The 1,153,142-nt window shown below is 41.4% G+C and overlaps 3 protein-coding genes and 4 pseudogenes across 8 annotated transcripts; 3 read left to right on the top strand and 4 right to left on the bottom strand.

Moving 5' to 3' along the window:
* The first annotated feature begins 21,158 nt into the window (after positions 1-21,158).
* FEZF2 (FEZ family zinc finger 2) lies at positions 21,159-24,605 on the top strand. Its single transcript, XM_044255249.1, has 4 exons — positions 21,159-22,013; positions 22,366-22,500; positions 22,700-22,832; positions 23,735-24,605. The coding sequence occupies exons 1-4, from the start codon at positions 21,159-21,161 to the stop codon at positions 23,992-23,994; spliced, it is 1,383 nt and encodes a 460-aa protein (XP_044111184.1). The 3' UTR covers positions 23,995-24,605.
* A 37,500-nt stretch (positions 24,606-62,105) lies between these two features.
* On the bottom strand, positions 62,106-77,864 carry C6H3orf14 (chromosome 6 C3orf14 homolog). Of its 4 annotated transcripts, none has more exons than XM_044253272.1 (6): positions 77,783-77,864; positions 77,029-77,134; positions 76,326-76,409; positions 74,804-74,927; positions 65,174-65,248; positions 62,106-63,240 (listed from the first exon to the last, which is right to left on the bottom strand). In XM_044253272.1, the coding sequence occupies exons 3-6, from the start codon at positions 76,376-76,378 to the stop codon at positions 63,109-63,111; spliced, it is 384 nt and encodes a 127-aa protein (XP_044109207.1). In that variant the 5' UTR covers positions 76,379-76,409; positions 77,029-77,134; positions 77,783-77,864; the 3' UTR covers positions 62,106-63,108. The 4 variants fall into 4 exon arrangements, with proteins under 4 accessions (XP_044109207.1, XP_044109206.1, XP_044109205.1 ...); XM_044253271.1 differs by having other exon boundaries at positions 76,326-76,406; positions 77,029-77,139; XM_044253270.1 differs by having other exon boundaries at positions 77,029-77,139.
* Positions 77,865-105,075: 27,211 nt separating this feature from the next.
* Positions 105,076-814,804, bottom strand: PTPRG (protein tyrosine phosphatase receptor type G). 3 transcript variants are annotated; one of them, XM_044253275.1, is made up of 30 exons: positions 814,603-814,804; positions 622,977-623,081; positions 399,006-399,185; positions 385,271-385,419; positions 315,497-315,592; positions 267,790-267,856; positions 245,101-245,258; positions 234,190-234,382; positions 212,016-212,200; positions 208,798-208,906; positions 202,571-202,620; positions 200,012-200,789; positions 186,386-186,515; positions 175,032-175,118; positions 162,129-162,220; positions 149,442-149,533; positions 142,362-142,458; positions 137,345-137,427; positions 137,023-137,157; positions 135,892-136,026; positions 133,815-133,987; positions 132,179-132,314; positions 131,315-131,461; positions 129,293-129,386; positions 128,303-128,379; positions 127,683-127,811; positions 124,324-124,470; positions 123,490-123,632; positions 106,513-106,648; positions 105,076-105,954 (listed from the first exon to the last, which is right to left on the bottom strand). In XM_044253275.1, exons 1-30 carry the CDS (start codon positions 814,685-814,687, stop codon positions 105,808-105,810), a joined length of 4,335 nt encoding a protein of 1,444 aa, XP_044109210.1. In that variant the 5' UTR covers positions 814,688-814,804; the 3' UTR covers positions 105,076-105,807. The 3 variants fall into 3 exon arrangements, with proteins under 3 accessions (XP_044109210.1, XP_044109209.1, XP_044109211.1); XM_044253274.1 differs by having other exon boundaries at positions 186,386-186,518; positions 814,603-814,803; XM_044253276.1 differs by lacking the exon at positions 175,032-175,118 and having other exon boundaries at positions 186,386-186,518; positions 814,603-814,803.
* LOC122911093 lies at positions 270,257-270,382 on the top strand (annotated as a pseudogene).
* On the top strand, positions 288,444-288,572 carry LOC122910888 (annotated as a pseudogene).
* A 65,873-nt stretch (positions 814,805-880,677) lies between the features above and the next one.
* On the bottom strand, positions 880,678-880,930 carry LOC122910645 (annotated as a pseudogene).
* Positions 880,931-989,642: 108,712 nt separating this feature from the next.
* On the bottom strand, positions 989,643-990,304 carry LOC122910646 (annotated as a pseudogene).
* Between the last annotated feature and the right edge of the window lie 162,838 nt (positions 990,305-1,153,142).

The raw sequence follows: 1,153,142 nt of genomic DNA on the forward strand, positions 1-1,153,142 counted from the left end.
GGTTAAGTTGGCACACGTCCCTCTGTCCATCAGAGACAAGTTGGCTTGTTTCCTGGGTGGTGAATACAATTGCAAATAATAAACAAGGCTTTGCTGAAATATCAAGTAGGAAACGTAATGGAAGAGAGTACGGATTTCAGAGAAAGTGCTGGAAATGTGGGGATGTACTTAGCAGGAAATCAGAGGCAACATGAGAAGGCAAATAGGGGTGGTATTTGATGCAAAGACAGCTACAGCTTACGTGGAAGCTGGGATGAGGTTTCAAATTTTCCTCTCACTACATTATGATAAACCGGATGGCTGAACTGTACCCCATCCCTCACCCCCCTCCCAGCTCAGACCTGTGAACACAACAGTTTCCTCCACGGCATTCCTCGGTGCTATTATTTTCGTTCTGAGCACAAAGTACCCTGCAAAAGAGTCAAACATAAAGAATTTTGACTCCAAAATTCTATGGAGCGAATTGACGTCACAGTGTATTTGGAAAGTTGAGCTTTGCCGAAGTCACTTTAATGAAATGCCAATCTCTATGCTGAACTCCTGTGACATGATTTTTGGCAGGATGAAGAGAACCCTTTGTCTCCAAAACTCAGAGAATAGTTATGATAAAATGATTCTGGACAGATTAATGTAGATGAGTGTTTTTCCAAATCAAGGGAATGGGTTTCCTTCTGCAATAACAGCAAGTAAAACCATCTCTGATCCATTTCTTATTCCCCTGTCGGTCTGCCATTCTGTTATCATATTTTAGGGAGTCTCAGACTAAGTTTTTTTCACTTTTAACATCTCCTGATGAAATTGGATTTCATTCTTCCACTGTAAGTAAACAAACTCACATTGAACCTACTCTCTGTCACCACCATCTACCCCTGCAGTGAGGCTGCTAGGCACACAGTATTGGGGTAATATTCCTGTGGAGAATACAAGGAATAGGGAGTACCTGTCGCAGAGAAGAGATATCCACACTGTGAACTGAGGGCAGGGGCAGAACCAGGGACTGACCAGGCAGGAGTGGATACGTAAGAAGTGTCCACTTCTCCCCAAAACATAAAAGAAAGGTAATCCTGGGATGGGGAGGGACAAAGATTTGATTGGGACAGAGGATATGAGCTCAGCGCCCCTCTCCACCGTTGATTGTTAAAGGTGAAAACTGGGGCCGCAGAAGTAGCCGGACAGAATAGGAGGTGGAGTCAAGGTTCTGGTCCCTTCCATACGGAAGGTTTCCAGCTAGGGTGGCTGAGGCTGGTCAAGCCTCTGAGCGAGACTTGGGCACCCCCTCTTCCCTCACACCCAGAGAAGGCAGACCCCACCCGGTGTCCCCCTTCACTGTGGTCTCTGAGGAGACCCCTTTCCCAGATATCTCTTCTCTGGGACAGGTTCCGCTGATTGTTGGCGGAACATTCAGCGTGAGAGTGAAAGGCCCGCCAGGAGCGGACAGGCATGGGCTCTGTGTAACAAATGCCTGCGGTCAGGGAGGATGACCAGCAGCCCCTTGAGCTTTCCAAAAGAGGTGCCACAGACTGATTTGATACCATAGATGTAAATAACCTCAAGAGCAAGGAAATAATAAAATATAGTCAAGGAAAAAAAAAAGAGAGTGGTTCTAGAGTCAGGCTGAATGTGGTCCAGATTTCAGACACTTGGTGGTAATCACTAAGCCATGTGACCTTGAGCAAATTACTGGGCCTCAATTTTCTCATCTGTAAAATAGAAATAACCAGAAGAATCCCCTAAGCATTACCTATGGTTTTAAGCTCACTGGGTTACCATCAAGATTCAATGTGTTAATACATGCAAAGTACTAAAAGCCCAGCATACATGCTAAGTGCTCAATAAATGTTAGCTAAGGGGCACCTGGGTGGCTCAGTGTGTTAAGCCTCTGCCTTCGGCTTAGGTCATGATCCCAGGGTCCTGGGATGGAGCCCTGCATCGGGCTCTCTGCTCAGCGGGAAGCCTGCTTCCCCCTCTCTCTCTGCCTGCCTCTCTGCCTACTTGAGATCTCTGTCAAATAAATAAAATCTTTTTAAAAAAAATAAATGTTAGCTAAGATTTTACTGTTCATTTCTTCAGCTCTTAAGAGCTTGCTGCATGTTTCAGGCTCTCCACAGATGACAGGTATGGCCAGGTCAGCGCCGTCGAGATGCTGGGTTCCGTACCTCCCTGTTCCGTGCGCACTCTTCCTAATGGAACCCCTCCCGACCAGCTGGGGATTGGACAGCAGTGCCTCGAACAAGGTATGCTTACTGCCCACTTGTCTTAGCATTTGCTTCTGTGTCTTGGAAAGGAAGAATTGGTCCCTCCTGTCTACATTTGCATTCTCCACTTCCCTCTGAGTGTGGACCTCAGTCAATAATGATTGAAGGAATTAATTAATGAGCCAATGAATTTCTCTCCCTGTCTCCCCTTCTCCATCACCACTGCTTTCATTTGGGTTTCCCTAGAAACAGACCCTGAGATAAGGATTCAAGTGCAATGGTTTATTGCGAGGTGATCCCAGGAAACGCTACTCGCCGGGATGGGGATGGGAGACTGGGAGGTGTCAGCCACTGAGGGGAGCTGGAGTTTGATCGGCCTGGAGAAGTCCAGGAGCCCCCGCCGAACAGATGCGTGAGAGTTACCCCGCTGAGGTGTGTGAGAGCCGGCTGAGGGCTGACAGCTCTGGTCCTTCTTGCCCTTGGCCCAGGGCAGCTGGGAGATGAGGAAGGGAAGGTATTTCTCCAGCCCTTCAGACAGGCAGGGCAGGCGGACAAAGACGACCCTGGTTATCCCCGAAAGCCCTCCGGCAAACAAATGCAAGAAAGGCAGTGGGAAATCAGGCCTGGTTGGGAGGAAGTGCTAAAGACTAGCGGGAGTGGGCAGGACACCAACATAGTCTGCTACAGAATCAGCCTTCTGCACCCCAGGCCAGAGACTGTAGTCAGTGTTGGCCTGAGGACAACGAGACAGAAACCACATTTCTCGTGCCAGGAACACAGCCTCACCAGGCTAGACTTGGAAGCCTCTCGTGAGCAGAGAAATAAATTCTTGCCTTCACTATGATGGAATACAATGGAACCAGGAAAAAGAATAAAGTAGGCTTTGTTTGTTTTTCATATAATAGTCACTATTGTTGCAGAGGTTTGTTTACTTTTGTTTTCCTTGCGTAGAGTTGACACACAGTGTTACATTAGTTTTAGGTGTACAACATACTGATTGGACTTCTCTCTACCTTATGCTGTGCTCGCCACAGTGTAGCTGCCATCTGTCCCCCTACAATGTTATTGCACAACCACTGGCTGTATTCTCTAGGCTGTACCTTTTATCCCCGTGAATTCTGAACTCCAAAACCTGAAGCCAGTATCTCCCGTTCTCCTGCCCCCATGTTGCCCATTCCCCACCCCTCCCCTCTGGCATCTGTCGGTTTGTTCTCTGTATTTATGGGTAGAAAAAAGTATGGGTATACGTGCTGATACTGCAGAATGCCCAAGATATATAGTTTGGTCTTTCTTTCTTTCTTTTTTTTTAAAGATTTTATTTATTTATTTGACAGACAGAGATCACAAGTAGGCAGAGAAGCAGGCAGAGACAGAGAGAAGGGGAAGCAGGTTTCTTGCTGAGCAGAGAGCCCGATGCAGGGCTCAATCCCAAGACCCTGGGATCATGACCTGAGCTGAAGGCAGAGGCTTTAACCCACTGAGCCACCCAGGAGCCCCTAGTTTGGTCTTTCAAAAAAAAAAAAAAAAGAAAGAAAGAAATCCACGAGCAGACCAGCACTTAAAAGAACTAAAAAGTCAGGACACCTGGTGCAATCGTTAAGCATCCAATTCCTGCTTTCACTTCAGGTCATGATCTTAGGCGCATGAGATTGAGCCCTCCCTCAGGCTCCATGCTCAGCACAGAGTCTGCTTAAGATTCTTTTTCCCCCTTTCCTACTGTTCCTCCCCCACCATACTCTCTCTCTCTCAAATAGATAAATCTTTTTAAAAAATAAAATCGAAAGACTTAAAAGGTAATAAGCAGATTTATCCATATGTGTGTATGTGTATTTATAAACACATATTTTCAAGAGAGTAAATGGACATTTGTCATTTTGGCCTCCCAGACTCCAAATCCAAAAATCCATAGAAGTTGGAGGGGATAGAATGTTCCCTCTGCATGACCATGGCTGTTGGTATGTGGCTAACAATGCTTTAGCTCAGAACTTTGACAATTAAGGAGGACCCAAAAGCACATCAGCACCAGAAGACTCCCAGTCTGGCTGCAGGATAGTTCCAGGTGCCTGATAATGGGACCCTGGATCCAGAAGCAAGTGCAGCCCACACAGAGCTGTCCCTGTGACTCTTCTGACTGTGCCTCACCTCAGGTGTCCCTTGGTTCCTCACTGAGCCCGTTTCCCCAGCCCTCTCTGAGCAATTCATCAACTCCTCTTCTGACATCAATTTCTGCTATTGGTGACCACTAGTGGAAACAGGAGGGCTTCAGAAGAAACTGGGAAGAGTGGTTACCACTGGGGAAGGGGATAGCCGATTTCGGACAGAAAGGAGACATTTTTCAGCATACAGTGTTTTATTTTGTTTGATTATTTTAACCATGTGTATTTATTTACTTTATTTTTTCAAAGTAATCTCTTTCTCCGTCATGGGTTCAAATGCATGACCCTGAGATCAAGAGTCACATGCTGGGGCGCCTGGGTGGCTCAGTGGGTTAAGCCGCTGCCTTCGGCTCAGGTCATGATCTCGGGGTCCTGGGATCGAGTCCCGCATCGGGCTCTCTGCTCAGCAGGGAGCCTGCTTCCTCCTCTCTCTCTCTCTGCCTGCCTCTCTGCCTACTTGTGATCTCTCTATGTCAAATAAATAAATAAAATCTTTAAAAAAAAAAAAAAAAAAGAGCCACATGCTCTCCTGACTGAGCCAGCCAGGTGCTCCTCAAATTAAAAATATGTTATTTTTAAATTTTTATTTATTTATTTTAGGGAGGGGGAGGGGAGTGAGAATCTTAAGTAGGCTCCACGCTGAGTGCAGAGCCTGATGCAGGGCTTGATCTCACAATCTTGAAACTGTGACCTGAGCAAAACTCAAGAGTTGGACAGTTAACTGACTGAGCTACCCAGGCACCCCTAAAATACTTTAAATGAATGTTTTGTTTTGTTTTTAATAAATTTACTTTTTAAAGTGTTCCCATAGAGCAGCATCTGGACAAGAAAAAACTGCTAGTAGCAGGCACAGGATAAAAGATTAACCAGTACCCTCTTTCTTCTGCTCAGGTCCTCTTGCCAGGGAGATGATCTTAACCTGGAGTGTTCATCTAGAACTCAGAAGGTCTGTGAACTTGAATGGGTGGGGAGGGAGGAGGCAGTAAACCACAGTAGCCTCTGCAGTATCCATGAATATTTCACCAGCAGAAAACTTAGAAATTTTCATATCACATTCTACTTACTATGATATCTCAAGATATCACTTATACTCATCCGTACTTCTAAATTACCTTAGGTATTATACCTGCCACTGATCTTATTTAATGCATTAAGAAAAAAAGCACATATATCACTATATCATACTTTCTATTTTTTCATTTTATTATTATTTTTTAAAGATTTTATTTATTTATTTGACAGAGATCACAAGTAGGCAGAGAGGCAGACAGAGAGAGAGAGAGGAGGAAGCAGGCTCCTTGCTAAGCAGAGAGCCCGATGCTGGGCTTGATCCCAAGACCCTGAGATCATGACCTGAGCTGAAGGCAGAGGCTTAACCTACTAAGCCACCCAGGTGCCCCTCTTCTTTTTTCTTTTAAATTGGTTACAGAGACTAAGGTTTTACTTATTTATTTTTTTCAGTAAACTCTACCCCCAAGGTGGGACTCAAATTCAGCACTCTGAGATCCAGAGTCACACGTTCTACTAATTGAGCCAGCCAGATGCCCCCCATTGTCTCTTTTCTTAATTCTCTTACCTATAAAATGTTAACAATATCCTACCCTTTTTCATACAAACCATGTAAGCGATATAATTTTAATTTCTTGAAAGAAAGTCAAACCACCAAACTGGCCCAAACAATTCAGCAAATGGTAGTCTACAGTTTACTGCTTGAGGAGATTAATAGGTCATATTTTTGTGCTTCTACATAAAGTGAGATCATGGCTAAGGGCAAGAAATCTGGGGTCCCACTCTGGCTAGCCAGGGGCTTTGGTTCTGCCACGCAACTAAATACGGAGCCTTAGACTAATTACTGACACTCACCAAGCCTGGTTTACTTTACAAGATAGGGATAACCAGTAGCCTTCTTTTACAGGCTCAGACTGGTGATAAAATGGTAACAATTGCTAATAACTGCTAGGTTCACAGTACCTGGCACATAGTCAGATATCAGGAACCGTAGATGCCCTCTGGGGAAAAAGACTAGATTTGGCCAAAGGGAGACTTGATTTCCACTATATTGTAGATAGTGTACTATATTATGTTGTTGCAACTCAGTAAGTGATCACAACTGTTACTATTGTGTCCAGTCAGCAAGTCAGTAAACATTAAATTCAGTTTACTAATAACCTCCTAGGTGATCAATATTAATTTATTTACTCCTTTAGGTTCTCTAGGTGAAAACTTGATCTAACCTGCAAACACGTGAAAAGGTAATACTTCCCATGCTGAACTATGTGAAGTAAGCATATGCTCCAATTTAATTTAACAAGAGGGATAGAGATTTACTTGCTAGGGCTCTTCTTTCATTCCCCAAGCAAGCTCTTATTTATAGAATGTTAAGTTTCTCTCGTACATAAATTTGTACCACCTCCACTCCTACCCCCAAGGAAACTATGGAGGTGTGGGAGGGAGAGAGAATGATCTAAAGGAAATCTTTATTCTGGAATTAAAATAAATATCTTCCCAATACCCAAGGAAAAGTCTGGGAAGGCTTCCTTTCGTTAAAAACTAGACATTTTTAAAAACATGAGTAAGGAGACTAAAAAGCACCACCATACATTCCAGAACCACAAAGGATGAAAAGTCAGTCTGCCTCGGAACTAGTCAGGAACGCAGAATCTTGATCTGAGCTGAGCCTCATTACAGGACAGTGGGGAGAACGTCTGTCTTTGTAAACCAACATGAGGCTGATCTTGTCCTTAAACACTAACCACATGTGGAAAAGAAATATATATGGGGCACCTGGGTGGTTCAGTGCATTAAGCCTCTGCTTTTGGCTTAGGTCATGATCTCAGGGTCCTGGGATCGAGCCCCATATCGGGCTCCCTGGTCGGTCGGGAGCCTGCTTCTCCCTCTCTCTCTGACTGCTGCTCCCCCTACTTGTGCTCATTCACTCTCTGTCAAATAAATAAATAATATCTTCCCCCCAAAATAAAGAAAGAAATACATGTAGTACAAAATGCAATGCTGCAAGGTGAGTTCAAGGGTGTACATGGCAGAGACATAAAGAAAAGAACGTAATTCTTCCAGTCATTTGTTTCATCCAACAAACCAAGGGTACCTGCTGTCCACTGGTAGCTGTGAGGCCGAGACGAAAGCCAAACAAGAGAGGCCCCTGCCTACCAGGAGGTCACAGGCCAGAAGGTTTCAACAGCAAAAATGTTCTCTCAAAAGAATGTTCAAGAAGGAGTGGCAGAAAGAAGGGCAGCATCTTAAGAAATGAGTTTTTTAAATTGCCAACACCACAAGGATGCTGTCAGCAAAATTCAGACTATGAAAACTACAGGACAAACAAAACAAAACAAAAAAAAAACACAAAAAATGTAAACAGAGGCTTACTTAAAATTATGACATTTAAAAGAAAACTGGAAATCAGAACACCGGGTATTTGATGGTGTTAGGGAATTACTGTTGATATTTTAGGTGATGGTACTTATGGGCGACCATATATTATGCCTGAGACTTGCTTTAGAATAATAGGAAGGCAGGAGCGCCTGGGTGGCTCAGTGGGTTAAAGCCTCTGCCTTCTGCTCAGGTCATGATCTCAGGGTCCTGGGATCGAGCCCCACATCAGGCTCTGTGCTCAGAAGGGAACCTGGTTCCTGCCCCCCGCCCCCACCTGTTTGTGATCTCTGTCAAATAAATAAGTGAAATCCTTTTTTTTTTTTTTTAAGATTTTACTTATTTATTTATTTGATATATATAGAGAGAGATCACAAGTAGACAGAGCAGCAGGCAGAGAGGGAGAGAGGAGGAAGCAGGCTCCCTGCTGAGCAGAGAGCCCTATGTGGGGCTCCATCCCAGGACCCTGAGTTCATGACCTGAGCTGAAAGCAGTGGCTTAACCTCCTGAGCCACCCAGGCGCCCCAATAAATGAAATCTTTTTAAACAATTTAAAAATTTTAAAAAAAGGGGGCGCCTGGGTGGCTCAGTGGGTTAAAGCCTCTGCTTTCGGCTCAGGTCATGATCCCAAGGTCCTGGGATCGAGCCCCACATCAGGCTCTCTGCTCAGCAGGGAGCCTGCTTCCTCCTCTCTCTCTGCCTGCCTCTCTGCCTACTTGTGATCTCTGTCTGTCAAATAAATAAATAAAAATCTTAAAAAAAATAAAAATAAAAATAAATAAATAAAAATTTTAAAAAAAGAATAATAGGAAGGTAGAGTAGATAGGGATGTAGAGGAATCAGGTTTGGTCTTGGACTGACTTTATTGGGGTTGGGTATATGGATTTGTTAAATATTCTTTTTTTTTTTTTTAAAGATTTTATTTATTTATTTGACAGAGAGAGATCACAAGTAGGCAGAGAGGCAGGCAGAGAGAGAGAGAGAGAGAGAGATGAGGAAGCAGGCTCCCTGCTGAGCAGAGAGCCCAACGCGGGACTTGATCCCAGGACCCCGAGATCATGACCTGAGCCGAAGGCAGCAGCTTAACCCACTGAGCCACCCAGGCACCCCGGATTTGTTAAATATTCTGTGCTCCCATTGAAAACCCCTCATACTAAGGTTCGGTTGTTTTTTTATTTAGCAGGGAAGATTTAACAGAAATCACAAAAGTAATGAAAAGCATGCAGTTTGCTGGCTAGGGAGAAGCCCAAACTGGACATGAAAATCTTGCTCTTGTGAGTAAATAACCTTCCAGTATGTTCCTTCTCTCTTATTTGTATGATATGGACTGGACCACTCTTCTCATTTTCTAGAACTTCCTTCCTCTGGCACTTCTGATTCTTTCTCTAGGCATGGTGAGAGATTTGCACCATTCCACCTGTTCTCAGGAGTGTCTCCTCTTCTGGCCAGCTACCTTCCTTTTACAAACATCTGTCCAAGGCCAGGGCACAATCCTTTGGGTGACTTTTGTGAGAGTTGCAGACCACCTTGGCTTCATTAGCCCGAGGCTCCCACTCATGTAGATGTAGGGGTGCTACATCTCCAGCTACAGGTCAGCACCCACATGCGGGACTTAAAGGGCAAGCTCACCCAAGAAGGGATAGAGGGCCTAGAAGACATGAAGGGGCCAGCAGCTTGCCTTTTTTTTTTTTTTTTAATTTTATTTGTTTATTTGACAGACAGAGATCACAGGTAGACAGAGAGGCAGGCTCCCCGCTGAGCAGAGAGCCTGATGCGGGACTCGATCCCAGGACCCTGAGATCATGACCCGAGCCGAAGGCAGCGGCTTAACCCACTGAGCCACCCAGGCGCCCCAGAAGCTTGCATTCTGACTGGGGATTTCTTTTCATTTTTTTTTTAAATTTATTTATAAATAAATAGTTTTATTTATTTGACAGGCAGAGATCACAAGCAGGCAGAGAGGCAGGCAGAGAGAGAGGGGGGAAGCAGACTCCCTGCTGAGCAGAGAGCCCGATGTGGGGCTCAATCCCAGGACGCTGGGATCATGACCTGAGCCAAAGGCATAGGCTTTAACCCACTGAGCCACCCAGGCGCCCCACTGACTGGGGATTTCTGAAGAGCAAGGGTTCTCAAGGAAATGTTCAAAACCTAAAGCAATCTGGAACCATTTAGATGCCACAAAATGTTTGACACTCATCTCCCCTTTCTCTGGAGGGTTCTCTCTCTGAGATAGCCTTTCCCATATTTCTTCATCTCTACTGTTACCCAGGTCTGTACCATCATTTTTATATTCCAAGTTCTCCATAGCTTGGTACCTGTGTCTGTCCTGGACGAGAACATATGGGCAGAAGTGGAAATGAGAGACCATTTGGGATCTATCCGATTTGTAAGGATTTTTCTTCAATGATAATGCCCAGCATTAGTTAAGGTGCTGGAAGAAGGCATTGTATCTCCTTCTGAAAGGCAATTTGTCAGTTGATATTTAAATCTTTTAAAATGTGCATATCATTTGCCATAATAATTCTGCTTCTGGGAATTTGTCCTATGGGAATTCGCTATGCACAAAATGTATGTATGGGAATGTTCCTGATGGGAGCTATTGCAAAAAAATGTGAACGACTTAAACATCCAATGATAAAGGACCGTTTAACTGAATTAAAGCCATTTCATGGAGTAGTACAGAGACATTAAAATTATGTCTTAGCAGCATATTTAAAATGGGAAAAAAGTCATGCTATATTAAGTGGCAAAGCAGATTATAAAACAGTACATATATGGGGCGCCTGTGTGGCTCAGTGGACTAAAGCCTCTGCTTTCAGCTCAGGTCATGATCCCAGGGTTCTGGGATCGAGCCCCCCATTGGGCTCTCTCTGCAGAGAGCCTGCTTCCTCCTCTCTCTCCTTTCCTGCCTCTCTTGCCTACTTGTAATCTCTGTTTGTCAAATAAATAAATAAAATCTTTAAAAAAAAAGTATGTATCTATGATATCAACCCTGTCAATTCACAGAATATATGCTAATGCACCTGTGATTTCTCCATAATAGAATTATGCATACTTTTAATATTCTTTGTAGTCCTCTGCTTTTCCCAAAATTTCTTAATTGATTACTTTTTAAATCAGAAAAAAACCCACAAAGTTTTTATGTACAAAAACAAGAAAGTAATTTTGGGGAGAGCGCCTGGCTGGCTCAGTTGTTGGAACATGCAACTCTTGATCTTGGGGTTGTGAGTTCGAGCCCCACCATGGGTGTAGAGATTACTTAAAAATAAAATCTTGGGGCACCTGGGTGGCTCAGTGGGTTAAGCCGCTGCCTTCGGCTCGGGTCATGATCTCAGGGTCCTGGGATCGAGTCCCACATCGGGCTCTCTGCTCAGCAGGGAGCCTGCTTCCTCCTCTCTCTCTCTCTGCCTGCCTCTCTGCCTACTTGTGATCTCTGTCTGTCAAATAAATAAATAAAATCTTTAAAAAAATAAAATAAAATAAAATAAAATCTTGAGGGGTGCCTGGGTGGCTCAGTGGGTTAAAGCCTCTGCTTTCGGCTCAGGTCATGATCCCGGGGTCCTGGGATCGAGCCCCACATTGGGCTCTTTGCTCAGCAGGGAGCCTGCTTCCTCTTCTCTCTCTGCCTCTCTGCCTTCTCTGCCTGTCAAGTAAATAAATAAAATCTTTAAAAAATAAAATAAAATAAAATAAAATCTTGAAAAAGAAAGTAATTTTTTTGCCTTCTTCCTCCTCCTCCAGGCAGACTGAAAGACCATGGTATGGATAACAATAGCTCTTGTAATAACAATAGCAAACACCCATGAAGTGCTTTCCTTGGCCAGAAACGAGGGCTTGAGCTCCATATTCATTTAGTTCTCATTTAGTCCCCGCCACCCGGTGCCCAAGAAGATGTCCATCTCCTGTCAAAGCTGGGCAACTCCAGCTTGCAGAGAGTTTTTCCAACCTGCCTGTGGATACACAGCTGACTGATAAGCCAGTCTTCGAACTGATTCTAGAACCCACAGAGCCACAAAGACAGCCCTACAAAACCCAGGACGGAGTTCTATATTACGCCATAATAGCGTGTTCCAGGGGGACCCAAGTGCACCCAGACCAGAATCCTATCTCTACAAAAATCACCAAGCAGCAAGCTGCCAGAGGAGGAATTCACCAACCCATCACAGATGCCTCCAGAAACCTATTCTTTATTAGTTCAGCGTGCCATCTCTGTTGGAATGAGAAGTTTCTTAAACTTTCTAACTTCCCTGTCAGGGAGTTCTTTTGGTTTGTTTGGTTTTTACTTTTTCCCTTATCTAACTGCCCTCTTTGAGTATCTTGGACCAGCCTAGCCACACCGATTAGCCATTCTCCATTTCCAGACACAAAGCCTGGTTTGCAGAAGGTAGTGACCCATGTCTATCGGCTGAATGAAGGAATGTAAGCTGCTTCTGGGCAGGGATCATGTCTATGTCGGTAAGCACTGTATCTGTGGCATCTAGATATGGTGCTCAATATAGAAAAATCTCAAGATAGTGTGCTGGCTAACTAATGAATTAATTATATCACCTTGGGTCTTCTATCTTCTCACTCTTTCAGGACCAGAGAACTATTTTTAGTCTATCTAAATTAGAGCTCCAGTTCTTACCTCCTCACTCCTCCCTTAATTGCTTTAGTTGTAGGCTCTGGGTATCTTTCTTAAAGTGCTGAGATCAGATTTGTAACCAGTCCCACTGGCAGAATTCACCAGAGATTTGCACAAAGGGATTGTCAAGTATTTGGTTTGGTTTCTGCATCCCAAGGCTTTTTCCTGCTAAAATAAACTTTGCCACCCTCTCCCAGAGCAAAACCGCTAGTTCTGCTAACTGGGTCACTTGCCAGAGAGCCAAGATTCTGTCTTTTTTTTCTCCTGGTCTTGTCTAGGGCCAAGACCCAGTGAGTTGAGCTCTAAAGACTTGCCAAGACTTTCTATTAATGCCAGTTCCTACCATCAGCCCATACCCCACGCTCCTGCCTTCAACCAGACCCTCCACTTCCCAAGGCCACTTGCCAAATTGTGTCTCTGGAAAGTTTGAGGCAGTTCCTGGCCTAACATTTTTCACCTGGTGCCCTGGCAAAGGGCACAGGTCCAAGGTCAAAGCTGCCATCCTTCCTCTGGCCACTCTGAGGTCTTGGGTGTGAAAAATGCTTTAAATGAAATCCCCTCATTGAGCCAAGCATTTCTGAGCCCATTGCAGGTTCCCTGGGAAGTTGGATCAATGGTCCAGGCTCCAAAGACAACTGTGTTAGGAATTTGGTAGCAGCTTGTTTTTAGAAGTCTATATGCGAGGCCAGTTTACTAATGGAATTGTCTGGTCTAGAGGAAGAAAGTCAAGGAGAATTCCTCAAAAGGCAGGTGAGCACTGTCTCTTTCGGGATCTGGGGAAGGGAAGCAAGTCAGACAACTTAATGCTAATTATTAACTTCTTTAACAGCTAATAGAGATATTATAATAGATATATAGAAAAGTGACCAAATAAGTATATTTATCAATTATATAAGAGTAGAACAAATACATAAAGATATTCAAATAAGTGTACACATCTTGATAAATATCCACAAATCAGAACCCTTACTAGCACCTCAGAACTGCCTACTGCTTTGTATCCCCCAATTTTGCCTATTTTTGAACTTTTAAAAATGGAATCATGCAATATGTAGTCTTTTGGATCTGCTTTTGTTCAATATTGTTTATGATATTCATTGGTGCTATTTAGTATAGCAGTGGTTTGTTGATTTTTATTGATGAATGTAGCGTTTCATTTCGTGAACATACCCTTATTTATTTATTTATGAGTTCCACGCTTGATGGTTATTCAATTTCCAGTTTAGGACTATTACCAATAGCACAGCTATGAACATTCTAGTCCACGTCTTTGAGTGAACATAGGAACACACTGCTGTTGAGTATATATTTAGGAGTGAAATTGCTGGATCCTAAGGAATGCAAATATTCAACTTTAGTAGCTACTGCCAACCAGGTTTTCAAAGTGTCCCAATTTACACTCGGCTAGTCGTTCAGGCTCGTTGTTTAGCTCTGTGTTTTTAGTATGGTGGTTAGGAACAAACCGGTTCTGAAAACAAACTCTTTCTGGTCATGTGACCTTGGACATGTTATCTAGCCTCCAAGAGCATCAATTTCTTCAAGTCTGTCTAATGGGCATATGACTATATACTTCACAGGAAAAAGTGAGAACTGAGTAGAGTGGGCATTAGCTTAGTACCATGTCTGGCATAGCATGGGCCCTCAGTAATAAGTCATCATCTAATGATTGCTACCTTAGCTTCATTCCCCAAAAAGAGAGGGTCTGTGTGTGAGGGAGACCTCAAGGGAAGCAACAAGAGGCTGATTCATTCTTGCTGGAACTCTACTCAGTGTCCTCGCTGTTGCCATTTTGTCTTTACCAAAGTTAATCTACAAACCACCAGTGGGGAGCACTTAAACGGAAATCTTGACCCAGGAGTGGAGAAGATGGGATTCAGCTGAATAGTGTAGACCTCAAGAAACCAGGCTTGGAAAGAACTTTTTGCCCTCACACCGGGGAAATGCCTGTCAAAGTCAAGCCAAGCCAAACCAAACCACCCACCAAAGGAGAGAATGGACAGACTGGCTTCAGAAGTGATCCTAGCATTTCAGGTTCTTCTCCAGTGGGCCAGCCAATGCAGACCTATGCTGCCTAGCAAATTTCCAGAAGTTTGGACAAATCTGAAGTCAGTTCCTCTCACCCCTTTGCCCCTTCCAGTCCTTCCTTTTCCCTGCCGGCTTAACTCCAGCTCTCAGCACTTAACGCTAATACCTTTGGGCAGGCTCCACCGGGGAGTTTAACTAGCTGCCAAGTTAAATAACGCGGAGGATCCTAAGCCGTCTTCCCAGGAAGTCAGAAATCTTCAGTACCCGAATTAGGCAAGGCCAGTTACTTACCAAAACTCATTTTCATTTTCTGTGTATGTGTGTATATATGCACACACAATATGTATATATCACACACCCATATATGTATGTATATATGCATATGGGTGTGTAATATATCCTTCTTCATAAATGATTGTTTCCTCTGGGTTGCACACCAAAACCACATCGCAAGAGGAAAACACTTTTGCACGAGGCGCGTGTTTTCCCCACTGCGTCTCGCAAAATGACACGTCCGCTGACAAACTGCTGCGTGAGGGTATTGGATCAGATTCCTAATTAAATGGCATTTCTAAGTGAAGGGTTGTCGATAGCAGTGAATATATATACATATACACATACGTATATACACAATGAGCATACATAACGCATATATAATATATATTTAAATATGTACACTTAATTACATACATATTTAAACGTGTATTTAATTTGTGATTATATATGCATCCAGTAGTCAGAGAGTAGAGCGCACTAAACTGGAATGGGTAGAGACTGCAGATCTGCTCTTGGGGGAGAATCCCCCTGGCCTAGGAGTGCGAATTTCCAGGTTTCCAAATACGTAGCTAATGTCCTCTGATGTGACTGCAGAGGGGGTTGGGAGGATTCTGGAAATCATGATAGGTTTGCACCACCGCCTGATTCTCCTCTTGGCTGCAAAGCCGGCCGCCCTTGGCTTATAGGCGCCTCTCGCGTTCAAGGGTGAAAACCAGTCTGTGGGTGCACTGAGATTTGCAAACTAGTCCCCAAATGCAACGGGTGCTGCAAAACCGCCGCCGGGTGCAGTGGGACGGGCACTCGGCCACCCTGGCTGTGGGCGCCGCAGCCTCCCTGAGGACTCGGGCAGATGCAGTCGGCTCTGGCCCATCTGTCCCTGGAGGCCCGGGCCCGAGACTGTGCTCGAGCGCTCTGTGCGGGGATCCGGAACCCGGGAGCTCTCCGGGCGCGCCCGGCCTCGTCTGGCCGGGGTATCTGGGGCTCTTTGTCTCTTGGCCGCACTAATCCTGCAAACCGCGCACCGAAGGCGGAGGCCCCTGAGCCTTGGACAAGCCCACTCCTGGCAAGCCGGTCCGAATGTTTTCAATAAAATGCTTCCTGGGGGGGTGGGGGGTTGGGAAAAAAAAAAAAAAAGGATCGCAGAAAATTTTCTCTGCAGAAGTTAATCTATTTTCAGCGGTTAAGCGTGGCACCATGTAAATCAGATCCTAAATATCCCTTTAGGAAGAAGTAAGAAAGGGAGGAAGGGAGGGAGGGAGAGTGCTTCAACCATGAAGTTTGATTTGGGGTTTTTGTTTTGTTTTCCAAACAAGTTACGGCTGAGCGGGGAGAAAACATCGAATCCGCCCGGTGGGTGTTTCCCCAAGCCCGGCAGCCTGGAGCACGCCGTCTGCCCCCAAGCTGCTCAGCTCCCTGGGGAGATAGCAGGAGGATGTATTAAGTATTGCAACCTAAGACTCAGGTGAGAAAATAATAATACTATTTAAAATAATAGTCCCTCTTGCCATCCAGAACCAACAGACAGATACGAGCGCCCAGAGCTGGAACTGCAACACCTTTTCTATGGTAGAAATGCTTGCCTTTCCCCTCGGTGATGCCGGCAGTGGTGTAAAGTGTGAGCTTTTGCTCAAGGAAGGGATTTTCCTCTGAGGCTGTCTACACCCCGGGAGGGCGTCTGCTAAGTAATTTGTCCTCAAGTGAGGGCGATTCCTGGCATTAAACAACAAAAAAATTGAAACAAAAGTCATCATTGCAGTGTTCGGGTTAGTGACCATAAAAAGGCCAGAGGGAGGGGGCAGGAGGAGAGGGGAGGCTCTAGCCGCGCCAGTCATATTTAATATGCTTCCCACAAGAGAAGCCCTTGCAGAATCAATAGACAGCCGCCAGCTGTGCTTAAACCTGCGATTTCAATTAAAACATTGCGCTCCAGTCCTTGGGGTTGAGCCTGGATCCCCAGTCAGTGGTGTGCGAGTGGCTTGGCACGGGTGCGGCGTCCCACAGCCGCAGATCCCCGAGGTCGCGGCGTGGGTCAGGCCCAGCCGAGCCGCAGAAGCGCCCGGCCTTGGCACCCTGCTCTGCAGCGTGGGAAGAGCACAGGCCGCCCAGGGGCGTCAGGCTCAACTCTGGCGGTGTTCCCCCACCGTGGTCGAGGTGTTGAGGACCAAGCGTGGGCCAGATGGGCCGAGGCAAAAGCATCTGGCTTTCAGCTGAGGCGCGGGAATGAGAGGGACCTGGGGCTGAGAGGCCTCGGGGCAGAGGAAGACCCCATGGCGGGACCAGGCCTGGCAGGCCTGGAGTAGTGGGCCGTGGTCCGCACCATCCAAGTGAGGCTGGCTGCAGCGGGCCTACGCGTAGGAGGGCAGCTCCAAATGTGGCCCCTGGGGCAGAGCGCTCAAGGCCTAGTGGGCCTCGCCTGGGCCAAGACCCAAGTGCCTCCAGGAGAGGTGGCTTGCTTGGTCCAGTTGCCCACGAAGGCACCTGACCTCCAAAGTGGAGATTTTGTACCAGTCTGGACTGGGGAGACAGATAGGACCTCTATCACCACAGTCTTAGTCCACTTTTAACCATTGCTTTGAAGGACAGGTCTTCTTTAGGGTGAGAAGCTTTGGAAAACTTTTCCGTAGAAGGATTCCCATCCCAGAAACATCTGCGTATCCCTGGAGCCTCCTATTGCCCTTCAGGTGGAGTTATTTTGGATACCCTCTCCCCAGTCACTAAAAATGTGTAGGTAGAAAAACAGCGACCCGTCATCTCACAGAACTCTGCCACCAACTTCATAAAATGGTCAAATTTTCATTCCCAAGGTTGTCCCTCTTTGTTTCAACATTTCAGCCTTAAAAAAAAAAAAAATGCTGCAAATGAGAATGAATTTGAAGGGTTGAGGGGCAGCAAAAGGAAATCTCAGCACTCTCTCCACCAAGCGCTACGTTTCCCGAGTCCTCTTTTATTCTGCCTGAAATCATCTCGTTTACAGAAAATATTTGTTTGCACTATTAGTTGGTACTGGAGTTAATTACTCAATGTGTTAACGTGAAGTAATATGTATAAAAGTAGGATCAGTGTTTATTGTGTGGGTGAGCTGTTGAGCGGTGCTTGAATAAACTGCAATTAGGGTTAGATAGAGATTAATTAACATGTGAGTGGCAAGGTGTAAAATAGTCTCCAACCCTCCACTTCAATATAATCTGCGGGCAAGGGAAGAAGTTTGTGGAAGCTAATTAAATACTTTTATAAAAGCCAGTGTATTCACCCAACATTTGGAAAGAGAGGCACATTAGGGGCAACTTGTTTTTACCCAAATGTTTTCTTTCTGTGGAGGTAGCACTCCTTTGTGATGCCGGGGAGAGCAGGATGGCTTATGCAGTTACAAAAAGCGCTAGGGATGGCCAGGCAGGTTCACGGAAAGCCTCTGGAAGCCTTTCAGCCTGATGGAGCTTTCAAACCAGCAGATCTTTCGTGCTGCCGAGATCAACAATTACCCAATTTGGAAAGGGGGTTGGGGTGCAGTGCCGGTGACTGAATGAGACACGCAGGGAAGTCGGGATAGAAATTCGGGTTTTCAGCCCCTGCGGGTGTATTGATATTATTTCAATGTCGGGGTGAGTTGTCGGTTTGTTTCATGTTTGGTGGGGGTGGGGTGTGTGTGTGTGTGTGTGTGTGTGTTGGGGGGGGAGTTTCGCTGTGTTGTTTTCACATTAACTTAGGGATGGGGGTACACTGGGTCTGGAATTCCGCCTCTCTGAACATCTAAATTCAGTGAGCTGTATATGGAAATATTTTTTCAGACGAGCAAGCTTCTTTCTAGCTTTGAAATCTCGAAGTTTGGGGAGAAGGGTTTTAGGGGGACAGAGACTTGTGCCTGCTGAATTTAGAGGCAGTAGAGGCAGTTTCCCAGCTTGGCAGTGTGAGAAAATCAACCCACTGATGTCACTCTCCAGGCCACTTTCCCTCGGAGACATCTCTTTGTTCCCTCCCCTTGCTTTCCAAGTACACTTTTCCTTTCCCTCACCTGCCAGGTCAATATCGGGTCTGAAATTGCATGTCAGAGGGAGAGCGGGTAGTAGAAAGAAGTTCTGAAGGGGAAAAGGAGCACTTTGCCTTCAGTTACAACTAGACCTTTCCCATCCTTTCCTTGATGGTTTTCTGGGATGTTTTGCAGCGGAGCAGCGGAGAGGCCTCGGGGCAGGATACTCAGTTTCTCAAGACCTGTTCCTGAGTGAAAAAGGAAAGGGTTTGCTTCCAGTAGCATTTTCTGGGGCTCCACAAGATCGTGTATCTTTGGAGATAAAATTCACTATCAAACCCTCAACCCTGTTTGCTCATATTATACCCACCGTAATCCTCTTAAACTGTGGTTGCGGCTACAAAGCTCGTGGTCTTGCAAAAGCCGGCTGGCAAGATATAATTGTCCCGCAAACAAAACCGTCCAAAAGTTTTAAAAAACCCCTGCACCACCTCCTCCTCCTCCCCAAACCTAATTCTCTCGCTCTCTCTCATGCTAGCCGTCCTCCCCACCCCCATAAGAACCCTCAGCCTCGACCACTTTTGTTGTCGCCAAGAGCACCCGGCCTGTTGAAAGTGCTGGAGCGTCTTTGAGCAGTTTGTTGTGATACGCAGGTGGAATGGTCTGCAAACAGATGAATTCAGCCCCTCCAAACCGAGCGTGGAGCGCGCTGCTTTTGTGCGCCCGGCACAAAACGCTGAATTCCTCCGAACTTACTTGGGGCCTGTCTAGAAAAGGGCCTTTTCTTCCCTCTGCTTGTACCTCTGGCCACACTAAGTCTCTGCCCGCCCCCCTTCAAGCCCCCTCCCTCTCCCCTCTGATAATCCTTCTCTTTATTTTAGAAAAACACAAAACCCGGTTCCACGCGGTGCTTTAGTGGCTAAAAGTGAAAGAGCTGCCTTGGCAGAATTCAGCTCTATGAATCACTTCGGAAAATTGGTTCGACTGAATGGCCTTAGGAGGAAAAACGTTTTAATAGGATCCAGGGGAGGTTCTGCTGTTTCAATCTGCTCCTTAAACAGGTGGAGATTGGACCTTCTCAATTATACAAACAGTAAGTACCCATCAGCAGGGAGAGCTGCCCTCCGAATCCTCCCCGTACGCAGCCCTAAACCAGCCTCGGAGCCGGGCTTTGCCTCCGAAACCGGATCACAAATCAGCGATTCTGATCGATTAGGATCTCAAACAGTACTCCAGCTTGCTGTGCAGTCTCCCCCAGCCGCAGGCGGGGAGTCGGCCAGAGAGGGGGAGGCGCACCCACCGGGAGCTGAGGCCCCCCGGGATCTGGGCGCGCGGCCTTGCTCTTCCGGACGCTACGGGGTCGTCCTTAGGCGGCGGGAGCTCTCTCCCGACCTCCGACGCCAGCCAAGGCGAGCTCGTTGTTTTTGCATAAATTAATATTTCCCCATTAACAAGTTCCCCCCTCCAAACGCGGCGCCCGCGTCCATGCGCCACATCCTAATGAGGTAATTATCATTTGCGCGTGTTCGGGGCTGGCGCCGGCTCCGTGGGTAAATGGCAGTTTATTAGCACGATGCCCAGCTCGGCTGCAGAGGGCTAAGGGATAGTTCAGCGACTAGACGGACACCCAGGGGCCCTTTGGGGCGGCGCGTGCAGGACCCTCTGCCCTCCCCGCGTCCCTCAAACCTATAGGCCCCCAAAGTTGTGAATCACGCACAGAACTCTGCCTGGGTTTGGGCTCCCCCCACCTTCTTTCCACCGGCAAAACCATCACGATTCCTCCCCCTCCCCCCTCCCGTCTCTTCCCTCCTTCCCGATTCGCAAACCGCTCGCACTTTCCCGAGGGGAGCGCGGGCGCCAGTTGCCTCCTTTTAAAGTTTGAGGGGCGGTGGCGGCGGCGGCCGGCAGGCGCGGGGGAACACAGGGGCCGCTACGGGAGCCGCGCCGCCGCCCATGTCATTCCACTTCAAGTGACTTCATGTGATGTCAGCTGAATGTAAAAGACAGTGATCTCACGCGGAGGGGAAGATGTTTGCCATCAAAATGTGACAGAGGAGACACGCTGCATGGCTCGGAACGCATCTCCTTGGCGGTGGGGGAAAGAGGTAAATGCGAGGTGGCTCTCCTGGTCCTCTTTAACTTTGCCCCTTCACTGTCCAGCTCCCCGCACGCGTGGCGGAGGCCAGGGTCCAAGGAACGGCTCAGGGGGGGTTAATTTGAGGCTCTTTTCTTTCTTTCTTTTTTTTTCTCTCTCTCCTTTTCCTTTGTAAACCCTCCCCCTTCTTCCCCCTTTCAAAGTCTCAGGGCAGGGGCTGGTGGGTTCCTTTGCGCGCCGGGTTAATGGGCGGTAATTTGGTACCCTTGGGTGCACTTTGTTCTGCCCCTGTTCATTTGAATGCAAATGGGTGACCTGGACCCGACAAGGTGCTTATTAAATTGCGGTTTCCCTCCCTGCCTTTTCCGGAATGCAGACTTAGAGAAGAGAGGCTGCGCCCCGGCCCAGTCCAGCACGGCAAGGCTCGGCTCGGCGCGCCATGGCCAGCTCGGCTTCCCTGGAGACCATGGTGCCCCCGGCCTGCCCGCGCGCTGGAGCGTCGCCGGCCACTTCCAAGACGCTGGCCTTCTCCATCGAGCGCATCATGGCTAAGACGTCGGAGCCCCGTGCGCCCTTTGAGCCCCGGCCGGGGACGCTGGAGGCAGACGGTGGCCAGGGCAAGAAATTGCTCAACCTCTGCTCGCCGCTGCCCTGTATGATCCCCCTCCAGCCCCTAGGCTACGAGGTGCCGTCCAAGACGCTGCTCAGTTACTCGGAGCTCTGGAAAAGCAGCCTCCGGGCGGGCGGCGGTGGAGGAGGAGGAGGAGGAGGAGGCGGCGGCGGTGGCGGGGGGGCCCCGGTGTGCGGCGCCAGCGGCTTGTGCAAAACCAACTGTGGCGTGTGCTGCAAGGCCGATCTGGGCCTGGCGCCGTCTGCGCTGCCGGCGGGCAGGGTCATCAAGCCGCAGGTCATCAACCAGGCGGTGGGGCTGCCGGCCAGCGGCTCCCTCTACTACTTCAACTACCTGGACTCTGCCGCGTACCCGCCGTCTGAGCTCCTCGGAGGCCACCTCTTCCCATCCGGCCTCCTCAATGCACAGGCCCCCGCTGCCCTAGCTGCGCACCCCAAGCTCTTTTTGCTGGAGAACGCCAAGTTGGCCGGCCTGGCCGCGGACAAGTTCCCCCATCCGTCCCCCTATACCCATAAGGAGCGCTTGCCCGCGCCGCTGGAGCAGGTGCTGAAGGAGAACTCGGCTCTGACCGCAGAGCGCGGCGGCGTGAAGGGCCACAGCAAGCTGCCCGGGGGCTCTGCGGACGGCAAGCCCAAAAACTTCACCTGCGAGGTGTGCGGCAAGGTGAGGCCCCGGGTCTGTGGGGGCTGGGAGGGATGAGCAGGGACAGCTGCTTCCCTGAGGGAGCCTGGACCGCCCCTTTCTCAAGTTCAGGAGCTTCCCAGTAGTTATCTACTACTCACATTGGGGGCCTAGTTGGGCCTCAGTTTCCTTCTCTGTAAAATGGGGATGTCGTTGTCAGCGGCTACACGGGACTGGCCTGGGCGCAGTGGGTCGGGAAGCGGTTTGCGAAATGAAAAGGGCTCTGGTTTCTGAAGGGAGTGTTGGTTGGGGGATGTAGGCTAAGGCCTCCCCAGTTTGATTCTACTCTCTCTCGGACGGACACACCACAAGGCCCCCTCGTGTCCTTCCATAGGTGTTTAATGCTCACTATAACCTCACCCGCCACATGCCGGTCCACACCGGAGCCAGACCGTTCGTGTGCAAAGTCTGCGGCAAAGGCTTCCGCCAGGCCAGCACGCTCTGCAGACACAAAATTATCCACACCCAGGTACGTGGCCCCCGGGTCCACTTCGGCCCGCGCGCAACACCCCGCGCCTGAGCGACGGTGTTGGGGAGAGGATGGCAAGGGTTCCCCTTACCCCTCCCGGGGGCCCCGTATCCCTTCAAGGTGCCCCTTCAAGGTGCCCCTGAGGTGGCTTCTCCTAGCCGGGGCCTTGGCCTCACTGTGCGCGCGCCCCTCTCCGCAGGAAAAGCCGCATAAATGCAACCAGTGCGGCAAAGCCTTCAACCGCAGTTCCACGCTCAACACGCACATCCGCATCCACGCGGGCTACAAGCCCTTCGTCTGCGAATTTTGCGGCAAAGGCTTTCACCAAAAAGGTAATGTGCAAGGCGAGGCCCTCTCTTCACCTCTCACCTCGGGACTCGGCGGGTCACTCGGAGCAGGAAGGCAAAGAAGGATCCGCAGAGAGGGAGCGTGAGAGCTGCCAGCTCGGGCGCAGCATTTCTTTGGAATCGGGTTGTGACCGGTTTGGGTGGAGGCTCTCCGGGCCGGGTTAGTAGACCTCGCTGGAGTCAGGCTGGTTGCATGGGGAGACTCCGAATTTGGGAGGTGGGAAGTAAAAAGGGGGCCGAGGGAAAGGAAGTAGGAGAAAGAGAGGCTATTGCCCTATAGAAAAAGCTTGCCTTTGTAGCCGGGACACCCCTTTCAGATGAAAAAAAAAAAAAAATCGAGGCAAACTCCACCTCCTGGGAATAACAAGACTGGGGGAAACCATTATTGTCCCCAAGACCTCCAGGCCCGGCGCCCGGCTTCGGTTTTCCAACGCACTTTTGGATCTCCAGGTGATAGCTGGGGGGAACAGAGGGAGTAACTTTTAAAATGAGAAGATAAACAGAAAATGAGGGACGAAGCCCGGGTTCGTGCGAATTTCTTCCAGCGAGGCAGCAGCCGGGAGAAGGACCCGGTGCGTCTCTGGGCTATGCAAAAGTTTGCCGGCCAGCCGAGCACAGCGGGAGGGACGCTGCGCGGGCCTGTGCCCCGGGCGGGGCAGGGGCGCAGGGCGGCTACGCCGGACTCGGCCCTCCATCCTGTCGTGAGAGCCTTCTGCTTGATGCAGACGAAGTTTGACAACTTCTTCACTCGGAGAGGTCGCGCCCGCCTAGCCAAGCGTCGCCGTCTTTGCGCGGGCAACTGAGCCAACCCCGGGACGCTCGCGGGCCACCCCCACCCCAATCCTACTTCATCCCTCCCCTCCTTTTTTGTTTTTGGTCTCCCGTAGGGAATTACAAGAACCACAAGCTGACCCACAGCGGCGAGAAGCAGTACAAATGCACCATCTGCAACAAGGCCTTCCACCAGGTCTACAACCTGACCTTCCACATGCACACCCACAACGACAAGAAGCCTTTCACGTGCGCCACTTGCGGCAAAGGGTTTTGCAGAAACTTTGACTTAAAGAAACACGTGCGCAAACTCCACGACAGCGTGGGGCCTGCTGCCCCCTCCACAAAGGACCTGACTCGGACAGTGCAGAGCTGAGAGCTACTGCCTCGCCCTCCCTTCCAGCCCCGTCCAGCCCCCAAACAGATCACACGTATAAACTTATTTCTAAAATTAAAAGAAAATTAAAAAAAAAAACTATAGCAGAGAGGCTAAAATCTATTTATCGAAACCAGCATATTTTTTGGAAAGCTAAACGTTTCCTCGATGACTGGCAGCAAACGCGTGGCTCCCACCTTTGTGTATTCGGGAAACTTATTTAAACCCAGTGCGCTGAAACGCATTTCCTCCCAGGCCTCCGCTTCTCGGGCGGCGGGTTTTCACCCCAGCCTGTCACGTGAACGCCCCGGAAGAGCGCGGCGCCCCCAGCCATCTTTATACAGCCATGTAAATCCTCCTGTTACAAGCGAACTCGGAATATATACATGTCTAACACAATAAACAGAATCACTAGTGCTCGTTTTCTTTCCCCCCCGCCTCCCCTCGCCGCCAGGTCAGCTCAGCAACCCCAGAGAAGGAGAAGGAAACAGGCGTTTATAGCATTTCCCTGCCCAAATGCGACTTCCTTTGGGGTGCTGGGACCAGGGTGAAGCCAAACCCGTGTTCCTGCGGCGCTTGCATGTTAAGAGCCACCACCACACACCCCCCCACCGCCCACCCCACCCCCCCGCCCCTACACACCGGGAGCGAGGGAGCAAAGGTCTACATCGGCCTACACGTGGTGCCAAGTTTTTCTCTGGTGACTCTTCCGACGCTTGGGATTCTGGGTGTTGCCTTATTTGGGTGAGAAATTTAAAAAAAAAAAAAAAAAAAAGGAGGGGTTAAAAGTGGATGGGTGTGGGAGAGCTGGGTTAGGTGCATCTATCTTTCAGCAAATCGCCTTTCCTCCAGAGGGCAAACGGCCGGGGCAGTGCCCTGCCTGGGAGCTTCTGGGCATGTTCCCTTTTCTGGGCGACCTCCAGGCGGGGGCGGGGAGACTCTTCCTCCCAGTTTTCCCTGGAGACAGGAGCTGGAGGCCAAGGGTCCCCAGCCCAGCCGGAACTCCGGGGCTCCCTGGCCGGTGCTGATGATCCTCCGGGTGCTGTGCGCCCTGCCGCGGGAGGGCGCCCCCGGACTCCGGGAGCTCGCAGCCGCCGCCTCCCGCGCCCTGATTACCGCGCAGTTAGCCCATTTTCTGAATAGCTATCTCCGCCGCCGAGCATGCTGATGAAATGATCTCACGCTTGCTTCCTAAGTAATGACCCAAATTAAGAGAGAAAACAGAGACCCTTCAAACAGCATTACATTAATCATCTAATCATTCCCAGGAGGGGGTCGGCCGCCGCCGCCCCGTTTGATCCGAATCTGGATAATCAAGAGCTCAGATTACTGGCTCGGCGCGCCGGACCTCCCCCCACTCCACACACACACTCTTAATATTCGCGCCGAGATTCAGCCCACGTCTTCTGGAACACTGTTCCCCGGCGTGGGGAGGAAATGCGGCGCCGGGCCGGGGAGCGCGCTCCACGCAGCCTTGCGATGGCAAGGGCTAGGGCGGCGGCAGCTGGGCGCCCATCCCACGCGGATTTCCACGGCAAGTGGAGGTTATTTGGAGGGAAAGATGGTTAATGCAAAAGGAAACTCTCTCGTAACTTTGAAAGTGACTTGAGTGTGGGTTATCCCAACACTCAGTATACAGTAGGAGCTCAGCTCTCCTCGCGCCAGGGGGCTTCCACGATCATAAAAGCTCACATTTTCCCCAGGGCTTGCTCCATTCCGGGCTCTCGACACACGTGCTTTCGAATGTTCACAGCAACCCTCAAGCTGGGGATGATTTACAGACGGACAAAGAAATTGAGGCAGAGATAAACCAAACGCCTAAGGTCACAGAACTGGGTAAGGCTGGGATTCGAAATCCGGGAGGCTTTTCGGGAACCCAAACTGCCTTCAGTTCTCGTGGGTGGGGGATGAATCTATAGTTTGGGACCCGCAGAAAGACGTTCGACTTCTGCGTGGAAGCTCTGTCCTGGTTACAGCCAAGGGTTGGGTCCCGACCCCCGCCCCATTTGCAGACCCATTGCGCAGGGAAGGAGAATTGTCGATTTTGTTTGCACAGAGGACGGCGACAGCTTCCTCAGGCTGTCGCGGGAGTATTTTTAGTACCTCCGATTCAGAAATAGGAACGTGTACATTAGAATTCCATTTCCTGAAAGGAGAGCGTCCTCGTTTTTGTAATCCCCCACCCCCCAAGTCTGGGAAGACGCAGTGAGGGGAGGGGGAACGAGGAAGCGAGGAGGAATTTAAATGTTAGCTTGTTCTGGCTGCAGTTCGCTGAGGGGAGATTGGGACCCAGAGGGATATGCAGATTTAACTCCGAAATCTCCATGGATGCCACAAACCCCAGGAAACCCCAGGATGGGCGAGGAGGACTTGGCGGCTAAGAATATGGAAATATCGCCTTGCTTTTTCCCAGACATCTATCCCCAGGGGGATTGCGGGCTGGTTTGAGGAGTCAGCTTCCCCCCCTACCCCCGTGCTCATACCAGGTTTTATTAGACCCTCCTTATACACAGACATAGACACACACACACACACACACACGCATGCACACACACACTCACACTCCCTCCCTCCCCCATTTCTGGGAGATCCGAAGCCCTGTGACCATCCTCTTAACCAAAATCTTTCTCTTCCTTCATTCCTGAAAGGACCCTTGGCAGATTCACTTCTTGGAGACCAGATAATGGCCAGGACAAGCCCACCTTCTTTTTAAATAGTTCCAGAACTTTGGGCAAGGGGCGGACACCACAAAAGTTGGTGCAAATCATTCACTTAGAGAATTGGGTTAAAAAGTTGGCCTGCGTGTGGAAATCGTGATCAAGTTCTCTTCTTTCCCTTTAAGAAGAAAAGATTTAAAAGAAAAAAATCAGATGGGGCACCCCCATCCGGAGAAACCACTTTCTAACCTCCAAGGGAGAAAACTTTGAGAAGTTCTTCTGTGCTAAGTTTTCACAGGAGAAAACCCAAAGAGGGTCACCCATCTCATGAAACCGGAGACATTTTGTTTCCAGGTGACAGTTCTGAAGATGGCGTGCTTGCAAACAAGACAGCAAATGAAATCCGAGAAATGGGTGGAGTAGGACGCATTTTGTCTCCTGGACTGCTCATCTCTGCAGTAACTGTGACTCTGAGGCTCACCTGAGCAGTGTCTGGCATGCTCCAGCCTCCTTGAGGTTGTTTCCGCATAACCTGATTGTTACTTAACCTTCACACCAGCTCCTGTCAATCGCTCTCACCTGAGGAGGTGTTATTTCACATCTGGTGGTAATTGCAGATAAACAGAGAGTTCTCCTGTATAGATAGGGCTTAGCTCTGCTTTCCACAGGTTTGGAGTCACTCCTCCTGGTTTATGATGTCTGCCTCAGGTGTGGGATTCAGGAAAAGGATTCCTTCACCTGCCAAGGAGGACCAAGAGAAAAGGAACCTTCTGCCTGAGCGACTAAACACCTTTCACAGCCAGCGAAGGTTCTGAAGCCAACATTAAGCCTTTCAGTAACCATCTCGACTAGGATCCTTCTTAGCTATTCACCATGCATCGGAATTGATGGGTGAAAGGCTCTGTTTTCTGATTTTTCCCCCCTCTTCATATTAAGCTGTTTGTGTGACTTGTAGTTTGTAATATTAATAAATGACTTAAACAAGGTAGCCATCAGCTGCATATTAATCTTCTAACCTTGATTAAATGGAAGAGGCCGCCCTTAAAAAATATTTTAAAAAAATCAAATTGCGGGGGAGGGGAATCCTGTCACAGACACAAAAAAGACTCCAATTATCTTTTCCCCTTCAAGATGTTTGTTCTGTCCATGACTGCTCACACTTCAGCAATCTTGCCAGCAAGACTCAAAAAAAAAAAAAAAAACCCTCCTTCTTCCAAAGCCACAGCCTTGTACATAACAGATTGTACAGTCCTATTGCCTTAGGCGGGTTAGAGGTTCCTCTCTGCAAAGAGTGACACAGAGAAGTTGCCAGCATCCAGACACATTTTGGGGGGTACTGTACTCGTTCTTGCCTTGGTTGCAGAAGTGGATCTATGTGGTCCCCATTTTGCTGTTTGGCTCACAAGAGGATAGGAGCTCCAAGCGGGGGAGAGTTACAGCAGCAAGGCATCCAGGTGTGCTGGAGGTGAAGGGGCTGGGGGCGGAGGAGGAGGGGGGAAGGAGGGGGGCTCAAGAGAGGACAGGAATCTTGAGAAAACGCTGGGAAATAAACAACCTCAAGGCAGCTGCGTTGCCCTTTTCCCTGCACTTCCCTCTCAAACGTCTGAGCAACCAGTTTGCTCCTAGAAACATGTTAATTGCCAACGGAGCTCATTAAGGCATGCACATGCAAAACACAGCAAGAAAGATTAAATGGACAAAAGCGCAATAATGAACTGTCAACAATCGGGCCCATCTACGACCAGGATCACTCAAGAATGAGGCATTTAGAGGCAACAAAGGATTGTCTGGGACAGGAAGAAAAGACGACCTAGACTTTTGTTTAGTCAACACAATTGATTACAAATGAGAGATTAACAGGATAGCTTCAGATTTTTTTAAAAAGAGGCAGAAAAGAAAAGTCCAATTAAGTCCACCGAATGTTAACTACATTGCGTTCCATGCCTAGCCCCAAAGAAATTCTCATTAAACCATCCCTGGCGATCCCTTTTGGAAAGTAATTTGTCTCCCTGATGGAGCAGAGAAAGAGAATCGTGTAAAAGAAAGCGTTAGTTCTTGGCACAATGAGCTTAGGAGACACACTAGAAAGAGCCAAAGGGGGAGTTAATGAGCATCTGACAAACTGCTTGGATTCAGGCCTAGAGAACAGCGATGAAAAGATGAAATTGGCCAACAACTATTCTTTATATCAAACATAAAAAGGCCAATCTGAAATGGGGCTGCTCAAAACTGGTGGAAAGTACATAGCCCTAGAAAAGGGAGCTGTGGCCAGACCCCTTGTTGGACACCGGACACAGAACTCAACGGGGCCGAGAGCTAGGAAATAGGCTGAAAAGTGGGCTCTCCATCGCAGAGGAAACTCCAGCCCCCCGCCCCAGGCTTTTAAGATGCTGATCCGAAGTTCTCCGTGCCCACCGCCCTGCCCCCTGGATGTTTCTTTCGTGAGTGAAAAATGTATCAGGCTGGCCTTAAAGGGTCCCCTAAAAGTTCTGGTAATCTGGTAATTAGTCCCTGGCATTCACCAAACCACTCCGCTCCCTTCTACAGTCATCGGCCCCCCAGGAGCACCACATGCCTCCCGTTCACATTCAGTGCTGCCACGCTCCCTCCTGCGGACCATTCGAAACCCTCCCCACCAGGTGATGGCTGTCCTAGGTTTGCCGAGGGCAAAGGTGGCCAAGAGAGGAAGACACTGATTCCCCAGGGCTCTATGGCACTGGTTAGGAAGTTTTAAAACTGTTTCTCATAGTGGTTCATCTGGCTTTAAGAAACCACTTCATTTTAATGTTTCCTTTTTTGAACAAAGTAGGTCAATGGTATGTGTCTATATGAGACATAGATTACATCTTAATTCAACAGAGGCGTCCAGACTTCCTAACAGCACAAGTGTTCGGATGTTCCTTTACACGCAGTGTCCAGAGCCAGGTAAACAGAATCTAGCAGTGAGACGGGGTTTTCAGTTCAGTCCACCAGCTAAGGAGCACAGAACAAATTTTGTGGGTGGTTTTTTTTTTTAATGCCTTATTTATTCCATCTTTGACGTGGGACCAGTGCCATCTCAGATACTAGAGTGCAGCATTTAAATCTTGATTCTAGGTTTTGTATTCTTACTCTCAAATCCTTGGTAACAGCTATCACATTTCTGAGGGCTTGGCTTGCACTTCAGGCTTTGCTCATGCTTCATGGAAAAAATATATTGGTGTCTAGAAGTAAAGAATGAAGAAGAAGAAGTATACCAATTCAAAATAAAAATAAAAACAGTCATCTAAGATTAAAGACTACTTCTGGCTTTCAAAGCACAGAGGTGTTATAAAATCGAGAGAGGTGCATTTCAGGCAAGGGGAGGAAAGGAGACTTCTGTTGCAGATGAAGCAGAGACTGAAATAATTAGTTTTTCACCAAGGCATGACCTGACACACCATTGTCATTGTTTGTCTTCTCTCTTCAGTGTTTTTCATCCCAAGCCTATATTTGGAGCTCCGTTTCCTCCAAGAGTTTCATTGTCCTCATTTTGCTCCCCACCCCCACCCCGAAAGTCGGTGGTGGTGGTGCATGCCCAGAGAATGATAATGTATTGTCTATAAGCAGAAAGTGGGAGTCAGTGGGGTCTGGCATTGAAGCCGCCGAGTTCAAATCCCAGCTAGCTTAGCCATTGATCAGGAAAAAATGACTCTGTCTCTGTTTACTCATCTGCAAAATAGGAATAATAGGGGAACCTATCACATCCGAAACAAATATAACATCGGATGTCAATTATACCTCCAAAAAGAGGAAGAGGGAGCAAGAGAAAGAGAGCGAGAACCTACCTCCCAGGGTAGACGTGAGGCTAATATCAGTTAACACATGTAACTAGAACTTAGATTAGCACCTGACACATACATGGTAAATATTCCAGAAGTTAGTGTTTCTGATTACAGAAACCCAAGTCGTGAGACTGGAATTCAGCACCTTACACAGGAACTTTGCCCATGTTACCTTGTTGATTCATTACATATGCATCAGGTAGGTTTTCTTAGTCCCATCTTAAAGATTTTATTTATTTATTTGTTTGACAGAGAGAGAGAGAGATCACAAGTAGGCAGAGAGGCAGGCAGAGAGAGAGAGAGGAGGAAGCAGGCTCCCCACCGAGCAGAAAGCACGATGCAGGACTCGATCCCAGGACCCTGAGGTCATGACCTGAGCCGAAGGCAGCGGCTTAACACACTGAGCCACCCAGGCGCCCCTTCTTAGTCCCATCTTAAAGAGGAGTAAAGGAAGTTGCTGAGAAGGTATGACTCCCCTTCATTCACACAGTAGGCCACAGTGGCCTGGGGACTCACTGAGGTGATTTTATGATGTTACGGTTGCCACAGGATGGTGCACGAGAATCACAAGTTTTTTTTTTTTTTTAAAGATTTTATTTATTTATTTGACAGACAGAGAGAGATCACAAGCAGGCAGAGAGGCAGGCAGAGAGAGAGGGGAAAGCACACTCCCCGCAGACCAGAGAACCCAAGGTGGGACTCGATCTCACGAACCCAGCGGAAGGCAGAGGTCCTAACCCACTGAGCCACCCAGGCGCCCCACAACAAGTTTTTGCTGAAAATGCACCTGAACTCCATTTACTGAGATGCTGAGTTAATAGATGTGCTCTGGGCCCAGGATTCTGTATTTTAACCTGAGGCAGTGGGTTTCCCAGACTACATTTTAAGAAACACTGTTAAGCCCCTGGGTTCTTCCCACCTCACCACGATGCTCTTCTTTTTAAATTTAAAAAAAAATTTTTTTTTAAATTTTATTTATTTATTTGTCAGAGAGAGAGAGAGAGAGAGAGGGATAGAGAGTGAGCACAGGCAGACAGAATGGCAGGCAGAGGCAGAGGGAGAAGCAGGCTCCCTGCTGAGCAAGGAGCCCGATGCGGGACTCGATCCCAGGACGCTGGGATCATGACCTGAGCCGAAGGCAGCTACTTAACCAACTGAGCCACCCAGGCGTCCCACCACGATGCTCTTTGAGGGAAGAAATAACACCATCAGCTGTTCATAAATTAATGAGTACATCTGATCATTCATTCCACGAATGTGACCTGAACACCTTCGATGTGTCCAAGCCTATGCGCTGTTCTGGAGTTACTAGAAAGAGAAGGGCAGAGACACTGTCCCAGAGTTTATGGTTTATTAAAGGGGAAAAATCACAGACAACAAAAATCCCCTTATGAAACTTGGTTATGAAGATGAAACTGGGCATTCAATGCAGCCTGGGTTTGGGTGTGTAGTGGACATCTGTTATTTTTGCCTGCTGATCATCATTTCCCCGTCTGGTAACAACATCCAACATTTCCTTTGGAGACGTCACCCCTCCCCCATTCTCAGTCCATATGGTTAAGGTGGGGGCTAGTCCGTCCCCCCACGGTGGGCATGTGACCTGGGCCCGGCCAATCAGAGCACAGCATCTCCCTGGCCGCAGTGAGTGGCTCAGGACTGGGCACCTGACCCAAATAGGGCCAATAAAAGTCCCGCTCAGGACTTTTGCCAAACCGGAAGCCTTTCCTCTGGGCTTCTTAGAAGGGTGGTCGCCAGTTTGGAGGTGTGTTGTAGGCGTATTTGCTACAAGGTTAGCAGAGCCCGTCGGGTACTGAGAGTGGTAAAGGGAGGAGGGAGAGGAATTAAGAGCCCGCCCTAAAGACCTCTTGGGACCCTGGTGTGACCGAATCCCGATGCACACCTGGACTTCGTGGTTCTTTGCTCTACTCCAGAGCCTCTACTCTCTCCCTAAGACTTCTGACTGATACCGGGCAGAAGAAAGGGAAGTCTGAGATGCCCCTGTAGGGAAAGTGGTGCTTGATTTGAGTCTTCGAAGACCAGGAGGTGCTGGCGATGGAGGGACGGAGGAAGAGCTCTCTCAGGCTGCCTAAGCGAAAGCCCAGAAGTTCAAGAACCGCGACTTGACGCAAGTAGGTGGTGTTTGGTATGGGGTTTGGAGATACGGTGTGGTTTAATGTCGCCGGGTGTGACTTTGAAACCCAGTTCTGGTTCTGAGCAGCTGTGGGACTCTGGGCTGGAGGCTGGCCCTCTCCAGGCCTCGGCTTTCTTCTCTGCTGTTAGGAGGCAATGCCTTGGGGCCAAACACCTGATTCTATTGCTGGCAGTCGGGAATGGCTGCTGTTATCCCAGGAAGCGGAGGCACCTGAAGAGGGAGTGACTAGTTGGCATTCGGAATTGCTGCATGGTTCAGTGGAGGGGTCTACCGGAGCTAGAGCTCTCTTGGGGCAGGAATTTCTACCCCAGTACTGCTGCTGAAGCCTTTCTGTTTCTGAGTGAAGCGGGTTAGGTACATGCTGTATTGGAGGCTTTGGAGTCACCTAGATCAGCCGCCACGCTCACCAGCTGTGTGTGACTGTGGGTGTTTCCGCTTAACACTGGGAGACTGAGCTGCCTCATCTTAAACGTTAACTTGGTTGTTAGAAGGATTTAAATGAGATAATATGTGTAAAGTGCCAGGCCCTTTGTAGCTGTTCGATCAATTATAGCTATTTACTCGTACTACGAATTACTACTATTAGAATCATCGTTGAAGTAATTTTGAGATCCTTGGTTTGAAAAGCAAGTAGGACGGCAGTATCTTTATTTTAATTCCAGTAGAGTTAACATACAGTGTTGTGTTAGTTTCAGGTGTACAGTAGAGTGTTTCAGCAGTTCCATACATCACCCGGTGCTCATCCAGGACTGCAGTATTCTTTAACAGTAAAGTGCTGCATGTGCTAAAAAGGCAAGGACTGTCTGCTTTGTTCACCGCTGTGCGCACAAAGCTTGGCACATAGTAGGTGTACACAATTAAAAGGTGGTTATCATTTCTTTCTCCTCCCCACGGGTTAGAAAGTTCCCTGCTCAGTCTAGGCAGACACTTGCACTCCATTGCATTCTGATTCAGTCGTAAAACAAATATTTATTGAAGGCTGTGTGCCAGGCATTGTGCTGGGGAAAGACCTGTAAACAAGATGAAGTTCACCCCAGTAGATCTTCATCCAGCGGTAGAAGACAGATGACGGATAAGCCAAGAGTTGGGAAATAATTTCAGATTATATAAACACCAGGAAGGAACTAAGAATGGGACATTAAAGTCCTTACGTGGGAGAAATCAGCATGACATAGGTGGTCGGCACCAGCAGCCGTGTGGGCACACCTCTCATACCCAGCAGCTACGAGAAGCATCCACAAAACTCAAGGTAGACCCTAGAATTAATCTATTTGTACAAAAAAAAAAAAAAAAAGCCTCTTTCCCACAGGTACATTGGTTGGTCCAGCTCAAATCTGCTTGGGACTCCAAAAAAGGGTTTTCCAGGGTATGCTGCAGAAAACAAAAAGTATCCCTGGGCAGTGTGCGCTATAGGCCATTGACCCACATACAATTTTTCCTACTGAATGGCATGGTAATTGATCAAAGTAAAAAAATTTATAGAAAGAGATACTGCTGCCATGTTTTTAAAGCCTGTGTTTCCCAGCCAAGTCTCCAGATGGAATCACCGAAGCAACACATCCTTGACTTAAATGTGACTGTTTAACAGTTATATTGGGTAGGCCATATTTTTCCACAAGGAGGTAGTTTCTTGTCTTAGGAACTTGAGACTCTTAACAGACTTTTGGGTGAGAGCTTTCCAGGATACCACTCTTTCTCTCACACTTCCTGAAGTCACAGGAGTCAGAGACCTAGCTGTAGTGTCAGGAGAGGGAACGCTAGAGTGAAGTGTGAGGCAGCTCATGGGATGATGAGGTTTATAGGATGCCTTGGTGCCAATCACTGCCACTACTGAACAGCTCATAAGCATAAAGATGGTTCATTTGTTTGTTTTCGCCTGACCGGCCTCCCCTTTTCCTTCTCTGGTTATCAGCATTCTGGTTTTGCTCTAAGGGAGCTTTCCTCATCCACTAAGCACAGAACGTTGTAACTATGAAGAAGGCTTCCCATGTCACATCCACTGGCCAAGGGACAGACATAGGGCAGAAACCAGGTCACAGAGATGATGTCTTTAGAATCTGATCCTTGAACAGAGGGATAAGATTACATGTCACTGATGGACCTCCATTCCAAGGAGACTGTGGATCAGCCTACTCCTTATACACATCTTGAGTTGCCCTTATCCCTGCCCTTCCAAACCTGGCATTACAACTCTGTTTTATTAGGTCCCACATAACATTCCAGTGGGTTAATTTTCTGCATAAATTGGCTACAGTTGTTTTCTGTGGCTTTCAACCAAAGACGCTGACTAGTAATCTCCCCACCCATGATTCACCTTCTTTTTCTAGCCCTTAGAAACAGAACATCTGAAGTTAAAGATGAGATCTTCTTGTCCAGCATTTTTATTGTCTGCCTGAATTTCATCCTTGAGTTTCAGGAATCTTCCAAGTAGATAGGGCTTACTTTACTACATGAAACACTTCTGGAGGAAGAAAACCCTACAACCCTACCTACACCCCATATTTCATATCCAGAATAAAAACGAGTGTTCAGGGTGAGGTGGGGCTGAGGTTGCTTTAAGCAATTCAAGGAAGAAAGAAGTTAAAAAATGCAGCACAACTGAGGTGAGATGGAGGGTTATTTTGCATAGAAAGTCCTCTTGCGGTAGGTGGGGGGAGAGTAGAGGGGAAGGGGAGATGGTTGTCAAAAGGTATAAGCTTCCACTTAGATAAATAAGCTCTGGGAATCTAATACACAGCATTGTGAATGTAGTTAATAATAGTGTATGTTATACTTGAAAGTTGCTAAGAAAATCGATTTTTAAATGTTCTCACCCTTCCCACCACACACACACACACACACAAACACACACACAGTGGTTCTTAAACGTGACTGGATGCGGGTGTTAGCTAAGACTGTGGTGGTAATCCTATAGCAAAATGGAAGTGTAGCAAACCGACACCTTATATGCAAAGTTACATGTCAATTATATCTCAGTAAAGCTGGGGAAATAAAAAACACCACCACCATCTCCCCCCCCCCCCTCGCTGCCCCGAAAAGGAAGGAAGAACACTCAGGATATGATCGGGTTCTTTTTTTCCAGCATTCCCGTAATGTAGGAACAATTTGTTGAGTGTAGTACACAGAAAAAAAGGATGTCTCTACATAGACTTTAGAAAGAAGGTGGGCTGAGGTCAAGTAGTGAGCTGGGAAGAAGGCTGGGTTTCATTTCGGGGCTCTGAGCCTAGAAGAACACGACTCCTAAAACGTAGCGCACCTCTGGGGCAAGAAGCATTATTATTTGTCTTTTTCCAAAAATGAATTAACATGATTTTATCCTAATCCCCATGTATTGAAGAAGGTGGTCAATATAAATGGAAAATCAAGGTAACAAATAGAAAAATGTGGGGCCTATAAGGGTTAGAGAGCAGACTGGCTTGGACAGACGCTGAGTCTTCTGGAAGCTGAGGCAAAAAGGGTTTTATGAGACAGTGGATTTTATGCTGCTGCCGTCTTCAAGGAGCACCAGAAAACAAATAGAAGAGCTTCCTTGACCAGATTTTCTCAGAGACTTTCCTTTTGAATCACCCCTTCAGTCTCGAATCTTGTGAAGTCTGCCCTCACAAACCCACATACTGATCAAGTCGTTAGAGGTTAGCATCGCTTGGGTTGTGACTGGAAGGCGCCAGCCAACTTCAATCATGGCACAGAGTTCATGGAAAAAGAAATGCAGGGAGCCAAAGCCCTCTGACTAGTGTGGCTGGTTCATGAAAATGCATGGCTTCTAGTAAAAGTGTCCTCTCGGCCAGACTTTTTCTCTCCTATAAATTTCTCCTATGTTAGACATCGATCGTAAAACTTGCACGTTTTCTCAGGGGAGGAGGGCAGAGCACAGTTGGATGCGTAGAGCGAGCCAGAGTAAATGTGGGATTTGACTGTAGAACTAAGATTAATTTGAAGACGACGCACAGGGTCTCTGCGGTTTTCTCTCAGGTCTATAAAATTGACATACGACCATTGACTATCTGCTGCAAAGGAATATTGTGTTGGAAAAAGAATGTACTGATGTTTGCAATTGCCTCCCCCGAGGGCTGCTTTGTAGGACACATGAGTGGTTCCTCTAAGCTTAAAGTACTCATCACATCACTTCTGGGGAGATCGTGGGAAGTCAAGAGCCTTGCAAGGCAGTGTTATACATTCCACCCTCTGGGAAAATAAATGCCACAGTCCTGTTAGAGAGGAGGGATTTGGGAGATTTTCATTTCCCCATGAGATGTATTTATGTATTTATTTAAAAATAGTGGCTCATTTGAGCTTCCCCACTTCTGGTATTCTGCACATGCTGTTCCCTGTAGTCAGCCCATGGAGTGGCCTCCTTCACCGTCCTCTATCTCTCTCTTCTTGTGGCCAGTTCCTTCTCATCCTCCTAGTATAGCTTATTTCAGAGAGGTCTCTTGGAAAGGACAGCATTCAATGACATTGACCGGGTACTAATGGTAGGGGCGGGTTTGGCCTACAAATGAGCCTCACCCTGGGAAAGAATCTATGTCTCCCCCTTTCCCCTCATTTTTTTTTTTTAAAAGATTTTATTTATTTATTTGACAGGCAGAGATCACAAGTAGGCAGAGAGGCAGGCAGAGAGAGGGGGTAAGCAGGCTCACTGCTGAGCAGAGTGCCTGATGCGGGGCTTGATCTCAGGACCCTGGGATCATGACCTCAGCCAAAGGCAGAGGCTTTAACCCACTGAGCCACCCAGGCTCCCTTCCCTTGTTCCCCTCATTAACTTAGATGTTCTTCCTCTGTTCTTCTCTGCTCACGCACCGCCTATTTCCTCCTTTCTTAGGAGTTGTGCAAATCCTGTATTTACTTATTCCTTTCTCGTTGGCTCCCAAGTACACTGGAAGGACCACGGTCATGTTGCTACATGTCCAGGGCCTGGCTCTATGCCTAGCATGTTGTAGGCACCAATCACGTCTCGGGGTGAAGAAGTTACCTCCTCCTTGAAAACATCGTGTGGAGAACGATGTACAAAGTTTGGATTGTGGTTGTCTCTGCTTGTATGCTCTCACTTGGAGTGGGGAGCAGAAATCCAACAGCATTTATATTCCACCATGAGAACTTGCATTTATTTGGCGTTTTCTGTGTACAGGGAATTTTATCAGCATTATTTATATTTCCTTCTAACCTGCAAGGCACATGTCCTATCACTTGGGGGAAAGGAGGTTCTGGAAGGCTCCAGTTTGGCCCCGCTTTTACTGGTTGAGTAAGCATTAGAAGCCACCTCCAGCTTTGCCCCTTCGAAGGAGCTCTCCTCCCTGCCTGGAAGGGGCTAAATTCTGTGTATCCTGAAGGTTTGGCTCAACACTACTTCCTTCTTCCAAATACCCCATGTGAGTTGTCTTTCTTAAACTCTCACAACTTTTTATCTATAGCTAATGATGCCTGTTTTCTACCTCGGGTCACCAGGTTCTAATTCAGACCACTTTGCCTGGACTTCCTCATCCAGCCTGGTCTGGTTCCAGCCTATGCCTATACTTGCTCTTGAGTAACTTTGTGCTTTGGAGGCTTGCTGTACTGGTTTCTTTCTGTCTTTGCAGCGGGTCACAACTTTTTCATTTCTTGGACCCATGAATGTGTGGTTCCCTCTCCTGTCATTCTTTCCTCCACCGTTCTATTTAGCTATCTCCTCTGCCTCCCCTAAGACTCTCCTCCAATATTGCCACCTCCAATAAGTCTTCCTTGATGCCCATACCGAAAAGAAGCCTCACAGTGCACTCCCTCACCTATCTATCAGTATGTAAGGTCCTTGATGTGGTTTTCAGCATTATTGCAACTGGCTGTGATTTCTGCAAGGCAGTTGACTTGCTTTTCTTTATTTCTAACTCCGATATAAGCTTCATGAGGGTGGGGACTCTGTCTGTCCTGTGTATCAGTATATGCCCAGCACCCAAGTAAATGGCCTAACACCATGCTTGGCTCACAGTAGGTGCTCAGTGGAATATTTTCTGAAAAACACTGGATCATGTCACTTTTCTGCTCCAAGTTCTCTAAGGGTTTGCCACTTACCACTCAGAGTAAAAAAAAGCCTTATTGTGAAATACAAATCTCCCCATATCCCCTTGAGTTGATGTCTCTGGGCTCCTCTGCCTTCTTCCCCTCACTTACTGCACACCTCCTAATTGTTTCTCATACATGCCAAGCAAGCTTCTGCCTCAGGACCCTTGCATTGGCTGTGCCTTCCTCTGGAACCCTCTTTGCTATGGATCATCCTTCTCTTCTTTCTGATCTTTGCTCAGATCTTGCTTTCTGAAGGAGACCTTCCTCTACCAATCTTTTTGGAATGTGAAACTTTCCCTTAGATGCCCACAGACACACTTACTGTCGCACATTCCTCCTGCCCCTTCTATGCTGTATTTATTGTCTATCTCCCCTGCCCCTCCCCCCAACTATAAAAACTCCCATTAGGATGGGATCTTTATATTCACTGACGCACCCTGGATCTCAGACTAGACCCCACCACATAGTAGGTGCTCAGTAAATGTGAAATGAATGGCTATCTTGCCTCTCCTGATCAGTCCTATTTTTCATTGCCCTTAGAGGAACAACAACCTTCATTGAGTCTCCCTTCAAAGAATGAATGACTGTCACTTAGATGCTAAATATGGTCCCTTCTACAGTGTACCAGATGAGCGCTTGCAAGACTTTCAAGAGAAATAGTACTGCAGTAACACTGCAAAGCCTTAGCTTTTTGCTTTCTGCTGCCCTTGGTGAGTCTGCCTAATTATTAATGAAACTATTAATGAAATGATTAATGAATGGCTGTATTGCCATCTTTTTTTTTTTTTTTTGTATTGCCATCTTTTGTCCCATCACTGCTGATGTTTCTCACGGCTTCCCCTCTGCAGACTCCTGTTTCTTTTCATGGTGGACCCTCTCTCTAAGGAGTTGTCTTTAAGGGTGGGGCAGTTCTAGTAGTCCTTGGGGTGTGTATCTAGACCTCTGGGTTTCTCTCTACTCTTAAGAGTGGAAACAAAAAAGCAATCAGAAGGAGCTGAAGATAATGGATTTATGATGCATTTTTCAACCCTATTCATCCAAAGCTGAATGTTGCTGTACAAGCATTACCTTAATTATTGTGGCTTCTTAAGAATGGCAGGTCCCAAGGTGTGGGATGGTACCTGCTTTTTGCCAGCTGGGCTGTGTGATTTCGCCATATTAGACAGAGTAGTCTGAGTTTTTGTTTTTGTTTTAAGAAGCAGCCCCTCCTTTGAGGCTTTTTTTTTTTTTTTTTAAGATTTTATTTATTTGACAGAGATCACAAGTAAGCAGAGAGGCGGGAAGAGAGAGGGAAGCAGGCTCCCTGCTGAGCAGAGAGCCCAATGAGTGCTCAATCCCAGGACCCTGGGACCATGACCTGAGCCGAAAGCAGAGGCTTTAACCCACTGAGCCTCCCAGGTGCCCCTCCTTTGAGTTTATTGAAACTTTTTGTTTTGCAGAGATTGCAGGGCACTTTGTGCCCACCCTCCCCCACAACCCCCCCAACACTCCCCCCCACCCCCATGCCCCCTGCCCCAGGGCTTTGTTTCTGCTCTGCCAGCCCGTACTAGCTCTCTGCAACAGCAGGTACCAGCCTCTGCCTCACTTGCTGGTCTCCTCCTCCTGCCCACAAGCTTCCTGGGCACATGGATAGTAGGGGTTCCAAAAAAGTTCATTGAAAAAACTAATGAATGAATATAATTTGCTCTCCCTTTCCCTTCTATGAGCAATTTGGTTTGCTAACTTTCATTTGACCCAAATGTGAACCACACTGGAGTTACTCTTCCTAGATAATTGGTAAAGATAAAAATGTCTCATTTCAATTTTTCAGGAAATTTAGTCCCAAATCTTTGCAGAATCTGTACTCACCTAGTCACCCTGTGTTTTTGTTTAATGTTTTGTTTTTTAAACAATTACAGGCTTAGAAGGAGGCCTGATTAAGAAATCCCTTCTTTAGCTTATTGTATAAAGTATAAAGCTAAAAGAAAAAAATTTAAGGATTAAAAAGCCATGAATTTCTGTCAATACTCACCTTTTGTTAGATACAATGCCTCTTAAGCCAGATAATTTCTAAATCCTGCTCCAGAATTTGCTTCTGTTCTGTCGCACTTAGACTGATCAATTTTCAGAAGTTGTAGGAGAGAAAATAAATTCTGTCTCCAAATGATGTTTATAATCTCAAATCTAAATTAAAACATGTCGATTCCACAGCAATAGTCACTATGGAAATAGAAACATATAGGCCTCGATTCTAAATCAAGAGAGTGTTTAGCTGGGTGGTATATATTTTCCATCATGTTTTTGAAAAATCTGTTACAGTGTATGCATTTTCAAAGGCTTAGATTTGATAAGCTTCTAAGAAATAGTACATGTGTGGGTCACATTAAAATTAAATGTACTTTGTGCGTGTTTGAGATGCAGTTCATAATGTCCTGCCCCTATCAATGAAAATCTTGTTAAGGTACTAGACTAGACTTATGGAATTTAAAAAAATAAACCAAAAACCTGTTTGAAATAAATCCATGGAAGCCTCCAGAGCAAGCAGATATGACTATATATTATCCCCATTCAAATTCTTCTAAAATTCAAATGTTATATTAAGAATACTAACAAGTATAGAATGGATTTGAAAGAGTTTAAATAGAATTGCCACTCACATCTCAATTTACACCTAATTATCAAGCTTCATTTAGTTTTAGAAACTGTTTAAAAATATATTTGCTAGTTTAAAAAATTGTCAGCTTTAAAAAAAAAACCCAAAGCTAATAATAGGAATAGTTTATTCTAAAGGTATATCATACAAAAAAGACGTTAAGCTTATTTAAAAGTTTTAAAACTTAAAAAAAGGTTTTCCCCTTCTATTCAGATGAATAAACAATATGCTTTCATCCTTTCAAACTCTTTTCTAGTAATTAGTCAACGAATGGTACTTCAGCCGGGTTCTGTGTGCCTACTACGTGCTAGGCAATGTTCTAAATTCGAATGCCACTTTTCAAATAATATAAAACAAACATATGCTGCGATCATTTTGCTTTAAATACCATAAGCCAAGCATATAACTCTTTTACATAAAATACATAATTATTCTTATTTTAAGATTACATAGTTCCTTTCTTTCAAGGAGCCCAAGTTTTTTATTTTATTTTTTTTCTTTTTAGAGTTAAAACCACTATCTTCATGTTACCCTCCTACAGTTAGTGGAAACCAAGCGCGACCTACCTTTTCTCGCACCAGGCATGCCTCTCTAAAAATTAAAAATGGAAAGGAGTGATGGTTCCCTTGCCCAGTAATCTCTCCTCAGTTGCAGAATGAGGGTGGCCTAGCCTCCCTCTCCCCACAAAAGGATCTGTTGTCAATATTCAGTCGATCTTCCTTTGTCCCCATCCCTCCTTCAGCAAGATGAGATCAGCATCTCTCCTTCTGCTGAAATTTGACCTCAGCCATCACCTGCTTCTATACCTTCTGCATCAGTATAACGTAACGAAATAGGTCAGCTCGTCTTGTGTCTGCTCAGAACTTTAGCCTTTTGGACATCTTTTTAAGTGTGCAGCTTGTCTCTAATTAGCCAGAATTCTAAGATCCTTGTCTAGCAGCTGACACCTAGAGTCCTGCCTCTAAACGTATTAGGGATAATGATGTGTGAAAGTCAGAAGTGTGAGAGTTCTTTTTTTTCCCTAGTTCTAATAGGGTTAACCGAGGCATCTTACCTACTTTTTTTTTTTTTTTTTTTTGCTTTATTTGACTTTACCCCATTTGCTAGAATACCCCTAGACTTAGAGAGTTGTGCCGTTGGGGTTTTTTCTTGGTACCATACCAACTCGTATACTTACCTTTTTTGTTTTGAGGTGAAGAGACCAGCTGTTTGGGAGTCCCGCAGGTCCGCTATTAGTTGAAGTTCACAGTCTGCTTAACCAAGGACAGATCCGATGTTTTTTTCTGGAATTTTAAAAAGCTAATGTATCGTTTAGAGCTCTTACCTGCAAGTTACATGCCAGCGCTTAACTGACAAGGAATCGATCATTTCATACTGTAAGAAAGTCAGGAGTAGGAGCCTCTGGTCTGTTGCTCTGTGATTTTTAGATTGGCCCTCTCCTGTGTGAAGTCTCCTTGGAGGCTGATGGAAAGATGCTGCAGGAGTCCCAGCCCCGTGGAAAGGCCAGATGATGTCCAAATAAACCATCTTCTGCCTCTTAGGAGCAGGAGAATATTTCCCAGAAGCCCTCCTGGCTGACTTGCTGTCCTGTCTCATTGGTCAGAATTTTATCACAGAGTTCATTCCTAAACCAGTCAATGACAAGAAGAAGGCAAGGATTAGCATAACTGGCTTAGATAAATTGGAGTATATCCCCTGAAACTACCTGTTGGGATGGGACACCTTCCCTGAAGTGTGTCACCTTGGAGAGATGAGATCTCTGAATAAAACTAAGTTGCAGGGGTGCCTGGGTGGCTCAGTGGGTTGAAGCCTCTGCCTTCCTCTCAGGTCATGATCCCAGGCTCATGGGATCGAGCCCCACATTGGCTTCTCTGCTTGGCAGCGGGGAGCCTGCTTCCCCCTCCCTCTCTGCTTCCCTCTCAGCCTGCTTGTGATCTCTGTCTGTCAAATAAATAAATAAAATCTTAAAAAAAAAAAATAACTAAGTTGCAGTCAAAAAGGAGGAAAGGGGGTTGGGGCACCTGGCTGGCTTAGTCTGTTAAGGGTCTGACTCTTGGTTTTGGTTCAGGTCATGCTCTCAGGGTCCTGGGATTGAGCCCAGGTCAGGCTCCTGGCCCAGGAGGAAGTCTGCTTGTCTCCTTCTCCCTCTGCCCCTCCCCTTGCATTCACTCTCTCGCTCTCTGTCTCTGTCTCCCCAACATCCCTTTCTGTCTCTCAAATAAATACATATTTTTTAAAAATGAAAATAAGGGGGCACGTGGGTGGCTCAGTCGGTTGAGCCTCTGCCTTTGGCTCAGGTCATGGTCTCAGGGTCCTGGGATCGAGCCCTGCATTGGGCTCTCTGCCTGCCTCTCTGCCTACTTGTGATCTCTCTCTCTGTCAAATAAATAAATAAAACTTAAAAAAAAAATGAAAATGAGGGGGTATAGGAAGCAGTGATAGGATGCTAGAAAGCCTGCCAACAATACCCACTACACCAAGCTTTGGGAAAGAAGATAAGAAAGAGCTTTACAGAGCCAGAGAGGCACTGAAGAAGCCACGGATAACTTCCTCGGGTTAGCAAAGGAAGGTGTGTGATATATATGTATATCTTTTGGATCATAGGGTTTTTTTTTTTTAATCCATCCTTTAGCACAATGAAAACACTGGGTATAGAAAGACATACTTAATGTTGGAAATTCCCACTTAGTATAGAAGTAGAATTAGTCTCTTTAAAAAAAAAATGAGCTTATACAATTCATTTGTTTTGTAAATTAGCAACTATAATTAACAACGGAAAGCACTGAATAACCTCCGCGTCCGAAGTTCAAAATATCACCAATGGAGATAATTAATTAGCTGAAGTCATCTGAAATACTTTTATAATTTGTTTTCCTCTCCATTTGATTTGACATTTATATTAAACCCAGATTTGGAAAAAAAATGTTTTTGATGCTACTTGGCATATCTTTGTACTACATTATGTGTTGCTGTAGAATTTACAAGATCAACATTTAGATGTCACCAGAGAGACATACATCCTTGTACTGTGATAGACATTATCAGGCACTCCCAAAGTAGCAGCAGCTATTTACATTGAACTTAAATAGACAACTATGGAAATGTCAAGAAGCATTACATTTTTAGAAGTTGGAAACATTGAGGAGAATTAGGCTTTTTGTTTTTAATTTGCATTCAAGTGACCAAAAAGTGTCTTCTGTGTGAGAATGATTCATATGCCCAGAGCAAAGACCAAGGTGGCCGACAGTCTCAGGCCGTGCCTCCCACACCTTTTAGTATATCATGAAATCAGTAGAGGGGTCATTACTAGCATTTCCCCCTGTCTATGGTTTAATTTAGAAATGAACAGAAAGTATCAAACAGCATTGTGCACAGTAGGGGAAAGAGTGGGGTGGGTTCATTTCATTTGAACCTAATGTTTTTATTATGAACAATTTCAAACACATGCAGAAAATATAGTAGAATAAACCCACGTATACCCATCACCCAGATCCAACAATTATTAAGATTTGTGCCATATCATCTTTTTTTTTTTCTGATATATTTTAAAGTAAATCCCAGGGCATTATTTCATTTCACTCCCATATATTTTAAGATGTACTTTAAAAAAATTGCAGACCTCTTCTTACATTATCACAATGTAATTGTCATTAATATTAATAAAATTAACAATTATTTAATATTATATAATATCCAGTCTTCAGAATATCAGAATATTCTACTTGATCTGAAGGACGCTTTTAAATTTTTTAAAAAATAATTCTTTTTATAGTTTATTTAAAACTTGAAACTTTTTTCTATGTGTCTGTATATCTGTGGTGAAATAGATTTCTTAATGTAGGTTATAGTTGAAAACACTCTGGGAAGTCATTGCTGACGACATTGACAAGTTTTTGTTGGAGACTCAGGAACAAACTTTTCTTCTTGTAGAAGTTTCTTTAGATGCTTAAAGATCCTATAAAAATTTCAGCAAGCAAGTGCTTGTTTGCTCTAAGCAAAGCTACGGAAGTGCTCTGTTTTTGCTTTTTTCCCTAGCTGAAGTATGAGTTTTTTTACTTTATGAATACCAGCCTTTCCTTCTAAAGAGGCTATTGATTTGACTATTTGTGGTACTTGATTGTGCAATTCAGACTCACATTTAAGAGTCTCTCCTCAAGCAAATAATGGATTTAGAAACTTGTTCTCTACTAAAAAAAAAAAAAAAAAAAAAAAAAAAGCATTATGTGGGGTATATGGCAATGTTTAGTTACGTGATATAAAATCCATCCTTCTTCGGGTTGACAAATTAGGGAATAGCATGGAACAGTCTCCTCAACAACCATGTTTTCAAAGGTCCACTGAAAGAGCTGCATCCTGCCTTTCCAGCTGCAAGACCTTTGCATATGCCATTTCATTTGTCAAGAAGAATTAACTTCTTGGGGCACCCGGGTGGCTCACTCAGTTAGACTCCTGCCTTCAGCTCTGGTCATAATCCCAGAGTCCTGGGATCTAGCTCCGCATCAGACTCTCTGCTCAACAGGGGGTCTGTTTCTCTCTCTCCCACTACCCCTGCTTGTGTTCCCTCTCTCACTGTTTCTCTCTCTCTGACAAAGAAAGAAATAAAAATATATTTTAAAAAAATTAACTTATTTACCCATTACTGCTTCTCCTGCTTTTTTTCTTTTCTTCCTTTAAATCTCCACCTCCCCTTCCCTAGCGAAGCCTTCTCTGAACTTCTTAAGTCCTATTCCACCTTTATGTGCTTAACCCACATTGGACCACTCCTTTCTAGAACTTACTAGTGTTGTGATTTTACATTTCTCTGTTGGGGCAGTTCATCTAGTATCTCTTTACTTGCCTCATCTGTGAGCTTCACGAGTGGGGACTTTACATGCTTATCTTTGTAGCCTTAGCACCTAACGCAGTTAACTCCACAGCAGTTTGGTGAATGAATGATGTGCCAAACGACGAGCTGAGTGCTCTCACCATAAGGCAGTTAAATATTCAGGCTGAAAACATCTTTATGGTTGAGCATCCGTGTCTTTTTTCTGACTTAAGAGTTTTCCTAGAGTTTCAGAAATGGGGGCATGGGCAATGTATCAGGTGCCGAAGTCCGTCTGTGTTGCCTTTTTAAAACATCTAAACTCCTATGATGATACTAGCCGGACAACTTCTATAAATTAGGAGAGGGGCTTATAGATAATGACTGTTTAACAAGGCTGTAAGAGAATGTAATGATTTACCATACGTTTGAAATGTGTAAGGTCAGTCCTGGTTATTGAGAAGTTTCCTGTCGTTCTCAAAGCTATGAATTACATTAGAAACATGGATAAATGGTGTGGAGAGTCATTAGATAAAGCCCGTGAGACTTAGTCTGGCCCGCAAGACTGGTCACCATTCACGCCAGGCAGCCTCTCTGGTTTCCATTTCCGCCACTTGTTGCTTCAGTCTTCGTGCGCCAACGATACAGGCTATTTGTTCTTCAGATACGCCTCTTTCGTGCTTTCTCGCTGTTAGCTCTTTTCTGAACACAACTCTGTTGCCCAATTCTCTCCGTTAATTTCCTTATACTTTAAAATACATCTTCGCATGGATTACCTGTGAAATATTGAAGTGTGACCTATAAAGATAAAGGTCCCCTTTGACAGTGGACTTGCTTCTGCGCCCTCGGGCGTACACATGCGTATTATCTCCTTGTGCAGTATGTAGTAGTAACTCTGTGTGCTCTTTTTTTTTTTTTTTTTTTTAAAGATTTTATTTATTTATTTGACAGACAGAGATCCCAGGTAGGCAGAGAGGCAGGCAGAGAGAGAGGAGGAAGAAGGCTTCCCGCTGAGCAGAGAGCCCAATGCGGGGCTCGATCCCAGGACCCTGGAATCATGATCCAAGCAGAAGGCAGAGGCTTTGACCCACTGAGCCACCCAGGAGCCCCTCTGTGTGCTCTTTTAAAAAAAAAAAAAAATTTTTTTAAAAATTATTTAGAGAGTGGGAGAGGGAGAGAAAGTACCAGCAGGGGGAAGGTACAGAGGGAGAGAGAGGCAGGCCCCTTACCCAGCAGGGAGCCCAACTTGGTGCTTAATCCCAGGACCCTGGGATCATGACCTGAGCTGAAGGCAGACACTTAACGGACTAAGCCACCCAAGCGCTCCTGGATGCTCCTATTTTTAATAGAAATGATATATTGAATAATTCTGCATTTTGCCTGTTTCACTTAATGTGTCTCTGAGAGGACTATGTACTATTATATGTAGATTTATCTCATGCTGGTTAAATAGTGTGTATTATTGTATGAATAGATAGTGGGGTTTTTATCCATTTCTCTACAAGGATATGCACATTGTTGTTAATTCTTTTAATGTTATTAACCAGGATTCAGCAAGCATTCTTCTCTTTGCCTCATTGTCCAGCTGTGTGAATGTTTCTCTAGAATATAAATGGAAATGTTGGGCCATAGGATGTGTGAATTGGGGGGATTAATAGATACTGTGAGGGGCGCCTGGGTGGCTCAGTGGGTTAAACCACTGCCTTCGGCTCAGGTCATGATCTCAGGGTCCTGGGATCGGGCCCCGCATTAGGCTCTCTGCTCAGCGGGGAGTCTGCTTCCTCCTCTCTCTCTGCCTGCCTCTCTGCCTGCTTGTGATCTCCGTCTGTCAAATAAATAAATAAAATCTTAAAAAAAAAAAAATAGATACTGTGAAATTGCCCTGCAACGTAGCTGCCCCAACTATGTTCCTCCCAGCCGCATATAACAGGACATTTCCCCCTTCTCTTTACCAGCCCTTAATCATATTAAACTTTGTTAATTTTTTTCTTCCTGATTTCCTGATCCTTGTTATTATTTCCTATTTCTACCCGATTTCGCTGACTGTTTTTGAGATTTAACATTGTTTCTTACCTTGAGTGACTCTTGTCATTTCCTTTTCTGTGACTGTCTTGCTTCTCGCGGCCCTCCCTGGTTGCTTCTTGTTTGGGTCCTGGTTCACTGCTTTGGCTCCTCTGCGCTCACGTCTGGGGACTCTTTGTTGGGTTTTCCTCCTGTTTGTTGTTGTTGTTTTTTTAATAGATTTTTATTTATTTGACAGAAAGAGAAATCACAAGTAGGCAGAAAGGCAGGCAGAGAGAGAGAGGGGGAAGCAGGCTTCCTGCTGAGCAGGGATCCCCATGCAGGGCTCCATCCCAGGACCCTGAGATCATGACCTAAGCTGAAAGCAGAGGCTTTAACCCACTGAGCCACCCAGGTGTCCCTAAGCTTATCTTCTTCCTGTTTTTTGAGCAGGACTGTATAGATACTAACTTCTTTCTCTTTTAATATATTCAAAATGTATTCTTCAAGTGCCTGGTGGCGGCCAGCTACCATGATAGGGGCCAATGGTGTGGTGATGACGAGACAGACTCTGCCATCATGGAGCTTGCATTTTAGTGGGAGAAATAGACAACATAGCAATAAATGGTTACATAGTACAATGCCATGTACTATGAAGACAACTCAAGTAAGATGGGGTAGAACTTAAGAGGCATAAGGAAGAGGGTGTGTTATTTTAGAGAAGGTGATCAGGGAAGTCACATGAGCCGTAGGCCTGCATGCAATGAGGGTGAGAAGAGACTTCCAAGGAGATGCCTTAGCAAGTGCGAAAGCATAGCGGTAAGAGGGAGGAATGGGAAGAAAATTGGTGTGGCTGGAGCTCAGAGGTCAAGGGGCAGAGTGTTAGGAACTGATGTTGAAAAGGCAGCCAAGATCCAGATCGCAAAGGACTTTGGTGGCCATGATAAAGATGATTATATTTCCAGGTTAATGGAAAGCTTTGGAGGTTTGTGGGCAGGAGAGAATTATTTAGATTATTCTAGTTGATCTCGAATGAAAAGAAGGACATGTGTCAAGCGGTTACTGCCATAGTCCAGGCAAGGGTATCCAGGATCAGGTTGATTGAGGTGGTGAGGAATAGGTGTGGGGTATATTTGGAAGGTGGAGCCAGAATGACTTGTTGGTTGAGGGAAGAGTTGGGTGATGCCAAGATTTTGACCTGCACTCCTAGAGGGGTAGTCATGGCCTTTATAAAGATGGAGGAGACTGGGTGGAGTACGCTTGAAGAAAGAAATTCAGAGTTCCATTTTGGACATGTTAAATTTGAGGTGTTGATTAGATATCCAAGTGTTGAGTGGGCATTCAGCTCAAGGGAAAAGTCAGAGCTGATGATATATGTTTGGGAGCTGTCGCCTTCAGGGATCATACTTAATACCATGGACTGCTTGATATTAATGAGGGAAGAGCTGGAGAGAGGAATAGGGTCAAAGACTGAACCAAGGGCCACCCAGTGTTGAGTCAGGGACCTAGGAAGAGGATATAGGCAGGAATTGTCAGGGCTCTGGAAACCAAGTGAAGAACCGTTTGAAGAGTGAGGGAGGGGTGCCTGGGTGGCTCAGTCTAAGGGACTACCTTCAGCTTAGGTCATGATTCCAGGGTCGTGGGATCGAGCCTCACATTGGGCTTCCCTACTCACTGTGGGGGGCGGGGGCTGCTTCTGCTTCTTCTGCTCCCCCAGCATGTGCTCTCCCGCTCTCTCTCTCTGTCAAGTAAATAAATAAAATCTTTAAAAAAAAAAAAAAAAGGGTGTGCCTCATTGTGTCAGATGCTACCAAAAGATGGGGGAAGATGCATGCTTAGAGGAAGCATTGGACGTAGTACGATAGAAGCGTTGGTAACCTCAACTGGAGTAGTCACTGTGGAGGGAGCTAGAGAGAGAATTGGAGGTGAGGAAGGGATTTGTGTACAAGAGAGGCGTACACTCGCATACGGCTACAGCCAGAGAACTGTCGGTCTCGCCTCTCTGGGATCTTGAAGTTGGAAGTCTCTTGGCTAATTTCTACTCCTCTATTAGAGATACTTAAAATGTAGTCCTGGTTTCTTTCTCTCTCCGAACCTCCTTACCTTTCCATGCTGTCCCTCCCCTGTCCCAGGCTGTGATAGATGCCCTCCCTTCCTCTTTCTACAACATTTTACTTTTATGTATAGCTGACGACCCAAATACAAGAGCCCTTCAGAAGCAGCCACATCCTTTAGCTCCTAATCCTTGGTCCCTTCTGGGAATAAATATTTGTTGAATTATATCTGACTTCCAATTCAATTCTACAAGGGAGCTAAGGGAGAAGGAAGCTTTGCCATAGTTAGAGGGGAGCCTGAATTTGATGTACACGTAGGAGAGTAAATGAAGAAAATGAATTCTACTAAATGAGAAAACTACTTAATTTATGCAGAAATAGCATTTCTCATGACATGGGTATTGCCAGTGAGAGCAGAGCAGAGCACTTCAAGGACCTGTGTGTGTGTGTGTGTGTGTTTTAAGTTAGTTTCGAAAGAAGGTTGACACAAAGGTCTGCTCGGAGCCTCTACCAGTGAGTGACAATGATGTTAATTCCATTTTGGACCCAGGCTATTAAGTTTATGAAGTTAAAATACATGCTTTATGAAAGCAGTGTTTCGTCTCAACCTAATTTTAACTGGTAATTGCTTCTCTCTGGTTCCTCTGGAGAACCTGTTGGCGTGGCCCTGGAAGCAGGGGAGAAGCAGAAACTGTGACTGCTGAGTGCCCAGGTGTAGGAGTGGATCCCCTGATGGGACTTTGACAGTCACTAATGTCACACTGCTTCCATTTCGCCATCTATAATTTGATGATTAATAGTATTTGTCTGTAATGTACTTTTCCCATCAAACATGCTTTGTTATCACCAAGTAGTAACATGGCCTCCGATGATTAGCAGGGTCCTCTGAGGAAAAACCAACCTTTGATTTCAGTATCCCACTTCTTTTTATCTTGTACTGTAAGAAAACCAATGCCAAATTATTTCATCTGGCTAGCAGCCTGATGCTGTTTCATCTTTAATTAATGTTCTCATCAAATGTGCTTAATTAAGAGTCTGGTCAAAATGCAAGTCTTCATTTTAATAGTCATTGAAAACTATTTATTGAGCATCTAATATCTCCTAGCCATTGTGCTTGGACTTGGGAGTTTTAAATGAATATACATCTTAATACAGTTCTGAAGACAAAACAATATTCTATTTGGCTCTTGTATTTTTTTTAAAGACTTTATTTATTTATTTGAGAGAGAAATAATGAGAGAGCGCGTGTGAGCATTAGAGTGGAGAGGTTAGAAGGAGAAGCAGACTCCCTGACGAGCAGGGAGCCCAATGTGGGAGTCGATCCCAGGATGGGATCATGACTTGAGCCAAAGGCAGTTGCTTAACCAACTGAGCAACCCAGGCACCCTCTACTTGGCTCTTGTAAAGTTTCATTTAACTTCTGAAGTGTTCTGTTGGGAGTGAAGTATGAAAACTACTTAACCTTAAAAATTTCCCTCCAATTCAGTAAATTATAGTCTTTGTTATTAAATATGAGAATAGATTTTTTAAAAATGCTTTTAGGGGTGCCTGGATGGCTCAGTTGGTTAAGATCTGACTTTGGCTCAGGTCAAGATCTCAGGGTCTTGGGATTGAGTGGGGAGTCTGCTTGTCTCTCTGCCCCCCGCCATGTATGTAGACTCTCAAATAATCTAAAAAATTGCTTATAAAGTTTCTGATTCAGGGAGGTGCTAGTGTTCCTGGAAATGTCTGGTTTAAAGCTGCTCAGTAAAATAGAGCAAGTTTCATATGCAATTAGAATTTTCTAGTAGCTACTTTAAAAAAAGTAGAAACAAGTGAAATTAATTTTAATAATATATTTAATTTTTCTGGAACACTGGAAAGAAATTAAAAAAATAAATAAAAATAAAAATTTACCTGGGGTGCTTGGGTGGCTCATTTGGTTAAGCATCTTTTGTCAGCTGAGGTCGTGGTCCCAGGGACCTTGGATTGAGCCCTGCATCAGGCTCCCTGCTTAACAGGAAGTCTGCTTCTCCCTCTCCATCTGCCTCTTCAGCTACTCATGATCTCTCTCACTCTCTTTCTGTCAAATAAATAAATAAAATCCTTAAAACATTAAAAAAATTTAATTCAGTATATTGAAAATATCATTTCAATATATGATCAGTACAGAAATTAAGGAGCTACCTTCTTTTGTTCCTACTGTCTTTAAAATCCAATGTATATTTTACCCTTGGAGCATATCTCCATTTGGAAGATATGGAAATACTTGATCTCTATTTAGATTTCATAAAACTTAGTTCTAAGAGTACATTCACATACCCAGCTTGTTCCAAACATACTTAAAACTTTTTCCAGCAATTGAAATTAGATAAAAATTAAGTTTCTCAGTTAAGCCAGCTCCATTTTAAGTGCTCTGTAGCCACATAGGCTAGTAGCTGCCATATTTAGGCAGTGCGGATTAAGAACATTTCCACCATCAGAAAAACATAGATCTCCTTCGGCCCACTGGAGTGGCAGTTAGTAGCAGACCTGGAACTAGACCCTTGTTTGTAAGGAGTTTCATAGGTATTAGATGATCTGGAATACTGACCTTTCCAAAGACAGGTGGTCAAATGAATTGAAATGCTTGGAGTATAATGCATTAACTGTTGATGGAGAAGTTTTCCAGGAGGAATGAACCTGCTTACATATGCTTGATGGTCACACGTAATGAGACTGAAATCAAAGAGATTATATTATGGAATTATTCAGGTTATGTTTAGTGAGGAATTTGTAAATTATGGCAACATATACATAAAATATACCATTTCAACCTTTAAGTGTACATTTCAGTGGCATTAAGCACATCCATATGGCCGTAAAACCCATCATCACCAGCCATCTCTGGAACTTGCTCATCTTCCAAAACTAAAACTCTGCTCGTTAAACTCTTAACTCCTTAGCCCCTGGCGGCCACCTTTCTACTGTATGTCTCTATGAATTTGATTACTCCAGGTGCCTCCTGTAAGTGGAATCATAAATACTTATTCTTTCCTGCCTGCCTTAATTCAGTTAGCATAATGTCTTCAAGGTTCATCCATGTTGTAGTATGTGTCAGAGTTTCTTTTTTTTAAATTTTTTAATTTTTTATAAACATATATTTTTATCCCCAGGGGTACAGGTCTGTGAATCGCCAAGTCAGAGTTTCTTTTTTAAGGCTGGATAAGATTTCATTGTTTGGGGGCGCCTGGGTGGCTCAGCGGGTTAAAGCCTCTGCCTTCAGCTCAGATCATGATCTCAGGGTCCCAGGATCAAGCCCCACGTCGGGCTCTCTGCTCAGCGGGGAGCCTGCTTCCCCCCCTCCTCTCTGTCTACTTGTGATCTCTGTAAAATAAATAAAATCTTAAAAAAAAAAGATTTCATTGTTTGTATATACCCCATATAACTTTGTGTAAGTTTAATGTGTATAATCTGTTGCTCTGATAAATTTATGTAGTATAATATGATTACCATCATAGCTTTCATACCTCTATCACATTACATAATTATCATTTCTCTTTCCTGTGAGAACATTTAAGATGTAGTCTCTTAGCGGTTTTTAAGATTTTTAAAATTTGTCCGAGAGAGAGAATGCACAAGTGGGAGTGGCAGGCAGAGGGAGAAGCAGGCTCCCTGCTGAGCAGGAACCCTAATAAGGGGCTCGATCCGGGGACCCTGGGACCATGACCTGAGCTGAAGGTAGATGCTTAACCAAACGACTGAGCCACCCAGGCGCCCCCTCTTAGCAGTTTTAAAGCATAGTATTGTAAACGCAGTTTTGTGTTTACACATAGTAAACACAGTATTGTTGACTACAATCACCATGGTGTGTATTACATCCCGGAACTTATCTTTCAGTTGAAGTTTGTAGTCTTTAACAATATCTCCCACTCCCCACCTCCTGCACCCCTATTATTTTTAGGAGCTTGCCTTTTTTTAAACACGATATCATACAATATTTGTCTTTCACTTACCTCACTGAGCATGATGCCCTCAAAGCCCATCTATGTTGTCGCAAACGAAAGAATTTCCTTCTTTCTTAGGGCTGAATAATATTTAATTGTATTTACGAATGTATTCACATATATACATATGTATTTATGTATACACATGTATGTGTGTATGTATGTATATACTTTTTCTTGATGCATTCATCTGTTGATGGACACTTGGGTTGTTTGAATGTCTTGGCTATTGTGAACAATGCTGCAGTGAACAATGGGAGTGCAGAAATCTTTTGGTAATCTTTTTCTATTATTTTCAGATTGCTGGATGGGAATTCCTTACTGTTTTCTGTAGTGGCTGAACCACCTTACATTCCCAGGAACAGTGTTTATACAAGGGCTACCTTTTCTCCACACCCTCCCCAATGCTTGTTATTGCTTGTCTTCTTAATGATAGCCTAACAGGTGTGAGGTAATACCTCACTGCAGGTTAGATTTGCATTTTCCTTTTGATCAGTGATGTTAAGCACTTTTTCACGCACCTGTTGGCCATATGGATGTCTTCTTTGGGAAAATGTCTATGCAATTCCTCTGCCCATTCTTAAGTCAGATTGCTGTGTTGTTGCTGTTGTTACTGTTATTCAGCTGTATGAATTCTTTATATATTGTGGAGATTAACCCCTTAACCAGTACATGGTTTGCAAATATTTTCTTCCATTTTGTGTGTTGCCTTTTCATGTTGTTGATCATTTCTGTTGCTGTGCAGAAGCTTTTTAGTTTAATGTGGCCCTACATGTTGATTTTTGCTTTTGTTTGTTTTGCTTTCGGTGTTCTATCTAAAAAAAATTGTTGCCAAGATGTGAGCTTTTTCTCTCTGTTTTATTCTACTTTTACCATGTGCAGTCTTAAATTTAACCCTTTAAAGGCGTACTCCATTTTGAGTAAATTTTTCTGAGGGGTGTACGAGCGAGGTCCAATTTCGTTTTTCTGCATATGGTTATTCAGTTTTCCCAGCACCATTTGTTGAAGAGACTATCCTCTCCTTAGTGAGTTTTCTTGGTTCCATTGTCAAATATTAGCTGACCATAAATTTGGAGGTTTATTGCTAGGCTGTCGATTCTGTCCTATTGGTCAATATGTCTGTTTTATACCAATACCATACTGTTTTAATTACTATAGGTTTGTAGTATAGTCTGAAATCAGGAAGTATGATACCTCTTTGGCTTTGTTCTTAGGATTGTGTCAGCTATTCATGGACTTTGTGGTTCCATTTAAATTTTAGGATTGTTTATTCTAGTTCTCAGAAAAATGACATTGGAATTTTGAAAGAGATTACTTTGAATCTGTAGATGGCTTGGGGTACTTTGGACTTTGTAACAATATTAGTTCTTCAAAACTAATCGTATATTAGACTATACAGATCTAACAGACATTTATAGAACATTCTAGCAAACTGCAGCAAAACTAACTAATATTGTAACAATATTAGTTCTTCAAAACTTCTTCAAAATCTTTCTATTTTTTGTGACTTCAATTTCTTCCATCAGCATCTTGCAGTTTTTATTGTTCAAATCTTTCATTTCTTTGGTTAAGTTTATTCCTGTTTGATTATTTTTGATGCTTTTATGAATAGGATAATTTTTTATTTCTTTTTTAGACATGTCATCGTTACTGTGTAGAAGTGCAACTGATTTCTGTATTTTGATTTGATATCCAGCTTCACTGAATTGATTTAGGTTTTTGTGGGTTTTTTTTCGCTGAGTCTTTAGGATTTTCTCCATGTAAGGTCATGTCATCTACAAATGACACTTTCACCTCTTCTTTTCTGATTTCGATACCTTTTGTTTCTTTCTCTTCCCTACTTGCTCTAGCTAGGATTTCTGAGAGTGGGCATCCTTGTCTTATTTGTGTTCTTAGAGGAAAAGCTTTCAATCTTTGTTGTCAAGTATGATGTTAGTTGTGGGTTTGTCCTATATGGCCTTTATTATGCTGAGTATGTTCTTCTGTACCCACTTTGTTGAGTTTTTTTTTTTTTTTTTAAAGATTTTATTTATTTATTTGACAGATAGAGATCACAAGCAGGTAGAGAGGCAGACAGAGAGAGAGGAGGAAGCAGGCTCCCCGCTGAGCAGAGAGCCCGATGCGGGGCTCGATCCCAGGACTCTGAGATCATGACCTGAGCCGAAGGCAGCGGCTTAACCCACTGAGCCACCCAGGCGCCCCTTGTTGAGTGTTTTTATCATGAAAGGATGTTTTATTTTGTAAAATGCCTTCTCTGCATTTAGTGAGATGATAATATGGTTTGTCTTTCATTCTGTTAATGTGGTGTATCACATTTTTTTTTTTTAAAGATTTTATTTATTCATTTGACAGAGAGAGATCACAAGTAGGCAGAGAGGCAGGCAGAGAGAGAGAGAGGAGGAAGCAGGCCCCCTGCTGAGCAGAGAGCCCGATGCGGGACTCGATCCCAGGATCCTGAGATCATGACCTGAGCCGAAGGCAGCGGCTTAACCCACTGAGCCACCCAGGCGCCCCGGTGTATCACATTTATTGATTCATGTGTATTGAACCGTACTTTCTGACCAGGGATAAGTTTCATTTTTTTTCATGATGTATGATAACTTTATTGTGTTGTTGCACACATTTATGTACACTTAGTACATAAGTGTATTTATCTATTTATCTACAGTTAGTACACTTTAATGTGTTGGGTTTCTGATATTTTGTTGAGAATTTTTATATCTGTATTCACCAGGGATAGTGGTCTGTATCTTCATCTGGCTTTGATATCAGGGTAATTCTGGACTTATAAAATAAATTTGGGAGAGTTCCCTTCTCTTAGATTTTTGAGAGGAGTTGGAGGAGGATTGATGTTAATTATTTTTTAACGTGTGATAGAATTTACCAGTGAAAAGATTTTTAGAATAATGATTTAATTTCCTTAGTGATTACTGATTAAGATTTTCTATTTCTTTGTGATTCAGTCTTGGTAGGTTATTATGTTTCTAGGAATTTATCCATTTCTTCCAGTTTATTTAGTTTATTGACATGTAATTATTCATAGTAATCTCTTATCTATTTCTGTAGTTATCAGTTATAATGTCTCCTCTTTAATTTCTGATTTAGAGTCTTCTCTCTTTTGTGTTCATCTAGCCAAAGTTTTGTCTATTTCATTTATCTGTTTAAAAAAAGCACTTATTTTCATTGATCTTTTCTATTTTTTTCTCATCTCTATTTCTGTTCTAATCTTTGTTATTTCCTTCCTTCTGCTGTCTTTGGGCTTAGTTTGTTTTCTTTCTAATTCTTGAGGTTAGATTGTTTACTTGAGATCTTTCTACTAATAGATGCACTCATCACTATAAATACCCCCTTAAGAACTGCTGATGCTGTATCCCATAGATTTGGCTCTGTTGTATTTCTGTTTTCATTTTTTTGAGATGTTTTTAAATTTGCCCTTTGACTTCTTCTTTGGCACACTGACTGGCCAGGAGTGTGTTGTTCAGTTTCCATGTGACTGTCAATTGTCTAGCTTTTTCTTACTGATTTCTAGTTTTGTCCCATTGTTGTCAGGAAAGATGCTTGATATGATTTTCAGTCTTAAATTTTTTAAGACTTGTTTTATGGCCTATCCTATGATCTATCCTGGAGAATGTTCAGTGTGCACTTCAGAAGAATGTGTATTCTGCTGCAGTTTGCTAGAATGTTCTATAAATGTCTGTTAGATCTGTATGGTCTAATATACGATTCAAGTGCAAGGTTTCCTTGCTAATTTTCTGCCTGGATGATCTGTCCGTTAGTGAAAGTGGAGTGTTGAAGTTCTTATTATTGTATTGTTGTCTGTTTCGCTCTTCAGATCAGTTATTGTGTGCTTAACATAGGTAGGCCCTGTGATGTTGGGTGCATATATATTTATATGATGTATTTTTTTGATGAATTGACCTCTTTATTATATAATGACCTTTTGGTCTCTTGGTACTATTTTTGGTGTCATCTATTTTGACTGATGGAAGAATAGCTATCTCCACTTTCTTTTGTAAACAAAAGAACATTTTGTTGTTGTGAACATTCATGTAAAAAATTATCTTCTGAAATAGTGAGGGTTTCATTCTTTATTACAAGTCTATCCATTAAATTTAGACAACGTCCAAATCAGTAGCAGCAAAAAAGTTTCTTCATTGGAAAACCCCAACTCGAGATCTTTGAATGGGGGGAAAAATGTCTTCTGGTCATATTTTCTTTTCTTTTTAAAGATTTTATTTATTTGACAGAGAGCGATCACAAGTAGGCAGACAGGCAGGCGGGGGTGGGGGGTCACGGGGTGGGAAGCAGGCTTCCTGCTGAGCAGAGAGCCCTATGCGGGGCTCAATCCCAGGACACCGAGACCATGACCTGAGCTGAAGGCAGAGGCTTTAACCCACTGAGTCACTCAGGTGTCCCATTCTGGTTATATTTTCGAAGAAACTATGAAATCTGCTTTGTTTTCTTGCTTTGAGAAGATATTTTATATGTTCATACTATATTAGATCTTATTACCATCTAATATATTATGTATTACTTGTTTGTTTTAATCTAACTTCAAACCTGTCCACCTTCCACCCTCTCCACAGTGTAAATTCCAGGAGGACATGGATTTGAGGGGCAATTTTGTGTCCTGCTATACTTCTGGCGTTTAGAACTGTGAATGCTACACAGTGGGCAATCAGTAAGATCTGTTGAAGGCATGAATGAATGGTGCTTAAATGTTACCCAGCTTTATGTTTTCCTGGATAGCATTTTAAAAGGTTCTACATTTAGCTTCTTTTGAACATCTCAGTGTTACTGGTTTTCCTGGGGTAGAGCATTCTAGTACAAAATGTCTGTGTTATATAGACCTTATAAGGGGTTGGAAACAAGGTACGGAGAAGGATTATGTTGTATTGGGAAAGGAAAGAAGATAGAGATGGATTAGAGAAATTATATACATCGAATTTTGTCCCCCTCTAATTTGACTATAGTGTCCCCAAAGTGAAAACATGCAGAACATCAGAGACCCTTGTACAATGATAACCCCGACTTACGAAGGAATAACAAAAAATCATTTGACCCTAACAGTGAAGGTTAAATGATCTATCATCAAAAACATAGAAACAAACTAAATCATCCCTTTCTTAAATGAGAACATGCCGCCGTTTCTGTTCCGTGCAACTATTTATTGATTCGTGCTAGTCAGTCGAGATACTGCTTTAGCAGTCTCAGGTTCTGTCTCTGAGATACAAATGAGAGGTTTTAAAATAGCAGGAACTTTGCAACATTACTGTAAGTAGGGAACCGGGTCCTTTTTCTCTTGTTAAGCAAGGAAACTTGACTCTGAGAGGTAAGGTGATGTCCGGAAGTATTTTTTAGCCTCTGTCTTTGTTGGCGTCCTTTTCCTTGTCTTGGATTTAGGTAAGGATATAATGTCAGTTCTAGTTAGAAAAAGGAGATCACAATGCCAGGTGTCAAATCCACATATCAATCCTCTCCTTAATTGCTGAAGTTTGACACGTCCCTGTGTTTGTCCCAGAAAACTCAAAACGTTCTTTTATTAGCAGTAGGGAATTAAATTTCCTATGTAGACAAATTAACTTCTAAATTATAAGAGAAACAAATAAAAACACCACGAGAAGGTGGGGAGGGCACTTCCTGCTTCAACCTAAAGCTTTCTCAAAGTAATTTCTTTTTCCCTTTTCCATATTTTCCGCAGCTTGCTTGCTTTTCCTCTTTTTCTTGCATTGGAACTCACTATCTAGTTAGTACCTTCTCTGAAGAGTAAAGTTTTAGTCAGAAACACTTAAAAAAAAAAAATCTTAGAATCCTAATTAAAGTGAAAGAGGTCAGCCAGACTGTTGAAATGAAAAGTGTTTTCAAGCCATGTAGCTATTATGGTTGGGCAATTCTTGAAACAGGGAGGGTAGAAACTCATCAGAAAGATTTAAGACTTTTTTTCAAAGTCTATTTTAAATATAAAATGTGAATTGGTTTAGAGTAATAAAGACAAATAGAATAAGGAAAGAAAAGAATATATTTTGTGGATTAACCAAACTCATAGCCTTGTGCACTAAATTTTATACTCTAAAACCTGACAGGGCCTTATTCTTGTGATTGCTAACCCTGGTTTTTCAAACCCCCCACCTCCACCCCCAGGCTTGTCTCAGGTTATTTTAGAAGTGACAAATAATCCCAAGTAAGCTTAATTTTGATACAAAAATACAGCCACATACCCATCTCTCTCTCTCTCTCTCTCTCTCTCTTTTTTTTTTTTTTTTTTTTGATGGAAAAGGGGATGAGGCAGAGACGACCAAATTGAGAAGAAAGGTAAAGATTATTACAGCCCTCTAGGTCTTCAGTTGACAAGTGAAAACTTGTATGTAATGCAAAGGAAAAACTGTCCATTTGACCTCATTTTCATTCACACTGCTCCCAACGCCCAGGAAAGACCAGATGTCTGGTTTCTAGAGTATTGGGCTTTTTCCTAGTAAAACTTATTTTTTGAAGTTTGGAGAAAAACGGCAGCTCCTTTTGACCTCATTATTTTATAGTTTAATAATTTCATGTGCTAAAAGTATTCCAGCATAAAATGAGCTTTGAATATTTACGCATTTGCAATAATCCAGGGAAGGCTGTTTAAAGAAAATCTTGAACTTTATTTTGAAAATCTTGTTATTATTAAAAAAAAAAACCCAAAAACAAATTCATAGTTTTCATGACTAGGAGGTACAATGTAGCATATGGTAAAGGTACTGAATTGGTGGGGTGGAGTGGGGGACAGGGAGGTAGTATGAGTAGATGACCTTTCTTTTTCCTTGTCTGATTTCTACTAAGAGCCATACAAAATATACATGAGCTATGGTATTTCTTCCCTCCTTACAGAAAACAATAGTTGGAAATTCCTATGTAAAGCTAATTTGCCTCAAAGAATATAAAGCCCTTTAATGGGGTATCTAGGTCCCTATGGAAATTTTTTTTTTAAACATACACCATGTGGTGCAATCTGTTACAGTCTACAAGGAGGGAAGGGGGGGAAGCTATGTGGGGGCCAGGAATAAAGTCACATGTGGGAGTTTTTGAGGTATTCACTAGTAACAGGGAAACAGTACAGCTAAAACCTAGAAGTAACATTGCTTCTGCCCTAAGTCGTAACCCAGGGTATATTAAATGTATGCTCTTTTTTAGAAACTATTTAGCAAGTTAGTCAATTTAGGAGGAAAAAAACCCACCTTTTCTGAGACGGTTAAATTGCTATTCATTTTGTATTTTAATCTAATCTACTGGTGATTTAATTTACAGAACTCAAAGGAAGTGTGCACTCAAATATTTGAGGATGTTAACGTATCAACCACTGTTTAATTTTGGAATGTGCCTACTTGCTTGACACAATATTTTACCATCTCAACAAATGTTTAGCCTTTTTTTCACTTGACTAAAGAGAAATAAGTTTCACATCGCTTCATTCACCTTCTTATGTGCATATGCTGGGAAAGATTGGATGTTAAAAAAAAAAAAAAATTCCTCATGTTCCTTTCTACTACATCTAAATCTGTTTACCAATTCAAAGCTGCTAAAAAGCCCTGTATTCTCCTGCTAAATCAACTGGATGGCTAGAAACCAAACTGTGATGTAACAGGAAAAAAAAATTACCAATTTATTTTCATGTCAGAACATTCTTGAGAAGGTATAAATTGTTCTGGTCTCTATGCCAGTTTTCTTTTTTCTTCCTTTCTCTCTCTCTCTCTCTCTCTTTTTTAAGGCTTTCAGCTTTTAAGCCGATACTTTTTATAGTTATATAACAGTTCTAATATTTTGTGACATTTTGTATTGTGACACTATAGATGAAATTGTCATCGGACTGACACTCTGTGCTGTTTATTCCTTAATTACAACTGTTAACACTGTAGAGAAGTGTGCTAATCTGCCAGCGCATATTATGAAAACAACATTATTGTTACCCACACCAACACCCACTCAACAGGATATTTCCAAGATGGTAGTTTAAAGGAACCGATCAGCACAATGGACATTTCAATATAGGTTTTATTTGTTTGTTTGTTTAAAGCTTGTCCTACTGTCTTCATGTAAAAACATACACCAGTTTGAAATTTTTATACTCTTGAATTGTAATGAGCATAGACTCCCCTTACTAGCAGGAGCTGCGTCTATAGTCAAAAAATTAAAAAAATTTTTCGAGCACTCTAGCAGTGGAGGACTGGGGAGCCGCAAAGCTTTCTGACAGTTGTTTAGGAAATAAAGAAAACAAAGGAGAGGGAAGGGCAAGTTTAAAGATGAAAAGATGAGAGGAGTTACTTGCATTCACAGAGTTGGTAGTCCTCAAATAACTAAGTCAAAATCCAATAACCATTTCCAGCTCTAATAGGTGACCTTTTTCTGAACCAAGTCTGAGCCCCGCTGAAACTGGCTACTTCTCAAATGCTTTGTAGTTTAGTTCTTTCCTCCGGAACCTTCAGAGGGCTGTTATCTATAAGGGACAAAATCCTATAAATCCATTGTCTAACATACTATATTGAAGCAGTTCAGTGCCTCTATTTTTTCCATTTGTTAAAGGAAACTGTAATGGCCAACAGCCACTTGGATTCTGTGCTGAACCCAATCCCCATAATAAAAAAGCCAAAATGATTCTAGAAAATGTAAAAGCAGAACAAGTATTCATTGTTGAGATGAGAATCATTATAAATGATTTTTTTTTTTTTTAAAAGAAGGACACATGTAACACTTACTTAGCAACTTATTTAATAAACAGCCCAGCTTTCAGTATTAGCTCTTAACACTTCCATGGGTTTGGCAGAAAGCAAATTCATGACCCTGAAGTAAGAGTAGTTCTCAAAGTGATAAAACCTGAGATTTGTCAGCTGATTCTCTTATCTTCATGTCATCGAGGAGGTAACAGGACAATATGAACATATTCGATTCCTAAGGCACCCGAAATGACCTGCGTATTCTTTAATACTCAGCTGTACTAAACAGGTTTTTTTTTTTTTGAAAAGAGTATGTGAAGAAGTTATCACTGTGCCTCATTCTGAACGGTATTTTCTGCTTCATTTTCATTTTCAACACCGATAGGATATGGTGCTCTTCCTAAAAGAAACTGTTCCCATTTGGGAATATATTCTTCTACTGATGCCCAGTAAAGAGTCTGGAAAAAAAACAACATCCAAAAGTAAAAAAGCATATCAAGCAATTGAACTTGGCTCTTCATAATAGTCTAAATGTTTATTCACTGAAGTGTGTGTGTGCGTGTACACACACACACATACACACATATACGTAGAATGCACTTCCTCTAGAGAATATTTTATGTTAATTTTAGAAAGAAATCTGGCTACTTACTAGTGTTAATTTTCAAATTTCTCAGTAAAACCGGAGCCTGGCAGAATTACAGGTTTGGGGATTTTATTGTGATTTTACACGCCCTCTTGTGGCCAACCGTGTGATTATTACCAGTGGCATAATTTATGGCTACAGTCATTAAATGTTTTTGTTTACTCTTCCAAATCCCATACCAAATGATTACCCATACTAAAAATATTACAATGAAATGATCAGACATGAACAACTGCTTTATAACTAATATAAAAAGATTTCACCTGGGGTGAGATCAGGAGCTGAAACCTAACTAGTGTGTAATAGTACAGGACTCAGATGAATTGACTCCTTAATTGTATGGGGGAAAACACTTAAAATATTCATCCACTGTATCTTTAAGAAGAGTACTCGATATGGTAAACTGTAATTTCTTCCCAGTTTCTTCCTTCCTTCCTTTCTTTTTCTTTTTGTATACTGAGAAAAATAATACCAGTATCATGTAACCATTTTTAATTCCAGTAACTTGGAAGTTGAGTATTATTGGCCTGAGTATAGCAAGTCTGTAAGCTATGAAAGCTCAGGCAAGATCACCATGTAATATCTACAAGCTTTGATGGTTCTTGGGTGACTGCCCTGAGGGGGCCAAAGAAAAGTATTCTGCCAAAAGCTCTGTATCATGGGAGGGCATTTTGGATGGGATCATCACTATCAATCTTATTTTGGGGAATTAAGCCGAAGAATTACTTAGCATTAAGAACACATAGTGATTCACTCTGCACATTAACAAGGTATAGGAGTTCTGAAAGTTGAAATTATGAGCAGTTTTGCATATCCACCCCTCTGTGCATGTGGTCTGAGAAATAGCCAGACATACTTAAAATGGAGGTCGTCCTGTTGTGCAAGACTAGCTAAGGAAAATACCAACCAGGGCCTGTGGTCGGGAGTTTCTCCACCATTCACGGCTGGATTAACCCCTATTGTGTGGGCCCCGTATAGGCCAGAGTAAGGTATTGGAGAATTCAACAAAGGAAAAGACATGCCCAGGGCACAACTTTGTACCACAGCTCTTTCTGTCCTTGATCACTGCCTTTTCTTATTACTCTAGATGACACAGAAAATTGAAGGGCAAATTCTCAGCCTTTAATTTTGAGTCTATTCACATCCCTGCTTAGGCAGCAAGCAAAACTGTATTTGAAAAAGGTCATTAGGAATATAAAATTAAACTATTCTATATGTAGTAAATTTCCTTTCATCACAGATATATTCATATACCAAATAGGGTTTATTTTTGCCAACAGTCTTCCCAATCTGTTCTTGAACTGAGCAAAATAAAACAGACAAAAGCCACACTATACTGCATGATAATATGCATTTAAATAGCTTTGGTTGAAATTTGGTGAAAGGACTGAACTGCTAACATTAGCCAACAGGAAAAGCACTTTGGTTAGGCATGCTGTCATCTTAGGATTTAGGGCATGCTGTCTACTGTCTGTTACGGTTTAACAGGATAGGTGTTTCTAGATGAAAAGATATAGGATCTTTATAAAATTGTCACTTGATAAATCTTTAAAAATCAAAATACTTACCAGTTCCTTACTGTGTACAAAGCACAGCACTGTGGACATGTAAGGAGCAATCAGACACATCTTATTTTACGGAATAAATAAATCTGGGAAATGGACACATCTAACCCCAGTGAATTTATAATGTACTACTAACAGAATGGGGTCTCTTTCTATACTTTTGTTCTTTAAGATTCTCACCTCAAGAGAAACCACCTCTGGTGATGGAATTGGGTGAATCCGGGTCTGCAGAGAATTTTCTGCGGCTTCTATATCCTATAATAGGTGTCAGTGTTTTAGAAACAAAATGTATTTATGTAACACATACAAATGGCACCTGTAATAGCAATGTCTGTACCCCAAATGTCAACTCTTCTCTGGATAAACCGTCTGAACTGAAGGAAGGGCACTGCAGTAGGAGGACTGATCATTACTTAATCAACCAGCTTCAAAGAGAAAAAGCAGCGTTTCTTGTTTTAAAATAAGAAGTGTCGGGGGTGGGACTTTCAAGGTCTTCCTTTTCATTTAAAATAGTAAATGCCAGTAATTCTGGCAAAAAGGACTTTCTTCCAAAACTGCTCAGGACACTAACATAGCTCTAAAACCATTAAAAACAGCCAGATGGATAAAATGGTCCAATATTCAGGTACCAAAAACAGTCAGAGAGTCAGCCCCACACTGAGCTAACCTTTCCAGTGAAGAGTTCTAGTCCAGATCATGCAAATGGTATATTAGGGTCACACATTTCATCTGTTCAGTATTCTGTTTTTTAATTTTATACTTATGCAAATCCTCCACGTATTCAAAAGAAAGTCAATGAGGTACCTCAGTACTTTGCAACAAGAGTCTTTTCAGAAGATTCTGGGTTCTTAGGACTCGATTTATGGGGCATTCTCATTGGCCGGCTTTATGGTGGTATCGTACATCATTCAGCTGATGACATGTAAGCCCTGTGCTTTAATCTGTCGTGTGACATGTGGGTGTGTGCGTTTTCTCTTGCGGTTGCAGAAGCGCAGGGGCAATTACATTTAACGCAGACCCGGGTGAAGATGTAACCTTGATATGTGGATGAAGTACAGGCCCAGAAATATAGGACTCTCCCACGTTGTCAGTGAAACACTGAGCTCTATTTCATGCTCCCCAAATTGGCACCTGTGTTGTCTTGTGCTTGCTTATGTTTGTCAAGTTCACAGAGGCCTTGGCTGTAGGCCGTGTCAATTTTGTCTCTCCTGTGAGCTCAGTGAGTTGATCGAAAAGAGAAAGTTCTCTGATCCATGTACAAGCATTGGAGCAATCTAAGTACAGGGCTGTTGGACAGACGGAGAGAGATGGAAAAGGACGTGGGAGTGGGGTGTGAAGAATCCAATGCTGAACAGGAGAAAAGAGCGAGCAGATGGCAGTGGCGGGAGCAAGGAATGGGTGTGAAATGTAAAAGGGAAAAACAGGAAATTCCCTAAAGGGACTCCCCAAAGTTGCACAACCATTAATGCACCTGCTGTCTCGAAGAAGGTGATTTGAAGGGGAAAACCATCAATTTAGGGATAAAAAGCCCATCTTATTAGCCACGTCTCTTCCCTACCAGAAGTTTAGGGCCAAGACGCACACTAAAGTGCTTCTGATGCCAGCGTTACAACAGACACCGAAGATTAACTCTTCTGTGATTGCAGGGAGATTTTTACAACGTCCTGGGAAAATTATTTTTTACTTTCATAAATCAAACAAACAATAGACTCACAACTCCACTGGCCCCATTATAAGAACAATTGTAAATTTATGGTTGGTGGTAGACCTAGGTGCCACTAGCACCTGTAGACAAGATGATAAACACTTCTCTTAAAGACCAGGAAATAAGGATATTGGCTCGCTCTCCTAGAAGAGCAGATCTGCAGTGGAAGAGTAGATATGAGCAGGGATCTGTGACCTGGTAAAACAGGCCTATGGTTAGTAACTTCACTGTCATCTCTGCAGCCTGTCGACAAGGGATTATCACCTCTCCAGAGAACTTCTTTTGTAAGTGAGATTTTACTTTCTTAGATGTTTTGCTTACCTCTCTGACTCCTACTTCTCTTTCTCCTAAGTTGGCGCCTTTTTCTCTTCTTAATCCTAAGTGTGGGCTTTCTAAGATTTGTGACATCTGTCCTCCTCTTTTTACTTTTTCTCTCTCCAAGACTGTCTCTTATCTAGCTTCAACTATTAATATAGAGGGATGGATAACTTTTCTTCCCAGCCCTTATTTCTCAACCTGCTGAAACCAAACTCCCCTTAATCCTACTTAGTGTACTGAATGTACAATAGTGGGAGTTCTTCTCCTGCAGATACCTATGCTGTATCTTCTACCTTCGACTGTTCTTATTCCCTGACATTTAAAAATTCAAAGGTCCATAGATGACTCCTGTAGGATGTCTCCCCTAGCCTGTCCATGCCATTTTCAGTGCTGTGTTCTTATTATCACACTTACTTGTTCAACAAATATGTATTCGGACCGTATCTCATTTTACTTTAACCACATATGGAATTGATTAGTTTTGCTAAAATTACTACTTTAAATATGTCTTTACACAGAAAAAAAAATAGAGACCCACTACACAGAGGATAAAGTATGAATTCCTTAGCCTGACTGAAAAATCTCTGCCTTCTGTAGCAAGTTATAGCCCATTACTTCCAATTAAGAACCTTCTGTTTGACTATATGCTGCCAGAAGGTACGGACTGTGCCTCATTCAACCTTTCAGCATCCGAGAATCTAACAAAGTGCAGGGTATGTACTAAACACTTAAATATTCATTATGTAAATAAATGACTAAGGTGTCAACAGTCTCCTGTGCATAAATAAAAAAACTTAAAAAAAAAAAAAAAGCAGATGAAGAGAGGCTAGACTCACCTGTCCAGACCTTGGTATCTTGCCTTATAGATCTGCCACTAGATCATTTAAAAACATATACAATTATAGAACAAATGAAAAAGCAGTCCCTAAAAATTGAAAACAAAAGGAAAGAAAGAATCTGTCATCTAATTGGTGGCATAACCACATTAAGAAAAAGTACCTCAGGTGGTCTTAGAACACAGTATTTTGGCTGAGCATCTGTAATGAGATATGCCCCACGAACAAAAAGGATAGTGAAAAGTGTCTGACTGAAAACCGTACTCCGTAATCATATTGTTGCTGGTAGTGCTGTCTACATTATGGGTTAAAGTAAATGAGTAGTTATGCTGGTACCGGAAAATTATTTAGGAACTGAGGTTTTTGGTTTGAGGGGGAAAAAAGTTAGAGGTAAAAGATGGATTTTAAGTTAAAAGTCTTACAATCATGTAATCAAAATGGAATTATTGATATGAGCTCTTGATGAATTTTATCTTCTAAAAAAAGTTATAATAAACATCCCTAGAGCCCAGATGAAGGGCTCTAAACATGTATTCTCATCAAAAGGATCCAGGGCTCCTTGGAGCAATGGTCAGTTCCAGGTCTAAGCGGCAAATGATGGCCTGGAAGATGCCAGAGTAGAAAGAAAGAAAACTATCAAAGACTGTTAAGATCACGTCAGAGGCATTCAGGAGATAACTTGGAGGCTCTCCCTTGGTAAAAATGGGATAATTTGAGCATCACTGGGAATACAAATTGAAGAGGGTCCAGACCTTTCAAATCACAGAGGTATTTAAGAGCATCAACATCTAATTGGTCACTTTTGGAGGATATTAGAGAACCAATCTATTTTTGAAAACTAAGTACAGAGAAAAAAACAAGAACTTATATACTTTTTCCTATATGAAGTGTACTTCAGTATAAGGCAATAATTGATGAGGGGACGTTTATCTTTGAATTTGAGTATCACTTTGCAACCCTTAGTGAACAGATCATGATCATCGGTGACTGCTAACATTTCAGAAAGAGAGATAGCCAGGCATTATGAAGTGTTCTTCCCCAAAACATTGACCCTGAATCTGATCAGGCCTCTAGATCTGCTCTTTTAATCCATTAGGCTTAGTGGCTGCTGAGCACTTGAAATGTGATGAGCCCGAATTGAGAAGCATTGTAAATGGAAACTACACACTGAATTTTGAAGGCTCAATGAGGAAAAAAAAACCCCATAAAATATTTACTAACTTCCAATATCAGTTACATTTGAAATATGAAATTAATACATTTCCTTTAATCTGTGCCTTTTAACTTTATTAAAAGTGGTTACTAGAGTGCTGCCTGGTTAGCTCAGTGGGGAAGAGCAGGGGATGCTTGATCTTAGGGTTATGAGTTTGAGTCCATGTTGGGTGTAGAGATTACTTAAATAGATAAAAGTCATTATTAGAAAATTTAAAATTATTTGCATTATCTTCCTGTAGCATAACATAACTTCTATCAGTTTATGGGAATTACAGGGAACAGAGGAACTTACTAAGTGATGCCTCAGCAATGTAATTAGCAGTATTCAGAGTTTGGGAAACTATAGGAGAAATGAGCCAATTCCTTCAACAAATAAAATTGGGTAAAAAAAAAAAAAGGCAGAGGGAACTTTTAGAGGTTTGAGAGACCTATCAATCAATTACGTACTAGACTTTATTTGGATCCAGATTCAAACAAATGTAAAAATACTTTAATCAGGGACATCTGAATCCTGACTGAATATTTGAGGAATTGTTGTTAATTTCTTAGATGGATCATGGTATTGTAATTGCACTTAAAATAGCCCTTATCTTTGAGTGATAATTACTGATGAAAAAGACGTGATATTTACAAATGAAACAATGTGATGTCTGAAGATTAGCTTCAACATAATTTGAGGGGTAGGACGTGAAGGTGATGAGTGTAGATGAAACAAAATTGGCTGTGTTTTGAAAATTATTGAATCTGGGGGACGCCTGGGTGGCTCAGTTGGTTGGGCAGCTGCCTTCGGCTCGGGTCATGATCTCGGTGTCCTGGGATCGAGTCCCACATCGGGCTCCTTGCTCGGCGGGGAGCCTGCTTCTCCCTCTGCCTCTGCCTGCCTCTCTGTCTGCCTGTGCTCGCTCTCTCTCCCTCTCTCTCTGACAAATAAGTGAATAAAATCTTTTAAAAAAAATTATTGAATCTGGGAGATAAGCACATGGAAGTATAAGCTTCTATTCCCTCTTACACATAGGTTTGAAATATTATGTAACAATTAAAAAACAAGTTTCTGGTATGGATGGTGGTATAAATATTACGCCATGACAGGATTCAGCAGCCTCTGTAAAGGAGTTGACTTGTGATTAGGAAAGATCAACTATGAGCACAAAGTCATTTACTGAGATTTCTTTCTTTCTTCTTGTCTAGACCTGTCCTTTCCTCCTAACCCAGCAATATCTATCTTCCTATAAGTATATACAGTGAAGCCAGCCAAAGCTGGACTGGGTTTAATCTTTTAATTAGCTGAAGGGGCAATTTCTAGGATTGAAAAAAGAAGATCCTAAAGCACGAGATACAGGGTCATTGGTACAAGGAACCCTTAAACATTTATCAAACTTGCTCTTCATTGAATTGGAGAAAAGGAGAAGTGTGAGGAGGAAAGAGGAGAGACCGTGTCCTCTAAGTCACTGGCCGTGGAGGGGGGGGAGTAGTTTGTTGAAGGCTGTAACTGCCAGCTGCCCCAAGAAGACCTCTAGGACCTGCCTTAAGGGAAGCACTCGTCGTATGTCTAATCTGCTGCTCCCATTCTTTCTCACCCTGGAATGTTGGTCCAACCTCCATGAGGTGATGCTCGCTACCTCAAAATTGCCCTTTTGGGATAAACTGAATTTTGTTGGTGGAGGTGGGGTGGGGAAAGAGGTGGAAGAGATGACTGTTTACATCATGGAAGTATTTATAGAAACAAAATTCTCTTTCTCTTCCAAATCTGTACCAATCATGTTTGTTTTTAAAAGGCAGACACATCTTATTTTACTCATAAGAGGGAAACTAGCAGAAACTAACAATCCACTATCATCTGTGATATTTCATTGACTAAACCCTCAATGTGAATTTCTTCACTACTTAAATTCATGTCCATTGTTTTACTATTATGTTTGGACCTTTGGGATTAGTCTTTTTGTTATTGTTCCCATTTTTAAATCATTCTTTTATTTTTTCCAAATATATTTAGAGAAATTTTGTTGGGTTCGATGCAGATTTTGGTGGGTTTATTTATTTATTTTTAAAGATTTTATTTATTTATTTGACAGATGGAGATCACAAGTAGGCAGAGAGGCAGGCAGAGAGAGGAGGAAGCAGGCTCCCCACCAAGCAGAGAGCCCGATGCGGGGCTCGATCCCAGGATCCTGGGATCATGACCTGAGCCGAAGGCAGAGGCTTTAACCCACTGAGCCACCCAGGCGCCCCTGGTGGGTTTATTTTTAAATATAAAAATAACACTGTGACTCCTGATTTAAAAAAAAAAAACTTGTTTCCCCATCAGGATTAAGGCCTATGTCTCCATTTAAATTTTAAATCTCCCATTGAAATGTAAGAATTTTTATACCAATCATGCATATCCCTTGTTAAAAGCATTCCCAAGTGTTTTTATAATTTCATTGTAATGTAAATGTCATTTCATATTTTCCATTTGTATATATAGGATTGAATGGTTATGTTGTATCTGTTAATTTTACTCAACTCACAATACACTAGTTTTTAAACAGCTTTGGCTTTTCTAAGTACATAGCTTTATCAATTAAAAATACTAGGGTTATATCTTACTTTCCAAAAATTAAAGCTCACTCTATGTTAATGTTTCTTATATTGGTCAGAGCATCTAAATAAGGTCAAATAATGGATGGTAATAGAGCTTATCCTTATTTTGTTAGTATCTTTAGAGGAATGTTTTCAAGTTTCAGTGGAACCATTTTTCAAATGTATTCTGTACTGAAGTACATATCCTTTTTTTTTTTTTTTTTAAGATTTTATTTACTTATTTGTCAGAGAGATCACAAGTAGGCAGAGAAGCAGGCAGAGAGAGAGGGAGAAGCAGGCTCACGACTGAGCAGAGAGCCTGATGCAGGGCTCCATCCCAGGATCCTGAGATCATGACCTGAGCTAAAGGCAGAGGCTTAACCCACTGAGCTACCCAGGCACCCTTGAAGTATATATCCTGATGTAACTGAACCTGTTCTTGAGAGGGTGTGGGTATTCGGAGTAGTTACTTCATGTTCTTCCTCTCTAAATTAGGAGATCAGTGCAGGTCAGTGGTTTTCATTACTCCTTAGAGCCACAGTAGAGCAGGCAAGGATGGGCCTTTGGCCAAAGCAGGTCCACTTTTACCCTTTCTAAATCTTTGAAAAAAATAGTTTTTATGCTAAAAAAAAAAATTAAAGCCTTAAGTGAAAATATAATCTATGTGCTTTTTAAAGTTTCTCCCACCTGAAAATTCTGTGATTAAGTCCTATTTAGGTCACTTTCATGATAACCTCTATGGTAGAGCCCTTAAAATTATTTCCAGAGTTGGGGCACCTGGGTGGCTCAGTTGGTTAAGTGGCTGCCTTTGGCTCAGGTCATGATCCCGGAGTCTCAGGATCGAGTCTTACATCGGGCTCCCAGCTCCACGGGGAGTCTGCTTCTCCCTGTGACCTTCTCTCCTCTCATGCTCTCTCTCTCAAATAAATAAATAAAATATTTAAAAAAATTATTTCCAGAGTTTAAAACAAAATAATAAGAGGGAAAGCAGGATAAAAAAATTACATATACAAGTATTCAAAATTATTTTTTAAAAAAAGTCAGGGAAGAGACTGCATGTCTAACAGCAAGCACTGTATCTGGAATATAAGAGCTCAGTTAAATGCTTATTAAAACACTAAAGGGAAATGTATAAAAACATTAATTTCAAGCTGGGTGGGATGATTTGGAAAGTATGCCATTTCATCTTCTTGGCTCTTTCCAGTTTTTTACAGCAAGAATATTTTACTTTTAGGGGCGACTGGGTGGCTCAGTGGGTTAAAGCCTCTGCCTTCGGCTCAGGTCATGATCCCAGGGTCTTAAGATCGAGCCCCACATCAGGCTCTCTGCTTGGCGGGAAGCCTGCCTCTCTGCTTATTTGTGATCTCTGTCTGTCAAATAAATTAAAAAAAAAAATTAAAAAGAAGAATATATTACTTTTATAATCGGGGGCTAAAACACCATCTAAACTTCCTTCTAATGACAATGAAACTAGGTTCATTATCTTCCTTCCAGATACAGCAATGATTTCTTAGCTATTCTCCTTAAATCTAATCTCTCCATTCTGCAAATCACATTGCATCTAAATAGGAAATGAATCTTTCTTAAATACCCATATGCTTCTTCCCTATTTTTCATTTGTTCAAACACTTTTAGTACTGTATTATCCCTACATATCAGGTCTCAGCTTCTTCAGTTGGTCTCACAAAACACATCCAACCTTGTTTCCCCTGACTTCACAAGCTAGTTAGCTCAGGGTCCCACGGACCTAACACGGCCACTCATTCTTCTGGTCATGGTTCTTCTGTAAGAATGCAATGGAATATCTTGCATTCTTCCTATTCAAACACAGCTCCAGCTTAGTTTCCCCTCTTAGACTTGTTAGAATATTCTAGCTTTTGATGATTTTTTTAATACGTACTCCTAAAGTGCTAAGGATTTCCTATAACTTAATGTTCAATTAACTAAGGTCTCTTAAGTTGTGTGTGATAACCTTATGTCATCAGTTAAGCCTGTTAGCTAGTTGATGTAAAGAACTCTGAATTATTTTGTTAACTCCACTCTCTGCTCAGAACTAGCTCAGTAGTAAGGCCCTTCTGGGAATTCACCAAATACTTGCTCACTAAAAGGAAGCTACTTGAAAAAATCCAAATAGTACCTGTACTTGTTGCAGGTAAATACTGATCAAGCCATCAAGCCTTCTAATTTAGTTTTTCTGACTTTTCACAGCAAATTCCAGATTATCCTATATATTTCCATTTAAAAATAAATATTGCAAACACCATTGGGCAAGTAAGACATATGGCAACATAGAATGCTTTGGTAGCACTATGGCTGTGACTTAAATTACTGTGGATCAAACTGCCAGAAGCTGAGAAGATAACTGAATTTTCCTCTTCCTTTATCCTCTAGTGACTACATAAGATAACTATATCATGCCTATCGATGAAAATATTTAACAATAAAAAACTGAAAACACTGCTTTATAACTTAAATAATATAGCCTTACTCCCAAATGTTTTAGTCATAGGATCTCTTGGAAGCTTGAATGGAAGCAAACTTTAGGGTTTTAATTATGGATGAAGCCATACAATTCTGGAAGCAAAGTATAGCAAGCAGCCAAAAATGTTACACATATGATTTTACTCCAAATGGGCACATTGGCCAAATGGTGGGGCCCTGCGCAATCACATACTTTGACCACCTCCTCCATCACTATCAAGAGAGATCTGGGAAATCTGTTATTTTAGATATGAATTCTACGTGCTGACTGTGGCCCTAGTAGGGCAAAATCAAATTTTTCTTATTTTGATGATGTTGAATAGTTTTGAGTTGGGTCTAAAAACCTTATAGGTAGTTCATGGGGTTTTAGGATCTCCCTATAAATAAAAGAAGATGGAAGATGGAAAGCTACATCTTGTATTTATTACTTCTTGCACAAAGGTGACCTCCAAATTTCTTCTATGGTCATTGGTTCCTCTGGTTGATTAAAAACACTTAGGTTAAACAAACTTCCTTTTTTTTCCCATTTAAAAAGGAATCCATATGCAATGTATCCAACTAACATGGGTTTTAAAAACTAGATAGTGCTTCATTAATTATATTTATTACTTAAAACAAAGTATATACATCACTTAAAATCTTTTTTTTTTGCAAAGGTGGGGAAAAAGTCTCTATACTCAAGTCATGGAAACTTACCATTAAAAGACTGAGGTTCCTTTTAAAAGCAGTCTCAGCTGCTTGCATCTGAGATGCCTTTCCCTTGTTTTCATCTATAAATTTATTCTCCATTTGTTGAAGTAACATTAATCTTTGTGATACTCTAGAAAAAAAAATTATATAAAGTTTTTTTTAAAGGGTACATTTTTTTGCTTGACAAACATAAAACATTTATTTAATTATATCTCACTTCAAGTTCATCCTATTTTGAAAACCAATTACTATGTCAATTAATAAGGCACTGGAAAACTTAGATAGTCCAGTCAGTCTTAAATCTGGGTAAAATCATTCTTATTTTCATCAACATATCTGTCGTAACTACATGCTTCTGTTTTTTTAGCCTCTATGGTCTTTGCAATTATTTTAGAGTGTTAAAAACATGTTTTAATTTTTGGTGAAAATGCAAACTGTAATACATATCCCTTTGTACACATACTTATATATACCTCCCCACACACATACATTGATATAACTTGCTATACGAAACCTTCTGCTTAACACTTCAATACCCCTGAATCTCATGTTACACATTTAGAATTGCGCTAAACTTCCATATGTTTGAAGAAGCAATAAAAATATTTTTTTCCTCTTTTTCCAAGAGAAAGATGATGGTTCCATATATGAATGAGAGGCTGTGTGTATGTATGCATACTCACAACAAGGTGAAACAGTAATTGAAGAAAGATGTAGAAAGTAGTAAGTAAATTTTCAAGCTACTTTGTTACATATATTTTAAAAATTTCTTATTGGTCAAATGCTCATTTTACAAGTTTTTTGGTCCTCTTAAATGATTGATTAAAAAAATGTCAGATGATAAAAAATACATGTGGTGTGTATATATATAACAGTCTAACTACTCTCCAGATAGTTGTGGAGGTTATTAAGAAATGCTGTGTTTCAGAGGGCTGTTCTTGAGGGTAGCATTGAAATTGAGTTATTTCAACATTTTGATAAGGGAAAAGATCTTAGAAAGCCAAGGAAGAGGGCCTGGTAATTAATTAAAGGAAAACATGAGAGCCCACAGAAAGAGGCAGAGAAGGTTATTATCAAGTATAAGTGCAGGACTGCTTATATAATTTGCAAGGCCTAATGCAAACTGAAAATGTGGGGCTCCTTTAAAAAACTATTAGGAATTTCAAGACAGCAACAGTAGAGCATTAAACCAAGTACAGGAACTGTGAGTACACAGGTCACATACTCATGAAGCCTGTCCTGGGTAAGAGGTGTACAGAAGTCCATTATATATATCAGTAAGGAAACTAGAAAGGTGAGAAGTGTGAATTTAACCAGATAATAGTAAGAATTGTAAGAAGAGAACATAATTATACCTTGTAATCTTTGTTATTCTTAAGAGACAGTGACATTCCCTAACACCAAAATCTCTCAAGTGTCATGAAACTTAAATGACACCTTCAGACTTCCTAAGTCTTCTGCACACAATATTTCCACTAACAAAGCCAGTATAGTTTATTAATTTAGTAAGCCTTTTAAAAAAACTTACATTTCTTCATGTCTCTTAGAAAGGCGAATTTCTTGAGCAAACAAGGAGGTCATGTTTAATCAAAGCTGCCTTATAAGCTTTCTGCTAAATAATAAAAACATTTAAAGTTACTTTAATGTCCTCAGCTTCATAGCAGCTGATTGTTTTATTACCTCAACCCATTGGTTCTCTCAGAAGAGAAAAATAAAAATTGAGATATAATGATGTACAAAATGAAAGAATGCATTTAAAACCATTTTTATTTACGATGCAGTTTTTTATATGCCAGACGCATCCAAAATCACCATGAATCAGGTAAACTCAACAGATTTTACATTTCCTCCTCTTACTTCCTCACACTTTAACCTTAATCTGAATTGAAAACAAACAAGCAGCTGGTACTAAGACTAGTAAACATTTTATTGAATCAACAGAAAGAAAAAAAATCCACTCTGTAAAATTCAACACAGGAATACCATCCCTTATGCATGTGCACACACACATAGAAAGGCAAACAAGTTATAAGAACCAACTGGAAACTCATGGTCTTTCCTTTATTGGAAGACTGCCCAGTTCTACCATCTCTTTTCCAAATAAGAAAGTATTTTTCATGTATAACTGCGGGGAAAAGCCCAACTGGTCTCTTCACCTTACCCTGGGTGCTCAGGACTCCCATTTGGGGAGTTTAGGAAAGCCCATTTTAATGGTACCTGAGCAAGCTCACCTTGACTGAAGGGCCTGGACCAATACAGATAAAGATCAAGTGAAGGGCTTTAAAGGCTCAGAGCCCGAAGGCGAATCATCTGGTTGCGTGCAAAAGCTGAAGGTGACTGTCCTAAGGGAGAAAAAACAGGAATGAAATTCTTTTCCTGGAGCGAAGCACTGGGTTTGCTAAATTTTATGATTTACACACTGTCGCTAATCTCTGAGTGTCCAGCGTTGATAGACTGAGCTGCTCCTTCAGTGCACATACATAGAAGCATATAGCACTGATCCCAGCCAAGGCAAGGAAACACTGCCTGCCTTCAATGGGTTTCCTTCTAAAGAAACCAATGTCTTGCGTTCAGCACCGCGGACAGCACTCGCCCGCCAGCCACAAGGATCGAGTTACACGTATCCTCTAAGATCACTACCGACCAATCGTCGCCGCCTTCCTCCCCCTTTCGAATGCAGCGTCAAGGAAATCTCGGAAAGTTAGTCCACGGTAACTTCTTTTCTGTAATGCCCGCCATCAGCACTCCAGACAAACCCCAAGATATATTCTGCCTTTCGAACCGAAGATCCGCGGGCTCTGAGTTCTTAACCCGGCAACCACTCCAACTTCCTGCTTATACTCAGAGGACTCACGACCTTTCCTCCTCCTCCCAGCTCTTCCCCCTTTAACGAGATGCTCCCCACCGGCCCTGCGAGCACCTGCGCTGTTCTCGGACAGTCAAGGCACCCACTGGCCGCCCGTAACGCTGTGGGACTTCACTCACCTAGTCCCACTCGGACCTTTTCTATAAAGGCGTCCGCTACCGTGCAGACGCTGGGTCTCAGGCCTGGGCGTGGTCACGCCACCGTCTTTGCGCACGCGCGACGAGGTGACGTGATCACGTTGCTATAAAAGGCGGGCCTCTGGCGCAAAAGGTGACGGCGCTGCCCTCAGGGAAGAGATTACCGAAGCGGTCCTTCTGAGCCTTTCAAAAACGTTTGACGGTAGCTCAAACGTTTCTAGGCCTTTTAAGATGAAACCTGAATATGTTTTAGAGAGGGAAGCTAGAATGTCAGAGAGTAGGGGAATGGGGGAAAATCCTTCAAAATACTCCAGCGTGTTTTGAATGGTCTGCAGAGTCAGTAAAAAAAGGTCTTTGCTTCAGAGAGCTTCTCCCTGTTCGTCAGGTGTAAAGCAGAGGAGTGGAGCCCCTGTCTGCACGAGGGACAGTAATACTGATCGTGGATGTTTTGAGGGGTTTGCGTGCGGGTCGCCGTGTTTAGGTGAAATTTTCTTAGCTCTTACCCTACAACGCCTGGTGATGTAGATACCATCGTCCTCATTCGACAGAGGAATAAATGAGGTTAGCTGTTTATTCAGGTTGGAGCTTGCAGTCAGTAGAGCCTTGAGGAAATTTCCCACAGCCCTCAGGTTACACACTTGGGAATAATCTCTTAGTGCTGTCAAGCGCGTTCTTAAGCCTTTTTTTCCCTTTGAAATAACTTGGTGAGACACGAGGCACTATCCTAAATTTCAGAGGTGAAACTGAGATTCAAGAGAGGTCAAGTTGCTTTCTTCACCTGAGTTGGTAAAGGGCAAAGTGCTAGGACTCCAATCCAAGTGTCTTTTATTTCTTAACTCCCAGAATATCTACATGAAACCCCTCTCCTGCTTAGGGACTACAGGCATTTCATGGTTCCTTTGCTTGGAAAAGTCCAGAAATCCACATAGACTTAGTGCCTCATCTTTCAAGGCTACTTTCTTGAAGAAGCAGCGTTCCCTGGACCTTCAGTATAAGATAGCAACTCCATTTTTTTATCTCTGTCCTCCTTCTCGTTTTTTCTCCAGAACACAGTGTTCCCCACATTTTACAATCACTTGTTTATGTGTTTATCAGTGCACTCCTACTAAAATTTGGACATCCTAAGAACAAGTATTTTTGATTACTTGCTGCTGTATCCTCAGGAACTAAAATGGCCTTGAAATAATCCCAGATGGAAATACCATAATTTGAGAGGTACTGTCTTCAGCTTATAGAATGTTTGTTTAGCTGTTACACAGCCTTACTTAGTAAAGATGAAAAACAGACCTTTGAATAGCCTTGTGTTCTAGGAACGAAATCGAACTTTTGCATGGTTACAAGGCATTCTTACCTTTTATGTAAATTTACAAAAAAAGGATTTTTGTTAAATTGGTAATGGGTTGCTTGAAATAGAGAACAAAGAAGCTGCACATTAGTATGTGTATGCTATTTAAAACAAACTTTGTTCCCCTCCCTGCCTTATGTAAGTTTGAATAGTGACACTTTTGGGACAAACCAGCCCTTTAAGCTTTGAATCTGTCTTTTCTCATTGTCTGCCCTAGGAGTGATTGAAGGAATACCTTGGAATTTTCTTGCAATTTTTAGGAGAATGGTAATCAGGAATACCTCACAGACACTTAGAGGTTGTCTAGACAGAGGGTGATAATATATCTTGTAGCATCCCCAAAAGTACTTTCTACTTAAAAATCTGCCGTCATAGCTCCCGTCTTCATGACAGCCCCCATCTGATCCTTGAGACACGTGACTGGAGAAGAAGCGTCTCTGGCAATTGCGCAGTCTATCAATATACGGCTTCTCTATTTATTAGGTAAGTTTGGGTACTTCCTGGAGTGAGGTATTCGTGGTCTACCATGCAGATTATTAGAACCTACTGAGTAATGCCTGGCTCATAATGGGGGATTCTGTAAGTGTGCAGTGAAGTTAATATTTCCTAACCCTGGTATAGTTCTGTCCACCAGCATGCTAAAATTGTCTCCTAAGCCTCATTATTTAGAAAGCCTTGTGCTCTTTTGTCATAAATTCTTTTTTTTTTTTAAGATTTTATTTATTTATTTGACAGAGAACACAAGTAGGCAGAGGCAGGCAGAGAGAGGAGGAAGCAGACTCCCCACCGAGCAGAGAGCCCGATGTGGGGCTCGATCCCAGGACCCTGAGATCATGACCTGAGCCGAAGGCAGAGGCTTAACCCACTGAGCCACCCAGGCGCCCCTGTCATAAATTCTTTAAAGATATACTTATTAAATATTTCTAAGGTGTAGCCCCTACCCCCAGGAGCCTAGAAGGCTCTTAAGGTATATACAAAAAGCTAGAGGAGGGGCGCCTGCGTAGCTCAGTGGGTTAAAGCCTCTGCCTTTGGCTCAGGTCATGATCTCAGGGTCCTGGGATCGAGCCCCACATCGGGCTCTCTGCTCGGTGGGGAGCCTGCTTCCCCCACCTCTGTCTCTCTCTGCCTGCCTCTCTGCCTACTTGTGATCTCTGTCTGTCAAATAAATAAATTTAAAAAAATTATTTTAAAAAAAAAAAAAAGCTAGAGGAGGGCCTGGGTGGCTCAGTAGGTTAAGCCTCTGCTTTCAGCTCAGGTCACAATCTCAGGGTCCTGGGATCGAGTCCCACATCGGGCTCTCTGCTCGGCAGGGAGTCTGCTTCCCCCCTCTCTGCCTGCCTCTCTGCCTACTTGTGATCTCTCTCTGTGCCGAATAAATAAATAAAATTTTTAAAAAGAATTAAAAAAAAAGCTAGAGGATTTTGGCTGGCAACATAAAAATGACTAATACTCCTGAAGTACTCATTCCGTGTTAGACGCTGTATTTGATTTACCTCAGCTAATCCTAACAACCCTGTAAGACAGCATTGCTTGCTAGTTTATGTACTGTCCCCATTTTTGTAGCTGAGAAAACTGAGGCTTAGAGACATGATTTAGGATCACACTGTAAGTAAATGAGCCTTGGCTTGTTTGATGTTAGTATTTTATGTAATTATATAGAGTATATTAAGAACTTGTGACTAAACAGTGTCCTGCAGATTATGAGGGTGCTAGAGAAGAAAGGAGAGGGCACCAAGAGCTGAAATAGTCTAGGTGACATTTGGAAGGCTGGGGTGAATTTGGAAAACTGGGTGGAATTTGGAGGTCAACTTTTCTAATTGGGTGTATCAGGTGGCAAGACAGACCGTGAAGTCTTCTAAGTGAAGGAGGTGTGTGTCTGTGCAGAAGTGTGTGCATGAAGGTATGTCTGGAGTGAGGGCCAGTGGGGAGGAAGCATCGAGAAGAATGTTTTCTCCTTATTTCCCCCAATTTTGAAGATTTCATTTCTGGTGTCAGAGACTCAGAAAACAAAAGTTTGGCAGTAATAATATGAAGGAGGTATTGGAGAAAGTGAGACTGATAGGTTAAGAATAGAAAGCCTTGAGGGTGAAAAAGGGACAAGCTTTAAAGAGTAAGAAACAAAAGAATCCCAGGATCTTTGACAGTATCAAAGACTTCAGACTACTAACAGTAAACTCTGTTATGGGTTATACAGAGGCCTTCTTTTTAGACTTCGTTTAGGTATATTCTGGGTAGACAAATAATAAGAAAATGAAGAAATCATGGCTGAAATGGAGTTTTTTTTTTCTCTCCTCGTTTCAGGATATCCCAGATGAAATGTGGCAAAGTGGGTGCAATTGCGTGTATTTCTGCTTTTCTTCACTTTGAAATAGTCTTTAGACTTTTATCTTTTTCTATAGTTATAGATTGTCCATGTCACTATGGAAAAATATTCTCTACTCATAATATCTCTAAAATACTTTAAATGGGCCCTGGATGGGTTTTGACCAAAGAGAATTTACAACCAGATACTTCTTTAGGATCTTTTGCCAATGAATCAGCTATCAGTCTAGGTCCAATCAGATAAAACTCAGCAATAGAGAAAATCACAGCTGGTGCCTGCATTATAGACATTCTTAGCTGAGAGAACAAGACTGCTGATAAAACTATGCTTATTCCATGAGATTTCCAGTAAGAATTTGCATAAGCTTTTTCTTTCTTGGGAGAGTAAATTAAAATCCTCACTAGTTCTAAAATTCACTTGAGAACGCATTAGAACTTTAAAAATTGGGAACAAAAATGATAATTCTTAGCAAATCATTTGTATGTTGTATACATAGTAAATAAATAAATATATATATATATATATATATATATTTCCTCCTTTCTAAATTTCAGTAATTTAAAGCTCACACAATCCTTTTGTCTTAAACTGATACCCTTCTAGCTGTGTATAATGTAAAAGGCTTTTTTTCTTTTCTTTTCTTTTTTTTTTTTTTAAATCCTGGTTCCTGGATTTCCCACTAGCTTTCAATTTACAAATTAGTCTCTCTCTAACTCTTTAGCTCAGGCTTTTCTTAAAGTAAGGATTTTCTGTTTCATAGACCTGCTGCCTGTTTATTTTCTCCATATTATCAACCCTCTTTGCTCCTAGGATCCTTTCACAACTTTATCAGTTGACTATTGAGTAAGTAATTAAGAACTTTTTTTAAAAAAAGATTTTATTATTTCTTAGAGATCACAAGTAGGTAGAGAGACAGATGGTGGTGGGTGGGTGGGTGGGAGAAGCAGGCTCCCTACTGAGCAGAGAGCCTGATGCGGGGCTCTGTCCCAGGACTCTGAGATCATGACCTGAGCTAAAGGCAGAGGCTTGACCCACTGAGCCACCCAGGCGCTCCAATTAATAACTTCTTAATGCATACTTGACTACTTAGAACATCGTATTCTGCAATTCCCATCTTATTGTGATACTCTGCCAACTGCATTTACTAAAAAAATTGGAGGCTCTTTGCGCCAGCCTGTTTGTCCATCCTTACTGTTTGCTGTATGCATCCACTTGAAAACCTATCTTTTGAAAGAACAAGGGTTGGAGATTTTCCACATTGCAACTTCTTTGCTTCAGGATCTAATGGTATGTGAAGATATTGTTAGAAAAGTCCATTCTGGATTAATGCATTTGAGACAGATAATTTAAAAAAAAATGCCCATAGCCTTCATCTGTATGAAAACAGCATGAAACAATGTTTTATCTAGTTTTTTTTAACATTTCATATGAATACCTTTCTTCTTTTGCTAGACATCAGATCTTACTTTGAAACCTGTTTTTTTTTTCTCTTAAGTATCCCTTTGGTATGGCTTTTCAGACTTTATTAAATTGAAAGCTGAGTTGATTATATTGATTGTTTGTTCTTACAAACCTCAAATTTGAATATGAATGTTACTTTTAACTTAAGAATATTGGAAACCTTAGTTAAATATACACTTGGGATTTGGCTGATTTTTATAATCATATTTTTCAGAGGTTAACAACATGAAAGAATTCCTGAATATCCTTATATATGGGTCTGCTTTCCTTGGGCTCTGAAAGAAATACAAGTAGGAAGCCACAGATAAAGATAGTAGATTAATTTTCTTCAAGTTTTTAGTGTAGTTCCCTAAGTCCAAATGTGTATTGGGTTAATTCCTAGGTTATACATTCAAAAAATGTTTTAATTAAATTAAATGTGAGCTTCAAGTTTTAGTCAACCTAAAATATTTGCAGCTGGTGGAAATATTAATGGTACTTTGAAAAATTTTATAAAGTTCTTTACAATTTTGTTCTCTGAAGAGTACTTGTTTGATATGAAATAGATTAAATGTGTTGGCTTATATGCCTAAAATTTTGAAGAAAAGTAGAAGGGAAAAGAAATGGATTCATTTTAACTCTAGATGGCAGTTAAACACAGCTAACAAAGACCAACTTGTTTGAAATACAGAAACACAAAAATAGTAAAACACACACACATTCTGTTCTACCATCCAGTTAATTATATTCTCAAAATGATGTCTTGGATTGATACTACTAAACAAACATGTATAAGATGTAATTACACACAAGTGAAATAAATAGTGTAGGCTTGTAATTGCAAGATTTTTTTTTTCAACTGGTAATATGGCATACACCTGTGCAATGGCTTATATTGCCTGTGTTTTATTTTGTCATTTTTACCAACATTTAATGCAGTGTAGTTTTATTTTATGTACAATTATTTACCAATATCAATTCAAACCATATGCCATTGGGAAAACTATTACATATTTAATGTCTTGAAATGTTAAAATATAAGTAAAGCCTATTTTTATGAGGAAATGTGTTCTATATTAGTCCATTCCAAAAGCTGGCATAGATATCCCTGCATGTACATTTGAGATTGCATTTTATTTTACTGTCCCTATTTTTACATGTAAGTATTTAATTCACATTAGCTTGTTGCTTGTGTGGGTACTAAATTATGTTTCTTATAGTAGTTATAAGAGAAAGGAAAAGCTTGGCAGATCGTATTTTGTTCTCTTCTCATGGTCTCAGCTCTTGAATAGATGGTATGTTCTATAAATCTGTGGAGCACAACTATCTCTGGCATATGATTATGTTGATATGGCGACTGGTGAAAAGAATAAAAAGGACTTAAAGTAGACCTAATTAGTCTCATCTGTCTTGTCAGGTTGCTTAGAAAAGGAAAAAATATGTTTTATTTTAAAATGTTATATTGCAGGTTTATACGAAGTAACAAATTCTTTTGAGAGGACTTATTTGATTGACTTTTGTTTCTTGTATTTAGTGATACGACTTGAGTCTATTTTCAAATAGTGGGTTATGGCATAGGTGGCATAGGATATACTTCCAAAACCTTGGAAGCCGTGCACTCAGAGAGGCAGGGGGAAGTGTCTCTCAGCCACAACAGTGTGGAGGTTCAGGGCAGCCTACTGGGAGAAGCTGGACTTTGAAAAACCTCACATCTTGGAATTAGCATTTGCCTTTTGAGTTAGTAGAATTAATGTTTAGTAGGCTCTTCAAGAGAGATGATCTCACTGTAAAGAGTACTTATGCCCTTGGAGTTTTTTCCTAGACTCCAAACTCCTATTAGCAGGTATTGGTTCCTAGTAGGGCCTTGATAAATGCTTGTCAAATATATTGAAGTTGACAAGGATAATTTTTAAAAATTATTTTTATTTTGTTTTTAAAAAATATTTATTTATCTGAGAGAGGGAGAGAGGGAAAGCACAAGTGGGGGGTAGCAGAAGAGGGAGAAAGAAAAGCAGACTCCCCACTGAGTGGGGCTCGATTTCAGGACCTTAGGATCATGACCTGAGCCAAAGGCAGCTGCCTAACAGATTGAGCCACCCAGGTGTCCCAGGGCCATTTTTTTTTTAAAGCAACATTAAAAAGTCCCATGTTACTAAAAAACAGATGGAAAAGAATTTATCTATTTATTTTAGGGAAGTTTCTACTAAAATTTTATAACAATGTAGTTGCTGCACATTATTGTCTTCCAAGGATACAGAGTTGCCAGAGCTTCTAATTTTTCAAGGGAAGATAGACATTTAGATTTCATGTGAAATCTTCTGATTTTTCAGTGTTAGCAACTATTTCATATAAAAAACAACCAAAAAATATAACAGCAGACCGATGGTTTACAATCTTCATTGTATACCACCCTCATTTTTTAGCTAATTAAAAAAAATTTGATTTACTTAAATAAAGAGGGAGAGGGAGAAGTAGACTCCCCACTGAGCAGGGAGCCTGACGCGGGGCTCCTATCTCAGGACCCTGAGATCATGACCTGAGCCAAAGGGAGATGCTTAATTGACTGAGCCACCCAGTTGCTCCTCATTTGTTGTTTTGTTTGTTTGTTTGTTTGTTTTCCATAACATACAAGATTGATTGGCTTAAGTATTTTAGTTATGGTACAGTCCAATCACACTTGTTTGAGGTTATACTAAGTTATCTTGAATACATTTTGGGATCTTTCTGGAAATCTTCAATTTCATGTCCACCATCAGACTTTTAAGTATTATCTATGGATAACTGCTCCCATTCTTGGCATTTTGATCCTCCTTAAGTTCATTCTCAAAGAGTAACCTTAAGTTTTGGGAGTGCTTTGCTGTAGTTACCATGTGCTGCCTGTTTTGGGTCCAAAACTGCAAGTACTGAAGAAATGTATGAGTGTCTCTTCATTAGTTTTACTTTTTCTACATTTTCCCTTTCTATAGTCTTCTCTACAGTCTGATTTTTTTTCCCCCAAAACATTAATGAGAACTTGTAACTCCCTTCCTCAAATCCTGTAGTGCCTTTCCATTACCCTTAGAGTAAAATCCACACTTCTTTGCATACACTTCAAGTTTCTGCTTGATCAGGCATTGCCTACATCTCTGACTTCCTTCTTTCCAGGTTCCCCCTCATTTGATTTGTTCTTGCTTTTGCACACCAAGCTCAGCCCTGTGTCAAGATGTGTTCATTCTACCTGGAACATCTTACACAGAGCTTTATAGGTTCTGTGAGTGTCACTCACCAAAAGAGTCCTTTTTTTGCCCACTTTGACAAAAATAATCCCTTTTGCCATCATTCTCTGTCCTCTTGCCTTGTCTTTTATTTTATTTTTTTAAAAATATTTTATTTATTTATTTGACAAAGAGAGATCACAAGTAGGCGGAGCAGCAGGCAGAGAGAGAGGGGGAAGCAGGCTCCCCGCTGAGCAGAGAACATGATACGGGGCTCTATCCCAAGACCCTGAGATCATGACCTGAGCAGAAGGCAGAAGCTTAAACCCACTGAGCCACCCAGGCGCCCCTCTTTTTATTTATTTATTTTTTTAATAGTTCTTACCTCTACCTGATACAAATTTCGGTGTGTGTGTGTATGTATCTGGTCAATTTGCTTACATGTTTGTTGTCTTCCACTCCCACTAGAATATAAATTTCACGAGGGCAGGAATCATCTTACTGACTGCTGTACCTTTAGTACCTAGAAGAGCATCCCCTCCTATTCTGTTTAATAGGATTGTATTAAAAAAAAAAAAAAGATCTAGGCAGCCACAGTAGTACTGAGTAGTAAAAGAGAAATGTGAAGTTTGGAAAGGGGTCCAGGGGCAAAGCTAGGAAGACACTGTATTATGACTCAGGAACCTCATGTGCTGTACTTGTAACATTATGTGTCCATCATTGTAACCCGTGGCCTCAGTAGCTTTTTTTCAGTTTTAGAAATTTGACTTTCTATATTGTGTGATAGAATTTAAAAATGGTATGCTAAGCATGCTTTGTAGAAGTACATTCATGTATGACTTACTAAATCATGGCATGATTTTTTGCATGTGGATTACTATACGAATACAAAATCTAGTAGAAAGTTATCCTTTCTGAATCTACACTGTAATGTTTGCATTTGAGGGTCACAATAAAATCCTGCGGATGTGTTTTGTGATATCTCAAATTGCTGTCAGAGAACTTAGGACTCAGAGAAATAAGATTAAGTAATTACTTATATGGTATTTTTCTTTGCATTATATCTACTTAGCATGTAGGAGTTCTTGATAGAGAGGTAATTCAACATAGACACAATAGAAAATATGTTAAATTTGGAAGTATTTTGGCACTGTTGAAATCAAGATTTTCTTTTATTTATTTATTTATTTGATAGACAGAGATCACAAGTAGTCAGAGAGGCAGGCAGAGAGAGATAGAGGAGGGAGCAGTCTCCCTGCTGAGCAGAGAGCCCGATGTGGGGCTCGATCCCAGGACCCTGAGACCATGCCTCGAGCCGAAGGCAAAGGCTTTAACTCACTGAGCCACCCAGGCGCCCCCAAATCAAGATTTTCTTGAGTAGTTTTTGTTATAATTTTGTTTTGCATATGAACTTTTAATCTATTTGTATGATTGTATGAGACAAGTTTCCTAAAACAGATTATTTGGGACATTAATAGTGGAACATTCATTTATGTTCTGTGTCCCAATTTTACTTATTTTCCAAAGCTATATAATTTTATGGCTCAAATGAATTTCTGACAGCTATGAATGCTTTCAAATTCCTTTTAAGACCACCATTTTTGTTTTCATTTATCATTTAAATATACTCTGTTCAGAGTACTTATGTGATTTCATGGAAAGTCCTGTGGGGGAAAATTCTCTTTATTTTGTATATTTATTTATTTTATATTTATTTTGTATGTATTTTTGTATTTATTTTGTATATTTATTTCTCTACACACTTTGTTATACATAAATACATCCATATAGAATTTCCATCCTCATTGTAAGTAGACCACCTTTTTAAAAAATTAACATATAATATATTATTTGCTTCAGGGGTACAGGCCTATGAATCATCAGTCTTATACAATTCACAGCACTTACCATAGCACATACCCTCCTCAGTGTCCACATCCCAGTCACACTACCCCGCCTCCCCAGCCCCCCAGCAATTCTCAGTTTGTTCCCTGAGATTAAGAGTCTCTTATGGTTTGTTTCCCTCCCCAGTTCCATCTTGTGTCATTTCTTCCCTCCCTTTCCCCCACAACCCCCCGCCCTGCCTCTCAAATTCCTCATATCAGAGAGATCATATGATAATTGTCTTTCTCTGATTGAGTTATTTCACTTAGCATAATACCCTCTAGTTCCATCCATGTCATTGCAAATGGCAAGATTTAATTTTCTATGGCTGCATAGTATTCCATTATATATATATATATATATATATATAAATATATATATATATACCATATCTTCTTTATCCATTCATCTGTTGATGGACATCTAGGTTCTTTCCATAGTTTTGCTACTGTGGACGTTGCTGCTACAAACATTCGGGTGCACATGCCCCTTCAGACTACATTTGTATCTTTAGGGTAAATACCCAATAGTGTGATTGCTGGGTCATAGAGTAGTTCTATTTTCAACTTTTTGAGGAACCTCCATACTGTTTTCCAGAGCAGCTGCACCAGCTTGCATTCCCACCAACAGTGTAGGAGGGGTCCCATTTCTCTGCATCCTCACCTGCATCTGTTGTTTCCTGACTTGTTAATTTTAGCCATTCTGACTGGTATAAGTTGGTATCTCATTGTCCTTTTGATTTGTATTTCACTGATGCCCACTCATTTTTTACTCATTTTTGCCCTTGCTTCCTTGCCTTTGGCGATGTTTCTAGGAAGAAGTTGCTGTGGGTGAGGTTGAAGAGGTTGCTGCCTGTGTTCTTCTCAAGATTTTGATACATTCCTGTCTCACACTGAGGTCTTTCATCAATTTTGAGTCTATTTCTGTGTGTGGTGTAAGGAAATTGCCCAGTTTCATTCTTCTGCATGGGGATGTTCAATTTTCCCAACACCATTTGTTGAAGAGACTGTCTTTTTTTCTATTGGACATTCTTTCCTGTATTGTCGAAGATTAGTTGACCATAGAGTTTAGGGTCTATTTTTGGGCTCTCTATTCTGTTACATTGATCTATGTGTCTGTTTTTGTGCCAGTACCATGCTGTCTCGATGATTACAGCTTTGTAATAGAGCTTGAAGTCTGGAATTGTGATGCTGCCAACTTTGGTTTTCTTTTTCAACATACCTCTGGCTATTCAAGGTCTTTTCTACTTCCATATAAACTTTAGGATTATTTGTTCCATTTATTTGAAAAAAAATTGATGGTGTTTTGGTAGGGATTGCATTAAATGTGTAGATTGTTTTAGGTAGAATAGACATTTTTACAATATTTGTTCTTCCAATCCATGAGTATGGAATGTTTTTCCATTTCTTTGTGTCTTCCTCGGTCTCTTTCATGAGTACTTTATAGTTTTTGAGTACAAATTCTTTTTCTCTTTGGTTAGGTTTATTCCTAGGTATCTTATGGTTTTGGGGTGCAATTGTAAATGGGATCAACTCCTTAATTTCTCTTTCTTCTGTCTTGCTGTTGGTGTATAGAAATGCAACCGATTTCTGAGCATTGATTTTATATCCTGACACTTAACTGAATTCCTGTATGAGTTCTATCAGTTTTGGAGTGGAGTCCTTTGGATTTTCCACATAAAGTATCATATCATCTGCAAAGAGTGAGAGTTTGACTTCTTTGCTGTTTCGGATGCCTTTTATTTCTTTTTGTTGTCTGTTGAGGCTAGGACTTCTAGTACTATGTTGAATAGCAGTGGTGATAGTGGACATCTCTGCCATGTTCCTGATCTTAGGGGAAAAACTGTCAGTTTTTCTCATTGAGAATTATATTCGCTGTGGTTTTTTCATAAATGGGTTTTATGATATTGAGGTGTGTACCCTCTATCCCTACACTGTGAAGAGCTTTGATCAAGAAAGGATGCTGTACTTTGTCAAATGCCTTTTCAGCATCTCTTGAGAGTATTCTATGGTTCTTGTTCTTTCTTTTATTAATGTATTGTCTTACATTGATTGATTTGCAGATGTTGAACCATCCTTGAACCCCAGGAATAAATCCCACTTGGTCATGGTAAATAATCCTTTTAATGTACTGTTGGATCCTATTGGTTAGTATTTTTGGTGAGAATTTTTACATCTGTGTTCATCAAGGATATTGGTCTGTAATTCTTCTTTTTGATGGGGTCTTTGTCTGGTTTTGGGATCAATGTAATGTTGTCCTCATAAAATGAGTTTGGAAGTTTTCCTTCCATTTCTGGTTTCTGGAGCAGTTTCAGGAGAGTAGGTATCAATTCTTCTTCAAATGTTTGGTAGAATTCCCCTGGGAAGCCTTCTGGCCCTGGGCTCTTGTTGGTTGGGAGATTTTTGATGACTGCTTCAGTCTCCTTACTGGTTATGGGTCTGTTCAGGTTTTCTTTTTCTTCCTGGTTCAATTTTGGTAGTTTATATGTCTTTGTCTCTAGGAATGTATCCATTTCTCTCAGATTGTCAAATTTTCTGGTGTAGAGTTGCTCATAATATGTTCTTATAATTGTGTGTATTTCTTTGGTTTTGGTTGTGATCTCTCCTCTTTTATTCATGATTTTATTAATTTGGGTCCTTTCTATTTCCTTTTTGATAAGTCTGGCCAGGGGTTTATCAATCTTATTAATTCTTATGATGAACCAGTTCCTAGTTTTATTGATTTCTTGTACTGTTCTTTTGGTTTCTTTTTCATTGATTTCTGCTCCAATCTTTATGATTTCTCTTCTCCTGCTGGGTTTAGGCTTTCTTTGCTATTCTTTTCCAGCTTCTTTAGGTGTAGGATTAGGCTGTGTACTTGAGACCTTTCTTGTTTCTTGAGAAAGTCTTGTATAGCTATATACTTTCCTCTCAGGACAACCTTTGCTGTGTCCCAAAGATTTTGAACAGTTGTGTTTTCATTTGTCTCAATGAATTTTTTCAATTCTTCTTTAATCTCCTGGTTGACCCATTCACTCTTTAGTAGGATGCTCTTTAGCCTCCATGTATTTGGGTTCTTTCCAACTTTCCTCTTGTGATTGAATTCTAGCTTCAGAGCACTGTGGTCTGAAAATATGAAGGGAATGATTCCAGTCTTTTGGTACCAGTTGAGACCTGTTTTGTGACCCAGGATATGATCTATTCTGGAGAATGTTCCATGTGCACTAGAGAAGAATGTGTACTCTGTTCTTTTGGCATGGAATGTTCTAAATATATCTGTGTCCTTCTGGTCCAGTGTGTCATTTAAAGCCTTTATTTCCTTGTTATGTTTTGCTTAGATGATCTGTCCCTTTCAGTGAGGGGGGTGTTAAAGCCCCCCATTATTATTCTATTATTGTTGATGTGTTTCTTTGATTTTGTTATTAATTGGCTTATATAATTGTCTGCTCCCATGTTAGGGGCATAGATATTTAAAATTATTAGATCTTCTTGTTGGACAGACCCTTTAAGTATGACATAGTATCCTTCCTTATCTCTTATTATAGTCTTTGGCTTAAAATCTAATTTATCTGATAGAAGGATTGCCACCCAAGTTTTCTTTTGATGTTCATTAGCATGGTAAATTGTTTTCCACCCCCTCACTTTAAATCTGGAGGTGTCGTTGGGTCTAAAATGAGTTTCTTGGGGCACCTGGCTGGCTCAGTGGGTTAAGTTTCTGCCTTCGGCTCAGGTCATGGTCTCAGGATCCTCAGATTGAGCCCCACTTCGGGCTCTCTGCTCAGCAGGGAGCCTGCTTCCCCCTCTCTCTCTCTGCCTCCCTCTCTGCCTACTTGTGATCTCTCTCTGTCAAATAAATAAATAAAATCTTGAAAAAAATAAAATGAGTTTCTTGCAGACAGCATATTGATGAGTCTTATTATTATTTTTTAACCATTCTGATACCCTGTGTCTTTTGATTGGGACATTTAGCCCATTTACATTCAGGGTAAGTATTGAAAGATATGAATTTAGTGCCACTGTATTGTCTATAAAGTGAATGTTACTGTATATTGTCTTTGTTCCTTTCTGGTCTGTTACTTTTAGGCTCTCTCTTTGCTTAGAGGACCCCTTTCAATATTTCCTGTAGGGCTGGTTTAGTGTTTGCAAATTCTTTTAATTTTTGTTTGTCCTGGAAGCTTTTTATCTTTCCTTCTATTTTCAATGACAGCCTAGCTGGATATAGTATTCTTGACTACATATTTTTCTCTTTTAGTGCTCTGAATATATCATGCCAGTCCTTTCTGGCCTGCCAGGTCTCTGTGGATAGGTCTGTTGCCAATCTAATATTTATACCATTGTATGTTATAGACCTCTTGTCCTGAGCTGCTTTCAGGATTTTCTCTTTTTCACTAAGAACTGTAAGTTTTACTATTAGATGACAGGGTGTTGACCTATTTTTATTGGTTTTGAGGGGGTTTCTCTGTGTCTCCTGTATTTTGATGCTTGTTCCCTTTGCCAAATTATGGAAATTCTCCACTATAATTTGTTCCAATATACCTTCTGCCCCTCTCTTTCTTCTTGTGGGATCCCAATTATGCTAATATTGTTTCATCTTATGGTATCACTTATCTCTCATTCTCCCCTTGTGGTCCAGTAGTTGTTTGTCTCTCTTTTGCTCAGCTTCTTTATTCTCCATCGTTTGGTCTTCTATATCACTAATTCTCTCTTTTGCTTCATTTATCCTAGCAGTAAGATCCTCCATTTTTTATTGCACCCCATTAATAGATTTTTTATTTAACCTTGGTTAGATTTTAGTTCTTTTATTTCTCCAGAAAGGGATTCTCTAACATCTTCAATGCCTTTTTCAAGCCCAGCTAGCACCTTGATAATAGTCATTCTGAACTCTAGTTCTGACATATTACCAATGTCTGTATTGATTAGGTCCCTAGCCATCAGTACTGCCTCTTGTTCTTTCTTTTGTGTTGAGTTTTTCTGCCTTGTCATTTTATCCAGGTCAGAATAGATGAATGAGAGAACAAAATACTAAAAGGGTAGCAATAGCCCCAGAAAAATATATACTAACCAAATTAGATGAGACCCAAAACCCAAGGGGAGAAGAAAAGGGGAAAAAAAGAAAAAATATACATATTAGACTGGTGAATAGAGCAGAGCCACACTTTTGATTTTGATCTTGGAAGAAACTGCTTCCCAAATTTTAAAGAAAGAAAAACTTACATATGCAAAAATAAGAGTAAACATGGTGAAGAGATGAAGTATGACTGTAAAGATGACAAATAAAATAGATTCTAAGAAAAGGAGTTGATAAAATAAGTTGGTTGGAAAAAGGAAAAAAAAGGAGAGAGAATGTGATCAGGCTGGAGCTAGATTTAGGGTATATTTTAATCTATTAGAAGAAATTATATCCCAAAATTTTATTTTATTTTATTTTTTATAAAGATTTTATTTATTTATTTGACACAGAGAGAGAGAGAGAGAGAGAGATATCACAAGTAGGCATAGAGGTGGGCAGAGAGAGAGAGGGAAGCAGGCTCCCTGCTAAGCAGAGAGCTCGATGTGGGGTTCGATCCCAGGACCCTGATACCATGACCTGATTCAAAGGCAGAGGCTTAACACACTGAGCCACCCAGGTGCCCCTATATTCTAAAGTTTTAAAGAAAAAACCTATATGTATATAAAAAATAAGGTTAAATACAATGAAGGCATAAAATTTGACTATAATGATGAAAATTTAGAAAGTTTTTTTTTTTTAGATTTAATTTATTTGACAGAAATCACAAGTAGGCAGAGAGGCAGGTGGGGAGGTGGGGAAGCAGGCTCCCTGCTGAACAGAGCCCGATGCGGGGCTCGATCCCAGGACCCTGAGATCATGACCTGAGCCGAAGGCAGAGGCTTAACCCATTGAGTCACCCAGGCGCCCTTAGAAAGATTTTTTTTTTAAAGTTATTGATAAGATAAAAATTAACGTTAAAAGAGGAAAGAGGAAAAGTTAAAAAAATACAATAAGGAAAAAATAAAATTAAAAAACTTTAACTTTGCACAACTAAAGGATCATGGGGAGAAAGCCATGAATTCTTTGTGCTGCTTTCCTCTAGCCCTGGAGATCTACAGTTCTCATTGATTGGTGAACTTGGTCTTGGCTGGATATTCTTCCTGATCTGGGGGAGCGGCCCATTTCAGTGATTCTCAAAAGTCTTTGCTCAAGGTGGAATTGCACTGCCCTTGCCAGGGCCAGGTTAAGTAATGTGCTCAGGGTTGCTCTCAGTAGCTTTTGTATTCCTGAACGCTTTCTGTAGAGCTTTGGAGGACGGGAATGAAGATGGCAGCCTCCCAATCTCTGGTTGGAGGAGAGAGAGCTTGGGACCCCACTACTCTGTGCAACCTCAGACTAAAGCAGTCAATCCCTCTCATCTCTGTGGTCTCCAGCTGCACTGCACGCGCACCCTTCCTGTGACTGAGCATTTCTATCTCTGGTGCACAGCCCTGTTTGGAGTCTCCAAACCCAGAAGATTCCTGTTGCGCTCACCCACGCCATTCCTCCAGAAGAAAGAGGGGGTCTCTCCAGATCTGCCACTCGTGGGGTCCCTGTTCGAAGAGTAGTGGCCCAACTGTGCCTTGGATCATGGTTTAAAGTAACCCCAAGCTGAGAGCCCCCGCCTCGGCTCTGTCTCTGCAGCTGGCTTCCCCACTCAGATACCTGGGAGCTCTGCCACATAGACACCCCCCATCTTTCTGTGATCCTGCGGGTCCTGACACCATACTGTCCCCGTGCAGGCTCCACCCCTGCTTAGCCTCTGGAGCGACGTTCTTCAGTGGAGCAAACTTCCAGAAGTTCTGTTTTTGTGCTCTGCTGCTCCACCACTTGGCGGGAGCTGGCCCCTTTCCCTGCTGTCTATCTTCCCATCCTTTGGATTCACTTCTCTGCACATCCTACCTACCAGAAAGTGGTCAATTTTCTCTTCCTAGAGTTGCTGTTCTTTTCCTCTTCTATCTCCTGTTGAGTTTGTAGGTGTTCAGAATGGTTTGATAACTAGCTAGCTGAACTCCTGGGACCTGATCTTATTTCAATTTCCTACTCCTCTGCCATCTTGCTCTCTTCAAAAGAATAACTTATTTACTAGATACAGAATTTGGAGTCGACAAATTTTTTTCTTTCATGACTTTAAATATGTCACTCCATTGTTTTATGGCTTGAATGGTTTTTTATAAGTCTGCTGTAATTCTTACTCTCCTGATGCATAGTGAGTGCTATGTAAATATTTGTTGAGTGCTGAAAGAAGAAAGTGGTGTGGTCGGTTGCTAAAAAATTAGTGGTGTTGAGGAGAAAGAACAAGGTATTTGGAGTATTTGGAGAATTAGAGTTGTGGGATGCTTCTGCTGGAATTCCAGTTTATACAGGTTGAGAGAATGGAAGAAAGGAATGGATCTTGTCACTACAGACAACTCTCAAGGAGTTCTATAATCAGAGAGAAATACCAAATGAGATGCTAGTCAAAGGATTCTTGGCATCAAGAAAGGTTTTTCTAAGGTGGTGATAATACAGTATATTTGTATGCCAATATGAATGATTCAGTAGAGAACGCAAGGTATCACGTGACCCAAGTTGATAGGAAAGCTAATGCAGAAATGAAGTCCTTGAGAGGACAAGGATGGGCCATTTACAAGTCATGGAAGATGGAAGGGCTGTCTTAGATAGGAGCAAGGACACCTTTTCTTCTGTAACAGGAGGGAGGTCAAGTTAAAGATCATGAGTTACAGATCTAGGGACATTGATAAGATTTTAGTTTACTTTTGCCTAAATTATTGGGATAAGGCATCCCTAAGTCCTTTAAGGTTTTTTTTTTTTTAATTGTAAACACGGTTATCAGTGAAGGTGTTATAGTATACCATAAAGTTCTAGAGACTGTATTTTTATTTGGACTGTCCTTGCAATAAACAAAACCATGCTTTCCACAGTGTTCATGTTTTATAAATAGAGAATATGATAGTGATATTTTATAAATAGAGAATATGATATCTCTTTAGAGATATGGATTACCTGTGAATCTAACCCAGAGAAATTTTACATCTATCAAAAGGGGAGCTCTTGAGGGAGAAGGTGATGGGGTCAGAGGCTTTAGTATTTTATGTTTTCTTAAGTACTTCTTAGAATTTTAGGGGATAATTAGGCCCAAATCACTTTTGAAAATAGCAAAATTCTCCATCATTTTTTATTTTTATTTTTTTAAAAGATTTTATTTATTTATGTGATAGACAGAGATTACAAGTAGGCAGAGAGGCAGGCAGAGAGAGAGGAAGGGAAGCAGGCTCCCTGCCCAGCAGAGAGCTCGATGCGGGGCTCGATCCCAGGACCCTGAGATCATGACCTGAGCCGAAGGCAGAGGCTTTAACCCACTGAGCCACCCAGGTGCCCGTCTCCATCATTTTTTAAAAACCGTGAGATAATTTTTAAAATCCAAGGGCTGGTTTTGGAACTACAGCCTGGATGCTCACATGCGTACACCTTCATGAGATACTTAAAAAATAAAGGCAAGGAGGCAAATTGGGTTTTCTTTTATCTAGTGGAGAATATTTGATGATTGCTATCATGAAAGCTTAAAAATAAAGAATCCCGGACCACCTGTTCAGGTATTCTGGCAAAAAAATCCAGTTCAAACATTGTTTCTTTTTATAATTTTATTTTAGAGAGCATGAATGGGGAGCAGGGGACGACAGAGGGAGGGAGAGAGGTTCCTAAGCAGGCTCCATGCTCAGCCTAGAGCCCTACACAGGGCCCAGTCTCAAGACCCTGAGATCACAACCCAAGCTGAAACCAAGAATTGGAGGCTCAACTGACTGAGCTACCCAGACACCCCTCTTTTTTTAAAAAAATATTTATTTTTCAAGTAATCTCTTGATTACCAATGTGGGGTTCAAACTTACAACCCCAAGATTAAGAGCTGTATTCTTTACCAACTAAGTTACCCAGGTGCCCCCAGTTTGAATATTCTTTTTTATTTATTTATTTATTTATTTGACAGAGAGAGATCACAAGTAGGCAGAGAGAGAGAGAGAGGAGGAAGCAGGCTCTCCACTGAGCAGAGAGCCCGATGTGGGACTCGATCCCAGAACCCCGAGATCATGACCTGAGCCGAAGACAGAGGCCCAGCCCATTGAGCCACCCAGGTGTCCCCAGGTGAATATTCTTAAGCAATGTGAGAATTTACTCTCAACAAGAGGTGTCTTAATAAATAGTGAGTATCAGTAAGTTGAGCTTAAGTTCACATGATTAATGTGCCGCTTTCCATGAAACATGTTTCATACCCAATGCAGGGCTTGATTTCATGACTCTGAGATCATGACCCCAGAGGAAACCAAGAGTTGGTTGCTTAACCTACTGCACCAACCATGCACACCGATCAGAATATATATTTTAATGTATTGTTAAGGTACCAAAATTTGTAATATTAAATAGTCATAATTCATCCTGATTGTTTCTTCCCTCTATAATCGACAAAGTTTTGGCAGAGGAAATAAATGATCTTATTTATGTAGGGTGATATTCTGAAATAATACTTGATAGGGTTTAAAAATCTGTTACAAAACCAGGAAAAGTCTCTAATTTATGGCCATTTCTTCACAGTAGACTACTGAGTGGCTAAAGAGGCCAACTCTGGCCTAGGGTTAGGGAAGATGGTGGTTGATAACGAGAGGTGATATATTGAAAGTAGTGAGAGCTATAAAAGATAAAAATTGGTTGAGGGAAAAGGAATGATCACCATTCATATTAGTTTATAGAGTTTGGGAGTTGAGATAGAGCATTGTAGCTAGTATAGAAATGTTTGTAATTTATCACAATGCTATGCAGTATTCTGCACTTGGGGTTTGACATTAACAAATATGTTTGACTTTTCTCAAACTATGGAGCTTTTTCTAAAAACAAGTTCTTAGAATGCACTGAGAGATTTAAACCACGAGTAGAGAAATAGTCAACATATGGGACACTGTGTATATGCATTCATTCCCAGCTTCTGGCATTTTTGTTTTGGGGTTCTAGGATACATGGGCTACTTCCATTGCTCACCTTCGTCTCCATCTACCTCCCTTGCATCCACTTTGATAAGGCGAGCTTCCTCATCAGTGAAGGAAGTTTTTCAGTGTTACTATCTAAATGGGTAAGCTCACATTGTTGACTTTTTGTTTCATGATTGACAAAAGGTCAGCTGAGCAATTAAGAAAAATAAAGCTAGGTTGATAGGATCGTTATAATGGTTAATATTAGTTTACTGTCCCAAGAGCTTTTGCAAGCATCTCATTCACTCCTTACAGTAGTCCCGGGGAGGTAAACCTTGATTTCTCTGTTTTACAATTGAGGAAAATGGCAATTAGGAGAAGTCAAGCAACTTGCCTCAAATGACTGTCAGTCAGTGGCAAACTTGACTGGACCCTTGGTTGTTTTGATTGTAGTCCTTATTCTTTTTTTAAAATTCAGTTTATTCATTTGACAAAGAGCACACAAGCAGGGGGAGCAGCAGGCAGAGGGAGAGGGAGAAGCAGGTGCCTTGATGAGCAGGGAGTCTGATGCAGGGACTGAATCCTGATTCCAGGACTCTGGGATCATGACCTGAGCCAAAGGCAGATATTTAGCCTGAGCTATCCAGGCGCCCTGTAGTCCTTACTCTTTTTTTTTTTTTTTTTTTTTTTTTTTGTAGTCCTTATTCTTTAACATTTTTGCCCCCTCTGTGGGATAATGCTTTCTAAGTTCCAGAGGCAAATTTAATATAAAATAGAGTTGTATGGAGGTTAAAGTCTCTGCCTTCAGCTCAGGTCATGATCCCAGGATTCTGGGATCATCCCTGCATTGGGCTCTCTGCTCAGCGGGGAGCCTGCTTCCTCCTCTCTCTCTCTGCCTGCCTCTCTGCCTACTTGTGATCTTTGTCTGTCAAATAAATAAATAAAATCTTTTAAGAAATAGAGTTGTGTGAGCCGTGTAGAAGTTAGGGAGCCTATGGTTACAGATTTTACTTCTTTGCTAACAGTGTTGCACAACTGTCTTTTGTACTCCATCTCTAAGACAGAGCTAAATAAGAATTTTTGAGTGAACTGAAGAATGAGTTTTTAGGATTAAGTTGTAACTTTTGCCTCATCTGACTTGAAATGCCTCTGCCAACAACTTTACATTCTGTACAGGGTGTAACTAACATGTGCCCTGTGATAGACATTAAGCAAATGCTTTTGGGACGAATTCTAACAGAATGCTAAATTTATCTATAATTTAGAATGTTCGCCTAAGCTTTGCAAGGCCCGCTGGTGCTTGCCACAAAGCCTGACTTTATGCCCTGCATAAGCAGAATGTGGGGAAGGGATGGAAGATAATTAGTTTATAGGCCAGTTAACTGTTGAAGTCGAATGGTTTTCAAATTACCATAAATCAGATAAAGTTAATTTCCTATTTTTCAATTTTTTGAGCAACATAATGTTATTGTTAGGTTCAGATAAACTGCTGGTCTAATTATCTTTCTTTTCTGATTATTTTTCTTGCCAGACTTCATGATCACAAAAGCCATTTTTCCCTTGCCAGTTCCCAGCTTCTAGTTATTTGCTAGTGCCTTTATGCTCTCTTACCAACACAGTCATAAATATTAAAGCCAATGTCCTTAATCCTGTCTCTGAATCTAGGCATAGTTCCTAGCAACTTGTTGCTAAATCTTGTAGTTCTTAACAATCTGAATGTTAACCTGTTAGAAATGGGAGTTTCTGCAGTAGCTTTTTGCACTCGTTTCTTTGCCCCATTCTCGGTAGTAGAAATGAGGCTTCCTTGTATATAGTTCTATTCTGGACAGTAAAAATCAGGCAGTAGAGAATTAATTTAATTATTTTGAGCAGTTATAACTGTTTCTGCACAGAGCCTTCTTGGGTGGACTTAGAGGCAATTAGGAATGTGGAAGCTCCCTTTCCTCATGCTGACTTCTTAGGATTTTAGTGATGGAAGATGATCTCAAAATTCTTGTGCAACTGCTTATAGAATCCAGGCAGGTTATTTAAGTGGCTGACAGGGGGCAGGCATAGGTCATGGGAGAGGTTGGGGAGACTCTGGTGAACTGGATAGTAGCAGCATCAAAAGGGGCAACTGTGACTCCCTCTCCAGCTTGTTAGTTCCATGTGAGCATGTGAGCCTGCTGTATTAACACTGCCCACATTTTTGAAAGGAGTTTGAAATCTGAATCTTCATGTGAAAGTTTCCATTTCTTAAGATGTGGGTTGGGAAAAAAAAAAAAAAAGATGTGGGTTGGTAGCTAGTGTGGATTTTTAAGATTACGGGCCATGGAGCCCCTGGCTCGCTCAGTTGGTAGAGCATCCAACTCTTGATCCCAGGGTCATGAGTGTGAGTTCCATGTTGGGCATAGAGTCTATTTAAACAAACAAACAAATAAAATTTAAAAATAGTTAAAATTAGGGTGTCTGGGTGGCTCAGTGGGTTAAGCCACTGCCTTCGGCTCAGGTCATGATCCCAGGGTCCTGGGATCGAGTCCCGCATCGGGCTCTCTGCTCAGCGGGGAGCCTGCTTCCTCCTCTCTCTCTCTGCCTGCCTCTCTGCCTACTTGTGATCTCTCTCTGTCAAATAAATAAATAAATTCTTTAAAAAAATAGTTAAAATTACAAATAACAGATATACATCTGTGGATGAATATGATCTATGGGACATCAGTTTGTGCCGTGCTCCGTGATACAGAGTATTAAGTCACTGTGGGTGTAATTTGGGGAAGACTAGGGTTTATCAACAGAGAGCCTCATTATTTCTTTTTGCTGTAATTGGTCTCAGAGATAGCAGTAGACTAGATGAGATTAATATTGTTTCTTAAATTCCCAGTTACTTAGGGAGAATGAAATGTAAGCTCCTCACCTCCGTGGGAAGAAAATTGGGGCCCTGGTAGTAAGAATTGAGCTCCTGCCCCACTGTAAGTTCACAGAGAACGATGGGCTCAAGCTGTCAAGTTTGAGACCTGTGCACTCCTCCCTGTTCAGAAATGTCAAAACTACTTATAAGTAGAAGCAATTTTACTGATTCTACATATATCTCATAGATTTTCCAATAGTCTTGGCAGGATACATCCTTTATCCAACATAGTAAATAATTAAGAGGGAGAAGTTGCTATAAATCTAGATAGACTGCTGAAAAATAGTAATTCTGCCTCTAACTTAGCAGGTTCAAAATGTGAGTAAGGTTTGATTCCATATGTAGGTAAAGCTGTCATTCTTCATTCTTTAAAGATAGAAGAACTCAGAAAAGACATTTATTTTTGATTTGCTGCTTATGTAAAGATACTCTTAACATTTATCTTATTACCATGAAAACTAAGATAAAGGGTTGGCAGGTATAAATGTGATCTGTTAAGGGAGACTAGTAACTTAATTTTATGGGCCATATTTTCAAAGAAATGCTCAGCACCAATGAATACATCAAAAACCATACTTTATTTTATGTATAGCAATACAATTTACATATTAAATAACACTATAATAGAATGATTTGATATATTTTTAAACAGAAGAAGAAAAAAGGGAAAATTTTCAGGTTACAAAATCCCTTCCCCCCTGAACAAATTAGAAAAAAAAAAAATCCCAAAACAAAACCAACCACTTTTTCCAAATGGGTCAATGCAACGAATGTATTCAGTGACTAATTATGTCTAATTCCTATTGCACAAATGGTCAATGGAATTAAGAAAGAAAACCCAATTTTCACAATCACTGCCTCAAAGAAATAACACAAGTTGGATCTTTTGGAATGCAAAGATGGTTCTTGCTACTTCAATACACAGAAAGTTGAATTCACATATCCACCACAAAAAAACCCCCAAAATAACCTCCCCCCCCAACAAAACAAAACAAAACAAAACAAAACAAAACAAAAAACTATGACGGAAGTGAAACTAGAAAAAAATTAGCTTTATATGAAAATATAAAATTCTATGATTATATACCATAGATACAAAGTTCCCAGAAGATGCTTATCCAAGCAACAAAATATTTACAGTTTTAATGATTTTAGCTATTTCAAAATGAAGTGAAAGAAACATGAATTAACATGAAGGCTGAGGTTTTTTTTTCTTTTTTCTTTTTTAGAAACAATGGCTGCTTGCTAGTTTCAAATGTCCTAACAAAAAAGGAGTCACTACCCCAAATGTTGGAGAGTTGCAACATTTTATAAAATCGGCTGTCTCCTTTTCTGGAGATGTTTATTTCTTAAAACTCAAGATATTTTTCTTGAAATTAATTATCCTCTGTAGAAAATGCTTCCCTTTGCAAATATTTAACAAAAATACTAAAAACAGTTTAACAGCTAAGACAAAGTAGAGGCCAAATACTATAACAATTCCTTCCTATTTTTAGCATGCCTTCTTTCTAGAGATAAGTAAAGCCAATATTGCATGTTAATGACAACTAAGGGAAAGCGCAAAGGGGTAAGTGAAATTACAGCTCTTTAAAAAAAAAAAAAAAGCAGGCATTTTCCCTTCATATAAAAATTCACTGGCACCATTTGAACATAAACTTCAGAACACAGGAGTTGAAAATGCATTTTCCAGTATAACTGCTAAATTCTTAAGACAAACTACATTTTGATTATTATTTCTTAAATTGTGATGAGTTTGGGTTTATTTTTTGCTTAGAATTAGTAATATGTATCTTTGGTAAATTGGTATCTATATCTTAATTTTTAAATATAGTATATATGTATTTAAGAAAAAATTCATAACAAGGCAGTTGTGCTGTGTCATTATAAAATAATTAAGGTTATTTGTTGATTTCAGTATGTCACTCTGGGCTAAAATTTCCAACAGCCAGACCTTGAACACCGTAACCTTCTCTGACCATGCTGGACTCTTCAACTCGAAATAGATTCTAAAAGCTCCAAGGCATACAAATTTAGGAAAACCAGTTCAATTAATCTTATTCTTGAGATTCAGAAGTAACTTTTTTTAACATACACACACACACACGTATAAAAGATGATGTGGCTTTTGGATGCGAGAGTTCTCCTGATGGCAATGTGGGTCTTCTCTGATGCCCAGCATGGCCCCTTGGTCTGATCAGTACAACTCAGTATCTTAGGATGTGTGCCTTCTGTTCACCTAGAGCTAAAGTCATACGCAGGAAGCTTATTTTATAAGCTAGCACACGTCAGTCTGCAATAGCTATTTCCTTTCCCCCTGAGTGAAGGTGATAATAACCTTGTTGTGTAGTTAAGCAGTGTGTTTATGTCTCAAAGAGAATACCGTCTTTGAAAAAAACTCTGCCTCTGGAAAGATGCAAGAACATTAACATTGATAACAAACAAAGACTAATATTCAGGATACACTCTCTGGGGAAAGTGAGGAACTGCTGAGTAGAACTGTCCTTACTGAAGTGTGTTTGGACCACTTTGGCAAGATGGGCAAACAGCAGTTGCTCAGATTTCAGTGCCCGGATTTGTGGACAGGTTCAGGCCCACTATGGTCACATATTTTCTCAGAGAACTTCAAACCACCCTTTGAAATGTTTCTATTTACTAGCTATCTTTCTTTCGACTATGATACCTGTGTAAGAAACAGTCACAGGACTGTTGGAACTTAGGCCTTTGCATGACTCGAGCCCTCTGTAAATAGCACAGAAGGAAACACTCCCTGCTTTCTAACCACTCTTCACTTGTATAAGAAAAAATTACCAGGGGACCGTGAGCCCCAACTTGAACATAACTTCCGAAAATCCAGTATGTGCCAACTACTAAAAAGAGTTCACTCCTGTCATTATAGATAGGAAGTGTAACCTGCTTAATTGACTGAAACGATCTAGCTCTTGCCATGATCTGAAACCTTGCCCTTCCTGATTCCTCTCAGCCTCTGGCAGTGGTGGTGTTCCTATGTTCAAGCTTTCTTCCTTAGGTGTTGGGTAGAACTTCCTGGTATTTTGCCTGTGATGGGAGCAGAGGGGCTGCAAAGGTGTTGCTTTCCTCTAACACATACCATTTAGCAAACTGCTCCGCTGTACACCTTTTCTTAAGCCTCACCTACACGGTTCATGAACAGTGGACTGTTTTCCATGTTGCAGAATTTCTGTGATGAAAATATGAGATTACCCCTGGCAGGTACATAGTTCACGAAAAATCTATCACCCTAGCCGGTGCATTGGAACTCCCAAACTTGGGCCTGTAGCGTCTCCTTAGCAGCTTTGACTCCACAGCACCGATTATCATTAATGTTATAGAGCCTATTCACATAGTATGATAGTAGCCAGTATGGGTTTTTTTTTTTTTTTTTTTTGGGGTCAAAGTTTATTGACATAAAAATTAACCAAAATCCTTTTTTCTTTGTGACAGGCCTTTTCTTTGTGGTGATGATTTCACTTCTAACAGAAGTTATTCCTCAAATGCAAATACAAAATACAAGAACAGATCTCAGTAGTAGCTTATTTTTCTAACTGAACTGAAATTTCTTATTAATGCTTCTAATTTCCCAATTATGTAGTTACTGCAGGGTAAATATGGCTCCAGAGGCTAGATCTCGTAACTTTCTTGGGTTCTGTGTAATGATTATCAGCCTCTTGTGAAGTGTGTCTGTTCTTGAGGATCCACAACACAAAAGCACACAAAGACACATCTCCTTCTTTTGAAATCTACTTGAGAATGTTGATCTCTCCTTCTGTTTAAGATTCTGATTTCTCTCTCTGAATCAGACCTATCGATGTGTGGGAATCTACGTAAGACTTGGGAATCTATCCCAGACTAGCTAATACAGTATTTTCACTTTCATCCTAAGTAGAAGAATGTATGTAATTATGGGATTTATTAGGAAACATTTGGCAAAGAAGGAAAGAAAAGAATGTTAACTATATAGGTAGTTTTTATTAGATAGCTATGAGTAATAGGGATACTTTAGAGGACTAATTTCAAAATTACACACCTGCAGAAATTTTCATTATATTACCTGCCATGAGGTGTGATATTAGAAACCAAGAAGCGTGAATGGAGAGTTACTAAAGGGATAGGTGAGATGTGTAAAATATTGCCATATCTCTATTGTAAAAGATAGCCCTCATTGTAGGGTATAGCTATTTCAGAGGGTCAAGATGGAAATAACACACACCGTCCACATAGCTACTGTGAAAATTGTAATACAGAGATATCCTTTATTTTGACACAGTTGGGCATTTTTTTTAGGCTATGAATATAACTTTAACTAATAAGTGATGTTCACATAAAGCTCTTAAAGCCTTCTAATTTCTTAATGGATACCTTCACCATCATAAGAAGAACTGTTTCAAGGCCATGAGGTTGATAGACTGTCTTAGTAGCTCCCAGGAACCTGCTATTCCTTAAAAGAAAACAATGCCCATTCACTCCATTAAAATACAGAAGGCAGACAGTACGGAGCAGTGCCTGAAAAAAATAGGAGAGGACTGAGGAAAAGTTCAGCATTGCCTGCTAGGAGGATGCAACTGCTTTAGCAATAACAATAATAATAATAATAATAAACATAAACCAAGATTCACTGTCATAACAAAGACCTTCACTGTACTGAACTAAAAAGTAGCATGTATGTTGTCATGGAATGTCACATCAGGGCTTTCGTATTAGATTATAGGCAGTAACACTGATCGTATAGTGCAAACTGGGGAAAACTGCGTTTCACTGTGTGAAATGAACAGAGGTGCAAATGCTCAGTAGGATACCATTAAGACATAAAATGGCAAAAAATAAATATCAAAACTTTTATCAGTGTAAAAAAGTAACTGGGTTATTGTATAACCTAGAGTCTGGCAAAAAAGGCCTCAAAAAAGTTCTCAGTCTTCAGAAGTTTTACAAATTCAGTGCCCTTCCGGGATTCCAATCACACTAGAGATTCCATGCTCTCAGCAGGGTCTGATTCATCCGCAATGAGAACAGCACCATTTTTGTCCACTGTCATGGGACCGTTTCCGTTTTCTTTAGTGCTGACCAGGCTGAGCATCGCTTTATAGACAAACTGGTATTGTTCCTGAAAAACAAGAGGAAGAGCGTTTGAGACAAAGAACAGCTGAATCATTTCATCTAAGGTAGCAAGATCAATTAAAAATCTAATTGTAAAAAACGAGAACATACATTTATGTTAAGAAACTTCAAAAAAAGGACTTGGAGCCTTTATAATCAAGGCCTATGCATTCTGCATGTCATTCTGATTGTTGCTAGTTTGGAACTAAATTCTGTTGACAGTGAGTTAAGATTATAACATGTCTTTATGTTGTGACTGGAGAGCAGCATACTCTAGAAAACCGAGTTTCTCCACCTCAGCACTACTGATGTTTCGAGGCAGGTAATTCTTTGTCGGAGAGATCTGTCTGCTGCACTGCAAGATGTTTAGCAGCATCTCTGGGTGGGTTCCAATGAGCACGTTCCTCCATCCCCAGCTGTGACAATGAAAAAGTGTCTGGACATTGCTGGACATCCCCTGGGGGGGCAAAACCATCCCCGGGTGACCACCAGTGCTCTAATTCAAGTGTGAGCCTGAGTTTCACCTGATGACAGAACAGGTTTCACAAAGAAACGAAGTACTTACAATGTCTGTGAATACTCCAGGCCTCATAAGATTAATCATTTTTGCAACCTGGAAAACATCCACAGCATTTTCATTCTCCAGTTGCTGGGACAGGGTGGTAAGGGCACACAACATTCCTGCTGAAACTGCTCCATACCTTGGAGAGGAGAAAAAAAAAAAAAAGCTATTTCAGATTTTCTAAGGGATTGAGTTTTTCGAAGGAAATTAATATCGTATTTTTGCATAGAGGCTAAGTAGACTGCATTGACATCTCTTTGTAATGAATGAAATGCTGGCCCGGGGGGAGAGGTAAGAAGCTAGCATCAAGGTGACGTTTGTTCACGAATGGGAGATCTCCCAAACTGGCTTACCAGGTACTCAGCTTAATATCCCAGATGAAATGAGAGGGTCAACAACAGACTGGGGATGGCTATCGAAGACATGATGTTGGGAATGAGGTGGGGGCCTTAATAGGAAAAAGAGTATGAGGAACCCAGCTACAGGCTTCTGGACGAGTAGAGGTGGTGAAAGGATCTGGAAAAATAAAATTTTTTTTTTAACCATCCCAAATGGTTAAATTGAACTTCCAGAATGTGACTTGAAATGGAACTATATGGCTCAAAGTGCAGTCCAAAATTTTTCAAAATGAATTTCATATTAGGTAATTATTTTTGGCACTGAAGTGGAACTTTGTCATTAGAGTACTCTCGAAAAGTCTTGGAAAAACATGGCACGCACTCTTTCTTACACACACACATCCACGCACACTTAGGAGGGTGGACTTCCCATCAGGCTGGACTGGCAACCCCATTTTTTCCAGGAACCTGTGGTGGCTTCTCAGTGATAAGGAAGCAGAGGATTAAATGAATTGTTCCAGGTGGTGATGCTGGTTGAAATGAAACTAGAGTTTTATACCCCGTGTTCACTATTTGGTTAAAAACTATTAGGTGTGCAGTTTTGAGCTTATTATTGTCAGATACAATTAGGCCATTACAGATGTTGCACATCTTTAATACAAAAAGACCAGAGTCCCCAGCGTTAAGAGGTAACCTATCTGGAGGTAAAACATGTTACACATTTAGGTCCAGCCGCCCAGGGTTTGGTGTATCAGTACATTTCAGTCCAGCTCGTGACTTCATGTGCTGTGTGCGTACCGGACATCCTCTTTTCCCTGCAGATGGCCATACCTGTTGTCTGTATCTCGTGTGCACCAGCAGAAGTACCGTGAGTAGAACTAGGTCACAGGAACGCCCATCTTTAGTTTTAAAGATGCTGTGATATTTCTCTCATAGTGGTTGTTACCTGTTCATACCTTTCCCAGGAGAATACGTGCTTCTCTTCATCATTTTATTTTTTTTTTAAAGATTTATTTATTTGAGAGAGAGAGAGGCAGAAGGGTAGAGGGAGAAGCAGATGCTTCACTAGGCCGGGAGCCTGACGCAGGGCTCAGTTCTGGAACCCTGAGATCATGATCTGAGCTGAAGGCAGATGCTCAATGGACTGAGCCACCCAAGTGCCCCTCTCTTCATCATTTTAAAGTTGACATGCTTCTGCGAATTTGATGCGTGAAAAATTCTATCTGTAGAATACAAGAATTAATTTGTATTTTCTCTATTATCAGGGAGGTGGAGAATCTTCTGGGTTTATGGTCCATCTATAGTTCCTCCTCTGAAATTGTTTAATAATATACTTTGGCCATTTTTCTTAGCTTTGTCTCTTTTATTTGTTGGATAGGTTGGAAATATTTCTTCCAGTCTCTGATTTCTCTTAACATTGTTTGTAGGCGTTTTTGTTAAACTGAAGTATAGTTTACCCATAATCAAATTGATCAGTCTTTTATTTTTGGCTTAATTGGAATCTTGAGAATGCTTTTTCTAACCCAGCATTTTGAGAACAATCTCTGACATTTTTCTATTTTTATTTTTTACATTTCATTGTTTAATTCATCTGAATCTCATTTAGATGGAAGGTAAAGGTCTGATTTTAGTTATTTTTCCCATGGATAACTACTTTTTAAAATTGGATAGTCTCATCTTTTCTCATTGACTTGAGCTTCCTTTATATAATATACTAAATCCTTATATATACAGGCCTGTTTCTGACCTCTCTGGCCCTTTAATATGTTTTTTTGTATTTCCTTGTATATGTTTTAATTCCCATAAGGTTTTGATAAGTCTCGGAATCTGAAAAAGCAAGTATCTACACTAGACCTGGTCACCTCTACATTCATTTTCATTTTTCTTTTGTGCTTCAAACATACTTCCATTTTCGTTTTTATACTCATTTCCAAATACCTCTATCCCTCCCCATCCTGTTTCATGTGAAACTGGATTGTCAAGAAATACAAGTTTTATTGGCATTTTGGTTAGCTTGTGCCGAACACACACACACACACACACACACACACACACACACACACGTTTGAGGAAATTAACATCTTTTTTGAGTTTTTCTGTTCATGAACACGAGGTCTTTTCTCCCTTTGTTCATGTCTTTTGTAGTTTTCAATTATATTTTATAGTTTTCTTTATTGTCTTTGGCACTTTCATTTTAGGGTAATTTCTCAAAGTTAGTGTTTGTTACTGCTAAGAATGGCCTCTCTTTATTACATTTTTCTTGGAAAATATAGGACAGTTACTGATTTTCACATGGTGAACTTGTATCCAGCCATGCAGTTAAGTTCCTAGTAATTTGTGGATTCTCTGGGAAGCCAGCAACATCTTTATCTACCAATAATATCAGGTTTGTTTCTTTTCAACTTTTCTATTTCTTTCATCTTTTGCTTTTATTGTACTGGCTAGAATCCTATAGTTCTGCATTCTAACCAGTATTTGCAAGGTGGTATCATATTGTTTTCTTTAATGGTAAAGCTTCTAAGTTTTTAGTATTAAATAACGATGTTTGCTTAGACTTCCAATAAATAATATTTATCAAGTTAAAGAAAAGGCTTTTGACTTTCAGTTTGCTAAGAGTGTTTTCTTTTGGGGAGGGCGATTATGAATGAATGATTTTATTCTGTACTTTCCAACATCTATTGACTTTTTTTTAGAAATTCCTTTGATTATGTCCTGCATTCACTTGAGAGAACAGTGGTAACATTTAACAACCTCTATAAGCCCTAGGGTAAATCTTACTTTTTCATCGTACAAAATTCTTTTAACTCAACACACTGAATTTTGACAGTATTTTACTTAGATTTTTACAGCCATAATCAAATAAGTAAGACTGGCCTATACTTTTCCATTCTGGTGCTAGGCTCCCCCCCCTTTTTAAATCATGGTTATATTAAATTTCCTTGTTACTGTTTCCTTGTTACTGTTCAAGGTAGCCTGGTGAGCACTTGGTGGATCTTAGCAGTTTGGGAACTCACCTGTTATTCAGCTCTTCAACATTTATTAGTATAAAGAATTTCAAGTGTTTATTTCCTTTAAAATATTTCTATTTTTAACCTTTTATTTTTAGAAAACATCAAACACATGCACAAGCTCAGTCACCTTCACATAGCAATTACTCAGTTCCAGTGGTCATGGGCTCATGGCCAAACTTGCTTCACATCTATTTCCTTTCTCATATACTTTGAAGCATATCCCAAACATTTTATTCATTAGTTATTTTCATGTAAGAATTAGGATTTGGGGGCGCCTGGGTGGCTCAGTGGATTAAGCCTCTATCTGCCTTAGGCTCAGGTCATGATCTCAGGGTCCTGGGAGCCCCGCCTGGGGCTCTCTGCTTAGCAGGGAGCCTGCTTCCCGTCCCCCTCTCTCTGCCTGCCTCTCTGCCTACTTGTGATCTCTCTCTGTCAAATAAATAAATAAAATCTTAAAAAAAAAAAGAATTAGGATATATATATATCCTAATATCTTTAAATATATCCTTTAAATATATATCCTAAAATCTTTAAAAATATATATATTTTTAAAGATTTTATTTATTTATTTGACAGGCAGATATCACAAGTAGGCAGAGAGGCAGAGAGAGAGGAGGAAGCAGGCTTCCTGCTGAGCAGAGAGCCCGATGCGGGGCTCGCCCTGGGATCATGACCTGAGCCAAAGGCAGAGGCTTAACCCCAAGAATTAGGATTTTTAACAATATGTAAACATGGTCAAGCCTAAGCAAATTAAGTTATCAAATATTTTAAAAAATTTCTTATAGGGGCACCTGGGTGGCTCAGTTGTTAAGCATCTGCCTTCAGCCCGGGTCATGATCCCGGAGTCCTGGGATCGAGCCCCATATCAGGCTCTCTGCTCCGAGGGGAGCCTGCTTCTCCCTCTCCCCCACCCCGCCTGCCACTCCCCTGTTTGTGCTCTCTCTATCAAATAAATCTTTAAAAAAATTTTTCTTATATATTAATATTTAATAAATGGTAGATTTTTCCTTCCCAGTGTAATTTTATTTTATTTTATTTATTTATTTTTAAAAGATTTTATTTTTATTTATTTGACAGACAGAGATCACAAGTAGGCAGAGAGGCAGGCAGAGAGAGAGGAGGAAGCAGGCTCCCCGCTGAGCAGAGAGCCTGATGCGGGACTCGATCCCAGGACCCTGAGATCATGACCTGAGCCGAAGGCAGCGGCTTAACCCACTGAGCCACCCAGGCGCCCCTCCCAGTGTAATTTTATAACTTCCTTAATTGTTTTCTTCATTGTTCTCCAAAATATTAAGTTTTATGAGACTTTACTCACCCTTTATTCATGTCTTAGAAAATCTCAGCCATTATTTCTTCTTCTTTAGTCTCTTTTCTCAACATGGATCACCTCTCAGACATATTTTAGAACTTACCTAGCTTCTGTAATGGAGTTTGATTTCACTTGTCTACTGCTAGACCATCTCTTGTTTTTCCTATTTCTTAGACTGTTTGTTCTTGCTTAATAACGTGTTTCTGATTAATGCCATAGTCTTCTGTTAGATCTCAGAGCATATCTTTAAAAAATCTCTTAAAACTATTATCTAATCTAATAAATGATTCACTGTATTTTGTTTGTTCCTGATTTGATCATGTTGGTTATCCTCATAATTTAAACCATCTGTACTTCTTTTTCTCAGTAGGATAAAATCTAACCTTTGCTTATTCTGTTCTCATGAAACTGTTAAGACTCAGGACCCTTCCCCCCATTTAATCTTTTTCTTAGAGCTATTCATAGCCATTCAGATAGGAAAGTCAGGTATTACATATTTCATTATTTTATCATGTAGTGTGTACTCCCTGTGGGAGTACTCTGGCCTTTCCTTAGACCGCCTTTCATAGATTTTGCCACTTTTAAAAAAAGTACCTAAATTAAAAGTACATACATAGTAAGATTTCAAGACTAAAAACTAACTCATATTAGTCAAATATACAGATAATTTAAGTATCTTCTGCATACCAAGCATTATAATGAAAGGATAAAGCCTGAAAAACTGAAGGCCATTCTCAGAAGTTTAGAGAAATTAAGTAGGATTAAAGGATGTTTGTCGAGTTTTATGGAGCTGCATTTCTTTTTTTTTTTTTTTAAAGATTTATTTATTTATTTATTTATTTGACAGGCAGAGATCACAAGGAGGCAGAGAGGCAGGCAGAGAGAGAGAGAGGGAAGCAGGCGCTCCCTGCTGAGCAGAGAGCCTGATGCGGGACTCGATCCCCCCGGACCCTGAGATCATGACCTGAGCCGAAGGTAGCGGCTTAACCCACTGAGCCACCCAGGCGCCCCGGGATCTGCACTTCTAACTAGAAGGACTTGGTGAAAAGGTGATACAAGTAGTTTATAACCTACATAAAACAAGTATAAATACATTGGCTTTGGTAGTTTGTTTGCCTTTCTCAAAGGGCCCAATGAGAGCAAAGTTTATTTATATTTCGCACAGTTAAGAAAAGAGCCAAATGTATTTTCATCTTTTCTTGACTGTGCCTCAAGGAAATAAAAATACATGAAGTTCCTGATGTAAGTAATGTTTTTAAATGTTCTCTATTAATTTTATTTTTTTTTAAATATTTTATTTATTTATTTGACAGGCAGAGATTACAAGTAGGCTGAGAGGCAGGCAGAGAGAGAGAAGGAGGAAGCAGGCTCCCCTCTGAGCAGAAAGCCCGATGTGGGGCTTGATCCCAGGACCCTGGGATCATGTCCTGAGCTGAAGGCAGAGGCTTTAACCCACTGAGCCACCCAGGCGCCCCTCTGTTAATTTTAAAATACACTGGTGTTCCTTGCATTGTCAGTGTATACACCTCTGCGCATTTAATGATACTTTTTACTGTTCCATATAATTATTTAATTATCCTACCTTTGCTTTTAAAAGGTTTTAAAAATCATAAACAAGAATGAAATTTAGGGCACCTGGGTGGCTCAGTGGGTTAAGCCTCTGCCTTCAGCTCAGGTCATGATCTCAGGGTCTTGGGATTGAGCTCCACGTCAGGCTCTCTGCTCAGTGGGGAGCGTGCTTCCCCCTCCCCCTCTGCCTGCCTCTCTGCCTGCTTGTGTTCTCTCTCTGTCAAATAAATAAAATCTTAAAAAAAAATGAAATTTAGAGTTATAACCCTTTTACTAGAAGAAAGTGAAGCTTCCCTTAGAAATCATTATGGCAGGAAGGAACACAGAATTAAAGCCGCAGTATCCATCAGTCTGGGGGAATAAAGGCAACACAAAAGCCCTCCACAGGACTTTAAGAAATTAAAACCTTGGATGTGAATGAGAAAATAAAGTAGGAAAAAAAGGTAGTCTGAAGCAATGAGGTGAGTGCAGGAGTACTTCCTGTGACAACCAGTGGGAGGCAGTGTGAAGCAGAATTCAATGACCGCTCTGGACCAGACTGCAGCCAGGGCCATATTCCTGGCTTCAGTCTGTGTGCTTGTGGAGAGTTCTGCACTTGGATGATCTCCTCAGAAGAGTCCTGCTCTTAGTTTAATGCTGTGCTGTTGCCATCTGTAAGTTATTTTTTTTACTGAGGTATAGTTGACAAACAATATATTAGTTTCACGTGGATAACCTAGTGATTTGACAAGCATACATATTTTGAAATATTCACCAAGATAAGCGTAGTGACCAAAGTTATTACAGTATTATTAACTATTTTCCCTATGCTGCACTTTTCATCCCTATGATTTACCTACAACTGGAAGTTTGTACCTACTAATTCCTTTCACCGGTTTTGCCCATCTCCTACTGCCCTCTGACAAACACAAGTTTACTCTGTATTTGAGTCTGTTTCTGTTTTTGTTTTTTAGATTCCATACAGATGTGAAATTATGTGGTATTTGTCTTCTAGGACTTATTTCACTTAGCCTAATACCCTCTAATTCCACCCATGTTGTTGTAAATGGGGAGTTCCTCCTTTTTATGGCTAAGTAATATTTCACTGTATGTACACACCACATCTTTATCCACTCATCCGTTTATGGAAACTTAAGGTTTCTTCCATATTGTGGCTATTGTAAATAATGCTGCAGTGAATCTAGGGATGCATGCATCTTTTTCAGTCTGTACTTTTGTTCTCTTTTGGTAAATGCCCAGAAGTGGAATTACTAGATCACATGGTATTTCTATTTTTACTTTTCTGAGGAACTGCTCTACACTTTTATACAGTAGCTTCACCGATTTATATTCCCACACACAGTGCACAAGGGTTCCCTTTTCTTTACATCCTCACCAATGCTTGTTACTTCCCCTTTTTATACAGCCATTCCGACTGGTGCTGGGTGACATATCACTATGGTTTTGAGTTGCTTCTCCCTGATGATTAGTGGTATTGAGCACCTTTTCATGTGTCTGTTGGCCATCTTTGGATATTTTCTTTGGACAAAGGTTGATTCAGGTCCTCTGCCCATTTTTAATCAGGTTATTATTATTTTTTTAAGTTTTATGAGTTCTTCATATATTTTGGGTATTAGCTTCATATCCAATATATTATTTGCCAATGTCTTCTCCCATTCGGGAAGCTGTCCTGTGTTCTGTTGGCTTCCTTCATTATGCAAAAGGTCTGTCGTTTAATATAGTCTCAACTGTTTATTTGTGCTTTTGTTTCCTTTACTGAGGACACAGATCCAGAAAAATAACGCTAAGGGCTGGTGTGCAAGAGATCACTGTAAGCGTTTTCTTTTAGGGCTTTTATGGTTTCACGTCTCACATTGAGGTCTTTAATCCATTTTGAGTTTATTTTTGTGTATGGTGTAAGAAAGTGGTCCAGTTTTCTTTTTCTTTTCTTTTCTTTTTTTTTTTTTGCATGTAACTGTCTAGTTTTCTCAGCACCACTTATTGAAAAGATGGTCTTTTCCCTTTTGTATATTATTGTCTTCTTTGTTGTAGATACTTGATCATATAAATGTGGGTTTATTTCTGGGCTTTTTATTCTGCTCTACTGATCCAGATGTCTGTCTTTGTATCAGTACCATAGTGGTTTGATTACCTCAGCTTTGTAGTGTAGTTTGAAATTAGGGACTGTGGTATCTCCAGCTTTGTTCTATTTCAAAATTGCTTTGGCTGTTAGCGGTTTTTGTGGTCCCATACAAATTTTAGGATTATTTGTTCTAGTTTTGTGGCAAGAATTGCATTGAATCTATAGGTTATTTTAGATAGTATGGACATTTTAATAACTGTTAAAATAAGAATGGTATGTCTTTCCACTTGTATTATCTTCAGTCTTTTTCATCAGCATCCTAAAGTTTTCAGAGTATAGCTCTTTCTTCTTCTTGGGTAGGTTTATGTCTAGTTACTCTGTTCTTTTTGATGTGATTATAAATGGATTGTGTTGTTTTCTGCAACTTCCTTATTATTGTATAGAAACACAACAGATTTCTGTATATTGATTTTGTATCCAGCAACTTTACTAAATTCATTCATTCTATAGTATCATTTGCAAATAGTGAGTTTTACCTCTTCCTTACCAATTTTTTTTAAAGATTTTATTTATTTATTTGGCACAGAGAGAGATCACAAGTAGGCAGAGAGGCAGGCACAGAAAGAGGGGGAAGCAGGCTCCCCACCAAGCAGAGCCTAATGTGGGGCTTGATCCCAAGACCCCAAGATCATGACCTGAGCCAAAGGCAGAGGCTTAACCCACTGAGCCACCCAGGCGCCCTCCTTACCAATTTTTATGCCTTTTTATTGCATTTTCTTGTCTGATTATTGTGGTTAAGACTTCTAGTACTTTGTTGAATAAAAATGGGGACAGTGGACATCCTTTTCTTTTTTTTTTTTTTAGATTTTATTTATTTATTTGATAGAGATCACAAGTAGATGGAGAGGCAGGCAGAGAGAGAGAGAGAGGGAAGCAGGCTCCCTGCCGAGCAGAGAGCCCGATGTGGGACTCGATCCCAGGACCCTGAGATCATGACCTGAGCCGAAGGCAGTGGCTTAACCCACTGAGCCACCCAGGTGCCCTGGACATCCTTTTCTTATTCCTGATCTTATTACCTATGTTGAGAATATTAGCTGTGTTTGTCATATATAGCCTTTGTTATGTTTAGATATGTTCCCTGTAAACCCCCTCTGTTGAGAGATTTTATCAAGAGTAGACTTTGAATTTTGTCAAATGCTTTTTCTGAATCTATTGCCATAATCATAATTTTTATCATTCATTTGGTTAAGGTAGTATATCATGTGATTAGTTTGTGGATACCAAACCATCCTTGCCATCCTCAAATAAATCCCATCTGATCTTGGAAATCAGAACTGAATTTAGTTTGCTAATATTCTGTAAAAGATTTTTCCATCCATGTTTGCCAGAGATATTGCCTGTAATTTTCTCTTTTTTGGTAGTATCTTTGGTTTTGGTAGCGGGGTAATGGTGGCTTCTTAGAATAAATTCCTTCCTCTTCTGGCTTTTTTTTTTTTTTTTTAAATAGTTTTGAGAAGGATATGTATTAACTCTATTTTAAATGTTTGGTAGAGGGGTACCTAGGTGGCTCAGTCAGTTAAGCATCCGACTCTTGATTTTGGATCAGGTCATGATTTCAGGGTCGTGGGATCAAGTCCATTGTTGGGCTTCATGCTCAGTGTGGAATCTGCTTGTCTCTCTCCCTCTGCTCCTCCCCCAACTCGCTCTTTCTCTCTCTCAAAGAAATAAATAAAATCCTTAAAAATATCTTTGGTAGAGTTCCTCTGTGTAGCCATCTGGTCTTGGACTTTTGTTTGTTAGGAAGTTTACATTACAGATTCAATTTTGTCACTAGTAATTGGTTTGCTCAGATTTTCTACATCTAATTCAGCCTTGGAAGTTTTTTCTAAGAATTTTTCTATGTCTTCTAGGTTTGTCTCATTTGCTAGCTTCTGATTTTTAGTAGTAGTCTACTATAATCTTTTCTATTTCTTTGGTGTTGGTTGTTACTTCTCTTTCATTTTTAATGTTATTAGAGTCTGCTTTCTTTCTTGAAGAGTCTGGTTAAAAATTTCTCAGTCTTGCTTATCTTTTCAAAGAACCAGGTCTTTGTTTCACTGATCTTTTCTATAGTTTCTTAAGTCTCCATTTATTTCTACTCTCATCTTTATTTCCTTCCTTCTAATAATTTTTGGCTTTGTTCTTTTTCTAGTTCCTTCAGGTTACTAAGGTTAGATTGTTTATTTTTTGTGTTTCTTGAGGTAGGCCTGTATTGCTATAAATTTTCTTCTTAAAACTGCTTTTGCTGCATCTCAAAATATTTTGAACCTGAAAGATTTTGTGCTCCCATTTTAATTTTCCTCCAGGTATTTTTTGACTTCCTTTTTGATTTCTTAACTCATCCTCCATATGTTTGTTTTTATTTCCAGTTTTTTTTTCTTATAATTTAGTTTCATACTGCTGTGGTCAGAAAAAATGTTTGATGTGATTTCATTCTTTTTAGATTTTTGGAGACTTGTTTTATGCCTAGTATGTGATCTATCCTGGAGAAATGTGTATTCTGCTGTTCCAGATGGAATGTTCCGTATGTATCTGTTAAATCCACCTGGTCTAATGTATTGTTCAAAGCCAATGTTTCTTTATTAATTTTCTGTCTGGATGACCTATTTTATTACTGTCAGTTTCCCCCTTTATGTCTGTTAATATTGTCATATGTTTAGGTGCTCCTACATTGGGTGCATAGATACTTAAAAGTGTATATCCTCTTATTGGATTGGTCCTTTTTATTTTTTAAAATTTTATTTGAGAGAGAGAGAGAGAGAGAGAGAATACAAGCAGAGGGAACAGCAGGTGGAGGGAGAAGGAGACTCCTCGCTGAGCAGGGAGCCCAACACAGGGCTCCATCCTAGGACCCTAAGATCATGACCTGAGCTGAAGGCAGATGCTTAACTGACTTGAGCCACCCAGGCACCCCTGATCCTTTCATTATTATGGAATTGTCTGGTCTCATTACATTCTTTGTTTTAACTATTTTGTTGGATATAAATACTGCTACCCCAGATTTTTTCATTTCCATTTGTATGGAGTTTCTTTTTCCATACCCTCAACTTCCAGTCTGTGTATGTGTTTGGGGCTGAAGTGAGTCTCTTGTAGGCAGCATCTGGACAGTGTTGTTGTTGTTGTTTTTTTTAATCCATTCAGTCACCCTGTCTTTTTTTTTTTTTTTTAAGATTTTATTTATTTGACAGACAGAGATCACAAGCAGGCAGAGAGGCAGGCAGAAAGAGAGAGAGGAAAGGAAGCAGGCTCCCTGCCGAGCAGAGAGCCCGATGTGGGGCTCGATCCCAGGACCCCGGGATCATGACCTGAGCCGAAAGCAGAGGCTTTAACCCACTAAGCCACCCAGGCGCCCCAGTCACCCTGTCTTTTGATTGACTATCTAAACTCCCTAAAATAATTATTGAGAGGTCTGTACTTATAGCCATTTTGTTTATTGTTTTCTGGTTATTTTTATAGTTCTGTGTTCCTTCTTCTTTTGCTCTTTTTACTGTGACTGATGACTTTCTCTAGTGTTATGTTTTGATTCCTTTCTCTTTATTTTTAATGTATCTGTTACAGGTTTTGGGCTTATGATTTCTGTAAGATTCTTATATACAACATCCTAAGTATGAAGCAGTCTATTTTAGGTTGGTGGTTGCTTAAGTTCCAACACATACTAAAAGCTACACTTTACTTTACCCCCTCTACATTTTATGTATATGATGCTGTATTATACATCTTTTTGTGAATCCCTTAACTAATTCTTTAGATATAATTAGTTTCACTGCTTTGGTCTTTTAACCTTTATACTAGCTTTATGATTGAGCTACTATCTTTACTATGTATTTGCTTTTATCAGTAAAACTTTTTTCTCTCGTAATTTTCTTCAACTTACAGCCTTTCCTTTTTTACCTAAAGGGCCATCTTCAGCATTTCTTCTAAGGCTGGATTAGTGGTGACGAACTCCTAATTTTTGTTTGGTAAACTATCTCTTCTTCAATTCTCTTTTATTTTAAAGATTAAAAAAAAATTTTATTTGACAGACAGAAATCACAAGTGGGCAGAGAGTGAGGGGGGAAGGCAGCCTCCCTGCTGAGCAGAGAGCCTGATGTGGGGCTCGATCCCAGGACCCTGGAATCATGACCTGAAGGCAGAGGCTTTAACCCACTGAGCCACCCAGGCACCCCTCTTCTTCAATTCTGAATGTTAACTGGTTATAGTATTCACAGCTGTGGGGTTTTTTTTTTCCTTTCTACACTTTGAATATATCATGCCACTCACTTCCGGCCTGCAAGTTTCTGCTGAAAAGTCAGCTGATAGCCTTATGGGGCTTCCCCTTTAAATAACTAGTGCTTTTCTGTTGATGCTTTTAAGATTTTTTATATTTGTAACTATTATGTGTCTTGCTGTGGACTGCCCTTGGCTCATCTTGTCTTGTTTGGGATGTTTGTTTCCTTCCTCAGGTTAGGGAAGTTTTCTGTCCCTTCCTCTCTCTCTTCTCCATCTGGGACCCCTGAAATGGAATGTTACTATACATTCCTTTAGTGTATTTTTCATTTTCAGTTATTGGTTCTTTTTTGTATTTTCTATTTCTTTGTTGAGGTTCTGAGTTCGTTCATTCTTCTCTCCAGTCTGGTGAGTATCTTTATGACTATTACTTTGAACTCTTCATCTGGAAAATCTTAATTTTTGAACAAAAGTTCCTGCATTTCCATTTTACATGGGACTCCACAAATTATGTTAGCTGGTCCTTGCTGACACTTACTATTTGTGTACAGAGGCCCTATTAGCTTCACACTGCTTATTATTGCATGTGAGAAGAGGGGATCTAAATAGAAAAGGAAAACCGTCCTTATTTGTGGGTATCTTTGCAGCAGTTGACAGAGAAAGCAGTCCAGATAGTTCTACATCTCCTACCTCTTCTCTCAGGATCAAATGAAAATAAAAGGTTATTGGTGATCCTCAAAGAGCTTTTGTTTATTTGGGCTTTATCTACCAATATTTACTCTATCAAAAATTGGAACTGAGGGCGCCTGGGTGGCTCAGTGGGTTAAGCCGCTGCCTTCGGCTCAGGTCATGATCTCGGGGTCCTGGGATCGAGGCCCGCATTGGGCTCTCTGCTCAGCAGGGAGCCTGCTTCTTCCTCTCTCTCTGCCTGCTTGTGATCTCTCTCTGTCAAATAAACAAATAAAATCTTTAAAAAAAAAAAATTGGAACTGAGAAAATGTTAGACACAAAACCACTCAAGCACACGGTATGGTAGCCATCAGAGTAAGAATGAACAAGGCAAATGGTATCTTTGCATTATTATGAAAATAGTTTTGAACTTTTGAATCTCCTGGAATGGCCTCCTTCCCAACCTGTAGTCCTCAGGACATACTTTGAGAATTGTTAATGGAATTAGTCTTCTAGGAGCTCTAACAGGGTGATAGATATAACATTAAATATTTGCACAAGAAACTGATCTGTGAGTCAATGTCTAATCTGTAGTCTCATGAGACTATAAAAACTGTGCTCATGTTCCAAACTTCTTCTGTAGGAATGTAGGCTCTTCTTAAAAAAATCTGACAGTAATGCTGATAGAGGAGTCTCTGAACAGAATGGTCTTGACTACAGGATGCTGTGAATAAAGCGGTTTGCCTTTAAGCTGTGCTTGTCTTCAAATAGAATCAGTTGACTTTGGGGTGTGGAATTTTATCCTTAGATCATTTATCTAGAAGTTTCATCCATCTGGCACACAGTTGAGAACCTGAGAGTTGGTATTAAGAGATGCCTGTGAAGACCCAATAAATATCAAGTCTGTCCGCTCAGAAGGCCAACTCTTTGACTTAAGTGCAAGTGGCCAGGCCTCCTCACCTCTCCTTTTGATAGAGTTCAAACATTTGTAAGGAGGGAAAATAATGATAAGCAAAAAGCAAGGCACAAGGCTCTCTGGGGAAAGTTCCTATTAAGGATACGGCCCATATCCTTATTTGGAAGGTCAGTTTGAAGCCCAGTACCCACTACGTGCCAGGCATTGGGCTTCACGCAGTGGAGACTGGGACAAATGAGTTACCTCTGCTGGTCTCCGTGGGGTAGGGGTGACAGTCCTGTGAACAAGTAGCTGCAGTAGGAAGCGGTACCCAAGAACAGCACTGGCAAGAACGGGGTGTCGTTAGTGCTGTTAAATGATTACCTCTTCAAAGACAGTGACTTTTACAGTGTCCATCCGCTGACTGAAAGGGCCCTCAAAGGAAATAGTATTTGCAGGGGCAAGGGGGCCTGTGGGAATTCAGTGGAGGACTGTTTCATGCAGACCGTAAAGGAATGCGGCAAGTGTGCTGCAGGAATGGGGGACATCAAGAAGACTCGTGGCCAGAGAGATATGAGGGCGGGGGGCACACCAGAAGGACTCTGGTAGGTTTCTGGTTTGCCCAACTCCGTGGCTGGGGCAGGTGAGTTTGGTTTTAGATAGGCGACATTTGAGAGGGTTGGAGGCCACCAGGAAAAGGGGTAGTTAGAGGCAGAAAAAGTAGGTAGGATGGAAACGGAAAGCTAACTGGTGTTCAGAACAGTGCACTATCAGTAGCAGCTGTTTAAAAATTTCAAATTTGCTTGGGTAACGTGGAAAAGTCACTTCTGTGGAATTGCTTATCTCCCAAAGAGTGGATGTACTAGAAAGAACATGTTTCTTCAGGTGGCTATTAATGCAGCTCACTTACATGCTTTGTGCTGACCTAGTTAGAACTCATTTGCTCTTTTCTTATGTAGGCCTAAGAACAAGCTGCATTTGATTAATTTCAGGGGTGACATTTTTAGCGCATGGCATACAATAAAAATCACTGAATAAGACAATATACCCCCCAAATTGAATATAAACAAATAAATTAAATGGTTTTTTAAATTGTTTAACAAACTGCTAGTTTTTTCCTTCCCACATTCCCTTACTGTGAAATAGAAGTTTAGCTGCTTTACTGAATTGAGCACAAAATAACAGCAAAATCAGTCACAGAATTGGGCAGCAGCATTAGAATTCAGTCTGAATGGGAAGAAGCTGGCAAAACCCAGAGGTATTTGAGAAGCTAATACAAATTAGTGGGGAAAAAAAAGCTACAGAAGCAGGCCTAATTTTACATACCCCAATTTTCATAGACCAGTAACAGCTGCCCAGTTATTTTGATGCTGGCTTCACTATTTAAACACTGCTGGCTGTTGTCACGTTTGTAGCCATCTCAGTATATTTAAAGCTCGACTATATTTCCCTCTTTCCCCGCCCCCCTCATCTTAACTCAATCTAATTAACAGTCAGGCCAACATTTTGAAATAGTCATTATTTCCTTAAAAATTTAAAAAAAAAAAAAGGCCACAAAAGTCTTTAGAAGCAGCCAATACTATGGCCATCTTCAAATACGAGGGAACCATGATTTGAGGTACAGGTGTTAACCTACGCTGAAAGTCTGTTCACTTCATGTTACAACATTTGTTTAGAAAAAATGAAAACTTCAGTCTTACTTTGAAATCGAAAGGTTAGCAGAGTAGTTGCTAATTTAATGGATACACTGAGAATTTGCTGAGAATTTCCAAAGGAGCTACCTTGGAAGTAAAACAGAAATGAGGATATAGGGGCGCCCGGCTGGCTCAATTGGTTGAGTGGCCGACTCTTGGTTTTGGCTGAGATCATGGTCTCATGGTCTCAGAATTGAGCCCTACTTGGACTCCACGTTCAGCAGGAGTCTGCTTCTCTCCCTCTGCTCTGCCCTGCTCTTCCTCCCCTAAAATAAATCATTTTTTTTCTTTTCAAGAAATGAGGATCTATAATTGGTGCCATATTAGCAAAAATGTTGTGAGCTTTTAAACAATCTGGGATGACACAACTGAAGCACAGGTCAATCCCAGCCACGAAGTTTGACTCCAAATATTCACATATCACAAGTTTCATCTATGATCCTTTCCCTCTGAATAAAGAGGAAAATGTTGTAGTTTAGATACCACATGGGTGCCTAGAAGCTCTGATACCAGGAGCAAATTATTTGTTCTCTTTGAGAGTCCTATTCTTGAAACTTCAAAACACATTGTAAGCTCTAAACTTATGATTTTTTTTAAAAAAGATTCTGTTTATTTATTAGAGAGATCACAAGTAGGCAGAGAGGCAAGCAGAGAGGCGAGGGGAACAGGCTTCCCACTGAGCAGAGATCCTGATGCGGGACTCGATCCCAGGACCCTGAGATCACGACCTGAGCTGAAGGCAGAGGCTTAACCCACTGAGCCACCCAGGCGCCCCTAAATTTATGATTAATAGTAACATTCTCACTCCTAATCAACTAAACCGTATTTAAAAAGCTTTCTTCTCTAGTAAGTGCTGAAATTCACTGTAAGGGTATAAAAATAAATGTAACTAATTAAGTTATTAAATAACTGTTTACATTATCTATTAGTGTTTGAAACATAAAACCTCAGAAAGCTTGCAAGACTATTTTTATAGGCTGGTATAGTGCTTTGACCTTCTAGAACATACAGACCAGGAATATCTGAAGCCTGGGGAGGGCCTGACACCTTAAAACGCAAACAGATCTACAACAGGCACCCGCCCACACTGGTAACACAGAAAGAAGGGTCAGGATCTTCCCTTTCCACTCCTAAAGCAAGTCAACAAGAAAAATGTTTGAATTTTAAAGTTAAGAAATAGATACATACTCATCATGAACAATGGTAGGGCCATCCCTTGTTAAGGCCTCTTCCTTGATGACATTGATAAGTTCGAAAGTACTGCTGATGGGGGCATCTGGGTTAGGCCATTTGGGACACTGGAAGTGCCGAACCTCTAGGACGTAGTCATCCTGTAACCAATACAACAAGTCATAGCCCATCCTTTATTTCCTGACACCTGTTTATGTGCGGACTAGAACTTGTTCCTGAGAAAGTACATATTAGAGATAACTGACGAGTGCCAAATAGTAGGGAGGACTGACTGCCTGCCCTTAAAAAAGGACCAGGTCATGATAGCACAATCTTATTTTTGTTCAGGGGATAATAAAATTTTAAGTGACCATAAATTATAAGAGATTTTACATAACCTATTTATCTATACATTTAAAGGAAGAAAAGACATCATCATTTAAGTTATTAATATCAGAGAGCGCCTGTCTTTTCCACCTCATAATAAGTTATTACATATCAAAATGTCATTTACTACTTAAAAAAAGTCTTACTATTATCACTTGTAACACATTGCAAGGTTTACATTTCTGGTGGCAAAGAGAATGTTGAGCTCTAGTATACTGTTTTCATAATTAGGTCAACAGACCTATTTGTATGCATGCTCAATCAGAGGAACAGTTACATTTCATCTACCCAGCTGCAAAAAGCAAATATTTGAAGGAAGGAAAAAGTGAAGTGTACATATTTAAAATTAAGTCATACTCAAATGCCTGGGCCTGTCTCGAGGGTGGCAAGTGACTTTATTACTACTTAGAAAGATGATGCTGGGCCCAGATATGACTGTTACGGAGAAATGGGGGTTTAAGTTACCTGTGTAGCTTCAAGGATAAAGTCATGGATGATAATTTGTTCTTCATTAGAGAGGCACAGTCTGTCTTTGCTGATAAGGGTGACGGTAAAGGCCTCACAGTTCATGGATTCTTCTCGACTTGGCCAGTATACAAATTCATCTTCTGCCTATGACCCCCCCCAAAGAAAAAATTCCTCTGCAGTGCTGTCAAACATTTGTTTTTTAATTATTCTTTCAAATTGATACATAATGTTTGCCATCTCCCGTACCTCCCGAGTCACCATTTAATCATGCCCGCTTCACCAAGTCCAGTGGTGATTGTAAAATACCCTCAGTAATAACCATTTCCTAGCAGTTCCCACTGAGGTCACTGTAACAACCAAAAATGCTCCCTCTAGAGGTGATATATTAAAATTAATTGACCTAGATCCCGTTTTTATTATTTTTTTCCACTATGATACATTATAGAACTAACTCACCTGGAGTTAGTATATTATTTCACAGTTGCTTAAGTAACTAAGACATCCTAGTTTTTACTTCCTATGGATTATGAAAACAGTTCTGCAGGTGATGAGCATTTTGCCCGGGAATTTCATCAATATTATATTATTTAATTTTTGCAACATATTAGAGAAGTAAAGGATTTTTATTATCTCTCTTTACAGAGGAGGACATCAAGACTCAGGGAAGCCCATACGTTGTCTGAAATCACACTACTGCTAAATGGTAAGCAACAGAACCTGTCTGGGGAGAGGTTATGCATCAATAAGCTTATGTTGGCATGGAGTACAAAGTGCTCTTTCAGAGACAAGTTATTCTATCCATGTTAGGCTTCAACTGGAGATTAACATAGAAAAAGTCTTTCAGCCTTGAATCAGGCAAGCTTTAAATGTTCATCTATTTTAGGATTAAAAAGAAATATTCAGGCGTGGTATTTGAATTCCATCCCTGAAAACTGTGGAGGCCCAAAAAAAAGTTACGGGGTGCACAGGTTGGAGATTTTGTGAGAGATACAGTGATTAGGATAAGACCCCTGTCTCCACTGCCATGTCTCTTTCTCTCACCAGTTCAAACGGCAAACTCTACTTTGCCTGGCATATCTGTATTTCAATGGGCATTTTCCTGAAAATGCTTAGATACTACTAGTAAAGTCAGAAATAATTCTGAATAATGTTCAAAACAAAGAAGGTTTTGTTTAATCTTACACTGTTGCATCAGAAATGAGCCAACAGTCCAATAAGACTTATCACCCTTTCAAGTTTCAATATAGCTTATTGCCAAGTACATTTTTATTTTTAAAGCTCAGCATAAGGGGAAACAGATTAGCAATTGGGTTTAGTCTATACAAAAGAAGTCTGTAACTGTCAGGGGTTTTAATACATTTTGTCCAAGGAAATGGAAATACCCTTTTAACAGATATTAAAGATGTAAGGTAATAATGGACAGGGCCTATACATTTAATCGATATGCACAGACTAAGCACAGAATTTAGGATTGGATGTGATCCTGAATAAATTAATCTGGGCCTTAATTTCCATATCTGAAAAGTGGGAATAACAACATTATGTACCTCCAAGAAGTTAACACGAATCATAAATTATCAAACTGGCCTAGTGACTGCCAAAGGGATTTTATTAATGGTAGAAGAAAGGCAAAAAACAAAAATAAAAACAACCCCCCCAAACCCTTCTGAGTACACATAGCAAACGAGGGAATAACTGATTATCTTCAAAGACTATAAAAAATACATGCTGCTTCTTAATTCAGCAGCAACTCCGGGCTCATGGTTATTTTGCTTATAAATATATTTGTAGATCAAAGATCCCTGTATTTTTAACAGTGCTTTCTGAGCTAGGAACTAGTGACTTCAGGTACTCATAGTATCATGGTCTTGTCAAGTTATAGCAGTGATAAATAATGAAGCCAACAAAGAGAATCTACATATTTAGGAAAAATGTGCACTAATAAATCTGACTTTCATCCCTGGAGCTGAGAATGCAGACATGCAGGATTCTAGCCAGGCCTCCCTCAGCCTGAGACACTGCGATCACCTGTTCTGGGGCAGGTCAAGGTCCTCACTGTCTGCAGAGCAGGCGGGGACTCAGGTGACCGAGGCTCCCCACAACAAATGAGCCTGTGTGATCAATGCTTTTGGTGACCGTCCTCTGGTAAGTGACAATAACAAAATACTGACTCATCCAACAAATGAACGTTTTAACAACCCTAAGTGCCTCCAATTTCCACATGCCAAACAGAATAGACCCCTATTGCCAGCTAATTTGAAAATTTACACTCCAGTTTTTAGCTTAAGATTCTCAATTTTGCTGCCATTCTATCATACAGAAGCAGTCTTGGTATTCTGAAGCTGGAGCAAAATGCGACAAAGTGAAGAAGTTCCTACTGCCTGGGCACACAGTCAAATGCATGTCAGCAAGACTAGGGGTTCAATCACAGGCTGTTCTTTCTTGATTAAAAAATTCACTAATCTGATCCTCATGGAAGCAGCTCCTCATTGTTTTTTGTTTTTGTTTTGTGGGCTTACATGTCTTCATAATAACTTCTGAACACCCAACTAATTCTGAGAGTTAAACTCATCTTGATAAATTTGTTTGCCCTTCTTTTATAGAATCCCGAAGCACAGCCGAGAAGGACTCAAGGGAGGAGAGAAAGGGGCTATGGAGCAGTCAAGGTCTTAAAGGCACCTTTAAATAGGAACAAAATAGCCTTTGTGTATCTCCTTCCCTGTAATGCATCTGCTCTGCCTATTGAATGGGGGGAGAAATGACGATAATTAATACTATTGATAGAAGTTTACTGGGGGAGGGCTGGGAAACCTTCCTCTAATGCGGGGTGGGACGAACAGAGCAAAAGGATTAAAAGACAGGTGACCCAGGTTCAAATCCTTCCTCCAGACATTTGTGTATATGCCCTTAGGCAAGTTACTTCCCTCCATTCTCTTAGCTGTTAAATGAACTAATAGTACCTGTGTCCTAAAGAGGTAGAGGATTGAGATTCAGCAAGCTAATACATGTAAACACAGTCACACACTCAAATGTTAGTTGTTACTTTGTTTTTCACAAGTGACATATAGCAACTGAGAAGTCAGGTTAAGGTCGTATGTTAAATGAGGTTACTCAAAGGCCCTTTTCCAAAACCTTCTACTGCCCTGCCAAGCACAGCATGAGAGAATCAAGTTATGGAGTGCATAGGGACAGTAACTGTGACAATACAAAAGGAATCTGATCAGACTTAAAGACGAGAGAAGTCTAGATGCCCTCCCTAGCACACGCACACAGTGAGCCCTGTGGTAAGGTACCAAAATGATTTATGCTTATGGCCTCACAGGCTCATTAATATACAGCAGATGTGCTTTGCTTACCAAGCTCTGGTTGTCTGGCAGCATGACGATGATCTGTGCATTATGATCCCAAATCATTCGCCAGAAATCTTTCGTAGTATGTGGCAGAGGATGCTGGGTTATAATAAATTCATTGCTCCTATAATAGCCCTTCAGTTAGGGAGACGGAAAATCAGCAGTTACAAACATTTTATTCTGATGTTGTGCTAGTAAAATACGTTCATGAAATAAGACAGCATTGTTCTGACCTCACTTGAACAATTGAAAAAGGCAGTCCGTAGATGTGGCTAATTTTTAGATGTATATGCTAACACGTGTAGATCATTTTCTCTACACGTACAATTCCCTTCTAGTACCCCTGCTGTTTTTACTTAACAGCAATTTCAGCATTTATTCAAACACTAGATGGGTGAAATTAACAAGAAAATTAATTCCTTAACAAACACTTTTCTTAAAGTATTTCTGTATCCCCGCTGATTAGCAGTCTTTTGTTAGAGGTCGCAAGATACAGAAATCTCTCTAATTTTTATTACACATCGAGAAATTATTTGAAAAATGAAATCAGCCACATAGGTGGTATCTGCTCTTTCCCACCTTTTTAGTTTAATTGAATTTATTTATAATTAACTGTTGACTCTCACCATGATATAAGAAGCATTAATGTAATCTGTTCCTTTCATTCCAGGCAACGGTGCAAGACCCACTCGGGCACGCTCAGCTATTGTATGGAAAACAAAACAAAACAAAACACCACATTTGCCTTGTTACACACACAGAACCAATAATGCTGAGATTCACTTGGTGAGTAATGAAAGCTCCCCTTTCATTTTAAAACTCACCTATATTTTTAACTAAGTGAAAGTGTCAGCTAAGGCAGAATGGAAATGGAATTCTGCAGTACATTCCCAGAAGGGAAGAGGCATTAGAGGAATAGAATCTTCCTGTGAAGAGAGGTTTTCACAGCACATCATGAAGAGAACACTCTGTGCAGACATGACAGAGGATGTCAGATAATTTTTTGGCCCTGGTTTGATATTCCTACAGTTACACCAACACATTGTACTTTTTGCTCTTTTGCCATTCCCTTACCCATATTTTTCTCCCCAAAATGCACTGAGAAAACCAGGGCCTTTGTTGGTAGAGAGAATCTGCCTCGTGATCACCTGCTTGTGTCTACAGCACACACAGTATCCTCTGCTGGGTCCTGAGTTATTCATACAAAGGTCCGCATCTACACACCCCCCCACCCGCCGTGCCTCGATCTCAGTAGCCAGAATCACGTATTGATGCATCCCAATTGTACAGATTAATCAGAGATTCTTAAGATTTCTAGGAGTATCAATGCCACCATGATCATGGCTTTGCCTTTTTTTTCTTTTTTTTTTTTAAGTTAAATTGGAGAAGTACCGTTAATTCTTGAGTTGTGAGGTCAATGGAAGCTAGACTTCATGTCACACTGAAGGAGCAGTTTGCTGGCCCGAACAGCCACCCCTGCCAGTTTGATCACACTGCCTCAATTTTCCTGGCATAACAATTCCCCTTGGTAGTCATGGCCTCTTTACATAATACATAAAATTCAAAGAAAAAATACTAACACACTCAACCAAGTCAAGCTGATTTTAAGATCTTACATGGCACGACTGAAGAGTTTCGGTTCTTTTCTTTGTTACACTCTTTCTGAGCACTAAAGCATTCCACATACTTGGCATTACATTGTGTAACCAGCTGAAAGAAAGGCAACATTTTAGTTTTCATTCATTAACCAACCTTATTGTGATAATCATTTTATAATACACGCAAGCCTCACGCAAGCCTCAGGTCATTACTTTCTACACTTTGTACAATGCCATGTATCAGTCATGTCTCAGTAAAGCTGGGAAACAACAAAACATAGTTACAGTTGATAGCATTTGCTCGATGATCTGGCGGACAAAGGACAGTCAGCAATTAGATTACTGAGGAGCCAAAACATTTTTCTATCCCAAAGACCATTTTTCTATCACTAGTGGTTACTTCTGTCCCATTACCGTGGCTATGTTTGTCTTGTTTCTACTGTCAGGCCACAGGCTTCTAATAACAGGTTCAAGATGGGCAGTAGATATTATTGCATTGATCTGGATTTTTCTGTTGAAAATGTCACGCTTTTTGGCATTTGTCTTCTGTCATTTCTCCTAGGCACATGAGATTCAGGTGGGTCTATGCTAGGAAAGACTGCTTTGTGGTCACAGGAGCGAATCATGTTTCTTGAACATAACTAACTAGGTTCTCGGTACATTTCTGTCGAACTAAACTAACATTGTTCTAATCCCAGTAGTTTGGTTATTCTTCTTGTTCTTCTATAACTTGGTTGAACACTACGTCAATCCTCTGTTTTGTTTTTTTTTTTTTAGCAGGGAGGGAGTCCATCTTAACATGAGGGAACAACCTCCTCCAAACACTTTTGTACTACTGTCCAGGGCCTGGGGGTAGCTTTCAAGTTTCTCACTCTTGTTTTTCCCCTTCTACTTAAGTTCTAAAGTGGTTAGTTCCTACCGAAGAACCAAGTACCTGGTCTTCAATGGAATGAAGAGATTTCTTTTAAAAAATTCATCAAAATATGTGGAAATAAATATTGCAGAAATAGAACTTAAGAAATATTGGTCCTTAAATTTTTTTAGGAATTAATTTTAAACATTTAAAATGGGATATAATGTCATTAATTACCTCAAATGGTTTTTCGAATAGTTAGGATGTTACAAAAGGAGAGCTAGAAATTTAAGATGCTATGGAATGAAAAATAGATTAAGTTCGCTCATTAATTTCCGTGGCAGTCTCACTGATTCAAATGATGGTTTCAGAATCTATGGAAAGTTTTACATGAAAAGTACGAGTGCACAGATTCACTCCATTTTTTCCACCTTGATACAGAATGAGAAATTACATCTGGAATAATGCCAAAAAAATTTAAAAGACTATGAGAGACTAATAAATAAGAAAGTACTTAGTAATTTGAGGGACAGTGTTGGAAGGTTAGAATAAAGGACTGAGCTCTTAATTAATGTCCTTATAGTATTGTTTTTTTGTGTGTTTGTTTTAACTTTTCCCTCAGTTACTTCCATACAAACCTCAACTGCCTTTGAACTTCTCCATGCCCTTATCCAAGTGAAAGAAGAATCCTTTGGGGAAAGTTAACCTCTTTCGGGTATTCCTTGGTAACTTCTTTTCAGTTTCTAAACTATCTGAGAGTCTTTCAAATAGATTATTTGTTGACATACTGTCCTAAAAATAAAACCTTCTTAAGGGTAAGATAAGTTAGTTCAGAAAAAATACAGTGACTCTTTTTCGGACTAGAGTGACCGACTCCAACTGTGAGGTCACTGTGGCCAGGGGCGGCTCTTTTTTGGACAACAGTGACCCACTCCAACCATTAGGTCACTGTGGCAGGGGGCTGCTGCTGTTTACGTTCAGATGAAACGCCAAGTGGCTCAGAAGGGAATACCGCACCGCGCCATCTGCTTGGATCCCAACAGTTCACCCGCAGGTGGAAACATTATTCTCTTCCTGCTACATTTGAAGAATACCAACGGTAATGCCTTTCAGTCTACACATTCATGCCAAAAAGCTATGACCCTCCCCAAACTCAAGTCATTTCTTTACTTCTTTCAGAACGCTACCTTGAATTGTTTCTCCAGCCGTGTCTTTCCTCCTACTCCCGGTATGAGGATGCTGTTAACATAGCTGTGCAGCTGATTCGAAGATACTTCGGTCTCCTTTCCTAGAATGGCTTCCAACAAGGCATCATGGATGAAAATGTACTGCTCCTAAAAGGGACAGAATGAGGAGAGCCGGTCAGGGGTAGCCACCTCTATCCAAGTCATGAAACTGACCTCACATCAACTCTGCTCCCAGGGACTGCCCCGTGAACTCCTTCAGGCATTTACAGCTAGGCGCCTAGGCTCCAATACTCCCCCGGTTTATCCCTCATAACTTATTTTTGGGTCAAGACTCTGTTTTTCCATACCACGTCCAATGCAGCAGCAAGCCATGGAGAAATGTGTGTCACGAAGGCCTTTAGAACCGTTCTACTTTTCAGGCCGGACAACATGTTTAATTCCCTATCACATCGGACACAGCACTAGATACAGCTGTGTCTGCCTTTTTCTTTTTTTTAAAAGATTTTATTTATTGGCCAGAGAGAGATCACAAGCAGACAGAGAGGCAGGCAGAGAGAGAGGGGGAGGGAGAAGCAGGCTCCCTGTTGAGCAGAGAGCCCGATGCGGGGCCGATCCCAGGACCCTGAGATCTTAACCCACGGAGCCACCCAGTGTTGGTGTAGTGACTGAGAAATCACATAGAAGATCCTCACAGAAAAGGATGAACGGGGAGTCAAAGAATAGTATCATGGTCTGCATAGCTTCCGCTACAAACCTGTGCATTCCTTCAGACCCTACCAGAATGAATCTTCTCCTCGGAACCATTCCACTTTGCTTTAAAGCACATGCTAGAATCTCTCGAGAGCCCCTGCAGCCGCTCCTCACCTCAGTCTGGACGAGGTAGTTACGCTGTGTCCTGATATGCTTCAGGAATCCCAGGACGTTAACTGTGCTTTTGTCTTTGATCTGCTGCAGCATGCTGTCTATTACGATATAGGTGCCAGTCCTGCCCACACCAGCGCTGGAAGAAAGGAAGACACTCAGCGGCTACCTTTTGCTCTACCGTGTCATGCATTAACTGTAGACTGAAAAAATGACTTTCAAAGCATCAAATGAGCTTAGAAATAACCTTGTTTAGATAACCTAGTAGAGAGTTGACAGATTATTCACTGTGGACAGCATCCAACAACTTCATGAGGACATTTCCCACGAGTCTTGATGCGGGGCAGATACAGTCTTATAAAAACCACAGAAGCTGCAGTGAAATGATGCACGTGTATTTGCTTTCTCAGCCTTGCTCGCTGCTCAAGCCAAGGACATAAATCGGTGATGCAAGGGATGGAGAGCAGCCCTTCCTGGCAGAGCTATCCCCCCACCAGAACCCTGTCTGCTGAGGACCCAGGTAAGGAGTTTGTGTCCCTGACGCCCAAGCTTGTGCCTGGTTCTGGAGCACCCATTATCCTCTCAGTAAGTGCCCTTTCTGCATACCTTCCTAGTCTGTTCAGTACTAGAAAGTTCCCATCTAAAGGGTGCCGCCTTCCTTTAGTCAGCCCGGTATGGAATCAGAACGGCATGCCTGCAAACTCTGGCCTCTTTTATCCATAGTTCCTCATTGTTAAATGGGAGTTCCACCGTACTGATTAACGGGCTGCTTTTGTCAGAGTCCCCCAGCAGGCTCCCCGCCTCCCAAGACCACCCATTGATACCCCAGCTCTTCGACACTTCCGTGTCTCTTTTAGCGACTCCTCAATGGGTCAGCAAAATAAATGTACTTTTCATGAGGCTTTAAAGAGGAGATGGGTTCCAACATATGCCAAGGACTTGCTTTGTGATCGCATGTTACGAACAGCAGCCCAGAAGAAATGCTCAGAAAATGCCATGCCTCTCTGCAACATAGCTCACAGAAGAGGCAGCATCTATTTGAATACCAAAGTTAAGAAAAAAAATTCCAAGAATGCAATCACAAATGAAAGATAATAAAAGTATTTTTAAACTACCTACACTAAAGTTGTTTAAGGTAGTTAAGGGAAAAAAGGCCTTCTCGGTGCTTTCAAAAAGGTCTTTTTTTAGAGCATGTATCAACTAAAAAATTAAAAATCTTTTCACTCCTACAATACCTTTTATTATTTAGAGGAACCCTACAGAGAAGCTGCTTACAAAATCTCAAACTCCCTAGTGTAGGAAGCCCTGAACTTGTGTTTAAGGTCAGATTTCTATGTAATAGGAGCAGCTTCAAGATTCCCTATAAACAATGGGGATTTTATTAATAATGGAGGTTATAAAAACTGGAAATGCATCCTCTAAGAGCAGATTTTGTTTTGGCCCCAGAAGTGGCAGGTGACTTCCGGATATTTTGAGAATACAGGGATTTTACAGACCCTAACAGGCTGTGCCGGTCCCAGTTTACAGTGGAAGACTCCCGTTTCTAAAAACACAGGGCCCCGGGGGTCCCCATCTTCCCACCCTGCCCACTTCAGATGTTGAAACCCAGGCGCAAGAAGGAGAAAGATGTTGGCCCCACCTGCAGTGCACCAACACAGGGCCCATTTCTGGTGTCCGGGCGGCCGAGGATCTCCTCACGAAGGTCAGGACCGGGAGTGCATACTCAGGAACTCCCATGTCAGGCCACTGAGTGTAGTGATACTGAATCACGACCCGTTCATTCTGACGACCCTTGGGATTTCCCTTCTGACCCTAGGAGAAAGGTGAAAAGAGAGGTCTGTAAGCAGACAGGTGGCATTCTGGATTAAAAAAATAATAATGATGACAGGATGTAGGAAATAGGACGTTGCATTTCATGTGCCCTAAGTACTGTTCCTAGCTAGGCACTTTCCCCTCGGCAGCTGTCTCGGGCCCGGAATGGAGATGCTACCTAGCTGGGTGTGAAGTAGCACACGTCTCTTGGGAGAGAAAATGGGGGAAGACTACCCCAGGAAGGAACACTGAATACCAGTTTTCTGGATGTGGAACCATCTGCAGCATCTGTAATTTGCTTACACAGCCTCCATGTTAACTTCCTGCCATGACTCCCGTCTTTCTCTGCGGTCTGGCTTGGACCATCAGGGTTCTGAGTGCTGGCCGCTGCTGTATGTCCTCCGGAAAGTGATTCTCAGTCTCCAGCGTCAATAATAAATTTACCTTTCGCTTTCATAAATGAATTTTTCAGAGCCGGTTTCCTTTAAGTGGCTGAACTTCTTACATTTTAACTATTTTGGATGAAAAATTTCCCCAAACAGGTAACTTGCTGCTATAGGTTTTTCTTACAGCCAATAACTGGATAAATGCCTGAAAATTTCCAGTTTTTTTTGAGGACTCAAGGTCATTAATCAGCCAGAGCATGTAAGGTCTTTGGCCCTGGGCTACAGAAGCCCAATGGCTTTGATTTCTGAAATCTTGTTAACCCTCATTTTCCTATCTTTCTCTTTCTCCTTTTTTCTCTTGCACAAAACACCCAAAGTTCCTATTTGACTTCCTCCGACCTGAGTGGTTTTAAAATAAGGGGGCAATGTTTAAATACCTGAAGGGTTTCCATGAGTCATGGGCTTTGGAAATGTAAGCTAGTTATTGGTTGGTTAGTTGAAGCCAGCTAACAGCTCTATTAGAACACAGATAAATATAGCGCTACTTGACTTTTATATACTTCTGCCATTCTAGGAACAAAAAACTAAACATAGAAAAAGGCTGTTAACCTTGGATCACAGATGGATTTTGGAGCCAATGAAATTATATATAAAAATTTGAATAAATGTGAATTCTTCTGGGGCAGGGGGCTGTAGTTTGAGCACATTCTCAAAGATGGCTAAGACTTTAAAAAAAAAAAAATCACATTGCTACAAACACGTGGCATTCCTAAGTCTTTCTACAGCAATTACTTTACATTTTCTTAATAAACATCCATCTAGAGTTCCTAGTAATGGGGTCATTGTCCATGAACCTTGATGGAACAGCAGATTTTGAACAAAAGAAATTGAGATAACTTGAAAGCAGCATTTTCCACAAAGTGTGGAACTTGGATGATAACAGTTACATTGGGAAGGGTTATGCTGAGTTGCCTTAGGAAATACTAGGCAAAAAAAAGTTAAAGAGGTTTCTTAACTAGCGCTCTGGCCACTTGTGTGCATTGTATGTATTTCTAAAGGGGATTGCATAGTATGTAGCATTCATTTTCCATATTTATTAAATAGCACGGTCTCCTTTTTGCAAACATCTTGCAGGGTAAGCATTCCTTGGAACACAGTTTGGGAAAATAATGCTTGAAAACTCTCAGAAGGTTGCTACTGAAAAGCTAAATCCACAAACAGATGCTGCTCTAGTTGCTGGTCACTGAGACCTAGAAGTTCATTTTTTTTTTTTTTTTTAAATGAAGCTCTCAAGAGGAGATTAAAGAATTTAATCAGGCCAGTTAAATTCTATTATGTGCTCTGCCAGTATCTTTCACAGCATACATTGATGTCAATCAAAGGAGTTGTGAAAAAATGTTTTTTAAAAATACTTTTTTAAAGCCAAGTTGGTTCTGAGAATTGGCCTTGGTTGTACAGTAATTTTCATACAAGTTTCAAGAGCGATGCCCTGGCAGCCCACCCATATTCCTTCAATACCTTTTTCACTTTTGTATTTCTGACTGAAAAACGACGAACAGTGTAGCAGGCATGTACTTTTGTGCTCTTCAGTGTGACAATAATGTTTCCATACTCCTCACTATTCTCTGTTGGCCAATACTGATCACATTTTCGCTGCAAAAAGGAAAAAGTTGTCAGTTCCAACTGCAATTGATGCCACATTTGTACTGTTGGTAATGTCATCTCCAGTGTCTTGAAAACAGGTAATATCACCATGTAGTTGACCCAAAAAAGGAACATATGGGCCCAATGGCTTAGAGGTAGACATACCTCTGAAGAGTTTAACCTTAGGACTACTTTGGGTAAGATAATTTGTGAAATGGGTCTCGTATATTCATGAACATCTTTTAACAGACAGTGTACTTTAAAGAGGGCCTCAGAAAGAAACCTGTGCTTGGCCTATAAGAAATACAGCTGGCTATGTTAGGATGCTGGGCTGCCTTCCAAGTTGCAAAAGAGTCTTGTAACAGTGAAAATCTTCATTTTACCAACTGGGTCACCAAAGGTGAAATGGGGTCTCCACAGTCAAGGTGAAGAAGTAGCAATCCTAAGTAACAGAATTTGAGGCTTAGCCTTTATTCCAGCCTAAGTCAGCACCATGTAAACTCTAAATATACCAACTCTAAAGTATTAACCATCTTATAAAAAGGTCTCTTAATGATGGTCAAGGTGTTTCAACAGGGTTTCCCCTCACGCTCCTCCAAACTCTCAGTAGTTCTCCCACGGTACTGTGTTTCTCCCAACTTCCCTGTTTGTTGTGCTTTCTGTCCTGTCTTTTAGAAGGTTCTTCTCTAACTCCTCCTCCCTCATTGTTCACAACTCACCTCACGTACTAGCTCCTTTACGAAATCTCCGTTCTAGAGGATGTATCCATCTTTTACAGCATCCCCATTCTAATACTCTGTTCATCCCTCCTGCCATGTTTAATGCCCTCTTGTAAGCATTCAGCTCTTTCCCACCAGACCACAAGCAAGTTAGGGGCAAGAGAAGATGCTTTTTCATCTCCTTAACTCTTTATACCTGGTCAAGTTCCTGCCCTACAGCAGGGGCTCCAAAAGGAGGTTTTGAATGAAGGCACATGATGAAGACATTAAACCAAGAGGCTCTTACCCTTCCTTTTTCCACAAGGTTTGTAATCATGATAATGATTCCAGTGTTTTGTTCCCAAATCATCCTCCAGAAATCTTCAAATGTAGACTTTAAAGGTCCCTGGGTGGCGATATAGGCCTTCGCTTTGTTGTAACCCTTCAAAGATGACACAACACCAAGTAAGATGAAAGCAGTATCACAGACCAGTTAATAATTCAGTGCCTTCCACATTGAATAGGCTGTGGTTTTAGGAAAAGCTCTGTGCAGTATTAAAACACATTCAACAGTCTCTTTGGCACTCTTCAATTATGAGAAACAGGTTTATAAAACATTTCTGACTTACATCGACATAGTTTGCATTAATGTAGTCGCTGTGCTTAGAGTCTTTTCCTGGTAAAGGTCTTAACTTCACCCTACTGTGATCATCTATAGAGGATAAAAAAAGCAAAAACAACATGTGTAATTCACAAACTACCGGCATTCTAAAGCAGAAAACAAGGCAAATAGGCAATGTGGCGTCTCTTAGAGCACCCCAAGAAAACTTTTGGCAGAGAAATAGCTAAAAATTTAAAGCTACAGCACTGAAACCCATCTTAAAAACACAGGGGCATTCCTCCATCATGTTCTGACCTGTGAGTGCCCAAGAAATGCAAACTGGGGGGCGGGGGGGGGTGCCTGGGTAGCTCAGGTCATGATCCCAGAGTCCTGGGATGGAGCCTCACATCGGGCTCCCTGCTCGGCGGGAAGCCTGCTTCTACCTCTCACACTCCCCCTGCTCGTGTTCCCTCTCTTGCTGTGTCTATCTCTATCAAATAAATAAGTAAAATCTTAAAAAAAAAAAAAGAAAGGCAAACCAAAGTCCTTGTTAGTTCAGGTAAAATGACTTCAAGTTTCAACCCTCCAAAGTATCCTTGTCCTGGATTTTAGAACCAAGGCCTTTGATGACCCATGGCCATGTCCCTTTTCCTTTAGCACATATGTGCAGAAGTGATTGTGATATTAAGTCCAAAACAAAATCTATTTGTTGAGCATCTATTTTCAGGAGACTCCTTTGCTAAAAATCTAGTTAGATTCCCCCCTACCCCAGTAGAACCTAAGTAACTGAGGAAACTAGAGCTGTCCTGAGAGTAATCTCATTGCAGCAATCTGGTCAATGATCAGAATTTAAGATTCCCTTAACCTCAGCTTATGAACATAAAAGTGGGGAGTGGGATATATGCCTCTTGTTGCCCAGGAAAGTGAGCTCGAATTTTTAGGAGAGCAAATAACATAAGAAGTCAAGGCCATAATTTCATTTTCTCTAGCTAGGAACAGGATGGGCAAAAGTAAATTAACATTTCTGGTTATAATTATAAAAGTCCAGTTCAAGAAGAAGTCCAATGAGTGGTTTAGCCTAGACATTAATAACCTCAGACTATTTATTGGGCACTTTTTGGAAGCCCTCTTCATTCTTGTGACTGTGAACTGCATTTGGTGTTCTGACAAACGCTCAGACTACACTTGCCATGCGGAAGGGCTGCCTACCAGACATAGGCTCCAAATGACAATTTACCCCCAAATTACCTGAACACAAACCACTGTGCCTTACTTAGCTCAGTAGCACGATATTGCATATTATTTTTCAGACTGACAAATAAGAATACATGTTCTTCAAGTTGCAAAATTCATATTTAATCTAAAAGAGAACAAGCTCTCTAAATAGGTCAATACAGGAGGTGGTACGGTATCACCCACATATACTTGGAAAGGTGTAATGGCTCTGAGAGAAGCCTTTTCACACATTTTGTTTCTTGCACAGTAAGTCGTTTCATGACACTTCCATCCTGGCTTCTGCTGTGCTAAGCCCTTAATATAGGGGTAGACCAAGATGACAGGTGATGTGCCCAGGATCTGACCAGGCCTCATGAACACCAGAGTCCAACTTTCTGAACTTAGGAAAAGAAAACTGCATCTAATCTGAATTTGTGAAAGTAAAACCATAAATGAACTGGTGAGAGTACAACCATATCAAACCACAGATGGTACACTTTCCAGGAAATACCATTACCCTTGGTTGTATCACACAGACACTGCTTTGATTTCCTCCCTCTATTTTGCCACATGCTTATCAGAAGTAAGGACTGCCATGGTAGAAAGAATGGTATGTGTGGATATACTCAAGGCACACATGTGTATGTATCCCTGCCTGAAATACATGGTTAGAAATGAGGTATATAGATAGACAAATCATAATCTCAGCAAGCTAAGCCTTGACTAGGCTGGCCAACAAATATACTCAGATTCCATCCATTCAAAGGCTGGAAAAAAAAAGCAAGGTTTGACTATTTCTTGTTCTCTTTGTTACCTCCTCATTCTCTCACATAAGTGGAACGATTACTCTTATTCCAAAATGACTTGTGGTTCTTTTGAGACTTTATGTAGAGTAAGAAGTAAAACTCTATTAATAGATGACATTATCTTATACATAAAAATTCCAAGGAATCCACAAAAAATCACTACTAGAATAAATGAGTTCAGCCAAGGTTGTAGGATATGTGATAAATGTTAAAAAACAGCAACTGTATTTCTATACACAATGAAAGATCTCAAAATTAAGTAAACAATTCCACTGACCATCGTGTCAAAAAGAATACTTAAATTCAATAAAAGTATAACACAATGCAAACTATAAAACATCATTGAAAGAAATAAAAGAGGACCTCAATAAATGGAAAGACATCACATCTTCATGGATGGAAGACAGTACTGTAAAAATTAATCCACAGATTCAATGCAATGCCTATCAAAATCTCAGCTACATCTTTTGCAGTAATAGAAAAGTTGATCCTAAAACTGATATGGAAACACAAAGGACCAGAATAACCAAAACAATCTTGAAAAAGAAGAACAAACTTGGAGCAGTCACAGTTTTCGAGTTCAAAATATACTACAAAGCTATAGTCTGTGATCAAGACGAAGTGGTACTGGCCTAAGGATAGACATGTAGATCAGTGGAAGAGAACTAAGAGTCTAGAAATAAACTCTTACATTTATAGACAGTTGATTTTCAATAAAGGCACTAAGACGATTCAGTAGGGGGGAGAGAAAAGTCTTTTCTACAAATAGTGCTAGGACAACTGGCTATCAACAGCAAAAGAATAAACTTAGACCCTACCTCATATACATAAGAGTTATTTGGATAAAAGACCTAAATGTAAGAGCTAAAACCATAAAACTCTGACAAAAACTAATGTGAAATCTTCATGATTTTGGACTAGGAAGTGGTTTCTTGGATATAACACCAAAAGTACAGGCAACAAAAGAAAAATTAAGTTTCACCCAAATTAAAATAATTTGTGCTTCTAAGGACACTATCAAGAAAGTGAAAAGACAATGCACAGAATGGAAGAAAATATTTGCCAACTATTTATCTATATAGGGGATTCATATCCAGAATGTATACAGAACTCCTACAACTCAGCAACAAAAAGACAAAGGGCAAAGAATTTGAATAGATATTTCCCCAAAGATGATCTATGAACAGCCAATAAATACATGAAAAGATACTCAACATTACTAATCATTAGGGAAATGCAAATTAAAATGACAGTGAGATACCACTTCACACCCGTTAGCATAGTTATTTTGTGTATCTATAGATGTATAGATATATCTATAGATACAGATATGTAAAAGCAACAAGTGTTGATGAGAATATGGACACTGGGACTCTCATATTGCTGGGGGCAATGTAAAATGGTACAGCCACTTTAGAAAACAGTATGGCAGATCTTCAAAATGTTAAACATAGAGTTACCATATGACCTAGCTATTCTACTCCTAAGTACATATCCAAGAGGACTGAAAATATATGTCTGCACAAATGTTCATAGCAGCATTATTCATAATAGCCAAAAAGCAGAAACAACCCAAATGTCCATCAAATGAATGAATAAACACAATGTGGCATTTCCACATCGTGGAGTATTTTTCAGCCATAAAAAGGAACAAAGTACCAATCTAAGCGACAACACGGATGAATTCTGAAAACACCCCGCTAACTGGAATAGACCCAGACAAAAAAGGCCACAGATTCTATGATTCCATTTATATGAAATGTCCAGAATTGGCAAATACATAGAAATAGAGAATAGGTAAGTGGCTTCTAGGGGTTAGGGAAAAGGAGGTATTGGGAACGACTATTAATGGGTATGGGGTTTCTTGTTGGGGTGCTGAAAATGTTCTAAAATTAGATAGTCGTGGGGCGCCTGGGTGGCTCAGTGGGTTAAGCCGCTGCCTTCGGCTCAGGTCATGATCTCAGGATCCTGGGATCGAGTCCCGCATCGGGCTCTCTGCTCAGCAGGGAGCCTCCTTTCCTTCCTCTCTCTCTGCCTGCCTCTCTGCTTACTTGTGATCTCTCTCTGTCAAATGAATAAAAAAAAAAAAAAAATCTAAAAAAAAAAAAATTAGATAGTCGTGATGGTCATACAACTGTGAATATACTAAAAACCACTGAAATTTAGTTTATATTTAAATCCCCATATAAATATAAATTAACTTTAAATGGATGAATTTCATATTATGGTATGTGATTTTTTAACTCAGTAAAGCATTGTAAAAAGCTTTATCTATAGTAGTGTTCAAATTTAAATGGTTCAATTTAATGCACTATAAAATCCTATGGAATGTGTTCCTTACCACAGTGTTTGTTAACCATAAACACGTGTGCTCCTGCCTTTGGTGTCAAGGCATCTAATATCACCCAGTGACCCAAACCCCCAATGTCTATGAGAAGTAGTATGGTAGCCACAGAAGTAGCCTGTTTCCTAGGGTATTCCCGTAAGGACCTGTAAGAAGAATGCTTATCTATTTGCATCCCTAACCACAAACTATGGCAGGAGGGATGAGATGCATGGGTCCCAAGGACTGGTGGTTCTATCCCTTAAGGTACAGACCACTGAAGGCATAGTACCTGGTCTCAGAAATTCAGCTTTTGATTCCATTTTCAGCAGTCCTTACTTGATTTGAAAACTTGGCTCTCCGCACCTAAAAACAATGTCTAGAGAGCCACAGGACATTCAGACTTTGGTTCCCAACATCTAGTATGAAATCACTTCATGAGAGAACCATAAAGCTCAGAATGTTTCTTTCAGTCACCTCATTCTTAAGCGGAGATCCGACAGCTTAATGAAAGACTCAGGGGGCTGTAAATGTCCCCACTTCTTCCTATCCCCTGTTGAAGATGGGCTAATGAGAGGTTAGCTGTCGAGTGTACATCATTCTTGGCATTCCTGATTTCTGATTGCTTGGCTTTCGGCTTATCCCCAGCATGAAGATTTAATTTCCTCACAGTTGAAGATAGTTTAAAGTTTATTACTTACATGCTAAAATGTTGATGTATCTGTTTTTGTGCTTGTTATCTGGATGATTGGAATGTTCTGCAGTGATGTTCATATCAGCCGTACAGCGCTGGACTTCCTGGTGAAAAAAAAAAAAACATCAAGATTTCAAAGATTTTAGACACACTTTTGGTGTCTCACAAGGATGTAGGGAAAAAAGGAACTATAGATCCAAAAACATGAATATTTACTCACTCCCTAGCTGCGGCCACCTATTACTTCCCCACACTCAACTTCAGAAATAACTGACATATTCATAACAAATGTATAAAAGATGTGAAGAAGATAAAAGGATTTCCTTTTTTACTAATTCATCAATCATCTACTTCATTCCAGATTGTGGCCTAGGCATGGGGATTACAAAACATCCTATCTCTTTCTGACGAAGTCATAGTCTGATGGGGTAGGAAAACATGCCACAAGATAATGCCAGTCCAATGTGGTTAATAGAAAGGAGGCCTCAAGAAATGATGGTGGGAGCACAGAGGAAGGCTTCAGGCAGAACATTCCTGAGTCTTCAAGGATGAACAAGAATTTTCCAGGCAGCGGTAGAATCTCCACCAGCATTTGCAGTACGAGTGTAGACCATATACCTCCTTTTATAACTATCAGAGCGCAAATGGACTACCCTCCGTCCTGAAGTGACGCTACTGTATTAGCCCAGTGACCTGTCCTGTGTGGCGCAAACAGATACAGATTTGGTTACTTGTGCACTCCTGTTTCATTTAAATTCTCCTTTTTCAGTTGGCAACTCTTCAGCTGACCTTTGGCACGACTGTAAACATCACCCATTAGCGTAATACAAGGTTGCTGTGAAGTCAAATTTTTCCACAGTGTCTTGTTCAAACCCAAGTATCGGCGTTAACTGATAAGGGAAGTCATCAGCAGAACACAGCTGCTACAAAGAGCAGGAGCAAGCGACAGAAAATCATCAGGAGAAATATTTTACACATAACAGATGTAACAGAGTCTAGGTGCATGCAGACTTTTATTTCCCTCTCCACAAAGGAGACGCACAGCAAGTATGGATGTCTTCCACAGCATTTACATCAGGCATAATGAAAACAAGGAACTGGCGGTCTTTTATATTCACAAAGCACTTCCCAGTGAGGGGTCCCTCTCTTCTCTCCACGGAGGAACGAATTCCCTGTCATCAAATAATCTAAAGTCTAAAAACAAAGGGTCACCACCCATGCAAAGAGAACACACTCATGAACTCCTGATTCTTGGAAGCAGTATGATCAATTTTTCAGAGTTGCAGACCTTCCCAGTTGTACATTAAAAAAAAAAAAAAAAAGTTCACAGGTATTAATTCAACACAACTCTTGGGGAAAATGTATGTTTCACAACAATTCTTACTCTTTCGTTACGTTTCCTAAATGTGATAAGCTCTGCTCTTTTCTCTTCTAAAATGGTTTATGACCTACGGTTTCACAAATGTTGGTTTAAAGGGGCCTCAGGCTGCCTTTGGTTCTTTTTTTTCTAGAATGAGATAAAGGGTAGACAGAAAGTGAGGAGTCTGATACCTTGACCTCTCCAAAACATAAGCAATGCCACCTCTACTCAAAGTACTTGGGGGGTACTGGCCTTTTAGAATCGGCTTGAATGCCTGAGGCATACTCTTTTCAGTAGTTTCAGGGGGCAGAGAACTTTTGAAAATAGATTTGTTTTCTGGAAGACATTGATTCAATCTATATATAAATTCCCGAAATTGATGACATCCTTTTGTTTCTGGATTTTGAAGGTCAGGCTTTTGGCATGGGCTGGGTTGCTAAAGCATCTTGTGTTAAGAGATGATAGCTTTTTGTCCTCTGGTTTGAGATTCACTTGGTTTATTGATTTTTTTTTTCCCCATTGTCTGGATCTGACCACCCTTAGCTATGGACTGAGCTCAGGCCTTTATTCTAATATAATGCAATTGACCAGGACTGCTCGGGAGCAGCTGTCTGCACTGTTTAGGGCAGTCATTCAATATGGCCAATCAAACTCTTCGTTATCTAAGACCCTGGGTCTGATCCGTGGCCTCTATTTCACTTTTCCAATTATGTGAATGACAGAAAACAAAGAATAGTCATAAATAATGTTAAATCTGATTTTATGAGAACCCGAGGGGTTTGCCTATGGCCTCCTGATTTTGTCTTGTGGATAATAATGTCATCTGTAATTCCTTGCAGAACTGTTTGGCTCATTTAGATGCTGATAATATCATCTGATCCTGGAGTGGCTTTTCTCCATCAGAAACTGGCATTTCAAAGTTAATGTGATTTTAATAGGTGTTAAAACCCTCTGAAGTGACACCAACTGATGGAGTGTGGATAGCAAAGTTACCTATTGGCAGTCTGACCAACAGTTCAAGATTTAAGCTTCTTTGTATTTTACTGTCCATATGACAGAGTTGGAGTTCTCAAAATTAGTATCAACAGGCAAAAAAACCACACACACACACACACGCACACGCCAAATGAAAACAAGAGGTGTAAAAATAAAGTAAAACTTGAACGAAAACACCGCAAGTTGATAGAATCACAATTCCTGGGAGAGCAAGTGGGGGAAATCGCCTGCTGCCTGGGGTCAATGAGGTGATAAGCTATGGAAAAGGCCCCTGGAGACCTACTGTCCTACCCTTGTGTGGCTCGATGTGCAATCGTGATGGAACAAAACACACCCGGAAACCTTTCAGGTTACTCAGTTTCCCCAAGGATGTTGAGAAGAACATACTCTGGGGACCAGGTGACCGACCACATGTTAGACTGAGTATTGAGAACATTCTCAGTGTGTGCTACTGAAGGTGATCTCTTTAGGTGATCACCGTGGCCTGCTGTTTGCCTTCTGGCTGACACAGAGCTAGCCTTGCTGGGTACCTGGGACAGGCCATCTTCCTGTTTCTGCTCAGGCTCCGAACTGCGGCCACACCGCACGTCTTCAAATGCTGCTGCTTTGACTCCAGAAACCTCTGGATGGAACTCAGATTCCTTAGCCAGGCTTTCAAGGTCCCATCCTACCTTCCGCCAGCTCCTTTCCCACTCCCAGACAGTTTTACCTCAGCGTTCTCTGAAAAGACCGTAGGATTTCCTGCAGCGGGTCTATAAAATACAATGACTTTTTGCACACTATTTGTAGGAATTTTGGCTCTGTCTCTCTCTTCACGTTTCATAAAAACCTCAACTATGGTTTTCTTCAGGCTAAGGGTTTAAAAATGTTAAGACATTTCAGACCCTAACTGGCATCTTGTCACAGAGACTCGAGTCCCTTTCTGCCATCTTGCAGGCTGCAGGCTCATGCAGCACGACCCGAGCCCTCCCCGCCCCCCCTTTCGGCAACATCCTATTATGTGTCACCAGCAACTTGGAACACTGGATCTTACATAATGTGATTGGGACCACTGATCCCTCGAGCGCATGGGCTCAGGTGGACAAAGCTTTGTTCTCCTGATTTAAGATGAACAACTGGCCCAAATATAGCTCAGCTAGAGTTAATTATAAGCCAGGCGATTCCCCCAAAGGATCTCGTCAAGGGATACTGGACCTCTGGCCTCGTCTCTGCCCTCAGCCTTCCAACTTGTGATGCTCCTGACTGCCGCCTGTTAATTCTGTCGACCCACACGGCCTCGGAGCTCTCTCCTTTCGAAAGATAGTGCTAGCACTGTTTGGAAACTCCTGCACGAAGGCTGTGGAGGCCAGGGAAGAGTGAGGTTCGAGTCAGCCCAGGTAGCCAAGGGAACAGTCATCGAACGCCATCCCGAGACAAGGATTGATGTTATTTCCAGTGACTGCAAAATCTGCTGGAGGTATAATGTTGCCAGCTCTTAACAGTCTCCAACATTTATCTGACAAGGACAGAACACTTGCTGCCTCACCTCTAGACAAAGACTCAAAATTACCAGTGAATCGTTTTTCTCATTCTCCTCCAAGCATCAAAGTTCTGAAAATAGGACAGCTATTCACCATTTTTTTCCAAGATTTTAAAACAAGATGGGGCAAATAGAAATTCTTCTTCTTTGACCTCCTCCGGAACTTTCTATCCATATTTAGCGTGTACTTTGCTTCGCCCACTCTGGTCTTCACCCTGACCCAACTGAAGTCCTCGAGGGCAAGGTCTCAAAACTCTGTACTTTGTATTATGTCCACAGAATAGCAGGTACTTGGTGACTTGCCTTCCTCTCCTTTTAATGGCCACACATCGATTGTTAAACAGTATTTTTAAGATTAAGGTGAAGTGATTAACTTTGCCTAACTTGAGGCCTGTATGCAGATGTTGTGTAAGATTTTTGTAAGTCAGATTCTCAACTCTCTGGAAGGCTCTAGGCTGTAAAGATCATGTAATGGGCTCCCAATATTTTTAGTGGGGTGGGGAGGCTGCTCCTTATTTCCTCTCCTGCCCTCCCCTCTCCCCACCTCTGGCATGTCAGCTGCATGATCAGTTTTAGACAATCACAGTCATCTCAGGTTTTTCCCTCTTCCTGAATCCGGGTCACTACAGGACACTGCTTTAATGAGAGTCTGGTGGGCCTCGAGGTCACACATGGGGGCTTGAGTCTGAGAGCCTAGGCTTAACACCTAACTTCTGCCATTTTAAAACTGAGCCACTCAAACCTCAGTTTTCCCATGGAGGAAGTTTCCTCCTCTGTAAAACGGGCACCATAGAACAGCACCCTGTTCTGAGGTAGTTCTGAGGTACAAATCAAACAATCCACGTGCAGGGCTGAGGAAATGCTGGCCACCGTTCTTCCACTTAAACAGATCTGGAAATCTGGGGTTGACTTCACTATTCTCCTGCTATAATGAATGTTCTGTTTTTCTATTTTTTTAAGATTTTCAATTATTTTTAAGTGATCTCTATACCCATTGTGGGACTCAAACCTACAACCCCCAAGATCAAAAGTCACACACTCCACCCACTGAGCGCCCAGGTGCCCCAGTTTTGTTTTTCTTTCAGTCACACAAAAATCTCTTTTCCTGACCTCCTTTTATAGCCTATTACTATCTCGTTTATAAAAGAGCCTTCATAATTTCTTAAATAGCCTGCTACCCATTGTCCTTTTCAGCAGAGTTGCCAAAAATAGATACCACTACTGTCATCAAATATTTCAAAATCTCCCTCAAAGAGAAGAGGCCAGTCTATTAAGGACTTGTTCTGTCTCATGCCTCCCTTTATGTTGCTGCCTTATTGTTCTTTTCAGAAGAGAGGATAGTCTTCCGTTCTGAATAGCGCTGATTTTCCACCTTCAGACCAGGAGGAACTGTGAGATCACAACAGCAGCAGCACAAGGCCTGCCTTGTCCCGGCCTCCCGCGCCCCTCCCTTCACCAACAGCTAATAAGACTTCAGCTATAAAGTTCAATATAGGAGACAAAAGCTCCTAGCCACAGTGTTGTTGTTTTTTTTTTTAAAGGGTAGAAATAGGGTGCAGATGCCCAGAATTTGTTAACAGGCTTGGTTTAGATGCAGCAAAGCCCATTTTAAGTCAGATCGAGTTTATAGAGGTATAGCTGATTATTTTGAATAATTAAATGGTGTCAAAACCAGCTGTGATGAATAGCACTGGGGTCTCAAATCATAAATAATTGAGAAACTGGAGTTGCATTTGGTCATCTTGATCAAATTCTGTTCTCCAGAGGATAAATGTTTGTCCTGAATACCATCAACATTGTTAAATGCCTCAATATTCTTGCTCAGTCATCCAGCCAACAGTCAATTGAACTAAATCACTTCAACAGCACACACATTTGCTGTCCTCATGAATACAAAATGTTTGACTTTAAACCATGTTCTCTGTACTTGAATAGGCACCTTTTTGGTAAGCATCTAACAGCCACATTAAATACTTGACATGCTTGTGTCTGTCCCATGATGCACAGGACTTTGGCAAACACATCAGCAGGTCCCTTTCGCTCTCCCACCTTTGGCTTCGGTTTTGCTCAGGGAAACAAACCAAAAACCAAGGAAAAGGCTTCCTTTAAAACCGGTTGTCAATACAATTGCCTTTACGATGGCCTCTGGGGACTCCAAAATTTGCAGAGACAGAGGCTTGCGGTCCCGTGTTCATTTCTCCTTGTGCCGCCTTTGCATGACATCACTTAATCCCCGAAACCCGGTTTGTGAAAAGAGGTGGGCAGTTTAGCAACATCCCCGTCATGTCATTTCCATTTTAAAGGATCCATTTTAAAGGAAGACTGAGCGAGAGAAAGGAACCAACTCACCCGCAAAGCTAGAAGACAGCTGAGCTGCCATGAAAACTTGGCCTCCTCGGCAGAACTCTTGCTGCCAGAGATGTGCCTTAGTTAAGCGCCTCAGTGAAGAAAAGGGCAGTCTGTTTAATAGCTCCTCATTGACACCCTGTCACTGCTGAACTGGCACGGAACCCGGAGCTGGCAGGGCCGTGCGTGCCGCGCTCTACCTTGTTTCCTGCACGACAGTTCTTAAAATCGCAGGGCTGTGTTCGCCCACGTCTTCCCTCCACGAATTAATAGCCGCCAAGCCCGCCACCATCCACCTCTGCAGGGGCTGAACAGGTCACCTGGCACCCTCAAAGACGGGCATCATTCACATTCCCCCAACTTCGGGATGTCAGGGACGTGGGCTCCATTTTTTCAAGCGAGGAAGCCGGGCCATCGGGGAGGCGGCGACGGGTCCGGGGGTAAGGAAGCGCACTGCTCTTAGGGAGCCAGCTCCCCGTTCCTCAGAGAGCAAACGTGCTGCCTCCTCCATACCTCGTGCAGCCCAGGGGAGACGAGGCCTACCCTTGCCATGAGGGCTGCTGTCCCAGGGAGGGTTACCAGGAAGACAAAACTTGGGGACTTGCCTCATTTCTCCCACTAAGTCTGTTCTTTTCTGGAAGCGCACGTGTAGGACCTGGGCAACCAACTCCCTCCCGCCTCTTCTTTTTGGGGTAAAAGAATGCCTGTCAGAAGGAGAAGTGTGAATTAAAAAAGAAAAAACCATCTCCCAACTTTTTCTCGTATTGTTTTTGTTATGCCCGAGTGGATTCATTTCAAGTTTATAAAAATCTTTATAGAATAAAAGTCAGGTTTCTAAAAAACTACTTTTCAATTTTGAAACATACCTCAAAATCCTCGGAGAACCCATGCTGGTTATTAGAATAGAGCTCACCAATGTGTTTAACAAACTGTTTGACAGGAATGGCTTCCATGTCATCTGTGGGGATAAAATGATATTCAGAGTCACACAGAATAAACTTCAATAGAACACGTAACACCGATAAGCGATTATTAAAGACAAACATTTGATTTGTGTGAGGAGTAGACAGAATTGCATCACCCGAAGCAGATGTCCTCAAGAAGTCTCAGAATGTATTTTACTTTTCTGTCTTACTAGGATTTGGAATGCCTAGAAGCTAGGTAAAGTACATTCTTTTTTTTTTTTTTTTTAAATATTCAAGGCAATTTACATCGTTAAATTACCACATCATACTCTTAACTGAAAGTCTGAACTTCCTAAGGGTACCTATTTGTCAAGAAATTTTATCACAGCCAAAGATTTTTATTTTTAAATTGCTCTTCAGTGGGGTCCAGCTTGAACTTGGAGCGATGAAGTTCCATTTCCGGTCTCTGAAGTCACAGCAATCTTTATACACAATTACAGAGAGATGCCATTGTACCAGCTGGCTTCGGGTACAATGCCATCTATGTTTAAGTGTTCAAAATTTTAGTTCAAGACAGCTGTGTCTACGCGATGCCAAATAATCAGTTTGACTGAATTAACTGGATTTTTTGGGTGTTGACAGACTAGGTATAGATTCAGGAAGACTCCCCATTCCAATTTCTTGTGTTGTCACTTCAAGAGGACATTTGCAGTTCATGAGCGCAAAGTATCCATCTTGAGCGCATTTCCCCCGGATCTGACCCGATATTGGAGGACTGGCCACAAAACTGCCACACCCCACTAACCGGAGCTCCCCAACCTCCTTCCCTCCACCCTCCCCCGCAAATATTTCTTTAAAAATACTCCGCTGAATTTGAGATAAACAACAGACATGACATTTACTTTATTCAGAGTGAAAGATCTTTGGCAAACGCACAAACATCTAAACTGCCACAGATGCTTTTCTTAGCAAAGGGTATGAAGATCTGTATGTGTAAATGAGGTCCTACTTTGGCAAGAATGTTATAGATCCAGGCCTGACAATCTGATTTCTCTTCATCTGGTGACAGCTAACATTGACTATGTCATTCCTTCTCTACTTTCTTTCGAGAGAGCAAAGCTCTAGGGTGGCTTTTTGCATCTATTGACATTTTCAAACTTGAATCATTCTTAAGCGGAAAATAGCATCTCTTATACTTTGTTTAAGGAAGGTGACTTATATGTTCATAATCCAAACTGCTTAGCGCAAAAATGTTACTGATCAAATAGATGGTGCTCCATGAGCACCCATTCTTTCCGTGTGACCAATTAAAGACCTAATCATTTTAATAGGCCACCTTATGAAAAAAAATTGCCAAGTTATTTACAAATATTTCAGGATTGGAGAGGTTCATGAATATGCAATCATTTTGCACGCCCAAGAATTCTATAGCTCCCATAATGATGTAACCAGCATTAACAAAGCGAGCGGAGCCAAAACGTTTCCCCAGAATATTGAGCAGAATGCACAGTTCAAGAAAAATTTCCAAAATTATCTGATCAACTTCGCCTAAAATGTTTAGAAGTAAGCAAATGCTACAGTACGGATCAAGTGGCAAAGAAACGATCTGAGGTTGAGAGAAGGATTAATATGTACAAAATTGGAGTCCTGAAAAGATTTCACCCAAAGAAACCCCTCTTTGGACAACAGGCACACTGAGTGAGAGAGAGATGGGACATAACCTAGCCCTGCGATCACTTTAGTATCGAGATGGTGGCATTTCCTCCCAACACATTTAGAACCAAAGATGACACTGTTTCCGAGGGGGACATTGTTACAGCGCAATAGGCCAAGGGCAGCATTTACCCCATGATTAACTTAGAAACTGTAAATTCCAATAAATTTATGGTGCACACGACTCTAGTTCAGAATAAGCAAACAGCTATCAGCTTCAGAGGTACTTTGCTCTGCAAAGTCAAAAACACGGCATTTTAGGGACGCCTGGGTGGCTCAGTTGGTTAAGCAGCTGCCTTCAGCTCAGGTCATGATCCCAGCGTCCTGGGATCGAGTCCCATATCGGGCTCCTTGCTCGGCAGGGAGCCTGCTTCTTCCTCTGCCTCTGCCTTCCACTCTGTCTGCCTGTGCTTACTCGCTCTCTCTCCCTCTATCTCTGACAAATAAATAAATAAAATCTTTAAAAAAAAACAAAAACACGGCATTTTAAAGGTCAAAGCCCACCTCTGGTCATTAAAGATTGTTTTCAGGGTAACAACTTATTTTTTCCTGCCAAGCACTCAAGTCTAATATCCAAGGTAATGCCATCCATGTCCAGAAATCAGTCTGCCTGCTCTTCTCCTGGCTAGATGCAGGAAAAACCCAGCAGAGCACAGCACGATAATCATGGAAATACATGACTCACTAGTCTCTCCAATTAGCTTCTTTACCCAGGGAAGTCTAACCACACCCCTCTGGGTTTCCAGGCACCACAGTAACATCTTAAAACTACCAGACAGACACAGACACGTGTGCACATGCGCACGCACACACATGCATGCGGTACTGACCACCACAGGCTACCCAGTTAACGCACAGCCTTTCAATCAAGATAAATGAAGCTGAGGGGTCACACATCTTTTTTCTCAGTATTAAGATGAATATAAGGCTATGACTAATGAGAAGTCCTCATAGTTATACTCTTACATAGTTCTATTAAATTACTCACAAAATGAGCCATTTAATTATAAAATTACCGTAACTAGCAGACGGCCAAGCAATTAGGACAGTGTTGTGGACCTGATCTCAGTTTTTGTCTGGAAAGACCCTGTGGTGTTAGGGGACATCCACCTGAAAGATGCTCTCATCTTTCTATCGTACAGAGACCATTAGCAGCCACTAACATGGGCCAGGCACTTTCCTATGCCCTTTAGATGGATTAGCATATACTCCAATCCTCCCAATAACCCTGGGGGATAAGTACTATTTCCCTACTCATCTCACAGTTGAGAAAATAAGCTCAGAAACATTAACTGAATCTGGACTATGGCGGAAGCTGGCCACCCACGGTCAAGGGAGAATGGCTGTGGTCTGGGTCAGAGTGAATGGGAAACCACCAGATGAGGCATTTACTGAGCACCCAGGACTCAGCCAGATTGTAGGGAGGTGGTCTCTGCCCCAGCGCACATTTGTGTTGGAGAAGCGATGGACATCAGCAGGAGTGAGCAAGAATTACTTGGTGCAGACTCCACCGGTCACGAAAAGGATGGATCAGAGGACTCAGGTGAGAACAAATGTTACCAACGTAGTGGTGATGGAGGAAAAAATAGGAGCTTGCATCAGAGGAAGAGGTTTTCACTAACTACAGGTTGGATGGGAGAGGGTGAGGATATATAATGCTCTCAGGAGAGACTCAAGAGAATGAGAATCACCTGTGCTAAAGGCTTTCCCTACATTTAGTGTCACCAGAACTAGGTGAAAGGGACACTGTTCTCCTCACGTTACACACAAGGAATTTGAAGCAACATGTCCAAAGTGACCAAAAACTCAACAAGCAGAGCTGGCATCTGACTCCTGGTGTACTGAACATGAAGCTTGTGCCCCCCCACACTGGGACACCCAATTTGTCTTCATTCTCCAGCACAACTTCCAGGAAGAACAAGGAATGAAACGGAGGATCTCGGTTAACTAAACAGAGTGTCTTGGATAAAACATTCCTGTGTCCTTTTTTTAAAAGATTTTATTTATTTATTTGACAGAGAGAAATCACAAGTAGACAGAGAGGCAGGCAGAGAGAGAGAGAGAGAGAGGGAAGCAGGCCCCCCGCTTAGCAGAGAGCCCGATGCGGGACTCGATCCCAGGACCCTGAGATCATGACCTGAGCCAAAGGCAGCGGCTTAACCCACTGAGCCACCCAGGCCCGCCTCCTGTGTCCTTTTGTGCCAATATTTTTAGTTACAGAATTTTCAGATATCAAAGATTTGAATTAGGCACAAATCAGAGTCCTGCTGTTATCCTTAAATTACCCCAGTATAAGATGTTTGGGTAAGTCCATTGAGAATCAGCACCTTTCAGAGTGAAATTGTTATCTGACATTATTAATTACACTTTCTCCAAGATTTCAGCTTTTGGTGGTTAGAATTAAACCTCACCTATAAGAGGCCTTTTATTTTAGTCAACCATCTTTATGTACCACTTCTGATGGAGTCTGAAATCAGTCTTTGGTTTGTACGCACCCCAAGAGGCGCATTCACAGAGAGTGACTATCTACTGAGGAGCACCAATGGGGACAGATTCCATGACGGTAAAAAAGAGCTCAAGATGATGAACGTTAAATAAAGCACTGTACAAAATAAAGAATGATGCACTGAAAATAGAGAAATACAAAACACTGAATAGAACATAGAAATACAATACAAGTAAAATACAATACAAGAAATACAATAGAAAACACTGAAAATAGAGAAAAGGTGTTTCCCGAATCTGGCTATGTCCCCATTGTACTTGCAATCTGGAGCCAGGTAGTGGGGAAATCCCCCCCTATATTGGTCTAGGGTTATAACCTCCTTGCACATGCTCACTTTGCTTTCTCTTCCTTTTCAGGAATAACAGATAAACAGAAAGGGCAAAACTTCACTTTATTGTTTTTTTTTTTTTTTTTTTTGCTGTTAGAAAGAAAAAAAAACAACAAATAAACTCAGCAGCTGAGGCTGTTCTTGAACCTAGGGAGGTGCCGCCGAGGGCTCAGCCCGTTGTACAGCTCCGTGGCCGCGTCTTCAGGCTGTCACTCAGTAAGGCTGTCTAGGTGTCATTCCCCCCACTCCCTAGCTGTCATTTTTGTTATCAATGGTGGAAAGAACCCTCTGTGCCGGGCACCTAGGGGCAATGGTGTACGTGGAGAAGCCAGAGCCAGACGGCCTGGTGGTGTGACTTCACCTCTCTGTAATTACCTTTCCTCATCTGTAAAATGGGAGTAATAATGACTTTTCACAGAGAGTTACAAAGAGTCAACAGATGACTGTAGTACTTTTAAGAGTGCTTAGCATTTTGTAAATGCTTGATAACTAGGATTTATTGTTGGGTGCTAATTGCTTTACCCGTGTGGCCCTAGGATTTGGGGCTGTGATTACCCATTTTATAGATGGGGAAACTGGCTAAAAGAGATCCAAGAGCTTGGCCAAGGTCCACTGTCTTTATCACGTGGTGGGGCCGGGCTGACTCCAAAGCCTTGTGTCTTCTACCTTATTTGACCTCTCTCTAGAGCTTAATTTGAATATATGTGGTTAGAGAGGGCAGAAAACCATAATAAATCTTAAAAAAGAAAAAAAAAGCATTACTTATTTGAGAGAGAGAGAGAGAGCACGCACCGAGGGAAAGGGAGAAGCAGACTCTGCATTGAGCAGAGAGGCCTAATGTGGGGTTCGATCCCAGGACCCTGAGATCATGACTTGAGCTGAAGACACTCAGCCAACTGAGCCACACAGGGGCCCTCAATCACGGTTTTTAAAGAAACTTCCTGACTTAAAAGGAATGAAATGATACACTTTGGCTTTAACTGTAAGTTTCAGTCAACCTGGAAAATTCACACTGGTATTCTGATCATGTTCATGATGCCAGGTAAAATGAAGTGTTAAAGTGTTTACCCTCCTGCCAAGATGCTTAATGCTGGGATTGACTGGCTTAACATATGTTTAAGATAATACCCATACCAGCAAGTGCGGGTACACATATAATTACCATTACCATTCCAGAGGGCCTTCCATCAACCACCCACTCTGCCACCCATCTCTGTGAAGTTCCTTTAACCCACAGTAGTTCCTGCAACCCTATGCCAATTCTGTCTCTCAGCAGGGGGATCCTATAACTCTCAACACAGTCCCTGGGTCAAGTCCCTCCTGCTCAGACCTTACCCCCCTGCACCCCCACATCCCACAACTGGGCTCTTTACCACCCTCTAGTGGACAGACCTGGATTTCAGGAACTCCGTCCCTTCTTGCCTATCTGCTCAGCTCCCAGAGGCCAAGTTCAGGCCTCTTTCTGCATTTGGTAATACCTCTGTGTTCGCTTAGGAAGATAAAGCAAACATGAAATTAAAGAACATTATTGGGATTTTAGTTTCCACGTTAGGGCACGACAAGCAGAGTTTTGTCTAAATCAGACTCTTTGGATGCAGGGAGTGTTGTGGAGATTGGAACATTTTATTTCCTGCCATAAAAAGAAATCTCTTTTCATTTATGACACAATGAAGTCAATAAAGAAAAGGTTTCATTATAGTCAAAAGACCAATGAATCTCCTTTGGAGATAATCTCTGTATAAATAAAATATGCCAACAAGGTTGGTTTAATCCCAAGGGTTTTAAACTGCATGTTTAAAACCCCTTTATATGCTGGCCTCCTGCTGAAGCCAGTGACCTTCAAATTATTAAGATGTATTTTAACTGCTGGAAAGGCATGAATCATTTCTGGATTTCCAAGCTACTGGTTAGCAGCAACATTTTGTTTTGTAATGCTTTTATTAGCAAGTTAGATCCTCTGATTTCCACAAAGAAAGCATTTCTAAGGACATCTGCGTCTGACAATATGCACATTTGGAAAAACCCATACAACATACTCATTAATCAGGTTAATTGCATGAGCTAAGTTTTGATTTTAAAAAACTATAATATAGTGAAAGTCTGAAAGAATACTATAATGCAGTGAAACCTATCTGTAAATGACATACGTATGTAACACTTCGGTAACTGCAATGAATGTATTATTGAAGTTTGTCCTTTAAAATGGGTATGTCCTGATCGAAAAGTCTAGATTTTTTTTTCCAAGATTTTATTTGACAGAGACACAACGAGAGAGGGGACACAAGCAGTGGAAGTGGGAGAGGGAGAAGCGGGCTTGCTGATGAGCAGGGAGCCGGGTGCGTGCTTGATCCCAGGACCACGGGATCACGACCGAGGTGAAGACAGACGCCTAACTAACTGAGCTACTCAGGTGCCCTGAAAAGTCTAAATTTTTAAAAGTACTTGCAGATGTTAAGAATAATGTGGATCTTAAAGGAACAGTTTTACCACCTCAGTATCTTAAAAATGTCACAGAATTAAGTATTACTTAGCATTATGAGGGGACTGATCCACTAAGTTATTGCATTCAATTATGCTTTACCTTCCCGGGTAACAATGGAGAATCTATAACCATGGAACATTGGATTCTGAAAAATTGTTAGTGAAAGATATTAAGAGTCAAAGCCCCTTTCATTCTCCTGAACAAGTCAGAGTTCAACTTATCTGGAAAACTAACCAACCAACTAACCACTGTTCCCATATATGCAGCAGGCACTGTAACTCCAAATTGTCCTGATGACAGAATTGATGTCACTTCTATGGTGACTGGAACCTAACTCCAAAAGCACTTCTTTAATTTCTTTCATGTTGGATAAATACTCTTGTATCTGAAAGAGTTATTTCTACTGTGGCTACCCGGCCTTAGCCATCGCATTCACATTCTCTAGCACTTCCGCATTTTACGTAAGTGTAGGTGAGATCAGGAAAAAAAATGTCCTCATTCTGACAAGACCGTCTTTGCTATGTTAAATCAGGAGAACACACTGAAGATTCTAAACTCCTGAATTTCAATTCAATTCAGGAAAATTAATAACTCAGAATTCCTCAAGAATTCCTATGAATGGCTATCTCCAAAGGCCGAGTGATCAATTAGCAAAGCTCTCTTTAATCATTTGCTTATTTGATAATACTTTTGAAAAAGTTAGCGTTAACTTACTGATTCTACTTGTGCTTTGGGATTTGAAGACCAGAGCTGTTTCTGCACTTCAACCACAGCAGAATCACCCAAAAGTTTCAATGTATTTATAAATTTCTCCCCATGTCATTTCAATCACATATTGAAATGTGCCTATTTTTGCATAGGGAAGGAAAGTATAGGTGGGTGGAGAGCCTTTTTCTTAGAAAGTAAGAGAACAAAAAGGACTAGGTAACAGAGGTAGAGAGGAGTTTTTGGTAAGGAGGAAACTTCAACAAAAGAATAATGAAACTATTCAGAGGCCTGTAAGAGAATTCAGCCGAGAGGCAAAAGGTCAGGGCTGGTGGAAGAACTGGGGGGGGGGGGACTACAGGGCATGCTCACATGTATTTGAAAGGCTTTGGTTTAATGAATCAATATCCAAATGAGGGGCTTGAAGGCTTGAGATAGCAGAACCTTCGGAAGAGCCGACCAAGGTGGTGTCAGAGCCATTTCCCAGGCATCTGTGCTTTGAAGCCATACAGAGGAATTCCAATGTTAGTTCCACCCTTCCCATCAGCTTGGGTGAATTAATAGGGTCTCCGAACCTCAGTTTCTGCGGCTGTAAGATGAGGCTATCCCCTGCACCTGTCTCTGTAGGACTGACTGTAGTGAAAATAATCCATGGCGTCAGTAAACACTCAGTATCTACTGTAGGATGATGTTTCCTAAAAACAAGGTTAAATGTAAAGGAAGTTCTCGGAACAGAGCTTATTACATAGTCCAGGGATGACCCAGAAGCTCTGTTTTGTAACAGTTTGGTGCCTGAATTCTCAAACTTGCCCTGATGCATCCGTAACTTTCTTAACCCGTATAATGGTTCAGAGTTCACTAGAGCAGTGGTCTGGAAGTCTCTCTTTTTTTTTTAAACAATCAGTTATAGGAAAGGAGTTCAAGTGATAAAAGTTGTTAAATCGCAGGCCCAGTAGTCCTGTTATTAGGTTTTGAAAAAGGATAAAATAACTCAGGTTGGGTGCCTGGGTGGCTCAGTTGGTTAAGCATCTGCCGCAGGCTCAGGTCATGATCCCACTTGCTCTCGCTCTCATAAATAAATAAAAATCTTAAAAAATGATAACGGAGCTCTAGCAGATAGAACAAATACTCCCTATGAAGTCTGTAAATATTGTATTTTTGGAAATAAGAACAATGAGATAATTCCTAGGGTAAATCATTCAGAAGAATCCCAAGGAGGTCTCCACTAAGGAAAAGGGTTGAAAACTTTACCAGAGTGAAAATAGCCCATGAATTTGTTAAAAAGTGTGTTTTTCTTGTACTGAATTTCTTCTGCATGACACAGTTGGATGCTAATAACCAGAAGAAACCAGAAGAATAAAGAGAGCACTGGATGGTTAGAGTGCATCATAAATGACAAAATATTTTACAAATGGGACTATTACCCAGGTCAGTGGGGGGTTGTTTCCGAGAAAGGGAGAGAATGGGATTAAACTGGAAAAAAAAAATTTTTTTTTAAAAAGATTTTATTTATTTGACAGAGATCACAAGTAGGCAGAGAGGCAGGCAGAGAGAGAGAGAGAGAGAGAGAGAGAGGGGGAAGCTGGTTCCCTGCTGAGCAGAGAGCCCGACATGGGGCTCAATCCCAGGACTCTGAGACCATGACCTGAGCCGAAGGCAGAGGCTTTAACCAACTGAGCCACCCAGGCGCCCCAAAACTGAAAAATCTTTAAAGAAAGGTCATGGAGAGCAACTTCTTCCCAGTTAAGGGTGAAATGAAATGAGTTGATTTGTCTTGGCATGTTCCCCCTAGTGAAGGCTGTGCCACCTGGGAAAACAGAAGAAGAGTGGCTTCATCTTGGTTCTCTAGTTCTTGACCCTCACACTGCATAAGGGATTCCAACTCCTTCACTTCCACAGCTGCTTAGAGCTCCTCGAGGCTGCACCATGTCCAGTGAGGCACAGCTGAACACCACGGATTTCTCAGTCAGTGGAGAGTCCGGAGCAGTTTTCTCTCCATACACTTACACTACCAGTGAGTATGGAATGAGGAAAAACTCACATTTCCAGAAATGCCTTTGGGTTGTGGGTACAGTAGTTCCCCCTCATCTGGGGCTTTAGTTACCTGCACCTGTAGTCCGGACGCAGGTGACCCTCCCCCTCCTCCCCATGTATGGTCAGAAGGACCACAGGAGCCCAGTGCCACGTCACAATGCCCATGTCATTCCCCTCACCGTGTCTCGTCCCATAGGCATTTTATCATCTCACACCATCACAAGAATGGTGAGGACAGCCCAATGAGATATTCTGAGACAGACACACGTACCTTTTATTACAATATATGGTTATAATTCTTCTCTTATATTACTAGTTATTATTGTGAATCTCTTACTGAGCCTGACACATAAATTCAACTTCCTCACAAGTATGTATGTAGAGAAGAAAACAGTATACACAGGGTTTGATAAGACCTCAAGTTCCAGGAATCCACTGGGGGTGGTGGAATATACGCCTCACGGAAAAAGGGGGGTGGGGTGGGGAGAACTACTGTATTTACGATGGTGATTGAACAGGTAGATGGGAAATGAGGCAGAAAACACTGAAAACACCTGTCCAGCGGTGTGGCACGGCAGGCACAATGGATTGGCAGTTTATGAGGATTTTAGTGAACTGAAAATCTTCAAGTCCAAGGCACAGAGCAAGGTGTGGTGGGCCACACCAACTAAATTTGGTTCAGTGTTTGGGACAATCTTAACCTGAGTACCAGGCAAATGCTCATTCTCCACAGCTACTGGGATGAACCATACTGTGATTTGGGAAGGAAAGCTTCAACAACGGACATTTCTGGGTTATGGTTTCCCAAATAGTTTTACACATAACACCTTACCTGAGTTTTAACACTGCCTCAAGTGTGGGGAGATCAAGCATCCTGTTTACAGATTCTGGAAACTAAGGCTCAGAGGGGTCAAGGCAGTGGCCAAAGCTTTCACAGCAGAGGCAGGGTGAGATCCTAGGTTTTCTGATTCCCCATCCAGTGGGAAAAGAAAAGAAAAATGGAAAGACAGCCCAAGAAGTATCTCACCATCTAACCTTTTAAAATGTATTTCAACTGCACAGGTACCCACCAGCTGTATCTGTCAGATGACTCAGGGCAGAGGAAAGAGAAGCCCCCGGGCATTTTCCAGAGGCCAACACATACTCTGGGTGTCGCAAGAGGAAAATGATTACACACATGTGCTAGTGCGTGACTCCTGAGCTTGGACAAAACTACTTATTCCGTGTAAGTGCAAGACTGAGGATCCCTGTCTGCTTCTTCACCTTTCAAAAGCAGGAGTGGGATTTCCTCCACCAAGACTCAAGGGTAAGGCTCAGCGAAGAAGAATGAAACAGAGCATAAAACCTACTCCATCTGTCTGGGGATGGATTAGCAGCCATGAAGTGATCCAGTAAGAACTCACCCAGAGGCTTTTCTGCTACCCCTCTTGTTTCTGTGTGACAAGCTTTGATGAGAGAAGGTGACCAGATTGGAGAAAACATGGCCAATTCCACCAATACCCAATGACTTCACATATACTGACACATAAAGGTCCAATTAACTTCCCAACCGTAACCGCACCTAGTGAAGTTTTGTTTTTTAAATATTTTATTTATTTGATAGAGAGGGCATGCTCACAAGCAGGAGGAGCGACAGGCAGAGGGACAGGGAGGAGCAGACTCCCCACTGAGCAGGGAGCCCGATGCAGGGCTCTATCCCAGGACCCTGAGATCCTGACCTGAGCCAAAGGCAGACGCTTAACCCACTGAGCCACCCAGGTGCCCCTCATGAAGGTTTTTCAACAACAGAAACATTCTGTGGCATGAAGAGAACGACTATACCTCTGAGCTTCATAGATATAGCCTTTGGGGAACCCGAATAATGCTTTGCTGACATGAATTCATTTATTCAGAGAATTAAAGAATGCTTACTATGTGCCGGGGACTAACTAGCACCAAGGAGACACCCACTGGCCTTTATGAAGCTCTTGTTGTAGGAGAAGAAGACAATAAACCAACAGCTACAATACATGGCATATCGGACGGGGAAGACCCTTCTGGAGAATGAGGGAAGCTGCGGGTGGGTGGGAGGCAGCGCTAGGGGAAAAGCAGTGCTTCTGGTTACCAAAAAAATAATGTCAGGAGGGTGGATGTCGGACATATTGAGAGATAGATATTTACCAGAACATAAAGAAACCCACAGGAAGAAAGTTCAGATTTGGCAAAAAAAGGCAGGGATGCCAAACGAACAAGCTGGGAGCCATCTTCAGTTCCCACATCCCATCTACCACAACGAACCAGCTGCCGAACTTCTCAGCGGCACCTGCCGGGATACATTACATCGTATTCCAACCAGTCCCGACCCCCAACACCAGCTGAGTGTTGCACCTTTTTTACCCAAGGACCCATGAAATGAGTCCTGGACCAAGAGTGTATCCCGAGACTTCCCCACAAGTTCCTAAGAAGCAAAACTTCCAATGCTAAGATAAAGTATTTGCAGAGGAAGGAATCTCAAGAGAAACCTCGAGAAAACCTTATCACAAATTGTGATTTAAAAAAAAAAAAAAATGTAAGCGCAAGTTGCCTATCAAAATGAAACCCGGTCCAAGAAGACTGCAAATGATCTTTGTTTTCCCTTTTGTCTGCTGGTACTTCCCCTCCCTGTCCGTGAGTCTCTCCTGTATTAACTCATAGCTATTTGTTCCTCTTAAAAAGAGGACTCCATCACAGTGCAGTTATGTAAAGGAGAAAAGATTTCATTAAATCCCCCTTAGGGAAGGATCTCTTAGGGCAAGCTTTCAAAGGCTAGGAAAATAATATTTTGTCATGGGTGTCACACAAAAGTACCAACAAAAGAGGAAAATGATTAGCCCGCTGGAAAGAAGAGTGTGTCTTACTTACCCGGAATAGGGATAATAGGGATACTTTCATTGGGGACGACCCGAGGTGAACTGCTATCTTCCACATAGAAATGAGCTGTCTGAAAACATTTCCTGTGCAGCAAAGAGAAAAACATGCAAACAGTGAGACCAGAGAAATACACTTGGAGTTCATTTTTTCCCATTCTTCCTCACAGATTTTACCAGCTTTAAATACCACACAGCACTGAGTGCAAGCCCATGGAAAAGTAACAAGATTTAAGAAGGACAATATTCCATCTATTGGAAGAATCCCCAATAGCCGAAGAATATATATATATATATATATATACACACACACACACACATGTATATATGTATTATATATTTTATTATACCATATCTCTCCTGAGAGTTGAAAGGAGAAAGCTTACTAGTGAACTGCTCTAATCCACCAAAACTTGGCATCCACAGAGCAAAATTGGCTCCACACACTGTTAGGATGGCCCCACAATAGTTCTAAATTTGACCCATTAAGAAGAGTCATTTGGTTTTCCCACACCTCCAGCCCCAAGTTCAAAACCACACCTCAAACCCTCCCAAATGCAGTCATCAAACAGCTCCAAGTACACAATAGCAGCACATTGTCAGTGCTCCGAAGGCCCCCAAAGCTACACACAGCTCTCTAAGAGGTCGGAGGGCTCGGAGGGGGCAAGCCCTCAGAATCCGGGGCCCTGGCCAGACAACAATGGGGAGAAGAACCTGGAGCTCACAGGTGTCCCCTGCCTGTTGTCTGTGTTATTTTACCTGGACTTCAGGCAAAGCAGGGAGCAAACACTGGTCATCACAGGACACGCAGTGCACAGAAAAGCCATCAGCAGCTCACTCAGCCTCTGCCTACTGATGCCGGCTGGCCCTCGGCTTTCCAGCATCCACGTCACTGCTCATTGCGGCCCTAATGAGCTGCCGGAAGCACAGGCTGAATATTTAATGAGGCTGCTCAGCGTGAACGGCTATTGTGACCAGAGAAGGGTCCCTGTTCATCTGGCCGAGGGGCTTCACAGTAGCTGCCCCTGCTGCTGGGGCTTTTAGCCAAGCAGGCGGCATCCTTCTGCTGCTCGGTGTCCCTGGGACCCAGCCCGCTCCTGGGGCGCCCCACACCAAGCCCGGATGACACACTCCAGCTCTGCTGTTCCCAGGGGCTGCATTCCAACCACTAGAGTAAGTCAACTTTTCTTCAGAGCTGTCTTTGCTCATTTAATCCAAAGTATCCTGCAATGATTCCGCTGGGCACGGCACTTTTCTTTCAGCAGCGCCTGTTTCCAGACGGAAAGCAGCTCTAACCGATTGTACATTTGGGCACTGTTCTAGAAGCAATCTGGACTGCTGCTCCATGCCATTAGGGGGTTCTGAACATAAGTCACTCCTACTCGGCACATGTCTTGCAGGACTGCTCTTGCAAATGATGTTCCCCCTCCCCCATGAATTGCCTGGCATTCATAATATAAATAATAAAACAAGTTTTCATCATTCATCGTTAGCTGTCTTTACCTAAATTTGGAAAGAACGTCAGTCAGTCTGACTTAAGCTACATGGATATGAAATGCACAAAATGTTTTAGGGCTCTGATAATAACCAGATCTTCTACTGAATGTGAAAATGATGGAAATCCATGTGGAAAAACACACACACACACACACACACACACACACCCATGATTTTGTCTGAGGGAATAGCTTCTTTCTGTTTCTAAATCAGTCATCAAATTTTCTAATCTCGGATTCCTCTCTCCCTCAAATTTGCATGGATTTCCAGAAAGTAGCATTCAAATAAAAACACAGGTGATGAACTCCACAAGTGAGGTACAACCTTAACCGCCCAGTGTCGTAGCTAGAGATGACCTGCCTTTGTTGAGATACTGGACCACTCAGAACTTCGTAGCCCAAAGAAGTGTTCTCCAACACCCAAACAAATGACATGCAATTCATCAGGTCAGACTTGAACTAGCTGAAAACAAACACACACACACACACACACACACACACACGCAAATAAGCCTCCTATTTTGGGACATAACTCCTACACCTGTTAAATTTCTAATATATAAAGCTATTAGTACATGGAACTGCTATTGGTCAAGGTAGTGCTCAAGTCAGGGGACTCTTGAAAGGATAAACTGTATCATCGATTCTTTTTCTGGAAGAAGGCAGGCACGCCATCCACTCACTGTTATGTGGGGAGCTAGCAGCTTTGCATTCTCTTTGGGGAAAAAGAAAAAGGGCAGCGTGTACCGAAGCACATCACACCCCAGTGCGCCATGTGCTGCTGTGTATAATGGATTTTCCCTGGAGCAAAATAAGCCTGTGATTGTCAGAGAAAAGTGCACTGCCGCAGATGAAGGTCAGAAATCTGGGAGACGCAGCTCTCCACATTGGCACCTCGGTGCAGGTCAAACCTACTTTCCTCCCACACAAGGACTCAAGTGGACAATGACCTGCAGAACTTTGGGGAAACACCTTCCCTCAGAATAAAGGTTTCGGGGGACTCAGCAAACATCAATCCAGCACCCCCCGCTCGGCACGGAGCAGGCAGGCAATGCCTTCTCCCTGCAACTGCCTAGAAGCTTTAAAGCTGCTTCCTTAAGCCCGGCCAAGCATTCAAATTGCATACATAATACATGATGTCAGCAGAAAAATTAGGAAATACAAAGGCACGAAAAGGAAAAGCAATCAATTAAAGTTACTCCAAATCGTCTACCTAGTGACCAACACTATCGGCATTTGAGGAGTATATCCTTCCACGCTCTTCCTCTTTTATTACTGTCCCTCAACATCTGCGATGAGGGGCCAGTGCAGTATGAACAAGACAGACAAGGCGCTTCTCTAGGTCAAGATCCGCCATAAACAAGTCAACAACCGATTTCACGTAGTCAAGGGACATGAAGAGAGTAAGACAGGCTGAGCCTGTCACCACAGCTGAGACCCAACTGAAGAGGATTAGCCAAGGGCAGGGTCGGGGAGGACAGATCCCGGCAGGTCAAAGAGCTCGTTCAAGAGCAGAGTGAGCTTGCGCGTTGCAGGAACGGAAAGGACGCCAGAGGTAAAGCAGGGAAGGGCGGCAGGAGGCAAGGGTGGAGGGGTGGCCAAGAGCCAGATCGTGGCAGCTCCAAAGCCACAAGTGTCGCTGGTATCTGCGGGAAATGGAAAGCTGACCAAGGGCTTCAGTCAGTGGGGGGCACAGTCAGACTCGTTTCCTTCCAAACGCTCATTTTGGCTGCTATCGGACGAGCAGGGAGGACAGGACAATAAAAATGGAGTGAGGACATGCATCGGGGGCTCCTGTTGTCATCTCACCCACACAGAGACACACGCACAGTTCTTTTCTGTTGTGTTTGTAACACAATTAAACCATACTGTACTAACTCCCTTACAACAAATAGGAACTGACACAGTCATTAATGCTGGCTTTCTCCCCCATTTTATGGCTGTGTCACATGGTCAGATATTTAGCCCTTTAATCATTAATTACCAGAGGTCTGCTTTTTTTTTTTTTTTTTAAAGATTTTATTTATTCACTTGAGAGAGTGGAGAGAAAGAAAAAAAAGAGCGAGCACACAAGCAGGGTGAGCAGGAGAGGGAGAAGCAGATGCCCTGCTGAGCAGGGAGCATGACACGGGACTCGATCCCAGGACTCTGGGATCATGACCTGAGCAGAAGGCAGAGGCTTACCCGACTGAAAGACCCAGGCGCCCCTGGCGGTCTGCTTTGACTGAGAGGCTGATCCAGATGCTGGTTTGGGGTCAACTTTTCACTACCACCGACCACACTGAGGTGAACTCTTCTGTGTGCAAAATAGACCCTGTGGGTTTAATACCTAAGAAAAGCAGCTGGTCCAAGGGTCCAAACATGACCCTGAGTCTGAACTCACTCCTTTCAGAGAAGTCCCACAAGAGATTGTTTTTGGCCTTCAGCAGTATCCAGGGATAAACAAGTAAAGGCAGGGATTTTGAAAATGAGGGAAAAGAAAACACAAGTTTTCATGCCTCTAAATGCTTCCACTGTGATGTGTTCGAAGAGGCAGGATTGTCTCTCATTTTGAGCTCAGGAGAATGGGGACAGAATTTCTGAAAATGTTCAAGGGGGTCACTGTGCATACAATTTCAAATTTCTGCCCGGGTCCGATTCGCTTTCAACTTATTCTAAAAATGCCCCTTGAACGAAACAGATTCTGGATCATAAAGGGCCATTTTTCTAAAATTATCACTTCTTTACAATGAACATTTACTTAGCAAATACCTTAAAAAAAGGAAAGAAAACAATGAAGTGCACCATGTTTGGAATGAAAAATACATTTACAAGTTAAATTACCAATTACAGTCTGTTGGGTCCCCACCATACATTTTATGTTCTTCCCTTTCCCCCTTTCTTTCATCCCTTCCTTATTGTCCCTCTACTCACCACCAATATGTCTCCCTTGGGAACTGAGAACAGTTAAATTTTTTCCAATGACTCTGAACAGCTTAGCAATGATCCAAATTAGGTTACTTCTGCTTCCCTTAATCTACCTTTGCAACAGATTCTGCTGATACTGAGTTTCCTAAATTAGGTACACCTTCATATTGGAGGGTCCTGAAGTCAGTCAGTCAGTCAGTCAGTCTCTCTCTCTCTCTCACACACATAAGCACACAAGTCAGTAAGGTTTCAGTCAAGCGGTGGTTATCAGTGAGCTACATATCTATCTCTTTGGTCTGGGGAGCTTTTAAAACGCCCATGCTAGATGAACCCACCCCTAGTGATTCTAGCTGAGCAGCTCCATGGTTGGGGAACAGGCCTGTGTCATCTGGAAAAACTCCCCCGAGGACAATGGTGTGTGCTGTCCCTGGTTAAGAAGCGCAGTGATACAGGCAGGGGAAATGGTTCCAGACTTTAAGAAAGCACCGAAGAAACAAAAGAGTCTCAGATGGCACATACCATGAAAGTGACCATAAAAGTAAGCATCTAGAATTTATAGGGTCCCAGATGGGATAAAAAACCATAGTTGAGAATTCAAGGACGTTAATGTAATCCTCTAAAATTCAGTAAAAAATAAACTGCATCTCATATACTTAAATAAGAATTTGAAAGGTCTTCTCCTCTGTTTCTGTTGGAACCTAAGTTCTCAGAAAGAGGATGGCATTTCCTGAAGTTGAAGCATCATCGTCTGCCACCCATACTGGAGAACTGTCTCCTCAGATCACAGACTTCGCAAGTGAAAGTTTTTCTTCCCAAAGCGACTCTTTAAGTCACCTTCGTGGACAGTTCTGCTTACCGACCAATTAAATTTTAGTTTCTGTCATGGAATTGAACTTGTATTTACTTGTTAAGTAACTCATGGATGTTCTGATGTCCTTATTCCAAGTGTCCTACCATGTGAACGGAACTGAAAAACACGGAGTTAGATGGCTCTCTCAAACTCATCCCCGTGAAGAAGTATCAAGATAGAGTTACAGCAAACATTCACTGAATGCTTCTAAATACAAACAATAAAGACACCCCGGTGGGCACAAGGTCATTCTCCTCAGTTCCAACTCAAGAGTTGTGGGGACCAGAAGGCAAACAAAAAGGGAGATGCGCATTTATCGGTCTCTGAGTTGGTGCACTCCTTACATGCCTTAGAAAACCTGCCTCTCAGTATTGAATGCCAGTCTATGTATTTAAATGTATACATTTTTTAACGGATACATTTTTCTTATAACACAGATCCTAAATCCAAGCCAAGGGTTTCTGGTGCTTGACCGAAGATGGCCAACCTATTAGATATAAGTGCATCTCATGAAAAGTTCTAAGTAGCAAAATGCAAACACACTTGCCGTATCACTCTCCATTCATCCATTTTTAGAAAACGAACGTGGGCTCTTAAATTTTAAGACTTCTAGGAAAGGCTTGACTGGAAGTCAAGAGGATAACGTGGGATACCTTCTCTAGCAGCTCATCAAACCGATACAGATTCTGGCCAGCAGTCCTTTGGTCTCAAGCCCAACCCCATGATCCGTGGTCCAGGCCCGTGTGGTGCTGGAGGTCTCGTGCACGGATGGATCAGTCAAACTTGCGTACAGCCCACGGACACATTAAGCGGGTACTCATGAAGTCATGATCGTTTGGTCCTGGACTAAAATTTCTACAAATAACCTCTTATTTCTTCAGTTAAGGGAGAGATTTTGAAGAGAGAGGTTTTTTCAAACACCAAGGAATCTGTGCTGGAGAGAAAGCAATAAATACAGTAGACATCCACCAGGATCCGCAAGCCCTCAGTGTCGGCTCTCCGAGCTCCCCACTAGAGTGTGCACGCACACAGCCAGCACGGGACAGGCCTGGGGTGCTTAACTGCTTCTCTGGATGAGAGAGACAGATAGACGGATGGACAAACGCTCCTCCACTGCACTGCAGCTGCTCTGACAGCATTTTATCAGCATCGGTAATTACTCAAGTTACAGAGACTAAAATGCAGCCAACGAGGAAGAGGAGGAAGAAATCTCTAGACCTGGACCTGCACTTCTCCCTCCCCATCTCCTTCCAGGAATCTGACACACCCTTAACCCAGAACCCCCAGAGTGACCAAAGTCCAACGGAAAGACTCATTTCTGTTGCTTCAGTTTCTTGCCCCAGATACTCACATCGATAAAACTTTGCTACCTTCATTCTTAATTACAAACCCTTCCTGTCCCTCTGGTAAGAATCTGGGAAATAGGTGACAGAGACTTTTCGAGAGTAAGCTGCTGATCTTGGGTCCGGGAAGGCTGAATATTGGAAATATTGGAATTCCACTTAGCACCACCGTGTATTGAAAAGGGTCCTGAAAAGGCAGCATGTCAGCCTTGCTTACAGGACCAGTTTCTGAGATGTACAGACATCTGGGTCAAAGCATACGTCCCTTCTGACAAGCGATGAGAGGTCCCATTGTTCTCATTCTGGGTCCCCGGCTTATTACCACACTGCCCTCCACCTCGCTGCCGCGGGGGCCCACGCAAGAGAAGACCACAAGACCGTTCCTAGAATCTTCCACAAACCTGGGATGACAAAATAATGGAACGGTGTGTAGGGGTCAGAAGCCCAGTCACTGTCTTCCAATTAAGCTCCACGGCTTTATCATCATATCAGGGTGACAAGGACTCTGTCATGCAGCGTGCAGCTCAAAATGCTAATGGCGGACTAGAACAGGCAGTTGGCTGAGCTGCAGCTGCATATTAATTAAGCAATCTTAACTGATTTATATACTGCCCTCATTTAAATTTACAGTGCCATGCCTGCTAATAATCCCATTTATTTTCATGCTGTTGACTACAGAAAGCACATTAATATTGACTTTTGTGAATGAGTCTGTTATAGTAAAACATGTATGAATAAGAGCCACTTATAAATAGAAAGTTGAGAACATTCACATGCCTTCAAGGAAGATGATTGCAGGCTGTGTTAAAAAGATGGGGATTGATTTATTAGGGCAAAATGTTTTTGGAAATTGAAGTAACAAAGACAACAATAGAAGGAAAAGCCTGTGGGCGTTGCTGGGCTTTTCCTCAAAGGGGAGAGTCTGCTTGCAGTAACTCCCGGGTCCCTCTTGGAAAAGAGCCCACTTTAAGTTCGGAGCTGACTTTTTTTTCGGCTGCCACCACTCACTTGCCGTTCAGTTCCCTTTACTGTATGTGAAAGGATTCTGTTTGTACAACTCCATTTATCCTTGTATTATCTTCCCAGGACGGAATCTTCTAGAAAGAAGAATTCAGAATTGCACTGCTCATTTTCATAGTCTCCAAACCGTAAAAGGCACATGTGATCTGACAAATATCAAAGTACTTTTGGGAATCATCAAATGACATACTTCACATCGGGGCAATTCTGGAAATCCTGGGACATATGGTTGTCATACCTTAGATAAGTACAGCCTGTCAGATGTGAGGAGGAGATGAAGGGAAGAAGGAAAGAGGAAAAGGGAACCAAAAACTATGAAGACAGATGAGGTGTGAGAGAGGATATGTGTATCAAACGAGAAGAGGTTTCAAAATATTTTAGACCTCACATGGTCAGGAGAGGTGGCCCATTCAACTCTTATTATAGCTGCAAGTGACAAAAATCTGATTTCTGCAGCAAGAATTTCACTGGAGGATACAAAGTGCTTGCAATTACCGACTGAGGAATGTGGGAGGAAATTAAATTATATGCACCTAAGTGGTCTCAGCACAATACACTTTCATGCTCAATATTAAGTTTGCCAACCAATCCTCAGTCCTAGGAATGACTGAAATTGTGCTAATGCTTTCCAGGAGATAAGACAGCAGAGGTCATTTCATAAACCACATTTTGACCAGACCGAGAACATGAACAGAGCAGTTTTTATGTCGTGACTGGCTTTCAGCAAGGGAGCTCTAACAGCACTGCCCAGTCCTCTGAGCTCTTACCCAGAAGAAGGCTTCAAGTTGGGAGCTTTGAGGTAGCTGTCCTGGAAGGTTCTCAATTTTTGGACTGAGGCTTAAGGGACTCTCCACCTCCCCTTGCCACTGTTTGAAGGCAGGGACACAATCCAGCATGGATGGAGGCGCTTAATGGGGACAGGATGGTCTGACTCCTTTTGGGCGGAGGTGGGAAATGAAAACTCACATTTTATTCCCTGCACATGATTTAACATCTGTAACATATAGTGTTCCGGTAAACACTTATTGGTGACTATCTCATGAACATGTTAAGTCAGTCATACTTCACCAGGAAGAGTGTTATTTTAAGGATTTAGCGAAGTATGACATGTCTTTTCACTAAAGAGTCCTATTTAGTACTTTCTAAATACTTGGGACCATCTGGGAAAGAGAAAAGTTGATCCAGACATCACACTATCAACCAGGTCAAATTCCAAATGATTTAAGAATTCAACATTAAACTTTGAAGCCGTAAGAGTACTAAAATAAGTCATCTCAGAATGGAGGAAGACTTTCTAATGCAGACACAAAATCTGGAAACCAACAAAGAAGTTTATGGGGAAATTTGAGTATATGGTGTCAAGGAAACAGCATGAATATAGTTCAGAGACAAACCACAGATGAGGAAAAAAAATATCTGCAACCCTGATTGCTGACCGTCATCTCTCTCGATTAGAAAAAGACCAACAATGCAAAGGAAAAATGAGCAAAAGACCTACAGTTTAGGGCAAAAGAAACACAAAGGACAGGAACACGAAAGGTACTCTGCCTCACTCATGATAAGAGAAAAAACAGTCCAACTATACTAACGCACCATTTCCCCCCCACCCATGAGGTTGGAAAAAGTCACCCCCCGTTTGACAACACACGGTACTGGGTAAGGTGCAGGGAAACGGGGACTCCTGTGTGTTGCTGACAGAAGCTGCGCTGCATGTGGCACCAAGGAGGGCAATTTGGCGCCATCCAACTAAATTACAAACGGCTATCGCTCCTGACACAGCCCATTTCCCGACTCTGTCCTACAGACAGACCCTCCACTTGCACAAGGACATCAAGTTATTCACCTTGACTGCTTGTAATAACAAAAGACTGGGAACAACCCAAATGACGGCCATACGGGATTGCTGAAATCAATCAGGACAACTATAGAGAGGAACAGTGTGCTTCCGTGAAAAAGAACGAGGAAACCACAGACACCTAGAGAAAAGTGCATTAAGTCAAACAAGCAAGGTGTACCAGCGTTCTACCATGTGAAAGGTCTGGGGATAGAGGTTCCTATTTGCTCACACAGCCTGCCCCCAATGTCTGGAAGAAGGAGGACAAACCAGCAGTCGAGGTTACCTATTTGCGGGAGTCAGCTGGGTGGGTGAACAGACGGGAGATGGGGGGGTATATAGAATATTAAGCTCTTTCATTTTCAAGTGCGTCAAGTATGACCTATGCATAATTTAAGTCAATCACTGTGTTATTGGAAAATTAAATACTTGGGTCTGATTTTTTTTTTTAAACATTTATTTATTTGACAGAGATCACAAATAGGCAGAGAAGCAGGCAGGGAGAGAGAAGGAAGCAGGCTCCCTCTGAGCAGAGAGCCCGATGCGGGGCTCGATCCCAGGACTCTGGGATCATGACCTGAGCCGAAGGCAGAGGCTTCAACCCACTGAGCCACCCAGGCACCCCATGATTTTTTTAAAAGATTTTATTTATTTATTTGACAGACAGAGATCACAAGTAGGCAGAGAGGCAGGCAGAGAGGGGGGGGGCGGGGCGGGGGAGGAGCAGGCTCCCTGCTGAGCAGAGAGCCCGATGCAGGGCTCGATCCCAGGACCCTGGGATCATGACCTGAGCTGAAGGCAGAAGCTTAACCCACTGAGCCACCCAGGCATCCCTGGGTCTGATTTTTAGTTATTTATTTTTTTCCTTTTCCGTTCTGGCGGGGGATAATCGGCTATCACTTCTTGCAGCCAGTGTCTGGCCTTCACGGGCTCTGTCCACGTGCAGACTACACAGGCATCCCCCTCCCACCGTGGGCGGGGACCGTTCAAGGCAAGTGAGGTCAGACCAAACAGGCATATGGCTATTACCCTGGGGTTTATGTGCATAGACTTCGCAACAGCTACTGTTAACTGTCTGGACGGTTGCTATTCAGGCAGCTTTTGGGGCTCTTCTCCTGATTCCTGCCACATTTTGGACAGGATGCAGACCAGGACAGGAAATGAGAGCGGATAAAAAGAGGCCATGGCAGGAGATGAGAGGCTGACGGCCCTGTTTCCCGGAAGCACCTGCAGCCTGGTAGAGGAGGGCAGGGCCCTTGTTCTCTGGGAGGCTTTTTATAGAGCAGCAGAGGATAGAACTGGGTCAGGAGGCTGCTGCCAAGGCTCCTGGGATAAAGAAGGAGGGAGGAGGGGGAGAGTGAGCTGGTGGTCTTCAGCACACACAGCCGTCAAGAGGAACGAGGAACTGTAGGCTCCGGAGGAACGGACAATGGCAGGGCAACCGCCTAAGGAATGGGGGTGATCTGAGCCCCTGGAGGACAGGACCTCTCCCTGGCCCACTCTTCATCATGGATTGATTAGCAAAGCCCATCCAGCAGTGAGGAGAAGGGGCGCCGCTCAGGACTCAGACTACCACGGGGCTGTCCCACCTCAGCCACCACAGCTATGGAGCCCAGACAAGTAACTTCTCAGAGTCTCTGTCGTCCCATCCTCTGGGTGGGGAAATATATTACAGGCACTAAGCACTTCACATGTACTCCATCATTTCCTCTCTGCAACAACCCCATGAAAAGGAACTATCACTGGACCTACCCTTAGATGATGACAACAAGGCTCAGAGGGCTTTGTTCAGTTGCTTAAGGTCCCACAGCTGGGAAGAGGTAGACCCACGGTGAGAACCTGTCTCTCTCTGAGCCAAGGTCTGTCTGTCTTTGCTACTACATGATCAACAAAGTAAAGTAAAACACGGGATTCATAATCAGTGGATTGTACAAACACTTAGAGCTTTCCAGGACAGTACTTAACTTCTAGGTCTAAATGAAAGTCATCATGCTCTCCCCAAGCTTCTGGCACTCAGAAGTGGAGAAGGAACCAGAGAGACTGGGCAGTGTGGGACAAAATACACCCTCCTAGGAACTAAAATACATCTGTAATAAGCCATTCCCGCATCTGGGGCTAGGAACATAAATCAGAGTTATGATTTATCAGGCCACCTAGCTGTGGCATCGTGTCTGAAGAGAACCTTGAATTAGATGGGCGTTATCTCTGTGGGGCCTGGGAGCTGAGCCACTCTGTACCGTGTTACAGTCAGAAACACATTATGACAGACTGGGCACGAATACTAGGCATTTACATGATGTTGAAGGTACTTTCTAAGACAAGAACTTGGGATTGAGCTAAAGCTATGCAGAGGGATTTCCTGTTTCACTTTTTACCACTGGAGTTTTGGAAACAGATTAGAACACTGAAATAAAAAGTAGAAAGATCTTAGAAAGAATAATTATATTACCAGTGTCTACAGTTACCCCTTTTCCCTGTAAGGTCAAAACCATACCATGTAGCTTAAAAGAGAATAGATCACAGAATTTCTCATTCATCTTCCATAGTTCTTGTACTCTACCTTCTCAGATCTCCTAAGTATACCTGATTACAGTCGATGGGTATCTAAAATTTTATCTCAATGATCTGACTTATCCTCAACCAAGGCAGATGAATCATTCCATGTAAAAACTCTAAGGCAAATACTATAAATTTGTTCACTGAAAGTAATAAGAAACTACTCACAACACAGTATTAGGGAATTATTGTAATTGGCAATATTAAAATATTAATTACCATATTAGAGTTTGTATAGATAAGCCTTATAAAAATATTATCAAGAGGCCCATGTGGGGTGATTAAGATCACATGATCAGGACTTCTAAAGGTTTGCTGTAAATCATTCCAGGACAATAATTTTCCCCAGTATTCAAGCCACCTAGAACGTGTGTGCTTTCATTTTTAAAAAATTTCACTCTTACGGAAAAACACGTCCTTTATCTCCATTAGCTCACTTCTCTCTTCCTTTCCTACTCTTCTTCCTTAGCTTATGTATACCTTTAGATTTCTAAAAGCTATTTTTCACTTGTAAGGCTAAATGCATGCATTTTTTTACAGCTCTGAAACATGCAAACATCTGAAATTTTGGAAAGATAATGGATGCAACTGACATACAGACACACCAACACAGAACATTCCAGTATGTCCCCTTCTAGAAAGAAACACCCCCCACCCCGAAACCACCAAATAAAGCAGAGCAAGCACACGCGGGACACACTTTCATTGCTACCAGCTACCCGCAAGCCATGTTGGTATTTCTAATTCTTACTTTTGGGAGTTGGGGTAAGACAGGTAAGTTGCAGTTTTGTGCTGTCTACAGGACTTTCATCCCCAGAGCAACAAAACAAAAATCCAGCAAGCCAGTCCCAGCCAAAGAGGCATCCCCCGCTTAAGCTTGACCGCCCCTCACCTGCTCCCCTTCTCTCCTCTCTCCCCAGAAGAAGGCACTTCACGGAAACGTCTGGGAAAGCCCTTGGACTTTACTTTGTTACACCCTCTAAACAGACAAAAAACAAAAGAGAACAGGTATAGAAGACAGTACTTTCAATCGACCACCAAGAGTTCCACATGAATGCCCTCCCTCCCACCTAACACAAACATACCCAGCATCAGTCCGAATTTGGGGCATTTTCAAAAGAGAAAGCTTAGACATAAAGGGGACTGGGTTTATCAAGATTTTTTTGCGGTTCCTTAAGGAATAGGAAAATGGGAACTTTGCTCTTTAAAGTGATGGTTACAGGTTGGAAACCTGTAGGACTCCCGGTGTTGATGGTAGGTAATGCTATCGCAAATCCAATCATGACTGGATTTTCCCATTCATACATTTAACCTTCGACCTTTGGGAAGATCCTTTGGCAAATGCGATCATTTAAAACACCATTAAAGTCAATAGAACTCAGCAAGAATGTCCTGGGGATCATCTGAACCTCCCCTCTGTCTGTGGCAAATGTACATGAATGTGGTGTCTTTAGACCAATCCGGGTCTTGTCTTCTCCCCAGGCATGCCTCTCCTCTCAGGACACTTCCCAGATTCACAAACCAGACGGGGAATTGGAGGGAAGCCGTCATCGAGTTACATCTATGTACCTGGTCTGACGTTCTGTTTCCCTGTAAAACTTAATAACGGCAGCATCTGAGTCTTGGTTTTAGCTCTTGCAAGATAAATTTTTTATTCCATAGTAACACTGGAAGGTGTTTGCTCAATTACATTTATTTCCCTAATAACCTAGACTATAGGGTTTCACACTGGAATGAGTCCTATTCTTTCCAAACTCTGTTGACAGAACAGCAAAGGCAGACTTGCTACAAAGTTCTCTTTCATTGGAAGTTCTGTTGAGCCCGACTCACAACTCTGAATTCAGGTGTGATTCCCAAGAACACTGGAGAGATTTTGATTCACCTGGTACTTTTTACTCTGGGATGAACATCCTTGAATTCTCACGGTTAGATTTCTCTTATCTTTTAATACTACCTTTCATTTATTTTGATAATCATTAGCCTCTATATTGGGTAAAAGTGCTTGGCACAGGAACCAAAATTTGGAGAAGCTGAAAGCTGGGGATAGGATGTAAAAAGCCTGTGTGGGTCAGGGTGGGGGGCAGGGAGCCCGCAGTAATTCAGAACTCCCTGTCTCCCTCTGTTGAGAACATTCCAGAACTACAACTGTCCTCCAAACATCACGAATGTACTTGGTGCAGCGATGAACATTAATCTGAAGAAATCACGAGCGTGTTGGAGTGTTTTTGCAAATCTTCATAGAAACTTGAAATTTGCAGCTTCCTAAAATATTTAGACTTCTTCTCAACCCTTAGCCTTACTCTGAATTCTGCCAGATTCACTCTTTCGGGAATTTTGGAGCTGAGCCGGCTATCTCCGCAGCTTTTCCTCACACACAATCACAGGCGCTTAAAACTACCACCCGTAAACTGACAACACGTCGCTGAGAAGCAAATGCCACAAAACCAATAACTAATATCTGGAATAATTGCGGGGGCCACCCAAGCAAGGCCACAGGCAGACACAAACGGTCCTTCGAGAGAGGACACTTCGTTGTGAGAAACCCGAAGACAGGTGTTGGTTATGTAGCAAGAGACTCAACACAGGAGCTTCCCTTTCCTGAAAAGTCAGTTTGCTTTTAAAAAACGTATCCATCCATTTCCTCCTTAACAGAACCAATCCCTTCTTTTCAGTGTCATGGAATATGTTTAAATGGCAACCTTCAGCAGTGAATCTCTCCCTGCTTTTGTCTAATGACTATGTGTTAGCCTGTTCCAAGAGCTTCGACTGGCATCTCAGGGCCAACTCGACAGCAGGGGGCCGGTTACTATAACAACTGACAGTTCTTGTGAATTCTGAAAGGCCCCCGAGTAGCCATTTGGGAAACGGTTATCGAGCAGAAAGTTGCCTGGGATCGGCAGCATTAGCTGACACGTGACCCAGATCCCCGGCATGCAGCTGCAGGGGCAAAGGAAAAGCAGTGCCCACCTCAAGGAACAGCTGGGGACCTCAGACGGCTCCCCACCCCCATGCCTTTTAGCGTCTCAGAGCAAAGACAGCTTAGCATCGCCATGTCATCAACCCAAGCCCTCCAAGGCAAGCCATGCTTTGCGATCATGCAAAGCACTTTAGCTCTCCCCACTGGCTTGACACATTGTCAGGATTTGATGGGTTGAATCATAAAAAATTATTCCTGATTAAAAAAAAATTCCTGAACTCTGGCCACAGATACAGGTTCCAGAAGGGGGTGAGGGACATGGGCAGTCACCAGTTTTAAAAGAAAAAGTGATGCCTGGAATACCAGGGGTACCTTGAGCAGTCTGTTTGCAGAAGAGATAAAGGTGATTGCACAAAGCCGCCACAAAGTGTGAGCTGGAAACCTGGATTTTTCTAGACCTGGTTAAAACATATAAACCTACTCTTTGTTCCCGTTCCCTTCCACACACAAGCCACCTAAGAGCACAATGGACTAACCCAGTGCCTTTGCACAGGCTGAATCCCCTAGCAAAGCATCTGATTCTACGCACAAAAGGAGAATTTATGGGGCGCCTGGGTGGCTCAATGGGTTAAAGCCTCTGCCTTCAGCTCAGGTCATGATCTCAGGGTCCTGGGATCGAGCCCCACATTGGGCTCTCCGCTCGGCAGGGAGCCTGCTTCCCTCTCTCCCTACTTGTGATCTCTCTGTCAAATAAATAAATAAAATCTTTAAAAAAAAAAAAAAAGCAGACTTTATTTTGCATGGACAAGGGGCCGTGTGACCACATCTCCCCTCTGGCAATACGGATCTTGCAAGGACCAAGTGCCTCGCTGTCAGCTCTGACACAGAGCTCTGCCAGAGCACTAGTGGCTGCTCTCTGTTCTGTGAAAATCACAGCTCAACATCCTCTCCTCCAAGGAGCCTTCCCTGGCTCGGTCTCATTCCCAACCTGCCCTTGCAGTGGTCAGAGCCCATCCCATTCTCCCTAAGTCACAACTGCAACTCAGGGGAACCCAAACGCAGGGGACAGCCAGGGGAGGGTAGAGACTGACAGGCTGGCCAGCGGGTGCCCCTCTCCCCCAAAGGGGATCCCCATGGTTAGCTCTATCCAGCCCACTAATGCCACAGGAGAAGGTGACAACATTGCCACCTCACCCAATTTATCAGGAGAACCCAGACACCTGGAGTTTTAAGTAACATTGTCCAATTTTCTAAACAATTCAGATTTTTGAAAACCATGGATCAGCTAAATAAAACAGGCCTAGGACCTGCATTTCAGATTACCTTCCTTTACCTGCTCATCGCCCCCATTAGCCTACAAGCTGCCTGAAGACAGGAACTTGGTCTTCTTGCTGAATCGCCTGTGCCTGGCACAAACCACATGCTTTAAAAACATCTCTGAATGAACAAGCAACTAAGGAAGGAATAAGCGGGCCAGCCATAAAGGGTCTCACGTCAACAAAACAAAACCCTAGATTTAAATACTTCTAAAACACGGGGCGCCTGGGTGGCTCAGTGGGTTAAGCCGCTGCCTTCGGCTCAGGTCATGATCCCAGGGTCCTGGGATGGAGCCCTGCATCGGGCTCTCTGCTCGGCAGGGAGCCTGCTTCCTCCTCTCTCTCTCTTCCTGCCTCTCTGCCTGCTTGTGATCTCTCTCTGTCAAATAAAAAATAAAATCTTAAAAATAAATAAATAAATAAATAAATACTTCTAAAACACACCAGCTCTGTGATCCTGGGCAAGTCATTCCCCTTCTGGACCCAGTTTCCTCCTTTGGGAAGAAGATGATGCAGTCCGGACCCCTTAGCTCCCACCCAGGTCTGCTAGGAGGATGAAATAGAACGTTTGCTTTGTACCGATTCCACAATTACTGGTTACCGTGATAGGTATTTACGGTCACGGTCACATGCATGGGAGACAGCACTCTTAATGGCATCTGTCTCCTTTGTGACTTCCCTGGGTTGGAGGGGGGCAAATGCGTAGACCGAGTGCAGTCATTGGGGTAAAGCTGGAAGCGCTGGCTGCTACAGCAGATGTGTGGAGAGCCTGGACTTGGGCTCAAGGCCGCTCTGTGGGAATCCAGGAGGGATCCCTGCTTCACAGGGGCACGTGTGCTGTCTCTCCGTGATCAGGAGAGGGGTATCACCACCTGCCTCCACTCAACATTCACATGCATCTGTTTTCTGGAGCCTCCATTATACCAGCATGACACCCCTCCCCCCGCCACAATTTGGGGGTCTGCATCCCCTCTGATTTATTATGCTGACTCCCACTGAACATCCAGGGAAGCAAAAAAAAAAAAATTTCAACATAAACAAAACTCACTTGCTTTCGTGAATGGCATTCTTAATGAGGAGGCATCAGCACATGGCAAAATTTCTCCCAGTGTAAAGGTGGGAGTAAAAGAGACCTTTTCCCCTCTGCCTGTGAGGCGAAACTGGTGTTGACTGATCTGCCACAGAATTTACAGATGGCTCAGTCATGTGCTGAAGGGGGACAAACATTTCTCAGATCAGATCATGAAACCTTCCTAATACCCACTAACAAACCTGGGTTGGAGGCTACAATAACGACTTAAGAGTTTCCAGTTTTCGGCTCCAGAGTCCATATGGTTAACTAAGTCCTATTTCAATCAGAGAATTAAAGCTACCCTATGGGGATGTTTGGGTGGCTCAGTTGGTTAAGCGTCTGCTTTCGGTTCTGGTCACAAACCCAGGGTCCTGGGGTTGAGTCCTGCATTGGGCTTCCTGCTCAGCGGGGAGTCTGCTTCTCCCTCTCCCTCTGCTGCTCCCCTGCTTATTGCTCTCTGTCAGATAAATAAAAATCTTTAAAAAAAAATAAAGCTGCTCTACATTTCTGGAAAGTTTTTCAAGCTAGAATTATGGTCAATGAGATGCCCAAACTTGACATCAAAGTAATATAGCACTGATCAGCTGGTATAAGAAAAAACACAATATCCCAACTTACCCCGCTTCTCAAACCCTTGAAATTATAGTTGGTCCTGTAAAGTTTTCTTCCACATGACTTGGCAAATGCAAACCACAGATTTTTTTTTTTTTTTTTAAACAAACGTTCTATCAAAACAGGCTGTGGAAAGAAGTAAATGCCTTTGGACATGCTACTCCTCATTTAGGCAAAATAAGCTCATGATTAAGAAAGTGGCTGGGCTGAAATCCAGGATCCACCAAAAATTAACACTGACTTGGGCATGTCACCTGATTTCACCAGTTCTTGGTTTTCTGAGCTGCAAAATGCAGGAATTCCTAGGATTTGAATGCTGATCAGGTGGCAACGTCATCCGCTAAGCACACACACAATATGGTGAAGATTCGAGAAAAGATTCTTGGCTATAAGGCCTTAAGAGATATGAACTCATTTTAGGTGTGCAATTCTGCTTAAAGAGAAAAAAGCTACCTTCAGAGCAATTTTCCTCAAGGTCACAGGAAAAACAAAATTCTAAATGACTTGTCCATACTCCCAGTTCTCCGTGGACACGAAGGGCTAAGCGATGCTACAAAGCAGGGTAATGAACAAGCTGTACCCCAAGCACAGTGTCTGGGCCGTCTGCACAGAGCTCTTCGCCCAGCCTCTACCTCAAGTTATGCAAATCAGAAAGAAACCTTCCAAAAACGTTCCTCTCCTTCCTGAGTGGCAGCAGCTGTGCATCTCCCTGTCTTTTCAGGAATGTCAGCACACTGGTGCCATGTAAACAGCTTGTCTTGCTAAGACAGGGGATCTGGAGCTCTTGGAATGAGTTTCTGACTGTAAGAAACTCAAAAGGTGCCTTTTGTTTTCATCCTGAGTAGTAAGGCCGAGATGGCAGACTTCAAAAACTACTCGATTTAGGGCTTCTTCCTCATTCCTATAGACTCTTACAGCTCTGAACCATTGCACGGTTACGGATTACAATATTTAAAAGGCACACTCCCGGCATCATTTGCAAAAGGACACAAACCGTGACTATTGATTTTATCTTTATCAGCTGCCCTACAACCCCAGCCTTTGCTCCAAAACATTTTGCATGCATTTCTTGCTAGCCTCACAGCGACTTCTGCATGGTTAGGGATTTTGGTCCCTACTGAAATTCAATGCAGATCCTCGGAAGGAGCACTTAAGAACTGTGACACACTACCTGTGACATCTGAGCTAACCAATGCTCAGAAATTAGGTTCTTCCCCAGACCCATGTTGCTACCTGTAAAGACACTGCTCAAATAGTCCCCAGGGGGCCTCTATGAATCTTCTAGTTGGGGAGGCGGTAAAGGAAACAGGTCCCTACCATATTTTCTAGTTTGGGCCAAAGGTGGAGTAATGAGACTCACCTAATGATTGACCTCCAAAGTTGTTCCTTCAAGGAAACTTACTCTTTGCTAAATGATGCTAGTGGGTCTGAATTATGAAGGATACTTCCGGCCACTCAAGCAACATCCATGTGCTCTCCACCTTAGCCTGTGTCCTTGGGGCTGGGTGACCCTCTCTGGCCCATGGTGAGCAAATGGAACTGTGGGATTCCAGTTCTGGGTCATGCGGTTGAAAACAAGGTGCCTCCTTGATTTTTCTACCCTGTGGCAGCCATTTGGGAAACCCATGTCCCAGGAAGAGAGGCTTCAGGTGGAAGAGGGCTGCGCAGCTCCATGAGACTACACACAGGTGACAAGGAAACTTTGAGTGGTGAGACCACGAGGGTGTTAGGTTACTTCTACGGAGGCTCATGCAGCCAATCCCGAGTGAAGTAGGCTGAGCATGGGGCTTCAAAGAGGGCGGGTGGTGGGTCAGTCATGCCTCTAACCTAGTCAATTAGGGATGGGCTCCTCCAGAATGGCCTCTAGGCCCATTGGGAGTGTCAAAGGAACCTGTTTCATTAAGCTTTCCTTTTTTGGTCCATAGTGGTTCTCCTCAGTTGGTTCACCTACATTTATACTATATTTAGCTCCAGACACGTGACTTTTAGCTATTTTTAGGATAAATACTTGGCACTACTGGTATTCAAAAGAATGAACTCTAGAAGGAACTTCCAAAAGCTATTTTCAAGCAATGCTTTGAGCAAGGACCCACTATCAGAAAGTGGACAACTACACACGGGTTATACTTAGGGGACAGCATTTGTTGAGGTCTGTCAATCTGAGGCTGTCAGAGAACAACTTTTTAGGCACACCAGGACCCAGAATTACGATCTAATTTCTCCCCGAAAGTCGGGGGAAACACAGCCACTGTGGCTTACTTGCCACCTGCCAGGTGCTGGGGTTACCCTCTCCCACAGTGAGCCCAAAGGGACACATTTCTTAATTGTTTTGCAGATGGAGAAGCTGAAGGTGGTAGAATCGTTTTGTCAAAAGACCCAGCTCCTCTGTCCTCTGTCCCCCCTTGGCCCCTCTCCTAGGGGGCCCTTTTCAAAGCTCTTATTTTAATTCCAGTGAATTAGCAGAATAGTATTCTATCCGTTTCAGGTGGACCGTGCGAAGATTCAACACCTCCACACACCAGCCTGTGCTCCTCCCAAGATGGGCACATCCTGAAGCAGACTGCTTCCTCATCACTGCCCTCCACTGGAATACACCAGGATATACACCAGGAACCTGCTGTATATCTGGGCACTATATACCTGAGCTCTTTCTCTCTATATATATACCTGAGCGCGCGCGCGCTCTCCCTCTCTCTCTCTCTCTCTCTCTCTCTATATATATATATATATATATAACATTATTTATTTGTTTTGAACCTCCTAAATACCCATTTTCACCCCTTTGGGAATAACTATACTCCTGCTAGTGACACCTACTCGGAGGCCATGGGTAGTGAACGCCGGAGTCGGCTCCAAATCCAGCCTGGGTGCCTCCAGGCCTGTGCTGCCCCCTCAGCCCTACATAGCATGGCTGCTTTCTCCTGTTGCCTTCCTGTCATGTGGTTCCCGCATGCCTTTCCAACCTGCTTCAGATAAGGTATGTATCCCTTCAGGTGGCACCCAGAACCGTCAGGGTAGATAGAATACTCACACTGCTTAGCCCATAGTGGGCCTTCCACAAACCTTAGTTCCTTTACCTTCCCTGGTCAAAGCTGGCAGGAGAGGCTCACAGGAAGGTGGTGGCACAACAGGCCCACTAATCCCACCTCCGGTTGTCTTTGCTGAATGTCGGTCATGCTCAGCTTTCACAGTATTTAGGTTGGAGACCAGCACCCCGATGCTTCAGTAAGGTTATGAATTCTAGAGTGAAGAGGACCTATGGTCAAAACCAGGGTCCACCACTTCCTACAGGGCCTCCAAGAGCTCCCAGCTCCTCATTCTTAAATGGGGATCATAGTAGTCCCTGCCCTAAGGTTTCCTTGAAGAATCACAGGACATGGTACCATCTGAGCACTGGGCATGGTTCCTGGCACATAAAAAGGGACCTGGGAAACATTAGCAAGCATGAACACCATAAGACAAGGGCACACTGGTAGAGAAAAAGAAATCAGAGAGCTCGGGTTTCATTTCTACTGTCTCATGAGCTCATTCGACTGCAGCATCAAGGACTCCAACACACTCAGGAACGTGCATAGTTGCAAAGGGTCAGCCCTTGGTTGTAGAAACGGCCACCACAGCGAGCTGGTTTGAAACCCCAGGTGCACACCTGCCACCAAGGACACAACCCAGAAGGCTTTCATCAGCCTCAATGCCCTACTTAGGTCACCTCTGTCTGGCAATCCTCCACTCTCGCTGTGCTTCAGAAGGCAGGGGAAGGGCACCACGGTCCTAGCTTCACACCTATGTCGCCAAAGGCAAATGCACTTAACCAGTTTTCTGTGTGAGCTCCCCAATGCCTCCTGCTTGCGCATTAATGAGAAACAAAAAAGTCGGACAGAAAAGAGGTCCTTGTCTCCTCTCGGCTGTTCTCGTGCTTGGCCAACTTATCCATCCTACTACTCATTCAATTTCACTTCCAACCATGAGAACATTCTCCTTCATATTCCCTTTTGTGGACTGGCAGGAAGAGTCTATGAACGCTTGTGTGCAGAGTCCACTGATATTGAAACTTCTGGTTACTAAAAATCAAGCTTGGGATATATCCAAACTGGTAAAATGTAGGAAAGAAATCATACATTTTATACAACCAGTATTCTTCAAAATATTTTCTGTTTAAACCGAATTTTTTGAAAAAATAGGCAGTTGTCATTTTCTAATGGGAAAACGCCTCTTGAATGTAAGGGTCTCAAAGTTCTCATTACTGTATCACACAGGCCCCTAATGCAGCTTGTATGGTCAGCGTGCGTGTTTTGGCTGGCCTGGTCTCCATGGATGCTCGGCCACATAGCCGCTGTTCACGGGGATCTGTTCCTGGGTGGGCACAGGACTGAGGTGGGCCTGTCAGAAACAGTCCTGAGGTTTTTGCTACAGCTGCTCAGGGCAGGAACTTGTTCACGTCAGGTCTGCTGAGCGACAGATAGTGCCCAGCCTGGGGGCAGCTGTGCATACGCTCTGCTCTGCTGTGTAGAGGGTCTACGATTAAAACCACATAACGGTACAGAGCAGAGCAAAGAGAGGAGCATGCAGACCTTTTCTCACTTCCATGTGCTCAGTTAAATCTATGTCATGCAGCTTCCCATTTACCAGTGGGCTCCAGACCAATGTCAGTTTGCAAACCACCTTGTTCTAGAGAAGGCACAATAGGGAGAGGAGTCTAGTGTTCCCAGGCTCACCCCCAAACACCAGGAAATTCATGATCTTGCTGGTCTGTTGTATTTATAGCGCTACAGCTGCCATCAGACACCTAGGGAAGCTGGGGATGAACCCTTCCTTATACCTGGTTCTACTGAATGGAGAATGGGCCCAGGGACAGAAGAGTCTGTCAATCCCACCTTCAAAAATGGTCTAAATCCAACGGTTTCCTACCACCTGCACTGCTACCCCCTCATCACCTCCTTCTGGACTTGTTTCCTCTTCCAGCTGGTCGCCCTGCTGCTGCCCCTGATCCTCTTCAGGCTTTTTGCAACACAGCAGCTAGGTCATCCAGAAGTCAGATCACAACACAATTCTATTGCAAACCCTACTTATCTCAGGGTGAAAGGCAGTGTATCACAATGTCCCACAAGGCTGTACATGACATGTCTCCCTTCTACCCAGTGTCTTCCTGACCCTCTCTCCTACCACTCTCCCCCATGCTCACTTGCTCCAGCCACACTGATCTCTCTTTGTTCTTCCTGAAATGCGCCGGGTACACTCCTGCCTCAGGGCCTTTGCACATGCGGTTTCTTTTGCTTGTTACCTGCCTCCAATGGAGCCCATCTGACTCCCTCTCACTTTAGGTCTTTGCTCAAATATCACTTGCCATTTAGGGAAGTGGAATACTCAACCCAACTCCCAGAAGGCCCCTCCCCTTTCCAGATTTAGTTTTCTCCATTACACACTACTATCACTTTAAGTATCACATATCTTATGTACTTTGCTTATTGCCTATCTCCAGTAAGCTCCAGGAGGTAAGTCTGTCTGGCACATAATAGGAGCTCAAAATTAACACAGTGAATGGCAAGAGGGGAAAAAAAGGATGGAAACAGGACACCTGTTTGTTACAGAGGACGCTCGTTCAAGGGCAGAAGTTTCCTACAGCAGTCGGAGAGGTGAGGCCCAACCAAGTGGGCCAGCCTGTCTCACTCAGTTAAGCTGCCTCAGACAATGTAGCTGGAAAACACAGAACTTTTAAAGAGAAGCTGCAAGCAGCCTTCCCAGGGCAACAGTGAGAACCAGTTCAAGGACAATGATAACTCAGGAAGGACTTAAAAATCAGCTGTTTTTATACTGTGGGTAATAAATGCCACATAATGTGCTCAGTGTTTCCCTATCACCTGATTTCCAGCAAATGGCTTTCACAAACATCTTAAAGTCAAGAAGGGTCATTATACAGATACAACAAAGTGAAACATAGCCCTGGAGAACCTGGAAATGCTAGGAAACTTAACTCATTTTCCAGGTTCAGGAACTAAAGCTTAAGGTGGAAATGGGGTTTGAATCCACCAAGTATCAAGGCTAGGGTCTGAATGTGGAGGTCCCTGATTCCCAGGCAAAATCTCCTTTGGCTTGTAGTCATAGCAGCTCTGCCTAAGGGCCTTGATCTCAATCGTGGCTCTAGCCCACCAGCAGCTTCCAGATAAAGCAGACCCCCCAGGTGGTGACCCTAGACACACTCCAGCTGCCTTGCCTTACTGAATGAGAGGCCCTGGGCTTCCCCACCCCATAGCCGACCCCACCCAGGGCAACGTGCTTATAGCAGAACCTAGCCCCCCCACATCCCCTCTGTAGGTACAGCCTGGCTTACTCACCTCCAGTAAACTAGCACAGCGATGAGAAGGATGAGGCACACGAAGGTCAAGGCTGATACCACAATCAGAGGGATGATCCACTCCATCCTCCCTGGAGAAGGACGGCTTATCATTCCAGAGGTGTTCTTTTCTGCTGCAAAGAGAAACCATGGCAGTCAGAGGACAGGAGCGAGGGGGAACGGGGAGCCAGAGTAAGACACAGAGCTCTGTTCCACTTTGGGGTGGCTTCCAGGGGACAGGGCTGCCTGTTTGGGCTGTCCCAGGACAAGAAGGGCAATCTGCAGCAGGCACCGTTTCCTACCAAGTCCCAGACCAAGCCGGGTTTTTTCTCTAATGGCCAGTGGGAAGGACTCGCAGACGGAGGCCAAGATGTACTCGCAGAGAGTTGCACAGGAGAGAGACATCCAGCTCCACTCCAAGAACATTACGACCCAGAGCGGCTTTTGGATACACTGAAGAAATGTGCTCTGTCCTGAACGCAGCATCACACTTCCCTCAGGAAAGGGGCTGGAGTGGTGGTGGGAGGTGGCTCGGAGCCTCTCAGGTTCCCTAGCGCCAAGGCTGGAGGCAGGACGGGTTTTGCTAAGATAACTGGCTTAACCACAATGGTTCTATTCTTTGCCTCCTTTGCACCCCTTGCTCCTTCCTCTAGTACCTGCCCCCGCTTCTGTTTGGGGAAAGCACCTCTCCCTAAAAGATAAAGTTGTAGTGGGCCAATCCTCCAAGCCTGTGGCTCCCAGGCTTCCAGGCAAGGGCAGGGGTGGCGTGCCGGCACGGGTAGGGCTGCCGCTCTCCCCCTGGGGTCCCAGCCAGCCACTTATAGACTCAATTACAGCACAGTCCACAGGGGGCACCAAAGACGCTTTCTGCCCAGCAGTCCCCACCCTCAGACCCCTGGAGAGCCTGGGTCTCCAGCTTTCCCTCCCCTCCCATTACTCCCCACCCCCACGCGTCTTAAAGTTCATAGACAACTGGAGACAGGAAGTCCGCTCTGCTCCGGTCTAGAGGTTCAAAGGCTGAAATGATCTGGGATTCTCTCTTGTCCGCAGATGACTCTTACCCAAGCAGCTCTTCCCTCTGGTTCTCACCGGCCCCGAGGATCTTCCCAAGTCCCCAGGAGCCTCCGGAAGGAACCTACTCTCCTTTATACTGGCGGGAAGCTGCCCGGAAAGCTCCAGGTGGCGCAAATGAGGCTGGGAAGGGCAGGGGGGCTCAAGGCTAATCATGGGAGGCAGGTGATGAGAAAGCAAAGTTCAGTGTGAGCAGGGGGGAGAAGTCCCGGGGAAAAATCTACAGCTGGCTGCAGGCTGACTTGTGCTCAGCCAGGATCCTCCTGCTCTGCAAAAATGAGGCCAGCGTTCAGCCAGCCCAGAGTGTCCCTCTGCAGGGTGGCTGCGGTGCGGGGCTAATCAGTCTGGGTTTCCAAGTCAGAAAAGGTGGGCTGCCCAGGAAAGAAATAATTGGATCTGAAAGCAGATTTATAAACAGGCAAGGCTCCTGAGTAATGAAGAAGCGTGTTACAGAGCTTTTCACTGGCTTCTTCTAGCTTCCTTTGATCACCTCCTTTGTTTCAAGCACAGCCCTGTGCATCACAAGGGGCCAGACGGAGGCCGGTTCACAGGGAAGGAGAGAGAGGCAGGCACGCTCTGATGACACACCGTAACACGGCACTTCACAGTTTATAACTGTGCCAGCCCATCACTCTTGACCCCTTGCTCCATGATTTCTCATTAGGTAGCTATTTGCGGAGTCTCCAGTCTGTACCCAACACGGTGGTGCTAGGGGATGGGGTTTCTGCGGGACATCAGGCAGGAACAACCCTGTGCTGCAGGGTGGGAGTCACCGAAAGGGGGAGAGGCAGAGGCAAGAACAAGGAATTAGGATAAGATGAATGGGACACCAGGGAGAGCCCAAGGGCTATGCACAGTGGGAAGAGCTATCCTAGCCTAAGGGTCCTAAAGATTCTGGAGGGGGCTTGTGACATGGATACCTGGAGGGTGAAGGGGAGTTCGCCAGGCTGAGTGCAGGGGAAGAAGAGTGTTCTGGACAGAGAGAATGAGAATGAAGGGGATCAAGATGGAGCAGTAGAGGCCACATCCGCCAGGGCCCTATAGGCTGAATTCAGGAGATGTTCTAGTTCCATCCAAGAGCACTGGAAGTTACTGCAGGGTTGTAAGCTGAGGCTTGTAAGATCAGGTGTGCAATCTCTCCCTTGGCCTGATGTTTGAATAGCAAAGCTCTGGTGATCGGCCAGAAGAACCAGTTAGGAACGAGAATAATTGTGCTGGGCTCCAGCAGGGGCAGCCCAGCCAGGTAACTATCTGGCTGATGGTCAGAAGCATCTTAAAGACGGGAAGGTCCTGTTAAAGGAAAACTATGGCAGGAGGACTGACATTATAGGTCACGTGTCCAGTGAATTCAGCATCCACCCTGGGAGAACTCCCGATGTCTTTTTTCTCTCCCGGTCCCTTGACAGAAAAGGATTCTTGCCTGGGCTACCAACGCATAGACAGGAAGGGAAGGGAGGCTGCATGCAAACTCCAGGTCTTACTCCCCATCAAGCACTGAAAAGGATCATTGGTTGGAAGAGGCCCTCACACCTATCTCTCTAAACAGTCACTGGAAACACCAGGTCCAGACTCTCTGCCATCCTTAACCCAGTAAACAGTGGCCACTGCAGGATTTCTGGGCCTTATGAGTCATGCTCTAGATGTGAGCGTCAAGGGCATAGTCCACGGTCCCATGTGCCAGCCGTTACGTCTGTCCCCCTCTCGTCCTCCACAAGCGAGGGTGCAGGTTCTCATCAGCTTCTCGGGGGAGCCTTCGGCCTCAGGAAAGACTTGCCAGAGGACAGCATGGTCTGCAGAGCAGGGGGTCCGGAAAGCACAGCTAGCCTCCAGTTGCACGACTGAGTCACTGCTCTAACATTTCACAGAGCTCGTGTGTGAATTTTGTTTTGAAGGAGGTAGAGGAGTGACCCTCAATCAGCAGCACTGGCAGCATGCCAGACCCAAGAAAATTCTGTTCTGCCAGCAGCTCCATGTGCCCAGGGCCTTAATCCTAGAGGCCACGCAAAAACACGAGCACTACTGGATGTCCATGTGGGGCCAAAGTCGATTTCATCGTCATATTCACTGTCCTGCTTTGCCTTCATGGTACCAGGAGCCTGATATTTTCATCACATCTGTACACAACCATGTGAACTCTGCTCCTGTCCCTCTGCTGATGAATTCCTTGCTGCTCTCAGGGACAGCAAGCCCTCCCCCCAATCCCCTACCCCCTGCCCCTCATTATCTCCTGCTGCTCCTTGCCCACCCCCTATTGTGTTCCAAGAACACCCATGCAACCGGTGACCTTGCTGGGCCACAGGGGGGTGGGGGGGGTCCCCCCTCTCTGCCTTCGTCCCTGTCATCCCACTTCTAGGAATGCCTTTTCCACCTTGCCCCCAGAAGGCCCCATCGATCACCCAATCCTGGCTCAGGTGCTACTTCCTCCATGAGGCCTCCCCAAGCCTTCAGGCTGTGTGATCTCTGGAGGGCCGAGTAGAGTTCAGATCACAGGTTCAAATCCAGGCTCTGCCATTCTATGTGACAACTAATAACTTGTATCAGTTTGGGCCTGAAGTTCTCCCTCTGTAAAAAACCCGCTCCACAGGAGGGGTGGCAAAATTCAAGGGGAAGATGTGTCTGGCGTGGAGCAGTGCTATGCACCTCTTCTCATCCTTGTCAACACCCTCACCACATACTTCCCTTACCGTACACGTCATACGCAATTATAACGGCTCTCCTATTCATTACCAGGGTTCCCCCAAGGAAGGGCTGACTCCCAACTGTACATGGAAGAACAGTAGTGAAGCCCTGTCTCCTGTCTCTGCAGCTCTGGGCAAGTTTCTTAACCTCTCTGTGCCTTCATTTCCTCCTCTGTAAATGAAGACGATCGTATTGCCCACCACCCTGTGGGGTGTGCGGCTTCAATGAACAAGTACACAGAAACCACATAGAACACTGCTTAGTAGCCGTTTGGCAGCTGGTTCAAGTTCTCAAACGGGATGATCACCATCACCAGCCCCCACATTCTCCCTCTGCAACACCCCAGCGGCACAAGGCAGATGCTGAGGGCGACTGCCCTGTGGTATCTGAGAGCATTAAGTGGCGATCACACAGAAGCTCCAGTGAGCTGGGCATTAGCATTCCGTAGGTGCAGGCCGAACCTCCCAGTTGGCCCAGAGACCAGCTCGCAACCCCTCGTCTTGCTGTCCTTCAGCAGGAACACCTGTTTCCACTGTGGCCTGGCAGGCCCTCAGAGGAGCAGGTGTAATAAAACGGTGAACCGCCAGAAACTACTAGGCACACGTGACAAGCTGCCTGGGCTGGGTATGTACTCTCCTGCTCCTGGACTTGTCCTCCAACGGTCCTCCCCATGCGAAGGCCCCCAGACACTGGAACAAACTATACACTATTCCGTACAACCAACATCGTGCACTTCAAAGTCAGGCAGACCCGATGACAAATTCTGGCTCAGGACCTTCTAGCTGTGTGACTTTGGGTGAGTGACCGCCCATCTCTGAGCCCCTGGTCCCTTCTCTTTCAAAGGGAGACATGAGGACGCTAACCTCTCAAAGGACTTATAAGAAGTAAACAAGATCATCCAATGTGAAGAAGATTGTGCAAATGATGGCCACGTAATTTACAGAGCCAGGTGAAAAATGATATCAAGGGGCCTGTTTGTAAGTTATTAAAGAGTTTCAAGATGGGACGGCCGAGCATGAGGCCAGCACAGGGCCTTCTGAGCACAGAGCCCATGCTCCTGAAGCTGGCTTGACCAGGCAGGCATGGAGCACAGGGCCTGATACTGAGGAGGCACCCAGAGAGTTCATTCTTCTCTTCTTTCCCATGGAATCAGGCAACAGGGCCACCAATGGGGTAAAATGAGACACTCCCAATTGTTGGGAGCAGCTCACTTTCATTCAGAGCCTCATTTGTAACCCAGCTGCCTCCTGAAAGAACTTGGCTGTCCAGTTCCTGGAGGGTGTGCTCCCCTCCCCAATGCCCAAATCCTGACACCAGGATAAGTGCAGGACCTTTGAGTTAACAGAGCTTTTCCTCCCCTCATCTCCATTTCTGATTTATCCAGATGGTCTGGTTTTCCCAGCAGAAATAGCCTTCGATTCCTGCCTGCTGTGGGTTGTGTGAACTGGCAGCCCACACGTGTGCCTGGCTTAGCACCCCTCCCCCACTAATTATTATTAGATTGAGAGGTAGCTGCCAACATTAACAGGCAACAGAGTTCACATAAACCAACAATGGAATTGCCTACCAGCAGTGTTTGAGGTTGGCAACACGGGCCTGAATTCCATCCGGAATGGCAAACATCAGCTGGAAACTGGCAGCACATTCTCTTTGGACAGGGCATGTCTCCCTAGTTTGCCACAGTCCTCGCTGCTCCCTAATGTCACACACCAGACCTGCATCCTCACCCCTGGCCCTGATGGCAGCTCACTCTAGGCCCTCTAATTCCAGTCTGCTGGGGGCCCTCTGACCCAAGTGATGCTGAAATCACTAACCTGACTCAAGAGAAGGCACTGCTCCTGGACAAGGCACCTTTCCTAATTGAATAACTAACTTCACCAAAGGGATTTTATTTTTCAACCAATTAGAAATTAACCAGGCTCTTGCTCCAACCATACCATGGGGGCTATTCCCCTCAATGAACTTGGTGGGACCTTTCTCATACTCTTTCCAGAGCTGCACCTTGCTGGTCTGCATGCACCAGGATGAAATGGAATGGGGGTAACAACCTCCACTCACTTCTCCCTCCATGCCTATGGCTGTGATAAAGGGATGCGGGGAAGGTAAGAAGAGGGAGGCCAGCCGGAGCTGGGACTCAGAAGAATGAGTCTCCTGAAATGTCTTCCAGATAAAACTTGGAGCAAGATGCTACCTAACCTGCTCTGAGCATTCGCAGGAGGGAGGCAAGGATGAATGACCTTCTCCACATCCCCTCTGCCTCCCAGCTTTTATTTCAGCATCCAAAAGAATCTGAGTAAAGTGCCTCCATTCTGCTTAAAAAAAAAAAAAAATTAAAAAAAAAAAAGAAAAGAAAAACAGTTTTCAGTGGCATATGTCATCACTGAATTAATGCTGTTTGCCTTTTACTGGCTTGGCTCTCATCCCAGTAGAAGCAAATAAAAACGGAGTACATTGTACTATAAATGCTACAGGCAGCGATGCATCAGATGGACGCATGTGGAACGCGCCTACCCCATGGTCAGGGCTCAGCTTCGGCGGCGGGACAACCACCCCTACGCCGTCAAGGCTAAAATGAGCTTGGATCCGAGAGACCACTCTCAGGAGTAGGCGAAAGCGGGATTCTTTCCCTTTTCAGCAAAGAGCAAGAGAAGGACACACTCCACACTCATAATACAGCCTGGTTTAACGGTGGGCAACTTGACTACATTTGTTCTGAGTAACACCGCTCATTAAAAACCACCCACATCCGCGAATTAAGACGGCTGCTTTAAAACACACACACACACACGCACACACGCACATGCCAAAAAACTGGTTAAAAACACACATAAAACTTACCATCTTAACCATTTCTAAGAGTGCGTTTCAGCCGTGTCCAGTGTATTCACACTGTTGGGCAACCCATCTCCAGAATCTGTCTCTCCTCAGCGAAACGGAAACCCCATACCCGTTAAACCCTAGCCCCCCCACCCCCAGCCTCTGCCAGCTACCTTCTCCCTCTGCCCCTATGACTCTGACGACCCTAGGCACCTCACATTCGTGGCGTCACAGACTCGTCTTTGTGCCACTGGCTTATTTCCCCGGCATCCTGTCCTCAAGGTTCACTCGTGCTGCAGCGCGAACCAGAACGTTCTTCCTTTCTGAGGCTGAATACCATTCCATTGTATGTGGAGACCACATTTAATTCATCCATGCATCTGTTTGGGTAACAACCCAAATGTGCCTCCCTCGGCGACTGTAAACAATACCACTGTGAACATGGATACACAGGGATCTCGTCAAGACCCTGCTTTCAGTTCCTTTGGGGAGCTACCCAGCAGTGGGATGGCTGGTTCATATGGCAGTTCTATTTTTAATTTTTTAAGGAACCACCATATTGTTCTCTACAGCGGCTGGACCGTTTTACATTCCCACCAACAGCGCACAAGCGTTCCAAATTCCCTCCATGTTCGCCAACGTTTGTTATTTTCTGTTTGGTTTTGTTGTTTGCACAGTAGCCCCCCAAGCAGGTGTGAAGTGAGAAGGTGGCTGGTTTTTTCCAGGGCCACAAAACGCGTCTTTATTTTTCTGGAGCCCTGGCATTGTCTAAACGACGGCAGCAGAGACACGACTGTCAGTTACAAACACACGTATCCTCCTGCAAGGGGCCCGGGCTCTGGACTCCCATTACTGTGCAGGAGCTGGATTAGAGCATCGTGTGTTTCCATCTGTATTACCACCCGAGGGGCGCCCGCAGGGCTCAGTGGTTTAAGCCTTTGCCTTCGGCTCAGGTCATGATCTCAGGGTCCTGGGATTGAGCTCCCGCATTGAGCTCTCTGCTCTGCAGGGAGCCTGCTTCCTCCTCTCTCTGCCTGCCTCTCTGTCTGCTTGTGATCTCTCTCTCTCCGTCAAATAAATAAATAAAATATTTTATATATATATATGGTTATATAACCAAACACACACACGCACGCACGCGTGCGCGCACACACACACACACACACACACAACCACCCGGAGTCCCTGTGAATAAGCACTCCTTGCCCCTTCACGGAGAGCTCCCTTCAACGCACGCAATCAAACAATAGTCTGTCATATCTCCTTCAGTCAGGCATTGGAAAACTAGAGGTCTTTGATAATCCCAATTACACTTTAAGTCCTATAAGTACTCTGGTCCTGACCTACCAAGCTGCCACCACAGACCCTTGGTGGCAACATCATGGGTCCCAAACATCAGCTGGGAAAGAGCTCATCCACAGTCTTGCATCAAACACATACGACAACCTGATTCCTGAGCCCAGCCTTCATGGAATGTCCTGCTTGTTCTCAGTGGGGTCTGGTTCCCCACCACCAAGAGATATAGACTCTGTCTTAGTTCAAAGATTAGTTCACGCAGGACAGAAACTTCCAAGGGGCCAGACGCTTTCTGGGAGGACACTAAACCATGTCGGCACTGAGCAACTCCTTCAGGCTGCTCCCAGCCGCTGCACGCTGGCCGTCCCGGGAAGATGACAGCTGAGAACAGGGACAGGCAGGATAATCTAGAAAACATCTTCAAAAAGAGGACCTGACCCACGAAACTAGCTCTGGCTGCCAAGTGCTTTGGAAGGTCCCTACAACAGCCTGCTTAATTTATTTTAGATAAAGCCTCCTACAGTTCCCTCCATGTCCACACAGTCGGGCTGAGCACTACATCCATGATTCCTGCCCTGTCTGCACAAACCTGTCTTAGCCCCGACTTCTGTCCTTAAAGAGTTCTTTCCTCAAAGTAACTTTGAGAAGGACACTGCATATGAACATGAAAAATCAGAGTTTCTTGAGCACAGCAGCGTTGGCGCTTGGACCAGGGAGGTCTTCGTTGTGGGGGGGCTGGTCTGTGCAGGGTTAGGGTTCTCAACAGCATCCCTGGTTTCTCCCCAACTAGATGCCAGGGGCAGCGCCCTCCCCAGGCACAACAACCAGACACGTTTCCAGATGTTGCCAAACGCCTTTGGGGAGTGTAGGGACAGAATCCTCCCTGGCTGAGAACCTCTGCCATAAATGGAAAACTGCTATTTTTCTCTAAAGCACACATTCAAATAGTCACTTAATAATTAACATGCCATCTGAAATCATCTCGTGTTGCCCACTCAGGGAAGGAGCCCAAAGCCAGAGGGAAAGCAGTGCTGTGTGAGGGGGACTTCCCTGGCCTGTGCTGGAGCTCTGTGTTGCCCGGACATGTTCCTTAGCCTTCTGTGCCTTAGTTCCCTCACTGGCCAAAGGCAACAAGGACAGCACCGCCCCCCCAGGGGTGCGATAGGACCACAAACACAGTCGGGCTTTTAGCACAGGCAACAGCAGCAAAGAACAAATGTCACCCAGTACTGTTACTGTTTCTAGAATCAGAGGTTTTCAAGGTGGGTTCCTCAGAGCTTGAGGGTTCTAAAGGGGTACCTCAGGGTTTGCCCAAAGGAGTGGGGTGTCTGGAGCTTGGCACCCACCCCTGTGGTTCAAAGCAGAACAGCAGGGGGTCATGAGTGGCTTGGTCAGTCCGTTAAACAACGGACTCCAGGTATAAGCTTGGGTCATGGGATCGAGTCCTGCATCCGGCTCTGCGTTGAGCTCAGAGTCCGCTTGTGACTCTCTCTCTCCTCTTGTCCCTCCCCCTTGCTCTCTCTCATTCTCTCTCTCTCTCCCTCTAAAATAAATAAATCTTAAAAAAAAGAAAGAAAGAAAAAAAAGAAAAAAAGAAGCAAGAGGCCCAACGAACTGACTCCGACCATTCTCAGCTCATATTTCAGACAGAAGGAGGCCGGGAGACTGGTAGGCTGACCCCAGAACCATGGTGGAAGCTGGAGACCCCCACGCCCCAGTCCTTTAAGCACCTGGCTCAGGACTGACCCAGAGAGGGGCGGCTGCAGGATTTCAGGGAACGAACATTTCTCTACTGGGGTTCTGAGCAGGATTCAGTCTGAGAAAGGACTTTCCCTGATTTGAGGAAACGAAGATGGAAAGCCCTAGCACTAAGTGATTGTTTTATAGACCACGCCCAACCTGAAATGCTTCTGCCAGGGCCTGCTGTCCTGCACACCACGCCAAGAACATCTTATGGTATCATTTGGCTACTGGGGGTGCCTGCACCACGTTCTGCCTGTGGCTCACAAGAGAGGGGCTGCCTCAGATTTCCACGCGGCACATGTCCCATCGAGGATTTCCCACTAGCAGAGGCCAGCACACAGACATAGCAGCTGCGCGGAAGCCTCTAATCCTTCCCATCGGCCTGCAGGGCAGCTGGAAATGGAGCTATCAGCTCTACAGCCGAGGCCAACGACAAGCAGTTCCTACCTCCCCAGTCCGGGGATCTGTTTCGTTGGCGTATGTGAAAACGAAAAATGAAAGGGAAGAAAAAGGGAAAATGTCTTAAAAATTGGAACTCATTTAAAAATTGAGAGATACTGTACAAAGATTTGGATTTCTGGCTTGCGAGGGATCTTCAGCGGCTATAATCAGAGGAACTGAGTAAGGCTGTCCTCTTTAGAAAACACACGTGCACTCTGGTTTGCTGTGGTCCTCTCCCCTCCCTAATGTCTGCTTCTCTCACTGACCCCACCTGTCTGCCTTCTGTCATTGTCTGAGTTTGCTGCTTCTCCCACAGAAGGACTCCTCTTCTCCTTCCTTGTGAATTCAGACCAAAGCCACTCCTCACAGGACTTACAAAGATGTTATCAGACATCATCAGCATTTAAAACAAGGCTTCTGGAGATGCTGGTCAAAATATAACACAGTTTGTAACTTTAAAGAATTAATGCTTGTTTCAAAGAGGCTAAATGTAGGGGCACCTGGGTGACTCCGTCGGTTAAGCGTCCGATGCTTGATTTTGGCTCAGGCCATGGTCTTGGGAGTCTTGGGATTGAGCCCTGTGTCGGGCTCTGCGCTCAGCAGGGAGTTTGTGTGAGGTCCTCTCTCCCCTCTGCCCCTCCACACCCTCCATCCCGCTCGCTCGCTCTCTCTCAAGAAAAAAAAAAAAAAGAAGAAGGCTAAATATTGATGAAAATAATTGTGTTTACTTACCGTGAAGAAAAACTAAGTGAGATTTAAAGAAATGTACATACAAAGTCTTTAAGTCACACCACTGACACGCAGGTGAGGGGCTTTATTTAATAAGTAAATGCCAAGCGGGGGGAGGCAGACGGGGAAAGAGTAAGGGGCTGGCAGGGAAGTGAGGAGGTGGGATCATGGACGGATGTGAGGGTGCGGGTTTTACCCTCGGGTCACTCATACCCTTCGTCAACCAACAAGCACACACGTATTTCTGCTTAAACCAGGGGTCGGAAAATGCCGCTGTGCAGGTCAATCCAGGCCCACTGTCTGGTTCCGTACACGGTGTTTTGTTGGAACTCAAGCACATCTGCTCACTTACATATTATTCTGGCTGCTTTTGTGCCACCTGGAGGGGCTGACAAGTTTCGACAGAGACCTACGGCCCACAAGGCTTTGAGATGTGAACCTTCCCCCTAGATGTATGTGGTGAGCGAGTGGCTCTGGTTTACCAGCCTGCGGAAAGAGCACAGTTCCTGAAGGTCATTCCGAATGCCAACTAACTGGGGACAAGTCTTGGCATGCTTCTTACTGTCCAGGGAGGATGACAAAACAAAGACCCATGAGGAGCCTCTTTATGGTTGCCATTGTGATTTCGTGGTCTTTGGGTTGCAACAGCGCCTCCTTACTTGTGATGGACCACAAGGGAGACTCCATTTATCTGCACTGAGAGCTCTTGTTATACCCATTTTACAGACAAGAACACCGAGCATAGAGACTGCCTGAGGAGTCGGCATGAGTCCGGGGCAGAGGCTACTGGGGTGACCTGACTCCAGAAGGAACTCCGCCGAGATGGCACATGGGATGCTTCATGGCAGAAGCTGGAGACCCACACGCCCCAGCCCCGGGGCTCCAGATCCTCAGGGTTCACTGAGTCTTTCCCTTTCCCTGGAATCAGACGCCAACCCCAATGACTCACTGCCTCCCCCAGGAACAGACACAGGTCCCCCGCTGCTCTCTAGTCTCACAAAGTATGAACATTCCCAACCTAAGTTCTCAACAGCCATCTTTGTCGGAAGTATGGGCCAAGCAGTGTTTAAGAGAACAGGCGGAGAAGACGACCTTGCCAGAGCCCTGAGCCCACAGGCAGAGTCACTCAGGATTGAAAATCTGGTATCGATTGAGATCGAGTCTCTGGTCTCGACAAGGTCTACCACTAGTCTATGGAGAAACTCCACTAGTCCAAGCCACCACTGCCCTCACCGCCTAACTGGGCTTCTTGCGTCTCTTCCTGCCTCCCCTGTATACCCTCCACAAAGAGGCCACAGGGATCTTTCAAAAATGTTAATCAGACGAGCCAGTCCCCCGCTGAAATCCACCACTGGTTTTCCATTTCAATTAGAATCAAGTCCTCAGCATGGACCATGAGGCCCCTCCTGTCTGAGCTCACCAGCCTGTGAACTCATCCCTTCTCCCTCCTCCTGACTCTCCAGGGTCCGCATGCACTGGCCCTGGGATCGCATCTCCACCACTCCAAATTCATCCCGACTTTGGGTCTCTGCACCTGTATTCCTCCAGCTCTCTGCATGGCTACCGCGTCACCATTGGGTCTCCCCTCAAATGTCATTCCTCGACCTCTTGATGCCCCCCTGCCCCCCGCCCCGACCCTAGCACTTGCCACTGTCTGATGTTACACACTCATTTATTGAAATATCCCCAAGCTTCCCCGCTAGAACAGAACGGAGAACAGAGGCCTGCCTTGATCTGGGTCCCATTCCCAATGCTTCATGCGGTGCCCAGTACACAGAGTGTACTCCGTAAGTATTTCTTTAATATCTTCAAATGTAAGAAATTTACTGTCTCACAGTAATTCCTAGAGGAAATGTCACCATTCGTGTCGGAATGGCTTCAAACGGCTTTGTAAGTGGCCCGCTATTTCCATCCCTCAACTCTACAGAAGGCTACTCTACACCTTTCCCGAAAACTGGGACAAACTGAGCAACACCCACAGGAAACCCAAACTTCAAAAAACGAGTCCATACCAGCTTTAAGGAGGAACGTAATTCAAAACATGAAAATTTATTCTAAGTTGTATCTTAACATACGAGATCTCAGCTTTAGATGAATTTTAATGTTTACAAGTGCAAAAGCAAATAAATATTTACCAGTTGCTTTTTTTTTTTTTTTTGCACTCTTATAACTCCACAACAGCTTAGATGCAAAAAAAATTGTTGCTAAACATCTTGTAGTCTGGCAAAAAGAAGAATTTCTTATTAAGAAAACCCCTCACAACAATCACAACCCCTCATGCACACGGCTGCCTCGCAGACTATCAGGATGGTTTGTTAGGATCTGAGCACAGGATAGAGCAAAGAAGCACCACGGGTCGGGGTGACCGGGGATCGCCAGCTCAGGGCGGGGGCCAGAGCAGCCACGGCCCGGTCTCACCATCAGCTGGGTACTGCATACGGCAAACGGGACTCTGGCAGAGAGAGCCCCACTGCTTGGGCGAGTACTGTGGGCTCCCCACTGAGCAGGGAGCCTGACATGTGCTCGATCCCAGGACCCTGGAATCATGACCTGAGCTGAAGGCAGATGCTTAACCGACTGAACCACTCAGGCGCCCCTCATTGTGTAGTTTAAATCCTCAGAGTTATTCTGCAGTAAGTAGATTTGTTAAGGGAACAAATATCACAGCAGGACTTATTCCAGCCACAATGAGAGAGGAAGTTATTCTTATTATAATAAAAAATACAGACAGACAGATAAATACACACACAAACATCTCTTACGCCAGGGACATATACGATCTCAGGAAGACTAAGCACTTTCTGGAGCTTTGTCTCCCATCCCATCCTCAGATGAGGACCGGGCCACTTACCTGGATTAACAGTGATAAATTTGCTGTCCTCAGAAAATCGGTCCCCTCGGGACATGGGCTTTTTCGATGGCATCTGGGGCCTCCTGGAATCGCTCCCTTGGAAATGCTCCTCTGTGACTGTGGGGGGCACTTGGGTGGAGGTGACCGAGCCAGAGTCCAGGCCAGGGCGGGCATCCCTCACGTCATCGGGCTGGTCTGTGGGGACGGCAGTGCGGTCCTGCCTGGGCCCGGGCAGAGTCTGATGTCCCCCCTCCTCGGCCGTCCTGTTGGCGGACGATGGTGTGGGGGTGGGCTCGTCCTGCCTTGGCTCCTGGGCAGCGTGGGTCACCCCGCTCTTCTTCTTCTCAGGGTCCTTCTCCCCCTCGTCCTCGTGCTCCCGTTCCCCGTCCTCGCTCTCACTTTTCTCATCCTTCTCCCCTTCTTCTGTGCCCTCGCTGTCCTTGCTCGGTGCCGAGTCGCCGTCGGGGCCTGGGGAAGCCAAGGCCTCCGTGGTGGCCAGGACGGGCCTGACGGCCTGCTTGCTGGCAGAGGCGGCCGTGGGCAGGCGTGTGGGCCACACCGTGCTGGGGAAGGAGGGGATGCCACCGCCGCTGAAGCCCAGGCCGGCCAGGAGCGTGCTGGTGACCACCGAGGCCACGGTGGCCTGGCTGCCGCTAGAGGACGGGCCCATCCCAGTCGCCATGGAGACAAATGAGAAGGGGATGCCGGAGGATGTCCAGGTGGAAGAGCCCGAGCTGATGGGGGCCATGTCGGCTGACGAGGCAGGAGACGCTGTGGGCTTCAAGGGGTCACACGGGGAGGGCAAGAGAGGGGAGAGAAGAGAGAGCAGAGCGGCGTGAGTCATCAGGATAGGGAAAGAGGCCCTGGTTATGGCCCTTAATGAGTTTTACTCATCTTTGATTCTCCTCACAGGGTTTCTCAAAGAGCAGTGCCAAAGGTGACACGAGGCGATCCGTGAACAACCATCTCTGGTCTTAATGGTTACACAGTTACTTGCAGTGCATTAAAAAACGTAACTAGCCTGTCACACCCAACTTTTCACTGCTATGGCTTAGGAGGAAGCCAGGTATCAAAAGAAGAGTAAGTACTATTAAAGTTGGTGGAAAAACAAATAACAACCAAGTAATAAACTGGCCACGTCAGATGTTTGAGTGATCCCAGTGTGACCCTGGAAGACACAGGCGCCCTTGCCTTTTCATACACCAGAGGCCCTTGCGGAGAGCACACAGCAATTAGGTCCAGAAAAGCCCTCTGGAGTGGCCACCCGAGTCAGCAGCAGCAGGGTTGGAAGAAGCCACACTCCACACTGCCCGCTTTGAGAACTGGCTGACAGCCGTGTGCCTTCAGGATGGGCCCTGCACGGCTGCCAGAAGTTCCAGAATCTCTGGGTCTACATGGTCTATCTATGTCCACGTATATGGCAACATGAGAAATTCCATTTAACAAGAACCCACTGTGTGCCAGGCCTTCACACCCTACCCTGAAGGCAAGCAGGTTCATCATCCCATTTTACAGGTCAGGAAACCGAGGCACAGAGATGCTGAGGGCTGGAGGGAGGGCTGCCTGTGTGTGAGCCTCAGCTTATTCTTCCTACCACACCAAACTGGTGCTTACGTGTGGGAGCCACATATGGTACCTCAAGGAAAACAAGAAATGTTGCTCTAAGTTATCCGTTTAATTTTAGTTTTTATAACCTGGTGTACAGAACCCAGATTTCCATCCCATCACTTCTATAGTTGAAAACAACACAGCCAGAACAACTTGGATTTCATACCATTATCACCATATTGTAGCTAGGAAACTTTGTAGTTTAAGGATGGCCGAGTTAGCAAATGTTAGGTTCTAAAGTTGGTTAATGAAATTCCAAATGCCACGTAAGATAAGGAGCCCAAAACAGAGAAGTCAGATGGTTTGGGCTTGAGTTGACAAGCCCCTGTCTGGGGGATGCTGAGTACGTTACTTTTAACTCATTGAGCCTCAATTTCCTCATCCGTAAAATGGGAACAATAGTAATATCAATCTCATGGGATGCAGCCAGGAGTAAATAAAATAATAAAATAATCTGTGTCTAAAACCCAGGAAACACCAGCAAATTTTAGACTGTCATCACCAACACTATCATTAATATCATGATTGTTATTCACACTAGAAATGACAAAGCTTAGATATTAATTGAAGCTCCAGAAATCTGCAAATCCACGTAATGCTGGGAAGTGAGAGCCTCTGAACTTTAGCATATGTCAGTGAAGAGCTTGGAAGAGACCTTTTCACTCCTTTTCAAGTACTCCTACATTGTATGATCTCACAGATGATAATTTAAAATCGAGACAGTTTTTATCTTGGTAAGAAATATACAGTATAACACAACTGCTTTAACTCGGTCGCAAAGCTTTTTTTCATAACACACTGAATTATGAACAGTGAAAAATGTAAGGGTTTCTTTATTTTCACCGCTTCGTGAGCAGTTTAACAACATCATACTGCCACCTCGTGGTGAAAGTTTTTACTGCATGTGAATGAACAACGGGCCAGACAAAGCAATTACCATCTGCTACTTACCACTCCTGTTTTAACAATTCTGGTCCCTTGGAATATTCGAGTAGTATTAGCTGAAACAAAGAAATTACATTGTGAATAATACACCTTTTTTGTTGTTCCAACAAAACTTTACTTAAGCTTTACATACAATTGCCACATGTCACTAAACACTATTTCTGCAGACTTTCTCCCAACTATTTAAAAATGTAAAACCCTTCTTAGCTTATGAATCATTTAAAAACTTTCAGAATGCTATACAGTTTCCTGGCTCTTAAGTTTAAGCTATTAGTTTCAGTTTTTTGAGTTTTTTAATTGCTTTCTGTTTTAAAGTATAGCTTACATAAGTAAACAAATAAATCTTAAGTGTATAGTTTAATTTTCTTTTCTTTTCTTCTTTTAAAGACTTTATTTACTTGACAGAGAGAGACCACAAGTAGGCAGAGAGACAGGCAGAGAGAATGGGAGAAGCAGGCTCCCTGCTGAGCAGAGAGGCCAATGTGGGGCTCGATCCTAGGACCCTGAGATCACGACCCAAACCTAAGGCAGAGGCTTAACCCACTGAGCCACCCAGGTGTCCCTATAGTCTAATTTTCTTTGTAAACACCTCTGTGACTACCACCTGTACTGAGACATAGATGTTCTCCAGGATCCAGCAGGTGTGTGTACGTCCCCACCTTTCCAAAAGGTAATACAATTCTGACCTCTGTCAGAGTTTGGTCTATTTTAGATCTTCACAGAAGTGGAATCATATTATTACTATTCCTTCCTCTTATCTATCTTTAAAATTTATTATTATTATTATTTTTTTAGTAATCTCTACATGCAACATGGGGCTTGAACTCACCACCCTGAGAACAAGAGTCCCATGCTCTTTTGACTGAGCCACCCCCCATTATTTTTTGTTTATAATGTCTTTTACTATCCATTCAGTCATTATAATATGAATCCTGAATTTACTATAGTATACCTTAAATCAGTATTTTACCACTTGCTAAAAACATAAGAACTGTACAATAATTTAATTCTATTTGCCTGCCTCACCTTTTGTGTATAGTCAAGTATTTTTTTCTACTTAAGTTTGGAAACCCAATAAGATATTGCCATGATTACATTTAGTGGTCAAATTCTTATATGATCTACACAATATTTATGCTGGTGTTCACTCCTTGTAGTTTTCTTTGACCATATGTTAGTATTATAAACAGGAGAACTGAAAAAGTTTAATTGTATAAAACGCACATAACATAAAGCTTACCATCTTAACTACTTTTAAGTTGTAGTTCAGTAGTGTTAAGTATATTTTCATTGTTGTGCAACTAATCTCCAGAATTTGTTCATCTTTCAAAATAGAAACTCTGTATCCATTAAATAATACCCATTTTTCCCTTTCCCCGACCCTTTCTATATGTTTCACTAGCTACTTCATGTAAGTGGAATCATATATATTTGTCTTTTTGTGACTGGCTTATTTCATTTTGCATAATGTCTTTAAGGTTCATACAATGCTGGACTGTGTGTCAGAATTTGTCCCCTTTTCAAGGCTGAATAATATTCCACTGTATGCATATAACACATTTTATTTATCTATTCATTGTTGGTAGACATTTGGGTTGCTTTGCTGTTGTGAGTAATGGGAACAGTATAATTAAAAAAAAACTGACTCTTCGTGATAACTCTCAAAAAAACAGTACTGTTATATAAACTAAAAAGTTTACTTCCTATATATACATGGCACTAAAAAAATCAGACCCCGGAAAAATGCCAAAATAAATAATATGTGTACCTGTTTTAAGTTTTTACCTAAGCCAGAAGTGGCAAATGACTGACATAGTTTTTCTTTGGCCTGCAAACTTTTCACAAAGGTATCTGTTGCAATAGTCTTCAAAAAATTCCCAATTTCCCGCTTTTCTGAAAAGTCACAATTCGGTAAAACTGAAGTCTCCTTCCTGCAAGGGCTGAGTGTCCCTCACTTCCTTTTGGTGGATGTAGGATCTCTGACTTCCCATGGATAATCCTCCCCTCCTCTGTACAGGCTCCCGTGCAGCCTCAGGGGTATGTGGGTCTGTAACCCCCGACCTAACCATACATCCCCGGTGCATAGTTGTGAAGTCCAGTGTGTGAAGAGACAGACGTGGAGAAGAGACCTATCTAGAATTCAGGACAACTAGGTCAAACACAGCAGCCTTGGAAGCAAACAGCTGGGAATAACTAACTGGTTTAAGCCAGGGTGACTAGGATGTTTCTTCAGGACCATTCAGGTCTGAAATGCTAAACTTGGTGCCCATGGGATCCAAGGACCGGGGATAAAAGGCATCTGACTTCCCATTAAGCTCTCACTGACATGTAAGGCTTCCTTCTACCATGAAAAGCAGGCAACAATTCTCAGCCACCCTAGTGGGACCAGAGACTTTGTCTCTGACCTAAGTCAGATGTTTTTATATTGCCTTATATATTTATCATAGCTAGTTTGCAGTATCATTTATGTTCATCACTACTCAGAAATCACAGCAGCCAACAGACCCTACTGATTGTCATTCAGTGTTTTAATAATAATAATAATAATAAAAGCATCTATGACTACATTTCAAATTTGTTTAAAATATTTTGACAACTATACTTGGTACTTGGATATAATTGGTTGTCTTTCTATGTATTTTGCTTATTTATTTTAAGCCATGCTGAGAGAGAATCCATTGGCTTCAGGTTGCCTGATGGGTCCATGGCTTGGAGAGAAAGCTACAGAACCATGATTTTCCATGACTGTTGAGAACTGCAGACAGGCTCTGAATACACAATCAATCTTTCCATCTGTTTGGTGAGTTACTGGGGGTACAGGGTAATATTTACTCTTTGGGGTGGTCTGTTGCTGTGTTTAAATGACTGGGTTTTGGAATAAGAAATTCAGACCCCGCTTAGTAGCCAAGTGATTTCTTTTGCAAGTTAGTTCACTGCCTAGGAAATCATTTCTCCATCTGTAAAATAACACACACGTTACAAGCTGCCACGGGTCAGATGGTGTAACTAATGGGAAAATGTTCTGTAACCGTGAACCATTCTGCGGATACCACTTGCTATACTGCTGTTATTATATTTACCCCACTAAGGCAAATAGGTAACATTTATTATGCTATACAGAACATAAATAGTGTGATATTTACCATAATGTAAAGAGTACATTGGCTACCTCATGCTCTCAAACCAGTTGTAAATTTCATCACTGGGAAACCCCATTATTCTGAGCAAGGCTTCTGTGAAATTCTCAACGCTTTTCCCCTTTCCCTTTCTTTCTTTTTTTTTTTTTTTTTTTTTTTAAGATTTTATTTATTTATTTGACGGAGATAACAAGTAGGTGGAGAGGCAAGCGTTGGGGGGGGTGGGGAAGCAGGCTCCCTGCTAAGCAGGGAGCCTGAATTTGGAGCTCGATCCCAGGACCCGGAGATCATGACCTGAGCTGAAGGCAGAGGCTTAACCCACTGAGCCACCCAGGTGCCGCTCTCCTTTCCCTTTCAAGACTTAAGTCCTACTCATTGCGCAGTGCTGTGTATGGGGCCCTACTGCTCAAAAATGCATATTTGGGGGCGCCTCGGTGGCTCAGTTGGTTAAGCATCTGCCTTCGGCTCAGGTCATAATCCCAGGGTCCTGGGATTGAGCCCCATGTCGAGCTCATTGCTCAGTGGAGAGCCTGCTTCTCCCTCTGCCTCTCCCTGCTGCTCGTGAACTCTCTCTCTCTCTCTCTCTCGCAAAAATAAATAAAATCTTTTAAAAATGCGTACATGGGGGGCGTCTGGGTGGCTCAATGATAAAATCCTCTACCTTCAGCGCAGCAGGGAGCCTGCTTTCTCCTCTCTCTCTCTGCCTGTCTCTCTGCCTACTTGTAATCTTTGTCTGTCAAATAAATAAATAAAATCTTTAAAAAAAAAATTTGTACATGACTCCTAACAAGAGGTGTATTAGCCTACCCAAAGGTCTAGTTGGTACACTGCCTTCCGGCTGCTGTAGGGAAGATGTGAAATCCATCTCGGGGAGGAGTGGAGGACCAGGGCCCTCTGTCTACACATAGGGACAAACACCAATATATAACACGCGTCAACTCACATCCACCTCTAAACAGACTGAGTCCGTACACAAAGGAGACACTGGCCATTGCCAACAAGTCTCTGTGATTAAACATTTTAAACACTCCATGCTTGGAACTTAGAGCTGACAAGGCCTTTTTGCATTACCTTACATTATAAACATTTAATTTTTCAAAGTCCACGCAGAAACGAGCAAGCTCGGGGGCCTATTAATCAGGAAAAGCATTCTGCAGAGCCCGGGTTCTCGGTCAGAGCACACCGGAGGCTTAATCATGATTTATGTGTCCCAAGTTCCAGGGCCCTGGCCTCAGCAAGCTCCCACTGTGGCCTCCCCTTCTCTCTTCCTTAGGCTGGCACAGGCCCAGCTTCAGCCTCCTGGACCCTCCTCCTGGACCATGGGCAGAGCCGCCAAGACACCTGGCATAGGTGGCCATGGCGAGCGTGATTTATGTGGGCAAAAACCCCAGCCTTGCTCATTTCAATTATTTTAAATGGAAGCAAGACGTAACATGAACCTGAGCAAACAGTTAAAGGCCGAACTGTAAAGCTAGGAGGGCTCCTTAGAGGGAATCAAAGGCTGGAAGGGTTTCCTGCCCAGGGTTCATCATTTCTTATTTTTTTAGACCAAACTGAATACTGAAGGGACATCTACAGTTGGTGCCAGGCGCTCTGCTAACTACGTAACGAGCTTCACTGCACGTCATTCTACGAGGCCCCTGTGACAGGGGTACTGTCACTATTACCCCTTTTCAGACTGTGACACTGTAGCTCTGAGAAACTTATCAATATTCTCTGAGTCCCACCAATGCTGAGCGGTAGCCAGACTCAAACCTGGGGCCCCCACTGCGGGACCAGCATGTCAGTCTTCACTGGGCAGGCCAGTAACCTGGGCCATCTGGCTAGAACTCACATTCCTGGCCTCACCCTCAGATTCTGATGCAATTGCTCTGGGAGGCTTTCAGATGCGTGCATTTCTCGGGGACTCCCAGATGATGCTGGTGCTGCTGGTCCACAGACGATGGGCTTCACGGGGCCCCTGAAGCTGGATGCAAAATTCTGGCATTTTCTACACACAAGGTCCAACGCCCTCATTAGATATGTGACTCCAAAAGAGTAAGACCCACTGGTTTGGCATGGAGGTTTCTCTGAAACTGGGGATCCCGGAAGGAAAGGACCCTATCAGAGAGGACCTTAGGCTGGCAGAGCAGGAGGCAAAACTCTAGTGTTCCCTCCATGCTGGTCTTGATGTATGTCATCAAACCAAGTCAGCAGACTATGGCCCACAGCCCAGCTGCCTATACTTGTCAATAAAGTTTCAGTGGAACCGGGGCTGGGATTAGGTTGGGACAAGTGAGACAGAGTGGATCCTATCTTTATTTAAAATTTGGGTATTTTGGGAGTGCCTAGGCGGCTTAGTCAGTTAAGTGTCTGCCTTTAGCTCAGGTCATGATCTTGAGGTCCTGGGATTGAGCCCCGAATCGGGCTCCTTGCTCAGTGGGGAGCCTGCCTCTCCCTCTGCCTGCTGCTCCCTCTGCTTGTGCTCACTCTCTGTCAAATAAATGAGTACAATCTTAACCAAAAAAAAAAAAAAAAAAAAGATTTGGGCATTTTGTCCACAAACTTTTTCTTTTTTTAACTGAAAAATATAATGTATCTGATGACTGAGTTTTTTGGTGCTCTTTTAAATTTTGCACCAAGGTTAATGCCTCTATTGCCTCACGTTAGTCCTGGCCCTGGAAATTTCTACAAGACCTTGTATCAGCAGGTAAAAGCCCGTGGGATCCTGTAAGTGGCTCATTTGTGTGGCTTGCAAGCCCAAGGAGTGGGCCGGATACTTGTGCTCTACTTCTTAAGAGAACAACTAACTGATTCAGGCTAGAAACCCAAACACATGACCAGGAGGTGATTTCACAATGACAGTGTTAGACAAATACTTGGTTCCCCACAGCTGGAAAACAGCAGTAGTAAAAAAAATAATCAACACTTTGCTCTTTTCCCCTGTCTTCTGGCCTATGAAACCCCTAACCTAAGAGGCAGATTTAAAACCCCACCCTGACTCTTAGGCCGGGTTTATTTTCTTTGGTCCAGGTCTCTTATTAGAAAGGCGAAGGCAGCGTAAAGTAGGAAGGGCGCAGGGCCACCGGGGCCCAGAAGGATGGGAATGAGCCTTACCTTGGAAGAGCATCGTCTGGCTGAAGTCACTGCGCATGTCATTCCGACATACCGCCTGGACCCGGAACAGGTAAAGGCTCTCAGGGGACACATGGCTAATGGTGGCTTTCTGCAGGGGAAGAAAGGAAAGGTAGTGACTTGGTTTTGAAGGCTGCTACATACTTTACCTTCTAGAGCAGAACCTAAAATCAGGAAAAGTAGTCCTTTTAAATTCCTGGGTCCCCTGACCAAGCCTGAGAGCCATGATGCTTCCCTATGGACCATAGGCTCACTTTGAAAGGGAAGGAAGTTCAAAAATAACTGGCTGGGAGTCTGTTTTCAACACTGACATGTGCAGGGTGACAGACGTAACAAAATCCATCTTGACTCGTTCTTGACTGTTGTTTGGAACACGTCCCCAGCCTTCTTTCCACTCACTAAACTTGGGCTTCTTCCGTAACGACCATACCTTTTGTGTAGTTACAGACTATCCTTATTGACCCTAAACAGACTCTAGAATTATCAAGTAGACTGACTTTTCAGAACCATGCAGAGATCTTAGTATCAGTAACAAAATCTTGGTGTGTAGGTTTCTTTGCAGTTCAAAGGCCTTGCTGTACCTTGACTGATGGATAATGTGGGGCACAATGCCAGGAGAGATCACCTGACTAGAAGCCAGATGTCACGAGATCTACCTTTGTCACATCACTCACTAGCGGCGTGATTCCAAGTCAGTTGCTCAGTGTCCTTTTGTTCTCTGCCAGCTTCAACTGTTACATGGAAAGAGTAGTGGCACCCTCCCAGAGTTCTTGTGAGTGCTCCATAACATAGACCATGCAAAGCTTGTTCACAGGTATCCCACACCACACAACAAAAAACACTCCTGGTCTAACACAGAGGTCAGCAAGCTACAGCCACAGGACGAATCTGGCCCACTATCTATTTTTACAAATAAAATTTTATTAGCACACAGTCAGATCCATTCATTTACATGTTGTCTGTGGCAGCTTGCACCCCACAATGGCCGAGTTGAGTAGCTGCCATGAAGACCTTATGACCTTGAAAGCCCCCAAATTTTGCTATCTGGTTCCTTCTAGGAAATGATTTGCCAACTCCTGGTCAGGTGTCACCAACCAAATCCAAATTCCCACTCTTCCAAGGCTTTATTATTCCAAGAGCCTCTGAAAAGGAGAAAACGGAAAACTCCTGAAAAGCAGGCAGCCCTTGCTTCCTCAAGCAACACACAATGAAATAAACGGATTCTCAAAGACTTCCTAATGGATGAAGTGTCCCGTCACTGAAACGTACATTTTGGGCCAAATACGAAAAGCAGTTCTCGGAGCTTAAATGCTGAGTGGTGAGTGAAATGCTCTGAGCAGGTGTGCCAGTACGACTCACGTCACCTGCTGCTGTGGCCTTGCGAATGGCTTCCTGGGGACGGCACTAGATTAGGGTCAAGTTATCTCACTGGAAGACTCATTTCTTTATTTTGGAAAAGGCAGGTAGTAACACCTGCCCCACCAGCAGCAAGGCCATGAAAGAAGGACTTGGGCTTTTAGGTTTCAGAGCCACTGCCACCGTAAGTTAGAGAACAGCTTTGTTGCCACTAACTCAGCACTCTTGACTTCTTGAGGAGTTAAGGAAATTCGTTTTGTGTGTCCCCAAAGAAAACATCCACCCTTAGAAAATTCTGTAAAAAAGAACCTGCTGTCAAAGCATGTTTTTCTCGCCATCTCTCCCTTTCTCTGAAACTAATTTCTGCCTCATTCTCGAAACCTCTGACCCCCGTTCAGTCTTCATGCAGAGCCAAATCTTTGCTCCATTTACGCAAGGGTTTATTAGAATTCACTACCAGCCCGTGTCTATTTATCTTTGTATGTTTATTTTCCACCTAGAACAGGAAACCGCATAAGCACCTGGACAGTTTCTGCTGATGAATGCAAGTCATCTTTCCTCCAGAAAGAGGAAAATCCCTTACGGACTTCCAGTGGTGACAAGACAAAGGTTAAAACATATCATAACCTTGGGTGCCTTTCAATAGATTTCTCTCTGATTTCGTGAAGCTCGTCATTCCTTAATGTGACCCAGATAACAATGTCTAGTGGGGAAATTGAAAATATAAATGGAAATGAAGTAAAGGAATCTTCATCTAAAAGAATATGAAAAGTATTATCCCATAACTGATTGAATGGGCCCTGAGGACTCTGTATTGGGAAGAAAAAAAAAAAGCGATAACCATCATTAAGAACCCCACTTGGTGTTCCTACATTTTTTGTGCGTACATACAATTACGCTTTCATTATGCCACAGCCTTTTTTTTGATCAACAATAAGTGCAAGGCTTTCAAACCCAAATGTGTCACTTTGAGTTTCCAGACAAAGACTTCGAGCCTCCTGCTTGTTGGAAGCATTTGCTTTTCCAGCCGAGAGGACAGCATCTGCAAACATCTGTTCTCAAGGGCCCCGCTGGGTGTTGGGCACTAAACACTGATGGGAATGTTCACATGAGAAGCAGAACTGGGCATGAACAGCTCAAAGTGAGGTCAGATTGTCTAGGGTCTGAGATCCTGAGAACAGTGACTAAAAATCACATGGTCCCAGGGATCCTCCGTGGAATGGTCATGTGTAAGGCTGACTGAACACAAAAGGAGTGGAGGGGAGGGTGGACAAATGCCTGGTCAAGGTGGCTGTAAGAGCAGGAGGTGGGGGGCGGGGGCGCGGGGAAAGAGGAGGAAGAATTCTAGGAATAATAGCCTGCCTTTATTGAGCACTCACTACGTGCTAGGACCTGCCGTGCGTTTGCATAGCTCATTTAATATTTACAATAACCATAACCACTAAAAAGTGCTTCACAGAAGCTCTGTGTTGCGGTTGGTGGTTTTTCCAATGAAAGAACAAGCAATCCGTTTAGAAGAGCCCGATTCCAGGGAAACGACCTCGGTTTTCCTGGCGGTGTAGTTAGGCAGCAGGGGCATGATGGACAGAGTCCTTGGGGGGGATCGGGCCACGCCCCCGCCAGCAGCTGCTGCACCACAGAGCACAGCCCCGGCTGGGGGCGCCCTCCGCGGGTGGAGGGAGCTGCGCTGACACAGAGAAGGTACCCCGCGCCCCGCCCCGGGCCCCACCCCATCCCCACCCCCACCCCTGACAGACACGCGGGGGGGGGCGGGTGGGGGACAGGGAGGTCTCTTGGAACTGCAAGTCAGTTCTGAACATTTGCGCACAACAGGGAGCTTTTACCAAGTCCTTGTCGCTGTCCTTCGTGAACGTCTTCTCCTTCTCATCCTCGTTCTTGGTCCAGCTGTAGGAGATCATGTAGTTCATGATGGGCGGGTGGTAGATGGTCTCAGGCTGGCTCCAGGACACCTGCAGCGCAGTCTGGTTCAGAGGCTGCACCTTCATGTGGACCGGCGGAGAGCTGCAAACTGAAGACAAGCACAGGCGCGCACTCAGGGCCTCCCCGCCCAGCGCACGCGTCCGTCCAGGACACAGCCGTCCTCCCTCCGCCCAGATTCACCTGCTGCTAACAGTCTGCACCTGTGTTCTCCCATGCTCCCCCTCCTCTCTCTCACACACATAATTGTTTTCCTGCAAAATCACGGGACACAGCTCGCAAACCTGCTGACACGTCACTCCCTCATACTTGGGCCATTCTCTCCTCTAACTGCATTGCCCTGCACACTTGCACCCTCTTCCCCAAATCCATATGCTGAAGCCTCACCTCTAAAGTCATGGTATTTGAAGGTGGGGTCTTGGGGAGGAAACTGAGTCACGAAGGTGGAGCCCTCATGATGAACGGGATGCATGCGCTCATAAAAGAGACCCCAGAGAACCATGCCACCCCTTCACACCGTGAGCACACAGCCATCTATGAACCAGGAAGCGGGCTCTCACCAGACAGAAAATCAGCCCGTGCCTTATCTTGCACTTGCTGGCCTCCAGGACCAGGAGGAAAAAGATTTGTTGTTTACAAACCACCCAAGCTACCGCAGTTTGTTGCAGCAGCCTGAGCTAAGACAATAACCATAATAAGGTTATCATACCTAAGAAAATAAACATTAATTCAATAACATGATCAGAGGGGCACCTAGGCGGCCCAGTAGCTTAAGCCTCGGACTCTCGGTTTTGGTTCAGGTCATGATCTCAGGGTCATGAGCTCAAACCCTGCGTTGTGCTCCCTGCTCAGCAGGGAATCTGATGGAGCTTTCTCTCCCTCTTCCTCTGCCCCTCCTGCTCCTGCTCTGTCTCTCAAGTAAATAAATAAATCTTTAAGAAAATAATATTATCTGATACCTAGGTCATATTCAAATGTCCCTGATGGTGTGCAATGATTATTTCTAGACATTTCCCCCCAATCTCATGCTGTATTTAGTTGTCATAACACCTAGACTCTTCAAATCTATTAGAGTCCCTGGCTTTTTTCCTTGGTGACTTGTTTGAAGAAGCCAGGCCATTTGACTGTGGAGTATTCCAACAAACTAAAATTGTAGATGAAATTTTGCTGTAGGGGCGCCTGGGTAGCTCAGTCCATTAAGCGTTTGCCTTTGGCTCAGGTCATGATCTTGGGGTCCTGGGACCGAGTCCCGCACTGGGCTCCTTGCTCAGCGGAAAGCCTGCTTCTCTCTCTCCCACTCTCCCTGCTTGTGTTCCCTCTCTCTCTGTCAAATAAATAAATAAAATCTTAAAAAAAATTGCTGTAAATAGTTCAGAGTATAAACACATATAATTTTAAAAGAGACTTTAGAGAATTTCAAAGCAAAGACACAAATGTGGATGATTTTCCTCTGGACGAGCAGCACCTCATGTGATTACCCTGCTGGAGGGCATGAGGAAAGCCAGGCAAATTCTCCTTCTCACTCCTGTGGCTGGCAGGTTTGAAAGGACAGGTGGTTCTCCGTCTCTTTACAGACAAGACCAGTCAAGGGTCGACACTATCAAGCTGGCCTTTAAAAGTGTGACATTTAGGCCCTCTGATGTGTTCCTTCCCAGTGGCCATCAACCTGCTTCCAGGGGACTTAGGGGCTACAGCAGGGATTCTGAGCCTCAGCATTACTGACCCTGGGCCAGACAAGTCTCCGTTCTTGGGGGTGGGGATGGGGTGGTGCTCCTCTGCCCGTGGGATGTTTGGCAGACGCCCTGCTCTATACCAAATAGATGCAAGGAACGCTCCCTGCCCAAGTTATGACAATGCAAAAGGTCCCTGGATAATGCCAGATGTCTCCTGGAAGACCAGTCGCCCCCAGCTGAAAACCACTGGTCTAAAGGGGGAGATGAGGGCGCCTGGGTGGCTCAGTGGGTTAAGCCGCTGCCTTCGGCTCAGGTCATGATCTCAGGGTCCTGGGATCGAGTCCCGCATCGGGCTCTCTGCTCAGCAGGGAGCCTGCTTCCCTCTCTCTCTCTCTCTGCCTGCCTCTCCATCTACTTGTGATTTCTCTCTGTCAAATAAATAAATAAAATCTTAAAAAAAAAATAAAGAGGGGAGATGAGGATTCAGCAAAGAATGACAGGTGCAGCTGGTATGACACACCTGGATGGAATGGATGGGCATGAGGAGAGGCACAAGGGGTTTTCCAAGCACACTAGGGGAGGATCTGACGCAGGCTTTGTGAACAACTCCCCTGAAGAAGGCACATCTGCCTGAGAGCCGACAGGTGAGTGGAGATGAAAGCGGTGGGAGCCAGGGGAGGACGAGAGGGCAGGTCAACGGACCACAGCAGGGAGAAGACCCGAGGGCCCAGAAGGAAGCCAGGAGGGCTGGATCCGGGCCCAGAGAACGATGTAAGAGGCAAAGAGTGCAGCTGGAGTGAGAGGCCTCACCCCAGATGCAAAGTCTGGTCTTTACCCTCTGAGCACAGCGAATTCTAGAGCAAACACTTAGAGGAAAACTGAGGCTGGGTGATGCACTGGATAGGAAGGATGTGAGGGAGAGGGGGGCAGTGAGGACCACGCTCAGGTCTGGGGTGTAGGAGGTGAGCCACACTGGAGCACGTGGGTCAGGGGACCATAGCTGGGTTCTGGCGTCTCCTAGAAGATCAATTACATCGTAAGCAGCCCACTGCAAGCCAGACTCCCACATTTTCTAACCAAGAACCCCAAGCCCAAGGCTGCCCAGCATAGCATGATGGCTTTCCTTGCCAGAGAAGCACGGGCCCAGCTTTAAGGACCTGGCTGCTGGAGACAAGCAGAGATTGATTTTGACAGGGGGGCATCCTTTTGCTCTTCAACTGCCAAATCATGCTTCAGCTGGAGAGATTCACTTTGTGTGACTGAGACAGGAAGGAAGGGATAAATTAATGAGGCATTCCCACTGCCCTGCAGAAACCCGGGAGGCATCGTGCCGCCTGCCTCGCAAATGCCACCACCACAGGAACATCAAACAAGAATCCAAAGGGAGGCTTCCAGGGAGACGCTGGGGATGCAGTGACAAGATAAGGACACTAGGTGGTGCTAATACACCGCTTTTAAATAGCCCAACTTACTAAGTGGCTGTAGTTTCTCAAGACGCAGCATGGCGGGGGGGACGTGGGGGAGACAAGAATCAGGGAAAGATCTACACCTGTCCTTCTAGAAGCCAATAATGAACCAAGCAGATTCAAGTATTGGAAAGCTTCCATCTCTCACTGATGACCGTGTCAGTGTCAGATTTCCCGATTTCTACCTCTCTTCTCACCTCCTACCATGTTCTTATTTGATCTCCTTTATTCTGAAGACATCACTCCTCTGCTCCAATTAGTGGTGAGCGGTATGGGGATGCATCTATCTCCAACAGTTAGATCATCACCACATAAATAATTCTATCACCCACATGCGGACGCAACCATTCTTTTTATTTATTCTTTGAAATTAAAATAGCTCAGTTTTCCTTTTGATTAAGATGATTCATGTTAATGTTTTTAAAAAGAAACCCAAGTGATACAAAAAAAGAAGTGAGCTTAAAAGAAAAAAAAAAAATTACCCCCAATCCCAAAATCTAGAGATAACCATTGTTCACTTTCTGGCGATCTCATATTCAGGCATCTCTTCATACACAAGGAAAAGCACACACATACAATTTGATGTAAATGGGATATGGTTTTATATTATAGTTGTTACATTGTTGTTGTGTTTTACGCAGTAAATGGTGAAAATATTTCCTTGTCAGTAAAGAGAGCCTGGCATCACTGTTTTGAATGAAGGTATACAGGTACAGAATTCCACTGTCTCAATGAACTAGAAAAAATATATATGTATTCAAAACTAGCACACCTTTTTAAATGCTGAGATTATCATTTTGGAGACTCTGTGGATCACATGATAACTAGGGAGAATCTCTGTCCCATAGGACCTTTGTAAAAAAAAAAAAATAAAAAAAGTTTTATTTTTATTTGAGAATTGAAAAACCATGCTACATTGTTTCAGGTATATAACAATGTACTAGAAAACAGTGAGTGAAGCTCACAAGAGGCAGGTCTGGCCTCTAAGGAGACCATCTATTCGGACAGAAATTCAGTAACTGAGGGGCGTCCCAAGGACCATGTCTGTCCCAGACTACGTACTCAGTCTTGGAGTACAAAACTAGCTCAGGCAATATGTAGAGGAATTAGCATGGACGCACACCCGTCAAACTTTATTCATGGACACTATGTTCCAGCTTATTATGATTTTCTTTTTTATGTTTACTCGGTATTTAGATACCAAGTCCTCTATATTAGTCATTTTTTATTCAATTTACTTAAACTTAAAAAAAATAGTTCCCACATGGATTTTCATGTGTTAGGAAATCTTTTGATTTTTTTTTCACCAGCTTAGAATAAAACCATTATTCCTGGCTCATAAGGGTACAAAATGTTGTGCTCAAGTTGGCCCATGGGTCAGTGGTCCGTGGATCCCTGATGGAAGATAAAGGGAGGCCAAAGGTTTATCTGAAGTGTGTTCACCACCTACATTTGTGTTCTTAGCACTGGATGCTGCCCCTCCGTACAGCCCGAGACTCACCCCTCCAAAGCTGAGACCCTTCCTAGCACCTGCCAGTGTGGAATTATATACCTGACTTCACTGATTACCTGTAATAAATAATCTACGTGCCCACTCGCATGGAGATCCACGAGGCTGCTGCGCTGTCTTGCCGGCCACATTATCCCCATGCTTACAACAGAGCGGGCCCTCAGTAAAGAGTGGCTGAAGGAATGGTACGGGGAGTGGGTGGACTACGTGCTTGAATCCCCCGGTGCACGGGTCCTGTGTGCCAGCACCCCTCCATCCCTCTCTCTGGCCAGCAAGCCCACCCCACCCTGACCCAGCCTCCTTGAAGGACTGGATTCAGCCTCACACTTCCCCTCTGATGTCTCTGGGCTCCCGGAGCTCCCCACCTCAACCTGCCTGTCACGCGTGTCCCCGTTAGCAGCCCACCTCTCCGTCTCTGTGACCCGGCTGGAGGCGCCTCCCGGGCAGAGACCACACTCGTCATCACTCGTGCCCTCGGCGGGGCCTCAAATTGCATTCACAGAACGAGGGAAGGTATTTAGCGCCTCAGTCAGGACCCCTGATAAAGTTCCTGTCTACAGAATTTTAGTGTCACACAATCCATCCCTGGGGTCACCTTCAGAAGCCTCAAGTTTGTGTGAAGATCCTGTCCCCCAGGCTTTAACTCACATCTCTGTCAAGGGGATGTCTGCCAATCAGAAAAAAAAATGTTGGGTCTACAGAGGGGACAGAACTGCCGGTACGCTCAGCAGCTGGGGGAGGCGAAGTGACCAGATGCCCTTCAAACAACAGGCACATGAGCAGACAGCACAGCCCTGTGCTCTGTATTTCCAAGTTCTGCTTGCTTTCTGGGAAAAAGTTTCCATCACTGTGATGCAACATATAAAACACAGCATTAAGGGATTTTATGGAACAGCCTGGAAAAGCTGGTCTGATAAAGCATGAGCTTTGGAGCCAGACTCCTACACAGCCTTGTGTTCTCATCTGTACAATGGGTGGCTGATATCTGGCAAAATCCTCCTCCCAGGGTTGGGGCAAAGATTATAAACAAGAGTGGGGCTGGACAAGAGTCTGGGAGGCTCAGGCCCAGTGGCAAATACAGGGAGAAGTCACCACGCGCACACAGTGTTTTTAAGAAACTGGCATATTTTACACATACAGCTGGATTTTTAAATTAGCGGCAGAGCAGCTTTCCCTTCAGAGCAAGGGTGGTGCTCACTTTTGCCACAGTTCCCACCACTCCCCATTGCCTCTGCCCAGCCCAAGTCACTCACAGCTGCCCAGCTCCTAAGGCCAGCTGACTTTTCTGCCGGTCTAAAATGAGCATCAGGAGCACTGTCCTAGGCACCCACCAGGTGCCCAGTACCCTTGAAAATGACCTCTGCAGCTGCGCCGAGCCCAGGGAGAGCGCCTGTCATCTTTTACACAAACCCAAAGCCTTTTAACCACGCGGGAGTGCCACAGCTGGCTCTCTAAACAAATCTTCCCCTGTGAGGTGTTCCTGCCATCAGCCTTCCCCTTCTCGGGGGCCTGATTACGTTCTCACTGGCGTCTGATTGCTTTACACAGGCATCTCAGACGATGCTCGGTGCCAGCTCTGAGAATTTCTGCCTTCCTTCTGAACCACCTTTAATTAGGAGCCCAGACTTCGTTAAATAATGAAGAGGCTTCTAGCAGCGCACCCAAAGTCCTCTGATTCTAAATCAATGTCAAGGATATTTTCTCAATGGTTCTTAGAAAAGGGTCGTTCCCCCTCCAGCCCCGCCCCTACCCCTCTTCCTTCTGGGTGGTAGATAAACTGATGGGACAGGCTCCGTTTCAAAGTCAGTGGTAACTCGCCTTCTACTACTGACGGTCTCCCCCCTGCACCTGCCACCCGAGTGCCACGGGGGAGGCAACAGGCTGATTCCTGATCCAGACTCCAGGGGCCAGCACAGTTCAAACATAGCAACTTGGCACAGAGTCATGATTTCACAATTCTTTCAACAGAAATCCCACTGTGCCTGGGCCAGGGGGCTGGGGAAGGGGGCATCTGTGACATCATCTACCACACAGGGTCATGTCCGAGGCAGACAGGGAGAGGGGACGGTAAGGAACCCTATCTCCTCTCAGAGTGGAAGGGATGCACTCAAGTGACCCAGAGCCACAGAGCCTTGCCTCAGACAGCTTAAATGCCTGTCACTTCTTTATCATCCGGCTCAGCTTAAGAACACTTGAACATGGAGTCCTGTAGGGGAAATTTCCAAAGAAATGGCCTCAGGGAAGGATTTTTCTTTTTGACGGGCTGAATCAAAGAGGCCTAGGTAAACACGAAATCCCCCAAAGCAGACCACGTAGGACTTTAAACCTGGAATCCCGGTGCTCTGAGGTGTCACCTCGCCCACCCCAAGTGAGCTCACAAAAAGGAAGCCGCACAGGGACTGAGCCAGAACCGGGAAGGAGGACATCAAAGCCAGGCAGCTCTGGCATGTTGGGTTTTTATGACATCCCAATAATGTCCGTTTGGAGCTGCCAAGCATGCTGAGGGCCAGGCTCCGTGCCCTCATCTCAGATGATCCATGCACACACAACTAAATCTGAGTGGTGGGTTCAATTCTCCCCATTAAAGATGACGAGGATCTGGGATTCAGGGAGCCCAAGTCACGGCACTGGGCCAGTGACGGAGAGGGAGGAGGGTTCTAAACTAGAACCCCGTCTGTTGCACTTAAAACCAGAGCAGGTGGTGGGTGAGCAGTGGGAAGGTCACGGGCTTTCTGTTCACACACGCCTCCCACGTTGGTTCGCTATCCGCAAGATGGCAATAAAAATGTCAGGAGTGTTACTCCGAGGTTTCAAAGGTGAAACCGGCCCCACACAGGTACTATGCATCACTACACAGCCTCCTTCTCCCCTCAGCCGTCCCCATCTGCTCTGTTCTCAATGACAGAGGAGAGTGTAAGGTGTCTAGACAGTTTCCACAGCAGCCTCCCACTCCTTTAAGGCTCTGGATGGATGGAGCTCTATCACCACTCTCCCTCTCAGAAATGCAGTCTAAGCTTATGGTCCCCCAATCCATCACAGGGATGCTGGAATTACATGGGGTGGTGCAGGGTGCCCCCTCCCAATGCCTTTACTCCCTGTCGTTCCATGCTGGCGCTGCAACAGTAACGAGTCCTATTTGGTGAGCCTGGCCCTGGGCCGAGTCAGTGCGCTTCAGAAACCGGGGCATGAAATCCTCTCTGTCATCCTCGGAGGCTCCCGGCTCCATTCTTACCCTGGTTTCGGAGTCAGAGATCCAAGAGGGTCATCCGTTCACTTCTCACTTTGGAGCAGACAAGCTGCTTTGGTTCTGGACACACCAGAAAGTTTTGGGTAAAACTTTCAGGGTAAATGAATGCAAGGCACAAACACATTCTGACTGACATACAGGAAGAGTGCTGTTGAGAGTTGCTATGGTTAAGTATTTATTGAGCACCTACTAGGTACCAGGATGTGGACTGGGAACTAGGGATAAAGGGGAACACAAACTGACACGGTCTGGGACCTCCTAGAGATTATAGCCCAGAGAGAGAAACACACCAACCACTCAATCCTCCTAAAACAGAGGTTTTTTTTGTTTTGTTTTGTTTTGTTTTTAAAGATTTTATTTATTTATTAGAGAGAGAGCAAGCACAGGCAGACAGAATAGCAAGCAAAGGGAGAGGGAGAAGCAGGCTCCCTGCCAAGCAAGGGGCCCGATGTGGGACTCGATCCCAGGACGCTGGGATCATGACCTGAGCCGAAGGCAGCTGCTTAACCAACTGAGCCACCCAGGCGTCCCCTAAAACAGAGTTCTTAATTCAGGGCTTCTTAGGGGCTCTAGAATGAATCCACAGACATCTGTGAACACGGATGGGTAAAAAAATACACTTTTGTTTTCACGGATCTCTCCCTAAAATTGAGCATTGCCTTACATTTCAAATGCTGGCAACAAAGTGCAGTAGCAGTAATTAGCAGGACCTATGAGACATCACCAAAGGAAATCACAGATATATTCCTGTTAGATTACAGTTGTTGCCAAGATCTCAAATTTTCCTTCATGTTCATTATTATTTCAAAATTACAACGGTTATTAGACCTGCTGTTAGATTTTATAATTTAATGCCTTCATCAAGAAGTGGATAAATTACTGTATTCCAATTAAATTTTTTTGGATAATATCTAAGGATAATTGGCTTCCTTGGTAATCTATTTTACTTTATTTTATGCATCTAAAAAACCACCAAAATGAAGTCTGTGGGATTCACCAGACAGCTGCTGGGGTTTGTGGCATCCAAAATGTTTAAATACTCCCAGCCCTAAGGATTATATAATTATAAAAATATTACATTTATTCTGTACAAAGGTTTTTTGTTTTTGTTTTTAAAGATTTTATTTATTTGAAAAAGTGTATGAGAGAGAGAGGGAGAGAGCACAAGTGGTGGGGAAGGGGCATGGGGAAAAAGCAGACTCCCTGCTGAGCCCAACGTGGGGGTTTATCCCAGCACCTGAGATCACGACCCGAGCTGAAGACAGGCACTTAACCGACTGAGCCACCCAGGCGCCCCTGTACAAAGGATTAATGAGGGACCTTGAGCCAGGTTTGGGGGGTTGGTTAGGAAAGATTTACTGACCAGAACGACGTCTGAACTGACATCTGAACAAGAATAAGTTTTATCAAGTGAACAGGAAGGAAGGAGGCTTAGATATGTCTGACAGAAAAAAAAAACCAAAAACCAAAAAACCAAAAACAAAAAACCAAAAAACACCCAGCTTGTATGAAGGCCCTGCAGCTGGAAACCTGGAAAAAAATCTAGAATGGCAGACAAGCACAGAATGAAGAGAAAGGGTCTAAGGCCTGTTATCGAAGTCAGTAGGTGTTGGAGCCAGAGTCCACCCAGGTGGGTCTTACTCAAGTCCAGCCTTTGCTGACAGTCACTTTCTCATGACGGGACAGACTCTGGTGCCCCACATTGTACCAAGCACAAGGACAACTGTTTTTAGGTTTTAAATCTATGGTGTTTACAGTAATGCAAATGGCATCCGGTTATGGGACAACAGAAAACATAAATGTTCATTCCTGCCCTGGTTCCTGGCACAGAGCTCCTAAAAGCCTTGCAATTGTCTGAGTGCTAAGAGCACTAGGGGAATCTCCTTTTCTACTGTTTGTTTCTGACCCCATCCCTGGCAGAGGGCTCCTGACACTCTTGTAAATCTCTATGTGATAACATGCTCCTAACTCCACAGGGAGAGAGGAAACTCCTACACTGGGGACCCTCCCAGACCTCGACCTACGTACTTCTTCACCTGCATCCTTTATCATTCGCTCTCGTGGACTGGTGAGCATAATTATGTTTCTCCAAGTGCGGCTCTCGAGCAGATTAATCAAACCTGAAGCGGGGGTTTTGGGAACTTGTGATTTGTAGCCAAGTTGGACAGAAGTTTTTGGTAACGTGGGGACCTACCACCTCTGACTGCCATCTGAAGTGGGGTGGGCAAAGTCTTTGGGGACTGAGCCCTTAATCTTAATAGAGCCCTTAATGGGGGCGCCTGGGTGGCTCAGTGGGTTAAGCCGCTGCCTTCGGCTCAGGTCATGATCTCAGGGTCCTGGGATCGAGTCCCACATCGGGCTCTCTGCTCAGCAGGGAGCCTGCTTCCCTCTCTCTCTCTCTGCCTGCCTCTCCATCTACTTGTGATTTCTCTCTGTCAAATAAATAAATAAAATCTTAAAAAAAAAAATAGAGCCCTTAATGCTCTATCTCCAGGGAGATAGTATCCAAACTGAGTTCAGTCTGTAGGACACCCAGCTGGTGGCAGAGAACTGCTTGCTGGGAGCCCTCCCCCACCAATTTGGTAACCAGAAGTGCTTAAAGTGAGTTTTCAGTGTAAAAGGGACACACGCACAGGAGGTGGAGAACTGGGGCTTTCCCTACGCAGGAGGAGAACTTTAAGTTTCTCTAACCCATCTGCAGATTTTTTTTTCTAACCACCCAATGGCAACCCCTCCATTCCCATGAACAAGAGATGGTGTGCAGTTTCCCGGTCAACAACTGAGGGTTAGAGGCTCTGTGTGGCCATTACCACAGAAGACAGCAAATTCTTATCCCACAGCTGTCTCTGCTGTGTATGTAACAGAGCCCCACGCTCAGAATACAGCAGCAGTGGTGGCAGCGGCGGCAGCCAGGGTCCAGGAAGGCTGAAGCAGAAATTCTGTTCTCCAGTCTTCCAAGCATGCGGTTCTGACTTTCCCACATTATGCTCTTCCTGATCTCTCCTACCTTCTTGGAGTCTTTTTTTTTTTCGTGAGAGCCTTCTTCCTTTGAGAACTAAAGGCCATGGGAGGTGTCCATGTCCTGTGCAGGAAGCAGCATTGTTCAGCCTGGCGCTCAGGGAGGTGGCGAAGTTCAGAATGAGGCATATTCCCAGCCCCACTTGACAACAGCTGCTTCTCGGACATTGGGTGGGAGACGGGACTCCCTGTACTGCAGGGCCGCCTTCTCTCCCTTTCAAGCTGAAGGCGCTGTGACTTCCTGCCAAAAGGGCAAAGTGGACCCATCCCACTCTAAGTGGGCACAGCATCCTCTCCAGACAGTCCTGCTGAATGAATGTCTACCTTCTCCCTCTGCCTTGCTCTGGGTACGGGATCCAAAGGGAGGTGTGTACCAGACACCGGGGTGCAGGCCTAGGGTGAACAGAGGCCCAGTGTCCCCGTGCTGGAGCTGGGTTTTCTCCGGCTAAGTCTCCTATCCCCACCACTGAAATGACGTTATGGCCTCGGGAATTACCAAGAAATGCCCGGGTCACCTAGAGTTATAGCTGCCCTCAGCAATGTGAGACTTTTGTCGAAACACCACCCAAGATCTAAGCTCCCATGAGCTGCCTCTATAAGTTGAGTCCAACAGCCATGTCAAGAGATCAACTAATGACCCACACTGATAGGTTTAGCCATTGATTCTAGATGATTATGATTCATTAGGTCAAGCTGCTCATATCTGTTTCAATTTGGTTCTTACGATAACTTTTCTCTTACAAAGAGGTATCTCCAAGGCTGGGTATCTATTAGGTTTGAAAGGGGTGTCCTTGCTCCTGCACAATGGTCACTTGTCAGCTTTAAATCTCTGCCTCTTGGGTGCCTGGGTTCAGGTCATGATTCCAGGGTCCTGGGATTGAGCCCCGGGCTTGAGGGGCGAGGGGAGTTCCTACTCAGCAGGAGGTCTGCTTCTCCCTCTCCCTCTTCCCTGCTTGTGTTCTCTCTCTCTCTCACTCTCTCAAATAAATAAAATCTTTAAAAAAAAAATTAAGTTTCTGACTCTCCCTTGGCATTTTCCTCTTACTTGATCTCAGTTGTGGCTCAGGGCATGAGCTCCACTGCTCAGATTTCAAGCTTGTTTCGACCCCTAGATGTGGCATCTGTACCAACTGGCCATTTGGTTAGGATGGCCCTCGATGGGATGGTTCCAGGGTCTCCTGTATGTGGGGAATGGCCTCGAGCAGCCAATCCTGGGGCTGATCAAGAGGACCCAAGAGGAGAACAGAAGTCAGCCCTGTGCAGGGAGACCAGACTATGAACAGGTAGCGCCCCTGGTGGACACCAGTGGCAATTATCTATTCAGCCCACAGGAGGACAAAGGCCCCTTGGTCTCTGGCTGCACCTGGCATGTAGATCCACAGGCCGTGAGGAGCCACATGGGTTTCTAGAAGCAGCAGTTTTAAGTGGTGAGGACGTTCCTGACTGAGAAGGCTCTTCTCTTCCGGGCAGGCTTGGCTGTCGCCAGCCCATGCGCACAGAAGCTGCAGGGCTCCTCACACTCCATGATACCTATTATGATTTAGTGTCAGACGCGTAGACAGCACCTTTCCAACACAGGCAGAGATTTGAAATAGGAGAGCCAAGATGCTCATTTCAAGCACTCAGACCATTGCTTTGCAATTGCAAAACCGTGTACGACAGGGTGCAGGAGTGAAGCCCAGAGCCAGGAGGACCGCTGGTTGTGCCAGGAAGGCAAGAGAAAAAGAGGCTTCCAGAGGACTCGACACTGGCTCCCACGACTGTGCCTTTACAGAGGGGTCTCTGATTATCAGACCCTAGGGATGGGGGAGGTTAGAGGTTTCTTGTGGCCTGAGAAAGCCAAGGGTTCTGCACACCTTCCTTGCACCTGAAGAAAAACAGCCTCAACTAAAGCCTGTTTGTTTGTGGAATAATCAGCAGGAAGATAAATAGTTTTGTCTCCCAGCTACATTCCTCCTGTGGCTCCACGGAGATGAGCGTGAACGTCTCGAAGCCTCATGCTTCATGGGCCGTGAATGCTAGCTAGCTAGGAAGAGGGGACGTCTGTCACTCTGGGACGAAGGATGCTGTTGGCTTTTATTAATTTCCAGGTTACTGTTCACCAGCTCCACAACGTCTATACAGACAAACCCGATGTCAGGGAAGGTTTTTCTAGAGAGCAAAGAAAAGCTGAAGCCATAGGAGGGTTGCTAAGTTGGCCCTGAAGATCGAACTCTGCCTATCTACCTGCAGACAGTGAGAATTAAGTAATTAGGTAATATTTATAAAGTATGACAACCACAGATGGCCCCTGGTGTCTGTTACTGATGTCAGCTCAACAGCTCTCAAGCCGTAACACAGCTCTGCCTAGAAGCATCCCGACACCAGTGCCTATCCCATGTTAAGTGGTCATTCTCTGCTTTTTGGTGTGGTGGGGTGGTTGTTCCTTGGGACAGAGAGGAAAGCCCTCTGTCCGTGGTTTTATGAGATGAACATTTCCATCTAAGTAGTTTATGGCCAAAGGAGAAGATGCCTTCCCAAATTTCAGGAGATGCTCTGATGTCGGGGACTGGGAGCCAAATGTCTATAGCTATTCTCCCCAAAGAGGACCTAGTTCTGGCCTAGATCATAAATGTCCCAACTGTGCCAATTCTGGTAGCAAGAATCCTTTGACTCCTGGCCACCTGGCTTGTATGGATTAGCTTAATCCATTCAACCACCCGTCCCTCTTTCCCACCCACCCATTCATCCATCCATCTTCCTATCCCTCCATCCACCTACCTCCCACTCCTCCTCCCATTCATCCATCCATCCATCCATCCATCCATCCATCCATTCATCCATCCGCCCTCCCATTCATCCACCCATATTCACTGAGGAGCCAACAGTGAGCACTATACCCTCTCCCCACCAAAAAGAAATATAAAGACAGTCTCACCCCTTATGGAGCTTATGGGGTGGTGGGAGACTTAGACATTAGGGGGAAAAACACACAACTGAACAGAAAATTCCAGCTGTGAGAAGTGATACCAGAGAAAGGTCCTGACACCCCAACACAGGCAGTTGGGCGAAACAGTCAGAAAACTTCTGTGGGGAAGATACCCTAGAATGGGGTTATGAAGGCTGAGGAGGGGTGGATGAGGCACAGAGGTGAGGCAATGGCCTTCTAGGTGGAAGACACAGCCTGTTTGAACTGGGGGTGCAGGTGAACTGATGTGCAGGATGCCTGGACGTGGGCACCAGGTAAGGACTGTGGATTTCACTGGAAAGGTTTTAAGAAATTCCAACAGTCTCAGTTTGCATTTCTACCAGGAAGAGAGCCTGGTCCCCGTATTCTGAAATATGTTGTCCAGTGATCATGTCACATGTTAACAGTTTGTCCTGAGCATACAAAGAAGCCACAGGGGACCTACAGACAAGAAGGCATAATTATTTGCAGAGAACTTCCCATGTCCCAGGCTCTGTACTCTTTGTTCCCTACATTGTTTCATTTTAAAGGCCAAAGCCAAGGAAGGACTTTTATTATTATTATTATTATTATTATTATTCGTATTTTACAGATAAAGAAGTAAGACTTGGGTATTAACTTGAGCAAGGAAGCACCAAAGTCAGTGGTTGGTCTGGAATTTGAGTTCAGGTTTACCTGACTCCAAAATCTGTATTTTTATCAATCACTTTTTACTGTTTCATCATTCATTCATTCATTCATTCATGAGCAAACAACGACTATATACCCACCATGTCCTAGGTGTCATGTCAGGCGCTGTTGATCCGAGGATGCACAAGACCCTCCCATGAGGAGGCCCGAGCATGCAGGTCAAGGGGTGCACTGGCCCTCCCAGGGAATGACCCCATGATCAAGACCTCAGTGGCCTGTGCCCTGAGCACCCAAGATAACCCTACAAATTTAGCCAAGCAGATAAAGACTGAGCCCAGTGATTTCTTTTCAGATGATAAACTCAGATCTTTAGGAATAATACCCAATCCCCACAAGTATGTTTATTTTTGAAGCTCTTTTGTTCAGAGAGGGGGTAATATGCTGTGTTGTTCAAGCCACCTAATGACATTGAAAACAAAGAGGCCACTGCTGGTAGATCCATATGGAAGCTAGAAAATAGAACGCTGCATTTGGACACAAGAATGCCTTGGTTCTCATCTCTGCCCTCCCACTTCCTCCTTGAGAGTCTCTGGACATTCCCTCGCTCTCTCTGAGCCTCAGAACCCTCCCATCTGTTAAAGAGAAACAGTAATGCTATGTTTCTCTTTTTGCTCACCCCCAACCAGCCTGTATCCAAATGACAAGTACAATCTCAGAGGCTCTATTCCAAACTCCATCCCTAATGGATCACTTCTGCCTCTACTGGGATCACCGTCATGCAACCACTATCATCCTGCAGGGACTATTTCTATCCCCCACGTCCTGGTCTTGCAAGTTCCACCCCAAGTCCCCCCTGGTACTTTAGGCATAACTTCTAGAGTCCACAAGTTCCCCAATGGCATTTGAAGATGTCTAACAGGTGAAACGAAATTCACGGACTACAAAACATGAAGCAGGAGTACTTAATGCTGCATTAAATGTCTACGAAATATCAACTTCATGTCAACCAATCCAAGGCAAGTTATACCAACTCTTAACATAGTCACATAAAGTTACAGTAATCATAGGATGCCTGAGCAGGTAAAAATGTTTGATACAGAATGGCATGACCTTCCGAAGAATGAGGACCTAGGATGCTGGAGAATCCTAAAAACAATGCTACTTTTTTGCCTTCTTTTTAAATCATTCGCAAGGTTAAAAAGTAATGGCTAATGACAGTTATTTTTAAAAGAAGGGGGTTAAAATCACTCCACGGGGGCTGTGTTAAAAGTGCTTTTTCTTAAAACTCTTCTGTGCTGAAAGTTTCTAAAAGCAACAAGATAAGTTTTTGGAAGTTTCTGAGAGGACAGCTGCCTACAAAGGAATTAGGTGCTCAAATCAGAGCTTCTTTTAATAAGATAAAGTAATTCAAGCTCATTAATCTGGTGAGTAGAAATGATTAAACTGAAAATAGAACAACATTAATATTTTCTCCCCAAATAGCAAAAAACCATGAATTTCAATGTCAAACTCTTTTTTAAAAAAATTTATTTGTGTCAAACTCTTTTTAAAAGCAATCATGGATTTACTTCTTTGTTTGCTAATTTGGGTGGGAAATGGGATGCTCTTTCTCAATGTGTTATGCTTTAAAATAGGCTAGTTACTTAGACATTCTCACACAGTGGTACATGTTCTTAAAAAACCACTTTTAGGGGCGCCTGGGTGGCTCAGTGGGTTAAGCCGCTGCCTTCGGCTCAGGTCATGATCTCAGGGTCCTGGGATCGAGTCCCGCGTCGGGCTCTCTGCTCAGCGGGGAGCCTGCTTCCCTCTCTCTCTCTCTGCCTACTTGTGATCTCTCTCTGTCAAATAAATAAATAAAATCTTTAAAAAAAACCACTTTTAACGAAAACAGGAAGCAATCTTTACCATTGAAAACGCAGCTAAAAAAGTGATTCCCTCCATCAGCAGAATCAAAGACCATCCTTCAAAAAACATGGCATGACTTAGGAGACTGGAGGGGGCACACAGGCAACCCAGTGTCCTCATGGTTTCCATTGCTTTTATTACATTATGCAGTGCCACTTTAATTAAGCCATCAAATCAAATTATCAGATCAAGTGGTTTTGATTCCACTGTGATTTGAACAGGTTTCGTTAAATTAATAAACCATATGTTTCATGTTGTTGGAAGGAAAGTTATTTTTCCTCCATTCATTGTTCCAAAAGTCTTCACAATAGACAGTATTTAGTACTTAATTGCCAAATGCTCTTCCATGTGCCTGGGACGTGTTGCAGAATAACTGAAACGACAGCCCATTAAATTCTAAAGTCTGTCCAAGTTATTTACCGACAAAGGGCAGAGTGGCAAATTAGATGTCCCTTGAACAATCCACCGAGCCTAAATATTGTTTCCATTTACTGGAACTGAAGCTTTATATTTTTTATGGATGACATCCATTATAAGTCTTTCTGTAGCAACAATACAGTATTAAGATGACTTTTCCCCCCTTTCCTTTGGTGTTGTACATGACCATGCATCTGGTGCTGGCACTGAAAGGCTGGATTCTGTTTTCTCTATTCCAGTATATCCAATCATCCTGACAGAAGGGCAAGATGGGGGCACATTAACTCAGGCATTCCTCACTGTGCAGCTCAATGAACACTAGTTAATGATCATGGCCAAGAGAACAAGGGAGGTGTGGGGCTGTAATCAGTCTGGGGAGTCTCTCCTTACACGTCTGCTGTGAAAGATGACCAGGGGTTAAGGTGAATTGGTAAGTGGTTGGTTACTGAGTTAATAAATATCCAACTGGTCCTAAGGTCTTGAGGTGGAATGGAGAAGTAGAAGGAACTGATGCTTCATGGTCATGGTCATCACCATCTTTAAGACAGAAAAAATTTACCTTAAACTGAGACTTTGATTGAGTTTCTCCACCTGACTATGAGCCATCCCCTAGAGCACCAGTAGAGTCTGGTCTGCTGCCTGTTTTTGTAAATAAGGTGTTTTTGGAACATAGTTTTCTACACGTATTCATTTGTGTATTATATGTCCATGACTGCCTTCATGCCAGAGTGGTAGAGCTGAGTGAGTAGTTCCCAAAGGAGACTAAGTACCAACGCGCCTAGGTGGCTCAGTCCTTAAGAGTCTGCCATTGGCTCGGGTCATGATCCCAGGGTTCTGGGATTGAGCCCCACATCAGGATCCCTGCACAGCAGGAAGTCTGCTTCTCCCTCTCCAACTCCCCCTGCTTGTGTTCCCTCTCTCCTGTGTCTCTGTCAAATCAATCAATCAATCAATCAATCTCTAAAAAAAAAAAAAGAGAGAGAGAGAGAGAGAGAGAGAGAAAGCAAGTTCTCACTCTCCGGTCCTTAACCAAGAAAGCTTACTGACTCTTGCCTTATGTAATTAATTTATTTTTCTTTCTTCTGTAACAATAGCACAATAAACGCACAGTTCTATGATCAACACTGCAGCTCTCTAGGCACTGAAAGTTTCCAACAATGATCAGATAGAGAATGCCAACCAGACAGGTTTCATTTGTTTGAATTACCGGAAGATTATAGGACACCTTCTCTCTCAAATCTTTTTTGTAGAAGACTAGAGAAGAGAAAGGAACTCTTCCTTTCTGTTGGGACTCTCCACTGCATTAAGGTCTAAGGCCAATCATCCATGCCCTCGAGGCTGCCTGCCTCCATTGGTATTTGCGACTGGCTTTTGGCCCATCATGCCATAGAACTACCTGACTCTTCCTGCGGGGAGGAAAAAAAAAAAAAGGAGGACCATTTGGTCATGCAGACCATGATTCCATGAAATGTACACTTAAAAACAAACAGGGACATCATCAGTCATTAGGGAAATGGAAATCACTACTACTTCGCTTCTACTGGGATGGCTACTTAAAAAAAGATATACAGCAAGAGTTGGTGACGTGGAGAAGTCCCACACACGGCTCCTGGGAACGCAAACTGGTACAAGGGCTCTGGCAAACAGGTGGGCAGTTCCTTGAAACCGGAGAGCTGGAATTACCAGGTGACTCAGCAATTCTACCTCCAGGTGTGCATCTGAGACAATTGAAAACCGATGTCCACACAGAAACTCGAACGCAAATGTTCACAGCAGTACTACTAACAACAGCCACAAGGTGGAAAAAACTCAAACACCTATCAGTTGTGAAAAGCAGAAAAACAAAACGTGGTATATCCATATATTACTTGGCCATCAAATGAAAAATCCTGAGATCTATTCCAGTATGGATAAACCTTGAAAATATTATGCCAAAATATTACACTGGAAGAAGCCAGAGACAAAAAGGCATAATTTGGGGGCAGCTGGGTGGCTCAGTCGTTAGACGTCTGCCTTTGGCTCGGGTCATGATCTCAGGTCCTGGAACTGAGCCCTGAATCAGGCTCCATGCTCAGTGGGGAAGCCTGCTTCTTCCCCCTCCCACTCCCCCTACTTGTGTTCCCTCTCTCACTGTGTCTCTATCAAATAAATAAATAAAATCTTAGAAAGAAAGTGAGGAAGAAGGAGTGAGTGATTGTTAATGGATGTGGACTCCTGGGGGGGCGATAAAACTGTTCTGGAAGTTTGTGAACGCACAACTTTGTGAAGAGTCAATTCCACTGAAGTGCACACTTTTTAAAAAAATGAACTTTACTGCACATGAATGAAATCTTGATAAAGCCATTATTAAAAAAGCAACAAACAGGAATGCTAGTGCACGATAAAAAGGGAGGAGCTACTGACAGATGCTACAACAGGGATCAATGATCAATCTTAAAATCCTAACGTCATGTGGCAGATACAAGCAGATTAGAGACTGTCTGCTATTGAGAATAGGAGGAAAAATTGAGGGAACTTTCTGGGGTGATGAAAATGTTCTGAAACAGGATTATATAAACAGAACTATAACTCTAAATTTATTAAAAATGATTAAAGTGTATATTCGTAATAGTTGTATTCTATGATACGTACGTTTTGCCATAAGACAACCAGAAACCCTGACCGACTGCTGGCAGAAGGAGAGCACGGTATATGCAGTCCCTCTGGAGAACTGCTGAGCAGTATCCAACCAAATCAGAACATGAATGTGCACTCCAGGCTGTTGCCACTGGACCCGTGGCATCATACCCAATAGAGATGTGTCCAGATGCTCATCAAAAAGCACGGTCAAGGATTCTCATCATTGCCAAAGTGTGGAAACCATGCATACGTTCACGGATACCAAAATGGATGAATAAATTCAGGTGGAGCCTCACGATGACATTCAGCAGTAAGAACAAACCACGTCTACAGGCAACAGCATAGATGACCCTCAGAACCAGCGTAGAGTGAAAAAAGCAAGACACAAAAAAGGACAGAGGGGATAATTCTATTTCTATGAAATTCAACAACAGGCAAAGCTAATTCATGCTCGTGGCTACCCTTGGGAATGGACTGTTCCTAGGAAGAAGGAGCTAGAGGTGCTCCTGGGAAGCTAGTGAGGTTTGTCTCTTGACCTGGGAGTTTGCTATTCAAGTCTATAGGGGGTGAGACGCATCAGGGGGTACATGTCCACTTTCCCGTATGTTATACTCCAGTAACATGCTTAAGACACAAATAGGACTGTACCTCCACCCTTCTCTGCTTCTAAAAAAGATCACAAAACATTTCAATAGTCACACATTTTAGGATTCAGATTCAGATTTGGGATTACATACACACACCATGATGACTACAACAAAACCTTGTACCATAAAGAACTCCTCTATTTAAGGAAGGGTCCACGGCTCGGCGCAAATTCAGAGAAAGCCCATCCAGTAGAAGATCTTACCCCCCTTTGACAATTTAATGCTACAGAAACCATTTTCTTTTCTATCTTTTTCGGGTAGTAAGAGCTATGCACTCCCTCTGCACAGCTGATGTATCGTATTCTCAGCCCGTTTTTTAGGGAGGAACTTTGCAACTGTCATAACCTCAGCAGTTCTGAGCTACCAGATCTTGTATTCACTTGTGATATAAATTCGTCATCCCCCATCGTCCTCTGCATTCACCTCTCACACAATACTCAATCCCTAAGAGATTCCTCTTTTCCCAAGCAAGTTCTCTTGGGAGAAAGCTTTGGAGCTTGGTCGTTTTCTTTATTTTTAGCTTGGTTGAAAAACAAAATTAGCCCAAGTGAGGTTTGCTATGCCAGCCAACCTAAGACATTTCCCAGGCTAGCGTGCTTCTTCACCCACCCATTGTTCCCAGCTGACAAATGACGCCCTTGACAAAGTGTCGGCTCCAAATTACTTGAATCTCAAGCGTTTCTGGGTGGCATCTGGCCAGACTAGCTTCTCTCACCGTCCTCAAACAAAATCACAGACAGGAAGGAAATGATCACATTCTTAAGTTCCTTTTCCTCTTCTATTAGCTTCTTTTCAGATATACGAGCCTGGAAAACGGGCTCATTCTTATCAAAGTGCACATCAACGCAGTTACTTGTGGAATACACTCGCATCCCCCCTGTTCTTACAAAGGTCATATGCTAGTAAATTAGTCCCTTTTATTGGGGGGGTGGGGCACTCTTAAAATGTCCCACTAAAAATACCAGTCTGTGTCCAGTGTTGATCAATGACACAAGCCCTTCCCATATGACCCAAGCTCACGATTTCAGAGAGCACACTGGTTCAGAAAAGAACCACCTCAAAAAAAAAAAAAAAGAACCATCTCTTCACACCCAAAGAGAATTCCTTCTTATTCCTTCCTCCCTTCCAAATACTGGAATTTTTTTGGTAATATTTTATTTATTTATTTGAGAGAGAGAGGAGAGAGAGAATGAGAAAGAGAGGGAGCCTGATGCGGGACTCGATCCCAGAACGGATTGAGTTGAGCCAAAGACAGATGCTTAACTGACTGAGCCACCGAGGTGCCCCTGCCAAGTACTGGAATTTTGATCAGCCTTACTCTCTAAGTGAGGACACACGCTGGGGCCTGAAGTAGAGCTTTGAGGATAGAATTCAACTTTCTAGTTTCCCGGAAGAGAAATTTATGTTCAATTCACATAAGAATGTAGAAATAGAAAAAGACTGAGATGCTTGAAAAGAATAAACTCAAGTTTATCGGCTATGGGAATCAAACCGTTACACAGTGGTTTAAAAAAGGCCACATGGTGTCAGGTAGGGGTGGAGAGCAGGAGGGGGAGGTCTTGACTGGTGCGGAGGTCGTCAGTAAGGAGGTAAGGGTGGGCTGCAGGGTGGAGTGCTGGGGGCCAAGTCAAAGGTGCTGGTGCCTGAGGTCAGAGACAGCGTCCTGATCCCAACCGAAGGGGGCTGAGGGGCAGGTACAAGGTAAGACACCCACAAGCTTCCCTCAGACATTCACTAGTCAGTGTTGATGTTATAAGGTAAAAATACCAACAGAATGACTGATATATTACTAGTCAAAAGGGCAACTCTGAACATATCTATTTAACTGAAATTTTTCCCACAACTGCTTCTATTTATCATCCAGACAAGTCTCTTTTAGCAGAGAAACATATGCTCTTAACGCGGAGTTCCAACTCTTGGCTGGTTTGGAACGCCTTTTAATTTAAAGTAATTTATGATAAGGAATCTTCCCCCGGGCAAGGGCACTTAATCCAACTATACCTTTAGAGGCTTCTGTCCCCAGTGGGTTTTCTAAGAAGTCTGTCATGTCGTGGTTCCAGGCGTCTCGGACCGCAGACTTGGACACCACCCTGCCGTTCAGCTCTTGCTGTGGTCGGAAGTTATTTCTCAGATACTCCACCGACTTGACGTGGTCTTGCTGCTCCGTGGTGAAAATGGAGTAAAAAGCCTCGAGCTAAACAGAGAACCAGAGAGGGAAGGGGGGAGAAAGAGACCAAGAATGAGAAAAGCGATGTGGGTGGGGGTGGGGGGTGGTGGGGGTAGGTGGTGGGGGGTGGGGTGGGGTGGGGGGAGCCAAGGACACAAAATGGTAGGACATGCCCCAAGCCGAGTGTGACAAACCCAGCAGGATGCAGGCTCCTTGCTGGAACCACTGCCCAGGGGCTTATCTGGCTGTGGTTTCTGTCCTGTCAGCGAACCAGGAGAACACTCCACTGGAGGAGGCTTGTACAGAACTCTTGGAGCCTGTTTCTCAGAAAAGAGTTCCAGTCTTTCTGCTCTGCCCCCTGGCAAGACTGTTCATGTTCTGGGAAGAGCACAAGGTGATGGTGCAACTGGCAGGTTCCGGAGCCCGGAGTACCTGGATGGAAAAGTCTAGCTCCACAGTTTACCCGCTCCGGGGCTCTAGGAAGTGGCTTCCCTGCTCTGAGCCTCAACTGTTCCTCAATAAAATGGTGCTAACAACAGCAGCATCGACCCCGGTAGGGTTTGTGCCAGTACTCAATGAGATAATCCACGTGCAGTGCTTAAAACAGTCCCTGGCACAGAAGGGCTCAGTGAAGACGAGTGATTCAGTTCTTACTAAGCGTCTTCTTCCGTATGTAATAGGGATTCAGTTCAGCAAAGTTGCTAAGGCAGAAAACTGATGGCTCGTGAGGTAAACTACTCAGTTTCAACACTTACCAGATGGGTAATCATAGTCAAACTATTCAAGCATCAGTAACTCAATACATATCAACATTTTATATATATATTATATAAGACAGATATAATACTAGCCACTATCTTATAAGATCATGGAATAAGCTTATAAAATAAGATTATTTTCATCTTAAAAAATTAAAATGTATATAAACCATTTAGCAGCCATTAAGTCCATGGTTAGGATTAGCTGCACTCATTATTATTCATATTATTAAAAAACACTTTCCAGAAGACTACAGACCCAACTTTTATGGAGATGCAAAGAAAAAAAAGATCAGGACTCAGGATCATATTTCCATTATTAAAAAGGATTCTTTGTGGTCCTCCATCTTCTCCTCATTAAAAAACAACAACAACAACAACAACAAAAAACAAACCTAAAAAAAACCCAAACCCAAACCCAAACCAAAACCACAACAAAAAAACCCCCAAAACCAGAACACCACAGTAATGCTTTGATAGAAGAGAAATGAAGCTGAGGCTGGGCCAGAGATCTGTTCTCAGTGGACCACAAAGTTATCCTGGTCACCAAAGAAATAAAATTAATCTAAAATGACCAGCCATGGAACACACTACTTCCTTGAAGTGGGGGATGAAAATGGAACGAAAAAGAGAGAAACTGAATAAATTCTTTCTGGCCCATTTGGCTCCTTCAATACCCAATCAGAATGCTTCCCAAGCAGCCACTGAGTGGCCGCCCTAGGCTGTCAGGGACCATGGCCAACACCAATGTTAAATATACAGGAACATTACGACAGTGTTTCTTTCTTTCTTTCTTTTTTTTAAACATTTTATTTATTTATTTGAGAGACTGAGATCACAAGTAGGCAGAGAAGCAGGCAGAGAGAGAAGAGGAAGCAGGCTCCCTGCTGAGCAGAGAGCCCAATGCCCCAGGACCCTGGGATCATGACCAGAGGCTTAAACCCACTGAGCCATCCAAGCGCCCCTCTTTCTTTCTTTTTTATAAGTAGGCTCCACGCTCAACGTGCAGCTTGAACTCAGGACCCTCAGATCAAGAGTTGGATGGTCACCAACTGAGCCCATCAGGAGCCTCCCAACCTGCATTTCCGGATGGTCATCTTGAAGCCTGGAACTAACCCCAGTGTTTCTCAAACAGCTTCAGACAATGTCACAAAAATTGATCTGCTTGATCTGAAACTCCCTCTCTTTGCATGAGAAAGCAATGAATGTGCATAGTGATCACAGCCAAGAAAAATCCTTTAACTACCTGGATTCACCTATCATTTCACCTCCCCCTGCAATTCTCCTGCAAATGTAAAGTGATAACAAACCAGGAAACCTTTTCTGCTTTTTCATCAAGGTAACAGATCCCGAATATCTCTCAACCCAGCCTAAAAGCAAAAGTAGTCTGGTCCTGTGGTGTTACTCCAGTTCTCCAGCAGTCTCGTACCTTCTAACAACTCCTGTGGTGGCTATCCAAAATTGTCTTTCTTCCCATTCTTCCTTGTGATGTTCCTTCTTTATTTATAGTGAAGAGAGAAAGGCCATAAGAGCAGAAAAATTAAGAAAATTGGACTGTTTACAATGCCAAATGTGACCCATTCAGATGAACATAATTGGAGATATTGAAGAAAATCCAGTCTCCTTAACCTGGCAATGTGTACTCACTCCAACTCGGAACTGAACACATCCACACATGAGAGAAGGTTTCAGTTTCCTGACAGAAAATAATTTCTTAAGATTACATGGAAGGAATTAACAAAGACTCTGGAGACCGTCTAGGGAAAGACCAACCAAAGTGATTACAGGGACAGAGGCTAAATCCCGTGTGGAAAGGTGAAGGGAAGTGGGAAGTGTTTAGCCTGAAGAAAAGGCAGGTTAGGAGTAATTTGATTAAAGGCCCCTGTATGTGGAACATGCTGACCAGCTCTTCTCCATGTCCAGAGAAGGCCAAAGAGAGGAAATTGGTTTAAATTAAAGCCTTAGAGACGTGAGTTGAATAGAAAGAATTCCTTAACTTTCAGGGTGATTTTTTTTTTTTTTTAAACGGCCAGGCTGCTATACATAGCAAGTTAGAACGGAAATATTCTGGAAGAGCAGCCATCTGTCCTGAAATAGTTTAATTTCTGAGATGCCAGAAAAGGATGGCCTTGGAGACGGTCTCGGCAATCCGACTCTAAGGTTTGTTTATTCTCTAGAAGACTTGCTTCTTTCACAGCTAGCATTTAGTTCTCCTAAAAAGTTTCATTTCTGATGCCTCAGGAAAGAATTAGTCATATAACTGTAAAAAGAGGCAGGTTCTGAATTTAACACAAAAATGCTTTTGCTTAAATTGCTCTTACAGCTTAATGACATGCTATGGCTTAAAAGCTCGGCTGCTTCCTTGTCATTAACTCAACTTGCCCAGAGATTTCCAAGGAAGTATGTGATGGTTTTCAGAGTGAACTGATGACCTGGACAATATTATATTGTCAACTGGATCATAGCTTCGCTTGACAGTCATACAAAAGAGGAAAAGGAGGTCAAGCTTAGCAGACTCATCAAATGTCCTTCAGTATGTTGGCAGTGTTCACTAAAACCCTGTCATTCCTCTAAGTTGAATGAAAATTGCCAGTGGTCTCTCTCGCTGGTGCCCTGCATGTCTGGCCATTGGGTAGAAACCACCATGATGCCTGGATTGGCCAAGGGAGTCTACGTTTGCACTCTGGCAGGTGAACAGTGATACTCTGGGTGAGAGAGCCGCTGATGGATCATTACATAGCTACTCCCCTTCTTCCCTTGATCCTTACCCTTTCCTTGTAACCACACTTGATAAAGGTTAATCCGATCACCACCCAGATCTCTACTTTTTGATTCCAAGGGATGGCATTTATAAAGACTACAGTGAGAAGGTGCCCCCTAGAGTTGTGCAGGTCTAGCAGTACTGCCTAACTCTGCAGCCACAGGACAAGCTGTCAACTCCTCTAGATCTGCTTAATAGCCTCACAGCTATTTTCTTAAAATGTACATGAGATGCCATCATGCCTCTGTTCAAAGACTTTCAAGGGCCTCCAATTCTACTGGTGGGGCCCTAAGGATCCAGCCTGTGCCCAGTTCTCCAACCTCGTAACATTTACTCTTGCTACCTGGGTTCAAAGCCCTGTTTCCAATCCCCACTTGCTAAGTGTGTAACCATGGTCAAAGTATTTGATGCTTCTGTGCTTTGGTTTTCTTACTTGTACAATAGCAATAACACCAATTGTGGTTTTTGCTACTATTAAATGAGATACTATACATAATGCATTTGGAATAATTTCTGGCACACAGTAGATATTCACTAAGTATTATTAACATTACTATTATTCTTCTTTTATGAGGAATGTGGTAACTGTGATTGGAACTGTAACAACTCTAAGATGCTCTCTCTGCTTCTCCCTCCTTTCCTCCTTGGAAAGTGTATTTATCAAACGCATTCTGTGACAGGTACTTTGTTATGGAATTCACAAACATTACTTTGGTTTCTCACTTGTTTTAGTTTAAAATAATAACATTAGAGTAAAAGTGTTAACACTATTATTATATCATTAACACCAACAGCTAATATTTACTGAGCGTTTATTCCAGGCATTGTGTTAAGAGTGTTAGGTGCTTTACTTCCTTACTTCCTCACAGAAGTCTCATAAAGTTGGTGGTATTATCATATCATTATTTGTGACTGAGGAGGAAACTGGGCTTAGAGACTTGACATGACCTGCCTAAGATCAAAGAGGAAACAAGAGTTGACGTGACTGGGTGCCTGGTTGAGCGTCCTACTCTTGGTTTCGGCTTGGGTCATGATTGTAAGGTCGTGGAATCAAGCCCCTCCATCAGGCTCCAAGCCCAGCTCAGAGTCTGCTCGGGATTCTCTCTCTTCCTTTCCCTCTACCCCTCCCCCTGCTCACGCATACTCTCCTCCAACCCTTTGAAGTGAGGATTAGAAACCTAGGTCTGTATGACTGTCATACTCTCAGCCACTTCATGTCACATGCATAATAGGCCTGCAGCATTATTCATGTAAAGAGTAACATCGCAGTGGAGTTACTGAATATGATAACAGAATTCTGCAAAGAGTTCCTCCTAGCTGACTCTGAAAGACCACTAATGCAGGGCACCCACCATTGGCAATATAAAACTATTTGCACTTTTCCGCACTCTGGACGGAAACAACTTATGGCTCAATGAAGAAGGAACTGGGAACCAGGAACAAGATGGCAGGCACAAGGAAGAAAAGCTATACACCACAAAAAGCCCACACTTTCTTACCTATTCTTTTCCAGAGGCAAATAATAAACACACTGGATTTATCTTTACTTTAACATAACTAATGAAGTCTTTATCATTTAGTAAAAATAAACGAAAGTTTTTATTTCTATAATATAAAATTGACTTTTTAACTTTTGAAGCGAACACGTAAAACACTTTTCTTTTATCCCTGCTTGGGGAGTTGTAATTGCATTTTAACTGGTGCTGTTTCAAGAACAATTTTAACCTTGAATTGCAAATGTGTTGGCTAGAAGTGTATATAAATCATTTCAACTTAGTTTTTATTATAAAAATATTACAGAGAATAATTAGTTTTTAATCTGTCAGTTCAAATCAAAGGAAAGTTGAAATCTATTCACGCTATTCGTGCACAGCAAGAGCTCTCGTCCAGGAGATGTGGGGAAGGGCCATCATGGCTGAAGGGGAAAAAGGAGAGAAAATCCGAAGTAATATAATTATGAACCATTAAAAGGCCGCTATGTACAATATGTTAGAGGATGGGCATATTACAGCCTTTATACAAAACCACAGTCCATTATAAACATAATAATAAACGCTGGAATAAGCATTAAGAATGGAAATGTCACATCTAAGGTCACGGAGACACTTCAACTTCACCACACATTTGAGGGGTGAAAGGGCAAGCCCTGGGGTGTTGCCTCATTATTAAACAAAAGTGATGGAATATTAAATTCCCAATAGCCCAGAGCGTCCAAAGTTTTACTGACTGAACCATGGCTGCAAAAATAAAATCCAAGAATAGCTAGCTAACTACAAGGACATGTCCCTACCGCAGCAACAGAGAGTTTTGCATGAAGACGATTATAAAAAAGCCTTCCACAGAAAGAAACGGATTTAACCATAATTGCCACCAAAGAAAGCTATCTGTTGGGATTAATAATGACACGTTTACCCCACCATTTTTTAAAAAAAAGATTTTATCTATCTATTTGACAGAGAGAGAGAGATCACAAGTAGGCAGAGAGGCAGGCAGAGAGAGAGGAGGAAGCAGGCTCCCTGCTGAGCAGAGAGCCCGATGTAGGACTCGATCCCAGCACCCCGGGATCATGACCTGAGCCGAAGGCAGAGGCTTTAACCCACTGAGCCATCCAGGTGCCCCTTACCCCACCATTTAAAAAACCCTCTCTATTCACATACACAGTGCATTATGCGGTCTTGGAATAGGAACTTTCTGAATTATGTGATTCCTTAGGTGTTGAGATAAAACGTGAAGGCTACAATAGCCATGAGCCCAAAGGAGCTGTTCCCCCAGAAATATGGTGAGCTCCCTTTGTTGGAAGGATAATAATTTGAATACACTGGTTTGAATCAAATATATTAAATGAGGTTCACCTGTTTCTCTTTACATTTTTTTAATGTGGTGACTAGAAAATTACGTATGTGCTGGACAATGCTGCCCCAGAGCCTTGGTGACAATTTAATAACAGCAACAACAACAACAAAAAATCCACCCAATATGTCTTGCACATGCCCTGTGGCGCTAGGCACTAGTTTAGGCATGCCACATGCATTCTATCATTTAATCTTTATAATGACTCCATGAAGTGGCTGTATTCTTATCATCCCCATTTTACAGAAGAAAACTGAGGCACAAAGTAAGCCGTGGAGTAACTCAACTCATGTGGCTGAAAAATGGAGCCAAGAATGAAACCCAGGCAGTTTGTCTCTGAACAGAGCATGGTCTTAATTCAATAGAGTTTCTCTGCTCTTTACGACAGAGGTAACACTGGTTAAAAAAAAAAAAAAAAAAGTATTGCAAATCAACCTTTCCTAACCACTCCAGCTTACTGTTAGAAAAAAAAATTAAATATCCAAAAGCAAACAAACTAGACAAACTAGACATCTTTATATTTATTTATTGCTTTTTTTTGATTGAACCTCCAAGAGGCACTTAAACAAAATTCATGAGAGGAAAAATTATAGGTAGTATCATATTTTAAAGTATAGGAAGCAGACAGTTCTGGAAACGGAAGGTTGGTATAGTTTCCAATGGCCAATGTGCCATCATATGAGAGCCATCATTCTAGAATAAAACACATCCCTGTCTACTGGCCTCAAATGATCATGTTCTCTGATTGATCATGAACACAAGAGAGGCACCATCTCAACATGCTAGCCTCGCTCCTTTGACCTGGTAAACCAGCACTGAGAGTGGCACCATTCTGTTGGGATGATCAAGTCACGACACAATGTTTGCCTACTATTTACAGAGACATTTAGTGGAACCAACCACCTAAGCCACACTGACTGCTAGCCAACCAAGCCAACACGTGATCCCATTAGCAACACTGTATTAGATCCAGATTATCACAGGGACCAAAGTCAGAGCTTACTGGCTATGGGGCTGGTTTCAGTGTCCAAGGAGACTCACAGAAGAGGCAAAATAAGGAGTTGTTCCTATCTGGAAGGCTTCAAAGAAATCCACGTCATACAAGCCACCATACAAGTGCTACCCACTGCATTATATGGTGAACACATTCTCATTTTCGTTGCTGACAGACACCCACACGGTGTAAGGGGGAACAGAGCAGAGGAAACAGTCTTTGGAGAAAGAGAAGAATGAGGAACTTCGAATGTTTCTTTCTGACAGCAGCAGACATAGGATTCTGTCTACTTGGTTTTCCGCACTGGCTGTCTGCCTTTCTGAAATGAACGTTCTGTGCTAACTTCCGAAAGAATGTTGGCAGGGTCAGGGAGGGAAGGTCTGAAGGGACAATACTTGGATGGTTAATGGTTTCCCTTCTGAGCGCTGACACCACTGTGACCTCCATCCAAGTGTGCCAGCAAGGATCCCGTTTGGCCACAGGAAAATGAGCTGTTTTTCCTCCCTTGGGGGAGAAAGAGAGAGAAAGAGGGATAAGGTGAAGCTGTGTCTGATGAAAGTACTGTCTAAGGATAGTTTATAGTAAAGAAACTGGGAAGCCAGTATGATTAATTGATCTCTTTACTATTTCCTTGAAACAGAACTACCTGCAGACAACATCATATATTCTAAGTCACAGAGAAAAACTCTTCTACTTCCTCTCTCTGAGTCTTTGAGCAGCAAGGAGTGAAGGGTACACAGATGTTAACTAAGCATTTCCTGGGCGCCTGGGTGGCTCAGTGGGTTAAACCTCTGCCTTCGGCTCGGGTCATGATCTCAGGGTCCTGGGATCGAGCCTCGCATCGGGCTCTCTGCTCGGCGGGGAGCCTGCTTCCTCCTCTCTCTCTGCTTGCCTCTCTGCCTACTTGTGATATCTACTTGTGACATGTGATATGTCAAATAAATAAATAAAATAAAAATCTTAAAAAAAATTAAAAAACAAAACAAAAAACCTAAGCATTTCCTAAGATGCCCAGTGACCCAATGTCAAAATGCTTCTAATTGACAAACACTTGACAAGACATCCAAGCCTATAGCTCTATCTTTTGTTCGGACCCACAAAATATTTGAAATTCTAATAAAACACAGTACTACACAATTATTACTCTTTGCCTCTCCCCTCCACAGAGTGTCCTACGAAAAAAGGGGCCAGACTCGTATTTCTTAGTCTCATTATCTCAAGCCCTTGTATCTCTGAAGACAAAAGCATCTATCTTAATGGACAAAAAGCATCTCTTTTCAAAGTCCCCTGCCCCAACCCTGGGGATATAAATATTTGGACTGCAATTTTACTTTATTCTAGTAAGACAATGCTGGCTTCACCATTAGGAAGAAAACTCGTTTCCTGTTTCATTATCTTCTTAAAGCTGGCAGATCCTGTTCAGCAACCAAATTGCTAGTACTTCTTTTGTCATCAGAGAAGAATTAAAGGAAAAAAAAATTCTTGAAGTAAAATGTCTGCCAACAGCAGTGAAGCCAAGTCTGTCTGGCCTAACTTTGTTATCGGGACAACATGTCTCTCCTGCACATAGCTCCTTCTAAACGACAAGCTCCGTTTATCCCCCGGGGCAGGGGGGCAACACTGGGTGTTTTAGGAAGCTACCTGGTCTGTCTGCTGATTTATTTAAGGATGGACCCATGACCAAGGCCAGCCAAGCTGCTGGCTGACCAACATCTATTCAGATGTATCTTCTTGAATACTGGAAGTAGGACCCTCACTATTGTCAGTTGGTAGCTGGCCCTTGAGTGGAAAGGTGAACTGGTATGAGAGCAACCATATTTGACCAGGTAACCAAAACAAAACCAACCGGGAGTGAGAAAAGCACGAGAATTTTGCAGAAGTCCAGAATCACAGAATCACAGAGCAGTGGCAGAAACTCCAAGATTTAAGAACCTGCGTGGCCCCTGAGAGAGGGCTTTGCTTCCCAGCCACAGTCCTGGTTATGACGGCTTCATCTCAGGGTGCCTCCACCACTGTTTCCTTAAAATAATCCCTTACCTGAGCTACCTTATGTGGGTTGCTGATTCTTAACTCCAAAACACACCTGACCAGGACACCCTCTAACCCTATTTCCCCCACCCCTTATTCCAAACTCTCTGCCTTTATTTGGAAAATCTTTGGACTCTTCCCCACTGCGGCCAAATCCCCATATCTTCACTTATATCACGGGTGCTGTCACATAATTCTAGAACTTCCCCTGGCCTACTACAACATTCCATATTCCTACCTGTCACACTCTAAAAAGGCATCTCTATGAGCAGCTCTGATAAGAACCTTCCATTTTTAAACAGTCCTGCTTAATGGCTCAAATCCCGTTTCTCACAATCCTACCCAATGTTGCTAGCTCTATTTTCTGAAACTATGGAGAAGAAAATACCCTTCTACTTTAGCGCATGCTGCGTTACGATGACTAATACATTCCCTCTAAGAATTTTCTCCTTCCATCTATTATCCCTCATGAGCTGATTTCAAGCCTCCCCACCCATTCCTACTCCCACCCGCCCTGTGGCTCCTCTTCCTCTGACACAGCCCTCAAACCCATCTCCATTTCACCAATTTCCATATCCACCTTCCTAGGAAATTAGCCCAGGCCACACTTAGAGAGAAGCAGTTCAGTGTAAAGGTCAGCCACAGGGGTTTTGGAATCAGACAAACCTGGGCTCAGTTTCCGGCCTCAACAGTCATTACCCATGAATTCTTGGCTATGTAATCCAATCTCTCCAGGCCACGATACCTTTACGTGCACCATCCTTGAGCAACAGCCATCTCTCCACAACGTTTGGCCACGAAACTGGCCATGTGTAAAGTGCTTAGTGCACAGAAAGAGCTCAATCAATGGTATCTTTCCTTCATTTTGTCATGTACACAAATCTCTCCCGCTTCTGAACTTCGGGTAGGCTTAGTGGCTCAGAGCATGACTTTTGGGATCAGACACTCTGGCTTAGTAACTGGTTGGGTGGCTTTCTGTATCTCTTCTCTATAAAAGGGTGGGGGGGGTAAAGAGGACTTCCATTTGTGAGAATTAAATAGGTGAGCACATATAAAGAGCTTGGAAGAGTTTCTGGCACAAGCTGGACAGCTGTTCTCTCCTCAAGATGGAATACTTACCTAATACCTGGTTTTATACCCTCAATTCTCCTCAACCAGTGGCTGAGAAACTGTGTTTTATATTTGACAATTCTTGGGTTCAGAAACACGGCTGTTAGAAAGACAGAAGGAATCGGGGCAGGGGAGAGGATCAAAAAACTGGTGTTTTTTTACTGGTGTTTTGTAGCCATGTTAAATGGTTACGTCAACGCAAAACAAGTGAACACTGAGGTCCCATTTGGGGCTGAATACCTACCTGATGGTAAGAGATGGGGACTGGCCTCCGGAAGACGATCCACTCCACGATTTCGCTACACGGTGGGGTGGTCAGAGAACCCGTGTACCGGTAATAGCTCCCCAGGGACGCAGGCAGGAGGTCCCGGAGGACGAAAGGATCCAGAAAGGTCTCCTTCTCTGTGTGGAGGAAGAAGGAAAAGAAAGGCACAATGATGTAAGTCATATTATGCTGCAGACATACAGTCGAAACCCTCGGCATGCTGGTGCCACATCACAAGCCTTCTGTTTGTTTACATCCCGAGAAGCACTAGCATTTGGTGGTGGGAGAACCACAGCAAACAAAACAGCGTTTCCCAGGATGTGTTCTGAGGCTCCACGGTGCACTGTATTTCACAAAAAACAGGTTCCATGACGAGTGCTGCTGGGCAACCTGCGGTCCTTTCTTCTCCCCACCCCAGGGAACAGACAAAACACTAGCACAATCAAGTCCCTGAGAAGTCCTGCAGAAAAGAAATGGACTTGATTTCATGTAACCCATCCCTTCCCAATCTTGCTTTGCCATTGAACCCTTCCCCATCCAATACTTAGGAACTGACAATCAGTGGCATAAACGCTGGGACACCCACGAAAGATTTAGTGTAAAAAGAAAACTGTCAGCCAACGGTAAAGTTCAATTCCAAAGCTGGTTACATCCGATTGTGGTTTCACCCAGCAACTCTCCAAATCCAAGTGCAATCTAACCAACCTACAGACCTGAGCTTATAAAATGGGGGCCCAGAAAACAGGCTTTTTCTTTTTACAAAAGCAGAGTGGTCTTTCCTTATGTGGGAGGAATATTTCAACAAAGACTGAAAAATGATACCTGACAATAACTCTATGAGAAAAACAAGGTGTGGAGGGGGTTAATGCCTGCCCAAGGTCACACAGCTCCTAAACTTCAAAGCTGGCATATGAACCCAGGCACTCTGACACCAGAGTGTGCACAGCTCTGACTCAGCTAACGAAGAAGCTGAAGCAACTTCAGTGAATATTGAAGGATAGGGGCAAAAGAGGAGAAGGGCATTTGGGGCTGCAGGAATAGCATGTTCAAAGGTCCCGAGGCAGGAAGAAACAGTGCAACAGTGTTTAGGGCACTGTATTATAGCTCTCCCAATCCGGCTCAGTAGATCATCCAGTTTCCTTCCCAATTCAGAGAAGGCTCTATTCTCTCTCTGGGTCTACAAAGGTCTAGCCCTGAATTTAAAGTCTGGGATTTCTTTCTTAGCCCTTTTTGGAATGTAATAAGGCTATTCTAATCCTGCTAATGGTTTGCCTTGGCTCCCTAGTGGCCTCCACCATGGGCTGAAGGATATTCTTGCGAGGACATTAGGGCTCCAGGTTACCTCCTGGACACATCTGGGCCTACAGTAGTCCTTCCAGGTTCACACCCCTCCTTCCTTTTCTTCAATGCAGAACGAGCAATACAGGTCTTTGTGCAAATGTGCATCCATGGACTTGAGAGAGCTCTGTGACTGGGGGTTATGCAAAAACCCCAACAGAAATCAACTCTTTAAAAATAAGCAAAATGGCAATTTTTTGGGGGGAGAGATTAATTGACTAAAACTTAACACTTATTTAATTTTATTACCATATGCCAGACACCATTCTGAGGGTTAAGCAGTAGTTGCTGGATGTGCCAGCCCTTGTTTTTAGTTTGATAAAGATTAATTTATTTCTTTCTTAAAAGAGCCCCATGATGTTGCCCTATTATTATCACTTATTTACAGGGCTTGGATGTACAACAGGTAGGTGAGTTTAGAATCCAGGCTTTCATTATTCTTAAACCATCACTATATGCTTTCAATTTACAATACTTGACTCAAATTTCACAGATGTGGAAATGAAGGCACAGAGAAGTTAAATGACTAAGCCCAAGATAACTAGGGATTGGGGAAAGAGAAGCCATTATTCATGAGACTCCAAAACCTTGGCTGATTCTCATACAGGTTTTCAAGTCTATGTTTTTAAGGAAAAATTAAATATTAAGTCATAAATGCCAAAGTCTCCAAATTAGAGGGTTCTATAACCAAAATGACAAAAGCGTGTTCTGTTTGGACAAAAGGCCGGAAATCACCAAACTGCCCCTCCGCCCACTGGCAAATGTGGGTTTTAATTTAAACCTGGTTACCGGCAACCCAATGACAGGGTAAATCTCTGCCAGCGTGCTTGGCTGCGACGGGGTTGGCTGGGAGCAGGACAAATGCTGGCCTTTGCTTGCTGCTCCTGCACTTCCCGAGCTACGTAAACAGACAAGGCAAGGCCCCAAGCAACAGAGGGAGCATAGGGCCTGGCATCACAAACCACAAAATCATCATCTTCATTTTTCCCTCACGTTGTAGGTGAACTTGGCGTTGCACCGCAGCACATGAATCAGCCTTAGGATCAAGGGCTTCAGGCTGAATGGCCAGAAAACCTGGAGAGTTTTCCCCTAGGAGCCTGATCCAATATTGGGGCTGCAGTTTAGCATGCTGTAGGCAGACTGCTAGTGACAGGACAGTGCTCACAAGCCAGCAGCGGCAAAGACCCCACCTAGAGCATCCACTGGAGGAAGAGGCCGAGGCTTTAAGGAATATAAAAAGATAAAGCAGGAACACCTGACCTCCCCCACCCCATCTGAGATGACTGGATCTCACCAAGGGCACATGGTTTTAGTAGGATCAGGAGTCTCCTGTAAGTTCTTGAATTTGGCAGGGACTGATGGAAACTGCAGGCATGACCATTGCTACAAAGGCAGAAGAGCTTTTTTTGTCCTTGACCAACCTAAGGGCTTCAGGGGCAGGTTCTGGCTTTAAATGATCAGCAGGTGCAATCAGATGGGAGGCAGGGAGGGTGGACATGATGAGGGGGACCAAGAAGGAGGCTTTGCTTCTCGTTGATCCCACCACAGTCACTGCTGTTGGGTCAGGATTCTGAGACCTGGAAGGGGCTTAGACCACCCTCATTCAGTGGCTTTGGGAGTCAAGGAACCCTTTATTCAAACAAAATCTTACACAGGAGGCAGCCAACTGAAACAGCTAAAATGCAGCCACCATGGTTAAAGCTGAGCTGGGAACCTAGGGACACTTTGGAAACCAACAACTTAGTCCAATTCTGAAATTTTACTGCGGGGAAAATGGAAGAGCAGACGAGAGGTAAAAAAACTCGAGAACACAGAAACTCAGATGGGATCCCTTCTTCAAGGAAGCCACTTAGGATCTGGAATGGTAAGCCTAGGACCAGAAGTGTCACCTAGCATCAGGAGCTGAAGACTGCAATCCAACCACTACTTTCATCAGCACCTCATTTCTCCATCCCTACAGAAGCTGGGGAAGAGAGCAGATTCTCAGCCACCAGGGTCCGAATCCCAACTCCTCTACCTGTAAGCTCTGTGATCTCCGTTACTGAAGCTTCCTCAGCTGAGAGTTTAAAATAGAGTAAGCATCTCATAAATGACAGATTTTTTTTAAAAAAAATTATTTATTTATTTGACAGAGAGAGAGAGAGAGCAAGAGGGAGAACACAAGTAGGGGGAGTGGGAGAGGGAGAAGCAGGCTCCCCACTGAGCAGGGAGCTGGATACAGGGCTCGATCCCCGGACCCTGGGATCATGACCTGAGCCGAAGTCAGATGTTTAATGAATGAGCTACCCAGATGCCCAATAAATATTATTCTTATTCTAATTCTTATTACTTATATTATTATCATTATTATTACTTTTCTGAACAACCATGGCCTAGCTACCTACACCTTACATAGCTATACACTTCCTCTAATGCTGGCACAGGTGTCTTTTTTTTTTTTATTTAAACCTTGATTACTAGTGCCTTAAAAGTGCCTCAAGTCTGACAAATTCTCCACCAACCTGAGCAACACAGGTTAGAATTTTCTTTGCCAAGGTTCTAGTAAGAGCTTTGGAACCAACTGATATTTAATAGCTGTGTGACTTTAGGGAAAGGTCTTAAGCTCTCTGGGCTACTTCCCTTATCTGTAAAATGGGAATTCAGAGGGTATTTACCCCTCAGGAAGGCTGTGAAAATTAAGCAAGCTCATAAACATAAAGGGCTTAGCAGAGTGCCTTGGGAGCCCTGATTTATCAAGGCAAGCACTTGGCTGAGAGCAGACCAGCTCATTTTGTGTTTTAAGCCAGGGATTGGCAAATGTTTTCTGTAAAGTGCCAGATAGTAAATATTTTAGGTTTTGCAGGCCAAGAGGCAAAATCAAAGATGTTATAGGAATACTTATATTAACAAACACATTCCCACAACCTTATTAACAATATTCAAAACGCTAATAACAATGGAGGACAATTTAAAATATATACATCTGCTATGAGAAGAACAGGATTCTTTTGGGGGGGGTAACATTTCACTTAATTAGGATTTGAATGTAAAAATCATTCTTAGGTCAAGGGTCATACAACAAGAGCCAGTGAAATGGATTTAGCCATCAGGCCACATTTTTCCCTGTCCTTTTTTTTTTTTTTTTTAAAGATTTATTTGCTTTTTTTTTTACAAAGAGAGCATGAGCAAGCAGAGGTTTGGGTGAGGCAGAGAAAGAATCTTGAAGCAGACCCCGCTGAGCTGGGCTCTATCCCAGGACCCTGAGATTATTACTTGAGCTGAAATCAAGAGTCGGCCACTTAACTAACTGAGCCACCCAGATGCCCTTTCCCTGCTGTTTTTTTAAAGCAACTGTTTGTGTGTTGCTGTGTGTGTCTGTGGGGGGGGGTGTACTGGTGTTAGAAAGTCACCATGAGGGGTGCCTGGGTGGCTCAGTCGGTTACGCATCTGCCTTTGGCTCAGGTCATGATCTCAGGGTCCTGGGATAGAGCCCTGTGTTGGGCTCCCTACTCAGCGGGGAACCTGCTTCTTCCTCTCCCTCTGCCCTCTGCCGCTCCCCCCTACTTCTGTGTGTGTGTTCTCTCTGACAAATAAATAAATAAAATCTTAAAAGATAACGTGGGGGTGCCTGGGTGACTCAATTGGTTTAATGTCTGCCTTCAGCTCAGATAATGATCCTGGGGTCCTGGGATCAAGCTCAGAGTTAGTCTTCCAGCTAGCAGGGAGCCTGCTTCTCCCTCTCCCTCTGCAGCTTCCCTTTGCTTTCGCACTGGTGTGTGCTTTCTTTCTCTCTCTCTCTCTCTCTCTCAAATAAATAAATAAAAAATCCTTGGTAACAAAAAAAGAGAGTCACCATGATAGCCAGAGACTGGGGTATGTTTGGGGTTAACATGTTCTGATGCCTCCACTACTGATGATCATTTCTGTTGTGAACATACATTACAGAATTAACTCTTGAGCTGTTTTCATTCCTCCTTGAGTTTTCTAGTTCAAAATGAACATCAATTTCTACTCATCTTTCTGAAAATTCCATTTCCTGCTCAGGCCCATAGGCAGTGCCCCCCTGACAAATGGGGTGCTCACAATGCTTAAGTGTAAATGAGAAATAATTTTAGAGATGGTAGCCCTCTACTTCTAGCACTGGCCACAGAGACCACATAAGCCACAGGCTGGACCCACGAAGGGGACCTTCCTGAGGACAGCCACTGTTAGAAGAAAAGAGGAATGCACTTTCCTGGTGAGAGCATAAACTTTCCCACAAAGAAAGTCTTAATAAATGTAGGTATTATAAAGCGGAGAAACGTTCTAGAGCTAGGGCCCTGGGATTTGAATCCTAACTGGTTTACTTAAAGGTCTCACCTGAGATAAGCTGTTGAACCTCTGCTGTAACTGTATCCTTGTCTGCAAAATGGGATTATAATAGTGTCAAGCTCCCTAAGCAAGTTCGATGAATAAATGAGTATTAAGTGAGTTAACATTGAGTTAAGGGCTTAGGAGAGTGTCTGGCACAGGATAAGTACATGTAAGTGCTCGTTAAATGGCTCTTGTTAGAAAAGGGCAGTTTGACTCCAAACCCATCCCCAATCAGGGCATGGTGCCTCCAACTTTTAACCAAATTAGTAATTTGAATTCAAAACATTCCTATCCCAGCCACTTACCTAGTTGAGAAAAATATTTGAAACATTCTATTTATACCACCATTCATTCCATTAAACCATAATAAGCAGGTTCTGTGCATTACCAGATAAAAGAATTGAAAGGGAATGAATCTCATATTCCACTTTCAAGGATCCCAGTGCTGTATGCAGACAATATTATATTTTAATAATTAATTGTTCATCAAAGAAAAAGATGAAGAACAGGGATGCTAAATTCAAAGTTATTCAAATTGCAAAAATGAATAATGTATGACTTTTATATTAAATACACACTGTATTAAGTAGTCTACATTTCACCCAACTCTGTCTTTCATTTTTAAGCATTTTGCACGTACAATATGAATAATCAGTTAGGGGAGGTTTATTTAGAAAAAGAAATACCCTATTTGAATGCAAACGGAATATATCCGGAGATGATTAAATTTTTCTTATCAATTAGGAAATTTTGTATGAGGGCTGTAAAGTCATGGTCACCATTAAACCCAGCGTGGCCCAGTTATCCTTGCAGTTTCCTTTCAACATTAAATTATATCTGGCTCAATTCTGTTCAATTCCTTATTTCTGATAGCAGTGCCAGGAGGCAATCTTTAATTAAAGAAAATTTGAAAGATTCAAACATGCATAATTGGATTAAAAATGTGATCATTAAAACATTAGATGATAATCATCTGATTGATTGCATTTTTCAGTGTGTTAATAACCTCATATTTTCAATGCTTTGGTTATATAGGAAGAGAGAAAGCCCTTTATAAGATACGATGAACAATCACAATCAAAATATCGATGAGACCTATGCAGTAACCAGGAATCATGGAATTATACTGAAAACACACACAAGCACACATACCCCCAATGAACAAAGTATTACACTGGAAGATATATAGGGAAGAATGTGCCAGCCCTCAAAAAGCAGTCAACCAATTTTAGAATAGTAGGTAAGATAAACAAATATAAGAAAGCCCAAGCTTCTGTTTTCAGCCCAGTGATTGTTTAGTTCCTTCAGGATTTCCCAAAACTTTATAAGGAAAAGCTATTACGTTTTCCTTAACCACTTCAAAGCACTGGTATGCTTTGTGTTGGGGAGGGTAGGGAGAGAGTAACATTGGAAAAAACTGGGTCATGGGTCACTCCAAATGGAGGAAGAAGATTCCTAACAGTACTTCTCAAAGTTAATGTTCACGCACATCACCTGGGGAACTTGTTAAAATGTAGATTCTGATCCCAAGAGTATGCATTTTTAATAATGCTGAGCATATCAGAGTAGCCAGTTTCTGTGAGCATTGTATAAACGGGCCCCCACACTGTCTGCAGCCTCATCCACCGCTACTTTCTGACTCTCAGGTATAGCCATCCTGGTCTCTTTGCTGTCCCGTGATCACATGACCCCAGGGCCTTTGCACTGGCTCTTCTTTATTCACTGCTCTCTATTCATGGCTGGTTTTAGATCAAATGTCTTTCAGCTGCTAACAAGTTAGTCATATTTGAATGACACATTTCTCAATGAAGTCTCCCCTGACTATTTTGAAAATGGCAATTTTAAAAGCAGGCTCATTGAGAAGGAAGCATCTGATGAAAAACCCAAAGGCAGAAGTGAGCCATGCAGCAACCTTGAGAGGACATTCCTAGAAGAGAGAAAAGCTAGTGCAAAGGGATTCTGCCTGGTGTGTGGCTGGGGTGAAGTGAGCAGGAGGGAAGATAGAAGGAGAAGTTCAACAGCCCAAAATCTGACGGGCTCTAGAAGGAAAAAAAAAAAAAAAGGATCAGCTGCTGGTTAAAGTACAATCTGGAATTTGGTTAAAAATTATGAAGATGCCAAAACACTAGAACACAGAGTCAGCAGCTCAGGGTTAAGTCCAGATGGGCCCTGAGTGTGCTGCATGATCCGGGAGGAGCTCTGGGTGTGACGAGCTCATGACTCAAGGGCCTGCTGACCACAGAAACAGAAAATGGAAGTCACGGTGGAAATAGAGAGCCTGAGGGTCAGAATCCAGAGAATTTAGGGATTCTAGGAGCCATCACAGAGGTCAGAAAGCATTAGTTTAAAATGAAGACAGTGAGAGAAGCCTCCCAGAAGGAGCCAAGGAATTAATTTTATGATCTAAATACAAGCAGTGGGGCGCCTGGGTGGCTCAGTGGGTTAAGCCTCTGCCTTCGGCTCGGGTCATGATCTCAGGGTCCTGGGATCGAGCCCCACATCGGGCTCTCTGCTCAGCGGGGAGCCTGCTTCCTCCTCTCTCTCTGCCTGCCTCTCTGCCTACTTGTGATCTCTGTCTGTCAAATATAAATAAGTAAATAAATAAATAAATAAATAAATAAATACAAGCAGTGAGGGGCACCTGGGTGGCTCAGTCAGTTTAGCGTCTGACTCTTGATTTTGGCTCTGATCATGATCTCAGGGTTGTGAGGTCGAGCCCTACATCAGTCTCTGTACCAGGCATGGACCTGCTTAAGATTCTCTCTCCCTCTATCCCTCATCCCCACCCTCTTTCTCACGCTCTCTCTCACGCTCTAAAAATACATACATTCGAACACACAAGCAGTGACATCTGCTTTATATAACTGGATGCTGGCTGTCAGGGAAAGATGGACCAAGCGGACGGGCCTGGACCATTTTCAAGGTGTAGCTACTTACAAGGCTTCATGATAGATGATTTTAAGGAACAAGCCTAAGGTTACAATGAGGGGATCCTGGGCAAAGTCTCCCAAGAATCACAAAGCACTGCAGGGTTCCAAAGAGTTACAGAGGATGTTAGTTCCACTTCATTTTACAAACAAGGAAAACGAAGTCCAAAGGGGAAAAGTGACTGGGTCAGGATCACACAGTGAGGTGGGAGTAAATCTGGGTCTCAGCCAGCACTGGGCTCTTTCTATCAGCCCATTCTCAGGTCCAGGGCACTGAGTCCCGACAACGTAAACACGAGGAGGTGAGAAAATTTCACAGAAGACTGAGAACTCTTCCAGCTTTTACAAGCATAAATCTAGCCCTGACACTGCCCAGCTCCAACCTCCCAGTGGCTTCTCACTTCATTCAAAATAAAATCCAAACTCCCACCACGGCTATGGGGCCCTGCATGATCTGTCTACCTCTGCAGCTCTCTGCTTCTGCTCTCACCCCTGCTGACCACCCACCTGTCTCCTCACCTTGCTGTTCCCTCTGCTTAGAATGCTTCTCTCCATCGCCACTCCATATGGGGGATTCCTTTTCATCCCAGGAGACTCAGCTCAAATGCCATCTCCTGAGACTCTACCCCGAACACCCCACCTTATACGTTCCTGATGCCATTAACTCTATCACACCCAGTTCATTTCCTTCCCAGGCTGTGTTTACTCACTTACTGTCCGTCTCCCTCAAGAGCCTGATTTCGCACAAGGGCAAAGACCTTGCCTTTCTCATTGACCCCATACACCCAGCAACTAAAACACTGCCTGGAACATAACTGCCAATAGTTACGTGAAAAGAGAATGAAGGAACAAACAAGCATGGTAGTTGGGGTATTTTAAATAACCAATAAATCCAAGATAGTATTTCTTTCATATCTAAGTCACTAACGACTATAAATAAGATGTATCATTATTTCAAATGCCACTACTAAAGGCAGCATATTACTAATTAGATAATGACATGATATCAGTGTAAGATGCACCCCGACTTTAGAGTTGTTAAACTACAAAGAAATGAAAAAAAATTCAACTATGTGTGACGAGGGATGTGATCATCTCACAATATATATAAATATCATACCATTATGTTGTATCCCTGAAACTAATGTAATGTCATGGCCTAAACACATGACAAAAAGCACATGAAGAAACGAGAGTCACAGAATTGAGGACATTAGGATATTGACATGACTGAGGTTCACCTCTTTTGACCGGTGCACGTTTATGGTATGTGAGCTCAGGGTCGGGTATGGCTGGTTTTCTCAAAACAAGGCCTCATACTTTGTGGAGTGGGTATCAGCATCCTGATGAGGGCTGATACCTTGCTCATGGTCATGGCTGTGCAGACCTCAGTCTCATTACAGGCCGTGTAACTGGTGAATAGTGATCTCCTCTCTAGAAGGCTGGAGGCTCCATGACAGCAAGACCGTAGCTCCTGACTATACCCCCAGGACACAACACAGGGCCTTAAAGGGTAGGTCCTTCATACATGGCTGAAAAACATGGACCGAACTAAGTCACTAAGTAATTCTACGTCAAAAGTGGCCCAGAGGCCAAATCTAGCCTAGTAGCTATTTTTCTAAATGAAGTTTTACTGGAACACACCCACGGCTATTTGTATACAAATGATCTATGCCTGCTTCCAGGTTACAACTGCACAATTGAGGCTGCAACAGAGTACATATGGGAGCAATGCCTAAAATATTGGCTATCGATCCCTTTATAGAGAAAGCTTGCTGACCCCTGTTCCTATAGAAGAAGTAGGACATTTAAAAGGGATGGCAACAAGCATCCCATTTGAGAATGAATGGGGCAAATTACATGGGGATGCGGAGGTATGGACCTTATTTCTACTTTGAAATATTTTCTACCAGTGGGCAGAGAATTAAATTCCTACCCTTTGGCTTTTATGACAGGCATAGTCCGGAGAAAATCCTACAGGCCCATATTATGATATGAACAGCTAGTGTTATTCCAGGTTCTGAGCAAGAGCAGCTTGATTAGGTGACAGCCTACCTGATTAAACATTCTTTTTATTTTTTTTTTTAGATTTTTAAAATTTATTTATTTGACAGAGAGATCACAAGCAGGCAGAGAGGCAGGCAGAGAGAGAGAGAGGGGAAAGCAGGCTCCCTGCCGAGCAGAGAGCCTGATGCGGGGCTCGATCCCAGGACCCTGGGATCATGACCCCAGCCAAAGGCAGAGGCTTAACCCACTGAGCCACCCAGGCACCCCCTGATTAAACATTCTTGAACTGAAGCACCCACAGAGGCACTCCAAGGTCATCAAACAGCCACTACACCCTGGTTCAAGGACATTTAAGCTCCTTGAGATTACCGGTCTCTTTAATTGGTCAAATGTGGCATTTAGTTTAAGGATTGACATCTGAATAAAGCTGCATTGTCATTAATACTTCCAAAGAAACACAAAGAGCAGGGTCTTGTCAATAATTAAGGAAATGAACATGACACATTATACAGACACATATAGTGAAAAAACTCAGTGTTGTCACCAAACAGTTCCATTGCTGCCTCTTCTCCTTACAGGGTGGCCATGACTGACAGGGTACGCAATCTTTTAGCCTCCTTCTGATGCTTGATCAATGACCCAACTCACAAAAGAAAAACTGAGGTTCATAAGAATGAGATGGTTTCGACAATAATTAGGATGTTAATCAATGCTGGAAACAGAACCTGGCCCAGCAGAGCTAGTAAGAGAATGGATTCAGAATCTAATACAATTGGGTTCAAATTACTGTCCCACTCCATGAGCTGGGACAGTTAACCAATCTCTCTGAATCTCAGTTTACCCTTCTCTAACACAGGATTAAGACTTTCTACCTATCTGTGGCTACTGGCTAGGATTAATTAAGATTATACACACAGAACATGCAGGCAGGGCTGGGTCCACAGCCCAATGGAGGAGAGGCTACTGCTTCTTCCTTTCCCACACTTTCTGACCCTGACCCTTTTCCCTGATCTCAAAGGGACTGGCTACTCCAAATCCTTGGTGACCATGGTCTTCCTCATTTCATTTTATTTTATGTGACTCAACTAACTCAAGCAACACACATTCTAGTCAGGTAGTGATGGATTCAAAACTATGCTCAGGGGTCCACAATCACTTCCTGTCCCCACCCGGCCTTCCCCAGACGCACGTCAACAAGTAACAACAGTAATGGGGAGGGTGGCGGTGAAAGTGGCAATGACAGTGGCTGACGCTGAGTGCTGACTATGTGCGAGGCACAGTCACTACCTCCTTGGGATAAACCAGTAACGTTGGCATTATTATTACCTCTGTATACAGTGAAGAAACTAAGCGATTTGTGCAGGCTGTACGACTAGTCCAAAGCAGAACCGGTATTCACCCCCAGAACCTGCGCCCTCTCCCTCGACCACAACACCACAGCGCCTCTCCCACACCAAGGTGGAATGGATACAGCAAGGTGAGAAAATCCCACAAAGTAGCTCCAGGCACTTTAACGAGCACCTTGCAGGAGATGACAGGAGACATGGTTTAATCTCTCTCTTGGCTCTCCACATCCCATGGAAATGACAAGGAGAAGCATTTCCTTGGGCTCCCATGATCCTGTTCAAACGATCAAATAGTGACAAAGAAGGCTGGCCAAATGACAATTGGCCTCAAACTCAAAGACGATCTGAAGGGAATCACTTTTGAAGTCTTTTTCTGTCTTAACATTATTGTTCACAACACTATGGGTGATAAAATAGAGGCCGCCCAGCATCCCATTTCCTGGCTTTGGCTAAAAGAAGAGACACAAATGGCTCACATCTATGGTCGTGGTTCTGACACACGGAAGTCCAGGAAACTGTGGAAGTGGCTTCAGTGTGACTGTTTCTCCAAGATTTTGAGATCAAAAGTTTTCAGATAAGCATCCGCCCTTCCTGGATCCCTCACAGATGGGAGCCAATTAGCCAAGACCAGGGTACTACATACTCATAGCACACTTCAGGAAAGTTCCATGTAATTCGACGCTGGGAACACAAACTTCAAAGGGGAAATTTTGTCACGTGTTAAGACATTCAAAACTATCAGTGGGCTGCTCAGTAATAAAGCAGAGGTATGGACTTTATTTCTAATTTGAAACATTTTCCACCATTCAAAAGGGAGAAAATTATTTGATTTCTTTCTCTGAGGTAAACATTAAAACACACCCCTCATTAATTCAGGTGAAACACATTCGGATTGGCTGGGGATTCTGGCAAGATCAAAAGTGAAGCTCCTCTAGGGGCTCCCAGGTGGCTCAGTCGGTTAAGCATCTGTCTTTGGCTCAGGTCATGATCCCTGGGGCCTGGGATCAACTCCCTCTCGCTCTGCCACTCCCCCTACTTGTGCTTGCTCTCTCCTCTCTCTCTCTCTCTCTCTCTCCCCCTGTGAAATAAATAAAATCCTAAAAAAAAAAAAGTGAAACCCATCTCTGTAAAGTCTACCAAATGGTAAGAAGTAATGGCCCGAATAGGTATTTACAATGTCTCCACGTGAACAGGGCACCAGGAGAAGGCAACTCTATTAGCAGAGCTACTGTAATTGCTACTGCTTAGGTAAGGCGGGGTTGACAAACCTTTTCTGTAAAGGGCCAGAAAGTAAGTGTTTAAGGCTTTGCAGGCCAGAGAGCATCTCTGTTACGGCTGCTCAACTCTGCTATTGTGGTACAGAGTCATAGGCAATAGGTCAACAGGTGAGTGTGACTGTGTTTCAATAAAACTTTATTTTCAAAAGTGGGCAGCAGGCCAGATTTGGATCACTGATTGTACTCGCTGGCTGCTGATGTACAGGAGAGTGGACACATGCTAGGTGTCCTTCCTTCTTGGTTCTTTCCCTATACTAATACATTTAGCATTAATACCTATGGGGCAGATTCTTTCCTTACCCCCATTTTACAAGGTGGAACCCCCAAAGGGACAGAGAGATGCCGCAATTTGTGCAGGATTCAAAACCAGGACAGTTGGAACTCTGAAGCACTGTTCAGAATCCTTGCAGAAACCAATGCTCCTAAGAATCACAATATAGGTGAAAAATAACAAATTCCAATTCTTTAGAAATATTCCTTAACACAGACTTTTCAAAAAACTCATTCCAAAGTTCTAATTGCTTATTCATGTGAACACATGAGATTACTTTGCAGGTGAAGAATATTAGTGTTTTTAATCTTCAGCAACAAGAATGGGAAGGACAGAAGAAAAAAAAAAAAAGGATTCTCATGATATTAAAATTTTCCTAAAGGCAAGGAAAAGCTTGCTCATCTTACTCAACACCTTACCTATCACTTCTTAGGCCCTCCATAGATGGGACAATGGTTAGACTGATTAAAGAAGCTTCAAGTTCACATATACAAAACAGGCAAGAACCTCTCAAGCCTTACAGTACATCTCTGGGCCATTTTCTTGCTGCCAGATTGTCATGACACAGACTATTTCTGCCTAAATAGTTTAATTTTCCCCAAAAGTCCCTTGTTCTGGGATTTGTCCTTTTCTTCCAAAGTTCACGCAAGATACTTTTCAGGAACTTGAGCCATTAAGCCTCAAACAGAGAGTTTATGTCCAGATCTCAGACCCCGGGGGTAATCTCAATAGTGCCAGAGTGATGATGACAGACTCTGGTCCTGTTAAGTATTTCTTCTTTTGCCCCTCCCACAGTCGATGCGATGAACCCCAATCAGAGGCAGATGGTGTGACCTTGGCAGAGAACAGAGTGGGAGATGGTCTGGGAGTCATAAGAGCCACTCTCAAGTCATGAAGACTTTACTTCAAGTCACTCAGCCAAGGCTTGCTTTGCACGCCCTTCTGTATAATGGGGGGCATGAGAGCTGTGTCTCAGAGGCTTTCTTGGGGATTCAGCAGTGCCTATCAAGGCCAATGAGACCCTTGCCTGGTGTGGAGCCAGCATGTACCCACACAGCAGCATGGGGAGCCTTTGTTTTTAGACCTGAGACCCGAGTCTCCATCCCCCTTGTTTCTGATTTCCTTCTTCTCAATTCCCAAAGGAGTTATTGGCTCTCAAAGTCATCTCTTAATGATAGAATCCCAAGGCAGCCGCAGTTCTTTCTTTGGCCTGCAATCAACTTGTAGATAAATAAACAGCCTGTCAGGGTGCTTACAGTGAAAAGTTCTTTTTTTTAAGATTTTATTTATTTATTTGACAGACAGAGATCACAAGTAGGCAGAGAGGCAGGCAGAGAGAGAGAGAGAGAGGAGGAAACAGGCTCCCCATGGAGCAGAGAGCCCGATGTGGGCTCGATCTCAGGACCCTGGGATCATGACCTGAGCTGAAGGCAGAGGCTTTAACCCACTGAGCCATCCAGGCGCCCCGAGTGAAAAGTTTTTTAAAAAGTGCTTCGAGGGACGCCTGGGTGGCTCAGTTGGTTAAGCAGCTGCCTTCGGCTCAGGTCATGATCTCAGCGTCCTGGGATCGAGTCCCACATCAGGCTCCTTGCTCGGCAGGGAGCCTGCTTCTCCCTCTGCCTCTGCCTGCCTCTCTGTCTGCCTGTGCTCGCTCTCTCTCCCTCTCTCTCTGACAAATAAATAAATAAAATCTTTAAAAAAAAAAAAAAAGTGCTGTTGATCCTCCTCTTTGCTTGCTGCAAAGCACCCTAGTACCTCATGTGTCCCAGAGGAAAGCACTGTCAGAGTCTCTTACTTTCTTTCTTTCTTTTTTTTTTTTAAAGATTTTATTTATTTGACAGAGATCACAAGTAGGCAGAGAGGCAGGCGTAGAGAGAGGAAAGGAAGCAGGCTCCCTGTTGAGCAGAGAGCCTGATTTGGGGCTCGATCCCAGGACCCTGGGATCATGACCCGAGCCAAAGGCAGAGGTTTTAACCCACTGAGCCACCCAGGCGCTGCCAGTATCTCTTACTTTCTAAAACTAGTGACTGTCTTTGATTGTGAAATTTAACACACCTTCAGCAAGATGCCTAAAACATAAATAGATAACGTAAATATACTAAAGTGAGCCCTGGAGTGACCAGAACAGGAGAAGCCCCGCCACCCTCCCTGGGCAGGTGCCTCATCACTTTCCGAACCTGCCTCTAGAAGTAATCACCATCTTCTTTTGGAAAGTAATCATGACTTTGCCTTTCCTTTACTGTTTTACCCTATGCACTCGTCAGCCTCTTGCTTCACTTTGTGGTTCTCAGATGCGCCCCAGTTTGGGGAGAGGCATAAGATTCCAACCCTTTCCATCAGGGTGAAATGTTCTCTTGCAGGCCTGCATTGGGTTTATCTAGCTTGCTGAAGACAGGCCTGTGAGGCATTTCTAGGAAAAACAATGCCACGAACATTTTTGTACGCATCTCGCGGTACACTTTTATCTGCGTTTTCCGGGGACATGCTTGGGAGCTGGAGTACTGAATCAGTGTGGCTAAATACCACCAAACTGCTTCCAGAAAAGTGTGAGAGTTCCCAGCATTCCCAGCCTTGCTTACACAGGACGCTGTCAGGATTTTTAACATTTGACTATGTGGTGCATGCTGCCAGATTCTGTTTGAGCTCCGTGCATGTATTATCTATGAGAAGTCACTGTGCAATATACATGGGCTACTCTTTCATTTACAAACAACTGAATGTATAAATCTAAGGGGACAGTCGGGTAAATTTGTATATTATTACCTATGTCATCATCCTCCTGGTCAAGATATGTAATATTTTTATCATCCAAGGAAATTCCCTTATGTTTCTTCTCCTTTACTATACACCCCTCTGCCTCAGTATTCTGGCTTTTATCGCCAAAGGTGAGTTTTGTCTGTTCTTGAACTTGACAGAAAGGGAAGTAGGTGGTATGTGCTCTTCTGTTTTCATGTAAATGAAAGAGCGCATTGTTTTTCTTTGCTGTATAATATTTCATGGCCTGCTTATTCTACAACTTGCATATGTAGGTGGACATCTGGGCTGGTTCCACTCTGGGGCCATTATAAACAAAGCCCCCATGGGCAAATCTTTCTGTGGACATCTCTCTTGGGTACATACCTACATGTGGACTTGCCAGCTCAGAGGATAAGGCAGAGGTGTGACATGGGCAGAAATGGCCACGTTGCTTTCCGAGAGGCTGGGCCATCTGCATCCCCACCGCAGCTGTCCTGAGGTCCCAAGGGTAGCATGTTCTGGCCTGTCTTCTTTTTAATTAGTGTCCGTGGTGAGTGATGTATCAGCTGCTGTGCAAGAGAAAGCCTAGCCACTGTTTTATAAGAAATTCAGACCACTCCAGGTCTGGATTCTCTTCCAGATTATTCTTGATTATAGGAACCTTAACCCTAGCAAGTGGAATATGGAAAAATAGAGCAGATCCAGCTGTATCAACTCCTACCGCCATGTGGAAAAGCTTGGCCAGGTTGTCACATACGTTCCCAAGTTTCCTTTATTTCTCCCCTTTCTGTCAAATGCCTGAATTGAACTCTAGCTATTCCATGACTTTGTCTGCAGATCTGGTGAGTGGATGAGTATCCCAGGATCCCAGGGCAGGGGAGAAAACGGATATGAACACCCCCAAAATGAACCCAAGTGAATAAAGAGTCAGTCAGGAAAGCTATTCTGCAAAGAGAGTTTTGATCCTGACACAGCCCCAACTTCCATCACTGTAAAGCTTGTGCCTTTCTTTAATTGCAGGGTGTTCTCAGGTGATCATTTATTTACTTGTACTTTCACTGACAGCCTTCTCGGAAGAACCTGGGGAGGGAGGACAAGGGGATGAGCTGTCTGGCTCTGGCCGGGGTCTGAGGCAATTTCTATCTGCCCCCCTCACATTTCCTCTGAAGGAGAAAGGCACTGTTCCTGCTCACTAAGGAAGATGATGGTGGGGGGATGGGAAAACACAGTCAGGGAGTCAAAGCTCAACATCCAAGCAGTTGCTACTAGCAAGTTTCCTTGCAAAAATACAAAAACAGCTGGGACGCCTGGGTGGCTCAGTGGGTTAAGCCTGTGCCTTTGGCTCAGGTCATGATCTCAGAGTCCTGGGATCGAGCTCCACATTGGGCTCTCTGCTCAGAGGGGAGCCTGCTTCCCCTCTCTCTGCCTACTTGTGATCTCTCTCTCTGTCAAATAAATAAATAAAATCTTTTAAAAAAATACAGGTCTTTTTTTTTTTTAAAAAAAAGGTCTCTCTTAGATGATGGACAAGAAGGAGTGGTTCAGGTTTTGATGCATTTTCACGATACTCTAGAATACATACACAAACAGCCTGCTAGATTTTCTTTGGGTGGATATTATAAAAAAAAGAAAGGAAAAGCAGGTAATCCAAAAATGTGAAAGTAAGAAAAAAAAATCAAAACTTTTTAATTGACATAGGATATAATGTGCATTTCTGAGCATCGGTCAATTAGGTAAAACTAGCTGTCAGGGATGGTTGTGTTTCTATACCAATGTACATACAAGTTGGGGTTTTTCCCCTTAAATGGGTTAAAAAAAAAAAGAGCTAGACTGTTTTTTGGAACCAGTATTTCTATTAGGTGTGACTTCTACTAAGTGCTGGTTGCTGAATACAAAAAGCACTGTAAATGACCAAGTCCATGCTATGACTAGGATTCACAGTTTCTCCCTAGATCTTTCCTCCACAGTGGGTCTTGGGAGTGTGTAAGCAAAACAGCCGACAACACACATTTTAGTGCTTCCATCTACATTCAATGGATAGATGGGACCAGAATCAATGGCAAATCACATCTCTCCATTCTATTTATATTTCTTCATGGCTCTCAAGTTTATAAAAATCACAATTTACATGGGAACAGGAACACATAAGAAACAACGTTTCATGTTTGCCAAAACGTTTCTAGATCTCTCTCGCCAGCAGCAGACGCCATGTTGCTGAGCGCAGAGCCTCAAACAAGCTCCATGCACTTCTACCACCAGAGACCTCCATCGACTATGGCGCTGCCTGAAAGCTTGACCTCTCACTTCTCCTGCATGGTCTCTATGCATTCTGGAGGTCTCAGTGGTCACTTTGCCTGAGGTGCCGCTTCCACACACCCCCCCCCCAGTCTGAGTTAAACCTGCTGTTCCCCACTCTTCATCACAATGGCAATGCTTAACTGTGTGTGTCCTCAGAGAATTTATAAATGCGAGGAGGGCAGCTCTAGGTCTGCTGTGTGCTCCATCTGCCTAGCTTCGTGGTCCGCCTTGATGAGGCACTTACTAAATATGCATGAGAAGACCAAGCACTGCTTCTAAGAATCTGTGAGCATTTTAAGAGTGAGGGGACCCAATAAAAACCTCTTTGGAAATGGGATTAGGAAGGAAGATAGGAACCTCCATGCCAGCCCAGGGAGGTAAATGCCCAAGATCTTCCTTCCAGAGACAAGCTGTCACGAGGAGCCAGGTTAGCAGCCAGCCGACAGCTTCTGCCCCTTCAAGGCTGAACACGGTTTTCTCATGGCGTCTGGTCTGGATGGGATGCTCTCGCGGGTGACTCCACATGGCAGGGGAACCCAACACAGGACACCTCTCACAGGCCGTCTTGGCCCTGAGGTGCTTCAGGGACCTGGCCAGGACATTCTGAGAGCTGCCTTCAGGCAGTCCTCCTAGATTCCTTCCCCATTCGGAGATATCAGATCTGTACTACGGTGCTGACCCTGTCCCCACGCGGCCCTGCTTCTTTCTTCTGCTCTTAGCCTTCTCTGCCAACAAATTCACCTGCACTGAAAACCCCACCCTGCTGTCTGCCTCATAGAGGCCCCTGATGACCACAAGCCAAGTACAACTGCAGGGATGACCAGATTTCTCATTGTCATTTCAGCTGAAAGAATGTGCAAGATTTTTCCTATTAATAATAAAAAAAAAAAGTTTGCTTAATGAGGAATTAATATTCTAAGATATGGCTCCCAGAGCTGACGAAATAAAACCAATTCTGAACTGTAACAGAAATCCATATTGATTTTTCCTTTTTACACATTTCTATCATCATTTCCACACCAGAGATTCCGTGAAGGGCACGATTATTTATGTCCCATCAAATTAACAGATCATTCAATTCCCTCACAGGACCTTCAACTTGACTATGCTTCTAGTTCCAACAAAAGTTGTTTTAGCCATTTCAAATGTTCACTCTCTGTTGGAAGAACAATGAAAGAGAGGACAGTTATCACAATGGAAGTCAGCAATAGCCCGAGAACTGGGGGCGGGGACAAAGTCAGGTTTCCAAGATGTTCTCATATTCCCTTCTCTTCCCTGTCAAAGCAAAACTCAAGTGGCCTTTGGTTTCTCCTCCTCTCCCAGTTTTGTATTTTCACTCGTTTGTTTGTAGGTTTATCTGACTCACTGACTTGGCTAACATTTACAGAGCGTCTGTCATTGGCCACACATGCAGGAGGTCTTGCCCTCATGAAGCTGGTGGTTTAGTAGGTAACAAATGAGTAAATAAAACACAGTTATTTCAGATACTTCTCAGGGGTTCGAAGAAAGTAACTTAGGATGACGTGACAGGGAACCATGGGAGTGGGGAGCGGGTGGGGCATTTGACAGGATAATAAAGAAAGAACCGTCTGAGGAGGCTCAAATCTGAACTGAGACCTAAAATGATAAAGGGAGACACCCTTGTGATGACCTGAGGCAAGAATCTCAGAAACAGCCACAGAAACAGCAAATGCAAAAGCTGGGAGCGACAGCACTCTAGGCGGGCTGGAGGAAAATAGAGGTGGCCCCTCACCTCACCTCACCTCCCTTCCAGACACCTCCCTGCGTCTCTCAATCACACACAGGGGGCCTGCCACTCTTTTTTGCTGTCTAAGTAAGTAAACTCCCTTTGGCAGGGAATTATTTCTGATAGGTCTCCTCTGACTTCTCCACTAGGAAGTAGTGTTGAAACCACATCCCAGGACATCTCTAACACCCTCCCCGTGCCAGTAAGCATAGAAGAGCATACACAGAACAGCCTTGCTCTGTGGATAATGAGCAAGGATAACACGATTATGCTAGCACAGAGCGCATGATGACCACCCAGTGAGTTTACAGAGATTTTGGGATCTGGGAGCTAGTAGAAGCTTCTGCTTAATTTTAATGTATGGGATTTCCTTCAATTATAATTGTGGAGATAAGAACACACAGATCTACTTAAATGCCATAGCTGGTGGAATGCTTCCTCGCAGACCAAAGGATTGGTACCTATTTCGAAGATTCTAGAACTCTCCATGGTGTGTTTGTTTTTATTATATATATATATATATATATTTTTTTTTTTTTTTTTTTTTTTAAGATTTTATTTATTTATTTGACAGAGAGAGATCACAAGTAGGCAGAGCAGCAGGCAGAGAGAGAGAGAGACACGGGAAGCAGGCTCCCTGCTCAGCAGAGAGCCCGGTGTGGGGCTTGATCCCAGGACCCTGAGATCATGACCTGAGCCGAAGGCAGAGGCTTAACCCACTAAGCCACCCAGCCGCCCCTGTTTTTATTATATTTTATAAAGATTTTATTCATTTGTCAGAAAAAGAGAGCACAAGCAGGCAGAGAGGCAGGCAGAGGAAGGGGGGAAGCAGACTCCCTGTTAAGCAAGGAGCCCGATGCGGGACTCGATCCAAGGACCCTAGGATCATGACCCGAGCTGAAGGCAGTGGCTTAACCAACTGAGCCAACCAGGCACCAGTGTGTTTGTTTTTGAACAGGACAAAAAGTTCGTGGGGAAGGAAGATCTATTCATCATTTACTACATTTCAAGCCCCCAAACTCAGTCTACATTATGAATTTCTGGAAGGAGTTTGACCGACTCGGTACCCAAGGGGATCTTCTGGGAAAGGAGCTCAGAATGCACAACACGTTGCCCCCATACCACCTTGCTTTGCACTTTCGAGGCCTCCCAGAGTACAAAGCGAATAAGCTTACTGTCCAAAACCACCCCCGCCCCCACCCCGGTCCTGTTACCAACAGCAATGCACAAACGTTCAGGCAGAAACAGTTTGGGTAAAGGTGCCCTGTTCTGTACCCACACAGCCTAATCCAGCTCTGTGTGAGGCCTTAGCTTCGAGACACAAACTGAAACTGAGAGGAAGCCATGGAAACCTGCCTCCCATGAAAACCTCTAGGTGGGGGTCTTTGGCCACACCATCTTCCCACTTTTACTTGCTATATTACTGTTACCTGCTGCATGACTGAATGTTTCTAAGAGCAGGACAATTACATCCCAAATCCTACTCACTTCCACTGCACGCTGACAATTGGTTTTAGCTTCCCTGAGAGAAATGGGGAAAGAGTTCTGGGAAGCTCTGCCGAGTCGGCTAATATGGAAAGACAATCCTCCCAGAAAGGTGTGAAGATGTTTTATCACAGCTGTGGAGATGAAGGGGAGATTTATTATGGTTACTAATGCTATTTCTGTCAATGTCTTTGGAATTCTAATTAGATGATTAAAACTTCGCAAATCATTACATTACCTCTAAGACTCCTCACCTCCCTGCATCAAGGGTACTTTTGAAATCAGAGGATCCTGATGTCATAGGTAATGATGCGTCACTGATAATAAAGTTGCAGGGAAATTCCTCCAATAAAAACCAGTTGGAAAAGACAGAACCCATTTATCTTACTTTATCTCCCAGTTTTATGCCTGGGGATAGGACGCCTGCTACACAGAACACGGCCTAGCTTTTCCCACGCTAGGAGCTGGTGATGCTAGCTCACATGCTGCCAAGTTTAATGACTTGTCGCAGCTACTTAAATTTTTTCCCCCCGAAATCTGAGAGGCAAATCAAGAAATTTATTAATGCAAAGATACACGAAAGAAGAATATTTTTAAGGGAGACATGAGACAGTGGCAGGTTTGGCGCATACCAATGGTGGCTCTTTGGGTGCTTTGATTAATAACATACGCATTGAAAGTGGTACCTGAAGAGAAACAAATTGCTTACTGTTAACCCAGATCCCTTTGCAGGTAATAAATGGGCGTGCTCTTTACCCATCAAATAATGGCTCTCATGCCCTTCAACATCGGTGGGTGAAGAATGGGTATCACCCTCTGTCCTCTACAAGATAACCCCATTCCTTTAGGTAAAGACCTTAGCTGTTCACATCCCAGTAAAAAGAAGCGTACGTGGCTTACTTACCATGATGTACGACGCCCTTCAACCCATGGATAATAGGATCCAGTGCGGAATTGTCCCTTGGACTGACCTACATGTAAAGGAAACATGATTGGTTAAATCTATTCTGGCATCAGACACAACAGCCTCAGTTTAATCTTGCGAAGAGAAGGGGGGGTGGAAATAGATGTTATCTAGAGGGCTGTGTAGGTCTTACATAGACCACGGCTCTCACCAAACACAAAAGATTTATGACATCATGAAATCAAGGGAGGAAGTCTAAATCAAAAGAAAGAAACTTCTCAGAATATATCAGAACAGGAGAGAAATACCACAGTCCTAGTAAAATCTTAAAAAGCAACTGTAAGACTTTTCTTTTGCTTTTGTTTTATTAAAAGTACACCCCTTTATTAAAAGTACATCTGCTAAAAAGTCATTGAAAGTCATCAAAGAGTAATCCATCATTGACTGAATATTTCAATACCTTCTTGTGATGTGTTTTTTTCCCTCTCCTTCTTAGAAAATGGATCTGTGCCCTGCCAGCCTCCTCTTCTTTCTAAGGTTCCCAGTCTCCTGTGCTTTACCTCATACTAAAAGAGAACTCTCTAAGAGTCAAAGCAAGAGAGGGGAGGACACGACAGGAGGGGAGCCTGAAGAGACAGTGTCTCCCAGCTTCATTTCTCCCTGGGGTTTTTAATTCCCCCAAAAGTCAAGCCTCTTACCTATTCTTTCCTTAACTTGCTAATATTACTCAGCACAAATTCTCATCCATGCCCCTTCTATAAGGCTACAGTTCCACCAGCATACTGTAATTTTGGTATTGAGGTACTTTCTTTCAGACACATTATTGAAGTATTTACAAATGAAATGGAATGATATCAAGATTTTAGTCCAAAATAATCCAGGAGTGGAGAGCCATACAGGAAGCAAGCAAGGCATAGATGCAGGGAGACTGACACTCATTCCATCATTTATGACCTTAAATGGTGCGTATCGAGTGGGTCTTGATATAATTTTCTCTACTTTTGTGGATGACTGACTCTTCCCAAATAGTTTTGCAAAATCCATTCTCTGTGGTCAGCATATCTCCTGACTTTTTTTTTTTTTCAGGAGTAGTGTTTCTATTTAATCCATTTTTAACAAAATGAAGTTGAGATATTGGTGAACCTTTTGGCACATAGCAAGACCCAACTTGGTATCTCCTGGTTAATTTAGGCCATCTTAGGTGAAAATTTGAAGGCAACTAAAAATTTCCATATTCCTTCTGCCCCGTACAAATGGTCCATTGGGTTCTGCTCCTAGTTTGTTCTCCGACAATACCCACACTTCATGCATTTCTTTCTCTTTTGCTTCAGCAACTACAAGTCAGAGTAGTGGTTCTCAACTGCAGATGGATTTTACCTATCTCCCACTCTCCACCTCCACCCACAGGACATCAGGCCATGACTGTAGACATTGTTGGCTGTCATAAGTAGGGTTGAAGGGGGAGGGGCTACTAGCATCACAAGGATAGAGGCAGGGCTGCTGCTAAAAATTTCATAATGTTCAGAATAGCCCCCCATGGCAAGAAATTATCTGGCCCAAGGTGTCAATGGGGCAGAAGTTGAGGTTAAGAAATTCGGTTTACGTGTTCTATGAGGTCATAGCGATTACCTATTAATGTCTGGAGCCCTGAGTTATGACTAAATTCCAACACAGGTTTGAATAAACATACATAGACACATTATGTATGGTGTTATGTTTACAGACTAATAAAGTGAGGTGGAATTTGGTACTACGTCGTAAACACCACAGTACTTTAAAAAGGGTAAGTGACTAGGAACTGTGTATGTATCAGATCGCCAAGGTGGAATTCTGGGAGCTGGCCTTGGCATACATCCAAATTGCCTGACAGAAAGTCCTAGCCAGGGCTTTAATGTATTGGAGGAGCACTAAACATTCCTCAAAGGCAAATAATCACAAAAAATACACCAAAATGAAACATTCGTATTTACCATAGCAAATACTTACCAACATGTTTATAAGCAAATACTTATAAACATGGTCAAAAATGGAATCACAACTTAAAAATGCAAGATAAGTGAGTCTACCAGTCAATGTGACCAAGTTTCCAAAGTGAAAGAATAAAGTAAGAGCTGAGAGAAATATCCCATATCACATTGAAGTCAGAGTCAAAAACGTGGTCTTCCTTCTCCAGATTCAGTCAGGCAGAGAAGTTTAGGCCAGTTCAACCACCTGTAGTTACTCTCACATCTGTGGGAAATGGCAAAAGGGCCACAGACTCCCGCCCTCCCTATCACACGTACCTCTTTGATTTGACTCAGCCACTCTTCCCACCAAGAATGTAGATCAGTGGCTCCCCTCTTTGAAACTGGGTTTGACCACATGACTTGCTTTGGCCTTGGGACATTAGCAAACACTATGTAGGGAGCAGCTTACAAAGGCCTGCCTAGCACAGGTTTATCCTCTCTTATTACTCTTTGAAATTCTGGTCTATGGCCATACCACCCTGAACGCGCCCGATCTCGTCTGATCTCGGAAGCTAAGCAGGGTCGGGCCTGGTTAGTACTTGGATGGGAGAAATTCTGACCCCACCCTGAGAGTCCCAGGCGAGCCTCCTGGAGGGGGAGATGACATGGAACAGACAGGCAGTCCGAGCTGAGGTCATTCCAGACTCACCCGCCTCAGAAGAACTACCCCAAGTTTGCAGAGACCACCCAAACTGGTCCCAATCAGAAGAACTGGCCATCGAACCTACAGTCATAAAGCAATAATTGTTAACTAATTTGGATCATTTGTTACAGCATAAAGTTTACCTGCAGAGTTTCTAGAATGTGTAGAAGTGGAAGACTGGGGACAGATTATGATGCCAATGATTTTTGCTTCTGATTTGTCATAACGGTTTCTCAGTGAGAGTCCACATACCAAGACACAGCATTTGCCATCAACCCAATTAATCATGTGTTTCGCAAAAACCATGTTACTCCTCCTCTACCATGGACGTATTTCACAGATACTTTAATTTCCAATCCCAATTGTGGATGTTTTCTAATCAGGGGGACCCTTTAATGTATTCAGTCTTATTTAATGATGAGAAAACTCAAAGAAAATGTTCCTAACCTCCCATGACTTATGCCCACCGATAACATGTGAGAGGAAAATAACCAGGCAAACTAATCCAGGTTTACTTTCTGACCACCTCTGGCTACAGTATCTCCATGTCTAATTCCTCAGGTCCAATCTCATTAAAGCTTAAGGGCCTGACCCCAGACTCTAAGCAAGTCCATACATGAAAACACCTTCTACAAAGCCCATTCACCTCCACAACCCCTATGGCTAGTTTCCATGGCTGGGATTGAGAAGATGTATCAGGAGAAGGGGAGAAAATAACAGAGATTATTGGCTGGTCCAAGTAACTCACTAATAATACTGAGCTTACTCTCCAGTCTGTGTCTTGGTTCCAAAACTCAGGGTGGGAATCCAAATAGCATGCTAATAAGTGGGTTTGTTCCAGTAAAGGCACAACCCTCACTGATAAATCCCTTCCATTTACTGTTTCAATCAATTTGTCACTTAAAAAAAAAAATCACGAACATAAGCTAAGCAATTTGGACAGCTTTGAAATATGCCTACAGTGAAGAAGGCTGTTTGAGCACAACCTGTATTTACATTCTGGTCTCCATCCAGAGTAAAGAGGGCCAAAGGGTGGGGGAAAAATGAAATTCTGAGTCAGGGACGCACCTTACAGCTTCAGTGTCCTCACCTGTAAAATGGGAACATGATTTCGCAATGCCATCCTGAGGATAACATGTGCAAATTTGGAGTGTCCTGCTGAATCCAAATGCAGCATTCAAGAGGGATGGAGGTGACTGGGCAACAACCTGACCCAAACAGTCACATTTCAATGAATGTCAAACAACAGCAACTTCATCCCTGAACTTCTCAATGTACTCGGCTCTAAACGTAATACCTACTTGAGCTCAAATTTCAAAAGATCCAAATTTATGTTTTATTATTGGACATCCACTCAATTTCATAATATGCTGCTCCTTTTAAACCCACACGAGGAGCTTTCCTGGCTCTTGAAATTTACCACCTTCCACTTTGAGATCAAAGGAGTTACACAGTAATACTGAGAAGGTGGCAATTGCACAAATGAGCTTAAAATGGCCTCGAAGAAATGGGAACCCCCTTCCCTCCCCCTGCGGTCTGTGCTATCGCAGCAAAACTTAGCTCCTGGCCCTTCCATTTCGGAGCAGCTTTCCTGGCATTAGTCATCTTCAAAAGGACAGCATGCCCGTGACAGAGGGCTCTGAATTAAAGCCTTTAAGTTGTCTTTAGATATAACAAACTACACAGAGACATTAGCAATACAGGAAACTGTGACACGTAGCTTTGGGCAAAAGGCCAGATTCATAGGAATGCCTGATGAAATCTAATCTTCCTAACATTCTCTTTCCAAAAAATAGACCATGTTAAGGACTGAACCAACTATCAGTTTCATAACTGCATTATTCATCATGTCTAGAGCTGTGTCTGGAATCCAGGCCCTTAGGAGGACCTGTGGTCTCTCCTGCTGGATGCAAATGAAATGGAAGCAGAGAGGCCCCGGCAGACTGTATGCGCCTGCATTCAGATATCTGCCTCCATCTACTTTTCCAGTCCACCGTGCCATTTGGCCCTTGACTTGGATCCTGATAATCTTCCATCTATCAAGTCCTGGCCATCTGCTAACTAGGATGGCCAAGACAACCTACTTGCCTTGAATCTGACATCGCCAGCTGCTCCTTTAGTCCTATAAACGTAACATCCAGCCAATATCCTCTTGTGGGAAAAAGGATTTATGCCTGATGGGAGTGAATGGCTACACCATTAAACCATGCCTGCGAAGGAAAGTGATGAACAGCAGGACCTGAGTCCCCACATGGCCTTCCTGAACTGCAGAGGCGATGATCCATCCCCTCTGAAGCTTAGTGGGTAACTGTGTCCTCTGATCAGGACAAGGGCAGGCACTTCTCAGGAGATCTGATTTCAGATCTGATTCTCCTCTTCTTCCCACGGCTCCTACCTACCTAAAGAGCCATGTAGCAAGGATGCCCCACCTTCTTTCATTCTGACCTCCACTCACCACATTTTGGTTCAAGCTGCCATCAAGAGCTTCCTGGCTCAAACCATTCATAACTTGGCTACGGTCACAAACTGCATTTCGGCTAGGCTTGACCCAGAGACAGAACACAGACCAGATTTCTTTATTAATAAATTAAACACTGACCAGTAATTTAGGAAATGTGTCTATGTTCAAGGAGACAAGCATAGCTTCAAACCACTAACACCTGATCCACAATGAGAACATCGTTCTTCTCCTGAGTTCCCGTAAGGAAAGTCCATACTCACAAACACTGTTTTTCTTCATGTACAGCCTACAGCCTCCATTTCCAATGGGAGAAATTTCTTTTTTTCTCTTCTGACATCCTACTGGTGTTTTCTGTTGTTTCCGGACGCTCTCATGGGATTACAAAAGGTCTTGGTGCATTTGGTACCTCCAAGTACATGGAATAAAGTCAGAGAGAAATCAAACACCCAATCCAGAATGGGGCATGGCAGAGGGAAAAGGAGCTCTGTGAAGCTATAGGGCCTTTCATGGAAGGAGGGATTTTAGTCTCCCCAGTCAGCTAAACGCAAGTCACCAAGGGTGGACTCCTGGCCAGAGGGCTTGGTTTAACTTGAGAAATAGGTTTCCAGAATCCTACTTTAAGCCTAATCTCACAGATATGTAGAATATCACAGATGCATCTCACAAGAGAGGCAAGAGCTCCTGTGTGTGTTGGGGGGGTGCAGGGGTAGGGAGAAAGGGTATGGCCCCGTATCATCATCAATCTTCTGGTACTTAACGGGAAACCCTCTTGGGACGGGTTTCCATCAACAGATGAGAAAAATCCCAATTCCTCAGCCATGGAAAGGGATTAATATGAAAAGGCAACACAATTATAAATCTTAATAGACTTCACCCTCCTCCTCTTCCCAATTGAGCTGGAGCATTGACACAGCTTACTTACTGTTAATTCATAATATTAGTGGAAACCAGTCCATTCTCGAGTTATTCATCTCTGGGGAACTGAGATGCATGGCCAGAGAAGGCCATGGAGGAAATGAATGTAATGCTCTTGGTCTTCTTAAACTGACCTTCTCTATCCCTCTGCCCCCACCAGTCCTACCCACCAGAGTATTTACCATTTAATTGTCAGACTTGGCTCAGAGGAGTCTACTACTGGGAAAACCAACCCAGCAGGGGGACAAGCGAGGCCCAGTAGCAAATCTGCACTACCGCGGATCTTGCCAGCCAGAAGCCTTGCCTATTGTCAATACAGGCAATTTCTCCTTTTCATGAGGATCAAACTGTCCTAGACTGAGGAGACAATGCAATCTCCTCTGGCTTTGGACTCACTGAAAAACTCAATTTCAAAGTCAAGGCAGGAGAGAGAGAGAAAGAAAACGGGCAGGCTGGGGCACCTGACAAATGAACTTCCACATGGTGATTTTTGTCCTTCTTTGTCTTTTTAATGCATTGTGTTTCAGAGCCAAGAAGGTAGTAGGGAAGCCTTTACAGAACTTACAGACAGAGACCCAGAACCTGCCTGTCCCACCCCTGCCAGCCTTCTCAAAGTAAAGATTGCTCTTGAACTGGGAAGAGGCAAAAAAGAAATACCAACCTAGCAAAGTAGGACCGGGAGTCTTAGGCTAGAGTGCAAACCATTTCACACAGATATTGTTATGATTTTTGAATTTAAGGGAAAAAAAAAAAAGCACGCAATCTGGGGAAGCCTGGGGCAAGAGAAGCTTATTTCGGGTTCAGTGACTTGCACGCAAGTTTCTCTCAATTCAGTGCGGCAGTGCGGGACAACTTGGCCTTTCTCTTGTTGATAATCCTGCCATGCACTGAAAACCCCCCAAAATATGAAAGTCTTGAGCAGACTGCTTCCACAGGGAGCAAGTGGCTTCAACCAAAGCACATTACATGTGAACTCTCACCCTTGCTTTCTTATTCCCCAGAAGCAGTAAGCTGCTCAGGGCGCTCCATTTACAAAAGGCTCCGAATCCAGAAAGCACTGTGTGGTGACTGCTTTAAATCCCTACCATGTGTGCAGCAAGAAAAATATAAAAGATGAGGCATATTGGATCAAAGGGGTCACCAGATGGATCCTTTTCTTGAAAACATTCTTCCTTAGAGGTAGGTAAGGTCATCTACATTGGAAATAAATGAAACATCCAGATAGCAGTATGAGGGATGGGGGAAGACTCTGTAAATATCATGTAGGTATTACATATAAAATATTAAAATGACCTTGCTCATCTTCTAGTTCCATAAAGATGTGATGGGGAAAATGGAAGGATGCCCTTGGCCTAAATGGAAAGAACCCAGGTCGTATACTCATCCGTTCAATAACTATGTTCTGTGTGCCAACTGCCTGCTGTAGTGGGTTGTCACTAAGATGGCCCTCAATGACCCCCAACTCCAGGTTTTTAGGCCCCTAAGTAATCTCCTCCCTTTGAGGCAAGCTGGATCTAGTGGCTTCCTTTTTTTTTTTTTTTTTTTTTAATTTATAACATATAATGTATTATTTGCTTCAGGGGTACAGGTATGTGAGTCATCAGTCTTACACACTTCACAATGCTCACCTTAGTACATACCCACTCCAGTGTCCATCACCCAGCCACCCTATCCCTACCCCCACCCCCTAGCAACCCACAGTTTGTTTCCTGAGATTAAGAGTGTCTTATGGTTTGTCTCCCTCCCAATACCATCTTGTTTCATTTTTTCCCTCCCTAACCCCCATAACCCCCACCCTGCCTCTGAAATTCCTCATATCAGAGAGATCATATGATAATTGTCTTTCTCTGATTGACTTATTTCACTTAGCATAATACCCTCTAGTTCCATCCACGTCATTGCAAATGGCAGGATTTCGTATCTTTTGACAGCTCCATAGTATTTTGTATATATACACCACATCGTCTTTATCCAATCATCCATAAGATGGACATCTAGGCTCTTCCATAGTTTTGCTATTGTGGACATTGCTGCTATAAACATTCGGGTGCATGTGCCCCTTTGGAGCACTACATTTGTATCTTTAGGATAAATACCCAGTAGTGCAATTGCTGGGTCGTAGGGTAGCTCTATTTTCAACTTTTTGAGGACCCTCCATGCCGTTTTCCAGAGTGGCTGCACCAGCTTGCAATCTTGCCCACAGTGTAGGAGGGTTCCCTTTTCTACACATCCTTGAGGCTTCCTTTTAACAGGTAGAATGTAGCAAGCCAAAGAGACACCCCTTCGATGATTAGGTTAGAAGAGATTCTAATCTCCATCTTGCTAGCAGATTTTTACTATTTTTTTTTTAAAAGATTTTATTTATTTATTTGACAGAGAGAAATCACAAGTAGATGGAGAGGCAGGCAGAGAGAGAGGGAAGCAGGCTCCCTGCTGAGCAGAGAGCCCGATGCGGGACTCGATCCCAGGACCCTGAGATCATGACCTGAGCCGAAGGCAGCGGCTTAACCCACTGAGCCACCCAGGCGCCCCAAGATTTTCACTATTGTTTACTTGGCCTGCACACTTTGGTGAAGTAAACAGCCAAGCTAAGAAGCCCATATGGTGAGAGACTGAAAGTGGTCCCTGGCCAACAGCCAGAGGGACACTGAGGCCCTCAGTCAAATGGCCCTTAAAGAAGTGACTCCTTCCCCAGCTGAACTTTCAGAAGAGACCTCAACACTGGCTGATAATTTGATTGCGGCCTGGTGAGAAACCATGAAGCAGGGGGCCCACAGAAACTATGAGACTGTAAACGTGTGTGGTTTCAGCTGCTAAACTCATGGTCATCCATTACACAGCAGTATAACCCCATGCCAAGAACTGGGGGCTGGGATATGGCACTAAACAAATCACAGACCTCCTCCTCACAGATCTGCCAGTCTAGTGCTCATTCCCACAGGAAGACGAGGGCATTGGCCTCCCTAAAAAAATCCACGAGCTACCATTTTCCTTCCATGGCTGTATCAGCTCTTCAAAGTAGCCCCCGCCCCTCCAAACGGGCTCTTGCTTCTCACAGACCTGAATACTATGTTACATCATAGCTTTTAGAGTTTGAAGGGAAGCAGTATGTTTAAAATCCAAGTTCCAACCTGGAAAATTTGGCAAAAATGGCGAGCAAACCCCAAATTGAGCAAACAGCCATCCATAATCAATTCTGGGACAAAGTGCTTTCAGTTGCTTTTATGTTTGAACAAACACAGGAAGCAAATAAATTGCAGCAGCAAACCCAAAGCTTTCTCAAAGAAAGATACCCCGGGCAAGGGGCACAGCAAAATGCACTGGTGTAAGCAGCTACTGTTTCTGATTCACAGCAACGAAGCTAAGTGTAGACTAATTATACACTCCACACCTTTCCTTTTGCTTTTGGAAGGGGCATTTCTACTCTGTGCCTCCTTTAGAGCCCTGATAACTACTCCCATAGTGTAGTCTCTGAGGATTGATTAAGTATCAATCCACTTTTCCCAACTAACAACTCACAGGGCATTGCCTATTCCAAACCACACATTTTATATGAAGGGTTTGGTGCCCGATATGGTAAGTGGGACTTTATGCCATCTCTGCCCTTGGAAATCAGTCCATTAACTCATCTAAACGTCCCATGTCAGGCGACTGGGTGGCTCAGTGGGTTGAAGCCTCTGCCTTCAGCTCAGGTCATGATCTCAGGGTCCTGGGATCAAGCCCAGCATGGGGCTTTCTGCTCAGCAGGGAGCCTGCTTCCTCTTCTCTCTCCACCTACTTGTAATCTCTTTCAAATAAATAAATAAAATCTTTAAACGTCCCATGTCATCTTACCAACAAACCTGTGAAAACTGTTTTCAGGATACTATCATTAAAGTTGGAGTATCTGATTTAAGAGCCTTACTTAAGCAGTGTTTTGGGGGGGGGTACAAAAAATTATTTAAGTGTACAAATGTTTTCAAACCTACAAATTAGAAGAATTCCTTTCAAGTACATGATAGTTTACAGGAGGGCCAGTCCCATCTCCAGGAGGACACAGATTAATGCTAACCGAGCACTTCAGCTTTGTACTGAAATGCACCTGAGTTCAACAGAGGATAAAATTAAATTGCAATGAGGAAAGACAAAATCTTTCCCAGTAGGCCTTGATTGATAGAACGTGTTATTTGTAGCAGAACAAAATGGAAAACCAGAAAGTTTGTTCCCAGTAATCATTGTCTCACTGGGCCAACTTTCTCTCCTTTGAGAAAACAATATGATTTCTTCATAGAGCATGTAGTCTACTTATTTAGGCAACAGTGCTCAGGATCTTCCAATTCCTCTAGAAGCTCACTTGAAAAAAATGGCCCCAGTAGGGTAGATACAGGTAATATTTAACCAGGAAGAGGCTTATCTTGTGAAAACTGTCATTGATAATGACCTGAGCATAAGTCACTTCTTAGAAAACAATGAGCATGCATCTCCTGTGATGAACTCATTGGAAACTTGCCTATATAAGACTAGCATAGGGGTTAAGTGGAATTTTTTAAATCAGGTTCATAGAACAAGGTTCAAAATCCTGCTCTTCCACTTGACAGCTGGTGATTGTGTCAAAGTTAACTACAATCTCACTATGCCTCAGTTTCCTCATCTGTGAAAAATTGATTATTGCCCCCTAACTCCACAGTGTTGTTCAAGAGGATTAAATGAATGTTCAGCACAGTGCCCAAAACACCCAGGATTCTATAAAACTAGGCATAGCCACTCTTTCCCCAAAGGGGCAGACATGCCCTTCTGGTACCCAGCCAGGCATACACAAACACACATAAAGACACAAGTACAATTACTTCTGGTTACAGACAGACCACTAGTATCAGGGTTCCAAGGTCAACCCAGCCAGGCACAAGCTCCCCACCCCCACCCTACCTTTCATTTCAGTAACATGGTAACATCTTTCCACTCAGTAGACCAGGAATTAATTTCCATCCAACCCAGGGATTATTTTCTTTCCATACCCATGTATGATTATATGAGAGAGTCCAGAAGATTCTCCCTCCTAAACAAACCTCAAATCCGAATTCATACACCTGCTCTCTTCAGCTCTTCCATTCTGCTGCCCAGTCCACCATTACTGAGCATAAACAACCTCCAGCACTTAACTGGCTTCCCTATTTTCTCTATTGTACCCTCCAAGCACTGGAATCACCTTTAATCAGCTTTAAAAGAACAAGAAAAACAAACAATAGCAATGACGAAATAAAGCTCTGATCAACCTGAGATGGGATCTGGGCATCTGGATGTTTGAGAGTTCCCTTGTGACTCCGACAGGGAGAACCCCTGGCTTAGCATGATCCTTCAAAAGCTAAATCTAATCACAACGCATGCCTGCTTAGCGGTTCTCCAGGATGTGGGCCAAGGCCCTCTGCAGATTCGTACTGCCATGATTCCCATGGTTCACTACAGTCCAGCTCTGCCGGCTTCCCTCCTTCTTCTTCCTCAGATACTCTTGGGTCCTTTCACTTTGGCCGGAGTCCTGACCCCTCTGTCTAGAATGTTCCTCCATCTGATCCTAGCAGGGTGGATTCTCCCTCTTCAGATCTCAGCTACAAGAGGCTCTCCTCCACCACCCCAACCAAACTGACCCATCCCAAATATTTGCTAACTCATCCATCTCTTGCTCCTCCCTAGCTAGCACCAGTCTCTGCCTGTCACTACCCAGAGCTCAGAGGGCAGGCCAGTTGGTTGGTCCACTGAGGAAATCCAGACTGGGGGTGGGGGGGTGGGGGAAGGTCCTCAAAGTTTAACCAAGTCACAGGTCTTCATCCCCTCCAGTGTCACCAAGTGCCACCTGTAAGGCATCCTCTATGACAGCACGACCTGCTTAAATACCTATCTCCCCAATGGGGCTGACAGCTTCCTGAAGGCAGGGATCCTTTATTTAATTTGATTTTCTATTCCCAGCTCCATCCAACTGAATGTTGGCAAAGAGCAAAAACTAAGAAATGCTTGCTTTCCAGAAAGAAGAACAGGTAGCTATAAAAGAGGCAAAAGGGGAACAGAAAAAGGAGAGGGGGGAAAAAGATAAGAGAAAATTTTAGCCAAGAAATCTGGGATTTATGTCCAAAGAATCTGATGCCAGTCCTGGCTGTGCATTGGGTGTGTGACCTGAGGTCCATGATTTCATGCCTCTTGGCAAGGGGACAATAATTCCCACCTCCAGGGGCGGGCCTGCAGGTGTAGAATGGAAGGATGTGAATGACAACAGCCATCACATTCCACAGCATACAGACCAGGGGACTATTACCATGAGGGGAGCTTTGGTTTTATTTCCTCCCAAACTCACAACTGAAAAGTAGTATGGTTGATAAAGGAAGACTTTGGAAGGAAAGAAAAAAGCAAAGCAAACAAACAAGTAAATAGAATAAAATAATTATTAATGAAGACTGCTAAAATAAGTCCCCCCCCCAATTGGTTAGTTCCTAATTGGTTAAATACATGGTCTTTAAAGTCACGTTGCCTTGGTTCAAGTCAAAGTTCCATCACTGATGAGGCGTGACAGGGGTCAGCAAACTATGGTCTTGAGAAGATTGCACCCACTAACTGTTTTGGTAAATAAAGTTTTACTGGAACACATCTAAGCCCATCGGTTTACATATTGTCTGTGGTTACTTTCTGGCTACAGTAAGAGTTGACCGGCAAAGCCAAAAATACTTACTATCTAACTTTCTAGAGAAAGTTTGCCCATTCCTGGATTCAGGTAAATATATTACCTCACTTCCCTAAGTCTCAGGGTCCTCATTCTATGCAGTGGAGATACTAACCATATATCCCTCATAGGGCTGTTAAGAAAGTAAAATTATATAATCCACATAAAATACTTAGCACAGTGCCAGGCATATATATGAAGCATTTGATGAGTTTTGAATAGTAAATATTTTTGTTAAATTATCAGTGCCCAACTAGCCCATCAACCAACCACCTGCCTGTTCATTAATTATAAAATCAACAAATATATAAAAATCAACAAATATTGGGGCATCTGCCTGGCTCAGTCAGTAGAGGCTGTGAATGTTGATCTCAGGGTCATGAGTTCAAGCCTCATGTTGGGTGCAGAGCCTACTTAAAATCAAATCAGCAAATATTCACAAAACTCTAAACAAGGGCCAACAATTGGAGTAGGATCAATGGGGCTGCACACATATCTATTAGATGAACAAAAGCAAATGAAACCCAAGACTATGAAGTTTTTCTGTCTATAATGTTCTCAAAGCCTATGAGCTTTGTTCCTCCATCTGATCCTAGCAACCAACAGTGACATGAGTACTTCAGTATTAGTACTGTGTCAATCAGACTTTGAGCTTTATTTTATTTGAAGGGGTATAATAGGAAGCCAGTGGCCTCTCCCACCTTAAGACTTCAAAAAAATCTTTGGGGAATGGCTGACTGATTGATGGTTGTTATGAAGAGTCCAACTACAGAGCGGGGAGGTTTCCAATAATGGCACAAAATCTGCCCACGTTTTAGTGCACAGGAAATGAACTGTGTCCATCTATAAACGTCACAGGAAAATCTCCTAAAATCTAGGAACAGCTTTTGGCAGGTGTTGTGCTATTCAGACCCGAGTATCACTGCAAAAGTAATTAAAAAAGGCTAACAGTGCACCGGGAAATGTGAGAGTTCCTTTGCAATGGTAAATCTGTGCAGTCCAACACTGCTCGCTCTATGAGGCGCAGAACTATCTGTTGGTTGAAGATTATAGCGGATGAGCTACATAAAGTGGTTGTCAGCTGATGGGGAGCATGCCCTTTTAGTTCTCAGACTTCCATATAATTCTGGATAAAACCTTTGTAAAATGTATGGCATGCTTTAATAAGAGGTTTCATGAAGTATTAATTCTAAGATGCAAATGTCCTTAGATTAAAATGGCCCTCCCATGGACACTGAGGCCCCAGATGAAATGTTTGCTGTGATTTACTTTTTATCTGGATTTTAAATTGAGATACAACATAAAACAATAAAGTATACACATCTTAGGTGTATAGCTGCAGGACTTTCCACAGATGTATACACCCGTGGCATCTCACTGCAGATGAAGACAAACATTTCCAGCATCCCAGCAGACTCCCTTATGATTCCCCCCACCAGTTGGCAACCTCCCATTTTCATCTCTTGTTTCACCTGCTTTTACTCATTGCAATATCAATGGGATTCATCCATGTCCCATGTAGCAATAGTTTTGTTCTTTTTTATTACTATAGAGAATACGACCATATGAATATGTCGTGATTTACTTATACAACATTTACTATTTTAGTGGAAAATGATGTCTCCTTCTGCCATATAAACCATGACCAATTTGATGGAGTTTATGGGAAGGTTTTCAGCCAATAAAGCAGCTAAGGGTGGGGAACAACGTCTTGGGGAAGGAGGCAGCACAGCTAAGACACTGAATTTGAACTGTATTCAAATGGCACCAAAAGGCATGGCCGATACTATGACAGACTAACTCCCTGTCCCAGGACCAGGGGAGTCAGCGGAGCATCATGGTCAAGTGCAAGGTGTCTGAGAGTTGGGTAAATCCTCAGGTTTCAGTTCTGGCTATCAGGATGACTTTGGGCAAGTCATTGAACCTAAATGTAATTCCACTCTCTCAACCTTGAAGTAAACACAGCTTTTATAACCTCTTATGGCTGTCATGAGAACTGATGCTCTAATCCACTTATGGAACAAGCACCCTCAAATACTATCATCACTGTACCACCGTATAGAAGAGATAAAATACATTTGGAAAAGTTGCTTACAATATATACCAACTTTGGCTAATTAAAAACATCATAGTAATAAACTGATTTTTGTAATAACCTTTCTACTTAACATTCTCTCCCACTATGAGAATGTGACTTGGATCAATCAGTATGGTGCTTGGTACAGTTACACTCTATAATCTAAGTTGAAATTCTTTGATATATCAAGAGAAATTAATAATACTTCAAGCAAATATGTAAGGGACATATGAATTCTCTTCTCCAGGCTTAGCTGTCAGTGAAGAGCAAACATGAGTTTCCGAGTTGTTCATCCATGATCAATCATTTTTCACAGAGCAGTAACCCACCTGCTTATACACCCAACCCCCCAGAAAATCTGTTGGTATAACTAAAGAATGCCATTTTAGTTGGAAGTCTGTGTCAGCAATAAACATCTTTTTTTTATCTCCTGAGGGAGAGGAAAAAATTTTCATTTGTGATTTTTAGTCATTTGCATTAGTGTTGGGAAGATAAACCTATAGGAAGTTTATGAATTTGAGATCCTCTGTATACCACCTCTCATGAAACCAAAAGGAGATTAAAATTCTGTCTGGTTGAAAGTCAGGCCACTGGGGTACAGAAAAGGCGGATGATAAGAGAAGAGACAAACGTGTTTGTGGCCTGGGAATCTATATTTTCCTGATGGCTTGAAAATCTATTAGCTTTGACTGTGCCTCTGTACAGCTAAAGCTTTTAGCTGGATCCCATTTTAGCAAGGCTATAGCTACTACTACGAGCCCAAGAGTATAAATTGCTGTATTTATTTTGGATTAAAAAATTGGTGACTTTTTAAAAATAGCTTCCAAACAATCTTTAGAGGTCAAGATTTTTTCTGTTGTTTCCTACTGACTTTCTTAAACGCTTTCAACAGTTGAAGTGGGTGAAGTCGTGAGGCTACTACAGATAGAAGGAGGAATGAGATTGAATAATAGCACAAAAGATTTGTATGTTAAAATAATGATGTCCACATCAAAAATGCCCCCAGGTTGTTGAGAAAGTTGTCAAGTAGGTACTGGCATACTTGGTTCGAGTAGTTATCCTCTGTGACAGCCTTCCAAAATTAATAGTTGGGCATACTTATCGACCTAGCAAATCGACTTCTAAGAATTTATATAAGGAAAAAAACTTGTACGGGTGGTAAGGGCACAGACAAGTGACTATAACACTTTGATACTGCTTATTATAGGGAAAATTGGAAACTAAAAAAAAATCTGTTAATAGCTAACAGTTAAATTATGACATCACCGTTCAGTATAACAATATAAAGTGGTTAAAACAGGACAAGGAAAATCTGTATTTACCAATATCAAGACATGGCTATGACACACTACTAGGGTCAAAACCACCGTATAGTAGAGTTTCGACACATATTTATAAATGCTTTTAAAACTCCTGACTGCTGGGACACCTGGGTGGCTCAGTCAGTTAAACATCTGCCTTTAGCTCAGGGTCCTTGGATTGAGCCTAGAGTTGGGCTCTCTGCTCAGTGGGGAGTCTGCTTCTCCCTCTGCCCCTCCTCCCAACTGTGGTCTCTCTCTAGCTCACTATCTCTCTCAAATAAATGAATAAATCATTAAAAAAAAAAAGTTAAAACTCCTGACTGCAGACAGAACAGACATTGGTAGCTCTCTTTGGAGGGTGGGATCAAGGGCATTCCAGTTTTCCTTTCTTCTTAATGGGCCCTGCCCTTGTGCTGTTTGAAATTTAGACAACATGGTAATTTTTAGAACGAGAAAAAAATTTATTTGCCTTTTGAGAAAATACTGCATTCAAAGGCTGATCTATCTGTATCAATTCACATGATAAATTAATTCATGATAAACAAATTAATTCATATACGCCATCTTAAAGCAAGTATTTTAGCAAAGATAACCCAGGGCCAATGACACCAACAGCTTCCAATGGGTTCCTGTCTTTCTGACACACTGTTGAGAGGCTGTAAAACCAGAGGCCTCATTCCTATACCATTTTTCTTGAATCCCCTCTTCCTCCTGTGGGGACCTGGATGAGGACAGAAAATGCCACTAAATGCACATCTCCAGGGACCCTCACAAGCCCCGCCTTACCCTGACCTGCACTAGGAAAACAAAGAAGTGTTTTGCTAAGCTAAGCCTAGGCAGCTCTTTTCCCAAACAGGTGCAGACTGGAATCCACTCAGAGACAAGAATTACGTTTTTTATCCTGTGAATTGTGAGGCTCGTGATTCTCTACACCGGGATCGGATTCCAAGGGACTTGCTCTGCACTGAAGGGCAGGTGCTTTGCACTGAGTGAAGCTGGAGGAACATAACAGCACAGGGGTGAGAAAGCAGACACGTGATGCCCAGCTCCTCCAGCAGCCTCTGTGTGAGTGGCTGGGTTTTGTTTGCATTCCTCAAGGACCCCTCCTTGCAGACATGAATGCACACACACACGTAAGGGGCATGGCAATGCTTCTGGCTTAACCTGGTATCAGGCAGGGTATCTTCCACTTGGCCAGGAGCACCTCTGCAAACCTTGTTCAAAATTTCCTGTGCCTCTAGCACAGTCAGGCACGCTCTGCAGAGGACCAACCCACAGGCTGGCCACCACTTATGCGCTCTCAAATAAATAACAGTGAGGGGAAAATGTGCATGTACTATACCACGCGCTTGATGTTCATTTTTTCACTTTGCCCACAGCAAACCTAAGAGGTAAGAACAAGTAATCATGCTCCCGTAACACATTTGGCAACTAAGGCTTTAAGACAAGTGGTTTGTCAAAGTTAGAGCTAGAAAATGGTAGCTCTCCAACTGAAGGCCATGGGCTTTCTGGCACAATCTAAGCCACTGCCTGAATCATCATAATTCCTATATCTCAAATGCATGGTTCCCCTTCCAGGCCCCATGACCCTTTATCCAGACCTTCTAATTCTTAGGGATGGCAGGAGACACCAAAAAACTTCTTTAAAAAGCCATACAGGTGTTCTCTCTCTCTCTCTCTCTCTCACACACACACACACACACAAATGGGTAAAGGCTTTGATGACAGCTATTCAAATACAACAGCCAGATTCCCTAATTAGTATAGAGAAATCAGTATTTTGGTGGGACAATCCATATTTAAAGGAAGAAAGGATCGAGCGTCGACAAAATTTCAGAATATCTTGTTAGAAAATGACAGGTTCCTTTTATTTTAGGACTTGTCAGCAAGCCTTTGCTATGCTAACCGGTACTGTCAGTGTGTAAGAGCAGGATATCTAGACTACAGAGCATTTCCCAGGACTCGACCGAGGTCAGCCCTCTTCCAGGATCACTGCTCCTCAAAGTATGCGCTAGCAAAGGCTGGGCTAGCACATTCCAGAGCACTGCCTTCCCCAGCTGCAGAGCTCCAGACACCAAGGTATTGCTTCTTAATGGGATCTAACGTCTTTGCATGAACCCCCCAGGGTACACGGTTCCACCTGAGGGACTCCCTAGAACAATGCTGAGATGAGAACATCTTCAGGACTGTTCTGTACAGGGCACATGTATAAAGAGACACCAGACTCTCGATCTGGCTCCAGGAGTCTTGCCTACATCGAGATTCCAAAACTTGAACCACCTCCCACGGAGCCCCACAATCTCCAAACCATTGACATTCCACAAAGCACTCCTGCTTCATCCTGCACAGCTGGCTTCCAGTAATTTATACAGTAAAAGAGATAACGCCTCAAGTCCCAAAGTGTGCATATTCAGACACCATTTCAAAGATCTGGTGTCATAAACTATTTTCATTGATTACGGAGGACCTACCAATTTGCAGCCTTTGAAATTCTTACCAGCAAGTATCGAGTATGTAGGGAGAATGGAAAACAATTGAAAAGACAAATGAACGCCCATGTGCTTAGAAATGTGAGCGGGTGATACAGAACAGAATACTGGTGTTCTGCAACATTACTTAGTCTGGAAATATGAAGCAATACAAATGCTAATGGGACTGTATGCTGCCTTGCAAACTTATTGCATTGTTGGTTAACTTCTCACACACACCCCGGGCCCGTCTCCCTGACAAGCCTGCAAGGCCAGGCTGGAGGCCCATTCCTTTTTTTAGCATCTCCTCCAGTGCCAAGCACGCCGACACTGCTGGATAAATCTCTTGCTGAGTGGATAAATGCCTTCATGCTATGGAGGCATAAAGGGTATTTACTTATTTCGTACTCAATGCAGTAATGCTGATGGGCATAGCCAGCACCTGATTATGGGCTGTCTGATGTAATCCATACTAAAATAAAATCAGTTATTAAGCACGTTGAGGAATACAGAGTGTTGGTCATGAGTTGGCAGTTCAGTGGCAATTAATTTGTTTCACAGGTGGCTTTTCTCTTGTCCCTTCTCTTTTGGTCAGGGTCCAGTTAGGAGACAGGAGCCTCATCAGTAATTTGAACAGGGAAAATTTAATACAAAGAATGGCTAATGAGTCAAAGTGGCTTACTACCAAAAAGCTTTTAAAAAGAAAAAGAAAAAAAGGTTCTAACAGTAATAGGAGAAGCAAATGCAAACCATCCCTTCTCTAGAACCTTCTGGCCTTAAATGCTTCTCTAGGCAAGTAAATGAACACATGTCCAAAGGCAAGTCAAATCACAGGAGGCTTTCTAGGGGCACCCAGGTGGCTCAGTCAGTTGGGTATCTGACTCCTGGTTTTGGCTCTGGTGGTGGGATCGAGCCCCACGTTGGGCTCTGCACCCAGCATGGAGTCTACTTGGGATTCCCCCTCTCTCCCTTCATCTCTCTTTAATATAAACAAACAAATAAATAAAATCTTAAAAAACAAAAACAAAGGACGCCTGGGTGGCTCCGTGGGTTAAGCCGCTGCCTTCGGCTCAGGTCATGATCTCAGGGTCCTGGGATAGTGTCCTGCATCAGGCTTTCTGCTCAGCTGGGAGCCTGCTTCTCTCTCTTTCTCTCTCTCTGCCTACTTGTGATCTCTCTCTCTGTCAAATAAATAAAATCTTAAACAAAAAAAAAAAACAAAGGATGCTTTTTTTTTTTTTTTTTTGCCCAACGGAGGCTTTCTGTATTGGGAAATCTGTGTCTGTATTAGGAAATCCTTGCTCTCCTGTGACACAGGAGTTTTATAGCTGTTGATTTTAGTTGTCCATATTAGAAATGCATCAGCAACAAGACAGTTAATGCCAATCTTGAATATCCTCAGATTTTACTTCCTGGGAAAAAAAGTCATGTCAAAGTCTAATAAAACTATGACAGTAATTAACCCAAATCACACCCCAGAACATTAATAAAGCTATTTGGCCACCACTGCTAATACAGATGCCCTACAAATACAATGAATTTTCCCACTGACAATGGCTAGAGCATGCTATTTGTCTTGGTGAAACTTCAGCCATAAATATCTGTGGGCAATTGTTTCTTCTCCCACCAATTGCACTGGAACAATGAAGTCCCTACATCTATTAATAAAAAATACTGGTGCTTGTAATGCCAAAGTGACCACACTTGTTGCACTGATATGTTTTCCACTGTTAATTGCAGAAATTTTAAAAATACTCAGGCACAGTGGGGAAAAAAAAAGAACAATCGAAATCAAAGTTCATTCTACTGTGCAGATGTAAACAATGTTAATGTTTCGGTGTGTAGACTTCTAGTCTTTATTCAATGCAATCTCCAATCATTGCTATCACTGACATTATTATAGGTCACATTTATCATGTGCCAAATATTAGGCTAAGGAGTTTATGTGAATGAGTCCACTGATTTTCACAACAACCCTATGTGATGGATAAACTGAAGGCGGATTCTCAGGTGCCCCCAACATTTTCCTGTTTCTCAAATGTGTGAAAAGTACATGTAGGAAAATAGCCTCATTTTTTCTGGTTATTAAATATTCTTCAGCTTTGCGCAGTGGCAGTATCGTAGCCAATGAGGTTTATCCGAGGCACGATTATTGCTAATTAAATATTCTTCAACAGCACTATTTTTTTTTTTTTTGAGAAAGCGAGGGAGAGTGTGTGTGTGCACAAGCAGAGGGAGGAGCAGAGGGGGAGGGAAGAGGGGAGGGGAAAGAATCTCAAGTACACTCCAGGAGGAACAAAGTCCAACATGAGGTCTGATCTTAGCACCCCGGGATCATGACCTAAGCTGAAACTGAGAGTCAGATGTTCAACTGACTGAGCCCCCAAGGTGCCCCCAACATCTCTTTTAGTGTCTGTTTTTGATTCCACTGCAGAACCACAATGTACGTAATGCATCTCACCATCGGAGAGAAATTATATTCAACTTTTCACTATCTTTTTTAAAGTTTGAATGAACATCTTGACAGTGATGTACATATGCATGTTAAGCTCCTTTTATAAACTTCTAGAAGTAGAATTGCCAGATTGTAGAAACCCGGGAAAACTACAATTTTGGACTCATGGTCAGATACGGCACTGCACACAGACAGTTCTCGATTTCACTCATACAGAGCAGGGGAGGGCCTTTCCCCGATGAAGTGTTTAAGTGGATTCTGTTCCCCACCTAAAGCAACCTAATGAGGAAAAAGAAATTATGCTCAAGTCCACTATTTTATATGGTCCTTAATACCAGAAACACAAACACCAGGACACATTTCTCCCCTGGGCACTGAAATGGCTAGGAGATAATCTAATAGTGTTTGGGGCATACCAGATACTTCATCCTCATTTACCAAGTGAACGAGTGACTGTACAAGTGAATAAAGCCAAAATCATTGCCAAGAGAAGGACAATTTCCAGATAACAAAGATGAGGAACTGAAAGCTCTTTGGGTTGAACGTCTAGATAATCATTTAGAGCTGCTACTTAATTTTGGCTATCAGAGAGGGATTCTGGAATATCCAAAGCCATAGGATTTCATCCCTAAAGTTCATTTTGGCTCACAAAATAAAATAAGACAGTAATTGCATGTCACAGAAGCAGTACAGGATACACATCAAACAATGCCCATATATTATCATTTTACCACGACACTGTTCCTGAGTCGATATGCTGGGTGGAACAGCACCAGAATCATGTCCTATGTCTTTCTTCCATTTGTTTAAAAAAAAAAAAAAATCCCTGGAAGGTTGCACACTAGTGTTGCCATAAAGTACATTTTGTGTTTGTACAGAAAGTAAAGCAAGTAGGGCTCCCTCCCACATGGTAGAAAGTGTGGGCTGTCACACAGTATGTGACCTGAAGCGGAGGACATCAGACGAGCCACAAAGCTTCATTTCAAAACCAGGCAGGGCTCATTCTCTGCTGATTTGGCCAGAGGATACCAGCCCTGATGAATCATTGTTAGCAGTTAGAGTTGGAAAGCTCTGCTCTAATGTGGGAATCTCAGAATGGACTGATGGTGACTTTCTAGAGACAGTAAGCAGCAAAGCTTATATGCAGATACAGACACGTATATCCATGCATTTCTCTCTCTCTTCCCTATCTCTCCATATGTCAGAACATAAACTATTAGGAGGCCAACAGGAAGACAGCTGATCGCAGAGAAAATGTAAGCATATTCCTCCTCTTTTGGCCTGCGTCAAAAAAGCCTATCGTGTCGTGAGGTCAAAACGATCAGTTCTTCCATTTCTGCAGTCCCCACCAGAATGTCAGCTTGGCAAGAAGTTGGGGGTAGATCTCTGCCAGTGGATCGCTTTAAGCTGGATAGTTCAGCTGACTTGAAAATGACATGCAGATTGGATAACAAGTCACCTAGGGAAATGATTCCAGCTTACTCTCTTTACCAAAGCATAGTTCTCAAGCAGTTACGCTGGAGAATAAAAAATGTATCTAATATTCTAGAACCTGAACTAACAACCTTGTTTAATCACAGGGGTGGTACAATGTTGACTGTGCTTTTATTTCATTGATACTTTTATTGCATAGAATCTGCACCTCATGGTGGGAAAGTCAAGCAAGAGAAAACACAAGTCAAGTTATCAACAGCTCCTGTGGAATGCCAGTTAGAAAAATTTGGGTCCAACTACAAAATCAAATGAGAACTGCATAAGCTCATGAGACCTCAGTACACTTGTTAGCTGGTGGGGCCTCCAGGTTGCCCACTTCCTCTGCCTTGTCCCTGGGCACTATCTCAGTCTGTATGCCTAGATTCTCCGGTGACAGGTGTCGTCAAAATGCAGACACAGATATCCTGCCACCTGGCCTGGGATTGCTGCTTTTATTCACCATCTGTCACCAAATGACACCAGAATGAAAAGGAGAAAGCATCATAGGCTTTGGTGGAATGAGGAACTGAGGGGATGGATCAAACAGGGGGCACTGGCGGGTGGGAAGGACAGGGAGGTAATCAAATATTTCTTTCTACAGTGGGCCTTTCTAGGTACATCTCAGACTGTGGGAACAGGGAAGATGCTTTTTAAAACAATAGGATTGGGATCTGAGGTATTTGAAATGGATGACTTACTTTAGAGGAATTACATGCACACATGTGGGAAGAGAAAGCAAAACTCTACTTAGCTCTCTAAGTGGAGGTGACCTGGTGAGGACTGAGTGACACAAAATATCATTAAGGCTGTGACGTACTGGACATCTACCAGGAGTAGTCAGAACCTAAAAGATTGGCTTCCTCAGGTTTTAAAAGAGTCCAGGCATGCCACGGGAAGATCAGACTCTTTGGATTCAGTGCTCAGAAGCTAGAAATACAAAGTAAAGGAAATTTGATGAGAAATAGCTGAAAAACAAGATTTATGAGAAAATCTCTGTGAAAAGGGATTTTCTAGAACCAAAAATCATGAGGGAGAGAAGGGGAGCAGGAAACGACAGAAGATGGGCTAGCAAGAAATAACATAAAATGATGTGCCTGGCTGGCTCAGTCGGTGAAGCATGCGACTCTCCATCTCGGGGTCGTGGGTTCAAGCCCTATGCTGGGTATAAGCCTTACACAAAAATAAAATCTTTTTAAAAAAAAACAGCCTCTGATTTATCTCTTCATTTTTAATACAAGATTGAAAAATGGGGAAAAAATGACACTAGGATAATCTAGAGCAACAAGCTAAAAAAAGTCTTCCCCAAATTTGTCAATCATACTAAGTCTTTAATTAGGCGATGGCATGGGTGCAAGAGAAATTACTGGTGAGTGTGATGTCACACAATCAATTTGCACATTTCAGCACAACACTGTTCCTTTTTGTACAAGATGCTACTGGTATGGAGAGCACAGTTTACAAATCAGAAGAGGAGTTGCTCACACATTATAGTCACCAGCTTCCCAGGACCCTCCAGGGTTTTCCTCTTGGAAGCACTGAATAAAAAAATAGGGTTTCTAACAACAATTATCATAGAAATTGCTACTCAAAATGGACACTATTGTATTCTATGCACATCTGAGTCCCTACCCTGCGTCAGACACCAGACCAGGGTCTGTGAATGCAGAAATGGGTCAGATGATGGGACCATCTCAGGAAACTGACATTTAAAAACAGAGGGGGAGCCTGTGTCCTGCTGTAAAATAATGCTATGAATGTGATTAAAATAAAAGACGGGCATTATGAACAAATACATTTTAAATGGAAAAACACTGAACAATAATGAAAATTTGGGGACTGGTCATCCTCCATGATAATTTTTTTAAAAAGGAAACTTTAGGGCCACCTGGGTGCCTTAGTCAGTTAAGCTTCTGACTCTTGGTTTCACCTCAGGGTCTGAGATCTAAGCCCTGGCAGAGGCTCTGCACTCAGTGGCCAGACTGCTTCTTTGCCTCTCTCTCCCTCCCTCTCTGCTCCTCTTCCCCAACCCCGCTGAATGTGCTCTCACTCTAAAATAAAAAAATAAATCTTTTTTAAAAAAATAAATAAATAAAAAGAATTGCCCTCTCCCCCATATCACTAGAGATTCTGAAAAATAATAACGCCCACTGCTTCTTTGTATATGGTGAAATGGGCACGGTTACATCATTGGTAGGAGCACACAGTGGCACAACTCGTTTAGAAGATGATCTGAAAATGAGTATCAAGAGATTTCAAAAAGCTCATTCTCTTGACCATATGGTTCCATTTCTAGGAAATGGTCTGTAGTCAAAGAAATCAATCTACAGGGTAGGTTTTGGCAAGACTAACACAGAGTTTACGCAAGAGTAACCAGAGGTCCACTGTCAAGTTCCAGGCACAGATCATGATGAAGGAAAAGTGCTACCAGTCTCCACGGAACAGGTAGGATGGCCCGGAGGGCTGAGAATCCGAAATCCAAGGGAACACTTCAGATACTTGCATTAAAGTTCAAGGGTGAGAGAGTAAGGGCTTCTAAAAGGCTCACAGCTCAAAAGCCACACTTAGCCACATCAAAACCAATTAATATGATTACTGTAAGATTAGCTGAGTTGAAAAAAAAAACAGTCAAATTATTCTTTGGCATGGTTAAACCTTGTATGCAAACAATGTGATAAGACTGTCAGAATTTTTCACATTTCAACTGCTTGTTTTGGCATTTTATAGACTAAAGTTCTATGTAAATTCCCTGAAAATTTCCCTTTCAAATGACATTTGTTGCATCTCATGATGCAATGGGACAACCAGGAGAGCAGTCAGGTGTCTGATTCATTTTCTTGATGACGACAATGTTTCGACACGAACAAAAGTTGAGAGAGTAATGAACTCCGAGGTGCCCATCACTCCGCCTTATGACCAATCTTCTTTCATCTGTATCCTTACATTCCTTCAGTCATGCTGAAGCAAATCTTTGACCAATGTTCTGCTGATAACCACCTTCATACGTATTTTTAAAAGAAAGGGACTCTTTCACGTGTCTTTCAAGGGATCCCTTTAGCATTTGGGGTATGACTCGATCATTGCAAATTATAGTTTATAAAGGCAAAATACTGAAAAAATGGGTTAGCAGAGAGGTGCCTGGGTGGCTCAGTCTGTTAAGCATCTGACTCTTGATTTCAGCTCAGGCCATGATCTCAGGGTTGAGGGACTGAGCTCCATGTGGGGCTCTGCAGGAGCATGGAGTCTGTTTGGGATTCTCTCTCTCTACCTCTGCCCCTCCCCTCTAGCTCACGCACCTGCATATTTGTTCTCTCATAAATAAATAAATAAATAAATAGGTTTAGAAGAAAGTCAAGGGAAAAAAACAAAAGAATACTGATTCTATTTTTTTCCAGCAAAAGAACAACAAAAAAGGGAGCTGTATCTGAAATAGCATAATCAACCCTTCTGTCCATAGTTCAAGGGAAACAGTGCACCATTTGAAAATGCTTCCCATTATTTATTCCATAAAGTCTTTACTAGTATTTGTTCCATGGCTAAACGGCCCAAGCATTTAGCCAAATCAACCAAAAATTACAAGATGGGATCTGAGGGATCCAGAACTCAGATCATATATTCTCCCGTGCCTCCTGGATTTTTGCATCTGATTGGAAAGCAGAAAAATGTCCAGGCGAATTTGGAATGTGTCCAAACCTACTCAAGCGATGCCAAATCATGGTGGAGGAAGCCTAGTTTGGAGATCACCAAACTAGATGGCACAGAAATGACAGCGTAGGGGTGGGTTTTCACTCAGTGACAGGAAATTCGGTTAAGTGTAAAGAAGGCTCCCCTTTATTCATTTATTTAAAATTGCATTATGTCCTAATAACAAAAACAGCACACATTCTTTAGAAGACACAACATGGGTAACCAATCCAAATTTCCACCATGCACGCCTTTCCAAATTTTCCATACACACATGCGGCAATATGGAGGAGATCATTTGTGACATTACACTGGGAAAAAGAACTAGAGTGGCTGAGTTCAGAGATTCAAATCCCCAATCCTCCACTTATTAGCTGTGTGATCCAACATCTGGACTCCAGTTTCCTCATCTAAAAAATGAGCTTACCAACAGCTCTTCCTTCCTAAATACCAGGAATACTGACCTTAATGTGATGTGATGTGTCAAGTGCTTAGTTGAGCTCCTCATAATATATCCTAGATGTGTGTTTGCTCTTCTTAATTGCTTGGTGTAGTCACAGGAATGATATTTTATCAATAATAGTATTATTTAATAATGTGACTTTTGTCACTTATGTCACTCAAAGACTCCATAAAGCGTAACTTTTAATGGCTACATAATATTCCAACTTCAGGATGGGCCTGATTTATATCATCATTCCTGAAATACTGGGCATATCGACTTCCTCACTATTATAAATAATGTTAACTACCATAAATGATAGTGTAATGAGTGCTTTTGTGTCCCAATCTTTTCTACCCTTGGAATGCCTTCCTCAGGATTATGTTTCAGGCCTAAAATACCATTTTGGAAGACTAATGTAAGTACGGATGGGAGGTAAAGAATAAAAAAAAAAGAAACAAAAACAAAGCAAAAAAATCCCCAAACAAACAGACTCCACACTGATGGTTTGTTTCAACCAAAAGCTGTGGTGAGGGACGCCTGGGTGGCTCAGTTGGTTAAGCAGCTGCCTTTGGCTCAGGTCATGATCCTAGCGTCCTGGGATCGAGTCCCACATCGGCTCCTTGCTCGGCGGGGAGCCTGCTTCTCCCTCTGCCTCTGCCTGCCATTCTGTCTGCCTGTGCTCGCTCTCTCTCCCTCTCTCTCTGACAAATAAATAAATAAAATCTTAAAAAAAAAAAAAAAGGCTGTGGTGAAAGCAGAGATGGTTTTGAAAACCCTACACAAATCCAACTGTGGATTCTAGTGCTTTGCTCCGAGTCCCAAGTAAAAGTAACTCCTCTTCGATAGTCACATCCCAGACAGGCATCCCGACTCTAGCACCATCAGTGAGAATTTTTAAATGTGGGTATTTCAGGAGTACCTCAGAAAACACAACTAAATGGCAGATGGCTGTCAGAAGCACTTCCTGCCTCAAACAACACCAATTTGAATATAAGATCTTCGTCTCAGAATTTGTCCATTGACAGTGGATATGCACTTTTGTTTCTAAGACATTCTGTGTGTTCAGTGTTTCCTCCCTACAGTAAGAATACACACTGTGGCTAGAATCTTTTCAGTGCATGGATTCCTCAGTCCTACGACCTGCTAATGAATGGTGAGGTCAAGGAAATAAAAGTTTAGAAACCACGAGACCTTGCTGCCTTCCTGAGCCTACATGTAAAATTACTTAGCATGCCTTTCAGAATATCCACTGAACCTGTCCACCCATGAAATTTTAGAGAAGGCCAACAGTTATAGATACATCAGCTTTCCCAGAAGGAAGTAAAGAATTCAAGCATAATTTCTAGTGCCAGCCAGCCAGTGCCAGTTTTTGTGCCAGCTTTGTGATCTAGGGAAAGTCACTTAGCCTCTGATTTTTCTTTCTCCGAGTCTGTTAGGAAAAATCACCAGAAAAGAAGGGAGGGCAGCCAGGATGGGAGGTGGGATGAAACCCAAAATGCCTTATTTGCCTACTTGTCTTAGGATCAAACAATGTAAATAAAGGCAGTTGATGAACTGTCAAGCCCTGTAGAAAGGTAAAATGACATTAAAATATTTGTTCTGGTTCTTTTACTAATTAGTTCTATAATCTCTCAAAAGTTTAGGACCCATAACACATATAATGTCTAATTAAGATTAGTAGATCTCTAAGATAGCAACCGTTCAAACCCGGTAAAGTATGCTGGTGGTAATTATTACTCTGAGATATTTATTGCCTGCTTTGATGATTAAAGATAATTTCCTAGCATTATACTTCGCTTTAAAGTTTTTTTTTTAACCGAAGGTACTTTTGAGAACACCAAATGCCTCCTTTTCCAGAGAGGGCTCTCTGAGATAATAATGTTTGGCCACGCCTGTCATTCTACTTAACAATATCTCTAAGAACATAAATCATATACTTCGTGTTCTTTATAAAATAATAGAAAATCGGAAGAGGATTGAGGAGGAAAATCAACACCATTTCTCTGTATTAAAAATACATAATTTAATTTAACCCATGTTTCAAAACAGAGTATATATAGCAGGATAGAAAATTCCATGAAAGAGATTCTTGAGAAAACAAAATCTAGTTTTGAAGTATTTTCTGACCATATTAGTTCATACTTATTCTTTATTAAATACAAAATTCTGTATCATTTTCCTTATTGTTTAATACACAAAACAATGAATTTAACTTTTGGACTATGGGGGGCTTCTTGAAAAGTCTATTTTCTGAGCATTCTGGATACAGAGGGTTCAAAGGTCTGAGTGAAGTTTATTTCATACCATCTAGAACTCTGTTTTCTGAACAGATCCCTTCTATGCTATGGGATTTTCTAATTTGGGGGAAGACTATAGAGGACTCCTCTTAAGCCCCTAAAAGAGGTGTGCCCCTAAACTCACATTCCTATACTAGTAACACGAGCATGGTCCAAAATGCCCCATTACTTCTGGGAGTGTTAATTTATTTATGTGGAAATGCTTGCTCAGACCAGGAGTCCTTTAAAGAACACTAGGTGCTGTTGTGGGGCTTATTTAGGTTTTCATTTGCTGGAACAGTCACAGGTCTGGAGTAATACCGCCTTTGGCAGAACATCCTGAACCACATTTTATAGGAGTCATACTCTCACTTTGCAGCAGGAAGATTACATGAGCAAGATCTAAAGGAATTGGGAAGGCCATCCTTTACTAGGTCTATTTTATATCGTTAGGTTTTACAACCAATATCTCCTTTATAGGACTAAGTGGAACACGGCAATCAGTTACAAAGAGAATCTGAGTTTGCCCTTTGCTTAAATGTACACTAATAGTAACGACTGGCTAAAGGCTTCTTTGTGCTTCTGACAGTGGCTCCTAATGGTGTCATCTTCAGCCAGCTCAGCCCCATAATTTCACTTTTCCGATGGATGGCTTTTTGCTTTGTATTTTGAAGATGAGCTGGTAAATGGTGTATGTTTAAAAATCCTTCTGTGCCATAAAAGAAACCTAAATGGAAGGTTTTTTAAACTGTACACTGTAACGGAGTGTGGCGTGATTGGCATTAAAGGTCCCTGCAGCGAGGGACGATCCACCTAATTTGGCCTTGTACTGTGATAATTACAATCAGGTTTCAGCCCGGTCATCAATCTGTCCTGAAACACAGAGGGTGGAGAGAGAATCTGGTTCTATGAATGATGAGTAGAATTTTTCTATGTTAGATATCTGAGAACTATTTGCAAAACACATGACTGAATGCCCCTGCTTTTAAAAAGTTCAGTCTGTGGGTTTCTGGGTTTTGCATCGTGGCTGCAAAATTAACTTGCACGGCAGAAAACAGTGGGCTGAATTTGCGATGACAGCACCCGGCAAAATGCACGAATGAACTCATAATCATTATCACAGCCCTGTCCAGTTCTCCAAAGTTAACATGGAAGCCGAAGGAGACAGAAGGCCCATTCAATACACTTGTACAATGCCCGTAAAACAAGTAAGGAAATAAACACAACAGGAGAAAACATCAAATGCAAAAAGCAGTGAAATTGCCAGTATCAAGACAACGATGAGGACGTTTCTACAAACCCGATCGTGAGCAGCATTTGTAAACCCTGCTGACCTGCTTCCTTACCCCAGAAGTGTTATTTTCATTAGTCACCAAGTTGCTTCAAATGCATGCTCCTAGAGCCTGAAACTAATTTTCTTCCTCCTCCAGAAGAACATAAAATTCCTACAATCTTGGTAATAGAAAGAGATCATTTTTCCCCAGGTTCCAGCTAGCACCATCTCTTTTCTTTATGACAAACGGATGACAGTGTAGCCTCCCAGGCTTCTCTCCAGCTTGAAGCTCTTGCCACAGCATTCCTGATCGTCTCCAAAATGCTAACCAAGTCGGTCCCCTTGCCTGGGCCAGTTTTACAATGGCTCCCAGATGCAAGTCCAGAGCTGATGGCCTTCACGGCTCCGTGGCGTCCAGCGCCAGCCCTGGCACCTGCCTGTATGTCCACAGGCATGCTGTCCTCCCACACTGGAGTCAACATGCATGTTTTCCCCTCAGAGTTGAAAACTTCTCGACCCCCATCATGTGCTCTCAAAGCTCTGACTACCTCTTTCCTTTGCTGGACTTAACCCAGGCTGAATCATGCATCCACTGGCACGTTTCTGTGATGAGTATCTATCCCTCCAACAGACTATGATTTCTACAAGGACAAAGACCCCATGGTTATGTCTTTACCAGGGTAGCCCCAGTGCCTATCAGAGAGGCTACAAGAAATCTTTAGGGGAAGGAACACTGAAAGGAGACAGTTAATTCTGTACACAGACACTGCAAGGACCTAGAAATTAACAGGGTTCTTTCGTGGAGGATGAAGACTGGTCCATGATCTGCTGTACTCATGGTATAGAGTCCACTACTGCCATTTGTAAGCAGAAGAGTCTTGGAAGTCCTCAGTTAGGTGTGATCCAAACCAAATCGTGAAAACCTTTTTGGACATCCTTCTCTGACTCACTGAAGGCCACAAGGGGCATGATGTAGCTTTGACATTTCAATGACCAATAGCATCACTGACTAACAGAGACTCCTCTGACACCAAGACCATCTCTGCTTTACAACTTGTGATGGTAAATACCACTTTCATTTTGCTTTATGGCCCAGGAATTTTTAAATGAAGATTTTACAACAAGGAGGTAATTGAATGCACAGTGCTTTGCTGCGTATCCGCACTGATTTTACACATTTGCCTGATAGAACAACACAGCCACATTTCATCATTTATAAAGCGAGAGGGGAGGAGATTATTACGCTGGGGCGCAGGCAGATAAAGGCATGGATGGCAGATTCTCATCTGGACCGGCAAAGTCAGCTTGTGGACAGAAGTGCTCCCCTGCAGTGGGTCACAACCTTCCTGATCCAGAAGCTTCAAAAAACACCTGGTGTTGGCAGAACACAGCTAAGATGCTTCTGGGCTTCTGAAAAGTTTCAGCAGCAGCGGAGAGGCTCATCAGCCAACGGAGAACCTCCCTCCATCCCCCAAAGCTTCCTCAGGCTCATGAGACCAAGATGTTTGCCTCCTGGCCCCGTGTGTTAGTGAGGCTCGACGTCGGCCCTGGATGGCCTCATCAGGGACACGGGGTTGTGGGAGGACTAGCTCTAGTACTGAGACGTCTACCTGGGGCTGCTGGAACGTGGAACTTCCCAGATCCAAAGCCTTTCACAGAAGCAATGGGACTGAGGGAGCTGCATGGCTCCCACCATAAAAATCCAATTTCGATGGGCTTGAAACTAGGTTCCATAGGTAGCTAATTAAAATCCTGTCCTTTGGAAGCAGGCTAGTGGAAAACACAAAGCTCTCAGCACCTTAGCACCATCCAAATTTTATAAGAGCTGCTGGCAGGAGAAGTGGTTCAAAAATACAGGTTTCCCCAAGGAAGACTTATCCTGAAAGTCCTAACTGGGTCAGGTCCTGAGAACCTGGGCATCTGCCACTAGGAATCTGCCCCAAGCCTACACTCCTGGGGAGGCAGAGGGGGGCTCTGGGGTTTACAGGATGGTGGGAAGCAGCACGCTCTTGAGATTGAGAAGAGAGGAAGAGCCTCTAGAGTATGGAAGCCAGGAGTTCAAACTCCACCATTTTCCAGTCCTGTGACTTTGGGTCAATCATCAAATATGGCTGTTTCTTGGTTGCCTCATTGTCAGGTAGGCACAGATGTTCCTACTGCACAAACTTGAGGCATCAAAGCAGGTAATAGGTAGAGACTGGCCAACAGGAACATAAAACTCTCCTCCTCAATATTATTTGTCACAGAAGGAACAGGAGAACAAAGATAGAAACATAAAAAAATGTTACTCTCTCTCTCCCACATTCCCTCCAGGGCTCACCAGACGTGGAAATCTGCATTGATTCACAAGTGCTGGGGAAGCTCTCTCCTTTCCTACCAGATTCCTACCCTCCATAACCTCCTCCCCAAGGGAAGGGCAGTCCTTCCTTCCCAATGCTGGGCCACTCCAAGAAAAGCAAGCACAGCTCTCTTCCCTGGGAGCGGTCCTCCCAATTCTCCAGCGATCCCCAAGCCAGAGGGGTTACCCTTGTTACTAGCCTCCAGGATGAAGCAAACCTAGCCGGCCAAGACAAGACCCCAGTCCTCACCTCTGGTTCCCAGGCTGTGACCCAGGTTGGCCTTACTCTGCTTATGTCTCCAGGAGCAGAAGCAGGAAGACTTATGGTAGCTCCAGTCCCTATCATATCGCTCAATCTACCTCATCACCAAACAGCTCCTACACTTGAGCTTCTTCTGGCCCAGACTAGGAGGAGGCACAAATAAACAGGCTCCTCTACACCTCTGAGAATGTTATGGCTTCAGATAAACACAACAAGGCAGGGTCAGAGGACAGCACTTCCTGAAACGTGAGAACACATTCCACCTGGGACTGGTGTTCCTGAGAAGCTGAGCAAGGGAAGCTCATCGGGGCCTCAGCGGTCTCTCAAGAAAATGAGACCCCCACCAAGGAGGGCCTAAAGGAATCATCACCTGCTAAGCAGAGCACCGGCTGGGCAGGAGTGGGGGGTGGAGAGCCCCGAGAGGCTGTAGTTCTCACAGCACTTTAGAATCACATGACAAGCTGTTACAGATACTGATGCTCAGGCCACCTCCCAGACCAATGACGTAGAAGTCCCATGAGAGGGACCCAAGCACAAGCGTTACTTAACGCTTGCTCAGAAATCCCACTGCACAGCCACTGTGAAGGACAACTGTCTACACCCTTTTAGTCCACCAGGTCTGGAGAGAGAGAGAGAAGAAAAAAAAAAAAAACGTAGATAACACGTCACAAACCCTGTTCAGGGGAGCACACCTCGCCTCTCCTACACATTGCTAGCCAACCACTCCACCGTCTACGTTCCTGTTATGCTGGGTGGCTAATTTTTAACCACTGCATAAACAACAGCATGTGCTATTGCTACAATGATCATGAAAGCTTAACAGATGGAGGACCTCCTATGCACTGGGCACACAGTCATTCCACCTGTGTGAACTACAACAATCCTTGAGACAAACCTCCAGGATAGGTCTCTTATTATTGGCTTCATTCTCCAGATGAGAAAACTGAGGGACAAGAAGGCTAAGTGACTCTGACTAAAGTTTACCGTTACTTATGGGCAGAACTGGGATTTAATCCAGCATCCGGACCTCAGAGTCCATTTCGTTTATCAAGCAGACTCTAAAGTGTTGTCTCTTGCTTTCACTCAGTATCTTTACGGTCAGCACTCAGACGATTAACACCAAACAAGCAGCGGTCCTTGTTTTAAGGAGCCTCAAGGTGTGTGGGTATGTCCATGCATCTGTGTGCACACACGTGTGTGTGTACATCCGTGTGCGTGCACGTGTGTACGTGTGTGTGTGTGTGTGTGTTGAAGGGGAGAGAGCATGGAGTAATGTCCTCAGCAACAGGGATGCTTTATTCAGTCCTCTGGAGACTGCGTGGACTGCTGTATGCAGGACACCGTCATGACTCCATGACTTTGCAAAGGGAATCAACAACGGAGCAAGAGAAGGGCCACAAGAAAGAAGCCAGGAAGGATATGTGTTCGGGATTATCTCATTCCCCTTCGATGAGGGGGGACACGGCCACACTTGCCAAAACGCAGAAGGGAACACACCTCCTACTCACAACCCTAATCTTCAGTGCGCATCAAATGCAAGGATGAATGAAATGAATTGCCACAACAGGCAATAATTCACATGCTGTGGTATTTAAAAATCTGTAACGATCACATCATTATTGCTGGCAGTGCCTCTAAGCAAGCAGACACTAATAAGGGATCGCATAAACGAGGATATATTTCCAGCACAAATAAGGCCACATAAAGGCTGCCTGGTTTACAACTTTGACACTGGAGAGAAACTCACTCCCAGGAATTAAGCAGTCACTGGGGGCCAGTGGAAAATCTGATGAGGCTCTTTTACTTCCAAACGGCCTCCCCGCCATCTGCGGGCACCCAGGCCCATGTCATATGTTGCTTGTCTCTCTCTCGGATGACTGACGGCTCCAATTAAATAACTATTTCACCAGCCAAGGTGTTACAACTAATTACTTTAGCTCCTCTTGAAAGTAGTAAGAGAGATGTGTCGATGCTCTTTGAGGAAATTTGAGTTCGGTTACCTCCTCCTGGATTAGTGAGTGACAGCACCAACAACCACCACTGAGAATTCAGAATCCTGTCTCCCAGCCAAGGCCGTCGGAGAACTGAAGCACCCTTCACCAAAACACAAGTGTGATGGCAGGTGGCACACGTCTGATGCCCCGAGAGCAACGTGCTTATGTGAACGTTACGGGTTCTGGGCCAGGCTTTGGGACATCCAAGACTAATGGTTCAAACTATTCCCTTTGATCTCTAGTTCTTACTAATTGCCACCATCCTCGTCACTATTTTAACACACGGTATGGAGTGCTTCAAAGTTCTGCACCCTGGTGCTCTCAGATACAGGATCTCATCTGACGTTCACAATGAACCCATCAGTTATCAGTATTTCCATCTGATGGACAGAAGGAATTGAGAGAGTGAGGGAATGAAGAAATAGTCCAGGGGAACATGCCGGAGAGTGGGAAGTCGGAATCGCAGCATAAAGCTTTTCACTCCAAAACCCCAACCCTCTTCAGCAGTTTTCCTAGACACTGATTTCATCATCAAAGGGAATCGAAGCATTTGGGGAAGGTTCTGGAATTGGAATCTCCTTCTCAGAGGGCTGTTAGGAGAACTGAGTGGCATAATGTACGTAGAATGCTTGACAGAATTGGCAGAGGGCCTGATACAGGACCAAAATCCATAACTATCACCTGTTTTAAAAAATCATTGTTTATATTTGAAGAGAATCAGAAACTGGAAATCTCTTTCTAGAAGACTTGTGATTTCACCTGCCGGAAGTGTTTTAGTGGGATGAGGACATCTATACAATGTAAAAGAGAGAAGAACCAAAGCTTTCGGCTGTTTGCCATTAAAAAAAGGGGAGGGCTAGTCAGCCTACCAAGTTCAGATGTGGCCCTAAATATTCATTTCCTTTCCTGAAAGATTTAGGAATTGGCTTTGTGTTAGTTAGCTGCTTCCATTTCTAAGACATCTGGCACTAAACCCTATAATTGGTTGTTTAAAGAAAAAAAAAGAACCAGTGCCTGGCAGCCACCTTTGGAGAGTGACTAAAAATAGAAATAATTCACTGAAACCTCATTAGAATGGTGCTCAAGAATGCCAAAATACTAGGGAAAACACTGCAGAAAGTCGAGTAAGAAGTTCTAAGAACTGAATTATCAAAGAGTAAGAATTGGGTATTCAGAGTATATAATTTTATCTCATGTGATGCAAACCAATTTCTGGTAGTGTGATTTTTTTTTTAAACAACTAGATTTTCATTTTAAAAAAAATTTTTTTTTCAAAGATTTTATTTATTTATTTGACAGAAGTAGTAGGCAGAGAGGCAGGCAGACAGAGAGGGGGAGGCAGGCTCCCTGCTGAGCAGAGAGCCCCATGTGGGACTCAATCCCAGGAAGGGATCATGACCTGAGCTGAAGGCAGAGGCTTTAACCCACTGAGCCACCCAGGCACCCCTGGTAGTATGATTTTTAAGAATACTCCTCATGAAACCCATTTATAATAAATCATATATAAAAGTTGTCCATTAGAACCGAAGGACTGATATCAAATAAATACTACAAAAAATTGGTTGATAATACTCAACTGATATACACAGATTAAGCAATTCTTCTCATTCAATGTTGTCTATAGGGCTTATGTGCTTAATTAACACCTTCGTCAGCATCAGTCTTGGCTTACCTCAACCTTGGAAAACCCAAATTCCAGGTAAGCAATCTCTAAATTAATTAGTGCTATCGTATTATTTTATATACAGTTACCTAGGAATTTGCATGCATATCAAAATCATGTAATTTCATACATATCCAGAAAATACAAAAGGCTAAGAAACAGAATCTGTTGTACAGATATGTCCAGATGAAGTCAAGATACAAGTAGGTCTCCCAGATCTCACAAAGAAAGCCCCAAACAGGAGGAGGATCCAATACGAATAATTTTCTCAAAAGACACATTGGCAGTCTTGACCAAGAAATGAGGTAAGCACCCACTACTGTGGCTTTTACTCAATCTCAGTTGGACATTTACTTGTTGCAAGTAAAACACAGGAAGGATAAGATATTTGTTTTGGAAGTTCTCCCCATTGTCTCTGTCTCCTAATCCCTCACAAACCTAAGGAGCTGCATTTCTAAAAAAATACCACAATTGGCCAAACAGTCTTGCCAAGATCAAGGTGAAGAGGAAAGAGGGCTACTGGCAAATCATACACAGTCTCACACCAAAAGATGAAACTCAGTTTCCTACTAGTTTATTATGACATCCTGTAAAAATAACTGAATGGATTTCCACTAAATAGGAAAGATCTATGCAAACTGGTCCGTCTTGAAACACCACGGAAATGGTACATGTGCTTTGAAAGTATGTGTCAGAGGCACCCTCCAGAAATAGGCTCTGGGCTTCAGATGGGTACAGACATACCATATATATCAAGATGCTATAGACAGAGAAAACAAACTGTTTCCATGTAGCCCCTCAATACAAAAGAATTTGTAAGCTGCTTCTCTTAGAGGCAAGCCTGTGTTACAGCACTGCAGGTGAGCCTCAGGATTAGTCTCAGGATAAAGACAGTTCATCATTCCTCTGGGACAATGCCTAGATGCACAGAGAATAACAAGATTTTCAGAAACAATAACAAACCTCTAAACTAAAACCAGCATTAATAGTTTTAGAATCCTGCCCTGGGAAATTACTTCTATGAAGCCATGGGACCAGGGTAGTGCTATGATTTGCAGAGACCAATCCTCCTATAACCTCCACAAGGGAGTTCCACTGATCTTTGAGGTTTTCAAACCGGCTCCTGCTGATTTCAAGTTCAAAGGCATTTGTACATGCTCTTACCTTTGTTTACTTTTCTGTGTCTGAAGGAATGTTTTATCAAATTGGTGCTCCTTTCACAAACCACTGTAGTATCTGGAAATAAATACCCATGAGGGCTCTTTAATTTAAAGGGGTTATAGGTGAGCCTGGAATATGTGGGCTGGTGTAAAACAGGGCCAATTTAAATATTTTGGCATGCAAAACTTCATACCTTGTCTTTAAATCCCTGGTGATTATACCTTATTTGGCCAGGGACTGGGGACTTCTCAGGCACAAAATTTTTAGTTATTCCTACGGCCGTCAATGAGCAGAATAATGCAAACAGCTCCCCCAACCTCTGAAATCAACACTTCACGTGTCCTCAAATACTTACTTGAGGGCCATGAAGCAGGATTTCTCAATCTCAACACTGACATTTTGGGCTGGATACTTTTCTGCTGGGAGGGGCTGTCCTGTGAATTGTGGGGCACTGGGTAAGTGTTTCTTATCTTTATCCATCACATGCCAGTAGCAATGACACCCCAGTAGGACAATGAAGTGTCTCCAGATATAGCCACAAGGCAAAACCCCCTGTCCTCTCCCTCCTCCCCTATAAGAACCACTGTCATTAAAAAAGTTAATAAGTGACTGTTTAAATCTTTACCCCATCCACTCACACTATTCTTAATCTAACCACACCATTCATTCAATACTCTTTATACCTTTTATAAAGAAGAGGAAGCAAAAAAAAAAAAAAAAAAAAGGCTGTCATCAAATGTATAAAATAATTACAGGCACAGAGCTTAAGAGAATTTAGAAGAGAATCAAAGGTTTGCATTCTGCACAGAAAGGATAAGAACACAGTTTTTAAGTCACAAGATAATAGCTCTTCAGGTACCAACAAAATTAACATAGGCCCTGAAGAACTTCTATCCACGTGATAATAATCAGAACCAATGATATCTACTTCTTTCTCTACCCTTTCAAACAGAATAGTAACTCCTCTAATTTGGTATTCCACTAAGAGCACAGACCGTGGAGATGAACTGTTGCTATTGAAATACTGGCTTTAACATCTATTGGTCTGTGTAGGCTTACAAAATTGACATTGAAAAGAAGCTCCATGCCTCAAGCTTCTGCAACTGTAAAAAGAGCGTAATAATTCCTTGAGGGGTCCCAGTAAAGGTTAAATAAGAGAATATTGAATATAGTCATTTTATTTTATTAGTATTTTCCATGAATTAAATCCATAATAGATACTAACTTTAATTCACAGTATTTATATTCTATTTATTTTAAAGATTTAGAGAGAGGGTGGAGGTATGCATATGCAGGAAGCAGGGGGAAGGGCAGGGAGACAGAGAGAATGTCAAGCAGACTCCTTGCTGAGTGTAGAGCCTGATATAGGCTCAATCTTAGAACCCTGAGATCATGACCTGAGCCAAAACCAAGAGTCTAGCACTTAAATGAATGAGCCACCCAAGTGCCAGATTCAACTAGGCCTGGGGGAGGGGAGAAGGAAGAAAAAGAACTGCTACTTGCTTCTTTACCTTGGATGCAAAGTGCTTTAACTGTTCTCCCAAAGTGTAGTCCACCAAATCATCTACTAGATCACACTCCAAGAAGAATAAGGCTAGGGGGAAACGAGAACTGGATCAGGAGTCAGGAAACTAGGCTTCTCTTGTCTTGTAGATGCCAAAGAGCAAGGGGATGATGGTCAACCTCTTAACCCCTCAGAGCTAGGTCTCTGAATTATCCTGTTTGGTGGGTCACCATGGAGTTCTTTGCATTTTCTCTGAGACTATGACAATCAGATTCTACGATTTCTATTAGAACAAATGGCCCAAAGAACTAAATTCTAAACTAAATGACAGATTCTAAACTATTTTCACTTAGTGAGATACAGAGGCAAAGTACTTGGTAACCATCCTTGAAGTGTAATGATTTAATTAAGGAAGATTTTCACACGGTCTTTTTCAAAGTCTCTTAATTATGTGATGCTTTGCCAATTATTAAATTGTCCTCCGTAATGTCTGCTAAGAGGAAATCTGAATTACAGGCCATTTGCAGACAAGAGATGTACTGAAAACACCTGATAGGCTATAAATTCAATGTTGTACATCCACAAATCTACTCCAAAATTGCATTTGAACATTAAAAATGACTCCAGCCTTCACTTAATGGTAAGTCCCATGAAATCAATTAGCTGTTAAAATAGTTTAATTGGAACATATGTATTTTAATTTTGTGTGTGTGTATAAAAAAAAAAGTCTTGCTAATCAACCCCAAACATTCTGAAATTACACTTCTAGGTAATGTAGTGAAAGAAGTGAACTTATAACTGGATAAAACCAAGGATGTGGAAAATGTGAGAAGGATGATATTCAAACAGCAGCAACCGGCAAGGAATAAATTAAGAATCCTATTAATGTACTGCAATTATCCTGAAAAGCAGTCTCAGAAGGAAGTTTTACAACTCACCATCACTCACTAACTCAAACTCACAAGTTCTCCCACTGAAGAACAGTTACTGGCTTTTGGGGTGGGTGTTGGTAGATAGGTATAGTTAGTAATTCCTTTTCTCTTTTAGTTCTTTCCTTCCCTCCCTCTCTTCTTGTCCTTCCTTCCTTCCTTCCTTTCCTTTTTTTCTATGTGGTAGGGGCCCTTGTTTCACATTTGCAATAGGAATGGTCAAAAGCTAAAAAAAAAAAAAATAGAACTAATCACAGCACTGATAGCAAATGTATTCTTCATTTAAAAAGGGAAAAAATTCCTAGGGAATGGTTAAAAAAAAATAGATTGATTTAGGTCACCATGCATAAAAGGGATGATTTATACTTCCACAGTGGTGTTTTGCTTTGAAGAAAGATGGAGGAAAGAAAAAAAAAAATGCAGAAAGGAGAGCCCAGTTCTAAAATTCACAAATAGAAACTTCATACTTTAAAAAGAAAATTTACCATTTTGAAAATGTACACGAGATATAATTGTATTTTTTCCTTGATAATTTCATCTCCCTTACTTGATCTTCCTTTCTTATTCCAGTAACAAAATGATGCTACCATTGAAGAGAGGATTCAGAGGACAACTCTTTTCAAAACCTCTAGTTCCCCATTACTTTGCAGGCAGGCTAGTATTCTGAGGATACACTGACAATTTTCATAGAGAAAGGCACAGAGAAGGTGCTTAATAAATATTGCAGAATGAACAAATGAGTTAGCAAATGAGTGCATGAATAAATGAGAAAATACTACATTTTGTTCAGTTAGAGAATCTGAAGGAGAAAAAGGGGGACAGAGGAAGAAAAACACAAACATGTAAAGAAGAGCAAGAGCAAGGAAAAGCAAAGAGACATACACAGAGGCGCCCTCAAACACACAGAAACTAAACCATCAACAACCCACAAAGAGACCCCAGAAGGATACAAATAAGAAGCAACCAGAGGCAAGCCAGAAAAAAAATACAGAAAAATAATCCCCAAAAGCCTCTCCATCCATCACCTACTGAGATAAAAGGATTCTGGTAAAAGACTTTATTTTTTATTATGTTTTAAAAGATCTACTTATTTATTTGAGGAAAAAAAAGAGAGAGAAAGAGAAAGTGAGTGCCCATGCCCCGCAGGGGGAGAGGCAGAGGGAGAGAGAGAATCTCAATCAGACTCCATGTGGAACATGAGTCCGACACGGGGTTGAACTCACAACCTTGCTATCATGACCTGGGCTGAAATCGAGTAGGACGCTCAACTGACTGAGCCACCCAGGTGCTCTAGTAAGAAACTTCAAAAAAAAAAACATTCTCCGATATTTATATCCTCGTATTCTTGGCACTGAAACACTCCTCTGAGGCCTCTGAATGTGCTACTACTTTAAGACTTGTAAAGCCCTGTTGCCTTTTCACAACCACAGGCATTTCTCCATTCATATGGAGAAACATTCCTTTGTTGGCATGTCAGACCCAATGGAGTCCTGCTACTACTGTCAGCAGACATAATAAAAATTTTATCTTTGTGTCTGATACCATCTTCAGTGAATCAATCCTGAGACTCATAGCCTTCACATTCATGTCCTTGACCATATCAAGAGATGGTCTTAAATTTCTGAATGACCACAGTCCCTTTTAGGTGAAGCTTACACAACCACTAGGCATGCTCTTCACAACACAGATGATTCAAGTTGTAGTAGGACCCCGAGAGGTTTCTGATAACTTAGCCCTACTCAATATCTATTTCCTGAATAGAAACTGAGGTCAAGCACTGATAGGAGGGCAGGGAAAGGTGGGCAGTGGGGTACAAACAGAAGAGGAACAAGACATGGACCTCAGCCTCAAAGAGTTTCTGTTGTTTTCGTCTCAGGTCCCTCACCTCCTGGGGCCAAAGGATCTACTAGATCACACTCTAAGAAGACCACCAAGAAGAACACTTGATACTCCCCAGCTGACGGGCTATCAGGTTGCTCCTCTCCATTCAAGACGACAGAGCCTAAGTCTGTCTCCCCTGAATTCAGTTAAATAATAGCACAACCAAGCCACAGTGTTAGTCACTTGCAAGAGATACACTGATAAGTAAGTGAAGACTCCCAGTCTTCACTGGGATCTCCCAGTACAAAGGCAGAAGCAAGCAAGTAAAGTAACAGCTTTAATGCACAATGGAATGCTCAGAGAACAGCGGGTTAAAGGAAGGACAAATCCCATCTACCTGCGTGGGGAAAGGGGGGAGGCGAAATGCAGGGAAGTGGAGAAAAAGCCTTCCTCGCCAGCCCTAGATAGATGAGTCATCAAGAACTCCTCCTGCCTTCTCAAGGTCTATAAATAATCCCAGGTGCTGCCATTTCATTTAATTACTAAGCCTCTCCAGATGGAGAAAAATAATTAAGCAGTCTGTACCACCGACATGATATAAAGAATGGGTTAGCAACTTGTGAAACATTTGAGTTTTGAAGTTTGCTTTAGACTCTGAAGGGAGGGCAGAGATGAAAAGGGGGGCAACCACTGAACCAGAGACGTTAAGAGGAAAACCAAGCGACCACAGTCATATTCTGGGCAGAAATTTAAACAGGAATAGGAAAAACAAAAACAAAAACAAAACAAAAAAACTGGAACAAGGGGGCTCAACATTGCCAGGAGGAGTGAAACTGAAACATTAAATGAAGAAACTTCACTGAAGATCAGTTGTCAAAAAGAAACACTTTAAGACAATCTATAAATAAATCAGGAACCAATTTATTTCTTCAATGTACAAGACAGACGCCATTGACTGGGCTGCTGGATGCAGACATAATAAAAATTTTACCTTTGTGTCTGATACTAAGATTCTGAAGAGACTCTACCCAGAAAGGTCTACCAAGGAGGCTGGTGAGAACAGCTTCTAATTGTAGCTGCTTTAAAAAAAAAAAATCATGCATTTATAATTCCATAGCCCAAGGGAATCAGGAAATATAAATAAAATTTAAGGCATTCCAACAATTACTACTAGGTAGTAAAACAAAGGAGATGCCCCCCTCATATGATAAATTCAACAATAATCATGTGCTTCTTGAAAAAAATACAATCATCAAACCCATAAACCCATAGTGATCACAACTGCAGAAAGTTTGGGGATACCAACTTTGTAGGAGCACCAGATGGAAAGCCAGTAAGATGTCTGCACAGATTGAAGCCGCGTCGATTCTGATGGAAAATGGAGGGAAGTGTTCAACAAGGAAGGAACAGTGAAGAAACAGTGAAAGAAAAAAAAAAAAAACAATTCAGATGGAGATGATGGAAGATTTCTTGGTCTAAAAACATCCAGGCTACCTAAGTAAGGTCATTCTAAGAACCTGGTATTCTCTAGTCATAAACTTAAGCCAGAGCCAATCAAATTCTTTTGTGTGTTGTTTTCAAAGCAAAGCATCCTTCCACAAATTACCTAATCATTCGCCTGTCATTTCAGCTGTCCTATCAACGTTAAGTTTTTCATATTTCTTTCTTTAAACAGATAAGCTAGGTAAAGTGTTATCAGAATAACAGAATATTTTTCAAGAGTATTTTAATGTCATTTGGTATTTTACATTTTTACAGGAATTCAAATCAGGCTAACAGCAAAGAAGAGTAGAGATTCTACTTTAACAACAGAAAACAATAATTTTAATTTCTGTACTTCTATAAATTAACTACACAGCACTTATTCTTTTTTTTAGTGGTTTAAAAGATATCTCCAGCCTTTGCCCATTCTTATTGTAATTATTTGTTTTAAACACCCTTTAAAATCAACCTCCCCCCTTAGCATTCCCTTAGATCTTCTAAAGGGTTTCTGATCCAAAGATGTGTGTGAATTAGAATAAAGGTGTTCTTTCCTCTAGACACATTACTCACCAGCGCCTATAAAGTGAGCAGACCTTCTAGAACTGTGTGGCCTCAAATGTGCATGAGCATATGTGGTTGCTGTGATTCATTATCCTCCCTACATGGAAGTGGTCCCTCCTTCCTGCAATGGTGCTCCTATGAAGCACCTGGGGGAGACCTGGCTTACCATCTTTCAGCATTGAGAATGACTTTCAACTCTGTAATCCAAAGATGTCAAGGATGCCTGGGTGGCTTGGTCGGCTAAGTGTCCTACTCTTTTAATTTCAGCTCAGGTTATGATCTCAGGCTCATGAGATCAAGCCTTGCATCAGCTCCATGAACCTGTTTAGGATTCTCTCTCTCCCTTTCCCTCTACCCCTATCGCTATCTCTTGCTCAGCCCCTGTCTCTCCCTCACCGTCCCCCCGCAACTTGTTTTTTCTCTTTTGCTCTCTCTAAAAAAAAAGGCATCAGTCACCATTTGAATTACTGGTGCTCAGGTTGGGAGTCATGATCTTAAGATCATGCTGACATGAAGGCATGAAGATAGTGCTGCGATGGAAATGTAGACTCCCTCTGCAGTCACAGACAGACCCTACTTGCATCTTGATCACTGCTACATCATCAGGACATTTTATATTTTCCACCTTCAACTGAAGAAGAGAACAGTAAATGCTACGTAGGTTCAACAAGCATGCCTGTGAGCTACAAGAGAACCACCTGCAGTGGTTCTAGGCGAGGCCAGCATACAGTTCATTGGTCAACCACATGCACAGCAGGCCTGGGCTTGTTTCAGTGCTTTGGAAATATTAAGAACTTTATAATATCCAATCACAGCAAAGGCAGCGGGAGAGCTGAAATCATGCAAAATAACGGGCACAAAATGAGGAAGAAAAGAGAAACAAAGATACTAAAAATTTGAAGGTGTTAAGAACATTATTCTAGGGTACAGAGTAAGTTAACATCAGGACAACAACATCTACATGGAACTCAGCCTTGCCTAGACATGCACCTGTCATTCACATCACGTCACTCTGGATAATTAATATGTGGGTTTATAAGCACCAAGTCCGCACACAGCCTCTTTACAAATATAAGGCTTTCTCCACTCACCTCTTGCTAGCCATTATCACATGCGACCCTGACAGTGAGGTCCTAGTGGGCAGGAGCTGTTTGCATTTATTTTACTTATGTAGCAACTACTGCTCTCCCTAGCACTGAATCAGTGCTAAGTAGATGATAAATACTTCCTCAATACCAAAATGCAAGATATCAGGTTTGAATTTGAAAATATATATGAAGATTTATCTGATTACTTGGGGGAAGAAATTTAACATTCTTATAGCAAACCACAAAGATCTCGAAGTATTGAATGTTATTAGACTGTTAAAATAACAGCAACACTATTTTCCTCTCCATTGCTTGAACAAAGATGTATAAATGCATATGTGGACTTATGAGGAAACAAAAGAAGCTGCTCAACACTGTTGGCATCTAAAAAAAAATTCTGTTCTATTTTACGTTATCTACCTTCTGTGTTGTGTACACAGGGCAGCAACCCAAAATTTTTAGAAGGATTTATCAAATGAAATATATCTTTGCATGTGAACTACTCATCATGCCCTAGAAATACTTTAAAAATTTAAAACCTGCATTTCACACTGAGGTGTTCTGCTGGTTTGTACACCAATGGGCTTTGCCTGCCTAACTGGTCTTACATTTCACAACAGTTTATAGAGCTGGAAAGCACAGAAATGTTCAGCATAGCACATATTATGAACTGGTTCCTCCAGGACTCACAGAAACATTTTTAAACTTTGTTTTCCTATAAGAAAGGTGACCTATACAGTAGGACCTGGTTGGGCTGGGCATGGGTGGGCAGGATAGGAGGAGGAGAGGGTTGATTTGATGGTGCAGCTATAGTAGAGGTAACGCTACAAGAAAATATATTGTCCAAGAGGACAATCACAGAAAACAAGGGATTAACCACAGAAGTGGGTATGGTTCAAGAATGGCTCAAGTGACCTCAGTATTGCATAAGGCAATCTGATCATGGTTTAGATGCAGAAGGGGTATAGATAGAACCCAAAGAACCTGCCCACAGGGCAGTGCCCAAAACAGCCCTCTGTTCATGCAAAGACACATATATGGCAGGCCTCCATCCCATAGAAAAAGAATTGCATGGATATGGATACAGACTTTATTTGGCATTAAAAATGTCTACTATGTGCCAGAACAAACGTTAGGGGCTTCATTTAATGACTACTTACAATCTTAATGGTGTAGACAGAAGTTGCTATTCCCATTTCACAGGTAAGAATACTGAGGCTGGAAAGTTTAAATTAACTCCATCACCATTATGCAGCTATTATGTAGAGACAGGACTCAAAAGCACATAGTTTTGATGCTAGTGAATGAGTTTTTAAAACATGATGCTCGGGGGTGCCTGGGTGGCTCAGTGGGTTAAAGCCTCTGCCTTCGGCTCAGGTCATGATCCCAGGGTCCTGGGATCGAGCCCCGCATCGGGCTCTCTGCTCAACAGGGAGGCTGCTTCCTCCTCTCTCTCTCTCTGCCTGCCTCTCTGCCTACTTGTCATCTCTGTCTGTCAAATAAATAAATAAAATTTAAAAATATATATTTAAAAACAAAAACAAAAACATGATGCTCAACTGATTTATGAAAGTAATCAGGGAAAAGACATGTGTGGAAGAACAATGGGGAGATCAACCAAATACATAAACAGAGAACTTACAAAATATCAGACCATGAGCTTTGGTAAGAAATATGTTTTGGAACATGACCAAGTTACATACCCACTATGCCTCTCCGTATAAAAGCAACTAAAAAAAGGTCCTACCAAAAAAAAAAAAATTTACCCTTACTATGAGTAATACACTCTGATATTTTCTGATTATTTTTTCTGCTCCATCGTTATTCTAAAAGTACTGGCAGGATTTACTAAAATTATTTCATGGCCCACTAGTAGGTCAGAACCCACAGTTTGAAAAACAGTGCCATAATCAATCCTAATGACCACCACTCTGTTTCTGGTATAGGTAGAATATTGGGTTTTTCAGTTTTCCATAAATAATCTTCCATTTGAACCTTTGTCCATGAAAGGAAAGGGGGAAATGTGGTTAAAAGGTAGTGAGAGCACTGGATAGAACTGTCTATCATATGTCATATGCTAAAAAGAGGGGTGAAATTAACATACTCCAAAGAAGAATGGGTCCATCTCAAAGACAAAGAAGCTTGCCCCAAAAGGCACAGGTTAAAGACCCATAGTGGAAAAGGTTCTGATGTCTTAAATATTCCATTGAGTTGTCAGAATAAAAAAGAGAAAGAAAGTATGGAAGTTCCTAAAGGTATTAGCTTGGAAATGGTCTCAGTGAAAACTTTTGTTACCATGGGGATTTCTGGGAGGGAAAGAAAAGGGGTCTCTTCAGAGAAGTGACTGATGCTATTTATTAATCTACTTGTAAGTAATGTCAAATTTTAAAGATGCTCCAAAGAAAATCACTTTTTTTTTTTGCATCAGCCTTTTAATATGCTGGAGGAACCTGTTCAAAACGCTTCAGCAGTGATGTAACTTAGATGATAAATGTGTTCTTCAATCTGTGCACCAGTCAAGTAGCAATAAAATCAGAATAATTCATGCAAAAATTTTCATTATGTTTCTCAACATACTTATTTACATTTTAAATCACACATTAGACAATATGAAATATCTTTCATTTAGACAGGTGTGAACTAGAAAACAGATGCATTCATTAGACACAGAACAATTCGGCAAATTAAAAAAAAAAATACTCAGAGAACTCTCTGGTTGAAGTACTTGAGCCACCATTAACTTACTTGAAAAAATATGGCCATGGCTCCGATTATTCTGTTTTCTGAAATTGCAGTTTGAAAGCTGTCAAAGTCGTCTGGATTATAAAAGAAAATCTGCATCTGTAAAAGAACAATTAAAATATGTATTAGGAAGATTTCAAGCCTAGACACAAATAGAATAGTAAGAGGGACCCAGATTGCTCACTTCCTCAGATTTGGCCAAATACATTCACCTATCCATATTTTTCCTTTGCTAAAGTATCTAAGAGCAAACCCCAGACACTGTATCATTTTCTCCTTACAAACCGCACAATCACACATTTTCTCACAGAAGTGCCCTCCTGCTACCCAAAAGAACGCTGACACCTGATTGCCTGATATTCGTGTCACGGTGAAAGTTCCCATAGTATTATGGAGCAAAATTTTAATGGAGTAAAACAACTTGAAATTAAAAAAAATAACTACGCCTATGAGATGCAGTTCACATTGCTTAAATTATAGATACTTAAATGGGCACATCTTTATAAGCAATGCTCTTTTGGAGGAATTTGAAGGGGTCATAGCCCAAATGGAGTCTTTCAGTGAATCCACAAGAAATTTCACAGTAATAATAATATTTCACATTTTCCAATTTGCAAAACTGTGCCATAGATTATTTTACTTAATTCATGTAACAATCCCTATAAAGAAAGGGCAGAAATGACTACCCTTAGTGATTTGAAGAAATCAGATGAAAACACAGTGCTTCAGAAAGTTGATGTTAACTTGGCTAAGGTTGAACATCGAGGAAAACTATAAAATCAAGGTGCTCTCATTGGAACCCTAAATACTTTCTCTTACATTTGGGTAGAGTTTCTTACTCAAAAAGCAGAATACAGACAAATCAACTTAAAATCATGATCTTAATGTGTGAAGAGTCTACTATTTAGTACACTGCGGAGAGCAAAAATGGACCACGGAATGTTCTCGAAAGAATACATATATAATAAGAAGAACAGCTTTGGGTTTTATTCTAGCTTCTTCATTTACTTGCCTGTAGACCTCACACAAACAAGTCGAAATCAAGGTATCAGCTTCCTCATGTATAGAATCAAGTATTTACCCTTGGTAGGATGGGTGTGGAGATCCAACAAGTCACTGTGGTATACGGTATGTAGAAGCATCATGCCTACACTTCATCTGTGTCAGCAAATCACTATCATCATCATCATCACCATCATCATCATCAACATATTTCAAGGTTAACATCTGGCAGACACTGTAAAATTTCTCATAAGACTGTGATTCCTCTGAATCTTCTGGAATGACCCTACTCCTTACAGAAAATCCAATCTCCTCTATCATTCATCAGGTTGTCCCTATTTTCCAAATAACGTGATGCTATTCTCCACAACAAACTGAACCACCACACCCCAGAGAGAATCTGCCAATAGGAAACTGAATGCTAAATTCCCAGAGGGGAAAGCTAAATCAGAAAAACTAGCTCAAGTATAGGTCAAAGGTTAAACAGAGCTTAATTACTTGAGACTGTTAAGAATAAAGTGACACTTCTTTTCTGAAGGCTAAAATCAGGTGGTCCAATCAGGACACTTTCTAGGAAAAGTCAGGCATCCAAGTGGATGAAAGAAAAATGGGTAGATTCCTTTTAAGGACTTTCCTTCTTACAGTGAATTATTTTTTTTACACTGTGGATTCTCACCAATTCTGGCAGCCTCTTACAAATGTGTTGCCTTTAGGTTTGGACAGCTTTAGACATCATGCATTTACACTGAGAAAACACCTTTCAATGAGGTGCAGATTAAAAGAGTTTAATACTTACGTGAATTGCTTTGGGTACAATGCTGCAAACGCAAGAAAGAAATGCTATACAAGTATATTCAGAAAATACACCTCAGTTTCCTTTTAAAACTCAGGCCCTCAAATTAAGTAAGTTCACAGAAGTTTTTCTTACTCTACAGCCCACAAGCAGCGGTGGCATTGTTTAATGCATCACCTGAATAGTGTGTGATAAAAAATACTTCAAGACCTCTTCAAGGGCATTTTCATTTATGACTCGGTGAGGAAATTCATTTTCAGAAAATGTCTTTGAGTCATGGCTCCACCCAGCAGAATAATAAAATGTCTCATAAAGAGAACAGTAGCAGAAGTCTGAAATAGCAATTTTCCTTGCTTTTTCTCTCAAGTTGTAGCCTGCCGAATTAGGTTAACTTTTGAAGCTATCTTAAATATGAAGAGTAAGGACTGGATAGAGTTTTGCTGAGTGAACTGGACTTTAAAATCGCTTTGTTGTTATTGCAGATGAGATAAATGGGGGCAGAAGCTGCAAACCTGTTTCCCAAAACCATCTCTGAAAGGTGTTGGGTTGGCTATAAAATATCATCAGGAGCGCACTGGCTTTCTGTATCTGACCTCAAAAGCCATACACAGAGTCCTCTCCCATCACAAGAGTGTTCTTCCTAATAAAGCGAATCTAAGTCATGTTTATCTGTATCAGCGTATCAGTCCTTCTCCTGAAAAATCACGGTACACAACAACTGAAGGAAAAGGCTGGGGAAGTCTGGCAACAGAATGGTCTATGAACTCTTCCATGCAGCCTTTACCAGGAACCCTGATTATTTATATTTTATCCCATTTGCATTCAATCTCTCTCTCTATCTCGTCTGCACATACAGATACACAATTTTTTTTTATGAATCACCGGGTAGTAAGTGGGAGGAAATATGCCCCTTTACTGCTAAATACTTAAGTGTATAATTTCTAAGAATTAGGACAGTCTCTTATATAAGCACAGTATAATTATTCAAATTAGCATATTTCACTTGATACAATACTATTATCTCATTCACAATCCATTTTGAATTTTGGCAAATGCCCAAATAAAGTCCATTACAGATCATTATTCTGATTCTTAGTTCAGGAATCCAATTTAGAATCAAACTGTGCATTTCGTTGTTACATCGCTTTATACTGACCGCTCCTGCCCCCACTCCCATCTGGGACAGTTACTTAGTCCTCCTTTATTTGAACAGTGTGAAGTGTGCAGGTCAGTTGTTAGGTACAATCAGGGTCTGTCTCATGGTTCTCCTGATTGAATTCAGGTGATGCATTCGGGGCAAGTTTCCACGGGACTGACATTGTCTTCATGACGCATCAGAACGGGAAGTACACCCTGTGGATTTCTCCCAATAGGAGGGGTGTTTAACCTCATTGTATAGTTAAGTTGATGTCTGGCAGCCTTCTCCACTATCAAGTCATTAATTTTCCTTTTATAATTAGACGCAGTTTTTAGGGAGCTACTTGAGTTTACATAAATACACTGTTCGTCATTGAACGTTCATCCGCTAGTCTCAGCATTCATTGATGACTTTTCCAGTGCACTACCCCCTCTATATGCATGAATGGGATTCTAGTGAAAGGAATAGCTTTCCCTTCTCCACAGTTTATTTATCCATTCATCCATTTACTTAAATCCACCTGAACTCACTTATTTTGTTTTATTCAGTGGGTTATAATACATTACCATTATTTATTTTAATGTACAAACTGTCTCAATAGGAGATCTTTTGCACAGTAGGAACCCTTCCAAATGGACTCCTGTCTTTCTGCTATGGTCCCATCATTTTATATTTTTTATATTTTATATTTTTTGTGTATTTATATTTTATATTTTTACATTTTATATTTTTTAGCATCTCCTTATTAGCTGACACAGACGTTCTAAACTGATCTTGTATTTTCCCTGTTCCAACACTAAAACTGGCCATAACTTGGGTGAGTTCTGGTTCCTTTTAGCAAGGAATGGTATTTAAAGGCATTATACCCTTACGTCAGTATTTTCCAAATATGTTTGCAATGAGAACATTTGGTCCTTCAAGAAAACTATATAGCTTAAGGCTCAGTGACTCTATTCCAACCAGGACCTTCCTTCCATGGGAAGGAGAGCTGGATCAACTCATATAAATGGGTGTTCATTCCACCATGCAGAGTGTCACGAGACCCATAAGTCTCCTTAGTCCCAGAAACAAACCATATTAAGATCAACTAAAAAGGGGTGCCTGGATGACTGAGCGGGTTAAAGCCTCTGCCTTCAGCTCAGGTCATGATCTCAGGATCCTGCGATTGAACCCTGCATAGGGCTCTTGGCTCAGCACGGAGCCTGCTCCCCCCACCCCCACTGCCTGCCTCTCTGCCTACTTGTGATTGTCAAATAAATAAATAAAATCTTAAAAAAAAAAAAAAGGTAAACTAAAAAGCCACTGGTAGACTATGTACCAGTGCACAGTCAAGGGACCAGTTCTTCAAAATCCTTCAAATTCTTGAACAAGCCTCACAGACCCAGATGGATCATTTGGTTCCACCTTGTAGAATGGCTGGACAGGAAAAATATTTCTCTGGCCAGGTCAGGGTGATAGAAGAAAACAGAGGATCACATAGTATGACCTGACATTTGTAAAATAAAATTTCACAAAGAGGAAAAGCCCTACCAGTGACCAGGAGGCTTATGCCAAAATATAGGTATGGAAAGTGCCTGAATGAATAGTAACACCTCTGAGTAATGGGAGGGGGATGAAATGGATAGTGTGAGCAGAAGTTTGACCAAGGTCAATGCTCCACTGTTGAAGGGTACTAGCATGATGCATAGAGAGTCACAACAAAATGCCCACTTAGCTTCTTCCCCTTTCTCTTGCTTTGAGCCATCCCCCCACCATAGTTAAAATGACTCTAGGTGCAATTTGCTATAAAAACTATCTTTATGCCTGGTTTCCAACATCACTAGTTGTGTTAAGCTGAATGAATGCAAAGCAACAAATCTGAAAACTAGATCCTTCTATATTTTTATTAATTCTGTTATGTTCTACACATTTAGGGAGTGCTTACTGTATGCCAGGGACTGTGCTATCATTTATGAATACTCACTGAGGCAGGTACCACCATGATTTTCACTTTATAGCCAAAGAAACGAAGGATTTCCAAAATTTAGAAAGCAGTTAAGGAAGAGGGATAGGGACTGTCATAGGAACTTAATCTTTCCAATCCTAGAGTTCAGGTCTTAATTACAGGGCTTCCTTATGAGGGACAAGTGTATTTGCTTACTACCCATTATGTATAAGGTACTATGACAGATGAAGACCCATTTTGTGCTTAGAAAGATTGAAATATCAATAATGAGGGGCGTCTTGGTGGCTCAGTTGGTTAAGCATTTGCCTTCCACTCAGGTTCTGATCCCGAGGTCCGGGGGATCAAACTCCACGTGGAATCAGGCTTCCTGCTCAGTGGAGAGTCTGTTTCTCTCTCTCCCTGCACCCCCCCAACCAACTCATGCTTTGTCTCTCTCAAATAAATAAATAAATAAAATCTTTTTTAAAAAAGAAATATCCATTTCTCTGTTGAAGGGCATCTTAGCTCTTTCCATAGTTTGGCAACTGTGGTCACTGCTGCTATGAACATTGGGGTAGAGACAGCCCTTCTTTTCACTACATCTGTATCTTTGGGGTAAATACCCAGTAGTGCAATTGCAGGGTCATAGGGTAGCTCTATTTTTAATTTCTTAAGGACTCTCCACACTGTTTTCCAAAGTGGCTGCACCAACTTGCATTCCCACCAACAGTGTAAGAGGGTTCCCCTTTCTCCATATCCTCTCCAATACATGTTGTTTACTGTCTCGTTAATTTTGGCCATTCTAACTGGTGTAAGGTGGTATCTCAATGTGGTTTTGATGTTGAATTTCCCTTGGAACATTGAAAAAATAAAATAAAGTTTTAAAAAAAGAAATATCAATAATGAAAGAAGGTTATCTTTATTTTTTTTTAAATGCCAAAGTTAGAATCATAGTTAAATGTATCACAAAAAAAGTAAGCCAATGAACGGCTCTTGGACAAGTGAGGCATGTAGTAAATGAATACTAATACAATGCGGGCAATGGGTTAGAGGGGACATTTCCTTTATGATGGACTTTCTACCTTCTAATGTTATAGCTGTGTGCATAAGTCAGCTCTCACACCTCCATGAAAATGGAGGCAAGAGGCAATGACCCCAACATGGGTGGAAAAATCCAACACTGACTTCTCCAGTGATTTAGAAAGCTCTACATTTTAATTTCAAACAACTGGCATTTCTACAACAGGCTTCCCACATACCTATGCGTCCAAGCAAAAAAAGAAAAAAAAAAAAAAGATAAATTAAGTAAGGAAAGAACATGCAGACAGTTCAGAGGAAAGGCAATCTATTGAAAGATTCCCTAGCCATTTCCAGATACTGTTGGGCACCTTCAATGGAGTAGAAGAAGAATACACATAGGAACAGCTACAGGAGAAAAATGGACAGAGATGACATGTAAATGGGACAAGACAAAGACAGTAACAAGAAAGGCAACAGCAACATTAAAAACCATACAGGAGGCAGTAGATAGCAGAACCAAAGAGGTGAGATGTAATTTTCTGATCATGCGTGGCATTGATCTGGAGTAAGCTAGCTGAGAACATAGCGGAGGGCTACAAACACATGCCCAAGTATAAAAATGTGCAGTAAAGGCAAAGCACAATTCCAAGCACGGTTAATGATCAGCTGGTTCCACCTGCTGGATCACTTGGCTAGGATGATGTCAGAATTGAAGTTTTTGCACAATAACTTCTTAGTCTAACTTGATTTGTAGACTGTGCTGCACCATAACTGCTATGAAGCCAAATCACAGACACCCAACACTGCACGTTCTACTTTAATTCTGCCACTGCCATCAGCCAGGAAGATCGATGCAGGCAGGAAGTACATCTGCCGAGTCAAAGCTAGGTCTTTTAGAGGACTGTTCCTTGTAAATAGTAGTAACTTATTTTTGGTGTGAATAACATGGTTGAGGGCTCTGTGTGGTAGGAAGCAAGGACAGACAACTGATAAATCCAAAAAGAATGTAATGAGTTTCTTCCTATATATAGGAATAAATAACTAAATGAATAGCAGGGACGGATCAGAATACTAAGAGAATGAATGGATTTAAACCACTGGAGAAAATGCTCAGGAAAGTGCAGACGCCAAAATCATGGGGGAAATGCGAGGTGGCTCCAGGTACTGTTCTGCTAAACACCGTAGATTATATTATTTTCTCCTCGATCTGTAAGAAATTCAAACCATTTTCTACCTAAGTAAGTAGGCTGAAATTTTGATCCTCTAACAAAAGAAAACCTAGTCATGCAAATTATGGAAAGCATGATAAAAACATGCTATATATAGCATATAGAAATAGATGACACAAACATTCTGAATTCAGAATCATTATACAGGCATTTTGTTTTATATCAATGAACAGTTTATAAACAGTTGTTTATATCAATGAACAGTTTTTACCCCTAGTTACTTTTTAAAAGCATCATTATTGTATTTTTAACCCTGTGATAGTTATTTTGTATGTCAATTGTCTAGGCCGTGCTGCCCAGTTGTTAGGTTAAACATTGTAGATGCTATTACAAAGGTATTTTTTAGATGTGATTAATATTTGAATCTGTAGATTCTAAGTCAAGCAGATTACCCTCCATAATGTGGTGGGTCTCATCCAATCAGGTGAAAGTGTAAAGTGTCCCTTTAGTAAAGTATACTTTACTTTACTAAATGTCCCTTTACTAAAGGGACACTTTACACTCTCACCTGAAAAAAGTGGAAGGAATTGTTTCTCCAGATTCTAACACAGAGATTCTGCCTGGGTTTCCAGCCATCAAACTTAAGACTACAACACCAACTCTTGTTGGGATTTCTAGGCTGCTCTGCAAATTTTGGACTTGACTGCCCCCACAACTGAATGAGACAAACACCCCCAAAGTTAGGACTGATTTTAAGCACCTATATACGATATATGTACGATATATGTACAAGTGACTGTGTATCACATTCCAAACCATTCTGCAAACCAGTTACTTTTTGAGCTTCCTTGAGCTCTGAGCTCTCACCTTCATTCAGTTCTTTCTAACAAGATTCTCCCTGGAGAATGTAGCCCCTGTTAAAACACAGTTCACACACTCTTGTGGCTTACAGCAAGGTGGCCATGAAGTTGGCTGACAACATGACCATGGGTGACATAAACAGAAATCGAAGAGCTTGGGCTAGCAAGTCAGACCTGATTCAAATACTTAAGACACCAAGGTTTAATTGTCCTTGGTGAGAGCTCCAAGGCTCAGTGTCCATTTCTGTCCAAAAGGGGTACTACTTAATGTCATCATATCCAATAAACACATGCTTTGGTAAAGTAAGAACAAATTAAGCAGCTCCCATGTTTTATTATTATGTATCTTTACTACCGTATGACCAGAAAGGATATATGAATTAAGGTGAAGATGAATTGTTTCCACAGGCCAGCCAACAACCCAGTGAGTCATGCCACAAAGTTCAGCAAAGAAACGTGTGTTTAGGCTTCACACAGCCCTCACTGGAAGACTATTTTTAGAAGACTGTGCTCCAAAGAATAGCAGGGATTCAGTACCTTTGTAGGCAAGGTAGCATTTAAATAAACATTCTGAAACATTTGCTTTATACAATATCATTAATCACGGAGTATGCTAATCCTTAATTATTTCCCTTTTTTTTTTTCTTTTTACTTTCCCTGTAACATGGAATTATCTTCTACTATTTTACAGCAGGAATCCAAATTTCCGCAGGAGAAGACTCCAAAGTGCACACTAGGACTATGACTCATACACAGTGAGGTGCTGGGATGATTTCTGGGATCCCTTTAAAAAGTCTCTGTGTGTTACTTGTTTGTGCCTTTCTAAGTCTATTTATCAGCTGATTTTTGGAATTTCTGGTTCGATGATGCATCTGATTAGTCACATAAATATTTAATCTTTGTATTTTTCCCTTGGTAAGGAATGATTCAGTCTCTTACTTACAGTATCAAATTGACTTTTTTAGGGATTTACTATGCCTGATTCATGAGTTCTTTCTCAGAGTTCAGCGTAAGTTCAGACACAAAGGAGGTAGGTTCAACATCCACCTGTATATTGGCCAGTTACCCTTTTCATGTCCTCAGGATAGGGAATGGTAAGCTATAGGTCTCCCATTAATTAGCTGTGTGACCCAGTTGAAATCAGTTGCCCTCTCTGAGTCTTAACATCCCCAGGAGTAAATGGAGGATAAGAAATGCACCACTGGGGGCGCCTGGGAGGCTCAGCAGGTTAAAATTTTATGCCTTCAGGAGGACATGAACACATATTTCTCCAAAGAAGACATCCAGATGGCCAAAAGACACATGAAAAAGTGCTCCACATCACTCGGCATCAGGGAAATACAAATCAAAACCACAATGAGATATCACCTCACACCAGTCAGAATGGCTAAAATTAACAAGTCAGGAAATGACAGATGCTAGTGAAGATGCAGAGAAAGGAGAATCTTCCTACACTGTTGGTGGGAATGCAAGCTGGTGCAGCCACTCTGGAAAACAGCATGGAGGGTCCTCAAAAAGTTGAAAACAGAGCTACCCTACAATCCAGCAATTGCACTATTGGGTATTTACCCTAAAGATACGAATGTAGTGATCTGAAGGGGCATGTGCACCCGAATGTTTATAGCAGCAATGTCCACAATAGCCAACTATGGGAAGAGCCTAGATGTCCATCAATAGATGAATGGATAAAGAAGATTACACACACACACACACACACACACACACACACACAATGGAATACTATGCAGCCATCAAAAGAAATGAAATGTTGCCATTTGCGACAATGTGGGTAGAACTAGAGGGTATTACGCTGAGCAAAATAAGTCAATCAGAGAAAGACAATTATCATATGACCTCTCTGATATGAGTAATTTGAAAGGCAAAGTGGGGGGCTTGTGGGGGAGGGAAGGACGAAATGAAAAAAGATGGGATTGGGAGGGAGACAGACTATAAGAGACTCTTAATCTCACAAAACAAACTGAGGCTTGCCATGGGGAGAATGATTGGGTTATGGACATTGGGCAAGATATGTGCTATGGTGAGTACAGGGAAGTGTGTAAGCCTGACGATTCACATACCTGTAACCCTGGGGCTAATAATACATTATATGTTAATTAAAAAAAAAAAAGCTGCCTTCAGCTCAGGTCATGATCTCAGGGTCCTGGGATCGAGCCCCGCATCAGGCTCTTTGCTCTGCTGGAAGCCTGCCTCGCCCTCCACCCCACGCCTACTTGTGATCTCTCTCTCTGTCAAATCAATAAATAAAATCTTTAAATTAAAAAAAAAAAAAGAAAGAAATGAGAAATGCACCACTGGGTCATAGTGAGCATTAAATAAAATAAGTCAAGGAAAGCACGTCCCACAATGTCTGCCATACCGTAGGCCCCCAAATGATTCACATGTCTTTAACAATTAATTAACAGGGAAAAAAAAAAGGGGAATAAGTTAATGAAAGGTTTCCAAACTGGAAACCAAACATTAATCATTAATGGAACTGATAAATTGTGAGAGTCACATGTAACAATACAGACAAACAATGCTGAGCCAAATAAGGCAGGTACCAAAAAAAGAAAAAAAGAAAAAAAAAAAGAATTAAAATTAGAAAAAAAAAAAGTTCACTGTGATCCTATTGAAATGAAGTACAAAGCCCAGGAATAACTCATGCAGTTAGAAGCCAAAACAGAGGTTACCTGTGGGAGCAGTGAGTGGAAAAGGGTTTCTGGGGGTGCTAAGAAGTGCTCTTTCTTGATATCAGGGCTGGTTACAAGAGTATGAAAATTCATTAACCTGTTTTATTATTATTTGTTCATTTTCCTCTTTGTATATAATATTTCAATATTAAATACAATTCACAAAATTCTATGCTTTTTAAACTGGGATAAACAAAAGTATAATGCCACCTAACAATAAGAGCAGGGAAGAGTTTGTATCCTTATGTGTGACCCATTCTATTTCATGGAAGCTACTCCAAATCTGAGGGTAAGGCTAGAGGTAATGTATCTGCTTGACAGAGCAAGTTAAGGGGACCGTGCCTTAAGTGTGTAGAATCAGGCCAGCCTCAGACCAATAACTGGAACAACCATCATTTCGCCCCCCTTTCCCTCAAGGTGAACATGGCCAAGAAAGCTCAGAGCTAGGGTGTCCATAAAACATTCCACAGAGCTGCTTAAATGTATCCAATCCTTATAATACTTTATATGAATTAATTCCTTTCATCCTCACCACTACTTTTTGTGGTACTAAGTCTTGTCTGAGCAGTAACAAAGCTGGGATTCAAACCCAGGCATTTGATTGCAGAACCCACACATTTAAAATCCTCTCTATAAAACATCCTGATCAGAATTCCCACTAGCAATGAGGAATACCTATTAGTTATCTCCAGGATCCTCACACAAAGTTTCCAGAGTAGTAGTTCCCCACTATGGGCGTCTTTGGACTCCAGAGGACCCTGGCCATGTCTAGAGTTATGCTGGGTTTCAGTACTAGAAGGGGTCTACAGGCATTTAGTAGACCAGGTAGAGGCCAGGTATGCTGCTAACCACCCTACAATGTGTAGGACAGCCCCCAAAAGCAAAGAATTATCCAACCCAAAATGTCAATAGTGTTGAGGTGTAGACACCTTTTCTATACTCACTGTCACAAGAAACCTAGCCAAGGGATTTGGTCAAGCATTTTGTTTTTCTTTCCCTCTTCCCACTACTACTGACCTCTAAAGGGGAGAAACAAGTTTATTATAATGGGCCCCAAGGACTGGGAGAGCAGTTTCCCCCTATGCATAAACCAGTAAGTTCAAACCACTTTTACTTATTCTTGGAGTTACTGTAATCACTTTCTTTTCTATTAAAACAAACTTTCCTTGCCTGTATAACTACATCACACATAAGGTTGATTCTGAAAGGCAGTGGAGCTTAACACCTTGGACACAGTGGAGGGGGAGGGGATCCGCAGGTGCATCTGGAACTCATTTGTATTTCAAAAACACGAAAATAACCACCGCAGTGTTTGTGCTCTTTGTAATATGAAACTTTTTAGAAATTGCTTTGTACTTGGTAGTAACAGCCACATGATTCACCATGAAATGAAGTCTGGAAAATCATTTTGGATAAATGGACCTATAAATTCAATAGAATTTCCATGACAACATAGACTGCAGCACTCAGCCACAAATAAAAGGTTATAAATCATTCAAAACCAACTAGGAATCAGCAATACGGCTCTCGTTTTGAAATATAAGAAACCTGAAATATAGTTTATTTGTTACTTACTCACCCAAACTTCCCATTATAGTTCTTTCCTCACTTCTGATATTATATTTTCTACCCCATAATAGGTGTTGGGAAAATGATGAAGCCAAGAACTTGCAATTAAGCTAAATAAAATTAACACAGGTACAGTGCTGGTGGTATTCCTCCCTCTCTCCTAGCCAGAACCCCACAAGAAAGCTTTTGCACAAATAAAAGTTATGCTGTTTTATCCAGAAAACTGCAATTTGCCTTACATAGCTACTTCTGCCAGATCAGGGTATCTGTAAGAAAAATGTTCATGCAAAACATTTCAGAGAACACACATGCAAGACAACCTGAATGTTTCCCAGTGCTTCTGAGTTCTATAAATCAAAATCAAATCCTCTACTGTCTTCAGGACAACCCCCACACTGAAGGATTTTTTAGATTAGCTGGGTCAACCCAACTAGAACATGTGTTTTATGGAACAGCTCTCTGTTCCTTGGGTCACCTGTTTAATTCTGGTGGAAATGCCCTTCTGATGGACTCTTTTGGATAAAGTATGCTGGGACCTCTCCCCGTGGGAGGTGCTGGTCCCAGGACCAAGCACACAGTAGGCACTCCTGCAATAACTGTGGGATAAAAGAAGGGACACCGGAGGAAATGCACTGCCCTGCTCCATTCACAGCCTCTCTGATTTTTGGCTCCCTAATAGCCAACGCCTTTGGGAAGATAACTGGCAGAGCAGGGAAAACAAATTTAGGAGCTAGGGCTTTGGTCTCTAGAAGGGCTGCCTGAAATGCGGCCAAAAGATGGATATGTGTGCACTGGACAGTGTCTTTCATTTTCTATCAGATGAACTCCTGTGGTTCCATCTACTACAATGTGCTGATAACTCTTCAAGATGCATTTTTCAGCCCTGCTCTCATATGGTCCATGGCTTTTGTCAAAATCTTCAAGGGCTCTGCAAGCCGGAAAGGTTAAGAATCAGGGATACAGGGGGAAAAAAAGTGAACATGCCCTCCAGGAGCACAAAATCCTTTTCCTAAGATAGATACCTAGAAGCAGTTCAAACCATCCTCTGAAAATTGTACACATTTTATATTCTAGTCAACAATGTCTGAGAATACCAATCTTCCTATACCATTGCTAACAGTGGATTTATGAATCCTTATTTTTTATACATTGGATGAACATATCTGTTCTTATTTTTAGTTTTCCCAACAACCAATAAGAGTAACGATCTTTACTCACTTTTTTCCTAATGATTTTCCTTTTTTCTTCACTTAGGAGGTCTTTTTAATAAGAAAAGTATGACTTTGCCAGAAGTGTTCCATATACAAAGGCAAACGTATTTGCCCCACCACTACTGGTATCGGGGAAAAAAACAGACATGCATAATAAATAGGAGAAGTGGTGAGATGAACCCTGGAGGGAAGATCAGAAGTTGACCAATAGGCGATGCCATTAAAAGTTCTCAAAGATATATTGCCAATAGAGAAAGTCAAGATGCATGATAAATACACACTTGACTTAAAAAATGCCATAAATCAAAATACTTTATTTGTTGTGGATGTATCTGCACAGAGATACAGAACTAAGAAAGCAGGTCGGGGGCAAGGCTCAGGAAAACAGGACAACTAACTGTGGTTTTCTCTAGGGAAGGGGCTCGGATTGGTTTGGGGCCAAGAAAGGTGGTTTGTTTCATCCCGACTGTTTAAAACACTTGGTGGCTCTAACTCATTGCACATCTAGGGGGAAAAGTCTTCTTTAAAATGAGAGAGAGAGGATAAAAAAGAAAAATCTAAAAGGAAAGGCACAAAACCAAAATCCCTACCACTCCTACAGAGAGAGAAGGTGAAGCTCATGTATCTGTTTGGGGATGGAACTCAGAAAACCAGCCTTATCAGCAAAGTGCTCCAGAAGAATGAATCCATCAGCCCCTAGTGACAGACAGCACAACATCACACAGGCTATGATCCTACTTTATCCCTGATATCACTTCGCCACAATTCACTTCTCATTTATATCTGCCTGCTATGAAACATACAACCCTTTAAGCTAATACTCTGAAGGGGGGGGTGGGGAATAAAAGAAAAATGGAGCTCCTGTTTGTGATCCACACAGACTATCCAACTAGTCACTCTCTTGAAAAATACATTTATGCAGATGAATAGTTTCCCACTTTTTTTTTTTTTTACTTAGCCCTAAAATTATAGTATACCCTTGGTAAACACAAAGTACTAATTCTCTCAGACCATATCTATGGTCAGAAAGACAGCAGCAAATTAGGGAGCAAAACAAGGTTGCCCAAACCAAGAAGAGCAGCAGCTTTGCCAATGTACTTACAGGGTACAACCTAGAAGGGATGATTTTGGGAGAGCTTTTTTATGGGGTGGGGGATGATTTTTGGGAGACATCAACATCCTTAGTGGTGAGGACAGAGCTCTGCCACCAACATCACTGTGATTATAGACCAAAATATTCTTGGCTGAGTGACCCTCCTTTCTATGAATTCCCCAGACCACAATTTTGGATGAGTCTGAAAAGAATACTGCTGTTAACACCCGTATATCAGCACCTAGATTCTACCATTAACATTTTTTTCCCCCAATTTATTTATTTTCAGAAAAACATTATTCATTATTTTTTCACCACACCCAGTGCTCCATGCAAGCTGTGCCCTCTATAATACCCACCACCTGGTACCCCAACCTCCCACCCCCCCGCCACTTCAAACCCCTCAGACTGTTTTTCAGAGTCCATTTTAACCCACTGAGCCACCCAGGCGCCCGTACCATTAACATTTTAATACACTCGCTTTATCAAGTCCATTCCTCTACCATCCATTCTGTCAGGTACTGAGTTTTCAAGGAAAAAACCCATCATCATTCTCCAACAGTCAGCCATTGTCGAACTGTAACCTCAACATGAAGAGAAAGCCAAGCAATACATTCCAAGCTTTGGGTCCAAGCCAGAGGATGCCTTGTTGGTTTGCGAGGGGGTTAATAATGCTATTAATGACAACATCTTGAGATTCTGATAGCTACATCTCAGCAGGGAACTGTTAATAATTAGGAATAAAGAGTTTAAGGGAGGGGATAAAAACAACACAATATCAAAGCCATGGTTTTATGAAGCCAAGAATCTGCAGGAGAGAGTGTCAGCCAATAATCATGTTATTGATTGGCTCCATTCATGTCCCTGATTAGCTAACACTAGAACACATCTAGACAGACTATACATTAAATAAAACTGTGCTCAAACACTTGTTTTACTTGTCTTGAAGTTGTAACATGTAATGAAACAGTGAGCACACTCAGAAGTCTACCCAAGAAACCAGGTTCATTATCTTCAGAGCCATCCTCACAAAAACCCTAGCCCAAAATCTTAATGAAGAAGGTGTTCTAAATCAAGAGCAGCTTAAGTCACTACCTTGTCTGGGATTTAAAGCAACATCACAGATGTTACAAGGGAGATGCACAGAGTTCATGAAGCATTATTTATGAAATCAAAATACTGTACATAAGTTCACTGTAAATCAGTAAGAGAATGACTCAATGAACTTGGATGCATCCATACTGTGGAATATTATGCAGCTGCTAAAACGAATGATGTCAAATCTGTATCTGATATGCAAGGTCACCCATGATATGTTATTAAGTTAAACAGGCAAGTTACGGTACATTGATTATCTCATTTTTGGACTAAAGGGAAAAAACACCAAAACATACACACGGATAGAAAAAAATCTTAGAACAATTTATGAGAAACTTAATTATAGTTACCTCTGAGAACTGAAAATGAAGATAAGTACAAAACAGCAGCTTCCATTTAGACTCTGTGTGTTCAATAAGATGTAAAGATTTGCCAATGAGAATTTCTTCCGTAGAAATAGTAAGTGAAAGACAACAACCACAAGGAAAGACTAAAGCTGAAACCAAACAGCATACGGATGACAAGATTGATCAAACTTGACAAAGTACTGATGTGCATGCAAAATAGGGCACACCGTAAGTGCACTTGTGGACGATCCTGACGAAGCTTCAGAGGAAGCACACCCACGTAAACCCTGGCCCTCCAGAAACCCTGTGTACTCCCATTGGGTCACCATCTTCAACCAAGAATAACCACCTCCTGACTTCCAAAGGCAGACAGTCATGTTCCTGAATTTCCTTTTAAGGGCATTCTATGCCTCAGATGTTATGATGCTTTAAAGTGAATCCTCTCAGATCAGGCAAAATCTGTGTTTTCACAAGGCTGACAGCTGTAAGATCAGGGAAAGTGCCTGTTTTACAGACGCTGGCAGTTTGGTGGTGAGCTAGCAGAGTTCTCAGAGGTAACTCTGAGACGTTATATGCTGGACGATTATTCCTTTGGTCCATCAAGAGTGGAGCCCCTTTGGTGCGATGATCACTCATGGCTAAAGGGCAAGACGCACCCAGCAGATGCCATAATAAAGTTTGGAGCAGGGATGAACCTTCGCCTTGAGATCAGAGCTCACTTTCAGAGAGTCCTATCACTGGGATTCTGCTTGCTTTCTTTAAGGACCCTGAACCTAGTTTGTCTTAATAACAGCTTGGGCTGAAACTCAAACTCTCTCCTGTCTGCTAGACACTGTTAGTGACTCTGAATTCAACCTGGTGACTACCTCCTACTAGGGTCACCCTCACGAACAGTCCCTGGGCATGGACTGCAGCCCAGGGCAGACCCACTGCACACAGACTCAGCACATAAACTTTCCAGAGCCATAAATGCAGGATGAGAACAAGGATGGGCAGAATCTACAGGAGTTCTTACTTGGATACTAAGAAAATGTGGGGGAGGGGGTAGGCTCTAGAATAAAAGAACAGCCACAATTAAACTGAACACCCAAACGTCACTGTGCGGTCAAGCTCCCTCCCCACCACAAGGCAACTTACGGTCACTTCCAAAGTTACTGGAGTAGAGGTCAGGAATGGAGTTGTTCTACACAGGGCACAGAAAGATGCATAGCTAATGGGAAGAATGAAAGCTGGGTAAGCACAATTTTCCATGCTGCTTTCTGAACGGCACAGAAAAAGGCTGGGCCAGTGAAGACCTGCATGCTAGGAGACACACACTGTCAGCTTTCCAAAGGGATCACAGGTAGCAGTTATGTTTTTAGTCCAAGTATTGCATCCCATCTTAATATAGCCCCGTGTCCTGGTCTAAAGGTTGGAGTATTGGGCTTTATTATTTCTTCAAACGCCTACACCTCAAGTATTTTTAACACGCTGGCTCAATAATTCCTTCCCACGGATCCCCCCACGTGACTGTCTATTTGTGCTCACAGAGAGGTCCCACTTTTCATTCCTAGTCTGGGAGCATGGGGTGGTGTGGAACATAGAGCTCTCTGAGTTTTCTGTGCCTTAAACAGCACATTAGGACCCCTCGGGAGTTCTCAGGCATTACCTTTCTGGAATATTAACCACAGAGCAGATGGGTTTGTTGTTTTTCAAAAGCATTCTACTGGGCTTTTCCAGGCCATCAACACAGTAGTTCTAGGAGTTGCAAACCTGTCCGGGTACCGCTTTGACGGAGCTATCTCTGTTAGTTGGCATTCCTTGCAGGAGAGCTCTGAGTTCATTTTCCAGTCTTGTGAGCTGTTACCAGGGTACACAACCATGGTAATGGCTGGGGCCAAGAGAAAATGCACCAGCTGACGTGGAGGCAAGATAACACCTTCGGGTGTGACGCCCAGCACATCTTGGGAAATGGCATCCTGTGGGTGTCTCAACCAAGTGACCCACAAGGAAGCATTTCTCTGAAAAGAAGAGCAATATTCCCTTTTCTTGAGAAGTAGAAAACAGTGTGGACCAGAGGTTGAAGGATATGGGTGAGCCTTAGTCAGAATTTCCTGATGATCTGCTCCAGTGTTCGGCTGAGAATGACCATGGCTCCTCCCCATAAAGATGAGGGTAAAAGACCTCACGAATGTCCCGCAGGTATAGCCACGGTAAACCACTCCCTTTCCCTAAGACAGAAGGCCCATTAAAACCCTGATCTCAATGGCAAGTATCTCCCCAAATCGCAAGTAAAAACACTAACTTCTGGTCTGCCATTAGAGTCATTTGCTTTTTTCTGGAAACATGGATAACCCCTTAATGTTAAAAAAAAAAGATCTTTCCTTTTATCTCACATGTATTCCAAAACCACTATCTTGCTTTGAAAAAAAAAAAGAAAAAAAGAAAAAGAAAGAAAAGAAATCATTGTTCAGAGAGCACACAATGTGCTTTGGGTCTTTAACTCTCTTTACTTCTATTGTCCTCCTGCCCACAGACGCAACCGGGCTTCAAGTAAGTTTAGCAAGGACGGCTTGTCTTCCTCTCTCTCTCCACTGGCAACCACCTAAATAAACATGAAGTCTAGGCAAAGCAAAGCAAGTGTCAGTCCACATGCTACTCCTCCCTCTCTAACCCAGTGATTCTCAACGGAGGTGATGTTGCTCCCCAGGAAACATTTGGCAATGTCTGTAGATATTTTTGGGTGTTGCAACTGTGATGGGGTGCCAACGGCATGTAGGTAGAGGCTTAGGATGCTCGTAAACACCCCACAATGCACAGGACACAAAAGAGAATTATCTGGCCCAAAATGTCATTGCCAAGGTTGAGATGCTCTGCTCTATTTAGTCTACAAGGCACTGTGACTCATTTGTTCTTTGCACACAAAATGAAGCACATAACTTGTATCTGAGTGGAGAGTAAAGCCCTCCACATTCATGACAGCTGGACTAACACTTCTTACCAGGACACATTCCCAGGTCAATCCTGTCTGGACAAGATGTCAATATCATGATGTGTGCTAACTGACTGCTGAACTGAAAAATGCACGATGTACTTGGATATGAATGCATTTCCCAAAGGTAGGAAGCACAGTTGCTATATCCTTGGGCTATGGAGTCATGTGGACTTGAACTTGAATTCTATCTCTTCTGCCTTTTAGCTGTGTGAGCTTACACAATGGTATGGTCTGAACCATGTCCCCTGAAAAAGATGCTGAGGTCCTAACCGGCAGGACCTGGGGAATGTGACCTGATTTGGAACTAGGGTCTCTGCAAATAATGAACTTAAGATGAATCCAATATGACTATGTCTTTATAAAAAAGGAGAAATTTGGGTACAAGACACACACAGTGGGAATGTCATACGTAAACGAAGGTAGATGTTGTGTCTACAAGCCAAAGAATGCCAGAGATTGCCTGCAAAGCACCAGAAGCAGAGACAGTAGCATGGAACAGACTCTCTTTCATAACTGTCAGAAGACACCAGCGTGGCCAGCATCTTGATCTGGACCTTTCTGCCTCCAGGGCTGAGCAACAGGAAATTTCTGTTGTTTTTAAGCTCTCTCTTGTTTATGGTACCTTGTTAGGGCAGCCCTAGGAAGCGAGCACAGGGGACTCCACAGGTCTCAGGTTTCTTTCTTTCTTTTTTTTTTTTAAGATTTTATTCATTTATTTGACAGAGATCACAAGGAGGCGGAGAGGCAGGCAGAGAGAGAGAAGAGGAAGCAGGCTCCCTGCTGAGCAGAGAGCCCGATGCGGGGCTCGATCCCAGGACGGGGCTCGATCCCATGACCCTGGGATCATGACCTGAGTTGAAGGCAGAGGCTTTAACCCACTGAGCCACCCAGATGCCCCAGGTCTCAGGTTTCTACAGCTGTTAAGTGGTACCCAGCAAAGTAGCTGCTACCCAGGGGAGCATGCCTCCCCCCCCACCCCCCCACTGGATGGACAAGAAGCAGCATCCGTGCTGTGAGCCTGGCTCACCTCAACGCCACCAGCCATGTTAGCTCTACTTCTGTTGCAACTTCATCTTTTTTTTCTTAACCACATTTTGCCATTCTAATCCAAAATTTAAAAATTAAGTATGGTGTCATTTTTAAACGGAGCATAATGCTATTATCATAGTCCTATATTAATTACTGTCTTAAGTCTTGCAATGCAGTAAAAGCACAGACTTGATCCCACTAAGACTTGAAGCATAATTGGGCCTTAATTACAATATTAACCACAACAGCCATCTGTGATGGGAGTTTATCAATTCAGAACAACCAGAAACAGGAAAGCCGGGACATAGAATTTTACATGCGAAACTCCCACTCATCATCTTCCAAGATTCAGATGAAGTGTTACTGCTCCATGAGGCTTTTCCTGACCAGGGAGCCATCGTTCTTCTCCCTGTTTCCTCAAAGAACTCCGGGGACAGGGATCATATTTTGCTCCCAATATAGGCTAACATTCGGCCTTTATAACTTGTCTATAAACTTATTTGGCAACATATATACATCTCCTGTGTAAGTGTCATATAGACAGAAACCACATCTTTTTCATCTCTGAATGCCATGTCGCAAGTTGCTACATACTTACTAAATGAAGGAGTACACAGCTCTATGAAGACTATGATGTATGATTTTGGGGGGAGCCTGGGTGGAGTAGTCGGTTGAGCGTCTGACTCTTGATATCAGTTTGGGTCATGACCTCAGGGTTCTGAGATGGAACCCCAATGGATTTCCTGCTCAGCGGGGAGTCTGATTGAGATCCTCTCTCTCCTTCTGCCCTTCTCCCTGCTTGTGTGCTTGCTTGTTCTCTCTCTCTAAAGATAAATATTTTTTTTAAAAAGACTATCATGGGGTGCCTGGTGGCTCAGTCATTAAGCGTCTGCCTTCGACTCGGGTCCTGGGATCAAGCCCCGCATTGGGCTCCCTGCTCAGTGGGAAGCCTGCTTCTCCCTCTCCCACTCCCCCCGCCTATATTCCCTCTCTTGCTGTGTCTCTCTGTCAAATAAAATCTTAAAAAAAAAAAAAAAAAAAAAGACTATCACATGATTTCCTAAAGGTACCTACATAATCTAAATGCCCATTTTTGTTTCCATTTTCTTAAATTTGGAAGAGTTCAAATATCCCAAAGAAACCCTTGATTAGACAGCTGCCCCAACCTTCACTGTCAACACTGGCTCTTCCTCCCTATACAGGTTTGCCTAGCAGACAAGAGAGATCAAGGGACACTCAGAAGAACCTCTGACTTTCTTGATTCTTTTCATCAAATTACCTGGCCCATGTTTCCCTCCTGGGAGGGCCATCCCACTGCCAAGGAAAAACAAGCCAATGGGATCCAGTGATCTTCACCCATGGGTTTGCAGATACTAACATCTTAACAAACAGGTGACCAGTATATTAAAGTCAACAGGAGAGAAAGAAGACCAAAGGAGGGATAAAACTATAATCCAAAATAGTAGCTAACTAATAATAGATGCTTGATTACTACAGAAGACCTACTGCAAATTCTGATAGAACTTTTGCCTGGCTCAGAGTTCTAGATGCCATAGAAGTACCCCAAGAATAATATTGTAATATTCTAAGAACTATGATATCAGCAGTGATTAACTTTGGTCATAAAGAGGCAACAGGGGACAGGAGAGGACCCAAGTCAGCAGAATGATAGTTTTGGGGTGAAGAGAGGTTCCTGAATGAGAAGGGGCCCCAGGGGGACATCAAGGGGGATAGAAATATTCCATTTCTTAATCTGGATGGGGGTTACATGGGTGTACACATCTGTAAAATCCATCAAGCTTTACACTTACCACCTAAAAACTTTACTGTAGGCATGTTATACTTAATAGAAAGTTTCAAAAATTCAGCAATGAATGAACAGCTGGCTTGGCAGAGCTAGGAATCCAAATTCCCTAACCACCAGTTTGAGCCTTCTGACCCTTTAAAAAGCCTTGGGAGGGAAGAAGAATCATAGAGAAAAGAGGTGTCTATATTTTCGTTTACATTTAGATGAGAAGAAATCTCAGAACAGAGACCATTCCCTGAAGACCCGGAGGGCCCTGAGTATAACTTACTGCATACTTTTCATCCCCAACACCACAGGTGGGAACCAGATGTCACGCTTATCTTTCCTACAGCAAACAAATTCATGCCTTCAGAATATTAAGCACCAGCTAGAGAAATTTCAAACATATTAAAAGCAAGGCAGTGAAGTTCAAAATACAGATAATCGCTTACAAATTACTGATTTCCTTTGGAGAGTAATTACATTTATAAATATGAATACAGTCTATATTAAACCAAGAAAATGACACTCAAATATCTGTCAAGAGTTTGATGTACCCTTAGGAAAAAAAAAAATTTTTTCTGAAGCCAGAGAATGCACACTAGCATATCCTTTTGTCAAACGGCATTGAAACTGGAAAAGCAAATGGATTTAAGAGACTCTGATCTGAAGAACAGTTTAAAAATTAATGTGTGGCCTGAGCTGAGCTCCCTGGCTACTCTGGGTATCTCCCTCTTTTCCATCAAAGCAATATGCATTGAATCTGATAGAGCGAAGGCAATTTATTAACATGTAAATACGGATGAGGTCCATTCCCTAATGGCTTAAATCTAACACTAAATGACAGTTTATTTTTTATTCTTCTCTTTTGTCTTTTTAGAGTCAACCTATAAGGAAGTGAAAGGCTAGCCAAATGCATCATCAGGATCGTCATTTATTATTATTATTATTTTTTTTTTTTACAGAGCACTGGTCTCTATATTTTTAAGATCATTTTTAAGATCCTCTCTCTCCTTCTGCCCCGCTCCCTGCCTACCCCACTAGTACAAATTTTCTGTGCACATGCATTCCCACTCTTTTTGTTCACCAATAATGATACACCTGTACTCCTGTACTAAATAATACAGAACATTCATTCTAAAACACACACAAAAGTAGAACTAAAAAAAGGAATGCGGGAGGATTGAAATAAACACTATTTCAAAATATAATGCTCATCTTCATATTACTGTTTGGTAAATTCACAAAGTGTAATTTTAGGTGAGACTGATGATGGTTAATGACAAGGGACATAAAAGCATGTATCAAATTATCTTGATAACCCATGGTTTCCTTGTCTGAGCCAATTAGAGCCTAATTAATTTTTACCCGGAAGATGGCTGACATAGAGTATGTTGATGAAGCCACTTATCTATTTTGGGAATGGCGGTTTAGTTACAAACATAATATTAACACATAGATTCACTTATACAGGGATACATAAAATGCAATTGACTGCAATATGCTGAAAGCAATTGAAAACTCATGCATTTTGGCACACCTTTCTTTCCACTGGATATCTGCCACAGAAGACATGACCACCTGGCACACAGACCACGTGAGGGCGCCAGCTGCCACGTATATATCAAATATTAATGCAGCTTTCTTTTTAAAAAACATAAAAAATAACCAGTCTAGCAAATACTCTTCCCTGAGCCCCAGTGGTTCAAGGTTATGCAGCTCACTTTGTAGAATAATTTTATCATGTATCAGAATTCCCCTGAGTAGCTTAAAGAAAACATAGATTGCAAAGCCGGAAATCAGAAATTTCATTAGGGGTCCTGGAATGTGAAGAGTTTAATTCCAAATCAGTGCTCTACACCCCTAGCTTTGAGAAACTCCAACTTGGTTTGCACATATGATAGAAAATAATCTGCAAATGACTAACAGACATTTTTCCGCACTTAGAACACTCTTTTCTAGCACAGTATCAGTTCCTCATCAGGAGGCCTGTTGAAAGAGCACATGTTTGGGCTCCTGTGCTAGAAATTCTGACCTAGTAAGTCCAGAGGGAGGTGTGCTAAAGGATTCCCATGGCAGCCAGCTTTGGACACGGGCACCCTAGTGCCTCTCCAATCCAAACTGGGATGAATTTGTTAGTGAAACTTGCTACCTTCTATACATTGCTCATAGATGACATGGAGTTAAGTGTTTGTAGGATTAATGGTCCCAATGGGAAGAACGACAGTCTGATGTCATAGAGTCAGGACACCCAGAGGTGAGCATGAGTTCTGCCCAGAAGTAGCCTTATGTAGGGCCTCAGGGACACCTGGAGGTTTGACCCTCATCTCTGACAACCAAGTTGTGACTTTCTTTGGATAGCAATTCCTTCCCCACTCTTAGAAGAAAAGCTTCCTATGAAGCTTTGGATTGATGGAAATGTGATCCATTCAGAAGAAGACAAAATTCAATGGAAAATTTCCTAGACATTTTCAAGGAAGAATTTTCTTTTCCACAGGATTTTAACCTAGGAAGATATTAGCTGCAGTTGCTTAGGCAACCCCAAGAAGACTGTTTGAGAAGAGGAGCCAGGCCATAGAGAGAGGTTCCTGACAATGTGTCTTTATGGTCATAAACCGACCCTACCCTGGACTTTGCACTTAAGCAAGATGCTAAATTCCCAGATTTTTCTTAAGGATTCTGAAATTCCCAATCAAAACAATGCTAACACAACTATGCCAGCTATTATCATCCTCATTCGTTAATTTTCGTCTGTAAAAAAATCAAAACCATTGGGTTGTCTCTCAAGCAACTTCCAAGACTGTATTTCTATTATTTTCTGAACAAGTTAAGAATCACTGTATCGAGATGCCTGGATGGCTCAGTTAGCTAAGTGGCTGCCTTCAGCTCAGGTCATGATCCCAGAGTCCTGGGATCGAGTCCCATATTGGGCTCCCTGCTCAGCGTGGAGCCTGCTTCTCCCTCTGCCTGCTGCTCCCCTTGCTTGTGTGCTCTCTCTCTCTGACAAATAAATAAATAAATAAATAAATAAAAACTTTAATAAAAAGAAGAATCACTGTATCATATTTTTCTTCAAATAATAGATTTATTGTGTTTTACCTGTTGTACCTCTTTTAACGATATCTCTATTTAGATATTATCCTTCTTCTGATAATACTGATATCCATTGAAACACGAACATACTTAATTTTGCAGTCCATTGACAGCTTTAAAAAAACAAAACTCCTTGGTGTCAATTTAATCACACATTCAATTATTTCTAATGTTTTCCTACTTTAACACCATTCTTGATTTTTTTTTAAACATCCAGGAGAAACAAGATAAATTCTACAGAAAGTCACATGAAAATTACTTCCCAACACCACTGTACTTCAGCCAACAAATTTTAGCTTTCCTCAGAATTTATCTTAAGAGCTCAGGAATATTTTTCTTCTCTGCTTTGAATTCCTTTTGACTTACCATGCAAGCTGAGTACTGCAGAGTTCATAAAGTGTTCTACATGTAAGTTTCCCTAGAAGTTTTCCCATCAACCTGTCATGGTATTGCGAACCCATGCAAGTTCAAATACAAATTACCTCCTGGCATCTTTTGCTACTTATCTAGCAAAGATAAGCAAAAATCTACAAATCCAGTTGATGATTTTAATGGGCACAAGACAGGGAAAATCCAGCATATCACTTAGAAACTTACTGAGTAAAGATGCATTTGATCACGTTAAGCATCGAGCATCTTCAAAGTAAGCTCATTAAACATGCACTGCCACGTAAATATTTCAAATGGGAAAGACATTTTTACCAGACTGAGACATTCAAAATTACTTCTAAACAACCTCTTCTCTACTCAGTATATCAGATGACTAAGCACCTCATTAATTTATTTGGAAATGGAGAAATTCTATAAACTAAAATTCACTTTCAAGACAAAAAAAAAAAAAAAAAAAAAGCATGCATGGGGCACCTGGGTGGCACGGTTGGATAGGTGTCCAGCTCTGGGCTTCAGCTCAGGTCATGATCTCAGGGTTGTGAGATCAGGTGGGTCGGACTCCACACTCAGTGTGGAGTTGGCTGGAGTTTCCCTCTCCCATTTCCTCTGCCCATCCCTCCCCTCCATGCTCTCTCCCCAAAATTTCAATAAATATTAAAAAAAAAAAGGCATGTATAATCTGGAGCATAACCTTATAAAAGTAAACATGCTGTTCACACAACAGTCTCCCCTCCTTATTCATGGTTTTGCTTTCCACGGTTTCAGTTGTCTGCGGGCAACCACGGTCCGCAGCAGAGGATCTTTGTTCTGATGTATCATCAGAAGGCGAGTAGTAGCCTAATGATACGTCACCACGCATATATCATTCATCTTACTTCATCTCATCCCACAGGCATTTTATCATCTAACATCAAGATACGAAGAAGAAAGAGTACAGTACCGTTAGATATTTTGAGAGAAACTACATTCACATAACTTTTATTACAGTATATTGTTATAATTGTTCCACTGTATTGTTGTGGTTAATCTTTCACTGCCCCTAGTTTATGAATTAACCTAGGCATGTATATATAGTAAAAAACTCAGTATATATAGTGTTTAGTACTATCCATGAGGGTCCTCAGGTATCCACTGAGGGTCTTGGAATGTATCCTCCAGGAATAAGGGGGGAGTTTTCTACATAAACCTGTAATGGATAGGAAGTCATTTGGTACTGAGTTAGTTGAAGGATACAGAAGAGGTGCAGTGAGATATTCTTCTTTTCCTAGATCCGTTAAAAAAAAAAAAATTTTTTTTTAGGATCTTTGCTTTTTCACACTGTTTTTCAAGGTTATCAACTTCAAATTTGTATCAAAGTCATTTCTCCTTTTTCTCTATTTCCTCATTCAGTTCATAACAATTCAGTTCTACATTGTATCCCTTCTGAAAAGGCCAGAGAGAAAGAGAAAAACAGGCAGTGGGCCACTTGTTCAAGCTTATCTCAAACTTCCTTTACTCAGAGACTTTAATTAAATGAAAGTTATGTGCCTTCACTGGACCAATTTTTGAATTATACATATTCTCTGGCTTTGTTCCTTGCAGGACGGGAAAAAGAACATGTTCACCTTTACAGATCAAATAAAATGTGATGACACAGCAATTCCGTAATGCTGGTAACTTGCATGATTGGAGATGGAAAATAAAGGACTACAACATTTTCCTTCAATTTAAGTCTGCAAGTGTTCCAGGGGCTTCCGGGGACTCAGAGAAACTAGGTGGTAAATTAAAAAGGTGATAAGAAGACATGCATTTACAAAAGTTGTCCTTCCTGTTGAAAACATTACAGTCTTTTCCTACCTCTCAACTTTATAAGAGGTGATTAAAAACTACTACAGTTTTCCATTGAACAGACAGGGATTTACTTCTAGCTATTATGTCTACACTTAGTGGTCAAAATTTAAACATCTTGGGAGATGTAGGGACATTCTACACTGTTCTGTCCCCCTAAGAGTCAAAAGCAGGTAGCAGTAACTTTATAGGTTGCCAAATGAGCAGGTTACAACACCCATTACCCACTTGCCCCTGAAAAGATTTGGGTTTTTCTCTGGCTTATGTGTAGACACTGCCTCATGTGGGTGTGTTTTCTCTAGTCCTGGGAAAGAGCAACATTCATTGTCACCTTCTTTTCTTTCTTTTTTAGAGCAGGCTTTTTTAACATCAGTATATAATTCACCCTCCATTCTCCATAAAACAACATTATTATGTTAACATGTTATATTAAATATGAAACACTCAGAGGCCGCTTGCAGAGGTAATTGTCTTACTTTCAGCAGGCTTCTAAGAAAAGCAAGTTTCGCTTCCCAATATGAAATATAGTAATTAATGGAGTGTCAGGTTACTAATGCACATTTACAAAAATATGAGTGAAATTAGCTATGCATCCCACTGTTTTAACTGCAGACTGGAGCTCAGTAACGTGCTGGCTTTTTTTTTCCCCCTCTTTTTTCTTTGCATTCGTGTAAGTCACAACCTGAAATCTGTTTTAAGAAGGCAGGGGAGAAAGTGGTAAGGGCAGGAAGAGTCAAGCTTACTGCACTGATGAATTGAAAGGCTTCTGCTGGAATGATTTCTATCTGGGACAAAGGGGTCCTACCATCCGGAGGCATGTGCTGCCTCTAAGGAAGTCAACATCGACATCCAGCATTAAACAGACAGGGGAAATGCATATTATAATATGGTGACAGCTGAATGGTGTAGAAAAAACTTGAACTTCATGCAAGTCTGAAACTGTGAGCAAGGCATTCAGGGATACTATGTAAATACAGGAAGTTGTGCGTGTGAAACAAGAAATCCAAATAAATCCCTGCATTCAGCACAAGGCAATGAGACAGAAGTCGGCGGGGTTGTGTCAGACAGTGTATTTTAAACAGAAAGACTAGGATTTAAATTCGAGATGAAGATGCAAATCCGGCAGATAGGGGTTTTAATTCTGGGCTCTATTTGGGGCTCTGGCACATATAAGCATGGTCAGATTATCCACTTCAAGCCCCGCTTAGATCGTCCATAATGCTAATGCTAATTTTACCTACTTAGATGCTAATATTACCTACTTAGCACATTTATGAGAATTAAATGTCATAATGTTCATAATTGGCTCAGAACACAATCCTGCACCCAGTAAGTGCGGAATAAAGGGTAGTGGTTATTATCAGCATGTTTTCCCAAAGCATACAGCAGCTCTACCACATCCTTTGAGGACGGATCAAAACAATCCACACAACCAACAAATATCTCCTGCTAAACTCAAAGATGATCTTCCCAAAATATTTTTTTATTCTTCCCCTGAATGAAATCACACAGAAGATTTTTTCCCCACTTTGGGGTGAAGTTGACATAGACAGAGACTTTTGGGAAATCTGTGACTAGTAGGAAATGTAACTAGTTCAGATTGAAGGTGATACATGAATTCTGAAAGTTTGATTTTTTTAAAAATTAGCACATAATGGGAAGAGACAGAAATCTCCCCCAGGCTGAATATGAGGAAGAAAGAGTTGCATTTGAATCAAAGATAGCAAAGAGGTTTAATGTAGCATGTGAGTACTGACTAATTGGTGGTGGCTGCTTGGCTCTAATCTTCCAGAAGGATTAGGAAATCCTATTAGACTCCGGGGAAAGGATTCTATGATCAGGTAGTGAGGTCTAGCATGGGCTCAGGAGCTACCCACACATAAGGCACTAAGTCATTTGGTACTGAGTTAGTTGAAGGATACAGAAGAGGTACAGTGAGATATTCTTTTCCTAGATCCTGTTTAAAAAAAAAAAAAAACTAATTACGTTCAACTAAGTCTCCCACTACATATAGCTGCTATCCTCGTGAAAGAGAAAAGGTCAGTGGAAGGTGGACAGTCCCATGGAAGAGAGAAAAACAGAAGGAGTCCTGCAGGGTACACCCCCGCGTGTACCTTCGAACCACAGATAGAGCAGAGTAGATGCAAATTGAACAAGGACATCTTTTGGATAAGGTGCAATAAAATGCAATTTTAAGTACTGCTCCAATACCATTCTTACCTAACAGGTTATAACTGACCTTCTACAGAAGGTCTGTCATGGTAGGTGCTCTGGTGAGGTAACCAGAGCATTCCACAGGTGACAGTTACGGCCTTCAATAACAACAGAGAGAAGCAAAGGCTGCTTTATACCACCATCTCAGGTAGGGAAGGTAAGGGAACAGAGCACTGCTCAGAGTCAACCACCTAATGGAGAACCCAAGACTGTGGTGGTACAGACAGAACACTGTCCTTGAGATGCTCTGACTGAACGTCACTCAGTCTTTGGCCCTATACCTTTGTCTCACTTCAGCCAACCAAATATAACTGAGTCTCATTTCAAAAATAATATCTACGACTAGGTACTTACCCAAAGGATACAAACATACTGATCTGAAAGGGCACCTGCACCTTAGTGTTTACAGCAATAATGCCCACAACAGCCAAATTATGGAAAGAGCCCAGACATCTATTGACAGATGAATGGATAAAGAAGATGAGGTAAATATATACAAGGGAATATTACTCAGTCAACAAAAAATTGAAATCTTACCATAGGCAACGATGTGGACAGAGCTAGAGAGCACTATGCTGAGTGAAATTAAGTCAATCAGAGAAAGACAATTATCATATGATTTCATCATATGTAGAATCTAAGAAACAAAACAGAGGATCATATGGGAAGGGAGGGAAAAATAAAAGGAGACAAAATTTGAGAGGGAGACAAGCCATAAGAGACTCTGAACTATAGGAAACAAACTGAGAATTTCTGGAGGGGAGGGAGGTGGGCGCCTGGGGTAACTGGGTGATGGGCATTAGGGAGGGCATGTGATGTAATGAGCACTGGGTGTTATACGCAATTGATGAATACGCAATCTACCTCTGAAATTAAAAACAGAGTTATTTAACTCTGTTACTTAACTGAATTTAAGTAACATAAAAATTTTTTTAAAAATGGTATCTATCAGGGGTGCCTGGGTGGCTTAGTCAGTTAAGCATCTGCCTTCGGCTTGGGTCATGATCTTGAGCTCCTAGGTTAAAGCCCCACATCAGGCTCTCCACTTGGTGGGGAGTCTGCTTCTCCCTCCCACTCTACCTTTGTGCTCTTGTTCTCTCTCAATTGTGCTCTCTCTTGAATAAATAAAAATAAAAATTAAAAAAAAATGACATCCATCAGGGCACCTGGGTAGCTCGTCAGTGTCCGACTCTTGATTCAGCTCAGGTCATGATATCAGGGTCATGAGATTGAGCCCCATGTCTGTGCTCAGGGGGCATCTGCTTGAGATTCGCCCTCTCTTTCTCTCCCTCTACCCACAACCCCCGCCCCCGGCTCCCTCTCTCTTTAAAATAAGTAAATCTTCTAAAAACTGGCATCTATGAACGAATGCATAGCTTGCCCTGTAAAAGGTAATGCTTAAGTACAATTTTCAGTGGAATTTCATCAGGTTTGGGAGTAGGAGGGAGCTCAGAACCATGGGTTATATAGGTCATGACCTACTGAGAGAAGACTTAACATATTTTATTCAAGATAAGGACTGGAGAACAATGGTTAAGGGTTGAGTGACTGTCCCCACTCTCCATGTACGTAGGTATTACAACTCCTGACTAAGGACACTTGACAGGGTAGAGAGAACAGCAGCCTTCAGGGGCACACAATCTACCTACAGGCACCATTTATATGCTTTCTGACTTGCAGAGATTCGTATCTAAAAACTGGACAAAACGAGGTTGGACACTACATAATTCTTGTCTTTTGAAGAATTAAAAGGAATAAAAAACTCCACTGAGGAGAGAAACGTATCAGTTTCCTTTTCTGTTTCTTGGCTAAGGGCTGTACAGCTAACCCGACACCAGCGTTGGAGCCTCCAAGCGGGTAAATTTAAATTTCCTTCAGATAAATGTTTTCCCAAATGAGAAAATGCTATTTTTAATGAAACCAAATAGCCTTAATTGGTTGTGATGGGAAGTAAACTCAGAGATAAACACTGCATAAATAATTCAAGGCTTTCCATCTGGGGAAACTTCTTCCTGAATTGGATAACGAATATTCGACCTAAGTCAGAGTTTGCATCATTTGAAAGCTAACATTCAAACACACAGCTAAGAATCAAGGTAGCATTCTGGGACAACTCTTGAGGGTTTCATGAAACGGCTGCCCTCACCCCCAACACCGCTCCCTCCCCATTCTTGCAATGAAAGCAAATTAAAACACTCATCCAGGTCATACTCTTTTATCCTCTCCTCTATCACCATGCTGTTTAATTTAAAATAAATTACTTTTCTCAGTCTTGATTAAAAGGATGGGTAAGAAATGATCCCAAGTTTCCAGGACATACATAATAAAATCCATTAAGTATTAAGGGCTATAATAAACATAAAGGAAAAAGTAAATAAGAATACAGAAGGGTATTTAATTCCAATGGGTGACAAGGGAAAGCTTAATGGAAGAGTTGGCATTTGGGATGTGCAGTCACATATCTGAGATTAGAAGGATATTAACAATAATAATAATATGGCTGTATAATATATGTTATTGATTATTTTTATGAATAGCCACAGTTAAGATTTCAGGAGTATTTACTGTGTGGCTGGCCCTGAACTACCTGTTGGCAATGTCACAGCTCACTTCATCCTACAATCATCTCCAGAGGACAGCATCACTATTAACTTTAAAGATGGGGAAACTGACCACAGAGAGGTTATGCGATTTGCTCCCTAAACTGCACAGCTACTAAGCAGCAAAAGTGAGTATCTGCATTCATAATGAGATTCTGGTCATCGTGCCTCTGAAAAGGAGCAGCATTTGAAATGTGATAGTCACTCTCACAGGTTGCAAAGAGAGAGCCAAAGAAAAGAAAGAGGGACTCATGGCTTGGGTAAGAGGGTGCTGGCCCCATTACCCCTGGGAATGGATTACTAGCCCCCGCAAATGTCTTACCCAAGAAAAGTGAAAATTTCCCATCTTAATCTTCCATGTTGCTTTTAGCTCTTTGTATACATTAACCATGTGCACACTAGCCCACTATGATTTTCGAAAGGCTGCCCTGTTTTCTGATGGGCTTTGACAGAGATTTCAAAACTGCATTTCACCGATAATTTTGTTTTCTCTTTCATGTACTTTCTAAATAAATCATATCACCCCTTAGATGGGAGTTGGGTCTTTTTTTTTTTTTTTCTTACTTTTTGGGAAACTACGAGAGGCTATCATGTTTCTGATAATAAAACTGGCAGAACTTTAGAAATAAAACTAAGCCCTGACGTAAGCTTGTTTTTCTACACTGAAATCAAGATGCCCTAAATTCTACACACATGAGAGTTCCCCAAGTTGCTGAATTTTCAACAGAGGGCCGAAAAAGACCTTTCAAAGCACAGGACAATCTTATCTGTCCTTTGAAAGTAAAATAAAACCATGTTTCTTCCCTGTTGTGTTTCTTTATTCTCTCCTGCAAAGGGTTCTGTAGTGATTGCATAAGAGGACGAATTCTAATTGCATTATCCTAAGGCAGATATAAAAATTCTTTAATAAAATAAACACCGCCACATTAAAATCATTCTGGAATAGACAGAAAAGTCATTTGGTGATAATTGAATGTTGATTTAAAAAGTCTTGATGTGTGCTGCTGGAGAGAGAAAATAGGATATGAAAATAAACAATATTGCATTTTGGAAGGCAAAATGCTGAAGGTGTACCTATAGCGTTGATTCTACAAAATAAATATAGAAGCCTAATGAAAAAACATAGTGGGCTTCCTTGTATTTGTCGAGATAATCTTATGTGATCAAATTAAACAGAGGAGGAAAATGAGTTTTGCCTTTCCATATGCCTTCTGTCTGCTAAAAATAAAAATTTCAAACTGATGAACTTATTACCCCCGTTACCCTAATAACCTCCTTGACACCTGTTACTCAATGACAAAAAAAGTATACCCTGAAGAATCCTGGAAATTTATTTTTACTATGTCTTGGTTAACTGTACTTGAGCAAGGAATTTGACCCTTTTACATTGTGGGCCTATGATAAAATGTCACAACGTTAACTCCTTATCCTAAGCTCCTTGATGTGGTTCAGAGATGCAAACATGGCGTGAATTCATTCAAGGTGACTAATACTTACCTAGCACCTTCCGTGTACCAAGGCAAACACTAAATGCTGAACACACAGGGATGAATGGGACCACAAGAGTTAACATCTCCAGGAAGCTCATGGGTCTCAAGAGAAAGACCAGGAGGAAACAAGCACCTTGTGACAGAGCCTATGTAAGAGAGAGGGTGACCCCGGAACACCTCGGAGAGGCACCTGAGAAGGTAGCTGGAGGTCTAAAGGTTTCTAGAATAAAGCAACTAAGTTGAGAGGCGGAGGAAAATTAATAGCAAAGATTGGCCACATGGGGTGGGAGAGCAGGGGGAAGAAAATTTCAGGCAAAGAAACCTCAGTCTTAGGGCCCAGGAATCTAGAAAGAGAGCATGAGGTCTGGAATAACTGTTAGATGATCAGAACGTTTAAATACGGCAAGAGTTTCAGCCCAGGAAGGCCGTATTGTAGAAATCACAGGTCTTTAAAGCATGGGCGGTGAAGCACCGTGGGACATGTGCTGAACGCATGTGGTCACTTGAATCCCACCTTCAAAGCAGCTAAGGCAGGTCTGAATTCTGACCTCTGGATTCACATGCCATTTCCTGGGTTAAAGTCCTGGATCAACTAAAATCTGCCCATTTAAGAGGGATGATGATAATAGGGAATTAAGAAGAGGGTTACATGAGGTAAGGAAGGGAAAGTACTTAGCCCTGAAGGCTGTCACATGGTTAACAGTAAACACAAGGGAGCTACTATCATCACCAAAGTCATCCTTAGGACCACCTCCATCATCATCACTCCCACCACTACTATGAACACCTAATATCTCTATCACCAAAATCACCGGCATCACCATCACCACCATGACCATATCTGGGCAAAAAGGTCTAGTGGAAGATTTTGCAGGCAGAAATGAGAAATCTTTTTTAGTTCACCACTTTAATCCAGAGAATCTCCTAGAATGGCAGATGTTGGGAGGAAAGGCCAATAGGTGATTTCTAAGCACAGTGGGAGAAATATGGATATTGCAAGTAAGGGGTCATAGGTTTTATCTGAAGGTTTATTTTGGAGAATCCCCTTGCATTACAAAGGGGAAGGAATCCAAGGACAACCTTATCGCTTTGTCAGTATCAGACTGAGAGTCCTATGTTTCTAGAACTCATGTATGGTATCATCTCAACTTTGACCACAACAGCTCACACACCAGGAAAATATGCTGGTGTTCGTCAAACGCTGTAAGAGAAGTAACAACCTTTTGTGTCCTGGACTTATCAAATCTGGCATCCCAGTAGGCTTCTAAGTCTCCAAGTCAATCCTTGGAGAAATAATGCTGCAGAGAAGGAACTCTGCTGTTCCTTGGCATGTGTGTGTGTGTGTGTGTGCGCGCGCACACACACACACAGAGCAGTAGTAAAGAGTTCAGGGATACCAAATATAGTGTGGATGCTGAGCAGGAAACTTCCATATACATTAGCTCATTAATTCACGAGACAATCACAAGAATCAGATATTACTATCTACATTTTATATAGGAAGAAAATGGTCTAATGAAAGGTTATGCATCTTGACCCAGACTGACTAAGCCAAGTGGGCAGGGCCGGCCTCAAAGATCACAGTGGTGCTGATCATCATCACCTCAGCCTAATCTCTCCATCTGTCCCTGCAGCGTGTCAACCCCAAAGCTTATCCTGAGCAACGCATGCGATCAGAGTCAGCAAGATTATCAAAGCTACTGCACATGCTGAGGGCACACGGTGGCTTTAGGAGAGAAAAACTCCAGAGGCCCAAGCTGGAGCTCTTTCACAACACAAATTGAGGTGTGGACTCATTCCTACCCAATGTCGCTGCCCAAGCTCTGAATTCCTGAACTTCGCTACCCTGTGTTCCACTTCAAAACTCCACTCCTGGGAACCACGTACAACTTCACATAAACTCAGAGAAGGCAAATTGACTTATCTGTAACGTCTCAGAGAGCTTCCATGGGAAACAAAATTATATGTCTTAATCATTACCCACAACACATTCCCCATCAGTGCTCAATGCTAGATAAATACATTTCTTCAATTGTGCCTTTGTGTCTGGTGTCTTCCAAGCCATTAAAACTGATATTTGGGGGGGAAATTGTCTCTAATTTGTGAAACTTGGAATCCACTTTGGTGTATGAAATATAAATACGCTCGAAAATGAAAACACTTTCTTCTTATGTTCATTAGGAGTCTTTCAAAATTTAGAGGCAATCCTCATGTTATGTTTTATACACGGATGCACCAAGCAGCTATAAAAGCAACTTTTTAAATATTAAACACTTGGAGCTGGTTGTCAGCTGGAAAAGTAACTACCTATAAAAAATACTTAACACTGAAAACCATCACAAACCAACAATTTCTTATTAAATCTATTTAATGTCAAGAGTGTCTCACTGAGTGGAATAACTTTTTAAAATATTTAACACATAGAGTCACTCGGAGTCTGAGAAGGTATTTTTTATTAAACATACTTAATGACTAGCACTGCTCTAATGCTGGGGGGGAAAGGCAAGTGCTACAATTGTTACAAAGCAAAGGCACCAAGTGTTTACAGCTGTGATGGGCGGACTCTGTATCAAGAACATTTAAGGATCACCAGCTGGAGAAGTCCCTACAAAGACCATCACCCCAAATAGATTCTGAAATCAATTTAACACATAGCCACATTTGTTTCTAGAATCCCTGAAATTTATTTCTTGGAATGGTAAATAATAGTTCCGTGCATAGACTCTCTTCAGATCTACTCCAAAATTGATCTGAAGATCAAATCTGTGTACCTGATTATGATTTGCCTTGAGAGAAGGAAAATGTGGGACAAACAGCAAAGTATTTGGAAAACCTTCTATGCTTTCACATGGCTATTACTCATCTTGTTTCCATGATTTCATTAAAGGAAAACAAATTTTTCCCCCCTATTGCATAAAAACACTGATTCTTTATGGCAAGGAACTTTCCAGAAGTTTCTTACTAGCTTAAAAAATTTTGTTTTACTTAAGTTGTACACATAAACACCTCTATTCTTAAAAAAAAAAAATAATAATATATATATATATATATATATATATATATATATCTAGATCTACCTATACCTATAGATAAATGTATCCCCATACATGTACTTTTGCCTCATTTCATCTGTGACAACTCCGGTGACCAAGTATTAAAGCATAATTATTCGCTGGGTAAATTATAACACATTTAACCAACTGCTCTACAGAGACTACACCACCCTACTACAAACTTCACTTTCAGTGTGTTTTTCCACCTTTGAAGATAGTCCTGTATCACCACCTAGGGTATGTGTGGTGAGACAGACTTGTGGAGAAAAAGAAAGAACAAAAATCTCTTTCCTTTTAAAAATTACACATTTGGGGACAGATTGGTTCTTTTAATCTCCAAACCAAACCAACGGAGTTTTATCTCTATTTAGCAAGTCAAGAAAGAGGCTAAGAAAGGTTAAGCTGGAAGGAGAGGAACTTTTGTCTTTTGACTTAACCCTCTCTATTGTTCCAACACATCAAGGCTCAGTGCTATAGACTGAAAGGCTGTGTCCCTTCAAAAATTCTTATGTCGAAGCCATAACTACCGCTGTGACAGTTTTTGGAGATGGAGCCTTTGGAGAATAATTAAGAGTATGGGGCCCTCATATGGGATTAGCACCCTTACACAAAAACAGCAGAGAGCTCTCTCTCCCTCCTAGGGCAGAAAGAAGGGAGCATAGGAACAAGAGCCAAACTCCACCGCAAGATGGCTGCAACCTACCAAACCAAGAGAAGAGGCCTCAACATGGAACCTACCTTCCCCACCCCTTAATCTTGGCCTTCCAGCCTCTGGAATGGTGAGAAATAAATTTCTGTTGTTGAACCCACTCAGTTACTGGTATTCTGTTACGCAGCCCAGGCTAACTAAATCATTCAGCCACAGCTGGGAAATGCTAGATGGATTGGAAATTTGACTAGAGATGAAGAGTCTGATTTGAGCGCATGAGAACAAGTCTATGTAATCTGAGCATCTAGCAGAGGTTCTCAAACGGAGGCCATCTTGCCCCGCAAAAAACATTTAGCAGTATCTGTCCAAAGGTGGAAGGAGGTACTCCTGGCATCTAATGAAGAGAGGTCAGAGATGCTCCTAAACATCCTACAAATCACAGCACAGCCCCCACAACACAGAATTACTTGGTCCAAAATTTGAGTAGTGCTGAGTTCGAGCATCCCTGTTCTGGAGCATATATTATGCCCTCAATAAATACTGTTGCTTGAGTATATGGATGAAGGCAAAATTACTTAGAGAGCATAGCACCTTCCCTGCCAAGCAGGCCAGTGGCTGTAATAAAAACCAAGCACTGTTCCTTCTACAGGTGTGTTCATATTCCTGAATTTCCCAGAAGCACCAAAGAAGTGGGAGGTAGGGGTGACTTACTTTATCAACAGGCATAAACTCTCCAGGTGAGAAAGAAGAAATCCAAGCACAAAGGGCATGTGGGCAAGGAGAGGCAGATTAAAGTCAAGACGTGAGTCTTTGAGATACTCCCTTACAATATCAAGAGCCAAACTCCATCAGCCCTATAACCTGGCACCAAACCAACATAAAGGATGCATTTGGATATAACTGGATATATTCTTGCATGAGCCCTGGGGTCAGAATGCCCGGGTGCCCATCCTGCCCGTTCATTTAACTGGCTGTGGGTTGACAGGCATTGCTAATTTAGCGACGCATGGCCTCCATTTCCACATCTGTAGAGTGAGGACCTAAAAAAGCACTTCCTTAATAAGGTTATTGTGAGATTAGATAATGCCCAGAAAGATTATTATCATTAAATAATTACCATTACTGGTGTCTGTACATGAGGGAATGCTACGTGTGTGGTACTGTGGGGGGAGGGGTGGCAATTAAGCATTGAGTTATCTGAGGTCACAGCTATGCCCATGCATGTGCCGTCCCACCGCCACAACAAGGAGGAATGGAGAGTGCCCCGGAGGCCCCGATGATTTGCTCATGGCCATTTAATCAGAGGATAGTACAAATTACCCAGCATTTGTCTTCTGCCTTGCTCTGCAGCACACTGCCTTAGCTACTGCTTTCCTTGCTGTTTATTTACACTGTTTCTTTTTGGACTAAAATCTCAGTAAAATTGCTCTGGGGACATTTTTATCTTTTCCCTTCCTATGAAGTTGCATATATAAGTGAGCCATTAGAACTGAATCAGGTCAGTGAATCACAGTGAATGCCAATAAAAGTGAGGCAAAAGCATGCCTGAAGCCAACACCCTCCATTTATTTAACTCTAGAATGGATCTCAGGACACAATGGAAGCATCATACACAAATGTCACATTCTGAGGTCTCCCGGTTTCATCCAATTCCCCTTGAAGTGAGAAGTGACAGGAGGGTTGGCCACTGTCCTCAAATATTGCCGGGGGCTTAGATAGAAGGAAAGAGGACTTAGAAATTGGTTAGACAAAAGGGGAAGGATTTTTAGGTTCCAGCAACCCAGGATTTAATATTCTCCAACATAAATCCCCCCCCCCGCCCCCCACCTAATCTGGAACTCCTTCCTGGGAGTGCTCTGAGATACCCCAGGACAGGCTCACCCCCTTCAAGGCTTTGCTTCAATGTCACTTTCTTCATGAGGCCTATGAAGTTGTCACTCCTGATCCCAAATAAATCCCTGGCCCAAATGATAATGCACACTCTTTTTCCCAGAGCACTTTTCAGCCCTCTAGCATATGATACTTTACCATGTTTTTCTGGTCTGCTTACTCCTTGTTAGAATGCAAGTATCTTGATGATAAGAATTCTTGTCTACTCACTGATAGATCCCAGGTATATACAGAGCACCTGGCGCATAGAAAGCATTTCATAACATGTGGGACATAGCACTGAATTAACCGAACATCGATTCTTCATCCCTAAAACCTAGAGTTAAAAGTTAACGGTGTTCCCATCAACGGTCAGACAGGCACCTATCGTGATGTGAGATGACACAGTTTCCAGTGCCGGAGAGAACGGCTACTCTTGGTGAGCACTGCATTTAGAATGAGGAATTTGCATGGGATGCACCCGCCAACTTTCCGCCTAGAAGCTTATAGCTCCTCCATTAGAGAATGATAAATGTCATTGTCATAATCAGAAATTTTCTGTGGTTTTCAATATGCTGGCTTTTTATGCTGAAAGCCAGAGCATTAAAGCAATGGAAGGGGTAGGATTAGAAGTCTATGAATGTCAGTGGCAAGGTTTCATATATGTCACTTTGTAGTAATAAAGGACTTCAGAGAGAGTGCCGGGGACTAGGCAGCATAGAAATACTTGCTTTTTTTTTTTTTTAAACAGAGGATAGTGAAGACAGGACCAAAAGCAAATATATGAGAAAAATGAGGGCAAACTCAATTAATCATTCCCCGACTGACATTTTAATGCATTATTGTTATAATTACTCTGAAATGTCCTGGAGGAAATCTACACCTTCTCACCCCACCCTGTCTATCTGTCAGGGCATGAAAGTCAAACTACAACCCTTTTGATTGGCTTTTATGTTTCAGGGAACTACCTCCCTGTTTCCAGGTACTGCAAAGGTTTTTTTTTTTCTTTTTTTGGGAAAGATCATCTTGACTGATGACCAGGGATTCATTTCACTCTCTTTTAGCTTTGACTTGTCAGTAGAAAACAGTCTTCAAAATGCAGGTCTGAATGCAGTGCCGTTTTCTGAATGCAGTGCCGTTTTCAAGCTCTAAGCAGAACTCTGATGTTCAGATTTCAACTTTCAATTTGCCCCTGGGGTTTTGCTGTTCTGATCTGGTGGCACTAACTTAGTCAGGGGCTGGGCACCTGCCTGGGAGGAGCCCACAACATGGAGTTCCCGCTCTGTATCGGAATGCTTAATATTCTCATCCATCACCCGAATCAATACGAAGCAGTCTTGGTCGCCAAAAAGGAGCTACGGATGAGGACAGCCACACAGACTAAGTTAATTTAAAAGTAATAGTCAGATTGCTCCCATTACATTTATCAAAACAGCATTTCCAGCAACAGGATGCTGTGGAGGCCAAGCCTACCACAGAAGATCATCGGGAAAACCCAGCAAAACCACAGCGGTGATTTTACATATTTGTAAATCATTCATTGTTTTCTTCTGCTGGGGGAGATACTTTTAAACTTTCTTTGTGGGGAGGGAGTGCTGATTAGCTGCTGCCAAAATGCCTTTCCCTGTATCCCTGGACTAGCCTGGTCACTATCAGAAGACAGAAACCTACACAAGCTGTTAAGAAGCTTAATGGATATCTAAACAAAAATATGTGTAACTGACAAACTAGGAAGTTCAGCCAAGAGAGGTCTGAAAGACATCCTAGCAGGAGACTCAGCACTCCGCTTTGAGCCGCTGCCTTTCAAGACTCCACATCCACCACTGAAGCTCCCAGAGGACATTGTCCAACTGGACAGCCAGTTCAGAGGCTGAACTGCATCCACACCACCCACTGCACTTACTAGCTGGGGGACCTGGGCTGGTGACTTAACCTCTCTGTAACTTAGTTTCTTCTTGTGATGTGCATGAAGACAGTGCTGACCTCAGAAGGTTCCTGTGAGAATTCAAACAATCCACATGCTCGGCACATAACAAGCCCTCAATAAACACTAGCTTGGGCCATCATTTTTTCTGGGAGAATCCTCCATTAACAAGAATGGTCACTGGAAATCTCAAGAGTGGTCAAAGTGGTGGTTTTCCCAAACTCTCTCCTTTCTTCTGTCCCTCCCTAATTTGCATTCACTCAAAAAAGTACAGGCAACAATAAGACTACAGAGCAGGGACCCTAGATCTCAGCAAGGAAGACTTCCTCCCTTCCTCAGCATGTGCGCTGAAACTATATAAAAAGAGAAGTCTGTTCAGAAGTAGGACAAGCCAAGAGAGTAGGTCTAAAAGTCCTGGGGCAGGAAAGACAAGGCCATTTAAAGGAAAAGGGTCACTGAAAGAAGTGGAGAAGGAAGGGGAAGAGTATTCCCAGTGGTGGCTGGGGGTGGGAGGCAGGAGTGGGGGTCATGCACACGTAATACTTTTATAGGATGTCTATGTGAGCATGTCACAGGCAAATTGAACATCCAATGTGAGATTAAAACAAGATGAACTCATCGTGTCTCTATCTTAGAACTAGGTCGGTCATTCAACCATTTCAATATTATCTTGCAGGAGCGAATTTATAGATAAGCCTGTGCAAATTCTGCCATCTGATTCCCTTTAGCATTAATAGTTCTGCCTGACAAAACCATCTGCACCGGCCTCACACTCCACTCTAAGTCTCTTATACATGAAGAGGCGTCATGATTTTTCACTGATCTGAAATTAAAATTTCCAGCCATAAAAAATATATTTAGATCCAAGGCTACATGTCACTTCTGAAATCTTGTCATTTAAATCACGATAGGCGTTGAATGAGATATAGGTGAAATTTAACTTTCACTGCATTTTAGTCTCGATCATGGCAAATTTATAACCCAGGAGTAAATCTTGCTGTCAAGGAAAATGTCTTCACTAAATCAGATTTGTTGCTTCCCTCCTTCCTTCAATACTTCTCTAAAATTGGAATGCTTTTCAATAAAATTCAGTTGTTCTGTTCCTTCCTGGCCACAAAGGGTCTATGGGCGCTGCTAGGTTAGCCACTGGAAACTTTGGAATCTCCTCTAACAGAGTATTCAGTATTCAGGTTTGTTCAGCAAATGGGGTGTTGAATATTTCTACTTAAGTCCATCTTGATTAAATCTAAGGCAACTGCTTTGGGAACGGTCACCAAGAAGTCTTCTTGTAGTTGAATTCCATCGCAGCCCTTATCCCCATGTGGCTCTGAAGGGAACACATGACACTCTTGGCTCCTCCTTCTTTTTTTGGTTTTTAATTGTGTTATTTTAGTCACCATACAGTACGTCATTAGTTTTTGACGTAGTGATCCAAGATTCATTGTTTACATATACACCCAGTGCTCCATGCAATATGTGCCTTCCTTAATTCCCCCCACCAGGCTCACCCCTCCCCCCCACCCTTCTCTCCTCTAAAACCCTCGGAATTTCTAAGAGTCCATAGTCTCTCATGGTTCATCTCCTCCTCCGCAAAACAAGTGTATCCCTGCCCTTGGGAACACAGGTTTCCCTTTGACTTCTGGGACTATTTCACCTTGATCTTCTTAGCAGAGCCCTCTTCCCCCAGGTGTCTCCTAAAGGCCAATGTCACTCACGGCTCATGATCACCCGTTTTCACTCAACGGTACTGGCCCTGCTCACTTCCATTTGCACTAAGGCATTAATTTGTGCAGGCATGTGAATGAACACTTCTTGAATCTTCATTTCCAGTTCTGACTTGTCCCCCCAGTGGTAGATCCATCTCACCAATCGGTTTCTGAGACATCTCCCCACCCCCCAACCCCCGCCCAGATATGCCCTTGTTTGTCTACAACAGAATGAATCTTAGGACCTTCCACAGGGCACACGGTCTTAGGGCAGAACGACCTTGGATCCAGTTGTGCAAACCAAAACCCTTCACATCATCTCTCTGACTGCTCTCCACAACCCACACCAAGCCTTATTAGTCTCATTTCCTAGCTATCCCTCAAAGTGGTTCACTTCTTTCCCTGGCTCTTGCCTCCAGTCAGATCTAGGTAAGTAACCATCATCACTTGCCTGTATTACTGTGGGAGCCTCCCAAGGTATCTCAGGCTGCAGGCTGCCTCAATCCATCCCCATCCTTATCACAGTCTCAGTCACTATCTAACAGAGAACTCCGGTCACCTTGCTCTCCTTCTTCAGGACACTTCAAGGGATTCTCATTTCCCTTAGGATAGAATACAAACTCACTACTGTCTCCAACTCCAGTCTCCTCTATTACACTTTCACTCTGTCTATTAGCTGTCCTGGACCTTTTTCCTCAAATGTGCCATTTGCTCCCTAGTCTCCGGGTCCTGACATGTTGTCCTCTTTGCCTGAAACACACGGTTCCCCAGGCTCCCCCATCCAACTCTTCCACATTCTTCAGGTTTCGGAGAGTCTGTAACTCCTCTCAGGAAGCCAGATAAATCACTCATCTTGCTTTTCTCCCCATAGCCTGTAGGTCACCTGTTGTCCTTTGACTGAAATTAGGGCCCTAGTTCCGCTTTGTTCACCTAGCACGGAGACTGGTATCGTCAGCGCTCTATACCCCTTTGTTGACTGTTACAGTGGCGGGGGGCAGGGGGGTCAGACTAAATTCCTACCCTAGTCCAGAGACGACTCAGCCTTCATCCCAAATGAAGTTAATGACAAGTTTCTATCTCGTTCAGGTTGTTGCACCACTAATCCCATTAGACACACTCACGTCATATCCTTGGATTTGTCTGCAACTCAACAGTTTTCATTTCGTACTATTTGCTGTTCATTAGCTGCTCCCGAGCACATCTTGCATCCCAAACTGGACTTTATGATTTATGAAACCCCCACCACTCTCAGATTCATGCCTTAGTACTCACTTGAAAGTCCACTGATGGATCAGTGATGCCATTTCCAGTAAAAGCCTGATTCCCTTTACCCGTAAGTACGAAACACACTGAAGCTGACTAATACCTGCTTACCACAATCATACAATAAATCCCTAGGCTGAAAGTTTTAATTTATAGAAATGTTGTACCCATCTATTAAAAAATACTAATTAGTCTTATGTATATTTTGTCTCCCTACCTGCCTTGAATTCCCTAAAGCACTCTTTCAATTAGATTATTTTTATGAGCAACTCATCTATGAGGATTTTGACAGTTTGACATCAGGTCACTACATAAATGTCAGTATCAACAAAAACATACTTTTAATAAACTAAACTTTTTTTTTGGGGGGGGTAATGTTCCAAAATAGATTTAGATAAAAGAAATGCAGAAGATGACTTAAAGAAGGGAAAATGTTTCCATTGTTTTAGAACTGTGTGTATACACAGCACGTGTTTCTGCACCCAAGTTAAACCTGTGTTCAGACGCACATGATTTCACTAAAAGCCTCAAGTAATTTAAAACTTGAATAACTCAGAATACACAAATGATAAAGGCAAATTGTAAACAATATATTTACGCATCTAACCCATATCCTCTAAGAGAACGTAAGGGTAATCTTGAAAGCAATTTATGAAGTCATTCAAGCAGAGCCAGAAAATGCAAGTTGGAAGATCAGATTGGACAATGCCTTGTGACAGGTGGAAGGGGGCCCGGCAAGAGGAAAGGCACCGTGTTATTTTAGGAACGTGACTCTTGCGTGGTATTCTTAACTCATATTTTCTCATCACTTATAATACAAAGTTTAAAGTAAATGCAAGGTCTTATGAAGGAAGACCTGATCTTACCAAACAAACAAGAACAGATATATCTGTGTGCATCCATTTTCCCTTTTTCTCCCCTCCTTCTGTGCCATCAGAATAGGAAATGCTGTCTGGGATAAGAGGCGGTTTGAAGGTCATCTACATTATAGTCAACTTGCCTTGGATTTTAATTTATGTGTTTTTTAAATGTGGACAGCATCCAGATGGTAAGTTTTCCAACGGAGATGGATAAATTAATAAATAAATAACCCAGGCCTCCCTTCAGAGGACATGCTGCTATTCTGACTTGTTCATAAATAATACTCAGTGTTTTAGCAGTTTTTAAGGGCGTGCTAGGAATGGGAATGGGAGCTAGGACACCCCTGGTCACCTTTTGATAATGAGCCAGACTTTCAATAATAGATACCTTTCTCTTCTGTTCTAGGAGACAAATTTGAAGCATGTGAAAATGGAGGAATGAAGTAATAAGTAGAGTTCCCAGATAAACTTTAACTCAGACCTGTGTCAGTCACACTGGCTAAGCTGTGTCTAGATGATACACAGATAGTTCTGCAACACCATTGCTCCAGATGTGATGCTGGCCCGGAGGCACAGAGTCTTTCAGAGGTAAAAAAAGAAAGTCCTTAGTGTGCAAGACAAGGGACATTTTAGGGACTCTGCAGGCCCCTTTTCTCTGGAAACATCCACACGGAGAATGACAGAACAGGTCCAGGCCTACAATCTTGTTCTTATTCCATGGGCATAGCCAACCGGACCAATCCTGTACCACTGGAGTCAACTTGACCAATCGGTTTATCTTTCCTGGGTCTTTGGTCTTAGGCCCAAGGAACTGTCAGAATGAATCCATAATCCACGGACTCAAGAAGGCTCAGGAACCATTATGTAACACAATAATTGAAAGAATCTATTTACATCAGAAGATACAAAGGAAAAAAATAGGAAGCCAAACAGAAATGGAGTATGAAAAATAAATAAGTAAATGAATGAATGAATGAATGGATTCTGTCTACTTTCTAGCTTCTTTCTTGCTACAGTTGTACTCTTGCATTCTATGAGACCAGCCTATAGGTCTCATTTATGATAAACTGTTCTTTTGTGTTTACACTGACCCAAGTGGATTTCTGTTTTGTGCGACCCATGAATGCAAACAAAGCCACAGCATATGACAACGTCCTGATTTCAAATTTGGACATGACTTTCTTTTTTGACGGTGACCAGGCAACATCACATAATATGGCGGCAGGTTTGACTACAAACAGTAAGGTCTGTGCATATTTGGAAATGCAATCATAATACCTCAGCACTCCTGGTCCTCTGTTTGAACTAAATAATTTTCTTCTGACTGAATTAACAACAGGATTTAACGAAACCACATATTTCATAATGTGGTTGGTCATGCATTTCAGTTTTGTTTGGAATCAGAATCACTTCTCTCCCAGAATATGACAGATTAAACTATTAAAAATGTATAGGCAGTAATTAGTGTATCACTGCCAGAAACACAAGAATATTTTCCAGTATAATGCGGATGTCATCAGAAAAAGATCACTTTGAAAGAACTCTTATATCAAAAAAAAAAAAAAAAAAAAAGCCTATCTTTCAACAGGATATTAAAAGGGTATCGTTAAAAGTGGCTCTCCTTTCTAGGGAGGACTCCTTTTCTCCCCTTTAGAACAAAGAACCAAGCAGATTCTGACTTCCAGTAAGCCACTGACTTATCCTTTCAGTAATTAATGGATGCTTTGATACTAAGGAATCCTAAAGAACATTTTTCAAGTCTTAAATGCAGGCTGAGCTGATTCACACATAGCACATCTAAAAAGATCTGGGGAATAAATAATCACGAGTTGCAAACACTTGCCCGGAGCATTTGGGCACCAACCAGATTTCCAACAAGGGATGTGATTTTTTATTATAACAAGGAAAATTACTTACTGAAACACAAAAACGTGCCTCTCTTCTAACCCCTGGCCTTGTCCTATAGACATACACACACATATTCCCTGGGCACTCATTTAGCAAATCTTTAAAAAAAAATAAATAAAAGAAATGTGACATTGGCTGTGGGGCACATTTTTTTGACAGATTTGGAAATCTGTGCTCACGGAAAAAGTTTATTTCTTTGGCTAGGTCTCTGACTATGTTAATATCAGATTAAGCTAGCCTACAGGTAAATTTTTGTCAGTTGCTTGGCTTAAAATATGAATTGGCACTTGAAAATATTTGGAGACATTAGATTTAGCACGGTAGAGCGGCTTTTTCAGGTAAGGAGCAAATTAGTCTTAAGCAGGCATTTGCTTTCAGCAAGGATCCTGAACATCTAAAGACTGTTGAATGGATGTCTGAGGAGCTGATTTACTCGGACACAAGCCCATTGGGTGAAAACCGCTCCTCCCAGGAGCTAGGGTCGGGAGGGGGGAAGGGGGAGGAAGGAAGGTGGCTGGCCGCAGGACAGTGTGGCTCTAAGGTGAGGTCAGCCACCTTCTACAACCAGAATCAGAATAAAGTATAGGCAGTGAAAGCCAGCTTAAGAGATCGCTCTAGGGACAGTCAGGGCCCCTGATGGTATACAGACAGATGTCCTCACCCTCACAAGGCTCTTCGAGCTGGGTCTGCCTAGAAGGCAGGTCTTTTCTGCTCTATTAATTAGTGATTGTTTAAAATCTTTTGCAGAAAACCCATTTTTGTTTTTGTTTTGTTTTTTTTTTAGAAAACCCATTTTGGATTAATACAATGAGCACCACCCCCAATTTACCCTATTAAATAGCTCTTGGGGTGGGGGAGGGGAAACACTACAATAATAGCAAAAAAAAAAAGAATTTAAATTTTCCCCAAGAGAATGCAATACCCATGCTGACTCTCAGTGATGGCTGTGCACAAGACTTGTTTCAACTCAGTAGTAGTAAGAAGAGCTGATAATAGTAACAGTCATTATCATGTATTTGTCTGTATGTTGGGCATGCTGCCAAGTACCATCACCACATACTTGTTCTGTTTTATACAGTAATCTTCTATGTACTTTCATTCCTATTTTTTAGATGAGAAAAAGGAGACTTGCAGAAGTCAAGTTATGTGTCCAGGTCATGCCGGCAGGAGCCAAGGGGCTGCCATTCCAAACCAGGTCCATGTCCAAGTTCAAATCTTTGGAGCTTATTCACATTGTTCTTTGTGTCTCTGAGGTGAGCGCAAAGGGTGTGCCAGTGGAAACCATAACTCTACTGAGTGACAGAAAAGATACCTGCAAGATAAGGACTTGTCTAGGAAGTAAGACGCACAGGTAAGCAGTTAATGTGAAAAAAAAATTTTATGTCAAAAATGACACGTTTTCAATCTTTTAAGTATGAGGTTTCCAAAACCTTCGTATCCAAGAAAGACTACAGCTAATCAAAGGCCAACGTTTAACACAGTCATCATCAAACACTTGTATGTGATAAAAGCTGCTTCAGCCTAACGGATCAATTCCATTATGGCTATTTATGCAGCGACGCTAGTAAATCCATGAGAAATAAACTGGCCTCACTTACACCATTGATTACTGAGTCTTAAGACAGATAGCATTGCATTCTTTAATGCATGGGTTGCAAAATCATTTTTTTCTTTAATAACATGTCCTATTGAAAAAGAAATCATTTAAGGATCATGACAATACAGCATTGCAATTCCTTTTAACCTTTCTGAAAAACCTGTGATTATAAATATATCAGTAATATATGAGAACGAATATAAAAACGGTTTTGCCTTTTAAAAGCCAATACTTAGGGAAGAGAATGCTTGAGGTTTTCACTTATAACTCGGATAAAAATTAATTAGGTTATCACCAAAGATTCTACAAAGCCTAATCCAACTATTCTTTTTCCAATCAGATTGGTTTTATTGTGCCTCTATGCTAAAACACTGGTAATTTTTACATTGTTCTAAAGAGGGTTGTTCTGAAACTTCATTTTTAAGGATGGGTAGATACTAAAGGGAAAAAAACATTAGAATAATTGAGGTCTTATGAAAAGAATTCAAAGGAGAAAGAAATTACCCCAGAACGGTTACATTTTACATTTGTCAGGAAAACAAAACTCTGGGCTCCCTTTTGAAGTCCTAGTAACTTAAAACCAGGTCATCTCAATTCAAATATAATAGATGAAAATTTGGTTACTGTAATACAGGAAAAATGTCCTCAAAAGAACTAGAAAAAAGTGGTTTTCCATCATACTGAATTGAGAAGTCCTAAAAAATAACTGCAGGTAGGAGCACACATACACACCCCACACAGTGAGACCACTTCCCCGCACTTCTGCCAGGGTCACACGACTAAACTCTCAAAGGCCTAAGCAAAAACGTGAAGCAGAGTTCCCCATGATAACATGAGTGCATCTGTATCCAGAATATGTGTGTTGCTATATATATGCATTCAGACCTATAATTTTTTTTCTTTTTTTTTTTACAATACACTCTTCTCTTAAATGCAGAGGTGGGTAGTGACAGCTAAGACACCACATATTAAAAATTTTTACTGCTGCATCCCACTCTCTGTTACAGCATCTAACTCTGGCATCACTGCCCACATACAAAAACCTTCTGGTCTAACTCCCAGATTCTTACACAAACATCTCCCTCCTAACTGGGGTCACAAGCATGACTTTCACACTCCAGGAAGATCACACTTGATCTAATAAACAATGAGAAAGTGCTCTAAGAGTAGGTCTTCATGACAAAGGTAGGAATCCACTCTTCAAGACCGATAGTACCGAAAACATGGTAAGTAATGGATACTGGCAAATAGGAAAATCTCCTATCAAAAACAAAAAACAAAAAACAAAAAACAAAAAAATACCGAAAATAACCCATCCAAAAACCAAACAAACAAAAAGAAACCCACAAAGCAAAGCCTAACTCACGATCCTAAGCGCAGTAATGAGAATTCAGGCCTAAATCATTTATCAGACACACTGAGTTTAAATTCATTCATTAATTGATCAACTTTTATCAGATAATGCAGAAGGGGCTCAAGACAACTTGCCTCCAAAAACATTTACTTTCTTTCTTCAAATACCCACTTTCTATAAAGGTAGCAAGCAGTGAAATGCCGAAAAGATTCCAGAGAACAGGGTAAAGTGGAAAATCCACACACAGCTAATGAAAGTCAGTTCAACTCTGATGTGAGTCCATGTCCCATTCCATCTGCTGAAATGCAGGTGGGGCAGGCTACCTCAGGAATGGGAAATCTGTTACTATGACAGTAACAGAACTGAATGTTCTTTCGAAGTTGCCTGGCATTCCAAAAGGTGTACGTCCTATAACTTTCTTCTAGCAAACACACCACAAAGATAAAGTAGTGGACATTATAGCTATTGCCAAAACAAATTACATCATGGAAAGATGGAGACACAGGGGATCGGTAACAGTGTCTTAAAAATATTTTTTTTTTAAAAAGACTTTATTTATATGCTACAGAGAGAGCACAAGAGAGTATAGGCAGGGGGAAGGGCAGCAGAAGGAGAAGCAGGCTCCCTGTTGAGCAAGAAGTTCCATGCAGGACTTGATCCCAGAACTCTGGGATCATGACCTGAGCTGAAGGCAGATGCTTAACCAACTGAGCCACTCAAGCATCCCAGTTACAGTGTCTTGATAAAAAAAGAAATTCATTCATTACTACCACTAGTTTCTGTTAAACCAAAGTACTAAATTAAGGTACAAAGCATTTGGAAAATGGTGAAAGTTAATACTTAGAAAGGATTGGTGGGTACCACTAAACAGTCTCTCTTATAACAACCTTATTTCATTTGTCTTTTCAATAATGACCACACTTAGACTTCTTTGAAGCTCTTCATGTCTGAAAAGACAATTATGATATGTCCTAAGATAAGTTTTACATTGAGGATTCAAGTATTCCCCAATAGTAATGACGTTAATAACACTGTCATTAAAGAATTATTGCCCAGTTTGTAATCTTTTTTTAAAGACTTATTTATTTATTTGAGAGAGAGAGAGAGAGAGCCCATGTCTGTATGGGGGAGGAGCAGAGGGAGAAAAAAATCTCAAGGAGACTCCAAACTGAGCGAGGAGCCCAACATGGCGCTCAGTCTCACAACCTTGAGATCACCAGCCAAGCCGAAACCAAGGGTGAGATGCTTAACCGACAGTGCCACTCAGGAGCCCACATTGTCTTATAAACTTGTCTGTATTTTCCAATAAACCTTGTATTTACTCAGGTTCTAATATGTTCTAAAACACACTAACCAGTGCCTTCCTTAATGTTTACCAAAGATCAGGAAAAAAGATTTTAACTTCTTCATATGCAAGACTTGGTATTGCCAAAGTTGGCCCTGGGATCTCAGAACAGTCCATCTCTCTGGGTTTCCATATCAGTTGAAAAGAGCAGATTTTCATGCGATCTAAAATTCAGAAATTTTAGTTATTTTTTAGTAACCATGCCTAGAAATGATTGTTTTTTGTTAACTGATTGTGTGTTTTTTGTGTATTTATCCAAGGATGATGGAGAGAGTAGAAAATAATACATATTCAAAAACAATACTTGCAGAAATGCATTAACACAACCAGAAACATTCCAAACCAGATGGAGCCCTTACTAATAACTAAAGAAAAATGGCTGAATATGGGGTACCCGGCTGGCTCAGTGGGAAAAGCATATGACTCTTAATCTTGGAGTAGTGAGTTCAAACCCAACATTGGAGGTAGAGATTACTAAAAAATAAAAATGATGTTTAAAAAGAAAAAAAGAAGAAGAAAAAGAAAAATGGCTGGAGAAATTCCATCAAGAAGATATAAAGAGAACTGGAAGAGACCAGGGTGGGGGAGGAGGGGGGTCTTTGGCTAAAATTTCCAAATGACTGCACACTGGGAAAATGTACATTTATATTAGTAGCACTAATGGACAGCTGAGGTGAATGTCATTGTAAATGACTTTGATCAATTCCATCCTTAGTATAGGAAAGTTCTGGTTTCCTGACGGAATATGAAGGCAAAAACCTTAACACCTGCCTATATATTCATATATATATGAATATATAAGAATATATTCTTATCTGAGACTGACTCAGGGTTGTGTGTAAATATAACATGGGGGTATAATTTACTAAATAGAAAACAGGCATTGTTATTGTTTTTTTCTGTTCTATTAAACTATTTAGAAAAGGTAATTTAACCACAAATGTGTAGCAGCAAAGTAAAGCTGCAGTCTTTTGAGGTCAAATTTAATTAATTAGTGGAGTATCTTCCCAAATAATGAGATTGTTTTGTTTTGAATTTACTTATCATATTATTTTAATAAACATACAATAAGGCTGAAGAACAGTCTTTTTTTTAAAAAAAAAGGACAGCCAAGAAAAATAAGAGGCTTCAGATAAACAATATATCACCAAGCAATCAATTGCCTATTTTTATGAACAAAAATAATAGCTTTTATTTCTGCAGAAATATTAGTTCCACAGAAAAGCCACTTACAGCTTCTGTGCGAAATGCCTTTGAAACGCTAGTGCCACTAGGTTTGTTATCTTAAGCAGTTGCTGGAGTGAATTTCAGACCCAAAAAGTGTATCATTTTAGCTCTTAGCAAATCGATTTACTAATCCACCCAAGACTCTATCAGTCCCAAAACCAATCTTTCTACCTATCACCAAGAACCAGGGTTCCATCCCCATTCATAAGATCATTAGACACGTCAAATAAATTGAAGGTCCTATTCAAATACCAGCTCCCTGCCAGTTTTCATCTCCACCTCCATCGTTCACACTGTAAGCTACTTAAATTGAACAAAGCCTGTTGGGTAAGACCTTCTGAACTTTCCACCCTCTCCTGAGCCAACAGAAGGTGACAAGCATTGTGCCTGCCAGTCAATATGTCAAAACAAAATGCCTATCAATACTGATTCTGGTATGCCACGGGCTGGCCGTGGGACAAGATCTCACTAAAAGAACATTTTATGAGCTAGTTCTTGGGAACCTGAGCTGGAGGCTCCTTATGTGTCTCACTTAACTAAGATAGAGAGTTGTGGATGCATTCCTTTATTTTACAAGAAACTAAAATAGGTCACCTGCAAAGTACAAGGTTCTGTGCCTGGCAGCGAGGTTATAGAAATTAAAAAGACAGTGATGGTCCATACCCATTGATACTGGTAGAATAGACACGACAGCCTTCGCTGTGAGCCTTCAGGACTCTAGAAAATTTATGAGACTAGTAATGAGGTTATGAATAAAATTTTATGTAAACTTTATATACTCTGTACATTAGAAAGTAGAAGACAAATTAGTCCTGTATGAACTAAAAATCTGTTCCTTTCTCTCCAGATTCTTTACTATTTTGGAGAGGCATTCAGGGGAGCACAGAATACAATACCAGAGTCTAAATGAAGCCCTAGATCTAAGAAAAAAAGAAAAATGAAAAGGAAAGAAAGGAAAAGACACCTAAACCTCAGGAAGTTTATTAGGGCCATATTAGGAACTTACATCCTGGTGGGGGAAAGTAATTATTACAGTTTCAAAATTAGTATAGAAAGCCAACAAATTATATTATCATATAATACCATACAGACTTCGTATAGCATGTTGAACTTTTTTTTTTTTTTTTTGAGATGGAGGGGTGGGGGAAGGGCAGAGGGGAAGGGAGAGAGAATCTTAAGCAGACTTCCTGCCCAGTGCGAACCCAGTGTGGGGTTGGATCTCAAGATCCTGAGATTATGACCTGAGCTGAAATCAAGAGTCAGACGCATAACCATAACCGACTGAGTCACCCAGTCACTTTGCATCTCTAACATTCTTACTGAATGGTAATGAAGGTAAAAGGCAGACACAGTGAGCTGTAACACAATAAACTTTAGCTCTGAGATTAAGTACCCTGGATATGAAACCCTAATTGATCACCAGTTCTAGCCCACCAGTAAATTGTGAAAGCCAAGATAGTTTATTTTATATAAAGGATGTAGTACACAGATGAATACAAATGGAGATTTCCAGCTTGTTTTGAAAAAAGCTGGAAGTTCTGACTAATATTGGTTTATATTCCCAAAGGTCAACAATCCAAAAAGCATTTTAGATAATTCCTACCTTTCACCTCATGTCATATGGCTGATCCCCAGAGAACCTCAGTTTATCCCAAATGCATGGTCTATAGAGCTGTGACAGTTAAAATAGGGAAAAATGGAAGCAGCCCAAATGTCCACTAATGAGACATTGCTAAAATAAATTATGTCATACCCACACCATACAGGCAAAAATTTATCAACCCACTATGTGATACTCAACTACGCACTTCATAAATATCATATTTTTAGGTCCTCCAAAAAGTCTCATGAAGTAGACGGTAGTATTAAATGTCAGTGTACAGATAAAGGAACAGGTTAAAGCCCAAAGTCACACAGCTCTTAAGTGTCAGTGATTAGAGTCGAACTCTGGTCAACCAGCTCAGACCCTCAGTGATGCAGCATTTAAATATCATGACGCAGACAGCTACTTACTGACAGTGGAAGACCTCCATCATCTAGTAAGTGGGGATGACCCTGCAAAACTACGTGCATACTGGCATTTCTAAAGAGGATTATGTAGTTGCAAGAGAAACATGCCCTGGGGCGCCTGGGTGGCTCAGTGGATTAAAGCCTCTGCCTTCCACTCAGATCATGATCCCAGGGTTCTGGGATTGAACCCCAGCATGGGGAAATCTCTGCTCAGCAGGGAGCCTGCTTCCCCCTCTCTCTCTGCCTGCCTCTCTGCCTACTTGTGATCTCTGTCAAATAAGTAAATAAAATCTTAAAAAAAAAAAAAAAGGGGGAGAGAGAAACATGTCCTTTCTTCTTAGCTCCTATGTTGTTTGAATTATTTTATAATGAACATATATTACTTCTATAATCAAAAGACTATGAAACTATTTGCAATTTGAGAAAAAAATTATTTTTTATGTTTTCATATGCTGCCTTTGTACCTGCTCCTGCTTAGAAAAAATGAGCTCTCTGAAATGACATTAAATTACTTGTTATTTTCTTCCCTGATCTTCAAGTAAAATCTGTTAATTCTGAAAAATTTGTAGACTATAGCAAGGTTCAAGTAAGAAAATTAGATTTTGTTTTTGAAGGAATGAAGAATCTTTCAAAATATGGAAAATATTCATAACATGTGAAGTGATGACAGGCTATGATTCACTTCAATAGTGACTATAGCTTTATTTCCTACCTCCTCCATCCTCTGCCAAACATTGAAAGAAAATAGTTCAACATGGTTAACAGGGATCATTCTGTGGTCACTTGAACATGGCACCTAATCTCAGACCACAAAACTCTTAAAATGCAGTGTTAGGCTCTGAGATTTCATTCACAATGACTCTCTTCGCTCAATTTTCTTATCTGAGAAGATTCCTAACCGCTGTTTTTATGGAAAGATGTTTCTAATATATGATGATTAAATGATGCCATGTTTACAGAAGTCTCTAAGTGGACACAGTGGGTACCCTTTGAAGAGCTACCTATCCTTATTTTCCCAGGAGTCGTTTTGATAGAACAACTATCAAAATGGGGGAACATGGGGTGCCTGGGTGGCTCAGTGGGTTAAAGCCTCTGCCTTTGGCTGGGGTCAGGATCCCAGGGTCCAGGGATTGAGCCCCAAATCAGGCTCTCTGCTTGGCAGGGAGCCTGCTTCCTCCCCTCTCTCAGCCTGCCTCTCTGCCTACTAGTGATCTCTGTCTGTTAAATAAATTAAAAAACAACAAAAAAAAAATTTTAATTAAAAAAAAGGAGGGGGGAACATCTTCTCCTTTTCCACACATAATGCAGGAGGTTCCCCAAGGGACTGGGGGAATATGATTTTGAAAATTTCTTCTGAATTATGTGGCCAGAGTGCTATGCCCCAGCTGTAACCAGTTTCTTCAGTAGAGTCTGTTTCTATAGGTCCTGGTTTCACTTTGCACCCCCAAAGACTAAGGGGATTCCTTCTTCCACAAGAACCCCTTTCAAAATTTCGAGACCCACAATCACGCTCTATCTACACACCATGGTTGGTGTTAATCATCTACTCTCCAGATGAGGCAGACTCGAGTACCAGCACAGATCAATCCAATGTGTCTTCAAGATCTGAAGGTTCCTCTCCACAGTCCACACCCTCATTTACACGGTATCTGGGGCCTCGTTCTTCCCTGGTTAGTGTCTCATCCAGCCTGCTGTGTCCCCTCAGAGTCTACTTCCCACCCAAATGAGAAGTGGATCTGATGAGTTTTATTAATGTGTTCAACAGAGATAAAATGCTCAGATTTTGTCCTTTCCCTTGTGTTACCATTTGAAGAGGCAACAGTATCTTAATTCAAATGTGGGAACTTCAGGCACATTTGACACTGACTTAGCCTCAATCATTTAAAAAGACTGGTCAATAGGAAAGAGGGAGCCACTTCCCAGAGACTACATATCATCTATTATTTGACTCCAAACCCAGTTCTTGCATAAATCATCAGATTCTAGCAAACGCTGCAACTCTGAGCACAGTGGAGAGTATGGTGTTCAAGTGAAGAGTACAGAACATTTTATCCAAATGTGGAAAAGTGGACTGATAATGAGTGTTTTTGTTTTGTTTTGTTTCCATCCACCAGTAATAAGGAATGAATGAGAACTATATAAATTTGATTTTAGAAAAAAATTTTAAATGCCTGCTCGATTTTGAAGTAACTTCTGTTTAAGATCCACCCTGGCGATGTCCACAATAGCCAAACTATGGAAAGAACCTAGATGTCCACCAACAGATGAATGGACAAAGAAGATGCAGGGTATATAAACAATGGAATACTATGCAGCCATCAAAAGAAATGAAATCTTGCCATTTGCAATGACCTGGATAGAACTAAAATGTACTATGCTGAGCGAAATAAGTCAATCAGAGAAAGATAACTATCCTATGATCTCTCCGATAGAAGGAATCTGAGAAGCAGTGTGGGGGGTCGTGGCAAGTATAGAGGGAAAAAAATGAAACAAGATGGGACTGGGAGGGAAACAAACCATAAGAGGCTCTTAATCTCACAAAACAAACTGAGGGTTGCTGGGGGTGGGGGGATAGGGATAGAGTGGCTGGGTGATGGACATTGAGGAGGGTATGCACTATGGTGAGTGCTGTGAATTGTGAAAGCCTGATGATTCACAGGCCTGTACCCCTGGGGCAAATAATACATTATTATGTTTAAAAAAAAAAAAAAAAAGATCCACTCTCCTGGTCTCTTGGGTGTCATGAAGTCAAGGACTTATTTGTCTTCTTCACTATGAAGTTCCCGAGTGCTTATCACAATGCATGGTTCTCAAGGACTACAGAGGCAGGCACTGGTCTGGGATGGGGTGAGACCAGGGCAGAGGACAGGAAACTGGCAACTTCATAAAATTTTATGTATAGGCATTAGAGAACCTTCTAGCGAACGAATCTGCAGAGAAATGCAGCACATAACTCTCAGGGCTCCTGCCTTAGCTCATGAATGAAACTGATAATCTCAATCTAAAATTCCCAAAGGCACGCCTTTTAACTCTGCTACAGTAATTGCTCATGTACATATTAACAGCTCTCAAAAACCTGGACCTCATTGACTAATTGGAACAATCTGTCTTGATATGTAGATGTAATGGTTGTTAATATAAGAGCTACCCTCTGGAAGAACAGACCTTAAAAAGATCATTTTTGTGAGCTGCACGACTAACCCTCAGCCTCACAGCATGAGGCAACAGGATGAATGGGTTTATTTGGGAGTAACTAATTTATTTGGGTCTTTCATGCCCTTAATACGAGAGGTAGTTTTAGGGGAGGATTTGCTTCCTTAAATGTCCTTTTTATGAATGAATTACAGATTTTTCTTCCCGGGATTTAGAGCTCCTTACCCTTTAAAGCCACTGAGACAAGATGAGGATACACTTCGAGAATGCTGGTTCCTTAATACGGATCACTGCTGACTCTTTTATAAGACTGTATCCATCAACAGCAAAGACTCAGCAGTGAACAAGACAGACAGGGCCCCCTCCCGTCCAGGAGCTGACATGCCATGCAGTGGGGGTAGGGGTGAGGGAGGCAAGTTAATAAACAAGTAAACAAATCAATAAGTAATTTCAAAAAGTGATGGGTGCTACGAAGAAAATGAAGCTGGGTAATAGGAAACAAAGCAGCTGAGTTAAGAGGAGAGAGCATGGGATGTCACCATGGGTAGGATTTAGAAAGGAATGAGCCACAAGAAGGGGTAATAGAGGAGAGAACATTCTAGACCCACTGAAAATGAGGTGGGGAGAAAGGGGTGGGAGGAGTAGGAGCCACATCTGGTAAGGCCTGGTAGGGTACAGTGGGATCTTTGGATTTATTCAACATGTGACTGGAAACCACTGGGAGATTTTTAAAAAACATAATGCGATTCAAGTGCTTTGAAGAACGCTGGTTACTAGATAAGGACTGGGTGGTGGGGCCAAGAGAGAGCGCTCTGGAATCTATAGCAATGGTCAAAGGGGGACATGGTGATTGGCCTGAACCAGGGTGAAAACTGTAGCAAAGAAAATAAATAGATGGACTGAGGATGTGTTTCCCAATTTAAGTAGAGGATCTGGACACAATACCAGCAGTTAACACTGAGCGAGCTCTTAGCCTGTTCCCAGTCCTGCGTGAAGCACTTACATCTATTAACTCCAAGCAAGACTTTAAAAAGGGGCTTTGTTTTATTACTGTTGTGTTTCATCAGTTCACTATGGGACATTCTTCTTCTTCTTCTTCTTTTTTTTTTTTTTTTAAGACTGACTGATTTATTTTAGACGTGGGGAGGGGCAGAAGGACAGAATCCTGAAGCATACTCCCATCTAAGCATGGAGCCCAACGCAGGGCTCCATCCCAGGACCCCTGATACCATGACCTGAGCCAAGAATCAGACTCTCAACCCACTGAGTCACCCATGTAATCAGAATGTAATCAGAACTGTAATGTAATCAGAACTGGTCTATAATCCACATGTAATCAGAACTGGTCTATAATCCACAACACTAAAATATTTGGGGTATTACATAATCAAGAATTTAAAAGAGTTTTTTTTAAGATTTTATTTATTTATTTGACAGAGAGAGAGAGATCACAAGTAGGCAGAGCAGCTGTTTTTATTTTATTTTTAATTTTTTAAAAAGATTTTATTTTATTATTTATTTATTTATTATTTATTTGACACACAGAGAAAAATCTCAAGTAGGCAGAGAAGCAGGCAGAGAAAAAGGGAAGCAGGCACCCTGCTGAGCAGAGAAACTGATGCGGGGCTTGATCCCAGGACCCTGAGATCATGACTTGAGCCGAAGGCAGAGGCTTAACCCACTGAGCTACCCAGGCGTCCCAACAATTTAGAAGAATTTTTTAAAAATGAAATGAAATGCTATAAAATATTACAGACTGGTCAACAATCCATGATTTTTTATCCTAAAATTGCCCTTTTTTTTTTTTTAACAGGAAATACAAACTTTATCACTAGGGAAAAGCATCCCTGTCTTATCTCTCTTGCTTAGCATGTCCCTCCCTCAAAATAATCTGAATTTGACCTTTTCTCCATATATCCATCTCTAGCACAGGCCACCATCATCCCTCTTGAAATATCATAATCACCTTCTGAATTCAGTGTCTGCGGGTGTTTGCTATGGTCAAGTGCAGCCAGAAGGATCCTTCTAAAATGTAAGGCAGGTAATGTCCACTCTCTGCTAAGGACATTCCAAGGGCTTTCCACCTCACTTGGAATAAAAGCCACAGAGCTGTCCATGGTCCCCCATGACTCATATCATCCGGACCACAACTGTTTTGCTGACTGCACTATAACTCCACCCTTTGGTCGTTCAAACATGCAGAGCATGCTTCTGCCTCAGGGCCTTAGCACTAACTGAAATAAAAGCTGCCTGAGGCCAGGGCATTCTTTGGCCTACACAGAGAAGGCTCTATTCATCAACTGAATGAATGCTGTTGATAATTTAGAAATGAATGAAGAGTGTAAGAATGTAATTTAAACATTATATATAGCATCAGGGCAAGGAAAAGAGCGCTCCCCACTGAACTATGTGGATGCAGGAAATTCTCCTTATCAATAGCCTCTCAGGAAATTACAATTAAAATAAAACAAAATAAAATAAACTCCATGGTCAACTGAGTTTGGGAGATTCCTGTTACATGCAAATTGAACAAGTTCCCTTGCTGGAGTTTTTGTTAATAATTTTACTATGCTAACCCATGATCAAGCTCCAAGAGAAAGATATAGTAGGCAGCATTTCCTAAATATATCTGACCACATATACTTTTTGTACAGAGCATTTAGACTAACTAATGCAATCCTGAAAATGTACCAGGGCTGCTATATGGTTCTGATGTTTACTCCACAATTACCCTGCTGATAAATAAATATGAATAAATAAAGTGATCAGAGGTAGAGTCAGAGACTTGAGCAAATTTAAAGGCAGAAACAGGCTGAGAAGTGGCAGGAAGTAGCGGGATGAGTTTTCTTTCACCGCTGGCCTTCTTTGATCAGGGACCAGTGGACACGGAGGCATACAGTAAGAAGATTCCGTGAAATACTGAACTTTATAAATGCAGTAAAGGTTTTAATAGGGAGATTCAGAAATCAAAGCTCTACCTAGTTAGAGGTGGGATTTAGGAGTCATTTCACTATTAACCCAAATATCTCTAAAGCCTGAGTTTTAAAGCCCTGTATTCTAAGACATCCTCAAACATTCAAGAGATGAAATTTTTAATTTTAAGTAAAATAAGGTTTTGGTGAATTTGCCCAGCTGGTCTCCCTATGTCATAGTAAATGTACCCAAAGCTATATCTACGCTCAACACAGTGCCAGGCCGTGCAACCAGGAAGGGAAGCTTCAGGAAGTTTCCTTTCCTTTCTATTAAAGGGTGGGGTTGGGGGCGAAATCTATGAAATTCTATGCTGGGGATTCAAAGGGGAAATAGACTTTCTTTCAATCCTGCCTTCTTTCTGTTCCTTATAAATCTTCCTCACTGTTTTTTCTGAGTGTCAGTGGCATTAAAGAACTTGCTAAAGGCTTTAGATTTAAGATGGCTTGAAATCTTCCGGCTCAAATTTTGACAGGACGGGGGAAAATAACAAAACAAGTGCAGGGGTGGGGGTGTGGAGGGGTGTCTCTGAGCCTTATGTCCATAAACCCTCCTGACCCTGAATTTACAATCTATCTGATCTAGCCGCCAGAGGTCTCTACCATTGGTGCACAAAGGTCTCCCTGAGCGGGTTTTATTTGAGTTTCTCAGCTTGGAAAATAGATTCTGAGAAAAAGTGTCCAAAGTCCTGGGAACAAATGTTCTTTTAAAAAAAAAAATAAATAAATGGGAAACTACTGAAAGCTTACACAGAAAAAAAACGCTGGCATCACATCTAGGTGAACACTTGCGCCAACCAGGTCAGATCACAACGCAAAGCTAAATGGTATCTATTGTTTGGTTGGGGAGGAAAAAAATACGTGAAAATTACTACAGATTCGGCATAAAAAGTCCTCCTAGAGAATTTTTGTCCGTCCTTTGGCTAGTTTATCATCTAAAGTCCATGAGTGGCCTGGAGCCCTCACATCTGCATGTTTCAGGTATGGTGTGTGGCACTGAGCATTTGAAAATTGGCCAGTCTAAATTAAGATGTGCTGTTAGTGTGTAATACACACCAGACTGCAAAGATAGTACAAAAATAAAGGAGTGCAGGGACGCCTGGGTGGCTCAGTTGGTTGGACGACTGCCTTCGGCTCAGGGCGTGATCCTGGAGTCCCGGGATCGAGTCCCACATCAGGCTCCCAGCTCCATGGGGAGTCTGCTTCGCTCTCTGACCTTCTCCTCGCTCATGCTCTCTCTCACTGTCTCTCTCTCTCAAATAAATTAAAAAAAAAAAAAAAAAAGGAGTGCAAAAAAATTAAAAAAAAAAAAAGGAATGAAAATAGCTCAGGGATAATTGTTTATTTGATTATGTGTTGAAACAGTAATATTTTGGTATATTAGGGCAACAATAATAGACTGTTAAAATCAACTGAAACTTAACTGATTTTGTAACAATTATATACCACAAATTGTATAAAATAGAATGAATTATTCAACTCAAGTAAAATCACTTGTTTCTTTTTACCTCTTTCTTTTTTTAAAGATTTTAATTATTTATTATTTTTGCACACATGTGTGCATGAGAGAGAGCAAGAGAGAGAGAAAATGAGAGCACACACAGGTGCATGAGTGTGACAGGGGACAGGGGGAGAAGCCCACTCCCCACTGAGCAGAAAGCCCAACACGGGACTCGATCCCAGGATCCTGTGATCATGACCTGAGCCAAAGGCAGACACCCAACCAACTGAGACACCCACGCACCTTCTTTTTACCTCTTTTAATGTGGCTGCCAAAAATTAAAAAGTACAACGAATGGCTCGATTATATTTTCTCTCAGTGTTGTTCTACGTGATTAAAAATAGACAGAAGTGGTCGATCCAGATAAAATGTGTAGAGTTTCCTACCATATCTCTAGACAGCATTTCCAGTTCCCCTCACCTTTCCTCACTGTATGTTTTACTACTGGTTCAGCTACTCTGAACATACGAAGTCCTTTGATCGTTTTTCCCCCGCCCCTGTTATCCAATAAATAGCAGTTACAATTCCAGCAGAATTATTTCTACTGCATCAGTGATTCTAAAAACAACCTAAGGCAATGACAAGAAAAACTAGGAAATGACTTATCCAATTAAAAAGAAAGCGGATTAAGATCTGGTACACACTGAAGCCTAGATTCTGAAGTCCTGACCCTGAACCTCAGCCAAGCCACTTACCTTCCCAGAAGCTCAGCTGTCCCATCCTTAGGGTACCCCTCTCATAAGGCAGGTGAGAAAATTAAATGAGGTAACATCTAGAACATTCCTGACTCAGGCAATGCTTATTAAATGGTGTCTACAGCATCATCATCACAATCTCAACCACCAGCACCACCTTCAACACCGTTATCATCACCTCTCTGCCTTCTTTTTGGTTGTCTGAGGGTTCCCCTGGGATCATCAAGTTTTTAGACCGAAATAATCTCCAATTTAACTGGGTTTTCTTTTCACACCGTCATCTGCTTTTCTGTGATTCTCAGTATAATCCAATCCAGTATCAACACACCACATGTCAGCAATACACCATCAAAACAGCCCCGAGCCAAGTTCACATCTAAGGAAGACTTTGTGTGATGGGTGCTGTGGGACATTATGGCGGCCAGGGGCCAAGGCTGTTTCTGCCTTGCCAAATCAGTTCCCTGGCTTCGTACAATGAGGCATTACTTCACCACTAAGCTTACGCTAAGTATTAGGGCCACTTCAAATGTTCCCCTTAATTAACCCAGCACATACACATAAAAGATCAGCCAGATGGAAAACAAGTATTTCACTAGCAAAGGATGAAACATTCTGCTCTAAAATGGGATCTTTATTTCAGTAAAGTCATTGATTATATTTCAGACAATTCCGTCACTATTTAATGGAAGTCACTACAAAGAAAAACACAACCGGCCCCACCACAAAGCAGCAAACACCAGATAACCAGGGACAGCGTCCTTGACACTTCCTGTGTTCATTAGGAGAGAGGACAAGGGAAACAAGCAGTGCCTTTAGCATAACCACAAAGGACTCTCCAGGAACAAAGCAATTTTTCAGAGAAACTGCAATAATTCCAGGAATTTCAGTCAAGTACAAGGCAGGGTGAAAGAAACAGCATGAGTGGCAAAACTTATTTTTAATAGAAAACGTCTCAATCTTCCTTTTTTTATTTTTGTAGTTTTATTTATTTAAATGATCTCTACACCCAATGTGGGGTTCAAACTCACAACTCTGAGATTAAGAGTCAGATGTTCTGCTGACTGAACCAGCCAGGCGCCCCTCAATTTCCCTTAATGACAGCTCTCTCCAATGACAGACAAAGCAAGACACTATTGAGTTTATAACGACAACTGCTTTGTGAACAAGGCGACTTAGTTTTATAATTTTCAAGATAAGTGAAATCAAAATCATCACTGGTGTCTTCTGGAAACATTTATTTGAACGGGATACCATTCTTTTTTTTTTTTTTTTAAGATTTATTTATTTTAGAGAGACAGAGAAAGAGAGAGAGAGAATGAACAGGATGGGCAGAGGGAGAGGGAGAGAGAATGCTAAGCAGACTTTGTGCCAAGAATGGAGCCCCATGTGGGACTTGATCTCACAACCCCAAGATCATGACCAGAGCCAGAACCAAGAGTCAAAAGCTTAACTGACTGCACCACTCAGACATCCCTCCATTTCTTACAAGGGATATGGACAGAATAGAGGACAGCAGAAAGTTATAAATCTCATTTCCAAAAGAGTGATACTGCCAACTTAAACTGAGAGGGGAGTGGGACACTGGGCTTATACCAGTCTGGGAAAAAACGGAGTTAAATAAAGGTAAACAGATTTCCTTAGTGGAAAACAAGCCTTTAAAATTGGCCAATATATAAAATACACCTTCAGAAAGGTGTTTTGTATCGAAATTTATTTCCAGCAGAAAAGGATGACTCCATAAAGGAGTGCCAGACAACCTGAACATTCAGTCCGTGCCCCACAATACCAGGCTACGGAAGTCAGGGGTCGCTATGGGAGCTCAGCCTCTGGTAGACTGGCCCATATCTGAGTTGAGTCACAGCCCACCATGCTTGCACGAAGAGTGGAGAGCGACAAGGCAGATGCAAATCACTGGGAACATAATCTAGGGGCCCAGTAGAAATATAAGTGTCTAAGCGGAGCGTAATAAATAGAAACACTCAAAGAAAAAAGATCCATCTCACAAAACGAAAGGTGATAACATTAGCCTGACTCTAGGCAGGAAGATGGGAGCTAGGCGGACAGGAGGGAAGACAGGAGCCGGTCAAAGTAACAGGCCCAAAGATGTGGATACTGAAGACAACTACAGGCTTAAGCAGAATGTTAAAATGAGAAAGAATCACAGAGCAAGGTCAGCCTAAAACAAGTATATGCTTACCCTCCCCCGAACAAAAATTAACTCTAAGAAGGCCGTACACTACCACCGGATATTTCCTGCACCTGCTGGACCCACTGGGGAGACAAATAATCCAGTGTGTTTGTGTCACAGTTGCAACTAACCCATGTTCTTAGGAACCTAAACCAGGGGAGCCGTGCTGTTTTTATAACACAGATCCATAAATTCTTCATCAGTGATGATGAAATCTCAAAAGCTTCTAAGACCAAAGGTGATATGTTATTATTGTTATTTATGAATTGAGGGCAAAAACTAATTTGGTGGCAAAACCTGATGGGAAGCCATTTAGAATACCGAGATTCCCCACTTAGCATGAATATTCATCTCTGTGTTGCAGGATTACTGATGCGTCCAAGGAGTAGAGTGCCAGACCCCACTATGTGTCCTCAGGAATATGTACAGCATATGCACCGTAATACCTTTCCAGAAAAAATACTGAATTCTGAAACTTCTGGCCTCATGAGTTTCAGCTAAGGGACTGCAGTCTTGTACCATATGGTAATGTGTACATGGTGTATTATTAGGAAAAATGCCTTTGCTTCTTTTCACTTGCTAGGATGCTCTAAGCAGAGCTGAAATGAACCAGCTGTGAGTTTCACTGGAAAGGGCACACACAATCAGTTTGGATCATTTAAGCTTATTGAAGACTTCAACTCATAAAGTAGCAATACATCTGATCAACAACTCCTGCAATCTCTTATTGTAATAAACAGGATTTTAATTACCTCAGACAACAAGTATGTAATGAACCTCCACTTTAATGGAGCTATCAGAGGTTTCATCCAGAGATTTCTCTTTGCATTAACTCCAGCTTCAGTTAGTAGTGAAAACACCGCATGATTCAATCCTATTAGTGTTACACAAACCTTTGTTTAGGTTACCAATCACAGAACAGGGAGTGAGCAGGGGCAGAGAGAAAACTTAGAATACAGTAGAAGCTGCCATACACAACTGTGGTCATAGAGGTAATACAAAATCAAATGGCCATGGAAGAACGGGAACAGGGCCTACCACTGTTTTAATCACTGGCATGTTCTGATCCTTTTCACTTTATGGTTACTTAATCATATCTAAAAAACCCCTTTTGCCATGTAAAGCAATACATATATTCACAGGATTCAGGGATGAGTGAGTGGACATTTTGAAGGGCCACTATCCTGCCTATCAAAACCCCCAATGATCCTTTACTCCTTCAACTTACCAAGTATCTCCTGCCCCAGGGCCTTTGCATGTCCCTGTTCTATGAGCAGGCTCCAACTCATGTCTTCCATCTTAATAAATATCACTTAATAAATACAGCTTAATAAATGCCTGTCTATAAGTCTTCCACATCTCATGACAAAACACCCTTCTTCAGAGACCGTATCACAACCGATATAACACAACTGTATGTGACTGCTTGCCCAATTTCTGTTTCATTACCAGAGTGCAAATACCTTAAACGTACTGCCTTTCTGGTTCACTTTTATAACCCAGAGCCTACATGACAGTAGGTACCTCAAGAAACATTTGTTGCTTGGCTAGAACTAAAGCCGCAGATAGGAGGGGAGGGCATCTGAGGATCCAAATTGGGTCTACATGCCTAGGCACGACATTGTAATTCGATTCTGAGTGTTTCTTAACTTAAATTGAGCTGTAAAGAAAGCCACTTTTGAAGGGCTCTTATTTTTCTATTAGATGGGATATTTTTAAGTGTACAAACTCTAAGAACAAGTCCAGGATCCCAGCCAGGAAAATGTGGGGAGGTCGAATCTCTGGATGTGTATGAAGTTGTTATAGGCGACCTCAGAGGAATTCCCAGGAAGCAGCAAAACTGACCACGTTGGGCTTGTTGCCACTGACCACCAGGGAGCAGGACCAGATTCTTGCAGGGCTATGCTTACAATTCAGCTTGCAGAGCTGGAGCACTGAGGCGTACCATACCCAGGGTCATGACTTAACCTCAAGTGGAACCTCAAGGAACCAGGACTAGCAATGTTCTCACCCATCAGGCCAGGTACATTTCCTCTCTGAAATCCATAAGAAGATGGAACAACCTCTCAAGCAGGGAGATCCAAGGATTCAAACATACTCAAAGTGATGCCACACAGGTAAAGGAAGGCTCGATTTCAACAAAACATACATGTTCTCTGCTCCAAAGTCTCACAGCAGTGACATTTTGCATAGGATAATTCTTTGTCTGGGGGCTGCCTTATGAACTGGAGGTTTACCCACATCCCTGGAGGTTTAACTGCATCTCTACTCACTAGATTCTAGGAGCATATCACTGCCCCCTATGAGTGACAACCAAACATGGCCCCTGAAAATGCATCATGTCCCCATGGACGGAGCATGCGGTCTCTCGCTGAGAACCAGTGCTGTGCTTTGGCAATCTCAGTGCAATCTTCAACCATGACTCTTCTCTGACTCTGTACACAAGACAGAAAAGAAGTGTCCCCAATGCTGATAAAGGACCCCATGATACATAACAATTTTTTTTACTTTCATTCTTTAAAAAGGTTTATTTTATTTTTTAGAGAGAGAGAGAGAGACTGAGAGACAGTGAGTGTGAGCTGGGGGAAGGGTAGTGGGAGAAGGCAGATAAAGAATCTCAAGCAGACTCTGTGTTCAGCATGGAGCCTGACTCGGGGCTTGATCCCATGACCCTGAGATCATAACCTGGGCCCAAATCAAGAGTCAGAGGTTCAATTGCCTGAACCACCCAGGCACCCCTTCTTACATTCATTTTAATTTCTTAGAAAGCAGCATAGTTATATAGAATGAAATAAACCAAGTCTGAGATGTTCAAACTCTAAGACCACCAGGGAGAGTTCCTATTGATAAAGAGCTCCAATAAAGCAAGTGAACACAAAATATTACAGACATGTTTTGGGCAAAAGTGAGCAACTTTTCCTTGCAGATTTTAAAGTTAAATTTGATCCCGTTACCTTTGGTCTCTGAAATTCCAAGTTCCTCAAATATACCCAGTAAGTAATTTAACAGGTTTATCACATTAAAAAAAAAAAAAAAGCTACAAACCAGATGGGCCTCGATGAGGAATCCAATTAATACAAGCAGCCTTACCATCTGACATTACTTAAAAGAAATAAATTCAAACAACTTGGCAGAACAATAAGTCTGTGCATTATAGCTGCCATTTCGAAATAGCTTCTGAATTTCAGGGCACTCTTTGAGTAAAAGAAAACTGAAATATTCACTTAAGGTAGTAACCTTTTAAAAGAATATGCATCTAGTCTATGCATTTTTCTAAATATGAATGGAATAAGAGGAGGAGACAGGCCCTTCACCACATTAAGGGATATAATTAAGAATGATGCAGAAGTTCCCAGGTCCCATCTCTAGAGCTCTTCGTATTTACCAAGGCAACTGCCAAAACAAGTTTTCAATCTTTCAAAGCACAGGTCTTTTGTTTGGACAACACTAGATGAAAAAATAGCAGCCTGATTCTGAGATAAAGAGGCTTTTGAGAAAAACTAGCTGGACGCCCACTGTCCCTTCAACTCGCACTGCCAATGGGAACTGGTCAGAAAGAACTGAGGGAAACCCGAAACTGTTAAAAAGATGATATAATTTTGCTTCTAGGAATCAAGTTTTCCAAGTACCAATAAAGCTAAGATTTCTAAGAAGTGATTCATTTAATACAAAAGGAGAAGGAGAGCCCGTTAGCAAAAACCCTTCTCAGGAGACCTTTAACTAGTGTAACGAGTACAAGAAGTCCCACAGACAGAAGAATCTTTTTTTTTTTTTTAAAGATTTTATTTATTTATTTGACAGTGAGAGATCACAAGCAGGCAGAGAGGCAGGCAGAGAGAGAGAGAGGAGGAAGCAGGCTCCCTGCTGAGCAGAGAGCCCGATGCGGGACTCGATCCCAGGACCCTGAGATCATGACCCAAGCCGAAGGCAGAAGCTTAACCCACTGAGCCACCCAGGCGCCCCGACAGAAGAATCTTAATACTGGGAAATTGTCAGTTGAAGGAGAAAAAAATCTGAAGCATTTTCTCAGAATAGTTATCTCTGCTTTCTCCATCAATCACAGATAAGAAACAAATTTATACGTGAGTAAAGGCATCTCTAGACAAAGAAATACTACTGATTTTCTCATCTTGTGAGGATTCTTCACTTAGGCTTCAAGGATGCCTAAAGGGTCCAAAATAGGCTTGAGGAACTAGGGTGAATGACGAAGCCCTATAAACCACGTGCAAATCTGTGTGTACATCCGTGTATTTTCCCTATATGGAGGGGATCTTAAGTATTCCTCAGATAATCAAAGTAGGTCATGACTTACTAGAAGTTATAACACACTAAGAGTTGCTGTTCCATATTTGAGTCCAATCATAGACTTGAAGGTACATCCATTTAGTTCTTCCTCAAATGTGTAAAGCTCACCACATAAGAGAAGCAAACCTAACAAATTCATGTGCACCAACAAAAGAATATCCCCATCCTGATGATGGTAAAAGGTAAAAACAAGATTAGCAATGGAAAAGGTGCACCGCCCCAACCAACACTAATGAAGGAATCTGGAGTCTTGCTCTCTCCCTCCCGACCTCACCAAAAAGATACAAACCGTCTCTTGTACCCACACCTTTCTTCTGTCTAGCAGCAAGGATATATGAGAAAACTGACACAGGAAAGGCAAAATGTCACCATTGATCCCAGCAATGTTAACTGAGAGTCATACCACCAATGGCCATAGCCTCTTTCTCGACAGCTGGAGGGAGCAAACAAACCTTACAACAGCTTCCCCACTGAGAGAAGGTTCTGAGATGCCTCTTCATTTATCAACTAACTTTTCTCTTTTCTAAAGGGCGAAAACAGTAACCTGAGTTTCATTCAGAATTTCACGTTTAGAAAGTGGGACTTCAGAAAAAACAGAGTAAAGAAATTGTGCCAGATGAAACAAACGGTTGAAAATCCTTGGCCAGGGGTGAGTCTACTCAAAACCACAAGGCTGCTGACTTCCCCACACTTCTCCAGTCAAACAAAGGTGAGAAGCTTGAGGAGGAATGTACACCTGTCACGCTGTATATAAACAGTTTCCAGAGACAAAGGTATGGACACTATGAGTTTCATTCGCAAAGTCACTGGGGGTAAAGACAAAGCATCTGACTAATATGAGGACCCAAAGTAAGGCTACACTTGACATCTCGATGCCTTCTCACCTCGACAGGAAAGCGCCTCCCGTTGATGCTGTGTTCTGAGCCCGCAGAGCCATTGCTGTGTCCCCAGTGAAATTCCACCTTCTCGGCTTTGAATCTGCCAGGCAGGCCAGCACCACTTACAAAATAGTCGTCCTTCAGAAGGATGGCAACTGCAAAAATATGGAAGGGAAGGGGAACAAAGTGAATCTCAAAAAAAAAAAAAAAAAAAAAACTTGAATGACTTCCTCCACTGCTTCCAGTAAAGTTCAGATTATATGATGTGAATTATTTCCTCACGTTCCTGTTGGAAAAACAAGTCAAAAACACTAGTTTGAATAAATTAGCACAATCTAGCTGTAGAATGTTCTCAAGCTCTGGTTCACTCTAAATCATGAAAACTCCCAGGGAATGATCTCAGAATTTCTTATCCATTTCACAGATGGGGGGGAAAAAGGAAGAAGAAGAAGAAGGAAAAAAAAAAAAATGGAGATAGTCACAGAGTAAGATACTCTGAATCAGGGTCTCCTTAGTCCGCTCAATGACCAAAACTCTCTGGGGAGGGAGAATTTTTCTTTTTGTAAGCACTGACTCCTGGGGCTACCCCTGGGTTCTCTGGAATGAGGTGGGAAAAACATATGATAAGCCAGATGTGAGAGGCAGGTTTCTTTGATTAGAAAGCTTAGACAAAGATATCAGGAAATAAAATTTGCAGGTTCTTTCCATTTTAAGGCAGTATCAGTGGACATATGGCAAAGGTAGGGGTTACATTCACGGTATTTGAAAACAGTGGTACTGAATACCCTGAAATTTTGAAATATTGAATACCATGAAAGCATGGTATTGAAAACAGTGCCCAGGAAAATGCTGGCAAAATTTTATATATTAAATCATTCAAATAACTGCAGATAACTAGATTTAATGTAATGCTTTTTAAAAAAAATTATTTCACATGTAGGAAAATTTTACTTAACCCATGCAAAAGAACACCTGAGAATTCCAAAACATAGGGAACCTTCGTCAATTTAAACCCTAACTTTCAAAAGGATCCTCCTCCTGAAACACAGGAAAGAGAAATTGAGAATAAATATCTTGGATTTATACTGGCATAAAAATTGTTTTCCCAAAAGGAATGTAGTATCCAGATGCATTAACAAACAGATTTTCTTTTATAAGTGATACACTCCCTTTGTTTGTTTGTTTTCTAAAGTGAATTCATGCATTCATTCAACAAACACTCACTGGCTGCTAAATATGGGTAAGATGTCAACCACTATACTTCATGGTTTGTGATCAACAGCCAAATTTGTAAACCACAGAAAAGATTTTGTATCATCACTGTCTCTTCTTCCTAAAGAGATCCCAGTTCGAGCTTTAGTGAGAAATCCTGCATGAAAATTAGGTCTCCGTAAAAGATTGGGACGAGGCTAATGACCCATCTCTAAAACAGTGCAATTAGTTTCAGTACTCCTCTATATAAAGGAAGCATTAAAAGCAAGTAAAGGAACCCTGCTCGTATAAATCCCTTTTTATTGCATTCAAAAGACAGTTTTTCTCCAATTTCTGAAAAAATATACAGTGAATGTTCAATTAGTGGGACAGCAAATTAAGAGATGAAATGAAGTCAAAGCAAGTGTTTCTTGCGCAGATTAAACACGCGATGGCTGTTTTACCTGTGCTGTGTGCTAGGCACATTTAACAGGGGTTGGCAAATGTTCTCAAGGGCAAGATCGTCTCTGTGGGCCCTGAGATCCCAGTTGCAACAACCCAACCTAGTCCTTGTAGCACAGAGGCAGCCAAGCACAACATGTAAATGACTGTTCCAATTGAACTTTATCCAAACTAAAATATGGATATAGTTTTCATGTGTCATGGAACCTTATTCTCCCTTTGATTTTTTTTTCCCACCATTAAGAATGCAGAAACAAGCAGGGGTTGTCATTTGGAGATCCCTAAAACACAGTATGCTATTTAATAAGATAAAACACAGTAAACCAATCACATGCCGTTAGTTCTAAAGCCAAAATACCTATGAATTAGGTCAGTAGTGTCTTAGATACTTTTGATTACTCTCATCCTGTGATAAATTCTATACGTAACATTTTGCATTCAAAGGATGAAGGCAAAGCATTTTGAGTGCATCTGTTACAATATACCCAGGGACTCAGCAGCATCTTATAAATATTTGATTTTACCTAAATCATTTATGTCTCTGTCAGGGGTCATTTTACTTGTTTTATATGAATAATTAAAAGCATAATTAGGGAACTGTACAATCTGAAACATTAATCTCATTTTTCATTTTACTGTTTTCCTCACTAGAGCACACAGCACGCTCCATGTTCCTACTCCCCCTCCTCAATGCAACTTTTATTTTTGTTTACCTATAAAACTGCGAAGGGAGAACTTTCTCTGCTATCACGTAACCATTTTCTGATGACCACTGAGGACACAGAGCTGTTTGAAAACAAAATCAAGATACTTCCTACAGAACACAGAATATATTAAGAGCTCAGAAGATGGACAGACCTGGGTCAGAATCCAGTTCTGCTTACTTTAGAGCAGATGACCTTGGGCCAAGTTACCTGGCTTCTTTGTGCCTCAGTCTCCACCACTGTTCCCATGGCACTAAAAGGGTCAACGGGGCAAGGCTGTTTTGATGCCTGAAGGAAATCACACAGGGAAAGGCCTTAACCAACCAGCCAGAAAGCCAACAAGTACACATTCAGTGGAGATTCCTGTCAGACTCCTCTGTGGAGGTATGGACAGAGCTCACGTGCAACAAAGAGGGGGGCCCACAAAGGTGTGACTCTCCTTTTTCAGATAGAGTTACATTAAAAGAAAAAAAAAGGTTTTATTTATTTATATGAGAGAGAGAGAGAGAGAGAGCATGCACAAGCAGGGGGAGGGGTTGGGGGAGGACAGAGAGAGGAGCAGATTCCTGCCAAGTAGGAAACCTGACAGACTTGAGGCTCTATCCCAGGACCCTGAGATCATGACCCGAGCTGAAGGCAGACGCTTAACTGACTGAGCCACCCAGGTACCCCTCAAGTTCCATTTTAAAGCAATACTGACTTCCTCACAAAATAAAGTGTCCTAGGACAGGAACCACAGCAAGACTTGACAGAGATTTTAAGTGCTGAATAGATGCTCTGAATTCATTACAACACAGAGTAAAAAAACGTATTTTTTCTTCTTGATTGTTTCTATGCTTTGTTCACATCAAAGGGAAAAAAATATCAATGTGGTGCTGATCTGCTCTCCACACTTCCCTGATACTCAACTCATTTCCCCCTTGGACCCAAAAGTAAGTATTATGCTCAATTTAGTAACTTTGGTAATTTGATTTATATCACAGGTCACAGGGATATATGCCTGTATTAGTCTCTCCAAGTCAAATAGAACAGGTCTTCCCATTAAGGTGTTGGTACCAAGTTTTCCTTTATAATCAATTTCTGCAATTAAAATAAAGAGAGCCAGTTGAAAGACAAACAGTAAGTAGATACTATTGTGATAATAATAAAGGGGCACTGGGTGGCTCAGTCAGTTGAGTGTCTGACTTCTGATCTCAGCTTACATCTTAGTCTCAGGGTTGTGAGTTCAAGCCCTGAGTTGGGCTCCATGCTGGGAGTAATGAATTTTAATTTCAACTTTAAAACAACAGAAGTAAGTTGAATCGGATTAGGTGACACGATGGTGTAACAGCTAACGGATAGAGACTGATAGGAAAGGAGGGGTAAACAGGAAAGGTACATGGGAGTGTAGAACAGGCCCTCTGGTTGTTGAACCACTACTGTGGACTGGGATGGAATCACAGCAGAACGACTAAGGGAGCAGAAGGAGCGGAGGCTTCAAATCTAGAGTTTCTGAACCTAGAGTTCATAGTCCACAGCAGGAGCCACCCACGGGCTTTGGGTCTACACCCTTCTGAGACAGGAAGTAAAATGCAGAGCACAAGCATAGAGACAAAGCCAGACTCTGGAGCCAGTTGAGTCTGAATTTGACTACTACCACCTGTCACATTCCACTTGTAGGAAAGGCATTACATTTCTTGGTGCTCTAGTTCCCATTCTTTAAAACTGGAATGCTACAACAGTAGCTTCACGGGTCTGCTGGGAGATCACAGGACTGACAAACGAGGATGCTTACAACAGTCATTGCTGTATGACATTACAGCATAAAGATGACATTGTATAATTGCATAAGCGTTGTTTATAAAGGTTATTATCCTAGGGAGACAAGCCATAGCTTTTACAGACTTCCCCTGTGTCTGAGGCTCCCCCAAATGTAATAATACCCCAGGCTGTGCGCAGGGGGAAGGAAAAGGTGGGAGTCACACGACAGATAAGGAAATGGTTTTCTCCTGAGCTCGAAGGGATAACTGAGTACCTGGCATTCATGGCAATGTTTGCAGGACATCCACCCACTGTTTATAAATTAGATTCAACATGTCTATATGATGCTGGGCTAAAGCAAATGTTCATACCAAAATCTGAGTAAACAGCAGTAGGTGCCAAAAGTTAAATAAAAATGGATGGCAGGGAAACTAGCTGCTTGCTATTTACTTCCACTATTCCCAACCAATTTTTAAAACCACAAAATGAGAAAAGACCACTATGATTGGATCTTGATGGTGGGACCCTTTCCCCCCACCCCCAGACCACCCAAAATGCAGGTGTCCACGAGGGGATGCTTAGGGCCCTTGGTAAAAGGGTAACGTTCTGGTCTAGCAGTCAAGAAACATGAGCTTATCTAACATTGGCATTTATTTCTTCAAATATTTACCAACTTATGACCAGAGAAGAAAAGGTTAGTGAATCAGGCATAGATCTTGGCTATGCTGGGGGAAAGACAGGTCCTGGCAACTAAACAACAGCAGAAGCAGCTCAGCAAGTGGGACAAGTGGTAAGAGGTGAGTCCAAGCCCAGACAGGAGAAGGGAAGTGGGTATCTTCAAGGACTGATGAAATTACATGAGTTGATAGTTAAAGGAGCAACCTTGGGAAGTACTGACAAGAGGGGAGCTTGCCCAGAAAAAAAGAAGCTGATGCAAAGGCCCTGCTGTAGTGAGAGTAAGTAAGACAAAGCCAGGTGGTTGGTGCCCAGACAGCAGGGTGTGACACAGAAGCTGGGGAATGAGGCAGGGACAGCGATCAATCTATCTTCATCCCCAAGAGAAACCGAAAGTCCTTGATATGGCTGAAAAGAAAGAACAAGAATGAAAGAGGGTGAGACAGAAAGACAGATATGATCAGATTTGGGAAATAAAATTATTCTGGCTACTAAATGAAGAAGGCATGGGAAGAAAGCAACACTAGTTGGTAGGAGCAAAAGGTGAGAATTTACTGTAGTCATCTGCTAAGGAGAGACTGGACATGTTAAGTTGGAGCAGCCTCAGACATCCAGGAGCTGTCAAGTCATGGGATTATCCCAAGTTTCAGTGAACTCACTGCTAAACTGAGCAAGATGAATAAAGTGGGTAAGTTGACCCTTGAATCATACAATGTATGACAGATATCAATCTAGCCGAGATAACTGTGCTCTAAAAAACAAAGACAGGCCTCAGACATGACCCCCAAAATTCAAAATTTACTTAAGTCTCCCTGTGTAAAACAGCACTGGTTTTCCCATTATCACTGGTTATGTAATTGGAATGTAATCCGTTTCCATCTACCCCAAAACTTCTTTCTACCACCATGGCACAAGGGCTGGGGCTGTGGGAGTCAGAGAAAAGAAATGGAGCTGAGCAGACATGAAACAGAGCTTGTAGCGTATCTAGCTAAAGACAGACCCAGTGAAACAGCTCTGACCTGAATTCCAGAGTTCAGACAAGACAAATGGAAAGAACCCAAGAATTTAGACCTCTGAAACAGGAAAAGTTTTATTTTTTTAAGTTTTTATCTTAATTTCAGTTAGTTAAGATACAGCAGTTTATTAATTTCATGTGATTCAACAATTCTATACAGGACTCACTGTTCAACATAAGTGTGTTCTTAAAGCCTATCACCTGTTTCACTCGCCCTCCCTCTGTAACCAACAGTTTGTTCTCCATAGTTGAGAGTCTGTTTCTTGATTTGTCTCTTTCTTGTTTATTTCTTTTGTTTCTTAAATTCTAAAAATGAGTGACCACATGGTATCTGTCTTTCTCTGACTTATCTTATTTAGCATTATACTCTCTAACTCCATCCAGATGGTTAAAATGATAAGATTTCGTTCTTTTTTACGGCTAAATAATATTCCATTGTATATCTATATAGCATCTCCTCTTTAACCGCTCATCTATCGATGGACACTTGGGCTGCTTCCATACTTTCTCTATTATAGTCTATCTTCTTTAATTAATTTAACAATGATTTCCTGAATCCATCGATGTCAGGCACTGTGGCAAATGCAGACAAGTAGGAAAGAATGTAGGCAAGGGAAAAAACACAGAGTAGACAAATATAAAATGGGAAAATGGAAGTAAATGAATGCATGATGACAAATGCCTTGACTATCTGTCCTTGGTGTGGGAGGAAAGAAAAAGTAGTGAACACCAAACACCAAAAGCTCTCCAAATAGTTAAAATTCACAGGAGCCCATGGGTTATTAACATACATCAGAAGCACCGTCTAAGTCTTAAATTCTGATCATTTAGCTAGAAGCTAATGCTAGGAATAGCAAGATTATCTTGAAATGTTCTTGATGAATGCATTATCTTTTCATTTTACAAAAATGAAAGAAAGGGAAATAACTTTAGATGAAATCAAATGAGAAGTGGCACAGTAGACAGTTATGGCTTCTCAGGAAGAAAAAGAGAGATGCTATCAGTCTTGTAAAGATATTTTAGACAACTTTCGAGAAGTGGGCTACGTACAACTAACTTGCTCTATTGATTATCCTGGATTGGATATATAGCCCTCTCAGGGGGTTAAGACAGATATGAACATTAAAACTGTTTTATGGGAAAGTTACTGTCTGTATGTAATAGGCTGCTTTAAATATTAACTTTCTATATTCATATTTTAATATCCCAAAGACAGTCTATTTTACAGATAAGTGACCTGTAAATTTCCATCACAAAAAATAAATACTCTCTACTGAACTTATTTTCAGGAAGAACAAAATTCACAAAAGGACTTTTGGAGAAAAAAAAAAACACATGTTGGTTAAAAATTAATGGAGAATGAAAAAGAAGTTTTTTCTTCATCTAGGTATCCAAGATAAATATAAAATGAAGAACCAGAACAAAGAAAGACCATGTGGCTTCTGTGGGGCTTTTTAAATTAACCTTTTAATTTTTCTGGTAATTATAGATTCACTTGCAGTTGTAAGAGATAATGCAGTGGTCTTATGTCCCCTTTGTCCAGTTCCTCAAAAGGGTAACATCTTGCAAAACCTTAGTTCAATGATATTGCGTTTTGTAAAAATGTTTTTGGAATGCCAACAGTTTACTCAGAAGCAAATGTTACACTTTAATAACAAAAAACAACCACACTGAAGCATTGTGTTTTTCCTCTATTATGTTAGCAAATACACAGAAGAGCAATTTAAAAAATGAATTTACTTCAAAGGCCAGGTTCTTACACCCACAAACACACACCTGTAATACTTGCCAAGGTTTTTCAAAAAGCACTTACATCCGGAGCTCACTTTTGGGGAAGGCTACAACAGTGGTCAGGACCTGGATTTTTTTTTTTTTTTTTTAAGATTTTAATTATGTATTTGACAGACAGAGATCACAAGTAGGCAGAGAGAGAGGGAGGAGGAAGCAGGCACCCCACCAAGCAGAGAGCCCGATGCAGGGCTCGATCCCAGGACCCTGAAATCATGACCTGAGCGGAAGGCAGAGGCTTTAACCCCCTGAGCCACCCAGGCACTGCAGGACCTGGATATTTTTAAAAAGCTCTTTAGGGAGTTTGGATGTTTCCTTCTGCTTGACGCTCTAACTTTAGGTCAACTGGGGAATGTTGAGTTTTCTGGGCCAGGCTTCTGAGGTATAGAAAGATTTCCTTGCAGATTTCCTAGAAATAGTGAAGAACTTGTCCTCTGAGTCTGTCATGGGTCTTTCTCCCCAATGAAGAATTTCATTCTTTCTCTGCTTCTTCTTTGATTCTTGACTTCTTTCCTGGGCCTTTACCTGGGGTCTTGGGCTCTGCAGCATTTGGGGTCCCCAAACCTGGGAAGGCCTTTCTTTTCCCATGAGCTATATTAGGACAGGGCTGAATTTTGGACACTTCCCTGTGGCACGTTTTTGCATGCCACTGGTATCAGCAGAGGGAATTCATCTTTGGACTTTTCTAGCACTTGGTGCATTTCCTCTACTGGTTACTTTCTCCTCACACTCTGAGGTCTCTTCCTTCCTAGTTCCAGATTCCTTTTCTGGAACACCACCAGCTGTAGGTCCACCTCAACTTCAGTTAGGGCTGAAGATAAATGGGTGTTTTTCTAGGTTACCTATCAATACTACTCACTGGGGATATTATCAATCCTCGCCCTTAATTTAGACACAACACCCTACATTGTCTGTACACTGTTTTTCAGTTGAATTTACATGATCCATGCATAATGGACAAAGCAACTGAATCTTCATTTCTCCAAAATACTTGAAAATTCATGAACTCCTTTAGCATTTTAAGAAGTACAGGATGAAAGAAGTTTCTAGGTTTGTGCTTATTAAAAAAAAAAAAAGAAGAAGATTTAAAAAACAAAGAAGATGAACAACACAGTGTGATTTTTGCACTCAAGTTTCTACACCACCATACACTGAAACTTAAGAGAACAGAAAAACAATTCCAGGTTCTTGTTCAAACTTGCATATACATGGTTGTTGTGTTTTATAAAACAGTCCTAGAGAATCATCTTAGATTATTTGAGATATAGTCTGTCTAGGATGATGTCATGAATTTACAGTAAGTACAGTCTGAAAAGTAAAGGGATTTATTTCTGCTTCTCAGAAAGGTGTGCTTCTTCTCAAACTCTAATATAGATGTGCTCACACTTGGATGGCTATGCTAGAAAACCAGGCACACACACAGACATGCAACAAGTTGTGGATCACTCCAGGAAGTCAGCATGGTGACAGAGATTGAAAATCAGCTCCTGGAAGACCAAGGTCATGAATCAACTTGCATTGAGTGAACCCCCCACTCATCTAAAACCTGTCATTGGAGATACCAAGCTGAAAGCTGTCACTGAAACCTGTTATCTTTGCAAAAGGCTGTCAAGCGTTGAAAGTCAAGTAGAAAACCACATCAGAGAGCCCAGCGAATTGCCTTTGGCAGCTTCTGGAATGTGGCACTGAGGTGGCACTCGGCTCTGAGGTCTGATTACACCCAGTAGGGCAACACTACGGTCCACCACATTCAGATTGTGGGGGTAGTCAATATTCCCATCCTGGTTCTCCAAAGGATGCTCACATTGGAAATATAAAGCAGGACCACTGGTAGAGAAATTCTGAATTGTAACAATAAATATACAATCTACATTAGGGAAGAGAGGGAGGGGTGAAAAAGTGTGTACAGATAACCTTATCAGTCCCACATTTTTCCTGAGCAGATAGACCCAGATGGATGACTTAAGGTACAGGAGAGGGTAGCCTGAGATGAGGCAAGGAGAACTGATCATGAGAACATTACAAAGAAGAGTCTGAAGTCAGGAATCATGGTGCTGACTGAGAAGCAATTCTATGAACACACCAGGCCAACCCAAAGCAATTAATCATGAATAATCTCAGACAAATGTTGATTTGGAGAAGGAAAATGGATCCCCCCAAAGTCGCCCATGTAGCCACTTAGGTCAAAAGAAAAGGCAATTCTGGGGCACCTGAGGGGGCACAGTTGGTTGAGCACTGACCCTTGGTGTCAGCTTGGGTCTAATCTCAGGGTTGTGAGATGGAGCCCCGGGTCCAGCTCCACACTCAAGTGGAGTCTGCTTGAGTTTCTCTCTCTCCTCTCTCTGTGTTCTCCTCCCTGGACTCTGGGGGCTATCACAAAGCAAAGGAAATACATAAAATTTTTAAACAGAAAGGAAAGAAGGAAGGATGGAAGGAAGGAGAAAAAAAGAAAAAGGCAAGTTTGTGCCCAACAATAAGAATGAAACCAAAGGGCTGACACTGAAGTTGTTATAGCCCAGTGTGGGGGCTGTGGCCAGCTAAGGCTGTTGAAAGGGATTACTTAGAGTGGTTTGTAGTGACACCCTTGGTTACAAAGGGATTATTTCAAAAAAGAGAGAGAGAAAGACAGTGAGCCTGTTTTAATGGATTAGAGTTTTAAGAGTCAAAAAATAAGATACAAAAAATATACTTAATACCAATAGAAACCCAGGTAGCACTAAGCAGAGACATAATATAACACCTCTGTGTTTATTTTCAGGTCAGACAGTGGAGCACAGCAAGGCATTCTCTAATTCCATGGACATCTGAAACTGATAATTGCACAATAGTGATTAAGAGGGAGGGAGCTCTTTGTAGTAGCAATGGGGAAAATATGAAGTTCTGTATTCATAAATTTCCAAAGACAAATTAGGGCGATGGGGATAATTAAAGGCAGGAGTATCAAGTTCCTGGCCTGATGATATAAAAGCACGAGAACATGTTCCTCTGTCCTCTAATGTAATAGGAAATATTAAAGCAAAACCTTGGGGTACCTGGGTGGCTCAGTCAGTTAAGCTGCTGCCTTTGGCTCAGGTCATAATCCCAGGGTCCTGGGATTGACCCTGGCATCAGACTCCAAGCTGAGCGGGAAGCCTGCTTCTCCCCTACCTACCATTTCCCGTGCCTGTGTATGCTCTCTCCCTCCCTCTCTCTGTGTGTCAAATAAATAAATAAATAAATAAAAATCTTAAAAAAAAAAAATTAAAAAAGCAAAAAACCAAAGAGGTAAGAATTTTACTTCCATTTGTGCATTTGGCACAGAGCTGTCCAACAGATCTTTTTGCAATGACAGAATGCGCTTGATCTTGCTGCCTCCCTACGGTAACTGCTGAACATATGTGGCTACCAAGCATTTCAAATAAGGCTGGTATAATACTACCCATGATCCACAAATTCAGTGCAATCGCTATCAAAAGTCTACAGGTATTTTTCATAGAAATAGTAAAAACAAACCTAAAATTTCTACAGAACCATAAAAGACCCTGAAGAGCCAAAGGAATTCTAAGAAAGAAGAATGAAGCTGGAGGCATTTCAAACTATGCTACAAAGCTACAGTAACCAAAAGAGTGTGATACTGGTGTAGCAACACACACAGACTAATGAACAGAATCTAGAGTCCAGAAACAAACCCAACATATACAATGTATAACCAACTAATATTTGACATGAGAGCCAAGAACACTCAAGGGGAAAGGATAGTCTGTCTCTTCTATAAATTGCATTGGAAAAACTAAGTATTCACATGCAAAAGTTAATGAACTTGGACTCCTACCTTACATTATTTACAATAATTAACTTGAAATGAATTAAATGTATGACCTGAAGCCATAAAACTCCTAAAAGAAAACATCAGGTAAAAGCGCCTAGACATTGGTTTTAGTGATGATTTTCTGGGCATACCACGAAAAGCACGAGCAACACAAACAAACCAAACAAGTGAGACCACATTGAACTGAAACCTTCTTTCTCCACAGCAAAAGAAACAATTTAAAAAAATAAAAAGGCAATCTATTGAATAGGAAAAAAAAATTTGCAAACTATACATGTGATAGAGATTTTAATACCCAATATACATAAAGAACTCATGCAACTTAGTAGCAAAAAACCCCAATAAAAACCCACTATAAAATATAAAAACAAAAACAAAACCAACTCAATAACCCTGGTTAAAAGTTGGCAAAAGATCCTAGGCATGTTCCCAAAGATACACAAAGGGCCAACAGGTACACGAAAAGTGCGCAATGACCATCAGGGAAATGTAAATCAAAACCACAATAACGGCGCCTGGGTGACTCAGTTGGTTGAGCAACTGCCCTCAGCTCAGGTCATGATCCCGGAGTCCGGGGATCAAGTCCCACATCAGGCTCCCAGCTCCTCAGGGAGTCTGCTTCTCTCTCTGACGTTCTCCCATCTCAAGTGTTTCTCTCTCTCTCTCTCTCTCTCTAGTAAATAAATAAATAAAATCTTCCAAAAAAGAAAAAAAAAAAAAAACACAAAAAACCCACAATAAGATAGCTCCTCATACCTGTAAGGATGGCTATTATCAAGAAGACAAGACATAAAAAGTATTGGTGAGGATGTGGAGAAAAGAGAACCCTTGTACACTGTTGGTGGGAACAGAAATTGGTGCAGATGCTACAAAAATGAATATGGCAGTTTCTCAAAACACTAAAAATACAACTACCAAATGATCCAACAATTTTACTTCTGGAAATTCTACTTCAGGAAATAAAATCACTATCCCAAAGAGATATCTGACCCCTGCATGTTCACTGTAGCATTATTCACAAGAGCCGACACATAGAAACAATGAGTATCCACAACTGATGACCAGACAAGTAAAATATACATTGGAGTATTACTCTGCCATAAGAAAGAAAGAAATCGTGCCATTTGTGACAACATGGGTAGACCTTAAGGGCATTATATTCAGTGAAGTAAGTCAAACAAAGACAAATGTACTATGGTCTCACCTATATATGTTATCTAAAAAAGCTGAAATCGGGGCGCCTGGGTGGCTCAGTGGGTTAAGCCGCTGCCTTCGGTTCAGATCATGATCTCGGGGTCCTGAGATCGAGTCCCACATTGGGCTCTTAGCTCAGCCAGGAGCCTGTTTCCCTCTCCCTCTCTCTTTGCCTGCCTCTCTGCCTACTTGTGATCTCTGTCAAATAAATAAATAACCTTTAAAAAAAAAAAAAAAGGCTGAAATCATAGAAAGAGAGAGTAGAATGGTGGTTGCCGGGGACTGAATGTGCGGTAAATGGAAAGATGTGATTAAAGGCTATAAAGATCCATTTTAAGAGAAGTAAGTTCTGGGGAAGTATAATCATGGGGACTATAGTCAACAATACCTTACTGCATACTTCGGAGCTGCTAAGAAAGTATGTCTTAAATGTTCTCACTAAAAGAAACAAAGGAAGGGAGGAAGGAAGGTGGGGGGAGGGAACTGAGGATGTGAAGTGATTAGAGTGTTAACTAACCAATTATGGTAATTACTTGGAAATATAAACATGTACCAAATCATCACATTATATATATATATATAAAAGTTATATCATGTTAAATAAAAGTCAGATCTTCCCCCCGCCCAAAAAAACTCCACAAAGATTTTAACGTGAATCCTCTGATTTCAAACGCTGCACATAAACAACCTAACAAAATTGGGGGGGGATATACAAAAAAAAAAAAAATGTGGCTATTATAACTGAGGGAGTGAACTTTAGTCTTACTTACTGACAGACTTAATAGTTAAATTTAAATAGCCACAGGTGGCTGGTGGCCACCATAAAGGTTAAAGCAGATTTCTGAAAGTCCATTTTATATACACTTTACCTATATGGATTCACTAAATCCTTACAACCTTATGAGGCTGATACTTTATTATGCACCTTTATTGTATTTCTAAAACCTGAGGCACAGAGTGGTTAAGTAATTTGCCCCAAAAAACACAGCTTGTAGAGCAAGTGGCTGGTTCTCGAACCAAGAGCTAACTCAAAGCTCTCACTCTATGTTCCTTATAGCAACACGCACTACTTAAGGAGCAAAAACCATGGGTAAGGTAAATATTAGAGCCATCTCAAACTATTTCCCATTGATTTGTTGACTAGTAAAAAAGTGAGGAGTCTACCTGTCTTCCCTGTGTTTTTCATCCAGGTTTTGTTAGAAGACTCATTGTCAAAGCCGTCCAGCTGCAGCTCCTGGTACTCTTCGCCGACCCGTGCATGCTGGTCTACAATGTCAATGGGAGACTGGAGACGGCCCCCGCAGCTGACACTAGATGTGACCCAGTGCTCAGGACCATAGGCACCTGTTAAAAGAGAACCACACTTCAGTCCTCATGACTCAAGGGTTAGGGATGAAATGAACAGGATGTAAAAAGTCAACCACTGTATCTCTGAAAGTACATCATACCCCCACACCCCTACCCCACCAATGTTCCCACCCAAAGATGTCAGTCGGTTGAAAACTATGGATCCAAGCCATTTGTTTGATAGGGCGATAAGATTAAAGAAAAGACATGTTCCTTAAGATGGCTTTGCTTCTTGATTTGTAATCAAACATTTGCTACTTTATCTGTAATCAGATTAAGGAAGCTGAGCAGAAGGGCTGTCAGAGTTGTTCGCATTTTTAAAAAATTCTAAGTAAGTCTTCCAAAATAAGCAAAGCATTTATTCACAAGAAACCACCTTCTTCTGTTTGGCATGTTTTGCTATTACCAACGGTATATCAAAAACCACAGCTCCTATGAGTCTGTGAACTGGAAAAAGGAAAAATTAAAGGCCACATAACACAGGATGAGAGTGATGACAAATAGTGGGGCAATGAGGCAGGATTATCTTTTGGTTAATCGGGGAAGATTTTTCAGTTTGGCCAGAAATTGTAAATTAGTGGATTCAGGCACTCACCTCTCCTTCTCAATCCCTCCCTGGCATAGGACATGGGGGTATAAAGGTGCACTCAGAATGAATGCAGCACTACATAAAGGCAGGCTTTTGGGGGGATACATGCAGCAGGAATGAAAATGCAACAGTGCAGAATCCTAGTGGGTAACAAGCAGGCATGGGCAGAGAAAATATACTGCACCCACCTGTCTGCACTACTTGGAAATGAAATAATCTGGGGGTGATGTCTATTAAGTTGATAACGGGCTCTGAGATTTTTCTGCACCCAGCCTTTAACCTTCTTGACATGACAAAGCAGGAGTGGCCCCTTGAAAGGAAACACCCTTTGCTAGAAAGATTAACATACATCTCTTTTTAAGAATAGGATATGAAATTAATCTAAATGTTACAATTTTTAGGTTTTCCAAACAATAAAGGATAATGTATATATATATATATAGAGAGAGAGAGAGAGAGAGAGAGAACGAGAGAGAGAGAGAGGGAGACCTAGGTTTCAGTTTTAAATTTCTTGACATATCAGATGAGGATGGAATGGCCAAAGTGATCTGAAGAGACCGACTCACCCAACCACCAGTACTTTCCTACCTCTCTCTAAACCTAGCGTCGTGGGATGGAGAAACAGAGACACCGTAAGTCTTCCTACTGCTGAATAAAAGCCTACACACTTGTGCCCAACACACTACCATGTTCACACAGGCCATCAATATCCCCACCCCCTAAGATGATACAACTCACAGTTGATGTAAACAATGGTCCCATGAAAAAAGAGACAATCACAGAACATCTTTTTAGTTATGGTAATGGTCAAGGCTGCAAGAGCAATCGATGTGACCCCCCCCCCACAAAATGATGCATTTCTTGCTACCTGGCCAATAACCTGGCTTCCTTCTACACCTGGGTCATTTTCCCTAATTCTCATCCGAAAGGAAGACGGAAAAGACTATCAGGAAGAACATGGCTCACTGCTTGGCAAAGGTTTAGCAACCTTGGGGCACTTTTCAGAATCATTTACAAGTGTCATAAGGCTTTCTAGAAAAAGTTAACATCACCATTTTCTTGACTATAAAGCTCCTTACTAAAAGAAGATGCATCAAGGGCTTTTCACTCATGTTTCCTCACCTCTTGGACAAATTCCCTAAGACTCTGATGAGTCATAAAGGAACAGAGTGTGCATCTGCATATATCCTAGCCCAAACTTTATTTTCATCTGCATCATTACATTTGAAGGAAAAAAGGAGGGGAAAAGGGACATAAGGAATAGCTCCAATTTCCTGTCCATTCTTTAAATTTTCTTCCAGAGGAATAAAGTGATTGTTGATGTGTCTCATGAGCCTATATGTTCAAATTATGGAAACTAATGTTTTATTTTTTTAAAAGATTTTATTTATTTGACAGTGGGGGGAAGGAGGGAGGGCACACACAAGCAGAGGGAGCTACAGGCAGAGGGGAAAGGAGATGCAGGCTCCCCATTAAATAGAGAGACCCAAGGCTGGGCTTGATCCCAGGATTCTGGGATCACGACCTGAGCCAAAGCCAGATGCTTACTGACTGCGCCACCATGGCATCCCTGGAAGCTATAGTTTTAATATCGTGTACGTGTGTGTGTGTAATGACATTTAGAAACTCACTAGTACGATAAAATTATACTCAATGAAAAAAATGCACAGTAAAATAAATCCAAACATGTTCGACTCCAAAGAAATAAGAATGCAAGCTGTCCTTAGGAGAAACACAGACACCTCGTAATTATCCTACTAATAAAGAAAAACTCTGAGAAGCATACTTTCCATTCATATTATTTCTCAAAACTTTCTAGACATGGGTGACATATAATTTAGCACTCTGTAAAAATATAATCAGGGTTCGTACCAGTGGGATTCATTTATTCACTGGTAACAATCTGAAGATTTAAGCCGACTACATGCTTGCTTTCACACTTCTACCCAATGTACATTCAAGTGCAATTTTAATTGAAACTGATCTTCCACTTCAGATTTTAAATTAATTTTTCTTTGGAGTGCTTCATGCTCCAGACACTCTTGCCTTGCAAAAACCCCTATGTCATTAGTGGAGGAAATAGAACGCTTTTCCAAGCTTGGGGGTATTGATTACCTATTCTCACATCGAAGTACCATCGCCATTCCACACTGTATAAATCTCTCCAGTGTTAAGACACTTTATAAAGCGCTGAGAATTATATCATTAATCATTTGCAGTTGTACAATCTCAGAGTATTGAATGCTTTGTTTTTCAGAAGTTTGAATAAATGCTTTTAAGTAAAAAACATGACACTAAATAAAGACCGTGGTTAACTTAAACCTAGTTTTGGGGAGAAAACCAATCAGCAAGAAGCCTTCCACCCTCAGATATGACATTCTCCATCTAAAATAACAAGGAAAAGTCATTTGCACTTCAGTTTCCCGTAACTGACTCTTTCTTAGAATGAGAAGGACATATGCAGTTGGCAACCAGACCCGTTTTCAATTGCTCACCAACTCCGACATAGCAACCTACTAGACAAGGCTATCTTCCCAAAAGGGCTGGACTGGGGGCATAGAAACTACAGGGTGGTTGGGCTGCCCAAAGTAATTTGCCATTCGCCTGTTGAGAGTCTTGTGGGAATGCAATCTTTATGAAGACATGCTGCCAACATATTTGCAGCCAGAGAATCTATATTAGCAGTAAAACCTCACTCAACCTGTGATGAAAGCTACTTTCTTTTTAGTGAATTCCATGAATGCATTTAAAATTCCTGCCCAAAGGTTTAATGTTATCGTCAATACACGCTGGTAGTTTCCATGAGGCATATGCACAAGGGCCATGTACCAACTTGGCAATGGATACCTGTGTTCTTTGGGACAGCCTATCACTCATGTAATTTGTTGTCCACTCCTTAATTTAATGTCTGTCTTCCTCATTAGTTCGTGTCTCTCAGAAGAGGTTCCTTCTCTGTGTTGTTTACCATTATTGCCATACGTAGAGCAGAGCCCTACCTACAAAGTGCTGCTAATACATATTTTTGCGCACAAATACATGAATTAGAAGATGACATTAAAGAGTTGCATAGTTGTGTCTCCTAATGACACTATGGTGCTATTTTAGTTTTAATTTTATACTTTTATCTGCTGACTTCTTTCTACTCTTCCTGACTCCCTTGGTTTCAAGAGTCAGGAGGTCAACCTCCTTCCTTTCATCACTAATAGGTTAAGTTAGTCTGAATGGGGGGAAGGTACAACAAGCAGTTTATGAAGCACAAGATGGAAGCTATGTGCAAATTTAACTAGCCCACTAAAGGCAATTACACTTTTTTTAAAGAAAGGAATGTGACAGAACTTTGCTTTCAACGCCTTTCCTGAAGCATGATTATTTTTAAGGCTCTCTTATTTTTTCTGTTCTTTAGCAGAGTTCTCTATTGAAAGAAGGTCAGTTAAAGACCAAAACCAGTCTTGTTCATCATTTCATCACTGTACACATTTAAATATGGACTTGACACCTGCTCTGTACCAGCCACAGTGCTACAAAATGGATGCCAGCAGGTGGAGCTGCCACAGTTCACCTGGGCTTACCCTGGACAACTGAAGCTGCCAGAGGCTCAGTCTGTTCATCTGTACAATGGGAAAAATTAGTGGTATCCAAGCCATAGGGTAGTTTTGAGGATTAAATGAGATAAGCAATGGAAAGTACTTTACGAAGTACCCAACAACGGGGCATATGGGTGGTTCCAGTGGTTAAGCATCTGCCTTCAGCTCAGATCATGATCCTGGAGTCCTGGGATCAAGGCCCATGTCAGGTTTGCTGCTCAGTGTGTGCGTGGGGGGGCGTCTGCTTCTCCCTTTCCCTCTCCCTCTGTTCTCTCTCTCAAATACACAAATGAAAGAAGAGCCCAACAATGAAAACTCCGTAAATAGTGGCTACTCCCACTGCCACTGCTATTGTTACAAAAACGTGTCCCAGGCCCTCAAGAACTTGACTGTCTAATGGAGAAAACAAGCATGCAGTCCAATCAAAGGCTTAGGCAGGTCGATACAAGCATCTTGCCATATACAAAGAGAGAAGAGAGGCCCTCACCTCCCCAAGGGCAGGACTTTAAAGGTGACATTTCAGGGGAGTCACTCCTTGAAACGCTGAAAAGTATACTGGGCCCTGGTGCTTCCCATTTTGGAGAACGCGAGTCAAAAAGTACCCTTGAACCTCTGGGAAGTGGAGCTTAAGCCCATCGACAGCTGGACTTAGTGCCTAGCTTTCAAAGAACAGAAAAAACAAGCTTCCCAGTGGAGAAGCCTGGTAATTCTACCTTAACCAGGTAGTGAAAGTTACCATCACCTGTGATGCTACACACCATCATGCACATCTTGACAGATGTGGTAAGAAGGGCATATCACCTCTGTAGGTTCTTTCTAAAAATCTATAGCCTCTGTCTAATCATGAGGAAAACACATCAAACAAACCCAAACTGAAGAACATTCTATGAAACACTTGGCTGATACTCCTCAAAAATGTCAAGGTCATGAACAACCAGGAAAGACTGAAAATTTGTCACAGAACAAAGAAGACTAAAGAGGGAAAGAAAACACACACACACACACACACACACACACAAACACACACCAAAAAACATTTGCATGGTGGTATTCTAGCTTGAGTAGCAAAACCAAACATGGAAATGAGTGGGAAAACTCATTAGCTCTGAATGAAGTTGAGTCAGTTAATACACCCTTGCTTGTTTCCTGGTTGTTCTTTGTCCATAGGGTCATTTTCCTGTGGTTACTCCAACGAGAAGAAATATTTATGAAACTGCTCAGAAGTCAAATAAAATCTAAGTTTTGTGAATATCTGTATTTTATTGGATTTACTGTTATATATTTGGGAGTAGGTCTATGGCCTAACAGATAAAAGTGATGGGCACTGGTTTATAGATAATGCTGAGATTGCTGTCCTCAGCTCTTTGCATGAATTTCCACTGAGCAAAACCAATGTAAGAGAGATTTGTTTGAAGAAAACACAGCAAGCGTGTGGGTGATATTTCACTATTTAACATTATATAAAAACATTATAAAGTTGGAGAAACTCACCTTTAAAAACTGTAGTTAAGGAAGAACATTATTAGCTTAATTTATGGCTCATTTGTGCATTAAAAGAACCACTTCTACCTCCCTGGTGTACCATTAACAAGCCACTGTATTTTTCTTGTTTTGAGATGCTACAGTTCAGCAGACGAGCATCAGGAAGACATATTTCTACAGTAATGTGAATAAATCATACAACTGGAGTTTAATTCCAACTGGCCTGTTTAAGACAGACAGAATTCCCCACGTGAAAATAATGGCAAATACTGTAAATCTGGGCTCATATAAGACCTACTTTAAATTCAGTATCTCTTTAAGGCAGATTTAACCAAAGAATTTGGTCAACATACATAAATTCTGTACCAAAACTAAGTTATTGAGTTCAAAGAAAATTCAAATAAAATCTGAGAGAAAAACCTAATTTTGACCCTCTACTTCCAGCAATATTATTTGACAAGTCCAATGTGAACAGATAAAAATATAGCAGTAAGACTTTTCAGCAATTTAAGTAAACAATCTCATTTAATTACAGTTCATTATTAAGATCTGACTTGAGAAAGAGATAAAATTGCTTTTTTAGAGCATATAAAATCATACTTTTATCTAAAAGTGAGGAATTTCAAATATCTATCTAGGATTTGTGTTCCAAACAATAATTTCTTTAAATACCTAAGAGATTCTTCACAGAAAATAAGCATACACCTTGAATTTATTTTACCATAATATATCCAAATAAAGGTTTCTGTTCACTAATGAAAAGCCATTAAAAATAATGAATTCTGTCTAAATCTAATTAAAAACAAAACTAATATACATGTTATGTGCTGTTTCTAGTCAAATATGCTTATTAATGCCTCCCTCAAGGAACTTATATTAAAAGTATTACCTGAATCCAGGCTTATTACCCTGCATCTTGTTGTCTACTTTTAACCAACAGCAACAATCCAAAAATATTAGTACTCATTTTTTTACCTAATATTATAATTAATAGTTTTTCTCCCAAATCTAAAACACATCTTAAAACTATTCCATTGTTTAATTAAAAAGCTTTATGGGATTTAGTTTGTGATTCTTTTGCATTCTCCACTATCGGGAAGTTAATTACCTTTTGTGCATTTCTTGCCATATGTATGAAAAAAGGAAAAAGTGCTAAAAAGCATTCATATTGCTAATCTCCAGTGTTTTCATCTTTTATGCATGTATAATTATGAAATTGTTCAATGTTATTCATAGGAATATTCTAATTTTTAAACCAGTTAAGAAAATGTAAATTTTCCTTCCAGGTAATAGAATAGGTCGGCAAATTTTTGTTTTTAAATTTTAGGTATAAAAACTTCATTCCTCCATTTTACATCAATGGTGGGTTTTTAAGGGAATATCGACAGCTAACCATAACACCAGAAATACTATCAGACGATAACACCAGACATGGGAATGCCTGTATACTTTTTTTTTTTTAAGATTTTATTTATTTATTTGACAGACAGAGATCACAAGTAGGCAGAGAGGCAGAAAGGGGGGGGCAGGCTCCCTGCTGAGCAGAGAGCCTGATGCGGGGCTCGACCTCAGGACCCTGGAATCACGACCTGAGCCGAAAGCAGAGGCTTTAACCCACTGAGCCACCCTGGGGCCCCTGTATACTTTTTTTAATACCAACTGTTATTCATTTTATTTCACAGTATCTCTGTCTTAGGACTAGATGTTAAAACTAGAAAACAGCACAAATCTATAAACCGAAGATCCCTGATTCTAATCTTGATGATTAAGATCTCTCTGAAGCCCATTATATTGTCCTTAATAATGAGAGTGTTGCAGGGCCCCTGCGAGGCTCAGTTAAGCCTCTGCCTTCAGTTCAAGTCACCATCCCAGGGTCCTGGGATTGAGCTGTCATTGGGCTCCCTGCTCAGCTGGTAGTTAACTTCTCCTCTCCTTTTGCTGCTCCCTCTACTTGTGTGCTCCCTCTCTCTCTAAATAAAATCTTAAAAAAAAAAAAAAAAGAGGGTATTGCATAGAGTAAGGATGCCAGTAATGACAACCTGGGAGTTCTGAGCTGCAAAACTCCTGCTGAGAGGGGGCTCAGAAGGATTGGGTGATTGATTAGTGATGTCTGTATGAGTATGTGGTATGGCAGCAGTAATGCAGGCACTATGCAGGCATGCAATTCACAGACTAGAGGATTCTCATCCTTTGAAGACAAAGTCTGTAACAATGTATATTTAGACATAGCTGGGATATAAAAAAAAATTTATCTTTCCCATGGAATCTATCCTCATCTAAACATGTAGTCAAAATTCTTACTAATAATTGAGATAGTTTATTCACTCAAAATCAAACAAGTATTTTTTAAAGTTGGGGCAACTTCATTTTTACTTCTTGTAGATACAAAAAGGAATGGGTTACAAAGAGCATCTGAGATATTAACAACAACAACAAGTCATAATTCTTACTGTCCAATGCCAAACATCTCAAGTGTTTACAAGCTATAAGTAAGTTTGCTCCAGACCTAAAGCTTCCTTTCTTTCTTTTGTTTTTTTTTACTTAAAGATTTTTCTTTACTTATTTGACAGAAAGAGACACAGCAAGAGTGGGAACACAAGCAGGGGGAATGGAAGAGGGAGAAGCAGGCTGAGCAGGGAAACCAATGTGGAGCTCAATCCTAGGATCCCAGGATCATGACCTGAGCCAAAGGCAGATGTTTAACTGACTGAGCCACCCAGGTGTCCCTGGAGCTGAAGGTTTCAATCAACACTCTTGAAGTGACAAAGATCTGTTCTTTTAGAATTCTAACTGCCTTCCACAAAACTTAATGTAACCATCCAACAATAAAAATGGCCATCTGGCACGGTGGAAAGAGGGCTGGGTAATGAGACTAGCCATCTGAGTTCTGGATCAAAGATGGGCAATAAGTTCTAATTCACACGTAGCTCCAAATGACTGTATAATTACTATCAGTGAAGAGCAGATCAGTTAGCTATGCCTGCCAGGAGCTGAGAGAGATAGGTGGTGACAGCCCTGCCACAAAATCGTTCTTTTCATCACTCTAGTCTCAACTCTGGAAGGTAGACTTGGATGTGGCTGCAATCAAATCTTATAATGATTCCGTTTCTTTATACACACAATACAAGATTATATTGGATTATTGCTAAAACTTATGTAAGAGTTCTAAATTCACAAGAACACTTTTTGTAACACCTAGAAGAATGAATTAGGCATGTAAAGTACTTGTTAATAGCCTAGCCAAAATTCACTCTCACTGACTACATTCCTACAAGTGATCACAGGGATGTGATGAGTATTAAATAAGTCATTACATATAGAGCATGTCCCATAGGACTTGGCACATAGTATCTGTTCAATAAACATGATTATGTATACTTTCTTCTGCAAATTACATTCAAACCCTAAAGTCTGGAAAGCCTGACCCTATTTGTAAAGCTCTGGAAATAAGGTCTGGTTGATACCTGGCCATCGGTCTAATTTCATCCTCCTTAACAAGTAATTGGCTTGGGAAAGGGTGTTAACCCAGGACTAAGCCAATTAGCATATGGGATTTCCCCAACTGGAGAGAATGTTTTAGGTTAGTGTGACTCAAAATAAGGCTCCAGATTTTTGCTCAGAGCCAGAGGGAAAATCTACCCTCCTCCTAGAACGTGAATGAACAAGAGGAAGGGAGTGGACTGAACTGTAACCAAAGAGGAATCAACCAGAAGCCAAAGCTGACAAGTACAAAGGCCAGAGGAAAAACAGAAAAAAGGGAGGAGAGGGTTGGGGAAGGGAAGCAAAGGGAAAGGAGGCAGGGAAGGAAAGGGAAGGGAGGCAAAGGGAAAGGAGGCAGGGAAGGGAAGGGAAGGGAGGAAGGGAGGAAAAAAGGGAAGGAGGAAGGAAACAAGCCTGATCAAACCATTCCTGAAATTTAGATTTCACCTCTAGACTTCTTGGTGGTTGTTTTTGTTTGTTTGTTTGTTTGTTTTTTTAATGTTTGTGGGTTTACAACAGCTTGAGTAGGCTTTCTGCTATTTGTGACCAAAAAATTACAAGATATAATCAGAATATTTGTTCAAAAAGACCAACAATTAAATTATTCAATGCTTTTTCTACATTCATCACTAAGACGAAAATGTCCAATTATTAAGATAAAAATCAGAAATACATGTTGGATGGACTACGCTAGCTATGCTCTAGAAGATAAACTTGAGTAAAGGTTTAAAGATCTCATTTAGACAAAAGGAAAGGGAACAAGCTCCGAAGTCCCTTGCTGTAAATTCTTACTCTTGGTAACAGAGAGGGTAGGAGTCAGGGGGAAGAATCCCTGAAAGCCTTCACTGGAATAGCTGCCTCTCACCGAAGACTTCTGCCTCAGACACAAGCCACAGTACAAGTCATTAGGTAGGGAAGACCCACCAGGATCGCAGCCACATCCCACCAGTGACACAAAACTGACAGTTGAGGTCTTGCTCAGACAAGGTGGGGATTTCCTGTCTTGGGCTAAAGGGCCTTTTTCTCACCATAACTCTCTAAGGCCAGCAACACGGCTCCACATGCTCAGGAGAAACCCCAGTCATGAGTAGGAAGAGGGAAAAATTCCCAGAGTTTGGTGTTTGGGCGGGCTAACAGTCTATGAAACAACCCACCAACATAAGGGCTGAGAGGAAAAGAACAAGAAATTAAAAACAGTTTTGTGAGGCACTCACTCAGCAGCTGAGGGGCCTGGTGTGGAGGGGGTGTGTGGGTTCGGGAGGCACTTCAGAGGGTGCAGACAGGATGATTAACATGCTTCCTGTGGCAACTATAAAAGGAGGAATGTAAGCTCTAAATGTATTAACTATTAAACACTATCTGGGAGAATGTCTAGACAAAGCGACATTTATGAGGTAAAGCCAAAACAACACGACAGATCATGTGTCTCTGTCCCACTATGAACAGTTCACTTTAACTTGTACTTTGCTCTATTTCAATAAATGTATAGTGTAAGTAACTTCAATGAAGGGGATCTAGAAGGAAAATTGGAGGGATTTAAAAGAAGTGACAGCGACAAAAAGAATATCAACAGCCCCACTTCCCCTAATCTGAGGACTCTTCCCTAACCTAGCCACCTGAAATAGCACTCCCATCTAATCCCATTTCCCTAACTTTGGTCACTTCTCTTCCTTGTATGTAGCCCATGAGAGAATAAGCTCCATGATGTCGGGTACTTGTCTACTTTGTTCATAAGGTACACAGAAGATGGTCAATAAATACATAAGGCAAAGCAGATAATCTTATTCTAGGATAAGTTCCAAATGGATCCAAGGTTTAAAACGCTTCAAGACATAAAAGCACAAGAACTAGTTGTGGAGAAATCTGGAGTAGCGAAAATATTTCCACATATCATGTATAAACCCAAAGTCAAAAAAGACTGATAAAGTCAAATATGTTAAAGAAACATTTAATTTTCTCATTCCAGAAAGCACCATATGAAACATCTAAAGATGAATAATCACCAAAACCATCTGCAATTCATACCACAAAAGGGAAAATTCTTTAATACATCCTTTTTTTAGAATACCAAGATTCAAGAAATCAATAGCCCCCAAACCCATATAAAAATGGGAAAGGCTATGAACCAATAGTTCCAAAAAAAGGGAAATGTAAATGGATCCTTAACGTAGGAAAAATTGCTGTGCCCCATTAATAATGAAAAAAACAAATTAAAATTTTATAGATGCATTCTTTCACCTACTAAATTAGTAAACATCAAGATGTTTGATTATACACTGTTAGCAAGGATGTAAACAAATAAGCACTTTCATTTATGGCTACTAAAAGATTGATACAATTTTTCTCCAAGAAAATCTGGCAATAACAATTAAAATAACAAATGTGCACTCCTTTGACCCTAGTGTTATTTCTACAGATATACTTGCATTGGTACAAGGTTAAGGTTAGTCATGGCAGAACTGCTGGTAATATCCAAGATTGGAAACAAGTTAAATGTCCATCACCAAAGGGCTAGTTAACTAAACTAAGGGAAATCGACAGTCATGAATAGTGTGGAATGGGACAAAACAAAGCAGAAAAAGAGAGCTCCTTAAGCTAAGATGGTAAAACTTCCAAGTTACCTTTTTTTTTTTTTTTTTTTAAAAAAAACCTGGGTGGCTCAGTGGGTTAAGCCGCTGCCTTCGGCTCAGGTCATGATCTCAGGATCCTGGGATCGAGTCCCACATCGGGCTCTCTGCTCGGCAGGGAGCCTGCTTCCTCCTCTCTCTCTCTGTCTGCCTCTCTGTCTACTTGTGATCTCTGTCAAATAAATAAATAAAATCTTTAAAAAAATATATATATAAACTCTATACCCAAGGAACTCAGGACCCCAGAGATCAGAAGTCGCATGTTTTACCAACTGGGCCAGCCAGGTGTCCTCCAAGTGACTTTTTTTTAAGTGGAAAAAAAAATTATAATCATTTTATGATTTTTATTTAAAAATGAAAAGTCCATATACATATTGTATGCACATAAAATGCCTTCAGAACCGTATTTAAGAAACAATAACATTTGTAAATGAAGAGAAAAAGGGATGGGAGATTTTTCACTTCTTACTCCTTCATGATCTAGGAAGATACTTATTTTGAGAATACATTTAGTACTTCTATAATTGACAACAACAACAAAAACATATTTTTAAAAATTTGGACATACACATCACCTTTTTCACATGATTGTTAAGCCAGATCCTTATTAAAGCAGATATCCTATCTTAACCTTAACACGAGGCAACTATAAAAAGAGCCAATATTATTGAGAAGTCATTTTGTTCCTCACTGTTGTTTGCAATGGCTATTCCAAGCCTTTAAGTTGTGATCTGAATAGTCTGTACAATTTTTCCATATTTTCACACTACCTGTTGCTTCTCTTCTATAACATACTTAATTTTCACCCATCATTCCCACCTCTCAGGAGCTGGGGAGATCCTGATTTTGACATCTAATCTCAGAACTGTGCCTCCCACCAGCATGCCACTCGCAAATTTAATAAATCCATTTCTTCTGTCAAGTTGTTGAAAAAATACTCAAAAGGCCAGAGCCAAAGATAGAACTTTCCATCATTACAGTGGTGCATTATCCAGAATTCCCTGGGAAGAGTTTTTCAATCTACTATGAATCCTTATTTCTCCATCTCAACTCTGAGAATATCAAGAGATATTCTGTCAAGACTCTCTCTGAAATCCAGATAACGCCGCTATTGGTTGTACCTGAAAATCTAGCAATATTTTCAACACACAGCAGAACTTAAAACAGGGAGTAACAAGGAACTCCCCTTCCAGAACATTAGAACATCTGAGGGCAGGACATACTTGCATTTCCTTGTCCTTGTTACCCACATCTGGCAGGATAGGCACTGGATAAATAAGGATTGCGTGACATAAAAAGAGTATACAAGGGGAATATCAAAAAGAGCAAATCAGGAAAAACACAGAAAAGGTCATCTCTCTTGTTTTTATTCTGTCAAAAATGTGTGATCAAAATAAACTGTTTAATGGGGAATTTCATAAATCATTAAGAATCACTCTTATATTTTAGGAATAAAACTGATCATTGACGAAGAATGAACAAATGTAATTGTGAGAGTTATAGATGCGACTTAACTATACTGTCAGCAAAGCCTGTGGTCACCATAAAAAAAAAAAAAAATCCTATAGAAAAATACCAACAATTTCATTTGTAAGTGAACTACAATTTCATCTCAGGATTTAAGTAGCAAGATGTGGCCGTCCACTGATAGCCATGGTGATGATGGAAACAGTGGTTCCAAATGATGAACCAAAGACAAATGTGGGGTTTGATGAACCGGAGAAGTTCAAGAAAAATAGAATTCACACTCCTGAGGCTCCAATAGCAGCACCTTCAAGATTGGGGGTGGGGGGTCAAAGAAAATGTGTTTTGAGAACAATGAAAACAGCCCCAAGCAGTCCTAAGACATGACATTCAGTACTGTTTCCAGACATTGTGCTATGTTCTTTACAAGAATCACCTCACCTAATTCTCAAATTCACCACAAGCTGTAAACTTTACTATTATCGTTATCATATAGGTGAGGCACACGAGGGTCACGGTGGTCCAAGACCACTTCCCTAGGAAGCAGCTCTTCACGCCCATTCTTTACATAGAGCTTCATATTTACATGTCACTGACAAAGGACCAAAGTCCCTGGATTATTTTATTCGTTCCTGGCAATACTATTCCCATCTTACAGATGAAGATACTATGCCTAGAGAGGTTACTTTGTTTGGTATTTAGATCACACCACTAAGCAAAAAGTAGAACCAGTATTCAAACTCAGGCACATGGCTCCCAAGGCTTCCCTCACCCTTTAAATATCCTGCTGTAGTAATATTTAAATGGGTAGGGACTTTTGTAAACCAAATCTGGAGGTCAATTTCAGCTTGGGTTGTATGGCTAGAGCCAGAAAGCTGCTCCACAAAAGGAATGAATGTCTCCATCAAGGTCATGTCTCCATCAAGGTCATTGACTAGGAAGAATAGCCTACTGGTAGCTTTGACCTTGGTTCCTCAAAATCAGCAAATAAAATATTTGTCAACATTAAAAGTATTAACTCTTCAATAACACCATGTGGTTGAAGTTGGAGCACAAAGTTAAATAGGCAGATAAAGGTAGATGAAGTGAGTAAGCAAGGGCTTTTGTCATCTGCAGACAGCCACACACAGGACAGAAGGTCCCATAATTACCATACTGAATACCACAAACATTGCAAAATTAAGATGGAAGGACAAGACTGATGGGAAAAATTACATGTACAACTAATTAAAATCATATATCCTTTCGTATGGAGAAGGTCTTCCCTACTTAAGGTAACAAAAGATTTAACTATATTTTAAAACAATATTAACCCACTTTAAAGAAAACAGTGGTGAAGTGTCACAGTAAATAGCTGTATTTCGATGAAAAGAAAAGCTTGGCTTGAAGTGGTATTGGTTCTGTAATTATTCCACTAGCTCATTAAGTATCAATACCATGAGATAGACTAGGTATGACATTAAGAGAACAAAGCACAATTTTACAGTTACATGGTGGGACTCCTATATCTGGGACTCTTCAAAGAAAAGAGAAGAAACTAAGCACTGTTTAAAAAATACAATGAAGAATCTTATTTGGCAAATGCAGAAATATGAATAAAAAGAAACTGAAGGAAGCACCCATCCCTTGTGACTTAGCAGGAGACAGACCCTACATTTTCCCTATGGTTCAAGAACCATAGCCCTGCACAAGGCAAGTACATGCCGATGCCTTTCCACCACACTGATGAACATAGCTGAATTGTTTTAGTTTAGGAACTCACATCCCAGAGAAAATGCTTAGTGATTTCCAAAACAGTAGGATCCCAGTTGTGAAAAGCAAGCTCTCTAATTAGCAAATTAGAAGTCCCTTCCTTGCAGATAAAACTGCTAATGCAGACAAAGCCTCAATATAAAATAATCATACTCAGAAGATGCTGGGCCAAGAGGGGGAAACACACTCTAATCAGCTTTCATTCTCTTTGCAGCCTTAGTGACCAACCATAGGACCACTCTTTACGGGGGAATTTAGACCTTCTGGGTATCGAGGTGAGAGGTTGTTTTCATTTATTAGCATTAAAAATTCTCCCCAAAGTGCTCCAGAAACACATAACTCCGAAAAACAAGGGGGAAAAGGTTTTGATTAGGAACAGACATTTCTTTAAGCAGTAGATTCTTAACCATGCTTACTGGGTCATATGAACGAACCTCTAAACCACCGTGATTCTGAGCAAACTTAAAAGTACTATACTTAATATTTAACTCTGAATTTCCTTTAAAATAGGTCAAACGAGGGCTGCCACCCTCTCTTTGGGTAAGATTCTAAAGAGAAGCAAGTTGGTAGGACATCAAGAGAAATCAATCCAACCACTCCCCTGGCTCATACTCCATCAAAATCAGGAGTGAGTAAAACTTAACACCCACATTGCTTTTGGCCTGAAATCCTCATTTCCCCAAAAAGTCCTGAGCCCCCAAGGGCACGTATGCTCCTTCTGAGACTAGGGGTAGATAAAGGAATCAGCCGTACCTTCAGCCTCACACTTCTCTGCAAGCTTGGAAGGCAGCTGTGGTGAGTGCAGATATTGATTCTGACCCCACAAGACAGGCTTGGGCAGAAGCTACAAGCCCCTAGGGACATGGGATCCCCAAACCCCAGTCTTGAATTCATCTGTCTACTCCACATCTTTACTAGTGATTAGTGAGCATCTCAGATTTCACATGTGCAAACCTGAAGCTCCAGATCTTTCTTCCATCCTCAACTTCACACAGGGTGGCCTTCACCATCTTACTGGCATCCTCCAAGTACTTAGGACAAAAATCTTGGTGTCAACCCTCACACCTTCTTTATGTTATTCCTCAGATACATGAGCAAATCCTAGGATGTACCTTCACAGCAGATCTGGAAGCCAGAGTCTTCCACCTGCTCCCACTCTGGGCCAAGCTCCCATCATCTCTCCTACGGATCACTGCCACTGTCTCCACCCAACTCCCTGACTCTTCCTCCTCACCTGTTATCAAAACAGTCTGTTATCAAAACAGCAGCCAGTGATCTTGTTAAAACACAATCCATCGACTTAAAAACCTCCAATAGCATCCTTCTTCATTTAGGGAAAAAGCCAAAGACCTGAAAAATTGTGTACAAGGCGTGACACATCTGCTTCCTGACCCCAATTACCTCCCTGATCACAGTTCCTACTTCTGTCTGCATTGATCTCACAATGGAAGCCAAACGGGTCTCCTTGCTGTCCCTGAACATGTCCAGCATTTTCCTGCTGTCCTCTCTGCCTATCCAGAGTAACAAGGAACCCCTCACCTTCCCGAGATTGTTCCTCACCTATCACTGTTTCAAGGAGACCTGCTCCACCACTCAAATTATCACCCCAGCTCAAGGTGCTTTCTTCCTTTAATTTTATCTCCAAAGCCCTCAGCTCCTAATATTTTAAATACTTGTTTTGTACATTGCCTGCTGTTGACTCACTGCCCCTCCACCAGAAGGCAAACTCTTTAAGGACAGGGGTCTGCCTATTACCTGCACTGCATATATACACAGACCAGGAAATAGTCTAGCAAACGTAAACAATAATGTGGCTTCAGTTTAAAATAGAGAGGGTCTTACACAGCTTTACTGACTTATAAGATGTATGCTTAAATTCAACCATTTCAAGCATACAATTCAAAGATTTTTAGTCAATTTATTGAGTCTTACAACCATCAACACATTCCAGTCTCAGAACACTTCCATTACATCAAATGATTTAGAGAAAAATCTGTAACTGTAAAGTACCTACATTACCTCTCCTCCATTGTGTTACAAGGCAATCAAACTTGTAGGAATACAGTTTTTAATAAAAGTAATTTGGTCATGGACTGCTGTTACTCATTATTTTATGATTTCCTTTTGTTTCAAGATGGAAGCTTTTTTTTTTTTTTTTTTAGTTTATACACAGTACCCAGCACTGTGAGATCAATGGAAATAACAGAAGAGTAGAATCTGAATTGTGTTCTTTTACCAGAAACACTGGGTAACATATGCAGGAAATCAATATACAAATATGGAGTTCCTGGCATTGTCTCTACCAAATATGGAAAAGATTTTCTCCTCTTGATACAGTACCAATGGGACCAGGTTCTTCCTCAATAGGCTCTCATTCAAGTACAACCTGGTATGTCCTTCCAAGATTGTGAACCGACAATTAGCAACCATCACTTTTGGAAACCAAGGGTTCCTTGAAACTACTACTCACTAATATTCAAACCACCCCAGTACATTAATAAACTAGCCATAGGAGAGAGAATAAATAAAAAGTTAATCAACATATAGTTACCCTAGGGTTTTAGGAATTCTGGCGAAAGTAGCAGGTTATAATTTCCCATACAGGAGCTAACTTGGGTCAAATGCATTTATTGGGGTTTTCCCCCCTAACCTAACATTGCAGACCTACCAAGTTCAAAGCCAAGATTTAAAAATCACTTTAAAATTCAGATTCAGATCCTAAGATTTTCGTTGAGGGTTCAAAATAAATTTCTGAATATCTAACTTAAAACATCACTATTAAGAGAGCACTAGTAATCTATACTTACCATTGATTGTAGCCAACAACCCCTTCCAATCCCGAAGGTGTTTTTCTCCTTGCATATTTATGAAAACATTTGTTACACATTAACAACTAGAATTTCAAAGCAAAACAGTGTGTCTATCCTTTCAAGTGTTACCTAATTTGCAAAAGCAGATGTTAAGTTAGCTTTTAAAAGCAGCAAACTTTGACAACAAATTTCAAAATAAGGAGACTGACCTCACTATATATTTCTGTTTTCTGCATTTCCTTGTTGGTAATTTTTATTTTTATTTTTATTTTTTTTTCCTTGTTGGTAATTTTTAAAAACATGGAAGAAAACACCTTAAATATGGTCTTCTTAATACAAAAATGCTGGCAGATGACAAAGGATCTAAAATCATTCTTTCCTTTCCCTCACAAGAAATGAGGTTTCTTAGCACCACCCAAAAGTCACCCAGATCCCCCAAACTGGCAAATCAAATTAACTTGAATTGACATGATAAACACAAACAACTGGAAGATACAGGTCACATGATTCAGAAACCTGGCTTTTCATTAACTTGCTTAGGAATATTTACAACTGGAGGGGCCCCTGGGTGGCTAAGTAGGTTAAGCATCTGCCTTTAGATCATGTCATGATCCTGGGGTCCTGGGACTAAGCTGGCATAGGCTCCATGCTCAATGGGGCGTCTGCTTCTCTCTCTCCCCCTCTCCCCGCTCCTGCGCTCTCTCTCTCTCTAATAAATAAGCAAAATATTTTTTAAAAAAAATATTTATGACTGGAGTCCCATGAACAATTATCCACACTGAAAAGAAATGATTGGAATATATGGTGAAGATAGGCTGACCTCAAAATAATCCCAAACTTCTCCCCATTGCAGCTTTCCAAGGGGAAAAACATTGTTTAACTTTCCTCCCCGACAAACCACGTGCAAGATGGAGGGAATGAAGGACACCCAGTCTGCGGGATATCTGTGGGAAAAAAATCATTCCAAACAGCATGGTGTGCAGAGCCCAGAGCCACTCTACCTCCTCATTTTATGCACTAATCACACTCCACTCACCCCCTTGCCCAAGTCCTACCCCTCTCCTTCCTCATCTTCTTCAGTACTATTGCTGAGCAAGAGAACTTGCCCTACACAATTCAGTACTGGACTACTCTGTCCCCAACTGTTATTTTCTATTTCATGTATTTAATTAAAAGTCCCCAAGGAGAAGAATTAATTCGCTTACCACATATCAATAACCATTTCTACTCTTATTCTGCACTCATTGATGCAAATATTCAGTCAAGGTTTTCTCCGAGGCTCACTTTTAACCAAGCTCTGCGTCCTGGGTATACTTGGAACACAGTTGAGGGTAAGATCCTGTGCCACAACGGAGAACACATTTCCTGCACACACAACTACCAGTTTTGCTGAGATCGTCACTACCTACCATTCGTGAACCACTCATTGAACCAGGCAATGGGCCTGTAATATTTCATCTCACTCCTCATCCTTCCCTGTGTCCAATATGGTATTACATTCCCATTACACAGATGTGAAAACTGATGCATGAAGGAGTTAAGTCACACAGAATGGAAATACAAATTCTGATGAATCTGAGACTCATCTGTACTCTTTTATCGTCATCATACCTTGAATAAAATGTGCAGAGAACAGACACCGTGTCTCAGAAGAATGTAAGAGCTTACATCAAAGTGAGCTGTAAGCATAACAACCCTACAAATATTCTTCAAGGTGGACCAGCTGTGTTACCATTTATTTTCTTTGTCTAATTCCCCGGAAAGAGCATTCTCCATCCCACCACAATTCATCCCACCACAATCATAATCCTTTACCTAACAGGTGAGGAAAGTAAAGTCGAGGGGGTTTACATGAAGAGCCCAAAGAGAACTCAGCAAAAGCAGCACCCTGACTTCACCATGTTCAGAATTTCTATCAGACAAATGTTCCCACACAAGAAACCACTAGGAATTTCCACCACCACAAGGGCAGAAGTACTCTCAGACAATGCTGGAAGCACTAGAGTATAGCACAAATATTTTGGGGAGAATTCTCACAATATGTATTAATGTCTTAACAAGTTTCAAACTGAAACCCACGGAGTCTATATGTGGGAACCTAAGGACTCAAGAAAACCCAGTTTAGTAAAGAAAGAGAGTGATGCGTACATATGCTTCCTATCCTTATTTGTAATGACAAAAAGGAAGAACCAATTGCCTATCCCCAAATGAGCCAGCATCCTTACCCGGTTGAATATAACAGAGCTCTGAAGCCGGGGGAATGATGATGACTAGGGAAACCATTATGACAAGGAGGAAGAGCAGGTTATGAAGTCAAATATCTACTAGGATTCTAACAGCAGCTACGACCATAAAGGTTTAACACAATAAAATTCCTTCCCTTTAAGGGTTCAGATCATTTAATAGCAAAATATAGTACTTGCTTATAATCAAAATGGTATCAGCCACTTAGCTCAAAGTCACAAGCAATTACTTCCTGGAAGAAGAAGATGTTAAGGGAATTTCTCCATGTTTGAACTCAACTTACAAAATAAAACAGACTTGAAATATTTTAACATGTATATTTCCCACTCCTAGTTCTCCATGGAAGACCATGATCTTGTATCTAAAGTTAGTCATACCATTTGTATTATTACTGGAATTACTTCATTTACATGTCTACTAGAGAACAACTAAAAGTCATTTGTATATACACAAATACATATGTATTCACAAAATGCATACAACGTTTAGTTTATACATACATCTTTAAAAACACCTATTCACTTTGACCCAAAAATCCCACTTCAAAGAATATTTTCCTACAACAACAGCCAGGAATACAGGAGCCTTTGTTTTGTTTTGTCATTAGGCTTTATACCCAATGTGGAGCTTGAACTCATGACCCCAAGATCAAGAGTCCCATGCTGCACCGACCGACCCCCTTCACAAGGCGTCTTAAATAACATGGAAAGCATTTGTTTAAATTAGCTAATTGTAATCAGTGTTTGGGGACAGTCATGTGCACGAAATCTGGAAGAATGTCACTCAGGTCTAATCAGGCCATGATGATCAAGTATTACGTCATTAGCTCTTTTTTGCCTTTAACTGTATACCTTTCCTTCCTAGTAAGGTAATGAATTTAGACATCTAAAATGCAGCTAATACAACACTGAGGGTTTGGATGCATCACTAACATTTGAAATGAGGCTTGAGACCATTCCTATGTTGGAATAATATTTCTTACTACTTCTGACAAGTAGAGCAGAGATTACGGAGTTGGAAAAGCTGAGATGAATTAAAAGTCTTGTGATAAAATGAGAAATAATACGATTTTTCTAATGGAGGTTTTTAACGCTCCATTCTGCCTCATTTGTTAGAAAGGATCTTTTAGAGTTCAATGTGAGAGACAATCAGCACCCCCCCCCACCTCCAACAACAAGCCCATCTCCCTACCAGGAATATGGATACATGTCAGCTCTGTCATACCTGTAACAGGCCTTGTGCCTAGTTAAATAATGACCCAGGTCAGGCCTAGGCTCAGGATCATGTATGAATTATGTATTCAAGGAATCCCTGCTTTGTCCCCCCTTCTAGGTCAGTCAACATTGTAAGAAGCTTTGGGAAACCACATTGTTTACCTTTGGTACCACTGATCTTAGTTTCATTCATTTACTTGGGAAAATCTGGGGCCTCTGGTATTTGTGACTATTTCCCACCAGAGCCAAGAAAATGTTTCATGGCATCGCCAAGAAATAGCTAGGAGAGAACACTGGCTGTGGACCTCCCCATCATCATGTAAATAAACATACAAGCTAAGTAAAGGCAAAGTGCTTGCTACACCAATGTTGCTGCAAGGCAAATCCTCCTGGCTCCAACTTCCGCCCACACTGTAGCGGCTGAATCTTATATAGAAACTGTAAAGCCACCTGTCCATTTTGCTCCCTGTTGCTCCCACTGAGAACAGCAGAAGTATCTGGCACACAACAGGCACCCAGGAAATCCTCCTTGAATGAAAAACTGAAAAACAAACTAACAAACGAATGGGAATTAACCCAGTGGCTCTAATCACCTTCATACAAATTGTTCATATGAAATTGATGTGAACTTATCAATACTGAATCCCAGGCCTATAACGCCACTGGTACCACGAGAAGTCAACCTCTCATCAGTGCACCTACTTAAAATAATGGTTTGGCTCACAGCATAGACATGCCATCAGAACAAGGCCATACGTAGCCCTCTTGACATTACCCATCCCCTACTCCTCAAGATGACTCATTAACAGCCCAGTTTCAGGTGTCTCAAGTAATGTCTCATCCTCCTATTGCTGGGGGCCGCCTGTTTGCAGCACTGCCTGCTGTGCACACAAGTAATTAACTTGCAATGCTCCACTGGCTCTGACACATTCCATGGCATTGAAAATTTCACCAGCAGGTAGTTAAGCATGCAAGCTGCTTCCCAAGTTAAACTCCATAACCAAATATCACATGTAAGTGTCAGTCAATACAGAAGACCTTGTTGACACGCAAGTCACATGTCAGGTGTGGAGTCACGGTACCTAGGGTTAAATCTCATTCCTTTGAACTCCATTAATTCGGATTCCATGGTCACGCAGACAGACTTAGAATAAAGACTAGCTTCTTGCTATGGGAAAGGTTTGCTTTGTGAGCCCTGAAATACAACTGTCTGGGTCCAGCTGCACTAAATGAGAAGTTCAATAAGGAAAGAAGATGTGCACAGCCTAGTGATAAAGACCAGGAATTTTAGAGCCAGACTACTACTTGGTGTAGAAGTGACCCTAGACAAGTCTCCTAAACTCTCTGCACTTCATTTTCCTTGTTTGTAAAATGGGATAATAACAGTATGTACCTCGTAGCACTAGAAGGAAGCAGAGTGCTTAAAATGGTGTCTTGCAAAGAGCGAGGATACTACCTACTCACTATCAGCTATTAATACCACAAGCATTATTATTACACCACACGGAACACACGGCAGGCCCATGAGATGACTGAGCATACCCAAATCTCTATTTTTTTTCCTTACAGGGAACCCAATTATAAACAGCTCGTACATTTTTATTCAGGAATATGGATCCCTCATAAAAGCTTTAACTTAGCATCCTAGTTATCCTGGACTCTTTACTAAAGACGCTATTATTTAATTTTAGCTGGATTTTTTTTTTTTTTAAGTCTGAAAAATTCAAACATGCCTAATCTAGACTACACTTTCTTCTAAAATTCTAGGTCAGTGAGATGGTAGGTGATCAGATGACAACAGCGTGGGCTGGAACTACCCAGCGACTCATCAAAAAGCTTTAAAAAAGCAGCGAGAACAAAGCATCAGGCTCAGGCTGAGCCTCGCGTGTAAAGCCGTGACACAACAAGGACGGACAAAGGAACTATAATAAAGACTGGCGAACGGGGGCCAAGGCAATAAAGACAAGAGGAGATTCACATGAATGGAGAATTATTGGCTTTATAGGCGCCTGGAGAAACACAGAGCAGGTCGTACCGCTTTCCTTGCAGTGAAGGGCAGTTTAGCAATTTGGAACTCAACAACCCTGGATAAGGGGTTTTGATCTCCAACTAACATTTTGGTATGACAGAGGCAGTGCGGATGGCTGGTCAACTTGTAACCCAAAAATAAATAAAGACACATGATAATACGGGCCAGGAATGGACACTGTGGGGAGAACAGCTCAAGAAACTCCTGGAATGTACAAGAGGGATCTTCCCCATGATGCTTCCCACCTCATTCACCATTTTATACCTCAGTGAAGATTACTGATTAATTTTATCGTCTCGAAGTCATGTTAGAAAGCCGTCCTGCCAATATCTTTGGGAAAATCTCCAAACCACTTCAGCGATTATAGGATAAAATGGTTCTCTCTGTCCCATCAACTTAGTTTTATATTCCTGAAAAGATAACACGTTAACCGCTGTGGTCTACACCTCCTGAAGCAGATTCCACGTGATAGGTGCAGTTCCATTTATACTAATAAAGTTTGCTTTCCAGCTATTTACACATTCCCTAGATGCATTCAGGGAGCCACTGTACTGTGACCAAAGTACTGTCTAGGATGCCATTTGCAAGAACAAGCAAAATCACAAAAACCATCTGTTCATATGCTTGCTCTATGTCTCTTCTCTTCTCTCCAAATTAGAAGATGGTGCCATAAGAGTAGGAACAGTCTGAATACTTCTGTGTTGTCCCAGTCTCTAGAAGAGGTCCTGACACATATCAAGCCCTCAAAAACCATGAACTGAAAGTGTGAGTCACACTGCATTTACGCTATGCACATAACAGATTAATGTATGAATTAATAAACATATGGTTTATTGATTAATCAATAAATAAGTTCACCAGTTTTGACTATACTTTTCAAAGTGTGTTTTCATTCTTCAGAAAAGCCAGATGCACTTGATTGCAAATGTACCTGAAACCTAAGGAGACAGTTCCTGTGTACGTATCACTTAACCCTCACCATTTCTCTCTGAGATGGGATGAATCAGACCCATTTCACAGATGAGGGAAGCTGTGCTCAGAGAGGTTGAAGATATTCACTCAAAACCATACAGTTTCAGGAGCAAAGCTGAGATTCTACAACGAGGTAAACCTGATTCTAAACTCCAGTTTTCTGGTGTATATAGAAAGAGTTGATTCCCTTAGGTCCTAAGGAATACAATTAATACATTCCTTTTAGATAGTCTGTTATCCTTGATCTTGTCTTGAGAGTCAACACAGCTGTCAACAGTCTTCCACAATGGTAAACATACTCTTCGAGACATATCCCTCTCACTGTGTATTTCTCCCTCAGATTTAGAGACACTTCGGGGACTTAAAAGCTTAAGGTGTCAGATCTGTTTGAGTCAGAACCTAAATCAACACACAGATACACCAACTCTAAAATTCATAGCAATCCCCAGACATAAATGCCTGTAGGTACCCGAAAGGTGGTTTAATGCAGAGAGCCGAGCCCAGTGCATGCTTACAAGGAAGGGTGGGGATTGTGGAGAACTTCAAAGCACAAGCTCACAGAGAGCTTCTCAGACACTCCATGAAAAAGGGTTTCACCCTTTTGGTGAAAGCAACACCAAAGGGCTTGAGAAATGTCACTGCACCCACCTCACAGTTTCTAACTTGGAAACTTCAGAGTAGGGTGCGTGCTTCTTAGACAATCCCAGGCGATGTTGATGCTGCTGGTCCAGAGACCACACTTTGAACAGCTGGTCTATAGGGCGGAGGGAAGCTCATCAGCAGGGCCAAGAGCTGAGAGCCTTGTGAGAACAACTGGTCTGAGGAGAGCAGCTTCACTCTCGACGCCATCGTTGAAATTAAGGAATGTAGATCCAGAGGAACCTTACGAATTTTTTAACAAGGCTGGATTTTTCCCATTCCATTTTTATTTTTAAAGTAGCAAGACAAGGGCGCCTGCGTGGCTCAGTGGGTTAAGCCTCTGCCTTCGGCTCAGGTCATGATCTCAGAGTTCTGGGATCGAGTCCCACATTGGGCTCTCTACTTGGCAGGGAGCTTGCTTCCTCCTCTCTCTTTCTGCCTGCCTCTCTGCTTACTTGTGATCTCTGTCAAATAAATTAATAAGATCTTTAAAAAAAATAAATAAAGTAGCAAGACTTTATTTGAACAAGACTTCAAGGTGAGCATGTCCAACCCTTGAAGAACAATGTGCTTAAACTTCATTATTTCGGGGCCGAAGCAAAGCATTAGGCCATATTTTCCCTGAGAAAACAGAACACACTCTGAGGTGGGGAACAAAGTGAAGTAAAGGGTTTTTTTTGTGCTTTGCTTTGTCAGGCCAGTTGCAGAATTTTAAGATGTCCATTTGCACCTAAGCCATAAGGTATTGCCACTGCTGAGGGAAAAACCACACACATGCCTGTCCCCACACTTGACCCCTAAAGATGTCATTTGGAAACAATAAGGAAAGCTCAATTCAAAGCATACAAATAATACAGGAATCCATGTTTATGGATGTTTCTCTCACTCAAAATACTGTTTGTGCCTAGACGTACCACATTTCCTCCTTCCTAGCCTCCCTCCAGGTAACATCTGTAGCACATTTTACTTTATTTTATTTTAAGATTTTATTCATTTATTTGACAGAGAGAGAGAGAGAGATCATAAGTAGGCAGAGGCAGGCAGAGAGAGAGGAGGAAGCAGGCTCCCCACTGAGCAGAGGTCCTGATGCAGGGCTTGATCCCAGGACCCTGAGATCATGACCTGAGCTGAAGGCAGAAGATTAACCCACTGAGCCACCCAGGCACCCCATTTGTAGCACATTTCAAAGGGCTCCCAGAGGCATGAAGACGAGGATGGTGATGACAATGTTTATAATACACTTTACTGTCTTTGTGTTGAGAACACACAGCATTTTTTTTTTTTTTTAGATTTTATATATTTATTTGACAGAAAGAGAGACAGGGGGAAGGGGAACACAAGCAGGGGGAGTGGGGGGGCAGGCTCCCCGCTGAGCAAGGAGCCCGATGTAGGGCTTGACCCAGGACTGTGGGATCATGACCTGAGCCAAAGGCAGATACTTGAGGACTGAGCCACCTAGGGGCACCCCCCCTTCTTTTTAAAGTAGGCTCTACACACAACGTGGGGCTTGAACTCACAACCTTGAGATTACTGCACCAGCCAGGCGCCCTGAGAACATAGAGCACCTTAATGAATCCTTCTTGGATCCCTGCTCAAGCAATAATACTATTACCCCTATTTTACAAATGAAAAACAGAGGCTAATGGATTACATAGCTTGTCCAAGATCACACAGCTGAGTAGTAAAAGGGCAGGAGCTCCTGTGTAGTACTCCAGGTGTGCAAGGTTTTACCCCTACCACTGGCAGCCCTTTAAATTCCTCACAGGAATTTTAGAAGCTGGGTACCTGAGTAGAGAAAACACTAGCTGCAACACAGGGATGGGCCATATCTCCCAAGCTCCACGGTGAAGCTGTGATTTCTTAATACCATAATTAGCAGGTCAAAACCCATCTTGCCCTCTAATCCAAAAGGGAGGAGAAGAAACAGAAACAAAACGCAAACACCTCTGTCACAGCTGGACAATTAGTCCTGTATCTGGGAAGCAAAAACAAAGGTTGTCAAGCAGAGTCTATTAACTTTCTGGTTGCTGAGACAGATCCCATTGATCTGTCTTACTTAGACTCAGTCTCGAGAGTTGACTTCATAACTTAAGTTTACGACTTGATCAAATGATGCAGAAAAACAACCCCAAAAGCTAAATGATTATATTATGCACATTATGGAGCGCTCTGTTCATGGCAGGGCAGCTGACTACACAAACAGGAAATTTATCTCCCTGATACAGATGGCCTCACGCGGGGTTCGGTTTTAGTTGTTGGAGAGGAGGCTCTGTTGCGTCTCAAGGAGATCTATGGCAGTGCAATGACTGCATGTTAAAGAGACATTTATGGGGCTCCTACTGGATACCCCAAGCACTGGGATCCAGGGTGCACAAGGCAGAAGCAGCATTCCAGGGGGTGAGAAGGGCAGTAAAGAAACAGAAAAGCACAAACATACTCAAATGCACCAAAGGAAAAGACTATGAAATAAGTGAACATGAAGTAAAACTTCTAGGGGGAACTCCTCGCAATACAGGTCCTCCGGAGCAGATGACATTTTAGCTGAGCCCTGATGAATACATACAGGGTTGGGGAAGGGCAGTCTGGGCACAGGGCTCAGTAGGAATGAAGCCTGCTGTGTAAAAGACACGGACAAGGAGCATGCAGGAAGCCGGGGAGCAGGGTAGGGCTCAGCCCAAGCACCTGCGAAATGAAGGGAATGGATAACTCTTTAAAAGCAATAATGAAAGGCAAGATCATTCTGGGCCCCAGTGGCTCAGGAAGAGAAAAAGGACACCTGTCTTGGGGGTCCAAGAAACACAACTACAGTCTCTAACAAATGTCTGCCTTTGCCTAAAGCAACTTTATGCAGATTTCCCTTCTTGCCGCCCAATAAACCTTGACCAATACAAGGAGGGTTCAGAGGGTAGTTAGTTAGTCTAGAAAATCTGACGATCTCCAGTTTAACAAGTAATTATCAAGTGCATATTCTGTGTTCTGCAAAGCGAAGCAAAAATGAGTAAGACTCTGTTCCTGTCTCAGAAGACTCTGCCATCCAGTATGAAGGCAATCATAAAGAAGTTAAGCAAGGCAGACTCATAAAGAACAGAACAAAGGAAAAACCTATAATTACAGAAGCATACAAAACAGGGTGATCCATTTAAACTAGGAGAAGCAAGGACGGCTTCACAGGAGGGGCTGCATTAACAACCCTTGACCCTCATCTGTCCTCAAATGCAAGCAATATCACTAAATTGCTATTATTTCAACTGAACCAAGAGAATTCCTTGTACAGTTAAAACCAGCCCACCAACATGCAGAAATTAATTAACTAATTAATTAATAATTAGGTCTACAATGGTTTGCTTGGGGTAATGGAATGGGTATCCAACAAACCAACAAAACACATAAGGTTCATTAAGGTAAATCCTCCAAGCCAGATGCAAAAAGGGAAGTACAAGAGTCACAGGTTATTAACTGGCTGCAGACATCTGCTTTCAGATTAAGAGAGGGGGGTGGCCAAACCACCCAAGTGCCATTGTTTCAACCCAAAGACCCTATCTAAGGCTTACAGGTGGGCTGACTCAATAGTGCAAAACTTAATGCTAAGAAGTCAATTAAAATGGAATTGCATGAAGATAGGGATATTCACACAGATGCAAAAAGAAAATACAAAACTGCTCGCAAAAGACAAAATAAAATTCTTTTGACCAGTCACTCCAGGAATCCATGGAATAAACTTCTTCCATCTCCCCATAGAGAAGCCACTGACACCTATGTGAAGAGAGAACACAAGGCATCCTGTTGCAAGCCTAATGATTACCTAACTGTTCTCAGGGATGGGAAAGAATTAGCAATTACCTATACCAGAAGACCTATGTTCAGTGATTACATGTTTGCACACTCTCGGTAAAAATGCTGCATCCAAGTCAATAAATCTGTGGAGAGCATTATACAGCACAACGCATCATTCACCTAGAACTGCACAGCCAAAGAAGCAGAGCAGATGGCAAGTGAGAAAGAAATATTGATCACCATGAATAATTTTTACTAAAAAGCATATAAAAACTGGATTTTAAAATATTTCAAAATAATTTATTCACTGTGGTCTCACTGTTTTACATTTCTGTTTATAAATATTTACAATGCACTACCTTCATAAAATAATTATTATTCAGTGTTCACAGTAAAGAGATGGCATCCGAGACTGACTGTTTGTGAGTATGACTACACTAATCTGTGTGACAATATTTTAATTTAGCATTAATTCTCAACTCTTCCCAGTTAAACATACACGGCTTTATTTGTTCTGTTTCAGGGGATATTTATAGACAAGCAACATGCATCAGAGTACAAGTTCTTATTTGTAGTGATTTAGTGACACGAGGGAGAGAGAGTTCAAGTTAATATTAATGTGGAATGCTAACAAGTTCTTGAACCAACTTCCTATATACCTTAAACCAGTCAACAGAATAAAAGAAGCAAATCAGAGAGATGGGTATGGATACAGAGCAATTTCATTAATTTTTAAACGGAGTAAGAAGCACACTGAGGTATGATTCCAGGGAAAAAGAGAGATGGTTAAATCATTAATGACTAAAAATCCCTCCTGAGTGTCACATAACCAGTCCAATCAGAAATGTCACAACAGGCGTGCCTAGGTGCTGGTTGGGTAAACGTCCCACTCAGGATTTTGGCTCAGGTCCTGATCTCAGGGTTGTGGGATGGAGCCCCATGTTGGGCTCCAAGTTCAGAGGGGAGTCTGCCTTAGATCCTCTGTCTCCCTCTGCCCTCCTCCAGCTCACACATTCTCCCTCTCTCTCAAATAAATAGATCGATCGATAGATCAACAGATAGATAAAATCCTTTTTAAAAAGTCTCTACATATTGCAATGGTTCTGAAAAGAAAGACAGGCCACCATACTCTCACTGCTGACCAGTAAAAATCTCACCATACAGATATAGAAGTTTTAGTATATTTCTCACTTGAATGTACCAGTAACAATGGTTTTTTGCCCTTTGGTTATTGGCTTTCAAGTTCCCTACAGTCAAGTGTCTGGTACATCTATGGAGTTGAATGTTGAGATGATTTTTAAAACAGGAATTGGTAAGTGAACAGTCTTTCCGGATTTCTCTAAACTAACCTACTCAATCCTCGTTAAATATTTTTGCAATGAAGAGCAGGGCAGAGGGGCAATGATACGTAGAAAGTCGCAATAAGACGACTCTGAGATGATTGTGCACACAGCTGGAATAGTAGTATCAATAATAGTACCTTCTTCTATTACTCTCCTTCCCTGTAGAACAAATGTGTGAGTATGCAGTAAGTGTGTGTGTGTGTGCGCGCATTGAATGTTATGGTGATATATGCAATGTAAATAATTAATGGGACAAAAATTAAAAATAATTCCTCATGGCACTGTTTGGAGGATGCGAATCCCATGTCATTTGAAAATAAAGACATACAAGACAATCTAAGACAGAAACTTCCACTTTTAATAAATACATTTCATTAGTTCACATGTTCTTTCATCTCCAGGTTAAACAAAGGGGTGACTATCTATTTCTTTCTCCAGAAATAATGAACATGGCAACTATCTCTGAAATTGAAATTCTGTTCTTTAATGAGCATAACATATTATGTCATGTTACCTATTTGGGGATTGAAGAAGTAAATAAGGATCCCGTGACACTCCACGGTGATATGAAACCAAGCATTTTTATTTTATTTCAGACAATATTAAAATCATCTATTGTTAAAGAGCTTCTCAAGTACATTTGTGTATACATATAGATACGCGTGGGCCTGTGAGTGCTAGGATTTCAACAGAACTAAAACACAATATACATCTTTAACTCCCCAGAGTAACCCAATATGATAATCACCAAGTACATTCCCTACAAAAGTAAATTTAAGACGAGGATATTTTTTTTTTTAAGATTTTATTTATTTATTTGACAGAGAGAGACCACAAGTAGGCAGAGAGGCAGGTAGAGAGAGAGAGGGAAGCAGGCTCCCTGCTGAGCAGAGAGCCCGATGCGGGACTCGATCCCAGGACCCTGAGATCATGACCTGAGCCGAAGGCAGTGGCTTAATCCACTGAGCCACAAGGATATTTTTAATAATGGGTAACTAATTGTGTGGAATTTGACATTCAGTTACAACGCAGCAGGCAGATTTCTAGCCAGATACCTATATGCTCAAGTTCTGAAAATACATATAAACAGACTTAAGCCATAGTTGTACTTTTAAGCCATTTTATTCCTATTGCCTAATTCACATACATTTATGTAGATGTTCATAAATTTTTCCTAAGTCCAAAGTGAGACAGCCTAGTATTGCAGATTATAAATATTATTTTAAAATTAAAAACAATCTGAACATTACCATCGTCATTAGCTAATGGTTTTTATCTTCCTCTGGGACAATAAAAGCATTAAAATTCAATTTATACAACATTTACTTCCCATAAAAAAATGGTCATTAACATCTCCCAGTTTTAAAACATCTAATATCTATCAGGTCACAAATAATAAAGACTTGGGTCTCACAGAGAAAGATCTGAAAAAGACTGAAGTTGGAAAATAATAATAAAATTCAACGATATGACATATACACACAGGCCCAGAACAGTCAGTAACTCTTATGCATCATGTTTTCAGCCGAAACCACAGCTTATATCCAAGAACTAAGATGGAGGTTAATGTTAGATTAATTGCTGAGTGATGCCAGTATGCATGGTTATTAGACTGAAATAATACTATAATTCTAACAGTGTATCACAAGCTGATTCAATTAGACTATTATTAGGGAAGTTTCTCAGGATATGTTGGTGTTGTTCAATCAAACTCTGCTGCCTGCATCCTTTGTACCTGAATTGATTTCTCTTCGAGCATCCCCTCTCCTACCTGATTTGTTAAGTCTTCTGCTCCACATCTTATTAAGATGTTGTCCCCTGTACATCTCCTCATCTTTCTACCTTATGCTGCAGAATTCCCATAATTTCACTGCAAAATATTTCCAGTGAATCACTACTATCACCTAGCTCAAGAAAAAGTAATAGATGTAGTTTGGGATTTCATAAGGGATAAAGACAAGTATCTTATGAGTGTCAGTATCTGAAAAATCATCTTAAATTCTCCCCCTTGCTTCTCTTGAGTCCAGTCTCCCCTCTCCAATCTTGCCTGCCCAACGTGTGCCATTTTTCAGGGTTATAAGGAACGTCTCCCCCATGAATCTCTGAAGGTCCCTATCGCTTACTTCATTAAATAGAAAAGCTCTGCAAGCCAACCTTGCCTTTATCTATCATTTTATCAAGGTGATGGGAACATATGGTATTTATAGCTTTTACCAGCCCTAAGAGTCAGGGATCCTGTAATTCAACACCCTTGCCTGACCAGCCTCTCCACACTGTGACAAACACGTGACAACTGAACACTGACGCTCTGCTCCACACATCATCATTACAGAACATATACCATGAGCCTCAAACAAGGGAAGTTCATCAGGGAACTACAGATGCATTCACATCTGGGCAGTGGACCAGAATATTTGGTGGGGGGCGGGAAGTTAGCATGGATGGGATTTAGGTGCTAAAGTCAGCACAAAAAGTGAAACCAAGTAGAATACTATCAAAATTACCCCCCAAAATCCTTTATGGAGACAACTGGAAGGCCAGTCAGCCAGTCCTTCACCCAGCATTCCAACCCATCTCTCTTTCTTTGTCTGGGGAGCACTCAATACAGTAATTGGCTTACAACTTGACCTTGGGCAGGAAGCAGACCTATCTTAAACTTCTGAATCATATGCAGTAAGTCACCATAGGAAGAGGCTGCAGCATCTGGGAGACCAGCAGAACTACACGAAGTATTTAAATGCATGAGTCTTTGTTTCTTTTCCCCTCCCCCTCAGTGTGGTTGAGTACTGTTAAGTTAGAAGAGTATACAGTACATCTCCACAGTCCTTCCACATTGGAGGAGAAAGTTCAGCAGTGAACCTTGGGGCTAAAAATTATGTTAATTAGAAGAGCAGCCGGGAAGGCACCCAGCCTGTGAGCAGAATCTCCCATCCCCCACAGAACCACCACAACAATCACGTTTATTACACTGCTTAATTGCCACTGCAATATCCAACATTAATTTACTAGGGAGCCCTTAGGTAAACCTTCAAAAGTGCTGCCTGGCATCCAGAAATGTTCCCCTTCCTACAGAAGCATGGATACATGGGTTCTTCGGTAGGTTTGGGTTTTAGAGCAATTTTAGGTTCACAGCAAAACTAGGAGAAAGATAAAGAGATTTCCTATATATCCCTGGTCCCCATGCATAGGCTCTCCCTTTCTCAACATCCTGTTCCAGAGGGGCACACTGGTTACAACTGATGCACCAACCTACACTGACGCATCATTATCACCCCGAAGTCCATGCTTTACCTGAGAGTTCACACTTGGTGTCGAAGAGTTAATGAGTTTGGGGTAAATTGGAAGGGGAGGTGAACCATGAGAGACTATGGACTCTGAAAAACAATCTGGCAGGGGGGTGGGAGGTTGGGGTACCAGGTACCAGGTGGTGGGTATTATAGAGGGCACGGCTTGCATGGAGCACTGGGTGTGGTGAAAAAATAATGAATACTGTTTTTCTGAAAATAAATAAATTGGAAAAAAAAAAGAGTTAATGAGTTTGGACAGAGGTATAATAGCAAGTACCCATCACTGTAGAATCACACAGAGTATTTTCATTGCCCTAAAAATCCTCTGTGTGCTGTCATTCACCCCTTCCTCCACCTGTCAGCCCCTGGCGACCCCTGATCAATACTATAATATTTGTTAAGATTTATTTATTTATTTACTTACTTAAGAGAGAGAGAGAGAGCATACAGAAGGTAGGGGCAGAGGGATACAAAGAATGTTAAGCAGGTTCTACGCTCGGCACGGAGCCCCATGTGGGGCTTGATCTCATGACCCTGAGGTCATGGCCTGAGCCCAAATCAACATTTAGACACTTAACAGACTGATCCACCCAGGCGCCCTGAGCTATACTATAATTTTAACTGTCTCCATAGTTTTGCCTTTTCCAGAATGTCACATAGATGGAATCACACAGTAGGTACCCTTCTCAGACCATGCCAGAGTTTTAAATACTAAAGCACAAGTTGTACAAGGTACACCAGAAAGGTGTACACTCAATTCATTTTCTAACCATTCCTTTCACCGGCATGCCTATGCCAGCACCTCCTTTCTCGCCCTCTCTTTTTTTCTCTCTCTCTCATACCCCTCACAAGTAATCCTTAACAGTCAGAATAAAGGTGGTGCAGGGCATGGGACGAAGGAGTAAGGCTCTGACCTACCTGGGGGTGGTGATGTTAGCTGAGTCCTGATGCAGGAGTTAAGAGTTTAACCTGCGACAGTGGAAAGGCAAAACTGGACATGTGGGCAGTGATGAAGGAGTTTCAAAGACACTGAGCTGTATGTGTGAGGCCTGCAGGCTAACTGTGGACTTGACATGGGCCACAGGACGTAGGCAGGGAGAGATCATGAAGAAAAGCTTTGCTGGGGGTGCCTGGGTGGCTCATTTAGTTGAGCATCTAACTCTTGATTTTGGCTCAGGTCACAATCTTAGGATCCTTGAATTGAACCCTGAGTCAGGCTCTGCACTCAGTGGGGAGTCTACTTGGGATTCTCTCAATTCCTCTGCCTCTGCATAGCAACCCCCCATAAATAAGTAATCATAAAAAGAAAAAAGGAAAAAAAAAAAAAAAAAAAAAAACAACAACCCAGAAAGAAAAGCCCTTGCTGGATCCTGGAAGGTATCCTCAGACTAATGGAAAGCCATCAAAAGGCAGTCAAGATAAAGGTGATATGGTCACATTTCCATTTTAAAGGATGCTCCAGATTTCTGTGCAAAACACAGTGCGGTTACAAGAAAGCAAACCTGGAGAGATGTCCAAAGGCTTCTACAGTCATTCAGGCCAGAGATTCTATTATAGAGTGCTAGCAATGAGGAAAACGGATTCCAGAGACATCCAGGGGTTAAAACTGTCATGCATTAGCTAATGCTTAATGAAGACAAAGGGAGAAAGGAAGCCCAGGTTTGAGGTTAATGCGAATGGACTTATGATTCCGCCATTCCTCAGGACAGGAAGGACTGGAAGGGAGCAGGCTGGAGGTAAAGAAGCAAAAGAGGGGCAAATAACAATCTCGGTTTTAAGGTGTCCTGAGGAAGAAGTAGGCTATACAGGCCTTAAGATCAAAGAGGAGATCTCAGCCAGAAATATCAATTTGAGAGTGCTCTTGGAATAAATGGTAATTTAAGCCATTATAAGCTTGCCTGGGGAGACAGAGCACAGACTGAGAAGAGAAAGGGCCTCCATCTGGATCCTTAGAGAAATTCCAACAGTTAAAGGAATTTAATGAATGACAATGATTCGACCCTTTTATCATTTAGATCCTTGATGTGGTTAAAATGATGGCTTGTCATTCCGAGATCACAAACTGCTGAAGAATTCCCCTTCATTGCTCAAAGCAAAACTGCCCACAGAAACTTGACAATCTTGGCTGACAAGCCAGATGCCAAGATGGCCCCCTGAGGTCAATGGTGGTTTCCTGGGGCCCTGGGGTTGCACTCCTTCCCAAGGCTGCTGAGCCTGACCTGCCTCTCCTTCTGAGGTCTAAGGAACCATCGGACTCTGATTCTACCAACTTTATTTTGGTCTGAGTTCATCCCTTAATACCAATCAGACAAGGAGGACTTCATGAACACCACTCTCTCAGCAGGAGAGCACATGCTCTCCACACTGAGTAAAAACCAGGACTTAGTAACCTGTTGCTAGAAGATAGCCCTGCCCATTCATTCCCCCACAAGCACTTTCTGTTGCCCGCCTCAGAACTGGTCAGTGAAAAGGGCATGCGAAAGGCACAGGGAAATTTGGTAAGTTCTCTGCTCTTGGGAAGAGACTAAACATGTGAAGAATTCCCACTACTAAACAAAAATGGAAGAATGTTTCTGAAAAGGCTGCCTGAAGAAAACGCAGAACCTTGATGTGATATCTAAAATACTAAATAAGAAGAGAGATTTCCAAAATATCACAGAGATGGAGTCTAAATAGGTTAAAGAAACACGTATGGCAAGCAAATTTTGAAAAGACAGAATTGTTAGGAAACCAAGAACACTAAAGGTAAAGAAGCAAGGTAAAGGTAAAGCTGGAGGAGCTCGCCTGCCCCAATAAGAACACTTCCTAAATCGTTAGAGACGAGGCCCTGTAGGAAACACTGGACAGCCTAGACTGGAACCGATGGTCACTTCTGTTTCTAGTAACTAGGGGAAAGAGCTTAAAGGAGAGAGGAGAAGACTCTTTTCCAATAGAAAAGATAAGATCATAACAGGCTGAAAAAGACTGAAGCATTCCTAAATTCCACGTGGTAAGCATTATCACATCTGACAACAATTACTGCCTTCAAGAACTCTGGAACAATCCACGGCCTCTTGCGCTATGAAAGAAAATGATTTTTTACCCAGTTCCAACTTCCTGTGATACAAGTTCTGTGCAGACAATGAGCTAGAAGGGAAAGATGGCATGGCTTGGAGACTCCTGGGTTCATCTCCACAAGGTGTATTTGTTCACACCACAGGTCAAAGGATTATTGCAAACCTACCTGATTCATCCCAGGACATTCTACCTTTCAACCTGAAAATGTTTTTGAATGTAGCATGCCATGTAGCACCTGAGCTCTTTTTCCGGTTTTGAGTCCGTATATTAATAATCTAAACCTACGGTGCTAAAAAAAACCCAATTTCACATTTCATGGGGCAGCACAAATATGGTGAATTATGAGGGCTGAATCAGCCAGTTCGGGTACAACAAGATTTCCTAGGTAAATGAAGACTTTCTCATCCAACCACCAGATGCGCAAGATAGCAAATTCAACCTGTCCCAAACACAGCCATAGCAAACAAACTTGGTCAATGATTTTTTTTTTAAAAGATTTTAATTTCTTGGGGGTGGGTGGGTGGGAAGGAGAGAACGAAGTGTAAGGGAAGAGCAGAGGGAGGAGATAACGCAGACTCCGAGCTGAGCCTGATCCCAGGACCCTGAGTTCATGACCCGAGCTGAAATCAAGTGTTGGACACTTAACCAACTGAGCCACCCAGGCACCCCTCAATGATTTTTCTTTAATATTAATAAAAACCATTTAAGGTATGATTGCTACTCCTAAAGATCTTCTTGAGGCTTTAATCTGACAAGAAACACCAAGAATTACTCATTTGCTCAAACCGACCATCTCCCCTTTTTTTGAGCATCAACTTCACTGAATATCTACTAAGCGAAGACAAAAAAAAACCAAGATACAATTTCTGTAAGACTGATACTCCCCAAAGCTCCTGCATGGGAAAACACCACGGGAGGCATAATTTCTATAATAGAGATATAAGCAAACTCACATGGGTACAACAAGTAACAAGATGGCAGAAGCTGCGGTGGTAGAGAGGTGGAGGAAAATGAATGTTGGGAAGGACAGAACAATTCAGAGTAGGTATGGAAACTATCTGCAGGAGCTGGTCCAGAAAGAACTTTGCAATCCATGCGATGTAACTGAAGACTGTATCTTAGTGACCTTGCAAAGCCATTCAGGGAATCCCTAGAGGCAGGGTCCTGCCCACCTTTGCAAAGGTTAACCAGATGAGTTGAGATATTCAAGGCAGTCCTTAAAAACCAAAGGCTTAGAAATGTCCTTGGTTTCACTGCCTGAGCTGCCATTTACCAGCTGTGGAAACTTGACTCACGTGTAAAATTAGGACACTGTTGGTTCCCAGGAAGGGTGAGCTGTGCAAATGCTAAGATATATGAGGCCCGTGGGAGGCGAGGGGCGCATGGTAAATGCTACACAAAGCCACACCTGAATCAGGGCTTCTCCCCCATCACACTCAGACCCTGGTTCTCCTCCACATACCTGATTTCTGACGCTACTATCCTTAATCATGACAGCCAGTGCCAGATCCTCTCCTTTATATTCTCCCTCAAAAAAGAGATTGCTAGAACCCTCATTCTGTTTCCATCAATAAGAAAAACCATATTATTTTTATTTTTCCATTTGTTCACTTAATCCCATTTTTCCCCTCCATTACAGAAAGCTGTATCACACCTGCTGTTGTCATTGTTTGTAAAGTCATCAGGTCATGCTCTAAACAACAGAGATCTTTGGGGGACAAAAATTAAGCCACTGGCGAGATCATCTGAGCATTGCCAAGTGCTCACGTGAGGAACAACTGGGGAACTCAGTTGGTTAAGGATCTGCCTTTAGCTCAGGTCATGATCCCAGAGTCCTGGGCTAGAGCCCCTCACTGGGCTCCCCCTCTCAGAGGGGAGTCTGCTAGTTCCTCTACCTCTCCCCTTTAGTGTGTGTATGCATGCTGTCTTTCTCTCCCACTCCAATAAATAAAATCTTTAAAAAAAAAAAATCCCAAACCCCCAAAACTCTACCACATGTTATAATCCTGAGGCATTATTTTGCTTATATTTTTCATTAAGTACCTTTGCTTCTTCTTTGGAGTGCTAGCAAGTTGAGCTCTGTTACTGAAAGTGAAGAAGAAATGCCTTTCTCGTTCCGTGACAGCTATATTCCCACTGTGACAAAGATAATCATAGACATTAACAGTGGTAACGAGCTATTAGATCATCAACTCAGTGCTTCTTCGAGGGCAGGCAAAGCATCTAAAATAACACAGTATCATGACTGCATCCTCAAAGGTAAATACATTAACTCTCAGTTCCAATTAATAAGAAGGCTCTTTACACACATATGCTAAATCCCTCTGTGCTTTATAAAATACTCCAGGTATCCTCAGTCTCCTCTTAAGAGGTATTCAAACCTCTCTCCATCCTTTCTCTCCTTTTCTCTAATACACCCAATCTCCAGTTACCTTGATTACTTGTGCCATTCTAGAACCAGTCAACCCTTCTGCTCTTCAGTGTATCTATAGCAACCATCACTCCAGGTCTGGAGAACATACTCCATTCTTGACCCCTCCAACAACAAACAGCATGAAAATGTAATAAGCTCCAAGAAGAAAGGGATTTGGGGAGGTTTCGTGCACTGCTGGAACTCTCAGCACCTAGAACCATCTCATAAGGGGTGCCCAAGAACTCTTTGTTAAAAACGTGAGTGAATGAATGAAGAATTAGACCACAATGTCCTTCCCGTTTGCTTGTAGACGAGATGTTATTCCTGCTGAGGCCGCATCAGTTCCTCTCCTGATGACACACTCAGATTTCCCTTGGGAGAACTAGCTCCTTGATCTATACTCCATCTTTCTGAAAAAGGCAAGCAAGCTGTCAGGACCTCCTTTGAAAAAAGAGGCTGGCAGAAATCCAGAACTAGCCATTAGACATATTTATCTCTCTGGTGCAGAGAGTGACTGGTCACAGGATAAGACCTTTGCAGGAAATGTTAGGGAAAGGCATTCTTGTTCCGTCAGCATTGCAAGCCATAGGATGTTTTAAGTCTGTGAAGGCAAGAGACCTTTTACAAGGAAAGGATCCATGTGCAAAGGAAGCCAACCCAGGCAGAGGCATACAGACCCCCCAGCCAAGCTGGAACCCAGAACGAGGACCAGACCCTTCAGTTACTTCTGTCTAAAAATTCCCATTTTGGTTTCCGTCCCATTTGTCTTGGAGTTTATTACAGGCTCCTGAACAAGTCCTCATGGATCCATGCACATCCTGACTTTCATCGAGGCAGCCCACCCATCAAGAAGATTCCCCAAACATCACTGGCACTTATCCCTTGAATACCTCCCCTGTTTGTTTCTGGCTTTCCCACATTGTTGAGCCACGGGTCTGAAACCACTGCTGCTTAAGTTAATCCACCCCTGTGTCATGTACGTAATATTCAGGTATGAATCAAGGACTGGCTGTTCCATTGTAAGGTAGCTTTGGTAATTGTGGTGGACTTTTCAAACAATCATTCTACATACTTTGAAGAGATGCTCACTTCACAGGCCAACCACAGAATTGACCTTAGTCCATAAAAGTTTATCTCCTTTCCAGGCCCACAAATTAGCATGGCATCAAAAGCCCAAATGTTGACATAATTAAGCTGTACTAATTACTAATTAAATCACCACTAATAAAAGCAATGTCACCCTGGTCAGTCCACTCTAGAGATTTTTAAAAGAAACCTGGGCCTTTTCTACAAAGGGCTAAAATCTATGCGGGAAGCCTCTGAAACCCTTCCTGACTTTATCAGAGCACACATCCCCCAAGAAGGGATTTGAGCAGAACCGTTTTCCCTGTATCAGGAGCTGTCATTTCTCATCATACCATGTCTAAATTTGTTCAAATGTTTTCACTAATTTTCACTAATTCAGTAAAAATGTTCTAGAAGACATAAGATACCGAAAGGAACTCTACTGTAAGAACAAGCTCATGTCCTACAAATTTAGCGTGCTTGGAAAGGTCTTTCAGAGTTGAAAGTAAACAGATGTCTTCAAATTTCTGCAACAGAAAAGAACAGTGCCAAAATAGCACATCGATGCAGTACGCGATACTAATTACTGAGCCCTGGTATTTTTGGCCTCTCATTTACAAAATCAAGACGGAGCTAATTCCATTCCCTGGCAGTGAAATGTACCGGCACTTGCCTTACCTGTGGATAAGCAATTCATCCGGATAAAACACGCACGCTACAATTCAAGCGGGAAAAGAGAACACCTCTGAAGGGGATAGGGGGTCCACTATCAAACAGTCCCAGAGAAAAGCGTAGGACTTCATTCTTCTTAATTATAACCTAAGTCTTTATGAAATCATCTCTAAATTAAAATCCTTCTCTGTTCCCATTCCAAACTTCTCAGGCAAGGCAGGAATTAACATTTTTATTTATCAACATTAAAAATAAATGTACGTTGGGGCGCCTGGGTGGCTCAGTCCTTTGGGCGTCTGCCTTTGGCTTGGGTCATGATCCCAGGGGTCCAGGGATGGAGCCCCAAGTGGGGGGGGGGGTCCATGCTCAGTGGGGAGTCTGCTTCTCCCCCTTCCTACTGCCTCTCCCCTTGCTTGTGCGCTCACTCTCTCTCTCTCTCTCCCCCGCCTTAAATGAATAAATAAAATCTTAAAAAAAATTTATCTTGTTCTTAGCTCCTGCTACTTGTGGTATTATTCTCAGTGCACAGCCTGGATCACATGTTTGATAGACCAATTTGAAATTTCTTATCCCGTCAGGCTTTTATTTCCTGCTCGTGAGGGTGGAGCAGAATTTGGGTTTGGATGAGGAAGACAGATAATACTCATCCCCAGTCCTGCCTTAAGAACCTTCCGGCAAAACAGATTTTTAATGTTGTGCTGTTTCAATATTCAAAACTGAATCACACATCCTGTGTTCTAGGTAACAGTTTATAGTTTGATACAAGGGGTAAGGCAATACTGAAAATACAATGAATGAACGAATTCAATCAATCAAAAAAACTTGGCGGGGCAGAGGAGAGCTTATTTTGGCAGTTACATTTAATGACCACACAGGTTGGGCAAGCCACTTCACATCTCTATGCTTCATTTCTCCCGCCTATGAGAAAGGAATAGCAATCACGTCTACTGCTGGGCCCACCTTCATGGTCACTGTCGGATTTTACATTCAGGGCTCTCAGGACAGTGTCTGGGTATGCACTGAGTGCTCGATGAATAGTAGCCACTGTTAGCTTTATTAATTCAGCAAAATGATTTGAACAGAGCAAAAAATGTGTTTCCAGCAAGAGGTAATCACTTCCTTGAGAAATCTGTAGATGAATCCTTAGTAGTTCAGGTAAATTCATGCAATCTCCTAGATCTGCCTCAATTTAAAGTTTTCCTTTTAGAACTTTCTTTCTCTCTCTTTTTTAAAAAAGATTTTATTCATTTGAGAGAGAGAGAGAGAGAATATGAGAGCAAGGGAGGGGGATGACAGGGGGAAGGTCAGAGGGAGAAGCAGACCCCTTGATGAGCAGGGAGCCTGATGCAGAACTTGATCCCAGGACTCCAAGATCATGACCTGAGCTGAAGGTAGTCGCTCCTTCTAGAGCTTTCTCTAGAGCTTTCTAGAACCTCCTTCTAGAGTTTTCAGGGTCAGCTGCATTCGATGTTTCAACAGACATTTGTCAAAGTATAAAAAAATTCGCAATTGTTGATAAAGACTGTGTACCTTAAAATATGAACGGATATTCTGTTCTATGCTGGGACTCAAACTCAGCTTTGCCTCTTGGCTATCCACTAAAGACACATTTCACAGAAGAGCCAGGAGAAGAAAAGACGAGAAACATATACACTCTGTGGAAGTCTTCAGGACATACCTTGTAGCTTAAATATAATTCCTTTCTTTTTCAGCAACCACTGCAGTCTGTAGGATAGATCTCAGGAAGCACTTCACAAAATACCTTTACAACCAAAGGGAATTTCTATTAAGGCAGAGGGTTGGGGTAAAGGGGACTCCTACTCCCATTGATGCCTTCTTGTCTGGTCCCAAAAGGTTTAAATTCAGCAGGTAAAATCATAGAGATAAATATTAATCATGTAAGTTAAAAAAAAAAACCAATTAACTAGTCTATTATTGGTAACAGTACATCTCAGAGAAAAAGACTGTGGGTTAAAACTGAAAATTTTTTTCCAGGATTATACTTTGGCAAGTTATCTCAAGCATTCCCTGATAAATTTAAAGGGCTTAAAATCAGATGATTTGATTATTGTGTAGAATGAAGTTGGCCCTTCTGAAAAGACTGAGGCTTCCCTAATGTCACAGAGCTCTTCAAATCGGGAGGCACTTACATTCACCTTAATCAGGTCTCCAGACTTGCACTGCAGCCAGCCTGTTGTGAGCTGAGAAGAGAGCAGGAGGAAATGATGCCTGAAGCGTCTGTTCATCTACGATCCAATGCCACCCACACACCAGGAAGACTCACTCCTGCAACTCCCGACTACAGGAGGTCATCTGTTGTAAAAAGCATCCCCATGACGGGGACACTAGTACAGAAAAACCACGCATTATAAACACTGTGGCTCTTGACCCAGGGTGTTTGGATCCCCAGCGGACATCTGGACCACGTCTAGAGAGATTTGATTGTCACTACTGTGAGGCGAAGCTCCTGACATCTCAAGGGTAGAGGCCAAGGATGCTTTTGAACCTCACAGAATACACAGGACAGCACCCACCAAATGTCACTAGCACTGGGTTTGAGAAACCCTGAGACTACTGATGAAATATGGCTATTTGGTTTGCTGCTGTTTCCCTGGCAAATAGCACTTGCTCAATATACATTAAATTAAAAGATAAAATGACTTTTAGTGTAAAGAAACTCAAGGAAGTATAAAGAGATAACCCTAGATTTGAGACTACCCCTGAAATTCCTGCTTCTCGATTTTCTCTGTGTCCACACTTGGGACTGGTGATGATCTCTACTCTTTCAGCTAACCATCATCTATCCCATCTTCTGAGAGCATGAGTCTGCTCATTTCATTCATGTTTTGTTTATAGGGACTCACTACAAGTGACCGGTATGAAAAATTCCCAAGTATCCCAGTAAGGAAATGAAATGTTTTAGGGTAATATGATGATGGTGGAAAGTCAATGACATGATTAAACACTACCCTTTGTTAAAAATTTAGTGGGGAACTTGATTGGCTCTGTTGGTACAGCATGCAATGCTTGATCTTGGGGTTGTGAGCGCAAGGCCCATGTTGGGTGTAGCCTACTTACAAAAAGAATCTTGGGGCGCCTGGGTGAGTCCGTTAGGTGTACAACTCCTGATTTCAGCTCATGTTACGATCTTGGGGTACTGGAATGAGGCCGGTGTCAGGCTCCCCACTCAGCATGAAGTCTGCTTGTCTCCCTCTCCCTCTTTTCCTCCCCTCCCAAAATAAATACATAAATCTTTAAAAAAATAAATTAAAAAAATTTATTAATGGCTCTGTGTTCTTCAGAATTGCACAGGTAATGTAAACTGAAAGGAAAACGATCATATGTGTTTTATTAGCATTCATATCTCTGTATTTTTAAAAAGCAAACTTAGAATAATAAGATGATATGGCCAAAGTCCCAGAATAGGACAAAGTTAAGCCAAAAATCCTGTAACTCCGTCCCCTAATTCAGTGCTCTTCACATTATGAATAATCATTTTTAGTATATCTTTTATTTACCTGGGGATTTTTCAGCATCTGGTGCCTCAACATCAGGAAAAAAACTTTAAATGAAAATACAATTGCTTACACACAAATCACTGCAACTTCGAAATGGTATGTCTGCATAGATAGAATATTCAATATTGCAAAGCAAAGTCAACATTCTGCAACTGGCCCACAGATCCGCTACCAGCTACATGACAAAAGTCTGTGCACAACACTTTCCACATTCCCAATTGTGGATACTGCCCTTTTTACTACTCCAAACACATTCTGGAAGTCTGAAGCGTCTGCTTGAAAAAAAAACTGCAGTTACTTCCTAGATCATTTATGCCTGGGAAGAAAGCTTACTCCAAGTCTTATTAAAAAAGTCACCCTTTTCGGGGCACCCAGGTGACTCAGTGAGTTAAGCCTCTGCCTTCAGCTCAGGTCATGATCTCAGGGTCCTGGGATGGAGCCCCCAGACTGGGCTCTCTGCTCAGTGGGGAGACTGCTTCCCTCCTTCTCTCTGCCTGCGTCTCTGCCCACTTGTGATCTCTCTGTTGAATAAATAAACAAAATCTTTGGAAAAAAAAAGTCACCCTTTTCTATACACTGAGACAGTATTAAAAAGGATATTTAACGGAGGGAGAAGTAATATTTTCTTGATTATTTTCAACATAATGATAATAAAGATGGACTATATCTTTGCTTCAAGATTTGGGGCAGATTTGGTGAAATGGGTAGAAATAACCAAGAACTGCCTAGGAGGGTGTGATGCCTAGCTCTTCTAATTAATAGCTCTGTTAGTTGAGACTAGTTCACAAACCCCTCTGAGTCTCAATTTCTTCATCTCTCTCTCTTTTTTTTTTCCAATTTATTTATTTTCAGAAAAACAGTATTCATTATTTTTTTTCACCACACCCAGTGCTCCATGCAAGCTGTGCCCTCTATAATACTCACCACCTGGTACCCCAACCTCCCACCCCCCCGCCACTTCAAACCCCTCAGATTGTTTTTCAGAGTCCATAGTCTTTCATGGTTCATCTCATCTCTCTCTTTTTTAAAGACTTTATTTACTTACTTGACAGAGAGAAAGAGATAGTAAGAGAGGGAACACAAGCAGGGGGAGAAGCAGGCTTCCTGCCAAGCAGGGAGCCCAGTGTGGGGCAGGTCCCAGGATCCTGGGATCATGACCTGAGCCAAAGGCAGACGCCCAATGATTGAGCCACCCAGGTGCCCCAATTTCTTCATCTATTAAAGAAAAGAAAAATAATGATAATAATCATTATCTAGCTCAAAGATTGGTTGGGAAGATATAATGAGATGTGAATATACCTAGCACAGTATTTAGCATAAAGCAGGCAATAAATATTTGTTAGGCTGAATTTTGGCCCATAGATAAAGTCTATAAACTGAAAAGGATTAAAGGGGCCAACAAGTAAACTTATTTGATTCCCTAGGGTCAAGGGAAATTCTGGCTGATCTTGGCCCAATTTTTGTTTTCCCTTATTTAATAGGTATAGGAAAGAAACAGGTACTTCACTTCTTAGTTCTGTCTGGAAAACAAAAGCACATGGGTGGGGTGACAAAGAGCAATGAATATTTGGCCTCTGCATTACATGGCAGTAGGGGCAGAGAGGGACCAAGGCTAATGCCAGAGCACACACTCAGGTAAAGAGAACAATGCCAACTTTGCTATGGCTAATTTTTGCCATAATGCAAAATGTTCTTAGTTTTTCAGAAAAAAAAAAATTGATGGTTTTATGTGCTAGATAGCATATCAAACATTTCTTTAAAAACAAAAGTGTAAATCAACAAAGTAGAAGCCAAACAGTAAGGACCATATACACCCAAAATGGGGCAATTGAAAAACTGTTGTAAAAGATAGAAAGAAGGACAAAGAACAAGAACTGGGGAGATATTGCAGGCTAAATTTAAGTGGTCAAGCCACCACTAAGTCATATTCTATGGTACCCAGAGTCACTGGCACCTTGATCATTTTGCCCCCATGAGAAAAACCCTCGAGAGAATCCTAAAGATGAGAGTCACATATGAATGAAGCACTGTGGGAGAGCAGAGGACAATGGCTCCTATAGAGACGTCACTGATTGTCATCTCTGACGTGCACAAGTTTGTGAAACAGGACTTTTCTTTCCCATTTTTAGAACACACAGTGCTGTCAATTAGCTTGCCGAAGAAGTACCAGTAGCTGGTGTTAGGATCACAAATGTCGATCTGTTCAACCTCAAGTAGTACTGCGTCCGTCACACCACATCGTTTAACCACCACACCATGAGCACCTGTGGAATCCACAGGACTCAGTAAAACCAAAATACAATTTATTTTTTTCCCAAAAAGAGAATGCAAAATCCTACTGACATAACAAAACCGGAAACAATCATGACATACATATAAGCATACACCAAATCAGATGCAGAAACAATCAGGACTGAAACCAGCAACTGATCAAGTTAGAAAAAGCGTCAAAACTCCTCTCAAATTATTGAGATTAGGGGTTCTGAAGTCCAGCATTAATCAAATTTCAGTCATGCATTCGTGTCATATACGACGCATGCTCTAACAACCCATCGCCTGCATGATTTTTTCCTCCCTATTTTGCTATCAAATGACTTGTTTAAAAGTTAAAGGAGGTACAGAGGAATTAAGTCACATAAGCACCTCAAAAACAATTTGGTGATGAAGACAAGATCTGAACCCAGTCCAGACTTCTTTTCATTCAATTCAAAAGCTCTCTAGCATTTTCTTTTGCTATACCTCCCCATGTCTCATGGGTAGACACACAGCAAATGCATTATGGTCAAGGGAGCAGCTCAGAGAGACTGCAGTCAGGATTCCAGGTGCAGAAGCTCTAGAGTTTTCTACTTAGCTTTCCAAAAATCGAGAATTATTATTCCCTAAATAATAAAAAGTCTGCGTTATCTGGGCCCCTGAATGAAGTTCAACATACCTCTCTCAAGGTTGCAAAGTGAGGTCAACATTCAGCATCTGGCCAGGCGATCTGCTACCAGCCCCACGAAAACAAACTTAAACATACCTCTCAAACCATTTCATGTACTATTAATAAAAACTAGAAGTCCATGACTTCAGAACCGGGAATATGGATTATTTAGTGGTGTGTTACTCCTTTCACATGCCTACACCTCCAAGAGAAAAACTCCTAGAAACTCTCAGGCCATTTCTCTGTGTCTGCCTGGCATTTTGCTATGACGATAGATTAAACAGTATATCTTCACCTTGCAATTTCACTAAGCATTGGCTTTTTCTTTAGGTTCCATCACTTAACGACTTTTTATGAGCTCTGCACATATTTACTCAATTTTGCTCTGTAAGCAACCTCTTCTTAAACTGATTGGAGGTAAGGAGCTTGTTTGACATCTGCTTAGAGCACCTGATAGCAAGTTATTCCACTAAGCTTTGTGATTGGAGCATGAGTAAATATAGAGCTGCTTTGCATCAGAAAACAGTGTTTTATTGTTAAAAGTTTCCTTAATTTGTGTAAAAATTACTCCCAAATGCACTGCAAGTGTGATGACCAGTTTGGTCTAACCTACGCAGCATCCAAACACCTGCCAAAATGGCGGGTGTGAACACTGCAGCTGTACCAGCTTCTGGGGTGCCAACAGCGTCAGTAGTCTCTCCAAGTTCTAACCAAAAGGACACATTTACACTCAACTTCAGCGGGCCTTTTCAAGTACTCATCATTGATGTCTGAGTTTACTTTTCATTCATACAAAGAGAACAGGGAAATAAAAGCCACTTATAAAAGTTTTCATGTCCAAAGCCATCATCTGGACACCAACAGCTGGGTCAAAATGTGAACCAATGCTAAAAGTTCTTTTCGTTCCAGAAAATCTACCTGGTTCTCTTCTTCAAGATAAATAGGCCAGGATAAAGAAATCGTCATTCCACATATGGAACTCCATTTTGTATAAATTACAGAGGAACAGCACTTATTTCATCTGACCACACCCCAAAGGACAAATTAGTAACAGCATTCAGGACCAAGCCCCTCTGAAGGGGCATCAGACAAATGTCACTAATGTAAGTAGAACACTTACACACTTCATATTATATTCATCACAGAGTGCCGAAGACTGGATTGATTTTCCTTCTCTACTGGTATTTACAGATAACCCCAAAACACCAAAAATAGAACTTAATTCATAATAAATTTCAATTTACATACAAGTCCAGAGAAATGTATGAGGCATTCTGAAATACCTTTTCATTTTAGAAAGTCTCTGATTTTCAGAATAAGATGAGGCAGATACTCTCTTAAAACAGGTTTTCAAAGTTTATGACCACACAAAAAAGTTTATACCCCATATCACATGGTTACTCAAGTGAATCTGGAAAATAATTAAAAAAAAAAAAAAAAGAACCGCACCCGGGTTATTCCATCTGTTGATCCTGTGCCTTTGGCTTAGGTCATGACACCAGAATCCTGGGATTGAGCCCCACATCAGGCTCCCTGCTCACTGGAGAGCTGCCCCTCACCCCGACTGTGTGCTCTCTCTCTCTCTTCCTCAATCTAGCAAATACATAAATAATCTTTAAAAAAAAAGAAAGTAAGTAAGAAAAAAGGGAAAAGGGAAAAGAGAGGAGGGAAAAGCTGCACAGGAGGACGGGGGAAATAAAAAAGGAAAAAGAAAAAAAACGCACTACATTAAAGCTTTGTTAAAACGAATCATTCAGATTTGGTTAACTACAGAGAAAAGAAATTTAGATTAAAAGGAACAGTATTTTTAAAACCTTTCCTAGGATAAGACAGATCACTTCAAATGCAGTCTTCGAACAGTGGGAAACCTTAAGTCCAGACAGAAGGAAAAGGTGGTACTATAGTTTTAAATTCCAATAAAAGTACTCATGGCAAAATTCTCTTCTAAGATAAATTCACAGAAGGGGGGAGACTAAGATCGAATGCAGGATTGTTTTTCCTTTTCATTTACAGCTTAAAAGCTTCTTGGCAGCACCAGTAATCTGTCAGAAAGGGTGAAAAACTGTGCTTAATAGATAATTTTAAGACTTTACTCAAAAAGATGTTAATAAATAGACAGGGGCTGGGACTTGGAAGTGGCACCAGCAGTTCGATGAGCACAATGTTCTCCTTTTGCCGTCACCTGGTATAAATCTAAAAATGTGATCACTCTGACTGCATGTTTCTTGCCCTAAAATAAGCAGGAAGCTGTGAAAATGTTTCCAAGTTTCCAGGCCTCAAAGAAGAGAACAGAGAGCCCATAAAGGGAAATTTCTTCAGCTGAGAGTTGCTTTTACATTTTTAAGCATTTGCTCTGAATAATAGAAATACGACCCGTTTAAAATCCTCCAGGACAAGAAGGGTATTTTTCAAATGGCTTCTACTGACTCTGATTCTGGCCATGGACTCTGGGTTTGGTTCACAGATAGAATGTCTGTGAGGTGAGAATGTGGCAGGCAAGCCTTGAGTCTGCACCCTCAGGATTCAAAAGGACGGCAAGCAACAATGCTGAGCCCAGGGTTAAAAATGGAATGGCTCAGGATTCTTCATCAAAAGGGACTGGCGGGAAGGCAAATCTGGTGGGCACAGTCAATCCCATACTTGCTGACTCCCAAGAATGCACTTCCTTTCACAGATCAGTTGTCCTCCAAAACCTGTGACTTTCAATTGAAGTCTTTTGCAACTGAAAATATCCAGAGTGCATTTTTTAAAAAATTGTACATCTCATCTAAACGAAAGGAGGCAACAATGCACTGTCTTTAGAGAAGGTTCCTATTTTAGTTCAGAACATGCTGAGAATTATCTAAAAAGAAAGCCTTAGACTGCCTGGCCACTTGATTCACAAGATACCTGTGAGGCTAAAAGCATGGATTTCTTAGGTATACCTCACTTTCCTGAACTTCTTCAAGGATCAAGTTTTGCTTCTACATCAAACATACCTTAGTGTGGCTTTTTTCAGGAGGTGCTTATACGGTTGTGTTTTTTTTATGAATTAAAATCATGGAAGGTATTCCCTCCCAATGATCACTTCTGGAAATTCTCTTCACACGTCAGCTATAAATAACACATGATCTCCACGTCCAGAACTCAAGGCTCTGAGATATAACTCTGAGCCCTCGCAGTGTTACAAAGAACTCAAATGTGGTTACCCCCGTTTTGTGGCAGACATGTAAAGGAAAAGCAAAACACCATGCTCTGAGTCACAGAGCTGCCATGGAAATCGGTCCTTCCCAACACACAGTTCTCCATTCCGGGCATCACCATACCTCCAACAGACTGGGCTCGGTTCTGTTTTGACTGGTGTGTATATGTGTGCAATCTTGTATGTGCACACTCATGTGTGTACATTGGGAGGGTGAAGGAAGTCTCTTGAGTGTTTTCTAACTTTCATTTATCAGTTTCTTAATGTATACCAAACTATTATGACAGCCATGGGAAACCATCAAGGTCACAAATGAATACAGTAGAGCTTAATGATTGCGCTCAGACCTCCTAATGCTGAATCTCATCTCTGAAAAGGAAAAGTGGGCAAGTTACTTGCCTCACTCAGTCGCAGCGGTCTTGAGGAGGATGCAAGGGTCCCTACTCCAAAGGGTTATCAAACATTTTAAATGAAGTGCTTAGAACAATGCTCCGGTCCAAACTAGGATTAGGTGAGGATGGCAAATATTAATATGATTTTAAGACATACATATTTAATATAAACAGCACCTCCTTGGATTTGAGACATCTTGCAAATATATAGAAGATGTAACATTTTTTCAAAAGGTAAAGGCATTGAGAATGAGGGTAGTGGCGGGGAGGGGGATGAAGTTAGCAGCTACCCAGAAGTCCAGCATCTAGAGAAGAATAAGGAAAGCTCATCCTTTCTACTTGCTATGAAATGTATTTAATGTGTATTTTTGGAGGGGCAGCATGTGTGGGAGGGTATATATGCACACGCATGTCTTGGGCACTCCTATGTCACAAAGAAAGAAGCTGCAGTCAAAAGTTTGGAGAAGAGAGGGTGTCCATCAAAAGCACATGAAGCAGAGTGCTTTCTGTCCATCTGTTACTTGCAAAACTGAGAAGCTGTGCTCCATTCTGTAGATCACACTTTTAAATGAGAAATGAGCAAAACTGGAATGTGCTTAGAGGTGAGAGACAAGTATGGGGGAAGGACCTCAGCTTACAAAAATGTGCAACAGTAAAAAGAAATGTGGGTGCTGGGCGTGGGAAAGAGGTTGGGGGGACACAGGGAGAACTACACTTGGCAGCTATCTTGAAACCAACTAAAGGCACATACATAGGATGAGGAATGGGGTTTTTCAGTAAACCCTTAGAATAGGAAAAAGAACAACAAAAGATTTATGGGGAACTCCACATTCAGGTTACAAAGATGAAATGGGCTCTATTCTGTCCATTCATTCAAGTAACACATGTCATGCATCAGGGACGTGTTAGCCACTGATCTGAGCACCAGGGACATGGCACTCAACAGGAGAAACAGGTTCCTCACAGTGAGAAGATTACAAATATATAGCAATGTCAACTCAATTGAAAGATATTAGTAAAAGGACCCCTAAGTATTGTGCAAACAAATAGCCACTCATACTGAAGACTACATTTCCCAGCTTTCCTTTGCAGCTACATGTGCCCATGGGAGTAAACTGTACCAAAAGGACTAGAACAGGAGCAGAACAGACAGTTCAAAGTATTTAAAAGGAAGAGGACACACCTTCCACTTCCCTTTCACACCTTCCTGGCCAGAGGACAGATAGGATGGCAAGAGCTGGGGTCCCCACCTAAGATCACCAGACATACTATGGACAGCAGAGTAACAAGAAAGAAGCAGCCTGGGTTCCTAACAGTGTCATCATATCAGGACTAAATTTCTTGAGTGCAAACTATCACTGAAGACCAGATTCACAGTATTGGTTAAGCCACAGTTACACGGGCCACTGTCAAAGCAGACGAATAGGACAATACAATATCTAGAAAATACAAACACACATGCCCAGAAAAGATACTTGGATTTTACGAATGGTAGACTACTAAAGGTATCCCTGCTTTTCATAAGTTCATGTTCCACCATGTCACATTTACAAAAGATCTACATTAGTACCTGCTTTTCCGAAATGATAATTAGAAGATTTTCCTTTTTACTAAAAAAGGTCAAAAGTGAAAATAGCATCTGAAGTTTGTGCTGTAGCAAGCCATTATAAAGGCAGCACACACCCCACACAGCCAGAGTGGCCCCACCAAGCTCTCCCTGAACTATATAGCCAGCCTCTCAGCATCAAACTGCCACAGCTCTGAATTGTGTCTGTGAGCATTTGTGCTTTACTTGATCTATTCTTTGCATCCGTTCACAAGATGTGTCGTAAGGTATCAGAGAAGACTCAAAGATATCACATCACACCAGTCAGAATAGCAAAAATTAACAAGTCAGGAAATGACAGGTGTTGGCAAAGATGTGGAGAAAGGGGAACCCTCCTACACTGTTGGTGGGAATGCAAGCTGGTGCTGTCACTCTGGAAAACAGTATGGAGTTTCCTCAAAAAGTTGAAAACAGAGCTACCCTATGACCCAGCAATCGTACTACTGGGTATTTACTGTAAAGATACAAAAGTAGTGATCCGAAGAGGCATGTGCACCCGAATGTTTATAGCAGCAATGTCCACAGTAGCCAAACTATGGGAAAAGCCTAAATGTCCATCAACAGATGAACAGATAAAGATGTGGTACATATATAAAATGGAATATTATGCAGCCATAAAAACCCCCAAAACCTTGCCATTTGCAACAACGTGGATGGAACTAGAGAGTACTATGCTGAGTACGCTCTCTCTGATATGAGGAATTTGAGAAACAAGACAGAGGATCATAGGGGAAGAGAAGAAAAAAATGAAACAAGATGAAACCATAGAGGGAACCAAACCATAAGAGACTCTTAATCTCAGGAAACAAACTGAGGGTCACTGGAGTGCAGTGGGGTAAGAGGGCTGGGGTGGCTGGGGAAGGCACCTGCTATGGCGAGCACTGTGAATTGTATAATACTGATGAATCACAGACCTGCACTCCTGAAACAAATAATATATTATATGTTCATAGAAGTAAAAAAGAAGGAAAAGCCTAAAAGGATACTTTGGGGGTCTGGGAATGTCCCCCAATTTTTCCATATAAATTAATGGCAATTACTCCTTCATCTTATGCCATTTTGGCTTACGAAAGCTTTCATAGGAACATCCTACTTTCAGAAAGCAGAGGAAGACTGTATTGGAAAATTCCAGTCGTAGGGCAAATGCAAGAATATAATCCACTCTAGATCCCTTATGCATCCACCTCCAAGGGGCCATTCTGACATATATCGGAATATGCAATGTCAGTGATTCTAATTCTCATTCATACATAAAACTACCTAAATATAGGGGCGCCTGGGTGGTTCAGTCGTTAGGTGTCTGCCTTCAGCTCAGGTCATGATCCTGGGATCCTGGAATCAAGCCATGCACGAGGCTCCCTGCTCAGAGGGAAGCCCGCTTCTCCCTCTCCCACTCGCCCTGTTTGTGTGACCTCTATCTCTGTCAAAGAAATAAATAAAATCTTTTAAAAAATAAATATACATAAGTACATACCCACACATCTACATACATGCTTATAGAGAACTTAGTATGATGAGAGCTGTGTTTAAGACTGAAACCTTACTTTTTACTCTAACTAAGATACATAACTTGGATATATTCCCCCCCACCACCACTAAGAATCAAAACACCCAGTAGAACAAGCTAAATGTTCTCACAAAGCGAGGTAATTATAACTGAATCCATAAAATATTCAGGCATGAAAACACAGGTGCAGGAATGAAAGATGAAGCCCCAGCCCAAGCCACATATGGTTCACTTGCAGAGAGGAAATTTGCTTTCCCTGGGCTTGATGGCACAGACATCTAATGGAGTGAATTTCTGCAGTGGAGACTATTTTCAAACTAGCTGATCTACTGATTACATGTTTGATGTGAATGCCCAAGAAAGAAAAGACTGGCATCATTGAGGAGACAAGGGGGAAATCTGCTGGATTATCTCATCATGTCCTTTTGCTACTGGAGAGATACAGAGTCTGAAAAACCCAGGAAATGTAGAGAAACAATAAGATTCAAAGAGCAGCAGAGGTCACTACTGTAAATGGGAATCATACTTTGATAATCTCAGATAATCTTTTCCAAAGTCTATTGCTACCAAGTTAAGCAAGGAGTGATGTGGCAGGAATCAACTAAATCAGTACGAGGAAACTATTGTTAACAACCAACATTTCAGTTATCACTTATATCATTTTATAATGATGCAAAGTGCACTTTGTGTAGAATCTTTTGGAGCTCCTCAAAAACCCGTGAACTGGCCATTGGTTATCATGGCCATTTTACAGATGCGGAAACTGAGGCCTACAGATTAGTCACAACAGAGTCAATGAGTGCCTACAGGATTCCCTGTACAATTACTAAGAACATAAAAGGGAGGGAAAAAAAAGCCTCTGCCTTCACAAAACACAAACTTGTATCCCAACAACATTTCAGAAAGCCATTAAGTTTTTTAAATTTTCTTAGTTACTCTTCTAACTTGAAAAAAGAATGCACCCTTCCAAACCCATTCAGGCTCCATCATTCTCTACTCTCTTATACCTTCCTTCTTTTACATATTAATAATCCCTGCCTGGCTTCCTGCAGATATTTGCTTTTGGGACCCCAAGCACAGAATAGTAGCAGAGGCTCTGCTCAAACAATTTTGCTTTTGTGACCACAAATTCTTGGCCATATGGGTTTCATAATTGGCAGTCCCCTCTCCAGACGGCCAGCATCATCATTCTGGACTTTTCACTCCTTTAGCTAAAAGTAAAGTACAAAGTGTGTGGAGGGGAGGTAATTGCTTTCCCCTAGCTCCCTTCTGAACTGAGTGAATCGTGGCTCTCAGGGATGGCTTGCCTCTCAGGGACAGCCTGCATTTCAAGAGATATTGAGGCATGTTATACCCAAAAAATCTGCAAGGGAAAGCCAAGAAAAAGTGAGACAAGTGAGTTGTTTCTAACTACATGACCAAGATTTCCACGGTGGTGGTGGTTTCACGTTTTGGGTTCAAAGCATGTGGGTTCAAAACCCAGCCCTTTCTCTTCCGTTGCAACTTTGCCAAGTCTCATGACCTCTCTGGGTCTCCTCAACTGTAGAATGAGAATGTAACACACCCAATGCTGAAGACTAGCTGTGACGAGGCAATTGAACAGTGCCTTGCACATGGTAAGAACTCATCAAATGATGGTATTAGATGTTTTTGTATTTGACCCTTTTAAAGTCTAATGCCAAAGGCACTTGGTCAGCTCATGCTGGGAAGCTCATAATACATTTTAGGATTCATATTTTCCCACATCTTCCTCCTAGCTAAGATGCCTGAGGCTGCCAGAAATAATCACACTATTTGTGATCCTATGTTTATGCAACAGAAATGAAATGGAATTTTATGGTCTGCTGTGTTCAACACCAATGTGCACATTGGGATAATTCCATGCAGTGCTGTGTAACAAGAATTTATGCAATATCCAACCAACGATATGCAAAGAATAGAGCTCCCAGGCCAACAAATCTTTAGCATACTATCAGCTTAAGAAGGAGGCAAGCCACCCTACATCTGTAGACCTCACATCACATGCTTTCAGTGGGAGCTACTGAATTGACCTGGAGAGTAAGCAAATACATTCTGGAGGGGGAAATACTTTCCATATGTTTCCATATGTTTCAAATCATAAAAAGGAAGTGAAAAAATGAATATACAAATGAAGAATAATTATAAATTGGGGGTAAAATAGTTTTGTTGGGTGATAAGAAAGGAAGACAGTAGGGGTGCCTGGGTGGCTCAGTGGGTTAAAGCCTCTGCCTTCGGCTCAGGCCATGATTTCAGGGTCCTGGAATTAAGCTCCACATTGGGCTCTCTGCTCAGCGGGGAACCTGCTTCTCCCCCGCCCCCAACCTCTGCCTGCTTCTCTGCCTACTTGTGATCTCTGTCTGTCAAATAAATAAAATCTTAAAAGAAAAGAAAAGAAAAGACAGCAAAGAAGAACAGCGTTTCAGGGGTAATCTTTAAAACTTTTGGCCCTAGAGGCTCACTATGGAGTGGAGAATGGGAGACCATTTTGTTCATAAAAATAAGAGTATACCATCCAACAACCCCCATGGATTGAACTCTGAAAAATGTTAAGAAGATCATCACTCTTGAACAGTGTACTGGCACTGTTTTAATTATTTAATCCTGAGCCACCCTGAGATGATGCTCAGGAAGACAACTGGCTTAGAACAACAAAACAAAACAAAACACCACAGGCTACTATACTTTCAGAGTATTGAGGTCTTCTGCTTGTCAAATAATGTTCAGTATTCCTCCTCCTTTTCTGCTTCTCTTTTGTCTCTAACCAACACATGAGGAAAACAGGTCTTAATAGTAAAAAAAAAGAGGTACCAAGGAAACTCCAGGCCCATACCCCAAAGGGAACCGATACAATGATCCTCCTTGGGCTGTGAACTTTTTAGCACATTCCTGAAGAGAGAGAGAGCAAGCCCACGTGAGAGAGCACAGCTCTAATCTTCAGAAAATCACCAAATGAAACTTGTTGGGATTAACTCTCTGGTGTCTCTGGGTGCCCCTTGAAAGTAAAAAGCAGCACAAGATACAGAAACCAATTTATATAAATATAGGTCTTTTATATTCACATCTTCCCAAAAAACACACACATATGCTACAGTCAAGATGGCTGTCACAATCCCATTTTGTATGTATGCCTGTATTTATAGATACAGTGTAGGTAGTAGCTCCATATCTTTCTCTATAAATACTTACACTGGCAATTGTCGACCTGATCATGAAGAATTAAAAGCAATTTGCAGGAGCAAAGAAATACCACATTCTCTGTTATTCTATCACTAAGTATGTCAATATCCAAGCTCCAAGCACACGAAAGGGCATTAGTGATAACTTTAATTAAAACTTGGTATTTCATTACTGACAATTCTGTGTCTTTTATTTAATAGAAATTATACACAAATATACACAAATCTGTATTCATAGGATACACACAAAGAAAACAAAAACCAAGAAGCGGAAACTATACACACAAAAACTTTTAATGCAGTTCAAGGTCAAAAGGATGTCACTTTGCAAAGAATCCACCCAGAACTCTCTCCACTCAAACACTGCAGGCTGAAGGGAAGAGCAGGTCTTAAATGTCTGTCCTGGGTCTGAGGTGTGGTGCTCAGTGTGTCTAATAAACAACCCAGTGTTTCATTTTCCAAGTGCATTTCTGTTCATCTCAGATCACAACTTAAATGAATCTAACAATTTCATTCATCAACTTTTGGGCACCGATCCACAATGAAAAACCTACATCGAGGACATTTGACTCAATTAATGGGCTCTTCTCAAAGGAAGTTCACAATCAAAAGCATACGGAACCAGAACGGCACATTCATTTTACAATTAAATGTTGAGTTCCAGTCTAGGAAAGGAATCTCAGGACTAAATATGGGATCATTCAAAAATCACTGAACTGAAAAAGAAAATCACTAAAGAAAAAGTCAGTCCTGTTAAGCAGTGCAGTTTTTAAAAACGTAAATGTAGTTCTTCAAAAAACTAGAATTTTATAATGTGAACGACTACTTCAGTCTTCATTCCCAAAGAGAGAAAAACCTCTAGGAAACAATTTGGCTTGGAAGGCTCACACTTGTTATTTTAAAACACAATGCTTTTTGCATGGGATAAATGGCTGATATATTTTTGACATGTTTTTGGTGATGTCTTAAATGTCACGTTAAATAACAAAAAGCTCGGGGGCAGAACATTTGGTTTTGGCTATGCTATTCTAAGGTTTCTCAACAGCAGCACTGCTGACATTTTTTTCACCAAATAATTCATTGATGTGGGATCTGTCCTATGCATTGTCGGATCGTTGGCAGCATCTCTGGCCTTCACCCACTAGATGCCAGCAGCGACATCCTTCCCTGTTGTGACAAGCACAAATGTCTCCACACATCACCAAATGTCACCCCCTATTGAGGGGCAGGAGGTGGGACAAAAATCACCTTTAGTTGGACACCACTGTTCAACTCTAATCTCCCTGCTTGATAGAGAAATGCCATTTTACTGTATCTAGAAACTGTCACAGTGTAGTTGATACCTTTACATAAACCTAACAAAGCCAGAAAAAAGACATTTTCAACCTCTTTATCACCAACACCTTTGCAATTTCAAAAATAAATCTAAAACTTTTAAAATAGAAGGAAGAACTAAAATGAAGAAAAAAAAAACCCTAAATCACCAGTGTCATGGTCTTCTCCAAGTCCCGTTATCACAGGGGTAGAAAAGCTTTTTACGGAGACTCCCAAAAAACACTCTATCATGTAAAATCTAATAAACTTCAACTTATTCTAGGAAACACTGATCCCATCCACGAAAGAGAAGTCAATTCCCTCTACGTGATGATTCCTATGATGTCTCTTTAGGTAAATTCATGTAATTTCATCTTCCCAAAAGACATTAAAAGATACAAAATGGACACGGAGGCAAAAGAACAAGTGTGATTTGGAAAATGTGATTGGGTTTCGGTCCTAATTCACTTGAGATGGAAAAAGGTTTCATTGTGTGAGGGTGACAAACATATTCATGTTGTCTCAGTGTCTCCTGAGATCTCGCCGTGAGGCCGCGTTCTTCAGGAGGCAAGAGTAGGTGTCTCCTGTGTTGTCATACTTTCAGGGTGTCCAGGGTGTGTTCCTAGGTCCAGAGTAGAGGGAAGAAGAACCATCAGGGGATGACTTTAACAATTAGATGTAAGCTATCACAGCACGCTCCAAAGGCCAGGAAGCTGTGCTTTGTCCCCGTCGCCCCCACCCCCCCCAGCTCCACTGTCAAATGATGTGACTGTGTGTCAGTGACTTAACCTCTCACTCCATACTCCTTATTAGCAGGAGAAGGATGACACGGTGGGTAATCTGTCATCCGGCTAATTTATCTTCCTCCACACTTCATGGAAAACTCTCCTTCACACACAGATAGATGGGTGGCCGACACCGACAAAACACCCAGGTACAGAGGCCTTCCTGACAACCCCTTTCCCAACAACCCGTGCCCATCACACCCCTCCCTCTTTGAGAAAAGTATACTTCACCTGGTGAGAGGGAAAACGTCCAACTTTACCTAACAAACACTTACGGAATCTTTACAAAGGAATCTTATCTCTAGTTTCTATTAAATATTAAGATACCACCGTTACAACAGAAAGATAATCCGATTTATAAACCACAGAAATGACACAACTTTAAAGGAGGCCTCAATTTTATAAAGCAAGAAAATCCTATAGTGAGCTTTTAAAGCTTACAGACAAACCACACCAAATACAGCCCCAGGGTTATTTTGTCCCGGTCATGCTTAAAAGGCATCATTTTGCAGACTCAGATGGTTAGCAGCAAACCACAGTGAGTTCCCAAATGAAATCATGCACTTCTCAGAACCCAGCCAGCATGGCCGCATAAATGGGATAGAGGGCTTCTGGCCGACACTCCTGGCCAAGTTCATCATGTTTCAACAGTACAGGATATAACTATCCTCCAAACAGCCAAGTGGGAGACCTGCCCAGCTGGCAGGAACAGTCTTCAATAGGCCTCTCCCCATATTTAGCTCACGACAGCACACCAGTTAATGAAATTCCAAGGGACAGTTAAGAGCCCTGCCTTAGAATGTGCTGCAAGTCTTACAAAGATGACCGCAGGCAAAGACCTGTTGGCGGGGGCCGAAAGATGTACCATGAGACCAGCCACAGTTCCAGTGAGTCAGGCTTTTATTTCCTGGGGAAGCCCTCAGTACTCTGAGCAGAATACAGCTGGAAGAAAAAACATTCTTCATGCTTTGGAAGCTAATGTGCCTACCAATGGAAAAGATCAAATGCACAAGAACAAAAAATAGAAACAGAATTCTGAAATGGAATTTGGTTGCTTAACTGTGGAGTTTCCTGTCTGTAGTCCAGAATAGAATCCAGACACTTGACAGTCATGGGCGCTCACGCAGTGGCCCATAATGAATGATGGAGAATTATAGGTCAAATAAAAACAAGAAGACACCTATATGCACTCCAGTATGGGTAAGAAAGAATATTGTGTTTTTGAAAGATTTATTACTTTATTTGAGAGAGAGAGTGCTTGTGCATGTGAGTGGGGGTACTTATGGAGGGAGAGGGAGAGAATCCCAAGCAAAGCCCCTGCTGAGCGGGAGCCTGAGGTGGGGTTCAATCCCATGACCTCTGTGATCATGACCTGAGCTGAAATCACGAGCTGGACATCTAATCGACCTAGCCACTCAGGCGCCTTGAAAGAACGCTGTTTAATAGACTGCTTTATTGCCAGGACTTTGTGTTCTGTTTTCTTTTGTTTCAATCTCCCAACACCATGAACACAGCTAGGACTTGCTGGGGGAGAAAGGAATGAGATGGGACCTCTAAATTACTGCGGTTTACCTGGAACACTCAACGCCCCAAGATGTACTAAGATTTTAAATGTGAAATATCATTACAAACTGCAGTTACAATGGTATTGCATGAACAGGAGTCGAGGTGGGGCCACCAACCATTCAGTACACTCTTTCTCCAGTATCAGTTTAAGCATTCTTCAAATGGCCTTTTAGAGCAGCACCTCCCAAATTTTAATGTCTCTACAGATCATCTGAGGATCCTGTTAAAATGCAGATTTGGATCTGATTCAGTGGTTCTGGGTAAGGTGTGAGGTTCTGCAATTCTAACAAGCTTCCAGGTGATGCAGTATCACAGGTCAGAGATCAAGCTGACAGTAGCCAGGATCTCGGTTCCTACGGAAACACGGCAGTCTACCTCACTATCAGCCTTCTCCTCCCTTCTCACTTAAAGAACCTTGATTTCACTGGAACAGCAATGCACTCAACCCCAGGGACGGGTCATGCTCAAGCCAGCCAGTGCTGGGAATCCCAGTCCTCTCGGCTAGATCCCAGCATAGGGGTGGGAAGACGATCCAACAGAGGCCAATGATTTGCAAGGGGATGTCAGTTAAACTTTTTGTGATGAAGAAGTTGTTTTCTGTCCTCCCTTAACTCCTGCTTTGGCCGCTACCATGAGGGGCTGGGCTCTAGGAGGCTGAGGGAGCCACCTTGAAATCACAGAATAAGAAAGACAAGGCTGAAGGACCACACACAGCAACAAAATGAAAACAGAAAAAAAGAGCCAAGATCTGGGGTCAGGAAGCCATGACCTATAGGCCAAGTCCAAACTGCTGTTTACATAAATAAAGTTATATCTGACACTACCATATCCATTTGTTCACTGACTGATTATGGTTGCTTCTGTGCTACCTTGGCAAAGATGAATATTTTGGAACACTGAAATTTAAAAAAAAAAAAAAATGTGTATTTGCTGACTCCTAAAGCCTGAATTATTTACTCTCTGGCCCTTCTCAGAAGAACTTTGCTGACCCACAGCCTACGTCATTAAAGCACCTATCCCTATACTTTATTTATCCTTCACTTCACCTTGACAGCACTTCTAGAACTAGTAATTACTGCTTCAATAGCTGTCTTCCCTGTCGGAAAGGGAACTCCTTCGCCATCTTGCTTATTAGCAGATGCCACTCCATAGCACAGTACCAGCATAGACAAGACACTCAACAGCTGATGCAAATTGGAATTAAGCCCATAGTTTTTAATCAAGATGTTTCCAAGTTTCCTTCCCCTCTCTGACTCTTCAATGTAAGGCATTAAGGATATGCTAAAAATCACAGTTCTTCATTTAGCCTCCTATTAATAACAATAACCTGTTCTTTGTCCTTTACAGGCTCCATTTCCTTCCTCTCAGACTGGTTACAGGCAGGACAGGATGGAGTTTCCAAATCTGGATGTGCCTTATCCAGAAGCAGGAGACCCCAAGACCTGGAAATCCAGGGCAGAATCTGTGTGACCCCCAGACCCGGGACAAATGCGTGGTAGATAGTCTGTTTTCCAGACAACTTAAATTCACAGCAGAGAGAACATGCAGGCAGCCTTTTGTAAAGCCAATAGGAAACATAAATTTTGAATAAAGGAAGTAAAGGAAAAAGAAGATAATCCAGAGATGATAAAAGCTCCAACTTCCTACTGCATACAACCTACTACAGGATATCTTAAAGAGACCTCTAAACGTTTCATAGAACGGTTTCATAGCAAAATAGCGTGATGGAAATAAATGCTTACTAGTTATTTTCAAAGACGAAGAATCTCTTTGATAAAACTAGTAGTCTATACATCCCCTCCAAGCTATTTCATAACATAACACAACGATGAAACAAAAAACATAGACCACAGCCACTGAACGTGGCTGGAATTCCTGCTGGGAGACACATATAAATCATTTTACCTTTTTTAAGATTCATTTATTTGTTTGAGAGAAAAGAGAGAGAGAGCATTTGTGCGTGCGTGCATGTGCCAAGAGGGGCAAAAGAAAAGAATCTCAAGCAAACTTCCGTTTAAGCATGGAGAATGACACAGGGTTCGAACCCAGGACCTGAGTCAAAATCAAGAATTGGATGCTCCGGGCACCTGGGTGGCTCAATCAATTAAGCGCCTTCCTTCCACTCAGGTCATGATCTCAGGGTCCTAGGATCAAGCCTCATACCAGGCTCCCTGCTCACTGGGGAGCCTGTTTCTCCCTCTGCCTCCATCTTCCAACTCACCCTGATTATGTTCTCTCTCTTCATCAAATAAATAAATAAAATCTTATTTAAAAACCTACACATGCACAGCTTGCATGGAGCACTGGGTGTGGTGAAAAAATAATGAATACTGTTTTTCTGAAAATAAATAAATTGGAAAAAAAAATAAAAATAAATAAAAATAAAAACCCACACATATATATACATACATACATATACATATGTATGGTTTTTCTTAGGATTTCATATATATATACAAATATGTATATGAATATGTGTGTGTGTATATATATATATAAAAATAAAAGAATTGCATGCTCAAAAAAAAAAAAAAAAAGAATTGCATGCTCAACCAGCTGAGCCACCTGAGTGCCCTTAATGTTACCTTTCTAAGCCTCAGCTTCTAATCCATAAAATAGGCATAATATTAATATCTCTCTTCCACATTTGTCAGGTGAATACTTAAATAGATAAGATACTCTTATTGCAGTTTCATTTTTAAAGCAAAAATATAGATAATCATCCAAATACACTACCTAACAATTTTACCCTTTTTAAAGTTTAACTGCCTTTCCCCACACACTTTTTCTTTTTTTTTTTTAAGTAATCTCTGTACCCACACACCATGGGGTTTGAACTCATGACCCTGAGATCGAGAGGCACATACATGCTCTACCTACTGAGCCAGCCAGGCGCCGCTCCTTATACACTATTTGGACACCACACCCCTTGTTCTCTATATTTGAACTTCCCCCATCTGGTATTATTTGCTTGTTTCTGAAAAAGATACTACAAGTAGTATACAAGCTGATCATTACCAATCTATTGCAAGCTGTGTCTGAATATTCCTCAAGGAAACATGAATGTAAGAAACAGAGTTGCAATATGAGGCCTCCCCTTTCAGGAAAACAGTGACGACTTCACTCTTTCATCGGGGAGAATAGCAAAAGTCCACTTTTAATACTATTCCAAAGCCATTATGGGGCTGAGGGCCTCCACCTACACACCTACAAAACAGAGGTTAGTTTTGTGATGAGTGGGGAAGAAAGACAGTAATTTAAAGGGCTCAAATTCACGAAAAACACTGACATGGTATGTAAGCATTAATGAACTTAACAAATTTTAATCAGTTCTTCCTAAGCTCTACACACTAGGAAAACAACAGGGTTCAAAGGGTTAAGTTCTTATGGAGGAATATGACAACAATGGCGGGCAGGATCATTTTTCTGAAGAAAATTAAAGGAAGGTGGGAGAAAGGAACAGAATGTGACAGAAGTGTTTTACAGAGGCTTGTACGAGGTCTCCCTGGGAAGCTGAAATTTGAAGAGAGACCAGAATGGAGTGAAGAATCAAGTTATGTGCACTGGTGGTGGGAGCAGAGGTGGACGGCAGAGAGGGAAACATGTTCCAGATGAGACACTTAAGGGCAAGCCCCCGAGTCTGTTCCAAAGGAGGACAATCCTTGGGTCCTGCAACAATCTCTCACACACACACACACACACACACACACACACACACTCACTCACAACAGGAGCATGTGATGAAAGATGTAAACATTTCTGGACACGCCTCCCACAGGCACAGTGTTGGAAAAACTCTGGAAAGCACATTTGACATGGGAGAAGTGGTTTGTTCTAGAACTAAGGTATACGGGCATGTCCAGACATACATCATCTCCTTATGGAGGGAAACCACTCTTCATCAGGGGAACATCTCCCTCTCTCATAACAATGATCATCACACCTCCCGAGACTACCCTCTGGCTGGAACACAGCTGAGTTGCACACTAACCAACCCTCCTGTTATAGGCGGGAATCAGGAGAATTTCCTAACAGGTGCCTGGGATGCCAGAAGCACCAGGTGACTCCTCACGGGTAACTATGGGATTAACAGACAGCAACTACTGGAGACTGCTCTTAAGGCAGGCCCGAGAAGACAACTGTGCCTCTGTGCTAAGGACAGACTGCAGAGGGGAAGAGGGATGGGTGAAGGGAAGAAGGGGTAACAACTCTTCACCCAATGTCTGAAGCACTTTTGTTTAAAAAAGGCGGCTTTTATATGCCAAGTGGATGGCTAGTGTGCAAATACCAACTAAGGCATGTTACAAATGTTAAAAGTGTATTTGAGCAGAAGTCCATTCAAACCAGAAGTGGTTATGAGCAATCCATTAACAGGAGCTGGAGAGAGACTTTTATAGAGAAGAGGAGGAAGGAAGGAAGGAAATTACTGATTGCCTATACTTCACAGCCTCGTCGGCTGCTTGTGACTGGTTGTTCTTTGGCGTCAATTTCATAACCTTGAAGCATTTATAGGCTTAAGATATGGTCTGTAGGGGCACCTGGGTGGCTCAGCTGGTTGATCAACTGCCTTCAGCTTAAGTCATGATCCTAGAGTTCTGGGATCAAGTCCCACATTGGGCTCCCTGCTCGACAGGGAGTCTGCTTCTTCCTCTGACCTCTACCCTCTCATGCTCTCTATCTCTCTCTCAAATAAATAAATAAAATCTTAAAAAAAAAAAAATAATATGGTCTGTAGGCCACCATGACAGAGAAGCCACCTCAGTCTAACAGCCTCCTTGTTTAATTAATTTAATAGTACGTTAGTGGACAACTAGGTCCATCGACAAATGAATGGCTTTTTATTTGCTTTCTATTTGTTGCAACATAAATAGAGAGTAACCCTTTGACTATTCTCTAGATGTTCTGTCACACTCTTAACTTTGGAGAGACCCAAAACACTCCCCCGTTCCACCAAGCACGATCAACCGCATTTGCGTCATCAGCGCTCCACACAGGACTTGGAACAGTGTGGGAGACAAGCAATTATCTGATGGCTACACTCCATGCAAAAGCAACACCCCCCCCCCTTGCAGCTGGAAAGCCGTGCTGACTGAGGACAGTGCTAAGTCTAGATCACGTGTGGGACTTCAAACGCAGGCAATCACAGGAATTTACAAGCACCAATGCCCTAACCTTTGGGAGCATTTTCGCCACTGGGAACCAAGTTAAACACCAGCTCACCTCCTACCCTGTGGGAGCCGACTACGGAGATTCCCTGGTTCCATTCCTACAACCACTGAATTCTCAAGAAGCCATTAACAGCATTTACAGATGGATAAAAGGATATTTACAGAACCAGGCTTTCCCCAGGAAATGAGGTAGCCTTTTTGACTCACAGTGTAAAAGAAATCAATGAGGATCAGTTGGCTAGCTATATAAAACGTATGTTAGACAAAAAGGAAGGAGAGGTAGAGGGAGACGGTTTAAATCACCACCATATTCAATGCATAGCAAGGGCATTTCCTGCCCCAGGCCCTCAATCCATTCATGGTGTCTAATTCAAATACAGTCCTTTCAAAACCTTAAAGGGGCAGAGGAAGCTGATCCAGGCATTTCTACACTTACAGCTGAAATAAACAGTCAACATTTATGGATTATACTAAATGCAAGGGGCATTTACATACTATCGCCTCCTCTCCTCTCTATTTGTATGGGGGATGACATTACACTCATTTACAGATGAACTTTGGAAAAATTAATCGGTGTATCTCTAGTTGATGTGTCACACAACTAGAAAATGATGCAGCTGAATGTCAAATCCAAGTCTGGAACGTAGTGCTATTTCCAGAGCACCATGAGGCATCTCAGAGTAATTAAAAATAAATTCCAAAAAATATATATGCATTCAATAATTGATTTTCCCCCCTAATTTACAAATCTGACCTGTCCATATGTATCTGTGTCCTTATGACATCAGTAAGGAACTCACTGTTTCTAAGTTAGTCCCCCCAAAATGTCCCACTTTCATATTCACATCAGAATTACTGCTCACAAAGCCACCCCACCACATCTAGAAACCATCATTCATCCTGGACTCAATGCAAGGACATTTTGTTCAGCATCTTTCTTGGATATCTCCACCATGTTGCCTTTGCCCCCTTTTCCTCCCTCTTCTCACTTATCATTGGCTGAGTTATGGGAGTGGCGGGGTGGGGGGCTTGCAAGAATCCCATAAACCACTTCCTATTGCAAAGTTCTATTTTACTGATCTCAACGGGGCGTGGTCTGTTCCTTGCAGGATGTTACCACCTCCTGCCTCAATGCCTGTTTGGGTTCTTAGCTTCGATATGAAAAGCAACCTTAACTCTACATCCCTTTTTAGCAGGACACGTAACCAAGATTTGAAGACCAGTGGATTGAGCTCTACAGAGTCTCCAAATCCTGACATCCCAAAGGAAAACCTGCATGAGACAGGGGTGTTCCTGAACTTCAACCATGGCTCACACCAAAGCAGGGCGTCATGTCGGCAAGACGTTAAGGACCTGCAAGATGATGAGTTAGACACGGAGCAACTGCCAGCAATGTGGCATGTTCATCGCTTAAACACTCCATTTCATTCCAAGGTACCAAAACGATAATAGACTTTATTCTAATTGGATTGTCTGCAATGAGCCAATTTAAGTGCTAAATGCTGCGAATTATTCAGCCTGACATAGCAATGCACTGATGTGAGCCGCTGCAGGGCAGGAGGTTTGTGGAAAGTGTGAGTTCCCTAAGCATAATGAGGAGCTGCGAGTCGAACTTGGCAGACCTCCACCACACAGACTCATATTGTCTCAACAGCTGCGGGGGACACAAAAAGCATTGGCTGCCACCTTGACCCAAAATGCATCTGCCATCAGCCAGTACAGCTGATTCTGTAGGATCCCATCTCCGGCGTCACTGGGATGCAGAAAGGTCAAAGGCGTAATAGGAGAACAGCTCAGAACACAAGAAAAAATTATTCACAAGAATGGGTATAATACACCATTGCTGTGGTCCCATTATTTGGGCATTTTCAGAATGTTGTAATGTTTAAACTTATAAAGGCACTGGCTAGAGTTTTATAAACATGATTAGAAGCTTGAGATCTGGAGTGGAAATGGACCTACCACATGCCACTAGTTAAATGACTCCAAGGCAGGTCATGTAATTTTCTTATACCCTACTTTCTTCACTTTAAAAATGGACATGGTATATGATCTCTCTGATATGAGGAATTTGAGAGGCAGGGTTGTGTGGGGTAGGGAAGGATAAAACAAAACAAGATGGGATCGGGACGGAGACAAACCATAAGAGACTCTTAATCTCACAAAACAAACTGAGGGTTGCTGGTAGGTGGGTGGTAGGGATAGGGTGGCTGGGTGATGGACATTGGGGAGGGTATGTGCTTTGTTGAGTGCTGTGAACTGTGTAAGCCTGATAATGCACAGACCTGTACCCCTGGGGCAAATAATACATTATATATCTATAAAAATAATTTTTAAAAAATAAATAAAATAAAAATGGGCATGATAACAGTAACCTAATTGTCACATGACTGGTATGAGGATTAAATATACATAGGAGTTTTGAACATGTATGGAGCCCAAGTTAAGTAATTAAAAATATATAATGATTAAAAATAAAAACAATGTGTACTTCTTTTTTTTCCCCCAGAACAGATTTAAGGAGAAACAAGTAAAAAAGCATTTATGAAGCCCCATCTTTTACCTTAATTGCCACTATCTCATATTAGACACAAAAAAGTGCCCTATTTGAAAGTGAGATTTGTTCTGCCATGGCTTCACCTCTAGACATCATTTAAAAAAACCCAGGAGGTCAGACAGTTGGTCTCTTGGGTGCCATCTAGCACTAAAATTAGGATTTTCAAAATTAATTTATGACTATGATAATCTTGTTACTGAAATAATTTTTAATAGTGCCCTATTTCTAAATTGAACTATATTTTCAATAAATACTATGGCTTTATAGATACAGCCAAAAATAAGTCTAGAATGCTGTGGAAAATTCAATTTACAAATGCCAACAAAGAAAAAAAAGAGCAACTTTTAATGGCTCAAGAGGAGAATGTTCCTTCAGCTTCCTGACTAAAGGGTAAATTAAAATTTCTTCCATGTCCCAGGTCAAATACAATGGACTCCATTTAGGCTGAAGGGTTAAAGGGTCGAAATATTCATGTCTGAGTTAATGGTGCTGAGTATATTTCCTATTCATAAGAATTAACAAGAGCTGAACCGTTTACTTGTTGACTCTACCCTCCTATGTGCTAAGTCACACAGGCCTGGACATATTAATTCCAGATCCGGCTGGAATTATTCATTCTGTTCAGCTAAGAGTTATAAATGCTACCTGAGCTGTCTTAAATTCAGTGTCACTATTTGGACTTTCTTCTATGATTCAGGTTCAGGTATTTGATGTTAAATCAAGTGATAACATGGTGCTTTGTAAACTCCAGTAATACTCCTTCCAATGGAGCACTTTTGCTGAAAAATTAATTTCCAGTTATATAGACTATCTGAAAACAAAACAAAACACTACTTGAACTACTAAGAAACAACAAAAAAGGTTCTTATACAGCCTCACTCAGCAAAGGCTCAACAGATAACTTCTGAAAGATCCACAAACTTTAAGTGATGTGTAGCAAGAGGCCAAAGAAGAATAAGATGATGACAAGTAAGACAGATTTCACAGCTCTACTTACAGAACAACAACACCTTCCTCCAAATGGAAGCCACCTCTTGCTAAAAACAGTAAAGAAACACGGATACTTCCACATTAATCAGGATTTTAGCTCAACTCCCCCGCCATGGCCATACTCAAGCCAAGACAAGAGAAGAGTGAGATGTCTTGAAATATTCAAAAATCACTGAATAATTTTTAAAGCAGTGTCCACTTAAATTATTTTGTAAGTAACAGATTCTCATTGTCAAAGACTCAAACAGTACAGTCATGTTTGGTGAAGCAAAATGCACCTTATCTCCGACCCAACCCACGTCCTCGTCTTCTTCAGAGTGCACAGAAATGATGTCTTAGGCTTATGTATACCTTGCCAGCTCTTTTTCTATAATGCATATACCCAGGGAATCAGGCCTGCTCTGTAGAATTGATCTTTTATTTCCTTGGTAATAAGTTAGGAAGCAGATTAAGCTAATGAAACGGGCAGAGATTTCACTCTAAAAAAGAAAAACTAATGTCATTTCAGAACACCAACTTCATCCACAAAGACAAAGACCGTTCGGACTTATTTAGGAAAAATACTTTCAGATGCTTAAATGTGGAACAGGAAAAAAAGGGGATGGGTAAATACCCACCTCCTACACCGCCGTCTTCATAGCAGGGGAAGATACATAGGCACTGATGACTACCAGATGCCAAGGAATTGTCACCTGTGGCTGAGAGTCTATAAAAATTTCTCTAAAAATGAGCAGAGAGCAGAAATTCAAAGTTCCCAAGAGGACACTGATTTAAAATGGAACGTAAAGATAAAGACTCACCTCCAAGAACATCAATGAACTTTACATCTTACACCAACATGGAATCACAAGAAGAAATGGTATGTCAAATGACATGAATCCTTTCCAACACAGGAAAAGTGGGTCAAAGAATTCAAAAAGCCAGAGGCCAATGCAATATTTATCATGACCTTCATGTTATTTGTGATCCTGAAGTCAATCATGGGAACATCAGCCCAAAGTCCTTTCCCACTCAAGATAGGTGCTAGAAGGGAGCTCTAAAGGAGAAGAAAAGAACACCATGACCCAAAGTTTCCATTCAGATGAGAAATAAAATGGATCCTTTGTGATTTCACGGAGAAATAAACTCAATTTAGGCTGAAAAAAGGGGGAAGTTCTTCTTCTGTTATAGTACAGACACAAAAGAAAACTCTTTAGTAAACTTCTACTAATCTCTGAGAGCCAAGTTCTTCTCTAAGAGCATGCTTCTCAGTTTACAGGGCTTTGAAAAACTAGACATTCCCACCGGTGAGAAGAAAGCGCCAGAAAGAACTAAAAACTAGGGAGTATTCCCTCAGGTTAGTAGCATAATGGCATATACTCATTGAACTTAAATGGACAGAGTAACGCTGATCCAGCCAAGGGTGCTGATTTATTGAGGAACATGCTATAAATGCGGGGGGGGGGGGAGAGATGCCCACAATACTGGATATCCCTTCACAAAGATAAAAAAAGCAAGATTATAAAGAAACAAAAGAAAAGAAACCCACATAGAAATACAAAACCTAGAAACCGCTTAGCAACTACCAAGCTCACACATCCATCATGGTGAAAAATGCAAATGTACCAGCAGAGATGGCTACCAGCTCATAGAGAGTGTCTGCCATTCGGGAGAAGGTACCCTAGGTCTGGAATGCAGCCACCCTGTGCTCTTGTCTAGCGCTCTGGCACAGTGAACATCCTGCTCAGCTGTCCACTGCAGCCCTTCCCATGAGAAAATACATGCTATTTTTAGCATGAAAAAAATCAGTGAAGAGAAAAGAAATTGGAACAAAAAGAAATATTTTTAAATAGTGAAAAAAAGCCCATCTAAACATCAAGCTAGGACTTGCTTCGAGGCCATGCAGTCTTTTTCCTCCCCATAAACCAAACTACCCTTATCAAACCACTCTTGAAATTCTAGACTCTGCATAATTTAAATGCTTTAGAAGAAACCCCTAACTGCACAGAGAATAAAGAAATGCCAGCCTCCCAATCTGAGCTCCCAATTGACAAGAATAAGGGGAATTAAATATCAAAACTATGCAGATTATTCAAGTATATCAAACAAAACGGCAAAGGATCAAAAAAAAAAAAAAAAGTCATGAAAGTTTTGGAAAAGATTGCCAGTCTTCTGTGCACAAGAATCAATCATAATGACAAATTCTGATGGATTTTTTTTCTTTGCCTTTTTTTTTGGGGGGGGGGAGGTACATTAAAGGGTAATTGAGTCACGCTTAAGTGAAGTTTTGCAGTTTGAGTTCAATAAGCAAAGCTTAATTCCAAATGATGCTGGGTCACCATGGAATATAAATCCATAAATAACTTTTAAATTTAAAAGGGAACCAAGAAAACACACTCTCCGTGCCATGCATGCCTCTCTTTTTGGTGGAATATTTCCCACCCACACGAAGAGAAGTGTTACTCTTTGCCTTGGTTTTAGTAGCGCTCAGGGGCCAAAACAACATTTAAATGGGAATTACTTATAAAGAAGGGGTAATTCTAAAGCTGACTCTATTTTGTTACTTATTTTCTTAAGAGTATTAAAGAATGTAGAAGCAAATCCTGTAAGGTTCAAAAACTACTCCCAAAAACAGTAAGAGGAAGGAAAGATCCTGACTACTTGCTCCATATGCCACTCACAAAAAGAAAAGATGTGACGACACTAGGAGGACATCGAAAGATGCACTCTGACAATTTAAGCAGAGAAAATGGAAAGTGAAAAATGCACATATTTACTCACAGAGAAAAAAACGCAAATTGAAACAACTTTAAAGTTACACTTCAGAGCTATTAAAATAAAATGAAATTGTAAAACTCAATTTTGGTGGAGCTCTAGATAAGCAGGTACACACTGCCTAGCAATGAAATCAACTTCAATCCTTCTAAACAATCTAGCAGCCTTTAATAAGAGCTGCTCAAAACCAGTAATTCCAAAGAAATTACTCGGGGAAAAATAGAAATTAATTTATACCAAGAAATATTATATTTCATTATAAAGTAATGAAATTGAAAACAACATAATGCTTCAAAATAAGGGAACAATTATACAAACCATGACATAGCAGCTCAGTATATAATAATATTTAAGCTAATAACATGCACACGCAACTCTATTAAAAATAAACCTGTAGACAATGTTAACAGAGAGAAGTGTATTTAAATACACCTATTCAATCACCAAGAACCATGCAATTAAATCCATTTATGCACTAAATGTAAATGGTAGAATCAAAGGTAGGTCCAGATCGACTAATCAATCCAAATGTTTAGCAAAACTGAGACGTAAAACCAAAGGGATAGAATCAGCATTTAACGTACATACACTTTTACCCTTCTGTCCATAAATACTAATGCTGCTTCTCTATCTCCAGTGCTAACCTAGATGCTCGAAATACAGTAAAGAAAAACAGAGACGTAGGTACTGACCTCATGGAGTTCGCAAGGGAAATGCTTCTGCCCCTCCCTTTTGCTTTTAAAACAAAAAAATTATTAAATACTGTAAGTAGAGCCAGAGTTTCAAAGAAGGAAGTAGAGGTGTCCATAGAGGCCATAAAGAGACCTAACCTAGTTTAAGGAAGATCAGGGAGCCTTTCCTGAAGATGTCATGAAAAGCTCCAGATAGAGGGCAGCCACAGGAGCAGAGGGGAACAAGCTGGGCTGAGGCAGAGCAGGCCCTGGAAAGGTGAGGAAGAAGTCTTCTGTGGCTGGAACACAGAGCACAAGGAAGGACCAGAGTGAAGGATGAAATCAAAGGCAGGCCTGGACACCCAGCAGATTCAAACCTTGATCTTAAAGCCAAGGGAAGCCACTGAAGATTTGAAGCAAAGCAATGACCAGAAACCGTTTGCTCTAGTTTGCTGGATTGGATTACAAGAAGGCAGGAGCTCAGGTGCAAACAACAGGCAGGGAACAACTGCACAGGGACAAACAAGTCTGGAGATTGTTAAAAGGTGAAAGGAAATGCAAGGAGTAACCTCACATGGCATCTCATAATCTCGGAGTCTGCTCCAAGTACAGCAGAATGACTTCATGCAAACTTCCCCAACATAGCTCAGAAAACACAGGGACCACCACAAGAAAAGAAAGGGAAATGCAATTTTCAAAACAGAAACTAGGAGCACCTGGGTGGCTCAGTCAGTTAAGTGTCTGCCTTTGGCTCAAGTCATGATCCCAGAGTCCCGGGATCCAACCATGCATTGGGCTTCCTGCTTATCAGAGAGTCTGCTTCTCCTTCTACCCCTCACCCTGCTCAGGCTCTTTCACTCTCTCTCTCTCAAATAAATAAAATCTTAAAAACAAAATTTTAAAAATACAATTAAATAAAAAATTTAAAAAAACAAAACAAAACTAAACAAAAAACCACCCAGAAATTGATTTGAATAGGCAATTTCCAGAAGGGAAAAATCGAATGGTTAGATATATAAGATGCTGCTTAACTTAAGTAGCAAGAAACAAATGACAAAATTAAAAGAGTTATTTACCATTTTATACCCACTGGATTGGCAAAGATTGGAATATCAGACAATGTGAGTTATCGATAAGATCAAGTGAAACCCAAACGCAAACACTGGTGATGTAAAATGGAACAGTCATTCTAGGAGGTGATGGAACAGACTTAGGTGAAAATTCACTATATTTGTAAACTTCAAGAAACCCATTTTGGATGGAGGAATGGAGAGATGAATACATATATACACATACAGAATCACCTTTATACATACATACACACACAGCTTTATATATCAAGATCCACAAAGCAACAGGCATGAATATGCTCACAGTAGCACTGTTGTGAAAGCAACAGGTTATAGACAACCAAGGTGTCCTTCCTTCTGGGAATAGGTAAGCTGAACTGGGAGGATGGGTTCATGGAATACTACACAGCAATCTAAACTAATGAACAAGATATACATTAAAAAATGTGGATAGACTTTCAAAGATGGTGTTGATTAAAATTACAATAATAGAATGAGTTCTATAGCACAAAAGGAGTTAAAATCACCACTAGTGAGAATCTTTGGGTGGGGGAAAAAAAAGAATGGAGTCAGGCTGAAGGAGGATAATAAGGAAGATGAAACAAAGCATCAAGGATGATAATATGCCGTAAATTAGATACCTTCTGAATTTTATGCCCAAATTTCAAAAATAAAATTTCTAAATGATTTTGATATTTTATGTTTTTTTAAAAAAGATCTTATTTATTTGACAGAGAGATCACAAGTAGGCAGAGAGGCAGGCAGAGAGAGGGGAAGTAGGACCCCACTGAGCAGAGAGCCCGATGTGGGGCTCAATCCCAGAGCCTGGGACCATGACCTGAGCTGAAGGCAGAGGCTTATCCCACTGAGCCACCAAGGTGCCCCTCTAAATGATTTTTTTCTTTTAAGACTTTATTTATTTGACAGAGATCACAAGTAGGCAGAGAGGTAGGCAGAGGGAGAGGAAGGGAAGCAGGCTCCCTGCTAAGCAGAGAGCCCGATGTGGGGCTTGATCCCAGGACTCTAGGATCATAAACTGAGCTGAAGGCAGAGGCTTTAACCCACTCAGCTACCCAGCCGCCCAACCTCTAAATGATTTTGAAACAAACTGTAATCTTTGTCAGTGATAAAAGCCTCACTTGATATTTTATCATATAAGAATATCATGACAGCAATATTAGCAATTACATTTTTCTAATACGTCTTATCAATTCTAGTTGTGTTACTGTCTGTTGTTATTTATTGTTGCTGTTAAGGATTGTACTACCTCCCTTTTAAACTGAACAGTCCTAAAGATCTAAAAACCTGAATTAACAGAGATTCATATTAGCAGGCTGGAAAAGGCACACTTAGCCTAAGAGACCAGCATCTCCATCTTCCAAGAAATACTTGGAAGCAGGTTGTATCATTTGCTTGACCCCTGGTAACAGAAAATCTGGAATCCTGGGTTACTGATCTCTGAATTTTCTACTGAGGAGAATGTGGACTCCCATGTGCTCAAAAAATTATCATGAAATTGGCCAAGAAACGAAGCCAAGAATAGCCTTGGTATTTAAAAGCACCTGGTTATCAAAGGAGGTGGGAAAATCCATTGTGTTTCTACTCTTAGGCAACACAAGAGTCTTTTTAGTCTTTCTGAGAAAAGGTGGCACTATTTAGTGAAAGAGCAAGTCAATGAAAGGAACACCAGGAAACTGTACTTGGGACAGGCAGGGCAATGTTTCAGACCTACATCAGCTTCCTCGTAATGTCCAACAAATTCAGAGACCTGAGACCCTTAAGTGTAAGGAGAAGCCCCTGAAATGATTTAAGTCTGCACTGAGAGCAACATAATTAATGCTCTTTTCTTAATATCAGTATTATTCATTTTTATGTAGATTGGTGGTAACTTCTGCCACACCAACAGATTCTCATTATGTCTGCTTAAGCACATAAAATCAAATTAATTCATGTTTGCATTCTTCCTATCTGCCCTTAATTCCTGCGGAGAAGAAACAGAAGCAGAAGGTTCCAGGGTTTATTACTGTGCTGAGTCACTAAATTATACAGGATTGAACTGTGGATCCTAAATTACTCAAAACTTTAACCATGTCCTCCAAAGTTTATGTGCGTCACGGGGGTCCAAGGCAGCCCTTCCAACACTGATTTCAAAAAAGTTGGTTCAAAACCGTACCTGGGTCTCTTTTCAAGATTTACAAAGGAAACAAGCCCTTCAGCTTTACCACAATTGAGAAACAAGTTCCACTGACAGTCTGACCTCTGATAAAACCAGAATAACTCGGGATCTTCCTGAGCATTTGTATACTTTTGACCATTTGTATACTTTTAATTACAGGAGTTTCCATGTGCATTTTGCAGATCCTCTACTATGGTGCTTCAGTTCTAGGATGCTATGGTGTTGGAGTAAACCTCCCAATCAGAAATATATACTCCTAGAATTAAAGAATTATTCTGCACCTCCCTTCAGCACTGTGGTTTGCCCATAAAAAGACCTTCAATATAGATACTCTCATTCAAAAATGACAAACAGATTTCATGTTGACAAGACTGATAGAGGCGGCTTGCAGAGAGAGATGTGTTAAAAAGACCCAGGGGGACGTAAGTGGGCTCTGCGAGGAAGACTGATCCGTTGACGATGTCTTCCCCGAGCTCGGTGAGAGATGAAGTGCCTGGAGACCCGGACTGAAGGTTTTCCAATCACTGAGTTTTAAACTAGTCTTAGGTTTAAGAGTCACCCTTAAGCTTTCTGTAGTAACAGTGCAAACCGGGCATACTCTATAATGAATATTTATTAGGAGACACCATTAATGTGAAAAAAAAGAGAGGGAAAACCAAGAGGGAGGCAGGAGCCCAGCATACGGTAGCAATGTTAGCCCCCAAAGACAACTGATCAAGGAAATGCTCTGTAATTTCAAACTTGATGTGCTTAAGTTGTCCAAATCAAAAGTGCAATAATTTCATTTATTGGTTCAAGTAATTCTGTTTTCTATTAAGGAAGAAAAAAATAGAGCTCTTTGCCAAAGACAAAGCTGAACGCTTTTCTTAATGTTTTAGCCAGGAGCAATGGCAGTCAGAACTTTAAAAACCTAATTCAAATATGTTAGCGTTCTACAACGGGAATACAAAACCATCATTTTTAAATACCAGGTCTTGAAATGTTTTCTTCAAATAGGCTTTCACATTCTCCACGGCAGGAAAAATCCTTCCAACTTTAATGAGGACACATGCAATTGTGGAACTAAATGAAAGCATAAAAAATAAGGCTAAATACGTTCACAGCTCTCTAAAATGAAACACGCTGATGAAAAAATTAGTATTTACATGATTCTTTCTGAAGAGCCTATTTTTGCCAAAATACAAAGGACCTTCCTCCTGAAGACACGACGAATGTGACGTGAGCGCTACAATATTAAATACCCTTCATGTTTTTCCAGAGGAGAAATATTTGGAAAGTCAACTGGACAGAGATGAAGAGTGAAGAAATACTTGGGCTCTTATTTCAACCTATATGACTTCAGATGAACGTTTCCTAGCATGGCCTCTATTTTGTTCCATCAGAGCGAGGCTGAATACCCTACGAAGCTGGACAAGCAACTGAATGTGCCTGGTTGCTTTCAGAAGCTCTGTCTTGAACGGGTGGGTCTTTCATTCAGATGCAAGCCCCAAAATGTGAAATGTTCTCAGAGAAGCATTTAAGAGACTTTCCGAGTCCCAGGGATTCCTGTTCAAACAAAGAAATGGATGGACTAGTAAACTATGCCAGCGAACAGTAAAAAGAGCAGCTACAACTGAGGAGGTGAAAGTTCAAATCAGAAAAAGAAGTTCTGGGGTGCCTGGGTGGCTCAGTGGGTTAAGCCTCTGCCTTTGGCTCAGGTCATGATCTCAGGGTCCTGGGATTGAGCCCTGCAACGGGCTCTGTGCTCAGCAGGGAGCCTGCTTCCCCCCAACCCCAACCCCCACCTGCCTCTCTGCCTGCTTGTGATCTCTGTCAAATACATAAATAAAATCTTTAAAAAAAAAAAAAAGAAAAGAAAAGAAAATTAAGTTCTGAGAGCAAAGAATTCTGAGGATTGACGGTCCTGGGATCAAAACCCATGTCAGGCTCTCTGCTGGGTGGGGAGCCGGCTTCTTTCTCTGCCTCTGCTTGCTGATTTCCCCTGCTTGTGCTTGCTCTCTCTCAAATAAAGGGGGAAAAAAAAAAAGAATTCTGAGGATTGAAGAAAAGTGTCAAACGTGGTAAGAGAAGTGATTCTCAAGGACTTAACCAGCCACTACATATGGTCTTCACAGATTCTAAGGTGACTGCTGAGAAGTGCGTGGCCCGACCACGGAAAAGGACGGGAAATGAAGCTTGGAGTCTTGGGTTCACCACGTCTTGGCTCTATGATCGTAAGCAGGCCTCCTACACCTCTCAAGAGCTCATTTACTCCCACGGAAGCCTGGGTGCCCTGCCTAGCTCTCATGGGAATCGCTAACATATACATGAGCGTAGTATCAACTGCTCAGGTCTGCACAGCCAGACGATCAGAACAACCTTCTAATTATTACATCTGGTTTTCAGTTATCGACAGTGTGGCAATCGTTAGAGCAGGGAGGAGCCTGTTCCTTAAAAAAGCAGTTCCTTTGAGGTCTTCTATGTGCGGATAAAAGCCCTTCCTTCATCAAAGTGCTGGAAAAGGCAGACAGCAGGAACCAAATGTACAATTTGCTATCCATTTTCAACTCTGCTCTTGAGCATCAAAAAGGAAGTCTTTCTGATTAAAATCAAAGATCACTTTATATTTCGGTCATATTTAACAATTTACTTTCCGGGTTTGAAAACCCAGTATAAAATTACTTGGTTGATTTGTGTCAGCTGAAGAAAGAATGTATGTGTGAAATGCCAATACACATATTTAAATGCCAACAACTGCTCATAGATAGATGCCTCTCATGGCTTTTACAGGCTGGATTTATACCTTTTTTAAGCCACCTAGGAAACGGCCTTTGTAAAAGACTACATTAAAATCTGAGTAACACTCTCAATGCAGGGAAAAACCCAGCTGTATGCTTGGGGATTATGTAAGAGTTAGAAAGCTGACCACAAAACTAGGTAGATAGGAGCCGGAAGCTTGTGGGCATCAGAGAGGGAAAGTTTTCCATCCTATAAAGGAGGTAGTCAGTAAAATACCGTATCACGGGAACTCTCAAAGGATCCTGGAAGGCTGCGTCAGCGCTACCCACATTTGTGTGGGGCCTGTAGGGAGATGGTTAGTCAAATGACATTTAAAAAAAAAAAAAAGAAAGAAAGAAAAGAAAAAGGAAAAAAAAAAAAACCCAGCAGCAGAAACCACTGGCCTTGCTTTAGAGACAGAAAAACAGAGAGTGTTTGCACTTCTTTCTCTTGGCACCAAATTCTTCCTTTTCATGAGACTTTCACAGTCTCTTGAGTCCCAAGGAGGGAGGGGAAAAAAAAAAAAACAACCCAGCTCCTTCTGGATGGAGACTTAGCATCACAGCAGGGCCCTGTTTCAAGTGGTGGGTACCGGCAAGTCTGAGGCAGATGAAGGGCCCCACAGCTGCACTTGGATATTGGAACGAGGGAGAACAGAATGAGGTTCTGCCAGAGCGGAGGCACAGAGCAGCACAGGCGGGATCTGTCCTGAGTATGGGTGGGGGGGTGGGGGTGGGGACACCAGAGCTCATCAGATTCTCTCAGCCCCAGCAGGAGAAACCGAGCACCCAGATGTGAAAAAAACTATTTATACAGAAGTGTCTCTTCCTGCCGATACCTGAATGACATCCATCTTTCTGGCTGACAAGTTTAAGTGGGTCCAGAAACGTGAGAAGGTAGAAGAGATACAAATGCAAAGGAAAGAGGTGGGGAGAGCCTTCCGATTTTCAAGACACACTTCCTGTTACCAAAAAATATACAAATAATTGAGTGAGTGCACGACTGCTGTGGGACCCAGCTAGAAGGCCCTGGGCTTAATGTATTTGAAACAGAGAATACCCACGTGAGGAATTCAGTTGGCAGGCTGACACGCCTTCATACAAGCATGTGCCTGGGGCCTGCAGTTCCCGTTCGCTGGGCTTCCTTCCGGAGCCTCCATCCCCATGGCTACATGACTGCTTTGGCCAAAGAACACAACGGAAGCGAACACCAAGGAGCGCTGCGGGGAAAGGTCTAAGAAGATGAATTCTTTTTCAGACGGAAGCACTAGAAGCAGCATGGGGAAAGAGTTAACTTCCAACTTGCCTGTTCATGGCTGAGGGAGGGAGATACCAGGTGGAGAGAACCACCAGCATGGGGAGACACAGGAGGTGAGGCATGGTAAGGTTTGAGAGGTCGGAGAAAAGCTGTCTGCTTAGCCAGCAGGCAAGGCACCCAGCAAAGGCTGGAGGGTAATGAAACAGTAAGGAGTCTGGCAGACCGTGTAGGTGTATGTGCTGCTGAGCCAGTCAACCCAGCGACATGGCCAAGAAAAGCGGGTCTCGCTGCTGGGAAAGAGAGCTCAGAGCTCGGGGCAACGCTGCTGGTTACTGAGGTGGCAGGTCCCTTATTATGTCTACAAGGTAGAGCACAAGCCCTCCCAGCACCAGGGTTTCTGTCTCCTTGTTCACGGATATGTCCCAGACCCAAAACACAAGGGCAAATATGGACCATGCGCTCAGAAGAGATTTGCCGACTGATAAGGAAGAAAACAGCACTGGAATGTCGGAGTAAGAGGAAGGGAAGTAAAAGTAAAAGTAAAGTAAGTAAAAAACTAAAAGTAAAAGGAAGAGAGCTAATGATTACGGAGTGCTCACTTCAGGTTCCGACACCATTCGCGCATATCACAGGTATTAACTGCTATGGTTCTCACATACGTATGCTGGATTGCTTCCGAATTTTACAGCTCACATCTTCATCTCTCAAAAATCAGGAGAGATCCTAGAATTGAAGGCATCTTTAGCAATATGTCACAGTTAAATTAGTAATGAGATTTATTCCTTAGGGGTACATAAAAGAGTAGTGAGTTTCATATACAATGGTGAGACAGAAGTGTCATTAATCACCTGCTTGATAAAATAAAAGTATTAGTCATCTCAAGATAAAGGTAATGGAGCCTAGGGATCCATGAAGTTAAGTTTGTCCTCTTGGGCCTAGAAGTACCTGTGTCTAAGCACGCTCCTATGCCTGATCCCACTCAGCTTGACAGACCTAACATCCACACCACACGCACTGGGTGTTCTCCTACCTAATCCTTTCCCCACAAATCTTTTCCCCACAAACTGGCAGAAAGACTCCCTGAAGCCACTCTGACAGCCATGCCATCTCTCTTCCATCTCAAGCCACGTAGGAGACAGAGAAGACAAAGGCTCTTGCTCTCTGCAGGCCTACAAAGCAAGCTAACCGGTCAACATGGGGTATACCACAGGGTAGGTAAGATAAAGTCGGTCCACAGTGGGTGATAAGCCATCAGTCTGTGTAGACTTAACATTCTCAATCTCCTCATACCGAAGTGGTAGGAAAATACCTTCTCAACCAATCTGTTTTTTATTGCCATGTTTCCTTACAAAATAAAAATCTTCATCGAGAAAAAGAGGGAGGGGGATAGCAACAGGCAATCATAACTATGAGTTAAAAGTATTTTAATATGTCTGCTTTGTTAAATAGATTCCTTTTGCTCTTTAATAGTGCAAGTATCTGGCAATGGTATCAATGTTTACAAAAATTGAAAGAAAAAGGCATTCTACAAAAAGGGAATCCTTGGGGGCACCTGGGTGGCTCAGTCAGTTAAGCATCTGACTCTTGATTTTGGCTCAGGTCATAATCTCAGGCTCCACACTGGTTGTGGAGCCTGCTTAAGCTTGTCTCTCCCCCTCCCTCTCTTTAAAAAAATAAAATAAAATTGAATCCTTAATCTGTCTAGAATAGGATGGCCCTTTCCCCAGGAGAAGGTGGTCACCCTAGGAGAGAACCTGGAAAATTGGCTGATCTCTGAGACAGTCTAGAAAGGCTCTCAGATTCCTGGACTGAAGATTCCGGGATGCTATTAACACTATTTTAGTCTCAACGGACAGTGCAAAAGGAAAACACTTCTCTGTGGGTTGAAAGAACTCCAGCTGAAGCTGGGGAGCATATAAATTGTGCTGATATGAGTTATAGTATCCACAGAGACTAGAGCACTACATTCAAAGGTTTTCTTATCTTATTTCCAACTCGACCTGATCTCATTGTATATCACCCAGAGTGAGCAACTGACAACACGATCCTATCATCAGCAGTCAATAGAGACATCCAGTAACATTTTGCAAAACAAAAAGTTTAAATGGAGGCAGCAGTCCAATTCAACTTTCTTTCCCATTACCTTATAAAAACACATTTAAAACCACATCATTCTGTGTGGTTTTAGGTAGCAAGAACTACAAACATTCACTGGAATGCTCACAAAATAAAATTTAAGAGAAAACCCCAGGAAAGGTAAGCAATACATACAGATATATTTATTGGTTTCTGGATTTAACAATGTTTAAATGCAGACTACTCTAACCTCTGAGATTCACATTCATTCACCTCATTTGCCTTCTATTTCTAAAAGGCACGACTGCCTTTATCAGCAGATATGAAACTCAACTGCATGGGACAGGACCCAGACTAAGAGTATGCTGACTTCCACTGAACTTTACAGCAACCCTATGAGATAATTGCTATTAGCATCCCCAGACTAAAGATAAGGTAACGGAGGGGAGCCTGGGTGCCTTAGTCAGTTAAGTAGCTGACTCATGATCTCAGCTCAGGTAAGGATCTCAGGTTTGTGGGATCAAGCATCACCTTGAGCTCCACACTCAACATGGATTCTGCTCGAGGTTCTCTTCCTCCCTCTGCCCCCCCATCCCGCCCCATGCTCGTGCCTATATGCTCTCTCTCTCTCAAATAAATAAATTAATTAAATAATAAGACAAGGTAACAGAGGCTAAATGAGAACAGGTCCCTTGCCTAAGGCCATAGCGGATCCAGGGCCTATACTTGGCCAGTCCAACTCTAGAACAATTATTCTATATGACCACCTACATCTTTTTTTTTTTTTTTAAACTACAAAACATGAATATGGTAACAATGGCCTAAACTAACATGCTCGGAATTCCCGTGGACTCTCCCCTTGAACCTGAATTTTGTTCCCATCTCAACAATGCTGCCACTGATTTCTGAGGAAGAAAAATGAGTTTATAATCCATAAATGCAAAACCTACATCATGTGCCTCTGCATTAAGGGTCCCACTTTTGTCTCAGCCCTGGAAAAAGGATGGTTTGGCAATCCCATGGTGGCAGATCTGAATGAGAGCAGACTCGAGAACTTCTGCATGGATGCCTGAGTAACAGGAGAGCACACTTTGTATCAGGGACGGGACTAAGGAGACTTTGCCAACTCTGCAGGTGTGTGCATCAATTCATGGACTTCTAACAGATCCACAGATGTGTCTGTGACAGGAGGAGCAAACCTCTAATCCAGAGACTGGGGGAGGGAGGATGAACAACACAGCAGCAATGGTAAAAGTCATTTATTTTTCTAATTAAAATCTCAAAGTAGTGGGAGTAGCCTATTAAGAACACAAAACAAATGTGGATTTTAGAGGTTAGCATCAGCATTATTTTTAAATGATGACACAGATAAAAAGAAGATATTACAACCTTGTGTTGTTTCCTTATGGCCTCCATCTTTGGGTTCTGAACATCATGATACCATGTCATCTGATACTTATAATTTGAGCTGATGCACTCAACAAGATGATTTGTGTTCAAAACTGTGTTAGAAAATTACATTTCTTTTAAAAAAGCATTTAGAGAGCAATTCCTATTTGCTAAGTGCTTTCCAGTTGTTTGTTTGTTTTTTCCAGTCATTCTTAACAACAACCATGTAAAGTGGGTCAGAGTTTTTATCCCTTATGCCTCCTCTTTTCTATTTTTTTTTTTTTTTAAATTAAGCTCTATGCCCAAAGCTGGGCTGAACCTCCTGACCCTGAGATCAAGAGTCACTTGCTTTGCTGATGGAGCCCCAAATGCTCCCTCTTCCAAACGGCTGAGTCAAGGAAGGTACAAAAAGGTTAAGTGCTTTACCGGGGGTTGCACACAAAATTCGGAGCAGAACCTGAAAAGCTACTACAGCTGTTGCACCTCAAGGGGTGACTCCATCTTGGCGGATCTCGTTCCCCTTTCAGCTCCATTTCAGAGTTTCCTGGGAACTTTGTCTAAAAGTTTAGACATACATACAGATACATACATACAGATTCCTGCGCCCTCCTCCAAAGCTACTGACTCAGAAACTACGAAACAGGTCCTGATAATCTATTCATGGAACAGTGCTCCCCAGATAAGTCTGCAGGGCCATCCAGTTTGGGATCTTCCACTGGTGGGTCTTCTGGAAGCATGCCCTGTCCCCAGAGCTCCCCGCAGGTAGGACTAGTACACCCCAAAACAGAAAATGGCCGCTCTCCTTCAGGAAGGTGCCTTTAACAACCCATTAGAGATCACTTTCAATTCACAGGTTTTCATCATGTTCACTTTCAAAAGCAACAGTGTCGGGCATTTTGGCCTTTTTCCTGGAAAAAAAACCCAAAAAAACAAAAAACAATCTCCCCTTCAGTTCCTTTTACCTGATAATAGTAGCAATTCCATTTCAACGTTCATTCTACAACCACCTTCTACTTTTCATTTTTCTTCCCTGCTAGAATTACCCACACATTCCACGTCCAAAACACCATGACCAGAACGAGCCACCACTGATGAAGAACTTAAAGTTTCCTAGAGACTAAGTAGTGGTTGACTTGTATTATTATTTCATTTTATCCATCTGAGAGAGATGTTCCCATTTAAAATATTTGAAAAAAAAACTTAAAAAATTACCCAGGGACCTACCATTACTAGTTCCCAGAACTCAGGTTTAAGCTAGATTAATCTAACCCCAGAATCAATACAATCATTTTCTATTTTTCACAGTCTTTTTTCAAGGTTCCTCTTTTGGCTCTCTATTTCCCTGTATTTAATCATTTTGCAGCACAAAACCATATAAAGTCCTTCCCCATAAACTTTGGCCAATCCAAAAGAGAATCCTTAAAAAAAAAATCATATCCTGAGGAGTGACAATACCTGCAAATAACAATGCAATGTGATTTGTCACATTTATTTCCATTGCCAAATCAGAAAAGCTATGCTTAAATATGAACTCAGATGATTCAAATGTATGAACAGTCCCTAATCCAACTTTTCTGGCCTGGACTATCTGAAGCATAATTTGTAGACCTATATAGAACAAGAAAAACAAAGATAAAGTCAGAACAAGAGGAAGACAGAGAAACAAAATGGAGGTGAGAACACACAATGAAGCAACTGTACCTCTGTGTGATGCATAAAAAGATATAAGATTCCTGACTCCTCCTAAACCCAATGTCATGAGAATAAAATGTGGAACTGAAGGATTAAAAAAAAAAAAGACACAAGAATATAATCCTCCATATGAACAAGCTATTTAAGGAAAATCATATGACCATATCAATTGCTATAGAAAAAGCACTTGACAAAATCCGATATTCATTCATGATCAAAATTCTCAGGAATTCCAAAATAGAAAAAAATTAAGCCAATGTGAAAAAAGCACCTACAGAAAAGCAACTACTGGGGCATGTAGGTGGCTCAGTCAGTGAAGTCTCTGCCTTCAGCTCAGATCCTGATCCCAAAGTCCTGGGATTTCGACCCTACTTGGGCTCCCAGCTCAGCAGGGAGTGTGCTTTTCCCTCTTCCTACCCTCCCTCTCCAGTGATGCACATGCATGTTCTCTCTCTCTCTCAAATAAATAAAATCCATTAAAGAAAAAAAAAATTTTTTTAAAGAAATAGCATCTACCAAAAACCTACATCATACTTATTGATTGAGGTCTGAATGTATTCTACTAAGAATGTATCTCATCACTCTTATTTAACATAGTACTAGAAGTTCTTGCCACTAAAATAAGGCATGAAAATGAAGTAAAGGCATACAGGAAACAAACATAAAAAAGAAATAGAACTTTTGTCTTTGCAGATGTCATGATTGTCTACACAGATAATCCCAAGGAATCTACAAAGAAATGATCTTAGAACTAAAAAGTGAGTTCAGCAAGGTGACAGAATAAAAGATGAGCACACACACAAAAAAGATCACATTTCTATATATAAAAATGAACAAACATAAATGAAAATGATACCATTTATAAATCTCTCCAAAGAAAATTAAATACTTAGGAATACACTAAACAAAACACGTACATGATCTGTGTGCTGAAAATTTCAAGGGAATTTCTTTTGTGACGCTAAAAGAAATCAAAGAAGACCTAAATAAACAGAGACACACTGTTCATGGGCTGTATGACACAACACAGTAAAAATGTCAGTGCTCCACAAACTGATCTATAGTGTTAATGAAATTCCTATAAAAATCCCAGCAAACTTTCTGTAGACATAAAATACCTTATTACAAAATTTATATGGAAAGGCAGAAGCCCTACAATAGCTAAAACAATCTTGACAAAGAAGAATAAAGGGGAATAATCACTCTGCTTGATATTAAGACTTAACTATGCTAGTCACAAAAATCAAGACAGTGTGGAGGGATAAACACATAAATCAATGGAATAGTAGGAAGAATCCAAAAGTAGACCCACAGAAATCTGCTCAACTCTTTTTAATGAAGGTTTAAAATTAATAAAGATAGGGTAGCCTTTTCAACAGGTGGTGCTGGAATAACTAGATATCCATAGGGAAAGAAAAATGAACATTGACCTAAACCTCATACAAAACTTAATTCAAAATGGATCATGGACTTAAATGTAAAATGCAAAACACCTAAGACTTTTCGGGGGGGGGGGGGCTAGGAACACAGGAAAAAAATCCTTGGGATCCAGGGCTAAGCATAGAGATTTTGGACTCGAAATGAAAAGCATCATCTCTATAGAGAAAGCTGATATATAGAAGCTAATCCAAACTTAAAACTTTTGCTCTGTGAAAGCCCATATGAAAAGGATAAAAAGACAAGTTACAGAGTGGGAATAACATTTGCAAATCAAATATCCAACAAAGGACTAGTATTTAGCATACATAAAGTACTCTCAAAATTCAGAAGTCAAAAGAAAAGAAGTCCAATTAGAAGAGAAAATGGCCAACAGACATGAAAAGATGCTGTACTGAAGAGAGTATACATATGGAAAATAAGCATATGAAAAGATATTGACATCATTAACCATCAGGAAAATGCAAATTAAAACCACAGTGAAATTATCTCTACATACCTACAAAAATGGGTAAGATAAAAAAGATTTTTTAAACAGTGACAATATAAAAACTATCAAGAATACAGAAAAAATAGATCACTCATATAATGCAGTGCCAATAAAAAATGCTATAGGGGTCTCTCTGGAAAACCATTTGCCAGTTTCTTATAAAACTACATATGCAACCACCACACAACCCAGCAATTATACTCTTGGACATTTATCCCAGGGAAATGAAAATTAGGTTCCCACAAAAAGCTGTATGTGAATGTTCACAGCAGTTTTATTTGTAATAGCCTAAACAGAATCAGCCCAGATACCCTTCAACAAGTGAAAGGATAAACTTTAGCACATACATACTTGGGCATATTATTTTATAGTAAGAAGAAACAGCCCACTGACACATACAGTTTAGATGAATCCCCTGAATTTACACTGAATGAAAAAAGTCAATCCCTAAAGATTACATACTATAAAATTCCATTTATAGAACATTTTTGAAGTGGCCATCTTTTTTAGAAACAGAGGGCAGATTAGGCATTTCCAGGAGTTAGGGATGGAAGTGAGAAAGAGGTGAGTATGTCATACATAAAAGGGAATCTTAACAGATCTTTCTGGTGTTTGAGCTGCTCAGTTCTCTGGACTGTGATGGTGGATACATAAATCCACAGAGCTGATGAAATTGTTTTATACAATTTCATCATATACATAATACATATATATAATACACACATATACATAATATACACACAGGAAAGTATACATTAACCTCTGGACATCTGAATGAGATCAATGGATTGTATCAATGTTAATAGAACCGTAACATACTAGAGTTTTATAAAATGTTGCAAACTGGGCAAAGTGAATAAGAGATTTCTCTGTATTATTTTATATAACTGTTATGTAAATTTAAAATCTCAATAAAAATTTAAATTAACGGGGGGGGGGGGGATAGGTTGCTGACCAGGACAGATACATTACTTAAGTGTGGGGATCCTAAAAGGTAAATGGTATCACTTTTAAATGTATCAAAGGCAAGCCTAAAATAGTGACGGTTTTTATTCTGTTTTGTTTTTCCAAAATAGCGTTTTGAAAAGCGAAGGACAACTTTTTATGTGAAGGATCGCCTTTCCAACTGAGAGTTTGATAGAATACACCAAATGCAGAATAAATACAGAGTATCAATAGAAATCACTTAGAGAACCAACTCCTGCTTATCTGCAGCAACAAGAGATAAGTAACACATAAAATCTAAATTACATCACTAAATCCCAAACTTCATTTTTATCAATTGTTTCAGCCCCTATTCATAATAAAACTTTGCCTTAAATTGCTACCATGAAGCCCTATAAACCGGTATTTGGGAACACAAAACTTGACTTCCTAAAATAAAATGACTTGCTGGTGATTGATATTTTCAAAGTCAAAAGGTGGCCTACCCTGTCTTAAGATATGTGGATAATTGCTCCTCAGTTTATAAGGTCAAAATCCTACACATTTATATGCACAACATGCGATTTTACAAGCTGGAAAACCTGAAGCAAATCATTAGCTGGACTGTAAACTTAATCACTGGCAAGATAGGCCAGCAGATCAAATGAAGATTAAAAGGACAGGGAGAAAAGCATTTAAATATCCTAAACTCTGTTGCTAAGTAGGAAGGAAGCATGGCTGGCTTGTAGAAAAGGATCCTCTCTCTGTGACCACTTCCTCTAAAGGATGTTCCAAGAACTAACACACATCAATAGCTTTGCAGATTCCTCAGCTCAGACCCAGACCTACTAAGACAGAGTATTTTAGAAAAAGAAAGAAAGAAAAAGAAAAGAAAAGAAAACTAGCTACTGTGAACAAAATATCAAGTGACCTTATACACACCAAAGACTCAGAAACCATGATGAAATCCTGCGATACTCGGGTCAGGCCCTGTAACACAGAATTATCCAGCCCAACACATCAGTCATGCTGAGGTCAAAGGTCACTCACATAGAGAAGACTAATAATAAGTTAAAAGGTCAAGTGAGAGGAATACTACATACTATAAAAACATGTGAGAATAAACGTAATAACTTAGAACACTTAAGGGGAACTGAATCCCTCCAAGGGCAAAGGATGATCTTAGTCCCTTTGTGCTCTTTAGTCTGATTCAACCCAAGTAAGATTTTTTGTGTGTGTGTGGTCACTATGCTTAAAGAGCGTCCATCCAGGAGCCACGGTCGAGGTTGGAATCCCAGTTTTGCCACTAATATCTCGGTGACATTTAACTAGGTAGTTACCTTTGGCAACTAGTTACCAAATTAGTTACCTAATTCTCGGTCTGTTATCTGTAAAGGGGGGGGGGTGCCTAACTGTCCTTCCCTCTAAAAGCTATTAGGAAAATGAAGATCCGTACGATGCAGCTGTCTGAGCACTCAGCATAGACCCCACACAAGAAATGTGTTTTGTCACTGTTAATGGACTCTCTCCCACTCTCACTCCCATCTATTATTTTTCAACTGCCAATGGAGTGAACCACTTCTGCTTCTACACCTTTCTGGGGTTGAATTTGGCTACTTTGCAACTGATCCCTTCCCCTGTGGCATGGGATAAGAGCTGGGCATTTCTCATTAGTTTGTACACTAGGTGGCAGTTGCTTTCTTTGTGGATAACCTCCCAGCATCTTCATGGGTCACTTCTCTCACTCCACAAATACTCATAGAAGGGAAGACTTAACTATGCAGAAACCACATTTCCCATGATCTAAGCAGTAGTTCACAAGACAGACGCCAAAGAAATGTATGGCAGATATATGCTGTTAAGAGTTGTCTGTATAAACAAAATGTTTCCCTGAGCCCCTAGTCACGCAAACCAGATACCTTAGCTTAGGAACCTAAGTCCAGCCAACAAATATTTATTGCACACATTGACAGCCTGGCTATGTTGGATACTAAAAAGATAATGGTGAATTCACAGACACGGCTCCTTTAAGGTTTAGAAGAAAATTTTTGCACCCAAAGACTCCAATAGGTAAATAAATAGATAAAGGAAAAGCTTTCTGTTAAGGGAATATTACTGAATCTGCAAATGAATCTTTCTAGGGGGGCATCAAATCACAGAGGCAGCTGAACAAAGCAGTCAAGAATCCAAACACTCACCATCAATATAACTGAAGCACTTTGGGTCTTAGCTGCTCAGAGCGTTAATAACAGATAAAACAGTATCTACCTCATGGGGTTCTCACGAAGATTAAATTAGTCATTACATACAATACAGTCCAACAGGACCTGGTGCTCAGCTAATAGTGCTATTATTATCCTCACTAGTAAAGGAATCTGAAGGTTACAACCTCATGTCTTATAGTACTTGATTCTTTAACGAGTCTAACCTTAGTATCTTTCAACAGCCTGCAGACTCACTCACTCTCTCCAAATATGCTACCTCCGAAAACTGTGACAAGTTCTTGTATTTCCCACACTCAGAGCACTCCAATTAGAGCTCCCTCCCCAATGGTACACGGCTCCCAGCAGCAGTCCTCTGACCTTCATCCATCAAGATAAAGGTCCAAATGCAATGACATCTGTTACATCCCTGTTAGAACCTGTGAGAAACTGGGAATGGAGGCTTTGAGCACATCAAGTTTGATACTCACTCTGTATTATACCTTCTCTTTCGTTGTTAGCCAGCCTAGACGCTTAAGGCCATCTTTTTAAAACTGAACAAAGAATGTCTGGTTATTTCAGTAACTGATACATGTAGATATTGATAACCCACTAGAGAAGTCCAGGTACCTGCCTCAGTGTTACAGTCACACCATCTGGGTTGGGAACCTAGTTTCTACTACTTGAACTTCAGCTGGATGGACTAGAGAGCGTCCCTCAAGCTGAGATATGCTTTCTCATCTATAAAATGGAGATTGACAATAATACTAATGACATCACAAAGCTCTGGAGAATCCTGACTGAAAATCACTTTTTTTAAAGATTTTATTTATTTATCTGATAGAGAGATCACAAGTAGGCAGGCAGAGAGAGAGAGGGAAGCAGGCTCCCCACCGAGCAGAGAGCTCGATGCGGGGCTCAATCCCAGGACCCTGAGGTTGTGACCTGAGCTGAAGGAAGAAGCTCAAACCACTGAACCAGGCGCCCCTGAAAATCATTTTTTAAAATAGCACAATGCCTAGCACATTGTCGGCACTCAGAAGAACTGGAGCTATGACTACTTTCATAGGGACAGCCATGAAATTATTTTAAAAATCAGCTAAATCCATTCACACTGAAAAAGGATTACCAGTTTGTGTTAACAACTGAGTAAAAGCATACAACTGTTCTTCAAAAAGTGCCAACTTCCAGAAGGGCTGACATTTGTGGGGGTGAACATCTAACATCAACTATTGTCTACAAAACAAGATAACGACCATAATAAGTTAAAAGGTCAAGTAAGTTATAGTAAATACATGATTTGTAACATGATGTGTAACCTAGGAAGGTCACACTGACCTTCCTAGAATCCTTTTAAGAACATAGATGATATACCCTTTTCCACAGGTTATCTCTACTGCTCTCAGTGACTCCATGTGCTTTCCAGAAGGTAAATGTCTACATAAGAGGGGCACCTGGGTGTCTCAGTGTGTTAAAGCCTGGGCCTTCGGCTCAGGTCATGATCCCAACATCCTGGGATCGAGCCCCACACCAGGCTCTCTGCTGAATGGGGAGCCTGCTTCCTCCTCTCTCTCTCTCTATCTCTGCCTACTTGTGATCTTCTTGTCAAATAAATAAATAAAATCTTTAAAAAAATAAATGTCTACATAAGAGTATTTTGTGACGGAGAATTTTATTCTCTGGATCATTTATCTGTTTCTCCACTATTGGGTGAACACCAGGTTGACTCACCAAAAAAAAAAAGGTTGATTGAAGGAATTTTTTTAAATCCGCTGAGGTATTTTTCCACTGGTATACAAAAATTAAATGGTTTGCACATTGATAACCTCCATAGAGACTCCTGTCATTCAGAGGATTCAGAAACAGGTCTCTCAGAGAGTAGATCTGAGCCTGCTGACCACGAATGCAGGGTGAGATGGAGGAGGTTTAAAATTTTTTAAAGAGATAAAGCAGACACCTGAAACCAACACTTCCTACCCATGAAAACACTGAATTTTCAAGAGCCAGTGTAATGATTTTAAACTAGTCAGGGTTTGTAAAAGTACATTCCTAATTCTAAAACAAAGAGCAATCTTTTGACACTGGTGAAAAGTAACAGGGTAAACACTGTGGGACAGATCCCATTTTCTCTCATATTGACATAAGCAAAGTCTTCTGTCAAAAACTCTGACTGTCAAAAGCCAATTTGTATACCAAATACCCCTTCTCAAACTTGAAAGCTGGAGAAGAAGACTTGGTTTCAACCTTCTGCATGTTTAAAACAAGGAGAGATGAAATGTAGTAACATCGCCTTCAAGGAACGCCTGTAATTTCATTGCTGCTAAAGCTTCCAGATGTCGTAGCTCGAAGACTAGAGTTATTGAGTTAGGACCTGGAAAGAAAATTGATAAAACCTGACTATGAAAGGGCAAGAAGAGGGGGAAGAAGGAGAAGAAGAAAAAGAGAAGGAGGGGGGAGGGGAGGAGAGAAGGAGAAGGAAAGGAAGAAGAAAGAAAAACTTAAATACCTATCAATAATTTCATCACCCATCACCTTGTGTGCGAAAATGCAGGGCTTGGTTAATACAAAAGACTAACATAGGTATTCACTGAGATGGGAGATAAGGGGAATCCAAAATCTGAAATGACAAGATCATTTGCTAAATTGTTCCTGTAGTTAAATCTGACAATCCAGGTCACCTTAAATATCAAGCTATGGATTATCTTCCACCAAATAAATACCTTCAGGATAATAATTGAGTCTGATTTTCAGTTTGATCTTCAGACTGCAAAATGAATCATACTCTGCTACTAAAAAGAATGCAACAGCTGTCCCCATATCCCCTGCAGAAAAGCTTAAGTGGGAAAAACTGAAAATATCTTTTCTCAATAAGTATGAGAACAGTTATGTGCAAAATCTCAAGATTTGGCCATCCCTTAGCAGAACACTTGCTAAATCAATTCCATGGGGTTCACAGAGAACCCTCCTGATCCTCCGTGTCTCTGACATGGATTTTTGTTTGCAGGTATGGCACTGTATTATAAGACTCCATTTTTAATTAAATCTAGATTATGAATATGGGCCTGCTGCCGAAGTGACAAGGGAAATAAGCTAAATATTAAAATAACAAGAAGGAAATACACATGAAATCACATCTGCAGTTCATTATGGAAATAGTTTAGCTGGGCATGGCTGATTTTTGGGGCAGAGCGTGATGCCATCCCCCTAAGAATCGTCCACTTATTGGAAAATTCCATTTTAAGATGATATTAATTAACTTTAAGTAGACCGTAATGTCTAAATCAGCTAACAATTCAAATATATACACCAGAAATAAGAACCATGGTCTTTTGTGTGAGCAACGTAAAAATACTGGTAGAACCAAGCAACCTTACAATGGTTAAAATTTTCACACACAGTGGGATATATAAATATTTCACTGTTATGTTAAAATTTAACTTTTCTAATCAAGTTAGATATAATAGGGACATGTTCAAATGATACAGGAATTAGCTTGAAGGGGTCCCACTAGCCAAATCTGGGATAATCAATCTAACACCAAAATAAGGATTTTAGCCATTGAACAAAAGCAAGGACAGATGAGTTCTCATGATAAACATCGAGTGAATAAACAATCAGGGGAAGAAAGAAAGTACGTCCTTCCAGTAGAATGCCAACTAATGTGGAGAAATCATTGTAAAGGAATCACAGAATTAGAAAAGCACCTTTTCTTAACTGTCACAGTATCATCAACAATCATCAATGCATGTTAAAACTAGTGGGTAAAGTTCTGATGAAAAAAGAGCAAATTTACCCAGATACACAGTATCATCCAACAAATCATTTATTAACAATAACCTGAGAATATAATAGCTTCATGGTTCAGAAATCTGGTGGATACCAGATTTAATCTTCAGTTTTAAAAAAATATCACTTGAGGGGACCCCTGGGTGGCTCAGTCAGTTATGCGTCTGACTTTGGCTCCCTTCGTCATGATCTCAGGGTCCTGGGATGGAGCCCTGTGTCTGGCTCTATGCTCACCATGAGTCTTCTTGTCCCACTGCTCGTCAACCCCCACCCCATTCATTCTCGCTCTCAAATAAATAAAATCTTTTAAAAAAAAAAAATTTATATATATATATATATATATATATATATATATATATATAAAACTCCCTTGACATCCAATGCTTCCCACTTTGATGCACTGAGAAAAACACAACACCACCTATGATTTTTCCAGCTGAAAATGCATGACCTAAATCTGACCATAAGGAAATATCAGAGAAACCTAATTTGAAGAACAGTGTGTAAAAAACAAAACAAAACAAAAGAAAAGCAAAAAAAACAGCCTCTTCTCAAGATGCAAAGACATACTGAGGAACTGTTGCAGATTAAAGGACACTAAAAGAACATTATAGCCAACTCAGTGCATGGTCCTGGATTGGAGAGAAAACTGCCATAAAGGATATAATAAAAACAAATGGTGACATCTGACTATGGAGTACGGATTTAGACAACAGTATCACACCAACATGGAATTTCCTGGTTCAGACAATTTATTTCTGCTATGTACCAAAATAACCTTTTTCTCAGGATATGGTGAAATATTTATTTATAAGTTATGGGGAATAATGTTTGAAACTTTATAAAACAAATATAGAGAAAAATGACTAAAAAATGGATGAGTTTGGATTAAAGACATAGTTTTGCACTATTTTTCCAACTGATCTTTGAAGTCTGAAATGATATAATAGATTTCCCAATGCACTAGTTAGAGTAAACATAGAGAGTTACCCAAAAAACTCAAAGGTAGAGAGAAAGACATGAATACTTTAACTCAGTCATGAAACCACATATTTGAGTATCATCTGTATCTCAAGCTCTGTTTTGTTTTTTTTGTTTTTTTTAAAAAACGTATCTCCCTTATTTGATATCACCTTAATTCACTTTGGTATTCTCCAGAACTCTCTGGGTGAATCTATAACATTGTTTCTGTGACAAATTAGATTGAGTAATGTTCCTCTAATATCTTTGCATTTCCAGGAATGATACTTCAGCAATATTCAGGTAAGTATTCTATTAATTCTTGTTTAAGAGTAAAGAATATATGCAAAGATACTCTGAGGTCCTCTTTTTGACCCTAAATAAATATGGATGATTTAACTGTCAGCTTTTTTTTCTCCACTTTTTTTCTTAGCTTACTGCAAGTCATTATCCATGATTAAAGTTTGTAATATATGGTTTAGAATTTGCACAACAGTAGTCCAACCATATAATGTGATTACTATCCAAAGCTACCACACAGCAAACAAACCGTTAAAACAGCAACTCACATCCAAAGTTCCAAGAATTTCATTAATTTGGTAAATAAGTTTCCCTTATGGCATGTGTGGGCTTATTTTTTCCTAGCCTTAAGAAATCTGAAAACACTTCAACACTGGGGACATGACTGTAACTAGTGCATTGGGAAATCTCTAAGTGAGAAAATCTTCAAAGTTTTGCTGGACTCTTTTTTCTTAGCATGGTTTTTTCACTGTGTCTAGAGGTCTTGTTAAAATTGGTTTAATGGCTGTTGCTTAGGGTGAAGAAATGACTGCTGGGGGGTTAGCAATCACAGCAGAGGCTCATCCCATAGATTTGTTTTCGACTTTCCTTTCTCTTCTCGGAAGGACTGAATTTGTTTTACCAGGCTGAAATGAGTATTTAATGATGGCACTTAAAAATATGATGCTAAGGTTATTTATATCTTAAAAATAGTATTTACAGATAATGTTTAAGTGGAAGACAATCAGAAAATTGGAACTGGAGAGTCTTTCCTCTTATTAGCAGAGCACACAAGATGCTTCATTGCTTTGCTTGATCGTCCATGAACACTGAACACTGTTTGACTTCATTCCTAATCAAAACTTCACTTTAAAAAAAAAAAGAGAGAGAGAGAAAAGTCCAGTTCTCTTGCTGATCAATTCCCCAAAAGCAGAAAAATGCCACAACACTCAGAGTCTGTGAAGCAAACATGTAATCAATTGTTTACACTCAATTAAGCAGAAAATAAAACCCGTCTATTTGGAAGAAGATTATCTATAAAACACAAATCTGCAAAGAAACGTAAAATGGAAGGATAGTTAAGGTAGCTCCAAATGATTGTGGGTCATAACTAACTAGGAAGCATTTTCCCCAGGAACATGTCTTGTGCTAAATAACCCTTCCCATCAACTTCCCCATTACCTGATTCAGGTGTTCTACCTTCCTCAGATGTCACCAGATGTCAATGTCCTTGAACACTAACCTAATTACTCCAAGTCACCCATCTTTGCAATGGTTTCTGTGTGATCTCAAATAAAAAAATATTCAACAAAACAAAAACACCATTCCCCATAACAAGGCAAAAAGAATACAGAAAAATAAGTGAACTATTAGGTAGTCATTCAACATAACATTAAGATTTGGAAATTCAAAGCGGTAATGCTTACTTTCATATGTATCCTCAAATGGCCTGGAAGGAAATAGTTCCATACTCTATCCCTTATAAAAGAGGAGTAATAATTAATCCATTTCAATTCCTTCATCCAGTTCTTTCCCACGGAAGGAGATGGGCTTTCTGATTTCGAACAACTGAAAAGAGGACCTAGTAGGTAGAGTGAAATATCTTAACAGGTTTTCTGGTGATAGCTTGTCTATAACAAGTCCTCTCTCTCTCTCTCTCTCTCTAACTGGTATGCAACCTCCACCTTCAGGGTAGTCTTCTAGCCATCTAACTGCTTTTGATCTACCTTGCATGCCCCATCTACCCATGGACAGGTCCCAAGACTTGGACTCAAGGAAAGAAGAATAAAGATGGTCCACTTGGAGATCTAAGAAGTGCTGTACAATTCAGCATTACCAATGATGAAATGGATAGCTTGATCTGACACTTGGTTTTTTCCTCCCAATTAATGGACATTCACTGGGGGACGGGGGAGAGGTAAAAACAAAGCAGGATAATAAAATCGCATATACACCAGAGCTTCTGCATAAAACAATTTGAACATGCACATACAGAAAAAGAAACTAGGAGAGAACATAGCAATAATACCTAGTTCTTTTTTTTTTTTTTAAAGATTTTATTTATTTATTTGACAGAGAGAGATTACAAGTAGGCAGAGAGGCAGGCAGAGAGAGAAGGAGGAGGAAGCAGGCTCCCTGCCGAGCAGAGAGCCCGATGCGGGACTCGATCCCAGGACCCCGAGATCATGACCTGAGCCAAAGGCAGCAGCTTAACCCACTGAGCCATCCAGGCGCCCAATAATACCTAGTTCTTGATGGTGGAGAATGGGCAGTAATTTTTGTTTCTGTAGGCTTAAGTATATTTTCCAAATAGCCCACAGTATTCAAAAGAAATCCACACAGGTGAGTTTTTATGAGTTCTTTTTTTTTTGGGGGGGGGGAGTGGTAGGGGTGGAAGGGTTTGAAACAGAACAGCAAAATTGAGATTTATAGGAAAAACTCAGAACAAATTTTGCCCAGTGTCTGATTCTAAGCAAAACTGTCACAGTTTACCCTGTTAGATGATCTATGAAATTCACAAATAGGTTGAAAAGACAGCAAAAACTCCACCTCTACACCTCATCTACTTGTATTTTCATAAAAGAGCATGGTTTTCAAATTGGCAGAGTAAAATAAATGACATTTTGCTCTAGCCAACAATGAAAGCAAACACTACATGTCAACATTATTTACTGACTACAAACGCAGGACAGATCTATATGCGGTTCTGGGCATAGGAGCAGGTATTCTGATTAAACTTGAAGCATCCCACTTTCCCTGGCTCTAACCATGTTCTTCCTCTGGGGCTTTCTTTTGCTAGGGGCATTTTAAATCTGTCAGGAATCAAATTTGAAGATCACTCCCCTAGAGTTTAGTAGAAGTGGCATGTGAAAACCTTTAAGCCCCATGTAGCCTTGTATAGGGACCTGCTTCTTTAAATCAAAAAGCGATGAGGATCTTCAAAGATAAAATGTTTATGCCTTTAAAGAGAATTCCAACTTTTCTATTAAAAACTCTTTCATTTTTATTCTAATAATAATTGGGCACTCCTCACATCTTCAAACCTATCAAAGTATTGTTAGTTCTAAAGCCTTGGGCAAACTATTCTCTCTGCCAACACCATCCTATCTCAACAACCAAGAAAATCTCAAGTCTTCACACCTTTTTGTGGTCCGGGTTAAATGAAATCCCGAGAAGACCTTCTGCAACCTCTACTCAAGCAGATCAACTGTCTCAACTTTCTTTCCTCCAGAGGACTTTACACAATTTCTAACCAGTGAATGAATATGTTTCTTACCTTTTGCAGACTACACTGCCCACGAGACTAGGCTCGAAGCTCCAGAAATGCAGCCCAATATCTCAGACAACCTCAGTACTCATTACAGCTCTCTGACACACTGTGTGTTTCATACAAAGTGAATGAGAACCACTTTAACTCAATTAATAAATCCCTATTCTGTCTCCTACGGCATTCGAGTGCAGTAACATAAATATCAGTTTCAGGACTATATAGGTAAGTCTCAAAAGGTAAATCAAGGGGCACCTGGCTGGCTCAGTGGGTTAAATCCTCTGCCTTTGGCTCAGGTCATGATCCCAGGGTCCTGAGATGGAGCCCCGCATCGGGCTCTCCGCTCAGCGGGGAGCCTGCTTCTCCCTCTCCCTCTGCCTGCCTCTCTGCCTACTTGTGATCTCTCTCTGTCAAATAAGTAAATAAAATCTTTAAAAAAAAAAAAAAAAAAAAAAAAAAAAAAAATATATATATATATATATATATATATATATATATTTAAGTCAAGAGGAAAAACAATGGGAAACTTCCAAAACAATGTATCAGAGATGACAGGACGGAAAAGGCTAAAATGTCCCAAAGATAGCACACTTTTTTTGTTGTCTTCCACCATTTTGTTTTTATTTTTTATTTTTTAAAAGACTTTATTTATTTATTTGAGCGGGGGTTGGGGGGAGGAAGCATGAGCAGGGGGAGGAGCAGAGGGAGAAGTAGCCTCCCCACTCAGTAGGGTGCCTGATGCTGGGCTCCATCCCAGGCCCCTGGGATCATGACCTGAGCCAAAGGCAGACACTTAACCAACTAAGCTACTCAGGCATCCCTGTCTTCCACTATTTTAATCACCAAAAACTTGTAAGTGAAGACAAGAATATAACTAAGGAGGGGGCGCCTGGATGGATCAGTTGGTTAAGAGTCTGCCTTTGGCCCGGGTCATGATCCCAGGGTCCTGGGATAGAGCCCTGCATCAGGCTCCCTGCTCAGAGGGCGTCTGCTTCTTCCTCTCCCTCTGCTGCTCCCCCTGCTTGTGCGTTCTCACTTGCTCTGTCAAATAAATAAATAAGATCTAAAAAAAAAAAAGAAAAAAAAAAAAAGAAAGAAAGAAATATTATTAAGGTGGAAGAATGTGGTCAAAAGGCAAAAATTTCCAGTTATAGGAGAAATAAGTCCTAGGGCCATCATGTACAACACTGCTGAGTACTATACAGGGAAGCTGTTAAGAGAATAGATCCTAAGTTCAAGGAAAATAATATATCTCTATATGGTTGTTTTTGGATCTGGATAAGATGATGGGTATTAACTAAACCTTATGTGGTAACCACTGCATGGTATGGGTAAGACAAATCATTATGCTGTACAACCTACTCTTAGAGCTGTTTGTCAATTTTATCTCATTAAAACTGGGAAATATATATACTGTGTGTGTGTGTGTGTGTGTATATATACACACACACACACATACTAAAATGCAAAGAAAAAAAAAGAAAAGAATATAACAAGAGAAGTACTTCAACCTATTAAAAACTATTCTAAAATTTATGATGTTCATTTTTATATTAATCTCACTCTGGCCATGTTTTAGATCCTAACCCTCAAAGTTTTTGTCCCCATAGATTTATTATAAACTCTTCCATTTCCCATGAGCTACCTTGGTTCTTTTTCTGGAACACTGGGAGTTTTGAATTACTAACTGAGAAATATCATTTTAGAAGTATTATAAAAGGACACTCTAGTAGGAGAGATCATACTGAAATCAGGAAAAGATTTCCAAATGACTAGACTTTTGTACTTTGTAGGCGTTGTGGAATGGGCTGGAGTGCCCCAGGTGAAGAACTACAGGGAAGGGCCGACAGGAACCAGGAACAAAAGGACCCTTGCCAATACATAAGAGAGACAAAGAACCTGATATAGGAATGAGCACAGAAACTGAAGGGTTGTTTGGTTAGAAGACAGGAATGTAGTTCAATGTGTCAATTTTATAACATTTTTCTTTTCTTCCCCAAGGTTTTATTACCTTGACAGTGAGAATCTTTTAAAAAATTTTAAATCCCCAAGAAGGATATATAACTTCATGGCCCAGCCTCAAACTCTGTCCATATAAATTGCCACAGCATTCAACTACAGGTGACCACCTACAGACACCAGCATACAGACACTGAATTTGAGAAACTCAGAACATTGGAGTTGAAGGTTAGAAAGTGATTTCTGTCTTCTAAAAAGAAGACTGGCATTAAGGTGACCATCAAGCAGGTCCCAGAATCGCCCAGCCAAGATGGCAGAGCCTCAAGAGGGCAACAGAGGAAATGCAAAAGGGAGGGTAAATACCGAGAGACTGTGGAGGAAGAACCACAGGAGACCGGGCCACTCATGTAATCAGCAAACATTTGCTGTGTGTCTACTTTCTTTAGGGACATGCATGATACAGAAATAGACAAAAGAAATAGACAAAATAGACAAAAAGCACCGAGGTGGCTCAGTCAATTAAGTGAACAACTCTTGATTTTTTTTTTTTTTTTTTTACAATTCTTGATTTTTGGCTCAGGGCATATCTCAGGGTTGTGAGATCGAAAGATGTACTCAGCAGGGAATCTCTCCCTCTCCCTCCCCTCCTACCCATGCTCATGATCTCTCTCTGTCTCTCTCTAAAATAAATAAATGAAATCTTTAAATAAATAAATAAATAGGGAGGGGGGAAAAAAGCAAGTATGAAAACTGGTGCTCAGGAGTACACAATCCTGCAGGAAAGACAGAGAAATGAACAGGTGATTGCAACACAGTCTAACAAGCGTTCTGAATCCAGAGAGGAACACTCTAAAAATTAGGATGTCAAGTAGCATGAGGCAGAAGATACCTAGAAGCATAAATCTATGACTTGTGAATTTTGACATTCATGGGAGTATGTGGGACTTCCAAACTTCTCTGGAAAAGTACAGGTAAGTGAAATTGCACACTCCTTAAGAACACTTCCTTAAAAATACCTCATACTGGCTGTGTCACCGAGATAGGACCAAGCCAAATCCTCATGACCAAGAGCAACAACCCGTCTATCCAATGCAATTAGGAGTAACTCCCCAGTAAGTGCATCAATGTAACTTCAAAGTATGTCATATCAGAACAGCACAGTTTCCAGGATATCCTAGTTATCCAAAGGGTATAAACCTATTTTAACAACCCAGTCATGCAGAAAGTAAATCCATCTGAGCAAGCCATTCAGTTCAGGGGAGACAGCTTTCCAACTAGTCACTAGTACTGTGTACACAGCCCATGTAGTTCACTGACCCCAATGTCTGAGTTATTCAGATACTCTTTAATTACGTTTCAAAATGCCAAATGATTTTTCCATTTGGAAAACTGTTCCCACCTTATGTTCTCAGGATATTGAAGATTTGGCAAGTACGTTACTGAGAAGGAAGGAAGGACATTCCCAGTCCTAAGGCGATGTAACAAAGGCCCAAACCACAAAGGTCTTACCCTCTGCGTGAGACTTCAAGAGGAAAGCAACAGGTCTGGTATATGTGTGTGTTCAGAGGTGCAGTGATTGAGGGTGGGGCCAGGAGGCCATAGGGAGGAGGTCACAAGAGCGCATACCATGAAAGGTGATTCACACTTTGAAATAAACATGTATTTCAAGGGAGTTATAGGAATGTTTAGAAATAGCTTGTACGAAACAATTTCAGAAATAAACACACTAACAAATAATCCAATCTATTGTGATGGTTATACCCTGTCTCTAAGTTCTATACTGCTACATACTTGGTGTGCATTTACTCTCATGAGAAAGGTTATAAATAAAATCCAATTTACAAATAAATCATGGAGGAGTTAAATACATAATTCCCTAAAGTAGATGCATCATCATGAAAACCTAGTAAATACTCCTAGATATGTACTGAAGACTAAAAAGATATAACCAAACTAAAGTAGAGTCAGTGGTTCTTGACCAGGGCCAGTTTTGACACCCCCGTAGTCCCCTGGACATTTCTAATGTCTAGGAACATTTTTGATTGTCACAACATGAGGAGGGAAGTGACAATGGCATCTGTTGTATAGAAACCGGAAATGCTGCTCAACATCCCACAACCATATAGGACGCTTCATACACACATCAGTGAATTACGTGGCCCAAAATGTTATGGTGCCAAATTTGTGAAACACTATTGTAGAAGAACGTGGATTTCCAATGACTATCAAAGCTAGTGTTTTTCCACATGTGTCCCATGGTCCTTAAGTGACCCTATTTAAGGAATGAAAAAGAAGCTACGAGGACAGGGGTGAAACTAAGATTATCACTTCATGTCTATATACTGAAGGTAGGGGATAAAGAGGCATGATATGAAACAGTATTTGAATGAAGTGTTCTGTACCTAAAAATAATAAATCCAGCCAACTCTGTATTTCTAAGAAAAACAACTAGAACTTTCTTTTGAATAAAGGAGCTATCACTTTTACTATCATTGATTTCTTCCCTGTTCTGCGAAAGAGCCAGAAAAATACCACTATAAAATGATATGACAAGGACACAAATGATATGATAAGGATGCCAAGAAGATAACATATGAATCAAACAGGCCAAATGAAGACATGAGGGAGTGGTAGGGACTGTGGCAAAGAAAGATAGCATGCTTTGTCAAAAGCAGTCGATGGCTACACAGTCTAACCTGTTAACATGAAAGAAACATCAACCCAGTGGAAATCTCTTGGTATAAAGAGACTGAAAATCACTCTTACTCCAACTCGCACCTTCTGGCCACTGCCTGGATGCTAACCAACACGTCACTGTGTCCTAAGGACAAGTAATAGCAACCATTAACATGTATGTTCCTTCTTTCTTCATTCATATACCAAGATTCTTGGCTAAGACATCATTCAATCACTCCTGATTCTTCTAGCTCTTCCTCACATTACATGGTTTCAGACCTTCTCACCATGCCACATGCCAGTCTCTGAATGCATCCGAAAACAGGAATTCTAGGAAAGGTGGTGGGGAGGAAATAAACAGTCTAAACAAATTTACATCTAACAATTTGATTGTTAATTTGTCTGCAAGCAACCAGACTCTCAGTTTCTTACAAACTGCTATTTCTCCAGAACATCCATTATGCCTGGTATTGGTGAGTACTCATTAAATACTTGGTGAATAAGTGATTGAAGTTACGCACGTGCCTGTTGTGACTATTTAATAGAGCCAAAGACTGTGGAGTTCTTTTTTACACTATGATGCAAGGAAGAGGCATAGAAAACAATCTGCCACTGGAACCATCACTGAGTTTTCATGTGACCACATAACAAGCCAAATTAAGAAAAAGGGTAGTATGCTGCAGTAGAAATGATCACTGGTTTAGTCTTCCCCATACTCAACTATAAAATGAATTTCAGTTTGTTTCATTACAATATAAAGGCTTACAAAGCACCAAGTAAGGTTATATACACAGTCCAAGAAGAAGAAATACACCTGAAAATACATTAAGAGGCCAAGGATGTCCACTCTCACTAGCTCCATTCAACACTGTACTGGAGGTTCTAGCCAAAGCAATTAGGCAAGAAAAAGAAAAGTCACCCAGATTGGAAATGAATAATTAAAGCTATCTCCAATTCCAGATGACATGATCTTATATATAAAAAATCCTAACGACAACCACCAAAAACTAAACAGATTAATGGAAGAATTTAGCAAACTTACAGGACTACAAGGCACAGATCAATAAATAGAACTCAGTGTTTTTCTATATACTAGCAATGAACAATCCAAAGGTAAAATTGAAGAAACGATTCCAGCTTAAACAACTTCAAAAAGAATAAGCACATGAAGATACCCCATTCTCCAACCCCAAAGCTGTCGAAAACTCCACTGTGTTTTACAAACATGGGGAAATGGCAAGTCACAAATTAAACGGGCATGCAAAGGAAGAAAACTGGTATTCACATTTTATATTTCCTGCCACGACTCAGCAATAAACAATTAGAAAAAATCCCAAACAAAAGATGAAGAAATTAAATCCTACTGATGCCCAACTCACTCAACAAAGAAGGCTCTGCAGGGCAAATGGGCTTGTCAGGTCTTCAGAAATTAATTTCTTTCCATGTGATTGGGCAAATTCCCCAATATTCATAAAAGGCTCCATCAATAAAACTGAAAATGTTAAGTGATTCAGTGAGTTTTGGTGATAAAGGCCAAAATATGAGGAACAATTCAGATACCCTGACAATTCTAGTGAAAATTATCTCCTACACAAAGCCCCAAATTTAACAACAGAGATCTCAGGAAGTACTTCTCTCACTTAATAAGCCTTGGCAGCATTTCAAATTAAATACTCTATTGTGCAAGGAGCTAATTATGTTAAGATTAAACCCAAAGAATGATAGGGACGTTTACTGTACTCTTGGTAATTATGCCAGCCTTCTATATCCGAGAACACAACTTGTTCTCCCTAATTCTGAAAGGTGTCACCACTAACACAATAAATTCCACAACATGAACAGCTTGTTTGGAGTTTAAATATTTGGGAATCAAAGAGATATTTTCCATACCCAGATGGTATTCACTTTAACTTTTCTCCCTGTTTTTACCATCATTTTCATTATATCAGTCCCAATGCCTCAGAAATGCCTATATGTAAACATATTAGCCTCCCACGCACACATTTCTGATGTGAATCTAAACCACTACTGCTTTTTCTACCAAGGCCTGCACACAACTCCTGAAGTTTATCCTCCTTAGTGTATTCTTATGAACTACTCAAATATGAAAAATTTTTGAGAACTGTTTACTCAGCTGTTTCCCCCTTTCTGGTCTCCTGATAAACTACAGAACAACCAAATCTAGGTACCTGTGTGGCTTCACTGTGGTTTACTTATTAACCCCCTGCTGGGAGCCTAAGCATTATAGCAGAGTTTAAAAACACAAAATTAACTTCTGAAGGCCAGGCCAGCATTTGCATACACTTCTCTCCTGCTGTACAGCATTCCGTCTACTCAGTACTTAGAAATAAATATCCAAACACAAAGTCACACTTCTAAGTTCCCTGCAGGTCCACACTGGTCTAAAAATTCAATAAAAGCTGGAAACCACAGATTTAAACATGACTTTGCTTCTTTGCAGATTAAATGTAAAACGTTATTATATTTGGACTCAGACATTTGGTGTCTAGGAAGTTACACTGTAGATACAAAATAATTAAAAAGGAAAGCAAAGATTGCACAAGGCAAAAAGACTCCATACTCTCTCTGGTACAAAAATATAGGCCTCAATTAAAAGCTACATAACTTTAAAAAAAAAAAAAAAAAGGAATGCAATGAGAGATGTTAACACTTGATGAATGAAATCTGGAAGACAGATGAAATTTCCATAAATAAGTAGATGAATGAATAAATCATAGAGAATCCAAAATAATAAAATTTTATAGCAGATAAGGCAGAAATACATGAATACATGTACTGAAGAAAGGCCTGAGTTACTATTAGATGGGGGAGGGAGTGTCAATTATCAAAGGGCTCATACAGCAGGATCCCATTCTGCTTAATACATATTCCACAAACTCAGGTACTGGGTGAACTAGAAATCCTGGAAATGTCTGCACCTAACTTTTCACAATAGAAGGTAGCACAGAGATAATGTCAGGGGAAGTGGAGAAAGCAATGGGGAAGAATACTCATCGCTGCTTTATATAATTTAAATGTTTACGGTAAGCCTAATTACTTTTTTTTTTTAAGATTTTATTTATTTATTTGACAGAGAGAAATCACAAGTAGGCAGAGAGGCAGGCAGAGAGAGAGAGAGAGGGAAGCAGGCTCCCTGCTGAGCAGAGAGCCCGATGCGGGACTCGATCCCAGGACTCTGAGATCATGACCTGAGCCGAAGGCAGCGGCTTAACCCACTGAGCCACCCAGGCGCCCCAAGCCTAATTACTTTTAAGATAGTTTTTAAAATGCCAAGTACTAACATGAAAAAGTTTAACGTATCCTCTCAATTTAAAAAATAAATTTGCTGGGCGCCTGGGTGGCTCAGTGGTCTGGGCCCACTGCCTACTTATGATTTCGCTCTCACTGTCAAATAAATAAATAAAATCTTTTTAAAACTAATTAATTAATTAATTTTCCAATTAATATTTGCAACTGATAGTTCCATGTTTTTGTAATTCATAACATACCCTTGTGGACTATTTATGGGAAGTGCTATTTAAATTGCTACCTCGTTGAGGGAACAACAGAAAATGTTTAACTTAGTTTGGTCACACATACTAATTACTGCTTCTTTAAAAAACAAATTTGTACTGAAAAAATTGCAGAATTACAAAAAAGTTCCAAAAATAGCACAGTTTCCATATACCCCACACTCAGCTTCGCTAAATGCTAACATCTTACATAACCATAATACAATGATCAAAACCAGGAAGTTAATATTGTTATAATACTATTATCTCAACAACAGACATTATTTCAATTGTACCAGGTTTTCCCTTAATATCTTCTTCTAGTTCCCAATACCATATTGAACTAATTCTCCTTAGCCTCCTCCCATCTGTGACAGTTTGTAAGTCTTCCCGGTCTTGACAAAAATGCCTTCATTAGTTACTATAGAAGGTTTGGGGTTTCTGATGTTATCCTAAGATTGGAATGAGATCGTGCACTTTTGGCAAGAAGACCAAATAAGCAATGTCTTATTAATAAGTGTTCTTCTTAATGACTGATTTTTTTTTTATTTTTTTTTTTTAAAGATTTTATTTATTTCTTTGACAGATCAGAAGTAGGCAGAGTCAGGCGGGGTGGGGGAGGGGAGGAGAAGCAGGCTCCCTGCTGAGCAGAGAGCCTGATGCAGGGCTCCATCCCAGGACTCTGGGATCATGACCTGAGCCAAAGGCAGAGGCTTTAACCCACTGAGCCACCCAGGCACCCCAAATGACTGATTTTAATGGTAAAAATATTTTATTGGCATAAGGTTAACAAAAACAAAAAATTTGGGGGAGCCTGGGTGGCTCAGTCACTTGAGTCTGAGTTAGTCAGACTCGGTTTTGGCTCAGATCATGATCTCTGGGTTGTGAGATCAAGTCCCACGACTAGGCTCTATGCCCAGTAGGGAATCTGGTACAGATTCTCTTTCTCCTTCTCCCTCTGCTCCTACCCGCACCCAAAGGCACTCTCTCACTCTCTCTCAAATAAATAAATTAAATTAAATAAATTTAAAAAGAATGAAAAATTTCAAGCATTACTTAAAATGCCCTTTTTTATTCATTAAAAAAATCTGCTTTTAGTTGAACAAGATTAAGACTTTTTAAAATAGGGATTGGATTTCAATTATAAGGTTTCCCCACTGCCAGTTATGTCTCTCACTGTAGGTTCTTATCAAAGTGGGTCAAGAATGAAATAGAATCTGGCCTATCCTTCATCTTGATTCTAGACAGAGGGTAGAAGTAAAAACCAATTCAACCATCTCTGCAAGGTCTGTCCTCCAGTTACATTGCTGTGAGAAACGATGGCACTTTTCAAAGTAAGAATAGAAGGTCCTCAGTGAAGGCATGAAGCCAGTCTATAAACTCTGGCATCTGTGTGTGTCCGTGTCCGTGTGCGCGTGTGCAGCGGAGGCACGGCTCCAAGCCGACAGCCCTCCATCTGATGGATGTCTGAATCACTCGCTATCCAAGTCCCAAAATATAAACAGAGAGCAAACAGCTCTTTCAAGCCACTAGGTAACCTCCACTTTAAACAATTCCTAGTTCCCCTTATCTAGAAAGACGAGTTTATAGATTCATCAGGTAGCCTGTATAATTAACATTAAAAACATTCTGATTCCTTTAAAAAGAGGATCCTCTTTCCCCCCAAAGCCTTCTGCCTTGCAGATGGGATTTAAGTGCTGTGGATACCTCCCCCCACAGTTCCAGGACCCTCCTGAAAAGGCTCCTAAATGGTATCAATAGGAAGTACTTCTTCGAGTGTCAAGCCAGAACGCAGCCCAAAGAAGGCTTCAGCCTCTGTTAACACTCAATATTCTAAGCAGGTCTGCGCCCTGACATATGATTTCTACCCTCTAAAAAGAGAAGAAAATGAGAAGAGGGATCAAAAGCCAGAGCAACAGATTTCTCAAGATCATTATCCACTCTGAATCTCCCTTTTCAGATAAGAGCACATGGCTGCGGGAGAAGAGGGAGAAGGATTTCTAAAGGAGGCAATTCTCTATTGGGGCTTATCCTGGACAGCTGTTGGGAGTCCAAAGCTGGGGGGGTGGGTGTTGATGAGGGGGTGTACTTAACAGGTTTGCTCCTCCCTTGGTCTGCTTTGTCTTTGGCTCTCCATCAGTCTTTGATGCCACATTTATTCCATGCCAAAACAACACTCATGCAATGAGGCCCAGAAATTTCCATTATGGAAAGTTTGGAGAGTTTACAACTCTCACTGGGCCAAGGACAGAGCTTTACAACCTCAGCCCAACTGAATTTGGGGCTGGAGAATTCTTTGTTGTGGGGCCTGTCCTGTGCAATGTAGGGTACACAGCAGGGGCAGCACCTGTGGCCTCTGTGCACAAGATGCAAATAGCACCCCCTGCCCCCACCTCAAGTCATAACAATCAGAACTATCTTCAGAAGCCTCGCCTGGGTGGCTCAGGAGGTGAAGCGTCTGCCTTCAGCTCAGGCCATGATCTCAGGGTCCTGGGTCAGCAGGGAACTTGCTTCTCCTTCTCCCTCTGCCCCTCTCCTCCCCTGTGCTCTATTTATTTATAAATAAATAAAATAAATAAAAATAATAAAATAAAATAAATAAAATCTCTTTCAAAAATTGTCTTCAGAGATTACCAAATGTCTACTAGGGGCACAACCAACCCTGGTGAAGGACTCTTGCAGACCAAGTCCTACAAACTTACAGGGAGCATGTCTACATGTGTTGCGTCACCAACACTGAAGACACCTGCACAGGCTAGATAGGAAACATATCTGATGAACCATGATCAAAGCTGATGGAATCTGGCAAAGGCTGCCAGGCCAACCCCAAATCCCAGGGCATGGAACAGACAGACACTCATTTCTTAGAGTGTCCCTGGTGAGCGGGGGCTGCAAAGACAAGCCGAGTCATGGGAAAGTGGTGAGATGGGTGCTATGGGCTCTGGATTCACAGGGCTGTGACACAGCCTGACGCAGAGCCTCTGTTGCTAAGGCCCTGACACCACATGGTGGAGTTCTCTTCCCACAGCAAACTGTAATAATAAAAACAGCGAACATTCATTCTCAAACACTGTCTAGCATTCGAATCAACAGAAATAACCCCATTCACTACTTACAACTCTTCCGGCCCTTGTTTTATAGAGAGGCGGCCGGGCGGAAGGCTGGCCCGTGTCCTCATACCCCACGACTGTTTGGAGCAGGAGCAAAGACAGACACCGAGGGCTGACTCAGCAACCTGCTAACTCAGCTCCTCATAGATGCTGCCTTCTGAACGGCCACTCACTTTTTCTCACACTGAAGAGTCAACATGGGAAAAAATGTCTTCATGGGGAGGAGACAATGAGGTTTAAAAAAAAATTTTAAAAACTCCCCTCAACACGAAAAATACCCACATTCACACAAGATGCTTAATTTGTGCCGCACATTACCACATTTCCTTCCAGAACTTTGCCTAGTGACCCCTACCATGGTCAGAGCAGAGCCAGGACTCAAATCCATGTCTATCTAACATGAATGTCCCTGCTTTCAACCCCTCAGGTCATCTTCCACCAGGCTTCCTTTTATAACATAAAGATAAATGCCAAAAGCAACCCATAAGTCATCTTATGACATCGATTCCGGTTTTTTCTACCAGCTTTCTAAAATTAAGAAACGTTTCAAATATACAGAAACAATGTGACTGACAGCCACCGAGCCAGCACCATTATTTAACAAGATGTAACACTTTGCCCTTCTTGCTTTAGATCTCCTTTAATATTAAAGATAGGAAATGTTGCAGGCTAAGGCTTAAAATGTGTCCACATTGATAAACTGTTCCTATTTATTCATTTTAGCAGCCGCACGGTCCCCCAAGGGATGAATAGACCACATATATTTACTCACTTCCTGGTGAAAATCATGTTAGGTTTGAGCCCATTTTTCCCGATCACAAACTGCGCTGTTATGAAGATTCTTGTACGTGTAGCACGGGTTACATGTATCATAAGTTTTTTTCTTAAACGACCAACAGAATTACCTGATCATAAAGCATATACATCTTCCACTTTACTGAACAGCCTCCCCAAATGGCCACATCAAATTTCTAAGGAAGGAGAGGGGGTGACGATCACATTTTGTAACTCCATTATTTCATTTTTGGACTCTTCATCATTCCAGTGATATAAGAGTCTGAACCAGTACCAACTCTCCAGATTTTCTAAAGATGGATCTCAAATGAGGAAGAGAATTTCAAGAAATGCGTCTTTCATCCTGGACCCGTTGTTTTGCCAGGTTATTATACTCCTGCTGTGACTTTTGGCCTCTTCTGGAAACACAGCCTGGCCATATAGAGGTCTCACATACAAACCGGCCCAGAGGCTGTTCACCTAACCTCTCCACAAGAGCACGCTGGTACCGCTCACTGAGGCAACCACTTGAAAGCCTCCCCAGGAGAAATTACTGGGATGCTTTCTCTGTGTGCGATGATCCACTTCACAGAGAGCCAAGGGTGGGGAAGAAATTGTGCTCATGCTCAGTGAGTCCTTACTAAGGGCCAGACAAAGCAAACACTGCCCGCATTATCAAGCCATCCCAGAACTAAGCGTGATCCCCATTTTACAGATGGAGACTCAGGTAAGTAATTTACCCAAGAGCACAAAGCTGCGAAGCCCAACACTGGAAAAGCAACTCACCCTACCTCTAGAACCAACAGTCTTCTTGCATTTCGAATAGCAGCTACGCTAAAGAGACTGCCCTTTACTCTAAGTGTATATGTTACTTTCACTGAAAATGTATTTATTTGGCCCAATCCTCTCCATAACAAGACATTTTAAAAGTGTTTCCCTTTACTGAAGTAGATACAGTAAAGGGAGTCTATGAGAAAAGCTCCGTTATCCTAGAATCAGCTGCTCCCATGTTGGCTGACTCGAGGAAGCGGGTATTTTCAGCTGAGAGCTTTGAGCTTGGCTTCTGAAATGTTGAGCAAGAACACCCAGCTTTAAAACACAGATCCCTGGATCCTTAATGCCTCTGGCCTTTAAAGTTAAACAGCCTTGCTGAGAGGCGGACAGAAAGAGAAAGAAAGAGAGAGAGAGCCATTTATCTCCTTCAAAAGAGAAGGCAAACAGGCACTGTTGCTGGGGAGCTGTGATTCCAAAAGGCCTCGGCTGATTTCTAGAACCCGCTGCCCTGATTACCAAAGCTACTACCCTCTGAATCAATGGAAAGTGGGACACAAGATGAATTCTAAAATAGAAGGCCAGTGAGAAACAAGTCTTTCTCCCATTCCCCTGTGCCAACTTGTCACTTTTAAGGTAACTAACCTGAAACCCAGTGGCTCTGAACATGACAGTCAGATCCTGGCAGAAGAGATAAAATAAATTTTTTAACACATCAACAAATCTTTCTTCTTTTCACGGAAGTTACTACAGATTCCATCAAACAATCCATCCCATGATCCAACTGCCCCCAGAGGAGAAATTTTTTCTATTAGAATCAAATACCCAGTGGAGAGTCAGCATTTTGATGCTTTTCAACAAAAAAGGGAATGTGGGTAAAGTGGAGAGTTGGAAGGACCCTTCAAGATACTCTACTTACTGCCCCTTCATTCTGGAAACAAGGAAACTGAAGCCCAGAGAGACTCGCAATCTAAACAAACTAAGAAAAAAAGAAGTAACCTCAGTTTTCCCCCATAAACCTTGATTTGCAACTTCATTTGCAACTATATTCCACTGCTCCGTTTTAGTTTTTTTTTGTTTTTTTTAAAAAAACAAATTTAAGAGTCATAATCGTTAGTGGAGCTCTAATTTACTTTCTAAATGGAAGCCTAACACAACCTAGTTATTACTGTTATGACTGCCTCTATTCTAACCAACATTTTAATGGAATATTGTGATTTATACATCACTTTTGCAGATTTGATATCAGATGATTCATCTGATACTCAAAATAAGGAGGTAAGAATCCTTTTTCTTACTTTACAACGGAAAATTTAGCATTAGCAGAGTCTTTTGTGGATAAAAACTATTTATATGTATTCCCATCAAAAGATAAGAAAACAATGATATTTATACAATAGCATAAACTCTTTTCTAAAATGATGGAAACAGTAACGCAGGGCGTTTTGTGTTTCACATGTATTCCTGCTCAGATGATTTTAAATCATAACAGTATATTTTAATTAACTAAGACAATATGCATCAACACTGTTTACACCCTCATTTAAAAAGACAGTTAAAATATTTTCAGAATTATGTCTTTAAGTATTTTTATCTTTAAAGCCGTAATACACACATATCTGGAATAAAAGTCCTTCATGATGACTCTTTGGCACTCTCAAATGTAAACATTCCAGTGTCCTCCAATGTCCCCTCATAAATAACACTTGCATATCGGAGAGAAATAAAAATATATATGTCCACAAAAACAGTATTGACCCTTAAGTTCACAGCAGTTTTATTCACCAGAGCCTCAAACCAGAAACAATCCAAATGCCCATCCACAGAAGAAGAGATAAACAAATGGTAATACAAACATACCATAACACAGAACGTGGCAAGACGAGGGAACAAATCACCAGCACATGTAAGAGCACAGACAAATCTCACAGACAGACAGACAGAAAAATTCAAGCACGTGGAAGTACCTACCATACGATTCCATTTATAGGAAGATGGAGAATAGGCGGCATTTATCAGCGGTCCCAGAAAGTAAGAACGGCGAATGCCTCTGGAAAGGGCAGTTTACAGATAAGGAAGATGTGGAAGGGAATCGTTATAAGGTGCTAGAAATATTCTTGGCATCCACGTGGGTAGTGGTTATATGCATTTCAGCATATGTCTTATTGAGCTGAACAGTGAAGGTGAGTGCACTGTACCCACACATGTGCTGCCCTGCCATTAAAAAAAAAAAGTAACAAAAGTAATTGGCAGAAGCACACAAAAAGTGGCGTATTATTTTTACATGACCCGATGGATCCCTTGGACAAAGGACAGGGTAACGAGTCTGAGCTCAGTGAAAGAATACACTCTGAAAAGCTAGAAAGATCTCTGTAAGTAGTGGAAACATTTATTGGATCAAAATTGGATCAAACAATTATTTGGATCCATCCTTGATGGATACAAAGGCTAATAAACAGGCACATCTGTGTTTTCTTCCTTACCATTAATACGTGAGAGTCTATCTGCTAATTGGCATTTCAATAATTACAAGTCAAAAGAAAAGGCAGATTTTAAGTTTTGTTTGATAGCTATCCATCTATCAAAGACCTATTTTGGTTCCTATGTAATATCATTATTCTTTTGAATAACAGAGCCTTTCCTATACCGTACTGTTATTTGGTTCTTAAAATAACCCTTAAAAAAAAGCTATCAGCCACATCTTCTTAGGAGAAAAGAGGAAGGCTCAAATGAGTTGATGAACGGGCCGGTACGTCTCTTGTGAAGTACACAGAGGTTGAACAAAGAGACTTTAGAATTGGGTAGTCAGGGTGGCTCAGTGGGTTAAGCCTCTGCCTTAAGCTCACGATCTCAGGGTCCTGGGATGGAGCCTCGCATTGGGCTCTCTGCTCGATGGGGAGCCAGCTTCTGCACCACCCCGCCCGCCTGCTCCTCTGCCTACTTGTGATCTCTGTCTGTCAAATAAATAAAAGAAATCTCAAAAAAAAAAAAAAAAAAATTGGATACTCAGCGTTCACATCTTACCCCCAGCATTCCTAGCTACATATTCTTGGATAAACAACTTCATCCCTCCAAGCCAGAAGTGAGCAAACTACAGTCTGCAAACCAAATACAGCCCCCCTCCCATTCACTTATGTATGTCTCATAGCTACATTTGTGCCATAGAAGCAGTGGAGAAGCTTCCTGAGGTCAGGAAGCCTGAAATATGGCCATGCACCCCCCTTATCCCTCAGGGATATGTTCCCATCACCTCACAAACGCCTGAAACCACAGACAATACGAACCCTGTATGTACTCTGCTTCTTTTTCCTACACATACATAATCTACGGTATAGCTGAATTTTAAAATGAGGCACAGTAAGAGATTCACAAGAATAATGATAAAATAGAACGATTATAATCATACACTATAATAACAGTTAGGTGAATGTGGTCTCTCACTTTATCTCTAAAAAGGATCTTAGTGTAGTGTATTCACCCTTCTTGTGAGGATGTGAGATGACAAAATGCCTACAGGATAAGATGATCTGAAACCAGAGAGGAGGGGGGACTCCTGTATTTGCCATCTGGCCCTTTCCAGGGAAGGTTGACTCACCCCTGCTCAGTAAGCAGGGGTGATGACAAGGAGGAGGGGTGGAAGACCGGGAGCAGGGTGAGGGTCATGGTGGCATGAGGGATAGAAAAGGAAAAGAGTGTCACAAGGGTGTTAAAGTGACAAAATCAAGCACTGGAGTACACCACAGATAACTCTGGAATGTTCGCAGGTCAACACATTAAAGAATCTACTGGCACACTCTGAAAAACACGCAGCCGCTTGACTGAAAAGCAAATGTTCGTTCGCGGCTTTGACATTTTTTTTTAGTAGTGCAGCCGAAATACTGAAACATGATTTAATTTCTCACCAAGATGCCTACTACAGACTGACCACAAGATGTTCATTTTGTTCTATGCCGTCTGCTCAGTAAGACTGCACCCAGGGATTTGTGCAAGGACACCCCTACGTCAAAATAGAAAATAAACTCTGAATTCCATGCAGATGCTTCCCAGTGCGAAAACTGTACATAGAGGGAGCTGAGTGCCGTCCATCATCCAAACCAAGTCCCTCATGGACAGCATCATCACTGGATGTGGAACTGGCAGTTAGGCTAAGACAACAGACCAAGCACAGATACTTCAGAGCAAAACTAAAATTTGGGGCAGGAGAGGCCATAGCAACTAGCAAGTGAAATCCCATCTTCTTCACCATCTGTCTGCAAAGCAAGGAGGCCACACAGGAGACCAGACTTGTTCTACCAAAGAAAAGACTTTGGACAGGTCTTGGTTACCAACCTAAAGTCCAGAGATCCCATGACGTTGCTGAAAAATTAAAAAAAAAAGCCTAAGTGAGTTATCAAATAAGACCTTGTTATAAATGTGCATGTTGAATTAAATATGAGGCTATTTCAGGTATGAAGAGTGATGCCCAAAGATATCCAAAATACCACATTTGAAAACTAGACAGCTTGGCCCTAGAAGTTCGAAAGCTTTAAGGAATAAGTATTTGACATTGACCCTGAGTTGTTTGCCTTACTTGTGCTTACTCAAACAAAAAATCCATCCTTTCACAAACAATGTTCTGTTACAAATTAGCCTCAGGGCAATTCTATAAGCCAAATGTGTTCACATTGCCCATCAGAACCTTCAACATCAAACTCGCACGAGAAACATTTAACAGTAGGAGGGGGACGTCTGAGATGGGGAGATGAGCAAGGAAAGACAGAGGGAGGCAAAAAAGGGCACAAGAGCCAAGCCAGGTGGGTAACCGTACAGCACACGAAGGACAGCAGAGAGGCTAGAGCACTGGGGCAGAGAGGTAGGAAATGAAGTCCAATAACCACAAGCAAGATTACATAAGGTCTTTCCTCTGAAACTCAGGGATTCTGGAACCTATTCTGAGAGGCAAGGAACCACAAGAGGATTTTGAACAAAGAAGGGACATAAAAGATGCCTCACCCTCTCTGATCCCAGGACTCTTTCACCATGAGATAAGATAAAACAGGATCCAGTGCACAGAGTTTTTATGAGGATGACAGGGCATAACATTTAAAAAAAATTTTTTAAAGATGTTCTTTATTTATCTAAGAGAGAGAGAGAAAGAGAGAGCGTACAAGCAGGAGTATGGGTTGGGGGGACAGAGGGAAGCAGAGAACAGACCCCAGAATCATGACCTGAGCCAAAGATAGATGTTTATCTGACTGAGCCACCCAGGTGCCCCAAGACATAACATTTTAAATGCCCAGTCCAGCGCTTGGCACAAACCCAGATCTCAAGACATGTCCTTTCTTCTCTTCTTTGTACTTCTTCACTTCATGAAGGGAGACATCATGGGCAAAGCGAGGAAAATGGAGTGAAACAGGAAACCTGATGCACACGGGCATTCCTAACTAACCCTACTTGTTAAGCCACATCTCCAGGACAGCCACAGAGGAAGGGAACCACGCCACTGTCTCATGTTCTGGGCTGCCTGGAGATAGGTACTCAGACCAGTGGCATCCCAAGTCCTCAGACTTTCTGCAGTGCTCAAACTTCCTATTTTTATAGGCCACAGGCTGAGGTGAGAGCTCACCACTAGGGTCCGCACAGCTCTGGGCTTCCCTCGTCTTATAAAAGGTGAAAAGCGTTTGTTCGTCCCCCAACAACTACATTTTCAGTTCCCTAAGGAAAGACCTATGCCCTTGACATCGGGAACTCTCTCACAACCCGGCCCAAGATGGGTACTCAGGAATCCCCAAGAAAGGGAGGGAAAGAGAGCTACAGAGAGAGACAGAGAAGCAGCACAGGGTGGAGTTGCAGAGAGCCTTCCCAGGCCCAGCTTCTGTCACCTACCAAGACGCATGAACTTGAACACGTCACTTTACTTCACTGGACCTCAAGTCCCCAATTTTTAAATATGAATTCAAGAGTCATGAAAAGATCAAACAAATACCGGGTGCAGAGAGCTCTATTTTTTATGAGCCATAAGCCATGAATTGCTAAAGCTATTACTATAAAACACAAAGAGGAGAAAGAAGAGAAGGGGAAAGACCAGAAACCTGGAAAGGTTACCAACTTCAGCAGCATTATAGACACAGGGCCCCTTAACTAACCAGCTACCCAGCAGGGACCCACTTCCCTTGGCTTTTTGCTTCCATTAATTACTCATTTAACCATTCTCCCTTCAGGCAACCACGGAGCTCAACAGGGGCCGCTGCTTTGCCTCCACATGCAGTCAGGCCTTGGCCATGGAGGAAGGCTGCAGGCTGTGGGAAGCAGGAGGTAGGAGGCCATGCCAGGCGCCCGGTGGGGGCGCCATCAACGCCTGCTGTTGCTGAATCACAGTGACAAGAAACCCCTGCTCAGCTCCAGAAGGAACTTCTGGGGCCAGGAGGCCATCTGGTAGAGCTTCCTTCCCAATCCTGGGCAACTGGAGGAGGGACTACTGCTGGCTCAGAGGCTGATACTCATCACAGCCAGTAAGAAGCCTTGACTCTCCTGTCGCCGGCACTAGCTCGCCAGTGGTATCTCTTCCATATAAACTCAGGTGTCCACCAAGATAAAGGAACAACCTGTCCAGAGGGTTAAACTCTGAATAAATGTCATTTTTACAGAAGGAACTATGCCCACTTCTCTCCCCCAACTCCCAGCCAGGGGCTTTAAAACGGGGACATGCTCCCCCTTTCTCCATCCGGTCCTCAGTCATAACCCCAACTTCACACCACCCTGGACAGGGGGTCGGAAGCCCTCCAGATCCTGACCGACGTCATCTTCTGCTCCTCTGTGAGGCCAGAGGTAAGGGTAATGATCACAGTGAAGTGTGAACAGAAGTGTGTGTTACCATGGGGAAAAGGAAGAGCATTTCTACAGGTGCATCAAAGGCTGGGGATAGGGAAATACAGGTGTTCCGCAATTAGAGGCAGTGTCCCTAAAGAGGGGACAGATAAAAGTCAGCCCATTTCCAGATGCAGCAAACCCGGCATTTGCAGGAATCACCTGGACCAGGGGAGTTTTCCTGTTTCATCTACAACCGACCCAATCTCTACACTAACCTTATGGTGGCCCATTCAAAAAGGCAGAAGATTATGCCCATAAACAAACCAGAGTGGCTCTGACCGGCAAAGGAAGGCTGTGTCCGCGCTGACCTAACCCTGAAGCCTTGTGATGGCAATAGCCTCCAGGATGATAATTAGACATCAGTGCCTTTTGAACAACTGCCGAATCTCGGCATTTCCCAGAAGAGTCCAGGATCAAGCCACAGAAAACAACCCGGCTCCAACAGCCCAGGCCTTCTGTGGCTGCCATGCTTATACGGCCCTCAGAGGAAATGCAATTTATCCTTGGGGTGGTGAGCCTGGAAATCTGGCTACACTGACGGAGGCATGCACATGCAGGAAGAAAGGACTCTATCACTGAGAAGGCAGGCGGGCTTCACCACACTCACGTTGCAGGAGCAGCTTGCTGCCACCTGCCCTGTCAGCATGGGGTGAGCCCAGGTCCAAAACAGGATGATTTTATTAGCTCAGGTATGAGGCCGTCTGTATGAGGACATCATTCCTACCCCTGCCTGCTCCACAGCGGAGAATGATAGTCAGGAAGGACCCACAGTCACTACAAACTCAAGTACAGGGTAGAGACAACCTGGGTTTGAATCCCGGCTTCACCGCTTACAAGACAGGTGCTTTGGATGGAGACCCCTAGCGCTCCATTTTCTCAGCTAGAAAATGGGGGGGGGGGTGTGGATAGTATTTTCCTATGGGAATTTTAGAGAATTAAATGAGATGATCCAACAGCGGAGCTCTCTCACTGGTAGCTACTATTCCTTTTATTGTCATCATCACTACTGTTGGGCAAGGACATGGTTGACATGGATAGAGTGGGGAACAGACACTGAATGGCAACTTTCAAACTGGCATCCTATCTGACCCCACAAATACTTCAGCCATAAACATAAAGCAATTCCCCAATCTCCCTCCACCATCATCCCCCCAATCAGCAAAAATGACCCCTGGTCTCTGAATACCCTGATGGAACCCAATGCTTGAGTATGAAGCAGAGCATGGAACAGAACAGAAAATGGTCTCGGGATGGGTGAACGAGGGAACAACTAGATGCGCCACTTTGACAGCAGCATGCTGACATGAAGGACCCTTCAAAGACATGGAAATCTCTGGACAGAGCTTCCGCAGAACCACTGAGCAGTAGTGGAATGATCTGGTAAAAAGAAGAAAGCAGTCGCTACACAGTACAGTACAGCTGGATCCTGCGGTCCTCCCTGCCTCCTTTTGAGTCATTTCCTAAATGATAGTCTCCTCTTAATTTCCAAACCACAGATGTTGAAGAGGAAACCTTAAAATGCCCAGGTTATTAAATGCTCCGGGTGGCTGGTGAACCAGTTTAAAGACGTCAATGGCAGCCAGAGGATTACGGCAACAAGGTGAATAATTAAGAGCTGAAACAAATTCTGTTCACCATGCAAAGCTGAGCTTGATAGTTTATTAGAGAAAGATCAAGTGACAAGCAACTGACTCGTTTCCTAATGCTCTCGGGATCTGCCTTAATTCTGCCAGAATTCTTGAGATGCTCGGCTTCACCTTCTGCTTGCAATTGGGTTGAGACCCTCTATACCCAGCAATCAGGGGTCAGGGGAGCACTATCTGCTTGCCAGTATGTTGGACAAAGATGGACATCTTTACAAATCAGTGTCCCAGGACGACGCCCCCATGTGTTTGTGAGAAGAACACCTTTGTCTCCTGGGGTTACTGAACGAAATTCTAGATAAATGAAAAAATAAAGGAGTGAATTAGGTGGCAAGAATTCTACCACCCCAGGGGGCAGGTTCAAAGGGATATTATAGGGATTATTTATTTTGTATTCATAAAAATCCCATGTGATAAGTAATTTTACAGACCCCGTTTTACAAATGAGAAGAACTGGGAATTCAGAGAAAGTAAATGACTTCCCTAAAGTTCCCTAACTTAGGAGAGGGTGAGATCTCAGATTCCAACCCAGAGCTTTCCAGCTCCACTGCTATCTTCCTTAACCAGCATAAACCCAACCTTGGGCAGCTTGTGCAGAGTTGGCACTGATAAATGAGTTCTGCCAAGTACACAAGGCAACTCTGAGGTTCCTTCTAACTGATTCTCTTAACCTTCTGAATTCTCCCTTAATGCAAGTGGGGAAAAGCTGAATTGTATACTCACTACACACACAAACCTGGCCTTTCCTTTTACTAATTTAAATGTTATGTTGAGAACTGAATGATGACCTGGGGGTGGGGAGGGGTGGGGATGACAGACTCCTGCAAGGCTTGCAGAGAACAGGAGGGCAGGAGGGAGGAGAGCCCTGTCCCCAGAACCAGGAGTCATGCTGCCCTAGATGTCACGGGGAGTCCAAGCCTCCAAGATGAAAAACTGGGATAAACTGCTTCACCCAACAAGCAAGCAGAGAAGGTAAAATGAAGATGGGGGGTATCCCTCACCCATTACAAATGCCTGCCCTGTAAACACTTGGCACTCCACAGGAATACCCTGAAACAGAACCTGAAAAGACCAGGAATTAAGTCTATACTGAAGGCACCTAACAGCTAAACACACACTCTGATTTGCCCCCAAAGTGTAAGCAATGAAATTCCCCCTTGATCTTTTTCCTATATGTTACAATGAAAAGGTTCAACAACACCGGAAGAATTTTCTAGTGAACACCTACACAACCACCACCTAAATTTTTGCACTGACATCATCGAGGCAAGCCTTACAGATGAGACAGGTGAAAGGTTCCTCACTCAAGGAGAGGGTGGAGGAAGGTGATTCCATGAGACCAGTCCACCGTTATCTCATTCCCCAGCTAGTGGGAAGCAACCCACCACCTGTGCCTTGCCTGGTCTTAAGCACCAGAAAACCAATGAGACTCACTTGCTCCATTCATTAAACAGGCAGTGCCTGCGTCTAGGCAAGAAGTTGTAAGTAACCCACTGTCTCGCCCATCTTGGATCAGATAAAGACAGCACGTCTTGTACTTTATACTCAACAGATTTTGTTGGCTGCTAAAACTGGAGGGGACTTTTAGGTCATCAAGTGAAAGCTAACCTTGGACTTTAGAGTGGCGACAATTAAGACCCTGAAGGTTCAATACCAGGCTCGTGGTTACATATTAGGAGAGACCTTAGACCTTTCCAGTAAACCACCTTGAGTCTTTGCAGAAATACGAACTGAGCTGAGGACAGGCAGAAACTAAGGAAATAGGAAGGGAATCCGAGGAAATAGATTTTTACAAGCAGGCCCAGAACATACAGCCCAGATAAGTAAAATATAACTGTAATCTGCCACTCTTTAAAGCCTGGAAAACACCCACATTCCCAATAACTCCAGTAATCAGTGTAAGACTCTAATTAGACCCTAATACAAGCTATGGTTCCTTGGCCAAAGTTCAAGGGAGACCATTACTTTTTTTTTGACAACACTAAAAAGTTTCAGTGCATTTATTACATGATGATACACTTTTAAAGGACATTTACCCCTTCAGCCTCTGCTTGTGTCCTATCTTTATTTTGCCCCTATTAAATTCTTCCCATGTAAATTCGCAACTCATACCACATGTCTCCAACAGCAGAGTACCCTACCATCAGGATACAAGGCAGAAAAGTTTCATAACAAAATAAAAGCCCCTGGCATCCATGTGCACTAACTGCCCTCAGAGGCAATGAGAGCAGAGGAGTGCCCCAGCCTCCAGAACTCCAACCTGATCCCATATGCCAACACAAGCCCTCCCTCTCCCATTCAGGGCTAATTAACACCACAGGAGGCCTTCCTATAAGGCTTCAGAAAACCACTGTGACTGATCTCAGCTCACCTGGAGCTGAAAATTACTTTGCCAATAGCAGAGAACAATACCTTCCCTCATAAACAACAACAAAGACAAGCCTCTTTGGTGGCCCCTGCATCATTTTCTTTTATGTGGAACATTTCTCCAAAGCTTTGAAGACAAAGGACAGGACTCTACTAACAGCCAACAATGGCAAGCCAGTAAAAGGAAGACAGCATTTTCTGCCCTCAAGGACTTTCTCCTACAATGATATCTTTGATCGGTGTCTTTGTGGGATTTTGTTTTCGGCCCCCAGTTTGACAAAAGCTTCAAGAAGAGACATCTGTGCTTTTTTTTTTTTTAGTTAAAAAAAAAAAAAGCCACTCAGTGGACACTCTGGAGAACAACACTTACAGCAAAAAAAACCTGCCTTTGACACCTTATGTCACTGAAACTACTATCATGAAAGCTTGCTTCCTAACGGATTGTCTTAAAACAGTCCATATTTTTTTAAAAACTGGCATTAAAAACAAGCCACTTATTGATACATTCAACAATCTGGAGGATTCACTAGAACATTAGACTCAGTACAAAAAAAGCCAAATCCCAAAATGTCACTGATTGTATGATTCCAATTCATACAGCATTTTGAAATGACAGAATCCTAGAAATGTAGTGGTTGCCGGGGTCAGGGGTTAGTTAAGGGCAGGGGTGGTAAGATGGAGGGAGGGTAGGCATGGATAAATGAGGGCAACATAAGGGATCCGTCTGGTTTGGGACCTGCTCACTTTGGAGATGGATACATGAACCTACACAGGTGGTAACACTGTATAGATCATAACATGAACACAAGCACATGGACACACACAAACACATACAAATGACTCCAAGAAATCTGAACCTGTGTAAGACAGGCACACTGTATTGATGTAAATAGCCTGGTTGTGACAGGACCCTACAGTTGTGCAAAAATGTTACCTACTAGAGGAAAGTTTCCCAGCTGCAACTACATGTGAAGCATCAGTTATTTGAAATATTTTTATTTTTAAAAATCAGCTATACTTCAATGCCGTAAGATGAAAAGCCATTTTCCCCACTAATTTCAGAGAAGAATCATCAGATTCAGTGACAGCTGAAAGGATAAGTCCAATTGTCAACAAGATGGGCTGTGATAATTGGGGGACACATTAAAATTTAGGGAAAGGATTTCCTTCTCAGTCAGCAAGCTTCGCGACTGTTTCAATTTCACCTCCTGCTCTGAGGCAGAATGTTTCATCTGAGATGTACACAGAGTATTTTCTCCTCTGTATTTCAACATTTTTAGTAACATGACAAAGCAATCATGCACGATTTTACAGGCCGATGTACAAACCAAAATCCTTTAGTGTTCCTTCCAGAGTTTACTAAATCTTAAAGGGAAATGCTAATTACAAATGATGTGTTCCATTCATCAGAACTGAAGACACAAGATAAGATAAATCATTTGGCTCAGGTCATTAGTTCTGCTTCTATTCAGTAGGCTTGTCATTCACCAGTCTGGACATTCTTAAAATCTTCTTGCTTATGAAAAACAAAACAAAACAAAACACAAAACAGAAGTCTTGACCAGTTTAGTGGGTGACAAATCAAGCTCCCCAGAGACTGGCCACTTTAAATATGGACTACCCTTCACAGCCTCAAGCAAGAAGCTGTCCTTTTGTCTGTTGTACATGGCGCTCCCATAGGATTTTACTTGAATCGAGTTTCCACACTAAAAGGAAGGAGGAAATTGGGGACAGAGGTGTGGGAAGAATTAAGATTTTATCCTTACCATTTGCAAAAGCATGGATGGACAGAGAATATACTCTGCTAAGTGAAAGAAGTTAGTTGGAGAAAGGTAAATACCATATGAAATTCAAAAAAAAAAAAAAAAAAAAAAAAAAAAACCCATCCGCCCCCCACCAAAAGGCAAAAAAACAGATGAACAAAAACAAAACCCAAAATGAGGTTGTCATAGAGCAGGTAGGTGGGAGGATGATTTAAACAGGCAGAGTGTAAACAGGTGCAAACTTTCAGTTATATAATAAGACATGAAGATGAAGAGTATAGCATAAGGAATATAGTCAATAACATTAAAATAACATAGTATAGTGACAAGTGGTAACTACGCTTACCATGGTGAGCATATCAGAATGTATTTAATTGTGAAATCACTATGTAATACAACTGAAACTAATATAATATTGTAGTATATATTGTAATATTGTAGTATATATATTACAATATAATATAATTCAATAAATAATAAAAAAAGAATCTTTAAAGATTGATGTATAGGTTTACTGGTGTTACCATCATCCACACATTCATTTAAAAGTTCCCTAAAAAATTTTCACCTAATGCTATAAACACAAACTGACAACTACTTAAAGCCACTGTTTCTTTCGGGGTCAGTAAATGGTGATTTTTTAACTTCATGATGATTCTCTTTTCCTTGCTGTGACATTCTATGATTTTCACATAAAGGGTAATTTAAAATCAGACCTGGGTTTGAATCTCAGCTCTGTGATTCAATAACATTGTGATATGAGTTACTTAATAATCCTCCCTCCGAGTCAACTTCCTCATTCCTACAATCCAAGCATCTTTAAATATTTTAAAACATTAATAGCAAAATGTATTCAAAATAGAATTATTTTAAAAAAGAATATCACTCTTTTTGAAGGTCTCCACTAAATTCATCTTCATCCCATTTAAAGTTTTTAAAACCCAACCACAAAACAAGTCAAAGGACACAATCATTAAAAAATGTAAATAGGGCACCTGGGTGGCTCAGTGGGTTAAAGCCTCTGCCTTCAGCTCAGGCTGTGATCCCAGGGTCCTGGGATCAAGCCCCGCATCAGACTCTCTGCTCAGTGGGAAGCCTGCTTCCCTTCCTCTCTCTCTGTCTGCCTCTCTGCCTTCTTGTGATATCTGTCTGTCAAATAAATAAATAAAATCTTTTAAAAAAAAAAGTGTAAATATTCATTCAGAGAATTTTATCTCCATATTCTAATTTACTCATTACAACCTGGACACAAAACACGGGAAGTAATGTTTACTAAAACAGAAAAAGGGCAGTATTTATTTTTAAATTTATTAGTGTGCAAGTTTATTAAAAAGAGCTTGTAATGAACTAGTTTATCATGCTCAATATAAGAACCATGGTTATAATCTTTAAAATTCAATGTATAGTCTTCTCCAATTATATACAAAGACACCATCATGAAAAGTTCAGGGTATTTTACTAGTAAAGTAGGCATTGGGCTCCCTTAATTTCAGCTTCCTGCAGCTGGCATCTGTTTTCAACAGAAACTATATCTAATAGTGAGCATCTTCATTAATGTATTAACAGAGAGTAAAAATTCATTAACAATTCACTTACCTATTAAAGAGACATGGAACACTAATATCCTAGGAAAAATAAAAAATGACTATTTCTGTACTGCACTGAGAAAATAATTGACACATCAAAGTTAATTTCATTTATTCCCATGATGATATGATCTTTCTATTATAAACACTAAAGCGATTACAGGTTTGTTTTTTTACACTAAGTGGCAAATTTGTCCTCGTTTTTATGAATAAAATTGGCTGGAGAAGCACTGTGACAGTAGAACATCCTTTCAAAAGAAGTAAGATAAAAGAAGTTGGCAATGTTGTTAATAAAAGTGGACTAAAATACATTCATTCATGAAAGGGCTTCCTCCATCGACATTCAGACGTAGCTTCTGGTAGTAGTGTGCCACCTATTGTTGCAAAATGAGCTTTTTATTTGTGGTTTTTTTCCTAGCCAGTTCTACAGTGAAGCAAAGTGTCCTACTGTCTTTCTCAAGATAATGAGTTTATTTTTCTTCATGTTTTCCTGTCATTTCCAACACCTGACATACAAATGGACCAGAGAAAATAAGCTTTTTAAAAAATTATTACAACCCAATTAAAGCATGCATGAGTTTAAGCCAGTGGATCTCCCACAGAGGTGATGTTGCCCTTGAGGTATCTGGCAATGCCTGGAGAAATTCAGTGGTAGAGACTGGGGTGTGGAGGGGTAGTTGTGGGGGAAGGGGGAAGACTCCTGGTTTCTAGAGAGTAGAGAGACTGGGGATAAACACCCTGCAAAGCACAGGACAAACCCTTATGACCAAGATTTATCCAGCCCCAGGGTCCATAGACTGAGGTTGAGACAGCTGTGTTTAACTACAACCAGTGTCATTTCTTCTAAAGGAAAAAGAAAGTCTTATTTGATTGCAGGAAAAAATAAATAAGCCAATTCCACAAGCATATCATTCAATAGTAATATACTAATTAAAAGTGGATGAAGTTAGGAACGACATCAGTCTTGCCAAGATGAGTAAAATGACACCAGTGACAGCACCAATTAGCAACTTACAATTCAACCATTTAAAAAAATTTAAAGCAAATATTGGCTAACTAATCTCAAAGGCTTGTAACACATTAAGAAATGAACCTGAGTTTGTGATTGGTCCCCAGGCTGACTCTTGCAACCCTTCAAGTATTATTAAGTCTCTAGTTAAACTCAAGAATTGTCACCAACAGCATGGGACTCTGGGAAACAGGCAAGACATGACAAAGGGACTGCCACCAGTCAGCCCTCCTCTTCTATTCATGGCAGATCCCATGAATGAATCCAAGTTTCAGTGCATGGAAATGGCCCGGAGATGTTGTCTATCTGGTATTCATGATAGAGTAGGATTTCAGGAAGGGTGGGTTCAAGGCTTGCCTTGGCCACTGGAGGGCTATTAAGCAAGTCACTTGACCTCTCTGAGTTTATCTGCTTCCTTCAGGTATATGACACACATTAGGGGATCTTACAGGGCGCTTTTAATTCTAACTCTAAGCATGCCACAATAGGAGATTTTGGAATAATGAGGTATTCGAAGCTCAACTAGAAACTGCCAAATGCTAAATGTCTGAGGCTCTGTAGTGGGAATGAAGTAGAGCTACTAGGCACACATAGGAATAGGAGAATAGGGTGAGAATTGACTAGAAAAAAGGAGGGGCCAACAAACAAAGGGCATTTTATCTTTAAAAATAAGGAAACAGCATGCAATAGCACAAAAAATCCACTGGAATTAAATCCTTAAGACCTCAAAGTAAGAGCATCGCAGAGCAATACTGTGTCCGACTTAAGATAAATGATCTAACCTCTCTCTGAGGGTCAGTGTCCTAATATACAAAAGGGGCTCATTCTACCTGCCTGGCCCTCCTCACGGGACTTCCTCTAGATTAATCACTACATCTTCAAAGGGCTCCCAAGAGTAGCATGACTGAGTAATTTATGGACTATCCACACTACAAAATACTACCGAGCTACAGAGTAACTCAGTCAAAGCTGTTTGCACCGATCTGGAGATATCCATAAAGTATGTTCAAAAGAGCCAGTTGCAGGGACGCCTGGGTGGCGCAGTTGGTTGAACGACTGCCTCCGGCTCAGGGCGTGATCCTGGAGTCCCGGGATCGAGTCCCACATCAGGCTCCCAGCTCCATGGGGAGTCTGCTTCGCTCTCTGACCTTCTCCTCGCTCATTCTCTCTCTCACTGTCTCTCTCTCTCAAATAAATAAAATAAAATCTTAAAAAAAAAAAAAATTAAAAAAAAAAGAGCCAGTTGCAGAGGAATGTGTTCAGTATAACCCCATATTCATAAAGAATAAGAAAATGAATCAAAGATATGTGAATATCTGTGTGCATGCAATGAGAAATAGTGGGGAAGGATACACCCAAAGATGTTTAGCACCGAGGCTGGGGTGGTAAAAAGAAGCATGAAATTGTGGGTTAGACTGTGGGCTGTGCTTCAACAGAACTCATTCTTTTGGCTTCTTCATATGCTTTCTATAGCTTGAAAAGTTAAATCTCATATTTGTAATATCCTGCAAAAATCCTTGGTCTGAGGAAGTAGATTAGAGGTTGCCAGAAACCGGGAAGTGGGAAGTTGAGAATGACTGCTTAATGGGTATGGAGTTTCCATTTGGGGTGATGAAAAAGTTCTGGAACTTGGTAATGGTGCTGACTGCATTATACTGTGAATGTACTAAATGTCACTGCACAGTACAATTTATGACAGTTAAAACAGCGAATTTTATGTTATGTGTATTTTACAATTAACATCATTCTTGGTTTTTAAAACTATTTATTTATTTATTTATTTATTTATTTATTTATGGGGGGGTTTGGGGGGCAGAAGGAAAAGAGAAGCAGTCTCCCTGTTGAGCAGGGAGCCCAATAGGGCTCGATCCCAGGAGCCCAGGATCATGATCTGAGCAAAGGCAGACACCTGACTTAGCCACCCAGGCACCCCAACATCATTCTTGGTCTCAATGTTCCATATGAGTAGAAGAGATTGAGACCAGCACACTTGACGGTGATCACTAACACCTCCACCAGTAGATTGGAGCAATAAAGGCAACAGTGGGAAGAAAGGAAAGGAACACTGTAAGTCCCTCCAGGGGTAGCAAGAGGTAGACCCAGGTGTGCTTAGAGGGGTTTATAGAAATTTGCTTCTCCCTAATTCATGGGATACCCAAACCCAGGTTCTACAACACCCCGATCTCCAGCAGGTGCTTCCCCCAAGCTTTCTTGGTTTAATGCCTATCAAACCCCCCCCCAAGGTTTTCCAGGACCCCCAGCAAGATCTGTTCATACAACCTAAGGCTCTCAACCACAGCAGGCTTCCTATTATGAAGCCTGAAGCACTATTCAAACTAAGAACATGAGTAATAAAAGAAATTATTATAATTATGTCTGTGCTTTACTTTAAAAGGTCTACCCTACCATTGTATTTTATATCCCTAAGTAAAACATTACAGAATTATGAATTCTACTTTAACATAAACTTTTTAAAGCTATTTCAAGTCTTCTTTCAAACTGAGTTTTGAAGTTTTACCCGGAAGACCAAAATATAGTAAGTAAAATTCTGTTAAGACTCCAAGAAGCCAGAGAATTCTAGAATATACTTGGAAAAACCACCAGACTTGGGCAAAGATCCTGTTCTTTTAGAAGGGGTATGACAGCATCTCTATCTAGACCATGAAAGCATAGAGGGGATTAATTACGGAAGACTTAACCTTGTAAACTATAATGAGAAGATCATAAAACCCATGGTTTTCAGAGAACCACATGGGAAAAAACTCCTACAGGAAATGAAAAAGGGCAGAGATGAACTGGAAGAGTACAGTTACCCAGCTGTGAAAGCTTTAAATGCTACTACGACAGTCACCCCCTACTTGATCATGCCTTCAGGTCAACAGCCGCCATGTTTAAGAGCTTAGTAATCTTTTAAGGGCCCTCAACACAAGTCTGGGCACAAAGCAGGCAAGGAAATGCTTGGCATCAAACATGAAAATTGTATAATAATTGTGCTCTTCTTCCAATGCAATGACAATAAGAAAGATCTAATTCACAGCCAGCTTCGACCTCTATAAACCAACGGTTTTCCAGCTTTCCTAGAAAAAAGTGCAAATATTTGACTCAGGGAGTTAAGGGAAAGAGAAGCCAAAACAGGTAAGAGTTTTGAATCTCAAGTTTAGAAGTGTAACATGCAGATGTACCTGTAGCATTATCTGGTAAGCCAGAAGTATAAAGTATCCCCCTGTATAGCATAGTCAACACACTCTCTACACACCTCACGTAACAGATTGCTGACACTGGCTTAACCCTCAGTTAAGTACTGCCCACTCAGATGGCTCATAGGTCAGAAAAAGACCTGTTCAAGTCTTACCAATGTCCCTCCACTAGCACAACTCTCGAAAAGCCTGCAAATTCCTATAGCTATACATACATTATTGTGCACTAGCAGAGTCTTCCCAATAAGGCAAGGTGAAAAAAAAAAGTATGCGTGCATATACACATATATACGTATATATGTACAGGTAAGATAGATAGTTCACATTTTCTTGTTTGTTTTTCCAGAGGCAGAGGCACAGATCTTAATTGGGAAAAAAAAAAAAAAAAAAAAAAAAAAAAGCCCTCCTTGTTTTGAAATGGAATGTATGTAGGGGTAAGGGAAATGGAATTAAACAGAAGAGACAGAGGAAGTGCCTACCTTCCCCTATTAATGTCTCAGGACAGACAGACTGAAGAAGGTAAATCAGACCCATTTTGTGAAGGAAGGAAGGAAGAAGCAACCCTAGCTAGAATCTTACTTTGGGACAAAATTTCCCTTTAACAATATACACAGTTTAGTATTTACACTCTAGATTTTTCCATGTGTTTTGTTTTACCTGCTGTATTATTAGCTCATGTGTGAGATGCCTTGTGTTAGACAACTTCCCACCCATCTCCCCTGCTGCCACACACAGTACTCAAAAAATACTTGCTCTGGAAGGTGGGTTTGGGAACCCAGGGCAGAGTCCTGCTCTTGGGTCAGAATCCTATGGAAGGATTTGAGTGATCAAACCTTTCCCCCTCCCACTGCCTGGACTGTATATTGCCTTCAGGTGCCAAATAAATGCTCATATTGGGGCACCTGGGTGGCTCAGTGGGTTAAAGCCTCAGCCTTCAGCTTGAGTCATGATGCCAGGATCCTGGGACTGAGCCCCAAGTCAGGCTCTCTGCTCAGCAGGGAGCCTGCTTCCCCCCTTTCTCTCTGCCTGCTTGTGATCTCTGTCTGTCAAATAAATAAATAAAATCTTTAATAAATAAATAAACAAATACTCATATTTATTTTTCAAAAAATCAGATCCATTTTATAGATGAGAAAACCAAGATGAAACAAAACCACCTCAAAGTGTCTTAAAGAAAACAAAACAAAGGGACAAAGGAGTTAATTGGCTCACATACCTGGAATGTCTAGGGGTATAGCTTGCGTCTACAGACATAGTGCTACTAAACACAGTATCCAAGTGCCTCATCGCAGAGTACTCCCTTCCCCTCTCCCTGCACTTTCAGCTCTGCTTTCCAATACTGGTTTTGATCTTAAGCAGGCCTTCCTTTCCTGATAAGCCACCCGTAGCTCCTAGCTTATGTTCCTATCAGCATAGAAAGGGTTTTTTGTCATGGCAGTTTGAAGAAAAGTATAGAACTGAGTCTCCTTAGATGGGCTTTGGCCACACATCCATCTCTAATCCAGTAAAAGCAATCATCAGATTCTGAATGCCCGTGCCCGGGTCCCATAGCCATGCCTAGAACCCAGGGAAGGGAAACAGCTCACCCCAGAACCCATTACCTGTCCCCAAAGTCCTTTTAGGTATGGGCTCTCTTGACACGCTACATTTGTTACCAAGTGCCCTATAGCAAAATCCCCCAAAATTCAGTAGCTTGAAACATCAATAAATGGTCATGACCTGTCACAGTCTCTACACATCAGTATTTAGCAAGGGCTTAGCTGGCTGCTTCTGGCTTGGGATTTCTAATGAGATAGCAGACAAGAAGTCAGTTGGACCTACAGTCCACCTGATGCTTAACTTCAACTGGAAGTCCTCTTCCGAGTCACATGGCCAGCAAAATGGTGCTGGTTGTTAGCGGGAAACCCACTTCTTCCCAGCACCTCATGACATCGTGGTCAGCTTGTTCCAAAGGAAACCATGAGGCCAAGGCAGAAGCCACAAAGCCTTTCGGGGCCCAGTCTTACAAGGGATAAAACAGTGAACAAACCTTTAAAACTCCCGACCTCTTCAGACTTACATTTTACTGTAAGATGTGGGCCATGAGTAAGGTAAACAAATACAATACTTTAAAAGGCATTGCATTCCAAGGAGAAAAAGTTAAAGCAGAAGTCAGAGAAAGCTGAAACTTTACATAAGGTATAAGACCTGCTACTTAATGCTGGATTCTGGTTTTTGAATTGTTATCCTAGGCACCAGGCCCATCTTACAATCACCGTACAACATGTGGAAAAAGAACCCACCATGATAGATTCTCAAGAAAGGTGAGTGGAATCCTCACTACAACTTCAGAACTGACCATAAAAAGAGAAAGTCAGGCCTCTTGGAAAAGCACAATGAACAACAAGCCAAGTACCTTCTTTTCAAAGATGATGTTTAGGGAAGGGTGGTGGCGGGGAGAGAAAACTAGGATCTAGTACTATCCTTAAAGATCCTAGCAAGAGGGCAAGCACAGGTGGTTCTGTTCAATTCTCTAAAATCGAATCCCCACATCACCAGAAATATATCCCTACCAACCAAAACTACAGGTCCAACTGTACTGATACTGCATTTGTTATCAGTTATTCCATAATAAATGACCTCAAAATCTAGTAACTTGAAGCTACTGACTCATTACATCCCAGTTTCTGCAGGTCAGCCATCTATAAAATCACAATCTAAAACATTAGAAAACGATGTAGCTCCAATTTAAAATGACTCCTTCTCCACCATACCTTCTCATTTTCTGACATTCAAAATTATGCTATTGAAGGTAAAAGAGAAAAGAACTGACTATGCTGGCTGTTTGAGAACCCCCATCAGGATATTTTTCTATTGTTATAAATAAGTAACCATGAACCCATCAAGAATAGTCTAATAATCCCAAGCCTCCCAATTCAGGCATTTGAAAATTCAAATGTGTTTTATGTATACTTCACCTTCTTCTAATTATTCTTTGAAAATGGATACTTCATTTTTTTTTTAAAGATTTTATTTATTTATTTGTCAGAGAGAGAGAGCACAGGCAGACAGAGAGGCAGGCAGAGGCAGAGGGAGAAGCAGGCTCCCCGCTGAGCAAGGAGCCCGACGCGGGACTCGATCCCAGGACGCTGGGATCATGACCCGAGCCGAAGGCAGCTGCTTTAACCAACTGAGCCACAAGATTTTACTTATTTATTTGACAGAGAGTGAGTGAGCACAGCAGGAAGAAAAGGCAGGCAGAGGGAGAGTGAGAAGCAGGCTCCCCACAGAGCAGTGGGAGCCCAATACTGGGCTCAATCCCAGGACCCTGGGATTATGACCTGAGCTAAAGGCAGTGGCTTAACCAACTGAGCCACCCAGGCACCTGAAAATGGATACTTTAATTCAAAAACCAGTTCCCCCACCATGGAAGTAAACAAGTTCTAGATGTGAAACCCAAACCTTGAAAATACTGGGTATTTGTAAAATTGGCTATGAAATATATTGGTACATTTACTCAATGGCAGCAGATACTGTGTGTCTTCTAATAGCAAAGCTCTGTGTTCCACCTTCTGGTAAAAGCAACTGGATTTCCTTTCACATTACTGTGTTTTTCCCCCACTAGATCTTTTCAAGCAAGGTATTCCCCTTACCCTAGAGTAGCCCCATGATACAACCAAGAGACTTTTAGACACAATAGGGAAAGTAAGCATGGAGCAATTTCACCTCTAAAGCTAATCTTTCTGAGCCAGAATTTTCAGTCTTCCCAGAGTGTTCCCAAGGTCCTCTCTCTCTCTGCAGTAAAGTCCATCTTTCCTTGAGCTTAGCCAGAGTAACCTTTTCTTGTTTGTGACACTGACACACACTGAGTTATTTTTTGTATTATTTGTGAATTCAGGGCTGGAACCATACAACCACGGCTCTACTACCAGTGAGCAGACAGAAAGAGGGGCAGTTGCTGTTAGCATTTTGACAAAACAAGCCCACCTAACGTGACAACAAGCTCGTCGGTGCAGTAAGCTCTCAGAAACGTAGTACAGTTGCCCCCCTATCCACAGTTTCAGCTACCCAAGGTCAAGTGCTGTCAGAAGCATATGATCCTGCTTCTGATGTACATCAGAAGGTCAGGGTGCCTGGGTGGCTCGGTCATTTGGGTGTCTGCCTTCAGCTCAGGTCATGACCCTGGGGTTCTAGGATCGGTTCCTGCTCAGGCTCCCTGCTCAGCAGGGCATCTGCTCGTCCCTCTCCCTCTGCCACAACCCCCCATCACTCCTGTTCTCTCTTACTATCTCATATAAATAAATAAAATCTTAAAAAAAAAAAAGGTCAACAGTAGCTACGTCACAATGCCTACATCATTCATTTCACTTCATGTCATCACATAGGCATTTTAACATCTTATCACTATGCAAGCAGAAGGGTGAGCATGTTACAGTAAGATATTTTGTGAGAGAGAGACTACATTCATGTAACTTTTTTTACAGGACGTTGTTATAACTCTTCTATTTTATTATTGTGGTTGCTTTGAATCTCTTACTATGCCTAAAATAGAAACATTTTATCATAGGTATGTATGTATGTAAGTATAGGAAAAAAAAGATAGTACTATCTGTGGTTTCAAGCATCCACTGGGGGTCTTAGGACTTATCCCTGCAGGTAAGACATTAAACAGGGAAGCAAAACTGAGATCTACCTTTAAATATATCCTTTTTCACATAAAGGCATGTTCTGCTTTGCAAAAAGCATCCCTAAAATTTGCTTTATGATGAGGTTTTCATTTTTGCACTATTAAAATTTTTAATATGCCTACCATAAACAATACCACAAATGTATAAAGAGGTATGTAGACATATATTCAGTCAAGCATATTTTCAACGTCAATAAAATATAACAAGCTAAAGATCTACTAATGGAAACACAAGTAAATATACACTTTGTGGACAACATATGCAAGATACTCCCACAAAACAGGGCAGGAGATGTGCAAAAGTGTAATATTTATGGGTACCTAGGTGGATCATTGGTTGAGTGTCCAACTCTTGGTTTCAGCTCAGGTCATGATCTTGGGGTCCTAGGATGGAGTCCCTCATCGGTCTTCATGCTTAGTGGGGAGTCTGGTTGAGGATTCTCTCCTTCTGTCCCTCCTCCTGCTCATGCTCTCTTTCTCACCCTCTCAAATAAATATTTAAAAACTAGATAGTTATACACACATATACACACAAACACTACCTAATATACTTAAAATTTTAAAAAGAACAAGGACATAAATATTTCCAAAGGGGATATCAAGATCCATATATATACACATTAAAAGTAGTTAGTATAGGGCACCTGGGTAGCTCAGTGGGTTAGGGCTCTACCTTTAGCTCAGGTCATGATCTCAGGGTCCTGGGATCAAACCCCACATCGGGCTCTCTGCTCAGCAGGAAGTCTGCTTCTCTCTTTCTCTGCCTGCCTCTCTGCCTACTTGTGATTTCTCTCTCTGTTAAATAAATAAATAAAATCTTTTTTTAAATAAGTTAGTATATTCACAAAACGAGTAATATCTTTTATTTGAGAGAAAGAAAGAAAAGGATCTGGTATTAGGGAACAAATGAGAGAATGACGCACAAAATATTTCCATTTTTTTCCCAGATAATGTAACCATGTATTGCTAATAATAATTTAAAATTCACCATAAAAATACAGTAGCTTAAAAAACCCCCATTTGGCTTGAGTCAATTCAGCTACCAGAACTTAGTGAAAACAGACCCAAAATATAAAAGGGCTTTCAATGGTTATAGAAGGAGGACTCCATGTCCAAGGACTGGGGTAATAAACTCGTTGAACACCCTCACCCTTTTGGATCCGCCATGGGTACACCTTGGATTTGTTCTATGAATAGTTTCAACTACTGTTCTTTGACAAGGAAAATACAATGTCTAAGTACATCCCTTTTTCATTACTGGGTAGACTTTTTTCACATATCATCCCCTATTTCATTAAGCTGGCTACATTCGTTCCTGTCACAATTAGCTGGACGCAGGCTTCAGGTAGCCACAGGAAATCCTGTCCTCATCACTTAACAGTGCAGTATCCTATTTGACTTCAAATCCATTTTCCAAGAAAGCTTTCAAATAGCTTCAATCATATAGTGCTCTTTTTCCTCAACGACACATATCTTTTTGATGCATCTCCAGTTTATAATATAAAGCCCTATAAAATTGTTCATGAATTTCCCATGCAGCAGGTTTCAGTAATTTATTCAGGTATAAAATGCGTAAATGAAACCATCCACCGTGATGCTGATTTGAAAGCACTAATTGTGGCAGTGGTTTTATAAAGAATGTTATCTATTTCCATCCTGTACAAATTTAGGAGAAACTGTGGTTTCCTGTTCCAGGGTGTTGTCCAAAAACGAGTCCACAGAAGTCTGTAAAAATAATCCTTGGCGTTTTTGTTTCAAGAGGAATACTTGGAGTGTTTCCCACTGAGAAAGGAAATGGGCTTGTCCTGACTGCAAAAGGCCCCGTGTGCTCCCAAGACTGCAAGAACAAACACAATTTTGGTTTTAACAATGTTTCATGAAATCACTCTTCCACACCCTCTCTGGGAGGAGGTCTGTACAGTGATGTCTGATAAGCTTCCACTGCTCTCCAGCAGTCATCTGTTTAGGAGATTTCCCTCAATCTCAGTTTCCTTGTCTTCATTACAAAATGAGGATTACACCTGCCTCTTTACTAAGATTTAGCATAAGGATGAAAATGAATGCACTGTGCTTAGTAGAATGCCTGGCACACAGTGGAGCACAGTAATAGTTTTTAGATTTATAACATACATGTAATTTACATGCATGTAAATGTATTTATAACATACATGTAAATATATTTATATTTATGACATACATGTAAATATAGTTTTTCCATAAAGAGTATTAGGATTAAGTATAAAACAACTCAAGAAACACTACCCTGAGCTATTTAAGGAGGAACAGTTCTTTATGTTCTATACTCGTTATTGCAATGACTTCAGCTTAACAAAACCCTAAATGAATAAAAATAGTCTGAAATAACAATTATAATATGAAAAGATAAGACTGCTTTCCAAAATCATATTAGTTGCTATAAAAGGTATATTAAAGATACTCTAAAGTACAACCCCACTCTTAAAAGAGCACCCTTAACTTAAAAAGGTTAAAAAAAAAAAAAGCCAATATTCCTCCAGCATTTCCCCTTCAGTGCTGACTTATGCAAGGCCACCTTTGCCAAAGTGGCCACTCCAAGATCAGGTGAACAAACTGTTTTCACTTGACCGAGGACCCGAAGAGCCTGACTAGTATCCAAGGTACAACCTCTTGAAAAGAGAACGAAGAGTGCAGAGAGGACGGTGACTTTGCCCTATCAGGGGTCTCTCCTGGGGCCAGCAAACTGCTGTCCCCATCCAGGAGGAGGGGCCTCCGCACCAGGGAGGTTTTAAGGTCTAGTCCAGGGCTGAGAGGCTTCCCCTTGCCAGCCGGGTCACCTAAGTCGCTCCTAGACAGGTTCTCCCCCTTCCGCACTCCAGCCAAAGGAAAGGGTACACAAGAGTTTCGTCACATGTCCTCGGCCACCACCAGGAACGGGAAAGGCTCTGCGACCCTTGCACATCACAAAGCAATTATAAAACCAGAATGGCAAGCCCTCAGCACCCTGTGTATTTACAGCTTGATGTGTGTGTGTGTTGGTGGTAAGGGGGTCAAGGAATCCTTGCAAACACCTTCATGGAGCCTGTTGAAGAAAACAAGGGGAAAAGACGGGGCTGGATACAAAGGGAAGCTCTATATATAGAATGTAATTATGTAAGAGTGTAACGGTGGAAGCAGAGGCAGAGATTCATCCTGCACATGAGACAAGGGTGTCTTGGCTTCTTTCTCCATCTGCGCCAGAACAGTAAGTCCTCCTGAATATTTGGCTGTGGGACCAGCACAGTTTAAGCAGAGCTTTCCCCTCCCCTCCCCTTTTAAATCCTTTATTGTTTTGCCTCGGATTTCAGGACAAAGAACATACTTCATAAAACTCATTCAACCTTTTGTACTTTGTTTTAAGCTTAAACTCAAAGGGCTGTGAGCAGTCTAGAATCTCCTGAGGAGTACTGTCCAACCGAACTTTCTGCAACAACAGCGATGTTCCCTATCTTCACCATCCAATACAGGAGCCACACCCCATGTGGGGCTATTTCTGCCTTTGAAACATGGCTAGGGAGACTTGGTACAGTCCTCTGCTAGGACTGTGTAACAAAGTGTCACAAACGAGGCCACCTAAGAAACTGAAATGTACTGACTCGGGATTCTGGAGACTACAAGTCCAGAGATCAAGCTGTGGGGGAGGGCAGGTTCCTTCTAAGGGCTGTGAAAAGAACCTGTCCCATGCCTCTCTCTCCCAGTGTCTGGTAGCTTGCCAGGCATCTCTGGCTTTCCTTGGCTTGTAAAAGCATTACCTGGGTCTCTGTATCCGCATCCACACGGCATTTCCCCCTGTGTGTGTACCTAGGTCCCAATTTCCCCTTTTCATAAGGACCCTCGTCACACTGGGTTAGGGGTTCATCTGGCTGTAGCACATTCTCACCTTAACTAATCATACCTCCAATGACCTTATTTCCAATTTGGATTCACAGGTAGTGGGGTTTAGGACTTCAACATAAAAATTCTGAGAGAATGTGGTTTAAACCAAAGAACTGAGGAACTTATTTTTAATCGTATTTCATCCTAATTAATTTGAATTTAAAAGGACACGAGTGGATAGCAGCTACTTTATTGGATGACATAGCCCCAAAATATTTTTTCTAAATTCAGAACAGCTAATTACTTGTACTTTTTTCAAGGTCAAAGAGCCTCTAAGTCAGGGTGAATCAGGATATGGAATATTTTTACTCCAAACCCTATGCCTCGAGCTGATCCAACAGCTGTTTCCATTACAACTGAACTTCTGTAACTCTCCTGGGACTTGCAACAGTCACATGGATGACTACTCCACTAGCTGCCTCTTCTGGGAAGACAATTCATCACTCAGATATTAATTGCTATTATAGGGATTAATTACTTGCTGTTGTAGCTTTAGGTCTTAACAATGTAACAATAATTACCTCTTAAATAGTACATGTGTAAATAATAGAATATAGCAATTCAAATTTTTATAGCATTTATCAGATATTACACACCGAAATGAGGGCTTTATACAGATATCCCCTAATCCTGGCATTAATTAATCTTATTATCCCTATTTCATAGATGAGCAAACTGAGGCTTTCAAAGGTTCAGCGACTGGCTTCAGGTTACAGAGCAAATGAATGGTTCTCAACTGACATCTTTCAGGATTCTAAAACTCTTCCTCCCTAAGCTACTCTGTCATTTGATTTCATATAACTTATTAACATATATGCTTCTGTGCCAATAATACAATGGAAAATACCATGCTATAGGATAGTAAGTTTCTCACAGCCTCCACAGGGGTTCACCTTGGAAAAAGCCCATGCCATGTGCCACGGAGAACCAAAACACTTTCTTTTCTACACACACTACACACCCTTTACAGGGAGTGTGTTCCTTGAAGATATTTCTGGTGAGGAAGGTTTAGCTCAAGTAACGGCTTTGCATGAGAGTTTAAGGATGAAGTATGTGATTTTAAAAAACGACATCATGGCTTTTCAAGGGGAAAATTGAAAACGTTATTTCAAGTCCCCAGATAATAAGATCAATAGACAACTTCCCAGCGGAGGCATTTGCCTTTGACTAACTAAAGCAACAGTCTCTGCAGTTTGCCTCAAGAGGCCACCCCACAGTTTAATCGTCCTCACTGTTAGGTTTTTTTGTCCTCATCTATAGCTTAAAATTCTTTCTGTTAAATTTCAACATGGTAACCACAAGCTGCTCTCCCAAATAATCGACCTCTCTCCGTGTTCTGCACCCACCCAAACCCCTTGATCAGTAACTGTTCATTCATGAAGCTCCTACCAGTTACCTCCAAGGTGCCTTTCAAATCTTTATTGCTTTGAAAACACAAAAAAAGAATATGAAACGATCTCCACCCACAAGATGCTTAAAATGGGCTGCCAGGGAATGTGTGACAAACCGAAAAGAAACAGAATGCCAAAATGAATGGATCAATTTCCCCTTTATTCCTAAACAATCATGTAAGAAATGGATATTGAGCACTTACTATGTGACAAGCACTATAACAAGATTAGGAACAGAGCAACAAATAAGTCAGACACAGCCTTACCCTAGTTTATAGAGACTTAAAAACCTTTCAACATCACCGTATTTATTGTAGTTTTATCTCCAAACTATCCTTTTCAAGTTACACAAATAATATAGCTCCAGAAACCAGGGTTACCAGATTCAGCAAATAAAATAAAGATGACCAGTTAAAATCTGAACCTCAGATAAGGGACAAATAATTTCTAGTGTAAAATATGTCCTATATTTCATCTGGCAAACCTAACATATTGTTTGGCCAGTAATATGAGGTTGCAAAATAAATATGAAATACAGATTTCTGCACCAGAGCTCTCATAATTAATAACTTCAGGCAAATGACCATGTAGCACTTCTCATCTTTGAGTGCGGACATGTGAAACATTACATGACAATTGTGAATGGCACCCTGTGGCTAAGCAAAAAAATGAAAGACCTAACTAAAATTTTGTTTATGAGGTTGTAGTTTCTGGTTTTATTTGATAAGTGCAGTTACAGTAAACAATGCAGTGTTGAAGGTGGGGGAGAGATAAGTAAGTCTATCTTTGAGTACGCTATCATACCCTGCTCCACATTTAATCCAAAAAAGTCAAGGTTAGAAATCTGTCCCTCCAAACATCTATCAGTACTGTGTACATCCATCACTCAGTAGCAGTACAATTTCTTACTGTTTCTGGAGAGAATCCACACTCTTAAAAAGCAGTGGATTAACTCTAACATGCACATGCATACCTAGACATAAACACACTCATACATTCTCTCACCAGCCTAGTGAGCAGCACTCCTGGGCTCAGATCTTCAATCTCGACCTTTGCACCAGAAATATCCCCAAGGCAGAATGATCCAAAACTACCTTCACTACATGTGGCCTTTGTATTCCATAGCCTGAGAGGAAAATTCTGAGGCCCCCGCTTAAGTGACCCAATGTATATTTAGCATGTTCAGAGCCCTAATACGCTGCAGCAGAGTCATCTTCTGCTACAGTGAAAATTGTTTCCTTTTTTTCCTGATGAGACATACAGTAAATTCCCGAAACTCTCTCACTGCACTATAGGAATGGACAAAAGAAATCATGTAACTCAATGGAATGTGGGCAGAAGTCAAGTGCATCACTCCTAGGACTAACCTGTAATATGTCCTCAAGCTTGATGGGTATGCAGAGCTACAAGACAGAAGGAGCCTGGGTCTGTGAATGACAACCTGGACCTGCATTCCTAACTGTACCTGAGTTAAAAGCAAACTTTCTTATTCCATTGAACCATGGAGATTTGAGAACGTATTAAATAACCACCAGCAATATTAATATATTTGCAATGCAAACAGAAATCCAAACTATATTTCATGAAATCTCTTCATAATTCTGTCACTCCCGCCTGAATTATAACACTTCTCTACTTTAGAGGAGGGAAAAAAAATCTCTTTTATTTCAGTTTCATATTGACTCATTCTGGGAAAAAAAAAAAATTCAGTTTTGCTACACAAATCAGATTTAAATTTTCATCACTCATGCTACCATCACTATTTGGAAGTTAAGTCTACAGTTCATCTGTAATAAGACTCACCAGAAAAAATTTGCGAGAAGGAAAATAAATATCAAGGATTTGCGTGATGAGAAAAAGCACACTCCACATTGTGGTGCTGCCAAACAATAGATGAAGCTAAATAAAATATGTATGAATGGCCTAAAAACAGACTCATGTACAAATGGAAATTAAGAGAGATATACAGAATATAGGATAGTATCTACCCTCAGAGAGAATCTGGAGACAACTCACAGGGGAAATTAACTAAAATGTTTAGGTGAAGAAGCTAAAATGCTGACTGAACTGATATGTAAGGCATCTTAATAATTTTGCCAGCTCCCAAATTCTTCAGTCCTTCCCAAATCCAAGAGGCACATCCCTGAGGCAATCTTCCTCCCATTTTTATTCCCATACCAAAAATATTTACTTTATTGGCAGGATTCCATTGACTAGTAAAGATTTTTCCTTTAAAATTCAAAATCTTAGCTCAAATCCTTCCCTAACACTGCTAAAATGAAATACGTTATTAGCTGATGCCAACACCTGATACCCAAGGTACTCCAGCAGAAAATCTCTTTAAAAAATTGAATGTTTCTTTAAAAAAATAAAGTTCCTCAAGTTATCAATTCCATTCAATGCGGCAAAACTCAGGCAAAGAAAAATAACACTGTGGTTTCTGTTCATGTCATAGATCAGTTAAGGAATTTATATTTATAATTACTAAGGAATATCTTTCCAAACCTTCCTTCAGGCATAACTTCAAAGAGGAAGGGAGGAGGTCTAACTACCTCTCATTTTTATTCTAAATCAACCTATATAATGTACAATTTACATAAAATAAGATCCACTCATTGCTAAGTGTACAATTTGACTATTTAACAAAATAATATAATTATATAACCAGCACCACAATCAATTTACGGAACACTTCCACAACCCCAGCATGAATCCTCATGCCCTTGTAGTCACTTTTCTCCCTGGTACCTGTAGACAATACATCTGATTTTCATCATTAGAATTTCTTGTCTTCTAGAATTTTGTAGAGCTGGAATCATACATGCCATCATCTTTTATATCTGGCTTCTCTGAGATTTCATCCATGTTGTTGCATGTATTCATGATACATTTCTCTCTGTATTTTTTCCTGAGTTGAATTTCCTATATATTGTTGAATTTCCACATATTATTGATCTACTCACCAGCTGATGGACATTTGAGTAGTTTCTACTTTCATACTTTTTGTATAAGGTTTTGGTGGAACTCAACTGTTTTGATTACTGTAGCTTTACAGTAAATCTTGAAATCAGCTAGTATCAGTCCTCTAACTCTTCTTTTTCAGATAATGTTAAACTATTTATGTCCTGTGTACTGCCAATAAATTTTAGAATCAGGTTGCCAATCTCTAAAGACATGGTGGTTATTTTGATTGGGCCTACCTAGAATCTGTACATCAATTTCTTACCATAATCATAAGAGATTCCAATGCGTAGGTTTCCCAGCTAGCCTGTCATCCATCTCATGTCTCTTGTTCACCCTAATAGTGTGCATTTACTTTTTTTTAAAGATTCTATTGATTTATTCGACAGAGATATATATAGAGAGAGAGAGCACAGGTAGGTAGAGAGGCAGGCAGAGGGAGAGGGAGAAGCAGGAGCTCTCTGAGCAGGGAGCCCGACATGGGGCTCAATCCTAGGACCCTGGGATCATGACCGGAGCTGAAGGCAGTCACTTAACTGACTGAGCCACCCACGTCCCCCGATAGTGTGCATTTAGACAGGGCTCACAAACCACCAGGCTGGCATAGAGTAAGTGTAGTTCTGGGCATTCCAGAAGGCTGGACCCTTCTTTTTCAGTTCTCACTGTGGGTCCAAGCCTTCCACAGAACTCCTGCATCTCCCCATCTACACAGCCTTTGCCTTTAACTTAGGTGGCAGCACACACTCCGTCCTTGGTTCCAGCAAAAACACTTGATTCATCCTGCAACTGCACCTCAGGAAGCTCCTTTAGGCTCTGGGTTCTCGGCCTCATGCACCTGTGAGTATCCTGCCAGGGAGATCATGCCACCTACCTCAGTCTTATGCTAAGGCACTGAACAGGACTATAAGGTCCTACCAAAGTGAGCCGCATTGACAACGTGGCACACCCACTTAGGGTCCTTTGTTCACCCAATTACCCGTAACAAGCAAATTCACCAATCCACAGTATTTTCTTTGTCTTTTACCTTTAGTTAATTTCACTTAATAATATGCCAGTACCTAATTCTTTTTTGGTGCCATTTCCTAAGCATGAAAACATTTCTTAGGGGAAACAGGGTGGGGAAGGAAGACTAAGTTTAATCACACCTTCTTTGACTTGACAGTCAAGGATGCAATAAAAAGGTTTAAAAAGAGTCCACCAATGCCCCATTAGTCCAAGTAATAACTTTATAACTACAGGACAAAGATTTTTTTCCCTTCTTTTAAAAGGAAAAAACAAACAAAGAAACAAACAAAAAAACAACCCTCACAAAACTAAAATCAGTATAAAGAAAGCAATAGGTTCTCAATTCCTCCATCTGGAGTGTACAATAAAATTCCTCACTTTAATTCATGTCTTTTCAACAACCATCTGAATTGGAAAGCCAAGTAAGCAGTATTTCCCCCCTCACTGTAAATACCTTAACTACATATAAAACATTTCTTTAACATTTTTTTGGTTTAACTTCTATAACAGTCACAATGTATAACTGATACTTTTTATTTTTTCCATTTGTATTGTACTTGGCAAAATAAGTAATGGATGGATAAAAGGTATTATGGGAAAACAGAGATACCTATCTGAAAGTAACTGTATCTTATATATTAGTTACGTCATATTATTGTCTGTCTCAACACTAATCTTCCCTCCTCCAATGAAACAAAACACATTCTCTGTCCCATTCACCAAAACCCAAAAAGTGGGTCCCCAGGATTAGCCACTCAAGGATTCTTTGATGAATAAAAGAATATGCATCCCATACTTAAATCAACATGACCAAAGCAAAAAAATACTTAACACAAGTCACACTTTGACATCATTTATAATAAACCCTAAATTGCTCATTACACACTTAACCACTTATTAAATCACTTACTTTAAGAGATGAAAAGTCTATTTTTTTGTTGCCTTAGAACAATATAACACATACTCCCAAATTGTAATTCAATATGTAAGATGTTCAATTTTTAGATAATTTAAGTGTAGAACCCTCAACACTCAAAATTCAAAGACTCAGTAACTAGAAGAATACAGATCAACATGGTTTCTGGATATTTAGAGGGAGAATTCACAAAGAATGTTCTTTTTTTTTTTTTTTTTTTTTTTTTTGACAGAGATCACAAGTAGACAGAGAGGCAGGCAGAGACAGAGGAGGAAGCAGGCTCCCTGAGGAGCAGAGAGCCTGATGTGGGGCTCCATCCTAGGACCCTGGGATCATGACCTGAGCCAAAGGCAGAAGCTTTAACCCACTGAGCCACCCAGGTGCCCCCACAGAGAATGCTCTGAAGAAAGTTAATTATATTTAGCCAAAAATTAAAAGCAACTAAATGACTACAACAAAATCATAACAATTAAGACACAATCTCACAAATTCACATGGGTTAGCCATCATATGTATCAAGATCTTCCTACTACTGTGGAATGCTTATGATATCAAGGGAAAAATGGAGGCATATATATATATATATATATATATATATATGCATATAAATTGTTAAGTGTATATATAAATATATGTGCACTATATTCCCCAAATTCTAAGACTCCATGAATTCTGAAATACACAGTCATTTTAATAGCAGCTTTTTTGGAAGAAAAAGAAATAGCACAACATAAAATACACACAGCTCTAAGATGCATTAGGATTTCAAAATAAACCAAATGTGTGAGGGGGGTGAGTTTTATTATGAAGAAAGTGCTGTGTATAGGTAGGGGTATGAGGGTGAGAGATGAGAGAGTACCCAGCCAGAGAACAGCATTGGAATAAAACCCACAAAATGTCAAAAGCGATTCTTTTTCCTAAATGCAATTAATTGTTATTTTTACTTCTAAGTTTTTCTTTATTTTCCAGCTTCTCTATATTGAGCACACACTGCCTCTCTAATTTTAAAAATAAACTTCATCAAAAGATATTTTTACAGCACTTTTTTCAATCCAGAAAGTCATGTTGCTAGGTAAAGTTGTTTTGGGCAAATTCCTATCTTTTCCTTTTAAGCCTCAAGTCTCTCAAGCTCGGTTTCAAACATCTCTGGCGGAAGCTCCTGGAGCTAGTACATCCCCGACCTTCCCCTCTTCTGGCAGCTGGAGAATATTTACTGTTATAGGTTAGTTTATTTCTACATTTATCTTCCTGGCTGACCTGGGTCTTCCAGGAGCTGGAAGACATATTTTTAAAGACACAGAACATTCTCATGTCCACTGTTGTCTGTGCACCTGAAATAATTTCCATTCTCCAGAGGCCAAACTCCAGATCTATACAACAGTAAAGTCATTTCAGATGTCATCAACTCAAGAGATATTTGAAGGTGTGAATGAATTAAATAAGTTTTTTCTGCCACCGATAAAAATGATAATTTCCTGTGAAACAAGCATCCTTATTCCTTTCCTCAGTGATGTTTCTTACTACAATTCAGCTTTTTTAAACCCATCAATGAAAGTTACTTATTATCTTAGAGGAGATTTGCCTTGTTAGGTTTAGATTTGCTTACAACATTATAAATTCTCTGGCAGTAACACAGACATCAGAAACCTACATACTTCTCTCAATCCTTGCAGAATTCCTAAAGCACTGGGTTCCCAGACGTTTTAATTAATATGTGCTAACTTCATACTATTGTTCATTTCCAGACCAGCCCATTAAGCACAAAAAGCTTAAGATTTTTACATAGTTCCTTTTTAAATGCAATCTCTCAGAATTCTGGAAACAAAGACACTAATAGCATGCTATCCATTTTATTTACAGAAACATGAGACAAGAACTAATTCCAAATGACAGTTTTAGCAGGAAGAAGCAAGTTGGGTGGGTGGGGGGGGCTCAGGGTGAACGGTTAGGATAAACTCTTTCTCACTTTTGACCAGTCATTTGATAATGAAGATTATGGTGTTACTGAAATAAAACCCAGTTGATGATTTTTTAAAAAGTTTTTCTAACTTGGTATTTGGTTCAAAAGGTTCAGGGCACAGCAGTAAACTGAAGTACATCGCTTACTTAAGGGATCATTTTTACTTAAGGGATATGTGTGTCCCTTAACAGCTATGAAGAGTTTTAAAGGAAAAGCCTGGTTTCAATCGCCATGACAGCCAGAATAACACATCCCCGGGACTCTGCGGTCTCATGGTAGACCAAGCCTACAAAGCAGTTGAACTGAATGAATCAAGAACATCGAAAACTCAAGGGTGTGCTAAAACTTACTAAGAGGTTAAATTTAGCAATGTTATTTTCTCATTAGGTCTAAAAGGGATCTAACAAAGAAAGAAAAAAAAAAGTAAATATACCTTGGTGGCTTAAGCTTACAGTCAGACCGAGCCTCTAGAATTAATCATTTAATACAAAGAACAAATCTTCTTCAATTGATCTGAGGTAGGCCACCCAACAGCACAAGCTTTCCAAGATAACTGCTTCTCACATACTAAGTTGAAGACAATCGTTTTGTTACCTTTACCATCCGTTGTGTGGCTTTCTGGCCTCTTGGCCCAGTTTACCAAAACTGCAGTTTCAGGCCAGTCATTTAACCTTCCCTGGTGATATGAACTGAACTGTACCCCCTCCAAAATTTTAATGTTGAAGGCCTAACTCCTAAAGTGATGGTATTTGGAGACACGAGATTTAAAGAGGAAATTAAGAATGAATTAGGTCATATGGGTGGAGCCCTAATCCAGCAGTACTAATGTCCCTAGAAGAGGACGGACACATAGAAGCAAGAACACAGGAGGACACAGAGAGTTGACGGCAGTCAGCAAGCCAAGGAGAGAAGCTTCAGGAGAAACCAAACCTGCCTTCCCCCCTAACTCTGAGAAAATAAAACCTATTGTTAAAGCCAACCAGCCTGTGGTATCTGGATTTCACAGCTCTAGCATGCTCATGTACCTGGCTGCAGTTTCTTCACCTATTTTTGATAATCCCTCAAAATCAAACCCTGAAACCATCTCCTCGTTGAAAACTGGAAAGACATTAAGTAAGGCATGTGGAAGATATTAAGAGCATAGTAAATAGCAGCTGCTATACTTAGTATCATTATCCCAAAATGAAGCTGGCAGGCAGGAGAGATGAAAACATAGTGGCCTGTTCTAGAATTGAGCCTACCACCCTTGCATACCAACACCAGGCCCCAGAATACTATAATCGCAAACCACATGCACTTCAGCCGTTTATATCCTAGCACTTACTATGAGCTAGATACTCAGAAAACATGGCAGAAAGTGAGGGGTGCCCATGCCAGAGAGGATGAAACAGACAAGAGGCACATACTTTAATAAAGGCATATACAAAAACAGTTTGAAAAGAAGTAAAGAGACCGGGAAGATCTCACTCACAAATTGTTCCCAGCCATAGCTCTAAGGACAATGCCTGAAAACACCCAAAGAACCATGAACTGGCAGTGGGGTCTGGGTATCTGTATTTTCATCAAATGCTCCACAGGAATCCTGATAGAGGGCAAGGTTTGCGAACCACTGTTAGAGACCTCAAGATGCCAAAAGGTCAGACTACCAAAGACTTGAATGGTGGCAATGACATGATCTAACGGAGAAAGGCAATTGACTCCATGGTGGAATACTAGAGGCAGGAAGGCCTGACCAGCATCTGATATTTTAACTTAAAACCTTTCTTCCAAGAGAACCCTGAGGTAGAGTCAGAGGAATATAACACCCATTAGCACAACAGCTGCCTCTCTCTGCCAAAGCAAGAGAAACCTGAAAACTATCAGCCTTGACAACATAATTCTGAATACAGGTGTAAATAATCTTGGAATGCCTGGGTAGTTCAGTCAGTTAGGCATGTGCTTTTAGGCATCTGCTTTATGCTCAGGTCATGATACCAGGGTCCTGGGATTAAGCCCCACATAGACTCCCCGATCAGGAGGGAAATCTGCTTTTCTCACTCTCTTTCTGCTGCTTCCGCTGCTTGTGTTCCCTCTCTTTCTCTCTCTCTCACTGTCAAATAAATAAATAAATAAAATCTTTAAAAATAAAAATAAAAATAGGGGCTCCTGGGTCTCAGTCGGTTAAGCATCTGCCCTCAGCTCAGGTCATGATTCTGGGATCCTGGGATCAAGCCCCACATTGGGCTCCCTATACAGGGAGCCTGCCGCTCCCTCTCCCTCTGCTTGCTGTTGCCCCTGATTGTGTCTTCTCTCTCTCTCTGACAAATAAATAAATAAGTAAATTCTTAAAAATAAATAAATAAAAAATAAAAACAAACTTTACACCTTCAGTCGTAATCTGACAATTATGATACTGGACCTCAGGTGTGTTTCTGTATTTAACTGGATTAAAGATGGAAAAGTATAGTCAAAAGGAATGTTGATGTAAAACAAAGCCCAGGGGCGCCTGGGTGGCTCAGTGGGTTAAGCCACTGCCTTCAGCTCAGGTCATGATCTCAGGGTCCTGGGATCGAGCCCCGCGTCGGGCTCTCTGCTCAGCGGGGAGCCTGCTTCCCCACCGTCTCTCTGCCTGCCTCTGCCTACTTGTGATCTCTCTCTCTCTGTCAAATAAATAAATAAAATCTTTAAAAAAAAAATAAAATTAAAAAAAAATAAAATTTAAAAAAAAAAGGCCAAAATACAAAAAAATAATAAGCCTAAAAGTTAAGCCTTAACATTGGCCTGGAATTACAAACTGAAATAAAATCCAAGTGTTTAAGCACTGAGCCCTGGATTCCTGAGAAGTCCATTCTGCAAACCTTTCAGGATGAGAAACCAAAAGTCAGCTTCACACATCAAAACTAGAATTTTAAATAATTTAAGCTCGATAGTAAAGCAAGCTCTGTACTATAAACTGTCCCCCTTACCAGGGAGAATTATTTGTGAGAAAGAAATGGTAAAGCTAAAAAGAAATCTTTATAAACAAACTTGACAATAAAAATATTCCAGATGATTCCAAGACCAATTTTTATCAAAGCTCATTCCAACTATTATAACTGCAGGAGATTTGGGGGGGAGGGTGTTAAGAAATGACTTGAGAGAAGAAACATGTCAAAAGCAGAGTCTATAACAAATAATTTCCTTTCAAGGCAAATGTCTTTTTTTGACAAACAAGCTAAAAGAAAGAATACAAAAATAAACTATCTGTAATGTTTACTTAGCAAAAAAATAAAGAATGCTTTCGGAAGTCCTAAAGCTGACCTTCATTAGCATATGAAGCCACTACACAGCATCTAACTAAAGTAGTAATATAGATGAGAAATAAAGAAAACCCATAACCTTGTGGATAATAACAACACTCAGAGCTCTTCTTTTATAGATATGCTTCCATGGAATACACCTCAACACTGAAGGAATGAGGAATTGGGGAAAAGAGGCAGGGGTTAAAGGGACACACTGGTTACACAGGTTCTGTGCAAGTTTGCAAGGTCTTTCTCTATGAGGTACAGGATATCTGCCAATATCATCTCAAGTGTAAAATCTAAATTTCTGAAATAAACTAGACTAAACCAGGAAAAGCTGGTAACAATCTCTTGTGGTTTCTTTTGCAAGTTTTTAAGTAGAATTGATCTATTAAAAGTATGCAGGCTTGGGCACCTGGGTGGCTCAGTGGATTAAGCCACTGCCTTTGGCTCAGGTCATGATCTCAGGGTCCTGGGATCGAGCCCCGCATCGGGGGTCTCTGCTCAGCAGGGAGCCTGCTTCCTCCTCTCTCTCTGCCTGCCTCTCTGCCTGCTTGTGATCGCTGTATGTCAAAAAAATAAATAAAATCTTTAAAAATAAATAAATAAATAAATAAAAATAAAAGTATGCAGGCTTAATTTTGATAGATGGGGCAAACTGCCCTGGAAAATGATGGGTATTAAAGTATACGCCCTGTAGAATATTTAGGGACCTGTGTGGAATTTATTTAAAACTTTCAATCAAATGATTCCACCTACATCTCAGCCAATTCCATTCCATCAGTCCAATGAAAAGAAGCATATAAATAAAGATAAGAATACCGGTTCTCCGGGGCACCTGGGTGGCTCAGTGGGTTAAAGCCTCTGCCTTCGGCTCAGGTCATGATCCCAGAGTCCTGGGATCGAGCCCCGCGTTGGGCTCTCTGCTGGGTGGGGAGCCTGCTTCCTCCCCTCTCTCTCTCTCTCTGCCTACCTCTCTGCCTACTTGTGATCTCTTGTCTGTCAAATAAATAAATTTAAAAAAAAAAAAAAAAGAATACCAGTGCTCTTGTCCCAGGGAATTAATCTGAGTTTCAGTTTTGCTAGCTGTGAAATGAAGGTTAACAATATACTCTTCTGTCCCTGCTATAAGAGCACGGGCAACCTAAGGTGAAGGGAGGGTCTGATACCCTGAAGACAGCACACCATGTGGTTAAGAGTGCCAGGAAGCCTGGATTCAAGTCCAGCCCAGTCTCCAACCAGCTGTATGAGACTGTGCCAAGCACTTCACCGCTCTATGCCTCAAGACTCCTGCCAAAAATGAGATTATCCTAATACCCTACCTCAGAGGATTGTTAGGAGAATCAAATGAGTTAGTACAGGCAAAGGATTTTGAGCAGGGCCTGCCTGGCACATAGAACATTTGAAAGGGGGGGGGGGGACAGTCATTATCTTTAGCAGCAAATTCAATATTCCAAACCCTATTTCTAAATCCAATAATTTTGAAAGTGGAGCTTCTATCACCATGTCAAAACTAAAAGCACAGCTGTGGAGAGAATATGCCTGCTACAGCTACGTGGAAATGTGAATGCATCTGCATGGAGTTGTGCATGCAAAACACCGCCTTCTTGTTAGGCTGAACAACATGATTGTACTTAATTCCGCCAGAAATAATTTCTTGATTGACTCTTTCTGGGATATCTGTTAAGATACAAATATATAAGTCAATGTATAAATGAAATTCTTCATCTGGAAATGCTTTGTAAAAAAAAAAATACTGAATGGGTTTTTTTTTGGGAAACAAATACACCACCTAGAATAGTTGTAAACAATTAAGATGGAAGTGTATCCTCTTTTCTCTCTCAATAATTAATTCCTTTGGTTGCTCTTCTGAAGCATTTAGAAAACTTAAGCATTTAGAAGACTTTCACCCCATCAATACTGGACATGGAGATGTATGTATACATATGCACAAGTGTATGTATATATACATATACATACTGCTGGAACCAACAATTCCTATGAAAATTAATCTCCTTTTCTCAATGGGGGAATAAAAGGTCTCAAAAATATCATCTCCCATAAAAGAAGTTAAGTCAAAAATACCCCAAATTTTGTAGCCCTTTGTTTTGGCTTCCATGACCATGGGCATTATGCCAACTCATCCATTCCTGAAATTCCCAAGTCATTAATGGGGGAAACACTTACACAGGGAGCAATCGGATTAGCATAGTAAAAGATAACAGATGGATGGAGCCATGGGAGAGAACTATGGTTTGGGTCCAATTCCATTCTCACTGGCATTGAGCATCGAGCCAGGAGAGTAATATGGGGAGAAAACCAGAGTCACCTAAAATAAAATTTAAAAAGGCTCCTTCTGTTCACGCTATATTTATAATAGGTAAGAATTATCCCAACAGTCCCAAAGCAAGCTATAGGAGTTACAATTGCTCACTTAACTGCTTTGTTTTTTAGCAGCTTATTTTTTCTCTTCAGCATCAGTGGTATTTGTTCTCTCATGAAGCGTGTGAGACAGAAGTTTATACTCATTATTAATGTGTTTCAACGGAAAGGTTGGCAACTATTAGCTAGGAATATTGTGAGCCATGTGCAGATTGAACCCTCCACAGAAATATCATAGATAAACATGTGGTGTTACCTCAGCGTTTAGTACATGAAATATAATTTAGTACATGAAATACAAGAAATATAATTTGTAGCTAAATACCCATCATGCTGCTAATTTGCCTCAAAACTTGAAAATACTAGACTATGTGAGGTAAGGCTTGAACCAGAATGATTGCTACTCATTCTCTTTAGGACCTAAAATGGAAAGAAAGCCACTATATAAAATAAAGAACAAATTTCACTTTGGCTTCCACAGATCATGATGTGCTGTTAGCTCATTGTGCAAACCTATATCAGCAAACCTAGAGACCCTTAAGTCAACTTTCCATCATTTGAAACACACACACACACACACACACACACACATTTAATATTAACATATGTTTTCTTTTCTAGTTTATGGCTGGAATAAAATCATGCAACTAAATTAAACATTACCAACCTGGAAGGCAATAGCATTACGAGAGAGTAACAGCTCACAACGTACAATTCCAAAGCATAGCAGTCTCAAAATTCACACAGTGACGTTTCCAAAAATATGGCAATTCTGCTTGGCTGCACAGGTTTCCAGAACGGGCAGCATTCCCAGGGTTAGGCCAGATGACATCACAGCATATCTCATAGCCGGCTTTTAAATACATTTTTAAGTGAACAAATCTGACCAGCTTTTGGTGCAAACCTAACTTTTAAGGACAAACATCGTGTGCAGCCAAGTGCCAGCTTCACGCTGCCGTCTTACCACTGTCCTGTGCAAAGGGTTTTGTCTGCTTTTCTGGAGACAGGCACCACAGGGAGGCTATGAGAACCTTGAGGCATTAACCAAAATAAATCAAATGACAGAGGCTCCCCTAGCTACATGCTAAACCAACAGAACCAAACACAACACGAGCAAGACAACCTTTTAGTCCACACTCAGAAGCACGAGAGGCTGACTGACCAAGTGATTTTCTGGACCACAGGCCTCTCACTTGAAGGATGGTAGAAACTTTCAATGGGAAAAAAAGAGGAAGGTCTGCCATACGGAAATAGAACAGCAAAACCTTGCAAGAGGCATCGGTCTTGGAAATGCACTTTTCTTTGGGATTAGTACCCTCTCCCTGACAACAATGTCAAGTGACTTGATTCAAAGTCTAGTAGAGTCAAATCTGAGAGAGAGATGGAGAGAGCAGGGGAGGAAGAAAGACACAGAGGCAGCAGGGAGGGTCAGACAATATTTGCTTTTGAAGTAGTTAACCCACAAAGGCTTTCCTTTGGAATGATCCTTTAAGCTGGAGTATTTCCCTGGTGGTGTCGTTTAAGGCGGTGATCGGCTAAGTGAAACATGACGAATAGCCCCCAGCCGGTACCCGCAGCGACACAGGCCCGTTTGGTCTTGGCCACGGCAACAGAAAGGTCATTCATTACCCAATGTGAACAAACAGAGTGTACGTTTGTGATAAATAATGGTCATTATTGAACTACAATGCTCTCTGGGAATTCCTCAACACTTCCTTGACATTAATGTACTATTCATGGAGGGCTCAGCGAGGCGCTCTCAATATTATTTAGTGCTTCATGTTTACGTGGGATACCACAGAGACATTTACTTCTCCTTTGTTGGATACATGTATCTGAACAAATACCAAATATCTTTTATTCTCCTGCAGTATACTAGGTCTGTTCCTCCTCGCTCAAACATGTGTGCATGCAAATAGACACTCTTTCTCTCTCTCACACACTCACACACACACACTCCCCACCTGCAAAGGATGTATACCTGTAACAAAGAAAGCAGATACTAACCAAACTGAATCCTGTAAATATTGCAGAAATGATCTGGGCTTTGACCTCTTCTGAGTAGAGGCTCAGGCACATAGGTAACTATACTATACCTATGACCAAGAAGGGGGGAAAAAAAGGAAATATAAAAGATATTGGCCCAGATAAAGAGCGTCCTCAGGGAAATGAAAACCACAGCTCACCTCTTCTCACACCATCTTCACCACTGTGCCTTCACACAAGCTGCTGTCACTGTAGGCAAGACTTGTCACTCTCGCCCACACACACCCGGAAGTCTTCACCAAGCCAACTCCCTCTGGCTCAAGTCCAATACCACCCTATCTGAAGCCTTTCCAACACATCCCACTCAACCATGCACACTTAGTCACTCCCTCCTCGGGGTTCACACAGTAGCCTCTTGAGAAGCTAGATGAAGCACCTGGTGGAAGGCACGACAATTATCAGCCAGAGGTCTCTGCTTTCACTCGCTCACTATGGGTACTGAGCACGTGCCAGCACCGCACACATGCAGGGGTCAGGCCACGTACAAACCAGAGTTTCTCTGCCTTGTTCCAGCCCAGTTGCAACTCCTCATGGAGTAGCAAGGACTTAGGACTTCTTCATTTGCACATTTCCAGATGCTGTTAGCTATGTGTAATACATTGGAGCAGTACAACACATGTGTTGCTATCTCATAGAATGGACAGATGGATAGACAGAGATTAAATATCTTTCCAGATGTGTCACCCAGGCTTGATTACTGCATATGGCAAAGTGACTTACCCCTTTGCAAGCCCAGGATTTTAAACTTTTAAAATGTGAATGATGACTATTTTGTTTCATAGTAATGCTTGGAATATAAAATCCACGTGACATGCTTGATATACTAAGAAGGGCATGTAGAAGAATAAAATCACACACTCTACAAAAAGGTAGAAATGACTCGGTACTAAATAACAAAACAAAAACTAATTATTACACATGGGAAAAGAAGCAGAGAATGCATAACTGACTTGATCCAAGGGTCATGAGTTGATTTAAGGAAAACACTTAAGGAAAAATATATGATAATGGTAAAAACAATACCTAATATTTCCTAATATTAGGAAATAATATAATATAATATATATTATATATAATATGTATTTTATAATATATAATATATATTATATAATATAATAATATATTATACAATAATATAATGATATATAATATAATAATAATATAATAAAACAATACCTAATATTTCCAAATATATGGAGACTAAGTATCTTTCAAGCAATACAGATGAGGTAATGTGCCATCTCACTATCTCAATATAGATATTTTTAAGTTACTATATAATGAGCACAGCATGTATTCTCTCTTTAAATAATTCTACAGAGTAGATAATCTCTCCTTAGGCCTCTAAACTAGCTATCTAGGGGCACCTGGGTGGCTCAGTGGGTTAAGCATCTGCCTTTAGCTCAGGACATGATCCCAGGGTCCTGGATCGAGCCCTGCATCAATCCTTCCTGGAGCCTGCTTCTCCCTCTCCCTCTGCCTCTCCCCCAACTTATGCTGTCTCTCTCTCAAATAAATAAATACAATCTTTTTTTATAAACTAGCTACATAAAGATAGGACTACTAGTGACAACCTGTATTCTGGAATATAAGACCTTGTATTTTATCTATTTGATGTTAATATTTATATCACTTTGATGATTATATAATCTAATTTTAGGGAACACACAGATGAATGATAGAGGAAGATCAATCCTTCTAGATAGATATATGCATATATATAAATATATATATACACACATACGTACATACATATATAAGCACATATATATACACATAAATCTGTCAAGAAACTACCCCTATAGCCAGGGACATTTCCACGTACTGAAGGGCAAATCGAGGATGTCACAGGGTGCCAAGAAGCCATAGAAAGACTGTTTACAGTGGCTAGACAGCACACAAAAGATGTCTGCCCTTCCATCCATGAAAGCACCTTGTACCTCTAGATTCTGTCCTCCTCCCCTAAGACATGGGCTTTAATGCTGGGGAGAGGAGGAGAAGATGGAGCCCAAGTAAGAACCAAGTATAAAAAGATCACAGTGGGATCACAGCATTAAATTACATGAGGGGCTAAAAACAGAAGTCGTATTTTCACCCCATATTTCTCAGGGTAAACTAGGTTATACTCCAGAAACAGCCCTCCAAAACAGAAATTTCAAACAAGACGTGTTCTTGCTCATGGTGCAAATGTACTCTCTAGGAGATGAGGTCCGTCCTCCTCCCTCAGGCAGCCAGGCTGAGAAGCGCCACCCTCACATTTCCCGGACTGCAGAAGCCAGAAAAGGCACACAGGGAAGCGTGCGCTCACTCTTCAGGCTTCCACCTAAAAAAAACACTACTTCCCCCCGCTCACGTCCCAGATGCCTGGTCCAAGTCTAAGGGCCACCCTCAACTTGGCAGGCGGTGTAATGCTACCGTCTACCTAGAGGCATAGAGTTAAAAAATACTCTTTGAAGCACAATCATTACTACTTGTCACCAAATGATTTTAGGACAGGACACGTTTGGCCATCCTAGGACCAATTAAAAACAATAAAATGAAACTCTGCCTTTTCAGAGAATTTTATATTTGAGCATTTTTGTCTAAAGGACTTTAGACCAAGAGTACTTAAGAGATGGAGCACAGAGGAGTCGCTCATCTTTGCTTCCAAAAAAAAGATACAGAGTGATGGAATAAACAAGCGGTACGTTAAGAAGCAAGTATTTTTACCACCATAAAAAAACATACTCAACTTCAGGCTGCTATTAAAACAAACATTTAAACCCCCACCCATTCTTACATTTTTAATAAGTTAGTGGCCACCAAAAGCAGAAAGGGGGAAAACTATAGACATCAGATTTATAAGTTCCGGAAAACGTGGAGAAATGGACTGAGTGACCCCAAGATGACTGTCAAAAACTTGTGCGGGTGGGAAGGTCAGGTGAAAGGACACATGCATTTCCCATGATCCCCAGTGACCTGCATTAATCACCAATAACCTCCACGTCATTATCATGTCAGACCTACTTAGCTCACTGCCCATCAGTCTCCTGGTGCCTCCCTGATTTGAATGTATTTGCGTTGATACTCACCATATGCAACACACCAAGGGGAAGAGGGGTCCCTCTGATAGAAAAGGGATGAGTGCTTTTAGTCCTACAGACGCTAACTCTCCAGGAGAGAAACAAAGAGGTTTCTGCAGGCCATGCCATCCAAAAACCACACTCACTGAATTTAAAAAAAAAAAAAAAAAGACTTAAAATTTCCAGAAAAGAGTTTTGTCCTCTCAAAACTATACAGCTAGTTCTTAATGAGAATAATGGCCAAGAAATTTTGAGCACTCTCTGTACCATGCACATCGCTAAATAATTTACATGAATTACTTCCACGAATCTTACAAAACTGTGACTATTACCTTCATTTTATTAACAAGATACGTTATTAGCAATAATAGCACTAATATCAAATCTGGTCTCACTCCCAAGTTTGTGGAAATTTAGCTACCAAATAATATTATATTTTATTTAAAAAGTATTTTTAACTGTAATGTATGTTAAAACATCACCATCAATGCATATGGAATATTAAAATATCCACATTTCCCCTTGGTATATTTTGGTCTTCACTATATCTATAGATCGTAATCAGAAGCAAACTCATCTCTTAAATTACTTCCAGCACTCGCTTACATTTTTGCATAGTTGTTCTACTGATTCCATGTTCAATATGACTGGTCTTCTACATGAAACATTTAATTTACTGGGCTTCAAAATAAAACCTGGGAGACAGTATGCTCACTCACTGGGGTTTTCCTAACTGGTGATCCCTTATAAGTGTTGAGACACATTGATGTGTAGTAGATTCGAGTTCTACCAAATAACCCAGAAAGTCTCTACAGACCATGTAAATACCAATCTTCAGTGTTCTGAACCTTCTCACCAATCATGCTCCAAGCAGATGGAGGAAGAGGGTTGGAAGGCAATTCCTTCTCTCTACTCCAGAATGTCTTCCTTAGCCTTGCCATTTTACCTCTCTGGGCCAGACCTCATGAAAGCAACTAGATGTCAAGTCCATTTCCTCCATCATCCAAGGCTCTATCTTAAGTGGGCTGTTAAACCTATGGAAGTCAATTGGATCTTGCATGGGTTATGAACATGAGACGCGCATAGTTAAGGTGTTTTGGCTTATCTTGAGCAAAATTTTCTTGACTGTGGAGAAATCACAATTTTACTTAAGCTTCTTGCTGAGGCTAAAAATTCTCACAGTGGAATGAACCCGCAGCTACATTTTCCCAGCTTCAAGGCAAGACATCATCAATGGAAATTTTGGTTTGCTTCTATATAACTACCCTAACCTGAGTAGCTTGGTCATAGAAGGCTCTATGGGCTTTGGGGGTGAAAGCTGCTTGCTGTCTTTGGAAGTATAATCTTTCCAGCCAAGGAAGCAAACAAATGAAAATTCAGCCTGGCTTCCCAGGCAGAATGAACACACATGTTCATCTATACATATGACAAGTACTTTCAGAAATTTCAAGAAAATTCCAGAAATACTTAAAAATACCTAAATATGACTTTTAAATACTTCAAAATAACTGAACAGGAATATTTTGGTCTGGCTTCTAAGACTATTACAGATCTTTGACCCAAATCTCACAGTGTCAACTAATTTTTCAAAACCATTTAAAAAGTGTATGTTTATATCAAATCACCACAATGTATACTTTCAGCATCTTACAATTTTATGTTAATTCTACTTCAATAAAGCAGCAATTTTTAAAATAAAATTTTAAATAAAAATTTTTGAAACATTGAAAAAGATCATCAGTAAATCAGACAAATTCAAGAATTAAAGATATTTTTCTATTATCCTACTTTATTAATTTCTAATTGCATTGTGAATCCATGTGACTTTTATCTCCATGAATAACAGGGTTTTGGGGGAAGGGGTGGTCCTATTTTGTAGCACCTTAACATCTACTCTGCAAGATAAAATCAATCAGCAAGTTAAAATCTACCCCATTTTTACTGCACATATTTCATATATCAAAAATGTACAGCAGTTAAGTTCTACTTACTCCTTTGCATTAAATAATGATTTTGCTAATTAATAACCCTTGTGCAGCTGGTTCATTAACCCCAGCTCCATCAATCACTTAAGGCAACCAAACTTTCAGGAGCAAAAAGCAAAAAATGGGATGGGGTAGATGGTGGAAGATATTTGACCTGAGGGAATCAAATGCCTCAAGAACTCCTGACTGGGAAATGTAACACAAAGAATATCTCATGAATGTTGACCCTTGAGAACAGACAATCCCTTGTTCTTCTTTCTCCCGTGAAGAGAAACACATGGAAGGTGTTCTCAAACACTCTCAACCACGTAAAGGAACTAAAACAATACTGCTTTCCCCATGTCCCTTTTGGAAGAAGGTCTGAGAACACAGTCAGAGGAAATTCACCTCTGGCTGGAAGAGTCAAGATTGCTACACCACAGACCAGCAACTATTTTAGGACCAAAAATACCCTATTAATGGCCATTTTCACACTGGAAAATTCCTCACTGCTTAAACTGGAAAGAAAATCTCTGGGCTATTAGAATTTTTATAAATATAGCACTCTCAAGGATGTAGCTCCTTTCCTTCAAGTGCCTGATTTATTTTTCTTGTCTATTTGGCTTTTCCAAACAGGCAGGATCCCTGGGAGAACAGAAAAGATTTTTTTCTTTCCTCTTCTACAGAAGGTCACTGTTCTACACTCATTAGCAGAGCTGGCTGTGAGTGCTTCCATTGGCGAATTACTGCAAATAAAGTTCAGGGACAACATTAACACGTTATACCTCATTATGGAAAAGTTAAGTCTAAAGTCAGGGACAAAAAACCCAACAGACGAGGATTATTTTCAAGCTGCCTTTTATCTTTTCTGATTATCACATGAAACTCAGCCATTACTTCCTGCGTACTTGGGAATGTGCGTGGAAAGCGAAGAGGTGAGCAGTAAGAAACAGCAAGGAAGTCAAAGAAACAGTACTGAAAAGACAAGAATGTTGCCTTAGAGAAGCTATTCCAAAAACAAACCCACTGAGCAGAGTCATAATGTTTCCCAGTCAGTAAACAGATTATTTTCTTGGCTCTGCTGTTGATTGAAACGGTAAGTGCTGAGGGAAGTTACTTAACCTGTCTGGGGTACAGTTTCCTAATCCCAAGGAGGAGTGACACACATTGCTATGATGTGTGGAGACGCAGTTAAATCCTGGGGTCATGGTCCCACACTGACTGACTGGGCCAGCCCAGTGCAACGCTTCCTTCTACTCATCTATAAAATGGAAATAGTGGGGGCGCCTGGGTGGCTCAGTTGGTTAAGCGACTGCCTTTGGCTCAGGTCATGATCCTGGAGTCCTGGGATCGAGTCCTGCATCAGGCTCCCTGCCAGCAGGGAGTCTGCTTCTCCCTCTGACCCTCTCCCCTCTCAAGCTCACACCCTCTCTCATTCTCTCCCTCTCTCAAATAAACAAATAAAATCTTAAAAAAAGGAAATAGTGGTAGCTACCTTAGAAAGGTTCCCTAATACCCTGTGGTATAACACTACAAAGACGCTTACCCTGCTTCTGGGGAGAATATTCTCTACCCTTACCATCAGGAGTACCATCATCACTTACTTGTGATTCATATACATAGCTGACCACTCATCATACCCTACTGTCCACACCTCTTTAACCTTTCTGTCTCTTCCCTCTTCTCATCTCTGTTTATTGGACACTTAGGGTCCTCCTAACTTCCCTCTTTGACTTTTGACCCTTAACAAGTCACTTATCATGTAAGCCTTCAAAACTGAAGGTTCGCATTCAAAATTGAAAGAAATTCAATGCACCATGCATTCAGTAATGTGAAACAGTGCAAAACTTCTCAGGTTTTCTGTCAACCTGAGGAGAGGAGAGCATATAAAGTGAGAACAGAATGAGAACAAATATGATTGTGTTACTATTATTATTGTTGTTGTTTCTATTAGTGAAAAAGTTAAGATTCTTAAGGCTGAGAAGTAGCTGTCAATGGCAGGAGTAAACCTGTATTGACATGAATAATGTAACAGAAAATACAAAGTCCATAAGAAACACAGCCTTTAAAAGTTCTAAGGAAAGCAGCATTTGAAATGCTTGGCGTACATAAAAGAAATAAGTCCATAAAAGTTCACAGTGAATCAAAAAAAAAAAAAAAAAAAAAGCAAAACACCAACAACACCCCATGACTTATAAAGGTGTTAGAGGTAACAAGTCAAGTTCTCCACGGGGCCAGGAACACTAGGAAATCTCACTTGCGTGTGATTTCCCACTACCCTAACAGAGGAGGTGCAAAAAAGGAACCCCTGAAAATGAATACTGTATGCTCAGATGATGCCCCGAGATCCGGGGCTTTGATTTACTCAACCCCAAAACACACTCCTTCCATTCTTTTGACCACAGTGATTCCACACAGGTAACTACTGTTTGATCACCTACCGCCCAGAGGACAAAGGGGACACAAGACTGAGAAATAAAAATGGTGCCTTCTATGATGATGGTTAACTTTATGTGTCACAATCTGACTGTCCAAATATTTGGTGGGACATTATTTCTGGGTGTGTCTGCAAGGGTGTTTCTAAGTGAGATTACAAATCAGTGGACTGAGTAAAGCAGAGGGCACTCCCCAACGTGAGCATAAGTCGATCTGTTGAGGGTCTGACTAGAAAAACAAGGCTGACGAATAAACATTCCAGCTTGGCCTCACTAATGAACCTGACACTGGTCGTCTCAGGCCTTCTAACTCACACGGAACTTAGACCACTGGCTCTCCTGGGTCTCATGGGACTTTTCAGCCTCCATAACCACATGAGCCCATTCAATAGAACAAATCTCTATTTTTATTTGCTTGGCTTGTTCCATTTTGATTTATTTATATCCAACCAGTTCTGTTCTCTGGAGAACTCTAACACATCTACTAAAATCTCAAGTTTTCAGCATTCCATGTTCAGTAACTGGTCACTCAAACCTTTTATTTATCCATTTTCTTTATTAGTAATAAAAATCAGGGGTGCTGGGGTGGCTTCAGTCAGTTAAGAGTCTGCCTTCGGTTCAGGTCATGATCCCAAGGTCCTGGATCGAGTCCAGCGTCCAGCTCCCTACTCGGCAGGGAGTCTGCTTCTCCCCCTTCCATTGTCCCCTCACCCCTGCCCATGCTCTCTCTCCTTAATAAATAAATCCTTTTTTAATTAAAAAATAAAAATAATGTAAAATAAAAAATATGAATTGCCAATTCCTAAGAATCCAATATTCACATCTTCCCAATTATATTACCATTTTTTCTATTTTACAATGTGTCGGATTGATTCAGGATCCAAAAACTGTCCATATGTTAAGAAAATCATTGCATCCCAAATCTATGGGTTCCTCTTTTTTGTACTGCAAAGTTTCCCAAAGTCTGGATTTTGCCAGTTTTGCTCTTTACATCCCCGTGGCGTGATTTAACGTTACCCTATTTATTTTCTGTAAATTTAGAGACAGACCTAGAAGCTTGATCAAACAAAAGCTCCATGTCTCTTTCGCAAAACAACTTCATAGGTAGTGGTGCATACACCTATAAAGAAAGTATGTCATGTCTTCGAGTCTCCGTATTTGTAATGTGCTCAATATACTATTGCCTGGATCCATAAATGGATTCAGGGTGGTCAAACGAGATCACCACTGGTGCAATCTTCTCTGAACTCACTGGACACTAAAATCATCATGATCTCAAAGGAGAACTATGGCTTTATTACCTGAAATACTTCTATAAAGAGAGAGATCCTACATCAACCATTTAGTTACTCACTTGGATTTATATAATCAATGCTTCATGTTTTAAGTTTCTCTGAAGCTTATTCTCTACTAAATTCTCCAGGAAGAACTCACAGGAATAACAGTCCCTGATTTCTAGCACAGTCACAGTAATTTGTCTCCTGGTTAATATCTGAAGATCAGTTTGACTGGTTATAAATTTCATGGCTCACCTTTTTTTTACATGATTATCTTAAATATGATACTCCACTGGTTTTTTGGGGCATAAAATATTGCTGTCAAAAAGAGTCTCATGAGAATCTAATTTTCTTTCCATTACAGTAACAACGTTTTTTTTGTTCTGTTTGTACAGGATGTTCAAAGGTTTTTATTTTTTTCTTTCATTAAGTACCATACTTTCTCTGAACTATATATCTCAGTAATGATCTGAGATGATTTAGGAGGAACAAAGTAGCCTTTTCAACAGTCAGCTAAAAAGAGTCTTCTTTCAATAAAGTTTTCTTTTTCTTTTTTGCTGTTTAACTTAAATTTTCTTGTATGGGACTCCTCGTATACATATCTAGTCATTTTCAGATAGCTTCTACACAGCTTCCCTGGAAATCTTTTTTATTCCCATACTTTTTGCTCATTAAAATGTCCCACCTCCCACCTCTCTGCTTGTGTCTAAGCATTAGCAATAGCATTTACTCACTCTTGCATTTTTTCTTGTTACTCTTAATTTCCAAAATTATTGTTTTATTTCCTTTCCTGAATTCTGCCATCTCCCCTTTCAAGTTTTCATTTCTAACTTTCTCTAATACTGAGGTATTAGGAAGGCTCTTTCATACCCCCCATCATGTTCTTAATATTTTTGTCTCATTTTAAAATGTCAGGTCTATAGTATTCTACTCTTGTGAGCACTCTTCCTTATTTTTGCTTCAATGATAGTAAAGGTGTATGGAGTTTAACAGTGATCCTACTGCCTCTTTCTTATTTAAAATAATTATTCCAGAGGCACCTGGGTGACTCAGGCTTAAGCCTCTGCCTTTGGCTATGTTCATAATCCCTGGGATTGAGCCCTGCACTGGACTCCCTGCTCAGCAGGAAGCATGCTTCTCCCTCTCCCACTCCCTGCTTGTGTTCCCTCTTTGGCTCTGTCTCTGTCAAATAAATAAATAAAAATCTTAAAATAAAATAAAATACATATTAACCAATTTTGTGAGGAGGGGAGTTGGTAATTGAGATTCTCTTGTTCAAAGGTCTGGCTCTGCTGCTTTTACTGTTCCCATCAAGCAATTCCAAAAACTGACCTACCTTCACAGGTCTTTTTTCAACATTTATCTGAGTCTCTCTTTTCTTGACCCTCCCTGCCCTGTCTTGCTCAGTTTGGGTTTTACTCCCAGTACTTGCTTCCCGATGCTGAGTTTTACCTTTGAAGGGACATTCAATGCCTGGACCTTGCTAAATTGTAGGCTGCTTGGCCTCACCCAGGAACCAGGTATCTGTGGAACCACTCTGGGTTTGAGAAGCACATTCTCTCTGGGCCCACTTTACGTTCCAATGGGAATCTGTGGCTGATCTGGGGAGCTCTTGTCTTCCCTCACTTCCTTTTAAAGTCACTTCTAACCAGGTCTTGAGCTGTCCAGTGGTTTGTCTCATCCACACATATTCTGAGAATGAGAGAGATACCTTGTAACCTGGTTTTATGGAAGATACGATTTTTATGGAAGTGGTTTTTGTAATTCAGCTTTCCCATTGCTCTATTTTTCCTTGGAGAAATTTGACATTTCAAAACTATCACCACTGGTGGTCTCCTCCCAGAATTCACTGCAAACTCAAGTTATAATGAGTCTAAACCAAAACCATCAGTTAAACTTCTTGTATTACTTATAAATATTAATAGGTACATAAAAATATTTCAAACTCCCCTCAAATCAAATAGTCCCACCTACCAACATTTTCTGTGAAATTTTACAAGTGCTGTTTTTGTTTTTCATGAAATCATTTTAAAGATCTAAATGAAAAAGGTTTAGCAACACTTTTTTCTTCGATTATCATTAGTTCTTTGTATATATATCACAAAATATATATACAAAAAGAAAATTGATTAATGAAACCCTCATGTACTTACTAACAAGCTTCCTAGCACTACACTTAAATGAATTTTATCAATAAAATTATCTCCCCCAAAAGGCTCTATTTTCCTTTGGATTTTCAAGTGAAACAGTACTGATTAGCCCAGCAAGGTGTCAACTGTGTCTCACCAAAGCCTTCAAATTCCTTCACTACTACCTCCCCCAAGATCATCCCCAGCCAATCTTCATCATGTCTCCCAATGGCCACCTCAAAAACAGCCTTCTATGCCCCTCCTCAAACCATTTTTAAATAATGTATGAGCAATTTGATTATCTGTAGCCATGGGTAGCTTTCTGGGAAGAGGGTGTCCAAGGGATCCTTTTGCCCCCAAAGCCTTAAGAACCAGTAGAACTTTAACCTGTGTAGCAGTAACGTGGGATGCAGTCACCACCAGTAAAGCTGGAACTGTCTTGTAGTTAGATAGGACACATTAACAGTCTACCACTTGTTGTGGGTCACTGAATTCTGTTTGGGAGTGCCAAGACACCAAAGAACAACAAGGCAAAATCTCTACTCAGAACCAAGTTGCTTTGCTATTTGAATTTCCATATCTGGAGCTTGACTAGATGATCTTGAAGTTATCCTTCAGATTTCACAGCCAACTTCAAAGAGCTTATTCAATGGGCAAGGAACATTCAGCAAACCAAAGGCCTCAGTTCTGCTACTAAAAAATCTTCCGTAGCAGTGATGTTTTCAGGGGTTCAAACAGTTAATAACCAGTGCTTTTATGAAATAAAATAGCCTTTGAGTAAATTAAACTAAAATAATGAGAGGTCCATTCTCGAATTCCCCAACTCTAGTTACTTTTCTAAGCCAAATCAGGAACCTGATCTGCTTTGCACACCGTTGTGTCCCAGTGCCTATAAGAGTGCCAGCATGTAATACGAGCTTTATAAATATTTGTTGGATGGATGCATGGATCTCCCTTAACCTAATAAACAGTCACGGTATCTTTCATCTTGCTTGGTAATGACTGACACCATAGAGCAATATGGTTCTCAATAAGCACTGGCAATAGAGAACAGATAAACTATTTTTGCTCAGTAAAACAATGAAACCCCATCATCTGGGTCCCTACAATCTTGACAATATAAGCTCGTGTTCTTCTATTAGCTCAAATGAGAGATGACACTGGGAAATGGTGATCCCCATTGTAATGTATGCTATCTCTAGGCTGCTCTGGAAACAAGATTACAGCCAGCCAAATGAAACAATGGGATTTCTTTTAATAATAAACAAAACTAAAACTGAGAAACCAGCAGCCAGTAAGGACCAAACTAGCAGGCAGGTCACATAGAACCGAAACTGAGGCAAACCTCCCGAGGAAAAAGAGTACCAGAATTGGAGTTAGGCGGGTAAGAGTTTGAATTCCATTTCTCCTTTGTCCACCCTAAGCCTTGGCATCTTCATATATAAAGTAGAACTAAAAACTATAGTTCCTTGACAGAGTTGCTGCCCAGAGTAAATGAGATCAGATATGCAAAGCACTTAGCAACAACATACTCCACACAAAGCAGTCATGTAATGAAATCTATTTTCCCAAGCCCCTCACAGTCATCCTACATAAAATAAAAACAAAAGAGAAGGGGTGCCTGGGTGGCTCAGTCAGTTGAATGACCAACTCTTGATCTCAGCTCAGGTCTTAATCTTGGGGTCATGAGTTCAAGCCCTGTGTTGGGTTCCATGCTGGGCTTGAAGCCTACTTAAAAAAGAAAAAAAAAAAAGAAGAGAAAGAGAGACAGAGACAGAGATGGAGGTAGAACACGAAAGAGATACCCTGTAAGGACACCTAAGTTTTTACATATGTTCCTTCTCCTTTGGCTTATCCATAAAGACTAGACATAGTCAGGTAGCTATATGCTAAGTTAAGGAATTTTAAGCAGCCTTCCATGTAGTTCCCTGAGGTATGAGAAGACCTTAAAAGCAGATCTTAAATTATAAAATAAATAAACAAGTGGAAAACATATATGGGACTATTAGACTGAGGCCAAAAAACAGCAAGTCAAAGCGCAGAAAAGCAAGTTACCACCAAACAGTTACCTGGCCTATTTCAGATTTGCTCTCTGTTAACAAGAAACAAAGCCTGACTTGGATCTGTTCTTTCACACAAGAAGTAGAATAATGTAATGGCTACTAAACACAAGCTCCTAAGCAAAATGGTTCCAGAGTGTATCCCAGGGCCGTAACTATGATGGGCCAGTGATTACTGGGAACAGTGAAGGAGCCCACTCTACAACCAAGGGGCCCAAATTCAAATCCCACTCCACTACTTACTAACTGGGACTTCAGACAAGTCCCTTAACTTTCTCAACCTCAATTTCTTCATCTATAAAAATAATCTCTCATAAGATTTATGTAAGGATTCAAGTGACAACTGAAAGGCACTTAGAAGAATGCTTGGCATATATTAAAACACTACATAAATGCTTGGGACATAAAGAAACCACTCTCCTTCTTTTGTCAGAAGAGAATTTTAACAGCCCCTTCATTGGAAGACCATGTCCATGTAAAGAGGACAGCTCTAGGCCAGGAATCCGTTTTGCATTCAATAAAGGACGATTAATATTACAACTACAACTCAACTATTACTGTTACATTAAAGGCATCCAGAACTCTTCAAACCCTGATGGCTGATAAACAAACCACTACAATTACACACAGAGACTTGAGTTCTTATTTTCCTCACCCTGCTTAATGCCTTGGACACCATACTCTGCCACTAACCCCCACCCAATACCTCCTCATGCTGGATTTTTACTATGTTCTACCTCACTGACCTGTCCTAGTTTCTCAGGACCCTGGTCTTTGCTAAACAATAATGGATAGAAACCTATTTAAGGTAATCTAGGCTATTATTCATTGCAAGTAAGAGAACTGCTTATAGGATTTAAAATTTAAATGTTCCCATGAAGCAAGGGGCATTTAAGACCCTAAGACAGGTATGCACATTTAAATGAATCCAGCAGCCTCCACCAGTAGGTGCACATTAAATATTCATCAAACCAGCAAAACAGTTGTTCAAAGCGTTTCTTTTAATCTGCCAAAACGCCCTCAAATACTTCCTACACTCCCATTCACAACACCAGATTTAATTCAGGGCTGGCCCAATGCAGAGGACAACTGAGGTCTACCGTGGGTGGGTATCAAAGGGGCCCTAAGAGTATAGCACTTACAAAGGCATACACATTTGGTTAGAATAATCCTCCCTTCCTGTCGAAAAAGCAGCTAACCAAGGCATTGTGTGGGAACTTAGAATATTTAACCTGACAAATCTGAAATAAATCTGACTTTATACTGGTGGGTTTTCACCGTATTGTCAAATGTACCTACCCATGTTGAATAATCTCCGACCTTGTATGAAAGATGATCACGTATGAAAGGAAAAGTGATCATGCCCTCAAATGAAGGAGGAGAACAAATATTTGTTGACTGGCTGACAGATGCATTGACAAAGCTGAAGGAAGGAATAAATGTCCGGACTGCAGCTCACTTACCTTTGAGATGGTAAACCTGAAATTACAGTTAGGACACACTTAAAACAAACAAACAAACAAACAAACAAACAAAAAAACAACAACAACTAAAGCTACCAAAAAGAAGCTGCCAGAAAAATCTGTTCTTTGCAGCAAGGATGTGCTGTATCATGGTATAAGCTACTCTTTACCCTGCAAAATCACATATATTTCAAAACCTGTTATATTCAAGCAATTTTACCTCCTGAAACACTGAGGATAAACTCATAGTTTTATCCCAATACATCCCAAGCACATTTTGAAATAAAAGCTTTTTTTGAAGACGGGGCCACAAATAAATTAAATTATTTCTGTTATGTCACAACTAATAGAGAAAAAGCACAGAGCTCAAGATGAACAATAATCTGAACCGTTAGATCTGATTTGTAACCTAATGATATTCTGGCACCGACAGGGGAACAAAACAAAGCCTGAGCTCTAATAACAGGCAAGGTGTGCTGTCAGCACTCTTCGGGGAGTTTTTATTTTTTAAGCCTCCGGGAATTTGGAAAAGGTCCATGGTACAGTTTTTTCCTTATGTGACTGACACAGCTGATTACACCTTTAAATTAAGTCTAATAATGCCTACTGACTTTATTAATCAGAATATGCAAGCCCAGGTTGTGTTTTGTGAAAAAGCGTATCATTTTTTAACACTAAAGCAGGCATGATGGAATAGGGCACTTCACTGGAATTCAGCGTTGGTCAAATGGAAGGCAGATGACGTGCCCCTGGGAGGCATGGATTTGTTTCCCACGCTGCTGACCACTCTAACTCCTCACTTTTCTGGGCGAAGAACAGATATGTAAGTCCATGTGGCAGCTGAATAGGTCAGATTCTGCTACAAAAACTCTGTGACCAAGGGGAAAAAAAAGAGTAAAAGCATTTGGGTGGTGGGTAACAATAAGGGCTCAGGTGTGCGGGATGACTGAGCAGAAATTGCGGACTGGGGCCAGGATGCTGCCCACACAGCCCTCATTCTGCGACCAGAAGCTGCCAGGGAACCTGGGATGATGCTGTTCTCAAGGCAGGTGGCGGAGCAGAAAGGCTAAGTAAAAACCAGGCGAGCACGTTCAAGCCCTCCCCTCACGTACTTCTACCACGTTCTACCAACCAAAGAGAATCACGGAGCCCAGCCCAAAGTCAATGGGGCAGGAAGGTGTCCACCGCCTGGAGGCAAAGCAGGGCTCCACAGCCAAGGGGCTTGAGGGCAATTCCGGGGAGCGTATATCACACCTGCCCTGCTGCGGAGTCTCCCAATCCCATCACAGGGAAGCAACAGGCCAACAAGGACTGTCACTGGCCAGTGGAGCGGCCACAGTGGAGACGGAATTTCTACACTGATAGAGTTGAGAGGAGAAATTTGCCCAGAACAGGTGGGAGTGGGGGTGGGCAGCCACACGGGAACTGGTCTTCCAGCTGGGCATGTGTAACAAGCACATGGCTGTTTTTATGGAGGTCACATGCCTTAGAGGAGATGGAGGCTGGAGGGGAGGTTGTAACCATGTTAAATAAGGCCTCTCTTGGCACTGGCTCACAGGGAATCGCAGGGGTCCTTTGCAACCTTTCAAGCAAATGATTCCCAGATCAGTACTTCCATCCTTGGAGTCTAATCCTAAATTTCTCTTGCCTGTGGATCACATTTTCCTGGAAGTGATCACTTGCACCTTGAACTCATGTTGGGTCTACAACTGAATTTAACAGCTTTTTACACACACCTTTACCTCTTCCTCCGCTTTCTGTGGCGGGGTATTTTTCTTATTATTTCCTGTGCCTCCTAGTGAGTACTCTGGGCTCCAACATGCCATTAAACTCCCAGTGACAGACATTGCTGGTTGCCTGGCCCTACCCTCCAGGTGCCATTCCCATGCACACAGACAGCATCTTCCAGCTACAGAGACACAACAGGCTGACCACGTTTCCAGACACACACCGCTACGGAATGGGCCTGGGATCCAATGCCAAGCAAAGGGACTCAAGGTTAAGTGTGTAATGGAGCTTCTGGGAAAGGTCTAACTCCCTGACACAGAGAGGTATGGAGAGAAGCTTCTTTCTCTGCTATTCCCTGAGGCATTGTTTTGAAATCAGGAGAGGAGACACCTATATTGTCTGCGCACCTGGATCAAAAAGCTTCCATGGCTCCCGCCCGTCAAGCAAATAAAATCCCAACTCCTTAGCTCAGTACTGAAATGTCTTCATCATCGGGTGCACATTTATATTGCCAGCTGATGTCTTTCTATTCCTCTTCATACCAGGAGGGAAGAATGGCACACTAGCCCCTGGTATTTGGGTGCTCGCGACATGCCAAATATCCTGTTAGGCAAACTACATACAGCGTCCACCCTCTCCATGCAGCCTCGAGTGCTCGATGTCAACGTGCCCACTTTATAAAAGATAACAGGACCAGAATTCGCATGTCAGTTGCTCTCCATGAAACCCCGGGCTTTTCAACCATTATTTCTTGGGAGCCCTTTGTGTGTCAGGCACTATTTTACTCCACATCACTTCCTCTTCCAGTGGGCTCTTCTTTTGGCCCCACTCCTTTAAGCTCCCCCCTCTAGGCTCAGCTCAAAAACCCACTTCACAAGGGATGCAATGTTTCCTATCAAGATGCAGCAGAAAGTCCTAAGCTATCACCTTCTCCTCTGAAAAACTTGCAAATCATTTTCCCTTCTTCCCTCATAGCCTTCAGTCCTTTCCTGCTTGTACTACCGTAATTTAATTACACCTTATACCAAAGCTGAGGCTGCAGGCGCTTGACCAAGGTAAGAGCTGCCACTCAATCATTTTGTAAGTTCCCAACCCCTGTGACAATGAAAAGACACAACTGTTACTGAGCCTCTGCTACGTGGAAGACGGCGAGCCAACACTTTGCACACTCCTTCAGTTTGTCTTGTGATAACTTTATGAATTCTAGTACCCTCGCTTTAGAGGTTACACACCAAAGTATGGCAACAAGGAGTCACCTGTATAAGGTCACATGCCTCATAGGTAGCAAAACAAGTTTCAAATCCAAGAGGTCCAGAAAGAAATAATAAAAAAAATGTTTAATGCTATATTATACCTCAGTTTTCATCAGCTAAAATACAAAAGGTCTAACTCTAAAGCATGTGGATCAAAAGGCTCCATTAGAAGTGGACCCAAGTTTAAAAGCCTTATTTACTGCCAGATTTGAACAACAGGCTTGGTTTTGAGAATAACCTTCATGGGATACCCTGGCCAATTTTTGTGTGGGAGGGCAGGAGAGGGAGGAGTTTTATTCAGTATTATCTAGGGCAGCAGATCTGTGCCCAGTGGACTATACATCCCAAAGATTTTAGGTCTTAACTCAAAATCTTTATGTGCTTTACAAAAAGGATGGTCTATCTTACATAATTAAATCTGCTTTAAGATCCAAAATCACCTTACAGAATTTAAATGACTTATGTCCAAAGAAATCAATTCCTGCCTGGGAAGTTTATGATGAGGTTGATAATCTATTTTAGGGGTTCTCAAACTGGACTAAGGGACCATTTGCATAAGAATTACCTGGGGTGCTTAAAATAAACAGATTTCAGTTATGGAATAGGGATGGGAGCCATTTACTAAGGTCCCTGGGGTTTCTGATGAACTGCAAGATCTGAGAACCCTTGGATTCCAGTCTTTTCCATACCTCAACTGTTAACACTTCAGTAACTCACCCGTTTAAAATATAACCGTGCAAAAAAAAAAGAAAAGAAAGATTTTTGTCATCATTTCTGGCTTTCGTCTCCAACAACTACAATTTTGAAAAGCTCCAGACTATGGATGTTAAGTCTCCTCCATATTTGGTTACATCCACACAAAAGCCCTGATCCTAAAGAACCCATTGAGCAGCGTCTATTGAGAGTTCGGTTTATATGATGCTATCAGGACTGTACCCAAGCAGGATTACATATACTCGGGAAGTAGGAGGCACCTTCAGAGAAAAGCAGCTTGCCTTCCAATAATCTGATAAACAGGTGTTAACAGGAGCACCACACGTGCTGGATGCCTGAGCCTCGGTGCCTTTGTTGAACCATATGTCAGAGTGCTCCTAGCTCTACATGAGATCAAAAATGTGGCCTCCCAGATAAAGTCATTCTCCGGGATTCTGGCCAGAACAAAAAGGAAAGAAAGGGCTTTGCTCAGAAGGAATGCATAAATAGTCTCCCTATGCAGCTCAGAGTGTGAAAGGGTAAATATCATCCTGGTAACATTCAATAATAAATGCACACACACACAAACACACATGATTCTGTTATCAACGTGGTATTTACACACACATGCATGTGTATGCACACACACACCCCTTCTTTCTTTCCTGTCAGTCTTAGACTATTTCAACTTCACTCTGTATCAGCTAAAAAATTAATTAAAACATAAAATAGTGCACCATAACTGAATCAAATAAAATTGACTCCTGGAATTTATACTGATCGAGACATAGAACAGACCACAATGAAAAGATATTCATCAGCACCCAGATGATGAAAGGGGGATAGAGAGAGCATGAAAGAACAACACACAGCTCTCGATGTCAAATCTAACTTTTGACAATGTCGCTGGCATTGCATACTCTTCTGTCCCAGGGACAGAGCAGAAGCAAACCTGAGCAATGACAAGTAACTTTAATTAGACTCTCCCCATCTGCTTACAAGCTTGATGAACTTCAAAACCTACTTGCTCAACAAATCAGGGTCTCTCCAAGTGGTAATCCTTTCTTATTAATCTTTGACAAACTATTAAATTTCCCATTTTTCCCCTGACCAATGGTACAATGCCCTCTCTCCCTATGATTTACAAGTAGTCTCAAAAATTAGAAAGTGATGTACAGCTCGTGCGATTCATTTTAATAGGAATCTGAATGGCTTCTCTTTCCCTTTTTCAAAATACAATATCCTGGATTGTCCTCTCCATGCATGTGATAAATAACGTGGGTGCAGAAAATGAAGAATTTTTAAACGGCAAGATAAAAGGCATGATTTTATATTCTCTGTTTATGAAAGGCCTGCTCTCTGGAGTGATAAAAGCTTTAGTCCTGCTGTGTTTCCACCTGCAAAACTCCTATTAAATCTAATAGAACTTAGAGGGGTACACAAGCCACTGAGGATGAAACCTAATTTCCATCGCAGTTCATTTGATTTCCTAAAATTACATCAACAGCGAAATCAGATAGATGGTGGACGCTGGTTTTATGAGGCTTCTAAGAGGTAAAACTCTATTCTAGTATTTAAAGAATAATTACCACTCTGTGAGACTCAGCCTCTCAGAACCTATTTTGTCACTTCCTTTTCCTTCGTTTGCCCACAGACCTAACCAGCACAACCCCACCAACGACTCTATCACATTTCTAATTTAGGAAGAAAGAAGGATTTTCATTAAGATGCACTGCAAATCCAGAAGTGCAAAAATCACAAGAATTTCCACGACTCAGAAATCAAAAGGACTTAATCATTAAATTCAATTTTCCACTAGTTGCATCTAAAATGAGTCACAGAGAGAACGGGGCAGATGTATTTAGGACTTGGATGAGGTGGGTGGTTGAAGCAAGGTTTTTAACCTGTACACTGCAAATACCCTTAGATTATTCCAGAGAGAAACTGCCTGGATGCACTCACACTCACAGAGGAGTGGTGTCACTGACTTCAGAAACCCAACTCTGTTTCTTGTCAACACCAGTAGGGCCCATGAAGTCTATTCTAAGAGTATTGAACCCGGCATGCTTGATAGAACTGGATCCTCTCTAGCTCCCACCCTCCACTCTGAAGGACCAAAATGCTAATGCTCAAGGATCATCTCAGTGACCCCATCCCATTAAGCTCAGGCTAAAAACGGTGCACAATCTCCAGCAGAGACCTGGGCACACAGAACTGTATGTAGTGCCCTTGATACTTGTCAATTCAAAAGAAATTAGCTCCAAAGGCCTGGCCCAGCGCCTTGGCCATCATCATACCAAATTTTGTCACCATGTCCTAAAATCTGCAAAAGGGTCCGCGTTTTCATTTTTAAATGGCAAAGAGAAAATATGATCGACGGCTTAATAGAAAACACAATCCACAATATAAATGTAAAAGGTCACGTCATACTTTGCAAAGCACAAGATTTGTAAAATCACTTCCCCCTCTTTTCACTATCCGGCATCTACCCTTCATAAGAAATCACATTAAAGTGAAAAATATGAATTTCTCTCCGGTAAGAATGACTAAAGAGCATTCCTTTCTTTTTCTCTCATCAAAAAGTAAATACACCATGAAATTTAATTGCAGTTTATACCGTCATACTTCCCAGCAGGGTGGCCCATCTGGGGAATGAATCTCTGACACCCTTTAGCTTAGACTTCACAACCTTCTGGGCTCTGTTAATTACCCTAACCCAGAAAACAGTCCTCTGAGGGAATATCATCAGTGGGCAACTCATACCATGGGGCCACTTTGATGTTTTTTTTTCTTTCTTTTTTGCAGAAGAAATAGACCTGGGATTTTCTTTGAGACAATTTATTATGAATATATTTGGTGGCTTTTCATTGGTTGGCATGTTTTCAAAAACAAGAAAAAAAGGCACACACAGGCCACGGCTCCATCCTAGAAAGCATCCCTTATACCTGGGTTTCTCAACTTCATCACCACTGGCATTTTGAGCCGATAATTCGTTGTTGGTAGGAGGCGGTCCTGTGCATTAGAGGATGTTTTAGTAGCATTTCTGGCTTCTATTAATTAGATGCTGGTCACTCCAGTCCTCTTGCAACAACCAAAAGAGTCTCCGAACATTGCCAAATGGCCGGCTGAAGATAAAACTGCCCCCAATAGAAAACCATCGCTTTAGAGCAAGAGATAATCCCTTTACAATGAAGACGATCAGTCCTGGCATTGCTGGCCAAGGAATGATGCAGGTCTGTCCGGCCTCCATGAGTTCCCAAAACCTGTGACCCCATCACCAATGGAGCTGGGAACCAAGATCACTAACAAATTTATCAACAGAACTTTATTCTAAAGAGCTCCTAAAACCTTTCATAATATGCTATTATAAAACTACAACCCAAAAAGGGATAATGCCTGTGTCTGCAAAGGACGGGAAAGAGTTAGCACTGATACATCAGGAAAGGGGAAAACCTTCTGCTTCAAAACTGCTGCTTTGGCAAATGCCTGATTCTATGAGACCTATTTTTAAAAGTCGGGGCGGTGGGGGGAGTGGGCAAGGAAGCAAAGAAACAGAAAAGTCAAAGTATGTTTATAACATCTTTTCATCTTTTTGACATATCAATGGATTTTTTTTTTTTTTTTGGGGGGGAGAGAGAGACAGGGGGAAAAAAGTAACTCCCGCAGTAAAAATAAAAAATGAGCATATGAAGAAGTAAAGCTAACCATCAGCACTTTTAAGCTCTTCTTAAACAAAAAGACACTGATGAGACAGATTTATTTTAACCCCTTGGTAAGAGAGGTTGCCAAATTCGGTCTACCACAAGGTACCACTGGGATAAAGAAGATTCCAGTACCATTTAGGAAAAATTAAAAGCAAACCAAGTCTGGCAGCTTAAAAGCTAAAACCTGAGATGACCTTCCTTGCCCCCAAAATTGGGTTACTCAAGGTGACAGAGCTCACGCCCCAGTGAAGAGAGTGCCAACTTAGTTCTAACCACTAACCCCAGATCACTCCCCCAAAGTCCATATCTTCCTAACAAAAAAAGAAAGGCAATCTGGGCCATTAAGTCTTTATGCATCTAACATCAAACTACAATGGGAATCTGAAACTAACCCAAAAATACTTTTAATAGTCAGTTGACCCGGGTTAATTAACACCGCTCCCCTGCTCTCCTATGTAAGACGCTCTAAGACCCATATACCGAATAGCAGGTTGATGTTCCTCACAGAAAACTCACAGGAGGAGAAGTGACCAAACACTTTTCCCCAGAGGCCTTGGAAACTATTATTTTTCTTTACTTCAAACCTACCTTCCAATCTTTCTCCATGAACGAACATGGTCTTGTTTGCACTAAGCATTTTTCAGAATTTCTCACTGAACCGTAAATCAACTCCCAGGGAAAGGTAGTGATTAATACAACAAATGGATCTAGCCACCGCAGATTTTTCATACCTGACAGTTATGTCTTAGAAGAAGTAGTACAAAAGACCCAGAACTGCAACTTTTAACTTTCCAAATACCTGGCAATTATTCTAACAGACCTAGAAGAACCATAGCAAGTAGACATTGTTGAATCTCTTGGAGGAACAACTTGAGAGCTGGTGCATGGTGGCTTGTCATCCAGGGAGAGGGCCTGTAGACCACCACTCACACTCCATCGAGTTCTTGTAAAACAGCAACGTTCGAGAAGCAACAAGAAAAATTCTCAGCAAAGTCTCATCGAGCATACTATAATACATGAACGTAAATTGAAAAGGTATTGTGAGGGGTGCCTGGGTGGCTCAGTGGGTTAAGCCTCCGCCTTCGGCTCAGGTCATGATCTCAGGGTCCTGGGATCAAGCCCCACATGCAGAGAGCCTGCTTCCCCTTCTCTCTGTCTGCCTCTCTGCCTACTTGTGATCTCTTTCTGTCAAATAAATAAAATCTTAAAAAAAAAAAAAAAAAGAAAAGAAAAAAGAAAAAGAAAAGGCATTGTGAGTTGCCATATGCTCAGAGATATGCTTCAAGGCAGAACTAGAACCTAGACAGGTTCCAACACAGTGGCTACTGGCCACACATCATCAAGTAGGCACTCGAAACGTGGCTTAAGTTACAAATGAGATGTACTCATGGTGTCTAACACACACTGGATTGCAAAGCCTGAGCAGGGAAAAGAGAACATTAAAAAAAAAAAATACAACTCACTAACAACTTTGTTTGTTTGTTGATAACACAATGAAATGATAATATTTTGGAGATACTGGGTTGAATATACTATTAAATTTAATTTCACGTGTTTGTTTTACTTTTTTAATGTAACCACTGAAAAAAATTCAATTATATATGCGACCCCCATTTATGGTTTACATAGTATGTCTTTTTCTTTTTTTTAGAATTTTTTAATTTGATTTGACAGAGAGAGAGATCACAAGTAGGCAGAGAGGCAGGCAGAGAGAGAGAGGGGGAAGCAGGCTCCCTGCTGAGCAGAGAGCCCTGGACCCTGAGATCATGACCTGAGCCAAGCCAAAGGCACAGGCTTAACCCACCAAGCCCCTACATTTCCAACAGAGAGCTCTGTTCTAGAATAGGAGTCTGTAAACATTCTATAACGACCTGATAGAAAATATTTCCAGGCTCTGTCTCAGCGTAAAGAAGCCATGGAAAATATGTAAACAAATATGTGTGGCTGTGTCCCAATAACATTTTCTTTACAGAACAGGCAGAAAAATGAGAATTTGGCCTGTGAGCTCCAGCTTGCCTACCTGGGGTCTCGATTATTAACCGTTCCCTACGACGAGGAAGATGAATATACCAGGGTCCCGTGGTATGAAGCCAGCCTGCAAATATGTTTGTGCATCCAGGATGGGTTTTGAGCAAATATGAACTTGAATGCCTTTAAACTGGCCCAACAGGTTTCCAGCTCCCACAGCTCCCTTCCCCCGTCCATCACTCTCCCCAAGTCCGGCCTCCATACAGCAGTCATGTGCGTTCAGCAATCCCCAGGTAAAGCTGGGGTTATAACAAAGAGCTGGACACTCACCCAATCAGATAAGAGGCTCTTCTATCAGGAGCAATAGGTCAGTTGACTGTATAACTTATCATCCAACAAAATCAATTTTGAGAATGCACATAGGCATAATTGGTAATTATTTCTGGATAACAGGCATCCATCAGATTATATACAGTTACATTATGGATCAAAGATGCTACGCCTATAACTAAAATACTGGTCAACTTTCTCCAAAATGCAGACACAGACCAAGAAGGGAATGGTCCGTGCCATTTCCTCTGTAGCACACCATGTTACTGTTAAACACACTCACGGAATCTATCTAATAGGGCTGGCCTCCCTCACTGTCTGTACAATGGACACTGCAGCAGGTTTCACCTGTTTGGTCAGCTTCCCAAGCTCTTATTTCACCACCTCTGGGTAACAAACCTGGATTCAGTCTGGGAGGTCATGCCTTCCCTATCCAAATCAAGAACCAATGATTTTTTAGAAGTTCCACCCAGGAGTGTTAAGCATCCAGCTCTTGGTTTCAGCTTAGGTCATGATCTCAGGGTCATGAGATCGAGCCCCACGGCAGGCTCTGCAGTCAGCAGGGAGTCTGCTTGACATTCATTGTCTCTCTCTCTCTCTCCCTCTCCCCCTCTGGCCCTCCCCAACTCATGTGCATGAGCACACACACATACTATCTGTCTGTCTCTCCCCCTCTCTCTAAAAATATCTCTAAAAAAATCTTTAGAAACAAATAAAAGCAAAAAAAATTTTTAATAAGAAGTTCCACCCAAGCTGGGTAATGAATCCATGGGGGCATATTACACTATTCCCTCTACTTTGTGTATTATTGATAATTTCCATAGTTTAAAAATATTTTTCAAGGTTCCACTCAGACTTCAGAGTTGTAGCGTAAACCTCAATTCATTTAAAATGACCAGCTGCACAGATAATGGAGCTAGGATGCACCTGACACAGTCTGGAACACTGAGCCACCGGGTGTTCTCTGAAAGTTCTTGCTCCCACACCACCCTTCCCGCCTCCTGGGCTGTGGACAGCATCCGGATAATACTGCTGCTATGGCCAGCAGAGCCCAGAGACCGAAATAAACCTCATCCCTGATCCCAGTCTGAGGCTGCCCGAGCCAACCAAAACTGAGTACAACACAAACTTTTTTCTTTATTCTCTATCCTTTACTGTTGAAACCAACTTGAGTTGAGTTTCTGTTGTCCGCACGTGATGCAGGTTATTCATATGCCCATCACCTTCTTTTGCCCAGAGTGCCCGCCTCTTCCTTCCCTCTCCCATCCCTCTTCTCTTCTGAATGAGGGTAAAAATACACACACTCACACAAACACACAGATACCCTCCAGGTACACACCACTGGGGAGTAATCATGAAAATATGTGTGCTTTTGAAGCGAAATTAAGCAGTCAGAAGCCATTTCCCACCTCGCAAGCACTCCCCTGAGCTGCCAGCGCATCTGTTTTGTGGAAGCAGCTGGTTACACAGTTTTTACCTCACCAGGAAGTCACTTCCCACAGGGACGCTGAAACTGGTGGGGCTGGGTGGGGGAGGGGGGGGAGGTCTCCACCTGAGAAATACTGCAAACAAAGCTTTTAACAGATGTCTGCTTCCCACCTTGCTCCTTCCTCAGCCGAACTGTTCAGAGTTATGTCCACACCCCAGGTCGCTTTCCTTTCCCCACTCCCATCACCTCAGGAAAACTAACGTTCTTCATTTGGCTTGAAACACTGATCCTGAGAGGCAGGAGGAAGCACCACAACACCCTCACAGGGAACTCCAGCTTCAGAGGCAACAGGGACATCCTCTCCAGAAGGAGCAACCTCTAGAGTGGCCAAGATGCCAAGATGCCACCCTGAGGATGTCCACAAGTCTCTACACCTACGACTTCTCTAATAACAAATCTTTATCCCTGTGGGGGCACACACACACACACACACACACACACTAGTTTGTTTACTATACAATCTCAATAGTATTTATTAAGTGGTTACAGTTTGCCCAGCATTGGGCTAAGCATTGCATTGATTCTTTCATTTAATATTCACTATATTCCCATAGTGAGCCCCCTACTACGGAGGAGGAAACTGAGGCACAGCAGGTTTAAGTAACTTCTCTAGGCCACACAGCTAGGAAGGAGTACGGTTGGAATTCAACCCAGGCTGCTCTGACTTCAGTGTCCACACTCAAATGTGTGTAGTGTACATAACCATCTTCAAAGTCGAGAAGCAGCATTGGTGGTATAGTGGTGAGCATAGCTGCCTTCCAAGTGGAGAAGCATACTATCTCAAATTAGGAATTCAATTCCTTGCTAACACATATTGTTCTAGAGAGGAAATGTTATGGCACGCTCTCAAGGCAAGAGAGAGAGTAACTCCCTACTCCTTAGATATGGCTGCTCATAGTGAATTTCCTCCAAAGAGTACAATGTGGAAGAGTAGGGGGTGAGGGCATTGTTACTTCCCAGTGAAGAAACCTAAAAAAACAACCCCAGCAAGCCAGGTGATCATGGTCAACATCACAGGCATAAATTGTGTCAACAGCATGTACATATGGATAGGGTAAGGGGAAAATGCCACTTTACTTCTATTTCCTTTTACCCAGAAACCTACAACCCCGGTCTCCTCATGAGAAAAACAATCAGACAAAGCCAAACTGAAGGCTATGCTACAAAGTATCTAAGGAATACTCCTCCTAACTGTCACTATCCTAAGACCGTGAAAAAAACAACCAACGTCTGAAAAACCATCACAATCCAGATGAACTGAAGGAGATGTGAAAACTACATTTAACATGGCATTCTGGATGAGATCCTGGAACAGAACAAAACATTAGGCAAAAACTAAGGAAATCTGAGTAAATGTGAACTTTACTAACAGTGAATCAACTCTGGCTCATTGGTTGTGACAAACGTACCAAACTAATGGAAGAGGTCTATTAACAAGGGAGACTGGATATGGGGTATACAGGAACTTTCTGTACTATCTCTGCAATTGTTCCATAAATCTACAACTATGTAATATGAATGGTTTATTGTAAAAAATGTTTTTGTCCCTAACAAGTTGGAGGAAATGTGAAAAAGAACAAAAAGCCCTCAGTTTCCAGCTCTAGCAATGAAGGGAACTGTGCTCAGGAACAGAAGGCTGGCCCCAGTCCTATAAAGTTCTGCCTCATCAACAGGCACTCCAGAAGTCGTCATGCTTCTAGTCTGTTCCATGGATGGCTTCATTCTCTAGTTGCTACTCAACCATAAAAGCAGATTATTTAATTCCCACTCTTGAGCTATCTGAGCTATCAGGTTGGCTATTTTTTAGCCAACTACTAACTGAAAACAGTTATCAAAAAGATCTGAAAACATTTACAAACAATGAAAACAAAACCAAAAAAAACCTTCATTAAGGGCCCATTCCAATGCAAAGGTAAAAATGAAAAGATTCAAAATCATAAAAAGATTAAAAAAAAAATAAATGAAAGGCAACTACCAGAGCACTTGGAATGCCTTCAGATGGTGGTGAAGAACAGGCTTTTTAAAAAGCAATGTGACTGAAAAAAATGTTTATTCTTTTCTGGGAAATGTTTTGTACAGAAGCCTCAGAGGAATAACAGTAAGTTACAAAGGATTTTGACCAGCACTACACTGATTATTACGTTGGTACTATTTTCAACACCCAAAGAATCCTTCTTAACCTATCAAAAGAGTTCTTGGTCCTTTATAGTTACCTATCATATTTTGGTGGGAACTTACAGGGTTTGGGGTAGCAGTTGAAACTGTTGAGTTGTAATTTACAGTTACGGCTGTATCCATTACTTTCCACAGTCATCTTTACTAGATCCCAGCTACTCAACTCTTTAAAAAAAAATTCTGAACAGGGGCACCTGGGTGGCTCAGACAGTTAAGCATCTGACTTTGCTCAGGTCATTATCTCAGAGTCCTGGGATCTAGCCTGGCACTGGGCTCCTTGCTCAGCAGGGAATCTGCTTGTCCCTCTCCCTCTGCCCCTCTTCCCACTCGTGCTCTATCAATTAATTAATTAATTGATTGATTAATTTAAAAAAGCAAGCCCTGAACAATGCTGGGCAGGGTGAGCCTTTGTGGAAAAGTTTATTCCTTTGAGAGGTAATTCATGCAATTATCTGTTTGTAAATGTAGACAAGTATTTTAAGAAGAAAGAAAAAAGTACATGGCCAGACCATCCCAAAGGAAGTACTCTATGTTTGGATTCAGTAGACAGTCTCAAAGTCCAACTTATTTTATACAAGGAAGAAAATTCCACTTCTCCTATTTTCCCCTTCTTCTTCCCCCCCTCCCCTCTTCTTATCTTCCTCCTTTCCTTCCTTCCCTCACTCACCCTCTCTCCTGCTTTCTGATGCTGACAACTGGAGCTGAAGCTTGGGGACTCCAGGATTGGAATACAGGGCACTGGTAAGATGCTTCCTCCACGCCTCGCTCCAGGGTGGACAACATGCAACAATTGTGACATCTGCCCACACACCTAAGGCATGGCTTCCCAGCTCTGAGTGCAGAGCTCCATGGAGCCACTGGCCATCGATGGCACCAGACAGGAAACCTATGTGACAATCCAGAAAACCAAAACCTCGATTTACAAAGGAGGGCGGAGAGAGGTAAGATGACTACTATTTCAGGATAAGGCTAGAACCGGAGGAATCCAGCCTCTCTCAGTTCTCAGGCCTATGTTTCTGCTTCCCTAAGAAGCTACCTTTCTTTCCAACAGTGATATTGGTGCCAATGTTTTCTTCCACTCTGTGATAGATGAAAAAAGATAAGGACGCAAACATTTAGTAAACTCCTAACACAGACACACCCCTCCTAATTACCTTATTTCATGAAGGTGAAGACACCACTGATTATAAGACTCATCCCAATTTAGGGGATGTTCAAATGCGAAAAAAAAAAAACAACAACATCCAATAACCATTTTCAAACACCACTAAATGAAAATTACATTCTGATTTCAGAGATGTTAAAATGTGAAGAAGAAGAAGAAGAAGAAAATCTCTGCATCAGTGAGATCTACTACAACCTGTAATGCTCAGGGGAAGCCCCTAACAGGGCAAGCAACTTCCCTGTCTTTCAGATGAAATGGAAACTAGATGCAAAGAGCTGGTGATGGACGTCAAAGCTGCTGGGAGCCACAGGAACACTCACATGATATCCACCGTCCTTCAATAACCTGATAGAAAAGCACCCTCCTGTTCTCTCCGCCCCTGCAGTCCTTCACTTGGTTTCTTATTTCCAGGCATACAAAGACGGGTCTGAAAATTAGCCCTTCACCTGCGAGAGAACATCTCTTAAAACATGGAGACAGAGGGGCACCTGGGTGCCTCAGTGGGTTAAAGCCTCTGCCTTCAGCTCTGGTCATGATCCCAGGGTGCTGGGATCCAGCCCCAAGCCAGGCTCTCTGCTCAGCAGGGGGCCTGCTTCCCCCCGCTCCCCACCCCTGACCTCTCTGCCCACCTGGCTGACTCTCTGCCTACTTGTGATCTCTGTCAAATAAATTTTTAAAATCTTTAAAAAAAAAAAAAAAGAAAGAAACATGGAGACAGAGTAAACGTGTTCATTACGTGCCACCTAGCCGGATGGGAAGCCCCAGCAGGGGCGGGCGGGAAAACAAAATCCTCCCGATGGGCTCTAGTATCAAGAGACAGAAACAATCAACAAGTTAATAGCAACAACACAAATAAAGTAAGACTGCTAAAAACTGACATTTAACTTGTGATTGGGAGAAGAGGGAATTCAGCCAAGAAGGGAAAAAAAAAAAAAAAAAGAACAGAGAAAACAATGCACACGACGATCCAAAGGTATGGTCCTTTCCAAGCAACACTTCATTCTCCCCACTGAACCCAGTTCTCCCTCTTCTGGCTCTAGGACCCAAAGCTCTTGGTTCTCCTCACTGCTGGACTGAATGACTCATTGTCAATTACCTCAAGGGCCAGAGCCATTATTTATTATAGTCCTCTTTTGTTTTGAGTCATTTATGAGGAAAAACTATCAACAATCTTTGCTTTGGGAATGTTTTCTACAATCTTCTTTTTCTGTTTCTGCAGCTAAGATTAAAGAGCCAGGGATGCTCTGGAAACCAAATTCAAGTTACCTGGCTGTGGACTACAGGATTAATAATACTGACCAACGGACTCCCGGGTCATCACGCTCTTTAATCTTGCTCAATGGTTAACATTTGGGAAACGCTCCCTTGTCTCCCAGAGACATTACTTTCAGTTATAAGCTATGAGTACATCCCCTCTGGTTATCAAATTTAATGTGATGATTATTAAAGAGAATTTGCTAATATTAATGCCCACTTTCAACTTGAGGGCCTGAGCTACAAATTTCTCTGCATATTTGACTGGTGGGGAACAGGCCAAGGACAAAACCTGAATAAAGTAAAGGAGAAATCTGCAGCTGTTCAATTATTTAATAAGTCACCTAAGACAGAGATAGTGACTCATTATCTACCCAAAAGTACTGTTTAAAAAAAAAAAAAGACAATAGGGCCAAAATGAAACCACCTGTGCTAAACCCCATACCAGCAAATCAAGCCTTAATATCAAAGCTAATTCAGTTTCAGCTTCTCCCAAGGGGTGGAACTTTAAACCAATCAGTCTGGAATTTCCTGGTCAGCACTTGTGAGGTAATCAGTCTGATGAGATCCCCCGCCTTCCCCTAAAGAAAGGTAACTTCAAGCCTAAAATAATCCAGTCTCATAACCTCCTTGTCCCACCCTCCACATGCCTATAAAAACCTTCATTTTGTACAGCTCCAGGGAGCTCCTGCTATATGAGGATGCTGCCCAATTCATGAATCATTTAATAAAGCCAATTAGATCTTCCAATTTACTCTGCTGAATTTTGTTTTTTACCAATATGATTACACACAAAGCCACAATGAACATTTACTATTCAGAGGCCTCTGGGAAGGGGGAGGACACTAAGTTAGAGTTCTGCAGGAGAACAGGAATCAATAGCCTTAATAATAATGATGGTAATAGCTGGTAGCTACTGAGCACTGATCAGCTATGCGTCTATACTTACCAATTACCTCTCAACACTTTGAAGGTAATGCTGTTTCCATCTCATTTTTCCAGATGGAAAAACTGGTAAGATTTATGGATGTCAAGTACTCACGACCTTCACAGCCTGTACTCTTAAAGCCTACACCACAAGGAAATGCAGTTTAGAGGCTCAGTCCATGAGCAACTGGACTCAAACCACCAAGACTGAAAATCCCAGTTCACTACTTATGAGTTGTATGACCTAAAAAGGTCAGTTAAACCATTCTCAGCCTCAGTTCCCTTGTCTGTAAAATGGGACCATCATAGGGACTGATGTATGCAGTTGGTTGAAGGATTAAATGGCAGGGTGTCAGGAAAATACGAGGCACAGAACGAAGGTTGGTCACTGATGCTACTCAAACCCACAGCTTTCCTTCTTGATTTTACAATATCATTAACTGACTATTAATTTGTTTTAGCCATTCATAGGCTAACCCAATGAGTCCACACACCATCATTAATACAACACGAAAAAGAAATTACAGAGTATAAAACACACCTGATTGCTTTTTCATTCCCAAAGAGAAGGGTGAGCCCTTCCCCAGGGGAAAACCTGTTGTAAACCAATCCAAAGAATAAAAACACCAGTGTTTAGACATGCTCCCGACACAACAAAAACCTTTCTTATAACCCGATGACTTTAAACTCCTTTCTCCAAGTATACAACCTGTGGATGATGGTTAAAATGCATAAGGGGAACCAGGCTCCATGTCTGAAAGGCGTTTTCATATTCAACTTTCAGGCAGCAATCTGCTCTGGTATAACAAAGCATGCTATCACTGACGTCTTACATTTCAATTTTCTTTACACCCAAACAACAAAATATTTAAACAGTTAACATCTGCTCAAAGACCTAGGAGACGAAAGACTTCAGAAGGCATAGGCAGTGTGTTGACTGTAGGAAAAGTCAAATTACACTGGGGCCAGATTTTTGAAGGCCTGACCTATTGTGTCAGAAAAGGGGAGCCAAATGCCAGAAAATGTATGGAGGGAAAAACTGAAACCATAAACAATCTGAGAAAATTTAAACGAACAGATGGCAACAGGAAAATAAAGACAAGGAGAATTTTTAAAAAACAGTAAATCTAACATCCTTTAAAAAAAAAAAAAAAAAGATATTCCAAACACAAGTCCACCATCATTAAGCAAAATACATTTTATTCTGATTTTTAAAAAGTAAAATGGGGGTTGGGGTGTATAAGGGGAAAGTAGTGAAGAATAAAAAAAAAAAAGGATGCAGATAAAAAGCATTTAACCCAAATCACCTTCTGTGCTCATACAGTGTGTGAGCACTTGAACAAACGAAAAACAAAGAAAGCCTCCAGCATTAAGCAAATACACCAAAATCCACGTCATTATCCACTTTGGGGGATGTCACCTCCTCCACAGTGATCAGTTGAGTCCAACAAGCTATCTGGTGGGAACAGCTTCAACATGCCACAGAAAAACCAGTTTTGCTCTAACTCAATGATCAAAAAGCTATTTATTTCTGTATGGCAGGAAGAAACAGAGAGCAGATGATTCGCACAATTTCTTCTTTACAACCTAGCCAAATCAGGAATTAATTTTGGTCCTTTCAGCTGAAAGAAAATCGGCAAGCGGGTCGGGGGTGGGGGACTGTGACCACAGAGGAGACAAGGAGACAGCATCAGAAAGCAGTACTGAAACTCCTGTTGATCTACAGGTTCAGGCCCTATGCTAAGAACAGTAGCTTCTGGTTGTTATTGAATCAGTGACTTTTTGCACCCCTCTTCCCCAGCGTATTACTTGGGTAACTTGTACCTTGAAAGTCATAAATCTAGACCTTTTTTAAGAAAAGAAAAATGAGATTAAATGACTTGGGATTAAATCATTGGAAAGCTGAAGGCATGAGGCTTCAGGTATGGCTGGCTCCAGGGATGACAAAAGGTGTCCTCATGGCTCTGATTCTCACTCTATCAGACCAAAACGTTGTCACCACAAGCCAAAACCTGCAACACCCTCTCCTTTGGATGAGAGACACATCCAAAAGAAAATAAATTCTCTGGGTGACCTGACTGGTCAGTTGATAGAGCATGTGACTCTTGACCTGAGGATGGGTAGTTTAAGCACCATGTTGGGCACAGAGTCTACTTTAATTAATTAATTAATTAATTAATAAAGAAGGGGCTTACCTAGCAAACTAAAGGAAGGCTAATTCATGAGGCTTGCCTGGGACGCACAACCAGTCTTCAAATCACCACCACAGCTCAGTACTCTGACAAGTCTGGGTGACATCCCCATCCATGTGAAAGGCACCAATGCAGGTAACTATTCCGGCTCTGATCACTGGGATGGACAATGCTCCAAGCACTGTGTAGACTGGGGGTGCAGAGAGGACCTGGGGAAGGAATGGGCTGGACCAAGAGGGACTATTCTTGAGAGGCTATCAGTACTCTCACACCCGCCCTGTCTTGGAGACTGTTTCCTCCACGTGCCATGTTTCTTGTGTTGCTCTCACCACCTCCATTCAGCCAGTGAATGGTAAGCTGTGGGCTGGGAGAAAAAAAAAAGAGAGAGAAAAACGTTCCATGGGGAAAAGAATTAAGGAACATGTGAAAAGCACACCTGAGGTTTGAACACAAATTCTTGAATTCTTCGGGAGTAGGAGGCCCAGAACAGAGAAATTCGATGTGTGCCAACATGAGGCCTCTAAAGATAACAATATGGGTGAACGAAAGTCGTAAACTCGGGGCACCTGGGTGGCCCAGTGGGTTAAGCCTCTGCTTTCGGCTCAGGTCATTGTCTCAGGGTCCTGGGATTGAGCCCTGCATCAGGCTCTCTGCTCAGCAGGGAGACTGCCTCCCCCTCTCCCTCTGTCTGCCTCTCTCCCTACTTGTGATCTCTCTTTCTCTCTCTCTCTGTGTCAGATAAATAAATAAAAAGTCTTATTAAAAAAAAAAAAAACCATAAACTCTCATGTGCTGGGGAAGAGGAGGGGCCTGGCATTCCTACACTCGCCCGAGCCTCCTTTGGTTCCACTGCACTAACGGGAAGACCACAGACCTTCCCACCTCTCCTGTCCCTCCGAAACCGTCTGCGCTCTGAGCTCACAGAAACCCAACCAGAAAGGTGAGCTTTAATAAGTGAAGTTCTCCAGCCTTTAGAACTCAAGATCCTGCTTCTTATTCATGAAGATACATTCAATATGTGCTTTTCTACCTTCTTCTCTTAAAGCAACGCAAACCATTAACAAAACCAAAAAAGTGAGAGGAGATTAAAATTAATTCATTAAGTGTGCCTGGGGGGCTCAGTTGGTTAAGCAACTGCCTTCAGCTTGGGTCGTGATCCTGGAGTCCCAGGGAGTCTGCTCCTCCTGCTGACCTTTCTCTACTCATGTTCTCTCACTCTCACAAATAAATAAATAAAAATTCTTTAAAAAAATTAATTCATTAATAAATCATTTCTCCCAACCCAAAAGAGTACCTTAAACAATGTGCCAACTAGCACAGAGACTTGCAGTGTGTGGAATAATCACCAAGAAAAGATTACAAATAAATTTATTAAAAATACAGCAGTCCTGGGCATCTAGGACTACCCAATCTGTGTCACAAGCAGATTACCTACATAATAGGATCATTTCAGTTCCTCAAGACACTTAATGATGTTGAATCAAAGTCTGCAAGGCTATGTCTCAAGGAACTGATCTTTACAATAAGAAATAATTTCCCAGCCTCTGTGGGAGCAAGCCAGAACTGCAAATCTAAGAAACAAGATGTTCTAAGTAGGTGAGTATTCTTGGTAAATGTTCTTATTTGTCCTGACCACTGAGAAATAGCTTCCCAAAACTATCCTCAAGGCCTGAGGGCTAATAGCTCTGAATTAATTATATATAAATATATGTAGAGAAATAAAGTCAAATAATAAAAGTTACATCATACTTCTTCCCCTCTTTCATGAATAATTTACCAACCTGGCAATAACTGATTGGACTGCTGTTGTTTTAAACTGATGACCCACGCCTCATCTTAGCACAATAAGAGGAAAAAAGCTGTGTTGATTTATAATTTGTTTCAAGTAAGAAGTCCTTTGGTAATATACAACAGATCAAGAGATCAGATTTTACATATACTCAATCTTACTGATATACAAAGACTTATCTACAAATCAATCATTGTACCTAGCAATGGCAGAGATGAATGACTTATCCAGGCATACATTACCAGATAAAATAATTAAATCACAAAGTGAATAACTAAATTTCAGGGGAAAAAATTACAAAAAAAAAGTTCAGACAAGTCAAAGAACTATAAAGATGGAAGGGATTCTGAGGCTGAGAAGTTGTCTTGATGAAACTGTGATAAATAAATAGCTATAAAAATTCTGCACCAGTCCTTTGTCACGGGTGGATGTAGCCAAAGCATACATGTACAACCTTACCCAAAAAGCTGTATCCTCATTTTAATCCACGAAGGTCAGTCGCACATCAATAGCAATTCTGTTCTCCGTGATAATTCTTATTTAGCTCTCAAAGTTCAAATCAAGTCACTATTGATGTTTGCAGTAAAACAGCCTCTAGTCTGCGATTTGTCATAAAGTTTGATTTTAATCTAAACCACTGGACTAAAAACTTTTTCGCTCAAATGCCAAGTTCGTATTAGGCTCTTAGGATAGCTCTGAAGACAAGGTGGTAGGCGGGGAGGGGACAAGCCGCTATAGGAGAAGAGGACTTTCTAAATTAGTAGAAAAGCAATCATCCCTAGGGTTCCCCCAGTGCAGGGGTGAGATGGGGAGAGGACAGCAACCCCCGGTCCTCCACTGGCCGTGACGGCCAAGGCTACGTGCTCACACCGATCACTGTGTACACACACACACACACACACACACACACACACACACACACACGTGCAGCCTGTGAACTCTACAATCTCAGGGTAGACACCATCCATCTGAGTAAATGCAGCAAATGAAAAACCCACTAGCCATGCCAACCTTGATGGTACCAAGAAAATGAAGTCTTACATAACCTGCTGTATAAAATCCCAACTAGGACAGCACACGCCAGTTGCAAAAAAACTCACTTTATGCACAAAACTCACTCCCCCAGATGAAAGAACTACTTTTCTAGCATTATCTTTACCTCACCTTACTTAAAATAGAAGCCTAAAATAATAACCAACTCATATGGAACACAATATATCCAATGTAATATGTTATCTCCATCTGTGAACAAATTGACATTACCATAATCTAAACATTTAGGATTTCTGAGCTCTCTGCCCTTTTCAAATAAAATACTTATGTAAATGAAGGCATGGTGATTTCCAGATATGTGGGGTCATGAAAAGAAGGAAAATTATCCATATAAAATTTTAAGTGGAAAGCATGAAGAGGTCTTGTGAGGGAGGAGTGTGGTATTATTTTTGTCTTCCTCATGGTTCCAGTACCATTTCACACTTAACTATTGTAACACTGGTAACACTGTACTTAGAGTGACCCATTTGCGGTCTCCCTAACCAGGAGGGGGTTTAGTCAGGACAAGGAGTATGTCTTGATCATCTCTGCACTGTAAAAAGACAGACATACCAGGGCTCAGGACATATGCCTGTTAAATTGTACATAACACAAGGAGTATAAGACACAACACCTAATCATGAGCAAAGAATGGTTATCGATCATTACGTCCCAAAGCGAGAATCTGTCAGCCAAGGTAGAACGTTGAGTCTCAGCAAGAGCCCTTGTCTAGATGAGGGGTCAGTAAACCAGGTCTCTCTTTTTCTAAATAAAGCCTTCCTGGAACACAGCCCTGACCATTCACTGATTTATTGTTTACAAGTACCTGCACGAGGCAGAGCCGAATGGACACAACATGGCTTCCATGCCTCCGAAGCCAAGAGTATTTATGTGGCTCTTAACAGATCAAGGGGGTGACCCCTGGTCTAGCACAACCCAACCTGTAGCTAGAACTCCAGTCATCTGTAGACTTGAAAGAAAAAAAATAAACTAGTTTTATTCTTAACCATATCAAACTGGTTGCTGAATTTAGCACGTAGTATTTCCTTCCAGTTATGTATTCCGGCAAAACCACAGCCACAATGAGCAGTAGTTGAGAATTTATCATCGTCAGAAATCACTCACCTTACAATTGCTGCCAGTTATCTCAAAACACAGGTATTCATGACAACTTCAGTACGATGAGAGTTGTTAGACCTGCTACTAGAATCTTGTTATATAATGTGCTAATAAAACGGTTATGTAAGACCAAGTCACAAATGTTCATATTTTTGTGACTATCTCAACAATTACTTCCGTGATCCCATGGACTCGGATACATGCAGTTAAGACAGTGGTTATAAATGCAGTCATTCTAGGCACCTGAACTTCTTTCTAAGCCCCAGGAATAATGGTGAGTCTTTGTCTTGTTACTTAGACTATCCCATGCACTACAGCCAGATGCTGAAAATAGTGCTCGGAACCATGGGAATACATTGCTATTAAACTGGGAAAGAAAAGTTGGCCAACATGGCCAATTTTGAGGACAGAAGAAGTAAGCAGCAGGAGGCTCTCAAACTCAGAGCTACTATCTTTAGATATTCTGGCTATTGCAACAGAACCTTTCTTTTTTTCTTTTTTTTTTTTTTTTCATTCAAACCCACGTGTTGGCAGTTTCCCCCACATCAGGCGCTATCTTCAAGAAGAAAGTACAAGAGTGGAGACGGTGTCCTTGGGGAATCAATGGCCGAATTTTAGTACTTTGAACAGGACTCCACTGGGTAACGAGAAGTATTACAACAGCCATGGTGGGCACGAGTGCCTACCTAAAAAGGCAATTCTCCTAATAAACGGAAATAGCTTTACAGCCCATCAAGTCAATAAATAGGCCTTTTAAGAAGTTTCTAAGAACAAATTGATTTTAACAACTCCATAGGAACCATTGTGATATAATTGCGTCCATCACACCAAAATTAAAGACTTCTAATAAGGAATGAACATTAAGGTCCTGAAGAGGCAAAAGGAGTCATTTATGGTCCATGGGGTCAGTGATCAAGCAATTATGAGCTCTTCAGAAGGACCTAATAAAGCAGACCATGGCGATTTGGTTACTGACTGTGTGAGTAAAAAGTCCTGTGTTGAGGAGGGGCCTTCTACTTTACAGACTACTGAGAATCGAAAAAAGAACAAACCAATAAAACCTTCATGGTTTCAAACAACAGTGAGGTAATCCACCCACCAAAACCAAGCATAGAGATTTTTTTTCGAACCAAACAGTGTGATTCTACCAAAGCTGCCTTAGATCCACTCAGTAACAGGGCAGAAGAGAGACTAACCGTCCAATTTAAATAATTCCTTGTAGAGAGTTTTTCGTGTTTCTGGATCCTTTCCTAAATAATTTCCTGGACTTTAATCATCAATAGGAAATACAAATGAACACTGAAAAGCCACTATGAATTACCCATCACTGGGATTTACTCCTCAACAAACACAAACTCAACAAGCTACTTGATTCTTAGGTTAAAGAACTTTTTTCTTTTTTTCTCCGCCTTTTCCACACAGACCGTCCAGCTCTTGGGAAAAAATCAGAAATTCTTTCAGTCTATGTTATAAAACACATTTGAAGAAGCACATTAGATCACCTACTATTTTCCCTTTTGGGATATATGTTAAAAACTGAAACTGTACTTTACTTAGAAAAACCAGCAGCGAAACATGGAAAACTAGAGTGGTAATTCAGAAAGAGTACAGAACACATCTATATTTTCCCCCTGTCACTTAAGCACAGTTGCCGTGTGTACGGCTTCTAGTGCCTCTGAGACATTTCAAAGACACTACGCTAATTTTCCTCAGATTTAGGATATTCTAAAGCTACATGATAAAATCAGACAAAGAATCATCATTTTATTTATTTATTTATTTTTAAGATTTTTATTTATTTGACAGAGAGAGACACAGCAAGAGAGCGAACACAAGCAGAGGGAGTAGGAGAGGGAGAAGCAGGCTTCCTGCCAAGCAGGGAGCCCGATGCAGGGCTTGATCCCAGGACTCTGGGATCATGACCAGAGGTGAAGGCAGATGCTTAACGACAGCCATCCAGGTGCCCCGAGAATCATCATTTTAAAACATATTCGTTTCAAAACATGATAGATATACGTCATTTCTCGTTTTTAAAATATTATTAGACAAATATAATAATAAAAGGGCCACAAAGGTAAAAGCAGGAATTTCCTCCAAAAATAGCATTTCGGCCTATTCCTGACCCTACCAAACAATATAAACCCATCTTTAAAATGGATTTCTTTTGTCTTTTCCGGATTTTCCCTACCTTAACTCCCAAATGCTCTTGAATTCTTTCAACAGTGAGGACAACCAGTCCAGTTGTTTCAAAATGTGTCTTAAAGCTTTCCAAAGATGAAGGACTACATCTAGTGACCAAATGATAATGAAATAACGCCATCCACAACTCAGCCATCAGGTCAGCCCACAGCTAAATACTGGGTGAACTAAGCTTTGTTCTATCGTGGGCCTTTCTGGTAATGAGGTTAGCCTGAGCTACAGTCTGTCCTCTTTTCTCAAATTAAAAGCTAGGAACAAACAAGGAAGGAGAAAAGGAACAAAATGAATTTTTTAGATGCTAAAATAAAGTGCCACTTGCCCGAAGCAAATCTTCCTCTTTTAATTTCTGAGCAACTACTCTGACGGGTCCATCTGATACCACCTACCACCTCCTTCAGAAAACAAGTGAAAATATGCTTTTTTTTTTTTTTTTTAATTCCACAGTGAATGTGGGGGGAAGCAAGATACACGTGGGGTTTGGGGAACCTACAGATAATGTTCATTTAAGGTGGCATTTGTTTATAAATCTAATTAGCGGTTGTCCCTTTCAGTGTAGGGAAGGGCTAAAGGAAAAGGCTAATGGGTGGCCAGAATCAGGAGGAAGGTTTCTTTACAGGAGAAGGGGAAGCACAGAAATCAAAGAAAGGAGAGGGGTTGCAGAAAACTGAACCCTGGTGTGTGTGTGTGCGTGTGTGTGTGTGTATGTGCACGTGTGCGCACACATGCGCGTGTGTACACAATGGACTGTGCACAAGGATATTATCACCATAACCCTACATATACATTCCAACCTGTTCACATGACTTCTAATGAAATCTCTACTATTGTCTATGTATATCTGGATATAGATGCTGAATTCCAAGCAGATTTGTCAAGGAGTTGCCAGCATGCTTTCAACTTGATGTGTAACACTTTATATTCCCCATTTTATTTTCTCCCTGAAGGACGTCTGTTTATCAAATGTGCACTATCAGTTGAAGCCAGGTCTCCACCAACACAATAGAACAAGAACGACACAAATTATAAAGCTAATTTAACACCCAAAATACTGCTTTAACCAGAAACATGCAGCTAATGAAAATCTAAGAATTTGGGAAGGACTTTAATTAGCTTGAATTATCAGGATAATGACATTGATTTTTGCTAAAGTAAATTCATTCTTAATTGGTAAAGCTAATTATATAAATATATATCTCTTCTACAATTTTCTAGATTATTCAATCCAAAGGGCTTCTTGTTTGATTTTTCTAGGTAAGTGCTAAATTCTGCACTTCGCTTTACATTTGTATAAACAAACCCCTGCTGTGGACATGACCTAAAAAAGCACGTATATCTCCTGCATTGTCCTCCCTCTAATTACAACGTTCTGAAAACCAAATACGGCAGAGGTTAATGTGCAGAACCTATACTTAATTCACAAACATGGCTTGGAAAAATGGTTAGCCGGTGCCTGTTAGAAGCACAGCCATGAAAATTTCTGTCGAGCTTCTGCATGTAATTAGCCTTCTTTTTTTCCCTCAGCTATTTATAAATGCATAAATATACCTGCACTCTACGTAACGATGACAGATAGTGACAACATATTGATATACAGTGCCACTTCGTAGTTGGAAATGAATATTTCATTAGCTGAGTTATCACTACTGGGTTACGACCTTCAACTCTCTAATTTTAAATTCATCCGTTTTCAGACTATTAAGCTGTTCTTGAGCACACCACAGAAATTACAGATGGAGAGGTAAATTTTCAAGATAATTTTTAATTCCAAAAAAGGTCAAGGATATGCATACTAAATTCTTTAAAAGAATTGTATCTCATAATGAGAGCATACGGGTCATTTTGGTTGTTAATGATATTTGCTTCTACATGTAAAAAGGGAAAGGCACAAGAAACAGATCGTGATCACTAAATGAAATTATCAAGCTCCTAGTTTTCCAGTCCCATGCACAAGAAACTTAGAAAGATTACCTCGAAGATCAACTAGCTGTACTAACTGGTGCCTCACAGAAGCTGACAGTGGTCTAACTTCAAATACAGCTTCGATTTCCCTGTCCACAGCACCCCACCCAGGAATGAACTCGAGGATTCCTTTCACATACACACACATACACACATACACAAGCTCACTCGCGCTCTCTCTCTCTCTCTCTCTCTCTCACACACACACACACACACACACAGACAGACTACTGAGTTTAAAAATACATCTTTGGATGCCTGGGTGGCTCAGTTGATTAAGCAACTGCCTTTGGCTCAGGACACGATCCTGGAGTCCTGGGATCGAGTCCCGCATCGGGCTCCCAGCTCCATAGAAAATCTGCTTCTCCCTCTGACCTTCTCCCCTCTCATGCTCTCTTTCGCTCTCAAATACATACATACATACATACATACATCCTCTTTCAGCCACTTCTTGGCCAGTCGGCACCAGCCCATCCTGGGCAGCATGGAGCTGTGCAGTTCAAGTTGGCCTCTGAGAATAGGTGGACAGTCTCCTGTGAGTGAGGCACCCTTACAACTTCCCAAGCAGTTTCTGGCTCAACCCAACACTCTAATTTCACATTGCATGCCATCCCTAGCCTCCTTTATGGGTGTTCCTCTTCCCTTATCAGATCCTTAAAAACTGGCATTTCTCAGGGAGCTTTGGTCTATACTCTCCTTCAGCCAATCTCAGCATACTCCAAATCTTCATGCCACCCTAATCTTCAAACTCAAACAGCCAGGGACTTGTGGGACTTTTCCAGCAAGATAGCCTCTGATTATCCTCAGGTCAACTCAGTCACTGGCACGGATCCCTCTCATGGCTCTCCATTTCAAATTCTAAAACGTGGCATGAAGGCTCTCCATGATGAAGCCTTTGTTCGGCCATCCAGGCTGATGGATTCCCCACTCCCTGATCTCAAGTTCCTTCAGGGCTCAGGATCTGTCTAGGGCTACCCAACAACCAGCAAGGGTGGTCTCCTCAACACATCTTGCTCACACCCTGCACATGGCATCCAACCAGCTGCCACCAGGCCTACCCCAACCCAAACAATCTCAATCTCTATCCTCCACACACCAACCTTCCTCACCCAGATGGCCTCCACTGAATGATTATGATTCAGCACAAGTGCAGCCCCACTCCCAAAAAACCTTCCCTGTCCACCTTACCACACCTCAGAATAGATTACAGCTAGATCCCACAACTATATATATGCCTGCCTATTCCTGCAGTCACCACACAGTTGTATTAAGTGAATTGTCACCTGTAGCTCCCCTACCCTAACTACAATGAACACCCCTTAAGTGCTTAAGTACCCAGGGCAATGCTGAACATGAAGTGAATAATCAATAAATAATCCTTTAAAATGTAAATTACAAAATGAAATAAACAACCACACTCATGTAACTATTACATTGCAAGAAAGAGCAGATCCTAGATATAACCTTCAGCTCTAATATCAATTGGCAAGAGAGGGCTCCAAGATGCCCCAGTTCAACTAGATTACACATTCCTCTTAAACAATCTCTTGGGCCCTTGTCTCTCTAGACCACACTGTCTCAGTTAACACCACTCCCCTCCTTAGAACTTCGGTTTCTGGCTCGCCCAATACACTCTTTCAGCCACACGCCAAACTTCCTTGCACACGTCATGCTTTTAAATCAATGACGGGTGAAATTATTTGTCTCCTGTCTGTTATTCACACCAACTACAGGCAGGGTTCATCAGCCAGGCTGATGGTTCACACTCAATTTATTGACGGATTTAACATATGACTCAACTGATGAATAAAGCACTGTCCTCGTCTATTATTAAATTAGCACAGATTGGTTGGTCAAATTAGCCTAATGATACCTGGAAAATAAACATCTGTCATTGAAGAGATGGTAAATGAGACAGGCACATTTCTTTCATTTAAACTAAGTTTTAATGAATGCCAAAAGGAAGATGGAACCACGAAGTACCCACTATTATTGGGTATTGTTTCCCAACATTATAAAGAGCCAACACAAAATAACTTCCTATGGTTGTCTTTGCTCGCGGACGGAATTATATTCACTCAATGAAGTAGCACAAATTCTAACCAATTTAAATCCCATTTATTAAGAAAAATGAGGCAAATAATTAATGATTTAATAAAGGCACTAATTTAAATAATTGATATCTTCATAATAATCCAATTGAAAATCAACCGTTTGCCTCTATCTAGAAGTGGATGATGGTAGCATGCTGAAAAAAGTCTACCATGGTCATGGACAAGATTTTCTGCAGAGTGGTCAGAATGTGGGAAGAGATAACATGAACCAAATTCCCTGTTCTACACAACACAGAGTATTTCTCATGAGTTTCAAAAAAAAAAAAAAAAAGAATAGACTTGAAATAGTGATCAAAGGACAATCATCAAACTGAAGACACACAGTTTTCTTCTACCATTTAATTCCTAGGAAAACAGATCCTATACGTGCATATACCCAGTCATCCTTCAGTGTTTTAACTGAAAGGCACACACAAATAAACCTATTTTATATGAAACACTGGCAATTTCATTTCACTGACTCTTCTACTCCTAAAGGTTTATGAACTTTTTATATGTAGATGGGAGGAAGGAATCAATCATGAATTTCCCAACAGATACAAAGACAGGGAATCCTTCCTCCTACAGAGGACATCACCCAGCAGAAATTCCTCCCCAAACCTATTTAATATCTCTATCTCCCCTCAACCTTTCGGCAGACACTCAGAAGTCATCTGAAATTAGCTAACATAACTAAAGAGACCCAAGTCAGATACTCTACGAGCTACATAATTACAAAAATACTTCCCCTTTCCCTCTTGAGGCACGTTCTGGGAGAACTCTGAGCTAATCGCTCTTTTTGTTAACCAAATCCCATTAACTTATAATATCACACTATCGAGTAGATCACCCTCTAAAACAAAGAGGATGGACACAGGCACACGTTTTAATTTCATGATCTTTCATCTCCGTATTTAAAGCTAATTGGCAAAAGTGCCTAAGAATTAAGTTTTCAAATAGTTAATGAATGGAAAACAAATTCTTAGATCATGGATGCAAATTCAACTGTCTCACGAGCCAGGCAGATAATATAGATGGCAGAGCACAAGAAATTACAGAGCAGCAGAAACTGACTAGAAGGAAGCATGGCTGTCACACAGGAATGCGGGCTCAGCATCGCCAGACCGCCTGATTTTACAGTTTCATTTAGATTATGTGCACTATGCGTTTAATCTAAGGAAGCTATTAATAGTGCTTTTTAAATTAAAATCCCCTATGTTTAAAAGTTGGACATTAATTCAAAGACATACAAATAAAATATTTGCTGACCAAATCAGAGACAAATCTAATTTCCCTCTGATTTAGTCTCATGAAGGAAATTCGCAATAATTTCCTCAAGCATTCCCAAAATTTTCACTGAGGGCCTTAGTGTCTTGCCTGCCCCCCCACCAATGTTCTGACATTTTTCAGCTTCACAACATGGGCTTTCCAACTTTAAAAAAAAAAAAGCAACATCCAATTGTCATCTCACAGAACTGTTGATTAAATGACTGATCCTAAGGAAACTGTCATCACGTGATTACATTTTATATAATAACTCTGAATTTGTCTTATTCCCAGAGGCATACTTAGTTAGGTTTCCTCTGTGACTTTCCTGTCTGGTAATGAAGCTTTGTGGACATGGAGTTGTTAAATCAACTTTTCTTAGTGTAGAGTATCTAGTTTGGGGTTCCCCAGGATGAGATCCAGAGACAAGGATTCAAGCAGGAGTACTACATTTGAAAGGTGACCCAAGGAACAACAGCGAAGGGGGAAGAACACAGGGACGCAGTAACCAACTCCCACCAACCAATGGCTGCATACTGTTGGCAAGGGGTGTGGATTTCCCCTGCCTCTTCCCAACTGCCCTGAGCAGGTTCCTGCGGCTCCAGAGAGCCCTCAAGAAAAAACTTACAGGTGCCAGCACGGAGGAAAAGAGGGAACAGGGAAGAGGGGCAGGACATGAACAGTTTATATGCTATCTGAGCTTCTTGGCATAACTATGGAGAATGAGCAAGGGCTTAAACAAGAAGTTAAGAAATCAATGTTCCTCGGGCTGAAAGGTTTGGTGGGATGTGTGCTCTCTGAGCTGGCTCATACCTTACCTGCCCACAAAAGCCCCTTCACTAACCTACATCCCTAACTTCTTCTGTCTCCATCTCCACTGCCCACGGGGGGCTACGAAAAAAAGGTTCATCTTAAGAGATATTTCAGTCTTGTGTCTTCGGGGACAAGTCGTCTGTGATGTAGAGTGCCAAACACCAGGCCTTCAGTCCCCAACACCCACATGTGCGATTAGGAAGACAATTAGGAGCAATCAGACTCTTCTGGCCAATTACCGCCTCTCGGAGGGGGGTTCACTCTTAAAATGAGACCTGCAGTCGAAACCTACATGTGCAGCATTAAGTCCTCTATGTTTGTCTCTCCAAGGATTCATCAGATGTTCCCCCAGTTTATTTGCTTCAAGCACTCCCAAGAGAATACAGAACCCTGTGCAGTTTCTTAATGGATTTTAATGTATGGCCAAAAGGAGGGTATCTCAAAATAGCACTGTAACTGAGCCTAAGTGTTCAGTAACTTCTTGGAGGGACTAAAATTCCACAACTCTCCCTTCCTCAAAATGTGTCAAGTGTATGTGCCTCTAAGTAACTCTTCTTGAAATAAATGTAAATGTTGCTCACCTTTACTGATTTCTCATGATCCCCAGGATTCCGTGCTCTTTCTACATCCCATAATATTCTGTAGCCTCTGACTCCTGCCTTACTCCCTTCCTCCCTCCCTCCCTCCCTCCCTCTGGGACCTCATCCTCACAGGACTTCCATCTCTTTCTTACCCTCCTCCAAGCTCCATGATCTCCCATGAGATGTTAGAGCAAGCCAAGTACTTTTTCCCACCACATGTTCTAAGTTCTTAAAACAGACCCCAATGGCTTTTATCTAACCCAGACCCATTAATATCTTTCACTGCTGTAATGGCTCACTTTATCGATTGATATTGACCAATTTCTCCCCTACCTGCCCCACTAAGATGGGTGTCATGAAACCAGGGGGCAAAAGGGTCATGTTCTCCAGTGGAGCCATGGTACCTGGCCTCCATCAAAGCATCGAGGATTTGCTATACAAACAAATAAATGAATTTAAGTTTCCTTGGTGCCTTCCACATGGAAGGTATTGTGGTAGGCACTGGTGATTCAATGATACCTGAAAACCTTGGAAATGTAAATGTCAGGGCTTAGAGTCAAAGAATGAATGAAGGACTCAAGCCCCCTAGTCCTGCCCCCAGTTCCACACTCACAGCTGCAAACAACCCTTGGCTTAGACCACCATCATCTATGTGTCCCCGATTCTCTGTTTCTCCTGACACTAGCACACTTACTGTCCTGCTTGAATGAGTGCTGGCATCTTGCTGGTCTCTTGAGAGATTCCTGAATCCTGGAATTAACAAACTCTCTTGGCATCACCAGGGCCTAAAAATTGTCTCGTCACCTAACAGGGGCTTTAAAAAGATTGAAGGCTGCAGGAATGGAGGGGCGTGGGAGGGATGGGTGACGGACACCAGGGAGGGTATATGCTATGTTGAGCACTATGAATTGGTTAAGACTGATGAATCATAGACATGTACCCCTGAAACAAATAATACAGTGTATGTTAATAGAAAAAAAGATTGCTGAAATGAAAGAGGAAAAGATCCTGATTGAAACAGTACTTTCTCTGCTTACAGTGCACAATACAGTGGCCATTGGCCACACCTGGCTATTACATAAAATTTAAATTCTGTCCCTCAGCCATACTAGCCATATTTCAAATGTTCAATGGCCACATTTGGTTTTTGGCCACCGTGTTAGGAAGCATAGAACAGAACATCTCCATCATCATAAAGAACTCTCTGGGACAGCACTGGTATGGATCTTTACAAAATAAAGCTACCAAGTAAACACTTTATTATTGACTTTATTATTTATTGACTAGAAGAAATGTTATTTCTGTGTTCTCCAGAGACAAGTAATTCAATAAAATACTTCAAGTATTTATTTAGGAACGTCTCTGTGTGCAATACCAGGTTAGGCCCAACAGAGATTCAGAGAGGAATGAAACCAAGTTTGCCCCTCAAGAATCTCAAAAGGCGGGGCACCTGGGTGGCTCAGTGGGTTAGAGCCTCTGCCTTCGGTTCGGGTTATGATCTCAGGGTCCTGGGATCGAGCCCCATCGGGCCCTCGCTCAGCGGGGAGCCTGCTTCCTCCTCTCTCTCTGCCTGCCTCTCTATCTACTTGTGATCTCTATCTGTCAAAGAAATAAATAAAATCTTAAAAAATATATATAAGAATCTCAAAAGGCAAAAGAGCATCAGTAAGTGGTTAGCTAAAATTCAGCGTAAAAATAACAAATCAGGAAGTCACAGAAGCATACAATAATTAATTCAAATTGGAGGATAGAGCAACGTGAAAAATTTGGCAACATTTAGGCTAAGAAGTGAGTTCTGAAATATGTCTTAAGGATGGGAAGGATTTTCACAGAAAACAAGAGGCCACCCAAGATTGAAAATCTGTGTAAACTAGGATTCAGCTGCAGGAAAACTCAGAGAATGTTCCAGAATAACAAATGTCCTTGGCACTGCAGTAGAAAGTCTAAGACAGAGAATGTGGCAAGTAGAAGGCTATGGATGATTGCAACCAGAGAACATGGAGAAACTGGAGCTTCCAGTTAAAAGGAAAGACGTTCCTATGTAGAAAACGTGGAGCCGCCCTAGCAAGGCCCAAGGGTAGAAGGCTCACTACCGATGGGAGTGAGGCTGAGGAACTAGTCCAATCAAGAGAAAATAATTAACAGCCATGAACCGGTATATTCCATAACCATCAAGTGATAAGTGGGATTTCTACTATGTGAGTATCCCTATAGCCTTGCAAGTTTCAAATGCTGAAAGGATTTTCTTTTAAAAGATAAAATGTCAGGATGCCTGGGTGGCTCAGTTTGTTAAGCATCTGCCTTCAGCTTGGGTCATGATCTTAGGCTCCTGAGATCAAGTCCCACATTGGGCTCCCTGCTCAGTGGAGATCCTTTCTCTCTCTCTCTCTCTCTCTCTCTCTGCTGCTCCCCCTGCTTGTGTGCACTCTCTCTATATCACATTAAGAAGTAAAATCTTTAAACATTTTTTTAAAAAAAATAAAATGTCACACTCAATTGCAAGCTGGTTAAAATTATTCCTGGGGCTATGGAGTGATGAGAGAGGGCACCTACTGGGGAATTAAGAACTACAGAAAGTACAGGAGAGGGGGCCAACCTGGAACTGAATGGAGCAGGTGTTCTGAAAGAATAAATTTACTGTTTTAGGGAAGGGGACAGACCCAGTAATCCCAGGGTCACTTAGACATTCATTTCAATCTCGTTTTAACCGTTAACCTTTTCTAGGGTTGTGTTTTCATGGTAATCCTTGAAGCTGATCAATAGCCACATGTGGCCAGAAAGTAGGGTGCAGGTCCCAGAGGACACGTGCCCTTCCATCTCCACTGCCTGGTGCACAAATCCTGCCACATTCCTCTTGAGCCGATGATATTGGTGCTAATTATGAAACAACAGTTTTAACTCCAAAATCTCCCAAGAGGGTGGTCAAGACATATCCAGTCTCACACGCAAAAGGGAAAAAAAAAAAAAAGGCAAAAAACCCCAGAGTGGAACAGATTTGATATTTGCATCAAACTGAGACTGCCAGAATCCGCGTGCCCTGATGTCCGCTGGCACTGCTCTGCTGAGGACTCCTTATGCAACAGCCCCGGTACCAACTGTCACATTACTTATATAAAAAGCCAAACTTCAAGGGCCAGGAAATAAATTCCAAACGGGGTATTTATATCTGTACTATCTTCTGCAAAAATGATTAGCTGAAGCCTACAAATGAATAGCCATGTATAGTCTGCTGCCAGGCACACGTTCCCAGGGCACCAGCCAAACATGAAGACCTCTCACCATGGAGACCCCTCAGTCACCACACTCATGTAGACATTGCCCTAGAGAATTAACGAGGTTGTGTTTTATGGTTTTTTGTTTTTAAATCTTCCTTCAGTGTCATGCTTTGCTATGTTCTGTGTGGTCAAATTTGGAGAAGGACTGCTATCTCTTAGATACTCTTAAGGCCTTCAATGAATGGACAAGTAGGTAGGCAGAAGCTTTGAAGCAGACCCTTTTCTAGGATCTCAGGATACAGAAGTGACCAGAAAGCAAGTTACTTGAGCCTAAGTTCCTTGATTTGTACACCTATAAATAACACTAATAACCACACCCTCATCTCAGGATTGATGGGGGAAATTAAAAGACATTATTCACTTGAAAATACCTTTTTACAAAGGAAATATTCAATAAAATATTACTTATACACTAGCAATCATCCATCCCAAAAATGTTTGATTTGGACCATATGTATCAAACTCCCAAGCTACAATGTCCCTATAACTTTCCACCACCCAGCAGACCTTTACTACTTTGCAACCAATGGTCAATAGTTAGGTATCAGTGTGTCCTCTTCCTCCCTCCTTTTCTTCAGCTCAAGCAAACAATAATTCTCAAAGCTATAAACAATACAAAACAGGGCAAGCAATCCACCGTCTATGATAAATTCTGGTAAAGCTCCTAAGTCTCTAATTTTACGTAATTGTTAGAGTATGGTATTTGTCACTTTTTTTCAGAATACTTTCCACAGGATAACATTTGTCCAGAAATCCTTCCAAAGATTTTACAGAATAGATTCAATTTACCCAAACACAACTCTATCATATCCTACCTTACCCCAGCCCTCAACATACATATTTATTAAGCCATGCACTGTGTACTTAAGTATAAGCTCAGTAAACCAACATCCGGTGTTTTAAGAGTTGCCTTTGGCTAGAAAAGCAATTCCTTCACGGTTGACTAATTCACTTATTTTCAGTCTATATATAATGGGAGTTGTTCCATGCGTTTCTCCCATTCTTTGTCATAGAAAAATAATGATCTGAAAAGCCCTGTGCTGCAGAGCATGGGGGAAAATGACGCCATATTCCTTGATCTCGCACCCTTATTTTTGATGGTCTCGTTAACAAAAAGAAAAGCACAAACATGTAAGGATGAACTCTGAAACCCCTCAGTAGTGTCCAAAAAAGCTGGACACAATGCAAATGCCCATTATTAAGGAAATGTTTGAGTGATTTATGGTACATCTGTATCTATATTGTGGAATGAAATGTGGTTATTAAAAAAACATGGACCTTTACCTATTGACTCAGATGAAAATCCACTCTACATTGTTAAGAGAATAATGTTAGTAAAAAAAAAAGCAAATGGTTTAAAAAAAGAAAAATATTGGGTGTGTGTGAACAAGGATTAGAGTAGTTACCACGGTTTTCATATCTGCCCAGCCCTACTATGGTTCAGCTAAGGAAAAACAGCCTGGGTGGCTCGCTCGGTTAAGCAACCAACTGTTGATTTAGGCTCAGGTCATGAACTCAGGGTCATGAGACTGAGCCCCAAGGTGGGCTCCCCACAGAGTGTGGAGTTTGCTTAAGATTCTCTCTCTCTCTCCCTTCCCTGCTCCTGAGTGAACACAGACACGCATGCATGCTCTCTCTTTAAAAAAAAAAAAGAAAAAAAAAAAGAGGGAAAGGGAGGAAGAAGGAATATCATTTTAACATTGATTCCCAAAGTTCACTGGAATAGGAGCACATTAAGCCAAAGTATGAAAAATGAGTTGGTCCAATAATTATATTTGGTATTGGATTTATATCTCATCTCCATGGTAATTAAACGGCTAAACAAAATAAGTTACACAAGAAGCCAAGGGATTAGAGTAATAACCCTCAGCATCCTAATGATCTTTAAATGTGAGTTAACACACAGAAGTCACACATAAAGGACAGCTTGTACAGTCCCAGTGAAACTCAGACAACTACCAGAATATGAAATTAATATGCCTTTGAACTTAAGCAGAAAGTTAAAAAGGGGGGGGGGATAAAGTGCTTAAGTTTCCATAACCCCTTTTTTCTCCCCTCTCAGATGTTAGAGCAAACTTGAGCTTGAACACAGAGCTTGGCAGATTGTCCAGCCTCCACTCAACAGCATGAGAACTAAAAGCTTCATTATGATCAAGTGTCAAAGCTTCATCATAATGCATCCTACTTTCTCTTTGTTCTGATTTTTTAAAAGACATTGTACAGTGTTAAAGAGATAAGAGTTCTTTCACTGAACTTGACTCCCTTGACCTTACCAGCCTCCCCAAACAAGAAACACAAAAAGTTGGAAAAATAAAAGAGGCCACAGCCAATGTGAGTTGCAGCTGTCCCAGACAGAAACAAGAGAGAGAGGTCAGGGTAATTTCTCTAGATCCAGGGGGAGGTAAAGAGGGAGGGGGGAAAAGTCTAACAAACAGAATTTAAAAGCCCAGGACACCAGGGTAGAAGGTAAAAGAAGGTGTGACAAAGGGTACCACCATCCATGCCAAGGGGGGAAAACACATTCCTTGGCAGGAAAAAGGAAAGTTTAAAAAGCCTGATTTCTGCTCTGAAATTTAAAAAGTCAACGTTTAATTGCATTAAAATATGAATTTGAAAATAATATTACAAGTTATTAAGCTATAATTCTAGATAAAATTCTAACCCGGATAAATGCAATTTCCATCTTTTAAAAGAAGATCTCAAATCACAGCTCATTTTAAATGCTTTACGAAGCCATTTCCACAGAAATTAGAGATGATCTGAATGAATCAAGATTAGATATTGGGGTAGGGGGAAGTGTATGCAAAGTTAAGAAAATCATTCAAAGAATTAGTCGTACCCACCCCCAGACATGACATATATGGTAATATGGTATGTCTATATGTGTGTATATATATTCTGCAGGCTGAATCATTCACCTAATTAACATTACAACCTTGCCTACTGTTTTGACTTAATTCAGGCAGCATCTTTAATTCCTCAGACAAGCAAATGTGGGATGAAGTGCTGGAGCTATAATCCCGCTAAGGATGAAATGTCTAAAAACACACCCAATCATTCATCCCTAAATATTAATCTTAAACAGTAAATCGTACAAATCAGAGGCAAACATATATTCCATTAACAAGGCAACTCCTTACTGTTCTTCATCTTTAATCTGAGTTACAATCAAGTTCATCCATGCTCTCCAGGGCTGACAAAGCACAAATCAACAGGAAATAAAATCCATGCCACCACATTCATTATAACAAATGGAAAAAAATGCTTTTAAAATCACCCACTTGCAATCAGAAACCTTAAACAGTTACCTAAATAAATTTGTCAGCTCAAGCATCATGGCCAACTTTACCATCTGATAATCTACACTATTGCACACTATTACTACCCATTATTATCATGTCTACCATGCTCCATAGCAACCAAGAGCAATTTTGCTCTGTCCCAGCGTCCCCTGCCCCTGCCCCAGGGACATGTGGCAATGTCTGGAAACATGTTTCAAGTTCCTGATTGGGGAAAGTGCTAGTTTTCACACTCAGTAAAAAACAAAAGGACAATGAGGGAATCATGGCACCCTTCTTTCTCATCATACTCTCCATTCCCACTTCTTTTCTCTCTCTCCATTCTACCCATCCCTTCTTCCTCCTTAAAATTTCATATCCAAACTTAATCTTCCCAAGCATCTTCACTGGTAAGACCCAATCATGTGTGGTCTGGTTTGACGGTAATCTTGAATTCCATTTATTGCAAATTCCCTTCTTACACGTTTTATTCCTTCCATCTACCCATTTGTTGGGGACAATTCTATTATCCCCAAATTCAGTATGAAATAAAACCATTCCACAATCTCATATATCATCACCCTCTTAAAGAAGGTATGATACAAAACACATTGTCCGGGACGCCTGGGTGGCGCAGTTGGTTGGACAACTGCCTTTGGCTCAGGGCGTGATCCTGGAGTCCCGGGATCGAGTCCCACATCGGGCTCCCAGCTCCATGGGGAGTCTGCTTCGCTCTCTGACCTTCTCCTCGCTCATGCTCTCTCTCACTGTCTCTCTCTCTCAAATAAATAAATAAATAATCTTTAAAAAAAAAAAAAAAAAAAAAAAAAACAAAACACATTGTCCTTAAACTTAAATATAGTCATTTCTTGTAAATATTTTCATTTATGTTGACTTGAATACATATTTTTGTCATACCCAACTAAATGGCGTTCTATCCTCCAAGGAATTCTCTTCTTCCCAAATGTTCCATTTCCACTAAGTCTTTCTGATGTACATGGGCATGGCTTTTTCTTCGAATTGAGCATATAGATCTCTGCACTTCATAGTGGAATCATGTGAAACTCATCCTTTCCAACTGAAATTTTCCTGTAACCATACTCTAGAGTACCAACATGGCCCTTTCAAAGCTCTGAAAGAATAATGATGGCAGAAGACAGGGATCCAGCTCCCAAGAACCAATCTCCTACCTTACCTTCCAACACTCTGCGCCCACACACCCTTTCCCTCTCAGAGCTCTGAGTGCACAGTGGAGGTGAAGTGCCCAAGACTAGGATATTAAAGTTTCTGGTAAGTCCTGCAATAAAGAAATCAACACTGTGGGGTTTCCCTCATCTTCCTTGGCCACAGGACCTTCCTTCCGTAAAAAGTCCTCTAACAGCACACTGATTTCATGTTCCAGACACAAACTTTGGAACAATGCTGAGCAACCACCTTGACTTATTAGCCCCTTGATGAGGACTCCTTACCCTGAGACTCAGGACTGAGGTAAACACAGAGATGCTCCAACAATTCTGTTTTAATGATAATCTTCTTTTTGCTCACAGAAATTCTACTCCCAGAGGCTTATGCCAAGAAATCAGTAAAATTGTTTAAATCTTTAAGTAACAGTTAAAATGGCCATAAAAGTCTCCCAATGACTAAAATTAATTCCTGTAGTAAACGTCCCTACCAAAAAAGGGCATACATCACACCTGTGAGTTACAGAGATATAAATTCACGACTCGTTGTGATAAATGGTAGGACTAGTGTCTTTTTTGATGAATAACCCACTCTCTGAATCAAATTCCAAGACCATAAACATGGATTCTAATAACCATATTTATGACTAGTATTTTACAGACAAAAATCTGAAATCAATTAATATATGTCTAATTATTATATTTCCTGTCCTCCCAATGCATAAATCTGTTCTGTTCTGTAATGGGAGTTCAAAATCAAATATCAAATATTCATCTGAACTTGTATTTTAAGCATTCAACAACCCACTGAAGTGTCTTCGAACCCTGGGAGTCTGTATTTTCCACTTTTTATATTATAGCTGAACCTAATTTATTAAAGTAACTGAAACCACCTAAATGCCAAGCAATTAATATGAAAGAATACTTTAAAGGCTCCTAATATCCTTTAAAATACATTCTGCAAAGGGCAGCACTCAGTGAAGCAACCTTTAGACAAATTACTTAAATGAGAATCTATACATTTTGGGTTGTCTACCTTTGGAAAATTAGGAGAAATTATTTACTACAGTGAAATTATTCTGTATTTGAATAAGCCCTGAGAAAACAGAGTAAAAGAACACTTTAGCTTTCTTACCACTAAAATACACTTATTAAAAAAATGGAACGTGGGGTGGAAAAAAACAAGGCAATTACTCTAAGTCACATATTTTAAAAATGGGTAACTGTTTTATACCCAGAATGTTTAATTAGGAAACTACATTTTAATATAATAATGGTGTTAAATAATAAGTCTGTGATAGGAACATACTTTTTTCATAACACGGTTGGTATTTTCACCAGATTTAAAATCCCAAATTCATTCCTTTTCAGATGCAGATGGAGACCCAGAAAATGGAGCATCAATCAGAAATGTCAGATTCAAAATCTAAGAGAATAAAAATTAAAAGAAAAAAAATACTCCAAAAATAAAGTCTCTTCTCAACATCAATGACTGAGGATAATCCTTTGGAATTAGTCAGAGATGTGAGAAAGAATCCAAGGTGGGAGAAAGAAATTTAAATAATTCCAACATTTCTTAGGGCAGACAGTGCGTCTCACGTTAACTTCATCATCAGCAGGCTTCTGGACTTGAGCTTCAGATGTAGGGACTAAGTGAAGTGGAATTACACGTCTGAACATAATCTGAGTGAATGTGTCAATACTTTAATAAGGTGCTATCATTCTAATTTAAAGAAAGAATATTTATGGGTGCATGGGTGGCTTAGTTGGTTAAGCATGGAACTTCTGATTTCAGCTCAGGTCATGATCTCAGGGCTATGAGATGGGCCTCGCATTGGGCTCTGAACTCAGTAGGGAATCTGCTTGAGATTTTGTCTCCCTTTCTGCCTCCCTCCCCTCCAAGCACACAGGCAATTGCTTGCTCTCTCTAAAATAAATAAATCTTAAAAAAAAAAAATGTATGTGTAAAGAAAAAATATTTCTGGCTGAGCCTGACATCAGAGTGATCCCACAGCTTTTCAAATTCTCCATAGATCTACCATAGCAGTATCAGGATAAATGTATTAGATCTTTGTATACTTAACCTTCAGTGTCACTAACATTAATCATTCATTTCTGAAAGGGAAAGGAGAAAAAACTTTGAGCTCCCGGGGTCAGCAGCCATATAAATCTGTCTTTATATCTAAACATGTACAAGAGGGCTTGGGACAAAGCAGGCACACAATAGCCATCTGCTCTGTAGAAATTCTAGGGCACCATAAATTGTCTAGGTAAATATACCCACATTTATATGACCCCACATGATATGATTCCTGTTTAATCCACCCATAGAGGATGAGGAATCCATGGCCATCATTATAACATTATTATAACCTGTATCCCATATTTAGCTGCTGACACTTGACAAAATGCCAGATCTTGATGACCTGCCAGTCATCATTCAGAGCTCTATTTTCCTTTCCATTCCTTTTGTTAAAAGTGATCTCTTAAGAACGAGCACTAGGCTGTGCCCAGCTATGAAGTGACGTCTCAAACTTCCCATGGGGTAATGATAAATTTTCTCAAGGCGCTGCCATGGCTTGATCAGCAATTTTCGAGGATCGTTCATGGTTAGCAATCCTCAAACAGATATATTTCACACCAGCCTCTTAGATCAAAGGGTTGACACATGGAGTAGTCACCAGGGACCTCAAAAATAACAAAATAATAATAAAAGCAACCTCGTCATCTCTGAACTACCACATGGCCATCATTCATTGCCTTCACGTGACATGAGCGGTGAGCTTTTCACCACGACCAGTGTTGTGATTCATCCCTTGACGGTTTCATACATAGACTCCCAAAATGGTCAACCTGCCAAGCTTTCCATTTCTCCTCTCCAGTCACCACAGAGGATCGAACACCAGGCTGCTCACTGCAGAATCTAGTGATTCAACTGTTGCATTCCTGCCATAGAAACCTGGCACAACTGCCCACACTTGAGCCTGTGGATCAATAACTAACTACAAAGGTGGAATTCGGATTACATCACAGCAGCAGACTGTGTAAAAACCATGAGCTCTGGCGAGCCCCTCGCACAGGGTTTCTCAACCTTGACACTATTGACATTTTGGGCCAGATCATTTTTTGTTGTGGAGGCTTGTCCTGGGCAGTGTAAAACACTGTAGAGCAATGTGGGCTGATCAAGATTCTAGAACAAGGTCCAGCTGAAATTCGCAGAGTGCTTTTCAGTCCAACATTGAACCTATTTGAGTTCTACCATCTCTTTTCCTTGTCTCACCTGCAATGCCTGCCCCACAGATCCTCGGTGGTCATTCCCTCATTATAGGCAGGTCTCTCCTCCAATATCCCCTCAAGGCCTCTCTTTTTGAAATACTATCTCTCCACCTTTCATCACTCTCAATGGCCCTGCTTTGTTTTTTTATTGCATCATTTGATGAGATTACATATTACTTTGTACAAGCTTTCCTGCCTGCGTCCACCAAGTAGGAATGGCATTTCATTTATTTTGTTCTCTGCTATAGCCCAAGTGCCTAGAACTCAGCCTGCTAGTGCATGAGAAATACTCTTTCAGTGAATGACTCAAAAACTGAAGACTAGAGGAAGGAAGAAACACAAATACCTCACTCACGAAAAGTCCCTGATTTCTTTAGCCAAATATATAGAGCCTCGGAAAAATAATGCTTAGGTCCTAAACAGGACGGTTCCCCAAGACCACCAAAGGGCTGGGAGGCCTACCTGGGGCCTCTCTGGATTTGAGATGCTTAGACACTTGGAGTACCTGCAAGTTTTTCAGGAAGATGAAGTCAACATCTGCACCTAAAGCTTTGCATTTAAGAGAATATTTACAAATATCAGGTTGTCCCACTTCTAAACTTAGTCCCAGTGGCTAGGAGGGGGAGGTGGGAGGGAGAGGGTGCATAGACAGACAGGTGTCACTGCTCAGGAGAGGTCTCCAGCTTTCTCCCTAAGAAGCTACCTCCTAACCAAGTTTTGCCTTTCTTCAAAAAATGACATTATCTCAGAGAGCTGGTTTGAACATCAATTAAGACAGAGCAATATGCCCAGTGCCTGAGACAGCCTGTACTCAATAAATGTACCTGCTGGCTTCTCTATAATGGCTAAATCCTCTGAACAGCACTCTCCAACAGAGCATTCTGCAAGAACGGAAAAGTTCTATATCTATGCTGTATGAATGGGTAGTCATTAGCCACTTTTGCCTACTGAGAACCTGAAATCTGGCTAGTGTCATTTTTAATCTAACTTAAATTAATTTAAGTGTAAATGGCCACGTACGGCCAATGGTGACAGAACTGTGGCATGTAACCCACAATTTGGTAAAGCACCTGAAATTCAGGAAACTTCTATTATCTTATATGCAACCATGACAGGCTTCTACAATCACATTTTCACTTCAAAAGTAAAGACACTTCTTTCCTTTAATTTCGTCTCTTATTTGGCGCCACTTAGTTGCTTAGCTTCTGATATCTGGAAAAGATAACAAAGGTAGCAGGCTTCACAGGCTACTCATCCAACAACCATTCCCCCTACTATCCTTGGGTAAATCCTGATGGGTCTGAGTCAATTTTGTTCATTCCTTGTCTCTTGCCAGTGACCGGATTAAGCGTGAACATGTGATCCAGCTCTGACCAATGAAAAAGAAGGGTTGACTGGCCAAGGGTAGGGTGCTTAGAGGAATATCTGACTTGCCCCTAAACAGAGAGAAAAGACGGGGTACTTTCTCTTCTTTCTTGGGACTTCATACTTCAGCTTGTGACTTCTGGGGCTGCTGAAGCTGTATTAAAAACACGAGGTAAAGGGACTCTAAGGAACAAGCCCAGGAATGTAAAACAACATGGAGTATACTTTAAAGATGGCAGAGTACAGGGGCCTGGGTGGCTCAGTGGGCTAAAGATGGCAGAGTACAAAGATACTCTCTGGAGGTACCCTGCCTCTAAAGGGCTATGTTAGATCACAAACTGTTCTTATTATTAAGCCTAGAGAGGCCGGAGGTCTTTTCCAGAGGCTAAAACACAGTAGAGGATACAAAAACAAATCCTTTTATGTAGACATGCTCCTGGAAGTGAATTCTGTGTGAACATGGGAGGAAAAATCCTGGTCACACTACTAGCAGCCAGGAGTACTCATAAGACAAAGGAAAGCAAATCTTGACGAGTTCTTTCTGGCACAGCAGGTATGTGTCCAATTGGCCATGAGTGTTGAAACTTCCTTTTCCCACTCTAGTGGATGGTGAGAGAAAGGGCAATCTTTACAGGAAAAGGATGTTACAAGATAGCTCATTAAGAGGTGGTGTAAGAATGTAAAAGCCACAGGACCTTCAAAAAGTGTCAAAATCATTCCCCAAGAGAGTGTAGACCGCATACTTAACAACAGTGAGGAGAAAATACCTCCATTATCACAGTGAGTCCCAGGAGCAGAAACACACTATAAATGGCTCCTCTCATCTTTGCAGATACTACTCAAACAGCCTGGAAGAAGCTCATATTTTACTTTCCTGCTAAAATTTCTCAACAATAAATCAATACCAAATGTACTAATGGCATGCACGCCTGCTAGAAGGGAGAACATTGTCCTAACACTTGGAACCAGGGTAAGGGTGGGACAGAGAAAAATGGGTTCCAGGGGGGAAAGAGGACAAAAATAATTGGGGCAGAGCAACTAAATGTTACCTTTGGGAGTAGGAAATTTTCATGCAGCTTCTAGAAGGAGCTTGTTTTCCTCCCAGAAAATAGGCCTTCCAACTGGGGGAATGTGGATCTACATAAATAGGAAATCTGGATCAAGTGGCTTCCCAAGCCCAGGGAAGATGTCAAGGTTAAGTGAATTCACTAAGTGGGCTGAAGCGCATAAAACATAACCCGCTACACCCCACCGTTTCACTCTGAAATCCCATCTGTTTAAAATATTTAACAAACCAAAGGCAATAACCAGTAACAATCAATGGTGGAGGTTGGGTTGGTCCACTGTTCTATCCTGGGACCATCTCAAAATGGGACAAGTGGCCAAGAAGTGAGGGAGGGGAAATTCAGGGGGCTTAACCCACTGTGTATTTTAAGATTTTTAATAATCTATATGGAGGTACTAGAACCAGGACATAGAGTGAGCCATACTTTATAAATTAGGCCACTAAATACTGTCCTTAATTTTTAAGCCACTTCATGAAAACTCTTGACCCTCTGTGATTTTTTATCACATCACTGATATAGTTTAATTGTATAGCATGTAATAAGAGGCTTTTGATTCTCCCATGATAGTAACACTATCTCCTAGAGAAGATTTATTTTGCCATATTGGAACACCAATTGTACAAATGCCATGTTTAAATTTTTCTTAAAACTGGCTCACTTTTTATAAAATCTTAAATATCTAATTAACTAGGAATTTAACAAACCAGAATGGAAAACTAGCATAGCCCTCCAGATAGGAAGGGTACCAAAATATAATAAAAGCCACAAGATCAAATTCCAAAATACTCTCCCAGCTAAAGGCTCTAGGCAAGACCTGTCTCTGTTAAAAAGAGATACTACCAAGTAACTTAGGTATTAAAGACCTATTAGCTCCAGGCTGTGAGTTTCTCCCTGATAAACTCAAGAAGAAATGACTTTATTATGTTAAAAGTCAGGTTCTTAGATAGCAGGTAAAGTCATTTCTCATATGACATAAAATCACATTCAATACTCCACTCACGGAAAAGATTATTTATTATATACCACAGTATTCTTAATGAAAAGTAAGGATTCCTAACGTTAACACAAAGTATTTATCAAGAAGGCAAGGTTCTATGTTGTACACATCACCACTAAACAAAGTCTTAGTCACATGACAGAAATTGGGGTTACCGTAAAGGAAAAAGAAGACAGGCTAAATTTTAACAGCAAGAAAGACAACCAAGAAGATTCACTACCCTTAATGCTATTGATTTTAAGTAGGGCCACAAGAGATTACCAGCTGAAAGGTGGAGGTGAGATTAGTTTCAGGATCCCTTAACAAACCCCTGAGGGCTAACATCACCACTTCACACTGTCATCAGACTGGAAGAACACTCAAGGTGGATTGACCACAATTGGACTGTGTAAGACTTCTGCATAGGTACAAGAGTAATTATACTTGACCTTGTGGGCAGAGTTCCCTTCTGCATTTAAATAAACATGGAGAAAATCCAATCTTTAAGCACATATTAGACACTCAAACCAGCTATATACAGGCAGTAATAAAAAGTTCACAATCCACAAGACAGCTCTCCCTTTTATATTGCCACCAGGCCTACCCCAGGAAGAGAAGAGACAACAGGATAAAGAATAGGAGTGCAGTTCAACTTAATAATTTCAACCCGGGGAAGGCCAGTAAAGTGTTACTCATCATGATATATATCAATGACATTTTATTTGCCAAAAAAATTCTATGTAACATTGCTTAACAATATCCACAGGGAAAGACAGAATATCTCCCTGTTTTATAGAGTCAGGGGAGTGGGTTTTATGAACCAAATCAGATATAATAAATGAGTACCTAGTGTCAGGTTAGAAAAAAGATGAGTAGCCTTTAAGTAAATCACACAGCACATTCAGATAATCACTTTCCAATTTTTTTCAGGCATGGATGAGCCTAGGTATATCTTCCCTTTGAAATTTTAAAATAATAATGTCCTTCCACTAACCCACACTCCCCCCACCCCCGCCCCCAACAAGCGAGTTTCAAAGGAGGGAACATTATCCTTTCAAATTTGAAACCAGGAAAAAAGATACTTGACTTTGATCCATCACAGATATGAAAAATATATACTTAGAGATAACTCTGTATGCCTTCTCTAGACACAAAAATTTATAGATTATTGAATATTAAGATTTATGTTGTATCAAAGCAAATATTGACCTTTTCTCTGCCTGGGTCAATATTTACTGCTTTGCTCAATAAATCTTGATGTTCATTTTCAAATTGAGTCAATATCAGTTCATTAATTTCTGTACAGTTCATATCAGCACTTTATAAAATTTGAAATGCCAGTAAAATGTTTCACCTAAAAAATTCGGATACAGCCAAATAAAAAGACAAAAGGGCTTTTGCCTCCCTTCTGGCTTTCCTTCTTAGTTTTTCCTTTCTTCCTCTCTCCTCAAAACTGTTTCAAAGAAAACTGCCTGCATTTAATACAATCCAGCTATCTATTCTAAAATAGAAAGTTACTTTAGGAAAATATTATGAATGTACTGGTATTAGTAATTTAAATATTCTACGTATAATTCTGTAAGATAGTAAAATATTATAGATATAAATGTAAAAGCAGCAGAATCCCTCATTTCTCAATAATAATCACAATTAACGTCTCTGTAGAGTTTCCAGACCTCTCAGCTCTATTCATTAACAGGACCCTATTAACCACATCATTTTAATAGACCTCACACCTATCTCATTTTGGTGGATGTTTAGTATGAATTTTATCATAAGGATATACTAAATTACCATTACTCCATGTCCCTACTTACTGTAACTTAGGCTGTTTAACACAATGTCACGCTGGGGAAGTGTACAAGTGTTTCTTAAAGACAAATTCCCAGAGACGCCTGGGTGGCTCAGCGGGTTAAAGCCTCTGCCTTCGGCTCAGGTCATGATCCCAGGGTCCTGGGATCGAGCCCCGCATCGGGCTCTCTGCCCCCGCCCCCCGCTTGTCTCTCTACCAACTTGTGATCTCTGTCTGTCAAATAAATAAATAGAATCTTTAAAAAAAAGACAAATTCCCAGAAACAGAAGTGCTGGAATCAAAGACTATCAATATTTAACATTTTCACAGATATTGCCAAAGAGCCCTCCAAAAAGACTCCACCAACCTGCTACCTTCAGAGTCCATTTAAAACCCAAACTCTCGGACTTCCTGTTAGCCACATATAAAATGTCCCATCATAGTTAACAACTGAAATGGTTATCACTGATATCTATTACTTTTTGCCAACTGCACTGAACATACTTCATCTTCCTAAGATGTTTTTCCAAGGGTCATGAAGACCCTAAGGAATTTATTGATATCCTCTTATAGCACACAATAGCATCCATTAACTTTTACAAACACTTGTGAAACCATCTCCAGAGAGAAGATGCCAGAAAAACTTCAGAACTCAGGTGGCAAAGATTAGAAGAAAGTTGAAAAAAGAAAAAGAAAAATGAAAAAGGCAGCCTCTCTAAGATATGAGAACTGTTTCTTTCCAACGGGTAGGGGCGGAGTACTTGGCCAAGTACTGAAAAATGCTCAAGGTATCTTAAGCATATGGCAACACATTTTTCTCTTTTATACATAAAGTCCTGATTAGTGTGTGACCATATGTGTTTTTTTCTCACCTTATCTATCCCTGTAATCACAGATCATGTGTAAAAGAAAAAAAGAGTACCTATAGGAAGAAACAGTTTGTTCTACAATGTGTTTCCTACCTTGAGGCCCTCCTTATTCCAAAACATTTAAGAAAGAACGGGGAAATACCAAGAGTAATTACAGACAAAGGTTCTGTTCAAGGAAAAAGTTTAAAAGTGTAAGAAATATGGAAAAAACACTATACCACATCTTAACAGGTTCCAGTCCAAAATGTTTACCTTCATAACCAACCCACCAATCCTCTTTACTCATTTAAATTAAAGGCAAGGCCATCTACAATCAACCCAGGATCATCCTAGATGATTTTGTGTTCCCTTCCACATACTAACGATAATGATTCCCATGAACTCTCTCCTTCAATCTCTCCAATTTCTGATGACACAACTTCATCATTTTTCATCCTGCCTTCTTCCCCTGCTGACCAATCCTTAACCCTACAATCAGAGGTCTTACTCAAATATAAAACCACTTAGTTAATTTCCACCATGAAACCCTGAAATGCCTCCCTATCACCCTCAGGTAGATGTTCTAGGTCACTAGCAGAATACTGTGAAGACCCTTCATGGTCCAACACGCTGCATTATTCCCTCAACTTTCTTTGCCCTACCATATGCTCTATACTTACTGAGCTCCTTTGAGTTCCCCAGTCACTGCCAGATCATTTAAAGGTCCCAAGGCCTCCGCACATCCTGGCAAACACCTGCCCATCTTTAATGTCTAGGATCTAGCAGCAGCAATTCTGGGAGCTTCTCTGACCCCTACCATTATAGTACAACACCTTGCATACAGTAAGCAATCAATAAGTGTGTTCAGTGAATAAGTTAGTATCTTCAACTTATAGCAGTAAATAGAATAGGGAAGTATAGAGAAAAGAGAAATTAATTGTTTTTTTTTTAAAAAAAAAAGGAAGACTGAAAAGGGAGGGAGGGATTAGACTAGGCTCAAAGTGGAGGTAACTTCGAGCTGGGACTTGGGAAGATGAGTCTCAAGACTGATTCCTCCCCAGTGGTATGGTTCCATCAGAGCAGAAGCTCGCTATTGCAAATGCAGTGTCTCTAGGGAAATGATTCCCTTAAGAAACTTCACCGAAGGTATTAGAAGAGCAAATAATACAATATTAATATCAAACTCTGAGGTTCTACAATGGCTTCCATTGTTCTCGGGACAAAGGCAGACTTCTGCAGGCATGTATATTTTGCTTTACCCTTTATAGACACAATTAAAAATAAGCATGGAAATGATATTTTAGGAATTTAATTATATCTTAAGTTCACAAGGAGGGCTGATTACTTAAAAGGATCCAGTGGTGAAACCTTTTGTAAATCGCCCACTGCTTTATCTGAATTTCATGGCAGGATCCCGAGTGAGTTCTCAAGCCAAGACTCTGACATGAGTTCATTTATCCGTACATCCAGTCACCCACTTGAAAAAATATGTACTAAATATGCACAAAATCAGACACTCTGACCCAGAGCAGGAAATAAAAAACAACGAATTATAAACTATAATCCTTGTCTTCAAGTATTGGACATGTAGCTGGGAAAATGAAACATACACCTACATGCACCACATACACACACGCACACACATTATAAAATAAGATGCTTATATGAATAATGTAGTGGGCTGGCATATAATTAAGAGCCAAATGGGTAATACGTATTCCACTCCAGAGTGGAAGCCAAGAATTCCACCAGGTGCTGACGTAGGTTTCCTCTAACCCTCAAAGCCATCCAGCAGGGTATGGCCTTTTTATCTCCATTTTACAGTTGAGCAAGTCATCAAGCCCGGGACAATTAAAAGGGACCTTGGAGGTCTCCTCCTACAATGCCCTGACCACAGCTGGAACGCCTCTTCGATTAATCCTGCTTGGCTTCTACTCAGCACACCACCAGACACTTCTTACAGGGAATTCTGGTCGTTACATGTCTCAGTGTTGGAGAACTAGCCCCCCTTGTACCAATTCCTAGAATCTTTCTATGAGGAAAGAACATGAGATAGTGATTATTTGAAATGCAGAAAACCAAAGGGAGGAAGTTAAAAAAAAAAGATCGAGAGGAGAAACCACAACCTGCTTTTTCTCCAAGTCTCTGAGGGGGAGGAGAAGAAACAGATAGCTTTATAGAAATGTCTCCAATTTCCCCCTGAACTTGCTCCAGATTCGTTTCTCATTTCCCTTTCAGGCAACAATGACCTACCTAGCATTTGTTACTTTTTGTGTAATAATTACAGAAGTTCTGGGCAAATTCCAAAATTCATGAGCTGTCATCACTTCAAGTAACACAGAAAAATACCTGTGTCTTAGTCAAGTAAAACTAATAGAAAAATTGTTTTAATATTTCCAGTGAGAAACTCTTCTGCATCTATTGGTTTTCTTTTTTTCAGCATAATTCTGTATGAAATATATAAAGAGGTCTTTCCCCTCTCTTCCCTGTCTTGGAATAAAGAAAATAAACCCAAAGACATAAAGTAATCTCGAAATTACAAAGCTACAAAGCTATCATTAACAGTTAACAATAATAATATCTTACATTTATTTCCACTTCAATGTCTTATGCATGATACTTTCACATTGAACTCAGATATCATGACCTCCTTTTTTTTACAGTAGACAAAATGAAGAACCAGAGAGATACCAATCTTCAGGTGATCCCAATGGAACCAGAGCACATATTTCCACTCCTCAACAAACAGTCCTCTATGCCAGAGCTGTAGATGTTCACAACAGCATTGCCTAATAAGCCTACAGAAGTAAAGATTTTACCATCTCAAATATAATGAGGGAGTTTGCGTTATCTGAAGTGATACAGACAAACTGAAATAACATGGATAGTCCTAATGTAAAAGTTACACTAATATTGATGAACTACTGTCGTGACAATATCCTAAATATAAGCTATCCACACCTTGAAAACTTCTGCAACTCTCCTCAAGTGACTGGGGGGTAGAGGGGAGGCCAGTGGGATAACTAGGTCAGCATCAGGCATCAAACCCCATCCACACAAAGGCAACCTAATGAGTAGGACACACAGTCACTGAGGGGCAGGGGGCCCCAGAACCACCAACACCTACCCATCTCCCAGCTCCATCTCCTGAAGCATACCCCACTCCACTCCAATCTTTGTTCTTCCCAAGTCCTTTCCAAAAGCAGGATCACCCAACTCACTCTAAATGCTAACTAGGAGATGGGCTCCTCTTCCAACTCAAGAGAAAATGCAGGGTGGGGGGAAATAAAACAAACAAACAAACAAAAAACAAAAATGAAATTCTCCAAATCTCTGAACAGTTTGGTTTATGAGTCAGGCTAACATCTGCTCGAAAACCCAAGTGATCTCAATGCAAGCAAGAATTAGTAAACCTCTTCTCCTAAGAGCCAGATAAAAATATTCTAGGCTTTTTGGTCAATGTCTGCAGCAACTGCTCAACCCCAGCACAAAAGCAGCCATAGACAATGCCCAAAGGAATGGGACTGGTTGTGTTTCAGTAAAACTTTATTCACAAAAACAGCACTCGTGTGTATCACCTGCCAAGCTCTGAACTTGAGGATAGTCTGTTTAATAAAGTTTGCTTAAAATAAGGTTTAATATAGTTTGTTTAATATAGGATAACCTAGTGCCCACCCATTGTACATCATAGTTACCCACTGAGAATCCTCATAACAACATCAACAAACAACAGTAAAAGTAATAACAGTATCTAAAACAGCGGGAATATTAGATACCTGATGCAAGAGACTCTGTTACCTTTTTCACACGAATCATCTAATTTCATTCCCAAAACAGCTCTATGCGGGAAGTGCTGTTAATCATCCCCGTCTCAAAGATGGAGACACTGAATCTCCACGGAATTAGATGTTCTCCCAACGTCCAAAAGATGTTATGAGATAAAGCTTATGTTTGAGCTACAGCCCATATGACTTCAAAATTTGTACTCTCACATACCATACCCCCAAAACACCAATATTATCTTAGGAGGAACTAAGGTAAATCTGGGAACTAGAGGTATGAAATTAAAATGTGGACCATCAAACCGATCTTTCAGAAATAGGCTGGTTCACTTCTGCAAAATTCAGAAACAATTTCCTCTACAAACAAAAGGCCTTTCTTTTGGCAGCCCCACTTTTCAGGCAGCATTTAGGCCTAGAGGTATATGTGCCTGTAGCTAAGAGCCAAATCTGGTCTGTTGTGATTTCAAGGCCTTGGTCTTTAGTGTCAAAATTGACAGGTAACAACTCCTTCCTTCCTGGTCTTCATCTATTGGCTGAGTGCTAAGGAGGGTCTTTGATGGACTCTAAGTCTTGTTGACATGAGAATCGCTATTCCACCATGTTGGAGTGAAGCAACCACGGATACTGTGGAATTTTTAGGAAAAACTGTTGAAAGCATGAGGACTATGTATCATCAATTGATACCTGTCTCATTATTTTCTTCTCCTTTTATGCTTCATTTTCTCCATTCCACCCCTCAAGCAAGTGACTTCACTGGTTCTTCCAAACCAGACTATATCCTTCCGGGGGATTCCTCATGAGACTATTACATCAAATCCAGAAAAAAAATTCAACTAGGAGAGAGGTTGACAAACTATAGCCTGTGGACCCTATCTAACAGGTCACCTGTTTTAATATAGCCTAAGAAGAATGGTTTTTGTATTTTTAAATGACTGAGGAAAAAGAAGCAAAAAAGAAGTATATTTCTGACACATGAAAACTATACACAATTCCAATTTCAGCGTTCATAAATACATTTTCATGGAAACCCAGCAGTTCGTCTAGCATCATCCATGGCTGCCTTTGCACATACTGGCAAAGTTGAGTAGTTGCAAGAGAAACCACACACCCAGAGAAGACTAAGATATTTACTGTCTGGCTTTTTACAGAAAAGGGTGCCAAAGCCTGTGCCAATACCTGTAGAGGCAGTTCCCAAATCCATTCCAGAAATGTGAAATAGACACTCATTAAGTCCACCAGAGTTAAGGATATCAACAGTTGCTCTATACCAAAGACCTTACTACTTATGTCCATTCTTAACTGAGTAATGGGAAAAGTTTTAGGACTTTCATTTCTTCACTACCATTTGCAACTGGAGATGCTGATGGGATATAACTTCCAATTTCCTGACTAACAGCATTGTTATTCTAAATTGATGAACTGTAAATAACAGGCCACTTTACGCCTCTTCCTAACTGATATCAGAGCCACTGAGAACAAAATGATAAATTTTCTTCAGTTTACTTGGCAAGAAGCTATATATATATGTAATTTTGGCCTTCATCTCACTATTCCCTTCATTTATCAGAAATGGTGACAAAAAGGCTCTAATTAGATAATTCTAATCACAAGGAGTTGGGTGTGATGGAAGACTTCAGAATCACTATCTGTTTCTTGCAAAACAAAACAGATAGGCTATTCTCCCTATAGGGGCAGGAGATTTATCAATAGACAAAAGGATGCAAAAAGCCAATAGATAAGGTGTAATTAAAGATCAAGCCTATAAATTTTACACTGACATAAATTTAACAAGATTTGCAGGTGGAAATTCAGGATTTAAAACCAGAGCATCATTATGAAAATAATGCCTCTCAATTCTATATGCAATGACACTGCATAAACACAGATTTATTATTAATACTAATACCCCATGCCTTCAAGCCTTTTCAGACAAATTATTTGAATTATTTAGTGCCAAAGTAATTTCCAAAGTAGTCTATCTTCCTCAACCATTCCTCTGTAATTAGCTACATTTTCCATATATATTGGAGCATCAAAATCTCTTCTAGAAATAATAAGCCACCTATCATATTTTTGGTAGTTGTTGGGAACATAATCCAGAACCATCTATATATTCTTATAGGCGTTCATTTCTCGCCCCTTGGAATGTAAGAAAATTATTTGCAATGTAATATTCAACATAGCTTTTACAATGCTCTCGGTCTTCAGTGCCTGGAAGGCTTAAGTTTAAAAGCAAAAATGAAAAGAACTGCAGAATACCAGAGAGGGCTGAAATATATTCAACTAACAAGATCTGATTTGAAAATAAAAACTGCATTTTTTTTTAGATTAAAGCATAACAGATCATTTTGATATGTGACGCTTTGTAATATTTAGCAGACATTAAGCAGCTCAAGACTAGCCTTCTATTTTCTGCTTTTTGAAATCACAGCCACTGAAAAGACGGAAAAGAAAAGGCTGTGTCTTTGGGGAAATTACAAGTTTGGTACAATCACTCATTAACAAGTAAAGTTCAGAAATAAATGCAAATTGAGGGGGGAAAGCAGGTTGAGAAAACAGGTGGGAGAGAGAAATTAAGGTACTTATAACCTTGAAGAAAATCATGGTAGAGTGTTTCAACTTTTAGTGAACTACAAAAGGTCTGAACAAACAGGTTGGGTGTGAAAGCGATTTAAAGAGTACTTTCCAGGGAGCTCAACGGGATGGTCAATGGCCAGTGTGAGCCTGGCCAGACCCCATCCACTCACCTGAGTAGGCCCAGTACGGGTCACCTGAGGCCTTACGCCGGCGGATCTGCGCTGAGCTGCCGTGTCTGTTCTCGTGCAGGGCCCCGACGTAGCCTTCCGTCAAGGCTAGAAGAGAGGGAGAGCACAATGAGTCAAAGTCTTCACTCCACTGGACAGGGGACTGGTGTCTAACGAACCACCGATGACTTCCCAGCAGCAGAGACCTCAGGGCTAACAGAAGAGATCCTGCAGAAAAACAGCTATAAGATAACCTAACAAGACAACCAGGATTAACATTAATACTAACAGGAGCTTACAACAAGCCTTTGGGCCACCAAGCATGACGCATTAATAACTTTATATATTGTATCTTACATAATCTACAGAACACAACCGAGCAATAGACCCAGTGGTCCCAATAACGAGACCATTCTATTGATAAGCACACTGAACCTTAAAGAAGTTAAGTAACTTTAACTTGCCCAAGGTCATACAACTAAATAGTAGAAGACATAGAACCGGAGGTCTTTTTTCCAACTACATGTATAAGACTATGTCTTATCTGCAAAAGGCCTCTGAGATTTACTTGATCCTCAGAGAGAAAGGGGTCATTCTATTTCTTTTACAGATGGAGGAATTAAGCCTCAGAGACACTAAGTAACTGGCCCCAGGTAACACAGGTAAGCATGCAGCACATCAGGGAACCAAACATAAGCATGCCTACATCAGAGCCGTGGCCGCTGCCATCCAAACGCATCACAGTCTAAGGCCTGGGAGACTTCCCATGGTGAGTACCAGTCCCCCACACCTTTTGAAGCCCAAAGAGTTACCTGTTACGCCTAAAGGTTACACCTAAAGACGTGAAACCCACAAGGCCAATGATGCTCAGAAAAGAAACTCTAATGATGTATTTTTTGAAAACTCATAATGAATCCAATTTTCTCCGCCATTATAGAGACCTTCCATCTGCTTGCTACAGTGTTCAAAGTCCTCCCCTCCCATCAAATCCATGAATGTAAATTTCATTTCTTATGAGCCCACACCCAAATGCACCGACTTGTAAGAAGACAAATACCACAGGTGTCCAGAATCCAAAATGAAATGGAATTACACACAATACATCCCAGCTGTCTACATTAATATTTAAATGCACCCAAACAAAATCAAATGTGCTTTTAAAAAGCAGGGGAAAATGGTTAGGGGAACTGTAGATTCAATTTAAGATTAAGATGGCACCAGGAAAACAGTACATTCACCACTCTAAATTAGTCCAAGTAATAATAATGATGTCACCTGATGGCAAATTAAGAAACGTGTGAAGTATATAGTCCCCAACTTATGATGGACGACCTAGCAATTTTTCAACTTTACAGTGGCACAAAAATGATATGCATTCTGGGCGCCTGAGTGGTTCAAGTGGTTAAGCACCTCGCTTCTGCTCAGGTGATGATCCCAGGCTCTTGGGATCCAGCACTGCAGCAGGCTCCCCACTCAGCAGGGAGTCTGCTTCTCCCTCCCTCCCTTGCTCCTCCCCCCTGCTCATGCATGCTTGTCTAAATAAATAAATAAAATATTTTTTTTAAAAATGATACACATTCAGAGGAAACTGAACTTTGAATTTGGATTTGGATCTTTTCCCTAAGCTGACAACATGTAGAGTAAGATCCTCTCTTCTGATGCTGGGCAGCAGAGGCCCCACAGCTCCCAGTCAGCGCCAACCCCTCCCCCACCCCCCACGCCCGATCATGAGGGCCAACCACCAACACAACTTAGAACTATCAGCACCCAAACGCCATTGTGTTTTTCACATTCCATACAAACTCCATGAATTACATGAGATACTCAATACTGTATTATAAACTAGGCTTTGTGTTAGAGGACTTTCCTAACCGTAAGCTTATATAAACATTTTGAGCATGTTAAGGCAGGTTAGGCCAATCTAAGACATTCAGGAGGTTGGGTGCATTAAATACATTTTCACCATAAGATATTTTCAACTTATAATAATGAGTTTCTCAGGGGGCGCCTGGGTGGCTCAGTGGGTTAAAGCTGCTGCCTTCGGCTCAGGTCATGATCCCAGGGGCCTGGGATCGAGCCCCACGTCGGGCTCTCTGCTCCGCGGGAAGCCTGCTTCCTTCCCTCTCTATCTCTGCCTGCCTCTCTGCCTACTTGTGATTCCTCTCTCTCCGTCAAATAAATAAAATCTTTAAAAAAAAAAATAATAATGAGTTTCTCAGGACATAACCCCATCATTAGTGGCAGAAGATCTGTGTTTTATACTTGCATGTCAACTCCGAAGACTGGATTTAAAAGGAAAAAAATGCTTGAACTAAGAACAAAGATATTCCATAGACATGGGCCCCTTAGAGGGAAACAGGAATCTTGTAAAATTCAAATATCTTTATATTTGCCCATAGATGGGTTAGGTACCCACCATCCAGACCATCGTATGATCTTCAGATGAGCAGGCAGAGCTCCAAGAAACTGACCATTCTAAGCTTCTAGGGATCAAAAATAAAACTTCCCATCTCCTATACGCCTAATCTATTTTTTCCTCCACCAAAGCATGCTGCATAAATAACTGTTCAGCTTATTTATTGTCTGGGCGTGCATTAAACTTTTTTATGTATCTGTTTAATACACTTCTTAGAGCTAGTTCACTCTAAATAATTATCCCCAAATAATCCATCCTCTATTAAAGTCATGAGTAAAGCACTGCCTTGAACAAGGAAATGCAACTTCCATTGCGGAATGTGGCTGAGCCTCAGTTTCCTTGCCTCTTAAATGGAGCTACAAGTAGCAGCAACTTCACAGCATTGTTACAAAAACAAGACATTGTGAGCCAAGCAACTAACTCAACAGTGGGCATGGACTGTATTTTTATGTTATTAGGTATTAAAAATTTTATGTAACATAGAAGAAAATTGTTGCAGAGACTCTGTTTTAGTAATCATCATACCCTGCAACCCACCTACCTACAAGTCATGCAGTGCATGGCCATGTCAGGTCAGCCCATCCCTGCCAGCTCTAGCAGTAGGCCTTGTTTGGCTTAAGCCAACCAATCCTTGTAAACCATACCCCTGGGGCCAGTGACCTTATTGGCAATGGGGATGTCAGCCAATCAGAGAGATTCTTCTTTCTTTCTGCTAGTGTTAAGACAGGATTCTGAAGCCTCAGGAGCCTGGCTGGGGGGCAAGTAGAAGATCGGCAGAGGAGTTCAAAAATGTAACCACACCATGGGAAGCAAAATCTATAGATCAATTCTGTTGGCAAAATTTAATCCCATGACAGACGTAATCTGAAAGTGATCCTGTGGGACGCTTTATATTTACATGAACCAATGATGGCCAAAACTCTCTTTTTGTCCCTTGTATGCAAAAGATCCCCCAAATGACACTAAAGGTGACCCTGGTGACCTTCAAATGAGTCTATGCTACACCTGATTGTCAATTTCTTCATAAAAGGCCATCATCAGACTAGAGCTCTGACTCAAACCTGGAAGCTTTAAAAATAAAACAAAACAAAAGCAAAATGAACAAACAAAAACAAAAACAGAAACAAAATCTATGCCCTGGACCTTAGCATCAGAGATTCAGACTGGATGACCTGGGATAGGACCACGATATAGGATACAGGACTTTTAAAAAAGGTTGTCTGGGTAATTCTATTTTGAAGCCAAAGATTTAAAAAAACCACAAACTTGGGGCACCTGGGTGGCTCAGTGGGTTAAAACCTCGGTCTTCAGCTCAGGTCATGGTTCCAGGGTCCCGGGATCGAGTCCCACATCGGGTTCCCTGCTCAGCGGGGAGCCTGCTTCCCTTCCTCCCTCTCTGCCTACTTGTGATCCTGTCTGTCAAATAAATAAATAAATAAAATCTTTAAAAAAACAAAAAACAGGGGCGCCTGGGTGGCTCAGTGGGTTAAAGCCTCTGCCTTCGGCTCAGGTCATGATCTCAGGGTTCTGGGATCGAGCCCCGCATCGGGCTCTCTGCTCAGCGGGGAGCCTGCTTCCTCCTCTCTCTCTTTGCCTGCCTCTGCCTACTTGTGATCTCTGTCTGTTGAATAAATAAATAAAATCTTTAAAAAACAAAACAAAACAAAACAAAACAAAAAACACAAACTTCCTTGCTGAGCTCAACCCACAGTCCCCTTCAACTTTGACATTCTCAATTCACCCTCACAGACTGGAACCTGACAGGCTAAGTGAACCTTGGGAAAAGTCTGGCCAGGCAGAGATGAACTGGCTGCTGCAGACATCACACCAATATGGTGTCAACCTCAGACTGTCCGCTAAATCTGAGCTGAACCAGAAAGCGCAAAAACCAAAGTAAAGGAGGAATGGAGTTATCCTCAAGGATATTCATTTATACCTTTTACAAAAGATTTTATCCAGAGTCAAGATCTCCACAATGAGTCCCCCTTTCTTTCCTGAAAGGGTGGTGCTTTTCATTTTCCGGAACCTTTGAGAACACCAGGCTAGGGAACAAAAGAGGACAAAGGCTGCCAGCACCATATCTCACTGGAGTGGCTTTCCTGTGGGCAGCTGTATTACCCATCCCACTGGAAAAGCAAAGCAAAAGAGTCCAGGGCTACATTAGGGAACTGTGAAAACCTCCAAGTCCTTCGATTACAACTGCATCAGTCTTTAACTAGACTTGACAGAGGCCATGGTTTTGGGGTCTCACACTTGCCAGCTTCCCAAGCTCCCTAAATACTCAGTACAAAAAGCAAACCTACAAAGATATATCCAATTCAAGAAACAAGGGAGGTAAACATCAGAGCTCCTCTGACAGGGCAACGTAATGGGATCCACACCCCAAAGAGCAGTTACCTTCCCAGCCATCCCATATGCAGCATACTGGGACACAAAGGGTCTCAAGGGAGTGGCAGAACTGCCTAAAGGAAGCTCATTTAGGACAAGAGAAAAAGTGCGGTTTGGGTGGACACAGAACAATGGACAAGAGGTAACAGAGAGAGCAGGGCCATCCCAAGGAAGGTGGGCTATCCCTTTCTTCATCACACCCCCTCCCAAGTACTGAGGTACGATGTGGGTTGCACACAGCAGGTGAGGAATGGACAAAAAACTCTGCTTCTGAAGGACATGCTGCACAGCGATGAAAGGCTCTAAGCTCCTTGGAGATAACCAGCATCTCAACCTCCCAGCCATGATGGAGTCTGGAATATGGGGGGTATTCAATAATCAGTGAATGAATGGATGAATGAGTGAATGAATACACGTACACATGAACAACATAAAGGCTGATGGTATCTGTGTTGGTCTAAGAGTGTGCGCCCGTATGCATGTGTGTATATATAAACCACAAGCAAAACCACAACCTTCTCCCCACTGTCTCACTTTCTAGTCACGGCCCACACATCATAATGGCAAACATCTGAAACATGAAGCTAGAAGGAATGATCCCCAAGCACCTCATATACCACTGTTTAGGGAGGCAACTTAGAAATAAACAGGGAAGCAAAGGACTTTATCACCGTGGCACCAGATTTCTTTGAGACACAAAACTGTTCGTTAAAGATAACTATATCTGGTTTTCCCTTTTACACCATCCAGAGCAATAATGTGTGATTTCTTTTTCCCTACGAACATAATCATGTACAAATGAAACCTGCATCATTTGAAACAAAACAAAATTTTTAGTCCCCTCATCAAATGTATTTTAAGCATATAATAAGGTTTTTTTTAAGAACAACTTTCAGAAATTATTTGAACTGCAGTCAAAAAAATGTATATTGAGTATATTAAGCAACATAATATTTTATTGGCAAGGAGCACAGATTTGCAAAATGAAACAATCTGTGGTTCCCACGTAAAGATACAAACTCAGCACACCAAATTCAATCAATTTTAATACTCTCTGTACTCTTCTAAACTCTAACAGCCAACCAACAGCAGCATGGCAATGATATGGTAAGGCTATGAATCATACTATTGATTTTCAATATCTTCTGTGCAGAAAATTAAATTATGCAAATGCATGCCTTTACGGATCCTTACCTTAATGTGAAATTGCATACTTGCTTATGTCAGCAACTTAATTACACAATTAAAAATGGAGCATGCTTATGAAAATATGTATTTTCATTCTTCAGAATAGACAGTAAGTATAAATCTGCCTATGGTTATCGTGTGACTAACAAGAGGGAGGAGTTGGTGTTATGCAAACATATATTCTATCAGGTTCTACAGCACCAAGACTAGAATGGTTAATGGAGCTGAAGTCATCTGTCAGCAGAAAGCTCAGGAGGGCTTTTAGTGTTGTGATAATGCTTTAAGGATCTGGGTTCATAGTGACAGAACAAGTGTAGAAGACACAAAGGACGTCCAAGAGTGCACAAGGCTGTAGATTCCCCCACAAAAAGAGGTAGTCTCCAGTCAGTGTGGCTTTAACCAATACGCCAACACACATACACACACACACACACACACACACACACACACACACACACTGAGCCCTGACACACCTGGGCATGAGGAAAATCAAACCAGGGCAGCCTGTTCTGAAGGGTATAATAATAAAATGAGTTTAGAAAGTTAACACCCAGCTACTCCCATCATCCAGGAGAATTGGAGCCTCTCAATTTTGACAGGATGAAAGTGAAGATTTCAAAACCAATAGCATTAACTAGCCAATGATGCTTAGGCCTCGCTCAGCAGGAGGAAGCTTAAGTCACATTGGTTGCTATGCAGAGAGTGAAATGAGTGACAGGTATTTTCATCAGGGAGATTTCATAAACTCTACCACCTCTCAGAACTTCTCTGGAGCCTACCTCATTTCCAGCCTGAAGCAAAAAAGATAAAAATGTTTCCAGACCCAAAGGCCTAATCCATTGCTATAAAAATATCCTAAGAGTTACCTACCTCAAAATATCAACGAAACTGTTTCCTATGTGCATGATTTAATTTCCCAGAGCCACCGGACATAGTTTATAACAATAAATGTTTGTATTCTGGGAATATAAAAGCAGATGTGTATCCCATCTGCCTTAACTGTATCTTTAGGAGATTCTGTGTAATCTTGACTCTCTCAGTGTTTCACAGAAATTTTGACTTGGGGCAAATAAAGACAGACAAGCTGTCTGAACTCTACTGTGTTAATCTGCAGGCTCAACATTTTTCCTACAGAGAGACCAGCCCCTCTAAACACTACATTATATAATATTCTCGAAAGAGCATCTTTTCGTAGGCTCCTCTGTCCGAGAGGAGGGTCAATAAATCTACATGGGATAACACTAAACAAAGTTATGTAACAATGGAAAATAGTCTTCTTCCAAAATTGCAAATGTGTGAAATAAAACTACAGAATACAACTAATGGCTTATTTTTTTTTTTTTTTTGACAAAGCTGGTACATTCGCATATGCATCTGTATATCTGGAAATGAGTGGAAGTCTAAGATGCCCACCAAGAAAGAAAGACCACACGGTCACTACGCATTTTAACACACCCACAGCATTCCCTCACATTACTGTTTTTACCTTACCACATGGAACCAACCATGTCTATTTCATACCAGCTATGTAAGGATCCCCTATAGGGGGAAAGTAGCTGTATGGCAGAGGTGACACCAGAGTAAGTTTATGATGAGAACAGCCCAGAGTTCCATCTGTAACATGATCTCATACATCCTGTACCCAAAGCAAAATAGTAGAGTAACACTTGAGGGTATTTCCACTCAACTGTATGTCAGTTCTAGGTCATTCGAAAGGACTTAGAAGCCTAGAAGAACTGGTCAGCTTCCATCCAAAGCTGAAAACATCAGAACAAAGACATTCCGGTTTCCTAGTGCCAGAATGCAAATTAAGATGATGGATGAACTGGCTCTCATATGAAGAGTCCTAGTTCTCTGCCAGAGTTACTGCCAAAAATAAGCCCACTAAAAATAAGTAGAGGCACTCACATTCAGAATGCATATTTCCAGAATGGCAGGCAAGCAGTTAAGCGGGCTGTTTATATCTATTATAACTGCTCATACAACAAACAAATTAAAGATCCCTCAAGGATGGCAAAATCTCTAACAAGCATAATTTTCTCTGAATTTTAAAGAGCACTTAAGAACATTAAATCCCACACAATAGTCTAAAATGAATAAATCTTTATCTTTTTTGTGCCTACAATGGGCAAAAGTATCAAATCATAGTTAAGGTAATTAAATATTCTGATCAGCCTCTCATCTCCTTTGTGCCTGTATTCCAATTAATCGTAGTAAAATGTACTTAGTGAGTGTCCTAAAAAGTAGAATCAAGAAGTACATTCCTTTGTAACTACTGCATTACAAACGGTCCCTCCAGTTGTTTGTGATAGTGAGCTAACCTCAAACACAATAGAGCGTATTACAATAGATTACCTATTTCATCATATTCAAATGTACCTATTGTCCCAGCTACCAAAAAAAAAAAAAATTATATATATATATATATGTGTGTGTGTGTATGGGTTTTTTGGGGTTTTTTTTTTTTTTTTGCATCATCTAAAGTGATAAAGAGACCTAGTACGGAGCCATTGAAAGATCCCCCGGGGCTCCAAGCACCCCGGAATGGACCCCTTCTCAGGAGGAGACCCCCGGACCCAAAAACCAAGCCGAGTCCACTGATCAGATGCAAACAGCACGAGGTTTATTGAGTTGACACAGGTACCTGCGGGCGATCAAGTCTTAGGAAGACTCGCGCGCCAGCCCTTTGTTCAGGGCCTTTTTATGGGGTTTGGGGAAGCAAAAGCATACGTACAGAAGCAGAAACATAGTTACAAGGTTCTTATTGGCTGGTTTAAATGTAAGGCATACTCGGTGTTTGTAGATTGGCTTTGAAGGACCCCGGCACGCGAAGAGAAAGGTGGGGAGGGGGAGTGAGGAGGGGGAGTTGGACCTTATTACTCAGCAGAGAAGCATCCTGCCTACGTGACTAGGCCCACGTACCTAGGCGACCCCCTTGCCAATGTGACTATGCGCATAAAGTATCCTGTTGAAACAGGAGACCAGTATCACCCCCTAAAAGCCAAGTGGTTACAGAAAGGCAAGGGAGTGGTTAAACAATTAACTGGGGGAGGGGTCTAACAGGGGAAGGGCGAGCGATTACAGAAAAGCCAAGAAGCAGTTAGTTAATCAATGGCTGGGGGGGGGGTGTCTATATGCGGAGTCTTTCATTCCCCCCTTTTTCTTTATCATGGATAGAATCTTATATCCATTCGCTCTGGTCCTGTACCAGGTCAGTTTGGGATCCGGTCTGTCGAATTAGCTGATATTGCTGTGTTACCAGTGGTTTTGCAGCCCCAATAGCGACAATAAAAGTGGGATGTCCCACTACAGTAGGTCCACTCTCTGGGTCTGTGAAACACGGGGCATAAGTGTTCTTAACATACTTTGTTGACTTCAGTCCCCATAGCTTCCCCAAGGATTTAACCCGAGTCACCCCGGGGGGGATGGTTGTGAAGGCGGTCAAAGTAATTTTCTACGTCCTAATTGGCTGGAGTTCCCATTGCTAGCTTGCAGATGTTAGGGTGTACTAGCTGCAGGGCTTGCAGATGGGCTTGAGGAACTGAGTTATGTGTCTTTGGAAATTGGGCTATTGATAAGGTAACTTCTTTGTTGTAAATCTCAAGGACATTTGCAAACAAAGGGAGACTCCTGCCTTACAAGACTGTGATCTCTGCAATATAAACATTTGTTCTTTTTTTTTTTTTTTTCAGGGCAGTCAGGGGTGCCTGTGAAATGTCATACATATTATCAAGGGGAGGGGTGGAGAGGGGGTGCAAGGCGCCAGCCCTTGCTCCCTCTTCAGCCAGCCTCCTGAACAATTTTGACCCTTAAATCTTTAAGGTGGTTGAAGGTGGAAGGTCTTATCTTCTGTAACTTCTTCCTGCTGAATAGGGGCGTAGAGCTGTCCCTACCTACTCAGGTCAACATTGATCAGTGGAGGAATGTATAGGGGAGTTACGAAAGGCGGAGGCAGCTGAATCCAGTGCTGACAGTGAAAAAGTATCTTTGCGCATGGTAAGGATCATCTGTCATGGTGAAGTCATTGCAGCGATGGAGTCTCGGCACCAAGTAGAGAAACAGCGAACAAAGCAACATATTAAGGCTAATAAGGCAATAAGAATGAGAAGCCCAAAAAGGAGATTTGGCTACAGTCCTCCTCCAAACCAGTAAGCTAACCAATTGCTGAGAGAGAGAGAAGGATCTTGTAGAGCTTTAATCTGGGCATTCATATCCTTTATTAATCCTGTGACACTTTTGTGATAGTCTGGGATGTACATACAACATTCTGTCTTGATAATTACATATATGCCACATGACATCCTCTAGTCACAAAGATGGAACAAAAATGGATGCTAAGTGATTATACCATTTAAAAAATAGATCGCATCCATCTTTGTTTTAAGTTGGGGAGATTAGCTGGAGTTGTAATGGTTTTAGTAATGCGCCCATGAATCCAGGCAAATCCTAAGGTACAGTGACCTATCCACCCTGGAGGAAGCCAGGGCCACAGGTTTGTTTCACATATCCACTGGGTTCCATTTGGAGCTGGCCATCTAATGCCAGGTCGCCTTGCCCAGTCAGTAGCAAACCAGTCAGTAGCCTGGAGTACTGTTACTTGGGAACACATTTCTAGTGATAGCCATCCTAGATATCGTGCGTTCTTTGCCCAAGTATCACTCGTATGATTTCTTTGTTCCCAGCATAAAACTGCCTTCTGACTGAGCCGTCCAATCGTGGGTGTAAGCCACAGATATGCATCCCAGATTTGATATACACCATCCTTAGTAAGTTAAGGAGGGTTTTGTAACTTAGGCCCATATTTGATTGGGGAGTTATGGCTTGACAGCAATCCCCTTTTTTTCCAAATTGCTCCATGGGCATGTAGTACCAGGAAGGCATATTTGGAGTCAGTGTTAATGTTTATTCTTAGGCTTTGGCAATTGCAAAGTGCTAGTGAACACTACAGTATACCTAGCTTTTCTTATTCTTTTTATGAAAACTACTGTTATCAGAAAACCAAGTGTCATTCCTATTTTTAACAGGGGCATCTTAAATCTGGCCAAATAGAGTAAGCAAGATCAATAACCTCTGAACAGTTTTGCTCTATAGAGAAAGAAGAACAGTGGTCAGGTTCAGGCATACAGGTAACTAGGTTTAAACTTTGACAAGTTTTAAGTATTATTTCTGGCATATCTGTAAGTATAGCCCAGTATTTAATAAGTCGGCCTCCATCATCTATTAGTGGCCTTTGGCTTCTAAGACAAATCTGGGCCTGATGTAAAGTCATCACTGTCAGGGACTGTCCCATCGTGAGCTTTGAGGCTCTTTTATGAGGGCTGTTCTAGGTTTCACTAAAGCATCTATTTGCAATTGCACCTCAACAGAGGTGGCCTCTAGGATAAATATGACTAAGGGATGAAACCAATAAGAAGACCTTTGAGTGGTCCAGCCTTAACAATATCCTGATTACGGAGGATCACTGGCAAGTGAGAAAACTTGTCAAGAGATAAGGGGAGGCCCCCATGCATCATCCGATCTAATTATAAAGAAAGTGGAGTCATCCATTATCTCTGTAAGTCCATAGTTAATCCTATGGAGTGCAATAGGCTGGCCTTTAGGCAATTTTATTATCCCAGCCACAAACAAGGTGTTAGTTAAGTTATATAATTATAGGGGAATGGATCCCATTTTCCAGTTGTTTAATCATGTGCCGTGGGGTCTTGTTAATATACCCACAAGATAATAAGATCGATTAAAGAAGCTATTGTGTAACTTCTCTGAAGTTTACCTCAAATTGTTTACTTAGGTAAACAAACATTTAAAGACAATCGAATCTAGAATTTAATATCCATAAAGGTGTGTTATTAAAATATAATTTTTCTCTCTAAGATAACCCTCATTTACAGAGATAGCCAAATCAGGACTAAGTCACTTGTGAAACAAGTCCAGTTTTAACAAACTTGGCCCATTATTTACATAAGCTCAGCAAGAACAGTTGAGTGTGATCATATAGATCTTTTAGAATCTGCTTTGCTGGAACTTCTTATAAGGAATCTCTAGGTTGAACTTCTAGTAGCCTCTCCAGGCCAGGAGCCAAGCCACGTACTTGCCATCAGGCATGCCTGCAATACCTGTCGATTTGGGCATATGCCTCTTCATGAGATTCTGCACCTACCAAGGAGTGACATTCTTTACTCACCTGGTGAGGCTGCTGGGAACTCTGTAAACAAGGTATCAGGCCAATAGTCCCAAGGGGCTTTATGGCTCCAGGTTTCATAAAGTCAACCTTAGTTCCTTAAAGCTGTCTGGTCATATCTGAGTCTATGCATGTCTTTTTCAATTATGACATTCCAGTCAAAGCCTTGGTAAAATAACCAGTTTCCAATGCTGTCCTGTTACAAAGAGAACAGATTCTTATTGAACTTATGCAAATGACTGATTGCCATGGAAGAAAGAATACTTATTGAGACCTTTTGGTTTCAGAGGGTTTAGATAGAGAGAAAAGTTGAATGCCTTGAGCACTTTTACATCTCTGTGAGTTACAGATAACTTAAGAAAAAGTATCCCTAGTCTGGAAGAGCAAACATTAGAGAGAACCAGCAATGTCTAAAATAAGAGACACAACATTATAATCTTTTAGTTCATTTAGTTCCATGTTACTAATTCTGGTGAATGCACCTTTAGTTAGTTTTGGAAATTCTTACCCATTTCAGTTTTAGGATTTTCAAGTATATCAAATATCTGTATTTGTCCTGGAAGTCCTTTATATGAATCTCCTTTAAGATAAGACTCATTTTATAAGAGAATTAAAACAATTACAAATGACAAAACTCGGAATGGATATGGTTAGAGCTGATGAGACAAGAGTTTACAATTTAGCTGACAAGGAAATCAGGTTACTTCTGTGACACATAACATTTCTGTAATTATAATATCAAGCGATGATCTTTTAAAATATTTAAAACTTTAGGAAATGTATAGAATCTCTAGAATAATTATAGCATTTTCCCAAATGTAACCCAAGGTTTATCATTGGTTTAAATCTTGTCAACAATTGCTAAAATCTTAGAAAGTTTTAAAGTACATGCCTAAATATAATTAGGGATGTTAAACACGTGATAAAACAAAACATAGAGACTGGGTTTTCTGGGCTGGCAAAGAGAAAACCATTTACATTCTCTTATCTGATCAATTAATCTAAGAAAACTTTGTCCTTTTAAACAAAGAAAATCAGCTTTTTTTTTTTTTTTTTTATACCAGTGTCTTTTCCCTTTTTAATTTTATTTTTAAGTGTGCAGTCTTAAGATAGGAGTTTTCTGGGTTTTTCTCCCATCATGAATGATGTCGCAGACAAGGGAGGGGGATCTTTCCCCTGCTGTCCTGCTCGCATTCCCCACAGGAACTTAGGAGCGTTTTAGCTAAGGCCTGTCCAAATAAACCCCAGACCAGGCTACTCCGTGGAGTAGATGACCGTTCTGCCATATGACGCCCTGCGAGACTCAGGGTGCAGCCCACTCAGACTCCGTAGCCGAAGCAGTGAAGCCGTACAGACAGATTTACACAGTCAGGCACTCTTCAGATTCAAACAGGTTGGATACCCTCCCTTTTGGGTATCTCTGGCTAATGGGAGGTGATCAATCTCCCTTTTTACTCCTTACAGATTAGAGTGAATTTCTATGGTTACAGGCAATGGAGGATGGCAACCGGGTGTTTTCGCAGTCTCTCAAGGTTGGGCTTCTTCCTTAATCTCTCAAGGCCAAATGGCCCTTATACTTTACTTGGAAGTATAATTTATGTGGAGGCAGGTCAGGAGAGTATTAAATCACCTTGGAGGTTGTTTTTCTTCCTTTTTAGTCTGTCCTGACCATATCTAAAATTCCTTTTCTGAAGATTTTCCTTTACAAACCTTTTATATTTTTCCTTTGCATTCAGGTTTTGTCCCAAGCCATTTTCTTTCAAACAACCATTTTATTGAGGACAAAATTACCTTCCCTAACCTTCAACAAAATGTATTCCCATTTCTTAAATCTTTTTTATATATTATTTACTTTTTTATAGAGTTTTCCTTATTTCCATCAGTTTTAGTTACACTAAGCAGAATTTTGTATTGTTAGAAACACCTTTAGTTATTAGCCATTTGTGAACTGTTACAACAGAATTCTTCAGGTGGCAAATTTATGAATCAGTTAAGTGGAAAACAAGTTTACCAGCAGATTTAAATACTTTTCTACATCCAGTAATTAACGACTTAGCCTTTTATCCTGTTTGGTTAAGATATAGATGTCCACAATTCAATTCCGTTTGTCATCCAAGCAAAACTTTAAAACTTTCAGGTTACCAAAGACTTTGAAAGCTACTTCAGCAATTACCCATTAGAACTTTGAGACAGACAATTAACCATCAGTTTAGTCATTTCTTTGCCCCAATAGAGGAGCAGATGCCATGCTTTTCCACCAGCAAGGGGGGAGGGGTTAAGCAGTCCAAGTCGGGCCAGAGAACACAGGGAAACTTCCCCGAAACAAAGAGAGTTTCGGCAGCTGCTCGGGAATATTCCTTATGGTCTCTGTCTCGAGTTAGACCAACCCGTTGGTTCCAGTTATAGCCATTAACATGGGAAGTGAGTGAGGGAGAAACCCCCACATCTATTAGGAGAAACTCAGAATCTCTCCAGTGACCTAAAGTGAGACTTAAGGGGGTGGTAAGTGTTTGCCCCATTTTAGAGTCAAAGAAAACACCAAGGACAATAAGTAAGACACACAAAACAGTTAACAAGAAGGACGCTGCGCGATTTCGGTACAAAACCGAAAGCAAAAACCCAAGCGGAGATCCTGGGGGTCCGGATTCCCCCTCTCCAACCAAGGCCACGTATCTCTCTGATACAGGCTGAGCTCCAAATGCCCCGCTGCACCGGGGCCCAAATGTCCCGAAGGACTCAAATGTCCCGCCCGGGAGGACTACAAACGCCTCTGGAACGTCTTCCAGGGCTGCGAGGGAGAAGTCCGAGCCCGTCAGCTCCTTCTGGCCCCCGCCAAATACAAATGGATCCGATCGAACCCCAAACCAAACGCATGCGCAAATACTCAAATGTCCCGTCCGGCGGGACTACAAACGCCTCTGGAACGTCTTCCAGGGCTGCGAGGGAGAAGTCCGAGCCCGTCAGCTCCTTCTGGCCCTCGCCAAATACAAATGGATCCGATCGAACCCCAAACCAAACGCATGCGCAAATTCACAAGTAACAGGTTCAGACGCAGCCACAGACGCAACGAACAGACACAACGAATAAAGTGCTGGCCAGCTTACCTCCTGACAGTGGGTCGGTGGTCCTTGGGTGGGGGGTCTCGTATCCCGGACGAGCCCCCAAATGAAAGATCCCCCGGGGCTCCAAGCACCCCGGAATGGACCCCTTCTCAGGAGGAGACCCCCGGACCCAAAAACCAAGCCGAGTCCACTGATCAGATGCAAACAGCACGAGGTTTATTGAGTTGACACAGGTACCTGCGGGCGATCAAGTCTTAGGAAGACTCGCGCGCCAGCCCTTTGTTCAGGGCCTTTTTATGGGGTTTGGGGAAGCAAAAGCATACGTACAGAAGCAGAAACATAGTTACAAGGTTCTTATTGGCTGGTTTAAATGTAAGGCATACTCGGTGTTTGTAGATTGGCTTTGAAGGACCCCGGCACGCGAAGAGAAAGGTGGGGAGGGGGAGTGAGGAGGGGGAGTTGGACCTTATTACTCAGCAGAGAAGCATCCTGCCTACGTGACTAGGCCCACGTACCTAGGCGACCCCCTTGCCAATGTGACTATGCGCATAAAGTATCCTGTTGAAACAGGAGACCAGTATCACCCCCTAAAAGCCAAGTGGTTACAGAAAGGCAAGGGAGTGGTTAAACAATTAACTGGGGGAGGGGTCTAACAGGGGAAGGGCGAGCGATTACAGAAAAGCCAAGAAGCAGTTAGTTAATCAATGGCTGGGGGGGGGGTGTCTATATGCGGAGTCTTTCACCATGACTTTTTTTTTTTTTTTTTTTCCTTAAAGTAAAACAGATTGTAATTCAAGGCAGAGAAATCACATAGCAATGTAGTATCCTAGGGGAAAAAAGAACACAAAAAAGGTGGTAGAAATGACTGCTTGAGTCAGTAGAGAAGCAAAAGACTGAACTTCTTCTTGTGATTTAACTCTAAAATAACACTGATTACAAAAGACCAAATCTATTTTTTTTAATCAGACAAGACTAAAAGAGTCAAAAAATTAAAGAAATCCTTCTGCTATTAACTATATCCAAGCTTAAAAACTTCAGAAATAAAAATAGATGCTTCCTAACAAGTCCAAGAAGAGGTACACTTAGAAAACTGATTTAGACAGGGGCTAATGAGACATTTGTCATAAAAATTTGAAAAATACCACAGTTCACTCTTCCTCAGAGCCATACTTCCAAAACAGAATTGGGCTCCTGGCTTCAAATATTCTACAACATTGGACTAAAAGAAATCAATCAACTCTGTTTGGTTCTCCAAGAATCAAGTCCTTTGATTCTTTGATTATCAAGAAAACAAGGGTTAGTCACAGATAGGGCTGTGGAGATGTCAACAGCCACAAATCTGTACGTCAATTTTGTAGCTGCACCATCACTTTGAATCCTTAATGACCAACAAAACTGGCAAATATAGATCGGAGATTTCACCCTGGTGGCCACCACGCTGAATACAGCCATCCCTTGATCCCTCCAAATACGTTGTTCAATCTATGATATAGTATGACATGGGATGGGATGGGATGGGATGGGATGGGATGGATGTGTGTGTGTGTGAGTATCTGTCTGTGTGTGCGTGTCTGTGTGTAATTGGTTGCCAGCATGGGAAAATCTAGAGTGAACCCCAATATCTGTATTTTTTTAATGAGATCTGGACTTTGATTGCACCAAAATGCTAGAGGAATAGCAAGTAGCTCTTTCAAGAAGACTCATAACCCCACCCAGTCCTACTTTATCATTTATACTTCCTATCGAGTCCCTACGGCCCTCTGAATTTGCCACCCATGGCCTTACCCAATGAGAAATTCTTCACTAACTCCCTTATTGCTATGAGGCAGACACTACTAAAAGTACCATCAACATAATGGCTTGCATAATTCCTCCAATAATAATCTTGTGGCTTACACTCAGAAAATGTATATAACTTGCCCAAGAACATAAAGCCCTGAATCAGATATTACTCTCAAACCTACAAAATTAACACAGTACTACAATTGTTCTTCACAAAATTCAAGTTTAGGACTCATAAAAACATCTGTGAACTAAGAGCTCCTACTTCTGAGCAGTAAAAAACAAATCTTCTTCTACATGGGCCTCAGAAAACCAAAAGCATACTATTATTTTTTAAAGGCAAGTTTATTTTGGGGAGCCTGGGTAGCTCAGTCATCAAGCATCTGTCTTTGGCTCAGGTCATTATCCCAGAGTCCTGGGATAGAGCCCCACATCAGGTTCCCTGCTCAGCAAGGAGACTGCTTCTCCCTCTCCCACTCCCCATGCTTGCGTTCCCTCTCTCGCTGTGTCTCTGTCAAATAAATAAATATTTTTAAAAATAATAATAAAGGCTTTTTAAAAGATTTTATTTATTTATTTGAGAAAGAGAGAGAGAGGGAGCATCCAAAAGCAGGGGGAGTGGCAGGCAGAGGGAGAAGCAGACTCCCGACAGAGCTAGAAGCCTGACATGGGACTCCATCCCAGGACCCCAAGATCATGACCTGAGTAGAAGGCAGAAGCTTAACCCACATCCCTAAGAACATAGTAATTTTTATTATTTTTTTAAATGTTAGTTCTCCACCCACTGTGGGGCCTGAACTCAAAACCTCAGGATCAAGACCTATCATGTTCTTCTGACTGAGCCCACTAGATCCTCTAAAAACATAATAATTTCGAAAGAAAGAAGTTGTCTAGGCTACTTTTACCACCACTACTGGTGAATGTCTAAGATAAAATCATGTTCCAATAATACAAACAGAAAAATAGAGTGATTTTTCTCTAACATGATGTGGAGAATATTCAATTACAATTATATAAACATTGGTCATTGTCTATAAAAAAGAAAGTCACTTCTAGTAAAGCAGAAATAAATATTAAGTTACAACTTGAGTTAGGGAAACAAAGTGATACAGATTACTAAATTCTCTTCATTCCTATTTTCTTTTGTATAAAATCTATCACTGTGACTGCCTAATAAATGTTTATACTGGAGAAATAAAGGATAAGCTTCATAACTTAAATCTTTGATATAGTTGAGTCATTAATCACACCCAGACCCTCTGAAATATAAAATGAAAAACACTGAAGGAGATGGGTATTTTTTTAACAGAACAAAAAGAAATGGGGGGGGGGGCTGACAAGTATTACTAGGTGCCTGTTTCCAAACCATGCCACATCTATCAACCCTAGCAAAATGCGCACAATGTTGAAAATACTGACGAAGATAATACACAACCATGGGAGATTGTAGAAAACACACAGTAGGCAGAAGCCCTAAATCCTGGGCTTGAGGATGAAATACAGAGGGTACTCCAACCATGACACTCCTCTGCTTAAGATACCAATCATGGTGGAGACAGATCTGACTGGCTCAGTAAACCCAGAAAACTGTGTCTTCTAGAGCCATGTTAAAGATACCACTTGAATTATGGCCAGCCTGGATACTCAGTGGCTGGTAGCTATCTATTGCCCAGAGCTTTGTGCTTCTGGTCAGCAAAGTACCTACTCCATCTTCACACTTACTATCTGCTTAAGCTGCTCTTCACTCCTCTGGCGGAGAAGATAATTTCCCAGAAGTCTGGAAAGATGTAGCCAAGTATTGGTATTCCCTCCATGTACTGTCCCTACCTCCAGCAGGGTGCTACTTCAAGACATTCAACAGTATGTACCCTACATTGCCCCTGCCCTCTTAGAGCTTCCAGTCCACTGGGGAGGGTGGCAACCAAAAAATACATAAATTATAATTAATATGCACGGTGAAACAAATACGAAAATTAAATGAAACATACATGGTACAATCACAGAAAATACAAGTAGAGAAGGAATGTACTTAGAGAAAGTAGTCAAGGAAGAAGATTTATCTGAAGGCACTGGCAAGGCAGGAGGATAGAGTCCAAGGTAGAGGAAGAGCAAGTATGAGGAAGCTGAGGCAGAGAAGAGTATGGGGATAAAAGTCCAACCTGGCCAAAGTCTGGTGAACTGGATGGGGGAGAAAAAGGAGGCTGAGGATAAAGAAGGACAGGATCCTAAAAGATCATAAATGGACTTTGAAATGAGCTTGGGAAGGCACCAAAGACTCCAAAGGTTCAGTCAATTAGGTCTGATATATGCTTTCTTTTAAGCACTTTTATTAAAATGTAGTAGTTTTTAGTATATTTACAGAGTTGAGCAATCATTACCATAATCTAATTTTAGGGCAGTTTTATCAATGTATGCTTGGAAAAGGTGACTGCGACATGCAGGGAACAGATTGGGGGGAGGCAGGCAAAAACAAAAACCCGTGCCTCACAATCCAGACCCCCAGGGTGAAGAGATACAAATCATTTGTTAATTGTGTAGCTGTACCTTCAGGCAGGGAAGCTGTGCTCCTGGAGGTAACATTTTTGAAGAGCAGACCATGGCCTAATATTTACAGCAACATGGCCCCAAACCTACTCAACTCATTTTTAGTTTTATCTTGCTAATATTTTCTACACCTTCCCTCTGCCTTTTTCATCTAAATTAGGATCTGCACTAATGTGATCAAGCAATTAATTGCTTATGCAGTACATGTCAATAAAAATAGGTAACAGTTAATGAGAAGCAAGCCAGATACAACTATTTACAAACAAAATGAGGAAAAGAAAGCAAGATACTCATTACCACTGTATTTTCTTTTGGAGCTATATACTGCATAAAATTATACCCTCAATTTCACACAAGAAAAATAACTACCTCCCTATGTGATATTTGGAGAAGTACATAGCTTATTAATATACATTTCAGAAGGAACTTAGGTGGGTTGGTTGGTTTGTTTGTTTTTAGGGACAATTTTATTATTGCTTAAACATGGACCCATCCATGGCTTGAAACCCAATTTGACTTTCCTCTGTCTCCCCAAACAATTCTTTTTTTTTTTTTTTAAGATTTTATTTATTTATCTGGCAGAGAGATCACAAGTAGGCGGAGAGGCAGACAGAGAGAGAGAGGAGGAAGCAGACTCCCCACCGAACAGAGAGCCTGATGTGGGGCTCAATCCCAGGACCCTGGGATCATGACCTGAACCAAAGGCAGAGACTTAACCCACCGAGCCAACCCAGGCAACCCTCCCCAAACAATTCTTAAAAGAAACCTCTCTCTCCCACCAACTAGGGGTGAGAGTTGGAAAAGTGACCCAAGTAAAGGGTCACTTTACAATAATTAATAAATTGAATCTGTGGTAATTCACCTCAGCACAATGGCAAAGATTTTTGTCTCAGCAACTGTTCAGGATTGTCTATAATCATGAAAATGTATTCAGGGACAAGTATGCTTTGTGGCTGGTCAGGAGATTGAATAACAGAAGGGTATATATTTGGTAATCTATCTCCATAGAACGACTTCTCCCTCCTGAAACACTGAGAAACAGGCCTCCCCTCAGTGTTATTTGATTTAATCAATTAGGCTGGACCCTGAATTTTAAAAGTAAAAAATACAGGGCATTTGAGTGGCTCAGTTGGTTACGCGGTCAACTGTTAATTTCAGCTCAGGTCATGATCTCAGGGTCCTGGGATGGAGCCCCCACATCAGGCTCCTCAATGAGAGAGGGGTCTGCTTCAGGATTCTCCCCTTCCCTCTGCTCCTCCCTGCTTCGTTCTGTCTCTCTCATTCTCTCTCTGAAATAAAAAAAGGAAAAATAAAATTTAAGGTGAAAAATAATCCAAGGAATTTAATGTTTCTGGTCAGAATATCCCAGGGCTACAAGTTCATTTTTGTTATCTCTCTTTTTATTAAGTGTTAGTTTTGCTTCCTTTCCAGCAAGAATGAGGTTTGCTTTGTTCTCTTCAATTGCACAAAGAAATCATCAGAAGAAATATCCTGCATTCTGCTTGCTTGAAGAGGAGTTATTAACTTGAAATAACACAATGCAAGTCTCAACGAAAATAATTTGAAAGGGCTATTACAATCTTAAATAAAATGATTTAATTAAAAATTCTAACCACATAAAAATTGTCACCAGATCACATCAAGACGGCTAAAGCATTTCTAAGTCTGCTTTAACTAGCTTTAAAAGCAGTTGCTTAAACTAATTATATGGGGGGAAATTTTTTCCCTTTTTTGGAAAAGGAGCTATTTAACCAAAAGTTCTTTTCTGTTGAAGAAATGGCCACTATTAAATAAGTACACTTTGTTTTCTTTTTTCTTTTTTGGTTGTGCTTTTCCTAAAGCCTTCTATGACTCTGACCAATTATACCACAAGATCCATTTGCAGAGTCAAGTGGAAAACCAGTTTTATGACTTCTCAAATTGAAAGTTTCAGTTCAATATTGCCTTTTTCCCCCTCTCAATATCTATTGGTATACAAAGAGCTGAATGAAATCAATTGCAAGGAGACTTTTCAACTCTGAATTTAAATCATTTTATGATTCTGCAATACAGCCAATCAAACTGGTGCTGGGAAGGAGAAGAGAAGGGCAGTTTCCCTTTTTAATATTAAATAAATAAATAAATAAATAAATATAATTATGTCAAAAGGAAATTTTGTATCTTTGGAGGCTTTCCTATTAGACAAAACTGAATGAAAAAAAAAAACTGAATGAAACAAAACTGTTCCTCTGATTTTTCAGACAACAGATAAGAAGGATGTAGCATAAGCAATAGAAAACTCTGGAACAAATGGGTATGACACATGTACCCAAACCACAGAACTGCAGATTACAGAAATCCTGAGTGAATTCTGGAAAACAAATACTCCTTTCAATATCACTTACAAAGGTTTATTAAACACATTTGCTCTTAAATATCACCTCTGTATAACCAGTGAGTGAGTGAGTACTGAGAGAAAAGGATGGTGTTAGAAGCTGCTAAAAACATCAGGCTTTCTCTTTTGTGCCAGGTCCACATTTAGGTTAATCCATTCTTTGTTATTTAACACAATGAAACCAAAAAAGCTGCAGATTTTAGATGTTTCAGAAATCATACATGATATTTGAGGCTTATTCGGGAATCAATGTTTCAGAAACAGAGAAGGTACTTTGTGAAATGAATTCAGGACTTTTCCCTTCACACTGTGAGGCGGGGGGTGGAGGGTCCTTGAATAGGATGCTCTGACTACAGTTTTTTGTTTTGTTTTTTTTATTAAAGATTTTTATTTATTTATTTGGCAGAGAGAGATCACAAGTAGGCGGGGGGGGGGGGGGGGGGAAGCAGGCTCCCTGCTGAGCAGAGAGCCTGATGTGGGGCTCGATCCCAGGACCCTGAGATCATGACCTGAGCTGAAGGCAGCGGCCTAACCCACTGAGCCACCCAGGCGTCTCTCTGACCACAGTTCTTATTAAAATATTTCTCGCCAAAGTGAAGAGATGCTCAATCCCAGGACAGAAGAGTGGATGGAATGGGAGAAATGAGGCTAAAGATATCACAGCAGAAACAAAGATTTTTAACATATGTTTCAGGAAGAAGGAAGGATTTTTTTTTTTAAACCTCATCTCAGTGTCAAAGCCATTCATTCCTAAAATTTCCCTTGTATTGCTTTACTTTCTAAAATTAAGATAATTAGTGAGGATGCTGAAGACAGCTATTATTTCTGTAGCACCTACTATATACAGCAAGGCACTGTGCCAAGCTCTTCAGCGGGATTATCTCATTTAATCTTCACCAGAACTTTGAAGGTTCAATCCTCCCAGCATTCCCCTTTCCAGAGGCACAGAATGGCAACATACTTCACCCAAGTCACGTTACGTCATCCATGCAAAAGGAATTCAAGCCCAGACTTTCTGAATGCACAGGACAGGAAAAATAACTGAGATGCCCCTATAAAGTCTGGGGGCCTGCAACATGGAAATGGATACTGCGTATTTAGGTTCCTTTTAAGGTCGTATTTATTTATTTATTCAGGGAAGGGCATGGATGGAAGGAGGGAGAGAATGAGAGAGTACAAGTGTGCTCACCAGCAGGGGAGAGGGCAGAGGGAGAGGGTGTATCTCAAGCAGATTTGGCACTAAAAGTGTGCAGCCTCACATGGGGCTCAAGGTCACAACCCTGAGACCAAGACTCAAGCCAAAATCAAGGAAATCAAGGGTCCCACGCTTACCCCACTGAGCCACTCAGGCACCCTGTATATGCGTTCTCTTAAGAAAACAATGCAAAGGGCGCCTAGGTGGCTCAGTGGGTTAAGCCACAGCCTTCGGCTCAGGTCATGATCTCAGGGTCCTGGGATTGAGTCCCGCATCGGGCGCTCTGCTCAGCGGGGAGCCTGCTTCCCTCTATCTCTCTCTCTGCCTGCCTCTCCATCTACTTGTGATCTCTGTCAAATAAATAAATAAATAAATAAATAATCTTTAAAAAGAAAAAAGAAAACAATACAAAGACCCAAACATAAAACATTAACAAAGAACCTTTTGCACTGACACAAAGTGACCTCTGAACCCTGTATTCTCCTGGACAAATCTAAAATCTAATTTTATATACTCTCATGTCCAGGACCCCGCTTCATTAGTTCAATGCCCCAACCCTGCATCCCAAAAGGAACAATGCGCCTCTTTTTTTTTAATTGGCCTTTTAAGAGATTTCACACGGAAAGAATTCCCACTGTAAAAACTTTCTAGTTACAACTAAAAATACTATAATAAAAGTGATATTTCCTCAAAATTATTATGAGGCTTGCAAAGAGAATTCTAACACTACAGCCTACACAGGAAGGCATTACGCTAACACCAACGAACTGCTGAGAAAACAATTCACTTTCTCTAAAACAGAAAAAAAAAAGGAATGTTCCATGCAGGCATATGTTCACATTTTAACAGAGATGGAAGGGATGAGAAGAGGCATTTCCGATTCAGTAGCCACCAGACGGAGCTACCACGAACTGAGCCGTAAGGATAAAATACAGGAGCTTGTCAACACTGTGGAAGAAGAAATGACTGCAAAATATCTTGTTATTATTTTTCATTTTAATTATAAGCTCAAATGACATTTTGGATATTTTGGATAAAATAAACCTGCTCCATCTAAAAAGTCTAAAATGAATTGCTTTAAAGAGTTCAATAGCACAGTAACAGTCAGCTTTAGTCCCTTTTGCTCCTGCACCAAGGACAAAATGTGACCTAGAATACTGTAGCAAAACCCTCCTTCTTCCTTCTATTCAATTCATTCCCCCAAAATAGAAAAATTCAACTTCTTTTTCCATTCTTCTATTGAAGTGACTATTAATTCAGTTGGGGGAGCGGTGAGGGGGAGGTATTTCACAGAGACACATGGTCCAATGGTCTCTTCGTTGCATCTGCAATGAAGATATAAGGTCATAAATGCATCAGGAGGTCTAACGGCTTGGCACTGAACACTGCAGGAACATCACAGTATCTGCCATGCCAGCCATTCTAGTTCACAGAAGGAACTAAGTTTTGAGGACATACAGCATCTACGAAGAGAACAATTTCATTTAAAATGCTACTCTTTCTGGAAAACACAACCAAACGAATCACCACACCACGTTCACCTGGAAATACAGTTTCCGTTCTTAAACAACCATGAACCTTTTCCAGGTACCACGATTTTAGGACCTTTCCCAAGATCTTACTCCCAAAAGCAAACTTCCTAAAACGCCGAGGCATTCCTAGGAGTGGCCAATTCCTCACATAACCACTGATCTTTGGGTCAACTAACTCTGTGCCCACCTCTTTTATTTTTCCTTAAAATTTTATTCATTTATTTGTCCGAGAGAGAGAGAGAGAGAGAGAGAGCAAGTGAGCGCACAAGCAGGGGGAACAGCAGGCAGAGGGAGAAGTAGACTCCCTACTGAGCAAGGAGCTCAATTCCCAAGACCCTGGGATCACAACCTGAGCCGAAGGCAGCAGCTCAACCGACTGAGCCACCCAGGAACCCTGTGGCCACGCCTTTAAAAGGGAACAGATGTCCCTTTGGGCACTCTGCCCTTGAAGCCCAAATCACTGGTTTAAATACTGCAGCAAGAATATACCCCTAAGAACCTGATTCACTTGGTCTACAGTAAGGCTCTAGAATAAATTTTTAACCAAATTCCTTTTGGGATCAGATGCAGGTTGTCAACAAACCACATTCTGAGCAACACTAATTTGCTCAGATTTTCAACACTGTAAACCCACTGCTAATGTAGAACAAGGAAAATGAGAATCTTTTCTACAAAATGACTTGAGAAAACTATTTTTATGAAGCCCTCTAAACAGAGCTGTCTACAGAAAGCCTGGAGTTTTGCATTTCTTTTTGCTCCGGGTTTTGAAGGTCATGAGACTCACAACAGATGTGGCCTGGTTTGAACCGTAAAGGTCTGCATGGCTAATAACAGTCAGTATAAAAGCACAACAGCTGAGCCACTGTGGCAGCAACAGTCGGTGGGCTCAAGCCCAGCAGGGCAAGCCCCCGGCTCTGCCAAAACAGACGGCATCCCTTGCAGGCAAGCTGCCCAAGAGTAGAACCAGCAACTTATTTGCCCCGTGGTGGTCGAAAACCCATTTCATCAAAGCAATTACTGCAGCCCTAAAGAAGACCCATCTAAACATATCTAAATAGCACACTAAGACATACCACCCAATCATTTTCCTGAAGCAAATGAAATAATGAACCATTACTTTGTTGGCAAAAATCTTGGAACCATGAAACTGATCAATAATCATATTATCACATATCTAGGCATTTCCACAATGAAGTCTGTTTTTAATAGCATTTATCGCTTTTCCTGATTAGAAAAGCAATAAATATTCGTTGTATAAGCACACTAGGATAAGTACATTAATGAGCAGAGTACATTAAAAAGACAAGACAGCACATAAAATGCATAAACAAGAAAATAAAAATGACCACAATCACTATTAAAATTTTCGTGTGTGGGGAGCCTGGGTGGCTCAGTTGTTAAGTGTCTGCCTTCGGCTGAGGTCATAATCCTGGGATTGAGCTCCACATCCAGCTCCCTGCTCAGCGGGAAGCCTGCTTCTCCCTCCCCCACTCCCCCTGCTAGTGTTCCCTCTCTCGCTGTGTCTCTATTAAATAAATAAAATCTTTTAAAAGAAAAATTTTGGTTGTTTCTATCTTCTGTTTAAATAATCAATACGATCATTTTCTGAACTCAAGAAAGAGTCACTATTAAGGACAGTTAAAAAGAAAAAAATGAGTCTATGTTAAGGGCAGCATAGATGGACCTTGAGGGTATAATGCTAGGTGAAATAAATCAGACAGACAAAGACAAATACCATATGATTGCACCTATATGTGGAATACAAAAAACAAAATAAACACACACAAAAAAATAAAGTCTCATAAATACAGAGAACAAACTGGTGGTTGTCAGAGGGGAGGTATATGGGGTGGGATGGATGAAATAGAGGAAGGGGATTAAGAAGAACAAACTTCAAGTTATAAAATAAATACATCCGGAAGATAAAAAAATACAGTCAATAATATTATAATAAAGTTGTAAATTGACCACACTTATCATGATGAGCACTGAGTAACGTACAGAATTGTCAAATCAGTATGTTGTACCCCTGAAGCTAATAACACTGTATGTCAATTATACTTTAACGACGAAAAGAAAAAAATAGTGTTAAACATTACAACTCCCAAAGGGGAAGAATATGGACAAGTCCACGTCCATAAAAATTGTAAGTACCACCACAAATGGGTCTTGCCAATTTGCCCTAACCAACTATTTTGTCTATAAAAGCAGGAGACTGGGGTAGAGACTAACTTCGAGTTCTAACACGGTCCCGTGCAAACAATTTTACCTTTCTTATTGGACAATCTAAATCAATCAAACATGGCAAACTGGTGTCCCGCTATTTGGAGCCCATACACATGGTACGTTATGCCAATCAGTTGCCAACATTTACAAAGGGAAATGACATATGACAATCCAGACTTCAGCCTTCTCTTTAAATGATTTGAATAGAAAGCTGTACTGAACCATATGGCAACAGTTGGCTTGAGACGCAGAGTTGCTGCCATCTTCACTTACTGTGAACTTTGCCTCTGTACCTGCCAATCACAAATCTCTCCCCAGCTGGGATGCTGGTTATTACTCGCCAGTTGTCCCTGCTCCTACGCTTGATCTTGTAAGACTCTTCAGTTATTTATGGTGTGCCTCTCTGGTCCTTTTAAGCAAGTTGGTTTGCAATCCTTTAGAGAACATCTAGTATGCAAAATAAAAAGATGCACGTATCTATGTTTGTAGGCATCATTTTTTCCCCTTTAATCCTATAATCTTCGCAGCATCGCTATGAAGTAATAAGCACCATTGTTCACCCCATTTTAGGTGACCAAAAGAAAGGCTTAGATGCTAAGTAACATGCTCAAGGCCGCATAGGTAAGACATGGCAGAGCTCTGTCCAAGGTGAGGACAGCAAAGTAATTTAAATTGTTCGGGATCCTCCCACTCTGTTGCCAGCGCTCTCAGAAGATAGAAGAAACACAAATGCATTCTACCAGGATGAAAGAAAGAAGTGAGGATGGAGGTGAGAACGAAGTGCGAAATGCTAACAGGGAGGAGGAAAGCATGAAAATATCACAGAGTTGAAGGGCAAGCTTGGAAACTGATTTACCAGGCAGACCAGGCATCAACACTAGCCAAAAGCAAAACTGTAAAACAGATAAAACCCAAGGACTGGCAGTCTTTCTGAAGCTTCACAAACTGCTGATGAGAAAAATTACCCAACACATTGAATAAAGAGAATGCAGAAAGTCCCTTTCGTTGTCACATTGCAGCTGAATTGAACAAACCCACCTAAAATAATTTAATTAACTAGGGAAATATACCCTTGTTTAACTTGCTATTCACTATCTGTATACACCAGACTTGGTAAAGTTACACATTAACCTGGAGATTTCTAGGCAGTTCAAAAAAAGAAAAAAGAAAAAGCATTACTTTATGGTTTCATAACACCGTGGGAAATTAACCACTGTTGGAGCTAACCTAGCAACCATAGTCTGACATTCTTCATTAACTAAAAATAACCAGGTCCTCCAACTGCTCTTCCAACTGGCTTTACCATGTTATTGTTTGTCTCATTAATGATTTGAATTTGATCTGTATTAATTCTATTTGTGTAACTGTCATGTTTCTAACTTCTGAAAATGATGATTTGACAATGCAGTAATATAAACCACTTTCCTGAACAATCTGGGTCCCAAGCCTATCCCACTCATCTCTTCCATTTCCAAAGTAGTACACTCAGATGTGCCACGAAACATCAAATTAAATTCTATAGCTTAACCTACAACAAACTCAGGGGAACAGACAATCTAATTGAGAAGATTTCTGGAGATGCAAATATTCAATAATAATGACCCAGATGCTGAAACTACAGGCATCAAAACAGATGATTCAGAGGACAGGTACTGAAGAAGATATAATTTGACCACCAAGTCTTTAATGGATTAAAAAATGGTCTTGTAGACATCATCAATATCCTAAGTAGGAAAAGGTCTAACTTACAGCTATATTTAGCACTATGTTGGTGTTTTCCATTTAATGGTAGTACATTTCCATTACAAAAATTGAGCTTTTAATAATATGTTCCCCAAAAATTACTCAACCAATTTTTCTGGATATATTCTAACAAGCAAATCCTTTATCTTTCAACCATTAATCCACGCATATCTCTACCCATGGTGGGGGGGGAAAAAAACAAACAAACCACCAAATCAGAAATGCAGCTCTCTTCAAATTTATCATACAAGGTCATGATTCACTGAAAATATTTAAACTGGAGAGGTCAGGTTAAGTATGTGGGCAAAGCTAATCCTCTCCCAGCTATCCCAGCTAGAGTCATAAACTTCTGGCTCTTCTCCAAAAAAATTCAACAGTGCCTTATTTGGTACCTATAAGCAGAAACCCAGCATTCTTGCTTCTATATGACTATCCTAAACCCAAGGTAGCTATCACTCAAATTTCACAAGACTCTCCCGTCTTCTCAGTCCTGCTCAAAACTGGATTCCAGAAAAAGAATAAAATAAAATATATTATAATAGAGACATCACCAATCCATTGGAATTGATCCTAAGAATAAAATGTGCCATTAAAGCACAGACTTCTTTTTTTAAGTTTATTTATATTTTTTAGTAATCTCTACACCCACCATGGGGCTTGAACTCACAACCCGAGATCAAGAGTCACATATTCTTGTGACTGAGAACCAGCCAGGTACCCCGAAAGTGCAAACTTCTTGAAGGGCACTGAGGTCATTTACATTGAACACAGTGATCATTCAAAGCAACAACAAAGCAAGGGATGGGCAGAGAATCAAGTCTTCAAAAGAGAATATCATCAAAAGAGAAGAACAGAGAGTGCAGAATTATTCTACCCAATCTTAAAACTGGTTATACAGCTATAGTAATCAGGACTGTGTGATACTAGCAAACATTTAGATGCATAGATCAATAGAACAGAACAGAGAGCTAAGAAAGAGACCTGCACAGCACAGACAACTGATTTTTGACAAAAGTGCAAAAAGCAATTCAATGGAAGGATAGTCTTTTTTAAATCAAATGGTGCTCAACAGAGCACCTGAATATCCTTAGGCAAAATAAAAAGAATCTTGACCTAAGCCTGATACCTTATTACAAATATTAACTCAAAATGGATCATAAATTTTAATGTAAAATGTAAAACTATAAAACTTTCAAGAGACTGAACAGGAAGAAATCTTCTGGACTGGGGCTCAGTGAAGAGTTCTTGGAAATAACACCAAAAGTATGACCCAGAGGGGAAAAAATGAGTAAATTACATTTCATCAAAAACAAGAAGTTCTGTTCTGTAAGGATCTCGTTGAGAAGACGAGGGGAAAGGCTACAGACTGAGAAAAATATTTGCAGAACACATAACCGACAGGAAACTACTATCTACACTACATGGAGAACTCTCCAAACTCAACGGTAAAAAAACAAACAATCCAATGAGAAAGTGAGCAAGGGACAAGAGGAGGCATTTCAGCAGAGAGGATGGCAAATAAGCACACGGAAGGATATTCAGCACCACTAGTCACTTTAGGGAAATGCAAACTGCAACCTCAATGAGCTCTCACTGCATACCTAGCAGAATACTTAAATCAAAAAACAGGGACACCCTCCAAAATCTGGAGGGAATGCAGAAAAGGTAGATCTCTCATACACGTCATACACTGAGAGGGGGCCGGCAGAATGGTACAGGTATTCTGGAAAATTGTTTGGCTGTTTCAAAAGAAAGAAAGAAAGAAAGAGAGAGAGAGAGAGAGAGGGAGGGAGGGAGGGAGGGAGGGAGGAAGGAAGGAAGGAAGGAAGGAAGGAAGGAAGGAAGGAAGAAAAGGCATTATTATATGACCTAGCAATTATACTGCCCAGTATTTATCCCAGAAAAATGAAAACTAATGTCCATTCAAGATACTCTACATAGATATTAATAATTGACTTGGTTTTGAAGGAAGGGGAAGAAAATGAAACCTCCCTCAGAAGGTCATATGATCCAGCAATTCTACTTCTAGGTATTCACCTGAAAAATAAGAAAACACTGATGTGAAAAGAATGATGCACTCCTTTGTACACTGCAACATTATTTACAATAGCCAAGATATGGAAGCAGCCCAGATAGATGAATGGATGAAGAAGATATGATATATATACATGGAAAATTACTTGGACATAAAAAAGAACGAAATCTTGCCATTTGCGACAATACAGATGGACCTAGAGGGTATTATGCTAGGTGAAATAAGTCACATGGAGAAACACAAATAACATAAGAATTCACACCTATGGAATCTAAAGCAACAAAATAAAACACAGACTCAGGGTGGGGGAGGAGGATGGATGAGAACAGGTAAAGAGGATTAAGAGGTACAATCTTCTAGATAGAAGATAAGTAAGACGTGGAGATGTACAGCATACAGGATATAGTCAACTTTGTATGGTGAGAGATGGTATCTAAACTTATCATAGTGACCATTTCATAATGCATATAAAATGGAATCATTATGTTGTATACTGAAACTAATATATTATTGTATGTCAATTATTTTTTTAATGAAGGAGGAAGCTAATGCCAAAGGTCACATACTATATATGATCCCATGTCTATACATTTTCAAAATGACAAAATTATGCAGACATAGCAAAGACTAGTAGATGCCAAGAACTGGGGAGGGTAGAGGAAGGAAGGACATATGAATGTAAAGCAGCAGAATGAGGGAAATCTTTGTGGTGATAGACTTATTCTCTATCAATTTTTTTTTACATTTATTGAAATATTGTTGACAGAAAGTGTTATATTATACCTTCCCACCCACCGCTTGCGGCTCTCCCTCTCTCTCAAAAAAACGAAAGCAAACCAAAACAAAAACATAGTGATTCAACAATTCTATACACAATGCTCACCAAAATCAGGAATCATTCTGTATCTTGATTTTGGTGATGGGTATACCAATCTACGTGTTAGTTGCAAGTGTACAACACAGTGATTTGACAGTTCTATAGGCAATGCTCACCATGATAAAGAACCATTCTGTATCCTGATTTTGGTAATGGGTACCCTAATCTACACACGTGACAAAATGTCATAGAACTATACGCACACATTGTACCATGTCAAGCTCCTGGTTTTCATGCTGTGCTATAATTACATAAGATGGAACCCACAGAGGAAACCAGGTAAAGAGTACATGGGACTTCTCTATACTACACTTGCACCATTCAGTCAGCCTAGAATTATTTCAAAATTAAAAGTCAAAAAAAGAGAATAGACAGTCTAACAAGGGCCATAATTTTTGCTTTCCAGCCAACCCATTTTAGTAACTTCACATGGAAATAAGGAAATCATATCAGAAGGTATGTGTGTTTACAGACAATAAGACCATGAGAGTTTTCCCTTTTCTTGTTTTCCCCTGAATTTACACACATGTCCCATTTACTCTAGTCATATGGCGGGGGTGAGTGGAGGGACGGACACAGCAGATGAAGCCTGGCAACTTCTGAGAACGGTATCCCCACAGATAGTCTGATCATGAAAACTAAAGATGTGACAGAGAGAAAAGTGGAAAAGCCACCATTATTTTAAATTTGTAATTTCCTGTTGATCATCTGATAAAATACTTGGGAAATAAAACAAGAGTATGTTAACACACATTACCAGGCCTTTGAACACTGTATCAATTAGAGAACAGATTATATCATTTCTAAAACAAAGACATTTCCTGAAAAGAAAAGAAAGAGAGCAAAAACATATTCCTAAATATTTGGCCTAGGCTGAATACCAAATACCCAGAGACAGATTACAAAACCAGCTCCTTTAAAGTAACCATCCAATAACCATCCACATCTGCCCACTCCCACAAACTCCTTCCCCAAACAATTCTTTAAGTTCCAATTCGCTCCCTCAACCCATTCCAATTAAAACGCTGCTGTCATAACTCCAAAAAGCGGGCTGGCACCTTTTATACAGTTCTGAAGAGCAGAAAATAAAACATTTATTCATATCCTCATGATTCAATAACTATGGATTAAACATCTGTGTACCAGACAGGATACTAAATCTTAAAAAGAAAAAGCAATCTGTTTAAGGTTTCATCAAAATAAACAGAATTCATGCTAAAGTATTCACCATTATTAATTACCTAATGATACTAACAGCTCCCCTTTGAAGCTGTTATCATTATAACTTAAGGGAAAACAGGACTATGAATTTAATCTTGAATTTGAAATTTGAAATTTGAAATTTGAAACAGGACTTGAATTTGATCATATTTCAAATAGCTGCTTAGAATTTGAAATGTTTAGAGGAGACTTCTGCAAACAGGGCTCCAAAGGCACAATTCTATTCTAGCAAATGGGTTGGATACCCGGTCCGTATCTGTTCCCCATACTTACCTACCACCCTGCTTCCTCCTCCAGATGAGAACCCACATTCAGTCCCGACTCCCTCTCTACCGCTCAGCTGTGAGCCTCAAGGAAGTTGCTTCAATTCATGGCACCAGTCAAGTAGCCAAATGGGTCTAACCTAAATGCCTTCTGCTGGTCCAGATGCCCATACCTTGTGTGTTCCATCTTGCCACCCTGAGCAAAGCCACTCTGAGGACAAATCCATTGCACCGATGACAGAGCAGAAAGTTGGAAACAACCTGAGTTCTTAATGAAGTAGCTGGCCACTGATACGTGGAAATCCACTACCTCTGGATCTCTAGTATAGACAATAACATTTCTTTTTCCTCCTCTCTCAAAGTTGGGTCTCTCCTCACTGGCAGCTGAGAGCATCAGAAGTAATACAAGGGTCTTGCTTTACAAGGCAGTCCTACTCAGCATGTGGTCTCTGTGAGTTTAAAGAAAATCAAGCCCTCCAGGCAATTCCTTACTTAGGAAAATATACAGGGCATGGTGTTCACTATGAGAAACAGAACACAGAATTTGTCCTCAAATATGATGCTCATCTTCTTAATTTTTAATGACTGCATAATATCCCATCATATTGACAATCAAGCCCAGCATCAGCTGATAATGGTGAGATGTGTGAGCTAAAAGTGGTACCTCTTCTGGACACTTCTCAGGCCATCTGCCAAGACAAAGAAAGGCCCAGTAACTTTCCTCATCAATTATATAGTGCCTCTGTAGTGAACGGCACATCCTTGAGTTTGTAAACACCTCTACAACTGGGGGCAGTTCCAAGCCAGTAGCTTAAATGGAAGCCACTGCATCCTTAAATTCATTATCAAATTTCAAACAGTTAGCAGTACAATCAAATCTGACGACCCTCTATTACTTAAAGCACTGAAACCACTCAGGCTGCAGTTCTAATGGAGGCATCCAACTAGAACAGTAACCAATTCTCCATGAGTCCCAGATAGTGGCCAGTGACCAGGAACAGAAATGTACAATAATTCCAGCTAGGGAAGGATTGGGACCGAAGGGTAAAATTCGGTGCAAATTTATTATGCTTGGCTGAATTTACACTGTAGTTGAAAGGCAAGAAGAAGTTAAATAATTCTGTAAGACAATCACCAGAGAGATGTCTGATTAAGTGCCTAGCAAACAGAATAGACAATAAATTAAAATTACGAGCAAGAAGAGTGGACTTAAAGAGATCACAGGTAAAATACTTAAATAATCAAGGCCAACGCAGCAGAAACAAGTGACAAATCTAATTGGCTAAGTTACAGCGGTCAGTATCTTGCAACTGAATACTTGAAGAGCCTCTAATTGCATTTCCCTATGACTGGGATGAATCCACAAAAGCAGGTTGGCTTTCAACACCTAGCTACATCAGCTGCGCAAGTTTCATTTCCAACAATATTTTAACTCACTCGATTTTTGCTTCATGCATAAGCTGTGAATATAGCAACTGACAAAGTCCCTACCATCCAGACCTCAACTATGACGTCAGATCTTGGGGTGGTGTTAGCCCTTGAAGTGAAAAACAGTGACTACAAGGCAATGTGAAGGGTCCTTCTGAAATGCTGGCGACATCCTGCTCCTTGATCTGGAAACCAGTCACAAAGGTGTATTCAGACTGTCATCATTCACTGAGCCAGTCATTATAATGTCTGCACTTTTCCGTATGCATGTTTCCACTCCATCACAATGAACAAGAACTCCTTCTGCCATCATGGTATGTTACATTCCAAAGGGTGTAGGGATGCAAAGAAAGAAAAAAAAAAATGAAGGAGCTAAATTAAAGTAAGACATATACCAGGTGGCTCAGTGGGTTAAAGTGGGTTAAAGCGTCTGCCTTTGGCTCAGGTGGTGATCTCAGTGTCCTGGGATTGAGCCCGGAACTGGGCTCTCTGCTCAGCAGGCAGCCGGCTTCCTCCTCTCTCTCTCTGCCTACCTCTCTGCCCACTTGTGATCTCTGTCTGTCAGGTAAATAAATAAAATCTCTTTAAAAAAAAAAAAAAAAAAAAGCAAGACATATAGTATGCCAAAACATACAGTATGTGCTCAGGTGAAAGAAAGAATCAGAAAACACAGCTAGGACAAGTCAGAAATGGGATATCATCTGAGACAGAATGACCCAGAGACAGCCTTAGAGAAACATGACCTCTGAGCAGAGACCCACAGGCAGTCAAGAACAAGCCACAGCAACCTCTGAGAAAAGAACATGGCAGGCAAAGAGAAAAGCAATTACAAATCACTGGGCCAGGTGTGTGTTTGGGAAGTATGAGAAACAACGAGAAGGCCAGTCATAGCTGGAGCAGAGTGAGTCAGGGGAAGAGGTCAAAGAGGAGGGAATGATGCTGGATGCTCCCGAAAGATATCTTGCTTGAGGAAAGGGCTAGCAGTCAGGAGGGGCGAGAACCATGGTAACAGTTTCACAATACTCTGCTTGCGCCAATCCCAGATACACACAAATCCTTTTGTTTATAAAAAATACTGGGTATTTACCCCAAAGATACAGATATAGTGAAGAGAAGGGCCATCTATCTGTACCCCAATGTTCATAGCAGCAATGGCCACAGTTGCCAAACTGTGGAAAGAACCAAGATGCTCCTCGCCAAATGGATAAAGATATGGTCCATTTATACAGTGGAGTATTACAACTCCATCAGAAAGGATAAATACCCAACTTTTGTATCAACGTGGACTGGACAGGAGGGAATTATGCGGAGTGAAATAAGTCAAGCAGAGAATCAATTATCATATGGTTTCACTTACTTGTGGAACATAAGGAATAACACGGAGGACACTGGGAGATGGAGAGGAGAAGTGAGTTGGGGGAAATTGGAGGGGGAGACAAACCACGAGAGACTGTGGACTCTGAGAAACAAACTGAGGGTTTTGGAGGGGGGGGTTGGGGGTGAAGTGAGCCTGTTGGTGGATATTATGGAGGGCATGTACTGCATGGAGCATATGGTGTGGTGCATAAACAATGAATTTTGGAACACACACAAAAAATAAATAATTTTTTTTTTAAAAGAGGGCATGTGGTGGTATGAGTGAAACAGGTGAAAGGGATTTAGAGCACACTTATGATGAGCATTGAGTAATGTTGTAGAGATTTGTTAAATCACCATATTATATACTTGAAATTAATATAAGACTGCATGTTAACTGTACTGGAATTAAAATTTAAAAGTTTAAAAAAAAAAAAAGAGCCACAATGAGACTTGCAAGACCAGGAATAGTCTTGACACAATGTAGGTAGTTTGTTTGAATTTGCTAAATACATAATAGTGTCACCTTGATATTTTTTCTTTTTTCTTTTGTGCTGATAACAATTGCCATAAATTAAATACAAGGGGACTTTTGTCTGAAAAAAGATAAATAAAATGAAAGTACAAATCAACTTTCATAGTGAGAGCACCGTACACATTAGCGTGCTTACTAGAAACCCAGAGCCTCCCCATTCAGAAGCAGTTCATTAAGCCCCTTACTTATCCACTTAGTTGATAAATGAGAGTCAAAGAACCAACAGCAAAACACATGTTCTCTGACTCCGAGTTTCTATTTTTTTCCCCACTATAATTTCTTCTGTAATTAAGCAAAGTGCTGGCTTTTAGTTTTCCCTATAGCATTATTCTACAAGTATTTAGAGAAGTCCTACTATGTGTCCAGCAGAAACAAATGATAAGGCAGAAGGGGCTGGCCCTCCAAGTCAACAAGCCACTTGAGTCAAGGAGTTGAGAGTCATTGCTAGAGGAACAGGTACATGGAAGGGGTATATGATGCTGAGCTTGAGGCATAAAGGAAGGTTTCCTGGAAGAACTGGTAGCCAAGGTGAGCCCCAAAAGACAAATGGCTTGGTGTAAGAGAGACCAGAGAAATAACACAGCACATGGCTTCGCACAAAGTAAGTGATCAGCCCAACTGATGACAGTTACTAGCTGGACCACCACATAACCTCAAAATCCCTACTCTTCCCAGACCATATAACGCTGGTGAGCTACCCTGTGGATGACTCAAGCATTTTCCTCTAAAGGGTTGATAACTGGTATTACTTCCAAGGAACAGAATCTCTAATTCTGATTCCCTTATTTTGGAACCTGTGATCCTTCAAGGCAGTGAACAATCTGGCCTGGTCTAGAAAAAGAGTTTGCAATATAAATTAAACAGAAAAGGCTAAACAGGTTTGGGAAACCAGTTTGATATATTTCAACAGATAAACCAACAAGTGATGCATGTGCCAGGCAAGACGGGCTCAATGGTGACCAGGGAGATGTCTCTGTAGAGCAGGATTCTGACACTGGGGACAGGACAAAAACCTGCAGTGGGCGGGGGAGGGGGGTGGCATGGGGATTGGGGGCTGTCCCATACACTACAGGATATATAAAGCAGCACTGCTGGCCTCTACCAACTAGGTGCCATTAGCAAGCTCCTCCCCCAGAGATGTGACAACAATGAGACAGGGCCAAATCTCCTCTTAGTAGCAAAACACTCTCCCCTCCCCCGCCACAACCAGTTGAGAAACACCACAGTAGTGAGGAAACCACAGACCTTTAGTAGTGCTGGAAGGAATACCAGGGAGGAGAGAAGCAAGGGAAGAGAGAACATGCTTATCTCCTGACCCATGACAAACTGTACCATTCTGTAAAGAACCAGAAAAGCGATGATCAGAGAAACTCAACCCAACGGCTAGCCCCATTCTTCCTAAGCCTGACAAGCACCCAGACTCAACTCAGAGACTAGACTTCAGGTCTGAGGTAATGAACACTTCACTGCCACAAGAAGGAAACAGGATAAGAGACTGAGAAGAGGAAAAGGAGGAAGACCTCAAAACAGGACAGGGGGACCACCCGATGGATTTGTTCTGCCTCCTGCCACTGCCCTTTCCCTTCCACTACCGAGAGAGCCACCAAAGACACTACCTCGGGCTGCATGGTGGAGGACAAGAGGCATGGAGGCCCAGAAGAGCCTACAGACGACAGCAGGGCCCAAACTCTGATGATGCCACTCCTCAAATGCTTAGGTAGGAAAAGGCTACGCACCTCAGTCAGGACCATACCCTTGAGTCAAGGCCCAAGGGTGCCAGTGCTTGGTAAATGCCTAAGAAGATTGGAGTCTTCTGTTCTAAGGAAAGACATGGACCCCAACACCACTCCTCCAATACATCTTCACACACACTGGTCAACAGATAGAATCCTTCCTAAAGATTTCTGTGATTCATATGCTATTGCCCCTTTTCTCTCTCCCTGGTAGGATTTTATGGTTCAGTAGCAGGAAAAGCAATACCATGTCTCATACATGGGATCCTTGCTGTTTCAGAAAGCTTTTGCCAGAGCCAAAGTGGAAATCTTTGCCTGAAATGAGGTTTAGAGATGTTTGTGGCTTTTAGAAAGCCAGGTGATGGCCAGTACCTGTACCATTCATGAGGGAGCATTAGGGACAGTTTATGAAGCCAACAGAGCTATAACGAGGTAGGCATTTACTGTTGACTGTTTACTCCCTTTCAACTCAAGACCCACACTTCCAACTCACCATGTGCATCACAATTTAATGACTGCTCAAAGCCAATAGCGTTGAAATCCATGCTTTATGACAAACGGGAAAGGACGTGAGGGAACAGGGCACCAAGCCAAAAAGGTTATCACAACCTTGTTGCAAAATCTGTCTTCCCTTGGTGAGCTCATCAAGCTATCCTATTGAGTCTTGGGGCCACTTCAGTGCTCTGTGCTTCCAGAAGGCCATAGAAAAGCTGCTAAGTCAAGGGAGCACTGAGCTTGGTACCCAAGCTGCTATTCAGAGCACATCGAATTTCCCTGATTTATTTCAAAGCAACGGAGATGCTGGAAAAATTTCCACCTTCCTGCTTTCCCCTCAGCCCCAATAATGAATATAAAACAGTCCTGGATTTTAAAACTAAAGGACAGCATCAAACATCAGACCCTTTTAACTTGCTAAAATCAAAAATGCATGAAAGTGGGTATGTCACATGGATTCAGGCCTTCCTCAGCGTGCAATACAAATCTACCTGGCATTTTTCACTTCACTTCTATGTGCCATTACAGCTGGTGAGAGCAAAAAGCAATTAAGGATAATAAGCAATGTCATTAAATACTTTCCTGAATATAACAGGTCAACAGTAAGAGAGGAACTTGAAGTTTCTAAATATGTTATAGTTTTCTGAGTCTCACTTTTTATAAATTGTGTTTGGGCCAAACAGGAGCTAATATATTCTAATCCCTACAAGAAAACACAAACCATAAAAGTGTGTCTGCTATGATCTCAGGGTCGTGAGATGGAGCCCTGCATTGGGCTCCACATTCAGTGCAAAGTCTGCTTGCGTTTCTCTCTCCCTTTCCCTCTCCCTCTTTCTCTGATAAATAAATAAATCTTGAAAAAGAAAAAGAAAACACAAACCATTCCTTACAGTAACACCTACTATAAATACAAAGTATCTATCAATTTATGCTTTGTGGGAAAACAGAACAGTGATTTTCATTTCCCAGGGGCAAACTATGATTCTCTTGCCTTTAGCCCTGAGATTTTGGACCTTGCTTTCTTCATCTGTAAAATGGGTCATGGTCAGGATTGTGCACTGCATTTAGGAAGCACTTACTTGTAACCATTACTACTTTTACTATTCTTTCCTTTGGGCACTCAGAGATTAATCAGAAGATGCACAGAAAAAAAAACAGGTAGTATGAACTGTTGAATTTAAGAGGCACAGGAACTTTTTTACAGCACGTGATTCTCAAGAAATATTTATGAAAAGTAGGCAAGAACACCAATATATCTCTTGCAATAAGGGCTAGAAGGGTTTAACAAAGAAATAAGTCACCAAAATAGGTTAGGAGTCAATGTCTCTGGGAGTTCTTACAAAAAATAAGGCAAATATTTTTACCAGAGGGTTTAAGCACAGGTTTGCCTTTTAGCCCCTAAAATGCTGTGATTAGGGCGCCTGGGTGGCTCAGATGGTTAAGAGTCCACCTTTGCTCAGGTCATGATCCTGGGGTCCCGGGACTGAGTCCCACATTGGGCTGCCTGCTCCCTATGCCTCTCTCTCTGTCTCTCATGAATAAATAAATAAAATCTTAAAAAAAAAAAAAATGCTGGACTACACAACATTCTATAGCCCAGTAAGAATAGTAGGTGGTAAGGACATGCCTAAGGACAGTAATGAGCATACTATTTTCTTTATGAGAAGGAATAATAATTTGTTTATATATCCAAGGGTTCCTGACTTAAATAATAATAATCCAAAACGCTTATAAAATATACTGCTTTCCCATAGGGCACATGATCTCATGGTTTTGCTTTGCTTTATAGTAAGAAATTGATTTCTCTCCTCTAGTTGAGACATAACCTTGATGAACACCAAAACTCACCGTCGTACAAAGACATTAGGACTGTACGGGTAAATTATTCATAAAGCAAAACCATAAAATTACCGCAAAACAGCACTTCAGAGGCAGAAACAGACCTCTGCAGGGTTTGAGATGATGTGAGACCCTCAGCCTTGAGACATCAGCCCCAATTCTGGGGAAAAAACAAATGAAGCATTCCCTGAAGAATTATAAGGGGGAGAGGAATGGCAGGTGGCCGGAGCCATGTCTGAAGCCTCTCCAGGCCTCTGGGCCCCCCTACCACAGTAAGGACCCTCTCCAGCTACTACATCATGATGTCCCTCTCGTCTCTAGCACACTGCCTGCTACACAGCAGGCAGGCAGTAAGGATCTGGGGATCACTCTGGGGACTTATCAACACAGAAGCAGCACTCCCTTCTGCAGTGGAGAATTAGACACCAAAGTGGGGGGCGAGGGGGAAGACCTTTGGTGGGAAACCAGCATTCACTCTATGCTAGTTCTTCTTTGAGAGTACCCAGTGGTATGATCACATGTTGTCACCGCCTTCTTCTTCTTCTTCTTCTTTTTTAAGAGATTTTATTCTTAAGTAATCTCTACACCCAATGTGGGGCTGGAAATCATGACCCTGAGGATCAAGAGTCTCATGCTTTACCAACTGAGCCAGCCAGGCACCTCCTCTGTCCTCTTCTTCTATTTAGTTCTCTTTTAGTTCTTTTTCGGTGCTCAGCATCCATCCCACGTGCTCCCAGCAGCATCCATGCCTTTTTGGAAAAACATGCTTCCTTGACTGCAGGTCATTAATCAGTCAGCACAGATGCATAAGCTCCCATTACAGGAACTGGAAGCCAAGAGGTCAGGACGTGGGCCTCTATGCCTCGCCAACTGGACACCCTGCTCTCATGCCACCACTGAATCACAAATGAGCTCCTTAAGGAGAAAAAGCAAGGCTGGGGGTTTACTGTTCCTTGCGGCAGGAGAAGCACCTCTGACCAGACTCTCCCGCTCCCCAGCCTCCTGGCTTCTCTTTGTTCCTTGCCTATGACCTTGCCTATTATGTGAGCTCCTAATAACCTTCCACGGAACTTAGCTGACTTAACTTGCCCAGATCTGGTTTCTGTTGTTTGCAAGGAAACAAAAGGTCCAATCTAACCCTTGCAAAGAAGTGATATACTCAGGTTTAAGGGTGCCTATGAAAGTACCAGTCATAGAAAACGTCAAAACAACAATGGATAAAACAAGATAAGTGTGACTTCTCTCTACTATTAATCAAGTTCAAAGTTAGGGAGGTCTGGGGATGCTGAGACATTCTACAGTAACAAGGCTCATGTGGCACCTGTGAATAAATTAGGAAAAGGAACCCCTCAGGGTAAAAGCAGCCCTGTGGGTACAAAGCTTAGTAAGCCCGTGATCATTTTGTAGAAAGCAAAAGGCCCAACATTTCTTCACATACACATCTTGGGAAGCAGAGCCTGTACTGAATGTTAGTCCCTTAATCAACCTCTCACCCAGAGGTCCTTATGCAAGAAATAATATGCACACAAATATATACATATATTTATAATGCTATCCAGACTGCTTCTACCCTGCAGCTCTGATATCTTCTGTACATAATACCAACCTCATGGGCCTAGGTAACTGCTCGAGATTCAGCCATTATGTCCACATTCCAGCTAAGAAGAAGGAAGAAATAAGGAATGCCTCTTTCCCTTTAAGGAAATTTTCTGGACATCACATGCCATTTCTATTTATATCCCATCAGCCAAAATTTAAATCACACATAACCATAGAGGCTAAAAGCTGGACTTTATTCCATGCAGCTTTGTGCCTGCCTAGAAAAATTGAGCTCCTACTGCTGCAAAGGAAGAGAAGAAAATCAGCAATCCCTAGTCCACTATCCAAGGGTCAGTTAATACACTGATAAATGACAAAAAAGGTAGGCTGTGGCCTCTCCTTGAGGTTCTTTGGAACGGACACAGTTGATGTCTCACAAAATATATTAACAGTAATAATGCTTGTACTTTAGAAAACCAGAAAGAACTTACTAGAGAGGATTTTAGAGATCATTCAGTTCAAATCTCTCATTTGAATATTAATGTTTCATGACATATACCACTTCGCACAGATCTATAACATTGTATTTTTAAAATATGGAATTATCATTCATTTGTAACCTACCAATCCTTTGTTAATTATTACAACAAATGCTTTAAAGCCTTTTTAACATTTAAATCACCCATGCAATTAGCACACTGGCTAATAACAAATGGAAATGGACACATAACTTTTGCAGGCCATTTAATAAGAGTGTGGATGCCTCATTGCCACATAATAGATAAGGTGACCACCTTCTATGAACCAAAAATTGGGGCACACTGACTGCCACATGCACAAGGATGGGAGTAACCGCTACTGAATGCTAAGATCGGCACGTAGAAGCTGGGGCTCCACTTAATGACGAGTAGCACTAACTTTGAGACAAATCATACCATGCATTGGGGGAGGTGTGGATGAGAACAGGCATAACCTGAATAGAAGCTCCATGGGGATGGGCTCCTTAACCTGTCTCATTCTCTACTATTCCCTCCTGCCTAGCAAAACACCTGGTCGCTACAGGGACTTAAAAAAAACAAACAAGGGGCACCTGGGTGGCTCAGTGGGATAAAGCCTCTCCCTTCTGCTCAGGTCATGATCCCAGGATCCCGCACTGGCCTCTCTGCTCAGCAGGGAGCCTGCTTCCTCCTCTCTCTCTCTGCCTGCCTCTCTGCCTACTTGTGATCTCTGTCTGTCAAATAAATAAATAAAATATTTAAAACAAACAAACAAAAACAAAAAAAACGGGCTTCAAAGACTGTCAAAACTCTGATAGCCACTTAAAGATCCAAACCCAGAGACGTAGCCTAGGAATTTTCAAGACACTGGAGAATCTAAACGGAACCAACAAAATACCAGAATGATGAAAGCAGGGGAATTTCTGAAGGTAGTAAATGTTACGAATTTCTGAAGGTAGTAAATGGTATTCCTCTACTGCCTACAAATCCCCCAAAACATCAAGGAACACCACTGTCTCATCTAATCTCATCACGAAATGATCTGTCAACACATTATCGATGATAATATCACATGCTGAAGCTGACATATGTGACTTTCCCTGAACGTTTCAGTACTTTACATACATATATAAGTATGCATAAGTAAAACAAGGCATTCCTCTGAGTAGGAAAGCAAGGACTGTATTTAGGAGCTTAGCAATTCTCTGGTGGTTTTTTTCCTTTAAAAAAAAAAATTTCGGGGCACCTGGGTGGCTCAGTGGGTTAAGCCTCTGCCTTCGGCTCAGGTCATGATCTCAGGGTCCTGGGATGGAGTCCCACATCCGGATCTCTGCTCAGAAGGGAGTCTGCTTCCCCCACCTCTCTCTGCCTGCCTCTCTGCCTACTTGTGATCTCTGTCTGTCAAATAAATAAATAAAATCTTAAAAAAAAAATCTCTGCAGTCAATGTGATCAAAATATTAGCATCTGTTCAATATGAGTGTCTGGTGTCTTTTCTGTATGTAAAATTTTTCCATAATTCAAATTGTAAAAAATAATTATGACAGTTAAAGTAGAATCAAAAGCTTTTTCTAAGAAAATAACATTCATAACAATTTACCTAACGAGCCTTTTTTTCCCAGGGTAACACATTTGTAAGTTCGAAGAGAAAAGACAGGATTCACACGCGGTTGCCATGGAGGAAGGTGAAGATGGGATGATAAGAAAGTAATGGAGATACTGTATCATGAATAAGGGTCTAAATGATCAGGGGCCACTCACTAGCCAAATGACTTGGGTGGGAAATGACTTCTCACAGTTCTTAACATCTTAGCTCTCCATTTCTTTGCTTTTGAAATGGAGATACTATTATCGAACCCCACAGGATTCCTTTAAGAGTTTAGACTGGAATACAGTAAGATATCAATAACTGATACCAATTATTATCCTTTAAATAAGAAACAGGTAGGTTTAAATATATTCAATCATATGAAGAATGAAAATAAGAGGAAAAAGTGAAGTTCTTAAGTATTAGCTATCTATTCTCATCCAGCTTTTGCCACCATATTTTAAATTTCTTCATTCTCCACACAGAGGCTTTTTTTAACTTAAGGCACAATTTTGTCATTCTATAAACCTAAGGCTCAGGCTTCAAGAGGCTGTTCTGTCGGCAACTGGAGTAAGAACCTTCTTGCAGGTCTCATTACTCCTCCTCATTTTCCTCACTTGGTCAAGGCGTCTAGTGTGTTCCCAGGAACAACAGTATCAGACCCCCTGGGAAATTGTTTGAAACACCACTCCTCCGGTCCCACTGTAGACATAGGTTGGAACAAGTTTCCAAACGATTCTGACCCATGCTAATGTCTGAGAACCACCAGCCTACCTGCCTTTCCCATTTACGTGCAAAAGTTCCTTTTTGGTCTTAGGTAGTTGACATAATAGTCAAGAGCAGAGGTTGTGAAATTTTTCCATAAAGGGCTAAATAAAATACATCTTAAGCTTTGTGGGCCAAGAGGCAAAAATCAAGGTGCTGTAGGTATTTATGTAATCCCTTAAAAGGCAACCATTTAAAAATGTCAAAACAGTTCGTACCCAGTGGCTGTACAGAAGCAGGTGATGGGTCATATTTGCAAACCCCTAGTCAAGAGTTTGGACTCAGACCTACGCACACATAGCCCTGAAGTAACCCACCTGCTGCTGGCTGCTTTGTTTTAAGTACGGTCTTAATCTGAGTGTTTACTTCCTTGTGACAGACCTAGGAGTCCAAACTTGCCAGACCTTGTGACAATTTCTAAAATTATCCTGTTTGGTTTGTGTTCTCGGGGCTAGTCCCCTCAAAGGCGGTTTGGAATAGCCAGATGAAAAATAACACATTCCCAAACCATATTTTAGGAAACCCAAACCGGTGTTCTCCATTCAGAATTAAATTTTTACACACTATTCAACTTAAGTAACAGCCAGCTCATGAGGAAAGATCTAATGAGCAAAGGTTTTGGTGAGTTAAAGTGTCCCTTAGCTTCTACAGCTGCTGCTAGAGGCAGGTCACTCTGCCCCAGTGAGGACTTCAAACCACAATGTACTCCTCGTTGGTACAGAAGACAGACGATATTCAGGTCACTCCACTGTAGTGACTCAGTATTTTTTTAATGGACTTAGATCAGCAATTGGCTGAGATATACAGAATGAGTACAGTCTTTGGGTTCTTTGTGGATTGAAGCAACACAAAGTGACAGCATTTTTAGGAGGAAAAACTATACACTAAAATTAAAAATAAAAATACCCTTAATACCAATTAAAGTTCTCTGTATTTAACCATAGGTACAAAGGCCTATGTCCAAGAAGATGCAGGTACTAAGCCTTGGGTTTTCACTGCAGCATTATCTGTAGTAGCATACAACCATGAACAGTTCTATAAACTACAGCATAGCTCTGCAGTGGAACACTATGCAGTCATGAACAAGGACGAGGACTTTATGGAATGACCTGTGCAGATCTCCAAGATATATTAAATGGAAGAAGAAGAAGAAGAAGAAGAAGAAGTCGTCTGTCTAATAATACACATACGGTGACTCTTGAACACAGGGGCAAGGGGCCCTGACCACCCCCCCCACTACATAGTCAAAAACCCACCTGTAGCTTTTAACTCCCTAGAACCTTTACTATTAATAGCCTACTACTGACCAAAAGCCTTACCCATAACTAGTCACTTACCGTGTATTTTGTAGGTTATATGTATTATATACTATACTCTTTTCATAAAGTAAGCAAGGGAGAAGAAAATGTTATTAAGAAAGTCATAGAAGTGGGTACCTAGGGGACTTAGTTGGTTAAGTATTTGCCTTCGGCTCAGGTCATGATCCTGGCATCTAGAGATCGATCCCCATGTAGGACACTCAGCTCAACAGGGAACCTGCTTCTCCCTCTACCTGCTGCTCCCCCCTGCTTGTGCTCACTCTCTCTCTCTGTCAAGTAAATAAGTAAAGCCTTTAAATAAATAAAAGAAGAAAATCATATGGAAGAAAAAAACACGTTCACAGTCCTGTGGCATATTCATCACAGAAGATCCACATGTAAGTGGACCCGTGCAATTCAAACTCATGTTGTTCAGGCGGTCAATTGTGTATCATTCACATGACATGAAAATGAGATATTTTCTGTACGTAAAAGCACAGTAAAGGCACAAAATCCATTGCATTTATCTTTCAAAGGGGTTTGGAATTAAGAGGGGCTCATCAAGTGTGTTTCCGTATTGTTACAATTTTTTAAACAGCAATGTGTCCATATATTGTTTTCTAACTTAAAAAACCTAAAATTATTAACACACTGGTAGAATAAGATAAAAATCAAAGAAAGAAATCAAGAAAATGTACTTTCAACACTCCTTCTCCAAAGCCAGAAATGAGGAGCTCCCTTCACTGATAGCTTTACAGATACTGTGTTGCCTAATTATTCGTAAAAGAAACAAATCAGGGCCTTCATTTAAATCAAAGTGTAGCTCATACTGGGCACCTACCCCATGTGACAACTCGCAGCTGGATCCTGTGCATTTTCCCAAGCTTTTTTTTTTTCCCCTGTTTTTTTTTGTTTTTTGTTTTTAAATGGAGCTGTTCTTTTATTTAATGCCAGGTAGCCCCCAATTCCAAATGCTCCCTTAGCACCCATAGCATTTCAGCATGTCAGTGAACTGCAAGCATTTCATCTTGCCTGTATTAACAGGGATCACATTCTGTATTTTCAGTAGCCACCCCTCTCCAGACCTGGGGGACACACTGAGAACTCACAGTCTTACAACAGGAGGGCACACAGAAACAACAGGGAACGGAAAGCAGAAGGGACCACATCTTGGGAGTGGGACTATGTAGGTAGTGCGACACTCTTGCCAGCCATTTAGAGGAAGGTCAGAGGGAAAGAGCAGGGAGAGGAGGGCAGGAGAAAATGAGAGAAAAGCCCTCAGGAAGGCACCTCAGATATCAGGAGCACTACAGCCTCTGCGCAACCACCAGTCCCTGTCAGGGTGGGCAAAGGCGTGAGAGCACCGCTCACTAATTCAGCCTTCCTTCAACACAATACACCCAGTCTCTCCCACATGCAGTCAAACAATGGAGCAGCCTTCAGTGACCTCTTCCCCTGGCCCTGGGGAAAGAAGGGAAAAGAAGGACCACTGGCTACACCTTCTGGAACCCCAAATTCATTCCACATAAATGACTCCTCTTTAGTCCACGGTCATATTCTTCCTACTTCTTTGGGGACAAAACATCTTTTCTTTTATGCAATGATACTAACAGAAATGGTCTCTCTCTCCTTTTTTTTTTTTTTTAAACTTTTCTTTACACAACCTCAATGGACAAATGTAAAGGTCATCAGCCTCAAATTTTATTTGAAACCGGTCCACAAAATCCAAAGCCGGAAACCAAACAACTTCCTAGAACAAAGAGAGGGAGAATAAAGAAACAGAATCTACCTACCCCCTCTTTTCCAACCTCCAGCTCCCTCCCCCACCAAGCAAACAAACCAGACAGATACCACACTCCCGGATGGCCAAGAACTTTCCCAGCAGGGCCACAGTGACCCATTCTTCAGGCCATCCTAGGCATCCTTGCCAACACAACACCCAGCCCAAGGGACCCCACACACCACTTTTTGGTTGATATGTCTAGGGTGTGTGGTCATTAACCAGTGAGAAGAGAACAGCCAGGGCTTGTTTCTTGGCCACCCCAAGCCCTTCCTGCATGGGTCTTTTATCGTCCCCACGGCCTGGCACCTGTGCCCACACCCGCAGCAGGCCAGCGCTCTTGGCAAAGCGAACTGGCTTCATCATCATTTAACAGATCTGCTCTGAGCAAGGACCAGGAGAACAGAGTCTGTTCACAGGAAGCTGGGCTGCAAATGGGCAGGTAACAGAAACTGTCACATCACAGCAGCCAGAGGCAGGAGGCAGGTGATAGCGACGATTTTTCAAGAAGCAGGTGGGCATTAATCCTACCTGAATGAATGCAGTTCATCTCAGAGAGCACATCAATAATTCAGTAAGCAGGGAACAAAACAGACTTTTGTTACCTGGGTTTTGTTAGTATCTTGTTTTTGTTTCCACCAGTGGGGCATCAGGTAGAGAATTATGGCTTTATTCAAAAGGTTTTCTTTTTAAGATTTTATTTACTTGAGAGAGAGAGAGCATGAGAGCAAGAGAGCATAAGCAGGGGGAGCAGCAGAGGGAGAGGGAGAAGCAGACTTCTCACTGAGCAGGGAGCCCAACACAGGGCTCAATCCCAGCACCCTGGGACCATGACCTGAGCGGAAGACAGACGCTTAACCTACAGCCACCCAGGCGCCCCTAAAAAAGATTTTCTTTAAGGCAGTAGTCACCAGGATTTTCTCCATAGCATTTAGAAAATCAAATTTAACATAAGGCCAGTGGTTCTCAAGGGGCCGAGGGCAGCAGAGGACATTACCACCTCTAAGACATTTGGCAACACTTAGAGACATTTTTGGCTGTTATGGGTAAAGTCCAAGGAGGCTACTAACTATCCTACAATGCACAGGACCGTCACCCCCAAAACAATGAATGACCTGGTTCAACGCATCAAACAGAGCCAAGGCTGAGTGACTGCCTTGACTGATTTACAACTCCAAAATTCTCTGGGGCTTTGTGGAAGGCAGTCGGAACTCTAAAAGAACAGATCTTTGTCACGTGAAGAGTGCTGACTGCTTGAAGACAAAGTTGATCTGAAGATTGAAAGCTTCAGGTCCAGGGACACCTGGGTGGCTCAGTCAGTTAAGTGTCTGCCTTCAGCTCAAGTCATGATCCCAGGGTCCTAGGATCAAGTCTTGCATCGGGCTCCTTGCTCAGTGGGAAGCCTGCTTCTCTCTCTCAATCCCCCTGCTTGGGTTCCCTCTCTCGCTGTATCTCTCTGTAAATTAAATACATACAATCTTAAAAAAGAAAAAAAAAACAAAACTCTAAAATCCTCAAAGATGGGTACAGTAATAATGTATACTCTTTACCCAGAAGGACAAACAAGACACACAGAGAGTTAAATAACTAGCCCATATAAATAAATCAGAGACTCCCATCTGGTCAACCTGTCTACCTCCAGAACTACACTACTCACCATTATACTACCTGCCTTCATAGGCAACCAATTTTTGCCTCTCCCCTCCAGCAGCTCTTTACCATGTCACATCCTACTCCTCCTGTCCCTCCTGATGGTAAATCCTTGGAGGACAGGGCTGGAGTTTGACTCACTTTTCCATCCTCAGATCACAAGGCTGTCCCAGAGAAGCAGTCCACAAAGACATGACCAACTATGCATCCAGCTCACTTTTGTTATGGGGTCACCATGGAGGATCATTTTCATTTTGACTATGACATTATCTACAAGCAACCAAACAATAACCTAATGCAATAAAAGATTTCTCTTCCAAAATGCGGAGGTAAACTTCCATCCAATATTAGAATTGGAACTATCCAGTATAACCAAGAAATCCTGAGGAAATATGCATGAAGAAGCCCATATCAAATCTGATACAAATTTGTATTTGTTTCTTAAAGGAGAGAATCACCCTTTAGGTTATCACAGGGATCAGGCAGGCCAAAAAAAGGTTAAGAAAAGCTGAGGCAATCCTATATATCCCTTTAAAATTTTAAAACTGAACAAACGAAGGTATGAGAGAAAGTGGCTTTCCTAAGGTCACACAATTAACACAAGGGGAGCCCAGGGGAAAATAACAATAATAATAATAATAATGTCAACTCTCCCCAAGCTGTGGAATGTTTCAGAAACACTATTTCTGGTTTCTGAATTTGGATCTCTCAACCTTTGTTACCCACACTTGGTATTAAATAAAACAAAGCCAAAATAGAAAAAAATATCAGCCTCATTAAATATAGTTCCTCTCAATCCCAGTCTTAGGGAATCTAACATTACTGTAACCAAAATTTCTTCATAACCTTTTAGGCCATCAATCCAGAGAAGATGCATTCTTCTGGCATCCTGTATCCATTTTTACAAAAAGGCATGTCTGAAAACAAACTGAAAAGGTGGACAGTTTCATGGCCTGGCGCCTGTATAAATGAGGCAAACACACGTTTGCTAAGAAAATCTTGTGATACAGTGACCTACAATAAGAAATGTATGCTCAGTCTTTGCCCCAGTTTCCGACTGAGCTCCTGAAACGCTTGGGATTTCCTAAGTGTTACTAGCTATAAAGATGAACAAGTCCCTTTCAACCACAGTTGAGCTGATGTTAATGAGGTGACTTTTAGAAGGCCACAATAAAAATCCCCAAAGCATAGGGTGGGGAGAGCTTTCAGGCTTGAACCAAAGTATATCCCCGTGCCAAGAGGGTGACACACCCAAGCTTCACGGGGACAGACACTTCTGTGCTTGGGACCCTTCCAGACTTTGCCCTATTTATCTCTTCATCTGGCTGTTCATTTACATCCTTTCAGGTAGCTTTTATAATAAACCAGTAATCTAGTAAGTTAACAGCTTCCCAAGTTCTGAGTCATTTCAGTGAATGACTGGATCTGAGGAAAGAATTGTGGGTACCTCTGATTTGCAACCAAGTTGGACAGAAGTTCTGGGTAACCTGGGGACCCATCATGCAACTGTCATCTGAAGAGTGAGTGAGAGAGAGAGAGAGAGAGAGAGTGTGTGTCTGTGTGTGTGTCTGTGTGTAGGAGGGGAATGGCGAGGACACACCATCCTGTGGTATTAAGCCTTTAACCTCTGGGATCTGAGACTACCTCCAAGTACACTGGATTAAACTGTAACACACCCACTTACTGTCTGCAAAGAACTGAGAATCACTCACCATGGAAAAAAATAACACACATCTGGTGTCTGAGGTTTGTGAGGGAGAGCGTGGCAGTCACACCGAGTAGAGGAGGAAACGGATTTTTCTTGTCACGTCTCTAAGTACCACTCCAGTGAACTTTCACCAAAAATACCTACAACGTCATCACCGGAAGGTAGAGGCAAAGTACCAATACCCCGGAGGACAAAGGACCAATTAAATTACATCTTAATATGTAAACTTATCTGTATATTAACTTGGATTCTAACTCAAACTACCAAAACACTTTAAATCATTTACAGAAAAGGTGAAAAGACGCAACTCCCACTCAGCCATGTCCTGGCTGAGGTCCTAAAGGTCAGATACTCAACTTCCCAGGCCTCCATTTCCTCTCCTGGAAAAGAAATGAGAGGAAGAACCCGTCTTCTCACCAAGTTGGGGTAAAAACCGTAATAAGCAGGGTGAGGACGGGCTCCATCTTCCCCGGATGCCTCACAAGGCACAGGCTGCTAGGATTTCCGTCACCCCCACATGAGGGTTAACTCTTCAAGCAGCTTCTGGGCCCGCTTCCCTTCAGCAGCACGTTACAGAAGGGGGGACCAGCCCCTCGGGGTGGGCTCTGCCCGGTTCTAACCCCACCTTTCGGCCCAGAAAACCACACGCCAAGAGAACGAACACGTTCTTCCCAACATGGCGCGCAACGAGAGAGGCAGCTGAGGGAAGAAGATGCGACCTGGGGCCTCCTCAGCCTCAGCCCCACCGGAAGTCTGAAAATGAAACGGCGCATCCCTGGCCTCCTGCCTCCGCGTCCTGCCGCCGTCCTGTCACATACCTTGTTAGCAGTGGGTGCGAGTGTGAGACGGCTCCCACCGCTATTCTGCATGTTCTGACAAGACTATGAGGAAGCACGGTCCCCAAAGAATCAGAGCGCCCAGCATGCAGCCTGATTAATCACCAGAGGAAAAAGCCCATATGGCGCGATGGGGGAGTGCTCGGAACACACAGGAAGAAACACGGAGCCCGCAGTAAACAGACAAAAGGGCCAGACAAGGGGGGTAGTGGGGGAGGGGAAGAGGAGCAACTAGCAATCTCCCACAGGACATGTTTCCAGAAAACCAGGAGCCTTACCCTCCTGCACCCAGCGCACTCCTTTCCTAGTGGCTGGGGTTCCCCCTAGGGGAGAAGGGCCTTTGGCCCTTGGATGGAGGCGAAGCCTACAGGGATGGCATTCCAGATAGGGATGCAGATTTGTTTCCATCAGACTTGTGTGAATGTTTTACTTGTATACCCTGCAGAGTAGAAAAGCGTGCAATTTAAGATTCAAAGGGGCACAGGGGGATCCAAGTAACAGATGTCATAAATGGGGCGGGGGAGTGGGGAGATACAGAATGTGGATACAGAATGAAAGGGACAGAGCCCCACAGAAGTCTGACAAATTAGGGGTATTTATCCTTTCCCATGCAGGAAACCCAAAATGTGAGCGTCTTTGAACAAAGTAGGATTGTTTCAATGTCATTACTTTCTTTCCTTTTTTTTTTGAGAAGCCCTAGCATTCGTTCACCTGCCAAAGGCAGTCAAGTTCACTTCACCACCTTCAGATACATACTCATCTCCTCAGCGAAGTATCACTGTGCTAAGAGGTAAATTAAACCAAAATATGTTATCATGTGTAATAAAAGTAGGCAACCAGGGAATTCATTGAGCCCAATTTAGTTATAAATTTCCCTTAAAGTTAATCTAAATATACAGAAAAGGCAATTAGGTACAAGCTTTTAGCACTGTGCTGAGTTACTTTAATATTCATTTCTATCTAGTCGGGGCTACACAAAATCTTGACGTTGCACATTCTCAGCTTATTTGCAGTTTTATTCCCCCAATCTATTTGCTCGCCAGTATCTATGAACAAAACAGATCTAGATAAAGTAATTCTGCCTTTCTTTAAGAGGAAAATCACACATAGATGGGTTTATATTGGGATCTCACAGTACAGTTTTAGGAATGCGTGAGTCAACTTATTTCTTGGTTGAAAAGTCAAGTTCTGTCAGCCCATGGCAATCCTTGGGGGAAGGGACTACATACAAAGGAATAAGGACACTTGGGTATGAAAAATCCAAAGGTATTCAGAGCCACCTGTTCACAAATAATGATCAATTCCAAGAGGACCACGGGGACACATTCTCCCCCCTCAAAAATCCAAACCTCCAAGTACCTTTGCCCTAGAGTTTAAGAGTCCTCAATACTAAAGTAGAAGACATTTGTTCTTCAAAATCCTACAGTTATTTCAAAAGCAGCCACTCTAGGGTTGAATCTCTTTTTGCATTTAACCTTATTTTCTAGGACTTTTTCAAGTGTTTCAATTTTATGCAAATCAGTCTTTTAGGCTTCTTTGTCATCAGGAGCATTTTCCTGTTCTCAAGCTCCCTTCTTTTGTTCTCCTTTACTCCAATGAATTCACTCTCTCCTGGCTTTTGTTTCTCTACAGTAGTAAAACTCTATTGCAATGCAGCCACAGACAATTTAAGCTAAGGTGACAATCATTTCAGAAAATAAAGCAATCTGCTTTCATAAACTCTTACCACATGACTAAATATGCCTCCTGCAGTGGGGGGAAGGGAAGAACAGCACAACCTTCACTTTTAGCACAGAATAAGATGACAAAGGAACTTGGAAATGGAAGGTGGAAGCAGCGAGTACTTACAGGGTAGCACCTAATTCAGTCTCCCTTGATGATACCTACAAAAGGGGATTCTCAAAGTGTGGTCCAGAGACCCCTGGGGGCCCTCCCAAGATGCTTTCAGGGGATAAAGTAGGAGTCTCCCAGAGACCCCATGACTTGGAACACCTTAACATATTGAATGCAAATGTAGTTAGGAAATCTAGCTGTTTTCTGTTGAGTCAGACATTAAAGAGATTTGGGGGAAGGAGATAAAGCAGTGCCATTCTTCCCACTAACATTTCCTGTTTTGGAAAACAGTTACTTTTCATAAAAAGATTATTTATGTTACTGTGCTATGGTTTTATTAGTTTTATTTTTAGTGATTTAATAATTTTTTAGTATCTGTTTAAGACTTTAATAGGGCAAATATCCATTGAAGTAAACCCACATAAACAAAAGCTATTAGGGGTGCTCCCTAATGTTTAAGATTTTTGAAGGTTTGAGAACCACTAGTATAGAAATGGGATCATCAGACTGTAGCCCATGGGCCGAATCCAACCTGCCTGGTTTTGTAAGGTTTCACTGGCACACAGCTATGTTGTTTATAGACTGTATGTGTGCTAAATCCAGCCTGGTTTTATTTTTATATTTTTTAAGATTTTATTTGTTTATTTGACAGAGAGAGACAGCAAGAGAGGGAACACTAGCAGGGGGAGTGGGAGAGGGAGAAGCAGGCACCCTACAAAGCAGGGAGCCCGATGTGGGGCTCCATCCCAGGACCCTGGGATCATGACCCAAGCCGAAGGCAGACGCTTAACAACTGAGCCACCCAAGCGCCCCCCAGCCTGTTTTTAATAAACGGTTTTATTTACTAAAATTGTACTGAAACACAGTTATATTCCCCCTTGTTTCCATATCATCCATGGCTGCTTTCCTGCTGTAAGGGCAGAGTTGAATCGTTGTCACAGAGACAGTATGACCCTCAAAGCCTCAAATATTCACCATCTGGCCTTTTACCCAAAAAAAAGATGATGATGATGATGATGATGATGGTGATGGTGATGGTGATGGTGATGATAGCAAGGGCGACAATGATCAGTCTTAACTGGCCATCTCACACATGTCAGGCACTGTGCTAGGAGCACTTTATCAATTCAGTCTTCCCTGTTAACTCCAGGATGGCAGCTCCACCAGACCCCATTGTACATAAGAAAAGTTTAAAACTCAAAGTTTCAGGGACTTTCTGGACACAAGGCTTTCTCAGCAGAGAAGGCAATATGCAAACCCAGGTATGACTCAAGGATCAACCATGACCTGATAGAAGCAAGAAAAATAAGCATGGTAACTAACTCTTCAAAAGACCTCCAGGAAAAACAAAACAAAACAAAAAAAACCTTCTAGCCAAACTCAGAAAAGGCATTTTTCAGTTGAAGAAAACACAGGACTCCAGCTGTTCCCATGACTAGCTGGTCCCCAGGTTAATTCCCTGCTCACCTGTACACTCACACTGAAGTGCTTAGCTAGTATAGACATACAAGGAGGTGTCCTCATGCAACCCATCTGTAAAAAGTCTTCTAAAACAAAAGATGGGATTACATTAGAAATTAATGTGTGGGGGGTTTTTGTATATCAAGTGCATCTCAATAAAACTGGAAGGAGGAGGAGGTGAAGGGAATAATGGGAGAAGGTGAGGAGGAGGATGGGTAGGCGAGAGGGGGAAAAGGAGGAGGAGAAGAACACGTAGTAATAATAATTGGAATCCTTTTATCCTCACTGATCTCAGAGAAAAAGCTTCAACATTAGCCACTGAGTATGAAGCCTACAGTAGGTTTTTGATAGGTACTATTTATCAGGTTAATAAAAGTTCCATCTACCTCCAAAAAGAAAAAAAGAAAAAGAAAGAAGAAATGAGCCTGTGGTTAGAGTTTCTTAAATGGCTGTGCACTTAAGATGTCAATTTGTGGCCCTTTACAATAACAACAACAAGAAATACTTAACATGACCACATAAGCAGTAGAGGCAATTCATGGGTACTACACTGTGAAAAGAAGCACTGATGAGGTTTGTTCTCATGGCAACACCCTTAAAGTCTTAGTTTTAAGAACCTGTATTTACATTTCAATCAGTTCAATCTCCTATTGATGGTGCCATAGAACGTTCTCAAAACCTTTCCTTAAGTCTCCCTCTCACACCAGCCTCTCCCTTGCTGAAATACACTCATTCACTCATTCTAATATTCTTGAATTAGTCATGTATTTGTTTAAAAATTAATGTATAGGGGCACCTGGGTGGCTCAGTGGGTTAAGCCTCTGCCTTCAGCTCGGGTCATGATCCTGGGATCGAGCCCCGAATTGGGCCCTCTGCTCAGCGGGGAGCCTGCTTCCTCCTCTCTCTACCTGCCTCTCTGCCTACTTGTGATCTCTGTCAAATAAATAAATAAAATCTTCTTAAAATATTAAAAATTTTTTAAAAAATAAAAATTAATGTATATTCAATGTAGTAGATTTTATTAATCTCTAAATTGACTCTGTATCATATAATCAATAACATCTTTGATTAGTATGATTAATGTTAAGCTGAAAGAAACAATGCTATTATTAAAACAAAACAGAAAAGTACTTTCTGAATTATACTAGAGCTACCTGGAAGAAGTCATACTGGCCATAGAACTCATTATACTTTTAACAGAAATGTTGGGCTTCAGTTTTTTAAAAGATTTTATTTACTCATCTTGAGAGACAGAGAGAGAGGGAGCATAAGAGATAGCCTGAATTGTGTGAAGGGGAGGGGCAGAAGCAGAAGCAGGCTCCCCTCTGAACAGGAAGCCCAATGTGGGGCTCTATCCAAGTACCCTGAGACCATAACCGGAGCCAAAGGCAGATGCTCAACTGACTAAGTCACCCAGGCGCCCCAAAATGTCAGACTTTAAAAGAATCTCTCAATATTCAGGAGTCAAAAAACAAAACAAGACAAAACCAAATCAAACTCCAAAAACTCAAAGTCATGCTTAACATGAAAGGGGTACGTAGGGCTCCTATAAGGCACTAAGTGTCAGAGATGGCAAGGAAACAGAGAGAGCCTTTAGTCAGAACTTATACTCGAAACAAGAAAACGGAGATCTAGAAACTAAATTAAGTACCAGAGCCTTTGATAGAACTGGGTCTACCCTTCCAATGCTCTCAGGACATCAGGGAGCCTCAGACCAATATAGGAATTTTTATTTTTAAATGTTGATGACATAGGAGTACTCTACAACAAAACTTCAAATAGTTCAAAAGAGTATACAAGTGAAAGTTGTGGTCCCTCCCCAGTTCTCAGAAGTTACCTTCGAAATAGCTCTTCCACATCCTTTGATTGGGGTAATTGTGTGCACATGTGCAAATGATTAAGCCATAGACAAAAAGAGAACAAGAATGTTCCTTTCACCCGCCCGTCATTGGAGAAAATACTCACATAGAATACCACACAAATTGGGGCGCCTGGGTGGCTCAGTGGGTTAAGCCATTGCCTTCGGCTCAGGTCATGATCTCAGGGTCCTGGGATCGAGTCCCGCATTGGCTCTCTGCTCAGCAGGGAGCCTGCTTCCCTCTCTCTCTCTCTCTCTCTCTGCCTGCCTCTCTGCCTACTTGTGATCTCTCTCTCTCTCTGTCAAATAAATAAATAAATAAAATCTAAAAAAAATAAAAAAAAAAAGAATACCACACAAATTCTGCATTTAGCCTTTTTTCACTCAGTATCTAAATCAGAAATTATTCTTAATATATATAGTGCAACTGTGTGTGTGCATGGGGGCCCAAGATGGGTAGGGGTGTGGGGAGACGCAGAGGGAGAGGGAGAGAGAGTCTCAAGCAGCTGCCATTCCCAGTGCAGCCCCACGTGAGCCCGTTTTCACACCTGACCCAAATCAAGAATCAATCACCCAGTTGAATGAGCCATCCAGGTGCTTCTCCCCGCTCCTTTTTTTTTTTTTTTTTAACTCTCTTCTTATAAAAGCCTACATAGTGCACCACTACGCAAATATGTCACAAATAGGAATTCTAATCGTGCATATTTAGATCGTTTCAAGATTCTGGGTATACTATTAACTGTTGCATTTACTATCCCTATACCTAAATCTTAGAACAGATGTGCAAGTTTCTCCACAGTATAAACTCCCTTAAGTAGGAATGGGAGTGAAAAGGTATGCATTTTTTCCTTGGAAATGTAAAGATTACCTTCCACAGATTTCTGAACCAAGCATTCATTCCCACTAACATGACTGTAGAGGCCAGTAGTAGATAGTACTTTTATCCATACCCTGACTAATTTGATGCGTTATCAAACATATGAATCTCTGTCAATCAATATAAAATAAATAATGTTATCTGACTATGTTTTTAATATGTAAGGGGCTTTATGAAACCTATTCCCATAATGGCTCCTTATTAGCTATAATCCTTTCTAAATTATTATTATGAAAGGCCTAGAGAGTAAAAAAGATCACGTTAATCAGTCTTGGCCCTTTTGATTAAAGTGTAATATTTACTGCTTTGAAAAGAAATCCTTGGTGCATGTGGTATCTTGGAGTCCTTAACCAATCGGTTAATTCTGGATCAGGAAAGAGGAGAAAAAGTGAAATCAGAGGGAAAAAGAGTTGGAATAAATGAGTGTAACCAGTCATCAGAAACAGGGAGGTAGGGGCGCCTGGGTGGCTCAGTGGGTTAAGCCGCTGCCTTCGGCTCAGGTCATGATCTCAGGGTCCTGGGATCGAGTCCCGCATCGGGCTCTCTGCTCAACAGAGAGTCTGTTTCCTCCTCTCTCTCTCTCTGCCTGCCTCTCTGCCTACTTGTCATCTCTCTCTGTCAAATAAATAAATAAAATCTTAAAAATAAAGAAAGAAAGAAAGAAAGAAACAGGGAGGTAAGGTGTGTATGGAGGGTGTTAGCATGTGTGTGTATAAAATGCTGTATTTACTGGCTGTTAGCTTGAGATAAAGTATAAATGCTTCACACCTTCTTACTGCTTCATTCCATTCTCTCCAGCTTTTTCCATGTTCTAAAGAGTGTTCATAGTAATTACTAACCTCATTATTTATGTGACAGGACTGATACAAAGTTAGAAGGTAATAGTTAGACAGTACATTAGGATTCAACTTTAATAGAAAGGAAAAAAAAATTTCTTGTTACTTTTAAATACTAGTTTCGAGAAGGGGGGACTGCAAGAAAACCCAGCCTACCATATTGGTAGGAGTAAGGAACTGCAAAGTGAGGGCTGGAGCAAGGGCCATGGAAAATGGTATCTATACAAAGCAGTTCTTCTTTTATTTTTTAATTGGTCATTTAAGTTTTCTTAAGGTATAACTGACATATATTTAAGGGTACCTGAGTGGCTCAGTGGGTTAAGCCTCTGCCTTCGGCTCGGGTTGTGATCTCAGGGTCCTGGGATTGAGCCCTGCATCGGGCTCTCTGCTCAGCGGGGAACCTGCTTCCCCCCTCTCTCTGCCTGCCTCTCTGCCTACTTGGGATCTCTGTCTGTCAAATAAATAAATAATAATCTTTAAAAAAAAAAAAAAAAAAACCTAAGAAATTTAAAGTGTGATTTGATAGACATTTACATTGCAAAAAAAAAAAAAATTCCCATATCTAGTTGACTGACACAGCCATCACCTCACATTTTTCTCCCTTTTTGGGGAGAGTATGAAAACATTTAAGTTCTACTCTTGAAGTTCTACTCTCTTAGCAAATTTCAATGATATAATACAGTGCTATTAACTGTGGTCACCATGCTTTACATTAGATCCCCACACCTTATTCATACTACTGCTGAAAGTGTGTACCCTTTTACCAACATCTCCCCACTTATTAGCTATAATCTTAATGCCTTTAAAAGATGCACAAGGCCCCTCATGAATTGGCCTCTTGCCTATCTTCTTATTCCAGTTTTGTCTCTGTTATATCCTCAGCCACTCCCTAAAGAGTTGGCATTTTTATGCCCACATGTCTTTTTTTTTTTTTTTAAAGATTTTACTTATTTATTTGACAGAGAGAGATCACAAGTAGGCAGAGAGGCAGGCAGAGAGAGAGGAGGAAGCAGGCTCCCTGCTGAGCAGAGAGCCTGATGCGGGACTCGATCCCAGGACCCTGAGATCATGACCTGAGCCGAAGGCAGCGGCTTTAACCCACTGAGCCACCCAGGCGCCCTGCCCACATGTCTTAACATACACTCTTCCCTCTCCCTAAAATGTTGCTCCTTCCCTTCTCTCAACTCAAACACCACTTGCTTTTCAAAGTCTTGGCTCTCTCATCTCTTCTCCACACAGGAGGCCGGAGTAAGATTTCATTGTGTCTTCTCCCTCTCTATCCCCCAACACACACACTTTTTAGTATCTCTGTTCTGTGCCAGATTGTATCTTTTGTCCCTTTATTCTTACAGTTTTTGAGCATACCTTTCTAGGGCTAGGACTCAACCATCTTTGGGTCCTCCAGCCACCTAATGAGCAGCAAATGTCTGCTGAATCTACTGGATCCTGGCTGACAGACAACACTGATATGGACGTGCATTCAGTTGTAACACATTACCAGTGCATTCAACCATAAGAGTTCAGAATACATTAGCAAAAAGGAATACAGTGCCAAGTTTAAGAACATCTCATGGGTAATAAGTAGAAGCATTTGAATATTCCCTTACATAAAATATATTATTTCCCATCACAAAACCTAATGGAAACATAAAAATCATTTATTCTAACAAATTTGGGACAGGTATTAAATTCAGAATTTCTCACATATTAATCATTTATACATCTTGCTAAATAGTTGGATGTTAATATGATGCCTACCTCTCCATAAAACTGAATTGTCTGAGATAATGAATGGGCAAATTGCGTTTTTAATATTCTTCCATTGTTAATCTTTTTTTCATTTTTATTCCAAGGAATAGCAACCAATTAATAAAAATTCTTACTCTTATATCATAACCAATTGCTATAAAAACAACCGCTCATAGAAGAACTGGGAAGATGTTGAATAAAATGTACAACATACTAAAACGTTTTATATGTGCTTACCTATAAATGGCTAACTTTTGCCATGAATTTTTCAGTTCTGATCATTTCTACAGTATAATACAGAGTAATAGCAGGTTAACAGCCATCGAACAACACGTGCCACACACTGTACTGAGGTCAGTTCTCTGCACTATTTCACACGCTTCATACATCAACTGTGCGGAGTCAAGAATTTTGTTGTTCATATTTTGTAGCTGCATGCCATGATATGAAAGCTTAACACAGGACATGCCACCACCAAGTTGTGCAATGGATACTGAATACTGGTTCGTCCAATTTCTTGAAGCATGCTCTTTATCGCTACCCAAACCTCAACTCCGTGTGTCATGAAAGTTGCCAACATCCAGGGTGTCTCGGAGGCTCAGTCCGTTGGCTCTCTCTCTCTCCAAAGTAAATAAATAAATAAGTGAAAGTTGCTGACATCTATTGTAAATTTTAATTATTTGCAATTTATGTGCGATACAAAATTCTTCAGCAAACTATTAACTGGCAGCATATCCACTGAAGGACACCTGAATCCTTAAAGAGGGGACACCATATGGTAGTATAAAAAAACTCTTTTTATTTTTGAGTGAGAGAGAGAGAGAGAGAGAGAAAGCATGGGAGCACATACACGCGGTGGGGGGACAGGGCATGGAGGGTAAAGTGAGAGAGAATCCGAGGCAGCCTCCATGCTCAGTGCAGAGGCTGACGTGGGGCTCGGATGCACAACCCTGAGATCATGACCCAAGTCCAAATCAAGAGTCAGACACAACCAACTGAGCCACGGCGGCACCCAAAAACTCATCACTTTTCCTACATGGCAGTTTAGCAGGGGAATATACACAAGGGATCTAAGTAAAGACAGCATGGAATGCTCATCCTTCATCCTAATTACCTAGTTACTCTCCACATCCTAAAGTGTACTATCTTCAACTTGTATGTGATGTAACACCCCTTTTCCCTGCCCCCCCTCACTAAGTTCCTTATGAGTCAGTGTTCAAATGTGAGTCCTCTTTATTTACTGTAACCCCACTGTACCCACCAGCCTTTAAGAAAGCCCCATTTGGGGCGCCTGGGTGGCTCAGTGGGTTAAGCCGCTGCCTTCGGCTCAGGTCACGATCTCAGGGTCCTGGGATCGAGTCCCGCATCGGGCTCTCTGCTCTGCAGGGAGCCTGCTTCCTCCTCTCTCTCTCTCTGCCTGCCTCTCTGCCTACTTGTAATCTCTCTCTGTCAAATAAATAAATAAAATCTTAAAAAAAAAAAAAAAAAAAAAAAGAAAGCCCCATTTGCCCTTCACAGAATTAAAATTTAACTGAAATATTTGATCTTATGTATGTTCTTGGTGGAAACCCAAATGGTGACCTCAGGCAAAGCACTGTCTGCATTAATCTCATTAGGATATTTTCCAAAATTTGTATGCCCATATTGTATAAAAACATACTCATTATGACATTAGGACACACATAGGCCCAAACAAAGCACAATGGTCACCCTTTGTCTTGTCCTACCCAGTGCTGCCACGCACCCTGAAGGCACACGGTTTGTTCTATAGCTTTTTAGTCATTATACATACATACACACACAGAGATACACATACATATTAGGCTGGTTCTTCCACTTCTTTAAAAAACAGAAATATACTTCTACCACATATTATCCCGCAACCTGATTTTATCACACAACAACATATTAAACATTTAGCCATGTCTGTATACACAGGCTTACATCATTTGAGGGTGCCTAATATTCCACATTTCTAGTGTGCTACAATTTATTTAACCATTCCTCTGTCAAAAGATAATGCGATTTTCTTCTGTCCATGTAAAAACACAGCAATTCCCTCCAAAAATCAATCACTGCTAAGCAGTTTCATCTGAGAGATGTGAAGAACTACTAATGTGCCTTTCAAGGAAGACAGTGCTGAGATCTAAAACTGCCAGGCTTTAAGTGTATCATCTATTAATTCCTTGGGGGGAAAAAAAAAAAAAGCAAAAACAAAACCACTCTCTAGCAAAAGCCTGACACAAGCTCCAAAGCCAACAGAGAGTAGCTGTTATTCAAAGAGCTTTGTTTCTGGTCAAATACTTGGGCATTTCAAAGAGAACGGGAGTCAACTACCAGGAACCATTTGAGTGAACCGTTTTCTTAGGATGTGGAATCTATAAACGGCACAATGCTGGCCTTCGTGTATGCTAATGGGGAGGGAGGCTGAATCTGTCCCTTCCTGGATCTGCAGGGCAAAAACACACCAAGTGTCTAGGGTCCCAGACTCTCCCTGCTTGCGTGCATGTTGGTTCAAGCTGTCCCTCCTTCCTGTGTACACTTTGCGTGTATCAGATGTCCAAGAGATGGAAAGCAAGTCAGGCAGGATCCCGAAACACCTGCTGTGTATGACACATGTCCCAGTCAAGCACAGGCACAGTTCAGCGTTCACCTTTTGTCCTGGAGAGAATCAGGAACAAACACTCAAAAAGGGATCCGACCATGACCCTTAGTAAGTCTCTGTGCTTTCACACTCGCTCCATTCTCAAGATTGGGATCCTTAAAGAACCAGGATGCCTCTATCCTCCAAGAAGTGAAAGCAATCACCCCAGCCACAGCATTTGTGTCCCAAGCCATCTGCTAAAAACAATGAGGGCTGGAGAAGTTGTCACAACAAGTCAGGTCCACTGCCTGGTCGGGGCTAATGCCAGAACAAAGCCTGGCAAAGCTCCCCCCTCACCAAACCCAGGGAACAGCTTGGCCTGTGCACAGAGGAAAGGGGTTGGGTGGGAACAGAAGAACAATGGTATTGGAAACAATTGTGTGGGAAGAACAATGAGACTTGCTAGAAGGTATGCTTCTTGCCCCACTGGCTGTCTTTCCACAGATGTGCTTTCCTTACAGAGCACCTTAGAGGAGCACAGTTTCTAAGTGCTAAAGCTTACTAGCTGGAGAATTTTCAAAACATAAACTGAGATTCCCAAAACCCTTCTAGTGGAGGAAGCTGGCTAAATCCTTGATTTCTCTGATCAACTAATTGCAACGATGGGATAAGCACACTCTAAAATAAGACAGATTTCTGGGGCACCTGGGTGGCTCAGTGGGTTAAGGCCTCTGCTTTTGGCTTGGGTCTTGGTCCCAGGGTCCTGGGATCAAGCCCTGCATCTGGCTCTCTGCTCAGCAGGGAGCCTGCTTCCTCCTCTCTCTCTGCCTACTTGTGATCTCTGTCAAATAAATAAATAAACAAACAAACAAATAAATCTTAATTTTTAAAAAAACAGGTAAGACAGACTTCTTTCTATCATCATTATGACTACATGCTAGAAGGTTCTCCACTTCTTGAGATAATTTACTCACCATCAATAAATAGAAAGGCTAGAATTTCTGATTTCTACACTACACTTCTTCTGAGAGAAGCAGATCTGATGCCCATGAATGCTTGCAATTCGACTTTGCCCTTGCCACTTCAGATCTGGCTCCTCAGTTTCCACGGACCCCAGAATGCTCACCATCCTGTAAGGGAGATTAGGCCTTCCAAACCAGGTAGCCTCATCTACCTCTCGCTGTGCCTCACTCAGTTCCAGCTCCTCTAGAAGACAGGCAGAACTTACTCTGTCTTTACGGTGGTCTCCCTAGGCCGCTTCAGAGTGAACTTTACATGGGCCACATTTTAAGTCAAACATCAAAAATATGTATCAAGTCTTGTCAAAAATCCTTCTAGAGTTAAGACCAAGTAAACAAACGGTTGTGCGTGTGTATGTGTATGTGCGTGTGTGTGCGTGTGTGTGTGTCTGTGTGCATACACGGGTAAATGTACCTATTTAGGTCCTCCTGGGCTTACAATGGGGCTACGTCCTGAAAAACCCACCATAAGCTGAAATATTTTTGTCAAAATGTAGTGAACACCCCTAACCTACCAAACGTCCTAACTCAGCCTAGCCTACCTTAGGTCTAGTCACCTAACACAAAGCCTAGTTTATAAACAAAGTGATGAACATTTTGTGTAATGTACCAAATACTGTATGGGGCAGGTGTACAAATGGTGTAGTTGTGTAGGTACTGAAACGGTTGCAAGTGTGTCTGCTGTTGACCCTCGTGATCACGGGGGTTTGCCTGGGAGCCGGGCTGCTGCTGCCCAGCACCAGAGAAACGATCTTACACGTATCGCCAGCCAAGGGAAAGATCCGAACTCAAAATTCAAACTATGGTTTCTACTGCATGTGTCTTGCCTTTGCACCACTGCAAAGCTGAAATAGCTTAAGTTGAACCATCTGGGGTTTAAACTCTTTACTACATACGATGATAGAGAAGCAGTTGCATGAATCATCCCCTCTCCCCCCACATAGATCATTCCAATCACCAAATCACTTCCGGCTGGCATTAGGGACCTTTGTTACAGCAGCTCCAAGTGTGAACTGCAAAATGTTCTCCTTGAACTAAGAGTAAAATATAATTTCCATTCCTAGTACATAAAACCCAGAGGGCTGGATTATTTTGGTGAACAGAGTCCTCAAACAGAAGCCAGGATGCCTGAGTTCATGTCTGGTTCACCAGCCTGACTGAGCTCCTTCAGCAACTACAGGTCCATGGCCAAACCTTAATCTCTGCCCTCTCTTGCAGGGAAAGGTTCTAGCAGACAGGATAGGATAAGATACTTTCCCTGATGCACTAAGCCATGAGGTAGGATGGTCCACGAGCTTGGCAGGCCACTCAAGGTCAAGCCACCCTATCTAAGATTCTGCCACTGACAAGCCTCAAGCCACAAGATAACCTAGAAAAGGAAAGCAGGGATAGGACAGTGTTTGCCATTTACTAGGCAGTGACCCAGAAACAGAAAAGGACACAGAATTTAAAATAACAGCTGACAAGAGCATTGAAGTTGAATTTTGCAAACATAAGTGTTAAGTCCTTTGGCAAGGAAAACACAAGGTTGGGGGGCTAGGCTGGGGGAGGGGGAGGACGACGGGACATTGTCTCCTTTCTTTTACTGAGTTGTAGTGCATCCCACTCAGTGATCAACCAGATTAGACTGCTCCAATCCACCAAAGAGCACCAGGACCAAGGGATGCGCAAAGAGCCTTCCAACTGCGCAGCTCATCACCAACAAAGCTCAAGACCTACTTCCACAGCTGGTGGCCTCTGACACTCTTGAAAGATGGAGGCAGACCAGAACAGGGGGCTCCTGGGGAGCCCAGGCTTCATCTAGCTCTGCCTCCTCCCACTCTGGTAACAAATGCCTGGAAACTGAATATAGGCTGCCCCTTGGAGAGCTGCTCAGCACAGAGCAGGACACAGCCCTTTTAAGGCTTGAGGTCAGCAAACATTCTCCAGGGCAACACTGGTCTACATCCTCTGTAAATAATCTAAATCTGGCTAGAAACATGGATTATTCCAGGGGAGGCCTCCCTCTCTGTCTTTCTCTGGAGACAACATCCCTACCTAGCAACACATCTTCCCTGACAACCACCTCAATGGGGCCCAAGGTGGAAAAGATGATGTCAACCACAGGTCGGGAAGGGCAGACGCCCTTGGAAGAAGAGGCTCGGGAAGCATGTCTCAAAAACCATGTGATTATCGCCGAATTGTACTTACATGATTTCTGCCAAGAAGCAGCTTGCAAAAATCAGGTACCCAAATGCACTTCGGGAAGCTCGTTGGAGCTTCCCACACCCCTATCAACATAATGGCATGTGATTAAACTGTCTTATTCTGTTAGCCCTTTAGCAGGCATGAAAACAAAAAAAGTCATAATCCTACCATAAAGCTGTCGTATTTTGAGGGCTATTTAACAAATTGATTCCCCAAAAAGAAGCAGATATTGCTGCACATTGTACGCCACCCCCACAAATGTTTCTCTAAGTGAATGCAAATTGGCCTCTAAAGAATTTGTCTAGGGTGCTAATAAAAAGATTTCTATGACCAACGAAGCTACAGAGTCCTACTTAAGAAATAATTCACGCTTTCCTAACTTCACATTCTTTTTCATACTTTTGTATCAATATGAAAGTTAATAGCTACATTTTCTTTTCATTGCAAATCATTTTGGTTGGGAGGGGGGATAAAAGAACATCAACCAGTGACTTCCAAAAGGATCCCAGAGCCAGATTTTAGTCAGGTCAGACCAGGTCCCCTCACGTCCAGCCCCAGAGCCCATGCTCAGCCTTGAGAAATCCATGTAGATGGGGGACTCCCCCTCGCTGGCCCAGAAGAATTAGTAATGGTTGTTACATGAATGAATGTTGGCTGTCACTCTGAACACAGCTCACGCAGCTGCAGATGTGTCCTCTGCCACAAATCTGGGTCAGTGGGTGACCTGGCAAATGGCTAAGTACCAACTCGAGGTGCCACTGAAGGACCCCTGAAACAAACTCCAGATAAGCCAGAAAACAAGATTTTCAAGGTGGAACTATTCCCAACATCTCCTCCAAACTTGGTGAAAATCTCCTTGGGGTTTTACCTCTCAACAGAAAATAAACAGATATTTCTCATTTTATTTCAATGTAGATATTATCTAGCTGGTAAACTTTATGATCTCTTCCCCCTGGTCGGAATGGCCAGTGCCTAATTCATTTTTAGCTCATCGGTTTGGGGCAATTTCCTTATTGAATTTTCTGAATTGATAACACATGCATATACTGTAAGAGTTAAAGTCAAAGGTACAAAAAGATGCACGTTAGAAACGACACCTTAGGGGCGCCTGGGTGGTTCAGTGGGTTAAAGGCTCTGCCTTCAGCTCAGGTCATGTTCCCAGGGTCCTGGGATGGAGCCCCACATCAGGCTCTCTGCTCAGCAGGAAGCCTGCTTCCTCCTCTCTCTCTGCCTGCCTCTCTGCCTACTTGTGATCTCTGTCTGTCAAATAAATAAATAAAATATTAAAAAGAAAAAAAGAAAGAAACGACACCTTATTCCACCTCCTCCGCATACTTCCCAAGGCAACACCCCTTACCATGAAACTAGTGAAACTCCTGTACATGCCCCAGAACAAAGTAGCCGGGCACCTTGCCTTTTCCCCCCAATTAACCAGATAACTGGGGAAATATAGATATATAGATACACATATGCATCAGTTCAGATAGAGTTGTTTCACTGATTGTAACAGCTGCACATACACCATGATCTAGCATGCCATAATTTATTAAAACAGACCCTATTAATGGGCTGTCAGGTTGTTCCCAATTGCTTCCAAATCCAAAAGCTGCTGCAATGAATAACCTTGACATAAGTCATTTGGCATTTGCGGAAGTTCATCTGCAGAATACTCACCTGGGGGCAGAGTGACTGGATCACAGTTTATACGCATATGTAATTATGGTGGACAGAGCCTAATACGTTCATAGAAGCTGGGACAAATTCAAGCCCCCAGTAGTGGCAGCTAAGTTTCCCCAGCCTTACCAACTATTTACAGCTCAGGCCAATTATAAAGCCCATTAGCAAACAATGAGAGGTCTCAGGGCACTGGTGTGGGCCAAATCCTCCTTGCATTCATTCCCCTAGCTCCCAACTCTGCCTTGTCCCGTGGTAGCAGAGCAGTCGGGATCAGAGCTTGCTGGACAGAAAGAGCTGAAGTTCCATCTCCGCCAACTCCCCAGCGGAGGAGTCTGAATATCTAAGTTCTCAAAAGCTGAGTTTCCTCATCCATAAAGTGGACAAAGAGAAGCTAGTTCCCCCCTGTGCCAGAACGTAGGCAGGATTAAGTGAGATAACTACAATACATAACCCCCAGACTGTTTAGCACACCTTCACACAACCACATTCTAATTCATAATCCATGGAGAGGTAAGCATGCTTTCCAAGGCCAAATGAGGGATGGTGGTATGTGAGACCTCACCCTGTCATATGCAAGGCTGTCAGGAAAAGCCCTCTTCCATACGGGCTGGTCCGCTGGCAGTCAATGATACAGGTAAGGGCCACATGCTGGGCAGGGGGAACAACTCAGATCTCCTTTCAGGAAAGAACTTGCTGCTCAGCTGCAAGGAAACTTCAAAACCCAAGCAGCCTGGGGCCAAGACGATGCTCTTCCCAAGCATCTCCCAGGCAAAGGCTATAAAGGGTTCAGAGATACTGGGGGCTGGATATTTCTGCCCAAAGCCCAACTCCTGTAATGGGCAACCTTTGCTCCAGAGCTTCCGAGGGGGTTGGCTGAGACTGTGACAGATCTGCAACACGTTCTGAGGTTCTCCCCGTCCAATCCTGCCTCCCCCTACCCTTTATCTATCACAGGAATTAAGCCCCAATAAGCCCCGTGTATCCCTAACTCCGTGTCTGCATCCCTCTTAAACTCATGCAGATAGACCCCCGTGTAAGGATCATCTTGAGGAGTCCAGATCTTAACCAAACCCTCCTCATGTCCGTCATCAGACCTTCCTTTCTAACCAAGCCATCCCTGTTCTCCATAAAGCTCTCGGCTGAACCCGTGTCCATCAATGCTCATTTGCACCTGGCAGTTTCCCCCATCTTGCATACTTTCTGCCTGCATCAATAACTTCAAATTTTCAATTTAATAACACCAGGCACTTTGCCCAACTCCTCACAGGCCCTGTCCCAATTAATCCTGATGGGGTAGGCAGGTACTCTTGTATTTAAGAGAGAATGAGAAAGGGCAGGCCAGAGAGAAAATCCATTTCCAGGAGACTAGACTAAGGTTAAAAAGTTTGGCCCAAGGTCAGTCAACAGCAGGAAAGTAACTCGCACCCAGGTGCCCCGGTTGGCATTGATCACCATCATGTTCACCACACATGATATTGGTTCTTTTAAAATCTGGTTCCCAGATGCAACTATTCCAGGAAGGCTTCTCCGGTGAACTATAAAACTTAAATTCAGGGCGCCTGGGTGGCTCAGTGGGTTAAGCTGCTGCCTTCGGCTCAGGTCATGATCTCAGGGTCCTAGGATCGAGTCCCACATCGGGCTCCCTGCCGAGCAGAGAGCCTGCTTCCCTCTCTCTCTTTCTCTCTGTCTGCCTTTCCGTCTACTTGTGATTTCTCTCTGTCAAATAAATAAATAAAATCTTAAAAAAAAAAAAAAACTTAAATCCACAAGTCCCTTGGAATCATACAGGCAAATTTTAATCTATATTAATCCACACTTGTTGATTCTTGGTTTTGAAACCGCTCTAATCGGTTTCACATGGTCCGGTTTTGGCTCTCAAACTAAGCTGTAAACACCCCCCGGATCAGAAGCCCCCAGTTTTACGACTTCTGGGTCTCTCACAGCACTCAGGGTGAGACTTCCCACAGTAACAACCACACCAGGTTTGGGAGCTCCCATCACACGTTGACAGAGCCCCTCTGGGCTTGGACGTGTTCCTTTTGTTTCTCCCAATATCGCTGGACTGTGGCAATTACTGGCTCAGAGAAAACCCACACTAAAATGACTGCATTTCTGAAGGGCTGTAAAGGCTCCAAACAAGATTCTCAGAGGAAAAACTGAACGTACGTTCACCTTGAAAAGTCCCAAAAGGACACACACAGTCACATACCTGCGTCCAGACAGCAGATCCTGGAGGAGAGCTAGTCACAGTGGCCCAGCGGGGAAACAGAAGGAAAAATACCTCCCCTTACCACCACCACCAACACACACACACACACACACACACACACACACACACACACCCTTACCACCACCACCACTACACACACACACGTGATTGCCTCACCACTACCGAAGCATTTCTGTTTGAGCTACTCTTAAAAAACACAGAAAACATCTCCAGTCACTTCAGGGAACAAAGGAGAAAACCGTGACAAATGGAGGCATGACCTTCTCGTAGTTGTTTCGTCTCCAGGAAACCTCAAACCGGGGCACAACTACAAGACCACGTCATGCCAGGCTTGCTGGTACCAAGGCGCGTCTCCATCTAAACCAGGCATGAAGTTACACATTTCTCAATGGTACCAATAGAACAACACATTCTAATCACAGCCTCGAGATAATAATCACATAATTTCTACTTTGGGCACAAAGGCTATTATTAAATGCCTAGACTCCAACGGGAAGTCTCCTTTATAACTAAATTTACCCATGTTTTTAAATGTCAGTTTATTCGCTCTACGCCTAATGGCAAACTGTAGCCCATGTTTTTCAAAAAAGGTTTCCAAAATTCAAGCGAGGGTTAAGTCCTAAGTCGAGACAGGGCTCCAACAGCATGAAGCGAACGAACTAAATTTAACAGACAGCAGAAGGGAACACTGTGTCCTGTGAAGAGGAAAACAATTCAAAGGGATTTCCAGTTTAGTTTGGCTACAGAAACCATGGTTTTTAGAAAAGGCCACAAATTCAAAAGAGCTCCGGGAGACAGCCAAATAACCCCAGGGATAAAGAAGCTGTTAAGTGTCATTTGCAGAGGAGAATTTGGGTATTTGGTTAACCAAATAGTATGGGAACCACATATTTCCTAAAAGGGAAAAAAATATATCCTTGACTTGGAATTGAAAATTATAGTTCCGCGGAGAATTGACTACTAATTCTAGCCCAACCCATAGCAACAGCTGTTACCACCGCTTCACTGACATGTAACCCATTCAGAAAACTGGCCCGAGTCTGCACCACTGATGCAGGTCTCATTCCGCTGTAGCCTGACCCAGGGTCCCCAGGTCAGGGTTGCGGTCAATGACCAGCCCAGCTGTCGGCCGCCACGGTGCTGATCTTTCTGGCCTGACTTTTGCAATGCTAAGTGCACGGAGCAATTTGATGGGACAGAAAATAAAAACACCTCGGCAGCTCTGCGATGACTCCCTTTTCAACCCAGGTGTGACATCCCTGTAATTAATCAGCAAGACACCTTGAGCTTTGTTAGACCTTAAAAACAAATCCATTTATCTGCCAAGAGAGGAGCTATTCATACCACATTGAAAATTAAGGAAGGAGGGGAGCAAGGGGGGGGAGCTTTCCACTTAAAGACAATTTAGCTAATAGATCACATATGTTCAGCTTTGTCTTCCTCTTGCCTATTTCTGGTTTTAAAATTTTATTACCCTGGGGCATTTGCACCAAACAGAATGTCTTCGTTGCTTAGGAATTAATCCGCCCCTGCTGTTTATTCCTCATTTGAGTCATAATCCTCCGTTCATGACATCACAATTAGCCACTTGTGGTGATGATTATAATGTCATGAACAAAGGATTATGACTTGGAGTTAGAAACGAAACAGCAGGAGCACTGACTGCGGGCAAAGCAGTTCCTCTTTTCAAAGAACCATACCCAGGAATCAAAAATTGGAGGGTGGGAAAGGACGCTTAGATGGGGACCTCTTTAAGTGGGAGAAACCCATCACTTATTTGACAGGAAGCTCTAGGAGAACTGACCAGTAGTTTTGCCTGGTGATAAATATGCAGCATTTACCAGCTACATGTTTCCTCCCCGGCCCACATTAAAAACAAACAAACAAACAAAATGGCGATTAAATAAGACTATGAGGCCCTGTAGATCCTTCACCCATACCCATCTATGTCAACAGTTAGCACATCTGCTTTCTAATTCTCTCACAGAATTTTTTCCTCAGTTATTTGTGAGCAAGTAGCAAGCACAATGCCCCATCCATTCCCATGTTTTTCTGTGAACTTTTTGAAAGATTTTGTTTTTAAGTAATCTCTATACCCAACATGGGGCTCGAACTTACAACCCCAAAATCAAAGCCCCACCCTCCACTGACTGAGCCAGCCAGGTGCCCCTGCCCCTCCTTCAGCAAATATCTTTTTTTTTTTTAAAGATTTTATTTTATTTATTTGATAGACAGAGATCACAAGTAGGCACAGAGGCAGGCAGAGAGAGAGGAGGAAGCATTCGGCTCCCTGTCGAGCAGAGAGCTCGATGTGGGGCTCGATCCCCGGACCCTGGGATCATGACCTGAGCGGAAGGCAGAGGCTTTAACCCACTGAGCCACCCAGGCGCCCCCTTCAGCAAATTTCTTAAGAAAAAGAACATTCTCTTACCTAACTACAGTACAATAATCAAATTCAAAAAATTTAGCATTGCTGTAATATGATCTAATTTACAGTCGATATTTGAATTTCACCAATTACGCCACTAATTTCTTTTATGTCATTTGTTTTCATTACTAGGCCGCTTTTCAATCATCAAGAAAATGAAGCCAAACATCGTTTTTCAACTCTTCTCAATAACAAAGATTAGTAACCCAAAATTCAGGATTGAAAAGAATTTAAATCTGGAGTAAGAAAAATGATAACGGCTATCCTTTATTTGGTGCTTCCTATGTTCTCCTAGCAAGCATTTTCCAGGAATTGTCTCAATTAAACCTCAGAGAAACTCCATGGGGCGTGTGAGTCCTTATAATCCACATTTCTTCTAAGAGGAAGGAAAAACCATCTCCCGAAAATAAAGCACACACTGAAAAATAAGTCAAGGTGAAACAAAAACCACCCAACTGCTTCCTAAGACAATGTTCCTCCAAAGAGCTGAATTCAAGCTGGTCCCACAAGCCTTCTGACATGAATAGATTACTCGAATCCAGTCAACCTTCAGGACAAACTAAGAGCAAACTAAGATCAATACTCCACTGTAAATGAAGACTGTAATTAAGAATGCACATTGCAGGGTTGCAGCTGATTATAATGTTTCAGCATCTGATCATTGCAGAATATTCCAATTCATGTGTTGCCCCTCAGCAAGTTTTATGGTTGGCTGTGCAGTGGGCAGTTTCTATGGCATTATTAACTGCCTATTTAACAGATCCAGGAATGCCATTTATTCTAAACACAGAGTGAAGGTTTTAAACGCCAGAAACGAAGCTTTTCACAAGCTAAAAGCTTTTAGGATGGGATGGACCTTAAATCGCCTATTTCACAAAGACAGAAATGGCTCCAGGGAAGCGTGGACATTATTACATTTTTTTTTCTAGAAGACATAAAGATAGAAGATTAACTCAACCTGACTCAAACCCAAAGCCGTTCACCTAAACTGGCTGTGGAAAGGAACGGAAATTCATGACCTAAAAGCCACGACCACATTTGAAAATCGTGATTTCTATACCACTCTTGTTTCCCATTAAATACATCCCAACTTGACATGTGCCATGTACAGGTTTCCATCACCCAGCAAGTTATGCTGAAAACACCAAACCCCAGCGGGGTGCCCATAATCACCATCCTGCACCCTGTGTCCCCAGCCATCCCACCCAGCACCCTCTATAGGAACTTTATGATGAGAAGTAGCCCTGGAAAAGTTTGTTCAGCCACATATCCCATACAAGTGCCTGGTATCTTGCCACATCTTCCCTTTTTTCCCCCTTAATTGCCTATTTGGAAAGAATGAAGAACTTTCTTCAAAGTGGCCCATGGGGCACCAGGTGGCTCAGTCGGTTAAGTGTCTGTCTTCGGCTCAGGTCATGATCTCAGGGTCTGGGATCAAGCCCCATGTCGTGTTCCCTGCTCATGCTCTCCTCCCTCTCTTTCTCACTCTCAAATAAATAAAATCTTAAAAAAAAAGAAAGAAAGAAAGAAAGAAAAGTGGCCAATGGATTACTCACCACATATTTTGCTTGTCCCACAGTGTTTATTATAAAGCTGAATAACTGCCAATGTTTAAAAACTGGGACAGTCACCTAACAGTCAAGATTTCCAGCTTGAGGGGCGCCTGGGTGGTTCAGTGGGCTCCTCTGCCTTCGGCTCAGGTCATGATCCCGGAGTCCTGGGATGGAGCCCTGCATCGGGCTCTCTGCTCAGCAGGGAGCCTGCTTCCTCCTCTCTCTCTGCCTGCCTCTCTGCCTACTTGTGATCTCTGTCTGTCAAATAAAATAAATAAAATCTTTAAAAAGGGGGGGGGATTTTTCCAGCTTGAGATCTGAGACTCAGTTGGGACAACAGTGGGGACACATCCACCCAAAGCACCACTGGTGGATCAGAGCACCAGTCACCCCCCAAGATGAAGGCCCATCACTCACTACAACTCCCCCACCACTACACTTCACTCACCCCTACTGGTTCCTAAGGTGACCTCAGAATTAACTGTCTAACATGGGACACTTCTGAGCATGAAGAGGGCACTACTAACAATGACACTAGGACAAGCTAGGGTTAACAGGACATACAGCCACCCTGTTCAGGTTACTGATGTTGGCTCCAGCTTCAAATCTCTGCGGCACGTTTGTCTTTGTTCTTTTCTGCCCCAAATGCTTTGGTTTGCTGTGTTCATCAGTTTTGCTTTGGGAGTGAGAGGCTGCACAATTTTAATGTCTAATTAGTAAATTGCTTAAGGGGACAACTGAAATTGAGAAAGAGAAAAAGTTCCAGGAGCGGGACAGTTGAGAAAAAGTGGGACAAGTTGAAGGGGGCAAAATGTCACCAATTTTACTTCTCCTGGGAAAATCCTTAACTTCTCATTGAATTCCATTAAACTGTGCAAACCTCTGATCATCAGAGGTTTTAGTAGCTGGAATCTAATGAGACTTTGAGATCACACTGTTAAGGTTCTGAGAGAGCTCACCAGAGTCACTCTGGCCTGGCAGGTGGTAGGGGCCCTAAATTTCTAGCACCATTTAAGGAAAAACTACAAGTTCCTCTGAAACTGAGCAACTACTCAAAAACCTAGCAGGCATTCTGTCCTCCTGATGAGCTGTCAAGATCTCCTTTTTTAATGAACCCAAGACACAGTTGGGCTCCTTGCCAAATGTGACGGCCATTAGTTTGAAAACAGTTTGAAATCCTCAAGCTTTGGAGTCATATAATCAAAATCAATTAATGTACCATTTGGGGCTATGTATATACATTCATCCCTGAGGCTGCAAGCTTTTCCAAACTATCCGGTTTGACTGTGGCACAATCTTCCAGTGTTTCTATCTGTCTTTCCTATCACATCAAGCTGGTGTCTTCATGAATATTCCCTCCTTCTCCTACTCATACAAACTTAACTTAGGGATGACGGTCTCACTTAAGGAAACAAAAACAAAAAACATTCTTCCTGAGAAGTTTATGAGGGAGAAAAAAAAATTACCTAACACAGAGATCTTTAATAAAGGTGGGCATTCAGAGGCATCCCAAACTTCAGGGGTGGGAATCCAATCTAAAAGAACATATTGGGTGGTACAGTGGGCATTTACTTCTAGAGAACAAAAAGAAGCTTTCAGTCCAACAGAAAGTGGATGAGTTTGGGGGTTGTTTTTAATACTTATCAAAATGGGACATGGTTACAACAGGATTGTGAAATAACTCACATAATGCTGTTCTAAAAATGTGGAATGTCAAGCTGAGAAACCTGGAAGCCAGGATGGAAATTCACTTTAGGCTCTCAACCACTCAACATTTTATCATGGAGGCGGCCATCTTGTCTGGGATGCTCCAAGCTGGAAAGATCAAAGATTTGAAGACAGAGGGAAAAGCTACAATGGAATTCACATTTTTCCAATTAAAAAGGGAGATAAAACGGGTGCCTGGGTGGCTCAGCCACCCAATTCTTAATTTCGGCTGAGGTCATGATCTGGGGGTCCTGGAGAGCGCTCCAGTTGGTCTCCACACTCAGTGGGGAGTCTACTTGAGATTCTCTCCCTCTTCCTCAGCCCCACTCCTGGCTCAAGCTCGCTCTCTCTCTCTCTCTCTCTCTCAAATATATAAATAAATAATTTCTCCCCCATTAAAGGAGATGAGGGGCACTGGGTAGCTCACTTGATTAAGCATCTGCCCTTGGCTTGGGTCATGATCCCAGGATCCTGTGATCAAGTCCCAAATCAGGGTCCTTGCTCAACATAGAGCCTGCTTCTCCTTCTCCTTCCCCCTCATACTCTATCTCTGTCTTTCTCAAATAAATAAATAAATAAAATCTTTAAAAAAAAAAAAAGAAAGGGGGGGCAAGATGAGAGAAAAAACTATCAGGTCATATCTGATAATTCCAATCCCAATTCCAATCCCACCTGAGTCCTCCCTATTCTTGAACTCACACTTCATGTATTCAGGAAACTTAATCTATAATGACTAGACCACTATGCAGACGTTTTAAAACACACGTTGGAAGGCTTTCTTCCCTGGCCCAAACATGACTATCTATCCCTTTCCTTCAGTTCTTAAAATTCACCAGGCTACCCCTTCAGGTATTCTGAATCGTTTCTTCAGCTGCTGGTTTTCCATTGTCTTTCAAAGAGACAATCTATTTCACCTTCATCATCCATTTCCTTGGCATGGGGAGGGCATCTGCACCCATGCCCCTGGCTTGCTCATGAGGCTGCAATGGGAAGCTGCTGAGTGGGGCGTGCTCACCGCTCCCACAGCCCCCTCCTTACTGGCTGGCCTGCACCCTTGGACTAATGATGATAAAGCATCCGAATCTCTACTCCACATCGAGACTCTGCTCAGGTTGCACACAACCTGCTGTGTTTCCAAACCAGATGCCTGTACCTCTGGGTACTGAACTTCCCGAAAGGATTTCATAAATTGTAATCCACAAGAAAGCGCTGTACAGAAGCTACCTTTCAAAAACACTTACCAATCACATCCCTGTCCCACCCCCATGCCACAGCCCACAAATCAAGACACTCTTTCTAAGTGACTCATGCTCTAGGTATTCCACATCAAAGGGGGCTTCCAATTTTCAGGAACTGCCAACTTTAAAAGCCTATATATCAAATAAACAAGCCACTTTACCACTACGGGACCCCACACGTTAGCAATTTGTTTTATTCTAAATCAAAGCGAGAGAGCTGAAAATGGAAAGTCGGTAAAATTAAGCCACTGAGGCACACCTAGAAAAGAATCTTTAAGACACATAACCAATGGGCAGATTTTAATTCCTGGCCTATATTCTAAGGCTTTCCATTGCCATACATTATAATTATTAAGTAAATACACATCTACCAAAAATTCACCACATCCATTTGGATCTTGGGCCAAGCTCCTAAATCGGTTGACTAGTGTCCAAAACTATCTAGAAGTATGATCTTCTCTGAGCACGCTTCTCTGTAGGGCTCCTTTCCGCACATGCAATATGGGGGAGAATAAAAGAAACTGCCTCCACCTGCTGCTGTCAAGATAGAGTTGCATAAACTGGGTACCAAGTATTACACAGAACCTGCCCTACACTTAAGCTCAAACAAGAGATAGTGATTGAGAGCTCAGTTGTTAAGCAACTGCCCTTGGCTCAGGTCATGATCCCAGGGTCCTCAGATGAAGCCCCACGTCCCACTCCCTGCTCCGTGGGAAGCCTGCTTCTCCCTCTTCCACTCCCCCTCCTTGATTCCCCTCTCTCATTGTCTCTCTCCTTGTCAAATAAAATCTTAAAAAGAAAAAAGAGAGATAGCAATTGATATTAAATTAACCCAAAATTAACTTACCCAAATTGACTTGAGGCTCACAGAACAGGCTAATACTCTTCACTCAGGACTCTCAATCTAACTAACTACAGAATCAGATAAGAAAGAAACTGCTGGTCCATGATCACATAGTTACCCAGTCTCTACTCTGTCTGGCCCCTCCGCACCCTGGCCAGGGGAAGACCTAGAATAGCCCTCATCTGAGAAATGGGAATTAGTAGATTAAACAACACAAAGATGGGGCGCCTGGGTGGCTCAGTGGGTTAAAGCCTCTGCCTTCGGCTCGGGTCATGATCCCAGGGTCCTGGGATCAAGCCCCGCATCGGGCTCTCTGCTCAGCAGGGAGCCTGCTTCCTCCTCTTTCTCTCTCTGCCTGCCTCTCCACCTACTTGTGATTCTGCCTGTCAAATAAATAAATAAAATCCTTAAAAAAAAAATAAAAATAAAAAATAAATTTAAAAACGTCAAGGGAGGGGTGCCTGGGTGGCTCAGTGGGTTAAAGCCTCTGCCTTCGGCTCAGGTCATGATCAAGCCCCGCATCGGGCTTTCTGCTCAGTGGGGAGTCTGCTTTCCCCCTCTCTCTCTGCCTGCTCTCTGCCTACTTGTGATCTCTGTTTGTCAAATAATAAATCTTTAAATAAATAAATAAAATTTTTAAAAAAAAAAAGTCAAGGGAAATTGCATCATGTCTTATAATGTATCAAGGCACCAATACATCAGGCATTAAAAATTATTTTGTGGACTACTGTGTGTGTGTGTGTGTGTGTGTGTGTGTATGAGAGAGAGAGAGAGGGAGGGAGAGAGAAATTATAAGATTCATCTGTTTACAACTACGCTTTCAGAGAATGTACTGATTTCACAAACTTTACTAACTGCTAAATACAGATTTCTGGTTCTCCTCTCCTCAGTAATTCAAGATTCTTTATTGAGTAATGAAAAACAAATAAAATGTAACCAAGAAATCCTTAAGAAAATGATCAAACAAGTTTGAATCCACTTGCAAGAATGGTCTAAGAAACTGAGCTCTAACACGAAGGTAATGGTTAAATCACGACTATGCTCCCAGTTAACAGTCCATGCTACAATTGCATGGCACAGGCTCATAAGAATGATGAAAGCAATGTTCATCTGTAGACCTGGGGAGATGTTTAAGACTAAATGACAAATATAGACAGAAATTTTTTATTAAGGGAAATTCAAAATGTATGCAAAAGCCAGAATACAGTCAACCCTCATATACCTGTTCCCCAGCTATAAAAAGTATCCACAATGTGTGGTGAAATTTTGTTTCAGTTGAAATTCCAGCCATACCCTCACTTCTTCTCAGGATTATTTGGATGCCAACCCTGGACACCACATCAATCATGATATTCTATCAAACAAGAAAAAGACAACATAAGACTGCCTATAAAACATACTGCTATAGGGGCGCCTGGGTGGCTCAGTTGGTTCAGCATCTGCCTTCGGCTCAGATTATGATGTCAGGGTCCTGGGATCCAACCCCACGTCCAGCTCCCTGCTCAGCAGGGAGTCTGCTTCTCTCTTGCCCCTCCTTCCTGCTTGTGCTCTCTCTCTCTCCCTCTAAAGTAAATAATATATTTTTTAAAAATACTGTTATTTTAAAAAAGTAAAAATATATACATATCATGAAAAAATCCATATACCCCAATGGTAATAGAAATACCTATGGATGATCAGACTATATATAGCTAAGTTTCTGGCTGATGTGCTTTTAATTAACTATTTCTGCAATGAGCCAGACACATATTACTCACATTATTTTTTTTTAAGATTTTTTTTTTAATGTATTTATTTGACAGAGAGAAATCACAAGTAGATGGAGAGGCAGGCAGAGAGAGAGAGGGAAGCAGGCTCCCGATGCGGGACTCGATCCCAGGACCCTGAGATCATAACCCGAGCCGAAGGCAGCGGCTTAACCCACTGAGCCACCCAAGTGCCCCTATTACTCACATTATAAAGACAAATTAAACTCATATTCATTCTGTCCTTAAGAATATGTTAGTCCTAAAAACAAAACAATCTCCAGATTCACTTCCATTAATATCCACATTTACTGCCAATTTTTTTTTCTGTTTTCTATATTTTCCTAAACTTTACCAATCTAGGCTAGTCTCCTCCCTCCCAAAATATGATCCAAGCCAGCAATGTAAAGTTAATATAAGAGAAGAAAAATTTACACACACACGCACACGCACATGCAGAAGTCTGTACAAAGAACATTGCTTGCTATACATCACGTGCCCGTTTTTACTAGAAAAGAAATCATTATTCAAAAAATGTTAAGAGTTGATGCAAATTTATAGGGCAACAGTGCTGAGTGACAGACATCTGTGGTTGGGTAATGCTAGGCTGTTTCTTGCTTTGTTGATTCAACAATCAGCACTGAATGTCTTCTGTTCTAATTTATTTTAACTTCTGCTTAATTAAATGCATAAAAGAACTAATGTGTTGGATTTGGGGATTTAAAATGACTTTCACCCAGCTGTTTTTAAATGCACTAGGAAATTTCTTGAATATAATTGTTCTTTTAGAGGCAAAAAAGCAGACTGTAACCATGACATTCACACAGAGGGGAATTATCACCTAGTGACACTAGCTCACGACTTCTAAACATAATTCCCATTCAGAGTTTGAAAGACATTCCAGGACTTCTCCAGCTACCTCATAAGGTGCCGTAACAATTGCAAAAAGGAAAGGTCAAGATAAAGTTATTTTGAATTCATTTTTAACCACAAGCAGGTGCTCAATAACATTTGCTAAATAAACAGAATCCAGAAGCACATAACACTTTCTGGAGAATTATGAGATATTCTCCTCCTACCCCCATGCCCAATATTTTAAAAAAATACAGTATGGGATTCCAATATGGCTTTAAATACATTAGGTAATAATAAAACCCAAAAATGAGAGAGAGGAAAGGAGATCAGTATCCAGATCTTTCTACTGAAGTCAACATTTGCATGTCTATCTCAGAGATGCTTAACGGGATTTTTCTCACGCACAGAATCATGCTTTTTATTCCTACTACATTTTTTTTTTTTAAAGATTTATTTATTTGTGAGAGAGTACACAAGCAAGTGAGGGAGAAGAACAGAGAGAGAGGGAGACAAGCAGAATCCCGACTCCGGGCTTGATCCCAGGAGTCTGAGATCATGACCTGAGCTGAAATCAAGAGTCAAAAGCTTCCGGGACAGAGCCACCCAGGTGCCCCTCCTACTACATCCTAACCTAGGAATTTACATACTACTTATTCCAACCCTCCCATCCAATCAAGTGTTGCTCACAGTACATATTTAAATAGAAGAACACGCAGGGATATATTCATTTAGTTAGTCTGATGCCTAACGCTGAGTTCGCACTCAGTCATAGCACTGAATTACAGTAACATCTATAATGAAGTACCCTCACTTTGCAGAATGACAGAACACAATGGGAAGCCAACTTGGTAAAGAGTCAATCTGGTATTTTATCCCATGAGACCACTCAAGTTCTTGGTTATTTAACCTAAAAAAAAACAAAAACAAAACAAAAAACCCCGTAAACCAAAGGTCTGGCAAAAACCTTAGGCGACCTGTTAATCCACAGAAATTTCAATTACTTTCAGAAAGCACAAAACACTGGCTTTACCTGCAGGGACAATTTTTGTTTTACTTGTAGCGATAACATAACTTTTCAGCCTCCAAAATATGAGGAACTGCAAGAAACAGTTTCTCTGCAAAGCATTCACCTTACCCCATATCGGGGGAACTCCTAAGACCTGAAGCAGAATAATTAAACCACAATCCATCATGTTTTCAATTGAATCATGTTATCAAACCGATGCCAATGTAAGCAACGCCTTACCCGGCTGGATTCTTCCAGTTTTACGAAGTTTCTACTTCACCTCTCCCCCCAAGTTAGAACAAGCTTGCAGAGGGCTGGGATTTCAATGACCACAACACAAACACGCACAAAAAAGCCAAATCCCTCCATGTTGTGAAAACTTGCACTAATACAAATACCTCTGACCAGGCCTCAGAAAAAAATCAGTGGGGCTGAAAGAGACTTTAAACACTCTGCCTCCCAGAGCTAGTTCCCTTCTGGAAGGTTTGTATTTCATGTCAGAAAGGTTAATGAGTTCAGTGGCTCTCCTCTAGGTCCAGCTTTGGAATTTCACCATATGCAAAGCAGAGATAAGCAAGTATGAGATATGGAACTGATCAATATGGCGGCAGATAATGCCATTTTGAACACCGATTACAAGGCCACAGTGCTTTGGAACACAGTTTAAACAAACATAACAACACAAAACCAGGCAAGGTGCTCAACAGTAGCCACTAACCTACATCCTCAGTCCCAAAGCAACTCAACCCACTGAGATTCAACTAAAGAAACACGAACCCTTACAGAGCATTTACTGCATACTAAGCCCAGTGGTGAGCTTTCCACCACCTTCCCAAGACCTTATGTACAGGTATTTAGTCCCATCAAAGAGACATGGGAGACGGCAATGGTCTGAATATGTGTGTCCCCCTCTCCCAAATTCTTGGGCTGAAATCCTAACCCCCAAGGTGAGACAATGTATTAAGAGGTGGGGCAGCAGGGAGGTAGAGGTCGGGGGGGGGGGGCAGAACCCTCATGACTGAGATTATTGCCCTTAAAAAGGGACCCCGGAGCGCTGACCTGTCCCTTCTACCCTGTGAGAACTCAGTGAGACACTATGAACCAGAAAGTGGTCCAGAGACCTCCTCAGACACTGCCTGTGCAGACACGTTGATCTTATACCCCCTGGTCCCTGCAACTAGGAGAAATTAATTTGTTTATGGGTCACCCAGGTTCTGGGATTTTTGTCAGAGCAGCCTCAGGGGATTAAAATACAAACTGATATTCGAAGAGGTTGAATCAAGTTGTCCAACATCAAACGGCCAGTGAGGCAGGGTTTGGACAGAAATCTAGGTTGGCTGAACTCCAGAACTGAGGCAGTAACCTCCCTACAAGCATCTTCTTCCCCAAAAGGAGCAGCCCCACCACACTGCATACACTGAAGTCTACCTTCATTGACGGAGAGCTCCCTCCCGGTCCCACCTGCCATGTCCTTGTACCGCCCAGCCAGCCGTCGGAGATGCCAGGGAACGCCACGATCCCTTCTCGATCTGTGTCTGTCTGTCTCCAGCAAGGCTGATTTGTGTGGCAGGGGAGGGGAGGACACAGGCTTCAAAAACTCATGTGCGTCTAAAAAACTAGGCTACCATTGATCTACTATACACTAAGTACTCTGTGAATTAGGTGTACCCGAAAAGCTTTATGTTGAGGCTCAGAGTAATTTCAGACAAAGAAGAGTCCATGTGATGCAGTGAATCCTCCTAGGAAATGACAGCCTAGTGTAACATACTTTCAATCTAAAATAATATCATCTCTTGAAAGTGCTGGAAAGTCACATTTGTTATGATTTTACTCCAAGAGCTCATTAAACTTTAGGAAGGGTCTACAATTTTCAGCAGAGGGTAATGTTCACAAAGTAACCTTAAAAAACAAAAAGAAAAAAGTGATAAAACCACAAAACCAACTAAAGTCCTATACATTCCCTCTAACACTTTTTGTAAAATCTGTAAAATTTCTGAATTGACACAAAGAATTCATTTCTTGTTTTCTATCCCACCCCCACCCCCCAACATGGTGCCATTTGCTTTCTCCAAAAATGGGCCTGTCAGGGGCACCTGGCTGGCTCAGTTGGTCAAATGTCTGATTCTTGACTTCAGCTCAGGTCACAATCTTTGAAACGTGGGATCAAGACCCCCATCAGGCTCTGTGCTGGGCGTGGAGCCTACTTGGGATTCTCTCTCTGCCTCTCCCACTGTCCCTCCCCACCAATCCACCCCTCACAGCTCACTTGCATGCTCTTTCTCCATTAAAAGAAAAAGGGGGGGGTGCTGTCAGTTTCTATTCTGAAGCTGTTAACAGAAAAGCAGGAAGAAGAATGGAAACTTTCAGAGTGCTATTTTCAGATTTTGCAAGGCGTTAAAGCCCACTTTGCAGTGCATTACTGTCCACATTCCTTTTCCATCTTTGCACACCTTAACTGCATACTCGTTGACAAATATCCCTCTACTTTGCTATGCTATCTCCAATTTTTCATGTGTTTAGCTTTATCTGGTCCTCTCCCCCTCTCAAAAAGAATATCTGAGAATACCCTGAGAAAGGGGATGTCCTAGAAATGTGTTAACATCCATTATAAGACTGAGAACGAACACCACCAAGTACTTGGGCTCTCAACATAGGAGATGAATGTTAACTAAATCATACTTGAAATTCTACAGGATTTATGATTATTTTTATTTTCCTAAGCAAGCTTTCTGTATTACACATGTGGATGAAAATGGTCTTGGAAGGGGTGGGCCAGACGGTAAACATTTTAGGGCTGGCCAACCATACATTGGTGGCAACCACCAAACTCTACCATCTTAGCAAGGAAACAGCCATAAACAGTAGCAGACATGGCTGTATTCCAATAAAACTTTATTTATAAAAACACATAGTGGGCCAGATGCTTTGTTGTTGGACTATGTTCCCTGGTCTTATGGATCAAGTCTTAGAATCAGCAAAAATGAGGTTAAAAACTAGTAGCCAGGTTGCCACTTATTAGCTGGATAATTTGGGGCAAGTTATTAGTTAACTTCTTTATTTCAGTTTCCTTGTTTCTAAAATGCAAAGAGCGCTACAGTAATGACAGGACTTACCGAGCTCATAGGATTGTTCTGTGAAGCAAGTGACATTAATATAGGGAACGTGCTTATTAGAACAGTAGCTGGCACATACTAGGTACCATAAGTTGGATATGAGCATGATTTTTAATATGACTAATATCATTATCCAACAACCAGGCCCCAAATATTTATATTTTCATTTCTAGTATGCTTATGTCAAAGATGCCAGACTTTATAGGAAAAGTTAGAAAGATATTTCCTCCCCAACCTTATGTCAGTGCTTATGCACCTTAGAAATAGACATTTTTAGAGGTCTGCAGAGGTTAAAAGTATAAATCAAATACGTAACTTGTGCAATCCGAATTTAGCTTGCTGGGGACACATTTAAGTTTTGAGCTCATTTGTTATTCTCTTAGGATCTGAGTTCTTCTATACAATTGTTGGTCTCAGGAGACCATTCTATTGTTTTCATGTCTATCCTAAAGCAATTAATGCTGGTTTAAGCCAACGGCTAGGCTTAACATTTTTCTTTTCTTTTTTTTTTTTTTTTTTATAATTTTTGAGGTTGCTATTTTATTTTTTTTTTTTAAGATTTTTTATTTATTTATTTGAGAGAGAGAGACAGTGAGAGAGAGCATGAGCGAGGAGAAGGTCAGAGAGCGAAGCAGACTTCCCATGGAGCTGGGAGCCCGATGTGGGACTCGATCCCGGGACTCCAGGATCACGCCCTGAGCCGAAGGCAGTCGTCCAACCAACTGAGCCACCCAGGCGTCCCTTAACATTTTTCTTTAAAGATTTATTTTTTTTGAGAGAGAGACAAGCAGAGGGAGAGGCAGAGGGAAAGAATCTCCCCAACATGGGGCTTGATCTCACGATCCCAAGATCATCACCTGAGTTGAAATCAAGAGTCGGCCACTCAACTGACTGAGCCAACACCCAGGCACTCCACGGCTTGGCTTAAATTTTAAAAACACCTTTTAAATCACTCATTCAATGAATGAGTTAAAAAAAAAGTAGAGGGGGACACAATCATGATATAATTTTTTAATTAAGTATCAGGGATAATATTAAATTGAAGTCATTCCTCCATTCCATGTACGATTCAACACCATTTTCAATCAAAGGAAAAATTTAACATTAGGCTTTAAGTACCTTTTTAATCAGTGGTCAGGGAGCAAATCTGTCTGGAGGCATCCTTGGAATCACAGGTCGGGGGGTACAGGGGAGTCTAGTGGCAACAGAGATCCTGCTAAACATCCCACAGTGTACAAGAGAGAGCACCAACCACCTTAAACCTAGAGAAAACTAGTAACTGGAAAACCAACAGCCAGGTACACTGTGGGTGTCATTTGATTCCAGCTCCCCAACCTCTGCAAAGCTGGTCCTCCTTGTGCCCACTGGCTCACCCAGGAAAAGACAGCGCCAACGCTGAGCAGCCGGCTCCCAGTCCCATGGCCTCAAAGTATCAGCAGAGAACTGAACACAGGCTTGTCACAGTGACCACATGCCCTCCCCAGAAGTGGAAATTATTTGCCAAATAAAGACTGGTGGGTTTAACTTAAGGGATATAAGATATCCAAAGTCTGGAACTGTTATCAAAAGCGAGTCCCTGTCTCCGTCAGGCGCAGAAGTAATTCAGACGGATAGCAGGAGAGGAGAAATCTCATCACCTTCCCACTGGTAAGGAGCTTTCCGAAGCTCTGGCAGCGGCGCCCTTGATCTTGACCAGCCAGCATAAGAGGAACAGGGGTTTTATTGAGCACCTGGGAGTTTATTACACTCTACAGCTCTTTCTCCTTTATAGGATTTTCTGCCCAAATTCAATAGACACCAGCATTCTGGAGAGGTTAACATCATTCTTTATTTACCAGGTAAGATGCTACAGCCACCTGTTTCTGGTTCCCAGTGTAATTAGCCATTTCATATGGCAAAAAGATAGGTAAGTCTCTAAGAGCCGGACTCCTAGCCCTTTCCAATTGCAGGACTTCTCAAATTCACCTATCAATTTTCCACAGAAAGAGCTTCATCGGCACACCGTGTTTTGTTCTGTTTTGTTTTTTAAGATTATTTATTTATTTATTTGACAGAAAGAGAAATCACAAGTTAGGCAGAAGTAGGCAGAGAGGCAGGCAGAGCAGGGGAAGCAGGCTCCCTGCTGAGCAGAGAGCCTGATGTGGGGCTCAATCCCAGGACCCTGGGATCATGACCCGAGCCGAAGGCAGAGGTTTAACCCACTGAGCCACCCAGGCGCCCCACACACTGTTTTTTTTAAAAAATAAAATATTTCATTGACATACATAAACACAGAGAGGCAAGTATTGCAGAAGGCCAGACAATGTGTTTTTTGGATCCTCATTTTGTACCTCTTCTAGGTCTCAAGTCCCAAATGGTAGAAAGATAGGAACTCACACGATCAAGATTACGACCCCCACTGACTACACAGGATTTCCTTTCTTCACAATTTCACCCACCACAGCGCAACAATATGGAACAGAACAAAAACGGACGTTAAATCCGAATTTCCCCATAGAGTCCCCACTCAAACAGGAGTGATATTGATAGTAGCACTAGGATTTCTCAGAAAACTCCATTTGTTAAAAGTACCAAACACACACACACACACAAATAGGATACACCCAATTGGTTAAACTTCATAAACCCTTCAAACAGAAAATCCCTACTCACTATCTTCCCATTATGCCTTTTTTTTTTTTTTTTTTTTTTTTGGACAGAGAGAGGGATCACAAGTAGGCAGAGAGACAGGCAGAGAGAGGGGGAAAGCAGGCTCTCCACTGAGCAGGGAGCCCGATGTAGCGCTGGATCCCAGGACCCTGAGATCATGACCTGAGCCGAAGGCAGAAGCTTAACCCACTGAGCCACCCAGGTGCCCCCCATTATGCCTTTTATAGCCTCCAAACTATCACTGCTAAGTATTCTTCACCGCACAAAGGTAGCACTGTTTTTATTGAATATATGCATTTATATTAGGTCACTTTATTGAAACCATCTTTCTGACACAAATACTGTGGCGGTGCTCTTGGACAGAAGAAGACAGAGGAGGAGAGTGATGACGGTCCATCAGTATCCAGAGCTCTACTCAAGGCCACCCCAGGGAGTCCGAGGAATGGGGCTTCCTGCTGGAGAACTCCAACTCATGGCTGCAACATTAATAAATTCTTGGAAAGGGGGGCGCCTGGGTGGCTCAGTGGGTTAAGCCACTGCCTTCGGCTCAGGTCATGATCTCAGGGTCCTGGGATCGAGTCCCGCATCCGGCTCTCTGCTCAGCGGGGAGCCTGCTTCCCTCTCTCTCTCTGCCTGCCTCTCCGTCTACTTGTGATTTCTCTCTGTCAAATAAATAAATAAAATCTTAAAAAAAAAAAAAATTCTTGGAAAGGAGAGGGGAGTGACATCAGCTAGATTACAAAGAGCACGTGGTGCTTTCCACTTAACTATGAGCCAGATCTGAAGCAAACTCCAACAGTTCACTTTCTGAATTTATCACCAACAACTGAGTGAACTGAACTACCCAGACAAATTCCACCAAATCAGAACGAGCATACCAGACTTCACATTCGCTCTTCAAGGATTTCACAAAATACGTGTCCACCTCCTGTAGGCCAGGCAATGTAGGACGTTTACAATCTTCAGCCCTTACAGTAGTAAGCTTGTAAGATAGGAATTAGTCATCCCCATTATACAGAACAGGATACTGAGACTCAAAAAAGATTCTCCTCTGCTCACAAATCACATGATAATGTTCATTCATTCACTCAAGAAACATCGACTGAAAACCTTCCACGTTCTACAACACCCTCAGAAGGGAATGACACATCCTGGCCTTAGTGGAAATGACAATCTTCTAAGTGGCAAAGCCAGATTTCACATCCTGGCTCTTTCCCATGGTTTTGAAAACTAATTAATGATCCCAACGGACTTGGAGATCAATCAGAAGCCGATTTCTGTATCCTGCACCTGCAGCACCTGCTTTGCCCTCCCTTTTCCACCTGCACTCCTACAGATTAACAGTCATGGGAACCAAGTCACCATCATGAAGTGTTAGTTGAGGGGCCCCTGGGTGGCTCAGTGGGTTAAGCCTCTGCCTTCGGCTCAGGTCATGATCCCAGCATCCTCGGATCGAGCCCCGCATCGGGCTCTCTGCTCCCCGGGGAGCCTGCTTCCTCCTCTCTCTCTCTCTGCCTGCCACTCTGCCTACTTGTGATCTCTGTCAAATAAATAAATAAAATATGGTGAGTGCTGTTAAGTGTGTAAACCTGGTGATTCACAGACTTGTACCCCTGGGGCTAATAATACATTATATGTTTATTAAAAAATTTAAAAAATTAAAAAAAAAAAAAAGAAGAAGTGTTAGTTGGGAGGTCTTGAAAAATTGCTACTGCAACAGATCTTCCTTACGCATGCAAAGTACCAATTTTAACCCCACAACATTCCCCTTTCAGCTCCTAGAAAGACCTTTCTGAGGGTGTCCACATTGTTGGTCCCAATTCAAAGGGTATGCCAACAGAGGAATCTGCTTCAGGATTCAGTGACTGAAGAACTCTTCCTATTTATTAGCTACCTACAACTGTGTAACAAATTATCCCATAACATAGGTGCTTCTAAAAACAAACACTGATTATCTCATAGCTTCTGTGGGTCAGGAATTCCTGAGCAGTTGAGTCAAGAATTCAGGCACAGCCTTCCTCCTGAAGCTTCCCTCAATGTTATCAGATGGGCTATAGTTATCTGAGGGTCTGATGGATGGAAGATACAATTCCTAGGTCACTCACATGGCTTCCGGTAGATGCCCCCACCTCCATTCCTCACCACATGGGCCTCCCAGGGGGCTGCTTAAGTATCCTTACACCATTGCAGGTGGCTTCCGCCAGAATGCGTGAACCAAAGGAGGAAGTCTCTTCAAACATCTACTTGCTTAAGTTGTTATCACACTTTGATCTTATACTGTCCATTAGAAAAGAGTCACTGAATCTAGCCCAGGCTCCATAAAAGAATTCTTATCAGCAGCTCCAGCTCCTGAAAGAAGAATCAAAGAATCTGTGGGCAGACTTTAAGATGACTGTTACCTTATAATCCCGTTCAAGATAGGAGGAAAAGAGAGCTCAGGTGTATTAACCGCAAATCTAGACATAGAAGGGAAGTTTAGATTTTTTTTTTTCTTTCCCCCCAAGGTTTCACCCACTGGGGCCTTTATTCACAAGGACCTTCCAGAGCCCTCCATACTGGCACTCAGGCACAGCCCCCAGAGCCCCCAGAGGCCAGGCTTCCCACAGTCTCCTGGTGGGAGGGTGTCTCACTAGGACAATCCAAGTAAACAACTTCTCCCCTCTTCTCTTGGCTCCAGACAAAGGCTATGACTCCAGGGAAGGTCCTACCCTTCTCTGCAGAGGCTCCTGCCTCTCCAGTGGGCTTGGCCACAGGCAGGTTGCAGCGTTCAGGGGATGGTCGCCAGGAACTGCCATTTCCTACGAAACTCTAATCCCTCTCACCCGCACATCCTTTGTTCACAAGGGGCTTGTATGAACCTGGGTAGATTCATTCCTTCCACACAACTCAGTCACACCCACGAAGGCCTCATCCTTCTGGTGCTTCAGCTCCCCAAGGACAAGGTACAAGGAGTCCACCTGGACTTGGAACAGCTCTACCATTTTGGTAGAGAACAGGTACTTGGCAGACACAGGTACTTGGCCAACCTGTGTGAGCCCTCACAGTCACTCAGGATTGGTCCTGTCACCGCAGTGCAGCTGAATCCTTGGGAATTTGGTGAGGGAGGGGCAGTACCAGGAGAGCCTAGCTTTCCCCGGGGGCAACTCTTGCCCTTCTTCTCGGGGGGTCCTTCCCCAGGGGATAGCTTCAGGGTGCCCCCTCACCGGAGGACAGCGATGGGTCTGCTCACCAGATCTAAGTGAGCTACACCAATGTGCGTAAAATAACAAGAAAAGAAAACCATACTTGTCCTGGTGCTTATTAAAATTTAAATAATTAATATTTGGAAAGAAACTGTAAGGGACAGGTATTTTGTTTTGTTTTATTTTGTTTTGATAGATCAGTGTTCTTAAATCAATATTCTCTTTTCCACAATCCCATTTCAAAACTAGCTCATAGGTACTGGGATTTTATGCGTCTAGGGCTGCAGTCTTTACATAAAAATGTTAATATCTATTCACAAATGAGTATCTATGCCTATTCACTCTGCTGGGTAGAAAAAAAGAAAGAAAGAAAGAAAAGGTAGTTTTAAAACAAAGTACTTCACCCACTGGAAAATAAAAGGGGTTGAATTTATAAACAAAAATGAAATAAACTCATTCTTTAATTTCTAGTGTTTCTGATATTTATAGCCTGATACAATGTCTCAGCCTAGCAAAGAGTCATTCACCAAAGATGCCATAATTCTAAGAAATATTCAGTTGCATAAATGCTTACATATTCTAAGCTGCCTCGGGCACCCAGATAAATAAGATATACACAAGCACAAGAAAGAGCATATAGAAACTAGGGGAAAATAAGATATTCATCAAAGTCAAGATTTGCTACTTCTCCATCCAGAAATAACTTCTTTTTTTTTTTTTTTAAGGGGGGGGTGGGACGAACCTTCATAAAAATAATAATAAGACTTCAGACTTGAGTGGTCTCAGCAATCAGCAAGGCCAGCTACCACATTTTTTTTTAAATGAGGAGGAAAATATTCAAGTAGGTTTAATGACGAGTTTAAGGTTCCAGGTGTCCAACAATTATGATTACCATCAACATTACTAAACCATTTGCTGCTCTAGAGGCTCTCCTGAATGGACCCATTTAAAATCCTGCTACCAATCCCAGGAAGCAAGTAAAGTTACTGCCACAATTTTAACAAGGAACTGAAGCTCCTCCCACTAGTTATGTAAACATTAGGCAATCTCTACTCTCTTTTACATTCTATAGTGCCATTCACGTCTTACACACAAAGCCTCTTTCCAAGACAGCATGGGCAGGCTTTGGGTTCAGATCTACCTCCCAGTCAAAAAAGAAGCTAAACACAACTCAGTACCTCTGCACTGCAATGAACTTCCACCACCATGAAAATCCCCACAGCGATCCTGTCAGACAGCTTAATATTCATCTGCTTCATGTTTCCAGAATTTCGTTCTTTCTCCTTGTACCTTCATGGTTTCTGCCATATCCAAGCCATGCCCTCTATATACAAATTTACTCTTATTTTAAAAACCAACTCAATTCTTTCAATTAAACTAACTTTCTTTTAAAGAAAACTTTACATTCCATCCGGGAATGAAAACCAGTATCACCCGGTTTAAGTCAATAGGCTACCAAAAATCCTAAGTCAATCCTGACACTTCACCAATGAGCCTACAGAACTCCAAATCCTTCTCAACACAGTGATCCAAGGAGTCTCAATCTATGAATCACCCATGACACTCAAAATTAAATCTACTGTCCATACCACATCTACTGTCCATAATCTACTGTGGATAGAGGAAGAACTTGACGCTCAAGTTTAAAAAAAAAAAAATCTACCTAAGCTTTATTGGGTAGTGAATGCTCAAAATCAGAATTCAGACTCCCATTTTTCAGCTATCTTTCCTGCTATATCCTACTGCCTGGAGAAACCATCTGCAGAGGCTTTTTCAATTAAAGAACATACACGGCACCATCAAACCATCTTCTTCTCCAATGAAGCAGAATAGAGTCCGTCAAGAGCTACCAAAAATTGAACTAGAAAATACTGAACTGAGAGGCGCTGTTTGGACTTGCACAATCATGGCCTTTGTCGAGGAAAGCAAACATACATTCTATATGCCTCTATGAAGCCCTGAGAACATCTAATCAAACTGACATCTGTGGAACTAAAAAAATAAAAGCAACCAGCCTCCTTTCTTTGATGTTCATCAGGCCATGGCTCAGGACCCTTAAAAGCAGGGATCAGCAAGTCTTTAAGGCTGCAGGAGCCCCCCGGGTGCCCCTGCCAGGTCTCGAGCACCATCAAAGAAAGGGAAACAAGGAACAGGGGCAGGAGAAAACACAGTAGAGCTCAGGCTCCCTAGTAGAAGGCTGTCAGCAGCAATTCCCAAAGACATCCTCCAAAGCAAGCCATGGGAACAAGTGTCTCATTCCTGGTCTGAAAACTGACTCAAAAGTCAAGTGCCAAGGGCATGATGGCAGAATCCATGATGTCTAAAACATACACTGAGTTCTTAATTGGGGATGAACATTTCCAGGCTGCAGCAAAGAATTACGGGCCAGAGAGCACAAGATAATGACCACGAGACTCCAGTACACAGGCTCGAGGAAACTCACTTTTTCATTCTTAAGGTATTTCATCGCTTAGGTGTTGGCTGCTGGAATAGAGCAGTGGAAAAAAAAAGAAAGAATCAAACCCCTGACTCTCAAAGAATCAGCAATTTAGTTGGGGAAATAGACAATAAAACAAACCCTTGGGGAGCCTGGGTGGCTCAGTGGGTTAAGCTTCTGCTTTCGGCTCAGGTCGTGATCTCAGGGTCCTGGGATGGAGCCCCACATTGGGCCATCTGCTCACCGGGGAGCCTTCTTCCCTCTCTCTGCCTGCCTCTCTGCCTACTTGTGATCTCTCTCTCTCTCTGTCAAATAAATAAATAAAATCTTCTAAAAAAAGAAAACCTTACTTCAGTGATAAGTGATAAAAAAGAAAAAACGTAAAAGCACATGTGTAATGGGGGTGGGGGAGCAGGCTAAGGTAGGCATGTGACTCGTACTTGGAAGATGGAGAAATGAGCTCAATAATATTGTCATCCAATTTTGCCGAGGGCACACAAAATAATTAATGGCAATGCTAGCTTCCTGGCTGCAGGGCCAATCCAAGCTCTTAGTCATGACAGCACACTGCCTCCCGTACCCCTGTGCCTACTTCTAGGACCTCACCTAGTCACTCTCTTGGGACACCATCTTGTCAGGATATCTGGATTCACAAAGTCCATGTGCAGTGTGACCCATCCCAAACCTACAGCCATTGGTACCTGCCTGGTCAAGGCTAGAACATTCCTATTCTGGCAGCATTTACAATCCCTGGAAATTAGGTCTTCTTTAACCCCCATCCTGGGGCCTGGAGCTCTTGCACTTCCCACACGTCATCTTCACAGAGCTGTCTGCCCACAGGGTGCATACCCAGTGTGTGTGCCCAGGTAAGCACAGTAACCAAGTTCAAGTGCACCCTTACATCGCCAACAGCAGCAAGGCCAGGCCGAGGGGACCTCAGCTACTTGGCCGCCCACGTCTCCACCAGCACAACTCAGGCCTCCTCCCTGCTGATGCCTGCTATCGATCCACCTAAGGACAGGGAGGATGGCACGGTGCTCAGCAGCCACGTGGACAGCACTCTCCAAGAAAGAAAATCCAACTGCTCACTGTGAATAACCACTTTAAAGCCTCCTGTACTCATTTCATTTTTAATCAGTTGATTCCATTTTGAGCTAAAAGAGTTGGAAGGTGGGACGCCTGGGTGGCTCAGTTGGTTAAACAGCTGCCTTCCGCTCAGCTCATGATCCCAGGGTCCTGGGATCAAGTCCCACATCCGGCTCCTAGCTCAGCAGGGAGCCTGCTTCTCCTCCTGCCTCTGCCTGCCATTCTGTCTGCCTGTGCTCTCCCACGCGCGCTCTCTCTCTAACAAATAAATAAATAAAATCTTTAAAAAATTTTTAAAAATAAAAATAAAAGAGTTGGAAAGCTAGAGAATAGAACATTCCAAAAAACCCTAGGGCAGGGGTGCCCGGGTGGCTCAGTGGGGTTGAGCAACATCTCCTGACTTCAGCTCAGGGCATGCTCTCAGGGGTCACGTGCAATGGGCTCTGCACCCAGCAGGGTAGGGAGTTTGCTTGGGATTCTCTCTCCTCTCCCTTTGCCCCTCCCCCCAGGCTGACTTGCACTCCCTCTCTCAAACAAATTGAAAACAAATAAACAAACAAAAAAAAAAAAAAAAAAAAAAAAACACTAGGGCATAAGGAATCCCCTCCAAAAAAAAGATACATGCAATGATTTAGCTGCAAGCATGTAATAAGTTTCATGAAGACAGGGATATCTTATTCACTGTATGTTTGGTTTTTGTTTGTTTGTTTGTTTGTTTGTTTAAAAATAAATGCTCCTGGGATGCCTGCGTGGCTCAGTCCTTATGCACCTGCCTTTGGCTTGGGTTATGATTCCTGGGATGGAACCCTGCGTCGGACTTCCTGCTCGGCGGGAAGCCTGTTTCTCCCTCTCCCACTCCCCCTGCTTGTGTTCCCTCTCTCACTGTCTCTCTCTCTCTCTCTGTGTCAAACAAATAAATAAAATATTTTAAAAAAGAATAAATCCTCCTTTATTGACATGATGGAGGCTTTTTTTTTTTTTAAAGATTTTATTTATCTATTTGAGGGAGGGAGAAAGAAAGAGAGAGGAGGAGGAGAGCACGGCCAAGGAGAGGGGCAGAGGGAGAAGCAGACTCCCCCAGGGAGCCCAACATAGCACTCGATCCCTGGCCCCCGGAATGATGACCTGAGCCAAAGGCAGACGCCCAACCAACTGAGCCACCCAGGTGCCCCTTTGTTCATTGTTCTGTCCTGGGTGGGTACCTACGCATAGAGTGTGTTGTAAATAATATCTGGGGAAAACATTGTTTACAATAGCAAAAAAAAGCAGAAACAAGATAAAGTCTATGAAACCAGAAAGAAAAGAACAAGAAATAAAGGAAAATGTCTTCAATATTTAAGAATTCTGAACATGACCCAGCTAAGCCATCCTTGACATTGTGGAACAGTCAGATTCACACGTAACCTGGGCACTATAGAAGCATTTCAATTCTTCCTTTGCTAATCACTGAGACTAGGCCAATTCTGTGTCACCTCGTCTTTTGCATCCGGTGAGGGAAGTTCAGGATAACACAAACTCAAAAGAAAGGAAACCCTTTCATGAAAAAGATGACATCAACACTCAAGAGTGAAACGGCCAAACTGTGTAACCACAGATCAACCCAAATACACCCTTAAGAAAAACTGAGTATAAATGACATTCCCTCTTGACTAAGGGGTTTCCTTTTTTTTTTTTTTCAAGAATTTTTATTTATTTATTTGAGAGAGAGAATCCTTATGAGTGGGGGGAGGGGCAAAGGCAGAGAGACAAGCAGATTCCCTGCTCATCAGGGAGCCTGCGGCAGGGCTCAATCCCAGGACCCGAAGATCATGACCTGAGCAGAAGGCAGATGCTTAACTGACTGAGCTACCCAGAGGCCCCTTAACTAAGATGTTTCAGTAATAATATCCATTCATTCTGTATTTTTAAGGACCTACTATATGCTGAGCACATGCTCTAGGAACACGTAATACTGGCATGCCTCAGACATATGGTGGGTTCCATTCAGCACCGCAATAAACCCATAACTCCAACAAAGTGAGCCAAATTAATTATTTGATTACCCAGCACATATATGTTTACACTCACACTGTAGTGCTATAAGTGGGCAACACCATTATGTCTAAGGGAACAATGTATATACACCTTAGCTAGAAAATAGTTTATTGCTAAAAAATCTGAACTTTCAGCAAGTTGTAATATTTTGGCTGCTGCAGGGGCTTGCTCCCGTCCTTGATGCCTGCTGACTGATCGGGGGGTGGCTGCTGAATGCTGGAGTGACTGTGGCCAATTTCTTAAAATAACAAGATAAAATAAGCTTAAAATAAAGACTGCTGCACGGATTGACTCTTCCTTTCACCAAAGATTTCTCTGTAGCACGTGATGCTGTTTGATAAACATTTTATCCACAGTAGGACTTCTTTCAAAATTGGAGTCAATCCTCTCAAACCTGCCACTGCTTTAGCAACTGAATTCATGTAATCTTCTAAATCCTTTGTGTCATTTCAACAATCATCACAGCATCTTCAACAGTAGAAGACTCCATCTCAAGAAACCACTTTATTCATTCATCCATAAGAAGTACCTCCTCATCTGTTAAAGTTTTATCACCTGATCGCAGCAATTCACTTCCATCTTCAGGCCACACTTCTCACTCTGGTTCTCTTACTGTTTCCACCCCATTGGTAGTTATTTCCGTCACTGAAGTCTTGAACCCCTCAACGTCCTCCAGGAGGGCTGGAATCAATGTCTTTCAAACTCCTGTTCATGGTGATATTTTGACCTCTTTCCATTAAATCACAAATGTTCTTAATGGTCTCTAGATGTTGCATCTTTTCCAGAAGGTTTTCAATTTACTTCACCCAGAGAGATCAGAGGAATCACTGTCAATGGCACCTAGAGCCTTAGAAATCTATTTTTTTTCTTTCTTTGTTTGTTTCTTTCCTTTTTTCTAAAGCAGGCTCTAGGGGTGCCTGGGTGGCGCAGTGGGTTAAGCCTCTGCCTTCAGCTCAGGTTATGATCTCAGGGTCCTGGGATCGAGTCCCGCATCGGGCTCTCTGCTCGGCGAGGAGCCTGCTTCCTCCTCTCTCTCTCTCTACCTGCCTCTCTGCCTACTTGTGATCTATGTCTGTGAAATAAATAAATAAATCTCTTTTTTTAATATTTTATTTATTTATCAGAGAGAGAGAGGGAGAGAGAGCAAGCACAGGCAGACAGAATGGCAGGCAAAGGGAGAGGGAGAAGCAGGCTCCCTGCCGAGCAAGGAGCCCAATGTGGGACTCGATCCCAGGACGCTGAGATCATGACCTGAGCCGAAGGCAGCTACTTAACCAACTGAGCCACCCAGGCGTCCCTAAATAAATCTTTTTTAAAAATAAATAAATAAAGTAGGCTCCATACCCAACATATGGCTTGAACTCATGACCTCAAGATCTAGAATGCCCTGCTCTACTGAGTCACTTGGGAGCCAGCCAGGTACCCCCCCATTTCTTAAGTTTAAGACTTGAAAGCCAAAATTACACCCTGATCCATGGGCTGCGGAAGGAATGCTGTGTTCACAGGTATGAAAACCACATTAATCTCGCATACATCTCTATCAGAGCTCTTGGATGATCCCATGTATTGTCAATAAGCAGTAATATTTTGAAAGGAATCTTTTTTTTCTAAGCAGGGCTCAACAGTGAGCTTAAAATATTCAATAAAGTATGTCATAAACCAATGTGCTGTCATTCAGGCTTTGTTGTTTCATGTACAGAGCACAGACAGAGTAGATTTAGCCTAATTCTTAAAGGCCCTAGGGCTTTCAGGATGGTAAATGAGCACGGACTTCGACTTCAAGTCAGCAGCTGCATTACCCCGACAAGAAGTCAGCCTGATCTTTGAAGCTTTGAAGCCAGACATTGACTTCTCCTCTCTCACTATGAAACTCCTAAATGGCACCTTCCTCCAACAGAAGATGGCTCAGTTGCGGCCACACCTGTATTCATGATCTGAGCTCGATCTTCTGGGTCACTTGCTGCCTCTCCTCCATGAGCACCTCTGCTTCACCTTGTACTTTTTGACAAGACAGAGACAGCTTCTTTCCTTAAACCAAACGAACCAACCTCTGAAAGTTTCAAACTTCTCCTCCGCAGCTTCCCCACCTGTCTCAGCCTTCACAGAACTGAAGAGAGAGTTAGGGCCTTGCTCTGGATGAGGCTTTGGCTAAAGGGAATGTTGTGGCTGGTTTGATCTTCTATGCAGACCACTAAAACCTTCACCGTATCAGCAAGGCTGTTATTATTTGCGTGTTCACTGGAGCAGCACCTTTAATTACCTTCAAGAACTTGCCCTTTGCATTCACAAGTTGGCTGTTAGGTACAAGAAGCCTAGCTTTTGACCTCTCTTGGCTTTTGACATGCCGCCCTCTAAAGCTTAACCATTTCTAGCTTTTGATTTAAAATATGAGACATTCAGGGGCACCTGGGTGGCACAATCAGTTAAACCTCTGACTCCTGGTTCTGAGATGGAGCCTCACATTGGGCATCATGCTCACCGTGGAGCCTGCTTAAGGCTCTCTCACCCTCTCTCCTCCCCCTCCCCCTAAAATAAATAAATAAATCTTTTAAAGACAAGGAGAGACACTCAAATGTTCCTTTCCTTCGAACACTTAGAGGCCATTATCTGGTTATTAACTGTAGGGCTAAGGGCCCAATATCAATATTGCTGTGTCTCTGGGAATAGGGAGGCCCGAAGAGAGGGAAAGAGACGGCGGGGAACAGCCTGAAACGTTCGTCATCTTATATGGGCAGGGTTCATGATCTCCCCCCCCCCAAATAAGAGTTAACAGCAAAGATCACGGATTACACATATGAGCTCTGCTTGTGGTGAGCAGAGCATAACGTACAGACCTGTCAGATACCCAGACTGTACACTACCAAAATGCGACCGAGACACAAAGTGAACAGATGCTGTTGGAAACACGGCACCCACCACAGACGTGCTGGACGCAGGGTGGCCACGAACCATCAGTTTGTAGAACAACACAGGGTCTGCAAAGTGCAAGAAGGCAACAAGCAATAAAACTGAGGTGCGCGTGTGAGAGAATGGATGAGAGTGATACAGCCCTGGTCAGTCTTTCCTTCATCTACGGAGCCAAGGAAGATCACGTACAGACCAACAAACAAATGAAAAGGTGCAACTTGCCAGTGTGTCTGACTGCCGGGAAGACAGCAATCAGCGGTGACAGAAGGAGAAGCAGGGGAAGGAGAGAACAGCTATTTTCTGTCCCTGAGAGGCAGCCTGGGACTCTAGACAGACACAGCAGGGGACTCTGAGACTCCCCCGCCCTGCCTGTAGGATGCCGCACCAGGCGCTTAGGGTCCCTTCCGGCCCACATCTCAGCAAGCTGATAAGAAAGCACGGACACACCCTCCTCTGCAGGAAGCTCAAACCATTCAAACCCTGGGCCAGGGGCAAGCGCCCAGGACAGAATGTTCAACAGGCCAGAAAGACATTAGAAGTGCACATTCATCTAAAACTTGAGCCTCACATGAAGGAAAGTCTGACAGAATTCCACCTACCTCTGTCTCCTGAGCAGACCACTAAGACTTGAGAACGCATGTCAAGCGTCTGGTATAGGGTACCCAGAGGATAGGTACTTAGAAAGTAACTCAAAAGACAGTCTAAAGGCAGGGAAGGAAGGAGAGCAGCCTCCATTCTCCTCACTCTCCCAGCAGATCCATTTCTGTCAGCAACTCTATGAGGCACGGAGTGAACGGAGGCCCAAAGGGATTAAGTAATTCACCAAGGTCAAATACTCAGAAAAGGCACGAAATCTCACACCCTCTTAATGCCTCTCCTGTGCCACACTGGGTTTTGCACGAGGCCAGCCATGAAAACCAGCACACGAAAGACATCATTCAGTCAACATTCTGTGTAATGTTAAATTCCGTAATTAGCGTTACATGTTCCTTGACAGTTCCCCCAGTTAACAAAGCACACACATGCTGTTTCTAGTATATTCTGGCTCATGCTGATTTTGCTAGAAAACTGGAAGCAGCCTGAGCCAAGGTTAATTCTAATCTCACAGGCAAGCAGATTCTAGAGCTTTCTGTTCATAGACAAAACAGCAGGGCACACGGAATCTCGACAGAACAAAGCAGAGAGAGGTACAATGACTTCGCTGTAAGACTGCCAATGAAACTGGAGGAACCATGAGGGTAGGGCTCTGTGAGGCTCCTCTGTTCTACCCTGGGTACCTGAGACAGGAAGGCTTGGCACATAGCACATTATAAATAAGTGTTTGGGGTATAATAAATCAGAGTACTATTTGGAACAGGGGGAAAAAATTAAATGTCTAACATCAAAATTAGAGAAAAATGGATATTGTTCCACAAATTAAAGATTACTACTGCAGCTTGCTAAAAAGGATGAGGAATAGCAGACGAGGTGTTTTGTCCCTTGTGAACTATGCTGGAGAAGGGGAATGAAAAAAATGGGAAATGTTCACAATATAAAGGGGAAAAGCAAAACATAATGGGCAGTAGATCTCTCTCTCCCTCTATGTATACTATGTCTTTCCTACACAGAAGATATATAAGTCGAAAACTACAAGAATAAAGAACAAAATACCAAATTGGCATTATCTCTAGATTACAAGACAATTTTCTTAATGATCTTCCCTTTTTTGCTTTTAAGTACTTTTTAAAAATTGCCCTTCTGGGGACACCTGGGTCATTTAAGCATCTGCCTTCGGCTCAGGTCATGATCTCAGGGTCCTAGGATCGAGCCCCACATCAGGCTCTCTGCTCAACAGAAAGCCTGCTTCTCCCTCTTCTTCTGCCTGCAGCTCCCCCCGCTTGTGTTTGCTGTCAAATAAATAAAATCTTTAAAAAAAAAAATTGCCTTTCCCCATCTTACATGTATTTATAAAATGTTCTACAATAAATACAAATTTGTTGCTTGACATAATTCCTACCTTCGTGACATGGGTGGTTGTGCTGTAGATCTCTTCTCCTCTGACAGGAAGATTCTGCAGCTGCCAACATAGCTTCTGACCTTTTACCCATGACAAATAGCTGGCAGTTACTTTAGAAGAGTGGTTCTCAAATAAGGGGAATTTTCGCCCAGAGGACTTCCAGCGATGTCTTAAGATACTTTTGGTTGGGGGCGGGAGGGCTAGTAGCAATCATTTGGCAGAGACCAGGGACACTGCTAAACATCCTACAATGCACAGGACAAACCCCACAACACAGAATTATTCGGCCTCCAAATATCAACAGTGCTGAGGTTGAGAAACCCTCCTTTAAAGTATCAGGATAGGGCGCCTGGGTGGCTCGGTGGGTTGAGCCGCTGCCTTCGGCTCAGATCATGATCTCAGGGTCCTGGGATCGAGTCCTGCATCGGGCTCTCTGCTCAGCAGGGAGCCTGCTTCCTCCTCTCTCTCTCTCTGCCTGCCTCTCTGCCTACTTGTGATCTCTCTCTGTCAAATAAATAAATAAAAATCTTTTAAAAAATTAAAATAAAAATAAATAAATAAATAAATAAAGTATCAGGATAGGGCGCCTGAGTGGCTCAGTCGTTAACTGTCTGCGTTCAGCTCAGGTCACCATCCCAGGACCCTGGGATAAAGCCCTGCATTGGGTTCCAGGCTCAGCAGGAAGCCTGCTTCTCCCTCTCCCACTCCCCCTGCTTGTGTTCCCTCTCCAGCTGTCTCTCTGTCAATTAAATTTTTTTTAAATCTTTAAAAATAAAGTATTAGGATAAAAGTCATATGCCTATCCAAAACACAAATAAGAGGAGAAGAAAAATTAATAGTACTTAAAAAGTTTTGTACCAGAGGAGCAAATTTCCAGAAAGACAGAGATGGGGGAACACTCGTTCCTCACCCTAGCACTGTCCGTGGCACAGGAAGGGGGCTTAGCAAGTGTGCCATCTTCTGGGAACACAAAGCTGCACCGTGGCGGAAATTCCAACCGCAAAGGCAGAAGCAGACAGACTTCAAAATCACCTCTGCCAATGGCTAACAGATTGTGTACCGCAAAGTGAGGGTTATAGTGTCCTGTATTTAACTCTTGTATGACTTGCACGGGACAATGTGTCTGTCGCTCTTAACACTGCCCAAGATACACAAGAGCCAAAGCATTATGAGGTGACCTAAGTACAATGCACATATCCAAAAAGCTTCCAACAAACATGCATGGAAATTGCTAAGCTTCGAGCTCATTGCCAGTGAATCCAAGGAAGGGCATTTCTCCTACAGACCAGTTACTATCTCCTGGAGAAAGGCGTGTACCATAAACTAAGCCTAATCCTGCAACTTCATCGTGTTCGTTCAGGACGCCCTATCGCTGGTCAGTCCGTAACTGCGTGAGCACATACACACACATAAAAGGCAAGTACCATCAACCACCAATAGCTTCTGTGAAAGTTCTAAAGAAAGATTAACAACAGCACAAAATAGAGACTTTTTACAAATAAAAATCCAAAGGGGTTAAGATTGCCTCTGATGAGACTGGAAATCAGTTCACAAGAACTTCATCAACTCAACCCTACCAAGACAACAGATGGTTTGTTAAGTATTTGGGGATTTTTATCTTATAGCCAACACACCCATCTGGTAGCATACAGAAATTACGTTTTTCCTTTTACAAAAAAAACCCTGGAAGTGTCCAAATACACCGGTGTAATTGAGGTTGATAAATAGGCTTCTAAAAGTGTAGGCAGTGAAGAAAGAAATATAAACACACACACACAGATAAATGTATAATTTATCTGAGCCATTAGAGTCAGTAGAATCATATACACTTTTTACTAGACAACTGCACAGCAAAAAATATAGGTTCAAGTTGCTGAATCATTGTTCAGATGTAAATAGGATTCTTAAAACTTTTATTGGTAGTTAAAACTCATTTATTACATAAAGTAAACAAGAAAAGCAAGCCATAAAGCCAAACAGTGGTGGAAGCCCCCCTGCAAACGCAAACATCTAACAAAGGAGCTCATTTGCAATTCAAGGAGTAAAAGAACACAAAGCTGCGGAGAATGATCGCATTAATAAATTTTAAAATAAAACCTGACTGCATCTGATGATGAAATGTTTATTTAATCCGATTAAATGTTCACACTAGTGCTCAGAAACATTCATTCCACAGAAAAGAACACTGCTGGTGAGAAACACATGGGCTCAAACACAACACTTCCTTCCTCAGTCATCACCCAGAGCGAGGTCCCACAGTCCTCCTCGTGAAAACAGTGGATGCCTCCAATGGTTGGATAACAGTGCCTCCTATTAAGTCAGGTGCCAAATATCCTTTCTCCTGGCCAGGGCTCAATCATTCATGAGCTCTTTTCTGGCTGCTTCTCAGCAGTTTTGTGCAGAGCTCTCCACTCTGCTCTTCGAACATGAGTCTCATTCCACAAAAATCTTATATTACACATTCCCGCTAATGTTCCCGGGAACGTGGCAGTGGCCAATTCCGTAATACTTCGCTGGCACTCAATGTTTTCAGGATTACGGTATATGTAGCCTCCACCCTTGGCTTCCTTGATTCCGTTTTGTAACTCCTTTGCATCAAAAGATCGTCTCTCGACAGCAGGATAGAGCAGTGCTGTTCATATTTTCAATGTGTTATCATTGCACGTCTACAGGGAAAACCAAAATTACCAGGCATCATCATAACCCCTGGTGCTTATAAGTTTCATTTTTCTTTTTTAGAAGAAAAGAAGAGAAAATAGAGGACAAAGCAAAATTGAAAAAGAGAGAGAGAGATAGACCGCAAGAGAGATGTCCCTTATTAGGGTCAGTAGTAAACCCCAGTGCTGTGTTTATTAGGACCTCCTGGCTACTCTTCGTAAAGGGTGTTCTTTCCAGTCTGCTCTTGGCAAGAAAGAACACAGCATGCTGGCTTTAATAATGGGCTCGGGGAATTAATAAAGCAGAGCCCAAACCCCAAAACCAGGTTCTGCCAGCCCTGTCCCCAGCCATGTGGTCTTGAGTAAAAAACTGTCAGTTTGCTTACAATATGTGTGAAACAGGACAACACATACATCTGAGAGCAGTCAAAATAACATGGAACCTCACACTACACTTAACACAATAACCTACTTCTTATTCTGATAGAGCCCAAAGTTTCCACTCGGCTTTTTTCCACCTTGGTAGTAAACTCACACGTGACTGCTCCTAGACATCACTATCCTCTGTTGAACCCGTATGCATTTCTTAGCGTGTGGGCTTGTGGAGACAGTTCAAGGAAAAGACATCCTTTATTTTCTCGTGGAACTAAAGAATTGTTTCAACAAAGATCAGAGTCTTTAAAGTGGAGATACGCTTACTCTACCCACCCACTGCCACCATTACTCTTGCTCCTATTTCAAGTTTGAAATATACAAGGAGCGCATGAAAACATTCTCATGGGAAACATTCAAGCAATATACCATTATTCTTCCAATACAGGGTAATAGAACCAAATAGAGTATCTTCTACCCCCCTCTTTGGAAGACGTGTATTCCAGATGGCAGCCAAACGAGTGCGACAGGAGTGTGTGCTCTGCACCAGAAAGCCTAGGGGTGCAGGCATTCCCTCGGGATGTTTGCCTGATGCCACCCCAATCAAACACACTGCAGTTAGCCACTGGCACAAAATGAAAGGCATTTTGTGTCAAAACAGATGGATTTAGGTATTTCAAGATATGTGTTCTGGGAGAAAATTTCTCTTCTACCCCAGGAACATATAAGAGTATTTCATTCTTTTCCTTGGATACTCTTTTTTGCCATTCCTCTTAGTGAATGTGTATACCCTGATGCGGGGGCAGGCTAAGTGTCTCTCTGGACCCTTGGAGCCGGGGACTGTGCCTGAAACACATGAAGACACTTAAGGAAGAAAAGGAAGGGTTCCTTGGGAATGTCATGGAATTCTTAGTGGTTATGTTCTGTTTAGTGCAGCTAAGATTCAGTTATGGGGGCTTGGACACGAAACAGATTTGCATGGGTAACAAACCTACAGCTACATGAATGTGTTGGGTTATTTTAATCTCAAAAAGTCTTCATCTCCAGTGTGGTTCACGAGATCTAAGGATAGTTTCCTTTACTACTTGCACTGTTAAATATTCTTAGGTGACCATGCCACAGGATCCATGTAGTCTAACATTAAGCCCCCACTTACATGAAGTTGTGGAAAGCCTTGGACTACTGCTTATGTCAAAAGCCAAGAGGGCAAATATAATCCAAGGCAAGAAAGTGTCAGTAGGTGCGGGGGGCTGTCATGGCCTTTAAAAATGCCATCACCAGAACTGAACTATAAGGAAACATGGGAAGGTGTTGAGCAAATCCAACATTCAGTGGTGCTTTAGAAAGGCAGTCCAGAGAAGTGGATAACCATAGTAGCTCCAAAGACAGAGCTTGAACCGTGGGATCTGCTTCTTCATGTCATGGGAGAACTTGAATAACTTAATTACACTCTCTGTGACTCAGTTTCCCTCAAGAGAAAACCATGGTATTGGCCTTCCTTGAGGAGTGGTTATGAGGAAGAAATTACATACTGTGTGTATGGTGCTTAGTAAAATATTTGGCAGGTAAGAGAGTTGCAATTATTGTTTCATTAAAATTAACCCAGATAATGGTTTGAAGGAGGATAAAACAGAAGATAGGAAGAACTCTTCCAACACCGCTAATACAAGCTGTCATGCCTCCAGCTAAGGAAAATAGTTTGGCAGCTTCCTATAAAACTAAATGTGCACTTACCACATAACCCCGCAATTGCACTCTTGGGTATTTATCTCAGAGAAATGAAAACTTAGGTTCAGTCAAACACCTGAGTGTGAGTGTTTGTAGCACTCTATTTATAACATCCCCAAACTGTAAAAATCCAGACGTCCTTCAACAGATAAGCTGTTGAACAAACCAAATTACATCCATCCCATGGAGTACTACTTAACAGTAAAAAGGGACCAATAGCTTGGACAGGTCTGGGGAATTATGCTGAGTGAAGAAAGCCAACCCCAAAAGGTTATAAGGTTAAATGACAACAAATTAATGATAGCCAAGGGTTAGGGATGGGCTCAGCGTGGCTATAAAGACGTAGCACGTGGACCTCTGTGGCGATGGAACCGTCCTGTATCTTGACTATGGTGGTGGTTACACGAATCTACACATGATCAAAATGCACAGAAATACACACACAGACATACCATGTACACAGCTGAGTGTGTGCAAAACTGGTGAGATAGGAACAAAAGTCTGCAAATGTGACAACTGTCAGTCTCCTAGTTTTAATTTCACACTATAATCATAAAGAATGTACCATTAGGGGACACCTGGGTGGCTCAGTGGGTTAAAGCCTCTGCCTTTGGCTCAGGTCATGATCCCAGGGTCCTGGGATCGAGCCCCACATCGGGCTCTCTTCTCTGCAGTGAGCCTGCTTCCTCCTCTCTCTCAATCTGCCTCTCTGCCTACTTGTGATTTCTGTCTCTCAAATAAATAAATTAAAAAAAAAAAAGAATGTACCATTAGGGGAGACTGGGTAGAGGTTACACAGGAACCCTACAGGGGAGGGGCAGAATTGCAACTGGAAGGATTTCTGATGTCCAACTCCAGAAGAGTTTTAGATGAAGAACACAGGTTCAGTGAAGAATTAATACTCCAGAGAATTAGGAGGGCACCGTATTTTACCCCGAAAAGAGCTGTCATCTCTGTGGAGGTAGGCATGGCCCTTAACTGTATATATAAAGCAGGTGTGATTTCATAGCCCCTCCACACAGTAAATTAGGACTAAGGAGTCTGTAAGGAGGAATAATCCCCTGAAGACAAGAAAAATAAACCAATTTTCCCCAATCTAAGAAAATGAATTTGTGCACATATGAGGTAGCTTAGCTCCCAAGGTCATTGGGTAGGCTCGATCAGGGTTTGGCAAACTATACCCAAATCCATATATACTGTCCATGGCTGCCTCCATACTACGCAGCAGAGTTGAATTGTTCCAAAAAGCCTGTATGTCCCACAGAGCCTGAAATATTTACTATCAGAAAACACATGCCAAGCTCAGGAGCCAAGCCAGTTAAGGCAAAGATGCCCCTCCAACGACCACCGCTGCCTGTCAGTGGGATGTTGTAGCCACTGCCAAAATGCCTTTTCCTCTGTCCCTGTGTCTTGGCAATGCCAGCAAGAGATCCAGAGTCCCAGGCAGACGTATGTAATTGGCGGCGTCCGGGTCACACTTCCCCGTATTAGCTGCAAGGGAAGCGGGAAACCTGGCCATCAGACAACCTTCTCCACGACCCAGAGCAGACGAGGCCCAAACCCAGAAAGGGGTTTCTGACAGCGGACAGCCAAACACACAGGAGGGAACTGGTTATGTGTAATGTGGACAAAGCCATCAACCACAACCCAACTGGGTAGTTTTTATTTCCTGTGGTTCAACCCAAACACTGGGTTTTCTGCCAACTTGACCAATAAGAGGTGTTAATCCTTGTCAATATTTGCTAAACCTAGGCTCTCGTTTGTTTACTTCCATCTTCAGTTTTCCCTTATATCACTTAAAGTGTATTTTTCTCCCTGGCCTAGAAATGCCTTTTTTTTTTTTTAAACATTCTGTCGGGTAGGAAGAAAGGGAATACCCAAGCTCCAGCGTCTCTTCAATTGTGTGCATTGATGAAGCTAATTTTAAAAGACAAAGCAAACCAGGCAGCCCTAATATTCTAACAAGTCCCTAGCAGCAAATGGGTTCTGTCAATCATAAAGCAACACCTTCCTCTCTCATCATATTGACTTTAAGACAAATGAGTATTTTGCCTGTTCTGGCAATCTAAAACTTACAAGTAATGAGAGATTAAAGGAAGATTGAGTAATATTTTCAATGATTATCTCATTAAAAATAGCTTCCTTGACTTTATATAGTTCCATAAATGTGAGATCATGGGACATATTCCTAGCACGCTGACTCACACCCAGGATTTCTAACTCAATGCTCTTTTCCAGTTAACAAAAGCCAAACTATGACCAACTGGGATGGAGTTAGAACAACTGATCAAATACTGATGGGCTACGAGGAGGCAAATAGGAGATGCACACCCTTAGAGCTGAAGTTAAATCTTGCACGATCCAAGTTGAAGGTTCCTTCAAAAATACAGTCATCTCCCCAAATACACCAAAAACCCACTGGGCTTTAGAATCACCCCTGAATTCTCTTCCACACCTTTTAGTTCTTACCTGAGATGACTCTTAGTTCTAGCAACTCATACATGAGGAACTATGGCTAGATATTGGTTCTCCCCTCTTTGCAAACAGAGTTTCTACTGACGGGAATTCACATCAATTTCGCGGGAAGGTTTCATGAGGGACAAAAGTAAAACCAAGGCCTGTGGGAGATGATGTTTGAAACCTAGAGCTCAAAAGTTAACTTCGGCACATCTGCCAAAAATGATTTTCCAGGGCTGCGTGGTCTGACACAGTAGGTGACACCTCTTTATCAGCTCCAAGAACTCCAGTGCATGTAATTAGCACCCAATTAGTTATTAATAACTTAATACTCACACATCTGCTGAAACTCCGTAGGTGCGCAGTATAATTTAAGTGTGATCATGATCGCCCCGTTAGGGTAGGTGCCGTTATACATAATGGATTGAATTCCACAGAGCCCGATGAGGGGAAAAAACTGGAAGCCTCACCTATTCTTTTCTGTGGGGTATAAATGGTCAACTCAAACCAAAGAATAGCCCAGTTGATCTGGAAGAGTTAAATGAACCCTGTTATATGCTCAAACTGACCACGTAACAAGCATTAGCAGACTGCTTACTTTAGGCAATCACTGTGTTGGATCGGATGCTTCAAAACACTTCTGAAAAAGCTAGCATATCAGTATTACTATTTATAAAGCCATTATTACACACCAGGCACTGATCTAATCACTGTAAACATACGGACTACTTCATTTTTTATTTCACTGATTCCTCACAGCCCCCTTGCGAGTTAAGTTCAATGACTATCCGCCATTTTACAAATGCGGAAACAGGAAGCCCAAGTTCACATCATCTGCAAAAGATCACAAAACCACACGTGGCCCGGCTAGGACCCAACCTTGGTCCTGTCTGGATTCAGAGCCTTTGCTCTTAACCACAAAGCTAGAGTTAATCACTTTTCTCTAAGGTCTGTGTGAGAAAACCTCCCCATCCATGGGACGACACAAGGCTAAGCAGGGGAGGCCTGAACACTTCCATTCACTCAGTTGCCTTCACAGAAGGCCTAGATGGGACTCTTGTTTTCATGCCGAGCACTGTCAACTTGGATGAGTAACTTCACTTCTAGTTTTCAAAATCAGACTCCTATTTCTGTTCTTTCAAGGCACTAAAAGACTTTTCCTACCACTCCCCATATCTTCATCTCGAAAATCAAACATCTCACTCTAGTTAACCAAAGTCCCCTCATCCAGAGAAAAGAAACACAGAAGTTCCTGTGTGGAATTTGGAAACACAATGAATTTCAAGGATTGTCCAGTCTTCCACTGCCAGGGTTAAGAAAACAGAAAAATAGGACAGAAAAATGACAGCAGACCTCTGATCACAAAATATGCTTCTGTGAGGTCTCTGAACAGCCCCAGTGGCTGGCCACACCCAGGCTACCCAACACAAAGCATTTCCAAACACAAGTTAGGCCAGTATTATGTTCTTCTCCCAAATCTGTCCCAAACGCCAATGCTGCAAAGTCATCTGGGAGCTCCCTCATTTCCAGTACTCCCCGCTTACCAAGGAAATTTCCCCTTCAGACTAATAAATGTCAAGGCATAGGGCGGGCCTCATTGTTTTTAGCTTGAGGAACTGCTGAATATTTATTTTATTTGACCCCTTGTTACAAGGCCCCACCTAAGTAATAAAGATGGTATCTTCTTTCCAAGCTCCAATGAGAATATGGCGCCTTCCAAAGATCTGGGAAACAACAGGCAGTTGTGTGAACATTCATGGACATCTTGACAAGTTTATGAAACAGGAAGGATATTGAATATATTAGGCTTACTATTCCAAGAGAAAGCTAAGAACATTTCATAAGCAAGTGTGCAAGCAAAAGCTATCCAAAACACTAGGGACAAATACTGCTTTAGATTTCCGAGGAATTTATTTTAGGAAAGTAGGCCAAGTGTTGGGATTTAATTAGAAGGATATTCATCACAGTACTCATTATAATATCCAAAATTATAAGCACCATTTATTTAACAATAAGGAAATAGTTAAATAAAATCATGGTATAAGCATTAAACAAAACATTTCTCGGTCAGTTCTAAAGGTTTTGGAAGAGTAATGGCCTAGAACATGCAAAATAAACAGTTCAACGAAAAGGGCAGATCACAACAGAATACAATTTTCATCAAAAAAAAAAAATCTAAGACAAGTATATGCATAAATACACCAAGGCATTCAAAGTAACTAACACAATGGCATATTTATTTTATCTGTGTTTATTACAAGGAACACATGTGGCTTTTACATTAGGGAAAAGCTCTTTTGGAAAAAGCTTTACCATATCTCCATTTTTTTTGTTTCTAACCCTGGAAAATTTCCAACAAACACAAACATAAATAGAAGCCTCACTCCCATATTCAGAGCCCAGCCTTAAGGGATTGTGAACCATAGCTAGTATTGTTCCATGATGCCCACCTGCATTCCCCCCTTGCATGTGACCCAAACCCATAAATATTTTTAAAATAGAAGCTTTTTTTTTTTTTAAGATTTTATTTATTTATTTGTCAGAGAGAGAGGGAGAGAGAGCGAGCACAGGCAGACAGAGAGGCAGGCAGAGAGGCAGGCAGAGGCAGAGGGAGAAGCAGGCTCCCCGCTAAGCAACGAGCCCGATGTGGGACTCGATCCCAGGACGCTGGGATCATGACCTGAGCCGAAGGCAGCTGCTTAACCAACTGAGCCACCCAGGCGTCCCTAAAATAGAAGCTTTTTTAAAAAATCCATAAAACTGGGATGCCTGGGTAGTCTGTTAAGCCTCCAATTCTTGACCTCAGCTCAGGCCCTGATCTTAGGGCTCTGAGTTCAAGTCTCACGTTGGGCTCTTCACTAGGTATAGAGCCTACTTTTTTAAAAATCCATAAAATTATCATTACCCTTAAACAATTTAAAAATATTTCCCTAATACTCTACCATTTCCCATCTGGGTTATAATTCCCAAATGCCTTGTTTTTACTAGTTAATTTACTTGAATCAGGATCCAGACAAGGTTCATACAGAACTTGACCAGTATGTCTTTTAAAATCTTTAATCTAGGGGTGCCTGGGTGACAGTTGGTTAAGCATCGGCCTTCTGCTCAGATCATGATCTCCAGGTCCTGGGATCAAGCCCCACATTGGGCTTCCTGATCTGCAGGGAATCTGCTTCCAAACCACCCTCTTTCTCCCTCTGCCCCTCCCCAATTCTCACTGTCTCTCTCTCAATAAAAATCTTTTTTTAAAACTTATTTATTTATTTATTTGACAGACAGAGATCACAAGAAGTCTGAGAGGTAGGCAGAGAGAGAGGAGGAAGCAGGCTCCCTGCTGAGCAGAGTGCCCAATGCAGGGTTCCATCCCAGGACCCCAAGAGCACAACCCGAGCCAAAGGCAGAGGCTTTTACCCAATAAGCCACCCAGGTGCCCGTCAAACAAATAAAACCTTAAAATTTAAAAAAAAAAAGAAAGAAAAGAAAAAAGAGAATCTTGAATCTATAAGTTTTCCTCTTCATCTCTCTTTACTTCCCCCTTGCAATTCATTCATTAAAAAAATCTAGATCTGAGCCGCCTATTTGGCACAGTCAGTTCAGCACCTGATTCTTGGATTCAGCTCAGGTTGTGATCTCAGGGACCTGAGACTGAGCCCCAAATAGGGCTCTGTGCTCTGGGAGGAGTCTGCTTGAGATTCTTTGACTCTCTTCCTCTATCCCTCCCCCCAAACTAACGAAATGATTTTATTTATTTTTTTTAAAGATTTTATTTATTTATCTGACAGACAGAGATCACAAGTAGGCAGAGAAGCAGGCAGAGAGAGAGAGGAGGAAGCAGGCTCCCTGCTGAGCAGAGAGCCCGATGCGGGGGCTCGATCTCAGGACCCTGTGATCATGACCTGAGCTGAAGGCAGAGGCTTCAACCCACTGAGCCACCCAGGCGCCCCTATTTATTTTTTTAAATGCAGATCTTTGGTCAGTCTGGAATCTGCCTTCTGTATTCTTATGGTGCCATTTACCATGTTTTTCAGTCCTCCACAATTCCTCTAAACTGGTACTTGGACACTTGAAAAGACTCACCTGGGGTTGGGATTTTTTTGGAGGGCGGAAGTGGAAGATAGAGCTTCCTAAGATGTAATGTGTTCTACTACCAGAATCTCATAAAATCTGGCTGTACTTTTTATGAGATGACTAAGTGTTGATGCCCATGCCTAGATCTGGCAATTCCTTGCAAAACGGCAATCCTCCAAAGTCGTCCACCAGCTCTGCCTTCTTTGTTAGCTGCAGATATTTCATCAAGGAAAAACCTCCTACTACCTGGTTACTCAGTATCAAAAGCTATTCTTAAAAATTTTTAAATACATACATACTTACAGAGCTAAGCTTCCACTACATATACAATAACCAGAAGCCACCGCAAAAGCCTCCTTATTGCCCAGCCAGATCCAGAGCTCAAGGAGTACCCCCAAGGTCAGGAGAGGCGCACTTGGTACAAAGGGCAACAAAGCCATCGCACTGGGATCTGCAGAGAGCTCAGGCCTCCCTTAACTCAGCAGTGCCCTTGGCACAGGTGTGCCTGTCCTGGGGTGATGGGCCACCTCTCTGCGCGCACCCAGGTGGTCAAGAATTCGGAATCGGAACAACGATGCAACCTCAGTTGCATTCTCAGCACCATCAGCCCGGAAGCACGCATCAGTGAACCAAACCAAAGATCCCCCCCTAGGCTGGCCAAGGAGAGTCGTCACATGAAGCATTAAAGCAGAGAGAACTAACTAACAAACTGCACCAGAAAAATGGAATCAACAGTCTGAACTCAATTTAACGACGACTTACAAATTGGAAGGCTGACGGCCCGAGGCGGAGAAAGGCACACAACACAGCACGGGGTCAGGGTCTGTGGCTGGTGGGCAGCTCTGCGGCTGTGAAAAACGGCCAGGAGAGCCGATTTAATAACTCACGGTCGGCACTTGGGCTTCTGCCTGGGCCTTTGATTTTTATAAACTAACAATCCAGGCGAGTGGGGAACATGAAAACAAGTTTCCAGGTAAACCTTGCAAAGGCCCAGCTGGTCACCGCACCACATTTCCCTCCCGGGTTTCCAGATGGGGAGGCTGGGCGTGACCTCCTTCCTGCCAGCAAGGTCTCCTCGGAAGGCATTCATTAGCTAAATGTGCACCAGCCCACAGGAAAGAGACCTGGGCCATTAAATATAAATGCAAAACAAAATTAGACCCATCCATCCTAAATCTCAGATCTTTACAGCAGGGAAGGTTTACATCCAGCTTTTAATTTTTCTAAAAGTCAAAGCATCAAAATTCCAACTCATGACCATGCCTCTAGATTTGGGCCCCGCCCCTCCCCTCCCCAAACCGAACAAAGAAAATTACTTTTTGTTTCTTAATCCCTGTCAGATTTCATGAGGCATCTGTGGACACTCCTAAATCTGGATTAAGTTTCTTTTTTTTTTTTTTTTAAGATTTTATTTATTTATTTGACAGAGGGAGATCACAAGTAGGCAGAGAGACAGGCAGAGAGAGAGGAGGAAGCAGGCTCCCCACTGAGCAGAGAGCCCGATGTGGGGCTCGATCCCAGGACTCTGAGATCATGACCTGAGCTGAAGGCAGTGGCTTAACCCACTGAGCCACCCAGGCGCCCCTGGATTAAGTTTCTACATATGTTCTAACGACCCATCTTTTACACAGAACCACAAGCCCATCTGCAGTGGGACAAAACACAGACGCTGATAAGCCTTAAATGAATTGGAAACACTTACCTAAATGAGAGTCAGAACTACCTAAGTGGTTTTTCCTTTAAAAATCCATTGACAGAGAAAGCAAGGAGAAATAAGCATTCGTAAAATTTCTCTCCCCCAGATTAATAAAAACAATCACTGCCTAACAAACTACTTGTAGTATAGAAAGTCCACAGGATAACCATGGGCTGTGGCTTCTGGCTCTGGTGATTTCCAATCTGTCCCAGTTAAATAAGCACCCATTGAGGCAAGGGTTTTCAGCTGTTTCTGTTTACTGCTACATCCCCCCCAAAACCAAGAACAATGCTTCATGATATGTGTCCTATACATACTGAAAGGAGGAGGAAAGGGAGAAAGAAAAGAAGAAAGGAATCCCATTCAGTTCAGTAGGAACAGGTTAAGTCAGAGCTAACAGGATACTCCAAGCAGATGACCAAATAGTTAAGCTTCAGATTCTTCTCTGGGAATATCCCTCTAATTGCATATACTCAGGAAGTAAGCCATTTGGACCCCTTCCAGCCAAAGCTGGCAGAGCTCTCCCCTGAGTGCCCCACTTCTCCATGCTAATCTCTTGAGAAACCCCCAAACATTGACGGACACCACACAATCCATCAACGTCTCCACTGATCTGCAAAGACCTTCCCATTTAAAGCAGTAAAGGAGGGGCGCCTGGGTGGCTCAGTGGGTTAAAGCCTCGGCCTTCAACTCAGGTCATGATCCCAGGGTCCTGGGATCATGCCCCACATCGGGCTGTCTGCTCAGCGGGGAGCCTGCTTCCTCCTCTCTCTCTGCCGGCTTCTCTGTGATCTCCGTCTGTCCAATATAAATAAATAAATAAATAAATAAATAAATAAATAAATAAATAAATAAATAAATGCTTAGATAGATAAATAAATAAATAATAGAGCAGTAAAGGGAAAAAAACTCCAAAGGCCGGGGCCCTGTTTATTCCACATCCATTATATTCTGAAAACTAAAAAGAAACCAGATGACATGCAATATCCAAAAGCAAGTGAACCCTGAATAAATCACTGCAATGCTTTTAAAGTAACTATAGTCTGTGTAGACTTCATTTCCTTAAAACCTGAAAGCCCATTGTACAGTACAGGATGAATGAAGAGGCAGGCTGTTACGGTAAAACCCAGGCTCTAGATCGACTAACTCAGACATGTACTAACCACAGGATTATGAACAGGTAAGGTCTCCTTGGAGACTCATCTGTCTCATCTGTTAAATGGTATGATAATAGTAGCTCCCTTGGGGAATCGTATGGGAATTAAATACGGTAATGTACAGAAAGTACTTGGCACGGGGTCTGAGCTTCCATGTGTGTCCTACAAGTTGTATTCATGAGGAAGTAGATGAGGAGGAGGATAATGATGACGATGAAGACAATGGTGACAATGGCACTGACTTTGATCAACATATATCCCACAACAGAGAGAGAGCCCATTGTAGTGTTGGACATAGCCATGCCATTTACCCCGGGTCTACCCTGCGTTCTCCAGAGGGGAGCTTTCATCTTGGGGAAATGACAAGACAGTGATGGCTAGCCCTTGCCCACCAACCACATCAGCTTCACGTCCTCCCCTAAGGCTGCTATGAATTTTCATGTTCATATAGAGCACTCAGCCAGAAAGGAGGCTGTCAATCGTGGACGATGGGCAGGCCTCTCTGAAGAGAGCGGACAGAATGAGGGAAACGTCTGTATGGCTAGCGGGTGGTTAAGAGTTCAAAGCAGAAAACACTGAGAGTCTCCAGGGGAATGCAAACCCAATTAAAGACAGACCTAGTAGCTGTAATGCTTCGATGGGTACACCCCTAACACGCCTACCCGCTGCCTAGTACGTGCCAAGCTTTCACTGAACAAAAAACAGAAGCATGCAACAGAAGACCAAGACATCACCTCATTCCCTGGAAAACAGCCCTTGAGACCGCTGAACATCCAACATTCTGCATTTACATTTTTGTCAGCTGGAAATCTAGAGCTTTAGGTTTCAGCAGTAGTGACCCCTGACCCCCCAACAGAGAGAAGTCCATGTCTTCATGCCCAGAACTTGTGAATATTACCTCGTATGGTCGAAGAGTAAATACTACCTTACAAGCAAAGGGTGTGATTAAGTTAAGCAGGAGATACTGATCCCAGATGATCCAGGTTGAGTCCTAAATCCAATGAGAAGTGTCTTTAGGAGAGCCCAAGGGGAGACTTGACAGGCGGAAGAGGTGGAGACAGTTGGACCACAGAGACAGAGCTGGAGTCACAAGTCCAGGGATACTGACAGCCACGGGAAGGAAGAGGAGGTAAAAAATAGGGGCGCCTGGGTGGCTCAGTGGGTTAAGCCTCTACCTTCGGCTCAGGTCACGATCTCAGGGTCCTGGGATTGAGTCCCGCATCGGGTTCTCTGCTCAGCGGGGAGCCTGCGTCCTCCTCTCTCTCTGCCTGTCTCTCTGCCTACTTGTGATCTCTACCTGTCAAATAAATAAATAAATAAAATCTTTAAAAAAAAAAAAAAAGAGGGGGTAAAAAATAGATTCTCCTTTTAGGTTTTAAGTTTTGCTTGCAGCAGCCTAGAAAACAAATATAATTTCCTCACTCACACGTCCAGGTAACACACTCGAGTCATCATCTCCTCCTTCTGAAGGGGTCCAAAAGCCACAAATGGAAGCAGGCAGGTAAGAAGATGTGAGAAAATGGCATGGCAACAGTGAGTGCAGTGCGAGGCAGTTGGGGCAAGGCAAAAATGCAAGGACAGGGGTACCTGGGTGGCTCAGTGGGTTAAGCCTCTACCTTTGGCTCAGGTCATGATCCCAGGGTCCTGGGGCATCGGGCTCTCTGCTCAGCAGGAAGCCTGCTTCCTCCTCTCTCTCTGCCTGCCTCTCTGCCCACTTGTGATCTCTGTCTGTCAAATAAATTAATTAATTAAATTTTAAAAAAAAGAATGCAAGGACAACAGAGCACAAATATCAGGTATTTAAGAAATACATGGATGTCAGCTCGAAATAAAACTGCCTAATATTTGAAACTAATAAATCAAATATATATTTAAGTTATATATACATACACATACACATATGCAATTTTTTAAAAATTATCTGCAAACCTGCAAGCAAACAAAATCTCAGAAGATGGCATCATACGGTCTGATCTAGAACTTCATGAATCTGCAAGCTACAGCCTCCTGGAGACCATCTGAGCCCCTCACTTCCTCCCAGTGGGCTCAACATTGGAGCACGTTTCTCAAAACACAGCTGGAAGAACACTATAGTCTTCTCGAAAGTCCACAATCTCAAGACTTCTTTATTTCTAGGATAAACTAAAATAACATATTCCCAGAACTCTAATAACTGGTAAGTCAAAAGGCACGTTCATGCCACAAAACTTAACTGTTTTGTATCTGTGGGGCTCAAATTCACAAGGTTCTGGCAAGATGTTTCTCCCTTTGATAAGATCTATACAGAAATTCGAGAACCACTGCTCTATAGAACAATCTTGATATTCTCCTCAACATAACAGAAAAAAGAAAAACCTACACACAAATATTGACTTAATATCCTTCATCTTGAATACAAAAAAAAAAAATCAGTTATCAGTTTCACAACAACATCTGAAGAGAATTAGCAATAAGATCCCTCTCTTCCCTCAGCCTTTCCCATTTTTCTAAGACCTCAAAGGGCGAGGCTATGTGAATTCTGCCAATGACAACTTGGTAGCACACCTTGAAAACAGTGGCTGGGGGCACCTGGCTGGCTCAGCAGGTGGAGGGAGTTTGAGTTCAAGTTGTAAGTTCGAGCCCCACGTTGGGCATAAAGCTTACTCACAAATAAAACCTTTTAAAAAAGAAAATAACAGCGGAAGGTCTGAAAAATTGTTAAGCCAATGAACACCCTTTTTAAAAAGCAAGCAGACATGTTTTCTTTAACGGATGTCCTTAGAATTCCACAAGACTGAGTCACAGCTCCAAGTGATGAAGTGAAATCCGATCACCACGCAGCAATCACACACAGTTCTCTTCACAAGATTATTCCAGTCTGAGCGAATGATAATTCACAGCCTTGAATGAGAAGATGTCTACCCTCACTTATCACCATATCATAAGGTAGGCAGATCCTCTAAGGGCAGGGATCTGTTCCCGGGCAGTTTTCTCTGGATGGTGACCTGCGGCGTTTGGAGATGTGACTGCCATCTTTGTGGCACGGGTCCAACAAGGATAAAGTCCCATGTGAAAATACTGAGGAGGAGACAGCGCAGAACCCGGTCACCTCCTCAGGAATCTAAAGTTCTACAGGTGTGTGTTCCGGTATGATCAACAGCTTCATTTCCTTCAGAAACTGAAAGGGGAACAAGACTCCGAGGAACAGGAGGCACTTCTACATGATGTGTGGTAGCTCTAGCTCTGGCATTGAGAAAGTCACAGAAAATTCTCTGGCTTCCATTTTCTTCCTTGAAATACAGCCCTCACCAGGGTGCCTGGCACACAATCGGTACTCTGTATGGATTCCTTCACTCGGCCCTCTCCACAACCTCAGGAAGCACACGTTCCTCTGATCCTCATTTTCCAGAACAGAACATTAACCAAGCATCACGTAACTTGCCCAATGTCATTCTGGTACGGAGGGTTACAAGGGCCAGAATTCAAATTCTAGTCTAAGCTGGAACATGAAACAATTCACTGAGCGAACTAGAGATAAGAAAATGGCATAGATAATCCTATAATAGCAGAAGGCTTTAGTGCTGGCAGAAAATTTAAAAAAAAAAAATGTTTTTGTAGCTTAACATACTTCATACTGACATAAAAGTATGTTAGTCCCCAACCTGTACACAGACCAGAGCCTGTAAGGAGGTCGACCCACCTCCCCACAGTCACAAGCCATGTGGCTAAGAAGCCACTCTGTACTGAACAGCATTTTGATCTCTGATTGCAGGGAAGACAGACAGTGGAGATTGAATCAACTGGCACAGTGCACAAGGTTAGAATGAACAGATCACACAATAGATCAAAGAACCCAAATTTCAAACATCCAGCAACGTGGAACCGAACTAAAACCCACAATATGAGATTTTACCAGGTAAAATATTAGACTCAGATGAACCAACAAATAAATACAACGCAGGATTAGGGAGAGACCAGACTGTTCCAGCAAAAAGAATTTGGAACAAACGTTCATACCAGCATTACTCACGAGAGCCAAAAAATGGAAACTATTCAAATGTCCGTTAAGTGATGAATGCATAAACATAATGTGGTATATTCATAAGTGGGCTACTATTTGTCCATAAAAAGGAATGCAGTTCTGATACATACAAGATGAATGAACCTTGAAATATTACACTAAGTGAAAGAAGCCAGTCACAAAAGGCCACATGTTGTATGATTTCTTTTCTAGGAAGTGCCCAGAATGGGCAAATTGATACAAAGAGTAAGCAGATTAGTAATGCCTAGGGCTACGGGGTGTTGAGGGAAAATTGGGAGGTTTCTGTTAACAGTATGGGGGTTTCTTTGAAGGGTGTTAAAAAGGTTCTAAAACTGATTGTTGCAATGGTTGCACAACTCTGTGAGTATTAAATGGGTGAACTGTATGGTATATGAATTTACCTCAATAAAGCTGTTCCCCAAAGCAACAACAAAAAACATCTGGAGCATTTAGTTGTCTATATGTTTAAAAAAAGAGATAGCGGGGTGCATGGGTGGCTCAGTTGGTTGAGCATCTGACTCCTGATTTCAGCTCAGATCATAATCTCAGGGTCGTGAGATCGAGTCCTGCTTCAGGCTCCATGTTCAGCGGGGAGTCTACTTGAGATTCATTCTCTCTCTCTCTCTCTCTCTCTCTTGCCCTCTACCCCGACCAATGCCATTCTCACGGGCTCTCTCTCTCTCTCTCTCTTTAAAATAATAAAGAAATAGGGGAACCTGGGTGGCTCAGAGGGTGAAAGCCTCTGCCTTCAGGTCGGGTCATGGTCCCGGAATCCCAGGATAAAGTCCCGCATTGGGCTCTCAGCTCCATGGAGAGTCCGCTTCTCCCTCTGACCTTCTCCCTTCTCATGCTCTCCCTCACTCTCTCTCTCAAATAAATAAATAAAATCTTTAAAATAATAATAATAATAAAGAAATAAATACTTTAAAAAAATAAACAGAGATAGCCCCTGCTTTTCAGAAATCCTACACCACTTTGCTTTCAAGAAAGACCTACATTCCTACCTATTTTCACTAACTGAAAGAAATCTGAAGGGGATTTTTCCTTTTACAGAAAAAGGTGAAAAGCAAAAATTGTGTTCGTTGTCTGTTTTGCAGCAAGCTTTCCAGAGGCAGTATGTGCCCCAAGCAGCTGGAGAGGCCCCACCAAACTCCTCCCTGAACTACACTCAGCATCTCAGTCTCACACCACCAGAGCTTGGAACTGTTGTCTGTGAGCATCTGTGCTTTATCTCGATTTATTCCATGCATCCGTTAGCAAGTTTGTCCTAAGATATCAGAAAAGCCTAAAAGAGGTTATTTTTGGGGTCTGGGAATGCTCAAAATTTTCTTCACATAAATTAATGGTAATTGCTTCTTGGCTTTATGCCATCTCAGCTTCCAAAAGGTTCCTATGAAAGAAACACTCTACACTTTGGGTTAGTGGGAGAACCCTGTATATGCTATAATTCTAGGAAAACAATATGACCCATTGGTTGGCTCAAAATAAGGAAGCATAATGAAAAAGTTGGCCAACATGAAGTAGTAAGCTCTTCAGTGCTGGAAGCATTCAAGCACAAACCGCCAGACTTTATGGTCAAGAATAAAACCAAAGGGATTTATTTCATTTACAGGCCAAGAGCTCCAAGGAACTATCTCTGATACTAAAATTCTAATATTTGTCATGGATGACACAAAGTAACTGAAAAGTTAATCACTGAATTCAGATTATGTTTGAGTACACAAAATGGGGCAGTAGGCTGCCTGCAATCAAATCCATTCTCCACCATTTCATAATATGGCCTGAGAGAAGCAATCAGCCCCACCAAGATTCAGCTTTTTATTTTCTATAATGGAGTTAATAATAATAACATAAATTAATACTTTATACTAATTGGTAAGAATTCAACAGCAAAATGATGGGGCCCTTCGCATAGGATCTCATGAATTTTTAGCCACATGAGTCAAAGCCATAGCATCTCAGCATTTTTAGTATCACTAATAGATGATAATACAAAAACTTCCAACTGAAACTAAAATACCATCCCACAGTATTCACTGATTAAAAGGGGCACACACGGGCACCTGGGTGGCTCCGTCAGCTAAGCATCTGCCTTCAGCTCAGGTCATGATCCCAGGATCCTGGGATCAAGCCCCACGTCAGGCTCCCTTGCTCTGCAGGAAGCCTGCTTCTCCCTCTCCCACTCCCCTGCTTGTGTTCCCTTTCTCACTGTGTCTCTCTCTGCAAATGAACAAATAAAATCTTTAAGGCGGAAGGGGGGGTCAGGATTCTCTGCTAAACAGAGATTCCAGCATATAAGTTGTTTTCTAATAAATATACAAAAGTTCTAAGAAACATTAGTGCTATTTTAAATTTTTTTTTTTAAGATTTTATTCATTTATTTGACAGACAGAGATCACAAGTAGGCATAGAGGCAGGTAGAGAGAGAGAGAGAGAGAGGAGGAAGCAGGCTCCCCGCCAAGCAGGGAGCCCGATGCGGGACTCGATCCCAGGACCCCGAGATCATGACCTGAGCTGAAGGCAGCGGCTTAACCCACTGAGCCACCCAGGCACCCCAACATTAGTGCTATTTTAATAACTTACTGAAGGTACAGGGTAATATTGGACAGTAAGACTCTCCCAACAAAGAACTAATGTGTTCAAACTACTGTTCTTGCTAAATGAACACAGTATGATTTTATGGATATCCTACCTTACCCTTCATTCTCATAGCTGACAGCTTGTTTTTGCACCAACTCACTTTGCTGGATGTGATTTTAACATCAAGAATAGAAGTCCCATGCCACCAAATCACGCTTGTAATATGGCTGTTTGACAGGCGCCAACGAGTAGAAGTTAAGTCTTTATTACACGCTCAGGAAGTCCATATGTGTACTTTACAAGGTCTCAGCTCTCCTTCGAACCTTGTCTATTATAAATACAGGCTTTAGATATATTCTCACTTTAAGATCACTTACACCGTTGACTATTTGCAGGGCAAACGAATGCAATCAAACACTAAAGCTTCGAGGAGATTAGAGAACTGCCAAGGTCTGAGCTATATCAACAGCTCGAAATCGGCTCATTCCACACTGCTTTGACAGTATTACACCCGCAAAACAAACATGGCAACCGTGTGCATGACAGGTATGACGTCACGGCCAGCACTCTGCGCCTGTGACTTTCGGGGAGACGTCCTGTCAGCAGAGCTGTTCCCAGAGAACCACCACAGGCATCCTCCTCAGATAGTTCACCCTGCAACCAGGACTGCCCGAGCAGTTCAGGAGCTCATGGGAGGAAAGGGGGACACTCCCAAACTTCTGCTGTGTGGGGGCTCAAGAAGAAGACTTTTGTCTCGCAATCAGTGCTTTAAAAACAAAAACGCTAGGGCGCCTCGGTGGCTCAGTCAGTTAAGCGTCTGTCTGCCTTCCATTCAGGTCATGATCCCAGGGTCCTGGAATCCAGCCCCACATCAGCCTCCCTGCTCAGGGAAAAATCTCTTCTTCCTTTCCCTTTGCCCCTCCCCCCTGCTAATGCTCACGCCCTCTCAAGTAAATAAATAAAATTTAAAATTAAAAAAAAAAAGGAAAAAGAAAATGTGGGACGCCTGTGTGGCTCAGTGGGTTAAAGCCTCTGCCTTTGGCTCAGGTCATGGTCTCAGGGTCCTGGGATCGAGGCCCGCGTCCGACTCTCTGCTCAGCAGGGAGTCGGCTTCCTCCTCTCTCTCTGCCTGTCTTTCTGCCTACTTGTGATTTCTGTCAAATAAATAAATAAAACCTTTTAAAAGAGAGAGAGAGAAAAGAAAATGCTAGTCTAAAAGTTCAGTTTTCTGCAGAAAAATCATTTGACAAAACCCAACATCCTTTCATAGTTAAAACACTCAACAAACGAGGAAGAAAAAGGAAATTCCTCAACCTGATTAAGGGCATCTACAAAAACCCCAAGGCTATCAATCAGTGCTAAAGATTATGGCTTCCCACTACAATCAAGAAAAGCATGAGTGTGTCTGCTCTCACCACTTCTTTTCTGGGGACCACTCCTGTTCACTTTTACTCTAGAGGTTCTAACCAGGGTAATTAAGCAAGAAAAAGAAATAAAAGACATGCAGATTGGGGTGCCTGAGTGGCTCAGTGGGTTAAAGCCTCTGCCTTCGGCTCAGGTCATGACCTCAGGGTCCTGGGATCGAGCCCCACATTGGGCTCTCTGCTCGGCAGGGAGCCTGCTTCCCCTTCTTTCTGTCTGCCTCTCTGCCGACTTGTGACCCCTCTCTCTGTCGAATAAATAAATAAAATCTTTTTTTAAAAAAAGCAAAAACACATGCAGATTTTAAAAGAAAAAGCAAAACTACCTCTATTTGCAGATGTCCTGATCTTGTAGATAGAAAACTCTAAGGAATAAAAAACAAACAAACAAACAAACAAAAAACAAAAAAACCTATCAGAGCTTATCATTCAGCACAGTTGCAGGATATACAAAAATCAAATTAAAAAATCAATCATATTTCTATACATGAGCAATAAACAATCCAAAAATGCAACTTACATTTGTGTTTCATCAGCCTTATCCCCAAAAAATTCCAGATTTCCAATCCACATGTGGGAAATGACAGTCACTCCAATGATGTTCATTTCTGGCTCTGGGAAGACTATCTTGATCACACCTTAAGCACTTAAAGACTCATTTGTTCACTTAATATATTCTTATCAAGTGCTTCCTATATCAATACCAGGAACTAGGAAAATAACAGTGACCAAAAATTCCCTATCACCTCCCTCCATGAAACTCATATGGTAGTGAAAATACAAAACAACAGATAAACAAAAAAAGTTGTAACTTCCCATAGTGCTAACCATCGCAACAGATATAACTCGGAGAAGAGAGATGGAGGCTGAAGGGAAGGCAGGATGTGCTTCAGATGCAGAGGTCAAGGAAGTCTCGCTAACAATGAACCAAATCAAGAAGGGGTGTGGGGTGGGGTGTTGGTTTCTGTGTAGTTTTTTGTTTTTTGTTTTTTGTTTTCAAACAAATTATTTATTAAGGGATCTCCACACCCAATGTGGGACTCGAACTCACAATCCTGAGATCAGGAATTGTATGCTCTACTGACTGAGCCAGCCAAGTGCCCCGGTTTCTGTGTGGATTCCACACAACTGCAGAGGCATGTGTAAGAACTCTGGGATGAAAACAAGCTTGGTAAGTTCTTGAACCAGCCCATGTGCAGGGCAAGCAAGGGCGCCTGTCCAAGCCCATTCCCTGTGGGGGAAGACAGGACTCAGCTCATATGGGACCTTCCAGGCGATGGTTCAGAGGCAAAGCTTTTCCCTGATTTGTGCTGGGAATTCACTAGGCAGGGAAGGGAAGAGGAATGAAGGGAAGTGATATGAGGTGATCACCCTGCTTCTCTGTGGAATAAACGGTCAGAATGTTGAACTCAAACACATGGTTGCATAATCACTTGCTGTGTGACCCTGGGTATGCCACCCAACCTCTCTGACCCAGTATCTACTATAGCTCAGCTGCCTCCCAGAGGATGAATTTGAAAGCTCTTTGCAAATTGGAACTTGCTGCTGAATGTACAGCAAAATGATCATCATCCTACCTGAGCCCTTCCCTAACCTCCTAAAACAGAAGTAATTTCTTTCTCTAGAAACAAAGAGCACTTTATCGGTCTACCTCCTTTAATACTTACCACTTTCTATTCAGTATCATAAGCATTACCGGTGTATCTTATCCCTTCTTCTAGACACGAGAGGCAAATCTCACCTCTAAAGTACTGATCATTCCCTATTATATACTGGCTTCCACTGCCCCACTCTAGACCACGATCAGAGTATCTACATCATTTTATTGAAAAGAGGTTCTATATCTTATTCATAGTTAGACTTCCAGTGCCTACATCACTGAAAATGGGAAAGCTTCTCATGTGTTTGCAATTTCCCTCTTCCCTTCTGATCAAAAGGCTCCTCGTGTGAGTAAAATAAACACCCTTACAGAATTCAAACTATTTACAAAAACAAAGGGCTTCAAAACACTGGCAACATGTATTTGCATATTACAACTGTAATTTTTGGAAAATAATACACTCACATAACAAACCTGGGAGGATCTTCATGTCTAGCAAAAAGTTGTTCATCGTTTTTACTTTGTTTGTTTGTTTGTTTGTTTGTTTTTTTAACAGCAATTTCAAGGCAGTAAAATCAGAACTCTTAATTTGGATTCTGCACCCCAATAACAGTTCTTGCCCCCAAAGAGTCTCAAGGTTTGACTTAAATTAATCTTCCAAGATACATTTCCTTTTTTATTGACAAGTAACGTATAAATTTAAGGTGTAAAACTGGTTAATTTTTTACATTTATAGATTGTAATATGATTGCCATTGTAGAGATAATTAACAGCTCTACCACATTACTTAATTATTCTTCTTTCAGTGATTGGATAATTAAGTTCCAGTCTCTTAGCAAGTTTGTTAATTACAATACATCGTCTATATTCACAATAGTGTGCATTAGGTCTCTAGGGCTTATTTACTACACAGTAGATGTTTGTACCTTACTCACCTGCCTTATCCCTCAACCCTGGCCCCATGCTCTAGCAGCCACCATTTCACTCTGTTTTCATGAGTTTGACTTACTTATTTAAAATTTTCTATACTACAAAATGCAAAATTATCTTACCAAAGTACATCAGTGAATTAATTTGATTACATGGGAGCCCAATTATTTTAAATTGAATGGTTCCCCTAAAATGCCTAAAATCCAAGTCTAATTCCTATCATGTGTTATCCTCTTTCCTAAAATAATGCAAATTAAAATTAGTGTTCTATTTGTGATAAACATATAAAAGTACCTAAAAACTCAAAGCAGAGTTCCTTTTCTCATTCAAAGTTCAAAGTCTGCCTCTCCTATTTCCTCCTGTCCATTCAAAAGAACTGGTTAGGGAGACTGAAGGGGAAGACAAAAACCTGCAGTATGTTTCTGTAAGCTCTTCTGATCCTCTGTGCTGTGTGGGAATGAGTTTCATACCTGCGATTACTAGTTTATCACTCTTTCTGCTGAAAACGTTATCAGCAACTTGTTCGGAGGGATCAACAGCAGTCTAGAAGAAGTTGCTCATTTAACATGTATTTATGTCCTCTGACAGATGAGCGGTTCTCAAAAGTGTGATCCAGGCCAGCAGCATCATCAACAGTGACCTTGTTAGAAATGCAAATTCAAGGGCACCACCCTTGAATTTTTTCAGACGTTTTTCAGACCTACTGAATCAGAACCTCTGGTGCATAGGGCTCAGCAGACTGTGTTTTAAAGAGTCCTGGATGGGGGTGCCTGGGTGGCTCAGTCGGTTAAGCATCCCCCTTGGCTCGGGTCACCATCTCAGGATCCTGGGACAGAGCCCCTCCCCCTGCTTGTACCCTCTCTGTCTCTGTCTCTCTCTCTCTCTCTTAAATAAATAAATAAAATCTTAAAATAAATAAAAAATAAAGAGTCCTGGATGATTCTGATGTGCAAAGTTTGAGAACTACTGTGCTATGCAGATTTTAAAATAGCCTCTCCACAGAACTTAAACACTTTAAGGAAAATAACTGTGAAAACATTTATGTTTCAGTGAAGTCATATGTAAGATACAAGAGCCACATAAAGGGGAAAAAAAACATGTTTTTTTGAGATCAGGAAAGGCTTCACAGAAGAGGCTACACTTCAATTAAAACATCAGGAAGTAGGAATTAAAAACACAAGGTGCAACGAGCATTCTAGATAGAAAGAACTAGAATTGAAAGATTTGAATTAGACCATAATCAGGCGGATTCTGTGGTTGACACTTTACATCTTCTATAGAACCCTTTCCTCTTGATCTGGTTTGCAAAGTTTCATGGTTAAGTCCCTCCGGCTCTCAAGTATAAATGGAAATATCTAGAAAACAAGGCAGCAAAGCCAGAATCTAGAAGACAGCAGTACAATATTGTAATTAAAGGTCTTAATCAGAGAAAGAACTGGCACAAATGTTAGTTTGGGGGTACTCTGTTCTTAATACTTATGTATAAATATTTCTGTAATCATAGACAAGTTACTGATTTAATTTTCCTGTATATAAGGGGAGGTTAATAGTACCCACGCTATAAAGGCTATTACTTGTCAGGATGAGTAACTGAGATAAAGAATTTGGGAATTTTTAGATTCCACACATAAGTGATATTCTAGGGGCACCTGTGTAGCTCAGTTGGTTAGGGATCGGACTCTTGATTTCCACTCAGGTCATGATCTCAGGGTTGTGGGATCAAACCCCGACACCGGGTTCTGTGCTGGGCCTAACATTGTCTCTCTCGCTCTGTCACTCCCCACCCTCCACTCAACCTCTCACTCTATTAAATAAATACATACATAAGTGATATCATATAGTTCTTGTTTCTTCCCTGATTTATCTCATTGAGCACAACGTGCTCAAATTCCCTCCATGTTGTTGCAAATGGCAAGATGTCCTCCTTTCTCACTGAGACACATTTCCTAAGGATTTGACGATTATCATACTACTTTGGGGAAAGTACACGAATTCTTCTTTCTACCCTTGTTGTCAAAGAAACTTGAGATGATAAATATTTTGAACCATGTGAAACCACAAACACTGCAAAGCGTGTCAACTGAACTGGAAAATTCCTTTGGCTGAACCAGTCTTTAAAAAGATCCCCCAAAGAGCTCTCCAAAGAAAGACAGTTAATTTTTATTTTCTGATTGGGAGTAGACAACACGACAAAATACCTCTGACTTAGAAAAAACTCCTGGAGCGCCTGGGTGGCTCAGTGGGTTAAAGCTCTGCCTCAGGCTCAGGTCACGATCCCAGAGTCCTGGGATCGAGCCCCGCATCAGGCTCTCTGCTCCCCGGGGAGCAAAAAAAAAGAAAAAGAAAAAGAAAAAAACTCCCTATTCATAGTAAAGCATGGAATGCTGAAGTATTATTCACCAGGTATTTCATAGTTTAGTACCTAAAACACTGAAGAAAAGTGGACATGTTTTATTCCCATGCGGCTCTCCTCTTCATGTATAGAAAGATAGAAAACCAGAATCATAGAATTTGCTCAGATTAAATGAGTTAATTCAAGTAAACTATTTCAGAACGAAGATCATGCCAACCTCCTCATCTCCAAATCTGCTCTAGCCAACAGCTCCATAAAAAAAGGTTCCGAATAAGGTCCAGGAGGCAAGCTACAGTTCTCTCCCCATCATTTTATTTCCCACCAATAAGATCATCCATTTAAAGCACACATCTAGCTGACCAATTCCCACTGCCCTGTGGCCAAGAAATACCACTTAAAAGCACGTCTCAGTCACCAGTCCCTACTCAGCATCTTTGGGCACATTACCGCAGCCTGAGTAACTTCCCCAATCCTATGATTTACTGTCCATTACTTGAAATTGCTGTTCTCCATCCACCGTCTATCTGTTTTCCAATGCCCCTCAGCAGCCTGACGGAAGAGCTCCTGAAGGGAAGTGGAGCCCAGAGCCAAAGACACTTGTGACGCTAGGGAACCTGGAGAGCCTCCAGATCAAACGCGGTCTGTTTATCATTACTTCACAAACTCCACGTGCCTTCAAAAGAATCTACAGTAAACCATTACACTTGTTAGCTCCTTCTTACTGGAGACCACAAAAGTAATGTCAGTTGCAAGCTTTAAGATACTGCTTTCCTGTCGATGCAGGCTTATAAGCAGCTTTGTTCACAAAGATCTCTCTGTATTCTATCACCGAGACCTTTCCATCTTTGAGGTTAAAACAAAGTAGCAATACAGACAAAGAACTAATGAAGCCATTTCACAGTAACCAAATTACCAGTGTCTGTCTGTCCTTACCGTGCCCCTTTTTTATCCAGAAAATAAGTGAGTTACGGATCTAATTTAGGCAATCTTAAGTCCATCCATGCGCCCAAGGTGAACTACGTAGGGGCACAAATGCCCATCTCCCAGTGTCCCTCCTCCTGACCCTCAACTTGCCATATGGAGTCCATAAGAAGCAGCATCATGGTGAAACTAGATCGTCATTGTCTCAACCTACAACCTGGAGAATGCATATGGTGTGTTGGTTACCAACACAACTTTGCACAGACCTGAGTGCATTAACCAACAAAGATGCTCGGGCACCATGAGACCTTGATCAATTTATCCAAGCTCCCTGAGCTTCCTTCCTTCCTAATAAAATAGGAGGGATGCCTACCTTGCAGAAATTTTGGATGAAAAAAAGTAGACATTTCCTCACGCAGTACCTGGCACAGGGTCAGTACTGAATCGATGGTAGCCATTACCCCACCCTCTCCCACCCCAATCTCCAAACTGGTTCAACTTAACCACATCCTTTTCCCCAGATCCAGATAATTTACCACCACCATAGGCCTTGCCTCATTGGAAGTTGATAGGGCAATGTTGCTAGAAAAAGAGAAAGTTGGGGGGCAGATGGAAAGGAGCAGGGGACAGTTTACACTCCAGTGAGACAAAAGAGCAAGAAATGTAAACTCTGGTTAGCTCTGTTCCTCAGTGGGCACTCCAGAAAAATATTCATAGCACGAAAATAAAATGCAAAAATGGAAGTCACACCCCACCACTGAGATGGGTGATAAATTCATCCATAAATCCTGGCTTATCTCAACTATCTACACTGGAGGGCTAAGGTATGACCCCAAAACACCTTGGCAGTGTTCCACTGTAGCTGGTGTTCTCTTCACATAGGAATGTTTGACCAAAGGGCAGAAAGATTTTCCTTTGGCTTAGTTTACAATGAAGCTGGAAAATATTAAACCGCACCTCATTTGACCTTAATAAACCCAGGACACAGGAGAACAGATTTATTCATTTCTTCCAAGTTCTCCCATTGGATTCTTTCATATTTTAAACTTCTTTTAATGACTTTCCACTGTGTTCAGCAAATACAGAATCCTCCCATTGATAATTAAACACCTGCTAATTCCTACAAAGGCATTCTAAAATAAAAAAAGTTAAGTCTGATGAATAAAACATCCCCTTTATTCCACAGGGCTAAGTTCAAATAAAGGAAAATGGGTCATTAAATAAAAACTGTCAATTCTTTAAGGCTTGGTTCCTGCAAGTCAGTGACTATATTTATATTTAGATTACTCTGAGGTGAAAGGGTATATACTAAACTATTTATTGCCCTAAGAATACTTAAAAAGAAGTAGGTCTGGTAAAGTAGCAGTCATCACGGAGAGTAGAAAACAGGTAGGTCATTATTACCTTTTAATTTTCTATTGAAAATTTCAAACATTTGGGCGCCTGGGTGGCTCAGTGGGTTATGCCGCTGCCTTCGGCTCAGGTCATGATCTCAGGGTCCTGGGATTGAGTCCCGCATCGGGTTCTCTGCTCAGCAGGGAGCCTGCTTCCCTCTCTCTCTCTGCCTGCCTCTCTGCCTATTTGTGATCTCTCTCTGTCAAATAAATAAATAAAATCTTAAAAAAAAAAAGAAAGAAAGAAAATTTCAAACATTCAAAAATAAAGATTAGAATCCCCACAAAACTATCTCCTGCCTTCAACAATCATCAGATAGGAAAAACCTTATCTATTTTCCCCCCGACTCCCTACTCAAGCTGGATTAACTTTAAAGCAAGTCCCGGCATCATGATTGTCCATAACTAACTCAGTATCCATCACTAAAAGATAAGGACTCTTTTTTAAAAATATAATTCCATAACTGCTATCTTGTCTATGCCCAAAAAGTAACAGTAATGTCGTGAGTCAGATAATCACTACTCAAATCTTCCCATCTCAAAAAAATAAATTAATTAATTAACATTGATTTCATCAAATCAGTATCCCAAGCCCGCACCATGAATTTGCCTCTTTAATCCTTTTTAATCTAAAGGTTCTTTTCTGACTCTTTAAACCATCCAGTACATTTGTTGGATAAATGGAGTCATGTGAAGTAAAGACTTCCTCTCAATCTGGGTTCTGCTGATTGCATCCCAAGTGTGTCCATTTCTATTGTGCTCTATGCCCAGCATCCCATCAAGAGGCTTGATCTGATTCAAATTATTCCTCTTTCTTCCAAGAAAACATCATAGGTGGTGAGAGAGGCCCCATAAATTAAACCAGAGGACAATTTAATGATTTGCCAGCTAGACTTCCTCTCCTCTAGGCAATTACTGCTGACCACGTTGGGAGGTGGGCATCCAGGACAGGATACAAGCAGGAGCAGTTAGAGTGCTCATCATCTTCAGGCGTGCCTGGGTGGCTCAGTGGGTTAAGCATCTGCCTTCAGTTTAGGTCAGGATCCCAGAACTCTGAGATGGAGCCCCGCCCCCCACATTGGGCTCCCTGCTCAGCAGGGAGTCTGCTTCTCCGTTTGCCTCTGCCTCCGCTTCCGCTTCCCTCCTTCTTGTGCTCTCACTCACTCCCTCTCTCAAATAAATAAATAAAATGTTTAAAAAAAAAAAAAAAAGAGGGGCGCCCAGGGGTTTCACTGGGTTGAGCCTCTGCCGTCAGCTCAGGTCATGATCTCAGAGTCCTGGGATCAAGCCCCCCATCAGGCACTCTGCTCAGCAGGAAGCCTGCTTCCCCACCCCCCAACCCCTCTGTCCCCACCACCTGCCTCTCTGCCTACTTGTGGTATGTATCTGCCAAATAAATAAAATCTTTTAAAAAAAAAAAAAAAAAAAGAGCAGTCATCTTCCTGACTGGGCTGAGCTCCTAACTCCGAGAAGGTGAATAACTTGATGGATGCAGAGAGAACTAACTCCAACATCATCTTTGTTCAATCTCACATGGGAACATTCCCCATTCTTTGGCACATGCAGGTTTTGAACACTCCAAACGAAAAAGACCACTTTCGAGTCACCCACCTATTCCACAATCTGCCAATATGGAAAATGCAACCCCTTATGTCTTATGTTCCATAAAAAAAATGGAATTCAGGCTACAAAATCCCTTTTTAATGGCACACCAGCAGGCAAATATAGATTTTCAAGCAATAAGCAATTTCTACTATCACTGCTAAGGGAAGAGGGGGGGAAACAGCCTTTCTTTTTTGCTGCTGTCAGTATGGGCGATTAGAGGCTAGAAAAATGCATTTTTAGTTTTTAAAAAAGCTTTATCGGGAAACAGGCCACCATAAAGTAATTCATCTATAAAGCAGTAAGGGATGTCATCAATTTTACCTTACACTTGAATCACACTCTTGATTCCTATCCGGCTGTATTTCAATTATGCCTTTTATTTGAAGACAAGCCCCTACAAATACATAATGTTGCTTAAAAGTGATCTTCAAAAAAAAAAAAAAAAAAAAAACCCTACCGGGACAGGAAAGTTATTTATTTCATACATAAACCACTCTGCTTCACTCAGGAGGTAACAGTCTCCATGCCTGACATACTTGGAAAGAGAAAGGGGTTGCAAGAACACTGCATTAACATTTTCTCCTCCAGATTTAAACAGTTGAAAAAAGTCTCCAATGGTAGAAACTTCAGCACTTTTTTTTTTTTAATGTTTATAACCAGAATTTGATTTAAACAAGTCCCACCCCACGGAACCATGACTGGAGGCTGAGATATTTAGAAGCATTGGTACAGATATTTTCAATAGCCTGACCTGGTATGTCCTGGGGACACTGTGGGAGGATACTCAAGGCCCTCACCATTGCATCAATCACCAAGAGCACCCAGTGACCCATAACATGTATGACTGTGACCACACTGAGACTTCATTCTAAAGAATTCTGAAGGGGCACCTGGGTGGGTCAGTCAGTTGAGCATCTGGGTTCACATGAGCTCAGGGTCCTGGGATGGAGCCACACATCAGGCTCTCTGCTCAGTGGGGAGCCTACTTCTCCGTCTCCCTCTGCCTGCTGTTCTGCCTACTTGTGCACTCTCTCTCTCTGTCAAATAAACAAAAATAAATAAGTGTTCTTAAAAAAAAATTCTGAAGAATATGGAATAACAAATAGCAGACTTTTAGATGTCTTAGGCATGGATTTGAAAGCTACCTAAGTGAATACTCACATCCAAGAGGGACATAAGAGCTGACAGTCCCTGCCCTAAAATTTTAACAAATGGCCCTTTCACGAGCCCTTACTAATTCTAGAATCTAAAAGCATAAATTAAAATTTACAAAACAGGACATTTGGGGGGGTACAATTTTTCATTGAGAAGTATTTGATATTTTTGTAAAGAACTTCCATAATGAGAAAAAGAATGAAAGACTAAAAATTCAGGAGGTTACATATGTATGTACCATGACTGGTTAAACCATGTCTCCCCCAAAAGGGGTATGTTGCAGTCCTAATCTCCTAATCTCCAGTCCTTAGAATGTGACCCGTTTTGGAAATAAAGTCTTGACAAAGGTGATCAAGTTACAAAGAGGCCATTAAGGTGGGCCCTAATCCAATATGAATGGGAATATGAAAAGGGAACATTTCTATAGACAAACACATATAAAGAGAAGATGATATGAAGACACAGAGAGAAGTTAACCACCTACAGGCAGGGAGAAAGGCCTGGAACAGACTCACCCCTCAGAAAGAACCAACTGTGCCAGGCACCTTGAACTGGGACTTCTGATCTCTAATGCTATAAAACAATCAATTTCTGCTGTTTGAACCACCCAGTTGGTGGTAGTTTGTTACCTAGGAATCCTAGGAAAGGAATGTATGGACCTATTGTGGTATGTATTAAGCGAAAATGCTAACAATCATTTCAAAAGAAAAGTAGCAGCCGTCAATCATGATGGTAAGTACTTTGTTGCACATGTTGTAATTAAGTCCTTACAATGACCCCACAACACATAGTACTAGTATCCTCATTTTGTAGATGGGGAATCTGAAGTTTGGAATCAGGAATTGCATTCTGATGCTGCTATCAGAGACCCATTACAGGAGCTTAAACACATACGGGTTGATTTCTTTCATCTAACAAGATATCTGGAGATAAGTGGCTGCAGGTAGACACTCAGCAACTCAAAGACCGCCCATCTCTGCAAGTCCCCTGACCATTTCCTCATGGCCTCAAAATGGCTGCTGTAGTTCCTAGCCATTGCATCTGTATACCACATCTGAAATGCAAAAATGTGAAAATAAAACAAAAGAAATTTTTTTAAAGAAAAGCGTACTTTCCACTGGACTAAATCCCTTCAGAGAACCTTCCTGGAAGCCCTTAGACAACAACTTCTATTTGTAATTCATCAACCATCCCTATTTGCACCATCAGAAGATACGAAATGTTTTTTTTTAGTTTGCTTTATCCTGAGCTCAGTGGCTTCTTCTCTTGGGTTTCCACAGGTAAACTGAGCACCTCTAAGCACCCAAGGAAGCAGTCAGCCCAACGGAGCCTCTGATGTATTCCAAGAGTATTTTCTGAGGAAATTCTAGAGGATGCATCTGGGGCTTGGCAGTGAGATTTAAGAATAGACTTAAAAGGCCAGCTACCATCCCCTTGGGTATTTGTTTGTGCAAGTGATATTTATAATTCTCAAACAGGTGAAGGCTTTCACAGGTAGTCATTTAGTTGGCTTCTACAAACAGCAACTGGAAGTTTTCTTCAAGTCGTCTTTAATTGCTCCTTTCCAATTATAGAACGTCTATATTTATAGGCATCCGCTCCACTTCATTGTCAATACTTTGTCTCTGCTAATTGAAAGAGATTTTCTTTCTCAATGTTGGATAGCATCACTAAGGACTCAAATTCTCTAGCCTGATGCAAAGGCGACAAAAACCAGCCTGAACAACGGCAGGATAGCGCCCCTGACCACATCGCACACCCATCAGGGCTTCCAGGAGAAATCCGGAGCCCCTCAATGTCCTCTACCACCGCCTCTACGTTATGATTCCCCCATTCCCACGCAGGTTCCCTGTCCTCCCCAGCCAAGCAAAGCAGAATGTCACCAGGGAAGGATCTGGTTCTTGAATGAAGTGTCGACCCTAAAAACAAGACACGGTAGGGGCCAACTCATTTGAACACCAGTTGGCTGCTGGCTCTCACTACCCTGGCTCCTGCCTGTTGCAAGTTGGCTATCCCATTTTTTCCTTGATCCTGACCATAAACCTAGAGGACCTTTCCAAAGCCAAATCTTAAGTCAGTGAGAATCCATCACATTGCTAGCACTTAAGGAACCCCTCTAGCATCGGTGTGATATGCGTGTGAGGTATTTCCCTGATATTAAGACACACAGCTGGAAATCAGTCTTTCCTTCAGCTTCAGGCAGTCATGCCTGGAATTCTAGAACAGGAAGATAAGGATATTATTACTTTCAGTAAAAGGAGCAAAAGAACCATCTCCCTGTATTGCATTTGGGATGCAAATGTGCCTTCCTAAAGACAACTTGTAGGAACGGAAGTGACTGAGGCACTTAATCGGATTCATTAAGAGGCAGTCTGCTAACTGGAAATAACCAAAATATATTACCTTTCATCTTTGCTCGGTAATCCACACAATTTATACTTCTTGCCTATTAAGGTAAGACTGTTACAGAATGAGCAAAACCAGAAAACAGATTCTAAAAGACATGAAAAGTTTTACTCTGCTTGGTTACAGGATTTACAATTATTTGCATAAGAAATCGGAGAAAAACACTTTCAGTTGCAGGAGCAAAGTAATTTACAAGATTCCTAAATCCCTGTTGTTTAGTAAAATTAGATCTTTACCTGCAGTGTCTGAAATTCCAACAACATAATCTTTCAAATCAAAATGGGTGGCAGGTCCTAAAATATGTACTGCAATCTGTCACTTAAAAATAATAGCAAAAAAAAAAAAAAATTATCATCCAAAGTGACTGACAACACAAAACTACAGAAGTGTACCAACTTCTGTTTGGCACTAATTACAATTAGCAAAATCTCATTTCTGAAATCCTTCCCACTCCCCCTTCCTCCTCCACTTTCCCTAATTCCAAAGTCTTCAGAGTCTACCCAAACCTAAGTCTTTCGATTCAGCACAAAAATGCCTTTTCACCTGACAACTAAGAATTAGTTCTTTGATTACTCACTCAGCATGGTTGCAGGACAGCTAGGCAAGAGAAGGCAACCAACCACAAAAGAAACTGAAGGCTTCGTTTCCATCCTCCAGAAACCAAATGTGCTCGGAAAAAAAAAACCTAAGTAAAAAAACACCTAAGTGAATGATCGCATAACTGGGCCCGGCAAATATTATCATTGTGGTGTCTAAGAGCCCCGAGGTTAGGGAAATCAGTCTTGGCCAGATTAAGTGAAGACTTCCAAGAAATACTTTCAAGAACTGAGGCACCTGGGTGGCTGAGTTGGTTAAGCATCTGACTCTTGATTTTGGCCCAGGTCATAATCTCAGGGTCCTAACATCGAGCCCTGTGTCAGGTTCCATGCCAGAAATGGAACCTGCTTAATTTTCTCTCCTTCTGGGCACCTGGGTGGCTCAGTGGGTTAAGCCTCTGCCTTTGGCTCAGGTCATGATCTCGGGGTCCTGGGATATAGCCCCGCCTCGGGCTCTCTGCTCAGCAGGGAGTCTGCCCGCACACCCCCCACCCCACCCTCTGTGCCTGGTTGTGATCTCTATCTGTCAAATAAATAAATAGAATCTTTTTTTAAAAAAAAAGATTCTCTCCTTCCCTCTTTTTCTCTCTCCCTTTCCTCCCTCATTCTCCTCCTCCCCCTCTCTAAATAAATAAAGAAAGATTAAAACTAATAAAAAAGGAAATACTTTCAAGAATTACAAGAAGGGGGCACCTGTCTGGCTCAGTTGGTGGACCATGCTTGGGGACTCTTGATCTTGGGTTGTAAATTCGAGCCCCACACTGTGTGTAGAGATTATTTAGAAATAAAATCTTAAGGGGAGCCTAGGTGGCTCAGCTGGCTACGCATCTGCCTTCAGCTCAAGTCATGGTCTCAGGGTCCTGGGATTGAGCTCCTTGACCAGCTCCCCCTGCTCAGCAAAGAATCTGCTTCTCCCTCTTCCTGTCCCCCTCCCCCAGCTCAGGCTCTCTGACTCTCTCTCTTTGCCAAATAAAGAACTAAAATCTTTTTTTAAAAAACTAAAAAAATTGGGGCGCCTGGGTGGCTCAGTGGGTTAAGCCGCTGCCTTCGGCTCAGGTCATGATCTCAGGGTCCTGGATCGAGTCCCGCATCGGGCTCTCTGCTCAGCAGGGAGCCTGCTTCCCTCTCTCTCTCTCTGCCTGCCTCTCGGTCTACTTGTGATTTCTCTCTGTCAAATAAATAAATAAATAAAATCTTTAAAAAAAAAAAAACTAAAAAAAGAAAAGAAAATCCGAATTCCAAGGACAGGGACTGCAGAGAAAATAATCACATCATAATGAAATGGGCATTTACCTGCTGTCAAGCTCTGTGAAGGCTCAAACGCACCTTCCTTAACCCAAGAGACAACCACATGGGTCAGCTATGATCCTTACTGCACACGTAGGAAAACAGAGAATCAGAGGAACACCCCAAGATCACCTAACCCGGACAGCTCAGACTAAGATAAATCTATTGATGCTTTCATTCACTCATTCAAATACTATAATTATTCTAACTTCAACCCCCCATACAGAGAGAAGACCTTAGAAGAAAACATCTATATATGGAAAAGAATGTGTCCCAGTTTCCCCTGGCACAAAAAAAGAAAAGAAGGGGAGGAGGGAGGGAGGGGAGGGGAGGAGGGAGGGGAGAAAAAAAAGAACAAGAAAAAAAAAATAACTGAGATAAATCAGAAAGTAAACTTCTAAGACAGAACATCCAGATAAAACCTGAGCTGTCAACTTTCGTAGACTTAATTCTAGTCCAGCCTACACTCTGTATCCAGGGAGGAAAACCACTTCTGAATGTCTAGTATCAATCCAATCCCATCAGCAGCTCCCACCACACAATCATAGTCAAGGTTCAAGATTAAGACACTTCCATGGAAAGAAGGGCAGCCCAAAGTTCTCCATGATCTGAAAATGTCACCTAAGGCAACATTAGCTAGCACCTGTCACTTCCAGCAGTGAGAACCCAAGGGCTACACACCCAGGTTCCTTAGGGACGGGAGGGAAAAAAAAAAATTAATCTTCTATCATAACACTTTTTACCTCATGGATCCCATTTCTTTATGTTTTATAGTTTACATAACATTTTGGTATAAGACCACATATCCAATATCGACAAACAGACGTACGCTGGGGCCATGGGTCCAATTTTTTTCCTGATAAGACAGTGAATAAGATCAGTGAAGATCAGGGTGCCTGGGTGGCTTACTTGGTTAAGCGTCTGCCTTCAGCTCAGGTCATGATCCCAGAGTCCTAGGATCGGGCCCCGCATGGGGCTCCTTGCTCTGTGGGAAGCCTGCTTCTCCTTCTCCCACTCCCCCTGCTTATATTCCCTCTCTTCCTGTCTCTGTCAAATAAGTAAATAAAATCTTAAAAAAAAAAAATCAGTGAAGATCACTGATCTACACACTCATCAAAAGGAGAACCCGTTACCTTCCAGTACCCTCACAATAGCCCAAGGAAATGACACAACTCTGGAACCACTCCATTAACTGGGGGGGGAGGGGAAGCAGCAACAACAAAAGCTCAAGTTGCATTTTAGTCTCTCTTTGAAAGGTATTTGATGCCTAGCTGATTCTGGGCACAAACAATGGCTGACCATTACAAATCTATGGGGCCACCTCATTATGAGTTCATACTGCAACCAAATCCCATTTTCCCTCTGCAAATTCAATTCACATCAATAGCCCTATATATCACTGGCTACTGCTGTTGGCTGCCTGATTTTGAAACATAAAATTTTTTTTGAAAGATTACTGCCAACACATAATAGGCAAACTGCAATTTCAATTCCCTACACATGTGCTCAAAGGGGGGGGAGGGATACAAGCTACAAAATGTAAATGAAGCCTGTTGTTATCAGCTGTTTATAAGCCCCATGACGTCCTTCTCCCCTTATTCCTCCAGTCACGTAAGGCAGGAAAATAACATCAGAAGTGCCACCATTCAAGAAAGTCCTTTTTATTATTCTACTCAATCCTAGTTGCCTGGTGTCTTTATTTTCTGAGGTGTGTACACAAAATGCAACAAAATTAAGCAGTGGGGTCTGTACACAGCCAGTCTTCATTAGGCAGAAACCAGGGTGAAGGCGGAACGCTACGGCGGGACGTTGCGGACGTTGCTTACGACGTGACTTTTGACACCAGCTTGTTAGGAAGTCATCACTTACAAGAGCTAACAGGAAAGTGTGCCGTCCACTCTGAGGTCGACTTCCGGGGTGGGACAGAGTAATGCACTGTCACCCAACTCCGGGAAGCAAACCCCCTACAGGTCCTGTCACAGACTTCTGGCTCTTCCCTAACACGCCGCTCACCTTTGACTTCCCAACTGAATTCTTCCAGAAAACATGATTGTTTTTATCAACTCGTGTTTAATATCATATACTACCCACCAGTGCTATAATGGGAGGATGAAATACAAGGAGATCCGTGGCAAATCCGGGCCCATCTTTACTGTGGAAGACAAAGGGAAGCGTGATGAGTTCACTGTTGCTGGGTCTCTCCACAGCCTCACTATTGACATTTTGCACCAGATAATTCTTTCCTGTGGGAGACGGTCCTGTGCCCAGTAGGACGTTTAGCACCATCTCTGACCTCTCCTACCAAAGACAGTGGCACCACCTCCCAGTCCTGACAATCAGAAATGCTTCCAGACATTGCCAAAATGTCCTCTGAAGGGAGACAGGGGGCAAAATTAGGAACCCCTGGTTGCAAGCCACTGGCCTACTGGGTCTATGTGCCATCAACAGGCAGAAATTGTGTACATGGTTCCTCTAAGCTGGGAACAGCATGCTAAAAATCCACTGAACACCCAGGCAATGGTTTTATCATGTCCATAAACCTTTCTGGGACACTGAACAAAATCAAGTTAGCCTACCAAACAGAAGGGATGCTAAGGTACTAATTTTGACCATTAAAGGTCTTCTATCAGTCAAAAGTACCCTTTTTATTTAAAAAAAAAAAAAAAAAAAAGACACCAAACCTGTCACTCTATTATTGCATTGGCTCAAGGACTATTCAGAGAACACCACCTGAAAAATATCTGTCATGGGTTTTCCATATTCATCAGCAGAAAACTTCCAGAAAGCTCGGCTTCATGGGCCAAAATTTTTCATTTACTCAATTGTCAATAAGCAATTAAGAAAAATTTCTTCAGAGTCAAGCCCCCCAACAGAAGATGGAGGGATACGCTCTGATATTTAGTTGAACGGCAACAAAGAGATGAAAAGGTTTTGTGGTTTTTTTCCCCCTAAACAACCACTGTGGAACTTCTGCAAACCAACACTAAAAAAGACAATTTTTATTTAACAGTTAAAGAAACCAGCTTCCAAAAGCTCAATTGCCATCTGCAATTATAATCAGGCCTAATTTAGAATACCCCACCATGTTTTAGTCTTAATTAAAAATGGCACATCCTTGCAAGGGAATGCAATGTGAATTCACAATTCAATACAAGAAGGAGACGCACGCACGTTTCTAATGCTGGAGTCTCGGCTTGGGAGACTGTAAACTGGTGAGTTTCACCAGTTTCCTAATGGATGTAACTTCAGCATAAACTTTGTTTAACTCTCCTATTTTAAATTAGAAAGGCATGTGGATTATGTTAAGACAATTTGCCAGAAAGACAAATGGATTTTTTAAGCCTGCCATCTTTCACCCAGCACATGGTTGATGGTGTATCCCAGCCACTATTATCTTTCCTCTGCATAAAAGGCACCACGCTTCCATGTTATACTTCCACTGATGCAAAATAGTTTTCCACCACAAGAAATAATAAGATTTACCAAGTACCACTTGGCCTTTTTGTACGTTTCATAATTAGTTATAATAATGTGTCCCCACACGTTTATAATTCAGTGTAATTTTTAGATTACAATTCCTTAATATGGTCTCCAGCACAATCAGCCCTCTCCCTGTCTACAGAACATTAATGCCGACATTATCTTAACACTGCCATACAAACTCCCAGTGTCAGTCAAAACCCTCTAAAATAAGATAAATACAGAGAAGACGGAGAATGGAGGGCCTAAGAACAACACAGGCACACCTTTAACCTGCAGGATGAAAGAGAAGTTGTTCTCATGTCTACCAACGACACGGCGACTCCTTGTAAAAATCTAACCTCTTCCAAAATTTGTTAGCGTTGGATTCCGGCTTCCCTGCTGGAGCAGAGCCTCTGGCGAAGAAGGCAAGAGGGGGTGGAAAGCTGTAAACAGTAAGTGTGCCTCCCATGAAAGCCTGTAAAATTAAGCCTCTCTCAGTTGGACAATTAGCTTTATGTAGCTAATCAGGAAGAAAGAAATGAAGGCCATCTGGTTCCTGGAAGAAGTTCTGTATCTGATTAACACTATCTTCTTGAAAGTAAACTTCCTATGTACAAGAGGCCAAGAGAAAGCAAGGAGAGAGAAATGCCCTTTTAGGTGGTCTCTAATACTCTGATAGAACCACATGCAGATCAAGCCCCAGTTTTATCCAGAAGCAACAGAAGAGTGATTACATGGTGACGCCCTAACTGGACCAACCTCATTTGATGCCTAGCTCTGCCACTTACTGACGGGTTAGCCTGCATCAGACAATCTGACCTCTCCCTCGTAGAAAGGATAATTGGCCCCTCCATCTAGGTCCTTTGCCAGTCAACTTTGCAGTTCTTTCTATGGTGGATTTCTCTGTCTCTTGGGGCTTGGCCATGGGACTTGGCTTAGGTTGGTGAATTTATTAATCAAGAGTGAATTTATGGGGCACCTGGGTGGCTCAGTGGGTTAAAGCTCTGCCTTCCACTCAGGTCATGATCCTGGGGTCCTGGGATGGAGCCCCGCATCGGGCTCTCTGCTCAGCAGAGAGCCTGCTTCCCTTCCTCTCTCTCTGCCTGCCTCTCTGCCTACTTGTGATCTCTTGTCTCTCAAATAAATCAATAAATAATCTTTTTTTTTAAAGAGTATTTATTACAAAAATATGAGACTGTCGCTCAAATTCCAAGAGCAGGGATACATCTAGCCTCAGACACAAACTAGGAACAGGCACTCAAGCCCTCTATGAAGCCTCCACCATTCCTCTGCCTCCAGCCCCTCTGTCCATCTACTTTATTCCCTCTTACTGAACCAAGCTTTCTCTGTCTTCCCGTGCCAATGGCAGGAAGTCAACTACCAGTAGCACCCTTTCTCAAACCTCCTTGGTTCAACACAGCAGCATCCCTGAGAGAGCAGCAACAGGACCTTAAGTCCCCAGGTAGGTTAGGAGCCCACCATCAACCAATCCAGCGTGGTCAGGGATAAAGTCATCAGCACCGCCATATAAAATGTGGGTACCTGATGTACAGCATAAGTCAATCAAGAGAAATGAAAAGTAGCCTACATACACCACTTGCCACACAAGATGCCCTGGCATGGGGCTGTTCTCTGCCAGGGGGAGAAGGTACCATTTTCTTTGCACAAAGGTACCATCTGTTCAGAAGTGTGGTGAAGAGGGCATCTATACCTGAGGAGGAGAAGGGCTTGGCATGGAGTGCTGGTATCTCCGAGTTGAGCAGAGTGTCTTTATGGAAGAGTGGCCTGGCATGGGGTGGGATGATTGAATAAGGAAAAATATTTAATATAATGGGAACCAGCTTACTCACTGTCAAGAGAAAGTAGTTATGAATACAGAAAAGAGAAAACAAAGTTGAACCATGTGTTGTTGAAATGGAATTGGAGGTAATGAATTTACAATTTTTAATACATAAAAATACAGAAATAAATACAAATGTACACATATATATACGTGTGTGTGTGTGTGTGTGTGTGTATAAAATAATCCTTTGATGTGTCCACTGAACAGGTCTGGAAGCCATAACATCTCACAAGCAATGAACACACCTAATGCCCAGATCTTGGTTTCTAAATACCATTCTCCCCTAAAAGGAATCTCAGCTCCCTGACTCCTCAGCAACGTAGCCAAATCCAGGCCTGGGACCAGCAAAAGCACAAGATGAACCTGGAACTTCTTGTTCCAAAAAGTAAGGACGAACTCAAACAATGATGGCAACACACGTCAAAGGACAGGGGAATCAGCTGGAAGGAACTCCCGCTATCTAAACGGGGAGAACCTGAGCATCAAAATAATGGTAAAAGATGATAACCTGCTAAATATATAGAAATCCATGAGTCCAAAACTGGCATGATAAAACAAACAAGTTGAAAGTTTAGGAAGGGTCTAAAAGTATCATTCCACAAAATACTACAAAAGAGAAATGAGTAAGTTTACAATAAAGAAGTCTGGCACACGCTGCCTTTATCAAATGATCAAAGGGAACATCCCCAGCAACGGACCTATGGAAATCATGGGCCACCTGACAGGATGCAATGGAAGGAACAGGGTTCACTTCTGTTGGTATTCCTGCCCTGACACATAACCTGAATCTAATTGTGAGGAAGCGTCAGACAAACCCAAATTGATGGACAATATATAAAAGAACTGGCCTGTTATCTCCAAAATTATCAAGGTCATAAAAGTCCAGGAAAGCCTGAGAAACTGTTCCAGAAACCAAGGAGGGGATGCCTGGGTGGCTCAGTTGGTTAAGCGGCTGCCTTCGGCTTAGGTCATGATCCCAGTGTCCTGGGATCGAGTCCCACATCAGGCACCTTGCTCAGCAGGGAGCCTGCTTCTCCCTCTGTCTCTGCCTGCCACTCTGTCTGCCTGTGTTCACTCTCTCTGACAAATAAATAAATAAAATCTTAAAAAAAAAAAAGAAAAAGGAAAAGAAAAGAAAAGAAAAAAGAAACCAAGGAGACTAACAACTGGCCCTTGATTCCAAATGGCTCCTTTTTCCATTGGGACAATCTCAGCAAATTCGAATGAGGCCTGAGGATTAGATGAGAGTGTGGTATCAAAGGTAATTTCCTGATTTTGATGGGTGGATGGTGACATGATAGGAGAATGTCCTTGTTTAGGAGATACGCATGCAGAAAACACACATAAAAGTGTTCAGAGAAGACAGGGCATCAGCCTGGCAAGGAATTCAACCTGTTTCGTGGGGGTGGGGGGGTGTCATATTTGTTGTTGCTTTTTTTTTTTCTATGATTTAAAAAAAGCTTTTCCAACCTGTAATGGGTAGAGTGCAAGGTGGTGATGGATGGAAAGGGTGGGACCCTTCAGAAGCTGGATGATGACAGTCACTCAGAAAGGGCATTTAAGTTGGGATATATAAGAGAAGAAGCCAGAACACAAAACTCCAATAGGAAGAGATAATAATTACTATGCTAATTTTAGAACAAAACAGTACCATCATCAGACTCTTACTCAGTGCTTACTGAGTGCAAAGCAGTGGTCTAAATTCTTTCCATATTTTCACTTACTTATTCCTCACAACTTTACCTAGGATTATTACTAAGTATTATCAACTAGAATTATTATTACACCCACCTTAAAGGTGAGGAAACTGAGGCACAGAAAGGCTTCAGTAACTTATCTGGGTCACAAGGCTGCATAGTAACACAGCCAGGATTTGAACCTACCCGTTTGGCTCCAGGGTCTAGACTCAGCTACTACACCATCAGGATTACCCCAAGTGAGTAACTGCATAGGACAGGACCACTAGGTCAGAGTCTGGATTTTGCCATGTATAATGAGCAGGAAGATATTGCTGAAAGCAGAGAGACACTTCAAAAGGGCTGGTCATTATATTTTAACTCCGGCAGGACAGTGGCCTTGACAAAGTCAGGAAAAGAAGAGACGGAGAACACTGGCTAGAGAGAGTCAACGTTTAAAATGTGGAGTAAAAGGGGCAGCTTGATGGCTATGTCGTTAAGCATCTGCCTTCGGCTTAGGTCATGATTCCGGGGTCCTGGGATTGAGACCCGCATCCGGCTCCCTGCCTGCTTCTCCCTCTCTCACTCCCCCTGCTTGTGCTCCCTCTCTCGCTGTGTCTCTGTCAAATAATAAATAAATTCTTTAAAAAAAAAAAAAAAAAGTAAAATGTGGAGTAAAAGCAACAGGACTTGGGTGATTGTTCCAGAAGGCCAGGAGACTACCTTTTAAATAAAACTATATTCACCATCCAAGTTCCTTGGATGGATGAGATGGCACACAGAGAGGTCACAGTATATTGCTGGTAGTTTTCTGTTCCAGTCAGCTCACAATTCTTCCTTCCTTCCTTCCTTCCTTCCTTCCTTCCTTCCTTCCTTCCTTCCCTCCCCATCCCCCCTTCCTTTCTTCCTTTCTTTTTTTTTTTAAAAGCACAGAGAGAAAGAACTGACCCTCACCCTCTTCTATTCCAGGGCCTTTAGTCACCCAATAACAGTTCATGTTTTAGTGATATGATATCATGTTCAATTGAAGCAACCGTTTCCCCAGAAAATAAACAACGTCCAGTTCATTCTGATTTCATCGCTTTCCTCTATACAAAGAGACTTTCTCTCTCCCACCGATTAAGTCATTTGTTCTCCCCGAATCTCATCAAAGATTGTACCTGGCACTGTAATTGGGAGGTTTTAAATAGATAATTTAACCTTGAGAGGATGTTCATTTGACTCAACACATCCTTCCAATCTAAGAAACACACAAATTCTCTTACACTTCAGCATGTCTTTCTTTCATTGTGACAGCAGTGCCGAGAAATTCATCTCAAGGAGCTAATTGAGCCACAAGGGAATATTAATACCTAAATATTGAAGCAATCCTGATGCTCTGCTTAAAGGGAAGCTGGGTTTGCTAGATGAAAGGTTCCAAAATGTCTCTGGTCTATGCCTTTAAAAAATAAAAAAAGAAAGAAAGAAAATCCATGTCTTTAGCATATTTTCATCTCTCTGCATTAAGTCAGAAAGTAAAAGGTACAGTTTATGTCTCTTAAAAATGAGGGGAAAAAAAGCAAGCTCTTTGCCTTCTACTGCCAGTAATTGCATCTGTTAGAATGCTGCTAGGTTTTTGAGTGTCCTGGTCTAAAGGTTGTGATTTTCTTCACTTTTGAATATGGAGGAATAAATGCTCTTTCAAGTCTTTGACAGTCTAAGTGTATCCTACTCTGCAGTGCGGACTATGGCTACAGAAACAGCATTTCACACCGCACGTCGGAAATTATACAGGGGTGAGCAGGATCGCTAGGAATGGAGGGGACACAGCTGACCTGTTCTTTGTCATCCTCTCGTTCACGCCAAAGTCTGTTCCATCAAACGATTACAAGTACAAAGAAAAAAAAATTAATTCCAGGAACCAGAGAATTCAGAACGAGTAATAGGATCCATTCCTCCACCCCCCCAAGCTGATATCATCAAATTCTCTCACATGATTTACAACCTGGCAATCTATCTCTTTCCATTGATTATCCTGCTATTATGGGTTATAACTGCTCTCTGCCCATTCCAAGAACTCTGAAGTGTTGCACTGAGAATACACTAATGCACCTTTAATGCAGAGAAGACAGAGGGGGGAAAAAAAACACCTAAGGAACAAAATAGGCCAGAGAATGTATAAAATTCAAGTCCCTTTCAAAAGCAGTGGAGAAGTTAACAGCTTTTCTGGGAGGCAATCAAGCCATTCAGGCCTAGCAGCTACTAAGGCTCGAGGCATTAACATTTCTAATTGGAAACAGGCCCTGGGCTACACTGAACCGGATATACCTCACTTTGGGCAAAGGCCATCCAAGAACACAGCACAGGAATCCAATCAAATTGCAAAGTCACCACCAATGTTACAGAAGATGCTTCCCATTCCAAGACGCTGGCCAGGTAAGTTTTGTAAATGACACCCTCCTCTGCTGCTTGGATTATAAAATACATTTAGCAAAACCTTCATGGTGGGGTTGGTAAACTCCAGTCCATGGCCTCTTTCTGTATGGTCTGCGAACCAAGAATGGTTTTTATATTAAAAAAAAAAAAAAAAAAGAAATGGTTTTTATACTTTTTAATGGTTAGGGTGAGTCAAAAGAAGAATATTTTGTGACACATGAAAAATATATGAAACTGAAATTTCAGTGTCCATAAATAAAGTCTCATTGGAACACAGCCATGCCTATCTATTTCTGAGCTATAAAACAACCTAGATATATGGCGTGCAAGGTCAAAGACGTCTACCGTCTGGCTCTTTGTTGAAAAAGTCTGGCAATCCCTGCCGTCATTCATCCACAAATTTTAGGAAAACAACTCCAAATAAACTGAAGGCCCACGAAAAACACATATAGTTACTAATAAATAAAAAATGGTTCTTTACCTTCTAAATAGGCTCCCTTCTCAGAAAACTCAGCAGAAACAACACAACATATGTACAAAAAGTGCCCCCAAAGGCTTTCAAGTTTGATAATGGAGTTAGAAACAAAGCAGGGAAAAGATGAAAAAGGAAAAAAAAAAAAAAAAAGATGAACGTACCGTGAGGTCCATCAGCCACTTTACATACATGATTCCTTTGATCCGCAGACCCACGTTCTGAGGAACAGTTACACCCATTTCACAGATGAAGAGACTGAGCCCCACAAAGCTTGTCCAACACCCTCATGAGGTCCTCACAAGGTCACAATAGTACATGGTGCCTTCAGAGCTCTGGTCCAGGTTTCACTGGCTCTTAACCCCATACTTTTAACGATTTCAATATGATTAGGATTCCTGATCAAATACTCTTTGCAATATGGAAAGAGAACGAGACAGTAAGAGGATAAATAACATTTAAGTGAAGGAGAGAACAACCCATCTTTGAAAGGAATGGTCATTTAACAGAGAAATATTTGTCTTATTAAATGCCGCATGCTTTAGTGTGGGGCTCTTAAGCAACAATCGGTTCCTGTACTTACCATCACCCTGAACACAGCCAAATCCATCTACGCAAACACGCTATATAATCTCTTTATCCATCAGCTATGAAGACCGCTGGCTACAGCCCAGCATCCTTGCCCCACAGAGTCTCCTTCCCCCAAGCTTACCTCCATAGGGCAATTTTTTTTACATCCAGCAATAAATCACTTGTAATCTCAGAGACATTGACACTACATCTATCAAACGTTTCGGGTCTTCCAAAATCTCTTAACAAAGCCTGATGCTACAGCCAGTCGTAGTATCAGAGATCTTATTACCATTATTGTGACGCTGTCTAGTAGCAAACACACACAGAGCACTTAGAGTGTATCAGGCACTGTTCCAAGCTCTTAAAAATGGCCCATGCATTAAATTGTTAATGCAAACATCCTTACAAGGTTGGCACTACAATTATTTTTATTTTATAGATCAGGAATTTGAGGCACAGAAAAATCCAGCCACTTGCCAAGGACCCAAGACCAGTAGGTGGCAGAGCTGGGATTCAAACCCAGTGTGGCATCACTGTAAGCGTTCACACTGCTTACCAAGCACATTGCTCACTGCCTCTCCAAGCTAGATCAAATAATAATCATCATCATAATAAATGTATCAATTGTGCATGGGCAAGCTTATCTGTACTTTTAATAGCAGAAAGGTAGTCTTTAATTTTTAACAGCTGGAAAAAGGTTGGGAAGAATAATCTGCATAAACCAACAGAAATAAGAAAACCTCTTAATGTTATTCCTTGTTAAATGAAGAAGGAAGAGGAGGAGAAGAAGAAAAAATAACATCTGGAACATTTAGAGATAGTAGGGTGCTTCCAGTTGATTTACATTCAGAATAAAGGTCAAGCAGGGGCCCCTTTCTGTTCTGTACTCTTCTAAAAGCCTGAAACACTGTGGATTATACAAAACACCGCTGAGCACGTTTCCTTTTCTTAAAGGTAATGAAGTCTATCAACTGAAGAACAATTTTATCAACTTCAAGAACAATTTTCCTAAATGGTAAAGGTCATAGTTTAGTTATCATTAATCCTTCTCTAACCCTGTAAAGAAATCAAAGGCCTCAGTTTCATGTTCAGGTTAATCTGACCACAAACCATTGACGGCAAACACGTGGTCCACTCACCACTCTGGGCAGCCGTGACACATGTTATTGATGAGGTCTCTCTTCCCCATGGAGACCGTCCTTCTCAACAGAAAGATGCAGTATTATACTAAACAATATTCCAAGGGGGCAACAGCAAGGGATCAGAGTAAAGACCTAAGAAGAAATCCTTCTATCATCTAGCCCTGAAGCAGTAACAGCCTAGCCTGGCATCGGGAAAGGCATCCTTTACCACCAATGGTTCATGGGGTCCACAAATGGACTGGCGTCTCCCCTAGTCTGCTTCTCAGGCCAACTCAGGCTACCTTCACCAATAATTTATTATCACAAACAAAAGAAAGTCCAGTGGAAGGGCAATCTTCATGAAGGGCTGGTTGATTCGGCCCCTCAAGGATGTCAACAAGAATCCGGGTTCTCCTCTTCCCATCCAGGTTGGTCCTCAACTTTGACTTGATCCTCAGCCTAACAGCAAGACAGCTGCAGTAGTTGTGGGTGGCCCACCTGATAGCACTGAGGGCAAGTAGGGACCACAGCTCCCCTGGCTTCAAGGAAAAATGCAGCTTTCCATGGGAGGGCCCAGCACGCACATCTTCGCCTTCCACTGGACAGAGTCAGGTCACACGGCCAAAATGCCGAACCAATCACTAGTAAGGGATAGAAACCCAAGAAACCCAACCCTGGACCTAGAGTTTGGCCTTTCCCCAGCTACAAGGGTCCACAGGGCAGGGTGGGCCCTGTTCAAAACTGAGGCTCTGTGAGGAAGAAGGAAATGGAGCCTGCAAGGCATCAAACAGCATCCACAGTAGGCCCTGTGACCTCGGCGAGATGCACACCAGAGGCCCAAACTGGCCACCCAGAGGATGAGCCTCACCAAAAGATCATTACTTCAGCCTTCATGGTGTAATAAAAACTAAAGTCATTAGACAAATTTTAAATCAGAAGTAATTCAGTGAAATTTAAAATCTCGGATTTCTCTGAAATAGTGGAATGTTCTAACACTGGCTCAAATCCCCTCGGGGCAACAATCAAACTGAGTAGAGCGAGGTTGTCTACTTCTCCGGAGTCCTGCCATTCCCTCTGGCTCTCCTCGCTCCTCTACGTTAGCTTCCAGAGCCCAGAGGGCATTTATTTCAGTTTGCAACCTCGACACCAGCCATCCCAGAAACCAAACAGTAAGCCCTCAAACTGATAAAACCCAGCAAGAGGAAGGTCCACGTCTAGGCCTCTTCACAGAGAATTCAATTCCAAGGAGAAGCCGGGGGTTAAGGTTGCTTAGTATAAAAAATTTCTAGCCACATCCTTAGATCCCCCTCCCACCCCCCCAAAAAAGTCATATAAGATTGAAAGACTTTGGGGCACCTGAGTGGCTCAGCGGGTTAAAGCCTCTGCCTTCGGCTCAGGTATGATCCCAGGGTCCTGGGATCGAGCCCCGCATCAGGCTCTCTGCTCGGCGGGGAGCCTGCTTCCTCCTCTCTCTCTGCCTGCCTCTCTGCCTACTTGTGATCTCAGTCTGTCAAATAAATAAATAAAATCTTAAAAAAAAAAAAAAAAGATTGAAAGAGTTTGCGAAGCTGCCTTTTAGTGGTAAAGAAATACCCTATAAAATGAGAGATGTCTGAGTTTTAGTACGTTTGATGCATCATCGGATAGCATTGGGCTCCAGGCATTTCGGTTTTAATGAATCCCAAAGAACACAGTTTGATCTGACTTCTTGAATTCATGTGGCATTTTCTCAGGACAACATTCCTAAGTCTTTAAAGGAGACCCATGTCAAGAAGACAGAGGATTTACACTAAAATGAAAAGCTACCGGGGACCGCCACTTCCCCAAAGCTTTAATTACTTCACAGATGGCTGTCCACACCACTTCTGTTTCACCAGCTATGGTGTTGAGGAAGGAGAATTAAGGAATACCGATACTACCAAAGATGATTCATTAGGTTGTATCTATCACTCCAGGCCTCAAACTGGGTCTTTGTAATTTTCACCTGACAACGCTCCCTCTCTCTTTCCTTGGCAAAGCCCCCTCTTTCCTAAAAGAAAGCTATTTCAAAAGCCTAATGTGGGGCTTCTACTCCTACCTCAGTCATAGCAGTGCAGGGACATGATCTGAGCTTGTCTGGTTACTGGTCTAGCCCAGTGTGACCCAGGTCTTGATAATAAAGAGTAAGAAGATGTCTAGACTTAGGAAAAGTTTCTTTCCTCCGAAATAAGATTATATCATATAAATCTATAGGTGTTAGGGGAGTGAGGGTGGCTATCTATCAACATCACAAGAGCTAGCAGATGAGGCTATTTAAAAAGGGGAGAGGCCTGATAACATGGTTTAAAAACCTGGATCCAGCCATGCCTGAACCCATCATTGCTACACCCTTGTACTGTAGCACTGGTAATTTCTATCTGCTTGACCTACTTTGTATTGCTTTCTCTTCTTCCCAAGTGAAAATGCAATTTTTTGAAATTAAGACTATTTTAGGGGCACCTGGGTGGCTCAGTGGGTTAAGCCTCTGCCTTTGGCTCAGGTCATGATCTCAGGGTCCTGGGATTGAGTCCCACATCAGGCTGCTTGGCAGGGAGCCTGCTTCCTCCTCTCTCTCTGTCTGCCTCTCTGCCTACTTGTGATCTCTCTCTGTCAAATAAATAAATCTTTAAAAAAAAAAAAAAGAAGAAGAAGAAGAATATTTTAATAATCGAAAACAGAGGTTTGGAGATGAAGCCAGAGAACCAGGACTCTATACAAAGAATCTGCATGCTTTATACTAATCACAGATTGGTGGAGCAGATGCTAATCATACTAAGCCAGTCACAGTCTAAATACTCAGTAAACTTAAACTCTGACTTGCTCGTGAACTATGTGGACATACTGAGCTCAGGTAAGGGAGGGGATATATGCAAATAACATGGGTCCAGCCCCAAAAGGATAGAAGTGTCCTTCATAGTGTCTGGTAAAAGAATTCCAAGATGGCCTGTGACCAACACCCTTGTATTGCATCCTATGTAATCCTCTTCCTTTGAGTAGGAGTGAAAACTATGGTTTTCTTCTAGCCATTACAAATGACAAAGAAAAAGGGCCTTTGTAGGTTAATGTCCCTTATCAGTTGGCTTCAGTTTAAAGAACGGGAAATTTATCCTGTGTGGGCCTGACCTAATCAGGTGAGATTTTGAGAGCCTAGAAGCAGCAGAGTCACTCTCCTATTGGCCTCGAGGAAGCAAATATCCCTGTCGTGGAGATAGACACAGCAGGCAAAGGCAGGCAGCTGTTTGAAGCTAAGGCCTCAGCCCTACAAGTACAAAGAACTGAACTGTACCAACCATCTGCAAGCTTGGAAGTTAGAAGAAGACCCTGAGCCTCAGATGAGACCAGAGCCCTGGCCCATGTCCTTGATTTCAGCCTGAGCAAAGGACCCAACTAATTCATGTTCCATGGTTACTTTGAGATAGGAAGTTTGTATTGTTTGAAGTCGCAGAGTTTATGGGGATTTATTACACCACAACAGAAAACAAAATATGCCAGACAGGCTAAGAGTTGTCTGCAACTCGGAAAACGGCAGAGACAAAAGACCTCGTGAGCTTTTAAGGAAACTTGGCCATGGAGGAATCTAAAACCTTCTAGTTCTGAGAGCTGAGCTGTGAGTCCCTCTTTACACATCATAACCCACCCCTTAGCACAGTCTTGGCACATCATTAGGGCTCTCTCAGTACTTACTGACTGAATGAGAAAATAGATACACACATGTTTAATACCTCAGCCCACGAGAAGGATCAGGAATAGCATCTGTCGGATGTGGGCTTTGCTGAAAGGCAACACGAACAAGAACCCAACAAGAAGGATCCCTGGTCCAGAGAGACCCGGGATTCTATCTCAGCCATCCCCTTTTATCAGCTCTGTGCCCCCGGCCAGTGAACAAAATTCACTTTATCGCCCTATAGTTCATTTTCTCATCTACATTGACTATAACAACTCAGAAATTTGGCATCAGGATTAAATTAGGTAATTCATAGATGAAGGCACCAGGCTTAGTCCCTGATTCTGCCAAGAGTTTATAAAACATGAGCTCTTCCTTCTTCTCGCCTACTCTGCTGCAATTAACCCTCCACGTGGATTTGGCACAACTACTAGAGCTCTGGGGAACAAGACTCATGACAGGTAAGTTGATTAAAGGCAGTGGTATTTGGATTCAGATACCTAATATGCCATCTGGGACAACTGTTCCAATTTGCCCACAACCAAATTCCTAACCTGTTCTATGGGAATAATGCTACTTACATGACAGGCTGGCTGAGAGGACTCACTGAGAACACACGGAGCAGTGGGGGTGGGGGGGACTTGGTATGTAGTATGTCGCTAAGGTATTACATATGTGGGGCGCTTATGTTTATTTTTGTTATCTGAGCTGGCAAATGCAAGGTGTCCCAATAAGAATTAGAAGACCACTGGAGGCTGTTAGGGGTTGAATTGTGTCCCCAGGAAAACATGATGTTAAAGTCCCAATCCCAGCACTTCAAAATGTGACCTTATTTGGAAATAGGGCCATTGCCGGTGTAGTCAGAGATGAGGTCATCCTGGAATAGGATGGGCCCTTCCTTAATCCAATATGACCGGTGCCCTTATAATAAGGAACAAGAGGCACAGAAGGAAGATGGCCGTGGGAGGACACACACAGATGTGAGGAGAAGGCCACGCGAATGAAGATGAAGGCAGAGAGCAGAGTGATGAACCCACAAGCCAAGGAACGCCAAGGACCATCGGCAAGGATCAGAAACCGGGATGTGGCAAGGGACAGTCTCTCTGCGAAGTGCCGAAAAGGAACCAGCCCAGCTGACACCATGACCTTGAACTTCCTAGTCTCCAGAACGATGAGGCAATAATTTTCTGTTTTAAACCATCTAGTCTGCAGTACTTTGTTATGGCAGTACTGACAAAGTAATATGAAGGATGGCCCCAGTCCAAGGTGTATTTGTAAATATTCTGCCACCCTGGTCTGGGGGTGGGGGCTGGATGCACCATTTGCTGATTTCTGTGGTTTAAGCTAATTTCAAATTAGCACTGTGACATCACTAAATGTGAAGCAGAAAAGGGATGACCAAAGCACACCGTCGTCCAGCATTCCTACCACACGGATACAACAGACATAAGCTCAAGACCATGGATAACAGTAAGAGGAATTAATGTAATTAGGAAGCGAGGAGCTCAGGGTATTTATTACCTCTTTATAAAATTTAATTGTAAGTTTATATAATTTTATGCTTAAAAAAGATTATGTTTAATTTCATTAGCAGCTCACAAAATTCCTGGGAATGTAACAATCCATTCACATGAGCCTGCACAAACAGCACCCTGACCCCAGGAAAGGTTGCACGCCATAGAAGAGAAGCACACGACACATAAATCCTCCATCCTCCCAGGACTAAGCTACCCCTGGCCCTGGGAGTATGGCCATCAAAACCAAGCCCCTCTGCAGGAGCGGGGTCACGCCTGCTGTCACATGGTAAGAGACAGTATTCGGTTAATTAAGCAGGTTTTAGTGCAGCTAAAACCCTGGCCCTATCTTCTCCCTGATCCCATAAAGCATTTGTGGCAGTTTGGTTTTTAACCAATACAGGAGTAATTTGAAATCAATTTCCCCTCTCCTTGATGAACAATGGACTATTTAGTGTAAGCCACAGAGAAAATGAGAAGCCCATGCACGTGAGCCCCAGCTGCAGAGCACTCCACAAATTCCAACCCAGAGCCAGATGCTGAGCTGGTCCACCCTGAAGAAGCTGGTCTTAGTCCCCTTGGAACGGTGTTACCATCCACAGGCTTGGATGTCTGACCCTCTCTCTACGGGAAGCAGGAACCGTATTTTATCCTTCTTATTCAAAGAACAGCTAGGAGCTGGAGACCCAAGGGAGCAAGCCAGATACAGCCATACCCCTTTCTAGTACACACAGGCTGGCAAAAAAGCTGGGGGGGTCTGAGAAAGAAGCCCAAGAAGGTTCCTATGAACAAAGTCACAGAGAGTCGTCTGTCCAATTAGGCAGCTGCATGCTGCATCAAAAGGCTGGAATTCTAGAACTATTTCCCAGGGACTTGATCCTGAATAACTTCAGCCTTAGCTGAATATGGATCCTAACACGTGCTCTTACAGAATGACTATTGGGTCCAAATGAGATTTTGCAAGAGAGTAGGTTGTCTGTCCCCTCTGTCCCAGACACCACATGCTTAACTTTACTCAATGTCAGTTTTTTTTTTTACAATAGGCCTATTTAAAAGAGGTGGCACGATGGGGGGCCTGGCTGGCTCAGTTGGTGGAATGTGCAACTCTTGATCCCAGGGCTGTAGGCTGGAGGACCAAGTTGGGTGTAGAGATTATTTAAAAATTAAAAAAAAAAAAAAAAAAAACTTAAATAAATAAATAATTATCTTTAAAAACAATAAAAAATACAGTAAATAAAATAGGCACGTGCCTATCCAACTCCCCACCTCCAACAATGCCCAATTCCCCTTAATCTTTTTGCCTATGTCCTGACGCTTATCTCCTTCTACCATGTTCATCTCTTTCCCCCCACTGAAACACAAGCCCACAAAAGCAGGTATTATTAGTCGCATCACTTTTTCAAACACGGAAAATGGGACACAGCACACAGGAGCCACTCCATACGCATGAAGGAAGGTTGGATGCGTAAATGAACGAAGACTAAAAACTCTTACACAGAGGAGATTATATCTCACAGATTGTTGAATCTCCAACATCCTCCAGATTACTCTCCATTTTTGCTGAATAAAGGAATGAAAGAACACATTGTGAACACCGATTTGACGTATAACTGACATACTCAAATGCAGAATCTAGAAACCGACAATAACAGAGGTGCCTGGATGGCTCCGTGGGTACAGCAGGCAACTCTTGATCTTGGGGCTCTAAGTTCAAACCTCACAGTGGGTACAGAGATTACTTAAAAATAAAATCTTCTAAAAAAAATTTTTTAAAAAAACAACAGTAACAATGACAATCCCCCAAAAGCTCATACTCTTGATATCTCTGGGGTCATGATCTCAGGATCATGATTTCATGGTCTGGAATCGAGCCCTAACTCGGGCTCCACACTCGGTGTGGAGTCATCTTGAGGTTCTCTCTCTCCCTCTCCCTCTGCTCTTCCCACAGCTCGAGCTTACCTGCTCTTTCTCTCTCAGATAAATAAATAAAACTTTAAAAACAAAGAATACCTTCGTGTCAAGATTTTTTTCTTTTGCCAACATCTGACCTAACTTTCATCTGAGAGACTATCCTCTGAGGTAGGGAAGAGGCTAAGTTCAAAAGTCAGTGTATAGGGGTGCCTGGGTGGCTCAGTGGGTTAAAGCCTCTGCCTTCGGCTCAGGTCATGATCCCAGGGTCCTGGGATCGAGCCCCTCGTCGGCCTCTCTGCTCAGCAGGGAGCCTGCTTCCTCCTCTTTCTGCCTACTTGTGATCTTTGTCAAATAAATAAATAAAATCTTAAAAAAAAAAGTCAGTGTACAAGATTTTATTTAACAGGAGTCAAATTACCCTTGACAAATCCCTTGCATCACTCCAAAAGTACAGGGTATGTTTCAAGTCATGAGACAATACACATATTGTGTAATGCCAACAGTTGCTACCCACTGAGCTTGATTAAAGTAAATTAAACTCTTCATGCAAGTGACTGGGATTTATTATGCTTTTTCATACCCAGATGAAAACAGAAGATTCTAAGGTGTTCCTGCTCATCTACAGAGTCTGCTCTATTTTACTCTATTACAGAATCTCAACAACCTGCACAAACACGAATATATTTGTTTGCTGTGGGAAGGAACACAAGAAATGTGAAAGTACCTAGAAAAAAACTGTAAACTGCAGTAGGTGTTTACTAATTTTGAACCTATAGGTTGCTGACTTGAAACCACTCCTGAAATTTGAGAAACACACAAAATCAGCCATCAAATCCATCTGTTACAAATTGAATTCTGTTCCCCCAAATCACATATATATCCTAACCCTAGTACCTACCCTCCAGTACCTTGGAACATGACCTTAGTTAGAAACAGGGTCACAGAAGTAATGAGTTAAGATGCAGTCATCAGGGTGAACCTTAATCCAATACAACTAGTGTTCTTATAATAAAGGGGAAATTTGCACCCAGACATACACCCAGGGAAAACACCACGTGAACATAAAAGCAGAGACAAAGTGACGTTTCTATGAGCCAATGAACGCCAAAGACTGTCAGCAAACCACAAGATGCTGGGAGAGGGGCATGGGGGAGATTCTCCCTCACAACCCTCAGAAGGAACCCAACCTGTCCACCTTGATCTTGGACTTGTAGCCTCAGAATGATGACACAGTGCATTTCTGCTGTTTAAGCGACCCAGTCCATGGTAGCTTGTTCCGGCAGCCCTAGCGAACTAATACAACATGCAAACTCACATGTTCTCCTGTGGCCCCAGTATACACCCCTGCACCATGCTCTTGGGCACTGGTCTCATGACTCTAAGTGATGTTACAATTTCACTGATGCCTGAGTTTTATGAATGTGTCTGATATCTCTCGCTTCTATCATCAACTAATAATAAACCCAAAAAATAAGAGACAGGGAGGGGAAAGCATTGGATGACCAACCGCAGGTCCTGGTTCACAGAGAAGAAAAGAAGTCTTCAAGGTAAAAAAAGAGACACGGGCTGAACTGGCTCACTCAGGCATGAAAAACCGTTCTTCTCAATTGCTCTACTTTGTTGGCCCACTCCTTTTCTTCCCATGGTGAATAAAAACACCCAAGGGGAAATGCGGACCCATTCATCAACATTCCTAGCCAGACAGTGAGCTACTTAATGGCTTTATCGATTCCTTGTTTTGCTCTACATTATGTGTTACATTGGCTCAAGCAGTCCGTACAAGAAGAATCAAGATGGTGCTGGCAAAAAGGCATTATTCCATTTTAAGCTTGTTACCACTGAAACCAGTCAACCCTGAACAGAAGTAGCCGAGTTTCAAAACAAGCATGTGCAAAATTTCTATTCATGCCATGCCAATAGCTCCTTCCCATGGCCAATGCCCCTGGGTTTCAAAGCCCCATCTTAGTTGGTAAAGAAAAGCGAACTGTAGCAACAACTGTGCCCTTTAAGTGGATTTTTCATGCTAGGATAATGTTTTGTTTTGTTTTATACTCCAAGATAATGGTTCCAAATGCTTTAAGAGGATAAATTTCATATTAGTAAAATGACTCTAATTACAACGAAGACAAACTACTCTGTCTCTCCATTTTCACATAAATACCAATACGTGGCAAAATAAAATAATTCAACGACTCATGAAATCTGTCAAAGAAATACAGGATCTTCGATGTCCTTGCAAATGTATCCATGATAACTGATTAAGTTAAACTTGCTAGATGCAAATAATACACAGGCTATTAAAACAAATTTGTTAAATTTAGGACAATGACTTAACACCAAACTCAACATGGTAAGAAGATTAAATCAAACCCTTGAATGACCTGGCGGCCTTAGACAATTTGGTCGATTGGCGGTATCATATACCTAACAGATCAGGAAAGTGAAATTTGATACTGTTATGTCCCATACCATTTTCTTCAATCCCATATAGAGCTACGCTAGGTTTGGTTAAAAATAATAAAAACCCTGAGTAAATTATTTGATCCTGAAAAGCAGTTAGACTCTAAATTCACATGTGCACAATTATCATGTCTGCTCATCATTCTCTTTCAAAGAAGAAAACAATCAGGAACTAGCATCAGAGACATCAACTTCAAACCTATTCCATTACTAAATCCCTGTGACCCTGAATGGGTCTGAACCCCCCAGACCTCAGTATCCTTATCAGGAATAACAGAGGGCTAGACTCCATCAAAAACAAATACCTCATTCTAAAACTTAAGGTGGCAAGAAGAGTGTTGTGTACCCCCCCCCAATTATTTGTCAAATAAATAAGGCATTCTATGTGTTTGGCATTCTGTGCTTCAATGAGAAAAATCAGACTTGAAGAACAGATTCTATGCTTAAAAAACAAAATCTGAAATTTGGGTTTTTTGGGTTTTGTTTGGGTTTATTTTTCCCAAAATAATCCTGTAACTAATTATGCATGTTGTTTCCCACTCACACAAGTAATATGAACTTCAAGTAAAATTCCACTTATTTCTAAGCTAAGTGTAGATATCCAGTGTTTTCATATATAAAGTCAAAACAGAACTGAGACCAATTTTAGGAGGTTCAAGATTAAGAAGATAATCACAGGTAAATTTTGGCTTTAACCTAACCATTTCAAAATAAGCAACTTCTGAAGAATGATTCTGTCTGAAGATATCTTTTTTTGGGTAAAAGTGTATGAGCGAGGGAGAGGGGGACAGAAGGAGAGGGAGAGGAAGAGAATCTTAATTAAGCAGGCTCCACACTCAGGAGGACCTGACAAGGGGCTTGATCTCACAACCCTGAGATCATGACCTAAGCCGAAATCAAGTGTCTGATTCTCAACTGACTGAGCCACCCAGGCGCCCCTGTCTGATGATAGATTTTTGGCCAGAGTTGGCAAAAAAGTGATCTAAAAAGCAGACATCTTCCACACCTGCTGAAAACAAACTGAATAAATTTGAGATGTTCACGGTTTTTTTTTCCAAAACAAATTCTCCTCCTGCCTAAACAGGCTTTATCTTAAAAGTGAACAACGTGGGCACCTGGATGGCTCAGTCAGTTAAGAGTCCCATTCTTGGGATCACAGGCTCTTGGGATAGGGCCCCACGGGGCACCATGCGCAGCACAGGGTGTCCTGTCCCTCTCCCTCTGCTCCTTCCCCTGCTCATACTCTCTCTCAAACAAATAAAATCTTTTTTTTTTTTTAAAGTGACCTATGTATACATTAAGTGGGGAAAGAAGGTTTCTTTCAAAACTATTTTCAATTTTTCAAGTTTTGCTACAGAATACAACGGTGCTAACACTTCAGGCTGCAGCTGCCTCAAACTTTTTTTTATTTAAAGAAACAGAAGTAGGAAAAGAAATACAACAAATGAGTTTCAAACCCTTTACCTTCATATGAACATGAGCAAGATTACTTGCGCTTTATGTAAACCAGTTATACCCAAACTTCTAAAACTGACAATGTCTAAGACCCAGATCCAGTCAGGAGCTGACATTTGAGACACGGTTCCACCGAGAGCTTCCCAGCTGCTGCGTGCATACAAATGGTACTCCACCTACTCCCTCAAGAACATGACATTATTTCATTTAGTAGATGAGTCAAGGCCTAAATGAAATTCCCTGACACCTTCCCTCACACGGGCATAAGAAATACCCTTTTAGGGTGCCTGGGTGGCTCAGTCAGTTAAGCATCTGCCTTCCGTTGGGGTCGTGATCCTGGGTCTTGGGATCAGATCCCGAGTTGGGCTCTTCTCCCTCTGCCTCTGCATCTCTCTTATGAATAAATTAATGTTTAAAAATCCTTAAAAGGAAATACCCCTTTACCCAAGTTCTGACATCTAATCCTTTTGCTAGAACCGCAATGTTGTCCACACAACTCGCAAAGCACGCCAACTGGGCAGACACCCTCCCAGCTGTTCCAGAACAGACCCCCAGGAACTTCTGTAGTTCTAGTTCCGACAACTTCTTTGAGCGGCAAAGTCACACTCTACAATCAGACTTTCCTCCACGTCTGCAAATGCTGTAAGGACAATTAACAAACTTATTGTAATGTGCATATGACCGTGCGGACGGGACCATCCAGCTACGGTGGAAATGAATGGATCCTCAGCAAACACAGATGGCAAAGCTCCTCCACCCGGGGTGCAAAGGAAACACCCCACATCTTGCTCAGTTCTGTCCAGGGACGTGGGAGATTATCACTGCTCTGTGTACACAGGCACATGCCTCATGACCAGATGGAAACCAAACACTGCACACGGTCATCTGTGTTTTCACTAAACGACAAACATCTGTAAACAAACAGACAGGCTTTCTCGCTTTTCATCTGGATTAAGGAAAAAACTCCTTCATTTTCCCACAACAGATTAAGAATGGTTAAAAGAAAAAAAAAATGCACTAATTGTAACAATTCCCTGTCGATTCAGACCTTAGCTATGCTTAGATCAGGCCAATTTTGTTGTAACATCGTGTTTCTTCCTGTAAGCTATTTCCCCAAACACACTCTGCAGATTTTTCTGTCATGCTTTATTGATAAGAGTCAGGCTTGAGAGCGGGGCTGCCAGATTGTTAGCAGAGCCTAAGTTAGGGACGCGCCGAGGGCTTCTGGAGGCAGGCTCCACGGGCACCACCAACCAAATGGTAGACGGGAGGCTTCAACCACTGTACAAAGTTGATACTTAATAAATATTTGCCAAACAGAGAAACACTCTCCCTAACACACACAGACATCATCAAGTCTTGGGTGTGCTTCAACAGAAATAATTGATTTGGACTGCGGCGAAGGGGGCGCGGTTGGGGGGGGCGCGCAGAAGGGGAGCACAGACCCTCCAAATAAGCTGCATTGGCAATTGCTGCCCCTTTTCTGCTTGGACTCCCGATGTCTGAGAGCTACAATTAAGGCTTGACCTACTTTACTTGAGCCTATCAGCACGTCAGCCACCAAGTCAATTCATACTTGGTCCGCTCCGAATGGAAGAAATGCCCATGTCACTCACAGCCCACAGCTGTGCTCTGCATGCACGGAGATGCAGGGCTCGGTGCTGTAATCCCCCCATCCCCTCCTCCCGGATGAGCATTTTTCATCCTCTCTTTGTGTTTAAATCCATTTTGGTCCAGGGCATTCTGATGAGCCCATGCTGGGAGAGAACAGGCTTCCAGAGACTTGTTGATACCATCCCAGTCCTCAGAAACAGGCTGGATACTCAGTAAAGAACCATGCCTAGTACATAGTTTACAGACTCTGGTTTCAAAATTGTATTTTTTAAAAAGTAATTTTTATCAATCAATACACATTCATTACATGCCACAGTGAACACCCTGAGATGCATTTCATTTTTTTTAAACACAGCTGTCCATCCGCTGCCTACATTGCTGATAAAGCTCTAAATGATTAAGGGGGGGAAAAAAAGAATTTGTTTGCTGTGATAATACACAGATCTGTGTATCTTTCCAATTGCCTTCAAGGTTGAAAGAAATGAGGTCTTGATGAGTACCAGCTAGCTATTAATTAGATTTAGTAGCAACAAAATATTACTTTTCAAGCACTTTAAAGAACTGAGAAGGGCTACAGAGCTCAGCAGAATTTTTCTTTCGGTGTTTTGGTTTCCCTGGCCCCTTTTCTAATTCCTTCCCTCATTAAAAATGCCTCGATCTGAAAGGAAATGAAGAGAACAAGAGCTGATGACTAAATGCAAGTGATTATTATAAAAACCTCATTCATCCATCTCCAATTTTCAAAACCCAGTTCATTTTGTTTCGCTAAGAAAAGGAGAACTGTACACAACAGCTTACTTTTAAGGAACAGACTTTAAATCTTAAGCAGTAATTCCCACCCATGCTACCACAGCTGTTTTGACTGTGAGCAAAATTTGGATCACCATCTTCCTTTCTTAATCCCATTATTTTTACCTAGTTAACAAAGGAAATGCTGATTCCTGGGCAGAAGGGAATGTAGAGGGCTCCCAAAAAGCAATTCATCACAGCGGGGCCCTTCTTGACTTACAGTTTTAGGTTTCCAAAGGTGTCTGTCCTGATGGGGAACAGAGGTGCCTGGTGTGTATGTGAGGAAAAGCTGGCCAAGAGGGGATGTATGGATGTGGCGAAGTTGCCCGTAGCTTCTCATATATTCATGTACATAGGAGCCACTTGGGGAATCTTATTAAGAATAGATCCAGCGTGGGGTGAGATTCTAAAAATTCCACGTTTCTAACAAGTTCCCAAGTGATACTGATGTTGCTGGTCAGCAGATGACACCTTGAATACTAAGATCTAGAATATTCTAGAATAAATGCTCTAGGTCCGTTCAGAACCTGAGTTGTGTTTGCACGCCCATCTACCCATTGTGGGACTGAAGAGAACCAACCAGACTTCAGGGAGGTGGAGGATGACTTCCCTTTCTTTCCTCCCCAGCTTTCTTAGGGTACAGCTGACAAAGAGAAAGTGATCTTCAAAGAAGTGTATCAAGTTCACAGATAGGCAGAGCCACCCTCTGGCCCCTGCCCCTCCCCAAAAATGGGTATTTCTTACAATTACTACAAAACGAAAACCTGATTTGAAATCACCTTAGTTAGGTATAAGCTTTATTTTTATTTTTTTCTTTTTTTTTAAAAGATTTTTATTTATTTATTTGATAGAGAGAGATCACAAGTAGGCAGAGAGGCAGGCGGAGATAGAGGGGGAAGCAGGCTCCCCGCTGAGCAGAGAGCCCGATGTGGGGCTCGATTCCAGGACCCTGAGATCATGACCCGAGCCGAAGGCAGAGGCCTAAACCACTGAGCCACCCAGGCGCCCCTATTTTTATTTTTTCTAAGATTTATTTTATTTATTTGAGTGAGTTGGGGGCAAAGGGGCAGAGGGAGTGTCTCAAGCAGACTCTGCACTGAGCATGGAGCCTGACTTGGGGCTCGATCTCATGACCTCGAGATCACAACCTGAGCCCAAACCAAGAGACGGGCGCTTAACCAATTGAGCCACCCGGGCACCCGAGGTATAAGCTTTTTATCAAAGCAAAAAATGGTCTGCTGCAGTATCTACTTGCTTTAGCACAGTTTCAGATTCAGTCAACAGGGTTTTTTTTTTCCCCTCATTTATGTTTTTTTTAATGCCTCTTACTGAGGAAACTCCAAGCAGTTTGTCCTATCTCTTTTGGGCTCATCCAACATTTTCCTTATGCTCATTTATTTATATGTCAGTCTCTAGCCTGTGAGGGCTCCCAAGGCGAAACCACATCTTAGTTTTCCTTTCTAGTCCTGGCACCAAACTCAGTTAATTGGAATAAAGTAGAGAGTTAACTGGCACCTAGTAAGGGTCAGGCACTGCAGGTGGCCCTTCATATCCACTGTCTTCAGGAATCTCCTCTTTGGGGAATGATTCTCAAGGATCCTCACGAAACCCCAGTTCAGAGCAGGCTAACTCAGTTTTCCACGGCATGCTTGCCTTAATGCTGAACTGTCTTAGCAGAAGGAGCCAGTAGTATGTGAAAATTACCAGGAGACAAGACAGGAGGGCAGTGAGGAGAGTAGGAGGAACTAGGGAGAACCTGCGGAGAATGGCACTGAACTTGGCAGTGAACACGTGATGTGCTCCTATTTTTGAAATATTTGCAGAAGCACCATGATATAGTTGGTGGGGTGCATAGCCTTTGGAACTGGATAGGCAGATTTGGTTTCAATCTTGTTTCTAGGCTTACCCAGCTAAGTTAGCCTACACTGCACCTTTCTGTCACTCCACAACAAACCGAGGGAAGAAAAACCCATTGTGGAGCCTGTGACACAGTATGTGGGACATCCTTGAGTTCGTGTACGCCTGGCCTGCAAAGGTCATGGCAAGCTCATCCTTCTGCCCTCTCAACGCCAAAAAAGAAAAAGAAAAAAAAAAGAAAGAAAAGGAAAAGCAATTTACACAAAAGCCAAGGGTCAGTGACCCAGCTAGGGAAAACTGAATCAGAGCCTCACGTGTCTAGGGCATGAAGGGGACACAAGGCTAGCTAAGACTCCTGTTTCTGTGATTCTAATTGTCTGTACTGATCCTAAATAAATATGGGCAAACGTGCACCAGGAGGAGCATATAAAGGTTTTTCTCTGCCAAGTAACCTTAATGACCATCCCCCGGGGAAGCTCCCACCCTCTGCTGGGGCGGCTGAGCAGAGGAATACTACACTGCAGGCAAAAGGACTATGGCAATGAAAAAAGGCAGTAGATTATACAGTATATTGTTTGTGTTAAAATAATGTATGTATTTGTATAAATATATATGTAAATCTATGAAAATAGCTTCACACTCTGGGGAGGCAGAATGAGGAGAAGCAGTCAACAGATTTAAGCTTTAGCTGAAATGTTCTAAGAAAAAAATATACTCATATATGAAATGCAGGTTTTTTTTTTCACTGAAGAAAAAAATGCCAGGGGAGTCTACCCCAGTAAGATGACCTCTTGCTTCTGGCCCATCATCTCTATTAGAAACAGAGGATATCCTTCTAAGAAGGCACATGCCCATGGAACACAAAGACGAGGTCTAGGCATTCCCAAAGCACAGTGCCAGCCAAAGGGCCCGCTCACCAGGATCCCTGGGACACCTTTGGTCTGACACCTTTGTGGCTTCTAGCCTCATCTTGTATTCCTAACTCCTCAACATCTTGCCTAGATTCCCTAAGGCCATAGGACTCTTGCTCTAGCCCAGCCTGAAGTGGCCATTTTCAATAACTTTGATCCAATAACTGAACCTGACCACACCTCCCATATTCTTCTTTCATTTTCTAGGCTGGGTTTAGGCATTGTCTCTCCACGTATCTATCCATCCTTCAACCCTTTACTAAGCAGCCAGCAGTTCCCAGCATGTTAAACACATGGCCATGGCAAGGCCTACCTAATCGCACAGACCTGTCTAGTGGCCTGGGTGACCCACACTGACCCCCAACCATCCCAGCAATCACCTGACTTCTAAAGTCCAGAATGACCTTGAACTAGCAAAAGCCAAGATGCAGAAGAGCTGCTGTCAAACTCCACCCCCTTCTCTTATCAGCTTTATAATTGGGGGCAAATTTTTCTCCCTGGGAGCTTTACAGTTTCTTATTTCAGGATGAACACAGTATTTTAGAAAGAGTTATGTTAGCAGACCCCTACTTCATCGGGCTGTGATATCGATTAATACACGCATAGCTCTAAGCTCAAGACCCAGAACATATCACTTGGCAAGTGGTAGTTTCATTAATAACATGGTGTCAGAGTGGGAAAGTTGGCAACCTTTTTCTTTAACTGACCATGTAGTATGGGCACGGAGGTCATACAGTGCTCTGCTGTTTGTAAAAAACTGAGTGTAGCTGTGTTCCAATAAAACTTTATTTGTGGACCTCAAATACAAATGACATGATTTTCACCTGTGGTGAGTGGTAATCTTTAAGATTTTTAACAATTTCATAAGGTAAAACATTCTTTTTTCTTAAATGATTTTATTTATTACAGAGAGAAAGAGAGCACGCACAAATGGCGGAGGGGCAGAGGGAAAGAGAGAGCATGTCAAGCAGGCTCCACTCCCAGCACAGAGCCTGACACAGGGCTCAATCTCACAACCCGAGCTCATGACCTGAGCTGAAATCAAGAGTGAAACTCCTAATAGACTGAGCCACGCAGGTGCCCCACAATGTCAAACATTCGTAAGCTCACAGACCATACAGAAACAGGCAGTAGGGTCACATTTGGTCCCAGGCTATGGTTTGCAGACCCCTGTGTCAAGAGGAAATCCTATAACCTACAGAAACCAACAAATCCCAACTTAACATGCAACAAATTTTTTCTCCCTATGGAGAGCCCACCGCAGCTGCTGTTTGCAAGAGTTTCCAGCATTGGGCTATCTGAAGAAAAACAACAGAGTATCTATGCATTCATATACATGTACATTTATGACAGCTTGTGAGTATATATATGAATATGTACATAAATATCCATTTATCCCTCATAATTTGTACTTGGGAATGTTTTATGATACATAACATCAGTATAATAGTACCTGTTTGCTATGGAATGAATTCTGTTCCCCAAAATTCATATATTAAAGGCCCGAGCCACAATGTGATAGTACTTGGAGGTGGAGCGTTTGGTGACATAATTAGGTCGTGAATCTCTAGGATGGGATGAGTGCCCTCATGAGAAGAAACAAAAGATAGCTCTCTCACATGTGTGCTGTCTCTCTTTCTCTGCCATGTTCACACAGCAAGAAGATGGCCATCTGCCAGCCAGGAAGAGAATCCTCATCAAGAACCAAAACACCCAGCACCTTGATCTTGGACTTCCTAGCTTCTAGAACTATGAGGATGAATTTCTGTTGTTTAAGCCCCATGGTCTGTGACATTTTGTTAAAGCAGCCCAAGCGGACTTACATAATCTATAATTTAGAGAAATATGTATGAGGAGTAAATGTTCAAAACTTTCTACCCTCAGTAAGGGTATCAGATCAAAAAATGCTGAGGCATGAAGTGGGGGTTGGGGAGAGAAGAGCTGAGGCAAGTTCTACATTTTTCTTCTCAGAAACAGGGTACCAGCTGCAATAAAGACCAAATCACAGGGACACCTGGGTGGCTCAGTCGGTTAAGCTGCTGCCTTCGGCTCAGGCCATGATCCCAGAGTCCTGGGATCGAGTCCCACATTGGGCTCTTTGCTCGGCAGGGAGCCTGCCTCTCTCTCTACCTCTGCCCGCCACTCTGCCTACTTGTGCACTCTCTCTCTCTGACAAATAAATAAATAAAATCTTGGGGGGGTGGGGGGAATTAAAAATAAATAAATAATTAATTAAATAATTTTAAAAATTTTTTAAAAAGACCAAATCATAAAAAGAATCTAATCATGAGTAAACATCACACAAATTCAGGGAGATTTCACAAAATAAGTGGCCTATACTCCTCAAAGGGCAAGCTCATGAAACACAAAGGAAGTCTGAAATTTGAGAAGACTACAGAGACAGGATAACCCCAAGCAATGGGAAGTAAAGTGTCTGGATCCTGAATCAGGAAAATGTTTGGGGGAAGGGGGCACCAAAACCTTAAAATGTGTTGTTTGCCTATGAAGGACATTAGTGGGATAATGGACTAAATTTGAGTGAGGTCAATAGATTAGATAACAGAACAGTCTCTATGTTAATTTTTTGTTGTTGATGGCTGTGTCATGCCTACAAAAATCAAGATGGTGTCTGATGTCACCACAGGACCTGAATTTCTGCTCTGGGTTAAGAAAAAAAGAAGCAAAACACTACCCATTCCCCCTAGCAGCGACCCTTTCAGTGGCCTGGTCACAAGCAACCTCTACCTTGGCACACACCAAGGGTCACAGGACTGGAAGCAGGAGGGCATACCTGGGTACACATATACCTGGACAGAGACCTAGCAAGGTTGATACTCAACCCTGCAAAAGTGATACTCAACCCTACAAATAAGGATTAAACAGGAGTAGAAGAAGGTTGCCCATTCTTCCCTTGATGCCCTGTCTTCTCGTATCAACACTAGTGAAAGAATCCAAGTAGATCTTATCCAGGAAAGGAAGATACCCCACCCCTGTCCCCCACCTTCCGCCAAGACAAATGTCAAATGGAGATTGCGGAGATTATCTCACAACCTCTCCCATCCTAGTGTTCTCTGCTTGCTGATTCTGGCCTCATCACCACAGCCGGTTCCTTCCTGGGAAGCCAGCCTCTCTGAGAAGTAGCCACTTTTTAATGCTGTTGGCCCTGCAGACAAGATGATGTTAAAAATTGTTGAATTAGGGGCGCCTGGGTGGCTCAGTGGGTTAAGGCCTCTGCCTTCAGCTCAGGTCATGATCCCAGGGTTCTGGGATCAAGCCCCGCATCGGGCTCTCTGCTCAGCAGGGGGCCTGCTTCCTCCTCTCTCTCTGCCTGCTTCTCTGCCTACTTGTGATCTCTGTCTGTCAAATAAATGAATAAAATCTTAAAAAAAAAAAAAACTGTTGAATCATATGAACGGACAGAACAGTGCAGTATTAGTTTCCTATCCGTGAGCTGCAGCAATAGCAGGTGACAAGATCTAAAACCATCCCCAACGCCCCAGCACTGAGAAGGTGCTCCCTGGTTGCCATACCATCTTTACACACCATGGTCCGATCCCAAAACCCTGACATGAAAATGACCTGCTAATTGGGTCCCCAGTGTCCCCATCATAAATAGATATTACAACTGGCAGGGTAATTAGCAAGCTTCTGCTGCCAAGACAACCACCTTCCTTCCCCCACCAATGAAGAAGCTGTCCTCCCCGACCTTAAGTTTCAAATCCTATGTATTTTCAGATGGAGAGGTCTGTTCACTCAGAGGAATCTACCACCTAGTGAAAGTAATTAAAGAAGCAGTTAATTCCAAATCTGTATTAGCAAAGCAAAACAAAAATAAATAAATAAATTAAAAGGAGGGAAATTCTGCAAAAAGCAAGCCATATTAATAATTTTTCCTTTGTCTCAACTACCCAGAAAATGCATGCTAGGGATCAAAAGCCCAGTAAGGGTCTCAATTCTCATTATCTGTGATTACAGATTTAAGGGTCCTATAAGCAGGTAGCAGTATCTGGCACTTGGTAGGTCCCTAGCAAATGACACAGGTTTGGGAGAAAAAAAGGTCTCCCAAGAGTTTTCTATCACTGACCAAAGGAGATCTTAGATCCCCTTTCCTCTCCTGAGAATTAAGCTTTACGATTAAAAAAAAAAAAAAAAAAAGTTTTAATCTTTCACGATATGATTCTAATATTGCTTTAAAAAAAAAAAAAGTTCCAACAACCCACCAAAAGGCCACAGACCAACAACTTAATGACCAGTCATTAGTTATGACTGGGTGTTGGGGTTACAGATGATATTCTCCTCTATGTGCTTTTGTGAATTCCCCTATTTTCTACAATGAACATTTGTCACACTTCAATAGAAAACATTAGGGAGGGGCGCCTGGGTGGCTCAGTGGGTTAAAGCCTCTGCCTTCGGCTCAGGTCATGATCCCAGGGTCCTGGGATCGAGCCCCACGTCAGGCTCCCCGTCAGGCTCTCTGCTCAGCAGGGAGCCTGCTTCCTCCTCTCTCTCTGCCTCTCTCTCTGCCTGTCTCTCTGCCTCCTTATCTCTGTCTGTCAAATAAATAAAATCTTTAAAAAAAAAAAAAATTTAAAAAAGAAAACATTAGGGAGATTAGAGTAACACCCCCCTTCAAACACAAAGAGCAGTCTCCAAACTCTAGAGGTGCAGGAAATCAGCTGGGGGTCTTGCTTCAGAGCAAATCCCTGCTCCCTCCTCTGCGAGAGGGCTGAGGTCCTGCATTTCCAACAAGCTCTCCTGGGATCGCTAGACAAACCCAGTGGTGCTTTGATGGCCAAGGATCTACGACACAAAAAGGCAACTCAGATGCCAACGATCCCAGTTGTACAAAGAGGAGGATGACAACGAGGCAGACCTCTATCAAAGCAGGGCAGCATCAGCAACGTCTTACAGTGAAAAATTAATCCATTTGGGGCCACAGCCAGGAGAGGAAAGTGACACAAAACAAAACAAAACTGAACTCTACTTGAAGGTACGGTGCTCTGTTGGAAGCGTGTGTCTTCATAGTTAAAAACAAAATGAAATTGCTTCTTATTGATTTTAATTTAGGTTGGGACATTTGCTGTCCAATAATGCCAGCAGAGAAGACTGTGAGCAGGGACAAGATATGATAAGAGAGGGCTCTGGGGGCCATCAGCCACTCTGCTGACCTCTGGTCTACATGGTAGTTACAGCATGACAGACAGGCGAGGTGTGGGGCCAAGTACACATCCAGACTCACAGCTCCGCACTCATCTCAGCCTCCAGGGCCTCTTACCATTAAGGACTCTTTTTATTATTTTTTTTTAATTCTGCCTCTAAATGTTGTTCAATTAAGTTTTACTCGTTTCCTTACAGATCCTTTGGATTCTCATTTACAAATAAAATCAAGGGAAGCAGTTCAGGCTCAGTGTTATCAGCAGGTCTCCTTGAGAGAAGCTGTCCCTAGCACCAAAATAAAACGCCTCGAATTCTTGGAGATAAAAAGCTCAAAATGAATGAGCTCAAAAAACCAAGCAGAGGAATGAAACCATTATTAAAGGACTATTGCGGGCAGGCAGGGGAGAGCATTCCTGTCCTTCTCAATACACCTGGTTACCAACCCCTTTATGTATTTCCTGCTGATACCGGTGCCCTTTGATTGAAAAGGACCAAAATCAACCCTTGGTTAACATAGGCAGAAAAAAGAATGTCTTGAAAGGATTTGGGACATCTCAAAGAATCCAATCAACAGCCAAACAACCCAGCTTCTCAAAGGGCAAGGATCAGAGCAGCTCTGGGAATTCAGACAGCAGGAAGGGAGAGAGATGTCAGTCTTCTTGTGTCACTTGACTTAATCCTCCAACTCCAGGAAGAAAACTTATGACCATGACCAGCCTCACCTGGGTTTTGTGCCACCCTAAAACAGGGATGCATAGAGCCCCCTGAGCAGCATAAGGTGCAGAGGGATCGATACCCCAGGAGTAGCAAGGATGCTAAGAGCAGAAAAGGATGAAGATTTGGGCAGGCAAAATCAAGAGTGCTCTAATAATAATGACCACAGCCATGTGCATGCAGGGGACAGGGCCTTACGTTCTCATTTAACTCTAACATCAACTTTGTGTGACGGTGTCCGTTATCCCATCTTATGAATAAGGAAATTGGGGAGTAAGGACACCAAGCTAGCCCATGACAAACCGAGAAAACACAAGTCTCTGTACAAGGCCACTGTGAGAAAATCTCTCCCTGCACAATTTTTACAGACCAAATGCCCAGCCGGGCAGTCAGGGGACAGCCAATGTGTCCGACACTGGCTCCCAGGCCTGTCAAATCACTGCAGGGTCCATCTGCAAGCAGACAGTCACTCGTGGCTTTATGCCATGAGGAAGCAGGATCCCAGGATGTCCCAGGATGGCATGACTCTGCTCTTGGAATACGCCCATTCACCCCGGAGTCAACCCACCTGAACAGGATCATTCCTGTCCCTGCTCACTAGCTCCCCCTCCTTCACATGCACATATAAATATCAGCCAGCCTTTCCCAGGTTTAGAGAGCACCTCCTCCCAGGAAGGTATCCTTCTCATCTGTCTATTGCTCCTGAACACTTAGAGACTGAATCACTATTTCACCATTTTATCACGTCTTCAGCCCCAAACAGCGAGGCAAACTGTAATGGGCCTTTACCTTATTTCCCCAATTCACACACATTTTTAGAGCCCCAAAACATGAACCAAACTGCTACACACACAGGCATTTCCACTATTATTTGATTGGAATCATCCCCTTCCTTGCCATAATGCACAAGAGGATACCCTCCCTTTGTAGGTAAAGCCACGACATCCCACCGCACAGCTCAGACATTCATTTCGGTCTCTAGATCGGAAATAGTCAAGTCCAGAAGTCAACAGCCTCACCCAGCAGGGAACCTGGCCATCCTTCATTTCCAGGCATCTCAAGAGACACAAGAGAGTATGGTTAAATTCAACACTGTTTCCACTCTGGTCGAACGTAGACAAAGGCTCCCTGGGTTCAAATTCCACTGCCTTCTAGCTGTGTTAACCACCCTGGCTAACCTGTTCAAGTTCTTGTCCTCTCCAAGTCTCCCCCTCCCCCCCCCCCCCCCCCCCCCGCTCCAGGAAGCAGTATCTACCTCAAGAGCCATGCCAAGATAAGAAATAATGTATTGAAAACGACTTATCACTTTGGCCACTCATGTTGCTATCCTTGTAATCTGTATCATTTATATACTATATAAACACATCTCTATTTATTTATATATTTAGCATTCCTGGCCAAAAAAAAAAAAAAAAAAAAACAAAAAAACTAAGGATCTAGCAACTGCCAAGATGAAGCAGCCACTCGCTCCTGGTTCTTTCATTTACTCCTTGCCCCTCTTGGCCACTGCTCTCCCCTCTCACGTTCTCACAGCCACACACCCTCAAATTGGTGAGCACAAATCTAACATCAGAGGCGACAAAAAAGCCCCATCGCCGTGTGCAGGCTGCACTCCCAATGGCTTAAACACAGAGTTTGGGAACAGAGGGAAAACAATACTACAAACCCTTCCTGTTAAAACAAAGGCTTCAGTTACAGGGAGAAAGACATCGGATTTGACCTTGCTTCTCACCCTTGAGTTTTCAGGCTTGCCACCTGATTAGCTAGTGCCTGGAACTAATTAACAGGTGTGGCAAGAAAGAAAGAAGAAAACAAAGCTTGGCAACTTTCTCCCAGGGAATTGATGGCTTTAGATTTACAACCGCTCCTCCAGGAAAGAAGGAACACAGAGAACTGAATGAGTTGGGTTCATTATTCAGAGAGTGTCCACCTGCCTATTCTGCCTTTAGAAGTATCCACCACCAAGTTAAAAATGCATCCTCAATTACCTGGATGCTTTCTTGGCTACAGATGATGCCAAAAATATTGACAAAAATACCTGAGTGGACTGAGCTCCAAAACCTCAGAAAAGTCAGAAGGAGAACGTCTGCTGGTTATACTCAGAGACTAGATAGCAAGAAAGGAAACACAAATATTTTTCCTCCATCAAAGACATTACTTCTCTGGAACAACTCAGAAACCTCCAGAAACCTGTACAAATCACACAGTACCTTGCAAACATGTCTTCTGCTGATGAAAGGCATAATTATATCCTGTTATCCAAGGTAATTTACCAAGAGCTCCTGAAAGGTTTCTATAGCCAAAAGAAAATAATAATCTTTAAGTTCTTTGACTTTATTCGGGACCACAGGAATAAAACACACTTACCCAGTAAGGCTTTTTTCCTTATTTTTATTAACATACGTATCATTTACTGAGCTTAAAATGCATTCTAGCATTCCATCAATGTTAGTCAGAAGTCAGAAAACACAAAGACTTGACCCTATATCATGTGCTCCTACATTGGCCAAGTACGAAAGAATGAAGACATCTGTCCAAGTTAGCCTTCCATCCTCGCTCACCTGGCCTTCTGCCTTTTCAGAATGAACCCAGAGTTCAACCCTGTGAGTGCAATTCACAAGAAGTACAAAGCCAATTATCTATTAATAGAAGCCTGTGTTGTTAGGAAAAAGATTTCTGGCTGTGGAGTCAGAGACTTGGACCCCCACCTTCGAAGGTATCTGATGCTGGGCAAGTTTCTTAACAAAGCAAAATTTCTATCGGCCTACCTGGGAAATACAAGGATTTCGAACAGAGTGTATCTGGCCCCCAGCAAGGATGGCCCATTTGCTCATAGCAGGTGCTCAAGCAGGAGAGGTTAATGTTAGCCGTGACACACTATAAAAACACCTGGACAAGGAGGAATAGCCACATTTCTGGATACCCTCACTCTCCCCTGCAGGAAAGGCTTGGGAGGTAGGTGTTCTTCCTAGAAATCAGGGCTTAGAGCAGAAAACGCTACTCAGGAGTATAAAACCCCCAGACCTAGTCAAAGGCCACGAGGGAGGAGAGTGACTAGAAGCACATACAGGAGATCACAGGAAACCTAAAAAGGGAGGTGGCCTGATTAACTTGGCAACAGAAACCCTGAACTTTCTGTGTGGCCAGAAAGGCCAAGAGGACCATTTTCCCTTACGAGTCCCTCTGAAATCTGGCTCTGCCGAAGAGAACAAGAAAGTCCTCGGAGAAGTCCTTTTCTTCCCTTTCCCATGTGGCCATGCACGGCTGCTCTCACCGCCCCTCCCCTGTGGTTCCAGGCCTGACGACCCGCCCAGGGTTCCTTCAACACCCTAACCTGGAAGTCCTCAACATCCTTGTGTCTCCCTCAGAAAAGCACTTACACAAGGAAAAGCCAGATTCTTCTCACCTGCACCAAACAAAGGGCATGTGTCCGCCCTGTCAGACCTTCCCTGAGAAGGCAGCATTCCCTACCAGAACCTGAAAAACAATTAAATAAGGGTGGGTCTTCCCAGCCAACTAGCCACTTCCTTCCAGCATCGGCCACCCCTGCCCAAGTTCTCGACCTAAACACGCTAACACACTAACACACAGGGCCAGCGCTAGAAACCCCTCTAGAAACCCTAGAAACCCTTCTAGGTGGACCTGAGCTGTCCAACAAAAGTGTGTTCATTTCTCCCATTTTCTCCATCTCCCACTTCATAATCAAGCAGTAGGTTGGCAAGCTCAGAATATTTACTCTGCTTGGAAGGGCCTCCTATTTTCATATTCTGTTGGAGGAAGAAAACAAACATCTTTTTTTTTTTTTTAAAGTTTAACAGAAGTTATTTATTTGACAGATAGCGATCACAAGTAGGCAGAGAGGCCGTCAGAGAGGCAGGCAGAGAGAGGAGGAAGCAGGCTCCCCGCTGAGCAGAGAGCCCGATGCGGGGCTCGATCCCAGAACCCTGAGATCATGACCTGAGCCGAAGGCAGAGGTCCAACCCACTGAGCCACCCAGGTGCCCCAAACATCTTAAGAGACAGATGGACAACTCGACACTCCACAGATGGATGGCCCCACACCATCTCACCGAATCCACAGCTGTGTTAACGCCTGGACCAATGCTGATAACTGGGAGTCCAGCGCCTGGGATCAGTATTATCTTGGCTACTAACTAGAGAGGGGAACTTGGGCCTCAATAAAACCAGATACTAAGGAGAAAATAAGCAAGGGCCCACAGTACTGCGTGACAGCACCTCCTCCCACCAGAGAGGAGGAGACAGGCACTGGCATGGATTAGCACTCTTTTTTTTTTTTTTTTAAGATTTTATTTATTTATTTATTTATTTATTAGATTTTTTTATTTATTTATTTTGACAGAGAGAGATCACAAGCAGGCAGAGGCAGGCAGAGAGAGAGAGGAGGAAGCAGGCTCCCTGCTGAGCAGAGAGCCCGATGCGGGACTCGATCCCAGGACCCCGAGATCATGACCTGAGCCAAAGGCAGCGGCTTAACCCACTGAGCCACCCAGGTGCCCTATTTATTTATTTGACAGACAATCACAAGCAGGCAGCGAGGCAGGCAGAGAGAGGAGGAAGCAGGTTCCCCTCTGAGCAGAAAGCCCGAGACAGGGCTCGTTCCCAAGACCCTGAGATCATGACCTGAGCTGAAGGCAGAGGCTTTAACCCACTGAGCCACCCAGGCATCCAGGATTAGCACTCTTGACCATGAGATTCACAAGCTGCTTGCAAGTCAGAAGATCTCCGAGGCCCGTTCTGCCTTTCAAATGGCTGAGCATGAGCTCCTTCACAACGCTCACGGTCTTCCACACTGTCCCGGATGTCCAAGGCAGCAGAGGCTGGCATTTTAAAAGCATGCAAGTCAGCTTTGCAATCCTCCACAGATCCCACAATACATCACCAATTGGAACCAGAAGAGGGAGAAATCAAAGCCAGGAGCTCAGCCAAATGCCCCCTCTGGAGCTAGTAAAATAACAATAAATGCCATGATTTTCAAATGCTTACTATTTGCTGGGGCCTGTGTCAATTGCCCTGCACGGCTTTCCTCATTTAGTCCTTCAACAACCTCACGGAGCAGGGACTGTTAGCCCATTTTACAGATGGACAGATAAGCCCACACAGCTAAGGGACCTCAACTCTCTACCCTGATACCCAGACCAGTGCCTGCTAGGGACAGCGCTCTCCAGGAGGCAAGCCCTTCCACCAGTGACAGAAGTCTGCTGGCCCTATGTGTTCAAGAGATGTGGAAGAGGAAGAGAGGTGATTGTCGCATGGGGCTCCAGCTGGGAAATAGTCTTCCAGAAGGTGAGATAAGGCTGGAAAGAGCACTCTAGACCTGTGCTACCAGATAAAACAAAAATACAAGCCAGGAACGGGAGGCACATTCGTAATTTTAAGTTTTATGGCAGTCACATCGCATGATACAGTAAAAAGAAACAGGCGATATAAATTTTAATAATATATTCCACTTAACCCAATATATTGAAAATATTATCATTTCAATAGACAATCGATGTAAAATTTTAATGAGCTATTTTACATTCTCTTTCCATCTGTCTGAAACCCAGTGTGCGTTTTACACTTAAAGCACATCTCAGGGGCACCTGGGTGGCTCAGTCGGTTAAACGTCTGCCTTCAGTTCAGGTCATGATCGCAGAGTCCTGAGATGGAACCCCACATCGGGCTCCCTGCTCAGCAAGGAGTCTGCTTCTCCTTCTCCCTCTCCTGGCCCTCCCCTTACTAGTCCATTCACACACTCTCTCTCTCTCTCTCAAATAAATAAAATATTTAAAAAAAAAAAAAAAGCACCTCTTAATTCAGATAAGCCACATTTTGGGTGTTCAATAGTTGTATGTGACTAGTGGCTACTACATTACACAGAGGGGCCTTTAGGGGGAAAAATTCACAGTCAAGGCACAAATACGGGGTTACTTGATGTCATCCAAGTACTTGGTGTATTACCAAATACCAAAAAGTTATCTGATTTCAGCTTCACAGAAGAATTCCTTTCGCCTTTTATCCCGGTTCTCCAATTTCGGTAGCAAAAATAACACTGATCAGGGGACCACTCAAATTTTGAGAAACAAGCTACCTGAAGGTAACAATGAATTTATTCAGAGTAAACACAAGACACTTTATACCAGATATAAACAACAGGGGGAAAGAATCCATTTAGTCAGTCACACTTTTAAAGACTGCTGTCACCAAGCCCATACTTAACACTTACTTAAATAGCTAAGAATTCAGAAAGGTGTCACTTTGGAATACAAACAGTCCTACAGGAGCCTTAATCTGATGCAAAACCTCTGGGCTTTGAAGAAAGGAAAAATAAGCAACTAATTTCAAGTTCCTAAACCTGCATTAGTAAAGCTTACCAATTAGAATATGATGTAACTAACCACCACCAAGAGACTGGATTTTTTTCCCCCTGAATAAATGAACGTGAGTCAAATATGAACCAAAATCAATGTCATGGATCAGGGAACCTTTGCACATGATACCTGATATTGATACCTGCTCTTTCAGGTCAATTTCAAAACAGCTCCATGGCTTAAAAACTGCCCCGATAGCAGCAAGAATGCCCCTTGAAAATGCTTCTTCCTCATGCTATTTTCTAAATGTCTCAGAACAGCAGAGTGATGGCACCAAAGTCCTGTCCCGGGCCAACTCCTGACAAAGAATTTCAAGACCCAGTTCGGGTGTTTGCAGGAAAGAGCTCTGTGATCAATAAGCAGTGTCTGTCAAGGCTAGGGCAATGAGGCTAGGGCATTCACTTCAAATGCCAGTCTCCAATCCCTGTGTAGGAAAACTGCAAATAACACTGGGGCAAGTGGGGAGAAAAACACACAGGAACATACACATGCTACAAACGTTCATGGACTATTTCCTTCTGTGTGTACCCAAGGGGTAGGACAGGCCCAGTAACGGATACATGTACATCCTACCCACACAGATAATTTCAGTAATGAGATACCAAGGGTAACTGTAAACCTGTTCCTTCAAGCTGTGGGTCGGCGGCGGGCGGGGGGAGGGGTGTACAGGGCAAATGGAAACCTAATAACCATCTTTGGTAAATCTCTGTCAAGAGAAAATGTTCCTGAGTAGCCCAGGCACCTTAATTTATCCACTACCTACTCTGTTAGCAGCGAAGGAACATGACACCGTGTAGAAAGCCAAGTTCACAATCTGACTCGGCCGTTTCATTAACTGTGGGATCTCCCCTCTCGCTGAGTGCCAGCGCTCCCACCTCTTCATGGGGCTGCGGGGCATTAACTGACAGCCTATCTCTGCAAGCGTTTCTTATACATTTTATTAAACACAGCTAGGCAGGGGCGCCTGGGTGGCTCAGTGGGTTAAGCCTCTGCCATCCACTCAGGTCATGATCTCAGGGTCCTGGGATCAAGCTCCACATCCGGCTCTCTGCTCAGCGGGGAGCCTGCTTCCCCCCTCTCTCTCTGCCTGCTTCTCTGCCTACTTGTGACCTCTCTCTCTGTGTCAAATAAATAAAAAGTAAATAAATAAAAAATAAAATAAAATCTTTAAGAAAATAAAAAATAAAATAAAAACAGCTAGGCACCCTGTATAATGCCCTGTGTTCCTAATGCTTTCCTGGTGCTTCACACTCACAGTCTCACTGCATCATCAAAAGGACTCTAGAAGGTTGAAACTCTTATTCTACAGATGAGAAAACTCATTGAAGTCACTGGACCAGGTAAGTAAAGCTAGGATTTGCTAAGTTGGGCCGGTTACTTAAGTTGATGAACAGACCTGAGCAATTCGAAAACCATGAGCTTGCCAGTGGCCTGTTTTACCAGAATCCACCTGTCTCAAGACTCATTTCCTCAAAATTGTTAAAGATCCTGAGACACATTAAGCATTATATCTGTAGGGGCACCCTGGTGGCTCAGATAGTTAGGCATCTGCCTTCCGCTCAGGTCATGATCTCCAGGTTTCGGAATCGAGCCCCATGTCAGGCTTCTGGCCGATGGGAAGTCTGCTTCTCCCTCTGCCTCTCCCCTGCTTGTGCTTTCTTTCTCTCTCTCTCTCTCTCTCAAATCAATTAAAAAAAAAAAAAAAAAAAAAACCTTAAAAAAAAAAAAAGAATTATTTCTGCAGACTCCTTTGTTTCTCTGGTCAGAGTGCTTACCATTTCCCCCTACATTCTCCAGAAATCAAGTTAAACCTCCACTTGGCATCGGAGTGAAGGCAGAAAACTCAAGAACCAGCAGGCCCCTTTCCTTCAGTTACTGGGAAGCTTTTCCTTTAAAAAGCACATCCTAAAACAGGGTTCCGAAAGAACTCTAATGCCAGAGGTTACCCACCCTCTATCACACGAAATAATTACAGCAGCTTCTGTACCAGCTGTCCAGTCGAGAAAACGAGGGGCTGATGCCTCACACTGTCAGGTGATCGTCCTTACCCTCCACCAGGCCTCTCCACACGTGTTAGCAGAGAAAATGACTAGTTTTAGAAGAGAAAACGAATGGCAGGGAGAAGAAAAAAAACAGGTGGACATCGACCAGCAATGTGTTCTAGAAAACTGAGGTTCTGTCTAAGCACATTTGGAATCACCATGCCGCACCAGCGAGTACGCACCAAGTGAGTACATGTCTCATCTTGGCCAGTCAGCAAGGTGGTCAACCAATGCTTGTAAAGCGAGCAAAAATGGTCAGTTCAGGCAAGCCCTTTTCCTAGACCAACCTGCCCAAAGCCATTACCAGGCAACAGATCAACATTCATCTTCAGGTGCTATGGTCCGTTCCAGCAAGCTCTGCTGCCCTCTAGATACCTCATGTCACTATGACTAGAACAACCAAAGCAGGAATGAGAAAGCCCACTGCTCTGGAATCAACCCTTTAAGCCCAGGGTACTACGGATGGAAATGAACACCAGTTCACGGAATGTAGCCTAAGTTACTCCACAGAGAAGGAAAAAAATTTTTTAAAGTTTGTAATCATCAAAACATAACCCTACTGCCCCTTAAGACATTTGAGTCTAATTAGAATATATTTTGTTTCCAGCAAAGGATACCTCAGTGGCCAGCAATAGAAAGTGAAAATTCAGCTTCTCTCTCTTTAAAAGATGGGACTTCAAACACTATGACAGTATATACACCCTGAATTCTCTTAAGGAAGAGATAGCCTATGTCTAATGAGGATGCCAGCTACCAACGTGACATTTCTGGAAACCACACACAATGCTATCAATGTCTTATAAAACGTGCTCTGAAGTGTTTTAGGGAGCATTCATTCTACCAGTGTTCAAATACGACTACCACCACCTAGATACTGAAGGCAGAGCAGATGGAAGGAGGAATGACATCCTGGTCTCAAAGACAGAACAGTCTACTTAGGCTCTGAATCCTACATGGGGAATACATGTGAATATACCATATATCAGAATGGCCACTTAAGGAAATGTGCTTTGTCTACGCCAAAAGCTGGCCACTTTACTTCGTTCAAAGTTCAGGTTCTCCTATGCTACGGTTGTAAAAAATGAAGATGGGCTATTTCTATCATATATTAATCTATGCATGCGCATCATGTGCAAAAAAAAATTATGGCTCAGGGATGTTATGTGAAAAAAATAAGATATTTGAGGGACGTCTGGGTGGCGCAGTTGGTTGGACGACTGCCTTCGGCTCAGGGCGTGATCCTGGAGTCCCGGGATCGAGTCCCACATCGGGCCCCCAGCTCCATGGGGAGTCTGCTTCGCTCTCTGACCTTCTCCTCGCTCATGCTCTCTCTCACGGTCTCTCTCTCTCTCAAATAAATAAATAAAATCTTAAAAAAAAAAAAAATAAGATATTTGACAAGGAACTCACTAAACTGACTGCACTATTAATGGACTCAGATCTTTCTACATTGGCCACTACCCTCTTTTACCACCTTTACCTTCCACCCCCATCATCCTCTTCCTGTACAGCTGGGGAACAAGAAAGTGACCAAGAGAGTTAGTTCTTAAATCAAATGATACATTTTTCAAAACAACTTTTTTTTAAGTTGACTAAGCCAACAGCAATTTCGATCAGCAACAGAAGTCACCATGTTACTGTAAAATACCCAAGCAGCAGGCCATTTATAGAGCAAAAATAAAAAGGACACAACCAGCAGAGCTGAACTCCAGCTTTCATGGGCCAGACTGATAGGAACAAAGTCACTCCATCAGCCAGGGATGGTCTTCCTTGCAGTACCACATACACAACCCATCCACACTTACACACCACCAATCTAGAGAATACAAAACCTCAAACAAGCAGCTACAAAAAAAAACTTTCCCTCGAGCAGAGACTTAGAGATCTCCTACAAGCACACGGCAAACACCTCCAGGGACCAGCCGAATATTGTAAATAACCTCTACGGGCCAGGTGAGCGTCCCATCTCAAGGGGCAGGCACTACTGAATGCAAGCTTACTGTTGTTGCCAAGCAAGGGCACAGGCCCTAGGTTGCAATACTTTCCCATTCTTCAGGAGTAACCCAGACTTCTATGGGAAGCCACTATGAGGAGAGGAGCTGTGGTCACCACTGTCCCCGCCCCTCAGTGCCCAGAACAGTGCCTGGCACACTTAAGTTTTCAGGATACACTTGTTGAAGGCAGGAATGCAAAATGCCCCAATTTTCTATTTCATTTTTTAAATTTTCAACACACTATGGCCAAACCAGTATGGCCAGATGCCCCCTGCAGAACTCCAGATAACACAAATGATTGTCCTGTCTCCATTTCTCTTTTCCAGAGCAAGATCCAGAACTAGCTTTCCATTCTCTTTTTAGACAAAGAATCCTACCCCTCACCCCAATCACAAATCACGTTCATTTTAAAGGCCATACATAACTTGAATGGCATGAACAAGCCTCCATTTTTTTTTTTTAACCTGGACTCCTGGAGAAATAAGATTTAATGTTTAAAAACAAAAAATAGCTTACAGGCATTCCATTAACCAAGATCTACTCACCACCTTGTTTGCTACTCCCTCGGGATAGTCTGTCGCAAGGTCAGCAACATAATCAAAGGGTTCATGGACAGAGCCTTAGGAAGCAAGCTCTCAGAGGAAAGTTAACGAGAAGTACACCTCAGACACCACAACGAAATATGCAGTGAGCACTGGACTCGCATACTGTGGAAAAGTTTCAACCTCCCAAACTGCGCAGCCCGGCATCGACGATCCCTAAAATTCTAGAAGAATCTCAAAAGCCATTTAGTTAAGTGTGTAGGGAGGAAAAAAAAACATAGAAACAGAGGGTGTTGCCTAGATCCCACAGCTGGCCTGGCTGACTGCCAAGGCTGGTTCTAAACTGCAGAAGAAAAATCCAGAACCCAAACCATCTCCTGTCCCCAGATACAAGTCCCTCGGACCTTTTCCGGCAGTCAAAAAATGACACAGCCAGTCAGCTGAGCTCCAGGGCCTGCAGCCCACACTTAAATGATATATGGGAGAATAATAATACCACCATGTTAGAAGATCATCCTCTTTGATGCCCCAAACAGAAGATCTCAAATGACAGACTACACTGGATCACTCGAAGAGGAATCAAAAAAAAAACAAAAAAAACAAAAAACTTACCGCCAACAAACTCACTCTGTCCACAGCTATTATCACCTTATTGAGAAGCTAAAGTAATTTGCTGAAAGGTCATCTCTTCAATGAAACCAAATAAAGTCCGATACTAATTGCATCATTTCCTTATTTATGTGTGGCAAATACAGGAAGACACCTTCACTGCAGTGTGGATGGTCCTCGCTTATATGAGAAAAGGAGGAGGGCGAAATACACCAGGCTGGGTCTGGCTCTTCATTGGCCTTCCCCCGTAATTTGGAAAAACAGTTTTCAAACAAACAGCAACCAGTCTGAAATTCAAAATTACCCTGAAAGACGATTAGTGAGATTTATATTACCCACCCCCCACTTACTACAGGGTGACACCTTGGAACAGCGACAGCTTCGCTCAGCTCTATCCTACAAGCAGAGATATTCAGTTTCTACTTCCAGGTAGATCAAACGTACATAAAAAGCTTAGGCACAGGGACACCTGCTAGGTCCGTTAAGTGTCTGTCTTCAGCTCAGGTTAAGATATCAGGGTTCTAGGATCTAGTCCCACATCAGGCTCCCTCAGTGGGGAGTCTGCTTCTCCCTATGCCTATCCCCCTGCTCGTGCTCTCTCCCTCTCCCTCTTTCTCCCAAATAAAGAAATAAATAAAATCTTAAAACATACACACACACACACACACTTAGGCACAGTGCCTAGATAATGGCAAGCACTTGGTGAGGTGAGCTAGTACAACCACTGTTCCCATTATATAGATTAAAACACTGAGGCCCATTTGCCCAAGGTAACACTGCTGTAATAGAACAAAGAATTTCAACCTGGGCCTCTAGGGTCCTACAACGGTTCCTGAAGAAGAGGTATATATATGTCAGCCTCGGGGACCACCAATACCACTCAACCCCCTTTCCACAAGTTGTTGGGTAATTCACCCAAGGCAGCCCAACTACCCGGTGCCACAGCCAAGAAGAGCACTGCTAGCTCTCAGCCTCTACACTCATGGAATGGAAACACTTCAGGAAAAGTGATTTAAAAAAAAGAAGAAGAAGAAGAAGAGAAATCATTTATAAATAACAATTGCTTTGTAAATAAATCCTTTTGACAAATGCGTGACTAACTTCACTCTTGGAAAAGTCAAATGACATTTCCTCACTAGTGTGGCCTATGTTTTCGTATTTGGTAAATTGTTTATGGCTGTGTCCTCTATCCAAACTATTCCAAATTGATGCATTTATCTGACTGAAGTGTACTGTGGAGTTTACAAGGCTGCAGTGGGGTGAGAATTCAACTACCTCTTGGATTCATGCAACCAGTGTGAATTCCTCAAAAGTACACCCAATGCAATATCAATCGACAAACCTGTTTTGCTCTCCTGGTTAGAAAAATACTATCGTAGACCCAAAAATAAGACCAGTCGTCCTATTTTCTTACATGGAAGTGTTACATATTCCATGAACTATGCTTTCATTTCTTCTTTTTTAGTTGCTAGATTTTAGCAGCCAACTGTGTCACTTTGCCACAGCCCCAAAATAGCTAAGTCGAGTGGTTGAAAATCGCATTTTGTTGTCTGGCCAGGAAACCATCATGCTGATTTCAGTTTGCAAAAAATTGATTCGAGGGCAGAAGCGAGGCGCGGTTGGGGCTCTCTCCTGCAAGCTCTCTGCAGGTCTGAAGCCACGGAGAGCTGGAGACAGAGACATGGCTGTGTCCAAGGGCCATACAAGTACAAAATAGTACCCAAGTGGTACGGTTTGCTTCCCATCAGCAGCACGAAATTAAAAGCCAGAAGTGACAGTAACAGGCAGACGCACCCTCCTGGGTTACAATACAGTCCGGAAGGCCTGAGAAGAATCGGCATCCCAGGGTGCACGACCAAGCAGCTCTTTCTACAATGGATAGCACCACACACGGCCCCTGGAGATTCACGCAGCACCTTTTAAACCTGTGGAAAACATTTTTCCCATGTAAAGTTGGGGACGTGGGACACCTGGGTGGCTCAGTTGGTTAAGCAGCTGCCTTCGGCTCAGGTCATGATCCCAGCGTCCTGGGATCAAGTCCCGCATCGGGCTCCTTGCTCTGTGGGGAGCCTGCTTCTCCCTCTGCCTCTGCCTGCCATTCTGTCTGCCTGTGCTCGCTCTCTCTCCCTCTCTCTCTCTCTGACAAATAAAAAAATGAAATCTTAAAAAAAAAAAATTCATATAAAGTTGGGGACGTGACGACCCTCCTTTGGAATGTGAGTGAGAAGGTCTCTCGGACTTCATTGAGGCTTTCTCACTTTTTTAAACCTCAAAATCTAACCATTTCACTATTTTTACATGGGCTATCCTCTTGCTAGTCTAACTTCTTGTCCTAAAAAAAGCTAAGCCAGTTCCAAACCCATTGGTCAAATTTATGTAAATACTTTTTAAATGTTTTTGTTTTTACATACGGTTGTCATTTTTGGTTCTAGTCTCCTCTTCCCATACACTCCTCTTCCAATCTCTTTAGTACACATAAAATAAAAATGGCTAATATACTGAGCACTTACTGTTTACCATGCCAAGTTCTCAGTCCTTTAGCAAGCATTCTCTCTCAAGCCACACAAAGACCTCAGGAGTCAGGGTCCTATTGCTGTGCCATTTCACAGAGAAAGAGAGAAAAAAGACAGGCACAGAGAGGTTAAGTAACTTGTCTAAGGCAGCACAGCTAGTAATGGAACAGGCAAGCTGGCTGCGAGACCACATTCTTACATACTTCAATATACCCAGTACAACTCTCCATAGCCACCTGGTTTAAAAACAGAAACAGAAAATATTAAGTTCCAGGCTCCTACAAAACTTCTCCCTGCTCTATGCTGACACACAATTACATGGACCCTTAAGAAAACCAAAGTTCTCCCTCAATGTGAAAGCTGCCTCCCACCCCCAGAACAGCAGGACCACCCCCCAATTCAGCTAGAGGGCCTTCGAAAAAAGAAGCCAGGCAGATCTCCAGCCTGGTCAGCTGTCATTCCTCCACGGAGCCCTAAAAGCACTTTTGACACTGTTTTTGCAAAGAAGCCTATCAAGCACTATACTCATAAAATCTTTGAACCCACAGAGTCCTGGCAAACCATCTCACATAGGTTATCTTTTTTTTTTTTCTGTCAAACACCAGAGATTCTGCTAGAAACGATACCAGGTAAAAGGGCCCCTCCAATCCTAGGTGTCCCTACAGAAGCAGACCATGGCACAGGGAGCCCTCTAGCTACTTCAGGCAATCTTACACAGCTATCTCTTATAAACCTCCCCAACCCCTTCAGAATGGGAGCAAGCCACAAAAGTATCTATTGTAGATTTCAATCACCAGACTTTCCTCAAAATGAAATTCACCTGCATTACTTCCAGATTTGCTTTTTTTTTAAAGAGACATTAACAATTCGGAGATATTGGAACTTGGAGACAGAGGAATTGTTAAGAAAAAGCAGGAAGAGGTAAACAAGGACTTTTAGAACACATTTCCTTTTTGGAGTGTTGTTGTTTGGGGGGGTTTTGTTTTGTTTTGTTTGTTTGTGTTTGGTTAGGATTCCTTGTAAACACAACCTTACCCCACAGGCCCCCAAAAGAGTCAAAACAAAGATACAGATAACCGTTTACCTTACAAATGTGCCTCTGATCTTTTAAGTGCACAAAACATTGCCATAGTCCTGTGTTTAGTTCTTTACACGGAAGATGGTCACTCCCATTTCTCAGGCAGAGAGCCCAAAGTACCTGATCTTTAAATCATTTGCAAATATTTAGTGAGGCCCTAATTAATGGGTGCCCAAGCAACATCATTCTGGGACAAACTCTACAAGCAACTCCCACTGCCTGTTGGGGGCAGGCTCTTCTCAAGCAATTATTTCTTTCCACGAAGCTCTACACACTACTTACTAGCTTTGCCTACAATAAGCTCTGGTGGGAGCTGGGCACACTTCCTTGGCCTCCTTCTTATTATTAGATACACAGGCCTTTCATTCTCCACACATACAGCCAAAAATGTAGTTTCAGTATTACCACTTATTGCCTGAGTGTGGTCAAACCTGTACCAGAGCACATCAAGGGCTTACTGGGGAGGGAAGTGGGTAGAGAATCAAGAATTTCTGAGATAACTTCAGATAACTTCAGAAGTTGTGCTTTATGAAAGGTAATTTCATGGAAGATGTCCCCCCGGATGAAAATGTCAATCATCATTTTTCTTAATCTTGCAATTCAGAATGCACACCCATCTTAAAGTCTTTACTTGCTTAGAAATACCACTGCATAGTCCTGAGTCCTATGCAAGTAGAATGTTGAATGGAAATTCAGATTAAAAAAATATAGGGGTGCCTGGGTGGCTCAGTGGCTTAAAGCCTCTGCCTTCAGCTCAGGTCATGATCCCGGAGTCCTGGGATGGAGTCCCGAATCCAGCTCTCTGCTCAGCAGGGAGCCTGCTTACCTACCCCTCTCCCCCAATCCCCCGCCTGCCTCTCTGCCTACTTGTAATCTCCGTCTGTCAAATAAATAAAATCTTTTAAAAAGAAAAATATATATTTTATATATATTTTTATATATATAAAATATATATATAATATATATAAATAAAATATATATTTTATATATATATTATATATATATATATATATATATATTTTTTTTTTACCATAAAAGAAAAGAGGTAAAGCAACAAAGCATTAGCAACACTTGACCAAGCTGTCTTGACCTAAGTTAAGCTAATGTTAAGTGTCCAGACTGTCCTTTTGGTTAAGAAGTTTCCAGAAAAACAAGGAAGGGAGTACGGTGGTAGGAGGGGGGTCCTCAGTAACAACGGCTATGGGGCATTTATAATGATCTTACACGAATGGCAAGAAAGTCCGTTCCAACTGGTGCATCAGTATTTAACTGATTATACTACATTAACTTGGGAGTTTTCCAGAACACAAAAATGAACGTAAAAGGGGTTTGGTTTGGTTTCGCTATCCCTGCACTGCCTCACGAAAACAATATAATCTTTTACTTGGTGAAAACAAGTCCTTAGTTACGGGGAGAAGCCTCACTTTGGGAGACTTCTTTTTCTCCTTTCAGCCAACCTTTCCTTAACCTTTCTCCCTCCAGCATCAGCAACTTCTCATTTCTAAAGAGCTCTATACGCCCATTTGGTATTGCAGTTCTAACTCCATCAACTCTGTAAGAGGGACGCTGTTTACACAGAAACATGAAAGACTATATTTATTCCACAACTGTGTCAGAGGGCCTGAGTTTCAAGACCCGACAAACAAAGATTCTTCATGTTGGAACAGGACATCTCAAGTTGGAATTAGGGAGTCGGGGGCCATGCGTGATTTCTCACTACATCCCTAAAGACTAAGACTGCTGCTGACTTTCAAACATTACTTCCACATTTTTCTAAGAAGGCCATAAAGGATGTCCATCAGGAATAAGCATGTACATGCAAATGCACCAAGAAACAGTGGAGAGAGAGATTCACCAGACATCAATCACGGATCCTCCGATTCTGACACATCCAAAGTACAGAGCAGAGCTTATCCATCTGAAGTGTTTCCAACGTCAGCCTCCTAGATGTAATGTAATTATGGTACAAACATATCAGAATCAAAGAGAACGGTTTCACTCTGAGGGCGGAAAGAGAGAAGAAATCAATAAAAAAATTTTTTTTTCTGTTTCTGCTGGATAGCTTACAAATGTAAAATCATAAAATGTTAACCCTCTCAAGTAGCATATTTTGTATCCTGGTGAAGGCACTTAGACTCTCAATAATTAGATACATATATATGCCAAATGCTTAAATGAAGTATGCGTAAGATTTGCTTTAAAATAATGAGGTGTTAGGGAGGGTGGTGGGTACAGAAAAGACTGAGTTCATAATTGGGGTAACTGGGTAGGGATCCATTATATTTTCCTATTTTCATAAATCTTTCTATAGCAGTATTTTTTTAAAAGATGTAGAAAAAGAATGTACTATGCACTAAAATATATTTGATAGCACTTCTGCTCTGAAAAGTGGAAATACCACTTTAAACACTAACGGAGATGCTGGTCCCACACCTGCCATATACTGTACTGTTGTTGGGAGACTAACAGCCACTGTTTCTGACCAGCTGGGGAAAGATCCATGGCAGGGCTGTTTCCAAAACCCTTCCAAATTACAGCTACCCTGTATCCTGAACACGAGCGGAGAACAAATCTAACTGGAAAGTTAGTCATTCTGAGAGGAAACAAACAAAATAACAAGGGATTTGGGATAAGGCCTCACAAGGAGGACCCTAATCCAACACCACAGGCATCTTTGTCCGTTGTGGCAACCAGATAAAAGCTCCCAAGGTTACGGAGAGCAAGAATTGGGGGGGGGGGGTCCCAAAGCGAACGCGGGCCCCCACCGGGTTCCGAACGGGCCAGGAGCAGCAGCGCCCAGCGGAGGCCGCCTCCTCGCTCCAGGGCGCACCCGCAGCCCCGCAGCCTCGGAACCTGGCCGCGTGCGCCCCACCCCCGCTCCCACCGCGGCCCCACGCCACCCAGAAGGCAGAGCCGGACCAGTGGAGGTGGTAAGAGCCCCACCGGTGGCTCTGGAGCGCCCCCTGAGGTCCAGCGGCGTCGCGGCACCCTCGAAAAACGGAAAGCCGCCCTCTCCCACGGCTCTGACATTTTAACTTTGCCTGGTTCCAAAGGCTGCTCGCTGCACCCTCTCCAGAGGCACTTTTCCAAACCACAGCCCCTCTTCCCCGCGCCTCACACCATTGCCCCTTCCCTTTCCGACACCCTCAGGCTCCAAGGCGAGGGAATGTGCTATTTACCTCGCAGCGTGGGCACGAAAAGAAAATGTGGAAGATGAAAACTGTCCAAGACCCACGAAGGCGGCATCACTGGAGGTCCCATTTTGGATTTCAAGCTTCCTGAGACATCAGGAAAAAGAAAACCACGGCCAACCCACTGGCTGCATACCCGAGCTAAGGAGAACGCCAGACGTGAAATTAGAAATTCCTCCTATTTCGCAAGGCTGCTCTCCTGCTGACTCCCACTGCCCCCATTAAAAAGCATGACCCTTACAAAGCTTGACCCCACTGTGCACCTGAGCCCACTCAGCCGGCAAGCTCACGGCAAAGAAAGTCCAGAAGGAGCAGATGGAGAACACAAATACTGAGCAACAGTCTTTTAAGGGAGAGAGGGCATTTCTGAAGGGGAAATGTCCACACCGCGCCCAGCCCCGTGGAGGCAGGACCCTAGTAGGCAAACCGCAGGCCTCGGGGTTAGGGTGGGCACACGTCCTCGCTAGCCATCCGAGCTGGGTTTCTGGGCAGTGGCAGGAGCTCCCTGCGGTTCCGGGGGCAGGAGGATGCGCAGAGAGGAAAGGGGGTGCCGTAGAAAAGACCGTGCTTTGCCTCTCTGCTCTTCGAGGCCACCCCTGTGCCTGCAAAAGGGACACTCGCTGCCACTCCCCAAGCAGGTCCCCCAGGGCAGCGAGAGTGCCCGCGCCCTGTTGCAGGGCGCACGATGTAGCTGGAGGACCCGCTGCACCAAAACCTTGCGCTCAGGCCGCTCGGGGACAAGCGGCTGTGACCAGAGAGACCAGAAACATCGGGGCACGTTCCTTTTTCCCTTCCTTCAGATAACACCCACCTCTAGGTAACCAAGAGCTAATGGATGAAAGGGCAGAGAAAACGGGGGAGAGGGGGTGTCTCTATTCTTAGGACAACGAGATTTTAAAAAATTAAAAAGCGAATCGCCCCCCTTCTTCCCACCCGTTCCCCGGCTAAGGCAGAGGACGTGGCCTCCACACCCCGAGGATGGGGCCGGACAGACTCAAAGGAGCACCGGGGTGCAGCTGTAGCGGCGGGGGGCGGGGGGACGCCTGCATGAGAGGCGAGGGAGGCGGCTGGCCTCTGCCCTGAGGGAGGGTAGAGGAAAGAGGGTCGGCCAGTGGAGGGCTGGAAGTGGAGGGTCGCAGAGCCGCACACCGCTACGTGCGGTGATTTATTATCGTCACCAATGGTCAATACAGTTCCCGTCTTAACCCGGCCAGAAAGGAGCGGGTCTAGGTCGGCCAGCCGCGAACAGCCGGCAAAGAGGCAAAGATGAAGGTAGGCAGGGCGCGCGAGACAGGAAAAAATTCGCCCTGGCGCGAACATCAACCCAACAGCCGACCACCCCCCCCCCCCGCGCCCCTACAGGAGCAACCCCGCGGAGCAGAGTTGCAGGGTAAAGGGGCCGCCGGCCGGGGCTGGGGAAGCCACGATCTCCCTAAACCGCCTTTTCCCAGCCCTCCCACCGCTCCCGGGCCCCGGCGCGGGTGAAGGCTGGCTCGCTCCAGCACTGAAGGGCAGCCCACGTCCCAGCCCCGAGCTGGGGTCGCCCCTCGCCCCGGACACAAGAACGCAGGCTGCTCTCAACCCTCCACGGTTAGCCTCCAGCTTCCATCCTCCTAACACCCTCCAAAGGGTCGGGAAGCAGCAAAGCAAGTCCCTCTCCTTCGGAGCTCCTTCAATCTTCTCGGGGGTGTGGGGCGCACCCTGGGCCCCCAAACCCACAGAGGCATTCTCCCCTGGCCCCAGTCCCCTCAACGGCCCCAGAGGTCTAGCTCTCTCGAACGGTGACGGATCTGCAAAGCGAGCTTTTCTTATTACTCGGGCTCCCCCAGACCCCCCCAAACCTGAGCGAGAGCAGACCCCTTACGGCCCCCGTCCCCCTTTCCCCGCCAGCTCCTGCTTCCACCATCACCAACCATCAGCCTCCCTAAACGCCGCCAGAACCAGCGGAGCGGATCCCTCTCTCCTCCCCGTGTGCCCGGCCCCCCTTCACCCTCTCTGGGGTCCCCGGGACGGGCGCCCGAGCTCCGTGCCGCGGCGACAACTCCGCATCCCCCGCGCGCGCCGGCCAGGGCCGGGTCCCCTCAGCGGCCGGCACTCACCGGGGAAGCACACGACATAATGGAGCACGGAACTGGTGATTTTCAGGAACAAAATCCACCAACACGGTTCCAGTAACCTCCGCATGTCCGAAAACGCACATCGAAAAGAGGAAGGCAGGGGGGTAAACTTGTTGAATAAGTTCTTGTCTCCGTGTGAGCCTCCGCTAAGCCCTGGCTCTTCCCCTGTTCGCCCGCTCTACGGGCCCCCCGCGCTCGGCGGCCCGAGTCCCCCTGGAATCCGGGAAGCCGCCGAGCGCCCCCCGGAAAAATCTCAAAAAAGTGACCGGGAACGCGGAGCCACGCTGGGGACGATCCTCGGTGGAGATGGGCTGCTTTCCGTTCAAAAAAAGAGCAAGCCGAGCGAGCAGGGCGAGTAATCGGCGGGCGGCGACGATGCCCGGGGCCCGGGGCAGGCAGGGACCGCAGGCGGCAGCGGCGAGCAGCCGAAGATCCCCAACTTGAGTCGGCGGCGCAGCGCAGCCCGAGAGCCGGCGGGCGGCGGCGGGGCTGAGCGCGGCGCGGCGTCTCCGGGCTTCAGGCAGGCAGCTCCTTCCAGGGCCCGGGGAAGGAAGGAGGCATGTTTGCGAGCGGGGAAGGGGAGGGGAAAGGCGGGGGGAGCGAAAAGCCCCCCAAAATAGAAACGGCCGGAGGAAACGCAGGAAAACACAAAGGATCTCACAGTGGCGCTGGGGCGAGGGCGCCTTCAGTCCATGCTCCTGAAAGTTGTGGCTCCAGCGCAGGCTGGGGAGGAACGAGGAGCGCGGGGCTGGAAACTGGCCATGCCTCCATACAGGAAGTAACATGTGAGCATGGATCCTGGCAGAGACTTTAAAGCCGGCGAGCGAGCGAGCAGGGGGCGCGCGGCGGAGGGCGCGGCGGCGCGCGAGGCGGAGCGCGAGCAGGGGCGCGCGGCGAGCACGGGGGCGCGCAGCCGGGGCTGCGGGCCACGAGAGCGCGCCCACCGCGCTCTTAAAGCAGCCGTGCTCGGCTGTCGCCTCGGAGGGGTCTCAAAGCCAGGTTCTCCCCGCGCGCGGCCCGCGACACTGCGGGCTCGACTGAGGCAGTTTGGGGGCTGGGGACGGCTCCGGCCGGGTCTCGGGGAGAGGAAGGAGGGTGGTTGCCTTCTTGAGCTGGCGAGTGTTTGCCAGATTCCAGTTCTTCGAGCTCTTAAAGACACCGAGCTTTGCGCGGGCTTGACAAGAGGTCTCCCCTCCGTCCGCGTTGCTCGCAGATCCCGGGCCTGTGGGGAGGGGGGCTTGCTTCGGGTCTAATGAGAGGAGGGGAACGGCCGGCTCCTTTCCTTTTTTGGATGAGGGGGTTTCCTGTTCGTCTCCAGCGCTCCAGCAGAACCGCAGCGGGGCGCGCCCTGCTCAGTCCCCGCTCGCGCCCCCAATCCGGCACATTCCCCCGCCTGGAAACAAAGCCGAGAGGCCTGTGCACTCGGGCTGCGTTGGGATTTTATTTATTTATTTATTTTTCTTTGAGGCTTCCATTGGCCGAGTCGGCGGCTGGGGACGGGGCGGATGGGGAGGGATATCGATCCTAGGCTTGCAAAATCCAGCCCTTCTGATCCCCACACCCTTTTTCCCCCTCGCTAAGATGGATCGGTGGCGGAGTTTTCCCAACTCGCAGCTCCGCGGGAGGAGGGAAGGTTCCCGCGCTCCGGCTGGGTGGTGGGGAGAGCGCAGGAAGTGTGCCTCTCACCCTTGGCTGGGTGAAAGCAGCGCCGCGGGGCAGGACCGATTTCCTGGCAGTTACCCGGGGAGCGGCTGCCTCTTTAGCAATCCGGGAGAGGCGTCCGGGGGAAATGGGAGGACTGGGCTTATCTGTAATGAGTTTTGTCCCTTGGCTCTCGGTGAGAAGATCTTTATCGCTTAGACTTCTAAGCGCCCTATTTTCTCTTCTTCCCGGGTGCTAAAAGTCGGGGAGGCGGGCTTTTGATTAAACGTGTAATTGAGCCAAGGTAATTTGCCATTTGTAATTTTTGCCTAATTCTTCTGCCTCTGTTGAAAAGCCATTTTGACAAATGTTTTTAACGTGCCCCTGCTGTTTCATCCCACCACGCAGGGTCCCCCACCCACCCAAACATCCCAACCGGATGCTAGGTTTTCAAATAACGTACAGATGTTCCGAGATCCTCCTGCAAGATGTGATTAGGGAAGCAGTTTCACACCCACACTTCCAAAAGAAAAGCCTTTGAAAAGTTAAGTTTGGGATTACAAACTAATAAAAGCCAGGAAGTTCCTGGGGAGGGCCCGCGCTCTATCTTTAGCTGAACAGGGGTGAACACCCACCCTCAGTGTGGGTAATGAGTTTGTTTGCTTTGGAATTTGGTCCTTCCTGGTTTTGTTGGAATCCTGACTCCCCCATAAATGCTTGAGGGTCAGTTTTCTTGGGAGTGTTGTATTTAAGGGATATCCCTTTGTCAGTGGGCGCTCTGAGAGAGGTTAAAATGACACCTGCGGCTCTGGCTACCGTACTGAAGAGTGAATGATAAAATCCGTGTAATTTGAATCAGAACAGAACACATCTGGGCACACCTCCCCAGGTGAGTTTCCTCCTTTGCAAAATGTACATAATAAAAACTGCCATTTGTGGAACGCCTGCTACTGACCCGGCACTGTGCTGAATTCTTTCCACAAAGTGTTCATTCAGCAAATTCATTGAGCGCTGAACTGTGCAGGGCATAGTAGGAACACAACCATGAAGAAAAAAGGCAAGGCCTGTGACCTTTGTGAAGCTTACCTTCCGTAGTGGAGGATACATTCTCTCACAGAATCCTTACAAGAGTTCTGCTAGCGGTCGGGATTATTTTTCCTCTTTTATCGACAAAGAAACAGGCTCTGAGGAGTAAAATAATGGATCCCCAGCTTGTGAGTAGTAGAGCTGGGATTCTGAGACCTGTCTGCCTCCACAGCTTTGCAAAGGCAAAGAAATGAGGAGACACTGAAATGTGAGAGTGAGAAGTGGCTTAGGAGTGCGAGAAAGTTCACATGGGTTTGGAGAGTAAATTACCACTACCCTTAATAGGATGCCCCATGCTAAAAATTAATATTGAATTAGATCTAGGCTGGTGACTGTCCTGGGGCCCTAGGGTGGAGTTTTGCAAACTGCTTTTGAAGGCACCTCCCACAACCCAGGCCTTACCAGGCCTCTTAATAAAAGGAAGTTTAAATGAATACCAAACTGGATACATTTTCATTCATTCTATGATCAATTACAAATCAGCTCATATATACCAGACACTGTATCAAGTGTTGGCAGCACAGAACGACCAGGCAGTGAACCTGACAATGCACCCACGGAAAGATTACAACCCACCACCCTGCCAGGAGACATGGCAGGGGGTGCACAATATGGTGAGCACCCCAAGAGTTGGTGTGAGGGATCCTGGGAGTGCCAAAGGAGGGAAGAGATACCCTGATGAAAAGATAAGGCTGCAAAGAGAGAGGGGCCGGTATGGGTAATAAATTACCCCCCAAACGTGGCAGCTTCAAACAGTACACGATTATTATCTCACAGCTCTGTAGGTCCCAAGCCCGGGTGTGGTGTAACCATGTCTTCTGCTGAGGGTCTTCCTAGACTGAAATCGAGGTGTCTATCAAGTCATTTTCATCTGCAGCTCAGGGTCCTCCTCACAGCTCTTTCAGATTATTGACAGAACTCAGTTCTTTGTATTTGGAGGACAGAGATTCCTATTGTCTTTCTGGTTGTTGACCAGAGATAGATCTCAGCTAGAGCTGGTCTTCAGGCCCAAGCCACGCAGCCCTCTCACAAAATGGCTGCACACTTCTGCCATCAGAGCAGCTGTATGGGAGTTTGGGGAGTGACCACCCAACACTTTGGGCATAAAATATAACCTAATGAAGAGAGTAACTATCCCATCACAAGTGTGGTCTAACCCACTCTCAGAAGCGGGGATTATACACCAGGAGGTAGGAATCTTGGGGACCATCGTAGGGTTCTCCCTACCATAGTGCCGGTGGCCCATTTTGAGTAGAGACTGATAGTTACAGGTGTCAGTCTCAAGCCAGTCTAGTCTGATGGGATTAACATCTTTTTGACCACAGGTGACTTAACCACTTCTGCCTCAGTAAAGAGAGAGTAATAACTGCATCTACTTCTAAACTGAGGAAATTAAAAGGAGTTTTTAAAAAAAAAAATAAAAAGTGAAGTACTTGGAGCAGTGTGGAGCACCTAATAAGCATTGAATAAATGTAAGCTGTTACTGTTCCCTGCTCAAGAAGCTGATGCAAGAGACGGTGAATATGTTACTTTCTGCCTGCTCAACTTCCATGTCTTGTCTTCCAGTTTTCCTTTGTACTAATCTATGGATGGTCTCCAGTGATACCCTGTGCCTTTCTACCTCACTGGTTCAGCATTGACACAAGTCCCAGCCTTGACCATTTGGAGCATCTCAGCCTCCTGGCCTGATTGGGTTAGTAACAGCCACATGTTTCCACTTGGTCCAGTGAACGTCACACTTCCTCCTGGATTTGCCAAGTTGAATGACCTTAAGCCTCAACAAGAAAGCAGGGCTCTACTTGGGAAAAGTCTGTTTGAGAATGAAGCTGATACCCAGAGGAAAACAGAGTGGAGAGAGGGAGGTCAAGAGACCTCTGATTTAACCACTTGAGTCCTTGAATTAAGTCCTACTGGAAGCCTGACCAAAGCCCCAAACTTTTCAGTTACTTGGGCTGGTAAATTCCTTTTATTCCTTGTGCCTCTGTGAGTTGGATTTTTATTAAAATGAAAATAAAAACTTGAAACCCGAAACTGATCGCAAAAGATCAGTAAAATACCCACACTTAAAAAAAAAAAAAAGAAGAAGAAGAAGAAGCAGGAGCTCTTAGAAGTAAGTGATTTTTTTAGTCAAGGTGATTGAAATAGTAAACAAAAGACTCAGCTCTATTGTATCAATCATTTCAAATCACTGTAACAAATCACTGGAAAACGTAGTAACTTGAAACAACCACCTTATTTTTTGTTGTTGTTCACTCTTGATTTTGTAGGTCAACAATCTGTGCTCTGCCAGGCAATACTTGTTCTAGTCATGTCTGAGGTCTTTCATGCGGCTCTAGCACCAGATGCAGGAGCCTCGACTGGGTCTGCCTGGTCCTGCCTGCTCCAAGATGGCCTCACTCACTTGCCGGGCAATTAGTGCTGTTGGCTGGGGCGCCTCGGTACTCATCCACTGACAATTCCCGCAGCCAGTCTCAGACTTATTCACAAAATGGTCTCAGGCTAGTAGGAATGAAAGTGGAGGCTATAAAATGTCTTGATATCTAGCCTCATCAGTGGCATCACATCATTTCCATTGCATTTTATTGGTCAAAGCAAGTCTAAAAGTCCCAGTTCAGGGAGAGGGAGAAACAGACTCTGGTTCTTACGGGTAGGAGCAGCAAACTCTCCTTGCAAATGGGGTATGAAAACAAGGATTAGAGGAATGGTGGTCTTTGCAAACAATCTATCTACTCTTAAAACTAGATGATGCATATAGGTGGAATTGTGTCCCCCTTGCCCCCTGCCCTGCAAAAAGAAATGTTGAAGTCCTAACCCTTAGTACCTAATTCTTAGAACCTCAGAGTATGACGGGACTTGGAAACAGGGTCTCTACAGAGGTAAGTGAAAATGAGGTCATTAGAGTTGGCCCTAATCCAATAAACCGGTGTCCTTATGAAAAGCAGAAATGCGGACACAGACAGAGACAAGTACAGAGAGAACACAATGTGCAAACATATGGGAACTAGATGGGCATGTGACTAAAGTGACACATTTATAAGCCAAGAAATGCCAAGGATTGATGACAAACACCAGAAGCTGGGAAAAAGCAGAGAAGACTTTCCCTACATGTTTCAGGGGGAACATGGCTTAGGCAATACTTTGATTTTGGACTTCTAGCATCCAGAACCGTGCAGCAATAATTACCTGTCGTTTTAACCTCCCCAGTTTATAGTACTTTGTTAAAGCAGCTCTAGGACACTGCACAGAGGCCATTAACCTTTTCCCCTTCAATCGTTTTCATGAGTAGACAAACCATACTTGTGACTATGTGTTCAACCTCACAAGTGAAGCCTTGCAAAACGATAACAGCAGAAAACCTCTTCTAGTCATTCTGACCTCAACTTTGGGGGCAATGTTTATTTTAGGGTAAAAGAAATAAAGACGGCAAAATATGTTTATTCGGGGAAAAAATGTAAAAAAAAAAATCTCAAAGACCTCTAATAATGATACTTGTCATTACACAATGCCCTATATTTAGCAGACCAAAGAGAATAAACAAGTAGTGACACAATTTTAACAGACTATTTAAAAGTAGGATTAAGTGGTGCCTGGGTGACTCAGTGGGTTAAGTGTTTGCCTTCAGCTCAGATCATGATCCCCAGGGTCCTAGGATCGAGCCCCGCATTGGGCTTTCTGCTCAGCAGGGAGCCTGCTTCCTCCTCTCTCTGGGCCTGCTTCTCTGCCTGCTTGTGATCTCCGTCTGTCAAATAAATAAATAAAATCTTTAAAAGTAGGATTAAGTGGTGCCTGGGTGGCTCAGTGGGTTAAGTGTCTGCCTTTGGCTCAGGTCATGATCCCGGGGTCCTGGAATTGAGCCCCACATCAGGCTCTCTGCTCAGTGGGGAGTCTGTTCTCCCTCAGCCTCTGCCAATCCCCTTCATTCTTTCTCTGTTTCTTTCTCACAAATAAATAAAATCTTATAAAATAATAAAAATAAAAGTAGGATTAAATACTACTGGCAAAAATGACTGATAAAGGTGTTTTGGTAACAAGTAAGAGAAGCACCAAACAAACCAACTGGAACCAAAAAAAGGAAGTTATTGTTTTATTTCACTGGTGGGAAGTTTAAGGCTTTAGGTAAATCTGTATCCAGGTTCTCCAATGATGGCTCCAAATTCCCTCCAGAGCTCTGATGACTCTATTCACCTTTCCTTTGACTTTCTTGTCTGGCTCCCGGTGATACCTGGTTTCAAAGAGAGATGTTTCCCAATGCTCATATTGACTCCCCAAAATATATTTTGATTGCCCTTGCTTAGGCCCTATATATACTCTGCCTAAACTGGGGTTTTAGACTCAACAAACCTGATGGTAGAGGCAAGGCTTACTTTTGATTTTTCACACATTAGAAGAATAAGGAATAGGAGAAGAACAGATAGCAAAAAAGTAGCTATAATCTCATTTAAGCCATGATAACTGTCTTCTAAAGCGGGAACTATTATAATTCCTATTTTAAAGAAGTAAAAACCAAGACATCAAAAGGTTGGATAATTTGAACTGAGGCTACCAAGGACTGCAAAGTAAGGCAGTGTTCAGTCACTGGAGGACCCTAGGCTCAGAAAGTGAGTCTTAAAGGCTAATTACCGGACCCAAATGCTAAACTCAAAGCCAAAGTAACATGATTCACAAACATTGTAGGCCCAGAGTAATCAGAGAAGGTGATAACAATTCATGAACAAGAATCTTCATCACAGTATTTCCTGATAAAAATTAGAAAAAACGGGATGCCTGGGTGGCTCAGTTGGTTAAGCAACTGCCTTCGGCTCAGGTCATGATCCCCAGTGTCCTGGGATCGAGTCTCACATCGGGCTCCTTGCTCGGCGGGGAGCCTGCTTCTCCCTCTGCCTCTGCCTGCCATTCTGTCTGCCTGTGCTCACTCTCTCTCTCTCTGACAAATAAATAAATAATATCTTAAAAAAAAAAAAAAGGAAAAAACGTGAATTTTCAAATATAGGAGATCAATTAAATAATTATATACCTATCTAGTAGAATATTATACTCTATTTAAAATGATGCTTTTGGGAGCACCTGGGTGGCTCAGTGGATTAAGCCTCTGCCTTTGGCTCAGGTCATGATCTTGGGGTCCTGGGAAAAAGCCCCATGTCGGGCTCTCTGCTCAGCAGGGAGCCTGCTTCCCCTCCCTTCCCTACCCTCACCTGCCTCTCTGCCTACTTGTGATCTCTCTCTCTCTGTCAAATAAATAAAATAAAATCTTTAAATAAATAAATAAATAAATAAAATGATGCTTTTGAAAGTGAACGTGTTAAAACCCAAAATTGTTTTCACAGACAAAGTATTTTCCACAATTGCAGAAAAAAGGGAACTTCAAATAAATATGAAATATATGAAACCAATGGATTTAAGTTTTCTGTTTAGGATTTTGTTAGTGAAGGAGGATCTTAAATTTTTCTGAAGGGGCTGTTTTTTCCACATCTACAATGTTTCGGCAACCTAACCCCCTAAAAATGCAAACAACAAAAAATGAAGGAAGGAAGGAAGGAAGGAAAGAAAGAAGGAGAAGGGAAAGAAAGAAAGAGAAAGAAAGGGATAAAGAAAGAAAGGAAGAAAGAAAAGAAAGAAGGAAAGAAATTTTACCTGCAAAATAATCCTTGATAATACTAAATGCTGGCAAAAATGCCGTGAAGTGGATACTGATAGGCCGACAGTGAAATTCAATTTGCTATAAATGTCTTGAAAAAAATATTAGTCAATATGTATCATGAACTTCAAAAATATTTACATCTCTTGGCCCCAGAAATTTAGCTTTCAGTACTCTCTTAAAACATAGATAACAGGAGAACCTGGCTGGCTCCACTGAAAGAGCCAGATCAAAGACTCTTGATCTGGGGGGTGGTGAGTTCGTGGGTGTAGAGATTCCTAGAAAATAAATAAATAAACTTTTAAAACAGAGATAATCAGTATCAATTGTACTTGAATTAAAAAATAGAATAAATAAAATATAATACCTAATTAATGAATAAATAATAAAATAATAGAGACATATTCATGAAGAATTATGGGAAAGTGTTGTCCATCTCTAGGAAAAAATAGGCTATTTAAAAAGAGAGACAGAAGTGGGTTAGCAAGATGGCAGAGGAGTATGAGATCTAAATTTTGTCTGGTCCCAGGAATTCAGCTACGTAGTCATGAAACTATTCTGAACACATATGACCTCAAGAGGAGAGAAAAGAAAAGAATACTAGCAACTCTGTGAACTGAAAAGTGACCACTTCCTTGAAGGTAGGACATGTGAAGTGAATCTGATAGATAGAAAGTGGGGGGTGGGTGGCGGGGGAGCCTGGGTCAGCCAGCGCCCAGGAAGAGGTAGAGCAGCAGAGCACAAAATCAGAACTTTTAGAAGTCTGCTCTGCTGAGGGACATCTCTCCAGTGGCTGAGTGGGGGTCGGGTGGTGGAGGAAGAGGGGGGTAGAACCCTTGCAGGGACACTATGGTCTCAGGACCTGCCGGGACACAAAAAGACTTGGGGTATCTGAGTGTGGCAGAATTCCCAGGTATTGGAGCGGGGAAGCTGACTACAGAGACAGACCGAGGTGGGGGGCTCTCAGCTCAGGTTACCTTAAACTGTGATCCGAGGCACAGTGGAGGCCACTGCTCTTTGAGCAAGGACCCAATAAGCGGCAGATATGGGGAGATCCCTCCTTCCTCCTTTAGGAGGAGCAGCATGAAGGGTGCTGCAGGAATCTGCAGGGTTTGGAGACTCCAAACGGGGCCATGCACCAGAGATAGAAATGCTGGGTCACAGGCCAGGTGAGCAGAGCACAGCCAGAGACCAGGGAGACAGGAGGGATTGACTGCTTTTCTCTGAGGGCACACTGAGGAGTGAGGCCCTGAGCTCTCAGCTACTCCGGAGCAGGAGATTGGGAGGTTGCCATCTTCATTCTCCTCCTCCAAAGCTCTACAGAAAGTATTCAGGGAAAAAAAGCTCCCAAGAGCAAACCCGGGCAGATTACCTAGCCTGGCTCCTGGCAAGGGCAGTGCAATTCTGCCTCAGGCAAAGACATTGGAGAATCACTGCCACAGGCCCCTCCCGTAGAAGACAAGCAAGAACATCCAGCCAAGACCAAGTTTACCCATCAATGAGAACTGCAGTACTCCAGTGCTATGGGAATATGCAACCTAGAATTCATGGCTTTTTTCCCACCATTTTTTAGTCTGAAAAAGGTAACGTTTTAAGTTTTCTTTAGTTTTTCTTTTTCTATTTGTTTTTCTTCCTTTTGAATTTTTCTTCTTTTCTTTTTCAACCTTGTTACCAATTCCTTTTATAATTTTTTTTTCAATTTTCATTTTTATAGTCATAGTCCATCCCATCATTGTATTTACCCTTATTTTTGTATATATGTAAGTTTTTCTTTCATTAAAATTTTGGGAGGCAGTTTCTTCTAACAGAACAAAATACATCCAAAATCTAGTGTGGGGCTCTGTTTATAGCCTGATCATATTCTACCCCCTCCCCAACCCGCCAGTTTTGGATCTCTTCTGATTTGTTTAGGGTATGTTTTTCTGGGGTAATTGTTACCCTTTTAGCATTTTGTTCTCTCATTCATCTATTCTTCTCTGGACTATATGACAGAATGGAAAAACTCATTTCAAACAAACAAACAAAACAAACAAAAAAAACAAAAATAAAACAAGAGCAGTACCAACGGCCCAGGACCTAATCAAATTGGACATTAGTAAGACGTTGGAACTAGAGTTCAGAATGATGATTATAAAGATACTAGCTGGGCTTGAAAAAAGCATAGAAGATACTAGAGAATCCCTTTCTGGAGAAATAAAATCTCACTAAGTTGAAATAAAAAAGGCTGTTAATGAGGTGAAATTAAAAAACGGAGACTCTACAAAATACCATCAACTTTTTTTCAAAGAAATGGAACAAATAATCCCAAAATTTATATGGAACCAGAAAAGACCCTAGATAGCCAGAGAAGTGTTGAAAAAGAAAACCAAAATTGGTGGCATCACAATTCCAGACTTCAAGCTCTATTACAAAGCTATCACCATCAAGACAGTATGCTACTGGCACAGAAACAGACACATAGATCAATGGAACAGAATAGAGAGCCCAGAAATACACTCTCAACTCTATGGTCAACTAATCTTTGACAAAGCAGGAAAGAATATCTAATGGAAAAAAGACAGTTTCTTCAGCAAATGGTGTTGGGAAAATTGGACAGCCACATGCAGAGGAAAGAAACTGGACTGTTTCCTTAAACCACACACAAAAATAGACTCAAAATGGATGAAAGACCTCAATGTGAGACAGGAATCCATCAAAATCTTTGAGAAGAACACAGGCAGCAATCTCTTTGACCTCAGCCGCAGCAACTTCTTCCTAGAAACATCGCCAAAAACAAGGGAAGCAAGGGCAAAAATGAACTATTGGGACTTCATGAAGATCAAAACCTTCTGCACAGCAAAGGAAACAGTCAACAAAACCAAAAGACAACTGAGGGAATGGGAGAAGATATTCACAAATGACCTATCAGATAAAGGGCTAGTATCCAAAATCTAGAAAGAACTTATCAAACTCAACAACCAAAGAACAAATAATCCAATCAAGAAATGGGAAGAAGACATGAAAAGACATTTCTGCAAAGAAGACATCCAGATGGCCAACAGACACATGAAAAAGTGCTCCACATCACTCGGCATCAGGGAAATACAAATAAGACCACAATGTGATGTCACCTCACACCAGTCAGAATGGCTAAAATTAACAAGTCAGAAAATGACAGATGTTGATGAGGATGCATAGAAAGGGGAACCCTCCTACACTTTTGGTGTGAATGCAAGCTGGTGCAGCCACTCTGGGAAACAGTATGGAAGTTCTTCAAAAAGTTGAAAATAGAGCTACCCTATGACCCAGCAATTGCACTACTGGGTATTTACCCCAAAATTAGAAATGTAGTAATCCAACGGGGCACACACACCCCAATGTTTATAGCAGCAATGTCCACAATAGCCAAACTATGGAAAGAGCCTAGATGTCCATCAACAGATGAATGGATAAAAAAGATAAGGTATGTATATAAAATGGAATATTATGCAGCAATGAAAAAACAAAATATTGCCATTTACAATGACATGGGTGGTTCTAGAAGGTATTACGCTAAGTGAAATAAGTCACTCAGAGAAAGATGATTATCATCTGATCTCACTGATATGTGGAATTTGAGGAACAAGGCAGCAGAAGATCATAGGGGACATAGGAAAAAACAAAAAAGGATGAAACCAGAGAGAGGAGACAGGGTGGGAGACAAACCATAACAGACTCTTAATCTCAGGAAACAAACTGGGATTTGCTGTAGTGAAGGTGGGAGGGATGGTCTGACTGGGTGATGGACATTGGGGAAGATATATGCTTTGGTGAGTGTTGTGAATTGTGTAAGACTGATGAATCACAGACTTGTACCCCCTGGAACAAATAATACAGTATATGTTAACAAAAATAAATAAATTTTTTAAAATAACATAAAATAAAAAGAGAGAAAGAAATAATCAGAAATGGAAATCTCTCAAAAATGTTTATAAAGGTGTTCTTGTGATAATATTTATAACAGGAAATTATACATAAAACAATTGAAATAACTATCCTCAATATAATACATTATTGCATAGGGATTTAAATGATGTTTATGAGGACATGGGGAAGATGTTTACCTTGCTTTGTAAAGTAAAAATGGGAACACAAAAATGTAATCTTAGCTTAAATTTATAAAAAATAAATATATAGAGGTGCCCTGTGTGGCTTAGTTGGTTAAGTTTATGCCTTTTTCTTGTTTTTTTTCTTATGCCTTTGGCTCAGATCATGATCCCAGAGTCCTGGAACTGAACTCTTGCATTGGGCTCTCTGCTCAGCAGGGAGTCTGCTTCTCCCTCTGACAACTCCCTCCCCCCACCCCACTCATGTTTGCAATCTCTGTCTCACCCTCTCTCTGTCTCTCTAAAATAAATAAATATGTTCTTAAAAAATAAAAAAATTAAAAATAAGTATATATGATATTGGAAGAAAATATGCTAAAATATTTTAAATGACTATCTTAGGATGATAAAATTACTAGTGGTTTTTATTTTCTTCCTTATATTTCTCATACACTTAAACTTTTCTATAATAAACTTTTTTTAAAAAAGAGACAGGGCTCATTCAGTTGAGCATACAACTCTTGATCTTGGCTTAGGTCAGGATTTCAGGGTTGTGAAATCAAGCTCCACATTGGGCTCCATGCTGGGCATGGAGCCTGCTGAAGATTCTCTCTCCCTCTCCTTCTGCTCCTCCTCTGCTCCCTCTCTTAAAGAATAACAACAATAAATCACTTATGGTGATATCAACATCATGGTGATATAGATGTCCCTTGTTTTTACTGCCCCCCCCCCCGACAACAAAACCTTGACATTCATCCACGTAAAAAAGTGTTTGAGGGAGTTGGGGATCCAGCACCATTCACAAAGTGGCCCAGAAGAAGTTGCCCACCCATGCATCAGGCAATAGGCAGACAGACCTCAGTCTCAGCTGTATACCTGGCAGTGGTCTGCAAAATGACTCCAGCACTTCTTGTCCACACTCTGAGAGCCCATGGAAAATATTGACTTGAACAATCACTTGTGAACCAGAGGGCCTTTGTGGAAGTTCAGGTTTCCAAAGAAGTTCCAGTACACTACACCAGAGTTGGGGGTGGGGTGGGGGATCCGTTTTAGACACATTAGAATGGGTATTAAGTAAAGACCAGAGGAGGTAACTGCTACTTTAAAATGCAAATACACCAATGCAAAACTTCAAGGAATATGAAAAATCAAGGTAACTTGAGGATCACAATAACCTTCCAGTAATCACACAAACATGAAGAATAGGAGGAGACTTCAATATCCCGCTTTTCACAATGGAGAGATCACCTACACAGAAAATCAAGGAAAAATTGGACTTCAATGATACTTTAGACCAAATGGGCCAGCAAATATATATAGAATATTCCATTAAACAGCAGAAGAATACATATTCTTTTCAAGTGTGCCTTTGTTCATCCCCCAAGATAGATCATATGAGAGGTCACAAAATGAGTCTTATCAAATTTAAGATTAAAATTATACCAAATATATTTTATGACTACAATGGTATGAAACTAGAAATCAATAATAGGAGGAGACCTAGGAAGTCCACAATATATGGAAATTAAACAGCACACTTCTGAACAACCATTGGGTTCAAGAAGAAAGAAAAAGGGAAATCTTAAAATATCTTGGGGGGAAAAAAAGGAAAAAACAAACATGCCAAAACCTATAAAATGCTACAAAAACAGTACCAAAAGGGAAATTTACAGTGATAAACTGTAAAAACTTTTTTTAAAAAGAAATATCTCAAATAAACAATATAACTTTATAACTCATGGCAAAGAAATAGATGAAACAAATGAAATAGAAACCAGAAAAACAAAAGAAACAATCAGTGAAAGAGCTGGGTTTTTTTGAAGAGGTGAATAAAATTGACAAAACTTTAGTTAAACTAAGAAAAAGAGGGAAGACTTAAATAAATAAAATCAGACATGAAAGAGACATGTAACTGACACTACAGATATACAGAGGATCATAAGAGGCCACCATGAAGAGTAGTACAACAACAAATTGAATAACGTGGAAGAAATGGATAACTTCTTAGACGCATACAACCTACCAAGACTGAATCATGATAAAATAGAAAATATGAACAGACCAATAACAAGTAAGGAGATTCAATCAGTAACCAAAAACCTCCCAAAAAAGTAAAGTCCAGGACCAGACATTTTTCCTGACGATTTCTATGACGCATTAAAAAAAGCAATAACACCAATCATTCTCAAACAGTTCCCAAAAAATGAAGAGGAGGGAACACTCCCAAACTTATTTTACAAAACCAACATTACCCTGATACCAAAGTCAGATCAGGACACCACAAGAAAAGAAAATGGCAGGCCAATATCCCTGATGAATATAAATTCAAAAACATTCAATAAAATAATAATGAATACATAAAAAGGATTATACTGCAAGATCAAATGAGGTTTATCCCTGGGATATGATGATAGGCAATATATACAAAACAATATGCGTGATATACCACATTAATAGCTTGAAAGATAAAATCATATGATCATCTCCATAGATGGAGAAAAAGCATTGAAAAAAATATAACATCCCTTTACATGGAAACACTCAACAAATTGGGCATAGAAAGAATAAACCTCGAGATAAAGGCCATGTATGATAAGCCCGTAGTTAACATCATATTCAACAGTGAAAGACTGAAAGCTTTTCTTCTAAGATCAAGAATAAGACAAGTGTTCACATTCTCACCTCCCATTCAACATAGGACATCTGGAAGTCCTGGCCAGAGCAATCATGAGAAAGAAATTAAAAAAAGACATGTACCATATGAATTTACTCATATGTGGCATTTAAGAAACAAAACAAATCAGCAAAGAAAAAAAGAGAGAGACCAAGAAATAGACTCAACTATAGAGAACAAGCTGATGGTTACCAGAGAGGAAGGGAGTAAGGGAGTGGAGTGAAATAGGGGATGGGAATTAAGGAGTGCATTTACGATGATGAGAACTGGGCGATGTATGGAATTGTTGAATCCCTATATTGTACACCTGAAACTAAGATATCACTGAATGTTAAAAATACTGGAATTTAAAAGAAAAAAGAAAAAGAAATAAAAGGCATCCAGGTTAGAAATGAAAGAATAAAATTGTCTTTGTTTTCAGATAACATTTTTTTTAAAGATTTTATTTATTTATTTGACAGACAGACATCACAAGTAGGCAGAGAGGCAGGCAGAGAGAGAGGAGGAAGCAGGCTCCCTGCTGAGCAGAAAGCCGGACGCAGGGCTCGATCCCAGGACCCTGGGATCATGACCTGAGCCGAAGGCAGAGGCTTTAACCCACTGAGCCACCCAGGCGCCCCTCAGATAACATCTTATATATAGAAAATTCTAAGCACTACACCCAAAAAGTATTGGAACTAAGTTCAGTAAAGTTGCAGAATTCAAAATCAACATACAGAAATTAATTGCTAAGTGTATATTTCATATACTAAATATGAAATATCTGAAAGAGAAATAAAATAATCTCACTCACAATAGCATAAAAAAACAAAAACAATAAGATACTCAGGAATGAACTTAACCAAAGAGATGAAAGATCTGTACGCTGAAAACTACAAGACTTTGTTGACAGAAATTGAAGAAGATACAAATAAATGGAAAGATAGCCCATATTCACAGATCAGAAGAATTAATATTATTAAAATGTCTATACAAGCTATAGGTATTATTTAATAGATAATATTTAATAGATATTAATAATATTTAACAGATAGTATTTAATAGACAATATTTAATAATATTATTAAAATGTCTATACAAGCTATCTAAAACAAGCTATAGATTCAAGGTAATTCCTATAGAATTCTAAATACTAATTAGTGAGTTTAGCAAGGTTCTAGGATACAAGTTTGGCCTACAAAAGTAACTTGTATGTCTATATACAGGCAGTAATTAATGGGAAACTGAAAATCAAAAAAACTCTTTTATAGTATATCCCCAAAAGTGAAATACTTAGGTATAAATCTAACAAAACACGTGTAGGATCATTATACTGAAAACTCCAAAATGCTGTTGAAAGAAATCAAAGTAAAGCTCAATATATGAGGAATACACCATGTCCATGGATTGGGACATTCATTACAGTTACAAAGTCAACTTTCAATAAATCTATAGATTTAATGCATTTCTAGTCAAAATCCTAGGAGGACTTTTTCTAGATACAGACAAGCTGATTGTAAATGTGTGGAAAAGAAAAGGCAACCAAGCAGTTATGAAAAAGAAGAATAAATTTGGAAACCTCACATATTACATGATTGTAAGACATACTATAAAGCTACATTAAGTCAATATGGTATTGGTGGAGGTACAGACACAAAACAATAAAATAGAAAAGAGAACTCAGAAATAGACCCACACAAATACAGCCAATTGATTTATACAAAAGAGCAAAGGCAATTTAATCTAATACCAACAAATGGTATTGGAACAGCTGGACATTCATTGCAAAACAATAATCCTGAGTCTACACCTAACATCTTACCCAAAAATTAACCCAAAATGGATCATATATCAAAATTTAAAACTTAAAACAATTTAAAAATTTAGAAGTCATAGGAGAAAATCTTTGTGATCTTTGGTTAGACAAAGTGTCCAATGATATACCAAAAGCACAATCCGTAAAAAAAAAAAGAGTCAATAAATATGGTTTCAGCAAAGTAAATAATTTTGCTCTAAAGAAGATACTGTTAAGAGACTGAAAAGACAAACTACGGATTCAGAGAAAATATTTGCAAATCACAGAGCCAACAAATGACTTGTATCTAAAATATTTAAAGAACTCTCAAAATTCAACAATAAGAAAACAAGTAAAAATGAGCAAAAGATATAAACAGACCCTGCACCAATGAAGCTCTATGGATGACAAACACATGAAAAGTTGTTCAACATCATAACCTATTATGAAAATGAAAATTAAGTTGTAACAGGCTATCACTGCATACCCATTAGAATAGCTTTTTAAGGAAGTCTAACAATACCAAGTGCTAGGTAGGATACAAGGCATATAGAACTCTCATCCATTGCTGGTGGAGATATAAAATGGAAAATATTGTAAAGTTTAACATATGCTTACCATAGTACCTAGCGACTCCACTTTAGGTATTTACCCAAGTCAAATGCAACTTATGTTTGCACAAAACGCTATGAATGAATGCTTTCAGAGGCTGCATTCATAATCACCAGAACCTGGAAACAACGCAAGTGCCTTCAATGGGAGAATGAATGAGCAAAATTGTGAGGCATCTAAACAATAGAATACAACTCATCAACATAAAGGTGTAAACTATTAATACATGCTCCACCTTGGATGAATTTCAAAGGCATTATCCCAAGTATAAGCAGCCCGTCTCAAAATTTACATTTGTATGGTTCCATTTATGTAACATTCTGGAAAAGATAAAACTATAAGGATAGAGAACAGATAGTCATTGCCAGGGGTGAGGAACGTAGAGGTTTGACTATAAAGGGGCAGCATGAGGGAGAGAGTGTTTGAGGTGATGAAATTGTTTGTATCCTGATTGCGATGCTACTTATACATATTCATGTGCATGTGTTAAAACTCACAGAACTATGCACCAAAAAGTAAAGTCAATTTTATTGTATGTAAATTTTATTTTATTTCATTTTTTAAAAAACATTTCACTTATTTATTTGAGAGAGAGAGAGAGAGCGAGAGAATAGGAGAGAGTGGGAGAAGGAATTGGAAGCAGATTCCTGACTGCAGAGCCTGGTGTGGGGCTCGATCTCATGGCCTCAAGATCTTGAACTGAAACCAGGAGTCAGACACTCAACCAGCTGAGCCACCCAGGCACCCTTATTGTACATAAATTTTAAAAACAATGTTTTAAAATGCTGGTTCAATGTTTTAAAATGCTGGTTAACTGACTTCAGTCATAGCTGATATCAGAGGCTTAATCAATACCAGCAAACATTAGCCTCTCTCCAATTCTGTGTCTCGTACAGTAAGCTAGATTTATTTCAAGCCTGGCCTTTACTTTGACGGGACTGACTCCTGGCACCAACTTGGGTCACATGCCCATCCTGGCATGGTGGATGCCATCCATCACAGCAGAGAAATAGAATATGCTGATTGTCTGGGTCATATGCCCACCCTCCCTGCGGATCAAACTGATCCAATCCACAGGGACAGAATATGGTAGATGTTGTTGCTCTAAGAAAAATCAAGTGGCTATTACGAGAATAAAAATATAGGCCAGACAGGCAGAAACAATGGATGTCTCTGGCTCCTACCTGGTATTTCTTTAATTCTGAATTATGTTATACTCTGTTGACTATGTGATATTTTACCTCTAAACCATACATTCTTTGCAAACAAAGATGGCTTTTTTTTTTTAGTTTTTTTAGTTTCCAACATCATTCACATTTATTCCCCCATCATAGGTGATCGATAGTATTAACAGCACGCATGAATGATAGAATAAGGGATAACTAAGTATATATGAGTATGCTTTATGCTTCGTGTATACATCAAAAGCCTATAAAGTTACATTATTTCATGTTTTTCTGCAACCACATTAATAGCCGCGTTTCCGTTCAATCTCACTTCTTTCTGCAGAGGTTTTAACATGTGCAGCTCAGTTTTCCAGCAATGGCAAATCAATCATTACATCATCATCCATCATGTCTGAGTTCTCAGTAATGAAGGTGTCTTTCTTTCCACATTAGCAATTTGGGTGGGCGAAAGAGCCATAAAGATGTATGACAGAAGACTGGTGAATTGGATTAAACAAGGTTAAACAAGATTCCATCTTCTGGGTCCCTTTTTGCTTCAGGAATTTTGTTGGTCCACAGAATGAAGGGGCCAATTGTTTGGAAGTTTTTTCTTTACCACTCTCAGAAGAAAATTGTACCGAAATCATTTTTTGCTCTGTTATTGGAATAGCAGTGAACCAGAGAAAGCAACCCAAAACAATGACTGGTTTATTTTGAACTTACTAAAGGAGATACTTTGTTTACTGAAAGTCATAGTTTGTAGCAGCTGTGGGGTCCCAGTTAATTGTTCTGAAGCATCACCATTTAGGTGTGCTCATTGCCAAAGCCAACCCAACCCCACATATCTCCCTCGACACCTTCTAGTCTCCCAGGCCTCAGAATGTCCTATCCACACTGTCTTTTTTTTTTTTTTTTCTTAAGATTTATTTATTTATTTGAGAAAGAGAGAACACGTCAGGGAGGGGCTGAGAGAGGGAGAGAAACTCTCAAACTGACTTCCTGCCAAGGTCTGGAGCCTGATTCAGGGCTCGATCCCATGACCTGAGATCATGACCTGAGCTGAAATCAAGAGCTGGAAGATTAACCAACTGTGCCACCCAGATGCCCCTCATCCACGCTGTCTTCACACAGTGAATTCCCATTTCAGGGTCTTCGTAGTTGCCCATCTTTGTAGCTTAGGTTTCCTAACCTAGGCACTATTAGCAATTAGGTCCTGATAATTCCTTGCTGTGGGGGCTGTCCTGTGTGTTGTAGGATGCTTAGCAGCATTGCTGGCCTCTACCCAGCAGATGCCGGTAGCACTCCTCCACCCCGCTAGATGGCAACACCCAAAATGTCTCCAGACATTGCCATTAACCCCTGGGGGAGGTGGGGCACAAAAACTTCTCAGGTTGAGATCACTCCTCTGCTGGAGTTACTTCTTTCAATTCTTGGTGTGGCCATACTGTTTTCATCCCTCTGAACTCAGCTTCAGAGAGGCTTTCCCTGACCACCCTATCCAACTGGTCACTTCCTATCACGACACACTATCCCCTTCATGGAAAATGACCACATCCCATGTGTGCATGGTCCTGTTGTTTTAGTCCTCGTTGCCTTCCCCTCCATTGGCGTGTGAGTCTCATACAGACAGCAAGCTCACCTATCTGCATTTCTCACAGCTGGGTCCCCAGAACGTGGACTGGAATGTGCACATAACTAGGGCTCAATACATATAATCAAACACGTTGGCTTCATGTACAAAAGAGGGATGGCTTTGACACTAGGCCTTTTACCAGATGTCATTGGCACTTCCACTACTGAGGGTTTCTACTTCTCACTCTCCCTCTTAAAATTTCTCAGAGTCTCTATCTTGGACTTAGTAGGAGCAGGAAAGTCTAGAACTAGTCTTCAGCTTGGCCCTACCTTTCCTGCCTCAGCCCCTCTCCTCATAGCATTTCTGAAGTCTAAACGTCTTCTGCCTCATTTTTTGGATTCCAGTATAAGGAAGATACAGTTTTATATTAATTTCAGGGGAACACTATAGTGCTTCAGGGATTCTACACGTTACTCCAGTGCTCATCCCAGTAAGTGAATTCTTTACCCCCACCCCTCCTTCTCTCACCCCCGTCCTTGGAACCAGCAATTTGTTCTCTGCAGTTAAGATTCCGTTTTGTTGTTGTTGTTTTTTTTTAAATTTGTCTCTTCTTTTCTTTGTTCATTTGTTTTGTTTCTTAAATGCCACATATGAGTGAAATAATATGGTATTTGTCTTTGTCTGGCTGATTTATTCTACTTAGCATCACACCCTCTAGATCCATTCTTCTTCTTCTTCTTTTTTAAGATCCATTCTTCTGCCTCATTTTTACCCAAAGTTATTCTTACCAGGCTTGAAGATCTGACTTATATGTCACCTCCCTCTGCAGGCTTTGAATATCAGTGACACAGGCACCATTTCTGACTCTTGAGGTTACTCCCTAGTTAGTGCTCCCCGATTCTGTCTCTGTCTCTCTGTATCCCTCCTCTTCTCTTTCATTCATTCCTCAAGCCCCTTTTGTGTACCAGACCTTGCTTAGATCCAGAGTCTTTATAGCCCTTGCCAAGGAGACAGACAGTACGTTACTAATTAAAATGATATGACAATGGGTAATATTTACATTGTGAGCCCAGGGTACAAGGACCTGGTAAGGCTTTGAAAAACATCTTTCACATTGTGCTCATATGATAGATTCTCATAGAGGTGAATTTCTCTCCCTTTCTAGATTTTTCAGGTCCTTCAAGACAGAGACTTTGTGTTTTCATTATTTTCATCTCTGTAGGTGCCCTCCCTAGCACTCAGCATGGTGTTTTTAATACAGCAAACACCCAATAATTGCTTACTGAATCAGTGAATAGTTGCTTTTAAAATACTGATATGGAGAATATCTTTTTCCCCCTTTAATTTGAATAGAAAATGCATTTTCAGTTACTTTACTTAGCATAAGAACATCTCTACTGGGAAACAAATAAAAAGTCTTCTAATTTATTTGATCCCTCAAAAGACATAAGGGGAACTTGAAATTGAGAGGAAGTCAGGTGCTTGAATGGAGTACAGAGAAAGAAACAGACAAATATTGAAAATAATTCAGATAGGAGAGGGCTGTTGAACTGGAAAAGTATTAATGCTTTAATCAGTTTCCACTGTGTACTGTTAAGACTCAGAACAATGCTGAAAGCACCTGGAAGGCACATTTGTGAAGTCGGGAAGCCATAACAAACAGGTGGTTTTTTGGTTTTGGGGTATTTTTGTTGTTGTTTTTTGGTTTTTGTCTGTCAACTTTGGAAAACAGAATAAATATAAGCTTTTCTAAAAAATGCAAAAAAGAGGTGCTTTTGGTTTAGTTTACAGAATCATGTGATTTATAGACTTCCAAATTGTTCCATATGGCTAAAAATAGAGGGTCTGAACTTGTAGTTCATAAGTTATGTTAACAAGAGAGTTTCTTTCTCAAACTCAGGATAGATGCAGTTCTTCTTGGCGTGTGTTCTGAGTGCTGAAAGTCGGCAGGGAGAACCTGCTGAGGTTCAGACGTAGGGGCAAACCAGGCAGATGGTGAGAAAAGAGAGATTTCTTTTCAACATAGTCACAGAAACACGTGGTGCTGGCTGTGATTTACAATGACATAAAGACAATTAATCCAGAGCACTGAGGGAGGCAAAGTGGGAGGGAAACGATCAGGGGTAATGAGGGCTAGAAGTGAGGAGACAGGTCATGGATAACCTCAAATTCTGCTTTGCCAAGCAGAAAGTCTGGCATCAAGCAGGGGAATATGGATGCTGGCCTCAGAATACTTATTTAAGTGCCCTGATTTGTCAGTTTTTAACAAAGGATGGGCCTGATGGCCAAACATCCCCAGAAATGATCCGGTATCCAAGGGGAAAAGAACCTAAGTTCTCTGAAGAGACTCGACATCCACCTAGATCCCCTGGGCCATTCACAGCAGTCAATAATGAGGCCCCATTTATGGAGCGCTGGCACAGGATAGGGTAAAGATAGGCTTTATCGACCCCACTTTGTTGATCAGACAAGGTGTGGGTGAGGAGGAAGGCTCAGAGAGGTGAAGCAACTTGCTGAAAGTCACACAGCTAGTAAGTTGCAAAAAGATAATTCAAAGGCAATTCTTACTGGCTCCACAGGCATATTGTTTATCTATGCGCTTGCTGCTCAGATGGTGAACCCAGCAGCAGCATCAGTTGGGGGTTCCATACGAATGAAAGACCTGAGACTCCATGTGGACCTCCAGAATCAGAACCTGCATCTTAACAAAATCCTTAGAGGATTTATAGGCTCTTGAAAATCTGAGAAGCACCATTAGTCCTTGCCTTCTCAATCTTTGCCACACACCTCAATCACTACGAGGGGAGACTTTAAACCCAAAGATACCTAGGTCTACCCAGGATGATTACATCAGATTCTCTGGAGGGCAGAGTTGGATACTGATATTTTCAGCTCCTTGGGAGACTCTAATTCTTACCCTGGTGCTATTGGCTGAAGCGCCTTCACTTGCCTTTTTACAAACCAGAATTTGTCTAATCTGATAGTCCCCCCCACCCCACCCCCAGAAGCTTTTAAAACTCCTGATGTGCAGGCCATCTGCCATACCTGTCAAACCAGAAACTGTGCCGGGGCTGTGGGGGAGGGAGGGGACTTGGCTTTTGTAATTGTTAAAGCTTTCAGGGGTTTCTGCCTTGGGACTAGTGTGGAAACCTCCTGGTCCCATTAGAATCTCTGAGACCTGAATCTCATCCATTCCAGAGGACTAAATGTCAGTTCTCAAGAACTATAAGGAACAGAAGAACAAGGGAAATAACACCACGGGGAAGCAATAAGCCAAATCAAGAAGTGAGAACCCAGTTTCTCTAACAAATACAACAAAGGCCTTAAAAATGGAGAAGACATCCACTATTTCACTTTCTCTATTTTGTGGAACAGATGTTCACATTTCTTAAATAATAACAAGGTGGATTTTTGTTTTTGTTTTTGTTTTGTAATCTTGGGTGGTTAATCCCAAAAATCTGCATTTAACCCAGTCCACAAGGGATCCTGGTGAATAACTAAACCTTGAGGTCTCCTGCTCTGTAGGAGGAAATTCATCGTGTCCCAAGGCTCTGTTGGTTCTGGTACTAAATCTTCTCAGGTTGCTGAGAGCATTTAGGTCTTTGTAAGTTTTTGTTGAGGTTGTTCACACCTGCACTGCCCAGTATAGAAAGTACTTCTTCTGTGGAATGTAAAATAGGTAGCAGATTTCAAAGACTTATATATAGAGGAAAAAAGTAAAATAGCTCATGAATGCTTTTTGTATTGATTATATGGTAAAATATTTTAGATATATAGTGTTCAAGAATATCTATTAGAATTAATTTCTGTTTCTTTTTTTGTAAGATGGTTCCAAGACAGTGTTAAATTACATTTGTGGCTCATATTATATTTCTAATATTTCTATTTAACAGCCTAGCCCTAGGGCTTTGGTACTTAAAATGTGGTCCACTGACCAACCAGCAGCAACAGTGTCCTCTGGGAGCTTGTTAGAAATGTAGACTTGATGGCTGCGTGGGTGACTAAGTCATTTGAGCATCTGACTCTTGGTTTTGGCTCGGGTCAGGATCTCAGGGTGGTGGGATTGAGCCCTGAGTCAGGCTCTGCACTCAGTGCAGTCTGCTTGAGATTCTCTCTCTCTCACCCTCTGTCCTTCCCTGCTCGTATGTACTCTTTCTATAAAATGAATCAATCAAAAAATCTTAAAAAGAAGGAAAAAAAAAAGAAATGTAGACTTGAGCCCCATCTAGAATCAGTTGGAAGCTGTAATTGACCAAGATCCTTCAGTCCCTGCCTGTCCATCAGGCTGTCATTTCATTTCTTTTTCTTTTACTTTTAAGGGTTTTATTTATTTGACGGAGAGAGTACATGCAGGGGGAGCAGCAGGCAGAGGGAGAGGGAGAAGCAGGCTCTCCCCTGAGCAGGGAGTCCAATGTGGGGCTCAATCCCAAGATGCTGGGATCATGACATGAACCGAAGGCAGACACTTAAGGACTGTGCCACCCAGGAGCCCCCAGGCTGTCAGTTCTTGAGTTTTCCCCACTGTCTGCAACCCTATGGCTCAAAGAGACCGAACAAACTCATGAGTCCATTCCCTTGCTCCAGATGTCACTGCACTCAGATTCTCTAAGTACATCACCACCATCTTCAAGTTACCCACCTTTCTGTGCAGAACCAGGAGACAGAAAATTTTTCATTTAACAACCTTTTTGCAGTTTGTATCCTTTGATTTCTGGTTCTTTTCTCAATCACTGCAGAACACCAATTACTATTGGTCTTTTTCCCTTAATACTTTCCCTTCCAGGCCTTTTTGAGATTGTTCTCAATTCTCATCTAATTCCAACCATGTCTCCTAGCACCCATTTCCGGGCTCTTCCCATTACCATCAGCCCTCTTTCTGGAGGCATGCTGTCCCCTTCAAAGGAATCCACTAAGTGTTAGGGTGTCGCCAGCCTGTTCTTTATGGTAAGTCTGAAAATGGCAGGTGCCAGGCAGGTCATTTTGAGAGAGGACTATATTAATGTTCCTGTCTTTGGAAGATCAGACAAAGGAAAAAAGAATAGGGAGGGGCTGAGACCAAACAGCAAACAGTGAAGTGAAGAGCTTTTACCTGGGATGGAGTGTGTCCTCACCAAGGAGAGGGTGCAGGAAGTTAGTGATTCTAATTTTGGCTTTCATTAGCTTAAGTCACAAACTTAGAAAAAGTCACCAAGTCCAACCACCCCAATTTCTTCCAGGCAATGGGAGATAATATAACTCTTCTACCCCTACAGAGGATTTTTATTTTATTTTTATTTATCTAAACATTTTCTTTTTAAAGTAATCTCTACCTGCAATGTGGGGCTTGAACTTTCAACCCTAAGACCAAGAATCACATGCTCCAAGGATTGAGTCAGCCAGGCACCACCCGCACCACCCCCAACCTCTGCCAGAGGATTTTTAAAGACTGGGATAAAAACAAAATCAGCACCCTTAAAACATCAAAAAAAAAAAAAAAAACCACACCAGCTTCCTTGCTCATGAACAACACCATATCCAACGTGGGCCATGACAACTATTCCCCCGTTTGGGATTTCTATGTGCAGTTTATTGGTCAAATGGCTAATACCTCCATTTTGAAAAGCTAAATAGTTCTTTAAGCAAGTCGTTATTCTAGAACACCTTACTCATCTAAACCAGCTCGTAAAATCCATTACGTTGATTTAGTGACTCAAGGACCCTCACTTCCACAAGTGAAATGAGCAATTTAATACTCAATGGAGAACCTCTTTGTGACAAAGAGAAAATTTTAGTGCTATTATACCCATATTAAAGCTAGAGATAGTCAGTAGTGGAAATCTTTGGAAACTGGAAACAAATTCATTTTCGCTAAAGGGATCTCATGGAGAAAGCAGTCCTATAAAATTCCTAGTGCTTTTTGTTTTTCCTACAGTTTCAAAAACTTCCCTCATCTCCCTAGGCTCTTCTTAGCTCTGCTCAAAATGAACTTCCGCCTCTGAAAGCTAAGCATTATCACCACCATGTAATGTTTTTCTGCAAAAAAAAAAAAAAAAAGCATTGAAAGAGTTACATTTCTTCTACAGTGTGATAAAATTCCTTGCACTTAACATTTATATTTTACCCTTTAAAAATTAATCGTATTCTGCACTTCCAAAACACTTTACTTCTACTAATTAATATCTCAGTTGGGAAAGTGACTTTTTATTCTTTTCTCCAGGCAAACAAGCTGAGAGTTTAAGCGATTTACCCTTTCTAAGAGGAGGTCATGGCCAGAATTCTAGGATTTAAACCTGTACAAAGACCATTATGGCAATTATTCAAGGATTTAACAAATACTCACGTGGTGATGTTAAACTACCTTTGAAGAAAGGAGCTTTTGGCCTGGATTGAGGTCTACAAGGAACCTGTGGATTTCAAGAGTGAGGAAGATCCGTATGAGGTGGGTTGACTTATCTAACAGGAGGCAGCTGTATGGAAGGCAAGTGGCTGACATTTCCTGAGTCTGACAACAGGCCTAGCTAGGACTTTACTTATATGATCTCATTATCTAACATGTTGAAGTGTGTACTTTATTATCTCCCTTTTACAAATTAAAAATAAAAACCTTAGTGAGATCTAATAACTTGTCTAAGATCAAAGGCTAAAATTTGAACCAAGAATCTGAAGCTAAAAACTCAAGTTCTAACCAATACCCTCCTGTGCTTATCCCTATAGAAGTCATTCACCTTCTCAAACCAAATATCCACACCCACTCTGCTTCATTTCCAGAATGTTAGTCATGATTTCTTATTTAAATTTGAAAGCCTAGTAGATTATATTTTACTGACTTTAAAGTTCATATTATTAAAGCAACACGTGGTACATCATTATTTCTATTTCTCAATTGTAATCTGCATCTTAGAACAGAATAAACATGGATGACTGGTTGGCTCAGTCGTTAAGAGTCCTTCTTCGGCTCAGGTCATGATCCCAGAGTCATGGGGTAGAGTCCTCTATCCCTTTCTTTGCTCAGCAAGGAGCCTGCTTCTCCCTCTGCCTGATAATTCCCCTGCTTGTGCTCTTTCTCTCTCTCTCTGACAAACAAAACCAAAGCAAACAAATAAAAAAAAAACCCCAACAACCCCCAAACCCCCCAAAACCCCAGCCAGAATAAATAATCTGGGGACAAAATGAATGACAAGGGCCTTGATTAATTAAGAGTACAGATAGCTCTTATTTTTATTTATTCATTTATTTTTAAGTAAACTCTATACCAAATGTGGGACTCAAACTCACAACCCCAAAATCAAGACTTGCATGCTCTATGGCTGAGTCAGTCAAGCACCCTGATAGCACTTCTTTTTCTTTTTTTTTTTTTTAAATTTATTTATTTCGAGATTTATTTATTTATTTATCTGAGACAGAGAGAGAGTGAATGGGGGAGGGGCAGAGGGAGGAGGAGGGAGAGAAGCAGACTTCCCACCATGGAGCCTGAGGTTGTGGTGGAAGATCTCACAACACTGAGATAAGAACCTGAGCTGAAACCAAGAGTTGGAGGCTTAACTGACTGAGCCACCCGGGTGCCCCATGATAGCACTTATTTTTAAATCACCCAAAGCAGCAAACTGAGTTTAGGGCATGTCTGTATCTCAACAACTATATATTTTTATTTCTGTCTATTTTTTTTAAAACACCAGAATTGCTTTATTTTCAGTAAGAGGAAAGGGGAAAAAGTTATCCAGGATATTTCATACTTGATTGTAAGTCCGTATCATTTAAATGCAGGCAGTTCGTATTTCCTCCACTATACTTTTTTCTTCCCCTATTTCTCAAATATCTTTGTTTTAAGCCTTTAAAAATTACTAACATCAATCTAAAATATGGAATCTGTTAGTATTCAAGTTCATTAGTAACACTAGGATAATAGGAGAGCTTTCTGTGAATGCTTTTGTCTATCTGATATTTAGATGTGAAGGTCTCCTCTTTCAATGCTTAAAGTGTTACTTTATTGTTTAGACCTTACTTAATATTTTCCTAGTTTTGCTCATATCATCCTGAAATTATCAGGATTTAAAACATTTTTTTTTATTAACATATGGTGTATTATTAGCCCCAGGGATACAGGTCTGTAAATTCTCAGGCTTATACACTTCACAGCACTCACCATAGCACATACCCTCCCCAATATCCATCACCCAGCCACCCTATCCCTCCCCCTTCCCCCCAGAAACCCTCAGTTAGTTTTGTGAGATTAAGAGTCTCTTATGGTTTGTCTCCTTCCCAATCCCATCTTGTTTCATTTTTTCCTTCCCTACCCTCCAAGCCCCCCACTCTGCCTCTCAAATTCCTCATATCAGGGAGATCATATGATAATTGTCTTTCTTTGACTTATTTCATTCAATATAATACCCTCTAGTTCGATCCATGTCGTTGCAAATGGCAAGATTTTCTTTTGATGGTTGCATAGTATTCCACTGTGTGTGTGTGTGTGTGTGTGTGTGTGTATTACATCTTTTTTATCCATTCATCTGTTGATGGACATCTAGGTTCTTTCCGTAGTTTGGCTACTGTGTACATTGTTGCTATAAACATTCAGGTGCATGTGCCCCTTCAGATCACTACGTTTGGATCTTTATAGTAAATACCCAGTAGTATGATTGAGGGTCATAGGGTAGCTCTATTTTCAACCTTTTGAGGAACCTCCATACTATTTTCCAGAGTGGCTGCACCAGCTGTATTCCCATCAACAGTGTAGGAGGGTTCCCCTTTCTCCGCATCCTCGACAGCATCTGCCATTTACTGACTTGTTAATTTTAGCCATTCTGACTGGTGTGAGGTGGTATCACATTATGGTTTTGATTTGTATTTCCCTGATGCTGAGTGATGTGGAGCTTTTTTCATGTGTCTGTTGGCCATCTGTATGTCTTCTTTGCAGAAATGTCTTTTCATGTCTTCTGCCCATTTCTTAATTAGATTATGTGTTCTTTGGGTGTTGAGTTTGATAGATTTTGGCTACTAGCCCTTTATCTGATAGGTCATTTGCAAATATCTTCTCCCATTCCCTCAGTTGTCTTTTGGTTTTGTTGACTATTTCCTTTGCTCTGCAGGTTTTGATCTTAATGAAGTCCCAATAGTTTATTTTTGCCCTTCTTTCCCTTGCCTTTGGCAATGTGTCTTGGAAGAAGTTGCTGCAGCTGAAGTCGAAGAGTATGCCGCCTGTGTTCTCCTCAAGGATTTTAATGGAGTCCTGTCTCACGTTGAGGTCTTTCATCCATTTTGAGTCTGTTTTTGTGTGTGGTGTAGGAAATGGTCCAATTTCATTCTTCTGCATGTGGCTGTCCAACTTTCCCAACACCGTTTGTTGAAGAGGCTGTCTTTTTTCCATTGGACATTCTTTCCTGCTTTGTCAAAGATTAGTTAACCATAGAGTTGAGGGTCTATTTCTGGGCTTTCTATTTTGTTCCATTGATCTATGTGTCGGTTTTTGTGCCAGTACCATACTGTCTTGATGATGACAGCTTTGTAATAGAGCTTGAAGTCCGGAATTGTGATGCCGCCAACTATGGCTTTCTTTTTCAACATTCCTCTGGCTATTCGGGGTCTTTTCTGGTTCCATATAAATTTTAGGATTGTTTGTTCCACTTCTTAGAAAAAATTTGATGGTATTTTGATAGGGATTGTATTCAACATGTAGATTGCTTTAGGCATCATAGACATTTTCACAATATTTGTTGTTCTCTCAATCCATGAGCATGGAATGTTTTTTCATTTCTTTGTGTCTTCCTCGATTTCTTTCATCAGTACTTTATAGTTTTCTGAGTACAGATTCTTTACCTCTTTGGTTAGGTTTATTCCTAGGTATCTTATGGTTTTGGGTGCAATTGTAAATGGGATTGACTCCTTCATTTCTCTTTCTTCTGTTTTGCTGTTTGTGTATAGAAATGCAACTGATTTCTGTGCATGGATTTTATATCCTGTCACTTTACTGAATTCCTGTATGATTTCTATCAGTTTTGGAGAGGAGTCTTTTGGGTTTTCCACATAAAGTATTGTATCATTTGCAAAGAGTGAGAGTTTGACTTCTTCTTCGCTGATTCAGATGCCTTTAATTTGTTTTGTTGTCTGATTTCCGAGGCTAGGCCTTCTAGTACTATGTTGAATAGCAGTAGTGATAATGGACATCCCTGCCATGTTCCTGACCTTAGGGAAAAAGATCTCAGTTTTTCCCCAGTGTGAATGATATTCGCTGTGGGCTTTCATAGATGGCTTTGATGATATTGAGGTATGTACCCTCTATCCCTACACTTTGAAGAGTTTTGATCAAGCAAGGATGCTGTACTTTGTCAAATGCTTTTTCTGCATCTATTAAGAGTATCATATGGTTCTTGTTCTTTCTTTTATTAATGTATTGTATCATGTTGATTGACTTGCAGATGTTAAACCAACCTTGCAGCCCTGGAAAAAATCCCACTTGGTTGTGGTGAATAATCCTTTTAATGTACTGTTGGATCCTACTGGCTAGTATTTTGGTGAGAATTTTCGCATCTGTGTTCAACAAGGATATTGATCTGTAATTCTCCTTTTTGATGGCGTCTTTGTGTGGTTTTGGGATCAAGGTAATGCTGGCCTCATAAAATGACTTTGGAAGTTTTCCTTCCATTTCTATTTTTTGGAACAGTTTCAGGAGTGTAAGTATTAATTCCTCTTTAAATGTTTGGTAGAATTCCCCTGGGAAGCCGTCTGGCCCTGGGCTCTTGTTTGTTGGGAGATTTTTTGATGACTGCTTCAATCTCCTTACTGGATATGGGTCTGTTAAGGTTTTCTGTTTCTTATGGTTCAGTTTTGATAGTTTATATGTCTCTAGGAATGCACCCATTGCTTCCAGATTGTCAAATTTGCTGGCATATTGTTGCTCATAATATGTTCTTATAATTGTTTGCTTTTCTTTGGTGTTGGTTGTGGTCTCTCCTCTTTCATTCATGATTTTATTTCTCTTTTCTTTTTGATAGTCTGGCCTGGGGTTTATCAATCTTATTAATTTTTTCAAAGAACCAGCTCCTAGTTTCGTTGATGTGCTGAACTGTTCTTTTGGCTTCTATTTCATTGATTTCTGCTCTGATCTTTATTATTTCTCTTCTCCTGCCAGCGTTAGGCTTTCTTTGGTGTTCTTTCTCCAGCTCCTTCAGCTGTAGGGTTAGGTTGTGTACTGAGACCTCTCTTGTTTCTTGAGAAAGGCTTGTATCGCTATATTTTCCTCTCAGGACCGCCTTTGCTGTGTCCCACAGACTTTGTTTGCCCTGTTGTGTTTTCTTATCGTGTGTTTCCCTGAATTTTTTTCAATTCTTTTTAATTTCGTGTTGACCCATTCATTCTTTAGTAGGATGCTCTTTAGCCTCCATGTATTTGAGTTCTTTCCAACTTTCCTCTTGTGATTGAGTTCTAGCTTCAGAGCATTGTGGTCTGAAAATATGCAGGGAATGATCCTGGTCTTTTGATACTGGTTGAGACCTGCTTTGTGACCCAGGATGTGATCTATTCTGGAGAATGTTCCATGTGCACTAGAGAAGAATGTGTATTCTGTTGTTTTGGGATGGAATGTTCTGAATATATCTGTGAAGTCAGTCTCGTCCAGTGTGTCATTTCAAATCTTTATTTCGTTGTTAATGTTTAGCTTGGAAGATCTGTCCATTTCAGTGAGGGGAGTGTTAAAGTCCCCTACTATTATTGTATTATTGTTGATGTGTTTCTTTGATTTTGTTATTTTTTTTTAAAGATTTTATTTATTTATTTGACAGAGAAAGATCACAAGCAGGCAGAAAGGCAGGCAGATAGAGAGAGAGGAGGAGGAAGCAGGCTCCTTGCTGAGCAGAGAGCCCGATGCGGGACTCGATCCCAGGACCCTGAGATCATGACCTGAGCTGAAGGCAGCGGCCCAACCCACTGAGCCACCCAGGCGCCCCTTTGATTTTGTTATTAATTGGTTTTATAGTTGACTGCTCCCATGTTAGGGGCATAGATATTTAAAATTGTTAGATTTTCTTGTTGGACAGATCCTTTGAGTATGATATAGTGTCCTTCCTCATCTCTTCTTATAGTCTTCGGCTTAAAATCTAATTTATATGATAGAAGGATTGCCACGCCAGCTTTCTTTTGATGTTCATAGCATGGTAATTTATTTTCCACCCCCTCACTTTAAATCAGGAGGTGTCTTTGGATCTAAAATGAGTTTCTTGTAGAGAGGATTTTGATGAGGTTTGTTTTTTTTGTCCATTCAGATACTCTATGTCTTTTGATTGGGGCATTTAGCCCATTTACATTCAGAGTAACTATTGAACGTTGTGAATTTGGTGCCATTGTATTGCCTGTAAGGGGACTGTTGCCGTTTATTTTCTCTGTTCTTTTCTGGTCTTCTACTTTTAGGCTCTCTCTTTGCTTAGAGGGCCCCTTTCAACATTTCCTGTAGGGCTGGTTTGGTGTTTATAAATTATTTTAGTTTTTGTTTTTGCTGGAAGCTTTTTATCTCTACTTCTATTTTCAGAGACAGCTTACCTGGATATAGTATTTTTGGCTGTATGTTTCTCATTTAGTGCTCTGAATATATCATGCCAGTTCTTTATGGCCTGCCAGGTCTCTGTGGATAAGTCTACTGCCAATCTAATATTTTTACCATAGTATGTTACAGACCTCTTGTCCCAAGCTGCTTTCAGGATTTTCTCTTTGTCACTAAGACTTGTAAGTTTTACTCTTAGATGATGCGGTGTGGACCTATTTTTATTGACTTTGAGGGGGGTTCCCTTTGCCATATTAGGGAAAATCTTTACTCCAATCTAACTCACTCCAATATACCTTCTGCGCCCCCTTCTCTTTCTTCTTCTTCTGGAATCCCAATTATTCTAATATTGTTTCATCTTATGGTATCACTTATCTCTCAAATTCTCCCCTCATGGTCCAGTAGTTGTTTGTCTCTCTTTTGCTCAGCTTCTCTATTCTCTCTCATTTGGTCTTCTATATCACTAATTCTCTCTTCTGCCTCATTTATCCTAGCAGTAAGAGCCTCCATAGATTTTTTAGTTTCAGCTTGGTTAGATCTTAATTCTTTTATTTCTCTGGAAAGTGCTTTTATTTCTCCAGAAATGGATTCTCTAATATCTTCCATTTCTTTTTTGAGCCCAGCTAGCACTTGAGAATCATCATTCTGAACTATAGATCTAACATATTACCAATGTCCTTATTGATTAGGTCCTTAGCCTTCATTACTGCCTCTTGTTCTTTTTTTTTTTTTTTTATAGTGAGTTTTTCTACCTTGTCGTTTTATCCAGGTAAGAATATATGAAGGAGAGAATAAAATACTAAAAGAGTGGCAAAGACCCCAGAGAAATGTAAAAAATGTACACTAACCAAATCAGAAGAGACCCCAACTCGGGGGAGAAGAAAGGGAGTAAAAAGAAATTTTTTAAAAATTTAATATATAGGGGCACTTGCGTGGCTCAGTGGGTTAAGCCTCTGCCTTCGGCTCAGGTCATGATCTCAGGGTCCTGGGATCGAGCCCCACACTGGGCTCTGTGCTCAGCGGGAAGCCTGCTTCCTCCTCTCTCTCTGCCTGCCTCTCTGCCTACTTGTGATCTCTCTCTGTGTCAAATAAATAAAATCTTTAAAAAAATTATATATATATATATATATACACATATATACCAGTTATATATATATATATATATAACTGGTGAATAGAACAGAGCCACCCACTTGATTTGGGGTGTATTTTGGTCTCTTGGGAGAAACTACTTCCCAAAATTTTAAAGAAAGTAAAACTTATATACGTACAAAAATAAGAGTAAACATGATGAAGGGATGGAATATGACTGTAAAGATGAAAATTTTTAAAAATTTCTAAAAAAAAGGAATTGATAAGATAAATTTGTTGGAAAAAGAAAGAAAAAGAAAGTGGAGAGGGGCGCCTGGGTGGCTCAGTGGATTGAAGCCTCTGCCTTCAGCTTGGGTTGTGATCCCAGGGTCCTGGGATTGAGCCCTGTATCCGGCTCTCTACTCCGTGGGGAGCCTGCTTCCCTTCCTCTGCCTCTCTGCCTATTTGTGATCTCTATCTGTCAAGTGAATAAATAATATCTTTAAAAAGAAAAAAAAGAAAAAGAAAAGGAAAGTGGAGAGAATTTGCCCAGGCTGGAGACTAAAACAAAGCCCTGTGCTAGATTTAAGGTATATTTTGATCTATTAAAGGAAATTGTAGCCCAGAATTATTTAGAAGAGAAAGTCCTGTATGTATACAAAAAATAAATTTAGATACAATGAAGGATAAAATGTGACTGCAATAATGAAGGCTTAAAAAGATTTTTTTTAAAGAAAGTATTGTTAAGATAAACTAGTTTTAAAATGTTAAAAGAGGAAAGGGGAAAAGTTTAAAAAATTAGAATAAGAAAAAAATAAAATAAAAAAAATTAAGGGACACCTGGGTGGCTCAGTTCGTTAAGCAGCTGCCTTCGGCTCAGGTCATGATCCCAGCGTCCTGGGATCGAGTCCCACATCCGGCTCCTTGCTTGGCAGGGAGCCTGCTTCTCCCTCTGCCTCTGCCTGCCATTCTGTCTGCCTGCGCTCGCTCTCTCCCCCCCGCTCTCTCTCTGATAAATAAATAAATAAAATCTTTAAAAAAAAAATTTAATTAACTTTGCAAGACCAAAGATTCATGGGTAGAAAGCCATGAATTCCATACTTTGCTTCCCCCTCCTCTGGAATTCTGCTGTTCTCCTTGATCAGTGAGCTTTGTCTTGGCTGGATATTCTTGCTGATCTTCTGTGAGAGGGGCCTGTTCTAGTAATTCTCAAATGTCTTTGCCCGAGGTGGAATTGTGCCGCCCTTGCCAGGGGCCAGGCTAAGTAATCTGCTCAGGTTTAGGAAAGTGCTCAGGGAGCTTTTGTTCCCTGAGCACTTTCCGTAGAGCTCTGGAGGATGGGAATGAAAATGGCGGCCTCCCACTCTCTGGCCCAGAGGAGCCGAGAGCTAGGGGCCCCACTCCTCATTGCGCCCTTGGAAAAAAGCGGTCAATCCCTCCAGTCTCCCTGGTCTCCAGGTCTCCAGCTGTGTTCAGAGTCTACCTGGCCCATGACCAAGTGTTTCTGTCTCTGATGCACACCACCCTGTTTGGAGTCTCCAATCCCAGCAGATTTCTGCCTCCAGAGGTGGAAGCTGAGTATCCCTGGATATGTGACTTGTGGGGTCCCTGCTGGAAGATCAGAGGTCTGACTCTGCTGCAGATCAAGTTTAAGGTAACCCTGAGCTGAGAGCTCACTCTTTGGCTCCATCTCTTTAGTTGGCTTCCCTGCTCTGATACCTGCGAGCTCTGCTACACTCAGACACCTCTGATCCTTCTATGACCCATGGGAACTGAGACCACACTGTCCCTGCAAGGACTCCACCGCACCCCCTTAGCCTCTGGAGCGATGTCCCCCAATGGAGGAGACTTCTAAAAGTTTGGATTTTGTGCTCCACTGCTTGCTGGGAGCCGCCCCCTCCCACCACAGTCTATCTTCTCGTTGCTTCGGATTCACTTCTCCACTTGTCCTACTTTACAGAAAGTGGTCGATTTTCTGTTTCTGGAATTGCTGCTCTTCTTCTCTTTGATCTCCTGTTGGTTTTGTAGGTGTTCGGAATGCTTTGTAGCTATCTCCTGTGACTGATGTCATCTTAGACTGCTACTCCTCCGCCATCTTGACTCTTCACCCAGGATTTTGTTTTTTTTGAAAAGTTTAGACATTGTGCAAAAAGGCAAACTTTGGTTGAACTAGGCCCACGGATATTTTTTCCCCCCTCATAATGTTTTGTTCTGGACATTTTACATGCCTATATATATGTACTAGTTCTCTTGAAAAATCACAAGTTGTGATATATTGAGATGATATTCACCCTGACAACTTGGTAGTGAATGCCTCATAAGATAACCTGAGCCAGAACCTCCCAGTGAAGCCACTTCTGAATTCCTGACTTTTGGAAACTATAAGATAAGAAATGCTTATTTTCTTAAGCCACTAAGTATTAGAGTAATTTATTAGATAGCAGTAGAAAACCAGCATGCACTTCAAATTAATCTAAGTAAATTTGGTTGTTTATAATTTGTGCATTATTTTCAACAGATATTGATAGCCTCCAATAATTAGGGCAAGTGAGAGTTGTAGTTCCTCCTGACACTCTCAATGAATAAAAAAACCATGTTAGGTGTCAGATCTAATTCTGCCATGCAAACAAGCCCATACAAAACAATCACATAGCTAATCTCATGAACTCAGTCAAGTCCTTGTCTTTGTCATTTTAGGCTCTTTGTTATCATTGTGCATAAAATGTTCCTTTCAAGGCAAATATGACCATGTTGCAATGGCAGGAGCTACTCACCTAGTTGAATCAGGTGAAAGAATTCTCTCGTAAGTCGAGATGACAGAGAACTGAACTGAATTATCTACCTCAGGTGTCACTCAGGAGGCGTTAGGCTTCTGGGCTCACCAGATAATTATACCTCATCCATGCCAGAATGAGGATGCCTGCACAAAATTTCCTGCCAACCTCACATCATTTCACACATGGAAACTTATTTTTAACATCTTTTATGCTAATTAATAAAACTTCTGGTACAGATTCAGATGGAGATATTTGCAGCTCTTGGGGAAGGGGCTTCTCTGGTGTGTTGATTTCCTGATGAAGATCCTTTTGATGCTGACTGATTATAGTCTCTTGATTAGGACATTTTGACTTCGTCACACATAGACGGTGATGTGCATACAGAAACATGTGTCTTAATGTCTCCTTTTTTTTTTTTTCCCCTTAAGTAACTTTCCCAAGCTCACATAACTATTGTTAGAGTCAGGATTTGAAATGACATTTGTTTTACTCTGAAGTTCATCCTCTGTGTTATGTCTTTTTTTATTCAATGTATTTAAACTAAAAAGAAAAAGTTCACCTATTTCTTCCATCCTCCCACCCCCACTTCTGGCAACCACCAGTCTGTTCTCTGTATCTATGAGCTTTTTAAAACTTGTTTATTTATTGATTGATTCTACATATAAGTGAGATCATTTGGCATTTGTCTTTCTGTGTCTCCCTTATTTCACTTCACGTGGTGCCCTTAATGTCCATCCATATTGTTGCAAATGGCAAGATTTCATTTTCATTTTGTAATGGTTGAATATTATGCTTATGTGTGTGTGTGTCTATATATATATATAGACGATTTCCTTATCCATTCAACTACTGATGGACACTTAGGTTGTTTCCATATCTTAGAATAATGCTGCAATGGACTTGGAGGTACAGATATCTTTTCTAGTTGGTGTTCTTGTTTTCTTTGGATATATACCAAGAAGCAGACTTGCTGATTCATATGATGGTTATATTTTTTACTTTTTGAGGAAATTCCAGACTGTTTTCCACAATGGCATCACCAATTTATGTTCCCACTAACAGTGTACGAGGGTTCCCTTCTCTCCACATCCTTGCCAGCACTTGTTACTTCTTGTCTTGTTGATAATAGCTATTCCAACAGGGGTGAGTTGATATCTCATTGTGGGTTTGATCTGCATTTCCCTTATAGTCATAAGGATCAGGGTGTCTTTTGTGTACCTGTTGACTATATGTTTTTGGAAAAATGTCATCAGATTTTCTGTCCATCTTTAAATCAGATTGTTTGGTTTTTATTTTCTTATTTATTTATTTATTGCTAGTGTGTAGTATGACTTTATACATTTTGGATCTTAGCCCCTTATCAGATACATCTGATTTGCAAATATTTCCTCCCATTCTGTAGGTTGCCTTTTGAATTTGTGGATGGTTTCCTATGCTGTGCAGAAGCTTGTTAATTTGATGTGGTCCCACTTGTTTATTTTTGGTTTTGGTGTCAGATTTGAAAAATCATCCTGAGACCTACGTCAAGGAGCTCTCCACCTATCTTTTCTTCTAGGAGTTTTATGGTTTCAGGTCTTACATTCAAGTCTTTAAGTTTTTTTGAGTTACTCTAATTTTTTGTATAGTGTGAAATAATGTTTTTTTGTTGTTGTTGCCAAGACTTTATTGTTCAGATTTGCACCAGAATCCATGTCTAGGCCACTCTCTTGGCAACACGATAGATTTTTGTTGATCCTATGAGATTACTCTCTCACTGATCCTATGAGGAGAGAGTTTGCCTCACTTGAGTCCATGAGATGGTGGGCACACAAACAAAACTGAGTCCCTACCAAAAGGAAGGGAAGGTAACAAGGTTGGAAATAGAAGGATCGGTTGGTAAATGTGGACCCGCAACCCCAATTCTGAATGCATTCTTCATTTCTAAGTGATGTCTCATGTCTAGTTTCATCCATTTCTGAGAAAATCCAATTTATAAACAATGCCGGGGACCACATATTCTTAGACAAAAAAATAAACCATATGGCGCAGTATGATATCCAGAATGCTGTGAGTGGTCCTGCTCGTCTTGGGCTCCTGCTGAACATAGGGGAGTTTGTCTCAGTAGTCCACATGGCCAAGGCTTGGTTATCAGTGAAGAAATGATAGAATGGCCCATGTTTGTGTGTGCCAACAGGTCTTGGGAATAATAGAAGCCAGGAGCAACTATTGATTCTTCTTTCAAGAAGAAATAGGTAGGTATCTGGGGGTTTTCTTTCTTTCTTTCTTTCCTTCTTTTTTGAAGAATATATGTTTGCAGTATTCATTCTGTATTTCAGGCAAAGGTGCTTCATCTCACTATGTATGGGTTTGTTTTTTGTTTTTTATTTTTTATTTTTTTCTGTTGAAGTCTAGTTGACACACAGTGTTACATTAGTTTCAGGGGTACAACACGGTGACTGGACAAGTCTAGACCTTCTGCTATGCTCACCCCATGTGTAGCTACCTTCTGTCACCACATAGTACTATTCCAGTGACATCCATCTCTACTCTTCATGGTCTCAACGCTGCTTCTGCTTCCCTCTCCATGTAGGAAGCTCTCACTTGTGCCCTGTATCCATGGGACTTCCTTCCTGATCTCTGAGTCTGTTATTCAAAATTCCTCTTCCGTCCAAAGCTGCCCTCAAATCTGGGCTCATGTCCTTTCACTCTACGGTGTCACTGCTGACATATTTTGAAGTAAGTTATAGACAATATAAAAGAAAGAGATGTTGTGTGAGAAAACAACAATCAATGATAGGCTCCAGGGGTGCCTGGGCAGCTCAGTCGCTAGGCATCTGACTTTGGCTCAGGTCATGATCCCAGGGTCCTGGGATCAGGCCCCACATAGGGCTCTCTGCTCCACAGGAAGCCTGCTTCTCCCTCTCCTGCTCCCCCTGCTTGTGTTCCCTTTCTCGCTGTGTCTCTCTCTGTCAAATGAATAAATAAATAAAATCTTTTTAAAAAATGGTAGCCTCCAAATTAATTACCAGGCAAGGTACCTCAGAGGTGACTTAACTGAAAGGCTCACAGACCAAATTAAGATGTTCAAATCATATGGTTTGTTGAAGCCATTTAAAATACACATTTCAGGTGCCTGGGTGGCTCAGTTGGCTAAGTGTCTGCCTTCAGCCCAAGTTGTGATCCCAGGGTCCTGGGATTGAAGCCCACATCAGTCTCCCTCCTTGGCAGAAAGCCTGCTTCTCCCTCCCCCACTTCCCCTGCTTGTGTTCCCTCTCTTGCTGTGTCTCTCTCTGTCAAATAAATTTTAAAAAAATCTTTAACAAATAAAATAAAATAAAATACACATTTCAGTGGTGATTGGGTGGCTCAGCCAGTTAAGCATCCAGCTCTTGGTTTCGGCTCAGGTCACGATCTCAGGGCTGTCAGGCTCCGTGCTCAGCAGGGAGACTACTTGGGATTTTTCTCCCTCTCTTTCTGCCTCTCCTCTGCTCATGCACTCTCTCTCTCTCTAATAAACAGATAAATCTTAAAATAAAATACACATTGCAAACTAGGGAGAGAAATGGGACAGGTCAACATATTTAATATAGAGTACTAATGGGGTGAAAGGCCCACACTATTTGAATTCTGGAGATGTTTGCATATCCTCTCTCTCTCTCTGTTTCTCTCTCTCTCTCTCTGCTACATCAGTCTTCCCAGGGATGGTGTGTTTACGAGAATGAGAAGTGAGGTTTGAGCAAGGCACCCGACAGACCTAAGTTACCTGTAATCTTAAAACACACTTGCTCTATTGGAAACACACACCCTGTCAAGCACCTCTGGTCAACGTCCGTAGCTGCCAAAAAGCCAGATGAGCAGCCATCATTGTTTCTTGGGCAGAAACCCTGGTATCTGGATAAGTGTGAACAATAGGAGCCATTTTAGGACCTCATAGATCGAATATTGCACAATTCATGTTCTTGGAAGCAACCATCGCATTGATGTAATTTCCCTGCACGACATCCTTTTAAAAAATCTTGTTCTTGATGTGTGTAACAGAAATATTTGGTGCCTCTTGTTTTGTCCATCCCTTCCTCTCTATATTGGCACATGTATTCCTCCACTTAATTGATCTATGTCTCCTGTGACTTGTAAGCTACTTGCTTCTTTGTTTAGTTTCATCTCCTTTCCCTGTTTGCTTCTCTTACTTTCCATTGCAGAAGTGAATAATCTTAAATAATACAGCAAACACACATTACAAGAGATTATCATAGAATTAAGAGACTTTGATAAAAAAATATTGGTTTTAGAAATGATGATGGAACCTATTGTACAAAATTCATTTAGCTTATCTATCTTTGGGAATAGCCAAGGGAAAAACATTTCTTTGGCGTTTTGTTTATCTAGGGATTTTACTTCTAAAAAGAGAGGGCTTTCAGGAAAGAAGACATTGCAGAATTAAATTCTAAGTGGGTTTGTGAAAATGAAACTTGGAGATGGCTAATTCAATTAATTTCTATTCATGCCATCAGTGAGACGGGATCTCTGAGCATCATATCAGACGCAAGAAATCAAGTGAAGCAGGACTCGGGAAACCAAATGGCGTTCCCAGAATTCAGTTTCAAAAGCCACAGAAATAGGGGCGCCTGGGTGGCTCAGTGGGTTAAGCCGCTGCCTTCGGCTCAGGTCATGATCTCAGGGTCCTGGGATCGAGTCCCGCATCGGGCTCTCTGCTCAGCAGGGAGCCTGCTTCCCTCTCTCTCTCTCTGCCTGCCTCTCTGTCTACTTGTGATTTCTCTCTGTTAAATAAATAAAATATTTAAAAAAAAAAAAAAAAGCCACAGAAATAGTCTTGGTTCAGTTGTGTCGACAAGCTCAGCCGACCTGAGACCTCTGCTTCGTTTATGGCATACCTGCCATAGAACACATTCCACAAGGGGGAGCCGATTTGCCTAAACGAGTGAGTTATTTCACTTCATAAATCACTCTGCTGGTGATTCACCTGTTTTTGTTGAAAACTCGGAGCGCTTTCAGCCACCTCTGACAATTCTGAATTGAATTAAAACAAACAAACAAACAAACAAACAAAAAAACAAAAAACAGTCTCCCTTGGAGTGAAAGGAAACCATTAAGAGTGGAAAGCAGTTACAAATAGGTTTTACGATTACAGAATCTTATAAATGGGTCCCCAGGACAAGCTTGACCAGGGCAGTTTAATGAAATGCACATTTCTGGGCTTCACCCCAGTCCTAACTTATTGAATTAATATCTCATGGGCTGGGGCCAGGAATCTGCATTTTTAATAAGCTGCACAAGAGACAAAAGAGGTTTTTTTTGGTTATATATAATGTGTATATATATATATATATATATATATATATATATATATATATATTATATATAATACATATAATGTATTATTTGCCCCAGGGGTACAGATCTGTGATTCATCAGTCTTACACATTTCATAGCACTCACCATAGCACATACCCACTCCCAGTGTCCATACCCAACCATCCTCTCCTCACACCTGCATCCCTCAGCAACCCTCAGTTTGTTTTGTGAGATTAAGAGTCCCTTATGGTTTATCTCCCTCCTTATCCCATCTTGTTTCATTTTTTTCCCTCCTACCTCCCATGACCCACTGCCCTGCCTCTCAAATTCCTTATATCAGAGAGATTATATGATAATTGTCTTTCTCTGGTTGACTTATTTCACTTAGCATGATATCCTCTAATACCAACCACATCATTGCAAATGGCAAGATTTCATTTCTTTTAATGGCTGCATAGTATTCCATTGTATATATATACCACATCTTCTTTACCCATTCATCTGTTGATGGACAGCTAGGTGCTTTCCATAGTTTGGCTATTGTGGACATTGCTGCTATAAACATTCAGTTGCATGTGCCCCTTTGGATCACTACATTTGTATCTTTAGGGTAAATACCCAGTAGCATGATTGTTGGGTCATAGGGTAGCTCTATTTCCAACTTTTTGAGGAGCCTCCATACTGTTTTCCAGTGTGGCTACACCAACTTGCACTCCTACCAACAGTGTGGGAGGGTTCCCCTTTCTCTGCATCCTTGCCAACATCTGTCGTTTCCTGACTTGTTAACTTTAGCCATTCTGATTGGTGTGAGGTGACATCACATTGTGGTTTTAATTTGTATTTTCCTGATACTGAGTGATGTGGAGCACTTTTTCATGTGTCTGTTGGCCATCTGTATGTCTTCTTTGCAGAAATGTCTTTTCATGTCTTCTTCCCATTTCTTGATTGGATTATATGTTCTTTGGGTGTTGAGTTTGAGAAATTCTTTCTAGATTTTGGATACTACCCCTTTATCTGATAGGTCATTTGCAGATATCTTCTCCCATTCTATCAGTTGTCTTTTGGTTTTGTTGACTGTTTCCTTTGCTGTGCAAAAGCTTTTGATCTTGATAAAGATCAATAGTTCATTGTTGCCCTTCCTTCCCTTGCCTTTGGCGATGCGTCTAGAAAGAAGTTGCTGCTGTTGATGTTGAAGAGGTTGTTGCCTATGTTCTCCTCAAGAATTTTGATGGAGTCCTGTCTTACATTGAGGTCTTTCATCCATTTTGAGTCTATTTTTGTGTGTGGTGTAGGAAATGGTCCAATTTCATTCTTCTGCATGTGGCTGTCCAACTTTCCCAACACCGTTTGTTGAAGAGGCTGTCTTTTTTCCATTGGACATTCTTTCCTGCTTTGTCAAAGATTAGTTAACCATAGAGTTGAGGGTCTATTTCTGGGCTTTCTATTTTGTTCCATTGATCTATGTGTCGGTTTTTGTGCCAGTACCATACTGTCTTGATGATGACAGCTTTGTAATAGAGCTTGAAGTCCGGAATTGTGATGCCGCCAACTATGGCTTTCTTTTTCAACATTCCTCTGGCTATTCGGGGTCTTTTCTGGTTCCATATAAATTTTAGGATTGTTTGTTCCACTTCTTAGAAAAAATTTGATGGTATTTTGATAGGGATTGTATTCAACATGTAGATTGCTTTAGGCATCATAGACATTTTCACAATATTTGTTGTTCTCTCAATCCATGAGCATGGAATGTTTTTTCATTTCTTTGTGTCTTCCTCGATTTCTTTCATCAGTACTTTATAGTTTTCTGAGTACAGATTCTTTACCTCTTTGGTTAGGTTTATTCCTAGGTATCTTATGGTTTTGGGTGCAATTGTAAATGGGATTGACTCCTTCATTTCTCTTTCTTCTGTTTTGCTGTTTGTGTATAGAAATGCAACTGATTTCTGTGCATGGATTTTATATCCTGTCACTTTACTGAATTCCTGTATGATTTCTATCAGTTTTGGAGAGGAGTCTTTTGGGTTTTCCACATAAAGTATTGTATCATTTGCAAAGAGTGAGAGTTTGACTTCTTCTTCGCTGATTCAGATGCCTTTAATTTGTTTTGTTGTCTGATTTCCGAGGCTAGGCCTTCTAGTACTATGTTGAATAGCAGTAGTGATAATGGACATCCCTGCCATGTTCCTGACCTTAGGGAAAAAGATCTCAGTTTTTCCCCAGTGTGAATGATATTCGCTGTGGGCTTTCATAGATGGCTTTGATGATATTGAGGTATGTACCCTCTATCCCTACACTTTGAAGAGTTTTGATCAAGCAAGGATGCTGTACTTTGTCAAATGCTTTTTCTGCATCTATTAAGAGTATCATATGGTTCTTGTTCTTTCTTTTATTAATGTATTGTATCATGTTGATTGACTTGCAGATGTTAAACCAACCTTGCAGCCCTGGAAAAAATCCCACTTGGTTGTGGTGAATAATCCTTTTAATGTACTGTTGGATCCTACTGGCTAGTATTTTGGTGAGAATTTTCGCATCTGTGTTCAACAAGGATATTGATCTGTAATTCTCCTTTTTGATGGCGTCTTTGTGTGGTTTTGGGATCAAGGTAATGCTGGCCTCATAAAATGACTTTGGAAGTTTTCCTTCCATTTCTATTTTTTGGAACAGTTTCAGGAGTGTAAGTATTAATTCCTCTTTAAATGTTTGGTAGAATTCCCCTGGGAAGCCGTCTGGCCCTGGGCTCTTGTTTGTTGGGAGATTTTTGATGACTGCTTCAATCTCCTTACTGGATATGGGTCTGTTAAGGTTTTCTGTTTCTTATGGTTCAGTTTTGATAGTTTATATGTCTCTAGGAATGCACCCATTGCTTCCAGATTGTCAAATTTGCTGGCATATTGTTGCTCATAATATGTTCTTATAATTGTTTGCTTTTCTTTGGTGTTGGTTGTGGTCTCTCCTCTTTCATTCATGATTTTATTTCTCTTTTCTTTTTGATAGTCTGGCCTGGGGTTTATCAATCTTATTAATTTTTTCAAAGAACCAGCTCCTAGTTTCGTTGATGTGCTGAACTGTTCTTTTGGCTTCTATTTCATTGATTTCTGCTCTGATCTTTATTATTTCTCTTCTCCTGCCAGCGTTAGGCTTTCTTTGGTGTTCTTTCTCCAGCTCCTTCAGCTGTAGGGTTAGGTTGTGTACTGAGACCTCTCTTGTTTCTTGAGAAAGGCTTGTATCGCTATATTTTCCTCTCAGGACCGCCTTTGCTGTGTCCCACAGACTTTGTTTGCCCTGTTGTGTTTTCTTATCGTGTGTTTCCCTGAATTTTTTTCAATTCTTTTTAATTTCGTGTTGACCCATTCATTCTTTAGTAGGATGCTCTTTAGCCTCCATGTATTTGAGTTCTTTCCAACTTTCCTCTTGTGATTGAGTTCTAGCTTCAGAGCATTGTGGTCTGAAAATATGCAGGGAATGATCCTGGTCTTTTGATACTGGTTGAGACCTGCTTTGTGACCCAGGATGTGATCTATTCTGGAGAATGTTCCATGTGCACTAGAGAAGAATGTGTATTCTGTTGTTTTAGGATGGAATGTTCTGAATATATCTGTGAAGTCAGTCTCGTCCAGTGTGTCATTTCAAACCTTTATTTCTTTGTTAATGTTTAGCTTGGAAGATCTGTCCATTTCAGTGAGGGGGGTGTTAACGTCCCCTACTATTATTGTATTATTGTTGATGTGTTTCTTTGATTTTGTTATTAATTGGTTTTATAGTTGGCTGCTCCCAAATTAGGGGCATAGATATTTAAAATTGTTAGATCTTCTTATTGGACAGATCCTTAGAGTATGATATAGTGTCCTTCCTTATCTCTTCTTATAGTCTTTGGCTTAAAATCGAATTTATATGATAGAAGGATTGCCACTCCAGCTTTCTTTTGATGTCCATTAGCATGGTAAATTGTTTTCTACCTCCTCACTTTAAATTGGAGGTGTCTTTGGGTTTAACATGAGTTTCTTTCTTTCTTTCTTTTTAAAAAGGTTTTTATATATTTGACAGAGAGAGATCACAAGTAGGCAGAGAGGCAGGCAGAGAGGGACGGGGAAGCAGGCTCCCTGCCTAGTGGCGAGCCCGATGCAGAGGTCAATCCCAGGACCCTGAGATCATGATCTGAGCTGAAGGCAGAGGCTTAACCCACTGAGCAATGCAGGTGACCCTAAAATGAGTTTCGTATAGACAGCATATCAATGGGTCTTGATTTTTTAATCCATTCTTATACCCTGTGTCTTTTAATCGGGACATTTAGCCCATTTACATTCAGGGTAACTATTGAAAGATATGAATTTAGTGCTGTTGTATTGCCTTTATACATTGTTACTGTATATTATCTCTGTTCCTTTATGGTCTGTAACTTTTAGGCTCTGTCTTTGCTTAGAGGACCCCTTTCAATATTTCCTGGAGGACTGGTTTGGTGTTTACAAATTATTTTAGTTTTTGTTTGTCCTGGAAGTTTTTATGTCTCCTTGTATTTTCAGTGACAGCCTATCTGGATCCAGTATTTTGGCTGCATGTTTATCCCATTTAGTGCTCTGAATATATCATGCCAGTCCTTTTTGGCCTGTAAGGTCTCTGTGGATAGGTCTGGTGCCAATCCCTCATTGTATATTATAGACTTCTTGTCCTGAGCTACTTTCAGGATTTTCTCTTTGTCGCTGAGATTTGTAATTTTTACTATTAGATGATGGGGTATGTACCTATTTTTATTGATTTTGAGGAAGGGTTCTCCCTGCTTCCTGGATTTTGATGCTTGTTCCAGTCACCAAATTAGGGAAATTCTCTGCTATAATTTGCTCCAATATACCTTCTGTCATTTTCTCTCTTTCTTCTTTTGGGATCCCAATTTTTCTAATATTGTTTCATTTTGTGGTATCACTTATCTTTTGAATTCTCCCTTCATGGTCCAGTATTTGTTTGTCTCTTCTTTGCTCAGCTTCTTTATTCTCTATCATTCAGTCTTCTATATCACTAATTCTCTCTTCTGCCTCATTTAGCCTAGCAGTAAGAGCTCCATATTTGGTTGCACCTCATTAATAGATTTCAACTTGGTTAGGTTTTCATTCTTTTATTTCTCCAAAAAGGGATACTTTAATATCTTCCATGTTTTTTCGAACCCAGCTAGCACCTTGATAATCATCATTCTGAACTCTAGTTCTGACATATTACTAATGTCCATATTGATTATGTCCCTAGCCATCAGTACTCCCTCTTTTTCTTTTTTTTTGTGGTGAGTTTTTCCCACCTTTTCATTTTATCCAGGTAATAATAAATGTATGAGAGAACAAAAGAAAAAGGGTAGCAATGATCCCAGAAAAATATACATTAACAAGGGCACCTGGGTGGCTCAGTTGGTTAAATTTTTGCCTTTGTCTCCGGTCATGATCTCAGGGTCCTGGGATCGAAACCTGCATTGGGTTCTCTCTGCTCAGTGGGGAGCCTGCTTCCCCCTATATCTCTGCCTGCTTCTCTGCCTACTTGTGATCTCTCTGTATCTCTGTCAAATAAATAAATAAATAATCTTTAAAAACAAAAAAAGAAAAGAAAAATATACACTAACAAAATCAGAAAAGACCCAAAACCCAGGGGGAGAAGAAAAGGGGAGGGAGAGAAAAATCTATCTATTTAGATATGTATCTATACATACATATATGTATGTATAGATATATATATTAGACTGGTGAATAGAACAGAGTTACACATTTGATTTTGGGTGTATTTTGGTCTGTTAGAAGAAACTACTTTCCAAAATTATGAAGAAAGAAAAACTTATATAAATAAAAAATAAGGTTAAACCTGATGAAGGGCTAGTTACTAATGTAAAGATGAAAATCAAAAATGATTCTAAAAAAGGAACTGATAAGGTAAAAAGTTGGTTGAAGAAAAAAGTAGAATGTGATCAGGCTGGAGACTAGAATAAAATTATGTACTAGATTTAGGGTATATTTTGATCTATTAGAAGAAATTGTATCTCAAAATTTTAAAGGAAAAAAACCCCTATATGTATACAAGATGGAAGGTCAAATACAATGAAGGGATAAAATTTAACTATAACAATCAAAATTTAAAAATATTTTTAAAAAGGTATTGATAAGATCAAATAGTTAAAAAATGTTAAAATAGGAAAGAGGAAATTTTTAAAAAATAAATTAGAAAAAAAAAGATTATGGGGAAGAAGTCATGAATTCTATGTGTTGTTCTGGAGTTCTCATTGATCAATGAACTTGGTATTGGCTAGATGTTCTTGCTGATCTTCTGGGGGAGGGGCCTGTTGCAGTGATTCTCCAATGTCTTTGTCCAAGGAAGAATTGCACCGCCCTTGCCAGAAGCCAGACTAGGTAATCTGCTCAGGTTTGCTCTCTGTAGATTTTGTTCCATGAATGCTCTTCCTAGAGCTTTGGAGGAGGAAAATGAAAATGGCAGCCTCCCAATCCCCTGCCCCATAAGAGCCCAGAGCTCAGGGCTCCACTCCTCAGTGCACCCTCAGAGAAAAGCAGTCAATCCCTCCCATCTCTCTGTCTCCAGCCATGCTCTGAGCTCACCCAGCCTGTGACCGATCATTTCTTTCTCTGGCACATGGCCCTGTTTGGAGTCTCCAAACCTAGCAGATTCTTGCAGCGCCCTCCCACACTGGTCCTCCCAGAAGAGGGGGTGAGTCTCCTTGTATCTGCTGGTTATTGGGTCCCTGCCCAAAGAGTAGTGGTCCCACTGTGCCTTGGATTAAAGTTTAAGGTAACCCTGAGCTGAGAGTGCACTACTCAGCCCTCTCTCTCTAGCCAACTTCCCTGCTCAGATACCTGGGGTCTCTGCCACACTTAGACACCCCTGTTCTTTTTGTGTCCCTGTGGGTCCTGAGACCACACTGTCTCCGCAGGTGCTCCACCTCTCACTTAGCCTCTGAATGGACATCCCTCAATGGAGCAGACTTCTAAAAGTTCTGATTTTGTGCTCCACTCCTCTACCACTTGCTGGGAGCTGGACCCTCCCCCCATGGTCTATTTTTCCATCACTTTGGATTCACTTCTCTGCACATCCTACCTTCTAGAACGTGGTAGATTTTCTGTTCCTAGAATTGTTCTTCTTCTCTCCTATCTTCTGTTGAGTTTGTAGGTGTTCGGAATGGCTTGATAACTATCTAGCTGAACCCCTGGGACCTGATGAAATTTAGGTCTCCACCCCTCCACTATCTTGTTCCTTCTCCCAAGAAGTTCTTCTCACACTGAATTTTGATCAATAGAACTAGGGAATTGTTTTAATGACTGTCACAAGGATGGAGCAATCATGTTTGGATTTGTGTAGAAGTTGGAGTTCTTTCTTGTAAGTTTGCCCCTTTGCAACTAACACAAATGAGTCCAGTTGAATTGCAAAGAATTCTTTTTTCTATCCTTATTAATAAGGAATATAAGACAGTGGACCAATTTTTTAAAACCCCATCATGTGACACCTGTAGAATATTTGGTATACTTGGATATATTTTTGTTTTGATGACCCTTTTCAGTTGAGTTTGAATAGCAGAAGAAGTTGGAACCTATTTTTTTGAGAGTAGAATTTACTCCTCTGAACTCAAATCCTAATGATTTTTTTAAAGACCTGGGATTATTTCCAAATTGAGATCTGATCTCCTTAAATGTCAAGTTCACTTTTACAGTCCTTCTGTCTCTTCTGATCCCATTTGTCTCATTTGTGCTTGACTCTTCACCAAATCACATCCCTATCTGGGCTTTGGAATCCTCATCTGTAAAGTGGGAATAATGGCAGGGTATACCAACTACTGTTTTCATGAAGATTAACAAGAGCCACTAAAACACCCTCCTGATTTGCAGTCTTGAATTTCCTTCTCATGCTCTTGCCACCAGCAGTGCAACTCATCTCATCAATGTCCAGGCAATTGGCTAAAAGCTATTTTTTGAGAAAAAATGATAGATAAGAACCAATAACCTTTCACTTATCCATTTGTCTCAAGGGGTCATACGTATTCCAGCAATTCATCCACCCATGTAATATCTATTGCAATGACTCTCCAAGCATTGAAATGTAGATCTGTCTCAGGGCAGGTTTTCCAAACTATCCAGCTCTTATGCACTTTTTCAAATACAAATTTTAGATCTATTCTTAGATAATGTGATTGAGGATTTCTGGGAGGAGAGGGTGTTGGCATCAGAATTTTAAATGAGAATCCCCGCTGGAGCATTAAGACTGGATCAGGTTGGAGGTGTTGCCTGGGGGTGTTGCTGTCCCTTAGTAAACACAGCACTGATTTCTGTTGCAAAAATCTCTGGCTGTTTTGGTCTCTTGGTACAATCTGGTTTGAATGGTACTGGACAGCCAGGGGGCTGACTTTTATTTCACTGTGAGCCCTAGTTGGAGGACTTCCTTCTTGTGTATTTTCTCAGCTGTAAGAATGAAAACAAGGTAGCTGAGCAAAGAGTTGGTGTTTAATCATAAAAGCATCCATATCGTAACAAGGGCTTTTTGCGCATTCATTGGAGGTTTCCCAGAGAACATATTCAGAAGGAGCACTTCCTTCCACTTCCGATTCTGCTAGCCATTCTTCTCTATGGATATTCCTAACATTTTAGAATTGCTACATTAAGTGTCATTAGGATGGGTTGAGTGAGTCCTACTCACTGTGCTCACTGTTACCCTCCCTGTCAACTCATTGCTTGAGATGAATAATGGCCTATAGGTAAACTACATGCAGGACTTGGTGTTGAACTTTTCTCGTGTTCTTTGATGTTAGACGACCTTGGTGTAATGATTTGGGGAACCACACTGATCTTCGCAGGTTACATCCCAGGCTCATTTGGCAGGTGGCAGCTCTGGGCACTGTTCCCACCACATTCTCAGGCTTGGTCTCAGAGACTCCATGTTGCCTGCTGGGCATTGCAAAGGACAAGCTGACCTCTTCTGAACTGATGAAGGGTAGCCTCAGAAATTGCGCTTGGGCCTGGAGAGATCTGGGTTCCAGCAGCGCTTCTGTGATCTTGTGTGTGTGGTAGAAAAGTGTCCAAGCCTTATGGAGCACCCTCACCTGTGAACGAAGGGTGAGGGGCATGGAGCCTCCATCACAAGGCTCTAAAGATTGAATAATACAAAGTATGCAAAGCACCTGAAGACTGCCCAGCTAGTGGAAACAACAAAAATTCAGTTGCTTCTACCATGACCAAGTTTATCAATTCTTAGATGTACATAATTTTTTCATATTTTTAGCTTCCTCGCAAATGAGGATGTGTCTCACAGTTGGTGGCATGCCACAGTTTAACTGGCAGTGCTTTTTCTTCACTGCACATGAAGAAGTGGCATGTTCTATAGTTGATGGCACTTTAGGTTGGATGGAAAAGGGCAGCAGCCATCACTGTTATTATGATAGTACTTGGATTATGTACCATAGGACCATGTGTCTTCTCTTATGAAACCATTTAGCAATGTGTAGGTCATTTCAAAAAAATTTTGGAATCACGGCTGGCCAGTGAACTTTGTTTCTCCTTCATCTATTCAGTGAATCTGCAAAATGACCCAGAATTCCTAACTGTGGGTGCCAGCTTGGAGAGAACACTCTCCGCACATTGAAGTGCCAAAGTTTCTCTCAGGAAGAGCTACTTGGTCTCCCTTGTAATAAAACACACTTTAGTTACAGTAAGAATAAGGTACTTTTTTTTTTTTTTTTTTTGCCAATGAGATTGACTTAGAAGAATCAGTACCATAATATGGAGAAGAGATGACACAGTGGGAACGAGGGGACTATTGCACACTGCTGTTGGGATGTAGTTTTTTAGGGAATACTTTTTGAGATGTCTACCAAAATTAAAATGCACATACTTTTTCTTTTTTTTAAGTTTTTATATAAATTCAAGTTAGTTAACATATATGGTATGCATAATCTTTCACCCACCGATTTCACTTGGAAATTACCCTATAGATATACTTGTTTATATGCACAAAGATATTCATTGGAGCAGTGATTTGCGTGTGTGTGTGTTTGAGAAAGAGAGAGAGAGAGAGAGAGAGAGAAGACATAACCTAATTTCCAGAGTAGAGGAATATTTATTATGTAGATTGTAGATGCCTGGTACATCCATTCAGCAATTGCCAGAATGAGGGGGACCTTGTATCTTGTAACATGCAGTAGCATCCATCATGTATTGATAAGAGAAAAAAGGGCATTTTATAAAATCATGTTGAAATAGGTAGCAAAAATGGCTGGGAGACAAGAAAGTGTTGAAAGTGGTTATTTGGATGAAGTAAGGAAAGAGAGGAGTGATTTTACCTTTCATGTTATTTTCCTCTCTGCTATGCGTGGATTTGTTTTAAACCAGGATGCATGCAGTATATTTAAAATAAAATCCTGATTTGAAAAATGCCCCACATGATCCCTCTTTCTCCCAGTACACTAAAAAAAAATTCCATTTATAAAAATTTGATTTATTCACTCTTTTCTGGAACACATCTACTCCGTTAAGGTACACCAATACAGTTAAATGACCCAGTGCCAATGGCTTTCAATAAGGACTTTTTTCTCCACTGGCCATTTCCTCTGCTTGGAAACTAACAAACTTCCAGGGAATTAGAATCTCCCAACTGAAGTGATTAGAAACTTTCTAACACTCACAGTGCAATTAGGTTCATTTGAAATGAATCTATGATTACAAAAGATTGAGGACTCTATCCCAATTTGGATTAGCAGATAGAGTTTCCCAAACCTTACTGATCATATTAACTCTGTGGTGCTTTTTTAAAAGAGAGACTCCTTTATCCTTTCTCCTCCATTCTGACCTAATAAATCAAGGTTGGTATCCTGAACCTCTTTTTTTTTTTTTTTTTAATTTCTCAAAAGCCAGGTTAGGGAACTCCTGTCTTGTACCATGTGTCTTCTCTTTCTTCGAAATTACTATGTGATGAGCAAGTTATTCTCCCTAGAACGGGTGTTCCTATTTATTGGCTCAGTAACTGGGAACATGTTTACAGTTGCCAGAAGTTTATTTACATGCAGAAGGAATGCGCAAGTGAGAATGGTATTTCTTAAGCTTCTCCAGCAGAGTTTTCAGTTACAGAGAACAGTATCTTAGAAGATCGCAGCTATGACATCTGTTGAGTGAAAATGATGGGAGGCTGGACTGATGAGAGCTGTTTGAAGAATCACTTTCCAACAATCTAAAGAAACAAAGAGCTTCTCAAGGCAGTCTAGGTGGATGTAGGGGCCCTTGCTGAAATCGTTTCCTTTAATGCCTATCTTTTGTCAAAGCGTTGGTTATGGTTCTCTTCATAGAATGGACATCGAGCTTGAAGAAATTCAGCTTGGTCTTGAATGTACATATCTTTTCCCCTCCAAACTATGTCACCTAAAATATTATCCAGAAGTTGGTTTGAACTGGGCTTGGCTTTAAGAGAACTGCCGATCAAGACCTTTGATTTGTTCCCACCCCCCCCCCCAATAAATACTACTTCCATGGAGACTTAATTTGATTTTCTTTGGCTCACAGTCATTGAAAACAAAAATAATGCTTTCATGTTGAAAAAATTGTGCTGACCCTGCCTGTTTCTCTAGATTCATCACTCACTGCCCCCAGTGTTCATGCATCCCTAGCTCTGACCTGAACTGTTTGCCCTTCCACAAATGCTCTGAGCTACTCCATACTCTGTGTCTTTACCCATTGCTGTTCTTTTGTTCTTCCTTGTCTTTTTGGCTTGGCTAACTCCTTCCCTTTAATTCCAAAATCAACTTCTCTGCACCTGTCTGATCTTGTCATCAGTAATTATCATTTTACTCTCTAAAAATTCTATTTCTGTGTTTGGATCTGCACAGAAGATCTGTGGACAATGTATTAAAAATTAATAACAATTGTTTGGGCAACTGAAGGACTGGGAGACAGGGATGGGATGCTTCGTTGTACATATACTTTTCGTTCCTTTTGAACTTTTATACGATGTAAATTTATACCTATTCCAATCAATGAAATTCAAATTTAAAAACAATAACAAATCTCAGCTGCAGGAGAAATTCTATTCTATACTCTTCTCAGATTAACATATTTTAGGCATATTTCCAAATCTGTCTCCTTTAAAAAAATCTTTATTTTTAATTTCACAAGTAATATGTAAATTCTCTCCATTATAAATGCCAATGCAAATTAGTCTTTCTGCTACCAGCTTTCTCTAACATGATACTCATGTAATTTCCATTCTGGTCTTAAATATGTTTTAAGTTGAATATTAAAAAAAAAAAAAAAAAAACCAAAAACCTCTGGGGTGTGTTACAAACCTGAAGAGGGTGAATTGTTTACAAAATGTGGACTCAAGGGCACTTTTAAATTAGTAGTATTGGGTTTTGCTGGAAGGGTTTATTAGGGTGACCAGCTGTCCCACTGGCTGGACTTTCAGTGTTAAAACTGGGGAAGCCCTTCAAAGGGGGATGCCTGATCAGTAAGAATGGACACTGGCCCAGTGAAAAGGGATGCCTGATGTCAAAAGTCATACTGGGTGCTAGTGCACGGTAACTGATTAGCAGCCCTGGTTTTATCGCTCTTTCCTTAAATTTCCAGAAGCATTGTTCATCAACTCAATGACATTTTTAAAAAGACCTTAAATTCTACTTTAACTTTCATAATGAAATAAGTGACATAAAGAAGAAATTTCTATGACATTTGATGCTGTTATGTTCTTAACTGAAGCTGGGAGATTTATCACCTTTAATGGTGCATGCAAAGTAAATCTTATTTTTAACTCTAGATTCAAAAAGAAAATATACCATTCTGACAATTTTTTTTTTCCAAAACAGGCAAAGGTTTACTAAGTTTAGAAGCACTGAATACAATTGTATAGTAGGGTAGAAATAAGTAATTAAAAAGTAAATTAGCAGATGAAAATAATGAGTTTGTGAGTAGGAGAGGCAGCAAGACCTATAAAAAGTACTCAAGCTGAGAAGAAACTGAAGAAGATTAATTTCAGTTAGAAGTTGATGTAAAGAGCTCATGCCATTTTCACCTAAAATGGAAATCACGCTGAATTAGGCTGTGCTAGACTTTATTGACCAGTTTTCTCTAGACCAGTAATCTACTCAAGAGTGACAGCAAATAAATGTGGCAGAGCAAAATAAAGAAGTTTTTCAAAATAAATATCTTTAAATAGCAGTAAGCTAATTAGTTAATATAGCAAACAACTCTGAAAGCTAGCCGATGAAGAATTTTACCTCTTTGAAGTTTTTTTCTCCTATTCACAATTTCATTTCCTCATTTCAGGAACCTACAAATAAAGGAAGCAATTTCATATATTCTGTGGATCTTTGCAAAAAGATGAAAGCTACAGACTGGAGACTTTGTACACAGATGGGTTAGGTAGATCACACAGAACATTTTAAAATGGTTTACTTTGGCCATTTCTGATGGTTTGGGGTAACCAGAGTAGGAGTTCTTTAGCTAGAAATCTTTCTGGAAGGACAAAACCAACTAAAATTTAGGAACTGTCTGCGAAGTTTTGGGTTCACATATCCATGTATGTTTTTCTGCAGGAAAATTCCTCAGATTTCTTTGAATTTTCAGAGAGTTCTATCATCCCTATAGTGGACAAGGGCAGGTTGCCCCAGGAAGGGCCATTTTGGCATGAAGATTATACTGAGTTAAAAGCCAACTGAAACCCAGCAGTGAAACCCAGCAGATTCAGGAAAAGCTCTTTACCTCCCCCCTCAAACACCACCAAGGAGTTTAGATAGAGAAATTGCTACAGGAAGAGAGTTATCACCACGGATAACTGCATTTTGACAGAAAATAGCTGTGGGGAACCAGGAGAAACCTAGCAAAGCCTGTTTGATCAGAGTCCTCTATGTCCCATTGTTTCTGAGTGGCCTGGCAAACATTTATTTACCAAACATTTACTCTTTTTCATCTTCTTATGAATTGTGTTCTGCCCCTTTGAAATCTCAGACCCCAAGACCCATTTTCTTAGTTCAGAATGACATATACACCTCATACTGCATGTCTTTGGAGTTTCCATGTTTGTGGGGATTCACTTTATGTACACTATTAAATTTGATTTTCTCCTGTTAATCTGTCTCGTGTCAATTTGCTTCTTAGTCCAGCAAGAAGTGTCATGAAAGGAACAGGAAATTCTTGCCCGCCAAAATCTCCCATAATGTTTAGAACAAACTGAAGTGCAATGGAAAAAAAGTTCTCTATCTCTGCCTCTCTCTAATCTTTTGGCAAAGGGGCTTTCTGTTTGCTTTACTTGCAAAGGGCTGAAAATCCAACTCTATATAAGCAGAGGAGGATCACTACTTTCATTCTTTACTCATTGGTGACATAGATAAAATATATCTTACAAATAAGTAGATAGATAATAGACTCACATATAGATGGTTTGTTGATTGCTGGGAATGGTTTGGCAAATTTGCACAGGGGTTAAAAAATCTTCAGGGAGGAAAGACATCTAGATTCCCAATACTTTTCTTTTCCAATTTAATACAGCATTTCTAATGGACTAGGAGGGCCCTGCTGATGAAAGCCTGCTGCCTGGGGGGGATTAAAAAAAGGAAGCCCTCTTCAAAGATGAAAGTAACCTTCAGTAAAAGTGAAGTCTGAACTGGTGAATCAGACTCCATGTGATGTCAGAAAAAAATATCCAAAACTTAAAAATAAGGAAGAGATATCTCAGTGTTCTACAGTGAGGTATTGGGTCGCTTTTCTGCTGTCAAGGCCGTTTTATGACTCATGGGAGGGAGACGTTAACTTGGCCAGATTGCTAAATTAAGATGGCCTGGTCTGATGAAATTAAATTCTCTCTGGTGAAATAGATAGTCATAAAGGTTATACTTTTTGATCCTGTGGCATATTAACTAAGATTTACATAAAATTCACAAAACATAAAGTTAACCATTGGCTATTTCAAAGCGTACAATTTAGTACATTCAGAATGTCTTACAACCATCACCTCGATCTATCTAAAACATTTTCATCACCCCAAAAGGAACTCTGCACCCAGGAAGCAGTTAGTCCCTATTTTACCATAGTCTGAGCTCTGGCAACTGTGTATCCGCTCTCTGCTTTTGGATTTGCTTACTTTGAATCATACAGTCTATGACTTTTTGCATCTGGATTCTTTTACTTGGCATAAATTTTTTGAGTTCCATCCATGTTTAGCGTGTATCAGTGCTTCTCTCTTTTTATAGCCAAATAACATTCCACTGTATAGATATACCACATTTGTTCTGTCCATTCATCTTTTGATGGCCATTTGAGTTATTTCCAAGTTTTGGCTATTGTGAACAGTGATACTATGACCATTCTTATACAAGGATTTGTTTGAATACCTGTCTTTAATTCTTTTGGGTATATACCAAGGAGTGGAATTGCTGAGTCATACAGTAAATTTATGTTTAACATTTTGATGAAGTGCCATACTGGTGTCCACAGTGGCTATACTGTTTACATTCCTAATGGCAACATACAAAGGTTCTAATTCCTCTACCTCATTGTCAACACTTACTTTCCATTTTTGTTTGGTTTGGGGGGGGGTTGTTGCTGTTTTGTTGCTGTTGCTATGGCCAACCTAGTGGGTAGGTTCTCATTGCAGTTTGATTTGCATTTCCTTAATGACTAATGACACTGAACATCTTTTCATGAGCTTTGTAGATCTTTGGAGAAATGTCTATTCAGGTCCTTTGCCCATTTTTAAATTGGGTCATTTGTTTTTTCATTGTTGTATTATAGGTATGCTGTATATGTTATGGATATTAAATAACCTTTATCAGTTATACAATCTGCAAATATTTTCTCCCATTCTGGGCTTTGTCTTCTCACTCTCTTGATAAAGTCCAATTTATCTGTTTTGTCTTTTGTTGCTTGTGCTTTTTGTGTCATATTTAAGAAATCACTTCCAAATCCAAGGTTATGAAGATTTACTCCTATGTTTTCTTCTAAGTTTAATAGTTTTAGTCTTTTAGTCTTTGGCCAATTTTGAGTTAACTTTTTTTTAACATAAATTCTACAGCCAATGTGGGGCTTAAAGTCATGACCCTGAGATCAAGAGTTGCATGCTTTATCGACTGAGGCAGTCAGGGGCCCCAGTTTTCAGCTAATTTTTGTATATGATATGAGTTAAGGGTCCAACTTCATTCTTTTGTATGTGGATAACAAGTTGTCCCAGGACCATTTGCTGATGAGACTGCTTTCTTCATTGAATGATCTTGGTCTACTTATCAAAAACCAATTGACTATAGATGTATGGGTTTATTTCTGGACTCTGTTCAATCCCATTGAATATATATATATATATATATATGCCAGTCCCATACCTTTTTTTTTTAAGATTTTGTTTATTTATTTGACAGAGATCACAATTAGGCAGAGAGGCAGGCGGAGAGAGAGGAAGGGAAGCAGGCTCCCTGTTGAGTAGAGAGCCCAATGTGGGGCTTGATCCCAGGACCCTGGGATCATGCCCTGAGCTGAATGCAGAGGCTTAACCCACCGAGCCACCCAGGTGCCCCTAAAGATTTTACCCATACTTTTTTGTTACAATGTTTCCTTGTTCACATGCCTAAAATCTCCACTGTAACACTGTGGCCATCCTCTTAGCTATGCCAAAGATGTGGACAACTCCTGACTTCTCTTCTTTGCCCACATTTTCTGTTCAATCCCTGAGCAGACCCCTCTATATCCCAAGGCACACAGAAGTACAGAAGTAGATGACTCCAAGGTGGGGTTCACAGCTGACTGATGGGCTTAGACTTTTCCCATTTTCCACTCTTTGATCCACAGTGTATCAGAGACTTCTCTTCCTTCAAGGTTACAAGATGGCTGCTGTATTAGCAAAAAGGAACAATACCCAAAAGCAGGAAGGGAGAAAGAGATTCTCTCATTCATTTCTCTCTTTGTTATCCCAAGAAATTTCCCCTTCAAGTCCCATTGGACAAGAATGGGTCACATAGCGACACCCTAATGTCAAGGAGGCTCAGAAATGGAGTATCAGGATTTTCAGCTTCCCTGGGAACATGGAGAAGACTCTGTGGCAAGAAATTAGGGTAGGAAAATGGCTCTTAGGTTGCCGACCAAAAGTGTCTGTTTTCAGACACAATGGTAATACCACTTCCCATTATATACATCTGTCTTTACATCCTAAATGACCATGCTTGAACAGGCTGGCATATTTTGTTAGGAGAAAATGAATTTGCTTAAGGATGCTACAGGCTGCTAGCAAATCCTTGTGTGTCTCACTGACCACCTCATCATCCTGATTCAGTGTTGCTGTGGCAAGGGAGCCCTATGTGTCTTCCTCCTCTGGGCTTCTGGAGAATTCCTGATCCCCTCAGAGGCAATCTAATTTAATTAATCTCATAAAGGACAGCACAGAAGAAGGTTGTTATTGTGCTGCAGTGCTCTGGAGGTAGCTTTGTATTTGCTTAGTTTTTTTTTTAAGTTTGATTAAAAATCCAATAAAACAAACAAGTTATAATGTATAATTATCACTAATCTCAGAGAAGATTATTTTCATGGACTTATAAAAAAAATACTCCAGTAATCTTGCCTAGCCTTGCATTATAGAGGCACATTCACTGAGGAGCTCTTCTTTGTCTCACTTCAAGATTCTACTCTGCCCCAATATTAGAAAATTTAACTTTTTTTTTTACACAATTTCCACCTTTCTGATCAGTTGTTTTTTGCTCAGACTTAAAACAAAAGAAGTATTGTTTAGTCATGCACTTTGGTTGTCATGAAGACACAAATAATATACAGTCCAGAAAGTAAAAAGTAAAGTGCCCACTTTCATCCCTGCCCCCCCCAGCCACTCCCCTCTCCTGAAATACCCTTCCTCAGAGTTGTCCACAGTTAATGGTTTCATTCCAGATCTAGGCCAATACAAATAAATATAGGTGGCTATTGACCTGTGTGTTTCTTAAAAAAGTTGTATTTCATATTTTTCTCCAACTTTTTTTTTCATTTAACCATGTGTTCTAGTCAACTTTCCATATGCTTATGCATAGATTTATTTAATTTCTTATCATATTGTATTCCATATATTATACTTTTGACAATTTTCAAAATATTTTCATCTCCTCACTCCCCCTTTTTTTTTCCATAGAAAATAACTCCTGTTGACCACGAGTTTAATGACTCTTTAAAGAGTCTTTAAAACAATTCTAATAAAGTTTAGGAGTACTAATGTCTTGATGGAACACAACCTTCTCAAGCATGGAACTGGGTGGAAGAAGACTATTTATGATTTTATAATGATGATGATTATGATAACTCCTACTCATGTTTATACATTTTAAGATAATTTTCTATAAAGGATCTCGTTTAAACTCCATCTAATGATATTTTGCTCTGGAAATGCCTGCAGAGTCTCCTGATAACACTATTTTTATTGTAATAAGGTCCTACAATATGAGGTGAGAACAGCATGATAATGCTGTTATTACTACCCACACAATTATTATTTAATAAAGATGAAAATTAATAGTTCCAGCACTACTTCATGCCCAGTCTTACCTATCTTTGAAGGCAAGCTTCATGACTATATCCTGCTGTTTCCTCCTTCTCGGCTTCAAAATACTGAGGAAAAACTGACAGGATTTAAAGGATAAAGGCAATTCTACAATTATAGTGTTGGATTTTAATATTCCATCACAAGAATTGATAGAAGAGCTAGACCAAAAAATTAGTAAAGATGTGGAAAACTTGAACAACATAATCAACCACCTTGATCTGATTGGTATTTATGTTACTATAGCAGGCACTACAGAATACATATTCTTTATAAGGGCTCCTGATGCATTCATAAAAATAAACCATAAGCAAGTTCATTAAATAAGTCTCAATAAATTTAAAGGGAATTAAATCATACAGTTTGTTTTCTGACTATAGAGGAATTGAATTAAAAATTAATAACAATACAATATTCAGAAAAGCACTCAATACTTAGAAATTAAACAACTACTTCTAAATAATTCATGAATCAAAGGAATCACAGGAAAATTGGAAAATATTTTGAGTCATGTGATAAAGAACACATAACCCATCAGAATTGGTGGGAAGAAGCAAAAACAGCATTCAGAAGGAAAGATAAAGCTTTAAATACTTATTTTAATAGCCAAATGTTGTATATTTACAAGGAGCTAGATCAAGCAAAGTAAACTTCAATAATAATAATAAAAAAATCAGGACAAGAGCAGATCAGTTAGGGACACCTGGGTGGCTGAGTCAGTTAAGCATCTGCCTTCAGTTCGGGTCATGATCCCAGAGTCCTGGGATCAAGCTCAGGGCTCTCTGCTCAATGAGGAGTCGGCCCCTTTCCCTCTGCTCCTTCCCCACACCAATCCTCCCTACCCAGCTCTGCTCTCAATCTCTCTCTCAAATAAATAAAATTTAAAAAAAAATGAGAGAGAGCAGATCAACGAGATAAACAATAAGGGAAATTAACCAATCAAAAAGTTGATTCTTTGAAATCAACAAAATTCACAAACCTCTAACTATGAACGATCAAGGGAAAAACAAAACAAAAATCACCCATATCAGGAATTAAATAGGTGTTTTTGTTATAGATCCTATTGGCATTAAAAGAACAATTTAATGTTATAAACTTTATGCTAACATTTGACAAGCTGGATGAAAATGAGAAATTTCTTAAAATATACAACTTATGGCTCAGTGGGTTAATCCACTGCCTTCAGCTCAGGTCATGATCCCAGGGTCCTGGGATCGAGTCCCACATCGGGCTCTCTGCTCAGCAGGGAGCCTGTTTCCTCCTCTTTCTCTCTGCCTGCCTCTCTGCCTACATGTAATCTCTCTCTGTCAAATAAATAAATAAAATCTTTTAAAAAAATATACAACTTACTAAACTAATACTAGATGAAACAGAAAATTTCAATAGCTCCATAGCTATTAGAAGTTAAATACATTACCAAAAATCTTCCCACAAATAAAATGCCCTCTAGGCACAGATAGTTTCACTGGTGAAATCTACTAAACATTCAAGGAAGATATCAAACCACTATTACACAATCTTTATTAAGGCACAGAGGAGAGAATACTTCCTCACTCAGCTTATGAGGCCAGCATAACCCTAACACCCATATGCACTGATACAAAGCTCAAAAGAATTTATAGAAAAATCCTTAGCAAAAAATTACCAAATCAGATGCAACCAGAAAAAAAAAAGGATGAGGTATCATGACTAAGTAGCATTTATTCCAGGCATGCAAGATTGGTTTAACATTAAAACCCAGTTGATGTCTCTTTTTTCTTGCCAGACTTGATACCTTCACTTCTGCCAAGAGCTACCAAGGCAGACAAGGTCGAGTCTTGTAGGAGAGGCTGAATGACATCACAGGTCCTGGTACAGGAAGCTTCTTTTTCCCCCAAGGGCTCAGAACTCTTCCTCACTCAAGACAAGACAGCTAGGATCTTCCCAGTAGGGGAGTTGTCAAATGACAACAGATTTTTCATCTGAAACCATGGAGGCCAGAAGGAAGTGACATTATTTTTGAGATGCTGAAAGAAAACAACTGTCAGCCACGAATTCTAGATCTGTCGAAGCTATCATTCATGATTAATGGGGAAATAAAAATATTCTTAGTCAAAGGAAAGCAAAACAAATTTGTAACTTGCATATCTACCCTTCAAGACAAGTTAAAGGAATTTCTTCAAATGGGAAGGAAATGATAAAAGAAAGAATCTCAGAGTATCCAGGAAGGAAGAAGGATGAATATGTATACACAAAATAGACTAATCTTTTCATGAGTTTAATAAGGAATATTTGACTATTGAAAAAAATTATTATATAATTTGATGTCCAAATCAATGATATTCAAAGTGGGGAAAACAGGAGGTTGTAAGTAAATTAAGATTTCTACACTCAAAAGGTAAAATGTTGATAACAATAAATGTTACATGTCACATATGTACATTAAAATACCCAGAGTAACCATTATGAAAACTATAAAATATATGAATTTAAAAATACTGTAAATAGGACTTGAAGGATCAAATCCTAAAAAAATTTCAAGTAAGGCACAGGAAATCAAAAAAGGTAATCACAGAAATGAGATTTAGGGCAGCTGTGTGGCTCAGTTGGTTGAGCAACTGCCTTCGTCTTGATCCTAGAGTCCCTGGGGTCAAGTCCCATATTGGGCTCCCTGCTCAGTGGGGGAACAAACAAAAACCACTTCAACACATTTGAAAGAGTTAAGATCATATAGAGTGTAAATAATCTGTGACTCAAGAAGTCTCAAAAAAAAAAAAAATCAACCTAACTCAGTGAAAATAAAAACAACAAAACACAGTGTATATAATGAAGCTAAAGCAGTGCTGGGAGGGAAATGTAAAGCCCCAATATTTATACTAAAAATGAAGAAACAAAGAAAGATCTGAAATCAACAAACTACATTCTTACCTCAAGTAATTAGAAACAGAAGAACCAAATAAACTCAGATTAAGTGGGTGAAAGGAAATAAGAAAGGAGTAGAGAGCCCTGAAATTGAAAGTGGACAATCGAGAAAATCAATGGGAAAAAAGCTCATCCTTTAAAAAACATAAAATTGATAAACCTTTGGTAAGAGCGACAAAAATAAAAATATACCAGAAAGAGGGGTGCCTGACTGGTTCAATTTGTGGAACATGCAATTATTGATCTCAGAATTGTGAGTTTAAGCCCCATGTTGGTGTAGAGATTACTTAAAAAATAAAATACTAAAAAAAAAATATATATATATATATATATATGGCACCTGGGTGACTCAGTTGGTTGAGCAACTGCCTTCGGCTCAGGTCATGATCCCGGACTTCCAGGATCGAGTCCTGCATTATGCTCCCAGCTCCTTGGGGAGTCTGCTTCTCCCTCTGAACTTCTCTCTCCTGCTCTCTCTCACTCATTCTCTCTCAAATAAATAAATAAAATCTTTTAAAAAAGATATCTATCTATATCTATATCTATCCATCTATCTATCTATATATATATGGCACCTGGGTCATGTCAGTAGGCTAAGCAACTGACTCTTCGTTTCTGCTCAGGTTATGATCTCGGGGTCATGAGCTTGAGCCCCGCCTCAGGCCCTGCACTCAGGAGAGTCTGCTTGAGATTCTCTCTCACCCTTTCCTTCTGCTCCTCCCCCCCATGTCTGCACTTGTGCATCACTCTCTCTCTCTCAAATAAAGAAATAAATCTTTTAAATGTACATATATGTATAAATGAAAGAAATCCCCTATATTAGCAATGAAAAAGGGGATATCACAACAGATTCCACAGCCATTAAAAAGATAATAAGAATACTGTGAATATCTTTATCTTCATAAATTTGACAATTTATAAGAAATGGACCAATTCCTCAAAAATCATAAACTGCCAAACTCAACCAATAGATAATCTGAATAACCCTGTAAGCATTAAAGCAATTGAGTTCATAGTTTAAAAGCTCCTGAAAAAGAAATCTCCAGGCCCAGATATTTTCTGTGGAAAATTCTATGAAACCTTGGAAAAAGAGTTAGCCCCAATTTTATACAATCTATTCCAGAAAGTTAAAGAGGAAACATTTCTCAATTTATCGTAGGAGGCCAGTATCACCCTGTTACCAAAAATGGATAAAGATAGTACAAAAAAGAAAACCACATACCAATATCTCTCATGAATTAAGATGTAAAAATCTGCAACAAAATGTTATCAAACCATATCCAACAATATATATGGAAAAAAATTATATGCTATGACTAGTGGATTTATTCCAGTTATGCAAGCCTGGTTCAGCCTTTGAAAATTAATCAATATAATCTGCTGCTATCAACAAACTGTAAGCAAAAAATTAAAATCCATATTTATAATATATATAAAATATATTTATAATGTATGTGAAATGTATTTTTATGTTGGCTGCAAATGAGAAAATAAAATTAAATTCCTTGTGCAGTACTGCTCCCAAATACAAAATACTTAAAATGTACCAGTGATATCCAAGACTTTTACATTGAAAATACTGATGAGATTTTAAAGAAGATCCAAATAAATGGAGATATATATATATATATATATATACCATATTCATGGGTTATAAAACTAAATGTTAAGGTCAATTCATTCCAAGTTGATCTACAGATTAAACAAAGTCCCAATCTAAATTTCAGTCCTCTTTTTTAAAGAAATCAACAAACAGGCCTTTAAATTAAATGTAAATACAAATTCTCTAGATTTGGCAACCCAATTAAAAAGAAACAAAACAAAACCAGGGTTGGAGGCCTTACTCTTCATTGGATAGAGTGCTTCTATGCTATTTCTATTATTGTACTCATCATGTTTTACTGTAATTATTATTAGCAAATGAATGTTCCTTGCGAATAGGGACAATGTCTTAATCATCTCAGTCTTTTTTTTTTTTCATACTGTATCCAGCTTTATTAAGGACAGTTTTCATAAATAGTCACAGTATTTCAGGCAGGGCATGGGCAGACCATCATCAATAGTATACAACAACTTTCAAACCCTCTTGTTCAGTGGACTACCAAAATAAAAAAGCCACTATAAAACCCAATGAATTCCTCATGTGAATCTCTGAACAGGGAAAGTTTAGAGTGAGGGTTGATGTTTCACATGTAGCATATTGTCCAACAAACTTCTCACAAGCCAATCCTGACTTTCTGGAAATGAAATGAAGATGGCAGAATTATCCACCTGAAGATCCACAAGCTAAAAAAGGAGCTCTTTGGAGGGATGCCATCTCCATGGTGATACTGGAGAGTCCAGATGGCCTGACAAACTGGCAGTCATGTTTTGGGGTCAGGTTCCAACAGGTTTCTGGGTTTAAGGGAGTCAAGTCTATGGTGAAGGCAGAGAGGGAGAAGAGGACATAAAAAAATGAATTTTAGTTTTTCCTTACCACAAGGCTTTTGTGCCAAGGTGGCTAATGTGCGTCAACATCAAAGAATCCCTTCTCCTGGGAACCAAGAGGAAGTTTCTCAAAAGTAGAATGAAAAGGTGTTCCCCCCTGTATCAATCTAGCTTTGGAGATATTCTACTAGTAATGTATGTTCTTTCTTCAAAAGAACTATGAAGTGTTCTGTGTGCTAACAACGTAGCCTAAAAGAGAAGTTAAAACAAAATTCTTCATTTTTAGAAAACTTCATTAAAAAATAGGATTTCAAACTGTACAGTCACCACAAGTATACAGGTATCACTTGGCATCTCCAGCGCCCTCAGCCTTCTGTGCCTGGTGTGTTTGGCATCTTCATTTCTGTAGGGTTATTCCCATCCTTGCCAGCATCAGCTTTCTCCCTTTCCTTTTGGGCACCTTCTCTTCCCTCTTTGCAGGGGCATTTTTAGGCTGGAACTCTGGCTCTGGAGAAGCAGATTTATCAGATAACCTTGAAGAACTTCATCTTGGTTTAATTACCTGGAGCATCCACTTTGGCCTTTCTCCTGGGCATGGGGACAATGGGGGAGATGTAGGTGTTGGACACAGGGATGCAGTGGTGTGGGCCTTGGTTAGTCTGGGGGGTTCTGGCCTCTTCTTCATGCTGCTCCCGTCATCTTTAGTCACCTTTGTCTTAGTCACCTTTGTCTTAACACAACATAGATGTTTTCAGTAATATGTTTTGAATTGCTTAAAATATTGACCATTTAGTATTTATATGATTTTAATTTGAGAAAAAAGGAAGACAGGCATGTAAATCACTCAGCATGTGGACAGGAGTTTCTGGTGATAGCATCAGAAAAGTAGCTAGCTTTTTCTCTTTCCAAGAGCAAGGTCTAAAATCTTGGGACTCTGGTTTCCATTTAACACATGGGGAACTTCCCTGGAGGGAATTCAGTGAGTATGGTTTTACATCAAGGAATTACTTGGAATCTGCCTTTAGCCAATTCCACATTAATTATTCATGGAAAATATTGCTTGCCAATTTTCATCTTTGTTTGTATTGGCTCTGATGATTCTGAATATGTATCATTCAATTCTTCAACGTGAAACAGAGGGACCCTTTTCAACATTTAAGGTGAACTCCTCAGTTCCAAGTAACATCAGCCAATGGATTTTATATCTTGCCAGTTCTCTAATACTTTATTCTTAATCCACAGTCCTTTGGAGTTTTATAAATAACTTTGATAAATCCAAAAGGCCATCTACTTTCTCTTCACAGAAGTTGCAAATTGGTATTGGTCCATGTGTGTGTATTTCCAACAATTTTTCTACCCAAAATTGTTTGTTTGCAATGAGATTTGGTACAGTTTAGTGTCCTTTGAGATTACTCATAAAGGCTTTTGAAATTGTTTGTTGTTTGATTGTTTATCTTTGGGAAACTTCAGAGCACACCACTGAAGTCACCCCAGTCAAAGCCTGTTTTTCTTTCATTAGGTCATCAAGGACAGCACCAAATCAAGTATAAGAAGTAGCTTTTTCCTTCTTTAATAAACAAAGATGCTCTTATTTGATTTCCTGGGTTTCTTATTCTCACACTTTCTGACCCAGAGTATTTAAACATTGTGAAGGTAACACAAAACAGATAATCTGTTCAGATAAATAGATCCAACATTGTCTACTCCAAGGGTGGTTATGGGGGACACAGACAAGATATGGGCTTTAAATGATCAGAGTCAATCTCACAGGTAGCAGCTACAGCTTTATGGTGTAGTCTATAAGGAGCGTCCAACCAGTCAATGTTTGCTAGACATCAGTAACATGCTGTGTTCAGTGATATGAAGATTCCAGGTGTGAAAAAGATAAGGTTTCTAGACATATGTATGCAAATAAAGCAAAGAAGTATGTGATAAGGATCAATGGAAATGTATGAATTAACCCCCTTTTAAAAAAAGATTTTTTATACTTACTTGAGAGAAAGAGAGACAGACAGGCAGAACACAAACATGTGGAAGGGCAGAGGGAGTGGGAGAAGCAGACTCCCCACCACACAGGGAGCCTGATGTGGTGCTCCATCCGAGGACACTGGGACCATGACCTGAGCTGAAGGCAGAGGCTTATTGGACTGAGCCACCCAGATACCCTTGAGTTAACACTGTTGAACTGAAGGGCAAAAGAAACTTACAATTGGTAGACACTACAAGACTTCATGGAGGAATATAGTATTTGAACTGGGCCTTGAAGGAGGGTGATAGTTCCATTGGGAAGGAGGGATATGTCAGGTGGATGAAATGGCACATGCAAAAGCCTAGAAATGAGAAAGTCAGAAAGTCCACATCTGTCATGGACTTTGTGCACGAACAAAACTTCGGTTGTTAGCTGTTTCATTCATAATGGTGAAGAGATAGGAAACAGGAGATATATTTAACCAAAGTCAACTCTGTACAGAAGCCACTTAGGGATTTCTTATTGGAAGAATTAGGCTTTTGTTTTGTTTTGTTTTGTTTTCAAATAACAGCTTACTCAGTAGAATAAATCCAGTGCAAAGATTTTTACCTTGCACACTTGTCATATAGTGGGCAGATGCTTCCTGTCCGTTGAACAGAGTTGAGAGAACTGACCTAAGCATAGTCTTGTTAGGTTGGACCCAAAGGTAAAGAGAAGTCCAAAAAATTGGATTGATACAGCTTTGATGATTGGTGCTTGACACAAACCTCAACTTTAAGAATCACAGCATTTTAAAAAAAGATTTTATTTATTTTAGAGAGAGTGAGAGAGTGCATGATTGGGGGGAGGGTCTGAGGGAGAGGGAGAGAATCCAGCAGACTCCACACTGAGCTTGGAGTCCAATGTGGTCTTCCATCCCAGGACTCTGAGATCAGGACCTGAGGTGAAATCAAAGTCAGTCCCTTAATCCACTGAGTCACCTAGGGACCCCAAGAATCATAGCATTTCTTAATTATGTGTACCTTAGCTTAATATTAGCATTGGTTGCAAATTCTGTACTTACTCTCCAGACATGACTCTGTCTCCCAAGAATGGGGAAAAAATGTACCTGGATTTTTTTTGAGTAAGAAATAGATACAAATGTTACCATGTAACATTTATGGAGTACTAACCATATGAAAAGCCCTGAAATGAAAGTTCAGGTACATCCTCTCAATCTTCATGTCAGTACTGTGAAGTAGATAGTATCACTATTATTCACAAGGAGATTAATTCACAGTTAAATTATTTGACCAAAGCCCCATTGCTAGTAGGTAGAGAAGCTAGGATTTGAAACTAGGCAATGTGGCTCTAGTATATATGCTGAACTGCTAGATACTAAGCTGCTAAATGGAAATAATAATGGTATACCTCTCATAGTGTCATTATGATCGTTTCATGAGTTAATATGGGTCAAGTGCTTATCACAATATCTGGTGCCTAGTAAGTACTCCATAAATGATAAAAACTATTATTGGAACATTAAGTTACTTGCCCATAGTTGCTTACACCAGAGCACCATGCCTTCAACCCTTATAAAACTGTATAGATAATCTTGGCTTCACTATAATCATATCATCTTTTGTTGTTGTTTTACTGAATTTTGCTTTAGAAAGCTCAACTTACTGCAGTTTTCAGAGGCCAGCAGAAGTAAATGAGTTCCATGTGAAACATGTAGAAATCTCATGTACATTAAAGAACATGAGTTCTTCAATCACCATGACATGAGCATTAAAAACACAGATGCTATTCCCATGGCTATTGTAGCATTTTTTTTATAGGTTAAAGGTGCAAGCCAGAGTGTCCATGGATGAATGAATGGCTTAACAAAATGTTATATATAGGCACAATGGCATATCATTCAGTCTTTAAAAAGAAGGAAATCTTTTATTTATTTATTTTTTATAAACATATATTTTTATCCCCAAGGGTACATGTCTGTGAATCGCCAGGTTTACACACTTCACAGCAGTCACCATAGCAATACCCTCCCCAATGTCCATAACCCCACCCCCCTTTTCCCAACCCCCCTCCCCCCAGCAACCCTCAGTTTGTTTTGTGAGATTAAGAGTCACTTATGGTTTGTCTCCCTCCCAATCCCACCTTGTTTCATTTATTCTTCTCCTACCCCCTTAACCCCCATGTTGCATCTCCACTTCCTCATATCAGGGAGATCATATGATAGTTGTCTTTCTCTGCTTGACTTATTTCGCTAAGCATGGTACCCTCTAGTTCCATCCACGTCATCGCAAATGGCAAGATTTCATTTCTGATGATGGCTGCGTAGTATTCCATGGTGTATATATACTACCTCTTCTTTATCCATTCATCTGTTGATGGACATCTAGGTTCTTTCCATAGTTTGGCTATTGTAGACATTGCTGCTATAAACATTCGGGTGCACGTGCCCCTTCAGATCACTACGTTTGTATCTTTAGGGTAAATACCCAGTAGCGCAATTGCTGGGTCATAGGGTAGTTCTATTTTCAACATTTTGAGGAAACTTCATGCTGTTTTCCAGAGTGGTTGCACCAGCTTGCATTTCTACCAACAGTGTAGGAGGGTTCCCCAAAAGAAGGAAATCTTATCACATGATAGAATGTGGGTGAACCTTGAGGATATTATGCTAAATGAAATAAGCCAGTCATAAAATGACAAATACTGTATGATGCAATTTATATGAGGTACCTGGAATAGTCGGATTTAGAGAGACAGAAAGTAGAATGGTGGTTGCCAGGGGCTGGAGGGAAAGGGAAATGAGGAGTTACTCTTTCTTAGGTAGAGTTTCAGTTTTGTAAGATGGAAAAAGTTATGGAGATGGTGATGATTGCACAGCAGTGAGCATATACTTGATGCCATTGAACTGTGCACTTGAAAGTGGTTAAAATGGGGTCGGCTGGGTGGCTCAGTGGGTTAAGGGCTCTGCCTTCGGCTCAGGTCATGATCCCAGGGTCCTGGGATCGAGCCCCGCATTGTATCATCGGGTTCCCTGCTTCTCCCTCTAGCTCTGCCTGCCCCCCAACCCAACTCCTGCTCACGTGTGCTCTCTCTCACTCTAAAATGAATACATAAAATCTTTAAAAAGATGGTTAAAATGGGGCCCTTGGGTGGTTCAGTTGGTTGAGCAACTGCCTTCCACTCAGGTCATGATCCTGGAGTCCGGGGATCAAGTCCCGCAACAGGCTCCCTGCTCAGCAGGGAATCTGCTTCTCTCTCTGCCATTCTGCTCTCGTGCTTGCTCTCATTCTCTCTCTCTCTCTCTCTCAAATAACAATTAAAAAAAAGATGGTTAAAGTGGTAAATTTTTATGATCTGGGTATTTTACCACAGTTTTTAAAAAGCACATATATAAATTGAAGTTCTATATATAAGATTTTCAATATTTCAAGTCTATATATTCAATATATATAGTTTATATTTCAGTGCAAGGGCCTTCATAGTCATCATAATAAAAATGAGGTCTTTTTGAAAAACAGGTAGAAGTCATTTTCTTTCTTACACATTGTGAATGCTACTTAGTAAAAAAAGAAAAAAAATCTGTTTGTTTTAAACACTGAAACATTAATTGGAACCTTCAATATTCCACAGCTGAACACTGGGTTTCAATAATCCTCTTTGCTGTTTTTCTGATGTTCTTATTTCTAAAACCCAGTTCTCCTGGGGAATGCATTACTCTCTCTTATAGCAGGTGAACAATTTCTATAATTTAAATATTCAAAAATTTGAGGCCGCTCTGCAGTGGGAGGACACAGTAGGCAGAGATGTTATTATCTTGAGGATACCATATTACAAATAAATTGGATTCTTCATTCCCTTCTGGGAAAAGAGATGGGAACGGATATGTTTTTGAACACCCATTAGCTTCCATGGTTTTTGCAGTCATACAGGACACTTTGTATACATTATCTTATAGGACGGAGATGAAACAATATATTGAATGTTGAGACATTGCAAGTGTTTTCCTTCCCTGGTTTCGAAAGAGGGAGACTTGCTGATGCTTTAGTCAAGGAGCTACCGTTATTGTACAGAATTCAGGTGTTCCTAAATGAAAATGAAGATGGAGAGACTCAGTTCATCTACATATCTGGCACCTTGATACTTAGTGCCAAAAAGTTCTTTGTTTTGGGGGCTGGCCTATGCATTGTAGGATGTTTAGCAGTCCCTGCTTGAGAGTCACAGATATCCATGTTCATGGTGGAGGTTGGGAGGGGAGAAAGAAGCTGGGCTAGAGAGGTGACAGAGCTGGATGTTATAGACAGTGTTGGATGGTAGAGAGAGAATTTTTTGGAGCTACTGCTACAGACAGAATAAGAGAGAAGCCCCAAAAGGATTTTGAGAAATTATTATTTTTTTATAAGTTTACTTTAGAGAGCAAGGGGGAGGGACAGGGAAGAGGGAGAGAGAGAATCCCAAGCAGGCTCCACACTCAGCAGTAACGGAGCCCTACTTGGGGCTCAATCTCAACCCTGAGATCATGACCTGAGCAAAATCAAGGTCGGATCCTTCACTGACTGAGCCACCCAGGTGCCCCGAGGAATTATTAAGAATGAATGTTCCCCTTTATAATTTTCTTCGAAGTTTGAATCTAGATTCTCTGACTCATGATTTTCTCTCTCTGGTTGTTATTTCTTTGAATGTGATTTTTGTGTTGAAACTGAATCACATAGCATGGGTTTGTGTAGATTTCCTGTGGATTACACTTATAACAGTCCTTTGAATTTGCATTTTCTCCGTTTTTATAAAAAATGGCCTGACCTTTCCATAAGGTCAGATTGCATGGTGTGCCATTCTGCCTTCTTTTTTCCCTTTTCCTTCCATAAAAGGAATATGCTTAGTTTCCTTGAGATTTTAAAAAGAATAGTAGGAAAGGATACCTCCCGTTCTCTTTTTAAATGATGTCAGATCTGATATTCAGAGGTAATTTACTATCTGACCATCCTATGATTTAAAAAGTTCTGTCTGCTGCTTTATTACTATTGCTCTAAAAATTACCATAAGTTCAGTGGCCTAAAACAATACTTTTTGGAGACCCGTCATCAGTGGGCTTAACAATCAAGTGTTGACTGGGCTGCATTCCTTCCAGAGACTCGGGACGGAGAATCTGTTTCCTTGCCTTTCCAGTTTGTAGAAGTCACATACATCCTTGACCCTGTAACACCTCAACCTGTTTCTTTCATTTATCTTTTTGTCCTGCCTGCCTCCCTCTTAGTAAAGACACTTCTAATTACTTTGGGCCCACCTGAATAATCCAGGACAATCTCTCCCTCTTAAGATACTTAATCATATCTGCAAAGTCCCCATTGCCACATAGGGTAACATTTTCCCAGGTTCCAGGGACTAGCATGAGGACATCTTTGAGGGAGTGGATGTGCGTCGTTATTCTGCCTTCCACAACTAGAGTGTAAACACAGGCAGGATGTGTGGTCTCATTCTGCTAGCATGTTTGAATTGCTCCATCTTGATTTTATTTTATTATTTTATTTTTATTTTTTTTTAAAGAGAGAGAAATCACAAGTAGGCAGAGAGAGAGAGAGAGGGGAGGAAGCAGGCTCCCTGTGGAGCAGAGAGCCCAATGCAGGGCTTGATCCCGGGACCCTGGGATCATCACCTGAGCTGAAGGCAGAGGCTTTAACCCACTGAGCCACCCAGGCGCCCCGATATCATTTTTTTTTAAGCACTTGAAATTTTTAGGCTTAGCCAACATTTAATTTTCACATTAGAAAAGTGATAAGAATTACTCAAATTATAGTAATATTGATGGAGAAACCAATAGAGCTTTTATTACAAACCCAAGTTCCTCTTTAACCTCATTCTTAGTAGCTAATTACCAGGTCTATTCAGAAGGACAAAGCACCTTCAGTGTTCTTCCTGAAACATACAACACATCTAACAGTTAAACTTGTGCAATAAATCCTCTTTCAACATTCAAAAGTATCACGTAATCAGCACAGTGCCCAGCACAGAGTAGTGTTTCAGGAACATTGGTTTAATGATTGAAAGGCTACATGATCACATCAGGTTTTATTAATGTTAAAATACGTTGGGGCTGAAAGCTGTTACTTATTTGATATTTATTTGGGGATAATGTGGTTTGACTTGTGTCACCTAACTTCTGGTGAAACTCAGGAGTTGGGTATAATAATGCTGATGGCATTTCATTTCACCTTTTCCCTGTTAATAGATTCAAACCAGTTTCTCAGAAGCTTTTTTACTCACTTTCGTAGGTGCTTAATAAAGTGAAACTCCATGTGATTTAAAACTTGCTCCTTCTGGAAGGTTCAGCCAAGGACTGGAGGGAGAGTATATAGTGTATGATTTAAGAGCATGGACTTGGCATTAGTTGGACGGCATGTTCAAATTCCATGTCTGCCACTTGCTGAGAAGCTGTGTGTCTGCCCTGTGCCTCGGTTTCCTCACCTGAGAAGAGTGATAATTGTGTCTCTCAGATCATAGGGTTATGGTGAGGGTTTCGGGGGGACCAATGCAAAATTCAAAATCAGAGCCTGGCACATAGTGATCACTTAGTAAATGGGAGCTAATATTTGTCCAATTGAATTATTATCTATGTAGGGATAGGACTGTAAAGTAGGTTTTCTGGCACTTTCCTGTGTCCATGACCATTTTGATGGGATTTTGGGGGAAGGAGCCACCTAGACAAGAGAATATGTCCCCTCAACTTTTTTGGGAAGAGGTGAGTGTAAATAGGTGGGAAAATGAATACACACAGAATACTAACAAATAACAAAAAAGGAAGAGGTTCTGCCTGGTTCTCACATTTCACCCAAAGCTGACAGAATGAAAACAACAATTTGCTAACATTTTCTGAAGGCCTACTATGTACTTTGCTTGTCAGTGACACAGGGAGACACAAGATACCCATGATGATTAGACTGTATTTTTACAATTTACCAGTGACCTCCTATATGCTTTATAGTCATTATCTCTAACCGTCATGACCAGCCTATGATATCTGTGTTCCACCCCTCAAACTCCCGCCCCTCATTCCATAGGAGGGGAAATGGATGTAGACCTTGGAGTTCACAGCTAAATAAAGCGTGAACTCAAGCCTGCTCTGACTTTTTTTTTTTATTTTAAGATTTTATTTATTTATTTGACAGAGATCACAGGCAGGGAGAGAAGCAGACAGAGAGAACGGAGGAAGCAGGCTCCCCACTGAGCAGAGAGCCCGACATAGGGCTTGATCCCAGGACCCTGGGACCATGACCTGAGTCGAAGGCAGAGGCTTTAACCCACTGAGCCACGCAGGTGCCCCCCTGCTCTGACTTCTATAACCCACTTTCTGTCCATTCAAGCGTGTGTGCTTTGTACCCTTTATCCTGGAGAGAATATGTATACATATAAACAGAAGTCACAATAGTAAGCAATACAAGGTAAACCCAAACTATCGGGCACAGACAATAACTTGGCTCTTGGAGTTCATAGGAACTGGAACAATCATGGAGAATGGGTTTGATCTGGGTCTTAAACATAAGTAGTCAGGGTGCCTGGATGGCTCAGTAGGTTAAGCGTCTGCCTTCAGCTAGGGTCATGATCTGGGGATCCTGGGATCCAGCCCTGCATTGGGGTCTGTGCTCAGTGGGGAACCCGCTTCTCCCTCTCCCTCTGCTGCTCCCCCTGCTTGTGCGCTCTCTCTCTTTCTTACTCAAATGAACAAATAAATAAAATCTTAAAAAAAAACCCAAAAACACAAACAAGTAGCCATCAGAGACTAGGGAAACCAGTAGGGTTTTCCAAGTTAGCAAGATGGCCTAAGTCAACAAGAGATGAGTGGAGCCTTAATGCAAGGAGGACAAAATGTTTAATTTCTGTTTCCTGTTTGATCAATTGGTAGTGGTTCTAGGTTATGCATTCATGTGAGAATTGCCTAAATGACTGACTGAGCTGTTCAAGTAAAATAGAAAGCAACTGGCAGAATATGGTTGGAAAGGTATTGGAACTGGCTTTAGGGTTTTTTAACCTCTTTCAGAAGGAATCCTTTGAAGATGTGGAGTGAGTGATGAAAATTAAAACAGGGATGTAAAATGACAGTTCGGAACCTTCTCCAAAAATTAAAGCTGAATTACCACGTGATCTAGCAATTCCGCTCTTAAGTATGTACCCCAAGGAATTGAAAACTGGTCTCCCCATAACAGTTTGTACGTGAACGTCCATATCAACATTCCTCTCAATAACCAAAATGTGGAAACAGCCCAAATGCCCCTCCACAGGTAACTGGATGAACAAACTGTGGGATAGCAATACAGGGGAACAGTATTCAGCCACCAGAAGGGGTGAAGGGCTGATACGTGTTATAACACCAATGAACCTCAAACACACTATGCTAAATGAAGGAAGCCAGACACAAAAGGCCACATAGTCTAGGATTTGATTTGTATGAAATGTCTATAATAGACAAATTCATAGAGGCAGGAAGATGACTAATGGTTGTCAGGAATGGGAAGAAGGAGGGAGGAGAGAGTGCATGTTTAATTTCCTTCAGAGGTGATAAGAATGTTCTGGAACTAGATAGAGGTGGTGTTTGTAAAACATTGTGAATGTGCCAAATGCTACTGAATTGTAGACTTTAAAATGGTTAAAATGATGAATTTTATGGTATCTATATTTTACCCCAATTAAGACAAACAAATAAGCATGGGATGATCTGAAATTTAGGATATGTGGATGTAAGGGAGAGCTGGAGATACTTGTATATACATCAGCTAAAACTCGAGGGTCTTAATATAAGAAAATTAGATCTTAAAGCATTCAAGAATGATACACTTTGGTTTTTTTTCTATTATAGTCAAATAAAACTAAATTTAATCTTTTATTTAAAAGCTACCTGATTTTAAAAAAATTTTTTATTAACATATAATGCATTATTATGCCCAGGGGTACAGGTCTGTGAATCGTTAGTAAAAGCCACCTGATTTTTTTAAAAAGCTATCTGATTTTTAAAATATCTGATTTTACTAAAGCTTTTCTACCCATCTATCTAACCTATTTATCCAATACTTTGTTTACCTAAGTAGACGACCTTCTCTCTGCACATACCTAGAAAAAATTCTGTGATAATAGCCACCTGATATCTATAATAGGAAGTCTTGGATGGTAGAATTTGGCATGATTAAAACAAGCTTCCCTCTTATTTTTCTGCATTGTTTGGATCCTTTATATTGAACGCATATAATTTTTAAGAACAGCGTTGTGTGATTTTTTTCCCCTTAAATCAATTAGCCTACAACAAACACAGAAGGTAGAGGCAAATAAGCCAAGCTGTAATGGCAATTAATTCTGAGGAAAATATAGCTGTTATTTCTCTTTCTGTACTTGTATTGGGATACTTTTTCAATCCCCAAAGTAGTATTTTAAAAGTTTATAAAACTTAGAAACATTAAGAAAATTTCCCAGTGTGAAAGCCACTAGAGGTAGAGTCAACAGAGGTTTGGTTGGGGGTGGGGGTTTCAAGTTCAGATTTGCTTAACTCCAAAACTCAATTCTCAGCCTTGAGTTAACCTTGCCATAAGTGATACAGTTTGTTTTTCAAAAATTCAACCCCAGTGCACCATTCCACCCCCACCCCCCGCCCCCTGATTCTAACTACTGATCGAGTCCTACATCTGGCCTTCGAAATGCCAAGACTGCAGAGGAGGGTATTGTCTGTGGTACCTCTCAAGAACACGAAGAACTTGCTTTGTTTCCAGGAAATTATCCACCTACTACCAAAATGCCCACGGATGGAGCATCTGCTGTGTACAGGGCACAAATGAGAGGCGTTTCGCAGAGAATACGAGTCTGAAGTTATCCAGGAATTAGGATGCCCAATAGCCCGCTGCAGAGAGAGTAATGAGAGTAATGGTAATGAGACATTCGTTTGCTTATTTATCTATCTACTCACTGCTTATTGAGTTCCTGGGAGCTATAAAGGTTGATTCCTGATTGTCACTAATGTGCTCCTTAAGACATTTTTGGTTGTAAGAACAGAAACCAACTAAAACTAAGAAGAAAAGGGAAACTTTATGACTGAAATACCAGGTGGTTTTGCAGGTTTCCAAGAGGGACGACCTTAGGCACCGAACGGCAGCGGGGATGGGCTTTAGAGATTTGGAGCAAATGCTCTGAAGACAGATTGTCAAACAGATTGTTGGAGTCTTTGCTCTGATGTGAGCCCTCTGTTCTTGAACAATTTACTTAACCACTCATGGTGCTCATCTATAAAATAACTATCAGAACAAGAACTACCACCACCACCTATCATAGGTGGTTCTGACATGAAGCAGTAACGGGGGTGAAGGGCAGATCACAATGCCTGTGACTTAGCACTCTGTCACTGTTGGTTTTTGAATTCTTTGTCACTGCAGGCTCAGTTTCTTAACTTTCCAGTCTCCATGGTTAAGAATGGCCACTCAATCCCAGGTTCAGGGACCAAATTAACTTGACACTCTCTTGGTTCCAAATTGACATTTTTAGAGAAGAAAATGCTTGGCTTCATAGAATAGACATCCATCCTTGGTCAATGAACTGAATCCAGTGGGCAGGGACCTATTAAGTAATCAAGGCTGCCAGGAGCCTAGTTTGTAGCCACGTGGATGGTGGGGGGAAGGTGAAAGGTCGTGGATACTGGCCAAACTGAGAAGCATACAACACACCAAGGAAACTTCTAAATGTGCTACTTCTTAGTAGTGTTTAATAGGAAAATGGAAAAATGGAAACAAAACAAAAAAACCAAGAGAGAAACAAAACCAGAATGCCAAACAACAAAAAAGAAACAACCCCCCCAGTCTTTGTTTTATCTGAGATGTCCAAAGAATATTTCTGTATCATCTTTCTACTAAAACACAAAACAAAACAAAGAAAAATAGTGTTCTTAGATTAAACATTTCGTGATGGAGACTTTGCAAATTACCATGGAGACGATGGAGGAAATTATGCACTGGCTCTTTTTTTCTTCACAGTCTATGCATAGGGATGGACGGAGGTATTAGCCTCAGCTCTGTTTCCCACGGTGAACTGAAGTGTTTTAACAAAATCTGCCACTCTATCAGCAATAATAGACTTCTCTACATGCTAATGTTAAAATCTTTTCATTGTAAAGGATTCAACTTTACTAAACACCAGCCTACATTTTCTTGTCAAGTAAGATGCCCTACTCTGTCTAAGCTGTGACTCTCTGATAATCTGGATAATTTTATTCAAGTCTGATTTTTAAATGATGTTTATCTTCTAATCTCATTCCAGCCTCCATTCATAACTAACTAGGTTACAAGTATCTTTTATTTATAAACATTTGGTTATAAGTGGCAGATAATCCATTTAGAGTAGTTTAAATAATAAGGGAAGTTACCAGCTTATTTAACTGCAATGTGCAGTGGGATGTTAGGTTTCAGGTATAGATTGATCCAGAGGCTCAACCATGTCACTAGGAGCCTTTTCTTTTTGTTTCTCCATACTGTCTTCCCTAACATCAGTTTCATTGAAAGATTGGTGTCTTTTATGAACACCAAACGTTGGCATCAGGAACAGGGGTGACACTTTTCTGTTTTAACAGACAAGAGAAAGAATTTTTGGGGGAGCTCCACAGAAAAGAGAGGATTCTTCTTTCTCAGAATTCCTCCAAAAAGCCATCCACTCTGGCTAGGAAACACTGGTTGACATAAACAAGTCAGAGCCTACCCTTGGACTCTAGGGAGAATTTAATCGCAGACAAACCTTATGCCTGAGAAGTCTGAGGTCCTATTAAAAAGGAACAAGGCTTAGAGGGTACACAGGGGTGACAACCAACAAAGGTTCTCTCCAAAACGTAACTTTTTATTTCGTGGCCCACTCTTTTGTTCCTCCTTAGGTTGGAACGCAATATAAACTTTTTGCCAGTTTTTGGTGAGTGTAGCTAAATGTCCGACTTCAGTGCGAGAATAACATCCACCTATTTATTATGGGCTGCCTCAGAAATAAATGAAGAGGGTGGGTTCTAGCTCTTCCTATTGAAGTCCATCAGAAAGATGAGATTAGTTCTGATTTATTAAGGAAGTACCCGTATGTTTAATGAAATACTATGTAGATCCATTTTCATATTATGAAGGGGATCATGCTAAGACATCTTGATTTGGGTTTTAAAATAGTTCCAGGCTGGCTACCAAGCCCTGTTCCCGTTATGGAGCTACTACTAATAATTTAGACATTGGTAAGTGTTAGCTTCATCTCATTGTCTATCAACAACCAAATTGATGCTTGAATTACTTGAGGTTATATAGCAGTAGGGATGTCCACAAAAAAGAGTGTCGAAGGGTGGGGAAATCATATAATAGAGGAAAAAATCAATTCGGATGAAATTTGGAGACTCTTTAAATCATGTGCTTTACAGACTTCTTTGGCTCCCTTTGATCAAATAAAACAAATTTGAACATCCAGAAGAGTGAGGTTGATAACCAGAGGAAAACGTTATTAGGTCAGATAATTATTCTCTTTATAATGCTTTTCCCTGGTGGCTTGAATACTTACCAATATCTAATACTTTTCCTCTTCCCAGTTTGTCTTGTAAAGGCTTTTGAGATCTTCTTGGCTTAAGTCTCATGGCGTCCAGGGGAAGTCTAAGATCATTCCTGGTAAGCTTCACTATTGATATAATGAAGGAAAGCTACTGGCTGTCATTTCTTGAGCAAATTAACAAGGAGTATCATATCACTTTGTTCTGTCTAAAATGTCTCCCCAAGCTTAGTATTTCTTTTTTCTGACAGAAATGAAAAAAAAAAAAAAAAAAGGAAAAAGAAAAGGTTAGAAAAAAAGTTAAGCAAATAGATAGAACAAGTCATTCTTTGTAGTATGCTTCTTGCAAATCTTTTGTTCTCAGAGTTACCTTTGGTTGCTCTCCTTAAAACTCTATAATTTCTTGTTCAATCACTAGAATACATAGAGTTTGTTGAAAATTGTTCTTTTTAAAATTTTTTTCTGTGTTTTTAAATGTGATAATTAAGTGTACCTGTGTAATAAAGAGATGAAAGTTTTTTAATTGTTATAGTTTTATGGATGAAAAGACACAGCCTTTAAATTATCACGTCCTCCTTTATATTAAATTTTTTATCTTTTTTTTTAAGATTTTATTTATTTTTCCATTTGAGAGAGAGAGAGAGATCATGACCTGATCAGAAATCAAGAGTCAGACACAATCAGCTGAGCACCCAGGTCCCCCCTCCTTTATATTAAATTTTATTCTGGAGGTGTTTTATGATCACACAGTAGAATTTGTGTTGCAAACCCAGGTGAGGGCTGGCTTGTAGTTACAAATTCTCAGAGGAATTTTTTTTTTCCCCTGCCTTCATCCAGATCTGTTTTATTCTGGTTGCTTTCAGTATACAAGGTTTATTTCTCCTTGCTCCTTGCACTGAGGGTACAACCTGTTCGGGTTTCTAGTTTATTTGAGAACACCAAATTAGCTTCCCTCTACACCCCCAACGCTACCCCTCAGACACCCTCTTTGAGCAGTGGTCAATGTCAAAGTTCAAGGTCTTGAGTCTCAATAGAATGTCTCCCAGGAACCATGCTTTTCTCTTCCTGGCCTCTGGAGAATCCTTCTTTCCAGCTTAGTCCAGCAAAGCACTTAAACAGACGTTTTTATGTTTTTAATCCAGCTTTTTACTTGTTTCATTCAGCGGTGTTGTTTATCTAAGTGTCTGCCCTGCTGACATGAAAGTACTGAATTCCTTTCTAAAATGGTCTTTCAAAGGTTTGTTTACAAATAATATGACCTGTGGATATGTGAGGTCATACATTCAGGAAGACTTTCTGCCTTTATCTTAAATCTCTTTTTCATTTATTTTTAAAAACAATATTGAGGCAGCTGGGTGGCTTAGTCAGTTGGGCATCTGACTCTTATTTCAACTCAGGTCATGGTTTCAGGGTCAGGAGATCTAGTCCTGCGCTGGGCTCTGTGCTCAGCAGGTAGTCTTTCTCTCTCTTTTTCCCTCCCCACCCACCCCGCTTGTACTCTCTCTCTCTCTCTTTCACTCTCAAACACACACACACACAAAACTAGCAAACAAAAACAAAAAGCAAAAGCAATATCAGGTGACCTTCATAATTATCCCAAATCAGCATTGTTGCAGTTTGGGTTCAATAATTCGTTCTCCAAATTAAGATATTTGAGCTCATGTCCTATAATGAGAGACAGGGTAAGGACTCAGATATAAAGCAAATCTCTTCTTTCTGGTGAATAAATGAGAAAAAAAAATTATTTTATATTCATGCATATATGGTGTTTGCACCTAAGCACTCATAAGAATCCTCTACTTTCTATATGGTTGGCCTGTGTAGGTCTTCGTCTCTACTCAAAGACCTTTAGTTTCTTGAGACTAGAGACTATTCTACTTACTCCTGTGTCTCTTAGTCCCAGCATCATCGCTGGGCTTTGCATCTAGCCAGCTCAAGAAATGATTGAATGAAAGGACCTTAGAAGTGTTCCCATTTCCTGATTGTGTTCATATGTTCTTGACTATTTGCATGTTCCTCTACATCAGCTTTGGCCATAGTTGGAGCCAGAGTCTTCCAGGTATGAAGGGAGTCACGTGTTTCCCCTGTCCCCTGTGGATAAGCCTGAGAGAAAACGGACGGATGTGGTAGTAGACACACCCATCTTGGCCAGCCGTTACTTTCCGCTTTCTGCCAGCAGAGTAGTTAGCTGTTGCTGTGCTCTGGATTCTGGAACCCCTGGATTGTCTCCTGCTTCCCATTCCTTATCACAGCCCCTGCTTCAGGGACAAACAGCAATACGTTTGCAAGATCACTTCCTGAGGACAGTAAGTCCCACCTTCACCTTCGTGCCTGGCTGAGGCCAATTGAAATGTCTGTGCAGTGCTGGTTATATTCTTCTCATTCCTGGCATTTAGGCTGGCCCAACTTAGTCACTCATGATTTAGGATAAATGAATGAATCTGCATTCACGAGGGAGAGAGAGAGAGCACCAACAGACAGAGTATTGGGCTCAAAAGTCCCAGCAATGACATTGAAAAATTTTAGTCTCAGTACCATTGTAGAATATCATATTGAGAACAAGCAAGCAGATTTACTCTTGTTTTCATTAGATCTGATAATAATAATAATAATAATAATAATAAGCAGCAGCAGCAGCAGCAGTAGCAGCCGGCATATGTCTCAGGTTGGGTTCTCCAGAAACCAGATGCCAAGCTGAATTTTGGAGGGCAGGATGTTTATTAGGGATCCTTCCAGTGTGAAAGGAAGGAGGAGAAAGCAGGACAGGGCAGAAGAGGAAGGCCTCCAAATTCTCAGCCAGCCTGGTGGGGAATTCTGAAGTATTAGCCATCCCAGAATCCTGCTTTAGGCTGAAATAGCCAAGCTGCACACTTATGCATCACGCCTATCCCAGGAAGAGCATGGCCTTGAAGGAGGGGCTCTCTGCAGCTGATGGAGGAGTGCCAGCTAGAATGTCTGCTGCCTGTATTCCCTGCAGCCCGACTCGAAGTTCCTCTCTGAAGGGGCTGTGGGTGGCCTGTGTCTCTGTGTTCACCATGGTATATGTTACTGGATTTGATCAAGGCTACAGTTCTATATGCTGGATGCTGTTAATCTCCTCACTTTTTATATGAAAAAACTATAGGTTAAAGGGGTCATATAACTTGCCCCAGTGGTGGAACCAGAATATATATAACTAGATCTGCCTGACTCCCCATAGCTGGGGTGTTATTGCACTAGATTACATGAACCTGAGGACCAAATATTTATTAGACTCTTAAATACTGAGATTGGGAGAGGGCCATGCACTTCCTTACTGAAGTCAAATTCTGAGACAAACTTTTCAGCAAGGACCCATTATCCTACTACCCTCTATTTCTTATAGCTTTTGCCCACGGAGACACAGAGGGTTAACTAAAGTTGGTTGTTGAGGAGAAGAAAAAGACGGTAAAAATAAATATGTCAAAATGAACTTTTAAGACAGACAGTATGTATCCAAATTCCATCAGAATGACACAGTCCTTAAAAGACTTATTTCTGTTTATTCTTCATCATTCCAAAAATGCTCATTGAGCACCAACTCTACACCATGTGTCAGGTTCTGCATTGGCAATACTATGGAGAACAAAAGGAACAAAACCCTATCCTCACGGATCTTATTTTCCAGTTTGGAAGGTAGATATTAAATAATTACAGGATAGATAATTTTTAAAGAATTTTATTTATTTATTTGAGAGAGAGAGAGAGGGTGAGCACATAAGCAGTGGGGAGGGAGAGGAGGGGGGGAAGCAGACTTCCCACTGAGCGGGGAGCCCAATGTGGGGTTCTATACCAGGATCCTGGGATCATGACCTGAGCTAAAGGCAAGCACTTAACTGACTAAGCCATCCAGGTGCCCCCAAGATGGATACATTTTGATTAACATCTTAAATTTTTACCTGGTCCTGTGAGGCAACACATGGTCTGACCTTATGCATGTCTCTTTTCTCAAACTGTTCTCCTGGGTCTTACCAGCACACCTGGTCATTGTACTTAGTGTCTTTACATTTGCTGCTTCCTGACGTTCTTGTTCCCCCATAATTGCTTGATGGATTCTTCTTATTGTCTGGGTCTCAGCTCACATGTCAATGCCTTAGAGAAGCATTCCCTCACCAAACTGTCTGTTGCCCTGCTTTAGGTGTTCATTGCTATGCAAAGTTAATTTCTACAGCTTCATGAGAACAGAGGCCCATCTTATTTTATGTATGCTTACATCTCCAACACCTAGAAAAATGCCTGGCACTCAGTAGGGGCAATACATTCTGAATTACTGAGAATGAATGACTCAATTCCATGACAGAGAAGTTCTATAGCTATGAGAATCCTTAAAAGGGTCAACTATCAAATTAAGAAGTCAGGTAAATCCTGAACATGTTTGTGCATGTGGTCCTTTTCTTTATGTTGACAATGAACTTCTGAAAGGCAGGAAGACTACTTTATATTTCTCAGAATCCTCTTATGCCAGCACATAACATAACATTTCAAATTCCAAAGGTGCTCCTTAAACCAAAGCTACCCAGCATTCAGAATCTGGAACAGATGCTCTGTAATTTTGAGTCCCTCCATGGTTGAACGTATTATATGTCAACCCATTTTTTTTTTTAAAGATTTTACTTATTTATTTGACAGAGAGACACAGCAAGAGAGGGAACACAAGCAGGGGGAGTGGGAGAGGGAGAAGCAGGCCTCCTGCTGAGCAGGGAGCGGGATGCAGGACTCGATCCAAGGACCCTGGGATCATGACCTGAGCCGAAGGCAGACACCCAACAACTGAGCCAGCCAGGCGCCCCCAACCCAATTTTTTAGTTGCATATCTCTGTTCTTCTCTTTTCAGTGGACCTCTTGGACTCTTATTCTTCAGTATAACCCAGAGCTTAAGAGAGTGAATGAATGAATGAATGAGTGGCTTCTAAGACTACCCTTTCCCAGCTTCCATTCGAGGGAGGTCAGCCATCATTATACCATGTACATAGTGTGTAGCATGTAGGGGCCGCTTAATAAACACTGAAAGAATGAATTCTGCACACTGAGGCAGCTTTGAGATTAATTGTAATGCATCTACAATGAAAAACTCATTGTGCTTCTTTAGTGACAGGTAAGGAACTCTGGGTTCTAGTTTGTTTCTGCTGTGGAGCTATTGAGCAACTCCAACCATCCTCACACCCCTCTGCTTCTCATTTTCCCCATCTGAAATTATGTGCCTAAGCTGAGGGCTGATCTGTCAAGTCATCTGAATTTCAGTTTTGGTTCTACCATTACTGGCACTTTTTTTTTTTTTTTAAAGATTTTATTTATTTATTTGACAGACAGATCACAAGTAGGCAGAGAGGCAGGCAGAGAGAGAGGAGGAAGCAGGCTCCCTGCTGAGCAGAAAGCCCGATGCAGGGCTTGATCCCAGGACCCTGGGATCATGACCTGAGTCAAAGGCAGAGGCTTTAACCCACTGAGCCACCCAGGCGCCCCCATTACTGGCACTTTAAAGCCAAGGGAAAATGCAACAACTTTCTGACTTCCAATGTCCTCATCTCTAAAGGGAGAAAAAGAATAGTCCTAATCTTTTAAAGCTGTTGCCAGAAATAGAGTACAAAATTTAAGAGGATGCCAAAAAACTCAGCAATCGAGATAAATAATATTTTAATACCATATTTTTAAAAAGTCAAAATTAATGCAAAAAAATTCACGCTGAACAAAATATCAACATTCTCAATGAAGACAGGATCCGTAATGGTGCGGTGCCAAGTCATACTAGAGTCTGAGGTAAAAAGAAAAAAGGGTGATTGAGAACATGTTTTTAAGGTACTTAGCACAAAGCCTTTCACATAGTAAGCACACAAGAAATGTACATCGGTACTATTAAATTATCTCCAGGGTTTATTCTAGTTATACAATTGCTTAGCTACCAATCATCCCCACAATTTGGAGCCTCTTAAAAAATGGCAACTACTGACTTAATTTTATGCAAAAATTCTGTAGGCTTGGTGCAATGCCTACCATCCTTCTGTAAAAATGTAGAAATAGTACTAGAGAAAAAATAAAATGAACTACATTCTAAACTTCTTCTATGTGCACTTAGGATACAGTTAAACACATTGAGCAGCAAAAATAATTTCAGAACAAAGTTAAGTCTATATGCAGCCGGGATTACAGTCAAACTAAGCACAAATAACCGGTAATTGTTTGCAAGTCATGGAAGTGCCCAACCAGCTGCTCACAAAGTTCAGATTGAAGGCCAAAAATTATGTTCTGTTGCACTGAGCTAGACACTGGACATAGAAAATTGAGAGAAGTGTGGATCCTGTGCCTGGTGTTCTCTAACAGGGTCATAAACAGGCCTGCAAACACAGACAGTCCTTACCACATGCCAAGGCCACCTCTCAGGAAAAATGCAATGAATAACACAAAGACCTGAAATGGGAAATTTTTATCCATTAACACTGACCTAAAAACACGTTTTAAACACACTTAAAAAAAAGATAAAATAAAAAATAAAAGACTTTATGTAAGTACTGAAGGAATAATACGAGGCCTTATGCAGGTATTTGTACCTTAAAATGCTGCCCCTTGGCTTGGTGGAGGAATTACATGGACACAGTGAGATGCTGCGCAAAATCCCATGGTCAGAGAAAGTGTAGTTGTCCCTGAAAGCAGTGATAATGGGGAAGAGAGAGGGAAATAAGGGTCATCCGGAGCCACCTCTTTCAACACTCCATCTGTGTCAACTCCACATCTGTACTGGGGTAGTGGGGTTCAGATGGGGGTGAGAAGGAGCAGTTGTAGGAAGGGCCAAGAACAGGTGTTGCCTCTTTTATATCCTTCTTAAAGACAATAAAGAAGGAATAAAGGCTACCGCAGGTTATGCCCAATCTTACAGAGTTGTAGGTTACAGGTTGTAACAGTTAGTTAGAACTTGTTAGATGCTTGTAATGAGATGGAGGTAGGGAGAGGAAATGGAATAGGGCTTCCCTAATAAATTTGGTCAGCTGAGGCTCACCGCTCAGCTTTTCCCACTAAGCACAGGTGCTGTATGAGGAGATACATCTTCCTAGTGAATGAAACTCTCCTTTTAATTACACTGCCACACAGGTTAATATAACCAGAGATACACAGAAAAGTGTCTCCTGTGTCTGATATTCACCTCCACCCCTGGTTTCAAGGACTGGCTTAAATACCCTAATTTTTGTGCTTCTAACTCTCACATGAGTGACCTCTTGTGTTTTGATGTTCACGATTGATTTTAAACCGTGCCAGCGGAGATAATATGAACTAAATATGTGGTTGATTAGTTTTAAGCTATACCCCAGGGGCAGACTCTCTGACTGGGGATATGCTCCAGAAAGGGCTAGTTTACATTTATTCATAAGACCACACTCCAGATGAATTTAACCACAAGTGCTTCAACTATATTTCTCCTTCACCAATACCAAAGGTCTTGTTAATAGCATATTGAATGTTAGCAGGGGTTTTCATTGGCAAAGTGACTGGTATTCGAGAGATGTAGATGGACTAAAAAATTTTAGAGACACTATCCAATCTTACATGAATGGGACATAAACCTCCAGTGAGCCCTTTACCATCTAACTTTTGGAATTGTGGCTTGATTCTAACATGGTCTTACTGCCTTCCAATATCTTAGATGATTTTGGTTGCCTTATGCTGGCTAGGAGGCTAACTGAATCCTGCCTCAATAATGTGTCTGTTTCACGAGAATTTGTCCTGCAAAGAATAGTTGGAACACATAAAGCAGAGAGGTGGTAAGTCATTGAGCTTGGAAGTTATTTGAGTGTTCTTGTGCCTGCTTGCTGATAAGTCGCTAATAAATGTTTCTGTGACAGAATTTGGTGTTAGATTCACTTTTATTACAGCAAGGTTGGGGGAGGTAGTTTCTGCTGACCTATCTCTAACCACGCCTTGAACTACTGTTTGCTAAACAACAATGTGCCCTCTGGGAACTTAAGTCTACAAGAAAGCCTAGTAGTTTGTAATTAACTTTGTAATTAAGGAGTCAGTTCACACTGTCCTAGTCCATCCTTCCAAGCAAGAGATAGATACATTCCAGTGGAGAGTTTTTTCAGATGTCAATGGCTATCATAAACTACATCCTTTGTTCCCTTTCTTCCTGGGTTTTCTCAGTAGAAGAATCATTTAATTTGTAGAAAAACAAATACAAGATTGCATTAGGGGTTTGAGAATGTAAGCATTCAGTTTTTAAGGCTTTTAGGTTTTTTTTCCACATCATATGGTTCCTTTTCTCCTAGTGAGAGCTTCTACCCAATGAATAACTTTGTAATGCATGTTGCAAATAAATGCATGATGTGATTATAAAGGGGAAACTGGAAGTGTCAGTTCGCAAAACAGACCCCTCATTGCAATTCTACAAAGTGAGTGTAACGAAAAAGATGTGGAAATGTACATGGTATTTAGAGAAGGGAGTCATTACCTTGAGCTAAGGACTGTGAGGAAGGGCTTCATGAAGTAAACAGCTTTTGAGCTGGTTCTTTAAGACTGGAAATGTTTGGGATCCACACCTACATTTATCTCCCCGTGTTAAAAATAAGAGATACAGAATTTTTTTTCCTTAAGATTTTATTTATTTATGTGACAGAGAGAGAGAGAGAGAGATCACAAGTAGGCAGGCAGAGAGGGGGTTGCAGAGAGCCCGATGTGAGGCTCGATTTCAGGACCGTGAGACCATGATCTGAGCTGAAGGCAGAGGCTTAACCCACTGAGCCACTCAGGTGCTCTGAGATACAGAATTGTTAATGTGATTTTTTTTTTTTCAAAAGGACTATTCAGTATAATCAGATATGCAACAGAGTGGCTGCTCATTTGTCTATGAAGGGAAAAAAAGTCTCTTGTGGAAATCAAGATGCTAGGATTATGGCACCCTTGTTAAAGCTAGCAAACCTAAGATCTGGTCAGCAACAGGGAATTCGATCATGTTCAGGGGAAAAGACCATTAAAGAACACGAGAAGAGCCTTTAGTTATATGTTGACATGGTAAGGTTTTCTGAAAAAATGGGATTTGCTAATAAGTAAGAAGGCATGTACTATTAAGAAAGCCTTGGTAAGTAGCTGAGGCATCACACATCTTTTTTGCCCCTGATCATCCCTAATAAGACTAATGGAAAGGAGAAATCTGTAAAATTAACAAACACTGCAAAAGCGGTATAGCCTCGTGACTCTTTCATTTACTTTTTGTAGGCGTGTGAGTTGATAAAGGCTTTTTTTGGGACAGGAACTTGGCAGTGTATCAGGTTAAATGCAGTAGCCAACAACTCCCAAGTGATGGTGATGTATAACAACGAATGTTTATTTCTCATTCTTGTGTGTATATGTGTGTGTGTGCGTGTGTGTGTTTGTTTGTGGTGGGTCAGATGAGACTCTGTCCACATTGTCCCCAGTACACAGGTGGAGAAGTCGCTATCTGGAATACTGCTGCTCACTGAGGCAGAAGATAAAGAAGGTTCTGGAAGGTTTGAAAGTGGTAGTAAAATGGTGATGACATCTGTCCCTTGTACTCACTACTTAGTGGCCAAGTCACACGGTCTTTGTACTGGCAAGGGGATCAACCCTGTGAGGCCTTAGATGGGAGAAAGCTGGAAATATTCTGGGAGGTGAACAGAAGTGTCTGCCTTGGGCCATAACTATTAAAATAAAAGACGTTTAAAATAAAAAGTACCTATAGACAGAGGAATTACATTTTTGGAAATTCATCTTAAGAAAATATTCCCATTAATGCCCAAACCTGTATGTTCAAGGATTTTCCTTCCAGCATCAAAAACCTAAATAACTGTCAATAGTCAAAGGATTCAACAAATAATACGATACCAATGCCTTGGAATATTACAAAGTTATTGAAGAGAATAAGATTAAGAATAAGATAAATGTTCCAGATAAATTAAGCATTAAACAATTACAAAAATTTACGCACAGGAAGGTACCATTTAAAAATTATACACGATGTTAAAAATTATGATTGCATTTGCTCAGAGGAATGATAACATAGCAAGTGTTTCTTGGGCATTTATTACAGTTGGGCACTGTGCTAAGTGTTAAATGTTTTGTAAGCATGATTTCCAGCTAAGGTGACAGGAATCATCACTCTCTTATTTTACAGACAGAGGCCTTAAGCCTCAGAGAAGTTGAGTGACTTATTTAAGGCCACACAGACTGGCAGTTCTGCAGCCAGAGCCCCAGTGTGTCTGAGAATAACAGCTGTCTCAGGGCACCTGGGGGGCTCAGTCACTGGGCATCTGCCTTGGGCTCAGGTCATGATCCCTGGGTCCTGGGATTGAGTCCCACAGTGGGCTCTCTGCTTAGTGGGAAGCCTGCTTCTCCCTCTTCCACTCCCCCTCGCTTGTGTTCCTTCTCTCACTGTCTCTCTGTCAATTAAATAAGTAAGTAAAATCTTTAAAAAAAAAAAAAAAAGTAAGAGCTGCCTGTAAGAATGGGGGCACAGAAGGGAAGACTTTCACAGTATACTTTAGACAGTTGAATGAGCCGCTATTTGTTTTACCCATAGTAGTAAGCCCGCATTCCTTTTGCAAAAAAATAAAAATAAAAATGCAAAAAAATAAAATAAACATTTTCTGTAAAACTTGGAGTGATGAAACAAAGGCAAAAAGTAGGAATTGTATAGGCAGGATGGTGATAGCCACACATAAATAGAAGTTGAGGATCCTTGGGGAAAAGAGTCTACCAGTGTACCAACCCCCATCCAAGTGTTTGAATTTCAGGGGAGGTAAGAAGGAGCTCTCATATCAAACTGAGTGAACGTCTAAAACAAAGATAGGGAAGGAAGCTGGTGATGATGGACTTTGGGAGCAGGGGTCTCTCCTCAAGGCAGGGTGGGCTGGCCCATGGCTGTGGAGTGTTTCTGACAGCCTCCTGAATGAATCTTCGAAGGCCATCTTGAAATTCTGCAAAACCTGAGCCCAGTGGATCACTGAAAACAAGCAGCAGGGTTCATATGGAATAACTCATAGTCGGCAATTTGACAGCCCTTTATAAATAGAATTATTAGGCTGCTGAATGAAAGAGGCAGTATCATCCTCTGCATTTGGAACTCAGCAGGACTGTTTCAAGAATCCCTCTCATACCGTTTTCTCAAATGGGCTCGTGCTGGGGATATGGGAGTGGAGACAGGTAGAAAACAGTCATTTACACACTCAAGGATGCAAAGATGCGTGTATAGTGTTCATCATAGCGCCATGTATCATAGGCAAAAACCGGAAACAAACTACATGTCCACCAGTTGGAGATTTGTTTAAAATATTTTGGTGGCACACCTGGGAGGCTCAGTTGGTTAAGTGCTCGACTCTTGATTCTGGCTCAGGTCATGATCTCAGGGTCATGAGATCCAGCTCCTGTGTGAGGCTCTGTGCTCAACGTATAGTCTGTTTCCCTCTCCCTCTGCTCCTCCTCCTGCTCTCTCTCTCTTCTCTCAAAGAAATAAAATCTTAAAAAAACTATTTTGGACTATCCATGAAGTAGACTATTATGTAGCTGTTTAAATCAGGGCTAGGTGATCTGTGGTGCATGGACCAAATCTACCATGCAAGTGAAGAATGATTCTTATTTAAATGGTTAAAAAATATTAAAAGGAAAAGACTATTTCATGATACATGAAACTCATACAGAATTCGACTCTTGTATCTATAAATAAAGTTTTCTGGAACACAGCCATGCCCATTCATCCACGTATTGTCTGTCGCTGGCTGCTTTCATGCTGCGTTGGCAGAGACCGTGCAGCCCCCAAAGCCCAAAATATTTACTATTGGGCCCTTTATAGGAAACGTTTCCCAACCCTTGTTCTGGAACAGATTGAATGAGATTCTTAGAAATACCAGTGTCCTCTGTCCGTTGCCCTTCCTAAGGCATCTGTGCTTTTACCCTTCTCTGTGGCTTTTTGTGCTCTCTTTGACCTGGTTCATTTTTTATTGGCTTTGTTGTGTTTTCATTTTCTTAGCTCCCTCTTCGTCCTACAGCTATTACAGATGAGTCATTATTCTGAAGCCAAAAAAAAGTTCATTGTTGTGTTTTGGTTTTTTTTTTTTTTTTTGTATTAGCCCAGGAGCACCTTACCATGATTTTTTTTTTTTTTTTTTGCTGTTTATATCAAGTTAGTTCCTTCTTTTTAAAAAATTTTTAAATTTTTTTAGTATCTTTTCAGTGTACCAGAATTCATTGTTTATGCACCACACCCAGTGCTCCATGCCATAAGTGCCCTCCATAATACCCACCACCTGGCTCCCCCAACCTCCCACCCCCGCCCCTTCAAAACCCTCAGGTTGTTTTTCAGGGTCCATAGTCTCTCATGGTTCAACTCCCCTTCCAATTTCCCCCAACTCCCTTCTCCTCTCCATCTCCCGTTGTCCTCCATGTTATTTGTTATGCTCCACAAATAAGTGAAACCATATGATAATTGACTCTCTGCTTAACTTATTTCACTCAGCATACTCTCTTCCAGTCCCGTCCATGTTGATACAAAAGTTGGGTATTTATCCTTTCTGATGGAGGCATAATACTCCATAGTGTATATGGACCACATCTTCCTTCTCCATTTGTCCCTTGAAGGTCATCTTGGTTCTTTCCACAGTTTGGCAACTGTAGACATTGCTGCTATGAACATTGGAGTACAGATGGCCCTTCTTTTCACTACATCTGTATCTTTGGGACAAATACCCAGTAGTGCAATTGCAGGGTCATAGAGAGGCTCTATTTTTAATTTCTTAAGGAATCTCCACACTGTGATTTTTTTAAAAAAATAGAACTCAAACAATATTTAAGTATATGATGTAATCCATTCATGTCAGTCTCTGTTGCTGGAATGGAAACTCCCCTACAGCAGGGTCCCCAATCTCATTATATCCCCCAGGTGGTAGCACAGGGCCTGACATGGAGTAAGCACTCAATAAATACTTTTTTTTTTTTTTAAACATACAATGTTATATTTGTTTCAGGTGGACAACATAGGGATTCCACAGTTTTATACATTGGGCAATGCTCACCATGATGAGTGTCTTTATTGTCACCAATGTTGTTACAATATTATTAACTGTATTCCCTGTGCTGTACTTCTTATCCTGGTGGTTAATTATTTTATAACTGGAAGTTTGTATGTCTTAATCACCTTCACCTATTTCATCCATCCCCCCCCCGCCCCCGCTCCCTTTCCCTTTGGCAACTGTCAGTTTTTTCTCTGTATTTATGAGTTTGTTTTTGTTTTTCTGTTGTTCGTTTATTTTCAGGTAAAACTTTTTAATGCATTATTATATGAATGAATGAATTATAGCTATATCTATCTATCTATATAAATATATGAAATCTTATGCAACATACTCTTTGTAGTGTGCTTTTTTTTTTTTAAAATTTTTTTTAATTTTTTTTTTTAAAGATTTTTTTAAATTTTATTTATTTGAGAGAGAGAGACAGTGAGAGAGAGAATGAGCAAGGAGAGGTCAGAGAGCGAAGCAGACTCCCCATGGAGCTGGGAGCCTGATGTGGGACTCGATCCCGGGACTCCAGGATCACGCCCTGAGCCGGAGGCAGTCGTTCAACCAACTGCGCCACCCAGGCGTCCCTGTAGTGTGCTTTTTTCGACATGATAATACAGAGGGTACATGAATGCATTGAGATTGTATTGACAGTGTGATGAGAGAAAGCAATTTCCTTTATTCCTTGGTGACGGAAAACACACCCCTCTCCACGGGAGCCCAGGCCCTTGTATAGTTTGCCTCTGGCTCAGGGGTAGCCTCAGGCAGGTGGAGTGGATCACAGTCATGAAGCATTTAGTTCATCTGTTTTGGGGGCGACATACAGGCAGGGACAAGGGAGCACGGGCATGGAGCACTGCCCAGGCCCTCTTCTTCTGGAAAAGAATTGCATTTTTGTTCCATGAGCACAAACCTTGTTGCTCTCCCCACTGCCCATGCTCTACATTTGTTTTTTATCTTCTGACTGGCAGCTCTGTCCTCCTTTCCCATACTTTGCTTTTCCCAGCAGATACTCTGAATGTAGGTGAGTTAATAACACTGCCTTCTGAGCAAGTGGCCCTGGGCTTCGTGTCTTCTTAGCCTTTGATTTATGGATTATGCTGGGCAAGTTTGACTATCCTTATTTTATAGGTAAGGAAACTGGGGCACAGGGGGTTTAAATAACTTGCCCACGGGGGGAGTTGGGCACCCATATTAGTGATCTAACCATTTTGCTAGGCTGCCTCTCCAGTACACACATTTCCTGTTCCAGCACCACCCTTCTCTGCTAGATGGTCAGGACTGTACTTGTCTGTGTACGCTCAGTGCCCAGCACAGAGCCTGCACCCAGGAGCGGACACCTGGAAGCTAGTTGAAAAGATGAACTAGAAAGAAACCTTATGAAGTTTCCCTGTGTTCCATGTGCAGCTACTTTGTAAGCTCTTTCTGATAATGCTGGGTGTACTTGGTTGGAACTTTTACGGTGGGTAACTTGGCAATATGTAGAAATGTTCTTACTGTTCGGCAACAGCAATTTTACTTCTAGGAATTTGTCTTAAGGAAACAATCACAGATGTGTGTGTGAAGATGTGTATATAGTGACGTTCATTTTAGTGTTTTCTATAATAATGAAAATTTGGCAATAGTCTAAATGCTGAACAATCAAGAATTAAAAAGATCATGCTACATTTCTATGAAGTAACATTATGTACCCAGGAAAAAAAATCAAACTTAAGGGGCAAGTGGGGAGGAGAATATTATTCCAGAGGTATATACAGAAAGTTTCAACTGTATCTGTGATTCTTTCTTTTTTTTTTTCCTTTCTAAATTTAATTTAATTTGTGTGTGTGTGTGTGTGTTCCAAAATTCATTGTTTATGCACCACACCCAGTGCTCCATGCAATACATGCCCTCCATAATACCCACCACCAGGCTCACCCAACCCCCCCCACCCCTCCAAAACCCTGTTTGTTTCTCAGAGCCCACAGTCTCTCATGGTTTGTCTCCCCCTCCGATTTCCCCCAACTCACTTCTCCTCTCCATCTCCCAATGTCCTCCGAGTTATTCCTTATGCTCCACAAGTAAGTGAAACTGTATGATAATTGACTCTCTCTGCTTGACTTATTTTTTTTTTAAAGATTTTATTTATTTATTATTTGACAGGCAGAGATCACAAGTAGGCAGAGAGGCAGGCAGAGAGAGAGAGAGGAGGAAGCAGGCTCCCTGCTGAGCAGAGAGCCCGATGTGGGACTCGATCCCAGGACCCCGAGATCATGACCTGAGCTGAAGGCAGCGGCTTAACCCACTGAGCCACCCAGGCGCCCCTCTGCTTGACTTATTACACTCAGCATAATCTCTTCCAGTCCCGTCCATGTTGATACAAAAGTTGGGTATTCATCCTTTCTGATGAAGGCATAATACTCCATTGTATATATGGACCACATCCTTATCCATCTGTCTGTTGAAGGGCATCTTGGTTCTTTCCACAGTTTGGCGACCATGGTCATTGCTGCTATGAACATTAGGGTACAGATGGCCCTTCTTTTCACTACATCTGTATCTTTGGGGTAAATACCCAGTAGTGCAATTGCAGGCTCATAAGGAAGCTCTATTTTTAATTTCTTAAGGAATCTCCGCACTGTTTTCCAAAGTGGCTGCACCAACTTGCGTTCCCACCAACAGTGTAAGAGGGTTCCCCTTTCTCCACATCCTCTCCAATGCTTGTTTATTGCCTTGTTGATTTTGGCCATTCTGATTGGTATAAGGTAGTATCTCAATGTGGTTTTGATTTAAATCTCCCTGATGGCTAATGATGATGAATATTTTTTTTTTTTAAGATTTTATTTATTTATTTGACAGACAGAGATCACAAGCAGGCAGAGAGGCAGGCAGAGAGAGGAGGCAGAGAGAGGAGGAGGAAGCAGGCTCCCTGCGGAGCAGAGAGCCCGATGCGGGGCTCGATCCCAGGACCCTGGGATCATGACCTGAGCTGAAGGCAGAGGCTTTAACCCACTGAGCCACCCAGGCGCCCCAATGATGAATATTTGTTCATGTGTCTGTTAGCTACTTCTTTGGAGAAGTGTCTCTTCCTGTCTTCTGCCGATTTTTTTTTTTTTTTATTTGACGGAGAGAGAGTTATTACAAGTAGGCAGAGAGGCAGGCAGAGAGAGAGGGGGAAAGCAGGCTCCCCGCTGAGCAGAGAGCCCGATGTGGGGCTCGATCTCAGGACCCTGGGATCATGACCCGAGCTGAAGTGGACTTAATCCACTGAGACACCCAGGAGCCCCTTCTGTCCATTTTTTGATGTGATTATCTGTTTTTTTGGGTGTTGAGTTTGAGGAGTTCTTATAGATTTTGGATATCGGCCCTTTGTCTGTAATGTCATTTGCGAATATCTTCTCCCATTTTGTGGGTTGCCTCTTTGTTTTGTTGACTGTTTCCTTTGCTGTACAGAAGGTTTTGATCTTGATGAAGTCCCAAAAGTTCATTTTTGCTTTTGTTTCCTTTGCCTTTGGGGTGATTATTTATTTCTTAAGCTGGGTGGTGGGTATAGGGTGTTCCTGATATTATTTCTTATACCTCTTTCTATGTCTGAAATACTGAATAACTAATTGAAAAAATTAATTTAAAAAATTGTGTTTAGAATTTTAATGGTGTGGAAGAATGATCATAAATATTGCACTTAAATAAACACATTGTAATAAATAATACTAATAAAATCCTACCTTTCTAAATCAGTGAGTATATCTATACATAAAAGGAACACACTAAATTTTTAATCATGTCTATCTTTGGACATTGTAATTACAGGTGATTCCTATTTCTACAGTACAGTATTAGTTTTGTAAAAAGAAGAAAAAGAAGAAGAAGAAGAAGGAGGAGGAGGAGGAGGGGGAGGGGAGGGGGAGGGGGAAGGGGAGGAGAAGAAGAAAAAGAAGAAGAAGAAGAAGAGATACTTTTAAATTTTCCAGTTCTAATCCATGGCTGTTTTCTATTTGGTGTTTAACTTCCTGAGCAAAAAACTCTAGCATGATTTCCAACTGGTCTTTTTCTTTGTAGTCCCACACCCAGTTTTTGCAAGATCTTACTGTTTTTTCTTTCTTTCACAATTTCCTTAATCTTTTGGCTCTAGTCATTCTCTGCAAGGCTTTAGACTTGAGCTTTTATCATATATCTAATGCCGGGGATCTTTGAGTTACCCTCACCCTGGTGCAGTGGTGTTGAAAACTACTGTGTGTTTTCTTTTAAGCAATCTGTGTTTTATTTTTAAGTTCCTTGAAGACAGCACAGGGTTGGGCAATATATTACTTGTGAAGAGTCAAGGATGATGATATGCTGCAAATTGATTTTATAACTTCACACGAGTGAGGCATATTGGGATACTCAGGACTTCCATCCAATCACATCAGAGAAACTGTTAAATATTAACAGCCTAGAGTCCCTCACTGAGGTATGAAGGCACTAAGAGCAGAGTGAGCACAATGGGATGAGTTCAAGAAGGCACCCCAGACCTGCTTTCTCTGGGTGTTCTCTCTGGGATTCATGCTGATGAAGAACTTGACCCAAGGGCAGGATGGCTGTGGCTGGGCTAATGACCTTGGCCTGATGGGAAGGTGTTCTTGCTTCTTAAAGGAATCACAACTGGAAGAAAATCACCAAGGTGATAGGGAAGCCCGCAGAAAGCGAAATGGTTTCCTGAAGAAAGAGAAACAGTGGAAGTCAAGTTCATTTGGAATGTTTCAGCATATGTTCTGAATTTGAAAACATTGTGCAGAAGGAAGGCAAGGAAACAAGATTTTTGCCGCATAGCTTAGGAAATGTGTGGGAAAGTGTTTGTAGCAGGAGGATTCAATTATGAGAGCTTCCTGTCCTTCCCTTATGCCTGATCACTTTCCCTCCTAGACCAGAAAGAGTAGTTTATAAAGTTTCAGATGAATGGCTTAAGAAGCTTGTGAAATAGTCTTTGTGGGGTTCATTCTGTTGCTTCCCATGGGCATGACTCAAGGTCTTTGTGGTTGCAAGTGACAGAAACCCAATTCAAAAATAACTTAAGCCAAATCAAACAGGACTTTATTGGCTGGTATAATGGAATAGCCCAATGGATAGTGCCACTTCCATCATGGCCGGATTCAGGGGCTCACAAAAGGACACCAGGGATCTGTCTTACTTAGTCTCTACTTTCCTCTGAGTTGGTTCAATTCTTAAACTGGCCCTTCCTTGATGGTGGCAAAACTAGCCTGGATCTAACTACCTTAACAAACTTGGCAGAAGGTACCTTCTTCCCAATGGCTCCAGCAAAAGTCCACGTGTGAATCTTGCTGGTCTGTCTCATGTCATATGTCCTTCTCAGATCCATCACTGTGGCCAGGGAGACAGAATGTCCTGACTGGGCAGGACTATGTTCTGTGTCCATCCCTGGAGCTAAGAAGATGGTGTCACCCTCCCTGAAACTATGCAGGGAGTAATTGTCTCCCAGAAGCACACTGGGCTGCCATCCTCAGAGAAGGGGAACAATAATGATGGTGTCCAATGGAAAGCCTCAGAAATCTCCTCTCCCACCAGAAATCCATGCTTCCAAAGATTGAGATAACTCCAGCATCCAGAACTAGTTTGTTAACAACAGTACGTAACACCAAAGCACATGAGACTGCCTTAGCTGGGAAAATAGAGTTACAGCCCTTATTCTGTTCTGCTACAATTTGTGCTGTAATGACTAACTCTTTAGTCAGAAATCTGTGACCAAAGCCTTATTATCATAGGAACTTTATTTGAGGGGACCATTAACATCTATTGTTATCATAGGAATGTCATCATTTTATCAAGAGTTGCTAATAATGGTGCTTTTCTGGTTTTCCATGCTTGCCTGTATATCTTCCTATTGCAGTCAGTTCCCAGAGGTCATGGCCTGATCAACACATTACCAGGCAGCTAATTAGTGGCTTTTTAATTGTCTGCTTGGCTCTACCAACTTTTCCTCTTTGGGCTAACAAAGTACCCCAAGGTGGACAAATGAAAAAGAGCTAGTAATTCTGAGTTTGCTAGCCCAAGACCAGTATTTTGGAGTTTAACAATAGTGAACAAGGACAGAAAACCCTAATTATTAAAAACCTTATTATATGCAGAGACTACAAGCATGGTATGCAAAAAAGGGAGAATGACGTATTATGAAAATAGGGTCTCCTTATGCTTTTGACAAGTTTACTTATGTGGAAATGTTGGCTGGGCGTAGCTAGTACTGGTAACATATTTTTTCCCAGAATTGTTAAGTGGAGAACTACTGAAAATTAAGGCCAGTGTTTCTCAAAGGCTGGCCTCTGGGTGTCTTGCATCAAAATTGCCTGAGGAATCAAGGAATATCTCTCTGGTTGCCAGGGTCAGAAACTGACCAGCTAACTTGGAAAAAAGGTGTTTGTTGAAAGATATTTAGGGAAGTGGTTTGGGGGTTCATTGAATTGAGGGACAAGGTAGGTGTTAAGGACACTCTGTGGCCAAGAAGCAGTAAGGGCACAATCACCTCACGGCTAAGACAGGACTTCCCTGCTGAGTTTCCTCATCTCTACTTGTTCCTTCACCCAAAACTTAGTCTCCAGAGAGGGCATATGATTAGCTAGGCTTAGTTCACATGCCAAGTCCTTGGTCAAATTAATTGATGGGAAGGGGGTTTGGCTTCTGTGGAGGTGAGTGCCTGGAAATACCCTCCTCTGCACCAGGTACAAGCCCTGCAGAGGAGGGACAATTCCCCTCCCCCACAAAAAAACACTAGGTTGACTTTAGGTCAGGGAATGAATGGTGGGCAGCTACAAAGTAAAAACTGTCTCTCTACCTAGTATGCTTGTTGAAAATATAGAGGCAATCTGATTGAATCAGAAGGTCAGAATGTGGAGCCCGGCCATTTCTGTTTTTACCAAGCTCCCCAGGTACACAAAGGTAGATAACCACTGGACATTGTGGGCAGGGGTACGTGAACGTACACACATCTGAAAAAACTGTAGCAATTGCTGTAACATCAACTTCAATGGATGGGCAGAAAGGACTGGTCCAGTTAGTAACCAAAATTCTAAAAATGGATTCCCCCTTCCCTCCAGAATTTGCTCGGGAGCATGAAGGACTTAGACTTGGCGAACATTTAAGGATTGCAGAAATTCCTTGAATATTTGGCATGCAATGCCTGTAATCAATCCATGATATTACAGAATAGACTCATTGAGGGTTAGGCTTGGAAGGGGTTCCTTATTCATTTACTATTCAGTTACATCCACAACATTCATATTCAGTCACTGGAAAGGTAGTAGAGTTGAGGTCTTAAGAGTCTGGGTTTTGAAATCAGACAGAACGGGGTTCAAATTCTATTCTGCCAGTTACTAGTTTGGTGATCATGGACAAATTACTTAACGTCTCTATACTTCACTTTCCTTTTGTGTAAAATGAGACTAGTAATACCAACTTCACATGGCTGTCCTGAGAATTAAAATGAGAACACAGATGTAAATTCTTAGCACAGTTCCTGACTCAAGGTCTCTGCTAGGTTAATAGCAGCTGTCACAGTTATATAATGGATACTAGTACTTGTGGATTTCCTACAGGGATGACCAACAGAAGGTATCCACTGTCAAAGAGCCTAGGGAAAGTAAGAGAACGTCACTGGTGGTCTTGATGGAAACCACCAGAATGAGAGAGGAAAGCCTTTCATTGGTTTCCCTCCTTCCTTCCCTTCATTGGCTCCTTCAGGGTCCCGGCATTATTGCTGCTCCCCTCCAGCCTGTGGTGATGACATGTCCTTCATATTCACCAAAGGGAGCACTTCTAAGAAAGTTAGTCCTTTCTGTATTTTACATTGACATGTCCTCTAAAAATATCTACTCTTTTGCTCTGTTTGAGCAAAGACTATACCCCACCAAAACTGACTTAGGAGGGGAAGAAAGGGGATATGAGGGTAGGAAAATCACCTCAGGACTCAGTTAATTGAAAGGCATTCCTCTACCAGAGCAGCATTGAAGAATGTACTGGTCACTGGTGGTGGACATTGTGATGAGTTAGTAAAAGTAGTAGGGAAAACAAAATTGATACTAAATGCTGGAGAAAATATGGCGTAACTAGAACTCACATGTGTTGCTGGTAGGCTGCAAACTAGTACATTTTTGGAAGGTAGTTTGCATTTTTTTTAAAAGATTTTATTTATTTATTTGATAGAGACGGAGAGAGAGCATGAACAGAAAGAGGGAGAAGCAGACTCCCTACTGAGCAGAGAGCCCAATGTGGGACTCGATCCAAGGACCCTGAGGTCATGACCTGAGCCGAAGGCAGATGCTTAACCTACTGAGCCACCCAGGCACCCCATTTGCCTGTTTCTTAAGAAGATAAACATACGCTATCTAGTCAGTTTTCTTCTAGGTATCTGGTCTGGAAAAATGAACACATGTCCACACAAACATGTGTATAGGAGTGTTTATTATGGATTTATTTATAATAGCTCAAGATTGGAAACCACCCAAATGTCCATTAACAGATAAATGGCTAAACAAATTGTGCTGTAGCCATAGCAGGGAATACTATTCTGCAATAAAAAGGAGTGAACTACAGATACATACAACACAGATAAATCTCAAAATATTTAAGTGAGTGAAAGAAGACAGCTCCAAAGAATACTTTTATACAGTATGGTTCTGTTTATATAAAATTGTTAAAAATGCAAACTTATAGAAAGCTGATGGGAGATTTCCTAGGAAGGGGAATATAGAAAGGGATAAAGAGGCATAAAAATTGAGGCACCCTCAATTTTTGAGGGTGATAGAAATATTTGTATTTATTGCAGTGTGGTTTGACAGGCGAATACATGTATCAAAATGGATCAAATTGTACCTTTTGAACCTATGTGATGGAGCATATTTCAGCTATACCTCAGTAAAGTTGTTGCTGCTGTTTTAATAAAAAGGAACATTGGATTAGCAATTGGAAGGCAAGGGTGCCAGCCCTGGCTCCTCTCCGAGAGTGTGTGTGTGCCCCTAGACAAGTCCTTTTTAATTCTGTGTGTCTTTATCCTTTCATTTTTAAATTGAAAGTGGTAGATAGCTCGTGTTCAAAGTCTTACTCAGTTGAAAAATTCTGATTGTTTAATGGCCTTTCAGCCAATAGGTAAATCCATCAAGATATCAGTTTCTTCAATTGATCTTTTAATGCTGCAGCAATTTTTAAACCAATTTACTGAATTCTCAGATCTCAAACACAATACACCAATAGAATGAACTTTTTCAAGCTTTGAAAAGAGATCAATATAAGCCTGAGGTCTTCATGTTAAGTCTGTTATCAGTACCTGCAGATTCATAAGCAATTCTCAGACGAGGGATGTGTGTTAACAATGATACTTAAGGGTGAGCATTACAAGAGAAATACGATCACGTTTTCTTAACACCAGCTTAAGAGACTGTGGAGTAACTGCATCAGCTCACACACCGTCTCCACTACAAAACCTTCCTGGTACTCTTCTGTGCAGCTCACACGGCTCTTCTGGAATCCAGAAGTACTCTGCTTGCCTCCTTATTTTACTAGTATGATCTTTGGCCAATGATATAATTTCTTCGTGCCTCTCATCTCTAAAATGCATATAATAACAGAGCTACTGTGAGGTTGAGAGGAGGCATTGCAGGTGTAATATTTTAGAGTTCCTGTGACAATGCAAGTCCTCTGATACACGTTAATTGCAATGGTTCTAATCAGTATCACTGGGCAATATACTTATTCAAGCACATGTATCATCTCCTTGAAGCAAGGAGCGGTCACAGTTTCGGTTTCATCTTTGTGTCCCTTAAGACCATGCACACAGTAGGTGTTCGATGAATGTGTTTTGAATGAAGGCACAGATGATGAGTAATAGAAAATATAGGGACTCAGGATGTTAATTTCTTCATTGGACACACAGCCTCTGTATGAATCTTGCTGACTGCAAAGGAAATGTCACCAACTGTCAGAGATACGGCAACACATTGCTCAAGCATATGTGCCAGGGAAGCCAGAAACTTGTTATTGTATGTGTGAGAAATCCACAACCAACACAGTCCAAAAAGTGCTCTTGGACTCTTCACTGGACTAAAACAATGTATTTACATACATTTCATTCTTGCATGAGTTTACAGGGATCATTTATCATCCTCCTTGAGAGCAAGGTCATGAGGCAAAATTGAACTCCAACCTGTTGGTTTCCCTCCCCCTGTACTTTCTCACTTGTACTCTGAAGGCCTTTTTTATCCCCCGGAGGCTGGAGTCATTCATTTTGAAAGCTGCAACAGAGACTTTAATACTCAGAGAAAGAGGCTTCTGGCCCTAAGATGTTGAATGCGGGTTTTCAGGGTAAGTGTTTCTACTCACCGGAACTAGGTAAGTCCCTGGCTCAGGGACTCTTGAAGCTGGAAGCTGACTCAGTTCCAAGGTCATATTGGCTGCTCTCGAGGGAAAGGCACCAATGGGCAGGAGCCAGGCTGTCTGCTACTAGGTCCATTTGGAATTGATATTCGTGGGTGACTTAGAGACTCTGGCTGGTTCTACTCATTAATTTTCACCAATCTACTGCTGTGACCAACCTCCATGTTTCTGCTATAGGAGGCCCTTCCTACTCAAATAGAGAGTGTGAGACATCGGCCGATTAGACGCTGGTGGTAGCACATGAATAAAGCCTATGGTGAGGTGGGACAGCACAGAAGCTGCTAAAATTTTCCCTATGAGCCATTGCACCTGTGGACATCTCTTCTTTTTTAGTAGTGAGGAAAGCTCTGGAATAAGACTGCATGCATGGATTCTAATCCAACACTACTGTTTTCTAGCTGTATGACTTTGGGTACATTTCTCAACCCAAGTTATCATCCTTTCAATGACAGTATTTTTACTCTAAGTTACTAACTGACTATAACTTAAGCAAAAATAGTTTATTAGAAGGATATCAGGACTCAAAGATCTGAAGGCACCATGCATGGAAGAAGGGCGCTCCCAGTGGTCTCCTTGTCATAAGAGTCTGGTCTGAACGCAGCCCCTTTCAGTCCCATTCTCTTTTCCTGGTATTCAAATTCCAGGGAGAAAGCACTTACTTAGCCTAGAAACCTGGGTTGCACCTTGACACTTGAGCCTTGTCTAAGATTCTGAGCTGGAGAGTATCCCCTGGGAAGAATAATTTCTCAAGGCAAATTGTGGATGTTAAGACTTGTGCGTTTGGGGAAGTCCTCAACCAAAAAAATGCTCATTGTAGTAATCCACATAATTTTTGTGGATTAAAATGACAATGAAAGTCAAGCTCTTAGCACAGTGCTTGGAATAAGCTGCTACCAACCACTGGAGTGTGGGCTCCGTGAGGTTAGCACTTCTGTGTTTGTCTGCCATTGCTGGGTAATATTTGCGAGTCACTGAATAGTTGTTGAGTGAATGAATGAGTGAATATCAGTATGTGGTCAATGTGTTTTATTTTATGTTTATAAAGTACATAGTAAAGCCTTGGATAAAACCAGATGCAAAATGTGAAAAGTAAAAATTCCCATTTCTTTTGTTTTAACAATCAGGAAATTGTTAAAGCAAAAGGTCCATATGCTTGACCCCTGAAATAAATTCTACAATTATAATGTCTGGATTTTTACCATCAGTGCGTCCATTTATCCCTGGAAGCATCTGGCTGGTCACTGCAGATGGTGATGTGTGGCACTGACTTAGTGACCACTGGATGGATCACTTCCTGGAATGAGATGGAATCTGTTAAGTCATCTTAGTACCTTATCCTTTGTTTAAGTGTCATTATTGTTATTGTTTTTAATTATAAGGAAGTCAGACCATGGTTGATGTGTTGATACTTTATCAGGGACCTAATCTTAGTGATCTTTAGGTACCTGAGTTATGATTTTTAGGTACTTGAGTTTGACCTTTAATAATATTTAATTGTTGGGCTTATACTCCTAAGGGAGATTTTTTAAAAAATAATTAATTAACTAATTAATTAATTATTTTTTAAAAAAGATTTTATTTATTTATCTGACAGAGAGAAATCACAGGTAGATGGAGAGGCAGGCAGAGAGAGAGAGAGGGAAGCAGGCTCCCTGCTGAGCAGAGAGCCCAACGCTGGACTCAATCCCAGGACCCTGAGATCATCGGCTTAACCCACTGAGCCACCCAGGCGCCCCTCCTAAGGGAGATTTTTAGTGCCCATCATTTATGCATTCTTTCATTCATCCAGCAAATAGTTTTTGAGGGTCCACTTTGTGCCAGTGACAGTGCTAGGGGCCAGATAGTCACATGATGAACAAAAGTAAATGCAGTCTTGGGGCACCTTTTTGGCTCAGTCAGTGGAACACATGACTCTTGATCTCAGGATGGTGGGTTCGAGCCCCAGGTTGGGTGTTGGAGCTTACTTTAAAAATAATATTAAAATGATTTTTTAAAAAAAGTAAACAACTCAGGTCCATGTGGAGCCAGGCATGTGGTGTTTGACATGAATCAAATACTCACAAATACATATAAAGCCATCTGTGATGAGTGTTATTAAGGAGAGGTATGTGTTGTTTATAAAAGGGATCTGACTTTGTCTGGATATTAGGAAAGGCTTCTCCCACTAAGTGAGTCCAGAGCTGAGAGCTGATGGATGGGTTGGCATGAACTAGGCAAAAAACAGAGGGAAGAGAGTTCCAGGGAGTGTGAGCTGAAAGTGCGCATGCTCCTAGGTCAGAAGGAACTTGCTGGAGGCCGGCAGAGGAAAGGCCAGAGTAGCAGGAGCAGTGAAGTGGGGAGTGCAGTCTGGATTGCATCTGGAGACTTGGTCGTGTGCCAGATCCCATAGGGTCTTGCAGGTCATGTTAAGGAGTTTGGCCAACAATGGATTTGAATCATGGACATGACCCAATACCATTTGCTCTTAAAAAGACAATTGAAGCGGTGGTTTGGAAAAAGGATTGAAGGGGTTGGAAACACTCCAGGGTATTAATTGTGCTCAAAAGTCTGCAGAGACATGTCTTGGGTTGGTGTGTGTAGCAGATGACAACTGTGGTGAGAACTGTTCCACCAGGCATGTTGTCTCCCATCTATCACCAACATTTGGTAACTGACAACTCAAATAATGCTTAATGCTGGCCCTGCAGAGGCCTCATTAGCAAGTAGGAGTCTATAGCAACCTTCCAGTAGATCACGGGGACTTCCATAAAAAGAAACGTGAAAGAAAAAGACTGAAAACAGATGATACTTGAATGCTCTCTGCTCCAGCTAGGTTTAAGCCTTCCCACGTTCATTTAAAAAAAATATTTGCAACCGTTCTATAGATCTTCCATTCAGTGATTTTTTTTTCATTCATTCACCCATCCAACAGTTTCATTCTTACAATGTCCACTCTTGCTCTAGGTGTTGGGGAACCAAAGAAAGTCCCTTCCCTCTTTCAGAGAGAGCACATTCTAATGGGAGGGGACATCAAAATAGAAACAATAAACTACTACATCGTGATGGGTTTTATGACAGACACATGTACACAACTATGTGTAAGTCTCAGAAAGGCGTGGTGACTGATCTTACAGAGGAGACAAGGGAGGTTTTGCTGAGGAGGTCAATTTTGGCTTTGTTATAACAGCTGATACTTGTAATCGAAGGGAAGGGAAATCCATTGTATTGGAGAAAGAGAAGTATTTTAAGTTAAATATTAAGTATAGAAGATGTATTTGGTCACTGGGGATATAAATATATCATGTATATTTTAAATATAGGCTGGGAAATAGTCTGTGTGTCACACTGGTTGAAATAGAGCATCCTACCCCTGTGTTTGTCCAGTGTGATAGTCACCAATCACCTATAGCCATTTATACTTACACTAATTAAAATTAAAATCAGTTCCTCAGGAACACGAGTCACATTTTGAAAGCTCCACAGCCACATGAGGCTAAGTGGGTACCATATTGGACAGTGCAGACATAGAATATTCCATCATTGCAGGAAGTTCTACTGGAAAGTGCTGTACTAACCTGACTGGGTTTAGAGGAACATGAATTGATCAGAGGAGTTATAGGAAGACCTCAGTAAGGGTCGGTAAGAGAAGAGGTTGCAAAGTGTTTAGAATCTCATGAGCACAAGAATGAGGTAAACCAGTTGGAGAAAAACCAAATGAAGCAGAGGATTTGCTGAGGCACTTCTGATTGTCTGTCTAGAGGGGTTTTCCTCTCGCCTTAATGACATAATAAGGAGAAAAGTCACATGCAAATGAGATAAACAGGAACAGTGTGTGGTCTGGCTAATTTCACTGTGGAGGGAAGTCTGGGAGAAATTGCCAAAGGCTGTATGTCAGAGGAGCAAGGACAAAATGTCATCCTGGAGCTGTGGTTAACAGAATGGTTGACCCAAACCTCTGAATTTGAGAGCTTACCAGCTGTTGCAGACCTGGGGTGACTCTGTTGACATGGTCACAGCCAGCAAAAATCAAGGAGGCGGTTGTAAACCCATGCTGCCTTGCCTGTGGACCTGGCAGCCTCTGCCCCAGTGAGGGGGTTTGCAGGGGGAGGCCAGACTGGATGAGACAGTAGCTGTCTTTCTCTGGGAATTGGCTGGGGTAACTACGTTTTGTCAGCTTGTTTCTGAGGACATCCCACCTTTTGCTATCAACAAAGAGGTTTGCAGTCTACCAAAAGGTGTTAATTTGGGTGGAAGAGAAAAAGGTGGGCTAAATGTGCACAGAAGCAGCAGGAAAAATTTATTTAAGAGCATGGAGGAGGAAAGTGCAGGGCACGTTTGGGATTATTTCCCAATAATCCTGTGACTGAAACCAAGAGCCTAGGGAGGAAGGTAGTGTAAATGGGGCGGGACTGCCCAGGGTCTGCCGCAATATCGCAATAACAGGAGGCACAATGAAAAAAGATCTTGATCTTTGGAACCAGAGCCCTCGTACCTACTGGTTCTCTGAACTGGGGCAAGATGTTCCTTTTTGCGCTTCAGATTCCTCATAATTACCCCTTATAAGTAGGAGTTTCCTACTAAAAGGAGTAGCAACATTTTAAATACTACAATTTCCAAGTAGCAAAAATTACAGCTTCTTTATTTCTATAACTTATCTAAACATCTTAAGTGCCTATTCCCTAAACGTTGCATAGATATCTGGATAGATTTCCAATTCTGCTGCTCTCCAAGAGTTGCCTTTCTTCCTCTTTCTCCTAAGCTGGTGCCTGTGACTAGGAATGGTCATGGTCTGGGTCCTGGACTCCTGGTCCACCAGGCTGGTCCTTGAAGGTGTTTGCTGGCCTCAATGAAGCTGTCCTTGGCCCCACTTGGTAATTGCCACCAAACTTCAGGGATGGGAAAGCTTTTATTTTTCTGGTTCATGTTCTTCGCTGTGTTTTCCTCCCTTCCCAGGCTGCTGTGGGCATTCTTGCTGCAGATGCCCCAAATCTCAGCTCTGTCCTGCGTGTGAGCTCACGCTCTGGTCCTGCACCCTAGCCTCTTCAGCAGTCACCTCTCATTGTACTGCTGACTCCCAACCTTCTTGTATTCCCCACTGGGTGCGTGTGGAAGGATCTGGATTCCCCCCATGCTATTTCTGCCAAAAACATGCCAGGCTTCCTTTTCCTCCATTGTTACACATTTGTCTTCATAATTACAAAGAGAAAGTCGGTCTCAAATCCCTGGGGCTTTCAGCCTCTATCTCACGCTTCTGATGGTTTTTTTTGCTGCCTTTCACTCAGTCCCACCCAAGCTTCTGACCTTGAAGGGAAGTCAGTACCCTTGTGCCTGACCTGGGTCTGGCCTCCTGGGAGGCAGGGAAATTTCCTTATGTCATATCTTGATTTCCAGGTTCCTCTGGCTTGTGGTTAAAAAAAAAAAATAAAAAGTACATTCAGATTCTCAAGCTTTACTTTTGATATGTTCAAGGAGGGTTTTGGAATTGCTTTTTCTTTCTCAACTCAGTCTAGCTTCCAAAATCATTGTTTCACTGGTGCGTCATTGTCCTAAAGAGATGGTGATTAATAGAAGCACCAGCAGATGAAATTGGAGGGTGTAGGAATCTTAAAAGGCAAAGGATATAGAAACAGATTGTTAGCTAGAGCGGAATTCGTCACTACCTGCTCTCAGAGGGATGGCTTCTCGGGTCCCTAAAGTTCTTCATAAGGACCTACAGCAGTGAGTGTTGTTACCTGTGCTGAGTGAGGGCTCTGCCAGGTATGAGAAGAGTCTCCTTTGCCATTTTTTTTTCCTGAACTCCCTTAACCTCCTTTCCTGCCTGCCTTTGTTGTTGTTGTTTTCTTTTTCTTTCTTTCTTTTATTTTTTTTTTTTAACATACAAGGTTATAGTAGTTTCAGGTGTATAAGATAGTGATTCAACATTTCCACACATTACCTGGTGCTCATCAGGACAAGTGCCCTCCTTGATCCCCATCCCTGCCCCCACCTGCCCTCTGCTAGCCATCCATGTGTTCTCTACAGTTAAGCGTCTCTTTCTTGATTAGGCTTTCTCTCTCTCCTATCCCTTCACTCACTTGATTTGTCCTTTCTGCCTTATCTGGAATATCTGGCATAAGAGGGGTGTCACCTGTATTGGGGCAATACAGTCTTGACTCCTTCCTTAGTGTTTGTTGTGACCTGAATGCAGAGAGGGGCAATTCCCACCAGGGCCCACTCATCAGCCTCTGAGGTCCACTCCTGTAGCAGGAAGCTCCAAGCCTGAATTTCATGGTCATAGCTGAGCAATATATTTTATTGTTTCAGCCCAGGGTTTCCCAACCTTGGTGTGATTCACATACTGGGCTGGATAAAGTCTTTGTTGTGGAGGGCTCTCCTGTGTGCTGTAGGATCTTGGGCAGCCTTGACCTCTACCTTCTAGATACTTCCTTTCCCAGTTGTGATGAGCAAAAATATCTCCAGACCTTTTTGTCTCTTTGGGGGACAAATCATCCTGAGTTGGAAACCACTGCTCTACCGTCTATTTGCTCTCCTCAGGAAAAGTTTTTTTCCATTTACTCAATAGACAAAAGGCCACAGGGCACATTCTTGAAGAGAAATTTTAAAAAATCTTTATTTAATAATTTATAAAATATCATAATTGTTATGTTATTATAAGCAAATGAATTGCTTATAAAATGCTCAGCCTATAGGTTTTGCTAATGGTTATTATGAAGATTTTAGATCTAGTCCAGTAGGAAAACAGTTTGCCATTGAAGATTTTTAAAACAGGGTCCTGACAATATCAGATTTATGTTTTAGGAAGGTGTGTCTGATGGTGCTGTGGCGGCTTGATCCTCCGAGGTAAGGTTGGTGACAGCAAGACTGGTCAGAGTTTAGAAGGAGAATTTGATAGTTCCAACATAGCTAGAAGAGTCTGGGCTAGATATATATTTATACTCTCTGGAGATGAGATAATTAGCTGCAATCAAGGAGGCATTCAGAAATTGTCTCTAGAAAGACTGGGAGGCCAATGACTGGACCCCAGTCAAATGGGCTTTGTTGTAGGATGAGGTAGCATACAAGATTCTCATATAAAGAAATCTTCTATTTTTAACCCCCTAAGTAAACTAGAGTCCAGTCATGAACACTTAAAATGTATTAATATTATAAAAATCTATTTCTTGGAGATGGCTTTCTGCAGATATAACAACATTACTTACAATGCCCAAAAGGGTCCGCTTTGTTAGAATAGACTAACTCATTGGCAAAATCATTTTCAAAGTTTCCAGGTAGAAATGATGGATTTTTTGTGTTCAGTTTTAGCACTGGTATCCTCTTCTATTTCATAATTTACCTGCTTTAACAGAAGGTTTGGCTCCTAGGCATCTTAAAACACAACTCCATTTTGCTACCTTGTACTTTGGTATATGTTGCATAATAACCATATATATATATATACTTTGGTATATATACCTTGTACTTAGTGGATGAGAAATGGCCACAGTTTCTGGAAAATGAATTTAGAACTTGAATGGCATCTGGATCAGTAATCTGTCTTGGAAAGAGGGAGTGGCAAGCAGCAGAGTTCTGGAAACAGCAGTAGTCTTTTCCACCAATTATGAGCTAAAACTCAGATATTTTTGTTTCCACTTTAAACTGGTAACATTTATAAGTCTAGCTGCTTATCAGCCATCAGTGGTTGACAGACACAGAGCCATGCCTTGCTCTCATTAGCTTTTGCAGGTGTGGTTTTCAACAAAGGACAATTTCTGCACTTCTCTTCTTCTTTTGTGTTAGGAAATTGGAGAGATTTTTTTTCCCCACTCTGGGCTCTGCCACGTCTCTTTCCAACCTGTAATCTTTTTTTTAATTTCCCCTCATAATTAGAAAAATGAGCCTTTATGATAAATTTGTTCTTAAATTAACTTGAAGAATGTTCCCATCCAGATTGCAATGTTAAATGTCTTCCTAAAAATCAGTTAAGTCCTTAAAAGTTTTGGTGCACTGAGAGGGAAAGGGTTTAAAAAAACAAAAACAAAAACAAAAACAAAAACAAAAACAAACCAAAAAAACCCTGCAGCATTTTTTTTTCCGCAGTTGGATGTTTAGAGAACTCCCTCTTCCTTTACACTGTACATAACAAATCTCTTAGGTTTTGCTTATGCCTTACTGATTGGCCACTTTGGATTCTTTTTTAATTTAAGTCCAAACTAGCTACTGATATCCTGCTGCTCAAACAGTATAGTTCCTCTGATTCAATGCCAGACAATCCCTCTCAATATAAAAGTCATGTCTATAATCCACTGGCAGGCCACCCAAAGTGGTCTTTTGATATTTTTGAGTTGTTTTATTGTACAGTTCCAGCCTCTGGCTTCATAAAACACAAGTTTCATAACAGATGTAATTGCTAAGTCCATTTTTCTCATATACTAGGCCAAGGTTTTCTGGAGCATGTTGCTTTTTCCAAATTAACGGGCTCCCTTTCTCCTCCAGCTCTCATGCACTGACTCCCTTCCACATTGTACCCTCTGGTGGGAATGTATTGGAAAACAACTCTAGTGAAATGATCTTTTCCTCAGGGAGAAAATAAGGCTCATCACAGCTTAAAAAGTGAGCAGGACAGATGGCATTTACATTCCAGAATGATAATGGTGATGATGGTGATGATGGTGATTCTAATGATGCTGCTGCTGTTAATGGGAACAGCTAATATTTGTTGAAGGTTGACCAAATTCTGTGCTTGCTGCTAGGTGCTTTACACACACAATGTTATTGGACCCTCACAATAGTGCCATTGCTATGCCCATTTTACAGATGAGGGAACCAAGACAAGTTATAAATCAATGACGATTGTAAATAAAAGAAAGAAATAAAAGTCCTGGATGTTAATGGTCAAAGGCAATGTCTGATGACATAGACTCATTTGTTTGTTTGATAACATGTTAGTTGTTACCTATCTACCAGGCCCTACACTGAGTGCTAAGCCATAACACTCTCTAAAGTAGTCATTAATGTGCCTAAAGGGATCATTATTTTAGACACTCACCAAAAACCTGCAATATATAGGAGTTCTCTGCTGACATCTAAATGAAGATTTGCCACGTTGGAAGCTTGGTTGCTTGAAAGTCTAGAAGACCCAAGTTCTTTGTAGCATATTGACGCAGTAGGGAAGAACTTTCACTCTCTTCCTAATAGTGTTTCATCTGTTTTTGAAAATTAAAAATAACCGTCAGTTATAATAAAGTATTTTAGGTGCATTTAACACAAAAAGTGAAACTCCTTAGCTCCCTTTATTAATTTCTATTGATGTGATTGAATCTTTGTTTCTAAAACTGTTTTTAATCTATTTTTAAAAAGAATAGCAGTGGGGGCGCCTGGGTGGCTCAGTGGTTTAAGCCTCTGCCTTCAGCTCAGGTCATGATCTCAGGGTCCTGGGATCGAGCCCCACATAGGGCTCTCTGCTCAGCGGGGAGCCTGCTTCCCCCTCTCTCTCTGTCTGCCTCTCTGCCTACTTGTGATCTCTCTCTGTCTATCAAATAAATAAATAAAAATCTTTAAAAAAATAAGAATAGCAGTGAACTCTGTTTTGCGTGCAATACATACCTATAAGCTCATAGGTTTTATGTGCTCTCAGATATTTTAAGAACAGGCTTATCTAATCTTGAAATATCGGGATGAGTGGTTTACTGAACTATATATAAGAGGGGCAAAAATATATATAAATATACCTTTTACATGAGTATTAAATAAATGGAATCTATTTCCTGAAGAATAGTATAACACGAACATGTAAATCCCTTAAAAAAGGCTTTGCCAAATTGTATAAATGGCAGCTAAGGAAAACTGTCCTTTGAATTTGATGTCTAGGAGGCTATGCTCTCTTGGAGCTATTAATAACCTTCATTTGTTGAGCAAATACTATATGTAGGCGCTGTGCTATGCAACTGTTTGAAATTACATATATACTTTTATCTAAGCTCTCTTGTCAATAGTGTTATGGAAATGGACAGTTGTATAATCAGAGATTAAGGGTTACTCCTTTTAGCCTTCAAAAAAAGAAAGAAACACAGGCATACTTATCAATATAGCTATAAGGATGTTCTTTGCAATGTTGTTTTGAATGGCTGAAAATTGGAAGTAATCCAAATATTCAACAATAGGGAATTTGTTGAATAAATGATTGTATTAGGCAGAATTCTCCAGAGAAACAGATTCGCTTACATGATTATGGATCCTGTTATATATCGTCTGCAAACTGGAGAACCAGGAAACCTGGTGGATAATTTAGTCCAAGGCAGAGGGTGTGAGAACCAGGAGAACTGGTGGTGTATCTTCTAATCCAAAAGGCCCAGAAACCAGGAGCTGAAGCCAGGAAACCAGAGCTCTAATGTCTGAGGTCAAGAGAAGATAGATGTCTTATCTCCCATCCAAGTACTAACCAGGCCCAACCCTGCTTAGCTTCCGAGATCAGATGAGATCTGGCATGTTTAGGGTGGTATGGTCATATTCGATAGATGTCTCATCTTACAAAGAGAGAGAGAGACAAAGAAAACAGGAAGAAATAGTAGATTTGAACAGACCAATCACCAGCAATGAACTTGAATCAGTAATCAAAAACCTCCAAAAAACAGAAGCCCAAGACCAGATGACTTCACAGGTGAATTCTACCAACCATTTAAGAAAAGTTAATACCCATTCTTCTCAAACTACTCCAAAAAATCAAGGGGAAGGAAAACTTCCAAATTCAATGTACAGAAATCTGTTGCATTTCTCTATGCTAATAATGAAGCAGCATAATGAAATGAAATTAAGAAAACAATCCCATTTACAGTTATACCCAAAACAATAAAATATATAAGAATAAACTTAACCAAAGAGATGAAAGACCTGTACTCTGAAAATTATAAAACACTGATGAAATAAATTCAACAGAATGCAAAAAAATTGGGAAGACATTCCATGCTCATGGATTGAAGAACAAATATTGTTAACATGTCTATACTACCTAAGGCAATCTGCAGATTTTAGGAAATCCCTATCAAAATATCAATAGCATGTTTCACCCTGGACCACTTTCTTACAACATACACAAAAATAAATTCAAAATAGATTAAAGACCTAAAATGTGAGACCTGAAACCATAAGAATCCTAGAAGAGAGTACAGGCAGTAATCTCTCAGACATTAGCTATAGCAACATTTTTCTAGAGGCAAGGGAATTAAAAACAAAAATAAACTGTTAGGACTACATAAAAATAAAACTGCACAGTGAAGGAAACACTCAACAAAACTAAAAGACAACCTATTGAGTAAGAGAAGCCATTTGCAAATGACATATCCAGTAAAGGACTAGTATCCAAAATATATAAAGATCTGATGCAATTCAGTACCCAAAAACCAAATAATCCAATTTAAAAATGGGCAGAAGACATGAACAGATATTTCACCAAGGAAGACACACAGATGCATGAAAGATATTCATGATCACTTACCATCAGGGAAATGCAAATCAAAACCACAGATATCACCTCATACCCATCAGAATGACTAAAATATAAAACACAAGAAACAACAAGGCAAGGATGGTGAGAATGGGAGAAAAAGGAACCCTCTTCCACTTTTGATGGGAATGCAAATTGGTGCAGTCATTGTGGAAACTTTATAGAGGTTCCTCAAAACATTAAAAATAGAACTACCCTGGGGCGCCTGGGTGGCTCAGTGGGTTGAGCCTCTGCCTTCAGCTCAGGTCATGATCTCGGGGTCCTGGGATCGAGTCCCGCGTTGGGCTCTCTGCTCAGCGGGGAGCCTGCTTCCTCCTCTCTCTCTCTGCCTGCCTCTCTGCCAATTTGTGATCTCTCTCTGTTAAATAAATAATAAAAATCTTTAAAAAAAAAAACCAAAACAGAACTACCCTATAATCCAGGAATTACGTTACTGAGTGTTTACTCAAAAAATATAAAACACTCATTCAAAGAGATACATGCATCCCTATGTTCATTGCAGCTTTATTTAAAATAGCCAAATTATAGAAGGAGCCAAAGTGCCTATCAATAGATGAATGGATAAAGAAAAGGTGGCATGTGTGTGTGTGTGTGTGTGTATATATATATATATATAATATTATATATATATTTTCCATAATATTTCCATTGGCATATATATACAGATAAATAGATATAGATAGATAGATAGATAGATACACACACACACACACACACACACACACATATATATAATGGAATATTATTTAACCATAAAAAAAATGAAATCTTGTCATTCGCAGCAACATGGTTGGAGCTAGAGAGTATAATGCTGAGCTAAATAAGCCAGTCAGGGAAAGACAAATACCATGTGATCTCACTTATATGTGGAATTTAGGAAACAAAACAAATGAGCAAATAAAAAAGAAAAAGAGAGATAAACCAAGAAAAAGACTCTCAAGTAGAAAGAACAAACTGATGGTTGCCAGAGGGGAGGTGGGTAGGGAGATTAAAGAGTGTACTTACTATCATGGAAAAAAAAAAAGATTAAGAAAGAGAGAGAGGGAAGAGAATTTGCTCTTCCTCTGCCTCTTTGTTCTTTTTGGGCCTGCAAAAGACTGGTTGATGCCCCCTGCATGGGTGAGAGTGGATCCTCTTCATTCAGTCTATTGATTCAGCACTAATCTCTCTTGGAAACACCCTCAGAGACACACCCAGAAATAATGTTTTACCAGTTATCTCGGCATCCCTTAGCCTAGTCAAGATGACACATAACATAAATCATCACAGTGATATAGAGTATAGTCATTAAAATGGCAATGAAGAAGAATAATGAAGACATGGGCAATGCTCCCCAGCAAATTCCTAACATGGAATATAGTGAGATTCCATTTTGAAAGTTTTATGTATGCGTAGAAAATTGATTAGGAAAGGCATATTCTAAATGTTAGCAATGACAAAAATTAATGGTAGCCATGGCTCTCTTGGGTAGTAAAATGAAGGTGGTTTTCCATTCTTATTTTTCCTTACCTTTACTTTAAAAATATCCTACAATAAACATGTATTACTTTGTAATTTCCAAAAACAAAAACTCAACATAGCCTGAATAGGTAAATGTTTGAAAAAAATAGAGACCAACATTATACTATGTGATTTAACTGTTCCTTTCTCTTGTATTTCTTAGGTTCATTTTTGTGAACCCAATTGTTTTGGACAGAGATTTAGGTTTGACTAGGCAGCTAAGCCTTGTGGTTTGCCCTATGCTATAAATTTTTTGACCCATACATTGCTCTGCTATGGGGATCTCAAAGTACTTCATAAATGCTTTTATTTTATCCTCACAGGCAGATGCTGCAATAACAGGCGCCATTTTGGAAATTCTGTTCACAATTTATGAACTTGAAGAATTACTGAATCCATTCCCTGTGCCATATCACTTCTAGAGTACAAGTGAAATACAAAAATAAATACAAAACACTTATGGTGAGGAGAATGACTAAATCGCATGAAAAATAAAATTATCGCTATTTTATTTGAACCTTGGAGAAGCCTAATTTTGTTATAAAAGTGGGAAAATGTATGCTTTTAACTATATAAAAATTATGTTGGAATTACGACATGATGGCTATTACAATCTCACTTTCTCTAATACTAATGTGTTAGGGTGGTAGAAAATTATAATGTAGATGTGGAAAGTGACTGCAAAATGTTAGAGTTTACAGGGTTGGGGAGGCTGGGTAGGTGGCACCAAGACCAGAGACATAATTAACGGGCCCAATGCAAAATGAAAGTGTAGGGCCCCTGTTCAAAATGTATTAAGAATCTCAAGATTGTCATAACCCAGCAATAATCCAAGTGCAGAGTCCTTCTAAGGCGGGGGTGGAGGGGGGAGCTTTGCTCAGGTTGCACACTCATGAGGCCAGCCTACATGGCAAAGAGCTGAGAGACAGAATACCAGGATTCTAGTCTAATTCTGTCACTAACTATATGACCAGGCCAGTCACTTATTCCATCAAAATTTCATTTCTATCTTTAAAATCAAAAGGGTATTTTTTTGGAAAATATTTTGTTGTAAATGATAGAGGTTCAACTTCCATTAGCTTAAATGTTCGGGGCTCATGTAACAGTTTGGGGTGGGCACGCACCTTGCTGAAGAACACGAATCTGTGAACCTTTTCTGTAAATAGCTGGACATTATATTTTTTTCAACTTCGTCTACCTTATGATCTCTGTCACAACTACTGAATTCTGAGGTGAAGCATAAAAGCCATAGATAAGATATAAATGAATGAGCATGGCTGTTTTCTAATAAAACTTTATTTATGGACATTATATATGAGTTTCATATAATTTTCATGTGTCACAAAATATTCTTCCTTGACTTTTTCCCAACCATATAAAAATGTGAAAGCTAGGGGCACCTGGGTGGCTCAGATGGTTAAGCTTCTGCCTTTAGTTCAGGTCATGATCTCAGGATCTGGGACTGAGCCCCAAGTTGGGCTCTCTGATCAGTGGAGAGCCCGGTTCTCCCTCTCCCTCTGCCTGCTGTTCTCCTTGTTTGTGCTCTCTCTCTGTAAAATAAGTAAATACAGGGGCACCTGGGTTAAGCCTCTGCCTTCAGCTCAGGTCATGATCCCAGGGTCCTGGCATCAAGCCCCACATCAGGCTCTCAGCCTGCTTCCCTCCTCCCCCTCTGCCTGCCTCTCTGCCTACTTGTGATCTCTCTCTGTCTGTCAAATTAAAAAAAAAATAAGTAAATACAATATTTTTTTAAAAATGTAAAAGTTATACTTATCTTTCAGGCCATTTAAAAACAGGTGGTGGGGTGGATGTGACTTTTGGATATTAGTTTGATAACTCATGTTCTAGACCCAGAAGGCAATGTCAAGTGCTGGTGTCAGTGTGCATGTTTCTTTCTCACAGGGCTCTGTTCTTCTAGTGTTGATCTCATTCCTTTCTACTAAAGACAGACTTCCTCCACATGACCAGGTAAGTAGAGGTGGGATAGGGAGTGAGGTCAATGAGAACTCTAGCCACACTACTCTAATTTGGTTACCTCAGAGCAAAGAGTGCCTCTTCTGTCTTCCAGCATCTACAACTATAACCCTATCTGATGGAACTGATTTGGTTTGTATGCTTCTTGTGGATTAATCACTGTGGGTAAATGGGTGGGATATTCTGATTAGTCAGCCAGGGCAAAGTTTTGTGGACATGTCCTCTTGTGCCAGCAGTAGACAGTGGATCCCATAAATTTGCCATCCCCGTCAGACCCACATGACTTTCCCATGCCTTTTGTCTTTCAAATTACCATTACCAAACAACTTGAGGGCATTTGCCATGGAATTGACCCCTTCCTCTCCCAGTTACTTTTCAACCTATGGTAATCAGGCCTCTCCATTCCTTCTCCACCACTAACTAGGCTTCCTTGGATACCAAGGATTTCCAGATTGCCCCATCTTAATTCTTCAAAAGTTTGCCAAATTATAAAGAGATGAACATGCCCTTCTGCTTGATGTCTCTTCTTGGCTTTCATAATTCTCTAAGGACAGCGCAATGCATTTTCTGACAACTACATTATCTCACCTAATTCCTAGAGGGAACATGAATATAGAAAGGCAGGTCTTGTTGTCCCGTCTTTGAATGAAACTAACCTTCAGAAATGTTAGGTGACTTGATTCAAACAGTTCCACATCCTTGATATTTGGCAAAGTTAGGACTTGAATGCTAGTCTTTTAACAGGAAGACTTCTTGGCCAATGTACATGCTGGTCTTTTACAGCAGTCAGTAGATCTTTTCCTTTTCCTCTAATTTCTTCTCTGTCTCTCAGGCTGGATCCTGTTCATCCTCCCTTAGGGAATATCCAGGTGGTCACAAAGGATTTCTACTTTCTCCAACTTCACTTCTTGGGCAATAAGTCCCACTTGAGGTGACTCTTACATGGCTTTCCAGGTCCCTCTTATTGATATGAGCCATTACTCCCTCTGTACCTTGCCCTTCACAATTTTTTAATGTCCCCATATGGCTTTAAACGGTGAAAGGTTTATACGATCTGAAGAGAAACCAGAGTATTCCCCATATGGCTTTGAGCATATAATGCCTCTTGTGTGCCACACTCTCTGACAGAGAATATTTCAGTCACCCAGCTTAGCTTCACTAATAACTACAAGGAGATAAACATTTTTTCCTTAAAATGAAATTAAACTTAAAATCTTTTGTGCATCAAAAGACATTAACAACAGAGTAAAAGAGCACCTCACAGAATGGGAGAAAATATTTGCAAATTATCTATCTGATAAGGTGAGAATATGCAGAATATGTAAAGAGCTCCCACAACACAACAACAAACCAAACAACCCAATTAATAAATGGACAAAAGATTTGAGTAGCATTTCCCCAAAGAAGATAGATACATGGTGAATAAGCACGTGAAAAGATGCTCAACATAACTAGTCATTAGGGGAATGCAAATCAAAATCACAATCATAATGAAATACCACTTCATGTAGAGTGGCTATTAAAAAACAAAAACTAAAAAACAACCCAGAAAATAACAAGTGTCAATGAGGATGTGGAGAAATTGGAACCCTTGTGCATTGCTGGTGGGAATGAGAAATGGTACAACCACTCTGGAAAGCAGTAAGAATGGCTCCTCAAAGAATTTAATGTAGAATTACCATATGAGCCATCAATTTCATATCTGGGTATATCCCCCAAAGAAATGAAAGCAGGAATTTGGATAAATATTTGTACACTGATGTTCATAGCAGCATTATTCACAATAGCCAATAGGTAGGAACTATCTAAATGTCCACTGACAGATGGCTAGATAAACAAAATGTGGCATATATATATATATATATATATATATTTATATACATATATATGTATATATTTTTAAATAAATATATAGAAAATGTATATATTCAAATAGTATTCATTCAAATATTATTCAGCCTTGAAAAGGAAAGAAATTCTAATAGATGCTACAAAATTAATGAAACTTAAAAACATGATGTCAAATAAATAATCCAGACACAAAAGGACAATCATTTTCCACTTACAGAGCTACATGGGATAATCAAATTCAGAAGGTAGAATAGTGATTATCATGGCTGGAGTGGGGAATAGTGGGAAATTACTGCTAAGTAGGCAGAGTTTCAGTTTGGGAGGATGAAAAAGTTCTGGAGATGGAGGGTGGTGAGAGTTGCCCAGCCTGGTAAATGTACCTAATGTCACTGAATTGTGCACTTAAAAATGGTTATAGTGGTAAATTTTATGTTATGTGTATTTTACCACCAAAAAAAAAAAAAAAGAAAAGAAAAGTAATTGAACCAAATTGCATTGCAGTGGACATCTTTTACATTCTGTTCAGTCCCTTATAGCAATGGTAGAAATGTGGTGGTTAAGTACTCTCATTCCAGACCAAGACAGCCAGCCGTAAGATTGAACCTCAGCCTCATCACTTGGGCATTGTATGAACTTGGGCCAGTTATTTACTTCACTTTGCCTCACTCTCCCTAGCTGTGGAATCAGCATGGTGAGGAACACACCTATGGGCAGTTAGGAGAATGAGATAAGAAATGCAGGAGGCTTAGCAGGACTACAGCAAGCCTTCTGTGAGCCGAAGCTATTAGTGTGATTTCACATATTTTATATATGCTAAATAATCAGTACAATTTATGGAGTTTCTCAATGAATTCTTTGCTTTCTGGGCTATCACTTGGGATGGAATCTCTGTGCAATCATCCATTTTCATGGACGTATGGAGTCTTAATATCTTCAGTTTGCTTTAGCCTCACTCCCCCATCATCTGCCTAATGGACTCAGACCTGCAAAGGATGAGCGAGCTAGCCAGGTGAGGCTTGTCAGCCATCCTTGGCAGAGATCCACGTTGTGGATATAATTTAGCAACCATTTTCATACTGCACATTTTTGCCTAGCACTTGAGTGCTGGTCCTCATAGGACTTTGTGTACATTGGGACTAATGATATTTGGGGTGAGCTTTGTGATGTGATTAAGCCAGAGGCTACACGGGGTATTATTTAATTAGGACAGATGTGCCTCCATGCCCATTTAGGAGGCTGTTTTTTGTCTTGCTACACAATTCCACAGAGCATATCTGAGGGCAGAGTTCCCTTTGAACTCTGCAAGCGGTCTGTTCTCAGATAAGCATCACAGCCCTTGGAACATGAGCAGAAAGTAGGCCCTTCTGAGATCATTAACTAGTGTGAGTTAAAAAAAAAAAAAAGCTATGTCATGAATATAATAGCAAAATGTAAAACATTGTCTTGAATATGGAGAAGAATATGTTGATTTGATTTTTACTCATTAGGAATTTGGGCAAGTTAAAGCATTTTGAATTCTACCTGTGTCTTATCTATGAAGTATGGGGTTATAACATAAATGAATGAGATAAATAAGATAGTTCAGGTAATGTTTAACCTACTTTTGAGAATCAACTGTTTTTTAAAGGATTTAACTGGACCAGTTCCCAGGAATTACCCCCAGTTCTTTTTTCTAGTCTAAATTTGTCTCATTCCTCTCTCCCACCTCCTATAATCCCCATTCCCCAATTTATTTTCTTCCATGTTATTTTATTATATGTCTTTGACCATTAACCAGGAAAGCCTGTTCCTCTGTCTTCTAATGCCAGCCCATCATAAAACATTAACAGAATACTGAGTCAGTGTCAGAGCTGTGTTAAATGCTGGAGACACAGAGAGAAAAGGGGAATGGCGGAAGATGACTTCAGAGGTTGAAAGCATGGATATTGGTGTTAGATGGGTATGGATTTGCATCCTGGCTCTGTCACTTGATGGTTGGGTCACTAGGCAAAGTTCTTAATCTGGGTGAGTCTCAGACATCTGATGCATAAAATGTAGAGAATTATAATATCTTCCCCAGAGAACTGTTACAGAAATCAAATGAAACAGGTGTTCGCTAAGCAGGTATTTCTAGTTGCAAGGGTTAGAAACAGAACAAAAAATGTCATAAGGCAAAAAAGAGCCTATCATGACTCAGATAACAGAAAAGTCTAGAAATGGATTTCAAGTATAGCTGGATCCAGGAAACCTCATATCATTAGAATTCAACTTCTTTTCCCATCTCTACATTTTGCTTTCTTCTGTGTTGGCATCTTTCTTTAGAGGCCTTTCCAGTTTTACATTATTTTCCTTATCACCATGGAAGAAGGAGACCATCTCCCTCCCAATAGTTCCAGCAAAAGTGCAGCCAATTCTCATTGGACCAACCGCACTGGGCCAACCCTGAGCAATGACTATAGTCAGGAAGTTGGAATACTTTGAGAAGCCTAGACTGAATCATATATCCACTCATCTAAACCAAATGAACTATAAGCATGTGTATGTGTGTTTAGGTATGGGGAGTAGAAGGAGTTCTTCAAAGTAAAATCTGGGTGGTATTTCCAGAAGAAATAGGCAGTAAGTTAGTGTTTACCTGAGCAGGTTAATGTAGAGGCTGGCATATAGAAACCCTTATTATTATTATAATGATTACCTTGAAAATGATTAAAATGAAAATAAATTAAAATGAAAGTATGAAATCATTATTTGATTAAAATAATGAAAATTATTAAAACAAAAACAAAATGGGGAACAATCAGTTTCCCATCAGAGAAGGATGGAGAGGATAGGCAGGAAATTAGAAGGGAGAGGGTTATTGCCAAGGGCAGACTAGCAGCATTTGGAGAAGATGTTAAGTAAAAATGACTGAAAATATTCCAGAACTATTTGCTCTTTGACAGTTCCTGGGTATCATTGAATGATAGTACATGCCAATGATAAATGCCCAGAAAAAGGATTCTTAATAAAATACTTCTTTTATTATGTTGGAGGGATCCCTGACTATTTAGAAATATTTGTTTTCTAATTGAGTAGGCTGCTCTATAAATTAGCTGATCTCTCAGACAGCCAGATTTATGTTAGTCCTTTTGTGTTCCTTTGGTGTCCTCCCCAGCATTCTGCACTTGGGTGAGCATCTGGTAAGGAGCTCGGTAAATACTTGTTGATTAATATAGGTGAAAAGAAGCAATTAATGCACATTTACAAATGAGTCTCATTCACCAGTTAAAACTGGTCTTAACATCAGGTCCAGCACTTTGTCAGCTTCCCCCCCACCTTTTTTTTTTCATTTTAGAGGCATGTACTAGAAAAGCAACATTTGTTTTATTTTCAAATATTTTCTGGCTTATATTTTACTAATTTAGACTGGCCTTATCCTCATTAATCCAAATTAGTGCCATTTTAGAGTACACACACTCTTGAATACTTATTCTTCTGTTCTCACGCTATTTAGTTTTCTTACTTTAGAGTTCCAAAAATTTGATTATTTCCAGCTCTTCCATTTTAAGCTCAGGTATATTTGAAATGGACCAAGATAAAGATTATCTTGCATATAAACCCTTAAAGACAGACACCTCAATTTGAGACTTTATTCTTTTTATAGCAAAAAAAAAATACATATCAAATTCTCATTATTTATAATCCCATTATGTCCCTAAGACTTTATGTAATGTTTTGGACTGATTGATTTTTTTTTTCCTTTGCTTCCTATTAATTCAGAAAGATCAGTATCTTGGCTTCTGAAAAATGTGTTTCAAGATCTATTTCATTTAGGAAGATTGTATGATAAACAGAAAGTATAAACAGCTTACTATTGAAAATGTTTTATTTTTGCAATGAACTTTTAATAAGTTCAACCCGTTGTTTTCCATCCATCATGCCTTAAGGAATGTGTTCTGCCTGATTTATGATGCACAAGTTTATTATTTTTCTAAGTTATAATCAATATCTACAAGGTGCTCTGGTTAATTAGGAAACATTTTATCATTAACTTTGCATTGAAGAATCCTTTTAACCCATTTTTTTCTTGTGCATTTCCAGAGACTATGGCTAGTATTTTTGTGTTTTTACCCTTTTGGTGATAATTCTTTTCTTTTCAACCTGACTATTGGCCCTTGACTATCTCCTTGACTAGTGTTTCCTCTCACTATCCTCTCTATGACTGTACTTAATAGGGCTGGGGTTCACCATAGAGATTAATTAAACACTTACCAGCTCAATTTGATCATCAGAGAAGTTATTCATATCAAACCAACTGAAGCAGTTGTGGAAAGAAAATACAAACATTTACGTATACATATTTAATACATAGTTGTACATGCATTTGAAACTTTTAACTAGCCAATCAGCTTGTCTAGGTAATCCACTTTATTAAAAAAAATTAAGGAGTCAGTTTTCTTTAAATAATCCCTCACATTTTTATGACACATCCAGGAGATTGGGCAAAAGCATAAACTTTTTTTTTTTTTAAATTTTAGATACAAGTCTTTTTAGACACAAGGGTAGATCAGTTGGGTGATTCCTTACTTCAAATCATGTATTCAAGCATTGTGTTAATAGCAAGGGTGAAATTATGGTCACCTAAATGTATAAGATTAGTTTTTTTTATTGAATTAGAAAAGTGTCTATGAAACATCTTGCTATGATACTGCTATTATTATAATTGTTATTTACTCAACATCATGCCTCCTTTACCAATTAGGAAAGAGGAGGGCACTGGTGGCTGAGAAATATTTTGACTATTCTATATCCTTATGTCATTTCCAGCCTTAACTCTTCTACATGGCAAGTTTACGTTCAAGAGATTATAGAAGCGGCATCACAATATGTATTATTAAAGAATGTAACATTCATCACTCTCTGCACAGTGATGTTACGCTCTATATTAAAAAATTACCTTGTGGTTTTATGGGTCCCTAGGATGACCCGCTGGCTCTATTTTCTGGACCAAGCAAATAGCCCATATAATAACAGTGTCTAATACCTCCCCAGATGAGTAAACTATTTATATTGCAGGGAATGGTTTACTGGTCATCCAGGCCATGAACATGAAGCAGAGGCTACTCCAACCAATATCATCTTAGCTTTAGCTGGTGTTGTTAGCTGGACACAATTCTGTTACTCTTTAGAGCATAAGGTGAATTGGTTGGCCCATCTGATATTGCTCAGATAATTTTTGTATGAGCTTAATTGCCAGGAGGATGTGAAACTAAGAGCAGATTGGGTAAAAACAATAAAATTAAAAACCAGCCAAAGAGTTTTGGTCATCTAACATAACCTATATAGCCATTTTTAGTCTTATGGATTTTTAAAAAAGTATATTGAGGTATAATTTTACTAACCATAAAATTCACTCATTTAAAGTGTATAATCCAATGATTTTTTAAATCAGTTTACAGTTGTGTGACCCTCACAACAATCTGATTTTTGAACATTTTTATCCCTCCCCAAAGAAACACTCATTTGCAGTCATTTGTTTGGAACCCTACCCTTAGGCAAACATTAATCTACTCTCTCTGTTTCTACAGATTTGCCTTTTTTTTTTTTTTTTAGATTTTTTTTCCAATTTATTTATTTTCAGAAAACAGATTTGCCTTTTTTGAACATTTCATATAAATGGAATCATGCAATATTTGGTCTTTTGTACTTGGCTTTTTTCACTCAGTCTAATTTTTTTGGGTTTATCTACATTGTAACATTTATTAATACTTAATTCATTTTTATAGTATTCTATTATATGAACACACACATTTTGTTTATTCACTTGCTAGTTGATAGATATGAGTTGTTTCCACTTTTTAGCTATCATGAATAATGCCATTATGAACATTTGTGTGCAAGCCCTTATATGGACATACATTTACAATTCTGCCACTTAGATACCTAGGATTGATTTTGCTTTGTTGCACAGTAAATTCATAATTAAGATATAATTATATATATATATATAGAGAGAGAGAGAGAGAGAGAGAGAGAATTTTAAGATATCACTGCTGGACTGTGCCTAAGGTGAGTAGGTGGAGGAAGCCAGGCCAGGGCAAGAAGGAGGAGCTGATTCTGAGATGCAGAAATGAGAAAAGCTATGTAGAGAAATTTTGGTTGTTTTTTTCTTTATGCTCTGGTTTGCATAATGACCAGCTAAACTTTGTTTCCTCTTCTTGGATTTTGTGACATTGCTATAGTACTACAAGGAACCCCCCACTTCGCATTTTCATTTGAGCTAGTTTGAGTAGTTTTTTTTAAACTTATTTTATTTAAATTCAATTAGTTAACATGTAGTATAGCATTAGTTTCTAATGTGGAGTTCAGTTATTCGTCCATTGCATATAACATCCAGTGCTCATTATATCACATGCCCTCCTTAATGCCCATCACCCAGTTACCCCATCCCCTGAGCCACCTCTCCTCCCGCAACCCGCAGTTTGTTTCCTGTTTTGAGTAAGTTTCTACAGCTTATAATCAAAAGAGCTTTGGAAAAGGCTTTGGAAAAGGCTATAAAGCTAACTCAAGTTAGCTTGGAAAAAGGCTATAAAGCTAACTCAAGATCGTTTTATGCACATGTTCACTTTTAAGTCCAATTGACCATTATTTATCACTTTTTTCTTTCTGTGGACCCACAGATAGTGTTTATTCATATTAGTAATGGTAAACAGTGAAATGTGTAAACCAAATCACTAGATCACCTCCACCTCCTCTCAAATCCCATAGCTCTCTTTGTTGTTGTCCTTTTTAAGTACTCTCTACCCCAGCTTGGTGCTTGAACTCACAAAGGTGAGATCCAGGGGCATGCTCTACCCCACTGAACCAGCCAGGCACCCCATCAAATTTCATAGCTTTCTGTGTAATGATTAAAAAACAATCCTCGGAATATTTATATCCTCTGAGCGTTTCAATATGATTCATTTGACAAGTACTTGTTGATTGCCTGCTTATTTCAGAACCCTGTTCATAATCCTGGAAAGATGAGGTGAACAAGAGGTCCCTGCCCTCAGTGAGCTCTCCCATAGGAAAAGCCTAGAGTCACACTGAGTAACAGAGAAGGACTAAAAATGTATGTGGATAGTTTACAGCATGGATACAAGAAAAGGGATGATGGCACACGATAGCATTATTTCCCTGTGAATGGTGCCCCAGTGCAGATGGCTTTCTGAGAGCTAACCCACAGCTAATCTGTTCCCCAAGACCTGAGGAATAAACTGGCAAAAATGAACAAAATCAGTTCGCGTATAGGAACTGCACAGAGCAGCTTAACCAAAGGTAACAAAGCGCCCGGAATGGGGACACGTGAGGAAAAAGAAAGAACAAAACAAAACAAACAAACGAACAAACAAACAAACAAAAAACCAAAACAAAAACCCAACAAGAAAAAACCCTCCAAGATTCCAAAGAGAATGGAAAGATGGAGGTGTCTATGGGGTGTCTAACTGCTAATTCTGTCTGGGCCCCATAAGCTACTGAGTGCACAAAATCTGAGACTTCTCCTGGACACCCCAACCTGGTGACAGAATCACCCTGAAAGTTCTCGTTGCCTTTGTTGCTCTCCTGACTAAAGCGTGTTGGAAACGGCGCTGGGTAAACAGCTGATTGGGCTGTGACTCCCAGTCCCAGGACTGGATGAGCGGGAACAACTGGAAGTCTGCACCCACTTCTGAGGTGGGACAAGCTCGTACGCTGGATACGGTGAAGTGGGGGGTTCTGGTAATCTAACCTCAGACGCTAGCGCGCAGCTCAGGAGAGAAAGAAAAAAAAAAAAAAAAAAAGCCAGAGTGCGCGCCTGCGCATTGGCTGCCACGTGCCTGCGCATGCGCCACCACACGCCTGTGCAAGGAGGTGGAGGAAAAGATGGAGAGAGCGGAACTCTTAAGCAGGCTCTGCGCCTCCCAGAACCTGTGACCGTGACTTGAGGCAAAACCAGGAGTCCAGGGCTCAACCAAGTGAGCCACCCAGGTGTCCTACAGCTCAGGAATTCTAATGGTGGCCTACACCAACTCCTTGAGCGTCCTTGTGAAAATGGGGAGGCCTGCACTGTCTCCATCTGGCGCCCTCAGGCCACAGCCTTGACAGGAAAGCCTTGAAAAAACTATAAGGTGGGGCAGGGTGAGGGAGCGTTGGAAAACGGGTGCAGTCTTCATCAAGAGAAGCGCTAATACCACGGGAGAATGGTGTCAGCTTGAGTGGAAGCCTGCTTGCCGAGTCAGATGGTGCCCATCCCTCTGGGACCTCCATGCACTTCGCTCTGGTCAGGCCACGCCTGTGTCCTGGGAGAAAACGGAAATACTGGTATTTAGTGTTCAGCAGAACGAACGGCCCCTCCCAGCTGGGTGACCTACTTTGTGAACTACAGCATGTGACCATAACCGTGATCCTTGAGGTCTCTTAGGCTCTGAAATAGTACATAGTGCAGTGATCTGCCTACAACCCTATCAAAGATCACATCTACGTGCTAGGAAATTACTGATGTACGAAAGAAGGTTCTGGAGTCACTTGTGTACTAACTTCAGGACCTGTTCGTGCCACAACTCAAGGATTAAAATGTGGAGCTTCTGAATTTGCTGACTGGTTTGAGAGGAGGTGAGAGGAAAAAAGCTTTTAGTGAATGATGCTCCTTAATCTTTTAGCGCGTTACTCAAATAACCACAAATGAATGGAATTGCAGTCTTTGGGCAGTTTAGCGAGATTCTTTGAAGGAAGCTTGGCTTCTACCAGCGGACTATCACTCTAAAGACACTCTGGGAGCAATTACACACTCAGTAACCCCTTATTAAGTAGCAATTTTATCTAACCTTACCCATTTCCTTCTGAGTGCGAGAAAGAAGAGAAAAATGAATGGAAACACAAGGAGAAGCTCCATATGCTCTCTCGCCTTGGCCGGGGTGGGGAGCCCACGGCGTTGCAATGGTCCGAGCTGTACCTGCAGAAGGTGGGGGAGGCGGATTTGGGTTCATATCTCCCACTTCATCACCACTCGCACTTCAGTCCAAGTTTCCCAATGCTGGCAGAGAAATGGGGGGTGTGTGAGGGGAAGAACAACTTGCTGGCCCCCTCCCCATTTCCAGTGGCCAGTGTGCATGCAGCATCAATCCTTGTTCAGAGTTGGGGGGTCTTAACCTGAGGCTGCTGAGAAACAGCATGACACAGTCTCTTGAGAAGGGGGATGATCAGCCATTTCTCTAGTCTCATTTGTCTTAATGCTTGATATTAAGATTTTTTTTTAATTACCTCAACAGACCTAAATTAATTTATGACAAATTATGCTTATGTTACAGGTGCTGAGACAAATGCATACAGATAAGTAGGGAAATAAAATGGATCCAGAAGTAGAGGATCCCAGAATAATGCATTTAAAATATTTTTACTGGAATCTTTCTTTCCTATGTAGTGATTCCAAATTACCAATAGCCAGCTTGTTTTCCTTTTTTCCCCTTCTGCTTTCTCTATTTCCCCAGCCAGTGGAAAAAAAATTAAAAATGTAAATAAAGACTATCTTAGGATCCCTCCCACTCCTCTTTAATTCTGGAATCTTTGCTACTTTTGTCCTTGCCCTTAATTTTCAAAGATTTGTTAACCTAATAAATGGCATTTTCTTCTTGACAGTTTAGGAGTACGGTCTTGGTAAGGACAAAACTGAATTTTAATTTTTTTTTTTTTAACCTCTTTTCAGATCGCTGTTTAGGAGTCATCTAGCTCAAGAGACAATTCAGTATCATGGAGCCAGCTGCCTGTTCTTACCTGTCTCAGTGCTGCTACTTACTTGGTAAATTTCTTAATTTCTTTGTTCAAAACAGGGATGATAATAGTATCTACCTCCTAGAGTTATGTGGAGGTGGAATCATTTTGCATGTGGAGGGAACTTAAAACCATGCTGGCATGCAGTGAGTCCTCACTAAAAATTAACTACAGGATTCATTCATTGTACCAACATTTCTTGAGGACCTGCTGGTGTAAGGAATTGTTACAGATGTGTTTAAAGATAGAGAGACAGGGGCAACTGGGTGACTCAGCTGGTTAAACATCTGACTCTTGATGTGGACTCAGGTCATGATCTCAGGGTTGTGAGATTGAGCCCTGAGATGGGCTCTGCCCTGGGGGTGGATCTTGCTTAAGGTTCTCTCTCTCCCTCTCTCTTTCTGCTCCTCCTCTACTCTCTCTTAAAAAATAAATACAAGCACAGAACCAAGAACCTGCTCTCAAGGAACTTCTTAAAAACTAAACAATACCTTGGGAATATTTCTTCATGTTATCAAATGTCATTTAAAAAAATAATCTCCATGGGACAAACTGTAAGAGTCTCTTAATCTCAGGAAACAAACTGAAGGTTGCTGGGATGTGTGGGGGAGGGATAGTTTGGCTGGGTTATGGACACTGGGGAGGGTATGTGCTATGGTGAGTGCTGTGAATTATGTAAGCCTGATGATTCACAGACCTGTATCCCTGGGGCAAATAATACATTATATGTTAATAAAAACAAAACAAAAACAACAACAATAAAAAACCCAATCTCTATGATAATCTGTAATTCACCTAATTATTGGAAAATTAGACTGTTGATGTTCCCATTTTAGGTTTAGGTTTAGTGACTAAACACTGTCAAAGCAATCATTCTTCTGTTACTTACATGTTTGCATGGTGTTCTGTCTTTTTAAAAACCTTTGTCAGGGGTGTTTTGATACATGTTGCCAATTCACTAACGTGTACCTACTTGATTTTTTGGTGGGTATAGACTCTTCCAGATTACCATCAGAGTCCGCTCCACTTTCTCCTTTGACTTTTTCTTTAAGACTTCTTTAGAGGTCTTTCTCTTAACTTTCATGGGAAGGCTACTGGGAGGAAATAGGCAGTTATCAGGGCTGGTTGGGAACAAAATAACCTGACTGGCACCCAGCTCCTGATCCTGCCTCCATCTAAACCCTACAGGTGGGATCACAGGCCCCACATCACTAAAAGCTCAGAATATTTTAGCTTCCGTAGTTGGGAGAAACACTGTGACCAAAGTTTCTCAACTCAGCATCAAATCCACTTCTTGTTCATCTTGAAGCTTTACTTCTCATTTATTTTCATATGACTCTGCTGCTGGTTTGAGCAGTGAGTCCCCTGCTTTTGCCCCCTGTGTGCGAGTCCTTGCTTTGGTTCTCAGTTTAGCAGCAACCTTGCTTCAACGGTGATTCTGTCTTGTCCTCCAGGCTTAGTAGGGTCTGTTCCTCTACTAAATCTCTTACCAATTATCTAGAGTCTACTCCTGCTCTTGGGTTTAACCTGATTATGTCTTTTGCACTTGGAGGGTCAGTCTTGTCTCTAGGTCCCAGTCAGCCCCCCGTCTGGCAATTTCGCTAAATCCAAATCTGATATGAAATGAATAAAAAGAAAACAGCTGAGTCACTTATCTCCTTTCTCTGGTTATCTATTTCTGTGTAAGAAATCACCGTGAGGGGCGCCTGGGTGGCTCAGTGGGTTAAAGCCTCTGCCTTCGGCTCAGGTCATGATCTCAGGCCTGGGATCGAGCCCCACATTGAGCTCTCTGCTCAGCAGGGAGCCTGCTTCTCCCCCCATCTCTCTGCCTGCCTCTCTGCCTACTTGTGATCTCTGTCAAATGAATGAACAAAATCTTAAAAAAAAAAAAAAATAACCACCCTGAAACTTAGTGAAGTCAAGCAACAAAAGTAATTTCCTTACCTTTCATGGTTTCTTTTTTTAAAGTTTAATTTATTTATATTTGAGAGAGAGAGAGGGATAGCAAGCAAGGGGAAAGGGGAAGAAGCAGGCTTCCCACAGCCAGGAGCCAGACATGGGGTTGATCCCAGGAAGGCAGGCAGTTATCTGACTGAGCCATCCAGGTGCCCCCCCTCATCATTTCTTTGGATCCGAAATATGAGAAAGACATGATTGGACTCTTTTTGCTGGGAGTGTCTCATGTAATGAGAGGTGGCTGGAGCTGGAGTGGTTGTGGGCCGGCCGGCCATTTCTCTTTCTTTGTGTCATCTCAGGTCCCTCTGTGGAGTCTCTGTAGTGACAAGGTTGGGCTTCCTCACCACATGGCACCCCCAAGGCAGTGGAAGTACATACACAGTAGTAGCTCAGGGCTCTAGCTGGAACTTTCTGGAGAAAAGGGCAGAAATGGAATTTTGTAACCTAATCTTGTAATTAGCATCGTGTCTGCCATAGTCTCTTGGTTGAAATTGTCACAAAAGCCAACTCATGTTCCAGGGTGGGGAATTAGAATCCATCTCTTCATGAGAAATGTGCCGTCTTTGGAGAAGATGATTGACCACATCCCTCCACCACAGCCTCTTCTATAGTTTCCTTCCAACATAACACACTAAGCTCTTCAGTGAAATAGATAGGCAAAAACAGAGACTCCTTATGTGTCCTCTTTCCTAGTAAAGTAAAGCCTGTTCACCTGTAAAACCAGACTGAATCCTCCTGCATCCTCTATTAGGCCTTCCTTAGCTCTCCATAGCATTGTCTCTTCCAAAGCTATAAAATACTGAACATCGAAATAGGGTCTTGTATGTGACAAATCACAGTGCCAAATACTCCACCTTGTATCTTTATTCAAATTGTACTGGTGTGTGGGTTTCCCCTGCTTATGAGCAGGAATCCTGTATTATGAATCTCAGTCCTCCCTCCCTCCCTCCCACCCACTACCCTGGCATTGAGACCCAATGTAATTCTTCATGGATGTCTACTAGGTGAAAAAGAAATGAATAAGTGAGTGAATGAATGAATGAATGAATGAAACAAAAACATAGCATAGGAGTTGTGCTGAAAAACATCATAATTCACGAATAACCTGGGCTTAGAAATGCCTTCCTTTAAAATTTTAAAATTGCTCTGGGGGGCACCTGGGTGGCTCAGTTGATTGAGCGACTGCCTTTGGCTCCGGTCATGATCCCAGAGTCCCAGGATTGAGTCCTGCATCAGGATCCGCTTAGCAGGAAGTCTGCTTCTCCCTCTGACCCTCCCCCTTCTTGTGTTCTTTCTTTCTCAAATAAATAAAATCTTTTAAAAAAATAAAATAAAATTTTCTCTGGGTTTCAGATGTCCTGCTTTTGGAGGACAGTGGCTTAGTTACAAAATTCTAAATCCCCTCAAAAATAGGAATTCGCTGGTGATACCTGTTATTTACTCATCCCCGCTTTAGTGGACTGTCCTGCCTTCTATGCTTAGCGGACCAGATAAAAACTGACTTGTTGACAGACCAGAGTGTAAGTTAAAGGTCTGGGATGCATCATTAGATATATGGGCTCCTAGGAATTTAGATCTTCCTGCAGTAGGTGGAATTTGTAACACTCTGGCCTCTAGGACCATATGGTTGTATTTAGAGATGCCAGCAGAAATAAATACTTAACTTGTAGTGCAAGATTCTTTTTGCTGGTTCTTTCCACAGTCATAGTGATGTTTCCTAGGCAGAATTTCAAAGCACAAAATTAACATTTGGTTCATATCTTTTCACTGGCTTGTTAGTGATAATTTCATCCTGTGTATGGAATTGGTTATTCTTGTTGAGGGTCCGTGACCGTAGGCTAATTCTTCAGGTGGGAAAGGGGCATGCTCTCTATGAAATGATTCTGGAGTCTTAGCTGTGGCTGGTTAGACTGGTCTGATGCCTCACCTAAGACAGCCACTCAGGATAGCACCTGGCAGGATGGCCTGACTTTTATGAGATCTGCTCTAAATAGAAAGGAAACAAAAGAAACTCCACTAGCAACAATCAGAAAGTAAAATTACAAAAACAATGCTATTTATGACAGCATCAGAAAAATGAAATCCTTAGTCATAAATTTGACAAAAGATGTTCCAGACCTATACACTGAAAACTGCAGAACATTGCTGAGACGAACTAGAGAGGATATAAATAAAGGGAGAGAGATTCACATGGATTGAATGACTCATTGTTAAAACACTGATTCTCCCTAAGTGAAACTATAGAGTCTATGTAATCCCAATTAAAATTCCAACAGAATGTTTTGTTAAGGAGCCAAAATAATAATAATCATAATCAATAATCCTAATCATAACTATAAAAAAGGAATTGGATGACTAATATTATCAGATGTTATAAGACTTACTATAAGGCTATAGTAATCAAGACAGTGTGGTATTAGGCCAAGATAGACAAATAGATCAATGGTACAGAATACGGACTCCAGAAATTGACTTCCACATATTTAGTCAAAAGTATTTAAAAAAAATTATTTATTTTTAGAGAGAGAGAGAGTGCACATGCACATGCGCTTGGGGATGGGGAAGGGGTAGAAGGAGAGGGAGAGAGAAAGTCAAGCACACTCCGCACTGAGTGTCAAGTCCAACATGGGGCTCAATCTCGTGACTCTGAGATCGCATCCTTGAGCAGAAACCAAGAGTCAGATTCTAAACTGAAAGTGCCATCTAGGTGCCCAATCAAAAGAATTTTTTTTGATAAAGGCCATTCCAAAGGCAGTTCAATGGAAAAAATAATAGTATTCCCTCAAAATTATGCTGGAATGTTTGTATATCTGTATGCAGTGAAGTGAACTCCAATCCATACCTCATACTACAGACCAAGATTGACTCAAAATGATCCATAAATTTAAATGTAAACCCCCAAACCATAACACCTCTATTAAAAAAAAAAGAAGGAAATCTTTGTGACCTTGAGTTAGGCAGGTGTTTTATATATAATATCAAAAGCACAAACCATAATAAAGTTAATAAATTGGACTTCATCAATTAAAATTTTCTGGGATATGTGGGTGGGTTCACTCAGTTAAGCATCTGCCTTCAGCTCAAGTCATGATCTCAGGGTCCTGGAACTGAGCTCTGTATCTGGCTCCCTGCTCAGCAGGAAGTCTGCTTCACCTCTCCTTTTGCATCCCCGTGCCCCTGCTTATGCTCTCAAATAAATAAATAAAATATTTCAAAAAAATTAAAAATTTCTACTATTTTTAAAAAATGCAGTTAAGAGAATAAGAAAGTAAACCACAATCTGGGAGCAAATATTTGCAAATTATATATATGAGGAAACATTTGTGTCTAGATTATACCAAGAACTCTCAAAGCACAGTAAGAAAAATGACCTAATTTTAAAAAATGGGCAAATGGGGCACCTGGGCGGCTCAGTGGGTTAAGCCTCTGCCTTTGGCTCAGGTCATGGTCTCAGGGTCCTGGGATCGAGCCCCACATCGGGCTCTCTGCTCAGCAGGGAGCCTGCTTCCCTTCCTCTCTCTGCCTGCCTCTCTGCCTACTTGTCATCTCTGTCTGTCAAATAAATAAATAAAATCTTTAAAAAAAGAAAGTGGGCAAAGATTTGAATGGGTACTTCACCTAAGATACATGGATGGCAAATTAAGCACTAAAAAGATGCTGGACATTACTGTTCATTAAAGAAAAGCAAATCAAACCACAGGTAAATACCATCACACCTATTAGAATAGCTGAAGTTAAAAAAATGGACATGCCATCATGGGACAGCTGAAACTCTCATAAACTGCTGCAGGGATGTCAAATGGCACACCCACTTTGGAAAACAGTTTGGCAGTTAAAAAATAAAAGCAAACTTAATTATACACTTAGTATAAGACCATCCATACTACTCCCAGCTTTTTTACCCAATCTCAATGAAAACGTATGTCTCTACAGAAACTTGTACACAAATGTTCACAGCAGTTTTATTCATAATAGCTAAAAACTAAAACAATAAAATATAAAATAAAAATATCCATCAACAAGTAAATGGAGAAACAAATTATGGTATGTATGATGGAATACAGCTTAGTAGTAAAAAGGAACGGACTGTTGGGGTACCTGGGTGGCTCAGTCAGTTGAGCATCTGACTTTTGGTTTTGGCTTAGGTCATGATATTGGGGTTGTGAGATTGAGCCCCCCCCATTGAGCTCCACGTTCATGGGGAGTCTGCTTGAGATTCTCTTCCTCTGTTCCTCCCCCCACTTATGTGTGCACAAACCCATGCGCACATCCTCCCTCTCTTGAAAAGTAAATCTTAAAAAAAAAAAAAGACATCCAATGTCATGGATGACTCTCAAAATCAGCATAAGCAGAAGAAACCAGAGAAAAGGAGCACATACTGTATGATCACTTTGATTAAAAATTTTACAAAATGTAACCTAATCTATAGTGACAGAAAGCATATCCGTAATTGCTGAGGATTGAGGGTGGGAGGAGGGAAGGACATGGAAGAAGATTAAAAGGGGTTTTGGAAATTTTGGGGGTGACAGATGTTTACTCTTTTGATCCTGATGGATTCGTGGGTGTAAGCGTGTATTAAAACTTATATTCTGAATTTTAAATATGTCAATTATAAATAGCTAAGCTAAAGAAAGAAAGAAGGAGGGGAGGTAAGAAGGGAGGGTGTTCTGTAGAGGGGAGAACAAAGGGGAAAGGAAGGAAGGAAGGAAAAATAAAGTCAAACCAAGGGTGGCTGTCAAGCTAACAGCAGCCTCTAGGAGGCGACCTCTGCAGGCTCCTGTTGAGGAGACCGATAATCAGATGTCTAAGAACCTTAGATCCTGAAGGAGACAGGGTTCTTGCCCTATGAGGACGGTCTGTCAGACCTGCTGTTCTTTCTGAGAATCCTGCCCCCCTCACTGCTACATGTATGCCTACAGTCTTTTCAAATTAGTAGCAGTTGCTTCCCTGCAACCTAAAGGGAGTGAATGTCAAGTATTGAGTCAGCTTCACCTCTGCCTCGTAAACTTGAATTTAGTTTTTATTGAAAAAATTTTTAAGTTGTTATTTCTCCTAGTCTCCTCTTAATTAAGCTGTATCTTTGTCTTTCTTTGTAGCCAGTTTCCAGACTGGGGTATTTACGACTCCTCCTTCTGAGTTTGCAGGTCAGCCTGTAAATAGGGAGAGAGACAGAGAGACAGATGGAGACAGAGGGAAACAGAGAGAGATTGGCACCCTGTCTTCCTGTGGATTGATATTATGTTCATACTCCAAAGCTGGTTGTTCTCCTACCATGTTTACTTGCTGTTGGGGGGGAGGGCTGGTAGCTGCAGACTGATAGCTCTTGGAGAGGAGGGACTGTGTTTTTATTTATCTTTGTGTTTAGCAGAATGACTACCATAAGTAAATGCTCAATAAATGTTTATTGAATGGATGTTTGACATTGAGAGAGAAATTGCCTCATGTTGGGTCACAGGGAGAGTTTCCACCCTCTCTCTCTCTAGAAGGGCTCTTTCTATAGTGGTCAAAAGCATTTAGAACTATTTCACTTGATGTTCTTTCATTCATTCATTCCACAAATTCATTCCTAGCACCGACTAGGTTCCAGGGTCATTCCAAGGACCATTCCAGATAGAGCTATGAGCAAATACACAAAAGTTCTGTCTTTATGGTGTTTACTTTTTTTCTGGGGAGAGGGAAAATAAATAAGACAAATAAGTAAAATATATAGTGTGTTAGATCAGTGCTGAGGAAAAAAAAATAAGTTCACATAAATGTAACAAGTCTTTCCCTAGGCACAGCAGGATGCTATGTCTGGGAAGATTTCTGGAAATCTGTTTCTTTTTATCTGTTGGCTTTTTCCCCCTCTTCTTGGCTTCAGTATCTGGCCAGTAGTCTCCTGGTGACAAGGTGGCTGCTGAATTTACAAAATTTACAACCTCTTTACTGAGAAGCCCTAGGGAAAAGGGAGATGTCTTCTCTAGTGGTTCCAACAGCTGTCCTGTTATTGGGTCTCGTTGATCTAGTTTGGATCACATGGAGACAGGAATCTGCTGATTGCTCAGCCAGGTATCTGCCCTGAAGTAGAGCTGGGGAAGTGAGGTCTGGTGACCCAAACCCCAGTGAAGGGTGGGAGTGGGAGGTTTCCATTAAAAGGAAACATGTGTTATTATCAACAAAGGGAGCACAGATGCCAGACAGGCAATAACAACAGATAGCTGCCATTCCGTCCTTGCTTGAGGAAGAGAGGTTGCTGACTAAGGCTCATGAAGCATCTGCCCTGCCTGAAAGGATAAAACAGTCACAGGTCAGAACCACAAGTGGCTCTTGGGCTTGATATGAACCTCCACCCTGCTGGGCATCTACCTGAACATGTCTGTAGACCACCCTTGTGTACGGACCAGCCATTCTGAGCGTCCTTAATCCTCAGGACCTCAGAGCAATTACATTGCCAAGTAATGCTGTTTAAACTTAGGTTTATTCATGGGGCGCCGGGGTGGCTCAGTTGGTTAAGCTCTGCCTTCTGCTCAGGTCATGATCTCTGGGACCTGGGATGGAGCCTCATGTTGGACTCTGCTCAGCGGGGAGTCTGCTTCTCCCTTGCCCTCTGCTTGCTGCTCCCCCTGCTTGTGCTCTCTCTCCGTGAAATAAATAAATAAAATCTTTAAGACAAATAAATAAACTTAGGTATATCCAAGGAAAGGGATGTGAGTTATATTGTTGAGCCTTGATGTCACAGACACACAGTTTATGTTGACGGATTCCCTGTTGGATCCACTCCAGGACAACTTCTAAATTGTAAAGTAACAAGTGTACAAGAGATGAGAGGGCTGGAGTCTCATCCTTCTGGATTTCTGTTCCAGAAGGGTAGGAGAGTACAGTGGTGAAGGGCATTGTTGAGAGCCTGAGAGATCTAGGTTAAAAGCCTAGTTCTTTCACTTCTGTTGACCTTGAGTAAGTTGGTTTGCCTTCATGCTCGTGTTTTCTCACCTATTAAGAGGGATGATCCTAACACCTACATCAGTTGGTCCTTGAATTAATACATATAAAGCCTTTGTTGTTACTATAACCGAAACCAATGTGTCATCCTACAGTCAGGGATAGTCTGCATGGTGTAATTTGTGCACAGTAGAAAGCATGTATCCTTAAACTTCACCCCCACAAACCTGCCTTGGGATCTGAGGTTTCAGTGTTCTTTCAAACTTTTGGTTTGATTTAAGAAAAAGTTTGTTTTTGGTTTAAGGAGGAGTTTATGACATATTTTGGAAGTTTAAGCACCAGTAGGGATGGCAGGGTGTGTGGGAATTGGATAGTCCTCGGGACCCTCCCCCACTACCTCCAGCAAAGGAATTTTACTTACCTCTATTTTACATACTGACTTCCATAAGAATTTCTTTGAGGAAGAGTTCTATGGTTGAAGATAAAATTCAGAAATGGTCCTGTCAAAGCATCGAGCCCCCTGCTAGAACATCATTATGTCAGCTGGAAAGGGTGAGGGATTGAGGATGTTTTGCTCAAGGAAGAAAATCCACAGAAGGAGGGGCGATGACTTTATGTACCGAAGTGTCATCCTATGGGTCCAAAGAATCAAGAAGAGATCAATTTCAGCTTGGTGGATAGAAAGAGTAGGACATTTCTAGCAATTCAAGCTCTTCTTACACAATTCATTTATGGGGCCGTGGTACATGCCATTCCCAGAGATGTCCCAGCAAAGGCTTTAGGCTGTCAGGGACAATACCAAGGGGATTCCTCAAAAGGAGAATGATGGACTGTGACTGCCAAGCTCATATCCCAACTGTAAAGTCTATGATTCTGAATAACATAGCAAGCTATTAATATGTTACACTCTGTGAACTTTATGGTGAATTTGATCACTTATTTAGATTCTAAGAGTATGGCTTTAAAAGAATGTGGCATAAGACAGTGGCATTTTGAACTAATTTTAAATTACAGTAAAGTTTTTAAAATAGTCCAGGAAGTTTCATTATCTCTCACCCAGCTTCTTCTGATGCTAATATCTTATATAATCACAGTGTAGTGATCTGAATCAGGAAACTGACATTGCTATGATAGCATTAACTACAGTAAACTCCTTTTTCAGATTCCATTAGTTCTTCCCCTAATGCCTTTTGTCCAGCAGTGAATGGTCTGTGTCTTATTATTTACAACATATTTAGTTATTTGATCAGTGTTAGTAGAAACTACTTAAGGTAAGGTTTTTGAAGTCTTTATTTAATAAATTCCAGTTAGTTAACATATGGTAATATTAGTTTCAGGTGTACAATTTAATGGCTCAGCACTTAGGCATGATAGCTGGTGCTCCTTACAAGTGAGGAGTGCCCTCCTTAATCCCCATCACCTATTTAACCTGTCCTCCCCACTGCCTCCCCTCTGGTAATCAGCTCATTCTCTATGGGTAAGATTCTGTTTCTTTGTTTGCCTCTATCTTTTTTTTCTTTCCGATGATCATTTGTTTTGTTTCTTAAATTCCACATTGGAGTGAAATCTTATGGTATTTGTTTTTCTCTGAATGACTTATTTCACGTAACATAATACTCTCTCACTCTATTTTTTTAATGGCTGAATAATATTCTTATGTGTGTGTGTGTGTGTGTGTGTGTGTATGTGTGTTTACCACATCTTTATCCATTCATCAGTTAGTGGACATTTGGACTCTTTTCATAATTTGGCTACAGTTGATAATGTTGCTATATAAACATTGGGGTTATGTATTCCTTTGAATCACTATTTTTGTATTCTTTGGGTAAACAGTGAGTAGTGCAATTGCTGGATCATAGGATAGTTCCATTTTTAACTTTTGGAGGAACCTCCATACTGTTTTCAGAGTGGCTGCACCAGTTTGCATTTCCAGCAACAGTGAAAGAGTATTCCCCTCTCTCCACATCCTCTGTTGTTTCTAATGTGATTAATTTTAGCCATTCTGACTGGTGTGAGGTGATACCTCATTATAGTTTTGACTTGTATTTCGCCAATGATGAGTGATATTGAGGATCTTTCATGTGTCTGTTGGCCATCTTCTTTGGGGAAATGTCCATTCGTGCCTTCTCATTTTTTAACTGGATTATTTGTTTTTTAGGTTTTGAGTTTTAAATTCTTTATAGATTTAGAATACTAAACCTTCATCAGATATGTCATTTGCAGTTTTAGTTTTGTTGATTTTTTTCCTTCACTGCACGGAAACTTTTCATCTTGATGAAGTCCCAATAGTTTATTTTTGCTTTTGTTTCCCTTGCTTCAGGAGATACATCTAGAAAAATGTTGCTATGGCTAATGTCAAAGAGGTTACTGCCTATATCCTGCTGTAGGTTTTTAATGGTTTCCTGGCTCACATTTAGATCTTTAACTCGTTCTGGATTTATTTTTGTGTATGATGTAAGAAAGCAGTTGAGTTTCATTCTTTTGCATATTGCTGTACAGTTTTACCAACACCATTTGAAGAGACTGTCTTTTTTCCAATAATCTTTGTTAAAGATTAATTGAGCATATAATTGTAGGTCCACTTCTGAATTTTCTGTTCTGTTCCATTGACCTAGGTGTCTATTTTTGTGCCAGTACCATACTGTCTTAATCACTACAGCTTTGTAATATAACTTGAAGTCTGAATTATGATGACTCCAGCTTTGCTTTTCTTTTTCAAGGTTGCTTTCAGCAGTTTGGGGTCTTCTGTGGTTTCATACAAATTTTAGGATCGTTTATTCTAACTGTGAAAAATGCTGTTGGCATTTTGATAGAGATTGCATTAAATGTATAGATTGCTTTGGGTAATATAGAGGTTTTAATAATACTTGCTCTTCTGACCCATGAACATGGAATATCTTTCCATTTCTTTGTGTCATCTTCAATTTCTTTCATCAATGATTTATAGTTTTTAGAGTACAGATTTCTCCCTTTTTGGTTAGATTTATTCCTAGGTATCTTACAGGTTTTGGTGCGATTGTAAATGGGATTAATTCCTCAACTTCTCTTTCCACTGTTTCATTATCAGTATATAGAAATGCAACAGATTTCTGTACATTGATTTTGTAACCTGCAACTTCCCTGAATTCAAATACCAGTTCTAGAAATATTTTAGTGAAGTCTTTTGGGTTTTCTATATAGAGTATCATGCTGTCTGCAGTTAGTGAAAGTCTTGCTTCTTCTTTGCCAATTTGAATACCTTTTGTTTATTTTTGTTGTCTGATTGCTGTGGCTAGGACTTCTAGTACTATGTTAAATAACAGTGATCAGAGTGGACATTCCCAACTTGTTCTTAATCGTAGAGGGAATGCTCTCAGTTTTTCCCCATTGAGGATGGTATTAGCTGTAGGTTTTCCACATATGGCCTTTTATGTTGGTATCTGTTCCCTCTAACCCTACTTTATTAAGGGGTTTCACATGAGTGGATGTTGTACTTTGTTAAATGCTTTCTCTGCATCTATTGAGAAGATGATGTGGTTCTTAACCTTTTATTAATGTGGTGTATCACATTGACTGATTTGTGAATGTTGAACCACAGGCTTGTATCTATTGAGGAGGATCATATGGTTCTTATCCTTTTATTAATGTGGTGTATCACATTGATTGATTTGTGAATATATTTTTTTATTTTTTTAAAAGATTTTATTTATTTATTTGACAGAGATCACAAGTAGGCAGAGAGGCAGGCAGAGAGAGAGAGGAGGAAGCAGGCTCCCCGCTGAGCAGAGAGCCTGATGTGGGGCTCGATCCCAGGACCCTGAAATCATGATCCGAGCTGAAGGCAGAGGCCTAAACCACTGAGCCACCCAGGCGCCCCTATAGTTCTCTTTTCTAGTGGAACCTTTATCTGGTTTTGGTGTCAGGGTAATGCTGACCTCATAGAATGAATTTGGACATTTCATTCCATTTCTATTTTTGGAATAGTTTGAGAAGAATAGGTATTAACTCTTCTTTAAATGTTTGGTAAAATTCACATACGAAGCCATCTGGCCCTGGAAGATTTTTGATTACTGATTTGATTTCTTTACTGGTTATTGGTCTGTTCAAGTTTTCTATTCTTTCTGTTTCAGTTTTGGTAGTTTATATGTTTCTAGACATTTATTCATTTCTTCCAGGTTGTCCAATTTGTTGGCATATAGTTTTGTTTTATATTCTCTTATAATTTTATTTCTGTGGTGTTGGTTGTTATTTCTCCTCTCTCGTTTGTGATTTTATTTATTTGGATCCTTTTCTTTTCTTTTTGATAATTCTTTTTTGATAATTTCTCTTTTGATAATTCATTGATCTCTTTTATGGTTTGTTTTTTGTTTGTTTTTTTAGTTTCTATGTTATTTATTTCAGCTCTAATCTCTATTATTTCCCTTGTTCTGTTGACTTTAGTCCTCATTTGTTAGTCTTTTTCTAGCTCCTTTAGGTATAGGGTTGGGCAGTTTATTTGAGATTTTTTTCTTGCTTCTCAAGATAGGCCTCTAGGCCTGTACTGCTATATACATCTCTCTTAGGACTGCTTTTGCTGCATCCCAAAGGTTTTAGACCATTGTGTTTTCATTTTCAGGTGTTTCCATGTATTTTTTATTTCTTCTTTGATTTCCAGTTTGGCTCATTCATTGTTTGGTAGTATGTTGTTTAACCTCCATGTATTGTGGTCTTTCCAAATTTTTTCTTGTAGTTGACTTCAAGTTTCATAGCATTGTGATCAGAAAATATGCATAGCTTGATCTCAATCTTTTTCTACTTGTTGAGACCTGTTTTGTGAACTAGCATATGATCTGTTCTGGAAAATGTCCCATGTGAACTTGGCAAGAATGTGTATTCTGCTGCTTTAGAATGCAGTGTTCTGCATATATTTGTTAAGTCTATCTGGTCCAATGTGTCATTCAAAACCATTATTTTCTTTTTGATTTTCTGTTTAGATGATCTGTCTATTGATATAAATGGGGTATTAAAGTCCCCTACTATTATTGTATTATTATCACTTAGTTCCTTTATGTTTGCTATTAATTGTTTTATATGTTTAGGTGCTTCTGTGTTAAGGGTATAAATGTTTACAATTGTTAAATCTTCTTGATGGATTGTCCCCTTTATTAAGATATAGTGCCCTTCTTCATCTTTTGTTACAGTCTTTGGTTTAAAGTCCAGTTAGTCCAATGTAAGTATTGCTGCTCTACCTTTCTTTCAATGCCCATTTGCATGATAAATATTTTGCCATTTCTTTACTTTCCACCTGCAGCTGTCTTTAGGTCTAAAATGAGGGTCTTATAGGAAGCATATAGATGCATCATTTTTTTTTTATCCATTTTGACACTCTATGTCTTTTGATTAGAATGTTCAGTCCATTTAGATTCATAGTAATTATTGATAAATATATATTTAGTGCCATTTTATGACTTGTTTTGTTTTTGTTTCTGGGGATTTTCTCTATTCCTTTTTTGTTCTACATCCCTTTTGGCCTTTCCTTTCTACTCAAAGCATCTTCTTTAGTATTACTTGCAGGGCTGGTTTAGTGGTCACTCCTTTAGTTTTTGTTTGTCTGGGAAACTCTTTATATCTCCTTCTATTCTGAATTTTAGCTTTGCCAAATAGAGTATTCTTGGGTGCAGATTTTTCCCATTTAGCAGGTTGAATATGTCATATCACATTCTTCTAGCTTGCTGAGTTTCTCTTGGGAAATCTACAACTAGCTTTCTGGGTCTTCCCTTGTAAGATTTTATTTATTTTTTTGATAGAGAGAGAGAGTGAGAAGAGTATTTCTTCTTTCTGCTTGCCCCACAAGTAGGGGAGCAGAAGGCAGAGGGAGAGAGAGAAGCAGGCTCCTCACCAAGGAGGGGAGCCTGATGTGGGGTTCGATCTCAGGACCCCAGGATCATGACCTGAGCCAAAGGCAGACACTTAACCAACTGAGCCACCCAGGTGTCCCAAGTTAGGGACTTCTTTTGTCTTGTTGCTTTTAAGATTTTTTTCTTTATTGCTATGTTTTATAAATTTAATTACAGTATGTCTTGGTGTTGGCCTGCTTTTGTTGATTTGGATGGGAGTTCTCTGTACCTCCTGAATCTGGATATCTATTTTTCTTCCCCAGCTAAGGGAAGTTTTCTGCTATTATTTCTTGAAATAAATTTTCTGCCCCGTTTTCTCCCTTTTCTTCTTCTGGATGAGTCTCCTATAATACATAAAGTGGTTTTAAGATTATTAAACCGTACCCTTGAAAGAAACACATCTACTGACTAGCTTATGGCTCTATTATCCAAAATCATAGAATTTTAGTTTGATTGTCATCTCAATAACCATAGTTCATCTTGCTCCTGAGGAAATCCCTTTGATATTGTCCCATCTTCAGGAATGTTTGGCCTGAATTTTTTTCAGAACTATGTTCAATAGATACATATTTAGCACCTATGTATGTTTCAGACACCACTGATACAAAAATAATAGCTATGACCTTTCCTTCTGGAAGCTTGTAATCTAGTAAGAGACAGAGAAGTAAATGGATGATTATCATGGTGTAGAATGGGGTAAAGAAAAGAATGCAAATAAAAGTCACACTACATGGGGTAATTGCTATGGTGGGATAGATACTATGGAGCACAGAGTGGCAACTCTCTATCCTAGAGTATCAGAAAAATCTTCCTGGAGAACCTGATGGATGAGCTGGGTACAGAGAGATTGGACACCTAGATTCAATTCCTCTGGTGTCTCCTTTGGATCCTCCAACTTCAAGGAATCTAATTGTGAGAAGGACTAGAGGATCTTCATATATATTCAGTGATATAGATGTATATTATATTATATTTTATTGTTATTATTTTTATATATTAAGTTTTAATTCCAGTATAGTTAACGTCCAGTGTTGTATTACTTTCAGGCATAGAGTGATTCAACAATTTTAGACATTGCTCAGTGTTCACAAAGACAAGTGTACTCTTAATAATATGCTACATTTGTAAAACACTTTACTATGTGTTGTTGCTTGCTATTTCTTTGACTGCTCATAGCAAGCTTGACAGATCTATGAAACAGATGATGTCTGTGGAGAAAAACTATAAGAAGGCAAGAGTGGATGTCATAGTCCAGACCAGAGATAATGCAGTTTGGACATACAGAGTGAGAAATTAAACCAGTGCCATCTGGGTCCCATTCTAGCTATGGGATCTTGCTCAAGTAACTTAATCTTTCTGTAGGGAGCCTAAGTTCCCTCTTCTGTGAAACAGAGATTGAGAATACCTATTTCGGGACACCTGGGTGGCTCAGTTGGTTAAGCAGCTGCCTTCGGCTCAGGTCATGATCCCAGCGTCCTGGGATCGAGTCCCACATCGGGCTCCTTGCTTGGCGGGGGAGCCTGCTTCTCCCTCTGCCTCTGCCTGCCTCTCTGTCTGCCTGTAGGCTCGCTCTCTCTCCCTCTCTCTCTGACAAATAAATAAGTAAAATCTTTAAAAAAAAAAAAAAAAAGAGAATACCTATTTCATAGAATAAATGTGTATATTTGGAATAATACATAAAGTGGGGTCTTAGAGTAAGTGCATGTCCACCACATTCAACACTTATATCTGTCAGGGTCTCAGTAGGGAACAGATGATGCCCTCAAATTATGATAATTCAAGGAAGGTTTAATTATGGGACTATTTTCAAAGCTATTGGCAGGGTTTAGGAAACCTACCAAAAAAAGTGTATACCCCAGGAGCCCTTATCATCTCTATGCCTGAAAGGACAAGTTGGGGAGAAATTACCAGAGCCAGGAAGGAAAGTTCAAGTAGAGAAGGTGGTCATAAAGGGAGAGCTAGTCTACAGCATGGTGACAATATTCAACAACACTGTATTGTATACTTGAAAGTTGCCAAGAGAATAGACTTAAATATTCTTATCACCACCACAACAATAAAAGTAATTATGTGAGGTGAAGGATATATTAACTAACCTTCTTGTAGTCATTATCTTGTAATATATATGTGTGTCAAAACATCATGTTATACATCATAAACGTACATAATATCACATGTCAGTTGTATCTCAATAAAGCTGGGGAAGGAAACAGGTACTGTACTGGCTGGCTGATGGTTGTAACGAGACTGTAAGGACCTCTTCCTCCCTCCTTTAGATCTACTGTGGGTTCCCCACTCACCAAACTTAACAGAAGTCAAAAGGTGTAGGGATTGGTACTCTTGTCCATTCAAGTCTGCCTTTGGGACAGAAAGCATGGTTAGAAAGGTGCAGAGTGGAGCCAGAGGGGCAAGTTGGAAGATAATTGGCTCAACCCATGAGGCAAATGGAGAGATTTGCAGAGAAGGGTGGTCAGCTAGGAAGATGCCCCAGGAGGGGTCCACTCAACTTCCTAGCTTATTGTCAGTTTGCCCACCCACTGCCTTTGGCCCATCTTTTAGCTGGAAGCTTTGGCAGGCATTTGTTATTTTCCCTTCCAGCTTCCATTGTTGGGTTTTTTTGTTTTTTTTTTTTTCCTAGCAGCATTACTTGCATCTATACCTATCCATACCTACTGAAAGCCTGTAGGGTTGCAGTGGGATTCCGTCCTGCAAGGCTGAACATGTGACCCAGGCCTGAGTTAACCAATATGCCCAGTCCTGCTGGCTATGGTGGTTGGTCCCAAACTGAACACATGGCTTGGTTAGAACCTGAGAGAGACAACGACTCTTTTGCCAAGAATGAAGGCAGAGAGAAAGGAGGAGCTGCTGTTCCCATCTTGCCATCAGGAAAGGCACCTTGAGCATGAAAATAAAACAAATTTGCAGAAAACTGAAAAACCTGGAGTATAAAAATGAAACGAATTTGGAGTCTGTTCCAAAGGTTGACTTGAATGGGCAAAGTTCCTGCACTTTCTGTCTTCTGGTTGAGTTTGGCGAGTGAGGAAATTTGCAGAAAATTTTAAATTCACAATTTGCAGAAAACCAGTCCATCTGTGCCTGAAGATAGCATCACCTTTGAACTTTACAGTTAAGAAAGCTGTTAAATTATATTTTCACTTATATTGTTTTGAGTTGGATTTTCTGTCACTTACACCAAAAAGAGTCCTAGTGTAGAAAGGGACCTCTCACATTAGTTCTTTTTTCTAGATAATAATTTTAATGCAAATGTGAATTTAAAAATAAATATTAGCCAGTGTCATCACTATTAAAGGCTATTCCTTGTATCTTACATTTTATACTGTACCCCTTGATAGAACAGTGTTAGTGATAGTCTACATAGCATAAAAGCAATTCACATGGTAATCAGCTGTAAATGTAATAATAGGGTAGTTGAGATTTGTGTTTTAAAACACATTCTTGCACAATTACTTCCCCCATTAAGTTCATAGAGAAAGCTGAGGCTGGAAATCAAGATTGATATCACATATCTGCTAAGTGGCTGTCTGGGTAGAAAATGAAAATCGTGCAGAAATTTAAAATCCACTATTTGAATGAATTGACAAAATAGTAAAATTCCAATTGATCTAATCCCCAGTGGCTGGTGCTTTTATAATTTTTCTTAACAAAAACTATGATTTGGGAATTATGGGGCTCTCTCTAAATCATTGATCAGCAGCTCTTGTTTAAATGCCTCCATTTCAATATAATTCTTATATTTCAGCTAATTGAATTTTAGAATGCAAGGATCATTTTAAAGAACATGACTTTAAAATTAAGGATTTGAAAAGTCAGCTCTTAACCTTGTTTTTACCTAGGAGTTTAGAACCTGGTTCCTCCCAAGGCATAATAAGAAGGCTTTTTTTTGGTAATAGCTTTATTGAGATATAATTCACATGCCATAAAATCCACCCTTATAAAGTGTTCAATTCATTGGCTTTCAGCATATTCACATGGTTGTGCAGCCATCACCACTATCTAATTCAAAATGTTTTAATTTCCCCATAAAGCAACCCAGTACCCATTAGCAGTCACCCATCCCTTCTCACTGTGTCCCCTGGCGGTCACTCATTTACATTCTATTTTTATGGATTTGCGTATCTTGATTTTTCCTATAAATGAAATTGTGCACTATGTGGCCTTTTGTGACTGGCTTCTTTCACTTAGCATGATGTTTTCAAGATTCACCCATGTTGTAGAACAGGAAGTGTTTGGCTTGAGCTTTGGGGAACAATAAGTATATTGATGTTGGCCAGATGCTTGTCTCCCTGCATACTTTACCTGTCCATTAGCCACATCACAGCCAGAGTGATTTCTTCCACCTACATCAGTTGATGACCCTTCCATCTGCCCTCAATACAGCTCAAAAGGCCCTGCCTAGTTGCCTTGCCCCAGCTCCCCTCAACCCTCCTCCCCCAGCTCCAATAGGCTCTACTCTTCTCTTCATTCAGTCCCTGACATGCTTCCTCCATAAGGGCATCTACTTATGCTGTCCCTTCCATCTTCAGATGCTTTTCTTCTGTCTCTTTTAGTGAATTTCTTAGATTTCTTTTTCATGTCTCAACTCCAGTGTCACTTCAAGTTTAGATCATGTTCCTTAATCACTTTACTTCATAGCGTTTATTTATACAGTTTCTAAATTATACCCCCACCAGTGTGACTATTTCATTAATCTTTTATCTTTACTTACTAGACCATAAACTTTCAGAGAAAAGAGATCATGTTTGTGTGGCTCATTTTTAAAAGTTGATAATTCCTGGCCCATAGAAGCTACTTCTTTTCACTCACAGAACTTCTAAAATGTTTTAGTGTGGTTTTCATGTTTGGTGTGTTTGTGAATAGTAGACAACTTTGCACATTGCAGACTGTCAGGCAGTGTATTGGAGACCTTTGCCTGACCAGGCTGTGTAACATAGTCCGCTTTTCTTTATTTAACGTTGACCACACTGGTCTGTAACAGTGAATTAGAATCAGATGGAGAGCAAATAAAATGGGGAGTTAATATAAAAAAGTTCCCTTCTAGATTGTTTTGGATTAAAACAATTCTCTTTTGAGGTGCCTGGCTGGCTCAGTTGGGGTAGCATGTGACTCTTGATCTCATGGCCAGGAGTTCAAGCCCCATGTTGGGTGCAGATCTTACTTAAAGGAAAAAAAAAATACAGTAAAACAGTCCTCTCTCTTTCCTCTCCTCCTTCTCTTCCTCCTTCCTTCTCTTATAGCTAGAGAAGACCATCTTTCAAATTAAAATCATATTTTATATTATACTTAAAAAACCAAACCTACATTTTTATAGAATAATAAATGACACGATCTCATCTTTTTACAAGATAATTATATCAGAAAAACTCTTAAAAGTTTTACATACAACTGATTTAAATGCTTTTATGTATGTAAGTATGTATTTATATAGAGATTCATCCATCTATTTTAGAGAGAGAAAGTGTGAGTCGGGGGAGCAGCAGAGGGAAAGGGAGAGAAGAAGACTCCTACTAGGTGCGGAGGCCGATGCAGGGCTTGGTCCCATCATTCTGAGATCACAACCCAATCTGAAATTGAGAGTCAGGTACTCAACCAACCGAGCCACTCAAGTGCCCCTTAAATGTCTTTAAAAACATATGATAAGCCATGGCAGATTCTCTTTTACAAAGCCTAATTGATATCCCGAGGGACAAAATGAAATGTTATGGAAATTCCTGTCTTTACATGTGTTATGAAATTCAAAATATATATTGAATATCAATCTGTGCTTTTTGAATTATGTCTTCCCTTCCCCTCCCAGGATATTTGACAATGTTTGTAGACATTTTTGTTGTCACAGTTAGAGACAAAGAGCTACTGTGTCTATAGAGGCCAGAGATGCTTCTAAACATCCTATAATACTCAGGACAGCTCCTGCAACAAGGAATTATCTGGCCCAAGTATCAATAGGGCCAAAGTTGAGAAACCCCCATCTATATAAAATAAGTGTTTTGTGATGTTATTAAAATAAAACTAGTCACTTAGTCATTTTATTCTCTTATTTATTAACAGTTTATGGAAATTCTTGAATAATAAAGTATATCTAAGTATATCTTCCTTTGTTCACTCAACCAACATTTTTTTAGCACCTGCTTTGTGCCAGGGATGGTTTAAAATATATGACATTCATTGTTCAAGTGCTTATCAACAGAAAGACAGATAGAATTTGGTGTTTAATATGTATGGGATAGTTTAAGAGACCAGTGTGCTCAAGGTTCTCGGGCCACACATATGAAAAACCCTTTGCTTTGCCAGAGATAGAGAGGCTTCATGGAGAACATGGCCACTTGGAATACATCCTGAAGGTTGATAGAAGTTAGACAGAGGCAGGACATTCCTCAGAGAGGAGAGCAGAGCAGAGGAAAGGAAGTGTGAACAGCATCTGCAATTCGCTGACGTTAGTAGTTTAGTGTTGAAGGCCAGGAGAGGCAACAGATAAGGCTGAAGGGATAGGTTAGGGTAGGTAATGAGGATGGGATGTATAGATTGAAGAACTGGAGGGAAGGAAGGCAAGGCAGAATTGTATGTGGCAGAGCAACTTATCTAATTTGCATTTTATATAAATAACTCTAGCTATCTTGGAAGTGATGGATTTCAGGGGTCAAGACTGGATGCCAGGGGACTAATTAGTGAGTGATTACAATGGTGCAGGTAAGACATAATGAGTGCTTGGACCCAAGCACAGCCCAAGAAGGCTGAAAGGAGGTCTTGGATTGAGATATATTAATGAGACAGAATCAGCCAGGTGATGAGAAGGAGTCCTCAAGGGAGGAATCCCAGTTTTCCTGCTTGGATGTCTCTAGGCAGGATGGGGATAGAGAAGGAAGAACCAGGACAGAAAGTTACAGTGTACTAATTAATATGTAATATGTAAATATATATCCATGTATGTGTCTAACCTTATCTTAGCTTGATTACATAGCAAAGGTATTCCCAAATAAGGTCACATTCTCAGATTCAGGGGGTTAGGACTTTGAAATATCTTTCTGATGGATACAATTCAACCCATAACTATATGCTTTTAATTTTTTTTCCAGAACTTGTTTTAGAGAGAACAAAAATGAGAGAGAATGTGGGTACGTGTGGGATGGACAGAGGGAGAGGAAGAGAATCCTCAAGAAGACTCCCTACTGAGCATAGAGCCTAACGCAGGGCTCGATCCCAGGACTCTGGGATCATGACCTGAGCCAAAACTAAGGGTAGATTGCCCAACTGACTGCGCCACCCAGGCACCCCTGATACTATTTTTAAATATTAACAGGGTTATAAACAGGCTTGGGGATTGTGGGTCCTAATTCAGGGACTGGTGTCTTTGTAAAATAAGGAAAATCTGGACACAGCACAGGGAGAAGGGAATGCTGTATGAAGACAGAGACACACAGGGAGATACCATGTGAAAACAGAGGCAGAAATAGGAGCAATAAATCTATAGGCCAAAGAATGGGAATGGCAAGGATTTCTAGCAAGAACTGGAATCTAGGAAGAGGGCAAGGAAAAGTACCTCCCTCGGAGCCTCCAAAAAGGAACCAACCCTACTGATACCTTCATCTTGGACTTTTAGCCTCCAGAACAACGAGAGAATAAATTTCTGTGGTTTAACCTATCTAGTTTGTAGTACTTTATTAGAGCAGCCCATGGAAACTAATACACATTTCCATGATTAGGATATTTAAAAATAAGAAAAGGAAAGAGAGTAAATTATTAGTGAAAATAGCCCCCCCCCATTTACTAAGTATTTGGGAAATCTATCTATATCAACACATACAGAACTACTTCTTTTTTTTTTAAGCTGCTGCCCATTGGGAATACCAGTGTTTGGCTGTTGGGGAGAAAGGAGAAGAAGAAATAGAGCTGTGGGCAGGAGGAGAATTGGTCAAGAGTAGCATCTCAGAAAGTGAAAGTTTTGAGAAGACCTAAGTAGTCAACTGGGTCCAATAGCGAAGTAGACCCAGGATATCAAGACTGAAAAGTATGTTGGTTATTTACCCTATAGAAGTTTTAGACAGTCAACTTAACCATACTAGAGTGGCACTAGAGTAACAGAAGCTAATATTCAGTAAAAAATCCCATTCTCCAGGTGTTCATTCTCTAAGACAGGACAAAATAATGGACAGGACAAGTATTCATGCAGAATAATATGTAAGTGTGCGTGAGGTACAAGGTAGAATTGAGATAGGTAATAATTGATTGAAAAAGGTATAAAAAGGCAATATTAAGCTTTAGCATGGCTTTAAAAGTCAGTATAGGTATGTACTCACCTTGAATGTCAGGATATAAGACTTTTAGACTGGAGCATTCTGCCTTTCATAACATAGTCTGCTGTCAGAGTCAAGGCCCATTGTTTTACGCTACATACATATGCCTTCCTAGCATCAAGTGCTTGTTATCTTCTGGGCACTGTGTCCAAAGGATTTAATTTCCTCAATCACCCTCTGAGGTGGGGCCTTTCAGTGTCTTCATTTTACAAATCAGGAAACTAAGGCCCACATATTTTGTTTTTTCTAAGGTCACTCAGAAAGAAAAGGTGCTAGAATATGAATCCTGGCTCACGTGACTCCGGAACCTAGGCTCTAACTAAGGAGAGGAGGGAGTGGAGTGTAAGAGGGAGAGGAGATGGTATTCCCTTATCATTTATTAAGTGTAAACTGCAGATAGCTAGGACCAAGTCCAGCTGTGCTGTGTCCCCTTAAACAGTATTATCCAATCAGGCTGAATTGATGGGGATAACAAGGAGCAAGAAAACCTTTTGGCCAGATTTGTTCATCTGTAGGCCCAGTGAGAGTCAGTAGAGGCTTCCTGAGATATTAAATTAAAGTGTATGTCTTATTATATACTATTCTGTAACATTCTTATTACCTCCAAACATGGAAGGCATCTGCAGAGCAACTGAGTTTGGTTCTAAGACCCAGTGTGGAGGACAGACTCGTGAACTTTGTGAGTGGGGTTGTAGAGATCAGAACCTGGTGGATGCTGGAGCAGGGACCCTCCCCCCATGCAGTGGTGCCCTCCACTGTATAAGCCAAGATAACAGGCTTTATAGATACCTGTTTTTCTTTTAAAAATGTGCAATATACATGTTATGTATCTTTGTATGCATATAAACACAGGTATAATATATAACCACATGTACATACATGTGTGTGTGCATGTGGATAATTTCAAGCATATACAAAAGGAAGGAGAACAAAATAGCAAACATTTATGTCACAGATGGTATGTGGAATGTCCAGCAGGCATCAGTCATCTGTCAGAATGATGTTCACCATAGGCAAGTGAGCAGGCCATCCTGATAAACACAGCTGACCCACTGTTCTTCCCCCTCTTTTCCTAAAGAAGTGCTTCAGCTCACTGTAATAGAAGAGTACATTTTGAGATGGAGCTAGTGTTTTTACAAGCAACATTTTAAAAAAAAGATTTTATTTATTTATTTGATAGACAGAGATCACAAGTAGGCAGAGAGGCAGGCAGAGAGAGAGGAAGGGAAACAGGCTCCCTGCCGAGCAGATGTGCAGATGCCCCCGATGTGGGGCTTGATCCCAGGACCCCGGGATCATGACCTGAGCCAAAGGCAGAGGCTTTAACCCACTGAACCACCCAGGCGCCCCACAAGCAACATTTTTACTTAAGAATTTTTTTTTTTTTTTACTTAAGAATTTTTGAAAGAAATTTTTTAAGATTTCTTTACTCTGCTTGGTGTATAATTTACAGTTAATAAATACTATCCATTTGTATTTCTAATAAGGTTTGGAATAAGTAATATATTTTAGTTTTAAATTAAATAGAAATAGGGGCTCTGTCCACACAGAGCAATTTCTAGTCATTGCAGTATCTCAATTAAAATGTTCCTATTCGGGTGCCTGGGTGGCTCAGTGGGTTAAGCCGCTGCCTTCGGCTCGGGTCATGATCTCAGGGTCCTGGGATCGAGTCCCGCTTCGGGCTCTCTGCTCAGCGGGGAGCCTGCTTCCTCCTCTCTCTCTCTGCCTGCCTCTCTGCCTACTTGTAATCTCTCTCTGTCAAATAAATAAATAAAATCTTAAAAAAAAATGTTCCTATTCCCCTTCTCTTAATTTTTGATCATCTACGGGCTGAAAAGAGGGCTAAATAAGAGAAAGAGTTAAGAAGGTGGTAAGAAATTAAGAACCAGTGAAACACATGCATAGTCACTGGGGTCACCTTTTATGGTTATTCCCCAGTGCTGGCAAGTCAAAAGTGGTTTGCCTGGAAATCTCCACTTCCACATCACAGAACAAATGTGTTTATTGCTAATTTTGCTGGTAGAATATTTATAAGGGAAAGCCAACTCCCAGTGAAGAAAGTGTGTTCCTGTCCCTCATAATACACACTCATTAATGGATTTTTCCAGCTCTTGTGAGTCAACAGATATGGCCATAATTTGAGGAATACGTCTCTCTGGATCCATGAGTCCTATCATAAAATAGTAGGCAAGAGTGTTAGATAAATCTGGGAGATAATGAAACCTATCTTACCTACCTCACAGGTTTCTTGGGAGGATAAAATGAAATAATGAATGTGAGTGTGTTTTCAAAAAGCAAAAAATGTAAAGTTCAGGGCAGTATTTTTTGGTGCCTTGGTTGCTAAGTTGTTTTGTATCCTATTCCTTGTTTATCAGCTGTTCCCCAACATATATGCATGTGAAAAAGGCACCCCTCTTCCTTTTCTTCTATCCTCAAGAAATTAGAAGATTTTTGGGGGGGTGCCTGGGTGGTTCAGCTGGTTAAGTGTCTGCCTTCAGCTCAGGTCATGATCCCAGGATCTTAGGATTGAGCTCCCTGCCCCGTGGGAAGCTGCTTCTCCCTCTCCCTCTGCCTGATGCTCCCCCCTGCTTGGCTTTCTCTCTTTCTCTGTGTCAGATAAATAAATAAATAAATAAATCTTAAAATAAACAAACAAAAAAAGAAATTAGACACTACCTTTATGAAGGTAGTATCACTTAGATTTTCACGATATTCTCAATTCCTCATTTATTGATTCTGCACTGTCCGTGGTGAGTTTAAGATAAGTACATAGCTCATTCTCTGAGGCCTAGTAATCTTAGAACACATCTAAACAGCACAAATGAAAGGATCTCTCTGGGAGTAACATCTCCAGTCCAATTTGAACATCTATGGATCAATCTGTTGATAAATTAATAGTGATATACCAGTGTATTATGTCACCCACATGGATAATAACATACCCACACTTAATTTATAGATGTCTTCCTTTTTTTTTTTTTTTTTCTGAAATGGAGGCCATAAAGATTTCAGACTCTCCATTCAAATGTGTCCTGTAAGTCTTTCTTCTAAGACATCATTACATTTTTTTTTTAGCCTAGCCGGTAATTTCTTTAACTCCAATAAATATCTATTTGTAACAGGAGAGATTGGGGAAACAATTTAATAATACTACTCAAATGTTTTTCATTTTCTAACCATGTATAGCTTTTTGTAAATAAAACCAAAGACATGAAACTAGAAATAAACTGAAATCTAGGCTGTATATATTTGTGTCTGAATGCTACTCGGGTAAGGAATGTGTCCCCAGATGAAAGCAGTGTGAGTCATTTCAAGTCTAACAGCCTCATATTATCATAAAATTGCATTGATGTATTTGTAAAAATCCATGAAGAATTCTGTAAGGAACTTTTGATCTTGGTAGGATCCAAGGGTAGAAATGCAGACTGAGGAGGGAATATTTGTTTTTTTTTATCCAGTGGATTTTGCAATAGTCACATTTAATTAATTAATTAATTAATTTTGAATTTATTTTTTATTTATTTTCAGCATAATGAATAGTATTCATTATTTTTTCACCACACCCAGTGCTCCATGCACTCCGTGCCCTCTATAATACCCACCACCTGGTACCCCAACTTCCCACCCCCCCCGCCACTTCAGACCCCTCAGATTGTTTTTCAGAGTCCATAGTCTCTCATGGTTCATCTCCCCTTCCAATTTCCCCCAACTCCCTTCTCCTCTCTAACTCCCCATGTCCTCCATGCTATTTGTTATGCTCCACAAGTAAGTGAAACCATATGATAATTGACTCTCTCTGCTTGACTTATTTCACTCAGCATAATCTCTTCCAGTCCCATCCCTGTTGCTACAAAAGTTGGGTATTCATCCTTTCTGATGGAGGCATAATACTCCATAGTGTATATGGACCACATCTTCCTTCTCCATTCATCCGTTGAAGGGCATCTTGGTTCTTTCCACCGTTTGATTTACTAATAAAATCTGTATCAGATTTTTAGACTAAACTAATGAGAAGATTTGAAGACAAAAATAATGACATTTTCCTGCATGGAATGTTAAACTGAAAGGCAATTAGCATCTAGTTTAGGTATAGATCTTTCTATAGCCCACTTGCATTGCTAGTTAGTCCCCATATTTCTTCCTGCTAAGCCTGTAGATGCCCTCAGAATCCTTCTCAACACAGCCTTCCAAGCAGCCATTATCAGGTAATTAGAGGTGACATATAAGTGAAATTTTTTATCAGTCCTCCTATAGAGCATTTCAAATAATCATCTTTAATGTCCTTCAAATATGTCACCATATTTCTTGTGCATCATTATATTCCAGACATTGAGCATACACACAAATGGAAGCGATCTGAATGTCACCCTCAAAGAACTTAGAGTTTAGAGGAGGAAAAGTGACGTTAATAGGTGATAAAATACAATGTACTAAGAGCCAAGAGGGAGGTACACATGGGCCATGCAGAGGAGGGGTGGATTTGACATTCTTCTTAAGAAATGATGCTGGTCTTTACTTTGAATAAAAAGCAGGACTTATCCAGACAAAGCTTGGGTGTTCTGGGACAGCAATTCTCAAACTTTTTTGTTCTCCAATCCTTTAATACTCTTCCAAATTATTGAGGATTACTCAAAAAGTAAAACAGAATTTTATACAATCCAGAAATTCCATTTCCAAGTATATGCTCAAAGGATTGAGAGTATTGTCTCAAACAGATGCTTGTACAACAAAGTTCATAGCAATATTATTTACAAAAAAATCATCCATCATCCAATAGATAAACAAGATGTGGTATATACACACAAAGGAGTATTAGTCTTAAAAAAGGCCGTCTGGGTGGCTCAGTCTGTTAAGCGTCTGCCTTTGGCTCAGATTATGATCCCGGGGTCCTGGGATGGAGCCCCACATCAGGCTTCCTGCTCAGTGGGGAGACTGCTTCTCCCTCTCCTTCTGCCCCTCCCCACTCCTCATGCACACTTGCGCCTTTCTCTCTCTCTCTCAAATAAATGAATAAAGCCTTAAAAAAAAAAAAAAGGAATGAGTTTCTGATACTGGCTACAACACAGATGAGCCTTGAAAACCTTATGCTAAGTGAAATAAGCCAAACACAAAAAAGAATAAATACTGTATGATTCTACCTATATGGGGTATCCACAGTAGGAAAATTCACAGAGACAGAAGGAAGAACAGAGGTTACCAGGAGCTGGAGGGCAGTGGGAATGGGGAGTCATTATTTAATGGATACAGAAATTATTGGGATGATAAAAAAATTCTTGAAACTAGCACTCTCTCTGCAACTGGTACTCTCATACCTTGCTACTGGGAGTGCAAAAGTGCACAGATCCATTAGAAACAGTTTAGATGTTTCCTTAAAATTTAAACATATATCTGACCCAAGTTTTCTCAACCTCAATGCTTGATAGTTTGGGCCACTTGGTCCTTTGCCAAGTCCTGTGTATTATAGGATGTTTAGCTGTATTCCTGACCACCACCCACTAGAAGCATCTCCCAGTCATGACAAAAATGTCCCCAGACATTGCCAAAATTGTCCCCAGCTGAGTACTACTTACCTTCGCTATGACCCAGTCATTGCACAACTAGTTATCTACTCAAGAGAAATGAAAACATACATTCAAAAAGAGACTAGTGGGGTTGCCCGGCTGGTTCACTTGCTAGAGCATGCAACTCTTGATCTCAGGGTTGTGAGTTTGAGGCCCACCATGGGTATAGAAATGACTTAGAAAAAAAAAATACGGGAAGAGGCTAGTGCACAAAAGTTCACATCATGTTTATTCTGGATAGCAACAGGAATGGAAATAATCAAATGTCATTTAAGAGGTAAATGGAGGGGCACCTGGGTGGCTCAGTCATTAAGGGTCTGCCTTCAGCTCATGTCATAATCCCAGGATCCTGGGATCAAGTACTGTATAGGGCTCCCTGCTCAGTGGTGTGGAGCCTGTTTTTCCTCTCCCACACCTCCTGCTTGTGTTCCCTCTCTCACTGTATTGCTCTGTCAAATAAATAAATAAAATCACTAAAAAAAGAGGTAAATGGATAAATAAATTTTAATATACTCATAGACTGGACTAATTCATGTATTTTCTTCTCTGTTCCCACCCCTCAGCCTACCTACTCCCCTGCCTACATGAAATTTCCTTGAGAAGAGAGATGACTAAATTTGTTCATCACTATATTCGCAGTGCCAGCAGGGCCTGGAACATAGCAAACACTTACTAATTACTTGACTGAATGAACGAATGTAAGTTGTAGCTGATTTTATGGCTTTGATTAATCTGTCTCCTTAAGGCCTTTACATGTATTTCTAACAGTAGCTCAGAGAATCTGCAGACCCCTGGCAATTCACAAGGTCCAAAGAATTTTCATTATGATACTAAAATGTTATTTGCTGACTTCACTGTATTGACATTTGTACTAATGGTGCAAAAGCAAGGGTGTGTAAAATGTTAGTGCCTTAGAATGCATCAAAGCAGTGCTCCAAACCGCCCTTGACATTGTGTTCCTCACTGCCATGCAGTCCAGTTAAAGAAAAAACAAAAACCCCAGCTTCACTTAAGGATGCCTTTTTTGAAAAAGTATAAATGATTAGTTCTTGTTAAATCTCCTCTCCTGAATATGAGTCTCTTTAATATTATGTGTGACAAAATGGGGGAATTTTGCATAAAGTAGTTATTTATGCTGCATAATGAAGTTCAGTGTCTGTGTCTAGGCTAGGGAACATTCGGGTGATGTTTTGAGTTGCAAGCTGAACTAGCTGGTTTTCTCATAGAAAAAAACTATGGCTATTTAGACTCAGGTGTTTGGCAAACATTCTGTCAAAATTTTTCTCAAGAATGAACAATGTGAGGGGCGCCTGGGTTGTTCAGTGGGTTAAGCCGCTGCCTTCGGCTCAGGTCATGATCTCAGGGTCCTGGGATCGAGTCCCACATCGGGCTCTCTGCTCAGCAGGGAGCCTGCTTCCCTCTCTCTCTCTCTGCCTGCCTCTCCATCTACTTGTGATTTCTCTCTGTCAAATAAATAAATAAAATCTTAAAAAAAAAAAGAATGAACAATGTGAGCCCCTCTTTTCAAAACAACTGACAGATTTGTTGCCAATGATAAAACTTGAGTTTTCAAGCAAAAAATTAGAATTTTGGAAAAAACTACCTTATGAGTAATGCCTTTTAAATTGAAGAAATCTTTACCTACCTCAAAAACCTCATGAAGGTATTCTATGTCTTTTCCTAGAAGTATCAAATTTAGTTTTATGTTTAGGTCTGTGTTTCATTTCAAGTAAACGTTTCTTTAGAATGTGACATAGAAGTTGAGTTTCATCTTTCTTTGCACAATATACATTTAATTCAGTATAATTTATTGAAAAAAACGTGTTCTTTCCCCAGTGAATAATCTTGTAACTTTTGTTTTAAATACTATAGGTTTATAGTTGTCTTGAAATCAAGCAATAGGAGTCTTTCAATTTAGTTTTTCTATTTTCGATTATTTTGGTTATCCTTAACCCCTTTGAAATCCTAAATAAGTTTTAGAATTACTTTTGTCAATTTCTACAAAAAAAATTTCCAAGGAAATTCTGTTTGGGATTGTTGAATTTGTAGATCTGTTTGAAATGAACTGACATTTTCATAATATTGAATCTTCTAATCGTGGTATGCCTCTTCATTTATTTATGATTTTTTTTTATTTTAATAAATTTTTAAATTTTTTATAAATATATATTTTTATCCCCAGGGATACAGGTCTGTGAATCGCCAGGTTTACACACTTCACAGCACTCACCAAAGCACATACCCTCCCCAATGTCCATAACCCCACCCCCTTCTCCCAACCCCCCTCCCCCCAGCAACCCTCAGTTTGTTTTGTGAGATTAAGAGTCATTTATGGTCTTTCTCCGCTTGACTTATTTCGCTAAGCATGATACGCTCTAGTTCCATCCATGTTGTCGCAAATGGCAAGATTTCGTTTCTTTTGATGGCTGCATAGTATTCCATTGTGTATATATACCACATCTTCTTTATCCATTCATCTGTTGATGGACATCTAGGTTCTTTCCATAGTTTGGCTATCGTGGACATTGCTGCTATAAACATTCGGGTGCACGTGCCCCTTTGGATCACTACGTTTGTATCTTTAGGGTAGATACCCAGTAGTGCAATTGCTGGGTCATAGGGCAGTTCTATTCTCAACATTTTGAGGAACCTCCATGCTGTTTTCCAGAGTGGTTGCACCAGCTTGCATTCCCACCAACAGTGTAGGAGGGTTCCCCTTTCTCTGCATCCTCGCCAGCATCTGTCATTTCCTGACCTGTTGATTTTAGCCATTCTGACTGGTGTGAGGTGGTATCTCATTGTGGTTTTGATTTGTATTTCCCTGATGCCGAGTGATATGGAGCACTTTTTCATGTGTCTGTTGGCCATCTGGATGTCTTCTTTGCAGAAACGTCTGTTCATGTCCTCTGCCCATTTCTTGATTGGATTATTTGTTCTTTGGGTGTTGAGTTTGTTAAGTTCTTTATAGATTTTGGACACTAGTCCTTTATCTGATATGTCATTTGCAAATATCTTCTCCCATTCTGTCAGTTGTATTTTGGTTTTGTTAACTGTTTCCTTTGCTGTGCAAAAGCTTTTGATTTTGATGAAATCCCAAAAGTTCATTTTTGCCTTTGCTTCCCTTGCCTTTGGCGATGTTCCTAGGAAGATGTTGCTGCGGCTGAGGTCGAAGAGGTTGCTGCCTGTGTTCTCCTCAAGGATTTTGATGGATTCCTTTCTCACATTGAGGTCCTTAATCCATTTTGAATCTATTTTTGTGTGTGGTGTAAGGAAATGGTCCAATTTCATTTTTCTGCACGTGGCTGTCCAATTTTCCCAACACCATTTATTGAAGAGGCTGTCTTTTTTCCATTGGACATTCTTTCCTGCTTTGTCGAAGATTAGTTGACCATAGAGTTGAGGGTCTAAAGACAAATATCATATGATCTCCCTGATATGAGGAAGTGGTGATGCAACATGGGGGCTTAAGTGGGTAGGAGAAGAATCCATGAAACAAGATGGGATAGGGAGGGAGACAAACCATAAGTGACTCTTAATCTCACGAAACAAACTGTGGGTTGCTGGGGGGAGGGGGGTTGGGAGAAGGTGGGTAGGGTTATGGACATTGGGGAGAGTATGTGCTTTTGGGTAAATTGGAAGGGGAGATGAACCATGAGAGACTATGGACTCTGAAAAACAATCTGAGGGGTTTGCAGTGGCGGGGGGGTGGGAGGTTGGGGTACCAGGTGGTGGGTATTATAGAGGGCACAGCTTGCATGGAGCACTGGGTGTGGTGAAAAAATAATGAATACTGTTTTTCTGAAAATAAATAAATTGGGAAAAAAAAAAAGAGTCATTTATGGTTTGTCTCCCTCCCAATCCCATCTTGTCTCATTTATTCTTCTCCTACCCACTTAAGCCCCCATGTTGCATCACCACTTCCTCATATCAGGGAGATCATATGATAGTTGTCTTTCTCTGCTTGACTTATTTCGCTGAGCATGATACGCTCTAGTTCCATCCATGTTGTCGCAAATGGCAAGATTTCATTTCTTTTGATGGCTGCATAGTATTCCATTGTGTATATATACCACATCTTCTTTATCCATTCATCTGTTGATGGACATCTAGGTTCTTTCCATAGTTTGGCTATCGTGGACATTGCTGCTATAAACATTCGGGTGCACGTGCCCCTTTGGATCACTACGTTTGTATCTTTAGGGTAAATACCCAGTAGTGCAATTGCTGGGTCATAGGGCAGTTCTATTCTCAACATTTTGAGGAACCTCCATGCTGTTTTCCAGAGTGGTTGCACCAGCTTGCATTCCCACCAACAGTGTAGGAGGGTTCCCCTTTCTCCGCATCCTCACCAGCATCTGTCATATCCTGACCTGTTGATTTTAGCCATTCTGGCTGGTGTGAGGTGGTATCTCATTGTGGTTTTGATTTGTATTTCCCTAATGCCGAGTGATATGGAACACTTTTTCATGTGTCTGTTGGCCATCTGGATGTCTTCTTTGCAGAAACGTCTGTTCATGTCCTCTGCCCATTTCTTGATTGGATTATTTGTTCTTTGGGTGTTGAGTTTGTTAAGTTCTTTATAGATTTTGGACACTAGTCCTTTATCTGATATGTCGTTTGCAAGTATCCTCTCCCATTCTGTCAGTTGTTTTTTGATTTTGTTAACTGTTTCCTTTGCTGTGCAAAAGCTTTTGATCTTGATGAAATCCCAATAGTTCATTTTGCCCTTGCTTCCCTTGCCTTTGGTGATGTTCCTAGGAAGATGTTGCTGTGGCTGAGGTCGAAGAGGTTGCTGCCTGTGTTCTCCTCAAGGATTTTGATGGATTCCTTTCTCACATTGAGGTCCTTCATCCATTTTGAGTCTATTTTTGTGTGTGGTGTAAGGAAATGGTCCAATTTCATTTTTCTGCATGTGGCTGTCCAATTTTCCCAGCACCATTTATTGAAGAGGCTGTCTTTTTTCCATTGGACATTCTTTCCTGCTTTGTCGAAGATTAGTTGACCATAGAGTTGAGGGTCTATTTCTGGGCTCTCTATTCTGTTCCATTGATCTATGTGTCTGTTTTTGTGCCAATACCATGCTGTCTTGATGATGACAGCTTTGTAATAGAGCTTGAAGTCCGGAATTGTGATGCCACCAACTTTGGCTTTTTCAATATTCCTGTGGCTATTCGAGGTCTTTTCTGGTTCCATATAAATTTTAGGATTATTTGTTCCATTTCTTTGAAAAAGATGGATGGTACTTTGATAGGAATTGCATTAAATGTGTAGATTGCTTTAGGTACCATAGACATTTTCACAATATTTATTCTTCCAATCCAGGAGCATGGAACATTTTTCCATTTCTTTGTGTCTTCCTCAATTTCTTTCATGAGTACTTTATAGTTTTCTGAGTATAGATTCTTAGCCTCTTTGGTTAGGTTTATTCCTAGGTATCTTATGGTCTGGGGTGCAATTGTAAATGGGATTGACTCCTTAATTTCTCTTTCTTCTGTCTTGTTGTTGGTGTAGAGAAATGCAACTGATTTCTGTGCATTGATTTTATATCCTGATACTTTACTGAATTCCTGTACAAGTTCTTGCAGTTTTGGAGTGGAGTCTTTTGGGTTTTCCACATATAGTATCATATCATCTGCGAAGAGTGATAGTTTGACTTCTTCTTTGCCGATTTGGATGCCTTTAATTTCCTTTTGTTGTCTGATTGCTGAGGCTAGGACTTCTAGTACTATGTTGAATAGCAGTGGTGATAATGGACATCCTTGCCGTGTTCCTGACCTTAGCGGAAAAGCTTTCGGTTTTTCTCCATTGAGAATGATATTTGCGGTGGGTTTTTCATAGATGGCTTTGATGATATTGAGGTATGTGCCCTCTATCCCTACACTTTGAAGGGTTTTGATCAGGAAGGGATGCTGTACTTTGTCAAATGCTTTTTCAGCATCTATTGAGAGTATCATATGGTTCTTGTTCTTTCTTTTATTGATGTGTTGTATCACATTGACTGATTTGTGGATGTTGAACCAACCTTGCAGCCCTGGAATAAATCCCACTTGGTCGTGGTGAATAATCCTTTTAATGTACTGTTGAATCCTATTGGCTAGTATTTTGGTGAGAATTTTCGCATCTGTGTTCATCAAGGATATTGGTCTATAGCTCTCTTTTTTGATGGGATCCTTGTCTGGTGTTGGGATCAAGGTGATGTTGGCCTCATAAAATGAGTTTGGAAGTTTTCCTTCCATTTCTATTTTTTGGAACAGTTTCAGGAGAATAGGAATTAGTTCTTCTTTAAATGTTTTGTAGAATTCCCCTGGGAAGCCGTCTGGCCCTGGGCTTTTGTTTGTTTGGAGATTTTTAATGACTGTTTCAATCTCCTTACTGGTTATGGGTCTGTTCAGGCTTTCTATTTCTTCCTGGTGCAGTTGTGGTAGTTTATATGTTTCTAGGAATGCATCCATTTCTTCCAAATTGTCAAATTTGTTGGCGTAGAGTTGTTTATAGTATGTTCTTATAATTGTTTGTATTTCTTTGGTGTTAGTTGTAATCTCTCCTCTTTCATTCATGATTTTATTTATTTGGGTCCTTTCTCTTTTCTTTTTGATAAGTCTGGCCAGGGGTTTATCAATTTTATTAATTCTTTCGAAGAACCAGCTCCTAGTTTGGTTGATTTGTTCTATTGTTTTTTTGATTTCTATTTCATTGATTTCTGCTCTGATCTTTATGATTTCTCTTCTCCTGCTGGGCTTAGGGTTTCTTTCTTGTTCTTTCTCCAGCTCCTTTAGGTGTAGGGTTAGGTTGTGTACCTGAGACCTTTCTTGTTTCTTGAGAAAGGCTTGTACCACTATATATTTTCCTCTCAGGACTGCCTTTGTTGCGTCCCACAGATTTTGCACCGTTGTGTTTTCATTATCATTTGTTTCCATGATTTTTTTCAATTCTTCTTTAATTTCCCGGTTGACCCATTCATTCTTTAGAAGGATGCTGTTTAGTCTCCATGTATTGGGTTCTTTCCAAACTTCCTCTTGTGGTTGAGTTCTAGCTTCAGAGCATTGTGGTCTGAAAATATGCAGGGACTGATCCCAATATTTTGATACTGGTTGAGTCCTGATTTAGGACCGAGGATGTGATCTATTCTGGAGAATGTTCCATGTGCACTAGAGAAGAATGTATATTCTGTTGCTTTTGGATGAAATGTTCTGAATATATCTGTGATGTCCATCTGGTCCAGTGTGTCGTTTAAGGCCCTTATTTCCTTGCTGATCTTTTGCTTGGATGATCTGTCCATTTCAGTGAGGGGAGTGTTAAAGTCCCCTACTATTATTGTATTATTGTTGATGTGTTTCTTTGATTTTGTTATTAATTGGTTTATATAGTTGGCTGCTCCCACGTTGGGGGCATAGATATTTAAAATTGTTAGATCTTCTTGTTGGACAGACCCTTTGAGTATGATATAGTGTCCTTCCTCATCTCTTATTATAGTCTTTGGCTTAAAATCTAATTGATCTGATATAAGGATTGCCACTCCTGCTTTCTTCTGATGTCCATTAGCATGGTAAATTCTTTTCCATCCCCTCACTTTAAATCTGGAGGTGTCTTCGGGCTTAAAATGAGTTTCTTGGAGGCAACATATAGATGGGTTTTGTTTTTTTATCCATTCTGATACCCTGTGTCTTTTGATTGGGGCATTTAGCCCATTAACGTTCAGGGTAACTATTGAGAGATATGAATTTAGTGCCATTGTATTGCCTGTAAGGTGACTGTTACTGTATATTGTTTCTGTTCCTTTCTGATCTACCACTTGTAGGCTCTCTCTTTGCTTAGAGGACTCCTTTCAATATTTCCTGTAGAGCTGGTTTGGTGTTTGCAAATTCTTTCAGTTTTTGTTTGTCCTGGAAGCTTTTAATCTCTCCTTCTATTTTCAGTGATAGCCTAGCTGGATATAGTATTCTTGGCTGCATGTTTTTCTCATTTAGTGCTCTGAAAATATCATGCCAGCTCTTTCTGGCCTGCCAGGTCTCTGTGGATAAGTCAGCTGCCAATCTAATACTTTTACCATTGTATGTTATAGACTTCTTTTCCCAGGCTGCTTTCAGGATTTTCTCTTTGTCACTAAGACTTGTAAATTTTACTATTAGGTGACGTGGTGTGGGCCTATTCTTATTGATTTTGAGGAGCGTTCTCTGAACCTCCTGAATTTTGATGCTCGTTCCCTTTGCCATATTGGGGAAATTCTCCCCAATAATTCTCTCCACTATACCTTCTGCTCCCCTCTCTCTTTCTTCTTCTTCTGGAATCCCAATTATTCTAATGTTGTTTCGTCTTATGGTGTCACTTATCTCTCGAATTCTGCCCTCGTGGTCCAGTAGCTGTTTGTCCCTCTTTTGCTCAGCTTCTTTATTCTCTGTCATTTGGTCTTCTAGATCGCTAATTCTTTCTTCTGCCTCATTTATCCTAGCAGTGAGAGCCTCCATTTTTGATTGCACCTCATTAATAGCTTTTTTGATTTCAACTTGGTTAGATTTTAGTTCTTTTATTTTTCCAGAAAGGGCTTTTATATCTCCCGAGAGGGTTTCTCTAATATCTTCCATGCCTTTTTCAAGCCCAGCTAGAACCTTGAGAATTGTCATTCTGAATTCTAGATCTGACATATTGCCAATGTCTGTATTGATTAGGTCCCTAGCCTTCGGTACTGCCTCTTGTTCTTTTTTTTGTGGTGAATTTTTCCGCCTTGTCATTTTGTCCAGATAAGAGTATATGAAGGAGCAAGTAAAATACTAAAAGGGTGGCAAAACCCCAGGAAAATATGCTTTAACCAAATCAGAAGAGATCCCAAATCGTGAGGGGAGAGAAAGGGGATAAAAAGAGGTTCAAAAAAAAGAAAGGGAAAAAAGAAAAAAAAAAAAAAAAGGAAAAAAAAAGGAATTAAAAAAAAGAAAACGAAGAAAGAAAAGTATGAAAAAGAAAAAATACATATATTAGATAAACTAGTTTAAAAAGGTTGAAAATGAAAAGGGTAAAAGTTAAAAAAAATTTTTTTTAAATTTAAAAAAAATTAAAAAAAAATTTAAAAATTTAGCAAAAGTAGAGAAAAAAATGAAAAAAAAATTACTTTAACTGCAAGACTAAAAAAATCACAGGGAGAAAGCCATGAGTTCCGTGCTTTGCTTTCTCCTCCTCTGGAATTCTGCTGCTCTCCTTGGTATTGAAACCGCACTCCTTGGTAGGTGAACTTGGTTTTGGCTGGATTTCTTGTTGATCTTCTGGGGGGAGGGGCCTGGTGTACTGATTCTCAAGTGTCTTTGCCCCAGGCGGAATTGAACCACCCTTACCCGGGGCTGGGCTGAGTAATCCGCTGGGGTTTGATTTCAGGAGCTTTTGTTCCCTGAGCGCTTTCCATAGAGTTCCGGAGGACGGGAATACAAATGGCGGCCTCCTGGTCTCTGGCCCGGAGGAGCCGAGAGCCCGGCGCCCCACTCCTCAGTGCGCCCTCAGAGAACAGCGCCCAGTAGTCCCCGTCTGCCTGACCACCGGCCATGCTCCGAGCTCACCGAGCCTGCGGCCGGTTCAATGTAACCCCAAGCTGCGAGCTCACTGTCGGCTCTGTCTCTGCAGCCGGCTTTCCCGTTCCAATACCCGCAAGCTCTGCAACACTCAGACACCCCCGATCCTTCTGTGACCCTGCGGGACCTGAGTTCACACCGACCCCGCATAGGCTTCGCCCCGGTTTAGCCTCTGGAGCGATGTCCCTCAGCGGAACAGACTTTTAAAAGTCCTGATTTTGTGCTCCGTTGCTCCCCCGCTTTCCGGGAGCCAGCCCCTCCCCCCGGGGTCTATCTTCCCGTCGCTTTGGATTCACTTCTCCGCCAGTCCTACCTTTCAGAAAGTGGTTGTTTTTCGGTTTCTAGAATTGCTATTCTTCTCTTCGATCTGCCGATGGATTTGCAGGTGTTTGCAATCTTTAGATAAGCTCTCTAGCTGATCTCCTGCTAGCTGAGGTAGTCTCAGCCTGCTACTTCTCCGCCATCTTGACTCCTCTCCTTATTTATGATTTTTAAAATTTTTCTTGACAATGTGTTGTTTTCAGTGTACAAGTTGTACTATTTTCCCACTTAAACTCATTCCTAAGTGTTTATGGTTTTATGCTATTAGAATGGTATTTTAAGTTTTGATTTTCTAATATAGAGAAATACAACTGATTTTTGCATATTGACCATATATCCTATAATCTCACTAAATTCACTTATTAATTCTACTAGTTTTAAAATAATAGACTGTTTTTGGTTTTCCATGTAGAAAGCCAAATCGTTTGTGAATAAATACTCTTTAACTTTTGTGCTTTACGTTTGTGCTTACTTATTGGGTTATTCAAATTTTTATATATTTTTTTCCATAAGTTTTTATAAGTTGTGTTTTTGAAACAATTGTTCATTTCCTATAACTTGTCAATATTACAGACATAAAATTGCTAGTCCTCATTATCTTCTGTCTACAGAATCTCTTTTTTTTTTAAAGATTTTATTTATTCATTTGACAGAGATCACAAGTAGGCAGAGAGGCAGGCAGAGAGAGAGGAAGGGAAGCAGGCTCCTTGCGGAGCAGAGAGCCCAATGCGGGGCTCCATCCCAGGACCCTGGGATCATGACCCGAGCCGAAGGCAGAGGCTTTAACCCACTGAGCCACCCAGGTGCCCCCAGAATCTCTTTTTTTTTTTTTTTTTAAGATTTTTATTTATTTATTTGACAGAGAGAGAGAGATCACAAGCAGGCGGAGAGTCAGGCAGAGAGAGAGAGAGAGAAGCAGGCTCCCGCCAAGCAAAGAGCCCGATGTGGGGCTCAATCCCAGGACACTGAGATCATGACCCGAGCCGAAGGCAGCGGCTTAATCCACTGAGCCACCCAGGCGCCCCCCCAGAATCTCTTTTAATACCTTTCATTTATTCCTGATATTTGTAATTTCCAGGCTTTTTTTCTTTTTTTGTCTGTCTTATTCAGGGTTTATCAATTTGATCAATCTCTTCAAAGAGCCAGCTTTTCTTTTTTGGTTTATTTTTTGGTATTATTTTATGTGACGTATGTCATTAATTTCTTCTCTTATCATTATTGTTTTCTTCCTTCTATGTACTTTGCAATCATATTCAATAATAATTTACTTAGAATTATATTCTTTAGTTTACAAATCTTTGCTCTTTTCTTTATGTTTTATTGTAAAGCTGGCACACCTTGCTGGTAGACCAGATGTGGGACATGAAAGAAAGAGGTAATTAAGTTTGGCTCTAAGGATTGTAACCTAAGCATCGAGGTGAACTGGTAGTGTGGTGTGCTGTGGTGGGGAATGCTTGGGTAATAGCATGTTTAAGTTAAGTCAAGAAGTTAGGTCTGAGCATATAAATTGTATTGTTGAGTGTGTATTATGGAAGTCAAGAGAGGACTCTCTGGCATTGGGAAAGAAATGTATTGTTCTCATGTTTTCTTGTTAGAGCATACATATGAAGTAGAAAAATAAGAGTTCAAATAAGGAAATACTCACTGAATAGAACACCATCAGAAAAGAGTTCATCATGCAGTCTTCTGACTTCTGTTTGATTTAAAGGAGATTAAAGGTATGGGCATCTTTTGCCAGTTATGTTAAAGGTCAGTAGTGAAACTGTACTTTACCTTCTAATGGTCACCGTATGGTTCTATTACTGGAACAGCATCAGAAAAATAAAATCGTGACCAAAATACAAATAGTGGAAATGGTCCTAGATCTGGGTATTTCTCTGTCTCCAAGATGTGATGATGGTCTTCATATGGAAAAATCCAGTAGCTTGTGGCTCAGCTCACCCATTTGTCTACTAGAAGATATGTGAGGTAAGGTGGCAAACTCTAACATCCTGGTATCTTTTGGAAGTGGGTACAAGCCAATTTAAATATTTTCAAAATTTAATTAGTTTTTTTTTTAAAGATTTTATTTATTTATTTGACAGAAATCACAAGTAGGCAGAGAGGCAGGCAGAGAGTGAGAGAGAGAGGAGGAAGCAGGTTCCTTAACCAGAAGAGAACCCAATGCGGGACTCGATCCCAGGACCCTGAGATCGTGACCTGAACTAAAGGCAGAGGCTTAACCCACTGAGCCACCCAGGTGCCCCCAAATTTAATTAGTTTATTAAATTTTTGCCACTTGTTTAGAAAAAGTGAAATACAGTGAAAATCTCCTTCTTACCCATTTCACACATGGATTCAGTTTTCTCCTACCCCACTCACCAGAAACCACAAATTTTCAAGTATCTTTCAAGAGTTTTATTTATGCACATACAAGCAAATATTAATATATATTTATCTTCTTTCTTTTTAATACAATAGCAGTATATTATGCATAATGTTCTATATACCTTGCTTTCTCACTTAAAAATGCATTCTGGATTTTTTTGTTGTTGTTGTGTATCATTCTTGTCTATAGATGTACTGTGTACCATAATTTATATAACTAGTCTTCTACTGATGGGCATTTAGAGTTTAAAAAAATTTTTGCTGTTAAAATTAATGCAGTAGTGAATACTCTTGTACTTCAATCATTTATCTGCAGGAAAAAGTCCTACAGATGGAATTGGTAGATCAAAGAGTATTTATATTTGTAAGGTGTTAGATATTGCTAAATTGTCCTCTATCGGGAAACCCAGAAATCCAAAAGTATTAATCTCTCAAGTCGTATATAATGTTCAACTTGCTGAAAGAACATTCTTCTTTGGATTAGAAGAAAGAAGAAGAGAGATAGCATTTTTTTGGAGACTTTCTTCATCAGCAACTTAATTCTTAATGAGGGGCACCTGGGTGGCTCAGTCGGTTAAGCATCTTCTTTCGGCTCAGGTCATGATCCCAGGGTCCTGGAATCGAGCCGCACATTGGGATACCTGCTCTGGGGAACCTGCTTCTTCCTCTCTTCCCTGCTTATGCTCTTCCTCACTATCTGTCTCTCTCTCTCTCTCTCTCAAATAAAGAAAATCTTAAAAAAAGTAAAAATAAGTAATCCTTAATGGAACAAAGAAAGGATATAAAAGAAAAGAAAAATTATTTAAGGTTCTACTACTACATCTCATGTGTTATTCTGGTTATTTATGTAGGTGAATCCTCATCATCACTCTGTAGCATTGACTTCATTTTTCTTATTCAAAGATGAAAACCTAAGGTCCAGAAAATTTAAAAATTTCACCCAAAATTGCAGTAATAGTTGTTTAACAGAATCCAGAAGCTTTTTTCTTCTCTCTTAAGAGGATATGTCTGTAACTGGGGAGATTATATATTTTTTATTATGATCAAACTCCGTACACCGTTTGATGATAAATCTATCTCCTCCCTGATTCTTGTGTTAGGATGAACTGCTAGGAAAATATATGCTGACCATTGAGGATCTGATTCACTCCAAACCTGACTGAACTATGAAACTCACTGTCAGAAGATGTCACAGAGTTAAACTCTCTAGGATGGATTTTTTTATGGTTCCGTAGAATATCTTATCTAATAATAGCCTTTGCAGTTATACAACCTAAGATAAAGCAATCAAATCTTTTGCTTAGGGATATAAATTAATTGCTGGCAGAAGTCAGTCAAGAGAAAGAATATAAGTTTTGACCAGAGTCCAGTGAACAAAGAGTCTTAATTTAGGCAGGCCACTGATTTCTAGGTGACCTGAGGCAAGATATTTAACTGTGACTGTTTTAGCACTCTATCTATAAAAAAGGGGGGTCATTATTGATAACAATCATAACAATGTACATGGCATAAAATTAGTCATGATTTCTGATGCAGCCTGAAATGGGAACTGGTTAAGAGAATAGTTTGCAGACAGACAGACCTGGGTTTCGATCTCTTTCTGCTCTTTACTGGATGTGTGACTTTGAGAATTTTTAAAAATCTTCTAAGTCTCCTTTTCTATATCTGCAAATGAGATTATTAGCAGTACCTACCTTTTAGGGTTGTTGTAAAAATTAAATGAGATCACATGGATAAAATATTTAGCACAGGGTCTATAACATAAGAAGTATATGGTAGCTACTACTACTACTACTACTATTATTATTATTTCATGTTACTGCTTATTTCTACCCTGAGATCACCTTAGCACTGGGTGCTGGGGCACATTTCTATACTGTGTGAACCAATTTAGTGTGCTTACTATGGCTTTATGCTCAGCTAAATCAAAACATAGAGGTAGAGATCTACCTGACCTTGTAGGTGATTAGCTTTTGCCTTTTCATGCGTGAGATTTGATTATCTTTATCATTGTCTTAGCTTGTGTTACCTACATATCATAAAATTATCCCAACCTTTTAATATCCTGTCACAAACATTTATCTTTTTGACCTTCAATGGAATTGTGGTAAGATTGCCTGCTCTTGAATGCATCTATCTATCTCATGTAATGTGAAATTACCAGGGTTTAAATGTAATATTTACAACATGGTCACTGGGATGCCATGAGTTTTGATTCATCCTTGCCACTAGATGGCATCATAATAGAACACATTCATTAGAGTTATTATCCTTTACTGTCTAGCAAAACATGCCATAGAAATAGAAACTATGGAGGAGCCTTCATACTTGGAAGTGAAGTTGAGAGGTTTGAAACAAGGACACTTCTTAAGTGGAAGATTTAGTGTTTGAGCATTATGTGGCTGGTGTTCCTCCAGAAGCCTACTCCAAGACTTGAGTACGTGTTTATTTGAGAGGTCAAATTGGAACAGGAATGAGGGAGCAGGAAGAATGAGATTGGAAATGAGAAAAAGGAGAAACATAAGGGTGATGTTTTGAGATTGTGGATAACAGAGCTTCATTCTACTGAAATATCCTAAAATTCCCAGTAGTATCTAGGGCAACCACGGGGAAGAAACTAGAGATACTGTGTGGGCTACAGGTGAGATGCTATCAGGTGAAGCAAATCCAGTTTTGCATGGAATTATCTATTCCAACCTGGTTAAAATCAGATGTAAGTCTAGGTGGATGTGACCCAGGGCACCAGATGTGTCTGCTGCAGCTACCTAATAAATCATGTACTCTGTAAATTCTTCTATTTGAAATAAACAGAGAATCCTAATGAACCATCTGCAACTCAAAATCCTTGGGGACTACCTAGTAGGTACTCTGGCAAATGTTTAGTGAATAGAAATATTAATGATTACTTTATGAAATTCACAGGAAGATCTCTTGCTCTTTATAGCCTAGTATGAGAGGCCTAAATCTTACCCTTTATATAATTTATAAATCTTGTCTGTATATAACTCAATATGGAAGGATTCCCAAACCTTTTATCTTTGTGTACTAGGATATAGGCATGGGGAGTGTTTGTGGTTACAGGAACAGGAAGAGTTTGCTAATAAGAAATCACTAGGTGGGGTAGTTTATAGAGATGGAATTGTATTGAACTGGGAGTCAAAAGAGCTCACGATCTATCTGTGATGTTGGATAAATCATTCAGGTCACCGTAAATTAACTTTTGGTACCACAATGTCTTTATCTGTAAAAGGAATATTTGGCTGAGCTCAATCATTTTTTTTTTAATTTGCCTTTTTAAAAAGATTTTATTTATTTATTTGACAGAGACACAGTGAGGGAGGGAACACAAGCAGGGGGAGTGGGAGAGGGAGAAGCAGGCTTCCCCCTGAGCAGGGAGCCCAATGTGGGGCTTGATCCCAGGACCCTGGGATCATGACCTGAGCTGAAGGCAGACACTTAACAACTGAGCCACCCAGGCGCCCCTGAGCTCAATCATTTTAAGGTTTCTTGCAGTCCTATGAGATTATGAAAATTATATGTAGGAAAACGGTAGATTTTTGTAAATGAACACATCATATCCATATCCATATTTATATTTTCACTGATGATATTACAACTTTTTAGACATTGGAATGGATTATCCACTTAAACATGTGGAAATCTTGTTGGTCTTTTAAATTTGTGAACTTTTTTTTTTAAAAGATTTTATTTATTTATTTGACAGAGAGAGAGATCACAAGTAGGCAGAGAGGCAGGCCGAGAGAAAGAGGGGGGGAAGGAAGCAGGCTCCCTGCCGAGCAGAGAGCCTGATGTGGGGCTTGATCCCAGGACCCTGAGTTCATGACCTGAGCTGAAGGCAGAGGCTTAACCCACTCAGCCACCCAGGCACCCCTGAACTTCTTTTTCTGATTCTAGAATGATGTGTCAGATATTCAACTAAATAGAAGAAATACTAATTCTAACATGTGCACAAATAATATATAAGAAATCTGTGTGTGGGTGTAGGTGTGTTAATGGTGGCAGTAAGGTTTATTAAGCTGTGTCTTAGTGTAAGCACTGGGGCTTGCCCATGGTTCTCTTAAAGTATAAAGCCCAGACATTCTGCCAATTCTTGAGCAATGATACCAGGAAATTGACAGCTAGGCAGATATTGTACAAAAGCCCATCCTTTATCATCTACATGTGGCCAATGTCCACTGCCAGATACAACACCTTCTTCATTTAGAATTTGATTATGGGTCTTCACTTCATTGACTTTGGCCACCATGTTTTCATTGTGGTTCTATAAAGAAGGGAACTTGCCAGGCTTATTCAGGCCTCAGCCCAGGATTGATGGGATCTGCTTGATTAGATATTCCAAAGCCAAAAAAGCATCATACTTCTTGACCAACTTCTTGCTGAATTTCTTATTCTTGTTAACTTATTCTTGTTAAGTTTCTTGAGGTTTCAGTGTCCATGTGGGAGATATCCATAGCTGTGGCCTCATCATAGTGCTGCTGGTCTCCCACAACACACACAGAGAACTTGGGGGCAGGGAGTGGACTTAAAGTGGTGCCCAGGAAACATTTGTCCTACTGAGGGTCATAGCTCTTCAAGTTCATCTGCTGCTCCATTGTGTCCAAAAACTTCTGGTGCTTCCACTGGTTCCTGTGTGGGACTTTCTGCACTGCCTTGCAGAGGGTGTCACAGGAGACTTTGTTGCTCATGGTGCCTCATGCCACAGTAACTGCAAAAGAGCAAATTCTCTCTCTTCTTATTTTTTACTTTTTTTGTCATTTGTCATTCTTTTATAAATAACTAATGACTATTTTAATGGAGGCCAGAAGAAAGATAAAATAACCTTTAGAGGTAAGATAATCATCATATCCTTTATTGCATGTACTGGACACTTTTGAGAGTGAAAGAGGGCACTGGTGATTGTTATTTCAGAATAAGAGCCATAAATCAGAAGCATCCCAGATACTAAACTGAGATATAGTATCACTCTACTTAAAGGTTGATTTCAACTTTGTTAGAGGTTGAGCAATAGTAAGATAAAACCAAATTCTGTAGTATGAGACTAAATTCTCCATTGAGAAAGCTATGAAATCTCAGTAAAGTGCAAAATAATAGCTGTTTGAAGGTATCAGACAATAATAAGGTGTCTAAAACTTGAAGGGTCAGGATCTCAAGAAGATGAGGGAAAAGCACGAGGTGAAGACTACATTTACTGTGCCTTTGCTTTTGGGACATTTGTTAATTTCTCTTGTGGGGCATAGAAACTGAAGAGAAAGCAGAGACCTAGAGTTTGCAGCAATATCACTAGGATGGGGAACCACAAACTTAACTTCAGCCATGTAGCTGAAATGTAGCCATTACCTATGAGGCCAAGATCCTGAAGAAACAGGAATTTCAGAGAAGTGATCCGGAATTCTCTATACCATTTCCCCTCAAATGAAGGGAAAGGTGAAAACCAAATCTAAATTTGCATTGAATTATGTATTCTAACATAAAATCAGACATAAGGCTAATTCCTAAGCTGAGCATGCGTGGAGTGAAAGCCTAAGAAACCCAGAAAAAAGTAGTTGCTAAGCACTTAAAGAGCTAATCAGAGCTTTTGGCAGCCTCGTGGTGCTAAGGAGAGAAAAAAATTTTAATTTAGAACCTGCCAAGGAGAAGAGATCTCAGTAAATTCCCCAGGTTTTAAAAATAGACCTCTGAAGTATCATGGCTGGGGATAGGGATAAATCAGTAATAGATCAGCCCTCACAAAGTCTTTTTTAATTTTTATTAAATAAGCTCCACACCTACCATGGAGCCCAATGCGGGGTTTGAACTCACGATCCTGAGATCAAGACCTGAGCTGAGATCAAGAGTCAGATGCTTAAGTGAATGACCCCACTCAGGCACTCTGGCTCTCACAAAATCTTAAGACTGGGCTCCAGTTTTTTCAGTTTTAATTGGATCAAAATTTCCTGCCTGTTAGGCAAAGAAAAGAAAATACTCTCTGGAGAACTTTAACATCATCTATAGTCTAATAATCACTCATGCATAATGTCAACATTTGGTCCAAAATTACCAGCTATTCCAGGAAACAGGACAAAATGACAAAACCCTGACAATAGAAATAGGTCTGTAAGTAATGCAATATCAGGGTTGACAGAGATATAATTTAGAAATAACATGGTTAACATGTTAAATAAATGAGGTAAAATAAAAGAGAATGTCACCATAAAATTAAAATCTGAAAGTATAACTAAAGTTCTAGAACAGAAAGAATTAATAAATCAAAAGATGAGTTTAACTGCAAATTAGACACAAAGAATAGAGAATTATGAACTGAAAGTAGGTAGGTAGAAAATATTGCTTGAGGTGCAGAGAAGAAAAATAAATAGCAAATAAAAATAAGAGCATAGAGCCCACGTAAGACTTTGTAAAAAGTATCTAATAATGGGGTTTCCTGGGTGGCTCAGTGAGTAAGCCTCTGCCTTCAGCTCAGGTCATGGTCTCAGGGTCCTGGGATTGAGCCCCACATCGGGCTCTCTGCTCAGCAGGGATCCTGCTTCCACTCTCTCTCTCTGCCTGTCTCTCTGTCTACTTGAGATTGCTCTCTATGCCAAATAAATAAATAAAATCTTTTTAAAAAAATCTAATAATGTGCAAGAGGGAAAATGGAAAAGATGAAATATTGAAGATACAATGGCCAAATAATTTCCAAAACTAATGGAAGATACCGAACTGCAGATTCATGAAGCCCTATAGACCCCAAACAGAATAAATACAAAATATCACTGGAAAAAAATGATGACACCTATAAAGAGAAAATCTAAATCATATTCCAAGAAAAAAACAGGCGAGTGTCCTTTAAAAGAGCAAGAATAAACTGACAGCTGACATTTCAAAAGAAATGAAAAAAATAAAATGACAGAATCAGAGAGGGAGACAAACCATAAGAGACTCTTAATCATAGGAAACAAACTGAGGTTTGCTGGAGGGCAGTTGGGGGGATGGGGTATCTGGGTGATGGAAATTCAGGAAGGCATGTGATGTAATGTGCATTGGGTATTATATAAGACTTATGAATCACTGAACTCTACCTCTGAAACTGTATAATGTATAATAATACATTATATGTTAATTAATTGAATTTAAATTAAAAAAATTTTTTAAAGGGGAAAAGAAAAGAAACGATGAAAGCTAGCAGATAACCAGTGATATATATAAACATCAGGAAGAAAATAACTGCCAAAGAAGAATTGTATGCCTCATGACAAAATCTTTCAAAAATGAAGGCGAAATAAGGACACTTTCATTCAAATAAAAATGGAGAGAAATCATTGCTAGAAAACCCATGCTAAGATAAGCACTAAGGGAAATTCTTTGCAGAAAGTTAATTATCTTAGGGGTGCCTGGCTGGCTCAGTCAGTTAAGTGTTTGCCTTCAGCTCAGGCCATGGTCCCAGGGTCCTGGGATCAAGACCCACATTGGGCTCCCTGCTCAACAGGGAGTCTCCTTCTTCCTCTGCCTCTCACCCTGGCTTGTGCTCTTTCTCTCTCACAAGCAAATAAATAAAATCTTTAAAAAAAAGTTAATGATCTCAGCATGAAAATGCAGGAAGGAATAAAAAGCAGCAGAAAAGAGAAATATGTGAATAACTCCAAATAAATATTGACTCTTTAAGACAATAATAAGGTCTGTTGGGTTTAAACAATATGCAGAATTGGTGTGCCGTGTGGCAGGGTTGGTTAAGTGTTGGGCTTTTGGTTTCAGCTCAGATCATAAACTCAGAGTTGTAGGATTGAGCCCCACGTGGGCCTCCATGCTTAGCACAGAGTTTGCTTAAGATCTCTCTCCCTCCAGGGAGTGAGTTAAGATGGTGAAGTAGTAGGGGGACCCTCAGCTTGCCTTGTACCTCAAAGACTCTCTACCCCTCCCCCCTAAAATAAATAAATAATTACCAAAAAAACCCAACATGTAGAATTGAAGTACATGACAACAGTAGCACAAAAGGCAGGAAAAGAGTAATGGGAGTTAATGTGTAAGATTCTTGCATTATCTGAGAAGTGGTATAATTACAAATTTAAGGATATGTTGCAATAGTTAAAGTAAATAGTAAATGAATAAAAAATCATTAACTAACAATCTAATAACAGGAAAAAAATGGAATGTTAAATAATTGATTAATCAAACAGAATGCAAGAAAGAAGAAAAAAGGAACACAGGAAGATCAGATAAATGAAAAACTGTAACATGGTAGATTTGAATTCAAATATTTTAGTACAGTCTCTGATTTTTGAGGTATGAAAGCAATCTGCATTCTGTAGAAATTGTACTTCAAATTCTGAAAATTGATGTTTTCCCATGCTAGTGATATGCAGCCTGTTTCTCTCTTGTGTTGCTGGCCAGTGGCAGCCCTGGCACTCAGTTAGCCACAGGATCATGAAGGTAAACAAGCAATACACTTACAACCGTTCTGTACCCAGACAACCATTCTGTTTTTCACTTTCAGTAGAGTATTCAATAAATTACATGAGATATTCAATACTTTATTGCAGACTAGGCTTTGTATTAGATGATTTTGTCCAACTGTAGGCCATTACAAATGTTCTAAACATGTTTAAGGTAGGCTACGATGTTTGATGGGTTAGGTGCATGAAATGCATTTTCAGCTTAGGATATTTTCAACTTACAATGGATTTATCAGGATGCAAGGCCATCATAAATTCAAGGAAGATATATAATATATTAAATGTGAGTGGGTAAAATATTTCAATTAAAAGCAAGGATTGTCAGACTGGATTTAAAAACAACTCAACTATATACTGCTTATAAGAGATATGCCTTAAAAACACAGAAAAGTTGAAATGAAAAAGTTGGAAAATGATTCAGCATATAAATGCTAACCATAGAAATGTGGTTTATCTGTGCCAGTAGTAGACAAATTTTCATGCAAGAACTATTGCTAGAGATAAAAAGAGTCATTTTATAATATTAATGGGACACTTCAACAGGAAGATATACCAATTTTAAATTTGTGTAGACCTATGACATAGACTCGAACATATAAAAACAAAACCAGATATGAATAAAAGGAGAAATAGATAAATCCATAATTATCATAGTGAGATGTTAACACCTCTCTCAAACAAAAAATTTAGTAGATATAGAATATTTAAGCAATATAATTAACAAATTTGCTTGTGTGTGGATGTGTGTGTTGTATAACATTGCACTCAACAAATATTGCAAAATATATACGTGGAATGTTTATTAATTAATTTTTTAATTATTAACATGTAATGCATTATTTGTTTGAGGGGTACAGGTCTGTGATTCATCAGTATTACACAACACACAGCACTCACCATAACACATACCCTCCCCAATGTCCATCTCCAAGCCACCCCCTCTCCTATTCCCTCCCCTCCCTCAAACCTCAGTTTGTTTCCTGAGATTAAGAGTCTCTTATGGTTTGTCTCCCTCTGTGGTTTCATCTTGTTTCATTTTTTCCTCTTTTCCCCTATGATCCTCTGCCTTGTTTCTTAAATTCCACATATCAGTGAGATCATACGATAATTGTCTTTCTCTGATTGTCTTATTTTGCTTAGTATAATGCCCTCCAGTATATGGTATGTTTATTAAAATGAACCATTCTCTGAGTCATAAAGCAAGTGTTGACAAATGTCAGGTTATTTTTTCCAAAATACACAATCTCTATCCAATCACTAGAAAACCGTTAGGCAAATTCAAATTGAGGGACATTCTACAAAGTATCTGACTGATACCTCTCAAAACCATTAAGATCATGAAAAACAAGAAAATACTAAGAAACTCTTATAGACCAGAGGAAACTAATGATACATAAAGATTAAATACAATGTGCTAGCTTGGTTTGGATTATGGCAAAGAAAAAGAACATTATAGCGGAAAAGTGGAGACACCCAAATAAAACCTGAAGTGTAGTTAATATAAAATGTACTCATGTGGAGGGGGGACAAGATGGCGGGGTAGTAGGAAGAGGCGTCTTTTCAGCTGGTACCCCAAAGTGAGCTGATTACCTACCAAAGAACTCCGATCACCCATGAAATCAGCCTGAGATCAGAATTATACACGTCTGGATCTCTACAGGGGCAGAAGACGCCAGTGAGCAGGTAAAGCGGAATGGGAACGGCGGACTGATATCAGAAGATAAACAAAAGGGGGAGGGAGCCACCAGAGGCGACCGGTGCGAAAGTAATACCCCAATACGAGCGAGAGTGCCCTGCGGCGTCTGGGTACCAGCAGTAACTTGGAGACTGGTTGAAAGCACTCCAAAAGAGCAAAGGATTGTGGGCGGAAATTGTGGGAATCGGGGCGGCTAGGGACAGGGGCTTAAGTCCCCGGTCCCAGACGGCCTCCCCGGCGCAGAGGCAGAGAGAGTGCGGCGGAGAAACCGGCTCCTGGTCCCTAAGCCGCCAGCCCGCCCCAGAGCGCGTGGGTTCCGGCTCCTGTGAGGGGATGGGAGCTGCGCCGGTCTGCAGAACGCGCGCTAGCCCTACCACAAAGCTTGAGATGCGCGCGCACGTCCCTCCAGCTCTCCTGGGTCACTAAGGCCCGGGGGCGCTTCTTGACCTGCGCCATTGTTTCAAAGTCTAAGCCATGCGCGCCCGAAACTCTTCCCCGGACAGAGGCGTGCAAAAGCCCAGCCTGCGGCTTACGGACCAGCGCCCCGTTCTCAGTGCCCCAGACGCGCGCCCGACCCACAGCCGCCTCTGAAAAGAGGTGCGCGCAAGCCGGGCACTCCCAGCCCGGGCCGGCGGCAAAATCTCAGTGTGCGATCGCTGCTTGGAACCTCTCTGGCGGTCAGGAGCTCCCAGACAGCCGCCACTGCCTTGGCTTTGGGGACAAGCAAAAGATCCTGCGCCCCCAGGGTCTGCAACTTGGAACCTGCACTGCCAGCGTCCAAGGGGGAATTTATTCAGCTTCTGCACCCAGACTGAGGCTTCTCTCTGAGACGGAGATCAGGAAGTGTTCCAGGGTGCACCTTGACTGCACCAGAGTTGATACATCCAGCTACATCTGTTCAGTCTTCTCCCACCAAAATGACTAGGAGGAGGAATGCCCAACAGAAGAATAATACAGAGGATGGACCTTCTGCAATAGAGCTAACGGCTATCAATATAGACAATATGTCGGAAAGAGAATTCAGGCTAACAATTATCCAGGCAATAGCTAGGTTGGAGAAAGACATGGATGACCAAACAGAATTGATTAGGGCCGAACTGAAAGCGACCAGACAGGATGTTCACAATGTTAGGGCGGAGCTTAAAGCTACCAGGGAGGAGGTCCACAATGCTCTCAATGAGTTCCAATCTAATCTAAACTCTCTCAAAGCTAGGGTAACTGAGACAGAAGATAGAATTAGTGATCTGGAAGACAAACAGATAGAGAGAAAGGATCAGGAGGAAGCCTGGAACAAACAGCTTAGATCCCACGAAAGCAGAATCAGGGAAATAAATGATGCCATGAAGCGTTCCAACGTCAGAATTATTGGAATTCCTGAAGGGGAGGAGAAAGAAAGAAATATAGAAGATATTCTGGAACAAGTCCTTCATGAAAATTTTCCGAATCTCGCGAATGAAACCAGCGTTCATGTACTAGAGGCTGAACGGTCTCCACCCAAGATTATACACTCCAAAAAAACATCACGACACCTGATAGTCAAATTGAGAAATTATAATTGTAGGTATAATCTCTTGAAAGCCGCCAGGGCAAAGAGGCTCCTTACTTACAGAGGGAAGCCCATCAGAATAACGTCAGACCTGTCCACAGAGACCTGGCAAGCCAGAAGAGGCTGGCAAGATATATTCAGGGCACTAAATGAGAAGAACATGCAGCCAAGAATACTTTATCCAGCAAGACTGACATTGAAAATGGATGGAGAGATAAAGAGTTTCCAAGACCGGCAAGGCTTAAAAGACTATGCAACCACCAAGCCGATACTGCAGGAAATATTAAGGGGGGTTCTATAAAAGAGGAAAAATCCCAAGAATAGCATTGAACAGAAATATAGAGACAGTCTACAGAAAGAAAGACTTCAAAGGTAACTCGATGTCAATAAAAACGTATCTATCAATAATCACTCTCAATGTGAATGGCCTAAATGCACCCATAAAACGGCACAGGGTTGCAGATTGGATAAAACGACAGGACCCATCCATATGCTGTCTACAAGAGACCCATTTTGAACCTAAAGATACACGCAGACTGAAAGTGAAGGGGTGGAGAAGCATCTTTTATGCCAATGGGACTCAAAAGAAGGCTGGGGTAGCGATTCTCATATCAGATAAATTAGACTTCAAACTAAAGACCGTAGTCAGAGATACAGAAGGACACTACATTATCCTTAAAGGGACTATCCACCAAGATGATCTAACAATTGTAAATATCTATGCTCCCAATATGGGAGCAGCCAATTACTTAAGAAAACTGTTAATCAAGATAAAGAGTCATATTGATATGAATACACTAATCGTAGGAGATCTTAACATGCCTCTTTCAGAATTAGACAGATCATCGAAGCAGAAAATCAAAAAAGAAACAAGAGCATTGAATGACACATTGGACCAGATGGACCTCATAGATATATACAGAACATTCCACCCTAAAACAGCAGAATACTCATTCTTCTCAAGTGCACACGGAACCTTCTCCAGAATAGACCACATACTTGGTCACAAATCAGGACTCAACCGATACCAAAAGACTGAGATTATTCCCTGCATATTCTCAGATCACAATGCTTTGAAACTGGAGCTCAATCACAAGGAAAAGTTCCGAAGGAACTCAAACACCTGGAAGCTAAAGACCACCTTGCTTAAGAATGCTTGGATCAACCAGGAGATCAAAGAAGAACTGAAACAATTCATGGAAACCAATGAGAATGAAGACACTTCGGTCCAAAACCTATGGGATACAGCAAAGGCGGTCCTAAGGGGAAAATATATAGCCATCCACGCGTTGCTCAAAAAAATTGAAAAATCCAGAACACACCAGCTGTCTCTACACCTTAAAGAACTGGAGGATCAACAACAAATCAAACTAACTCCCCACATAAGAAGGGAAATCATCAAGATTAGAGCTGAGATCAACAAGGGAGAAACCAGAGATACAGTAGAACGTATCAATGAAACTAGAAGCTGGTTTTTTGAAAGAATCAATAAGATCAATAAGCCACTGGCTACACTAATCTGAAAGAAAAGAGAGAAATCCCAAATTCATAAAATTATGAATGAAAAGGGAGAGATCACAACTAACGCCAAGGAAGTAGAAACAATCATCAGAAGTTATTACGAACAGTTATATGCCAATAAGCTTAGCAACCTAGATGAAATGGATGCATTCCTGGAAAAATATAAACTACCAACATTGAACCAGGAAGAAATCGACAGCCTGAATAGACCGATATCTAATAACGAGATTGAATCAGTGATCAAAAACCTCCCAAAAAACAAGAGCCCAGGACCTGACGGATTCCCTGGGGAATTCTACCAAACCTTCAAAGAAGAAATAACACCTATTCTCCTGAAGCTGTTTCAAAAAATTGAAGCAGAAGGAAAACTTCCAGACTCTTTCTATGAAGCCAGCATTACCCTGATCCCCAAACCAGGCAAGGACCCTACCAAAAAGGAGAATTTCAGACCAATATCACTGATGAATATGGATGCTAAGATTCTCAACAAGATTCTAGCCAACAGGATCCAACAGCACATTAAAAAGATTATCCACCATGATCAGGTGGGATTCATCCCTGGGCTACAAGGATGGTTCAACATTCGCAAATCAATCAATGTGATACAACAAATTAATATGAGAAGAGAGAAGAACCACATGGTCCTCTCAATTGACGCAGAAAAAGCATTTGACAAAATCCAACATCCGTTCCTGGTTAAAACGCTTCAAAGTATAGGGATAGAGGGAACATTCCTGAACCTCATCAAATCTATCTATGAAAGACCCACAGCAAATATCATCCTCAATGGGAAAAAGCTTGCAGCCTTCCCATTGAGATCAGGAACAAGACAAGGATGCCCACTTTCACCACTCTTGTTCAACATAGTATTAGAAGTCCTAGCAACAGCAATCAGACAACAGAGAGAAATAAAAGGTATCCAAATTGGTAATGAAGAAGTCAAACTCTCTCTCTTCGCAGATGACATGATTCTTTATATGGAAAACCCAAAAGACTCCACCCCCAAACTACTAGAACTCATACAGCAATTCAGCAGCGTGGCAGGATACGAAGTCAATGTGCAGAAATCAGTGGCTTTCTTATACACTAACAATGAAAATACAGAAAGGGAAATTAGAGAATCGATTCCATTTACTATAGCACCAAGAACCATAAGATACCTTGGAATAAACCTAACTAAAGAGGTAAAGGATCTGTACTTGAGGAACTATAGAACACTCATGAAAGAAATTGAAGAAGACACAAAAAGATGGGAGACCATTCCGTGCTCTTGGATCGGAAGAATAAACATTGTTAAAATGTCTATACTGCCTAGAGCAATCTATACTTTTAATGCCATTCCGATCAAAATTCCACCGGCATTCTTCAAAGAGCTGGAGCAAATAATCCTAAAATTTGTATGGAATCAGAAGAGACCCCGAATCGCTAAGGAAATGTTGAAAAACAAAAATAAAGCTGGCGACATCACCTTACCTGATTTCAAGCTTTATTACAAAGCTGTGATCACCAAGACAGCATGGTACTGGCATAAAAACAGACACATAGACCAGTGGAACAGAGTAGAGAGCCCTGATATGGACCCTCAACTCTATGGTCAATTAATCTTTGACAAAACAGGAAAAAATATACAGTGGAAAAAAGACAGTCTCTTCAGTAAATGGTGCTGAGAAAACTGGACAGCTATATGTAGAAGAATGAAACTCGACCATTCTCTTAACACCGTACACAAAGCTCAACTCAAAATGGATAAAAGACCTCAACGTGAGACAGGAATCCATCAGAATCTTAGAGGAGAACATAGGCAGTAATCTCTTTGATATCAGCCACAGCAACTTCTTTCAAGATACGTCTCCAAAGGCAAAGGAAACAAAAGCGAAAATAAACTTCTGGGACTTCATCAAAATCAAAAGCTTCTGCACAGCAAAGGAAACAGTCAACAAAACAAAGAGGCAACCCACGGAATGGGAGAAGATATTTGCAAATGACAGTACAGACAAAAGGTTGATATCCAGGATCTATAATGAACTCCTCAAACTCAACCCACACGAAACAGACAAACACATCAAAAAATGGGCAGAAGATATGAACAGACACTTCTCCAATCAAGACATACAAATGGCTATCAGACACATGAAAAAATGCTCATCATCATTAGCCCTCGGGGAGATTCAAATTAAAACCACATTGAGATATCACCTTACACCAGTTAGAATGGCCAAAATTAACAAAACAGGAAACAACATGTGTTGGAGAGGATGTGGAGAAAGGGGAACCCTCTTCCACTGTTGGTGGGAATGCAAGTTGGTGCAGCCTCTTTGGAGAACAGTGTGGAGATTCCTCAAGAAATTAAAAATAGAGCTTCCCTACGACCCTGCAATTGCACTCCTGGGTATTTACCCCAAAGATACAGATGTCGTGAAAAGAAGGGCCATCTGTACCCCAATGTTTATAGCAGCAATGGCCACAGTCGCCAAACTATGGAAAGAACCAAGATGCCCTTCAACGGATGAATGGAGAAGGAAGATGTGGTCCATATACACTATGGAGTAGTATGCCTCCATCAGAAAGGATGAATACCCAACTTTTGTAGCAACATGGACGGGACTGGAAGAGATTATGCTGAGTGAAATAAGTCAAGCAGAGAGAGTCAATTATCATATGGTTTCACTTATTTGTGGAGCATAACAAATAGCATGGAGGACAAGGGGCATTAGAGAGGAGTAGGGAATTTGGGTAAATTGGAAGGGGAGGTGAACCATGAGAGACTATGGACTCTGAAAAACAGTCTGAGGGGTTTGAAGTGGCGGGGGGGTGGGAGGTTGGGGTACCAGGTGGTGGGTATTATAGAGGGCACGGCTTGCATGGAGCACTGGGTGTGGTGAAAAAATAATGAATACTGTTTTTCTGAAAATAAATAAATTGGAAAAAAAAATGTACTCATGTGGGTTTCTAAGCTTTAACAGATGCACCATGGTAAGGTAAGGTGTTAACACCAAGTGAAAGTAGCTGAGGAGTAAGTACATTGGAAGTCCTTGCATTATGTTTACAACTTTATTGTAAATCTAAAATTATCTCCCCAAATTTATTAAAAAATAAAAAACAAAAATGGATAACTGAAAAAAATGGTGAAAACTCGAGGAATTTTTAAAAATTATATACAAATGTCCAATATAGATAAGATGATCAGTTTAATCAGTCATGAGAAAAATGTAAATGAAAACCCCAGTGCATTTTTACTACATATTGTCCAACATGAGTAGAATGAAAAGACAAGACAGAGAATACCAAAATAGGTAAGGATGTTGAGTAACTGGAGTTCTATATACTGCTGGTGGGAATGTAAACTGATAAAATCTTTTTTTTTTTTTTTTTGGCAACGTTAACTAAAACTGAAAATTTGCCTCCCCTACCACCCAGAAATTCTGTCCTACATGTACGTGTATGCTGAAAAATATGGGCAAGAATGTTTAGAGTCACTTTATTCATAATAGCCCCAAACAGAAATGCCCATAGATATATGTACAAAAGAAATATGAACTACCATTACAAACAAAAATATAGTTGAATCTCACAGACTTAATACTGAAGAGGAAATCCATACTTCATGATTCCATTTATTTAAAGTTCAGAAGTAGATCAGATTAGTTAGGGTGATAGAGGTCAGAATAGTGGTTTCCTGTGGGGGTGGTAATGACTGAGGGGCAAGAGGGAGCCTTCTGAGGTGCTGGTGATGTTCTAGATCTCAGTCGCACTGGTGGTTATAGGAATATGTTCACTTGGTCAAAATGCATTGAGAGTGTCCTTAAGATTTGTGTACTTAACTATATGAATATTATATACCAATAAAAATTAAAAACACAAATCCCCTGGAAACCTGAATTTCAATATTAAAACATTTTTACCATGCTCTGTCATCCAAACTATAGCATAATGTTTGAGGCAAAGATTCTATAATGTTTAGACACAGAAAATCTAAGTATTATTCAAAGACAATGGAAGGAAACAAAACAGTATCAATTCTTGCGTGCATATATGTAACATTTAAAAAATCAAACATGGGGCACCTGGGTGGCTTAGTGGGTTAAGCCTCTGCCTTCAGCTCAGGTCATGATCTCAGGGTCTTGGGATCGAGCCCCGCATCGGGCTCTCTGCTGAGTAGGGAGTCTGCTTCTCCCTCGCCCCCCGTCTGCCTCTCTGCCTACTTGTGATCTCTCTCTGACAAATAAATAAAACAAATCTTTTAAAAAAAATCAAACATATGCAGAATGCTGTTAGTAGAAAATGTCTGCACAATACTTTGATAACTAATTCATTGATCTTCTGATCTTTGGGATTTATTTTATTCACCACCTAAATGGGATCCAGGGAGACCAGGTAGAATTATTGTACCAACTAAGACCAAATTAGGCAACAGATTCTCCTAATGTTCTAATATTTTGAAGTGTAGAGAGAATAATTTGAATGCCTAATACTGCATTTACAAAATTTGGGGACCTCATGATCAAAGCAAGTTAATATTCATGGGAGATTTAACAAAGAGAAAATATGAAGGCAAGTCAATATCCCTGAGAGGAGGCTGAGAAATTTAAAAAAAAAAAAATGACAGCAGGAGGTTATAGAGCTTCGGGCAATCCTCTTTTACAAGACCAGTGCTCTAACCCCTGAGCTATGGAGCCGCAATCCTCTTTTAAAATAATTTATTATCAGCAAGTTAGAGTGTTTGAGCATTTGCTTTGTGTTGGATAGTGATTAGCTTCTTTCTCTCTATATATACATATTATATAAAAATATAAATATTTTTAAAAATATAAATATAAATTATATAAATGAATATAAATATTACAATATATATAAAATCTTTTTTTAAATTCTCACAACTCTGAATGATACTCTTGCTATCTTTTCATTTCACAAATGAAGCAACTGAGGCTTGGAGACTCTAGATTAAGTTACTTGACAAAGGACACCTTGTTCATAAGTGACAGGACCATGATGCAAACAGGTGTAGTGGGCTCTTGAGCCAAGACTTTTAATTCACTGTTGTTCACAGAAGTATCTAACAGTGTGAGCCATGTGCCACCTGCCTGAAATCCTAGGGGACACTTGTGAAGTAGCAATTCCCAGATGCCCAAAGCAGGCAGAATCTCTAAAATGGGAGGTTGTGGATCTCAATTTTTCTTAAGAGCCCTGTGTTTGAGAACCACTCCTTTTTGCTCTAATGACCATGAATAGAAGTGGTATATTTTATCCAAATCTGACCTCTCCAGTTTGCATAGTTATCAAATAATAGAAGGAGATAATGCTCCTTGAGTGTATATATGCCATTGTTGTCTCATGCAGTCCCTTTTCCATTTACTATGATTTCACCTGAGGTTTTTAAGGGAATAGATCCAATTTCTAATTTCAGGCTGTTTATGTGTTGAATATACACAAAAGGAACTTTGAGTTTGTTTAAATAAATGTTTATGAGTCCCAAGAAGAGTATACGCTTATTGATTCTTTTCACTGCATTCTAAATGTTAAGTTGAAGCAATAAATTCATCAAAAGGAATATTACCCTGCCTACACAGTTTCTATATTGGACCCCTTGAGACTGGTGGAAATACCCAATAATGATATGGCATGTGTTTTTTCAGTATAAGATACAAGACAAAAAGTAATGTGGAAATGAACACATCATATGTAACAGTTAATTCTTTCAGTCTGAAAAAAATTATTTAGCACATTTCCATCTCCAAAGCCTTACTTTCCTGAAAAAGATGAGATGGGGGTGCCTGGGTGGCTCAGTGGGTTAAGCCTCTGCCTTCGGCTCAGGTCATGACCTCAGGGTTTGGGGATCGAGCCCCACATTGGGCTCTCTGCTCAGCCAGGAGCCTGCTTACCCCTCTCTCTCTGCCTGCCTCTATGCCTACTTGTGATCTCTCTCTCAGTCAAATAAATAAATAAAATCTTAAAAGAAAAAGAAAAAAAAATGAGATGGGTTAAAGGGTAGAGTAGAGGTTGTAAAGCTTAAACCTTGTATTTTTCCTCCCAGTTTTTGGGAAAAAATATCTACTATCATGTCTGGAAAATTTTTGTCATAGGCAGAGGAAAATCACAGTAAATAATTAAGAATATTAGTCCTTAGGAGTCTGAGACATAGCCAGACCTGGGTTTGAGGTAACCTCTGCGACCTTGTATTTGATATTGGGCAAGTTCTTTACCATCGGTCTTTGTTTCCTCATCTTTCAGTGTGATGGCTGATAGTCTTATTTCATGGAACTGAGAATTAAATTAAATAATGCACGTACAAAGTACAGCACAGTGCCTGGCACCCAGCAAGTAAGCAGCAACATTAGCTATTACTGTAATTGTTAGTATCCATTTGTTCTATGAGACCTACAAAAGTAAATATGAAATATAACTATTACAGTTTCATAAGTTAGGAAACTGAAGAAATAAATATGTAAAAATAACAACAAGTGATTATTTGATAACATTTCCAGCCATGTGTGATTTTAAGAGCGCCCCTGTGCCAGATGCATGCTACCTGAAACAAGGTCCTCATTGTTTCCTGCCTTCTGTCCTGTGGCGGTTTCTTCCTGGACCCAGCATCGCTGGTTCCTTTTCTGAACACGAGCAACTCCATCATGCCACAGAGATTTGAGAAAGAAAAATAAAGTTTTCTTGTGATATGGAGGGCCTAGCTGAGACACGCTACTGAGCTTGTCACCAGTCTGTTTTCTGAGGATCTCAGTGGAGAACTAAGAGTTCTAATGGAGATCTAATGGAACGAAAAGTTCCATTGCTAAGTGCAGAATGACCATAGCCATGTTTTCTTCTTATGAAAACAGTTTGCCCCCCCATACAAACAATGTGTGCTTACTATAGAAAAATTGAACAAAAGGGAAAAGTAAAAATATGAAAACAAGAAATTAGAAATTACTTAAAGAAAAGCACGGTTAACATTTTGGATTGTTGCATTATAGGTTTTCCCCCCTCCTATATATTTCTTGTTAACAAACAAACCCATATATAGAGTTTGTATTGTCCTTTTTCTCTAGGGTAGCATCACATATATTTCCTATCATTGACTATTTTTCCACCCTAGCTACTTTGTATTAGCATTTTAAAATGTGTTATAAGATAATTGGAAAAGTCCAACCCGAGAGTGACTTTGTTATTTTTTGACTTAATGTTTAAATTTATTTATTGATTCATTTGATCACTGATATTTATGATGTGCGTACTGTGTACAGATGACTAGTTTGGGGCTTTCTGTTGTCAGAGACTCTGGTCTTGTTTACCCCGACCCCTAGTGTCTCAAGCTATGTCTGCTGTGTGGAGACACTTAGTAGATGTTGTTAAATGAATGATTGTTCAGTGCATACTTACTGGTATTTCTACTAGCTTTCAACCCAACAAGGGGTTGGAGTATTTAAAAAAATAAGCTGTATCACTGTCCTGAATGTGTCTCTTAGCCAGTTCTGGGATTGGATTCTGAAGTGAGGGGAACTTGACTTAGTGGATAGCTTCTTTTTGTTTCCAGGTTCAGGGAAGAGGACATTCTGAGATCCAGACTCAACTTACTTTATGGTGTTTGGCTGTGGAAAGAGGCTGTTTGCATATGCCATTTGTGTATGTATGTGTGTGTGTTTATCCAAAAATGTACTTTCAAAGAAGTTCTTCACATACCTATTTATTCTTTGAACTGAAGCCTATGTGCATTTGGTTTGCTGAGACCTCTCAACGAACTTCCATAACCCCCGACTTGTTCCCCCATCAGGCTTCCAAATACTTCTGGAACAGAGTGCCTTCACAGCAGGGTACTCAGTATGTAAACTCAGGCTGGAGTGAGGCAGAAACTTGGGGTTTCCAATCTGAAAAGGTAATTTCCTCTCTAAGGTTTGAGATTAAAAAATAATTGGGGCTGAGGGAAAAGGTCTATCCTCTAAGAAAAATGACTTCTTTTCCCTGTGATCTTTTCTCACTGAAGGTGAGTTAAGAGTAGGAATTGGCTGGGAAAATGTGTGGTGAGAGCAGCTGGGGGAAAGGGATCCAATCCCAGATAAGACCAATTTACACACATCATGATTACCTAGATAGTTCTACAGCAGCAGATAAAGGGTGCATTATGGACCTGGGCAATAATTTCAATTCTCTTGGCCTCATTTCTGTGCTTGTAAAATATGTCTATTAGCTATGACTTTTATGTTTGTGCCACAGGGATGGACATAACTTGTAATGTTTCTTTGTTAGCTCAGTATTATATTATGTTTTCAGGGCTGAATCCAGGAAGAGGAATACCAGTTCTCCTGGTATAAACAAAGGTTTCGAGAAATGGTCTCCTAGCCACGTGTTACTGTTACTAATATTTAAAACTTTTAGAAATATGCTCACACGATTTAAAAAGCTATTGGTACAAAAAAAAAAAAAAGCTATTGGTACAGAAAGGCTTAACAGGAAATATAGTTGTCCCCTGCTTTATCCCTCCCCACCACCAGAGGGAGACTCTTTTAACCATTTTTGTTTTGGGGGTTTACTTCAGTATCTCTAAAAGTTTTTCATTTCCTACTACTTTTTAATTTATCTACTTTGGGTTGTCAACTGACGACTCCTCAGAAAGACCACTAGAAAACCTTGTTTATTAGGCAAATTTCAGTTTGTTAGATTTACTGCTTAGGAAGATCACTTTCCCGGAATCTTACTAGAGTCTCAGAAAGGGGAGATGAGAGAGACAGATATGTTTAAAGTTTTGGGTGATTTAAGGCAAGTCTTACAAGGAAGAAACTGGAATTGGGCTGAGTTAAGGGGATACTAATTTTAGATTGGTGGGCACGAGATGATACTTTGAAACAAATGTTGATGAGCAAGTTGTTAGTCTTGAGTAGTTAGTTTGGTCTTACCTACCAGCAGCAGATATTCCCTGGAACAAGGAACTAAATTTATAGTTTTGTCCCAGTACTGTTTAGCACTGAAACAGAAAGCGAGTTTTGGTCTAGGTGCTTAGGTGCTAAGTAACTTCCTGCTATGATATATAAAGATTGATTAGGTCATTTACATCAACCTCTCCCCCACTCATTCCTCGGAACTATTTCCTCCAATGACCATTATTACTTCTCTACTCCTTTAAACAGTTAAGACACATAAACTTATTCTGTGTTCTGTCACCAGATTGGATCTCTTCATCATTCCTCTCCGGTGTCTCCAGCATTCCCCCAACTTTGTACCATGAAATTTGTTCTGTGATTCTTGGTGTCAAGGAAACATTTGTTTTTTTAGCTTGCCAAATTAAATTGCATTAACTTAGATCTCAGCAATCTAGTTAGGCATGATGTCTACTCAGCATTATTTTGGCCACTCTTCCTCTCAGTACTGGAAAATTGTTCTAAGGTCTTATAAGAGTCCGGGAAAACCAGTTAGTGGTGACTGTTCTGTTTCTCCTTCACCTGGGTTTACTTGAGGGAAGGGAATTCTGAAGGCACCCCTCTTTCCTTTTTTCCATGACAGACCTAACTACCAGGACTTCATACCATCTTTCAATACGATTAAACCTTGAGGCTCAGTCCCCCAGAGACCCATGTACTTATCCCACCAAAGCTTTTGTCAACCTGTAAGCTCTGTGTGGGAATGGGGCACAGGTCTTCATCTTCATTGAGCCTTTCCATTTCCCTGGCTTTAGGGGACTCCAGCTTTTTAAGGGTCAGACTACTTAACTTTCCTTCAATTTTTAAAAACTTCTATCTGTGCCACACCAGGTTCTAGCACTCTAATACTTGTATCAGTTAAAATTATGGGCTCTGCCCAGGTGAAATCTCTTTCCAGAGCCATCTATGTGTTGGAGCTCTCTAACATGTTTCCTAGCTAATGGCGTCCATTGTATAGGGTTATGGTGATGATGAAATAATTTAATTGTCATAAAACATGCTTTGCACCATGCCTGGTACTTACTAAACCTTTAGTAAATGTTAGCTATTATTATAATTATCATTATATTGCTCTGTGATTGGAAGGTTATTAAAAATACAGTCTGTAACTCTCCCCGGGGGCAAGGGGAGCTGAGTTCTTTGGGATATAAAGCCTGGATCCACTTTAGAGAGGTGAGGAGAAAAATACCATAAAAGTTAGAGACAGATTATCTCTCAACTGTGTGGTCTGTCACATCAGAAGTCTTGGTTTTAAGATAGTACAGGGCTTCCGTAGACCAGGGAGTGGCAAACTAGGTTTGTGGGCCCCTTACCTGATTTTATAAATAAAGTTTCATTGGAACACAGCCATACCCATTTATCTAAGTTGTGTTGTTGCTTGAAAGCAGTCATAGACTATATAAATGTATGGCCAACAAGCCTGAAATACTTAATATCTGTCCCTTGAGGAAAAGGTTTGCCAGTTCTCATCCTAGACCATTTAGGTTGTCTTAGGATTTAAGTTAAAATACATTTAAACAAAATCCCTCAATCTTCACCCATGAGTAGTGTGGGAATCAAGGCAACTAATCTAACCTGGCAATGCTCAGCCTTCAGTCAGGAGGAGGAGGGGCACCTGGGTGGCTCAGTGGGTTAAAGCCTCTGCCTTCAGCTCAGGTCATGATCCCTGGGTCCTGGGATTGAGCCCCGGTGTCAGGCTTTCTGCTCAGCAGGGAGCCTACTTCCCTTCCTCTCTCTGCCTGCCTCTCTGCCTGCTTGTGATCTCTGTCTGTCAAATAAATAAATAAAGTCTTTAAAAAAAAAAAAAAGAAGGAGGACACTGACAGGTTTTTCATGTTCTCTCAAGAGAACTAAAGGGCTAACGAGAAGTAACTAGGGGTCCACTAGCTTCCAGTGATCTTCTCCATGTGCTTTGGTGGACCTCCTAAAAATTTCTTCTCCTTCTGCCCTTAGACACAGATAAGAAGAACCCAAGTTTTAAAGGACCCCACATGTGACAAATATCCAAGTCTGAAGATTATTTTTCTTTTTACTCTTGTAAGAAAATTGAGTAAACAGTTGAGAGTGATCAACAACTAAAGAAGAATGGCCTTTGAACTTATTTGGGATCTCACAGCTTGAGAATATGAGACTGAGGGCTTGCACGTATGGGGGTGGGGGATAGGAAGAGAAAGCCACAGCCTTTGTGCTTTTGTTTCAAGTTGGGTCACCCTAAGGTGGTGTCTAGACAGACTCAGTTACTCAAATAATTGGGTGCTGTAGTTTTAGAGGTCTTTAAGACAGCTTTTGGAGATATATTCACATGCCACACAATTCATTTAATGTGTACAATCCAATGGTTTTTAGTATACAGCCATCACCACAATGAATTTTTTTTAAAGATTTTATTTATTTGCCAGAGAGAGAGAGTACACACAAGCAGGCAGAGAAGCAGGCAGAGGCAGAGAGAGAAGCAGGCTCCCCAACGAGCAAGGAGCCCAATGTGGAACTCGATCCCAGGACCCTGGGATCATGACCTGAGCTGAAGGCAGTGGCCCAACCACCTGAGCCACCCAGCCGTCCCACCACAATGAATTTTAGAACATTTTAAAAATGTTTCGAAAAGAAACCCACACCTGTTAGCAGTTATTCCCCATTTCTTCCCCAAATCCTCAGCCTTTGGCTCTCAGTATTCTCATTTCTGTCCCTACAGATTTGCCTATTCCAGACATTTCATATAAATGGAATCATATCATATGTGATATTTTGTGGCTGACTTCTTTCACCTAGCACAATGTTTTCAAGGTTCATCTGTGTTGTAGTATGTACTAGTGCTTCACTCCTTTTTATTGTCAAATATTACATTGTCCATTCATCAGTTCATGGACATTTGCTTTGTTTCCACTTTGTGGCTACTAGGAATAATGTTGCTGTGAACACTCATATACAAGTTTTTGTGTGGGCATGTATTTTCACTTCTTTTGGCTACCTAAATTTGCATTTTGCTAGGCAATATAATAAATTAGTGTTTTAAACTTCTTTTATTTTATTTTTTCAGTGTTCCAAAACTCATTGTTTATGCACCACACCTAGTGCTCCATGCAATACGTGCCCTCCTTAATACCCACCACCAGGCTCACCACCCGTACTTGAGGAACTACAGAACACTCATGAAAGAAATTGAAGAAGACACAAAAAGATGGAAGAGCATTCCTTGCTCATGTTTTTAACTTTTTGAAGAAATGCCAAACTGTTTTTCTAAAGTGGCTGCACCATTTCACATTCACACTAGAAATGGATGAGGGCTCTGATTTTCTCCTCATCTTTGCCAACACACATTTTTGTCGTGTTTTTTTGTTTGTTTTATCTTTTTTTGTTGTTGTTGTTATAGCTGTTTTAGTGGGTGTAAAGTGGAATCTCATTAGGACTATGATTTACATTTCCCTAATGAGTTAGGATGCTGAGCATTTGTTCATGTATTTATTGGCCATTTGTATACCTTCTTTGGAAAAATGTCTATTCCAGTTCTTGGTCCATTTTAAAATTGGGTTATTTGTCTTTTTTACACTTGAGTTGTGAGGGTTTTCTGTATAGTCTGGATACAAGTCCCTTATCAGATGTATGATTTGCAGATATTTTCTCCCATTCTGTGGGTTGTCTTTTTTGTTGTTGTTGAAGGCATCCTTTGAAGCACAAAAGGTCTTAATTTTTTATGAAGTCTGATTTATCTATTTTTATTTTGTCATTTGTGCTGTTGGTATTGTATCTAAGAAGGTTGTGCCTAATGCAATATTTACTCCTAACTTTTATGAGTTTTAAAATTTTATCTCTTAAGTTTAGGTCTATAATTCCCTTTGAATCAAATTTTCTATGTGGTAGAGATCAAACCTCTTCTTTTGTTTGTGAATATCCCAACACCATTTGTTGAAAAAAATACTATTTCCCTCATTAAATTGTCTTGGCACTTTTGTGGAAAATCAATCGACCATAAATGTGAGGTTATGCTTCTAGATTTTTAAATTCTATTTTATTTATCTATCTACTCTTATAGATATACACACATTGCCTTGACTACTGATTACCATAGCTTTGTTTGTGTGTGTCTGTGCGTGCGTTTTAAATTAAGAAGTATCACTCTTCTAACTTGGCTCTTCTTTTTTCAAGGTTTTTTTTGGCTATTCTGGATCCCTTGCATTATTATGTAAATTGTAGGATCAATTTGTCACCAGCTGAAATTTTGACATGGATAGTGTTGAATCTATTGATTGATTGATTGGGGAAGTATTGCCATCTTAACAATATTAAGTCTTCTAATCTGAACAGGGGATGTCTTTCCATTTATTTAAGTTTTCTTTCTTTCTTTTTTTAAAAAAATATTTTATTTATTTACTTGACAGAGATCACAAGTAGGCAGAGAGGCAGGCGGTGGTGGGGGGAAGCAGGCTCCCCGCTGAGCAGAGAGCCCGACATGGGGCTCGATCCTGGGATCCTGAAATCATGACCTGAGCCAAAGGCAGAGGCTTTAACCCACTGAGCCACCCACGTGCCCCTAGGTTTTCTTTAATTAAAAAAAATGTTTTTATAGTTTTCAGAGTATTCATTTTCGATTTATTTTTTTTTAAAGATTTTATTTTTCCATTTATTTTTTTAAAGTTATGCCCAAGGCTTTGAGTGACACACTGGATCAGATGGACTTCACAGGTATATATGGAACATTCCATCCTAAAGCTATAGAATATACATTCTTCTCTAGTGCACATGGAACATTCTCCAGTATAGATCACATACTGGGTCACAAATCAGGTCTCAATGGGTACCAAAAGATTGGAATTATTCCCTGAATATTTGTACCACAATGCTTTGAAATTTGAACTCAATCACAAGAAGAAATTTGGAAGTAATTCAAATACTTGGAGGTTAAAGAGCATCCCACTAAAAATTGAATGGCTGAACCAGGAAATTAAAGAAGAATTTTAAAAAGTTCATGGAAACAAATGAAAATGAAACACAAGAGTTCAGAACCTTTGGAATGCAGCAAGGGTGGTCCCAAGAGGGAAGTGCATAGCAACACAAGCCTTTCTCAAGAAATAAGAAAAGCCTCAAATACAAAACCCAACCATACCCCTAAAGTAGTTGGAGAAAGAACAACAAATAAAGCCTCAACCAAGTGGGAAACAGGAATTAGTAAAATTTGTGCAGAAGTCAATAAAATGGAAACCAAAAGAATAATAGAACAGATCAACAAAACTAGTAGCTTGTTCTTTGAAAGAATTAGTAAGATTAATAAACCCCTAGCCAGATTTATCAAAAAGAAAAGAGAAAGGACCCAAATTAATAAAATCATGAATGAAAGAGGGGAGAAAATGACCAACACCAAGGAAATACAAACAATTATAAGAACATATTATAACCAACTACATGCCAAGAAACAGGCAGTCTGGAAGAAATGGATGCATTCCCAGAAACATATAAACTATTAGAAAATGAATAGGAAGAAATAGAAAACCTGAACAGACACATAACCAGAAATGAAACTGAAGCAGTAATCAAAAATCTCCCAACAAAGAGTCCAAGCTTGGATGTATTCCCAGGGGATTTCTACCAAACATTTAAAGAAGAATTAATACCTATTTTTCTGAAGCTGTTTTGAAAAAAAAAAAAAAGAAAGAAAGAAATGGAAGGAAAACTTCCAAATTCATTTTATGAGGCCAACACCACCTTGATCCCCAAAACAGACAAAGACCCCATCAAAAAGGAGAATTACAGATCAGTATTCCTGATGAACACTGATACCAAAATTCTCACCAACATACTAGCTAACCAATAGGATCCAATAGTACATTAAAAGGATTATTCACCACAACTAAGTGGGATTAATTCCTGTGCTGTAAGAGTGGTTCAACATCCATAAATCAATCAATATTATATATCACATTAATAAAAGAAAGGACAAGAACCATATGACCCTTTCAACTGATGCAGAAAAAGCATTTAACAAAATACAGCATCCTTTCCTGATTAAAACTATCCACAGTGTAGTAATAGAGGGAACATCCCTCATTATCATAAAAGGAATCTATGAAAAGCCCACACCAAATATCATTCTCATTGGGGAAAAACTGAGAGCTTTTCCCCTAAGGTCAGGACATGGGAGGGATGTTCCCTGTCACCACTGTTGTTCAACATAGTACCAGAAGTCCTAGCCTCAGCAATCAGACAACAAAAAGAAATAAAAGGCATCTGAATTGGCAAAGAAGAAGTAAAACTCTCACTCTTTGCGGATGACATGATACTGTATGTGGAAAACCCAAAAGATTCCACCCCAAAATTGCTAGAACTCATATAGGAATTCAGAAATGTGGCAGGATATAAAATCGATGTGCAGAAATCATTTACATAAGATAACTTGGAATAAACCTAACCATAGAGGTAAAGGACCTGTAGTATAAAAGATTTTATTTGTTTATTTGACAGACAGAGATCACAAGTAGGCAGAGAGAGAGAGGAGGAAGCAGGCTCTCTGCCAAGCAGAGAACCCGACGTGGGACTCGATCCCAGGACCCTGAGACCATGACCTGAGCCAAAGGCAGAGGCTTTAACTCCCTGAGCCACCCAGGCACCCAAGGACCTGTAGTCTAAAAGTACAAAACACTTATGAGTGAAATTGAGGTAGACACAAAGAAATGGAAAAACATTCCATGGTCATGGATTAAAAGAATAAATATTGTTAAAGTGTCTACGCTACAGAGCAATCCCATTCATTGCAATCCCTGTGAAAATATCACCAACTTTTTTCACAGAGCTGAAACAAATAATCCTAAAATTTGTATGGAATCACAAAAGACCCTGAATAGTCAGGGGAATGTTGAAAAAGAAAAGCAAAGCTGATGGCATCACAATGCCAGACTTCAAGCTCTATTACAAAGCTGTAATCATCAAGACAGTATGGTACTGGCACAAAAACAGACACACAGATCAGTGGGACAGAACGGAGAACCCAGAAATGGACCCTCAACTCTATGGTCAACTAATCTTTGACAAAGGAGGAAAGAATATCCGATGGAAAAAAGACAGCCTCTTCAACAAATGGTGTTGGGAAAGCCACATGCAGAAGAATAAACTGGACCATTGTCTTACACTATACACAAAGATAAATTAAAAATAGATGAAAGACCTTAATGTGAGACTGGAATCCATCCAAATCCTAGGGAAGAGCACAGGCAGCAACCCCTTTGACCTCAGCTGCAACAACTTCTTGCTAGACACATCTGCAAAGACAAGGGAAACAAAAGCAAAAATGAACTATTGGGACTTCATCAAGATAAAAAGCTTTTGCACAGCAAAGGAAATAGGTAATGAAACTAAAAGGCACCCTAAGAAATGGAGTAAAATGTTTGCAAATGACATATCAGTTAAAAGGCAAGAATATAAAGAACTTAGCAAATTCAATACTTAAAAAACAAACAGTCCAGTCAAGAAATGGGCAAAAGACAGAAACACACATTTCTCCAAAGAAGACATACAGATTGCCAACAGACAAATGAAAAAGGGCTGAACGTCACTTGACATCAGGGAAATAAAAATCAGTACCACAAAGAGATACCACCTCACATCAGTCAGAATGGTAAATATTAACAACTCTGGAAACAACAGGTGTTGGCGAGGATGCGGAGAAAGAGAACTCTCTTATGTTATTGGTGGGAACTCAAGCTGGTATAGCCACTATGGAAAAAGTATGGAGGTTCCTCAGGAAGTTAAAAATAGAGCTACCCAACAACCCAGCAATTGCACTACTAGGTATTTACCTTAAAGATATAGATGTGTAGTGATCTGAAGAGGCACCTACACTCCAGTGTTTATAGCAGCAATGTACACTATAGCCAAACTGTGGAGGGAGCCCAGATGTCTACTGACAGATGAATGGATAAAGAAGATGTGGTATTTATATACAATGGAATATTACTCAGCTGTCAAATAGGATGAAATCTTAACCATTTACATCGATCTGGGTGGAACTGGAGGGTACTCTGCTGAGTAACATAAGTCAGTCAGAGAAAGACAATTATCATATGGTTTCACTCATATGTGGAATATAAGAAATAGCACAGAGGATCATAGGGGAAAGGAGGGAAAACTAAATGGGAAGAAATCAGAGAGGGAGACGAACCATGAGAGATAATCTTAACTATGGGAAACAAACTGAGGATTGCTAGAGGGGAGGGAGTAGGTGACAGGCATTAAAGAGGGCACATGTGGATGTGATGAACACTCTCTTAATGCAACTGATGGATTACTGAACTCTACATCTGAAACTAATGATGTACTCTATGTTGGCTAATTGTATTTAAATTTTAAAAAGTTATGCCTAAGTATTTTATTCTTTTTGATGTTACTAGGAATGGAATTATTTTCTGAATTTTGGTTTTGGCTTGATCATTGCTAGTGCCTAGAAATACAAATAGCTTTTTGTATGTTGATCCTGAAACCTAGCTGAACTTGATCATGAATCCGAATAATTTTTTAGTCCCATCACCCCTCAGAAGGCTTGGCCCTAAGTTCAGGTCTACCTTTTACCCTGTCCTACCCAGTATTCCCATGCTGTTTTAACATCCAGGATGGAGGACTATTCCTAGACATTGGGCTACAGAGCCATAGGTGAGTTGCTAGCTGGGAGATAGGCTGATTTATAACTTCTATATATTTCAACGTGCTATGTGGTCTCCATTTGTAGTTTTTTTCTTGGATCCCACATATCACAAGGATGGGCTTATTTTCTGTCTAAAACTCTACTGCCTTACCACTCTCACCACTATCCATTTGCTTCTAGTCTAATGCATAATATTCTATTATTAGAACATTCATTGTCTCTGGTTAAGGCATTATTCCTGTAAGACTCCCCTTTGTCAGGGACAGATTGTTGAAATGAGTTTGGAGGACTGACCACTTGTCAGGCACAGTGCAAAGTAATGTGATTAAACAATGAGTGTGTCTTTTTGAGGGGAAGGAGGAGGAATCATGATCAGAGTAGCTATAATGCCTGTCCCTTTTTAAATGGAAGAAATAAAAGGTAAACTTTGTTCCTTAAAATCTTATTTGAAGAGAAATTTAGGATTTTCTCCAAAATGATTTTTTCCTACCCATTTTATTTTCCATTTTTAAAAAATTATTTTTATGATGTATTAAATTGAACCATTTACTTGCGGTGTGCTAGTTAAGACAATTTCCTTAGCATTTGCTGAATGATTTGGCAGGCTAGACATCCTAGAGCTAAATTGTAAAATCCCATTAAAACCTAGTCATATAAAAATAAAAGATGCTGCCTGGTGCACTCCATGACATGTTATGGTGAGGTCTCATCATATTACAATAACAAATGTCAAGAAGAAATGACTACTGTGTAAAAGAATATGATGAAGAAAAAGGAGTATATTAGTGATGCAGCCAACTGCATTTAATTAAATCCCATGTCCAAATTAGTTCCCTGATTGGCATGTAAAAAGAAAACATGTTTACTGTGATAGTTCAAGTAGCACAGTTGTTTTAGCATTCAGGCCTTTTTAGCCTCTCTCTCTCTCCCTCTCCCTCTCTTTCTCTCTCATCCAGTTTCTTGCCACCTCAAGGAGGAAGTAGGTATTCCTGAAGGTACTCATCACTCAGGTGGAGAAGCATGCTCACATGGGTAAGTAGTTCCCCAGGTTACAACCTAGTAAAGAGCAAATCTGGAATCAAGTGAGGTCAGGATAATTCCAGAGTCTGTACTCTTTCCTCTCTGCCATCTGTTGGCAAAGTATAGCCCACAGGCTGAATCTGGCTGGCTCCCTGTTTTTGTATAGTCCACAAACTAAGAATGGTTATTATATTTTTAAATGGTTGAAAACAATTAAAAGAATAATATTTTATTCCATGAGAAAATGATACAAAGTTCAAATTTAGTGTCCATATATAATGCGTTAATGGAACATGGCCACATCCATTCATTTATGTGTTGTCTACACTGCAGTTGTGGAGTTGAGTAGTTACAGCAGAATTTGTATGGCTGGCAAAGCCAAAAACATTTACTCTTTGACCCTTTATGGAAAATGATCGACTATAACACCCCACACATTCTAAGTTAAACATTAAAATGGGGGCACCTGGGTGGCTCAGTGGGTTAAGCCTCTGCCTTCGGCTCAGGTCATGATCTCAGGGTCCTGGGATCAAGCCCCACATGGGGTTCTCTGCCCAGCAGGAAGCCTACTTTCGCCTCTCTCTCTGCCTGCCTCTTTACTTACTTGTATCTCTTTCTGTGAAATAAATAAATAAAATCTTTAAAAAAAATAAAATGAAGGCTGGGGTCCAGGGATTTGTGTATTTTTAATAAATCCTCAATGTCATTTTGAACACTTCTCAAAGTAATTATTATTACTATGTTATATCATGATTATTTTTGTATTTACTTCCTTTTCCCATCAGGCCTTGAGGGCTAGCACTATGGTGAAGTACTTTTGAATGAATGAAGGAGGGTGAAGTTCACATATGGATTTATTAGGCATAAAGTTCTGAGTTTCTACCATATGCCAGGTACTTGTCAGTGATAAAACAGAATACCTCCAGTCTGAGAAGACAAGTAAAAGGGCTTTGGTAAAGCTACATGCTAAGAGGCTTATTTTAATTAAGTAGAATAATACTTGCTATTCGTGATGTTAACTCTTAGATCCTTGTGTTAGAAGGTAGAAGAGGTTCAGTAAAGTATTCTTCTGAGCAGGTATTTTGAGACAGAAAAAACAAAACAAGGCACTTCATACCATTTACACAGAGTTTTTTTAGGATAACTTACTGACAAAGGGGATCGGGCTGACAGATGATTCAGTGGTGTTTTCTACCCTCATTCTTTGCCCAGTCCAGACCTTAATCCCCGGCTTTTGTGGAGTGAGGGGCATGGTGGTACGGTCACAGGTAGTTATCTAAAGTGGAGCCCTCTGCATGACACTTTACGGAAGATCGGAACAAGCCTTCCCACATTCCAGTTAGGATATACATTAACCTCCACTGGGGTCTGGAGCACATAAGCCTGACCAAGTTCATTGTGTGGGCACGAACGAGGTGGAGAACCAAAGATGGATTCAGTGTGTTTGGCACTCTAAGAGCCTTCCAGTGTCAAAGTTTAAATTTCTTTGGTTCCATTAATGTATTAGATGTATCTTATAAAATGTAAGGTTTATAACATTGGTAGTACAAAAGTAAGCTATAATGTATAGGAAGCATTAGAACTTGGGGGCCAGAAAACAGGGTGTTATCCATATGGTAACCTCCCTTATCAGGGTTTTGCTTTCTATGGTTTTAATTATTCTGCTGTCAGCCACGGTCCGGAAGCAGGTGATCTCCTTTCTGACTTACTGACTGATGGTCAGTAGTAGACTAACACTAGGTCACAAGGCCTGTGTAGTTCACTTCACTTTATCATGTTGGCATTTTATCATCTCACATCATCACAAGGGTGAGTACATTCCAGTAAAATATTTTGAGAGAGGGAGACCACATTCACATAACTTTTAGTACAGGATATTGCTATAATTGTTTTATTTTATTATTATTGTTAACCTACTGTGCCTGATTTATAAATTAAACTGTATCATAGGTACATGTGTTTGTATAGGGGGAAAAAACAATATACAGTGACCCTTGAACAACATGGGGTTAGGGGCATCAGCCCCCCGTACAGTTGAAAATCTGCCTAAACTTTTAACTTTCCCAAAACTTAACTAATAGTGGGGAGCCTGGGTGGCTCTGTCAGTTAAGCATCTGATTCTTGATTTTCTTTCAGGCCATAATCTCAGGGTCATAAGATTGAGCCTCTTCTTGGGCTCTACACTCAGTTTGGAGTCTGCTTATCTAGCTCTGTCTGCTTCCCCTGCCCACATTCTCTCTCATTCATTCTCAAATAAATAAATAAATAAATAAAATCTTTAAAAAACCTTAACTACTAGGCTACTGTTAGACTGGAAGCCCTAATTGATAAACAGTTGATTAACACATATTTTGAGGTGATATATACTATATACTGTATTCTTAAAATAAAGGAAGCTAGAGAAAATAAACTGTAATGAAAATCATATGGGAGAAAAAATATGCTTACAGTACTGTGCTATATCAAAAAAACAACTTGCATATAAGTGGATTTATGCAGTTCAAACCCATGTTGTTCAAGGGCCAACTCTATAGAGGGTTTGGTACTATCCACAGTTTCAGGCATCCACTGACTGTCTTAGAAAGTAGCCCCCACAGGTAAGGGGGGATACCGTATTTAGAATGGAATGGTGAAATGGTGTGACTCCTTGGGACTCCTTTGTACAGCTGTTGTCTGCCTATAAGGAATGAAACAGACAGATGTCATTATACCATAGATAGAACCAGATAGAGCCCATTTTCACTTTAATAGGAAGGTGTCTGAAGATAATTTTCACACTTAGTATTATTATGGTATGTGCAATGTAGTGTTGAATAAATGTAATGGATTTTTAAAGTATTTTTAGAATTTGGACTTGATTATAATTTTCTAGGAATGGTTTAAAGCCCCTTTTGTGAATATACTAGGGTAGCATATTAGAATGGGAAAATAAATTTTCGATTGTAATAGTGCCTCCATATTTTGGTCATGGAAGGAGTAGCTGTTACCACATTGCCAAAGCAAAGTCAATTTTTGAGAAATAGTAGCTCATTTCATAAAGAGCTGAAAGTAGAAAATTAGAATGTTGTTACCAAAAAAGAACCCCCAAACAACAACAACAACAAAAGCCACTGGGGTCCCTGTATGGCTCGGTAGGTTAAACGACCAAATCTTGATTTCAGCTCAGCTCATAATCTCAGGGTCCCAGGATTGGGCCCTGCATTGGACTCCATGATCAGCATAGAGTCTGCTTAATCCTCTCCCTCTGTTTCTCTTCCTGCTTGCTCTCTCTCTCTCAAATAAATAAAATCTTTAAAAAAACCACACCCAAAACCCAACTTTAAAAAGACCATTTTTTTTTCCTGTAGACTCGTGTATTGGCTATTTATTTTTTCCTTTAATTGCCTACTTTATTTTTTTAATTATTTAAATTTTATTTTATTTTTTCAGCGTTCCAAGATTCATTGTTTATGCACCACACCCAGTACGCCATGCAATACATGCCTTCCTTAATGCCCACCATCAGGCCCTCCCAACCCCATCCCCCTCCCCTCCAAAATCCTCAGTTTGTTTCTCAGAATCCACAGTCTCTCATGGTTTGTCTCCCCCTCCAATTTCCCCCAACTCACTTCTCCTCTCCTTTACCCAATGTCCTCCATGTTATTGCTTATGCTCCATAAGTAAGTGAAACCATATGATAATTGACTCTCTCTGCTTGACTTATTTCACTCAGCATAATCTCCTCCAGTCCCGTCCATGTTGATACAATGTTGGGTATTCATCCTTTCTGATGGAGGCGTAATAATCCATTGTGTATATGGACCATATCTTCTTTATCTATTTGTCTTTGAAGTACATGTTGGCTCTTTCCACAGTTTGGCAAATATGGCCATTGCTGTTATGAACATTAGGGTACAGATGGCCCTTCTGTTCACTACATCTGTATCTTTGGGGTAGTTGCCCAGTAGCGCAGTTGCAGGGTCATAGGGTAGCTCTATTTTAAATTACTTCAGGAATCTCCACACTGTTTTCCCAAGTGGCTGCACCAACTTGCATTCCCACCAACAGTGTAAGAGGGTTCCCCTTTCTCCACATCCTCTCCAACACTTGTCGTTTACTGTCTTGTTGATTTTGGCCATTCTGACTGGTATAAGGTGGTATCTCAATGTGTTTTGTTTGTTTGTTTGTTTGTTTTTTTAGATTTTTTATTTATTTATTTGACAGAGATCACAAGTAGGCAGAGAGGAAGGGAAGCAGGCCCCCCGCTGAGCAGAGAGCCCGACGCGGGACTCGATCCCAGGACCCCAAGATCATGACCTGAGCCGAAGGCAGCGGCTTAACCCACTGAGCCACCCAGGCACCCCTCAATGTGGTTTTGGTTTGAATCTCCCTGATGTCTAATGATGATGAACATTTTTTTATGTGTCTGTTAGCTACTTCTTTGGAGGATTGTCTGTTCATGTCTTCTGCCCTTTTTTTACGTGATTATCTGTTTTTTGGGTGTTGAGTTTGAGGAGTTCTTTATAGATCTTGGATATCAGCCCTTTGTCTATAGTGTCATTTGTGAATATTTTCTCCCATTCCGTGGGTTGCCTCTTTGTTTTGTTGACTGTTTCCTTGGCTGTGCAGAAGGTTTTGATCTTGATGAAGTCCCAAAAGTTCATTTTTGCTTTTGTTTCCTTTTCCTTTGGAGATATGTCTTGAAAGAAATATTAACTATTTATAGCCATGTATAAATTACACAAACTTAGCTCAAAACAACAAGTACTTTTTATCTCATAGTTTCTATATGTCAGGAATCCAGGTATGGATTGGGAGAGGAGTCAGGGTCTCTCACAAGATTACATAGCCAAGGCTGAGCATAGTCATCTATAGAGTCAAGTAAGGCTGGAGAAATCTGCTTTCAGCCTCACTCATATATTTGGTGCCAGGATCCAATTGCTCATGGGACATTGGACTAAGGGCCTCAGTTTCTCATCTGAAGATGGCCAGAGGTCTCCTCAGTTCTTGGCCACCTGTACCCTTTCACAGGACAGCTCACAACATAATAGCCAGCCTCCATCAGAAAGAGCAAGTGAGAGAGCTAGAAGACAAGTGGGAAATCCAAGTCATGTTGTAACAGAATCTCAGAAGTGGTATTCCATTAGTTCTTTATAACAAGTAAGTTATTATCCAGCCAAGCCTCAAGGAGAGGGACTTTTCACAAGGGCATGTCCACCAAGAGGTGATAAAAAAAACAATTGATTTTTTTCAGATTATAAAAGTAATACATACAGAGAAAAATTACCCATTTCATTGAGGGGTGCCTGGGTATCACAGGTATAACAGTTGGTTAAGCATCCAACTCTTGATTTTGGGGGGGTATAGCTCAGTGGTAGAGCATTTGACTGCAACTCTTGATTTTGGCTCAGGGCATGATCTCGTGGTTTTGAGATCGAGCCCCGTGTCAGTCTCTATGCAGAGCATAGAGTCTGCTTCAGATTCTCTCTCCCTTTCCCTCCCCTCTGCTCCCCCTCCCCCCACTTGCTTGCATGTGCACGCTCTCTCTCTTAAATAAGTAAATACAATCTTTTAAAAAAAATTTACTCATTGAGAAACACCATGCATTGATAATGTATTTATCAAGTACCTACTGTGTGCCAGGCATGGGGCAAAACAGAACAAGGAAGTTCCCCTGTCTTCCTGTTGCTTATATTCTGGAGAGCCTGAAGCATTTAGGATCTTACAGCAGGGCTGGGTATACAAGAAGGTTCTCAAAGATGTTAGTTATTTTTATTTTTGCAGAGTAGACATCCTGTCACAGAAATAAAGCCAAGCTACCCAGTCTGTGGCATCTCTAATTCTATTGTAAACAGATATGATTGGCTTAACCAGAGCAGAAATGGCCTTTCTTTCACTTACGGTTGAAAGAAGCTATTCATAATCATTTGCTATACTACACGCTGGTAACTGACTTTTTCGTATTTGTATTTTTAAAGTGTCCTTTGCTAAGAACAAAAAAACCCAAAAAACCAAAAACATCCTATAACAAAAACCACTAAAGAGTCCCACAGAACTAGCAGTGCTGGTAGTTTTCCTAGAGCGTCCTGATGACCACCCTGTCCTTTTGTACTACGTGTGCCGAGCTGACCTAACGTCTTCCAGCTCTGAATGAGTTTAATTGCTTCTTTTCTGGATGCATCTTTCAGTCTCTCAAGTGTGCTTTAAAAAATGGGCTTCTTGAACTACAAATAAGATTTCAAATGTGTGCCTGGTTATGCCAGTATTCTGCTTTTGCTTTCTCTAATTAATATTCCAAATCTCAAAAACTGTCTCAAGATTTTAATTGACTTTTGTCACCTCCATCTCATTCAAGTACTATGCTGGCCATTCCTGTACATTATTAATAAACCATGCATATGGTGCTTTTTCTCCCCCTGCCTAATGTGTAGCTGTTTCTTGAACTTTGCTTTGAATGACAGTCAAAGGATAATTTATTGTACTGGGCTTCCAACGCCCCTAAAGTCAGCTGTAGTTTGTTCTACTAATTAGGAGAAAACCTTTAATTGAAGCAGTTACTTACTTGTGAGAAGAGACATAGCTTATTTGTCCAGTACATAGATTCCTTAATATACTATCTAACCAACCAACCGTTCTACACCACTGAGAGAAGTATCCTAACAACTCTGAGTTATACAATATTTTTATAAAAATGTTGATTTAATCTCCTAGATTTAGAAATACATATATATTTTCCAAATATAATAAAAGGGTAAGAATTTTGATGAATATAGTAGTTGTTCATTAAAATGGATTCTTTGAAAGCATTCTTTAAAATACTTGACTGGGGCACCTGGGTGGCTCAGTGGGTTAAGCAGCTGCCTTCAGCTCAGGTCATGATCCTGGAGTCCCGGGATCGAGTCCTGCATCTGGCTCCTTGCTCAGCAGGGAATCTACTTCCCCTTCTGATTTCTCCCCTCTCATGCTCACTCCTCTCTCTCATTCTCTCTCTCTCTCTCTCTCAAATAAATAAAATGTTTTTTAAAAAATACTTGGCTGAAGTTCTTCCATTCATCATTCTCTGTTATTAATGTCACTGATTCTGCTGAATTAAATTTATCCTAGACCCTTTCCAAGAAATTGCACATGAGTTGCCACCAAATTAATATCATTGGTACAGTGGTAGGTCCATCTGAAGCCTGTTGATTTTCTCCGTGGATGGATCTACCCATGAGACTACCCATGAGATATTGAACATCTGTTCATAGCAATGTTGACCTTTTCTTGTTCAAACAGCATTTTTATAAATCTTATAAATTTTATAAATCTTTATAATTTCATATACCCATCAGAAAGTGGTAGCATAACTAATTTCTACTCAGATCACCTAGGTGCATAAAAACTACTGTACATGCAGTTGCTTCCATAACGAATGAAAAAAAAACATCATGAGAAGGATCACTGAAGGAGACACACCTAATACCTCTAGAGCTATTTTCCTCCCAGTTATCAGAACACTGGAGTCTAAAGATAGCAGAATCACAAGAATAAATATTGGGGGGTTGTTATCTTTCAGGCTAGGTGATGATAGCTAGAGGAAAGTGAATGGATTTTCAGGAAATTATCTGGATGTTTTGGGTATGCCAGTCATCTTCCTCCCCCAGCACATGCTGAGCCACCCAATAATGATATTTTCCTGTGGCCTCTGACACACTTACTTTTTTCTTGCCATTATCCCATCCTTCTATTAGGGATTCTCAGCTCCAAATCCAAGGCACTTCTGAAATAGCTATTCATCCTTGTACCAGTCATGTACCTGCTCCCCTTCAGATCTGCTCCATCCTTCCCTCTGCTCTGTTTGGTGTCCAGGTTTATGACCCCTGCAAATGATATTTCCCCAACTTCCCTGACAAGTGGCTTCTGGCTGAGTTTGGCCACTGAGAGGCACTGGAAGGGGACTGGAGGGAAGGAGGAGGGGCTAAGCCAATGTATTTTCCTTTCTCTCTTTCTACCTGGGGTGGAGATATAGCTACTGGCTATATCTCCTGCATGGTTCCTGCTGTCTGTGGGATACCCCTTCCCTCTTTGGTCCAGTATCCCATTGAGTAGCTCCAGCTTTTGGGCTCCAGTAACACCGTGTACTCTCTTTGTGCCACCTGTTCTAGAGTAATAGCTGTTTTCTGATATTGCAAATCTTGGGGTGGCTTCACTGTCCTCTGTTTAGCTTTTCAGCTCATCTAACCTTTTGTAGCTAGTTGTTTGTATTAATTTTTTTTCAAAGTTCCTGACATGAAGACTTCTGCTTCTGGGAAGATGGAATAACATATTTTATCCTGTTTCTACTCTAAGTAAAAGCCCTAGACATAATGTAATGTAATATAATATTATTTGATGTATATTATAAATATAAATTCTATATTATATAATTATTATTATACTATAGCATATTATAAATTTAAAACAAATGTCAGAAGACTATGAAACGTGGCCAGAAGGCAGACTGGCTAGGGATCCCAGGACCCAAATAACGACATGGCAGTGAGTCCCCTTGGGTTTTCTTTTTTAACTCATATGTCCCAGACCATGCTGAAGAAACTGGCAGTTCCAGACCACTGAGACATATCAAATGAGTCCCAGCAAAAACCTGCTTTCTTTAACCAAAGGACCAGGAAAAGGGTAACCTAACAAGACTGAAAACGTTAAGAAAGCAATGGCTGTAAAGAAAAAATTATTGCCCTACCCTTATCTCCATCTCCACCAATGGTATGAGGAGCTGAGCCCCAACCTCGCCAGGCTGTCACCGAGGTGCCACACACATAGCTCCAAGATAAAGGAAACAAAAAATGGTAGAGCTGAAAGATGAAGTGGACAAACCCACAATTACACCTGAAAGGTTAATGGGGGGAAGAACTACACAGAAAATCAGTAAGGATATAGAAGAACTCAAAACCACTGACCACCAGAACCAAAACAACATTCCTAAAACACACCACCTGACAAGAACAGAATACACACTTCGTGAGTGCCCATGGTGCATATGCCAACGTAAGCCACATGTTGGGCCATACAACAAACTTAACAAATTTAGAATTGCAACCATACAGAGCATGTTCTTCAACCACAAAGAAATCAGACTAGATATCAATATCAGAAAGATAAAAGAAAAATCTCCCCACACTTGAAGACTGAACAACATACTTCTAACTAATCCATGGGCCAAAAGGGAAGTCACAAGGGAAATTTAAAAGAAAAAACAGGGGCACCTGGGTGGCTCAATCAGTTAAGCAGTTATGTATCTGCCTTCAGCTCAGGTCCCACTGGGATTGAGCCCTGCATCAACTGAGCTTCCTACTCAGGGGGGCAGCCTGCTTCTCCCTCTTCCTCTGCCCTTCCCTTCCCCCCCTCTCATGCTCACTCTCTCTCAAATAAATAAATAAAATCTTTTTAAAAAAGAGAACATTGCACTCAATGCAAGACTTCATGTTGAATTTATGGGACATAGAAAAAGCAGTGCTGAGAGGAAAATTTATAGCATTAATTCTTGTATTAGGAAGGAGGAAGGTCTCAAACCTATAATCTAAGCTCTCTTTTCAAGAACCAGGATCTAAGAGCAGTCAGTAAAGGGACTGTTGGTGAAGATCATGGCAGGCTTAAAGGAAACTAAGAAGGAATGGTGAAGCATCCCAAGTGTAGCAGTGGGAGAAAGTTCACCCTTTATGCCTGAAGACACAAAAAGAGGGAGTTTCTACAGAAACCTGGTGAGAGCTACAGCTTTATGATAAGGTGACCTGGAAGGAACTTGGCATTTGTTTGAGTAATGCAGCACTGTCAACATGTGGGAAGGGCGTCAAGGAAATAAATACCCTGGTTTCTTTCTGTCCTCTGATCTTCCATGGGGCTGCCCATTGACTGAACCCAGAAGGAAGCCAGAAGGAAAGGAATATTTGGTCTGCCAAGGCCTCCCAGAGCATAGAATAGGGTGAACAATGATGACAGATGGGTCTGGAGGAACAAAAGGAGACTATCTGGCATAATTTCTTTCAACGTTATTCAATAAGTTCAACTATAAGTCAAGTATTTTCTGGAAAATCCTCTAAACTATTTTGATAAGTAAGGGAGCTATTTGTCATCATCAAACATGTTAGGGATTTGAACAGAGATGTTAGAGATGTGAAAATAATGGCTTCATTTATATCCATCCTCCCCCCCCCCATACATCATCAACAATCTATGAAGAAAATATTGCTAAGCAATGATAGACATTAGCTTGGACCTGGCAATGTCATCAGTAGACTAATATTTGTCAGCTCTTCCCTTTTCTCACTGGGTGACCTTGGGCAAGTTAGTTAACCTCTCTGAGCTTCTGTTTACTCATCTACAAAATAGATGAGAAAATATCTACTTCCAAGAATAGTTGTGTAGTTAGAGAATTAAATGAAAGATGCATGTGAAGGCACCTGCTAGGAACTCAATACATTTTGATTGAATTTGAATCACAAATCCCAAATTAGTGGCTTTAAAATTCACGAAGGAAGGCCACAAGTTAGAATTAAGAGTGAATTTTTAAAAAGAGAAGAAAATCTGTGTTTAGACTGTTAATGTCATCTATCACTCAATCCACAATTATGATAATATGATCAGCAAACTATTCTCTATTGAGGGATTTTCACCACATTTTGATTACAAATGTGAAATCTTACCTGGATTCAGCTCATATTAGGAATTCAATGAATCTTAATTATCTGATAACACGACCAAAAAAAAAAAAAAACCCACCCAAGTCCCTCAGTTAGGATGCTGGTTATATCATGAGTCTGTGCTCTACCCCTCTAGTCAAAGATGAGCATCACTGGCGAGTGTCAGCTATAGGGAAGCCTGAGGTGCATCTCTTTGCAGCCCCTTTAAACAGGTTGCCGTGGTAACATTCACAATCACAAATTCTTAATAGAGACTACTGAGGGCGTGAGGGAAAAATAAATACTGCAGGTAGAGCTTTGATTCAAAAGTAGTTTAATTCCTGCAGTATTTGCCAGCTTTCCTTTTCGGTTGCAAGCTCAGATTTGGTTATATAAATGTTTATCAATTTTAGCAATCTTTGTTTCTATTAATTATCTTTTTATTGGCATACTTGTCAAGAACAAACCAGCTGTACAATTCTAATAGGCAGGTGTATTTTATACATGAGAATTACCCTGCTGGGTCAGAGCCCACACTCCTTGTAACTTGCTTGTGACAGAAGTCCCTCGAATCATATCAATTGCTTTTTCTTCCTAAGTAATTTTAAGACACCCAAGGCTCTGGTACTACCAGATTTTTTTTTGTTTTAAACAAATGAGATGTAAGGGATCATCTAACTTTTGATGGTCAAAAATTTTATCAGCAGAACATGGCCCCTCTGCGTACACACATACACAAAATCTTGCACAACCCATCACATAATTATAAGCACCATGAGAACAGGAACTTCATTAATTCTACATGCTCTCTATCCCTGAATGCCTGAAACAGTGGCTGCCACATAGACAATAAGTTTTCTATGTGGTTTAAAGCAGGGAACAGCACATGTTTTCCAGAAAGGACCAGGTAATAAGTATTTTAGGCTTTATGGGCCATACAATCTCTGTCACAACTATTCAGCTCAGCTGTTACAGCCAAAGTAGATGTAGACAACATGGTTTTGGCTGTTCCAGTAACTTTCCATAAAACACTATTTACAAAATCAGGCAAAAGGGGGCGCCTGGGTGGCTCAGTCAGTTAAGCATCTGCCTTTGGCTCAGGATTCTGGGATGGAGTCCTGCATCAGGCTCCTTTCTTGGGGGTTGGGGGGGGTGAGGGAGGGTCCTGCTTCTCCCCTCTGCCTGCTGCTCCCCTTGCTTGTTCTCTCTCTGGCAAATAAATAAAATCTTAAAAAACAAACAAAACCAGGCAAAGGACCAGATTTGGCCCATGGGCTATAGTTTACCAACTCAGGCTGCCAATCTCTAGTTGAGAGCATGGCACAGCAGCAGGACTTCTTTCTGGGTGTTTATCCTAACCCTGACAGCAAATAGCTGCATGACTTATTATTACGTCCTTCACAGGAGGAGTTACTACGTTCTGTGAAACGTAGTTGTCTCACCTGTGAAAGGGATGGGGGGTTTTTCTGACCTTGTCAGATTTCATAAGTAAATATGTGTGAAGCTTTAGGACAGGGAATCCACCTTGTTTGTCAGTATTCTCTTTATTATCATTTGCTGAGTAGACATGGAATAGACAAATCAGTCTTTAAGAGTACAAAACCCAAATATGTCTTTAAATATGTAGCATGCTATGTTCTTTAAAGCTGTACAAGTGACAAGCTGGGGAACACCAAATGTGAAATTGTGGATTTGGGATAATTACTGTTTTCTATGGGCCCAGAATCCCATTTATTTTGATCTGGTTGTGTAGTTTTAGGAAGTGCTTAATAATAGTTTTAAATGGTGATGGTGTTGTTAATCATCTCGTCATGCAATCCTAGGAGACTATTCAAATAAGCAAAGATGGCAAAGGAATTTCAAATCTTGGGTTTCTATACAAAAATGCACTAACCCAGCACAAAGTAACACATCGGATATAAATTTGCAATAGGATATATTTGTGCATATTGAATTTTTTTCGTTTTATTTAGACATATTTATACACACATAGTACCATATAGATGTACCTATGTATGTTGTTATTACATGTGTAGACTCTCTGGGCGCCTTTATGCAATGCTCACATTCTAGCCGGCTGGTCCTTTTGGACGCTGTGCTGGGTGGTAGGCACTGTAGCTGGGATTTGCTCCTGTGCCCCTTGTCCTCTTCTCACCCCCATTTTCCACCTAATAATCTGAGTAATCTTAAATATGCATCAGCGGCACTTCTGGTGCTATCTTAGCGTGCGTCCTTGGCCTCCCATCGAAGCTTCCACCCTTGGCCTAAAAGGCCCTGTGAGGGACGCCTGGGTGGCCCAGTTGGTTAAGCAGCTGCCTTTGGCTCAGGTCATGATCCCTGGGTCCTGGGATCGAGTCCCACGTCGGACTCCTTGCTCGGCAGGGAGCCAGCTTCTCCCTCTGCCTCTGCCTGCCATTCTGTCTGCCTGTGCTTGCTCTCTCTCTCCCTTTCTTTCTCTGACAAATAAATAAAATCTTAAAAATAAATAAATAAATAAAAGGCGCCGTGAGATCTGGGTTCTGTCTGATTCCCAACTGTACCTTGCACCTGGCCTCTCGCTATGCTTCAGCCCCATCATACAGCTGAGGGACTTCAGTCTCTTCCTGGCTCTTTAGCGTGTCTGACTCCTGCCTCCTCTGATCTTTGTTCTCGCTGGCACTCTCTTGGCACAAGCCTCTCTCCTGGCTCCTCTCCTGCTGGGCTGGCTCTTCCTCAGCCTCACACCTCAGTAAGTGTCACCTATTTGGAGGGGATCACCCTGTATAAGGTGGCACCCTGCCCACCCACATTCACTTGATCCCATTCCTCAGTTTACTTTCTTCACAGCATTCATCATGATCTCTAGTTATCTTGCTCTTCCCTTTATTGCCATCTTTCTCAACCTTGGTGGGATGGCAGTTCCATGAAAGCAGGCACTTGATCTTCTTGTTGACCCCCTCTGCCTAGTCCAGTGCCTAGTCCCGACTCCAGGCAGGGCTTGCTCCATTATTTGCAAGGCCCAGTGCAAGATGCAAGTGCAGGTCCCGTTGTTCAGAAGTTGATAAGGATTTCAAGATGGCAACAGTAGAGCTTTGAGCCGAGTATTAGTCCTTTCTAAAGTTGTATGCTCAAGAAGCTGACCCTGCCTCCAGGCCAGTGACAATCTCTCCAGACTCATATTGCTCCTCTGTTAAACAGCAGAGACAGAAGTACCCCCTCATTGGGTGCTTGTGAGCATTTGAAGAGATATGGGAACCTGGGGACTAATAGCCACACCCTGCCCACCATCAGCTCTTGTACACAGCAGTATTGTAATTAATTATCAGCCTCAACCAAGTGAGGCGAAGCCCCCGCAGCTCTGATTTTCTGGCATTCCTCTTTACTGAATAATCTCCTTAGCAACTCTTCCAAATGACTAACCCAAGTCTATCAAACGGAATGGGGATGTGGGTGTCGCTTGCAAATTATTTTGACACATTCAAGGTATGGACCGACAGCATATTTGGTTTGCTGAAAGGAATGTGTCAAATGGAGTTTGGCTGTTATGAAAACTCGTTTGACAATAGGTAAATCATGTCACCCTTCTGAGCCCACCGGTGACACTGGAATGATAAATAATACCTTTCCTACAAGAATGAGGCAAGTGTGAATTGGATTAAGAGGAAGCCAGTCGGACACTTTGATTTTTTTGGGAAGAGGGGGCATGCAGGCACTGCTTGCTGGAGAATGTGCATATAGTCAGACATCCTGTTTACTTAGTCTGTGTGGCTCTGGTTATGGTGTGCATTGTGTAACAAATCAATTGCACCTTGAATGGATACTGTTCACAGACTCTCACATTTTGATTTATTTTCGTGTATAGTCAGTGATTCGAGTTAGTTTAGAAATGCAGAGAGGAAAAGCAGCATGTCTTTTACATTTATATTGTAGTCTCTGGGGCGCTTCCGCACAGTGTGGATTGCAAGATGGGCCCACTCCCTGGGAGGGAGCCTTAGTTCATTTGCTGGGGGGAGCTCCTGCCTGGGAAGGATCTGGACATTCTGATTTTATCAGTGGTTTCTCTTTGCCAGTGGAGACTAAAATGAAGTGGAAAAATAACATCTGTGAAGCATATATTATGTATCTGGCCCTCCACCTTCAGCTTTACTTGCTCTGAAAGACTGTACAGTATAAAAGTATATACTCCAATTTGGCAATTAGACCTCAATAAAGCCGGTGGGGGAGGGGGAGAAAAGAAAAAGGAATAAAAAGAGTTTATGTTTGGGATGCCTGGTGGCTCCTTTAAGTGTCTGCTGCTGGCTTGGGTCATGCAGGGTCCTGGGATTGAGCCCCACATCAGGCTCCTTGTTCAGCGGGGATCCTTCGTCCTCTGCTGCTCCCCCTACTTGTGTTCTCTCTGACAAATAAACAAAAATTTAAAAAAAAGAAAAGAGTATATGCTCTGGATCAGATGAATGACTTAACCTCTCCAAATCTTAGTTTCCCTGTCCATAAAATGGAGTGTGTTAGATATCTTCTCTCTGTCCTTCCAAATCTGTCCCCGCCAAATCCAAATCTTTTCTACTCCAATTTCTGCTCCAAGAGGCTAGCTGTATGAATGCCATCAGCACGCTATGGCACCCTATGCTTTCTGTTGGGACTGGCCAACAGGAGTCCCTGCCATAGCTGGGAGAAGAAGAACAAGGGTGGGGTTTTTATTTCCCACTTCCCGTCCTGGGAATTTGCCTTGTGCTCTTAGCTGAATGTCATGGCTTCTCTCTGGTTGCTGAAACCATCTCCCCTTGTCCTTGTAGGCCTGAGGGTAGTGACAGTTGAGCGGCTGTATTCTTAGATCTCTGCAGGCTCCCTAGTGATTCCCTACACCCAACCTACACCTTTAAAAAGAGCTTCTTTGCAAATAAGCCTTCCTTCAAGGACTTTAACTTGAGTGTGTTATTTGTTTTCTGTTAGGCTACTGACTGATAGTAGGGATAATCAGATTAGCTACCTCCTCCTGTTGGAATTTACATATATGTAGAGCTTCTTGGACTGTATCTAGCATATATCTGAGATTTAGGCCAAGTAACTTGCCCGAGGTCACAGGTGTGATTGAACTTTCCCCATCTCATCCATTCCAAACCAACTGGGAAGCTCCAGGCCTTTGGGAAAGCTGATCCTGCCTTGGGAATCAGCCAATGACTTAAACTAGGCCAATCAGCACATTCCAAGCTCCTTTGGGCCAGGATTATTAGTTTAAGTGCAAGTACTTGACTTAATCCAGTCCAATCTGTGTGGTTGTCGGGATTTTCATTGGAAATTCTGGAGCACAGATGTACTGACAGGCCAGGCATTGCGTGTGGTTGCGGTAGACCTAGCTGGGAGAAGCATTTGATCACTGACCTGGTTTCATGTTGCCACTGCTTTGTGATGATAATAATAGAACCACTTGTGTAGGTTTTATTGTTATTTTAAAATTCTCTGCAGATCACATGCCCCCTGTTGTGGGAACCATAGCAGATCTCTCCCTGTTCCCTGCCCTTTGCAACCAGCATGCAGATTCTGTGTGCTCCCGGCGTGAGGTGGACCCACGTCGCTACTGTGGGAAACAAGTTGAGGGTGAAGCCGCTAAAGGCAGAGGGCAACCTAGAAGGCAGTGGAAACAAATTGGAGCCCTGCTCAAACCACATTCAAACCCCTCCCTGAAGCTGGACTTTTTCAATTATGCCAACCAATAATTTTCTCACTGTTGAGATTAAAAAAAAAATCAAAAGCATACTTAGTGATATACCTGGATGGTTATTTGGATTTGAAACGAGGTCTTTCTGGCTCTGGAGCTTGACAATATTTTCATCTGTTCATTTTCTTCATCATTCGACTTTTATAGATCCAACTACACCTCGTTTTCCTTCAGATGAGGTTTTTCATGATTTACTTTATTATGTGAGTTTCAGGGTGAAGGCAAGCCTGTGCTGGGATCTCACCTGGTCCTCTTCCTGACCCTGGGCAAGTCATTCTCCTTGACGTCTCTGCTTTTCCATCTGTAAGGGGGGAGGCTGGACACCATGTGTCCTCTTGGATCTAACGTTCTGTGACCAACCACATGGATGATGAAAACTGATCTCAGAGTTGGTACAGCCTGCTTGGTCAGAGGCTAATGTAGGTCTGTGCCAATTAAAAATAAAAATGAAACAACCCTGCTCATTACTATAGAAACGTGGACCATTTTTTCCACATTAACATTAATTTCCCTGAAGTCAAGCTTCTTGAAATAGTTATGCTCCACGTTGTAGCAGTTTAGTGCATACTTTTGTAGAATATTCCCAAATCACCTCACATGTGAAAGGTTCAACTTGTGGGCAAGATCCACTCTAATAGTTTCAAGGGCTGCTACGTCTAATCTTCATCCCAGAGCTGTCACCTCCGTGGCCCTTAGGCAACTCCAAAGCCACTTGTCTACAGCTGCAACATTTTCCCCCTCCCGCTTCCGTCCTTTCTTGGGTGGAGAGAAAAAGCTTTTATTTCAAAGCTCCATCTGCCCAGTTGGCCCAACCAGAAACCACAAAATCTTCCCCCATAGTCACTCAGTCTTGTCGATGTGGTTTCCTTAACATTTCTTTAAATCTTGAATTAGTTTTCTAGAGCTGCCATAATGAATTACCACAAATTGGGTGGCTTAAACAACAAGTTTATTTTCTCATATTCCAGGAGTTCAGAAGTCTAAAAAATCAAGGTCTCAGCAAGGTTGACAATACCGTACTGCACACTCCCATCTCCCTGGAGTTAGAGGGCATCACCCTCCCTGTATGTGGATGTCTTCATCTACCTGGAAGTTCTCTGAACCCCTGCAGTATTTGGACTTATCTGAGAGCTTCATCACATGGGCATGATAGATCATTAACTCCTTTTGCAACCCCTCTGGGAGAAGGGTGGGGGCAGGACTGAAAATTCTAAGCTTCTATTCATGACTTGTGTCTTTCTGGTGACCAGATCCATCCAAGAGCCCCACCCAGAGTCACCTCATTAGAACCAAAGATGCTCTTATTACCCAAGAAATTACAAGCATTTAGGAGCTCTGTGCCAGGAACCAGGGGCAGAGACTTATGTATATATATATTTTTTTCTTTATAATATATATATATTCTTCAAAAATATATATTCTACATATATATATATATATTCTCTATTATCTTACAGTATTGTATTGTAATAATGTATTTATTTGTCTCTCTCTTCCCCAAGTCCCCAAATGAAGGGATCAGGTTTTTCTTTTTACGCCCAGTGCCTTGCACAATGTTGGGCACTTAGTAGTTATTAAATATATGTGTGAATGAAGGCTGAAGGGGTCATGGGAAAACATAATGCCAAGCACCTAGGAGATGAAAGCAAAATTGTATTGAATTAGGTATACATGAGCCATGCTTCATCCTTTGTTACACACATGATTATAAAAACTATATGTAACCAAAGTTGGATGTGAGACTTTGAAGCAGATTAGTCATTCATTATTTAAGAAACATTTATCAATTGATTATGATACATTTTTTGAGGGCTGGGTCCTTTTTTTAATTCACCCTAATGCAATGTCTGGCAGTTGAAAAGTACATGATTTTTTCCTCCCTATTAAATTGGACAAAGGCACAAATTCAGTGCTATGAGCTTTCAGAGGAAGGTGAGGACTGAGAAAAGAACCACAGAGGAACTTGTATGGGAGGCGGATACATAGTTACCTGGGGACTGGGACTCCAGTGGTACAGCCAGCATGGGAAGGCATAAAAAGTGGTGAGTAGTCCTGCTTGAGGGAATTAAAGAAACACGAGAAAGTTAAAAATATGAGCTGAGTCAGATCATGGAATTCTTAGAATGACAAACCATTGGTGCTTTCTTATTCTGAATACCTGTAGTAGAGGGTACTTCTTTCCTCCCCAATGTCTGTTCTCCTCTTCTTTTTAGTGACAGGACCTTGATATCCAGCTGGGCAAGACTTCCATTGTCCTTTGCAGCTGGGCATGCCCATATGAGTAAGTTCTGGTTAATGAGATATAAACAAAAGTGTCTCATGGGACTCTAGGAATTCTATTGAAAGTGGTGGGTGTGCTCTTGCTTGCCCTTTCCAGCCTGGAGCTGCTGGGGTGAGGATCTTGGTGCAGAGATCTAACTGTTCTGTCAGAAGAGGGAGGGTGGGGCTGCCTTCTAGGCATCTCATTGAGGATGGATGGGAGGAGCCTGGACCTGGATGACTTTTTGGAACTGCTAGACTAGTCCTCAGATGGCTTCCTCCTATGTGAGAAGTCTCCTACGAGAGAGAGAGAGAGAGAGAGAAATAAGCTTGTTTTCCTTTAAGGCAGTGTTACTTGGGAAGGTTCCTGTTTTATATAGCTAAACCTAATTCTAGCTGATACATCACCCAGTGTAAGTGTTATGAGTACAAAGGAACCAAGATGAATTTTCCACGGACTTAATTTTTAGTCCTGGATACATTCCAGGAGTGGAATGTCTGGCTGTCTTCCCTTTTCAAAGCTATGACAACATGTACATTTTTTAAAAAAAATTGAAGTCTAGCTGACACACAATGTTACATTAGTTTCAGGTGTACAACATTGTGATTCAACAAGTCTAGACCTTATGCTTGGCTCACAAATGTAGCTACCATGTGTCACTATACAACGCTATCACAATACCATCAACTGTATTCCCTATGCCGTGATGTGTACATCTTCTGGAGGGTCCTCCCTCTCTAGGACCTGTTGTGGAATGGGACCGAGAATCCCCAGCCTGCCCCACAGCTTTGCTTCCCCTGAAAATAAGGGCATGGTCCCTCTCTATTGTAAGGATGTTCATAGATAATCACTATGAGGAAACCAACCAGGAAGTGAAAAATGGGGCAGTTCTAAGTGGTCCTATACCCCTTTCATAGCTTCAGCACCTGTTAATGGTGTTCATTTCATTGAAAGTTATTAGTGAATATATTAGTTATTGATTGCTGCATGACAAATTACCCTAAAACTGAGCAGTTTAAAACAATACTTGTTTATTATTCATAGTTTCTCCGGGTGGGGAATATAAGTACAGATTAAGGGGGGTGCTCCCAGTTCATTCTCTCACGAGGGTGCAGGCCACCTGTGGCCGGGACCTCCAGAATCCATGTCCAAGTTTACTTTTATGGCTGATAATAAGCTTCTAAAGTTCTATTTCTAAGTTCCCTTTTTGGTTGCTGGCAGGCCCCAGTTTTTCTCCATCTGGGCCTCTCTGTAGGCTGCCTGATTATTCACAGGAAGTGACAGTGGTCATCTGAGAGAGAAGGAGAGAGAAAGCACCAGAAAGAGACAAATTCAGAAGACACACAGCCTTTTTCTAATCTAGTCTTAGAAGGGACATCCCATCACTTCTGTTGTATTCTATTTATTAAAAGCAAAGCAATAAGTCTGGCCAATAATCATGGGAAGGATTATATGGAGTGTGGTTATCAGGAGGTAGACTTGTTGAGGGAAAGTCACTTATCTTTCTGCTCTGTTCTTTAATTCCTGAAGGTCATAGCTCTTCAACGTTCTCACCTCCTAAGAAGGTTCCTTTTCTTATCTGGTGAACCTAATAGTATATTCATTCATTCAACACATATTCACTGCAAGAAACATGCTGGAGACTGGGGATAGACTGGTGAGGATAATAGATGTGGTCACCACCCTCAAATCAGGTGATGCCTCAGGTGCCACAGCACATAAGAAATCATTATATTTTGTTTCTGTACCAGTCTGAGCAACTCCAGATAATCACACGTTTTGTCTTTGTACCTTCGACCTTAATCATCCATCTCCAGGTTGTCATTCAGGGACTTCTGGACTCAAGTGGCTGATGAGAAACTTTTCTTCCAGCCTAACACCTCCCACCAGGAACGTAGTGGTAGGGGTTGGTAGGGAGGCAACTTTCTAGAAAAGGCTTGGATTCTAATCCCAGCCTCACCCCTTACTAATTAAATGCTGTTGAGTATTCCATTTCTCCAAACCTTATTTTAGGGGTGCCTGGGTGGCTCAGTTGGTTAAGCATCTGCGTTTTGCCCTCGGCTTAGTTCATGATCTTGGGGTCCTGGTATCGAGCCCAGACTTGGACTGCCTGCTCAGTGGGGAGTCTTCTTCTCCCTCTCCCTCTGCCCTACCCCAACCCACGCACATGCACATGTGTCATCTCTGTCTCTCTCTCAAATGAATACAATCTTAAGAACAACAACAAAAAAAAAACCACAAAAAACCCTCATTTTACTTTTTAATGAAATGGGGACAAAGATACTGTCTACTCATAGGGTTGTTGTGCAGGTTATATAAGAAAATGTTTGCAGAGTACTTGGCAGTCTGGCAAATGGTAGGCAGTACAAAGATGTTAGTGGTGTTGAATCATTACTTTGCTATTAAGTTTACTACTGTGATCCGTTTGGAAGTAGCAATCAGCATGGGAAAGGAATGCATCCTCGGATAATTCAGTTCATCAAGTCCTGTTTGAGCTACCTCAAATCCCCTTGCCAGATGCAGGGCCAGGTATAAATAAATTAACTAATGAAGAAAAAAGGCTATGTATTTTAACTTGTTATAACTGTAATCCTTTTTCCAATTGGGAAGTAATCTTTTGGTAAATAGAGAAGGTAGAACATGTTCAGAATAATGGCACTCCATTGGAATGGTCAAATATTTAGCATGCCTTGATACCAGCAACAGTCAACCTTCAGAGCTCTCGGAGTATGCCCTCCCCTTGCAGCACGCATTCCGGCTTCTAAATGTATGCCTAGCCTTTCCGGGGCTCCCTGCTTTAAATGTATTCAGAGTTTTCTCACATGCTCACACGTCGGGAATGATGAACAGCAGTTTTAAGAACACATCGTGGAAATGCCAATTTCCAGATGGATTTGTTTTGCTACAAAGTTAGTTAACACTTGATTCATGAAATAGTGGGTGCAGACGAGATGTAGCATGAGTACTTATATCCACACAAGGTGACACCTGCCAAGGCATGGGTGGCCAAAAAACCCCCAAGAAAACTCAAGCAAATATCCAAATTATCTTTTGAAGGTAACTCATTAAAGCCACAGAGAGAAAGGGAAAGGAAACAGACAAAATCATGTAAGGTGGTGGGCAAGTATTAACCCTTTTTAAGAATGAAGTAGTAAAATAAAGCTGTGAGTTCGTTCTAAGACTGCTTGTTTTATTCCCAAATGATGGTTAAATTCATAGTAAAACAAGAGCCTGAAATCTATTAGATAATCTCTTTTCCTCCGCCTTCCTTTTCTTCTGTTTTAATTCTATTTGTGTTTGTTGTTAAAGTAACATCTCTTGAGCAAGGCATGATCCAAGCACACAGGAAAGTATTTAAAGGGAATCCTTATCAGCAGATCCTTTCTGTATTTAGACATGCTCTAGTTTAAGCCCTAAAAATGTGAGTATTTAGTTGCTCTTGCCAGTTATAGACCAACTTTCCCTGTGAGATGCTCAGTAAGAAATGTTGGAATAATAAGTGGATGGTACCTGGTAGTCAGACATTCTCTGCCTCTTCTAAATTGCTGTGTGCTCCATTTCTGTCTTCTTTTTAAACCCTTCTTTTAATATATTTTTTCATTTTCAGTTGTCAAAAAATAGTATACACTTACTGTGGAAAATATAGGCAACCCAAAAAATTAAAAGAAAGTAAATAACCACTCATACCACCAAAAGATAAACATTGTTCATATTTCGGTAAATATTTTTTTCCTCCATTGTACAAACAAATCAATATAAAAACATGTTTTCTTTTTCTCTTTAAAATACAGAGTCACGCTGTAGATAACATTTATTTAGCTGCTTTTTTTCACTTAATAATATTTTGTCAACAGTTTTCCACGTTCTTAAATACTTTCTCCAACATCCTTTTTAATGGCTACAAACTATCCCATCATTATTAATAGGTACCTTTAAAACACAGAGTATCATTCCTCACTACCTATTTAAAACTTCTTTCCCCCACTACAATAATGTTTCCATGAAATCCCTGCAGGTGACTTTTTCACACCGGTCATTACTTTCTGACTGTCTTCCTTATTAAAATTTGTATATGCACACATCATTTCTCTTAATAACAAAACTTCCTGAGATCAACATTCAGGTTAACTCATCTTTGTTTTCCTCAGAGTTCTCTAAAATGAGGAAGAATGCTTATCAAATGAAATAATTTCTTGATATGAATTCTTCTTTAATGGAATGAAAAGATAGCAAGGTAGGAAAGAGTCACGTTAGCCAATTACTGACCATGGGAGAATGGCTTCTGCCTCAGTCTTCTGTCGGCCCGTGGCTCCCAGCCCCAGCTTTCTGAGTCAAAAACATCTGGCTGCATTTTAAATTGACTCACACAATTTATTTCACTAGCCTCTAGGCCCCAAACTGTTTGTAGATATGCATCAGCGTCTAGGGTGGTAGTCAGTGGGGGCTATGCATGGGAGAATGTAATCTGCCCTTGAGTCATTATGTTAAAATGATTCCCCCACGTTAAATTGTTTAGTGTGAAATAGGATTGTTTGCATTCCATTTACTCTTTAGTTTCTTAATTAGAGTGACCTCCAGCTTCAATCCACCAACTGCTGGATTTCATTATATCTTTCCAGGAATCCCTCCTGTAATAAGGTTAACTTTAAATACTGCATTTCCTAGAGGATGACATAAAATTCACTCTCCTTTAGAGAAAATAAATCCAAGTCTTTAATAAATGAGGCCAGACAGAATTCGAGGAATATTGGAGTCATGTAATTTTGGAGGCTCTTCCCTTCATATTTGGTTATAAAAAGTGCTTTCAGCAGACCTGCCTACTTTCTAGGAGGCCCCGGTGTTAGGGCCTATCTCTAGGAGAGATCAGGACCCCTTTTACTTGATGAGAGCTAAAGAGACCTTTTTAATGTTATTTCTTTTAAGTTCAGAAATCACTGTGTGACCCTTCCTTTCTTTACACTTCCTGTAAAAGAAAACCAAAACACATTGGCAGGCCAGAAGTTTGGGAACCATATTGTACAGGTTGATAAAAGCACTCGATCTTTATATTTCTGCCTCTGAATTCAGCTCCACTGGCCTCCTCCCCAGTATTCAAACATACCACATGATAAAGTGGTAAGAGTCTGGGTTGCAGGGGCCAAAATAAGTATCAGGACTCTTTCTTACCCCCACCCCCACAATTTCTGAAGGTCAGATAACTTTTACTTCCTTTTTTTTTTTTTTAAAGATTTTATTTATTGCACAGAGAGAGAGATCACAAGTAGGCAGAGAGGCAGGCAGGGGGGCTGGGAAGCAGGCTCCCTGCTGAGCAGAGAGCCCGATGCAGGGCTCAATCCCTGGACCCTGAGTTCATGACCTGAGCCAAAGGAAGAGGCTTAATCCACTGAGTCACCCAGGCGCACCCCCGCTTTTTAAAAAATGATTTTATTTATTTACTTAGAGAGAGAGAGAGAGAGAGAGAGCAGGAGAGGGGAGAGGGTCAGGGGGAGAAGCAGGCTCCCTGCTGAGTAGGGAGCCTGATGTGGGACTCTGATCCCAGGACTCCAGGATTATGACCTGAGCTGAAGGTAGTCACTTAACCAACTGAGTTATCCAGGCGCCCTAACTTCTACTTTCTAACTGATATCTGTAGCTCCCACCAGGTCTTTACTCTTTAATTGACTGTCTAGTAGTTCATTGTTGTCCTGACTTTCTAAGTGCCCTCTCTCTTTTTCCTTGATATCTCCCTTTACTTATCAATAAGCACCCACAACCATCACAGAGACTGACGATTTCAGGGGTGACCCTCCCAGATTCTGAAGTCCCAAACAGAGGTGTCACCATGTCTTGTGTGATGTGGCCTTGTCTACCCTTCACCCTCCCCTGTCCCTTCTACTTCACTTTGGCGTTTCCAGTTTTGTCGACCAAGGAAGAATTCACTGAACATTTAAGCAAATAGACATTTATTTGGGCAATTAGAATTTCAATTTGGGAGCAGAGATTCAGGTAGAAACTTGACCTGTGTTCCCAGGAAAACAAAGAGGGGTCAGGGCTATAAAGGTGAAAGGTTCTGGAATGCAGTTGTCAACCAGGCCCATTAGCAAAACAGGAATAGGAACCAGGTTAATGGGAATTCGTTGAGTCGATATGCAAACAAGAAATGTATTGACTCCTTTCCAAATGAAGATTGCCCACAACTCAGGCAGGTGTCATGGTGAGTAGGGGGTTAAGTCCAGGCTGAGGGGTTGTAGCTGGCAGAAAGTTCATGGTTCTTCCAATGAGGACAGACATAAATTTCTCCTCCCTGTGGCCTCCTAACCCTGTTTCAGAAAGACTCTCTTCAATAGGCTTGCTTAATCTGTTTTGAAGTCTTTTTTTTTTTAATCGCTTGAAGGGCAGGGGCCTTTGTGTATGCCCCTCCCTATGCCTGCAGTGCTCTTTCCTACCTCTCCCAGTGATGGTTCTGTCTCACGCTTTTGGACTCAGCCTCCAAGTCATCTCTTTGGAGAGGGCCTCCTAGACCAGCACGTGTGATGTTCTATGTATTTAACCATCCTCAGGAATGGGTACCAACCACTCAGAACAGACTCCAGTGTTAACAAATAGTGTCCTTGTACTGGGGTTAACCAGGTGAATACTAGCTCTTCATGACCCACCTGATAATTTGATTCACTGCAATGTTACAATCTGTAAGTATTTGTTTGTGTATTTGCTCTTTCTGTATATGTTTTCCTGGTAGGATGTGGTTTCCATGAAAGCAAGAATTTTTCTGTCTTTGTCACTATCAGAGAGGAAAACCTTTTTCTTTCTTTTTTTTTTTTTTAATTTCTTTTCAGCGTAACAGAATTCATTGTTTATGCACCACACCCAGTGCTCCATGCCATATGTGCCCTCCATAATACCCACCACCTCGCTCCCCCAACCTTTCACACCCCACCCCTTCAAAACCCTCAGATTGTTTTTCAGAGTCCATAGTCTCTTATGGTTCATCTCCCCTTCCAATTTCCCTCATCTCCCTTCTCCTCACCATCTCCCAATGTCTTCCTTGTTATTTGTTATGCTCCACAAATAAGTGAAACCATATGATAATTGACTCTCTCTGCTTGACTTATTTCACTTAGCATAATCTCTTCCAGTCCCGTCCATGTTGATACAAAAGTTGGGTATTCATCCTTTCTCATGGAGGCGTAACACTCCATTGTATATATGGACCATATCTTCTTTATTCATTCATCTGTTGAAGGGCATCTTGGTTCTTTCCACAGTTTGGTGACTTTGGCCATTGCTGCTATGAACATTGGGTACAGATGGCCCTTCTGTTTACTACATCTGTGTCTTTGGGGTAAATACCCAGTAGTGCAGTTATAGAGTCATAGGGAAGCTCTATCTTTAATTTCTTAAGGAATCTCCACACTGTTCTCCAAAGTGGCTGCACCAACTTGCATTTCCACCAACTGTGTAAGAGGGTTCCCCTTTCTCCACATCTTCTCCAACACACTGTCTTGCTAATTTTGGCCATTCTAACTGGTGTAAGGTGGTATCTCAATGTGGTTTTAATTTGAAACTCCCTGATGGCTAGTGATGATGAGCATTTTTTCCTGTGTCTGATAGCCATTTGTATGTCTTCATTGGAGAAGTGTCTGTTCATGTCTTCTGCCCATTTTTTGACATGATTATCTGTTTTGTGTGTGTTGAGTTTGAGAAGTTCTTTATAGATCCTGGATATCAGCCTTTTGTCTGTGCTGTCATTTGCAAATATCTTCTCCCATTCTGTGGGTTTCCTCTTTGTTTTGTTGAATGTTTCCTTTGCTGTGCAGAAGCTTTTGATCTTGACGAAGTCCCAAAAGTTCATTTTCGCTTTTGTTTCCTTTGCCTTTGGAGACATATCTTGAAAGAAGTTGCTGTGGTTGATATCGAAGAGGTTACTGCCTATGTTCTCTAGGATTCTGATAGATTCCTGTCTCACATTGAGGTCTTTTATCCATTTTGAGTTGATCTTTGTGTACGGTGTAAGAGAATGGTCAAGTTTCATTCTTCTACATATAGCTGTCCAATTTTCCCAGCACCATTTATTGAAGAGACTGTCTTTTTTCCACTGTATATTTTTTCCTGCTTTGTACTCTGTTCCACTGGTCTATGTGTCTGTTTTTATGCCAGTACCATGCTGTCTTGGTGATCACAGCTTTGTAGTAAAGTTTGAAATCAGGTAACGTGATGACCCCGTTTTGTTTTTCTTTTTCAACATTTCCTTAGCAATTCAGGGTCTCTTCTGATTCCATACAAATTTTAGGATTATTTGTTCCAGCTCTTTGAAAAATACCAGTGGAATTTTGATCAGGATGGCATTGAAAGTATAGATTGCTCTAGGCAGTATAGACATTTTAACAATGTTTATTCTACCGATCCAAGAGCATGGAATGGTCTTCCATCTTTTTGTGTCTTCTTCAATTTCATTCATGAGTGTTTTATAGTTCCTCGAGTACAGATCCTTTAACTCTTTGGTTAGGTTTATTCCCAGGTATCTCATGGTTCTTGGTGCTACAGTAAATGGAATAGATTCTCTAATTTTCCTTTCTGTATTTTCATTGTTAGCATATAAGAAAGCAACTGATTTCTGCACATTGACTTTGCACCTATTCTCTGGAAGTTGTTTCAAAAAATTGAAACAGAAGGAAAACTTCCAGACTTGTTTTATGAAGCCAGCATTACCCTGATCCCCAAACTAGGCAAAGACACCACCAAAAAGGAGAATTTCAGACCAATATCCCTGATGAATATGGATGCTAAGATTCTCAACAAGATCCTAGCAAATAGGATCCACCAGCACATTAAAAAGATTATCCACCATAACCAGGTGGGATTCATCCCTGGGTTACAAGGATGGTTCAACATTCGCAAATCAATCAATGTGATAGAGCAAATCAATAAAAGAAGAGAGAAGAACTGCATGGTCCTCTCAGTTGATGAGGAAAAAGCATTTGACAAAATCCAGCATCCATTCCTGATTAAAAAGCTTCAAAATATAGGGATAGAGGGAACATTCCTGAACTTCATAAAATCTATCTATGAAAAACCCACAGCAAATATCATCCTTAATGGGAAAAAGCTTGCAGGCTTCCCATTGAGATCAGAAACACGACGAGGATGCCCGCTCTCACCGCTCTTGTTCAATATAGTATTAGAAGTCCTAGCAACAGCAATCAGACAACAAAGAGAAATAAAAGGTATCCAAATTGGCAATGAAGAAGTCAAACTCTCTCTCTTCGCAGATGACATGATTCTTTATATGGAAAACCCCAAAGACTCCACTCACAAACTACTAGGACTCATACAGCAATTCAGTAAGGTGGAAGGATATAAAGTCAATATAAGGAAAACATTTTCTCTGTCCTCTTAAGTACTGTGTTTAAGGATCTGTGCATTAAAATGACAAAGTTTAGCATGAGAAAAGGCAGATTTGTATTTACTCAGGACAGGAGAGTTAACAGAAAAATGTGACTCACAAGATAGCCAAAAGGTCATATATCCATTTCACAAGGGGAAAGGCAAGGCGGGGAGAAAAGGCTTTTATGGGAAGAATAAATGTATTTCTTTAGGAAAAACAAATGGGCTTATAGGAGAAAAAAAAAGGAAGGTAAGAAAGTTTGTGGTTTATTTGTTTGCTTAAATGTTTGTTCAGGTAGGTGCAAGTACTCCTCTTTCTGGCCAGTAGCAACTCTCCAAGAGGAAATTTATGGCAGTTTCACTTTCAATTTTTTCTCTAGGAGTGAAGGTGCTGCAAAGAGGAGATTTATGGCAGCCTCACTCCCAGAAGTTTCTGTCTTTAGTCAGAAAAGGGTTTGAAGGGTTAATAAATATGATGCCAGCTGCCAGCCCATTACTTGCTGGAGTAAGATTTTTATAACTTTCTTTTCTTTAGTGGAAAATGTCAAGCAAACAGAGTAGATTATTATCATGCACCCACATACACCATCACCCAGCTTTTTTTTTTTTAATTTATTTATTTTCAGAAAAACATTATTCATTATTTTTTCACCACACCCAGTGCTCCATGCAAGCCGTGCCCTCTATAATACCCACCACCTGGTACCCCCAACCTCCCACCCCCCCCGCCACTTCAAACCCCTCAGACTGTTTTTCAGAGTCCATAGTCTCTCATGGTTCACCTCCCCTTCCAATTTACCCAAATTCCCTACTCCTCTCTAACGCCCCTTGTCCTCCATGCTATTTGTTATGCTCCACAAATAAGTGAAACCATATGATAATTGACTCTCTCTGCTTGACTTATTTCACTCAGCATAATCTCTTCCAGTCCCGTCCATGTTGCTACAAAAGTTGGGTATTCATCCTTTCTGATGGAGGCATACTACTCCATAGTGTATATGGACCACATCTTCCTTCTCCATTCATCCGTTGAAGGGCATCTTGGTTCTTTCCATAGTTTGGCGACTGTGGCCATTGCTGCTATAAACATTGGGGTACAGATGGCCCTTCTTTTCACGACATCTGTATCTTTGGGGTAAATACCCAGGAGTGCAATTGCAGGGTCATAGGGAAGCTCTATTTTTAATTTCTTGAGGAATCTCCACACTGTTCTCCAAAGAGGCTGCACCAACTTGCATTCCCACCCACAGTGGAAGAGGGTTCCCCTTTCTCCACATCCTCTCCAACACATGTTGTTTCCTGTTTTGTTAATTTTGGCCATTCTAACTGGTGTAAGGTGATAATTATTTACATTTGGATCATCTTGTTTCATTTCCAGCCCAGTCCCAATTCTGTTATACCCCCTCAGCCCCTCCCCTCACAGCGTATTTTAAAATAAATCTCAGGGGCTTCTGGGTGGCTCAGTCAGTTAAGCTCTGGCTTGGGCTCAGGTCATGACCCCAGGGTCCTGGGATCGAGTCCTGAATCAGGTTCACTGCTCAGTGAGGAGTCTGCTTTTCCCTTTGCCCCTTCCTGCTCATGTGTTCTCTCTCCTTCAAATAAATAAATAAAGTCTTTAAAAAAAAAAAAAGAAAGAAAGTAAATCTCAGCATATTCTTTCACCTATTAATACTTCAAATCTTATTTCTAACAGATAAGTGCACATTTAAGGAAAATTATGATAAGGGGCACCTGGGTGGCTCAGTTTTTTAAGTGTCTGCCTTCAGCTCAGATCATGATCCCAGAGTCCTGGAGTCCTGGGATAAAGCTCCGCACTGGGCTCCCTGCTCATAGGGGTGTCTCCTTCTCCCTGTACCCCTCGGCACCGCTCATGCTCTCGCTATCTCTCTCTCAAATAAATAAATAAAATCTTTTTTTAAGAAAGGAAATTGTGGGGTGCCTGGGTGGCTCAGTGTGTTGAAGCCTCTGCCTTTGGCTCAGGTCATGATCCCAGGGTCCTGGGATCAAGCCCTGCATTGGACTCTCTGCTCAGCAGGGAGCCTGCTTCCTCTTCTCTCTTTGTCTGCCTCTCCACCTACTTGTGATCTCTCTCTCTGTCAAATAAAGAAATTTTAAAAAATCTTAAAAAAAAAAAGAAAGGAAATTGTGATTATATTTATATTTTTGGTGGGTTTGTTGGTTTGCTATTTGGGTTTTTTAAAATTGTCGTAAAATAGCACAAATTTTACCATTTTAATCTTTTTTTTTTTTGAAGATTTTATTTATTTATTTGACAGACAGAGGTCACAAGTAGGCAGAGAGGCAGGCAGAGAGGGAAGCAGACTCCCTGCTGAGCAGAGAGCCCGATGCGGGACTCGATCCCAGGACCCTGAGATCATGACCTGAGCCAAAGGCAGAGGCTTTAACCCACTGAGCCACCCAGACACCCCATTTTAATCATTTTAAGTGTAAAATTCATTAGTATTAAATAAAGTCACATTGTTATGCAACCACTGCCCATCCATCTCTAGAACTTCTTCAATCTCCCCAACCTGAAACTTTATACCTGTTGAACAATAATTCAACATTCTCTAACCCCCAGCCCTTGGTAAATACCGTTCTACTTTTTGTCTATGTGAATTTTAATTCCTTTAGACACTTCATAGAAGTGGAATCATACAATATTTATCCTTTGTGATTGGCTTATTTTACTTAGCATTTCTTTGAGTTTCAGCCAGTGGAGCATGCATCAGAATCCCCTTCCTTTTGAAGGCTGAATAACATTCCATTGTGTGTTTATACTTCATTTTATTTCTCCACTCACCCTTTGATGATCACTGGGTTGCTTCTACCTTTTGGCTATTGTGAGTAATTCTGCTATGAATATGGGTATATGAGTATCTTTTTGAGTCTGTGTGTTCAATTCTTTTAGGTACATCCCTAGAAGTGGAATTGCTGGATCTTGTGGTGATTCTGTTTAATTTTTGAGGTGAATACACAATTTAAAAAACACCACCAGTTCTATTGCACAGTTAAAATTTTAACAATAATTCCTTAATGGCAGAAAATTTTCTTTCAATTATTCAAGACTCAATACCGTAGTGGTTAATAGCTGAGTCATCAACTCTGTCCACTAGGACCTTAGGTAGGTCACCGAAATATCCTGTGCCTCTGTTTCCTCCTTGGTAAAATGTGGGAAAGAAGTTAAATGAACTAATATACAAAAAACACTACAGATAATTGCCTGTCCATTGTAAGGACAGTCATACATGTTGTCTCTACGATATGCTTATCAGGTACCAGAGCTGCCCATGAAAAGTCTCATCTAAGTCTGATCCTTGTTCTGTGTAAATAGTCCAGGACTGAATTCCAGAGAGCCTAAAATTTGTTAAGAAAATTTGTAGGAAAAATGACTCTAAAACTACACACATTCAAAAAACCATGCAAAATTTGGTATGGAATTTATTTAAAATCAGAGAAAAGAGTCACAACAAATGAACAGAGTCTTGGAGATTTGAATTTCTTTCTTCTGAGACCTCTTTGACAGGTTATCTGAAATGGTTATAGAGGATCCTTACTGGTTTCAGCCTGGCTACCCTTCTCACCTAGGGTTTTGGTGAAGTTTGAATGTATTATTTTATGTCATATACTTAGAACAGTGCTGGACATAGCGTATGTTGTCTATAAATGTAAATTATGATGTTTGCTCGTCCATTTTCTGGAAAAGAAATATTGAAAGAGGAAGAGTTCAGGGTGGGAGGAAGTTGGGAGAGAAAGTGGTCAGCCCAGTTTGGGGCAAGAGTTTGCAATGCCTTTGAGAGAGGTGACAAAGGATATCTGTCAGTGATCAGTAAGTGTTTGATGATGGTAATGATGATGATGATGCTAGTGATGGCGGCAAGAACGCTGATGATGGCCACAGTGATGTCTATGGACTATGGCTCGGTAGGTCTCTGTACTGACAGCCTTAGAATGGGCAGATCACCTGGACACTCTCAGTATGAGGGACAGGAGTACTACTTACCCAATTTTGCTTCAGGAAGGGAATTAATTCAGAGGCTGGGAGCTTCTACCAGAAGGTGGAGGTAGTAGTGGGCACAGCTTGCATCCATGCTAGCATTCCTTTCTCTCTTGGCCTTAGCACCACTTCTATGGATAAGAGTCCTCTGGCTTCTCAGGCTGGGAGTAAAATCCTGGGGTCAGCAGGTAGTGACAGTAGGGGGAAACCTAGTTTTGTTTGCCTGGGGATGGAGGAACTGGGAGGGGAGCATGGAAGCCACCATTGCTCTGTCAACCAAGAACCATACCACAACAGCACAGTTGAGAAGGTGGCAGGTTGGGCGGGGAACGGGCAGTGGTGGTGGGAGAGGGAGCTGATGGAAATAGTCTTCCCAAAGATAATTTCAGTCAACCTCTTTTTCAATCCTGGCTTCTGCTGATTTTGGCCATCTTGACTGTAGTTTCTAAGCCACGTTTCTCTTTCCTCCTTTGGAGTCTCCTCCTACACACCCTGCAGCTACTTCCCTGCTCCCTCTCCTTCATCTACCAAAAGCCTTCCACCCTCTACCCATCCATCAGTTGTCTTGGTGACTTATTCACTGATGGCTGCCCCTCTTCAGTGCTTGTCTTGGTTATAGGTTCATTCTTTTATTATCATTTATTGGGTCTTGGCAGTGAGAGATGATGAATGCTTGTGGTCAACCCTCTGTTTCCAGTGGATGCATTTCTACAGATGTCTAAAAATACCTCATACTTGAATATTCCACTCCTAAGAAAACAGTCTATTCTCTGATGTCAGAAGTGAAGGGCAAGGCTATACTGCTTGTAAAGAATTATCCAAATCAGGGGCACCTGGGTGGCTCAGTGGGTTAAGCCACTGCCTTCGGCTCAGGTCATGATCTCAGGGTCCTGGGATCGAGTCCCACATCGGGCTCTCTGCTCAGCAGGGAGCCTGCTTCCCTCCCTCTCTCTCTGCCTGCCTCTCAGTCTACTTGTGATTTCTCTCTGTCAAATAAATAAATAAAATCTTTAAAAAAAATAAAAAGAATTATCCAAATCAAATATGAGCAGTGACAGTTGTCCAGGGCATGTTTCTGTTATCATTACATTCACTTTGCTGCTGTTTGTGTTTATGGCTTATCAAACATGAGCACTCATTCAGGCATCGCTCAGGCCACTGCAGATATTTTCAGTTTCCTCTCTGCGTACTGATCTCTGCCAGCGTAAGACAAAGTTTCCTCTCTTTTAAGTCAGTTGATTAAAAAGGCCCATGTTTTCCAAAAGAATGGTTAGCAGTTTGGCTTCCTACTTCTACCACTCAGTTTTAGAACAATTGAGAACCTGGAATAGACTCCAGTCATTCACAGCCAACATAGCAACACCTTATGGAAGTAGCATAACTGTCCTCCAGACCGTGGGACCTACCAAAGAAACTAGCAAACTCTAGCCCCCAAAGCCACACATTCCCTTTACTTGGAAGGCAGTAAGCACCACGGACAGACACTCTACAGGCACACGATGGAGGTGAAGCCCAGGGCTGACTGAAAGCCCTTGCTTTTAGGGGACCATTTCTCTAGAATTCTCTTAGCTTTAGTTAAACATACGGAGAGTGTTTCTTCCTGGCCTTGTGTATTATTTTTGCATTTTAAAAAGCAGAAAGAAAAGGGAGGAGGAAGCATAATGAGGAAAAAATAATGGGAAAGGGTGAAAAAAAAAATCTTTGTTTGTAAATGTATCAGACCTTATAAACTTGTATAATCCACGGATCATTTCCGTGGTAGACTGTTATGATTCCAAAAGAGCCATTGTGCTAATGTAGCAGCTGATGATCTTACACAGAGACTCTGCATACTAAATGCCCTTATGAAATTGGGAATGAAATATGGGAACTGAACATGGCCAATAACCATTTTTAAAAATAATGAAGTACTCTACCACCTCACTCTTCCATCAGCCCCCACCAGAATCACGAAGAGCTGAGTCAATGTAATGAACTAATTGCCTGAAAATGTAATTAAAAAGAAGAAGAAGAAGAAGAAGAAGAACTCTGTGTAGCAGGAAAAAAAACAAAACCAAAATAGGGCTCGCATTTTGGAGCATAAAACATATTTTTGCACTCGGGTAAAATGAATGAGGCTGTGCCACATTTCATTTCAGCCACTGCTATTTAAGTCTTAGAAATTAAATCATAGATGCCCTGGGTTTTAGAGAAGGGATGGAGGTGGGGACCTGGCTTTGCCAAGGCACTTTGGGCCTAAGTAACAACACTCTGCTTGGTCATGCTGGAGAATAGACTGCCAATTGTGCCAAATTATATGATGCTTTTGAGATGTGCACAAATAGCCCATTACACTTTTCACAGCGTTCCTTCATTAAGCTTACAGAATTGTTTCTTTGTATTTTCTTCATAATAGCTTCAGAAAGGTCAAGAACTGCTTCCTTGACTTTCTGATGCCCTTCGGGGAATTATGCTGTTAACCATTTGTGGCTTCTGTTTCTCCAGGCTGACATTTGCTCTAAGGTTTCCCATTGGTTGTGTTAAGTTGTCGAGACTGGTGTCTTCCTGCCTTGAACACAGACACAGACACACACACCCAGACACAGACACACACCCCCAGACACAGACACATGGCCCTCAGCTTGGGACAGGTAATAGAAGGAGGACCATAGAATCCCTGCCAGTTGAGATTTTGCTTGACTTCCTATTAGAGGTGATGTTCAGCGGGCGGCATTTGGAAAGTAGCAGAGAGTGGCGAGTTGAGAATGAATCAAACAAAATCTTAGTTTAAATCCAGATCTTCTGAATCCTGAGCTGGGTGACCTGGGGCAAGTCACCTTAGCTCTCTGGGACTTAATGTCCAAATGTGCAAAAATTGGTGGATAACAGGAGTACCATCTCCCATGGTTCTTTTCTGGCAGAAAGTAAGCATTAAAATGTTGACTCAAACCAAAAACCACTAGCCTGGGAACCCTCTGAGAGGAAATAAACCTTGACTGGCAGCCTATATACAAACCTCCATTACCAGCCAGATGGCTCACACCCATCTGGGAGGAGGCAGAAGCATTTATCAAATGCCTTCTATGTGACAAGAGCTTACCTATGCTTCTCACTTAATTCTTTACACATTCTTGTAAAACAGGTACTGTTATTGCCATATGAAGCATGAAGACATGGATACTCAGGGCTGGAGATAATGGTTGTTGTTTATTAAGTGTTCACTGTGTGCCAGGCAGTCTCTTGGACACCTTCATCTGTTTTCTTGTCCATGGATATTTCAGTCATTTTCATTTAGTTGGTATTACAGAGTATACATGCATGGGGCTTCATACACATGTCTTCATGGGCACACGAAAGGATAGTCTCCATATATTCCCCTTGGGAGTTCACATCCAGGAGTAGAGATGTTGGCTTGAAGGTATGTGAATGTTCAATTTTACCAGATAATAGGAAATTATTTTGCAAAGTGGCTACAATAATTTATTTATACTCCCACTAGAACATGTCAGCCTTCCTGTTGAACCACATCCTCCCTTAAACTTGGTATTCTTACTTTTCCCAAGCTAATGGATATAAAATGCTACTTTGGCCTTGATTTAGATTTCTCTGGTTACTAATGAGGTTGATCATTTCTTTTTATATTAATTGGCCATAAATGTCTCCATTTCTGTGCATTCTCTGTTCCTGTCTTTTCTATTTAATTGTTTTCGTTCTCTTATTGATTTGTAGAAGTTCTTAATAATTTTTTCATAATAATCTGTTGGTGGTTGTGATAGTTAATATTATGTATCAACTTGACTGGGGTAAGCAATGTCCAGGTCACTGGTAAAATACTATTTCTGGGTATGTCTGTAACCTTGTTTCTGGAATTGATGAACGTCTGTGTTTATAGACTGAGTAGAGATCATTCTCCTAGGGTGGGTGGGCATCATTCCCCTCCCCTGGGGACCTGAAGAGAACAAAAAGGTGGAGAAAGGGTGAATTTGCTCTCTGGTTGAGTTCGGACATCTGTATTTTCTTGCCCTCAAACATCTATGCTTCTGGTTCTCCAGCCTCAGGCTCAGACTGAATTATGTCACCAGGTTTTCTGAGTCTCCAACTGGAAGAGGGCAAACTGTAGTGCTGCTCAGCCTCCATAATCATGTGAACCAATGACTGTAATCAATGTCCTCACATAGATATGATCTCTTTCCTATTGGAGAACCCCGACTAATAGTTATATCATTGCAGGTATGTTCTTCTTGCTTATGACTTGCCTTTTTCACTTACTTCAGGGTGCTCTCAGCCTAAGTTCTTAGTTTTAATGGGGTTGAATGTATAAGCTTTTTTTTTTTTTAATGATTAGTGCTCTTTGTATCTTTTTAATAATTTCAGTCCTCTCTATTTCTTTCTGGCATTTAAGTCTTTATCTGTAATTGACTTTTGAGTATGATTGAGATAGGGACCCCAAATCATATTTTTCTATTATGGGAAAGTAGTTTTTACTAGCTCAGTTTATTGAATTATCTTTCCCCTCCTTCAGTCTCTCCCTCCTCTGCCATATTCTCTCTCTCATGTATCAAATTTCCATATGTATTTCTGGGCACTCTATTCTATTCTGTTGGTCAATTTATCTATTCATGAACCAATACACATGGTTACACTGAGTTTATAATAAATCGCTATGTTGTGGAGCTACACCCACTTTTTTTTTCTTCTTATAACATTAGTGAGTACCCATCTTAGATAACTGAAAAAATACAGAAAATTCCAGAGAAATTAAAATGTACTTACAATTTCATCACTCAGATGCAACTTCTAACATTTGGTGTATATTTTTCTATAATATATTATACACTTTCATAGGAAAATAGCTCAAATACATGTATTTTATGTATTTACATATACACCCACATTCATTCTTTAACAAATATAAAATAAATACTGATTGCTTTCTATAGTCGAGGCTCTGTGTTGAAAGCTTTGTTGTTGCCAAAGCTGAGAGAGTAGTTAGGGAATACGATAATATTTAAGATACTAATAATAATGTTAGAAGGAAATCTGTTTTAAATTTGGCACTTAATATGATTCCTGTTTGGGTACCTTAGTCCAGGAAAGCATTTATTTTGAATCCCTAAGCTTTATTACTGCCCTAAACTAAGAAACTAAATCTCTCTCCATCCCTAAGGTAACACACTTATCCTCCAAAGCAAACAACTATCCGCTTGTTTAACAAAACAAGAAAACATGGTGTATTACATTTTTAAAGAGTTATACCTTGATCTTAAAACCAGACTTGGGTTTGAGTCCTCCATCTGTCACTGTCATCTTTTTGGCCTTGGATAATTCATAGAACTTTTGGGGTTCAGTTTCTTCATCTTTAAAATTCTTGTAGAATTGCCAGGAATGTTAATGTATTTTTTAAAAGCCTCATAAAATCCTTGCCAATATTTGCTTTTGAATTTTTAATCACTTTTTATTTTATTACAAAGGTAATATGAGCTTCTGGTAAAATTTTTGAAAGCACAGAGAGGTATACTGTGGAAGCTAGAAGTCCCTTCCCTCTGAATGTCTCCTGTTCTCCCTCTCTCCCCCTTGCCATCCTCCACCCGCCCCTGCCAAACCCCCATCCATCTCACTCTTCTGGAAAAAAACAAAACAAACAAACAAACAAAAAAACCCCAGCATTAAATTCTCAGGACATACGATTATTAAGAACATTCTAAGATTCCATAAAATCCTTGGGATCTTTTGTAAACATCACATAATAGCCAAGCTAAAAATGTCCAGAACCTGTTGTGCCTTTAAGAAACCTTTTATTTTAAGGTTTTTCTATTTTCTAAAATAGAAATTTGGAAACAAATAAACAAGTAGAAATACTCAAATTAAGAAGGTGATTAGAGGTTGTTTGAAAACTAACTGAACATCTGATTATGATATTTGTTGTTTTTATAATTTTTGTTCTAATGATAATACATTCTTATGAAATGTCAAATAATTGTTAGGTGTATAAAGTAAAAAATGAAATTCCCTTTTCATACCCTCCCAATCCCACTCCCCAGAAACAACCATTGGGCACAGTGCTGATGTCTTAACTTTCATATTCTTGACCCACCAGACTTGAAAATGTCTCAGCTTAATCATATAGCTTTGCTTCTTTCATGACTGTATTAATTTTGCTTTGGTTAACTTGAACATTTCATTTATTCATTGCTTATAAAACATGTAGTAAGTCCCTTTTCTGGGCCAGGTCCCAAGCAAGGTGCTGGAGACTTCTAAAGCTTTGGGCCTGGTCCTCTTGTCCCTAATAAATAATTATCGTTTTGTGTCCTAAGTGCTTTATATTGTCAGTTGGTGCAAGATGCTGTGGGACTGTAAGGGAGGATAACAAATGCAGGTGATCTGGGAAGGCTTCCTGGAGGAAGTGATCTCTTAGTTGAGAAGTGAAAGCTATATTCACATTAGTCTGTTGCAAGGGCCAGCGCTTTGGAGATGTTAGCACATTGAAGTTGGTGAGAAGCTAGAAGGAAGAACACATCTGTATAGGACTGAGAGCTGAAGATGTCAGAGAGAGATGGATGAGGTGGGAAGCTAGAAGAAAGGGGTTCAACCATGAAGAGCTTGTATGCACACAGGGCAATGGGACCCATAAAAGCATCACAAGGAAGGGAGTGACAGAGCCATGTTTGTGTTTTATGAGTTTCCATCTGCCTGTAGTGAGGAGGAAGAGGTGGGGGTTGGGGGTTGGTGAGCCAAGAGCAGGGCAGTAGGAGGCAGTGTAATAACCTAAGTGAGAAATACTGGTGGTCTGGACTAAGGAAGTGATGGTAGGGGTGGGCATCTGAGATCATGACCTGGGCCAAAGGCAGAGGCCCAACCCACTGAGCCACCCAGTTGCCCCCCTAAAATTAGTTTTTAATTTTCTATTTTAATATAACAAATAATTACTTATTATAATTATGAACTAATCTTTAAGACAAAAAAATCCCATGATTTTAGGAGGCAAAATTTTCAACACAAATTGACAAAGCGACACCTTTCGCTTAATTTTAAGTTTTGTGGCAAGTTCATCATAAAGATCATTTTGGGGGAAATATTTGGTCCTTGCCAGTCTTCCCAGGGATATCTTCTTTTCATATTCGGATCATTTTCTTTTTGTAGTGCTATTATGTCATCCCTTTATGGTTTTAAACATTGAAATATAACTGACATATGATATTCTCTTAGTTTCAGGTATATAACAAATGACTCCATGTTTGTGTATATTGCAAAATGATCACCACAATAAATCTAGTTAACATCTGTTACTGTACATAGTTACACATCTTTTTCTTGTGATGAGAACTTTTGAGATCTACCCTCTTAGCAAATTTCAAATATACAATATAGTGTTACTGACTACAGTCCTCATGTTGTATATTACATCTCAATGACTTACTTATTTTATCACTGAAGTTTCTACCTTCTGACCCCCTTCACTTCATTTTGCATCTTTTCCAGCTCTTAACTAGTTATAGCTAGGTCAATTTGTCATTTGCCAAAGACTTGGCCTACTATTGGAGCACTTCTCCCAGATTACTTTTATTGACCTCATGAAACTTTGTATCCTTTAGAAGATTTTCAGTTTGCCTTAGCAGTTGATTTGCTTTTTTTTTTTTTTTAAAGTAAACTCTACCCACAGTGTGGGGCTTGAACTCACAACCCCCAGATCAAGAGTTGCATATTCTACCGACTGAGCCAGCCAGGTACCCCAACAGTTGATATGTTTTGAATTCTTAGTTTAATATGGGTATTTGCAATTAACAAGAAATACTTAAATTAAGGTTATTATAAATATTATAAATGGCAGGTTCTTTGGTAAATATTTTTTGTGTTATGATGACTTGTGCTTTTCTGTGCAACCTGTTTCCTATGGGGAGTTGGGTAATGAGGAAACTCTGTAATTAGCTGTCACCTACTCACCAAGATCATGCCCCAGGAGGGAAATGTGGAACAAAGTTCTCCTTAGGGAGAAGGAAACAGATAAAGTCTTCATCTTCTAGGACTAAATCCTTTGTGTACATCAAAGATGCAACAGAGGAGAACATGAAATGCCTTCTTCAAATTTCTCTTCCATACTTGCTCAGCTGCAAGTATTTTCTCAGCAGTGCTCACATCAAAGGCCATGAGATTTGCTTGAAGGATCTCTGTCACTCTCTGGAAGAAAGCCCGTATCTCATTACCAATAAGAGAGCATAGTCTTACCCACTGATGTTTTCTGAAGGAAAAAAAAAAACAAAAAAAACTTCTTCTTCTTTTTCGATGAGAACATAATATTCTCTCCAGCCACTGCCTAACTCCCTTCTCCATCAAGGATCCAAGGAGATCTTGAATTATGTTAATGTCATCATCCTTATGAAGAGTTAATTTATTGGGCTCTGTGCATTGGTCCTCAGTGTACACCAGGATGTTTTGATTGATGATGCACCGATTGATTATCAAACTATATAATTCTCTCCCTTATTCCATTCTCTCATGATTTTCTTTCATAGTTATGTACTGAGTACCACTGTGTCCCAGACACTATACTGTGTACCTGGGCTCCAACACAGACACCATCCCAATACAATGGGAAACATCATAGGGGAGTGACTGGGATGCAGTTTATGTTGATTGGAAGTATTCTCCTCACTCTGGATCTTTATTCCTGCCTTGTAAGGCATGATTTTTTAAGGAAGCAGTGGTTTTCATAGAAGAGCCTAAGGGATGCCAGGTCTAGTCAGATATTTTATTCCACCTTTATTATTTAACTTTTCGTTTACTGTCCTTTGTTTGACAGGTATCTTTATGAATGACAGCAGTTCCCGGGAGCTCAGATTGGAGTCACAGAAGTAACTCTGAGAACCTAGTCTGAGTGTATGGTCCCAGCCACTTGGAAGGCACAAGGGCTTGGCAAAGTCTCAGGGGATTTTTTTTTTTTTTTTTTAATCACACCACCTAATATTCTTTTTCCAAAGGCAGTGCTCAGTACCCAGAGTTTTTCCACCCTCTCCTCTGCTCGTCGTTTTCCCTCTCCTTTCTTTTCTTCCCTAGGCAACAGCATTTTCTGCTCCTGGATCTTTCCTTTCCTCCCACATATACATCTTTATTTCTTTAGAAAAACAATTCATCTCTGACCTGGGTGCTCCAATCTTGCAGCCCCACAGCCAGCACTTAACAACATGTTCCTCAAGTAGGCTGAAAAACCAAACCAAACCAAACCAAACCAAACCAAACCAAACCAAACCACAAACCAGTGCACTATAGACAGTGACCTTGTGAACAGCCAAAAAGAGATGCACCAGTTTGCAACCTTGTCCTTAGTGTCTCTCCTCCTTCCCTCCCATCCAGCCATCCATCCTTCCTCCGTCCCTCGCTCCCTCCTTCCCTCCCTCCTTCCCCTTCTTCCGCTCCTTCCCTCCTTCCCTCTCTTCCTTCCTTCCACTAATTCACTGATACTGTGACATGCTATTAATTCTCCCAATAACCTGAAACAAGGGCGCGGGTGCAGGGAATTTATGTGGGAGGTGATCTGAGGGAGAGGACTGAGGAATGGGGAGAGTGAGCTGGGAAGGACAAAAAGCCAGTAAAGATACACTATTGAGCCAGTTATTATTGGGGACACTGTGGGCAGACTCTGGAGGGGACTCTCTGAGAAACCATGTAGAATGCCCATCAGAGCTGTCCTTCTGAAGGATGAATGTTGGGACATTCATCTACCAACTCTCATCCCCTTCTGACTGAGGGTCAGTGTTCAGGGAGGTCACACCCCAACCCTCTGAGTTAAGCCCCTGCAGAGGGAAGCTGTCAGCAGACTTGGGAATGCTCACCACAGCTGCACTGGAGTCAGAGAAGGGCTGACAGCCTTGAGCCTGGGGCTTCACTTGCAACTGTTCCAGACAGCATTCATCTCATGCTGTCCTCATTCCCTCCCGCTTGGTTTCTCACACAGATTAACCGTCTCCATCAGGACAAGGAGAGTTTCTCCATCTTTGTTTCTAGGGTACCCAGCAATGTCAGATTCACAGGTCTCATTTCCTGAATGAATGAACTAACAAAACAATGGCCTGAAACCAGAAATCTGAGTTCTAGTCAATCTTGGGTCACTAATTTCCTTGTGATCTTGAATATATCAAAACCTTGCATTCAGGGGTCTAGTTTCTTAGGAATTTACAGATCTGTGTTAAAAAAAAAGTCTCAACATCCAAGCCTTATTGGAAAAGGAGACTATTTCCCATTAGTGACTGACCTGAGAATAGAATATCATTCTCTAACTTCATGGCTCTCCTTCAGTCTGGGTTTAGACCCCTCTGAGGTGTAAAGATGAACACTATTGAAACTGTAAGTCTATGTTACAGAGTTAGTTACCAGAAAAACATTCTGTTTTCTGCATGGTACATGGCTCAGAAAACCTTCACTAACACTCTCATGTGAAGAATGCTAATTTCCCACAGATTCATTATCACCATGAAATGGAATTTTGGAACACATCAGAGGTAAGTATAATGTGCAAATGTAGAATTCAACAATTCAAGTTTTAGCTGCCTCATGTTTTTTATATCTCTGTCAACAGGACACTCATTAAAGGCTTTTTTCCATTATCCTACTTGAGATGAAAACTGAAGAGAATATAATACCCAGGATGGAAAGATGTTCTTTCAATTAACCCTTTATGGAGTCCATCTGTGTATTTATTTTTCATTATTTTTCACCTGATCACAAATATTTATTGTGCTTGGTACTGTCCAAGGTCTTAGATACAAGCTACAGAAAACCATATTTAGTTCCTCCTCTTGTGGAATTTATAGTCTAGTATGGAAAGACTATATTCATTATTTAAAATGAGCATTAAACTACATTCTGGAATAAACACTCCTTGGAAGGAAATGTGGTTTTACTAAAGCAAAATACAATGGAAAGCATATGATCTGGGATGTTAAAGAAGGTTTCTTCACAAAAGTGGGGTTTGTGTGGAAAGCTAAAGAATGAGTAAGAAAGTGAAAGGAAGGATAGCATGTGCAAAGGCCCAGGGACAAGAACAACAAGATGCCTCAGAGGAACTGAAAGAGGTCAGGAGAGCTGGCTTTTCCAGAATAGGGGAGAAGTGTGGTGTCAGTGACGCTGGAGACGTGAACACAAGGCAGACCAGGCAGGCTTCCTGGGCAGGCTAACCATTCTGGTCTAAGTAATGGGAAGCTTTTGTATAGTTTCAGCAAAACCTGGTGGCGTGATTAGATCTGCATACTTTTAAAAGGGCCTTTGTTTTCACATCCTTTTATACATCCTTTTATATTTTCTATAATTAAATGAGTGGTTCAGGGGCACTTGGATGGCTCAGTGGGTTAAGCCTCTGCCTTTGGCTCAGGTCATGATCTCATGGTCCTGGGATTGAGCCCTGCATCAGGCTCTCTACTCAGCGGGGAGCTGGCTTCCCTCCCCACACTACCTGCCTCTCTGCCTACTTCTGATCTCTCTCTCTGTCAAATAAGTAAATAAAATCTTTAAAAAAAATAAATGGGTGGTTCAAGCAAAAACATTTGTTTTTGCCTGAATTATGCTGATGATTACAGACACACACACACACACACACACAGTGTTTCTCCAAAAGATGTCAGTCCAATTTGCTTCAGTATTTTGTTTGTACTTCTGGGTGTTAACAACACTTACCTGATAACTAAATTCCATGCTGGAGTGCCATGGGAAATAAATAGAGAGTCCTATCCCCACATATTAGTGTTCAAGTGAAATTGTCCTTCACTGTTGGAAAGGACGAGAACAACAGCCATTGCATCAACAAGATGGGTCCAGAACAAATTGGCTGGTGGTATCTGCAGGGCCTCCCTAAACTACGTCTATAACATCCATTACCTTCCCTAAATTTCTTAGCATATCCAAAAATGGATTAAGTTGCTTTGACAGGCTCTATTTTTTATGAACCTCTTTGGCTATTACTTACTATGTTATTTTCCTCAAGGTGCTCATGGACTGATTTATGATTTCATTTAAGGTTTTGACTGGTAGTTTGGATACGCTAACTAGCCCACCTTTTCCCGGATCTGCTTTTGGCTGCTTTATCTCCAACACTAAATCAGCCTGCTTAAATTTTTCTGGTACATAAGTCTCCACGACAAACACTAGTATTGGAGGTACGTCCTGCCTTAGCCGGTTTGTTGAATATGTTCAAATGAATCTCATCCAGCTCTGCTGATTTATAAATATTTAAATTGTTTAAGTATTCTTTTACCTGCCTCTTATTAATTCTGTTTCTTGATATTCCCAGAGAATCATCAATATTTATCTTATGGAGCTCCTGCTTCCTCCATTCTTGTGTTAAAGGCAGAGACAAAATAGTGGTTCCATATTCACTCTTCTTTTAATCTTTTATAATCTGTTCTTGCTCCTGGTTTAGCAAAAGTAGCCTTTGTTTTCTTGGGTGTAATGTCCCATTGTATTTTTAGAAGGCTTTGCCATATTTTCTTGCTTCTTTTGCTTCTCTAATTCTGTTTTTCAGCCATCTCCTGGAGTTATATTTTCTTCATACTGGATGTTCTTTTCCCTGAACTCTACCTACAATTGGATTTCTGCTTTTTTTTTTCCCTCCAAGAGGAAACTTTTATGCTTGAAGACTCCTATATCAGAATATGCTTTTTGGTTACGTAATAGCACCCACCAGCCACTTGTGTGTTCTTTTTCTAGATGTACTTGAATGCCCACACCCATGTTTTTTATTCCAGTGGATCCACACAAGTAGTAATCATTTATTTCCTGAAGGATGGTTGGATGTAGTCCATTAATTTCAGAGCATGTCCGGAAAATTTATCTGAAGCAAACAGTGAATATGTGAAACCAAGACAAGGGATTTCCAGTTATCAGTAAAAAAATAAAATAAAATAAAAAGGACCCAAGTTCAGGAATATATCCTATTAGAAACACACTGGAAACTTTGACATATTTTAAAATATGTCTTCAAAAGGGCACATACTGTTTACCACAATTGACTAAAAAAAGGGGATACACATTGGACCACTACATTTATGTGAATTTCTAGAATAGGACCAATTTAAGTGGATAGAAGTCACAACAGTGATTATTACCTCTGGGAGTAAGTATTGGCTGAAGAGGGCCTGAGAATGCTGGAAGTGAGCTGTATCTTGATGTGGATAGTGAGTCCGTGTACATATGTATTGCATAAAAATTGATCAAGCTATACACTTGTGGCTAGTGCACCTAAAATTAACAGACTTTACTGCGTGTTAAACCTCAATTAAAAAGTAAAGCAAAACAAAACAATGGATGTGTTAACAAAGACAGTTGCTAAAAAAAAAAAGCTGTAATAAATACTTGCATTAGCTATGTACTATATTTGAAGCGATCTGAAATACCATTTTAAAAACTTGATATGTGCCCATATAGATTTGTCTTCAGACACACTTATCTGTTCAGTAGGTTGGCAGAATGCGAATCACCATGGCTCTAATATCCTGAGTGCCTGCTGTGTGACAGGCATTGTACCCACGGTTTGTCAGCTCAGCAGAGGGAAGGTGACATTATTCCCATTTTCCAGATGAGGATATGGAACCAGAAAGTGGTTGCCTAAGTGGTTGCCAAACAGCACGTAGCTAAAGAGAAGAAATTAGAGACTTAAACTCAGATTTTTAAAACTTGTCAGCCTATGTACTTTCTCTCACTCTATATGGCACCCAGGCATCCTAGATGGTTATGACTTAGTATTTTTATTAGTCTTTTTTTTTTTTTAACTACAGGCAATATACATCTGCTGTGTGTAAGCTTTTAGATATCACTATCTCTTGTTTTAGGAAATAAGTATTGTAGATACATTGAAATGAGTTATAAATAACATTAGCTGATGTTTATTTGGCATCAAGAGTGTGCCTAGCCTTACTCCAAAGCATCACCTAATTTAATAAGCATAGGAAGTCTGTGAGATTCAAAGTATTTATTTCCCCCATTTTACCAGTGAGGATGCTAGGACTCAGGGTGAAAGATCAGATAGCTAATACGTTTCAATCTGTGGTAGTGCACTTTGAGAGAACACACCCTTTACTAGTCCATTATATTGTGCATTAGTGATTCTTGAAGAATGTAACGGAAGGGAGAAATAGACTGATCAATTTTTTAAAAATCTGAAAACAATTTACAAGAACAATAGACATGAGTAGAAGTATTTGTCAGATTTGCATCCATTATTAAGATGAACTTGAGAAGAAATATCATTTTATTGGCTCTTTCTGCTGTTTGGAAAGCTTATGAACTTGAGTTCATCTGTTGCGGGCTCTTAGGTGTTTTTGTGAGAGATCACACAATTGATGTCAGTTTTTATGGGAGCGGCTGAAAGCAGAGGTTCCCTGCTCTGCCACTTGTCTGTCTACAGACTCGTCATTTAAGAAGACAGGTCCGAGATATCTAGTCCTCTCTCTTCACTGCATTTAATGACCATTTCAGGCACTTCTTTAGCTGTCTTGGATCATTTCACTTGAGTTCTGTTATTCTATATGTATTTTCTTATGTGCAATAAAATCTATTTCTGTAGTTATTGTCAGATATTATCTCTATGGAGACTTATGTGGATGCTTTTGGTCCCCAAAGAATTTTTGTACGATTTCATGCACTGTCAGATTATCATATTCTCCTGTTACCCAATTACTGCATCTTTATTTTCTTTTTTTGCCATTTCTTTCCCTGCAGATTTTGTAACTTCTCATCATAAAGGACTTCCTAGCCCTTCTTTTTATTTTGAACAGAGATGATCAAGAGTAGCACAATGACCAAGTTTAGACTCTAAATCCATCAATTGTTAACATTTTGCCACATTTGCTTTTTAAAAATCTCTCTATATACATATGTGCATAAATGTGTATGTACCTGTATTTGTGCATCTGATACATAATATAATGATTATACATAGGACATTCAACCTTAACTTAAATATCATTATCTGATATTTTGCCCATATTCACATTTCTCCCAGTGTCCCAATAATGTCCTTTATAATTATTCTCCATCCACCAGTCCAGGATTCAATTGAGGATTCCATGTTTTATTCAGTTACCATGTCTCTTTGCTTTCTTTAATCTATAATGGTTCCTCAGACTTTTTCGTGTTTCGTGAATAAAGATCGCTGTTACAAACATCTTCATTTTGCCCTCCAAGTTTCAGGCATACGGTTCTAGGTAACCACTGATCAAACTCCTGATTTGTTTCATGGATTATTCAATGGAGCCCTGCTAAGGTAAAATATTAAAATAATTCTTATGGGGGAACTTGGGTGACTCAGTCAGTTAAGTCTGCTTCAGATTCTCTCTCCCTCTCCTTCCTGCTCACTCTCAAACAAACAAATAAATAAAATCTTTTTAAAAAGAAAATGAAATAGGGGAGCCTGGGTGGTCCTGTAGGTTAAGTATCTGTCTTCCACTCAGGTCATGATCTCAGGGTCCTTGGATAGAGTCCCTGCTCAGAGGGAGACTGCTCCTCCCTCTCCCCTCCCACTACTTGTGCTCTCTGTTGCTCTCTCTTTCCCCCTCTCTCAGATAAATAAATAAAATCTTTTAAAAAATAAAATAATTCTTATGCATTTTGGAAAAGATGCAACTAGTTTTAAAATACACCTTAGAACTTCAATGTTGTTGAAGTTGTTCATCCAGTAAACATGTTAGTTCAACTAAAGGACACAGAGAAGAGACAGCTTCATGCTCAGCCTTTAAGAAACCGAGTTTCTAATCACAGATGGATGGAAAATCCCTTTTCAGGAACAGATGATTTGGTGTTTCGTGCCAGCCCGAGTTTTAGAAAGAAAGCGAAGTTCCAACCAGCCCCTTTATTGCTAAAGTCTGCTGAGCGGTTGGAAGCCAGGGACACCACAAATAGCGTGCTGAGGAGAAAAAGAAATTGAAATGCAAAGCGTGACTAATAATAAAATATTATTCTTCCAAAAGTTACCGTTGTGAGCATTTCTAGCACCATCATACGCAATTTCCTTTGATAGCAGGATGAGCCTCTAAGGAAGCAACTTGGGGCTTCTTGCAAAGCAAAGAAATTAGTGATTGTTCAATGACTAAAAGGACAGTTGTGTGAGAAGTTTCCATAACAACATGATGAGGCTGTCCCTGTGGCTTAATTTCAGTCACGCTGAATTGGTCTAGATGTCGTGTTTTAAAATATGAGTCAATATTTTAGGGGTTTTGAAGAGAAGATGTAAATATTAATTGTATGGCCTGAGTTTTCCTCTGAATGCAAGCCTGCCAGTGGGAGAGCTTCCAATTCACTGTCCTCATTTCTCCATCAAACAAGTATTCTTCTATGAAGTGGAGCTGAAATGTTCTTTCTTGAAATCTCCTTGCACTGCACAGAGAATGTGATAAATCATCACACAGGGTACACATTGCCACCTTCTCTCCAGCATTTCATGGAAAATGGGGACATCCGTGGACATGGTGAGCTTTGGCCTATCTGGATCTCTGTGGTTTGAGGAGTACATTCTGCCAAACCTGGGACTACCTTTGAACACTTAGCACTTAATTACTTTTTGATAACTGCATATGAAGGCAAGCTTCTGAGATATCAGAAAAGCTTGGGCTCTGGAGTCAGGTTGCCCAGGCCACAACTCTGCCTTTGCCACCTGCTAAGTTTTGGGACCTTGGGCAAAGAACTATTCTAATTCTCCATTTCAGCATCTGTAAAATGGGGATAATACACTAATCCTCTAATCTACTAAATGGTAACATAAGAATTATTTGGTTTTCATTTGCCTACTTCACCCATCCATGGAAAGAGGTGAGTGTACATAAGAGTATCCCTATGATTTTGTTGTTACTTCCATTATTGTTGTTGTTGGGTTTGTTGCTGTTATTAGCACCAATTAGGTGTCACTCATTAGGTGGTGGAAAGGCTTCAAAGCTGAACCATAAATCCCAGCATTGAAATGAACATTTAAATCCTGGGAAGCCAACTTATACTTGAGGAGTAAGGCAAGAAAGGGCTGAAGAGACTGCTGGATGAGGCCACCTGTGGAGCATCCTTCCCTGAGGCTCCAAATAGGAACACCCCACCTCGTGATGGAAGTCAGAGCCTGTGAGCTGTGCCATGGCAGGTTTCATGTGGGCATCCCCCTGTTCCAGCACAGCTCTGCATGGCTGCGCTTCTTGCTAAGTGATATTTACCAAGTCACCTGGCTTCGCTGGGTGATAAATGCATCACCAGTTGAGTAATTTGTAAACCAAGCTGCTATAGCCCAGCATGGCTCTCCACCTACAAGCCCACAGATGGAATGAGTAATTGCATTTCTGAATTTTCTGAAATCTTTGCTTACATTTTCTCATTCTGCCAGAGTGAGTCCAGTTTTGACCTTGGCCATTATGGGAACACTTTTCTACCCCATGTTCCCTATCCCCCACCCTCCACCAAGGGTGGGTCTCATATGGCCCCAAAGGAAGCATGGTGAATCATCCTTAGATGCTGCATGACCTGCTTGGGTTTGGTGCCTTAAAATCAGGGCAGAAGTGGAAACTCGGAGCCTGGCTTTCAGCCTGCTTAAGCACCCCAGAGTAATTCCCTCTGAGATCTTGGTGACCCCAGAGTGCTGCCATGGTTGGGCCATTGGCCCCAGCTACTCAGAACATCCTCAGCATTTGTCCTCTTCCCCATCTTCCCTGAGAAATGCCTTCCTCCCTCCTCCTACAACCTTTAAAGGTACTCCTCTTTCCACCAGCTCCAGAAAACCCATTAACAATCAGTGACTGGGTTTCCATATAAGACAGGAATTGCTGCTGACTTTGGACCTCTCCTGAGACAAGGAAGCCCAAAGTCTGCCTCTCTGTTTGAGATGAGAATCATAAAAATATAGGAGGAACCTAAAGAAGTGAATTCCATCCCCAAATTACACTGCAATTTTCCATCAGAATGAGTAGCTTCATTCATTTACTTGATTTCCCGAGTGCCCACTCTGTGCCAGGCAATGCATTGGGCACTGGGGGCATGGGAGCGAGCTAGGCACAGATCCTATCATCATGGACCTATCTAGAAGCACAACAGCAGGATACCCTGGGTTGGGTCCAAATCCCACAGGTGCTAGAGACCAGAGCCCGCTGCCACTGCCAACTTGGCTATATTATTATTCAACATTGATGAAACTCATGTTTGCTTTTATTTCTTTTTTTTTTTCTTTTCAGTGTAACAGTATTCATTGTTTTTGCACCACACCCAGTGCTTCATGCAATCTGTGCCCTCTCTAATACCCACCACCTAGTTCTCCCAACCTCCCACCCCCCGCCCCTTCAAAATCCTCAGATTGTTTTTCAGAGTCCATAGTCTCTCATGGTTCACCTCCCCTTCCAATTTCCCTCAACTCCCTCTCCTCTCCATCTCCCCTTGTCCTCCATGCTATTTGTTATGCTCCACAAATAAGTGAAACTATATGATAATTGACTCTCTCTGCTTGACTTATTTCACTTAGCATAATCTCTTCCAGTCCTGTCCATGTTGCTACAAAAGTTGGGTATTCATCCTTTCTGATGGAGGCATAATACTCCATAGTGTATATGGACCACATCTTCCTTCTTCATTCATCCGTTGAAGGGCAAAGACAGTCTCTTCAATAAATGGTGCTGGAAAAACTGGACAGCTATATATAGAAGAATGAAACTCGACCATTTTCTTACACCGTACACAAAGATGTGTAAAATGGATAAAAGACCTCAATGTGAGACAGGAATCCATCAGAATCCTAAAGGAGAACATAGGCAGTAATCTCTTCGATATCAGCCACAGCAACTTCTTTCAAGATATGTCTCCAAAGGCAAAGGAAACAAAAGCGAAGATGAACTTTTGGGGCTTCATCAAGATCAAACCTTCTGCAAAACAAAGGAAACAGTCAACAAAACAAAGAGGCAACCCACAGAATGGGAGAAGATATTTGCAAATGACAGTACAGACAAAAGGTTGATATCCAGGATCTATAAAGAACTCCTCAAACTCAACACACACAAAACAGACAATCATATAAAAAATGGGCAGAAAATATGAACAGACACTTCTCCAATGAAGACATACAAATGGCTATCAGACACATGAGAAAATGTTCATCATCACTGGCCATCAGGGAGATTCAAATTAAAACCACATTGAGATACCACCTTACACCAGTTAGAGTGGCCAAAATTAGCAAGACAGGAAACAACATGTGTTGGAGAGGATGTGGAGAAAGGGGAACCCTCTTACACTGTTGGTGGATATGCAAGTTGGTGCAGCCACTTTGGAGAACAGTGTGGAGATTCCTCAAGAAATTAAAAATAGAGCTTCCCTATGACCCTGCAATTGCACTACTGGGTATTTACCCCAAAGATACAGATGGAGTGAAAAGAAGGGCCATCTGTACCCCAATGTTTATAGCAGCAATGGCCACAGTCGCCAAGCTGTGGAAAGAACCAAGATGCTTTTATTTCTTTGGATGCCACATGTGGAGGCAAAGCTTGTGAAGACAACCATTTGGCGAGTCACCAAAGGTTGTTATCAGGGCCTTATAGAATTGGAAGTTCCCAGCTGAGGTACATGACTTTTGAAAGGTGTCACTGACTGATTTTCACCACCTCTTGGCAGGTGTCTGGCTTTTCTTAGAGTTTTCTTGAAGGATCTAGAAGATGGAGGCCAATTCTTAACCAAAATTTTGCTTCTCCCCTAGGGACCCCTGAAATACATATTGCTGATGCCAAATTATGTTTGAAAGACTTTTGCACCTTTCTGGTTCACCCAGCACAACTTTTTTCTCCAATGAGAGTTTGAGCTTTTTGAAAGCATAGCACACCTTGTTTGTTCTTACATAAATACTTAAGGAGGAGAACTATTTGCATTTGTTTGCAAGTTTAGACTTTGGGTGATTGCAGTTTTTAAACCCTTCCAGGTACAGTATACCATGTCATACATGTTACATTCAGCTCTCTTAATGATCAGTATTGCCTGTTTGGGTTGTTTATACCTAAATTGCCTTTCTGTGCCTGAATGATGATTTCATTTTACTTTTCAGTAACCATCCAAGGAAATATTTAAGGAATAACACAATTGACATGCATTAGATGGCTTGGCCGGGGTTTTTAAGTGGGAATGCAGAAGAGGGAGAGGTAGGGAACAAACCAACAATGATCCTTAGCTTGTCATTTTCTATTTATTTGTAGCCTCACTGGTATACAGTTTATTTGCAGCACACAGTTGATATGTGTTTGATAATTAACGAAGGAAAACAGGGATGCAGTCTTCTGCAGTGTATAAGAATGTGGGCTTTGAGGTTCTATGGACCTGACTATGAGTCATTATTCTGCTCCTTCCTTGGTGGGTGATCTTGGGCTGGTCACTGTACCTCTGTGGTCCTCAGCTTCCTTATCTGTGAAATGACAGTATATTACTGTCTACTTCAAAAGTTTCTAGGAGGGTGAAACCAGGTAATGCATGGAAAGTGTTAATACTCAATCATTATTATCCAGTAGGATGTCTTTATACCACCTCTCTTGGACATTTCAGAAGGTTCTCAGAGCAAAGCTATGGAATGTTGAAACATTCAACATGGGCTCAATGCTTTGGAGCACTTAAACCAGCTGATTAAAAGAAAAAAGACCATCATTAATGTGCATAATATTAACCTCTCTGCCCTTTCCTTCTCTTGCTCTGACATATGAAGGTGAAGCAGATGAGTTTGCCCTCTAGATTTCTTCCATGTATTTATTATCCTGTGGTATATTTTGTGATTTCTTCTTCTCCCCACTTGTGATGTTTAATTTTATGTGTCAACTTAGCTAGGCCACAGTATCCAACTATTTGGTCAAATGCTAATTTAGATGTTGCTGCAGGGTTGTTTTTTCGATGTGATTAACATTTAAATCAGTGGACATTCAGTCAAGCAGATTGTCCTCCCTCATGTTGAGTGGGCCTTACCCAAGCAGTTGAAGATCTTGAGAGAAAAAAACCTGATCTCCTCTGAGGGAATTCTGCTTCTAGAGTGGACTCAAGCTACAACATCACCCCTTCCCTGGGTCTCCTGCCTGTCTGCCTACCCTGCATATTTTTTATTTGCCATTCTCCAAGTCACCGGAGCCAATTTCCTAGAATAAATTTCTCTAACATATCCTATTGTTTCTCTTTCTCTGGAGCACCCACCTCCACCCCCACCTATTTTTTTTTTAATTTATTTTTTATTTTCAGCATAACAGTATTCATTATTTTTGCACCACACCCAGTGCTCCATGCAATCCGTGCCCTCTATAATACCTACCACCTGGTACCCCGACCTCCCACCCCCCACCCCTTCAAAACCCTCAGATTGTTTTTCAGAGTCCATAGTCTCTCATGGTTCATCTCCCCTTCCAACTTCCCCCAACTCCCTTCTCCTCTTTAACTCCCCATGTCCTCCATGCTATTTGTTATGCTCCACAAATAAGTGAAACCATAGGATAATTGACTCTCTCTGCTTGACTTATTTCACTCAGCATAATCTCTTCCAGTCCTGTCCATGTTGCTACAAAAGTTGGTATTCGTCCTTTCTGATGGAGGCATCTGTACCCCAATGTTTATAGCAGCAATGGCCATGGTCGCCAAACTGTGGAAAGAACCAAGATGCCCTTCAACGGACGAATGGATAAGGAAGATGTGGTCCATATACGCTATGGAGTATTTTTTTTTTAAAGATTTTTAAAATTTATTTGACAGAGAGAAATCACAAGTAGGCAGAGAGGCAGGCAGAGAGACAGAGAGAGAGAGAGAGAGAAGCAGGCTCCCTGCTGAGCATAGAGCCCGATTCGGGGCTTGATCCCAGGGGACCCTGAGATCATGACCTGAGCGAAGGCAGAGGCTTAACCCACTGAGCCACCCAGGTGCCCTCCACCCCCATCTATTTTTAAGTCTGATTCCAACTAGGCAGGATTTTTGTATGTCTCCATGGAAGCAAAGATAGAAGGCATGAGTGTGGCTTGTATTCCACACCCCTCCAAATATGGCCATATATCTCCACCCATAAAACTCAATCTTTGCTTCACTTTCAGAGCTCTGTGTGTTGCTTGATCATCCAAGATGACAGATTCTCAAGGGAAGATGAAGTTCAGTACACTCTCCTTCATAAGGCATTCTAGTAAGAATTTCAAGGATACAGGCTGGAGAAAAAGATTTTCTGGTTAATTAGATTAACTAGAATGTGTCATTCCTGAAGCAATCTGATTAATCCATCCTTTAATGTATTTTGAAGAATATTCACTAGAGACTTTGAGAATGTTTAAAGGAAATTCTAATTTTGAAATCACAAAAGCTAAGCAACAAACAAAATTTTCAATATGGTCCTGTTTATCCAGTCTTCTAAAAATCTGGCCAATTTCTTCCATTTCAGAGTTTACTCTAATAGCACTAATTTATCATTTGCTTTTAAGACTAATTTTCCGACTGGCTTTCTGCACAATGATTTAAGCTATATTGGAATGGCTTGCATTTCAAGGTGGGTTTAATATTTTCTTCAGAGGCAACATTTGTAATTGGGTAAGCTTGTTGAACTTTTATGCATCTCAACAATCCAGCACCCACTTACTTGAGTTTCATATGGTGTGGTTAGCACTTTGACTAACATATTTCCTGGCTACTTAAAAAATGATGTATTTTTGATATCTAACATATTAAAATGGGTTTTATTTTGCATTAAGTTAATGTAACTTAATAAGCTATAATATTTGCCGAGGGGGGGAAGGGAAGAAATCATGACCATCTTTTAATTTCATTCTGAGCTGAGCATAGAATTTCAATAAAATACTTTGAAATCTACCTGGCAAAAACACTCCCTTATAGCCTGCATTTATGTTTGGGAAGTTTACTATGGTATTGCTGAATTTAGTGTGCCATTATGACTACTCTTACTTATTATTGACTTTCATCAGTGTTTTCTGCATGGGCTCTCCTAGGAATGGATCTTCAGATTTTAGATGCAAATGGGATGAAGCTAATGTCTGCTTGACTGGTGGCTTATGTGTAGAGTTGAAAGAAATGCTGGTTGATATATGTTACAATCATAGAGGCAGCTGTGGTGAAAAGCCAGTGGGGGAGTGAGGAAGACTTTGTCTCAGGTTGAACAGAAGCAACTCAGTGAGGAGCTACTCAAGTGAATATACGTTTTCTGCAAAAATAGAACTACAATCAAGAAGGAACAAAAGATGCTGCACTTAAAAAAATTATTCATTTGACAGAGATCACAAGTAGGCAGAGAAGCAAGCAGAGAGAGGAAGAGGGGGAAGCAGGCTCCCCACTGAGCAGAAAGCCCTATGCAAGGTTTGATCCCAGGACCCTGACCCAGAGATCATGACCTGAGCCGAAGGCAAAGGCTTTAACCCACTTGAGCCACCCAGGCACCCCAGATGCTGCACTTCTGACAGAGTAAAGATAGACGCTTTACATTCCCAGCCCTCCAGGATTATTTATTTCAGGATAACATGGCTTTTATGGAAGCCTGAAGCTCAGTAAAAAACAAACTACAGTTCCCATGTGTCTCTGTTCCAGACTGCCTCTCCAATCCCTCTTGGCAGCAAAAGCACTGATTTTCCTAAGGGCTTGGCTCAATAAAGGAGTAAGGTAAAATTGGCAAAGACAAGCAAGATATTTAAAATCTTGTGCCACTGTGAAGGATTATGGAGAGAAAAATCTCATGTTTAGGTTTTCTAAGTCTTAAGGAGATGAGTGTAAACAAGAAAAGAATCAGTCCTTCCAACAGACTGTGAATTAGGCATATGATACGTGTTCTTGACAGACTCTACTTGGCTTCTCTTTAAAAGCTAGGTTGAATTGGAAAAACTAATTAATTAAAACATGAAGAAACCTTTTATTTGTTTCACATTTTTGAGTTTGTTTTCCTCTCTTAATGGAGAAGCATTAAATAGTGTTGGCTAAATGGTTTTCGGCCGCGTGCGTTTCATTATACTTCATTGTCTGCTTTGCAAAAACATGGTAGTCAAAATTTTCACATGTGATAAGTAATCTGTTGTTAGGGGAAAGTGTTATGATGTTAGGAATGGAAAAGGAACAGAACCCCTGACAAATCAGAGCTTTTTTTCTGTTAATTTGGAAACTAAATTGATAGTTCTACTTTCAGGACTGATGTGATATGATGTGGAGCTTAAAAGTTGAAACTTCCTCAAATCAATTTTAGTTTCTGTCATTAAACTTTATGGTTTTTATTCTTTTAAAAATATTGCAGAGGCACCTGGGTGGCTCAGTTGCTTCAATGTCTGATTCTTGCTTTCAGTTCAGGTCATGATCTCAGGGTCATGGGATCAAGCTCTGTGTTGGGCTTCACACTCACTGGGGAGTCTGCTGGAGATTCTCTCTCTCCCTCTGCCCCCCCAAATAAATAAATAAATCTTTTTAAAAAGAGATTTTAAAAATACTGCATTTAAACTCTATTCAAAAACAACACAGGTGGCAAACAGGCAAATGAGAGGAGGCTCAATATCACTAACCATCAGAGAAATGCAAAACCAAAATGAGATATCACTTCACACATGTTGGAATGGCTATTAGCAAAAAGACAAGAAATAACAAGTGTTGGCAAGGATGTGGAGAAAAGAGAACCCTCATGCACCGTTGGTGGAAATGTGTACCACTGTTGGTGGTATAGCCACTGTGGAGAGCAATCTAGATGTTCCTAAAAGCATTAAAAGAAGAATTCCATGTGATCTATTATTTCAACTTCTGGATATTCATCTGAAGAAAGCAAACTTGAAAAAACGTCTGGACCCCCATATTTATTGCAACATTGTTTACAATATCCAAGATAGGAAACCACCCAAGTGTCCTCTAATGGGTGAACAGAGAAAGAAGATGTGGTATAGATATACAATGAAATATTTAGCCATAAAAAATGAGGAAATGACAACATGGATGGACCTTAAGGGCATTATGTTAAGTGAAAAGTCAGAGAAAGGTAAATAGTGTATTATCTCACTTGTATGTGAAATCTGTAAACAACAACAACAACAACAAAACCCCATGCTCATGGATACAGAGAACAGATTGGTGGTCACTACAATCAGAGAGTGGGGGTGGGAGACATGGGTTTAGGGGGTCAAAAGGTTACAAAATAAGACTTAGGGATATAATTTACAGGATGGTGAGTATAGTTAATAATGTACTGTATATTAAAAATTTGCTAAGGGGGCATCTGGGTGGCTCAGTCAGTTATGTGTCTGCCTTTGGCTCAGGTCCTGGAATTGAGCCCCGTGTTGGGCTCCCTGCTCAGTGAGGAGTCTGCTTCTTCCTCTCTCTCTGCCCCTCCCTCTGCTTGTGCTCTCTCTTGCTCATTCTCTCTCTCTCTGTCAAGTGAATAAATAAAATCTTTTTTTTTTTTAAGTTGCTTAGAGTAGATCTTGAAAGTTCTCAAAACAAGAAAAAAAATTTATAACTGTGTGGTGGTGATGGATATTAACTAGACTTATTGGGTGACCATTCTGCAATGTATACACATATTGAATCATTATGTTATATATTTAAAACTAATATAATGTTATATGTATATGTAATTATACATATATGTATATGTAACTGTACTTCAATTAAAAAAAAAAAAGAAAGCTCTATCTTGAAACTGAATTTTTGGTGTGCCCTTAAATTTTGCTTGTAAGATGATCACTTCACTTGCCTACCATTAGTCCTGCTCTATTTCTGCTTGTCAACGGCCTTTGGGAATAAAACTCTATATGGTGAACAAAGGTATCTATTTACCAACTACTGTCCTCATTGGTTGAGGTTTCCCCACTGGAGGTGCTAAATTCATGGCATTTCTTTCTTTTTTCTCTTTAAAGATTTTACTTATTTATTTGACAGAGAGAGAGAGAGAAAAGGAGAGAGAGAGCACAAGCAGGGCAAGGGGCAGAACCTTGCTCAAAGCAAGGAGCCCTATGTGGGGCTCGATCTCAGGACCCCAAGATCATGACCCAAGCTGAAGGCAGATGCTTAACTGACTGAGTCATCCAGGTGCCCCTCTTTTTTCTTTTTTTTTAAAGATTTTATTTATTTATTTGAGAGATAGAGTGAGTGTGTGAACTGGAGGGAGAGGGAGAGAGAATCTGAAGCAGAGCCCAGTGTGGGGCTCAATCCCATGACTGCAAGATCATGACCCTAGCTGAAACCAAAAGCTGGCTACTTAACCAACAGAGCCATCTAGGCCTGCCTAAATTCCTGGCATTTCTGAGCACCTTGCTCAAGAGCTACTTGGGCTCCCCTGGTATGGGAGAAAACTCCCAGGCAGAACATACAAGTTGGACACATGAGATGGGAAACTGTCAGCATATATGCAGACTGTGCACTGCAGTTGGGGTGGACCAAGAGGATTCAGAGTGAGGGAAAATAGAGTGAGAGATCCCAGAGCAGCCGATGGCAATAGCTCATTTAACCTTCCTAATAATTCCATGGAAGTTGGTACTAGAGAGCTGGGTAAGGCAAGTGAGTACCAAAAAACACAGTAATCAAGATAAACCATGCTTTAACACAACACTTTAAAAACTAAAAATTAATATTAAAAAGCATGCTCACTAAAAATATCAACATTTTATTTTATTTATTTTTGAAAGAGTACACACAAGTGGTAGGGTGAGGGACAGAGGGAGAAGAAGAGAGAGAATCTCGAGCAGGCTCCATGCTCAGTGTAGAACCAGAAGCAGGGCTTGATCTCACCACTTTGATACCATGACCTGAGCTGAAACCAAGAGTCGGATGCTTAACTGACTGAGCCACCCAGACGCTCCTAAAATATCAGCATTTTAAATAAAGACAGAACTGACCCCACACTTAGATGACTCTGCCTTACTTGCTTCACTACAATGCTGCCACTGGTTTCAGTGAAACTTTAATTACAAAAATAGGTGGCTACCGATTGCCAACCTGATTTCTTAGAATATTGCACTGAAATGTGAATTGTCTGACTACTGAGTTTCCAGTGTCCTCCTAAATTTTGCTCCTGAAGCTAGTGCTCCTAGCCTTGATACTAATATTATCTCCATCTTCCAGATGAGGAAGCTGAGGCTCAGCCACACATATCTATCTGATTGTCTAAGTCACTGAGGTGACTAGAGAACTCCAGAGTGAGCACGGTCAGCCACCAATGCAGAGTTCTCTCCCAATCACTAACCCCTTTGGTGTCTATGTCAAGGAAGTGTAGAAGTGAGGCACAGTTCTCCACTTCAGGCAGGCCACCCTCCTAAACTTTCTCCTATTTTGGGTAAATTGCCATTAGTAGCTGCACTACTTTATACTAAAATTAATAAAGTAGCTTTATTGGAAAAAGAACAGCAGAGTTAAGCTGATGATGATGTTGTAACTGGCTGCTTATTACATTATACATAGATACTGCAAACTGAAAACTTGCCAGTTACACAAACGGTTATTGACATGTCACAGCTGCATGTGTTTATTTCACAACCTTAGAGTAAAACCCACGAGTATGTATATGCCATAAAAAGAAAAGTTGGACATTTTATAATTTTGCAATATCTAATAATTGCACATGAATGTACCTGATTTTCCATTAGCTAAATGGGGTTGCCAAAAAGAACTAATGAATATTGCATGGTTGAGTTCTGTCACTTTTTAAAAGAGAGACTGGACATGAAATCACTTCTTTTAATACAGAGACAAAGACAAGTGACTTTAGAATTTAATGAGAGGTGCCAGATTGGAAAGCTTGCTTCCCCAGCCTGGCTTCCTCTGCACATGGACTTACAGAAGGCTCTCAATATGGGTTTATGGATTGAGTGACAGCCTAACTGACGGCTGTTAGACACAAAGCTTTAGGATACAAAATAGGTAAATTGTCCAGGTTGGTACGAAGCCCTTTATAACACATCCAGCTCTTTTGTTTTTGAATCCTCACAAATGATAAAAGTGTGGGCCAGGAGTTTTTCCTACTGAAAATATCAGAGATTTTACCATGAAATTCGAACAGACTTGGAGAGAACTCTTCTGGAATTTCTGGTTTGGCTGTTTTCATCACAAGACTTACTACTGGTGGTCACCAACTCTTTTCTTCATTGCTGACCATACCATGCCTTTGTTTTCCTGGTGACTGCTGTGAAAATATTTCCCTCTTCAAAGTCAGGCAGAGATATTTTTATGTTGCCCATTTGGATAGGCATTTATCTGCCCCTTTATTTAAAATGATTCTACAGGCTCATAAGACAACTGCTTTGGTTATGTCTCTACTGGAGATGCCAAAGTGGACAGATGTTAACCAGGTGGCCACAGGTTGTTTAAGACCCAACTTCTTAGAAGTGGGACAGCTTATGTTCATTATTCATTGACTTTCCAAAATTAATTTGAAGTGTTGGCCATTAAAGGGACAGAGAATAAATGAATTTTAATATGTTTTAGGAGCATAAAATTAGAATGGTGTGGCTTAATGGACAGCAGTCTAATGTTATTAGCAATTCCTTCCTAGTTGAAAGGGAAAAAGGGAGGGGCCATGTTTCTTCGAAGTCACAATCTTCATTTTTGTACTTTGTAAATTATTAAGCATTCTATTAGAAAAATAATGAGAAGCTGCAGATTAAATGGCCAAGGCATAGTTAGTAAGAAATGCCTTTTGATAATTTTGACCTTGGGGATGTGATGATGGGTGTGGATTAGAAACAGGTTGGTTCCTCATCTGAGTTCTTTTTATTATACTGCAATGTGGGCCTACCTCTAAACTCAGTACAAGAACAATAAGCCTTATTCCATGCCCTGGAATTAAGGACATTATAAATGTATGGGAAATGTCAGAATCAATTAAATTATCTGCTGAATGACTTGTGTGGGAAGAATATTGTGCTGTGATCTTGAGAACAAAGGAAATAAAATATAAGAGCTCATCATTGTCAGTGGAGAGCTTACTGTCTGTCTGGGGAAACAAACAGAAGTATGTAGTTCAAGTGCAATTTTATAGAGCTGCAATATACATGAGTAAAATGAAGTGCTAAATTGTATATTGTAGATAACCTGAGAATAATGGCATTTTTTAAAGGTGCTGCTTGTGACAATCGTTAATTAATGGAGTTAAATAGAAAGAGTAATTGTAGGGGTGCCTGGCTGGCTCAGTTGGTAGAGCATGTGATTCTTAATCTCAGGATTATGAGTTCAAGGCCCATGTTGGGGATGGAGACTACTTAAAAAAAAAAAAAAAGGAAAGAGTAATTGTAGCCAATCAAGAAATAGGAAATATGATATGATACAATGTGCTTGAAATGTACTTCTGGCAGATCTTTCTCTATCCTCCTTTCAGTTGTCTTTTATCTCTGGCTGTTAAATGTTGGAGTTCATCAAGACTCAGTCCTGAGTCATCTCCTTTTCTGTCTTTACTTTCTCTGTCTGAAAAAAACACATTCGCGACTTGACTCTGGGTGCAATGACCTCTCATAAACAGATGTGTCACAGATTTACATTTTCAACCCAAATTACTCCTTCATCTCCAAACGCATATACCCACTGCTTCGTGGATATTGCTTCTTGGATGTCTCAAAGGATTAAAAAAGCACATGCACTAAACTGGAATTATGATTCAATTTCCTTCCAAATGTAGTCTCCTTCCAGTATTTGCTAGCTTGGAAAATGGCCCCACCATCTATCTGACTTACTCAAAGCAGAGGCAATCCAGAAAACTGGAGGTCATTGCTGATGTTGCCACCATTCTTACTGTGCTGGTCAGTTCATCGTCAACACCTGCCAATTTTACCTCTGATCTGTCTTGAAAATCCAACTATTGCTCTTCACTATACCAACTCTATGCCCCATTCCTCTTTTTCTTTCATGGACTTGTGTTTCTTCCTTTCATAACACGTAGTCGGTACTTAGTAGATAGTTGTATCAGACTCAGCTAGCCACCTATTCATTCATTTCCACCTTTTTCCTTGGTAACAAAACCTAAATTTTGTTCAGGTATCTGCCCCTCCCTTTGTAACTTAGTAGAAGCTGTCTGTATTTTGATCTCTTTGTAAATCTCTTTCTAATGATTGGTTAAGGGGTAGGCACATAACCAAGTTGGAGACAATGAAACCAACCCATCTGTGTGCCAGAGAGCTGGGGCAATAGCATTTCTTGCTGTTAACAGAGGATTCTGAAGAAAACAGTCCATTTTCTGCATCTGCTGACCAGGATGGGCTGCCTGGAACAGCTTAGTTATCTGCTGCCAGCCTGAGGATAGAGAGCACAGAAAAACGTGAGAAGCACGGATACAGCTACAAGCAAATGGAGTCACCTTACCGTCAACTTTTAATAAGAGGTGGCACCATATTGGGTTTGCCAGTGTGAGGTGGAGATTTTTCTACCTCTTGAAACTGAAGCTATCTTAATGGACACAATAATTTCATTTTCATCTGCATGATTATTTGATTAATAAAAAGCATCAGTTTCCACCCTTTTCCCCAACTAGCCTGTATCTATGTCTGATTTGCTCACATCAGTTTCTTTCTGTAGAGGACCATATTTGTACACAGTAAGAATTCAGGGACTAGTTGAAGAATGCCCCAGTCATGGAACTGGTAGGCGAAGATGTAGAAATGAGAGTAATTGCACAAAAGGGTGTTTGATCAATGCTAGTCACTGGTAGGCGAAGCTTGAGAGAGAAATAAACTAAGGTGGTCTGGGAGGCTGCAATGATCCATGGAGAGGAGATAAGCTCTTTCCGCACTGGCTGGATTTGGACAGGCAAACAGAAAGACAGTAACGGTGGCAGTGGGGAAAGAACACACAAGGAAGGGTTTCAAGGGCAAGAGAGTGCAGTAGAATGAGGACACTTTGCTCAGCGCCACAGCTTGAAATTTGGAAGACCTTGTGATTTGATGACAGATGTCCCTGAAAGCTACATGTAGCATGTGGAGTCATTCTGAGACAACTGGAGAATCCTTAAAGATTTTTGAGCAGAATGTGTCCCGATGGTATGCATCTTGCTGGTACTTAACTCCTGGGTAGGGGTGGCCCTCACTTTACAATCTCCAATTATTAGAGAAAGAGTGGGCCCCCATGTCCATGATTGTACAATTATGCATACAATAGGTAATGGAATTAAAAAAACCCTCATTTTAAGCTTTTAAAAGCATGTCTCTCTAGTTGAAATTGAAAGAATAATTGCATACACAGTGTCTTACCTGTAGGCAGATTTCATAGTCATTCATTTTCAAATATCTGATGTCAGTAATTTAAGTAAGACTTCCAGGACATTATTCCTCTGTGCTACAATGTCGGCTACTCAATAATTTCAAATTGATTCATTGCCATACCTAATGGAAAAAATCATTTTAAGCACTCTACCCATTTTCCCTAAGGGAAAATTCTTGGGGAGCCCACCGTTCAGTGGTTCTTATGATGTCATGATTTGATTTCACATGTCTTTTCAGGATGTGTTTAAGGGATTTGGAGTAGAGATTTAAATATCTGTGAATGCTACTTGGAAAAACCCAATATCTTTGAAAGTTTAATTACTTGTGCCTCAAAAACAGGAATTCCACAAATAAAGGTTCTAAAAAGATTCATCTGAAGTAGTTATAAATCTTTGCTGATTTAATTTTGTTAGTTCTATTTATTTAAAAGATTTTATTTATTTATTTGACACAGAGAGAGAGAGTACAAGTAAGGGGACTGGAAGGCAGAGGGAGAGGGACAAACAGACCCCCCACTGAGTAGGGAGCCCAATGTGGGATTTGCAACTTGGTACATACTCTTTTAGAAACATTGTACATATTTGTATGTATGTGGATATGGTTATACTATGAGCCATACTTATTAATTAAAAAATTATTTGAAACCTAGAAACTAGGGTTACCTGGGTGACTCAGTTGGTTAAGAGTCCATACTGGGCATGGAGCCTACTTAAAAAACAACAGCCACCACCTAGAAATTATGCCCTGCTTATTTTAACTCCTATTTCTCAGAACTTTATTAATTAGTTTGATTTCTTTAGATACAAGTAACAGAATGGGAGTTGGGTAACTTAAACCCCCCCAAAAGGAGGGGGGTCTCACAATCTAGGGGGGAAGCTGAGGGGCAAGCAGGGGTATAGCAGGGCAATAGTGGGGTTTCGGGGATGTAGGGAACAGAAAGTAGTGTGATGCCCTGAGAGCACTGTCATCGGGATAAAGAGAATCCATCTGTCTTCAGTCTCTTTGTCCTTTGGCTCATAATTCAAATTCCAGGGAGAAACAAAGGATGAGTTTAATCAGCCTAGCCTGTGCCTGCAGGCTACCTCTTCCCACCAAGCCTAAAGCCAGTAGGGAAGGGTCTTCCCTAAGGCCTTCTTTCCAAAGACTACTCATGGGAAGTACATCAGATGTTACTTACAGCACCCCACATCTGGACCCTTAGATGTCATTTTTCTCCAAACTTGTTTCTTTCAAATTCAGTCTCCATATTGGCTGCTCATAGAACCCCAAACTGGCTAGTCTTCTCCCTAGGTTACCACTCTGCAGACCCCTTAGAGATCCTGTGATTTGCTGGTGTCACTTCTTACCTCTCTCAGCCTGGACCTGATGCTCCAGTCTCACTAACTACTTAGAGCTTCTCCCAGCTTAGCCCTGCCCTGCCCTCTCCATCCTCTGGGTTCCCTAAGGGAAACCAGTCCTGGGTTTATCAAATGGGGTTACCATGCTCAGCTACAGGGCCTGTTCCCTGCAGGAGAATTATATTGCATCCGTTTTTGTATCTCTAGGCATTGCACAACACCTAGTTTCATTATTATTTATATTACTTCTTAATGAATTTTGCTGAATGAGTAAATGAATGAACAGAATATATTTTTCCTTGATGTTCCTTTACAGATAACTATGGCAAAACCTGACATCTGTAAAAACTATTGTCTTTTTAAAAGTTAACTATCTTCTAACAGAACTAGATTATTGTTCCCCCAAATTCCTGAAGGGCGATTTTTATTTGGGAGCCCTATTTTCACCGTGAAAAGAGTCTTATTTATTTCCATTTATTTCTTATGTTTCCTCGCTATTTTAGGAGTGTAGCGATAAAGAGGCACATTTTCATAGTGAGATCTATATTGCTAGGTACTTTCCTAAAGCAGAAATTGGAAAATCATGGGGTGACTTGGAATAACTTACATTACCACAGGTATTATTCTGCTCACTTGGTACCAGTAATTTCATATTGCTCCTCTTCTAGAACATTTACCTCCCTGCCTTTTTTTTCCCCCTTTTTGCTACTAGCAGCACATTGTAAACTCTTGTGAATTTGTTATCGACTATCACCCCCAAATCCTCTTAAGCCTTTCACTCTTTAGAAGAATTCTCAGTTTATGTTTGTGCTTCATAGTATTTTTCCCAAAGTGCATTGTTTTATGTTCTTGTAAATTGAACTCATCACACTTAAACTCGTGTGCCTCTCCAAGGTCTCTAGATTATTCTGTGCTGTTCATCTATTTTTTCAGTTTATGATTTTCTGCAAATAAGAGTAATGTACAATTTATTTTGCGCTTCAGATCATTAATAAAGATATTAAATAGCATGTGCTTCAGCTTTTGCCTCTGGCACCCTGCTTTGCCGAGTTTGACTCTGGCCTGTTAACAGTTATTTTTTATTCTGTCAGGTTTTTCTTCTTATTAAAATATTTTTATGTATTTTTTAAAAACAGAAAGTAGCTTGCAACTTTTCTTAATTTCAATACCAAGGAACAGATAGCCAAGATAAATTATGTCAGAAAGACATCTTATTTGCCCCTGGAATATATATGTTTTGGGGGAAGTGTCAGTTGCTTATTATAATATGTATTGAGAGTATACTATATGAATTATAGTAGCTAACACTGACGTAGTATTTGCTCTGTTCCAGAACTATTTTAGGTATTATGCATGGAATGGTTTATTTAAAACTTACAACAACTCTGTGAGGCATGTCCAGGTAGTTCCTCTGTTTTGCAGGTAAGGAAACTGAGACCCCAAAGACCTGCTACACTGAGTAAGTCACACAGCCAGTAAATGGCACTGCAGGGACTCAAACACAGGCTGTTTGACTTTGGGATCTGGGCTCTTAGCCATCTCAGTATACTGGAATCACACCAGGTCTCCCTTAGTGAGAAACACTAAAATGAGTCCTACGTGGGTCTTACCCCAAGATGTTTACAACATAACACAGGGTTTGTAAGTAAACAGCTTGTGTCTTTTTCTCCCTCCCCCTTGTTTCTCTCCCCAATCAATCAGAAGTCAGCTTTTGCCTCCTTAACATTTCTTCTCTCCTTCCATATTACCACAGCCTTAGTTCAGGACACAATTATCACATGCTGAGATTCCTATCACCATCTCCCCAACTATCACATCCTGGGCCTCTAAAATTCATTCTCTACAATGCAGACTGGATTACTATACAAAAACATAAATGTGATCTCTTATCTTCCCTGTCTGAAGCCCTCAGATGACTCCCAGGAAGAATTCCAAACTTCTCAGCAAACATCCAAGGCCCTTATCCCTCACGGTTTCCCACTTCCTCCTCTGAATTCCATACTCCATGGAACTCAACTTGTGTCCACCCATGTTGAGTCCTTTGAATGAACTGTTTCTTCATTACCCACCACTTGAGATTCCCTCACCCCCTTCCTAAAATGTTCTCTTTGGCAAGATCTGGATCATGTACCCACTCTTGGAAATAGGGGTAGGGTGGGGCCTTCCTCACACAAAATGTAGGGCCTATGAATGAAGAAAGAGTAATTTTCCTGGATGAAGTTACGGGCCCTGTTGCCAGAGTAAGAGGAAGTGGATGCTGGTCAGGAGAACACAGTTTACGTCCACCCAGCATTTACCATCATGGGCATGGAATACACATGCAATAAATGACTTATTTTGTTAAGGGTAATCAGCATACAGTAGATATCATATAGGGCTCTTTATTTGAAAGTCTCCAACTACCCAAACTGATTCATCATTTTGAATACCCTCTTCTTTTGAATAATTTTGAATAACCTCTTTAACCAGTTAACTCAAGTTTTATTTAATATATAGAGAAAGTCATCTAGGTGATTGAAAATTATTAAAATGTCTGTAAGGAAGAAATTGGAATTTTCTCTGCAACAGAACATCTTCGAAGTGGTGATCATTCTTATAGAATATTACAACTCAGGGAAAGTTTAAAAATCCCTTGTTAGCCGAAGGACAGGAACAGGTCCCCTACTTATCTGCTTGAGAATTTATCATTATGATGGGACAAGTGTCATGAGTGAACTGGACCCAGAACTGTGAAATCCAGTCAGTCTGTTTTGGCTGAGTTCATCCTAGCGCATGTGGAGGTTATCTAAATGGATACGGTCAAGGTGCTTTGTCGTTTATCATTTGAAAATGCTCACCCATCTCAGGAAGTTCTTGGCTTCATTAGCAAATCAAGTGAGAACTAAAGCTCATTGAATCTATCTAACCGCTCCACTTTTATGCAGGATAAATTTAGGTTTGGGGCTTTAACTGTCCTGCAACAATCAGTTATATGGATGAACCATGGGCCATTAACCAAGTTTTTTCATAAATCCTGACATCTCTAGACGTGCCCTGTGTTATTAGCCTTTGAGGTTATTGTGCGTTGGGATCAATACAAACAAAACAAAACACATCCCAAACTTTATTCTAACATTGAATAATATAGATAGAAAATGAAAATGTCTCAGGGTTAAGAAAAGACATAAGCATAATGTCTATGTTCAAGTGAGGTATTTCTGCATGGTCAATATTTTTAGACCCTTGAGCATAGCATGAACAATGGCTTCCTCTGGGCTGATTCCTCACTAAAGTAGCATTTGTTCAGCTTTCATGAATAATCAATTGTATTAGGGGGTAAATGAGACCAACAATTGTTCTTGAAGTTATTGGCATCTTAGCCCAATCTCTTCTAGCCCAGTCTACGCTCTAGGTTTTGAGTATCAGTGGAATATTGAGAACCCAGAAGTACCGAGCAAGTTGGAAAAATACCAAATGCTTTTTAAGGAGTAAAGGCTGGTTGCTGATTCTAGATTTTATAGACATTAAAAAGCTGAAGCATTATTTATTTTTTCATAATATGTGTAAAGGAGTGCTCTGATTATTAGTACATTATAACAAACTCTCCCCAAATGGAGTAGCTTAAAATACCCACCTAATTGTACTCAATACTAAGTAGGTCAGGAAATGGGGAAGACCTGAGTTGTGCAGTTCTCACTTGGGCTATCTCATGCGGTTACAGTCAGGTGTTGACTGGAGCTGTAGATAGTGGGCAGGACACCCACGGTAGCGTACTCACATGGCTGCAGTTATGTTGACTGTTGGCTGGGGCTCAGCAAGGCTGTCTATCTGACTGCCTGCGCATTTCATCTTCAGCATGGTGGTCTCAGGGCTGTGAGTTCTCACATGGCGCTTGACTTTGAGCATCCCAGGAAAACAAAGCAGAAGCTACATGGCTTTTTCTGACCTAGCTTCAGGATTATGTAGCCCCCCTTTTATTGCATTCTTGTGTTTACAAGTCACTAAGACCAGTCCAGATTCAGAGAGAGGGGACACAAACCTTCATCTCTCAAGAGAGGAGTGTCAAAAAGTTGTACACATGCTTTAAACCATTGCAAAGGGTCTCCAGTGGGCATGAGGAAATACCTTCCTCTTGTTGCCCAAGGTAATTTTTGGAGTATCCACTGTCCAGAAACTTCAATATTCTTCATAAAACTGGGAGTTACAGAGACATGATTTTGCCCCGGTTGTTCCTCATTCAGAACCAGCATTAAATAGCAATGTATTATTTCCCTTCTGAAGTAGAGCCAAGAATTTTATCCCAACTGCTGTAGGAGGAGAGGAAGAACTGAGAAGCATTTGGATCTGACTCAAGAAATTGGGATGTTAAATCCACCTGTAATGCAAAACCAATCTTACCTAGCTCTCTGTAAATTCTCTACTGAGTTTGACAAGATTTTATTTTTAACCTAGCAAATGAAAAACCCATTTGAACTACTTCGTTCTTGAATAGCCACATATTAAAGATAAATATGAGGCCATGAATGATATGTTGTCTGCTTTGTAAAATCAAGAGAATACAGATTGTTCAGACTTCTTTTTTTTTTATAAGCAATTTCCTTCTATAGACCTTTAATACTAGCAAATCTATAAAGGTCTATTGCTGACCTAGATTATCCTATAGAAAAATGAAATCTTTTCAAAGTCAGCATTAAAATTCACATTATTGAGGGCTTTCTTTTTCATGGTTTATCTTACAGTATGCCTATAGGAGTGGTCTCGCTTCAAGTACAATAGTATCACTGCTGGCTTCAGCTTGGTTCGCTCTGTGGTGTTATCTGTTATACAGAAGAGATTGCTCCTTCATTAATAAACTGATAAAGAGCTCAACTGAATGCCCTCAATTTCATCTCTCTCCTCGGAGAGACAGTCTTGCAGATATGATACACTTTGCTAATGCTATTCTACGTATAATGCTATGGCACCTGCTTCTTCACAGTTACAGTGGTGGACACTTACTAGCCCTAAGAAGACTGAATCTCAGAGCAGACACATGTAGATTTTGTTTTAATGACATCCTAATGAATGATGGGTATTGTATTTTGTATTTTTGAGTGAATTAAACTATGTTGTTGCGTTTGTACTCATTGAAAGAAAATAATTCTTGACTTGGTACAAGTGGAAGTTAACTTATGATAACTATAAAAATTACTTAATATTATAATTTTTTTCTGTTCCTTAGGCCAAAATATGGCTGTCAGATTCTTCCTAAAGTCCTATTAATGCATTTGCTGCTACCAAGTTGGTTAAAAAGCAAAGTAAAGCAAAACAATCCTATTTTAAGAATGACTTACTATTTTAAAAACATAGTGATCTTTTTTTTTTCATAGTGATCTTTCTAGTTACAAGGGTAATAGTTTAAGCAAAAAGGATGCAATAATAGAAACAAGTTCTTATCTCACTGCCCAAAGATTGCATGTTTATATCCTTTAAATGAATTTCTCTAATGTATGGATATACATTCACACACATACTTATGGATTATATCTGAATAAGTAATGCAATCTCATAGTTCAAAATTGAAAAAATAAAATGGTGATAAAACAAAGAAAAAATCTTCCTCCTTTAGAACTTCAGCTGCCTAGTTCCCTTTTATAGAGGCTCCCACTCTTCTCTATTCTTTCTTCTTGCAGAGATATTTTTAATAGATTCAAACAATTATATGTATGTTTTTTCCTTCTTACCCCCCACCCAAATAGCAGCTTAATATTCAGACTTTTAGAAATCTAAATTCTAAGTGTCAACAGCATTGGTTCCTTTTGGGGGCTGTGAGGAAGAATCTGTTTCAGCCCTCCTCTCTTCATAGTTTCTTGATGTCCATCTTTTTGCTATGTCTCTTTGCTTAATCTGCCCTCTATGTGTGTGCCTCTGTGTTCAGACTTCCCCTTTATACAAGGACACCAGTCATCTTGGATTAGGGCCCACCCTAATGATCTCAGTATGACTTAATTGCCTTCTAAAACTCCCATTTCTACATAAGGTCACATTCTGAGGTACTGGGGTTTGGGACTTTAATATATGAATTTTGAGGAGGACACACTTAGATCCGTAACACCTGTTTAAAATATGTCATTTTACTCATAATAAAGTGTATTGGGGATAAATTTCAAGAATTTGAATAACCAAATAAAAGTTTATATTCATTCATGATTTTTACAGATATTGTCAAGTTACCCTCCATAAAAGTTGCACTAACTGACAATTCTCCTGAGCAATGAACAAACATACCTTCTCCCTCTACCCCTCATCATATGATGTGTTATTGAACACATCTTTGTTAATAGGTCTTTGATAAACTAATACATGAAAATGGCTCTTGATGTGGTTTTAATTTACACTTCTAATAAATGCATAAGCATCAGTATTTTTTCACATTTTAAGTGTATGTTTTAAAAAATATGAAGTCAAGCTGTAAATACCATTTTATAATTCTTTTTCACTTAAGCAATATATAATGGGCATTCTTTCATATTATGGAACATTTTTTGACAATAGGAAAGTCATATGACTTTATACCATCCCACTGCATGTTTGTATCTAAGTTTATCTAATTAATTCCTTATTGTTATACATTTATGTTGTTTCCAACATTTTTGCTACTAAAATAATGCTAACTATATAGATAAATCTTTGCGGACAGCTGGGATAGAAATAAACTCTTTGGTTTGTTTGTTTGTTTTAACTGAATTAGTAATTAAATGAATCTTTTCAATGCCCCACATTTTAACCCTCTTATTTCCCCTACAAAATATGTTTGCCTGTGATTTCAAGAAAGTTACTCAGCAGTTGAGGTTGGACTTAGATTTTTTCCTGTAATACATTTTTTTTAAAGGTTTTACTTATTTATTTATCAGAGAAAGAGGGAGAGAGCACAAGCAGGGAAGGTGGCATACGGAGGGAGAAGCAGGCTCCCTGCTGAACAAGGAGCCCGATGTTGAGCTCAATTCCAAGGTCCTGTGATCATGACCTGAGCCAAAGGCAGCTGTTTAACTGAATGAGCCACCCAGGCATGCCTCTTATATTCTAATCTTCCTGTAATGAATTTTGTGTCTCTGAAATCAACTGTGCCATGCACTACATAGTATTCTAAGTATGAGTCGATGGTGTCTCTGTAGCAGAACAGTTAGAAATATATTTTTGCTCATTTGGGGACTTGTAACTTTCGATTTATGGTTGATCCTTGAACAGCATGGGGGTTAGGGTTGTCAAATGCCCTCACAGTTGAAAATCCACATATAATTTTGATTCCCCAATAACTTAACATTAATAGCCTGCTATTGACTGGAATCCTTACTGATAACACAGATAGTTGACTTGTACATATTTTGTATGTTAGGGTATTATATTCTGTGTTCTTATACTGTAGTAAGCTTGAGATAAGAAAATGCTATTAAGAAAATCATGGGGAAGGAAAAAATGCATTTATAGTATTATACTGTATCGAAAAAAAATCTACATGTAAGTTGACCCATGCAGTCCAAATCTGTGTTGTTCAAGGGTGAATTGTATAGTTTATATCCATTTGCTGAGCTAGGCAGAATAACAACAGCCAATATTTACCGACTGCTTGAAGTTTATGAACTCATTTAATCTTTTCAAAAAGACAGGAGAACTAATGGGAGGACACTGTAATGGACAGCGATCACTACAATAACACTGTGTAACAAACTGCCTTAAATTTCAGTGCCTTACAATAGCAAGCATTTAATCTTGTTTTGCTTATGAATCTGAAGTTGACTATGATTCTGCTGTGCTTGTGTAGCATCAGCTGGCCTTTTTATAATCCACCTGTTGAGTCCAGATTTCCTTCTCATATCTCTCATCTCCTCCCTCCCCCATTTGAACCAGGAGGTAGCTGTAGAATGTTGGATAATAATGGATAACAAGAATGTAAGAGGCAAGTCAACCCACGCAAGCACATTTGTGGCCTTCTTAACATTTCCTTGGCCAAAGCAGGTATGTCAACAACCAAGTCTGACATCACCAAGGCAGAGAAGTATGTTTTATTCAAAATGAGAGAGAAATGTAAAATTATGCACATAATTATATCACAGGAGAGTAAAGAATTGGAACCAATAATTTAACCTGCCATAGATACTTCTGAAGAATGGATGAATAAGTGGAAAATTTCAGAAGTTCCATATAGAGACCAAAGCCATTATTTCTTTGTTAGCTTTGTGTCTGAAATCCTACAGGGCTAAAAGCCCCATAAAAGATCTTAATTTGAGAGGTAGTTAATTTGAGAGTTTTAGTTAGGACCTGAAAAAGATCCAAACATTTGAAAGAATAGCCCTAGTTATACACAAATTAGAATGTACTGGAGAAGAAAATAGGGCATTTGCATAAGTAATTCCATGGCAAGATATAAGATGGTGAGTGTCCTTCAAAGACCAATTGCAAATAAAAAGGTAGAGAGATTTGCTATGTATTAATTCTTGGTTTGATCTTGGTTTGATCTTAAGTTCTTTAGTAATGAAAACAGTAGAAGAAATTGCCTAACAGCTAAATTGGGAAAATTTTTTTTTCTAGAAATGCCACAGATGTATTTTTATTATGCATATTTTAGGAGGAGACTATTTGAGTTCCACGATTTTAGGATAACAGATTAATGTGTTTCTTAAGCCTTTTGTCTTTCAACAAATTGAACAGTCTTGAGTGTCAAAGAAAAATATGAGAAGAAAAATATGTTACTATGAAGGAGCATATCAATAGTAATGTAAAACAATGAGATCCATTGTTGAGAAATTTTAAAATCCCGTTAGTCTTTAACTGAATTATGAACTGTGAAGTTAGAGAAACAAACAATAATAATTTTCCAAAAATAATTCTCTTTGGGTCACTGCTAGGAATTAGAGAAGTTCATTCACCTTTGGATGTAGGAAACCATTGCTGATTGTCAGTATTGATATGAAAAAACAGTTATAGTAGCTTGAGAAAAAATTTTTTAACAAAAATTTTAATTTTTATTGCATTGTTTATCCTAGTCATCTGAAAGATCACTTTAATGGTGAAAAAAAATCTATTGAGGCTAAGATTGAGTGCATTTCCACATAGCTTATTTCAGAAATTGAGAAAGATTTTTTTTAATAGAACATTATTTTACCTTTAATGATATAGATGTTTGAATTAATTTTTCTCAACAACTTGCTAAGATTTTTATAACCTATATGAGAGTAATAGAGAATGAAATTGGTAAGCAATGGTACCTGGAAAGTCATTATAATGTAAAAGAATGTCACCACAGGAGGAAAATTTGGGGCACAGCTGAGATGAATGGTTTTCATATCAGTTTGATATATTGCAGTGTGTTAACAGGGATGCAGAAATAACCTAAATGAATGAAGACAATAATGTAATGATGTAGGTTCTTGATTACTGTGCTATCAAAGGATTGTGAGATACTTTGATAATACTTATTTAAGTTCAGAGTTCACATATGTTTTTTGGATTATTTTTTTGGGTGGAAATTCTTAAAAATGAATCTTTTGGGGTCACACAAGAAGAGCACAAAATTCAGTCTTCCAAGCTATGGTTTTGAGTTCCAACTTTGCCATTTATTAATGAGTTACTCAACTTCTCTGAGGTTTACTTTTCTCCTCTATAAAATGGGGATATAAATGTCAATTGTGAAGACTGTGATAAGCACAAAATTAAAATATTTTATAATATAACAATATATAATTATATGTGACACAATATGTAAATATAATTTAGTTTATATTGCATAATTATATATATTATCATATATAAATATAATACAATTGTTTCACACGTATAGGTAGTCAAGAAATTGTGGTTGCTATTAATACAAGTATTTTCCATCAGAAAGACAACTCTTCAAATACACAGATTGCCATATATATTTTCAAAGATTTTATTTTTAAGTAATCTCTACACACAATATGTGGCTCAAATTCACAACCAGAGATCAAGAGTTGAATACTCTTCCAACTGAGCCACATATTTTTTAGTCAATTAAACATGCAGATATTCTCTGCAATAATCAACTGCCATGATTAGAGGGGTTTACAGAGGTATAAGTGTAGGATAGAAGTCAGTACTCTAAGTTCAAATAGAGGAGAGGGTAATACATCTATGAAATAATCAGTATACTTGTCATCTGTTGCTGCATAACAAATTATCCCAAAATGTATCGGCTTAAAACAACTTACATTTATTATCTCCTAGTACCTGTGAGCTGAAAATTAGCAAGCAGCTTTACTGGGTGGCTCTGTCTCAGGGTCTCTCATGTCATTTTAATGAAGACATTGGCCAAGGCTATAGTCATTTGAAAGATTGACAGTGAGTGGCTGGACAATTCACTTCCAGCATCGTTCATTTACAGGGTTTGTTGGCAGAAGTCCTTCCTTGACATTTGGACCTCTCCAAAGGGCTTTTTGAGTGTTTTTATGACATGGCAGCTGGGCTCCCCCAGAGGAAGACATCCAGGGAGAGCAAGATGGAAGCTGCAGTGACTTTCATGCCTTATTCTTGAAAGTCACACACAAACACTTCTGCATATCTCACTTGTTGGAAGTCAGTCACTAAATCTATCTCACACTCTAAGGAGGAATATCAAAACATTGTGGACACATTTTAAAAGTGTAACAGTCTATGGAAAGTATAATTTGATGCTTTATGTTTGCTCTTTTAGTTTACTGTTATTTTGTCATATGACTAATAAGTGAAGTGATACTTAGGCTTAGAGGATAATGAACGTTTAGTAGAACTGATAAGAGTTCTACTGATAAGGCTTAGACCCTCCCACTCAGGAGAAAGATTTGAGATTATTTGTCACATATAAGGCGCCTTTGCAAAGTTATCTTTGAGAGATCTCTAAGGTAGGGAAAAGGATATGGTGTAAATGTCTCAAAGAAATAGAAATCAAATATTCATTAACTGTGCTAATTGAGGATGTTTGGATTATTCCCACTGTTTTTTTCATTTGGCCTTGGATATTATGATTTAGAAAATTCACAGTTCTTTTCCCGTTTGACACATGTTCTGGGATCATTACCAGGAGATTGCTTTCCCTGGTTATGTGTTAATTAAGGGAATTAAAGTGGAGGATGGTGGGTGCAATGTAACACAAAGGGGAGCCAGTCTGTCCTTACTATCCACTTCAGACTTTAATTTATCTCATTCTGTTTTCCATCAGTTGGGATTGGTGGAGAAAAGTAGTGGTGATATATGTAGGATCTAAGTTGAAAATTTTTTTAAAAGATTTTATTTATTTATTTGATAGAAAGAGACCCAGCGAGAGAGGGAAGGAAGCAGGGGGAGTGGGAGAGAGGGAGAAGCAGACTCCCTGCCGAGCAGGGAGCCTGATGGGGGGCTCGATCCCAGCACCCTGAGATCATGACCTGAGCTGAAGGCAGACACTTAATGACTGAGCCACTCAGGTACCCCTAAGTTGCAAATTTTTTTGATACCAAGAAAAAACATTCCATAATCATATTGAAACGCTAGGGGAAAATCTAGGAAGGAAAAAACAGACATTCTAAAGAAAAAAGGTTCCATTGTATGACTTTGACAAGTCATTTCAAACTTTTTCTTCTCAGTTTTACTTGAGTGTGAAATGTAAGGGAGAGAGTGAGTCAATGAGAGAGTAAGTGAAAATAGAGAGAAAATTGCCATTCTGGATCAATTGAGATTTGGTTTTTGAAATGGAAAGGAAAAAAAAATACATATATGTATATGTATTAGGAAGTTAAAATACAATGCTAGGGAAGAAAAATGTGGAGTTAGATTGCTAAGAGGGAAAATATAGACTCCATCCTACACCAGACTGACCTGGGTCTATTGACTTTTCCAACACTGCCTTCATCTGCAGGCAGGGGAACCCTGCCTGGGACTTTGATAATGGGTCTCTTAGCCACAAATTTAGTGCATAAAGGCATCCAGTAGGAGGTAAGATCTATTTTTGTGGTGCTAAAGCATTTGCATTAGTGCACCCTAATTGTGTTTGTAGTAAAATTGAAGACTATTACCAGAGTGGGAAATCAGCTGAACGATCATAAATAATTGGTCCTATGAGTGGCAGAGCTGCCCAGTCAACATCATTTTTGTGGTCAGTGGTGTTTAGGCAATGCCCACTGGGTGCCTGGCATAAATGAAGCAAAGGCCATGATTCTTAGAGAATTACCAGACCTTATTTCCTCTGGGCTCCACAGTGCTTTGCTCTGGGAGCTCCTAATCCTTTTGTGGCCCTGCTACTTGCAAAAATAACCTTCCCTCTCCTGGTCCACTTTCAGCTTCCTGCTTTCCTCATCTGAGAAGGGTAATTCCCCCTGCCAGCTAAACCCCAGGGTGTGGGGCTGGTTCTGCCCTCAGGTGGTAGGAATAAGAGGAACTTGAGGTCATTGCTGGGGTGCCACGGTCTTCATGCTTTGACCCTTAGTCTCTGTCAGGGCATCTGAACCATAGCATGGTACTGTCTTTTGCTTCAGGGAGCTGGAGAGACTTCCAATGCAAACCAGAGCCTCAAATCCAGCAATCATCCTCTGTATTCCTCTTTCCTTCATGCTCCATATCCAACCCAGCAGGGGGTCTTGTTGCTCTGACCTTCCTAACAGATTCCAAATCTGGCTGTTTCTTCCCATTGCCAGGGTTATTCTCCTCTCTTTTGCCTGGACTACAGGAATTACCTCACTCTTACCCTCTTACATAATGGCCAGAATGATTTTTTAAAAACCAGACAATTATCTATCTAATCTATCTGTCTATCTGTAGGTTTCATTACTCTTCTTGCTTTAAAAACCTGGAGGGACATCTGATTAAGTGGCTGCCTTCAGCTCAGGTCATGATCCTAAGGTCGTGAGATGGAGGTCCATGTCAGGCTCTCTGCTCAGCAAGGAGTCTGCTTCTCCCTCTCCCTCTGCCTGTCACTCCCCTTGCATGTGCTCGCTCTCTCTTTCTGCCAAATAAATAAATAGATCTTTTCTAAAAAAATAAATAAATAAAACACCTTGAGTGAAATCCAGACTCACTATGTTGGCCTAAAGCTCCTGTGGGTAGACTCTGACTCCTGTCTACAACATCTCCACATCTAGTCTCAAGGGTTTATTGCTGTACTGCAAATGACCCAACCACATTCCGCCTCAGACCCTCTGCCTAGAATGCTCTTTTCTCAGTTTGTATGGCTGGTCCACACCACCACTGAGGTCTCTGTTGACATCATCTCCTCAGAAAGCCCTTTTAATTTTTTTAAAATTTAAATTCAATTAATTAACATATACTGTGTTATTGGTTTCAGAGGTAGAATTTAGTGATTCATCAGCCTTATATATACTGACTGCTCATTATACCACATGTCCTCCTTAACGCCCATCACCTAGTTACCCCATCTTCCAACCCCCTCCCCTCCAGCAACCCGCAGTTTGCTTCCTCTGATTAAGAGTCTCTTATGGATTATCTCCCTCTCTGACTTTGTCTTGATTTATTTTTTTCCTCTCTTCCCTTTGATCCTCTGTTTTGTTTCTTAAATCCCACGTATGAGTGAGATCATATGATAATTGTCTTTCTCCGACTGACTTATTTCACTTAGTATAATACCAATTAGTTCCATCCATGTCAATCCAAATGGCCAGAATTAATTTCTTCTGATGACTGAGTAATATTCCATTATATATATACACACCACATCTTCCTTATCCGTTCATCTGCTGAGGGACATGTGGGCTCTTTCCATTGTTTGCCTATCGTGGACATTGCTGATGTAAACATTGGGGTGCACCTGATCCTCTGCATCACTACATTTGTATCTTTGGGGTAAACACCCAGTAGTGCTATTGCTGGGTCATAGGGTAGCTCTATTTTCAACTCTTTGAGGAAGCTCCATACTGTTTTCCAGAGTGGTTGCACCAACTTGCATTCCTAAGAAAGCCCCTTAAAAAACAAAAACAAAAACCAAGTCATGCTATCTAAATAACATTTATGTGTTGTGCCCTTACTCTTCTCTCATTTCTTCATACTGTTTCATCACTACCCAAGGGTGCATTGTATGCAGGTTTTTCCCACTACCCGAAAGTGGAGCATTCCTATGAAACCTTTCATAAGCTTCAGTGGTATAAAGTGGAAAAACAATTACCATTAATTGTGTGGAAAAAATTTGGGGGTGTTCCCAGGCCCAAAAAATCGCTTCTGTGAGAGGCTTTTCTAAAACCTTAAGGCATATCTTACTAATGGATGCACAGAATAAATGGGAGAGCTCACAGACACAGTTCCAAGCTCTGGTGGCTTGACCTGAGATGCTGAGTGTAGTTCTTGGGGAAGGAGTTTGGTAGGTCACTCTTGCTGCGAGGCTGTGTGCTGTTTCTAGAATAGCCCTTGTTCTCCCTGCCACACAAATGCTGAACACTAGTTTTGATTTTTTCATTAAAGTGAGAATCCTCTTCAGATTTCTTTTGGTTGGTGAGAACTGGTACTAAAGTAGGTGTTTAGTAAGGGCAAGGTGATATAAGATGAACTTCTGCAAAGTGGGGAATACCTGTGTTTGTTTATTGTCTGTCTCCCCCGCTAGAATGTAATGAGCATGAAGGCAGGGACTTGTTTTTTTTTTTTTTTTGTTCCACTGTATCCCTGCCACCTAGAATGGGACTTCGAATATTGCGGGCACTCAAAGTATCTATTGAAATATGAATGAACAAATAATTACTATGATAAAGTTGCCATATCAATCACAGGCTGCATGTGTCAGGTTTTCTTTCCACAAAATGACCACTACAATCTTCCATCCCATATGAACTTTGTACTCTGTGACTTTGACACTCCTCCATTGAATGGTAGGGTATACGCTCCCCCTTCCTGAAATCTGCACAGACTTTCAATTGTTGTGGAAGTGATGTTATTTGGCCTTTGAGACTAGGTCATAAAATGGTGATGATGCTTCCACGTAGTTTTCTTTGGGTCACTCTCTCGTAGAACTCCTGCATGGTGTAGTTAGGAGGCTCAAACCCACCATATGGAGAAGACACAGATAGGTGTTCTGGTTAACAACCTCAACTGAAATTCCAGCTGGTAACCAGCATCAGGTGTCAGATGTGGGTCAAGAAGCCTTAGCTATAGCTCCAACTCTCAGTCACTGAGTCACCATCAACCTTTGAGTCTTCCCAAATGAGGTCCCTGACATTGTGGGACAGAAATAAACCATCCTGACTGGGCCATTTCTGAATTCCTTCAACACAGAAATCATGAGAGACGATTAATTGCTGTTTTGTGTCACTGTGTTTTTGGTTTGTTACACAAAAATACGTAGCCAGAAAAACGAACAAATAACTACCCAACCTCTTTCCACTTTTCCTTTAGGGTTAAGACAGCAGACATTGGAAGAACCACCTGGGACTCAGAGATAGAATCTACCACTTGATTATGACAAAATAATGGGAGATATAAGGAGCCTGGGTCCCTGACACCGTAGAGCTGTCATATCAGTTCTGAGTGGAGAGAAATGTACTCCTGTCTTGTTTACACCTTTGTTATCTTTCAGTCTTTGTTATTCACTGCAGCAGCTAGAGCCTATATCCCGTCTCATGTAAGAAGCACCACCACCATTTTGTTAAGTGTTGACTGTGTGGTGCGCACAGTGATGTCCCTAGGCTATCTGATTTGATTGTCATTACAACTGTATGGAGGTGGTTGGTTTGATTACTTCCCTTTTGCTCAGAGAAGCTCAGTAGCTAGCCAAGGTTTCAGAGTTAAACAGAGAAGGGATTGGATTTAAAGACAAATCAAAGGGGCTTCAGAGCCTTAACTCTTTTATTTTGTTCTTTTGCCTCACCCTAATTCAGCTCAAGTTTTCTGTTGGAGAAGGGGAGTAAAACAGTAAAGAGAAGAGACAAAGGAATGAACCATCTCCAGTAGTCACTTTGGCAGGGAAAGAACTTTCCCTAACGCATATGCATTATTTTTTTCTTTGCCATAGTTGTACATGTGAATAACCATGGCTTCTTCCAACCAGAACAACAAAATATGTAAATATACAAATAATCTGCCTCAATATAAACATCTCTGCCTTTCTTTACTACACACTGTGGTTGGTGTTTTACATATATGTAAATGTGGGATACATATATAGATAGATAGCCATACATGTGTGCATACGTGTACGTTCCTGCATACCTCCTCTCATGGTGTTGCCCTTTTCATCTTGGGATGGGGTAACTCAGTAGCTGCCTATAGTCCAAAATCTAAAAATAAATAAACAAAGTCCTCTTATAATGCTTGTTTTAGGCAATGAAGCCCAGAGGAAATAGTATGAACTCTTCGAAAAAGCAAGCCCAAAGGACTCTATTCGTGACTGGGAGATACTACACATAATACTATCTATGTTGTTGGGAGAGACCCCCATTATCTCAGTTAGTCCTCCCAACAATCCTAAGGGTAAAAATGACTATGCTAGTATAGATTAGGAAGCAGAGGCATAGAAAGGTCAAATGTTTTTCTAAAGGTCACACAGGTAGCAGTAGCAGTGTTGTTTGCCTGCAACAGAATGATGAGGAATATGCTGTTACTTGCTTTTCAGTGTGAATGAATTTGTTGTATCAGTTCATACTTTATGTATTTATTTATAAGAGGAAAACATTGGAGATGATATCTTAATTATAGTAAGATACAAGGTCAAGGATGTTCTTGCCATTTATTTTTAAAGGTGGCAAAAGCTGCCTATGATTTAGTTAAGGGAAATCTACATGGTAATGCTAACCATCTTCCAATGTTTGAAAGTTGCAATTATACGGAAGGAGTACAAGGAATATCAAAGTGAATTACAAAGTGATATAAAATAAAGAAAAAGCAGTCGTGCTCTGGAAGGGAAATCCTTTTTTTTGTTGTTGTTGTTGTTGGGTTTTTGTTGTTATTGTTGTTATTTTTTTTTAAGATTTTATTTATTTATTTGACAGAGAGAGATCACAAGTAGGCAGAGAGGCAGGCAGAGAGAGAGGAAGGGAAGCAGGCTCCCTGCTGAGCAGAGAGCTTGATGTGGGGCTCTATCCCAAGGCCCTGGGATCATGACCTGAGCTGAAGGCAGAGGCTTTAACCCACTGAGCCACCCAGGTGCCCCAGGAAGGGAAATTCTTATTTGCTGTCCCTAATTAAGTAGTCTTTGAAGCAAGTGCTAAGAGAGTTGGGTGGTTGAGGGGATGTCAAATGGAATGTGACTCTGTAATAAATGAGAAAAGGTTGCAAGATCCAGGTCTTCCTCAGATGATCAGTGGACTCTCTCCTTGGCTTGCCTGCTTCTTCTTTCTCAGTTTTTGTTGTTCTATCCAGAGACCTAAATGTTTCATGTGAACTTCTGCTTATATTTGGCAAGAATGTAAGATTTCATTCCTTACTTTTCAATAAGGGGATTGTGGAGGAGTACCCCCAGACTTTTCCACGTTGTTCTCACCAGGCATATGGTGTATTCCAGAGATTCACAAATTCCTTCTATTTTTCACTGAACCCCAAGATGAAAAAAATATGGGCTAGCTTTGTAAAACCTGGGATGTGTATATGTGTGTGTGTGTGTGTGTATGGTGTGTGTGTGTGTGTGTGTGTGTGTGTGTATTTGGAATTATCTCAGTAATGGACGAAATAGATACCAGATATCATTGTCTGCATGCTCAGTTTAAATGGACTGATTTTCTTTATTACATCTTCTGTATCTTTGCTCAGGCTGCTATAACAAAGTACCATAAACAGGGTGGCTTATAAATAACAGAAATTTGTATCACACACTTCTGGAGACTAGAAGTCCAAGATCAGGGTACCAATATGGTCGAGTTCTAATAAGGGTTTCTTCTGGGTTACAGACTGTCAACTTCTTGCATCCCCCTAGAAGAAAGAGAGGGTGAGAGAGGTCTCTGGAGTCCCTTATATGAGGGCACTAATTGCATTCATGAAGGCTCCACCCTTAAGACCTTATTACTTCCCAACGGCTTCACTTCTGAATAACACTGGAGGTTAGCATTTCAACATACAAATTTTGGGAGGACACAAACATTTAGTCCATTGCATTCTCTTTCTGCTTGGTTATAACACATGTCCATGCATTAATGGGACCAATCAGTTGTTTATAGAACAATAAAGAATAGTTATGAACCCGGTGCAAAAGATAGAATTTTCTTGAATCAACTATTGCATCATATAGTTTGTGAAATATCCTGTAAAAATTTGAATTTCACTAACTCTGGGCTTTAAATCAAGGTCAGCTATAGTCCAAGGTAAAAAGGAAAGCTGGCAGGAAATTGCTGGCTCCAAATTACCTGAAGTACTGAAATGATTTTGGAGAAAACTATCTTGCTAAACCTTTCTATAGTTAAAAAATTTTAGGCCCACACTTTCCAAAGTTTGTTCTATAAGAGAAAATAAGTTACAGGTTTAGAACTCTATAATTTGGAGTCATTTGGGATTTATGGGTTTCTAAAGCATGTAAAGTTATTAAAGTACACTTACAAGCAGTACATGTCCTTAAGGACGTATCATGCACTGAAGTCACTCACTACATTTCTTTTTTTTTTCCAATTTATTTATTTTTAGAAAAACAGTATTCATTATTTTTTTCACCACTACATTTCTTCTCAAACAAATCCTTATCTTGAATGTTTATATCTTATGACCTTTTAGTAGGTCCCCACCAGGAGGTGTCCAAACTATTTTGGTAGCTTTTCCAATCTCCTTTCTACCTTTCTAGCTTGAAATATGTTTATTGAACCTAGACTATGTACTACATTCTACAAGAGGCTTAAATGCTAAGACAATACTTCCGTCCTCAAGGAATAGTCCTCTCTTTAGATGACCAAATTAATCAACTCTTGTCATATTAGTTATCTGTTATTTTGTAGCAAATTGTTTCAAAATTTAGCAGTTTAAAATAATAAGCACTTACTACCTCACAGTTTTGGGGGGTTAGGAGTCCAGACATAGCTTAGCAGGGTGGTTTGGCTTAGAGTGCTTCATGAGGTTACAGTCAAGGGCTCTCTTGGGCTGCCATCAACTGAAGGCTCAACTGGGGCTGGAGAATCTGCCTGTACTGCCTCTTGTGTGACCATTGTCACACCTCTGTTCCTTATTGATTCTTGGCTGGATGCCTCAGTTTCTTAACATGGACCTCTACAGAGGCTGTGTGAGTGCCCTCACAACATGGCAGCTGGCTTTTTCCAGAGTGCTCATCTCTGATGTGGTGCACATCATTTCTCCAGTATTTTACATGAGGTAGATTCCTGACCAACCTATACATGAGGAAGGGCAGTAGTCAAGGCTGTGGGTAGCAGGAAGTAAGGATTATTGGAGACCATCTAAGAAGCTAGCTACCAAAGAGGTTTCTCTAAATATGTTTTCTCTTCAATAGTGACCCTTGTCATCACCCACTTTCTTAGTGTAAAAACTTTGGACTCATCTTCTAGATGCTCTCTCTTATTTACTAATACTATCTTATCAATCCTATCAGTCACTGAGTTACAGGACCTACTATCTTAATATCCTTTGCATCTTTCATCCTTATTGTCATTGCTTTAGTTCTGGACCTTAGCATCCATTTCAAGGATACTTTCAATGATTGTCTCTTATTTTATTTCTCTTTTAAGTAGGTTGAATTATATGGAATTGTCGTTTTTGGAATAGATTTTGGCAGTGTATTAGTAAACTTAGGCTACCATAACAAAAATACCATAGACTGGTTGGCTTAAAGCACAAGATTTACTTTCTTACCGTTGTGGTAGCTAGAAGTCCATGATCAGAGTGCTAGAAAGGTCAGATTCTGATAAGGATCTCTTCCTGGCTTATTATCCTGGCCACTTTCTCACTGTGCTCATATGACCCCTTCTTTGGGCTCGTGCAGAGAGAGAGAGAGAGAGAGAGAGAGGGCGTGCACGTGCTTGTATTTCTTCTTCTTCTTTTAAGGGTGCTGATCCCATCAGGAGAGCCCCACCTTCATGACTTCATCTAAATTTAATTATCTCTCAAAGGTCTGGTTTCTAAATGTCATTACATTGAGTGCTATGGCTTTAACAGATGAATTTTGATGACAAGATTCAGTCCATAGCAGGCAATTTCAGATGGTTCAACCTAATGCTGGCTTGCAAGAATAATACATGTTCATGATAGTAAATAAAAAATGCAGAAAGATAGAAAGATGAAAATAAAAATCACTAACATTTCCACCACTTGGGGGATGGGCAGCAATTACATTTTTATACATTTCCCAGTTTTAAATGTATATACCTTTGTGAAGATTAAGCTCATACTCTATGTTTGGTTTTGTGTTGTCCTTTTTCATTTAACATTATTCCTTGGGCAATTTTCCATGTCACTGAATTTTTTTTAAAGATTTTATTTATTTATTTGACAGAGATCACAAGTAGGCAGAGAGGCAGGCAGAGAGAGGGGAAAGTAGGTTCCCTGCTGAGCAGACAGCCTGATGTGGGGCTCAATCCCCGGACCCTGGGATCATGACCTGAGCCGAAGGCAGAGGCTCCCAGGTGCCCCGTCACTGAATATTTTTAGAAACATTTTAAATGGCAGTGGCATATTTCACTTACTTAACCATTATTCTTTTTTTGTTAAACATTAAAATTCTAATTTTTCAGAAATAAGGCTGTAGGAAGGAATATCACTAAGTAAGTACTTGTCTACTTCTCTATTCTCTTCCTATAGATTCCTAGAAATAGGATAACCGAATCAAAAGTCATGAAATCCTTGTATTGAACTTTCAAAAGCTCTTACTTGATTTACATATTGCAGATAGCTTTGGGGAAATTTACCCATTTATTATACCATGGGGATATGTACTGCTGCTGCTGCTACTACCACCACCACCACCACTACTACTACTACTACTACTACTACTACTACTACTTTCATTTAGTAATTTGAGAGGCCAGGAAAAATTATCTAATTGTTAACAGTGATCTCCTCACTGATCTTCTTGGAGTATATCCAGCTCCAATTAAGGCTCCATAGTGTTTCTAGACAGATTTTTCTCTAAAATTAAAATTTGATTATATCACGTTCATGCTAAAGCCAGTCATTTGCTCCCCATTGTTTAAAAGCACAAGTCCTACATGTAAGAGAATGTTTTATCAGCACTTTCCTAATATGGCTACATTTCCAATCTCATTTTTTTTCTTTCCCCCTCATATTTTCCTCCCCCCTCATATTTTCCTCTCCAGTAACATGAAACCGTTTACAGTCTCTAAAATATCCTGTTTTACAATTCTTTTCCTTTTCATACGTGTTCTCTCTGTCTTGAATGCTTTTCCCTCTTGGTGGGCAGCACTTTCAAAGCCTGTGTAGAGAGAAGGCATATGGGGTGTTCCATTCCTAAAAATGGGAATGCTACTGTGAGCGGCACTATACTGGGTCTCTTTACCACTGTCCCCATGGAGTTGTGTTCCAGTCTTTCATGTGGCAGCTATGCTTCTGCTCTCTGTAAAACTCTGTAAATCAGGACGTGCTTTCTGAAGAAATTATTATTTCTTCCAAGTAGCTTTCATACAATTTTTTGTTGATTCTCCCTGACTGTAGTGGTGTTATGCTGCCCTTTATAATGCTGAAAGATATCTTTCAGTTCCAATTTCCCTGATTCTGTCTTCTTGTTTTTTTTTTTCCTGATTCTGTCTTCTTAAACACTTCTTGAAGGCACCCTGAACTTCTATAAAACTTGCAATTTAGTGTCTAGCATGGTGCTGTCACTTTGTTATGCATTGTTAAGCACTGTGTGTCAAAAATGCTTTTGAGGACACAAAATAAATTGCCAGCACTCAAAATAATGGCAGAAAGAGAAGCAAAAACATGTACAGTTGACCCTTGAACAATGTAAATCTTAACTGCGTGGGTCCACTTACACACAGATTTTTTTTCTAGATAAATAAAGTACATTATTATAAATATATTTTCTGTTCTTTATGAATTTCTTGATAACATTACCTTTTCTCTAGCTTAGTTTATTGTAGGAATACAGTACATGAAACATAGAACATACAAAATATGTGTTAGTTGATTATTTTGTCATTGGTAAGGCTTCCAGTCAACAGTAGGCTATTGGTAATTAAGTTTGGGGGAGTCAAATTTACTCAAGATATTTGACTGCACATGGAGTTGCTGACCTTAACCCCTGTCTCATTCAAGGGTCAGCCGTTTTATAGAACACTCTCAACTCAGAGGGGAATGATAGTGTGCAATAATGAGGAACTCACATTCATTGGCTGATTGTCTGGTATACGTTGCTGTGTTAATGCTTACTAGCTCTATGCCTACAAAAACACCCAAGACATGAAAAAATGTTTATTTGTTTATAGCACACTTTATTATATTGTTATTATAAATGTACTTACATATTTTTTAAAAGATTTTATTTATTTATTTGACATAGAGAGATCACAAGTAGGCAGAGAGCCAGGCAGAGACAGAGAGAGAGGAGGAAGCAGGCTCCCTGCCAAGCAGAGAGCCCGATGCGGGGCTCGATCCCAGGACCCTGAGATCATAACCTGAGCCGAAGGCAGAGGCTTAACCCACTGAGCCACCCACGCGCCCTCCTAATAGGCAATTCTAAAAAAAACCATGGTTCAGACATTCAGAGTCCCAAATGCAGGAATGTTATGGCTGGATGAAATCAGTTGCAGTGGTCAGATGCATATGTATTATTCAGGCGCCCCTGTACTTACATATTTTTAAAGATAGTATTTATAGATATTATAGGGAAAAAGGTTTTTTTTTTTTTTTAAAGAATTAGAGTTGAATGCAGTGTTATTCAACATGGTGCAACATAAATCAAGTTGCATTTGTATTTAAAACGGTACAAGTATTATCCCCTCTAGGAAATCTTTTCTGACACTTCTCATCCCCTGTGTCTCCTTTAATATGATTGATTTGTATTGATTTGTGATTTGCTGAAAGGTTGAGATGATTTATGATAAATTACAAATATCATCATCATGACCATACTTTGATTGAATCAAGGGATCATAGAGCTGGATGGCATCTCAAATGTCAGTTTGTCTAACCTCTCACTCAGTGGAAGTGGCATTGCTGAGAGAGGGTCATACTATGTCTGCTAGGATGGCTTTCATTGTTAGAAAAGTTATTCATTGCACTGTATAGAAAATTTCTCTGAGTGACAAGCCCATGTTGGTCTGGGTTTTAACTCTGCAGAATGAATCCAACTCCTTTGTCACAAAACAGACCTTCCCATGGTTGAGCCCAGCAGGCATATCCTGTCTTCCCTTCTCTGGGCTAAGCATCTCCAAGCATCTCCTTAAATGACCTGAGTGGGCTGCATGCACAGATTTGATGCCAGTAGAGCAGAGGCTGGTGTGGCTCTAGTTCTGAGAACCTCTAAGTTACAAGTGAATGGAAGACTATCATCCTTTTCATTTCACTTTCTTAGTGTGGGTAGTTTAAGAGTTTATCTCTTAGCTGAACTTTATGAATTAGCCATGACTTTTTTGGCTGCAAATAACAAAACACTAATTCAAACAAACTTAGATAAGAATAGGCTCATTGAACTGACAAATCTAAGGGGTGGCTTTAGGCAAAACTGGATTCTGTGATTGCAATGCCAGCAGGGACTTTTCTTTTCATCTCTCAGCCCTGCTTGCCCCTTTTTTGACTTAATTCCTAAGTGGGCGGGGTAGCCAGCAGCCCCACATTGCTACCATTAGAGCTGGTTATTGTAAACAAGGAGGGAGCATCTCCTTTGGTTTCCCTCACAACACCTGAAGAGAATGGCTTGGCTTGGGTCATGTGCCCATCCCTGAGCCAATCATGTGACCAAATAGTTTGAAGCGCTTTAATCCAGCTTGTTTTCTGTGAACATGCTCTGCTTCTTCCCAACCCCCGCTCTGCTGGGGCCCCCCACCCCCCAAAAGCTTTGCTGTGCCTTCACTTACCCTTTGGTAGAAGAATAAATGTGATCAGCTGCATCTGAGTCACTCAGATTGAGAAGGATTATTGTGGAATGGGATTAGGGTTCGTTACTCAAAGGAGGTGATGCTGTGAAGATAAGCATATGTCTATCAAGTTACCTAATAGGTTATTCTTTTTTTTTTTTTTTTAAGATTTTATTTATTTATTTGACAGAGGGAGAGAGATCACAAGTAGGCAGAGAGGCAGGCAGAGAGAGAGAGAAGCAGGCTCCCCACTGAGCAGAGAGCCCGATGTGGGGCTCAATCCCAGGACCTTGGGATCATGACCTGAGCTGAAGGCAAAGGCTTAACCCACTGAGCCACCCACACGCCCTCCTAATAGGCAATTCTAAAAAAAACCATGGTTCAGACATTCAGAGTCCCAAATGCAGGAATGTTATGGCTGGATGAAATCAGTTGCAGTGGTCAGATGCATATGTATTTTTTAATAATATGTAGGTCATTTCCAACACAAAGTTTCCTCCTACATGCCTTACACAGTATCAGGACTCAAAATACATTTTACTGTAATATTGAGAAGCTGCCTACAATGTGTTTAAGTTAATATTTTTGAAAAAGTCACTTTTCCTCAGGAGCACAGTATATTGGGTTACAGTCATAATGCTTACTTGCTTACATGTCTAAGTTATACTTCATTGTTTGAGGCAAGGTCATACGTCCTGTTCCATTTCTAAATCCATTCCGATTTGAGAGATTCCCTGTTGTGAGATTCTTCTTTATGATATTTAAAAACTACATGGAGAGATGGAGGCTGAGCTAGATTAAAGTTGTACAAATCTGATTAACATCATCTGCTCTGTTTCAAAGGTCAGGTGCACTCAACGAATTTACTTTGAAATTATTTTGTTTATTTTGTGGGCATATACATCATGAGCTTTCTAAAGGTCAAAAGTAGAGTTTGTTCTTGGATTCTAAAGCAATCTGATTTCCATTTACAGTATGCTTTGGTGACCCTAAATGCAGAAGCCAGCCCAGTTAAGTCATACTTCCAGTTTGTATTTGGTTTAATTTTCCCATGAAGAAAATCCCTGCTAGATTAAGGCAGTGCTGAAATATCATTTCCCCTAAATTACTTTTATTTCCAACTAGGTTCATAGGAGAACACTACTTATAAATGATACCTGAACTGTGAACGTTGGTTTCATGCCCATTCTGTTTTCAAAGATGTGAAAGCATCTTTGTCAGCTAGTTTCTTAGCTGGAAACTAGAACAAAGGTCAGAAAAGTTAGGACTCCTGGGTTTTATTAAAATTTACCTGGTAAGGGTCCTGAAGCTTTATTAATTGATGTATGTAAAGTCGCTGTGTGTTTCATACAGAAAAGGCTCCAACAGTCTTATTTACTATTCAAAAAATCAAGGATCTAGTTATATAAGGAGTATTTATTCATTAATTATTTTAAAAGGCGAAAGATTTATACGATCTGAAGAGAAACCAGAGTATTCTTCATTAATTATTTTAAATAATTATTTTTTCTTTACCATATGTACTTTACCAAGATAAAAAGAAAATCTCTCGGAGTATTTTCTATTCATGTTCATTAACATTCTGGTGGAATAATGAACCTCCAAACGATTCATGTATGAATCAGTGAGGCATGGCTAATTACAGTTTTCAGCCACATAGCCAATAACATTCACCACAGAACATGGCATCTGTTAAATACATCTTTCTGAATTTTTGTTGGGGGGAGAGTGGTAGGAAATAGGGAGGTTGCAAATTACAATTTTAGAATGTCTAAATATTTTAGGGGCTTGTGCATTATAAATCTTTTTCAGGCAAGTATTTATCACAAGCATGACATCCTGTTATCAAAACAGACAAAAACCTCACAGATTCTCCTTAAAAACAAAATGAAACAAAACAGAAACAACCACAAGTCCAGAGAATGGACCATGTTCTATAAGGAAAGAGAAGAAACTTTTGGGGGACATTAGGGAATATGATTTACCACAAATTTCAAAAATACACTTTATACTGAATTTTAGAAATGAATTCTCCTGCTCCTTACAATGTCATCTGGATACTATGACTCTCTCCAGTCTGAACATATTCAAAAAACAAAAATCTGAAAAGCCTATAGAGGACACAGTAAAAGTTGAATGTCATGACTAAAACACTCAAATTCAGAGGCAATTTTGTGATGCATATTCAAAATCTTTTCTATTGCTTTTTTTTGCTTAAAATAATTCCCCATAATACTTCCCACATTGTTGAATACTCAAATACTACAAGAATTAAAGCCTTAGAATCCACATTTTTAAAAAATTTAAACTGGTGTTATTTCAATGACATATCCAATATATGGTTAAAACAATAGTGTTCAGAAGTTCAGAATTGTATAAAGTAGAATAAAAGATACTCCTGCTGTCCATCCCATCTGGTTTCCCCAACCACTGTAAACAACCATTTTGATGCTCCCGGTTTTCTACCGCAGATGAAAATATAGGTCCACAATCTCTTATTTGCAATGTCAAAATCGCAAAAGGTTTGAAAACCCAAATGCTGGCCTGATAGGGGCTATGTATAGTGTTTATTTATCCATATGTGTTTTTTTTCAGAAATATCAACATTTGATGACAGGCTGCTATCCCAGGACTACTCTAGGCATATTACACTAGATGGTATAGGCATATATTACCTTTCCTAAAAACAGTAAGATTAATTTCCAAAATACACCTGTCCCCACAGTTTTGGATGAGTGATTACAGACCTTGATAATTATATATATATATAAAACAATCCTTTCTTTTAATGATCATACAAATAGATCATATTGTATACAGCATCTGGCAAATACATTTATGGAATTGTTTAACATAGGCTCTTAAGATTTACTGTGGCCTACATGCTCTGGCCTCTGGTTACCTTTGACCTCATCTTCCATGGCTTTTCCTCTCATTCACTCTCCTCCAGCCACATGGACTTCCTTGCTACTCTTCCACCACACTAAGCCTGTTATTATTTTAAGGACTTTGCACATACTGTTCCCTCTCTTTCTGGAACATTCTTCCATTGATTTTTTCACTTCATTGAGGCCCCCTCACTTCACTGAAATCTTCATTCAAATGACACCTCTTCAAAGAGGCCCTCCTGACCACTCTACCCAACAGAAGGCCACCCATCATCTTCTGACCCCTCATTCTGCATTTTTCTCATAGCATTTATCATCGTCCTATGATAGATTATAAATTTGTATATTAGTGTATGGTCTTTCTTCTCTACTAGAAGTTTCATGAGGGTAGGAATTTTTTGAAAAGGTTTATTTATTTATTTGAGAGAGAATGCGTGAGTGTGTGGGGGAGGGGCAGAGGGAGAGAATCACAAGTAGACTCCCCACTGAGTGTGGAGCCTGATGTAGGGCTTGATTTAATGACCCATGAGATCATGACCTGAGTGGAAACCAAGGGTCGGATGCTTAACTGGTGGAGCCATCCAGGCACCTGCAGGGGAGGGATTTTTTGTGACTGACTTACTGTTGCATCTTCTAGAACCTAGAACAATGCTGGGGCATGTAGTAGGTGCTTAGTAAATAATTGTTGAATGAATTTTTCTGTTTGTCTCAAAATCAAGCAATTCATTTAATAGTTACAAGGCTCTCAATTGCCCTTTAGCAAACTAAGAAACGTGCTTGTGAAAGTGTCCTGAGCTGGCTTTTAGGTCTTCTCCAGCCTCTTTCCCCACTGTTCTACTTCCACTGTAGGTTGAGGACCAATACATCTATCCTCTCTGAGCTCTGGTACTTGTCACGTGCTGTTGCTTCTGCCTAGAACTCTCTTTTCCCTCCACTGTAGGTAGCAGAATTGACTCATTCTGGCATCAATTTCTAAAGCATCACATAGAATTGTTCACCTGTTTACTTGCCTATGGTTTCTATTACCATACAGTATCAGGGACTGTGTCTAATTCCTCAATGAATCCCAGCCCAGAGCACAGTGGCTAGCCCGGAGTAATCCTTAGTACATGAAAAACTGAGCTGAAGTGAAGTTGCATCCCATTCTGCACTAAGTCCTCTACTAAAGAAATATACTTTTTAATTTTTAGGAAATGCTTTTAAAGGGTTTTTACCCCCCACCCAAGAATGATGAAATGTCTTTAAAGCTGCAGTGAAACCAGGGCAATGTGTTTAGAGGCATAATTTCTCGAAAGAGAGTGATGAAAAACCATAGCTTATCTTTGAGCCACCCTAGTGAGATCACAGCTTGGACACTGAGCTTAGTTTTATGCACCGTATGTTCTAGGTAACTGGAAGATGATTGCAAAAGATGGCAGTAAGAAGGATTAAGTGTGATTATTTATGAGGCATAGTTAAAAGGAGACAGCATGCATATGTTCACTAACTATAGGGAATAGACGATCTCTAAATATCTGATGAACAAATTCACCCAAGGAATATATTTAACACAACAACAAAGGGATAAGTAAGAGGAGAGAGTATAAAAAGATAGGGAAAAAATTTAGAGAATTTTCAGCATATCACAAGATGGTTCTTATTAACAACCAGATTTCTCCAATAACAGCCCAAAAGCTGAATGATTATGGGTTGAGAAATTTGTGAAGGAGACATGAGCATCTGGGTACAGCTGAGTTTCCCAACCTTATTATGCTTTATATTACAGAAACAATGCATAATTTTTTATCTAATTCAATGTTTTCCTATTAGAGATGATTTTACCAGTTAAATAAATACCCCAAGTTCTGGATTATGACCTGTAACATACAGCTGAGATGAATTATGTAGGGAGTTGATCTCTTTGACCTCAAATACCTTTCTAGTTTTGAAATTTATTTCCATGGTAAAGATTTTCCTGGAGGTCCTGTGTGCTTGAAGAGGATGCTGTTGGGAATATTTGACTTAAACAGAAGACCAGTAGACCACTTAAATGACCACCAGGCTTTCCACACATTAGGATAATTTCAAGCTTTGTGATAATGGGAGGTTTTTGCAAGGTTGCTTTTGTCTCTTTATTTCATGGCTTACCTGAGTCTTATGAGTAGTGCCCTTCTAGTACTCACTCTATTTGCTTTGTATCTATTGTGTGTCTACAACTGAGTAAGACATAATGTTCTTGCCTTCACGGAACTTCCATTTTATTTGGAGGAGATAGATGATAAACAGAAAGACAAACAAATGGTGACTAACTTCAAATAAAGCTATTTGCACTGAAGAAGTGCTATAATGGCACAACCCAGAGGATCTTGCACAAAATTGTCCTCTAGGTCTAAAGACCACAGTCTGTGCACTTACTGATTTCTTAAAGATCTGAAGCCCTTTATTTGTGGTTCTTCAATATCATGAAATGAATAACATATTGTCTTCAGCAATATTTCTTTAAATTCCCTTTTCTTTTTCTTGATGTCCTTCCTCCTCTTTTTTCTAAACCCCAGTCCCACTGGAGCTTCTTCTGAGGTCTCCAAAGAGTTCTCAGTGTGAGAGGCTTTGGCTGCTGTAGATTTTGTTTTGTATGTGTGTGTTAGTGAGAATTTAGAGAGAATTATCTGTCTTAACTTTTCACATGATGAAGTATACAACGTGGTAGATTGCCTTTTGTTTTGTTTTGGTATGGGTTTAAAGTTTTGAATTATTCTTATTCTGCTAGTCTCCACAATGAGATCCTGGTGACCCAAAGCCACCTGGAACAGATACTCTTGGTGCCCTGCCAGTATCCCTATTCCCTCACACTTTCAGGATATACCAGCTCGACTTCCATTGGAAGCACCTGTATCTCTGGCTTTCTCTGGACACTGAGGCAACTCTGCCCGCTCATGCCTAGAGAGCCAGGGACTTAACTGCCCCGGAAAATGGCCCCAATTACCGACTGATGGGAGTTAGTATTTAAACAACCAAGTTCTTTTATCCCTTTGGTGGGATAGCTCAGTCTATGGCATGTGTTCTACATTGTTTCCTAGAGTTCCTCAGGAGGATTAAGCTCAATCACCTCTTGTAGTAACATGCTTTTTTGTCTGTCTTCCCTTCTCTGTTTTACTTTCATATTCTACTGGTGTTTCCTGCAATTACTGACTTGCACTTGAATACCTGTCTCAGGATTTACTCCTGGGAGAACTCAAAGATACCACCTCCTGGTGATTATTAATCAAGTTGTAGATCAGAGAGTCATCCTGTACTGATTGTCTTGGCATTTGGATATCCTGGGTCCAAGGCAAGTGCCATGTGTTGATGCTTCTTATGTATGTATGTATGTATGTATGCATGTATATATTGCTGAAGACCTTGAGCCCAGTAATATGTTCACACTAGACTGCTTAATAAGGGTTTAATAAATTATTAGATATCACTGTTTAGATCCTGAGTATATTCACGACATTTACCTTTTGATTGCTAAGTAGAAGACATGTAATGATCATAGGCTGATACTCTTTCAGGAGAAGTCTGGTGGTTGAGCTTTCCATTTTCATATGGTTCAACGATTCTTTTCACAGTTAGTCTGGCTGCTGACACATGTGTTGAAATCTCTCATGCCGCTCAGTCTGAGAAAAGCTGGTACTGCTGAGCTGAGTCTGTGCTCATAAGAGCTAAAAAGAACCGTTGTGTTATCAGAAACAACCCAAAATTGACAGATTAGGCTAGGAAGTCTGGGCAGAGGGTTTAATTTCCATGCACAAAATTAGTCTGTATACAAATTGATCACATTTCTATTCCATCTGTGATTGTTTTCAATTTCACCTAGTTATTCAAAATTCTCTAGTATTCTAGGTGGCCATGGTGTCTGTGTGATGACCTGTAAACTGACCATAATCCATAGTGACATTCTCTGAGAACCAAGCTTCTTAGGACATCAGTATTTCACACCAGGACATTTTGTAGGATACCTCGCTACTCTCCATGGGGTTCAAACATCAGAAAGGATGAGAGATATAAGACTTGGTGTAATGGCCTGCATGTAATGAAGCAGGCCAAAGAAAAAAATGATGGGAAAAAAAAGGGAAATTGGGATGCCTGGGTGGGCATGGAGCCTACTACAGATTTGCTCTCCCTCTTCTCCCCTGCTTGCTCTCTCTCTGGGAAAATAAATAAATAAATAGGAAAAATAAAGGGATGTCAGGGTAAGTAAGGAAATATCCCAGTGTTTGTCCAGGTGTAATTGCTCATTGCTTCTCCTTAAATGTAAAAGTTGATGGGCAAATATATTTTCTTCCTTGGCACTAGGATTGGTAGGAAAGAGAAGGGAAGTATGCAGTCCTGAAGGGAGGCTGCTATAAGAAGCATGGTGTGTAGTACCAAGAGTCTGAAGGCCAGGATTCTAGTCCCTGCTCATAAGCAGCATGATCTTGTACAATTATTTACCTGCTCTGCAATTTGCAATTGCGTTTATGGCAAAATTAAGTTTACTTCTCATACTCCTTTAGACCAGAAACATCTTGAAGTTAGGAATTGCATCTGAATCAGGAATTAATTTCTCCAGCATCCTAGACTATATTGAGAATGATTTTGAATTTGAAAGGGAGCCAAGGCACAAGAACCCCATAGTCCTCAGAGATGGATTTAATTGACCTGCACCAAAGAAAGGGAGAATAGAAAGTAAAATGCTACTCTAGATTTCATTCAGTTATTTAAAGCATTATTTCCCGAGTGCCTAGTGTATATAGTTCCAGGTTCTAGAAATATTGCAGCAAGCAGAACAAAAATCTTCATCTGCATGGATCTTTCATTCTGGAGGACAAGACGATCGGGTCATGATCTCAGAGTCCTGGGATCGAGTCCCGCGTCGGGCTCTCTGCTCAGCAGGGAGCCTGCTTCCCTCTCTCTCTGCCTGCCTCTCCGTCTACTTGTGATTTCTCTCTGTCAAATAAATAAATAAATAATCTTAAAAAAAAATAGATAAATGAATTATATACAGTGTTTGGGAAGGGAAACTGCTAAGTAGAAAAAGAGCACGAAGGGAGAAAGGAAGGGACAAAGGAGTTTGCGGTGAGATTTTAGTTAGGATTACAGGAAAGGCCGAATGTGGTCGTAAAGTGGATCAAGTAAAGGTCTGCAAGCCCGTTGTTATGAGGAAAATATAAAGAAAAGGAGACATAAGGATTCAAGAGCGATCCAAAGTGGGTAGAGGAAAAGAAAGAAAATCCTGTCAGTGAGTAGTGGGGCGTGTGTATTTGGGGGTGGGGTGGGGAGGATAAGTTAAACACGTTTAAGAGGAAATAAGGAGGTAAAAAAGCAGCATTGCCTGAAGAATTTTATTTCTTTTAACCATTTGGAAAAAAAAAGAAAGATTGTGAAGTTTATTACAAAAATCCCTTTTCCCAAGGGATCCTCACCTCAGCTGCTCTCCTGAAACAATCCTTCTCACCCCTGTATCGGAGTTATTGCCATTATAGCTTCTGATTGGCCTGGCGTAGGCGCATACTTTATGCCTATTGGCCCTCGCTTCTGTCCTCAGGCGAGCGGCCATCTTAGATCCCGCCCCCGCCGCGGCGCCATCTGGGGATTGTAGTACCCTCTCCGTCCCGTCGCGGGACTTTTGCCCTCCAGTTCCCGGTTCCCTCAGGCGGCCTCCCCAGTGGGCACAAGCCCAGGCGCCGTGCCCCGCGCTCCCTCCCTCTGCCCTTCACTTCCCAGCTGCCAAGATCTTGGAAGGTAGGGCAAGGGGCAAACCCCAGTAGAAGAGTGTTTCTGGGGTGCGGGTCTTGATTTCCACGCGCGTCTGGTCTATATACCCACAGTCCAGTGGGGCGGGGTCTGGGTCGCACAGCTCCTTGGGGAGGGGGTGGTGGTGTGTCTGCCCGAAGGACCCTCCCACCCCCTGAACTTGCAGGACCCATTCTGACCACCAGCCCTAACCCTAACCCTCCCCTCATCTGCTGCATAAGGCGGTAAAGTGAGGCATGGGGCCACTCCAGCTGTTCCAGGGACGCCCCAGCACCCAGACCTGGTGGTGTAGTTGGCACTGGCCGCTTTTGCAAGGTTTGCCAGTGTCATAGGCAAGTAGCAGGAATCGCTGCCCCAACAGAACTGTGTCAAACACCCAGCGCTGGGTTCCCGAAAGGGAGGGGACTGAACACGTGCCCCAAAAAGGAGCCAAGTAGGTAGAGGGAAGGCAATTATTTTGGGAGGGAATCTTACATTTGATACTTAAAAAACATTTTAAAAAGCACTGAATGCTTTATGGTGGGGTGACTCGATGAGTCCAAACTCGTTTGGGCTATTTTATGGATTAATACAGTTTTATATAAAAATATGCAGGGATTTTAAGGTAAATCGTGTAACGCTAGGGGAGGGGGTTGGAGAGGGGAGTCTGGTTAGTGGAACCGGAGCTGGAGCCTCCTCTCTAGGATCAAATTCTCCATCTGGTGTATGACCTTGGACCAGCCACTCACAGTATTTTATCATGGAAAAAAGAGCTTAAAGATCTCTGGCCAGGTGGCCCAAGGATCCTTGCTGGAGCTGAAAGCTAAATGAGGTCTTGTTTGTCAAAGTCTGCCACTTGCAAACTTACTACTTTATTACTCCGGATCCCTCAAGAAATGTGCGGGGACCAGCAGAAAATGATCCCAGTGGTTGTTGTAGAAAGGCTCTGACCTGTGCTGGGCCTGGGATTACTAAAAGCCGCCCCTAGTCGCACCTGTGAAGCCGGGTCTGTCTGAAAGCTCCCTCTCCGGCTCCATTTTACCACCGCATCCTACGTAGCGGAGGCGTCTGGGAGTTGGAGTCCCGCGGCGTGTTTCCCGGAGGGCTGTTACTCTATCTCCCAGCGTGCCATTTGGTGCGGCGAAGTGTCTCCTGGGAGTTGAAGTCTCACTTCGGCCGTTGTGTGGATCAGCTCTTTGACTGGGAACTACAACTTCCATGTGGCCCTGCGTTCTGGGGGGCCAGCCTCTGTGTCCACCTGCTGTGAGCCGGGACTAGAAAGATGTTCAGGAAAACTCTTGTTGGGGAGTGGAGAGAGATGTCTAGTAAAGATCTCGATTATTATGGATGTCGTCGTTGTCATTGATTGTATATGCTGTTACAAGTGTTAGGGGAGAATTGCATATACTTTTCCAAGTTTTAGGGAATATGCATGCTTTCAAACGCAGCAACACTAGACTTTTTACAGAATGTTCACATTACTTCTTTTCATAGCACCGTATCTCCCATCTGTAGATGAGGAAAAACCTTGAGAAGTTGATTTGTCCTCGGTCACACATCTAGTAATAAAATAAAACAATAAAATATATGTGTATTATTAATATATATTACAGTTTTAATTTAATCCTCTCAAAAAAACTATATGAGAGACATACCCATTTTATATGCTTTCCACATATTAGAAAACTAAAAGTTTTAGTTAAGCAACTAAGGTTAAGCAACTTGTCTAAATTAACTCAGCTAGGGAATAGACATACTCAGTAACCCTATCTGTTTTAACAGTCTCTGCTTAATAAAAGACCCCACCTAGGGCACCTGTGAGGCTCAGTTGGTTGAACATCTGCCTTCAGCTCAGGTCATGATTCCAGGGTCCTGGGATGCAGCCCCACATCAGGCTCCTTGCTCAGTGGGGAGCCTGCTTCTCCCTCTCCCACATCCCCTGCTTGTGCTCACTCTCTCTGTCAAAAACGAAAAAACAAACACCGCCCCCCCCAACCCCAAAGACCCCACCTAACAGAGCGGGAGGGAGTCCAGTGTTTCTGAGTACAGAATTTGGAATCTTTCCATCATACCATGTTTCCTCTGTAGTCAGACTAAATGTTAGAGCTGCAAAAACCTTTGAAATCATTTAAATTTAAGGCAAAGATCTTGTAACAGTTCCTGGCATATAGTAGAGGTTCCATAAATGTTAGCTATATATAGCTTTTTAATACCTTTATTTTAGAGGTTAGGAAACTGGCCCAGGTGGTAAAGCCATTTGCCCAAGGTCACACAGTTGGTTTGTGTCAGAGATGAGACTAGACCCAAGTGTCTTATTTTGAAGTCCAGGGTGATTTTCATTCTACCAGCAGTCAGCTAGAAGGAGCACCAGATGTGAAGCTGTTTAGATAATGGTTTCTCTTATAATTTGTTCTTTGTAGGCCACAGGCTAGTACCAATTGTTGTAAAGCCCCTTTTCATATTATTTGTAAGGTTGTAATGTTTCAACAATTCAACAAAAGTTTTTTGAGCATCTTTATATGCTCATATCTCTTCAGGTGCAGGGGCCACATGGATTAAAGTAGTTAACGGATTAGGCCTAGAAGGACCTGAGGAGAGGGATCCATGGTCTTCATCTCATGCCCTTTCTGCAAGGAGACAGGTTTCTGGAGGCCTTGTAGTAATGTATGTGACCTTTCAGGTTCATGATTTCTTTTACTTGATATTCTCTTCCTATCCTTATCTCTGTAAATGTTTGATGGAATGCTTTAGGAAATGTTTCTATACTCCTCTCTTTATTCGTATATATGTGTGGCTTCAATCGCTCCCTTTATATTTTGGGAATATCTTGTTTTGGCTCCCAATGCTTTTTTCTCTTTTGGTCTTTCAGACCCTTGAGAACAAAATCTGACACGGTTTGAATTCGTACAAGTTACAGTCTGACCCTCTAATATGGGATATCAGAAAGGAACACACGAGTTGTTTGAATTATGTAAAACTTCTATTTTAGAAGATACATTGTCCCTTTCAATTATGTATTTACAGGTAATTAAGGAGGTAACTCATCTCCTGTGTGTGAAAGCGTCTTTCTATGTAGTTAGATAATAAAGTAACATTTTGTAAATTATTGGCTAAACATTCCTGAAACAGTCACTATGGGAGATGTTCTTCCTATCCCCTCCTGTAGCCACCTGCCCTGTCCTGCACCCTCTCAGCTAACAGTCTGATCATTCAGGTTTCAGCACATGCCTGACCACTGGTATATACTGAAAAAATATTTATGTAGTTGCATTTATAAGCATCCCTAAGCTCTGTTCCCACATCTTTTTCTTGAATCTCTTTTAAGATAGAAATGCTTTGAAATATAAGATGTAGCAGGTTGCTTTCCTTTCAATATCTACATTGCGAAGAAAAATCTCAGCCTTTGAGGTCATCTTTCAAGGGGCTGTTTCATTGGGAATGTCCATGTCTGTGATTTCTCAGATGAGAAAGTGATCCAAATAGCAAAACATGGCAAAGAAACCATAGAGATTGGTAGTCTGGAGACCTATGATTTAACTCTCAGCCCTGCCCTAAGAGGCAGGTTACTTAGCCATTGGCTTTTTCTATAAAAGAGGAATAATAAGGATTTCTCCCTCATAAAGTGAGGATACAGATTAAATAAGATAGTTATTTATTTATTATTTTCTGTTTTATTTCATTTTTTTATTGACATATATGTATTATTTGCTTCAGGGGTACAGGTCTGTGATTCATCAGTCTTAAAATTCACAGCACTCACCATAGCACATACCCTCCCCAATGTCCATCTCCCAGCCACCCATCCCTCCAACCCCCCTCCCCTCCAGCAACCCTCAGTTTGTTTCCTGAGATTGAGTCTTTTATGATTTGTCTCCCTCTCTGGTTTCATCTTGTTTCATTTTCCCCTCCCTTCCCCTATGATCTTCTGTCTTGTTTCTCGAATTCCTTGTATCAATGATATCATATGATAAATGTCTTTTTCTGACTGACTTATTTCACTTAGCATAATACCCTCTAGTTCCAGCCACATCATTGCAAATGGCAAGATTTGGGGCGTTTTGATGGTTGCATAGTATTCCATTGTATATATGTACCACATCTTCTTTATCCATTCATCTGTTGATGGACATCTAGGTTCTTTCCATAGTTTGGCTATTGTAGACATTGCTGCTATAAACATTCAGGTGCACATGCCCCTTTGGATCACTACATTTTTTTTTATTCAAATATTTTATTTGTTTATTTGACAGAGATAGATCACAAGTAGGCAGAGAGGCCTGCAGAGAAAGAGGGGGAAGCAGGTTCCCCACTGAGAGCAGAGCGCCCAATGTGGGCCTCGATCCCAGGACCCTGAAATCATGACCTGAGCCGAAAGCAGATGCTTAACCCACGGGGCCACCCAGGTGCCCCTGGATCACTGCATTTGCATCTTAGGGTAAATAACCAGTAATGCAATTGCTGGGTCATAGGGTAGCTCTATTTTCAACTTTTTGAGGAACCTCCATACTGTTTTCCAGAGTGTCTGCACCAGCTTGCATCCCCACCAACAATGTAAGAGGGTTTCCCTTTCTCCACATCCTTGCCAACAACTGTCGTTTTCTGACTGGTTAATTTTAGTGTTTTTAAAAACTTTGAGTGTGTTGTCAGGCACTCAGTAGCTTGTATTCAATAAACAAATAGTAGCTCTTATTTTTATTATTAATGTAAACAATATATGAAGATATATCACATTTATTCACCATTTAACTTGAGGAAGTTATCTGCTTTATAAAAGGATTTGCCATTTGGTTTCTTAGAATAGCAGTGTTGGCCATCCCATTTAAAGTGTGAAGTTAACCACAGCTTTGATAATCGATCTTGTCAGCACAGTGTTACTCTTTGTGTGTGTAGAGAAATGGTGAAGCTTTTGACTTTTTGTTGCCCACTGAGAGGTCCCTGATCTATGGTTCCGTCTCTGTATTGAATCTCATATTGAAAAGTGGCCTGCCTCTGTTGGTGGGGCCTTCTGTCTACTTCTGGGAAAGTACTAGGCCTATTCTAGATGTCTCAGGGTTAAAGTGAAACAGTCATCACCCCGTTGGTGAATAACCCCAGGGCAATGGACATGTGAGCGTGGCAGGGTGTCTCTCTAAGGCTGACAACTGCAACAGCCATGAAGTTACTGATAAGGAGGTGAATGAGAGAAGAGAGGTGGTGTAAAGGACAGGGAAGGAAAGATGGAAAAGAGCAAAGAGCAGATGGGCAAAGGGAAGAGCGGAAGCCCTCAGTAGCCAAAGCACGTCCTTACTCAGTGCATTTATCCTGCTCCAGCTCTGTGCTGGGCATTGCACTGCTCTGCACGGGGGATACAGCAGTGAATGTGGCTGACATGGGTTGGTCACAGTGGTTGGTGGTGGTTAGTTTTAGGCAGGGAAGAGCTTAGAGGAAAGAAGGAAAGCAGGAAGGTAGAAAGGAGGAAAGGGAGGGAAGAATGTAGGAAAGGAAGAGGAGGATATTGGGATTTGATGAGTGGAAGCTGATCTCTGTGTCTGGGGTATAAAAATCATGGGAGGGGGGACATGGGGGAGGAATTGGGCTGCATAGGCAAGCACCAGCAATATTATGCAAAGTCTGGTTACCTGTACTGTAAAGGCATTCTAGACTTCATTCCAAGGGCATTTGGGAAACCACTTAACAGCCTTAACTGAGGGGGAGGGGCTCCTGGGTGGCTCAGTAGGTTAAGCATCTGCCTTCCGCTTAGGTCATGATCCCAGGGTCCTTGGACTGAGCCTCATGTCCGGCTCCCTGCTCAGCGGAGAGCATGCTTCTCCCTCTGCTTCTGCCTGAGGCTCTGCCTACTTGTGCTGTCTTTCTATCTCTCTGTCAAATACGTAAGATCTTACACACACACACACACACACACACACACAACAAAACAGTCTTCACGGGGGAAGCGAAATGATAGGATTTAGTTTTTAAAAGCAAGGATGCAGTCAAGATGATGAATTTGTGAGAGAGAATTGTCCAAGTAGGCCTGTGTCTCTTAACTTTAAGTGTGTATAAATGTCCTGCCGATCTTAAGCTGCGGGTTCTGATTCAGTGCATCTAGAATCGATCAGAGGTTCGGGATTTCTAACAGGCTGATGCTGCTGGCCCATGGACTGTACTTTGAAGGGCATGTGCTGAGGAGACTCTTGGGCCATCTAGATGAGAGATGGTAATGGTTCAGAGAATGGACCCCAGGAGTCATAGGCCTGGATTCTAGCCTTGCTTCTTCTACCAGCCACTTGCAGTGTGACTCTGGGGAGAGTGTCCTAGTCTCGCAGAGCCTCAGTTTCTTTATTATCTCTGTGAAATGGAGATAATAATCCCTAGTAGGATGGCATTTTGAGTTTTCATTGAGGTAACACAATAGCTAGCACTCAAGAAATGGTAGCTTTGAATTTATTCTTATTGTTGTTAATAAATCTGGCAACTTCATGCACCCTGCTCCATGTTACCTTTTTTTTTTTTGTCATATTTTGAATACTAGGTGGAATAGATCATTTTTTGAGGGGGGAGGGAGAGGGGAAAGAGAGGAAGAAGGAGAGGGAGAAAGAGAATCTTAAGCAGGCTCCATGCCTAGGGTGGAGCCTGGCACAGGGTCCGATCTCACAACCCTGAGATCATGACCTGAGCCAAAATCAAGAGTCAGTCACTTAACTGACTGAGCCACTCAGGCACCTCTGGAATAGATCACTTTTAATTGTACTGTTTTTGTTTTTATCTCAAGTGTGCAATGCTGAACTTGTTCAGTTCTTGGTAAAAACTTGAGTATTATGGGCAACTAGATATATTTCTCCCGTGTAATCGAGATGGTTTAAATTTGATGGGAAAAAACCCTGGGATCCTTAAAGTACCATCTTCTATCTGATTATGATGGGAATTTGAGGCACTTTGCCTCCTCATGTAGATTTATTTAAGCCCAATTATAGTGCCTCCTTCTTTACATGATTTTAACCTGTTTGGATTGCTTTTCAACCCGTGGTTCTCAGTCCTTGCTACAAGTTCAAGTCACCAGGGGCTGGTCCCATCCAGAGAAATTGATTCAGAGTGCAGAGGGGAGGTAGGTATTGGTATTTGCCTTTTTAAATTTCCCATGTGATTCTGAAGTGCATTTAGGAATGAGAACCACTGATTCTAACAACAGAACATCATGAAATATATCAGGTACAATCTAACAGGTGAAAGGTCTTTGCAGGGAGAGAACTATCTAGAAAGTAACATTTTGAAGGCTTTGGTCGTGAAAGAGATGATAAGCCTTGTCACAAAGCTCTCTGGGAATTTGATGAACTAACTATAGGTTGTATCCTGGGTTTTCTTTGAAGTGAAATAGTGCACCCCTTTGTCCCCTGTGGCCTGGTATCTCTAGGAGTGCTCACTTGAGTCAGGATTCTCAATTTTGTTTCAGGCTGTGTTTCTTGCTTGATAATTTAGTTTGTTTTATTCTTCATAGCTGAAAAAAAAATACTATTAACCCATTAAAACTATGTTCAAAAGAAAGAAACTGAATTGCATGCTTTCATGAGATGTGGCTTCATTACTATAAAGGTTTAAACTGTTGTTCAGATAAACTACAACCCATTTTAACCAGTAACATTTTTAAAATTTTTATTAAAAGAATTTTTTTTTTAAATTCAGTAAGTTCCATGCTCAGTGTGGGACTTAACCAGTAACATTCCTATGTTCTAATTCAGTAGCCTGAAATGAATGCTTCTAGAGAGGCTGCCTATTATAAATATTGGTTTCCTTTTAAATTTTTTATAGTTACCCTCACCCTCCATTTCATGGCAAAATAATTAGGCTAATTTGGTTAAGTGTCTTTTATTTGCTGGATTATCCATAACATATGGGGACCCTTTCCTTTTAAAAGTTTCTTTTTCCTTATAGAAAATGTATGTCCTTAGTTTTTTTTATATCTGAATATTCATATTTAAAACCTTCTATCCAGCATCCAGGAGCATTCTTGGCCTGAATTTCTCTTACCCTGCACCATAATTTCATTTTTCAGCCTTTCCTCAGCTATTTTTACCCACTAGGAAGTCATTTCACAATGTAGTAGTTTTATTTTTCTACTGTGTTGACTTAATAGAGTTTAATAGAGTTTCTCTCTATTAAGAGAGTGGGAAAAGCTGTTTTTGTTGGAGGGTTTAAAATAAAGTTAAAAAATTACATATTTTATGGATATTTTGTACCTAGGCCAAGGTTTTCTTTTAATGATGTATAAGTAGGAATAGAAGAGAAAAATGAGAAACTGGCTAAGAGGTTTGCGAAAGGCCCACATTGAGATATTCTGGAACTTAAAGACTCTTTCTGAGTCTATTTATTGTGTTTATTAGTGTTCCTTATTATGGATTTACCTCTTTTTATTAACAGTCAGATTTCCATTAAAATTCAGTGTATTTTGCAGCTTCTCAGACTCACAGCTATTGGAGCTAAAACCCATCATAGATAATGTGGAAGTATCAGTACTCCCTCATGAGGTTTAATGCACACATATTTTAGTTGGGCATAGTTTGGAGGAGAGTATGGTCTGCAGTCATTTAATCACTGAAGTGTGTGGAATATGGTAAGAACAAAATTTCATTTTCTGCAAGACTTAAAGTCTTCTTCCTATGCCTTCATTTTTGGGAAAAACAAAAACAAAACAAAACAAAACAAAACAAAAAAACCCCAGAACTCAATGCTGTCTTGAGTCTACACATTAAAGCAGGACGGTACTTGCGTGGTTATGCCAGAAGACATTTAAACGATGCTGGAAGCATGTCTGTGCTTGGAGCCCAGCGGACAGGCAGTGGAGGGGGGCTGGAACCTGCTGCAGTAAGATTGTTTCTCTCAACCCTGGAGCCTGGGCAATTCCTGTTCAGGTTCTTCTAGGAATGAAGCTGGTGGATGGAGAGGTAGTGATCCTAAGGTGGGCAGGAAAAAGCAAGCAAGAGGTAGAAAGACCTGCAGAGCCTGTGAAGAGGTATGACAACAAAAAAGGTGGTTGAGTGTGGGGGAGGGGGAGGTGGGACATTTTTTGTTTTGACAAATACATCTGTGAATGGTATCCTCCAGAATTGTGCTGTGCACGGCTTGCCTGGTTGTTAACACAGAGAGGCCACCCTGATCAATGGGAGGTGTTGGAACCTTCAGAAGAGAAGGGATCCTGTACCAAAACAACAGATGGGTCCTGCACTTGGAAATTGCAGTAGTTGGAATCTGCTGACTGTGCAGCTAAGAGCAAGGCTCTTAGCCAGTGTCCAATGAAATCTGTAGCTGAGGCTGTTTCTTGGCCCCTTGGAGCAGGGCAGAAAGCTTCTTCTAAGCTACGGTTTCCTCTAGGCTCTTGAACTGCCAAGGGGCAACCAGCCAATACTTCCTTGGCCTAGAAGAATTAGCTGTGTTTGGCTTTTAGCACAGATGAAACGGCTGGGTCCAAATCCTGTGGGTTGGGCACTGATTGGAACTGTACCCAAAGTTCCTGGTGAGGCCAGAAGCTTCTGCCATTTCTTACAAGCTCCCAGGTGATGCACATGCTGCTGGTCCATGGGCCATGCTTGGAAATCAAGATTCTAGTTCTTTATGGCTCCTACTATGTTTCCATTCTGTTTTAATGTCATGAATAGGATTGTTTATACATATGTCACTCTGTTATAGGCTGAGGGTGATCTTGGGCAAGCTCTTTTGCTTTGAAGAATTTTATTTTCTTCTCCAGAATGGACATAGTTGTACATACCTCATAGATGGGTATGAATACAGTGGGATAATCTATATAAAATATTAGCACAGCACCTCTCATATAGTAATTTCTTAGTAAGTGTTTGCTTTTATTTTTATTATTGCTATTATATTTTATACTTTTATTATTTTTGAGCTCAGAGATCCAGATCTATAATCTTAGGCATGTGGATTTACCAGTTACCAGATGTGGGACCATGGGTAGGTTTCTTGGTTAAGTCCGTTTCTTCACCTTTAAATTGGGGGCTACAGTGGTCGCTAACTATGGATGCTGTGAGGGTTGAGTAAGGCTGTGCGTATAAAGCCGTTGGCATGTATTACTTACTCTCATGATTATAATACTAATCACTGGATTTGAGGGTCTGCACAGCAGCTTCTGTTACTTGGCATTGGTCAGGTTTCTCTGAGACTCTCTTGGTGTGATAGAAACTGCCCACACCAGTGGCAGGTTAAGTGGACAGTGGACCCAGGATTTGGAAGTAGGTAATACCTGGAAGTTAAGGTCAGCAGGCAGGTGGAATGTAGAATGACGCCTGGTAACAGGTTCCCTAGCAAATCCTAGTTGATGCTGTTGCTTGCTCTGACCATGGAGCTTACTGGGCTCCTGCCTGGACAATCTCTGACCTGCCTAATATCCCAGTGTCTGAAGCCAATCTCCAACTATATTCTTGCCAGTTCTTACTGCGTGTGAGTCATTCCCTTGCTCATAACTAATGTATTCATTTGGGAAGCATTTACTGATGCCTTTTGTATGTCAGGCACTGTGCTAGCTGTGGTTCTATGTTGGTGAACAAGGCAGGCACAGTCACTGCTCTCAGGAAGCCAGTGGAGGAGATGGACAATGCTCAGGCCAACAAATGCAATTATAAGATGCTGAGTACTGGGAAGGAAGAATTGAAGGTACTGTGATACTAAAAGGGGGTGGGGTAGCCAGAGAGGAGGAGCTGATATTTGAGCTGAGACCTAAGTAAAGGATGAGTGGGAGGCAGCCATATGAAGAACTAGTGAAGTGGTATTCTAGGCAGAAGGAATAGACTGTACCCAGGTCTTTCTTAGGGAAAGAGCTTGACATGCTCAAAGGGATGAAAGAAGGCCTCTCTGGTAGACCATAGAGACTGAAGAGGGGCTGGCACTGTGTGAGGTTGGCCTGGCAGTGTAGGGCCTGGAGATCAAAGTATGGAGCCTGGATTATATTGTCTGGGTGATGGCTCTGTCCCTGAATCCCAGTACTGTGTTCAGAGGCTTGCTCTTTGCTGTCCAGACCTTCCTTCTGTTGATCTGTTGCTCTGAGCACCTGCTTCCTGACTTCTTTTTCCTTCCCTCTTGTCAAAACATTAGTTATGGTCCCGGCTGGTGCTTCCCTAATGCCTGCCATCTCCATAGGCTTCTCTTTTACCTGTTAACTCTCTCTCTGAATACTAGGTTCCATGTGTAGAACTTGGTCCCTTTTCATTTCAGAGCGTTTGCTACACCCACGTCCGGCTCTGATGGGCTAGCAGGCTCATATTCCTCCTGAACTGACTCCTCTGCCATGTGGCAATGAAAATCAAGAACAGAGCCCTTGCTTTAGGGGTGCAGAGGAATAGAACAAAAGAGAAAAAGAAAGGAAGAAAAGCAGTTTGGGGTCTATCGATGGGTAGAAGAAGAGATAAGATACAAATTTTATAGGTTGGAAGGCAGGTTGAAGGAAGTTTGTTGAGATTCACCCAGTCTTGTCCCTTGTATTTACAAATTTGGAGACCTGGTTTGAGAGAGAGGAAGTGACTTGCTCTTGGTCACAGATGGAGTCAGACGCAGAATGATGACCTTTTTTCTTAGTCCTTTTTAGGTTAGTTCCTGTGTCTTTAGCTTCCTTAACTTCTACTTTTTTACAGCTTTTGCTTAACCTCTAGTTTTTGATCAGGGCTCTCTTCCTCTGACTGTAAGCTCAGTGAAGGCAGGAGTGGTGGCTATTTTGCTGATGCCCCAGCATCTGGTCCCTAACTTAGAATTTGATGTTGAATTTTGCACTGTGTTCCTACTTCTGGGCTCTGCTCCATTACTTCTTCAGTTAGCCAAGTCTTGGTTGCATGGGGGACATGGGTAGGTGAAACCTGCTGAAGTCCTGGACTTTAGCTCCTCTTACCATTTCTGGAATTTTTGTACAGCCTCCCATTTCCTCCCCTTCATGGAGAGAGTGCCTTGTTTACTGTGTTACTATTGTCTGTCTTCCCTCTTTAGAAGTTTGCTCCCTGAGGGCATGGTACCAGGGAGCAAGGTACTGGTTCCTTGCCCTGTCTCTGTGCATAAAGCAGCACATGGCCTGTGGAGGACAGAATGTTATGTCTCATCATTACCGTCAAGATCTGAAAGTCTAGGTTGCCTTGAAGGCTGCTGCTCCATGCAGATGGCCATTTATGCTGTACAGATAATGCTGGGAATCAAGAAGGGGATCCTAGGAAGGGAACTGAGAGAAAAGCCTACTCTGGCTCTGAGGACTCTTGTCTGCTTCTCATTAGCTGTATAATCTTAAGCAAAGTTCTCAACCTCTCTGCATCTCTCTTTTCTGTAAAATGCAGATGATAATACTATTTAGCTCTTGGTTGTGCGGATCCAGTGAGATGTGGATGTGAAGCACAGTGCCTGACGTGTCGTCAGCACTCAATACGTATCACCTTGATTAAACCAGGAAGGTGGCTTCGTCTACTCTTGCAGGCTGGTCGTTACATGTGGGGGCCTGTTTTCACTTTGAAAATCAGAGCGACGTCTTTCCCATCGTGCTGTGTTATTTGGTGGACTGTCATATTCTTTTTGGTCATCAAATAAATGTAGAGGCCATCAGTTCTGGCCATATAAAGTTTGGTGGAAATGTTGATGAACATCAACCCAGGATTCAGTACAAAAAAAATAAATGCTGGTTGATGTTCAAGACAGAGGAATATAAATCAGAAAACAAACACATCCACCGTACTGTAATATTTAAATGCCTTCTCATAAACACTTAAGATTCTCATTAGTCCAACATCAGAAAATGATAAATATTAATATTTGTCATCAAAGGAAAGCTTAGAAATCAAAGCAGAGTAAACAACCGTTGTATTTGAAGGATTACATAATACTGAATGAATTTTAATTGGACACCTCCAAAACTTCATTTTTAAAAAAAATTCTCTGTGGGACAGTTTAATTATTTTTAGCCATCATAAAAACTAGTAAAGGTATGCATTTAGTCGGAAAAGATCCAGGGGACTTGCTTATTCCAATCACGTTCTCAAAGACTTGGGCTGTTTTGTGTCTTGTGTCTGCAGCAGAGACCCATGTGTCCTAGAGCCATTCTCCTTCTCCAGATCTCCAGTTTGACTTCGGGAGAATCATACTGGAAGTGGCTCTTGGTAGATCATGAAAGGCACTGGGAGCTTCCTGTTTTGGATTGTGGATTCCTTCCCCAGGCTTCTTTCCTCTCCCCAGTTCTGAATGTGGCAGAAGCCTGTGCAGTAATCCCTGGAGTCAACAGGGAACAGTGGGAGAGACAACAGGCTGGTGAGGTGGTCACTGTGAGGTGGTCAGGCTTTCCCTCTGCTGCTTTGACAGTGTCTGGTGTGGCTGACTTGGGGTGACAGGACCTCATTGTGTCACCACAAGGATGTGGTGCAGGGAGTCAGGAACCCTGGGTTTTCATTGTGGCTCTCACTGCCTTATGCAAGTCTTGACCTCCCTTTCCACACCTGTATAAAGAGGGGCTTGGATCTGATAATTCTCAAGTCCTGTGCCTCTCCAACATCTTATAACCCCAGTGGAGAGCTTCAGGAATAGGCTAAGCCCTTCTTTGTTCCCTCTGCAGACGGGCAGTTCCTTGGAGTGGCTGGTGTTGGGACCAGACAAACTCATATTTCACCTTAGCTAATTTACTTTAGTTCTTAGTTTCTTATCCATTATTAGGAATAGTATGAGGTTGTCAGAAGCACAAGAGATGATGTTTGGAGATCCATTGCTGTTTATTATTATTGTCATATTATGTTATTATTATATTATTATTATTATTAATTATGTTTATATCTGGACTCAGAACTTCTCCGTCTCTTTGTGCCTCCATTTTCTCATCTAAAAAATGGGAATAATAAGACTGTACCTCACTAGTTAATCTTGAGAATGAGATAATACAGAAAATATGTAGGACACTTCCTGGTGTACAGTAAATACCATACATATGTTAGTGATGATTTTAGCTCTCATTTTTATTATTATTTTATTTTATATTTATTTTATTTTATTATCACAATACATAGAATGAAGTAGTGCTTTTTTGTAAAGAATAAGATAGGATAAGGCAAATGAGAGTAGTTAACTTCTCTGATGCACATTCTAAAGCAGATTTTTGGTGGTCTAAAAGATCCACCATTTTCTCTAAGCATCTCCTTTAACCTAGGGAACATTAAATAAATGATGTCAAATCTGTATTTCAAAGTCAAGTATCTATATCCAACAAGGGTCTTTAAAATAGGATACTGGAGCATCTTCAAAATCATGTTCCATAAATACAAAGGCAATGAAACCATTAACTGGAGAGGATATCTGCAGCTCCATGTGTTTATAGCAGCATTATTTACAGTAGCCAAAATATAGAAACAATGTAAGTGTCCATTGATGGGTGAATGGATAAAAAAGTTGTGTGTACACACACACACACACACACACACACACAGAGGAATATTATTCAGCCATAAAAAATGAGAATGGTTGGACCTTGAGGGCATAATGCTAAGAAATAAGTCAGACAGAAACAGAGAAATACTCTTTGATCTCGCTTATTTGTGAAATCTAAAGACAAAAACAAAACCCTAAACTAAACTCATAGGATGAGATCAGATCTGTGGTTACCAGAGGCAGGGGGTAAAGGGAGCAGGGGAAGGAGTTGGAAGAAAGTGGTCAAAAGGTACAAGCTACCAGTTAGTTATAAGTCAACTAAGACCTAGGGCCAACAGGGACAGCATGATCACTGGCACTAACACTGCTGAGTGTTATACATGGAAGGTAAGAGCCTAGATCCTAGGAGTTCTCATCACAAGGAGAATTTTTTTTTCTTTTCTCTTTATTGTATGTATCTGACAGGATGGTTGTTAACTAAACCTGTTATAGTAATTATTTCTCAATATATGTAAATCCAACCATCATACTGCATACGTTAAGCTTATACAACGCTGTATGTCAGTCATTTCTCAATAAAACTGGAAAAGAGACAGATCTCTAGTGGGAGAATGGGGAGAACAGGAGAGAACTAAAATGGTTGAATGCAGATACCTCCAGGGATGACAGCTGGGAAATAGGAAGAAACGAGGCAAGAGATTTTTTTTCCTAAAAGCTATGTATTGCCATTTGATTTGCACAGTTATATACTTTATAATAAATTTAAAAATAATTTGTTAGAAGTAAAACAAAGGTGAAGCAGAACCAAAGAAATCCAATGTTTCAGGTCCATGATTTATCTTCAAAATATAGGTTGAAACTAAGTTAGAAGAGAGTTTACTTTTTATCAGATTACTGTGGTTCAGGAATGAAACTAAATGAGATTCTCTCATTTCATCTTCAGGACAACTCTGTGAGGTAGATACTCTTACCATCTCCATTTACACATGAGAAAACTGAAACTGAGAGGTTAAGTAAGTGCTTAAGGACACCCCCCTGGTAAGTAGTAGGGCTGGGAATGAGGACCCAGGTCATGTGATTCAGGAGCTTGTGCTCTGCTAGCTGCCATCCTCAGATGGTAGGAAGGTCAGACCTCCATGATAGCTACTGTTGCTGTATAATGAAGTCTAATGGATCAAGACAAGGATGTAAATGACTTGCTTTTATCAAAGACACAGCAAGTCAGCATTCATTTTTATTGTTTCCAAGATAATTCCATTTCATGCAGGGGAATGAATTTCAATATAGACTAGACTTATTTAAGGAAACATCAATATTTTTCTCAAATTGGCAGCATCATAACTGTATTTATGGAATTAAAGAAAACATACTGCATTTATATAATACAAGTTCACTTGGAAACCCAAAATTTCTTTATCTTTTTCTGTATCTTGGCTTACTGCTGTTGGTGTCGGTCTGTTTTTAAAACAGAAATATAAATTATTTCTTGTTAACTCCATCGGATCTGCAGGCAGATATTAGACTAAGTTGGCATTCATAACACCAGTATCTTTGTCAGAGGACCCAAATTATCTATGAGAAGAGGTATTTAAAAAAACAAAACAAAACAAAACAACAATTTCTTACCAACTGCATAAGAAAATAATTTATTTTAGAAGATTTTAAAAAAATACTAAAAAAAAAGACATTGCCATTCCACCCCGTCATGATAGAACTATCAATATTTCAGTGGATATGCTTTTTATCCTTTTTTATTGCCTATGTCTATTTATTTATTCTGTTAGTTTTTAAAATTGGGATCGTACTTCACATTTAGCTTTGTTACTGTTTTTCACTCATCGCTGTATTGTGTGTGTGTTCCCATGCCATTAATGACTGCAAAGTACTCCACTCTTGGAACCTGTGATTATTTTTCATCCTATTCCAATTGTTTAGCATTAGGCTTTTCCCATCTCGATGTCTGATATGTATTACTGAAGAATATTTGCATGGATGCATCATGACATCCATGATTCTTTTCTTAGGCCACACTCTCAGAAGTGGAAATGCTAGGTCATATTGTAAGTTGTAGGAGTAGCTCCCTAGTCTTTGCACACTTCACTGCGGGTAATGCTCCCTGTACACCCAGACTCCCCACTAATGGCTTCTCCTGGGTTCTGTTTCCCAGGAATGTCAGAGAAGACCATGGAGCCAGAAGCTGGTGGGATCATTACTGTCACTCTTCAGGCTGGACTCAGTGGTCAAAATAAACACGTTGGACAGCCAGGCCCGGTCTTCATGTGGCCTTTATTAGTTAGTATATTACCTTGTTGGCTCAGAATGCTTCCAGCTGCAAGTAACAGAAAACGTAACTCACAATGGCTCAAAAAAGCAGAGGATTATTTCTTCCCCAGAAGAAGAAACCTAGATGTATGGGGATTTGAGGGGTGAGTGGTGGGGTGGGGTAGGGAGGCTGGCTGTGGCTCTAGTTCAGCAGCTCAGAGATGTCAAGAATGTATCTACAGTGTTCTTGGCTTTTTCTTACTGGTGACAGGATGATGCCGTTGAAGCAGACATCAGGCCTGCATTTAGAGAATCAGGGAGGGGTGAGAAAAAAGAGATGGAAGCGATACATTCTTGATCCTAGGAGTTGTTCGCCTGATTTTAAAAAGTGATGCTTTTTCCCCCTCTTATTACAGAAGTAATGTATGATCATTATAGAAAATATATTTCACCCATAATCTTGCCACCAGGAGGTAATCACGGCTCTCATTTTGGTGTTTATCCTTCTAGTTTAGTTATAAGTGCACAAAAAAGTGGGATTACCCTTTGATGGACTGCCTTGTAACTGGCCTTTTTAATCAGCATCCATCTTTGTGCCTAGCACCTGGTAGAAACTTTACAAATTTTACTGAAAAATTAATGAATGATTTAAAAAATACGCTATGAATATTTTTCTGTATCACCAATTATTTGTTTTAGAGTATAATTTTTAACAGCTGCATAACACTCAATTAATTGAATGTTTCATAATTTCTTTGACTGATTCTCTATTATTTCACATGTGGACTTTTAGAAAATTTTAACTATGACAATTCTGTAGTGAACATCCCTCTGTGTGTGTGTATACAAATCTCTCAATATTTCCTTAGATAAATTCCTTTCAGAAGTGGAATCACTGGGTCCAAGGTCCAGTTATGAAGTCCTTGATGTGTATCATCAAAGTGCCCTCTTTGTATGCACCATTTTTTTTTTTTAAAGATTTTATTTATTTATTTGACAGAGAGAGATTACAAGTAGGCAGAGAGGCAGGCAGAGAGAGAGAGGAGGAAGCAGGCTCCCTGCCGAGCAGAGAGCCCGATGCGGGACTCGATCTCAGGACCCTGAGATCATGACCTGAGCCGAAGGCAGCGGCTTAACCCACTGAGCCACCCAGGCGCCCCTGTATGCACCATTTTATACTACTTCCCACAATGTGAGTTGTTATAACCTTGTTTCAGGGTTTTAAAAAAAATTTTCAGTAGACTTAAAAATTTTTTTTTCTGAGCAGGTAATATATTCATCTGGTTAAAAAATCAAAACAAGGGTGCCTGGGTGGCTCAGTGGGTTAAGCCGCTGCCTTTGGCTCAGGTCATGATCTCAGGGTCCTGGGATCGAGTCCCACATCGGGCTCTCTGCTCAGCAGGGAGCCTTCTTCCACCTCTCTCTCTCTGGCTGCCTCTCTGCCTACTTGTGATCTCTCTCTGTCAAATAAATAAATAAAATCTAAAAAAAAAAAAATCAAAACAATAGAAAAATATATAAAGTTTTGCTGCTCTTGTGCCCATACCTCTATCTCTGTCCTATTTCCCTTAGGGTAGTCACTTTGATTAGTTTCTTTTGAACTTTTTGGGTATTTTTTAATGTACATAGGAAAATACGCATCTAAATTACTTTTCTTCCTTTTTTTTTACAAAAAAAGGGACATGCAATATACACCATTCTGTACTTCACTTTATTTGGTTTGGCTGCTGTATAATGCTCTATTATGTGAATACTCCATAGTTTTGTTTATCTATTTTCCTGTCTGGCCTTATTTGAAACTCGTATCTTTTCAGCCAAACCAGGCCCAAATGAACTGCGGTATTCTGGCCCTGCGGCAATGCCACTAATAGGAGCAGGCAGCTATATCTTAATTTCCTAGCCCTACTGCCTGGCCTGCTGCACATTTTGACTTTGCCTCCCAGGGTGTAGTTGGCAGGGTCTGAAGTATTCCGAATCCAAGGAGGGAGAGAATTATAAAGGTAGGTTTCTCCTCTTTGAAGACCCATTGGCCCCCCCTAGCTTGGCTTGTGAGATATTTCATTTTCTACTTTGGGTAAAGAACAACCCCTCCATTCTCATTCAAGGGATGGTGGCTCCCATAGGAAATAATGTGCTGTGTCCTTTTTTTTTTTTTTAAAATATATCATGTATTATTTGTTTCAGGGGTACAGGTCTGTGAATCATCAGGCTTACAGAATTCACAGCACTCACCACAGCACGCACCCTCCCCAGTGTCCATCCCCAGCTACCCTATCCCTCCCCACCTCACCCCACAGCAACCCTCAGTTTGTTTCCTGAGATGAAGAGTCTCTTGTAGTTTGTTTCCCTCTATGGTTTTGTCTTGTTTCATTTTTCCCTCCCTTCCTCTATGGTGTGTACTTTTTAAGGGATTTCATGTCACAGTTCTGGCCTGTTGTGTCCTCCTTCAAAAAGCTCTAGGGAAGAATCCTTCCTTGCCTCTTCCAGCTTCTGGTGGCCCGAGGCATTCTTTGGCTTGTGGTTCTATTTCCTTCACGTGGCCTTCTCTGTGTCTTTTCCTCTTCTGCTTGACAAAGACATCTTTCTTTGGGGGCCACCAGAGACTTTGATTTTAGTGCTCAGATTCCTGAACCTGTGCTCTGCTCTACTATGTCCTGGGAAGGGCCACAGAAAAAGGCTATTTTCTCTTCCAAATGATAAAAGAAAGGGGCTTTCTTGCTCAGTGCTGCCGCTTTATTGTCCTGCACAGTGCCTTGTACAGTGCAGAGGAAGTGCTCAAATGGAATGTCTTCATCAGTGAGTGATACACTGACTATACGAAGGCAGGTTTTGTGTCTCTTTCTACTTTCCTCTGGGTTGAACCTCCCCAGGTACTTCAATTGTCCCTTGTGTGAAGTTCAGAAACCTCCACCACTCTTGTTACCCTCCTGTAGGTACTTTCTAACTTGGCCAGTATTTCTCTTAAAATATGCCTTCCAGAATGAACTCTAGACAGGATCTAAGTAACAGGATTCTCATGATTTGCATACAGTATTTTTTGTAAAGTATTCCTAGTTGTGAGGATTTGGAGAAAAAGGAATGCTCGTGCACTGTTTTGGGGAATGCAAACTGGTGCAGCCACTGTAAAAAATTGTATGGAAGATCCTCAAAAAATTAAAAATAGAATTATCATATGATCTAGTAATTCAACTACTGGGTATCTTCCCAAAGAATATGAAAATGCTAATTCAAAAAGATATGTGCACCCCTATGTTTATTGCAGCATGATATTTTGCTAAATTATGTCAGGAACAGAACTGTCTATTGATAGATGAATGGATAAAGAAGATGTGGTATATATTCACAATAGAATATTACTCAGCCATAAAAGGGAATGAAATCTTGCCATTTACAACAACATAGGTGGATCTGGAGGATACAATGCTAAGTGAAGTGAGTCAGTCAGAGAAAGACAAATACCTCTCACTCATATGTGGAATTTAAGAAACAAAACCAGCAAACAAAGAAAAAAGAGACAAACCGAGAAATAGACTGTTAATTATAGAGAACAAACTGATGGTTAGCAGAGGGGAGGTGGTGGGGGGATGGATGAAATAGGTGAAAGGGATTAAGGGTACACTTACATCATGAGCACTGAGTAATGTATAGAATTGTTGAATCATTATATTGTACACCTGAAACTAATATCAAACAAACAAACAAAATAAAAGTAGCCCTGGTTTGTGTTCATTTTGTAGCAACTGCTAAATTCATTGCTGGTAATTACTAGATAAGGACATAAAACAACAACAGCAAACTCCCTATACTAGTAGCCCCACTCAGTCACTGAGTTTTTTAGGGCCAAATTCAGCCCTTAGTTAAATGCAGTTTTGATTGATTCTGGATTCTGGGGATGCATTTTGAGATTGGAAAGAACAGTCCAGACATCACACTTTGGGGTTTAGTGGAAAGGGCAAGCATACTTATGAATAAATCCAGTTTTCCCTCTCCATTCCAATTTGTTAAGCCCATGGAAAAAAGTTGTGTGCTATAAGAACTTTAAATGATCCAAAGCAGGTCCCCCCCCCCAAAAAAAAACAAATCAGGATTTTCATAACAAAGTATTAGAGAAGAGAACCTTTTTGTTCTTAATTTCCACTTTTGGGGCAGGTCATTGGTAGTCTTTTTTTTTTTTAATATCACATTTACCATTGCTTTTGTTAATTTTCACGTTCTTCTACCCTGAACAAATTTATGCTCTTGGTGTTGTATGTGCTGCAAGTTTCACTGCTGTCAAAACATGTTTTTAAAAATAACCCATGGGTTTTAACCAGAACAGTCAAGATCAATTAGATTTCTTTTAAAAGTAAAATCTACCTTAGTGTTTAGATCAGCAAAAAGATGTGGTTATGATAACTTTTGCCCTTACATGGCAAGATAGGACTGAGGTATACCAGTGCTTTTTAAAGTGTTTCTTTTAATTAATTTTTTTTTTTTTAAAGCTAGGGGTTAAAATAATGAAAAGATACTAGCTCCCAGTGGTGGACTTCATGGCTTCCTGTATCCCATTATACTTTTTACTGCATCTTGATGCCTTGGTTTCTTGGAAAGGAAACATTTTGACGACAAAGGTCCTCTGCTGGGAACTCTTCCCCCTCACCTCTTACCTGGCTAGTAATTCTACTTGACACCTTATCTTAAATATCTCTTCCACAGGGAAAGTCACTCTAACCCATAAGACTTGGTTAGTTATTTAATAAGTCCCTCAGTACCTTGTACTTCCCTACATCAGTTTTAATCTCTTTGTTAATATTTGTCCTTTACCCCAGACTGTAAACTTTGCAAGGCAGGGGCTATGTCTCTTTTCAACACTCCACCTACCTTGGTGTCTGACTCATAGTAGATACTTAATAAACTTTTCTTGGCTGATTGGTCATAGGCTGAAAAAGGGGTTATGGGAACAATACTTTTAACAATAGTTGCGTGTGTGTGTGTGTGTGTGTGTGTGTACATGTTTAGCTAATAGCTAAACATGAGTGCTGTTTTTTTTCTGTTTTTTTGGGGGGGGGTGAGGAGGTAAGAGGCACCACTGCATCAAATTACTGAAGTGGAAAGAACAGTTGACATTCTGTTTTAAAGTGACCATGTATTTGACCCACTTCTTCTCTAGTAATGTCATCACGATTGTATCTCATTGCTGTGGGTTCTTGGAGGCTGACAGGCGGAACAAGTTGCTTCAGCTCACAATCCTCATCTGTCATACAGAACAGCTTGCAGATTCTTATTATGTGAATGAAATATGGAGAGAAGGATATTTTTCTTCCTGGGCTATCAGGGCAATTGAAAGTAACCATATCAGGGCACAAGGGGAAAACCCAGGAAAATAGACTGCTTTTGTGAAGGCGACCCATCGGCTCTCAGAACTGCAAGTGTAGGGTGTCATCTCCAAGTGCAGAGGCTAGGGAAGGGTTCCCTGTTACCAAAAAGCCCTAGGATTCGACCAGAACATTTTTTCAGTAAGGAAAATGCCACTCCTAAGCTCCCTGATGAGCCACTGTGGCTGCCTTTCCAGGTACATCTCATGGGACCCAGGGCACAGGCTTTGTATGTTCTTTAGCTAGGGAAGAACACTGTTTTAGTATTCCAGATCAATAAACTGTAGGAGAAAATTGGAAATGTGCTATGAAAAATCATTAACCAGAGAAATTCTACTGTTCCCAAGTTTTGCATCAGAAGAAATAAATAACACTTGACTGCTCTTACACTTTATAGTTTACAAGGTTGGCCCTGGTGCAAGGGAATATCAGATAACACCATGCCACTGACACTTTGCCTTCGAAATGGCCAGTTCTGCAGATGTAAATGGAGCTTTACAGAACAGTTTTAGTTCACAGGAAGCCTTCCACTTCACATTGGTCAACAGTACTAAGGTGGTGATGGTAAGCAGGGTAGAGTTCCGCAGTCATTCAAGTCATGACTTTGTTATATTTTGAGATAGCTTTAAAATCACTTAGTCAAATAAAACTCCACAAAGTACTGTAACTGCCAGGTTGCTTTATCTAATTTATGAAACAGAGGCAAAGGAATCAACAATAACCCTCCATTTACCATTATTAGATTAGCTATTACTGAAACCGCAGAAAGTATATAACCCTTTACTTTGTGTTCACTCAAATTTGGTTATTAAGCTTTGATGGAGCTTTCATTTAACCAAATGCCTTTGTTTACAACAATAAGCATGTTAAATCTTTTGTGTTCTGAATTTGATATGACCATTTTAGTACATGCCTCCCGCTTAGCCATGTTAAAATTTTAGATTCTATTCATTTGTGTAATGTCAAATATTTTCAGTTCAATCCAGTCAGGGTCTTGCATTTCTTCCCAACTTGAAGAAATGCATCTTTTCCCTGGTAGGCCTTCCTTTTTCAAGAATAAACAAGGCATTAACAAACATAGCAGCTCTGTAAAAATTGATTTTTCAAAATTAAATAAGCATCTGGTGGGCTGAAAATGTTTTGTACCTGGTATTTATTTATTTATTTATTTATTTATTTTTTTTTTAAAGATTTTATTTATTTATTTGAGAGAGAGAGACAGTGAGAGAGAGCACGAGCGAGGAGAAGGTCAAAGAGCGAAGCAGACTCCCCATGGAGCTGGGAGCCCGATGCGGGACTCGATCCAGGGACTCCAGGATCACGCCCTGAGCCGAAGGCAGTCGTCCAACCAACTGAGCCACCCAGGCGTCCCTGTACCTGGTATTTAAAAGATATTTTGACTATTGCCAAAAGGAATCAGTTCCTTCATGCCATCTCCTTTGTTGATGCCGTCATATGCCACTATGTGGTATAGAGCTCAGGCTTGGGCTGGGATTTGTACCTTAACTCTGCCACTTTACCTGCCTGTGACTTTGGACTTCACCTCTTCCAGAGGTCTATTATCTCTAATTGCCCTTTTCTTGGTGTGCGATAGAGTTCTTAACAGTACTTATCGAGTTATATATGGGGGAATGCATATGAAGTCCGCAAATATGTGATTGTTCCTGTAACGTGTGTGTGTGTGTGTACATGTGCAGGTATGTGTGTCTACACTCTATGTACGGGCTGTCGTCTTAACTAAAACCCCATACTGACTCGGAATTGGGTTATAATAGTGGGAATGCTGTTACCCTTTCAGGATTTCATGTTCTGGTATCATGGCTATATCTGTGCCATGGAACATTGTTACCATTTTGGATCTATTCAGAGCCACTGTTTGAAGACAAATCACCATGAAGGTAGCTATTTTAATTGCTGAGATTGGAACCCAAGAACCAAATCCATATTCTGAAGAAGTCTTGCTTTTAAATTGGAACTTCATTTCATTTCCTTTGAATTGATGTAAAAGCTAGGATAAAGAGTGTTTTAGATAAGTGAACTAGAAATATATGGCCTTTCCAATAAGAAGGGCTCCTACTGACAATTTGTTGCTAGTTTTTCACCAGCTCCTTCCCACATCTGTTAAGCTTCTGTCTAATTGCCTTGGTCTCTTTGAATTTTTCATCCTTAACTCTGTCCTTTACTTAAACGTTTTTTGGGGTAGTGGAGACAGGTTTGGAGAAACCTACTCTATATCGCCCATGTTCTTTCACCCGGAACCCATAGAGGAGCGACCAGAGGTCAGGCTGGGAGATGTGGTTCCTGACATTGGTTTCCATCAAATTTATGTGGTTCTAATGGAGATGAAGTTTTTTTCCTCATCTGTACTATCTTCTGTTGGCTTGAATAATGAGTCACAGAAAAATGAAAAACTTCCTTAGCTGTGAAAGTTTCAGAAAAAAAAAATGTTAGGCCATTGGCATTAGTATAATGCAAAAGAAGATAACATTTAAAGATAGATAGTCTCTGCTTCAGCATCATATTGACAATGCCCCTCACTTGAGTCAGGGATTGGGGACTTACTGAGATATACCATCTGGCAAAACACGGAAGGCCAGTCTTGTGCCAACCGAGAAAGCTGCATCAGTTCCAACTCTTGTGTACTTTGCACATTATTGGATGCCTTGCAAAACGTTTATCACTTTTTAATTAGTAAGGACTAAGGGATTTTCATACCCCAACGAAAATGTCAGCAGCCCAAAGATAGACAAATTATCCAGTGGATCAAAAGGGGCAGTAGGTATTTAACTTTGAGCTTGCACAGGAACAAGGACAGTTGCATACTAGGATCTTTGTTGTAGGACATGTGTTCTTGGTCTGTCTGGGTGGGGCTGGGGATCTGGGCTTTCTGTTCCTCTAGCGGTTCCCCAGCTGGTTTCTCCTCTAGCACGGCCAGGCCTTGAGAGCACATGCCAAGAGATCAACTCTTTCCTGCTCCTTGGTCTATCATGTAAACCGTGGCCTGTCATGTTCATTAAAATGAAAATTTGTCGGATGGAATTTGCCCGACTGGCGGAATAGTTTAAATGTCAGATGTTGTTAGGCCTGGATATAAATATTATGTTTTTATTGTTAATTAATTGCAGCGCCTCAGTACCAGTGATCCAAAATCCAATTTAGTCTGCAATAGGCCTGTGGATAAGGGCCAGAGATAATGAATGCAGAGGGAAAAAATGTATTCAGTGTTCCCATTGTATCTGTCAATGTCCTCTTAGAAAAATAGCAAATTTTGGTGTGCCACTTTAACTCAAAGGGTGCAAAACAGAACAGAATTAAGACTCATTGTCTTTTGAAACCTCTCAAATGTTACTTCATGTTGAATCTGTTCCATTGCTAGCCCCGAATCTGTCCCAGCATCAAAATCTCCAGATTTGGATTTTCTGTGATTTCCCCCACATTGCTTCCACCCGAGTCCCTTGCTATGTTCACAGCTCATTTTGGAGTAGCAGAACTGAGGTACCTATTCCCATAATCCTCCTCATTTCTCTTTGCTCTGTTCATTTTCCCCTCTTCCATTCACCATCAATCCTACTTTTTATTTTTTGTCTTCTTTTTGTCCTTTGTTTCGGTCCCCAGACTCGGCAGCCTATCTGTAAGTCTGCCACTGTTTGTTAAGATCATTTTGCTTCCAAATTGAGCTAGTGGCTGACAATCACTCAGAGTAATGCTGCATAACTGTTTGCATTAGAAAGGGGAGCAGAAATCTTGCCGCTGGGGCCCAGGCCTCAAAACTGACTGTTATTGCAGAACCATGAGCCAACAGGCATTTGCCACCGCCATTCCCAACCAGTGTTTTGTGGAGTACTTGGTGTGAGCCTGGCATCTTACTCTGCCACCTTCCTGGTTTCCAAAGGCAAGTGGGTGTGCCAGGCAGAGGAAGACTAATTAAGACTTTGGAAGGCAGGACTAATGTGCTCCAGTGGTCAGGGACCCTCATTTAATTCCTGGCATCCTGGTCCGTGCCAACCTCGTTCTGCCCCTGTGATTAAGCCAGCCGAGAAGCAGGGAAGGGAAGATGAACTTTGGTGTACTCTGAGTTTCCCTGTCCAGCAGTGTCTGTCAGATTAAAAATGAGAGGGAAGGAGGCCAGAGAATCTTCCAGATGGAGAGTTCAGGGGAGGGCACCACCAGACTCCCTCTCCACAGTGACGTAGCTGGGCCATCAGAACATCGGGCCATGAGCCAGGAGGAGCACAGGCTGCTGCCTGACCCTGTAGTAGAGTAGAGGCCCGGTGGAACAGTCACCCTTGGCTTGGGGTGGGAACATCCTCAGACCAGGCCCACACAGGCATGTATGTGATGGAGGCAGAGTGTTTGCCCCAAGAGCTTGGTCAGTCTGGTTAGAGGACAGGCCCTTCATCCTGGACTTCTTGTAAGAGTGTGTTCCCCAAGGCATATGGACACTGCTAAAGCCCAGTGGGGAGCTGGGTGTTCTCCACTCTCTTTGGTTTCTCCCCTTGGATAGAATCGGCCATGTAAGAAAGGTGACCTTCAATGGGCCCGCAGCAGCAGGAACAGCAGTGTCCGTACATCCTTGGACGGCCTCGCATGTGGACAGCAGTTCCAGACAGCAGGAGTTTAGTGAGGACACAGTGCACAGACAGCCACTCTCCACACCTTTTGGTAGCGCAATTTTGTAACTGGTTTCAGCATTCATTAAAAAGTATCCAGGGTGGATGGATAGGAGCAGGATTTTGCTCAAATGAGAACTGTTTTTTAGACTCAGGCTGTCTGAGGTCTATGTCAGCACAGAATGATAACGAATGAGGTTAAACACAGAATATCTGACGTGACCTTCCTAAAAAATGGATTATTTTAACATTGCTTCTGTACAACCCCAGTTTCGCTCTGAGGTGACCCTATTTTTCTCAAAATCAGGTTATATGCGAGTTTGGGGAAGGTTTGGACTGTGGGGAACCAAGCTGTTTGACTTGAAATGTCATCCCGTTTTGAGGAAACATACTGGGGGCACGTTAGGGCATCCCTGTGCAAATGTCACACTGTCAGAATGTCTCCCCTGGGATTAGACTGGGCATGGTGCTTCCCAGTCCTGTCTTGCTGGTCAGACAAAGCCACTGCCTCCCCAGAGCCAGGGCGCTACCCCGGCCGGGGTCATGCTCCCTGAGATTCATGGAATTTGATTTGTCACAAACTCTCTGAATTTTAACATGCTAATTATTGGCTGATTGGTATGCAGCTCCTTAGACGTCACCTAATGATTTTCCAGAGCTCATACTCTTGGCAAATTTACTTTTCTGGTGCCTGGCAAATATGACAGCGTTGAACAGGTGTGGCGATGGTGTGTGGGGGTGTGTATGTGTATGTGTGTTTGTGTGGGTGTGTGTGTGGTGATACAGATGTAGGCTTCCATAAAGAGAGATCTTTTCATCTTAAGAAAGCTTAGAATACAAATTAAGAAAAGGGGAAAAAAGAAGAAAATAAACAAAACTAACCCTAGCTTAAGAATTTTCAATTCTACGGAATGCCTGGGTGGCTCAGTGGGTTAAGCTGCTGCCTTCGGCTCAGGTCATGATCCCGGGGTCCTTGGATCGAGACCCACATTGGGCTCCTTGCTTGGCGGGGAGCCTCCCTCCCTCTCCGCCTCTGCCTGCCTCTCTGCCTGCTTGTGTGCTTTCTCTCTCTCTTTCTGACAAATAAATAAATAAAATCTTTAAAAAAAAAAAAAAAGAATTTTCAATTCTAGAGGTGCCTGGCTGGCTCAGTTTTGTGGAGCATGTGGCTCTTGATCTCGGGGTGATGAGTTCAAGCCCCACACTGGGTGTAGAGATTACATAAAAGTTAAAAAAAAAATCTTAAAAAGAAAAAAGAATTTTCAATTTTAATAGTAAAGCAAACTTACAATATTCCTTTATTAAGCAAATTTTGTTGAAAATATGTTAGTGGCAGATACTGTTCTAAAGGATGTGGATTCAGTGCAGAACAAGATAGATGTTGTCTGTATCTTTGTTGAACTTAGGCTCTAGTGGAAGGATTTCCACATATATTTTGAGATTATTGATTCATTTTCTAGGTGAAGTACAAAACTAAGAATTATTCTAACCACCCCTCTGAACTCTAAATATATTAGAATTTCACAAATTCTGACTTAGAAATTCTATTAGAAATATATACATATAAATTGAAGTAAGACTTCTAGGAATATATCTGAGAAATGTCAAGTTTCTAGTGTCATTGCTGCTGTTTCTTGTGAACATTTAAATCAGTATGAAGATTTGCAAATAATTCCATGTGTTTAAAATAATTCATTTATCATCAGGTCGTTTAACCAGGGCTATGTTTTCCAGCTGCCTGGTTTTCACCGATATGTAGAAAAAGGTTTAAGAATCTTCTCTTAGTTGAAAATTGGCTATCATTTGAAAGGATGTTGCAATAATTTGTTGGCAGTAACAGCTCACTGAACGTAGCATAAGAAGCAAGACGAGGGCCGAATTTTTTCAGTGTCTTCATTCTTGGGTCTTGTCTTCATTCCCAGGTGAACAGACTTCTTTCCCAGGTATGTAGATAATTGTTAAAGACTTAAAGTTCAATAACCAATTCTTTAATGTGGCAGTGAAGTCAGGTGAGGGCTGCAGAATGCAATGAAGGGAAATCACTCAGGTCCAGGCAGGGCTGTGTTAAGTCAAGTGTAGTTGGATGATTCCCATAGAGAGGTTTCAGTTGGGAGAAGATGAATCGCAAAGGAAGTTTCTGTATTTGAGAACGATGTTTGTTTAAATTCAGGCTGGTTTTTAAGAGAGCTGGGGGCTGGGTAATGGAGTGAGGGGGTTGGGGCTGGTAAAGATTTTCTAGGAGGCTCTGAAAAACCACCAAGAAAAACCAGAGCCTGTACTGCTCTGCCTCCATGTTTTTGTCTTTCAGAAGCCGCCGAAGCCCAAACCTATTTGGATTGATTTAAATCTAATCTGTCTTGCAGGAGGTCATATGAAGGTTACAGAGTCTGTGTGCTGCAGAACAAAATGGAGATGAGCTAGGCTTGAGGGGAATGGGAGGTAGTGTACCATCTTCCTGCTGCAGATGAAAAGGTTTTCGTGGCCTGTAGAAGTTTGAGTCCTTGGAATTTTGGGTCAAGGCAAACAGGGGAAAGGGAGGACTACTTTGAGTGGCTCTTCCTGACTTTTGTCTAGAGATAATGTACTTTGGGCATTGCAACCAGAGTGGGGTTTTTTGTTGTTGTTGTTGTTTTGTTTGTTTGTTTTTTAAAGATTTTAAACAGAGAGACACACAGCAAAAGAGGGAACATAAGTAAGGGGAGTGAGAGAGGGAGATTCAGGCTTCCTGCGGAGCAGGGAGCCCGATCCGATGTGGGGCTCAATCCTAGGACTCTGGGACCATGACCTGAGCCAAAGGCAGATGCTTAACAACTGAGCCACTCAGGTGCCCCAGAAACCAGAGTTTTTTTTATTCCTGATCTGCTCCTGTTTTGGATATGTAGCACACCTATGTGGAAAATGCTTGGGCACTAGAGAGATGTACACGAAGACTGTAGAATCCATGTGCACTTGTCTGCTCAACGTGTATTTACTAAAGGACTATTTGGTACAGGTATAGAATCTGGGGTTCACAATGCATGGGCTGGTGTGGTTGGTTTGCACAATAAAGACCATAGGTCTTAAAGAGTTTGGACACTAATCAAGGTGATAAACATACACAGGAGAAAATAATTTAAGGCAATACCATGCATGCCAGTCACAAGTCATTATATGATCAAGGTGAGCCCTATTTGGTGAGTAGTTTCCTATACTTTCCCATTCCAACTCCCTTTATATTTTAGATGTATTTCTTATAAACATCATAAAGCAAGGCTTAAAAAAAGCCATTTTAAAAAATTATTCTAATAGGTGTGTTTAATCCATTCACTCTGATTTCTCATATATTTGAACTTACTTTAAATATTTTCTTTTGTATTTTCTACTCATTTATGCTTTCCTTTGTTTCTTGCCTGCTTCCATTCCAATATGCTATGGAGAATTGGCTGAGTTTTCTGTTCTTTATATTGTTCCCTAAGTTGGTTTGGACATCCCTATTATTTTGCTGATTACTCTTATGTGTTTTAAAATTGTGAAATATACCATACATACAAAATAATTTTTGGAAGTGTATAATTGTATTGTATTCTATTATAATACAATATATATCCGTGGCCAAGAAATAAAACATGACCATATTCCAGAATCTTCCCCACTCATTAGATTCCCTTGCTTTTTTTTTTTTAATAGTTTTGCCATTTATATGTTATATTCTAAAACAAGATGGTATTTTTACCTTTTTGAACATGTTGTATATATGGAATGATACTTATAGTCTTCTGTGACTTGCTTGTTTTATATCATATTTTTGAGAGGCATAGATGTTGATGTGTGTGACGGTGTTCATTGATTTTTCAAAGCTGTATTATAATACCTCATTGTAAGACTGTAAAAATGTATGTATTCATTGTACTGTTGATAGGTGTTTGGGTTGTTTTCAGTGTTTCTTGGCATTCTAGCAGTGAGGCTCTAAACATTTTTGTATGCGTCTCTGTGAGCATGTATGCAAGGGTATCTTTGACTATATACAGTGAGAAAGAAATGCTGGTTATGCTTAACAAGTTAGTCAGTAACTTTAATGCATATCTTTAACAGTTTAATCAGTGTCTGTCTTTTCCTTCTAAGCAATTTATTCCCCTCCCTTATTCCATGTAATTGGAACTAACAACTAATTTCACCTTATTTGGAAACCCTAAAAATTGGTCATTACTGTTATTGTTGGATTTTACAACCAAGGCTTAGTAATTATTACTTAATACCCATTATTCATTATTAAATTTACTAGATTTACCATCATGCTTGCTAATGTCTTTATTTCCGATTGCTTTTTGCTGCTCATTCCTTCCATCTGGGGTCAATTCCTTTTTATTCAAGTATGCCTTTTAGTATTTTTTTCAGCAAAACTACTATGAGCAGAAAACAATCCTTGTCCCTCCCTTGAAAAATGTCCTTATTTCTCTGTCATTCTTGAATGATAATTTGTTTAGCATGGCTATAGAATTTTTGTTGAACTTTTTTCCCCCTTAGTACTTTGAACATGTAATTTCATTGCTGTCTTGCTTTTATTTTTGCTGATGACAAGTTGTTTTGTAAGGAGTCTGTTTTTTCTCTCTGGTTGACTTTAAGGCTTTCTATCTCCTGGTATTTTGTGGTTTCTTTCTGATGTATCTACCTGTGGATTTGCTTTTATTTATCTTGCTGAGGTCTTGGTGTGCTTTTTTCATGAGGATTCATGTCTTATTCTAGAAAATTCACATTCATTATATTTTCATATTTGTCTTTTCCTTTTCTTTTGAGCTTGGCTATTTGGATATATATGTACTTAAGTTATCACCATATTTTTTTCTTTTTTCTTTCTTTTTTTTTTTTTAATTAACACATAATGTATTATTTGCCCCAGGAATTTAGGTCTGTGAATTATCAGACTTATACATTTCACAGCACTCACCATAGCACATGCCCTCCCCAAAGTCCATAACCCAGCCACCCTATCCCCACCCCCCCACCCTCCCAGCAACCCTCGGTTTGTCTCGTGAGATTAAGAGTCTCTTATGGTTTGTCTCCCTCCCGATCCCATTTTGTTTCATTTTTCCCTGCCTGCCCCCCAAAACCCCCTGCCCTGCCTCTCAAATTCCTCATATCAGAGAGATCATATGATTATTGTCGTTCTCTGATTGACCAGTTGCACTCAGCATAATACCCTCTACTTCCATCCACGTAGTTTGTTGCAAATGGCAAGATTTCATTTCATTTGGTGGCTGCATAGTATTCCATTGTATATATATATCACATCTTCTTTATCCATTCATCTGTTGATGGACAGCTAGATTCTTTCCATAGTTTGGCTATTATGGACATTGTTGCTATAAACATTGGAGTGTAGGTGCCCCTTTGGATCACTACACTTTTATCTTTAGGGTAAATACCCAGTAGTGCAATTGCTGGGTTGTAGGGTGGCTCTATTTTCAACTTTTTGAGGAACCTCCATACTGTTTTCCAGAGTGTCTGTACCAGCTTGCATTCCCACCAACAGTATAGGAGGGTTCTCCTTCCTCCACATCCGTGCCAACATCTGTCTTATCCTGATTTGTTACTTTTAGTCATTCTGACTGGTGTGAGGTGGTATCTCACTGTGGTTTTGATTTGTATTTCCCTGATGCCGAGTGATGTTGAGCACTTTTTCATGTGTCTGTTGGCCATTTGGATGTCTTCTTTGCAGAAATATCTGTTCATGTTCTCTGCCCATTTCTTGATTGGATTATTTGTCCTTTGGGTGTTGAGTTTGATAAGTTCTTTCTAGATTTTGGATATTAGCGCTTTATCTGATATGTCATTTGCGAATATCTTCTCCCATTCTGTCAGTTCTCTTTTGGTTTTGTTGACTATTTCCTTTGCTGTGCAAAAGCTTTTGATCTTGATGAAGTCCCAGTAGTTCATTTTTGCCCTTGCTTCTTTTGCCTTTGGCAGTGTTTCTAGGAAGAAGTTGCTTTGGCTGAGGTCAGAGTTTGATGCCTGTGTTCTCCTCAAGGATTTTGATGGATTCCTGTCTCACATTGAGGTCTTTCATCCATTTTGAGTCTATTTTTGTGTGTGGTGTAAGGAAATGGTCCAGTTTCATTTTTCTGCATGTGGCTGTCCAATTTTCCCAACACCATTTTTTGAAGAGACTGTCTTTTTTCCACGGGACATTCTTTCTTGCTTTGTTGAAGATTAGTTGACCATAGAGTGGAGAGTCCATTTCTGGGCTCTCTATTTTGTTCCATTGATCCATGTGTCTGTTTTTGTGCCAGTACCATACTGTCTTAATGATTACAGCTGTGTAACAGAACTTAGTCTGGCATTGTGATGCCACCAACTTTGGTTTTCTTTTTCAACATTCCTCTGGCTATTTGGAATCTTTTCTGGTTCCATGTAGATTTTAGGATAATTTATTCCATATCTTTGAAAAAAAAATGGATGGGATTTTGATAGGGATTGCATTAGATGTATAGATTGTTTTAGATAGCGTAGACATTTTCACAGTATTTGTTCTTCCAGTCTATGAGTATGGAACTTTTTTCCATTTCTTTGCGTCTTCCTCAATTTCTTTCATGAGTCCTTTATAGTTTTCTGAGTACGGATTCTTTGCCTCTTCGGTTAGGCTTATTCCTAGGTGTCCTGTGGTTTTGGATGCCATTGTAAATGGGATCTACTCCTTAATTTCTCTTTCTTCTGTCTTGCTGTTGGTGTATAGAAATGCAGCTAATTTCTGTGCATTGATTTTATATACTGCCACTTTACTGAATTCCTATATGACTTCTAGCAGATTTGGAGTGGAGTCTTTTGGGTTTTCCACATGAAGTATCATATCACTTGCAAAGAGTGAGAGTTTGACTTCTTCTTTGCTGATTTGGATACCTTTTATTCCTTTTTGTTGTATGATTGCTGAGGCTAGGATTTCTAGTACTATATTGAATAGCAGTGGTGATAGTGGACATCCCTGCCATTTTCCTGACCTTAGGGGAAAAGCTCTTAGCTCTGATATTCGTTGTGGGTTTTTCATAGATGGCTTTGATGATAGTGAGGTGTGTACCCTCTATGACTACACTGTGAAGAGTTTTGATCAAGAAAGGATGCTGTACTTTGTCAAATGCTTTTTCAGCCTCTATTGAGAGTATCATATAGTTCTTGTTCTTTCTTTTATTAATGTATTATATCACATTGATTGATTTGTGAATGTTGAACCAACCTTGCAGCCCTGGAATAAATCCCACTTGGTTGAGGTGAATAATCCTTTTAATGTACTTTTGGATCCTATTGGCTAGTGTTTTGGTGAGAATTTTTGTATCCGTGTTCATCAAGGATGTTGGTCTATAATTCTCCTTTTTGATGGGATCTTTGTCCGGTTTGGGGATCAAGGTAATACTGGCCTCATAAAATGAGTTTGGAAGTTTTCCTTTCATTTCTTTTTTCTGGAACAGTTTCAGCAGAGTAGGTATTAATTCTTCTTTAAATGTTGGTAGAATTCCCCTGGGAAGCCGTCTGTCCCTGGACTCTTGTTTCTTGGGAGATTTTTGATGACTGCTTCAATCTCCTTACTGGATATGGGTCTGTTCAGGTTTTCTATTTCTTCCTGGTTCAGTTTTGGTAGTTTACATTTCTCCAGGAATGCATCCATTTCTTCCAGACTGTCAAATTTGTTGCTCATAATATGTTCTTACAATTATTTATATTTCTTTGGTGTTGGTTGTGATCTCTCTTCTTTCATTCGTGATTTTATTAATTTGGGTCCTTTCTCTTTTCTTTTTGATAAGTCTGGCCAGGGGTTTATCAATCCTATTAATTATTTCAAAGAACCAGCTCCTAGTTTCCTTGATTTGTTCTACTGTTCTTTTGGTTTCTAATTCATTGATTTCTGCTCTGGTCTTTATTATTTTTCTTCTCCTGCTGGGTTTAGGCTTTCTTTGCTGTTCTTTCTCCAGCCCCTTTAGGTGTAGGGTTAGGTTGTGTACCTGAGACCTTTCTTGTTTCTGATAAAGTCTTGTATCACTATATTCTTTCCTCTCAGGACTGCCTTTGCTGTGTCCCAAAGATTTTGAACAGTTGTGTTTTCATTTGTTTCCATGAATTTTTTCAACTCTTCTTTAATTTCCTGGTTGACCCATTCATTCTTTAGTAGGATGCTCTTTAGCCTCCATGTATTTGGGTTTTTTCCAACTTTCCTCTTGTAATTAAGTTCCAGCTTCAGAGCATTGTGGTCTAAAATATGCAGGGAATGATCCCAATCTTTTGGTACCAGTTGAGACCTGATTTGTGACCCAGGATGTGATTTATTCTGGAGGATGTTCCAAGTGCACTGGAGAAGAATGTGTATTCTGTTATTTTGGGATGGAATGTTTTCAATATATCTGTGAGGGCCATCTGGTCCAGTGTGTCATTTAAAGCCTTTATTTCCTTGCTGATCTTTTGTTTAGATGATCTGTCCATTTCAGTAAGAGGGGTGTTAAGTCTCCTACAGTTATTATTGTCAATATGTTTCTTTGATTTTGTTATTTACTGGTTTATATAATTGACTTCTCCCCTGTAGGGGCATAGATACTTAAAATCGTTAGACCTTTTTGTTGGGCATACTCTTTAAGTATGGTATAGTGTCCTTCCTCATCTCTTATTATAGTCTTCTTTTTAAAATCTAATTTGTCTGATAAAAGGATTGCCACCCCAGCTTTCTTTTGATGTCCATTAGCATGGTAAATTGTTTTCCATCCTCTCACTTTGAATCTGGAGGTGTCTTTGGATCTAAAATGAGTCTTTTGCAGACAGCATATTGATGGGTCTTGTTTTTTTATCCATTCTCATACCCTGTGTCTTTTGATTGGGGCAGTTAGCCCATTTACATTTAAGGTAACTATTGAAAGCTATGGATTTAGTGCCATTGTAAAGCCTGTAAGGTGACTGTTACTGTATATTGTCTCTGTTCCTTTCTGGTCTGTTACTTTTAGGCTCTCTCTTTGCTTAGTGGACCCCTTTCAATATTTCCCGGAGGGCTGTTTTGGTGTTTGCAAAATCTTTTAATTTTTATTTGTCATGGAAGCTTTTTATCTCTCCTTCTATTTTTAATGACAGCCTATCTGAATATGGTATTCTTGGCTGTATATTTTTCTCATTTAGTGCTCTGAATATATCATGCCAGTTCTTTTTGGCCTTTTAGGTCTCTGTTGTTAGGTTTGCTACCAATCTAATATTTTTACCATTGTATGTTACAGACTTCTTTTCTGAGCTACTTTTGGGATTTTCTCTTTGTAACTGAGACTTGTAAATTTTACTATTAGATGATGGGGTGTGGACTTATTTTTATTGATTTTAAAGGGGATTCTCTGTGCTTCCTGGATTTTGATGCTTGTTCCATTCACCAAATTTGGGAAATTCTCTACTATAATTTGCTCCAATATACCTTCTGTCCCCCTCTCTCTTTCTTCTTCTGGGATCCCAATTATTCTAATAGTAATTCATCTTACGGTATCACTTATCTCTCAAATTCTCCCCTTGTGGTCCAGTAGTTGTTTGTCTCTCTTTTGCTCAGCTTCTTTAATTCTCCATCATTTGGTCTTTTATATTACTAATTGACTCTTCTGCCCCATTTATTCTAGCAGTTAGAGCCTCCATTTTTGGTTGCACCTTATTAATAGCTTTTTTAATTTCAACTTGGGTAGACTTTAGTTCTTTTATTTTCTAGAAAGGGCTTTTATTTCTCCAGAAAGGGATTCTCTAATATCTTAAATGCTTTTTTCAAACCCAGCTAGCACCTTGATAATTGTCATTCTGCACTCTAGTTCTGACATATTACTAATGTCTGTTATGATTAGGTCCTTAGCTGTCGGTACTACCTCTTGTTCTTTTTTTGTGGTGAGTTTTTCTGCCTTGTCATTTTATCCAGGTAAGAATAGTTGAATGAGAGAACAAAATACTAAAGGGGTAGCAATGACTCCAGAAAAATGTATACTCGCCAAATCAGAAGAGACCCTAAACTGGGGGGAGGAAATTGGGGGGGGGATATATATATTAGACTGGTGAATAGAACAGAGCTGCACACTTGATTTGGGGTGTATTTTGGTCTGTTAGAAACTACCTCCCAAAATTTTAAAGAAAGAAAAACTTAGATATATACAAAAATAAGGGTAAACACAATGAAGGGTGGAATATGACTGTAAAGATGAAAATTTAAAAAGATTCCATAAAAGGAATTGATATGAAGTTAGTTAAAAAAAGAAAAAAAAAAAGAGAGGAAAGAATGTAATCAGGCTGGAGACAATAAGAGAACCATCCACTAGATTTAGGGTATATTTTGATCTATTAGAAGAAATTGTATCCCATAATTTTAAAGAAAAAAAAAACCCTATATCTATACAAGAAATAAGGTTAAATACAATGAGGGGATAAAATATGAGTATAACAATGAAAAGTAAAGAAGATTTTAAAAAAGGTATTATTAATAAGATGAAATAGTTAAAAACCATTAAAATTGGAAAGAGGTAAAGTTTAAAAAGTAGAATAAGAAAAAAATAAATTTAAAAAAAATTTAACTTTGAAGGACTAAAAGATCATGGGAAAAAAGCCATGAATTCTATGTGTTGCTTTCCCCTAGCTCTAGAGTTCTGCAGTTCTCATTGATCAGTGAATTTGGTCTCGCTGGATGTTCTTGCTGATCTTCTGTGGCGGAGGGGGGTGTGTGTGTGTCTGTGGCAGTGATTCTGAAATGTCTTTGCCCCAGGCAGAATTGCACCTCCATTGCCAGGGGCCAGGCTAAATAATCTGCTTGTGTTCACTCTTGGAGCTTTTGTTCTCTGAATGCTTTCTGTACAGTTTTCGAGGCAGAGAATGAAAATGGCAGCCTCCCAATCTCCGGCCACATAGGAGCCAAGAGTTTGGGACCCCACTTCTCAGTGTGCCCTCAGAGAAAAGCAGCCAATCCTTCCTATCTCCCTGGTCTCTGGTTGTACTCTGTGCTCACCAGGCCTGTGACTGAGCATTTCTATCTGGTACACGGCCCCGTTTGGAGTCTCCAAAGCCAGCAGGTTCCTGGTGTGCACTCCCACACTGCTGGAGGAGGAAGGAGGGGGTCTGCCCGGATCTGCTGCTTGTAGGGTCTCTGCTCGAAGAGCAGTGGCCCAAGTGTGCCTTGGATCACAGTTTAAGGTAACCCTGACCTGAAAGCCCACTGCTCCACTCCATCTCTGCATCTGACTTCCCCACTCTGATACCTGGGAGATATGCTGCATTCAGACACTCCTGGTCCTTTTGTGTCCCTGCGGGTCCTGAGACCACACTGTCCCTGCAAGGGCTCCACTTCCCGCTTAGCCTTTGGAGCAGCATCCCTCAGTGGAGCAGACTTCTTAAAAAGTTACGATTTTTTGCTCCACTACTCTCTCACTTGCCGACAGCCAGCTCCTCCCTCCACGGTCTATTTTCCTGTGGCTTCAGATTCACTTCTCTGCACATCCTACCTTCCACAACGTGGTTGATTTTCTGTTCCTAGAATTGCTGCCCTTCTTCTCTTCTATCTCCTGTTGAGTTTGTAGGTGTTCAGAATGGTTTGATAACTAGCTGAACTCCTGGGACCTGATGATATCTTGGTCTTCTACTTCTCCACCATCTTGGCTCTTCCAAATTATCACCATATTTTGCTTAGTTAGCATTTCTGTGTGTTTAAATTGGAAGGGCATACAGGTCGGTCTCTATGTTTTTAGACCATAAGTCTCATATTTTACAAAAATGCAGTATTATACTATTTTATGTAGTTTTCCCCAAATTGTGTTTATTCCAGGTTATTTTTCTCCCAACACCATTGAAATCCATATAACAGAGGGAAGGGGAAATTTCTAATTTTTCATGGAGAGGCTTTATCTCGTGCATTAATATTCTAGGATTTATATCACAGCCTAGAAGTCTAGTCTTGGTCTTTAGTGGCCAGGCATCAGCAGTAATGGTTTCTTTGGTAAGGACTGAAGTGGGTACTTAGAACATGGAAGGAAAAGAAAAAGAACCATGGGAAAACCATGGATTAGTTGGCCATTCCCAGCTACTGCACTATTATGAGATGTTAGGACCTAGACAAGAGTGACAGAAAGAGGGATATCCCAAGTAGTTTTGACCTTATGGTGTCACGTTATATCAGCCCCTTGAAATATTAGTGTGACATAAATACTATTTCCTTGGAAGGACCATGTGCCTCGTAGAAATGGAATGGGCTCCCCCATGTAAAACTTTTTCAGAGAAATGGAAATAGAGTGTGCAGAAAGATGTAAGAACATAAAATGT

The sequence above is a fragment of the Neovison vison genome, chromosome 6, assembly GCF_020171115.1.
Source record: "Neovison vison isolate M4711 chromosome 6, ASM_NN_V1, whole genome shotgun sequence".
NCBI classification, from domain to species: Eukaryota; Metazoa; Chordata; class Mammalia; order Carnivora; family Mustelidae; genus Neogale; species Neogale vison.

Excerpts from the sequence above, each read along its gene's own strand:
- C6H3orf14 (XM_044253272.1), bottom strand. The coding sequence starts at position 76,378 with ATGACCTCCTTGTTTGCTCAAGAAATTCGCCTTTCTAAGAGACATGAA. Across the intron at positions 74,928-76,325 it reads TCTAAGAGACATGAAGAAAT|AGTATCACAAAGATTAATGT; the intron begins GTAAGTTTTTTT and ends TTTTTTTTCTAG. Across the intron at positions 63,241-65,173 it reads CAGAGGTGGTTTCTCTTGAG|ACTCTTTACTGGGCATCAGT; the intron begins GTGAGAATCTTA and ends TTTTTTTTCCAG.
- PTPRG (XM_044253274.1), bottom strand. The coding sequence starts at position 814,687 with ATGCGGAGGTTACTGGAACCGTGTTGGTGGATTTTGTTCCTGAAAATC. Across the intron at positions 127,812-128,302 it reads TTAATGCTTCTTATATCATG|GGCTATTATAGGAGCAATGA; the intron begins GTGAGAGTCAAC and ends CCCTAACTGAAG. Across the intron at positions 105,955-106,512 it reads CTGGAGTATTCACAGACATT|GAACAATACCAGTTTGTCTA; the intron begins GTAAGTACTTCG and ends CTTGTTTTTCAG.
- FEZF2 (XM_044255249.1), top strand. The coding sequence starts at position 21,159 with ATGGCCAGCTCGGCTTCCCTGGAGACCATGGTGCCCCCGGCCTGCCCG. Across the intron at positions 22,014-22,365 it reads CCTGCGAGGTGTGCGGCAAG|GTGTTTAATGCTCACTATAA; the intron begins GTGAGGCCCCGG and ends GTCCTTCCATAG. Across the intron at positions 22,833-23,734 it reads CAAAGGCTTTCACCAAAAAG|GGAATTACAAGAACCACAAG; the intron begins GTAATGTGCAAG and ends GGTCTCCCGTAG.